General features: G+C 35.6%; 1 protein-coding gene and 1 pseudogene across 7 annotated transcripts; both read left to right on the forward strand.

The window, feature by feature from the left end:
* The first annotated feature begins 395,498 nt into the window (after positions 1–395,498).
* Positions 395,499–973,813, forward strand: LOC309810705 (uncharacterized protein). Of its 6 annotated transcripts, XR_014295044.1 has the most exons (8): positions 395,499–395,759; positions 529,677–529,765; positions 540,578–540,655; positions 735,492–735,574; positions 853,983–854,092; positions 901,996–902,165; positions 972,363–972,454; positions 973,731–973,813. XR_014295044.1 is itself a non-coding variant. In XM_082632911.1 (6 exons), the coding sequence occupies exons 2-6, from the start codon at positions 529,736–529,738 to the stop codon at positions 902,106–902,108; spliced, it is 414 nt and encodes a 137-aa protein (XP_082489037.1). In that variant the 5' UTR covers positions 395,499–395,759; positions 529,677–529,735; the 3' UTR covers positions 902,109–903,684. The 6 variants fall into 6 exon arrangements, 3 of the variants coding, with proteins under 3 accessions (XP_082489037.1, XP_082489038.1, XP_082489039.1); XM_082632911.1 differs by lacking the exons at positions 972,363–972,454; positions 973,731–973,813 and having other exon boundaries at positions 901,996–903,684; XM_082632912.1 differs by lacking the exons at positions 972,363–972,454; positions 973,731–973,813 and having other exon boundaries at positions 853,983–854,065; positions 901,996–903,684.
* On the forward strand, positions 617,064–620,437 carry LOC309810744 (protein ILRUN-like; annotated as a pseudogene). Its single transcript has 3 exons — positions 617,064–617,082; positions 619,198–619,989; positions 620,216–620,437. The product of its transcript is annotated as a protein ILRUN-like (transcript).
* Positions 973,814–1,114,658: the final 140,845 nt, after the last annotated feature.

A 1,114,658-nucleotide genomic window follows, 5' to 3' on the forward strand; every position in this document is an offset into this window, starting at 1 on the left:
AGAATTGGGTCAACAAAGCTTGTCGAATTAATGAATAAATAAGGACTTCACTCACCTCTTGGTCTTTGCCTACTTAGTTGTTCAGAGATTTCACTACTTCTTCCTTTTGCATCTTGCCCATTATTGGCAGGTAATCTTTCTTGCTTAAATATTGGGAAGATTATTGGGCTTAGTACCTTTTTTTTTAAGGTGGGTCATAGGCAATACCTTTGGGAATTACATTACAACCTAATTACATTAGGTTGTCTTCCCTCCCACGTGGCAACACTGCCTTACACCTTGGGAAGCAGCGGATAACATATGACTGAAATAATTAAGAACATTCAGAAGAAGTTTAATGCAATTCTCCCTTGTCCTGTTCCTTCTTCCAAACAGATCTGAAAGTTTTAAATTTTGAAGAAAGATTATGGACAGGTGAAAATTTTGCATAACTTTGTTCTCCAAAGGCCACTGTTAATAGAATTAAAAATACATCATATAAAATAGGCCTTAAAGAACTACTTATAGTATCAGTTTGATGAAGCAAATCCATTCCATGCTTTAAACTTTAGTAAATGGCTCTAAGATCAGTATGTAACGTGATATGAAGCCAACTGAATGTCTTTAAATTAGGTGTCATATTTTATCCTGAATTACTTAAAAAAATATGGGTTTTTTGAAATTACAGTTCACATTTGAGCTTCTAAGGAAACTTGTGAAGAGAGAAAAGTTTATTCCCTTGATTTTCTTTTAAAAAAAAAAGTAAAAATAATGGAGCTTATTAAATCTGAAACCTAGATTTTAACAAGTTGCTACCAACCTTCAAAGCGTTCTTTGAAACACAGTTTCTTTGTGGGAGGGAATCATTATTGACTCTAAAGTAGTGTTTGCTTAATCCACCATCCATCATTACCTTCTTCTTGACACTTATGTTAGTGTACCCTAATATTCCTTTGAGATCTAACAAGGGATTAAAAGTGTATGCTTGACACTGGACATATATTTTTTCTTCTTCTTTAGGGAATAGAGATAGTAGACTTGGAAATATATGTGACACACTCTTAAAGTTTAAAAAATATATTGCTGTCATTAAATACTAATATCAATTAAACCATACTTTAACACACAAATTTATTTTTGCTAAAAGTTGACACTGTAGAATTATGTAGATTAATGTAAATAAGATAATTACTTAGGTAAAACTGCAACAGCTTGCACATGAACTGTACTTAATGAAGCATTGATTTAAAAAAAATCACTGAGGGAAATTAAAGGGAGTCATTTCCTTAATTCATGTGTATAATGTTTCCTTGATTGAAATAAAGGTACAAATTACTGAGGAACTATTCAAAAGTAAAATAAGCAAAACCATTACCATTTTATTCCAAACATTTGAGTAACCCTCGTGATGGGTCATTTCCCAGCTGACTGCTCAGATATCAGTCGGTGCCATGCTCCACTGGGGTTGTGCATAGTTTTCTTCTCAAAGTGTTTTTTAGGAGTTGGTGTTCATTACAAAGTTTATATATAGTAGAATCAGTCTCCCAAGTGCCTTATAATTACTTTTTAACGCAATATGCTACTTAAAAGAGGATTATTTTCCAACTTTAGTAACTTTTTCCCCATTAAGCATATTTTTCTTTCAGCACACTAGCTATGGAGTGTTGGTTCTGGTGGTATTGCAGAAAGGACCGAATTACTTCCTGCCGGCTAGGCAGCCATCCTAAAGTAACAATTTGGATCAACCTGACCCAGCCAGCATTAGTATTTCATTTAGTATTATGAATTCTTTTGTTTTAAGTGTATTCCAGGAAAGTTAGTTCTTTACATCTACATTTGTATTTTTCTTTAACCATTTATATTACAAGTCATACTTCATAGATTTTTAGCATTGGGAGGGACCATGAAGGTCTCTTTGCTCATCTCCTTATTTTTTAATTCTTACTAATAAAATCATAATGCATGATTTCCTAGAAGTGCAATCATGTAGTAATATGATCCTTTGCAAACAATAATTTGTCCTGGATAATTCTAAATTGACTTTTTGTTCATTAGCTTTTCATTTGTGTTTTATTATTTTTAATCAAGAATGTGTTCTGCAATATTGCAACATTAGACTGCTGCCCTGGACAACCACTGCAGCAGTTTTGAAATTCATATTAATGATATTGCAATAATGATAATAATAGTGATATGCAAATAATGGTGATCAGTGAATAGACAGTTATGTCAAATGATCTTTGTACATAATTTTCTATCTTTCTTTCACAGTTTTTGAGGACAGGGATTTTGGACTCTTATTTTACTATCTTAAGCACAAGTGTCTATAATAATGCCTGTCATACAGTGGGTGCTCATTATGTAATGCTAGATGAATGTTATTTTTATTTTCAGTTCCTTTAACTTGTTTTTAATGGGCTGGAGTGATATATGGAAAATGTTAAGCATCTCTAGATAAGAGTAATCTTTAAATAAGAAAGGGAGGTGGAGGGAAGAGAATGAACATTTATTGAAAATCCACTCTGGGTTAAGTATCCCACTAGGAACATCCTCCCCTCATTTAATATACTCATCTTTACTCTATGAAAGCTAATATTATCCCATTACACAGATAAAGTCATTTAAGCTTAGAAAAGTTATATGCCCAGGAAAATGCCAGGATTAGAAATACCAAGTCTCCCAATTCTAAATGTATATTTGTTTCTTTTGTTGTTCAAATTCTGCTGTGGTCAGAACGACATTTGCAGTAAATGTTGTAACCTATTTCCATTTACTATTGAATTGATGTCAATCTATGTAGAAGCTGACAGTTCCCACAATTTTTTGATGTAGAAAATTTTGTTTGACCTTAATAGGTATGGCAGACACTGTTGGTGTCCCACCCATTTTCCTCTGTGCTTACTATTCCTAAGAGCTTCCATTGTCAGCTCTGTGACTCTTTGCCTGAAGGTTTCTTTGGCCATCAGAACTCCCTAAGGGTTACATAGGGCAGGTGGGCAGTGGCAGGCAAGTAATGATCCTGGAAATAGCTCTCAATGACAGATAGGAATTAGTGGGTAAATAGCCACTAATAGCCCCTCTCCCTTCAATGGAGCAACAACTCTGCAGCATATTCCATATGATTTCTTAGAGCTCCCCAGATGCCCACAGAAGTCATCTGCTCTATAATACAGACTTTATTGGCTATTTCCTTTGCTTTCTCATCTCCCCAGTTTCTGGCCAGTTCTTCTTGGGATCACCTCTGAAATGAGCTGCATTCATTCAAATGCTTGTCTCACATTCAGATTCTGGTGGAATATAATGTAGGATACAAAGATGAATTTTATTATCCCTCTCCACAAGTAAGGGGAGACTGAGATTTAGAAGAAATTGATACCCATTCATAGGGAATAAATGATCAAGTTTAACCCGAGTTTTCTGTCTCCCCTTGCATCTTACTTTCTGTGAAGAGTCTCCAGTTTCTTTTCATGGCCTGCCTAATATGATGGGTGTGGCTGTCTGTTATCACAGCTTTGTAGTATTTCCTTCCTCTCCATGTGTACAAAAGCAGGGAGGCCAAATCAGTGTGTCAGTTTCTGCTTGGGATAAAAGTAGTTTTTGGTTTGGGATGGCTTGGGACTTTACTTTCTACCTGAATTGTAATATTATACCTATAGCTAATACCAATTTGGGAATCTTAAATTTAGACTTTAAACAAAACAGGATTTTCCTGAGATTAGCATGCTAAAACTATGCTCAACTCTTCATAGACATTTCTTCTATCTGCTTTCACCAAGGGTAAAATATACAAATACACAGTTGAGTTGAATTGTAGGCAAAACTTTTCGTATATTAAATACTGCATTGCAAGTCTGAAGGGACTAGGTTTATGCCAGTCATTGTTTTATTCCAGTTTGTGTCTTCTGACACCCTGTTTATACTGGCTGCAGTGCCCAGACTATTTCTGTCTGCATTGTCAGGCCTGACAGAGGAGGCCTTTTGACTCTCCCTGCACATAACACAATACCCCACAATTACTACTATTATGAGATACGATGCTTTCGTTACCCTGTTTCTTTTCAAGGTTAGTCTTCTGTCTCTCTTTTTTTCTTGAATTTTCTCTCTCCTGCTTCTGAAAGCCTTGTGTGTTCTGTGTATTCCATGAGGTGTGCTACCTTGGCTGTCACTCTTCTGTGGCATGTCACCTTGAACCCTGTGGTCACTCACTCAAAATGCCACCAACATCCACAATTAGGCTGTACTCCTGGTTTTTCACTTGTAAGTTTTTTTCTGTCTCTGCAGTTTATTTCCTTAAACAACTTGCTCTCAAATCAAGTCATTCAAAATTTATTTGGATTTTTACATGGAACATTAGTTGATGCTGTTCATCAATTTGTTTTCTTTCTCATGTATGAGATTATAAATTCCAGGAAGGCAGATACATGATGCTGTGTTTCTTGTTTCTTAGTATATCCCCAGGTCTCAGCACATATCCTACCATAACGTAGTTATTTGAATATTGGTTGAATAAAAAGGCCTCTTGCTCAGGGAAAGTATTGGAGATCTCCCTTTTAGGAACGAATGCCATTGGTATTTGAGCATAAGACATCTGGCTGCCGGGAAGACAGGTGACGAAGAGGACAAAGCAAGATCTGCTCCATTGCAGTTCATTGCAGAAAACTTTTATCATTTACTTTTTATAATATGAAATTATTTTTGCAAAGAAAAAACAATACTGCCTACTCTACAAGGTGGTTGTCTAGATTCACTGAGAAAACAAGAATTTATGAAGGCTTTCCACAGAAAAAGATCTATGATTTTTTTCCAGTGCATTTTTCTCTGAAGTTAATGTAACTAGTAAACTAGTCCATGTCTTTCCTAAGACTTGTACATGATCCAGAGCCCTTGGCTTCTTGGTATTCTTCCTAAAACTACAAACTTTTCAAGAATAACTTGAACACTACTTTTCTGATACTAATGATAACTACAGCAGGAAACAGAAATTTTAGTTTGTGCTCGGTCAATTATTCATCTACTCCCAAATCAAAAGTGTTATGTTTACATAAGAAATTCAGCCTTTATTAAAAGTCATTAGTATAGAAAAAAGGTTTACATTTCAGAACCCAACCTTGGACTTACTAAATTCTTTCATATAGTAAGTCTTCTAATTATAGCAGAATGCCTTAATAAATACTTTGGCTTTGAGAATATAAGTGGATTGTAAAGTAAAATACACTAATTCTACTTTGAACATTAATTGGATTTTGGACTCTAGCTTTAACATATTATTTGGGAGTTAATATTTATAAACATTTCTCACCCACCTCTTCATTCTGCCCTTACCTCCAAGCAAGAAAACGTAGTGGTCATGTTTATATAATTATACAGATATCTACTTATACGATAAATAACTGATGTTACATAATCAATTCTACTGTTATATATTCTGAAGCTTTAATTGTAAGAACCTCTTGGCTAAAGAGAGCCGATCCCACATCAGAGACAAATACAAAGGAGGGCTGTTTTCTTTTCTTGTAAGACACAACTAAACTTCACATTTATAAATGCTCTAGATTCCCTAAATAATACCTAAATGTGCTAAGCTTAGTTATAATTGTCACAAAAACTGCATTCTATTTTTAAGCTTATATATACAGAAATTTATACATTGTCTTATAATAAATAGAAGCCCAGAGTAAGAGCAACTTCTAAGATGTCTTAGAATATAAATCAAAAGTGACTATAGAAATTGTTAGTGAAATAGCCCCATGTTTCAAATGAGAACTAAAATCCAGAACAATATATCTTCACAAGGTGTCAGATCCCACTCATAACAAAGCTGACCCTGATTCATAGGCATCACGGTTTAGAATATAAATTAGAATGGATAACCATGGGCTCGGATGGATCAATGTTCTTTGAGTCAACTAATCTATCAGGTTCCGGTACTCATCTTTTAAATGCTAAAATTGCAAATCACCATGAAGACAGAAAAACAGTTTTCTCCAAGAAGAAAAACTACACATAAATGTTCTGCTGAAATGGGATCTCCTTTGGTTTAAGTGGAAGAAATGCCTGACAAAAGTGATAATAGCCCAAAGAAAATGGAGAGAGTTTTTCAGTGGAGTAATGCTAAGATTACACAGAAAACAGCAATTCATTAGCTTAGGGTTGGCTGCAGTTGGGACCAGAATTGCCAACTTCCTTTGCACTGTTATTTGAGGGGAACATCAAGATCCTATTTTGCTAGAAATATGCTCAAGCAGCCTCTGTGTTTCCTGAAGTTACTTTTGTCCTTCTTTTTAAGAATCAGGCCATTGCTAACAAGTAGTTAGCAAATACATCACATTCATGGCTAAAACTCTTGCTACCAAGAGTAGCAAAATGCGACCTCAGTTAACTGAGAAAGAAAAGAGTATGGGCTCATATCCAGGTCCCATGACACTGGGATGGGAGGATGTAGTAGCAGAGACATTGATCACTAGAGGAAGCTGCAAGGAACCACCTAAAAGAGATATAGAGGAATGCACAACACAAAAGTTGCCTATGTCAAATTGCATTGCGTCAATTCAAGACAACACTGATTGTAGTTACTTTGGAATTCCACATATTTAAATAAGGCCTTGTGTTATAAACTTTCATTGAAGGTTCTACTTTTCATTCACAACACTTACCATGGCTTCTAATGATGTATCTGTAGGTGTAACTTTAAAAAAATTGTTGCCCCCCAAAATAACACACACACACACAACCCATATACCAATACCTGCACATACATGAGCTCTTTGGGTCTTGAGGACAAAAGATCTGATTACTTCTTTACGACTTTATCACCAGCCTCTAACTTGGGGCTTGACACATCAAAGTTGCTCAGTGAATATTTATTAAATGAATGAATGAATAAAGGTAATCCTAAATTGTATTTAAGAAATTTGGCTAGTCTGTGAGGCCTTTGTTTGATGTTATCTACTATCACTTAAACGATTTAATCCTGACAGGTAAAATGCAGCATCCACTGTGGAAGAAATAGAGTAATAGCCAAGCTGTAGTAAACTTTAGGCCCACTTTTAAATGCCATGGGCTTAAATGTAAACAATTGCTAAGGGCTGAAGTATCAATAGCGGGTCATGTGTTGGATAAGTTTAACTATGTAAATCATAAATAATTATTGCTTGTGAGATACCATGGCTCTTATGAAAACAAGATTCTCTAAGTCAAAGGAGTCATTTTTTTTTTTGGCGGTATGCGGGCCTCTCATTGTTGCGGCCTCTCCCGTTGCGGAGCACAGGCTCCGGACGCGCAGGCTCAGCGGTCACGGCTCACGGGCCCAGCCGCTCCGCGGCATGTGGGATCTTCCCAGACCGGGGCACGAACCCGCGTCCCCTCCATCGGCAGGCAGACTCTCAACCACTACGCCACCAGGGAAGCCCAAAGGAGTCATTTTTAAATCACTTTAAATATGCTTGTGTGAGCCATCCACAGTGGCCACTGGGTCAGAATCCAGAACCACTGAGGTGCTGGCTCGAGCTCTAAGGGCTACTTCAAACTCTCTCACGTGCTCTTGATTAAAAGTGTATATGTATGTTGAAAGCCAGCAACATGTGGAAAAGAAACTTCTGCTCAATGATTATTTGCTTTGGGCAGAAAATGAACACCGCAGCTGGATTCTTGCTACATCTTTTTTTTCTCATTTTGACCACTGCTTTTGAGAATGAAGACATTGGATTGTTAAAGAGTGTTGTGGAAATTTAAATTTGACTTCTCTCTACTTTAAAATTCCAGGGGCTCTCCATAGTTCCCTTGCTTTCCTTCCATGTTAAGAACCCTTTGACCTATGAGAGGATCGCATTTTATTTTGGAGAAGGGACATCCTTAGGTCTCACTCCACCTACGAAGAGAAACATTGTCTCCTGTCTCCTGCCACTAGAGCAATGAAAACATAATTTACTTTTGCAATCCAAGTTAGAATTCCACAAAAGTGAGCACAGCAATGGCTGATACAATGAATGAATGTGAGTCAAATTTAAGCTTTGACCTCTGGGCTGCAGGATCTGAACTTGCCACCTTTATTATTGAAGATGATTTTTTTTTTCACCAAAACTCATGTTTTATATCCATCCATATACATTGTTTTTCCTTAGGAAGCTTAGAAAGCTAGCCTGGTTGAGTCTGTACTAAATGACCTTGGCTGACAAATGTTTTGCAACTTCAAGGTCACTGTCATTTCTGCACAGGAATTTTAGCGCCTCACTATGATATTGGGTTGAATTTTAAGAAGCAAGCAAGCAACCACCACCGCCACCACAGACCAACTGTGGGTGCATTTAAACTTCTGTTCCTTAAGTTAACTTTTGAAAGCCTTTAAACCTTTTTATATGGACAAAACAAGCAGTAATAGGAGTATTTAAATAAGCAGTTAATTTGATAGTGAATAAAAACACGCAGCATAATGTTAACCAAATGTCTTGCTGCTTAACATAAAAACCAAACCTCACCACATTCCACCCTAGCGATGTCAGATGGTGCCTTGTTATACCATAGTGATAAATGGCCTTGAAAACTAGCAAAATGTCCTTCAGTTGCAAAGAAGGGCCACAGTAGTTAGTGGATGAGTAACTCTGAGATAAGGGCCATCAAGGTGGTCAACATTGGGTCGATGTTTGTATCTAGATAGAATTTCCTAACTGCATTTAAGTATTTATTTTCTTTTATTTGTTCTCGGTATATTTTTGGTGTCTCTAAGACTAAAAGTCCTCAGTAAATTATAGAATGATTCCTAAATTTGTGTTAATATCAGGAATAAAGGTGATATTAATTTTAATATAATTATAACTTAAGATTTTTATTTTAATGCTATCTTCTATTATGTGTAAAGAAGCCTTTTTTTTTTTTTTTTCCAGGCTGTTCAAGGAAAGAACAAGAAATAGGGTTTGAAACAGAAGCCACAATTACTCGTAAATAAATATCTAAGCAGCTGGTAGCTGTATTTTATTTTCAGTCTAAAGAGGAGCCAGGTGGTGTTTTAGGATTTGTCACTTTTAATGTCCTTTAAAAAAATATACAGTGAGTTGTTCCAGCCATCCTCTTAATATATTCCAGTGCTATAAATCGTCTTCTAGCATGTAAAACTATTCACTTAGCTTAATTCAATTATGCTTCTGTAGTTGAAGATTTTTGAATCCTTCTGCATAAGTAAATGTTTTGCCACTGATATGGTTCCATTTGTTTTCATAACCACTCTGATACCAGATACTTTCCATCATAAAATGCTTAGGTTATAATTAAATTTCCCAATGGTTATTAAATAATCATGATGTGACAATCTTGAAATAGAAGTTTAAGACGTTTCTGAAGGGTACATATATATGAAGGAATAAGATTGATGTGCCATACTGGCTTTTATCTGACAATATACTGCCTCTCAATCTCTTAGTAGCTTTCAACATGGGAGTAAGTAAAATAACTGCAAAATAATTCAATGTCAGTCACTACAGATTTAGTTTGGGGACTTAGCTATGTATTTATAGATAGCAATGTGGACCAGGTAATGTGTACATAAGTGTGTTAGACTTTCCTAGCCATTTTTTTAGATCAGAATAGAATTTGTCATTCATTTGTCACCCACATACCCTGAGGAATGTTGATAGAACCCCCAAGAGAAAATTTTTACATGATCTGTTAGATGTTTTATTGAAAAAAGGCAGTGTTATACATAGTTGGGCTCCTAATACTATTTGCCATTGATAAATGTCTGGAAGGCTCACAGGAAAATAAATAAAATAAAAATGTATCTAATAGTCTATGTATGTTATTATTACTAAAGAAGGTGAGATAATTTTTCTTCAAATGTGGTTCCTCTTTTGTGAATTATTACATATAAGAGTTTACTTCTTTTTTTTTTTTTTTTTGCGGTATGCGGGCCTCTCACTGTTGTGGCCTCTCCTATTGCGGAGCACAGGCTCCGGAGGCGCAGGCTCAGCGGCCATGGCTCACGGGCCCAGCCGCTCCACGACATGTGGGATCTTCCCCGACCGGGGCACAAACCCGCGTCCCCTGCATCGGCAGGCGGACTCTCAACCACTGCGCCACCAGAGAAGCCCAAGAGTTTACTTCTTTATAGTCATTTGGCAAATGGAAGAATTCTGGCTCTTGTATTTGCATATTGTGTGAATTGTGAATCACTATAAATAGACATAATTTAAAAAAGAGGAAATCAGGGATCACAAAAAGAAAGCATCTGGAAAATTGACAGCATGAAAAGCTAGAGGTTTATATAACAAAGGTTTATACAAAGACTGAAGGAAGATAACAGAAAGTAAATCTGGCTTAGAATTGTAGCTTGTGATATTTGGGAGAATGAAACAGAAATGTAGATGGAGTTGGTGGAAGATGCAAAGTGGGGAAAGCAAGAATCTCTGTATTTGAATCATAACAATCAGTAAAGCCATTAAACTTCTTGGCAGACATGGTAGACATCAGTCATGGAATACAATTTGTGTTATCTATTTAAAAAAACCAAAACTATATGTAGCTTATTAAAATCACATACAAGGGGAATCTTGAAATTTTGTTTTAAGTAAGATGTGGTAAAATGTGGGGAAATAAATTGGAATTGAATATATCAATTTAAGGTAAGTAAAATGTTATTGATCTTGACCTTAATTAGGTATGCCAGTGTTTTTGTTTTGTCTTAAAGAATAAATAACTTTTGTGGTGGGTATAATGATGACTGGCCACTTATCATACTGCCACACATTTATAAAGTATATAAAGAAGCAGATTTAGTAATTGAGGATGTACTGTCTTGAAGAGTGATTTTTTTGGACTTCTGAGTTTTGCATGAATTCTCTGCAACTGGGAGATACTTGTTTAATTATTCTTGCACCTGACCTTTAGCAGTTTATGTTCCAAGAGTAAGTGAATTTGGACACGATATATGCTCTCAGTTTTTGTGGTAGGCAGCGTGTGTTTGATGGAGTCTCAGGTAGCTTCAGGTTTAAAGAATTTGCATAATGAGAAAGACCAGGAGTCTTAAACCTGGTTTATGAATGCACAGTTTCACTATGTATAGCCTACCAACTTAAATTTTCCCCAAAATCATCAAAATACCACAGTGAATGGGAAATATGGCACTCATTCTGACAATACTATGGAAATGTTTTATATGAAAGCCAATCCATACCATATGTAAAAGAAATAGATTAATGTTATAACATGTGGCAAACATAAGAAACTCTCTGGAATTCCAAGGAGCTTTTTAGGAGTTTCAGTGAACCAGATTTTAAGAAGCATTTTCTTCTGTCTTACTGTCTACATAAGTGTTACAATCATTATACTACAGAGACTTAGGAAAAAACCTAAAGAATATGTGATCCACTTTTTTCATTTTTTCATATTTAGAAACTGAAGAAGCAATATAATTTACAGTATGTTTAACCTAGATTTTAATTTCTCCCTGAGAAATTAAAGAAATATCAAATTTCTTTGAGAATATCAAAGAAATATCTCCCTTACATGTGACTCCTGTGGGTATAACTTGACACTTGCATTATCACAGTCTCAGTTGAAACTTAGATTTTGTGGGTAACTCAAGCAAGACTGTGTCTCTCTAATGAACTGTGGAGCAGGTAGTTTGCTTTTTAAAAAAATTTACAAACTGTTATGGACTTGTACTTTTTAAAAACACAATAAAATTAATTACCAGATAAATGATCAAGTACATAGATTTAAGGGCAGTGTTACATTCTTATTTATAAATGTGTCTAAAATCTTGCTCTCAATGTGACTTATGTCATCACAGATCAGAAAACGTTTGTGGACCACATACTCTTAATTTGAATGCCATTGAGTTAAGAAAATGGAATGCCAAGAAATGTCTTGGAAAAGAATTTTTTTTAATCTTCTGAAGATACCCAATACATAAGAAAATTCGAGACTTTTGTCAAATAGTCTACACAGGCATCATACCTGTGTAGTTTTATATACTCATATACATATAACTGATAATTAGTACTATTATGCCATTCTAAGCCTCAGTTTGTCATTGTTCAATGGCCACAATGATTTTACTGAGCCCAGAAAGATTTTATGAGGATTGAATGAGGTAATCCATGTACAGAGTTTAGTGCAGTGAATAGTAAATGGTAGCTATTACTATTATTGTTGAATATGTTGCTTGTGGTTTCTATCTCTTCCTGTCTCATCCTCGGTTACTTTCTTAGTACTTCTAAGAATATCTGACAGTAAGCATTACTCTTGCCATGTATTTATTTGAAGAGTAGCATTTTAACAAATGTCTGGTCAGTATTTGTTTCCATCGAGAGTTCCAAATTCTCCATGCAGTCCAAATCTTTGTCTACCAGAGATTTACACAATTGCTAAAGGATCTTGAGTTCTTTTGGGCTCAGCTTTTTGAATGACTCAGTTGTGGGTATCAGATTTAGCAGCATTCCTTCCAGAACATAGAGATGGGTGACACTCTCTTGTGATCTATTTCTTCAACCAAGCGTATGCTGCAACACAATTATAAAAATTTCTTTGGAACTATGAGAATTCACACTACATCAAAGACATAATGAGGGGCATTTAAGACCAATTGTTCAGATATGAGTGTGTAGTTTCATAGTGATATGCTTCTCTAATGCTATGCTAAACTGTGTTGAGTTAACACTTGAGATAACGCTTCTTTAAAAGAGCCAGTTAAGACCTTGGTTGCCACTTAAAGGATCAGCAAGAACGCTGCCATAGGCTATCCTACAATAGATTATTTCAGATCAGTACAGTGAGAAAGGTTAGCAAGTCATGGGAAACCCTTCAGTGAGCATCAAAAGTACTTGTAAACCTACTGCTGAGAAAACTGAATCCCACAAGTAACCATCACCACTGATGGAGCCATCACCACTGACTGCTGATGAATCCTATCAGAAAGCTGCCAATGCTAAGTGAAACTGGAAGCAGTACCACTGAAGATTCTCCTCCCCTGTGCTCTCATATGACTGTCCTTGTCAACACTTACCCCATAGCCTTGTGATCCCTGCAGAACTTCTCAGATCTGGGGCTTCAGGTGCTTCATTTCTATATCACAAGCACTTAGCCTAGAGGTTAAAACATAGTAGAAGACAAATGAACATTTAATTGGGGAAAGAAGGAAGGAAGAAAAGAGGGAAGGAAGAGAGAAAGGAATTGAAAGAAAGAAGTAAATTAGTACATTGGGAGACATCACTGAGATTAGAAAATAGTCTTCAGGTTGGAAGAATTTGAAGGTCAAAGAATCCTTGTCCTGTCATTGTGGGTTACTCTCAAGGGTATTGTGTGTGGAGTGTGGGCTGGGCTACAGGTTGCTGAAGATGATTGGTTGAAATGGAGAAAAAAATAGTACATGTTGACTTTTCAAATAAGTATCTCAGTGTGAAGAAGAAATATTACTAGTGAATCTCATTGTATTGGAAGTCCAGAAATTTTTGGAAAAATATAGAAAATGTAAACTGTATTTTTTCTCATATTCTTGGTAAATGGCTTGACTTGGGAAGTTTTAAAGAAACATTTTGAAGATTTTGAAAGAACAAACCAGGATCAGATATCAAAAACGAGTTGTCTTTTGTTCTTATAGAAGAGAAGTATTGTGGCACTAAGTTGTCAAGGCTGTTTTATAGGAAAAAAAGATTGAGGCTCATACTCTATAAATTTCTCTGTGGCTACAAAGTATGGGAAGATCAAAGAGAATTCATGCTTGTAAGAGAAACCAACAAAAATAAAAGGATGCAGTAAAACAGTGATAAATATAGAATTTATTTTAAAGTTCAGCCAAGGTACATGTCACTCTTAGAACCTAAAGGAACTGAATTCTTCAACAATATTTCCAAGATACCTCAGAGCATTACAAAGTATGGACTTCACTAAAACAAACATATCCTGAATTCATGATACTGATAGTGTTGTGATAACACACAAAAGGCTCTTTAGAGCATGTAGGATGCAAAGGAAACTTTTAGGGCTCTCAGCAAGCCCAGGCAGAGTCACTGGAAAAGTTGTAAAATTGTGTTGAGTAATGCCTTAACTCACATCCCAGTTGACTTGATGGCTGATTGTGACCAGGAGCCATTTATCAGGAGAAAGCAAGACAGATAATGAGTAATGTGTCTAAGGAAAGGATGGAGCTTGTAAAATGTTGGTTTTGCAGGGGAGTAAAGTCTGTTGGTGTCAAATGTGTTGGCTGAGAAAGCATGTAATTCTGATTTTTACCCTGTAAGAGAGAGCCTTGAGAAAGACTATGACATATATACCTTTTTCAAATTATAAGACAATGTTAATTGCTCATTAATCGAAATATTATACTTAATCAAAAGAGATACATGCTACATTTTAATTCTTTTCAATCAAATGTAGAAGGGGTTGATGCAAAGAACTAACCATGGTTCCCTAACACTCCTTTCTTACTTTTTTAAATATTTATTTATTTTTTGCTGCACTGGGTCTTTGTTGCTGTGCTCGGGCTTTCTCCAGTTGCGGTGAGTGGGGGCTACTCCTCCTTGTGGTGCACAGTCTTCTCATTGCAGTGGCTTCTTTTGTTGCAGAGCACGGGCTCTAGGGGAGCAGGCTTCAGTAGTTGTGGCATGCGGGCTCAGTAGTTGTGGCTCGCTGGCTCCAGAGAGCAAGCTCACTAGTTGTGGCGCACGAGCTCAGTTGCTCCACGGCATGTGGGATCTTCCCGGACCAGGGCTCGAACCTGTGTCCCCTGCATTGCCAGGTGGATTCTTAACTACTGCACCACCAGGGAAGCCCCCCAACACTCCTTTTAAAAATAAATTTGCTGATTGCAGAGGGAGGACACATAAACAAAATAGCTGAATGCATTTCTTAGGATGTACTTTTTTAAAGACTATTTTTACAATTAAATTTCATACATTCAAGCAATATTTTAAAAAACAGATGGTTTAAGGTCATAGTTATATATATATATATATATATATATAAATAATTGGGTTTTAATCCTTCATTCCACTTACTCCTCTTTAGAGTTCCTTTTCTCTTCCATTCTCTACACATAAGCTCTTTCCTTATACAATCTCACTACCAACATCTGTTTTCCAAAATATTTCTCTTCATTCTCTTTGTTCTCAGCCAATTCATCTTATAGGACTCTAGCATCTTGGCCCTGTGTCTCATAGGACTTAGTGTGGCAGAGAACTTTCACGTCCACCCGGTTCCATTTCTGAGTCTGATAGTTAAAGAAGAGACTTTTTTTTTTTTTGCTCTTAACAATTCTGACAAAAGTAAAATGTACCCTTGTTATCTTATCTACATTCCTACTCTCTACTTATACTACCATGGTTTGCACATGGTAAATGTTAGATAAATTTTGCTGAATGTTAACAGGATTGGCTATTTTTTCATTTTGTTTTTTTGTTTGTTTGTTTTAGCTGTCTATCAGACAACATCTTCGTTCCTGAGACCTCCATGACTGTAAGTGGAAATTGGTGCTATCTTTCTATATTTTTTAATTAGACGATCTAGTCACAGTCCATACCGCTCTCTTCAAACCCCACTTTTCAGACATTTTAGCCCTTCTTTATTCACCTCTACTCTCTGGAGTCATGTATCTTATGTTCTTAATTATTACGCTGAATGTGCTATACCATCAGAATTTATCTCTTGGTTGAAGAGGAAGTAATAAATTGCTTCACTGAAAGTAACTAATGACAAATAATTATCAGCCCACTCTGAAGTCTCTTGCTTTTGCATCCTCTAGGTTCTCCCAACTAGATAGATCCATTGATATGTCTCCTATCAATAAGCTGGAGCTTAACCATGCTCTGTCTCCCAGACTGTCCTGTTTAAGTCAGGAATTGTTTTCAATTGTCTGTGTCCAGCAACTGAAAGCTAACATTTGTTGAGTACAAGCAAAAACTCCTCACTGAGGCTTAAAAGGTAGGTTTTACTATTTTGTGTAGACAGATGGAGATATGAGACTTAGATTTTTTAACTTGCCATGATATAGATAACATTTATGTGTTGGCTTAGAAATAATCCGTCACAACACATGGGCTCTGGCGCCCCAGTTGTAGTAGATGAGTTGCCTTATGACACATAAGAACTGAGGAACAAGCTTCCATGCTGTCCCAAATTGTATTTCTTTTACACTACATCTGCCCACCGTGTTTGCCCAAGTAATAAAATTGAGCTGCTGCTTTAAGCTAAATTCTACAGAGTTTAAAATTAAAATTTTGGCTAGCTACTTTGCTTTCTCTAGTTCAGCTTTAGAGCTGAAGGCCAAACTCAGTAGCTGGGCAGTTTCTTTCTTAAACAATTTATTTTATTGAAGTATAGTTGATTTATGATGTTGTCTTGATTTCCACTATACAGCAAGGTGATTCATTTATATTATACATATATATATATTATATATATATTATATATATATATATTATATATATATATATAATATATATATATATACACACATACATACATATACATTCTTTTCATATTGTTTTCCATTTCTGGTTTATCACAGGATATTGAATATAGTTCCCTGTGCTGTACAGTAGGACATTGTTGTTTATCCATTCTATATATACTAGTTTGCATCTTGGCAACCACAAGTCTGTTCTCTATGTCTGTGAAGGTGTTACTGTTTTGTAAATAAGTTCATTTGTATCATTTTTTTCAGATTCCATATACAAGTGATATCATATGATATTTGTCATCTTTCTGACTTACTTCACTTACTGTGATAATCTCTAGAATCATCCATGTTGCTACAGTTGGCAATAGTTCATTCTTTCTTTATGGCTGAATAATATTCCATTGTGTATATATGTGCCACATCTTCTTTATCCGTTCATCTGATGATGGACATTTAGGTTGTTTCCATGTCTTGGCTACTGTGAATAGTGGGCAGCTTATTTCTTATTCTTGGTCCTGCTAGTCATCTCTCAAATTCTATTCCACAACTCACCCCTTAACTTATAGCTCAGGCTGGTGCCTGAGGTCCTGTTGCCTATGGATAGATAACAACAATGACATACCAGCCTACAAATGCCTGAGTATTAATTGCTGGAATGCTCCTCTTCTTCTGCCCCCACTCATCTAATTAGACTTTCATTAGGAGGCGCTTTCCTTTTACAATGGCCTCCCTGATTGCCATTGTAGAGGGTCTGTCTTTGGCAAGGGGGGCCAACTGGTCTCTGTCATGGGGCACAAACCTTGAACCAGGACCTTGTTCCCTTCTTTTCTTTTCATGAAAATCCTTGACTCCCTCTCAATCAGCTTAAGTTATAGTTTTAATGGTTTTGTATAGTACCTGTTAAGGCATTTTACCAAGGCCTTGTCTCAAAGGAATACAATTCTATTAGGGAGATTTTTCAATAACAACAATGGTCCATTGAGAAAGTCAGTTTGAAACTGATTCAGTTACTGTTAGTTACTATTAGATACACATTAAAGTGGTCCTAATTTGGGTGCTGCTCTGTGTGACCTTTTTTTATTTCTTTTCTCCTTTGCCCTTGTAAATTTCGAGGTTTCACTGATGTTAATTAACATGGTAAGTAAGAAAGCTAGAGGCACATTGATACGGAATTCTTTTTCTTGGACTTTTTATTTTCTTGGGGGTCTTCTAAATTGGTTTTATAATATCTGCAGTGTATGATGAAATGGCCATTTTCTAGGCAAATTATCTTGTGATTTTATGCAGAAAATAATTCATATTTATTATACCATTATTTAGAATTCTGTAAAGTTCATACAAAAATATAATTCACATTATATTGTTATTTAGAATTCTGTTAAAGAATCATAGTTCATTTTTTATGTAGTAAATAAAGTATATGATGAGTTTTATAAAGAAAAACTTGTAGAGTAAAAATTAACTTGAAAAATATTATTCTTTGTGGAGAGGAAAAATATTAGTGGGGTTTTTGTTGGTCTTTTCTATATGGATATATTAGGGCTAAATAGCCCATAAAAATTGTTTTACTAAATCTCAAACTGGGTTGTCATTTTCCTTTGAAGATGCACAGCATGTTAAACATGATATCTCTTACGTGAGACAGTTAAAGGGACTTATCCACAAGTGCAGCTCTGACTTGCTTAACTGGATTTTCAACATATTTTTAGAACCCCAGTGGCTCGCTTGCATGGTGCTTATAAATTAAGTTGTTTTTCTGCTGAAATACATATTTCAGTTATGTGTTCTTTAAAAGATAAAAAAAAAAACTTGCTTTTTTATTCCTACTTAAAATGAAATAAAAAATGTATGGACCATGCAATAAGAAAGTTATGGGTTATGAGATAGCATTTCAAATTACAATGCCTTTTCCCAGGGCAAATGCATGGAATGCTTCCCAGGACTTTTTGTACCCCTTGAGATTCAAATGCAAGATGGTTTCCCTGCACCCACTGTCTTATTTTGTTTGCTGCAATTATTTGTGTGTGATAAAGGTACCAGTTCATGAAGTACACTCATTTTTTAAAGCATATAAACAAGTATCTATTTACTCCAGAATATGCCCTAAGTAAAATTAAGTGAGAGCATTTCCAAAGATGATTGAATCCAAAATTAAATATAAGTCTTGGAAAGGAAAACTTTAAATAAATGATAAAGTATTTCAAATCCTCAGGGAATATTTTTTAATATTTGCACATTGAAAATGGAGAATTGGCTGCATAGTCTTTTAAAATAAAAGTTTTGGTTTCATTCAGTCCTTATATCACCATGAAAATATAGCATTTTAAAAAAGTATTACAACTATATTAGTGAATATTAACGATGTTAAGAAATGCTGAATAGTTAGATTTTATTGTATCTAATATCTTTCACACTCATAGGAATTTGAAAAATACTGTTTTCTCCAAGGGGAAAACATTTTATGTATCCATGCAAATGTAATATTATACAACCCTATCTCAACGAAAAGTTGTATTTTAAAGTTTTCAGTAGTCAACTTCTATGGCACAAATCATACCCTTTAAATGATATGTATTTTCTATGACAGAAGCTGATCACATATGTGTCATCTGTGCTCAGTCACGGAACATAATAAGGAAAGTACATTTTATAAAAATTATAACATGTCTCATTGGGGAAAAACCAAAGAATTTCTCTTGATAAAAGTAGTGATAGTTAAGACGTGAACAGATGGACCCTCCATCCAGAGGATGTAGTAACTATTTCCACGATACCATAGAAGGCATCTCCAAAGAATTAATGTCTAGGAAAATACATCTCTCTGGAAGAACATTTACAACTCACTCCTCTTACTTAGAAATTAATTCCTAAGTGCTGAATTTCTATCCTGTTATCTTTGAAATCGACTCTTGTTTTTGCCGTTCAGGCTGCTTACTCCAAAGAGCCCCCAATGTTGTCCTTGTCTTCACCCCCACATGCTAGTTATTCCTTTAATCTTGGATTTCCAGGCCACAGCTCTCTCTTTTGGCAAAGATCCTGCTCAAATTAGCCTATTTTAACTGTAATATGCACAGCGTCAGTGCCACTGTTTACCCCACCTCAGTCTACTCTGACCTGGGCTTAGTAAAACAGTTATTAGAAACACAAAAAAAACAAAAACTCAAAGGAACTTGTGTGTCAGAAGCAATGTGCTAGAGGAAGAGTCATGATGAATTTGAGGTTTCAGGACTGGATTGTATCTAGACTATGATTCAAATGTTCATTCATTTTTCTCAGTGTTCTGGTGTTGAGTATACATAGTGGTAAAATAAATATAAGCACACATTTTGCACTCAACAAGCTTATAATATAGTGAGAAAGACCTGAATAGGCAACTGGTGAATACTGGAACACAGATTTCAAGAGAGAGAGGGGAAATTTTGAGTTCAGTTTAAAGTCTGTTGATGTAAGAGTGTCTGGGAGACCTTGCATAAGGTATTGTGATGCATAGGTATTGAAGATCATGGAGTAATTGGATCAGAAATTTGGATAGTCATTCACACGGTGTATATAGTAGTTAGAATTATTGGAATTAAAAAAAATAACTCTGATGATTTTTAAAGTGGAAAAAAAGAGGCTCAGATGCTAGAAAAAAACTGATTTTATTGAATTGAGCTATCAGTAGATACCTTGGCCAATTCATTTTTTAAATAAAATATGGTTATTGTCCAGTTGTGTTCTGTCCAAGTTCTTTATCTTATTGATAACAATGTAGAGTTTTTGCAGAACAACAGTATATTTGCTTTTCTCATATTCTGGTTACATTTAACCTTTCCAGTCGACAGGACTAAGGAAATCTAGAAGCAGGAGAATATGTCAGAACTTACTGTCAGAATAAAGGTTAACTGAACTAAAATTCACCAATGACTCATCATGTATTATTATTTCCAGGCCCCTTAATACTCTGTTAGTTGAAAAGACTTAGTGTTTGATTGACAAACTTATGAATGTAGAAAAAAATCAACATGATATTTTACTGGCTACTATTTTTCAGATAGTCCTTATCAAAATTAAATTACTAAAAGATGATAAAATGGACTTCATAACATAATTTGCTTATTAGAACTGTTCTACATGAGGACACCTAATGTCTTAATTTAGGATGGTATTACTCGCCACTTTTCTTGTTAGATTTATGGAAAATCTGTTTCTGAAGAAAACCAGAGGAGTTATCTTGTTTGAGTATAAAGCAATGTTATTTCAGGTGCTTTTTTCAAGGAACTACATATTCGCTAATAAATAATTTCCCCAATATGATTTATTACACTTGGACTAAATAGTACATCTCTGTAGAGCTTTCACAAAAGAAAATAACGTTATTCTCTACCTGATGGTGAACTGGTCTCCTTTACAGGATGATGGTAACTGAAGGAACCACTATCAACTGTTTCATATGTGGCATTTGCCTTATAGAGTCGCAGAGAGAATATTCCCAAAATATACCATTAGGTTTTTATTTCAAATATTTCTAAACATAGATGCAAAGTTTGCAACTTTGCAAAACAAACAAAAAAACATTTTTTTCTTTGAATACTTTTAGAATATGCTTGGTTAGAGTAATTTAATGGCTAACAGAAACAAAAGGCAATGGAAAAGAAACACATAGTTCTGAGAAGTTAGCCACTGAGTGGGTCAGGCTAAAAAGAGAGGAATGAATTATATAAAGTGACAACAATATAAAAAAAATTATATAATAGGGTAAATACAGCCGGCCTGCATCACTTGTTCAACTGGGGTAGTCTGAATTCAAATTGTGCTATGTGAAAGCAACCATTTTCTATTTGTTTAAAAGGACTGTAGACTCAGCATCCATGACCTCATCTACAGTGATTAAACTTGCTATGATTTTTCACATATAAATCATTTTTATACAAAATGCTTTTGTTTAGATAGCATGATAGCATGTGGTTGACTCAAATGCCTATATTCCATGTATTTTTTCATAAATCATGACCTCAGGAATGCTGCAAATAGGTCCAAGTGATACATACTCTGATAGAGAATATAGAGCAATCATGATCTATATAAGAAGTTTCTGAATTTTGTTACATTTATTGGGTAGTTGATTGTGCATTCTTCTCATTTAAATCTATGCTCAAGTCTCAACAAGTATTTTCTCTCTAAAAAAATTCAGAGATTTTTGCTATAATCAATTTTCCATGCCAACTCTTATCCAACTTCCCATAGCTGTAGTGGACTCTATCCTATCACTAGCATCAAACATATTCAGTATACTTATTTGACAGATACGGAAATTAAGACCCAAGTTAATGACTTTTCCAGTATCCTATAGTTGGTGATTATATAATACCTTCATTAAAAGTTAAAATGCTGGACTTCCCTGGTGGTTCAGTGGTTAAGACTCTGCGCTTCCAATGCAGTGGGTGTGGGTTTGATCCCTGGTTAGGGAACTAAGATCCTATATGCTGCACAGCGTGGCCAAAAAAAGAAAAAAAGTTAAAATGCCAAGTCCATATTTACAAAATGAGGAAACACTGTGAAGAAGGTGCTGATTGTCCATACAACTGAGTGTGAGGTGATCCCTTTCCTCATGGGTCTTCTGTCTGAGAGCTGACTTAATCGCATATGTAAAAATATTTTATTTGGAAATTTTAATTTGTATATTTACTCTTTATTGTCTCCAACATCCTCCACCCTAGATCCCCACACATAACAATCTACCTCATGAAAAGTAAGTATAATTAGCCTTAGGTGTTACCTGCCATTTTACTTTTTTGATAGTTCAGAATAAGGTGTCTCAAGTATCTGAAGACAGTTTGCCAAGTTCAAGTATGAAGACTGGGTCATTGAGTCCTATTCCTGGCATTCTCATTTCGTCGAGAAAAACCAGTCCTAAAACTTTTGGTGACCCTGTGCATGATATGATTCTCTGGATTCTTTGCTTAGAACATGACAAATTATCCATCACAAACTCAAGGAAGTTATACAGCTGTTTCTCTTTTCTATTCCAAACCATTATCCTAATACTGAAGCATTATACTCAGAGATGTTTCTTTTTCATTGTTTTCTAGCTGTGATAAGAGGATAATCCTATGTGAGCAACAAACTGTAAAGAATACTAAACTGAACAGTAATGTTGAAAGAGAAATATAGGACAAAGTGATTTTGATACATATACTTAATATTGTTCATGCAATATTAAGAACAAATGCATTGTAAGCTGTTCAAATTGTGAAAAAATGATTTTATGTATCTAAGCCAAGATTTCTGTTATAAATTTATAAAGGAAGTGATTCTGGGAAGAGTGAATTGGAGTGCCTGTCCCCAACTTTCCTCCCAGTCAAATTAGCTACTGCTTCACAAGTTCCCTCCAGACCAAATATTATTTTGGGGAATGTGTCATCCCACATTAAACCTTACTGAACCATGTTGCAAAACTCTTGCCAGTTCAATACTTAAGGGTCAATGAACCACTTGGCAAGAGTGGATGAGGGTAGGGGAAGGGTCACATGATATCCAGGGAATGAATAGTTTTCAGTCAGTCCTCTAAAATAGCAAAATAAGACAAATGGTCTTCTTTTATATTATAAATATCCCACTCACTCAAAACACAGCAAGGCTGCCCTTGTCCTTTTGATTATTGATGACTCCCTTTCTTCGTAAGGCTAACTTACACTCTACATGGTGATAGGTAAAAGCTAGTAGGGAGAGAAGGAGAAGAGGAGGAGGAGGAGGAGAGAAAACCTTTCAAGGAGTGATAGAAATGCCTATGTAAAGATACCTTCTTTAATGAAGAAGATGGCTATTGAAAAGAGTATTGTATAAGTCTGAATTACTAGATGTAGTGGGAATGAGGCCTTCGATGTCTTCTTTTGTTTTATGCAACACCTCTTCCAGAATGATATCATCTCCACCCATAGATTTTACTTTGCCTCTGTATATTATTTTCTCAAACTCCAAACTTTCAAACTTCAAAGTCTTCTGCCCAGACAAGTCTCCATAGCTCTAGAACTCAACTTCTTATCACAGGAATATGTTAGTCAATAGATATCACAAAATCAGCATATCTGAAACCGTAGTAGATTTTCCAAGTTGCAAATTTGCACTTCTTCCTTTATGCCAAGGTGACTGTATAATTTATCATTCAATCTGGGACACTTTTGAGAATTAAAGATCATTCTGTTAATAATGATATGGGCAGCAGCCCTAGAGACTGACTGTCTTGGGCAAATGGCCTGTGTGATCTTCCTGTTTCTACTGCATCTTGTTAAATTCTCCATCCAGTCTGAAAACCTTAGAAATAGTAATCAACTTTTTTCTGGTACCTCACTGCTCATTAGGTCTTATCAATATTACCACTATTTTCTTTTTTTAAATTGGATCTTTCAGATCCACCAGAGAGTAGACAGCAGAAGCAAGAAGAACTATAATCCTGCAGCCTGTGAAATGAAAACCACATTCACAGAAAGGTAGAAAAAATGAAAAGGCAGAGGACTATGTACCAGATGAAGGAACAAGATAAAACCCCGGAAAAACAACTAAATGAAGTGGAGATAGGAAAACTTCCAGAAAAAGAATTCAGAATAATGATAGTGAAGATGATCCAGGACCTTGGAAAAAGATTGCAGGAAGAGATCGAGAAGATGCAAGAAATGTTTAACAAAGACCTAGAAGAATTAAAGAACAAACATCTAGAAGAATTAAAGAACAAACAAACAGAGATGAACAATACAATAACTGAAATGAAAAATACACTAGAAGGAATCATTAGCAAAATATCTGAGGCAGAAGAATGGATAAGTGACCTGGAAGACAGAATGGTAGAATTCACTGCTGCGGAACAGTATAAAGAAAAAAGAATGAAAGGAAATGAAGACAGCCTAAGAGACCTCTGGGAGAACATTAAATGCACCAATGTTCACATTATAGGGGTCCCAGAAGGAGAAGAGAGAAAGGACCTGAGAAAATATTTGAAGAGATTATAGTCAAAAATTTCCCTAACATGGGAAAGGAAATAGCCACCTAAGTCCAGGAAATGCAGAGAGTCCCAGGCAGGATAAACCCAAGGAGAAACAGGCTGAGATACATAGTAATCAAATTGACAAAAATTAAAGACAAAGAAAAATTATTGAAAGCAACAAGGGAAAGATGACAAATAACATACATGGGAACTCCCATAAAGTTAACAACTGATTTCTCAGCAGAAACTCTACAAGCCAGAAGGGAGTGGCATGATATATTTAAAGTGATGAAAGGGAAGAACCTACAACCAAGATTACTCTTCCCGGCAAGGATCTCATTCAGATTCAATGAAGAAATCAAAAGCTTTACAGACAAGCAAAAGCTAAGAAAATTCAGCACCACCAAATCAGCTCTACAACCAATGCTAAGGGAACTTCTCTAAGTGGGAAACAGAAGAGAAGAAAAGGACCTACAAAACCAAACCCAAAACAATTAAGAAAATGGTAATAGGATCATATATATCAAAAATTACCTTCAATGTGAATGGATTAAATGCTCCAACCAAAAGACACAGGCTCACTGAATGGATACAAAAACAAGACCCATATATATGCTGTCTACAAGAGACCCACTTCAGACTAGGGACACATACAGACTGAATATGAGGGGATGGAAAAAGATATTCCATGCAAATGGAAATCAAAAGAAAGCTAGAATAGCAATACTCATATCAAATAAAATAGACTTTAAAATAAAGAATGTTACAAGAGATGAGGAAGGACACTATATAATGATCAAGGGATCAATCCAAGAAGAAGATATAACAATTATATAGGCACCCCACATAGGAGCACCTCAATACTTAAGTTAAATGCTAACAGCTATAAAAGAGGAACTTGACAGTAACACAATAATACTGGGGGACTTTAACAGTGCACTTACACCAATGGATAGATCATCCAGGCAGAAAATTAATAAGGAAACACAAGCTTTAAATGACACAATAGGCCAGATAGATTTAATTGATATTTATAGGACATTCCATCCAAAAACAACAGAATACACTTTCTTCTCAAGTGCACACGGAACATTCTTCAGGATAAATCACATCTTGGGTCACAAATCAAGCCTCAGTAAATTTAAGAAAATTGAAATCATATCAGGCATCTTTTCTGACCACAATGCTATGAGATTAGAAATCAATTACAGGGAAAAAAACGTAAAAACACAAACACATGGAGGCTAAACAATACGTTACTAAATAAACAAGAGATCACTGAAGAAATCAAAGAGGAAATCAAAAAATACCTAGAGGGCTTCCCTGGTGGTGTAGTGGTTGAGAGTCTGCCTGGCAATGCAGGGGACATGGGTTCGTGCCCCAGTCCGGGAATATCCCACATGCTACGGAGTGGCTGGGCCCGTGAGCCATGGCTGCTGAGCCTGCGTGTCTGGAGCCTGTGCTCTGCAACGGGAGAGGCCACAACAGTGAGAGGCCTGCGTACTGCAAAAAAAAAAAAAAAAAAAAAAAAAAACCTAGAGACAAGTTACAATGAAAACATGACAATCCAAAACCTATGGGATGCAGCAAAAGCCCTTCTAAGAGGGAAGTTTATAGCAATACAATCCTACCTCAAGCAACAAGAAAAATCTCAAATAAACAATTTTACACCTAAAGGAGCTAGAGAAAGAACAAACAAAACCCAAAGTTAGTAGAAGGAAAGAAATCATAAATATCAGAGCAGAAATAAATGAAATAAAACAAAGAAAACAATAGCAAAGATCAATAAAACTAAAAGCTGGTTCTTTGAGAAGATAAACAAAATTGAAAAACCTTTAGCCAGACTCATCAAGAAAAAGAGGGACACGACTCAAATCAATAAAATTTGAAATGAAAAAGGAGAAGTGACAATGGACACCTCAGAAATACAAAGCATCATAAAAGACTACTACAAGCAGCTCTATGCCAATAAAATGGATAACCTAGAAGAAATGGACAAATTCTTAGAAAGGTATAACTTTCCAAGGCTGAACCAGGAAGAAATAGAAAATATGAACAGACCAATCACAGGTAATGAAATTGACAGTATGATTAAAAATCTTCCACAAACCAAACAAACGTCCAGGACCAGATGGCTTCACAGGTGAATTCTATCAAACATTTAGAGAAGAGCTAACAGCCATCCTTCTCAAACTCTTGCAAAAAATTGCAGAGGAAGGAAAACTCTCAGAATCATTCTACAAGGCCACCATTACCCTGGTACCAAAAACAGAAAAAGATACTACAAAAAAAGAAAATTACAGACTAACATCACTGATGAAAACAGATGCGAAATTCCTCAACAAAATACTAGTAAACAGAATCCAACAACACATTAAAAGGATCATACAGCATGATCAAGGGGGATTTATCCCAGGGATGCAAGGATTCTTCAATATATGCAAATCCATCCATGTGATACACCATATTAACTAATTGAAGAATAAAAACCATATGATCAGGCTTCCCTGGTGGTGCAGTGGTTGAGAGTCCGCCTGCCTATGCAGGGTAAACGGGTTCATGCCCTGGTCCGGGAAGATCCCACATGCCGCGGAGCAGCTAGGCCTGTGAGCCATGGCCACTGAGCCTGCGCATCCAGAGCCTGTACTCTGCCATGGGAGAGGCCACAACACTGAGAGGCCCGCATACTGCCAAAACAAACAAACAAACAAAAAAACCCATATGATCATCTCAATAAATGCAGAAAAAGCTTTTGACAATATTCAACACCCATTTATGATAAAAACTATCCAGAAAGTGGGCATAGAGGGAACCTCCCTCAACATAATAAAGGCCATATATGACAAACCCACAGCCAACATTGTCCTCAATGGTGAAAAACTGAAAACATTTCCTCTAAGATCAGGAAAAAGACAAGGATGTCCACTCTTGCCACTCTTTTTCAGCATAGTTTTGGAAGTCCTAGCCATGGCAATCAGAGAAGAAAAAGAAATAAAAGGAATACAAACTGGAAAAGAAGAAGTAAAGCTGTCACTGTTTGCAGATGACTTGATACTATACATAGAGAATCCTAAAGATGCCATGAGAAAACTACTAGAGCTAATCAATGAATTTGGTAAAGTAGCAGGATACAAAATTAATGCACAGAAATCTCTTGGATTCCTATACACAATGAAAGATCAGAAAGAGAAATTAAGGAAACAATCTCATTCACCATTGCAACAAAAAGAATAAAATACCTAAGAAGAAACCTACCTAATGAGGTCAAAGACCTGTACTCAGAAATCTGTAAGACACTGATGAAAGAAATCAAAGATGACAAAAACAGATGGACAAATATACCATGTTCTTGGATTGGTAGAATGAATATTGTGAAAATGACTATAGTACCCAAAGCAATCTATAGATTTAATGCAACACCTATCAAATTACCAATGGCATTTTTTTACATAACTAGAAGAAGAAATGTTAAAATTTTTATGGAGACAAAAAAGACCCCAAATAGCCAAAGCTATCTTGAGGGGAAAAAAACCGAGCTGGAGCAATCAGACTCCCTGACTTCAGACTATACTACAAAGCTACAGTAATCAGGACAATATGGTACTGGCACAGAATCAGAAATATAGATCAATGGAACAGGATAGCCCAGAGATAAACCCACGCACCTATGGCCAACTAATGTATGAAAATGGAAACAGGTATATACAATGGAGAAAAGAGAATCTCTTCAGTAAGTTGTGCTGGGAAAACTAGGCATCTACATGTAAAAGAATGAAATTACAACACTCCCTAACACCATACACAAAAATAAACTCAAAATGGATTAAAGACCTAAATGTTAGACTGGACACTATAAAACTCTTAGAGGAAAACATAGGAAGTACAGTCTCTGACATAAATCACAGCAAGATCTTTTTTGACCCACCTCCTAGAGTAATGGCAATAAAAAGAAAAATAAACAAATGGGACCTAGTGAAACTTAAAAGCTTTTACACAGCAAAGGAAACTATAAACAAGACAAAAAGACAACCCTCAGAATGGGAGAAAATATTTGCAAATGAATCAATGGACAAAGGATTAATCTTCAAAATATATAAACAGCTCATGCAGCTCAGTATTAAATAAAACAAACAACCCAGTCAAGAAATGGGCAGAAGACCTAAATAGACATTTCTCCAACAAAGACATACAGATGTTCAAGAGACACATGAAAGCTGCTCAACATCTCTAATTACTAGAGAAATGCAAATCAAAACTATAATGAGGTATCACCTCACACCGGTTAGCATGGGCATCATCAGAAAATCTACAAACAACAAATGCTGGAGAGGGTGTGGAGAAAAGGAAATCCTCTTGCACTGTTGGTGGGAATGTAAATGGACACAACTACTATGGAGAACAGTATGGAGGTTCCTTAAAAAACTAAAAATAGAATTACCATATGACCCAGCAATCCCACTACTGGGCATATACCCAGAGAAAACCATAATTCAAAAAGACACATGCACCCCAGTGTTCATTGCAGCACTATTTACAATAGCCAGGTCATGGTAGCAACCTAAATGCCCATTGACAGACAAATGGATAAAGAAGATATGGTACATATATACAATGGAATATTACTCAGCCATAAAAGGAACGAAATTGGGTCATTTGTAGAGACGTGGATGTGTCTAGAGACTGTCATACAGAGTGAAGTAAGTCAGAGAGAGAAAAACAAATATCATATATTAACGCATATATGTGGAATCCAGAAGATTGGTACAGTGAACTGGTTTGCAAGGCAGAAATAGAGACACAGATTTAGAGAACAAATATGGACACCAAGGGGGGAAAGCGGGGAGGGGTGGTGCGTAGTGCTGGTTGGATGAATTGGGAGATTGGGATTGACATATATATATATTAATATGTATAAAATGGATAACTAATAAGCTGCTGTATAAAAATCAAATAAAATTAAATTAAAAAAATATAAATTGGATCTTTCATGTCTAGTCATATAGTTGCTCCTTAGTTAAGATACTCACCATTTCTTTCCTGGAACTGAAAAGATCCTAATTGGTCCCTGGGATTTCAATATTCCCTTTTTCCAATATTCACCTATGAGGAGGATTTTCCTAAGGTAAATATCTAGTCTAATCATTTTCTTCTCAGAATCTTTTAAATACTCTTATGTCACTTAAATGCTTCTTATAATCTAGAGCCAGTTTTAGTTTTTTTGCTTTAACTGCTCTAGCTCCCCGACCTGTAACTGTGACGGTAGCCTCATGCAGCTTCTTCTAGTTTCCTGAACTCAACCATACTTCTGACATTGTGATGCCTTTATCAAAGTTGGGCCCTATTTCTGAGAAGTCCCTCCTCTATCTTATGAATAAGATACAGTTAAAGTCCCTCAATTACCTTTTAATATTACATTTTTTGAACACTCTAAAAGCACAGCATATTTTCCTTTTTAAAATTTTTTTAATTTTAATTTTAATTTTTTTTTGCGGTATGCGGACCTCTCACTGTTGTGGCCTCTCCCATTGTGTAGCACAGGCTCCGGACATGCAGGCTCAGTGGCCATGGCTCACGGGCCCAGCCACTCCGCGGCATGTGGGATCTTCCTGGAATGGGGCACGAACCCGTGTTCCCTGCATTGGCAGGCAGACTCTCAACCACTGCACCACCGGGGAAGACCCCCTTTTTTTATTTTTGAAATTCTAGAAAGACTGGTTGTGAGTTAAATGTTGTCTTTATCACGAAGAACCTCTTCAGTTTAAAGGCAGATAATAGGGTCAAAAAATCAAGGACAAAAATCAGGGTTAAAACTTCACATGATGTTTAAGTGTTAAAAAAAAACGTATTCTTCTGTAGTCTGTTACTGATTTCATTTTACCTTCAAAATCCCAATCTGCTGTTAATGAGTATAAATCTTAAAATAACCAATTAATTATAGTTTATTTACCTCCCATTGATGTAAGTTTTTAAAATTGTTTTCTGGTTTATCTTGTTGCTGTAAAGAAGTCTGTTGTCATTTTAATTAACAGCTACATTTTCTGTCTAGTAGTTTTTTATAATTTTGATTTTAAATCTTTTATTTATTGCAAAATATAATGTACATTAGGAAAAGAGGCAGAAGTTACACAGATCAGTATAATTATTGCAAATCAAAAACATACAAGCACCATTTGGTCACAAATCCAAACACCCCTCTCTTGCTTTCAGCTATCTTCACCAAGGGAACAGCCTTCTGAATTTGATTGTAATAGTATCATTGTTTTTCTTGAATTGTACCATCTAAGGATGTGCTCCTCCCCCAAAAATTAGAGTTTAATTTTGTCGTTTGTGAAATTACATAAATGGAACTGTGTAGTTAATATATTCATTTTGTCTGACTTCTTTCACTTAACACTCTGTTTGTGAGATTTGTCTATGCAACAGTAGATATTTACTTCCTTGCCCTACTGTCTGTAGTATTCCACTGTATGAATATTACCTTTTTTTTTTTTTTTTTTTGTGGTACGCGGGCCTCTCACTGTTGTGACCTCTCCCGTTGCGGAGCGCAGGCTCCGGACGCGCAGGCCCAGTGGCCACGGCTCACAGGCCCAGCCGCTCCGCGGCACGTGGGATCCTCCCAGACCAGGGCACAAACCCATGTCCCCTGCATCGGCAGGTGGACTCTCAACCACTGTGCCACCAGGGAAGCCCCGGAATATTACCATTTTTTAATCCATTTGGCTGTGATAAATATTTAGATTGCCTAAATTTTTGACTATTAAAAATAATACTGCATGAACATTCTTGCCCATGCCTGTTAACGCACATGGGCTTGTCTCTCTGTTGAATATAATTCTAGCAATGATATTGCTATATCATAGGGGTTATCTATCTTTATTATTGACAGATAATTTTAAACTAGCTTTTAGAGTGTTTGAATCAATTGACATTCCCAGCTGTAGAGTTGGAGTGTTCCTTGGGCTCCACGTCTACACCAATACTTGATATTATGAGTTTGTTTTTATTATAAATGCTCTAATTGTTGAGGATTAATATTTCACTGTGATTATAAATTTTATTTCCTTGATTACTAATGAGTTTGAGTGTCCTCTTAACATGTTTATTAGCCATTTAGGAATCCTGTTTTGTTTTTTTTTTTGAAGTGAATGTTCAAACATTTGCTCATATTTTCCCTCTCTTTTCTTGTTGGTTATTAGGGTTTATCTGTATACATTTGTGCCCCCCTTATCCGTGGTTTCACTTTCTGTGGTTTCAGCTACCTGTGGTCAACCGTCGTCCAAAAATACTAAATGGAAAATTCCAGATATTAACAATTCTGGGATGTTACACTGCCCACTGTTCTCAGTAGTTTGATGAAATATCACGATGTCCCGCTTTACTCCCCCCCTCCCCTGGGACGTGAATCATCACTTTGTCTAGCTCATCTTTCCTGTTTGTCTCTTACTAGCCATCTCCATTATCACTGTTGAGATAACATAGCCCTTGTGTCCAGTAACCCTATATAATGGCCCCATAGTGCAAAAGTAGTGATGCTGGCAATTCAGATATGCCAAAGAGAAGCCATAAAGTGCTTCTTTTAAGTAAAAAGGTTAAAGTTCTTGACCTAATAAGGAAAGAAAAAAAAATTGTATGTGAGGTTGCTAAGATCTATGGTAAAAACAAATCTCCTATTCCTAGAATTGTGAAAAAGGAAAAGGAAATTCATGCTAGTTTTGGTGTCACACCTCAGGCTGCAAAAGTTAATGGCCACAGTACATGATAGGTGCTTAAAGATAGAAAAGATATTAAATTTGTACAATAAGATATTTTGAGAGAGCTCACATTCACATGACTTTTATTACAGTATATTGTTAGAATTATTCTATTTTATTATTAGTTACGGTTGATAATCTCTTACTGTGCCTAATATATAAATTAAACTTTATCACAAGTATGTACATATATATAGGAAAATACATTGTATTAATATATATAGGGTTTGGTACTATCTGTGGTTTCAGGCATTCACTGGGGGTCTTAGAAGGAACTTATCCCCTGTGAATAGGGGAGAACTACTGTATTCTACCTTTTGTCAGTTATACACAGAGCAAATATCTTCTACCATTTTGTGGCTTGTATTTTCATTCTCTTAATAGCTTTTTGGTAAACAGTAATGTTTAATTTTAATACACTCCAGTGTAATTTTGTTTCTTACTTACCCAAACTTGCTGTATCCCAATATTGTAAAAATGATGTTTTATATTAACTTCTATAACATGTATTGTTTTAGTTTTCACATTTAAATCTGTAGACCACTTACAAATGATATTTATACATGGTATGAGAAAGGGTTCAAGTATATTGTTTTCCATATGAATATCACATTGTCCCATCTTTTTTTGAAAATACTATACTTTTCCCATTACTCTGTAGTGGTAACTTCTCATAGAGGTGTTTTTTGTTGTTGTTGTTGTCATTGTTGATTATTGGAGTGTAATTGCTTTACAATGGTGTGTTAGTTTCTGCTTTATAACAAAGTGAATCAGCTATACATATACATATATCCCCATAGCTCCTCCCTCTTGCATCTCCCTCCCACCCTCCCTATCCCACCCCTCTTGGTGGTCACAAAGCACCGAGCTGATCTCCCTGTGCTGTGCGGCTGCTTCCCACTAGCTATCTATTTTACATTTGGTAGTGTATATATGTCCATATCACTCCCTCACTTTGTCCCAGCTTACCCTTACCCCTCCCCGTGTCCTCAACTCCATTCTCTATGTCTGCGTCTTTATTCCTGTTCTGCCCCTAGATTCTTCAGAACCATATATTGTTTTTAGATTTCCTGTTTTTTCCTGTTTTTTATTAAATAAACTTATACTCCCTTCATGCATTTCTCATTTCCCATACACATACGCACACACAAACCTGATAGGACTTTGCTTCATTTTGAGAGAAATGAGATGTTTATGGTTTCATGTTTCAAATCCATGAACATGTTCTATTCATTTAAGTCTTCTTTAATTTCTCTCAGTGATATTTTATACTTTTATGCAAGTGACCTTATATATTTTTTGCTGGATTAATTCTAGATATTTGCTGTTTGTAATGTTGTTGTAAATGGTATATTTTTTTACATTTTTTCTATTGTTTGTCAGTGTAAGAAATATAAATGATTCTTGCACATTAACCGCTGCTAAATTTTACTGATTATCATTCTTTTTTTAATCAGTTATTTTTTAGTAGTTTAATAGAAGAAAGATACCCATTACTTAATTTTTAGAAAGTATAGATTTCAAACTTCAAAAATAGCACAGAAGGTACTATTATTATGTAATCAAGAGTTATTTTTTAATGCATACTTAAGTGTCTTTTTTTAAATTGAAGTATGGTTGACTTAGACTATTATGTTAGTTTCAGGTGTACAGCATAGTGATACAGTATTTTTGCAGATTATATTCCATTATAGGCTATGGGTATAGTCTCCTGTGCTATACAGTAAATCTTTGTTGCTTTTCTGTTTTGTATACATTAATTTGTATCTGTTAATCTCATACCCCTAATTTGTCCCTCCCCTCTTCTTTCTCCTCTTTGGTAACCACAAGTTTGTTTTCTATGCCTGTGAGTCTGTTTCTGTTTTGCATATATATTCATTTGTATTATTTTTTAGATTCCATATCTAAGTGATATCATATAGTACTTGTCATTCTCTGTCTGACTTACTTCACTAAGCATAATATTCTCTAGGTCCATACACGTTGTTGAAAATGGCAATATTTCATTATTTTTTATTGCTGAGTAATATTCCATTGTATATATACCACATACTCTGAATCTAGTCATCTTTTCATGGGCATTAGAGTGGCTTCCATGTCTTGACTATTGTAAACAGTACTCCTGTGAACATTAGGGTGCGTCTATCATTTCAAATTAGTATTTTATTTTTTTCAAAATATATTCCCAAGAATGGAATTGCTGGATCATATGGTAGTTCTATTTTTAGTTTTTAAGGGTTCTCCATACTGTTTTCCATAGTGGTTACACTAACTTTGCCACCTCAGTGTATGAGGGTTCCCTTTTCTCTACATCATTTATAACATTTGTTATTTGTAGACTTTTTGAGGATAGTCATTCTGACAGGTGTAAGGTGATACCTCATTGTGATTTTGATTTGCATTTCTGTAATAATTAATGATGTTGAGCAGCTTTTCATGCACTTAGCCATCTGTTTGTGTTCTTTGGAAAAATGTCTATTGAAGTCTTCTGCCCATCTTTAGATTAGATTTTTTTTATATTGAGTTGTAGGAGTTGTTTGTGTGTGTGTGTGTATATATATATATATATATATATTTTTTTTTTTTTTTTTTTTTTTTTTGCGGTACGCGGATCTCTCACTGTTGTGGCCTCTCCGCTCTGGATGCGCAGGCTCAGCAGCCATGGCTCACGGGCCCAGCCGCTCCGCGGCATGTGGGATTATCCCAGACCAGGGCACAAACCCGTGTCTCCTGCATCGGCAGGCGGACTCTCAACCACTGCGCCACCAGGGAAGCCCCTGTTTGTATATTTTGGATATTAACCTCTTGTTGGTTGCATCATTTGCAAATATTTTCTCCCATTCCATACATTGTTTTTTCTTTTTGTTGATGGTATCCTTTGTTGTGCAAAAGCTTTTAAGTTTGATTAGGTCCCATTTGTTTATTTTTTGTTTTTAGTTCTTTTGCACTGGGAAACTGATTTAACAAAATATAGCTACAATTTAAGTCAGAGTGTTTTGTCTATGCATGCTTCCAGTTCTATGGTTTGATGTCTTACATTTTGGTCTTTAAACAATTTTGAGTTTACTTTTATATATGGTTTGAAGGAACGTTCTAATTTCCTTGTTTTACATGTGGCTACCCAGCTTTCCCAGCACAACTTGTTGAAGAGACTGTGTTTGCTCCATTGTATATTCTTGCCTACTTTATTGTAGATTAATTGACTGTAGGTCCCTAGGTTTTTTGTTTGTTTGTTTGATGTGATTTTAATTGTGATTTTTTTTTACTTTCTCTTTCTTATATTTCATTATTAGTGTATAGAAATGCAACAGATTTCTGTGTATTAACCTTGCTGAATTCATTTATTCTAACAGTTTTTGGGTGGAGAATTTTGGATTCTCCATATAGAGTGTCATGTCTTCTGCAAATAGTGACAATTTTACCTCTTCCCTTCCAATTTGGATAACTTTTATTTATTTTTCTTGTCTGATTGCTGTGGCTAGGACTTCCAATACTATGTTAAATAGAAGTGGTGAACTATGCATTCTTGTCCTTGAATTTAGTGGGAAGGCTTTCACTTTTTCTCTGTTGAATATTATGTTGGCTGTGGGTTTATCATAAATGGTCTTTATTATGTTGAGATATGTTCCCTTATACTCACTTTGATGAGAATTTTTATCCTGAATGGATGTTGAATTTTGTCAAATGCTGTTTCTGCCTCTGTTGAGATAATCATATGGCTTTTGTCTTTTCTTTTGTTGATGTGTTGTATCAACTGAATGATTTGCATATGTTGAAACATCCTTGTGACTCTGGAATAAATCCAACTTGATCATGGTGTATGATCCTTTTAATGTATTGTTGGATTCGGTTTATTAATATTTTATTGAGGGTTTTTACATCTATATTCATCAGAGATATTGCCCAAATTTTGTAATATCTTTGTCTGATTTTAGTATTAAGGTAATGGTGGCCTCATAGAATGAATTTGGGCTTGTTCCCTCCTCTTCAATTTTTTGAAGTAGTTTGAGGAAAATAGGTGTAAGTTCTTCTTTATATTTTTGGTAGAATTTCCCAGTGAAGCCATCCAGTCCTGGACTTTTGTTTTCAGGGAGTTTTTTGTTTGTTTGTTTTTGTTTTTTTAATTACAGATTCTATTTTACTTCTAGTGACCAGTCTATTCAAATTATCTGTTTCTTCTTGTCTCAGTCCTCATAGGCTGTATGTTTCTAGAAGATTGTCCTTCTAGGTTGTCCAATTTGTTGGCGTATAACTGTTCACAGTGCTCTCTTACAATTTTTTTTTTTTGTATCCCTTGATCTCAGTTGTTTTTTCTCTTCTTCCATTTTTTAATTTTATTTGTGTCCTTTTCTCTTCTTGGCGAGTCTGGCTAGAGGTTTGTCAACTTTGTCCATCTTTTCAGAAAAACAGCTCCTGGTTTTATTGATCTTTTCTATTGTTTTTATAATCTGTTTTATTTATTTTCTCTCTCATGTTTATTATTTCCTTCTGCTGATTTTGGGTTTTGTTTGCTCTTTTTCTAATTCTTTTAGATGGTAGCTTAGGTTATTTATTTGAGATTTTTCTTGTTTCTTGAGGAAGGCTTGTATTGCTATGAATTTCCTTCTTAGAACTGCTTTTGTTGCATCCCATAGATTTTGTAAGGTTGTGTTTTTATTTTCATTTGTCTCTAGGTATTTTTTGATTTCATCATTCACCCATTGGTTTGTTAGTAGCATGTTGTTCAGACTCTATCTGTTCATTCTTTTCCTGTTTTTCTTTCTGTGGTTGATTTCTAGTTTCATACCATTGTGGTCAGAAAAGACACTTGAAATAAAAAAGATGAAGTCTACCAGACCACACCTCCTGCCCCCAAGCCTCTTCTGTATCCCTAGATTGAGTCTTCTCCCAGGACCTGCCTGTCCCGGATCAAACACCAAGCTGTGGCGTGCAATGGGCAAGGCTGGAGCATTCACTCAGCTGGGAGCGGTGACTGTGGTGTGCTGCTTGTGGTGGTTCAAGTAGCTGTGTGGCCTTTAGAATGAGTGGAGACCAGGTGTTCACCCAGCTGATATTGGGGAGTGTGGTGAAGCAGCAGTCACTTGTTCAGAGCTCTCTTTGCTCTGTCTGTTGGCAAGCCAGCATCTGCACACACCTCATGGGTGGATTCTAGGCTTCTCCATCTTTTGCCTGCCCCAGGGGTTCTTCCAGAAGCCAAGGGGACTTGTCTTCTCCACATACAAACCCAGGACTGGGATGCCTAGTCTGTGGCTTGACCCACTTGTGTCCCAGGGCAATAGTCTGTCCATGTGGTCTTTGCTTTTTTCTTAGGCCCTTCCCAGGGGCACAGGTCTCAACCTGATGCTTATTTTCCCCCATCGTATCCAGTTATTTGGGAATCTTTCTTGCAGCCTGGATTGTATAGTTCTTCTGCCTTTTTCCAGCTAGTTTTCCTTGAGAATTTTTCCACATGTAGATGTACTTTGACGTGTTTGTGGGGTGAGGTGAGGTCCATGTCCACTTACTCCACCATCTTGATCCCCTCCTACTGATTCTAATTCTATATTTGTTTCTTATTTTACATTTTCTACAAATTCCATTATCTGTGAACAAATTTAAAGATTTAAAATGTCTCCTTTTCAAAATCTTATGTCTTTCTTTCTCTCTCTTTTCTTTAATGTACAGCTTAGAACCACCAGTACTAAATTGAATTAAAATGATGTTAGTGGACATTCTTGTTTCATTCCTGATCTTAAAAAGAAAGCTTTCAACACTTCACCATTATGTGTGATGTTTGCTATGGGTCTCTTGTGGTTCCTCTTTATCAGGTTAATATTTCCTTCTAATCTTAGTTCGTTAAGAATTTACTACAGGAATTAGTATCGAATTATTTCACTTTTTTTGTATCTATTGAGATGATCATAAGATTTTATTACTTTTTATTTCTCTGTGATCAGCAGGAAATAAGTTGTACAAAGACATAGATACGGTTAAGAATACCCAATGGGAATTGGCAGAGCATCTCAGAACAATTTATAGTGGGGAAGCTTTTAAAAAAAAAATATTTATTTATTTTACTTATTTAGTCTCCTTATTTTTTTGGCTGTGTTGGGTCTTAGTTGCGGCACACAGGACCTTTGTTGAGGCATGCGGGATCTTTATTGTTATGGCGTGTGGTCTGCTTGGGTTTCTCTCTAGTTGCAGCACACAGGCTTCTCTCTAGTTGTGGTGTGTGGGTTTTTTTCCTCTGGCTGTGGCGCCTGGGCTCCAGAGCACGTGGGCTCTCTAATTCAGGAGCGCAAGCTCAGTAGTTGTGGCGTGTGGGCTTAGTTGCCCCATGGCATGTGGGATCTTAATTCCCCCACCAGGGATTGAACCCTTGTCCCCTGCATTGGAAGGTGGATTCTTTACCACTGGACCACCAGGGCTGTCCCTGGGGAAGCTTTATTATATCAAAGCCAAAAGGATAGGAAGGCAGTGGTTATCTAACTTTCGTGAAATACAAAGCTGTAAGAGAGGACCACCTAATCAAAGCTTTAATTTGGGGTTGATAAATGCAACAGTCCAAATGGACAGCATGATGGAGAGAAAACTGTATGAATAGATATCTGATATCCCTTTTCTATTGTCTTCTTTTGCCAGTGTCTTCCAGTGACATATCAGACTAGGAAGCAGTTGAAGCTTATCAACATGCCAGGTCACAGCTAAGGGCGGAGATGAGTAAAGAATTGTCGTTGAGATGCCAATGGGAATAATGAGAAGAGATCTATTAATGTGGTGAGTTACATAGATTGATTTTGAAACCATATTGCATTCCCAGTATAAATCCAACTTAGGTGTGACTTATTATCCTTTTATTGCCTTGCTAAATTTGGTTTGTGAGCATTTTATTTAGGATTTTTACATATGTGATCATAAGAGTGATTTTTATTCATGATGAACTTGTCAAATTTTGGAGTCAAGGTTACTCTGGTCATAGAAAGTAAGGTGTGTACTACCTCTTTTTCAACTTTCTGGAAAATTTTGTAAATGATTAGTGTTATTTCTTCCTAAACAGTTTGGTGTAATTCTCTGCTTATGTCATCTAGGCTAGAGATTTTGTTCTTTTAAAGTTTTCTGATTAGAAATTTAATGAATTATTAGTAAAGATCTCTTCAGGTTTTCTATTTCTTCTTGTATCAGATTGGTAAGTTATCTTTCCCTAGATATTAGTCTATTTCATGTAATTTTTCCTTTGTTCTTGGTAATTAGGTTCACGATTTCTTATTCTTTTTTTTTTCTTTTTTCTTTTTTTTTTTTTGCCGTACGCGGGCCTCTCACTGCTGTGGCCTCGTCCGTTGTGGAGCACAGGCTCCGGACGTGCAGGTCCAGCGGCCATGGCTCACGGGCCCAGCCGCTCTGCGGCATGTGGGATCTTCCTGTACCGGGGCACGAACCTGTGTCCCCTGCATCGGACTCTCAACCACTGCACCACCAGGGAAGCCCTGTTATTCCTTTTTAATGTCTGTAGAATATGGCGTAAAGACCCCTTTTTCATTCCTGATGTTGGTTAACTAAGCTTTCTTTTTTTCTTGATTATGGGCTTATAAGTTTTATTGTATTTTTGTACAACCAAATTTTGGTTTTATGGATCCACTTTTCTATTTCATAAATATTTGCTCTTAAATAGTTTCCTTTTCTACTTTTTCTTGGTATTTTTAAAATTATTTTGCTAACTTCTAGATATAGACTCTTAGCTCAATGATTTTCAGCATTTCTTTTGTTACAAAGTATACATTTATATCAGAAATCCTCTAACCATGATTTTAGGTACATTCTAGAAAATCTGTGTTGCTATTCGCATTTTCATTCAGTTCAAAATATTTTCCAGTTTCTATGATTTTTCCTTTATGTGTGGGTTATTTTGAATTCAATTTCTTAATTTCAAAATACATGAGGATTCCCTTGTTACTTTTATTTCTTGCATAAATCATATTCTGCCTAAAATGCAGTGCTGTAAAATTTGTTGAAACTTTGTTATGGTCTGAATGTTTGTGTCCCCCCAAAATTCATATGTTGAAATCCTACTGCTCAATGTGATGATATTAGGAGGTGGGGCCTTTGGGATGTACTTAGGTCGTGAGGGTGGAGCCCTTAAGCATGAGGTTAGCACCCTTATAAAAGAGGTCCCAGGGAGCTTGCTAACCCCCTTATATCATATAAAGATACAATGAGAAGTTTGTGATCTGTAAGAGTGCCCTCATGAGACCATGCTTGCACCCTGATTTTTGAACTTGCAGCCTCCAGAACTGTGAGAAAAAACTTTCTGTTGTTTACAAGCCACCCAGTCTGTGATATTTTGTTATAGCAGCCTTAATGGACCAAGACAGACTTGCTTTAAATCCAGCATATGGTCATTTTTGTAAATTCCTCTTGTGCATTTGAAAAAAATTTGTCTGTGTTTCTGGGTGGTTGTATTTATGCATATGTTCCTTACATCAAAATTGGCTAACCATGGAATTAAAATTTTAAATCTTACTGATTTCTACCTGATTGCTCTCTCAGTTATTGAAAAAATTGTATTATGATTTCCCATAATGATCATTATTTCCTCTATTTTTTTCTGTAATTTGGTCAACTTTTGTTTTAGAAAATTTTAGAATATGTTATTAGGTACATAAAAATTTGAAATTATTATATCTTCTTGGTGAATTGAACCTTTTTATGATGGTGAAATGTGCCATTTTATCACTAGCAATGCTTTCTTCCTTAAGTCTTTCTCTGGAATCAATGAACGTGTTAGTTTGCCTTTAATTAACATTTGCCTAATTTTTTAATCATCTTCCTCTTAGTCTTTCATATTGTTATGTTTTAGCTGTTTCTTTGTATGCATGCAATATTTAGGGGTGTGTGTGTGTGTGTTTGTGTGCATGTGTTTATTTAGTCTGACAATTTTGTATTTATTTGCATTATGAAATTCATTGACATTAAATGTTATTACTGATATATTTGGTTTTAAGTAATAGCTTTTTTGGTTCTTTCTATTTGACTCATCTGTTTTATATTCTTTTCATGCCACTTTTTGGGTTAACAGAGTAACAATTTTATTTACTCCATTTTCTCTATTAGCACCCCTTTTATTATTTCCACTCTATCAGCATTTTAAATGATTACCCGATAATTTACAGTATGTTATCCTGATTTTCAAAGTCACATATTACATTTCCCTCATCTTGAAGAATAAAAGGACTTTGATCACTTTAATTCTTTGAACCTTACCTTCTTCCCCATGCCATTAGTTTCTTGAGCTTTCATTTTATATATATTTTGAAGCCCCTGGGATATTATAATAATCAGAGAACCAATATTTAATTATATTTACTCACAAATCTACCTTAACACGTTTTTGAGAATCAAACTATTTCAAAACTGACCCACAATATCTGCAAGGCCATGTGTGCATTTCATCCTTAGTTGTGAGGTACACAATATTTGGGTGTCTTAACTCAAAACAGGGGGTTCACTGTGGCTCCTCACTTTTCTGACATTGAATGCTAATTCCTAGTCATCTTAGCCCTGTGATGGTGTTGAAAGTGTGGCTTACCCCAATGGAAAAAGAGATGCCAGGTACCAAATTAAGTCTCCCTGGTATATCGGCCAGATCCTCTGTATCTTGACTCTGTCTCTAACACTTCTTTGTGGGTCTCCAGATTTTCTATTCCTCTCAATGGGATGAAAAAAAATTAATCAGTCATTATCAGAAGTCCCATTTCTTGATGTTTTGAATAGCTTGTAATCTTTTATCTTTATGTTATTATTTCAACTCAATTTGCTGGGTGGTAGTGTTGTTTAATCTTATTTCCCTCAGTATGAGGTGTGTCATTAAGTATGATGACTCAAGTTTTTTCTGTGTTTTATAAGTTGTTGGGAGTCACCTCTCAAATGGTTTCTCTTTCCAATTCTCTATATCTTCTCCTCTGGAACTCATAGTAGAAAGTTTTGGAGCTGTCTAGTCTTGCTTCTTTATCTGTTAACCTTTAAAAAAATCTGTGTAATTTTGTATGATTTCTGATAACTATAGTCTAATATACTCTCTCTAGTTTTGTCTTAGAAACTGTCTACTTCCATCTGTCTGCTGATATTTTAATTTCAGCAACACATTTTTCATTTCTGTAAGTTTTATGTATTTTGCAAATGTAACTGTCTGTTTTGAAATCTCTTGTTTTTATTTTATAGCATATATCTCTTCCTTCATCTTGTTGAACTTTTTTTTTTTTTTTTTGCGGTACGCGGGCCTCTCACTGTTGTGGCCTCTCCCAATTGCGGAGCACAGGCTCTGGACGCGCAGGCTCAACGGCCATGGTTCACGGGCCCAGCCGCTCCGCGGCATGTGGGATCCTCCCAGACCGGGGCACGAACCCGTGTCCCCTGCATCGGCAGGCGGACTCTCAACCACTGTGCCACCAGGGGAGCCCTATTTGAGCTTTTTGACAAACATATTTTATTCTCTTTCAGATTGCTCTAATTTCTTAAATTGTATGATCCCAATTTTTCTTTTTTTTTCACTTGCACATTCTCCTTCCATTTTGTTTTCCTTTCACGCTTTGTATGGTTGGACAGTGACCTTATCAAAATGAGTTGTTTTCCACATGAACCACACGTGTACCCTAAGTTATGCATGTCCTTAATGTAGCTGCTTTACATCTGACCTACGGGTTTTCTCATTTGAGGCCAGTTTCATGGTAATTTCTAGGCTTATGATTTCTAACCCCTATGTTTACAGGTGTGGGCTTCAAAATTGCACACATGACTATCTTTACATATGGTCAGTGCCCACTTCTGTTCTACATAGGCTAATGGAAAGAATTTTGTTAGTTTCCCGTTTTATAGGTGGTTCCCAGCTTTATGCTGAGAGATTTGTTCCAGATTCACAGCTTACTGGGACCTGTGACCTCAACTTCAGTTCCTGCATGAGTGTTAACACCCTAGTCCCTTAGGTACATCTCATTCCCATAGTCCATGGGCCATTTGCCTTACTTCCCATTCATGCTACGGCTTCTTTCTTTCTTCAACTTCGGCTACCACTTTTTTTTTAAACTTTCTTGCTTTCAAATTTAGCCATGTAAAAAAATTGCAAAAAGCAAACACACACACACACACACACACACACACACACATTGATTTGATTCTGGCACTCTGTTTGGTGTGGGTTGAGAGAAGAGTTCCCTATGTTTTCCATTTTCAAATTTTCAATCTCTTACCATTTTTTTCTTAACCAAGATTACATCTTGATCTTGTCTTTGACTCAGACCTTATCTCAACCATTTCTGATATTCCACCTGGTGAAGTTAGATGCAGTACTTCACTAAGGGTACTTGCATTTTTTCACCTTGAAACATGGAAAGTAAGAAAGAAACCCCACTTCTCCAAGATTCCCCAACATATCTGGGTATTTCTTAAAACACTCCTCCTTCCGGAACTTTGCCTCTGAATATAGAGACTTTACATTTAATGCTGTAACCATAGAACCTAGAATAATAACTCATACCTTGTAGGCACCAAAAACAAAAATGTTATTAAATAAATAATTAGTAAATGGAAAAAGTAAACTGGGCAACCATATCCAACTCTGGTCTATATTTCTTTTTTTCTATATTTCTTTTTTTTCCTCGGTTCCCTCTTTGCCATTAGGAAGGGACTTCCTCTTACACTTCCTGTTACTTGATTATGTTCCTCATATCATACGTATCCTGAGTTCTCTCTACCCATGGTTTACATTAAGACTTTATTTTGTGTAAACTAGGCTTGCTTTTAACATATGAATTGTTCCCTAACAGAAGTTGGGTCCACTCACCCACGTGCTGTCCAGTTGGTCTATTTATTGACACTAGGTGTGGGGCAGGAAAGTGCAATGCTTATGGTAAGGCCCCAAACAAGCAGTCCAGGACAAGCTAGTATTCAAAAAGCACAAACTCCTCGATGGGTTTCAGGAAAACATTTTTAAAAGCCAGGTAAGTGGTGGGGTGTGTTGCAGGGAATGTGATCAGCTCATGCCCAATTCTCTGATTGGTGAAGTAACAGGGCAGTGTCACAGGGATTAACCTTATCTATTCTCAGGCTCCAGCAGGCCTGGGGACTATGTGCTCATGGTCATCAAGTAGTTAACTTCTTCCATTTAGTGGGGGTTTTCACATATGTAAAACAACTCAGGAGATGTGCATCGGCTACTATTATCTAGGTACTTCAGAGAGGAGCTAAAGCAGAGAATATGGGGAGGGGTCTGTTCCAGGAAGTCTCCATATAGGGTCCTGCACTGCTATAAAAGGAGTGGTTCTGGAGTATGTAAAATACTTGACAAGGCCTGCTAACTGTAGTCTGCAATTTAAATCTGTTCAGTGACTTCTCTGTTCTAGGTAGTTGATACTACTTAGGCCCTTAGGAATTAAACTTTCTTTACTAATTTGAATACTAAAAAGACTTCTAGGATTGGGGAAGGAGATATGATTCGCCAAATGATGAAAGGTTCACAGTTGAATATTTTCAAAATATTACAACTATTTCAGTAGGAAAGTTACAAATATATGGAGGCGCCCTATTTCACAAGTACTGACAACTTTGAAGAGATTAGAAACTGTAAATTGGACTTTAAAATTTTGAGGGTGGAGTTCACCTTGTGTTCTAAAAGAAGACATAAAAAGAAGTCCCCCTGGGCTTAAGTGGATCACTGCATCTCTGTGGACTCTCATACTGGCTGTACTGGCTATACGTATTTACTTCTGTCTCTCATGTATGTGAGCCCCTTTGCTTATTCTCCACAATTCAACCTTTTTTCAAGATGTATTGAATTTATACCTCCAATCCATGGCCATTCTTTACAACTTCCTCCTTCTAGTAAGATCTGACCAATCCTCTTTCAATTTTTCTTCCCTTAATACTTTCTGCGTACTTCTCTTCGAGCACTCATGACAAGGTGTTATAGTTATTTGCTTAAGAGTCTTTCTCCTCTTTTAGACTTGAATTCCTTGACAATCTTTTTCTTCTGAATTTTATGCAGCGTCTGCAACATAGCACTGCTTAATTGTATTTGAATGGATGAATCAAGTTATGTTTGAATTTTTTTTCCTTCTTTCCTCCTCCTGTACCATCTTCACAACCCTGACTTCTTGCTTCTCTTTTCCACTGTATTAAGTGATGAACACTAAAGTGAATGACAGGGAATTACCTGGTGGTCCAGTAGTTAGGACTCCATGCTTTCACTGCTGAAGGCCTGGGTTCAATCCCTGGTCAGGGAACAAAGATCCCATAAGCCATGTGGCATGGCCAAAAATAAATAAAATAAAATAATAAGTGAATGACCATAGGGTTTACATCTACTTAAAGAAACTGGCTTCTAGTAGATCTCCATTTGGTAGAATGAGTGGAATAGATTGCTTGGTGGATGGGTAGATCTTCACATGGGTGCTCTCCAGTGCCTCCTGCCCATGTCTTGCATTGCTCCTGAGTGCCCATGTACAGACTCTTCTGACCAGCGGTAGGAATATAGAACAAATATTTTTTTTAAAAAATGCAATTGTTCCTAACCAACAAATCCTCCTCTTTGTTACAAGTCACATTGCTTTCTTTGGGGCTGAATAAAAACAAAATTTCATTCTTTTTGCTAGAAAGGGAGCATGTTTTGGCAAGCCAAGAATGTACATACAATGAAGGACCATCAGAATCATCAAAGTTCAAATTTTGGTAAATCCAAGTTTTAGGGCTGAATGTATCTTATCACATTGCACTTTGAAAATCAGTAATCCATGTATGGCATATGTATCCTTGAATTACCTACAGTTTTCAGTTAAGCAAACCATGGCACTCCCTAGACATTATAAATAAACATAGGTTATTGTATTTTTAAACTATGCCACTTTCAAACATTTTTCTGATGTAGTCCTTGTAGCATCAAATCACTTTCATTTTCAATTTGCCTCTTTCAAATGAGTGCCCCATAGGATGTGCCGTCTAAAAGTGGAAAGTCTCTCTTTATTTCTGCCAAGTCTAATTTAAATACCACTAAAGCTTCCAACAAGCATACATGGGAGAATGAATTTGGGAGAAATTGTTAAAGCAGAATGGTTTATGTCTGCAGCAGTTGGAAGAAGGGGTAAATGCTATTGAGAAATGAACTTTCACTAACCAAAAATAAAAATGAAAATTCCAGAAGTATGTAATTATCTTGAATGGTAATGAGTTTTGGAGAGTTATCTAAAATCTATAGGTTAATTGAAGAACTATGTTTCTTTTCGAGTATGATATGGCCTTGAGTTAATGAACCACAGCATCCGTGATATGGCATTTTGTACTGTAAGGTATATTTTAAATGAAGCTTAAACAAATAAGGACTTGCCATTCTGCCCCAAGCAAAACTAAATTGTTATTAGTTTTTGCACTGCAGGAGGCAAACATTCTTGAAATAATTGGACAAGATAGGATATTATTCTTTTTTTTTTAAGTCTTACATAAAACATATCTTATTTCTTCTGAATTGGTTTTGTAGATTTGAAAAAGGATCTTGATCAGAGTTGTGGCATGGAACAGAGCCATTCTTTACAAAGAATATTAATTGTCATTGTAAAGTACAATTGATGTAGAAGCCGAGGAAATTACACAGAATTTCTAACTTGATAACAGTACAAACTTACTTTTGAATTAATTCCCAATATTGACTTAATCAGTAGGTATTTTCATGCACATAAAAATTATGAAAAACATTAAAAAAATACACTATTAAACCAAAGAACAATTTCTATGATTTTTTTTTTTAATTGAGAGAAACTGGCGTGGAAGTAGAGGTGAAGCCAGGGGAATAATGTAATCCTTTATAAGATAAGAGTAAATTGTTTTCCTACTACTGATTGCGTTCTAAAACAATTTGGGTCTGTAAAGTCTGTTTTGTTCCATTTCTCATTCTACAAATAAGAAGATGAGACCCAGATAATCAGAATAATTAGACTAAGTTTTTAACACCATTATATACTTAATTTTTTGATATTTAGAACCAGGAGTCATGAATACAAGTCAATTTTAACTTTTAGAAAAAATTCATATAAAAAGCTTAATGAAAGAAAAACTAATCTATATTTCAAAAGAGTTATAACAACAACCTTGAATCTTGCATGATACAAAATATAGTTTGCTGTTACATTGATTCAGCTACCCTGGTGCTTAGAGCAATATTTCTCCAGAGCAAATTTTTTTTTTTTTTTTTTTGCGGTATGCAGGCCTCTCACTGTTGTGGCCTCTCTCGTTGCGGAGCACAGGCTCCAGACGCGCAGGCTCAGCGTCCATGGCTCACGGGCCCAGACGCTCCGCGGCATGTGGGATCTTCCTGGACCGGGACACGAACCCGTGTCCCCTGCATCGGCAGGCGGGCTCTCAACCACTGCGCCACCAGGGAAGCCCCAGAGCAAATTTTTTAAGAGAAAGCAAAGATATAAGAACAGGTTGCCTATGGCCTATTTCTGAAACCTTGGGATAAGGTGACTGATAACTTATCAAACTCAAGCAACATATTACTTCCCAGTAACCTTCCTCCTGTTTCACTATGATGTCTGTTTGCATCAGCATTATTGTTAGAAAGATGGTGGTGATAACCCAGCACATTGTGTCCTGACTGCAAGGAAAACAGGCTAGGTGTGAAAGGGGGTCTGTGCAGACTTAAGGAAGCGCAAGTGGCAGAAAACCAGCAAAATTGTGGAGCCCCATCAGGAAAAAAAAAGACCCACTCCGTAGTGACAGTAGGGATCAAATCCAAAGAAGGTCATGGGGAATTCAGTTTGGTCCTGGGCAGCTCAGTCGTCAGTATGGAGAACAAATGTGTCCCAACTTAAGAATATTGCAAATGGCTTCAAAGGCTCACGATGGTGAAAATTGGACCAGGATTATTAAATGAAACCTGTGAAAACAAAGCCAAGGTACAAAAACAGTGCTGGAAGGAAGGGATACAGGATGCAGCCCTTGGGAAACAGAAACAACAGGAATGAAACAGGGAACCAGGCTAAAAGGAGGTAGTGGTAGTTAGCTATTCTGTGGAAAGGACAACACATATTCCATTCCATTAATACAAAAGCCACAGACAAAACATGACAAAGTAGGAAGCCTAGCCTTTTCCCAGAATTACTCATAGTACCTGTCCTTCCATTATATGAAGTTTTTCACTTCTGGTACTTAGGAGATCTGAATATGCTTTTGAAACTTGATTTTCAGGGAGACAGTTATTGCTCTGTTATACTTCTGGTCCATTGTGTTTCCCAGGAGAGATGGTGAATGAGGGAAAGCTTTTAGAATTACCCCAATAGTTATTTCTGAATTCTTAGTCCACTTGCTTGTCAAATTCTGTTGATGCTACATCGATAATATTTTTCCCCATTTCCACTTTGGTGTCTTAATTCCTTCTCTTTTCTTCAAAACTGATCTCTGTTTCTCTAGTATTGTTCATTCTAATCCAGTCTGCATGATATCAGAATTATCTTTCTGAAGCACAGATCAAGCCAAATCATCTCCCTGGTCAGACTCACCTGATGAATACCTACTGTAGAGAAAAAATAAAGACAAGTCCTTTAATATGGAAACCTAAATATCTCAAAAAAGTACATTTACTTATATTTTACAATCCATCTATTAAGTAATGTGCCTTGTTCTTAGATTATACTCTTCCTTTATTGTCCCTCCAGTGTTTTCTTTCAAAATCTTATCTGTTCTCTTGAGAGCCTGTATTGAATACTTGCCATCTCCAGTCAGCGCTCTGAGATCACCTAGTTACAATATTCTCTTCTCTGGCTCCCATAGCACACTGCTTAGATATCTATCATACATTGCATTACAACAACTTATTATAAATTAATATTGTCTGTCTTCCTTCCTAAATGAAGAACTTATTGGAAAAAAAGAAGCCTCGGATCCTGGACAAAAGGCTAATGATGTGGGATGGGGGGGAACTTTGAAGGAGCAAGAATAAAATAGGATGATGTAATTTGGAGAGAGATGTATATGAGCTTCTTAAAGTGGGTCAAGATCAAGAAAATAGTTGTGTTTCACATGAATACTTATAAAAAAAAAAGTCTGATGTAGAAAATGCTCTTCATATACTGGATATGATAACCCGCTCCACAGATATTGATCAGTCCCTGTCTCTAGGTAGCTTATTTTTTTTTAAGTGGTTCTTGAAGAAAGAGATCCCAGTGGTAAGGATGGAGGTTGTGTACATGTTCTCAGCTGTTTGGACTGTCCCTCATAAACACAGGGCTTTCACCATGGCTGGTGACCAGTTTTTCATCCACAAAAACAAATTCTTGACTTCTGGTATGGTTTCATAGCTCAAATAGACAAGAAAGTTAGGTGGTATACAACACACTCAAATGAATTCCTTACATTATTAAGAAAAATATACTGGAAGACAACCTAGTCTGAAATTGGTTTTCATTTCCCTGTCTTTCATGCCTCTACTAGTATCACAGACTTAGTAGTGCTGCCTTTTATATAGCTTCGGTTATACTAACTAAAGAACTCAATTCACATCAAAACGGAAGGTTAGCGTAAAATTCACTGCTCTTAATCGTAAACCCAGAAGCAATTAACTGACTGTCTACAACAACGAAGTACCCATTTGAGGCTCATGTTCTAACAGGGAGAAAATAATTTCAGGGGTAAGTGTACACTTAAAATATCCAGGATGTGTTCTGAAATAACTATGCTGCTTCCCTTTAACCTCATAGTCAAAATTCACTGGTCCATCCCAAAGTTAAAAAGTAGAAACTGTCCTTATGTCTTGGGAGGTAGTGAGGGAGTGGTTATCACAACTCTCATGATCACACCTAACGTCTTAAAATGTTGACTTCTCATCTTCATGTCTCTGCTTTCTGATAATTTGAAGGTTTTATTGTACATAATCATGGGTTCATTGAAGTGGAATCTGAGAATGTCTTCTAACGATTATGAGCTTCTCTTGCCACTGGAAAAATGGTAAAATAAATAAAGGTGGAGAGATGACAGTATGGTTGGGCTGTTGGGTAGGATGATGTCTGGAGACACAAAATAGGAAAAGGAAGAAGTAAGATTGGAATTATATCGAAGGAAAGAAGGGAAGTGTTTTATTAACTATTTGAGGGCTGCAGTGTAATGGGCATCTATTTTATGTACAACTTATCTTTTTACTTCACTTTTAAAAATTATGGATTATGTATATATATTTTCTTTGTCATTGAGATAAAATTTACATACAATAAAGTTCATGTATTTAAAATTGTACAGTTAGATCAGTTTTGACAATTGTACAAACTCATGTAGGCACCACCCAAATCAAGATATGGAGTAGTTCCATCATATCAGAAGTTTCCTTCATGTCCCTTTTCAGTAAATCCCCCCACCTCCCACTGCTAAGCAATTACTATCTGATTTCTATCACTATAGTTAACTTTTCAGTATTCTTGGACTTCATGTAAATGGAATCATGCAGCATATATTCTTTTGTATTTTGCTTCTTTTGTTTAACATTAGGTATTTAAGATCGGTTCATTTATCAGTGTTTATTTTGTTTTGCTGAGTATTAGTTCATTGTGTACATATTCTACAATTTGTTTATCAGTTATCCTGTCGAAGGACAACCAGGTTGTTTTCAGTTTTAAGCTACCAAGGATAAAGCTGCTATACACAATGTACATTTTCTTTTATCTTAGGGAAATACATAGGAATGGAACTGATCTTAATACCTGATTTTTCTTTGAGTTCTTAGACATCTTCCAAATCATGTAGTCTTAGTTCCAAGATGTACCTACCAGTGGGTTAGCATTTGAATCTCTCCTAGAAGAACTGAACACTTCAATGAAGTATCTTAAAGATAGAAGGTAGTTGGCAGTGAGTCATTGTAATGACATGTAATAAAAAGACAGTATTCTGAGTACTATAACTTCTTAATATGTTTTACTATCTAGCAGTGTTAGTTCTATGTCAATGCTCTTTTTGGGGCAGTATTTGTAAAAGAATTATTTTTTTTCAATTAACTTTTATTGGAGTATAGTTGATTTACAATGTTGTGTTAGTTTCTGCTGTATAGTAAAGTGAATCTGTTATACATATACATACATCCACTCTTTTTTAGATTCTGTTCCCATATAGGTCATTACAGAATATTGAGCAGAGTTCCCTGTGCTATACAGTAGCTTCTCATTAGTTATGTATTTTAAATATAGCAGTGTGTATATGTAAAAGAATTATTTTCTCCTGCTTTTTAAAAAATATGAACTTAATAATCAGTTAAAAGAGAAATCTTAATGGTATATTATAAAGTTTGCATTAAATTTTTAGATTGGGGCTTCCCTGGTGGCGCAGTGGTTGAGAGTCCGCCTGCCAATGCAGGGGACGCGGGTTCGTGCCCCGGTCCGGGAGGATCCCACGTGCTGCGGAGCGGCTGGGCCTGTGAGCCATGGCCGCTGGCCCTGCGTGTCCGGAGCTTGTGCTCCGCAACGGGACAGGCCACAGCAGTGAGAGGCCCGCATACCGAAAAAAAAAAAAATTTCAGATTGAATTTGGGAGAATTGACATACTGCTGGATCGTCCTATCTAAAAATAGGCAAGTTCTGTTTTCTGGCCTTTATTAGCAATTGAAAATTCTCTTAATGTAGATAATGCCCATTTCTTCTTAAATTTAAATTTTGCTATTTTTAAGTTCCTTTTTTAGTGTAAGTTATACAGAACTGGTCTCTGTTATGTGTAGTCAAATCTTAATTGAAACAATAAATAAGGTGAGGAGGTTTCTATTAATCTGGGTAGAGTCCCTAACATGATTCTTTACCGATGGATAAAAGCAGTGCTCCCTAAATTTAGAATTGAAAAGTTGTTGGTTAGAGGATAGAAAATTTGCATTGCAGACAAGGAGTTTTCTTTGGAAAATATGATCAAGAACTAGGTTGTTTTCTTTTTGATGCTCAATATTAGACAATTTAGATGAATTTGCAAGTCCCCAACTTAGGTCAAATGGCAGGAAAAAGACCCAGGTGTTCAGAGAAGAAATTCATCAAAAAGAAGTGAGACGTTTTGACTAGTGATCCAGGATCAGCGCCAAGACTGGGATTATTTTAGGGACAGGCTGGTGCCAGACAAGTGGATGATGGTGGAATTCTTTTTCAACTAGCCCCTTATCATGGTATGTATGCTCTGGGAGGAAAATTGGGTATATGAGTAGGAGTATATGGTATCTGTGAATATCAGAGAAAGAGAGATAGAAAGAGAGGAAAAGAAAAGACAGAAAGAAAGTAATTCACAAAGTTATAACACCGAGAGCACAGGGAAATTTTGGCACATAGCCAGTAGTAACTGGAGAATGTTTCCAGCTTCAGGGGACATATATAAATTCAAGCTCAAAAACTGAAGGAAGAGCAAACAAGACTGAATTGAATAATAGTGATTTGTATGATTTTAAAAAAATATGATCTTTTATATCTGAAGGTGTTGTTGTGAGATATACTGATAGAAATTACAATGGAAGTTTTTTTATTTTTGTTAATATTTAAGAATTTGTTAAGGAATATATTTTACTTTTATAAAAATTAAAATACTTTATTATCAAAAAGTAATTTTTAATTACTTTTTAATCCATCACTAAAGGAAATTCAGTATAAGTGATTCCTGGTCATCTGTGAGAGTTCTGTATCAGTAGCTGTAATATGTTGTATCTATAATCTCTATAATTAGAACATGTAAGGGCCTCCTTTTATTGGTATGGTTGCTTAATATATACAGTTGGACTTAAAATTAGAAAATATTTCAAGATGAGATTCTCTTTTTCTCCCAAAGGCAGAAGATTAGTAAACAGTTAAAAAATATTTCCCCAAACAAACTAAATTCATTTGGCTTGAATGAAATAAAATGCTGGTTTCTATCCAGACAAGTCTGATTTCTTTTCAAGATTCAATTCTAGACTTGACATTCTACCTATAGGTGCCAAAGATTGTACCTATAGGTGCCAAAGATTGAGGGGAAAATGTACGCTATATGATCCTTTACTTTTTTCTAAAAGTCTGTTCCAGATTTTTTTTCCTTTATTGTCAAAAGAAGACCAAAGGGAATTTATACTGCTTTTATGGATAATGATATGTCTTATGTGCCCTGTACTTTCTATTTATGCAACATTTTTTTGTTATAAGCATGTAGGTTATCAAGTCTTCAATACCTCCGTCATGAGTAAATAGATTATTTAAAACACCAGCTTGGACTTTTTTTCCAAGTGCATACACATTTTTAAAGTGGAGGTGAACATTATTCAAGGAAAAGCAGATTTACAAGCAGGCAATATGATCTTCTGACATACTATATTCATGAATAATCTCTTGAAACTAGATCTGAATTTGGCTGATTCTTCAGAACTTGCCCATCTTCGTTAAGCATCCACAGGCCATCTGGATGATCTTTTTAGCAGAGTGCTCCCAAATCAAATGATCTAGTCGAGGAACATAAGAGCTCAGCATTGACGAAGTTCTTCTTTTTTTTTTTTTTACAAGTATATCATATCATAGATCTGACCCCAATTACCAACTTAAATTCTTTTTTTAAAAATTTAATTTATTTATTTATGGCTGTGTTGGGTCTTCGTTTCTGTGCGAGGGCTTTCTCTAGCTGTGGCAAGTGGGGGCCACTCCTCATCGCGGTGTGCGGGCCTCTCACTATCGTGGCCTCTCTTGTTGTGGAGCACAGGCTCCAGACATGCAGGCTCAGTAATTGTGGTTCACGGGGCCAGCTGCTCCGTGGCATGTGGGATCTTCCCAGACCAGGGCTCGAACCCGTGTGTCCTGCATTGGCAGGCGGACTCTTAACCACTGCGCCACCAGGGAAGCCCCAACTTCAATTCTTAAAATAAAAACTTTGAGCCCAAGCAGTTTTGAAAAGCTCACTGCAAATGTTGCTGATAAGGTGCATAGTTTGCTTTCCGGAAAGACTTGGAGTCAGAGCAAAAAAACCCACATTCACAATTTTTAAAAGATTCAGAAATAATAGATTCTAAATTTGAACTGAAAATTAGTCTGTTTCCAACTCTTTGATCTATTAGTGATTCAAAGCAAATTGGACTAGTATTTCCTTTGTGAAATACAGATGATGGTTAATGGTTATCTATATATATGGTAAATGGTTGCATCTGTATAAATAGATCCATATATAAACATTTTCTAAAATCAAATGACTACTCTGTCCACATTTTATGCCCTCAACTTTTTACCATTGCATAAATACAGAAGAGCTCTCTTAATATCTCTTCACTGAAGTACTGTCCAAGATTAACCAGTACGGTTTATATGGACTGATGTCTTTTATGTATGCTCAGGGTTAGTTAGCAAAACTTGAGCACAGCACTCACTTTTTCTCTTAACAGTTAGACTGTATCAAGAGAGGATTGGTTTTATTATTATGCTCATCTAGAAGGTATTGTATTTATTTTAAAACTGACTATGCCAGTTATACTTATTATTCTAGCAAGTTACTGTAATTAATCAAATATTACATAACTGGTGGAGTAGCAGTATGAGAAGAAAGAAAGCTGTTTTTATAAAAACCAGGTTAAATACTTTGGAAAAATACTATTAATTGTCTGCTGTCAAAAAGGTGTTAATGAGACAAATGTAAAAGATTAGGAGATACATTTAAAAAATCTAGGGTGGTTTTTGCATATTGCTTTGTGAATCTTTAAGGACTTACTTGAACTTCAACTAAAACTGGATACTTCAGGCTATAAACCATAACAGTGGTTTATGAATGAAAGACTGACTGTTACTTCAACTCAACACACATAAGTTTTTTTTTTTTTTTTTTTTTTCCTATACGCGGGCCTCTCATTGTTGTGGCCTCTCCCGTTGCGGAGCACAGGCTCCGGACATTCAGGCCCAGCGGCCATGGCTCACGGGCCCAGCCACTCTGTGGCATGGGGGATCTTCCCGGACCAAGGCACGAACCCATGTCCCCTGCATCGGCAGGCGGACTCTCAACCACTGCGCCACCAGGGAAGCCCAACACACATAAGTTTTGATTGCTAATTAGTCTAGATCTTATTAGATAAGAGGAAGCATCTATAGTATGTCAGATTTCTTTTTTTTTAATCAAAGAAATGAGATAACAGTGTACGAGACTCAAGCTACTGTATTTAATTTATAAAAAGGCATTCAAAATAAACCTATGTAAAACAACACTGTAGCTATGCACTATCTTTCATTTTATAATTCTTTCTTTCCTTCCTTCCCTTCCTTTCCCTCCCTTCCTCCTTTCCTCCCTTCCTTTCTTCTGTCCTTCCTTCCTTCCCCTCCTTCTCCCTCTATTTCTTTCTTTCTTTCTTTCTTTCTTTCTTTCTTTCTTTCTTTCTTTCTTTCTTTCTTTCTTTCTTTCTTTCTTTCTTTCTATATAATTTCATTCTCTGTCCAGTTTCTCAAAGTTCTTATTTCGAGCATTTCTATTTGCACCATGTATTTAGATGTCAGGTAAATTTAAATTGTTATTCAAAATATGAAATTCCCCATTCTTTGTGATATTTTAAGAACAGTCCTTGGCACATACAAATATTCCTGTTAGAAATTAAGTATAATAGAGAAGTAAATATCTAATATTGTTTATATAGATTTATTTGCAAAAAAACTTAAAAGATTTCTATTCTATATTACTCAGCCATAAAAAGAAATGAAATTGAGTTATTTGTAGTGTGGTGGACGGACCTAGAGTCTGTCATACAGAGTAAAGTAAGTCAGAAAGAGAAAGACAAATACCATATGCTAACACATATATATGGAATCTAAGAAAAAAGAAAGTCATGAAGAACCTAGGGGTAAGACAGGAATAAAGACGCAGACCTACTAGAGAATGGACTTGAGGACACGGGGAGGGGGAAGGGTAAGCTGTGACAAAGCGAGAGAGAGGCATGGACATATATACACTACCAAACGTAAGGTAGATAGCTAGTGGGAAGCAGCCGCATAGCACAGGGAGATCAGATCGGTGCTTTGTGACCACCTAGAGGGGTGGGATAGGGAGGGTGGGAGGGAGGGACACCCAAGAGGGAAGAGATATGGGAACATATGTATATGTATAACTGATTCACTTTGTTATAAAGCAGAAACTACCACACCATTGTAAAGCAATTATACTCCAATAAAGATGTAAAAAAAAAAAAAAAAAAAAGTTTTCCATTCTAGAACTTAAAGAAATTGAATTATTGAAAATGGCTGAGAAAAAATAGACAGAAAATGAGATTTTCTTGCATGTTAGATAACTGCTATTTCTCCTTCCTTACTAAAATATTTGTGAGATGCAAATCAAGTGTCTCCAAAATAGAAAGGTCACATAAGTGGGAAATCTCCAGGATCAGAAATGATGGTATGTTTTAATTTTCCCAATTTTTCACAAAATGTGATTATATATTTGTCTCACAGGTACAATAAGTTTTTCTCCCTTTGGAATTAGCTATTTCTAGCTTTTCACCGTTTGGGCACAGTATTTTTACAGTCCTTACTCATTATAGTTTTACCATTTGGGTTTTGGCTTTACTGCTTTAACTGCATTGCTTGGTGTGTTATGAAACGAAGTTCTGGCACCAAAGTATGTAAGGTAATGTTTGTAAATGCCAAGTTTATATACTATGGTCAATACTGCCAGCATAAATTATCTTTCAGGGAAGTATAATTATAAGATCCTTTGTAGGAGTTTTTCAAGACTCTGAATTTTATACTTTTTGTAACATTTCCATGTGAGGCCAATCCACTTTATAGTGTTAATAAATGTACTGTGAGGAAAAAGTGATAGATTTCAGACATGCTTTCAAGAAAAATGCCTGGTATGGGTATAATTTAATCTTTTACTAAACTTCATTTATACTCTAAAATTTAAAATGATAAAATTCAGATAAATAAAATGTACACTTAAAACATTCTTTTAAAAATAATGTAATTTATTAAAATAATGAAGGAAGTAATTGCAGCACTAAATTTCACTTGTAACATTAATAAATACGAGATGGAGAGGGTAACGTAAATGTACAAACAATACAGTCAGAAAATATTGCCATTGAGAAAATATACAGATCGACTACCTGCATTTAATCAACCACATGAGACAACTGCTTGGATGCAGCTTGCATTATCCATTCAAAGTATGAGCACAACAGAACTTTAGAATTGGAGAGGGATTAAGAGTTTTACCAAGACAACATTTTTCCACCCAATATAGGAATCGCCCATTGCGGAAATAAACTCAATAATATACTTAAGTAATGCCATCCTCATCTCTGCTTGAAGACCCCAATGACTGAAAGATTTCTACCTAAAAAATAATTAATTGCATGTCTCATTATGACTTTTATAACCTTCTTCCATGTTCCATTGAAAATTTCTTGGATGCACCCTTCACTCGCTGATTATAGTTTAGTTCCTAGTTATTTTATTCACCAAACATTTGAGTACCTAATTTAAATTCGGCAGCATATTTCTTCTTATATGCGTTTCATACAAAGAACGGCAGATAGTCCAGCAGACCTGATGAAATGGCACTTAAGAAAGAGGCAATGCAGACGGGATCAGGAGGTGTGTAAGTTCTACATTGCCTATCATGCTCTAGGGCAGCATGAGCACCCAGCAGGCTGGATGTCAGATTCTAAGATGATGACTTTGACAAGTCTTCATTCCTTCCCTGGTGTGATGAGGGGCTGGGATATAATAATCATTAGTAACATCCTGCCAGTTCAGGGGGGACAGCAGATACTACCCTTCCCCTGGAGGGATGGGAGTTGGGCTTAGGACCCAGGGTTACAGTAGGCTTTGCCACAATCCGAGTTCATCAATAGGGTCCTGGGAGGACTTGACTAAGAGAGATGATTATCTTAAGTACTGGAAACATAACCATTTCCCATACAGCTTTGCAGGCCAGCTTTTTTTTTTTTTTTCTGAGATCAACCTTAATGAAATCAAGTTTGGAAAAAGTAAACCTTCCCTATTAAAATATCTTTAAATATCTGAAGGCAACTTGCGTTTTCCTCTAAGTCTTCTTTTAGGTTAAGTATTCAGCTCATCAGCTCTAGGCTTTGAATTCCTTGAGTGCAACGATTACTTTTTCATCCCCTTTATCAAGCACACTTCTGTTTTATAGTGTGCACTTCACCGTTTGTTAAATGTATGCATGAGTAAACCCTCATCCAGGACTGGAGGTTATGGAGGCTCCTCCTAAAGTCGATGCCCAGATGCAGAGACTATCCTCCAGGTCTGTGTGTTTACTGTCTTTGATAATGCCATACGTAAATTAGTATACTCCAAAAGTAGATTTTCTTTTTTAGCCACAGAGTAACGCTGTTGGCTCATATCGAGTTTGTGGTCACATAAAACGTTGGACCTTTATATGAACTCTTGTCATTCCAGAAGACCAACCCATGTATTACATTCAGAAGAAAACTGGTCTCATCTTTGAGCAGTTACATCCTGTACTTACAAAATTGTCTTTTGAACTTAAAATGAGGGCCACATGTTTTCTCTGTTAAACTTCATCTTGCTGCTTTCAGTTCATTTCATTTTATCAAGTTCAGTTTGCATTCTAAATGTATCACCCTACATATCAGCAACCCTATGTTATATTCTGCAGATTTGACAGATGTGTGTTTTTTACGTTATTTTAAAAATTCTGCCATTTAGAACCGAATGAGTTTCTGGCATGCTACAATCAACTAGGTTTGGCATGGGGGCACTCAGTACAATTAATTTGATATGTTTTTGGTAAACAGCTATGAATTAGGGCAAGCCATAGGAAAATAAGAACAATATGAAAAATGTGACAGCTATTTTATTCCCTTGATTTTGTAACCTAGCACTGTATCAAATGTAGTAGGTAGTGAAGGACAAAGAACAGGTTTGCAGCTTAGATTCCCATTTCCAGTCCACCATTCTGCATCTGTGCAGTGGCAGCCTCTCTGAGTTTCAGTTTTCCTTATCTGCTGAAAACATATAGGTATGAGCATTAACTGAGATGGTATATCTACTGTGCCAAGGAGAGCTTGGGACTTGAGGTAAGAATTAAATGAATTAAATGTTGAATTCTTCCTCTGTAGAGAAAGGACATGAAGAAACTTTGAACTGCGAACATCATAAACCCTTTTGCTATTTGTTGATCACTCCATCTTTTTATTTTATTTGATCTCAATACATTTGAAGTTTATGGTTCTTTGGATTCTCCAGTTTAGATTTTAAGTATTGGGATATTCGTGTATCTCTCGTCTTTGAGGCCTGTGTTTGTCTGGGGCCTCTGAAAAGCAGATGGCAAAATGGGATTAAATGTGCAGGGATATTATTAGAGAACTGGGAGAAAATGGAAAGAGAGTGGAGAATGTCTGGGGTAGCTCTAAGACCATAATGTCAGTCTAACTGTAAATGAAGAGATAAAGGAGTAAAGGTTGCTAGGAAGCCTACTAAACAGCAGTATAGTTTAAGGAAGTTTCAGTAGGACACTTGGGGGTCTTCCAGCCAGAGTCTGCAGGGGAGTCTGTGTCTCTCAGGGACAGTCCTGCCTTTGAAGGCTTTCCAGGCTCAGCCATCGACTGGGAGCATCCAGTGGGAAGTGTGGCCTCAAAACAAAGGCCAAGGTGGAATTCAGAGCACCACAGCTTCAGTCTTAATTAAGCTTCCTGAGGTTGGAAGTCTGTGAACCAGGGCGTCTTTGAAAAGTTTGGATCTTTATTGAAGAAACACTATTAAACACTATAAACACTATTAAAGGGAATAAGAGGAGAAGGTGGAAAGGAAGGAGAGGAGGAAGATCCTTGACTTTGTTGTCTTTTTTTTTTTTTTTTTGCGGTTCGAGGGCCTCTCACTGTTGTGGCCTCTCCCGTTGCGGAGCACAGGCTCCGGACGCGCAGGCTCAGCGGCCATGGCTCCCGGGCCCAGTCGCTCCGCGGCATGTGGGATCCTCCCAGACCGGGGCACGAACCCGTGTCCCCTGCATCGGCAGGCGGGCTTTCAACCACTGCGCCACCAGGGAAGCCCCTCTGTTGTCTTTACTGCATCTCTTCAGTAGCATGCTTACCAGATGGAAGATTATAAAAAGGTCTAAAAATAGTAGGCAAAATGACCTGGCAATGGAGGATCCCACCACATGGTCACACATAGAGAATTTGCTTAGCACCATATGTAATACTCATATTCTAAAAGAGCAAACATTGTTGCTCTTTACTCTTAGGTGAAGTAGAATCTCAACTGTAGGTCAGCAAAGATTGACAAGCAGTGTTCTGGGATAAACGTAGGGCATGATATGAAAACCAGAACTCTTTAATTCCCAAAGGACTTCATTGTTAAAGCAAAGAGATGGCTGTGAGAATGCAAATAGAATTCTCCAAACAGACCAGATGAATGGAAGAACTGCACAGTTGACATGGCCGTATGGGAGAACTAGTACCCTTCCTGACAGATATACAGGAGGACTATTTATGTGCCGCCTTTAGAGAAAACAAGGTTAGTTTGCACACCAGGGCCGGTTTGGGAAGGTAGAAGACTTCGCAAAGGTCTACTTTCAAACTCTCAACATAGTAAATCTAAATATGCTTCCAAGGAAAGAATTTTTCATTGTTCCCAGTGTTGTTCTTATTTAGACATGCAATAAGCAAAATAATAACAAAAATAGTAATTTACACTTTGGAAATGCACCAAATATATAAGCCATCTTTAAAAAAATGTTTTTAATCAGGGAATAATGAAAATCATTTAGATACTTAAAGATTAGAATATTTATTTTGTTTCCCTTTACAAAAAAAAACTATATCTATACTTCTATAGTTTCAAATTTCTAATGTCTACAAGTAGAGTTTTTTCAATTCCTGAGAATGAGAAAAAGTAAATTATGCTGATTATAATTAAGGGGAGTAAGTTTAATATAAAGATGATATTATTATGCAGAAGGTATAGGTGGAAAGCATAAAATAAAGACAGAGAAAGGTCAAACCACAAATTGTCCTTGACAAAGTTGTTCTAGATTGTTGCTGTAGGGATTTCACCCCCTCAGCCCCCTACTTAACATTCCCACCTCTCCCTACCACTCCATTTCCATGTCCCACTGCAAATCATTTCAGCTCTCAGGGGTATATGCTGTGAGGTTCTTGACAACAGGAGGTAAATCCTGTAACGGTATTAATCCCTACTGCATTGTTGAAATTATGGTCACTTGACTCTTAATGTAAAGACTAAGTAACAAAAATATTTTTAGCAAATATAGCCAGAAAATTATTTCAGTGAAACTCTTAACAGTGGTTTTGATTATTAAAAGAAAAAACAAAGTAAAACCACAACAGCACAACAGCCTCCATAAACTAATACTCAATTACTGTTTAATTACAAAACCAGAAGATATTATGAATTTTGGTATAAATTGGGAGGGAAAGGAGCTTAAATTATTTTTTTGTTTTCCAGTGAGAATTTTAGCTTCAACCTAAACATGCCATTACAGTTTTAGGCAGTGAATTTTATAATGTTTACTTGTCACTCACAAGTGAGGAGTAATGAGATCACATATTACGTACTGAAAGGCTCTTATTCCAACTCAAAAGGAAGGAAAGGTCTGTCAACAAACCCGGCTTTTAGGAATATCAGGTATTAAGAATAAGCAATTTTTATCGTTGACACAGTTTGTAACACCTTCAATTATTAATTTAATCACTTAGTGTTAGAGAAATTTAGCAACTTGCCTAAGGCCATGTGACTAATCTATGGAAGGACAAAGAACACATTCTTGATTTTTACTTTGAAATCCAGAATAATAGGCCACCCAGGGTCTGAAAGTTTACAAACTTTAAGAGAAGCAAGTAAAGCATCAGAAACCAAAAGAAAATAATAAATAAAATCAGTATGGGTTCATGAAGGTGGCAGTCTTCTGTTTCCAAATGCCATTATTTATTTATAACTCAATTTCCTTTTAGTTGACTTTATGGTGCCTTTACATTTAAAATCTGAAGACTAAAAGTAACTATGGAGGTCATTTACTCTATTCCCCAACTCCATAAGTTGGGTCTGTTTGACTGATGTCTGCAGTTTGAGTGACTGCCAGAAAAGGATGCCTAACCTCTCAGTTGGATGTTCAGACTTGTCTTGTAAACAAGGAGTTCTTATCTATAACCTATATTGTTCTTAAGTCTTTAGAATTGGCCATGACCCAGCTCTTTTCACAATGGCATTAATATTTTCAAAGTGAATTTTCATCTTTGATCTTCCATACTTTAAGAAACTTGGCAGTGTTTCTTCAGTACTAGCCTTCCCACTTGTCTGTCCAGTTTCTATTTGAATTTTTAAGATTGATGTTGGTGACTTACACTGTACATTTCTTTTTCTAGCCTCTTCTTAGCATTATGACTTGGTAAAACATCACTTAGTGTAGGATTAAGTTACAGATCTGGGCACTGGTGGGTACTGCCACCCCTCCCTATCTGCCAGGCACCAGCTATCTGTAATGTCTACATGTCACTGCCTTAGAAACAAGACACCCAGAATTAACCTGTTATCAGATTGATGGCTGTGAGATATAAATAGGCATGAGGACAGATAAACGGTTCTGTGTTTTCTGCTTGTCTTGTGGCTTTAAACCTGTAAAAAGAGTTTTATTTTTTTCCTTGTCTAGCAAAGTAAAACTTTAGCTCTTAGACAAATTTGCCCCAGGACAGAAAGGCTGGCCCACTTATAATTTGTTTCAGTGGAGGAAGCCAGAAAATGTGTTAGTTTGGTTCAGGTTGTTGGATTTGTTACAGGAAAAATCAGACCACACTACAAAGATTTATCAGATGATTGTGTTGTATTTAACCACAAACTAATAACTGAGGACTTATAAAGGATTTAAGACATTTGAAGAGGAAAAAAAAATTCTAAATCTGTTCCTTTTCTGTAGAATCATATTCATATTTCCAACTAAATAAATAATTATCTTCTCCATTCTGGAATCTGAAAGGCTCAGTAGAATGTGCAGTAGACCAGGGAAGAGGCTTTGCTTCAAGGAAGGGGTTATAATTACAGTCCTGCTACAAATTTACTCAGACAAATCACTTACATTTGATTTGGCTCATTTTATTTAGATCTAAATTGTGATACCTGGTCTCCTTGCTTAATACTTAAACATAACTTTTTCTATAAATGGTGAAAAATTATTTATAAAAAAGAATGAAGACAGATATTTTAATCAACTGATATTTTTTTTAAATGAAAATTAAATATTTTGCCAAAAGAACATTTGGGCAAAATAGAGGTAACTTAGCATGGTTAAATATTTTCTCGTTGGGAAATGTACCATTTTGGTTTCATATATATGTTTGATGTTTATCAGAGCTCATATTTATGTATCTAGTTACACGTTAAATTTGAGTATTTTTCTTGTCATTCCTTTATTAACTGGGGATAGGGCTCAGGAAAGGCATACAGATAAAGATATGTGTCTATGTATCTATCTATCTTCCTGCTCCTTGAACAATAATTTCTTAGACTTGGGGGAAATATTCTTGAAAATATTTGGGGTGTGTGTGTGTGTGTGATTTCAGAACATAAAAAATTTCTGTAGACAGGATAATATATAACACGAATCTAATACACAATGATAATCTTTGCCAGTTAACTATAAATGATTCATCTTTACATGTGACCCATACTTGGCATTATAAAATAGTCTTTATATGGTCCCTGATGTCAAAAAGCTGACAGTTTTGAATAGAGAACATTTTTTACATTATTAGATTAATGCTGCCGTATATATTGAGAATAAATTTTTTTACCTTATTACTTTCTTCCATATTTTGTTCTGCGATTAGACTTAAAAAATATCACAAAGCCACGTCAGTGGGTTATGTATACTACTTTGATCATACTACTACTTTGGTGCATGCTTTTGTTGGCAAGATTTGGGGCCATTCATTCTCATTTCTGGATGATCTACCTATCTATCTGTTTATCTATCCATCTCAAATCATTGTTCATCAAAGGCTTCTCTCTAAAACTAATTATCTGTCAGCCTCTGTGAACTCTACAAATGGACATACTCTAAACTACCCAGATAAAGTTAATTATGCTATAAATATTACTTGCAGATTAGTGAATGTAGTGATTTTTTGCATTAAAAAATAAAACATGAAATATTAGTGTAAGATTTGAATAGTCAAGAATTATATTCAACTTAGAATCTTTACTTAAGAGCAATGTTGTTTTAAAGTGTATTCCAAAACTAAGGTGTCTCTCCTGGAAGGAAATGTTACATCTTGAAGCAGGTAGAGATTTCTAGTATTTATGTTCTGTACCTCCTTTTGGATTAGAGGGCTGTTTGTTGTTGATGTGAAAGGCGAGGGAGATGAATGGCATCCTTACAAGGAAGAAAAACATCTGGAATTAAAGAGTAGACTCCACAAGTCACTAAAGCCTTGCTCTAAGTAAAAGGCAGAACTCATCAAATGTCTTGAAAACATTAGGGTGAGGCTGCTTGTCCTTGGGCTGTGTGGGCTCTGCTCTTGACTTACTGGTCACTGGCTCATGGTCACGTCTGTTTTTCTGCTCTCCTGATGGACTTTCTGCTCTACATTGCTACATAAACCACCAGACTACACCCTCAATCACATTTGGAAATGTTTCCTGAGATGTGGTTTTTGCAGTAACATTTTTCCCCCAGTTCTGGCAAGCAGTTCAATCCCAGCTAATCTTATCCCCTCTCTTTTATTATTATTTTTTATTTTTGTGCTGGAACGGATTTCTTGGATTCAGCTCTCCCCTTTGCTCCTGGTTTATTTAAATTTAAATATAGCTGACATTTATCAAGGAGGAAGTACTAAATAAACCTTTGTCTAAGTTTCCAACAACATACTAAAGATTCTCTTATGTTGACCTAACTATAATACAGATGAAAGTAGGTTATGCATGATATTTTGGTTAGATAATTTTCTCATCATTTATTGCTATTGTAATTGTTTTTTCTTCTTTAGAAAGTATAAGAGATTTGAACTTTGCTTGCCATTGCTTTTTATGAGGGCATAGTTTTGTAAAAGATAGTGTTTAAAGTTAACACATTCATATTTTATACCATGTCATCTCTTGCCAACATTTCTATAAAAGAGAAAGAACAATTATACTATAGATAATATATATGTCAGGAAAAGTACTGGATCTTTGATAGAGATGAATTTCACCATTCAGTTATTAATGCAACAAATATTTATTGAGTGATCACTAGTTGCTAGGCATTATACAAGGCCCATGGATTACATCAGTGAAAAAAGAAAAAAAAAGAAAACCAAATTCTGCCGTGATGAAGTTTCTATTCTACCCAGAGTTGGGGTTGGGAAGATCAATATAAAATAATATACATAATAAAAGCATTTGGTATGTTTGGAGGTAATAAACATGTCAAAAAACATAGAGCAGCCTTGAGGAATCCTGATGGTGGTGTGAGTGGCAGTTTTAATCAGTGCATTCACAATGGGCTTTACTGAGCAGGTGACATATGATCAGAGAGAAGAACAGCTATCAAGGCCTGAACGTGGGAGCACACTTGATATGTTTGAGAACCACCAACAAGGCCAGAGTGGATGGAGTGGAGTGAGCAGGAGAAAGAGTAGAGGATGGGATCAGAAATGTAATAGAGGCCCTGATCTCATAGGATCTCAGAGGGGCCTTAGCCATTGTGAGGATGTTGGCTGTAGTTGTAAATAAAATGACGTGATATTGCAGGGATTTGAGGGATAGAATAAAATGATGTAACATATGATCTGTAACAATTACTCTGAATTCTTTGTTAGGAAACCTCTAGGGTGTCAGGAGTTGAGCAAAAGAAGACATTTAAGATAATGATAGTTCAGATAACTGAGATGGGCATATATGATTGAATTTTGGTGAATTCTGAATATCTTCTGAAAATAAAGCCATGAATATTTTCTGATACATTAGATCTTGATATGGAAGAAAAAGATTAATCAAATATATTAAACTGCACGGCTACCTAAGATCACCAAAGGACTGACTGTAGCTTGAGAAAGAGGACCAAGATTGAGCTCTGAAATATTTGCTATTAAGGGGTAAGGGAAAAGGAGAGGATAACATACAAGACTCAAGTAAGTAAGAGGAGAAGAAAGAGATAGAGGTGACCTAGAAACCAAGAGAAGAAAAAAAGTATCAAAACAGCAATAAATATCAACTGTTTTAAAAACAATTATTAATCAACCAGAGGTCAATCAGGGAAATAGAACCACTATAAGTGATGTAGAAAAATAAATTTATTACTTATGCAATTGCAGGAGGAGCTAAGGAAGTAAGGAAAAGGAATCTCCAAAAAAGAGATACAGGTGATTAGGGAAAAGTTACTAACCAGCCCTCCTGAAGCACTGGTATGGATGAGCAATTTGGAGTTTCCAGGGATAGATCTAGGAAGCCAGTTAATTCCAGCTGTCATACTGAAACTGAAAGGACAGTTGGTAGAGAAGACTATGGAAGGCTATTTATTGCCTTTGCATTTGGTCATGACTTGGCTTGTTATTGACGAGCAGAGCTGGTAGTTAGGTAGAAGAGCTGTACCCAGGGAGGCGTTAGAGGAAAGACAAGATGAAAGCCACTAGCACCTTGTGTCTATTTCTTAGCACACAGAACCACTACAATCTTCAGGAAGTAATCAATGATTCTTCAATTCTGTCTTCCCAGTCTTATGAATATTTCCCTCTTGACCAACTCCAACTCAGAACTATAAAGGGAAAGAGATTCTAGGAAATGTAGTTGCAGCTTGGCCATGTTGACATAGTATGAAACTACTACAGTCCACCACTTTTCAAGTTGAAAGCTATATATACCAGTTTAAATCATATTTAATTTTCATCTAAAGACAATAGCAAAAGCTTGTGTTAGCTTTACCTGGTATAACTATCCCTCCTGCCACTGAAAACATACTAACCCACTCTCCAAAAGAAGATACATAGTCAGTGCAGCACAGTATCTACATTTGGGTAATGTTTAGTCATTTTTTTAACTGAGATATATCCCCCCTTAATATTTTATAACTTATTTACTGAGGAGATATAAGTTTACCCATTCTATTATATCACATATCTTAAATATTAGGGCAATGGGAGATGGGAAAAAAGAAAATGAAATGAAAAATACAAAAATATATTCATATGTATGTAAACAAGAGCTCAAAACTACTTCAGTCCTCTTTTCTATATGTGGGCACATGGTCATAGCTGTGATTTATATTTTCTATCTTACCCTACTCATTCCACATTTCCTTTGCCCTAAGCAAGAATCTCAACGAGTTGTATTTTCTTTTCTAATGGGGGGACCCACGACTTTATTCCTGACAAGTCTGTCCATTGACAGTCCTGCGTGTATTGGGCTATTGTAATTTTTTTCCTTAAATTTTACCACAGAACGTGGGAGAATGGAGGGATATCTCAGAGGATCACCTGCATTCCAGCTATACTGCTTCTTACCTCTTTGTTTCAATCCAGTTTCCATTTAATAGTCAGAATGTGTTCTCTAATCTGTACAGTAACCCTCTTCTCTTCCTGTTGGTATACTAGAATGAGAAAACCAGAATGACCAGGTGGCAGACTCAATTTCCACTGCTACACCTCCTGATGGTACATTCCACCAGGAATGGGAGCTTACACCTCTAGCCCAGCAAAGCCCAATGTTGCAGGGAAGAGAAGCACAAATTTTGTAGTGGATGATAAGGAGTAAAAGTGAAAGGATCCGCTCTCATTCCCATCCCTTGATTCCCAGACCCAAGAGTCATGGGTATGGGAGAAACAGTGCCATATATTGATTGCTGATTTTGAAGATATTCCACATTCTAGAGAAGATGACTCCATCTTGCAATGGTGACACATTGTCACCCAACAGCCTCCATTTCCAAGTCTTCAAAAGGTCATTCTGCTTCAGGCAAATTTGGCAAAATCTTGCCATTCTTTTGGTGTCTCTGATGATTTCTCATAGTTCGCACTTCGAATCTGATGTACTGGGGCTTTCCGGGACTTGAATCTGGTATAGGTCTAGGAACAGTGAGAAGGGCTGGGAACAGGTCCTCAGGAGGATCAGCAACCCCCTGTAAGGAACCTGTCTTAAGAGAGGGCCATTAAAGATTCTTCAGGCAAGGAGAAGATGGTTTACTTCTGCTGGCAAAGGAAGCTCAACAGAATTTGGAGGTTTAAGATCTTCAGCTTCCTTTAAATCTGCACACGTATCATCCCAAATTTTAGGATCCCATTGCTTCCCAATAAATGATTTAACTTTAAAAGACAGTGTAAGATTGAGAATTCACTATACAGTGTGATTTTACTACCCACAGAATTAGACTGTGGGTTTGGTTTTCAGAAATTTCAACTCTGTGACTATAGCAGATAAGACTTTTTTTTTTTTTTTAAGAAGTCTTAGAATCTTTCTATTTTCTTACCCATTGTTTAACTGGGAATTTAAAGACCTAAGTTTATAATTTTCTTTCTCCAAATCTTCTAAAAAGCAAGTGACCAGCCACGCGCATTATAATCCTATTTTCTTTAAAGATTTAGTGGCAGCAACGTTTTGGTTACCCAAACCTTGATTCTATAGGCACTCAATTACAGATGTTTATAAATGATAATTGAAGTAATTGTTTGCCATCGCGTGCTATGAACTCTTCCATTGTTCTCTCTCCCGCTATCAAAAATGTCATTTATACTTTTAAGTCTAATCAGATCACATAACCAATTCCACACTTCTATCTTTAAGGTTATATTGACTAATAGACTGGTATGCCATGAAATAATTAATATTTCTACGATATTTTGATAGAGGATTTCAGGTAGACAATACTTACCTCTTTTCAAATGATTTATCTAGGCATTACATCAAATTTATCTTGAGGCAAAGAAAATTAACTACTAAACATATATATATATATATAGAACTTATACATGTTTATAGTTATATATTATATTTTATAATTATATAAACATATATTAACATTTTGAGTGTGTAGCTTCATACTATTGCATCAAATAGATGTACTGTAACTTATTTAACCATTCCCCTACTCTTAGTTAATTTCACAATACAAAAGCCGGTGCTCTTTCCATTGCAACCATCAGAAAACAATTCAGATTCGTTTAAGCCAAAGAGAGAAAAATAATGTCTTGATTGAAAAACTGTGATGTAGTTACTCATCATCTAGTAACTTCAAGTGAAATATCACATTTAATCATTTTCAACTTACTTAAAATACAATAGGATAAATAGGCAAAACTCCCATTTTGATAAAGAGAAATAGAGAGATAGTACTGGTCCAAATCTCAAAACATAGCTTGTAGAGCAGTAAATAGCAGCAACGCTCCCTTCTTTGGCAGTGGAATGACTTCCATGTCCAGCCAATCTTGTTTTGCTTTCTAGGAAGATCTCCTGTTGTTTTTACTCCATGGTCACATTTGAAGGGCCTTAAGGAGGAGGGTTGTCTTACTGGAAGATGCTCATCTTTATTGCTTATGTCCTCAGGGTATGGGTTTGGGAGCCCGGAGGCTGAGGAGTGAGTGAGTGTAGCTGTGCCAGGTCTGGTAGCCACCTTCAGGGTTTATCAGGAAAAATACCTCCCTCAAAAGATTAGCAAGGTGTCACTTTTCTTGTCTGTGGTCAGATTCCAAAGGCAAAGATCAGTGAGAAATCAGAGATGATTTATCAGGACTTTGGTCTGGGAATTCCTTCTCTAACAGAAAAATTTTTGTATCTGTACCTCCCTCTCAGCTAATGACTTAGGTCTCTTTCTCAACAAATTTTGAATTAATAGCCAGAGATAAAGGTGAAAAACTAATCAGCCCTTGACCAAAAGTTAAGAAAGAGCTCTTCTGAACAAAATAGATTTCTTTCTTTTATCCTTCTAGACAAGCCTGTTTCAACTGCAGTGGAAATGAGACTTTAATGAAGGCCATAGGAGTAAGCTTATAAAAAGGCTAATATTGTTCTCTATTTCCAGACTTTGTAATTCATAGTTTCATTCTTGTACAGTAGGATACATTTCAAACAGCTGTTTTGTATTTGTAAAAAAAAAAAAAAAAGATAGTCACCTTCTTAGCTGAGGAAGAAGGACCCTCATTTTCCTCTATCTAATTCTATATTTTAGGGTTTGAGGTTTAACATTACTCCTCTTTTACCTTGTTTCCTATGCTCTCGGCTTATCTTTTACTCCAGTCGTATCTTGGCGAGCACTTTGTGCAAGATGATAGTACCTCATACACAACATATCTCATGTTTCTAACTTTTGGCATAGGTTGTCCCTGGTAAAAACCATCTTGCAGTCATGCTTGTGAAGCCTAGAGAAATCTCCTGACCAGCGGGGAGAAAGTTGGTGGATAAATGCACTATTCTTTTCTTCTTTGAGCAGACAATTCTGGGCATATACTTCAGTGTTACTCAGAAGGCCCTGGTGGGAGCTAGCCCACATTGACCACCGTGGTGATCGAATCTAGAAAGCATCTTTGTGTTGGTTTTCCAGCTTTCTCAGTTCGTTCTTCCCAGTCTCCCAACCGGATTCTGGAGATCATTCTCAAAATATGCTTGCTAGCTCTCCTCAAATATTAGTTCCAGGCTAGTCTTTCTGAAGGAGAACTCAGGCTAAAGCAACTCCAATTTTATATTAAAAAAATCATTGTTTTATTTGAAATTTCACTAGTAATTGAATAGCCCCAGGATGCATCAGGTATAGTTGAACTTCTAGGCTTAAATGATTCCATGAGGATCCTGGCTCCTTGTCTCTTCTCTGCTTTCCTCTTAAGTCCTTTCATTCAAGTAGACAATTAATTCCACACATTGGCAAGATTACCACCAGCAATTCCTGGTTCGTATCTTCTACTGTAAGGGAGACCCATCAGAAAGAGAATACATGCTTCTTTTCCAAGAGTTTCACCAAAAATCCCACTTGTGTCTAGTTGGCCTGGCTTACGTCACATCCCAGACTCAGTCAGTCACTGACCAGGGTATGGGAGGCTTTGATCCCTGGAATGATTGAGGGAGGAGAGGCAAGAGATGTGGTTTCCCAAAGAAAGATCAGTTTACCATTCCAAAATAACAAAAGAGATGTAATAGACATCATTTCTTTTTATCCTCCTCCTCTTCTTGTTCTCTCTGCTATTTTAGCAATATGTATTTTTGTAAATGATTTTATTACTGCACTGTAAATTGACTTCTTTGTTTATTATGCTTTGCCTTGTAAAGGGCAAAGGAGTATTTTTTAAAGCAATAAAATATGTTAAAATAATTAAAATACATGACAAAAATATAAATAAGGTAGAAAATTATGATGAAACCAGGAGTTAGAATAGAAACCCTAACTCAGAGGGCATATGTAAATTTGACTCAAAGCTTTCTAGTGGTTACTATGATCAAGCAAATGCAATTAGTGAGGAAAATGTGTGGTTTTCACAAAAGCAATCAAAATAAATATTCAGAAAAAGGAAGATTTCTCTTACCAACACCAGGAATTACTCCAGTGGGCCTCGCCAAGAAAACCCTGTACCATTAACGATATGCACTTTCAGTTACTCCTTTATAGTAAAAATATTGACGTGTTTTATAGAACTGGTCCTTCTAAAGCCCTTCAGTATAAACTGAGAGCATTATACTGAAATGTAATGTAGCATAAACAGTTAGATGGATGCCAGTATACTAAAATCTGGGTATTTGGTTCTCTAATGGCCTGACTTAACTCAGGAATAAAATGCCAAATATGGTGAGCAGTTTTTCACTAGTTGTGGTGCAAGTGTGTATTGGTCCTTAGTGGCTCTCCATTGAAATAGGTCAAAGCAAAATGTCTATGGTCATATAAACTTAGGAAACTTTAAATATTCTCAGAATTAAAAAATCTCATTAGTATATTAAATATTTTGAGAAATTTTATAGTAAATAAACATTTTTATTCATTCTTTATTTCATTCACTCATTTATTTATTCAGCATATAATATCTACTCTGTTCCAGAATATGTGCTAAGTACTAGGAATGTGATGGTGAACCAGTACAAATAAAGTGGATGCTCTCATGGAGCCCACAGTCTAGTAGAAGAGACTGATATCCATGATCACATTTAAGGAGATAAAATTGCAAACTAATGTAAAGGCTCCAAATAGAAGAACCTGTCACTAACCTCTGCCAGGATTCGTCTAAAAGTTTTATATATAGTAATCCATTTAATCCTCCCAGAAACACCATGAACTGGGTACCAGTATGATACCCAATTTACAGATGAGAAAACTAAGGTACAGAAAACAGAGTCACAGAGATGCTAAATGATTGAGCTGGAAGTCAAACATAAGGAAGTCTAGCTACAGAGTCTGCTATTTGGCCCCTCTAACATGGAAAATGGTTTTATAGGACAATCCAAAAAAGAGGGGGGCCGATTATGAAGAGATTGAATTATCCTTGTTTGCAGGTGATATAATGTGGGAAAATAGAGTTGGGTATAATTAATAAGTCTTTCTCAGCAAAATGACATTTGGTCCAAACATTGACACCAGCCAGGGCATCAGCCCCAGTCACTTCTGCTAAGTCCTGTGGAGAAGTTCTCCTTCAGGGCAGCCTGCCCTGCTCTACCACTCTGCCCACAGCATCATTCAGAAATCATACAGCTACCCAAGAATAGGTTTTTTCTCCCTGCCCTGAAGTCAAAGAGTCCTCTTGCTGGTGGTCCCTCTACCAGCAATTTGTTTGTTCCCAAGTGAGGAATAAACCTTGAAATTGTTTATTGTTGGCTTGATGATGTGTTTTGACATCCTGATACCATAAATGGGGGAAACAATAAACCAAGGTAACACTATAAGATATAATTAACAAATTACTTAGTGGCTCCAATAAAAGAAATCAGAAATGTCTCACATAATACCAACATAAAATAGTAAATGGTGTTTCATTCTACAATCAACAACCAATAAGAAAGTAAGCTAAGATTAATAGTAAAATACCATTTAAAATAGCAAAACAAAACACCCCTCCTCAAACAAAACAAAGTAAAATGCTATAGACTATCTAGGAATTACCTGTAAGCAATTCAGAAGACTGTTATAAGATAGGTCATAACACAAGGCTTAAACAAATGGAGAGATAACATATTCCTGAATGAAATGACTTACTATAAAGGTGTTAATTCTCATATTTATCTCTAACTTCAAAATAATTCTAATAAAACTCAAGCAAGCTTTTGTAGAAACATGTGAAAACTATTCTTTAAAAATTGTATAAAGGAGTAGAAGTCCATGACTGACTAAAACTATTTTTAAAGGAGAAAAAGAGGGAGGAGGCCTCATGCTACTAGATGTTACACTATGTCACAGAGCCATCATCATGGAAACACTGCAGTACTGATACAAGAACAGAAAGATATACCAGCAGTGTCCTGTGCACATAGACACTAAGCATAGGATCAAGGAGGCACTAAATTTCAGGGGAGAAAAGATGAATTATGTAGTAGATGACATTGGGAAGACTTGGCTCATGTTTGTGGAGAAAAATAAAGTTGTATCACTACCTACATTGTATACAAAGGTAAACTGTGGATGGAATGAAGACATGAATAGGAAAAGTAAAATATATACCCAAACAGAAAAGCTAAGAAAAAAATAATAATACTAAAGGTAGATTTGAAGGTATCAAATTTTAGGGTTCTTTGGTTAGAATTTATTAGTGACTAGGAGAAAATATTTGTAATGCTTCAAACAAAGAATGTCTACAAAATACAAGAAATTCTGCAAATCAAAAGGAAAACTAAGGAAACCCAAGTGAAAATGGGCAAAACGTATAAGTAGACAGTGCACAGAAAGGCTGGAAATGTGTTACATTATTAACATACAAATCTAAACTAAAGCAATACCAGGATTCCATAAGATTAGAGCTTAGAAAAATACCAAGTATTTGTAAATATGTAGAAAATGGAAATTCTTGTGTTCCTGTGCACTGCTGGTAGACGTTGAGACTGCTATCGATATCTGATGGTATTTAGGGGAATTACGTATGCCTGTCTTTTTATGAATATACCTCTGAACCAATTATTTCACTCTTTGTTGTATATACCTTGTTATATATTCTCTAGTCCATACTGAGGTGTTTTTTGTTTTGCGGACTTGTTTTTCACAAAGAAGGGAGTTTGGGGTAACCAAAGAATTCAGCCCAAGACAACTAGATAATAAGAAATGTGATGGGGACTTCCCTGGTGGTCTAGTGGTTAAGACTCCATGCTTCTACTGCAGGGGGCATGGGTTCGATCCCTGGTTGGGGAACTAAGATCCCGCATGCTACATGGTGCTCCCACCTGCCACCACCAAAAGCCAAAGCCAGTGACAAAGGAAAGAATGAACATGTTAAAAATAAATAAATAAATGAATAAATAGATGTGATGAATGCACACAGTGGAATAGTGTGGAGCATTTAGGAGCAGTGAACTTGATAGGCAATTACCAACCCAGGTGGATTGTGAAACACTACTGACTGGAAAAAGTTAGGAGGAAATATCTGAGCACAAGATCATTTACTTCAATGAAAATAGATACATAGAAAAACCAACTGTTAACATTCCTTATAGATATGTACTTATGCAAGGGCACATAATAAGACAGAGTAGTGCAGCAGCCATTGGAAAGAGAGAGAAATAGAAGTGGGAATTTTGGCTCAAAGTGTAAAAATAATGAATAAAAAACCCCATAAAACAAAAATGGGTATCTGTCCTGGTTACTATTGCTGTGTAACAAATCATCCAAAAATGCAGTGATATAAAACAACAGCACTTATTATACTCACAAATCTGTGAGAAAAGCTACAGTATGATTGAGGATTCAGCCTAGAAGATTAAAATGGCTGGGGAGACAAAAATCTGGGACTGGATGATCTATTTTCAAGATGATGTCTTTACTCACATTTGGAATCAAAGATGAGATGATTTAAAGTTTGATGCAACTGAAACTCATCATGAGAACACTTACACATGGCTTCTCTGTGTGGCTGAGGCTTCTCTCAGCCAGATGAGTGGGATCTGAGAGAGAGTATCTTAAGAGGGCCTTCCGGTGAATGGGTGTTCCAAGAGAACCAAGTGGTGGGTGCACAGTCTTTAATGACCTAATCTCAGAAGTCACTTAGTGTGAATTCTACCATACTTTATGCTCAAAGAAGTCACAACCACATTCTGATTTAACAAGTATCATAGACTCCACTTCTCAATAGGAGTAGTGTCAAGAAAAACATGGGGGATTGGAGAAATGGTTGAGGTCATCTTTGAAAAATACAATCTGTCACAGTATGCCCACATAGATGATGGTAATGTTCCATGAACTAATGTGTTTAATCAGTTCTGCCTCTCAAGTCCATGGCCTTGGGGGAAAAAAACTAAAGAGAGAGAGAGGAAGGGAGGAAGGAAAAGAGGAAAGAAGAAAGGAAGAGTCTCATCTAAATGGCTAAATGGCAGGGTAGGGTATGGTTAGAGAAAGCTTCAGCCCTTGAGCCAAGATCTAAATTTTGAGTAGAAATTAGTTGGAAAAGAGGAAAGAGCATTGCAAAGTAGGATGAACAACATGTATCAAGGTCTTGCAGTAAGAGGGAACCATGGTCATGGCACATACTATAAGGGGAACAAAGTCACTATGATTGGGGCAGAGAGAGATTGAAAGAGAGGGGAGGAAGAGCGTCCAAATAATTAGTCATATGAAGAATGTTGCTCCTAAGAGGAAAAGAAAGCAATGGAAGAGTGTTAAAAATAACATGACTAAATGTATGTTTTGACAAGATTTATCTTTCTGTAGTGTGGCAGGCAAATGAAGAAGAAGAAGAAGAAGGTATAGGAAGACCAATTACTAGAATATTAACCTAATCAGAGGGAGAGAAAAAGGTTTCTTGAAATGGAAACAGTGAAATTGGAAAGATGTGTACCTGTTCAGGGCAGTAATATCAATGTGAATAATAAAAAGATGGATATGGGGGGAGGAGGAAGTAAGAATTATCAAGGATAACTTCTAAATTGAGCAACTAGATAGACTCAACTTTTTCTGGGGGAGAGGAAGTTGGTTAGAGTCAGTTTATAAATTCAGACTTGATTGTGGATTTTGAATATCTAGGGTTCAGAGTAGAGGTCTCAGATGAAGTAAAATTTTGGAGACCTTTGTGTAAGTGTAGCTTGCTATGAGTATGGACAAAAAGTACGTATGAAGATTATAAAGTTGAATTTACCAATGTTTTAAAAAATACGTGACCATACAGTCCCCCTTTTTGTATCATATGGAATAATTGAGATGAACAAATATTATAAAACACTGTCCTAAAGAAATGACTGGATACATGTTCTTCAGGAAACTCACTGTAAATAGTTTCTTTTGGTCCATCTTTTAAATGTTTTCGAAAGGCAGTTTATCTGAGATTGAAAAACATGACAATTACTTGGAATACAATTAATCTACAGTGGTTAGTAAATTTGGGGTCACATTTTAAGAAACCAGCCAAGCTGGGAAAAAGTGTGACATCTTGAAAAAACTGAGTTTCCTGATATTAATAATTTTTATATATTTTATATATTAATAATTTTTTATAGCTAAAAATTAGAGACTTTCAAGGCACTGAGCACTTCATGTGGATTAACTCATGTATTCATAACAATCCTGAGCTAAGTAATGGTATTACTTTCACTTCAAAGATTAGGAAGCATTCTCAGAGAAGTTATATTCCTTACAAAAGATTACCTGTAAATGAAAAAGCCAGGATATAAATTTAGGTGATTCCTATCTTAGATATCAAAGACAACTCAACATCTTCATGAAAGGAAGACATGAAAGTATTCATGAGAAATACTATGTAGTATTTTATGTTGATTTCCTTAAAAAATGAGACATATATAATAAATTAAATAAAATTGGAAATACTAGAAAACCTCAGTCTAATTGCTTTGTATTAGCCTTCTGAAGGTAATCAAGTAGGGTATTTCAGATGACTTTCCTCTACCTCGTGTAGAGTGAGGGTTGGCAAATTGTGAATTATTTGGCTAGGACATTATGAGTAATATCTGAGTGGAAAATATCTAGACATGAGACTTGGAATGTGCTTCTTAATCAGTTTTTGACAGAATTGGAGCTTCTCATCTGTCTTCTAGCCAGGAGTGTAAGATTGGGTAGGTCATCATTATGTATTAGAATGCCTTATTTTTAGCATGTTTCTTGGAAGAGATTTTTGGGAGGCCTGACATATTAGTAAATGGGAGTGTAGAACCCTTATGGTTATGTTCAGAAAAGAATTCAGTGTAATTTTTCTTTCTTTCTTTTTTTTTTTTTTTGCAGTACGCGGGCCTCTCACTGTTGTGGCCTCTCCCGTTGCGGAGCACAGGCTCCGGACATGCAGGCCCAGCGGCCATGGCTCACGGGCCCAGCTGCTCCGCGGCATGTGGGATCTTCCCAGACCGGGGCACGAACCCGTGTCGCCTTAATCGGCAGGCGGACTCTCAACCACTGCGCCACCAGGGAAGCCCTGTTTTTCTTTTTTAAATGACTTAATCATTCAACTCTCCTCTTGAATGATCAAGCAAGAATAGAGTGGAGCAAACAAAAAGAAAAATGGGTGATAACTGTGAGGGATTATCTGCCTCTTCCTACCCTATGTGCTGTTAGTTTATTCCTCATTTCTCCGTAGAATTTGTATGTTTTAAAAGGAAAGGATCATAGTGTGGTCCCATGGAAAACATACTTAAAAACAATCCATTGTCTCCAGCTAGCATCTTAAGGTAAAGTTTCAAGAAGGGCCCTTGAAGATAATCTGTGATTTGCACCAGGTCACCAAGGTAGAACCCAAGTAGAATTTGGAATCAAATACTGAATAAACAGTATATTTGCCTTGAGCATTGTCTTCAACAAAAATACAAATAAAATTTTGATTTTCATACTTTTGGCTAGTAGAAGAAATCAAAAACATTGGATAACATAAAATGTTGGATTAGAGATCTCAGAATAAGATTTCCTGAATATATTTTCCTTCCCAAACAAAATTTGATCTATATTAAACATTAAGATTCGGACGGTTTTGAAAATTGGCAAGTAAAGAGAACCATAACCGTAGTGTTTTTTTGACTCCTAGTCCCCATATTTCTTAAATTATACCATGAACAAACTTTTCAACTCAAATTTATCTATCTTAACATTTTTCCTCTATCTATAAAATGTAAATAATTCTTCTTCAGTAGCTGAACTGACTCAGTATCAAGTCACTTTGTAATAATCTTACTATGTCAATTTATCTGAATATCTGGGTCCTACCTTGTTCCTGTGATCAAATCCCTTCCTTAAACCTCCCTTTCCTGGGCTTCAGGCTAGTTGTATTATGGCAGTCCTTGCATCCATAATCTACTTTACTTGGTATGCTGGTTCCTCTGAGACTTGAATCTTCTCTTTTCCTTATTAGTACTCTTTGGAATCTTAACAATGTGTCTCAAAATCTTACCACATCACTGAGATCTTGTTACCTGCTTCTGGGCCTCCTGATACTATTTATTTGCCTGTCTGGATCTCCAAATCTTGCTGGTACCATGTCAAGTTTCCCAGATCACCTAGTTATCTCAGGATAAATTTCTACCTAATGCTGCCAGTGATTATTCAGTCCAAATCCAGGCTCTGTATCAGGCTCTGTATGCCCAGCTGGATTGTGTACAGTGTAATAAAGTCACAGATATGGGTTCAATGTTCGGTCTGGATACTTATCAGGTGTTTGACTTAGCCAAATTACTTCATTGAGCTTTATTTTCTTCATTTTCAAAATGATGCTTTATATCTATGCTTTATGTCAATCTATGCTTTAACAGTCTATGATTTATACCTAATTAATGTAGAGAGAGTTGGTTATAGAAATATGGAAATTATGTAGATAAGTATATTAAATTAACTGAACACTGTACTAAGGCACTGTACTAAGCTCTTTAGAGGAATAATAATGATCATTTAATGATTGCCATGATTTCCATTGAAATGACTTGCTAAGCTCTGAGAGTTTATTCTGACTCCAGAGATGTAATAACTACTATGATCTACTTTACACTAATATTGTAAGAAATAGAGATAAAGCACTTGGCGTAAGCCCTGGTGTCTAAGTGTCAACTCCACCTTTATTTGTAGTTGAGTTTAAAACAGGCAAGATTCCCATTATGCTGCGAGTATCTAATATGTAAGTGTATTCTCTCTTTGGCTTGCCCAAGTTAACAAAGCACATGCTGTAGTATTAACATTAGCTAACGTTGCTTTTCTTGTGCTGCATCTGTGCCTTCCTTATACTCTACTTATATCGCAGATGATTCCTTTCTATGTCCTACTCCAAAATTTGCATATTTACCAAAGCACTACAATAAGTATATTGCAAATTCAATCCTATTTTCGGACTACTGAAATTAACATGATTTTAAGCTGAGGTAAAATTAATGTGAACTGTACAGTTGACATGAATTATGTGGATTAACTGTGCATGGCTACATGGCTTTCCACGGGGACTGATCTTTGTTGCTTGCAATTAATACAAAGAAAGTCTCTTAAATTTCTTTTGAAAAGCAATTTATTTATCTCTTGGCCTTGGAATAAAATGAAATACTATTGACTGTCTACCCAAGTCGATGCTTTTAGAACTTAATTCTACTACTACTAGATACAAAGAAAGTAATTTGCTTAAATTCTTCAAAAATGAATATTGGTGTCAAGAACTGTGAAGCATCTGAGCATTTACTTGACTTGAAATCTATCAAGTAAGTAGGTCCTAGTTTCATGGGTGCTGGCAGAAGACACGAGACTCCTGGGTCAGAGACAAAGACCTTTATTAGTCATGGCAGGGCAGGCAGTGTGAGCTTCATGTTTGTGTTGGTTCCCCTTGCTCCCAGGTCCTTCAGGGGTGACACAAATAGGCACATGCAGTAGCTTGTGTCACAGCTGAGGAATCCCAAGATTAGGGAAACTGAATCTTTTATAAACCTGCCTGGCCTTAGCTCTGGAGAAGGCCATTGTCTTTATTGTGCTTGAAAATACGAAAGAAAGAAAGAAACTTGTTCTTTGCTCTAGAGAGAAACACTATAGGGCTGTCTCTTTCAGGGATCTTCACAGTACAAACATCCTTGGAAAGACAGTCTAGAACATAGGTCAGCAAAATGTACAGAAATACAGACCTACATAGAATTGTTTCCCAACAGTTGGTCACTGGAACATTCTTTGATTTGATTTTAAATTATACTTTGATTAAAATTTAATTGTTCCAGTTGGTCACATCCAGAGTGAAGAAATTTATTTATCTTGGTTTTGGGGGATAATCCACATGGCTACTCTTCTTACCCCCAATAATTTTCCCTAGTATTCTGAGCAAATAATTCCAGAAAATATGATTCCACTTTGAGTATCCTTTCCAGATAGTGGTGGCAATGCTACATAATAAAATCTGTGGTGAGGTATACACCAGGAACACTTAAAGGTATAATCTGTAGGACAAGATAAATGTAAATTTTTCTGGTTAGCGTCCTTGGCACTGGTTTGCTCATTCAACCTATATGTCTATTATATTTTAAATATGTCCAGCACAATTGTATATATGCTAAGAATACTATGATGAATGAAACAGGAAAAAAGTTTCTATCTTATGGAATTTATAATCTAGTGGCACAAAAGTAAATAGTACCATCTCTGGCATCCAAAGTAATAAAAATGATGCATTTCCCTTCTATATTCACCCACTCTCCTTTTCTGCTTTACTTTTCTTCATACTCGCTAATGTGTGTGTGTGTGTGTGTGTGTGTGCGCGCGCGCGTGTGTGTATCTAATATATAAAACTTATTTACTTGGCACGAGGGCAGGGATTTCCATCTGTTTTATTCGATGCTGAATCCATAGGGTATAAAAAGGTTCTGACACACAGTAAAGATGTGATAAATATCTGTGGAATACATACTTAAATGGATAAATGAAATAGATTTTCAGGGAGTAAAGACCTCCAGAGGAGAACTTCCTAAAGATCACTGGAATGGGGAAAGAAGAAAATGATAGTGGCCATTTGATATCAGATGTGACAAATCCATATATTACCAGAAAAAAGTCCTATTTTTGGAAACTTTATTGGGAGCTATAATTCCTCTAACACTGGATATATAAGAAAATAGGGAAGTATAGTTTATTACTTTCAATGGAGCCACATTTATATCTTCCAGACTGGTGTAGCAAAAAATGGTTTCGCATATAAAAGTGTTCCTGGAACTTCTTCGGACCGAAAACAGATCTAAAATTCAGCCAGGTGTATAGAAACAAGACATTGTCTTAAAATATGTCTTGATGTACATAGACCAGGGCAATCCCTCCATATTTAGTTTTAAATCTCAATGGAAGGCAATTAACTTAAAGGTGTATGAGAGGCTCATCTGTAAACGTATTTAATTAAGACTTTTCTATGCCAAGAAGGTTATTATGCCAATTCTAAATGATAAATTCATGTTTTTAGCTTTTTCCTCACATATGCCAGTTGGCCTTGAGTAGAAGAATTTGAGTTAAAATACATTTTGCCGTGGTACCAAAAAACTGGTTTTAACTGGGCTTTCAGGATTGAAAAGGGCTAAGAAAATAGTCTTACTTATAATGCATACTTTTAGAAATAATATTCTAGAGGAATGCAAAAGAGGACAGAAGTGACTCTTTACAAACCAACCATCTAATAGACTCTGAAATTTCTGTAAGTTGGCTAGATTCAGTGAAAAGAAAAGGTTTCAGAAAGCTGGATGTTGTGTATATTTTCATTTTATAAATGAGAATATGTGTGCCTTTTTAGTTTAAAAATCACCATCTGCCATGAATACCTTTGCTATTACTTTTTTCTAAGGAGGAAAGCAAATTCTCATTCTGTTTTATCTTTGATTTCAAGAATTTAAAACCCAAAATATCCATTTCTAAGAAAACTTTGTTCATGTCTTCTGAATATCCTAAAGTATTCATTAGGCAGTAGCTGTGATGAAGTAAAAAAACAGAAAAGGGAATAAGCTAAAGAAAGATCTTTATTCATAAACAGTGAGAGTCTTTACATGATGATGCTAAGAATTTCTCAAACTCTAGGGAATAAATGGACCAAACCATTTCAGGGTGGAATCAGTTTTACACTTAGAAATAACATAATCCATTATAGAAATATTAGACAATCAATAAGAAATACCATTTTTAAATACCTAAAACCTCTAAAGGTTTTTATCTTATATTTTAATTTCAATCTACAAAAAGAAGGGGCCATGTACTAATACTAGAAAGACACAGGAGCTCACGACTGATAGGACTTCTTTTCCCTATAATTTTAATGACTTTAATTCATAATGGAAACAGTTGTGATTCTAACATTGTTTAGTTTATAAACGAATGGTGTGTAACAGCCTACATTACTTTTACTAAGTTATACAAAAAAAAAAATTGGTAGAGCAAAAATGCTTGAGTTAATATATTTTGCAATCTAGGTATAATGAAAGAAGATTAAAATATCTAAATAAAAATGTCTTTTAGACTCCTCTTTTATTCATTAGGAGAAGATTACGCCCATTGATAACCATCATGGTTTTCTTGTGTAGTCACTGGTACCTCTTTCTAGAATTCTAGTTACTTATGAGTATTGGGCTGGCCAAAAAGTTCATTTGGGTTTTTCCATAGCATCTTATGGGAAAACCTGAATGAAATTTTTGGCCAACCCAATATTTATCTGATGGTCAAAAAAATTATTGTATCCTTTAATTTGGTGAGAGTTTCATAAAAGCACACACATGCTACTGGAGAAGGTAGAGTTTTTCTAAGAGGATGCTGTTTGGTTGAATCCATGCTTACCAGGTAAATCAGAACTCCCCAAGAGAGTCACAATGAGCAACTACCTGGAAACTACAACTAACATCACTTTGCAAGCTTGGCGATGTAATTACTACCTTCCAACCAATGAATACAGTTCTCCTCTTTAACTTGGGTTGATATTGGGAAGTGGTGATGGGGCAGGAAGAAGAAAGAAGTATAGGCTTTGGAAAGATTTGATCCTGAAACTATGCTTATGTGTACCAAAACTTACGAAATAAGTCCTCCAGTGATGGAAAACCAAAGAGCCCACTTTTCAACTGGGTTGTTTTCTTATTGTTGAGTTTTAAGATTTATAGAATTCAATGCTCTAAATATCCCCCGAGTACTGCTTTCATTATATTCCACAGATTTTGATAAGTTCTATTTTCATTTATGTTTAGTTCAAAATATTTGCTAATGTCTCTTGAGATGTTGTCCTTGGCCCATATCTTATATCATGTTGTTTAATGTCTAAGTATTTTTGAATTTTCCAGCTATATTTCCATTACTGATTTCTGGTTTAATTCCTTGTGGTCAGATTTATTTTAAGTTTATGAAGGTGTGTCTGATGACCCAGAATGTGGTTTATCTTGGTGAATGTTCCATGTGAACTTGAGAAGAAAGTATTCCACTGTATTAGTTGAAATATTCTATAAATGTCAATTAGATCTACTTGATTTATGGTTCTGTTGAGGTGAACTCTTTCCCACTACCTTACTGCTTCCTTGATCTGTCAGTTACCAAAACAGGTGTGTTAGGCTTTTTGTTGTTGTTTTTTCTTCATACTAAAGGAGTTATAAGTACTAACATAGTTATATAAAAGCAGAGAGTGAGAGTTAAATTCCCAAGAATTTACAAACCTGGATCTCTGCTCACAAAATCTACTTGACACAGCAATCCCTACTCTGTTAGTGGTGCTTAAGTTTGAGTCCTCGTTACCCTCTTAGGAGGGCTTGATTCTCCTGCTGCTGCAAATACTTGGCAAACAGTGTCACCGTCCTCTTCAAGAAGAGGCAGTAGAACATGGTAATAAAGGATATAGAGACTGAAGGCAGACTAACCTGATTTGAACCCCAGCATAGACAAGGCATGTGAACCTCATTTAACCTCTCCATGCTGTGGTTCCTTCATGTATAAAATGAAAATTGCCATAGTGTCTAACACATTGGGATCAAATTGGGTGGCTGAGGGGATTAAATAAGTTAATACAAGTAAAGTTCTTAAAACAACACTTGGAACTAAAGAAACAATATATGTCTAGGTAGCTAGAAGACATTCTCAATCTCTTTCCCACTTGCTCATTTTACCACAGAGCTTGGAAATCCAAAAATTCATTCTCAGCCCTCCTTATATTTAGAGAGATCCATTGATCTACAGGGAACTCAAAAGAAAATCACTTGCTCTCCTCATTACACAGATAGTTGAGATTAATACTGCCCTTCTCCATCCCCTTCTACCAACTTAGAAAGCTGACAAGTTGGCTGAAGCTGCATCAGGGCAAGGTCAAGACAGTAACTCAGTCCTCAGCGTGGACATCATTAAGAGCCAACAATGGCAAATTCTTGCTTCTTCAATAAGAAAAATAATCCCTATTTGTCAGAGACATGGCCAATTCAATGCCAACACATACACTAGTATAACTGCCGCTAATAATGCTACCTACTAAAATGGTTCTCTAGGGCTTTCTAATACCAAGCGCTGTGCCACATATTTTATATGTGTTATATTTAATTCTCACAAAACCCTTTGGGATAGGTACCATTATGTCATTTTAAAGACGAAGACACTGAGGCTTAGGGAAATTACATAAAATTACCAAACTTGTACAGTTAGTAAGCAGAGGAGTAGAGATTTGAACAAACTTTTGACTGCTTTTTTACCAAGTTGTTGACAATTATGACATTCAGCTGCCCTGTAGATACAGGAAGCAACTTAGATGCAGGGAAGGAAAGCATTTGAAATTACTTTCATAAATAGAGAAGTGTTTAGCAATTAAAGGAAAGAGAATTTTGCTCTCATAAATTACTTATATAGTTGTCTAAACTGATCAAATTGATTGACCTTTGTTCAGTTTTCAAATTCTCTTGGCCCAGAGTAAAATAGAAAAATGCTGCTTAACTTCTAAGTTCAGTCTTTGATGGGAGAAACCAATGGTTTGTGTCTGAAGGCATTTTCTGTAGCATTTGTGAATGGGTTAGTGGTTGAAATCCACTTCCTAATTGTCATGTGTCCACCCACTGCTATTGTTATAAACTTTGTGGTAATTCCAAGGTCTGGTATGCTAGGAAGAGGAATTTTTTCTTTTTTTTTTTTCTCAGTTGGTATTTATACTTTCAGCAAAAACAGGATAGACACAGATTTATTCTATTGCAACAGAATCTATTCCCATCACTTTTTCATGTCAAACATGCGACTCTGTTTTGTGCATAAGATCACAGGACTAAACATTCTTACCTTTATAGGCTATAGCCTTTCCAAAAGTAGTCTGAAACTTGAAGAGATCTGTAAACATTTATGTAGGAATCATAACCACAGCCCCAAATAAACAAACATAAGAAACCATTGGGGTGGCTCGTGAAGTTTAAAACAATAATAAATGTGCTCAGATTGCTACTGGGAGATAAAATAATAACAAAAGCAACTACAAAATTAAATATGTTTCTCCACATGGTTGTTTATGTTTCCTTCAGAAATAAATTTAACTCTTTTGTTGTTGAAATAGTTATGTATTTCTGAATCAAAAACCAAAAGGTAAAATGAGAATAATAATTTGTACAGATGTTATGCATATACTGTGATCTTAGGTAATATAGATCATAATGATTTCTGTCAGTACAGTTTTGTTCCTTTTGAAGGTTTAAGTGTTGATGTATTCTAAATACATAGAACTAAATACAAATGAAAAAGAAATGCAAACTTCTGCTCATTTGTCCTAAATTTTTCTCATTTCTTTTACTCGTTCATCCTACAATTACTTCTATGGCCTCTGCTCTTACAAGGAAGTGAGGGAACTGCAGAGCCACCATCACAACTCATCCTTTTCAGGTAAAGGTTTGCCATCTAGGATGAAGAATGAGTTATGATGACTGGGAAAAATAACATGTGCTAATGTGTAATCTATCATAAGAAAGAAAAAATAATAGTTGTAGGCTTTCAGGGGATAGAGAGTTCAATGAAAGAATGGAGGCAGAGAAAGAAGGATGATGATGCAGAGGAGGTAGAATATGAAATGGGTTTAATTCTGACAAGATTTTTGTAGGAAAAGATGGAGCACTTCCAGTTTTGGGGAATCAGCTTCAGAATTTCTGAATGGCATTCCCTCTGAGGCTTTGGACCCATCTCTCTCTCAGCAGCTGTAGCTGTACAGAAAAGACTTATCATAGCAGGCCTGAGGCAGTTGTCTACAGAAGGCCTGCTTGTAGGGTTGGCCCTGGGCTGGCGTCTGGAAATTCCACCTTTGAAATATTTGATACACCGATAAGGTTGTTTTGCCTGCCAAGGGCATGGAACACCTGCTTTCCTTCTGGGAGTCTGAAATTTCATTAGTTATGGCTCCCTATTTGTACCTTTGTGACCATTGTCCAAGAAAAACCTTGGACCCTGAATCTCAAACAAGTTTCCCAACACAGACACATTGCTCAGTAAAAAGACAAATGCTTTTCACTGCTGAAGGTAGGGCTCCCTTAGAGCAGCCTCTCTCCAGGGGGAGAGCATAGGAAGCTTATGCTTGGATACTTCCAGACTCTGCCTGTGCCCTTTTCCCTTTACTATAGTCGTGCTCTGTATGCTTTCTCTGTTGTACTGAGTACAAGTTCTATGAGTCCTTCTAGGGAATCAGTGAAGGTTTGGATGGTCCCTGTGTCCTCAAAATATCAGTCTTCCAGCCCCCTTCATTTTTCACATTTTTTCTATTCCCTACCATGGACAACATATTGAATCATCTCAGTACAACTCAAGCATCACTCTAAAGTGGAAGAACATGAGGGATTATATCACTGCCCTACTTAAAGTCCTCCAGTGGGTTCCCATGACAACTGTTGTCTGCTGACTTTACCAATAATTCCCCAAGTCATATACATCTCTCCATCTTTCCTTTGATTCTCATGCCCCAGCCACAGTCACCACCTCCTCCCAGTATCTCAAAACACCAAGTTTTTATTTTTATCCTTTATCTGGGATCTCTGCTCATACAATTAACTCTTCCTGAGAGATTCTCCACCAACCTCTTCTCCCCAGCTATCCACCATGCACACATTTAAAGGTGTGGATTGTTTTCTCCCTGAGGTCTTAGTTTAAATATCATTCTCTCAGAGAGGGCTTTTTTGACTACCCAGTCTTAATTAATACTTTCTCTTCTCTGTTATCTGCTTTCATGGCACTCTAATTGTTCTCTTATCATTTATCACTGTTTCTAATAATATATATATAATTTTTTTTTCCTTTTTAGTTTTGTGCCTTTGCCATTAGTCTATAAATTCCATGAAGACAGGGATGAGTCCAGTTTGTTAATCCTGTAGACTTAGTCCCTAATCTGGTAGCCTAGCACAGAGAAGGCATGAAATAGATAGTTATTAAACAAAAATTTTAATTGAAATATAGGAACTAGATATGGCAACATAATTCAAAGCAAAAAGACAACAGGGAGGAGAATGAACTGTAAAAACCTTTAGACAGAAGAAAGTGTATCCGATTATTCATTTAAATTCTTATCATTCTGGCACTTTAAGGATTATACCAATTTTACTCTTACAAGTAGAAAAAAGTGTCTGCAATTTGCTGGGTACTCTTGAACCAAAGTCATGATACTTAAGGATTCTTTGTAGTATTAGATAAAATACAGAAAAGCTAAGTGTAAGCTGAAAGAATAACATCTCTTCCCTAGAGCAAACTGTGTGAGAATGTATAGGGGGAATTGTAAGGACCCTTATCTAGTGAGCTTAGATATGTCCAAGAGACTGGGGGTTTCATCCAAATGCAAATTTCTCTCTAGGCTCGGTTTAAAGTTTCCACTAAGGAAACATCTAAATGATCTAATTCAAGAATTGATTCAAGTTTATCCTGACCTAAAAAAGATTGAAAATCAATTATCATAGTTATTTATGGACTTGTATAAAATTCTATCTGGTGCCACGGGTTTTGATTTTAACAGTTGGCCCGAAACTGATTACGGGTAGCTTTCCATGTAGGTCATTTCCCTAAAAGGCAAGTTTCAGAAAAACTTGTCAGTAAAAAAGTTGATTCAGGGTAATATTTTTAATTTTAAAAACTTTAATATTTGTACCCCAAATTATGAAGTTTTTGAAAAAGAGTTTTCGGGGTTATGTTTTTCATTGATAGCAATTGTTATCAAAATCTTTCTGAATACATAAATATATATAAACTGCTCATGTACATGTTAATACAATGTATCCATAGAACAGCCTTATATAGCTCCAAAGTTTAGGTATAAGTATGGTCAAATCTAGCAACTTTGACTCATTTTGCTGATTTTTAGCCAAGGTAAGATAAGAAACTGCATCAAGCCAGTATTCAGGAAACTGTTTAAATATTTTGTTTAAAATAGTTGGTTTTGCAAGGCATACCAACTGTATCAGAGGATCTGTCTTAAAAATTGTTTAAAAAGTTGGAAGCATGCAGCTGCCCTTGCTAAAGAAATGCTTTGAAAAGAATAATATTTATGTAGTATGCACCATACATACATTATATGATTCACTAGACACAAAGTGGGCACTCAGATACTTGCTGATTATTTAATTTCTCCAACATAACCAAAAATATAATTTGGGAGGATAAAGAATTCTTTTTTTTTCTTTTTTTTAAAGGAGGAATGGCAAATTGCCCCACTTTGTTTGATGTTAAGGAATATCAAATCAGAATTCCAGGATATCATACATTTATACTCAAACCTGGTTCTAATATGTTCATTAGAAGGCCTTCTGATGAATTCAGTGCTGGTTCTCTTTTCTTTTTTTTCTCCTTTTTTTAAGTAAAAATATCCCCTCTACTCATAAGCTAATTGCACATTCAATCAAAGAAAATTATATGAAGCAAGTTGTTGTTTCTTCCTTCTCTGAGTGAAAGCAAAAGGGGAAGTGAATAACAGAATCACAAATTGCTTTTTCAGGTAGTCTCAGGAAGGGAAGACTGAATCAAAATTGTAGCCAGCTGGTATGAAGAAGCTAGCAGACAGGATTCTGGGATGGAGTAGGGAAAGGCTCTCGGGCCAAGCTCCAGGCATTACAAATCCAACTCCATCCATTCCTAGCTGGGTGTCTTCAACAAACTTCCCAACCTCACTGAGCCTAGTTTCTTCCTCCACATAGTTGGAAAACCACACACAGGTTGAAAAACTTACCTGAAGACTTAATGAGATAAAGAAGACTATTTTCTGATACATATCAGCATTTTAGGCATCAAACAAAAGTCAGCTCCTTTCCTTCAGCCCAACACAAGTCACTAGGCTAGAGAGATTTGCACAAACTCATCAGTTTTTATTCTAAAATGAGTGGCATCCATCAGAGTTAAGTTTTACCTATTTCCCTCTTTTCTTCCTTCTTTCCTTCCCTGTTATAAATAGAGTTAGAAAGGCAGTTAAAAAAGGATGAGAAATAAACATAACTGTTTTTTAAATTTATATGTATTATTTTAACATCGTGTTTAGTCCATTTAAATCCACTTACTTAATTAGTGAACCTTAGGCTAATTTCTCTTAAATACAGAATTGTATATCTACTTTCTCAGTAACTAAAGGGCATCTCTAGGTTAATATGGCCAAAACCGAATCCCCAAACCTGGTCACTCCCAGTCCATCTCAATATATATCACCATCATCTACATACTTGCTCAGCCAAAATCTAGGAATTATCCTTCTTTTTCTTTTTTTCCTTATGTCTTCTCAACCTCAACATCCAAACAAGTATCATCAAACTAACCTTCAAAACATATCCCAAATCTGTTCTCTTCTCTTCAGCTCCATTACCAATCTCCAAAGCCATCATCATTTCATTCTTGTTTCGTCATCATTATTTTATCATTTCATCATCATTTCTTCCTAGTTTACCAAAGAAACCTCCTAACAGGACTTCTTCCTGTCAGTACATTCTCCGCAGGAAAACCTGAGTGATATTTTGAATGTATAAATGCTGGCGCCCACCTGCTTAAATATCTCCAGTGGCTTTGCCTACTGTTTAAAGTACAATCCAGATATTTTACGCATATGAATTCTTACCTAATCTGTCCCTGCCTACCTTCTTGATCTCAACTCACATCACTAGAACAATGATTATCTAAGTGTTCCTCAGACACATTAGGCAATTTCAAAAATTTAAATTATTTGATAGACATTTGTTTCTCCCTCAAATGCTCCTTTTCTCAATCTTCAAAGAGCTATTTCTTTTCTCTTTCTGACTTAATTCACTCTGTATGACAGACTCTAGGTCCATCCACCTCACTACAAATAACTCAATTTCATTTCTTTTTATGGCTGAGTAATATTCCATTGTATATATGTATGTATGCTAACACATATATATGGAATCTAAGGGAAAAAAATAGGTCATGAAGAACCTAGGGGCAAGATGTGAATAAAGATACAGACCTACTAGAGAATGGACTTGAGGATATGAGGAGGGGGAAAGGTAAGCTGGGACAAAGTGAGAGAGTGTCATGGACATATATACACTACCAAATGTAAAATAGACAGCTAGTGGGAAGCAGCCGCATAACACAGGGAGATCAGCTCGGTGCCTTGTGACCACCTAGAGGGGTGGGATAGGGAGGGTGGGAGGGAGGGAGACGCAAGAAATATGGGGATATAAGTATATGTATAGCTGATTCACTTTGTTATAAAGCAGAAACTAACACGCCATTGTAAAGCAATTATACTCCAATAAAGATGTTAAAAAAAAAAAACTATTTCTTTTTGACATTCAATTTGAGCTTAAATGATACCTCTTCAGAAGGGTCTTGCTTCTAAAGAAACTACCTTGAAACTGTTGATGGCATTACTGATTTTGGATTGTCTGCCTGACATTTGTCAGCCTTGGTTAATTGTCTGTGGTTGTTTTGTTTTTTGCATACCCCTGACCAGAATGCAAGCTCCATGGACAATAATAAATAATAAAGAATTAACAAATGTTGAATGAAGGAAGGAAGAAAGAAATGAATAGATGAATGCATTATTCCTTCTATTAATTTTTAAATCCTTTGAAGCTTAGATACTATATTTGCTGTAGTACCTGTTAAAATATTTTGCACATATTTAGCAATCAATGGATATTTTTGATTGGGATAAAATGTTCCACGTCTCTTTTATTTCTGAGGAAGGAATTTCAGTGCAACCCTGTTTTCTTACACAATGTACATTATTTCCAATTTTAGCATGTATGCTGCTGGGTTGAGAACAGGTGTGGCATTTCAGACAACTCTACAATTGTATATTTTATAGTAACATAAATACAATGAGTATTTTATAGTAATGTAAAAAGTAGTTTTTATGTTCAATGACATGTGAATATATCCACAGGGATTTAGAGACATTGTGAGTTATTTCACTGTACTTTCCTGTTCTGAGTGAAGTCCTATAGTTTACAGGTATTACTTCAAGACTATTTAAGAGACGTAGAGGGAATTGGGATTACACGTTTAGCAAAAAAGTCAGAATTTTACAGCTAGAAGAGATCTTAGAGATCATTACGTTTCATCACTTATTTCTTTCTTTTTTTTTTTTTTTTTTTTTTTTTTGCGGTATGTGGGCCTCTCACTGTTGTGGCCTCTCCCGTTGCGAAGCACAGGCTCCGGACGCGCAGGCTCAGCAGCCATGGCTCACGGGCCCAGCCGCTCCGCGGCATGTGGGATCCTCCCAGACCGGGGCACGAACCCGTGTCCCCTGCATCGGCAGGCGGACTCTCAACCACTGTGCCACCAGGGAAGCCCCATCACTTATTTCTTATATCAAGAAATTGAGGATGAGAAAAGTTACTGGTTTGCCTAATAAATGCTGTGTAACTTAGCAAATTATCAAGTTAGCAAAGTAGTAATTAGAAAAATAGTTAATTAAAAAAGGAAGAGCTGGATAAATAGTAACAATGCACAGTTCACAGCAGTTTATATCTTCATTTAAAAATTAATCAGGGGCCTCCCTGGTGGCGCAGTGGTTGAGAGTCCGCCTGCCGATGCAGGGGATACGGGTTCGTGCCCCGGTCTGGGAGGATCCCATATGCCGCGGAGCGGCTGGGCCCGTGAGCCATGGCCGCTGAGCCTGTGCGTCCGGAGCCTGTGCTCCGCAACGGGAGAGGCCACAACAGTGAGAGGCCCGCGTACAGCAAAAAAAAAAAAAAAAAAAAAAAAATTAATCAGATCTGTGTTGCAAAAAGCCATTCCAGTAGTTACTCCTTCTCAAACGTTACCAACTTTAACTGTTTATAAACAGAGGACTATCATCTTCTGAGACAGATTCCAGCACAGCCTTCAGGTTGCACCTGAAGTTTCTAAAATTGCACCAGTTTCTAAAGTTTGCAAACCAGACCTGATTGGCTTGAAATTAATGACTTTTGGATTTGTATGCCCTGTGTTGTTGTTGCTGTTTTTTGTTTGCTTTCTTCTCCTGATCAGGACAAATTACATGTATAGTCCATTAACCTTTAGGAAATAGTGATATATAATATTGATATATTTAAGGATGTACTCTTCCTGGGCCTCATTTTCTATCCTATAAAGGGGGAATCTCAAAGGTATAGCAACATAATCGAAAAAGCAATAATTTTCACTGTGATTCCCTTGTAAGGGAACTGGGAAAAATCATTGTAAAAGGACCATATGTTTTAGCATTCTGATAATCAGGTATAAAACCAAGTTTTCTCAAAATTTTTATTGAGGAGAAATAACATTACACGGACAAGTAGTTTATAGCATATAATTTTTCAGACACGTAGTCCAATATTCTTCCCAGCTTGTGCCTCTCCATTCTAGTTCATCAAAGTGTTTATAATAGTTACTAGAGTCTCAGTTCAGAGGAGCTCAGCTCTGCCTGGTCCTCTCTCTCTTTCTCCCTCTCCTTCACTCTCTCTCTCTTTCCTCCCTGAATCTTTTTGGGTTGTTGGTTTTTGTTTTTTTTTTTGGTTTTTTTGTAGTTGTTGGGAACAGCAAAAGGATTTTCTAAGACATTTATTTTTGTGGAGTGTTATTTAACTCAAAATAGGGCTCTTTTGGAGTCTGTGTTGGAAAAAAATGGTTATTTCAGTGAATGTACGCTAAATAAATCAATTAACTTGAAAAGAGGAGAAAGAAGTAATAGGAATTGGTTGATGCCTAAATAATTATTGCAAAGCATCATCAGATAATAGCATTAAACTAGGAAAGTGACAAACATCCTTTGATCTCAGGTTTCATTCAAGGTGAATCAGGACCAGTGTAATAAATCACCCTAAATACCTCTTGTGAGTGGCCACTGCTAGAGGGCAGGCTCTGTCTCTCATCACATGCTGCCTTAGGTAAAAATGCACAATCACGGTGGAGTCCAAAGTGTGGTAAGAAAGTTCTACTTCTTCCCATGCCTGTAGAAAATACAGTTAACTTACAAGTAGTGGTAAAGTATGGAGAATCGAACCGTGTTAAACTAAATGTTCTCTCCAATTTAATACAAGTAACCTAATTGCAGCAACTATTTTAGAAATTCTAACTCTGTTTTAAAAATTATTAAAATAAATTGTAACATATTCTTTCTTGCTTGAATGGAAGCTATTCAGGGCCTTATCTCGTATCTAGTATAATCTTGTCATTCTTGTGGCGCCACTTATTCTACAAGATGTTTTTTTTTTTAATTCCATTAAAAAAGAAAAAAAACTGTTTTTCAAGAGTAGGAGTACCTTTTCATTTCGCCGTGAGCCACAGCCAACTTCCAAAGTGGTTATTTATGTTCGATTAAAAAAAGTTATATTCCACTAACTTGGGGAAAAACAAACTTTGATATTTGGTTTGAAATAGCTTTCTTTTCCATAATTTAAACTCTCTCTCACACACATATACTTATTCTTTTTAAAATTTATTTAGTTATTTTTAACAACTTTATTGGAGTATTATTGCTTTAAAATCGTGTGTTAGTTTCTGCTTTATAACAAACTGAATCAGCTATACATATACATATATCCCCATATCACCTCCCTCTTGCGTTCCTTCCCACCCTCCCTATCCCACCCCTCTAGGTGGTCACAGAGCACCGAGCTGATCTCCCTGTGCTATGTGGCTGCTTCTCAGTAGCTATCTGTTTTATATTTGGTAGTGTATATATGTCCATGCAACTCTCTCATTTCGTCCCAGCTTACCCTTCACCCTCCCCATATCCTCAAGTCCATTCTCTAGTAGGTCTGTGTCTTTATTCCTGTCTTACCCCTAGGTTCTTCATGACATTTTTTCCCCTTAAATTCCATATATATGTGTTAGCATACGGTATTTGTTTTTCTCTTTCTGACTTACTTCACTCTGTATGACACTCTCTAGGTCCATCCACCTCACTACAAAGAACTCAATTTCGTTTCTTTTATGACTGAGTAATATTCCATTGTATATATATGTGCCACATCTTCTTTATCCGTTCATCTGTCAGTGGACAGTTAGGTTGCTTCCATGTCCTGGCTATTGTAGATAGAGCTGCAATAAACATTGTGGTACATGACTCTTTTTGAATTATGGTTTTCTCAGGGTATATGCCCAGTAGTGGGACTGCTGGGTCATATGGTAGTCCTATTATTAGTTTTTTGAGGAACCTCCATACTGTTCTCCATAGTGGCTGTATCAACTTACATTCCCACCAACAGTGCAAGAGGGTTCCCTTTTCTCTACACCGTCTGCAGCATTTATTGTTTCTGGATTTTTTGATGTTGGCCATTCTGACTGGTGGGAGGTGATATCTCATTGTAGTTTTGATTTGCATTTCTCTAATGATTAGTGATGTTGAATATCCTTTCATGTGTTTGTTGGCAATCTGTGTATCTTCTTTGGAGAAATGTCTATTTAGGTCTTCTGCCCACTTTTGGATTGGGTTGTTTCTTTTTTTGATATTGAGCTATGTGAGCTGCTTGTAAATTTTGGAGATTAATCCTTTGTCAGTTGCTTCGTTTGCAAATATTTTCTCCCATTCTGAGGGTTGTTTTTCATCTTGTTTATGTTTTCCTTTGCTGTGCAAAAGCTCTTAAGTTTCATCAGGTCCCATGTGTTTATTTTTGTTTTTATTTCCATTTTTCTAGGAGGTGGGTCAAAAAGGATCTTGCTGTGATTTACATCATAGAGTGTTTTGCCTATGTTTTCCTCTAAGAGTTTGAGAGTGTCTGGCCTTACATTTAGGTCTTTAATCCATTTTGAGTTTATTTTTGTGTATGGTGTTAGGGAGTGTTCTAATTTCATTCCTTTACAGGTAACTGTCCAGTTTTCCCAGCACCAGTTATTGAAGAGGCTCTCTTTTCTCCATTGTATATTCTTGCCTTGTTTATCAAAAATAAGGTGACCGTATATGCATGGGTTTATCTCTGGGCTTTCTATCCTGTTCCATTGATCTATATTTCTGTTTTTCTGCCAGAACCATACTGTCTTGATTATTGTAGCTTTGTAGTATTGTCTGAAGTTCAGGAGCCTGATTCCTCCAGCTCCGTTTTTCTTTCTCAAGATTGCTTTGGCTATTTGGGGTCTTTTGTGTTTCCATACAAATTGTGAAGTTTTTTGTTCTAGTTCTGTGAAAAATGCCATTGGTAGTTTGATAGGGATTGCATTGAATCTGTAGATTGCTTTGGGTAGTAGAGTCATTTTTACAATGTTGATTCTTCTAATCCAAGAACATGGTATATCTCTCCATCTGTTTGTATCATCTTTAATTTCTGTCATGAATGTCTTATACATTTCTGCATACAGGTCTTTTGTCTCCTTAGGTAGTTTTTTACCTAGGTATTTTATTCTTTTTGTTGCAATGGTAAATGAGAGTGTTTCCTTACTTTCTCTTTCAGATTCTTCTTCATTAGTGTATAGGAGTGCAAGAGACTTCTGTGTATTAATTTTGTATCCTGCTACTTTACCAAATTCATTGATTAGCTCTAGTAGTTTATTGGTAGCATCTTTAGGATTCTCTATGTATAGTATCATGTCATCTGCAAACAGTGACAGCTTTACTTCTTCTTTTCTGATTTGGATTCCTGTTATTTCTTTTTCTTCTCTGATTGCTGTGGATAAAACTTCCAAAATTATGTTGAATAATAGTGGTGAGAGTGGACAACCTTGTTTTGTTCCTGATCTTAGAGGAAATATTTAAAGTTTTTCATCATTGAGGATGATGTTGGCAGTAGGTTTGTCATATATGGCCTTTATTGTGTTGAGGTAAGTTCCCTCTATGCCTACTTTCTGGAGCATTTTTATCATAAGTGGGTGTTGAACTCTGTCAGTGCTTTTTCTGCATTTATTGAGATGATCCTATGGTGTTTCTCCTTCAGTTTGTTAATATTGTTTATCATATTGATTGAGTTGCATGTGCTGAAGAATCCTTCCATTTCTGGGAAAAACCCCACTTGATCATGGTGTGTGATCCTTTTAATGTGCTGTTGGATTCTGTATGCTAGTCTTTTGTTGAGGATTTTTGCATCTATGTTCATCAATGATATTGGCCTGTACTTTTCTCTCTTTGTGACATCTTTATCTGATTTTGATATCAGGGTGATGGTGGCCTTGTAAAATGAGCTTGGGAGTGTTCCTCCCTCTGCTATAGTTTGGAAGAGTTTGAGAAAGGTAGGTGTTAGCTCTTCTCTAAATATTTGATAAAATTCATTTGTGAAGCCATCTGGTCCTGGAGTTTTGTTTGTTGGGAGATTTTTAATCACAGTCTCAATATCAGTGCTTGTGATTGGTCTGTTTATATTTTCTATTTCTTCCTGGTTCAGTCTCAGAAGGTTGTGCTTTTCTAAGAATTTGTCCATTTCTCCCAGATTGTCCATTTTATTGGTGTATAGTTGCTTGTAGTAATCTCTCATGATCCTTTGTATTTCTGCAGTGTCCATTGTTACTTCTCCTTTTTCATTTCTAATTCTATTGATTTGAGTCTTCTCTCTTTTTCTTGATGAGTCTGGCTAATGGTTTATCAATTTTGTTTATCTCCTCAAAGAACCAGCTTTTAGTTTTCTTGATCTTTGCTGTTGTTTCCTTCATTCTTTTTCACTTATTTCTGATCTGATCTTTATGATTTCTTTCCTTCTGATAACTTTCGGGTTTTTTTTATCTTCTTTCTCGAACTGCTTTAGGTGTAAGTTTAGGTTGTTTATTTGAGTTGTTTCTTGTTTCTTTAGGTAGGATTGTATTGCTCTAAACTTCCCTCTTAGAACTGCTTTTGTTGCCTCCCATAGGTTTTGGGTCATCGTGTTTTCATTGTCATTTTTTCTAGGTAGTTTTTGATTTCCTCTTTGATTTCTTCAGTGATCTCTTGGTTATTTAGTAGTGTATTGTTTAGCCTCCATGTGTTTGTATTTTTTACAGATTTTTTCTGTAATTGATACCTAGTCTCATAGCATTGTGGTCAGAAAAGATACCTGATACCATTTCAGTTTTCTTAAATTTACCAAGGCTTCATTTGTGACGGAAGATATGATTTATCCTGGAGAATGTTCCATGAGCACTTGAGAAGAAAGTGTATTCTGTTGTTTTTGGATAGAATGTCTTATAAATATCAGTTAAGTCCATCTTGTTTAATGTATCACTTAAAGCTTGTGTTTCCTTATTTATTTTCATTTTGGATGATCTATCCATTGGTAAAGTGGCATGTTAAAATCCCCTACTATGATTGTGTTACTGTCGATTTCCCCTTTTATGGCTGTTAGCATTTGCCTTATGTATTGAGGTGCTCCTAGGTTGGGTGCATACATATTTACAATTGTTATATCTTCTTCTTGGATTGATCTCTTGATCATTATGTAGTGTCCTTCTTTGTCTCTTGTAATAGTCTTTATTTTAAAGTCTATTTTCTCTGATATGAGAATTGCTACTCCAGCTTTCTTCTGATTTCCATTTGCATGGAATATCTTTTTCCATCCCCTCACTTTCAGTCTGTATGTGTCCCTAGGTCTGAAGTGGGTCTCTCGTAGACAGTATATATATGGGTCTTGTTTTTGTATCCATTCAGCCAATCTGTGTCTTTTGGTGGGAGCATTTAATCCATTTACAGTTAAGGTAGTTATCGCTACGTGTGTTACTATTACCATTTTCTTAAATGTTTTGGGTTTGTTATTGTAGGTCTTTTTCTTCTCTTTTGTTTCCTGCCTAGAGAAGTTCCTTTAGCATTTGTTGTAAAGCTGGTTTGGTGGTGCTCAATTCTCTTCACTTTTGCTTGTCTGTAAAGGTTTTAATTTCTCCATCGAATCTGAGTGAGGTCCTTGCTGGGTAGAGTAATCCTTGTGGTAGGTTTTTCCCTTTCATCACTTTAAATATGTCCTGTCACTCCCTCTGGCTTGCGGATTTTCTGCTGAAAGATCAGCTGTTAACCTTATGGGGATTCCCTTGTATGCTGTTTCTTGTTTTTCCCTTGCTACTTTTAATATTATTTCTTTGTATTTAATTTTTGATAGTTTGATTAATATGTGTCTTGGCATGTTTCTTCTTAGATTTATTTTGTATGGGACTCTCTGTGCTTTCTGGACTTGATTAACTATTTCCTTTCCCATATTAGGGAAGTTTTTGGCTATAATCTTTTCAAATATTTTCTCAGACTCTTTCTTTTTCTCATATTCTTCTGGGGCCCCTATAATTCGAATGTTTGTGTGTTTAATGTTGTCCCAGACATCTCTGAGAGTGTCCTCAATTCTTTTCTTTCTTTTATCTTTATTCTGCTCTGTGGTAGTTATTTCCACTATTTTATCTTCCAGGTCACTTATCCATTCTTCTGCCTCTGCTATTGATTCCTTCTGGAGAATTTTTATTTTCATTTATTTTGTGGCTCATCATTGTTTGTTTGCTCGTTAGTTCTTCTAAGTCCTTGTTAAACGTTTTCTGTATTTTCTCCATTCTATTTCCAAGATTTTGAATCATCTTTACTATTATTACTCTGAATTCTTTTTCAGGTAGCCTGCCTATTTCCTCTTCAGTTGTTTGGTCTGGTGGGTTTCTGCCTTGCTTCTTCATCTGCTGTGTGTTTCTCTGTCTTTTCATTTTGCTTAACTTCCTCTGTTTGGGGTCTCCTTTTCACAGGCTGCAGGTTCATATTTCCCTCTGTTTTTGGGGTCTGCCCCCAGTGGCTAAGGTTGGTTCAGTGGGTTGTGTAGGCTTCCTGGTGGAGGGGACTTGTGCCTGTGTTCTGGTGGATGAGGCTGGATCTTGTCTTTCTGGTGGGCAGGACCTCATCCGGTGGTGTGTTTCGGGGTGTCTGTGACCTTATTATGATTTTAGGCAGCATCTTTGCTAATGGGTGCGTTGTGTTCCTGTCTTGCTAGTTGTTTGGCATAGGGTGTCCAGCACTGTAGCTTGCTGGTTGTTGAGTGGAACTGGGTGTTAGCATTGAGATGGAGATCTCTGGGAGAGCTTTTGCCATTTGAAATTATGTGGAGCTGGGAGGTCTCTGGTGCACCAATCTCCTGAACTCGGCTTTCACACCTCAGAGACAGAGATCTGACACCCAGCCAGATCACCAAGATCCTGTCAGTCACACAGCTCAGAAGAAAAGGGAGAGAAAAAGAAAGAAAGAAAGAAAAAAATAAAACAAAAGAAAGTTATTAAAATAATTTTTTTTTAATTTTTTAAAATTTAAAAAATTGAAAAGTAATAAAAAAAAGAAAGAGAGCAACCAATCCAAAAAATAAATCCACCAATGATAACAAGTGCTAAAAACTATGCTAAAAAGAAAGAGAGCAACCAATCCAAAAAATAAATCCACCAATGATAACAAGTGCTAAAAACTATGCTAAAAGAAAACAAAACAAAACCCTGATAGACAGAACTGTAGGGCAAATGTTAAAAACAATGCTATACAGACAAAATCACACAAAGAAGCATACACATACACACTCACAAAAAGAGAAAAATGAAATTATATATATATATATATATATATATATATATATATATGGTAGAGAGCAACCAAATCAATAAACTACTGATGATAATAAGCTCTAAATACTAAAATAAAGTAAACATAAAATCAGAAACAAATTAGATGCAGAAAGCAAACCCTAACTCTACAGTTGCTCTCAAAGTCCACCACCTCAATTCTGGGACGATTTGTTGTCTCTTCAGGTATTCCAGAGATGCAGGGTACATCAAGTTGATTGTGGAGATTTAATCCACTGCTCCTGAGGCTGCTGGGAGACATTTCCCTTTCTCTTCTTTGTTCGCACAGCTCCTGGGGTTCAGCTTTGGATTTGGCCCCGCCTCTGCATATAGGTTGCCTGAGGGCAACTATTCTTCACCCAGACAGGAGGGGGTTAAAGTAGCGGCTGACTAGGGGGCTCTGGCTCACTCAGGCTGGTGGGCAGAGGGGTATGGAATGTGGGGCGAGTCTGTGGCAGCAGAGGCCGGCGTGACATTGCACCAGCGTGAGGTTCACCGTGTGTTCTCCCGGGGAAGTTGTCCCTGGATCACAGCACCCTGGCAGTGGCGGCCTGCACAGGCTCCTGGGAGGGGAAGTGTGGATATTGATGTGTGCTTGCACATAGGGTACTTGGTGGCAGCAGCAGCAGCCTTAGCATTTCATGCCCATCTATGGGTTCCACGCTGATAGCCGCAGCTCATGCCCATCTCTGGAGCCCGTTTAGGCGGTGCTCTGAATCCCCTCTCCTTGCACACCCAAAACAATGGTCTCTTGCCTCTTAGGCAGTTCCAGACTTTTCCCCGGACTCCCTCCTGGCTAGCTGTGGCTCATTAGCTCCCTTCAGACTGTGTTCACACAGCAAACCCCAGTCCTCTCCCTGGGATCCGACAGAAGCTGGAGCCTCAGCTCCCAGCCCCCACCTGTCCCGGTGGGTGAGCAGACAAGCCTCTTGGGCTGGTGAGTGCAGGTTGGCACTGAACCTCTGTGCGGGAATCTCTCTGCTTTGCCCTCCGCACCCCTGTTGCTGTGCTCTCCTCCGTAGCTCTGAAGCTTCCCCCCTCTGCCATCTGCAGTCTCCGCCTGTGAAGGGGCTTCTAGTGTGTGGAAATCTTTCCTCCTTCACAGCTCCATCCCACTAGTGCAGGTCCCATCCCTATTCTTTTGTCTCTGTTTTTCGTTTTCTCTTTTGTCTTACCCAGGTACGTGGGGGAATTTCTTGCTTTTTGGGAAGTCTGAGGTCTTCTGCCAGTGTTCAGTAGGTGTTCTGTAGGAGTTGTTCCACATGTAGATGTATTTCTGGCGTATTTGTCGGGATGAAGGTGATTTCCATGTCTTACTCCTCTGCCATCTTGAAGGTCTCCCACACATATAGTTTTTCAGATTGAGAATAAAAAGTGCTGTAAAGAGGAGTCATGTGTCACTGCTATGTGTACTATTTTTTTTTTTTAGATTTGAAAATGTAGAACCAGAAAAGCCAAAAGAGGAAGTTTAGAGTTCATGTAATTAACTCCTTCATTTCACAAGTGAGGTAACATGTTACAAGCCACGTTGTTGATCCCACAGAGGAACCAGTGGCTAGCTAGATATTCTGACCTCCAGATTTATATTTTCATGGCACACTTTCCTTCTCTACTGATATATTTGGGAATAAAAGACACAGAACCACTGTCATCAACTGTATTGTGCATATCATTATGGCATCTTGAGTCAGTCGGGCCAGAATTAAATAATAGCCATGTTATCTTTTCTATAGTTTTGATATACAAAAAAAATTAAACTCAAAATAACTCATTAATTTGCAGAAAATGTTCTTACATGATGTACTTTGAGAACACTTAAATATAACAATAAAAATTTGAAGTGGCTTTGTCCTACTTGATACTGTCACTATTTACATTTAGAAATTGCATTTTAATCTTAGGAGTCAAGTTTTTAAGTACTAATTACCTACGTTAATTTAAGCACACATTTACAGATTAGTAACTTATTGGCAATGAGTTTCAGAGAAAGAAAGAAATTAGAATCTATTGCCAATTGTTGTCTAAAAGAAATCAGGCAAAATCTAAAATTATGTGTCAGTGTGAGCATACAACTGTATTTAGATAAAAATTTAAGCAACACATCCATTAAAGAATTTATAATATAACTGATTGCACTTACTATTAATTCTCTTGTGTGACTCATGAATTGTGTTTAAAATAATGTTATGTTTCAACTCTATTTTTAGAAAAAAATTGTTTATATCTTTAAAAAGAAAAAATGACTGTTGAGAGCAAGAATATGCTGTAAAATTGTCAAGTTAGGACTATAGTAAAATCTCTTCCCAGGTGTATGATGCCCTGATTATGAAAATTAAGGAAATAAATAGAAAATATTTTACTGAAGTAAAATTTTTAATTAGAAACTAGAATGGGATGAGAATTTTAATAGAGTGGTGGAAAGCATATACAGCATTTTATTTTATTTAATTAATTAATTACTTTTTTGGGTTGCACCAGGTCTTAGTTGTTGCAGGCAGGCACCTTAATTGTGGCATGCAAACTCTTAGTTGCAGCATGCATGTGGGACCTAGTTTCCTGATCAGGGATTGAACCAGCATCCCCTGCATTGAAAAGTGGATTCTTAGCCACTGTGCCACCAGGGAAGTCCCAGCATTGCATTTTAGACTTATCTTTTTTCTTTTGGTATCTTTCAGAAGTGGGTCTATAGAATTGTTAAGAGGTATCAGCCCTGTATGAAAAAGTAATGTTCTAGGTAGTAATGATTAAGTCAGTCTCTTGTTAAAACAGAATAAGAACTTTATACTGTCCATAGCATTTCATAAAGCTACTCATAATTTAGGAGCTGAAAATTTTTAACATCTTTCAACACTATCTATAAAAGAATGTAAGTTACAGTCTGACAGTAGAAGCATAAACTTAAAATAAATGATAACAGAGGACATTAGTGTCCTTGAGTTTTTTGCATGTCCTTAGATCTTCAACTATAATTCATATCAAAAGATTAAAGTATAAATTATGAATTAATAATTTACTGCTTTATTGAAAAATAGGATGTATTTTATAGGAAATAAATAAGATAGTGTACTATGAGGTTTAGTCAGGGTTATGTTGTTGAATGTTTAACAACTGATTTTTTGGGGTAAAAACTTTCCCGGTCATTTGCTGATTTCTATGTAAATACTCCCAACACTGCCAGTTTTAGACTATGGACATGGCAGCCTTGATTTCAGAGTTGGGAAGAAAAGGACAGAGCACCAGAGGCTCTCAAGAACAGATGCGTGTCTCTTCCAGCAGCCACTTATTTTTAGCTCACCCTTCATGCTTTTCCTTATACTTAGAATATCTTACCATTAGGTCTAGGCACAAAAACCTAAAGCACCAATATGATGTTTGCATTATTGTGTAAATTATATTTTGCTTAGGATGAAATCATCTTTATCTATTGCACTAGTTTTCACTTCACGAAGTTGAGAGCAGGTTTCATACATGACTGAGTTGCAGAGTATCTTCTTGACACTAATATAATGTGTTCATTGATAACATATTATGATATAATGTATTCATTTGCTGGAGAAAACTTTGTAGTAAGACTTTATCTTGCATAGGTCAAAAAAGTGGCACCTAGTAAGGAAGTGAAAACCTCATTTTTATTGCCGTGGGCTTCATATGGATGATTTCTTTTGATCTGTCCCTTCAATGTGAGCATTTCCCAGACTACATTTGACCCTTACATCATCTAATTTAACCCACCCAGAAACTCAGTGCCAAATGTAAGACCTGGTTGAAATAACACTGTGGAATCTTGTGGTGTGAATATGTTCTGTTTTGTTCTTAACCTTATTTCTTTTGCCTACTACATTGTTAAATATTTTCTAACTTATCGTTTTATATATTCTATCAAAGACCCCTAAAATCACTTTGTGTATAATAAGATAATAAGGAGAGGTATAAGTTAAAAAGCTCCCACATAGAGTTGTACTTCATTATTTGTGGATTTCTTGTTTGCAAATTCACCTACTTACTAAAAGATATCTGTGACCCCCAAATCCATCCTTGCTGCCTTCACCGTCATTCATACCATTCAGAGTGTGGAAAATGAGAGTCCTCTGACATGTACGTTCCTAAATGAGGTAGAAAAAGATGATGTTCTGCCTTCTTGTTTCAGTTCTCATGCTGTAAATAGATGGCCATTTAGTGGTCTGTTTAATGCCACACTTTTTCACACTTGTGTGCTTTTTGTTGGCGATGTTGCTGTTTGAAATGGCCAACAAGAGTAGTGTTGAAGTGCTGTCTAGTGTTCCTAAGCATGAGAAGTCTGTGATGTGCCTTATGGAGAAAATAGGAGCATCAGATAAGCTTTGTTCAGGTGTGAGTTGTGCTGTTGACCGTGAGTTCAGTGTTCATGAATCAATAATATGGTACATCGAGACCAAGTAAGACATAAATGACCCATCTGTATGTGAGGCAGCTCTGAAAAGTGCTAAGTAACATCTATCATGTGTGAGGAAGCCATGGAAATGATAGAAAACATCTACATCTGTGGATCCATAAGACAAAAATGGTATTATCGCAGTTCTTCAGAGAAACGGAATGAATAGGATGTGTATATATACAGACAGAGAGATTAGCTTTAAGGAATTGCCTCATGTGATTGTGGAGGCTTCTGCTAAACCCAAAATGTAATGGGATGGGAGGCAGGCTGGAGACAGGGGTTGTGGTCCAGTAGCAGTCTGCTAGCAGAATACCCTTTACTGGGGAGAGGACAAGATTATTCCATTAACAAGGTTCTTCAGTTGACTGAATGAGGCCCTTCCACGTTATGGTGGGTAATTTGCTTTACACAAAATTCAATTTAAGTGTTAATCTCATCTAAAAATCACCTTCACAGAAACATCCGGAATAATATTTGACCAAATATCTGGGGACCGGACACCATGGTCCATCCAAGTTGACACACAAAATTAACCATCACAAAACCAAAAAAAAAAAAAAAAAAGTATAGTGGACAGTGTTATTGTAAGACTGAAATCTGAAAACACTTATGGTGACATTATCCAGGGTCAGGAAACTGTTAGACCTTTCTTGGTTAGTATTTTATATAATTAATTGTTTACAAGAAATACATTTGAATGAGGTGTCTTTAAACAAAAACACACAGAACAAAGTTATGTATTAAGGAGTTGAAAAACACACTGTGACGAGATGGCTCTCGGGAACTAGGGGCAATGGCTCAGTATTTGCTAATTCAGTGTTTGTGGTAACATTCTAGAACATAACTACTCTAAATGACCAGAATCAACAGTATGTGCAGATGGTACACAGATCTATCTCACTAGATCTTATTCCTATGGTGATTCCCAGATCACACATCCTAGGGCCTAATGGTCTCTCTTTTGGGATGTCTAAAAGGAAGATGAACCCCCAAGTGTCAAAAATTATATTACCTTTGCCACCACTACTGTCCTTTCTTTTTCTCCCTGCAATCCTATCCTTCCTCGACATTCTGTAACTCAGTGAAAAGGCTCATCATCCAATCAACCAACCAGGCTAAATATGGGACACTCCCCATTACTTTTTCTTTTCCCTTAACACCATCCCCATGACTACTTGATCAACACATTCTGGTTTTTTAAATTTGCTTATATTTTTACCTTTTACTCTTTCTCAATTCAGCTAATTCCTCTGTATCTCACCATCTCTGTAGTATAGACGGGTAGCTAAGAACACTTGGTTTATAGTCAGATGGAACTGATTTTGATTTTCAGAAAAGGAAATAGAATTGACTCTGCAACTGGGTAGATGGGAAATATTGGGTAAATTAACTTGTACAAACTTCAGGTTCCTCATCTGTACAATGTGGATAATGAAAGTACCTATATCATGATATAATTTTGAAGATTACTTGTGAACAGACTTACACATAAGCATGGTACAACTGTGGCTGACACTGTTACTCAAAGAAGTGATTATTGTTGTTAGTTTATAAGTCAGTGACTGTGCTAATTGCTAGAAACATAGACTGAATAACAGAGTCCTTGGCTTCTGTACCCACAAAGTTTATAACCTATTTGTTGAAATTTAAATAGAATTTAAATATGATACTTTGGGTCATCTTAGGTTATGCTCTCTTTTTTGCTTAAATTGCTCCTTTTTCAATGTAATCTTCCCATTTGGGAAAATTGAAATTAGAGCAAGAGTTGATATGAAACGATAGAAAATGGTTTTATTTCATTTCTGCAACATTATCCCACAAGAGTTCGTCCAATTCATTTCTAGCAAAGGCAATTATCAACCGGTTAGGTTTCTTCCTCCATTGAAATATATATTCTCCACAGGACTGAAACCATTCCATTTGTTTCTTATTTTCGTCAACACACTGTAACTATCCTGAAGAACTGTGTCTTTAATTACTGTGCTTTGTACCGGGGACAGACTACAAGGACCAGGACAAAGCAAAGCAGGGAATAATGTTTTGAATTCACATTTCAATCACATTGTTGTTTTAATCATGAGATTAAAGATGTGGACAAATAAGCGCTAACATAGGGCCTGGAGACAGTGACAAGGGAGTATTTTGCAGATGTTTAAAAGTTACTGGGAATTCCTGGGATATACCAAGCAACTGTGCCTATTATCTCTATGTGAATGCCTCTAAAGCAGTACTACCCAGACATATGGAAAAGGTTTTTCTCTACCCAGAAAGAAATTAAAATTTACGGAAAGGAAATAGAATGAGTAGACAGAGAATTCATTTATTATGTGGCTCCTCTGGACCATATTATCCAGGGAACAATATTGAGCAGGCCCCCATGCAGAAGTGGCTTTTATAACTAACCGACTCTACCATATGTTTAGAGCATTTCAAATCTCCCTAGAGTTGAACTCTCTGAAATGCAACTGAGATCTCTTCAGTTAGTTCAGAGAGGTTTACTACCACTTTGAACAAACTTCTTACAGTACAACATTTTTAAACGGTCCACCTAGCCACTAAAGGGTTCAGATTACTCTGTAAATCCCAAATCAGCAGAGATTATTATTATGGTTTAACTTTTTTCATACCACCTAGCACTCTAGAGGATAATTCTCACTTCATTTTGTCGGTTAGAAGGTGAGGATCAGAAAGCCTTTTTCATGGAGCATCTTTTGTTTCTAAACAGAAAGCAAATTTCACATCATTGTTTTCACCATGAGATTAAAGACTGTGTACAAGTAATAGCTGGTGGTGGTCCTTGAGACAGTGAGAGTGGGGTGTCTTACAGATGTTCAAAAATTACTAAGAATTACAAGTGAATATACCAAGAGACTGTGGCTATTATCTCTAATAGAATAGGAACAGAATAGAAAAGTAACCTATTGGTGACCGTATTTGTTACAGAGGAATTGGACTTGTAGTATAATTTTTTGTAGATATGAAATAAAGACAATTTTTAACTTTTTACATCAACTATTGTCCAGATTTTTATTTTCCCAAAAAGGAAGATAATCCCCATGGGAGAGATGAAAATATTATTTTAAATAAAGCTGCCTGTAGATGTTTTTGCCTTCAAAGGAGGGAATATAGTTTATATTCATAAGAACTAACATCTGTACCCTTTCTTCACACCTACAAAAACTAGCAAAGGAGGAAAAAAAAGACTACTAAAATTTTGAAGTCTTTACTTTTTTTTTATGCTGCAAAAACAAAGAGGTCATCTAGTATAGTGAGACATTTCTTTGGGAATTTTCCTCATGACTAATGAAGTTGATTATCTTTTTATGTACTTTGTGTACTTATGTAGTTTCTTCTGTTAAGTGTCTGCTCAAATATTTTGCCCATTTTATTGGGTTTTTGTCTTATTATTTAGTTGGAAGTATTCTTCATATATTTTGGAAACAAGTGTTTTGTTTAATACATGTGTTTCAAATACTCTCTCAGTCTGATTTAGCTTTTTCATTTTCTTAAGGGTGTCTTTTGAAGAGCAAATGTATTTAATTTTGATGAAATCTAATTTATCATTTTTTTCTTCTACATTCCAGCTCTTTTGGCTTTTTGTATACTATCTAATAAAATTTTGCCCAACACCCCCCAAAAAATCAACAAAACAAAAACCAAAGGTTCATCTAGGCTCTACCTTTAGAAGGAAAGAAAATCTGGAGTGGAAAGTCTTATGTTAGTAAGACTATTAATAAATCTTTAAATATTCAAAGGCTGAAGCAGAGAAGGGGTGGAATGTATAGATAGCCATATGTGAAAATGTGATGGCAAATGTGTTTTCATTGGCATCTGAGAATAAAGTTGTCTGTAAAATGGAAAATCAGAGAGATAAGAGGAGAATCTTTTTAAATGTGGTTGAAACAGAGAGAGAGGCTAGACTCAGCAAAGGTGGAAGGAGAGATTCCAAGAGACACAGTGGTCAACCGACTTGTTAGAACACCCAAAATCTTAAGAAAATGATACATGCAAAAAATGTTTTAGTGGTTTCTCCAAGGAATTAAGGGAAAAGAGTCAGTTTCCAAGTTTGAATTATTATAAAAATCAGAGAAAATAATGGCTACAGGTGGTGAAATACAAGTGAGATATTCTTAATCTACTAGAAAATGAATGAGGGACTTGAAGTTAGTCTTACTGTTGTATTTGATGAAAAAAATCAGACTTGGGCTAGTAGATTTGAACGAAGTTTGGCTCATATCATGGGCTTAGCAGAGGGTTGTGTGCATGAAGACCTAAGACATCTTCTGTCGAAGAACTGATCCTTAAGAAGGGAACTAAAGCAACCAGATAAAACTCAAGAGGTCAATGAGAGGAGAAATTTTTGAGTGAAGCAGCTTTTAGTAACTGAGGCTTAGATTGTTTTTTGATACTAAACTTGGTATAGAAACCCAGGGGGAAAAGGTGAAAGAAAAAAAAGAGTTGGAACACACACACACACACACACACACACACACACACACAGAGAGAGAGAGAGAGAGAGAGAGAGAGAGAGAGAAAGACACGAAGGGCGTGGGCAGTACTGTCTTAGAATCTCTAAACAGAATGCAGGGTAAAAGAGATGACAGTTTGTCTTCTCTTAATAAACACCTGTACTGGAGTTCATAGTTTATCACAAAGTGGTGGACTGGTCGAGAATTTGACCTGGGAAAGAATGATGATGCCTTGATCATTTAGTGAGACTAACCTAATTCAGATTAGAGAACAGAGAACATCATGTATCAGGGGCACTTTAAGTCATCAAAGCAGCAGCAGGAACAAGAAGTGAAGGAACTGAAACCTCCCAAGAGAGGACTGTATTCCTGAACACATAAAGATAACTCTTCGATATATCTGGAGGACATTTGAGATAGACTGATTTCTAGAAATCTCCAGGTGGAGGCTGAATTGGAAAATAGCATTTTATTATGGCTAGCATAGTTGTATTTCAGTTCCATTCTGGTGTGGCTTGAGTCAATGAAGTGACCTAATTTTAAATTTGCCTCAGCGTGTATTACTCTGAAGCAAGTTTTTCTTGACTTTTGCTTCTTCTGTTGGTCTAATCAATCAACAGCAGGCTTGCTGCTATTAATAATTATTGAACCTCACCAGTTTGGGGTCACAGCCAGGATTCACCATTTTACATGATTATATAATTTTGGGTACATATGATACAAGTAGTATCATATGTAGAACACTTACTCTGCAGAATACAGACACACACTATTTGATTTTCTCTTATTTGGAATGTAGAAACTATTAGCAGATATGATTTTTTTTACATTTATATAAAATGTGCAATATTTACTTTTAGGGAAAAAAGTTTATAGAGAATGTTCTACTCTTGTTGAATGTTTTATGGGAGAAATATAGGAAAAACAAACCATTGTATTTACCTAGTTTTATCCACAAAAATGTTTTTGATACTTTTACCCAAGGTATATTTTAATATTGGAATAATATGGCAAATGGGGAAAACTTTTAGTTATGAGAAATAATAAAAGTAATCAAATACTAAAAGTCAGGGAGGATAATTCTCTGGCTGTGTATTCTTGGGCAAATTATTAACAATTACCTTGTTCTCTCTTTTGAAGGCACTAATAATAATAATAATAAATTTTTAAGTCATGTAAACTTTGTGATGTGATATTGTGATAAATAAATAATGTGATGAGCATTTTGTATAAATTATACAAATTACATAATTGCTTGCTATCAATAGAAATGGAACTAATCTTAGTAGAGCTCTGGAGAATTGCTGCCCGACTGACAATTATCCACAATTTCCATAAATAATCTATTAAAGAGTTATTCAATGCTGCTTTTTAGGTTTAAGGATGACACAATTTCTTTTGGGTTATAAATGGGTAACAAAGTTATGAGAAGAAAGAAGAAAAATGTTTATATAGACCAAGGTCCTATATATATTGATATATATATAGAGAGAGAAAAATTTGTTGTTGAACTCATAAATGATAAAATCTAGATATCATTTCTGATATAGATCTTGGATTGGTAAACATTTTCTGAAAAGAGTCAGGTAGTAAATATTTCAAGCTCTGTGGGCCATATAATCTCTGTTGAAACTACTCAACTCTGTCATTATGGTGAGAAGGTAACCATTGAGAAAACATGAAGTGAGTGTGGCAGTTTTTCTTTATTTTTTTCCTCTCTCTCTTTTTTTAATTGAAGTATAGTTGATTTACAATGTTGTGTTAGTTTCAGGTGTACAGCAAGGTGATTCAGATATATATATATATGTTCTTTTTCAAATTCTTTTCTATTGTAGGTTATTACAAGATACTGAATATAGTTCCCTGCGCTACACAGAAGGACCTTGTTTTTCTTTTTTTTTTTTTTAAACTCAGGACTTTTTTTTTTAATATGTTGGGGGTAGGAGTTTATTAATTTATTAATTTATTTTTGCTGTGTTGGGTCTTCGTTTCTGTGTGAGGGTCTTCTCTAGTTGTGGCAAGCAGGGGCCACTCTTCATCGCGGTGCACGGACCTCTCACTATCGTGGCCTCTCTTGTTGCGGAGCACAGGCTCCAGACACGCAGGCTCAGTAGTTGTGGCTCACGGGCCTAGTTGCTCCACGGCATATAGGATCCTCCCAGACCAGGGCTCGAACCCGTGTCCCCTGCATTAGCAGGCAGATTCTCAACCACTGCGCCACTAAGGAAGCCCTTGTTCTTCTGTTTTATGTATAGTAGTGTGTATCTTTTAATCCCAAACTCCTAATTTATACCTTCCCCATTTTCCCCTTTGGTAATCATAAGTTTGTTTTCTCTGTCTATGTGTCTATTTCTGTTTTGTAAATAAGTTCATTTGTAGCATTTTTTTAGATTCCCCATATAAATGATAATTGTATGATATTTGTCTTTGTCTGACTTACTTCACTTTGTATGATAATCTCTAGGTCCATCCGTGTTGCTGCAAATGGCATTATTTCATTCTTTTTTTATGGTTGAGTAATATTCCACTGTATGTATGTATGTATGTGTGTGTGTGTGTGTGTATATATGTATGGCACATCTTATTAAGCCAGTCATCTATTGATGGGCACTTGGGTTACTTCCATGTCTTGGGTATTGTAAATAGCTGTTTCTATGAACATTGGGGTGAATGTATCTTTTTGAATTAGAGTTTTTGTCTTTTCTGGTTATGTGCCCAGGAGTAGGATTGCAGGATCATAACGTAGCTCTATATTTAGGTTTTTAAGGAACCTCCACTCTGTTTTCCATAGTAGCTGCTCCAATTTACATTCCCACCAACAGTGTAGGAGGGTTCCCTTTTCCCCATACTCTCTCCAGCATTTTTTGTTTGTAGACTTTTTGATAATAGTCATTCTGAGTGGTGTGATGTGATACCTCATTCTAGTTTTGATTTGCATTCCTCTGGTGATTAGTGATGTTAAACAACTTTTCATGTGCCGTTGGCCATCTGTGTGTCTTCTTTGGAGAAATGTCTATTTGGGGCAGTTTTTCAATAAAACTTTATTAACAAAAACAGGCAACTGGCCAGACTTGGCTCATGGGCTATAGTTTGCCAACCTCGGTATATAGTAAAAATAATGACATAATTCTGGATAGTTTCCTGACAACATTAGCTCAGTATAAGACAGTGAGATCCAAAAGGCCATCCTGGGCTGGCATAATCAGGAATACTATTTGAAATTAAACACTTATTTATTTATTGAACCAACAGTTACTGAATGGTTAGTGGCAGGCACTTTACTATTTCCTATAGGTAAAAGTGACTTCCGGGACATGGGCTTTGCCTTCTGAGGAGCAAACATGGGTTGCATGATGACTGGTTGTTACACTTCAGCAAAGCTATAATGGAGAAGAAAGTTGTTAAAGGCCCAATTAGAATGATCAAAGGATTGGAAAGTTTTCTTTATAAAGATAAACCTAAATCATTAGAACTCCACAATCTGGAAAGAATAACTAAGATATAATGTGTCTGAATTTAATAGAAGTAACTTCATACATGCTAACAGGTTACATGTGGTTATTTATATGGTAAAGATAGCTTGGGGAGTCACTTCTATTAAATGTTTTGTTTATGCTACTTTAAGAAAAAGACAAATAATAATAAAATAGTAGAAAAAGAAGCAAAAATTCAAAAAATGGAGCCTTTGATACTCACCAATTCACATTTTCTTTTTCATGTATTCATTCAGACTTTTCTATACGTATATACTTTTTACATTTTTATTATTTTAGCTGAGATGTAATCCTTTTTTCACTTAATGTTGTAGCATGTATTTTAATGTCATCCATCACTATAATTTCATTGAATTTTGGTGTTCTCTTCTGATGTCTTTGACTTTTCACTGTGCAGTGTATATCAACTCTGGATGTCTCCTTAAGGTGTTTTCTTTATTTTTTTAGCAGCCTTTTCTCTCGTGAGCTCCAGATATTTATCTCAACTGTCTATTTCATTTTCCCCTGACTAGTCCATGGATACCTCAAACTCAACATGTCCTGAAAATAAATTATCATAAGCCCTGTTCAAAGCTATTATACTTACTTTACTTCTCATCTCCTCAAATGGCATTATCCTAAACCAAACTCTCAAGGCAAGATTCTGGGGGTTACTTTTGATTTCTTCTTCTCCCTCTCTTCTAAGTCCCCAAACAATTACATATTAGGTATTGGCACTTTTATCTCCTTGGAACCAATGCCTTAGTCTAGCCAGTAACATTGCTCACTGTGATTTTTGCAAAAAACTCCTTCCTGTCTTCAATCCATCATCCTCTCTCTTGCATAATTGGTTGCTCTAAATATACATCTGACTTTTTTTTTTTTTTTCCGGTACAGGGGCCTCTCACCGTTGTGGCCTCTCCCATTGCGGAGCATAGGCTCCGTATGCGCAGGTCCAGCAGCCATGGCCCACGGGCCCAGCCGCTCCGCGGCATGCGGGATCCTCCCAGACCGGGGCCGAACCCGTGTCCCCTGCATCGGCAGGCGGACTCTCAACCACTGCGCCACCAGGGAAGCCCTATACATCTGATTTTTTAATTCGTGGTTAATATCCCTCAGTGATTCTCAAGAATAAACCAGACTCTTAAACACAAGTACTAGAAATCTAACGTAAGCTGGCTTATGATAAATGAGACTTGACTGGTTCACTGATTTAGAAAGCTGCAGAGAGGCTGACAAGATCCCTGACAAGGGGCTCAAATGATGTTTTAGGTCTCATATCTCTGTTTCTGTTTCTGTGTCTCTGTCACCACTCTCTCTCTCTTTTTCTCTGCTTTGCTCTTTGTCATTCTCCCTTTCTCCCTCCTTCCCTGCATTTCTTACTTCCTATCTCTTTCTCCTGCCCTCTATTTTTAATGCATCTCAACCAAATCAATAAAAGAGTATTTATAAAAAGCTAGATATGCATCTAAGTGACTTGGAACAAAAGTGCATACAAGAAAGAAGAAAAATATATTTAATGTTAGGAAAAGAAAGCTAATGATCTGAACATGACCCAAGCTAAGTTCACAGATTTGTCTGGGCTGACCTAAGTCCCACTTGAGGCTCAGGCAAATCATTAGACACACAAATGATTTTTATTATTTTGAATTATAATTTATGTGAATTAATGCATATAATTTATTTCACTATTTGATTTATTCTGGTTCATTTTTCTTGTTTCTGATTTTTTATCGAGCAAGTTAATGAAACAATATGTACCAGCATTTTCTTCAGTCATATCTTATTAAGTAAGAGTATTAATAGCAACACCTGAAAAGTGCTTTGGATATCTAAAATGTATAGGCCAACATAAAAATTCAGAAACTGAAAGTTGCATATGTACATGCAGACACACATATACACACAAACACATACATACAGCAAACGTTTTATTATTTCATCTATCTCAAACTATGTATTAGTGTTCACGTCATCATATCTAAGTTAATATTCTTGAAACAGTATAGTTTTGAGTGCTAATGATTATGGGAATTCAGTGCATCGATAATAAGGAGGAAAATAACATTTTTAATTCAAAACTTCAATCCCAAAATGTTATTTGTTTGCTAATTTTTAGTACAGTGATATCTGCAGACCTTTCGTATATATGTATACTAATACATGTCACTATGGAAACCAATATAAGGAGGGGATTAGCTCCAGCTCTGGGGCGGACCTCTGGGGAAGGACAAGGAAGTATCAACTTGCATACACAGAAGGATATTTTAGGGCCTTTTGTGAAGTTTCCATCTGCCACTTGATACAAGGCATTTAGCTACATCTAAAAACAGGAAGACGGGCCTGCACACATCTCTGTGGTGGATCTCCATCCTGATTGACCTTCTAGGCCAAGAAAGAATACTGTGTTAGCAGATAGGGTATATTGGTTCCCATGGTGATTTATGTGTTTATAGACATGGTTTTTTCATTTTTCTTTTTACCGAATCTTGAGCCACTTAAATCCAGACTATACCAGTTGTCAGTTACAGATGTCTGAAATTCTGTATTCTTTGACAAATTTTTAAGGTTTTATTTAATTAATTAATTTATTTTTAATGATGAGAGATTACTTCTATTTATTTATTTTTGGCTCCATTGGGTCTTCTTTGCTGAGCGTGGGCTTTCGTTGCAGCGAGCGAGGGCTGGCTACTCTTCATTGTGATGCATGGGCTTCTCATGGTGGTGGCTTCTCTTGTTGCAGAGGACGGGCTCTAGGCATGTGGGCTTCAGTAGTTGTGGCTCACGGGCTCTAGAGCACAGGCTCAGTAGTTGTGGCGCAGGGGCTTAGTTGCTCTGTGGCATGTGGGTCTTCCCGGACCAGGGCTCGAACCCGTGTCCCCTGCATTGGCAGGCAGATTCTTAACCACTGAATCACTAAGAAAGCCCTAAGGTTTTATTTTAAATGATCATGTGCATACATGCTCAAAGACACAGTACTTAAATTCTCCCATTTAAAAGTTATATGAAAGACCACATTAATAGTCTAAATCTTTGCATGTATGGTTAAATTATTATTTTTACAAGGAAGGATATGCTCTGTTATTTAAAGCTTATTGTCTCTTTTTCAGATGTTTATTTTCAAATAGGATTCAGGCTAATCACTAATAACTATCTAATACTACATAAAGAGATTTCTACATTAAGCATTATGAGTATTTACCTTTGATTCTTATGTTAGTATTTTGTTATCCCTTAACTGAAAATATTGAGTAAAGATAAGGAGACATACATTTATTTAATATCTTAGTCATCATATTTGTCTGATTATGTGTATTTTTAATACTATAATGTGTGGGAGGTCATTGTAGAAATAATACACTTGTTTGCTAAGATTGGGTATGACATGTTTAAACTGGACAATGTTGTTAGAAGTAGAAAGAAAGATATGGTCATGTGATCATCAGATTACTTGATATAGAATTGATTAACACAATAATTATTACATTTATTTTAAAGTACCTATGTGATAAGAAATCATGGGGAATAAAAAAATGTAGTTCTAAAATACTGAACTTGAGAGATTAAAAATTAATAGCAATTGGGAAGGAAATCCAAAAAGGGGATATATGTATACCTAGAGCTGATTCACTCTGCTGTACAGCAGAAACTAACACAACATCATAAAGCAACTATACTCCAATAAAAAATAATAAAAAATGAATAGCAATAGGATTCGCAGAAACTTTGATAATAGTAGTAAATGTAACACTACATTAGGGAAGCAAACTGTTTCAAACCAAATTACTAGATAACTGTTGTTCCCAGGAGCAATTCAAAGATTTGAAGTCTTTTTTTTTTTTTTTTTTTTTACATTGGAGTATAACTGCTTTACAGTGTTGTGTTCATTTCTTCTGTACAGTGAAGCGAATCAGCTATATATATATCTATATATCTATATCCTCTCCCTCTGTGACCTCCCTCCCACCCGCTTCATCCCACCCATCTAGGCCATCACAGAGCACTGAGCTGAGCTACCTGTGCTATATAGCAGGTTCCCACTAGCTATCTATTTTACACATGGTAGTATATTTATGTCAAACCTAATCTCCCAAAAAGATTTTGAAGTCTTTAGCTTTGAATTTTATTAACAACACGTATATTTTAAATAGTTAAAATTATCTTAAAAACACTCAAATAATTGGTTTATTCAATTTAAGTACATTAGAGAACACCAGTAGATTGACTTTTGCTACAGAATTACTGGCATAAGCGCTTGAACTCATTTTTCTTCATACCTTTTAATATATCTCCTCTACTAAAACCACATGAAAAAACATTTAAACTTCTTATACTGCATTATGGGTCCTCATTTGAATTCACATCTATACATAGGCACCCATGTAAAATGTTATGTCTGAGTACACAACCAAAACACACATACACCATCTTCTATTAATGAATGCCCAGCAAGTTGCAGCTGTTTTTGCTGTGAGCACACTCTCATCATGGGATAATAGTCTTTCAGTATAAAGTAAACATATAACACACTGAATTGTGATACTATTGCATCATTTTAACACGTAGAAATTCTAAATATTGTATGTTTCTTATATTATCTTGATATTTATTTCAAGGATGGAGAGTATTTGATTAAATTTACACATAGAATTTATTATTTAACTTTAAAGTTTCTAGATAATGATATCTGATACTGCAAAGAGATCTCAGACTAGATCTGATTACAGTGCTTTAAATACACAGACTATTTTTGGATGATACACAAGAAACTGTTAACAGGGTTATTCTATGTTAGAGGTCCTCACTTCTGGGTAGGAGGGAAGCTTAATTTGCTTTTAATTGTATTCTGTTGCATACTCTTTTAAAATGTGTTTATTGCTTAAAATTTTTACTACATTCCATCTGTAAGCTTTTAAATTAATTGTACAGTGAAATGTGGTAAATGTTATAATTAGGAATTTTTTTTGAAATGTCTTGTGCAACTATTTCACTGTGGGAATCCAAATGTTCTTGATTCCATGCAATCAATATAAAGTAAATTGCCAGCTGAAATACAGATGTTTTTGTCAAAAAAACTTTTAATAAGTGAATGTTATATATTTTAACTCAGGTAATAATTTATAAAATCTATTTGAGTATTATTATTTTTGTTATTGGGGGTTCTACTAGCAATTTCATCTGGGGAAATTTTTCCAATTGCCCTTTTTTTATTAAAACCTCTTACAAGGTTTAAATTTCTGATATATTAATATTTTCACTTGTATTGGATCATTCTATGCTTTCATAACACATAGGAGGTGGAAATTATTATAACCACTTTAGGGTGAAAAAAATTGGGGTTCAGAGAAGTTTAGAGCCTTCTCTAAGACCAAAGAGCTAGTAAATGACAGAGCTGTGGCTTGATGCAGGTGTTTTTAACTCTGTATCCAGCATTTGTTCTATGGTCTCACAATATTTCCAGTGAGATAAGACGTACCTATGAGAAAGAAATAACACATGGTTGAAAGTATAATACAAGCATGTACAATTGTTCTTAGTACTTTCTCCATGAGAAATTGAGAATTCAAAAAATGATAAAGGGATGGGAATTATAGTCCAAGAGCATGGCAAGCAGGTCATGTGGCCTCAGGCTCTGAACATCAGCACTGATACCCGTGGGAACCTCTGCCTTGATGTTGATTATGAGGCACAATTTGGGTTCATCATGCCCAAGTCCATGTCTTAAGACTCTTTCTACTTTCACTGTTCCTTTATGATTGAAGCATTAACTGTTCTTGCTAATGCTACTGCCTGAAACATAGTATGTGTTCATTCATGAAGACCCGATGAATAAATTCTCCCTCTTTCCTGTCATCCATCCAGAGAGTGGTTTCATTTCCTTGAACCCAAAGCTGATGATTGTAGTTACCTGATGCCATAATTGTTCTCATTGTTCTAATGCCCATAACTTACTTTCTTACATTATGAATTATGATCTATTCGTTGGTCCCCATTCTCATGTTCAACTTACTTGTCGGAATATAACCTATTATTTTGTATATATACAGCCTCTTTCTGTCCCTCCAACCCCCATACCACTGTATACTAATTTTTACTTGCTTTACCATATACTCTCAAGATACTTTGTTCTCTCTTCTGCTCCAGCTACCTGAAGAGTTTGCAGCTTACTTCATCAATCAACTGTCCATCCCACTCAGTTTAGAAGTCTAATTCCAAACCAGGCCTATCCCATATGTCCCTTCTTTATATGTTGAAATAGACTATGTCCTGGCCTGAATGATCATACAGAATATTATTTACCATATTGATCTGTGCAAAGGTACCTCTCCAAGATACATTTTACAAAATGGGGAAATTGAAACCTGTCTTACAACGCCTTTATGGTGCTGTCATTAGAAGTAAACCCAAGTTCTTGAAACTGTCTTTTTCTTCATTCTTACTGCCATGACTTGTAGTAGGTTTCCCCTCTCACGTAGCCCACTATGCTTCAGACGTGCTTCAGGTGTACAGCTAACTTAACTACTGTACAATATATAAAGCCAATATAAGTCACTTAATTCTAGTTTAAATATATGAATTTTCCTTTCAGTAATTTGTAGTTACTTTTTTTTTTTTTAGTCTATCATTCCTTCCCAAGATCTTGTCAACTAAGGCCATGATTAATCTGACTGGTGTGTCTCATTTTATTTTATTTTTCTGTTTAGTTAAACAAGTTACTTTAGTTCTACTGTTTCATTAGTCTCTGGAAGACTAATGTCTTTTTTTTTTCTCAGTGTTTTCTACCTTCTTTCAAGTCTTTGTAGCATGTTGTAGTGGGTGGACTTGGACAATGAGTCCAGAGTTTTGAGTTCTGTGGTTGGTTTCATATACCTCACATACTGACTATACTTATAACCTTATGTAATTTATTTCACATCAGGAGTATAAGTAAATCCATAAATCTTCTGGAGGTAAACTCATAATTCCCTATCGCTTTTAAGGAGGGATGATATTTTGTCACAATTAGATGGGAGATAGTTTAGGGTTCAAAGGACTTTTGAGTATGAACTTGAGAAGAATTCATATTGAACATGAGGAATTGTATATTTTTTGAGTGCACTTCAACTTGAATTCAGATCTTCCATAATGTCTAGCAAAAGGGCAATTGCTATCTGAAAAACATACTAAGAAAACACCCCACATTTTTTTGCTAATTGACAGATGGTTCGTAGTCATAGGTTTTTTTCACGACATTTCTTCTTTTATTATTTCATTGGGGGCAACTTAAACATGTTAAAATAGTAAACCTTTTTTTTCCCTTGACCTTGTGGTTTTAGATGTTTATGAACATTGTCACCTTAACTCCTATGAAAAAATGTAAAACATTAAGGCCAACAGTCCCATGGTTGAAGTGAATATATTTATCCACATCTCTCAGCTCCTAACTCCTTCCTGTCAGCAGTTATATTTCCAGAACTGAAGTATCCACGGCCCTCATGTATTATTTCTCTGTCCTGGTCCCTCCCTTCTCCAAGAATCTTACAGCTGTTTCTGCCTTCCTATAATACCTGTGTCCTACAGTTTTATAATTCCCTGTTATGTTTCTCCTATAATATATGACTTGCCTTATTTTTAATTCAGTAAATACTTATCGAGTAAGTAGGTATACAGTACAAATATTCAAAGATGACTTAGATATAACCCCTACAGTCTAGAAGTTATTGGTAACTAAGAGAGAATGTACAAACAAATATGATAGAAGGATTAGCAGGACAGTGGAGATCTAAAGAAAAAGTTAAGTTGGGCTATGTTGTTTCTTGTTAGCTATGGTTTAATCAATTAATTTATTTTCGGGTGTGGGAGACTAGAAACAGATACATACATAGATTTTAACAGTGGGTTTATGCAGGTTACACTGCTTTCCCTAAGGATCATGCCTCTGGTTTTTAAAAAATGTTTAATACTGTAAAAGTGGGGAAATGTTTTGGTGGTAAAGTAGCCTTACACATTAGCCCCTTAGTTTATGCTAAGTAGATAAGAGACAAGCATATCTGCATATGAAGTCAGCAGTGGTTAAAAGATAAGCAAGGGAAATGTTTCATATCAATGACAAATTTATGGAACACATACTATAGCCAGGCACTATTCTTAATTCACTTATGTAATTCTACCAACAACCCCTATTATAATACACATCTTACAGGTGAAGAAACAATACAGAAGCATACACAGAAAAGTGAAGTGAGTCACCCAGATACAAGTAATTCCACAAGGTGGTTTAGCTCAAGAGTTCATGTTCTTAATCTCTACATGCATGCCTTCCAGAGTAAGAATGCTGCATGATGCCAAATCCACTTCCAGGAGAACGATTCAGAGTTGGAAGTCTCAGATCTGAGTTTCTAGGTGGCAAGTACGGCTTGTAGGGTGGAAGAGAGGGCCAAATGGCTATGCAGTCACAGGGCTTGGAGCCAGGCTCTTCCTGAGACTTTGTATGAACTATACCAGTGGTTTTAGATGCTTTAGAAATGTAAGCTATTCTATATGAGATGAGTAATCCACTTCCTGAATGAAGACACTTGCATGGTGTTCAGTTTCCTCTCCGTGGATAGGAAGTACCAATAATTGCATTCATGTACTTATATCTTTTGAAGAGCATGTGCATTCTATTGGCATCTTTACAGTGTGTACATATGGGGTACATCACTTTGAAAGATAAATGCATACCACAATAGCAGAAACAAGTTAGCAAAATAGTTGCACTGAGCGTTTGTTCTGCCTTTTACCATCACCTAGCCATCAGAAATTGCTGGTCTGATAACCATATCAGAACAGCTGTACTTTTTAAAAGTGTTTTGATTCCTAAACAACTCCTACTATTACTCCCTTTTGAGACTTGCTATTTTTATCCATTTGTGCCAGTGAATTATTATTTGAGCATGAAATAGTGCAGGAGAGAACATGAAAGAAATAAGCTAATGTACACATATTTCCCGACCCAGTAGTCATGGATGCAGCTGATTTGCCAACTACATTCAGTTTATACATTTTAAAAAAATGAATCTGCTACCAGGAAGCCAGAGTTGAGAAAGTCCAGATTGGTTTGTGACAATTTCCTGCTGGTTTTTTTTTTTTGACATCATTTAACTCTGAGTCAACAAAATGTTTTTTCTATATCATGTAGCTTGACAATATTAATTGAATGCTCCCCCTCAGAATTTGAAACATTGACAAAGAAGCCAAAATTATGTGATGGTTCCAGAGGTCACATGTTAATTAGCAGTAAGTAGTTTTCTGTGCAGGTACAGTTGTGTGTAAGAGAGACCTTAATAAAATATACTGTGTTTCTGTTTAACACTCACCTTGCTGCATGTAAAGGAAAATAGGTCCACTGGAGGGTGAACATAGTGTCATGATAGCTAAGGTCAAATTTGTTTGCTCAAGAATTTGCTTTGAATTTTAGTTATTCAGCTGTGTTTACTAATAAACCATGCAAGCATATTAATAAGCAGTCTTAGAGACACAATGGCTAGACTTTCTGTTTCCAAAATATTGGCCCAAATTGCAAAGTCCATTCACAAAAATACACTTCCATTGGTTAAGCAAAGGATTGCTAAGCAAAAGAAATGCAGTTATTCTAAATTTGTGATATTTTGTACATTATAAATATTCAATGTATATACTAGATAATACTACCAAAGAATAAAAATAGAATGAGCAGATGTACCATAAATACATACATGTAAGTGCTACACACAGCTTTTAAAAGCAAAAACAAAAACAACAACAACAAAAAGGAAAAGTAGATGAAGATACTGAGATACTGAGATTTTTTGGCTTCTAAGGGAGGATATACTAAATGACCATGACCAAATGAATCTACCATTGTAGGTAGTTCCTGCCATTCTCTACTGCCCATATTCCCCAAGTAGTCTCTAAGATTTTTTTTTTTGGTCATTTATCAATTAGATCTGTCAACTTAAATGCTTGACTTATAACTAGTATTCTAGACCTGGTTAAAAAAAATTGAAATTTAATGTGCTATAAGCAACTCAAGTCAATGACTTAACTGTTAATGTTTTATGAGATATAAATATGATTTATATATATTTCCCTTTAAATAGTGATTTGTTTTAGAACAAATTTAGTTTTTAGTTTTCTACTTAAGACTTTTTTTTTTAACATTGCTGAAACATCTTAGATCTCATAGTAATTTATAATTCAGAGTCATTGACACTCAGAATTTCAATTAAAGATATTTTTAAAGACCTACCAAAGTTCCTCATTTAGTTTGTAAATGAAAGAAAGAAAAGTGGAGTTTGAAAGATTAAGACTGACTACATTCATGGGAACTAGAATGGATTGTTGAGAAACATTGAGAAAAATACCATTTTTGCAGGAATTTTTTTCCAGCAGATTCATACTCAGTATTATCTAAAATTTCATGGACTCTATGTTTTGATCCAAACATAAATATATTTTTTTAACAAACCAAGTCATTTTATTGTGCAGTTTCCTTCTACCCGAAAATTACTAAAAATATAAATATAAAATCTCTAGAAAATACTCAGAATAGTTCTGTAATCTTCTTCCTCCCCACAACTGGGGCCAACATTTCTGATATTTAAAAGTCAATTGGCACCATTATAAAGCAATTATACTCCAATAAAGATGTTAAAAAAAGCCAATTGGATGTTTGCTAAACATGCGTGTTTGTCTTCATATCATCCACATACATAACAGGATCAAATTTGGGGCCAAATCTTTGGAGAAAATTCTTTTTTTTATTATTAATTATTATTATTTTATTTTTGGCTGCATTGGGTCTTCATTGCTATGTGTGGGTTTTCTCTAGTTGTGGCGAGCAGGGGCTACTCTTCGTTGTGGTGTGAGGGCTTCTCATTGTGCTGGCTTCTCTTGTTGCAGAGCATGGGCTCTAGGTTTGCAGGCTTCCTTAGTTGTGACACATGGGCTCAGTAGTTGTGGCTCACGGGCTTAGTTGCTCCACGGCATGTGGATCTTCCTGGACCAGGGCTTGAACCCGTGTCCGCTGCATTGGCAGGCAGATTCTTAACCACTGCACCACCACGGAAGCTCTGGAGAAGATTCTTGAATCTCTCCTCCATATTCCTTTGCAGCTTAGGTAACCAATTTTCAGCCTTGGGACAGAACCCCGTTGGAAATACCTGCATCTGTCTGTGTCTGTCTCTGAGGGTTTCTCCAGCTCTAAAACAGTGACGTGTACTAGACTTCACATTCCCAGGGTCAACCCTTAACTAGTAGATTTAGTGAATAAAAATTGGTGGATGACAGGGACTTCCTTGGTCCGGGAAGATCCCACATGCTACGGAGCAACTAAGCCTGTGCACCACAACTATTGAGCCTGTGCTCTAGAGCCTGCATGCCAAAACTACTGAGCCCGTGTGCCACAACTACTGAAGCCTGCGCGCCTAGAACCTGTGCTTTGCAACAAGAGAAGCCACTGCAAGGAGAAGCCCACACACCACAATGAAGAGTAGCCCCCGCTCACCACAACTAGAGAAAGCCCACGTGCAGCAACAAAGACCCAATGCAGCAAAAAATAAATAAAATTCAATCTTAAAAAAGAAAATTGGTGGATGACGATTCCAAGGCACATACCACACCATTCCTCAGCGGGGAGCCGATGGGGCGGAACATCAGTTGTCCAAAGCAGAAGCCCTCTCATGGCTTTTCTCCCTTTTCTCTCTCACTTATCTCGCCTCTCCCTCACTCCTGTTTCCTAAGATCATCTCCCAAATAAACTACATGCAACTGAGTCTTTGTCTCAGCGTCAGCTTTAGGGTTCACAAACTAAAACAGCTTGACTTCCAATTCTATGGAGAGATACTTAAACATTTTCGAATACCCATAACCAAAGATCCCTTCACTTTTTGAACATCAAAAACTCAAAAATATTTTCTTGATAAGTTAACGTATACGATTCAAAAACGTGTCCTTTATTGCCCTGGTTACAACGAGACTCTAAGTATAAAAATGAAACCAAAGTTGTCCCCAGTTGTCCCCAATTTTTGGTTTTGGTGGTACTTGAAACTTAGATGTTGCTACATTGTTGAGTATTTGTTTAAAAAAAAAAAGAACTTTAGAAAAACCTTGGCCAATTCTCTTATTATTAACCACAACCTACATTACTATTGCCAAGAATGTGAAGATGAACTCTCCCCTGGAACACCCTCCGGACCAATTATGTCCTGTGTGTCTAACATGATTTTTTTTAAGTGAATAATTTGTTCTAGTTATATTAGTTTTTAAAAAGATCACAACTTTGGATGAACTATTTGCTTGCTAATTTTCTCCTTTCTATTTTTTTTTCTTTAAAGTACTTCCCATTTACTTTAAAATATGAACAAAGTAAGGCTATTAGGCTATAGTTGGTAAGAAGGTAAATGAAACTACATTACATCTAAGTGTTTTTAAGAAATGCTAGCACTCAAGAAATTATAAAATTCTCAGATCCTGGATTTTACATTTTTTGTTTGTTTTTAGTTTGTTTTTTTTTGTTGTTTTTGTACAAATATATCTAATATAATGCATAGGGAATTCTTTTTTCCAGTAAGATCCTGTGGAGACAGAAAAAAACAAAATCTTAAATTAGATTTTTAAGACAAGTAAAATAAATATAATAAATAATAATGGTAAAAACATAATAAATAATTGCTAAATTATTTTAATTAGATTTTGTATAGTTAAATAAAAGAAAATGAGAGGGAGAGGAAGAAAGGAGAGGGGTGAAATAAATTGTCAGAAAGTTGATTTTTTTAAAAACCCTTAATAGATTAGCTCTAATTTAATAAAATTTCACTTAAAATAGTCATGCATGGTGAAAATTTGCTATAATTTTAACTACTATCTCATGGACAAATGAAATGGATACTCTAGAATACCTGTTTTTTTTTAAATTTACAGTGGGAAAACCTATCTTCCTGTTTACATGTTACTTTATAAAGTCAAAGTGTCTCTGAAAAAAACTTTGCCTTTTAAAATTTCTCTCCCTTTTCTTAAAAACAGCAGATATTATACATTTTTTTTTTGAGAAACATCTCATTGAACCTTAAATGACACTGTAAGCTTTATGGAAATTTTCCTTCCTCTGTATTGACATAAATTTAATCCACTCTGCCCACTTGATCAGACAGAAGTGAATCCTGTACCATATTTAGCCTCGAGGGAAGAGTCCTTATCCTTAGTTTGTAAATACATTTCCTGTTAGGCAATACATTAATTAAAAATTATTACTGGTGGATAATTTCCAGCAATCAATAACATTACAAATAATGTTAAATTTTTAATTTTTATAGCAATGGTAAAGGTGTTCATCTATAAACATTTCATTCTAAGTGCTAAAGCTGCGAATGACTCCAGACTCAGTTGAAACTGGAGCTGGAGCTGCCGAGCTTCCCTGTTATACTTTTCTGTCCAAATCCTATCCTGTCTTCCCCTCCATGATGAAAAGGGAGAGCATTAACTCTTGATCAGAAGCCAAGTATATGACTAAACTTAATAAAAGTCGTCCTCTTTTCTTCCAAACCTTCTGCATTTTTGGCCAAAACATTCCCTAGAGACAGGAAGCTATTAATTGCATGTTTTGATTTTTTAGCGTCTGCCTTTCCATCTGGTACTTGACTGTACATTATATATAGGAGGGTGTGAACAGGAGATGGTGACAATGTCAACAAGAGCTAACATTTTTGCAGAGAGTGTGTAAGTAAAGAAGCTGATAACATAATTTTGAAGTTGAAAGACAAATTGTGGAAAAGCCCAACTATGAATAACTGGGAAATTGGCTCTATAAGTTTTAGTATATCCTTAGTTCAAAGATTTGAAAGAAAACCCATGCACAATGAATTTCTCTTCATCAAATAAAATCAGGTAGATTATAGTTTTCTCAAGAATACTAAAACTAGCACGTAAGTTGAATATTACTAAACAAGCAGTAGCTGTTAAAATGTATTAATTAAGCATTAATTATTAAAATATTAAAATAGTTGATTATTTCTAATATTAATTCCATTTTAAAGAGGAGGAATCTGTTAAATAAAAATCAAATATTAGAGAAGAAAGGTATAGTGTGTTGAATGGTATCCTCAAAAATAATGACATGTCCATGTCCTAACTTTTGAAACCTGTGAATGTGACCTCATCTGTAAAAACAGGGTCTTTCGCAGATGTAGTTAAGTATCTCAAGATGAGATTATCCTGGGCTATCCAGATAGACCCTGGGCCCGTTGACAATTGTCCTTATAAAAGACAGAAGAGGAAAAGAAACAGAAAGAAGTCCACATGAAGAGTGAGGCAGAGACTGGAGCCATGTAGCCAAGAAATACCTAGAAACACCAGAAACCAGAAAGAAACAAAAAAGGGTTTTTTTAAAATTATTATTATTTTTTTATTGGAGTATAATTGCTTAACAGTGGTGTGTTAGTTCTGCTTTATAACAAAATGAATCAGTTATACATATACATATGTTCCCATATCCCCTCATTCTTGCGTCTCCCTCCTACCCTCCCTATCCCACCACTCCAGGCGGTCACAAAGCACCGAGCTGATCTCCCTGTGCTATGCAGCTGCTTCCCACTAGCTATCTACCCTACGTTTGGTAGTGTATATATGTCCATGCCTCTCTTTCGCTTTGTCACAGTTTACCCTTCCCCCTCCCCATATCCTCAAGTCCATTCTCTAGTAGGTCTGTGTCTTTATTCCTGTTTTACCCCTATGTTCTTCATGACATTTTTTTTCCTTAAATTCCATATATATGTGTCAGCATACAGTATTTGTCTTTCTCTTTCTGACTTACTTCACTCTGTATGACAGACTCTAGGTCCATCCACCTCACTACAAATAGTTCAATTTCGTTTCTTTTTATGGCTGAGTAATATTCCATTGCAAATATGTGCCACATCTTCTTTATCCATTCATCTGATGATGGACACTTAGGTTGTTTCCATCTCCGGGCTATTGTAAATAGGGCTGCTATGAACATTTTGGTACATGACTCTTTTTGAATTATGGTTTTCTCAGGGTATATGCCCAGTAGTGGGATTGCTGGGTCATATGGTAGTTCTATTTGTAGTTTCTTAAGGAACCTCCATACTGTTCTCCATAGTGGCTGTACCAATTCACATTCCCATCAGCAGTGCAAGAGTGTTCCCTTTTGTCCACACCCTCTCCAGCATTTATTGTTTCTAGATTTTTTGATGATGGCCATTCTGACTGGTGTGAGATGATATCTCATTGTAGTTTTGATTTGCATTTCTCTAATGAGTAAAGATGTTGAGCATCCTTTCATGTGTTTGTTGGCAGTCTGTATATCTTCTTTGGAGAAATGTCTATTTAGGTCTTCTGCCCATTTTTGGATTGGGTTGTTTTTTTTTTGTTATTGAGCTGCATGAGCTGCTTATAATTTTTGGAGATTAATCCTTTGTCAGTTGCTTCATTTGCAAATATTTTCTCCCATTCTAAGGGTTGTCTTTTGGTCTTGTTCATGGCTTCCTTTGCTGTGCAAAAGCTTTTAAGTTTCATTAGGTCCCATGTGTTTATTTTTTGTCTTTATTTCCATTTCTCTAGGAGGTGGATAAAAAAGGATCTTGCTGTGATTTATGTCATAGAGTGTTCTGCCTATGTTTTCCTCTAAGAGTTTGATAGTGTCTGGCCTTACATTTAGGTCTTTAATCCATTTTGAGCTTATTTTTGTGTATGGTGTTAGGGATTGATCTAATCTCATACTTTTACATGTCCCTGTCAAGTTTTCCCAGCACCACTTATTGAAGAAACTGTCCTTTCTCCACTGTACATTCCTGCCTCCTTTATCAAAGATAAGGTGACCATATGTGCGTGGGTTTATCTCTGGGCTTTCTATCCTGTTCCATTGATCTATATTTCTGTTTTTGTACCAGGACCATACTGTCTTGATTACTGTAGCTTTGTAGTATAGTCTGAAGTCAGGGAGCCTGATTCCTCCAGCTCCATTTTTCGTTCTCAAGATTGCTTTGGCTATTCGGGGTCTTTTGTGTTTCCATACAAATTGTGAAATTTTTTGTTCTAGTTCTGTGAAAAATGCCAGTGGTAGTTTGATAGGGATTGCATTGAATCTGTAGATTGCTTTGGGTAGTAGAGTCATTTTCACAATGTTGATTCTTCCAATCCAAGAACATGGTATATCTCTCCATCTATTTGTATCATCTTAATTTCTTTCATCAGTGTCTTATAATTGTCTGCATACAGGTCTTTTGTCTCCTTAGGTAGGTTTATTCCTAGATATTTTATTCTTTTTGTTGCAATGGTAAATGGGAGTGTTTTCTTGATTTCACTTTGAGATTTTTCATCATTAGTGTATAGGAATGCCAGAGATTTCTGTGCATTAATTTTCTATCCTGCTACTTTACCAAATTCATTGATTAGCTCTAGTAGTTTTCTGGTAGCATCTTTAGGATTCTCTATGTATAGTATCATGTCATCTGCAAACAGTGACAGCTTTACTTCTTCTTTTCCGATTTGGATTCCTTTTATTTCCTTTTCTTCTCTGATTGCTGTGGCTAAAAATTCCAAAACTATGTTGAATAAGAGTGGTGAGAGTGGGCAACCTTGTCTTGTTCCTGATCTTAGTGGAAATGGTTTCAGTTTTTCACCATTGAGGATGATGTTGGCTGTGGGTTTGTCATATATGGCCTTTATTATGTTGAGGAAAGTTCCCTCTATGCCTACTTTCTGCAGGGTTTTTTTTATCATAAATGGGTGTTGAATTTTGTCAAAAGCTTTCTCTGCATCTATTGAGATGATCATATGGTTTTTCTCCTTCAACTTGTTAATATGGTGTATCACATTGATTGATTTGCGTATATTGAAGAATCCTTGCATTCCTGGAATAAACCCCACTTGATCATGGTGTATGATCCTTTTAATGTGCCCTTGGATTCTGTATGCTAGTATTTTGTTGAGGATTTTTGCATCTATGTTCATCAGTGATATTGGCCTGTAGTTTTCTTCTTTTTTGTGACATCCTTGTCTGGTTTTGGTATCAAGGTGATGGTGGCCTCGTAGAATGAGTTTGGGAGTGTTCCTCCCTCTGCTATATTTTGGAAGAGTTTGAGAAGGATAGGTGTTAGCTCTTCTCTAAATGTTTGATAGGATTCGCCCGTGAAGCCATCTGGTCCCGGGCTTCTGTTTGTTGGAAGATTTTTTATTACAGTTTCAATTTCAGTGCTTGTGATTGGCCTGTTCATATTTTCTATTTCTTCTTGATTCATTCTTGGCAGGTTGTGCATTTCTAAGAATTTGTCCATTTCTTCCAGGTTGTCCATTTTATTGGCATAGAGTTGCTTATAGTAATCTCTCATGATCTTTTGTATTTCTGCAGTGTCAGTTGTTACTTCTCCTTTTTCATTTCTAATTCTATTGATTTGAGTCTTCTCCCTTTTTTTCTTGATGAGTCTGGCTAATGGTTTATCAATTTTGTTTATATTCTCAAAGAACCAGTTTTTAGTTTTATTGATCTTTGCTATCGTTTCCTTCATTTCTTTTTCATTTATTTCTGATCTGATTTTTATGATTTCTTTCCTTCTGCTAACTTTGAGGTGTTTTTGTTCTTCTTTCTCTAATTGCTTTAGGTGCAAGGTTAGGTTGTTTATTCGAGATGTTTCCTGTTTCTTAAGGTGGGATTGTATTGCTATAAACTTCCACTTAGAACTGTTTTGCTGCATCCCATAGGTTTTGGGTCGTCGTGTCTCCATTGTCATTTGCTTCTAAGTATTTTTTAGTTTTCTCTTTGATTTCTTTAGTGATCACTTCGTTATTAAGTAGTGTATTGTTTAGCCTCCATGTGTTTGTATTTTTTACAGGTCTTTTCCTGTAATTGATATCTAGTCTCATAGCATTGTGGTCGGAAAAGATACTTGATACAATTTCAATTTTCTTAAATTTACCAAGGCTTGATTTGTGACCCAAGATATGATCTGTTCTGGAGAATGTTCCATGAGCACTTGAGAAAAATGTGTATTCTGTTGTTTTTGGATGGAATGTCCTATAAATATCAATTAAGTCCATCTTGTTTAATATATCATTTAAAGCTTGTGTTTCCTTATTTATTTTCACTTTGGATGATCTGTCCATTGGTGAAAGTGGGGTGTTAAAGTCCCCTGCTATGAATGTGTTACTGTCGATTTCCCCTTTTATGGCTGTTAGTATTTGCCTTATGTATTGAGGTGCTCCTAAGTTGGGTGCATAAATATTTACAATTGTTATATCTTCTTCTTGGATTGACCCCTTGATCATTATGTAGTGTCTTTCTTTGTCTCTTCTAATAGTCTTTATTTTAAAGTCTATTTTGTCTGATATGAGAATTGCTACTCCAGCTTTCTTTTGATTTCCATTTGCATGGAATATCTTTTTCCATCCCCTTACTTTCAGTCTGTATGTGTCTCTAGGTCTGAAGTGGGTCTCTTGTAGACAGCATATATACGGGTCTTGTTTTTGTATCCATTCAGCCAATCTGTGTCTTTTGGTGGGAGCATTTAGTCCATTTACATTTAAGGTAATTATTGATATGTATGTTCCTATTCCCATTTTCTTAATTGTTTTGGGTTCGTTATTGTAGGTCTTTTCCTTCTGTTGTGTTTCTTGCCTAGAGAAGTTCCTTTAGCATTTGTTGTAAAGCTGGTTTGCTGGTGCTGAACTCTCTCAGCTTTTGCTTGTCTGTAAAGGTTTTAATTTCTCCATCAAATCTGAATGAGATCCTTGCTGGGTAGAGTAATCTTGGTTGCAGGTTTTTCTCCTTCATCAGTTTAAATATGTCCTGCCACTCCCTTCTGGCTTGCACAGTTTCTGCTGAAAGATCAGCTGTTAACCTGATGGGGATTCCCTTGTGTGTTATTTGTTGTTTCTCCCTTGATGCTTTTAATATGTTTTCTTTGTATTTAATTTTAGACAGTTTGATTAATATGTGTCTTGGCGTATTTCTCCTTGGATTTATTCTGTATGGGACTCACTGTGCCTCCTGGACTTGACTATTTCCTTTCCCATGTTAGGGAAGTTTTCAACTATAATCTCTTCAAATATTTTCTCAGTTCCTTTCTTTTTCTCTTCGTCTTCGGGAACCCCTATATTTCGAATGTTGGTGCATTTAATGATGTCCCAGAGGTCTCTGAGACTGTCCTCAGTTCTTTTCATTCTTTTTTCTTTCTTCTGCTCTGCAGTAGTTATTTCCACTATTTTATCTTCCAGGTCACTTATCCGTTCTTCTGCCTCAGTTATTCTGCCATTGATCCCATCTAGAGTACTTTTCATTTCATTTAGTGTATTTTGAATCGTTGCTTGATTCATCTTTATTTCTTCTAGGTCCTTGTTAACTGTTTCTTGCATTTTGTCTATTCTATTTCCAAGATTTTGGATCATCTTTACTATCATTATTATGAATTCTTTTTCAGGTAGACTGCCTATTTCCTCTTCATTTGTTAGGTCTGGTGGGTTTTTATGTTGCTCCTTCTCCTGCTGTGTGTTTTTCTGTCTTCTCATTTTGCTTATCTTACTGTGTTTGGGGTCTCCTTTTTGCAGGCTGCAGGTTCGTAGTTCCCGTTGTTTTTGGTGTCTGTCCCCAGTGGCTAAGGTTGGTTCAGTGGGTTGTGTAGGCTTCCTGGTGGAGGGGAGTAGTGCGTGTGTTCTGGTGGATGAGGCTGGATCTTGTCTTTCTGGTGGGCAGGTCCACCTCTGGTGGTGTGTTTTGAGGTGTCTGTTGACTTTTTATGATTTTAGGCAGCCTCTCTGCTAATGGGTGGCGTTGTGTTCCTGTCTTGCTAGTTGTTTGGCATAGGGTGTCCAGCACTGTAGCTTGCTGGTCGTTGAGTGAAGCTGGGTGCTGGTGTTGAGATGGAGATCTCTGGAAGATTTTCGCCGTTTGATATTATGTGGAGCTGGGAGGTCTCTTGTGGACCCGTGTCCTGAAGTTGGCTCTCCCACCTCAGAGGCACAGCACTGACTCCTGGCTCCTCAATTTGGGATGATGTGTTGTCTATTCATGTATTCCACAGATGCAGGGTACATCAAGTTGATTGTGGAGCTTTAATCCGCTGCTTCTGAGGCTGCTGGGAGAGATTTCCCTTTCTCTTCTTTGTTCTCACAGCTCCCGGGTCTCACCTTTGGATTTGGCCCCACCTCTCCGTGTAGGTCGCTGGAGGGCGTCTGTTCTTCGCTCAGACAGGACAGGGTTAAAGGAGCAGCCTCTTCGGGGACTCTGGCTCACTCAGGCTGGGAGGGAGGGATTGGCACGGAGTGCGGGTGGAGCCTTCAGCTGGAGAGGCCGGTGTGACATTGCTCCAGCCCGAGGCGTGCCGTGCGTTCTCCCAGGGAAGCCTTCCCTGGATCCCAGGACCTTGGCAGTGACGGGCTGCACAGGCTCCCCGGAAGGAGGGCGTGGACAGTGACCTGCGCTCGAACACAGGCCTCTTGGCGGCGGCAGCAGCAGCCCCAGCTTCCCCCTCCCGTCTCTGGGATCCGCGCTTTTAGCGGCGGCTCGTGCCCGTCTCTGGAGCTCCTTTAAACAGAGCTCTTAATCCCCTCTCCTCGCGCACCAGGAAACAAAGAGCGAAGGAAAAGTCTCTCGCCTCTTCGGCAGGTCCAGACTTTTTCCCCGACTCCCTCCCGGCTAGCTGTGGCACATTAGCCTCTTCAGGCTGTGTTCACGCCGCCAGCCCCAGTCCTCTCCCTGCGCCCCGACTGAAGCCCGAGCCTCAGCTCCCAGCGCCGCCCGCCCTGGTGGGCGAGCAGACAAGCCTCTCGGGCTGGTGAGTGCTGGTCGGCCCCGATCCTCTGTGCGGGAATCTCTCTGCTTTGCCCTACCCAGGTACGTGGGGAGTTTCTTGCCTTTTGGGGGGTCTGAGGTCTTCTGCCAGCGTTCAGTAGGTGTTCTGTAGGAGTTGTTCCACGTGTAGCTGTATTTCTGGTGTATCTGTGGGGAGGAAGGTGATCTCCGCGTCTTACTCTTCCGCCATCTTCCCCGGAAGTCAAAAGATTTTTTTAAGTCATACATATTTTATTGTATTGTGTGTTGTCACACACTGAAAAGAGTGACATGCGTTTTCAACACGTATTTTAGATAGCTGTCCATTTTTTACCAATATTTATCTGAATATAAGACCTAAGAAACACGACAGTGAAGCATAGAGCACTGCGTCTTTTCATGCTCAGTATCCAAAAGTCAGGTCTTTTTTTTTCCTTCTCCCATTCATAATGGTTATTAACAGAAAATTGGCTTTTTAGATGATGTCAGTAATGTGATGAGGCAGGTGAAGAGTTTGAAGGTTAAGGCATGTGAAATATGGAGCTGGAAGGAAGCAGGCTGCTATTCCATTGGAAGCAAAACGGAGTGTAGACTCCTAGGGTACTTCTTGGCCTTTTCTCCTTACATTCAGTACCTGGATACAAGCCAGAGGCTCATTTGTCCGAATCGGATACCACCCACAAAATATATTCTCTCATTATGGACAGCAACTCCGGATTCATTTTGGCCAGTGAGTAGGTTGAAAGTAACAAAGTGTCCATTGGTTAGTGTCTGTGTTATAAGAATCTGTATGAACAGCAAGAATCTGTTTGTTATTGTAGTCCAGGCCGTGGCCTCCAAGATCATAGAGCTTTCAAAGAGAACACTGCCCTGACCACATCTTGATGTTGGACTTGTGGACTCCAGAACAGTGAGAAAATAATTTCTGTTGTTTTAAGCCCCACCCAGTTTTCAGTAATTTGTTATAACAGCCCTAGGGAACTAACACAGCAGGTAGCTATATATATTATATAATTTAAATACTTAACATTATCATTCATATGTGTTCAGTACTATGTATTAGAAATGAAAGCCTCTATTCTTCATGAGGCATTTACACATTAGGTAAATAGTAACAATAGCAGTTAATGTTCATTCTATATTATCCACGTAGCAGACATTCAAATGTTCCAAGTGCATTCAAATATTAATTTAATTCTCACAACAACCCCCCAGAAATAAAGTACTAGGAGAGTAGAGGTAACTGTAGCACAGACTAGCTGAGCTCCCATGACAAGCAGCTAGAATTTGTGACTCCAGCAGCTGGGCTCCAGAGCTTATGTTCTAAATTGCTGTATTAGATGAATTGAGGAAAAACAGGTAATGAAATTCAAATTATCCACAAAGATGCTTTCATTTTGTTTTGAATAAGAATGCTAAGACAGGGGACTTGAGTCTTCGAAAATCAAATGGGCCACACGCGAGGATAAACAAATATATCAGTAATGAATATAGTGCTGATTCTGCAGGTCTGTTTTCTTCTTCCTAACAACAAGACTATCTGACTTATGTTAAAAAAATTAAAAATTAAAATTAAAAAAGAAAAAATTCCAGTTATACATTTCTATCTTTCAAGTTTAAATAGAATTGGAGTCATGTAGTGAATCTTTCCAACTAAAACACCATGAAAAATTAAATGCTCTCAGTTACCTGACTGTGCCATTACCTTAGCAGATTAATTCAATAGGTGTTAAGAAAAAAAAAAGAGGTATATCTGTGAATGTAAACTAAACTGAATAAAAATTTCAGTTTATTATAGGTTGTTATGTTGATTAAGTTTTTCCTAAAAACCCATAAATTTAAAGGATGTTCAAACTTTTCTCTTGACAACAGCAATCTATAATTTCAAGCCTGGCCTAATATATACCTATACTCAAAATTCACTTTTTTCTTTTTAAAAATTGTCTAACCATTGTCTTCCTTTTAGTTGATAATATTTTGATATGGTTCTTTGGCCTAAATACAATAAAGTAGTCAATACACATGGTTAGCTCACTGATATAGAAACTCAGAACATGAGAAGCTTTCTAAGAGGAATGTTGGTGGATTATCTAAATGGGTCCTAAATCCAGTAGCATTGTCCTTTTATGAGACAAAATGGTCCTTTACCATCATTGAGGCATTTTCAAAAAGTAGGCATTGTTTAAAACAAAAGCTTTCATGAACATGAGCTCATTTATTTCAAATCCATTTATTTAAGTCAATATTAATATATATAATGTATACTTCTGAAATAAATTTATTTTTATATAGCCTATTTAGCTCTGGCATATGAATTTTTCATCTTTCAAATTTTTCTAGTCAATCCTTATATTACCAGTGTGACTTTTTAAAAAGTATATACAAAGGCAGGGACTGATTTATAAAATGTTCTCAGATCATTATATTTTTGTGGCTTCTATCCATGTATTGACAATGCATTTAAATGCTTGCTTCCAAGGAATATCAGCATTAAGTTGTTACAGTATAGTGTAGGTAAATGGTGGAGAAGGACTCAATAGGAAAATATTTGATTTGTTGCTGTTTTTTTTTTTTGCTTTTTTTTTTTAGTTTCTGCTTTATAACAAAGTGAATCAGTCGTACATATACATCTGTTCCCATATCCCTTCCCTCTTGCGTCTCCCTCCCTCCCACCCTCCCTGTCCCACCCCTCCAGGGGGTCACAAAGCACTGAGATGATCTCCCTGTGCTACGCGGCTGCTTCACCCTAGCTATCTATTTTACATTTGATAGTGTATATATGTCCATGCCCCTCTCTCACTTCATCCCAGCTTACCCTCCCCCCTCCCCATGTCCTCAAGTCCATTCTCTATGTCTGCCTCTTTATTCCTGTCCTGCCCCTAGGTTCTTCAGAACCATTTTTTTTTTTTTAGATTCCATATATATGTGTTAGCATGGCTGAGTAGTATTCTGTTGTGTATACGTAGTGCATCTTCTTTATCCACTCATCTGTCAATAGTCACTTAAGTTGTTTCCATGTCTTGGTTATTGTAAATAGTGCTGCTATGAACATTGGGGTGCATGTATATTTTAGAATCTGAGTCTTCTCCGGATATATGCTCAGGAGTGGGATTGCTGGATCATATGGCAAGTCTATTTTTAATTTTTTGAGGAAGCTCCATACTGTTTTCCATAGTGGCTGCGCCAACTTACATTCCCACCAGCAGTGTAGGAGGGTTCCTTTTTCTCCACGCCCTCTCCAGCATTTGTTATTTGTAGACTTTTTTTTTTTTTTTTTGGCCGCACCACGCTGCATGTGAGATCTTAGTTCCCTGACCAGGGATCGAACCAATGCCCACTGCATTAGAAGCACGGAGTCTTAACCACTGGACTGCCAGTGAAGTCCTTGTAGACTTTTTAATGATGGCCTTTCTGATATGAGTTGGTACCTCATTGTAGTTTTGATTTGCATTTCTCTAATAACATTGTTACTCACCTTTAAAAACAGCTTGCTTTTTTTTAGCAGATTAATTTGTGAGAGCATCAATGGAAGGGTAGTGTGAGAAATATATAACTTTTTGAGCAAAAGATCACAAAACCACAGAATATCAGAGCAGCAGTAGACCCCTGAGGAATCAAACATTTCTTCACACACTCATCGTAAACAACACATGACATACATACCTCATACAGATGGGAAAATGGAGGCTCTGCCTGTTGGAATAGAATTTCTTTGATCAGACAGATAGGAGACCTGGGGGCTAGTTCTTACTGTGTTTACCCAGTACTGCTCTTTTCCCCACATAATTCAGTCTTCTCAGATGATGAGAGATCACTGTGAAGAAACTTGGAGGAAAGTGACCAAACAAGACTTAGAGATGGGGTACCTATGAGCTATTGATACAACAATGCTGCATGACAACCAAGATACTCAGGAACATACAGCAAAAAAACCTTATTTCTGTGGCAAAGCTATTTATGCTGGCTCAGCTCGTCAGTGTTTCTGATCTGGCTGGACCCCTTCATGCATCAGTGTTCCGCTTGGGTCAGTTAGGCAGCTTTGTTTCTGGGGATGGCTGTCTGTTAGTTGAGGAATCTTAGCCCTTCTCCACAAGGTTTATCATCCTCTAACAAGGTAGCTTGTGCTTGGTTGCATGGAATTGGCAACAATCCAAGAGGAAGCAGGGGTATACAAATCTCTGAATATTATAACTGCCACACAACTACTTCTGCCACATTCTACTGATCAAAGCAAGTCACAAGACCAACCCAGAACCAAGGAGTGGGGACACAGACTATATTTCATGATGGAGAAAGCTGCAAAGCTGTATTGCTAAGGGATAAATACAGAGCAGAGTGAAGAATTGGGGCCACTTTCTAAATCAATCACAAGAAACCCTTCAGTTTTGTTGAAATGAAATTAACAACATTCTCATCCTCTGTTTTAGGACATTTCTCCCACATAATTGATACATTGATGTTTAGTTGGCATCCAACTGCTATTATAAGAAAACTTCAATATCCAACAAGGGGAAAAAAAGCCAAAACAAAATCTCTTAAACGTTAATGAATTCAGTTGAATTGCAAAAATATAAATATCACTGTTATCTTTTCTTACCACATACAACTATATGCCTTAGTCAGAGAGGGTATGAGCTAATTCTTTAAGTAAAGGCCAGCATTTGAAATCTCTTTGCCAATTTCTTAAGCCAGAATTAGAAAGATACGGTGTCTTTTTTATTATTAAGCACCAGTGCTACTAACTATATCCAATCATGTGAGCACAGTTGTTTAGACACTAGTTAAGAAGACTTATTATAACCCTGTAACAACACAATATATCAGAAGATGTTGAAAATTATCTTTCTGATATATACTTATACATATTTTATAAATTGTATTTATATTTTATATATGGATAAGAGTAACAACTACTAAAATAATCACTTTTTTCAGCCTTTCTCATGACATAATCAAGTAGATTATAGTTGAAAAGATTAATATGGTAGAAATCCTGTGACTATCTTATGTATGAAGTGAAATTTCTGCCATTTTTCTGAAATTTTTATTCTGTTTATTAGAAGCCAATCTGAGAGGCTTCTATAAAATCATTTATAATTACCTTTTTAAATGTTATTTTTTTGTAAAGATATAATTTAAAATATCAAAACACAGTAAGAGGATGACTTTTTGAAATTTACTTTCTATCACATAAAAAAGATAAACTTTTTTTAAAGAAAGCTTAGTACTTTATAATGTTCTAGGTAATTTTACTTTAAAAGAATGAGCTTACCTCATAGTGTTATTGAAATAAACCTGCCCCCTCACTTAAAAAGTTTGTAGTTTTTACTTAAATAAATTACATTCATAACAAAATATACTGTGGGAGAGGTGTTTAATTTTTTTATTCCATTATAAATAAAGATAAACTTTAGGGTCATTCTTTTGTAAATCTCACGACAATTTTACCTTAATAAAAAAAGAATCTCATTCTGATGGTATTAAAATCACCTTACCATCAAAGCTAAATCCTTAGAAGCACTGAAAGAAATTAGATTAGGAGTAAATGAAATACAGGTCAGTAAGCTTTAATAGGGGTAATGACCTCAACAGAGTTTTTTGAGGACTTGATCTCTTTATACATCAATTGACATTATTAGAGATACTGCTAAAATTGATAACAACTATTGTTGAACACGTTGACTTGAAGAACTATAAGTTCAAGGCTGTAGTTAAACATGAATGCTTCTGTATATCAAATTTACTTTTCCTTTATCCATTTACAAAAATTAGCATTTGTAAACACAGTATAAAATTTTCCATCTTTATTTCTTCAACTTTGAATCGCTTCATTAACATAGGATTAACACTATTTCAAAATGTTTCTTCCTGACCACGTATATTGGCAATGTGATGTGCTAGATGAACTTCTAACACTTGGCCGATTTCAAGCCTTGGCTAATGTGCTGTTTTTGAAAATGCAATACTGCAAAATTTTGATTTTTGTTGATTTACCTAGTTAGAATAAGTAGCTAATCTAAAAAAGGTATCTCTTGTTTACCCTGAGTTTTATATTCATGTAAGATGTTCAGTATTACATTACAGTCTCCTTAAATACAATCAGATAAACTCCAACAACACCAAAAAAAAAAAAAAAACCAACTTCTGAGGTATTTACGCAGACTAGGGTGCAATAATCTTGGCTGTTTTCCCAATAATGCGTTTGGCACTTACTGCTTATAATAAACAGCTCTCTTCCTGTGCTCTGAGGGAATTTGATCTTTCACCAAGGTAAGTATTGCCCCAAGGGTTTAGAAAGGATGGAAAGAATTTAGAAACCTCAAAGTTGGCTTCCATGAACACCTGGTCAATTATGTGAGACAATAAACGGGAAGTGTGGCGACTTATAAAATACTTAATTCATTTCCAGACTACCAGTGTATATGTGGCTTTGCTTATTTTGCTGCTTTAATACTTGGAATGACTTTATGGGAGATGATCCTCCAGACTCTGGCTTGATTATCTAATTTTACATTAGAAAGAATAGGCTTATTCACCAATCTTTAGACCAAATAGCTGAAAAAACTACCAGATAATTATGACTAGAAGTCAAAGCCCATGAATACTTAGGGAGAATTTAGAGAATTCTGCTCTTTGAAATTAGTCTTATGAATTCTTTTAAACTTTAGGTATATTTGTGATTTTTTTAGTCCAGCGGAAATATATTTGGCATTGAGGCTCATCTCAGTCTCTGTATTTTAGCTGTTATTGTGGTTGTTTACGCTCAGTGAGAGATAAGGGTAACTGTCCCATTGTCTTTCAGAGTAAAATTAATACTCACAAATAACAGCTGATGAAATATGCTAATATTTACATGACATTAATCTTTCCCAAACCATACTGATTTTACTGTTGTTATTATTATTATTATTATTATTATCACAATTTTACTGAGTAGAAAGTTTAGGCTTACAGTAGTTAAACAATTGGTTGCCCAGTAGCAAACCTAGATTTCAAAGTCAGGTATGATGACTCCGGATTTTGAGTTCTATATACTGAATCATTTTGCTGTATTAGGAGATCCAATCTCACAGTTATATTTGTCACTATGCACAGTCAAAAACACTCCATTAGAAAGAAATATGAGACCTCTTTTTCTTTCTTATGGTCTCTTTCTTTTATGCTTATTAGAACTTTCCTAAAAAGTAGAAGTTTCTTTTTATGAGGATATTTCCGATAAATTGGGAGAGATTTGTGTATGTAATGTCATTACTAACAGAGAACTCAGCGATGAGCATGGCTTCACACATTGAGATCTTTATTTTCCATTTGGTAAATAACTCATAGTTTGTTTCCAAATACTCATGAGACAGTTTAAGATGGGTCTTATCCACAGGAAAAAATAAGTAACTTCCTATATATATAATTGATTTCAGAGGTCCCAGCAGAGAGATTCTGTATCACCCTTCCTTCTTCACTCCCTCACCAACCCACAATCAAACACCATACCTTCTCATCACTAAAATCTGAACTACCAGGACATGCTAAACATGGAAAAATCCCCAGTGGGGAAAAAGTTGATACGTGGAGGAGATTGCAGGTTTGGAACTTGAACTGATGCTCTCTTTACCCCTATCCACAGAGTTTGGGAGAAGAGTACACTCACTGAAGAAAATTTATAACAAAAGGGAAAATAAAACTTCTATGTTCCTTTAAAATTCTAAATGAAATCAGGGCTTAGAAAATGGTATTCTTTCATCAATATCAGTATAGAATCTCATAATGAGCTCTCTGAACATTAAAAATGTAATCTGACCCTCTAGATACTATCTTAGGAGTCATGTTCAACCTCCTACATAAGATTTTGGTTTGAATTCAAAAGAAAAGCCAGAAAATATATTTTTTAATGCTGTTGTTATCAATTCTATCCTTTTATTTTGCCCTTTTTCCAAAAATCACATACAAGTAATTCCTATGGTAAGTTACAAATATGGCCACACATTTCACTCGCTTTATACACTTACTTTTGCAATATAACTTTTTATTAAATTGTGATAAGAACATTTAACATAATAATATACCCTTTCAACAAAGGTTTAAGTGTACAATATAGTGTTGTTAACTATAAGCACTATGCTTGTACATCAGATTTCTAGAACTTATTTCTCTTGCAAAACTGAAACTTAATACAAATTGAACAGTAGTATCTCATTTCCCCCTCCTCCTAGACCCTGACAAGTACCACTAACCCCTGCTTCTATGAGTTTCATTCTTTTAAATACCTCATGTAAGTGCAATCATGCAGTACTTGTTCTTCTGTAACTGGCTTTTTTCACTTAGTATAATGTCCTCCAGGTTCATCCATGTTGCTGCATATGGCAGGATTTCCTTTGTTTTAAGGCTAAAAGGTATTCTATTGTATGTATATACCAAATTCTCTTTATCTATTCATCTGTCATTGGACATTTAGGTTGTTTCCATATCGTGAATATTGTGAATAATGCTGCAATAAACATGGTAGTGGAAATAGGTCTTTTTGGTCTTCATTTCAATTCTTTTGGATATATACTCAAAAGTAGGATTGCTGGGTCCATATATTAGTTCTATTTTAATTTTTTGAGGACCCTCCATACTGTTTTATATAATGACTGTACCAGTTTACATTCTCAGCAACAGTATACAAGCATTTAATTTCTCCACACACTTCACCAGCACTTGTTATCTGTTATGTGTTTTTTTGATAATAGCCAGCCTAGCAAGTATGAGGTGATATTTGATATTGAGCACCTTTTCATATACCTGTTGGCTATTTGTATGTCATCTTTGGAGAAATGTCTATTCAGTTCCTTTGCCCATTTTAATATCTTGTTGCTGTTGTTGTTATTATTATTTACTATTGAGTTGCAGATGTTCTTTATATATTTTGGAGATTAACCTCTTATCAAATATAGGATTTGCAAATATTTTCTCCCATTCCAGGTAGTTTTTTCATTCTGTGGTTTCCTTTGCTCTGTGGAAGCTTTTTAGTTAGATGTAGTCCCAGTTGTCTATTTTAGGGTTTGATGCCTGTGCTTTTGTGTGATAGCCAAGAAATCATTGCCAAGACCAATGTCAAAAACGTTTTCCCCTATATTTTCTTCTAGGACTTTTACAGTATCAGGTTTTAACCAAAGGAGTGAAAGACTTGTATACTTAAAACTATAAACCATTTATTAAAGAAAGTAAAGAAGACAAATAAATAGCAAAATATCCCATATAGATTATAAGACTTAATATTGTTAAAATGTGTATACTAGCCAAAGTGATCTGCAGATTGAATGCTATCCCTATCAAAGCTCCAATGGCAGTTTTTACAGAAATAGGAAAAGTAATCCTAAAATTCATATAAAACCACAAAAGACCCTGAATAGCTAAAACAATCTTGAGAAATAAGAATGAATCTGGAGACATGACAATGATTTCAAAATATATTACAAAGCTACATTAATCAAAGCAGCATGGTACAAGCATAAAGACAGACATATAGAAAAATGGAACAAAATAGAAAGTCCAGGAATAAATCCACACATATTCCATCAACTGATCTTCAAAAAGGATGCCAAGAAAACACATTGAGAAAAGGATAGTCTGTTCATCAAACGGTATTGGAAAAACTGGATATCCACATGCAAATAAATGAAATTGGACCCTTATACCATACATAAAAATCAACTCAAAGTGCAATGTAATGTTATATCTCTCCTAACTTGCAACTCTTCCATTAAGGGGGTAAATTTTCCTCCCTTGATTCTTGCCTTGTCCATAAGATTTGCTTTGAGCAATGGAAAATTAGCAAGTATGATACAAACAAAGACTTGAATACTATTTAGACATTGGATCTTGCTCTCTTGTTGCTCTTTGAAGTCCTGACACTACCACGTGCAGAGGCCCAGGGTAGCCCTGAAGAATTAGAGACCTTCCTGAATGAGGACTCTGTAGACCAGTCAACTGGGTAACTGTCAGATATGTGAGTGAGACCATTCTAGATCATCAAGCTTTGGTCACATCTGTCTAGAGAGGAAGAGCTACCTAAGCAATACAAAGAATTGTGAGAAGTAATAAATGCTTATTGTTTTAAGCCAAAAATTTTAGGGTAGCTTGTTATACCACAAAAACTCATTGATATATTCCCTAGTGTTTTTTGTTGTTTTTGTAGATATAGATCTTACAGAAAATCTGGCTAGTACTTCCTGCCATAAAGAAAATATCCAGGAATGTAAAAATATGAACATTCACACTATTCAGTAATTCTAGTAAAGAATCTCACGGCTCTGTTCAGAAATACAATGAACGCCACTGCTGCATTCACAGTGCAAATCTAGTTCTCATTGTGTTGCCAATAGTATGTTTGAGGAAAATGAGAGGTACAGTTATGTTTATGTTGACACGTCTTCATTGCAAGGTTAAGCATTTGATTTGTTTATACTTTCCCCCATTTCCCTGGTTCAGCTGCACTGTCTGTGTTTTAACAGGCTCCAGTATTCCCTCATTTGGTAAGACAGTGTCTGATTTAAAGATTAACATTTATATAGTGAAACATAAATGCTCATGAATTGTATATAATATTTTAGCAAAAGCTTATTTAGTTTTACCACTTTCACAAAATTTTTGTTTAGCAAGCAGCCTTTTCTTACTCCCTTACAAGTCCAATTTGATGGATGCTGGAAATGCAGTAAGAAAAGTATAAGTTTTGTATTCCCTGGTGAGTAAGTATAATAGGTAGCTGCTCTGTGCTATAATTGAAGAAAATAACTTTCAAATTTTACTTTGTCTTTTCCTACTTCCCTCTATCCTCCATTCCAACTGCCTTTCTTAACAAATGAATCTAAAAGGGTTTTTCTTTTTTAATTATGTTGAAATAAGTGTATAACTTGACCAGATTAAGTAAAAACAATGCTTGAAAAGTATGTAAAAAATACACGTAAGATTCTATGTGACTATAACACAGTTTTGATACCTTGTGTATGTAAGTTTGTTTTTGAAATCATGTGTTTTTCTATTTTTGCCCTACTCCTAGTCTCCTGAAATAAGCTCTCCCCATTCCCAGGAATCCAAATATCTTGAAGATATTTATATCTCAAATATATACATTAACTATATTAATATATTTAAGATATTTATCTTAGAGCTGGGAGAAAACTTAGAAGTAACCTAGAGTCTATATTTTAAATATATTTTACTCCTATTCAGAGTTAGAAGTTCATCTATAGATAGACAGGTAAAATGAAAGCAAGTTTCATAAATTATTTATTCTTAATGTCAGTACATACCTAAACTTTCAATTCTGTTTTATTACATTTCCATTCTCCTCTATTATGGTTTCTTCATTCTTTGTTTTCCATTTTATTTTTAATGTTGGTCGCTACCTACTAAATTGATTTCACATTTTACAATTGGATTTTGACCTACTGATGGAAAAACTCCATTCTAAACTAGAAGGAAGAAAATATTTTACAGCTTACAATGCCCATTATCGTTGCAATTCTTTTTTCTCACTTCTCTCTGTTCTTCTTCTTGCAAAGCAGGTATCTCTATTTTAATCTCTCCTTGAAGCAGAGTAGATTTTATCTCTGCAGACATCAGGCCCATGACCGGAGCCATCCCATGAGTCTTCTACTCTGGATCTTCTTTTCTTTGATTTCATGTTTATCACTTATGACTCCTGAATTGATTTACAATTTATTTCATCTTTTTTTAAAGTACTGTCTCTTGTCATTTTTTCTCCCTTATCTCCCCTACAAACATATACCCTATTTCCAGCTACTTTTCAGTTCTCTTTCCCAGCTTCATTTTTCTATCTCAGATGACCCTGCCTTACTTACTTACTCTTGGTCACCACTACTTATGATCAAAGATCTTATCATTGTCATTTTGTGGGGCCCCAAACACTAAAAGCAATGATTAGAATGCCTGGGATCATGTATGAATAGCAAAAATGAGTTACAAAGAGGAAGAAGTAAAAAAAAAAAAAAAAAAAAAAAAAAATTACCATGAGAAATGGGTCCCTCTACTGGTCTAAGAGAATAATGAAGATTTTATTAACTAACTTCTGTCCTTGAATGCCTTTTTGTCACTTTTAGATAAATATCAATTAAGTAAATAACGTTTGAGGACATTTCCTCATTGAGAAGCAAGTCATTATTTCTCATATGTAACCTGAAGACCACTTACCCATGCTTCCCAGAGCCATGGCTCAGTAAAGGGCAGCTCTTGCCTTTCTGCTTCCAGTGTCTGCTCAAACTTCGACACCCTCATGGTTATGAACTTCCCTATCTTCTACTCTCTGTTGTGTTTCCCGCACCAGGATTTTCGATGTATCATTCCCCTCACTTATCTACTTCCACCTTTATGAGGACTGAAGTATTGATGCTTTCTAACCAAAAAGTAACCATCCTTGCCAGACACATTCAGTTAAAGACGGATAGGTGCTGTTAAGATGGGGATACATTCGTACTGCACAAAGAATCTCACTGTGGTATCTGAGCTGGCTATTTCCTTCTCTGGGAATCCAGATCACCTCTCCTTACTTTCTCCTTTCCTTCTCACCTACCTGAATTCCCAGTTACTCAGTGTCTATTGATCTCAAGTAGGTGTAGGTAGGAAGCAAAGTACAGAGTCATAGGTCTCTGTTGGAGGACATTTGTTGTTTAGAGGAGTATACAATTAATTATGTTTCTAATTGGTGGATTTCAATGGAGAGGCAAGAAATTCAGCCTGAGCTGAAAAAATACCTGAGTAACAATAATTTTATTTGACATTTGATAGTCACCACACGTTCTCTCTATATCACCTTTTTGTTAGGCTGATTGAGTTTTGATTGTTTTTCTCACCTTGTTTTATACCAGAATAAATCACATGGTAATCTGTTATCTTTCACTAAAGCCAACATGTGAGCTGTTTTTTGATTCTTTTATCTGGAGAAGCAGCTGAAAATTTTAATGTCAGAGGGGAAAAGCTCAAAGTAGAATCTATTCTTGAATAGAAGAGCAGCTGAATATTCTTAAATCTGTAAGACCTCAACCAATGGAAACAGACATAGAAGATGACAAAAGCAGTCTAAAGGCAAATGTTGCCAGATAATATTCCCTAGACATAATTTGTAAGGCCCAGTATACCCAGTACAAAATTAAAAATGGGGGCTCCATGTTCAAAGATTATTAGAAATTTCAATATGGCAACAGCAGAGCATTAAATTAAATTCACGCCCTTCTATTATATACATATTATATATCTTATATATGTGTATGTATGTATGTATACCACATCTTCTCTATCCATTCATCTGTTGCTGAACACTTAGATTGCTTCCATACCTTGGCTATAGTAAATAATGCTATGAACACGGGGTGCATAAATCTTCGAATTAGTGTTTTCGTAGTCTTTGGATAAACACTCAGAAGTGGGATAGATGGATTGTATGGTAGTTCTACTCTTAATTTTTTGAGGAATCTTTGTACTGTTTTCCAAAGTGGCTACACCAATTTACATTCCCACCAACAGTGTACTAGTGTTCTCTTTTTTCTCCATCTTCACCAACACTTGTTATTTCTTGTCTTTTTGATAATAGCCATTCTAACAAATGTGAGGTGATGTCTCCTTGTAGTTTTGATTTGCATTTCCCTAATAATTAGTGATGTTGAACTTCTTTTCATGTGCCTGTTGGCCATCTGTTTGTCTTCTTTGGAAAAATGTCTATTCTGGTCCTCTGTCCATTTTTTATTGAAATATAGTTTATGTACAGTACTATATAAGTTACAGGTGTACAATATAGTGATATACAATTTTTAAAGGTTATAGTTTATAATTATTTACAATTATTATAAAATATTGGCTATATTCCCCATATTGTACAAGATATCATTGTAGTTTATTTTATACCTAATAGTTTGTACCTCTTAATCTCCTACCCCTATCTTGCCCCTCCCCTCTGGCAACCAGTAGTTTGTTCTTTATATTTGTGAGTCTGCTTCTTTTTTGTTATATTCACTAGTTTGTTGTATTTCTTAGATTCCTCATATAAGGGATATAATAGAGTGTGTCTTTCTCTGTCTGACTTACTTCACTTAGCATAGTGTCCTCCAAGTCCATCCATGTTACTGCATGACAAAATTTCATTCTTTTTTATGACTGTGTAGTATTCCATTGTGTATGTGTGTGTGTATATATATATATATGTATATGTCACATCTTCTTAATCCATTCATCTGTTGATGAACACTTAGGTTGCTTCCATATCTTGGTAATTGTAAATAATGCTGCTATGAACATTGGGGTGCCTGTATCTTTTCAAATCAGTGCTTTTGTTTTTTTCAGATATATGCCCAGGAGTGAAATTGTTTGCTATTTGCAACAGTATGGATGGACCTTGAGTGTATTATGCTAAGTGAAATAAGTCAGATGGAGAAGGACAAATACTGTATGATATCACTCATATGTGGAATACCAAAAACCAATAAACAAGTAAACAAAAAACCCCAGAATAAATGAACACGCCAAAGGAAACAAGAATAAACATGTAGAAAAAGATAACAGAGGAGTAGTTACCTGGGGGGAAGGGGTAGGGAGGAGGGAGAAATGAGTAAAAGGGACCGAGTCTGTGGTGACAGACGGAAAGTAAATTTTGGATATACAGAAGCAGAAATATATTATTGTACACATGAAGCATATAGTATTATAAACCAATGTTACTTGAATAAAAATATAAATTAAAACAAATTCAGGCCCTTCTAGGCCTGAAGCTTTGCAACTATACAGGTCAAGAAGCCATCCCTGTCCATAAGACTTTCCTGTAAATGTCTACTGAAAGCTTTCAATCCCTTCCCTGCCTGCCTCTATTGCATTAACTAGTGTTTCTTCTTTGCTTCCCAGCCAGACTTGTGAAATAGTAGGATGACTGTTAACAGATAGTACTGGAAAAACTGTGTGTGTGTGTGTGCGTGTGTGTGTGTGTATCCATACACATGCATAAAATAGAAAAATGAGGTTTCTACTTCATACTTCCAAACATTTCACACTGTTAAAAATGTCACACTATTAAACAAATAGTTCTAAGTGGATTCAAGAGTGAAATGTGAGAGGTAAACTATAGAAGTTTTAAAAACTTTTAGAAAACAATAGAGATTATGACTTCAGATCAGGAAAATATGGTTTGAAGAAGATATTTAAAACAAACAAACAAAAAAGTAAAGATTCATACATTATATTAAATTTAAAAAAATACTATTTTAAGTTCAAAGGTGCCTTAAACAAAATGCGAAGATAATCTGTAACCTGAGAAAGTTATGTCATATATATAGCTGACAAAGGATTATTATCAGAATATACAAAGAATGCTTTAAAACAGTCAATAATAAATTTAAAAAATACAATGAAAAAATGAATAAGCTTAAAAGGCCAGTAAACTTATATGAAAGATGCTCATTATCAGAACATGTAGAGGTCTCATTTCACACCTCATACTCAATATCCCTGTCTTTCCACAAGTGCATCTACTATGCCAGCAGCCTTGGATGTAGTCACAGAGCTTCTGATTCACTCGGCTTGGGGTGGGGCCTTGGAAAATTACCTTTGAAAAAGCTCTCTGAGGGCTTCTGATGTGTACCATGGTTGAGACATAATTTCCTGTATTTTTATAAATCTTTGTCCAAAGCAATCAATCATCATATCCCAAAAGTGCAACTTTTAAACAGTTTTTCAGCCTGTCATTTCCTCTCTGTTAGCATTTTTCAGACAGGTTTAGAAAGGGACTTTGGTATGTGCAAAGAAGGTGGTCTTGATAGCCATTCAGTGACGTACTACAGTTTTACAGGAGATGCAAAGGCCATCAGCCAGACTCTGTAACGATGTGGGAAACGAGCAGGATGGTGTTGATGAGTCTTCATCCATGTTTTCTTTCTTGGATGCCACTCATTTCCTCCACAACGTTTCTCTATAACTGTACATTTTATCAAAGAGATTTGCATCTTCAAATCACCCCCAAGAGCTCTGTCTCACTTCCTCTTCTTTTGCTCCCAACTGATGGAGCAAAGGGAATACTGTCCACTTCTCAGGGGAAAAGCAGGAAGGAAGAACACCAGAAAGGCTCCATCTAGGACACTGATCTTATGTTGAACCTGAAAAGATGACTACTTGCTCTGTAATGGGACCAATAAAAAGTATGCTCTGGTAACAAGAACTTCTCTATCACTTGGGCCAGAAACACCAAAAACTTTACATTAGTATCTCACAGAAGTACACTTTAGCTAATCTCTCTAATACATAAAAGATGTTAAATATTAAGAAATAAAAGATAAAAAGCATATAGAAAATGGTCAAAACACATGTTTAGAGTTTACACAGAAAAATATTCATAGAACATATGAAAATATGCACTATTTTACTCAGTAAAAATGCAAAGTAAAACTATACTGAGATTACTATTTCTCACTTTTCAGACGAAAAACTTCAAAAGCTTGATAAACATATTCTGTAGCTGGAGCTTTTTGGGAATGAGGGACTCTGACTTGTTGCAAAATGGTCAAGCTCTTGGGAGGGAAATTTGGCAATATTCAACAAAACCCATATATGCATTTTCCCTTTGACCTAAAAATCTCACTCTTGGGAAATTGCCCTGAAGATAAGCCTTCCAAAATCCAAAACAATATATGCAAAAGATTACTTGTTATGACCTTATTTGTAATAGCAAAATTTGGACACTTAAATGCCCATCCATAAGAGACTGGTTAAATAAACTACAGTATACTCTACAACAAGAAGTGCTAAGTAGTCATTAGAAAGAATGAGAAAATTTTGTATAAATTGAGGGAGAGGTGATATCTAGAACTTTTTAAAAATTTATTTATTTGTTAATTTTGGCTGCATTGGGGCTTCGTTGCTGCACACGGACTTTCTCTAGTTGTGGTGAGCAGGGCCTACTCTTCATTGTGGTGCACAGGCTTCTCCTTGCAGTGGCTTCTCCTGTTGCAGGGCACTGGCTCTAGGCACACGGGCTTCAGTACTTGCAGCACATGGACTCAGTAGTTGTGGCCTGTGGGCTCTAGAGCGCAGGTTCAGTAGTTGTGGCACACGGGCTTAGTTGCTCCGCGATATGTGGGATCTTCCCAGACCAGGGGTCGATTCCATGTCCCCTGCCTTGGCAGGTGGACTCTTAACCACTGCACCACCAGGGAAGTCCTAGAACATATTTTTATAGGTAAAAGCAAGGTGCAAAATGTGTGTTTAATAACTTAATATGCTATCATTTGTGCAAAAAATATATTTTTTTTCTTAAAAAGAACCAGGAGAAGGATAAATCAGAAACTAATGAAAATATTTATAGTGGATAGGAAGAAAAAGGGGGAAGCTAGATATGGTGGGAGCAAGATTTCCTTTAGTAATCCTTTTAGCACAGTTAAATATTTACATATTAAGAAAAATATCAAAAATGAAAGGAAACTGCAAAATTAAAATAGGAAAATGAACTAACTATATATTTAATAAGATAACTGTGCAGTAAAAAATAAATCAATTTTGAACACAGTGCTCTGACTGTCCAATCTTCATAAGATCTATTCTATGCTTTAAAAATATTAGGAAATAAAAATCTAAAGCTATTTATTAAGTAGGTTTATTACTAGTAGTAGTAATAGTATTGATAACGTTTCTGATATTTTATGTGTATTGTAGAAGAGTGTAAATAAACAAATAGTTAATGTTATTAAAAGAAAGATTTTCACTGAGAGAGAAATGAGTTACCAATATAAAATAAAATAAGGTAAGAAAAACTCTGTTAATGTTAAATTTTTATTAAAATATTAGCTCGAACTCCTGCTTGAACATGCAAAGGAGAGTTCCTGTGTCCATCCACTGTAAAGGTCTAGAATCAATGATAACCTAGTAGCAATGAAACACCTAGTGCCCAATCTTGGTTTCTAAAGGTCATTATTGATTAACAGAGATGAATATATATTGTGCCAGAAGCAAAAAAAAGTTAAAACACTAAAATAATCATGAAAAAACGAGACTCAGCACTGATCTAAAGAGACTTTCACTCTTTGGTTAATTTGAGAATCTAATAGAATAATGACAGACTTAGTTTACAATCCCTTAAAAAATGTATGAATACAAAAAAAAAAAAAGGAAAGGTCTCCTTTTATAGAAGAATGTCAAATAATACATGTAGAAGAATGATGAAATTAGACAACTAATCAGTTTATAGTTTTCAATGTAATAACTGATTTAGGTTATTACTTTAAATGGATACTAAAACCATTAGCTTAATGTTTGTTGGGGAAGAGAAATTTTTGCATGGTTGTAAGTTCTTACTCCACAGGTTACTAACTAATTACAGGGAAAAATTATAATGAAGAGAGATGATGATCACTACCCTTAACCATATGATCAAGATGTCTCACCAATACTGGGATAACCTGATATTATGTACCTCCTGATGTTATCCTGTGAGAAGTACACAGCATAACCTATATTCTATTATTACTAAACACATTTTACCTGAATGTAATTAGGAAACAAAATGAGGCAAATATAGAAAGTGAAACATTCTACAAGACAAATGGCCTGGACTCTTCAAAACAAAATGTAGACAAACAAAAAAGGTCTTGAAAAATAAGACAAAACAACAACAGAGGTATCTAGATTAAAATAGACTAAATGGCCAAAACAATGTAATGCAATGCATGGAATCTGGAGTCTATATCAGGGGAAAAAAAGCTATCAAAGACTTCTGGGACAATTGGGAATATATGATTGTGGACAATTATTACAATTATTTTATGGAATAATATTTTTAGATCTGATAACATTGTGGTTATGTAGAATGCCTTTATTTTTAAAAAGTGTATGCTGACATATTAATGAAGAATCATTATTCTTGCAATCTACTTTTCAAATGATTAAAAGATGTATACAAACAGAGAGAGAGATAAAAGAATGATGGAAGATATAAACACTTGGTGACTCTAGGTGAAGGGTTTACAGTTATTCATTGTAGTACTTTTTTTTGGTTCTTTATAGAATAGAACTTTTAAAAAATGTAAAGTTGGTAGTGGTGGGGGAAGCAATTTCTTCTATTTTTAATTTTTTCAAGTCGTATTCTGGAAGCAATATTCCTCTTCTCCCCAAAGTGCACCACAACTCCCTCATTAAGCAATCAAGTTAGAGCAACAAGAACCACACCACCACACCCTAGGAGCAGCTGAGATTTGCACGTTGTCCTTTCCCTTGAGAGGGCCAAGAGCTATTTCTCTCTCTTCCTATCTTTTCCTACACTGTCTCTAGAAGGAAGAAGCCCAGCTACACAATGCACAAAATTTACATTAACATACCACAATATTTAATATCTGGCTTTAGGATAAGACAATTTCGTTATTGCTGTTGCTGGTGTTTTTGCCTATTCATGTGATTTTTCCAAGAACAAAGGAAACCTATAACAACTGAGATTATATTTTCCAGACTTAGGAAACTTACAGTTACCTAAAATCCTTAAGAGACTTCCATATGTGAGCGTACTAAATTGTATGAGGTTGTGGGATAGCCTCACAAAAATTTCTAATAGGTAGATATTCACTTCTGAAATAGTCATCACACTTGAAATTCTTTCTTCAATGTTGGTCTTCTCTCTTACATTATGTCTGATAGTGCCTAGAACCGACTAATTGCTTATTAAGTATATGATGAATAAATCACTGCATGTATATATAGGTGACCTGGAAACTTGGAGATCAACAGCAATAAGCAGTAGATCAATCTTTGAATATAAGGGAGATCTTCTAAGGAGGTGAACTGAGAGAACCGAAAATAGGTCAAGAGGAAAACAGGAAAAGACAAGGACAAAGAGAAAAGGAATAGATAAAAGAGATAATGGTGACATTGGGTAGCATAGTTAGGGATATTTCTTTCATATTTTTTAATATTCTCTTTGCCACATTTCAATTGACTGCTCACTAGTTTCATGTGGCACATGGACAGTGCAGCTTTCAGAAAATTTCCATTATTACAGAAAATTCTGTGGGACATCACTAAAGAGAAAGTATTGAAAAGGGCCAAAAAGTACAGTCTAAAGAATTCCAATATTTATTGGTTAGAAAAAAATGTGTAAGGGTAAATGAAAACAAACAGCTAGCAAAGGAGTCCAGGAAGATACGTGTAACAAGAGAACCTAGGAAAGGAATATAATCAAGAGTGTTCATGAGTTGTCAGCCTCCTTGATCATTTTTTACTTGCTTCTCTAAGAGATAAGTGAGTAGATCACAGAAGTCTATCACAAAAGTAGCTCTTCCAATAAATATTCACATATTTGAAAGTCCTGAAAATATTTATGCTTCTGATTTTATATTCTATTAACCCACTATTAGGTTTGGTTTCTAATAGATCCTTACTTTAATATTTCCAAGTGTTGTTACAGTAAATAATTTACATTGACTTTAAAATATTAAAGGCCCCTAAAGCCAGACCTTCCAAAGTAGTGTGTGCTGCATATAAAATCATCATTTTTGTAGCAAATGTTTCAGAAGCTAAACTCAAGGCAATGCAAAGATGTGTGATGGAAAAGTGAGGGGGAGTTAAGTCAAGAAGCAACAATTAAGGAAATGTCCTAAACACCAACTCTATTTTGGTTTTCTCAAGCCTTTCCACCCTTCCCACTTGTGTTAGTCACCATCCCACAGTTTCCTTTCATGTCACTGAAAGTAAGTTAACTCAGAAAATAAAGAGTCATCTGTCTCCATGCCTTCACTGCTCTAAAAACAACTTCATTGCCCACTACTGAAGCATTTAAGTCTAGTCAGTCTTACTTTATTCAAGTACCTTCCACTGTCTGCTCAGAATAAACACAATTGGGAAAATTTACTATAGTAATCTTATGTGAGTTGTTTCCCCCTCCTTGAACTCAAAACATTCCTTAACTATGTAAGATGGGCAAACCCAATCATTACGCTCAACAGGACTTCATTGAATCCTCTGACAGTTCAGATAAACTACAAAATGAATGTTTATTATAAGCATGTGTGCAAATGGTGCATTATAGGAAGGAAACTACTTGAAGCAGTTATGCTACCTGTAAACAAAGTTTGCCTAGATGGATTTTGTTTTATTCCTAGAAAAATGCCATGGGTTAGATGGAAAATTAAAGGATATAGCAACATAATTTGGTTTGGCTGACTCTACATCTTGTGTAACCAGGAATGCCTATTCCCATAGATTTTGATTTTGGTCCAAGTGAAAATTTGACAACAGACTATGCATTCTGCTGTTTCTAAACACCACAACCCATGAAAAACCCACCCCATCAGCTTCAGTGGTTACAGGAGATGAGGGAATGATACATTATATTATATTATATTTGGCAGTCCTAAAGGCTCTCATGAATACTGTGCCTCTCATTAATAGGTCTCAAGGTTTATTAATGTCATTGTTGTTAAACCAAAGGATAGCTGTAACTTACATATATTTTCAGCAATAGCTTAGTATAACGTATAACACTATCTCAATCTATATGATACCTTTAACTACTTTGATATTTATTATCTTTTTATTATCAATATTCTACTCAATAGAACAGTGGGATAAGATGTTAAAAATCTGAATGATTCAAAATCTTATTTTCTAATCATTTGAAAAATAGCATAGCTAAGTTGAAAACCATGGCCATAGAATCACATGGAGGCAGAGTAAAAGTGGAATTTATAAGATGTTATACTGAACTTTGGACATTCTCAGATGATTCAAGACCCAAATAGTTCATCATAATATTATACCAGTGTCATACGTATGTTTGAAATCATTTAATTTTGTGACTTCTTTTGTTAAACCTTTATCTCTAAAAAATACACAAAAATAGTGCATTTTTTTCACGTAGCATGAAGTATTTGGACTACACAAAAATTTCCTTCATATCAATATCCAAAAGAAAAAATTCAAAGTGACTCATGTCACCAAAATGAACAGGAAAGAAATATTCTTTAAACTCCTACTCAAAGCTGTTACCATAAATTGTTGTAGCCTTATGATCACGTAAGCTGGAAAAACAACCATCGAATATCTTAATTGCCTTGATTTTCATTTCCTTTCCCCTGGGAATGTAAGTGACCCTTGTCACTGAGGTTTACTTATTTATTTTTCTTTTTTAATGCAGGTGATAAGAAAAGTAGGTTTTGGTGTTTTAGTTAAGTTACTGTCATTCTATAAAGATACCCTAAAATATATGACATTTTCATATATTAATTTCAGAAACTCTAAATCATAATATTTTCAATAAAGATAAAATGCAGTAATTTTGAAGTCATAAAGAATAAAATAAAGTTTTATGTTTAGATTATATATATATATATATATATATACACACACACACACACACACACAGATCCAATTCCTATTGGTCTATTTCTCTGGAGAAACCTGATTAATATAGTACTCAGTCACACATTACATATAGGACTTTGGTACTGAATAACAATTAGATGAATAAATGAGCAAACATCAACCTTCTAAATCTTGTTAAGTTTGTTTTGTTTTGTTTTTTTTTTTGCGGTACGCGGGCCTCTCACTGTTGTAGCCTCTCCCGTTGCGGAGCACAGGCTCCGGACACGCAGGCTCAGTGGCCATGGCTCACGGGCCTAGCCGCTCTGTGGCACGTGGGATCTTCCCGGACTGGGGTACGAACCCGTGTCCCCTGCATCGGCAGGCAAACTCCCAACCACTGCGCCACCAGGGAAGCCCTCTTGTTAAGTTTTGTATAGAACAATGCTGCAGAAGAGTGCAAGGGTTTGATTTAGATAGTAAAGTTATCCACACAGAATTTGATCCCCTTGAATCTGAATAGTTTGCTTACTATTAACTTATTAAGCAGAACTGCTGATAAAATATTCAAAAATTAAATGGTGGTATTATACATTATCCTAAAACAATAGCACAGCAGCTTGTACATATTATACAAAATAAATATTTGGTTTAAATTGATGCACTTTGAGTAAAAATGTCTCAGTTAATTCCATTTAAATTAAAAAGTTCTATTTTGGAAAGGGTTATTTAATTTTTCCAGCTAAGGTGCATCAGTGACAGCTTAATACTACCACATCTTGTCATGAGAAGGCCATGTTTTCACAGGGGCCTCAGTCAGCGTGCTATTCCTATTCTGAAAGCTGCAGCATGGCACTCTACTACACTTCCCCAACAGGGTGCTCCGCTCTGATTGGCAAGGGTGAGTTTGAAGGTGGGCCTGCTTAGACTGTGACCATGCTGACTGCATTCTCCAGACTTGTGGTCATGAAATTGGAAGCACTTTTTGTGAAGCAAAAAGCCTCAACGTAATTGCTATGTGCTGTAACCTTCCCTCTCGTCTGGAAAACAGAAATAAACGGTACATTTTCCTCATGAACCTCCTGTATTTACCAATATCATTCATGGGGTATATTTTGCCAGTTGACATTCTTTAGTAAACTTACTATTATATGGTCAACACCTGCCCCATAAATATAGAATAGAGAAGTTATATTATATTTGTGTTTGGTGAAATGAAGTGTTACCCAAACTCTGATGTGGTGAAGACCTTTCGTGCTCTCTATATTTATGGGAACTACATGGCACTTAACATATACCAAATTGGGTAAGCAAACATGCTTGACTCAAAGTTCAACTTTGCATGATCTCTGTGACCGGAGATTGGGTCGTTTCGTTTCTAATGTATAGTTTCAACTAAGTTAGAATTCTAAATATGTTTTACATTTTTAAATTAACATTTTAGATTTATTAAATAGCTGCACATTGAATAAAAGGAAGACTTGTCCACTATGTTGATGGATTTTTCTCTTATTAGCATACAAAACCATCAGAAGTTTACTTCAAGATTAAATATTACTTAAGAATATATAATTAGTAAGTATAAAGCCTCATCTTTTTCTAAAGCAGCATGATGTAATGACATAGAGGTGAGAGAAACCAAAGACAAAGGAATCTGGACTTGTATCTCAGCTACTCTCTGTAGCTGTGTGTTCTTAGAAAATTCACTTTAACTCTCTGAATCCTAATTTCATTATTTAAAAATATGGACCCTATCCTATGAGGTCGATTTAAGTGTTTAGAGATAATTTATGTGAAAGACCAAACCGTCTCTGGTGTAGGAAAAAAAAAATTGTTGTTTTGATTGCTTTTAGTACTAATACTCTTGCACTTGTGGTAAAATATTTTTAAAATCTAGTTATTCTGATACTAAAGTCATTTTCTACTTGTCTTATTGCGAGGACAGCAGTAAAACTATTATCATCACCACCAACAACAGACATTATTAGATGTCTGCTGTGTCTACTTGTTCAACAACAGAGCTGTAAGAAATGCACAATAAACACAACTTCCCAATCTCTTTCTTCAAGTCAGTTTTCATTGCTATTGAAAAGGAATTCGGTCAGGACCTTCTAGGAGAAGTTATAGCCCTAGAACTGGTGGGCAAATCTCTTGAATTAGTTAACAGTAATTTCCTCATTTTTCAGATGAACATTTGAGACCTAAGGAAATGAAGTGAACTAGGAAATAACTTGATATATATTTTTTAAATGTATACCCCATCTACTTTTACGCTGTGGGGCCTGGTTCCAAAACACAACACAAATTTTCACCTTAGAGTTCCCATAAGTAAAGCATAGCCATCATTCTCCACTCTTCTTAGATCAGAGGAAACAATGTTACCAGATGAAAATGTAGAGAATGCTTATCCCACCAAGGAGACTGAAGACTGTGGGCTGGAAGATAAAACAGGATAACACCCTCCAAGGAACTCATTCTACAATGAAAAATATGGGCAGGTTACTAGTTTCTGCTGTTGAATTCAGTGTTCAGGGTCCTCCTACTACTTTTATATAGGAGCAAAACTTGCCGTTATAAATATACTGCAATGAATTTCCTTGAACATAAACCTTGACACATGCATGCAGATGTGTTGTAGCGTACATTCATGGAAGTGGAATAACTCAGTCTGAGAAAATACATATTTAAAAAATTTTGATAGAGAGTAAAAAAATGTTTTCTTTTGGGCTTTGTCCCCATTTACATGGCTACTAATCATGTTTGAGAGTCTGTTCATCAGTAGAAGAGCTGACACACTACAATTAGTCATACTTCTATGCAATGGAATATGCTACGATCATTTTTAAAAAATTGAGGCAACTCTATATAAACTAAAGTGAGTAAATCTTAAGACATGTTGTTAAGGTATTAGAGCAAAGTTTAGAATGAATATGTAATTTCATTGTTGTCTTATTCTGGGACTTAGTTTATTTAATCTCATTTTTTTATTGTAAAAAACACATATGAAATTTACCAAATCAACCATTTTAAAGTGTACAGTTTGAAAGTGTTAAGTATATTTGCATTGTTGTGAAACAGATCTCCAGAACTTTTAGTCTTGAAAATCTGAAAGTCTATACCCATTAAACAACTCCCTTTTCAACCCTTCCCTACTCTAGCCCCTGGAAACCATGATTCTACTTTGTTTCTATAAATTTGACTACTTTAGATACCTCAGATAAGTGGAATCCTCCAGTATTTATCTTTTTGGGGGACTAATTTCACTTAGCATAATGTCCTCAAGATTCATCGATGTTATATCATATGACAGAATTTTCTTTCAAGGCTGAATAATATTCCATTGTATGTATTTACCATATTTTATTTATCCATTCATCCATTAAGAGACATTGAGTTGCTTCCACTCCTTGGCTAATTTATTATTTACTTGGAGATATATATATATATATGTATGTATATATGTATATATATATATATATATATGTATATATGTGATATATAATGATACATAAATATGTAGTTGAGTAGTTATGATATTACATTATAATACATAGGGAAGAATATTATTTCTCCCAAAATATAATCTCTCATCAGTTCAGTATATCTCCCAATGATATTTTAAATAAACTTACAAATGTATATGTATATATAAAGGTAGAGCTATGTGTTCTATGATATTGTTATTATTCTGGTATTTTCTTTTTAAGCATAGCCCTCTTTTGGCATTATATTTGTGTCAGTAAGTAGAACTCTACCTCATTCATTTTAATTTTGGCTTAAATATATGATTATTCAAGATTATATAGAATACTTCCACTATCAACATATCTTTTAACAATTTTTGAGTTTTAATATACATACCAGTCAGCCTTTCCAGTCAACCCTCAGGAGTAACCACTTTTTTGGCTTCTAAGAGCATAGATTAGTTTTGCTTCTTTTTGTACTTTATGTATATAGAATCATACAGGACATTCTTTTTCTGTGTCTGGTTTCTTTCATTCAATGTAATGTTTGTAATCTTTATCTATACTGCTGTCAATAGTGGAAGTTTTTTCATTCCATTGCCGTACATGACATTGTAAGAATATAACACAATTTATTCTACTTTTGATAGGCATTTAGGTTTTTTGAAGTTGGGACTACTACAAATAGTGCTGATATGAGCAATCTTATTTGTGTCTTTCAGTGTACATGTGTATGCATTTCTGTTGGCTCTATACTTGAGAGTGGAATTGTTGATTCATAGAGCATACATAGATTTACTTTAGCAGATCCTGACAAGTCATTTTTCAGAGCACCTATACTAATTTACATTCCAATCAGTAGTGTATAAATAAACTGTTTCTTCACATTATTGTCACATTTGGCATTTTCGATCATTTTCATTACGGTTCCTCTGGTGGGTGTGCAGTGGTATCACGTTGTGACACACATATATGTGCTATTATATGCATACAGCATTCCTGGAAATACATGTAAGACTTCACTGTTTGCCCCTGGTCAGGGAACTAGAATTTGAGTGTCAAGAATATAGGGAGAATTACCTCTCACTGTATTGTTTGAAATTTTTTTACCATATGCCCATATTACCTCTTTAAAGCACTATTTTCTTTCATTTCTTTTTTCATTTTTAAGAGAAAACCCATTTAAGCCTAGAGTCTTATAGCTTGTAGTTAATCTGAAAAACATTTCAGCTTTGATCCCAAGGCCACCAGGAGTAGGTCAATCATGTCCCTCATGGATACGTAAAGCACTAAAATTTTTGTCAACCCTTAAGTTGTGGACAGATCAGGGATATGGGATACAGATCAGAAAGTAAGTTTGAAACTCTGAAAGAATATGAAGAGCCAGATATTCAGGGTCCTTTGAAATATTACTTGCTAGTCTCTCCTCTACCTGATTTTTGATATGCCACACACACACACACACACACACACACACACACACACACACACACACACACACACACACACACACACACACACACACACACCATCCCCAGGGATTCAGCCTAGAGGTATGGAGGTGAATGTATGTCTCTGTTCCCGCGTCCTGGCCTATAGATTAATACTGACCTGAGAGGGATGCCAACAGAAAAGCCATTAAACTGGAATATAGGGATTTGCCTAGACCCCCCAGTGTTGTTGAGAGACAGAAAATGCAAGGACATGCTATAGACTTAAGAAGCATGACATGGCAAGATTTTATTTTTGATTACTAGTGAATAGAATTACCCTGAATGACTCAACTGATAGATGACTAGGATTTTTTTTAAATTTTTTAGGAATGTGGTTGCTTTACAATGTTGTGTTAGTTTCTGCTGTACAACAAAGTGAATCAGCTATATGTATACATGTATTTCCTCTTTTTCAGATTTCCTTCCCATTTAGGTCACTGCAGAGCATTAAGTAGAGTTCCCTGTGCTGTACTAACTAACTAAGATTACTGTACTGTACTGTACCGTACTAACTAAGATTCTCATTAGTTATCTATTTTATACATACTAGGATTTTAAGATAATTGTATTGTTAGGAAAATCCATGCTTGGAAATTAGCCACCTGGTGATTGCCCCCAAAGCCTGCAGGACCAAGGCTAATACCATTCTTTTTTTTTTTTTTTTTTTTTTTGCTTTCAGCTAGTACCATTCTTAAGTACTGTTTATATTGCAGGGCCTGAGTGAAGGCACAGTGTGTTCCCCAGTGCCCTCATGAGCATGGTAATGGAGCTCAGTGGGAAGGGGGAGCCTCACAGTGGGTCAAATCAATTAATTTACACCAATGGCAGACAAGTATGAGCTTGTGATTGTTCCTTTCTGCTTTTCAAATAGGAATATTTGTTGTACTGTTTCTGTTTTTCCTAGCATTGTCTGTTGGGTAAGATGGGAATGGTTACATTTATAATTAGAATTTTGTTGTGGTATCGTGAGGACTCACTTCTGGACTTGATTTAGAGGAATGCATTTTATCCAAAAAGGCTAGCCTTGGTACAGGATGTGTCTTTGGGTTGTTCCCTTTGGGGAGTGGATAAGTACATTTTTATTGTTAAGTGAAATAATTATACTATGTTAGGTGAAGTTATTCATTGAATTGTGTATAGGTGTGCTAACTGAGCAGCTAAGGGGTGAAATAATGAGGTGGACAGAATTTTAACACCCTTGTTCACCCACATTTCATATATGAACAGCCAACTCCATCCTTTTGGGGGAACCAAGTCTCATCTACCGCATGTTGTTCTGGTGAGACCGTGTCATGCCTGCCCTCCCATCTTCCTTCTCTCTCTGTAGCCAGAGAAGTGTCTGACCTAGGTGTGACTTATATTACCCATCACTTCAATGACAATCATTGGCCCGGTGATGGCAACAGAACAAACTATTCTGGAATTTAACACGTAGATGCTAGAGTGGAGAACTGCATAGTCCTTCAAGATCACTAAGCTTTGCTAATAGTCTAGGGCCTTGTGTGGACATAGTATTACTGTTTCCTCTCAGATGGAGGAATTTTACCTGTAGCAAAACTGAAGGACCAACACAGAGAAAAGAGTAGAGTTGAGAAAGATAGGGAACAGAGTGACTCCCAACATCACTAAAGCTATGTAGCTTCTAAGTACCCTCTGAGTTAAAACCTTCTACAATTCTACAGCGAAGGAAGAACTAATCAAATAAAGAAATCATGGATAAGAGGCAAGGTAATTAAGTGATGGGAACCTAACTCTGAATCAGCTTGACTCGCGTGCATTCTGGCAATTTGTCACAGGTCTTTAGAAAATCATGCATACAAAAGATCTGCAAATTTACTGTGTAAAGAAAAATGTTTTAGCTTGACACTCTAAAATTCACATCTCCCTTATATGAAGATTAATATTTATTTAGACAGATATGCAACTTTATATATTGCTTGATATACGGTTTTCTACCCAGTTTGTCTTTGGCCTATGAATCAAATGTAATTTGAGAGGATTTTGAATAATTAATAAATATTAAAAATTAATAAGAAAAATGTATTAAGTATATTATTGCTTCTTCATCAAAAGAGATATTTATATTAAGGGAATAGAATATCCATAATATGCAAAACATGTAGTTATGACTGTTACAGGTAGGGCAGAAATATGCTCTCTTGTGAGGCACTTAACACTACCTAATAACATATTTTGAAAGATAAATACCCAGGAGGAAAAAGAGATTTATGTTCTGTGGCTATAAAACCATAATTTTGTATTTTATTTAAGACTGACTCTTACACTGATATTAAAACATGTGCTTAATGGTAGGAAGATGAACTGAATTCTTACTGTATTAAGCCAATTGAGCGAGTAAAAATAATTCAGTATCTTATATATATCACATTGTTCAAATGATATATTGAGGAAATAGGTATCAGACTACCTTAATAATGGTGTGTAATGTGAAGCACACTAAAAGTCTCATACCTTCATTCTTTTGCTTTTTCCATTTCTCAGCTGAAAGGACAAAATGAGTCTTTCTGGTCTAGGTTTTGAGTGAGTTACAATCAGCAGCTATCTGTGCTCAGCTGACATACTGCACCCAGAGCAAACAGGTGTGGGAGGAACCCGAATGGGATTCAATATTTACCTGGACTTCAAAAGACTGTCTTTTCTCTCACATGCCTTCAGAATCAGGTGTGTTATTTCATAAAGCTGTACTTTCTCATACCACTGTGCTTTAAAGTTGACCTATGATATAGTAGCAGAAAGGAAGGGCTGTGCCTTATTTTTTGTACACTACTAATGGGAAGGAAGAAACTGCTTGCTTAAGCAGTGTCATTTGCAAGTTTTAGGATTATTTGCTAAATGATAAATCACAATGGGCTTCAAAAAATTGTGTTTCTTTATTAACTGTTCAAATATGACTTGAGATTATTTTCAATACAATACATGGCTTTTCATTGCTTGATTCATAAACTACTTGAGGTTATTTACCCATTACCTCACTAAACTGTCCATGATGAGGGGCCTACTACATTTATTGTAATATATGTTTTCTTAAAATAGATATTCTTTAAGAAATATGATATTGATGTTCTTTAGTTCCATTCTTTCTAATGCTGAGTGGTTAAATATTTGACTCCATTATAAATTGCTCAAACATAGTAAAAATATATGTTAACCAAACATGGGATTTATAAAATTTTTTGAGTGTTACTTGTACTTTTATCAAAAACTTAAGTCTCTCATGTTTTCTTATCATGAAGAGTGCATATTTTGGGCTCTCTGTGTATTGAAAATAATGTAGGGTGGGGTATTATTCAGTTAAAACTATTGCTGTTCTATCTCAGAGAGGCCAAAAATTAATAGGCCAAGATTGTACGGAGGGAATTTTAGTAAAATAGAATAATGAAGGTTTTTTTGTTGTTTTTTACTCACTAAGAAATTATACAAATTAATGATGCAAGTCTTCTCAGAATATTCTTGCATGTGAATCTGTAATGAGATATTAGATAGCCTCTCCCCAAGACATGTAAAATAAAACCCTACTTGGAAAGAGGTTACATAAACTTTGGAGGACCCTTTAGGTTCTTGAGTCAGTGATCCTGTGATGTAAGCAAATAAGACAGTATGGATTTGAAGTGGATGTGTTCTAGCCAAGTCTTTCTAGAAGCCAAACTAGTCATCTGGTTTTAATGAGGCCCTTTGGAATGCAAAAATTTTGATGTTTTGCTTGGGGACACTACAGTTTTAATTACTTGTATCTGACATATGTGGAGCAGCAACTTGGAATTAACCAAACACAGCCTTTGGTGCAGTGCTAGCCTCATTTAGCTTGAAGTGTATAACAGCTGCATCTTTCAAGTAGAATAGGATAAAGAATTAAAATGATAGGGTATTGGTAGTCCCAATAAAGCTTGAAAAAATTCAGAATAACCTAGGGTTAGCATGACCTTCTGTCTACTTTTTTGGTACATATTTAGCTCTTTCCAAATATGACAAAAAAAGTCTGGGTTATATAACTTTACATGAGAGGATTATGAATATTTGATCCTAACCAGATGTCTCTAATCTCCACTAACTACAGACAAAAGGACAGAAGATTAGATTGCATCATTTAAGGACAGTTACTTCATTAATGTGGAGTAATAGTATGTAAACTTTTTCAAGTCTGAAGACCTGGTTTTTAATGTCAACATCTTTTGTAGATATCCACAAGGTAGTAGTGATACTGTTAGTAACCTCTGATCAGGAAAATGTGTAACAACCAAAAACTATCATGAGGTCAGTGATATTTTAATATAAATTTATATTTTATAAATTATAGCATATACAGGCATTTGAAAAATAAGTATGAATATGAGAAATACTGTAAACTGACTCTACAAAAATGTCCATTAAGGATTTTGAGATCCCTTATTATTACTCTAAAAGTTCCTTGAAGCTTCCTTTGTCTTAATAGTCCCAGTCTAATTACTATAGAAACTAATCTAATACCAGTTTATTATTTAAATAAAGAAGTCCTCAGCATCCAAACTTATTTTAAGAACACATATAAAACTATATAAATATAAACAAGTAAATTGATAAGTCAAAAACAATGAATATATTTCAGAACATATTGGGTATATATCATTGAAATGGTTTATTCTTTATCTGTTATGATAAGCCAGAATATGCACTGCTAACCTATGCTAGAAGAAAATGTAGACTGTTGTATCTCATGTAGAGAGAGTTCTAAAGCTTGATTTCTTAGATGAGAAAATGTCCTTCACAGTTTTCATTAGGTATAAAGTCTCTCTTTTTCTAAATGTTAATTTCACTTCTGTCTCATGTATAGCACTAATCAGAAATGCCTAGACCAAGTAACTATGCTCTTAAGAGACTGAGCTTGATTTCCTTATACATGATTTATTTTTCAGTGAGAATAATGTTTTAAACTGTACTGCTTACTGGTTTTACTCATAAGTGTAAGCACAAAAGAATGAACAGAATTATCAAGTGTAAATCTATCACTACTGTTGTAAAACTAAATTGCTTCTTGCACAGAGGTTATGTTCTGACATTAACATCCAAAACAGAGAGGAATAGTCACAAGAAGTATAGTACCATTCTTCAAAACCAAGAGGAACAGTGTTCAGATTTCTTGTATTCTATGAACCCGTGTCAGTATTCACAGCATTCCCACCTATGGCCAGCAGTATTCTAAGTTCTATTATGGGGGCTACTAGAGAAAATGTGAAAGGTTGTTGAATACACATAAGTTAAAGTGTATGTAGTGAGACTGCATCTATGTCCGTTTCATCTCTGTCATGTAGCAAGGAAGGAACAATTTTGCTATACTATTTGACCACTGCTACAGCTTTTACATATTCAACTGTATTACTATCACAAACTAGGTCATACTTCATACATCACATATGAGATCGTACATCACTATATGAATAGGGGCTGGCAAGTTTTACACTGACCATTTTCTTTTTCTATTATAGTCCAACCAACTCTCTACCAAAAGTTTACAGTATCTCTGACAGCAGTTGACCTCTTACACCATACATCAAATTCATCAGGAAATTCTGTTATATCTAGATTCAAAATGTGCACAAAATCTACATTTTCTCACAATCTCTACATTTACAATCTTGTCAATGTGCCACAGTCTTTCACTGAAAATAGAGCAGTCACCTCTTAAGTGATGGATGAAATGTTGAATACAGTATATTCCCAGCCTGTAAGAAAATTACAGTTTAGTGTTTGAGACCAAAGAAAAATGATTAAGGTGGTGTATGACTATAGAAGTGTGTGTATAAATATATAAATTTATATATTTATAGATATGCATGTGTATCAGGTATGCATTTATTTTAAATAAATCTAGCTGTATAAAATATAGAATAAAACAAAAACTTTAATGCCATGCAAATAATACATGTAATTGAATTGCTCTAAAAATATGTATATGTATATGTGTATAAATCTATCTATCTGTCTGTCATCTATCTATCTGTCTCCATCAGTGATCCACGGTGCTGCTATATCTCTCAGGATCTGCAGTGATTTGGTGTGTTCCTCCAAATCCACAAAATGTGATTATCAGAGCTTCTTAAGTCCAAGTACTTAGCTGGCTTAGATATCAATCTCTAATCCTATCTATGGTGAATCATAAATGCTGCTTCTCATTCTTTAGAGCAGAGTGTATTATTTAATCTCACTGAGGTAAACCATTATTCTTGTCAAAAGGATGAATACACCAAACAATTTTAGGTTTTAATTTGTAATTTATAATTTAAAAAAACTGAAGAAAATTGTCTTATAGGACTAATAATTACAGCCAACTAAGAAATCCATCAGAATTATTACACATTCAAATCTGGTAGATGTACTTTTCATTTAACTGTTAGGTATCTCTTAGTGTCCAGGCACTGTGCTCAGTCCAGGAATTCAATGATGAATAAGATAAACCCCAGACTCACAGTTCACACACCACTGTCCATGTTGTAATAAGAAAAATGGTCCTTTCTGTGTATCTGTGATTTTTTTGGTCTATTTGCAAGAATATAAGTAACATCTGCCTTATTAACATCCTCACGTAAAATGATATAAAACTTTGATATGCTTTATGTAGTTTCTTTGCAAAGTATTTATAAATATAAAACAAGCTAGTTGATAAAATTAGCTTATGGAAATTGTTAATTGTGTGCTACATGTTACAATCTGTATCAATAATTTCTACCAAATGTTTATGTTTCTATTAGCATTATTAAGCATAATCAATGTTTGTTTCACTTAACATAGTTCAATAGAATCCTTGATATATTTTATAATAACCTAATTTTGGCTTACCATAGATTTTTCCCTTCATATATTCAATATTATTTAAAATAAGTTTTTGTAAAATAAGGCAAATGGTATTTATTTTAATGTATGTATTATTAGTAAATTGCTTATTGTCATTTTATATGCAATTTGTTAAGTACTAAGTTTATATTTACCAGGAAAATACCTAGTTTGGTGTCTTAAGTCATGTCTTCTTCTTCCTCTTCTTATAGTTGGCAGTAAGTATGGGTGTCTATCTGGGCCACTTGCGCAACTGGACCAGTGGTTCCCTTTCACTTCCCTTCCCTGATTCAGCAGCAGGCATGAGTGACAGGATGGTCACCAGTCTTCTAGACAAAAAATAGCTTGACAAGAGTAAATGTTTCCACTACTTGAGTCATCTGGGACTCCTCTCTGTGGTCAGTACCTGAATGGAAAAAGAATGGAAATTGTGCTTTCACTGATAACATCCCTTCATATATATTTTGTTTCAGAGAACACCAAACCACAAAGATGGTTTCAGTCAGACATCCAAATGTTTACTCTGAGTCATAGAGTAGTTACTACACTGGGGTGAGGGATTCCCTAAGTAGTTATCTGGGTTTCTCTAGTTACTAAAGGCTCTTAGATATGGATTTAAGTGGTTGAGTTATATTTAGCTTTCTGACTTTTAAATTTTATTCAGCGACTTCTTTTGTCTCCTCTGTGTAAGGCCCAGAGCAATGTCCTATAATAGATAGAAGGTGGACTAGAAAAGAATTCCCAACACAAAGAGGTATATCAGGTGAGTGTAAGAAAATGCAAAAATAGCTACATCACTAGACAGATGATGATTAGCATCTCAAAAGAGTGCTGGGGGATTTAGAAGAAAAGGGGATCACATCTGTTTGGAAATATCAAGGCTTCACATTGATAGTAACTTTGATTCTATGCTTTGTGAAATTGCAGAAGTTCAATGCTCAGGAAGAAGGTGACTTTTTAGGGAGAAGGAACAGGATGACCACTTGTTTCAGAAGAAGAATGATCCAGTTGGATTGTCCTATTGGATCCATGTAGGGAATCATTAGGATTAATGGCTGAAAACTAAGTCAGGCTTTGATTTTGAATGACAATTTGAGCAAATTGTATTTAGTTTAGTAGCAGTTTTTTTTCCGTGTAATAACATGATCTAAGTGTGATTTAGAAAATTAATCTGGAGTCTTAATCGTAATAAAATGGTGTCAGGAAAGACTAAAGAAGTGAGATCGGTGAAGAAATGGGAGTAAAAGGGACAACTATAAGGTAGAGAAAAAAGAACCGAGAAAAGAAGAGAGAAATGTGTTGAGAAAGTAGAAATTATATGATTAGCTAATTGTATAAAAGATTTGATACAGGGCACTAAAAAATTCTATTATTTTGACATTGGCCTAGTGTAACCCCAGTGTTTTTCACAGGTAGAGGGATTTGTAAATGGATTTGATTTTCACCCTACTGATTTTGAACTCCCAGGTATTTCTCTAGTAGCAGTTTGAAAGTAGGGAGCAGGAAGTACAGAGAAGATTAGAAATCATTCACTTGGAGGTAATTATGAAGGTTGTTAAATGCCAAGTGAAAGATCTTTATTTTCTTGGTCATGCAGTGGTGTATTTAATGTGTAGTATGATTAGCTTTGTATCAGAATCATTTCCAATGACTTCATCCTGAATTTGCTCCATGCATTGACTCTAGCTTGGGTGTACGTTGGCTGGGGGAGATGGTCACATTGTCCATGCCTGTTTATTCTTTCTTTCCTTCCTTCATTACTCAATGAATAGTAATAGACTATTATATGCTTAACCACGTACTAATTACAGTGTGATACAAAGATGAACAATAAAGAGTTCTTGCCCTCAAGAGACTAAGTTTGTTTGAGGAGTAGGAAGTCATTGCTAGCAAGTCTGGTTTTAGAATCATCAGTTCAAAAACATTTATGTTGATAAATTTGTGGTCAGGACTCACTTAGAAATCAGAAATAATCAGCAAAAATATTTACTAAAAAAGATCTGAGAACCATTTGGTAAATGGGCATTACAAAAGAAAATTATTTAGGAGTCTGTATTCATAAGAAATAAAATCATACTTTGGCAATAATTGCCCTTCTTGAAAAAAGTCATCTTCCTTTTCAGTTTGGCATGCAAAAAGATTTGGACAGTGTTACTTGTTTATAATAAAAGTGAAGTTTTATACTATTTAAATAGTATTTCTGATTCTTGAACTTAATGTGCTACTGTCTAAATTTGTTTTAGTATGTCGCATTAGATTTATTTCATTTGGAAGGTGGAAGCTGACTGTCATGTTGCCAGGTATTTATTTGTACGCCTTTCCTTTTCCTTTTCCTTTTGCTTCTTTTCATTTTCTTTCCTTTTCTTTGCACTCTTTTCTTTTCGTTTCTTCAGTTTGCTTTGTTTTAGTTCTCTTTGCCTTTTCCCACTTTTCTTTTTAAAAAATTGTGAGTTAGGAGGCTGAGACTCTGTCTGCATGTATAAACAGGCATATAGTCCTTATGGCCCTTACAATACAATTAATGTTTCATTTAATTCAGCATAGTCTTGATAGACAACAATAATTTGATGAACTATAGAATTATGGACTTCTTGGCTATTTAATTACACTTTGCCAAGTAAGGCTAGTTCTGTCAAGTTTTGTTACTTGCAATGCTGACACCCAAGCAACACGAGCAGTATTGCAAGCCACCAGAAATGAGGTATGCTTTCTGCAGTCTTAAGAATACAGAAACTTTTAGAAATATTTTTGAGCTTTTGAAAAACTTTTCCCTAATTCCAGAATTCCATTTCAACTTATACAATGTTTTCCTGAGTACATTTTTTTTTTACTGTTAAAATTAATTTCCTCTCCACTATAGTTAAGAAAAAATGAAAAATCACCAGATAATACAATAAATTATTTTTTGAGCATGCCATCTTTACCTGGAAAATAATAGATTAGGCATAAGACATGACATTAAGTTTTACTTTGTACTTGGTCAACTTTACCTTTCTGGATTACCTATGATTGTGTGCATGTAAGAAAAACTTGGGAATTTTAAGAAAGAGCACTGCTAACAGCCTTAAGAAAGAAAAAAATGTATAGGTCCTGCCATTACATGACTTTTAAGAAAGGGTTATTTGGGGGTTAGGACATCTCAGTATCTCTCTATCTCCATCATAATCCTCACTAATGAGATTGCTTAGGAGCCATCACTAAATTGGTGGTATTTTTATTAGTTGTAGTGTCTAAACAAAAAACCTCTGAGGGATCACATCACAGAAATTGAAATAGCAGAGAAAATTTCCATCAACTTTGACTATTTGGAGTAATTTGGAGTAGGTGCAGAGTATCATTTCCCTGTAAATGTCTTGAGTAGTATCTGTAGTTAAGCATCTCCAAGTATTTTGTGTACAGATAGCATTGCATAATTCCATGCTCTAACTACTTCCTTATATAAAGATCAAAGTTTTTGAAAATATAATGGTTTCTTTTTACTGGACTTACTTTTATCCTCTTCTTTTCCCATTTTGTCCATTGGGGATACACTCTCCAAAGTTGTTTAAAAAGGAAAAAAAACACCTTTAGATCTTTGGGTTTCACTATTTGGCCAAGGAAAACATTGAATGTGAATATCAAATGCTCCAGTAACTCTTCCATGATCTGTCATTAAACTATTTTCCTTCCTTTGAATTTCCTTTTAAAAATTGTTAAAGCCCACGTAAGACCATGCCCCAAAAGTTAGCAATTTGCTTTAAAGTTTTGACTAATTGAATTCAAATATATTTTTTTCAAAACCGGTATATAAACTTTGATGTTTACTTTTCCAACACAATACTAGTGTTCATGTGTTATTAAAGTGCCAAAAGTTATGAAGGAAAATGGTAAGAAAGTTTTTGATAGAAATTTCAAATGTATACCAACAAAAACATGTATAATGGGATAAACGTATGGCTGAAAATAGCAGTCATACCTTATTAAAATAATTTCCACGGCAGTGAATATTTTATACCCTTCTTTTAGAAATAAGATATTAAGATTAAAATGCTACATTATCATACTCTCTGTGTACTCTATTTTAAACTTAATTAGAGATTAAGAGTTGAAGACTTGTTCATCATATATAAACCCAAAAGGATAAAATCTTTTGGAAACTAGGGACTTCCCTGGCAGTCCAGTGGTTAAGACTTCACCTTCTAATGCAGGGGGGGTGGGTTCGATCCCTAGTGGGTGAGCTAAGATCCCATATGCCTCGTGGCCAAAAAAACAAAACATAAAACAGAAGCAATATTATAAAAAATTCAATGAAGATTTTAAAAATGGTCCACATCAAAAAATTCTTAAAAAAAAATCTTTTAGAAACTAAATCTGTTTTCTTCTTTGATTGATATATTTAGGATTTTAAGTAGGAACACTTTATTTAACTAGTTTATTCAGCATCTAATATGCTAAATCTATTGGTAGGTTTGAGGAAGACAAAGGTGAATAAGATAATTGGTTCTGTCTTGGAAAGTTTCACTCAAGTTTTGGGGGGAAGATTATATTATTTCAACAATGAAATTACAATTTTTCCCTGAGCAAATGTTCATGGACATAAAAGTGTTCATGGACATAACAGTAATTTTCTACTCTTAGTAATCTATTTTTATCATTATGATTTCACTAGCTCTATCAAAATGAGTTAATGTTTTAATTATAGATAAATTAAATACTTATTATTTTAAAATATTTTTTTCTAAATATGTGTTCAGATTTAGTTCTGCAGCACCTCACTAGTCAGCAGTAAGGGGAAGAAAATTCACCTCCATGGTCCTGAATAGCAACTACATTGAAAATAATCTAATTTAAATTTCTTAGATTAAGTCAAAAGAAAGACTGAACAATTCATTTTTTATTTTCATCTTTCGTGTAGACACTTTTCACACTACCGATGGGTAAATCTGGAGTTCATTTATCCAACTTTCTATTAAAATGTTTTATATATAAAGGTTAGAATTAGGATCATTAGAAGAGATGTTCACAAAAGTGAAAAAAATATTCAATATAATGGATAAGTAGTATATTTTGAGCTTTGTACAAAAGCAGTAAGTTCTTTTAGAAAATGATCTTTATCATTTAATTTCGAATCCCTTTGGATGTTTTGTAACACAAGATTTTGCTAATCTGCATGGTAAAACTCAAAGTAATTGGTAGAAGGTATTCCAACAAAATCCATGCCCCCTTCCTCCTGCAAATTACAGATTTTAATTACAGCCATTATATCTCTCTGAGGCTGCTGAGGCAGATTAAAGGCAGATTAAAGGTTAAAAAGAAAGAAGTGCTCAGCAAGGATAGAGGATGGCTTACTTTTCTTGTATGGGGACCCCTTGTCTTTTACTGGTAACCATGTATCAAATTCTGTGACTCTTATACTTGAGTATTAAACTAAAAGTTATATAACAACAAGTGCTCTGTATGTATTCTTAAACGATATTTCAGTATAATGTATCAGAATTTACTCAGCTGAATGTACTTACTGGAAAGAGTAAATGTTTAATTTACTGTGAAAGAACAATTGTCCACCTCCACTGACGGTTAAAAAGATTCAAAAGAGTGAATTGCCTAGTCTATTCTTTTGGTGTTTTTTTACTTAATAAACACAAATTGACATCATTTTGCCTTTATTCTTGCCATAGAATAACATGAAGATTAAAGATGATTTTCCTTTTTTTTCACATTTAGCAGTTCTTTAACTACAGTTTTTTTTTTTTTTTTTTTTTGAGAACTGTTCATGTTAGGCCATTACATAAATTATCTCATATTTCTCAACTCTAAAATTTCCATTTGGTTCTTTCTAAATGTTCCCCTTTCTGTTTTGAGATTTCTTATTTTTTTATTATAAGCATATTTTCCTTTGTTTTCACAAACATAAGAGCTGTTTTCCAGTCCTTGTCTACTGATTCTAACATCTGGGTCATCTCAATTGGTTTCTTGAATATGGGTCAAATTTTCAATTATGGCCTGGTCATTGTGAATGAGGGTATTATAGGGATTTCAGTTTTGATTATATTCCTCAAAAGATTATTGTTTTTTGTTTGTGTTAGTACACAGCTAACCAGGCTAAACTCAATCTCAAAACTACCTTTGCTGAGGTGGGCAGAAACAGAAAGCTGTTTAATTCTTTTAGCCTTGCCTGGGCTGTTTGGAGTTTGCCATATGCATGAATAATTCATGTGTTAGCCAGAGATTTGGGCAGAGTTCATATGCAGAATTTGAGGCTTTTTAAACAGGGATCTCTCCTTTCTTGTATTTCCTCTTACCTTTCCACTGGCCTGTAATAGCTTCAAACTCCTTTCTGTGGTTCTTCCAGCCAGTAAGGCTCTAAGTTTCCATCTGAGTTTTTGCCACTTCACATGTCACAGACTGGGGCCTGCTATCAGGTAAAAACCATTTAAAAAAAAAAAAAAGGAACTTCATCCAGTGCCATTTCTTCCAAATGATGAAGAAGAATAGTCTGCCTTCTCAGTATAGTCTGCCTGCTTTCAGCGATTCTCCATAGCCTCCAGATAATTGCTCAATTTATTTATTTATCCCCCAGAAATTATAATTGTTATCTGTGGAGAGGTCTGATAGGAGATCCTCTGTCATTACTGGAAGCAGAACTTTCCCCAGAAATTTTCATACCTAACTTTCCAACAAATTTATCTCTAGCAGAGAACAGTTGTTTCATTACTTTTCATGACACGTATGTATCTCTTTTAAGAATGGTTCTATTCAAAATATACTCAATTTACTGCCCAATACTATGAAGAGGAAACATATTTCGTTAATTAGAATTACTGTTAAAATATGTCTGCATCCTACAACCATATGCAGTCGCTAGTAATATTTGCTGGATTTCATGCAATCACTTCCACATAAAACAGTGCAGATATGTCCATTTTAACACTAAAATCTCAAGTACACATATCATATCAAAATATGTATAATCTATTAGCACATAGTTAAAAATCACTTAGAAGATAGACCATATGTTACATTTTAACATCATGATGTGTCTTTTGCCTTACAATTCATGCTGTTTTACAATGAATGCCGGGGCAGCATTTTTGGATACTTCAGTGGCACGTACAATAATGGGGCCTATATCTGATGATATTTTGATTTGGAGAAATCATGTAAAATACATTTCCATATATTGAGGAAATTACAATCTGATGTTGTAGAAAATTTACCGTTTGTATTGTTTAGACTTAAAATATATACCTTAATAAGAATGAACCATAGTATACCCTTATTTTATTCACTGTACTGCAACCTTTTTAAAGTATGTTATGTAATGAAAATTACAGATAAAAAAGTAAATGTTGTTTTCCCTGGTTGCTACCATGAGTATGTCTCTGTGTGTGAAAGCAGAACAACATATTTAAGATTAACTAGTAAAGTAGCATCTTCTACAATGGCAGAAATTAACATTATGCTATAAAATCGAGGTCTCAACACATTAGGGATAAAAACCCAAGAAAAAGATATGATTTTCATGTAGGTTGTAAAATAAGAGATAAATATCACCATTTTTCCTAATATCAAAACTTTCAGTTGTAAAAATTAATGACAAAGCAAAAAGCTTTCTAAAATAGATTTTTTAAATCTGTTTTAAAACTAGGCATTTGGCCAGTTGTGATTATTGTCTAATTCCACAAATATGTTTTAAAGCCAAGCCTGTCAAATGAACTTGAACAAAATTACCAGAATTATGAAATCTTCTGTAGAGACACCCATCCTTGGATCTCTGGAGATTCTCTTGTGTTAAGTCTTGTATGGTGGCCAAAGAAAGTGGAAACATTCTCTGTTCAGATTTCCTTCACTTGGTCTTCTCACCACAATTTTCACATTAGAAAGCTGTTAACTCTGCCTGCTACAGATCCTAAGCAATTAACTTATTTCTTTCCATTTTCTGGGTGTGTGGTGGAGGAGATTGAACTATTGACATGCTTTTGAAAGAATAGGTAGGCATACAAAACATGGCTTTTGGAAAAAGAAGAAATATATGAGATTAAAGAGTAAAAATAAGTAAAGAAGCTTATAGATACTTCAATAAAAGTTAGATTTGGATATCAAGGAATTATCAGCGTCTCAAAATAACTAATTAGTAAATTCTAGTTTGGAGTCCCATGTTTTAACAGATTATTTCCTCTCAAAAGAAATATTTGAATCCTTTTATACTTCTAGAATCTGAATAGTGTTTTTCTAAGTTTGAGATAGATATACACCTATGTGCTTTAAAACACTTGGTGTGCTCTTATTTTCCAATATAACGTTATACTTTTATTAAGAAAAATACATTTTAATCAATAAAGTTAGATAAACGACTACTTGTTTTGATTTACATAAATATTTTTTCTGGTAATGATTTGTCTCACACTAAGTTGTAAATTCCTAGCAATGTGGCACTTTGATGTGTTCATCTCTATACGGCCTGGAGTGTGCATTCAAAACTGAGTTATCTTCACCTAGAAGTCCTCAGGTATCAGATGACAACACCTCGTGTCTCACACTGGAGATATACACACACACACACACACACACACACATATGTATACACACACACATATCAGCTTTACTAACTGATTTCCAACACTTTTTCCTGCTTGTAATTTCTCAAAATTGAATTCCTGTGGGAAAATTTTTGCCTTTATCTTTCCACCCTCCCTACTTGGTTCAGCCTTGCCCATCACAGCCCAATTCCTGGCCTTTTCATTCAATCAACAAATACTTATTGAATATATTTTTTGTGCCACACACTGTTCTAAGTGCTTGGTACATATTCCTGAAGGAAATACTGATTACTTCCTTTATACAATTTACATTCAAGCAGTGGGTGGGGAAGCAGAACATTAATAGTAAATGGCAGAAAAAAAATGGGAACATTAAATAATACGCTAGAAGAAGATAGGTGTAAGGAAAAGAAAAAAAGAAAGCAACAAACAAAAAGCCAGGGTAAGGAATAGCTGGAGTAGGAGAGTTGGGAGGGTTGTGCATTGCATTTTAAAGTGTGGTCATTGAGAAGGTGATGTCTAGGCAAAGAAAGGAAGTAATCTCCAGGAAGGTCATTTTTCAGAGAGGGAGCAGCTGGTGTGGTAGCATGCCTTGCATTTTCAGAGTGAAGAGGCCAGGAACTGGAACAACCTGAATGAGGGGAGCTGGTCATATGAAATGAGGTCAGAAAAGATGTAGAGGTGTGATTTCAACCACGGTCTGGTCTGGGCCGTTACAAAGATGTGTTTTCATTCTGAATGAAAATGGGAGCCAAGCAAGGGTTCTCTTCAAGTTTTCCATTTATTTACTACTCTCTTATCTTTACTTCCCCTATTCATAATAGAGAAATGCGTGTTGAAACATCCCATTATAACAGCAGATTTGTCTGTTTTTCCTGTAGTCTTACAAGTTTTGCTTTAAATGTTTTATTAGGTGAATACAAGTTAAAAAGTGTCATGTCTCTCTGGTGAATTCAACATTAAAAATTATAATATGGAGCTATTTATAATAAAGCTATTTTATGTTCTAAAATCTATTTTGCCTGAAAGTAATATATAGCTACTATAGTTTCTTTTGGCTAGTATTTTCTGGTATTCTTTTATTTTTTCTTTTTCATTTTATTACTTTCAACTTTTTCCTTGCTATTTATGGATGTATCTCTTAGAAGAAACACAGCAGAATGTTGATTTTTTTTTCTTGTTTGCTTTTTTCTTTATGCCTTTTACAACCTATCCTGATAACCTCTGTCTTCACACTGACATATTTTTTTTTCTTTTTAGATTTGTAGTTATTGTGCTTTTTATATCTTCCATATTTTGATGCTCTTCCATTATGTTTTTTTCTCTTATTTTATGAGTTGATTAGTGTTTTTGTCATTTTTAGTTTTATTCTATTTACTACATATGCTGATTTGAGAATTATAAATATAATTTCAATGTTTAAAGTTTATGCTTCATTAGTTTGCATATTAATCAATAATGTTAAGTTAATTAAAGCCTTAGTTCCCAAGAGGAAACTTCAGGACTTTAGGAAATTGTACTTTGATCCCTTTAATGATAATATTGTACAGTGGTCTAGTTAAGGCCTTTTTACTAAAGTAAAACCAAATTAATACATTATTATTACAAATATTATTCTTGTTTCATCATAGCTTACTGTTTTATACAGACACTATTTTTAGAATTTTGTCCACTTGTTTAATAATTACTTTGCTCATCATTTCATGTTTCAGTGCATACTTTTTTTGTGGTAAAGTTATTTTCCTTCATCCTGCAGTGTATCTTTTGGGAATTTCTTTCATGACAGACTTGAAGTGCTAAACTTCTTTTTCCTCTTAAATGGTTTTTATTGTTCTCTCATTCTTGGTAGTTCAGCTGGGAATATAATTTTACTTTGTTAGTTATAATTAATTTTTCTGAAACTTTTGAAGGTATTATTCTACTTATTTTTTACTTTCATTATTGTTTTGAGAAGTGGCTGTCAGTCTTTTACAGTTTCTCTGTAGGTGATCTCTATTTATTCCTGGCCAGATAGCAAGGTCCTCCCAATATCTTTGGTTACCTACTGCTTAATTACACTATGTCAGTGGTTGTCACTTTACTTATATATATGTCATACTTTCTTTATCTATAAAGTTGTGAGTTTTTAATCATTTCTTAAAATTTTCAGTCATTTTTTTCGCTGATATTGCTTCACCTTCATTTTGCTCTATTCTCTTCATGTTTAGATGTAAGCAGGTCCTTGTTTAGGTTTAGCTCATAATATGCACAAGGTAAATATACACACACACAGCCTTGTGCCTGTGTGTGTGTATAAATTTTCTTATAATTATTGGAAAATTGATTTAGCCTATTACCTTGGTTACAGTTGGCCATAACATTTAGCATAGGAAGAAGAGATTATTTACTGGCATAGTTTTGACATTACCTATGACTGACTCTAACATATTGACCAGATGCTAATCTAAGTGCAACAAAATTACCATATTGGGGCTTCCCTGGTTGCGCAGTGGTTAAGAATCTGCCTGCCAATGCAGGGGACACAGGTTCGAACCCTGGTCCGGGAAGATCCCACATGCTGCGAAGCAACTAAGCCCCTGCTCCACAACTACTGAGCCTGAGCTCTAGCACCCATGAACCACAACTACTGCATTGGCAAGCCACAACTACTGAGCACTCACACCTAGAGCCCATGTTCCGCAACAAGAGAAGCCACTGCAATGAGAAGCCCGCGCACCGCAATGAAGAGTAGCCCCTGCTCACCACAACTAGAGAAAGCCCGCATGGAGCAATGAAGACACAACACAGCCAAAAGTAAAAATAAATAAATTAAATAAATTTTAAAAATTACCATATTACTAAAAACAAAAGGCATTTAAATTATTTTTTAAAAATACAACTTGGCTGGTTTTGTTAATTTATTAAACTTATCTCTAGAATTATTCAGAACAAATGATACTTATTTTGCATTTTTTAAATTATCCAACATGATGTGGGAAAATTAACAATTCTTTATTACTATTTTTTAGATCTATTTCATTGTGAGGATTCCTAGGTTGAAAGATCAAAATTAAGTAATAGTTTCAGAGAACAGCATTTATACAAATGTGCCAAATTATCTTTTCCTCTTAACTTCTATTAAACTTTTGTTTTATTAATTTTTTGAAGCTTATGGCCTAAATTTTTCAGTCTTTCAAGTCAGCTATTTCTTAGAATGTTGTGCATCTTTTTGTATCATTTACTGGTCTGGGCTTTTAGATTCTAAGATGATGTGGGTTTGTCTATCAATTTTTGCACCAGCTATTTTGACACTCTCTTTTAGGTGCCTACATGTTTAGATTTGTTTTGTCTTCTTGAAAAATTCACCACTTTATTATTATGCAAGATTCCTCTTCATGGCTCATAATCTTTCTCATTCTGAATTATATTTTTTCTGAAATTAGTATAGATACTTCAGCTTTCTTTTGCTTTGTGTTAACATGGTATACCTTTCTCCACCCCTTACCTTTTAACCTATCCTTGTCTTTATATTTAAAATTAATTTCTTGAATACAATAGGGTTGGGCATTGTTTTTCTTATCTGACAATCTCTATGTTTTAATTGGTGTTATTTAGATCATTCACATTTAGAGTAATTATTGATACAGTTGAATTAATATTTACCATGTTTGAAACTGTTCCTGTTCATTCCATTTCTCTTTGTTTCCTTTTTCCCTCTTTTCTGCCTTCTCTAGTTTTGAGTATTTTATATGATTCCATTCTATCTCCCCTCTTAGTGTATCAATTATACTTCTTTAAAAATTTTTTGTAGTAGATGCCCTAGAGTTTACCATATCCTGTACATTTTAAACTAATCTTGGTTAAACTTCAAATAACCTTATACCATTTCATGTGTAGTACAGGTACCAAATAAGAGAGTATTCTCAATTCCTTCCTCCCATCCCCTGTGACATTGGTGTCATTCATTTCACTTACCATAAGCTATAACCACCCGATACATTTGTTAAAATTATTGCTTTGAACAGTTATTTTTTAGATCAATTAATAATAAGAAAAAAACAAAGGATTTAATCTTAATTTTTTTCCTTCACCAACACTTTTTTTGGTATAGATCCAAGTTTCTGACCCACATTGTTTTTCTTTTGCCTGAAGAATTTCTTTTAATTAAAAAAAATTTTGTGTGTGTGTGTGTGTGTGTGTGCAGGTGCAGGTCTGCTGGAAATGAATTCCTTCAGTTTTAATTTGACTGAGAAGGTCTTCATTTCCCTTTCAATTTTGAAGGAGCATTTCTCTGAATATAGAATTCTAGGCAAAGCTCTCTCAAAACTTAAAATATTTCACTCCACTTTCTTCTTGATTGCATGGTTTCTGATAATATCCCAATGTAATTCCTGTCAGTGTTCCTCTATAGATAAAGTGTTTTTATTCTTCTGGATTCTTTCAAGATTTTCTCTTTGTCTTTGCTTTTTTTTATTTTAAATATTTTAAATATTACATGTGAAGTTTGTGTTTATTTTTTTATATTTATCCTGCTTCATGTTCTTCAAGCTGGTTTGTGGATCTGTGGTTTTTTATCTGTAATAATTTGGGAAAATTCTTGGCCATTATTTGTTTTGTTTTGTTCTCTCTTCTCCTTATGGTACTCCAATTACACACATATTACAACTTTTGAAATTTTCCCACAGATCTCCAATGTTACATTCAGTTTTTGTTTTGTTTTTTTCATACATTTTTTTCTCCTTGCATTTCAGTTTGGGAAGTTTCCATTGATATTTCTTTATGGTCACTGAATTCAGCTGTGTCACATTTACTGATGAGCCCATCAAAGACATTCTTCCTTTCTGTTATTGTGTTTTTTCACTTCTAGAAATTCCTTTTGATTTTTTCATAGTTTCCATCTTTCTGCTTACATTACCCTTATGTAATTTCATTGTGTCTATTCAGCCCCTTAGAATCCATAATACATTAATCACAGTTAGTTTAAATTCTCTGATTAATCCAACATCTGTGTCACATGTGAGTCTGGTTCTTATGATTGCTTTTCCTCCTCAGACTTTTTTCTTGGCTATTGTATTTTGTTTATATCTGTTGAAAGCTGGGACATGATTTGTCAGGTAATAGGACCTGAGGTAAACAGGCTCTTAATGTGATGATTTATGTTAATCAGGCTAGGAACTGGGGTATGTCCACTGTTTGCTGTAGCTGTAGGTACCATCTACTTCTAATTTTTCTAGTATCCTTATTTTTTTCCCCACTCTTGACCTTAGGCTTCCCTAAGTATGCTTCTTCAGAACGAGTCTGTGTCTTACAGCTCTTTACAGAATAATCTACTCTTATTATACTGGAGCCTTCATGGTAATATGTGGGGAAAGGTGACTGTTCTATAATCTTATGATTAAACTTCAGCCATTATTGTCTGTGTCTCAGGGCTGTGACACCAATTCCCCCCCTTGCTCACTATTCATTTCCCTGATGCAGCAGGTGTGTGTGTGTGTGTGTGTGTATGTGTATGTGTGTGTGTGTGTATGTGTATGTGTGTGTTTCTTTTAGGTGAGACAGGAAGGAAAGATAAAAATATGCATTGGGTGTATGCCCCTAAGACTGTGGCCCCAGGAGTTTCTCATTTTCTTGCTGCTCCTACTCAGCCTCCATTAATTCTTCAAGATTACCATTTAAATCTTCTTATCAGTTATGGTTCCAATGGCTTTGTTCCATGTAAGGTAAATCTAGGGTGCTGTATCTGGATGTGTCTGTCTTACCAGATTTTTAAGTGTTACTTTGTTCTTAAACCTCAGTTCTCTGATAGGTTCAAGATAAGTTATTGATTTTAAGTTTGTCCAAATTTTTTCTTGCTGAAAGAATGGGAGTGACAACTTCCAAGAACTTTACATGATGAAGCCGAAACCAGAAGTCTCCAGGTGGTCTTATCTAGGAAGTAAAGTCATCATAACTGTTGTTATCTATCAAGTGTCATACAGTCTGTCTTCACCTTGACCTTCTCTGCACTCTCTGACTGCTAACACCTAACCATTGTTCTCTTTTGTAGCTTTGGCATGAATTATAAACATCATTCCCTAATTCACACTTCTAATTAGACTTCTGACATCTGAAAACTCTGAAATGAGAACACCCTCTCCACTTTCTACTATCATTTATCTAAACCTTCGAGTCATTCTGCTCCTACAGCAATTTCTCCCTAAATTTCAAGGAATATGGTATTACAGTAGTTCCACTATGGTACAGTTTTTTTGAACTGTTTTCTCTTTTATTGAATTTTTTCCTGAAACTTCTTATTTGCTTTTATTTGTTCAACAAAAGTATATACTTAAAATATGCTGTTGACAGTGCCTTCACCCTCTGTTTCCCCTCACTCAAATTCTGTACTTCCAAAACACATAACTATAAGTTTAATACTTTAGGCCTCTTTTGGAGTTGATTTCAAGTACTATGCATTTTTCAGTTTTCAGAATTATCAATCTTTCACGGTACTGTTCTGAATTCTCTACTGTAACCCCTATATAATCTTATAACTTGTATCATTACAAAGGCATTCTGAAAGATCCGTGTAGAATGTTGCTTTTGTATTGATCTTTTCTTTGTTCTGGTGTACCCAAAGTTTTAGAATATTCAAGCTTTAGAGGCAAATCCCTTGATGTGTCCAACATCTGAAAGTTAATGTAATCCATTCTATCAGCAAAATAAAAAAGAAAATCACATGATAATATCAATATATACAAAAAAGTATTTGACAAAATCCAACACCTATTCATGCTAAAAACTCTTAGGAAACTAGGAATAGAGGGAAATATTTTCAACTTGGTAAAGACTATGTACAAAAACCTTACAGCTAACATCATATTTAATGGTGATAGATTCAAAGCTTTCCCACTAACATTAGCTACAAGCCAAGGATGTCCCCTCTTGCCACTCCTTTTCAACATGATACTCCAATTCCTTGCTAAAACAAAGATAAAAGGAAACAAAAGGCATACAGATTGGAAAGAAGGCATAAAACTGTTCACAAATGACATGAATGTCTATATGGAAAATCCGAAAAAATCAATAAAACCTCCTGGAACTAATAAATGATTATAGAAAGATTGCAGTATACAAGGTTAATGTACAAAAGCCAATTGTTTTCCTACATACCAACTAGGAATAAGTGGATGTTGAAATTAAAAACATAATACTGCTTACTGAAATAAATAACATATTTAGGTATAAATCTAACAAAATAGGTACAGAATCTACACTAGGAACAGTATAAAGCTCTGATGAATGAAATCAAAGAACTAATAGATGGGAAAAGTGTTCCATGTTCTAAGATAAGAAGACTCAATATTATCAGGATGTCAATTCTCACCAAATTAATCTGTAGATTCAAGGCCATCCCAATCTAAATCCCAGCAGGTTACTTTATGGATATCAATAAACTGATTCTAAAATTTACAGGAAAAGGCATAAGACCTAGAATAACCAACACAGTATTAAAGGAAAAAAAACAAAGATAGAGGACCAGCACTATTCAACTTCAAGACTTACCATAAAGCTACAGTAAACAAGACAGTGTGGTACTGGCAAAAGAATAGACAAATTGATCAATGGAACAGAATAAAGAACCCAGAAATAGATTTCTATAAATATAGTCAATGGATCTTTGACAAAGGAGAAAAGCTAGTACAATGGAGTAAATATAGTCTCTTCATCAAATGGTGCTAGAACAACTACATCCACATGCAAATAAATGAGTCTAGACACAGACCTTACACATTCCACAGAAATCATCACAAAATATATCATAGACCTAAATGTAAAATTATAAACATCCTAAAAGATAGCATAGGAGAAAACCTATGGTGGAACCATTTTAGATACAACATCAAAGACATGATCCATGAAAGAAAGAATTGATAAGCTGGGGTTCATTACAATTAAAAACTTCTCCTCCATGAAAAACAGTATCAAGAGAATTAGAAGACAAGCCACAGACTGGAAGAAAATATTTGCAAAAGACACAGGTGATAAAGGACTGTTACACAAACTTTGCAAAGAACTATGAAAACTCAGCAATAAGAAAACAAACAAACTGATTAAAAAATGGGCCAAAGTCCTTAAAAGACACCTGACCAAAGAAGATATATAGGTGGCAGATAAGCATGTGAAAAGATGTTCCACATCATATGTTATAAGGGAAATGTAAATTAAAACAACAATGAGATACCACTACACACCTATTAGAATGGACAAAATTGAGCACTGACAATAGCAATTTTTCACAAGGATGTGGAGCAAGAGGAAATTTCATACATTGCTGATGGGAATGCAAAATGGTATGGCCACTTTAGAAGACAGTTTGACTGTTTCATACAAAATTAAACATACTCTTACCATAAGATCTAGTGATCATACTTCTTGGTGTTTACTGGAAGGAGTTGAAAACTTATGCCCACACAAAAACGTGAATATGGATTTTATAATGGCTTTATCCGTAATTGCCAAAATTTGGAAATAATAAGGATGTCCTTTAGTAGGTGAATGGATAAATAAACCATGGTGTATGCAGATAGTGGAATACTATTTAGCACTAAAAGGAAATGAGCTATCAAGCCACGAAAGCATGAAGGAACTTTTTTTTTGGGGGGGGGGGCGGGAGGCATGCTGTGCAGCATATGCAATCCTAGTTCCCCAACCAGGGATCAAACCTGTGCCCCCTTCAGTGGAAGCATGGAGTCTTAACCATTGGACCACCAGGGAAGTCCAGAAAGCATGAAGGAACTTTAAATGCATATTAAAATACTAAGTGAAAGAAGCTAATCTGAGAAGGCTACATACTATATGATTTCAATTATATGACATTCCGGGAAAGGCAAAACAATGGGGACAATAGAAAGACTAGTTGTTGCTAAAGATGGGAGGAGATAGGGAGAGAGGAATAGGTAGAGCACAGTGAAATTTAAGGGCCGTGAAAATACGCTGTATGATATAATGAGGGGTAAATGTCATAAATATGTCCAAACCCATACAATGTACAACACCAAAAGTGAACCCTTAAGTAAATTATGGACTTTGGGTGATTATGATGCATCAATAGAGTTTCATCCTTAGTAAAAAATGTACCTTTCTGGTGAGTAATGTCGGTAAGTGGGGAGGCTCTGCGTATGTGGAGACAAAGAGTATATGGGAAGTATCTGTGCCTTCTTCTCAATTCTGTTGTAAACCTAAAACATCTCTAAAAAAATAAAGTCTTTAAAAAGATGTAAAAAAAAAACCCCCAAGTAATTGGTGAATGGAATATCCATTTTGTAATTGTCATGCTCATAAGTGCTGAAAACAGATAAAAAATAACACAAACACTATTTAAAAGTAATTAGCATTCAGTTGGCAGAGAAAAACTATGTAATTTAATAAATGTATAACCATATAATTTAATAAATAATTTAATGATGTATAATTTAATAAAAAATTTTAGGTGATAAGATACTTTGTTTTTCAAGGTTAATTAGTTACACGGCAAGAATCAACAAAAAATGTAAGAATGCTCTAACACTAAAATCTGAGAAACCCACATGAATACTCTTGTAATCATACTTCTGACCTTGGAAAAGCAACTGAAGTATCTTAGGATAATAAATATTCTTTTGGGTTTTACACAGAAAATATTTCCTTTTTCTTTCTGATGTCCTTTTGCTATATTTTTTTATGACTTCTCCATTAAATAGAAGATCCACAGTGTATTTGAGACCAGTTTCCTGTAAAAATTCTCTTTATTTTTTTTCAGATGTTTAAAAAACTGTCATTTGTCATTCAAAGACATTTTAAGAGTTTACTATTAATCAAATTGATATCTAGAAAATATAAACTTAAATATGCTCATAATGTAAAAAAAAATTCCGTACTAAATCAACAGTAAACATACTTCTTTTTCAAGAGTAAAATAAATATAGAATCCAAATCTCAAACTCAATTACTAGAAAGAACAAAACTAATTCTAATATTTTTGGAACACTTAGAATATTTTAAACTTAAAAAATGAACAAATAAGTTAGCTTTTCACCCCCTGCAGGACTTACATATCTAAATTATTCATAGAATATTAAGCATGTGTTCTAAGCAAAATAATTCTTCCTTCCACAAGGGATGGCACAAAAATAATTAACCTTTATATGAGACTTTTACTTGAATTTTTGAATATGTAATTTGTTCCATTTGGAACAGAAATGTTTTGATGGGCCACTTTGGCAGCAAGAAAACAATTGCATCCATTCCCTTTTGGAAGAAACCACAAATGGAATAATTTTCTTTAAGGAAAAACAAATCTGCAACCTTCCGTAAGAAAATATAAAATTATTTTAAAAATCAGAGTAACTTGTCATTTTCCTGTATCATATGTGTGATATTTGTGCTTGGAATATGAACAAGGAAGGAAAGTGTTGTGGACCATAAAACGTATAATTCTTGAGAGTGATTATTCCTAATAATTATTGTGTAGCATAGTTCAGAGAATGATAGTAAGCTAGGATCCAGGAGCATGTGATGACGCTTCTGACTATACAACTAGTTAGCTACTAACTAGATGTGGGTCAGTCTCTTAATATCTCTAGACCTCAGTTTCTTCACACATCACTCAGCTGTAAGCGAATGTGTATAACCTAACACTACTAAGATATTAAAAGCAGCTGCCAAGTAATTGATAACTTTTATTCAGTGTTGAAAAGGGATGTACATTATTCAATTATGTCATATTTGTATTTTTATATAAGTATCTATTTAATGGAAATACAGACATAGGGTTCCACTTAAGTAAATGTATTAGATTCAATCAAAGTTTTGTGGCAACATTTGCCAAAGGAATCCAACATGGCATATGCCTTGGAACACTGGTGTTACAGTTTTGGCACCATTATTGGAAAATCATTCCTAAAATTAGGCTAATTTTTAAGTTGAATTTGCCAAAATAATATACACATGCCTTAGACAGAAGGATTTAGAAATAAAGCAGTGACATTTTAATTATTTTATTACACATAGCAACAAAATCTAAATAAGCCCAAATTTGCAGAGGTACCATTTGATATCTACAGGCTATATATAGTTCTTATGATCTTTAGAGATTAATTTGCTTAAGCTGAGAAAATTTAGTAGTGAGTAATGGAGCTGTGGTTTGCAGTATATTGAAATGGAAATATATGACTGCATATTTTTGAAGCTCAAACATTTGTGTGATATGTTACTGGATTTATATATAAAGACTAATAAATAATATCCTATATTAATGGCAGTTTAGTTATTTTTTTTAATGTATCTACTTCCAGAATTTATAAGCAAGTACATTTGATTCTTTACTACTCCCTTATTCTAGATCACATTGGGAGAAAGAGCAGTATAAGAAATAGGGCTTAAATCCCATCAGTGGATAAAAGTCTATTACACTTACAAGTATATGCAATATACTAAAATTTCCTACTTTTTCATAAACATAAGACATCAATTTATGATTTTATAATCCATAATAAAACTATCAAGAGGGCTGGATTTTTAGTATATAAAGAAACATGGGATTTCCCGATAGACAAACATAACTAAGAAGCTAAGTTTTAATTGTAAGAGAATGTGGAGAGTTTGAAATAAGAGAAAGGATAACTATTACAAAGTTGAACCAAATTGCTTATGTTTTTCGATCATAGAGGTTATTATAACTATAATTACAAATATATTTGTGTCTGTCTACTTATTGACTTTTTTTTAACATCTTCATTAGAGTATAACTGCTTTACAATGGTGTGTTAGTTTCTGCTTTATAACAAAGTGAATCAGTTATACATATACATATGTCCCCATATCTCTTCCCTCTTGCATCTCCCTCCCACCCTCCCTATCCCACCCCTCTAGGTGGTCACAAAGCACTGAGCTGATCTCCCTGTGCTATGCGGCTGCTTCCCACTAGCTATCTACCTTACGTTTGGTAGTGTATATATGTCCATGCCACTCTCTCATTTCATCCCAGCTTACCCTTCCCCCTCCCCGTGTCCTCAAGTCCATTCTCTAGTAGGTCTGTGTCTTTACTCCCATCTTGCCCCTAGGTTCTTCACGACAATTTTTTTTTTTTTTTAGATTCCATATATATGGGTTAGCATACAGTATTTGTTTTTCTCTTTCTGACTTACTTCCCTCTGTATGACAGACTCTAGGTCCATTCACCTCACTACAAATAACTCAATTTCGTTTCTGTTTATGGCTGAGTAATATTCCATTGTATATATGTGCCACATCTTCTTTTATTGACTCTTTTATTTACTAGATCATACATTTCATGAGGACCATGTCTGTATTTGTCCTCAGAATTTAGGAAAGAGCTCAGCATGTGAAATGAATAAACAAATGAATGGCTAGTAATATCTAGGTATGCCCTCAGAGACTTTTTTAAGTAGTAATTGTAACTTTAACCACCAAAAGAAAATAAATGCATTTTTAGGAGTATTTTCAAGGTAATAGAGAAATAGGAAACAAATTTCACTCTCAGCCTCTCTAACTCCAAAATTAGTAAATGTATACCAGCTCTTTATTTTAAGATTGATTCTGGTTAGTTTATATTAACATACTGGATATGTTAATATAAATAATTATGCATATATACATATATATATATATAAAATTTTTAGAAAAAATTGCAATTGAGTAAAAGGAATAATAAAAAATACCAAACACTGAGAATAGAAATATTTCTTGAATGTTTATGCACAATAATCTTCAATATAAATATTATACATACTAATATAAATATTATGCACATATATACATATATGTGTATGTATATATATATATATATATATATATATATATATATATAAAATTTCAAGAAAAAATTGCAGCCAAGTCAAAGGAAAAAGTAAAAACCCCAGGCACTGAGAATAGAAATATGTTTTGAATGTCTATTCATGACAATCTTCAATAAAAGACTGCATTATTACCATACGCAAGTATGTATGGTTTTCTGTAATGAAAAAAGAGAAATATGGATTCTCTTTTCTGTAATGCAAAAATGGATTTAGCCATCAACAATTGGCTTGAAGCTTTTACTTATCTGTGCTCTGCATGGTAGGAATGTCTTGCCAACTTATAGTGGACAGAGTTGTGTGGGTTTTTTAAAGCAAATAAATGAATGTAATCTTACACTAAGGCAAGAGGGAAGGTCGGAAAGAATTCTGTTGTATAAGCACTGAGTCTGTTTGCCATGTGGCAGGTTTCCAGCCTGATAAAGAAGAATACCAAATTCTAGGCTGATACAAATGCTTTGTATATACATGTGGTGTATTTCTGTGCCAGCAGTCAGGAATACAGTTAGATCTGGAGGAGGACGGCCAAATGAGAGTGAGGGCATGAAATCCCAAAGCACCGTTTTCAGGAGAGTTATTGCGCTGTCAGCAGTATTCTCTTCAGTTGTAAGAACTACATTCTGTATACTTGTGTATGTTTGTGAGTACGTTTGTGCACACATATATAATGTGTATATACCACCAGGGCTAGACAGAGGCATGTAGATGCCCCAGGCAAGCTAATAAATTGGCACTCCTTCAAACCAATATACTTTCAGTGTTTATTATACTCTACATTTATGTACAAGAGAGCTGACTTCTTTGGGGCAGAAAAGGAGGGAAGGCGGTTCATTGGAGGGTGTGATCAGTCTCTTTCTATTTTCTCAAACAATTCTCTCCTAGTCTCACATTCTACTTGGCAAAGTAAATAATCCTGTAGTTAACAGGGTCCATTTCTAAGAAGGCAGTTTAATGATGCTCTATTGATACTTGGTGCCTTCCAGTTCTTTACGTATATGCTTTAATAAACTATCAAAGAATGTTCCAAACCCATACAATTCTTCTACCTAAAAAGGATCTGGTAAGCATAATCTCTCTTTGTTTACATTTTAGTGATTTTAAGGCCCCTTTTTGGATTTGGCTCCTGAGCACTTATCTGAGTGGTCTGACACTTAAAACAATTTATTAAACCACAAATCTGAACAACCTGGTCCAGCCACAGGGAGATGGAAGCGGCACTCCAGCTTCCATCAAAAAAGCCTCCGTCAGCACAATCTGTCTCCACCACTTTTCTCTTCTTTACCTTCTTGTGGAACCTCTTGTCCTGTTCTCATTCCTCTTACTTCTGTTCTCAGAAAAAAGCTCATACCTGTAACATGTATACATTGGAGTGTGTGACTATAATTTCTCCTCAAATATACTCCCAACTCAGATATTCTAAGTGCATAAAAAGCTTGTTTCTTTGCAAATATACTGTAAAAATCAAAAGACAAGTGAGGAAAGAATCTCGTGAGTGGTCCAGAATACCTGACTGTAGTCACAGCACCTCCTGCGGTACTTAAGAATATTTAGTTTTATTTTTTTTGAAATCAGAATATTTCATGAGTTGGGAGTTTTCAAGAGTGAGTTCAATGAACAAAGCATAATTTAGATTAATGTGGCTATCTTAATTTTTGAATACAAATAAATGGATGCCAGTTTTCATATATTCCTGGTAGAGAAATTTTTGGATTAAGTGTACATAAAGAACTGTACTCACAGGAATGCACACACTATCAAAGTCTATATAGGCTAACAAGGGACAAGAAGATTTGGTAAATAGTATATGTTGATCACTTTCCCTGAGATACACACACACACACATACACACACACATGCACACATGCACACTCTTAATTAAAAGTCATGCCAGAATAAAAACTTTTTATTATTTTAGGTAACTACAATAGGCATAAAAACCTTTTTATTTTGAAGCATAGACTCAAAGAAAGTTGCACAAACAGTACAGATTTTCATATACTCTTGACCCACCTTTCCGCAGTAGTGACATCTTACACAGCTGTAGTATAACATCAAAACCAGGAAATGGCACATCACTGCTAACCAGAATAAAGTCTTTTCACCATTTTAAAATTTACATTAATTTGTGGGAATATACAATTCTTTACAATTTTGTCACATGTATAGATTTATGTAACCACCACCCAAATCAAGGTACCAAATGGCCCCATCACCACATAACAACTCTAGCATGCTATCTCTTTCTATTTGTATCCACAACCCCACTAGACACACATACACACTCTACCTGTCCCCTGTCAATCACTAGTATGTTCTCCATTTTTATATATTTTCCATTCAAGAATGTTATACAAGGAGACAGTACAGTGTAAAACATTTTGAGATTGACTTTTCTTTCACTAAGAATAACTTTTTGAGGTCCATTCAGGTTGTTAGATGTATTCAATAGTTCTTTCTTTTTTAGTGGTGTGTGGCATTCCATGTATGGAATGTGTGGATTCCAGGTATGGAATATATCAGGGTTTGTCCATATATTCACCAAAGGAAGGATATCTGGGCTATTGTATAATTTTTCTATTATAAATAAAGTTGCTGTGAACATTCGTGTATTGGCATTTATGTGTATATTGTGTCAACATAAGTTTTCATTTCTCTGTGATAAATGTCCAGGAGTATGATTGCTGATTCATATGATAAATGCATGTTAGATTTGTAAGAAAGTGCTGTACACCATTTTGTGAGTGGCTATACCACTTTATATTCCCATCAGCAATGTAAGAAAGATCAGAGAGTTCAAACTGACTGTAATCTCTTTGGAAAATTGATAACACCAAGTAAAGATGAAGATATGTATACCTTATGGGCCAACAATTTCACTCTTAGGTACATACATGAAAGTGTAAGACTGAATCACTGAATACGGGATCCGGAGTCTTGTACAAAAACCTACAGCAGTATTCATAATAACGAAAGACTGACAATGCTCCCAAAGCCAGCAACAACCAAAATGTTCAGCATTAATTCAATATATAAGTGAATTGCTATATAACGACACACTGGATTAACATTCAACAGTGAAAAGAATGAATTACAACTACATGTGTCACCTGGATGAATCTCAGAAAATGTAACAGAGTAAAATAAGTCAAAAAGAAAGTGTGCAGAATAATCACATTCATTGAAATTGGAAAATAAAAATACAGGCAAACAATAGATTTTTAAGGAAACCTACATACATCATAACATTATAGAGAAGCAAAGGAATGATTAACAAGATATTCAAGAGTATACTGGAAAGTGATCCAGTTCTATTACAGAGGGCCATAGAGGCTTCTCTGGTACTGGCAAAATTCTATTTTTTAATTCTAGTGGTAGTTATGCAGGTTATTATTATTGTTGTTGTTTAAATTGTACTTATAATATTTTTTACGTGTGCTACATTTGCCAATGCAATAAAATAAAAAATAGAAAAAATGATACTGCTCCATTTTATTTCACTTTAATTACTTACTCTAGTTTTTTCTCTTTGGCATAGATCACCCCGCAACACACACACAGAAAAATCCCTTTCGCTCTTTGTTTTATGTCAACTTAGCTTTGTGTCTGATTAGCTTGTAAATTAAATGAAGAGAGTGATGGGTTTCTTTCTCTGTACAATTTTTTCAACATTGATGCATTGTAATCATAGTTCTTGTACTCCACATGTGATTAATATACTTAAATATTGTCAGAGCTTTCTGCAGGGGTGGGGGAGGGGAGGCAACGTAAAGCTTTTAAAAGTCTGTTTTCATTTTTAAAAAGCTGGGAATTTTATAAAATCTGGAATTTATTATACTTAAAGAAAGCTTTTTTTTTTTTTTACTATCCTTCTTAAAGGATTAAGTAGTCAGCAATAGAAAGAGGAAGAAATTTAACTGCTCTCTATGTTAATAGTGCACCTTATTCATTTAATAAGTGAACAGATCAAATTTAACTTTTTTATTTCTCCCAGAGGGAAATAAATTCAGAGAGACATATAACGTAAAGATATAACTTAATAAAACCTTATTTTATCAATAAGTTCCTTTAAAAAAAACAATTTAAAATTTATAAGTATGGGTCTGAGAAATGACAATCTGTTAAATGAAGAAACAGGTATAAATACTAACCCAATATGTGCAGCTATATATTAAATAAACATTACACATTTTTAGGTCTAATTAATTAGAAAATTAAGCAGTATTTTCCACACAGAATCAGACTTTTTAAGTTCTTAGTAGGAGTCCTTCTTTTATGTAGGGATAAGATCAGCTGGGTGGTTTTATTTATTCAAGTCATCTTTGTGTCTCCATATGCTAGTTAAGGTGTTTTTCATATTATTGTAACTGGTATGAACCACATAATCAAAACTGAAAATACCGAGGCATTTTCCAGGAGAAAAATATGTCCTGCTTTCCTTTTAGGAGTTGGATTTCTTTTTGTAATCATGAATTAACATCTTGCCTTGTAATGCACTGAATTTTAATATAACTGTCTCTGGGTTGGGTCCCAAATAATCCTAAACCTCTCACTCGGTATTATGCCCAGCTGAACATGTCCTAGAATATTGCCAAAGTTAATATCCGTCCAATTGGTCATGTAATTGCTGACCATAGAAAAGTGCTTATATATTTGATTTCAAGGATAGTAGGAATAATAACTGGAATATTTGGAGTACTTTGCAGTTCACAATGCAATTTAAAATACATTATTATATTTCATCCTTAGACAAATAAATGACTGGTACTAGTATTTTACAGATTAGGAAAGCAAGCTCAGAAGGCCTAAGAGATAAACCAAAGCTCCACAACTAGTAAGTTTGGGTGATGGTTCTTCATGTTTCTGTTGTAGTTTTGTTTGGCTTGCAAGCAAAGGCTCAAACTGCCTTTTGCCTCTGGACTATCATTTTAAGAACATGTGTATGTAGAATAACCTTGTGAAATTGAGTGTCTCCTCCAGAGCAAAGGTCAAACAAGTTTGCTTGCAATCCATAATAAAAAATGTGAGTTCCCTCAACTTAATACTTCTTAGCTGTGATGCAGACATAATTTGTTGCCACTTCCACGTGGGTTCTTTATACATTGGCCCCTTGGGAACTGGAGACAAGGGAAACTGACCAAAAATTAAGTTCTTTGTCTCTGATCCAGGAGTCTTACATCTCCTACCAGCACCCATAAAACTGGCCAACTGCTTAGTTTGCATGTATGGTAAAATCTAGACTTGTCACAGTTCTTGGAAGCCAATTGTGAAGCAGAGGAGACAATGATTTCTTTAGTTTCATGGTTCAGTACAGATTTTATATACTACAGTGGGTCCTCAAACACCAAATTACTATATTCAGATCCCCAGGATTATTTTACACATGAAAAAAGGAGGATGCATGTTATTGCATCATAATAGTGCTAAATATCTCATGCACAACAATTTTGACTTTACATATGTTTGCGTGTAGAAGATATAGGAAATATACTGGAAGGGTGCAAACCACTGATGACAGTGGTAGCATCTGGCAAAGTGAACTGCATACTTCAGGATGGGAGGGAGATTTTCTTTTTAACCATACATGTATTCATATTTACTGAATGCTGTTCTTTGTGGAAGGCAGTTATTATAGCAGTCAATAAAACTAAGTTCTCCAGGTTCACATTCTTAACTAACTGACTGTATTACACTGATAAGTTTACTTATTTATTTCTAGGGAATTCCCTGGTGGACTCTAAGCTTTCACTGCCTAGGGCCTGGGTTCAATCCCTGGTCGGGGAACTAAGATCCTGCATGCCACTCGGCACGGCCAAAATAAATAAGTAAATAAATAAATAAAATTACTATCCCTCCACTCTACCATCAAAACAACTCCTCTTTAAAAAATTTTTTTAAAAATTTGTTTCTCTATACTTCAATTTCCCTATTGGTAAAATTATGCAATTATAATAACCACCTTACAGATTGTGAGATTTAAAGGAGGTATTATCTTAAACATTTTAATATAGTGCCTTAGAATAGGAGTTCAGTAAGTGTTAGCAATAATAATTCAAAATAATTTTCAAATGATTCCATATGTTAATATCCTTCTAAATTAATTTTAAGTGACAGAGTATTTCATTATGTGAATACAGGTGCAACATAAAGTAAAAATACTGCTACCTATATCTATATATAGCCTTTAATTCAGACTGAGATGCAAATTACTGCTGTGAGAACATACTGTTTGAATCTGTTTTAATAGGGAAGAGGTAAGAGAAGAACACTGAATACCTTAGCAAAGGAAGGAATCTCAGTGGTAAAAACACAACCTGTTCACTAGACAAATTCATCCCTTATGTGAGCACTGCTTCAGTAAATGGTTACTGAATCTTTAAATCATACTTTAAATCATCCCTAGATTACTTACAATGTCTAATACAATGTAAATACTATGTAAAGAGTTGTCAATACAATGTAAGTGTTATGTAAACAGTTGCCATGTATGGCAAATTCAATTTTTGCCTTTTGGAACTTTCTGGAATTTTTTTTCAAATATTTTCAATCTTCAGTGGGTTGAATCAGTACATGCAGAACCAATGGATACAGATGGCCGACTGTATCAGAAACTTAACTATGATTACAACAATTCTTCGGACACAGACAAGATCAGTGATGCTCTAAATCAGGCCAGATGTTACTGGTAAGTCCCATTCTTGATTAACTGTGTATCCTTCTCAACTATGGTTGCACATGTTAACAAGCTATACCTACCAGATATTAACTATAGTTGGGAAAAATACAAGGTTCATCAAGACCTACCTCAAGTTAAAAATGTAAGGCAACCTCATTGAAGGGTGACAAGTGAATTCTGCCAAGACATTTCTACTAAAGGGGAAGATCTTAGAATTTCCCAGCCTTCATCCTTTTCAGATAACCCCACATTTCCAAATGCCTAAATGTCACTATATCTGTTTGTCTGTCCCAGACAGAATTCTAAGATGGCCTCCTAAGGGTCCTAGTCTCTGGAAATATACACCTTCTCCCAGTCAATCTAACTCTAACAAGGGTGCTACTGTGTTGGGCCTTTTCAGATGTAATTAAGGTCCCAAATCGGTTGACTCTAAAAAAGGAGAATAACCTCTCTGAGACCGATCCAATCAAGTGAGCCCTTAAAAGGATCTCAGCTTTTCCCAGAGAGGAAGATTTGAAGTGTGAGAAGAGATTTTCCATTGCTGGTTTTGAAGATGAAGAGGGTGTGTAAACTCTAGGAGATGAAAGTGTCCTCCATCTGACAACAAACAAGGCAATAGGGACCTGAATCTGACAACCATAAGGAAATAACATGGGCCATCAAACTGCAAGAAGACTGTAAGTTTCCATTAAGAATGTGGCAGCTTGACACCTTGAGTTTCAGCCTATAGAATCTTCAGCAGGGACCCCAGTCACACTGTGTCCACACTTCTGACCTACAGAACTGTGAGCTAATAAATAGGTGTTGTTTTAAGCCACTAAATATGTTGTAGTTTCTTATACAGCAATAGAAAACTAATATAGAGCTTGGCCATACTCTGAATGCAGTTTTATTGTACTATTTGCTTTTTTTGAATTCTATCTTCTAATTTTCACACTTCTACCTGGATAACTGTATCAGCAGTAAAAATTCCAATAAGCAATGTGGTATGTCACAAAGGTGAAAGAGCTTGGATACAAATATACACATGAATAAATGTTTCCTGCCAACATTTGGTAGAATTGCTTTTGAATCTTTGCCTAAGTACACATATTTCCACGACATTGAACAGATATTTGCCTAATTGCAAGAACAAAATTCTTTTTATCTTCCTTCTATTAATAGGATCTCAGGAGCTTTGCTTGGTTTTCCTTGGCACTTTTTAATCACGTGGAAGACTGAAGGATCCAAAAACACAGATATAACAAGGCTGAAGTATTTGTATCTTTTAACCCATCTACCACATCAAGGGAAGTTTCCTTCAAACTTTCCACAACAATCTTTCACTGATTTCTCAGTTTCCAAGACATTTTATATATGTGTATTTCCTTAGTGTGGCTAAACCACACTTTAAAACTCTCCCTACCCTGGCAACAGCTCTGTTTCCTGGCAAATACTCGGTTGTTTAAAGTCGACTCTGGGTTGTATAGCCTGCATTATTATCTACCCTGAAAACATCATGGTCTGAAGCTGTTCCACAGGTCTAAAGGCTTGCCTTTGCTCTCCTGGAGCAATTTAATGCCCCTTAGATTCTCTGAGAAGGATATTTAAAGCTTGTATGCTTTGGGAATCAGGATTCTCTCTCTCTCTTCATACCTCTCTTCTCCCTCCCTTTCTGTGGTCATCCTCTCACCTTTATCTCTCTTTCCTCTGCTGGGTGATCATACAGACAGATCCTGAGAGTGTATGTGACTTTCAAGAGTCACAGTTAATAATTCCAGGTTTCAGAGTCTAAATGGCGGCTAGCGAGGTTTAGTTGAGCCAACTTGCTGTGTGGGATGATCCTCCAGCTAATTTGCCCCTTGTTCTCTTCCACTCCTGGGTAGCAAAAAAGAAAACTTTGTTCCTGAGGGTAGAGAAGAGAGTGACAGCTACAGAAGCTTTTTTTTTTTTTTTTGTCTTTCTGTTGTTGCAAAAATACAGTATTTCATTTAATCTAAAATATCATCAATTGTGATTGCATGTTATTTTTTAAAAAGAAGAAGAGTACTACCTGTTAAACCATGGTGCAATTCTTTCTTAACTTTTAGAATTTTTATTTTAGAGTAATTGAAAGAACTCTTTTGGATTTAGTTAGGCAGAGTTGTCTGAAAAATTGTAAATCACCATTTTGTATGTATAAAGTAAAAAATATATATATGCCAGTTAAATTGGATATTGCATTTCTAAACTTCACATTCAGAGTTACAATTTTTTCAATACTTTTTTTTTTTTTTTTGCGGTACGCGGTCCTCTCACTGTTGTGGCCTCTCCCGTTGCGGAGCACAGGCTCCGGAAGCGCAGGCTCAGCGGCCATGGCTCACAGGCCCAGCCGCTCTGCGGCATGTGGGATCTTCCCAGACCGGGGCACGAACCCGTGTCCCCTGCATCGGCAGGCGGACTCTCAACCACTGCGCCACCAGGGAAGCCCTCAGTAATTTTTAAATTCAGTGTTGTTGACATCTGTGTTTTTATCCTTACAACCAAAAGCACTGATGATAGAGATTTTTGAAAAGAATCGTTTTTGGTTTTTTTTTGGTTTTTTTTTTTTAAGTTACTAGTACTGGGCCCTTACACTTATATAATGTAGGGAAAACCTACTTTTAGCTCTTGTATTTTGAAAAATTTTTCATTACATTCAATCCATTCTCCTTCAACTATTTGTTTCTTACAGATTAAGATCTACCAAACAGCTAACACCCTTTTCCCAAATTTTGGTAGTTGTACTTTGAGCACATGTGTAGAGTGTGGAAGAACTGGCTCTTAGGGGAGAACAAGTATAAAATGTTATTGATATTAAGATGCATCCATATTTCAGAGATGTTGAAACGTGAAAATACGCCACTTAAAACTGAAATTAAATATCTCAATATAGTAGTATCTTGCTGCCATTGTTCTTCTCTGGCAAACTTTTAGATACTAATTTGTTTAAATTATGTTGCAAAAAAATTATATTATGAAAGCTTTCTCTTATTAACTTAGCACGAGGGACACCATAATCAATTATTTTTTCCTGTTTTGTGGGTCTTTTCCTGTCTTTGTTTCTATTTCTTCTGATGGCTACAAGGAGGGTACAACTTGCCCTGCCATGCCTAGCTCATCCTTCCTTCAAGACCCTTCAAAAATGTAAGCAATTCCTGATATGAAGCAAACATTTTGACTTTTCAAATTTTCTTTACATATAATGCTAAAGAATTATCAGTTTTATAATATTGTATATTCTTTCAAGTATCCAAAAAAATAATATCTCTTTTTATTTATGTAACACACATTGCATTCTAAGAAAGCACTTTATTTCCAGTGCTGGTCATAATGCTAAATTTTACACCATAAATTGGACTGCCTATCATACAATAAGTTTGATGTCCCCCAAACCTCATACACAGCATATTCAAAGTTGAATTCATATTCTTTTTCCTAAAACCTATTTAATTTGTCAATTTCTTGTCCAGAACCTTCTACTTCTAATGGGAAAACTAGGAATTGCATCTACTGCTCCCTCCTTCCTCCTTTCATCACTGTATCAGCTTTTTCATCCTATAGATTCCTCCTTCCTAATGTTTCCTGAAACTGGCTTACTCTCTCCTTTCCAAGATTCACTGATTTATTTCTATACATTCCTACTTATATCCTGGATTAATATGAGGGCTTCCCTGGTGGCGCAGTGGTTGGGAGTCTGCCTGCCAATGCAGGGGACAAGGGTTCGAGCCCTGGTCTGGGAGGATCCCACATGCCGCGGAGTAACTGGGCCCGTGGGCCACAACTACTGAGCCTGCGCGTCTGGAGCTTGTGCTCCGCAACAAGAGAGGCCGCGACAGTGAGAGGCCCGCGCACCGCGATGAAGAATGGTCCCCACTTGCCACAACTAGAGAAAGCCCTCGCACAGAAGCGAAGACCCAACACAGCAAAAATAAATAAATTAATTTTAAAAAGAAAGCTGTTGTATGTAGAAAACGTTTTAAAAAAAATATGATAGCATCTCTTACTGGTCTCCCTATAACCAATCCATCTTCACTCACTCTAACATCCTTTCGGAGAATCTTCAAGAAAATAAATACAGTTATGCCATTCAGCTGTGTAAAAGACTTCCAAGTCTTTCCTAAAACGTAAAGCAAAAAAAAAATGTGTCAGTTGTTCCATTTAACACCACAGGCCCTTCATGATTTGGCTCTTCAATTATTCCATACACACTATTCTTAATTTCTGTTATATTACATTATTTATTTTATTCTGAGCATGCCATGCCAAGTAATTCCACGCATTCATACTTTGCACATGCTGACCTATGGGCATGAATGCCTCCCTCTTTAACAAGTTAATGCCTACTTGTCCCTCAAAACTCAAGTCTACAGTCATAATTTTTGGGCGAAGCCCTCAAGCCTCTCAGTCTAGTTTATGTGCTAACCCCCTCCCTGTGTTCCTGAGGCTCTCTGCATCATACCTCTGTCATTACACTTAACTCATGGTACTATAAGTCATATCTTCCTCCTGTTCTACACTATAAGCTACCAGAGACAATTGCCTAATTTTTTGTTGGAATGTTTAGCTATTTTGTTATTTGTTATTTTGTTTATTTTAACTTTATATTTTCAGCAAAACTAATAAGTGTTAAGTACTCATAAATATTTACTGAGCAAATTACAAATTCCTTCTATTATAGTTAGCAAGGAACACATCTGTTGGTCACCAAACAGTGGCTTTTTAAACTTCACTCAACCTAGTCCTGGGAATTTTGTAGAGGTGATATAGGTCACCTCTTGAGAACTAAGAGATCCTCTTGAGAACTTCTTGAGGTATTTCTGGAGTTTATTTGATGTTTTAAAGTATGTATGTATAAGCCTTTCATAAAGATTAAAATTATTAAACAATGTAAAGCGAGTAACCAATCGCATAGGTATAACTGGAATGCTCCATTTTCCCAGCTATCAGTAGGAGGAAGGGCAGTTTTATTTTACTGTTCAGATATAATGACTGAGCCCAACCTAATAAGATTGCCAGGATATTACATCAGCTGTGAGGCTTTCTTTCACAAATACTCCATGGATATCCTTTACCAAGATTTCTCAAGAAATTAGATTTCTTCTTCAAGCTTGATTTCTAGAATTTTTATTTTTTTACATCACAGAATCTGTTTGAAGTCATGGTTCCTTAGGTTGCCATGTTTGCTATAGTTGGAGACCTTTTGTTTCCAAGAACTATACTGTTTTTTGTACAGTATAAGACCCTGTTCTCAGAAATTGCCCAGTATTTGAGAAGTGGCATCCTGCTGAAAATGATGAAATATGGAGGTCCAACAGAGGTTCCTGTTCACCACATGGATTATCAAGGGCATATAGATACCAAGGTGGTCTTGATTTCTAGTGTAAGGTTCCAAGGGTGCTATAACCTCAGGTCTGTGGGTAGATATCAGAGGGTCATTGAAATTTTATGGGTAAGATTATGTATTTATTCTCACTAATCTCTAATGGAATTTAGCATTCTCTTTAATTATTAAGGTAGGCAACACAGTTTAGTAGGTTTAGCAGTACATGTGATTTTTCATTATAAAAAAATCACAATGTATTTTCATACACTTTTAATAACTCAACACTAGATCTTTCAGCTTTTACACATAAATTTTTCCAAACAAAAGCAAATCATGGCACACATTTCACTAGATTAGAAGGTGATTCCACATGAGAAATAGATATTTTTGTAGACAAATTTATAGAAGGTCAATTTACTAACAGCCAGTTTGCCAAAAATCACAGGATCAATTTACCTAATCAATTTAAATGAATTTATCCATTTTTAAAACTTGTTTTAAAGTCTGAAAATTATTGTTTCAATATAGTTGATCAATTTTTATTTTAAAAGTGCTCTTCCACTTTAAGGAATATAAAACATTTATAAATTGAAGAGCCAAAGAGTGCTTAGTTGGTGTATGTAACAATCATACATATGTATTTCATTAGCAGGGTCATTTCATTTTCATAACCCTATTGGGTTCATTCATTCTTCAAGAAGAATCACATGTGGTCGTTTAAACAAAGGCAGAAAAAAGTTTCTATGAATCAGCACCCAGTCAAAGACAGTATCTGTGGAAAATCAACCAGGTAACAGATAACAGCATAATTGTGATGCAGGAGGCTACCTACTTAGGACTCAGCAGCAACAACTTCACATACTTCATGGTCAGTAAATTTATGAATTCTAGGCTGAGTGTTTGGATTTTAACATAAAGTCCAAAGTCACAAAGCTCTATGCACAGATTGCTCTTCCCTTACCAGGCACTGGATAGATGCTCTCCTTCTATTGTGGTAGGTATCAAGGGGTACCTTGATATCAAGGTATCCACCAAACCTGCTTTCTGGCATTGGAAAAAGTTGGCTTTTCCTCTATTCAATTCCCTGTCCTAAAAAGTTCTCTAAGTAACTTGTAGTGTAAATATCAGTTTAAGAAGAAAAATGCATTCCATAGTTCAGGTACTGTTTGAAGCTGATCTACAAAATTTAGACTGTATGAAACTGAAAGAATAATACTCGTGACATGTTTGATACTGGAAAAATGTCAAATACTTGGAATAAATTTCTGGGAGGCAGAGTTGGAAGCACCTACATTTAAATGGTTTGCTCTGTGTGGTTGAGGTGGATGATATTTGAAGACCCACTGTGTGCTCAATCACTTAGGTAATTTTGCCCATGTACAAGATAGGAACATACTGAAACCTCTTTGGAAACACTTTATAGCCCTAAGAATTTTTCTCCCACTCCATATGTGGATCAAGTCCTTCTGATGCTGTAAAACTTCTATGTATGGCAGACGTAGAAAGTCACATTAGAAGAATTCAAGTAAGAAATGATCTAGCCCATCAATCCCTCTTTGCCACAACATCCTAATTCCTATGGCTTCACATAAAATGGAAAAGAATTGTAGTACATTTTTTTGCTATCTGTTCTCCTATATAAATGTTCTTTTCTTTCTCAAAACACTCTGACCATCATTTATGGGTCCACGAAGTTTTGGTCAGAGTGACTCTATCCATATGGAGTTGGATTATCTTATCTTGGTCAGGATAATCAGCATATTCAACACCCTGGACAGAGTGATTTGCTTAAGGGTGGGCATGTGCCTTAAGCCAGTCCAATCAGAGCATAAATCAAGACTTTTGATGGAAATGATGGCTAAATGGTGAAGATGATATCTGGAAATGTCTGGAGCCACTTATGCTACATTATAGGAAACCAGTGTTAGTCAAGCTAACAAACACAAGGAGGTAGTAATGAGAAAATCTTAGAGAAATCAAAGTTTTATGTCACTGTGAATCCCTGGAATAAGTCTTGCCTGAACCTAGATATAATTCAGTTTGGGTTCGGATCTCTGTTACCGTGGTCTGTAATGTCTACAGTAAAGTCTAGATTATAGTCTGTAAAGTCTGTAAAGACTGCTGTAAAGCCCAGTAGTCTAACTGGGCTCAAAACTGTCCCTTTTTAATAGAATTTTGATCCAGAAATAAATCATGTGGTATATTATCTTTGCGACATTTTTAATAAAAGAGAAAAATAGATAAAAGGAATATGGGATAAATTATAATTTCTTGAGTAGGATACAAATTTTGTTAGAATGTCCATAATATCCATAAAGGATATTAGTTTTATACCATCATAAAGTTATATATACATATGGACATATGATGGTTGAATTTACAACTTTACAATGGTATGAAACTACATCCAGTAGAAACCGTACTTTGAATTTTTAATTTTGATCTTTTCCCAGGCTAGTGGTATGTGGTAAGATACTCTCTTGTGATGCTGGACAGTGGGCAGTAGAGAGCTGCAGGTCCCAGACAGGCACGCAGTCACAAGGTAAATAACAAAGCATCTACAACCATTCTGTTTTTCACTTTCAGTTTAGTATTCAATAAATTACATGAGATATTCAACACTTTATCATGAAATAGGCTTTGTATTAGATGACTTGCCCTATTGTAGACTAATGTAAGTATTCCAAGCCTCTTTAAGTTAGGCTAGGCTAAACCATGATGTTCAGTAGGTTAGGTGTATTAAATGCATTCTCAACTTATGATATTTTCAATTTACAATGGGTTTATCAGGATATAACCCCACTGTAAGTTGAGAAATATATATATATATATATGTATATATATATACATATATCCTCATATTTTAGCTACTGGTATGACCAATAGCCACAATAGAGCATATCCTTTGACCTATATATTTTATATATAAAATTATCATGATCTATATAAAAATCATCAGGGATATGACTGACTGTAACTCTTGGTCATACCAGTAGCTAAAATATGGGTTACATCAGACCAAGGAAAAACCAAGTAGAAAGAGCATGTAGACAACTATTTGAGGGACTTGTTAAAGGCAGAGGAGTTGTGGATCAACTAATTTAATTAAATATTTCATCTATCTTTAGAATAACTAAATAAATAAATCCAATCTACAAAATCAATTCAATAATCCGTATAGGCATTGTCATAAATATTCTAAAAGAATAGCTTAGAAATTACAAAGATGGATTTGCATTTTGATTTATCTGTCTCTCCTAATGGGTTTTGTAGTAATATTTAATATGTAAGTCACTTATTAACCATGTCCACATTTTCAAATATCCAATTCTTTGTATTTTAGCCCCAAAATATTTCTTATAAAGGTTGATTGCCTCAAAATGTACAAATTTGCCAAATAAAAATACTTCTCCCCAAACTGTTTTGTGTTACTGTTTATGGAGCTCATGGTAACCACAGCAGTAAAATCATCAACAATCTTTATGTTTTGGCAAGCTAGTTTTCCACACTGTACAAATACTCAACTCATTAGCTCTCATTTTATGGAGAAAGCATAGTTAATTCTCAAGACTTTTTCTTTGAACCATCTTTTAACCTTTCTACAGGAGGAGATACATTTATACATTTATAAAAATACCCTCAACATGATAAGAACATCTCCTAATCTCAAAGCTAATAAGAGAAAATGGAGGGAAATTAGTTATCAATATTCTTTTCTTTTTATGTTATATAAGAATAATCTCTCTTTTTATTAAAGGGCTGAAGTTTTATAACATCCTTGGAAAATTTTCAGAGTTTTTGTCAGTTTTCCACCAGTTCTCATTGGAGAGCAATTTTTGTAGTGATCCTTCCATAAATATTTTATTCTTTTTTCTTTGGTTCGTATGCTCTGCATGTTTTCTAAATGTTTTTTTTCAAAAAATATGTCTAAGCACCCAAAAGTTCATAGTATTTCTAAATATGAAGGTTTACAACAGTAAACCTGGCAATTTTTCAATTGCCCAAATTTTATGATTTTGTACTTAATAGACCATCTCCTTTATTCAGGCTTCCATTTTGTTCATACCATTATATTAAGTATTATCTTAATATAATGATTCCCAAGTTAACTTCTTCAGTCCTGAGCTCTTATCTGAACCTCATATTTTTTATATTTAATAGCTTAACATTTCCATGTATATTTTTAGTAGGCAGTGCACACTTAAAAATTAATAAAAATAGAACTATTAACTTCAACCACCATGTCAGAATATGATTGTCACTGTTGTTCCCATTTTAGGAAAACAGTAACAGCACCAAATATCTAGAAGTTTTCCTGGACTATTCTATGTGTCTCAGCACCCATATTCAATCTATTAACAAGTCCTAGAACTTCCCAAGATCTATCCACTTCTCTCTATGTCGACTATAATTATCTTTACTCAGGGCCACTACCTTTTACTGTCAGGACTATTTAATTTGCTTTCTTTTTTGAATAAAGTTCACTATTGAACTTCTAGAACCCATTCCCCAATCTTCAGTGTTTTTTTAAAAGTCTTTATCAATTTAAATAACTTATCCATCAACTATATCACTTGTTGAAGAATTTTAAAACTCTCAAATGACTTACAGTAAAATCCTAGACTCTATGTGACCTGACCCCTGTCTACTTCTCCAACTTTATTTCTTCCACTTTCTCACTTGTTCCCTGTGTTCCAGCCACAAGAGTAATTTTTCTGTGCCGTGATCAAGCCAATGGGTACCCAACATCAGGCCTTCACGCTGGCGGTTGCTTCTGTCTGACGTTCTTGTCCTTGATTTTTGCTTGATTGCCAGCTCTTTGCCATTCAAATCTATTTATTGTCATTTTCTCTGGACACTGAAACCTGTTTTCATTCTCTATATAGCAACAATCACAAACTAATTTCTTGTTTGTGTATTGTTTTTCCCTGTTAGAATCTAAGCTTTACAAGAAGTTTGTCTATCTTATTCACTGTTACATTCTTAGTGTCAGTATGTATAAAATATATTGTAGTAAAAACTTAATAGCAATTTTGGAATTAGTATTAGTGGGTTAGTATAATTTGATTAGATAAGTGTTATTTCGACCCTGAATTATTTGACAAAATTGTGATGGGATCAATTAGAATGTTAAGGATTAAAACTGAGAGCACAGGCGTTGTTTGAACAATGCTAATCTACATGGTACTTAAGGCAAATTACTGTTCCATTACTGCTACTCCTTCTTAAATTAGTTGGCTACTTATCCCCAAATATTGTAATATACATTTTGTCTTTTGTTTTGGGGGCAGAAACTGTCACATGATGATACTGTTATATCATGACTTGATGGCATAAGTCTTGTCATTGTACAATTTTATTGAAACTCGTATTGTTGCTGCATTGTTTGGAGGAAATTTCAGATGCATAATTTTTAATTTCTTCTTACAATCCTTCACTTGAACTGGCAGCCTGACTTCATGTTGTTTCTCTGCCAAGAATTAAATATCTTTCAGTAAAGGCATTATGCTGTCCTTGATTAAGAATTTTTTCATTGACTTCCTTTAGTTTTGCTTTTAGGCAAGAATGAAAATATGACAGCTTTTCACAAACTGCTCTTAGTTAGTTATCCATACGGAATTGTGGCAATATCCATAAAAGTAAACTTTTGTAGAAAACTTGCTAAATTCATTGGATTCTATAGAGGAATATATATATAAAATGAGTAACAAAACAAACACCCACAAACACCCATTTTCATTATAATAAACTTAGTGTGGGGTCTTTTTCTTCTGTTTCAGTTCTCTATTAAGGAAGAATTTTTACTGAAAATTTAAGTAAACCAGTAGAAACAAATATAGCCTTTCAGATGTTGAAAATATTGCTCAGTGCAGCAAATTCTTTGTGGTATAATTAGACTATATTTTTAAGATGACTTGAAATATATCATTCCTACTCTTCAAGTGGCTATTTGTAGGATTTTGTAAAGTGTTAAATGTTCAGTATAAATTGTATGCTCTAGGGCTTCCGTTTTTTGGTGATTTTACACAGCATAGTGATAATGATAGGAGTGAATGAACAAAATGAAAAATGACAAACTCCTTAATGGTGATTAAACTATATGAAAATTTATTTTCATGTTTTAGTAAATACAAAACACCTCAAAGGGTTTTTTTTTACTTTTTGCATAATTCCAGTATGGTATAATTATAGTATAGATATTTTAGAGTTAGATATTCACTAACTAAAGTGTACATAGATTGTGCCTTAATTTAATTTCTGACCTTCTGCTTTATCTTTTTTGAATCTTACTTGAAGTAGCTCATTTTGTCTTATCCTGGTGTTACTTTTGTCCCTTTCTAATTTGGAATTTTTTAATATCCTGTTTAAAATCTCAGAAGCTATCAAATTTGTCTTTTTAAAGAACCCTAGAAGGGAAGCCCCTTGAAGGCACATTATCCACTTTACTGTCATTTGTGTGTGCTTTATCAAGATCAATAAATATTTGTTCAAGTAATTAACTTAAAAGAAAAAGAATGGTACATAATTGCCCTATGTTATAATATCAGTTATTATAGTTTATTTCACTTAGCATAATCCCTCAAGCTCCATCCATTTAATTACAAATGGATTTCCTTCTTTCTCATGGGCGAATAATATTCCATTATATATATTTATATATCACATCTTTTTGTATCCATTAATCTGTTGTAAGACACTTAGGTTGTTTCCATATCTTGGTTATTGTGAATAAAGCTGCAATGAACATGAGACTGCAGATATCTCTTCAAGATCCTAATTTCATTTCCTTTGGGAATATACCCAGAAGTAGAATTGTTGGATCATATGGTGGTTGTATTTTTGTTTGAGAAACCTCCATGCTGTTTCCATAATGGCTGTACCAATTTGCATTCCCACCAACAGTGTATAAGGGTTCTCTCTCTCCACATCCTTGCCAACAACCTTGTTGTCTTTTTCATTTCAATAATAGACATTCTAACGTGGGACATATCTCATTGTGATTTTGATTTTGATTTTCCTGATTACTAGCAATGTTGAACACTTTTTTCATGTGCCTGTTAACCATTTGTATGTCTTATTTTGAGAAATGTCTGTTGAGAATCTTTGTCCATGTTTACTCAGTTATTTATATTTTAGCTATTGAGTTGTATGAGTTCTTTACATATTTTAGATATTAACCTCTCATCAGATGTATGGTTTGCAAACATTTTCTCCTTTTCCATACATTGCCTCTTCACTCTGCCAATTATTTCCTCTGCTTGCAGAAGCTTTTTGGTTTGAAGTAGTCACACTTTTCTATTTTTGCTTTTTTAATCTATGCTTTTGATGTCATATCCATAAAATCATTGCTAAGATCAATGTCAAGAAGATTTTCCCAATGTTTTCTTCTATGTGTTTTATGGTTTTAGGTCTTACATTTAAGTCTTTTGTCCATTTTGAGTTGATTTTTGTATGTCAAAATAAAAGTGTGAGATAATGGTTCAGTTTTATTCTTTTGCATGTGGATGTCCAGCTTCCCAAGACCATTTGTTGAAGAAACTATTTTTCCTCATTGTGTGTTCTTGGCACCCTGGTTGAAGATCAGTTTCTTTGTGTGGATTTATTTCTGGCCTCTATATTCTGTTCCATTGGTCTATATTTCTGTTCTTATGCTGGTACCACACTGTTTTGATTACTGTAGCTTTGTAGTATTTTTTGAAATCAGGACGTGTAATGTCTCCTGCTTTATTCTTCTTGCTCAAGATTGCTTGGCTAGTCAGGGCCTTTTGTAGTTCCATATTGATTTTTTAATTATTTTTTCTATTTCTGTAAAAAATCCTGTTGGGTTGATACGATTATGATGTGGCCATTCACAGTTTTGTGCTCCATTGGGTTGCTGCAGCTTCTTCATTGTATTCTGGAGCTATTTTTATCACTGGATAGTTGTTAACTCATTTTTGTAAGAGATAAGTGTTGGGGCCTCCTAGTCTGCCATCTTGCTGATGTGAGTCTATTACTTTGTAATTGGTTGTTTTTGTGTCCATGTCCTTGACTTTTGAAAGGAGTATTATGTCTATTTGACCCTTAGTACATTCTATATACACAGTGGAATTAATTAAACAAATAATTCAATATTCAAACTCATTGCAAAGACTGGCAAGACAGGGAAAATGTTGGTAATTCACAAATAGTAACTACTCTAACTATAGGTACATAAGGTGTTGGAGATTAAAATAATCTTATTACTTTTCCTAATAAAAAAACATGCTTATGTATTTACATGATCCTGAATTTAAAACTCACCATGTTAACAGATATAGCTTTGGAACCAATTATTGCTCAGTCACACCAAACGCAGTGATTAATGGAATAATTACTGGGCTTTTCCAATGTGGCTTTTGAAGATGTATTTTAAATGTTGTTTTCTATTAAAAGCAGTTTAACCAAGTGCTCTGAAACTCTATTCCCATGGATGATGTTATCCACACTATACTAGTAGAAAATGATCCCTACTATTTGTATAAGAAAGAACAGAGTCTTCTCTTCAGTTCTTTTGCTTCAGTGGTCACTATTTGCTCACTCTTTTGCCCATTGTATTCTTGCTGTGTTATGTACTGCTGAGGCATTTGCACTTAATTGAAGCATTAGAACTCAAAGGTCAATAAACATAAATAGCCATACAATATTGAATCTGCGGTTTTGGTTATAACTGTGGAACTATGTGTTGGTTAATTACTCTCACTGAATGACACACACTCACACACACACACACACACACACACACACACAAAAATAGCTTAACCATAAAGGGGAAACTTGATATTTGGGATACTGTTCTTTCAGGTTAAGGTAACTATACAGTCAAGCAGTATCCACAATCATGGGAAACATGTCATTAACTGCATATAAGTTAATATATGTTAATAACTGCATATAAACCAGAATATAAGCTGGTTTTGGCAATGAAAGTATAATAACAAGACTGTTAGCAAACTTTATCTTTCCAAAAAAATGATTAAAATTATATGTAAATAAGAACTATTCCTTTGAATGCTATAAACAAATTTATAATATATGAGAAACAATGCCATTTTGATTTTGATAGAAATTTATATTACATCTTAATTAATAATAAAATTTTAGCAATGTTATCTACCATTTATTGTGTGTCCATTGTGTGCCAGGTACAGTACCAAGGATTTTATACAAATTGTTTAATCATCTCAGTTCCCATAGTGGCCAGCCTATACTCTCCCAAACTGACAAATGAAGTAACTAAGGCTCTGAGCATTGACTTGAAACCTGGGAAGTTCAAAATCAGGTCTATCTATCTGACTGTAAAGCCCCTGCAAGTTCTCTAGGTATATCATGCATGAATCACCTGGCCAAAATTGTTAGGAAAGTGAATTTGTTTTTGACTAGCTATTGAGATTCAAGTTTATAAACGCTCAGGGCAAAAACTATGAAATGGCATTAAGGCCCAGGGGCAGAGGGTTGAATGGCCCAAGACTTCTCTCAGATTTCATTAAGCTGACACTATGGCATTTTATATTCAAGATAACAATTTAGGAAGTAAATGAACTTAAGAGTCTATATATTTCAAGAGCAGAGACATTTTCAGGAAGGTGCAAAATATAAAGCAATTGAAATTCTTAGTTTGATTCTCCAATGTATTCTTCTATTTCAGCAACTGATCCTGCATGTCCAGCAGAGCAGCGCTATTTGAACCAGCCTCTCTGTCTCAGGTCCTCCATGTTCAGTTTGTTCCGCCAAGCACAGGTGGCAGATTCATTCTTCCAAAGCATCAAGGTAAATGTAAGCTCTTTGAAGATAGGAGCTAGATTCCTAATGATGCATCATATGTGAGAGCTTCTAAGTAATTATGTGTGGTCTCTTCCAGACCTTAGAGTCTCTACTGTCTCTCTTTCTGGGGAAAGGTAGTGTGGGGCAAGGATCATGCTCATCTAGGTTGGCCAGCCAATTGTTTATTCCACTGCAAACTGACAGTCTCTACAACATCTAGCTTAAACTCTTTTTACTATCATGTCTCATATGTGATATATCATATGTATGTCAATATATGATATATATGTCACATGTATATTTGTTTTGTACATGATATTATATATATACATAGTCTTAAAAAGTGTGCTGGGAGAAGGGCTATATGAAAATTACACACAAAACAAGTCCTGGTAAAGATACAGAGTGACTGAAATTTTAATCACAGCTGGGGAAAGTATAAATTACTGCCACCACTTCGAAAATTGGTTTGGCAGCATTTACTAAACCATGTAACTTAATAAACTTATGTTATATACCCAATAGAAACACACACATGTATGCATCAAAGAATATGCACTAGAATGTTCATAGAAGCACTATCTATACAGCACCAAATTGGATAAATTTGTGGTATATTCATACAATGAAATAGATGGCAATTGTAATGAACAAGATACTGTGTGGCTGGAAATTCATAAATAGTATGTTGAATAAAATAAACCAGACACAGAAGCATACATACTATATGATTGTATTATGTGAAGTTCGATAAAAGACAAAGCTCTTCTGTGGTATTAGAAGACAGGATAGGGTTACATGGAAGAAGTGATGGAAGAAGTTAGCATTAGGCAACGCTGAGGTTCTGGTTATGTTCTATTTCTTGACCTTATTGTCGGTTACTTAGGAGCATTTATTTTGTGGGAAAAAAAAAAACCATCAGTCCAGTCAATTTGATCTGTGTACTTTTCCACATGCATGCGAGAATTCAATACAATTTACGAAATTTTCAAAAACCCACTTTTCTTTTTGGAGTATGGGATTTGAAACATGTTTAGCTGACACGCATATTTTCAAAATCTATTGAATAAAAGTTCCTTGTTTCTCCTACTTATCCATATAGCCCATTTAAAAAATGCTTATCTTCGTGTGTCACACCGTGTCTCATTTAGTTGGATCCTGCTGAATATTCTATCACCTCTGGTGTGACTTCAGTGTCTACTGAGAAAAACCAGTTATCTCTACAGACACCATCCCCATTTACTCAGTGTGGATTAGAATTCCATTCTGGGTCTTTGTTCTGTTGTAAGCTTTTATATTTTAATGCACCTTCACCTAGTGGAGTAATATTTTGACTTATTTATACTCCAAAGTATTTTCTAAGAATCAACATGAAATTCACCGAGACAGAGGTAGGAATGATACTCGTGAAAGAGAAGTATGGAAAACTCATAGAACGGAAGTGTTGATACTTCTCCAGTGTTACAGATTTATGCAGAGTCAGGCCCAAGGTTTACAATCTGCCCCTTTAGCAGGATGGAAGCAGAGAAGACTTCTGAGTAAAATTAATATTATTCATCTTATCTTTAAAGTACATTTGTGAATCTACTCGTAACTTCAGGGCAATGCTTCAAAATACTGCCTTAGTCAATAGAACTGAAAAATAATAGTGCTGTCTGCAGCAACACCTTTTCCTTCCCCCCAGTCCCCAGGCCTGACCTTTCTTCAACAAAGGAGCTAGTAGGTAAATGACATGTTTTTCAAAATAGTTTTTATATCATACTTACTCTAGAGTAAGAATTCACAAAACCTTCATGACTAAACTGCAACACTGATTTTTATTGAAAAATGATAGATTTTTAGTGTCATATTCCCTTTGTTCTCTTACTCCAGATACATGTGATTACACTGCATGTTCATACTTTTGAATAAGATATGTGACACACAATATGGAAATATGCAGATAAATACTTTTACTGAGGAGAAAAAAGTAAAAATAAACTTCCATGAATCCAATGCAAGTGGAAAGGACCTCCTCTGTCACCATCGCTTTCTGAAATACGTCTTGCCTTCTCCACTGTCACTACCCGAATTTTTTTTTTTTTTTTTTTTGCGGTACGCGGGCCTCTCGCTGTTGTGGCCTCTCCCGTTGCAGAGCACAGGCTCCGGATGCGCAGGCTCAGCGGCCATGGCTCACGGGCCCAGCCGCTCCACGGCATGTGGGATCCTCCCAGACCGGGGCACGAACCCGTGTCCCCTGCATCGGCAGGCGGACTCTCAACCACTGCGCCACCAGGGAAGCCCTACCCGAATTTTTAAGTTACTACTTATCACCAGCCCTGCCTGGTCTGGAAACTTCTACTGCCATTCTGCTGACACATGTTCTGCAAAAAGCCACAATCATGACTGGGGCAGTGAGGAGGGGTTGCTAGTATAGTACGTTCAGCTGCCTCTGACCTTCATTCTTAGGTTATAAGGATGAGAGGCAGTATAAAAAAGAAAAATGTTTAGTTGTTGCATATACATCAAAACCAAGTTTTGAAACAGGCTTAAATTTCCTACCAGTTTGATAAAAGATATGATTTTACTGTTTAATAATCCTAAAGAATTTACACTAGTACATCTCTATCTCTGATTCTATTTTTATCCTTCCTTATTCATACATTTTTTTTAACATAAAACATTGTATACATATGTGTGCAAGCTGGAGAAACCCCCAGCAAATAAACAGCCATAAGAATATATACTAAAGTATCTCATAGTTAAACAGCCTATTTGATCATAAATGACAGAGCAGAGAAGAGTCATGTAAAGGCCAGCCAGTAATTCTCACCTTCCTGGAAACTTGGATCTACACTAGATTTAAGACTTCCTGCATTTCACAAATGATAAGCAAATACTTTTCCTTGAAGTAACATAAGGAAGATAATAGAAAGAAATTTCAAAATAGGCGTCCATTTTTTTTTCTCCTAAATAGAGCTCTTAAGTGGATGCAAATCCATTTGTTAGTAATAGCCAGTAACCTGCAGTTTGCAAAATTATTTAGGACGTACTTCCATATACATACTGCCACCTGCTGGTAATTGTGTGTATATCTGCCCGCACAAAGTCCTAAACAATTTTTCAGGATGTTGTTTTAGAATTCAATGATCAGGCTTTGGATTTCAAATGAATCTTTCTGTTATTCATTAGAAAAATGCATTTTATCAACATCTAGATGCACGGAAACACTTCTGATCATAATGATGACTTTTTAATACAAATTTTATACTTTAAGTGAATCCATTTTTTTAAAGACAATATAAAGCAATACTAGTGAAATATATGGTCAGTTTTTCATAAATACTTTGTGCATGATCAAGTGATTTCCAGTAGTCTTTAATTACTTTATCATTTTGTATGATTTTTAATTTACAAATTCATTAAAGTTAAAACTATCTGATACTTTCAATAGTAGCTGCCATTAATAATGGAGACTGTATTATATCCATTTACATGCATTATCTCTTAACGGGCCCAGCTGCCCGCGGCATGTGGGATCTTCCCGGACCGGGGCACGAACCCACATCCCCTGCATCGGCAGGCGGACTCTCAATCACTGCACCACCAGGGAAGCCCCATTATCTCTTTTAATTCTTATAACAGTACTATGAGGCATTTACTGGAAATGCTTCCATCTCAAAGATGAGTTCAAGGACACAGAACTGGTGTAGAAATATCACTGAATATTATGAAATATTAGACAAACCACTTTTAAGTTAACCAGTTCTTTAAAATGGTTCATCTAGACTTTAATCAGTTGTGTCCATACAAAAACTGCCAGTCATTTTATTCTTTTGTAATAAAATTCATCATGATTATACATTTAATTCTAAAGAGCTCTATGTGGAGAAAACACACATGAAACTCTCTGGCTGCTTTAAAACAAGATACATAGTCATTTAATAGTGTATATAACCAGTATAGGACTAAAAAGAAAATTTAGACGTTTAGAAAAAGGGTCATGTACTACAGATTTAAATATGGAAAACAAAAAATGTTAAAAAACATGTCTATGATAATATCTATGTTATTAATAGAAATATGAGATTTTTTCCAAATAAATGGTAGTGATTAAATTGTTAGTAAAACAGCAGGAAAATTCTTAGAACATATATTTAGGGGACTAGGTAATGTCTAACAAAGATATATTAATCCATTTTTTTAGAAGCCTGTCACAAATACTGAATGTAGTCCCCTACTGTGTATCCACTTACATTGATTTGAGAGACACAGATGATGTTAGAAGGATGAGAAACTTGATTTATTTCACCATGCTCCCTGGAAGGGTACAGCTTTAGACTTAACCATATCAATAGTAACCATATGTTCTTTATTTTACGAGACAGGGAATCATACAATTATATGCTTTTCAATAAAGATGACCGCTTAAATTTATAACTAGTATGATTTCACTTTTATGCCTTTAGAATACATTGTTTAAATGCACTCAATTTATGTTTGGCTAATGTAATTATTCTTTGTATTATTAAGCTGTTTTAGGATAAAGGATTTTAGTTGTATTAAAGAACAAGCATCCTGATTTAGGACCTTGTATTTTTCACTATGTCTGGAAACATCCCACATAATGAAATGATGTAAAATGTGGCCATTTCTCTGTAGTAGGATTTTAGTATCAATTGAAAGTCTACTTAGCAATTGCCCTTTAAGTAGCTCACTAAGTTGTTACTCCACATTTAGGTGTTTATTCTTTTATTCAAAGTAAACATGAGCTTTATCCTCTTAAAATCGGATTACTCTGTAGTAATCTATATCTATTCTGAGTGTCTGTATAAGAGGCTTATAATATTTCATATGATCATGTATTATAAACCTGAGAAGACAGAGTGATCCTGAAGGGCGAAGCAGAGGCAGACTTTATCTACATTACTCTTATGCCTATCTACATGATATAATGCTATTTTTTTTCAAGTGGACCTAAGGTAAAGCCCATTTCTCATGCCTCTAGATGATTCTATAAACCATATATTTGCAGTTCCAGGTTACTACACGATAAAGCAAATTCCACATTAAAAAGCTTATTTTCCCCCCTACAATGTTAACATTTTTTAGTAGCTGTACCAAATTTATAACACATTCCACATATGAGTTATTTCTTCTTTTCTCAAACTTAACTATCACCATGTCCATGCGTAACTCAAGCTACACTCTCAAAAGTGAACTTCCAACCATTTTTTCAACTGTGTGCAGAACATTTTTCTCTGATTATCTGTTAAGTCAACCCACATTTCTTAGGGAACTTCAGTGAAACCACTACCCATGGTCACCACTAAATGCTGCCCTCCCACCAAAAGAGGACACATATATGGATAAGGCACAGGCTGTGCCCTCCAAAAGCTTACACTCTGAGACACAGAGAGTTACACATAGAGATGTGTTGATAGATATTTAACAACCAGCTCTTCAGGGAAAGAGAGAGCCTGCTAAGAAGCATTTGCCAGTTTCTATGTTGTAAATGCTCCCACCATGACTGGTTTCAAGCTGTCAACTTGTGTCATTGAACTAGGGCTAGGGGAAAATAATGTGCATAGTTAATCCTTGCAAGCTGGCAAAAGCCAGCTGTAGCAAACTGTTGGTGATATAGTGGTCTTTTCTAGACCCATGGGTTAAGTGATTTGATTGCGGCATGTCATAGTGCTGAGGAAATACAGGAGAGTGGGGGAGGAGTTGCATCGACCAGAATCAGAGAAGGCTTCATTAACCCAAACTCTGCATCACCAGGTACTTCTTCAACTTGGTTCTCATTCTGATCTGCTTGCTCATATTAATACATAACAGTATTACCATTATTTCCTATTATTCTTTTTCCCACAAATATACATCATTCAGTTTTGGTTTTTTTTTTTTTTTTTAATGGAAATGCATTTCTTTTATTTATTTATTTTACTTTTGGCTGTGTTGGGTCTTCGTTTCTGCGTGAGGGCTTTCTCTAGTTGTGGCGAGCAGGGACCACTCTTCATCGCGGTGCGCGGGCCTCTCACTATCGCGCCCTCTTTTGTTGCGGAGCACAGGCTCCAGACGCTCAGGCTCAGTAGTTGTGCCTCACGGGCCCAGTTGCTCCACGGCATGTGGGATCTTCCCGGACCAGGGCTCGAACCCGTGTCCCCTGCATTAGCAGGCAGATTCTCAACCACTGTGCCACCAGGGAAGCCCCGTCATTCAGTTTTGAAGCCCTGGTGCCTCTTCCTTTCTTAAAATATTGATATGGATTCCCCAACTTCGATTCCCACTGACACAATCCCTGTACCCTGGTTCAAGACCTCTCTTATGACCAAGATCAACCAAATATATACTTTCAACCTTCTGAAAGAGATTACCTGTTAACATTTACTACCTCCTTCTTGGCAGCTGTTATATCTGTATTTTCATTGTAATTATTTATGTATCATTATGAATCCTCCTTCCATCACTTACAATTTGCTTGAGGTCAAGCACTGTCCTATTCATCACACTATCCATAGGACCTAGTACAGTGTCTCACATTAGGTTATCTACCAATAGATATCTATTAAATAAATGAATTTCTAGATAAATATACTTATTTAGATAACAAAAAATGCTCATTCCTTATTTGTTCTTTAACTATTCTTCCCGTTCATTTCTACTTCAGTTTTTATTTCCTGCAGCAGATAGTATTGTTTTACCTACTCCAATCTTCTTTCTCGTCCTCCTTTTAACTAACAAGTATACTCAAAGTGGCAACACTTGCAGCTAAAAGACTATATTTGTTGGCCTCTTTGTGTCTCAGAGTGGCTATATGACTAGTTGCATGCGATGATATGTAATTAGAAGTGTTCTGGGGTAGTTCCAAGAAGCTTCCTTAAAATGACAATGGACTTTCTTCTCACTTTCTGTTTTCCTTTGCTGGAATGAAAATGTAAAGGTTGAAGTTCCAACAGCCATGTGAGAAACAAGGATGTGAGATAGAGCCTGTGTTCATGACATAATTGAACCAGCACATTAGCTAGCAATTCAGTGTTTCAGGAATTATTTTGTTGGCAAAAGAAAAAAACCTGAATTCTCCTATAGACTACTATTCTCATAAACCACTCTTATGTCATATAAAGCAGAAACTAACACTAATCAATATCGTTTTCAACATTTCTTATTGTTCCGACTTCATTTCCAAAGTTCATTTTATTTCCTCTGATAATCACCACTTACTTCCTCCATGTACTGTATCTTTGGCTTGAATTTCTAAATCAATTTCTGTTTAGAGATTTCTCAGATCTCCATACCAGTTTTGTGGCCCCGCCGAATATCAAAGCCCCGGCGGATCTGTATGTGATTACTGTTTGTCTCTGATTTTTTAAGCATCCCTCAGCCATAGTGCATAAACAGCTCAGGTTCTCTAAGCCGAAAAAGCTCATCCACTATCTTGGAGATAAAGAATCGTGAGCAGGCCCATTTAGCAGAATTCATCTTTGGAGTGTATTCCTTTTTTTCTGGGTTCGGCTTTCTTTTGATACATCTCACTGGGATTCATGACTATGTGGAAATATGAGGAATCTGAATTATTCATTTAGGAAAGGTTGGAAGTTTTGGTCCACTTCGTAAGAGACTTGCCCCCAGATATTATGGTGTAGGTAGCGTCTTGTCATCACGATATGGAATGGAAGTCAATTATGTGTATGTAATTCTTTATAGTTTACAAAGTCTTTGCCATCAATTATCTTATTGGAGCCTCACACAACCTAGTGAAGAAAGAACCAGTATTACTGTTTATGTATTGCAAAGGGAAAGGTTGAGACTCAGGGGACTTCTCAAAGGAATTAGAAGTAATTGAATTCAACACAGGTGTTTCTGATTCCAAGTTTCGTGAGGCTCCCTCTTCCTTGGACTGTTATTGAGCCATATTTGAACTTACAACAAATATGTTAAAAGGGAATTAGTAAAAGTTTGCATTTGAACATCAAGAGGAAATTATTAATCCCCAAATTTATGTTAACTGCTTTAATCATGAGTATGGGCTAAGATATGTTGCAGTTACTAACTAGCCAAATATTTCAGTGGCTTAAAACCACAAACGTTTACTTATTTATTGCTTTCAATCACATCCAGAACAGATCAGCCAGGCTAATCTGATCATTAAGTCAGCCAGAGACCCAGGTGGATGTTGGCATCATCTTGATTCATGCTTCCACAATCACGGAGGCAAGGAAAGGAGAGTGCTACAGTGCCCCGCAATGGCAACTAGATGTTTCCACCTGAAAGTGATTCATCTTTTATGCTCATATTTTACCAGCCAACACAAGTCATGTGGCCTCAAGGAATATTGTTGGTCAATTTTGGAGGCCAGAAGTCTGAAATCAAAGTGTTGACAGGGTTCTGTTTCCCCTGAAGGCTCTTGTGGAGACTCCTTCCTTGCCTCTCCCTGAGTTCTAGTGGCTCTAAGTATTTCTTAGCTTACAGCTGTATCCAATATAGCCAGTATCTACATATCACCACATATTGGATATGTCCAATATCTACATATGTCTTCACATGGTGTCTGAGTGTCTTTTCTTATTGTCATTGGACTTAGGGTCCAACTGGATAGTCCAGAATGATCTCATCTCAAGGTCCTTCACTTAATTGCATCTTCAAAAACACTTTTTATAAATAAGGTCACCTTCACAGGTTCTAGGGGTTAGGACATGGGGGGGCACCATTCAATTACCACACTAGACATGTGTCCTGTGTCCCATTTCAAATATTGTTAAAGACAAATATGGCAATAGAAAAATTTCCTGGAAGGCTGAGTCAGAAGCTATGGAAAACTATGGTCAAGGAAGATACATCTAGGGAATGAAAACAGGGCAAGGTATATTGCCCACTCCTGGAGAAGGGTGCCCTTAAAATATTGTCTCAGAGGGATCTCAGAATTGCTAAGTATCAGGGACTGCCAGCTGTCTCATATTTTGTCACTCTGAATGGAAATATGCCATTATTGTGACACTGTTGTATCTGTGCAAAATGGATGTGTGGAGGGGCAGATAATTATCTTATGTTCATAGGTCTCCAGATCTAGGGGAGTCACATCTGAGTCAGATAAAGAGACTACTGTGCATCAACCCTATTGCAGAGATTATCACATACCACCCAGAAACCCTACACCGTGTGTTTGTGCCTTGAGTCTCCTGTATTTTGGGATTTCCTTCCCTGGAGAACAGAATGAATTTCTGTTGCATTCTGAAAGGAGATTGAGATACATATTTGGGGACCAGAAGGGAATACTGTGGTAGATACTAGGTATGTTACAACTGTCTTTTCTGCCTATGGTAGAAATGTACTCCTTCACCCACTTGAAGTTATAGATGACCATGTCTTGTATGGCTAATGAAATGAGAGCAGAATTGGTGTGTGAGAATTTCAAGAATTCTTTAAAGGCCATATATCTTCCTTCTTTCATAGCAACTGATTCTAATCAAAATGTCTCAAGAGTAGTTGAGGAAAATGTAAATGTGTTTGAAACTCTTTTAAGTATTTATGGCCTTTATATTTCATTAGTAAATATACTTTTGTTTGTAGGGAAGTTTTATCTGGTGTACATCACTTCTAACCAAAAATTTTGGCTTTGATTCTTCTTTATCAGTGATGAATGCAGAGCCAAGAAGAAAGTTACAAAACGCTCTGATGGAAACCTAACTGTGTCTATCTAATTGCGCCTCAGAAGTAAACGTACAGAAAAGAAAACTTTTAGAGTGGTAGGCAACACCAGGCCCAAGCATATTCATGAGAATATCTTTGAATAAATACAATGCAGGGCCAAATTATGGCACTATCTATACTTTTCCTATACTAAAGGTTTTTTTTTTTTTTTTTTTGGTGGATATATGATAGTAATGTGTCTCTTTATCTTTTTGTGAAGTAATGAACTAAGCAGTACTAGAATGAAGAAAAATATTTAAATTGTGGGGTTCTGGAGTTCATTTTAGCCAAAGCAACTCAAGTTTGCCATGATGGCCTATGATTTAATTAAACAATATTTTAAAAATAATCATAATGGATACATTGTTTTAAAGTTAAAATAACCTTATATTTATAATAAGGTAATCTCTTCCTGGATTTTGCTTTTGAACTAACTTAAGATGGTCAATTAAAAATTTATCATCAGCATCAATTAACACTCCAAGCACTTCACCTGATCAGTGTCTGACCCTCCACTTCTTTACTTTTACTTATCTGCAGACACAGCCAGAGGATTGGTTTCACTCAGTTCCTGGGCCAACAAAGAGAAGGAAACTAACATGGTGCCTTCAATATCCTCAGTTTTATGCTCAAGAGTTTATGAAGTAGATGTCATTATCATCAATTTATCTTTGAGGTGGCTTGCCGAAGTCTGTAGCCAGGCAATGACAGAGCTAACATTTTAATTCTAGTCAGTCTGATTTCAAAGCCCAAGTTCACTCCAATCTATCAAGTAACCCCCATTTCCACAGTGGAATGAAATATAATATTATTCTTTCTTTCCTAATCTTGATATTTATCTGGTTGGTATGAACACTAAATATTCACCTATGCTTTGAGTTTCACATCTGCTGCTTTTGCAGAGCTCATGTAACTTGGCTTCTATTTGGATGAATGAGTGCACCCTAGTTACCCTTTGGAATGGGAGTCTTAACATTTTTCCAGCCCTCCCTACTTATGGTCAAACCATGTATTTTTAGACCCTCTCTATATTGAATGTAGGCAGGATTGTAATGTGGTCCCTGGGATTACTGCCTTCCTGGTTTACATGCCCTGTGTAATCTCATTCCTGTCCTGTAAACAAGATGTATGAAAATAATGGAATATCACTCCCATGGTTATGTTATATTAAATGGCAAGAGAGATTTTGAAGATTTAATTAAAGTGCCTTATCAGTTGACAGTGAGATCTTCAAAAGAGGGATTGTACTGGGTGGGTCTGACCTAATCATTTGAGTGCTTAAAAGAAGTTAGCAGTTTGAAGCCATCAATATTCATCTCCTATCTTTGAAGAAGCAAGATGCCATGTTGTTGAGATTGCCATGTGTGAGGGAATGGTGGACATCTTTTAGGAGCTGGAGATCTCACTCCTCCAACCCCTAAAAGCCAAAATCTGCCAACAACCTGAATTGTGCCTAGAGGTAGATCCAAAAGGAGAACACAACCCAGCTGCTGCTTGGATTTCAGTCATGTGAGACCTTGAGCAGAGAATCCAGTTATGCCAAACCATATTTCCACCTATAGAACTGTGAGATAATAAATAGGTATTAAGTTGTTAAATTTATGATAATTTATGACACAGCAATAGAAAGCTAAAACATAGAGCATGGTACCTTCTATGCTTACTAAAGTTTAGTTTTTGCTCCAGACAAATTAGGTACCCTAAACAATGACACCATCACACACATAACTCTTAGTCCAAATATAATATAAAAATGACAGCTTAGAATTCCTATCCACCAGATTAGGACGCCCTATAAATACTGAAAGCATGGCCACGATAAACTTAAACATGTCACATCCCTTTGAGGACTGGCTTTGCACTCTGCCATTTTTCATGAAGGTCAGCTTTGGTGTGACATTAAACCACTTATTCCCAGGTGTCTGATTTCTGGCTTCCTCCTCTTCCCCAGTAGCCACTGATGAGATTCCTGTCTATTTAGCAGCCAAGCCAGGAGGGATTGTGTCAAACATATTGTTAAATGGATTAGAATTTCCAGTATGTTAAAAGAGCTTGGCACTTCCCTGGTGGTCCATTGATTGAGACTTTGCCTTCCAATGTTGGGGTGCGAGTTCGATCCCTGATCGGGGGCTGGGATCCCACATGCCTCGTGGACAAAAAAAGCCAAGGCATAAAACAGAAGCAGTATTGTGACAAATTCAATAAAGACTTAAAGAAAAAGAGGTTAATGAAACTGCCACTCTAAATTGGTTATTACCATCAGTGAGATTTCTAAAAACAGATTCCTCTAAGTAAAAAAATAAAAATAAAAAATGACGTTTATAGATTACGTGAATTCAATCACACTAACAGAGGACTGTGTATTTTCTAACTTTTTAAAATGTTATTACTTAAAGCTACGTTTAGCTTTCATTGCGTTTTGTACCTCTGATTAGAGAGATATTTCTTCATTTGATTTCATTGTGTTATCTTCTAAATATTGCCTTTCAGAATCTTGGCTGCATTCAAGTGTATTTATATATAATCCTCTCAATTTGTGCTTTAAAATATGCATAGTTTTTGAATTCCTTTAAACCCACCTGTGCTGCGCACTTCTGTATATAATGTCAGTGGCGAAAAGTTCATCCCGAGAACAGAGATGATGAACAGGACACCGTAGCAGGGAAATTTAAAATAAAAGAAAAACGTATTTATTGGCATGAGTTATAAGAGGTAGAGAGATGTATACACTATAGACGACTTTCTGTCAGCTCCTCAATTTTCACTCCCAACAGCCCTCATCCAAAATAGAAAGAATTCCTCCCCATTTGATGTAAATTCCTTTGCACTAGAAGAATCTGCATTGGACACAAGGGAAGAGATAAGCATGCTTTCAAGAATCTGCAAAGGTTAGCAGGAAACCAGGAAAGACAAATGGTGGCCAAAGAGTTAGAGTAACTCTGTATCTTGGAAACCTGTGGAACAAATCCAGAACAAGGAAGGGGGCTTTAAAAGCTAGGGCAGTCAAGTCCCTGATAAATTTGATTTAAATTAAAACTACATGTCTCTTCCGTTTTTAAAATGAGGATCTTGCTTTGTAACTGACCACAAACAACACGGTAAGAATCTGGCAGCCTAGCTGCTAAATTGGAGTTTGGACCTGCCTTCGATTTAATCTGTAGCCTTGAGTAAGTCACTAAACTGTCAAAGCCATTGGACTGCAGATGTTTAAATGACTGAAATAATATTTACCTAACTCAGAGGAGCACTTTGAGGGTTTCATTAATTCTTATTTGCAAAGTGTCTTTTTCTCTTTAAGACCTTTAAGTGAAAAGTACTGAGATATATGAAGTAGTATTATCACTTTCCTTCTAATTGATTGATTGCAAAATGTGGTATTATGCTAGTTTTCACCAATAAGAGTCAAGTCAAAATCTAAAACTGATTATGTCTTAAATTTTGCCCTTTTTTCCTTGATAAATATCCCAGGCTAAATGTATAATATATCTTAAATACATGGCAAGAAAAGAGGTAAAGACAACTCCATATGCACATTTATCTTACTATATTCAGTGACAGGCATTGGTCTCAAGGTAATGGATAGTCATTATCTAAAATATTTGGGATTAAAACCACACTTAGTAAAAAAAAAAAAGTTATATGCCCTTGTGGTTTAGCGCATTATATCTTTAATTGTAGAGTGAGTTGGACATGTCACTTTAGGAGTCTTTTATAGTTTTTCTATTTAATAACTTCCAAACTACTCTCTCTCTCTCACACACAAATGTATAAATATAAAAATATAAATATAAGTATAAATATAAATATATGGCTTATATATTAACAACTATTTCACAACATGAGTGTTATACATATTACTACACCTTTTATTTTAAAACAACACTAGGATCAAGATTTTTCTTTTTGAAGATTGGTACTATTTCCATGTAGAAACCGAGACTCAGGTTAAAAAACTCTAGGGTTAGGAGCAGAGGGACAAGCTCGTCTGAGTAGAGGGGGATTGCCAGTGTCATATGTATGGTGATGAGTCTAGGCTCACTGGAGCAAGGGGCTCAGATGTGGAACGGGAAAGATGAGACTAGAGAGAAAGGTTAAGTTTGTAGCTGGAAGGCTTTTTTCTTAAGAACTCAGGTTCACTGTTACATGAGCACACAAATTGTCATCTATGACAGTAGAGTTTGGCTTTTCAGCATTGTCTTCTTGTTTCAGGTAGACACCTCTCACTGTTTTGACTTGGTTGATATGAATGTAATGTAGACTGGGGCAGTAGCCGATGTTTTATATGTTACCTTTTTTTTTTTTCTTTTTTTTTTTTTTTTTGCCAACCAGCATCTATTAACCATACTTATGACATTAACCTCAAGTTTCCACTTGAGGTTCCATTACCTTATTCAATCTCTGTCCATGGGTGTCTGCCGACAGTAATTCTGTTACAAAGGATGCACATGACTTAAGCCTTCTTACCTTCTGGAACAGTGATTAGATTAAAAATAAACACAGGACTCAAGCCAAGCCAATCAAAGCCAAAGACAGTTATTGAGACTTTTATTTGGATCAAGAGAAAAGATACATTCTTTAGTATAAAACTGAACGGATATGGTTTAAAGATGCTGCTGCGGGCTTCCCTGGTGGCGCAGTGGTTAAGAGTCCGCCTGCTGATTCAGGGGACACGGGTTCGTGCCCCGGTCCGGGAAAATCCCACATGCCGCGGAGCGACTGGGCCCGTGATCCATGACCGCTGAGCCTGCGAGTACGGAGCCTATGCTCCGCAACCGGAGAGGCCCCAACAGTGAGAGGCACGCGTACCGCAAAAAAACAAAACAAAACAAAACAAAAAAAACGATGCTGCTGCATCCATCTTGACAAATTAAAGGAAATAGAACTGAGAGGACTCCAAGAGATTAAGAGGGAAACATGGTTCTGATGATCTAATTTATCTAAATATTCTTGATAGAACTGTGCCTGAAACTAATGCTATTCACAGTGCTTTTAAGGAATATGAGTGTGATGGGCAGAAAAACACTCTCAAGATGTCCAGGTCCTTGTCCTTGGAATGGATAAATCTGTTAGGTTACACAGCAAGGGGAAATTAGGGTTGCTGATAAAAATAAGGCTGCTAATCAGCTGACTTTAAAAATAGAGAGATTATTCTGGATTATCTAGTGGGCCTAATGTAATTGCAAGAGTCTTTGATAGTAGAAGAGAGAGGCAGCAGTGGAGATTCAGAAGCAGATATGACTGTAGAAGAATGGTCAGAAAGTGGTAACATTGCTGCCTCTGAAGACAGAGGACTGGGCCCATAACACAAGATGTGTGGGCCGCCTTTAGAAGCTGGAGAAGTCAAGAAAATGGATTCTTCCCTAGACCCTCCAGAAAGAAATGCAGCCCGACGACAACTTGATTTTAGCCCAGTGAGATGCATGTCCCATGACTAAAAAACAGAACTGTAAGACAATAAATGTGTACTTTTTTAAGTCACCAAGTTTGTAGAAATTTGTTAAAGCAATAGAAACTACAATAGCAAATAAAGGCCCCGCCCCCCCGCCCCCATATTTTTTTTTTTCCCAGAAGTAAGTTTGGGTCAAGTTTTCCTTCACTTGCAGTGAAATAATATACTTGGTTGAGATGAGAAAATATATAAAAATCTTAAAAATTTAAATAAGCTCAGGGCTTTGTGACATGGCTGAGTAACTATATGAAATATCCACAAATCAGCAGCCTTGTCATCAGTTTGAGAAACTTAAAAAAATTTAAAAGAAAAAACGCTTATTTCTGGGTTGGGCTAATTCTTTGGAAAATTGGTATCAAACATGCTTATGTCCAGAGAAATATAGTGATGTATTAGGTAAATTTTATATTGTTATCTATTTTACTTTAATGCTTTTATTATATATATTTACATATATATACATATGTATACATATATGTGTATATACATATGTATAAAATTAACATTTTTAATGGTGATGACTTTCATAAGAATCCTTATAAGATACAATGTTAAAAGTAAACACAGGGTTAATAGATTTAATTTAACATAATCAAGCAATTTAATTTAATTTAAATAAAATGAGCTTTCTATACCTAATCAGAAAAAAGTTGTAACAATTTAGAGCAACATAGGGGAATTCAGTACTGTATCTCATGAATTATTACTATGAACTATCTGTTTTATTTACTACTTATAAAAGTGTATTGCTCATGAAATGTGGTTAATCAACCTCTTATGTCCTAGAAAAAACAAAACAAAATTCTACCCTATGTAGAAATGATAGTCACCTCATTTAAATATATCAGCCACATAGCTTTTTAACTGTTTCCCAAATCACAATTTGTTAGTGGATTGTAGAATTCCAACATGCATTTTTTATTTAGCTGTGGCTTGGTGCCTTGGAGGAGCTCTGCAATTGAATCAAGTAATTTTTGGGTGAAATGTGTGTGTGTCTTCCTTTCTTTTTAAAGGTGCATAGTTTGTGTATATATACTGGTACTCACAACAGCAGTCATGCAGATTAAAGATCATAAATTAATTTAAACTTTATATGTACACTTAACCTTATTTATGATAGTAATTTCATAGTTGTGGCTAAAAACAAAAGTGCATACAATATGTGAAAAAAATTTTATCGTGGACAGAAAACCAGGCTCGTAGCCAGACTGGACAAATCTAAGTACACTGTGTGATCCTAATCCAGAAGACCACCAAGAAAGCTATGTGACTGTCTTGAAGCCTTCTACGCTATGAGGCATGCAGGAAAGCAGTGAGAAAGTAATTATTCCAGAAGGCTCATTTGGCTTCATTTTGACCTGGTAATAGTGGAAACAAAGAAATCATGGAAAAACTAAGGGTCCAGGCAAGTCTCCAGTTTCTGAATAAGTCCATGAATATAATCTGCTTATGCTCTGAAACTGGATAAAACAGTCCTTTTTAAAGTGTTAAGAGTAGACAAATCAATATCATAAAGGCAGAACTAGATTAAGAAGAAGAACCTGGGTTCACATTTCCGACCATATACAGGTATCCCCTGCTTTTCGAAAGTTCACTTTCCACTACTTGGCTTTTCTGGAAGACCTGCATTAGTACAGTCGGCTCTCCATGTCCATGGGTTCCGCATCTGCAGATTCAACCAACCACAGATAGAAAATATTTCAAAAAAAAAGTTCCAGAAGGTTCCAAAAGTCAAAATTTGAATTTGCTGTGTGTTGGCAACTATTTACATATTTTACTATTGTATTAGGTATTATAAGTAATCTAGAGATGATTAAAGCAAAAAGGAGGATGTGCATGGGCTATATTGCAAATATCACACCATTTATATAACAGACTTGGACATTTGTGGATTTTGGTATCTGAGGCGGGTCCTGGAACTAATTCCCCATGGATACCAAGGGACAACTATACCTGTTTTCACTAACTGGAAGAAATCTGAAAAGGATTTTCACTTTTACAAAAAAAGACAAAAAGCAAAAATAGAGTTCAGTGTTTGTTTTGCAGACTGGGGCCATTATAGAGGCAGCGTGCACCCCAGGCAAAGAGACTGGCACCCCCAGCTCATTCCCAGAACTACACTCAGCATCTCAGCAACAAGCCATCATAGCTTTGAACTGTGTCTGTGGTCATCTGTGCTTTATCTCAATTTATTTTGTGCATCCATTAGCACAAAATATTTGGTGCGTCCCAAGATAATTGCTTCTTTGCTTTAAGCATTTCAGCATAGGAAATATTTCCTAGGATCGCTCTATTTTTAGATGGCAGGGGAAACCTATGCTTAAATTATGCATTAAGTCAAATACTTAAGCGAAGAAATACTTTCTTCACTTAAATATTCTTCTTTCCACTCTAAAGAGAGAATTAACCCCAATTAATGTTATGAAGTGACAGGCTTCCAGCATAACATTTTGAAAACACTTACAAGATTTTATTATGGTTATACCTTATGAGACTATTTTCTATTAATGGAAAATTTTGAGCAACTTACCTAAAGAAACAAACCATTTATGATCAAATCTTTGTCCCATTATGGGTTCTTGAGGCATATATATTTGGGCAAGAGAAATCTTGATAGGGCTGTCTGCACAGGTAAGAGAAATCTTACTTGGCTGTCTGCACAGAAGATTTTTCATTGTATGCATAGAAACAAACAAGTTTTCCTTGCTTTCCTGCAAATGAAGTGTAATGTTTGTTACATGGTTGCAGATATTTGCTGCTCTAGGCACTTAGAATTTAAATATAAAAGCCTTCATAAGGAGGGAAATGCTATTTTATTGCTGGAGTAAACTTTAACAGTATGCTGAATCAATTATCTTTTTGGAAACCATTCGGGTATGATTGTGTTGCCCAGGATATATTGGCACCTTGTATTTCTGGCTTACTATTTAGAAAAAAAAAAATGAACATTTAGTGATTTCAGCATTCCTTTTGGTGTAAAGATGAGTGAAGCAATTATGTTTGGCTCTATCTAAGTCCAAAAAAATAAAAGGAGTATTCCATTTATCATGATAAACAGATCACATGAGTAAGACAAAGCCAGTAATAAATATGAGAGAAAAAAAACATTCTCCTGGAGCCTCCAATACTTAACTAAATTCTATAAGAGGAAAAAAACACTCAAGGAAACAATTTGCTATAATAAAAACAATAATAAAATAGACATTTACTGAATGTAGAATTTCTCTAATCTGTCATTTCCTTTTCATCCTTATTACTTTGCCCTAATTTTTCTATTTTCTTTCCTAACTTGTTGGTCTCCCTCCCATTGCAGCTAGAATATTCTAACTGAAACATAAATCAAGCCACGTAATTTCCCTGCTAAACATTTTCAGCGGATCTCTAATGTCCCAATTTATGACTTGACCTTTACGCCCTGGTCTTTTTGTCTCTTGCTACTCCTTTTATGATTTAGTAATAGGAACTTTATTCAGTAGGGTATACATTCTGCCATGTTTTGTTGACATTTCCTCTGCCTAAGTGGCCTTTGTATTTTTCACCTGGACAATTTTAATTTATCCTTTATCTAACTGGCTGAACTGGAACTGCTTTAAGTTCATTATTCTGTTTGAGCCAAATACTCTTATGGTCCCTTAACATCCCCTCCCTTGTGTATCTCTATCTTAGCATTTATCAGTTTATTTTGATATTATTTATTGTCTGTCTCTCCCTTTAGACTCTAAATTCCCAAGACCATTTTTGTATCCTCAACAATTAGTATAATGCCCGACGTATGATTGACTCATAATAAATGTTAGGATGAATTAACTTAAATTCACAAAGCATGGTGCATTATTATTTAAATAATTCTCATGCAAATATTTAAGAGAGTCATGACTGATATTATTCACATTTTACATATGAGAAAACTGAGACATAAAGAGTTCTAGTGACTGACTCTAAACCACACATTGAGTAAGAGGAGATGTTGGGACTAAAATTCAGGTCTTCTGATATCAGATATCATTCTCTTTCTATAACACTTAACTGCTTTTCTAGAACACAGATGCCAACAAATTAAAGTTCTTGTCTTAACTTTTACGCTAAATTCACTATGTGACATTAAGCCTGTCACGTGAGCTCATTTGGTTTCAGTTTCCTTCTTTGTAACATCTGAGCACTAAACTAGACTCTAGAGTCCTTCGCTTTTGTTTTAGGGTCTATTGAATCCAAAATAAACAGTTTTTACATAGTAATACATTCCTCGGCTTTTGGACTTCTCCTCAGTCTTTCCCCAAATATTAACATTTTTATGGACTTAAGTTTTTGCTCGAATTCAAATGATTCCTTTATGTTAGAGTCCACTTGATAGCTCTCTTCTTGCTTCCCTTGGGTTTGGGCCAAATGAGGTATAAGACAAGAATTAGCAGGTAGAGAAAGAAAACATTATTATTGAAACAGGCTCACTTGGAAGACGTAGTTTAGTGTGACTGAAAATGAGCTTCCTAAGCCCCACTTCTTGGTTTAGAACTTGGGATAACCCTAAAGGAGAGACTCCCACTGCTCTGAGAGAATAAGCAATGAGCGAACAAACAAATAAACCACCAAATCTTTGAAGATAAAATGCTCTATTCATTAGCTTCCTTCAATCCACAAACATGACTAATGGCAAATATCACTAACCAGATAACTAACTTTCCTTCCATGGTGTATCCTTTATCTACTACCACAAAAATACTTTGTAACAAGCCACCCTAAAACCGAGTGGTCCAAAGCAAAAAGCAATTATTTACCTCATCAAATGTTGGCAATATTTATGGAACTCAGCTAGGGGATTCTTTTGTTCATAACTGGATTGCTTTACATGTCTGGAATTTGACTGTCTATTGATCAATATAGGATGATCTTATCTAGGACTGCTGGGATGACTGGGACAATCAATTGTTTGTCTCTCTCCATGAGATTCTCACAGTTCTTAAGCAGAGTGGCCTGAGCATGGTCTCATGATGTAACACAGGTACAAGAATAGGCAAGTCAAATTGTACAAGAGAGAATCAGAAATGAGCAAGTGTCCCTAACTGCATTACATTTACTACTGTTCAAAGAAAGTCACATAGCCAAGGCAGAGCAAGCGTGGGAAGATGTAGCTACAGAGAGGCATGAAGATATGGAGCTATTAATGAGCTATACCCAGGGAGAAATAAGGGGCAGGGAAATAGGTCAGAAGTATTTAAAGAATAATCATCATGAAAATGAAAAGACTAAGATAAGGGATAATCATTAATATGCATATGGAGTAGAATAGCCTCATACCAAGCAATTGGTTGGAGCATTGTCTTAAGGAAGTGCAAAGTCATAAGTTTACAAAGTTTATGGACCAATGACTTTTTCATAGAGTATATATCTTGGTTTCAAAGACACAAATGAATCACTAAAACCTGCTTGAAATCCCAAAACAGACCAGGTAAGAGACTGGAATCAGCTCAGTTAAATTCAACACCTATTAGGAAAACAAACAAAAAATCTCCACAATCATATCCTTTATGTCATGCAGTAGTGATTCTTTATAAATCTATACATAACTGCAGTTAAGCATACAGAAATGGTGAAATGGCAGAGTAAGCTCTTATCAGACAAACCTTTCAGCAGATAATAACCATAATATGTGGAATTTCTTTTCCTCCCTCCCTCCCTCCCTCCCTCCCTCTCTCTCTCTCTCCCTTCCTTCCTTCCTTCCTTCCTTCCCCTGGAAAGTGACCCCAAACAAACAGAACCCATACCCACAACATTCGGTTGGGTACACAAAGTCTTTTACAAAAGAGTGCATATATATGGTTCCATTCATATAGTATTTGAGAATGGGAAAAATTAATCTCTGGTAGAAAACCATTAGAAGAGTTGCTGCTTGTATAGAAGTGGGAGTTTAGATTTACTTGGAAGAGCCGTGAGGGCTTCCTAGGGTGGTGGTAATATTCTATATCTGACAGGAGTTTGAGTTTCACAAGTGTACGTATTTGTCAAAATGTATCAGATGATACCTCTACCATTTGTGAATTTCATTTATGTAAATTTTACCTAAAAGTAAATCAGAAACAAATATTGAACTCTGGTTAGTAATATGTATGCTGAAGTATGTAGACTGAAGGGAACTGATGCCTTCAACTTTGAAATAAAGCAAAAATAATGGATTGGTAAAAGAAATGATAGATGGAGAGATGTGTAATAAAGCAAGCATTGTAAAATGTTTATTATAAAACCTAAATGGTATGTATATAGGCGTTCTGTTTAAAATTATTTCCACTTTTCTGTAGTATGTTTAAAATGTTTACAGTAAAACTGTAGAAAATGGAAAACATGTATATATAATATAAATTCTATATATATACAATATTTTTATATAAATGTAAAATATTTGCCCATGGCACATCAGGTGGCAGTTAAAAATTGAACTCACCTGTGCTTCACTACTGCGTCTTGCTCCTAATAGCCAATGCAGTTTCTGATCTCCAAAAATGAACTACTGCTCAAGTGTTTATGGGAGCACCACACCTTATAGGTAATTGGTAGCCTCTGACATTCATTGGGTTATCTGGACCTCATCTCCAGATCCAAGACAAATTGTGTACTATTACCCTCACTTCACAGCTGTGGGTAGGTGATCTAAGAAGGTCCAATTAGGATCAATGTCCATAGTTTTGCAAAATAGGTGTAGAAGAGCTATGCATCAGAATGCATGCAGCATTCCCTCCCATGAACTGAGACATTGGAGAATGTAACTGTCTCACAGAGTAAGGCAGAGTGAAGAGAGTCACAGGGAATTGGAGTTATAGTCCTGAAAATATAGTAACCTCTGGATCCAAACAACCTAAAGCCAACATTATCTCTATTATTCTACTTATATAAATTTTCTCATTGTTTTAAGATATTTTAAATTATAATTTGAATACTGCTGTTGCACAAGCATATGCCTTGTATATATTCACAAAAATATTCTGTCATCCAAACACTAACATCTTTCTTTTGTACATTCTCATCTTTTGCTGTGTTTGCCGTTCTTCACCATATCCCCTGGGAGTTATACAGCATACTCTGCTGGACAGAAGTGATATTTATACCCGGCATTTTTACTCCCATGTGCATGGTCACCTCCTCTTCCAAGTCCCACTTGTCTCTTGCTTACCTGCTACCTACTTCTTTGGCTATTACAATGACTTAGAGATGCCAAACATGCTCAAAGACCTAGTATATCATAGGAGAAAATGTATTTCTCCTCTATAGTGTTATTAGAGCTGAGCTGTTTGTACACCTGGATCTCGCAAAGATTTTACTGAAACGGATTATAGTTTTAACTTCCAGCAGCAAATCTACTTAGGACTCAGGCATGATTCTATGGGTTTTGGATCCATAAAAAATTACAAAAACTGACATTAAGTTGCACACAAAATCCCTTAATTCTCCCAGTTTTAGGGTTTTGATATTCACTGAAGCTTAGCACAATTGACCCTTTGGTTGCATTATTTTGGAAGGCAGTCTTCAATCAGTTGTACAAGTAGCATTCTGATGCTACTGGTTAGTCAGATATACCCTGATATGGCCAAAATATCGTCACTTACTTAAACTCAGATCCTTAGCACGTAAGGATTTTATTCATCATCTTGAAGAGGAGGCAGTACATTACGCTTAGTGGTTAATCTTCCTAGACTTTAGAGTCAGACAACTTCAGTCTAAACCTAAGGTCAGTCTCTGTTTCTAATTGTGTAATCTTGGGTCAGTTTCTTAAGTTTTATAAGCCTTGGTTTTCTCATCTCTGCAGTCTGCGTTGTCTAATAAAGTAGCCACTAGACACATGTGACTATTAACACTTGAAATGTGGCTGGTCCAAATTGAAATGTGCTGTAACTGTAAAACATACAATTTTTGGTAGATTTAATATAAAAAAGAATGTAAAATATCTCAATAATATTATTAAATATTGAATATAGGTTGAAGTGATAATACTTAAATATAATAAGTAAAATAAAACTTATTATTAACATTAATTTTACCTGTTTTATTTTACTTTTTAACTTTGTGACTAGTAGAAAATTTTCAATTATGTCACTTATAATTGAAGTAATTGCTTAATAATCTAAAAATGAATGAACAGTGAAATAATGTTACATTATAATTCTATTGGACAGCATTATTTATACTGCTGATAATAAGAATAATAGAACTATATTATTATTCTAATAATAGAATAATAATAGAATTATGGTGAAAATTAAGAAAAAGTTTGTGAAGTTATTAACAAAGCATTACACATAGTGAAGACTCAATAAATATTAACCATTTTATTAATTTTTAATGAACACTATGCATTAATAATAATTGTGAATTGAGAAGGTTATATCCAAAGGAATTAGCTTAAATTTTCAGTTGAACCTGAAAAATCAAGCCCTGATATTTTTCTAATGTGTTTACGTCCATATTTGACATAAATAACAAAGCTAAAAATATAGCTTAAATTAGTGACTTGCTTATGAACATTGTATAAATGTTTACGAGATAATCATGGCCATCGGTCTGAAAATAGTTTCTTTAAAAAAAAATGAACAGTGTTCAATGTGACAATAAAATCAACTCTTTTTTTTTTTAACATCTTTATTGGAGTATAATTGCTTTACAATGGTGTGTTAGTTTCTGCTTTATAACAAAGTGAATCACCTATACATACACATATATCCCCATATATCCTCCCTCTTACATCTCCCTCCCACCCTCCCTATCCCACCCCTCTAGGTGGACACAAAGCACCGAGCTGATCTCCCTGTGCTATGCGGCTGCTTCCCACTAGCTATCTACTTTCCATTTGGTAGTGTATATATGTCCATGCCACTCTCTCCCTTCGTCCGAACTTATCCTTCCCACTCCCCGTGTCCTAAAGTCCATTAACGTCTGCGTCTTTGTTCCTGTCCTGCCCCTAGGTCCTTCACAACCATTTCTTTTTTTTTTTTATCTTTTAGATTCCATATATATGTGTTAGCATACAGTATTTGTTTTTCACTTTCTGACTTATTTCACTCTGTATGACAGTCTCTAGGTCCATCCACCTCACTACAAATAACTCAGTTTTGTTTCTTTTTATGGCTGAATAATATTCCATTGTATATATGTGCCACATCTTCTTTATCCATTCATCTGTCGATGGACACTTATGTTGCTTCCATGACCTGGCTATTGTAAATAGAGCTGCAGTGAACACTGTGGTACATGACTCTTTTTGAATTATGGTTTTCTCAGGGTATATGCCCTGTAGTGGTATTGCTGGGTCATGTGGTATTTCTGTTTTTAGTTTTTTAAGGAACCTCCATACTGTTCTCCATAGTGGCTGTATCAATTTACATTCCCACCAACAGTGCAAGAGGGTCCCCTTTTGTCCACACCCTCTCCAGCATTTATTGTTTGTAGATTTTATGATGATGGCCATTCTGACTGGTGTGAGGTGATACCTCATTGTAGTTTTGATTTGCATTTCTCTAATGATTAGTGATGTTGAGCATCCTTTCACGTGTTTGTTGGCAATCTGTATATCTTCTTTGGAGAAATATCTGTTAAGCTCTTCTGCCCATTTTTGGATTGGGTTGTTTGTTTTTTTTTATATTGAGCTACATGAGCTGCTTTCAAATTTTGCAGATTAATCCTTTGTCAGTTGCTTCATTGGCAAATATTTTCTCCCATTTGGAGGGTTTTCTTTTGGTCTTGTTTATGGCTTCCTTTGCTGTGTAAAAGCTTTTAAGTTTCACTAGGTCCCATTTGTTTATTTTTGTTTTTATTTCCATTTCTCTAGGAGGTGGGTCAAAAAAGATCTTTCTGTGATTTATGTCATAGAGTGTTCTTCCTCTGTTTTCCTCTAAGAGTTTGATAGTGTCTGGCCTTATATTTAGGTCTTTAATCCATTTTGAGTTTATTTTTGCATATGGTGGTAGAGAGTGTTCTACTTTTATTATTTTACATGTAGCTGTCCAGTTTTCCCAGCACCACTTATTGAAGAGGCTGTCTTTTCTCCACTGTGTATTCTTGCTTCCTTTATCAAGAATAAGGTGACCATATGTGCATGGGTTTATCTCTGGGCTTTCCATCCTGTTCCATTGACCTATATTTCTGTTTTTGTGCCAGTACCATACTCTCTTGATTACTGTAGTTTTGTAGTGTAGTCTGAAGTCCAGGAGCCTCATTCCTCTGGCTCCGTTTTTCTTTCCCAAGATTGCTTTGACTATTAGGGGTTTTTTGTGTTTCCATACAAATTGTGAAATTTTTTGTTCTAGTTCTGTGAAAAATGCCATTGGTAGTTTGATAGGGATTGCATTGAATCTGTAGATTGCTTTGGGTAGTAGAGTCATTTTCACAATGTTGATTCTTCCAATCCAAGAACATGGTATATCTCTCCATCTGTTTGTATCATCTTTAATTTCTTTCATCAGTGTCATAATTTTCTGCATACAGGTCATTTGTCTCCTTAGGTATGTTTATACCTAGGTATATTATTCTTTTGTTACAATGGTAAATGAGAGTGTTTCCTTAATTTCTCTTTCAAATTTTTCATCATTAGTGTATAGGTATGCAAGAGATTTCTGTGCATTATTTTTGTATCCTGCTACTTTACCAAATTCATTGATTAGCTCTAGTAGTTTTCTGGTAGCATCTTTAGGATTCTCTATGTATAGTATCATGTCATCTGCAAACAGTGACAGTTTTACTTCCTCTTTTCTGATCTGGATTCCTTTTCTTTCTTTTTCTTCTCTGATTCCTGTGGCTAAAACTTCCAAAATTATGTTGAATAATAATGGTGAGAGTGGGCAACCTTGTCTTGTTCCTGACCTTAGAGGAAATGGTTTCAGTTTTTCTCCATTGAGATTGATGTTGGCTGGTGGTTTGTCATATTTGGCCTTTATTATGTTGAGGTAAATTCCCTCTGTGCCTACTTTCTGGAGGGTTTTTATCATAAATGGGTGTTGAATTTTGTCAAAAGCTTTTTCTGCATCTATTGAGATGATCATATGGTGTTTCTCCTTCAATTTATTAATATGGTGTGTCACATTGATTGATTTGCATATATTTAAGAATCCTTGCATTCCTGGGATAAACCCTCTTGATCGTGATATATGATCCTTTTAATGTGCTTTTGGATTCTGTTTGCTATTATTTTGTTGAGGATTTTGCATCTATGTTCATCAGTGATACTGGCCTGTAGTTTTCTTTTTTTGTGACATCTACGTCTGGTTTTGGTATCAGAGTGATGGTGACCTCATAGAATGAGTTTGGGAGTGTTCTTCCCTCTGCTATATTTTGGAAGATTTGAGAAGGATAGATATTAGCTCTTCTCTAAATGTTTGATAGAATTTGCCTGTAAAGCCATCTGGTCTTGGGCTTTTGTTTGTTGGAGGATTTTTAATCACAGTTTCTATTTCAGTGCTTATGATTGGTCTGTTTATATTTTCTATTTCTTCCTGGTTCAGTCTCGCAAGGTTGTGCATTTCTAAGAATTTGTCCATTTCTTCCAGGTTGTCCATTTTATTGGCATATAGTTGCTTGTAGTAATCTCTCATGTTCCTTTGTATTTCTGCAGTGTCAGTTGTTATTTTTCCTTTTTAATTTCTAATTCTATTGATTTAAGTCTTCTCCCTTGTTTTCTTGAGTCTGGTTAATGGTTTATCAATGTTGTTTATCTTCTCAAAGAACCAGCTTTTAGTTTGATTGATCTTTGCTTTGTTTCCTTCATTTCTTTTTCATTTATTTCTGATCTACTGTTTATGATTTCTTTCCTTCTGATAACTTTGGGGGTTTTTTTGTTCTTCTTTCTCTAGTTACTTTAGGTGTAAGTTTAGGTTGTTTATTTGAGATGGTTCTTGTTTCTTGAGGTAGGATTGTATTGCTATAAACTTCCTTCTTAGAACTGTTTTTGCTGCATCCCATAGGGTTTGCACTGTCATTGTCATTTGTTTCTAGGTATTTTTTATCTCCTCTTTGAAATCAAGTCTATTTTTATAGTTTACTAGGGAGACCAAGAATCTCAATTCACATTCCTCTAAGTTTCCACCATGGTCACTGACAGCTAAGGAATAACTAGCTGAAGCTACATGTGTAGCATGGGCTATAGTCCAGGGTATTTCTTCTTCAGTCTTAACATTTGCTTGTTCACTTTTCTCTGTCTCCTACTCTCTCTCTGACTCAGATTGAGAGGGATCAAATTGAAAAATGACAGGAAATTTAAAGGAATTCCTCTAAACCCAATCAATCCTTTAATTAATTTGATTATCTAGATGCAGTAAAACATTACAAGTTCCTATATGACTAATCCAATTGTTTCTTTCTTTTTGAAGATGATGTTGATTGTCTCTGTTTATTAGAATTAATCCAGAAGTTTAAAGTTTCTCAATTGAATAGCATGTTATCTTATCTTTTCTTTTTCAATCTTTAGGAATTAGTGCAAGTTCACTTGATTTTTTTCATTTTCATGAATATTTGTGCTTGGGGGTCATTGAAGTTAGATTTCTAAGGCTCAGAAAGATGTCTTTGGCATGCTCAAGCAAAAGGCAAAACACAGACATTGTTAATTAACAGTGGTGCATTCCTGTGAAGGCTCTTGAAACAGAGTAAATTGTACTTCAATTTGTGCTCTATCATTTATGATAGATTTGGCCAGTTACATCTGAGGTATCAGTTTTCTCATTTATATTTTCTCATTTTTATTATAAAATAGCACCTATATTATGGGGTTTTTATAATGATTAAATAAAATAATTTATAGAAATCTTTTTACCATGGTTCCTGGAATATAATGCATACTCAATGCATCTTAGTTGCTTTTTTTATCATAGTTATTATTATTGACAGAAAGCATGAAAATTACAGACTCAGTGCTTTCCATATTTTAAAGTTGATTTTAAGTAACCTAATTGGAAGACAGTGGAATTCAGAGTAAAAAGAAAAAAAGATTAATTGAGTTCACCCAATTTATTAACATTTGATCTTTTGCAAGTTACTTAATCTCTGAGAATTTAAAGTAAGGCTAACAATATCTGCCTCATAGTAATAAATGAGAAATATTATGGTGGTGCTTAGGTTAGCAATGGATACATGTTAGAAACTGAGTGAGTGGTAAGCTTCTCCCTTTCTTAAAATTTTATTCAATTTAGTACCTGAAAAAAAGATTTTGTCCCTTATATATAGGCCTTTATATAATGACTGGGTGGCAAAACTTGGTCTCATGTACTTGAACCACTATATGTCATTTTAAAAAAATAAATAGGAATGATAGAAAGCCTCATGATCATTTAAAAATTTTAGTACATATATAGTTTCTCAACAAGTAAAATTCTAAAAATTTTATGGAAATAATAACTGTTCCAGATATGCTATTAATCTTTTCTCAAGTTCACAGTGAAACTCGGGTAAGTGCCTGATGTTCCTAAGTTGTATTTCATTATTTTCTTCACATAATTTTTGGGTAAATAATAATATTCATCAGTGATTCTGCTTCATGACAGTCACATTCATAATGTTAATTAGTCGATTCTCACTTAAAAGTTAAAATGGCTTAATATTGATTTTTGGCTAAGAAAATATTTTACAATTCAAATTATTTCCTTCAGGTAATTTCTTGTTAGGCTTTTGAATAGGTTTGGATGGACTAAGAATAAAATTACCACAAAGAGTATGTTTCACCCATGGTCAAACACAGTGAGAGCTTACTTTGGAAGTTAGAGGATAAAACATTGATTTTCCATTTTAAACTGATGAAGATTTGGTTCAGTGTCAAAGAACTCATTGGTTTTTATTCAAGATGGAAAATAGAAGTTTCATTTTGCAAAATTATATTTCAATATAGATATATAAAATATGATATATATGAATTACCCACAGAATATACCCTTTGCTTCTTTCTTTTGTAAATCCATTAAGCTCAGACAATCTTTCCAAATAATCTGACCTGTAATTTATAATGCTCATAATTTAATTATTAGATATTATCATGGGCAGATATAAAAGGGAAAGAAAATAAATTTCTCAAACTGAACGTTTTTTGTTTGTTTGTTTGTTTGTTTTTTCTTTCCTTTTTTTTTTTGCGGTACGCGGGCCTCTCACTGCTGTGGCCTCTCCCGTTGCAGAACACAGGCTCTGGACAGGCAGGCTCAGTGGCCATGGCTCACGGGCCCAGCCGCTCCACGGCATGTGGGATCCTCCCAGACCGGGGCACGAACCCGTGTCCCCTGCATCGGCAGGCGGACTCTCAACCACTGCGCCACCAGGGAAGCCCAAACTGAACGTTTTTAAGCAAGGATATAGTGCTGTTATACTGCAGTAGGTTAAGTTTAATAATAATAATTATAAAACAATTATAGACTACTTCAAATATTTTATACTATTTTTTATTTTTCTCAAAAATATTGGTTGAGTTTGTATTGTGAATTTGCATTCTTGAAGAGCTTAGTTTTCAAAATGTGTAATTAAGTTGAAAATAATGTGTAGACATTAAAGAATAAATACTTTTCTGCCAAAAATATTATACAATATTGAGGCAGGCTTGAAGTGGATTTAGACTTTGTAACTCATGCTCACTAAAGTTTCATGGATGGTTGTTGAGTGGAATGGCAGGAAAATTCTCTCTCCATCTCTCTCTCTGGTAATAGCTCTAGTGCTGTTTTTTATTTTGTGCTATTCTAGTTGATACTGAAAGGTTATGAATCGGAATTTTAAACCAAATATCAGAAAGCAACATAAAATCTCAAGGTAAATTTTAAAAGAAAACAGCTTTCTGTCCTCCTCCAAGATCTTAGCTATGATTCTGACACTCCTGATGGTCTGCTGGAAGCTAAAAGTATGTTCCCAGTGAGAAGATTTACATTCTTAGCTTTATAAAGTATCTTTTCTCATTCAAAAATGTATTTGATTGATATTAATATTTGTGACACGTTTTGCTTCATATACATCCTTGTAAGTGATGTAATTCAGTTATTCAGACACTATGTACCTTTACTAATTATGCTAGTTTATATGAAATCTCATAAATTATTTGAGATAATATTTGCCCCACATCAAAAGTGTGGTTTGAATATTTCTCAAATGAGCCACTCACTTATTATGACAGTTGAATGTATATTTACATGATTTTGAAATTATCAGATGAGTCTGTTCATTCAGATAAAATATTAAGAAGATTTTGTTCTTTTGCATTTATAGTTGAGTAAGCACTTTATGAGTATTTTATTTTCTCATTCACTTGTAATGTTGTCATAAAGAGAGCATCTAAGATAATGCAAAGTCAGATGCTATATGTGTATGTGTGTGTGTATGTATGGATCATCACTGTCTACACATAAACATAACCCTTTCTCAGAGAGGTCTTCTCTGTGTACCCTATTTAAAATTGTTTCATCCAGAGCACTCTCAAGCTTCTTTTTCAAACATTTTCTCTTATTAGCAAGCACACGTAGTCCCCTAAAGGGGGGCCAATATGTTACAATTGATGGTTCTTTTCCCAGCTACCTACGTGTTCTAAGCAAGAAATAGAGTTCAACTTCCAACAAGTACTTTTCTAATACTTTATGTGCCAGGCACTTATGGATGCTAGAAATTTGGCAGTGAGTAAGACAAAGTAGGAAAAACAGACCAAAAGCAAGGCAATTCTACATGTAAAAATCAACATTGATTAAAATTCTATTCTTGACTTTATTGTCTACACCATTATGAAGATATGGATGACATTTATAATGGTTGAATGTAATAGTTCATTTTATTTGGTATTTATCTATGCAAAACTCTAATTTAAATGTGAGGAAACAGTAAGAAAAAATGAACAAGAACAAGATGAAAGAGAAGGAAGTGAAGAAGAAAGAAAACACAGAAGAATAAGAAGAACAACAAGGAGAAGGAGGGAGAGAGGGCAGAGTGGTAGAGGGAGAGATGAAACTGTATTCTTTGTTTCAATAAAACACTAGGTTTAAATATCTTTTTAACCAGTACCAGTACATACACTGTTCTTTCTGTTTTTCATTTCCCAGAAAATTACACATTTTACATGTCCCCCAAATAATACTATTCTCATAGATTTTTTTCAAATGTATTGAGCAACAGTTCACATGATATAAAATCCACCCATTTAAACTGTGTAGTGTGATTGAATTCTGGTAAATGTATAGTCATGTAACCCACCCCATAGTCAAGATAGAGAAATGTTCCCCTACTGAAATAGTTACGTAATTTGTGCCCCTTTGCTGTCTACCTTCTCTTCCAACTCCTAGTGCCAGACAACCACGAACCTACATTCAGTTGGGTATATAGTTAGGAGTATTATTTCTGAGTCATATGGTGTGTGTGTGTATATATATATATAATATATATATAATGTATTATGTATAATGTATTATATATATATAAACCTTAGTATAGATTGCTATACTGCAAAGTTGTTATAACATTTTATATTTTAACCAACAGCGTATGAAATTTCCAGTTGTTTCACATTCTTACCAATACTTAGTATTGAAAATCTTTTAAATTTAACCCTAAGCACGTAGTTTTGTGCTTTTATTTCCCTGATCATTTTGTGCTTGCATTTCCCTAAAGACTAGATGTGTTGAGTATTTTTCTGTGCTTATGTATCATTCTATACCTTCTTCTGTCAAGTGTCTATTCAAATTATTTACCATTTTTGTTTTTTTGTTAATGAGTTGACTATATTTTTATTACTGAGTTGTATGAGTTCTTTTATATTCTTCGTGTAAGCTCTGTCAGATACATGATGTTTCAGTTAACATTTATTGTAATATTTACTATAAATTTTGTATTTGTCTACAATTTTATTAATAGTTTTCTACGCTTCCTCTACTTTTTGTTTTTCTCTTCCTTCTGACTGACTCTGTTTTTTGGATTATTTCACTATTTTTTAGAATTCAAATTTAATTTTCCAGTTGGCTCTATTCCTATACTTTTTTACATTATTTTTAGTGGTTGCATAGGTACTACAGTATACAACCTTAACTTTCCATGGTCCATGTCCAATGAATATTCTATCAATTTATATAAAGTATATACATCTAGTAAATATTAAAGTCTCTATCTAGGTTATCTCAGGGTTTTTTTCTCCTGGAAGTATGTTTCTTTTGTTTTATTTTGGTTCTTTATATAACCAGTAACTTCAAATTACATTCTAGACATTATGAATAATAACTTTGGAACTTTTTCCAAAAGTTTGGAATATTTTCTCTGACGAATTTTCTTGTTTGTTTGTTTTAGCTGGCAATTATCTTTGCTGGACTTTAATTGCACAATCTGTTGCTTGAGCAGCCACTCTGACCTAAGTTCACATTTCATGCCTCTTGCTGAGCTGCTTTGGGTCTGTCCCATGTATACATAATTCCAGGATCATTCCAAAATGGGAACAGAGTTTGAGACTGCTTTTCTGTTTTGTTTCCATTTTGAGATTCTCCCACTCATTTTAGTGATCATAGTTTCCCTGATTCAGTTTTCTGTCTCCCCTTGTCAGAAGGTTTGCAATTTTTTAAAAACTATAGTTGATTTACAATATATATTAGTTTCAGGTGTACAACATACTGTTTCAATATTTTTATAGATTGCACACCATACAAAGTTATTATAAAACATTGATTATATTCCCTAGGCTGTACATTATATCCCTGTGACTTATTTATTTTAAAACTGGTAGTTTGTACATCTTAATCCCCTTTATGTATTTCTTTCCTCCCCCACCCCTCTTCCCTCTGGCAACTACTTGTTTATTCTCTGTGAGTCTGTTTCTGTTTTATTATATTGATTCATTTGTTTGTTTTTTCGATTCCACACTTAAGTGAATACATATAGTATTTGTCTTTCTTTGTCTGACTTATTTCACTGAACATAATGCCCTCTAGGTCCATCCATCTTGTTGCAAATGACAAGATTTTATTCTTTTTTGTGGCTGAGTAGCATTCCATGTTATATATATATATATATATATATATATATATATATATATATATATATATATAATAAACTAAAATATATTTTAATATATATATATAATATATTACATATTATATTTATATTTATATACAATTTATATAAATATAAAAATCACATCTTCTTTGTCCATTTATCTATCAATGGGCACAGTGTTTTCATTTTCTTCAGATTGATACTCAGGGGTGGAATTACTAGATCTTATGGTATTTTGATTTTTAATTTTTTGAGGAACTTTCATATAGTTTTCTACAGTGGCTGTACACATTTATTTTCCCACCAATACCATATACTAAGTTTCTTTTCTCAATATCCTCACCAACACTTGTAATTTTTTTGTCTTTTTAATGATAGCCATTATGACATGTGTGAAGGGATATCTCATTGTGGTTTTGATTGGCATTTTTCTGATGATGAGGAATGTTGAGTAACTTTTCATGTGTCTGTTGGCTATCTGCATTTCATCTTTGGAGAAATGTCTACTTCTATTTTTACTACTTTATTTTTTATTTTTTTCTTTTTAAAGAGGTGAATTAGTTTACTATAAATTTGAAAATAAAACATAAAATAATTGCAATCTACTGTATAACTTGACCCAAATGATGATAATATCAATTTTAAGAAATAAGCCAGCTTGGGCTTTTGAAACCCTTTGATTCATATCACATGTATAGCATCCTCTGTATCTTTTAAGGCTGGCTATTCTTGGAATCCATTATTGAGTTCTTTGAATATGATATTCTAGCACAGATGAGATTTTTCAGATTTTTAATTTTTTTTTTTTTTTTTTGGCCATACCATACAGCTTGTGGGATCTTAGTTCCCTGACCAGGGATCAAAACGTGCCACCGGGGCTTCCCTGGTGGCACAATGGTTGGGAGTCTGCCTGCCGATGCAGGGGACACGGGTTCGTGCCCCAGTCTGGGAGGATCCCACATGCCATGGAGAGGCTGGGTACGTGAGCCATGGCCTCTGAGCCTGCACGTCCAGAGCCTGTGCTCCACAACGGGAGAGGCCACAGCAGTGAGAGGCCCCTGTACCACAAAAAAAACCCCAAAACAAACAAACAAACAAAAAAACGGGCCACTGAAATGAAAGTGCCCAGTCCTAACCACTGGACTGCCAGGGGATTCCTAAGATTTTTCATATTTTATACTGAGTTGGCTTGGGTGAGTAGTTAAAAATAACAGAAAAATTCATATTTTTGAATACAGACATTTAGGTCTTTTTAAAGCCCACAATAAAATATTCCTGGTAAATGTGTTCTCATGCTAATTATTATACCAAAGAGGGCTTATATTTCCCTTTAATCCTAAATTGGAAATTTTAGGAAATTTGAAAGTAGAAGCCATACTTAGATACTTTGGTTATGCAAAAGGATATTTGATTGAAATGTGGACACACTAACGAACAGCAGGTCAGTATATTCTTACAAGGCTCAATATGCCCTTGGTTTCCTTAATCCCAGTTTGTACAAGTACATTATTTTGTTCAATTGTATCTTTGAACATGGTATTTTCTTGATATATATTACCAAGTATCTGCTTTGGAAGCTTCAGATCAAATTCCTCCAGACCCTGGGTAGAATATATCCTCAGCTCTGTGCTTGGCTCCTTGGATCTTTTAAAATTTGCTACTTATACCATATGACTTTGAAGGGAAGGGAAAAGAGATATTATAATTTCTTTTCTCTGTTATATGTCTGTAGACCCTCCTCACCATCTCTTTTCCTTGTATCTCCAAGGCATTTTTCTCTGTTGGTCAGTCACTTTTGGTCTTTTTTGAGGTCCCTCTTATTTCTAGTGATTTCTTGAGTAAATCTCTCTTCTTCTTCCTATGCCATAATTTTTTATTAAAGTCATGTTACCTAATGTTACGAGGTAACAACAGATTATTAGTTAGGAAATGTCTAACCTCATCATCCTAATTAGAAGTGATGCACTTTTGATTCTTTCTTGTAGTTCATATACATACAAAAGAGTACTAAAGTAGATTGAATCTGAGAGTCCTACTTTGTGAGACATAACTGAGTTCTGTTAGTAGGAGAATAATTTATCATATATGTTTCTAGTAAATCAGTCTTTTCTATGGTATTCAGGAATCGAGGGAGGAGGACCACAGCACATTTATCCCTGATAATAGAAATGACTCAATCCTTGCTGAAAATTTTCCTTACTTGGAATGCAAGCATTCCACTTATATAAAAGGCCATTCCACCTCAGATTTCTGATGCAATACATTTATCTTATAATATCCAGTATAATGTAAGAAACGATGCTGTATTACTAGCTTTCAAAATGTGGAGTATATAAAGCAGCTGCCTGAGGCACACCAGTACATCCATTGTGAATACCAGGCTGTCACCACACCTCGGTCACATCTCCTGCAGGCCCGTTTCATCTGTCATTGCTAACACATTTCATTTTCAAAAGAAATAAAACAGAGAAGACCATGCTTCTGAGTATATTTTTCCTGTTTAAAGGCCTCAAATGTGTTCCTATTATTATTTTAAGTAATTAACTCACAGTGTTGGGCGGTTTCTGGCTCAAAGAGCAATTTAAATGTTTTCTCTAATGTTATAGTATCTCTGGAATGTAGGTGATAAAAAAAAGTCCACATTCCGGATAGACCTTTGAACAACTCCTTGAAATAAACATATTCCTGTTGAAGAGAGCTGTCATTTCCCTCTCGTCTCTTGAGTGGCAGGATTTGGAGGTTTCCTTTCAAATGAACTCTGGAGGGCTACATTTCTTGCTCAGATGGTCTGCGTTTACTGACTTCAGAGCATGTGCTCCACAAGTGTCTGTCTTCCTAAAGCACTGACATATCTGCAATTCCAAGTGAGTTTTAAAATTCAGAATATTCTATTGTGCTTAATAAGATTTTCACCGTGGAGGTACCCGGCCACCCAAATATTCAAAAGAGGGTATTGTGAAGATGCAGCCTATGCAGCTGCAGAGTTGTTAAAGTGGGAGCATTTAATTTCAAACATGGGTCTTAAAATAAATTTATAACAGTTGATTGGAGGCGTTCTGAAATGTTGTGAATTATAATTCTAGAAGCTTTCATAATCCCTTTCATAAACCCTTTCATAAAGGGTTTAATATTTGATTAGCCATCATTACTTTGGTTATTGACTTCAAAAATAAGTACACTTACTTCCCAATTTATGAAGGCATCATAGCTCTTATAACAGACCTTGATAAAAATGTTAAAAGAAAACAATAGGCCAATATGCCTCATAAATATAGATGTGAAAATCCTTAGCAAAATATTACAGATTGGATCAAGCAATGTATAAATTGGATAATATATCATAACCAAGTGGGATTATTCCCAAACTCCAATGAAAATCAGTATAACATTCATTAACAAGTTTAAACAGAAAGACCGTTTATAAACTGAATAGTTAAAGCAGCATCTCTTTATAATATAAAATTTATTAAAGCAAACTTAAAATAGAAAGGAACTTCCTCATTCTAATAAAAGATATATATGAAAAAATCTTTCAGTAACATCTTAATTAATGATGAAATGTTAAATATTTTCCCCCATAGGGTATAAAACAATGCAATTAGGCAAGAATTAGAAATTAGGAATTAAAAGAAGTAAAAAATTTTTTTGTTGGGGGAGATCAGATATGTCATGATTTACACATAGAAAATCTAAAGGAATTTACAAATTACTGTACTGTAAACAATAAATAAATTTAGAAATGTCACAAAAGCTACATAAGGAATAATTATTTTCTGTGTATTCTAGCATTAAACAATTGTAAATTGATTTTAAAATTCACTTTAATAGTAGCATGAATAAATATCTGATGAATAAGAATGACTCTAATGCAAGATGAGTAAGATATATATTACTGACTCCTATAAAAGCTTGTAAAGATAAAAACATCAATGAAAGCATAAATAAGCCATATTCATGGATTGGAAAACTATATTTTTAATATGTCCATTCTCTCCAAAGAGATACATAGATTCACCTATAATTCCTATCAAAATTTCAGGAGTTTGGGCTTCCCTGGTGGCACAGTGGTTGGGAGTCTGCCTGCCAATGCAGGGGACGCGGGTTCGTGCCCTGGTCTGGGAGGGTCCCACATGCTGCGGAGCAGCTGGGCCCGTGAGCCATGGCTGCTGGGCCTGTGCGTCCAGAGCCTGTGCTCCACAACGGGAGAGGCCACAACAGTGAGAGGACCGCATACTGCAAAAAAAAAAAAAAAAAAATCCAGGAGTTTCTTTTAAGGTAATAGAGAATATGGTTCTAAAATTCATGTGGAGGCAAAAATAATCTAGAATAGCCACAATTGTGAAAAAGAATTATGAATTCTTTTAATATATATTTTTATAAATAGTGTAATTATAAAGTATATTACCTGAGTTCAAGTCTTACTATAAAGATATAGTTACCAAGACAGTGTGCTGTTGGTATACAGGTAAGCAAATACAACAGTGTAACAGTATAGAGTTCAGAAATAAATCTACATGTATAAGGTCAACCATTTTCCATAAAAGATGTTAAGAAAATTCAATGGAGAAAAGACAGTGTTTTTAACAAATGCTGTTGGAACAACCGGATATTCATGTAGGGAGAAATGACTGTTGCAGTCCATCTCCCAAAATTAATTTGGGTTGGATTATTGATTTAAACATAAAACCCAGAATCATAGAACTAGAAGAAACACAAGCAAATATCTTCATAATTTTAGGTTAAGTTTAGGTTAAGGTTGAGGACACAAAAACCACAAACCATAAAAAGAAGTGATACAGTGGAAGTTATTAAAATTAAAAATGTTCTGATCATCAAAAGATATCATTAAGGAAATGAGTAAACAAGGGACATACTAGGGGAAAATATTTAATTACATATATTGGGCAAAGAACTTGTATTCAAAATACATAAAAAAGTCCCACAAATTAACAATAAAAAGTTTAACCATCTCTAAAAGTGTCAAAAGACTTGATACTTTACAAACAGAGGACATAAATGGGCACTATGCACATGAAAAGATATTCAGCATTATTAGTCACCAGGGAAATGCACATTACAATCACAGTGTAATATCACTTCAAACCCAGTAGAATGACAAACAAAAATTTCTGACAGCACCAATGTTGGTGAGAATTCAAGTAACACTCATACCTTGCTGGTGGGAATATAAACTTGTCAAGTACTCTGGAGAACTTCCTGCAAGTTTCTTATAAAATTGAATATACATTTACCATATAACCCAGTAAGTCACCTTTTGGTATTCACCCAAAAGGGATGAAAATGTATCCATACAAAAACTTGTAAAAGAAAGTTCATAATAGCTTTATTCAGAATAGCCAAAATTGGAAGCAAGTCAAATGCCTAACAACAAAAGAAAGAATAAACAACTTGTGGTATAGCCATATCATCTAATATACCCTGAAGTTAAAAAAAATAACCTACTGAACAGTAAAACAATAGGGAAGGATCTCAAAACATTGTGTAAGCAAATGAAGCCAAGCATGAAAGAGTACAGAGTGATTTCATTTATCTAAATCCAGATACAGGAAAAAAAACTAATCTATGATCAGAGTGACTGTGACGACATAAGAGTACTTTCTAGGGCTTTGGTGATGTTACAATTTCGATTAAGGTATTAGTTTCACAGATGAATGTATTTAGCAAAATTGCTTGAATTGAACAATTAGGATCTGTGCATTTAATTACAGGTTAATTACACCTCAAAAATAAAAAGAATAGCGTACTCTCTAGGATACAGATGATCTAGCTTGGGAAATTGAATTACCCAACACTGTCTATAAATAAAATAGTCATAAATACCATTTTTATATTGAATTTGTGTTTATATTATAAAAGAACCCCTTAAAATTCTGTATTAGCTTTTTAAATATTTTTTAATAAAACATTTGTTTTCTGGGCTTCCCTGGTGGCGCAGTGGTTGAGAGTCCACCTGCTGATGCAGGGGACACGGGTTCGTGCCCCGGTCTGGGAAGATCCCACATACCGCGGAGTGGCTGGGCCCATGAGCCATGGCCGCTGAGCCTACGTGTCTGGAGCCTGTGCTCCACAACGGGAGAGGCCACAACACTGAGAGGCCCAAGTACCGCAAAAAAAAAAAATGTTTTCTTAACTTCCTTTTTTCTCTTTGTGTTATGTGTTCATGCAAAAGGTAAATTTGAGGAACACATAAAACTTAAGAATCCATACTACAAATCAGAAAACAAAGGCAAGCAAGATCCTTCTTGACCCACCTCCTAGAGAAATGGAAATAAAAACAAAAATAAATAAATGGGACCTAATGAAACTTAAAAGCTTTTGCACAGCAAAGGAAACCATAAACAAGATGAAAAGACAACCCTCAGAATGGGAGAAAATATTTGCCAATGAAGCAACTGACAAAGGATTAATCTCCAAAATTTACAAGCAGTTCATGCAGCTCAATATCAAAAAACAAACAACCAAATCCAAAAATGGGCAGAAGACCTTAATAAACATTTCTCCAAAGATATACAGATTGCCAACAAGCAAATGAAAGAATGCTCAACATCATTAAGCATTAGAGAAATGCAAATCAAAACTACAATGCCGTATCATTTCACACCAGTCAGAATGGCCATCATCAAAAAATCTACAAACAATAAATGCTGAAGAGGGTGTGGACAAGAGGGAACCCTCTTGCACTGTTGGTGGGAATGTAAATTGATACAGCCACTATGGAGAACAGTATGGAGGTTCCTTAAAAAACTAAAAATAGAACTACCATATGACCCAGCAATCCCACTACAGGGCATATACTCTAAGAAAACCATAATTCAAAAAGAGTCATGTACCACAATGTTCATTGCAGCTCTATTTACAATAGCCAGGACATGGAAGGAACCTAAGTGTCCATCGACAGATGAATGGATAAAGAAGATGTGGCACATATATACAATGGAATATTACCTAGCCATAAAAAGAAATGTAATTGAGTTATTTGTAGTGAGGTGGATGGACCTAGAGTATGTCATACAGAGTGAAGTCAGTCAGAAAGAGAAAAACAAATACCATGTGCTAACACGTATATATGGGATCTAAAACAAAACAAAACAAAACAAAAACCATGGTCAGAAAGAACCTCGGGCAAGACAGGAATAAAGATGAAGACCTACTAGAGAATGGACTTGAGGACACGGGGAGGGGGAAGGGTAAGCTGGGACAAAGTGAGAGAGTGGTAGTGTATATGTGGACATATATACACTACCAAATGTAAAACAGATAGCTAGTGGGAAGCAGTCGCATAGCACAGGGAGATCAGCTGGGTGCTTTGTGACCAGTTAGAAGGGTGGGGTAGGGAGGGTGGGAGAGAGGGAGAAGCAAGAGGGAGGAGATATGGGGACATATGTATATGTATAGCTGATTCACTTTGTTATAAAGCAGAAACTAACACACCATTGTAAAGCAATTATACTCCAATAAAAAAGTTTAAAAATTAAAAGGAAGAAAACAAAGGCAAACAAATAAAGCAAAAATCTCCACCATTAACTATTTGGTGAATACCTTTCCAAGTATCACTCTGAATATTAGGAAATTTCAAGACTAAATTCAAATAAAAATGTATTGTTTCATTAACAAAAGCACAGAGAACAAACTGAATTGACTGAACCAACTACTTTTTGGAATGAGGATGTGCAATTGGAGGTAAATTTTAAATGGATAAAGGTGTTATCTAACTAGTGTTTTGGCAAGCTTGCTTTATGGTTAGTGGTTCCCTGAGGCCTTTTAAACTATGTTCTATAACTCCTTTCAACCCCATTCCCCTTGAATTAGAGATTTGCCTACTCTATGAAGGTATTCTATCTCTATGGCCACTCTGTCTTAATATCACTTTCTTACATTAAATCCTTATCTGCTGAAGTTTTCCAGGGACACTTCTGTGATCACTTTAGTACACTCCCTTGATGAAGTCATCCACAATCACAGAGTTAACAATCACTCTTATGCTGAGGGTCCATAAATGCGTATTTCAAATCTAAATCATTTCCTGAGATTTGGAGACAGGCTTTTAATGTTCTCAGCATTATAGAGTTTGCCATTGAACAGATTAAGTAGGCACTTTACATGATATAAACTAAAGAATCTTCTCATTTTTTCTGTTTCTTAACATTTTAACACTCATCTGCCAAATTATGCTCATTTTATTTTCTACATTTCATTGATGACAGAGACTTTTCCATTTCTTTACACTTAGCAATTAACTCTGGAGTCGTGTACAGTAAGTGTTGAATAAATATTTTTGAATGAAAATTGTACATTTGAAGTATTTTGAAGAGTAAGCATAAATCTATTTTAACACAATAATATTGACTATGACTAGATAATTTTAGTCTTGCTTATTGAATCCATTCATCATTTCAAGAAACGTTTATTCAGTGACTCTCTGTGACACGCAGGGTGCTTGGTGCTGTGCATTTGTGATGAATTAGGCAAGATCCCTACTTTTTGAAAGTTTCGTTCCAAAAGAGAGAGATCCATGTAAATAACAAGGGTTATCAACAAAAAGCTATTGACTGTTTTTGGAAGAGTTATATAGGTAGTTGGTTTTAGAGTGGGATGGGGGATTGTTGGAAAAATCTTCACCTTTGAAATTAATCTTGAGTAACGAGTCGAGTAAAAAGAGTGTACAGTTTTGTAGAGAAGGGCATTTGAAGTAAAAGTCATAGTTTCGACAAAGCCATGCAGGTGTGAAACATCTTGACATTTAGAGGGGCTAAATAACAACTGAGGATCCCTAGAGTAGAGTAGAGAAAGCAAGTTTCTGCAAGAAATGAATTTCGCAAAGGACAACCAGATATTTCAGGCTCCTGTGTGCTATGCTAAGAAGAATCATGGGGGGATAAAAAATCAAATTGGGAGAAAAGAAAGCATGAAATGTAAGATAAGGAATGGAGAGGCAGGTAATGCAATGCAGAAGTCAGAATTGTAACTGGAGCACGGGAGAGGTTGGAAAGACAGAATAACAGTGATGTGAGTGCAAGTGTGGGGTATGTCAGACACAGAGACAGAGTAGCCAAAGAAGGATTGAAGCCTAGGGTCAGAATAGAGTCGGTTTCAGATATTATGCAGACTCATAATTCTGGCTGTCTTCTCTATTTGAAGCATTTACTGCACTGTTATCTGGACATGGTGAAATGTGTTATGTTGTTGGACATGCCACTGTTTGTATTATTTCTGTTCTAAAATAGAAATCTGTCATGGAGTATTTCACAAAAGAAAACCTACTCTAAAACACCCAATCATTTTACATAATCATTGGAAATTAGCCTGTGGATGGTTTTAAGTCCTGTTTTTTAAAAAATAAATTTCTTAACTTTTTATTTAGAAAAATTTCAAATTGATGGGAAAATTGGTAAAATAGTAGAATCAACACTCATTATGTACCATTCACTTAAAATCATCAATTGTTAACATTTTGTAAGGTTTACCTAACACTTCATGTCATCTTCCTAAGAATGAGGAATTTCCACAGTACACCAATGCCATCGTCATAGTAAAGGATGACTCCTCATAGAGTTAGTTTAGTGGTGAAATAGCTATTTGCAATGTCAGCCTTCCATTACAGGTCTGGTCAAATCTTCAGGTTGCTCATGTTCATACCTGGTGGCTTCTCATCTTTTACTTCTCAGTAGAAATGTACACTTAAAAGGGTTTTTCCTCGTGGCCCTTTCTACCACAATTCCCAACCCTGTCACCTCAGTATGTTCCATCTTCATCACCTGTTTCTTTTCCTCTTCTTACATTTGTTTACTTATTTGCTGCTTACTTTTTCTCCCTCCCTACTAGCATGTAAATTCTGTAAAGAAAAGGATTTTGTCTTATTCACCATTTTGCACCAGGACTAAATTGATTTTGTGCAGGGCCAAGATTTGGGAACTGTTTCCATCTACTTTTAAATTTACAAGTTTCCTTACATATCCAACCTTTTTCAATTAAATAAGCAAAGCAAAACAAGACTTGGTTTTTTTCCACTTTCAGTATTAAACTTTTGATTCTGAATAGGGAAATGTCCTAGATCTTTTAATAACAATTAAAATTTTCTCATATATTAGTATATGATGAAGGGGTGAAAATAATTTACTTCACTATTTTATTTTTAATGACTTTGTATAGATTGAACATCATGAGACAGTGATACTACAGATATTCTTTGTGTTGGCTAGACATTAAATCACTGTATTTTGAATTTCCTTATATAAACATTTAGATTTTGTTTGGAACATGTTCAGGTAAATAGTAGCACATGGATTCTATTTTCCAATGCAGAACTCTTTGGAAAATACTTCTATAGGACCCATGCCCAGAACCCTGATCACTTTCCATTTTGTAATCCTATAAAGTTTGAAGTATTTCCATAATTTACAATTGCTGAATGCAGCTCAGTAAGAATTAAAATTAATGTTGCCGCTCAGATTTGTTTGTATAAGCACCTGAGTCTGGAAATCTGTCAAGGGGTGCTTGTGCTTACTGAAAACAAACATCTTGATTTAATTTAGCCTAAGCAGCACCTAAAATGTACAACTTGTTGTGTGATAGGGTATCATCCCACATGGCAGATATGTACCACCAAAGCTGTCAAGCAGTTAAGCATTTCCATTTGGTTTGGAAAGCAGTCAGACATGACCAGGAGTTGATCATAGTATTGCTGAATGAGGATTAAACCAGTTTCCCTTACATGCTATTGCTTTGTCTGTTAGAGCCCTCAAAAGGAAATTAAAAATCTGTAATTTCATAATTTCTTCAGCAGACCTTCATATTTTACATGGTGAGCACAAAACTTTTAATTTTGTTGAAGTAAGCAATATTTTTAAAATTTCTTTAAAAAATTTTTTTATTGAAATATAGTTGATTAACAATGTTTTGTTAGTTTCAGGTATACAGCAAAGTGACTCAGTTATACATATATATATATATATATATATAAGTATATATATTCTATTTTTACATTCTCTTCCATTATAAGTTATTACAAGATATTGAGTTTCGTGCATTATTTTATCATAGGCTTTCAAATTTTTAATCTCCCTCCACTCTTTTTTTTTTTTTTTTTTTTTTTTTATCAATTTCACCATTATTCTTTTATTAATGCTCAAATTGTCCCAAATTCAATGGAAGCCACTTCAAGGTGACTTCTTTTTTTTATTTTATTTTATTTTTTTATTTTTTATTAGTTTCTGCTTTATAACAAAGTGAATCAGTCATACACATACATCTGTTCCCACATCCCTTCCCTCATGCATCTCCCTCCCTCCCACCCTCCCCATCCCACCCCTCCAGGCGGTCACAAAGCACCGAGCTGATCTCCCCGTGCCATGCGGCCGCTTCCCACCATCTATCTACCCCACGTTTGGTAGTGTATATATGTCCATGCCTCTCTTTCGCTTTGTCACAGCTTACCCTTCCCCCTCCCCATATCCTCAAGTCCATTCTCAAGTAGGTCTGTGTCTTTATTCCCGTTTTACCCCTAGGTTCTTCATGCCATTTTTTTTTTAAATTCCGTGTATGTGTGTTAGCATACGGTATTTGTCTTTCTCTTTCTGACTTACTTCACTCTGTATGACAGACTCTAGGTCTAGCCACCTCATTACAAATAGCTCAGTTTCGTTTCTTTTTATGGCTGAGTAATATTCCATTGTATATATGTGCCACATCTTCTTTATCCATTCATCCGATGATGGACACTTAGGTTGTTTCCAGCTCCGGGCTATTGTGAATAGAGCTGCAATGAACATTTTGGTACATGTCTCTTTTTGAATTATGGTTTTCTCAGGGTATATGCCTAGTAGTGGGATTGCTGGGTCATATGGTAGTTCTATTTGTAGTTTTTTAAGGAACCTCCATACTGTTCTCCATAGTGGCTGTACCAATTCACATTCCCACCAGCAGTGCAAGAGTGTTCCCTTTTCTCCACACCCTCTCCAGCATTTATTGTTTCTAGATTTCTTGATGATGGCCATTCTGACTGGTGTGAGATGATATCTCATTGTAGTTTTGATTTGCATTTCTCTGATGATTAATGATGTTGAGCATTCTTTCATGTGTTTGTTGGCAGTCTGTATATCTTCTTTGGAGAAATGCCTATTTAAGTCTTCTGCCCATTTTTGGATTGGGTTGTTTGTTTTTTTGCTATTGAGCTGCATGAGCTGTTTATAAATTTTGGAGATTAATCCTTTGTCAGTTGCTTCATTTGCAAATATTTTCTCCCATTCTGAGGGTTGTCTTTTGGTCTTGTTTATGGTTTCCTTTGCTGTGCAAAAGCTTTGAAGTTTCATTAGGTCCCATTTGTTTATCTTTGTTTTTATTTCCATTTCTCTAGGAGGTGGGTCCAAAAGGATCTTGCTGTGATTTATGTCATAGAGTGTTCTACCTATGTTTTCCTCTAAGAGTTTGATAGTTTCTGGCCTTACATTTAAGTCTTTAATCCATTTTGAGCTTATTTTTGTGTATGGTGTTAGGGAATGATCTAATCTCAGACTTTTACATGTCCTTGTCCAGTTTTCCCAGCACCACTTATTGAAGAGGCTGTCCTTTCTGCACTGTACATTCCTGCCTCCTTTATCAAAGATAAGTTGGCCATATGTGCATGGGTTTATCTCTGGGCTTTCTATCCTGATCCACTGATCTATCTTTCTGTTTTTATGCCAGTACCACACTGTCTTAATTACTGTAGCTTTGTAGTATAGTCTGAAGTCAGGGAGCCTGATTCCTCCAGCTCCGTTTTTCGTTCTCAAGATTGCTTTGGCTATTCGGGGTCTTTTGTTTTTCCAAACAAATTTTGAAATTTTTTGTTCTAGTTCTGTGAAAAATGCCAGTGGTAGTTTGATAGGGATTGCATTGAATCTGTAGATTGCTTTGGGTAGTACAGTCATTTTCACAATATTGATTCTTCCAATCCAGGAGCATGGTATATCTCTCCATCTATTTGTATCTTCTTTAATTTCTTTCATCAGTGTCTTATAATTTTCTGCATACAGGTCTTTTGTCTCCTTAGGTAGGTTTATTCCTAGATATTTTATTCTTTTTGTTGCAATGGTAAATGGGAGTGTTTTCTTGATTTCATTTTCAGATTTTTCATCATTAGTGTACAGGAATGCCAGAGATTTCTGTACATTAATTTTGTATCCTGCTACTTTACCAAATTCATTGATTAGCTCTAGTAGTTTTTCGGTAGCATCTTTAGGATTCTCTATGTACAGTATCATGTCATCTGCAAACAGTGAGAGCTTTACTTCTTCTTTTCCGATTTGGATTCCTTTTATTTCCTTTTCTTCTCTGATTGCTGTGGCTAAAACTTCCAAAACTATGTTGAATAAGAGTGGTGAGAGTGGGCAACCTTGTCTTGTTCCTGATCTTAGTGGAAATGGTTTCAGTTTTTCACCATTGAGGACAATGTTGGCTGTGGGTTTGTCATATATGGCCTTTATTATGTTGAGGAAAGATCCCTCTATGCCTACTTTCTGCAGGGTTTTTATCATAAATGGGTGTTGAATTTTGTCGAAAGCTTTCTCTGCATCTATTGAGATGATCATATGGTTTTTCTCCTTCAACTTGTTAATATGGTGTATCACATTGATTGATTTGCGTATATTGAAGAATCCTTGCATTCCTGGAATAAACCCCACTTGATCATGGTGTATGATCCTTTTAATATGCTGTTGGATTCTGTTTGCTAGTATTTTATTGAGGATTTTTGCATCTATGTTCATCAGTGATATTGGCCTGTAGTTTTCTTTCTTTGTGACATCCTTGCCTGGTTTTGGTATCAAGGTGATGGTGGCCTCGTAGAATGAGTTTGGGAGTGTTCCTTCCTCTGATATTGTTTGGAAGAGTTTGAGAAGGATAGGTGTTAGCTCTTCTCTAAATGTTTGATAGAATTCGCCTGTGAAGCCATCTGGTCCTGGGCTTTTGTTTGATGGAAGATTTTTAATCACAGTTTCAATTTCAGTGCTTGTGATTGGTCTATTCATATTTTCTCTTTCTTCCTGAGTCAGTCTTGGCAGGTTGTGCATTTCTAAGAATTTGTCCATTTCTTCCAGGTTGTCCATTTTATTGGCATAGAGTTGCTTATAGTAATCTCTCATGATCTTTTGTATTTCTGCAGTGTCAGTTGTTACTTCTCCTTTTTCATTTCTAATTCTATTGATTTGAGTCTTCTCCCTTCTTTTCTTGATGAGTCTGGCTAATGGTTTGTCAATTTTGTTTATCTTCTCAAAGAACCAGCTTTTAGTTTGGTTGATCTTTGCTATCGTTTCCTTCATTTCTTTTTCATTTATTTCTGATCTGATCTTTATGATTTCTTTCCTTCTGCTAGCTTTGGGGGTTTTTTGTTCTTCTTTCTCTAATTGCTTTAGGTGCAGGGTCAGGTTGTTTACTCGAAATGTTTCCTGTTTCTTAAGGTGGGATTGTATTGCTATAAACTTCCCCCTTAGAACTGCTTTTGCTGCGTCCCATAGGTTTTGGGTCGTCGTGTCTCCATTGTCATTTGTTTCTAGGTATTTTTTAAGTTCCTCTTTGATTTCTTCAGTGATCACTTCGTTATTGAGTAGTGTATTGTTTAGCCTCCATGTGTTTGTATTTTTTACAGATCTTTTCCTGTAATTGATGTCTAGTCTCATAGCATTGTGGTCGGAAAAGATACTTGATACAATTTCAATTTTCCTAAATTTACCAAGGCTTGATTTGTGACCCAAGATATGATCTATCCTGGAGAATGTTCCATGAGCACTTGAGAAAAATGTGTATTCTGTTGTTTTTGGATGGAATGTCCTATAAATATCAACTAAGTCCATCTTGTTTAATGTATCATTTAAAGCTTGTGTTTCCTTATTTATTTTCATTTTGGATGATCTGTCCATTGGTGAAAGTGGGGTGTTAAAGTCCCCTACTATGATTGTGTTACTGTCGATTTCTCCTTTTATGGCTGTTAGTATTTGCCTTATGTATTGAGGTGCTCCTATGTTGGGTGCATAAATATTTACAATTGTTATATCTTCTTCTTGGATCGATCCCTTTATCGTTATGTAGTGTCCTTCTTTGTCTCTTCTAATAGTCTTTATTTTAAAGTCTATTTTGTCTGATATGAGAATTGCTACTCCAGCTTTCTTTTGATTTCCATTTGCATGGAATATCTTTTTCCATCCCCTTACTTTCAATCTGTATGTGTCTCGAGGTCTGAAGTGGGTCTCTTGTAGACAGCATATATATGGGTCTTGTTTTTGTATCCATTCAGCCAATCTGTGTCTTTTGGTGGGAGCATTTAGTCCATTTACATTTAAGGTAATTATTGATATGTATGTTCCTATTCCCATTTCCTTAATTGCTTTGGGTTGTTATTGTAGGTATATTCCTTCTGTTGTGCTTCTTGCCTAGAGAAGTTCCTTTAGCATTTGTTGTAGAGCTGGTTTGGTGGTGCTGAACTCTCTCAGCTTTTGCTTGTCTGTAAACGTTTTAATTTCTCCATCAAATCTGAATGAGATCCTTGCTGGGTAGAGTAATCTTGGTTGCAGGTTTCTCTCCTTCATCACTTTAATTATGTCCTGCCACTCCCTTCTGGCTTGTAGAGTTTCTGCTGAGAGATCAGCTGTTATCCTGATGGGGATTCCCTTGTGTGTTATTTGTTGTTTTTGCCTTGCTGCTTTTAATATGATTTCTTTGTGTTTAATTTTTGACAGTTTGATTAATATGTGTCTTGGTGTATTTCTCCTTGGATTTATTCTGTATGGGACTCTCTGTGCCTCCTGGACTTGATTAACTATTTCCTTTCCCATATTGGGGAAGTTTTCAACTATAATCTCTTCAAATATTTTCTCAGTCCCTTTCTTTTTCTCTTCTTCTTCTGGAACCCCTATAATTCGAATGTTGGTGCGTTTAATGTTGTCCCAGAGGTCTCTGAGACTGTCCTCTGTTCTTTTCATTCTTTTTTCTTTATTTTGCTCTGCATCAGTTATTTCCACTATTTTATCTTCCACCTCACTTATCCGTTCTTCTGCCTCAGTTATTCTGCTATTGATCCCATCTAGAGTATTTTTCATTTCATTTATTGTGTTTTTAATCGATGCTTGATTCATCTTTAGTTCTTCTAGGTCCTTGTTAACTGTTTCTTGCATTTTGTCTATTCTATTTCCAAGATTATGGATCTTGGAAATAGAATCTTGGATCAGCTTTACTATCATTATTCTGAATTCTTTTTCAGGTAGACTGCCTATTACCTCTTCATTTGTTAGGTCTGGGAGGTTTTTATCTTGCTCCTTCACCTGCTGTGTGTTTTTCTGTCTTCTCATTTTGCTTATGTTACTGTGTTTGGGGTCTCCTTTTTGCAGGCTGTAGATTCGTAGTTTCTCCCTCCACTCTTAATCTCACTCTCTCTCACACTTACACCTGTGTGCATATGCACACTTATCATAACTGAACATATTCCCTCTTCCTTTACCTTCTTTTAGATTAAAATTAGTTCTTTCCTCCAGACCAGAATATGCCAATATGCCTTATCCATTTTTATATACTATTTGAACTACTTTATTAACATTGGTAGAGAACTTGCTATTTATAAGTCACTGTTTTGGGCTGATGAAAGTGGTGGGATGTAACTTTAAATAATATATAATTTCTATTTACAGGAGTTACTTCATATCCATACAATTTCAGATGCTTAAACCTCTGCTAAGGTTATTCAAAATGTAAAAGTCAGATATTATTTTAGACTCATGAACCTAGCTACTTTTTCTCTTTTAAGCATAATGGCTTGCTATACTAACACCTAGACAATATACTTGTATTTAGTACCAACTTTACTAAATGATCCAATGTTATTTTTTAAACTGTTATAAGTGTGTTGGTAGCATTTATAAATTAATTATAAAAATGAATGATGTTAATATCAATAATAGTACAGTAATGTCTATCCAAGAAGAGACTATCTTTTAGTAACTATAAAACAAATTAATTATGACTAACAAGAGTAACATAGAGTTCATAGGAATATACTTTGTTACACTGGATAATAAAGAGTTGTTAAAAACATATTTTAACAAATAATGTTAGCAGTTAGCACTGAAGATATGAACTTGGTGTATACAGAAAGGTAGAGAGAAGTTGACTTAAGGAAGATGGAGGTCTTCATTGAGAGGGTACACCCAGGGGCTCATGATTTCTCTGTTTATTAGTTCCCAAATCAGAAGGAATTATGCTTCCAAATTTTTTCTCCTTAGAGAAGCAGGGATCCAACTGTGGGAAAATTAGGAGAGAGAAAGAAGAAAGCCTCTTCTGCCACTATCAGTCACTGTTAGGCGATTTTTCACATTTGTCTTGTAAGCAGATAGCCTTTATTGATTCTTGTGTTTCTCTTCCTCCTGATAACTGAAGTCTGCTATTCCTTTAACTAAGTAAATTTTCATTTTATAGCTATAGATAAGAACCTTAAAGTGTGAATGTTTGGGGGTTAATCTTTTGAAAGTCATGCATCTTCAGGGCAATCATCAGTCCTGTATTATATCTTATTTATCTGACTGTGGCTAATGTCAGTAAAGCCTGAGAGCATCAACTGTCAAATTTGATGTTGAGATAGAAGCATTATGATTGACAGGTTCTTCTTTTTGTTTTTTTCTTCCTGTGCTCATTATTGCTTCTATTGCAACCATGGGGAAAAAACAGAAAAATGTCTTAAACCTGTGTTGGTAATGATGACACCTGCAGATAACAGCTTGTCATACTTCATGAACAAAATTTTAATAGGCAAGACATTTTAAAGGAGTGTAGCATCCATAAGGTATTTTAATTCATATATCATAGTAACATTGTTAGCATTTTTCTGTTCTTCAATACTATTTTCCAGGAACAATAGATATTGAGGAAAAATATATCATTTTAGCCTTAAAGAACACAAAGTCTATAGAATTTAGATCTCTGCTATGTTAGAGATGCCTTTAAGGATAAAGGCACAAGGATAAAGAAAAGGGAGAAATTAACTGTGAGACTGATTTGAGTCTGGACTAGAGTTGTCACATGCTTGATGCATAGAGAGGCCAAACAAACTGAAACATTGGGGTTTGGAGAAGACAAAGGATTATTGCAAGGGCCATGCAAGGAGAACAGGTCGGCTCATGCTCAAAAGACCTGAGCTCCGTGATGTGTTTCAGGGAAGCATTTTTAATGGCAAGGTAAGGGAGGGGGGTCAAGGGTGCATGATTAGCCTGTGCACCATTCTCTGATTGGTTGGTGGTGAGGTAACAGGGAGGTGTCACAGGGTACGGTATCAATCCTTGGGCTCCAGTAGGTCTGGGGGCTATGTGCTCTTGGTCAAGTAGTTAACTTCTTCCATTTGATGGAGGTTTTAGCATCTGTAAAACAACTCAGGAAATGAGCATAAGATATTGTTGTCTAGGTATTTCAGGGAGGAGCTAAAGATTCTGTGACTGACATATGGCTGATTTACTATTTAAATTGTTACCAGTTTCCTGGCCCAACTGGTATTTTTGTCACTACATGTTCACATCCTTTCAATCATTAATTCTTGTGCCAGGATTTTGTGACTCAGGGGAGGCCCGGGAGACTACAGCTTTTCTACAAACAAGAAGCAGGCAGAGGACATGAAGGGAGGGGTCTGTCCCAGGAAGGCCCCATAGGGTTCTGCTCGGTTACACTGATACGGGACCTTAAGTAGCCTCTCTGACCCTCACATGCAATGAGAAGAAAGGTACCTGCCTGTTCTTCCTTGATTGGTACGATAGATCAAATGAGATGGTGTACTACGTGAAATTGAATTATTGAATTTATCACATATAAAAATTAATGACTGCAAATTTGAATTTTGTTCATAAATCCAATCAAGGGTAAACTCTTTTAAATATATTTCTCTGAAAATTAGATCTATTTCTAGTGGCATTTATGCTGCTGAGAATTTATGAATTGTTACAAGAGAATTCTATTTCTTTATCTTAGGCTTCAACACTATTCAGCAGAGAATCTTACAAGCAAACTAACTTGTTTTTAAATTCAGGTACAATTTACTTTTTTTCAAAATTGAGAGCTGTATTTTCTGCATGCTGACCAGTTTTTCCCCCACTTAGCCCTACATTGCTGAGTAACTTGTATAAATAACCTAAAATCAGAAAATATAAATAACATAATCACATTCCATCCTAACAATAAATATTTCAGTGTAATAAAAAGTATTCTGCTTTTGTCAGAAGATTTTGACTTTATTAATTAGTGACTTTTGATCATTTGATAAAGACTGCTTATCAAATTAGGACATTAGACTAACTCTCTGAAATACTCTTCAACTCCTAGATTGAGTTATCCCAGTACTACACTGAATAATGCATATAATTTTCTTAATTTTAAGATTTTTTTCCTCAATAGTGGTACTTAGAACTTTGCTCTAACTTACCAGCTAATAAGCATCAGCAAACTATATCATATATGAATCAATACTTAAGTAACATTAATGGAAGTAATTAGAAATGGTAAATTATGCTACACCCCCCACCTTGTCTTTTCTGTACTTTAGGATATAACTTATTTTGCACAGTTATAATGTAGTCATATTTCTCCTGATAGAAGTGTTTCCAGTTCATATGAGAGAATTAAAAATGTCAGCATTTTCTGGTTTTTTGTCATGCATACAAAAATCCCCAAAGAGCACTATGAGTTCAGGTGCTTTTCCATATTAGCACTGGGCCAGATGATCTTTAAAATCTATTCCAGCTCTTCATTTCTATAATTACTTAATTCCAACTTAGATATAATATAGCCAAAATGAAATAAAACATGAATATAGACTTTAAATGAAATGATTGACCTTAAAAACACTTGAGAAATGTAACTAAATGATGGGCCATGATTAGTGAGGTTTCAATCAGGGTGTCTGGCCAGGAAAATACATACCAGTTATTTTAATAGAGAAACATTTTAATGTGAGAAATTGTTTGCAAATATCAGAGACCTGAAAAAGCAGATGGAGAATACTGAGGAATCACAGAGGTAGTAATTAAGGGAAGGAGGGCAACTAGGGCTGGGGAAAGAAAGGCAAGGGTTTAGGATTGGATGGCAGTCTAGAATTTAAAGGAGGGATCCTGCCCTCACTGTTGGGACTCAGACCTCTGAGGAGAGGGCGCTGGTCAGTGAGGGCTGGTACCTCAGGAGGTCAGATGAGGGCCCTGCACATCTGAGACTCAGTCCTCCAAAAAGAGGGTGCCAGCCAGTTGCTGCTAGTATTTCTGAGGAGACACAGTGAGGCTGGTTCCAGGAGTGTGGAAGGCAAACTGCAAACTGGAATCAGCTTCAACTGCCAGGATAAAGAACTATTATTGGAATAATGCTGACAGGAAGGAATGGGAAACAAACAAAAGGAGTAAATCCTTTCTCATGTTCAGACTTTCCATCTCCCTCTAGTGAAATCTAACAGAGAGCCAGCTGGTAATTGAGAAATGCAGTTCTACAAGTTCCAGGCTCTATCTAACAAAGCAAAGTGCAGAAGGGAGGCTTTAAAGCTGAAAAATAATAGCTTAATAGGCAGTACAATAGGAAACAGTCATAATAATGACTTAGAGTACAAGTAAATAATCAAAAGTAAAACTAGGGAGAAACTGTGTTAGATTATTGAAACAAGACTTGCATTTTTCTGAGGTTTATATTTCTCCAAATGGTCTTGAAGGTAGAGCATATTATTTTATACAAGAAAAAGTTCAACTACCTCATCATTACACTGAAAAAGAAGTTATTTATTAGTTATCCCAGGAATAAACCTACCTAAGGAGACAAAAGACCTGTATGCAGAAAACCATAAGACACAGATGAAAGAAATTAAAGATGATACAAACAGATGGAGAGATATACCATGCTCTTGGATTGGAAGAATCAACATTGTGAAAATGACTCTACTACCCAAAGCAATCTACAGATTCAATACAATCCCTATCAAACTACCAATGGCAATTTTCACAGAACTAGAACAAAAAATTTCACACTTTGTATGGAGAAAAAAAGACCCTGAATAGCCAAAGCAATCTTGAGAAAGAAACATGGAACTGGAGGAAAGAGTCTCCTGGACTTCAGACTATACTAAAAAGCTACTGTAATCAAGACAGTATGACTGGCACAAAAACAGAAATGCAGATCAATGGAACAGGATAGAAAGCCCAGAGGTAAACCCACACACATATGGTCAGCTTATTCTTGGTAAAGGAGCCAATAATATACAATGGAGAAAAGACAGCCTCTTCAATAAGTGGTGCTGGGAAAACTGGACAGCTACATGTAAAAGAATGAAAGTAGAACACTCCCTAACACCATACACAAAAATAAACTCAAAATGGATTAAAGACCTAAATGTAAGGCCAGACACTATCAAACTCTTAGAGGAAAACATAGTCAGAACACTCTATGACATAAATCACAACAAGATCCTTCTTGACCCACCTCCTAGAGAAATGGAAATAAAAACAAAAATAAACAAATGGGACCTAATGAAACTTAAAAGCTTTTGCACAGCAAAGGAAACCATAAACAAGAACAAAAGACAACCCTCAGAATGGGAGAAAATATTTGCAAATGAAGCAACTGACAAAGGATTAATCTCCAAAAATTACAAGCAGCTCATGCAGCTCAATATCAAAAAAACAAACAACCCAATCCAAAAATGGGCAGAAGACATAGATAGACATTTCTCCAAAGAAGATACACAGATTGCCAGCAAACTCATGAAAGGATGCTCAACATCACTAATCATTAGAAAAATGCAAATAAAAACTACAGTGAGGTATCACCTCACCCCAGTCAGAATGGCCATCATCAAAAAATCTACAAACAATAAATGCTGGAGAGGGTGTGGACAAAAGGGAACCCTCTTGCACTGTTGGGAATGTAAATTGATACAGCCACTATGGAAAACAGTATGGAGGTTCCTTAAAAAGCTAAAAATAGAACTACCATATGACCCAGTAATCCCACTACTGGGCATATACCCTGAGAAAACCATAATTCAAAAAGAGTCATGTACCACAATGTTCATTGCAGCTGTATTTACAATAGCCAGGACATGGAAGCACCCTAAGTGTCCATCGACAGATGAATGGATAAAGAAGATGTGGCACATATATATACAATGGAATATTACTCAGCTATAAAAAGAAACGAAATTGAGTTATTTGTAGTGAGGTGGATGGACCTAGAGTCTGTCATACAGAGTGAAGTAAGTCAGAAAGAGAAAAACAAATACCGTATGCTAACACATATAGACGGAATATTAAAAAAAAAAAAGTGGTTGTGAAGAACCTAGGGGCAGGACAGGAATAAGGAAGCAAACCTAGAGAATGGACTTCAGGACACAGGGAGGGGTAAGGGTAAGCTCGTACGAAGTGAGAGAGTGGCATCGACTTATATATGCTACCGAATGTAAAGTAGATAGCTAGTTGGAAGCAGCCGCATAGCACAGGGAGATCAGCTCGGTGCTTTGAGACCACCTAGAGGGGTGGGATAGGGAGAGTGGGAGGGAGGGAGACGCAAGAGGGAGGAGATATGGGGATATATGTATATGTATAGCTGATTCACTTTGTTATAAAGCAGAAACTAACACACCATTCTAAAGCAGTTATACTCCAATAAAGATGTTAAAAAAACAAATAAACAAACTACCAACTCTTTCCATTAAATGAAAACTGAAGCTCTGGTACAAAGGGGAGTTGTTTTTCTCCCCGTAGAACTCACATACATATACATGTAAATACAGACGGTTAAACAACTTTTTTTTGAACTTGCTGATTTCATTTTCCGACATGGAATATTCACAACTAACGGGCATGAGTTTACAAATTTTATGCCAGTACGTTATGTTGAGAATCAAACCTAATATATACGGGAAAGTACATGCTTTTAAAAATAAATAGTCCATTTAATGAAAACCAAAGCAGAAAATGAACTTTTCTTATGTCAAAAGAAAAGAACTATTGTAGTAAAACACACTGAGATATCTACTTATAATTTAGGTGACTCTATAATTGCAATAAAATTTACACAATGTTGGTGTACAGCTCTTGGAAAGTTCCAGCTGCAGTGACTTGTTAATTGATCCACCCAATTATTTTTCACTACTGAAACTGATTAACTAATTAATGGAAGTGACTTAATTAATCAGTTGTTTAGGCGTTGTGTGCTATAACAGACTTTACTGAAATTTAAAATCTGTTCTGTATCTAATACTCAGTATAGTTATCAATAAATATAAAAGTTAAAGGAGAAACTGTTAAACAGATGATGCTTAATTTTGAGTAGAAGAAGTTTTATATGTAAATTAATGCTTTTCCCAATTTTACATAACTATTTAGATATTAGATAGATATAGCCATAATTCATTTCACCAAACTTGGAAAAGTCTGTACTAGTTTTTGCTTAACCACATTATAGATTTTAAGCCAAGTTACATTTATAAGATCATGTACAAATTTTATCTTTTTTTATTCAAATGTAAACATTTTTGCTCTTTATTATGAGATTTCATTGAGATTGGCACCATTTAAATATTTTTACACATGATTATGCACCTTTGAAACTTCAAGTAAAAGAGATTCATATCTTCATCTTTTTAGTTAATTCACTTTGATAGGATGGCACAAAGATGCTGAATAAGCTATTGCACGCTAACCAACTGCTAATTTAACATTCAGAAATCCAGAAAAACTGAACCTGGAAGAAAGCTTTAATTACTTCAATTAATTCCATAATTCATGCATTGATACTTTTTAACTAACATCTATTATGAAAAATACGGTGCTAGGAGCTATGAGAAATTTAAAATGGGTTAGTTCAGTCGCCATACATTCCAAATTTTCTAAGACATATCGAAATAAAAAGTTGTCCCTGTATGAGACCTCTGTATTTTAATTTTCAGTTCATAAATATGGTCTCAATAGTATAAAACTTACTAAGGAGAACTTTTGAGGTTCTTATGAGTAACACAATTTACTGGGGTCAGTAAATTGTATAAAAGCCTAAATGCCAGGCAGCTTCCTTAACTAGATTATTTTGGGGGGCAGCAAGGATAGAACAGATGACCTCTGAATGTCTTTATTATAAACAAGAATTCTTTTGAGCATTCCTGTTGGAATCTATTATTTAGTGAATTTTCCTTTGGAATTGCTGTGACATTCTACATTGTCTCAGGGATCTGGTGGCTTTTGGGAGCACAAGTCGGCTGTATAGTGGTATACCAGTGGCCTGTTTGAACTTTTCTGTATAAGAATTCAGTAGTCTTGACAGTTACTATTGCTTTCAATGGCTGAATGTTGCAAAGTTGTGACACCTGCACATTCCTTAGATACTGCGAACTGAAAAATCTAGACAGGCAAATTGATGTCCATTACAGGTAATTATAGACTGAATTCCTGGCTACTTTTCCACATTCAGAGAAAGCAGCTGTTGTTGCTATGAGTTTAGAACCTTCTTCTTGGAGAATAAAGGAAAAGTTGTGTATCACAAAGAGTTCTTGATTTCTGAAATAAATATGGTCTTTCTCAAATATTTTGGCATTGGGTGGGTATATGAGGCTTTAAGAAGTGATTTAGTTGCTCCTTCCTAACAGATATTCTCCTGGAAAATGTCCTTGTTTTTGTATCCTGTTCTCATATGTAGCCGAGAGGGGTTTAGAGACAAAAAGTTTTACTTTCTGAAGTACTGTACTTGGCCGAGAATTCTGTAATGGCCTCAGTTTGAGAGTGCAGTGAAAATATCATTTATGATTATGAATTAACTACGACACATTGTCCACAGAGAAGTAGTATTTTCAGTGAATTTTGTTAATTGCAGTGATGCTTAATTAGCATGCAAGTTATTTCAAAGCAGGTGAAATAGCTTCTGTGTTGTCTGTTACCCTTTCCATGCTTTCAGTAAACTCAGTACATAAGAACACAATTTAGAAGCTTCTAAATCCTTTAGTACTTAGCTAACAACTCTTTTATTTAATAAATTTTAATACTGCTAATTATTTTGGCTAACTAATATAAATAATAAAAATTATGTAGAGAAATCTTTTGATTCAGATTTAATAATCTTTTCTGACAAATATTTATCCACTTTGCCATTTTCATTGACTGAATTCTTCAAGGAATTTTTGGTTTCTTTCCATCAGCTTACATGAGGAGTGTACTGTTTGTCTGATCTTGTTCTCTTTATTCTTTATTAATTATTTTCATAACCTGAATTATTATTATTATTATTTTATTTATTTATTTTTTTTTTGCGGTACGCAGGCCTCTCACTGTTGTGGCCTGTCCCGTTGTGGAGCACAGGCTCCGGACACGCAGGCTCAGCAGCCATGGCTCACAGGCCTAGCCGCTCCACGGCATGTGGGATCTTCCCAGACCGGGGCACGAACCCCTGCATTGGCAGGTGGATTCTCAACCACTGCGCCACCAGGGAAGCCCTACTTTTTAAATAAGGTTGCTGAATCACTTTGCTTACCTTCTTAAAATAAACTGTGTGCCTTTCCACTCTATTGGTATTCTTGCTTTTCTTGTGGAAAAAGACAGACTTTGTTATATTCATGTTTTTACCTTCAGATTTTCAAAAAAGAAAAGTAAATCATGATGTTTTAGTCCACTGGTTAAATTCTTTTGACGATTTCTGGACCGTTACGTTGTCATCTGGATAACTCAAGACTCCTTTGAATGAGGTACCTGTGCTGGGTTGCATTAGCTGAGAGATTAAGAGTTCCCCTGAAGTCCACAGCTTCTGCATTTCCTTGAATCACATTTGCCTTCTGACCCAGGATTTCTACCACGGATTTCCACTCATGCTTTGTTTTTCCTTTTCAACTCTTAACTGAATGATCGAAGTAGTTTATAAATATCTAATTATTAGAGGTCATCTTTCTGGATGTACAAAATTATTTCACCTATTCTTAATTCCTTAAAAAAATCGATGTCAGTCAAAGAGATGAAATACTTAAAATTCCAGGTACTTTATGGGGATATGGTGGTTGATGGCCCACCTGATATTTTGGTCTGGGTTTCAGAATTGTGGAAAGACAAAGCTGTTTTATTGCATAAGGCAGACAAAATAATCTGTAAGATCCCCTAAGTAGAATCAGGCCATGATTTGAAGGTGTTATTGAGAGATCCCCACTCCACCCCACACAAAGACCTGGCTTTTCAGAACCTGGTTTATCTGCTTTGGAAAGAGGAAAGGGTTGGTTGACAGGACTTAAACCTCTGGCTCCAGGCAGTCTAGGCTTTCTCATTTGGATACTTAGATCAGTAAGCCAAACCCTGCCACTCTCAGAAACTCTGTATTTATACATAGATAACGATTATACCAATCTGGTTGACATTGTAGTAATACAAATTTCACCACCTTTCACTTATACCTTCAAACGTGTTATTGTTTAATCTCATCTTGTGAGTCAAACTGAATCAAAGCCAGCCTGTCATTTTTCCTTCCAATATCAATTATGAGTAATTTCATTTAACTTTCCTTCATGCATTTATAGACTCTTTTTTCAAAGGACATCAGAGCTGATGTTGACTAAATATTATAATGCTCTCTTATCTGCAAAAATACTATGAAAAACAAAGCACAGGTTTCTCTTAACTGCAATAAAATCTATGTCATATATTGATAATAATGTTTGTAAATCAAGAATCATGGAACTAGAACATACATTCTCTGTCATTTTCATATTACTTTTGAGAAAAAATCTTTTCAAACCTCCTACTCAGATCAAATTTGCCCTACATTTATTATTATATGTAGTTGGCTTTATTAAGAGCTAGACCATAAATTTCTGGGCATCTAAAGTGGGTAAGTAGGAAAAAATAACTAATATTTTAAATTATAATTATATTCTTTCAGAGTACTGTTAAAAAGTATATAGACTTTCTCCAAATTAACATTATTTATCATTTTTAAAAATTGTCTCAGAAAGTTAATGTATTGATAATTTAATCACTATATAAAATTATGAAAGAGATAATGAGATAAATAGTGCTAAATAAAAATATAGATTTTTATGTTAATTTCTAAAACAAATACTCAGAAGCATGTAGTTTCTTTTAAAAAATAAAATATCACAATTGCTAGTAAAATATAGCAAAGTTAAATTTTATTTATATTGAATAAAGATGGAATAAGAATGGCATATAGTACTGAATATTTATTTCTTGATATTGGCTATACTATGTACATATGTAATTTAATAAATAAAGTAAAACAATGTTAACCATTTGCCCCTTACAGGAGATGGCAAATTAGCCTTATCTCCAGGCTCTGCATAACATGAATTTGAAGACTTTTATCTTATGATTGAACAGCCTCAAGCATTAAAGCATTTGTTAAAAGAATCCCTTCAACTATGAGGCGTCTAGGAAAGTGAAATTCACTAGGTCTACCCCTTGCCCACAATCCTGGAAAACTAAAAAAAAAAAGAGCTGTACTTTGACCTGGCTCTCTTATTTTTAAAGATTGTATGTTCTGTAATTTTGATTCCTTACTCTTTTTCTCAGGTGTTTGTAAAATTCTCCCTTTTGAGGCAAATAGTGACAACAACTAAGCCATTATTTTTACTTACACGTTTGCAAATTTGGCCCAATTTTTATATTTCATTTGGATAAAGATGGAGTCATCAGGGATAAAATTAGGTGTAGCTTATATATTCAAGCATAAACTGTCTTCTCCTATACATTATATTTCTCATACATTTCTAGGCAAGTTGAAGTATACTAGTTAGCAGTTCAAATTTAATCCACCCCCAAGTAATTAGAAGAAAAGAAATTCATATTAAGTGAGTTTGAGATGGGAAAAGCTGAAAAAGTTATTTCTGACGAACTGTACTGCATAAATGAACAAACTAATACGTAAAACCTTTCTCATATGTGTAAGATATCTGAATCATGGCACTCTCTTTTTAGAGTATTTTTAATGCATATCTCTATAGAGAAGCTCTGAAGGCATAATATTGAATACAACTGTAGCTGTCAATTCTAACAACAAGGTAAGAGAGAAGATTTTACTATGAAAGTGTACCAAGCTATTCCTTTTGTAAAAAAAAAATAGAGTGTAAAATAGATTGAATTATGAAATACCTAAATTCTTATCCAGCATTTAGAAACTCCCTATCAACTCAGTAATCCTACCTTGCATTATATTATACATTTATCCACATGCACCTTTCTTCATAGATGTCCCTACACAACTAAAAAATACCTCATTGCATTTTGAAAAGCTGAATTCACATTCAGATTATGTTTTACTTTATTATTTTAGTGAAACTCTCTAAATTAAGTTTAAAACATGCATTTGACCTTATTCTTCCTTTACCATTTCTGCTGTCATGGATCCTCTCACTTATAAATCAGAAAGCAATTTGTATAATTTCAAGAGTCTTGAATAACATTTAGCATGCATTTAAGCACAAAACAACTCAGCACTTTAATCAAGTGGAGAATTACCTGGGCTATCTAATTGCAAGATGCCATTACGTGAACGGCATATGTTGGGTTGTGTAGTACACAGCCTGAGCAGCCATATACAGGAGCAAAAAGCAGTAAAACAGATTGATGTTGTAGAGATTCAATATGCACATCTTTTTGTTTGTTTGTTTTTCCCTTTATTAGGTGCATTCATGTGTACAATAAAATTGTTAAACGTTTCTGGTGAAATAAACGTTGGTTATTTTATAGTGAGCTTTTATACTCCAATTATGCATTTTTAAAGTATCTTTTATCTGATATTAGCATGACTACCTCAGGTTTCTTTTGATTAATTTTTGCCTTTTATGAAATATTAATTTCTTTATATTCAATCATTCTGTGTCCTCAATCTTTCAATGTTTCCCTTTTTCTTTTTAAAACATTTTTATTGGAGTAAAATTCCTTTACAATAGTGTGTTAGTTTCTGCTTTATAACAAATTGAATCAGTTATACATATACATATGTTCCCATATCACTTCCCTCTTGTGTCTCCCTCCCTCCCACCCTCCCTATCCCACCCCTCTAGGTGGTCACAAAGCACAGAGCTGATCTCCATGTGCTATAAGGCTGCTTCCCACTAGTTATCTATTTTACGTTTGGTAGTGTATATATGTCCATGCCACTCTCTCACTTTGTCACAGCTTACCCTTCCCCCTCCCCATATCTTCAAGTCCATTCTCTACTAGGTCTGTGTCTTTATTCCCGTCTTACGCCTAGGTTCTTCATGACTTTTTTTTTCTTAGATTCCATATATATGTGTTAGCATACGGTATTTGTTTTTCTCTTTCTGACTTACTTCACTCTGTATGACAGATTCTAGGTCCATCCACCTCACTACAAATAACTCAATTTCATTTCTTTTTATGGATGAGTAATATTCCATTGAATATATGTGCCACATCTTCTTTATCCATTCATCTGTTGATGGACACTTAGGTTGCTTCCATGTCCTGGCTATGAAACATTTAGAGAAGAGATAACACCTATCCTTCTCAAACTCTTCCAAAATATAGCAGAGGGAGGAACACTCCCAAACTCATTCTATGAGGCCACCATCACCCTGATACCAAAACCAGACAAAGATGTCACAAAGAAAGAAAACTACAGGCCAATATCACTGATGAACATAGATGCAAAAATCCCCAACAAATTACTAGCAAACAGACTACAACAGCACATTAAAAGGATCATACACCATGATCAAGTGGGGTTTATCCCAGGAATGCAAGGATTTTTCAATATATGCAAATCAATCAATGTGATACACCATATTAACAAATTGAAGGAGAAAAACCATATGATCATCTCAATCGATGCAGAAGAAGCTTTTGACAAAATTCAACACACATTTATGTTAAAAATCCTGCAGAAAGTAGGCATAGAGGGAACTTTCCTCAACATGATAAAGGCCATATATGACAAACCCACAGCCAACATCATCCTCAATGGTGAAAAACTGAAACCATTCCCACTAAGATCAGGAACAAGACAAGGTTGCCCACTCTCACCACTATTATTCAACATAGTTTAGGAAGTTTTAGCCACAGCAATCAGAGAAGATAAAGAAATAAAAGGAATCCAAATCAGAAAAGAAGAAGTAAAGTGGTCACTGTTTGCAGATGACATGATACTATACATAGAGAATCCTAAGGATGCTACCAGAAAACTGCTAGAGCTAATCAATGACTTTGGTAAAGTAGCAGGATACAAAATTAATGCACAGAAATCTCTGGCATTCCTATACACTAATGATGAAAAATCTGAGAGTGAAATTAAGAAAACACTCCCATTTACCATTGCAACTAAAAGAATAAAATATCTAGGAATAAACTTACCTAAGGAGAAAAAAGAAATAAAACAAAAAAAAAGAAATAAAAACAAATTAAGACAAACACAAATGGGACCTAATGAAACTTAAAAGCTTTTGCACAACAAAGGAAACCATAAACAAGATGAAAAGACAACCCTCAGAATGGGAGAAAATATTTGCAAATGAAGCAACTGACAAAGGATTAATCTCCAATATTTATAAGCACCTCATGCACCTCAATATCAAAAAAAAACAAACAACCCAATCCAAAAATAGGCCAAAGACCGAAATAGACATTTCTCCAAAGAAGATATACAGATTGCCAACAAACACATGAAAGAATGCTCAACATCATTAATCATTAGAGTAATGCAAATCAAAACTACAACGAGATATCATCTCACACCGGTCAGAATGGCCATCATCAAAAAATCTACAAACAATAAGTACTGGAGAGGGTGTGGACAAGAGGGAACCCTCTTGCACTGTTGGTGGGAATGTAAATTGATACAGCCACTATGGAGAACAGTATGGAGGTTCCTTAAAAAACTACAAATAGAACTACCATACGACCCAGTAATCCCACTACTGGGCATATACCCTGAGAAAACCATAATTCAAAAAGAGTCATGTACCACAATGTTCATTGCATCTCTATTTACAATAGCCAGGACATGAAAGCAACCTAAGTGTCCATCGACAGATGAATGGATAAAGAAGATGTGGCACATATATACAATGGAATATTACTCAGCCATAATAGGAAACGAAATTGAGGTATTTGTAGTGGGGTGGATGGACCTAGAGACTGTCATACAGAGTGAAGTAAGTCAGAAAGAGAAAAACAAATACTGTATGCTAACACATATATATGGAATCTAAGAAAAAAAAAAGGGTCATGAAGAACCTAGTGGTAAGATGGGAATAAAGACACAGACCTACTAGAGAATGGACTTGAGGATATGGGTAGGGGGAAGGGTAAGCTGTGACAAAGTGAGAGAGTGGCATGGACATATATACACTACCAAACATAAAATAGATAACTGGTGGGAAGCAGCCTTATAGCACATGGAGATCAGCTCTGTGCTTTGTGACCAACTAGAGGGGTGGGATAAGGAGTGTGGGAGGTAGGGAGACACAAGAGGGAAGAGATATGGGAACATATGTATATGTACAACTGATTCACTTTGTTATAAAGCAGAAACTAACACACCATTGTAAAGCAATTATACTGCAATAAAGATGTTAAAAAAAGATTATAGTTCTTTCAGTAGCAAGTTCTGTCAGGTTACATCCACCCTAGGGTGGATTGTGGTAAATCACCTAACCAATAAGTCTTCCTCAGGTCTTTAAAGCTAACATACAGGAGTTCTAGTGCTTGAATGCAGGCCTTCTAGATCAAAACTGCCTGATGTTCATCACTCGATTTTGATTGATACCAGTGGAGAAGATAGATTTTTGACATAGCGTAGATTAGAATTGGCATTTTTTGGAAATCAGCTGGACATGGAAGAGAATGGAGTAGGTAAAGAAAATGCCTGAAACAGAGAAAGAAATTGGAGTAGTCAAACGAAATTCTTATAAATGAGTATATCAGTGAAGCATTGGTCAGGAAACAGGAAGCACACCAGCTATTTTAACAGATAGAATTTAATATAGGCAATTGGTTACACTGGTGTTAGAAGATGGGAGAATTAAAGGTAAGACTAAGTATATAATTGCAGGAAGCAGCTACTACCCTAGAGTTGAGGGAACAAAAGGAAGAAGTTGCTGTTACCAGAACCTAGAAACTCAGGAGGGCTCTATGGATTTAGAGCTCAGACCCCTGAGGAGTGAGTGCTGCTGTCTGCTGCAGGTGTACAATAAACCTGGTTCTGTGTATGCAGAGAAACTGGAGGCTGGAACCAACTACTGCTAGGACAATGCTGACAGCAATAGCAAACAAATGAAAGAAATTACAGTCTCCCTTCCTATTGCTTGCTAATTTCTCTGTATTGCTACCTATGGTTATTACAAGGAAGTCTATTAGTAAAGGAGAAATGTAATTTGCAAATTCCTCACAGATTCTGGTTTTAAAAAAAAGGGTAATTGTTTCTGGACAAAAATGTACATAACTAGCACAATTATATAGAGACAGTAGGCAGAGTGAATATCTTAGAGGTACTGGTGCTGATGAGGCAGATAATAAATTCAAGATTGAAATAATTCAATTTAAAACATTTGGGAGATACATAAGTAGAACCCAGGTAGTTGAATATTTATGTATATCTGTAGCATAGGAGAAATATCATTGGCAACACAGTCATCATTCATTCATCTATCATTCATTTTTCATTCATTCATTCGTTCATTATACCACTGACATATAGGTAATAATAGAACCATGGGCTGGTTTATAACATCCAGATAAATAAGAAATATTGAGAAAAGAAAAGCTAAGGATCTGCATTTGTAAAAGACAATCTAAAGAGGCTCGGGTTATTTACCAGTTACCAGATGTTAGACCTTGGCCCCTTTGTACCTCAGTTTCCTTTTTTGTAAAATGAGGATAATTATGTTTGCTTCATAGGACTGTTGTGAGGATTAAGAGAATCAATGGCAGATGTTTACAATAACGCCAAGTACATTGTAAGTGTCCAATCACTACTAGCTTTTATTGTGGTTACAGAAACACCAAAATAAAAAGAATCAGCAAAGTTATTCCTACTACTGTTAAAGAAATAATTGGAAATTAAGATGTGTATATTTTGGTACATGACTCTTTTTGAATTATGGTTTTCTCAGGGTATATGTCCAGTAGTGGGATTGCTGGGTCCTATGGTAGTTCTATTTGTAGTTTTTTAAGGAACCTCCATACTGTTCTCCATAGTGGCTGTATCAATTTGCATTCCCACCAATAGTGCAAGAGTGTTCCCTTTTCTACACACCCTCTCCAGCATTTATTGTTTCTAGATTTTTTGATGATGGCCATTCTGACTGGTGTGAGATGATATCTCATTGTAGTTTTGATTTGCATTTCTCTAATGATTAATGATGTTGAGCATTCTTTCATGTGTTTGTTGGCAACCTGTATATCTTCTTTGGAGAAATGTCTATTTAGGTCTTCGGCCCATTTTTGGATTGCATTTTTTGTTTATTTGATATTGAGCTGGATGAACTGACTGTATATTTTGGAGATTAACGCTTTGTCAGTTGTTTCATTTGCAAATATTTTCTCCCATTCTGAGGTTGTCTAATCATCTTGTTTATGGTTTCCTTTGCTGTGCAAAAGCTTTGAAGTTTCATTAGGTCCAATTTGTTTTTGTTTGTTTGTTTGTTTTTATTTCCATTTCTCTAGGAGGTGGGTCAAAAAGGAGCTTTCTGTGATTTATGTCATAGAGTGTTCTGCCTATGTTTTCCTCTAAGAGTTTGATAGTGTCTGGCCTTACATTTAGGTCTTTAATCCATTTTGAGTTTATTTTTGTGTATGGTGTTAGGGAATGTTCTAATTTCAGTCTTTTACATGTATCTGTCCAGTTTTCCCAGCACCACTTATTGAAGAGGTTGTCTTTTCTCCACTGCATATTCTTGCCTCCTTTATCAAGATAAGGTGACCATATGTGTGTGGGTTTATCTCTGGGCTTTCTATCCTGTTCCATTGATCTATATTTCTGTTTTTGTACCAGGACCATACTGTCTTGATTACTGTAGCTTTATAGTATAGTCTGAAGTCAGGGAGCCTGATTCCTCCAGCTCCGTTTTTCGTTCTCAAGACTGCTTTGGCTATTCGGGGTCTTTTGTATTTCCATACAAATTGTGAAATTTTTTGTTCTAGTTCTGTGAAAAATGCCAGTGGTAGTTTGATAGGGATTGCACTGAATCTATAGATTGCTTTGGGTAGTAGAGTCATTTTCACAATGTTGATTCTTCCAATCCAAGAACATGGTATATCTCTCCATCTATTTGTATCATCTTTAATTTCTTTCATCAGTGTCTTATAAATTTCTGCATACAGGTCTTTTTTCTCCTTAGGTAGGTTTATTCCTAGATATTTTATTCTTTTTGTTGCAATGGTAAATGGGAGTGTTCTCTTAATTTCACTTTCAGATTTTTCATCATTAGTGTACAGAAATGCAAGAGATATCTGTGCATTAATTTTGTATCCTACTACTTTACCAAATTCATTGATTAGCTCTAGTAGTTTTCTGGTAGCATCTTTGGGATTCTCCATGTATAGTATCATGTCATCTGCAAACAGTGACAGCTTTACTTCTTCTTTTCTGATTTGGATTCCTTTTATTTCTTTTCTTCTCTGATTCCTGTGGTTAAAACTTCTAAAACTATGTTGAATAATAGTGGTGAGAGTGGGCAACCTTGTTCCTGATCTTAGTGGGAATGGTTTCAGTTTTTCACCATTGAGGACGATGTTGGCTGTGGGTTTGTCATATATGGCCTTTATCATCTTGAGGAAAGTTCCCTCTGTGCCTACTTTCTGCAGGGTTTTTATTATAAATGTGTATTGAATTTTGTCAAAAGCTTTTTCTGCATCGATTGAGATGATCATATGGTTTTTCTCCTTCAATTTGTTAATATGGTGTATCACATTGATTGATTTATGTATATTGAAGATTCCTTCCATTCCTAGGATAAACCCCAGTTGATCATGGTGTATGATCGTTTTAATGTACTGTTGGATTCTGTTTGCTAGTAATTTGTGGGGGATTTTTGCATCTATGTTCATCAGTGATATTGGCCTGTAGTTTTCTTTCTTTGTGACATCTTTGTCTAGTTTTGGTATCAGGGTGATGGTGACCTCGTAGAATGAGTTTGGGAGTGTTTCTCCCTCTGATATATTTTGGAAGAGTTTGAGAAGGATAGGTGTTGTCTCTTCTCTAAATGTTTGATAGAATTCACCTCTGAAGCCATCTGGTCCTGGGCTTTTGTTTGTTTGAAGATTTTTAATCACAGTTTCAATTTCACTGCTTGTGATTGGTCTGTTCATATTTTCTATTTCTTCCTGGTTCAGTCTCGGCAGGTTGTGCATTTCTAAGAATTTGTCCATTTCTTCCAGGTTGTCCATTTTATTGGCATAGAGTTGCTTGTAATATCTGTCATGATCCTTTGTATTTCTGCACTATCAGTTGTGACTTCTCCTTTTTCATTTCTAATTCTATTGATTTGAGTCTTCTCCCTTTTTTTCTTGATGAGTCTGACTAATGGTTTATCAATTTTGTTTATCTCTCAAAGAACCTGCTTTTAGTTTTATTGATCTTTGTTATTGTTTCCTTCATTTCTTTTCCATTTATTTCTTATCTGACCTATATGATTTATTTCCTTCTGCTAACTTTGGGGTTTTTTTGTTCTTCTTTCTCTATTTGTTTTAGGTGTAACGTTAGGTTGTTTATTTGAGATGTTTTTTGTTTCTTAAGGTAGGATTGTATTGCTATAAACTTCCCTCTTAGAACTGTTTTGCTGCATCCCATAGGTTTTGGGTCGTCATGTTTTCATTATCATTTGTTTCTAGGTATTTTTTGATTTCCTCTTTGATTTCTTCAGTGATCTCTTGGTTATTAAGTAGTGTATTGTTTAGCCTCCATGTGTTTGTATTTTTTACAGCTCTTTTCCTGTAATTGATATCTAGTCTCATAGCATTGTGGTCGGAAAAGATACTTGATACTATTTCAATTTTCTTAAATTTACCAAGGCTTGATTTGTGACCCAAGATATGATCTATCCTGGAGAATGTTCCATAAGCCCTTGAGAAGAAAGTGTATTCTGTTTTTGGATGGAATGTCCTATAAATATCAATTAAGTCCATCTTGTTTAATGTATCATTTAAAGCTTGTGTTTCCTTATTTATTTTCATTTTGGATGATCTGTCCATTGGTGAAAGTGGGGTGTTACAGTCCCCTGATATGATTGTGTTACTGTCGATTTCCCCTTTTATGGCTGTTAGTATTCACCTTATATATTGAGGTGCTCCTACGTTGGGTGTATAAATATTTACAATTGTTATATCTTCTTCTTTGATAGTTCCATTGGTAATTTTGTAGTGTCCTTCTTGGTCTCTTGTAATAGCCTTTATTTTAAAATCCATTTTGTCTGATATGAGAATTGCTACTCCATCTTTCTTTTGATTTCCATTTCCATGGAATATCTTTTTCCATTCCCTCACTTTCAGTCTGTATGTGTCCCTAGGTCTGAAGTGGGTCTCTTGTAGACAGCATATATATATGGGTCTTGTTTTTGTATCCATTCAGCCAGTCTATGTCTTTTGGTGGGAGCATTTAATCTATTCACATTTAAGGTAATTATCGATATGTATGTTCCTATTCCCATTCTCTTAATTGTTTTGGGTTTGTTATTGTAGGTGTTTTCCTTCTCTTGTGTTTCCTGCCTAGAGAAGTTCCTATAACATTTGGTGTAAAGCAGGTTTGGTGGTGCTGAATTCTCTTAGCTTTTGCTTGTCTGTAAAGGTTTTAATTTCTTCATCAAATCTGAATGAGATCCTTGCTGGGTAGAGTGATCTTGGTTCTAGGTTTTTCTCCTTCATCACTTTAAATATGTCCTGCCACTCCCTTCTGGCTTTCAGAATTTCTGCTGAAAGATCAGCTGTTAACCTTATTGGGATTTCCTTGGGTGTTATTTGTGTTTTTCCCTTGCTGATTTTAATATGTTTTCTTTGTATTTAATTTTTGATAGTTTGATTAATATGTGTCTTGGTGTGTTTCTCCTTGGATTTACCCTGTATGAGACTCTGTGCTTCCTGGACTTGATTAACTATTTCCTTTCCCATATTAGAGAAGTTTTCAACTATAATCTCTTCAAATATTTTCTCAGTCCCTTTCTTTTTCTCATCTTCTTCTGGGACAACAATAATTCGAATGTTGGTGCGTTTAATGTTGTCCCAGAGGTCTCTGAGACTGTCCTCAGTTCTTTTCATTCGTTTTTCTTTATTCTGCTCTGCAGTAGTTATTTCCACTCCTTTATTTTCCAGGTCACTTATCCGTTCTTCTGCCTCAGTTATTCTGCTATTGATCCCATCTAGAGAATTTTTAATTTCATTTATTGTGTTGTTCATCATTGTTTGTTTACTCTTTAGTTCTTCTAGGTCCTTGTTAAACGTTTCTTGTATTTTCTCCATTCTATTTCCAAGATTTTGGATCATCTTTACTATCATTATTCTGAATTCTTTTTCATGTAGACTGCCTACTTCCTATTCATTTGTTAGGTCTGGTGGGTTTTTACCTTGTTCTTTCATCTGCTGCATATTTCTTTGTCTTCTCATTTTGCTTATCTTATGTTTTTGGGGTCTCCTTTACACAGGCTGCAGGTTCGTAGTTCCCGTTGTTTTTGGTGTCTGTCCCCAGTGGCAAAGGTTGGGTCAGTGGGTTGTGTAGGCTTCCTGGTGGAGGGGACTAGTGCCTGTGTTCTGGTGGATGAGGCTGGATCTTGTCTTTCTGGTGGGCATGTCTACATCTGGTGGTGTGTTTTGGTGTGTCTGTGGCCTTATGATTTTAGTCAGCCTCTCTGCTAATGGGTGGAGTTGTGTTCCTGTCTTGCTAGTTGTTTGGCATCGGGTGTTCAGCACTGTAGCTTGCTGGTTGTTGAGTGAAGTTGGGTGCTGGTGTTCAGATGGAGATCTCTGGGAGATTTTCACTGTTTGATATTATGTGGAGCTGGGAGGTCTCTTGTGGACCCGTGTCCTGAAGTTGGCTCTCCCACCTCAGAGGCAGAGCACTGACTCCTGGCTGGAGCACCAAGAGCCTTTCATCCACACGGCTCAGAATAAAAGGGAGAAAAAATAGAAAGCAAGAAAGAAAGAAAGAGGATAAAATAAAATAAAGTTAAATAAAATAAAGTTATTGAAATAAAAAGTAATTATTAAGAAAAAAAAATTAAAAAAAAAACGTATGTACAGAACTCTAGGACAAATGGTAAAAGCAAAGCTATACAGACAAAATCACACACAGAAGCATACACATGCACACTCACAAAAAGAGAAAAAGGGGGGAAAATATACATATATTTTTGCTCTCAAAGTCCACCTCCTCAATTTGGGATGATTCGTTGTCTATTCAGGTATTCCACAGATGCAGGGTACATCAAGGTGATTGTGGAGATTTAATCCTCTGCTCCTGAGGCTGCTGGGAGAGATTTCCCTTTCTCTTCTTTGTTCGCACAGCTCCCGGGGTTCAGCTTTGGATTTGGCCCCGCCTCTGCGTGTAAGTCGCCTGAGGGTGTCTGTTCTTCGCTCAGACAGGACGTGGTTAAAAGAGCTGCTGATTCGGGGGCTCTGGCTCACTCAGCCCGGGGGGAGGGAGGGGCACGGAGTGCGGGGCGAGCCTGTGGCGGCAGAGGCCGGCGTGACGTTGCACCAGCCCGAGGCGCGCCATGCGTTCTCCCGGGTAAGTTGTCCCTGCATCCCAGGACCCTGGCAGTGGCGGGCTGCACAGGCTCCTGGAAGGGAGGTGTGGACAGTGACCTGTGCTCACACACAGGCTTCTTGCTGGCGGCAGCAGCAGCCTTAACGTCTCATGCCCGTCTCTGGGGTCCACACTGACAGCCGCGGCTCGCGCCCGTCTCTGGAGCTCCTTTAAGCAGTGCTCTTAATCCCCTCTCCTTGCGCACCAGGAAACCAAGAGGGAAGAAAAAGTCTCTTGCCTCTTCGGCAGGTCCAGACTTTTTCCCGGACTCCCTCCCGGCCAGCCGTAGTGCACTAACCCCTTCAGGCTGTGTTCACGCCGCCAACCCCAGTCCTCTCCCTGCGCTCTGACCGAAGCCCGAGCCTCAGCTCCCAGCCCCGCCCGCCCCGGCGGGTGAGCAGAGAAGCAGCTCGGGCTGGTGAGTGCCGGTCGGCACTGGTCCTCTGTGTGGGAATCTCTCCGCTTTGCCCTCCGCACCCCTGTTGCTGTGCTCTCCTCCGTGGCTCTGAAGCTTCCCCCCCCTGCCACCCACAGTCTCCGCCCGCGAAGGGGCTTCTAGTGTGTGGAAACCTTTCCTCCTTCACAGCTTCCTCCCGCTGGTGCAGGTCCCGTCCCTATCCTTTTGTCTCTGTTTTTTCTTTTTTCCTTTTGCCCTACCCAGGTACGTGGGGAGTTTCTTGCCTTTTGGGAGGTATGAGGTCTTCTGCCAGCATTCAGTAGGTGTTCTGTAGGAGTTGTTCCACGTGTAGATGTATTTCTGATGTATCTGTGGGGAGGACGGTGATCTCCGCGTCTTACTCTTTCGCAATCTTGAAGCCTCTTTAAGAATTAAAATCTTTGCACTTAATTGTTTCAGATTATACGTTTGTCCTTTTCTATTTTCCAGAGGCAAAGAGAAGGAAAGAGGTCAAGAATATGAGGGAGAAGTGTGTGGATAGGGGGTGGGGGGCAGACAAAGAATCTAGTTAGAGAAAAAAAAATCAATTTTTTTAAATGAAAAGGAAGAAACACAAAAATACATGTACATATATATATGAAACTGTATATGTGCAGACACATATTTGTGTATATATATGTGTGTACATATTTAATATGTTTTATATTTTATGTATCAATTTTATATTATATATAATTTTAACATAATTATATACATAATCATTTCATTAGTGCTCTCAGTCTCATACTGTTTTTGCCCAAATGATTATTTTTACCATTATCCCTTAAAAATTAGGAAGAACTTAATTTCTTAGGGATATGACAAATCCTAGATTTACTGAAAATAACCTGCTATTTAGAACATGTTTTGTTCTTTCCTCTTTTAAACAATTCTTTTGAATCAAATCAACTAAAACTGTATTCAATTAAATATTTTAGTCTTGTTTTCAGTATATGACAGTTTTATCAAAACTCGTAATGTGATTAGTGGAAGTCTGGGTGAAAAGATACCAAAATACAGATATAAATATTGACTTAAATTAAAGTATGGTATACTTACATTGCAAGATTATGGAATGTTTGTCTGGCTAAATGCAGCCTTGTGATTAATAAAATTGCTGTTAAGTCATGTGCTTAGATAATAATAAAAGGAATTCACTTATAACATCTAGCTTTTTAGAATATTCTTATAATATATCTGTATAATTCAATTTGGTAGTTATCATTATGAATTGTAATGAGCTATGGAAGAGTCTATGAGTAGAAATTCTGGTGGATAGAATGCGATTTTTGCTGCTTGAAGCAACATTTGTTGAGCCTTGGTCTGTCTTGCCCAAGCACTATTAAAAGTTCTGTAAAGGGAAACTCTTCATCTGCTCTATGTTCTTTAGCTTTCTACTTCATAGTGTTTGGCATGATTCCCAGCTCTCCCTGCTTATTCATATAATAATTGTGTTGAGTTTTTTTAAAATTCATGTAAAAGAGGGCACTTCCCATGTTTAAAAGAATAAAATTAACTTCCTATTTAACTGTGCTGATCCACTTTCCACATCTTAATTATTATAAATAAAAGTAATATATATATTTTTTGTTTTTGCACCACTAATGTTTCTTAAAATGTTCACTGTTTGTGGTTCATGGAATCGGAACATGTGGCAGATTTTCCAAATGTTCAGTAAAGTTAAATACAGGTGTTTCAAATAATATAAGCTACATTAAAGTTATTTTACAGGACAAATATTACACAGTGAAACAAATGTTGAGTTGATTTAAAAATAGCTGTAGGTATTAAAAAATAATGCTTAGGAGAGCAGCCTTATTGCTCAAAATAGACTAAATAAAGGGATTATGGGTCTGATTGTGAAAATGAAGGGAATTTGTGTCTATGAAAATGCATTGAGGATAGAGAGCCACATCTTGTATATCTTTTTTTATTTTTCTGAAGCATCTGGTTTGGTAATACATACACAAAAATATTTTTACTTACTGAGTACCTAAGCCAATAATTGTTCATTTTTACTTATAGGTCTCTACAGATGGTAGGAATAACTCATTCCATTCAATCAACACATACTTAATTGACTGCTTCAAGAACTCTGACATGAACTGGGGATACTACATTGAACAATGTAAGTGCTGTGTTAAATTCCATGAATTTAGAGTCTAATGGGGGAAATGGATAAAAATAAATCAATTAAAAACAATCCAAAACGTCTACAAAAATTACTAGCATATTTATCAATATAGCTGAATATAATTTTCTGTCTCATATTAACAACAAACAGCTAAAAAGTGTAAGTGAAAAAGCAATCTAGAAGCTATTTATAACACATTATGTCAAATAATCAGTATCTAGAATATATGAAATATTCATTATAATCATTTTTTTTAAAAAAAGACAGCATAAAATAACAAAAAAAGTATGAACAGGCATTTCTTAACAGAGGAAGCAAATTTGGTCAGTTGAACTGTTCACACACATCAGTAATTAGACAAATGAAAATGAAGACTTCAATGAGATGTATTGTTATATAACTTACTTTGGCAAAAATAGATGTTTGATTATACCAAGTGTTTGAAAACATGTCAAACAGCCAGAACTTACATAAATTGTTGACTGGATTGCAAATTCAACAAGCCATTTCAACAATAATTTGGTATTGTATATGAAGATATATATTTCCTACAATGTCCTTCCACTTTTAGGGATATATTCTATAAAAAGTCTTGCACAAGACTGGCTTCTGGAAAGGGGCTTGGCAAACTCTCAGGTGTTTCATCGAACCACCAAGCATGAAATGGACCAAGTATGAGTCTGGAACATCTTACAGCACTGCTTTTAATAGCAAAAATGCTGGAAATAACCCAACATCAATTGGCAAGAGAGTGTACAGATAAATTGTGGCATATTCACACAGAATAATATTATGCATAAGTGAAAAAATTAATTGGTATTATACCAACAACATAAATAAATCTTATAAATAAAATTTTAAGTGAAAAATTTAATACATGCACATACAGAAGCTGTGATACTATTTTCATAAATTCCTCAAACAAAACATATATTATTTAGATATATATATATATATATATATATATATATATATATATATACACCCCTAAAACTATAGAAAAACAAGAGAATGACTAATTTAAAAAAATTCAAAATAACCATTGGAGAAGTAAGAATAGGGAGAAGCAGAAAAGTGGAGATTCGATGTTATTCATAATGTTCTAGTGAATTTGTTAAGTAGTAGATTATTAGGTGTTTGTTTTATTAGCATATTTCAAAAACTATACATGTAATATTGCATATATAAGATTTACCTAATAAACATTATTTAAGCTTGAATAGAGAAAATCAGTTTGGGGGGGCATGTTAAATTTAAGTTATCATAAAAATATGCAAATATTTGCATGAGATAGAAAATTGGATTTATGAATTGGAGCGAAGAAAGGAGGACTGGCAAGTAAAGAAAAACCTAGAATATAAAATCTTGGAATGCCATAGATAGATAGATAGATAGATAGATATAGATATATGGCATAAATACATATATGAGAAAAAAACGCTCTGAGAAGAAGTCATGGTTCACACAGTTAGGTAGAGGAGGAGAGCTAATCAAAGAGTCTGAAAAGAACTGACAATTCTGCTAGAAAGTAAAAGAGCAATCAAAAAGGTAGAGCTGGTTTAAGAAGGAGGGAGCAATAACTGTATAGATTCTGGCTGAGAAGCTGAATAAAATGGAGCCATAAAAAAAAGAATATATAACTTGAAGAATGACAAGAGCATTCCTAGATGTAGAATCCAAAATGGAGTGAATTGAAGAGTGAATGGAGAATATACTGGAATATCCTGAACAAACCTCCATTGTAAACACCTAAAAAGAGTAGATAAAATTAGGAAAATGTTACTTTATATGCTTTGCTGAACTTGGCAAGAAAGTCAGGAAACATTCAAACCAAGCAAGCGCGTGGATTCAGTGAGGTGAGCTAACCCCAGCCGAGGCGTAACTCACAGCCTCTGTGACCTTGAGTGTTAGCTTAAGGGCTGTCTAAGAGACAGGAATAAAAATCCAGGCCTTATACATGATGAGGAATCTGGAGAGAGACAATCACATAAAGCTGGGACTTCAAAAGTCTATACTCTTCATGGAAGTTTGAACCACAGAAAAACCTGCTCTTGCAAGGGGAGACAGGATACACAGTTGTCTTTCTCAAATTTGGCTCTGAGAGGAGAGAGCAAAATATTATCTCTAACTATTTGTAACCATGTGGTGAAGCTCATGAATGTTTGTGGCTTGACTTCACAGTACCAGCATAACCCAATTGTCCCAAAAATGCCCAAGGGAGGAAATTTATATTAAAGCACTAAGGTTGACCTGGGTTTATAATGGTTCCCAGTTACTCAGCAGAAGCTAATGTAAATTGTCTCTGAAGGAGGACACCTTGGACACAGGCCTTGAAGTATTACCCATGTATGGAATTCAAATGAACAGGAACTATTAACAGAACAGAAAAAGCCCACACACAAAGAAAAAAGGCACAGTGAGCAAGTACTAGCAGAATGAGACCCACAGATTAAGACCCATAAATAATTCAGATATTAAAATTATGGAACACGCAATAGGAAAGATGTTACTGGAAGCAGATAAGAAACCACAAAAATCAACAAAAAATTAAAAAATAACAAAAGGTAATTAAAATATATATATATCTATAGGTAAATACTCATTTTGATGGGTTAAACCAGATAGTACACAATTACTGTAAACTATTTTCTAGTTTACAGTAGTGTGTACCCATCTGTACCCATCTAATGCCATCCTTGGAATGTATTCTGTAGATACCGGCAGAATTTTGAGATCCTTTCAAGCGGTCCATGAAGTCAAAACAATTTTCGTAATAGTTGTAGGAAGTTAATAACTTTTTCTACCACATTGACATTTGCAAAAGCAAAGATGGGTTAAATCTGTTAGGCATGGTTGTTATTGGGTGAGAGTTCATAAAAATCAAGTTGATTGGTAGTGTTGTTCACGTCTTCCATATCAGGAATCAGCAAATTTATTCTTAAAGGACCAGATAGTACATATCTTAGTCTTGTGGGTCACACTGTTTCTGTGACAACTGTTCAACTCTGAAATGTGTATGAAAGCAACCATAGATAATATATTAATAAATAAATGTGACTGTGATTCAACAAAACTTTGATTGCAAAATCAAGTAGTTGGCCCATGGGTCATAATTTCCTGGCTCCTGTTTTATATCCTTTTGGCATTTGGTCTACTTGGTCTATCAATTACTGTATGGGGCTTTAACATATCCATCTATAATCATGAGTTTGTATATTTCTTATTTCAGTTACATCATTGTTTGCCTGGTTTTTCTGGGGGTTTTTTTGGGGTTTTTGTTTGTTTGTTTGGTTGGTTGGTTGGTTTTTTTGCGGTACGCGGGCCTCTCACCGTTGTGGCCTCTCCTGTTGCGGAGCACAGGCTCCGGACGCACAGGCTCAGCAGCCATGGTTCACGGGCCCAGCCGCTCTGCGGCATGTGGGATCTTCCTGGACCGGGTCACGAACCCGTGTCCCCTGCATCGGCAGGTGGACTCTCAACCACTGCGCCACCAGGGAAGCCCTGTTTGCCTGTTTTTTGACTTGTAAAGCTCTGTTGTTAGGAGTATACACATTTTAAAGTTGTTATGTCTTCTCCCCAAATTGACTTTATCATTATGTAATGTGGTTTTTTTATTTGTAAACATATTCATTTTTCTTAAGTCTAATTTGTCCGTGGGAATATAGCCAGTTCAACTTTCTTTTGGTCAGTGTCTGCATGTTATATTTTTTTCCATCCTTTAAACTTGCTTTAAACTTATCTGTCTCTGTATTTTAAATGTTGTAGACATTACTTGTAGACACCACAGTTCTTACTTTGTAAAATCTCTAATCTGAAAATGTGACATTAATTGGGATGTTTAGACAGTTTAAATTTAATGTAATTATTGGCATTGATCAATCAAATCTATAATCTTGAAAGTTGTTTCCTATTTGTTTCAACTTTCTGCTTCCACTGAAAGTTCATGGAGACGACCCTGTGAGTGAGGCGGTTGGCAATTTGCCAAGAAATCGCTGTATGCTTTTTCAGGTCCAACCATAGGCAATTTCAAAGGCTTTATATGGCAAGACTTATGAGGTTAAAAACTGCCCTCCCTATACAAGACTTGGTGCACAGTCCTTCTTTAAAAGGAGTTGCAGTCGAGGACTCAGGACCCCCTGGATGACCAAGCTCTTATGCATAGCTGCATTCCTGGCCCAAGTGCCTTCCTTTGGAGGTTTCCTTATTAGGAAAGTGTGAAGATACTTTCTCCACTCTGACTCAGTACTCACTGCTTTTCCACTCCTTCTTCTCCTTCTCCCTCTTCCCAGCACTCCCACCCCCCAGTAAAACTGCTGGAGCCTTTTAGCTTTTGTTCAAAGCTCCCTGAACAGTGAGATGATTCCCATGTCTGTGTCTATCCAGCTGAACCTCTACTGGGCGGGGGAGGGATTAGTAGGGGAGAGTTCATAATTCTTCTGGTTTTAGACTCTTGCTCACAGCATCATAGTCAGTGACTAAAGTGAATGTTACTTTGATTTTTGTTTTGTGGCTTTAATTGGCGACTCCGACATCTGACAGCTCAGCTCTCTCTACAGCTCAGCTCAGCGGAGCTCCTGACAGTCAGTGAATTAAAACTATCTATGTATATGGGGCTCCTAGGTATTATGTACAGTCTTGCTAACCCACATTTCACCTTTAGTAAGTTAGTTAAATTTTAGCTGTTTCTCCCTACCCAGGTTTCCTGGGATGGGGGTGGTAGAGGATCCTGTGATTTCCAGACTCTTTGGTTATCCTGTGACTGTAACTAACTAATTGCTTCAAGAAAATATCTTGTTTCAGTGGAAGTGATGTTCTTTCCAGGCTTCTCAATCTTAAGTGGAAGCAGAAATATCTGGCCACCACTTTTTCCCAGCTTCTGAGAGCTAAACCATCAGACCATTAAAATGTTCTCCCAGAGACCTTGCCAGGTTGTTAAATCCTATGTCATGAGAGAATGCTCCATATTTATACTGCTCCTTACCTAGTTCCATATTCCACTCCCCTCAATCCGGCATCCCCATCATCCACTCTGATTTATTCTCTCTTGGTTCCCACCTATACCTGTTAGCTAGATCCTGCCACTCTTTTGGTATAAAATCCCACTCAGTCCTTAGCTGACACAGCAATTTGTCAATTGGGTGATACTGATATTTGGGTCTACATATGGGTCTCATGTTCAGGAAGGGAGAGAGAAACCATTGTCTGAGAATAGATCGAGGAGAGAGAAACCATTGTCTTATAAAGCTCTTGCCACATGGAGGCATCTGAATAGTCTTCAAATAAAGGGAAGCTTTATTTTCAAACAAGGGAAAGTAGGCTCCTTCAGTTGCTCTAGATGATTCAGGAAAACCTGAGTATTCAAAGTCCTCAGATAACCCCATTTGATGTCTCAGGGTCCTGTCTCTGTTAGTTCTAGGCCCAGATATTTCCCTCTGTCTGCCCTTAGAATGCAGAAGGTGAGAGTCCCTCAATTGTGCCAAGGAGGCATCTCATTTTCACAATTCATATTACTTTTATGATAAATAGATCTGTGCCTACTGTATTCTTTCTTCAATGCATCAACAGCCCATAGAAATAACCTCTTAATTCCACAGTTCCTTTTTGTTAGCAATTTCCTCCATATTTCTCAAACACCTGAGATTTTGCATATGCTAACACATGCCTTTCCTCGTGCATCATATCTCAGTTTACCACATATGAAAACTCTAGCCGTTGCTATGCTAGCACATACCAGAGACTATCATCAGTGATGAGACCCCCCCCCAATTCAGTCAGAAATTGGCTGCTCACACAGTATAATTTCCAGAGCAAGGGCAATCCATAGTGGCACATGGGTTACAGGTCAAGGTAACTCTCATTAAGCCCAGGGGAAGTTTCCAGAAAAGGGAGAAGTTGTGAGTTTTCATCAGCTTATATCTATGGCAGCTGGAGGAAGAATGCATTGGCCTATAGAAGGGAATGTAAGGGAGACTCCAACAGTCTCTGCTGTTGAGCGAAAGCATAGTGCTTTGCACAGGACAGGGGCTCAATATCTTTTGAAAGATTTGTTGGCGTGTTCCACTTCCCCATATCTTTTCATTCATTTTTATTCACTATCGTGTCCTTTTGTGTATGAAACAAAACTCCCTTATTTGATAACAACTGCATTTCACGTTGAATATCCAAAAAATAAAATTAATTTCTCCTGACCTGTTTGTCTACCCCAGTACCCTGAACACAGTTTTCTTGAAACTGGTTTTTACCTGTGATTGATGGCCTCCTTTGCATATAGAATGCTCTTTTTAATCCTTCTTTTTCTTTCCTTTTACAGTTTAAGCTCAATCAAGTTTTGGTAGGAAATAATTCTTCCAGAAGACTTCCTTTTACACACAAATCTATAGAGAAAATTTTCTCTTCTTGTATGTTTGAGAGTAATTCTGCCAGTAATAGTCTTTTAAATTTTATTGCATGGTAGTACGTTATTATTATTAATTGTTTTGCATATACTTTATCCACACAACTAAACTAAGTTCCCTGAAGCAAGAGGACCATACTTCATGCCTCTTTCTTTTCTTATCAGAAATAAGCTAAGCGCTCTACTTATGAATGCACTGTGTAAAGATTTCAAAGTGATGAATCAAGTCTGTTTAACGTGTGTCCTTAGCATATAACAGTCTCTGGCACAGAGAAGCACTCAGGAAATATTTGCTGTCTGAATAAATTAATTAAGATTAAATTAATTTATGATAAGTATGCATTCTCGTATGTCTGCCTGTGTGTGTATTTATGGATGTTAAATACAAATACCCAAATTTGATAACTTGATTTTTGAAATTTGGGAATGTTTTCTGAAATGGCAAGTTTTATTTTCTCTGAATTTACTTAGTCTGCTTTAAATTACCATGAGGAAAGTAGTTCTTTTATTCTATTTATAAGCCACATAGTGATGAGCATTCTTGAATTTATTTTTCTATTTCTTAAAACCACAGACCTACAGATAAGTTTGAATCAGATCCAAAATCTGGGGGTATTCTAAAGCACATGGCGTCAGGCTGCAGTTCATGGTGAGTTCTATAACCACAGGCACGTGACAGCTAGAAATTAGTAAACCAATTTGGCTGGAAAGAATTGAGCCACATCTTTGTTTAAACTAAGTTTACTGACTCTAGTTTATGAAATAACCCTTGAGCTGAAATTCTTAAGAAAATCTTGGTGAATGTCAACCAGCTTCATTAATTTTTTTTTCTTTTGTGTACATCTTTATAAGCTCTTATTATGTATGTTCCGGTCAGAATAAGTGGGTTTCTATAACGCTGTTCAAGAGGAGAAGACTTGGCTAGTATTGCCAACTTAGCTGAAAGAGGAAGCACCTAAAGTCTAATGAGAATATTCTTCCAGTTCTAGGAAGCTTTGCAGAGTAGTTCCACAAGCCCAGGAGATATGTACACCATAAAAAAAAAAAACCCAAACATTTGAGTGCTTGTTCAGATTGGACCATGACTATCAAAGTGTTAATAGATTTTATTATTGAAAAATAATGAGGCAGATATTCTCTGGTGGGCTAGATTATTTCTCCTTTTCACAAATGAATTACTGCAGGGGGAGCCTGTCAACTTTATTATATGTCCCTTTTCCCCTTTCACTTGACGTTTGGTTCTTTCAAGGCCAATTTTATTTAGTTTCCATTATTTTGACATTGTATTTTTTTCTTGTTATTTTTTTCCTCATTTAGCTAATATCTGATCACCTGCTTAGAAGCCTTTTAAATTGCCCTTTCACTTTTATCCTCTTCTTTCATATGTGACTCATCTGTATAGAAAGATACACTAATACAGTGAAATCATACTAGCATTGCTCAGTGCAAATATGCTTCCATATTTTGTACATGCCGCTGTTTGAATAAAATGTGTTTATTGTCCACGTTCTATCACACGCCCCACACACCTCACTTCATATTCAGTTTGTCAGGTGGCAAATCACTCATTTTGTCAATATTTAGTTTAGCTATCTCTTCTCTTGATGATTCTAAAATGGAACTACATTAGGCCTGGCCAGCTCAGGAGAAGAACTGGAGGGTAGCTCTTGATGCAAGCAAGTGCTAGAGATCTCAGGAGCACTAATTTATGAATCTTCAGCCTCATCTTTCACAAATAATGTGACACCCCACTTAACATGTCTTCTTTTTCCTGACATAGTAGCAATTGCCAATCTTCTCTTCTACCTTAGTTTAAATTTCCAGGAAAGGGTATATGATTGTTTAAGCTAATTACTCACTTCTGTTAAGCCAGGCTCATTCATGTCTGACCATATTTTAGCCTTTTGGCTTGCCTGGGATTGAGCTGTCTTGGATTAAATATCTGTCACTGATCCAATCAACGGTGAGATAAACATGACCAGCCACTCTGCAAGGGTGGTGTTCAGGTAGTGCCCCTGACTTGAGAGTGTGGGTACGAATAGGACCAACACTGACTGGTATCGCTATTACTTTCTATTTCTTGAAGGAATTAACACGTAACATCATTCCTATATATTTCCAAAAGTGTTCACCCACCACAAATTGTCCAACTAGAACAGTTATTGATTCAGTATTTATTAAGTACCTAATATATGTTAGGTGAATTTTACATTTATTCATATGAGGATAAATTAGGGATATAAAGCTGAATAAGATACACACACACACACACACACACACAAACCTTGCTTTCAAGCTGCTTATGAGGGCTAGAAAAACTACCAATTACTTATTTATAAATTAACAAATGCATAATTAAGAAGAGTTGAAAATGGGAGAGATGAGGAAAGAGAGGTAAACAGATGAAAAATCATACAAGTCTTTGTGTATTACAATAGTTTTAATTTTACTCTAGCTGCAATAGAAAGCCTTTGGAGATTGTTTAATTTAAAAAACGCATCATGATTAGATTCCTGCTTTAAAATAATCACTTTGGCTGCTGCCTGGAGAATGAACTCCATGGGATGAGGAATGGAGACAACATGAGCCAGTTAAGAGCCATTTGTCATCTGGTCCAGATGACAAATGATTTTATTTTGAACTCCTCTTGGAACAGAATATGATGAAAATAAGTTGTATCTGGGAGGTTAAAGAAAGAACTAACAAAATTTGTGATTTTCTGAGATAGGGCAAATTTGCTAAGCAATAGAATGGTCTGGAGAATTTCTAAAGGGTTAAGAGTAAAACACTTTCTGTTTTAGCCATGGTAAACTTGATATGGCTACTATACATCTAAGAAGAGATGTTGAGAATGCGTTTGTAAAAATAAGACTGGAACACAGTGGAGAGAGCCAAAGTGGAGTTAAAGATTTGAGAGTCATACCTTCTTGATGTATTTTAATGCCACAAAAGACCATTTAGGTAGAGTAGGGAAGACTAAAATTTTGTTGATTTAGAGGCCAGGTAGAAAGACTAGTGAAAGAGACTGAGAAAATGTATCTCATGTAGTGGAAGGAAACTCAGATGAACCTTGTTTTGTTGGAGCCTAGAGTATCGTTATAATTGAGGGTGCATCAAAATCACCTGGAAAGCTTAAAACACAGATTGCTGTCCCCAACCTCTTAGTTTCTGATTCAGTAGATCTGAGAAAGGGCCCAATAATTTGCTTATTTTATAAGTTCCCAGGTATAGTAAAGGATCTGAGTACATTTTTTTATGTTTGACTGCTGACAGTTTTTCAGGTTTTCCCCTTTCTCTTCCTCTTCTGGCCATCTAGATAAGCTAATTAAATAGCCTAGCTTTCTTCTCCTTTGGTCCTGGTAAGAGATTCAAACCCTTAAAAATTTCTTCCTGTGTGAGAGAATATTTACCTGGCGTCACCCCTTAACCACTATAAAAACCCTAAGTCAGTGTCCTTTGCTGGCTTCAAGAGTCATTTTGGACCTGCTTAAGAACCATTTTGATGTCCCTAGAAAGTCTTATTATGTGAGTAATAAGTCTTTTCATGACCTCTTAGTATGTGTGTGTGTGGCATCATCAGTCTTGACATGTGAACCAGACTTTGGGCAGTGTCCATCCTGCTGCTTCAGGGTGGCTGCAGATAGATAATACTTCTCTGCTTATCTGGGGATCACTGAGAGACACTTACCTAAGAAATAGCATGTTTTAATAAAGAAGGAGAGATCATTCAATTCAAAATGCTGCTAAGAAATCAAGAAAAAGTTGGTCACTGACCTTAGGAAGATCATTTGTGATCTTAAATAAGAGCTGCTTTAGTGGAGTATGTTGGAGATATAACAAAATGTAATGGAGTGGAGAGAAAGTCTAAGGAATTCCTTCAAGAAGTAGCTTTTTATAAAAAAAAATGTTAAGGCATAGTATTTCTATTCTGATGGAACAGTTTAATATAAAAGGAGAAACCGATCATGTGATAGGGAAAGAGGATACTTATTAAAGTCCTCGAGAAGTGAGAGATGTACTCCATAGCACAACTGGTTTACCCTTAGACCCGAAAAGGCAGAATTATTACATCATATTAGGAATTTTTAACATATATATTGGAAGAGGAGAACAATGTTGACCTCATCTGATTGCATCTGTTTTCCTTATGACATATAAGCTGAAATTAACAAATCAGAAGAGAGGAACTGATTATAGAGAAATAGTCATTGGGAGAATTGGAAACTTATTTTCAAGGAATCTCATAGGGTTTTGTTTGTTTATTTATTTATTTTGGCAGTGATGAATACTTATCTGAGAGGCGTAAGTTTAAAGAAGATGCATTATTTTAAAAGAAGACCGGGTAGTACTGGGAAAATTGAGTAATAGGTTAGGATTGCAGTTCTTAAGTCAGACATTCTGGGCTCAAATCCTGGTTCTACCACTAATTAGTTGTGTGAGCTTAAGCAAAATACTTAATTACTGCCTCTTAAAATATTAATTTGACATGGGAACATGTCAGCATTCAAGGTCTGAATACTATTGTATGAAACAACTTCTTGCCTTACTGAGGGTAGATAATTTACTGTTTTATCTTACATACTTTAATTCTAGGCCCATGGCAGACTAGCCTAAATCCTGTTACACAAGTGGGTGGCCCTGTGACTAATCGTGAAATGAGCATTGGATTTGTTCCTGGAAAATTAGGATTCAATCCAGGAAGAACACGGTAAGAAGAAGGTCACGTTCTTGATTTTGTCAAGCACTCTCATCCCTGCTCCCCTGATTGCTTTGGTTTTGTGCCATTAGAAAGAACAAGGTTGGATAATGAAAAAGAAAATAGTTGGCCATTTTTGATAGTTTAATCAATTCTTTGTTAAAAATCTTTTCTCCAGTGAAAGCTCTCTGGTAAGCATTAAATCTGATAAAAGTCTTTCCCCAAACTTCAGTATTACCTAATCTTTCATTTTTGCTACTTCCAAATCAATGAGCATCTAGTCAAACTGTTCTCTACTACTAGGGTCAGCTTTGGAGGCATGTGATCCGTCTACTTGCACAGACCTCATGCAGAGAAGGGACCCATGCTTTGTTTAATGCTTTTCTTTTACCGTCTTGAAATCCTTTGGCCTTGAGTTAAGTGAAGGCTGATGGAACAATAGAGCTGGCATGTGAGCCGAGGAGACACACTGAGTGATGCCGCACTAACTTGGTTGTGGTCTAGCAGCAGTCAGCACCTGCTGGTTCAAGACTGTGGGCATGGTGGAAAGCAAGAATGCAGAGCAGTTGGCATGGCCCATAAGCACATGCCTCGGGGCATTTTAGGGCACCACGGGGACAGCCAAGCCAGGATCTGGAACCAGACTGGAGTAGCATTGGCTACAGCAGCAGAAAAAGTGCCAGCAGCCATGGCTATGGGAGGGAGGATGGGTCCTGCGTGGGTTTTTGGACCTGGGTTGTGAGGCTAGCTTGCTCTTCTGTCTCCAGGGCCTGTCTTTGGGACATCTGCAGAAATATTAAATCTCCAGTCTGAGTGCTAAGACAGAAACTGCTGGAGTCAAACAGTAAACTGTGTCAGTACATTATTGCAAAATAAAAGTTTACACGTGGATATTGCAGTAAAGAATACTGGGAGTAATTAGAACACTTCAAAGAGTTCAGAATCTTCATTTTGATAACTGATGCAATATTGCAAAGAAAATATCCACAGGCTTGGAAATAGAAATAAAATTTAAATATCATTGCATTATTAGAAAGGAATGCTATTTTCATATGAAGTTTCAGATAACTATTCTTAATAAGGTAGGCAGTTTTAAATTAAATTATTCCCTTGAAATTGAAGATACAGCAACAGAATGTATAGACAGACATTTTGAATTATGTACAGATACTGAAGTTGCCTTGTTTTTTATACGACGTCCACAAGTTACGAGAAATGTCAGAGGAAACATTAAAATGCTGTTATGTAAATTTACATTTAAATTAAATTCAGACTTCCAAGAGAGTGATTTGTATGAAGAGTTAAATCTTTTTAGAAAAATATTTCCTTGAGAAACATCAGATCCAGATGTACTAAATTTCATATTTGAAATAATTTATTAGAAATCTATCCCAATGTTATCACAGCCTGTAAAACATTCTTATCAGTTCCAGAAACAGTTGCATCAGCAGGAAGATCCTTCTCCAAATTAAGAATTATCAAAATTATTTGCAACCTTGCATGTACGAAGAGTGACAGATGCTTTCAGTTATATCAATTGTAAATAACGTTTCTATAAATATAAATTTTCATGATCTAGTAAATATATTTGCAGACTAGTGAGACCAAAATTCTATTATCAATCAAGATGCTACAGTAAAAATTATTATTTGTGGTATTATATAAAATTATAACACAATTTTTTTGCAATTTGAAAATTAATATTATTTTTATGTAGCACTTGTTCCCTATTATGTTTACAATTATGTTTAGTCATGAAATCTTTTAAAGAAAAAAACCTTATATTTTTGTACATTTAATAGCAGGGTACTAAGCAAAAGCAAAGGGCCCCATGAAATTTTCATTTTGCACTAGGCGATGCAAATTATACAGCTGGCCTTATACACTGCTCAGACATTATTTTAAATCCTACCTCTGGTTATCCTCTCACTCAAGCAAAGTAAACTTTGAGATGTTGTAATTTTGAAAAACATTTCATCTTTTTCAAGACTACCCCTGAGAAGGGACATAGTCCAACATATATAAGAAATGTTTGTTGTCCATCAGTTTCCACACACAGACCCTTCTATGTATTAATATTATTGCCAAACTTTTGATTTAGGTGCCATGTAGTATACCATTGATATCATCTTCTGCCATAAGTAGTTTATGCCATGTGTTTATAAACTCTCCAGGTAGTCAGTCCACTGGATAGCTGGTGAGCCATGCCATGGCATGTAAAGATAAATTGGGCTAGTCAGATCTGAGTTTGAGTTTTGTTGCCATCACAAGTTGTATGCCCTCAAGTTTTCTTGGCCAAAGTTTATCTATAAGATAATGGAGTTGTTTAGATGTCTTTTGAGCTCCCTTCCAACTCTAAAATTTTATATAACAAAAGTGATTATTTGAAAATATTTAACCACAATGATGGCTGATTACCCAAACATAAATGCCATAACCCAAAAGATTGAGAATTATAATTTTAAATAAAATCAATAATTATGGACTTAATGGAGGGTGTTATGATTTATACATTCCAGGACTGCATCATGGAATCATTACAGATCAGCTTCCTATAATTAAGTGGTCTAGCTTTACAGGGAGCATATCGTAGCTGAAGAAAAGCAGTAGCAAAGACCAGGATATATCATTGACAAACTTGGTTATAGTATTTTGTTTTGACACTCTGCAGTTTGGCCTTTGTTGAATAGCCCATAATCCCATTTCCCTTCCCACTTCCTCAACTCTCCCACTTCTGTATGTTTAACAAAAATATGTTTCAGGGAGCATAGTAGGAAATAGCAAACTTTTTTTCACTTAAAATTTTTCCACTTAGGTTTACAAAACCTTTCTGAAATCTAGTATTACCACAATAAGAGAGTCATGCATTGAAGAAACTTCATTTATCTTTATAGTTTTGTAGAAAATGCATTTGTTGTACTAAAGATGGGGCAACAAGTAATAACAAAGAAGTAAATTTCTTTCTATTCCCAAGGTGTCATAGGTCATTTATTCAGGGGCTGATTGACAGATATGGTATAATATTATCTGTCCTTAAGCCAATGAGGTTGCAGTGCTGTGGTGAAGAGTACCAAATATTGCACTGTATTTGCTTAAGTAGTGTGGTAGAAATCAACTGCTCTGAGTAATTTATTGCACTGACCACAATGCCTGTTTGTTTCTAGTATACTTTGAAAGTTCTGGGTTTGTTTATTCTGGGCCTACTCATTCTTTGTTTCCAGACACTGCTGATTTCTGAGCTGAGGTCAGGCTGTTCTTTCTAACCCACTCTTATAAACAAGTGATGAGATATGCAATACCCCAGCATAGATCTAAAACTTCCAAAGTTCTGTGTGGAATGCCTGGCACACTGCACAACACAGCCTTTGAGCAAATAGATGGATTTCAGATCAGTCTTTCACTTCTTAATTTAACTTTATATAATGGAGGAAACCATATGGATAAAATTAGGAAATTTTGAATACTAGAACAAGACACTATTCTGGAATGGAAATCATGCCTGTACAGTAGAATCTTCTTTTAGATACGATGTTGGCCAGAAACCTTACTGAAATTAAAGGGGAAAAGCTGAGTTGTAGCCATCCCCCCCCTTTTTTAATGCCATACCATATTAAAACAAGGGGAAAAAAATAACCTGCTCCAAATTCTGTCAATGGATAAATGAATAAATTGGCTAATAGAAATTATACTTTACAAATAACTATGACATCATTAAAAATGAATCACCAAAATAGCATTTGTTTTTATCCTGAAATAAAAAGCCTTTAGATCAGAATCACATTATTCAAAATTATTTTTACATGTACTCTATTTAAAAATTGAAAAATGTCATTAACATTTATCACTGAGCTGTCATCTTTTCTAAATATATTTCAGTCTAACTATTATTAATAAAATCATTAACTGTGTTTACTTATTTTACAATACAGTCATGAGGAGTAATTGACATTTCAAATGCTTTAGTAGAATTCTCATGCAAATAAAAATATGCCTATCAATATTGCTGCTTAGCTTATCAATTACAAAATAACTAGTAAAACTCAACAAAACTGAATTATCATCTTCAACATCTACTTGCTCTAGATTGAATTTGGGTCATTAAATAATCTTAGTTCTTCACATTCAATTGGTATTTATATCCAACTAGTTGCTTAGATCTAAGAATGTTAGATCTAAAAAATTACAAAAGTTTTCCACAGCTATTATTGGTTGAATCATGTCCCCAAATCCATATGCTGAAGTCCTAACCCTCAGTACCTCAAAATATGATCTTATTTGGAAATAGGGTGTCTTAGGCAGCTTGGGCTGCTATAACAAAACACCATAGACTGGGTGGCTTAAACAAGAAGCATTTATTTCCTATAGTTCTGGAGACAAGGGAGTCTCAAGGGGCTAGCAGATCCAGTGTCTAGTAAGGGTCCACTTCTTGGCTTGTAGACTGCCACCTTCTCTCTGTGTCCCCACATGGTGGAGAGAGAAGAAGCAAGCTGTCTCATGTCTCTTCTTATAAGCACATTAATCTCATCAGGAGGGCTCTACCCTCATGACTTAATTACCTTTCAAAGACTCAATCTTTAAATACCATTGCACTGGGAATTAGAGTTTCAAAATATGAATATTGGATGAACACAAATATTCTGCTCATAGCTTAGGGTCTTGATAGAGGTAATCAAGTTAAAATGAGGTAATTAGGGTAGGCCCAAGTACAGTATGACTGTTGTACTTATAAAAAGGGGAAATTTGAAGACAAACATGCACACAGGGAGAGAGTCAAATTAAAACAAAGGCACAGATTGGGGTGATGCTACTACTATAAGCCAAGGAATGCCAAAGATTGCTAACAAACCACCAAAGGCTATGTGAGAGCCATAGAATAGATTCTTCTTCATAGTTTTCATAGGGAACCAATCCTGAAAACACTTCAATTTAGGACTTTAACTTCCAGAACTGTGAGACAATAAATTTCCATTCTTAAGCCGTTCAGTTGTTTGTACTGTGGTAGCCAAATTAATGTAACAGTACCCTGTCATGTATATAAACCTATATGTACAAGTTGGTAATTTTATATATAGATATGTATATATATATATATATTTCACATGTACTGCATATGTGTGTATGAGTGTATGTAAAAGAAAAGGCATGGAGAGAGACAAAGAAAATTCATATCAGTGGTAATGGGGGTATCGGAGAGGGATTGTTAAAGGATTGGGTTTTTCTTCAAATTTTAATTTGTTAAAGGGAAACAAATTAATAGTCACTTGTATGATTTAAAGTTAATTATAAAGAAAAGAATAAGTTGTAACTTCAAGCTTCTGTTGAAGTTGTCATTGTATCTAATCTGGACAATCGCAATAGCTTCCTACTAGGTTTCCTTTGTTTAAAATTTCTATATTTATCACTTATCCCCTTATAGGAATCCTACTAACCCTCCAAGAACCAATCCTTTACCCCAAACTGCCAGGTTAAATTAGTTATTCCCTCCTGTTGAACATGTGATACCATGCTTCGATTTCCATTATGGCCCCCTTAATAATTTGATATTTCATAGAGAAAGTTTGATATATTTGTATGTTACTAGAGTGTGAGCTTCTTGATATGAGACAACATTTATCATTCTGTTTTGTGAAGAGTGGGAACTTTACAAATATTTGCTGAATTCTATAGTATACAGGTTAAATGGGCATAATACTATTGCATTCAGAAGCATATGTTTTAGAGTCAGACAGACTTGGATTTTTATTCCAGCTCTGACACTTATGTGTTATGTGACCTTGAGCAAATAACCTAAACACCTACCATTTAATTAATAACACTTATCCCAAAGGGATATTTTGTATACTTAAGCATGTGTGAAATTTTTTGATACCCAACTGGAATTTAGTACTCAATAATTGAGTTACAACTTTGGTTGCTGTCAGGATCAATTATAAAACTGAAGTTTGGTGCCTCCTCTTTATCATATTTTTCCCCTTGTAGCTGTTGTGTTTAATGTCATTAAAAAGAAATAAAAGTTCTTGTCAGTGAAAAAAAATTGGATGTTTACTGTTTTGTCATCTAGTTTTTTTGATTTTATATAAATATATTTGGGTTCCTCATTATATTTTTTGGATCTGTCGATTTTGACTGGTTATTATACAAACAAAAACTCCACGGCAGTATGTTAAGATCCATGATGGAGCTATTAGGCTGGACATATTAGGCATAATTCATGAGATAATACCATTCATGGGCAGCAATTATCTGGGAATCCAGATGCTCATCTTTCATGATGGCTTATTCATATAATCATCAACTGTGTGTTTCTCTCTCTCTCCTTATTTTTCTCCACTGATTCTGACCTCACCCTACTTCCTGTGTGCTTGACGTTTCTATTTTCCATTACTTTATACCAGATCCTAATTCTGCCTTCCTGGCTTCCATAGGTAAGCTGACCATGCCTCCTTCACTTTTGTTGAAGATTTGGCTGTGTATTGTCCCTGGGAGATGTTTTATTTTAGAAAACCCAGCTGAAGAAAAATGTGTGGAAAGAGATCTGAGAAAGATGACAAGGATGGTAAGTTGACTGGAAACACTGTCAAATGAAAATGGGTTGTTGAAGAAGCTAGAGAAGAAATAAAATACTAAGAGATGATGGTAATAGTTTTCAAATGTTTGAAGAACTGACATGCAGAAGCCAGAGTAAATTTTTTTCTGTCTTCCAAGAGGTCAACACAGGAAACCAATGATTGCAAAATAAAGAACAATTAGAATTCATTCCAATATAAAGCTCTTTACACATCTTTGAACACCTTTCTTTACATTTTCAAGACTGACTTTATTTTATTAAATGCCTATGATTCTTTTCATTCCATAAAAAAGGTTAACACACTTTGGACTAAGATGCCAGAAGCAGTTGGAATATAAGTCATCCTGGGGAGCAGTTGTACCAAACGCCCCCTTCAGTCCCTCAGCATCTTCAGACTCTCTTTTACAGCTGCCACCTCTAGCTCCAAGCATGGTGTGTTTGGGCTCAAAATACACAGTAGCACCCATAGTCATGATGTGGAAACAAAGTACTATTTGGGTTATTTTTCAACCAGGGGAGCCATGTATGCTTCTCTGAGTCCTTCCTTCCTGACCCTTTGCAGGATCTCATCTCCATCCTCAGGCATTCCCTTTCATGTCTCTCTTCTGCTCTCAGGTCCTAAATTAACAGAGCATTTGGTTCTAAAGCACAGTTGCTGTTCAAAGGACTCTGAAAATTCCTGAATTTTGAATGATATCTTCTTTTTGATTCCAGTGGTTCATTGAATGATCAATCCTCTAAGCATCTTCTGTAATTCTTCATGAGAGTACAGCATCTGAATTCTTCCTCTTCATGAGAATGCACTATAGGGGGGCCGGCAGATGGTATGCTTTTCAGAATCACAGGAAATTGATCACCTTAATGAAGACATTTTAGCAGAGGCTGGTTGCTCAACTATTAGGAATATTACAATTCCTACATTAGCTGGAGGTGGAAACATGTTATTTATAGTTCAATAGTTTATAGTTCTTGTGTCCACTTAAAATTCTCTTTGCCTCAACTTTTGCTAAAGAACTGCTCTATTGACAAGTTCCAACAGAATTTATCCAGCTTCATGTAGGTATAACATGGAAGTGCATCACCTCGATCTTTTTGCCCATGGCCTTCTCTGATATTGCTACATGGGACAACCCGGAATTCACTTGTTTTTGCCAGAATGTATATAGGGTGTAGGGGTTATCATTGTTTGGAAACTCTTGATGCTTAGCCTTCAATATTGTATAGTTCCCCCCTCAAAAACGGCCTCTTGGTGGCAAGTTGATGACCTCATACCCTTTCTATCCTGGAGAGACAAGCAGCTCATTCTTACCAGAACTGACACCAACGCTGTATATGGGTTTGCTTTTCTTATGTACAGCATATCTACGAGCATCACCATCTAAATGCTTGCTTTATCAGCCTAGTATATTGCACAATATTGTTTCATATCAAGGGACCCATTTTTTGTCAACAGAGGTGCAATAATAGGCATGTAACTATTGGATCTGCTGGTCTAATGTATACCCCATCACCCAGGGGCAACAGGCCTAATGAAATGATGAAACAGCCTGTTAAATTTTCTTTTTGTCCTCTGGGATATGAAATATATCTCTATAATGGAAGCACATAACAGCAGGCCTACCCTGTACATTCCTGCCTAGGGCTTTTCTGTATCTCATGTCTCTTCCCTCTGAAGAAGTATCTCTTGGAACAGTCTTTGAACATGAGGATAGGAAATGATAAATGAATGCTTCTCCTTTCTTCTGCCAAGTAAGTGTTCATGAAGTTTCTCATATGGCCCCAAGACATCAAGTACCTTGTTTCCATAGTAATGGTCCAATTGATAACATAATGGCTCTATTTTCATTCCTGGTTCTCTTGCCCTATGACTCACTTCTGGTTCCTGGGTTCATAGTTTCAAATAAACTATTCATTTATCATCCTTTGTCACAGGCGCTATTTTCAAAGAAACATAGGTTAAGACAATATCTAATGTCCCTACTAACTCTGGCAATGTATCAATTTCCCTAAAGGTAATTGCACTGAAAATGTGACTGACTTTTCCGTAATAGCCTAGCAGAAAAATCATGGATTCCTGTCTCTGAAATGAGCTGTCACTATCTGCTTTTGTTTGAAAAGCTGGGAGGATACATTAAGTAACCTTTTCTTAGTCTGTGGCTTAATGGGTACAGTTTTGTGATATCAATCATTTGTAAGACAAAATAGAGCTGAATCAAGATGGCATGATTGACACAACAGAGCCCAATTTAGACATTAGCATTTGGCAATAAAAATATGCAGTCAAAATACTTGGCAAAGGCTGTTGCTGTTGATTCATAGAGATGAAAACAAACAAGTTTTTTTTCATGGTCATGAAAACCACAATTTTATTATTATAACATAAATAACTCTAGGCAGAGGGTCTTGGCAGTCATAAGTGACTTACTGTAGAGAATCTATAAATGTTTTTAATCCTTAAATAATTTTTCTTTCTTTCATTCAGATATAAAAGCATGAGAAATTCTACCACTTAATCCTTTGATATGATTAAGCTTTGTCTGTTTTATGAGTGCCACCATTATGCAGGTGGACTAGATTTATAGATTTTGGCCACTGGTATACCTAATTGGTTTGACCTCAACTGAGGTTGAGTTAAGTTTATTATACCTATGTAAATGCTGAGGATTGTCACTTTAACCTCCAATTTCTTCTATTTGTGGAAGTTGAAAAGGTAAAAAAAAAAACACAAGATCTCCCAGAGGCCTTTCCAGTTTCTAGATATAAAATATGTTTAGCCAATTGGATATACCTGATGAAAATTTGGAAGGTAAAAGTGAGGTGACATTTACCTTCCTATGACTCTTGACTATTGCTGAAGGCTAACAATGTGGATATGTGGGGCTTCCCTCTAGCAGCATTCAATGTCCCTTCTCCAGCTTCCTGGGTGTGAGAGGTAGTTACAGAATAACAGTGTCTGTTTCTTGCTTTCAGCATAGTCCTAGTAGCAACCTCCGAAGTCAGTTCTTTAGTGGATCAGTGGGCTCTCGTATATTTGAAGGAGTACCATCTCAGAGTATAAGAATATAGAGTGAAATCTGTGTTCACATAAAATTATTTTCTTAGAAAAGTACCATGTGTTAAATACGTTAGCAGAAGTGAAAAAAAGAAGGTCCGAGATCAAAGCCCTGGCTTGTGTTTATTTTTAGAGAACTTAGTGGAATTAGATGGATATGGTGGCAAAAATGAGATGACACTACCCTTTGGGCATTTGTGTGCTCTGAGCCTTAAACCATGATGCCTTCTGTAGACCTTAAAAAAATCAACATAAAATCTTTTTTCAAAATTGAATAAAAAAGCATTTTAATTTTACCTGACTTGTTTTAAAAATATGTAAAAATGTAAGATATTTCTACATATTTTGATGAGTTCACATTCCTGTCTCCCATTCAGTAATCTTCAACTCAGAGTAATGTTCTAAGAGAGAAGATTCATGTCCCACAATGGGCAATCATATGTTTCTCAGATGGATTCATATAATTCTAGATCTTTGGACTATTAAGGAAAACAGTTTCTTACAGTCAATGATTGTACTAGATGTTATAAATTCCTCACAATTCCAATTCCTCACCCTTGGTTAATAGCCAGACATCATGGTTTATCAACTGATTGTAACTTCAGGAGCAATTCATAGATTCTAGAAGCTGAGAGTTTAAACCATCCTGGACTTCTGATTTTCTAAATATTGGTTCTTCACTGACTTATTTATTAAAGAATCCTAAAATTGTACCAAGTCTGCTAGCATTATTATCTGGAACCTATTAAATATAACATGCATGCAAGAATTTCTTTTTAAATTGTGTATTATTCAGTTTCGGTGAGTGGTGAAAAAGCTGACTGTTAGAATACCTTTCCAATGATATTCTTTTGTTCTAACATGTAAATATGGATTATTCCCTATGTTCACTCAACAGCTCACAATGGCATTTGAAATTATGGATGATACAACAAACTTGTCTCAATCTTTTGTGCTACAGCTGTTCCCACTCTGTTTCTTTACAGGATTGTATAACTTATACATTTTTCATCGTCTGTGCTCTTAAACATGGTTTTGCATAGCACAAAAATTTATAAATTATAATAAACTGAATGGCATAGATATTTTACAGAGATGTGATCTTTAAAGTGAAATCAAATTATTTTCAGACTTGATGAAGAAAGAGTAGTTATACTAGTTGTTAAAATGAAATCATTCATTGTACTGGATATATAGTGAATTAAGATAAACATGTGAAAAGTGTTTTTCAGTTTCTACACAAGTAAGAAAAACACTTTAATAAATAATCAGAAATAGAAATGTGGTAGTTAGTGACCCCAGCTTAGCTGCTGAGAAGTATATGTCTGCAGCTCACTGCTCTACTGAACATAAAAGACCTCTATGACTCTTCAAGAGTTTGAAGAAAATGTGTGTAGATTTTAGCTTACTGACTATTTAGCACAGTGCCTATCTTAGTGCAGTATTGTCACTGGTGACCTCTTTGCACTGAAATGATTAAGAAGAAATTAAAATAAGTATTTATAGTTAATTGGAAATTTTAATACCTGCCTTTGTCAGGCTGTTTTGACATCCAAGAGGGGTGGAAATGAATGAATTCTGAAACATCACTCTTCTTTTGGCCTGAAAAATTCCTTTGTGGTGGAATCGAAAGTTTTAGTTGTTGCTGTTGAATCACAGAGGTGATCTATGAGTGCAGTGGTTTGAATGACTAATGCATTAATGTCTGGAAGACAGACAATGGGGATTTTAGCAGAACTAGCTTCCAGGTGGCAAAGGGTTCCACTTGTCTTCCCCCATGGATGCACCCACACACTTGTTTGAAAGCATCTACCTATTATTACAAGTTCATGTGGTAATTGTTTGCCAAGAAACTCCTTCACTTAAGGGGACAAAAGAGACAACAAAGAAAAAAATATCTGCCAAGAAAGAGCAAATGCCATTTATCCCTTTATCTGTTGCACTTTGGGGACAGTCACAGAATAATGTGAGCAAACAAATGCTTTTTCTTGAGCACCAGAATTTCTCCAAGAGAATATTTCATTCAACGTATGGCTTTGACTTTGCCTGTCAACTAGCTTTCTTATCCCACCATCTTTCTTCTTTTTTTTAGAAAAACTAATTGTTACATAATTCACAAAGGAGTCAAGCCAGGTTTTTAGAGTTTCTTCTTCATGCTACTAATCTTTTCACAAAATTAATTGTTAACTGATGATTCTTTTCCTCGTTACTACTTAACCCCTTGAAATCTACCTCAACTCCCACCCTAACCTCATAAATATTTCTTTTTCCAAGTCCATCAACAGTGTGTTTCCAGGGACAAATCACTTTCCATTCCAAGTTGCCATCCTTTTCTTAAATTCTTGTCCTGGGTTTTAGTTTATGCAACATTGTTTATTTAGGCTCTTTTCCTACTTTTCTGTCTTTTTTTTCTGTCTCCTTTCTTTATCTCTTTTCTACAAATTTGTCTGTTTTCCACAATTCCTCAATAATGGTGTTTCCACAAAGTGCGCATTCTACTTTGTCACTGTTGTCTTCATCATATGCTTCCATGATTTCTTCCATCATAATTTTGAAATGACTCTAAAATTATATAGTTACTGTTAATCTCTTTTTCTAGGTCAAGTATGCATTTAAAAATATATGTGATAATTACACATGACATGACCTAGACACCTCAAATTCAGCGTGTCCCAAACCACTCTCAACATTGTCACTCTTTGTGGTAAGCAGATTTCTAAGATGGGACTAACAGCCCCACTCCCCTGGTCTACGTACCCGGAATAATCTCTGGGACTGTGAGTATATTATGGATTTTACTCATGTGATCGAGTTATATTTTATGTCATATTTGACTTTAAGAAAGGGAGGTTATTCAGATGGGCCTAACCTAATAACTTGAAACCTATGAATCTGGATCAGAGACAGAGGAAGTCAGAGCTTTGAGGCATGAGACAAATTAGGAAGAAGGGAGATTGTTTGTAGCTGGGTTTGAATGGAGAAGGGGCCACTTGACAAGGAATTGGGGCAGCCCTTAGGAGCTGAGATTGACCTCTACTGACAGACAGCAAGGTAATGGGAATAGCCCTTCAACCTCAAAAAAGTGAATTCTGCCAACAATCTGAATGAGCTTGGAAGTAAATTTTCTCGCAAATCCTCCAGATAAGAACTCATTCTAGTGGGCACCTTGATTCAGCTTGGTTATACCTTGGGGATAAAAACCAGCCATGCTGTAAACTTTGGACCCATGTAATGAATGAGGAGGAGGGGCAGGAGAGGGAAGAAAGGAAGTGTCAGAAAATGTCAAGTCCTTTAGCCAGAATGTTTTCAAGTGAAACCTTTAGTTGGTATGGTGGAGTGATGTATTTTAAGCAGTGAAGTAGAGAGATTAAAGGCACAGATTCTGTATTCAGCCTCAATTTGGATCCTACTCTTTCATCTCATTGCTTTATCTGGAGGCAAGTTACTTTTCTCTCTGGGATTCAGCCCTTTACCTGTACAATGAATATGCTAATAATAGCAGCAATCTCATAAGATTATTTGAGAATCAAATGAACTAATATATTAAGTACTTAGAACAGTGCCTGGTCCGTAAGAAGCATTAAAAAAACGTGTTAGCTGTATTTTCACAACATAATTTTTAAGTTATCTGTAGCAAATGTATCTACTCATGCCCTAGATCACTTAGCCTAGTATCTTGCTAAGGGTATGTACTCAGTTCCTGACGGTTGAATAAATGACATTGGGGTGGACACTTTTCCCACCAGGCAGTGCCGCTCACCTATAATCATCCTGTGGTTATGAGTTAACTCTCCTGGGAGATGCTTTAATATTTGAGTCTATTTGAAAGTGTGGCAGAATATGTAAATGTATAGCTTCATATTCTCAGGAAATTAGTGAATTTTCCCAAATCGTGTGTGTCATGCTCACCCACAACCCTGACACTGCTCTGAATCTAAGCCCCTCCTCTCGTACCCCTCCACCATCATAAATGACTCTTACTGGTTTATTCAATTTGGATTCACAACAGACATATATTCTGGAGCAGTGGCTAGCATCACTTTTACTCTAAATATGCTAACATACTACTAACACATTTGGAATATGACTTCTGTTGTAGAGAGTCACTTATCTTTCTAGCAATTTTTATTTTAGAACATGGAGTTTAACCTTATAAAACCTTTAACTTAGCAGAAGAAAAATAGTAGTCCCAAATGTCATAGCATGATAAGAAATTCAAAGTAGAAACAGAAGATGTCTCCTATACATGATTCAGTTTCCTGTTCATCTCTCAGAGCTTCAAAATCATGTGGAAATTGAGATAATTATACTATACTACACATCTTGAAATAACTTTTATCTCCTTTAGTGACAAATTTCCCCTTTCCATTAAATTCTGGATGCTGTTCAATATGGACGATTATCTGAATTTTTCCTTATGTCATTAATTGAGGTTTCCACTTTTAGATACCTGTTTAAAATATAATAAATTTAAACACTTTGGTCTAACAGTGCTAAAATTTTATGCAAAGATAAATTGTAGATTGGGGGTACAACAATCTACAATTGCCAGCAACTTATTTATTATTGCCAACAACATACTTATAGGTGGTGTTTTCAGTATTTGAAGTTATGAAGCCTAAGTCATATGATTTCACATGTAGAAAAGAAAGATATTTTAAAAAGAAAATGGCAGACCAATGAAACCATGCTTTGCAATCAGTTGGCTTTTTTATTTCACATTGATTAAGCTTAGTCTAACCTCAAATTACCTGTATTCATTAGGTTTTAAAATAAAACATCAGCTAAAAAGAGCACCATAACTCACTGGACTTTTCATTCTGAAAGTCTGTTTCATGTTACCACGTTGTGCATAAATAACACAGCCAGAGAATTATGTGTGCCAAGTGGACACTCATTCATGTAATACATGTATAACACACTTTGCTCACCAACTTGCTAACTGCTGCTGGGGTTCAATTCCAGGTCACAAAATGAGTTATCTGGGTTTTCTCTGAATTACATTATTTTTCATGTGTATTTTGCTTCTTTGATAAAAAAGGTGCTATGTTTTAAATATCAAGATAAGAGAATGAGAAATTACAAGCAAAAGTAGTTTTGTGATTTGAAGTTAAAATGCATAAGGAAAATAAGGCAGATGTGAATGACAGCTGCATGAAAAAATATCCCAAACTGTTAATTTGGTCTTTTTAATTATCTCAAGTGACATTTTAGCTTATATCACAGCAAGTCAGATCATCTGGACTATTTGTGTCTAATATAATTAATACATTACATTTCATGTTCATTTTTGCTGTACATAGACCCATTTTATTACCATTCTAGAAACATGTTCATAATGGTAAACTCTCAATTAATTAGAGCCAAACTAATTGGTATACTTTACAAGTAAAAATTCTAGTATTTCATTTTCTAGATAAAGAAGGCCAAAATAATTGAATTTAATTTAATCAGGGATATGTTTAAGTAGAAGATATTGAAAAAAAAAGTAAAAAAGATGAACCCTTAGAAACAATATCTTAGAAACTAACATCTGACATTTGTGTGAAAACATCCCTGTCTTTCTCCTGGCAAGTTCAAAGTTCTTTCCCTTGTGCTTCCATGGTACAGTTTAATAGATTTAAATAATTTAGAATTATTAGAGTGCTAACTTTTTTGTGAAAAGACAAATTGTAGCTTGGACACACCTGTTATTATCAACAACATGTTAATGGTAGTGTTTTCAGTGTTTAAAATTACAAAACCTAAGTCATATGATTTTACACATAAAAAAGGAAGATGTGACAGGAGATTGTTTTTATTTGTTTACATTACTTCTTCTCTCATTAACCTAAGCTCCTTGAAAGCAGGAATCATATTTAAATCATCATTATTACTGAAATATTAACCCGGATTTAAATCACCATTTCTACTCAATAACTGTTACATGAATGAATTAAACTATTATGAAAACAATATTTTTATTATATAGTAATTATAATAACATACCTAATGATACCTATATCACTCAAACCAGCAACATGATATCTGCAAAATGATGAATATAAGAATAAAAATACCAGAGAAACAAGGTGAATTGAAGCCATAGCACTGAATAATACAAATTAATAAAATTTACAATGTTGGTATAATAAATATCAAAATACTAAAGATGGAGAATAAAATGTTAGTAGAGGCTCTCCTGAGAAGAAAACCTCATTCATTCTGTATTTTTAAACATAACTGAAGGTCGAAGTCTTTCGTATAAGATCATTCTTTTAACAACAAAAACAATATGAACAGGAAAGATGTCACATAAACAGTGATATACTGATGAGCTTCTCTGCCTAAGCCAACAACACATGAGAATTATTAACCCATTTTTCATCTACTATGTCTTTGCCAAGATAATCTGCATGCAGAAACCCCATGATTTTAAGGGAGTTTCCCACTTTGTCAGCTTTGTAGTAAATGAGACACATAATAAATAAACTTCCAAAACAAGGGATAAAGTGTGACTTCAGAGAATGTGTGTGGCTTTGGAATTTTGAAGTTTAGAGATTAAAGATCTAGTTTGGATTTTGACTCTTTTCTGAGTGGGGTTCTATAATAAACTTCAATTTTTCCATGTGTGCATAAAATATAGTAATATACATCTGCCCTCATCCTAGCTAATATTGGCATTTTTTTCATGGATATCTTCAATATTTATAATAATATTATTTATATGACTAAGTATATTGTAGCATTCACATAAGGATGAAGCCAAAGGAGCTAGTTTACATTCACTGTCTGGAATTTTCTGTTCATGTTAAATTTAGTTGTATTTTGAAAGAGAAATAAAATTTCTTAACTGACTTTAAAGACCCATTGTTTCATTTTTAAATGGAGTTAGATGCTATTGAGATGAAATAAAAGAAAAATCTACAAGAGTGGCAAACACTGGCGGCAAATGCAGTTTTCCAGTAATTGTTTTCTAATGCTTACTTGAGATTGGTAATTAATAAAGCAGAAATTTTTAAATAAACAATTTTGACATTTACTCATTGATTTCATATAAATACAAAGGAATTAAGTATTTTAAACAATGTATTAAAATTGGCTTTTTGACTTCATGTAGACAAAAGCTAGTAAAACACTCTTTGCTTGTTTTTTCGTGATTTGGCCACGGATTTCATTGTCTGCATGAAATCACATCCTGATTCTAATAAAACAAATTGGAAGCTCCTATTATCTGAGAAAACCTAAGTACTTTTTACAAAAGTGGTAGGAGTTACACCAAATTTAATTGTTACAATGTACTTAGATATTAACTTAGGGATCATCTTTTGCTTGATGACAGAAAACAAAGCTAAGTTACAGACACTGATTATAGTTTGGACTACAATTTTCAGTAGAATGATCACCTGGGGTATATTTATTGGAAATGTTGCAAGGTTTTGCATGTCTCAGGCTTGTCATAGAGCTAAAATTACATTTTTCTTTCTTGTATTTTACATCTTTTCCCCCTCATTGCTATAGGCAAATCAATGCAAATGATTTAATTGCCCATTACGTGTTGGTGTTAAAATACTGAATCATGAAAGATTTATCAGTTCTGCAAAGGTTAGTATCCAAATGAATGAATATTAGTTGAATTATTTCTGTCACGATGACTCTGTCAGTTCAATGGATCTATTCAATAGCAGCGTGCGTTATTTCTTCTTAGTCAATACATTGATTCTTTTTACTGGTGTCATAATGCTGAACCTCAAAGACTGACAATCCCTGAATTAATTTCTGATTGAATACATTGAAATAATATTCAAAATAGCTACTTTAAATGATAAAATTTTATATCTCGAAAAGGTTAGGTGCCAAATGCAAAATGCGCAAAAGCATGTCTTAGCAAAATTAAGTTTTCCTCCATCTCTGGTCACTGATACACTGTTTCTCTCCCCAGAGGCATTATCATTACCAGATTATTGTGTTAATTTCCAGAACTGTTCATGTAAATTGCTCTCTCTCTCTTTCTCTTTCTCTCTCTGTTGCATGTGTGCATGTGTGTATTTTATTTATTATGGATGCATAGTACTGAATAGTGTTTATTTATACAATTCATTTAAGTAGTTCTACCATGATGAACATCTATATTGTTTCTAACCTTTGCAAATTTAAGAAAAAAGAGACTTTCTATTATTTTGCATTGACCTAGCTGTCTATATGCACCTATACCATGCTGTTTAGTTATTATAGTTTAATGTTTTATATCTGATAAGAATAATGGCTACACGCAGTTTAAAAAGTTTTTTTTAGAATTACCCTGGACTTTTTGATTATTTGGGTTTTTTTCTGCAAAATCTGCCTAGTACTTTAAATAATTTTTTTTTCTCTTTGGCCGCACGGCATGCAGGACCTTCGTTCCCTGACCAGGGATCAGACCCATGCCCCCTGCAGTGGAAGCATTGGAATCCTAATGACTGGACCACCAGGGAATTCCCTGTCCAGAAGTTTAAAAAATAGTATTTTTCTTGAATAAATTTAAATTAATAAATTAATTTAGTGAGAATCACTAATTTTATGTTGAGTCCTTCAAAATAAGCACATATAATGTTTTTTCATCTTATAAAATATTCTTTTGTCTCTCTAAATTTTTTTATCTAGAACTTGACTGCTTGTTAAATTTATTAACAAGCATATTTAAGTCTTTCTTGTTCCTATCATGCAATAACTTTTCTCCCATTTTCTATGCTGACTGATCCTTGCTTGAATTCTATAAACTTACATTCTTGGATTTTTTTTCAGGTCAAGAATTGTCACCTTCATATAACAATAGTGCCCATTTCTCCATCAAATTCTACAGCTTTTATTTTTTTGTTCTTGTTTTGTTCTTATTGCCTAGTATTGTTAAATGTTGATTTTCTTTCATTATTTTAGTAGCAAACTTTCCACAGTTTTTTCTCATTGAGCATAATGTTGCTTTTTGGGATAAAGTGAGTGTATTTCATCATGTGAAGGAACTATCCATTCATTCCTACTTCTTGAGAGTTTTAACCAAAACTTCTTGTTAATTGCAACTTTATGTTATTAAATGCCTTTTCAGATTTGTTTAGATATTTTAATATTTGATCTATAAATGTGGTATATTATATAATTGACATTCTGATATTCAGGGATCTTTGTATTTTTAGAATAAACATGATACATCATGGAATTTTATTATCCTTTTAATCAGTTGATGAATTATTTTTGTTGAAATTGTATTTAGGATTTCTTCATTGATATTTATCAGTAAGATTGATCTGGAGATAAGATATTTTTGTGTTTACATTCTATGTTAGATTTTGATATGAAACTTTCTTCATCAAAATACCTAAATGAATTCCTTGTTTTCCTCTCTCAATAAAGGATAATGCTAAATGGTATAGAATGAATCTGTTACTTAAAGTTTCTTTGAGGTACCTCTGTGGAAAAATCCAGGCCTGGTGCTTTCTCAATGAGAGAATCTCTTGAAAATTTTATTTATTATGTCACTTTTTTCAGTTTAGACTTTCTATATTTTCTGCATCAGTTATGATAATATATATGTTCATGAAAATCATCTTTTTTCTAGGTTCACAAATTTATTTCATGAAGTTGCCAAAGGACTCTCTTAAATTTCTCTATAATTTCCTATATATCTGTGACAACTTGCTACTTATTGTTTCTTATTTAACATAATTATATTGTCTTCCTTCCTATCTTGATTTAATATGGCAATATTTTATATATTTTACTGTTTTACTACATAAGGAAGTTCTCTACAAAGAAGTTAGTTTACTAACAAATAATTAAAGTACCCAAACAGCTGTTATTTTATTAGCTTTAAATAATTTTCACATGTATAAAAAATGAAAAAAATCACAATATCTACAAATTTCCCTTCTCCTTTCCCTGATATCCCTTTTTACTTATGAATTTTCCAAAATTTTAAGGTTTATCATGTTCATATGTTGTATTATGAACTTAAGTTCCATATTCAACTTACTCATAGTCACACATTCCTATTGCCAGAGTTTCATCATCATCTCAAAGTTACCTGAAGTTCATTCTCAAGCAGTGAGTTAAATGAAAGCTTACGAGCAATATATGACCGGTATATCCCCTGAGTTATTTCAAGTTCAAAAATTTCTGCCTATTAGCTTTATATTTGAATATAATTGAATTGTGTGAAATGTCCTTGAGTCACATTTGGGGAACTGCACTGTTCTACTGTCTTTCACCAGTGAAGGGTTCAAGGTCATTTCCAAGGTAATGAGAATTATTTTTATGACAGGGTTTGTGAGCAAATGAGTTCTTTTATCTGTTACTTCTCTCAGGCAACTGAATACATTGCTTCTAGTTCAGTCATTGTCCTCCACCCTGCCTCACTGGCAAAATGATTTATGCAAATATTGCTCATCTGTAGGATTGGAAATCAAACCAAGTCCAAGAAGGCTCTCACTGCGATTCCAGGGACCTACTTCCCATTTTTGTAAGCACAGACTTGTTGGTTTGCACCTTTGCTTTTGCCCCTTATTTTAGAGGAGTATTACCTACTGTTCAGGGTACCCTGGAGTGAGCATTCTGTGTCTTTCTTATCCCCATTTGACCATTACTGCATTTGGGATACCTTTCTATTAAGTTGAGACACAAGGTTTCAGGTTTCTGTAAGGTTTATCAAAGACAAAATTTACATTTTTGTTTCTCATTCCCTTCAGAATTATTGAGTAAATCCCAAGAAGAAAGAAGAAAAATATAGAATTAACTGCATCCTTTTAATATCAGAAATTGTAAAATATATTTTATTATTTTAAAAGTGATAAGACATGTGACGCTAATACGTTATATTACTTTAAAGGGTTTGACTTAGCAGAATACTTTACTTTCAAAGAAAAATATTCCATTCTATTTGACATTAAAAGAAAGAATGAGTAAAAGTCAGAGAACAAGACGAAAAATAAAAAATAATTTCAAACAGATTTGTTATGTTTATGTATGTCCACTTCATCAAATTTAAAAACAAAGGTAATTTTAAAAGTTTGTGTATTGATTAATTTGTGAAGAATTAATTGTAGTAGATAGACTGCTCTCTTTTTAAAAAATATTTTGTGTTTAAATTTAGGGGTCAAAATTACAGGATGTGGTGCTCTGTTGTATATATCTTACCCTATAAAATAACTCAAATATAAAGGCAACATTCTTCCTTTATCCTTTTCGTATTCTTCCAGTAACTGAATATTTATTAGTTTTTTAAAAATGAAAATTTACTTTCCAAATAAAATCTCAGTGCATTGGTGCCCAATAAATCCAATTGCTATGAAAGTCCAGCAGACTTCTTTTCCAAAATATAAATTAACTATTTTGAAATCATATATTTCAGGATATATGGATGCAATTTTTTTAAATGTAAATTATTGGTTGTATGCAGCTGATGGAAGACTTAACATTTTATCTCTGTGAGATCTTGTTTGAAAGTAGGTGTTTGACAATAATGTTTTATGGCTACTTGAAACCATTAAATGTATATTTCAGGTATGTGATCAACATCACTTATCCAATATTGTGAAGCAGAGTAAATCTTGCAAAAAATGCTGGAGCACTATATACTTACGGCAAGATTTCTACATGTAGCGACGTGTTTATTGAACACCATTAACCTACCACAAAACTTTAATATTGTGAGAAGAACCACATAAGAGTTACAACCACATTTTCAATTTATTTATGCTCTGCAACCAAAAAACAGCAAATATCACATGAGAAGAAGATCAAAGGTAAGAACATTTTAAAAGATTTTAAATCATATTTCTCTACTATTAATCCTAGTGATGAATTATAATAGAATATTTTTAAGCATCCTACCTTTGGGGTTATTTCTTCTGTCAATAACTTCATCTCACACTAAAAACATTGAAATATGAGATTACATTTTTTTTATTAGAGCTTTACTATTATCTTGGATGTATGCTAACTTAGAAAAATGAAAGAAAATCACGGACTTTGGAATTCCATTTACAAATATAGCTGAATGGATTTTCATGCTAAATAATTGAATTTGCTGTGTGTGAAATTAAAAGCCATTATTTAATAAGATATATTTCCCCAACAATATACTTCATCTTTTGTTAACATTCAAAAATACTTATTGAGCACCTACAATATATGAGGCACCATGCCACCTGTGAGATTTAAAAGACAAAACCAAAATTATCTGATGTTTGTGAATGTTAAAAAAGAAAATATTTTGTTGAAAATTCCTATTTTTAAAAAAATTTAATGAGATATAGTTTAACTGAAGTAAAGTACATTAATCTTACATGTGCATCTTAATGCACTTTTACCTATGTTTACCTCTGGGTAACCATTCTGCAAATCAGGATGTAGACTGTTTCCACCACCACAGGAGCCTCTCTCTTGAACTCTGTCAATACCATTCACATTCAACTATGATCCCATCCTCTGTCACCACAGAATAATGTCCCCTGATTGAGAACTTGCTTCCACTCTAGCCACACACTTAATGAAAATGTGATGAAGGTATATGAAGGTATATGAAGGTTACTTGATTGCCCTTGTTACACAAGTCCCCTGTTGCTAAACCCTTGCCTTACCCCAGAATTTTTGGGGAACTATTGTTACCTTGTCTCCTAAGGCTTTGCAGAGCCCTGGGGTTGAACTTTCACATGTCTCCTCCTCACCTGGTCCTTAACCAATCCTTCAGCTGCAGAAATTTGTTCTGCTGCCCTATCCTCTGCTTTTTCCCTTCCATTTCCTCTTGTTCACATATTAAGTTTATATGCTAAATAGAATATTTGTTTACTGTCCCTGTATTCGTGTCTTGGGAGGAAGTTGTGGCAAACATGCATGATGTCTCCAATGTTTAGTGGAAAATGTATACTTTGTTCTACCTTATTTAGTCAAGTTTATTGAGATATAATTCACATACAGTAAAACTAAAGTGTTTTAGGACAAAGTTCTATGAGTTTTGACATATATATATATATATATATATATATATATATATATACATACACATATACACACACACACATATATATATATATATACAGCTCTGTGTAACCACTACCACAATCAAGATATAGAAAATTTCCATCAAGACAAAATTATCCCTGTACCATTTTGTATTTAAGCACACCCTTACCCGCTAATCCCTGGCAACCACTCATTAGTTTTCTTCTATTAAAATTTTGCCTTTTCCAGAATGTCATACAAATAAACATAATCACATTGTCATCCGGTTTGCATAGTCCCTTCACTAATTCTTATCTGTGTTCCTCTGTGTGTAATGTATCTTTTATTCTCTGACTTCATGATTTTCTCCTTATCTTTGGGTTTTCATAAACTTGGTTATAAAGCATCTAGATTTTTAAAAATTTGTTGTTTTTTTATTGTCATTTTTCCTGCTTGGGGATCTCTGCATATCTTTGGTATATAGTTGATGTTGACATCTTTTATTATTTTTGGAAAATTCTTGGGCATTCAGTCTTCAAATAGTTCTTCTTCCTCTTTATTTCGCTCTTCTTTCTGGAATTATAATTGCGTATTCTTTTTTCTTTGGGATTCCAGTTGTACATATGAGACTATTTCTGAATTTCTTTTCCTATAGATACAAATCCTACTGATGGGTGACCTCAAATTCATAGTGAAAACTTTCTTCTTCATGGTATCACATTACAGAGGATGGAAAAGTCAAATACTTTTCCAGCCTCACATCACAGCCAGTGGTGACTACAAAGCTCTATTTCAGTCTGTGAATTTAAGTGGAAGTCTGGTGCAAGAACTTCTGGAAAAAATTTTTATATTTTAGATGAAAATAGAAAAATGCAGCTAGAGAAGATTTCTGCCTACTTTATGCCTTGAAGACATAATTTTTGGCACTACAACAACCATCTTGGACTCACAGACCTGTAAACCAATATGCTAAGGATTATAGAGCTTAAATGCAGATGAAACCTGAATCTTTGATATTGTTGAGGCACCGAACCAACCCTGAAATTTCTACATTTAGACTTAACATTTTTTCTTCATATTGCTGACAAAAAATAGTCAAATCTGAATTTTAAATTCAATAAATGTCTGCTTCTAAAAAGAGTATAAAAAAAGACATTTTCAGATAAATGAAAGCTGAGAGATTATGTCACAGGCAGAGCACACTGCAACAAAAGCTTTAGGATATTCTTCAGAATGAAGGGATGTGATACTGGATAGATTAAAGACTGAAAGAAAGAATTAAGAGTGCTAGAAGTGGCAAATAAATACATGTAAAAACTATGTTTAATTCTTAGCAAAATTTCCTTAAAAGAGAAATTACTTTTTAAACCAAGAACAATAACATTATAAACCAGGATTTATGACTTAGATAAAAACAAAATTATGACAATAGTGAAAAGATAGGTGGTATGTAAAGGGAATTATGAAACTTTATAACATTTAACTGGGAAATGTAAAGGAGGAAGTCATACAATATTCACTTTAAGTAAACTCGGATAATTAAAGAATGCAAATTTTAAATCCAAAGCAGTCAATCGTAATTAGCTTTACATAAAATAAATATAATTATGTAGACTGGAAATGAACAACTGGAAAATAATAAAAATTAAAAAATCATAATGGCATTAAAGTAAAAGACTTAAGCATAATTTTTAAAAGAGGTTTACAAAACCTGTACTTTGAAGACACAAAGTATTTCTAAGAGGAATTTAGAAACCCTAAGTAAATGGTAGGATATATGGATTTATAAACTGGAAAAATTAATATTGTTAAGGTATCAAGTTTTCCAAAATTGATTTGTAGATTCACTGTACTCCCAATAAAAATCCCAAGCAAGATTATTTTGTAGATATTGACAAGCTGATCTAAAATTTATGTGGATAAACAAAGAACTTAGAAAGGCAAGGCTGTATTGAAAAAGAAAAATAAATTGGATGACTTATACTACTACAGTTATTTGAGACCTATTGTAGGGCAACAGTGATAAAGCGAGTGCAGTAATTCATAAGGACAGACACACAGGTAAATGAAACAGAATAGAGTCTATAAATAGGTGCATACAGATATGGCCAACTGATTTCCAACAAATGTGCCAAGATAATTCAGTGGAGAAAGGATAGTCTTTTCAACAAATGCTCCTGGAACAATGGGATATCTGTATGTATAATGTGAACATTACCCCTTATATGTTATTCTTACTAAAAATTCAAAATAAATATCCATAGACAGAAAAGTTAAAAATATAAATCTTCCAGAAGAAAATATAGAGAAAAATCTACACAAATTTGGGGTAGGCAAACGTTTTTTGGAGAGGATACAAAAAATATTCATCACAAATGAATTAATTGCTAAGTTGGACTTCATAACAAGTTTGTGCTTGCTTTTGAAAAGAAGCTCACATTGGAGGAAAAGTAAGTTTCAAACACATATTGGCAAGGCACTTATATCTAGACATAAATGGACCTTTTACAAATTAATACTAAAAGAGTAAACAAATTTTTTTAATTTTTAATATAATTTTTAAAGGTTACTTTCCATTTACAGTTATTACAAAATATTGGGTATATTCCCCATGTTGTGCAATACATACTCGAGCCTTTCTTACATCCAATAGTTTGTACCCTCCGCTCCCTCCACCCTTATAATGTCCCTCCCCCACAACTGGTAGACACTAGTTTGTTCTCTATATCTGTGAGTCTGTTTCTTTTTTGTTATATTCACTAGTTTGTTTTATTTTTCAGATTCCACATATAAGTGATATTATATAGTGTTTGTCTTTCTCTGTCTTACTTATTTCAGTTAGCATAATGCCCTCCATGTTGCTGCAAATGGCAAATTTCATTCTTTTTCATGGTTGAGTAGTATTCCATTATATATATATATATATATATATATATATGTATATGTATATATGTGTGTGTGTGTATATATATATATATTACATACATATACCACATCTTCTTTATCCATTTATCTATTGATGGACACTTGGGTTGCTTCCATATCTTGGCAATTGTAAATGGGCAAGAGTCTCAAACAGGTACCACACAAACTAAGGTATACAGATGACCAATAAGGTCATGAAAGATGTTCAGTGTGAGACAAGAGCTTAAAATGAAAAGCACAATGAGATACCATTTCACACTCACCAGAATGGCAAAAATTAAAAGTGCTTACAATACTAAGTATTGACCAGGATATGAGCTATTTGAACTCTCACTTATGATGAGAGAGTGACTTTGAAAAATATTTTGACATTTCTTATAAACATTTAACCTATTTTGATATTTTTGCTAAAGAAATGAAAACCTATGTCCATCAATTTTGTGAACAAATGTTCGTAGCTAATTTATTTATATTACTCACTGAAACAACCCAAATGTACAAAAACTGTGAGTGGGAAACAAACTGGTGCATGTATACATTAGAATATTACTCACCAGTTAACAAGAACAAACTTCAGATACAGCCACAACACACATGACTCTCAAAACACTAATCTGAGCAATAGAAGCCATATGTACATGCTGTATAATCCCTTTTATATGAGGTCTTAGGAGAGGTAAAAAAAAAAAAAAAGTCATTTGATAGAAAACAGCTTAAATGTTGCCTTGGGTCAGGTTTTGGGAGAGAATTGAATAAATAAGGGCATAAACATATTTTCTGGAGTGACAGAACTTTTTCATATCTTGATTGTGGTGATAGTTTAAAGGTACATACATTTGTCATAGCAGCATGCTGCACAACTGAAATGTGGTCATATGGTAATTCAAAAAAGTTGATTCCAAATGTTACAATCAAAGCTATGCCTCAGAAAGATAATTTGTCCGTGCTGTTTATACGGAATGAGAGGCAGTAGGTAGGGGTTAGAAAGATTGTGGGTAGTTACACTGAGTAAGAGAGTGTTGTTATACCCCAGATAAGAGGTAAGGCAGACCTGTGATGGAAAAGATAAATGATGTTTAAGAAGAGAAATACAAAGAGATAACTGAGGACTTTAGTGTTCTGCTTTTGCTGAACTTCCGAAGTTGCAGAGCCAAATTCTTGAAATGTAGCTACTGTATTTTTTTGTTTGAAGCTATTATGATAATGGTATACTTCACAAAAGAGTGACTAACAGACAAACAAGGCTACATTGAAACAAACTGCAAATACAAATGGCACAGTTAATAGCCTATGCTGCTTCTATAGCCAATTTCTTGTTATAAATGGGTAGGAATATGCTAAAACCAATGAAAGCAATATTTGTGAAGTATTCGCTCAAGATAACCAAGTACTTTGTGAAAAATTATCACACTTTGGTTGAAAGTCCTGTGGATCTTTGGCTCAACATTTTTTGTACGTTTTGGGATACACATTTGAAAAATATGGGAAATGTGGGACGAGTTTATATAAATTCTTCGTTATAGTTTTCAGCAGTCATCTTTGTAACAGTAATGAAATAGCAAGTTCATGACCTACTGAAGGCATTTAAGTATATTAAACAATGCATTTTAATTATGCTAAGAAAAACTGGCCTACTTACCTTTTAAAGATAGATTTAAAATAATTTTTTTCACAATGCAAAATTTTTATCTGTAAGGAAAAAACTCATTTCTCACTTTGTCTAATTTGCATGTTCTTTCAGTAAAAACAAAACTCTATTACAGAAAGAAACAGCTGGAATTGCTCTAAAAGGTGAAATAGAAGTATTTTGACAAGATCGCTGTGAATTAAGGTTAACTACGCTGGGAAGGCAGAAGTAGCTAACATGGAGAGATTAATATTGTGATAAAAAGAGAAAATGTCTTAGAGAAAAGAAAGGTTAAGGGTTAAATGCCATAGTATTTGACTGTTGGCCAAACAGTACTCTGTGGTTTACATCTTAGTTCAAGATCTGAGATGTAAACCTTCGCTTTTGCACAAAAACATAATAATAAATAGGTTGTGTTAATATACATTTAAAGTGAGGAATTTGGAGGGGGTGGTATTTGAATTTTTTAAAGGCAGAGAAATACTGGGACTTGGAATAGACTTTGCTCCGATTTTAGCAAAGATGACATCTTTAGGGAAATGTATATGAAAGTGTCTCACTTGGAGAACATTAACTTTTTGAGCTTAGTACTTTCCAAGTCATTAGCATTTGAATTATTATCAGTGAATCTAAAGAGGTCATATTTATAAAATACTATTATGTAAGCATAAAATGTCTTCAAGCAGATTTTAAATTTTAGGACAATAAAGCTTGTTATCAGAAAGTTAATTATGTCCTAATTGAATGTAATCTTTCTTATATCTGATGTGAAAATGCATATTTGCAAAGCTGTACCATTCACAGAATTTTAATTTGAATATACCTGTAGGTGTACTTTTTGTGATGTACGATTTTTTTTTCAGAAAGCTGTGGCTTATATACAGTTTTTGTAGGTATTACACCAAATCAGAGGACCATCTCAGAATTCCTAGACTAGTTTTTTTTTTTCTTTTTTCTTTTTGCATTATGCGGGTCTCTCACTGTTGCGGCCTCTCCCTTTGCGGAGCACAGGCTCCGGACGCACAGGCTCAGAGGCCATGGCTCACGGGCCCGCCACTCCGCAGCATGTGGGATCTTCCCAGACCGGGGCACGAACCCGCGTCCCCTGCATCAGCAGGCGGACTCCCAACCACTGCGCCACCAGTGAAGCCCCCTAGACTAGTTTTGATGCCCCACACTGAGTACTTCCTCAGTGCCTTCTGCCTACCCTCTTATTGCACTGGTCACATTACATTATAATTGCTGGCTTGTCTACTTTGGGAGATTATAGGTTCCATGAAAGCAGAGGCCAACCGTCAAGCACAATATCTCAAACAGAAATGTGGGTGTTCAGTAAATATTACTGAAAATTTTTCAATGCAGCAAATTAAGAACCAAAGACCTTAAGCTGACATTATTTTAAATAAACATCTTAATACCTTTGAATTAACTCAGCAATAATGAAATAATAAAAATACACAATGATTTTGAATTAAGAATTAAATTGTCTTGTTTGGATGTGTGGCTCTTTCATTCCTGTTTTTTTTTGTGTCTGGTCTGACATTAATAGTTCTCAGTAAGTCTCAGTAATAAAGAGAGCATCGTTGTTGTACTAGCCACATCATTGAGGCTTTTCAGTCTAACGCAGAAAATTGTTTTGCGAAGGAGAAAGAACAGAATAAGACTTTTCCTGATAATATTCTAGGTATAAGCATTGCATCATGACCAAATGAGAAGCCAGAAAATAAAAGAGCCATGATGAATTATATATTTTCACTCACTTCCATTGCTTTAAAAAGATCATGGGGTCTTCCCTGGTGGCACAGTGGTTGACAGTCCGCCTGCTGATGCAGGGGACGTGGGTTCGTGCCCCGGTCTGGGAGGATCCCGCATGCCGCGGAGCGGCTGGGCCCGTGAGCCGTGGCCGCTGGGCCTGCGCATTCGGAGCCTGTGCTCCGCAGCGGGAGAGGCCGCAGCAGTGAGAGGCCCGTGTACCGCAAAAAAAAAAAAAAAAAAAAATCATGGACTTCAATGAAGCTTCAAGAGACATTACAGATGCAAAAGAATGTTCTGGTATTGAACAGCTTTTTCCTCAAAGTAATTGAGAATCTTGAAATTTCCTCCTTTTTTAAGAGAAATTTAATCTTTGACTAACTTGGAAATGCATTTTGTAAATGTGATTTCTCTTCTGATGTCATGAAAAGTCTTATTCCTAAAAAGGATCTTCAGTGCTAACCTTTTCCATATTTTCACATTTGAAGAGACTCAGACATAGAAAATATAAGGTTACCTGACCTGGCACAGTGGCTTTAAATCTGGCTGTGGAACCGGACTGCTGGGTTGGCATTCTGGGTCTGCACTAAGGAGCCATGTGGCACAAAGCAGTGTAGTGGAACTCTTGTTCTTGTTTTCCTTCTTTGTAGAACGGGGTTATTAGGGAAGCCTAACCATAGCATCATTATATGAAATAAGTGAGTATAGGACACTTAGAGTGATGCCTGATACAAAGTGACCACTCATTAAGAACTAAGTCTACTCTGGAAATTCCAAGTCCTACCCAAATCTGTATTCAAGTCCATTTCTTGTAATGTTGAGTGAAAACATTGATGATGTTTTCGAAATAGGTGCTTTGTGAGGAGCAGAATTATCTTTTTTTTTTTTTTTTTTTTTTTTTTTTTGCAATACCCTGGCCTCTCACTGTTGTGGCCTCTCCCATTGCGGAGCAGAGGCTCCGGACGCGCAGGCTCAGTGACCATAGCTCACGGGCCCAGCCGCTCTGCGGCATATGGGATCCTCCCGGACCGGGGCACGAACCCGTGTCCCCTGCATCGGCAGGTGGACTCTCATCCACTGTGCCACCAGGGAAGCCCAGAATTATCTTTTATTACATGTTACAATAACCGTCTTATTGATATATGATGAAATGTAGTTGGGGAAAATGGGGCAGACAATATGGTGAAAAATACATAGATTAAAATTAATTTATATGATTGACCTAATTATAAATTGGTAAATAATAATTTTTTCATCTTTGGTTTTTCATCTTAAACTAGTTTTTATTAATTAGTCATTAGTACATTATAAGAAAGAGTATTTAATCAGATACTGGGTTTTTTAGGGTAACAATTCTGATAATAAGTGTGAGTATAAAATGCTAAATTATTGAGATAATTTAGGAGATGCTTGTTATTTCTTTTGAATTAGTATATATTTTTCAGTAATGCATAACTCACATTGGGTACTCCTTTTCCCTTATTAACATTGTTTAGAAGGTTTTTATCACAACCAATTAAATATTTAAGAAATATACTGTTAAGACCTGCCTAATTCCTCCTCATTAACAGGCAACAATCCGGAGAAACATTTATTGTTCCTTTGACCATACAATTTGGTCAATACATTTGCTGCAAATTTCCAAGAACCCTCCTTAAATCCCATTAATTGTCCAACAGAGCCCAGGTAGCTCTTTTCTAGAAAGCCATGTTTCTGTCAGCGGCCCATTCTCATGGCCAAACACCATCAGGAACTGTGAGGTGCTGTGTGATTTGCTCTGCTTGCAAGATAGTAAGTTAACTTGCCACAGGTTCATGGAAACTGACAAAAGACAAGAGATTCTCAAATCAGAGATGAAAGAGTCATGGCAACAGCAGTGTTCCACATGTCAGCATGCTTGTGTGGGTCCTCTGAACCCCAGTTCCCACAGGACCACGTGGAGGGCCAGAGGACACCTGTGCACAGGTGCTTTACAGGAGAAGAACCTGGGCCAATGACCCAGTACTGCCCCTTTGCCAGCAGCAAACATGGTAGCAAGCAGCAAACAAACCTGCTGTCTCCCCTTTTGGAGCAAAGAGATGCATGTAGTCACTCTCATCTTCTTAACTTACTTAGTTGCCTGGGTGACTAACTACAGAAATCTCTCTTTATCAGGAGGAGCTTGCAGTCTGGCACATTCAACGAGAACATACAGAGATGCTCAGGATGCCTAAGATAGATTTCTTCTTCCAATACACACTACAGAAATAATAAAACTAAAGCAACAAAATTTGACTAAATAGTAAATTTAGAGACTAAAGGCAAAATAGTTACCAATAACTGGAAACTAATTTATATTACAAAGCCCCAGACCAACCAACCCACCAACCCCTCATCACCTTTTTTCCCTCTCACCTTCATTTGACCTTGGAGAGTCTTAAATAGTGATTTTTATTGGGGGGTAAGGAGGGAAGAGGAAAGGATACCCCATCCTTCTCTAGGTTCCTCTTGTTTCTGACTAGTTAAGGAGGAAAGAAGTCTTACCCTTGAAAGAAGGTTAAAATATCAATAAATAAATGGAACTGGATCTCTTAAATTGCCAGCTGAAACTGTTTATGGCACTTCTGTCATTATCGAAGAATGAGAAGAAAAGTGGACCCACCTGCGTAGGCTCAGGTCCAGTGCTTTTGTTATGTGGCTAAGAAGGTAACTAGAGGTAGTTACCTTAGATTACTTTAGTCTTTTCTCACTTTCTTGGGGAGAAAATGTGAACATTAATGATATTTTAATAACTGTCCAGGATAAATTTAATTTTGTTAATCCAGAAATCTCTCAGATATAAAAGGTGAAGTGTGTGGTCAAAATGACATAAATTGGAGCTATATCAAACCAAGTCACAGTCATTTACTAACATAAAACCATAGCTATCTAAACTTTTGATGAATAATGGGACCTTAGAGTTCACGTGATTTAATTATCTTGATAGATGAGTTGAAGCTTAATATAATGTGATTAATACAGGAGCATGCAGTCAATTAATAGAGAGATGGTCCAGAAACAAGAATCCTGGCACCCAGTCTAATTATCTTTGCACTGTAGAATGACATGTCAAGCATTTCAACTTAACCCATACATCTAAATAACCAGAAATACACAGACAATACTAAACGAAATAAGCAGGATAAATGTCAATATATAATTAAGGATTACATAAACCTTATTTTTTATCTGGCAAGAATTTATGTGTCCACTTCTACTGCTTCCTTTTCTTTGTAATAGGTTTCTAAAGATCATGATACTTTGGAAGAACACAGCTACATTAAAAGTCCATCCAGAGTGAGTTACCTTCACCAATATTCATGAATACTGTGGGACACTAGACAACCTGGGAGCAGAACAGAATATAAAATCCGGTTTTGGATCTCACAGATGGCAGGTAAAGACGTAAAATCAAAAGGAACTTTGCAACATATTTTTGCAAACTAATATATTAGGGGAAAGGCTTAAGAAGAAAGCCCACAGAGAGGAACACTGAGAGGGTGAGAACGTGCCCAAGGAGGATCGATAGCACATTGCTTCCAATGGTTAAGTCACTGAAAACAGACCTGGAGAGAGTATCACTCATCACTCACAAGTCCAGAAACCATTGCAGCCAAGTCTTCCTTTCATGTGCCACCTGGTGTTGCCAATCTAAAGGGAAATGCCCTACCAAATGATCCCTAAGCAACTTTTAGCTGAAGTGGTTTATGATGTTTGTTTGTCTTAGCTTTATCCTGTGCCCTACCCCCCACTCACCCCTCCCTGCTGGAACCCAGGGAGATCGCTCCCTCCCTCCGCAGGCTCCAGGCCACATGACAGGACATGCTTGGCAGTGGCCATGTCTATCTCCTCCAAGGGCTTTTGAGATTGTCATTTTGTAAGATCAGTAAGCCCTTCTAATCGACATCCTCCTCAGTGTGTGGAAGGTGGGAGTGCAGACAGCGTTGAAAAAGATCACTTTCTAGGGATCCAGTGATTATTGCCTAATGAATCCAGGAGAAGGCACGGATGGAAAGATGTGTTGTTTGACATTTACGTCAACACATTTTTAAAGATAAATTTAACCAGACCAGAAAATGAATTATTGTTTACGTGCTTATCATTATTGTTTCCATAGCTAACACTCACATTTGCTGTCATCATCATCAAAGTGTAGTAATATTAACAACCATTGAAAGGATACTTGGAGACCAATATTCACGGGCAATATTACTGAAAATGCGGAATCATGAGTGGTGATGCAATCAGCGTGAAATAAATGATATTAAGAAACTGTAGAGGCAAGACTTTCTATGTTGTTTCATGGCACTGTGAGTTCTAACAGCATTGCTAACTGTTTTTTAGACTAATTGACATACAACATTATCTTAGTTTTAGATGTACAACCTAATGATTTGATATTTGTATGTACTACAAAACGGTCACCACAATAAGTCTAGTTAATATCCATCACCACACATAGTTACAGAATTATTTTCTTGTGTTGAGAACTTTTAAGATCTACTCTCTTAGCAACTTTCAAATACATGATACAGTATTATTAATTATAGTCACCAAGCTGTACATTACATCCCTGTGGCTTATTTATTTTAAAACTAGAAGTTTGTACCTTTTGACCCCCTTCACCCATTTTGCCCACTCTCCACTCTCCATCCCCTGCCTTGGTGACCACCAACCTGTTCTCTGTATTTATGAGCTTGGTTTGCTGTTTGTTTGTGTTTTAGATTCCACGTATAAGTGAGATCATACTATATCTTTTTCTCTTAGTGGGAGATATGAAATTAGCCTGGATGGTGCCTTGAACAATAACAATAAAGAGACAGTTCCTGGACATTAACAGGAAGAAATGATGCCTGGACAGTGAAAAAACAAACAAACAAAAACCGTCATTGTGTACTGGTTGGACAATAAACTGAATACAGAAATTTCCCATACAGAAGTATCTCTACCCATTATTCTGAACCTTCATTGATACTTCACTATACCCAACATGGCATTATTTATTTTGTAACCAAACTGTTCCTGTAGACAAGAGCCCTAGCAAATATATTTCCCTGGAATCCTGTACAACCAATAATATTAAGTTAAAGAGTAGAAGCCTAGAACAGTGTTCCTGGAAAGACAAGCTGCCTTGCTCCAGTGCCTGGTTGCTGCTGCCCCATCTCACATCTCAGTCCAATAAAGGCCGATTGGACCCAGCTGCTGGCTATTCCTAATCTCCTCTCTCACCCGGTGTTCTGTGCCTGCAGAAGGAGGAGGAAGTTTGGTACGCTGAAACTGTTATGAGTTTGGTAGTGAAATGACAGCATTAAAAGCCTAGTATTGGGCTTCCCTGCTGGCGCAGTGGTTGAGAGTCTGCCTGCCGATGCAGGGGACACGGGTTCCTGCCCCGGTCCGGGAAGATCCCACATGCCGCGGAGCGGCTGGGCCTGTGAGCCATGGCCGCTGAGCCTGCGCGTCCGGAGCCTGTGCTCCGCAATGGGAGAGGCCACAATGGTGAGAGGCCTGCGTACCGCAAAAGAAAAAAAAAGCCTAGTGTTATTTGCCACATATCTATACAACAATGAGATCAACAGACTACAGGCATACCACTCAAACTATGCACCAACGTATTCTCTCCAGAGCTGCAGCAAACTCATGGAGGAGCTGCGTAATATTTTAAGTTTTCAAGAAAAACACAGCAATACTCAACATCCCTCAGACTTGGAGTGAAAAATATTAACAATTTCAACATTACATTGGGCTGCATTCCTGATGATGACATCATAACTTGCTGAGCTATGTTTCCTGCAGCTGCATGATAAAAAGTAAGTACCATATGAAAATCTGCATGAAACAGGAAATGAGTGTGTGAGTGCTTGATCTGATTTAAGCATTTGCAGAGCCAAGCAGGTGCACACACCCCATTTGTAAGTAATTGTGGTTATTAAGAAGGAACTAAAAATATTATTTTCTCTCAATTTATGTGTATTTTTTCCAAAAGCCTACTAAGTTGTTAGGACATCAATGCTTATTAAGCTGTTTGGAATTAGCTACTGAATAAATGGAACTGTTAGGTATTTCTTTTAGCCTAGGACATGCAAAGAGAAAATTACTATGATACTGAGAGTGAATCCAAATGTGTGTGAACCTCCCAAGCTTTAGTAAAAGAGGAGTTGTTTTGGATAATTTTTTAATAGGATGACTTACATTCTCTCAAACCATTTCTTCTTGGGAGACCTGAATGTACAAGTCAAAATTTTAAGGTTCGTCTGTCCCATCTGAATCATATTGACATTTAAAAAATTTCAATGTGTACTTAGGCATCTATGTAGTGATTCCTAGATGGCTAAGTTGTTATTACTTTAACAAAACTAGGAATTCGAGCAATCTGAAATAAATTGGTATATATATAAACTTGGTTCATTTGACATTGATATGTGTCCCAAATTTGAAATTGATAATATGAAATTTGTACCTTGGTAGTCCCTAAGAACTAAATGTCAATATGAAAAAAATAATGATGAAATGTGATGCAATTAAACTGCCTTCTTAAGAAGGACAGGTTTTAACCATGTTTGTGACAACCCTTAAAATAGTACAACCTGTTTCTGCCAAATTCCCCATTCCCAAGTGGAATCATCTGACCTTGACAAAATAGACTGGTGTTTTAAGTTTTAGCACTTGGGGGTTTTATTTCATGTACTATATGTCACTCTGCTTGTTGCCTGGGGGTGAATAAATCATTGTTTCAAGGAAGCATGTGAACAGTGCAACCAAAATGAGCTAATATCAATGGTTAAAAATAGTAAAGAAGTCCAGTAGGAAAGGTTCTCTCTTGGCTGCATTTATCCCCCCAAAGATTTTAGCACATCTCCATGTGAGATAAAATAAAGCATCCACTCATTTTTCTAATATGTTGAAGACCAGTTTTGTTCATTAGAACGTCTTTCCTTGACTCTGATTACAAAATAACATCTCACATATTTGTAATTAAAGTTCACTTTTTTACACTGTAAGGTTTTTAGTAATTATCCATAAAGTGACATAAAATGAGTATAAAACTAATGTGCATTTCTTTTTCTTAAATTTTTATTTCATATTGGAGTATAGTTGATTTACAATGTTGTGTTAGTTTCAGGTATACAGCAAAGTGATTTAGTTATACATATTCTTTTTCAGGTTCTTTTCCCATATTATTACAGAGTACTGAGTAGCGTTCCCTGTGCTATACAATGGATCCTTGTTGATTATCTATTTTTTATGTAGTAGTGTGCATATGTTAATCCCAACCTAGTGGCTGTACCAATGTATGTTCCCATCAACAGTGTACCCTCTCCAGCATTTATTGTTTGTAGATTTTTTGATGATGGCCATTCTGACTGGTGTGAGGTGATACCTCATTGTAGTTTTGATTTGCATTTCTCTAAAAATTACTGACGTTGAGCATCTTTTTATGTGTTTTTCGGATGTCTGTATGTCTTGCTTGGAGAAATGTCTGTTTAGATCTTCTGCCCATTCTTTTGATTGGGTTGGGTTTTTTTTTTTTTTTTAATTGAGCTGCATGAGCTGTTTGTATATTTTGAAGATTAATCCCTTGTCGGTCGCATTGTTTTAAAATATTTTCTCCCATTCCGTGGGTTGTCTTTTTGTTTTCTTGATGGTTTCCTTTGCTGTGCAAAAGCTTTTAAGTTTAATTTGGTTCCATTTGTTTATTTTTGTTTTTATTTTCATTACTCTAGGAGGTGGATCTAAAAAAGATATTGCTACGATTTATGTCAAAGTGTGTTCTGCCTATGTTTTCATCTAAGAGTTTCATAGTAGCCAGCCTTACATTTAGGTCTTTAATCCATTTTGAGTTTGGTTTTGTATGTGATGTTAGAGAATGTTCTAATTTCATTCTTTTACATGTAGCTGTCCAGTTTTCCCAGCACCATTAAGAGACTGTCTTTTCTCCATTGTATATTCTTGCTTCTTTTGTCATAGATTAACTGACCATAGGTTTGTGGGTTTATTTCTGGGCTTTCTGTCCTGTTCCAGTGATCCATAAGTCTGTCTTTGTGCCGGTACCACACTGTCTTTGATTACTGTAGCTTTATACTATAGTCTGAAGTCAGGGAGCCTGATTCCTCCAGCCCCATTTTTCTTTCTCAAGAATGTGCATTTCAATTGAGAACTTGTAGTTAAGGTTTGGCTAGAAAGAAATAGAGGCAATGAGAAGTATAATGTTCCATTCTTACCTACTGTATCATCTGACTCAACCATTTTCTTTTTGGTATGACTCTCTGGTGGGAAGTGGTCCACAATTTTAGGCAAAATGACCTTCAATGAGACTATAAGGGGCTGTGTATGTAAAAGTGTTATGTTCCTGGAGGGAACTAATCCTGCATATTTTTCCTTAGAGATGAAATGAGTGTCAGATTGGCAATGGAAGGTTCTATTATTACTGTACATATTAATGAAAGAGTAGAGAGATGGATTATATAGAAACATGACAAATGGTCATCAAGTTTCAGTGATGTCATAACTATAGTGTTGTTAAAACATTGTTAATATATCAATACATGATACACGGTGTAAAGTGCACCTGAAAATGTTTTACCCCCTTCTGACAAAGTACAGTGGGGCCTCCAGCTCTCTAAATCCATGGATTGAAAACCCTGGTCAAAAATATTGGGAAAAAAAAAAACTCCAGAAAGTTCCAAAAGGCAAAACTTGAATTTGCCAGCTCCAGCAACTATTTACATTTACATAGTATTTACATTGATTAGGTATTATAAGTAACCTAGAGGTGGTTTCAAGTACACTGGAGGATGAACGTTATATACAAATGCTATGTCATCTTATCTACAGGACTTGACCGTGCCTAGATTTTTGTATCCTCGGAGGTCCTCGTACCAAACTTCCATGGATACTGAGAGACGATTGTAGCTTTCTTTTCTTCTCCTTCTATTCCTAATCGTCCTACTCCTCCTTCTGAGGAATACACCTAGTGAAATGTAAGGTTAAAGGAGAGATCATGGTCTTTGGAGTCGGACCTAAGTGTAAATCAGAATACCATGGTACATGGTCTTGTGGAAGATATTTAACCTGATGATGATTTTAACATAACAAATATGGGTATAAAATCATTCTCTGAGGGTTTGTACATAGATTCATTCAGTTACTGTACATAGATTTCTAATATGATGAGTTTCTTTTACTTCCCAGGCACTTATTTCCTAGCTCTATAAGCTTGCCCAAGATCTATAACCTCAGTGTCTTCAAATATTATACTGAGGCTAATAATAATACTTACTTTTAAGGTCGTTTTAACAATTAAATAATATAGCCCAGGTAAAATGCAAAGTACAGTGCCTCTTCAGAGAAAGTAATACATGTTAGTTGTTATTATTATTATTGTATTACTACTTCTGTTATTACTAGTAGTAGTGGAACTCGCTTCTCCTACATGCCTCATCCACAGTGTATAGTATACATGATCTTTCTTTTTGTGCTTGACAAAATGAATGCATTATAAAATTGATTGCTTAATGAATAGAAGAAAGGATTGCACTTGGCACCATTTAAGTGTCTAAAAATTTCAAAAGAATGTTTATGAGATACATTGCACTTTAATGAAAAGCCTGTGGCTGGAACGTGTTTTCTCCAGTGAACTGAATGTGTCACTGCAGCTGGTCTCCTACGTGAAAGCGGAAGATCTCAATGAGAACAAAGTAAGGGCAGGACATTCTATGTGTCTGCAAAGGCGACCAGAGTAATTTAGGAATGGTTCTGTACCCACTGGGAGATTTCATACACTCATCACTTTCTTTTAGTCTGATATACGGGCAGTTCCTTCTGCTACTCTTATTCTTGGCTCCCTTGAATGATTGCTTTGCCAGAAATAAGGCCATGACTCAGGCTTGCCAGATGGGTCATGCTTTGCAGGCGCTCAGAAGAAGCCTGAGGCGTGTTTATGATACACGTCATGTCTGAGGTGAGTTAGAGATTTCCCTGGAATTTCACAAAAGAAGCAAAGTCTGTAGGGGTGTTCATTAATTGTTTGAAGAGGAAAAAAAAAAGTACAGCTTGCTTTTCATAATGTCAGATGACTGGACACAATGCAATGCCTGAAAATGTAGTACACTGAGTGAAAGAAATAAAAATGGAGAATTTAGCATGAAAATCCTTTTCTAATTCAAGAAAGAATACACTCAGAACTCCAAGATTTCACATTTGGAAAGGAATCAGCCCTAAACTTTGGACCCTTCTACTTTATTTATTTTTTTTGTAATTAAAAACTTGTTAACACAGTGAAACTTACATTGATTAATGAATAATAGCAGATGCCTTGCCTGGATTTTTTCCAGGCTTCTTAGGAACAGTGAGATTGGGAAATGCAATATAAACCTTTTGATGGTATTTTGACAATACTGTGTCAGACACATCATTGAAATAGCTGTCTGCATTTCAAAATCAATTTCATTCGATAGGAATTATGAGGTTTTCTATTAACATTTTCCCTGAAGTTTTAAGACTGAAGAGCATTTTTGCGACCCACTTCTCTGAACTAGGATTTGAAGTAAAGCAGTTGTGATGTCTCTGGGCACTGGGAAGGTATTCTTGGTCTCAGCCTCTCAAACTTCATCAGCTGAAGAGATAAGATGAACAGTTAGGAGGTAAATGCATAAAACAGAATTTTGTATCTGAAATCCAAAAAAGCAAGTCAAGATACACTGTTGACACACTTGCTTCAAAAATCTTGAAATGTAACTGAGATCACAAAAGGTGTGTTTTGAAATTACTTCTCAGTGGTGGATTTCATATGTGGATGGAAAGCATGCAGTTGTATTGTTTGAAGGGTCTATATCTTTCAACTTGATAACACATAATAGCTTAAACTAGAATATTAAATATGAGTTCTTTGAAGATAGAAATCATCTCTTACTCATATGTATACACATATCACATAGCAAAATCCCTGATCAATAACAGACTCAAGACAAGTTTATTGAATTTTACTAAATTGGGTAAAAAGAATACTAGATAGGAAATCTAAGGCAGTGATTCAAACTAGCGTGTACAAGAATCTTGTCAAGAACTTGTAAAAATGCAGTTCCTTCTCTCAATCTCTCTCTCTGTCTCCAAACTACACACACACACACACACACACACAATTTTCATTAGAACTACAATAATAATGCAAAAGCAAAATTCAGAGATTTTTTCAGTAATAAAGAGACAAGAAGGGGAAAAAAAAGAAATGGTAAAGAAAACTGTGGGCACTAAGAAGAAAAGTAGGTCATGTCTCAAGGCAAAGGAAATATTTTCATATCCATTTTATTTAGACTTGACTATAAGTAGTTGGTACATATAAAGAAGAGGGAACTTCTAGTAAGCCCTCCTGTAACTAGTCATGCTACTTTTTTTTCTGGATGTTTCTCCCTAATTCAAAATATTGTTATAAAATAATTCCATTTTTCTGTTGCTAGAGAAATAGTTCCCATTTCAATTCCTTCTTAGAAGTCTTCCCTGTCAGTCACCAGGTAGAGCCAACCTTAATGAACAATTTTAGCATGGAAAACGGAAGGTGGAGGGTTAATAGAGAAAGCTAGGAAGGGGTCACAACACCCACTTTCCTAGCACCCTCCAGGACCCACACATGACACATACATTTTTTTAAAATAAATTATTATTGGAGTATAGTTGATTTTCAATATTGTATTAGTTTCAGGTGTCCAGCAAAGTGAATCAGGTATATATATACATATATCTGCTCTTTTTCAGATTCTTTTCCCATATAGTCATTGCAGAGTATTGAGTAGAGTTCCCTGTGTTATACCGTAGGTTCTTATTAGTTTTCTATTTTATATATAGTAGTGGGTATATATCAATCTCAATCTCCCAGTGTATCCACCCCCCATCCCCTTTGGTAACCATAAGTTTGTTTTCTCCATCTGTGAGTCTATTTCTGTTTTGTAAATAAGTTCATTTTTACCATTTTTTAGATTCCACGTATAAGCTATATCATATGATATTTGTATTTTCTCACGTGTATTTTTATACCTAGAATACAGCTTGGTCATGGGCTAAGATTATTTTGCAGAAACTAAACTTCCCAAGCTTTCTTTGGTTTTCCAGTTATGTGAATTAGCTACTTAGAACATACCATGTTTGTTTTCCAGATTTTGTAATCCTGTAGGGATTTACACTACATTCTGATGATTGTGTGGTTTTAGAAATCCTTGTAAATCCTGTGCTTACCAAATATGACATACCAGACCAGTCTGCTGTCAGTTGCTCCAAACTAGTTCTGAGATGTAGTTACTATTTAAAGTAACTGCTCATAGAATGTGAGTAAAAGTTGACTTTTGTTCACACGTTTCATGTGATGTAATTGTTAGTTCCAAACTCAGCAAGTGAATAGCTCATCCATATGCGTGCCTATGTTTATATTTAGCTGTACTTAATTAGTTAAAATGTTTAACAGCACATTTTATCATCAGTAATTTCCTTTTTTTTTTTTTTTTTTGCGCTACGTGGGCCTCTCACTGTTGTGGCCTCTCCTGTTGTGGAGCACAGGCTCCGGACGCGCAGGCTCAGCGGCCATGGCTCATGGGCCCAGCCGCTCCGAGCATGTGGGATCTTCCTGGACTGGGGCACGAACCCGTGTCCCCTGCATCGGCAGGCGGACTCTCAACCACTGCGCCACCAGGGAAGCCCAGTAATTTCCTTACTTTATTAAAAATTTTCAGTTGTTAAAAAAATAGCATTCTCTAAATACTGGCTACATCTGTATATTCCAGTTAACTGTACCATGGGAGTTCATTTCAGCTGCCTTCCTTTCTCTCATAGCTGATGCTACTTCATTATCAATCTTTCCTGATAAAACCAGTATTATCGAAATGAGGACAGATCCTAGACTGAACAGGGAAGTGAAACTAATAGAAAACCATGCCATTGCGTAGAGAGACATTTTTGGGTGAACTTCTTCCTCAGTAGAGGATAATGATGTCTTTTAAATTACTTTGATATTTAATTAATCACTGAATGGAAGCTATATTTAAAGTCTAAACATTGAACAATTGCAAAATTCAGCATCTGTTTATATCCAATTAAGAATAAAAGAAATAGTATGGGGAAATAATCATTCCAAGGTAGTTCAGAAAGGGTGTGAGCCATCTGAGACATGGGAGAAGAAAGGGCAGAGAGGATAAGGCAGATTATATCAGCTTACCGCTGTGTAAAGATTTCCCTGGTTTGGAATGAGGAGAAGTTGAGTGGAACTTAATAGCAGAAACACAGCATATAGTAGTTACTGTGGTATGCATCAATAATTTAATGACCTTAACTTATAATAACCTATACATTTTTTTTGTTTTTTAGGATTTATTTTTTCTTTGCCAAATTCTGGTAACTATGTAAAACAATTCAGATATTTTTGTAGCTAGATCTCTGGACCAGCTGGACCATGACTCACCATTGAAATTCAAGATTTTATTATGGAAATTAGGAAGATGAGGCAAGCAGCATCCTTTGTGGTAGGCTTGGCCCAGTTGATTGTGCTCTGTATTGAATAAGAATTGAGAAAGCACTAGACTGGGAGTTAGGCAGTCTGTCTTCACCTTAGTGATGTATGCAACCAGGTTGAGATCATCTAGACCGGGGCTAGGTGGATATGTTTTCTTCTATTTATGGAAGTCATTGATATTTCTCCTCTTTTAAGAGGTGGACTTGGGCAAATTATGCAATTTCAGGCCATCAGTTTCCTCATATATAAAGTGAGCATAATAGTGTTACCTAATTAATAGTGTTGAGGAAGGATTGATTGAATTAGTACATGTAAAAAGCTGTAAATGGTTCTTGGCACATAATATGCAAAAGAACCATAGCAGGGCAGAATACAGGGTCATCAAGGGCACAACTCTCCTGGAGCCTGACTGTGTGAGTTCAGATTCAAGATCTCCCACATCCTAGTGGTGTGACCCGGTTTCTCCGAGCCTCAGTTTTCTTGTGAAAACTGTGAAAAAGGAGATAGAAATAATATCTTTCTCATCAAGACATTTTGGGGGATTGACTGAGAATGTATCTGTAAAACACTTAGGACAGGTTTGAAAAATGTAGCTATTTTATTTAATCATTATTAAATAAGTATTAATTATGTATCTTAATTGCCTACATAAAATAGTTTTTGTTGTATTCAAGTAGTGTAATTTTGAAAGTTTGATGATGATGTTTACTTATGAGGAAAATGGTTTAAAAGGAGAATTGGGGTTATTCAAAAGAGAGAAACTGACATCTTCAGAAAGTTTAAACAAAAACATCTACGAGGCATATTATTATTACTATGTCATGACATTATAACGTTACACATTGTCTAAAAATAAAACCTCCTTCTGGAAAGAATATTCGATGATATGATATAGGAAGCATATCCCAATTTTTGAAAGAACAAAGAGAATTCTATTTGCCATGTAAACATACCAAATATGCAAAAATTCAGGTGACTGCTCATTCTGAGAATTTTTGCTTCATATTGTTTACAATCATGTTATTTCATACATTATGAAATTGAAATATATAACTTCTCTAAAGGAGGGTGGTTACAGTCATGTGATTTCTCTGGTTCTAGAGACTACGAACAAAAACTGACTGAGCTTTTGTAATTATGTAGAGTGAAATATAGTCTATGAGATGTGTCCACAAGATACAGAGTTTAAGAAGGAACCAATCACCTGAATTCTGTCCTTTTTCTCTACTTTCTCAGCCTCCTTCTGTGGCCTCTTAAAGGAATAAAATAAATTTGGACTCCTGGGCATTCTTCCCTAACTCCTCTGTTTATTTTCCACTTTTGCTTTGCTGCTGTTCCCCACCCATACTTAGCAACAGCTACTTACCATTAGAGTCCTTAATCCAGGACCTGTTAGGAGTGCATCCTTAATATCCATTAGTTCCTAATGGGTTACTTCGTAGGTAGCTTTATGCACATTTTGTACGTTTGGTCGGGCCTTCCCAATGTACCTTATATCTTAAAGAGGAAATACGTTCCATTGCTAAACCATAATAATGGTGTCAAACAACAGTTTCCAATGGAGGGAGGGTGTATTCATGCAACCTTTTTTGGAAGGCTTTTATTTTCCAAAGTATTAAGATGTAAATCTCCTAATGGTATATGCATAATAAATATTTAGCTTGACTATAAATAATAATGAATAATAATGTGTCCTATACCCTGTAGTTTTCCTCATGATGCTGTATGTCTCTTGTCCATCTGTTCTTCATTTTGTTTTGCTGATACAGATGGTTCTATAATACACGGGAGTGCAGAAATTTATAGATGGAGGAGAGTGCAAGGTAGCCCTGTTACATTAATCAGATTTTATGTTAGTTTCAAAATGAGAAGAGTGTTTTGAAAAGCCAAAAGGAATCTCTTCCTATAAAAAGACCAAATGGCTATTGAAACCCTTCTTTACTAGCTTTACACCCATTTTTCTGGGAGTGGTTTTGATTCAGAGCATAAAGAGGAAGTTAATGACTTGGGCAAGGTTTTTCCTAATGCAGTGTGTCTGTGATAAAGCAGTGGGTTTACTGACAGGAGAAAATTGGGATTCAGGGTCTTGAAAACTGATTCTCACTGTCATATATAGTATTCGGCCTATTCATATTGGGTAGTAAATTATACCTCCTGGCTCTTTCTATGCTTTTTGGCTCATAAAATGCAAAATGGCCCACACCTGGTTTTTCAAAGCAGTAGTTAATTGAAAACTTGAAATTAATACTAGCACACAAAATTAATTATGTTCATTTGGTCCTATGTTTTGACTTGTAGTTTTAGACACATAGGAATACATTCATGATGATGCCATTGTTGCAGATTACATACTAATCTCTTATTAGGAAGTGCGTGTAAAGCACATCATTTGACCAATATGCTCAGTTTGCTTTGGGAGAAGACATTTTCACATGGGAGTGTTGCCCCAACACCTGAACTCTAATCCTGTTTACAAAATTTTATTAGTTTGGGCAAACCATAAATTATTATTGAGCCACTGCTTTTTTTCTGTTCAATACTCTGAAGTTAATACATTTAATCACAACTAATATGAAATGATGTGCCTTGAATGATATATACCTAATCAAAATGGTCTCATGAACTATTGTTTGATAACAATCTTTTAAATAATTGATTCCCCAAATTTGGTAATACTTTGGTATCACTGAAGCAATTTCTATTTTATTTATAGGAAAAAAAATAACTCTAACATGAAAAGTTCTTTAATCCTTTTTAAAAAGTCATAAATATTTTGTTCATATAACCTAACATTTTTAAAGAGAAAAAAAATTCATAACCCTAGATTTTGGACCAAAGCAACCTATTTTAAGCATGAGACTTGTATAAAAGTTATTAACATATGCATCCTTGAAACGATGTCATTCCACCTCAGAATATATGTACGTTTTTCCATACCAAAAAATAAAAATCATTTAAATTTCTTGTCAATTAGATAATATATTTTCCCCCAAAACTTCAAGTGAAATTAGAAGAAATGTATACTTTAGTTATCTTATAAGAAAACTTGTACTTTTTCTTGTGTTTATAATCAGTATTATCTTTTGTAACAGTTAGTGCTGCAGTAGTACGGATTTTTAAAAATATGTCTAATTCTTACTGTAAGGATTTTACCTGCAAAAGATCAGAGTTTAAACTCTACGTCTCTTCACTTGCATGAGCTCCTTTCAGAACACTGGCAGTAGCCCTAGCAATGCATTCATATGGCCTTATATTTTTACTAAAATTTACCAGAATAAGTCATTTCAGTTAAAATCACTCGAGATTATTGTCTCTTTACTCCAACCTCTGTGTCATGTGGCTTTGAAGTGGCCCTGGGCACTTCTGGAATCTGTCTAAGAGGAAGCTTGGGACACATTTTGTTTGGGTTTGGTAGTATGTCTATTTGATCATCACTTTGTGATTTGGCAATGACTTCTGTGCATAGTTAATTTATTGCTCACTATCCCCTTGTAGGAGTGATTTTCAGAAGTTCTATGCCAACTTGTCCAACATTGTGGCATAAGGGTATAAAGACAAAGGTCATATTGAGGTTTGAACATCCTGTCCCATGGCACCCTGGTCTTGATTGGTGTGGGAAGTGAGGAAGGTACAAGGTACCAAATGTATCAAGCCAGTTGCTGATTTCTGTAAAAAAAAATTTTTTCATTGACATTCAGGTTAAAACAGTGTTCTTTCCTTCAGGCATATACTCAACTGTGTCCTCAAATCTTAGAACTAAATAATAACAATAATAATAATAATAATAAAAATAAATAATAAGTTTCTATCAGCTATGCTAAAAGACAATTTCAACTCTTTCTCTATTGAAACTATTACAAAAGCATTATCATATGAAAAATTAGAGATTTTGCCCCAAAACGTAGGGCAAAATGTATCATAAAACTGTGTCAGGAAGATAACTAAATTGGAAACAAATTTACATTATTTTTCTGGATTTTTTGATGTGTGTGGTATATGCCAGCTTTGATATTTGTTACTTGTGTGACTTATTTTCCCATTCTAAATATATCTTCATTTTCATACTGAAATTTAAATTTATAATTATATATATATTTTTAAATCCCTAAATTGTATAAGCTACAGACCTCATAAAACAGGATCTGCCTCACTTTATAAATTTAGTAATTAATTTAGTAATTAATTAATTGATATCCCTCTTAGTTATGTTATGATTGAAAACATATCAACATATATATTTTGTTTATAAAAAATAAAATGAACATCTCTGATCTCACTGATAATTTATGCCTGCAGAAAGCTTAGTCAATGAATCCACACAGCTGTAACACAAGACAAAAATCTAATTCTAATAACAAGAACTATTTACCAAGTCCTGTTTTACAAGATTCTGTAATAATACCATTTCTATTAAATTAGTGAGAAAACGGATGCACAGAGGGGATCTGTAGCCTAACCACTGTACATACTACCTCTCAAAGTAACCTCTTTCATCTAGTAGCAGATCCTCAGATTTTAGACATGCTGAGAAGAATTTAACCAGCTTAGTATATGTTTTTTTTTCTCCCAAGTTTGGGTAATAGGATCACACGAGGCAATTCAGAAACATCTAGGGGCCTTCTTTCGTGTACATGAAGCAGAGGTCTCCTCCCTATATGGGATCGGATGCAGGATTTACATCCATATTTATATCTTGAAAATTCGCCCAGATGATTCTGCTAGACCTTTAAGTGACAAGTAGAGTAAAAATATAATTGCAAGAATTGACTATGAAAACTGAAGAGAAATCAAGATTCCTTTTAGAATGAATTGGCATTTTCTTTTCTACCAATTCCTCACTTTGGTGTCCCACAAACTGATGTGTTTCTAATAATTAGAAAGAGATGAACTTATACCTAACATTCTAGAGAAGGTAGTCACACCACTTTAAACAGTCTTGATTAGACAGCAAGTACGCTATTCAAATAGTACCTGCACAACCTTTGAGACATAGATCAGGTTTTGAGATTTATAACTTTAAAACAAGCAGTACCATATAGTATATTATTTAGGTATATGTATATATTTAAAAGAATTAAAAACTTGGAAAAATAATGAAATTCAGAGTGATGGTTATTTCTGTGATGGATATTGGGGAATGATAGGAGAAAGGAAGTGAGAGGAGAGAGGTAGGTAGATGTGAACCACCAATAGTATATATGCCAGTTTGCTTTAGTTTGGGGCTAAATGATAGGTTCCTGAGTGTTCATTATTTCAGTAAACAATGAAATGAAACAAACAAATGAAATTGAAAGTTAAATTCAAGCAAAACTAATATCAATATTTTCTTTATTTTTTTATGGAGATATAGTTGATTTACAATGTTGTGTTTTAGGTGTATAACACTAAAGACAAGGTTAGGTAGGCATACACATATATGATATAAATTATTCTGAAGAGCACTATGCATAGACCCATGATGACAGTGTGTTATGAACCTAGGGTTATTTTTGTGTACTTGGGATGCCTCTGATTAGGCCATTCCCTGTCCCAGTGTGGGTGGGTATTCTTACTTAGTATTTATCCCTATATATTTTTTTTAACAGCCTTATTGAGATGTATTTAAGGTATACAACTTGATGCTTTTTTAAATTAAAGTATAGTTGATTTACAGTGTTGTGCTAGGTGTACTGTACAATGATTCAGTTATATATACATATATATATATATATATATATATATTTATATATTGTTTTTCAGATTCTTTTCCCTAATAGGTTATTTCAAAATATTGAGTATAGTTCCTGTGCCATACAGTAGGTCCTTGTTGGTTATCTAATTTATGTATAGTAGTGTGTATATGTTAATCCCAAACTCCTAATTTATCTCCCCCTTCCCTTTCCCACTTTGGTAACCATAAGTTTGCTTTCTATGTCTGTGGGTCTATTTTCTGTTTTGTAAATAAGTTCATTTGTAGCTTTTTTTTTTTTTACTCCACACATAAGAAGTATCATATGATCTCCCTATGTTCTTAGTGTTAATCCAGCCCTTAGATTCTTTCTTTAATTAATTTATTTATTTTACTTTTGGCTGCGTTGGGTCTTCGTTGCTGTGTGCAGGCTTTCTTTAGTTGCGGTGAGCGGGGGCTACTCTTTGTTGTGGTGCACGGACTTCTCACTGCAGTGGCTTCTCTTGTTGTGGAGTACGGACTCTAGGCATGCAGGCTTCAGTAGTTGTGGCACACGGGCTCAGTAGTTGTGGCTCGGAAGCTCTAGAGTGTCAGGCTCAGTAGTTTTGGCGCACTGCCTTAGTTGCTCTGAGGCATGTGGGATCTTCCAGGACCAGAGATCAAACCCATGTCCCCTGCATTGACAGGTGGATTCTTAACCACGGCGCCACCAGGGAAGTCCCCAGCCCTTAGATTCTTTACTTGATTAACCCACAGTTTAGGAGAGCTCCTTGAAAGAAAACATTTGTTTCTGTCTGTATCCTGATGCCTTAGATACTGCATGGAAGAAAATAAGCGGGCAGTCTGTATTTAACCCAATGAATGAATGCTGGCTATTGTGTTCGTTAGTAATATCATTTATTATTTAGTAACTCAAGTCTCTCTCAGAGTATATAATCACTGTAACATATTTACCATGAAGTAACATGAAGAGCTTGTAATAAATGTGGTCTGCTCTTCCAGTCTGAAAATATTTTTAAATTTCCACTGTGCTATTAAAATTATGTAAAACTTTATAAATTCTTTAGTCATTTTTAGATCAAAGCAACATATAGTTTAGTACACAGAAATGACTACTCCAAAAATTAATAGCCACATAAGTAGGCCAATATGAAGAAAATCAATTCATTGGATTCCCAGCTCCTGTTACTCTCTTCTCTTTTCCATTTTCTAGTCCTTGTGCTTTGAACAATACCTTTCTATTGTTAGTACACTTGTAATATAAATCCTGGATCTGTGTCAAAAACTTTTTAAGGACAGGGTGCAATTTTGTAGCCCCATGAAAACATTGTTTAGACTCTGTTGGTTTTGGATACTCATTAAAATTCAATGTTAGAATTATCAGATGAATGAGTGTGTTGATATTAAGAATGTATGATTATAAGGTTTTCTTTTTACTGAAAATTCTTGACTTCTGATCAAGTTGGATATGCTTCAGTAATTTTCTCTTGTATGACTTAGTATCAACTTTCTCTTGCACATTTAATTAAAACTTTGGCATTCTGTTTTAAAATTCAACTTCCCTTCTGTAATCAAAAAAATGGTAATTATTGGAATGGCTGCCCTTAGGCACATATGAAGGTCACAATTTTCTTTAATCATCATTTATTAATATTCTAAATCCAAATATTATCAAGGAAACATATATATATATATATATATATATATATATGCATATAAATCAACATCTTAGTCAAAACCTTTGAAATTTTGCAAGGCACCATATTACATAGAGAGTATGCCATAGGCAAAATATGTTTTCCATTTCTTTCCAACCCTTGATTTTCTCCTTCATATTCAGAGTCTTTCAAAACTTTCTACTTGTTCCTTGACCCATTGCCTCAGGGTCCCACTGTTTGGGATGATTTGTTGGCTAATCATACTTTTCCATTTGTGTTAATGTCTTATAGGTGGTAACTCTCAAAATTTTGCACCCTTCCAGCTAACAAATTTCAAAATATTTTTTTTCTCCTGTAACCAAAGGCAAAATTAGTTCACCTTCAGGCATTCTAGCAAGCCATCGTAGAAAATAATTTTCTGGTTAAAAAAGTCGTTGGTATTTAAGATAATTAAGACAATTCTATATGGTTATATGATGAGGAAAGAGAAAGAGGATAATGCTCCCTTTGTGTCTTTGGAGGGGCAATTCTGAGAGTGAATTTCTCTGTCAAAGTGTATATTTCCATGTGATGTAGAAAAGGCTATGATAATAGAACCCAGCTCTCATGGTGCATAACTCTGGCCCTGTGCGGTAGGCAAAGTGCAGGAAGTGCTAAAATATAGGCCAGTTTGTATTCCCCACTGAATCAAGCTGGTTAGACATACAGGAACAAAAAAGGAAAAGTCAAAGGTTAAATATACAAATGCTGGGGCTTTCAAACTGTAAAAGTGAAAGCAATTGTGGAAGGACCATCATTTGAATCATTTAACAGAAGAAGGAAGCATTTTGTAGTATTCTTTGGGGAGTTATACTTCATGTGCAGAAGCACTGGAGGGAAAAAAAATGGGCCAGTGGGCACTTTGCAGTTTTAGGTTCTACAATACTACGGTTCATTTCTAGCTTCTTTTAGAAATAAAAATGGTTTATTTCAGGGCCCACAGAGCTTTATTCCTAGAGTTGAGCTTCATGCTTCTCAATGTTTTCAGACAGTGCCTGCCTGGGACATAATATGCTTAAGTGAAATAACAGGACTATAGTTTGTGGCCCCATGAAGTCAGAAGGCCAATCAAAATTTCTTTTCCATTAGGTTACTTGTTACCTGTATAACCAAGTCACACCATTGTCTATCATTTGAATTTCTAGATATGCTTTTATGGATTTGCAATTAATTCCTTAAATTTATTTTAAATAAAGATATCATTAGCGATGCATGGAATGGAGTAGGTATGTAATGGAATGGAGCAGAAACAAAGGTATTATTATTCTTTCTCTTTCCACATGATATATCAGAAAACATTTTAACAATATGAGACTCTAAAAAAAGTCCACCATCTACTCACTGTCTGCCATAAGTAGACTTTATTTATTATTTAAAACCTCATATTTAGAAAGCACTTTGCAGTGTATTTCACTCATATTTCATGAAGCCTTGACATGATGGTCCTAATAGATGAGATCATGAATCACATGAATACATGAATCACATGTAAAGACTGCACACCTGATGAAAAGATGCTTAGGCATTTGAAGTTAAGGTGGAAAGGCACAAAAAGGAAAAGAAAACAAGTAACAAGTGGGGATGCAGTATGTATATACAAACAAAGGACACAGAAAGAACAATTTCTATCTACCAGAGAATGGGAAAACTGAGTCTAGGAACAGGAATGTATTACACACTATTGTGTGTGTGTGTGTGTATAAAAATGCTATATGTTACGATTCAGTATAAACATTGCTACTCCTTAATTTTCTACTAAAGTTGAGTGGCAAAGTATACCCAGCGTATATGCATGATTCATCAGATCACGATCTAATGCAGAGAAGTTAGGAAAGGATCCACAGTCAGTTCAAATTTTAAGCAAATTTTTTAAATAAATTTTTAATCAAATTGTAAAATTTTATTCACAAAACAATCATGTGTACTTTTTATTTTTCATCTAATTTCCTTATTTTTGTATTTATTTTTAAATTATTTTTTATAAAGTATAGTTAATTTACATTAATTTAATAGTTTCAGGCATACAACGTAGTGATTCAATATTTTTATAGATTATATTCCATTTAAAGTTATTACAGGGCTTCCCTGGTGGCGCAGTGGTTGAGAGTCCGCCTGCCGATGCAGGAGACACGGGTTCGTGCCCCGATCCCGGAAGATCCCACATGCCGCGGAGCGGCTGGGCCCGCGAGCCATGGCCGCGGAGCCTGTGTGTCCGGAGCCTGTGCTCCGCAATGGGAGAGGCCACAGCAGTGAGAGGCCCGCGTACAGCAAAAAAAAAAAAAAAAAAAAAAAAAAAAAAAAAAAAAAAAAAAAAAAAGTTATTACAGAATATTGGCTCTATTCCCTGTGCTGTACAATATATCACTGTAATTTATTTTATACATAGTAGTTTGTACCTCATAATCCTCTATCCCTTTCTTGCTCCTCCCTTCTTCCCTCTCCTCATATAGTTTATTCTCTGTATCTCTGAGTTTGTTTCTGTTTTGTTATATTCATTTGTTTGTTTCATTTTTTAGATTGTATCCACTCTGACAGGTGTGAGGTAATATCTCATTGTGGTATTGATTTGAATTTTGCAGGTGACTAGCGAGTTGAACATATTTTTACGTGTCTGTTGCCGATCTGTATGTCTTCTCTGGAAAAATATCTATTCAGGTCTTCTGCCCATTTTTTAATAAGTTTGTTTTTTTCAATATTGAATTGTATGAGCTGTTTATATATTTTGGATATTAACCCCTTATTGTACAGATCATTTGCAGATGTTTTTCTCCCATTCAGTAGGTGGATTTTCCATTTTGCCTATGGTTTTTTTCACAGTACACAAGCTTTTAAGTTTAATTAGGGCCCATTTTTTAAATTTATCCTTTTGTTTTCTTTGCCTGAGGAAACAGACCCAAAAAATATCCGTACAACTTATGTCAAAGAATGTTCTGCCTATGTTTTCTTCTATGAGTTTTATGGTTTACAGTCTTATATTTAGGTCTATAATATATTTTGATTTTATTTTTGTGTATGGTATGAGAAAATGTTCTAATTTAATTCTTTTATATATAGCTGTACAATTTTCCCAGCACCAGTTATTGAAGAAACTGTGTTTTCCCCATTGTATATTTTTGACTCCTTTATTGTGGATTAATTGACTGTATGTGCGTTGGTTTATTTATGAGTTCTCTATTTTGTTTCATTGATCTATGTGTTTGTTTTTGTGCCACTACCATGTTGTTTGATTACTGTAGCTTTGTAGTGTAGTCTGAAGTCAGGGAACATGATATCTCCTGCTTTGGGTTTTTTTTTTCCTAAAGATTGCTTTGGCTATTCAGCATCTTTTGTTGTCCTACATAAATTTTAGGATTATTTGTTTTAGTTCTGTGAAAAATGTCATGGGTATTTTTATAAGGATTGTATTAAATCTGTAGAATGCTTTGGGTAGTAAGGACACTTTAACAATATTGATTTTTGCAATTCATGAGCATGAGATTTCCTTCCATTTCTTTGCGTCATCTTTAACTTTCTTCATCAACATTTTATAGTTTTCAGAGTATAGGTCTTTCACCTTCTTGGTTAAGTTTATTCATAGATATTTCACTATTATTGATGCTTTTTTTTTTTTTTTTTTCTTTTTGCGGTATGCGGGCCTCTCACTGTTGTGGCCTCTCCCGCTGCGGAGCACAGGCTCCGGACGCGCAGGCCCAGCGGCCATGGCTCACGGGCCCAGCCGCTCCGCGGCATATGGGATCCTCCCAGACCGGGGCACGAACCCGTATCCCCTGCATCGGCAGGCGGACTCCCAACCACTGCGCCACCAGGGAGGCCCGATGCTGTTTTAAATGGGATAGTTTTCTTGTTTTCTCTTTCTGATAGTTAATTATTCGTTTATAGAAAAGCAACATTTCTGTATATTAATCTTGTATCCAACTTTATTGAATTCATTCATTAGTTCTAATAATTTTTGGTGAAGACTTTTTCTATAAATAGTATCATGTTATCTGCAAGCAGTGACAAATTTTATTTCTTCCCTTCCAATCTGGAAGATTTTACTGCTTTTTCTTGTCTCGCTGCTGTGGCTAGGATTTCCAATACTAAGTTTAGTAGAAGCAGCAAGTGTGGGCATCCTTGTCTTTTTCTTGATTTTAGAGGAAAAGCTTTCAGTTTTTCAAATTTGAGTATATTAGCTGTGGGTTTGTCATAAATGGCCTTTATTATGTAGAGATATATTTCCCCTATATGCACTTTGATAATTTTTACCACAGATGGATATTGAATGTCATCAAATGTTTTCTCTATATCTGTTGAGATTAACATGTGACTTTAACCCTTTGTTTTGTTATTGTAGTGTATCACATTGATTGATTTGCAAACGTTGAACCATCCTTATGACCCTGGAATAACTCCAACTTGATCATGATGTACGATCCTTTTTATATATTTTTGAATTTGGTTTGCCAATACTTTGTTGAGGATTTTTGAATGTACATTCATTAGAGATATTGTACTGTAATTGTCTTTTTTTGTAGTGTCTTTGTATGGTTTTGGTATCAAGGTAGTAACGGCCTTGGAGAATGAATTTGGAAGTGTTCTTTCCTTTTTAATTTTTTGGAATACTTTGACAAGGAAAGGTATTAGCTCATCTTTATATGCTTGGTTGAATTACCTTGTGAAACCATCCAGTCCTGGACTTCTGTTTGTTTGGGAGTTTTTTGATTACTGATTCAATTTCACTACTACTGATTGGTCTGTTCAGATTATTTATTTTTTCCTACTTCAGGTGTGGAAGATTTTTGTTTTTAGGAATGTATCCATTTCTTCTAGGTTGTCCAGTTTGTTGGCATATAATTATCATCATATTCTCTTATGAATTTTTGTATCTCTGTGTTATTTGCTATTTCTCCTCTTTCACTTCTTATTTTGTTTATTTGGATCCTCTCTCTTTTTATCTTAATAAGCCTGGCTAAAGGCTTATCAATTTGTTTATCTTTTTTAAAAAAAACAGCTCTTGTTTTCATTGTTTTTTTGTTGTTGTTTATTGGTTTCTATATTATTTATTTCCACTCTCATCTTCATTATTATACTGGCTTTAGCTTGTTTGTTCTTCTTTTCTAATTCCTATAGATTGTAGGTTAGGTTGTTTATTTGAGATTTTTCTTGTTTCTTGAGATAGACCTGTACCACTATAAAATTCCTTCTTAGAACTGCTTTTGCTGTGTGCTGTAGATTTTGGACAATTGTGTTTTTATTTTCAATTGTCTCCAGATATTTTCTGATTTCCTTTTCGATGTCTTCATTGACACGTTGGTTTTTTACTAGTATGTTGTCTAGTCTCCATATGCTTGTGTTTTTCTAATTTTTCTTCCTGTATTTGATTTCTAGTTTCATACTATTGTGGTCAGAAAAAGTGTGTGATATAATTTCGATCCTCTTAAATTTGTTGAGACTTGTTTTGTGGACTAGCATGTCATTTTTCCTAGAGAACATCCCATGTGCACTTGAAAAGAATGTGTATACTACTGTTTTGGGATGGAGTATCCTGTAGATATCTGTTAAGTACAACTGGTCTAATGCATCATTTAAGGCCACTCTTTCTTTATTGATCTTCTGCCTGGATGATTTGTCTATTAATGTAAGTAGGGTTTTAAAATCCCCTACTATTATTGTGTTATTGTCAATTTCTCTCTTTACATTTGTTTATATTTGCTTTATATGTTTAGGTGCTTCTATGTTGCATGCATATATGTTAACAAATGTTATATTCTCTTCTTATATTGATCCCTTTATCATTATTTAATGGCATTCTATATATTTTGTTATAGAATTTGTTTTAAAGTCTACTTTCTCTGCTATTAGTATTGCTACCCCAACTTTCTTGTCATTTCCTTTTGCATGGAATATCTTTTTCCATCTACTCACTTTCAGTCTGTGTGTGTCTTTAGTTCCGTTATGAGTCTCTTGTAGGCAGCATATAGATGGGTCCTATTATTTTTAATCCAATCAGCCACATTAAGACTTTTTTTATCTTTAAAAAACAGCTTTACTGGAGTATAATTGCTTTACAATGGTGTCTAGTTTCTGCTTTATAACAAAGTAAATCAGTTATACATATACATATGTTCTCATATCTCTTCCCTCTTGTGTCTCCCTCCCTCCCACCCTCCCTATCCCACCACTCTAGATGGTCACAAACCACCTAGCTGATCTCCCTGTACTATGTGGCTACTTCCCGCTAGCTATCTATTTTACGTTTGGTAGTGTATATATGTCTATGCCACTCTCTCACTTTGTCACAGCTTACCCTTCCCCCTCCCCATATCCTCAAGTCCATGCTCTAGTAGGTCTGTGTCTTTATTCCCGTCTTACCCCTAGGTTCTTCATGATCTTTTTTTTTTTTTTCTTAGCTTCCATATATATGTGTTAGCATATGGTATTTGTTTCTCTCTTTCTGACTTATTTCACTCCGTATGGCAGACTCTAGGTCCATCCACCTCACTACAAATAACTCAATTTCGTTTCTTTTTATGGCTGAGTAATATTCCATTCTATATATGTGCCACATCTTCTTTATCCATTCATCTGTTGATGGACACTTAGGTTGCTTCCATGTCCTGGCTATTGTAAATAGAGCTGCAATGAACATTTTGGTACATGACTCTTTTTGACTTATGGTTTTCTCAGGGATTATGCCCGGTAGTGGGATTACTGGGTCGTATGGTAGTTCTATTTGTAGTTTTTTGAGGAACCTCCATACTGTTCTCCACAGTGGCTGTATCAATTTACATTCCCACCAACAGTGCAAGAGGGTTCCCTTTTCTCCACACCCTCTCCAGCATTTATTGTTTCTAGATTTTTTGATGATGGCCATTCTGACCAGTGTGAAATGATATCTCATTGTAGTTTTGATTTGAATTACTCTAATGATTAATGATGTTGAGCATTCTTTCATGTGTTTGTTGGCAATCTGTATATCTTCTTTGGAGAAATGTCTATTTAGGTCTTCTGCCCATTTTGGGATTGGGTTGTTTGTTTTTTTGCTATTGAGCTGCATGAGCTGCTTGTAAAGTTTGGAGATTAATCCTTTGTCAGTTGCTTCATTTGCAAATATTTTCTCCCATTCTGAGGGTTGTCTTTTCATCTTGTTTATGGTTTCCTTTGCTGTGCAAAAGCTTTTAAGTTTCATTAGGTCCCATTTGTTTATTTTTGTTTTTACTTCCATTTCTCTAGGAGGTGGGTCAAAAAGGGTCTTACTGTGATTTATGTCACAGAGTGTTCTGCCTATGTTTTCTTCTAAGAGTTTGATAGTGTCTGGCCTTATATTTAGGTCTTTAATCCATTTTGAGTTTATTTTTGTGCATGGTGTTAAGGAGTGTTCTAATTTCAATCTTTTACATGTACCTATCCAGTTTTCCCAGCACCACTTATTGAAGAGGCTGTCTTTTCTCCATTGTATATTCTTGCCTCCTTTATCAAAGATTAGGTGACCATATGTGCCTGGGTTTATCTCTGGGCTTTCTATCCTGTTCCATTGATCTATCTTTCTGTTTTTGTGCCAGTACCATACAGTCTTGATTACTGTAGCTTTGTAGTATAGTCCGAAGTCAGGGAGCCTGATTCCTCCAGCTCCATTTTTCGTTCTCAAGATTGCTTTGGCTATTCAGAGTCTTTTGTGCTTCCATACAAATTGTGAAATTTTTTGTTCTAGTTCTGTGAATAATGCCAGTGGTTGTTTGATAGGGATTGCATTGAATCTGTAGATTGCTTTGGGTAGTAGAGTCATTTTCACATTAAGACTTGATTGAGCTTTTAATCCATTGACATTTAAAATGATTATGGATAGGTATGTACTTATTACCATTTTGTTACTTGTTTTCTGTTTTTCTCTGTTCTTTCCTTCTTCTTTTAGCTTCTTACCTTGTGGTTTGGTGATTTTATTTCGTGGTATATTTTTGTTCCTTTCTCTCTAGTTTTTGTGTGTCTGTTGCAGGTTTTTGATCTGTGGTTACCATGGAATTCATATATTTTGACCTATAACTATATGTACTTCTTTTAAACTGATAGTCATTTACATTCAAGCACATTCTAAAAGATCTTCATTTTTTACTCCCCTCCCCCATATTTTGTGTTTTTGATGTCATATTTTCATTCCATATGTATCTCTTAGGTATTTATTGTAGTTAGAGTTGATTTTACAATTTTTAAGTCTTTTAAGTTTTGTACTAGCTTATTGTAGTAGTTGATCCACAGCCTTTACTATATATTTGCCTTACTAGTGGGCTTTTTCATTTCGTATACATTCTTATTTCTTGTTGTACCCTTTTCTTTTCCATGTAAATAAGACCCTTAAACACATCTTGTAAGGTCAGTTTAATATTGATGAATGCTTTTAGTTTTTGCTTTTCTGAGAAATTTTTATCTCTTCTTCAATTCTGACTGACAGCCTTGCTGGGTAGAGTATCCTAAGTTGTGGGTTTTCCCCTTTCAGCACTTTGAATATATCATGCCATCCCTTCTGGCCTGCAAAATTTCTGCAGAAAAATCAGCTGATAGCCTTATGGGAGTTCCCTTGTAAGTGGCTCTTTGTTTTTCTCTTGCTGCTTTTAGAATTCTCTCTTTATTCATGACATTTGCCATTTTAACTATATGTCGTGGTGTAGGTCTCTTTGGGTTAATCATGTTTGGGACTCTCTGTAATTGGTGTACCTGGAAATCTGTTCCCTTCTTTAGCTTTAGTAAGTTTTTAGTGATAATTTCATCAAATATATTTTTGAACACTTTCTTTCTTCTCCTTCTCGTACCCCTATAATATCTCATTGTGGTATTGATTTGCATTTTGCAGGTGACTAGCGAGTTGAGCATCTTTTTACGTGTCTGGTGCCAATCTGTATGTCTATCTCTATGTTAGTATGCTTTATGTTGTCTCATTAAACTATCCTCATTTTTTAAAATTTGTTTTTCTTTTTGTTGTTCTGATTGGGTGATTTCCGTTATTCTGTCTCCCAGATCACTTATGTGTTCTTTTGTATTATTTAGTCTGTTTTTAATTTCTTCCAGTTTGTTTTTCATTTCAGTTATTGTATTTTCTGCTCCGACTGGTTCTTTTTTATTATTTTCTGGTGCCTTGTTAAAACTTTCTCTGTGTTTATTTAATTTTTCTCCAAGTTCAGTTAGCATTCTTATTACTAAAGCTTTGACCCTTTTAACTGCTTAATTATTTCTCTCTGTTTCATTAGGGTTCTTTTCAGGGTGTTTTCTCTTTCATTTGAAACAAATTCATCTGGCTTCTGATTTTGTTTATCTTTCTCTGTCTGTCTGAAAGTAGGTGAAAAGTTACCTATCCCAGTCTTGAAGGGTTGTCCTTGTGTGGAAGTGTCCCTGTGCAGTCTGCGTGTGCCCCATGGCTTTGGTGGGAGAGTTGGGTCTGATGTGAGCGTGGGTCTTCCCTTGGGACATGCTGGAAGCTCTCATTTTGGTGGGAGATAGGATTGGAGTTGGAGGGGCTAGAGCCCAAGCCAGGTGTGAACTGGGGCATCTCCCATGCTCACTGGTAGTCACTGCCCTATAGTCAGTGGATTCAGGGCCCAAGGTGTTGGAGTAGAAGTCCTGAGAGTCAGGTCCAAGCTGGTTCCATTCCATCTCAGTGCGTGCACACCCCCTAAGAAAGGTACCTCCACCGTAGTGGAGAACAGCACCAGAGCAAGAGGGGCTGGAACATGTACCAGGTGTGGACCAGGGTATGCTCTGGGACAGAGCAGACTGTCTTGGCAGACCAGTCAGAGCCCCAGGTTGTTTCCAATCTGCTGCCTCTATGCGTGCTGGCAGTAGCTGACCTTATGCCACTCAGAGGCAGGGCCAGACCCAAGCCAGTTCTGTTTCCCTCAGTTGCACACCCTCTTCTCAGCAATGGTACCTTGACCCCAGTGGAGAGCAGCATCAGAGCAAGGCGGGTTGGAGGGGACATCCACTGAGGGTTGTGGTGGAGGCTGGGATGGTCCTGGCAAGTGGTTCAGAGCCCCAAGCTGTTTTCAATCTGCTGCCTCTGCAGGAGCACTGGTAATGACTGTCTTCACCCTCTTCGGAGGCAGCGTCAGGTTTGAGCCATTCTCTCTTAGTGTGGACACTCTCCTTGGCAAAGCTCCTTCCCCCTAGTGGAGAGCTGCACCAGAACAAGAGTGGCTGGAGCAGGGACCCCTTGCACCCTGGGTTGTACTCTGGTGCAGTAGTGGAAACTGGCCAGAGCCCAGGCAGTTTCAGCCTGCTTCCTCCACCTTGTTCCCAGGAGTAAGCAAAAGCACTCTTATAAGTGGAGTCTAGGTTTCTTACAGCCCTCCTGTTAGTCCCACTGGTTTTCAAACCAGCTCAGTGGACTTATCTTTGCCATGTTAGACCTCAGAGGTGGGTTACCCAGTATGTGGCTTGAAACCCTCATTCTCCAGGGAGGATCCCCAAGCCCATGATAATCCCCTGCTCTTCTATGTCCCCTATTAGGGATGTGGGTTCTAACCAAATTGCTTCTCCTCCCTTCCTGCCAAACTCCATGTGGATCTTTCTTTATAGCCTTGATTGTAGAGGATCCTTTCTGCAAGTCATCAGTCTGTTTCAGCAAGGGTTGCTCCACATGTAGAGTTAGTTTTTTTTTCTTTCTTTCTTTTCTTTTTTGTAGAGTTAGTTTTGATGTGTTCATGGGGGGAGGTGAGCTCAGCGTCCTCCTGCTTAATCATCTTGATCTCCAGTTTATATTTATTTGTATATTTGTTTATTATTATAAAAATGTATTTATTATTCTTGTATTCTCAATTTTTTTTGAGCTACAATTGACGTATAACTTTATTAGTTTCAGATATGAAACATAATGATTTGATGAAATTTGGTTTGGGAAATGATCACCCCATTGTCTAGTTAACATCCATTGATACACATAGTTATAGATTTTTTTTCTTATGATGAGAACTTTTAAGATCTACTCTCTCAGCAACTTTCAAGTATACAATACAGTATTATTAACTATAGCCGCCATGCTGTACACTACATCCCTGGGGCTTATTCATCTTATAATTAGAGGTTTGCACCTTTTGACCATCTTCACCTGTTTCACCCATCCCAGCCTGCAACCTCTACCTCTGCCTCTGCCAACCACCAATCTGTTCTCTCCGAGAGCTTTTTCCTTCTTCTTCTTTTTTTTTTTTTTTTTTAGATTTTACATATAAGTAAGGTTGTATGATATTTTTCTTTGTCTGACATCTCACTTAGCATAATACCCTCTAGGTCCATCTATGTTGTCACAAATAGCAGAATTTTCTTCTTTTTATGGCTGAATAATATTCCATATATATATATATATATATATTACATTTTCATTATCCACTCATTCGATGATGGACACTTAAGTTGTTTCCACTTCTTGGAAATAATGCAGCAGTGAACTTGAGGGTGAAGATATATTTTCAGATTAGTAATATTCTTTTTTGTTTTTTGTTATGTTTTGTTTTTGGAAGAATACCCAGACATGGAATTGTTGGATCATATGGTAGTTCTATTTTTATTTTTGGAGGAACCTCCATACTGTTTTCCATAGTGACTGTACCAATTTACTTTCTACCGACAGTGCACAAGCATTCCCTTTTCTCCACATCCTCACCAGCATTTGCTATCTCTTGTCTTTTTGATGATAGCCATTCTAACAGGTGTGAAGTATATCTCGCTATGGTTTCGATTTGTATTTCCCTGATGATTAGTGATATTGAGCACTTTTTAATGTACCTGTTAGCCATTTGTATGTTTTCTTTGGAAAAATGCTATCCAGATCCTCTGCACATCTTAAAATTAATTATTTGATTTTTGCGATTGCATTATATGCATTCTTTTGAATATATTTTGAATACTAATGCCTTACTAGATATACAGTTTGCAAATATTTTCTCCTGCTTGATAGGCTGTATTTTCATTTTCTTGATTGTTTCTTTTTCTGTGTAGCAGCTTTTTAGTTTTATTTAGTCCAACTTGCTTGCTTCTGCTTTTGTTACCTTTGCTTTTGCTGTCAAATCCAAAAAGTAATTGCCAAGACTGATGTCAGGAAATTACTGCCTGTGTCTTCTTCTAGGAATTGTATGGTTTTAGGTCTTATGTTCAAGTCTTTAATTTATTTTGAGTTATTATCTTGTGTTTGATGTAAGATAGTACTCCAGTTTTATTCTTTTGCCTGTGGCTGTCCTGTTTTCCCAGCACCATTTATTGAAGAGACTGCCCTTTCCTGTAGTATATTCTTGGCTCCTTTGTCATAAAATGTCATTTATTTTATGTTTATTTATTTTTATATTTTGGTTCATTTTTCCTAATTTTAAATTTACATCATTGATTTCTAGCCTCTTGTCTTACAACATTTTAAAATGTTTAACTTTTAAGATTTTTTAAGTCCTCAAAGAGGGGAGGTAGCATAGTAAAAATAGAAAGTAGTAATAATGAGAACAAATACTTTTTAAATGCCTACTACATATTATAACCTATTCTAAGCATTCTATACATAGTTAATCTGCAATCAGCCCTTTGAAGTAGGTGCTGTTATTATCTTTTCTTTCAGATGAAAACATTGTTATTGAGAAGTTCGTAACTTGGCCAAGTCACACAGGTTGTAAGTGGCAGAACCTGTACTCAAACCCAGAAGTCTTTATACCTACGCTTTTGATGCTTCCTAATAAATATTCTGTGTTTTTCTAGATGTTCTAAAAAATTACCACAAGAATTTCTGGAGACCCATATGTTGACTCTTCCCAGAATAATAACTACTCAATGTACATTTATCATGCTTGAGTTATTGGACCAGAACTAAATCTTTGCATCTCATATCATCTTGTCCTTATCTGAAGGGACTTACGTCTTAAGTCTCTGACATATATAGTAAGTAAATGTTTGGGGTCAAAAACAGAAATAAATGAGAGACAGTAGGCAGGAGACCAATTTAAGGGGTTTCTTTTTAGGCAATGCCATTTCCCTAACCTTGGTTAGAAATGAGGAATTGTGAACACTTTAAGAATCAGGGAAATAACTCAGTAGAAAGATTATGGTCCCTGGCTCTGACATCACAAATATGCAAGCCTACCTTAAAAAGAATCAATTATCATTTTTCTCCTCTACTAAAATTCTTGTCAGCCTTATATGAATATTCTGACTTTATGTGGAATCCCTCAACATTTTCGTCTTGTTATGAAATTAAGAGAAACTATTATAAGCAGTTATCCCTAAAAGGCTGTTTATTCATTTTTTAAATGAAAAATCAGCAGTGGTCTTTATTTCAATTGAAGCCCACTTTAGTTCAACTTGGGGCTCTATTAAACCTGAGCCCACAGAATTTGATAGGCATAACTATTCATTGTTAATATTTCTGATTCTCCTCTGGACACATGGTGATTGAATTTTTTAATATTCCAGGTGTTCGCAAGTGAATTGCTTTAGGCATAAAATGTAAGTGACTTTTAGATGCAATATTTTATATAATACTATATCCCTAAGAGTTAGATAATATTATTATCCCCATTTTATACATTAAAAAAAAAAACCCTGAAGTTAAAAAACTGCCTTAAAATCACACAGCTACTGAGTTTAAAAGCCCATTTAAACCTATGTCTGCTTGAATTTGGAACTCAAGGTCAAGATGTTAGCAATACTTCCACGTGTGGTTATTTTAGAATCTCTAGACACATGGTTGAGTCACTTGGGGAACCTAAATGGAGAATTCTCTATGACGGGAACTGCTTTCTAACTTTTGAGTTGTAGGGATGGTGATCTGCTTTAGCTGGTTTTGTTTGATTTCTGAATCCAGATTTTCTACCAGCGTACTTTACTCAGTTTAGATAATCTCTTTTTAAAGTGTATCTGTAACTCATTTTGAGGCAGTAGAAAGATAAATAGTACTTACTGCCGGATGAGTTTGTTTTATGCAAAGGCAGTTATGACATTAATTGATATTAATTGCCATGATGAGGCCAATTTTTACTTTTTAAAAAATAACTCTGAATTCATTTTTTATACTCTATTTCAAAATTATTTTCCTATTTAATAATTTACTTATTGACTTATTGAATCATATACATTCTAGTGAATAACCACAAATACTTTTTGAGCATGGTATGGTAAGAGTAGATGTATTCATAAACAGTGCAGTTACTTGTTATTATCAATGCTTGTATCAGGACCATTACTAAATAGACATAAATACATATATGGGCCTGTTTTTTATCCTTTTAAATGAAGTAGAATTCAAATTTATTATTTTCTATCTATAAATGATTATGAATAGGATGTTCTTGAAAATTAAATTTTAAAAAGTAATCTACTTTTTAAATACACCTATTAAATAACTTTAAAAATAACACACACTTGTAAAATAACCCACATTTAAAATGACTTTTTTTTTTTTCGGTACGCGGGCCTCTCACTGTTGTGGCCTCTCCCGTTGCGGAGCACAGGCTCCGGACGCGCAGGCTCAGCGGCCATGGCTCACGGGCCCAGCCGCTCTGCGGCAAATGGGATCCTCCCAGACCGGGGCACGAAGCCGTGTCCCCTGCATTGGCAGGCGGACTCTCAACCACTGCGCCACCAGGGAAGCCCTAAAATGACTTTTTATATAACTCCCTTTGAAGTACAAGGAACCAAGAACATAAAGAGCTCATTAGCCTCTGAAGGCACACAATTCACAGATTGCAGAAGGAAATTGTGAACTACATTTCTGGTATCCACAGATATTTGATGTCTAGGATGCATGATTAAGAAAGATATTGTTCCTAAAATTATCCAACTTAAATCTTGTTATTTTTTTTTTCTGGTTAATTTATGTTTTGAGTCCTTACTAAAAGTTACATTAATTCAAATTTAATATTTTTCCGGGCTTCCCTGGTGGCGCAGTGGTTGAGAGTGCACCTGCCGATGCAGGGGACACGGGTTTGTGCCCCGGTCTGGGAAGATCCCATATGCCGCAGAGCGGCTGGGCCTGTGAGCCATGGCCGCTGAGCCTGCGCGTCTGGAGCCTGTGCTCTGCAATGGGAGAGGCCACAACAGTGAGAGGTCCGCGTACCGCAAAAAAAAAAAAAAAATTAATATTTTTCCTAGATTTGAATCAGGAGACAATTAACTCAGTATTTTCTAAATGAAAAATGGAAACCAGGACTTTTCATTGAGAAATGCCACTTGTACTAACTTCTGGCACTACCTTTTATAAAATCCTAATAAAAGCACATTAAGATACATTAAATCTGCCAGAATCTGGGAAGAAATCCTACCGACAAAAATGCCAGCAGACCTAGATTTAGAAATTGAACCAAATCAGTAAAAGCAATGATCTACTATTGCGACTTACCCTATGTTTGAAGAACAAAGATAAGTATTTTCACGTTATCTTAAACGTTTGCCTGAGTCTCATTCCTTTTGCATTCATGATAAGATGGGTGTAGATGTAAAATTTCATATTAAATAAAAGTCTAAAGTCTTTCCTGAAAATTATAAATCTAAATGAGTTTATGGGTCCATAGTTACTGTTGGTCCTTTCTTCCTCCTTATATGAACTATGTTGTGATTCTACATGCTGTCTATATTCTATAGCATGGCAATTCTGGAGTGAAACTCAGTTACATAAAATGAAATTACTAGATACTGGGCTGAGAGCTATGCTTGCTCTAGGGTGACCAACTGTCATGATTTACCCAGGAGTGAGGAGTTTTCCAGGGTGTGGCACTTAAATGAAGCCACTGCCCAGAGAACCGAGAAGTTTGGTCACCCTAGCTGTCACCTCAGTTTTCAACTCTTGGAGGGGACTTCATACATTTAAGTGGACATTGAACAAGGTATAAATAATCTGCCACTCTGTTCATTCAGTTGACAAATACAATTTGGAGTATCCCTACTTCAGAAAAAATGGATATTGAAAAGTAGAAAAAGGATGAAAAGGAAGCATATAACATGATAAAATAATATATAATAGGGAAAATATAACATCATGTTGACATATAGGAGCTCTGAAGAAATAGACAAAAGGAATACATGCTAGAAAAATTTTGGGGGGCATGAAAGAAAAAAAGGTAGTAATCTGGATTCATATAAAATATGATTAAAAGTCAGAAGAGGAAAGATTGGTATCAGAATAAGACGGGATGACTTGACAAAACAATGATGTGAGTTGCAGAGACTACAAGTTGTGATTAAAAGGAAGTGAAAATAAGAGATATTTCAAGAAGAGTGAAATAGCTCTAACAAATTAAAAAAATAAAACAGCATTGTCAGCAGAAAAGAGCAGCGTACACAAACTGGGAAATTAAATCAGTAATGTAAAGGGAAAATAAGATTTCCCCAAATGTAGAATTAAAAAACACACAACTGCAAAAGATAAAATAGAATATGATAGGCAGGGAAGAAAACTGGCTGAAATCCAATCCAAGAATTATTGTCATTGTAGAGTAGGGAACAAGATATGGGAACTGGAACAGCAGTCAAACAAGTGTTTAGAGAAACTTTTCTGAGTTGAAATGCACCATAATATATAGAATGATGCATTCATTCATTTGGTTCAAAGAAAAAAATCACACCTGTAAGCATCTTGGAAAATGATTGAATTACAAATTTTTATTATGAAAATATTCAAATATATAGGAAACTTGCAAGAATAGTAAAATGAAAACTGTATACATCTTATCTAGGTTCCAAATTGTTATTATTTTACCATAATTGGTTTTTATATGTACAAGGGTGTTTGTGTGTGTGTGTGCGTGTGTGCACTTATGTTCTGAACAAGAATTCAGGTAGAAAAATATTTTATTACAAAAAAACAAAAAACCAGTTGGCTTCAGAATTCTCCTCTGTGAATCAAATTGCCGGAAGAAAAGGGAACAATGTCTACAGTGTTTGGAGAGCAAAAGGACATGCTCCACTTATTTTATGCCCAACTGAGTGCTTTTTAATGAATGCAGAAACATTCTTATGTAATTAATGTATCAGAAAATATATCTGAGAAAACAAATTATTATAAAACAAAATTTGTTTAAAAATATGTTGGCATACGTTTTGTTTTGAGAGTTAAATAATATTAAAAGTTCAGGAATAAAACTTAGCTAAAAAAAGTTCTGAGATAAGCATGTAACTCTGTTAGAACTATTCTTTAAAGAGAATGTAGATTCCAAAAATAATTATTGTATTTTAGAGGTAAGGATTTATAAAGTATTAAAACCTATTAACAAAGAGATTGAATAAAAAGTTTGAGAGAGTTCAAGCATGCTACAGTATTATGTTATAAAGAAGAATATGAGGCTGTAACTTGATTTTCATGTAATTAAAAAATAGAACTTGAGGAATTTATAGAGAACAACTAAAAATATAAACAATGAAAACCTTTCAAAAGTAGCAGAAAACACAAAATAATCAAATGTGAATCTTTAGGATATTGAGTCACCATTAAAAAGGAAAGATTACTAGATAATTATACCAAAATTGATAACTACTTTATATGCTCAAAATTAACTGTTAGAAAATATAATGAAAAAAATAGGTTCCTTTCATAATAGACATTAACACACAAAATTACTAAGGAAAGACTCCAGGATATAATATGAAGGTCTAATCAGTACATACAATCTTCTAGAAATGTAATTAGTACTTAGGAAGAAGTAGAGTTATGAGTTTATAATTTAATTAGAAAAATGAGATTGAAGAAATACTCTAGTGTGATAAGTCGTATAAAAGTGAAAACACAGGGCATTAAGTGAGTATATATCCTTGAACAATGAGAAGGAAATAGCTGGATAGTTGGTGAAAGATAACTAGGCAGAGAGGACCAAACAGGTAAAAGCACAGAGGCAAGAAAGGGAAAGGCAATTTGATGTACTGAAAAACTACCAATATGGCTAGTCAGTGTCCTCACCCTTTGTCATCAGTAATTAATTTATGAAATGTGGCATATATATGACCCTCCAACTTTAAGTAAATATTTTTCCACTATCAAAAAATAAATATCAAAAATATTTTAATATGGTTTTCTTATTTTATGCTCCTCTATGAATAATACTACTTGAATCTTTAAGGTAGTCATATTTGATTTTATTGTATATAACTTGAACCATGGATTAAATTTCCATATTATTATTTATTTTCTTTTTGCTGAGTTGCAAAAAGACTTAAATCTTATATCAAAAAGCACCACTAAATTTGGAAAGGAATTGTGAATGAACTAATCATATGTCAGTGAAATACTTGAATAAAAATTACATAAAATAATTCTATAAATGAAGAAAGAAAATCCAGTTACCCACAAAATACAGAATTATTTTGACATCATTTATGTCATTAAATGGTTGACAACGATGGATGATTAGTGATTTCAGAATTCTAAGGAGAATGATTTTAGCACCAGAAAGCTATATCCACATAAAGTAACATTTAATTATAATACTTTATAAAGTTTGTGAAAGTCCTGGGTTAATAAATTATTTATTCCATGAAAAAATTGGTGGTAGAAATAATAGATGTTACCAAATTCGCTGACAGACTGAAGACCTAAATGTAAAAATTAAAACCATCAAACTGCTAGGAAAATATTGTGTTGGAAGTAGAAAAGTCTTTTCTAAATATAGCATAAAATCCAGAGAATCCCAAAAACACCTGCCAAATTTGCCATTATAAAAACATAAATGATTGTGTGTAAAATGATAGTCAACTATTGAGGAGATACACTATTATATATAAAAATATTTGTAGGACAAACTATTAAAAAGCTTAATATGTAAAGAGTGTTTCAAATTCATGAAAGGTGAATATTTCAGTATTATACTCTATAGAAACATGCCTTTTGAAATTAAGAAAAATGTATTGAAGTATAGTTGATTTACAATGTGTTAATTTCTGCTGTACAGCAAAGAGATTCAGTTATACATATATACATTCTTTTTTATATTCTTTTCCATTGTGATTTGTTACAAGATATTGAACATAGTTCCCTGTGCTATACAGTAGGACCTTGTTTATCCATTCTATATATACTAGTTTGCATCCGCTAACCCCAAACTCCCCCTCCATACCCCACCCCTTGGCAAACACATGTCTGTTCTCTATGTCTGTGTGTCTGTTTCTGTTTCATAGATAAGTTCATTTGTGTTATATTTTAGATTCCACATATAAGTGATATCATATGGTATTTGTTTTTCTCTTTCTGACTTACTTCACTTAGTATGATAATCTCTAGGTCCATCCGTGTTGCTGCAAATGGCATTATTTCATTCCTTTTTATGGCTGAGTAGTATTCCATTATATATATGTACCACATCTTCTTTATCCATTCATCTGTCGATGGACATTCAGGTTGTTTCCATGTCCTAGATATTATGAATAGTGTTGCTATGAATATAGGAGTGCATGTATCCTTTTGAATTATAGTTTTGTCTGGATATATGCCCAGGAGTGGGATTGCTGGATCATTTGACAAATCTATTTTTAGTTTTTTGAGGAACCTCCACATTGTCTTCCATAGTGGCTGCACCAACTTACATTCCCACCAACAGTGTAGGAGGGTTCCCTTTTCTCCACACGCTCTCTAGCATTTGCTATAGGTAGACTTTTTAATGATGGCTATTTGAACTGGTGTGAGGTGGTATCTCATTGTAGATTTGATTTGCGTTTCTCTAATAATTAACGATGTTGAGTATATTTTCATGTGCCTGTTGACCATCTGTATGTCTTCTTTGGAGAAATGTCTCTTTAGGTATTCTGCCCATTTTTCAATTGGGTTTTTTGACTTTTAGTTGTTGAGTTCTATGAGCTGTTTGTAAGGTTTGTAAATTTTTGTTCTGTTTATGATTTCCTTTGCTGTGCAAAACCTTATATGTTTGATTAGGTCCATTTGTTTATTTTTGTTTTTAATTTCTATTGCCTTGGGAGACTGACCTCAGAAAACATTGGTGCAATTTATGTAAGAGAATGTTTTGCCTATGTTCTCTTCTAGGAGTTTTATAGTGTTATGTCTTATATTTAAGTCTTTAAGCCATTTTGAATTTATTTTTGTGTATGGTGTGAGGGTGTATTCTAAATTCATTGGTTTACCTATGGCTGTCCAGCTTTTCCAACACCACTTGCTGAAGAGACTTTTTCCCATTGTATATTCTTGCCTCCTTTGTCGAGGATTAATTGACTGTGGTGTGTGGGTTTATTTCTGGGCTGTCTATTCTGTTCCATAGATCTATATGTCTGTTTTTATGCCAATACAAAGCTGTTTTGATTACTGTAGCTTTGTAGTATTGTCTGAAGTCTGGGAGGGTTATGCCTCCTGCTCTGTTTTTTTCCTCAGGATTGCTTTGACAATTCTGGGTCTTTCATGGTTCCATATAAATTTTAGGATGATTTGTTCCAGTTCTGTGAAAAATGTCATGGGTAATTTGGTAGGAATCACATTAAATCTTTAGGTTGCTTTGGGTAGTAGGGCCATTTTAACCATATTAATGCTTCCAATCCAAGAGCATGGAATAGCTCTCCATTTCTTTGAATCTTCTTCAATTTCCTTTATTAATGTTTTATAGTTCTCAGCATATAACTCTTATACCTTCTTGGTCAGAATTATTACTAAGTATTTTATTTTTTTGGTGTGATTTTGAAAGGTATCGTTTTTTAACATTCCCTTTCTGTATTTCATTATTAGTGTAAAGAAATGCAACTGATTTCTGTATGTTAACCCTGTATCCTGCTACCTTTCTGAATTCATTTTTCAGTTCTGGTAGTTCTAGTAGTGTAGAGTCTTTAGGGCTTATAGAAACATGTCTTCTCATAGATTTAAAATTTTATCCAACATTTCTTGCTATTGTCTCATATATTTGATTTTTGGTTTTTCCTCTTATACTTCTTTAGAAGGTCCTTTATTTGGTATTTGAATCTACAAATCAGAGTGTCTTTCTGTAATGTCTATCCTTGCAGTGCTTCAGTGAGAAAAGCTCACTGAGAGGGGTGATAGAAAAGGCTGACCTATGTCCCTTTGGAAATTAATGTAGTGTGTAAGACTAATGGCAAATAAAACTATGTATATGCACTCAACTATAGTTGATAAGATTGTTTCCCATGGAGTATTGATTAAAAACCCTGAAGCCATTATTCATGTCTACTGGAATTGAACAATTAAGTAAATGGATATTTGATGGTAGGAGCCTGTTGGAGGGGGAATTTGCAGACAAGAAAGGGAAAGAGGCTGAGAATAATCCATTTGGCAGTGCATAAGACTTGGTGATATCAGGGTGTACTCAGATTTAGCTTAATATCAATATAGGTTGTTCCATATAGAAGTATTTATACATATGTATATGTGCATAGGCTAGTATACACACATATATCTCTTTGCTCTGTTAGCTTTGGGAGCCAAGAATCAATGACACACAGTAGCAACGACCACATTTAGCAGCTAGAAATTTGTTTGTAATCCCATTCTTTAATAAAAGAAACTTGGGCTCTTTGGTGAATTCCTGGTTCTAGGATTATGAAAGAAACATGCAGAATGAACCTAGAACATCTTGCCATGCCATAAAGTAAGAAAGTGACCACCCCCTAAAAGATAGGGGATGTCAAAAGGATATATCAACCAATAGAAGGAGCTCCGCAATGACCAAAGTTGAAACAATTTGAGAAAAAAATAGTATTAGATTATAAACGAACGTATGAAGTAAATATGCATGGATTCATGCTCATGTAAATAAATGATTAAGCAAATAAGTGAGTTAGAATAGACAAATCTCCCATGCAGAAGAATTCCAAATAATTTATGTTGATACTCTATTCTTAAGGGGGTGAGCACATCTCCCCACTCTCTAAATGTGGGCTTTGCAAAATGACTTTCTTCCAAAGAGTAGGGTATGGAAAGGGAAGAGAAAAAAACTAACTTTGCAGTGGAGAGACCTGGCAGAAGTTACCTCAAACCAGGTCATCAAGTTTAAGAAGAACTAAAAGCCATATCCATAGTATGAACACTTGATATGATGTGGTATGATGAGAATGGCACTTTGCCTTTGTGTTCTTCTTCCCCAAAACATATAATTCCAGTCTAATCATGAGAGAAACATCAGACAAATACCAATTAAGGAACATTCTACAAAATACCTGACTAACAAGCCTCAAAGTTGTCAAGGTCATCAAAAATAAGGAACATGTAAGAAGATGTCATAATCAAGAGGAGCCTAAGTTGACATGACAACTAAATGTAGTGTGTTAGTCTGGGTGGGTCTGAAACAGATTAAGAATTTGGGATACACTGAGGGAAGCTGAATGCAGTATAGACTTTGTTAGTAATAGCATATAATTATTGGTTTGTTAATTGTGACAGTGTACCATACGCATATAAGATGTTAGCAATAAGGAAAATTGAGTGTGGGGTATACAGGGGCTTTCTGTATTGCGCATTATTTTTGTAAATTTGAAACTGTTCTAGAATTTAAAAGTTTACTGAAAATAATATTTTTAATAAATTTTTCTGGAACAATTAGTTATCTATGTACTAAAAATTCATATATTACACCAAAAATGTTTTTAATATGAAATTAATCATAGAAGTTAAACTAAGAGCTAAAAATATGAATTTTCTAGAAGAAAACATGGGTGAACACATTTGCTACTTTGGATTGGCAAAGAATCCCTAAACATGACACAAATAGCATAAATCATAAGCTTTTAAAAACTAAGTAGGAATTTAGTCAACATTAAGACATTTGTGGTTTGAAATGCACTGAATAAAGACAAAATGGCAAGCCATTCACATTAACAAATATTTACAAAACATATAAATGATAAAAGACATCCAGAATATAATTTACTTTTAAAATGATATAATAAGACAAAAATACTGATTTAAAAAGGCAAATGACTTGAACAGACACTTTAAAAATAAAAGATATATATATATAGATATATATATATATATATATATATTTTTTTTTTTTTTGTGGTATGCGGGCCTCTCACCGTTGTAGCCTCTCCCGTTGTGGAGCACATGCTCCGTATGCGCAGGCCCAGCGGCCATGGCTCACGGGCCCAGCCGCTCTGTGACACGTGGGATCCTCCCGGACCAGGGTATGAACCTGCATCCCCTGCATTGGCAGGCGGACTCTCAACCACAGCGCCACCAGGGAAGCCCAAAATAAAAGATATTGACATGGCAAATAAGGACATGAAAAATTCTCAACATCATTCATTATTATTAGGACAATATAAATTATCATTTCAAACCCACTAGAATTGCTAGAATTACAAACAGATTGATAATACCAGGTGTGTTGAAGGCATTGAAAATTTTATATAATTTTATATATCACTGGTAAGCATACAATATGAGACTGCTATTTTGGAAAATCATTTATCAGTTTCTTATACAGTTAAGTACACATTTATCATGTAACCTAGAAATCTTTCTCCTAGTTATTTACTCAAGAGGAATGACAATATATGTTCACACAAAGAATTGTTATTGAATGTTCATAGCAGCTTTGCTCCTGATGACCAAAAAGTAAAAACATGGTAAATGTCCCTCGGTTGAAGAGGGGATAAACAAATTGTGGTATACCCCACCATGGAATAGTACTCAGGAATAAAAAGAATAAATTGGTATTAGCATAAGTAAATTTCAATAACATTATGTTAACTGAAAAAACAGACAAAAATGGCTACATTCTATATTCCATTTGTAAGAAATTCTAGAAAAGGCAAAGCTATAGTGTTAATAAAGCAGATGAATATTTGCCTAAGGGTGAAGATAGGGGAAGGGGGTTCATTGAAATACGCTGTGAGAAAACTTTTTTGGGGTGAAAGAAATGTTCCATATCATGATTGTGGTTACTGTTTATTGAATACATTTGTTAAAACTCATAGATTCATACACTTAAAATGGTGATTTAAAAAATATATATTTTATTGAAGTAGAATTGATTTACAATGTTGTGTTAATTTCTGCTGTACAGCAAAGTGATTCAGTTATACATATATATTCATTCTTTTTCATATTCTTTTCCATTATACTTTATCACAGCATATTAAACATAGCTCCCTGTGCTACACAGTACGACCTTGTTGTTTATCCATTCTGTGTATAATAGTTTGCATCTGCTGATCCCAGCCTCCCAATCCACCCCTCCCGCATCCCCTCTTCCCCTTAGCAGCCACAAGTCTGTCGCTATAGTCTGTATCTGTTTCATAGTTAAGTTCATTAGTGTCATATTTTAGATTCCACATATAAGTGATATCATATGGTATTTGTCTCTTTTTCTGACTTACCTCACTTATTATGATAATCTCTAGGTCCATCTATTGCTGCAAATAGCATTATCTCATTATTCTTTATGTCTAAGTAATAGTCCATTGTGTATGTCTACCACATCTTCTTTATCCATTCATCTGTCAATGGACATTTAGGTTGTTTCCATGTCTTGGCTATTGTGAATAGTGCTGCTATAAACATAGGGGTGCATGTATCTTTTTGAATTATAGCTTTTTCCAGATATATGTAAAATGGCAATTTTTACATGTGAATTATACTTTAATGAAGTGATAAAATATACAATATTTTTATATAAAATTATTACTGTTCAATTATAAATGTCTAACTGCTCCTTTCTTCCATGGCTGTTCATTTGACTGCTTGGAATGGCATATTTACATCTCTCTCTCTCATCTTATTAAACTTTAGTATCTCTTCAATTTCATTTATCATTTTGCTAAGAAGGAAAAGAAATTTTCTGAATATATAGCCTTGTAACTTGGTTACTACCACTAAATTGATATTCATTTTAATAGGGATTACAGTGAATAAAGTCAATTCAATTACATTATTTATTTCAATTACTTTAGCCTATTGATCAAAAAAGATAGTCTGTATAATACACTATATGAATCAAAATCACAAAATATTTTTATATTTATATTTGAAATATAATTCATTTTATTTGTCACCTCATCATAATATTGTCTAATTCATTTATAAGTTATGATTATTCAAAAGATACAATCTTAAAACCAGAATTCAGAGACACAGTGAAACTTCTTTTCCAATCTGTTCCTTCTTTTCAGCTGTTTTCTATTGTTCTTTTACTCAATATACTTTTCGCCTTAGTCAATCGAGCTACATTTAAAAATTAATGGACTTTTCCTAAAAGCTGTCTTGAAACTATAAGAAACCATGTTCTTTGGATCAGTTTTTATTACTTCATATTTTATACATATATTTTTAAAACCACAGATTAGAGGTATATTTCCGTTTCTGAAACATAAGAGTTTGTGCAAATCCAGTGTTATTAGTAGGCAATGCCACCAGTAGATGAGTCCTTAAAATATGAGCATAGCTCAAGTTTGCTTTAGAAACCACAGATCTGGCTAGGATTGAAAATAACAGAATCAGCCTATTGTGTTCTGTTAAGCTGGTCCAATTTCTTTATTTTCTGCAGAATTCAGAATTCCTTTAGTATAGTTAATCACGACCTAGAATTATCTGTAAACTCTTTAGTCAATTCATTGAACATATTTTCACAAGGTAACTACTTCAAGTGCTATTATTCATTTTATCTATAATGAAATTATAACTGAGAGAGGCTGAATGATTTTCCAGAGGTCATTAGGAGAGAGAGAGAAAGAAAAGAGGAGACAGATAGGGGGTGGACAGAGAGAGAGAAAGAGAGAAGAGTGAGAGTGTGTGTTTGTGTTCAGACCAAAAAAAGTGACAAATACTAGGTTTCCTGAATCCTCCGCTGGTGTTCTTTACATTTCACAATGCTGCTGATTAATACATGAGAGATTTGTGGGTTCTGGATAAAATATGCAAGTTAAATAATCAAGTGTAGATGCTGAAAACAGGAAGCAAATTTTTCATGTTGTGTTTCTATAACACTAAATTATTTGGTTTTACATACCAGTAAACTTATAATGTGTGTGAAATAAAAACTCTTATGTGCTTTAAAAATATGACTTATTAATGGAATAAATTTTTTTCTTAGAAATAAAAAGATTTCATAATACAAAGGAAATAGTTCCAATTTTTAAGAGCTGTATTGCCTAAACCACGTGTGGTGGCCATGGAATTCCCAGCTAAGATTTCTGGCTGCAGGAAGCGCAGTTGACTGAAGATCCCACCTGCTGTCAGTCTGGATGCTCCATCATCACCTTGCCAAGTCCATACTCCTCCCAGGTAGCTCCCAGCTGGTAACTGAACATGGCAGTGTACTAAGGTGGGCCCATTATTGTGAGACGTGGAACTCCTCCAACAGGAGACCTAGCCTCATGATTTCCCACCATCCTAGCAGCAGTAATAGGCTCAATACAAACCTTCTTAATCCTCTCTATCCTTCCACAGGAGTCAGATCAGCATCAAGGTCAGAAGTTCCTCCTGCCTTTTCCTATCTCTCCCCTATTAACTCACTTTCATGTCTAATTCCATCTTGGCCTCTCTTCTGGAAGGCATGAACTGACACACATTTGCTCTTAGTAATCTGATTGTGAATTTCTGTATTTATAAAATACAGAAAAAAATCTTCATTTTGCTTAGTGAGTAGGATTTCAGTTTGCATCCACAAAGAAGGCACTTTGAAAGCACTATTCAAACACATTACACATAGTTTTATCTAAGACACATTATTTTCTGTACAAAAAAAAAAACCCCACTATCAACAAACTATGAATTGCCCTCAATTGTAAAATGTATCTTAATTCCAGAGATATAAAATTATGTGTTTTAGAATCAGTGAAAGTGATCATTATTGTTACCATTATAAATAAATGTTTCTCAATATAAGTTCCATGTAGCATTTCCTTTATTTCTTATAGCTACTTTTGTGATGAATAGTCTTTTTTGTCTTGAAGAATATACATTAATTAAAAATTCACTCCTGGGCTTCCCTGATGGCGCAGTGGTTGGGAGTCCGCCTGCCAATGCAGGGGACGCGGGTTCGTGCCCCGGTCTGGGAAGATCCCACATGCCGTGGACTGGCTGGGTCCGTGAGCCATGGCCACTGAGCCTGCACGTCTGGAGCCTGTGCTTCGCAACGGGAGAGGCCATAACAGAGAGAGGCCCACGTACCGCAAAAAAAAAAATTCACTCCTTGCTTAGTTCCAAGCATATGCTTACACATGAGAAGAAACATAACAGTTTAATTACACATATGTACATCTAGTTTAGTGCAAATGCCTTTGAGGAAAAAAATAAAGCTCTGAAAGTATAATTGATCATTGGATTTTATGAAGTACTTTTATAATTTTCAGAAATACTTTTTCTAATTTATTAACTGACTTCCACCAGAGTTCTAGGGGTAAACAAGTGTTTTTTATCATCTTTTGGTAGATGGGGAAATTGAAAGTAACTTCTTAAGGTCACACAGAAAAATAACCAAGGCCAGGTGTATGCGGTCCAAGATTTTGACCATTTGAGAAGGTTGCTTTATATTAGCTTTGCAAACACTCACTTTTTAAAGGTAATTAGTTACAGAAAACTATGCAGAGACAACTTCACGGATCTTTACGGGTAATGTGGACATTTTTATTCTTTTCATTTTTAAGGCTTTGAGGAAATTAAGAATGTTAGTTCAGGATAAGTTTTCCAGACTTCGAGTCTCTTGGCTTTTACTCATTTGTAAAATGTCGTACTGATTATTTAAACTTATTGGGTATACTTTTGACAGCTGTGCTGTGGCAACCCTCTTGGAAAAAACCTTTAGTAACGTTAACAAGTTCTGGACAACCACTATGGCATTAAAACCTTGTAAATAGTGAAATTGCCATCAGGAAGCATCTACTCAACTAGCGTATAGCCTAATAAAGTATGTCATATGTGTGGACTGGGGAAACATTAGGTTTGGTAGAAGCTAATTCATACTTTTATTAACAAGATTTCATTTTCTTTCATTTGTTTTTCCTTTCTGTCAGTCATCTCCAATATTGCAATGGAGAATTTTTCATAAGACTTTATAGAAAATCTTGGATTTTAAAAAATTCCTCTATCTGCTATGCTTCATCCTCTTCCCTCTCTTTACTTAATTTTCAGGAAATAATGATCTGTTCTTTTTTAGTTCAGAAAGTGTGTGGAAACAGTTCTGCAGCGAATGAATTCCATTGCTGAGATTGGATAACAGGACATGGTTTTCATTCCTTCAGAGATTCTTCGGAAATATCAAATCTTCTTATGGCATTTGCGTGTTTCTTCTCAGTTCAATACTATCAAAACCTTAGCTATTTAGGTTTATGAACACATATTTTCTAATCATTGGTCTAGTTCCCAAATTCCATGCCCTTGATATAGCTATCCTTCAGTTATAGAAAAACAGGAAAACATATATATTGAGTACTTACTATATTCACAATGTTATGAGAAGTCTTTATTTCTAGGCTTTAGATAGGCTCTGAGTTTTCTACCTGTTTGTTGAAAATTTGCCAACTCAATGAGTCATACACTCATTATTTTACCTCCAAATCTTTCTCCTATGTAACTGCTCAGTTACTGGTGGCATTATCCATACAGATGCTAGAAATTAGGAGCTAAACTCCGACTCTTCCTTCACTAATCCTCCTATTTATAACCAATTACCTAAGCCCTTGAAATTTTGCCTTGTTAATAGTAATTAGATTAAAACTTTTTACTTCTGTGTCTGTGCTTTTGTTATGTCTTATGTTTTTTTTTTTACCCAGGCTGATGGTTTTTAACTTATCTGTCAAACTACTTTCATAATATTCTTCATTTGCTACCAGATTGACCTTTTTAGGAAACACAAACCAGGCCATGGTTTTGACTCCCTTTAAAAATCAATGCCTGATTTTTGACCATAAGATTTTTAAATTTCTTTTTGATGATGTAGAGAATCTTGCTTATCTGTCCTATCCTGTCTATTGATATGTGACTATCAAACCTTAGAGTATTGAAGAGTGTTTCAGAACTGCATATCTTCATATACATATGTACTCTTTTCTATGACTATGCTACTTGATGCTACAGTCTATGACTCACCTGTCAAAATCTGATACAATTTTGTATTCCCAGATACAAGTTGTAACATTTAACGAAGTTGACCAAATTATTTCTCTCTAAAATAGCCGAGATAGTAAATGTTAGCTATGCAACAGACACATTAGAGAACTCTGTGGCTCAACAAGACAAAGTTTATTTCTCAATCCCACCAAGGCCTCTTCTTCAGGTAGCCTCAGAGTTCCAGGCTGCCTCTATTCAGTGGCTTTGTGGTCTCCATAAGGCCCTCCTAGCCATTACCAAAGGGAAAGAGAGAGTGGGACATGAGGGGGAACTGTCCTTTAAGTGACATACAGTCTTTAAGTAGGCATGGTCATGTGATCTCAAACTAACTGTAAATGTTAGGAAGCACATGAAATATTATCTGCCATCCTTGCTGACTTGCCTCACTAAGATTTACTCATAGTCCTGTCTGTATTTCTTTATCTTGCCTGCACTTGTATAGTTGCATGTGTTATGTTATATTGTAATGGTGTCCTTACATTTCTCTCTTTCTCCCACTTGAATATGAGCTTCTTGACAGCAGAGGAAGTTCCTATATATTGTTCTGACTACAGAATCACCTAATGATGATAATAGGTGATTGTGTTTTCAGAACGAACTAACGCATGCTGATCTGATGTTTGGGCATGAGCAAGACCAAATGCACTGAGTAGCTGAATGTTTTGAATTTGTGGGAAACAGCTTGTAGAATTTGAGGATAATGGCAAGTATTACAGAGGCTTTTTAATTCTCATATGTGAAATCTGATATGAAATTTTGGTCTATGCCTGTGGGTCTTGTTGCTTGCTTATTATTGAAAACATAGTCAACATATGAATGTTAAGTTCTCAGAATAACTTGTGCCACTGTCTGGCAGGATGCTCTTATCCAGTGCCAGCATGGCACCCATAAATGAACAGATGTAGTAAGTCACTCCTGGGGAGAGAATAACCTCTTCTTCATCAACAGAGTTCCTCATATTTTTATTGCATTTGTGCTGTATAACGTGCATCTCTATGGCAATTTTAAGCTTAATCATTTGCCATGTGTGATACTGTCTTATACGTCAGAGAGGCTTCCTTTTTAATTAAAAGCTTAGATCATAAAATGATCACTACTTGAGCTACTGACCTTTCTTAAGGCATGTGGAACTAGAGAATGGTTGATTTCATGACCTTCTCTCTATGATGCTACCAGGCAGTAGCTCCTTATCTCCCAACTATACCACGTTTGACAGTAAGTTTTTCTCTTTGTGGGGTGAAGAGCTTCGTGCTACAGCTTCTCCTAATGTCATCATAGAGACAAATCACTGGTTACTGCTGCCAGCACACTGCAAATGAAATGGGGTTCTTGTGTCATTAATCTTTTGGGGGAAATTGCTTTTGACCTATATGTTATTAAGTTACATATACTTTTTCATAAACACTTCTGTCCTGCGTTCTAGAATGCCAGTCAGTGTCTGTGTTCCAGGATGACAGAAACTCCCTGGAATCCTTTAGCCCTGTGATGATGAATCTGTTAGAAGTATGCAATGCTGGGGAGACCCTGTGGGTAGGAGACCAATATGAGACTTCTGCTGTGGTTTGAAAGAAGTCACATGGACAGGAATTAGGTTGCCAGCAACAGAAATATTTAACTGAAGCATTTAAATCCTTTACAGACAAGAGTTCTAAGGAGAGAATTTGGGAGAAAATAATTGTCCTAGTTCTCCAGGTGTAATGGAACCAATAGGAACTATCCCACAAGAAGCTAATGTCTCTGTCTTTGCTAACTTGGCTTATATATGGGAGCCTTTGCACATCAACACCTTGAGAGGTTGGAGTGGAGTCTCATAGAGTTCACTTGACCCATCTCCTTAGCCATTGTTCCCAAATCACACACGTCATGTGAAGGTGTCTGTGTTGGATTCGAGGTACAGGCAGTTAGTCTCGATATCTTTGCTTCGCAATGGGCCTCCCATTGACAAACTAAATTCTATATCCAGACTTTTTATCCCATCACACTGAGGTCTGTTCTCTTTGGGAGGGTGGTCCTTGACATTCTTTCCTTTTCCTACCCGCAGATATTGGTTGGGGATATATAAATCCATTAAATAGGTGAGCCTTTGATACTCTTCTTAGAATGCTCCTGATCATTGTAAAGGAAGTCAGCAAGAGAAAAACAAATACTGTATGCTAATGCCTATGTATATGGAATCTAAAAAAATGGTACTGATGAACCTAGTGGCAGGGCAGGAATAAATTGACTATCGCGATGACAGTCCCCTGACTCTAGCCCTCCAGTCATCCCCTGACGGTGTAAAGGAAGATCTAATTCTCCACAATCAGGTTTTTTGTTGTTGTTTGAAATAATTAGATTTCTATTCCCTGTCCTGACACTGTACCTTTTAGGGATCCCTCTTCTATATTGAAAAAGTAAGCCACTTTTAGCGGACATTTATAGAGAGAACGGACTTGAGGACACAGTGGGGGGAAGGGGAAGCTGGGACGAAGTGAGAGAGTAGCCTTGACAATATACACTACCAAATGGAAAATGGATGGCTAGCGGGAAGCTGCTGCATAGCGCAGGGAGATCGGCTCTGTGCTTTGTGACGACCTAGAGGGGTGGCATAGGGAGGGTGGGAGAGAGGCTCAAGAGGGAGGGGATATGGGGATATATGTATACACATAGCTGATTCACTTTGTTGTACAGCAGAAAGTAACACAACATTGTAAAGCGATTATGCTCCAATAAAGATGTAAAAAAAAAAAAAATGCCCCTGATCATTCAAATCTCTTACCTCCAACTCAGAAGCACTTACATTTGCCTAATAATGGATATGGGAGCAGTGTTGGTCACCTAAAACGTTCTGTTACATTTTTTCATGGGACAATGAGTATAGTTTAATTTACATGTTTGTAACTAAGAGTGATAATTCTAGTGATTTTTCCTAAATAAATGTCTGCTAAAAGTGGCTTACTTTTTCAGTATAGAAGAAGGATCCCTAAAAGGTCAGTACAGGGAATAGAAATCTTTCTAATTATTTCAAACAACAACAAAAATCTTGATTGTGGAGAATTAGATCTTCCTTTACACCGTCAGGGAATGACTGGAGGGCTAGAGTCAGGGGACACCATCGTGAGAGTCAATTCATAATTGCAATCCAGAGCTCAACAAGCTCCTGCTGCTAACATCTAGGCGATTACAACGGTCTCCCCGCAGCAGGTTACCAGACCCTGGAATGCTGGGTCCACCCGTGTAACCACTACTAAATACTCACATCTCCAAGGACAAAATTGGAAACAGAAATGCCTCACCTTTGTCTTCCGAAACTAATCTGAGTTTATCAGTTACTAGAACCAAAGACACATCCAGAATTTAGGAACTATGCTCAGGAACTATGGGGAAGTAGATTTTGAGTTTCCCAGCCTCCTTAGTTGCAAGAAAGCATTGGAAAGTAAATTTTTTGGTTTTCAGCCAATATAGTAAAAAAAAAAAAAAGCACCATGCTGAGTGCTGACTGAGTACATTCAGCACAGGCCAGATAAACTATACAGAAATGAAAAGGCTCAAGTACAAGAATGGTGAGAAATTTAAAGGATTATTTTAAACTGAAGAAAGCACATGCTACCTAAAGAGGAATTCAGATTTTTAAAAATACTAAAAATTCATACATTTATATAAAACTCCCATTTTAAAGTATATATTGAATTGATATGTAAAAAAATAAATCACTAGATCTGGCTCAAAGTTTTTTGTTTCTTTGGCTATGACATAGATGTATTACAATGGGTCATCAGCAACAGATAGAAAAATGCTTATTACTGATTTTTATTTTCATGATTGAGGTGTTTATTGCTGATGTGTATCTAATGGAAATATATACCTTTTCCCTCATCTTGCTTTATTTAACAGTGTGTATTATTTTCTGTAAAATTATCGTGATGTTTTCAGGGCTTGCCTTGTCATGAAACTTAAACAAAAGTTAATTAAAGCTTTTCTCCACTTGAATTTTTCTCAATTAGAAATATATATCACATTATGTAATGATTCATATTCATGTAAAAAGTAGTAGCTAAAAACTGAGAAAGACTTAGGGAAATGGCATCACAGTAATAGCCTCACAAGCTCTACTCTAGACTATTGTGAAATGTTGGCCCTAACTAACTACAGTTCATGCATGTATTCGTCACTATATCCTGTTGTGGGCAAAATATGGGTCCCTCTGTGGGCAAGGTCTTTCACAGGGCTAAACAACTATATAGTTTAAAATCCCAATTGGGATTTTTTTTGACAGTAAAATGAAACTCAAATTGTAGTTATGCCAGGGTAACAGACGTGAACTGGATCTGTTCCCAGCAAACCTAGATATAAGCGTTTCTATGGATCATCCATGTTAGGATAATGAAAAGGTTCATGCTTCCTTCCAAGCAGAACTTACAATAATCCTATTTGTATTCAATATTACAGAGGTTCCCTTTTGTGTCCTTTGCTTGAATAGATTTTTCAACTGCCAAAAAAAGAAAGTACCACTGGGGAAGTTGACATGCTTTTTGTTTCTCATGCTGAAATGTAAATGAGGTTATCAGCTCCTATCTTGAGAACATTTCTTGAGAGAATATCTAAAGGTTGAGTAAGCAAGAGAGGCCAACGTAGAGAAAGTAGGGGCTGGTGAACCAAAAACAAACTTTATTACTTCAATATATCTGAATTTACTGTGTCTGAGAACTCTGACAACTAAAATGCAAATAAAACCGCAGGTCATATGAAGGACTGGAAAACACAATGTGGATGGATTGAGTCAAATTTATTACCACTACCCGGAAAACATATCCAAGTCAATGTATGTCTAATGGTGTATCAAAAAAGTCAGCTTTACATACCTAAGATGGCATCATGATGCTATTGATTGTATATTTATGTTAGGTCCCATTATTGGCAAATAGGCCAGTATCATCGTGAGTCATAACAATTCTCATATAACAACAAAATGGAATATTTTGTTTTGAGCAGGTCAAATTAAGTTAAAAGCTTAGAGATATTACAGCACTTAACACTAACATAAAACTGTATACTTTTGTGAGAAACAAGGTCATGTTTTCACACTGCTCAAAGAAGCCAAACGGTAATGCAGTCCATCTGGATTTCTTGAAACTCTACAAGTGTAAACTCCTAGGCATTTTACTGATAGAAAATGGACTGAAGGGTGTTAGTTAAAATGTAGTTAAACGTTCATAAAGCCTTTTTAATCCTATATTTATAGTACCCAAACATAAAGTGACATGCCCAGTATTTCAGCTGTTCACAGAACCTTCTGTTAATGCGTTTCTTAATGATTAGTTACAAAAGCAGATCCCATAGTTGATTTATAATTATTCTCTCAAGGATACTATGTTTTTGAATACTAACCTAAACCTCTTATCAAAGCAATTACTACATTCGTTTTCATAACTCTGTTAAATGTAGACAATGTAATTGAATATCTGAGAACCATATTTAGATAAAAATTTCCTATCTGAAACATGATAGATGTCATTATAAACAAGCCTAAGAAAACTTCAGTTATAAGTCCTTATTTCTTGAAAAAGTTAATATGTCTACAAGTCTAACAGGAGCTAGTAAAATTATGTTCTAATGGAGAAGAACTGCTATCTATACTGCCCACTACCAATTGAAATGTTAAAATATTTCCTGTTCTCTTGGGTCTCTTGCTAATTAGATGCTCTTAGTGTCTAGAATAAAGCAAACTGCATATCACTACCTTAAGAAAAGTATTTTAGTATTATATATGACAATTTTTATATCCAATCTTTTTATTACATCTATCTACTATTTATCTAATCTATCTATATAAAACCTTTTGTTATTCATAAAAAGAAATATTTGTCCACACATAATTTTTTCAAGATTATCCTTAAAATAAGAAGCAATATTGGCCTACAAATAGTATCCATTTTTGTCACACTAACAATTTAGATAATATAATGAAGTATTTTCTGAACCACCAAGTATTCTTTATCTTGGCCAAGTAGAGTTCATGTCCTCTTTTCTTTGTACCCCCATCTGCTTTCTGTGCATATCCGTAGAAAACAGTGTCCTACTCTTTTGCATTCAGAACTACTAACCTAATTAGATGTGAACTCATCGAAGGCAGGAGCTCTCTTGACTCTTCTTTCCTGACTACTCCTCAGCACAGTATAGCACATGCTAGGTATTCAATAAAGCATTTTTTAATTTTAAACTTAAAAAAAATCTCAAAATATGCAGAAAAATTGCAAAGATCATCCAAGGAGTTTCTGTACATCCTCTACTCGGCTTTCCCTAATGTTAACATAATATTTGCTATGGTGCTTTGGTCAATACTAAACCACTAGCCTTGGTAATACTATTAATTAAACTAAAGACTTTATTTGGATTTCACCAGTTTTTCCTCTGGTGTCTTTTTTCTGTTCCAGGATCTAATTCAGGATACCACATGACATTTAGTCATGTCTCCTTAATATCCTCAGATCTATGGCAGTTTCTCAGTCTTTCCTTGTTTTTCATGACCTTGACAAATAAAGAATTATGCTTAAGTAAATGAATGAATGAATTACTTTATTGAAAACCAATCACTCTACCTTATTATGTTCTGTATATAGAGAGAGCTGTGTGGATGCAAAATATGTGCTTATTCTATGATTGCATTTTAATTCTCATAATTTCTGATGTATATTATGTAAATGTAGCTGAAATATTGAGTTTAGAGTTAATTTATTTTCTGATTATAAATTTCAAATGTGAAAACTATTTCCAAAGATGAATGATCATGGGCTTCTTCAAGGAATAAGAATTAAGGACTAATAAACATATAATGCTGGTGAGACAAAGGCAGAATGGATTAGGGTTAAGAACATCTACTCTGGATTCAGAAATGCTTGGATCTTGTTACTGACTTGGCCATTTGCTCACTATGTGGTATTTGGTGAGTTATTTATCTCTCTAAAACTTAAGTTTGTCTTTAGTTAAATAACGATGATAATGTTACTTACCTCATGAGTTTATTGTGAAAATAAAATGATAAAATGAAAGTACTTTATTAAATTAAAATTAGCTCTTAATAAATATAATTAATGAACCCAAAGGAAAAAAAAACAAGAAAAGGAGATTAAAAGGAATAATCAATCAAGAATATAAAAACATCTTACTAAAACTGAACAAACTAGAAGAGATCTAATTAATAGATAACTAATGGAAAGTTATATATACTCTCTTAAGAGGAAACCCAAGACAATTAATTCACTTGTTATCTGTTGGCATTTTAATTTAATATTTATCAGAAAACTGTATAGCTGTAGTCTTCTATAAAGTTTTAGAGTTTCTTTTTAAATTAATATATCTCAGTGAAGAACTGTATTCTTTTGTTTGTTTGTTTGTTTTAATAAATTTATTTATTTATTTTTGGCTGCTTTGGGTCTTCGTTGCTGTGCACGAGCTTTCTCTAGTCGCGGCGAGTGGGAGCTACTCTTCGTTGTGGTGTGTGGGCTTCTCACTGCGGTGGCTTCTCTTGTTGTGGAGCACAGCCTCTACGGGCACAGGCTTCAGTAGTTGTGGCTCAGGGCTCTAGAGCGCAGGCTCAGTAGTTGAGGCGCACGGGCTTAGTTGCTCCGAGGCATGTGGGATCTTCCCGGACCAGAGCTCGAAACTGTGTTCCCTGCATTGGCAGACGGATTCCTAACCATGGCGCCACCAGGGAAGTCCAAGAACAGTATGGTTAATGCAACACACACTAATGGACACTCCCACATGTTTTAACAGTTTTCTTTGACACTGAGGACCTCAGTAAGAAATAGGCTTTGCCATAACCTCAACCATTGGCTCATGTGCTCTAGACACAGGCTTCAGAAAATTTACCCATTGTAGAAAAGTCATATGTTTTATGTTCCATAAATTAAAAGCACACTGTATTAGAGAGATTTAGTGGGAAAAAAAATGTCTTCTTTAGAAAATAGGAAAGTAATTTTTTAAATAGAAAAGTAATTTAATTTTTTATATATGTGCTCTTATTTTTATTTATTTTTTTAATTTTTATTGGAGTATAGTTGACTTACAGTGTTGTGTTAGTTTCAGGTGTACAGCAAAGTGAATCAGATATATATATATATATATATATATATATATATATATCTCCATTCCCTTTCAGATTCTTTTCCCATATAGGTTACTATAGAATGTTGAGCAGAGCTCCCTGTTCTATACAGTAGGTCCTTATTAGTTATCTACTCTATATGTAGTAAAGTGTATATGTTAATCCCAATCTCCTAATCTATCACTTCCCCCCATGTTCATTTCCCCTTTGATAACCGTAAGTTTGATTTTGAGATATCTGTGAGTCAGTTTCTGTTTTGTAAGTAAGATCATTTGTATCATTTTAACCACTTTAAATCTGGAATTTGAGCAAGTCATGTGATCACTCCAGGGCTTGATTTATTTTCTGCTTTAAAATGAAGAGTTGGGCTAGACCAGTGGTTCTTGTGCTTTTGTTTTTCATGAAGAAGTAAATTAAAAATGGAAATCAATGTAGGGTTGTCCACCTTTCATTTTGTCAAATAAACATATTTTTTAAACTCATAAAAAGAAAAGTAATTTAAAACATTTTTTAAAGCAATTTTAAAAAACACACTGGCTGTTTAGATGAATCTCATATCCATTGCTTCTGCCTATATCTATTTTCAGCAAAAGGAAAGTCCCAGTTTCATGTACAATTTTTCTTTTGGAGTTTTTTCTTCTGAATTTTAAAATAATCTCAACAATTGTGATTGATAAGAAAGACACAGTTGAACTGAGGATAGAAAAAGCAAACTGAAAGTAGTAATATTCTAACATTTTTATACCACTTGTATTTAAAATTCGTTTTGAAAAACTTTCTCATTTTATTTTCAGCTAATCTGTGAAATAAGTCAGGAGAATAAGACTGAATTAAAGATGTAATAGGAAAGCTGAGCACAGACGTCTTAATTTATTGGTTTTATTATCCATGGATTTCCTGACAAAGCTGGTACTAAAATCTGGTTCTCTTGAGTCATAATCCTCTCATTCCTTAGGCCATATAAAGAAATATTTTAGCTAAAATGAATCATCTGGAATGGTAAAACTTCCCACTACTTGAACACACACAGGGGTCTCACCAAAAGCCTTTTTCTCCTTCATAGACAAAACTGATTCTCGAAACAACAAGGTATATAAATTCAAAAATGAAAGACCCTTCAAATACCAGCATTATTAACAGAATGGAAAATTTAGTCAGATCTTGCTTAAGAGCTTACGCAAAAAGTAAACTGTGGAGTTTTAATTGTAGATTTTTTAATTGCACAAATATTACAGGTTCATTTCAAAAATGAATTAAGTAAGCAGTCAATCAAGTGCTTCTTGAAAGTAGACAACAACCAGAAAACTAATGAATACCTACAATACTACTAAATGCCATGAGGCATACAAAGGAAGCATAGCCATTCTCTCTTCAAGAGCATAGGTAACCTACTTGGAGATACAAGACTAATACATATGCAAAACTATTGTTGAATAGAAAAAACTAATCTATCCAACAAAATAGTATATTCATATGGCTGTTAATATCAGGGAAGGCTTCTTGTTGGAAATTTGAAGTAAGTTGGGTCTTGAAAAGTCATCAAGATTTGAAAAAAGTAGGGAAAGAGGGGAGGGTATTCCAAGCTAAGGAGAGAACACAAAGTATAATGATATGGGTGAAAATTGGGAAATGTCAATGTTTAGGGATAAGTTAAAAGGATCTTAGAATGTTAGAGCTTGAAGGGACTTCAAACATCACACAGCTCAATCTCCTGTTTTCTCAATTTGGGATCCTAAGAATGAAAAAAAGAGGGGACTTGCCAAAGACACACAGCTTGTTAATGATTCAATTGATACATGAATCTGGGTCTCTTGATTTTCACAGTCCAGTGCTCTTTTAAATAAATAAGTTCAATTTTACTAGTTCACGTTTAATTCAATATGAATGGAACAATTAAAATTACAGACTGGAAACAGGAGATTGCCAAAGAGAGGGCTTGAAAAATATGTTGTTGTAATTACTGTTAACCTGTGACAGTTTCATCTTGTTCACTTATCTTCCTGTTTCTGGCAAGAGATGGTATGTCCTTCTGAAATCTAATGTTGCCTCTTGCAGTTATTTGGCATGAAATGACCTAAATGGTGCCAGAAATATCATGAGTGAGACTCTACAGCAAAGTTTCCACCCCATTTTCAGTGTTAAGACTCAAACACAGTTTGGTTGAAGTTTCTGATGAGAGTACCAGACTTGGGAAATGTAATGCACACATATTAGATGGTGCTTGTGTCAGAAAGGCAGGCACCGGTTACAATCTGATGTAGCAGATCTGATTCTTTCCTTTATTTTGGTGACTGAAATGTGTGTTGTGGTGTAAACTTAAATTCAGAAAATATTTTATACATTGATACAATTCATAGAAGCTAATAGAAAAGCAAATGATAATTTTCATGATTAGACACTTTAGGATCTAATTCAAATTAAAAAATAATTCTAATTGAATAAGCTAATTAATTTAAATTTAATAAAACTTTATGAGGTCAATGAATATTTCTTTAGTGAGAACGTCCTATGTGCCAGGCACTTTCTAGGTGATCATGACACATCAGTGTACAAACAACAAAAGCCCTGCCTCATGAAATTTATTGGCTGCTGGAAATTTACATTCTAGTTCATCTTCTAAGTGCTAGAAAGAGTGCCAAGTAGAGAGTGTGGAAATATGAAACAAAAGTGACCGTCTGTTTACAAGTCCATTATTTTAAAAGGGAAGGCAGACATAAATAATAATTAGAAAACAATGGGGTATGATCTCCAACTGAAAAATGTGTCAAATACATCACAGGGGAGTAAGTGAATAACTCCATATAGCAGATAAGAATGGTTTTGCTAAGAAATAGGCTCTGTATGGGCTGTATTTAGAAAGCAGAGGTGAAGCTGGCTAAAATAAAATTTAATACTCTAGATATGTATAAAATCTGACAATTTTGAAGTTGAGATAAAAGGTCATTGAAATAACCTGCAAAATCTCTTATAATCTCTTATAAACTTACACATACATCTTGGAATGTGAGTAATTGATTTTTTCCTCCTATGTAATCCTAACAGTTACTGTAATGGAACCCTTTACAAGAAGTATTGATTAATCAGATTTAATAAATATAGATTAAGAACACTTTTGCTTTTATATAGTAAAATATAGTTCATTAAATACTATGTGAATGAGATAGAACTATTGTGTATTAAAAATCTTAAGTCTGTTGATTACTGCTCACTTCTACTTTAAACTTAAGGCACTGAATGAAACTTACTGTAGTAATGCTAAGTTGATATGGAATCAGTTCTCACATTAGTTTATTAATTCTCTCTAATCATTTAATATGTTGATTTGCAATTTTTATCCAGCCAGACTACAAAATAGCCAAGGGAACACAATGTTAAAAAAAAAAAATTGCTAGAATGAACATGAGGATCATATCCTCATTTACTTTAAAAATTTGATTCAAATAATTGGAAATTTTCTTGCACTAAAAATGCCAGCTGATAAATTATATCAATTTTGGCAGCTAAATATGACTTTAAAATAATTTTGGAACTTTACAAGCCCACCCAGTATTTTGATTTATTTTCAGGGGAAAAGTGTCTTTTTTTCCTAATGAAAGATCCAAGATATGTAAATAAAAATAAAGATATCCAGTGACCTTAGGAAACCCCCTTAAATAAAAATAAAGGTATCAAGTGACCTTAGAAATCACCCACAAGGATGGGGCAAAATGCCCAGTGAAAGAGAAAATAAAGAGAATAAATTTCTAATATCAACTACTGGTGAAGTCTGCTAATCTATAAGATCAACATTATATCGCTAGTTCTCAGTAGAAAGACAATGGGGTTCAGAGAATGTGTAACTATTTAATAGAATGCTTGAAAAGCAGAAGCTCAACATATTAAGAACAGAAATTGTGAAAGATTGAAATAATTTACCAAATCTGTGCATGCTTGAAAGTTAGAGTTGAGGGAAATATACAAACTTGTACCACGGGCATATATGGAAGCAGATGAATCCACAGACTAGCTAATCATTCCGACAACATGTATTCAGAGTTATGAGCTAGACTGAGAGGAATGTAGATTGAGGAGAGGACCTTAGTCCATCACATCCTCAGGAGCATGTTTTCCAGGCATCATTTTTATTCCAGGGGATGCTGTGTTTCTTTTTTAGTGTGAAGAAACTCTGGAGATGGGTAAAAGGGAGATTTCTGGGGAGAATGATTTTGTTTTGTTTTCCTCTTTGATTAGATTCCATGGTACATCTCAGTTTAAATTTTCCTTTTTCATACAGTAATTAGAATTATTGCATATTTTTTACTTGATATAATTTTTCTAAGAATTATTATCCTTCCTTTGAAAAATGGATGAACTAATGTGCAAATTCTTCTCATTTTCTGTCATTCCTCACAGGGGGGCTTTAACAGACATTTGGGCTTGAAGCTCAGAGCTGTGCCTTAACAGCTGTGTAACTCAGGTCAAATGATTATCCCTCTCTAAGCAGTCTTCTCACTTGCAAACTAGATTTTTGTGAGGCTTGAATGAGATAATCTTCTTTAAGCACAGTTAAATTTTCCCTAATAATTCTACTAAAATAAATGGGACACTTTAGATGCCCATATTATACTCTAGAGGTTTGTTTTGTTTTTCTTTTTGAGACAGATGCCACCTAAAGTATTAAAAAATAAAACAAACAAATATCCACCTCCTTCTATATGCAAGGCTAGGTTCTATATGAGTTACAGTAATGTAGCACATAAACTCTACCCTAAAAAACACCATAATCTACTAACATATTATAATGTAATCTTAGAGATCACAAGCTAGGCTAAAGTTTCTGCTACATATGGCAGATTTTAGTTAGTGACATGCATTTTTATACACAGAAAAGTTATCCTGGTGATATTATCTGGATTTCTGTATGGGATATGTTTTGATAAATATGTTTGCCTACGAATCCGTTTAACTTCCAATGATAAACCTCCTTGGATAGAATCCTAAAGAAGAAAACCTTATCCACCCTGTACCAAATCACAATGTAGTGAAGCTACATGGTGCCATATACCCAGCACCTCAACATATATAGGAAGCCGTCTTCAGGGAAAGGAAGGTCTTAGGAAATTATATGAGTTCCTTTGGGTATTGTTTTGAACGTTCAAGGGAAAGTTTACTAAACAGCACCCTAGTGATTGCTAACATTCCTTCCAGTTCTAAAAATTCCATATTTCTATGATCCTGTAATTTAGCCTATAAAAATACTCTCCAACAAATCACATGAGCCATTCAGGAAATAATACCACAAGGCCTGTCGTGTTTGTGCTTCTGCCTTTTGGATTGACCACTATTTATTTTTGTAGTTTTCCTCTTGATGGACCTAAATAGGAAAGGGAGATATCAAAATATTGTTCTTGTTATTATCAGTTCTTATTTTTGCAAGCTTGGAATTCATTTGGTGGAAAATCATTAGATTTATCCTGACTCTAGTTAGTTTGTGTTGGACCAAGGTCTATAAGTAAAATAAAACACTGGAAACAAAGCTTCTAAAAAGTTTCCAAACATTATAAACCTTTATTTTCTCTTTTCTTCTTTGAGGCATTTTCACATACTCTGACTTGAGTTGGAGTATTTTTTTCTCTGTAGATTTGAAAATGCAGTAAAAGGAAGTTCATTTAAATGTATTTGATTTCATGTTTTTAAAGCTAGAGTTCACAACCAAATAATGGAAGGTTAAATATATTGAATTATGTGACATCAGCGCCAACCTGTAATTTATTACATCTGCAAGGCCTAAAAGTGTAATCAATTATCAAAGATCATTGAACTTTTAGATCAATGGTAAAAATTGTTAAAAAATTATACTCAGCTTTTGAATTATTCCTGGTAATTTATAATTATTAATGGAGTAAAATGAAAATAATTCTAATTATTATGGGATGGGAAAATTGTATACATATGTATTTCTATATTATATATAGTATATATTAATATGCTATATGAATACATATGTATGTGTATACATGTATATAATGTATACATAATATATTGTATAAAAATGTATGTTATATATGTCATATATTATGATACACCCACATATGTGATCTTAGTGTATATTTCCACATAAGTACCAAATTAAGTGTAGAGATTTTTATTGAATAGTAATGATTTTGAAATGATTTTTTAAATCAAAATATAGTTGACTTACAATATTGTTAGTTTTAGAATATTGTGTTAGTTTTGGGTGTACAGCAGAGTAATTCAGTTATATATATATATTTTTTCAGATTATTTTCCATTATAGGTTATTAAAAGGTTTTGAATATTTTTCCCTGTATTATACAATAAATCCTTTTGCTTATCTATTTTATGTATAGTAGTTTATATCTGTTAATCTCATACTCCTAATTTAACCCCCCCCCACTTCCCCTTTGGTAACCAGAAGTTTATTTTCTATGTCTGTGACTCTGTTTCTGTTTTGTATATAGATTCATTTCTATCATATTTTTAGATTCCACATATTAGTGATATCATATGATATTTGTCTTTTCTTTTTCTGATATACTTCACTTACTATGATATTCTCTACTTCCATCCATGTTGCTGCAAATGGCAATATTTCCTTCTTTTTCATGGCTGAGTGATGTTCGTGTGTGTGTGTGTGTGTGTGTGTGTGTGTGTGTGTGTGTGTATGCCACATCTTCTTAAACCAGTTGTCTATTGATGGGCATTTGGGTTGTTTCCATGTCTTGGCTATTGTAAATAGTTCTTCAGTGAGCATTGGGGTGCATGTATCTTTTTGAATTAGAGCTTTCTTTTCTAAATATATGCCTAGGAGTGGTATGTTGGATCATATGGTAGATCTATTTTTACTTTTTTAAGGAATCTCCATAGTAACTGCACCAATTTAAATTTCCATCAACAGTATAGGAGGTTTCCCTTTTCTCCACATCCTCTCCAGCATTTATTATTTGTAGACTTTTTGATGATAGCCATTCCAAAAAGCGTGAGGTGATACCTCATTGTGGTTTTGATTTGCATTTCTTTAATAATTAGCAGTGTTGAGCATCTTTTCATGTGCCTGTTGGCCATCTGTGTGTCTTCTATGGAGAAATGTCTATTTAGGTTTTCTGCTCATTTTTTGATTGGGTTGTTTGTTTTTTTGATATTGAGCTGCATGAGCTGCTTGTATATTTTAGAAATTAAGCCCTTGTTCGTCACATCATTTGCAAATATTTTCTCCCATTTTGTAGGTTGCCTTTTCATTTTGTTTATGGTTTCCTTTGCTGTGCAAAAGCTTATAAGCTTGATTAGGTCCCATTTGTTTATTTTTGGTTTTATTTCTATTGCCTTGGTAGACTGACCTAAGAAAATATTGGTAAGACTTAGAGAATGTTTTGCCTATGTTCTCTTGTAGGAGTTTTATGGTGTTATGTCTTATATTTAGGTCTTTAAAACATCTGAGTTTATTTTTTATATGGTGTGAAGGAGTGTTCTAATTTCATTGATTTACGTGAGACTGTCCAGCTTTCCCAATACGACTTGCTGAAGACACTGTCTTTTCTACATTGTGTTTTCTTGCCTCCTTTGTCAAAGATTAATTGTCTGTAGATATATGGCTTTATTTCTGGGCTCTTTATTCTGTTGCATTGATCTATATGTCTGTTTTAATACCAATACTATGCTGTTTTGATTACTGTAGCTATGTAGTATTGTCTGAAGCCTGGGAGGGTTATGCCTCCAGCTTTGTTCTTTTTCCTCAGGATTGCTTTGGGTTCCATATGAATTTTAGGATTATTTCTTCCAGTTCTGTGAAAAATATCATGGGTAATTTGATATGGATCACATTAAATATGATATGTAGATTGCTTTGGGTAATATGGCCATTTTAACACTGTTAATTCTTCCAGTCCAAGAGCATGGAATATCTATTTCCTTACATTATCTTCAGTTTCCTTTATCAATGTTTTATAGTTTTCAGCATATAGGTCTTTCACCTCCTTGGTTAAGTTTATTACTTGGTATTTTTTATGCTATTTTAAATGGGATTTTTTTTTTTTACTTTCTCTTTCTGACATTTTATTTTTAGTGTAAAGAGAAATGATTTTGTGCGTAAAAATATTTTACTTTCAAAAACAAAAAGCAATCGAATGACAAAAGTCGTAAGTCTGATGTCCCTCAATCCTGAAATAAGTTCAGTTATTTTAGGATTGAGAAGTTTCTCAAGTGAATTTAAGGTATGATCAAAAGAAATCACTCTCAGATTTCATATTATCTCAGGCACAAAATTATAGCAATGTTATCAATAGTCCCCAGAGATGTCACAAAGATATTTATATATTTCTGAATAATTAAGATTTGCATGCATTATTAATAAATATTTTAGAGAGCACAATATAATAAAATGATAAAAGACTGTATTGCATTTTATGGTGGTGGGGTATTTTGAAATTTTATGAATACATCTTTGAAATTATCAGAAGTGTTGCCTTGGAAATAAGGCATCTTGTACATTTTACTAAATATATGGTATATATCTGAATTCTTTTGTGAATGAAAATTGTGGTAATTTTGAGAAATTCTTAACTATATATCATGAAAAGTAGTTGAAAATCATAATACTGATCAGGCTTTTTTTTTTTTTTTTTTTTTTTTTTTGCTGGTCCCTTTGTTTTTTCTATGTCCAGTTAGAATATCAAGTTGGGTCACATTAGATTAGGACCTGAAAAACTGCTGTAAAGAACATCATTCTGCTGCCTTTTATGGCACAAAAGGGCTTAATCTTGGCATCCAGAAGGAATACTTTTCCTTAGGGGGTAGGAATGTAATGAAAAGCACTTAACGGCTACACCCATTCATCCTTTCCTTTATTATTTAAAAACTTGGATCATTTTTGGTACGTTTCTCCCCAGTGATGTGGCTCCTCATGCAGAATATGCCCTTTGGACAGAAAAGTTTTATTCATTGTGCTTGAAGTTCCAAGAAGAAGGCTGGGATGCCATTCTTCATCTTCTCAGATGTCAGTAGTAAATTTGAAAAGTTATATTGGGCTTTCTATTGAATTATGGATCAAAGTGGTTTTCCTGTTTGGTCCAGCAGGAATCTGCTGAGGAGAGGCCACAACAGAATCCCAGAAATCAATACAGAACATTTTGTGTCAGAATTAGTTTCTGTCATGTGAGAATATATTTTGCCCGAAGGAGATGACTTGTTAAGGTACAGATAAGGAAGCAGTGGAAAGAGACAGCCTCAGATGCCTGTTTGCAGAGAGTTATCTCTTTTAGTCTTGATGTTAACTGGCTACACCTATCCTCGTGCCCTTTGTACAGAGCTTGCTAAATTGAAAATATCTGGAATTTAATGAGTAACTTTCCCCACCCCATTAGGGATGACCAGGGTCATTTTCAGAATGTGAAATTGTAATACATATGGTTCTGATTTATTTACAGTTAATTCGGAAAAATAGTGCTGTCTCCGAGCAGTTTGGTGTCCAAGAATGCTACAGAAAAAAAAAATCAAAGGTCATCCATCTCTCCCCTCCCCTTCTGGTATAGAATTCCTGTATTGTCTCCACCCTTTCATTTCCCCTGATGTAGTTTTAGTAGTCACAAGGTTTCTTTTACTTCCCCAGGGAGAGGATTCTATAATCTAATCGTTTTGTGGTTTCCCTAAAATTTAACTTTAACTTCTCTGTGGTTTCTTCTATATTCAACCCAATATACATTGTATTATTATTTTCTCTATACCACTGTAAGTCACTCTTCGTCTTCTACAGGATACCTCATATTCTGCTGTTAGAATCAGTAGCAGTTTTTGACATTTTCTTTACAAAGTTTCAAAAATTCTTTTAGTTATCGATGGGTACTATTAGGCTGAAATGTATGTTAGGTTTTCAAGAGTCTGATATGGTTTAAAACTGAATCTATATGAAAGGTCAGGAGTGGAGGATGGAAGTGACCAAGTACAGTGTTAAGGCTGCAACTTCGGATGGGCTCTATGTAACATTTACACCCTTTCTTTAACTCAGTTTTTGGTGAGTGATTCCTTTTATCTATTCTGATCCATTCCATTAAGTCTACTGAGTCAATTGGTGTTAATATCGTATTATAATCCTTCATTAATGTGTTAATGAAAATAAAACTGTACTTTTCTTACAGCATTTGCTGTATTCTGTCATTGTATCATCAACATTTTGTATGTATTCTTATAGCCCTTGTACACGCATTATATCTCAATTATTAGCTTACAGTCTGTGTGTACAGACAAGACTTTGCCTTAGCCATATGGATTCTTATGATTTTTAGAGTTTAAAAAAGCAACGATAGATAGATGGATAGATAGATAGAAGAGATTCATTGTCTTCTCTCTTCTCAAAAATCCCATCCAATAGGTGTACCAGAGGTATTTTTCTTTATGATTTAATTAAAGGTGGGAACTAAGATTAAAGAGAGGTTAATGACTTTCAGAAGAAAACATAACTGGTAACTAGCAGAACTAAAATTAACATCTAAGCCTTCTTATTTATTATCCAATCATCATTGTCATCCTTATCAACATTTATTAAATGTTCATCATATGACAGATAATGAGCTTGTGTAAAACTTTGCATAAACAAAATATTCTTACTACTCTATTACAGTGTTTTCTCCTTGTTCCAGTATCTAATGCCCTTAACAAGGCAGAAATCCAATAAATGTATTTGTTTTAAACATCTTTATTGGAGTATAATTGCTTTACAATGGTGTGTTAGTTTCTGCTTTATAACAAAGTGAATCAGCTATACATATACATATATCCCCGTATCTCCTCCCTCTTGCGTCTCCCTCCCACCCTCCCTATCCCACCCCTCTAGGTGGTCACAAAGCATCGAGCTGATCTCCCTGTGCTATGCAGCTGCTTTCCACTAGCTATCTATTTTACATTTGGTAATATATTAGTCCAATAAATATTTTTAAGTTTGAATTTCTCCTCTTAGATCTGCATCATCTTTTAGGTACCTCTGTAGCTTTCCTAAGAAGAAAATAATTTAGTTACAGAATGTAACTTGGCAGAATGAATGCCAAATCTTTGTAATTCCTGTCTTCTGATTGTATAACTGGTATATATATATATATATATATATATATATAGAATAAATTGGGCAATGTATTACTGAGTATCAACTATATATTAGCTCTCACGCTACATCTTAGCCACCAATGACAATTTGCCTCTCTCCAAATTTCCTTTTCAGGCTTTTTCTACCTCAATTTCAGCTCTATTGCAACCTCATTGTTCTTGGTGGCTCTTGGGACTTTCCCTATAATCCCAAAGGATTCCAGGCCTAAACCACACTCCAATTATCTACTTGCATTTTTTGCAATTATCTAATTTAACTTGGCCCAAGTTTCCAAGCACAGAACATCTTTTCACCTATAACTGCCTCCAAATTCCTCCACCACTGCCTTCCACCCCATTCATCTCAGTCACTTTCTGTGAGTCTTATTTCTTCAGCCTTTGTCTGGAATGCTCTTACTCCTTTTAATATTGAGCAAGTTTCATCTTACAGTTGTTACTTGGATCTCCTGGACTCTGTCAGTTCACTTCTTATAGAATCACAGATCTGATAGATAGGAAACATTATATATGTCACAAATAAGGAAAATAAGGACCAAAGGGATTACAGAAGTTTACATATCTTGGAATGTCTTTTCCTTACCAGTTTTATCTTTGCCTTAACCCCATCTGCTTTTCCTTGAAGTTGATTTTTTTTTTCTAGCTACAGGGTGTCTTCTTCAAATTTCAACAAGTTATGGCCTATTATAAAATCATCACCCACAAAATTATGATTGAGTGACATATGTAAAATTGTATTTAATATGAAGAGAAAAGGGTACATATATTCAAAGAATAATTTTGACTAATGTGGTTTTAAAACAAGATTGCCCATATTTGATATCAGAAAGTGCTTTTCTGCTTTATCCATTTTTATTAATTATTCTTTTAAGTAATAGGAATTTGAGTATTTATTTTGGTTTTAAAGTCTGATATACTATAAAATAATAAAGCCTAATTTATGATATGAAATATCATAAATATGAGATTCCTTTGTTGTCTGTCAGTTATAAATTTTTATTTGACAACTGCTTTCACTAGCCCATTAATCATGTTTCAATGCAATTGTTTTTAACTGTAAAAAACAGCTTATGTTTCTGTTTATAGGATTTCAATTAATTTTCATTTTCTATGACAACGAATACAATGAATAACAAAGTTAAGTAAAAATTATTTCATATAATAATCCTCATAGGTATTTACTTTGACCAAAATGCTTCTAAGTCTGTCCTTAATCATCTGCAAATTATAAGAAAAAGACTCCCTGCTCACGATTGCACTATTACTTCAGTATCAGATTGCACATTTTTTTTAAAGTAGTAAAATGTTAATTGCCTTGTTTTTTGTCAGGTGCTATGTCATTACGGGCCACTAGTACCCACATTTCTCAGAGTATCATATCTTCATCAAAACCCTCTTTTTTGGAGATCATACTCTACCTACTGGAAATGATATGAGGGGTCGTCTACTCAGACCCTGTTATTTTGAAGATGAGGAATCTGAGGTCCAGAAATACAAGTTCACGGACGTGCTTAAGGTCACACAATTTTCAGGCCCCAGAATTGGAACTATCCTTTCATGCTGCTTCTGAAACTCCCGAGAAGTCTTAGAGGGATTTTTGTGTTCATCCTTATGCTCCTGCCAGGGGCATTTACTGATTTCCAGTGTTTAGAATTTGAAGAAAAGCAATTTGAGGTTTTGTCCATATTTGCCCTTTTGTCTCTACTACAATTTTTGATTTTCCACTGTGATTTTTAAAATGGTTGTGTAGTAGGCAGAATAATGGTCCCTAAGTGGTGTCTACATCCGAATCCCTGGAACTTTTAACTATATTGTGTTATATGGCAAAGGAGAATTAAAGTTACAGGTGAAAGTAAGATCGCAAGTTATCTGATCTTCAATTAAGAAGATTAGTCCAGATTATCCAGGTGGACCCAATGTAATCACAAGGGTACTTAAATGCGGGATGGAGCTGAAGAGTCAGTGTCAGAGTGAGGAGGGGTGAGAGCAAGGCAGCTCCTGGCTTTGGAGACGGAGGAAGGAAGCCACGATCGAAGAAATGTCGGCATCCTCCGGGAAGGAGCTCGGCCCTGGTGACAGCTTGACACCCTGTGACCCCTGTTTTGGACTGCTAGCTTTCAGAACTGTAAGATTCAAATTTTTTATTGTTTTAAGCTGCTTGGTTTGTGGTTGTTACAGCAACAATAGGAAACTAATTAATACAAGTGGAAATCTTTCTTCCTAGCTGTTAAATTTTGAAAATTTAGGGATCTCTTTTTCACTTGTGCTTTTAGTAGTTTTCACAAAGCCTAACGTTTGCTTGGTGGAGGCACCGTGATTGTGTTTGAATTGTATTTGAATTGTAGAAAAAAGAGGGCTTTGGGGCTTGTTTTGGCATGCTGCTCAGGCAGGGTAATTTCATACAGCTGGGATTACAGTTTTCATAGACCTCAGATAATTGGAGTATGGGGACTAGGGCATCGTGGTGTTTTCATGTAAAGACAAACCGGGCTTTGGTAAGTTCTCCTCTGTGTACTATTGGCATGATCTTCCTGACTTGAGTTCCTTCATCTGTGAACGGAATATAATAATACCTCACTGCTGTTGTACAATTAAACTAGGTAATACATGTGCAATGCCTTGTACAGTAATTGATACATAATAAACACTTTAAAGCCAATATTTAGTTATATTCAGGGTCCTGGAACAGAGAATCCAGTTTATTCTTACTTGGGTGCATATGCTTTCTCAGAAGGAAAACAAAAAGGCAGTTCTACACAAAGCTGGTTTTTCTCTTGAGTTATTCCCAACATGATGGGAAAAAAGCCATGGTTTGCCTCCCTTTACCATCCTAAAGCTTTTCCTTTTTCTCCCTTCATGTCTTAAGGAAAACAATATGAACATGTGTGGTATTATCTTCATTTGTATTCTATAGTTAAAGCGAAAATGAATTTGTAAGGAAAGTTTTTTCCCTTTAGAAAGAGAAACCAAATCAACTCTGATTTACAGGATGATCAGGGAGTACAATTAAGTACGTCAAGATGGTGTTGCTTCAAGTTCTAATTTTCAGAAGCCAGTATTTTGATGTCAGAAATGAGTATGATTGAATAAGGAGGAGCTTTCTTATTGCAGTTTACTTGAATAAAGTTCTTGCTGAAATGATTCCCAGCCAGTGTCAGTAGATTATCCAACCTCTACAATAAGCAGTGTGAAATAAATAACTTCAGTCTGGCTCATCAGAGCGCACACTTGTCCTAGCATTATTTCCATTAAGGAAAAGAAAGGAATTGGTTTGCAGATGTCAGATCACTCCTTAGTTTTCTCTTTTCTATTCTCCTATGTTCTCCAATGAGACATCAACATGTTGAATCCTCAACAACTCTTGTGTCATAGACACCCTACAACACAAACCATACTCATCTTCTACCCAGGATATTGGCATTGCATCTTCAACTGAAAAAAGGTTCACTCAGTTCTCTGCTCAGCCAAAATCTATATCCGCCAAAAGTTTCCATGCAGATCATTCAGTTGTTACTTCTTAATTGCCTTACAATTTGTATTTTTTTAAGTTGTCAACTTTCTTCTGAACTTTTCTGTAAAGTCTAGTTAGATTTCTTACTTATACTTCTGTAAAATTTTGCTTCTGATTTTTGAGCTTGCGAGATTTATTGTTTTTATCTACCTGGGATGTTGAAGAGATTGAGGGAACGCTAGATGAGAAAAGAAATGTGAAACTGTAAACCTATAATTAGTAGTAGCACTGCTGTATCTTTGATATGCTTGAATAAGGATAGAGATTGTGTGCATGTGTAAAGCAGAGCCTCACAAAAGGATAGAAAGTAAAAATCAAGATCATGGGCAAGAAATCACACTAGTTTTAATCATAGTGATTGGATTATAATTAAATATTACTTTACTAATTTTGTTGTAATTTTTACTAGGTTCCTCATAAAGCTATGCATATTTGTTAAGCAACTGTTTCTCTCTCTCTCTCTCTCTTTCTCTCTCTCTCTCTTTCTCTCTCTCTTTCTCTCTCTCTCTCTCTGTCTCTCTCTCTCTCTCTTTCTCTCTCTCTCTTTCTCTCTCTCTCTCTCTCTTTCTCTCTCTCTCTCTCTCTTTCTCTCTCTCTGTCTCTCTCTCTCTCTCTTTCTCTCTCTCTCTTTCTCTCTCTCTCTCTTTCTCTCTGTCTCTCTTTCTCTCTGTCTCTCTTTCTCTCTCTCTCTCTCTCTGTTTCCACTAGCCATATACATACATGCCTAGGTATATGAAAGACTAAGTATATGAAAGGGAGAAATAATGTGTGAGGAGATTAGTCAATTCTTGTCCAGAAAAAAAAAAAAAAAGAAAAAAATAGCCCTTTCTCCTTGCTGCCCCTGTCCCATTTGCCAAAGTGATTTGGGAAAAAATTGTTTCTAACTGTTGGAAATAAGTGTTCTGAGGTTCTTAGGTAAGATATTAATCCAGATTAAGCATAGTCACACTCTAAATTCTAAAGCCTTTGATTCAGTTCAATAAACATCTGTTAGCCTAGCTGAAAACAGAGGGATAAATGAAGCCACATTCTGGATATGAAGGACCTTTCCCTCCCGATAAGGGACATTTGGTTCTTGCACAGTAAGGTTATTGCAATTCAGACTGCATGTCCAAGTCAATGCAGGAAGGAGTGTAGTGCCTACTGACTCTTATTTTATTCACCAGAAAATGAAAGATTTTTTCAGATAGATTTCTAATTATGCCCCTTCTGCTGAGAAATTTGTTGTATGCCAACATCTAACAGTAAAGGAGAGGAAGGACAGCAATACTTAGATGAGCTCACTACTCTCCAGGTCAAAAATCTGTGTTTTGTTAATAAACATGAGGAAATGGGTGTTGTTAGGTCGCAAACTGTTTCTGCCACGTGTCCCAAGATATTACGTGGTTTCTGCTAATGCCCCATAAGAAATTTAAGCATTTTCAGAAAGTCTCAGAAAAAGAGATTAAAAAAGTTAATTTATTCTCCATGGAACTAACTGTCAGATACTATTTACTAGATATTACATATTAGTGGATGTCTTTTCGTTCCTAAAATCTCTTTCCTGGAGTTAGCCATAAGCAGTGGTGCACATATGTGCCCAACATTTTAAGTCAATCCTAAAAATAACTTTGACATTTAGCCAATTCTGTTGGCTCATCTGAAGGTGGTCTAAATTGATTTTGATATTTTTAAAGTACTTGTAAATAGTGAGATTCTGATATCATATTAAATTCATTTTGCGGTTTCTGTCCAAAAGCCTGGTGTTTAAATTTAGAATATTTTTGAAATCTTATAGATGTTTACCACACTGAGTAATGTACCTTAGTGGTTTTCAAACAAGGATGAGCATGAGATCTGTGTATCTCCTAAAATTAAAGTGGCCACATCTGCTGTAGATCCTACTGGATTAGAAGCAAAGAGACTGGTCTCAGGAGCATGTAACTTCCAACTCCACAGCTTGTTTTGTTGTGTACCCCTTACTAGAGCCAGACATTTCTGAGTTAGTTTATGTCCAAACATGACTCCAAAAGTCAAGTCAATAAAATCAGATAAATATCTGCCTTCATGGCTCCCTACCCTTTTCCCTTCTTAAAAGTACAGTCCGTTCTATGAACCACCTTTGACTCCAAAATCATCTTTTATTTATTGCTTAGCAGAATCCTCTAAAGTACACACTCTTCTATGTCGAGTTTGAGTCAGTGATTATGTTGTATACCTACAAATGTATATAATCTTTTCAAACTTTATGACATGATTACCATATAAAATATATATATATTTCAGATTTTTTGTATATTTACTGAACATGGTTCTAAAGAGATATTAAAAAATATTGCAAAAGACTAAAAATTCTCTGATGTGGATACCAGTAACTTTCGAGGAAAGAACTTTTACCACAAATATCAAAGAACACCTTTATAGCAAATGGGTTAGGGTGCCTATATATATATATATAATATATATATATATATATTATATATATATATAATATATATATATATTGAGAGAGAGAGCAACTACCTATGTCAGGCAGTCAATGGTAACTCCACTTTACAGTTTAGGAAATATAGAAACAGTTATTACAATTTATGCAAGGTCAGCAGTAATTGGTTAAAGCTGAGTGCTAAGCATAAAATTAAAGGTATTCAGGGACTTCCCTGGCAGTCCAATGGTTAAAACTTTGTCTTCCAATGAAGGGGGTGTGGCTTCAATCCCTGGTCAAGGAGCTAAGATCCTACATGCCTCAGGGCCAAAAAACCAAAACATAAAACAGAAGCAATATTGTAACAAATTCAATAAAGACTTTAAAAATGGTCCACATCAAAAAAAAAAAAAACAACTTAAAAAAACGTTAAAGGTATTCAGTTTTTTAATCAAAGCAAACTTTGCGTGAATCTTGCTAGCCATTCACTTTTTTATTTCCAAAGTGAAAATACACCATTTTTCTCTCAGACATATCATGAAGTCTAAATAACATGCCCTCTTCCCACAGCCTTGCGCATGTTATTTTCTATCCAAGTGCTCAATAAATATTAACTCACAACTGCTTAATACTTTCTTTGTTCTAAATAAAACTTCTAAATACATAAATGAAATCAGAAAGAATTACTGTAGATTCTAAATTCAAGCCAGAGAAAGCCATTGATAAATTATTTATGGATAAATTAGTTGAAAAAATGGTGTTGAAATCTTTGTATTTTGTTATTCAGGAAAGACTCACCCAAAGCACAAGTGTCTGGAGAAAATCCATTATTTAAAAATAAATGAATGTCTTTGGAAAGCATGAGTTATAATCAATACAAGTAAAGGCTCCAGAAGTGGATTTCTTTAATGAAAAAAGTGAATCGCTGCTTTCTCCTGTTGAGGGTAAAATAATGCTCTTTTTCCATGAATAAGACAAAACTAGAATGATTTATGTGAAGTATAATTAAAAATAATGAAAACTGTACTGTGAAAGAGACTTACAAAAGAAAACTAAATCTAACAGAGTCCCCAAATAAAGTTACCATATCAAAGTCCAGCCTGGAACCAGTAATCAACCTAGTTGTTTCTTCTCACAGATTACAAATAAAAGGAATTCAGTGTATATAAAAATCAGCAGAATGCTGAAGGCATGTGACTGTATGAATGACCTTAGAGCAATACAGAATTGATGGTAGAACAACTATAGTTGTCCCTCAATAACTGAGTGGGATTTGTTCCCAGATCCCCATGGATACCAAAATCTAGGGACGCTTAAGTTCCTTGTATAAAATGGCATAGTATTTGCATATAACCTACACACATCCTCCCATATACTTTTTTTTTCTCTTTTTTTTTTTTTTTTTTTTTGCGGTATGCGGGCCTCTCACTGCTGTGGCCTCTCCCATTGCGGAGCACAGGCTCCGGACGCGCAGGCTCAGTGGCCATGGCTCACAGGCCCAGTCGCTCCGTGGCATGTGGGATCTTCCCAGACTGGGGCACGAACCCGTGTCCCCTGCATCGGCAGGCGGACTCTCAACCACTGCGCCACCAGGGAAGCCCTCCCATATACTTTAAATCATCTCTAGATTACTTATGATTTCTAATACAATGTAAATGTGATGTAAGTAGTTACCAGTGCAAGGCAAATTCAAGATTTGAATTTGGAAATTTCTGGAATTTTTTTCCCCAATATTTTTGATCCATAGTTGGTTGACTCCATGGATATGCAGAGCCATCTACCTCTAATGTCACCAATGGAGATTCCAAATCCAGATAGTACATCAACACCTGCGCTTTGTGAATATAGAAGCTTCATTCAAGAATCTCTACCATCTTATCTGTTACTGCTGATGTAACTGCCTCTTCATACCCAAATGTTGGAATACAATGCTGAAATGATGTAAAAACAGTTCTACTTCACACCTCTATCTTACCAGTAGAGGAAGATGGCTTGTCTCATTTTTCCTTTCAAAAATCTCACTCATTCCCATAATTGACAGAAACAAGTCTATATCCAGAAGCCTAGTGGTACGAGAGTCTAGAAAATATAATTTAATACCCAATCTCTCCAATTAGAAGAGTAGAATGGGAAAATTAATCTAGAATATCTACCAGAAATGACTAAAATCGATAGTGATGTTTTACTGCAATATTAACTGGTCACTTAACATACTGATCTATAATCCTATTGTGTTCCTTTTTAGCATAATTTATATTCAGCAATGTATCTCAAATTTAAGAGGAGCAACTTAAAATGATTTAGCTTTCTTTGCCAAAACTTTGGGCAAAAAACCTACGTTGTAACAGTGGGATTTAGTAATAGTAACATTGACCCTGAAAGTACATGGGAAATGATAGAAAGTGGCAAACTTCACCATTTAGCAAGAGGAATTAATTACATATAGATAATTTTATTACTAAACTTTGTGCTCAACATTTTAGTGTAAAATTGAACTCAACTAAGAATACTTTGGAGAAAGAACTAAAAGCAATTTTTTATAAAGCCCAATAGTTGGGATAATATTTTTGGAAGTTAAAAAAATAAAATTATACAGTAAACAGGAGAAGAATAAAATATTCAAACCCATGGTTTAAAGATGTTGACAATGTCCTTTCAAGGACTGATCTTCCAAACATTTATTCTGTGACGCCAGTTCCCACAAACCAATATGACGCAAGTTAAACTCCAGGTTTATTTAGTAACAGTGAGGCAGGAAAGAGGTAACTATCTGAGCAAGTTTTATTTTTGTCTAACTGGTGGCTCTATCTTGATGAAAAGGTTCTACATGTTAACTAAGTTTCAGTTGATACAGATGTTGTTTATATAATACCATTAATCCCCTAAGAAAGAAATATATAAAAATACGAAGTCAAAATCATATCAATCATATGAAACAAACATATTTCTCACATGATTTTCTAAGTTTAAACTAAAATACCAGCCATTCAAATAAATGAAGTTTCTAAGAGAACTGTGTGGATAAATCGAATTTAATTGGAACTCCTTTGGGGCATCTAGTATTTGCCTTAATCTCAAATAGGATTCAGAAATATTGGAGTTGAAATAGAAATTCTGGAATTACAGTGATCTCAGTTGAAATCTCTTATTGGGTTAATGGGGAAAATTGGAAGAAATCCTTTAGCCATATGAAAGACACATAAGCCACAGAGATAGAATATTGCCAGGAAAGTCTAAAAGCAAATAAAGTAGATTGTGTAGATATAGTTAGAATTTCATGAAAGCAAGGTTTCATTTCTGGGGTCAGTCCAGTTAAACTGAATAGTTCTAATATTTACATTCTGAAATTACTACTGAGATCAAATGTTCTATAAAAAATATACTTTTATCTGAGGGGTTATATCTTCTAATCTGGAAAATAATACAAAATGACATATCTAGCCATATAATGAGTTCCTTTGACATAAAAAAAAAACCGAGATTATTTCTTTTGAAACAATCATTTGCCTTTACAGTAAGTGTAATATTTGATATTACAGTAACTCTCCCTTTTATTCATTCTTATAAATACAAATGTGGGTCTGTGTCATCTTATACATTGATCCTAGATGAGAAGAAAGAAACACAACTTGATCAGGCCCATCGGGAAGATACTAGTGTTGTGACAGAATTGAAAGTCTCTTTAAGGAAATATTTGCTCAAAAGTTTAGGGGAAAGGATCTCAAAATAGGCTGAGAGGAGGAATCAAAGGCAAAATACAACACTTAGAGGATTGTTTTTCTGATTAAGTTTTCTTGGAGTGAGAAGGAGACAGAGGCTGTTTTTAATATTAATGCTCTTTTAAACCACTAGTAAATTGAGCTTTGCACATGGAAATATATTAATGAAATCAAGAGTGAATAGAAGAAGCGGTAGAGAGGTTACCACTACCTTATATTATATTTTAAAAATAGTCAAATGAGTGCCTGAGCTTAGGGCAATATAATATTTATGAATCCACATTATATTTACCAAAAGTTTTGTAGGTTCTAAAGTAATCATAAAGGAATACACAAGAATCTTAAAGACTGGAAAAAGCAGCTCTAAAAGGAACACCAAAATTTAATCATGTATATTTTTTCTTCCAGTTTCATTGAAGTACAATTGACATACAATGTTGTATAAGTGTAAGGTGTACAGCATAATGATTTGACTTACATACATCATGAAACGATTATCACAAGTGTAGTGAACATCCATCATTTCAAAATGATAGAAAATTAAAGAAACTAAATGTTTCCTTGGGATGAGAACTCTTAGGATTTACTCTCTTAACTTTTATATGTGACATATGCCAGTGTTAATAATATTTGTCATGCTGTACATGACAGCCCTAGTACTTACCTTAGAACTCGAAGTTTGCACTTTTTGACTGCCTTCACCCAACTCCCCCCCCCCACCGTGTGCCTTGGTAACCACAAATCTGGTCTCTTTTCCTATGAGTTTGTTTGTTTTGAAGTACAGTTGACCTACGACACTATGTTAGTTCCTGTTGTGCAAATTAGTGATTCTATAGTTCTGTACATTTCAAACTGATCACCATGATAAATGTAATTACAATATATCACCATCCAAAGATATTATATAGTTATTGACTACATTCCCCACACTGTATATTTTATACCCATGACATTTATTTTACAACTGGAAACTTGTACCACTTAATCTCCCTCACCTATTTCTTTCCTCCCCTCAACCCCCTCCCCTCAGGCAACCACCTGTTTGTTCTCTGTATTTATAACTGTTTCTGTTTTGTTATGATTATACATTTGTTATCAAGATTCCACATGTAAGTGAAATCAGACAGTATTTCTCTGTCTGACTTACTGCACTTAGCATAATACCTTCTAGGTTCATCTATGTTGTCATAAATGGCAAGATTTCATTTTTTATGGCTGAGTAATATTCATTTATATATATACATACACCACATCTTCTTTATCCATTTGTCTATTGTTGAGCACTTGGTTGCTTCCATATTTTGGCTATTGAAATAATGCTGATATTAACATAGGGGTGCATATATCTTTTCTAATTAACATTTTCATTTTCTTTAGATAAATACCTTGGAATGAAATTCCTGGATCATATCATATGGTAGTTCTATTTTTAATTGTTTAAGGAATTTTCATACGGTTTTCCCTAGTGTCTCCACAAATTTACATTCTCACCAACAGTGTATAAGTGTTCCCTTTTCTCCACATCTTCACCAACTCTTGTTATTTTGGATAATAGCCATTCTGACAGGTGTAAGGTGATTCCTCATTGTGGTTTTGATTTACATTTCCCTGATGATTAGTGATATTGAGCACTTTTTCATGTGCCTGTTGGTCATCTGTATGTCTTCTTTGGAAAAATGCCTATTCAGCTCCTCTGCCTATTTTTTAATCAGGTTGTTTATTTTTATTTTTTGATGTTGAGTTGTATGAGTTTTTATTTTGTGTATCTTGGATATTAACCCCTTATTGGATATATTGCTGGTAAATATCTTCTCTCATTCAGTAGGTGGTCTTTTTGTTTTGTTGATAATTTTCTTTGTTGTGTAAAAGCTTTCTAGTTTGATGTAGTCCCCTTTGTTTGCTTTTGCTTTTGTTTTCCTTGCCTGAGGAGACATATCCAAACAAATATTACTAACAGTGATATCAAAGAGCTTACTGCCTGTGTTTTCTTTTAGGAGTTTTATGATATCAGGTCTTATACTTAAGTATTGAATCCATTTTGAACTTATTTTTGTGCATGGTGTGAGAGAATAATCCAGTTTCATTCTTTTGCATGTAGCTGTCCAGTTTTCCCAATAGCATTTAATCGTATTTTAACTTTTTTTTAGTGATCAACCTGTATTTCCAACTTGATAGAAGCAGCACTAGACTGGAGTCATAATATAACAACCTAGTTCTCTTTTTCTGTTAATTAACTCTATCATCTTGAGCCTGTTTTTCAGCTTATCTGGAACGTGTGTATTTAATGAAATTGGACTAGATAACCCCAGACTGGAACTGTCTGGGGTTATCTAGGTATAGACTCTGGAAAACTTAGAGTCTATACCTTACATAATATGGATTATTGAAATGGTGAAAACTGGAGGCGGGGGTGTGGGGGCAAGAGTGTGGGTGCAATAGAAGCTTGGTTAGAAAAGGGTAGATACAGGACCTGAAATTGGAATTGAGATCGGAATTAGGAAAGGAGGGCTGCAGTAGTATGAATGTGACTGGGAATTGCTGAGAGTTTAGGATGGTAGGTAACAAAGACATAGTCAAGAAGTGGGAATGAAAAGTCAGTAAGAACAAACGTAGAGCAGATGTCCAAAGGCTGTATTTGAAATGCATATCCTGGGGTAAAGCAATTTTCAGTGGCCCACGTGCCCAATGCTGGTCCAACATATTAAGGTTTGTTTCTGGAACCATCTAAACCGAGAATATTATATCAAATTTTTCTGGTTGGAAAAGAGACTGGATTTAGCGTTGGGGTGCTTTGTAATCCTGCAGGCCTAAGAAACCTTTTGTTTTTTCTAAACCTGATTAAATAGCCCCATTAACATGGTCCAGAAACATATGGATGTCTAGAGATTTATCTTACTTCAAATTGGAATGACCTACATTTATCAAAGAGTTCTGTTTATTGTAAGAGCTCAAATGATTAAGTTATATGAGTTTTTAAAATTATATGTAGACAAAATATTCATGCAAAGCTCATAATGAAAGAAAATAAATACTAAATCATTAAAAAAGGAGCACATTACAGAAACATACTTTTTTTTAAAGACATATTACAAATGAATTTATTATGGAAGGATAACAGGGCACCTTCTCAACAATTTGGATCAGACTTGAACAGTTGATAGCTTTCCTCGTACCACCTGCCACTAAAGGATCTGGGGCTGGTCTCCTCCCATGTAGCATTAATAAGGAAAGGTTTCTTAAGTTTCCTTTGTTTAGGTGGGTGATTCTCTTTGTTTGATCACAAAATTCCAGTGAACTTCTCATTATCGTTTATTTTACTCATAATCTTTTAAAATGTGTATATTTTTTTTTTTATTCATTTAACTTGTCAAGGGTTTCCTATGAAAAGGATTAAGCCAAGTCACATTCTTGCCTCATGCCTCATTTACAAAGTTCTCCTATTCAAGTTGGCTCCAAGCGAGGTACAGGGTCTTTGTTTCCGCTAAGAAAACAAAAAGAGATCTACAGAATGCAATTGTTTCAACACTTATAAGTATTACATTTATTTTATATACTGTAACATATATAAACTTGCAAAAGAAAATAAAACTATGTTAAAATTTTATTGACATTTAATTAAACTTTAATAAAACTTGGAAAAAACTTGGAAAAGATTAATTTAACAACATTTTTGTATTCAAATTTTAAAAAGGCCCCAGTCAATTTCTTTATTCTCATTTCATAATTATTATAGTTAACTGACAAACAAATTATAAGGGATTATAAATTGATAGTTAGAAAATGCTACTTGTATATAAATCTATTCCTTCCTCTTTTTTGTGCTTTTTTGTTATACATATTATGTTTATATATCTTACAAAACCAGCAATACATTGTTATAATTCTTTATATAATTTTATATCTTTCAAAGAAGCTAAGAGGAAAACAAGGAGGAAATGTAGGAAATTTAGAGTTCATTATATTAAAATTTTTTTTTATCACGCCTGGTTTTCTTTATTTCTTCTGGTGGATTTAACTTATCACCTGGGTCATAAAGGCAGTTTCCTTAGTGGGAGCTACACAGCTCTCTGTTCTTAAGGCCTCCCTTATGCCTGGGCAGAAGCATTGTTCTTCTCCTTTTGAGCAACCAGTTCTCTTGGGGTGACACCTGTGTTCTATGAATGGAATGTTTGGTGGCCATGGTAGCCCTTGATCTTCTCAGCTTGCCTCTCATGGTGCGGAATCTTTGCCCTAAACATGAGCTGGTACTAGGGTGAATTGGGGCAGAGTGTTCTCAGGCTGCCATGTCTAGAGTAGGGCTTCTTCAATAATGGGTCTGGATGGAGGAAGGGCACCCCAGACATCTCAACTGCACTTGCCTGGAATAGAGAGCTTCTGCAACACAGAACTGGATGAGGTGGGAGGGGATGATAAACGCTGGTGGCCAGGTTGGAGCAGTAGCCTTACCTGGGAACTGAGGAGAGAGGGAGCTCTGTCTTCTTGGTGGTACCTGACATGAGTGTAGCTTCCTGAGCTAGGGTGGGGGAAGAATGGAGGAGACAGTGACTCAGGTGTCAGAGGCTCAGACTATTCACACAAGATGTAGTAAATTTTCCTCAGTAACTATTTCTCCATTCACTAAAATCCTTCAGGACACTTTTCAGAGACTTTGAATGGTTGTTTTCATCAATTATTGTTGTTTCACTGAGGGGAGGGTCCATGGAGCTCCTTACACTGCCATGTTTTTCAAATTTCATTCTGACATTCTGTCTTTTTATAGGTGTATTTAGGGACATGAACATACCATAAAATAAATGTCTTCAAATTTAGGTCTGGCATTTCTTTTTGTTTGGTTGATTCCTCTTATTATCCTTACTCTGGCCCCCCTCTCTGTCTCCTTCTGAGTTATTTGAATATTTTAAAATTATTTAAATCTCCCTTCCTCTATTTTCACTAGATACAGAAATCTAGGATTTCAGCACTTTAAATTTTTTGTTTCACTCATTCTGTCATCAGTTATTTCTTAAATAAAACTTGAAGCCAGCCTTCAAATTGTTATTCCCCCAAAATCAATGCATTATTTTTTTTCTCGCTGCTTTGAAAAAGTTTTTACTTTGTCTCTGATTTCCAGCACTTTTACAACAATTGATGGGGATATACTTCTTTGGTGTATTCTGTTTGGGGTTAATGAGTTTCTTGAATCCGTAAGTTTATGTCTTTCATAAAACTGGGGAAGTGTTCAGCTAATATTTATTCAAATATTTTTCTCTGTACTAAGTTTCTCCTCTCCTTCTAGGGCCATTTGATATTGTTCCATATGTTCCTTAAGCTCAGTGCATTTTTTTCTAATATGTTTTGTCTCTGTTGTTTATATTAGGTTATTTCTATTAATCAGTCTTCAAGTTTGCTTACTGTTTTCTCTATCATATCCACTCTGCTATTAAGCACATCTAGTGAGGGTTTGTTTTTAAGTTATAAAATTTCCATTTCATTGTTTTTCTATATATTCTATTCATTTTCTGAGCTTTTCTGGCTTTCTGTTCATTTTAAGAGCAATCACTTTTACTTGTTGCAACATTTTTTTAATAGCTGCTTTAAAGTTTTTGTCAATTCCAACATTTGTGTCATGTCATTGGCAAACATTGATCGTTGTATCATATGCTTGTTGATATTTTCCTTGTTCTTTGTGTGCAAAGTACTTTTTAAATGTGTCTTGGATATTTTAATATTGTGCTATGAGACTCTTATATCTTCTAAAACCTCTAGACAATGTTGATACTTTTAGTAGATAACAACTTTGGCTTTAAGCCATACGTTCCACTGACCCATCCATCCATCTCTGGATTGTGTTTTTAATATTTTGTTTTCTATTTCCAGAATGTGATACACACTGGGATAGTCTGGGAACTGTCTGGTTGTCTGTCTCTTGGTTTAGTTTCCAAGTCTTTTGTCTACTTCTTAGGACAGATCCATGCATGCATATCTTGGTGGTTGGGGATGGTGTGAGGGGTCACCCGAAAAGTTTGTAAATAACTTTAAAGATTTTCTATCTCAAGTTATTCTCTTTCTGTGATCTCCGTAGTATCTTCCAATTGCTTGCAAGTCCCCTTGTAAGTCCTCCAGTTATAATGCTGGCACTTTATTTACCCTGTACTACTGCACATTTCCTTTGTCTTTCATTTAATAATAATAATTTTTAAAACATGTTTTGACCTTTTCTTTGGATGGAGTATAAGTATAGAAGTACTAGCCATTAGAGTCAACCTTTCCTTCCAGGCAATGTTGTAAAAATGATTTAGTACCAAAAGCAGACTCAATAGAGGATCCATTAATAGAGGACCCATTATGCCATGACACAGAGCATAATAACACATGAGTTGAATCTGAATCATTTTTAGAAAGCTGTTATAATTTAATATGCAAATTATGTATGAAAAAGAAGTTCCTGTAAGACATCTGACTTGGAGCAGCAGTGAGTCATTTTAAAAACACCATTAGAGATGAAAAAATATACACCACCACGTTTTTATACCATATTGCTTAAAGAAATACAACTCAAGATTTCAATGAATTTTAAGTTCAAAATTAGGCATGATAAATTAAACTGCATTTACAAAGAATTGAAAAAGAGACCAAAGCAAAATAACTTAGTCCCACAGTCATTATTTTGGCTAGATTTTTACATTATTTTGTGCTGTGTCAACAATGTTGATGACTGTAAATTATCCACAGATCCCAAGATATGAAAGGATCAAGCACACCCATTCCAGACTATCTGCGGTGCCAAAATACCATGTAGAAATAATCTCTGAGCTCAAAAAAATCCACTTTGATATTCAATATATAATCTTTCTTGATAAATCTTGTAAAGGGAACAGTTTGTATATCAAATGGTAAAAGTGGCTTGCTTTTAATTAGGGGCATTATTTCACAGTGTTTTGGCAAGCTGCCTGCTATGTATGTGTGTACAGAGTTATGAGATCAGCAAAAGAAAGAGAACTCTTTTGATGATATAAATCCATTGCTCCCCCTATAAGATCACTTTTTGTGGGATCTAGGCTCTATCCAAGCCAATGTTCAATTAACACTAATATGGAAACTGGCTTCTATCGTTGCTGCAACTCAGTCCATAGAGTGTGCAATAAAAACCTAGAACAGAATTTTTGTGACCGAGGCAAAGCCAAATGCCAAGCCTGAGTTATGATAGTTCTGCAGACAAGCCCTCTCACATTACCGCAAACGTTTTGTGGATGATAGCTGGAGTGTTTTCAATTATGACTCACATCATTTCATCTCCTTGAGTTATCTTCTCTGAACATCAAGTGGATATTCATATGGTATGTACATTTATGATTGTTGTGACCATCCTGTCCTTCCTTGGTAGGATAATCTCAGGTTTGTGTCTTACTTAAAGGTTTTTAGCATGCTTACTGAATTCTATGGAATTTAAGCAATATAGTAGACACAGCATTTGGGATTTTGGTTTCTCCTTAAAAGGCAGTCTGTTCCTTTGAAATGTGTTACTTATGCCTGTACTTGATACTGGAAAATCTCAGAGTCAGGATCTAACTTAAAATGTATTTGAGAGACTGATGTAGTTACACTTAAATTAAATCTGATACTTAAAAGAGAATCTGCATACAGAGAAATTTGGTCAATGACTTGCTGTATTGTAAGGTAGGGGTGTGTGGGTATGTGTGTGATCAATTTTACATAGCTAGAGAATAGTGTTATACTTAAGGTAGGTTGAGATGGCTTACTCTATACCCAGGAGTTATAATCATGTTCCCAATCAGCTATGAGGTTTTTGTTTTAAAAAGAGATGTTTTATTGATAAAATGTCTGCTTAAAGGGTCCAAATTTATTTCATATATATATAATCTTTTATGTTAAGATAAGCATAAGTTCTGGTGACAGTCAAGTATATATGCTTAGTTATAGCAACATACTTGTTCATATTTGTTTCAAGGCCGAGTGTTGGATCTTTTATAAATAGTAATTTTGTGGTTAGCTAATATTCTGTTATAGATCTAGCCTGTTGTGTTTTTTCCACTAGAGTGCTTGTATCTTTTGCTCACTTAATCTTCATATCTTTGTCCTAAAGCTTTATAATTTTTACTCCTTTGACTCCATCTTTCCACATCTTTTGAATGATGCTGCACATTACCACTGATACCAGCATCTAAAAAAAGTAGGCCCTTCCATCTCTATTTGAAATCTCAGTGTGCCAACCTAAGAACTAATGTAACTGTAGTAAAATTGGTGTTCAAGCTGTCAAAACCATAGGTCATCAGAAACAAGTTACACAGGATTCTATCCATATAGGTCTGCGCCAAAATATTTAGCTGGACTGTGAGGATAAAATGATTCACATTTTCCTCAATGGTTATTTTCAAAATGATTGACTGATCGGCTAGACAATATATTAAATCAGACTTACATATATGAGATATACATACGCATATCAACATTTATTACATACTTTCATATTATAATATATTCATATAAATGGAAGGCAACACTATTCTAAAATAATTATAGCTATGAAATAAAGCTGTGTGGTACTCTATGGTTACAGATCTATGTACAGTAAACTACTGGATTTGATATGGTTATCAATATTGTCATAAATCAGTGATGATAACTTATGATTTCTATTAAATAGTTTTGAAGATAAGAGTTTAATACTAGGTATCATTTTAGATATGTGGTCATGGAGAATCCTGGTTTCTTTAAGCATCAATTTGATGTGGTGTCAAATGCATAGCCAAACTGTAACAGTCTTTCTAAAGCTCAAGATTTCACTGTAACTCAAAGAGTAATTAAGTCATAATATTGTTACTGTAAAATAATGAGGCATTAATTACAAACAAAACCCAACAATTGGCTTGTTTCACATGCCCCTTAGGCCTTTACTTACTGCCTAAAAGTAACTGATGTAGTGAGCTGGCTTTGTGTTGTTTCAGGATTTCCAAAAGTATTATTGAAACTCTGGCTCGTGTGGTATATGCCTTTTGTGAGGAACTGAATATAAAAATCATGTGAAGCTATTTGTAAATATAGTTGTTCATATAATTAATTACTTATGCAAATAAGATTTTGTGGCAAAACTCTTAGTTACTATTGTACCGACGGCATACATTGTCAGTATCTTCAAGCATATCTTCATAATAACAAGGAATCACACTGAGAGAAATGTTTTATATCCCAACCATGGCAATTATTGTTATTGATAATTTTCTCTATTGATATATTCCAGACTATCTGGATAATCAGAAGCAGTTAAACTATTCTCAATGGTACACATATGTATTTTTATTTAACTACCAACAAACCCCTGATTTTGTAATTTAGAAGAGTTCAGTTTTACAAAAGATGTTTTCCTTAAGGTTGTGTGAAAATCAAAGCTTATTTTGACTTAGATTAAATGACCATGTATTCTGTGTTTCTCGACACACACAACAAAACTCAATTTCATAAAACACACTAAAAATAGAGTATGATGTTCTTATGCCAACTTCCCATTCCCCTTCACTTCTATGTATCACAAGTTTTTCCTCCATGCCAGATGTGCTGGAAATTATCAGTCCTTGTCCCAAGCGTCTTTTTAATATTTTCATGTAGTCCTCAAGCTCTGATAAAGCAATTGCTTAAAGTGAGTTTGTATGCATATGCTTACTCAGGAGTTGGAAAGACATATTAATACAAAGAAAAACCTCAATGTTTGAGTTTTAAATTTCAGTATGATGTCAATTCCTGGATGCCTGTTTTACTTGTTAACCATAGAAGTATGTGTTAACTCAGCTCATCTCTCATTTGACTATTTTTCAGTTAATCTGTATTGTTAGCCATATTGCAGGTAAGGTGATAAAAATATTTCCACTCTCTTTAGTGAGAATAATTACCTTTTGATGTGGTCAAATTGAATTTCTATTCCCCAGTAAACACAAACAGGGTGACCATGATACCATATAAGACCTCATGAAACAATACAGCTACCTCAAGTTTGGTACTTTCTGACCACTAATGAGCAAGCTATACTAACAAATTTTAGAGCATGTGCTGAATTTTCCACAAAGGTGCATTTCGTAGGCATGTTTGTGTTGACTTGAATTACGAAAGCCTACCTTTTCCTGTCATATCCTAAGGGATGCAAAAATTGGAGGATGGAGGTACACTCAGTTAACATTCTAATTTTTAACATTGACCGTAGAGTCCTTTTTCCTGGAGAGAAGGTTGAAGAAAACAAAAGATAAGTAGAGACAATGAAACAGATGCATGTTCTTGATACAGGACATCACTAAAGTTGTTGATGAGACTGCAGGATTGAGAGCTACAAAGACTATGGAAATAAGAGTTGGGAAGATCTGATGTTGCTGATAGGAAGAAAATGGTAAAGGAGTCCTACTGTTACTTCACTCTAAGACATGAGCCTTGAAATGTATACTTCAATCTAAGACATAAGCCTTGAAATGTGTACTGTTCTCTGTGTCATGTGATCTTTGATTCTAAAGGTAGCATAGCTACAGTGGTTAATTTACAAATTCTAAGGCCAGACTTACTAACTCATTGACGGTGGGCATAATATGCAACTTTCTCTGTGTTGGTTTTATCATCTGTAAAACTGGGATGGAAACAATAATACCTAATCTATAAACTTGTTTGGGAGATTAAATTAGATAAAATGTGCAGAGCGCTTAGACTGGTGTCAGGAAGTGAGGCATCACTGTGTAATTGATTGGTTCTTACTTGTTAAAAGCACAAAGCTTTGGGGAAAACTTTTGTTTTGACTCCAGGTATTTTGGAATCCATGCTATTATCATGTAATGTGTCAGCTAGGAGATAGCATGTTGACAATCTTTTTATAATAACCATAAACTTGAAAATACCTATAGTGGGACTTCCCTGGTGGCGCAGTGATTAAGAATCTGCCTGCCAGTGCCGGGGGCACAGGTTCGAGCCCTGGTCCAGGAAGATCCCACATGCCACAGAACAGCTAAGCCTGTGCACCACGACTACTGAGCCTGTGCTCTAGAGACCACGTGCTGCAACAACTGAACCCTGAACCCTGTGCGTTCTAGGGCCTGCGCTCTGCAACTACTGAAGTTGCTTGCCTAGAGCCCCGTGCTCCACAACAAGAGAAGCCACGGCAATGAGAAAACCGTGCACCGCAACAAAGGATAGCCCCCGTTCGCCGCAACTAGAGAAAGCCCACGCACAGCAATGAAGACCCAACGCAGCCAAAAAAACAAACAAACAAACAAACAAAAAACCTATGGTTATTTCTGAATTTGTTTTACAAATTTCAGTTTTGATTCATCAGCAAAGTACTACTTTAGTACTATTACTACTAATCCTAATAAAATCATTATAAAATCAGTGGTGCTTAGCACTGATTGCTTAGCAGTTTGGGGGGAAAATTCTGATAAAAGCCATGGGATTTTTTTTTTTTTTTAGCAAAAACGACCCTGAAAATATGTAATAAATATGCCTTTTTTTTTTTTTAATTTTAGAAGTCTCTTTGAACTCACTGAATTATATCCTTGTACCTCAGGCTAAGAACCTCTGAATACGAGATTATCTCATGAGATATTTGGATACATAATTACACTTGTTTGCTTCAGCCAAGTTCAACTCCTTGACAGAAATAATACCTGATTACAACTGCATTATTAGAAAATGCAGAATATGTTATTTTTAAGATGTGAAATTGCAAGATCACTGATGATGGAGTTATTCTCTGGGTATAATATCAGCTGTTTTAATGTTAAACCTACAGATTTGAAAAAAGAGAAGCTACTTAGAATGTATCCATATTCTCTAAAGCCAAGCACAAGAAATAGCTTTCACACATTGATGCATCAGGCTGATGAGCCAGAACTCATGTAACCTTAGATCTAACTGTTGATTACATTCTCGGATGCACTCCCGGCTCCAGAATGCTGCCTTAGAGACCACCATGTCTCCCCAGTGACTTGGCATATCTGTAAAAGGATAAAAGACTGGAGTAGAAAGTTGGGACAAGGAGGTGTTATTCTCTTCTGTTCTCATAATGTAGCCAATAAGTTTAGATTGCTTTCGCAGAATTGCAAGACTAACTGGATCCACCAGAAAAAAAAAAAAAATCTACTGGGCTCCTTCTTAGAAAAAAAAAAAAAAAGTAAAGAAAATCAGGAATATCTGAGTAAATTAAGGAGGAATAAACTACCCACTTTTCCACTAAAATACAGTTATCGTCAGTGCTTTGTAATCTCCAGTTACTTCTCAAGTCAAAATCACCTTTCCTCAAATTAGAGACAATAAATGAGTCTGTGCCAATCATGCTAGTTTGTATACAGTAATTATGCCTCTTACCCTAGTACTGCTTACTAATACAGGCTGAGTACACAGCGTGCATATGCAACACCACACATGAACTACTGAAGACTTTGCAGCAACAGTGAAATGCCTGGTTCCATTTCCAGGAAGCCAGAAGGGTTTTCTCATAAGTGAAATCTTCAAACAGGCAGCAGAACACTTGGCACATGATTTTTCTGATTATAACAGGCTATATCCAAAGCTAAAAGGAAAATAATCCTGAAATCCAATGCTGATTAAGGGAGTACAACAGAGTGAGATTACCAGATACCTGTTTACTCAATGGAATTCTATTTTCCTATCTTGGACTATTCAGTTTACCTCTTTCCTGTATTATTGAGTAATCTTCCTAGGAGACATTAAGAGAATAATCATTTATAAGAGTTTAAGAAAATAATTTATCAAATATCTAGCACTGATTATTATCAAAAATGCCAATTATCTTATTTTGACCATAAACAGTGAGCTTCAAAAACATGAATAGAATTCAACTTCTTTTCTCCTCATTTGGCATTATGTGTCACATCAGGTAAATTGCCACGTCCAAGACTGAATTTCAGATGAATCATAACTGTGTCTCCAGCTAAGCTTGGGGAGATTGTATTCGGCTGATGGACATTTCCCTTCCATGGATGGCATTCACTTAATTAGAGGGGGTGCTGCGTACGGAGTTTGCCCTCATATTCTGAGGTCAGTATGTTTTTTTTAAAGTCTAAAACTTGTTGATGCCACCTTTTCTGCTTGCACTGTGATTTTAGTTGGTGCAATATCAGTCATGGTTTTTAAACTTTTTTAAAAAGTTAATCATTGCTATACATGAACGTTATACTTTCAGTATGTACAAGAGAGAAGAGAAGAACAGATCTAGTTGAAGAGTTAGATACTGGACGGAGAATCCTACCTTTTCGCTCCGTCTCCTTCCAAGTTCTTGAGGGGCTGAAAACAGCTAACAGATAATTATCTTCTTTTCTTACTGTAACCTAAACTGACAGAAGCAGAGGATTTTCCCCCATTCACTCACTGAAAGAGTAAAAGCCTTTAACTGTTCAGACAGAATAGCTAACAAGCTGTCATTCACTTTCTCTCACATAAATGCTGTCTCCTGGTGTTTTACCTGTAATACATTCCTAAAAGTTTCCCCAGCAGCCCAAGTCTAAAGCGCACACTGGAACTCACGTCGAAACAGAGCTTACACACCAAGTGAGCAGATTCTATGATTTACACATCAGAAAACCCTGTATGTAGACAAGAAGGAAAGCAAACAAATTCTGTTTTCACTCATCTGCACATTATATTACCCTAACTTTTACCATTTCCAAATAATATGCAGATGGAAAATTAGGCAACTGTTAATGCTGTTGTGATGGCAGGCGAAAACAGTTAAGAGATTCATTTTTCTTCCAAGAAAATCATACTTTGCAAATCCGTCTGAATTAGAGCCAAAGGATTACTTTTTATCTGGCTGTAACAAACTCTCCTTCCACCCATCTTGAATGTGAAAAGAAACCAGCTTATTGTACTAAAAAGTACCATGCCCTCCAGGGTCAGCTACAATTGCCCAGCTTTGAAACTGGCACCGCAGCTCGTGTTTTTATAGGGGTTAGGTGAACCAAGGACGAGGATGTGGTTCCTGCTTTTAAACTTCCTGTGTGAGCAGTTTCTAAATGAGCCTGAGAGCTTTAAGGTTCAGGTCTTTATGGGCCTTCCTGTGGGCACTTATTTATTGGATTTTTGAAAACAAGAAGGTACTCTGTTCTCCAGCATGAGGAAAAGGCTCTCACAGGAAATGATAGAGGCAGTGTTATAATTTATGACACCTCTGTCTCCCCAAGGAAGTCCTCCTGAGAGCCTAATAAGGCACTCGGATTACAGTGATGAGCAAGGATAGGAGAACTGAAATAAGGTGAATCACCTGAGGCTTCAGCTCGTATTCTGGACACATAGGTCCCGGTGATAGGACTGTTCCAGGCAGGAATAGATTCATGAAACTCACAAGTTCCTCTCCCTGCCCACCTCCAACACCTACAAAGCTGTTAGAATCATGTCGCAGTACTATATGCCTATATGTGTATATGCACGTGCCAGCATTCGTTGCTAGCTCCTGTTCACTAAAGGTACACTTAGCACATTTTCCAGTATTACTGAAGATGAGGAGTCATAGAATTTTGAAAGATGCTTTCCAAAGTCTGAATCAGATAAGGGAAACACTTAGTGGGACTTGGAAACAAATAAGAAAGATAAACGAGCCTACATTTCCATGTTGTCAGTTCGGGAGTTTGAGAGCAGGTCTAAAAACAGTGCTATTGCCAGGAAAGAAGCCTAGTAATAAATAGCTTTAATTGTCATGTTTCATGAGAAAATGTAAAGTTAGGGTAATTATCCCTGAGGGAGTCACCTAATGAAATCCTGAGCCATGGCATCTCCAACCAGATGATCGCTCCTTTGAAGGACACAGCTATTGGACTGGTCCCTCTTACGGGGAAGTTGTAGGGATGTGGGAAACTTAAATGCTTTTTTCCTTTCTGTATCTGTATAAAAGTGGTTTAAGCTACACATTTTGACTTGGCAGACAAGGTTCATGATGTTGATTTTAGATTTACTTGGGGGGAAATAATAAGAATCAGTGCATTCACCAGTGGATACAAGAATTCTTCCAGATTATTTAAAGCTATGAGAGGGCTCATAGCTTACGGCTGGAAAGAGCTTAGAGTTTTAAAAACTCATTTCCAGCATAGTCACAGCTATCAGTGCTTCTTGGCTTTTTTTGTTTTTTGTTTTTTTTGTAAACAGGGATTGAACCCAACATTTTTATATTTTCAAGCTTCACTAAAAGATACTGTGGAGTGTGATTAAGGAGACCTATAGAAGTTGCCAATCAGATATTCGTCTTAATGGAGATGCTTAGGCTTACTTGCTTGCTTTCCAGTAACTTATCTGTAACATACACACATAAATGGACAAGTCAAGAAATAGAATAACACCAACACCCAGAAGGACTTACAATACCTTCTTCCAGTCACTTAGACAACCTCCTCCCCCAATCCCATCTAGATTCCCAGTACTATAGATTAGTTTCATCAGTTTTAAATTTTATATAAATGGAATCATAAGAGCTATATATTTTTTTATATTTGACATCTGTTGTGCTACATTTTGTGGGTGAGATTCTTTTATGTTGTTGCACTTAACACTAGTTAGTCTAATTTTATTATTGGAAATTATTCCATTGAATGAATAAGCCACAGTTCTTTTATCCAATTCTACTGTTGATGGATTTGGGGTTACTTTCAGTCAAGGTTAGTATGAACAATGCTGCTATACAGTTTCGTATACATAGTTTTTGCTAAGCAAATATATATATGTCTCTCGAGTCTCCATTAAAATTGGAAATCTAGGTAACAGGGATTATGTATATTTAGCCTTAGTAGGCACTGCCAAACAATCTTTCAACGTGGATATAAAACTTACACTCCTAATGTGGGAGAGTTCCAGTTTCTCCATGTCCTTGCCAACACTTGGTATCTTGGCTCTTTTAGCCTTTCTGATTGCTGTGCAGTATAATTCTGGGGGCTTTGTTTTTGTTTTTGTTGTTTTTTACAAGAAGGAGACCACTTTTACTGCTGGTGTGGACAGACAGACAGTGTAGGAGGGGCAGGGACCTTTCCTTGACAATAGAGGTGCCCTCGGCACATGTGGGCCACGCTGCCAAGGAAAGGCATCTTCCTGCAGCAGGTGCAGAGTCGGTCCGTCCAGCAGGTTGCTTCATGCTGCAGGGGTGAGTAGGGCCTGTATGAGGTAAAGGCCACTCAGTGGTTGAGCACTTAACCTAGGGAGGCCATGCCAAGGTCAGATACACACAAGAGATGCCCTGAGAAGAAGGCGAGGTTTTGGCAGGAGTGGAAGATGTTCCCAAACTGAACATTGAATAGGACGTAGGTGATGCAACTCGGCTCCTGCTCTTGCTTCTTCCAGGCACACAGCACCTGCCTGGACTTCACCTCCTGGAAGGTCTACCTATGCTCCAGCAGTCCCATGAGTGCAACTTCAGGGTCTGTGAGCATAGGTCCTGTTCTGTGTTGTGTTGATGATGTGGAGCTCGTATTCCAGCTTGGGCATGATGACACCACTGCACCAGTCGTCCTGGGGCATGAAATCTTCCAGGTTACTGTTGAGGTGTTCTCCAAAGTAAAGCATGCAGAGGCCATCCCATTCCATCAGACCAGGAAGTCCAACAGTTTTCCCTGTGGAAGGATCATGTCTTTTCCAGGTGGGTGATATGGTCCCACCAGACTAAGCCCTTTTCATTGAGTTTTCTGCAATACTGTGCTGGTTGGTAAAAAAAAGCTGGACTTGTTCACTTGGAGGATAACCTCACTGAAGGGTTGACCAATCAAGACCCACCATATGATACATCTCCATGTCCACGAAGCTGAAGGGACTGTTGGTGATGAGGAACAACTGTTTCCCATGGGCCACCAGGTGGCTCAGGATAGCAATATTTACTTCACTTTCGGGATGTACTTCTCTAGGTCCCCACTCAATCCACTGGTATATGAGGTCATGTCTTGTGTGGCATCTTGAATGACCTCCATCACATCCTTATATTGGTACACTTGGTCAAACTCCAGATCGTGAGCCAGGAAGTGGTCTACCATGCAGAACAGTGACATCTCTGGCAGTAGAAGATGTCCATGAAATGTATGATGGAGGGAACTTTGCTGTAGAAACTGCCCACCTGGTACAGGGGGTATGCTGGGTGCCCCAAAACAGGTGGATCACTTCCTCATCCTGCAGAGTTGGAGGACCCTCGAGGCATTCCCCAGTTGCATATAATGGAAGGCATCATTCTTCATCTGAATACTCTTCTGAATGTCATAGTGGAGTCCCCAAAGGCAAACTTGAAGTTGTAGTCATACTTCTGAATCCCTTCTGAGCATTTGTACTGCTCAATCAGGATGTCATGTGCAGCACTGTAGATCACTAGGTGCAATGCACCTGTGTTCTGGGCCAGCATCTTGTCATAGTGGGAGCTACAGACCTTGATATCACTCATGTTGATCTCGTTACTGGCATAGACAGCTGCCAGGTTCAGGGACTGCTGACCTTGCTGGGCGAGGGGGGTGCAGGAGGCCCTGCACCAGTTTCCGTATGTCCTGGTAAGAGCCTACAGGTGTGCTCTGAGCTTGTCTCCTTGAGTGGTGGCAAAGCATGCACTACCCTGATCCCAAAGCCAAGAAAAGTGCCTCCCTGTTTCCTGTCAAGACACCTCCAATCTGCTGTTACAGTACCCCAGTATTGCCCATTAGCTCACCAGTAAACCCTGGATGCTTCCAGTGACTCCTGATAGCAATACTATCACCAGTTCTGATGCCACCAGGTCACCTGCTCCCATAGTCGGTGCCTCCTAAAAGAGAGATAATTTTTTTTCCTCAAGAAGACATTGGGTAAAAAAATAATTATTTTTTGTTTCAATTATTATTTTTTTCTTTTTTAAAATTGAGATATCCTTGACGTATAACAGTGTTAGTTTCAAGTATACAAAGTAATGATTTGACATGTGTATACTATCCTATGAACAGATAAGCACAGTAAGTATAGTTAGCATCCATCACATACAGTTAACCCCCTCACCTATTTTGCCCCCCCCCAACTCCCTTACCCTCTGGTAACCACTACTTTGTTCTCTGTATCTATGAATTTGGTTTTATTTTATTTTATTTATTAGTTGGTTTTATTGTTACTGTTGTTTTAGATTCTACATATGAGTAAAATCATACAGTATTTATTTGTCTCTCTCCAGCTGACTTATTTCACTTAACCTACTATCTTCAAGGTCCCTCCATGATGTCACAAACAGCAGGATTTCATTTTTTTATGGCCAAGTAGTATTCCATTGTGTTTGTGTGTGTGTGTGTGTGTGTATATATATATATATATATATATATATATATATATATATATGTATATGTGTATATGTACATGTATATACAGTATGTATGTGTGTGTATACACATATAAAATGTCACATCTTCTTTGTCCATTCAACCATCAATGTACTTAGGTTGTTTCCATATATTGGCTATTGCAAATAATGCTGTAATGAACACGGGTGCATTTATCTTTTTGAATTAGTGTTTTTGTCTTCTTCAGATAAATAGAAGCGGAATAGCTAGGTCATATGGTGGTTTTGTTCTTAAATTTTTTTAAGATTCTATATACTGTTTTCCACTCTGACTGGGTCAATTTACATTCCCATTAACAGTGCACATCTTCTACATTCTCACCAGTGTATATTATCTCTTGTCCTTTTGATGGTAGCCATTCTAACAGATGTGAGGTGATACCTCATTGTGGTTTTGATTTGCATTTCCTTGATTAGCAGTATTGAGTACTTTTTACCTACCTGTTGGCCATTTGTATGTTTTCTTTGGAAAAATGTCTATTCAGATCCTCTACCCATTTTAAAATCAGATTGTTGGATTTTTAATATTGTTTTATTAATTTTTTATTTATTTTGTATATTAACCCCTTAATAGATACATGACTTGCAAATACCTTCTCCCATTTAGTAGGTTGCATTTCCATTTTGATGATGGTTTCCTTTGCTGTACAAAGGCTTTTTACTTTGATATAGTCCCACTTATTCATTTTTTGTTTCCCTTGCCTTTGGAGTCAGACCCACAAAAGCCTTCTAATACCAATGTCAGTGAGGTTACCAAGTACATTTTCTTCTAAGAATTTTATGGTTTCAGGTCTTACATTCAAGTCTTTAATCTAGTTTAATTTTTGCACATGGCATAAGATAGTGGTCAAATTTTATTCTTTTGCATGTGGCTGTCCAGTTTTCCCAGAACCATTTATTGAAAAGACTATTTCTCCATTGTATATTCTTGGCTTTTCATCATAAATTTATTATCCATTTATGTGTGGGTTTATGTATGGTCTCTAGATTGTGTTCAATTCATCTATGTGTCTTTTTTCATGCCAGTATCACAATGTTTTGATTATTTTTTTGTTGGTTTTGTTTTGTTTCTCTTTGTTTCATTTTTTATTTTAAATAGCCTACATTCCTTTTACCAACTTTAGAAGCTACAACAAAATATTAACAAGTCAATGATTTTTATTTTCTTAATCTTGCTTACATATGTATTTTATGATACTTTCCTCAAATAGAACCATACTATTCATATTATTCTATAATATTTTTTACTTAACATAGCATCACAGTGCTTTAATTAATGTAGCTTTGTAGTATAGTGTGACATCAGAGAGCATATTTCCAGGTTTATTGTTCTTTCTGAAGATTACTTAGGCTATTTATTTTTTTGTTTTTATTTGTGTGTGTGTGTGTGTGGCTGTATACACATTTTAGAATTATATACTTGCGTTGTGTGAAATGTGCCATTGACACTATGCACATGTAGGGATTGCATTGGATCTATAGATGGCCTTGGGTAGTATGGACGTTTTAACAGTAGTAATCTTTTCATCCCATGAGCATTAAATTTCTTTGCATTTATTTGTGTCATCTTCAATTTCTTTCATAGTGTTTTATGGTTTCAGTGTACAGGTATTTCACCTCTTTGGTTAAATTGTTCTAAGTATTTTATTCTTTTTGATGTATTTGTATATGGGATTGTCATCTCAATTTTTCTTTATGATAGTTCAACATTAACGTATAGAAATGCCATAGATTTCTGTATATTGACTTTGTATCCTGTGACTTTACTGAATTCATTTATTAGTTGTAACAATTTTTTGGTGGAGTGTTCAGGGTTTTCTGTACTTAGTATCATGACATAAAAAGTAAAAGTAACAAAGATATTGGCCTAAAAAATGAAAAAAGATATTGGCCTGTAATTTTCTTTTCTTGTAGTATTCTTGTCTGGTTTTTGTATCAGGGTTATGCTGGCCTTGTAAAATGAGTTTGGAAGTTTTTGTTTCTCTTCTATTTTTTGGAAGAGTTTGAGAAGGGTTGGTATTAATTCTCTTTTAAAGTTTTGGTAGAAATTGACCAGTGAAGTCATTTGTTCCTGGACTATTGTTTTTTGGGAGGAAAAATTGTTATTTTAAATTTTGGTTTTGTTTTGTTGGTTTTTTTTTTTTCCTCCAGTAAATTTTCTCCAAAGCACTGGGACACAAGTCACTGGAGATCAGCTGAACAAATGTATTGCCTTTATGCTTTTAGCAAAGGGAACTATCTTTTTTAAAGCTTTCATTATCAATAGTGTTTCTGTCTTCCCATGAATTATCATATGTCCTGGTGATCTTTGTAGAGTGCTCGTAAATAAGCTCCTGGAAGACGCCTATAAACATATCTAGACATATGGAATCTTAGTGGCAAAATAGCTTACGATAAAAGAGGGAGAGCCGCACATTCTCACTGTCCCCATCTTAAGTACACACATACAGGTGTAATATATTTGTACATAAAACATTGTTCTGACTTTCTAAAGAATAGAAGAGAAAAAGAAATTATTTAGGGCTATATGTGAATGCATGCACAAAATCCTACCAGGTTTTGTAACACCAGACTATCAGTTTTCTCATAATAAAAGCTGCTCTATCTCTTGCAAAGTTCTTTCAAAGTTCAAATGAAATAACAACCATAAACCTCATTGCTTACCATGGAGGGGGAATATAAAATACAGAAAACTCAGCAGTAAAATTATGTCTCTACAATTCATGCTGACAGCATGAACCAAGTTATGCAAATCATTGTTCACTTAGAATGACTTTACACCTCTATTTAGCACATATTACATCATGACAAAAGTCTGGAGCCTGAGCATTAAGTCTTTAACCGAGAGAAAAAGGGTCAAGAACAAAAATCGGTGTTGTGCCAGTGTTTCCACTGATTGGGTGACATTAATTCATTCATGCATTCAACAAGATAGCTTTTGAGCACAATATGTTAAGGCATTATTTTTAAACACTTTCTAATTAACCTCTCTGAACTGCAGACTCTTCCTCCATATAGTGAGAGAGAGGGAACTGGTCTGGTCCAGAAGTGTGCTATCTATTAAGTTCTAAATTCTTTGATAAGAAATAGGCAACTGGGAGAACATACACTCAAACCAAGCCAACTCTAGAGGGAACACATATTTAGAAGGCACTAAAAAGAAGCATGTGATATGAATGGCATTCCAAAGATAATAGCTTTTACTGCGAACTATATTTTAGACATTTACATGATTTCTTATGAAATGTGGAAATTCATGCATCCCACACATCTGCAATTCCTGACTTTTCTTCATATATAATTGGAGACAATAATACAATATCTGATGGCCTAAATTTCCTGGAGGATTATAAGAAAGATTCTTTGTTTTACATAGATACTCAATCTGTAAACCACTTAACACACCACTAGGGTGATGCACATGGACTACTCAGTTTGACAGCTACTTTATTATATCTATTTTGATTTTTTTTAAAGCAGTTTGTCAAGATTGGGTATAAATTATGAAAATGTTATATGGATCTATTCCTTCAGGTTGTGTCCTCATTTAGAATTTAACCAATCAGCTAGGCCTCCCCTCAGTAGTGGTTATCTTTGATGACTTAATACAGTTGGGCTTTAGCTTCACAAGATGTTTGTCTTTCAAAACTATCATGCAAATGAGTAAAGAAATCCTATTGTGAGATACCACAGGGTTATTATGTACCACATGGATTATTTCAAAGGATGGCTTATATCATTGTCTCCATAGATTGTCCACAAGGGAAATATGCAGGTTGTATAATAGTGCTTTCCACCCTTCTTTCACCCTGGAACTTAACCAGATCCATGTGTTTAGTGAGATCTGTAAGAAGAAACAGGCTCACACTATTTCATGCCTATAGGGGATAGAACCTAGTTTAAAATATATTTATTAGGATAGGAACATCCACTAGTTACCAATTAAAAGAATCCGGGCAGAAAGGGTGATTAAATGGGAAATTTGGGGTGTTTGCCAAAGCTAAATAGCATTTTGGGGGATAATATTTTGCATCTGCATGGGAATATATTATTTTCAAAATATTTTGTAAATGCTATCTCAAGTAATTGCTAACATTCAATTTTATAGATAATTAGAGAATATATAATAATAAAAATAATAAAACAAGAACAGCAGATGGACTTTCTATGTGCTGCTCTATTTTATGTGTATTATAAATCATAATTTATTTAGTCCTCTCTATTAGTCTGTCAGGTATAATTTATATCTCTATTTTATACCTAAATAAAAAGAAGCAAAGAGATTAAATAACTCGTCCAAGGAAACAAATTTAGGAAATGGCGGGGCCAGGCATTCTGCTAATGTCACATCAATGACAGTTCAACTAGGCTAGTGTCATTTAGCTCTTTCGACAAACATATGTTTCTTTGAATAAGTCTAAGATTAAAAAAGAAAGACAGGGACTTCCCTGGTGGTGCAGTGGTTAAGACTCCATGCTCCCAATGCAGGGGCCCCGGGTTCTGTCCCTGGTCAGGGAACTAGATCCCACATGCCTGCCACAACTAAGAGTTCACATGCCACAACTAAGGAGCCCATGAGCTGCAACTAGGGAGCCTGCCTGTCGCAAGTAAGACCCGGTGCAATCAAAGGAAAACAAAACAAAACAAAACAATTCAGCGATCTTGAGCTATCAATTAAAGTGAAAACAAATGAGCAGTAAATTGGTTTAATGTGTTTTTATCCCTAGTAATGATCACTTTAATTACACTTATTAAAATGTCCATAAGTGTTTTGAGTTTTTGATAGTCACTGAAAACACCTGCTAGAGATTTAAGACTGCACCTTTCTATAGTGTAATTAACTAGAAAGTAGCTGAGTGGACAAGGACCATATTTCCCTTATGTCTACCTCAGGACATTGTACTGGTTCTCACAAATAAAATGTGACCCAAGGTGATATAAAAGAAGTTAGATTTTCTCTAGGCCTTCTTCTGCCATCTGCCTGTTTGAACATAATGACCAGGGCAATTGTGGAGACCTTTTCAGGATGGAGTAGGAGTCTGCAATATCCATTTTGAATTTCCATGCATGTATGTTTTAGGATTATAACTTTGGGCGTTGTTTATTTAACAGTTTCCTTACCTCATATGAATGCCTATTCAATGAGTTACAATTTTAAAAGCAAAAAAATAAACTCACAGATCCAAATTACAAAAATTATATAATTTTATATGTATTTTTGTGTGATAATATTGGGAAAATGAGTTTGTAGTTTCTTACCATTCTGAACTTTTGAGATTTTCCTCATTTTCCCACCAGCCCAGAGATGCAATTAAAGAGAAATATTGGGGGTAGGGAAAGATCGATGGATCCTTCTGTTTACTTCTAAAAAAGAAAATGAGAAACATAATTTCAAATTAGCAGATAAGCATAAAAAAATAAAATTCAAATAAATGACAAAATAAGTATAAAACAAACATAGAAAAAGTCAAAGAATAAATTCTAATATTTCACTAATTGCAAGAAATTTAAATTCTAAAAAGGACTTCTGTATCTAGCAATTTGGAACACTGGATATCCAGAAAAAAACTTTCCCAATAAAGTATTTAAGGAAATACTAACTGTGGAGAATTCTTGACAAATGTCTTAATCTTTTTAAATTTTCACATCAAAACAGTAAAATTATTTAGCAAAAACAAAACTCATGGACAATGTTTACAATAAAACTAGGCAGCAAGTTATTCCTATGGATCCCAAAATACAAGTAGGTTTAATTTTTAAAAAGACCAAAAGCCTGCATGGCACTCATATCTGTGAGGCAAAAAACAAAGAAGCTACAAGGTAGCTGCCATGCCTGAAAGTGATAGATGTCACCCTGGGCCAACTTGAAAACAACAGCTGAAATGAGGAGGAGATTTGCTTTGTTGGTGGGCACAATGACTGCACAGTAACCACTAAAAAGCTAGGTGTTTATAGCCATTAAAAACTCCCCAGACTGACTAGCCAGGGCTCCCTACCAGGCCAAAGCTACACACAGAGGAGAAACTGATGAGTGCAATCAAAATTAAGCAAGGTATGGACAGAGACAGAAAAAAAGAAAATGACCAGATAAAGTGGGGTTGAGTTAAGAGACCCATAAAATTTCAGAAAGCATGACAGTATTTTTTTTAACACTCTTAGAAAATAAGAGCACTTTTAAGTTAGAAAAGTCTCTGAACTATGCCTCCTCTTATTTTCCATAAAAATAAGTAACAGATCATCATCAAGGTCAAATTCCATACGTTTATTATAAGACAAAACGGTAATAAGGTGAAGAATAACATCCCCACAGAAAATGAAAAGTTTAAGATGAGTTTTAAACCACCTTATATCATTTGGAAGTGAAAGAGCAACATAAATGAGAATTAGAGTAAAGCAGAAATATGGTGATACGACTCAAGAAATAACTAAAATAAAAGAAAAATTACTTAATAAATGGCATCTTAATTAGAAGAAACACAAGTAAATAAATAGAAAACTACTTTTGAAATTTACATTAAGAGGACAATTATAAAAACCAAAAAGAAAGATAAAAGGATTCAATAAAAAGTGTTCGTTATTGAAGATAGGCAAGGAAGATAAAAAATAGACACAATAGAACTTTCTGAACAAATCCAAAGCATGGAAAAAGAACAAATGGAAAAGAAAAAATGATAGCTTAAGAAATATTTCCTGTCATTAAAAAAATGGAAATTTGTACTGATGCCTGCTCGGTACCTATGAATTTTGATCCAGAATGATCAAACCCAGGAAATATTCTATTAAAATTATTGGACTTAATAAAATTTTTATAAACAAAAGCTCATTTGGGTATCAAGACAAAAAAGTTACATGAACTAGAAAATTAGATTATCATTAGACTTTCAACAACAGTGCTTTTTGTAAGAAAAATAGAGTAACATATTCAATATACTCAAGAAAAATTTTTAAATGTGAGTCAGTATAAAATCCAGCAGAACTGACTTCCAGTATGAAGACATAAACAAAGTTTTCTCAACATGGAAGAACTCAGGAAATTTTGTTCCCTTGATCCTTCTAGAGAAATCTACTAGAGAATGATCTTCAGAGAACCAAAATGGCTATAAAGGCATCAACATGAGGAGGATGGTGAACATTAAACAGAGTTACTTATAGACTAAAATTGAAGAAGGGTTAATCATGAAATAGAACAGTATGTAACAACCATATGCTCAGGTATTATAGGTATAAAGCAATTATTAAAACTGGGGGAAATTGGGAAAGCATATGTAAAAAGTTAAACTGTTCTCAGTAATTATGTATATACTATGTGTTAATATCATTTTTCTGACAATGTGTGTATAAAGTGGGAAAATTTTAAGTAATGCTATGGACTATACACATTTTACTATGTCATGTGCCCTAGAGCATTTGAATTCTCAGTGTAAAAGAAAGCAGTTATGAATGTAATATAGAACATGATATAGAAAAAGTCTGGTGGTCCTAAATTTGAATGGAAGTATCAGTAAGGCCTCACGAAGCATAATGTCTCTTAAAAGTACCTGTCTGTCTATCTCTATTTATCATCTGTCATCAACATATATTCTTAGCTCAGTCCACTGAAGAGGCCTGAAAAGAATGGCCAACCTAGTACCAGTGAGTCCTTACTACATAGATTGGGGTCTTAATTACTTTTTCTATTAAATAAAAGGAGTGCCTTTTAGACAAGTGACCAGTTCCAATTCTGGAGCAGAAAATGTCCAAGGAAAGCTTGGAACACGGTGTCACATAGGATAGTGACAAAGATATCAAAGACACATCAAAAGGTCACATCAAAAGGATCAGGAGCTAATTTAAAAAGAATGCTCTTGCTAAAGATGGGACAATTTGAGCTTTGAAAATGATCATTACAACTGATGGTAACTAGTTATACATATTGAGATAGATATATATTGAGGTTCTTCTTAGGTAAATTCAATTATTCAAATATTGTTGAATTTTTTTTATTATTCTAGAAAAATGATATCATGGAATTTGGATCTTAACTGTTGAAATTTTTAATATTGAAGGAAAGATATATTTTGTATTTTTTTAAGCTTGGGAATAAAATTGAGAAATCACACAGGAAGAGATACTAGGATGACTCCACAATTGATGCCAAACTCCTCCAAATGATGACATTTTGGGTGGTTCATGAGGTTCCTTTTAAATGTCATCTTTGTGGAGATGTCCCTGATACTCTGCAGTAAGAGTTTGATCTTTCCTCCTCTAATTTTATAACACTACCTATATATCTCATGATGATTTCATATTATAGTTATTTATAGACATATTTTATATATATATATCCCTAAGAAATAATTTTTTTGAGAAACAGATTCATGTCTCCTTTATCTTCATATCCTTTGTCCAGGATCCTGTAAATAACAAAGAAGAAAAAAAATCAATATTTGTCTTCTTAAGAAATCTAGGTATCAGTCCTATCAATAATAATTTAAAGACTTTGGAATTTGATCAGTTTAATTTCCTATGTGCCTAGGGAATACATGTGGATAGCCTGATGTAACCAGTTGTAATATGCCAATTGTTTTGAACCAAAGACTAGAAATGATTTACATCATTGAGCAAATTAAGTAAAACAACATCAGAAGAATAAAGTGACAAAAACAAAGTGACTTCAAGAAATTAACCCTGAATAATTTACTATACATGAAAGGGTTTATGAGTCAGTCATGGCACACAAAAGAAAGGGGCACAAAAAGTACAGGCCGTTGCTAAGCAAGGAGTTTTAAATGTTTAAAGACAACTTGTATAAATGAAGGGATAAACTAAAGAGGTTTTTGGCACCAGGAAGAGGCTTGGAACTTCTGTTTTGCCTTGTGCTCTACGGGAAGAAAAGCTTTTCTTTCTCGCTGGATCTCTTGCATGATAACTAAGCCATAGCAAAAGGAGAGAGGGTAGGTAGAAAAGAGCAGGGACTGGAGGGCTGACCTCAGGTTACTTTAATAGTCAGAGGTAGAGAGAAACAGAGGAAGTCACCAGAAACTGAGATGGAGTGACAGGAGGAGTGTGGGGAGATCCAGGAGAGGTCGTGCCCTGGAAGCAGAGGGCTGCTTCAAGTGTGAGAAGATGCAAAGATTTTCAAACGTTCCAGATGGGTCAAGGACATCTAGGACTAGTAACTAACCGTCAGTTTTAGTAAGGAAGAGTGTGTTGGTGATCTTGTAGATAATGAATTTTGGTGAAACTGTAGGTCAGAGGCCAAATTGGATATAGTTCAGAAGAAAATGAGAGGAAAAAATTGAAGGCATGTACCTCTAGCACTTGCTGGAGAAGAATGTGAGGACAAAGGAGGCATTTTTGGCTTTGTTTTCAAGAGAAAGAGGAAGAGAGGGAGAGAAAAACTTTCAGTAAGAAATAGAAATTTTATTTTTTAAAGTGTGATTTTTGTATTTGTTTTAAAATGTGGACTATTACCCCGAAGACAATATGGAGAAATCTTGGTTTTGAGATTATTAAGTTACTGACTCAGAGTATGATAATTAGAGGTCTGTTAATATAAAAATTAATTATCTTAATAACTGACATCTTGCTACTTTCTTTAAAAAAAACTTCCTATCAAAATTTTAATTTTTAATAAGATGAATGGCCATTAATGGAAAAGTCACACTTGCATATAATCTGATTTTTTTCTAAAGTGCTTGGTTTCTGTGGCTTCGTGTGTTTAAAAAAATTCACTGAGAGTTATAGCACTTTGATTTTTCTAAAACAAAAGGTGTTTAAATTTTCTTAAGGATATTTTTTCCTCTGAGTCACTGAACTATAATCTCCTTCCCTCAAGCTATGTTAGATGAAACTACATAATAAAATGTGCTGACACATATGAGTTCACTCAAAGACATGTACCATTTCCTGTTCCTTATGAATATCATATGCCAAATAACTATTCTACTCGCCTCCAAACTGTATATACAGAGCATATCTGTTCTACTAACAACCCAAGAAAAGTAGTAATTAATTATAACATCATTCTTATTGTGCCAAAGGTTTATTACTACCACCTACAACCCTAAGTGAAGTAAGTATATACATATGTAATTTCAGCCATCATTCTTTAAATGTATTACGCTCTTCAAATGTTTGTGTTTTCTGGATTATTCACATTTCATTAAAGCATCCAAGTCTTGCCAAAGCCTTCCACTCTTAGGAAACCCCATGGGGGATTAAAAATGGGATGAAACCAGTAAACTTCCAGTGCTTTTGTATACTTAAAACTACATTTTCTGCCAGGGTCTGGACTATTTAATTATCATTGTTGAGCCATGAATCTACCTGAAACATTCTGCCTATAACTTCAATGAACAATTGAATTAACCAGCCTTTCTAATGTTATCTTCTAGAAGAGTGCAAATAATTATTTTATCAAAAGGTGATATTAATGAAAAGATACAAGTGTATCAAAACTTGTGCTGCTATGAAGACTAACACGGATCTTTGTTACATATTTAAATCTAAACCTCAAATGCCTACGTTCCCAGACCATGCCCTGCTACCATTTCTCTATGGATAATACAAGGGTGGAAAGACAAGTATACATCATGATGATCTTGATGGATTGACTGCCTATCACGATCCAAATGATAACATAGAGACAGAGAGAAGAAAAAGACAGATATCATGACAACCCTAACCAGAGGCTTCTTGCCTGGCCTGCACGTACTTAGAGGCACATTCAGACCAAGAAAGGTATTAGTTAAACAGATTCTCAGAGTAGGAGAGCTCAGTGAGTGTCATTGAACTGAGGTTTTTAAGAACCAAGGATCCTGGGACCACTCTATTGATCTTCCAGGCTGTATGCATTTGTAGGGTGAATACAGGAAGCATTAGGCTTAATAAAAATTAAACGGTAGTTTAGTGACGTTGTTAGGCTGATAGAGCTGATACAAGATGTCACAACAATTGTAATTAAAAAGGAAACTCTATCCTATGGTCTAAGATATCCTATAAAGAAAAGAGGATGTGTTTGATTTTTTTTAATTTATATAATTCCAAAGTTGTAGGATGGTTTCAAGCATATTGCAAAGACTCTACTATCTAATTACTATATTCTTTACTTTTTATCCTTTTGTAGTAATTGCTTTCTCTCTTGCTATCTATGATATTTTTCTTAACCATTTGAAAGCAATACAAATCATATTTTGTACCCTTAAATGCTTTAGTACCTATTTCCAAGGAACAAAGATGTAATCTTTTATAAACAGAGTGAAATTGCCAAAATTACATAAATTAATATTGGTACTAATTAATAGTCCATATCTAAATTTCATTCATTGTCTAATGTCTATATGGCTTTTTTTCCCTCAGTAAAAATTGAATAAGTGATCACACATTGTATTTAGTAGAAATGTCCCTTTATTTTCCTTTATTCCTCAGTTTTTCTTTGTCTCTCATGATTCTGAAAGAGTACAGGGCATTACATTTGTAAAATATCCCTCAGTTTAGATTGGCTACTTCTTCATGATCAGGTTCATTTTGTATGTTTCTAGCACTACAGTAATAGTGATTTTGTGCCCTTCTCAGTGCACTGCAGCAGTAAGCACATAATATCAATTTGCACCATTAATGGTAATACTAATTTTAATTATGTCATTAAAATGGAATCCACCATGTTATTACACAATAAGGTTACTGTTTTTCTTTTTGCAGTTAATGTTTGTGGTGAGCTGCTTGGATGCTGTGTCATATTTTTTCATTGAACATGAATCCACTTGTTTTATCATCTACTGATGATTCATGTCTGAATCAATTATTGTTATCATTATTGTGAAATAGTGTTTTCTTCTCCCCCAAGAAGATACATATTTTTATTTCTTTAAATATAAAAGGTGGGGCCTCCCTGGTGGCGCAGTTGTTGAGAGTCCACCTGCCGATGCAGGGGATACGGGTTCGTGCCCCGGTCTGGGAGGATCCCATGTGCCGCGGAGCGGCTGGGCCCGTGAGCCATGGCTGCTGAGCCTGCGCATCCGGAGCCTGTGCTCCACAATGGGAGAGGCCACAACAGTGAGAGGCCCGCGTACCGCAAAAAAAAAATAAATAAATAAATAAAATAAATAAATATAAAAGGTGAATTAATAAACATTCTCAGGAAAATCGGGAGTAGCTAGAAACATTTTATTTACCCTTTATTTATTATAGTTATGAAATATTTTTACCAGCCTACTAAGAGGTAATGCAGGCATAAATGACCTACCAGAAAAGTCAGGAGACAATATCATCACTGTTTCTGGTCCATTGTGTGTAGCATAAAAAAAAAAAAGATAACAAGGTAAACAATTTGCGAATTCTTACTTTTAATGTAATTGTATGAAAATAGCTAGATACAATTGAAATGTCTATAAATTAATGGCTGATTGATTTATGCCCACAATAATAATGACTAGTTTTTAATAAAATAAATAAAACAATGAATACCCATAATAATAAAACAAGTAATTTCATATAGGTAAGAAAATAAATTAACAGTCCCAACTATGTATGTATTACTTTAAAAAGAATAAAATTACAAAACTTGACCAATAGATAAGGAATTATTTGAAAAACAAAGAGGTATATGTATATTTTGGAAACTTTATGTGAAAGAATAGCTACAATTTTTAAAAGAATGATGTGGCTCTTGCTACCAAACATTATAATATAATAAAAATTAGAATAGTGTGGTGCTTGCATAAAAGTAGACAAAGGGAAAATGAAGATATCACAGAGTCTCCATTATAAATAAAACAATTATGTAATAATGGAAAAATTACAAGTGGATTATGGACTAATTATTACATGTCACTGTGAAAATTGGACAGCAGTATTTTTGGGGAAAGCGGGGTAACTTCTCACATTGTACACAAACAAAATTTCCTTTTTAAATGGGCTAATTGTGAATGGCTGACATATATTGAGTATTTTATATACTATATATAGTATATAGTATATGCTATTCATGTCCGTAATAGTTTTTATTTTACACAATTCTGACACATACACTGGTCTTCTTTAGTACATTACCCTTTGTGAAAAGCATTAGAAGAAATATGCTCTCCATTTTATAAATGCAAAAAGGGACATTTAGAAAGCTTAAGAGCTTTGTCATAGTATTGGGTTGGCCACAAAGTTCGTTTGGGTTTTTCTGTAAGATGTTATGGAAAAAACCAAATGAACTTTTTGGCCAACCCAATACAGGTGTCTGGTTTCTGCAGAGATGAGCTTGATATCAAATCTTAGAATTCTTAATCCTATACAAGTTAAATCTCATTGCCTTTGTGCACTACTTGTGTATAGTTCAGGAAAAGCTCTGAATACCCCATAATTCTAAGAAGGAGATAATTTTCTAGACTGTCGAACCATTCTGAAATAGAGTAGATATGATTCTTTCACAAAGAAGCAATAACTGTTACTTAAATATTATACTTACCTTAATATATCTATTTCAGATACATCTATTTGTAATGTTTAAATGAAGAATCCATTGAAATAAGAATAAGACTAAAGAAACTTACTAAAATAAGAAGTGGGGAGGAATCCTAATTTATAATATAAGTCAAGGTTAAATGTTTACATTTACTAATTCAAGGTAGTTATTTAAAAGAAAGCTTAGTAAAAAAAAATCTATATTTTATGCTCCTGGAAAAGAACAATTGTTTATTACAAAAAGAAAAGTGTTGCTTATGGTAGAAGCTGTAGTTTAGTAAATGAAAAAATTTTAAATAAACTAACTTTAAAAAATTTGAAGCAAATAATAAAGGGAAAGAAAACAATAAAACCAAAGACTATGAAATTTGAGAAAAAAGTTAAAGGTTTTTAAAATATTTATATTAATAATAAAAAATTAGTTATATTATACATCGGGCCATACTAATAATGTGAATTTATTTTATTCAGTGGACATTTATATCCTGTTACTAATTCTATTTTCAATGTGTCAAAATTAAACTTGGGGCATTCAGTCAAATCCTACTTGCAATGAATAATGTAGTGTATTTGAGAAATAGAGGTTCTTCATTGTAATTAAATAAGAGGGCCTTAATTATTAGGGTTTCTACATCAAAACAAGACACAACTATCTCAAGAGAAAATGGAAACAGTATGCACAATGTAAGCAGCCTTCATAGAGGGCAGATCCATTATTTCTCAGCCATATGAGTCAGAAAACTAGTCTGTGTTCTCCATGTTTATTTCTTTTGTCCTTTTGCTCCCGATTCTCCAGTAATCTCATTCTCCACTATACTTCATTCACCCACTGCCAAGTTCAAATCTTAGACTTTGGCATTACCAATAAATGTTACTTTCTCTAAAACTGCAGGTTCACTTTCCCAATTTCCTCAAACCCAACAGCAATCCCACTGATAGCAGATTACATTTCCATACTAACACCAAAAATAACTTTAAATGTTTGATAAACATATGCAAAACAAAGCAAAACAAAACATTTTCTTAAAAGCTAGGAATATCAAGATAGTAAGAATTTAAAGACCAAAGAAGCAGAGGAGGTTCCTTTTGGTTGGAACACATCTGCCAATTATGATGAAATACAGCTGAGTATCTGAGCTATAACTGTGAAGGCTCAAAGGGCCAAGGGAACCTACATCCATTCTAATAAGCACTGTCTCCCAAAGTGAGGAAGCTGCTAGATACCCATATGTAACCTAAGCAGGGAACATTTGGGTTATACTCTTCAGGACAACGATGATTAGAGTTATCCTTTCAGGGAAAGTCATAGTCCTGGTTTGAGCATGGGAAAAAATTAAGAGCTAAATCTTTTTCCCAAGAAACTGAACCCTTGACCAGATGTCATATGAATTTCAGTTCGAATTTGTTTGATTATGAGTGGCCAAAGAATCTTCAAGCATGGCTTCATTTTGTAGAACCTCAAGCACTTGGCAGAAGCAAATGAAAAGGCAAATACATCCTGGAAGACATACCTTCATTTTAAGCCTGAGTAGTTCCCTAGAAGCTATTGTAAAATGTCATCAAGGAGCACCAGGCAAAGAAAACCAAGCACACAGCAAAAAGTCACCATGACTGAACCCAACCAGTGACATAAAAGATAAAGAGTTAATGCAAAAAAATCAGTTTCTTAAATTTTAAAAGCAAATAAATCTCTACAGGAAGTCAGAAACTATAAAATGACAAAGCAGATCTAAAATAACTGAATCTTACATTATTCATAGATGCAACATAGTGAAACAATTATGACAGTATTTACAGTCAAAATAGCCTTCAATGCTGCATGGGTAATTGCTATATGACAAAGATAATATGGCAGATCAGCAAGAAACAAAAATGGTCTTTTCAAACAAATATGCTGAGAAAACTGGGTATACTTATGGAAAACTATGGTGAAGAACCTTTCCTAAAAACAGAGAAAAAAATCAGTTATAGATGGATTCCAGAACAAAATATGGAAAGCAAAACTATAAAGCTTTAACAAAGTATTATAGAGAATATCTTCACAACTTCACTATAAGAAGTTATTTTCTTGGGCAAAAATAAAGGAAAAGCCAGATAATCTTAGACACCATAAAGGAGAAGATAATTTTGCTTACATTAAATTAAACATGTGTTCATCCACAGTGAAGAATACATGAGTAAACAGAGGAGTTACGGAAATGAGGTAGGACATGTGTAGCACGTGTAACTGACAGGAGGAAATTTTAGAATTTCTGCAAATCTCTCTCTCACTGCACACACACACCGCCACCGCCTTCACATGTGCACACACACACATAGATAATCTAATAGGAAAAAGGAAAAAAAAAATCTTGAACAAGCAATTCATGGAAGATGAACACCAAGTGGGTAATATAAGAAAAGGTATTTAGCCACATAAATAATCAGAGAAATGAAAATAAAAACTGTAGAATAAATTACACATCCATCAGGTTGTCAAAATTGTAATGTCTACAATACTGTTAATAATGGTAAGCAACAACTTGTATGATCCCGTTTTTATGAAAGGTCCAGAGAATGTAAATCTGTAGAGATAGAAAGCAGATTAGTGGTTGCCTGAGGATGGAAGTGAGAATGAGGACTGATGGCTATGAGAAATATACTCAGGGTGATGGGAAAGTTCTAAAATTGTATTGTGATTATGGTTGCACAACTCTATAAGTTTATGAATTTACAAAAATCATTGATTTTTTAAATACTGGGAACAAGTGAATTCTATGGTATGTAAATTAAACCTGAATAAAACTGTTAAATTAAAAAAAATAATGTGGAGGAACAAAAACTAACATGCAATGCTGATGAGAATGTAAATCAAAATAACCATGTTGGTGAAAAAGTTTGGCATAATTTATTGAAGTTGAGAATATCAATACCCTATGACCCATCATTGCCAGCCGTAGGATATAAATTAGAAAATATCTTGCCCATTTGCAACAGTATATCTGAATAAGTATTGGAGAAGTGATGTTTGTCAGTACTTCACTGAAACCATCCAAATTATTTAGTACACATCAATATAAACAAATTTCAGCTGAGCTCAAGAGCACACTGTTGACAGAAGTAAAATAAAGGAATGCATAAAGCTTTATTTCATACTCATGTGGTTCAAAAATACAGAAAATAGGGTTTCCCTGGTGGCGCAGTGGTTGAGAGTCTGCCTGCTGATGCAGGAGACACAGGTTCATGCCCCGGTCCGGGAGGATCCCACATGCCACGGAGCAGCTGGGTCCGTGAGCCATGGCCGCTGGGCCTGCGCGTCCGGAGCCTGTGCTCTGCAACGGGAAAGACCACAACAGTGAGAGGCCCGCATACCGCAAAAAAAAAAAAAAAAAAACGGAAAATAAAACTATACTTTTTGAAGACACACATATCTTATTCAGGTGTACCTAGGTAATAAGACTGTAAACTTACACAGAAATATAATTCTTACAAAAGTAATAGCTATAGCAGGGAGAGAGATTTAAAAACACTGAAAGAAGTGGATAATTCTGAGGTTATTCTGATGTTATGGTTGAGAAAGGAGCTTTCTAGAGGTAGAGTAGTCCCAGCTTACATCTGTTTTGCTGACATAATCATAATAGCACCTCCTTTTACCCTCAATTATGTCCAAGTTTGGAAGATAAATTATATAGTCATCAAAACTAGCGGACCACTACGACATAACCTTAATTTGGGTTATGGGTGTGGCACTAACCCTAATTTGGAAGTTTCAGGAACTATATCACTGAGGAAGCGGTGTCAGTGCCTGGTTGGACCTGAGTTATGATTCAGATTGATCCAAGAGAAAAGATAATAGGGGTTCGTGACACACAGAAGCAATAACACATCAATACTCACAAAAAAGGGAGACCATCACGTTGGATAATTGAACAAACAAATGAAAATGACCGAAGCCCAGAGTATAGGAATTGTGCAAGAGAAGAGGGAAGTTATTTTGGGTTTTTTTTTTTTTTTTGCATTTTTTTTGTTTTTTGTTTTTTGTTTTTGTTAGTTTCTGGTGTACAGCAAAGTGATTCAATTATACATGTACATATACATCTATTCATATTCTTTCCCATGGTTTATTACAGGATATTGAATATAGTTCCCTGTGCTATACAGTAGGACCTTGTTGTTTATCCATTCTATATATAATAGTTTGCATCTGCTAAACCCAAACTCCCAGTCCATCCCACCCCACTCCACCTCCCTCGGCAACCACAAATCTATTCTGAATCTGTTTCGGTTTTGTGGATAAATTCATTTGTGTTCTAGTTTGTATTCCACATATAAGATATATCATAGGATATTTGTCTTTATCATTCTGATGTATTTCGCTTCATATGATAATCTCTGGGTCTATCCAGGTAACTGCAAATGGCATTATTTCATTCTTTTTTATGGCTGAGTAGTATTCCATTGTATATCTGTACCACATCTTCTTTATCCATTCATCGGTCGATGGACATTTAATTTGTTCCTATGTCTTGGCTATTGTAAATAGTGCACCTGTGAACATAGGGGTGAATGTATCTTTTTGAATTATAGTTTTGTCCAGATATATCCCCAGGAGTGGAATTGGTGGATCATATGGCAACTCTATTTTTAGTTTTTTGAGGAACCTCCATAATGTTCTCCACAGTGGCAGTATCAATTTACATTCCCACCAACTGTGTAGGAGGGTCCAAGAACAGAGAAGTTTTAATGAATGAGGTTGGATCAATAAGCAAGACCCAGACAACTGGAAGGCTTTGTAGGCCAGTCTAAAGAGGACCAGGAGGCTCTAAAGAGGTTGCATATATTTGCAAAGGTAGTGACTAGAGGAGCTGAAATGTAATAGAATATTGATCTGACTTCAAAATCTATGCTCTCATTGTATATATGGCTGGAATTCTGGGGAAAACATTTATGGAGCATGCAGAGGAAGAGAAACAGGACACTTAGAAGAGGAATCAGGGAGGAGAAAGATCAGAAGGGAATGATACCATGCAAGCTGAGGGGAAAAAGCTTTGAAAGGTGAAATATTCCACAGCATCATGTACTGTAGAGAAGTCTCATAAGGTAAATGGACCTGAAATTATGAATTAGGCTATTTAGGAGTGAAAATCAAAATTATGGCTGACTCATGTGCCCCTTTGTCTACTAATGCCATCTTTTCTTACACTTGACATCTAAGCAAGAAAAGTCAAGGTCCTCATCAGCTTCTCATTGTTCATATTTCTATAAACAATTGATCCTGGGGACTATTGACTTTTCTTTCCAACTAGCTTTGAAATCTATTCATTTTTTTCTTCCTTCACTTCCTTTCCTTATAAATCAGATTATTATCCCTCACTTAAACAATCACTTTAGTATAATATCACTCAAATGTGGAGTCTAAAAATGCAACAAACTAGTAAACATAACAAAAAAGAAGCAGCCACAGATATAGAGAACAAACTAGTGGTTACCACTGGGGACAAAGGAAGGGGGAAAGGGCAATATAGGGGCAGGAATTAAGAGGTACAAACTATTAGGTATAGAAAAAGCTACAAGGATATATTGTAAAACATGGAGAAAATATAGCCAATATTTTATAATAACTATAAGTGAAGTATAACCTTTAAAAATTGTGAATCACTACGTTGTACACCTATAACTTATATAGTATTTTACATCAGCTATACTTCAATAAAAAAATAAAAATAATCACTTCACTTGGTTAGAAGAGTAATTAATGAAAAGTGTATAAAGTTCTATTGTCATTTTACATCAAGTTGAGAAAGAACAGCCTTACACAGAGGCAGTTCTAGGAAAAATTGACAGATCTGACATTAAAAGACCAGACTAAACATATATTATGAAAGTAATATAAAAATCAATGATTGGGCTTCCCTGGTGGCTCAGTGGTTGAGAGCCCGCCTGCCGAGGCAGGGGACACAGCTTCGTGCTCCGGTCCGGGAAAATCCCACATGCCGCGGAGCGGCTGGGCCCGTGAGCCATGGCCGCTGAGCCTGCGTGTCCGGAGCCTGTGCTCCGCAACGGGAGAGGCCACAACAGTGAGAGGCCTGCGTACCGCAAAAAAAAAAACAAAAAAAACAATGATTAAATTCTTTTCACTGCATTAATAATGCCAAGAAAAAGAAAACAATTCTTTTAAGTTGCTTTAAGCGAAATACTTTCATTGATTTTTATTTTGATCTAGTTTCATACCACTCATACTTAAATTTTTTAAGACCTATGGAAAGAAGGTGAGGTTTTCTTAAAATTGTGACTATCCTACACTGTATATCAAGTAGTTAAGGCAGGAAGGGTATTACCTAGTGGTTACAAGATTAGGTGATCAATTCTGACATGACTAACCAGTTCTGGTCTCAGATCTTCTTTTAAACTGTGGCTATAATTGTGCCTGCCATATGTAATTTCTTTGAAGCTTAAATAGATGTCTAGCACATAATAATTGCTGAATAGGTATCATTTTTTACTAACTGATATACTTTTTATAATAATTAAATAATTTACTTTGAATCAGGGTTTTCTTTTTTTTTAACATTCTTCTAACTTGAAATCCTGTACATTTATAAAAACAAGTCGTGTGGTGAATATGGTTAACAGTTTGTATTTTATATACCAATTGGTACTAAGGATCTCAAATAAAATTGTTCTCATCTTAGAAGACAGGATTACCAATATTTTATGTAGAAAACTTCCTTTAGTTTTTTTTTGTTTTTTTACTGAGTATAGTTGATTTAAAATATTGTGTTAGTTTCTGCTGTACAGCAAAGTGAATCAATTATACATAAACATATATCCACTCTTTTTTAGATTCCTTTCCCATATAGGCCATTACATACAGAGTATTGAGTAGAGGTCCCTGTGCTATACAGTGGGTCCTTATTAGTTTCCTATTTTATATATAGTAGTGTGTAAATGTTAATCTCCAATCTCCCAACTTATCCTTCCCCCCTTCCCCCTCGTAACCATAATTTTGTTGGAAAACTTCCTTTACTTTTATCGTCTAACTTATATTTCCTTCTTCTCTGCTCTAATTATATTTTTCTTTCTTGGGACCATGAAACTCAGTAGAGAGTCATTATATCTACTTTCTGTCTTCCCTTTTTGGCCACCCCAATTCACTTACTAAGCCAAAAAATTCATCCTCAGTTTTCTTAATTCCTTGTCATATATCTACAATCCATAATTTGTTAAATCATTTTTGTTATTCTCTAAACTTCCTGTACTAGCTTACATAATCCTTTTAAGTCTTTAATTAAATATTAAACAGATTCTGTAGCTGACAGTAGAGGTGCTTAATGTAAAACATGTGACTTTTTCTTGAAAGTCTACTCTGTAGGTTTTTTTTTTATTATTTTTCCTGTTCCTCAATTTTTACAGTCTGTTCCACCCAAGCAGAAACACTTTACAGTTTCCTGATTGCCAAGGATCCATCTTCATTTTCCAGTCACTTCAACAGATTCCTTCATATCCTGTGATGGTTTTATGAACCTATTTTCCACACAGATATAGTTAAAAGAAAATCTGGTATTGAAGGATTTTTTCCATATTAGCAGAGAGTATTGAATTTGCTGTGGACATATTTGTTGTGAGGCATGGTGCCATGTTTTGTTGTTGTGCAAATAAATGTGTCCTGGCACTGACAATGATTAGGACAAAATGCACCATTCTAATTGGCCAGTATACTCAGAGAATTTCTGATTCATTCATCTCTGGCAACAAAACTTCTTGCAAACACTGATGGTGAACGTCCATAGAAAGCAAATATTTGAAGAAAGGTGTTTAAAGGATATTTAAAAATCAGAGTGGAATTATTTGCCTAAGCAATGAAATAAAATGTACCTAAGCAATGTTTCATTTATCTAACGTGAAATCTTCACAGTCTATACAGGTATAGAGTGCATTCTGGTTTGTGGTATGCACTGATTCCTCAGGAATCACCATCACAAGCCAATAAATGGACAGTCTGCTTTTATGCTTTGAGGGGCAAAAAACTGGTTGTAAAGTGCTACAAACCTATGAAATCCTTTCCCACTTGTGGCTGGCTGGTGGAAATTCACTGCAGAAGAGCAGAAAGAGACTTGACTTGGCTTGTCCCTTACCAAAGGGGGACCGGAAAATGAAAGATTTTGAAAAATTAAAGACTCATTTTAAATATATATATATATATATTGTGATTCCAAAGTGGACTTCACAGATGTTTTATCTATAATTATCCATCTCCCCCACCCCTTTCTAATTATAGTGTGGAAAAAAAAATCAGTGATGCCCAAAAACTAGAATTTAAAAAAAAAAAGAAAAACTCTTACAACTTAAATGGTTTGAAATGTTTTGATTTTTTTTCTACTTAGGGATTGTGAGAACAAGCTCCTAAAACTTTTTGCTTTTATTATTAACTTTCTAGAGTACTTTATTTCACCAAAAGAGAAAAAGGAGTCTACAGTCTTTCTTATTCTCACAGTTGACTTTACATTTAAGACTCTGTTAAATCCATATTGTATTTTTCATATGCTGAAATTTATTGAATTCCAGGTACTCGGGTTGAAGTTACTAATACCCAAGCCTGTGACAAGTGCAAGTGACTTTCTCATTTTAGTCATGGGGGCAGATAGAAAGTTCATGTACAAATGAATGGGATCTGAAGAGACCCAGACACACAAGAGAATTCTTCACATCTTCAGTCCATACACTTCTCTGCTTTTTTTTTTTTTTTCCCTAGTAGTTTTAATGGGTCAAGAGAGAGATGGGGGCCTCCCTGGTGGCGCAGTGGTTGAGAGTCCGCCTGCCGATGCAGGGGATACGGGTTCGTGCCCCGGTCTGGGAGGATCCCATATGCCGCGGAGCGGCTGGGCCTGTGAGCCATGGCCGCTGGGCCTGCGCATCCGGAGCCTGTGCTCCGCAACGGGAGAGGCCACAATAGTGAGAGGCCCGCATACCGCAAAAAGAAAAAAAAAAAAAAAAAAAAAAGAGAGAGATGGGTCAAGAGAGAGAACTGCAGAGTCTGGCTCAACAATCTAGAAGGGTCAATTGTTTTCATTGGAAGGGAGAAAGTATAAGTACCTTATAGGCAAGAATGATAAGGTAATGTATCTCTCGGCTCTAATAGGCATTTATATCCTGATATATACTCTCTATACCTATATTTTCCTCTGACACAGTAAGAGAATCATACTTGAGGGACTTTTTCAAGGCAAATTATCACCAGAAATGTGACAGCACAAGGAAAAACACTATTTCTTTGCCACTATATCACTTAATGGTACATTTCCCGGCTACTTCACCTAACTTCCTGTGTGAGTCAAAGAGAATGTGGCCTCTGTGTGGATATTTACCTTGGCATAATTGTTGCCTCTCTAATTTTCTGCATCCTCACTCACCTTACTGTGGCTGGAGGCCCCTTAATATTCAGGGAACCAGACCAAAATTAAACTTTGTATTAAAGTTAGTCAAGGGGAAGACAGCATTCTGGGTGTGCACAGGGAAAGCTGAGATCTATCTGTGTATCGCAAGTCAGTCAGTCTGTAACTGGTCTCTTTAATTCTGCTATCAGTTCCTCTTCCTTCTGTTGATCCTTCTTCAACAATGAGACACTTCTACAAAGTTCTCAATCTCTCTCTCTTTCTCTCCTTTTCTCTTTAAAAATTTTCAAACACTTGATTTTTCGGTTTAAAAAATTAAAAGATTCAGAACACAGCTAAAAGATCTACAAAAATTTGCATGTAATTACATTATAACTGCTTGATAGTTAATGTCAATACACTGCACATCAAAATAGTTGTTAGGTCAACTCTGTGGTATGTCTTGGTTTGAGGAGAGCTTTCTTTTTTTTCCTAGTAGTACTTTCTTGAATATTGATAGAACAAAGTTTTGATATATTGAGGGGATAAAGAAACATGTGACATATCTTTTGTGGTAGTTTGATGTCCTGCAAAATTGTTTGTCTCTTATTTACAAATAGTGCTCATTGCATGGCCTTGCTCATTTCAGCTTATCACATAATCACCACTGTAAAGGCATATACATTCACTTGCAACAAACCAGTGTTTATTTACAGTTTTTGAGTGCAATGGAGTAGCACATTTATGAAAAAAGAGCTCCTGGCATATCAATATGCATCCCAGTAGTTGAAAACTACTTAATGCTCATAATTTTGGCCTGTTGCTTCTGATCCAGTCTAGATTTTCTGCAATAGCCAAGAAATGATGGCATATTTATCCATTGATGTGGCCAATGGGTAAGACAGGAGATACCTAAAATTACTGGGAAATTATTAACTTTAAGGTACTGTGCTTAAGGCATCTTATATATTAGTTCATTTAATTCTCACATAAACCATGTGTTAAGATTATTTTGAAGAGACTTAGAGATATAAAGGAAGTTCCCAAGGTCCCACAGCCATTTAGCAGGTGACCTGGATTTGGTTAGGGGGTGTTTGCTCAGTGTCTGCCATACTATCCAGTGAATGGAATATATGTTTGGCCACTCATCTCTTTAAAACTTTTCTAACTGTAGTTCTTGGTTCCTAACCTCATTTACTGAGCCTTGTTCTCAGAGACAGCTAAGTTGGCAGAAATTTCATCTTTCCTAAGAGAAAGTCCTAAAGAGCAACACATTTATGGACCAGAAGAGCAGCCTTGCTTTTGTATTATGTTTGATCTTTTCATTTAAGAGACCATTTTCTCATTAAAAACATGAGTACAGTTACTTTCCATTTTTGTTAACACAAACAACAAAAAATTGGCTTACCTGTAGGAAGGAAGGCAATCATTTAGCCATCTGGCCTGGAACTTGATCCTCTACCAAAATTGATGGAAACAGTGTATTTGGAGATAAATCCAAGTTAGAGCCAGGAACTGAAAATTTTTCCTATTTGTAGATCAGAGACTTCTTTCTTTGTAGAGAAAACTCAGTTCTCACTCTCAACTTTCAGAAGTTCCTCATGACTTGTATTGATACCTATTTCTTGGGCTACCCTTATATGTTGGCTTGTATTATACAAGCTTAGAGTTATATATATATATATATATATATATATATATATATATATATGTGTGTGTGTGTGTATATATATATATATGTGTATATATATATAGAGAGAGACAGAGACAGAGACAGAGAGACAGAGGCAGAGAGACTTTAGGGTTTGTGAAAATTTTGTCAATTACTAGGAGATTACCTGTCCACCCATCAGTTGGAGGAGCTGAATAAGCACCAACACCACTATCTACCTAATGCTCCAGGCAGCAGCATCAGTCATGTTAGACACTCTCTTTCAGTTTTTACAAACTCTATTGATCTCACTTGTTCTTTATTTTAGGCTAGTGTATCACGTCTCAAGTCTCAATCTTCATAGAAACCACCTGACGATCTTATTAAAGGCAGATTTGGATGTGATAGGACTAGATGTCTAATAACCTAGTTATTAATAATCTCAGTTTCTAGTAATGGAGGTGGTGCCAAGGCTGCTGATTCAAATGCCACTTTGAGCAGAAAGGCTTTAGTCCTCTGGTTTTTAAAATGTGGTCCTAGGCCAGCAGCGTTAATACACCTTGGAACTTATTAGAAATGCATATCATCAGGCCCTATCCTAACACTGCAAACTCTGAATCTGACGCCAACTAAAGTTGGAGGAATCACAGCTTTCGACAACTTTCTATCACTCCATTTCCTTTGCCACTTTTCTTAGCTCAAGTGCACATCAAATCTCTCTTAGACTAGCCAAAGGGCCCTCTAACTGGTCTCCCTCAAATCTCGTTTTGTTATAAGCCATCCTCTCTACATTACTACCACAATGATTTGTACACTAAAAATTGGAAGAGTTTGCCCTCCTCAAATCCCTCTCAGTGCTCCCTTTCTTTGCAAAATAAAGTCTAAAGTTTGTAACCTAGCATTTATAGGCTTACTAAAATAAATCCTAATGATTTGCAAACAGGAAGTGATAACTCAAGTTAAAATTTCTAGATAGAATATCATTCATGGATGTAAAGGGTCGTTATGTGGGACAATTCATACAGGGAAATAAAAAAGATGATGGCTCAGGGAAATCAGTGTTCTTCATCTTGGTCTCCCTAGCTGTGAAAGAAGCAGGGGAAAAAACAGAATGATAAATCTGGAAAATGCTAAAGTAGATTTTGCCTCTATTCAGGAAAAATAGTGAGTAATGATGGTTCTTGTTGCTCTATGAGGATTGGTTGAATAATATCCCTCCACCTCTAGGTAAATTTTTGAAAGAAATTCTATAATAGGGAGAGGAAAATTTGGGTCAAATTGTAGAGTTTGGAAAGTTACAAGTGTCTGCAATTACTTTATTTCAAGGCCAAACTTTTTTTTTCTTTTAATATGAAGGGTATTAAAAAGCTAGTGTGCTTTTTCCAATCTTGGTGCCACAATTTGGCATTTTGGTGTGAGGAATAAAGTTTAAAAATGTTTTTCACACCCTCTCATTTTGGTTCCCCAGATCTGTTTCTTAGGTTAGGTAGATGAACCTACTATAAAGTTTCTTTCAGAAGTGCTCAGTGTGATATTTTCCTTTTCAAAACTGAGCCCATAAGTGTGGTTATAGTCAGTGTTCTTTAAAGGGATTTTAAGAACTTGCCTGATTAAGCCCATAATTGGTTGAGTTTAAGACTACCTTGCTATGTTACAGATGTTTTCCTTTCATTTGAAAGCCTTTTACTTTTGCTATGATTTTATTTTGTTTTAAGGATATTGTCAAGTAATATAAGATTCACAGTTAATTAAAAGTTAGTTAGAAAGTAGAAAATGAAGAAAACTCTTTCCAAAGAAAACAGACTATGTAGTTTTGTAAAAACTTGCATCAAGGTTTGCATCAAGTTTTGGTAAAAGTTATTGGCAGTGGTGATGGTGGCCATTGGGTTAGATTAACTTTCTGATTAACTTTATGTAAACAGATGAATGAACCTATTATAGTGAAAGATGAAAATGAATATATTATTTGTCCACATTATTTCTTTTGTGTAACTCTAGGAAAAATAATTGACTTAAGAAAGCAGAGTCTTTCTGATGTCCTGTGAATCTAGATACTTGCAAATCATAATTATATGCAAAACATGTTTTAAGAAAACTGATTCAATTTTATGATTTTGTATAAATCACTTATTTTTCTGGGATTCAGTATCCTGAATTATAGTATGAAGTAAATTATCTTTGAAGATTCTTCCAGCCTATAGTATTCTGATTTGGTAAGTGGTCAAGAAGTTAATGTCTCTTTTACAATGGAGGATGGCTCCATGATGTATTTATTCTTTACTTGACATATAGAAGCTCAATTAGTATTGAGAAGCTATATCTGGACAGCCTTTCAAGTAGCATTTTTGAGTACCAATTCTGCTTTAAAATTTGTGTTGCATTCAGTTAGAACATTAATGCTGATCTCAAAGATCTATCAACAAGATCATTTCCTTATACTTTTGGCATGCTGTTTTCTTAACAGGGCAATAAACATCTCTATATTAAAATAAAATAGTTTCAAAGATTCCACATAAATGTCCACAAAATATAATTCAAAAAACTCAGAAGAAAATGCAAATATATGAAAGCCATGTTCATCATTTTTCAGTAGATTTGTCTACTTTCTCAGATTCATCTTTAATTTTTGAGCACAAATATTAAACCATTCTCTTTCCTTGTAGCTTTCTACATAATGTGATCAGGAGATACACTGATGCATAGCATAAACAGTAGATGACTGTGTACACATTTGAAGTGATATCTACCCTGTCTAATGTGAATCCATTGTATATATTCATATATGGGCAACTAAGAGCTCTTTTCTTTGTAAATAAAATATGTATATAGCTGATTTGTAAGTACCTATTTCTTTCAGTTATCCAACTTTCACAGATGAGGAAAGTAAAGTAGAATCGAATGAATATCTGAGGCCAGTATATAATTGTAAGCAGAAAAGTTGTTTTTTAAATGTTTCCCCAAAATGAATGAACTAGAATTTCTCACTGAGTACCAGAAATCATAGCACCCACATGGAAGCTATGTTGAGATTGGGGGGGGGGGGACAAGGAACCATAATAAGTGGTGGACTTCGGGGTATGTTTGCCACATAAAACCCCTCAAACAACACTGCATGGCATTTTGGCTCCTTGGATTTCATAAGATTCAGAAGGTGGATGCGAAGAGATACAAGTTTGGCAGAAAGTTATAGCCATGTAGTACAGGTAATGTTGTTGAGAAAATCAAGTAAGCTTATTCAGAATTACATCATCCACCACTTGTGAAATTAACCTGATAATGGAGTTAATCTTTTCGCTGATTTTCTTCTCCATAAATATGTGGATGAGAAAAGTTTTTTCTATCTCATCGAAACATATGGTTAAAATAGGTAGTGTACTTGAAAGTGCTTTCCAAAAGTATCAAGTAGTTTACAGTTCTGTAACACTGTTGATCATTAAATAGAGACAACTAAAGTAGACTGGAAATTTAACATGTGCTACCCAGAATATAAATTCCTTAAATATATTACCTAACCTAAAACTAATAATAACTCTATAAAATACTGGTGGGTCCTCTTTTTAGCTTCATTTTACCAGCAAGAAAACAGGCTTGTCCATGCTCCTAGAGATCTTCAAGGAGAGCTAGATTTCATACCTAGGACGGACGATACCCAAAACCATCTAGTAAGTTCTAGGCACCACATTAAGTTACTTATTTTTGTATTTCATAAATATTTAAGTATTGTGCTCAAAATCTCTTAAGGGGTAGAATTAGAATTCACACGAAGTCTGTGGGTTTCTATGTTTCTGTTTCAAATTGTCAAAAACGACATTACATTACAATATTTCTTCCATAATTGAGCAGCTCTTCAAGAACTGAATATTTGTCATACGTAATTTTTATTTTATACTGAAAATAGTGCATTGCAGACAAGTGTAGATTCTCAAAAAACATTTTGAGATTTAATGTTAAGCATTTCTATTTTTGAATAGAAAGCAACCTACCATATCTATGAAAAAGACATATGCCCAGGAATATAGGCGCAGATGTAGAGAATGGACTTGAGGACACGGGGAGGGGGAAGGGTAATCTGGGATAAAGTGAGAGAGTAGCATTGACATATATACACTACCAAATGTAAAACAGATAGCTACTGGGAAGCAGCTGCATCGTACAGGGAGATCAGCTTGGTGCTTTGTGACCAGCTAGAGGGGTGGGATAGGGAGGGTGGGAGGAAGGCTCAAGAGGGAGGGGATATGGGGATATATGTATACATATAGCTGAGTCACTTTATTATACAGCAGAAGCTAACGCAACATTGTAAAGCAATTATACTCCAATAAAGTTGTTAAAAAAAAAGCATATATTAATCCTTTGGCAGTCGTATCATTTGCAAATATTTTCTCCCATTCTGTGGGTTGTCTTTTCATTTTGTTTATGGTTTCCTTTACTATGCAAAGCATTTGAGTTCAATTTGGTCCTATTTGTTTATATTTCCATTATTCTAAGAGGTGGATCAAAAAAGATATTGCTGTGATTTATGTCAAAGAGTGTTCTGCCTATGTTTTCCTCTGAGTTTTAAAGTATCTGGTCTTACATTTAGGTCTTTAAACCATTTTGAGTTTATTTTTGTGTACAATGTTAAAGAATTGTTCTAATTTCATTTATTTAAATAGAGCTGTCCAGTTTTCCCAGCCCCATTTATTGAAAAGACTGTCTTTTTTCCATTGTATACTCTTGCCTCCTTTGTCATAGATTAAGTGACCATAAGCGTATGGGTTTATTTCTGGACTTGCTATCCTTTTCCATTGATCTATGTTTCTATTTTTGTGCCAGTAACATACTGTTTGGATGACTGTAGCTTTGTAGTATAGTCTGAAGTCAGGCAACCTGATTCCTCTAGTTCCATTTTTCTTTCTCAAGATTGCTTTGGCTATTCAGGGTCTTTTTTTTTTTTCCATACAAATTTAAAAAATATTTTGTTCAAGTTCTGTGAAAAATGACATTGGTAATTTGATAGGAATTGCATTGAATCTGTAGATTGCCTTGGATTGTATAGTCATTTTGACAGAATTGATTCTTCCAATCCAAGAACATGGTATATCTTTCCATCTGCTTGTGTCATCTTCGATTTCTTTCATCAGCATCTTATTTTCAGAGTAGAGGTATTTTTCTCTTTAGGTAGGTCTATTCATAGGTATTTTATTCTTTTTGATGCAATGGTAAACAAACAGCTCATGCACCTCAATATCAGAAAAACAAACAACCCTATCAAAAAGTGGGCAGAAAACCTAAATAGATATTGCTCCAAAGAAGACATACAGATGGCCAAGAGGCACAGGAAAAGATGCTCAACATCACTAATTATTAGAGAAATGCAAATTAAAACTACAGTGAGATACCACCTCACACCTGTCAGAATTGCCATTATTAAAAGTCTATAAACAATAAATGCTGGAGAGGGTGTGGAGCAAAGGGAACCCTCCTACACTGTGGTGGGAATGTAAATTGGTACAGCCACTATGGAGAACAGTATGGAGGTTCCTTAAAAGACTAAAAATAGAGCCACCATATGATCCAGTAATCCCACTCCTGGGCATATATCTGGAGAGAACCATGGTTCAAAAGGATACATGCATCCCAATGTTCACTGCAACACCATTTACAATAGTCAAGATTTGGAAGCAACCTAAATGTCCATCAACAGATGAATGGATAAAGAAGATGAAGTACATATATACAATGGAATATTACTCAGCCATTAAAAAGAATGAAATAATGCCATTGGCAGCAACATGGTTGGACCTGGAGATTATCATACTAAGTGAAGGAAGTTGGACAGAAAAAGAGAAATATTGTATGATATCCCTTACATGCAGAATCTTTAAAAAATGATACAAATGAACTTCTTTACAAAACAGAAAGACTCACAGTCTTAGAAAACACACATGATTACTAGGGGTGAAGGATGGAGGGGAGGGTTATATTGGAAGTTTGGCATTCATATATACACACTACCATATTTATAATTGATAACCAACAAGGACCTACTGTATAGCACAGGGAATTCTGCTTAATATTCTGTAACAACCTAAATGGGAAAAGAATATGAAAAATCATAGATACATATATATGTATATTTGAATCACTTTGTTCTACACCTGAAACTAATACAGCATTGTTAATCAAGTATACTCAAACATAAAATAAAAATTAAAATTTTTTTTAAAAAGCCATACATAAATATTTTCCTATTCATCAAGGAAATATCATTATCAACAATTTTCTCTGGTTTTACAAATAATTTTTCCACCTGAAATTGTCATTAAAGTCAGGCTTGTTTGATAAAGTAAATAAGCTCTTCCTTCAACTCCTTGTCTAAATTAGCATCATCAACTTTTGATTGAGATATTCAGACCCTAACTACAATTTGATACATGCTGAATACTACTACCCCCTTCCCACTAGCAAATCACTGTGTGATAGAAAAAAGCCAATAATGGGAAATGGGTCTATTAAAGAAGACTTTTATTTGGTCTGAGACATGAAGCACAGGCGATCGTGACTAAATTTAGGAAGAGAAAATATAAGCAACTAAAGGCATGAGGGCTTTGTGCATGACAGGCAGGCAATTAAAACCAAGCTAAAAATATATATATAAACAAATATTTTAAGAGTTGACTTGGGTGACAGAAATTATTCACAATGTTCCGTCAGCTACTGAATAGAGGAAGTGTATTTTTTCATTCATACCCGGACATCACACATTTCAGTACAAATTGCATCTGACAGCTATTATCAGAGAACTGATTACAGTGGTCTACATGTAAAAGGGTTTGTTTTTCTCTTATAACAAGAAATCCAGAAGTAGGCAGTTGCTATCGTTGTTTCTATAGTTCAGATACCAGGGCCAAGTCTCTGTGTTTCTCTTAGCCTTTTCATCATGGTTCTAAGATGGCTGCTACAGCTCCATCCATCCCTGTCTTAGGCACCAGGAATTATGATGGAACAAGTGCAATAAAGGATGCTTCCCAACTGAGTCACATGTCTTTAAAGTGCTTTCCCTAAAACCTCATCCAAGGGCTCCTGCTTCCATTTCCTTCACACCCTCATTGTAAAGGAGGCTGGACCATGGTGCTTTATGATGTAAGATTTGCCACTAACCCAGAAATAAGGATCCTATTACCAATGACAAAGATGAAAATATATGTGGGAGAGACAAGCAGTTACTTCTGTCACTACACCCTAGTGAAACTGCTTCACAACTGATATGAGGAGAAAGATTATATAATTAATAAGTTGTACTTATTAAATTGTGGACCAGTAACGAGCAATAACATGAGTTCAGTTATTAGATGGTGGCTGTGAGATATGAGTTGATATTTTCCATCAGTCCATTAAGACACATCATGAAGAATAAAAAGGAATTCAACCAAATAGCTACAGGCATCAGTTTCAGATTTTCATCAAAGAATTTTGATATTCCTTATACTTACTCTAATGTTGTTAATGAGCTTTTAAAGAAACACTAATCAAGATACAAAAAAATGCTTCCCGAAAAGAAATTAAGACTTCAAATCAGAAAGAGAACAATCAAATTTGCATGGCACTCATATGTTCTAATTTCAAAACCGTCTTCAATTTGTTTCATCATAATATTTTCAAAAGTAAAATACCCAAGTTGTAGTAATGAAAATTAGTGAGAAATATATGAATGCTTTAAGTTAAGAAGCTTTATAATGTATTTCTCACCTTCGTTTAGATGTGGCTTTATCATTTGGACTGTAAATGGAGTAACAGTGTAGGGATATGGGGGATAAATCAGGCTATTTGATAAAATGTATATATTTGCAGGCTGACTTAAGTGACTGATATGTTTAAATATTTTCCTGCTAAATATATTTCCTGTTTCTTAAAAGATTTAATAGCAACATAAAACCTTAATATTCTTGCAGGACTAATGTAGTCTATTTGGGCCTTTCTGTAGCCAATAGAAGTAACTGATATATTAACAGTCTAAGTATAATTCCTTTTGGAAATCCCAGATAAATTAATTAAAAGCAACTTAATTTAATATTCCAAAAATGTGCTATTTACATTATGCATCTGATTAACTGCCAGAACACTTTTTATTCAGTAAATATGCCTTCATGCATTTTCCAATATTACATTTTACAGGTGACAGATGGCCCTAGCATGTGTTCTATCTTGGCATGCAATCTAAATTCCTGATTCCAATGACCATGCATGTGTGGATTTGTGTGCAGATGTGTATGTGCATCACATAGAAATATGGACATCCACACCACACGTTCTTGTCTCATGCTGAAGGGAAAAAAGTGCCTGATTATTAACAACAAATAATCTATTTGTTGTTGAGGTCCGAACTCTGACTGTTTTATTTCTATAAAACAGAGGTTTGGGCTTCCCTGGTGGCGCAGTGGTTGAGAGTCCGCCTGCCGATGCAGGGGACATGGGTTCGTGCCCCGGTCCGGGAGGATCCCACATGCTGCAGAGCGGCTGGGCCTGTAAGCCATGGCCGCTGAGCCTACACATCCGGAGACTGTGCTCCGCAACGGGAGAGGCCACAACGGTGAGAGGCCCGCGTACCGCAAAAAAAAAAAAAAAAAAAAAACCAGAGGTTTGAAGGGCTTCTCAGACAGCCTGAAGTAGATGGTTGGGAATATACTATATTCCAAAAATTTAATGTTGGATCGTCCCTTAGAGGTCATCTAGTGTCCCTTATTTTAAGGAAGGGACTTGAAGTTATAGCCTGGAGGGTTTAAGTCAATGAACAACATCACGAAAATAGAGGCAGAGAACCTCTGTTTGAGGTGGAAAATAGTAGTACTCCAATCTTTATAAGAATGAAAAAGCTAGAAAATCTGAAAGTTAATTACTTTTTTTTAAGTCACCAGAGAACTGAAGTCACAGAGCAACCCAATAACCAAAAATCTGGGAAAAGCCAGGCACTGGCAGGGAGAAATTGGACCTGAACATTTGCTTACCTGAACCAAACACCACCAGATTCTGTGTAAGCCTATAAAAAGCTACAGCTACAACTTCTCAGTTAGTTACTAAATATTGAGTGCAGGCTAGTGAGAATGTGAAGCCTCTGGGGGAAGGTACAGAGGGGTTCACAAACTCAGGCTTTGCCTCTACAAATGCCACAACACACTCATAGGCAACATGAGGGAGCATCCTGAGAAAGCATTTATTGAGTGCTGGCTCAGCCATGGTGGGTCCAGGAGTGGTTTACAGACATCGCTGCCAAAACTCCACCGAGTTACTGTCCCATCTCCCTTCCAGAATAAAAGCTTTCATTTGCAAGGGAAAAGCAATAAGAAGTGTCATCTAAGAGCACTGGTAGAAAACCATTCCAGCTTGTGGGAGAGGGGTGACAGGGAAGAAAATCTTTACCTCTGAGGATGACCAGGGACACATGCTATTACAAACTCTAGAGTTGGAGAAAAGCAAGAGTTCTAAAGGCCATTCTTCTGAGACCGAGGAACACAGCACCATGCTGAGACTGTGGGTTAATCAGAACATGAGAGAAGATCCTTCCATCTCACCCACAACATAAAAAGTATTGCATAAATAACAGTGGGATACAGTTGAGAAGTCTGCATGAGATATTATTTCTCAGGAACAGTGCAAAGGAAAGACACAAAGCCAATGGAGGAAAACAGTCATTGACAAAAATGCTCTGACAGTCTACTTGATAAAAACCAGCTATCAGTAGAGGGCTTTAAACCTGTGTGTCACTCCTGTGTGTGTATGACTGAGTGTGACTATACCAACACACCTCACACCAGCCAGTTCTCTATTAGAATCACATAAAGCCATACACTGAAGGCCAAGTAGAAGTTTCTCTAAGAATAGAACATATTTACCTCAGTGACTACACTCCTTACTTAGGTGTCAGTTTTCAACAAATGAGGCAAATGAAAAAGCAAGTAAAAACAATGAAAGGAGACAAAATCATCATCAGACCTGTTGTAAATATATAATTATGATAGGAAATTTTCTAAAAACCTGTTATGTTAAAGAGTCTAATAGAAAAGATAGACATGTAAGTTCAGATAGATAATTGCATCAGAGTGGTGGACAATATAAGAGAAAATTCAAATGGAAATACTAAAAATTAAAAACATAGTAACATAAAAAAAGAGTAATGGAGAAAAGTAATGTAAGGCCTTCAACAGCTTCATTGGTAGACTTGACACAGGAAAAAAAAAGTTACTAAAATCATCCAAAATGAAACAAAAATAAAAAAACAAAGCAAAATGGAAAACAACAAAATAGCAAAAGAAACAGAAGAGAGTGCCTAGGAACTGTGAAAAAATAACAGTTTTGCATATGCATAATTGGAATTCAAAAAGATGAAGAGAAAATGAGGTGGATGAAACTTTTTAAGAAATAATACCCTCCGCCAAAAAAGAAATAATACCCAAGAAGTTTCCAAAATTATTGACAGACACCAAACCACAGACCCAAGAATCACAGGGACCACTGAGTAGAATAAATTAAAACATATACACACATGTATATCTAATTATATTCAAACAAACTGCTGAAAATAAAGTCAAATTAAAAAATCTTGAAAGAAGCCAAAGGAAAAAAGACATTACTTATATAGAAATGAGGATGAGAATTACAACAGACTTCCATAAAAACCCAGGCAAGCAAGAACATAATAAAGTAACATTTTTAAGTGCTGAAAAAGAAAGGGGAAAAAATCAACCCAGAATTCTATACTCAGTGAAAATATCCTTCAAATAAAGATAAAGATTTTCTAAAACAATCAAAACTCCTGGAGACCTTCACTGTCAGCAGAACTCATCTAAAAATCAATTTTAAATGAAGTTCTTCAGGCAGAGAGAACATAAGAAAATTGTATCTACCCCCAAAATTCAGAGAATTGAAAATGGAATAAATGAAGATAAATGAAATTTATTTTATTTCTTTTTTTAAATGTTCTAAAAGATAATCATGTAAAGCAAATATGGGAATAATGTATTGTGTGTTAATAGTATACATAAAATGCATTCACATGACAATGTTACATAGGATGGGAGAGATATAGAGTTGCCAATCATTTAAATTATACATGGAGTTGTGTAATATTATTTGGAAGTTAAATCTGAGCAATTAAAAACTATATATTGTAAAACTAGGGGAAACTACCATTGTTCTTGTAATAGTATAAATAAATCAATCAATGAGATAAACTACAATCATAAAAATACCAATACAGAAGAATGCAGGAAAAAAGAAAAAGAGAAACAAAGCACAGATTTAAAATAGAAATGATTGCCTTAGATAGTAATGTTATAACATACAAGTTAAAGGACAGAGATTGCCAAATGAGATATGTAAAAAGAATGCAAACCCAAACACATAGGTTGTCTGTAAGACACTCACTTTATTTTTTTTTCCAGTTAGCCCTTTTATTTTAGTTTATTTTGTTAACATATATTTATTGGAGTATAATTGCTTCACAATGCTGTGTTAGTTTCTGTTGTACAACAAAATGAATCAGCCATATGCATACCTATATCCCCCTACCCTCTCCCTCTTGAGCCTCCCTCTCAACCTCCCTATCCCACCTGCTAGGTCATCACAAAGCACCGAGCTGATCTCCCTGTGCTATGCTGCTGCTTCCCACTAGCTATCTATTTTACATTTTGGTAGTGTACATTTGGTAGTCAATGCTACTCTCACTTCGCCCCAGCTTCCCCTTCTCCCTCCCCGTGTCCTCAAGTCCATTCTCTATGTCTGCATCTTTATTCCTGCCCTGCCACTAGTACCATTTTTTAGATTCCATATATATGCATTTTTTTAGATTCCTTTTTTTAAGATTCCATATATATGCATTAGCATATGGTATTTGTTTTTCTCTTCCTGATTTACTTCACTCTGTATGACAGACTCTAGGTCCATCCACCTCACTACAAATAACTCAGTTTCATTTCTTTTTATGGCTGAGTAATATTCCATTGTATGTATGTGCCATATCTTCTTTATCCATTCATCTGTTGATGGACATTTAGGTTGCTTCCATGTCCTGGCTATTGTAAATAGTGCTGCGATAAACGTTGTGGTACATGTCTCTTTTGAATTATGGTTTTCTCAGGGTTTATGCCCAGTAGTGGGATTGCTGGGTCATATGGTAGCTCTATTTTTGGTTTTTTAAGAAACCTCCATACTGTTCTCCATAGTGGCTGTACCAGTTTACATTCCCACAACAGTATAGGAGGGTTCCCTCTTCTCCACACCCTCTCCAGCATTTATTGTTTGTAGACTTTTAATGATGGCAATTCTGACAGGTGTGAGGTAGTATCTCATTGTAGTTTTGATATGTATTTCTCTAATAATTAGTGATGTTGAGCAACTTTTGCCGTGCCTCTTGGCCATCTGTATGTCTTCTTTGGAGAAATGTATATTTAGGTCTTCCACCCATTTTTTAATTGGCTTGTTTGTTTTCTTGATATTGAGCTCCATGAACTGTTTGTATATCTTGGAGATTAATCCTTTGTCCATTGTTTCATTTGCAAATATTTTCTCCCGTTCTGAGGGTTGTCTTTTCATCTTGTTTATGGTTTCCTTGGCTGTGCAAAAGCTTTTAACTTTCATTAGGTCCTCTTTGTTTATTTTTGTTTTTATTCTCATTACTCTAGGAGGTGGGTCAAAAAAGATCTTGCTGTGCTTTATGTCAAAGAGTGTTCTTCCTATATTTTCCTCTAAGGGTGTCTGGTCTTACATTTTGGTCTTTAATCCATTCTGGGTTTACTTTTGTGTATGGTGTTATGTAGTTTTCTAATTTCATTCTTTTACATGTAGCTGTCCAGTTTTCAAAGCACCAAATACTGAAGAGGCTGTCTTTTCTCCATTTTATGTTCTTGCCTCCTTTGTTGTAAATTAGGTGACCATATGTGCATGGGTTTATCTCTGGGCTTTCTATCCTGTACCATTGATCTATATTTCTGTTTTTGTGCCAGTAACATATTGTCTTGATTACTGTAGCTTTGTAGTATAAAGTCAGGGAGCCTGATTCCTCCAGCTGCATTTTTGTTTCTCAAGATTGCTTTGGCTATTCAGGGTCTATTGTGTCTCCATAAAAATTGTAAAGTTTTTTGTTCTAATTCTGTGAAGAATGCCATTGGTACTTTGATAGGGATTGCATTGAATCTGTAGATTGCTTTAGGTAGTATAGTCATTTTCACAATATTGCTTCTTCCAATCCAAGAACATGGTATATTTCTCCATCTGTTTATTTCTTTCATCAGTGTTTTACAGTTTTCTGAGTACAAGCCTTTCGCATCCTTAGATAGGTTTATTCCTAGGTTTTGTATTCTTTTTGTTGCGATGGTAAATGGGATTGTTTCCTTAAATTCTCTTTCTGATTTTTTCTTGTTAGTGTATAGAAATGCCAGAGATGATTTCTGTGCATTAATTTTGTATCCTGCAACCTTACCAAATTCATTGATTAGTTCTAGTAGTTTTCTGGTGGCACCTTTAGGATTTTCTATGTATAGTATCATGTCATCTGCAAACAGTGACAAGTTTTACTTCTTTTCCAATTTGGATTCCTTTTATTTCTTTTTATTCTGTGATTGCCATGGCTAGGACTTCCAAAACTATGTTTAATAAGGGTGGCGAGAGTGGACATCCTTGTCTTGTTCCTGATCTTAGTGGAAATGCTTTCAGTTTTTCACCATTGAGTATGATGTTTGCTCTGGGTTTGTCATATATGGCCTTTATTATGTTGAGGTATATTCCCTCTATTCCCATTTTCTGGAGAGTTTGTATTGTAAATGGGTGTTGAATTTTGTCAAAAGCTTTTTCTGCATCTATTGAGAAGATCATATGGTTTTTATTCCTTAATTTGTTAATATGGTGTATCACATTGGTTGATTTGCGTATATCGAAGAATCCTTGCATTCATGGGATAAATCCTACTTGATCATGGTGTACGATCCTTTAAATATGCTCCTGGATTCTGTTTGCTAGTATTTTGTTCAGGATTTTTCCCTCTATGTTCATCAATGATATTGTTCTATAATTTTCTTTTATGTGATGTCTTTTTCTTGTTTTGGTATTAGGGTGATGGTGGCTTCATAGAACAAATTTGAGAGTGTTCCTCCCTATGCAATTTTTTTGGAAGAGTTTGAGAAGGATGGTTGTTAGCTCTTCTCTAAATGTTTGATAGAATTCACCTGTGAAGCCATCTGGTCTTGGACTTTTGTTTGCTGGAAGATTTTTAATTACAGTTTCAATTTCATTACTGGTGAAAAGTCTGTTTATATTTTCTAATTCTTCCTGGTTCAGTCTTGGAAATTGTACCTTTCCAAGAATTTGTCCATTTCTTCCAGGTTGTCCATTTTATTGGTATATAATTTTTTGTAGTAGTCTCTTATAATCCTCTGTATTTCTGCCGTGTCAATTGTGATTTCTCCTTTTTCATTTCTAATTTTATTGATTTGCGTCCTCTCCCTTTTTTTTTTTTGATGAGTTTGGCTAAGGGTTTCTCAATTTTGTTTATCTTCTCAAACAACCAGCTTTTAATTTTATTAATCTTTGCTATTTTTTTCTTTGTTTCTATTTCATTTATTTCTGCTCTGACCTTTATGATTTATGATTTCCTTCTACTGACTTTGGGTTTTCTTTGTTCTTCTTTCTCTAGTTGCTTTAGGTGTAGGGTTAGATTGTTTTGAGATTTTTATTTCTTTAGGTGAGATTGAATTGCTATAAATTTCCCTTTTAGAACTTCTTTTGCTGTGTCCCATAGGTTTTGGGTCATCATGTTTTCATTGTCGTTTGTTTCTATGCATTTTTTAAATTTCTTCTTTGATTTCTTCAGTGCTCTCTTGGTTATATAGTAGTAGTGCACTGTTTAGCCTCTATTTATTTATGTTTTTCACAGTTTTTTTTCTGTAATTGATTTCCAATCTGATAGTGTTGTGGTCAGAAAAGATGCTTGATACGATTTCAATTTTCTTAAATTTTCTAAGGCTTGATTTGTGACCCAAGATGTGATCTATCCTGGCGAATATTCCATGTGCACTTGAGAAGAAAGTGTATTCTGCCAGTTTCAAGTGAAATGTTCTACAAATATAAATTAAATCTATTTGCTCTTGTATCATTTAAAGCTTGTGTTTCCTTATTTATTTTCTGTTTGGATGATCTGTCTTTTGGTGTAAGTGGGGTGTTAAAGGCCCCTACTATTATTCTGTTACTGTTGACTTCCCCTTTCAAGGTTGTTAGCATTTGCCTTCTGTGTTGAGTTGCTCCTATGTTCAGTGCATAAACATTTATAATTGTTATATCTTCTTCTTGGATTGATCCATTGATCATTCTGTAGTGTCCTTCCTTATCTCTTGTAACAGTCTTTATTTTAAAGACTATTTTATCTGATATGAGTATTGCTACTCCAGCTTTCTTTTGACTTCCATTTGCCTGGAATATCTTTTTCCATCCCTTCACTTTCAGTCTGTATGTGTCCGTAAGTTTGAAGTGGGTCTCTTGTAGACAGCATATATATGGGTCTTGTTTTTGCCTTCATTCAGCCAGTCTTTTGGTTGGGGCATTTAATCCATTTACATTCAAGGTTATTACTGATATGTATGTTCCTGTTACCATTTTTTATTTTGTTTTGGGTTTGTTTTTGTGGGTCTTTTTCTTCTCTTGTGTTTCCTGCCCAGAGAAGTTTCTTTAGCATTTGTTGTAGAGCTGGTTTGGTGGTGCTGCATTCTCTTAGCTTTTGGTTATCCGAAAAGCTTTTGATTTCTCTGTCAAATCTGAATGAGTTCCTTGCTGGGTAGAGTAATCTTGGTTGTAGGTTTTTCCCTTTCATCACTTTAAGTATATCCTGCCACTCCCTTCTGGCCTACAGAGTTTCTGCTGAAAAATCAGCTGATAACCTTATGGGGACTCCTTTGTATGTTATTTTTCTCTTTCCCCTTGCTGCTTTTAATATTTTTTCTTTGAATTTAATTTTTGTTATTTTGATAATATATGTCTGGTGTGTTTATCCTAGGGTTTATCCTGTATGGGACTCTCTGTGCTTCCTGCACTTGGGTGACTATTTCCTTTCCCATGTTAGGAAGCTTTTCCACTATAATCTCTTCAAATATTTTGTGAGACCCTTTCTTTTTCCCTTCTCCTGGAACCCCTATAATTCGAATGTTGGTGCATTTAGTGTTGTCCCACAGGTCTCTGAGATTGTCTTCAATTCTTTTTTCTTTATTGTGTTCCTCAATAGTTATTTCCACCATTCTGTCTTCCGGCTCTCTCATTCATTCTTCTGCCTCAGCTATTCTGTCATTGATTCCTTCTAGTGTATTTTTCATTTTAGTTATTGTGTTGTTCATGTCTGTTTGTTTGTTCTTTAGTTGTTCTAGATCTTTGTTAAACATTTCTTGTATTTTCTCAATCTATGCTTCCATTCTATTTCCAAGATTCTGGATCATCTTTACTATCATTACTCTGAATTCTTTTTCAAATAGATTGCCTATTTCCTCTTCATTTATTTGGTCTTGTATGTTTTTATCTTGCTCCTTCATCTGTGATATTTTTTTTTTTGCCATCTCATTTTTTTTTTTAATAGGTGAGATTGTGTTCCTGTCTTACTGGTTGTTTGGCCTGAGGCTTCCAGCACTGGAGTTTGTAGGCTGTTAGGTAGAGCTGTGTTTTGGTGCTGAGAGGAGGACCTCTGGGAGACCTCACTCTGATGAATATTCCCTTTTGCCTGAGGTTCTCTGTTAGTCCAGTAGTTCAGACTCGGAGCTCTCACTGCAGGAGCTTTGGTCCAACCCCCAGCAGCTTTCTTGGGGGTTCCTCCTGTCTCCTTGGAGTTTGAGGTCCCCCACTACCATCCGGCAGGTGCCTTAGTTGTGGGGAGATGTGAATTCCATGTCTTCCCACCCCTCCATCTTGACTCTGCCCCCCCAAAACTCACTTTATATATAAACATCATACTATAGTAAACATGATAACTTAAAAAATCAGCAAAAGAGAATAATAAAAGGATGAATAAAGATGTGTCATGCAAACATTTATCAAAAGATGGCAGGAATACATATATTAATATCAGAAGATGTAAATATCAGAAGAAGGAATATTACCAGTCATAAAGACAATTCTCACAATGATAAAAGAGTTAGTGCTCCAAGAATATATAATTTTTAATGTTTATGTACCTACATAGGGCAAAAAAAGAAAAAAAAAGGACAGAACTTAAAAGAAACAGAGACAAATCCACAATTATATGTGGATTCATCAATATTACTGTTTCATAATTGGTAGAACAAAGAAGAAGAAAATCAGTAAGGATAAACATATCCTAAATAACACTATCAACCAAATTGACCTAGTTAACATTTATAGAACACATCTGAAAAACTGAATGCTATCAGGATACAGATTCTTTATATAAGCCTTAATAAATTTAAAGAAAAGAAACCATATGTTGTTGGTACATAATGAATTTAACTAGAAATCATAACACAGAGATATCTAGAAAATTTCTCAAATATTTGGAAATTAGGCAACATATTTTTCAATAAATCTGGGATCAAAGTAGAAGTTTTGAAGGGAATTTTAAAGTATTTTGAACTAAATTAAAACAAAAATACAGCAGATCAAAATGTGTGAGACAGAGCTAAAGTATTGCTTAGGAGAAAATTTATAAAATGCTTATGTTAGAAAAGAAGAATGATCTCCCATCAGTGATCTAATTTTCCAACAAGAGGAAAAAGAACAGCAAATATGACTCAAAGTAGGCAAAAGGAAGGTAATGATAAAGATCAATGCCAAAAGCAACGTGGTTGAAAGTGGAAAAACAGTAGAGAAATCAATGAACCCAAAGGGTGATTGTTGGAAAAGATGAATAAAACTGATGAAGCCCTACTCAGACTGGCAAAGAAAAAGAGAGGAAACAGAATTTACTAATATAAGCAATGAAATAGGGGATATCGTGAGGGATCCCACAGACATTTTAAGGAAAATAAGAGAATCCTACAATTCTGGGCTTATAAATTCAGCAAACTAGATGAATTAATTCTTTCCTTGAAAAACAGACTAATAAAATATGCAAAAAAAATATATAACCTTGGTAGTCCTGTATCTATTAAGAAGTTGAATTTATTGTTAAAAATCTTACAAGAAGAGAAAACTCCAGGTTTGGATGATTTTACTGATGACCACCAACAAATATTTAGGGAAGAAATAATACTGATTTTACACAATTCCTTCCAGAAAATAGAAGAGGGAACACTTCCAAACTCACTTTCTGAGGCCAGCAGTGCTCTAATGCCAAAATCAGATAACGATGTTCTAAGAAAGCTACAAACCCAGCATCATGAACATATACACTAAAATCCTGAATAAATTGAATTCAGAAATATATAAAAATAATTAAACATCATGAAAAAACAGGTTTCCTTCCAAGAATGCAAGGTTGATTCAATATTTGTAAAGTAAACGTTATAATTCACCATATTAACAGAGTAAAGTAGAAGAAATATAAATATCTCATATACGCAGAAAATAATTTTTGATAAAATGAAATACCAATTCATGATAAATACTCTCAGCAAACTAGGAATAGAATAAAACTTTGTTAACCTAAGACAGGATATCTACAAAGCAGTAGCAACAACAAAATTCTTCACCTCACCACATGCTTAATTCTGAAAAACCGAATTGTTTACTACTAAGGTTAGTAAAAAGGCAAAAATGTCCACTCTTGCCGCTCTTAGTCAACACTGTTTTGGAAGTCCTAGCCAGTGCAAACAGGGCAAAATACAAAAATAAAAGGCCTACTGAATAGAGAAAAAAAAAAGTTTTTTTCTATTCTCAGCATGGTTGTCTATGTAAAAATCCCCCCAAATTTAACTAAAATCTGCCAGAACTAAGTGTGTATCCAATGTCATATGATAAAAGGTCAATAAAGCAGAAAAATCAATCACATCTCCATACATCATCAAAAAACAACTGGAGTCTGAAATGAAACAAAATTAACTCTAAATATAATAGCATAAACAAAAGATATACTTAGATATAAATATTAAAATAAATGCTGGAACTCCATGCTAGAACCTAAGAAACAGTAATGAAGTAACAAAAGAAAAACTCTACAAATGAAGAGCTATAGCCTGGTCATGGATTTCAAGCTTCAATATTATTAAGCTGTCAATTGTACGTCATTTGCTCTATGGACTCAGTGCAATCCCAATCAAACTCTTTGAAAGTTTTTTTTATCAATATTGACAACATTATTCAACATTTGTGTGGAAAGACAAAGTATCCAGAACAGGCAAATAATTTTGAAAAAGAAAAACTAAATTGGAAGAATCACCCTGCCCAAGTTGAAGATTTATTATAAAGCTACAAAAATCAGTACAGTGTAGTAGTGGAAGGTGATAGACACATAGATTATGGGACACCAAAGAGAGCCCAAAGATACCTGTGTAAGTATAGCCAACTGATCGTCAATAGTAGTGCAAAGACAATTCAGTGGAGAAAGTATATTGTATTCATCAGATGATGCTGGAATAGGTGGGCATTTGCCGTCTAAAAACAAAAAAAAAAGGTGACTTAAATCTCACACTTTATATAAACATTAGCTCAGAATATATCACAGACCTAAATGTATGATATAAAACTATATAATTTCTAGAGTAAAATATAGGAGGAAATTTGCATGACTTTAAGTTTGACAAAGACACCAAAGACATAAGCAGTAAAGTTTTAGAAAATTGACAGATTTCTCCTTGGCATTTACCTAAAGGAGTTGAAAACTCATGTCCACACAAAACCTGAACACAGATGTTTATAAGCAGCTTTATTCAGAATTGCCAAGACTTGGAAGCAATCAATATATGTTTCGGTAGGTGAATGGATAAATAAACTGTGGTACTACATCCAGACAAGGGAACATTATTCAGTACTAAAAAGAAATGAGCTATCAAGCCAGGACAAGACATGGAAGAAACTTAAGGGCATGTTACTAAGTGAAAGAAGCCCATCTGGAAAAGACTATATAGTATATGATTCCAACTATATGACATTCTGGAAAAAGCAAAACTATGGAGACAGTAAAATGATCAGCATGTGCTAGATTTTGGGGAGGTGAGGAGGGGTCAATAGGTGGAGCATGGAGAATTTTCAGGGCACTGGAAATATTCTATTATACCATAATGATGGATATATCTTATTATACATGTGTCCAAACCCATATAATATGTAACACCAAGTGTGAACTGTAAGGCAAGCTATAGACTCTGGGTGATTATGATGTGTCAGTGTAGGTTCATCAATTGCAACAAATGTATCACTCTGGTTGGGGATGGTGATAATGGGGAAAGCTGTGCATGCATGGGAACAGGGTGTACCTGGGAAACCTCTGTAACTTCCCCTCAGTTTTACTGTGAATCTTCAACTCTTCTAAAAACGTCAATTTAAAGAATCGACAAATTTGACTTTATAATTTTTTTAACCGCTTTTTGGAATGCCCTCTTAAGTGACTGAAAAGATAAGCAACAGAATGAAAGAAAATACTTGCAAATAGCATATCTGATAATGACATTTATCCAAAATAAATTTAAAAGTCTTAACATTCAACCATGAGAAAGCAATGCAATAAAAAATGGGCAAAATATCTAAGTAGATACTTTACCACAGATATACAGTTGGCAATTAAGCATATGAAATAATTAATATAAATAGATAATAAACTGCAAATTCAGATCACAATGAGACACCACTGCAAACCTGTCAGGATGCCTAAAATTTGAAAAACAAAAAACTGACAGTACCAAGGGCTGCTGAGGATATAGAACTCCTGAAAGATGCATACACTGTTGGTAGAAATGCACTATTGTGAAAACAGTTGGACGATTTCTTTATAAAAGGAAACTGTGATATAATACTCATCCTCTTAGGCATTTAAACCAAGTAAATTGATCCAAAAGACTGCATATTATATAATACCTTTCATATGACAATTTAGAAAAACAAAAATCTAAAAATAAAAAAGAGATCATAGTGTGCCAAACACTGAGGGTAGGATGAGCCCGAGGGTATCACAAGGAAACAGTGGGGGGTGATGGAACTGTTCTATATGATAATGTGCCCATGGATATATGATTATATGCATTTGTTAAAACCCATAGAACTGTACACCACAGAGTGAATGTTACTCTATGCAAATTAAGAATGAACCCTGATGAATGGGGAACCCAAGACGAGACGCAGACTGTGACAAATGAACCCAGCTGTATTCCAAATGCATGACATACCTACACTGAAGAAAGGGGAGAAAGGAGCTGTACACACACACACACACACACACACACACACCAGGAAAAGAAAGAGAAAAAAATATAGGGACAAAACTGATACGAGAACAGTAGACCCAGCTCCCCATCCGCTGGTTTTTTGTTCAGTGGCACACTGCCTCAATGATTTTCTCATCTCAGTTAACTTAAGTTTGGGAAAATTATAATGAAAACCTAAGTCCTTGTAGATTTTTGTGTCTCCATAGTTTTTGTAATCACGAAGTTACTTTGTCGCCTTTATCTGTTGGGCAGTGTAACTGTGTTTCAGATTTCCAAATTTAAAAGTGTCACCACCAACAGAAAAAGTGTGATTGCAAGCAGTGTTGTCTCCCTCAAAACTGCTCAAAAAGTAGCAGCTCTTCTGAGTGTTTTGAAAAGATCTATCCAATCAGTATATACTGCTTTGTTTCTTAGAATCCTCAGAATCATCCACCTAGGCCTCTCGCACTGCAATGCCAACATCTAATATTTTGAGAGAAAAAATGTTATTATTTTCAAAAAAACTTACACTTTAGTATTTTCAGGGACCGTAGGCTTCTCCCGTGCTGCTAAAACATGCAGCTATGTGACCAATCGACCACTGGTTAAGAAGCTTACCTCACCCCCACCTCAGCCTTCTCCTGTCTCCAACCTCGTGTTCCACCTGCTCAGGTGTCTTTTTCCTAAGCACTTTGCCTAACATGTCAAAAGAGTTTACACTCTTCAGCAATAACATGCTACCATTATTATTACCATTATCATTATCATCATCATCACCATCATTATTGGCTGTTCAGCTTGTTTGGGCTTAATCTGAACTCCCTACTTCCCCCATAAAACCTTCTTCTTCTTCATTTTAAACATTTCACCTCAGCCTTCTGAATTATACTTCTACCAAATGCAAAATTCAATTTTGTTATAAATTCTATTCCTCCTCTAGAGGAATGTGAGGCCATCCATTTCATAGAAGTTCTGCTGGTGCTCCCTGTTGTAGATATGAAGGTGTCGGTTGGACAGGGGTGATGGGAAGGCCAGTTGCCCAGGAGACATCTAACTGTGTTCTGGTTACACTTTCACTGCATCAAAGTTTCATTTTCTTTAGGAGCTAATGTGTCATTCCTTTGCTGGTGATCTTGGGAAAGTCACTTAATCTTTCACTGGGTTTCCTGAAAAGAAGATGATTGGAGGAAATATGTTTAGAAAAGTCTTAGATCAATGCAAGTAACTCCAAAACGTTTTTTCTAAATTAGGGTTTCTAAACAAGTACACCTGAGAACAATAGAGACATGCATTAAAATAAAATAAAACAAGGACCTAGTAATAATGAAAACATGGGTTTTGATGGAATAATTCTCTTACAAGATATGGACCGTCACACTTAGTGTATTAGGCAGAATAATGCACCTCTCCCACCTCCCCCCACCCCATTACCGCCCCCCCCCCATGCGCAAAGATGTCCACCCGAATCCCTGAGGCCTCCAGATTTGTTACATGGCAAAAGGGACTTTGCTGATGGATGAAAGGTTGCTTGCTAATCAGCTGACCTTAAATAAGGGGATTATCAGGTGGAAAAGTGAGAAAGAAAGGCAGAAGAGTCAGTGAGAGATACAGCACAGTAGGGGTCAAGAAACCTGAGGCTTAAAAAGGATTTGACTTATCCCTGATGGTTGTGAGCTGTAGGGGCTACGTGGGAGACTGGAGAAAGCCTTCTAGAGCCTAAGGGCAATCCTCAGCTGTCAGCCAGCAAGGGTGTAGGGATCTCAGTCCTACAACCACAGGGAACTGAACCTGCCAAAACCTGCATGTCCCTGGAAATGGATTCTCCCCTTGAGCTTCCAGAAAGGAATGCGACTCTGCCTGAGCATATTTTGAGTTTAGCCTTGTGATACTCAGAGCAGACAAATCAGCCAATCCCATGGGACTTCTGACCAATAGAACTGTGAGATAAAAAATTTGTGTTATCTCAAATTGCCAAGTTCATGGTAATTAGTTACAGCAGAAAGAGAAATTGAATATGCTTAGTAACTAGTTCTGCAGCCTTGGGCATAACAGTGCTCAACAAGGATACAGAAAGAAGATTGTGGACTAAAAAAATCCCTTCTTGACTCACAGAGAGAGGGATTTTTACTGACCCTGCCATTCTTAAACCTGCACCTTCTAATTTTTGAATACAAACCTCAATCACTACACCTTTATATTAGTAAAGTATTTCATAAAAACCAATCTGAATATAAATAACTGTTAAAGAAGCAATGAATACTGGATATAAATTCGGAAACAAATGCCATTTATTCAGATTTTTGTTTTATTCGATGAATATATCTCACAATTCACTATCGGTGGAAATACCCTAGATACTCTTTCTTCTGCTTTTCCCCATTAATCATAGCCTATCTTAAAGTGACAAGAAGCAGACGCGTGTCTTTGACTATTAGGGAAGTCTCTACCACAGAGATCATGAGAGGCGCCACTGAGCAGGGTTGACCTGACTCTTCATCCAGGCACACTCTTAATAGTACTATTGAAAATTTCCAAAATCTCCACTGAACTTACTACTTCACAAATTACATAAGAACTGTGAATCTGTGAAATATTGACTTCTTCCTATCTTAACAATTATCACAGTGGTTGACCTCCGAAGACCCACACTCTGTAGCCACTGCATGGCCTAAGGCAATCATTTGAATGTAGATACACCAGAGGTAGTACCCTGGTTCCAGTCTGTGAATTCTGGCAGACATTTTGATGCTTTAATTTTTAACAGAATCTGTAACAGAAGTGAGGCTCTCTTGGAGCACAGAAAAACAGGACTTAATGAAAAAATCCCAACTCGATCTTCCTGTATATATAAGTAAACAGATGAAAAGTTTTTTTTTAAAGTTTATATTAAAAAGCTTTGCATCTTAAAACTTCCCTTTCCTTCCTAAGGAGTGAAAACAAAGAAGGGTCTCGAGGTTGAGACCTCAACCCAGTGATAATGGCCTGCAGGGTTTGATATGAGCTTTGCATCCTTGCTCAGCCAGCACAGTAGTCCTGAACTTAGTTCCTTGTCTTCATCCACAAGAGGTTTAGCTTTAATCTCTCAAATCCATTTTCCACTCCAGAGCTGGCCAGAGCCGTGAGTTCTATAGATTCAGCCTCTCAGATCCTGGGGTGAGAAAGTTTGAGCCACACATGACTTTTCATTGACCCCACCACTCAGAGGAACCAAGCTATAGCTGTCTGGGAGTTGTTCTGTACGGTTTAAAGAGAACTGACAGCTCGCTGAGCAGACCCTATCACTCACAGGATGCTGTTACTTAAATATGAAAATCTTTCTTAACCATACCCAACTTTTTAAAATGCAAGCAATGCCTTGGGATCCTACTAGAACTGTAATTTGAAAAATAGGCTATATTTTGATAAGATGAAGGTATACTTCATAATGTCTTTCATAGTGTTGACGTTCCACGTTTTACTATCGTTGTACTTATGAATGTAAAACAGGTCAAACTTTTAGTTATTTTCTGCATGGGATTAGCCCTCGGAATCTGCCCATAAAGGACCAATTTCATAGGTTCAGTTAGTCCATCCCACTTATCAAGGCTTTGCCCCAGTGTTTAGTCTCCTGCTAATGCCCTGACAGTGTTGATGGGCCATAGTGATGTTGACAGGCCACAGAACAGTTTAAATGCAAATGTTTATTTCCACCCAAAGCACCCATTTGGATAGGTACATTGAAAGAATGCTTTTCCCAGGGGATATGTAATCTCTATGTAATCAAAATATTTCATGTGAAAGCATCACAATGCCAGACTCAGAGCTTTGATCTTGAGAGCAGAATATTGAATCTATAAAACAGAATACAATGCTTTTAATAAAGAAAAACAAAAGGCGTAGCTTTCAACATGAGTTGAATAATATTATTGCATGTTTTCTGCCAAGAATGATCATGGTTAAATGAAGGTTAAATATCTTTGTTTACAGAAAACACTCACAGAAGGCTACTCATCTTTTTCTTTTTTTTCCTGACTCTACTGTAAGGTACCTAATGATAGGTCTTTGCACCTGACAAGGATGAGCACTTCTTGGTGAAGTTTGCCATCTTGTGGCAAATATATTAATATAATTTACTGTGCAGGATTAGTAAGGAAGCTCGAGATTTAAAGTTTATTAGAAAATTTAATGGTGCATTAAAAGTATGTGTAATAAAATTCTGTTTATCCAGAGTATTGGAAAAACTGGATGCTCTTGTTAAAATTTTAAGTAGCTTTGAATTACCACAGATATAAATATTTATATCTATATGGTACTTTTAGCGATACTACAAGTTAACAGTGCAAGCTCTGGAGACAGAGTGTCTGGATTCAAACCACAGTTCAACCATTTCCTAGCTCTATAGCCTTGGGTAAATTAGCTTATCTCAGGATGCCTCAGTTTTTTAATATGCAAAATAGGGATAATTATAGTTACTACCTAAGGGTGAGATGATCCTTATATGTAGCACGTAACAAATTTAGGACAGTGCCGGGCAAAGCTAATCTCTCTCTGTATATAGTAGTTATTATTGTTATTATTATGACTGGTGCCTTAAATTTTCTGGTATGGTCCTGATTATAAACAACCTATCTTATTGTTGATTAATATGTGGTGTTCCTCATTTAGAGAGTCGAATGAAAAAAATGTGGAGAAAATGATCATATTTAACTGCTATGTGGTACTGATGATGTACCAGGCACTCATCTAAGTACTTACCACGTACAAATTTACTTCATCCTTATAGCAAGATAGGTATAGTTATTGCCCCAATTTCACAGATAAAGAAATGAAAGCACAGAGAATTTAAGTAACTTTTTTTAAGGCCACAAAGCTGTGAGTAACAGAGCCAAGATTTAAGCATTGATAATCTTTCACTGTCAGTTGTGCTTTTAAACACTGCACATGTTTCCTCTTGGTATAATTTCTATTTGGGAAAACGAGTAAATATTAGATAACTACTTTAGCTACAACAAGAGGTAGTGGGAGAGGATCCTACACATCTTCTTGAAAGTTAGTACATTCCACTAGAAGTACCAGGTCTTTTAACTCTTATCTGTTCCAGTTCTACATGTGGCTTCTACTCCGTTTGATCTTTTTTCTTTCCTTGGTTGTATTATTACAGTCCGTTTTCAAAACGAATTTCTTGGAAGTTTCTTCCTACTTGAATATCCCATTTGAGCAATTTGATAGTGTACTGTGTGTCTGTTTCCTTTTTCTTCTCTTCTCTGAACCTTAGAAAAGAGAACATGAAACAATAGTTTGGTTTTTTTTTTTTCCACATCTCTGTTGGAAGTACTTTATTGGTGGAAACATTTGTTCAGACTTTTCACATGGGGCATTCAAGTAATGTTTACTGAATAATTGATAAATGAATGAATGCTCTATTAATATATCGACTTGAGATGATAAGGTTAGGAAAATCACAATGTGAAAAACAACACATGAAGTTTCTAAAAGCATACGTGTCATCTACTCATCTCCTTGTCACAGTGGTCTTGAATGGCAAGCAGTGCAATTATTTTTTTATTTTTTATTTTTTGCGGTACGCGGGCCTCTCGCTGTTGTGGCCTCTCCTGCTGCGGAGCACAGGCTCCGGACGCGCAGGCTCAGCGGCCATGGCTCACGGGCCCAGCCGCTCCGCGGCATGTGGGATCTTCCCGGACCGGGGCACGAACCCGTGTCCCCTGCACCGGCAGGCAGACTCTCAACCACCGCGCCACCAGGGAAGCCCACAGTGCAATTATTAATATCTGTGTATCTTAGCTCAGGAAGGAGAGTGAAGACTGTTTGCTTTGGCCAGGGTGGGGTTAATCCGAGAAGAGCCGGGCTCTTTTAGTATAACCGCACCAGTGTAGTGCACAGAAACACTGTCATGCTTCTCATGACTTCTACTGAAAAAGAAATACTTGTCTCTCACTATCCGTTTTGTTAGTAATGTGTCACTAAGCTGTTATTTTCCACCTTTGTGTTGTTGTTGCCGCCTTAGGAGAAGTGCTTCTTTTCTATTCTATTTTATCTTCTATTTTCTTATCCTATAAGAAAAATCTGCAAAAGTCGTTCTTCCCTTTCAACAAGAAAAACCAGTTCTTCTTAGAGGACCTAAAAACAACAGAGCGGTCTCAAAATGACCCTTCCAAGTCTGCCTGGAGAGGAAATTGGAAAGCGGGTGGTTACAGGAGCGTAAATTTGGCATTTTCAAACACCAGTCGTGTTTATCCTTTTTCCTACTGTATGTTTTGATCTACAGTGATATTTGAGGTATAGAGGGTAGAAAACGCTCCTGTGACCAACGTATCAATTTCCAGAAGGGAGTGAACTTTAGTGCTACCAGAAGTTCCAAACAGTGGAATGATTGTGTGGAAACAAAGGGCAGTTTATACATTTGGTCTAAAGAGAGTAAATAACTGGAACGCATTACTAGGATATCCAATCTACACCGACTGATGCCAGGATGTCGTAAAATGTGGACCTACAGTTGGGTATTACTTGAGATTAGTAAGATTTCCTTCATGCCATTCTCGAGCGAAAGATGGAATCAGGTCAAGCCATAGTTTTTAATAGGTGTACATCTGAACACTTTCTCCTTGACAGGAACTCTTTTGTAGCCATACTTCTTTTTTTCTCCCTTCTACCTTTGACTTCAGTGTGTCTACTTCATTCTTAGCATCTTTCCCGTTGACTGGCTGGGACCTCATAATGGTCCAATTCACCAACTGATTGGGAAGTAATGGCCAGTTTCGGAGGGATTTGCTTTACTGAATACAATTTCAGTAACTGAAAGCATTTGAAAATTCTTTTTAAATGATTACTTTATAGTTAGACCAACAAAAGCAACAAATAAACTTTGCTTGCTTCTTCATGGAGAGGGTGGAAAGGAAAAGTTTACAAACATTGCTCTTGTATTTTCTGCAAACATAAAAATAAATGAAACAAATCAATGATTCATAAATGCTCATTACTATTATTCACAAAACCCTTCTAGAAAAAGTTACAGTATTCGGTGCCTCATGCACCTCCAACTTAAAAGAGAAAATTTATCAAGAGATAATGTATGATGTAAAATATTTTGTACCTGCTTTATGATACATAGTAGTGACCGTGCTTTATCAGATCTGTTTTCAGTGATGTTATTCTAGAATGTTTTCTTTCCAGATGATAATTGAGAAGCTAATTTAAAAAAAAAAAATGGTGTCAGGTACCACAACAGTGAGAGAACTTTGCTGTTTTCTGAGGTTTTGTTTTTTACCTTTTTTTTTTTTAATGGAGTGTGCTGGATGTCTCTCTAATTTTGTTCAGATGAATGTAGAACCTGGAAAAGCTGTTGCTGCTATTGATGCATAACATACTGCTATTGGTCTTTTTATATAAGTAAGTAAGTAAATATATATATATATATATATATATATATATATATACACACACACACATATATATATAATTTGAATTTTTGGAAACTTTAGCTGTGCTGTCAACTTTGGAGACGAATCCCAGTTGTAACATGTTGGGTTGGCATTGTACAGAAATCAATAGCCATATTGGTCTAGAAATGTTAAGCATAATTTTTTCCATGTGTACAGGGGTAACGCACTGTATTAAATACGTGAGGTCTTATCTGCGTGGGCTTGATTACAGAAACTAGTAAAGTATTCTCTAAATAAAAAAAAAACAGATAATGTATGTTAATAAATGGTTAGAGTTCTATATAAATATGCTACCTTAAAACTACATTTCCACATAATTTAATTCTAATTTCACTGGCATTTTCTGACCACAGAAAAGAGTGGGATCATTTGAAGATTTCTACTGTTTGATCACCAAATTGCCAGTTTCTATAGCTATTTGTTAACTTGCCAGATAACCCAGCTACTAAAATTCAGTTAACATTCAGCACATACTGACTGTCAAAAAATTAAACTATTTTAGTAAAATAAACAAAGTCCTTCTGATGTACTGTTTTTCACAAATGGACTAAATAATGTGTCCTGCAAGTGGCTAGAAATAAGTTAAGAGCTCACAGGTGTCCAGATACTTCATCACTCAAAAATGATACTAGTGTTTTCCATTGTTTGTTTTTCATGTTTGTGTACTGGAATTCAGTTGAGCTGTATATTACTCACAGGTCCTAAAAGCCAAAAAACACAAACTTGGATCTGTTGTGCTTCCAGTGCAAAATGCCTGTGTACTGGAGGAATCCACACAGAATTACACAGTATTCATCAGCCCACAAAACTGTAATGGACCAAATCAGCATAGAAATACCATGCCAAGAGGAACTGAAAACAAAAATGTCAAACTGTTTAGTGTGCAAGTAAACATTTAAAATATTTTTTTCTTGAGTAAAAAGTATCTTTAATTGGAAAGTTTTACTGTCATTGATGATATAAAATGAGAGTATTAAAAAAAATTACACTCTATTTTAATTTATTTTTTTATTGAAGTATTGTTGATTTACAATATTGTGTTAGTTTCAGGTGTACAGCATAGTGATTCTGTTCTTTTTTGCAAGTTTTATTCCATTATGTGTTATTATAATATATTGGGTACATACACTCTGTTAAAATATTATTAACTCAATTAATTTGAGTTGGCTATTGTAGGCAGCTAATTTGGGGAATATTTTCTCCCTCCCTTCCCTCCTTCCTTCACTTCCTCTTTCTTTCTCTCTCTCTCCCTTTCTTTCTTTCTCTCTCTCCCTTACTTTCCTTCTTCCTTCCTTCCTTCCTTCCTTTCTTTCTTTCTTTCCTTCCTTCCTTCCTTCCTTCCTTTAGAAGGTAACTTTAAAATGTCTCAGGAATATACATAATTTTTGGTGTTCACTGATTAAAGGTCATTATTATGAGGACACATATTTTGCAATAAAGTAATGCAGCCAAACTTACTCCCAGATTGTCTAGTACTTAATCTTACACAAGGATCTGTGTAAGTTCTCTACTCCATTGGAAGCAGATAAGACAAAAGTTAAGAATTATAAAATGACAATAAATTAAAAGATAAAAAGTAATAAGCCTGGATAATTCACCAACAATGCAGTCCCTGAAAGATCAAAACTTATCCTTACATGTGGAGTAAGTCATCAAATCCCTGTTATATAAATCAGTATCTCCTTAAATAATATTTACAAAAGATGTACATAAAACACTAGGAACTACATAATAGATTTCTTTGACTGGAGCCTAAATCAGTGGTTCTCCGAACCCAGTACCTGGGATAAAAGCATTAGCATCAACTGAAAGCATTTTTAAAACGTAAATTGTTGAGCCTCATCCTAGAATTACTGAATGAGAAACTCTGAGGCAGGACTCAGCAATGTGTGTTTTATCAAGTCCTTTGGGTGATTCTGATGTACACTAAAGTTTGAGAACTACTAGCCTAAATACCCCCCACTAATGATTCTTTCATTAGTTATCCCTGTCTACGTAGAATTATGGTAAAAACTCAAAACTATAAACACCTTTTTCCTCCATAGGTATGGAAAAGACACAAAAAAGTTATCATTTCTATAAATTAATTTCTTCTTCATTACAGACAGTTATATTGGTTTTAGCAGTTGTTTTCTAACTTGAGTTATAGAAATCATTGAAAATAATGGCTCAGTTGCAATAGCCAAAACGTTTGTCAAATGATCTCCTTTTTAAAATATACTCAGAATATTTTGAAAAGATCTAACCAGCATTAGAGAGGGCAGGTGGTGGGGGAGGAGAGTGATGGGAGATTGAGAGGAGAGACAGAAAGTTCACATTTATCTTAAGAGGGCTTTACTTTCAGAAATGAGCTGTGTGCTGACTGAAGAATGACCACAGTGGAATAATCATGAGAGTATAGCAAACTTTGTCAAGCTCGGGTAAACTAGATATCTTAGCAGGAAATCTGGCTTGCTGTGAGAAGGAGAATCACTATGTTATAGAAAAAGAAAAGGTGTGTCCAGACTTCACATAGAATATACTAAGGTATCGACAAACACAGAAGAAAGGTGTTATAATTTAAACCCCGTCACATTACAAGGAGTTGAAATAATCAGAGTTCGGAAAAGTGTGTATCAGTAAGTACCCTACATACGAACTTTCAAGTTGCAAACTTTCAAAGTTGCAAACTTTCAAACGTGGGTTCGCACGTCCAATCACGAAAGTTAGTTCTATTTGAGAAGGCACTGTTACTTTTTGAGGCACAGGACCTGAACATAGAACGGTCCACGAAGTTTGCAGCATCACTGGATCGTTTTGTCAAGAGGGTAGATGGAATTGAATCCAGCCAGGAACCAGGACCTGTGCCATCAATGCCAGGCATGAGTGAAACTGCAGCTTGCCCTCTGTCTCCTATTGCTGACGATCCTTCAGCTCTACCATCTCCCACCTCCTCTCCCTCCTCCAGTCAGTAATTCTTCTTGCCTGTTCACTCAATACCAGCTCCTATGTACTACTGTACATTTCAAGGTACTGTACTGTAAAATTAAAAATGTTTTCTTTATTTTTTGTGTTTGTTTTTTATGTATTATTTGTGTGAAAAGTATTATAAACCTATTACAGTACAGTACTGTATAGCTAAGTGTGTTAGTTGGGTACCTAGGCCAACTCTGTTGGACTTACAAACAAATTGGACTTATAAACGCCCTCTTGGAACGGAACTCATATGTATGTAGGGGACTTACTGTAATCACTTAAATTTCCAATGCCTCCGTTATTTCCAGAAACTAGTATAAGCTTTAATAATTTTATTTCACTAGGAGGTACCAAGTATTATGTGTACAGAAAATAAACTCTTACAAGAATATATGCATTTTCACTATGACCTATCTCAGGTATGAGTTCACCAGAGTATCAGGGTTTTTTAAGATAAAGGTTGCTTCCTGCTGGAATACATTTGACAAACGTGGCCCCATTCTATGTGCAACTATGAGAATCCTGAGAATGCCCTTTCCCAGTGGTAGATGCTATCAGGCTTACCTTACTATAATATTTTACCTTCATATAGTATAATTTTCTCAGACCATTTTTCAGACCACTAGATTTGAAATATAATATTTCCCCAGTTTTTCTTAAACTACAAAATTAGTTTCCATATCATTTTTTTCCTCTGTAAATCTACAGTAGGAAAAGTAAGAAATTATTTGAAATCATCTTATTCAATTTGTCTATACAGATCTTCCTCAGTTTATGATGGGGTTACATTCCGATAACCCCATTGTAAGTTTAAAATGCTGTTAAGTCGAAAATACATTTAATACAACTAACCTAATGAATATCATAGTTTAGCCTAGCCTACCTTAAATGTGCTCAAGAACACTTACATTAGCTTACAGTTGGGCAAAATCATCTAACACAAAGCCTATTTTATAATAAAGGGTTGAATATCTCATGTAATTTATTAAATACTGTACTGAAAGTGAAAAGCAGAACACTAGCATGGGTACAGAATTGTTGTAAGTGTACAGGGTCAGTTGCCCTCATGACGGTAAGGCAGAGAGCTATGGCTCCCTGCCAGTGGCCCCTATCAATGCCCAGCATCAGGAGAGAGTATCACACTGTGTATCACTAGCCAGAGAAAGATGAAAATTCAAAATTCTAAGTACAGTTTCTACTGAATGCATATTGCTTTCTCAAGATCATAAAGTTGAAAAATCATAAGTTGAATCATCGTTAAGTCAGGAACAATCTGTATATGCAGGTATCAATTCCTCTCAAGATCTTCATGGTATATATAGTAGATAAAATAAATACTAGTCAGAATTTAGCAAAAGGGAAAAAAACTGGTGTAGTGATTTTTCTTTTACTATTAGGACATACCATGGACTAAGAATAAATGTTATTAATTGCCAGAGAATCCTAAAATTTTGAAGCCAAAGGTAGCTTTGGATGAAGCTGTTTTTAACCCAGAAGTAACATAAGAGGTCTGTAGTCTTCAGCACCGTGCTGCTGCTTTAGGAGATGAGCCTGAATAAAGTCCCATGAATCCATGTGTCTCAAGCATTGTTTGGGGAAACTGAATATGTCACCTCTGCTCCAGGAAAAGAATATAAATTAGCTGAAAGAGAAAGAGCCCAACGATTCTGCAAGGGATCTTGAAGTTGATATAAGGTAAATTGACAGCCTAGAATTCAGGGTGAAACGTTATGCCCGGACAAGACTACAGTATGCCTCCATTTAGATCACTAAACTAGTTGGGAGAACCAGAGAAATAGCTGAGGTAAATTACACTGCATGATATATATGCCAGGATAAAACCGAGGCAAATGGACACTGAGGCAGGGATAATACCTTTCTGGCAGTGAGGAGGGGACTGGAAATTTTTCTGAATTTTCAACTTCATTCATTCACTGATTCTCTATTCATATCCTATTCTGTGCCATCCACTGACACAAAATAAAAGTGATGGACCTCTTGACGCTTACACTCTAGCGAGCTTACATTATTTATCTGTCATTAAAATCACTGAATTGGACTATATTTGTATTGACAAGATTTAGTTTTCTGAATCAGGAAGATAAATAATTAAAATTATACTATGTCGTGCATGGTGTGTGTATATTATTTGGTACAACACTCTTCCTGTAGTAACTACTCAAAAAATTTAAGTCTCTTTTTATACTATCCCTTCTTAAACCCAAATCTGGTGTTTGTTTACAAATTTTATTAATTTATGTTTTATAATTCATTATTTTCTGCTTTTTGTTTCATTCTGTCTCTTGGCTTTTCTATTTTTAATTTTTATATTATTTTACTAGTACGTTATCATTTTTGGTTAATGATGAATTATTTAAGGCTAAATGTTAAATCATTTAAAATTCCTTCCAGTTAAAGCTTTATCTGCATCTCCTATTTTTTGATATGTAGAATTCTAAAAAATTATTCAGAAATTCTAGTTTTTATTCTTGTTTTACCTGACAGGGGAGTTTTAAAATATCCATATTTATCTGAAATTGGTTAGGCTTTTCTTAACTAAAAAATTATTTACTTTGTATTGTTATTGGTCTGTGTTTCCTTTAAGGTTTATTGACACTATCCTTGTCTGCAACTTCATGTTTAATATTTGTAACTATTCCATAGAAACTTGAAAATAAATATTGTTCCTACATTCTAGAACATTTATGTATTTCAACCTTAACTGTTTTATCATTCTGATCTTTCTTTTCCCCTGCCCTGTGCATCCTGTACATTAATGAAGTTGATGAGAAATTCAGTTTTGTTTTAGACTATCCTCTAGCTACCTTATGAAAACAAAGGGGAAAGAAACCAAGTATAATAATGAAAAGAATGAATGGGAGAGGGGTTGTAGCCACAGAGATAGAGATTCGTATACATATTTATATGTATATTTTTAAACTTTATTGATACATAATATACACGTAATAAAATTCATTTGAACACAGATAAATTATGGTAATGATATGCAGTCATAAGAAATGCAATTTTAAATTTTATTGTGTACATTATGTAAACAACGGCACATTTTATCTTGCTTTTAAATGGATATTTAAATGCAATATTATATTCATTTGAGGAGTCCACATGATGAAAGTTCTGTTCATTATGTCATCTGAAGAACTTTTGGAGGAGATGGCAATTTTATATGTAAATATTTAGGCAATTTAATGAGTATAAATATTTATTTTCAATGAATAAAATGAGGAATTTGACTTATGCTACTTCAAATAAAAAATCTAGGGAAAAGTAGTCTAACCTTTTAAACATATTTAAGCTCAATATAGAGATACTTTTATGAAAATAGCAGAATTCAATTTATGAGTTACCCTGGAAAATAGTATGCCTCGTTTCACAGGAACAGTTCACGCTATGACTGCTGGAGTTGCTATAAATGTGGCAGTGGGTTGAGTTAGATGACTTCTAAGACTCCCTCCAACTCTTGGATTGTATTATCCGGGGTGGGGAGAGAGCGAGAGAGACAAAGAATGGAAAAAATACTCCTCTGCAACCATATTAGTTACTCTCATAAAAAAATGTGATATATACTGTATTGCAGTTCATTATGAACTTTAAAACATTTATAACTACATCAGTAATAAATTACATGTCACTGGAATTGAGAAGATGTATTTTCTGTTTCTTGTAATGCCACATTAAAATCACACTTTTTGTTTTGTGTCCCATGAGGGATAGGATGTTGAGTTTACCCATGATGCCCCTGGTAAATGAGATGGTATAATTTAGTGACAAATGAGGTACTGTGGGTTATTTGGAAAATCCATTTATATTCAAAGACTAGAGAAAACAGGTAAATACTCTTTAGTTCTGCCACATGGTTATTGATTTCTTTTTTTTTTAATAATTAACATTTTTAATAGTAAATGTTAAATATAACCAAAGACATGGGATAGGAAGAAATAAAATCATGAAAGATAGGTTGAACTTGTATTTATTTTATGATTAAATTCTCTCTTTTATGCTTAAAATATTTTGGGTGGAACCTTGTACATACAGTTTGTCTAAACTGGGTTTAGTTACAAGGCACCTAAGGAGAACACTTACCCGATGGATTTTTTTTTTTCAGTTTTCATAGCTTCCATTTCATTTTTAATGAGATCCAAATGGCTTTTCAAATATGTAATCATTTTAAGAGCTATGACATGCCTAAATAGACATTGGAACTTTTATCTTTTGTAATCTTAGCTACAGTACTCTTGTAATGAAGGATGTAAAGTCCTGAATCATTCTGGATTTAGGTATTTTAAATTGTTGGCACTAAATAATTAGAAATGAGAAACCACCCCAGGAAAACATCTCACTGAGCCCATTTATTAAACACTGACTTTTTCTGGCTCAAAAATAGTTGAAGTTATTCCATCAAAATGTCAAAATAGACCAATCGACTTCTACAAATTAGGTTTGTCTGTTAATATTGCTGATGAGAAAAAGCAGTATCATAAAAATCACTTTGTGAAGCCATTTCCTGATGATATAGTTCATGTATACATATATTTAACATTGTATCAACAATTGTGCTTGCTTATAAAGCCATACACAAAAGTAAAGCAAGTCAAAAAACAGAGATTTGGCAATCCAAAATGTATGTAAAATAAGAAGCAGTCATAGGTCAATTCTGAAATATTGAGAGTAAAATAAAAAGTATATTTAACCATGGGACATATTAATATCAGTTTAAAACATAAGAGTGTCATTTTGTATTTTTCCACATATCATCTTAGTGGATGATGTTACAATAAAACGTGACTAATTCAGAAACCTGGAGTCTAGTCTTCCAAAAGCCTCAGGTAACTGAAAGTCTCCAAAAGTATAAATGGAAGAAAAGGAAAGGGTTGGAAGAGAAATATCACAAAGAGTCAGCCTTTCAAGCATAAGAAGCAAACAGAGAAGAATAGAAGGCTCAGTTAATCCAGTGCTCTATTTGCCAACTGATCAAAGAGAAAAAGCTTACTTCTTGTTGTCAGGCTTTTCTTTGGAATGGCAAGAAACAAAAATAAACAGAGCAAAAGACACAAAATAAGCAAACACAGAAGAAGGAGACTGAGGAGGAGGAACAGGAGGAAGAGAAGAGATTGTGGAAGAGAGGAAGTGTAGACATTGATGGTGAGAATAAAGGGAACTCAAAGAGAGGACACAACAATTCTGAAGAGCATTCAGTTACCTTCAATAAAACCCAACATATGTGGAATTGTGAAGTGGGAGAAGTTAGGACTTGCAAGTGACCCTGTGATAAATAACAAAAATGTTCCTAATGGGGCTTCCCTGGTGGCGCAGTGGCTGAGAGTCCGCCTGCCGATACAGGGGAAATGGGTTCGTGGCCCGCTCGGGGAAGATCCCACATGCCGCGGAGCGGCTGGGCCCGTGAGCCATGGCCGCTGAGCCTGTGCGTCTGGAGCCTGTGCTCCGCAACAGGAGAGGCCACAACAGTGAGAGGCCTGCGTACCACAAAAAAACAAAACAAAACAAAAAGTGCCCAGAGACGGGGCAAATATACATAACAACATGGTTTTCCTATATTCCAAAAATAACCTTTGTAGAAGGTTATAGAAGGATTGAATTTAACAAACTAACTTTACCTTCCATTGTACAGGAAACGTGGTTTCCGTATTTTCTGTAACTGATCTCATTTTTCTCAATTATCCCTGTACTACTGGGAAGCATATGGGGACGAGGAGTACAGGTGGTTGACTTTAACTTGCTTATTAAGAGAACATGTCTGCTGTACTATATTTTGACTTATAGTCCAGCAACAAGTTATTTTAACTTTGAAATTCTTAATCACATCAGCTATTAATGCAAGATGCTATTCTTTATTGGGATGAAATATTCTTTATTGGGATGAAATAATTCTTTATTGGGATGAAACTTCATGTCTACAAAACGTATAGAAATTATCCCAGAGATAGAAAGCTGGGACAAACAACGTATATGTGGCAGTTGTTCAATTTTAATTCCAAAGCTGCCTGAAATGTCCTCTAATATTATTATAAAGGAGAGACCCTCACATCTTATTCTGATATTTTGTGGGAAGATACCATTTTTGTTGGTCTCTAATAGGGAGAACTAATGAGGGGCAGAATCAGGAAAGAACTTAAATCCACAAAATTCTCCCCCCAAACGTTTTGCTTATTTGGGATCACCACATCAAACACAGAAATTCAATTCTGTTATAAAGGTGAAAGATAATCCTCAAAGCAGGATAAATAAGAATGAAAAATAAAATATGTTTTAGCTGGCTATCACAAACTGTGTGATTACATGTTTGTGTTTTACAAAAGCTAAAGCACATTTTGTCAGTCATTTCCCCCATCAATTTCTGAGTTTGGCATCTAACCCATGAAATTAAATCCATTTATAATTAAGCCATCAAAAGCATGGGTTTCTACAAACCTATTTAATAACAAAGGTGTCCTTATCCAATAAGCCTTTTGAAATCTTTAAATTGGGAGATTTCAATTCATCAAACCCATTCAGACATAAAAGTTTTAAGTTCAAGATATCATATTTAGGGCAGGCTAAATGATGTATTAAGTGTGCTAAGCTTCACATTCTCTTGAGACATGCTCATTAAACTTATAAGAAGCTACTTGTAATATCAAGATGCATTAGTAATGCTAAAGGGAGAGAGTGTAAATATACTGGAGTATATTTGCCAACATTAAAAAAAAATCTTTTTATAATCGCCAGCCACCTTAAAACATGTCACTACATGAGTAGCAGTAAGCAATTTATGCTTGAAGCTCTGGTACACAAAGGTCACACATTTGATGATGAATGAAAATATATGCAATTAATGGTCAATTTTATAAAGTTACCATAACTTACTGACTTTCTTCAAACAAATACAATACGGATAAGGAAAATAGTAAGTTTAAATAGGGGAAACCTTGCAGACACCACTTTAATATCATCAATATATATAAGAACCAGTAGTGATGTCAGCTCTCATTTCTGATTTAGGGAATTTGTGTCTTCTCTCTTTTTGGCATCATCAGTACAGTCAGAGTTTATCAGTTTTATTGATCTCAAAGAAGTCGATTTGATATCATTAATTTTCTCTAGTGCTTTTTAAAAATTTTTGTTAATTTTTGCTCATTTTTTTTTTTACTTTTTAGAACAGCTTTCTTGAGAGATAACTGATATATTAAAAACTGAATATATTTAATGTGTACAATTTGGTTAGTTTAGACATATGCAAACACTTTGGAAACCATAATCACAGTCAAGGTAATAGACCTATCTATCACCTCTCATTTTCTGTGTGCCCTTTTGTTGTTTTTGTAAGAACACATAACATGAGATGTACCTTCTTAATAAAATTTTCAGTGCACAAGGCAGTATTGTTAACTATAGGTACTATGTCATACAACAGATCTCTAGAACATATACATCTTGCATAACTGAACCTACTATTTATTGAAGTATAGTTGATTTACAATATTATGTTAGTGTAGTGATTCAGTATTGTTTCCATTTTATACTCTATTATAGATTATTACAAGATAGTAGCTCTTTCCTTGTGTTATACAGTATATCCTTGTTGCTTATTTATTTTGTACATAGTTGTTTGTATCTGTTAATTCCATACCCCTAATTTGTCCCGAACACCTCTCTCTCCACTTTGGTAAACACAAGATTATTTCTATGAGTCTATTTCTGTTTATAAATATATTCATTTGTACTATTTTTTAGATTCCACATTAATTGATAACTGATATAATATTTGTCTTTCTCTTTCTAACTTACTTGGTTAAGCATAATATTCTCTAGGTCCATCCTAGTTGCTGCAAATGACAGTATTTCATTCACATATATATATATATATAGAACATCTTCTTAAGCCACTCATTTGTTGATGAGTGCTTAGGTTGCTTCCATGTCATATGTCATGGCTATTATGAACAGTGCTCCTATGAACATAGGGGTGCATGTTTCTTTTCAAATTAGTGTTTTCATTTTTTCTGGATATTTACCTAGGAGTGGAATTGCTGGATCATATGGTAGTTCTATTTTTAGTTTTTTGAGGCACCTCCATGCTGTTTTTCATAGTGGCTGCATAATTTACATTTCCACCAACAGTGTAGGAGGGTTCCCTTTTCTCCACATCCTCTCCAGAATTCGTTGTTTGTAAACTTTTTGATGATAGTTATTCTCTCAGGTGTGAGGTGATGCCTCATTTTGGTTTTGATTTGCATTTCTCTAATAACTAGTGATGCTGAGCATTTTTCATGTGCCTGTTGGCCATCTGCATCTCTTCTTTGGAAGAATGTTTATTCAGGTCTTCTGCCCATTTTTTGATTGGGTTGTTTCTTTTTTGATATTGAGTTGTATGAACTGTCCGTGTATTTTGGTTATTAACCCCTGTCAGTTGAATCATTTGCAGATATTTTCTCCCATTCCTTAGGCTGTGTTTCCATTTTATCAATGGTTTCCTTTCCTGTGCAAAAGCTTTTAAGTTTAATTAGGTCCCAATTGTTTATTTTTGCTTTTATTTATTTTGCCTTAGGAGACTGATCCAAGAAAAAATTGCAGTGATTTTTGTCAAAGAGTTTTCTGCCTATGTTTTCTTCTAGGAATTTTATGGTTTCCATTCTTCCATTTAGGTCTTTAAGCCATTTTGAATTTATTTTTGTATATGTGAGGGTATGTTCTAATCTCATTGTTTTCCATGTGCTGTCCAGTTTTCCCAGCACCACTTGTTGAAGAAACTATTTCTCCATTCATTGTACATTCTTACCTCCTTAGATTAATTGACCATATGTGCATGGGCTTATTTCTGGGTTCAGCATTGTGTTTCATTGATCTGCGTGTCTGTTTAGTGCCAATACAATTCTGTTTTGATTACTGTAGATTGTTAGTATAGTCTGAAGTCTGGGAGGGTTATATCTCCAGCTTGTTCTTTTTTCTCAAGATTGCTTTGGCAATTTGGACTCTTTTTTGTAGTTCCATATGAATTTTAGAATTATTTGTCCTAGTTCTGTGAATAATTTCATGGGTATTTTGAAAGGGATGACGTTAAATCTGTAGATTGCTTTGGGTAGTATGGGCATTTTAACTATATTAATTCCAGTGCAAGAGCATAGGATCTCTTTCCATTTCTTTGTATCATCTTCAGTTTCCTTCATCAATGTTTTAGAGTTTTCAGAATATGGGTGTTTCACCTCCTTGGTTAAGTTTATTCCGAGGTATTTTATTATTTTTGATGTGATTTTGAATGGGATTTTTTTAACTTTCTCTTTCTTATGTTTCATTATTAGTGTATAGAAACAAAATAGATTTCTGTATATTAATATTGTATCCTGCAACCTTGCTGAATTTACTTATTGGTTCTAATAGTTTTGGGGTGGAGACTTCAGGGTTTTCTGTATAAAGTATCATGTCACCTGTAAATAGTGACAGTTTTACCTCTCCCCTTCTAATTTTGATACCTTTTCTTTCCTTCTTCCTTTCCTTCTCCCCCTCCCCCCCCACTACCCCTTCCCCTCCTCCTCTTCCTTCCTTTTTCTTCTTCTCTTCTCTTCTCTCTCTTATTCTCTTCTCTCTCTTCCCTTCTTCTCTCTCTCTCCCTGTCTTTCTTTTGGTCTGGTTGCTACAGCTAGGACTTCTAATACATGTTAAATAGCAGTGGTGAGAGTGGGCATCCTTGTCCTGTTCCTGATCTTAGCAGAAATGCTTTCATCTTTTCACCATTGAGTATTAGGTGGGCTGTGTGTTTGTCATAAATGGCCTTTATAATATTGAGATATATTCCCCTACACCCACTTTGGTGAGAGTTTTTATCATGAATGGATTTTGAATGTTGTCAAATGCTTTTTCTGTGTCTATTGAGATTATTATGTGATTTTTATCCTTCCTTTTGTTAACATGGTGTATCACATCGAGTAATTTGTGAATGTTGAACTATCCTTGTGACCCTGGAATAAATCCAACTTAATGTGTATGGTCCTTTTTATATATTGTTGGATTCGATTTGCTAATATTTTGTTGAGGATTTTTGCATCTATATTCATTGGAGATATTGGCCTGTAATTTTCTCATTTTTTGTGTGTCATATTTGTCTAGTTTTGGTATCAGGGTAATAGAGGCTTTGTAAAATGAATTTGGGAGTATTCTCTTCTCTTCAGTTTTTTGGAATAGTTTGAGAAGTATAGGTATTATTTTTATTTTTTATGCTTTGTAGAATTCACAGGTGAAGCCATCCAGTCCTGTACTTTTGTTTGCTGGGAATATTTTAATTGCAAATTCAATTTCATGTCTAGTGCTCTGTCTGTTCAAATGGTCTGTTTCTTCTTGACTCAGTCTTCTCAAGCTGTATATTTCTAGAAATTTGTGCATTTCTTCTAAGTTGTCCAGTATTTTGGCATATAACTGTTCATAGTATCCCTTATGATTTTTTGTGTCTCTGTGATATTGGTTGTTATTTCTCCTCTTTCATTTCTTATTTTGTTATGTTGGGTCCTCTCTCTTTTCTTCTTGGTGAGCCTGGCTAAAGGTTTATCATTTTTGTTTATCTTCTCAAAAAAACAAGCTCTTTTATTGAACTTTTCTATTTTTTTGCTCTATTTTATTTATTTCCTCTCTGATCTTCATTTTTTCCTTCCTCTGCTGACTTTGGGGTTTGTTTGTTCTTTATCTAATTCTTTTAGGTGGTAGCTTAGCTTGTTTGAGATTTTTCTTGTTTCTTGAGGAAGGCCTGTATCACTATGAACGTTCCTACTGTAATTGCTTTTGCTACATCCCATAGATTTTGGAAAATTTTGTTTCTAATTTTATTTGTCTTGAGGTATTTTCTGATATCTTGTTTGATTTTGTCATTGATCCATTTGATTTTTGGTAGCACGTTGTTTAGTCTCCATGTATTTGTTCTTTTCCCAATTTTCCTTCTGTACTTTATTTCTAATTTCATACAACTATGGTCAGAAAAAAAATGCTTCATATAATATCTATCTTCTTAACTTTTATGAGGCTTGTTTGTGACTTAGCATGTGATTTATCCTGGAGAATGTTCCATGTGCCCTTGAAAAGACTGTGTATGCTGCTTCTAGTGATGTAATATCCTATAGATATCAATTAAGTCCTGCTGCTCTGTTGTGTCATTTTAGCCCACTGCAGCCTTATTGATTTTTCTGTCTGGATGATCTGTCTATTGATTTAGTGTGCTATTAAAGTCCCCTACTATTATTGTATTATTGTCAATTTTTCCCTCTATGTCTGTTAGCATTTGTTTTTTATATTTAGATGTTCCTGCATTGGATGTGAATATGCTAGCAAGTGTAATATCTTCTTCTTGAATTGATCCCTTTATCATTATTATAATGCCCTTCTTTGCCTTTTGTTATAGCCTTTGTTTTAAAGTCTTTTTTTGTCTGCTATGAGTATTTCAACCCCCACTTTCTTGTCATTTCCATTTGCATGAAATATCTTTTTCCATCCCAACACTTTCAGTCTCTGTGTGTTTTTAGCCTGAAATGAGTCACTTGTAGGCAGCATATTGAAGGGTCTTGGGTTTTTTTTTTTTAATCCAATCAGCAACACTAAGTCTTTTGATCCGAGCATTTAGTCCATTAATATTTAAAGTAATTATTGATAGGTATGTACTTATTTTCATTTATTCCTTATTTTCCAGTTGTTTTTGTCATTCTTCTCCTTCATTTCTTCATCTTTTTTGTTTCTCACATTCTGGTTTGATAATAATCATTTTATTTTGGTAGAGTTCATTTATTTTTTGTTTTTCATTTGTGGTTATCATTGGTTTCATATATGTTGACCCATAATTATATCTACTTGATTTAAACAGACAGTCATTTAAGTTAAAACACATTCTAAAATATCTACTTTTTTCCCACATTTTGTGTTTTTCATCATGTTTTACATCCTTATGCTTATCCTTTTACTGTTTATTGTACTTACATTTGATTTTACAATTTTTGTCTTTTAATCTTTATACTGACTTATTTAAGTAATCTTCAATCCTTATTATATATTTGCCTCTCCTATTGGTATTTTCCCTTTGCTATGGATTGTTAATTCTTTCCCATTTAAAGAAAACTCTTCAACATTTCTTTTAGGATAGGTTTAGTATTGCTGAATTCTTTCAGTTTTTGCTTGTCTGAGAAGTTCTTTATCTCTCTGTCTATTCTAAATGATAATCTTGCTAGGTAGAGTATCTAAGGTGAAGGTTTTTTCCTTTCAGCACTTTGAATATATCATGCAACACCGTTCTGGCCTGCAAAGTTTTTGCAGATAAATCAGCCCATAGCCTTATGGAGATTCCATTGTATGTAACTCTGTTTTTCTCTTGCTACCTTTATAATTCTCTCTTTATCTTTAATTTTTGCCACTTTCATTATGATATGTCTTGATGTGGGTCTGTTTAGGTTCACTTGTTTGGGACCCTCTGTGTTTCCTCTAACTGGATATCTGTTTTTTTCTTTAGCTATAATTGCTTCAAATACATTTTCAATACCCTTCTCTCTCTCTTTGCCTCTGGAATGTCTATAATGCAAATGTTGGCATGTTTGGTGTTATCCCAGAGATCTCATGTATTGCACTCATGGGGGGGGTGTTTGTTTTTGGTTTTTCCTCTTTCTGTCTGCCGTTCTGATTGGTTGATTTCCATTATTCTATCTTCTAAATCACTCATGCTTTGTTCTGTGTCATTTAGTCTGATATTCACTGCTTCTAGAGTGCTTTTTATCTCATATATTTTATTATCTATTTTTGTTTTAGTCTTCTTTATATTTTCTAATTCCTTGTTAAAATGATCTGTATTTAGATCAACTCTCTTTCCTAATTCAGTTAACAGCTTTATTACCATTGTTTTGAATTCTTTGGTAAATTATTTATGTTTCATTATTTATTTTTTCAGAGGTTTACTCTTTCTCTTTCAGTTAAGAGTAACTCCTCTGCCTTTTCATTTTATTTAACTTTCTCTGTCTCTATGAATTTAGGTGAAACAGCTATGTATTGTGGTCTTGAAAAAGAGTTCTTATGTGGGAACATCCCTATGTAGACTGTGTGTGCCCAATGCCTTTTGTGGGAGGACTTGATTTGATGTGGATGCCAGCCATGTCTTTCCTCAAGATATGCTGGCTACTATCACCTTGGTAGGGGATGTGGCTGGTGATGTTGGAGCTAGAGCCTGCATAGAGTATGAATCAGGACTTCTTCTGCTCAGTGGCTGTCATTTTCCTTTCTGGGTGGGGGTCTCCTCCCAAGTTGCTGGAGTGGAAGCCCTAAGGGTCGGACTTGAGCTGGCTGTGTTCCTTCTAAGTGTGTTTTTCTTTCTGCCCACACTGGGGTCTTTGCTGAAGCAAGTGAAACTTATGTGCTTACAGAGGTCTAATGCTCTGCCTGTGTAGGCATCTGTGGCTCCTCTCAGTCACAGCCCATTGTTGCTTCCTTTCTCCATTATGATCACTCCAGATATATGGCTAGGCTGTGGCATGGAGTGGACATGGCCAGAATGTTTACCTAGCTTAGGCCAAGACAAGCTTCTTTGTCTCTGTCTCTATCTATCTATACATTATATATATATAAATCTATCTATATATGAACCTATCTATCTATCTATCTATCTATATATATATAATATTACTAAGGAGATAAAGAACTCTCTTTAAATTTACTTTAAATAAATTTTCTTTGTTTAAGTAAGCAAAAATCTGATAACAGATTCTTTGTTTAATTTTTTTCTTTACCTTTTCCTTTTTTATTTAATTTCATTTTTTCACTATAAAAATGCTTATGTAGGGCTTCCCTGGTGGTGCAGTTGTTGAGAGTCCAGATGCCAATGCAGGGGACACGGATTTGTGTCCCAGTCTGGGAAGATCCCACATGCCATGGAGCGACTGGGCCCGTGAGCCGTGGCCGCTGAGCCTGCGCGTCCGGAGCCTGTGCTCCGCAACGGGAGGCCACAATAGTGAGAGGCCCGTGTACCACACACACACGCACACAAAACGCTTACATAACTTCAAAGTCAAACCTACAAAACAAGGTTTTTTCATAGAATTCCATATTCTATCCATATCTCTTGCATCTAATTCCACTCTAAGAACACATTTTTTATTTTTTCTGTATCTTTCCTGCTGAAAATATATTTTAAGCATATTCACATATGTGAATATTTGTGTTCCCCAATCTATGTCCGTTCTTAGATAAGGATTGAATACCATTTGTAGTGTTTTGCATTTTGCATTTCACACTTGCCGCATATTCTGATTATCCTTACATAAGTGTATAGAGGGATATTTACCACTCTGTGTGGTTTTCTCTTGTGTGGCTCTTTATTCAGATAGCATCATTGATTAAGACTCATTTGAGTTTTGTTTATTTATTGCTTTTTATTGTTGTTTTATTCTTTAGCTATTTAAAATATTGCAGTAATGCAAAATCTGATGCTATGTATTTTCATATTTGTACCAGTTTATTTTGGAGGACAGATTCCTAAGAGTGATTTTTCTGGTCAAAGAGTAAATTTATGTATTATCTTACAGATATTACTGTTACTTTCCAGAGTGTTTGTGTCATTTTTCATCTTCTCCAACTTCATTATAAGAGTGTACTGACAGACTTTGCAGTTTTTGCCAGTGCTATCAATGACAAATCATATCACAATATTTTTAATTTGCATCTTTTTTTTTTTTTTTTTTTTTTTTTTTTTTTTTTTTGCTGTACGCGGGCCTCTCACTGCTGTGGCCTCTCCCGTTGCGGAGCACAGGCTCCGGACACACAGGCTCCGCGGCCATGGCTCACGGGCCCAGCCGCTCCGCGGCACGCGGGATCTTCCGGGATCGGGGCACGAACCCGTGTCCCCTGCATCGGCAGGCGGACTCTCAACCACTGCGCCACCAGGGAAGCCCTGCATCTTTTTTTATGTGTGAGTTTAGAGATCTCTTCATGTGAAATGAATCTAGGTCAACCATAAATGATCTTACTAAAAAGTTAAAAGTCCATGGTGTATTAGTTTCCTAGGGCTGCTGTAACAGAGTTCTACAATCTGGGATGGTTTAAACACAGAAATTCATTGTCTTAGAGTTCTAGAGGTTAGAAATTTGAAATCAAGGTGTTCATTGATTTCAAGCAGGGTTCATTCATTGTCAGTGCTCTGAGGGGAGAATCTGTACCATACCTCTCTGCTAGTTTCTCATGACAGCCAACAATCTTTGTCGTTCCTTGGCTTGAAGATTCATCACTCCAATCTCTGCCTTTCTTTCCACATGGTGGTATTCCTGTTTGTCTGTCTTCCCATGGCATTCTTTTCTCTATGCCTGTCTGTATCCAAATTGCCCCCTTGTTATAAGGACACCAATCACTGGATTAAGGGTCCATCTTTGTCCTGTATGACCTCAACATACCTTAACCAATTACCTCTACAAACAACCCTATTTCCAAACAAGGTCACATTCTGTGGTACTAGGGGTTAAGACTTCAACGTGTGTTTTGGGGAGGGCACAATTCAACCTATAACACATGGGCATTACCTCAATATGTTGGTAATGTGAGACAAAGACTGCTGGTATTCACAATATTTGATTTCCTTTTCCACAACACTTGGTTAGATGATATTTTATAGGAATTTTGCATCTGAGTAGGGACCTGTGATTAGTTCTTACCAATGGAATATGGATGGAAATGATGAAAGTGATATGTGATACATGTAGGTTGAGCAGTTAAGAGCCCAAAGGCCTTCTCCATTCTCTTTCTCTCTCTCTCTCTCTCTCTCTCTCTCTCTCTCTCTCTCTCTCTCTCTCTCTCTCCTACTCTGCTGTCCAGACAATAAGAATCCAGTGAAGAAATTTACTGGCAGAGATATTACAGAGATAGAACCCAAGTTTATGAATAACTCCATGGAAAACAGATTCTTCTATCCCTATTGGTATTAGAATATTATCTGAGTAAGAAAAAACTTTTATTATGTTATACCTATAAGAGTTGAAGATTATTGAACAACTAGAAAAAGGAAACTTTAATTGGGTGCTAGTGCATAGTGGGTGGTCTGTGATGAAGAAACATATCCGCAGCTGAGAATGTGGTGATCCAAGTTATGCAGCCACAAAACCCTGAGTAAAATTCTCACCTACAGCAATTTGGAAGGCATAACATAGGCATAACTTATTTAGCCTGTGTCTCTACTCATTGGCTCCTGGAGGCTTCTTTTGACAATGTATTATAAGAAAGATGATATCAGGAAATAGTTGGCCAGTTTGTGAGCAGAAATAACAAGAGATAAATATAAATTTTAAACTTCTCAGAGTTTCAAAAGCCAGTTGCTTTTCTCCACCCAAAAATAATAAATGGACATAAAAACAAGAAAGATCCAGTGAGATCCTTCAGTTGAAGTGCTTGAGTTGGTCTTGAAGTAAACATCAGATAAGGATGTTACCCACCCACACAATGCATTTGCTCCAGGTGGTCCCTAGGGGCCCAGATTTAGCAGAAGGAAAGCCATGGGGCAAAAAAGGGCAACACAATAAATCAGACTTGAAATCTCTGTCTAAAAAAGATCTTTGGGTGTGGCTACTGGGACTTAAAGCTAACTGAGAACAAAGAGATGAGATGCATTAAAGGTTTTTAAGAGAATTAAAGTGCCAAAGAAACACTGAGTTTGTAATAAAAATATTCCCGTGAATGTTGGAAGAGTCTTAAAATAACATTCACATTAAACCCTGTAGAGACGGTGAAGGAATTTGATCCTTAGTGATTTGAAAAACTTTTGGAAATGTTTTGAAAATACTTAGAATGAAAATTTCTATAGGCTAAGGAGCATGTTCCTACTTACTGGAAGAACATTATTGAATGTATTGCCCATAAGGTGTCTAGACCTAGCAAATGAAGGCTGAGTTATAAATTCCTTTTAAACTGCCACTCCACTAAATAAATAATAAATAAATAAGACATTTCTTTTTTTCTCCAAAAAAATTTTGGATTCCCCAAAGTGCTTAATCAAATTAGAAACTACTTACCTCTGCTATGTTTAGGTAATCGGGTTCTTTTCTTTATCTTCATGGTTCTTTGTGCTTTAATAGTTGCCTTGAATGCGTGAATTTTATTGCAGTTTGCGTACACTAGTTTCTGAAAGTAAATATGATATAAATATGTCCATAGTAAATTTGCCATGAGAATTAATTTCAGATTATAATTTCTCCTAACCCTCCTGATTAGTTGTTTAAAGCATATGAAGTGAGTGCATGGGTATTTTATTTTTATGTGTTGATGGAAATTTATCGGCAGAACCAAGGTTAATGTAACAAAAATTTTACTACTAAAGAAGAGGTTGTTGTATGCTGCACTTGTTTGAGGGCTGAATTTTTTTTTTTTTTGGCTGTGTTGGGTCTTCGTTGCTGTGCACGGGCTTTCTCTAGTTGCGGCGAGCAGGGGCTACTCTTTGTTGCGGTGCGCGGGCTTCTCATTGCAGTAGCTTCTCTCATTGTGGAACAGGGGCTCTAGGCACGCGGCCTTCAGTAGTTGTGGCACGTGGGCTCAGTAGTTGTGGCTCACGGGCTCTAGAGCACAGGCTCAGTAGTTGTAGCACACAAGCTTAGTTGCTCCGCGGCATGTGGGATCTTCCCGGACCAGAGATCGAACCCGTGTCCCCTGCATTGGCAGGGGGATTCTCAACCACTGCGCCACCGGGGAAGCCCAGGGCTGAATTTTTGAGGGCTGGATATTTCCTGACCTTAAGCAATTCCACCTATTTATATGCTTGTGTTAGGATTTCTTTGCTGTGTTTAATTGCACAACATCAAAATCATATTAGATATGGATTGTAGTCATGACTCAGATTTTGCTTTCACTACACGCATTTGAAATTTATGTCGAGACTGTGAAGAAATGAGAAGAAAATGGGACACCAAGAACACATTGATAGAGACTAAAATAAAACTCTGACATATTCAGAAGTTAAATATTTAAGGAGCTAAATATTCATAAGTTATTGTTAAGGATGTAGAGATGCTGTGATTTAGATTGAGAAGAACATAATAGACTGAGTGTTGAGACAAGAAATGAGAGCATTGTTTCCAGAAATGTGTTTTATTAAAGTGGGTTTGAGGGTTAAAATAAATTGTATACTGGGTTGAAGAACTTCAACAAGCTTCTTAAAGATAAATACCATATGCTAACACATATATATGGAATTTAAGAAAAAAAATATCATGAAGAACCTAGGGGTAAGACAGGAATAAAACACAGACCTATTAAAGATATCCTTTAATGTGCTAATATATACTGTGAGTCAAAAAATTATGTGTTAAGGACATATTGGGGTATTTATGCAGAATTTTCATACCTTTGGCAACAAAGCTCTTATTATTGGAGACTTTTCATCTCCAGTGTTTCAGGTATTGTGCTTTGGAAAATGACTTATTCTAAAAATGGAAACAACGATTACAGGAAAGTCTATGCAGTGCTATCAATGTAAAGTAGTACAGTGACAATCAACTATAACATGCCCTATTTGAAAAATTTCATCCTGGGCAATTCCCTGGTGGTCCAGTGGTTAGTACTCCGTGCTTTCACTGCCGGGGGCCCGGATTCACTCCCTGGTTGGGGAACTAAAATCCCACAAGCCGCTCAGCATGGCCAAAAAAATTAATTTCATCCTGACTTTATAGTGAATGTATCTGATGCACCAAGTAAACATTCCTAATTATACTTTGGAAATATTAATTTAATTCTTCAACCTTAGATTTCTTTTTTTGACAACAATATTGTCCTACTCATTTTACATACATATGCTTGTACTTAAAGAGGCACCTGTGAGCAGTTAAGTCAAGTAGCCTATAGACTGCCATGCAATTTTAAAAACGTGAGTGGTATGTCTCAGACTTATGCAGATGTGGAGCAGAGGACAATGGCAGTACCTTGAGAGACAGTTACAACATTTGTGTTGGATGCATACTTATAATTTTCAGTATGAATTGCAATACACATATCCAGATGTTGGCCATGGTGTTTATTTCCCTGGACAAATAAAATGGCTGGCTATCAAACGATAACTCATGACATGAGGATAAGTGAATTGGAAATGTGTCAGAAATGGTGTGTTTGAAAGAACACTTGACCAGGTGTCTAATTCCGGAGATATTGGACGAGTCATTTAATCTCTATGGATTTGCGTAATAAGGAAGTTGTAAGAGATGTTTACTAAGATACCTACAGTTCAAAAAGTTTATTGAAATCTTTGGTTGACTCACTTTAAAAAAATTAGACAGTTATTATATCCCAGATATATTTGTGTGTGGCCAGATACTTAAGACTAAGTCAATGATAATTTTTATTTTATGATGTACCGTGTCAAAAAAATATGCTCTTATCACAACATAAAGATTTTTCTACATTGTGAACGTATAGTTTACCCTAATTAATGTTTCTTTTGTAAATATAATATCCCAAAAACATTGTAAACTTATCATTATCAGAGGTTTCTTCATCTTGTGTTTATAATGAAACTTTGATAAAAGGTTCTGGTAAATGAATCTGGTAGGAAGAGAAAAAATGGGTTTAAGGTTCGTGAACTATGATCAGTGTTGGAATTTTTTAAAACCCAAGAAGTTATTCTTTCCAGATGCTAATAACCAATGGAGCAAGAATTGCCTCCAAAAATCTAGTACTGGGTTCAAAATTAATAGACATTTACTTGCTCGGCATTTTGTTTCTATTTCATTTTTATTGATCCTGGAGATCCTTGATTTAGGCTGTGCTCAACCCTTTATAAAGTGTTCTACCACCATCTAGTGTCAACAAACAGAAATTCACCATTTCAGTTTACAGATCTTTCAACTGATTAAATATTATTTGAAATTTGCATGATTTTGACAGTATGAGCACTTCATGTCAACCCTTAAAACAGGCAATATGGCTTTGTCAAGAGATAAATTATACAAAATGGTGTCTAATGTTACTGGAAATAGGGCATTATATTTAATAATCAATAGGAATATTTATTAAGAAACATTTCTAAGCTACAAAAGAAGCAAATAGTTGATAATATACATTTTAAATGCACTGAATATATGGCATATTAAGTATCACACCTGAATGAACAATTGCCTATACTAAAACTCACTCCTCTCTTCACTGTTCACTTCTATGTTATGTGTATATTAGAACCCTTGTTGATGAATTCAGAACTTTAGACATTCACAATTCTGCCTAATGTGTTAGAAATCTCCCATATTAGCTTGCACGTTTCTGTATATTATTCAGCCCGTGTAGTCAATGCATCTAGTTACAATTCTGATCAGTTTGCCTTCCATATCTTTATTAAACACATTTCAACTCGTCTGAAAGTTTTTGTAGTATGACACCTGAATGTTGTCCTGATTTGACTATTATTTTACATTTATTAGCAATTAATGTTAGTAATTGTTCTGCATTTACTATACACAGTGCTCTAACTCATAACTTTTTGCCTATCCCAAAATATTTTGGTCTTTTATTTTTATTCAACCTTGTAGACAGTATGATCAATATTAAAAATTCAATATTGACCAAGTAGAAAATACAGCAATCAATGAGCTATTCATAGGTATATGTTAATAGCTTTACAAAAATTGCTGCTAACATGTATATATTGTGTTAAGGGATAAGGTCATGTCCTTATTTTACTGAAACCTTTTGATACTTAGAACCTATTAACAGCCGCAAAAAATTGTCAAGATATTCTATTACTTCTAATTATTATAAGCCCACCTGGTTCAGATTTTGACATCATGACTAAAGGAGTCATACCAAAAAAGAAAAATGACACTTTTATGCTAATCATATTTCATAACAATGGCCAGTTGTGGACATAATCCTATAAAGAGTGAGATCAGGGCTTCCCTGGTGGCGCAGTGGTTGAGAGTCCTCTTGCCGATGCAGGGGACACGGGTTCGTGCCCCGGTCTGGGAGGATCCCACATGCCGCGGAGCGGCTGGGCCCGTGAGCCATGGCCGCTGAGCCTGCGCGTCCGGAGCCTGTGCTCCGCAACGGGAGAGGCCACAACACTGAGAGGACCGCGTACCACAAAAAGAAAACAAAAAACAAAAAACATCATCTTAAACAGGGATTTTCTCCAGCAATCTATCTATAAACCCTCATTCCACCCCTGATGTTCATTACTCTCTGCCTTACCTTCCTTCACACTGCTTATCACCATTTAACATACCATTTAGGCTACTTTTGCTATTTTTGTTGCCTTGTCTCCACTGTCTAGAATATAAACCTTAGGAACACACTTTTTCACTTTCATGCACTGTAATATTCCTAGCACATAGAACAGTGTCAGGCACTTATTAATAATATTAATATATTAATAATGGCTGAATGAATGGATGCAAAGAGTTTTCACCTAGAAAATGTTCTGGATTGATTTCAACCTAAGAATCACATAGCTTTGGGGCAAACAAAGTCAATTTAATTCATTTTAAAAAATAAGCATTGAAAATTATAATGGGATGTTACAAATATTTAGGCCAATACCCTCTATCCGAGAAGCCAAAGGTATATATCTCTGTGGATTAATTCACAGGAGACAGAGAAGCAGGTCTGTCCTTCAGGCAAATAATGTTTCATTCACTTTCCTTTTATTGTTTCTAACTGAACACTTGGCTTTCCACCAACTAAATACACAGTATCCTGTTTCATAGGTAAAGTCCTTTTAGGCCTGACAATAGTAGTTTAAGGTAGGATGCACTGTGGCATGTTGCAATGGAATGTAAATGTGTACACATGATCAGGAGGAAGCCAAGAAGTGACTTATTTGTTCCTGAGGTGTTTTGAGCATCTCTTAAGTGTTTCATAGTAGCACGCTGAGAATAAATGAGAAAACAGAAGTGTGACGGGTGGGGGGACTTTAGTGTTCTTTCTTGCTTGCTTTCTCCATCTCACGCTCTTGTGAGTAATAAATCACGTGTAGTAACTACTTTTTTTTTGACATATAGGCAGTAATAAAACACCAGAACTAATTGTTAATGAACAGTCAAACATAAAGAAGGAAGACAATCTGCCTGTTTTAACATGATATGAAGAGACAATATCTCTACAATACTGTCTGTATATGTATATTATAGTTTATGTCTTTTATTACTCAGTCTTTTCTAAACTCAATGATAATTATATGTTACAAGTTGAATTTGAACTAATCAAGACAAAGAAAACCACTGTCTCACTCTTATGACTAATAAATCATGTGTAGTAACTACTTTTTTTTTGACATATAGGCAGTAATAAAACACCAGAACTAATTGTTAATGGTCAGTCAAACATAAAGAAGGAAGACAATCTGCCTGTTTTAACATGATATGAAGAGACAATATCTCTACAATACTGTCTGTATATGTATATTATAGTCTATGTCTTTTATTACTCAGTCTTTTCTAAACTCAATGATAATTATATGTTACAAGTTGAATTTGAACTAATCAAGACAAAGGAAACCACTGCATGTTTAAGGATATTTAGTACATTTACTTTAGAAACTTAAATTTACTCATATCATTGCTAAAGCACCACCTTTCCTTCTGTGCTTAAGAATTTGGCGTATAAATACAATGCATCTATGTTTACTAATACCAAAGACAACCTGAATAAAACTTTGAAAAAACCTTCAATTTTCTCTCTGAAAACTAGAAACTTTATGTGTTTATCAAAAATGAAGTAAAATTTTGCTTGATAATTTTTTGGAGGTGTGTGTGCTTTTTTTAACTTTAATTTTTTTCAGTTTTATTGAAATATAATTGACATACAGCACTGTACAATTTTAAGGTGTATAGCATGATTTGATTTACATATATCATGAAATTGATTACCACAGTAAGTTTAGGTAATTTCCATCGTCTTGAATAGAGAGAAAAAAAAAAGAAGAAAAAGAAAATATTTTTTTCCTTGTGATGAGAACTCTTAGGACCTAATCTCTTATGAAGTTTCATTTTTACCGTACAGCAATGTTAACAATATACATTATGTTGTATGTTATATTGTTGGATCCTTTTGACAGAAAAAAAAATGCAGTGCTATATTTTTCATTGACTGGTGAGAGGTTCTGATTTATTTCACTCTTACTGAGATTCAGAGTGTTTTCAAGAACTGTGAGGAGGCTGAACAGTTGCATTGTGTAACTGTATCTCTGCATTGCCTATTATTTCAACATTAGCAATTTTAAATGAAATGTAATATCCTAGAGATGGTGGAAGGTCAAAAGAAGGGGAAAGGATGGTGTGAAGGGTGACAAACCAATATTAAAGACATTGAAGAAATAACTTGGGAGAAGTATCAAAGTTATATATATTTATTTCAACAGTTTTGTGTATTAATCTGTATCCCTATATGTACAAATAGAAGTATACATGTAGAAATTATTCCTTCTGGAATGTTTATGGGAAAATATCACAAGATTAAAATTCTTAATTACAGACATTAATATTTTTGAATGATTTTGTTTACCTCTCATTTCTAATATTTCCCACCCAAAACAGTTAAGAAATGCATTAATTTTCCCTTTAGTTTTATCTTTATTGTAAAATTCTTCTTTATTATAAAATACTTTCTTAGAAGACTCTTTCAAAAATACAGAAGGCAAATTACCAAAATTTATAGATGAATTCCTGTGTTTCCCATCACCCAACAGTCTCCTCAGGGAGAATATCAATATATTAGCCTCAAAATAAAAGATTAAAAATGGAAAATGAATAATAGAAATGCCAGACTTCACCAACTGATTTCAAATTTTGCTAAATTTAAGAAAAGAGGGTGTCAAAAACTATTGATACAGAATAACACAAAATGAGCTATTACATAATATTGAGATATATAGCTTCTTACAGAAGAATAGAATTAATTATACTGATGGAGATTACTCTTTCTTTTATACCCCCCCCAGAAAAACAGGTAATTAAATTGTAGCCAAATACCTTTAAAATACTTAATGTGAACAGAATGATTTGAAAACTGACAATACACTTTTGTGAGTGACATAGAAAATGCAGTGAGGTTTACTTAATTATTTTATTGAAATATAGTTGATTTACAATGTGTTAATTTCTGGTGTACAGCAAAGTGACTCAGTTATACATATCTATACATCTTTTTTCATATTCTTTCCATTATGGTTTATCACAGGGTATTGAATAGAGTTCCCTGTGCTATACAGTAGGACCTTGTTGTTTATCACTCTACCTATAATAGTTTGCGTCTGTTAGTCTCAAACTCCCAATCCACCCTTCCTCCACCTGCCCTTCCCCTTGCCAACCACAGGTCTGTTCTCCATGTCTGTGAGTCAAGTTGCTGATCTCTCAAGTTCAAATACATTTTAACAATTTTGCATATTTACTTCCCCCGCCTCTATGTCTACTGTTTTTGACATCATATTTTACATCTTTTTGTTTTGTCTATCCCTTAACTACTTAATGTGGATAACTGGCCCTATCTGTCTACCATTTATCAATATGTATATAAACTGTATAAACTAGATATACTAGATATGCATATTTACATAAGGAAATATGTAAAGTGTGTATACCCTCCAAACTAAGAATTTAAGAACTTCTTAAAGAAACATAACAAATCCACTTAACCAGTCAGGCTTACTGTTATTTTCATAAATTTACAGTGAAGTTAGGTAATAAAAATATCATTACCAGTTTGTTCAGATTTATGTTATTCTTTAGGGAATATCTTTTTATTGTGTACAGTGTTAAATATTTGTATAAATGAGAAAAGAAGTTGCAATATACATTCTAGGAAAAGGAATAGATGAATAGAATTTCTGAATTCCATAACTGATTCTGAGCACCCCAATGTATCTTCACCAAAGAATGAATAATTTAGGCTGTCTCATTTTCTGTCTGCAAATGTAAATAGGAAATATTTTAGTATCACCACAACTATAATAGGGAAATGCAAGCTTTCTTAGTAATTTGCATCTAGGAACAGCCATCAAAGTGATAACAGTAAGAATAGGGGATAGAAGGAGCTATTAAAAGAACGCTGATCATGTACCTATGGTTTTGGATGCCTTGTAACCGTGTTGCTCTTTTGGCTTCTACTATTCTAAGGGAGGTTTCCAAACTCATGAAACAGGCAGAATCTACATAAAAAGTTTTTTGAGGAAGAATTTATAATAGATTTTATTTAGTTTAGCTTTCAAAAGAAGACTGCATGGGAACGTATTAATATAGTATTCCATCATTAAGTGGGTCTTAATTCAAAATTAGAACACAGTATTTGTAAGTTATTTAAATAGATATATTACATAAGTGATTTACTGAAGAGAAAAAGTGAAAGTAATGTGGATTTTTAGTCTTAATATATCTTCCATGTTTTATTAAATATTTAGATAAAATCTCCTAGGACATTGAATTTTTCATTAATTACCTCCCTAATGAAAATTTTAAAGATATTACTGTATTTTAATATCATATTATGCATAGCTATCTGTTGCATTAAACTGCAGACGTGTTGTTCATATAGGAACAGCACGTATATTATAGTTCATATAGGAACCATAATATGAATAGTGCTTCTTTGAGTTATTCAGTGTGTCAGTACTACATATATAGCATAAGATATGTATATGTCATATAGTATAAAATTTTAGAAAATCATTGTACCCATTCATTTTGCATTGATTCTGTCTTCAAAATCTCAATTAATGTCTACTTCTGAGCATTCATTTATCTCTAAAATGAGGCATTTACGGAGATTCATGTCTTATGGTAATACCACGAGATTTTCTTTTATCATAAAATTTTTTTAAAAAATTGCCAGTGTTTAAAATATATAGGAAAGTATGTCACTTGCTCTAGGTGTTACAAATAATTAAAATTCAAGAATCATACAATTCAAGGTAAAACAGAAATTAAAAATTAAAAGAAAAATAGAAAAGACATTTCAAGGCAGTAAGTGACTAATTTCTTAGCAAAGGAAAAGTCTTTTTTTTTTTTTTTGCATATTCTTTTTGTCTATAGCTAACTTTTGATTCAGATAGTTTGTGCACATCCAGGAATAATATATAAAACACATATCAACCAGTATGGCTTTGTCCCTCCTCAGTTAGAAGGGCCTACAGCCACGATGCTGGAAGGAGGTCCCAGAGGAGGCTCCTGCTGACAGGATTTACCTCTTAAATTGTTGGAACACAAAGAGTTCTATGTTATGCAACTTATATCTAGTTGATTTTTGTCAATCTAGTATTTATTCTTCAAGAATTTTATAAACCATACTTATAAGCAAGATCTGTGTTTTCTACTTAAAATGCCTTCCACCGGTTGTTAACTGTTTCCATGAAGCCATACTAAGCTAAAGTATAATGGAGATTGTTAGATTTTGACAGGATAAAATAAAGCATTGCACTGAGTTTATTTGCATAATTAGCATTTTAGGGTCTTGAAGCAGACCTGATACATGTAACTGAAGAAAAAGGTGTTTTTAAGATTTCTTCTAATTAAGTAGTACATAATAAGGTCTGAAGATAATAGTCACAGGGATTATAAACTGATAAGATAAATTTATTTATTTATTTATTTATTTAATTTTTTGCAGTACGCGGGCCTCTCACTGTTGTGGCCTCTCCCATTGCGGAGCACATGCTCCGGAGGCACAGGCTCAGCAGCCATGGCTCACGGGCCCAGCCGCTCCGCGGCACGTGGGATCTTCCCGGACCAGGGCACGAACCTGTGTCTCCTGCATCAGCAGGTGGATTCTCAACCACTGTGCCACCAGGGAAGCCTGATAAATTTATTTTTAAAAATCATGACTGTGGGCTAAAACAGGAAAGTTCCTCTCACTCCACCTTCTTTCTTTATCCCTCACGATGCCGTACATACAAGGAAGCATTTAGGATAAGGAGGGGCATGACTAGAGTGTTAGTTTGAATCATAAAGCTATTTTGATGTACCATTTTTCAAAGTCAGAATATTTTCCTTAATCAAAAGCAGACTATTGAAAAATCCTTAGAAGAAATAATCAGGGCTTCCCTGGTGGCGCAGTGGTTGAGAGTCCGTCTGCCGATGCAGGGGACGCGGGTTCGTGCCCCGGTCCGGGAAGATCCCACGTGCCGCGGAGCGGCTGGGCCCGTGAGCCATGGCCGCTGAGCCTGCGTGTCCGGAGCCTGTGCTCTGCAATGGGAGAGGCCACAACAGTGAGAGGCCCGCATACCGCAAAAAGAAAAAAAAAAAAAAATAGGTGAGTATTAGGTAAAAATAACTTCAAATTCTACTACTTGTTTTACTTGGATAACTGACTTAGAAGATTTTGAGACTTAGTGAACTATATTAATGAGGAATTTAATTTCCTTTCCAATAAAGTATTATTATCACTTTTGGGAATGATTACATAAGATAGGTAGGCAGAATGTGACGAGGGTTCCTAGTATTCATTAACATAATTAATGTTTTAGAAATAAGAACCCTGAATAAGCCATAAATTTGGCTTAATATGGGCCTTCAAAATAAATACTCTGCTGTATATATCTAATCTATACCTAGATAGATCAATGAGACATAGGTAGGTAGGTGGGTAGACAGACAGACATTCAGATAGTTAGAGAGCAGCACTGGTGATTTTCAAATAGACCACACTGAGAAAGCTTTAATAAGTATCCATGTACTATGGTGGTAGATAGACACAGAAGCAAATGAGAAGACAAGCAAAGAGCAGACAAAACAAGAAGACAAGGGTCCTAAAAGAAGTTGTTATTGGAAAAAGAAACAAAGAGAACATGACTCCAAAAATACTTCTAAAACTATGAAATAAAGGATGATACAATTGCCAGTGTACAAAGAGTCTATTGGAATAGGTGGCTGGAGATATTGAATGTGGATATGCTGAAGGTGTTCTGATAATGGAGGGGAGTAGCAGGAAGTACTAGTGACCTCATCTTTAGGAGAGTAGAATTCAGAAGCAAGAAATGAACTCAGTGTGAAGAGATGGCATAGGAAATTCTCATTCACAGCAGCAAGAGTATAAAGTGAGAGTAGGTGAAACAAAAGCATCCACTTGACACAGTAAATGGACTGCCGCCTGCATTTCCATGTGTACTGCCTGTGTTATAGCTGAACCTCCCACTCAGAAAAGTTAAGTGAAACCAGCGAAAAGAATGAAAGGTACAGGGACAAGAAACCAGGCTATATTGAAAAACATCTGCAACATGTATGTCCTATTTTTTTTTAATATATTTCATTGGAAACTTTTTATATTCTACTGGGGGGGTGGTGTGTGTGTGTCTGTGTGTGTAAAAATGGGCGATGTACAGGTGATGAGAATTGGCGAAAGGAAAAAAATGAAAGTAGAAAGCAACTTCAAACAAATCACTTGCTATAGCCTCAGGTGTTCTGTTTTGTTTGTTTTAAATATATTTCCTCTCCTTGACTCATTAAAATTGAAAAATATCCATTTTATTCAAGTTTGAAATAACATATTCTGGTGACCTATTACTTAGCTGTGAGTAAAGATGAGCTATTAAAAAAAGATTTTGGAAAAGAGAAATGGATTTGGTAAATATTGAAGAACTGATAAAAATAAACTGTGAGCTGGTTGGTCTTAGTAAATTATTTTTTATACAGGAGTTTATAATTAGATTAATCATATTTTGGTTCATAGCACAGTATTTAAATTGGCCTATGAATGCTTGTGTGTGTGTGTATTTATGTGTGTGTGTGTGTTTAAATTACCAATAATGTTCCTTCTCGTGTGATTCTTTCTGTCACTTAATCCTGCCTCCTAGCCAGATGTAGCCACTTAATTACTATCCAGAATTGTATCCCATATATGTATGATATATATACTATACGTATTTCTATCCAATATTCATATATATGTCACTGCATGTAGTCATCTTAACACGCCTTTTCCCTAACATTTTAAGATTTATCCATGTTGTTGTATGTAGCTGCACTTCATTCTTTTTTACTCTTATTATAATCATTATATAAACATACCAGATTTATTAACTTTGATCTTGATAGACATTTGGCATGTTTCTGCTTTTTGGTTATTATGAAAGTGTTACTGCAAAAATTCTTAAATATCTTTTCTAGTGTAACGGTACAAGGGTTTCATATATGCGTGTGTGTGTGTGTGCTTTTAACTATTTACATATCTTAGATTAATATTTGTCTCTATCTCCTTCTTTCAAATAGAGAAAGCTGGTAGCCTTTTGGCCTCTTGGAGTAGGGTGAACTAAAGGAACATTTAACATACCAGTCCTGTGGTGTTACAATTTCTCTACAAACACAGATTTAAAATAAATTGGTCATGCCAAGCTTTTCCTAATGCTGTTTCCCTCTCAGTTTATTTTCTGAATAGTCTTCCCTTTCCGTGTTACTCACTGTACCATGGTCATAACCCCTTGATTTTGTAGAGAAAAACGTAAAGTTGGACCCAACGTATAATTCAGGAGGCAACCCAAAACACAGTCTTCTAGTTCATATGGACTAGAATTGAGTGAAATTCTGGAAAGGTTGTGAACCGTCCTTCCAGAAAAAGCAGGGGCATCTATTACATTTGCTATTACCTAAACATTCCTAGGTACCTTTGATCTCTTTTATTTAGTGGGTGGCAAAGGCTTTTGGTACAACTGCAGAATTCACTGCTTTATTCCTTTAGAATTTGTGAACTAATCCTCCCGGCAGGCATGAAAAAAATGCTAATGTACTTTAAATATATTTGTATGCCAATTTAGTCCTCAGGGAGTGCTGCAGATGTGGAAGCTTGGCAAATTGTCACAGAACAAGTTTGAAAAATTGAGTCGGGGGATAAGAATACATCTTCAAGGGCAGCATCTGACTGAGTACTTATGTTGCTTATAAAACATGTAGACTGCTTCTTATAAAGTAGGATATATATATCACTACATATATGCATACACACACTGTATATATCCTTTGTTAATATATATAAAATATGTATGTGTATTATATCCTACTATATATACACATATTATATATTCTACTAGACTATGTAATTGTTGTTTGCTAAAAGTTTGTCTAAGCAGGAAATATCCTAGTCGTTTCAGCATTGAAAACTCCAAGTCACATTGCTGGTCTAAATGCAGATAATAATAATAAAAAAGAATTTTTTTTAATTTTAAAAATAAATAAATGCAGATAATAATCAATAATGCTATATGTACTCTTAGTCTAAACAGTGAGGAAAGGATGGCAACTGTCAGCTTCACATGTAGTATATGACCTCTTATGTCTAACAAGGGAACAGGGACAATAGATTCCCAAGGATTCTTTAATATGAAGGTATAAGCTCTTATCTGGTATAGTTAAACTATATGAAAAGGATGTATGTGAACCTATCCTTCTTTGGTTAAACATATTAAAAAGTCAGAAGGAGACTTGTGCTTTATTGCAAAACATTGCAAAACTAAGTAGTTGTGGAAGCATTTGATAAATGGAAATGTGCAATGCTGTTATTGCCATAATAGATTCCTAGTCCTATCTGGATTATTTATTGCTTGATTTAAACCCGTTTGCAAAGATAATATTTCAAAACTCAGGCAGCCAGTACACCACTGTTTAATTTACAAAGTGCCTGTAACATCTAAACTATCATACAAGCCAGATATGTTTAGAACTAACCTGTTGACTCAAACTGCCTGAATACAAGTGCATTCATTAATGTGGCAACCTCAACTATCCAGAAGGCTTGTAGGAATGTGGAAGCAGTATTGAGGTCAGGAAGTCAATGTGCTAAGAAAAAGATCTCAGACACTGTCTCAGAGCTTAGTCTAGTTTTGAGCAAAGTTCCTACAAGTTTGATAAGAACGTTTCCCAGCTCACAGAAGCTTATAAATAGTAAATAAGAAAGATAGATCGGGAAGAACTCAGTAGCTGCTGGTGGCAGACAGATCAAAGACATGTCCTTGAATGGGGGTGGGGGAGATCTGCAATGATTAATGAGACAGTCTTGCTCTTTAGAAGCTCACCACCTAGATAAGGATAGCTCAACAGTGAATGAAAAAGAGTAATTATAAAAATCAAAACATACGAAAAAGGTCATTCAGTGGAGAGGCAAAAAGATTAATATTTTCAACATATTTCAAAGTGACTTACCCTTGAGACCTTTGCTCTTTTGCTATTCACTGTAACAATTGATTCTTTTAATGATACCCTACCTCATTAAGATAAGACTTTTATTCATCCACTATATTTAAGTACATAAGGGATACGTATTATACTTGAGACAGCTGTAAATGCTGTTTTTTAAAATAAAGATAAGCTCTGAAAAATTCAGCTTGAATCAGCTAGAAAATTATCTCATATAGAAGCCTATCCTCCAACAATGTAGGTTAAGATTCTTCACAGAAATTTAAAATTATTTTGGCACCTCCAAAGCTATGGGAAAAGAGGCAATAGACATTCTTATGGATCTAATATACTTCCAGTGATTTCAGTAGTAATATCACATGTGAGATAGATAACTGTGTTATGCTTTGTAGTTATGAGAAAATTCCTTAAGATCCAGCAAGTAGGGCTTCCCTGGTGGCGCAGTGGTTGGGAGTCCGCCTGCCGATGCGGGGGGCGCGGGTTCGTGCCCTGGTCCGGGAGGATCCCACATGCCGCGGAGCGGCTGGGTCCGTGAGCCATGGCCGCTGAGCCTGCGCGTCCGGAGCCTGTGCTCCGCGGGGGGGGGGCGTATGGGGGGGGTATGCCACGGCGGTGAGAGGCCCATGTACCGCAAAAAAAAAAAAAAAAAAAAAAGAGAGCCAGCAAGTAGGTTTAATCTAATCAGCTCATATAGAGGGTAGCCTTGCCTGCATCATTAAACTCATCAAAAATAGTTAACATTTACCTGTCTGGTTATTGCAGACTATAAGCTACTCTCAGCTCTCTTAATTGTTCTGGTAGTAAAGAAAATAAAATATCAAGTAAAAACTGTTTTTTGGTTTTTTATATAATTAGTTTAGGCTTTTAGACTATTTAGAGTTAAACTTCTTAACCTTTAATATTATTTCTGCAAATGAGCAAAGAACACAGGGACATAGCTGTGCAAGAGTTGTGTTTTGAGGTTAGTTTTATGAAAAGTTTAAAATATGACCAGAGAAATTAGGGAACACATTCAAGCAAGCATATCCTCCACTTGCTAATAAGGTTCTTTTCAAATAGCAAATATTTTAAAACATTGAATTAGTTAAATTAAGGTCAGATTTATGCAGCACTTTCATGTATATGTTCACTGGTCAGAGAGCTAATTTGAAACTGTGACTCATGAAAAAGAAAAATCTGAATAGGGTTGTTGCTTTATGTTTCCTAAAATGCTTCTACACAAATGGTCTCGTTCTGTCCTCATTAATTCTAGAGCAAAGATGTTCTTATTATAAGCATTTTGAATTAGGAAGAAAAAGAGAATAAAAACTTCTCAGATGAGTAATACTGTTAAGTGTTACCTTTTGTGTAGCACTTATTATGCTTTTCATAGGCTAATTTAACTCTTACTGTCCTTAATATGAACATGTTATTAGAATATGTATTTAACAGATATGTTTTTTAATAAAGTCATCCCTTGGCATCTGCACGGATTAGTTCCAGGAGCCCCTGCGGATACCAAATCCAAGGATGCTCGAGTCCCTTATGGGATAGTATTTTCATATAACCTACACACATCTTCTCGTATACACTTTAAATCATCTCTAGATTACTCACAATACCTAATACAGTGTAAATGCTATGTAGATAGTTGCCGGTGTGTGGCAAATGCAAGTTTTGCTTTTTGAAACTTTTTGGAATTTGTTTTCCGAATATTTTCAATCCATGGTTGATTAAATCCATGGATGCAGAACCCGTGGATATGGAGGGCTGGTTGTAAATAATCTGTGCCCAAGGTCATGCACTTCATGAACGATGAAGCCGGAATTCAAAGGCTGGCCTATCCAGTGCTGCAACTTTTTTTAAAATTTATATTATTACATGAGATCATAGTTTATTATCTATGTTATACAAATGAGTAAATTGACATTCAAAACACGTCAATGAATTGATCAAATTCATTGATCAATCAAAGAATTGATCTTTGACCTAAAACCCAGACTTCTGATTTTAAATGCTGGGCTCTGTCTATATATTGTTGGCTTTCTACAATGAGTCTAATTCAAATATATTTGTGATATTTTTGCTTTCTTTGTAGTTCACAATAATCCTTTGTTTCTACAATCAAAAATATATGCAAACTATATAACCTTTATGAAATAGCTATTTATTATATCAATGTTTAAGTAAAGCATGTTACTACTTGATTAGCAAGACTAGGGTAGGTTGATTTTTAATATAAGTATGTACAGAAATGTTGCAACAGTGATTTTTTTATATAAATTCAAATTTCTCATTTATAATCTACAAATGCCTTAAGAGCACATATTTTATTGGCCATGCAATTTGTGTGCAGTTGTTATGATATTATGATGAATGGCTTTTTTCCTGCCTATGTTTTTCATTGTAACAATAAAGAAAACAAAGTTAGGAATTATGCTCTCCATGTCATTAAGCATTCAATTTCCTCTACAGACAGGAACTAGTTCTAAGGTCAGCTGTGCAAGTATATTTAGATACTTCAGTGAGTGTTGGGACCTGGCTGAATTGCAAGTGAGTTACAAATGAAATGGTAACCAGTGTTTCTTCCAAAAGGCCAGTGACTTTTGGGTTTTTATTTTACAATAAATATATGCCTTAGATACATCAACTCAATAGATGATGTATGTGATTAATTATGGGATTTCTGGTAAGGCTAGTATTTCCTTGCTTTCTCTCATAATATGAAAAAAATTCAAATATGGAAACAATCATTTAAGGTTTTTCTTGCCTCTGGAGAATAATAAATTTTATTATTTTTAATATTCTTGGTTGCAAACACCTTATTTTTTATAAATTATAAATTTTGAAAAAAGTGGAAGTTGCGTGTAAAAGGGCTAAATGGATATATTAGAAAGATCTGCTCAAGATCTGCTGATGCTTGCATGTAGTTTTGCTTGTAGTTTTCTACCCATGCCTATGCTGCACCATTTTACATGCCTTAAGATACCAGTTAAGCCTAAAAAGACATATAATTGTAATATGTATAAATTCTCTTTATTTTGTAGATACTAATGTGGTTTAATGAAAAATCATTCTATTCTTTGTGTGTTCTTTGTTGCTGAAAATAAGTGAGATGAGAACAAACGTACTTTTATTAGTGCCTTAAGTAAATAACCGTAGACCTAACCGTATTATAACTCATCCACGAAAAATGAAAGGGCTACTCTTAAGTCCTCCTATAGGAGTTGTAGGGGAAGCAGAATAATTCAAAGAGATTCTACAAGGTAAAATTCAAAAAAATATGATTTGGAAGAAATTAATACAGGATAATTATATTTTAGGAGGAGAATTCTAGCAACAGATAAAAACATAGATAAGGAAGGCAAAATAAGGCTATATTGATAAGAGTAGCAAGTGTAGTTCACTTGTCTTGAAAATATGGCCAGAAAAAGAGCCCTGGCCATGGAAATAAGAAAGTAAGTATGAGAATGAAGATCATTTCTGATTTGGAATCACAGGAATTTGGTGACCTGATGAATCAGAAAGGTGAGGAGTAGCAGATGATTGTGGAAGATTATAGTCAGATTTTCACACCTCAATCGGTGTGCCTGCAGTAAAGTTACAATGTAATTATAATGTGTGAAGTTTTATTGTTGTTATTGTGGTTATTATAGTTGGCTAGGTTTGGTTTAGTTGGGGAGACTATTGTCACTGGTCTTGAATGCTAATTTTGAACGAAGACTCTATATGTTCTCTTAATCCTTAGATGGGAGGACTCTTTTCACAATTTTTTGTAACTGAACCTATTTTGCTCCCTGAATCAAAACACCTTTAAATCATTCTCTCCCATTTCCCTTGAGTAAGAAACAGTTATCTTACAGCTGTATTGGCCCCACCCCATGCTTAATTTCTGAGGGTATCTGGAATCCCAGTACTGACTGGACGGGCTACTAGTGGGTGAATGAGCTAATTAGTGACTTCAAGTTTACTGCTCAATGTTTGAAGCTCCTCTGGCATCCCTAGGGCCACTTGTCTATTGATGCCTTATTGTTGGTACAAAAGTTTAAATAGCCTGTCCTGCCTATGTGACCAGTAGGACATGAAAGACCACAGTGGAAGCGTTGACTGACTCTCTTGAAATTAAGATTCCTGTGGTAAGCCGTATAATAGCCCTCCCAAAAGATATCCATGTCCTAATCCATGAAAACTCTTCATGTTACTTTATATGGTTTAAAAAAAGAAGGATTTTGTGGATGTGATTATGCTAATTATATTGAGATGGGCATACTATCTTGGACTATCCAAGTGAGTCCTAAAGGCAATCACATGTATCCTTATAAGATTAAAGCAGAGGAAGATTTGTCACACACAAAAGAGGAGAAGGCAATTGGACCATGAAGGCAAAGACTGGAGTGATACAGACACAATGGACAAGGCATTCATCCACTAGTAGCCAAGGAATGTGGACAGCCCCCAGAAGCTAGAAGAGACAAGGAACAGATTCTCTCTTAGAGTCCCCAGAGGGAGCACAGACCTTCTGAAAGTTTGATTTTATCCCAGTGGTGCTGATTTTAGAATTTTGGCCTCCAGAACTAGGAGAGAACCCATTTCTGTTGGTTTCAAGCCACCAGGTCAGTGGTAATTTCTTATAGCAGCCACAGGAAATTGATATAGCTCCTCACACACGTGTAGGTGGCTTGTCATCTGGAGACAAAGTTTATTCTGTGTGACTAAGAAATGTTCCAGGGGAATTAAGCCTGGAAATCTGCTGGGCCCTGTCACTTACCTGTGCTTTCTGTCTGTTTTATACCATGTTATTTGCCTTTATTATAGCCTTCATGAACTTGTTCTGTAGAGGTTTGTGAGTCCTGTCAATTATCTGACCTATGTAATCTTTGCAGTTCATATCATTAATAAGATTTTTGTAACAATTCTTGACTCAGTAATTTAAGTAATGGCTAACTAAGGGTTTGCTTGAGAGGAAGAAAGTGGGAGTGAGAAACTATTGTTGCCAGGATGGCTTCCTGGCCATCCCTGGCGTGAGGTCAGGAAAACACTGGGAGCATTGATGATAGGGAAACTATATTGATGCCACTTGCAGTTGGTAGATCCCAGGTATGGATGAATCATTAAATTAAAGACAATAGAAATTCAAGGAAGGACATGTGTAAAAGAGATTCCATACTAAATGAAATGGCATATTCAGGAATATATGACAGCGGACCACTGGAAGTATCCATTGCACACGTGAATAGGTGATTGGTATGTCATTGAGCACTATAAGAAATCTCCTTCAGGAGTTTCCTAACACCTAGCTGGATGAGCCCCTCCCTATAATCAGTTATCAGAGGATGCCAAATATGCGTCTAGGTTTAAGGATGGTAGCTCAAGAGTAGAGGACAGAAATTCAAATTGGAAAACAGCTGTATTACAATGCACTCATTGTTGTGACTTAACTGAAGATTAAAAGGATAAATCTGCTGAATGAGCAGAATTAAGATCCATCGGTATTGTCAAAGGCATCAGTAAACAAGAGAATAACAATATTAATATGGTAATGCTTTTCATTATTTCTTGGGCAGTAGCCAATGGACTGGCAATAAAGTCTGAAAGTAGGGCTTGGGTAAACTGGAAGATAAAAGGAACTGCAGATGGGGTATTATGTTATGGGAGTCCTTATGGACTTGGAGGGAAAAATCAAAATGTGGTCAGACTAAGGGAAACTGTACTCTAAGATGTGGTCCTTATTCCCAAGGCGGTACACTTCTGTCTTAGCTGGATGCTGGTGTCTCAAAGAAGTGGTGATAGAATCCCTCCACACTGGCTAGGCTGGACTTTCTACATGCCCTAAGACTATGTGACCTCTGCTGTCTTGGTTCTGTTCTCAATACCATAAGAGTCATTTTACGTAAGCATCAGACAGATTTCCCCTGTTCAAACAGAACTAAGCCCTCAGTCAAGGACTACTGCTTCCTAAAAGACAATTTAATTGTTTTTCATGGCTTTTCTAGTTCTTCCATGTAGAAACTGCCATCAGGTCTGGGGCAAAAATCTCTTTAAGCTGCATTTAACTTTTCAAATGATATTCTCTCCAGTTATGGTGTTAAGATTTTATAATATAATATTCCCTTCCCCTTGCTTGATTTATTGTTCATTCTTTTCCCATCCAGCTCATAAGTCTTTTCTGCTAAATCTCCCAATTTTCACTTTAACCATTGTTTTCACCTCGAAGACACAGTGCATCCTTGTAGTTAGTTTCCTATTCTTAACAAATTTATATTTGCAAATGTGTAAATTTAACATATCTGTAGATTAAAACCAAGAAGGGGAACATACCCTGTTTATAGTTTAGGGATAATTCAGTGATTATTGTTTAAACAAATAGAATTACCATACTAGCATTTTGTTCTAGATTGTCAAAAGTTCAGAAATAGCTGAAGTAAAACCAATAAATCATCAAAGCTGTAATTAGTAAAATTTTTTGCACACACACTGGGAAGACAGTTTGCAAATGGACCATTCAAACCAAAACATGGAATGAGGCCCAGGGGTCTAGTGTTATAAAGCAGCTTAAATAGTGAGAAAACAGTGACTTTATTTTTCACAGCGATTGGTTGCAATAGTAGACCTTTCTTAAATCATAAGAATTGGTTACTGGTTCCCTCATACCAACCTTGGGAAACAGTTCGGGTTTTGCTTATGATTTCCAGAGGCATGAACAAGCAATGACCCAGGTCCAATTTATCTTGCAATTTAAGCTAAATTGTGCTTTGTTTGTGGGACTAAACTGGTTTTGTCTGCTCAGGAATTTTCAAGGCTGGTCTCCAATTTTTTTTTTTTTTTTTGACAAGACAAACCTCCAAAGGTGTAAAGTTTATTTAAATTTGGAAAAAAACCTAAGATATAATATCTGAATCTTATAGAAAATTTATTTTTGGTATATGAACATCTAGTTGCCTATATATTCTTAAACTGGTTATATCTCCACATTTAGTAGTACTCTAAGCAGCCTAATCTTTGAATTAGCAGAGTGTTATTTAGAGAAAATATCTGTTTCTTCCTTGCAATTTTCCCTTTTATTTCTTCTTTATGGGGGTGGGAGGTTTTATGCTCACTGTCACAGGAGAGAAAAGTTAGCAGAACTGAAAAAAAGAAAGAGCTTACAGATGTCTTTGCATTTAATTTTTAAAGCTTAAACTTTTAGGAGAAGGAAATTTTCAGGTACATAATGAGTATATTTAAGAAGCAAACAGGTAGAATTTATTTTTTTATGCAGAAACATAAAGATATTTCTTTAAACTCAAGAGAAGGGCCAAGAGGAGTGACCCGTCTTTCGTCAGGGTGCTATGGAAGCAGCAAAATCACTATGAAGGGTAATTTCATGGAACATCTTAGCAGCCAGTATTTTAAGTTCCCACTGAAATCTGCATGCACCAAAGCTGTGTGGCATCCACAAGGGAGTTACCCAACCAGAAGTGGCCACTGGATTGAAAATCTGGAGATTCAGCAATAACCCGTGTGAACAGAAGAAGTAGGAACACATCAACCTCTCTCATTAATGCCTTGGAAAGGCCTGAGACTCTGAAGTAGAATATAATCACAGGAAGTTCTTTTTTGTCAGAAATTCAACGGTGTTGTTGAAAATAATATTTCTTCCACGATAACAAAAGTTATATGTCTTAAACAATGAGATATGGACAGAATTCCTACCTGTTAGATTAGGCAGCTATTCTTGCAGAAGTCTTTCCCTTTAACAGAGTAAATAGGAAAGAAGGCATGCAAATTATCCCTTGCTTTACAAAAAGAGATACATGTTCACTAGTTTTAATACACATATGACCATTTGAAAAATTTATTTTCATGATTCAATTAAAGCATTTGGTGGTTCAGTTAATACTTTTGGTCATGTAGTCATGTTTTTATCCTCAAGGGGGCACTTTAATATAAGCTAAACAACCTCCCAGAGGTATTTTCGATTCTCTATGAGCAAAATGCTTAACTTCCCGGAGCATCTGTTTTTCATTACGATGATGTTTTCCATATGTAGTACCTGCACTCTTTTCAGTGTACTAAAAACCAAATAGAGTTGTCATTGTGTAAAATGAAGGATTTTGCTTAAGACAGGTAAATCCTAGTCTTACCTTTTCCTTTCATCAGAGTTCCCTGTTGAGATAGGCTTTGTCAGATCAACAAGAAATTGAAGAGTATTTTTGTTCTGTGAATAGTAAGTGAAATTTAATGCATGGGACTTGGTTGATTTCCTGGAATTATTTTTCACAGCTTTTTCTATTTTTCTCATGTTTGTATTTTAATCAAATATGTGCTTTTGTTTAATAGCTCAGTCAAGTTACGAATTCTGTACAGAGGATGCTTCTTTCCACCCTGAACAATAAAGGTGTTGGGAGAAGTTCCAGAATACTGTCAAGGAGGAAAAATAATTTCCCCTACACCCTTCTAATGTCTTAGCTGAGACCCCCTGTAATAAAAGACAGATTAACAGGAAAACAAAACAAAACAAAAAAACATAAATTCAATAACATGTATACCTCCTGTACACATGGGTGGTATCCAGGAAAAACTGAGTAATGCCCCCCAAATGGCCCAAGCCACCACCTTAAATACCATCTTGAGCTAAAGCAAAAGAAGATATTGGGCACTGGGGAAGCCAGCTATGTGAGGCTATCAGGGAAAACATGGTAAACATAGGATAATTTGTTATGCAGATTTAGGTCCTTGCTTTCTTCATTGATAAGAGCTTCTAGAGATTTTGTCATCTTTCTCTTGCTGGTACAGAGAAGGAGACACCCTTACAAATGGAGATTGCTCTTGTACATATAGATGTCTCTTACAGAATAACTTCTACTCAGTTTTCAGTGCTTTATCTCTTTGTCTGCTGTTTTTTAAAAATAATCATTCTAGGGCTTCCCTGGTGGCTCAGTGGTTGAGAGTCCGCCTGCCGATGCAGGGGACACGGGTTCGTGCCCCGGTCTGGGAGGATCCCACATGCCGTGGAGCGGCTGGGCCCGTGGGCCATGGCCGCTGGGCCTGCGCGTCCAGAGCATGTGCTCCATGGCGGGAGAGGCCACAACAGTGAGAGGCCCGCGTACCGCAAAGAAAAGCACAAAAAAACAAAAATAGTCATTGTAAAATAATCCTTACACCAATGAGACATATTTGGGGGTGACAAGTTTTTTTCCTCTCTGATACTCAATGCCATGTCAGTGGTAAATATTGAGGAGCAGGAAGGCCAGCCTAGATAGAAACATCTCAAAGCTAGAGCAGAAATAGAGACAGAATAAAGAAAAGTTACACACCCAGTTCTAGAGTATGTCCAAGACTGTAGTCATATGTGGCCCTCAAAGAAAAAATCAAAAAGTAAAATTTTCTGACACAGGTAAGAGAGACATTGTCAAACCGAAGTCTGTGTACAAAACACAAAGTGAGGCCAAAGAAACGGAAACATCAGTCTGAAGCAGAAAAAGGTTTATCGCAGGGCCAAGCAAGGAGAAAGGGTGGCTCATGCTCAAAAGACCCAAACTTGAACTCTGGTGGCTTTCAGGGAAGAGTTTTCAAAGCAACTCTTGGGGTGTGGGTTGCAGGGGGCATGACTTTCTTCTGACTGGTTGGTGGTGAGGTAACAGGGTGGTGTTCCAGGAATCTTAGTTATCCTCCTCCACCTGGGTGGGAATCTTAGTTTCTGCAGAAAACTCAAAGATAGGCATCAAATTGTTATGTATATCTCTTGAGGAGGATCTAGGACTGTTTTATCCCTGTACTTTTTTTTCTTGACTGCTTTTCCTTTGTTTCTGCATTTCCTCACTTCTCTAATTAGTAACTCCTGCTGCCTGCTCTTTGAAACTCAGGGAAGGCCTAGGAGACTAAAGCCTTTATCTACAAACAAGAAACAGGGTGGAGGGGAGGGAGTGTGTCATGGAGGGGCTTTTGTACCCAGGAGGGCCCCACAGGGTCCTGCTGGGGTTCAATTCCCCCTTTTCTTTGATATTCCTCAATCCTGAGGGGAACAGATGCAAGACAAGAAAGGCAATAAAGTATTGGATAGAGAAGTTAATCATAAACTTGGCTGGGAAACTTGATTTTAGGGGGATTTGGTTTCAGAGGTACACAGCTCTGAAATGAATAGTTATGCCTCTTAAATTATTTGAAATGGATTTCCTTGATTAAGTACTGTTACCCGAAAACTGGGTTTGCCTCTTGGTGAGTGTTGAGCCAAAAGACACAACCAGACCAAAGATTGGGAGAAGGAAGGTTTTATTACTTGCAGCAAGTAGGGAGAACACCAGGGATCTTTCCCAAAGCAGTGTCTCCTCCAACAGCAAGATTGGGGAAGTTTTAAGCTAAAGGTACAAGCATATTCATGAAGGCGTTTGGGTGGTAGACAGAGTCCAAGCTTGAGTTGATTGAAGTCAGGAGGGTCAGAAAAGGTCAACGTCATCCTCCCTAAGGTTCTGGTTGACCTGGTGGTTGAGCACTGCAGGCTTATCTTTACCATAAAAACAGAACTAGAAATCTTTACAACTGATGTTACAACTGATGTTGCTATTGTTACTTTTCTTGCCTGAAAACAGGCAGTGTCTCTGCATTCTTTTGTTCCCTTAACGTCATTAATTGCTGAGACCCATTCAAGAGCAAGCATCTTGGCCAGGCTTAGCTCACAAAACGGCCTAGGCCAAAAATGGCTTCTCTTATGTAAAGAAAGCCATGCCTAGTTTTCTTTCTTTGGGGACCCCCAGCCCTATCTTTTGTATAATATCTTAGTAGTTTAAAATCATATTTAAATTTTTTTAGTGTTAATAACTATACCTGGGCTTCCCTGGTGGCAAAGTGGTTAAGAATCCGCCTGCCAATGCAGAGGACACGGGTTCTAGCCCGGGTCCGGGAGGATCCCACATGCCGCGGAGCAACTAAGTCTGTGCGCCACAACTACTGAGCCTGCGCTCTAGAGCCCGCGAACCACAGCTACTGAAGCCCACGTACCCTACAGCCTATGTTCTGCAACAAGAGAAGCCACCGCAATGAGAAGCCCATGCACCACAACCCCCTGCTTGCCACAACTAGAGAAAGCCCGCACACAGCAATGAAGACCCAACGCAGCCAAAAAATTAATTAATTAATTAATTAATTAAAAAGTAACTATACCTTTACCTAGAACATTGACAGATAAATAATTAAATAATTATTAAATGATAAAACATAATAAAAATTTTAAGGTCTTTAGTATATTTTCATGTTTGTTTTCTAAGTTGTAAATATTAACCATCATTTCTATCATTAACCATCAAAGTTAATTAACTCTGTCTAACATTTTTGCAAATATTTTTTCACTCTATGTACCAACAACTACTTTTAATATCAGAATGTTTTTTATCACTCAGTCTTAAATTCAGGCTCTATGTAGGTTTAATTAAGATAGTTAATTATAGAAAAAGTAATAAACCTATAAATCATATAAAAAACAAAACTATGAAAAACACCAGTAAAACTTTGAAGATTATGTTTGCAATGAACTATCTTATTTGCTAATCTCAACTATGTAATTAGAAAAATTGCCTTATAAAGAAATGCTTTCCATTTGCTAAAACTCTTCACAGAATCTTTATTCAACATCATACTATATTTCTTTAATATAAATTTAATATAGCTATCAAATATCTGTGTGCTATGTCAGGGTACTTAATTTTCTATCCTAGTGTCCTTTATAAGTGAGCATTCCAACTTGAAACTTTCTACTCAAAATTTCAACTATAGGTTGTCAATACACTTGTAATGATTAAAGTTCAAATTTCATATGAGTTTTGAAGGGGAGCAAAATATACCACCCCAAAGTATGCCTCTTTGGCATATTGATTTTTTAAGCTGGTTCTTTTTAAGAAACAGCAGACAAGGATGAAGCTCTGAAAACTGAGTAGGAGTTACCCTTTTGCTAGAAACATTTATATTTATATGGAAAATTTCCATTTGTAATGCTGTCTCCCTAGCTGTAGCAGGAAGAGAAGAATATCTAAATCTCTAGAAACATTTACAAATGGAGAAGGTGCCCACTTAAATCTGCGTAACAACCATACCCTTGTTTACTGTGCTTTTCCTGGTAATCTGTACCAACGCCCCAGTCCCACAACATCTTCTTTTGTCTTTAGCTGGAGATGGTATTTAAGGTGGTGACTTTGGCTATTTCAGAGAGTTACTCTGTTTTTCTGGGTCTCTCCTGTGTATAAGGAGGTATACGTAGTTATAAACTTTGTTTTTCTTATATTAATCTGTCTTATATGAATTTAATTAATATACCAGCCAAAGAACCTAGAAAGGAAGAAGAAAAATTTTCTCCAACCCTTTCTTGTCAGCTAGAGGAAAGAAAACAAAAAAATATTGCTGTGAGTTGTGTGCCATCCATGGTGATCAAATTATCTTTGGGTTCAGTACATAAATTAGTATGTACTCTAGAATTATGGTTGAATATCTTTTCGGGTATTCAGGAGGGATCACAGGGCACTGAAAAAGCCACAGTAATGTGCAGATTCTGGGTTGATATATTTAGTCTCAGGGAGCAGTAACTTCATGGAACCAGCACTGAGACCCAAGTCTACTGGCTGTCATTTCCTGGCACAAGAAAAATTCCAGTTTTTTTAAAAAAAACTACTAAAAACTAGAAATAAGAAATATCCATAAGTATCAATATTTATTGATATGCATCATGTTCCAGGTAACTTCCCTGAAAAGATGACTACAAAACTACTCAAAAGGATATGTCCACATTTGGGGCCAGCGGACTTTATCGGAGAAATATGAGAAAGAAAACATAAATCTGGCGCTCAGACACAGGAAACATGGGGAAATCCAAAGAAAATAAAACATGTAAACATAAACATTACATCTGAATATACTTTATCCAGTAGTTTTAACTGACAAGTGTATGGCTCCAAAATTAATTGTATTGAACATTAAAAACTGAAACCGTGGCCCCTTGATCCATTGTTCCACCTGAGAGTGCCCATTCTTAATAGCTTTGAGGGCTTGGATTATTTCAAGCCAGTGAACCTCCAGGAAATATTCATTTCTCACAGACATTAATTTGGCCTTGAGGCTCACAGCACTGGAGATTTTAGTAATTGAACTTACTCACACCAGCTGGGTTACCCAGAGTGGACTCTCTTCCAAATACTTTGCTTTTATCTTAAGGCTACCGTATTATTGGGTAAGATGTGTAATTCATTACGATGTGTAGTTTCCACAAAACGAATAAAATTGAGAGTTTAAAAATGCATAAATATGATGTTATAAAATAGACCTTTATAGGGCAGAAAGGTCTGGGAGAAAAAGGGAGTTTTATTTTTCTTCTTTTTGAAGTTGAGCTAAACTCTTGAAGCCCCAATTAATTGGGTGTCAAGATATCAAACAATAGGAAGGACTGATAAGCTTTCAGTGAACTCTCCTCCCAGAGAATTTATGTTGGATAAATGATAAGTGAACTTTAAAGCATTAGGTTTTCTGTCTCCTCTTAACCTTTACAGCCCTTACATCCATTTTAAAAGAAAGCTTCAAGTGCCAAGCAGAGATCCAAAGAAAGATTAGAAAATGAAAATTGGACTACTACTATTTTCCTGGTGGAATGTTTCAGTGGTCTAAAACTGGCCAAATGATTCCATAATATAGACCTTTGTTACCTTTCTTCCCAGAGGTAAAGGTAAACAAGTAAGAAAAACTTATTTTTCCATGGTATACATGGATTCACTTCAGGGAAAGTAAGGTGTAGGATAAATACATGCATACACAATACACACCTACATATGTGAAGTAGCCATTTGTTTACATGACGGTGGGATTTTTCCAACTCTAAATAACATCAGGTATTTGCTCACTATATTCTCTTCAGAAAATATTTTCTGAAATATATCCTGCATATTAATAATTGTGGATTTGTTATAAAAAGCCTGTGATTTGATATAAAAAGCCATCAAGAGCCACTACTAGGCCTTTTCCTGGGGTACAAAGATTAACATTAGGCCTAAAGAAACTATTGTATAGTCAGCATAGAAAGAATTACTCGAATTTGCTCCAGAGGTTGAAAATAAACATCCTACTGGTATTTAAATGAATAATAATATATAAGGGAGGAGTGTTGCTATTTCTGCAAGTCATCTATGACAAAACAATTTCTGTGATTCTGTAAGTGAAGAGACATGAAAAATATCAAGATGAAAGGAGTGTATCCTCAGGACTGGAACACATCTTAGTGTTTTTGGAGAAAGAATGTGTCAAGATGAAAAGAAGTGGATGCATGTTCTGAGATATGCGCACATTGTACAAAATCAGGAACTAAATATGTCTGTTTTTCAGGAAAACTGACCAAGAGAGAGAAACACTATGTAGTAGATACGTGTGCTCTAGTCACCAGCTGGAAAGGTACTGATAAGATTGATCTGGTGCAACAATATATCTCTTAAGACTATCAAATTCTCTTTTTTCCCCCCAATTATTTTTTGTTTAGAAGCTTTCACCTTTACCAAAATTCTTTTGAGAAGTAAGAGAAGCTTTGTAGGAAAATACCTTGATAACAACTTGGGTCTTAGGCTAGAACGTGAGGGAGCCCAGATGTTGACCAAATTAAGGGACCAAGAGAAAATATAAGATTGTAAGATGGGGGAGGTAAGACCAGCTGAAGAAGTCTCAGAAGTCCATGTGTCTTCATTATGACCTTGGACACTCTTCAACCCAACAAGTGTGCACCTGCATGCACACTCACACCCACACCCACACCCACAGAGACCATGTCTTCAGTAGAGGCTCCAAGGCTTCAAAATGTTGAAGTATCTTTGGTTATGGTAAATGAGTTGGACTTATTAGACTAACATAGGTGGAATAAAGGCAATACTCATATGTTTCAGAAAGCAGAAAAGCATGCAGAAGTCAGTGAAATAATATGAAAGGAAAAAAAATAAATTTTCAACAATAACAGGCTTTAAATTTGGTGGTTCAGCCAGAGTTAAGAAGATCAATAAGAGGCAGAGAGTGATCTAGCTCATACCTGGCTTTTATGAATCTGTAAAAGCCCATGTATAATAAACACAGTGGTTTCCATCATCTTGGTTTGATGAGCATCATTCTCAAAGCAAACTCTTGATGCATTGATAGAGTGAGTTTTGAATCTGTGAATTTTAACGAGTCCTTTGGGCCCTGGTGAACCACAAAATTCACTCTATGATATCTCTGAAATTTTGTTATTTTTCTAATGTCTAAAGATGAAATAAATAAGAAAATGTGAATAAGAAGCTAGCTATTAAGGACTCTAGTTGTAAGTTGCTGAGTTTCTAACTAAATTGTTTTCTTCAAGGAACGGAACTTCTATGAATGTGGCTCTGAGCTCTACTTGTTTTTACTTTATCTATGCGCTCATATAATTTTATCTGAGAAAATGTTTCTGCTCCTTATTGTGAAACTTCTGAAAATGAAAGCAAAGGAAAACCATCAAAAGAAATGATCATCAAAATGTATATGGGAGATGATTATGTTAGTACTAAGGGAATGAAGCATTGTTTAGGTTGGCATAATGGAAAATGACCAGTAATAAAATGCCTGTCTGTGTTTGAGGTGGAGGAGTTGATAACTGATGAGTGTAGACACTGGATGATCTGAGGTCAACCAAATGAAGAGAAATTTTGAGGATATGACTTTGCCCATGTAGGTTTGGGAGTCATATGTGTGGTTCTATATTTCAAACCTAGGGGAAGAAATAATTTTTATAGGATATTAAGAATAGAAGAAAAAATACAGAGGCAGTGTGATAAAACTGGAACTGAGAATTCTTTTGAAACATTTAGAATGTTTTTGAATTCTTCAAATATGTTTCTTTAAAGCAAAAATCATAACTTCACTTTTAATTCCGGATCTCTTTAAATCTAAAGCGAGTGTATTGTAGACTGCATATAGTTTGGGCTTGCGTCTTTTTTTGTTTGTTTTTTTTAATATATTCAGTCACTCTGTGTCTTTTGATTGGTGAGTTTAATCCATTTACACTTAAAGTAATTATTGATAAGTAAGGACATATTACGGCCACTTTGTTAACTGTTTTCTGTCTGTTTTGTGCTTCTCTTGTTCCTTTTCTCTTGACGTCTTTCTTTGTGGTTTAATCATTTTTGTGGTGATGTACTTGGATTCTTTTCTCTTTATCTTTTGTGTATCTGCTATAGATCTTTCTCTTGTGGTTACCCTGAGGCTTGCATCCAATCTCTCATAGCTCCAACAATCTATTTTAAGCTGATAACAACTTAACTTCAATACAAAAGTTCTACACTTTTATTTCCACCCCCTACACTGTGTTATTGATGTCAGCCTTTACTTCTTTTTATGTTGTGCATGCACTAAAACATTTTTGTGGTTACAATTATTCTTAATACTTTTGTCTTTTAACTTTTATACTAGGATTAAAAGTGATTTACATGCCATCATTACAATATTACAATATTCTGTGTTTGTATTTACTTTACCAGTGAGATTTGTACTTTCACATATTCTCATGTTGCTGTTTAACATCTATGCATTTCAACTTGAAGAATTTCCCTTGGTAATTCTTGTAGGGCAGGACTAGTGCAGACAAATTGCCTCAGTTTTTCTTTATCTGGTAAAGTCTTTCTCTCTCCTTTATTTTAGTGTACCATAAATGTAAATGCATACCCAATAAATGTTACTGAAGAAAAACATCGCATAAAAAAGGAGGTAGAGGGCTTCCCTGGTGGCGCAGTGGTTGACAGTCCGCCTGCCGATGCAGGGGACACGGGTTCGTGCCCCGGTCCGGGAAGATCCCACGTGCCACGGAGTGGCTGAGCCCGTGAGCCATGGCCGCCGAGCCTGCGCATCCGGAGCCTGTGCTCCACAACAAGAGAGGCCACAACAGTGAGAGGCCCGCGTACCGCAAAAAAAAAAAAAGGAGGTAGAATAGAGGAAGTAATAAGAGAAACTACAAGGGAAGTATTAAAGAATAAACCCATGAATAAACCCACCCTTACAGCACGTGAGGTCAAACAGGTCTACACATTTATCACCTACTATCATCCAAGTCTTTTCTTTTTCCCCTAAGAGTTACTGTTTTTATTTAAAGCTAGGACTCTGACAAGTATATAAGAAGTCTTTAATCCCAAAACGCTGTCCTCAAGTTGGCCTTTCCCCAACATTTTTCATTCCATAGTTTGAAAGTCTTTGTGCTCTGTAATGGGATGCCAGGGTGGAACATTGAAAGGACACGATCATTGCTGAAATAATCAGAGTTCTGAAGGGAGATAAGCCAGTTTCAGAGTCTATATCTATCCAGAAAATGCACAATGAGTTTATTGTCTGGTCTGCCAATATTCAAAACAGCCTTTGATTGAGCAAGAGTATCAGAAATCCAAATTTAAGCAATTTTCCTGGCATACTGTAGCTGCCGGCAGTGTACATAGCTGGACACGGTCATTAGTTTTTATGCTGCGTTAGAGCAAATGTGTTACCAGAAACTCAGTTTACTCCTGATGGAATACTATTGAGCAACCAAAGCATGAAGACTGTCAAAGGCTTCCTCTAAGTAAAGCAGGCTGCTGACCTAAGCTGCCCTGCTCTCAGAAATATATTTATGCACCTAGGGATTTTTTTAATACTCGTTTTTTTGGCCTCCTTATGCATTGTTTTAAATATCTCATTCTGCTAGTGATAGTTAACATTAACAAAGAATAATTTTTCTATATTAAAGTCCTTACTGCATGGATAATGGTACCCTATTCAAAAACATGGTGGGACAGCTGGCCTGCACATTGGTGGTGAAATAAAAGGAAGAAGGGTAACAGAAATGCATGCCAAGTTGAGGAATAAGTTTACAAGCAATGAATTGTGAATAAGAACTTCAGAATTTGGAGACTCTCTTCACGTGCCTTCACCCCTGCCTCCACCAAATCCTGACATTTGTAACTTCTTCAAACGTGAATTTGAAAGACATGTCACAAGATGACAAAAAAAATCTCGGCCTGATGAACATGAGTATGTTGTAGTATAACTATGTACTTTTGACTCTCAAGCAGCAAAACAGCTGAAATACTGATTGTTAGCCAGAAGTCCCTTCTTTCTGGTTAGCATTTACAACCTTGTTGTAAGATCAGGGAATATTTTTACTGATTCCTCCTAAACTACTGTAAGAATTTCTCAAATAAAGAAGGAGTGTGGACTGGTGAAATTAAATATTCTATGAGGAGGAAAGAAAATGGGGAAGGGCATATGATATTTAAGGAAAAATGAAGAATTCTGGGTTTAAGGCACACAATGTATGTATTTGGTCACAGGAGAACAAATTGCCAGATTAACTTCAGTTCATATTTTAAAGAACATTTGATAGGTAGGTGATAAACAGATAGATTAATGCATGTATTTATTAAACAAACATTTAGTAAGTACTATATTCCAGGTGTCATACCATTCAAGTTCTGGAAATACAGCAGTGAGTAAGAGAGAGACATTTTAAGCTAGCAAGTGGCTAATATTCTTATGTGAGTGATTCGCAATGAACACATTGGGTTATTTCAGTGGTGACACATCCTGAAAAGAAATTGAAGCAAGCTCCCATCAGCATACAAGTGAGATGGGTGTGTTCAACATTAGATATGGGGGTTAAGAAAGATCTGCCTGAGGAGGTGACATTTGAGTTGGCCAAGCATGAGTAAGGCTAAGAGATGCTTCAGGCAGAGGACTGGCACTTGCAATGACCCCGAAAAAATAAGCTTAAGAAAGAAAAGAAGACGAATGCAGCTAAATCTTATTGACAAAGGGTGAGGGTGCAGTTGGTAACAGATGAGAGAGAGACCAGATCGTGAAGAAACTCTGAGGCTAGTAAAAAGACTACCTGTAATCACTGTGGCTTATAAGGAGACAAAGTTGCCAATTAAAGGACTTGTGGCTGCATGGCAGGAAAGAGACAATAATGACTTAGACAATGTATCCCATAAAGGTGGATAGATTTGAGATATATTTGTAAGTAGTATTAATAAAAATTTCTTAGTAATTGGATGTAGGAACTGATGAAATAAAAAAGTATCAAGAATGAGTCTTGGCTTTTGATTTGAGCCCCAAACTGGAAACAACCCAAATATCCTTCAACAGGTAAATAGTTAAACAAAATGTGGTACGTTCATACTATGGTGTACTACTCAGCAATAAAAAGGAAGCAACCACTGATATAAGTAACAACGGGGATGATGCTGAATTCAGGGGAATTATCAATACATTGAGTGAAAAAAGCCAGTCTCAAAAGGTTAGATATGCTGTGATTCCATCTATATAGCATTATGAAACAGAAAAAATTATAGAGATGAAGATTAGTGGTTGCTAGGGATTATGGAAGGGAGAAGGAAAGTTGTAGCTGTGGCCTTAGAAAGGTTTCATTGTGGGATCCTTGAGATGAAAATATTCTGTGGCTCTGATGGTGGTCACACACACAAAATCTATGCATGAGACAAAATTTTGTAGAACTAAATACAAACAGATAAATGGATACCTATAAAATATGAAATCTGAATAAGATCAGTGGGTTATATTGATAGGAAATTTATGGTTATGACCTTTTACTACAGTTATGCAAGATTTAAAAATGGAGGGAAATGTCTCAAATGGTAAATGGAATTTCTCTGTATTATTTCTTATAATTGTATGTAAATCTACAACTATTTCAGAATTCAAAATTAAAAAATATTAGCTGCTGACATTATGAAGAGAAGGTAAAACCGAATAGTTACATTGTAAATGATGTCAGTGAGAAAACTCATGGGAAGATAGCTGTTGGTCTTGTGGATTACATCATTTAAATTGCTCATTTAAAATTCTCTTCTCTTAGATTGTGGCTGCTTGCGCTACAAAAAAACCCAGAAGTAATCCCCTCTGGTGTCTATATATTTTCGCTTAATGACACATATTTTACCTTTGCATTGAATTATAGCTACAAGGTGAGTTCTGTAAGTGCTTTCATATTGTAGATGATGCACCACTTGTAACAAAATTGCCTGGTGTGTTTATAAAACAATGCAGAAGGACTTCCTTGGTGGTGCAGTGGTTAAGAATCCGCCTGCCAATGTAGGGGACACGGGTTCGAACCCTGGTGCAGGAGGATCCCACATGCCGCGGAGCAACTAAGCCCGCGTGCCACAACTACTGAAGCCCACGCACCTAGAGCCCGTGCTCCACAAGAGAAGCCACCGCAATGAGAAGTCCACACACTGCAGCAGAGCATAGCCCCTGCTCGCCGCAACTAGAGAAAGCCCGCACTCAGCAATGAAGACCCAATGCAGCCATAAATAACTAAATAATAAAAATTTATTAAAAAAAAAAAAACAGAGTCCTACACTACTCCCCTGGCCTACTCAGAATCTGGGTGCACAGTAATGATCTCCAAGAAACAATTTAAGGCTTCTTTTAAATAATTACAGCATTTTAATGCTAAATGTAATATCCTATTTATAGAGAGGAAAGTAGCAAGCATCATGGTTGAGTACTTGCTTTGAAGCCAGGCAGGCAGATGTAGGATTACTTTATCCATCACTTCTTAACTATTGGAATTTCATCAAATGTATTAACTTTTTAAAATCTCAACTTCTTCATTTTTTAAATACTAATGATAACACAGGATTTGTTGAGGAGTCAATGAGTTAAAATTTTATATTGCTTGGAAAATTGTCTGATAAAAAGCTACATACTCAGTAATATCCATATCTATCTACCTCTTAATCCCTCTATCCATGTATGTATGGACAGATGTATCTATCTATTTACAGTATCTACCTTTCTTTTTCTATAAATTTTTGAATGTAAATGCTTATGATATGTTTCCTATTTTAAATTGTAAACATTTTAAGACAAAGGCTTGGATATTTATTTATTTATTTATTTTATATCTTACTAGGGTCCTGGATGTCCTGGTTGATTGCAAAAGTTCTTGATTGACATCTTCTTTAATGATATAATGTTGACACATTTGGAAAAAGATGGGCAGGTAGGTACTTTGTCCAATATTGTGAGAAGCAATTAATGAACTTCATAAATTATTTCTTTTTTATACCTCTTTGTGTAATTTGCTAGTTAATGTTTGTAGCCAGAGTTTGACATTGACTTATCTTTCTCGGACACTTGGGCCCATTTTCTCTCATTTACCTTATCTCTAAATTGGCCCCAAAGGAAACGTAATTATGAATTAAATATTGACAGGGAATGATCCATTACATTCCAGCATCTAATTTATGTGCTGTTAAATATTATGGATCCTTCAAAACAAATGAAAATTAAGTCACTGTTTTGAAATGTCATTTTTGTTGTTTATTTTCTCTCATTTTTGAGCTTATAAAAAGTCAGGCATATTAGCTCAATCAAATGTGAATATACCCCTGACAGGACTGGAGAGTTCACCAGCTATGCACATCTTGGCATAGACATTTGTTGAAAACAAACTTTTTTCCCCCTTCTCATTCTGCTGACATCTTAAGAACTATTATATTTACAGAATCATTGTGGCAAATTAGTCTCTAAATGATGTATGAAATGAAATATCCTTGCCAACTTCAGATAATGGGCTGAGATCTGCTATGCTCAATTACTTCCTTTAATGTGTATGTGTGTTCAATCGTATTTAAATTTCCTTTTTTTTTTTACCATAAATGTATTTAATTTTTTTTTCAAAAATTAGCTAAGATATTGGGGTAATCATTTAGACCTAATAAATAATTATTGAGATTAACTTGGGAAATTCTATTGTGGCATAAAACTGCATCCACATATTATTTATGTGTGGAACTATAGTTTTTTTTTTATTTATTTAAGTTATAGGGACCTCCCAAAGTCACTTAGGTCAATTATCTGCTAGGAATCTAAATTTATTCAAAGAATTCTGAGCCACATTAACAATACCTGAAAATTCTTGCACTGTACTAACATCAAAGAGCTGAGTCACCCATGCTTAAGATCGATGTAAGACCACTGAGTCTGAGATTATCCACAGGTTTCAAAATTAATTTTCAAAGCATTAAATATTTTAAACTCTAGAGATTTGGAGAAGAGAAATGCACTTCAAAATTCAACTTAAAATTTGAATAATAGACTTTTTCCTCATTGTAAAAAAGACGCTGATTTTTTTCTGAAAATAATGTGATTTATTACTAGTCACTATGGATATTTTCAAATACCCCAGAAAGGTAAATACATATTTAATGTAACCAAAATTATAAGTAAATATCCAAAGAAGAAACTCAGTTATTGATACAGCCAGGATTCATAACTGTTTATCCTTACTTTTCCTTGGGCATATTTTAGTTTAATTCCCCTTTTCCCAGGGACACAACATAAAGGAGAAATGGAGTTAGTGCCCACTAGGCGTGAGGCAAGAAATAAAATTTTAATGCCAATTAATAATTCACAATTTCTACCTCATTTCTGTTAGATTTCAGAGGAGAATTATTTTCTCTCTTTTTTCTTTTATTGAAATATAGTTGATTTACAATGTGCTAGTTTCTGGTATACAGCAAAGTGATTCAGTTATATATGTACATATATATATTATATATATATGTATATATGTATATATATATATTCTGTCTCAGATTCTTTTCCATTATAGTTTATTATAAGACATTGAATATAGTTTCATGTGCTATACAGTAGGTCCTTGTTGTTTATCTTTTTTATATACACAAGTTGTATCTGCTAATCCCAAACTCCTAATTTATCCCTTGCCCCCTTTTCCCCTTTGGTAACCATGAATTTGGTTTCTATTTCTGTGAGTCTGATTCTGTTTTGTAAATAAGTTCATTGTATCATATTTTAGATTCCACATATAAGATATCATATGATACTTGTCTTTCTCTGTCTGATGTACTTCAGTTAGTATGGTATTCTCTAGGTCCTTCCATGTTGCTGCAAATGGCATTATTTCATTCATTTTTTATGGCTGAGTAATATTCCATTGTGATCTATCTATCTATCTATCTTCTTTATCCATTCATTTGTTGATAGACATACTTCCATGTCTTGGCTCTTGTAAATAGTGCTGCTATGAACATTGGGGTGCATGTATCTTTTTGAATTAGAGTTTTCATCTTTTCCAGAAATAAGCCCAGGAGTGGGATTGCAGGATCATACAGTAACTCTATTTTTAGTTTTTTAAGGAACTTCCATGCTGTTTACCATAGTGGCTGCACCAGTTTACATTCCTACCAACAGTGTAGGAAGGTTCCCTTTTCTCCACACCCTCTCCAGCAGTTATCATTTGTAGATGTTTTAGTGATGGCCATCCTGACCAGTGTGAGGTGATACCTCATTGTAGTTTTGATTTGCATTTCTCAAAGGAGAATTATTATTATTATTATTATTTATTTATTTATTTATTTTTAATTTTTGCGGTACGCGGGCCTCTCACTGTTGTGGCCTCTCCCATTGTGGAGCACAGGCTCCGGATGCACAGGCTCAGTGGCCATGGCTCACAGGCCCAGCCGCTCTGCGGCATGTGGGATCTTCCCGAACGAGGGCACGAACCCGTGTCCCCTGCATCGGCAGGTGGACTCTCAACCACTGCGCCACCAGGGAAGCCCTCAGAGGAGAATTATTTTAATCAACACTTTATCTTTAAACTTTGATGATTTATATACTATTTTTGTCAAATTACAAAGTAATGAATTTTTTTCTATTTTTTCTAGAGAGACTTTTCTCTGTAACTTTAACATGTTTACTTCATTTGTACCATAGAGACCAATTCCAAATTTTTTCATATATAATTTATCCCTTTTAAATTAAAAATAATTTTTTTATTGGAGTATAGTTGATTTACAATGTTGTGTTGGTTTCAGGTGTACAGCAAAGTGAATCAGTTATACATATACATATATCCACGCTTTTTTAGATTATTTTCCCATATAGGCCATTACAGAGTATTGAGTAGAGTTTCCTGTGCTTTACAGTAGGTCCTTATTAGCTATCTATTTTATATATAGTAGTGTGTGTATGTCCATCCTAATCTCCCAATTTATCCCTCCTCACCCCCTTTCCCCACTGTTAACCATAAGTTTTCTACATCTGTGATTCTATTTCTGTTTTATAAATAAGATTATTTGCACCCTTTTTTTAGATTCCACATATAAGTGATATCGTATGGTATTTGTCTTTCTCTGTCTGACTTACTTCACTCAGTATGAGTATGTCACTGCAAATGGCATTATTTCATTCTTTCTTATGGCTGAGTAATATTCCATTGTATATATGTACCACATCTTCTTTATCCATTCCTCTGTCAATGGACATTTAGGTTGCTTCTATGTCCTGGCTATTGTAAATAGTTCTGCAATGAACATTGGGGTGCATGTATCTTTTTGAATTACGGTTTTCTCTGTATATATGCCCAGGAGTGGGATTGCTGGATCATATGGTAACTGTACTTTTAGTTTTTTAAGCAACCTCTGTACTGTTCTCCATAGTGGCTGTAACAATTTACGTTCCCACCAACAGTGTAGGAGTTTTCCCTTTTCTCCACACCCTCTCCAGCATTTATTGTTAGTAGACTTTTTGCTGATGGCCATTCTGACCAGTGTGAGGTGATACCTCATTGTAGTTTTGATTTACATTTCTTTAATAATTAGTGATGTTGAGAATCTTTTCATGTGCTTTTTAGCCATCTGTATGTCTTCTTTGGAGAAATGTCTATTTAGATCTTCCACCCACTTTTTGACTGGGTTGTTTGTTTGTTTTTTTGATATTGAGCTGCATGAGCTGTTTGTCCCTTTTTCTATTGCACTATTCAGTGCAACTTGAGAAACACAGCTTGATGTCTGTCCCTATCTTAAGTTGGGTTTCCCATGAAAAAGACTTGGAGAAGAGATTCTATGCAGGGAGTTAATTGGAGAGTGCTCTTGGGGAAAACTTCTGCAAGGAATAAGAGAAGGAGACTTGGGTGGAGGAAGTTGAACTCCAGTGCATTTGGAAGAGAAGTCACAATCAATTTTATGAGAAGTTCTAGAGTTGGGACAGCTCTTAATATTTGTCCCAAATTGAGGCAAGGGGGACAGGTCTTTATCTCCCCACACTGATCGAGTTTTGGGTGTGGTTTGCCCCTGGAGGGAGTGAAATCTAGGGAGAAGTAGCTCCATTCGGCTAACTGCAAGTCCCTGGAAGGGTCTCTGCTGTGAGTCATTGGAAACCCAACCCCCCCAGAGTGTGAGCGTCCCATTCCTGAAGGGGAAATCTGAGTGATGTACCACATCAGCCGCCACAGTCCAGCCCATGTGTGACTCATAACCACTTGCTTCATACTGTAGGTTCATAAGATCTGGGAACAGCTAGTTCAAGATTCTCATTAATCTCTGTAACTGAGAATTTTATAAGAGGAAGATGAGGGGAATAAATTGTAGGCCTGCCGCTACCGCTGTTTTCAGAGCCACAGTGGATATTCAGCATTTTCTTCCTCTTTGACTCATACTTGACTCCTCTTACTCTGGTTTAACAACTCTGCTAGTCTAGGTGGTTTCCTGTGTGCTGTGAGCTAGACTGTCATCCCTCAGGTGTCTGAGAGCCCTGGTCACCATACCCTACTACTACATTTGTCTTTTTACTATCAAAATTGGGCTAAAGATTACCAAGAGATAGGCAAATAGATCAATGGGGACAATACACATTCTTTTCTGTTACTACTTGGTGACATCAGTCCTAACTCCTTCTAATGATCAGAGTTAATTATCCCTTTCACTTTGGTGACTCTGTTCTTGCCTGCTCACCTCTTGGCCACAAGGAACCCAAGGTTACCAGGGACAGCTCTAGTTTAAAGTTTAATGGGTTTTTTATTATACCCTCTAGTAGAAGTATCTTTACTCTGGGAACTAGAGTAAACCCAAAGTCTAGAGTTGCAAATTAACCAAGTGGACTAACCAAGATGATCATAAGCAAGGCCCACCCCTATTTATACCCTAGGTTCCTGGATCCATATATTCTAATATTCTACCTATTAAGGACATAACACCATGTAATAATCATTAATTTAAGATAGATAGATAGATAGCACATCCTGGATGATAGCATCTATTGTCACAGAATTAGTTCAACCTGGCAACTCAGATATCCTTTCAAAAGTTTCCTCCATTAGCTCAGTGGTTCTACACTGGAGGTGACTTTGTCTGCTGTCCCACACCCCCACCCCGCCCCATAGAGACATTTAACAGTGTCTGGAAATATTTTTGTTTTTCACAGCTGGGTGGTACCACTGGAATCTAGTGGGTAGAGTCCAGCAACCCAGCAATGCTGATAAATACACTGTAAGGCGCTGGCAAACCACCACACAAGAAAAGAATTATTTGGCCCAAAATGTCAATCATGCAGGGGTTTAGAAATCCTGCCTTAGCCCATTACACCAGTAGCTTCTGGCAGCTGTTGAATGTGATATGACTACTGTACTCATGACTACATGCCAGCCACGATTTCTGTTTCACCATGAAGTGGCTTCTTTGGTCAAAGGTGATATTACGTGGTGTGACATCTGGCTGAATCAAATATTTTATAAGATCTTAGACAGTGGTTCTGCCCATGACACTTTTAGTAGGAAAAACTAATCCGTACCTGTGTCATGTTTATCCAAGTCAGTAAGAATTACTGCATTTCCAGGGTGTCATGTATCTGTTATAATCAATGAATCACTACATGGCTGATTAGCCTCTTAAAAAAATGATGTTTGACTAGGGGCTCAGTATTGATTTCTGTTTCTGTAAGATCTGACATTTGCCAAAAGCTGCAGCTAAATTCAGTTTGGAGAATGGAAGGCTAAGCAGTTTATCACATGTTTAGACTCTACCTCCGATGACCATGGCTATTCTATTCATGAGCCTGTTCCCAGAGAGCTGAAGAAAGGGGTAGGTTGACATCAACTGAATGAATTATTGGAACTACATAGCTTTTTAGGGCCGCTTCCATGTTGGATGCTCTTTGGTATGTTAACATGTGAATTGAAGATCATTATGCTTTGTACCCACTCCCATATGGCCATCCATACACCTCTTCTCCATACCTCCTCATCCTTCCCCATGCTAACATTCTCCTTCAAGGCCCCATCCAGCTAGCCAAGCCATTTACTACTCCTCTTATTTCACATGCATACTTATTTTAAGCTACTTCTATTTAGCAAAAGTTAATAAGTAGGTGTGACACCGAAATAAGGCTCAGCACAGTGGGAGGACTTCACCTCAGCATTAACTTTCTAAGCCGCCTCTGACTGAACGTTAGTGAAGTAGCAATACATTTTTTGTTCACACCTGTACACTAAGCTACATCATCCATGAACTCCCCTTAGGTTATATCCTCTTCCATCATAAGATCATAAGAGACTTCTCAATATGAATACAAGTGTGAGTTGACAGAGATATCTATAATTTTAATATGTCTCAAATGGAGATATAAGGATTATACAACCTATCTTCCAGGTTTACTGAGAGAAAAAAAGAGATAATGAATAGGTAAAATCCATTGGAATAGCAAAAACTATGCTATTATTCATATTTTTATCATATAAAAAAATGAAAAGGATATTATGGTAAGCAGAGACTCAATAACCAGATTAGCTATGTAACATTTGAGATCTTGAGATAAAAATAGAAAAAAGGAAAAAAAAGGTAAACATTAATGCTAGGAGCTCCACGTATATTATCTGAGAGGATTCAGGAGTTAATATAAGAAGGCTGTGTCAAAATGTAAAGTAACATACTGCTTCCTTCATCAAGGAAGTCTTGATGTAAAACAAGCAAACAAATATACTGCTTCCTTCATCAAGGAAGTCTTGATATAAAACAAAAACAAACAAACAAAAGATTAGTGAAACAGTTGCAAAGAATAATGCTCCCAGGACAAAACTGGATTATTTCACAATTTTTCTTTGATTCTTTACACTCAGAAGAAAGGCAGTTTAGGCTCTCAAAGCAGATGTTCCCTAACTTCCTATATGTGGATGCTCAGGTGAATTTCACTTTGCAGATTAGCTAATCACCTACACACACACACACACACACGCACACACACACGCACGCGCACACACACACACACACACACCACTGCCTATAACTTCTTTCCCTATTGCTAGGCCTGTGACCAAATCAAAATTTTGTAATAAACTTGGATTTATAGGAAAAGTGACAGCATATATAGTTCCAATATATTTTGCTTTAACACATCTGAATAAAGATATGATGAGAATGACAGATGTTTGACACTGATTGATATTAAATAATGTTATGATATGTGCATTTCAAGAGGAAAATGAATCCCTTTATTTATAATCAATTTGCATGCATAATTTACCTTATTATTTTTATTTCAATAATACTAAGGTTGAATAGCATACCTTAGGTCATCTTGGCTAGACACCTTACTGAGCAGTGGTATGAAATCAACTTAGAGTTAATAATTTAAATCATCCTCAAAATGACAGACCTGCACATGTATAACCAAATTAATGATATTTTGTCTAAAACACTGCAAAGTTAATAGTTTGGAATTGATGAGCTCTTAGGTTCTTTTCTCTTCTAGAATTTGAAGATTGATACCTTCAGTTACAAATAATTGTCTCTGATCAAATGACTTTAACTCAAAGAATCAAATGTTTAATTACATTTGATTCTTTTTTTATTACAAATCTTTTGAACATACGTTCTGTTTCCACTAAAGATTTTGATACTTGCCAGTTTCTGTTAACTACTTTCTGTCTGTTAAGTGAAATTAGAGAATGTATATTTTATATTCTTCTTATAATGGGTGATTATTCCAAGACAGATGCTGTTTTGGTGGTTTGGTGCATAATCTGGCAGTCAAAAGAATTTAAGGTACTAGCAGTAAATCATATGTCACTTGGCAACAAGATCTTGAATATAGCCCATTTTTCTGTGACTTTTTAAAATATAGTTTTCTTTAAGTCTTACTAGATGTTGCATCTGTTTCAGCCTATGTTGAAATTCATATGAATGAAATGTAAAAAATAAAATACAAGATGTCTGTCACACTAAAACTAAGATCAATTTACTTTTTTATCCCCCTGGATGGTTTCTAAACTTCTATACACTTTTTTTTTGCAATTGAATTATTTATAAATAAATATTGAAACAATTTGGATTCTCCAAAATTATTTAAAATAGTTTCCTTATGTCTAGATTCCTAAGATTATCAAGGAATGACTGGGACTTCCAATTATAAGTCAACCAATTTAAATAAACACCATTGACAAAGTACATTTAGAATGCATTCTGGTATTTTATGATCACCAAAATTGTATTTCATAAACACACAGTAGACAACATTTTTAATAAGAGTAGTTTTTCTATCCCCTTAGTAGAAGAAAGCTAGTTCCAGCTGCCTATTAATTTATAATTATCATAATAAAGCCCGTTACCTACTCTTCTGAACAAAAGTAAACCATAGCTATACTCTGCCTGGTTAATATGCTTCTTCTAGAATTACAAGGTACAATTCTCAATGGAAATAAGCTAAATCTTGAGTTCAATTCCCAAAGTATTGTTCTCTTGAGCCTACATTTCAATTAGTTAGTGAAGCAAAGCCAATATAGATACACTTATTCTTTTCTTAAGTAAAGGTGTTTTTTTTTAATGAATTCAGGACTGTTTAGAAGCAAAATTCTAAACCAAAAGAGAGTTCTGGTATTGAGGAATACAGAAGTGTTGAGAGGAGCTCAGGACACAATATTTCAATTCGTTTTTGCCAAGATTATCACCCAAGTTTTAAAAACATGCACAGAATATTTTATGCTAAAGAGAATATTAAAATAATCTATTTTCATTCCACTAATTATAATTGTATTGGTATAAAAATAATATATAGACCAGAATTTATCTTTTTTTTTTCTAAATGCGTGCACTTTTCTATGAGATTGTGTTATGCGATTAGACTGAAATTCATTAAGGTTAAGGACAAAGGTCTGATTTTGTCCTCAAGGACTGTAATGCTTATTTCAACAACTCATTTCTTTTAGCCTGGCCAATAGATGATCTCTAAAGACCTGGGTATTTTTGTAAAATTCATCTAAGAATTAAAGAGGGCCTGATTCTCTTACTCATCATAATCAACCACCTAGAAAGATATAGTCTTCTATTCCTCAAAGTATATCCCAATCCATCTAGGTTTTAAATCCCTACAAAGATACTTTAACAGGAGTCTGTCTGTTTTCACTGCAAGATGAGGGATGGGTGAGGGCTACATGTTTCTGAGATGAGATTAATCTGACAGGAAGGTAAAACAATTGATCAGACACTTTCCTTTGAATAGATTTTGGTAGGACTAAGGCAAGATAAAAGACAAAACACTAGATTACAGAAAAAGAAAATACGTGATAGGGGCTAAATAGGAGGAAGACAGAGTAACCGGAAGATTAATGTTAATCCCTTTAGAGTTTTGACAAAGGCCAGTCCTGCTCTTCCTTAATATCATTTCCAAGACTTGTCATAATATTCCTTGGCTCAGAGAAGTTCAGGATTGTCCCTGGCTCCTTAATAACTGTGGCATTTAACTTACCCTTTAAAAAAATGTTATATGGTATCTTCGCCATAACAAAACCAATTTTTTTAAAAATTAAGGCCTAATTTACTTATAATAAATCCACAGATTTTAAATGGACAGTTGTAGATTTTGACAAATTAACACATATGAAGTTACCACCCCCAATAAAAGATAGAGTATTTCTACACATAAGTCTGCTTATGCTCCTTTGGCAATGAACTCCTAAGGCAAATGTGATTCGATTTTTATAAGCACACCTTAGTTTTGCCTGTTTCAAAATATAAATGGGATAAAAAAGTATATGCTCTTTTCCCTTTTGCCTCTGTAACTCAGTCTACTGTTTTTAAGATTCATTCATGTTATCAAGAATGTTGTAACGGTGTACCTATAATTTGTTCATCTATTCACCTGCTAAGGGATATTTGGGCTATTTCCATCTTGGGTCTATTATGAACATTTTATGAAAGTATGTTATAGTCATATGTTTTCATTCTTTTGGTAAATACCTAGAAGGGGAATTCTAGGTATTCCAGTGCTAAAGAGTTTTCCAAATGGCACCATTTCCTACTCTCAACAGAAATGTATGAAAGTTCCAGTTGCTCCACAACCTCATCCACATTTGATGTTGTCAGCCTTTTTAAATTTAGCCATTCTGATTGGTGTGACATTTTAACTCTAGACGGTTTAATATCCGTTTTTCTGATGGCTATGAATTTGATCAACTTTTCATGCATTTATTGGAAATTTTTATATTTTCTTTGGTGTCCAAGTCTTTCTTCCTATTTTTATCAGGCTTCTGTCTTTTTATTATTGAATTGTAGGAGAGCTTTTTATATTCTGGCTATCAACCTTTTATCAAAAACATAAAGGTAATCATTTCTTCCATTGAGAGCCTTGCCTTCTCATTTTTGTGAAGGTGTCTCTAGAACAGAGGTCAACAAACCATATAGCCTGTGGGTTAAATCCAGCTTGCTACCTGTTTTTGTTAATAAAGTTTTATTGGAACACAGTCTCGCCCATTAGTTTATGTATTGCCTATGGTTGCTTTCACACTATAAAAGCAGAGTTAAGTAGTTGTGACAAAGACCATGTGGCTCACAAAGGCTTTAATATTTACTCTCTCTTCACAGAAAAATTTGACCAACTACTGCTTTAGAAGAGCAGAAGTAATTTATATAAAATACAATATTTTGAATATTTTTATACTTTTATGTTACTATTTTTGTGCTATCTATAAAAACTTTGTCTAACACACAATAATGAAGTTATTTCTTACATTTGTTTCTAGGAGTTTTATGAGTTAGAAAGCAAAGTTCCTCCCCACCATGGGAATATCAAGTTGTTCCACCGTCATTTGTTGAAAAAGGTACGCTTTTCTTACTGAATTAACTTGATATTTTTGTCAAAAATCACTTGGATATCTATATATTTGACTATCAAGCCCTCTATTTTCTTCTGTTATTTTTGTATATCCTCACATTAATACTATATAGTCAATTTCTATAGCTTATAGTAAGCATTGAAATTATGTAGTCATTTTGTTTTCAAGATTGTTTTGCCTATTCTAGGCCCTTTGAACTTCCATATTAATTTTAGTTTAGACTTGTCAATTTCAAAAAAGCCTTATGATATTCTTACGAGGGTGGAACCATATATCAACTTGTGGAAGGTAATCATCTTAGCAGTGTTAATTCTTCCAGTCAATGAACATGATATATTTTAACATTTGTTAGGTATTCCTTACAGTGCTAGAGTACAGTTTTGAACTTTATTTGGTTAAATTATACGTTAAGCAAATAGTAAACTAAATAAAACATTTAAAGCACAAACTTTCAGACCCTGGACATTAGGCAGCAGAAAGCAGTGATCTCTGTGGTAAAGGTCTTAGCAATCTTTGTCTCAGACATAAATTACATTTTTCTGCTGCTCTAATAGATTGGCAAATTCTAGAGGTCAATCAAACACTTTTTTCTTATTGAAGATGTACACAGTACTGGTAGGGCAGGAAAGTGGGAAATAAACTGCTGTTAGTACCTAGGAATTTCTTACTTTTGGTTGATTAGGAGGACCGGCATTTCAGATGTGGTGATAATGGATACCTGTTGACTGGGAGAAAGCAAACTCTCAGAACTGTGATTTTTGGAGTTGGCATGGAGGCACTGTTGCTAAGAGCAGTTTGGGACAGATGGGACTAAAGGCTCATGAGATATAATGTCAAGGAAGTTAAAGTGTGTGTTATCCATGATACCAAAATCCATCCCACTAGGGGGATTGTGAAGCTCTACTCACCACGCTTTGTAGACAGTCACAGTGTTGAGTAAGACCATTTCTATGTATTCAAACTGGCCGAGGTTTATCTAGAATGCAACCTTCTGCAAGTTACCTTTCCCAATAAAATTATAACAGTAATAGTTTAAAATGTTCACCATTCATCGATCAGGTTCTGTCTTGCAGGCATAGTACTAAGCACTTCATTTATATTTTCTGATTTAATTCTCACAACATACCTAATTTAAGAATCATTAATCCCATTTTACAGATTAGGAAAATTAGGTAACATTAGCCAAAGATTCTTGGATGAATCCAGTATTTGGATTAAAGTTTGTTTGAAAATTGTGTGCTTCAGATGGTTTCACTATACCACCTCTTTGAAAGTAATTTCATAAAGGTCAATTTACCATGGAAATGTTTCAGAAATTTCAGTGATTCCCCCTAGTGTATAATTGGTTCTGACTCAAATTCTCAATCTTGAGAAAATAAGCAAAGTCACCTCAATGAGCTTAAGAAGGCATGATCGCATAACCAGCTATATTCAGCTAATAAAGATGAGGGTTTGCAACAATTCCTTCAAAGAAGTGAGATCATAGAGCTTCATATAGTTCTTCTATTTATAATCTTGGATAAAGAGCTACAAGTTTCCTTGATTTTTTTTTCTTTGAGTCTGTATCATTGTTCATTTTTCTTATTTTCCTTCAATTTCTAAAATAAGAGAAGGTCTTACATTTCAGCTCCTTCACACCAAATACCCATAAAGCTAGACGTTACTGTGCCCTGAGTAAATTGCATCTACATATGAAGCAGCACATCTGCAAAAAAAAAGCTGACAGATGAATCTTTCTGCAGAAAAATTGAGAACGCTGTTGGTGTCTGGTAGAAGCTTCATTTTTCTGCTGCTGACTTTGATTACTTTCAGACCTGCCGCTGTCAGAGGAACTAAAAGGGAAACTGAAAAACTTGATTAGAGCATCAGAGTCTGAGGCTGTGGAACCCAGGGCTGAAAATCCAGGCACCTCTTTTATTTGCAGTTTTTACTGTTCATAAATAAAGATGGGGGCAGATTTGGATAACTAAATAGAATGAGTCTAAAATTATTTTGAAAACAGGCCCCATGGCCTGATTAATACTAAAATTTGGGACAGTTAGTAGACAACTTCTCTCTGATGCTGGGTGAGTGAGGTGTGGAACAATAGTGTAGACAAGGAACTGGGTCTGGAGAAGAGATATGTTAGTATTAACTCACAGTGGTAGTCCTGAGACAAAGGGATTCTGAGTTTTGTGCTCTGAGCTAAGAAGCATTTAGGAAGCAGGTATTAGTCTGGATCCATAAATCCGCAAGAACAAGTAGAGAGCAGGAAGTGGTTCTGAAAGAAACTGTCATTCTAGATGCTACAGTCTCCTAAGGCAGAACAAGTAGGTTTCAGGAGCTAAGACTTGGACCTATTCTCTGAAACAATGGTATAAATGGGTTAAAATTATCATGAAACAACTATACTGAAGGTCACTAATGGTAAGAAACCAAATGTAGCACAAATGAGAATCATTCCATTTACGTAGGGCAGGCCTAAATTTAGCCTGATTTTATTATAAATAAGCATATACATTTTAAAGATCATGAAGGGTTTTTTAAAAAGCGTATTTCTAGAAAATTTCTGTCTTTGTGTCTTAACACTAAATAAAAGTGGCTATATAATTTTTTTTCACAAATTGAGATAGTATACATGAAATATTCTGAATGGAAATAGATATTAACTTATGTGGTATATAAAAAATTCCCTTTGAGAGGCCTAGAGACAACTGAAATCAATGGAAAGTTATCAACTGGAGTAACTAAAGTGGGTGCAATGAGAGGTCTGGGTGTTTGTTGGCTAACAGAGGACACCAACTATGTCTGCAAAGATGCCAGTGGAGAAGGGGACACATCTGTTTCCCATACAAGCTTCAAATCACGTCTCAAGAGTGCACTGTCCACAGTACAGGCATTAAATTGAAATTGAGCTACCGCTCTCATTGAAACCAACTTTGTATTGTCTTCCCAAGTTTCTCAAGGTGGCTAATGATTCTTCTTAGTGAGGGAGACCAACTAGGACAGAATATACTGAATCCACCAGGGAATGGTTTTAGGTCTCTACATTAAACAGCTGTGGAATTATGTGGAGGATATGAATTTTTTACATCTAATTGAAAAATCTGCTTGATACATCTTCTCTCTCTTTGTGAGGTACCCGAAAGACCTCTAAATTTAGAAACAAGAAATTGGTTTCATATATCAACAGTGTCACTTAACAGCTCTGTATGATGTTGGTCAGAAATATCACTCAGTGTTTCACTTTCCTTTGTTGTAATAATAAAATCTATACACAGACTTATTCTGAGGATTAAATCATTGAAAAGCAACTAATACGGTTTGTTATACAATGCAACTTATTATTTCAGAATCTGTTTCTTTCTTTTTCTATACTTACCTTGATGAAGGAAATGAACTTCAGTAGGAAAAAGAAGAAAAAAGAACTTCCCTAGGAAGAAATGTTATAAACCTATGAAGAATTTGTGGCTTCTTGGGCATCCCCATCTAAATTAAGACTATTTGATAAAAGGGAGGTTTTTTGTTGAGGATTGTTGAGGAAATGTTTTACTGTTTTACGGACATGTATTTGGGGATTCAAATTCTCTCTTACTTTGTAGTTACTTTGATAGTATAATGCTGAGAGGGGTAAAACTAGACCCTGGAATTGAAGCAAGAAGTATCTATAAAGCGTTTGATCTCAGCCAAAAAGTTTTAGATAGCTAAAGGGGTCATTTACATTATTTTAAGTTGTCAAGTCCATGTTGCCAGCATAAGAAAACATTCAAGGACAGGGCAGTAGCTGTTTCTATTCAGTAATTGTTCATTATCGGGGCTGGACTACCCACTTTTCCGTAAGTCTTGAGTATGTAAGATTGTGTGCAGAAGCAGGAGAAAGAAAACCTCAAATTCCTGTGTGTGTGTGAGAGAGAGTGTACATAAATATGAGTGTGTGTGTGTGCATATGTATCAGTTGTATGCATGTGTATGTGTTGTGAATTTGTGTGAATATATGTGAATGAGTGATGTCTGTGAGTGTGAGTATAATTTAAGTGAAACAAAATTCCAGCAACTGTGATAACGTTGAACGAAACCAACTGTTGTTTCAATGAATAGAGATGCTATGCTGAAAGGAGGTATATTATGACTGTTTATTTTGTTACAATGGCTATCAATTTAAGCTTTAGCTTTAAGGCCAAATAAATATGAATTCATATACTTATTATCAAATAAATAGTGCATGAATTCAAAGGGCAGAGAATTGATAATTGAAATTGTAAAAGTACCTTCATTCCTTTTGTAAGCATTTCTATCAGTTTGTGATGTGCATACACAGTTATCTACTGTATTAAAATGAGACTCTTTTCTCAGGCATTATGGAAAGTATAATTAATAAGTGATATCCAGATACATAATGTGTTGCCATAAAGACTAGATTGATTAATTCAACAATAGCCAGAAATTTTTTTCCAATATGTTTTAGTAAGTCAATTTCTGCACATGGCTATGTGCAAAATAAGTCTGTAAATCTAATGCAGAATGATGCACATATATTATTCAAAATTCACATCAAACATAGTCTTACAATAAAAATGAATTACTTAAATAATTTTTAATTTAACCTTGAAATTTGGTGGTAAGAAGGAATCTTAGAGTTGAACTAATCCAGCACCTCACTTTATATGAGGAAATTTAAAGTCTCTTATTAGTCTACTAAATGACTTACTCTTTGCAAAACTCAGATCTATCATTAAAGTCCCATGACTAAAACACTTTCAATGGAAATCATACTTCTTTGCCTTTAAACATTTTAGTATTCTATAAATTTAGGGATCTTAAGCACTTTGTCCCATTTTTCCTAGACAGGGAAATTTTAAGAGCAAAATGTGCTATTGGCACATGAGTTTTACGTAACTCTTAAAAGTCTTATATATCATACTGTGTGGTGTGCGTTTTGATGTGTGGGTGAGATGGAAGCCTCTATATGTAGATATGGGACATACGCTTGGATGAATTGATGTAGGAGGAAGACTATAATTTTTACTGTATTGAGAACAGGTATAAAAATTGTTATCTGGGAGTTATGAAATATGTTGTTGAAACCTGATTGTGTAGAACCAATATGCTGATGATTGCCAGTTCAACATTTTCCAGAAAAAAATCTTCTCGAATTCTTGACCTATTTATATAATGTTTTATTTCCACTCGGACATCTCAGATTTATCACACCAAAACCTCTTCATCTTCTCTTCAAATCTCTTCCTAACCTGGATCTTTGTGTTAAAACCATGATCTATTCAGTCAACCAAACAAGAAATCCAAGATTAATTTATGATTCACCTTTATTTCTCTCCTACTTTCAACCCAATTAAACCTTGTATATTTTATACCCTGAATATTTATTGTATCTTCTCTTCTTGCTTTAGTTCACATTCATAATTATATTTTTCAACCAGATTAATCGGACAGTCTTTTTAACATTTTTTCTAATTTTAAATGTATTCTCAGTAAAAAGGTTAGATTAATTATTTTTAAACATAAATGTCTTAATAATTACTTTTTTATATAAGATTCTTAATTGGCTTTCCATCATTTTAAAGAAGAAAGCTAAACTTCCCAAAATAAAAGCCAAGGCCTTTCATGATTTGTTCCTTTCTTAAGTAATCAGGTTCATTTCCCGCCACTACTTCTGCCATTGTTCCAATAAATCTGATTTAACTGTAGATGACTGAATGCTCCACAGTCTGATAGCTCTATCCTTTGCATCTTCTTTTTCTCTGCTTGGTACAGGCTCTATCACTGAATCTTTAAAGATTCAGTTTAGATATCCTCCTTTTTAGGAAATATTACCTGATTTGTTATTTACCCACTTGTCTGTGTTAGATGTCCCTCTGCAATACTCCCTTATTCTCCTTTGCATACACAGCATTTAATAAAACTATGTGTTTTAGTATGATTGTCTGTCAGATTGACTAGGCAACCTTATCAAAAATGAATAGAAAATAGTAATCTTATTAGACTCCAACTATGGCATTGACTGAGTACTGGCCACAACTACCTGTTCTGTATTCAACATAAGGAAGTGCTAACTTCCTTTGGTAGATGAGTCATTTAATGAACAAGCTAGTTAAGATCCAGGAAGTACATTAATAAGAATCAGAAACTTAATGACAAGAATCAAATCTCTCCTACCACCACCTTTTTAATTTTTTTAAGTAGAAAAATACCATCAGTATCACTGGAAATTTGATTAGTATTAGATTAAATATTCTGATATTTTATTTTTTTAAAATACAGATTCACATATCTCTAGAAGCCTTTTATGTGTGGAAAGTCTTTGAGGGCATCCCAACAACCAGCATGCCATCTGTGTTGTCTTTTGTCAACAAGGCACTCCTTCTAAGGCTGAGAACTAATGTTCTCCAGTTCCCTTCCTTATATGAATCATCATTAGAGTTTACCAATGCAAGAAGGTGAAATAGAAGCCACTCCTCCTAGGAGATCATGGTGGCTAGATGCAGTGCTTCGCACACCTCTTGGCAAGCTTCCACTGCACAGCTCTGGTACCCTCCCCACTGCCTCTCATACTTCAGGCTGGAGTCCTTCACAGTTCTTTCTACCATCTTCTCATTACCATCACTCCCACAGTTGCTCCTGAGCTCTTCCCACATATGTATAATCTCTGATTCTTTTACTAAGCTGCTTTTTTTCTCTAATACCTCTAGTTGCTCTCTTTACCTGTCTGAACCCAGACTAATACATCATTAACAGAATATTCACTCTTCAACTAACTGGGATATTCTTCATTGATGAATGAATGGGCAGCTTGGTAGGACACGCAGGTACTTAGAGGGAGTACAGGATCACCTACATGTCTGCTGGATCAGTCAAGCTGATCCTTAGGATCAAACAGAAAACAGAGTGAATACCAAGGGCATCCTTTATTTATGCAACTAGAATTTCAGAAAGGAAAGACATTCCAAAAATTATCTATTCCAACTCTAAAACTATAAATGTGGAAAGTGAAATGAGTGACTTCTCTCAAGGTAATTAACTTATTTCAGTTCACTCAGTAGGTTAATGGTAGTACTGGGACTAGAAAAGGTGATTATACCTGTGCTTGAAGAGTTTACACTCTATTAACTATGATTTGGTCTGAATGGTACTTTTTATTTATGAGTTAATAGCTCAGAGGAGGTGCGCACACATATATTAATGAATAAATGTATAATTTATGTATATATAATTAACATATAAGTTAATGTTTATGTATGTCTAATTTAAATACTTGGATTTGCTAGAAAACTAGCTATAATTGGAAAACCAGTGGCTTACTTTAAGTCCTGTACGTTCTCTGAGGCAAGAATATTTTCTCCTCTTCTACTGCATGTAGATTGTTTGTATTATGAGTTTACATTGGCAAAAATTCAGAAAGATTATCAAAATATAACTAATTATATACCTTATTTTTTGGGGGTCCTGATTAATACACCCAGGTCTGATGGTTCCCTAGGAGAACTCATAGGATTCAAATAGTCTTATTCACAGCTGATTTATTAAAATGAAAAAATGCAAAACACAATTGACAATGGGAAAAGTCTCATGGGGTGAAGTCTGGGGGGAAATAGGAACCAGCTACCAAAGATCTTCTCTCAGTGGTGTCCACAAGACACACTCATCACAGTAACAAGTTGTGAGTACACGTATAAAGTTTGTTAGAGACCAGTGCCCAGAGATTTTTGTTTGTTTGTTTTTGGGGGGGTGCTTCTGACCACGTAGGCTTCCCCTGCTGGCAAGTCCCCAAATTCCAGACTCTCAGAAGGAAAGAAGGTGTTCAGCATGAACCATACTGTTTGTTCAAGGAGTTTAGACATAGCAAGTCACTCTTATCAGTTAATGTTGGGGACCCTCCCCAAATCCAAGTTCCCAAATGCCAGCCAAGGGCCAACCTTGTAAGCAGGACTTCCAAAGGATAGCAGTCCTTCTACGTTCATTCTTTTCTGTGCAGCCTAATATTCACAACTTGATGGAAAATGTAGCTAAAAATTGACCAAGACTCTTGCCATTGATGTTAGGATCTGAAGTTCAGGCAATTCCTGTTAGTTTAGAAATGTTGGAGAGAAAGAATGATTCTCTTTTTCTAGGATTTGATGAGATCCCTACTCTACATAAAATAGCAGAAGGGCAAATGGTTTAGCAGATTTTTTTCCCAGCTTAATAGACATTGATTTCACAGTTGATTTTCCAATTTTATGCACTCACTGAGACAGTATCATTTGACTTACAATACCGCATTCTGGTTGTTTTGGGGGCTTTTAAGTTTTCTAAATTATTTTTTTGCTCTTATGAAAACAGAAAATTGTGTATGTCAGTGTTGTAGCTTGGTTCATAGACACTATAAAACCAAAAATACAGTTTCACCCTCTTTTCCACACCTGCTTAGCAGTTAGGTATTTCCTTCTCTGGTACCTGTAGCTATCTGAATGTGTTTCTGTGGTAATATATTACATTGTTGTATGAAAATTCATTATTGTATATCTGTCTCCTCCCACCCCTAAGCTGTGAGTTTCTCAGAGATTATGACTGGATCCAGAATTAGTACATCCAGAAATAGTAGCTAATATTAGCTGTTCAAAAATATTTATTTTTCTAATGAGTGAATTTTTTTGTACATATCTGTTTGTACTGAAGTACTGGCTGCTGGAATGAATAGCAGTCATTAGAAAACCAGTAAATCAGCACTTATAAACCTAAAATAAAAATAAGGAGACAAAATATAAAATAGACAACAGACTAAATGAAATATTCAGTGTACATTTTGTGTTTCTTTCTGCATGATTTACTTAAAAAGCTTTTAGGAGAGTCATTTTCTTATTTGAAAATAACTGATATTTAGATATTCCAGGATTGTTAGAAGAAGTTGATGTTCAGGTAATAGATGGCAAATATTATGCTTGAAACATTTAAACTGTAAAACTTCAGAGAAAGTAAAATGAACTTTTATAACCCTAACCCCAAGAAAGATTATAGTGCAAATGACTCCTAAGTAAATTGTGGCTGGATAAAGTGGAGAGAAGAAGAAAAATTCTCTTTCTCAAATTGGAAGACTGTTCTCTTTCTACCAAGAGCCAGGAAATCTTATATAAGCCCTCCTACAACAGCAGGCATTTAGATTCATACACTCCTTCGTATTTACGAGCAGCTGTAGCTAGCAGAACTGGAGGAGAGATCTACCTCCTGGAGTTTTAGAATTTGCAAAGATCTGCACATAGCAAATAGGAACAGAAATAACTAGAGCTATGAAATGAACTTGATGAAAACAGTTCTTAAAATCGGTACTCTTGAATCAATTTCATCCTTGGAGCCTGAACATTTGCTGCATTTACAATGAAAGTCTTCATGCAAGGACATGACCATTTGATAAGGCACTTAATTGGATGCATCAAAACAAGGGATATGACAGATTAGAAAAAGGGGACAACAAATTGTCTATTTCCCTAAGCATTCTCTGGTTGAAGGCTTTTATCGATACCTAACATGTAATTTTGGTAATAAGTGTCAGAACCCCATTACAATTATATCTGTTTAAGTTCACTTAAAAATTAGTAGCCATTAACTCTCTTTCCCCCCAAAAAACTATACTGCTGCTGCCGTCTGCCCAAATCTTTCAGTCTTCCAATTGCCCTTCCCCAGCTTTATTGAGGTGATAACTGACATGTAACACTGTGTAAGTTTAAGGTATGCAGTGTGTTGTAATGCAAAATGATTACCACAGTAGTGTCAGTTAACACATCTGTAACTCAATTAATTACCTTTGTATGTGTGTGTGGTGAGAATATTTAAGATCTACTCTCTTAGTAACTTTCAAGTATATAACACAGTATTGTTGACTATAGTCACCATATTGTACATTAGATCCCTGGAATATATTCATCTTATAACTGAAAGTTTGTACACTTGGACTGACATCCCCCTGTTTCCCACACCCTGAGATCATGCAGTATTTGTCTTTCCCTGATTTATTTTACCAGCATAATGGCATCAAGTTTCAACCCTGATGTTGCAAATAGTAGGATTTCCTTCATTCTCATGACTGAATAATACTTCATTGCATATATATGTGAATCTTTATTCATTCATCCATAGATGGACTTAGGTTGCTTCCATATCTTGGCTATTGTGAATAATGTTGCAGTGAACATGGGGTGCAGATATCTCTTCAAGACAGTGATATCATTTCCTTTGGATATACACCAGTGAGTAAAGCTACTGGCTCATGTGGTAGTTGTATTTTTAATTTTTTTGAGGAACCTCCATACTGTCTTCCATAGAAACTGTTCCAATTTACAGCACCACCAATAGTGTGCAAGTGATCCCCTTTATCTACATTCTTGCTAACACTTACCTTTTTCATAATAGCCATTCTAACGGGGTAAGGTGATAACTCAGGTCTTGATATGCCTTTGCCTGATACTTAAAGCTGTTGAGTACCTTTTCATGAACCAACTGACCATATGTATATCTTCTTTGGAAAACTGTCTATTCATACCTTTTCCCCATTTTTTAATTTGATTTCTTTTTTATTGAGTTGTGTGAGTTCTTTACATATTTTGGATATTAACCTCTTATGGGACATATGGTTTTCAAATATTTTCTCCCTTTCTGTAGGTTGCCCTTTCACTTTATCAGCTTGTTTCTTTTGCTGTATAGAAGTTTTTAGTTTGATATGGTCCAACTTGTTTACTTTTTATTTTATTGTTTGTATTTTTGGTGTCATATCAAAAAAATTATTGCTAAGACCAGCATCAAAAAGATTTTCTCTATGTTTTTTTCCAAGCATTTTTATGGTTTCAGGTCTTACATTTAAGTCTTGTTCCATTTTGAGTTAATTTTTGTGAGTAGTGTAAGAGAGGGGTCCAACTTCATTCATTTGCAGGTGGATATCCAGTTTTCCCAATACCATTTAATAAATAGACTACCCTTTCCCCATTAAGTATTCTTGACTCCTTTGCCAATTATGAGTTGACATTAACTGTTGAATTGTATTCATCTCTACATGCTTAAACACATATTTTGTTTGTTTTCTTATAAAAATCCAGGTATAAGCTATGTGTTTTGTTCCACTTAAAGGTTTTGTTCTTCTCCAGTATATTTGAGATAGAGGAAATTTTTCTTCTATTGCTCTGGTCTCAGTGACTTGGTAGCTATTCCTCCTTCTGGTCATTAGACCCACCACTACTTCTTACTCTGTGGCCTTTCCTCTGGGAATTCCTGGATTCCAGTACTACTGATATGATGTTACACCACCTTTTGGGGGCTTCGAGGGGTGGAAGTGTGGGATAGACCACACCTCCATTTTGGATCATTTTCCTTTTTTTTCCAAAGTAGTTTATTCATTCACATGTTTAACTAAAACATGTCTACAAACTGGTAGAACCAAACAGCTTGTATTAAAAAGCAACAGCTTTCTGCTAGATTCCTCTTTCATTATACCTCTCACTTCACTTTGAGAGTTATCTTTTTATTTTTTGAGGTAGCTGATCTAAATCTCTAAAAAAAAATGTGTTTGTAGCACTATTCCTTAAGTGGTCACATTCTAATGTATCTATTGATTTTGCTATGCCAAGTGAGGATTTAGCTACTGAAATTATTACTCTTTCCCTGGAACTCCTACCTTCATAGTATTGCCATTACTTTTAATTCACTTTTCCATTAGTTTTGGGAATTCCAAGATCGAGACACCAGCAGATTCAGTGTCTGGTGAGAGCCTCCTTCCTGGTTCATAGATGGCTACCTTCTCCTTGTGTCCTCATATGGTGGGAGAGGCAAGGGAGCTCTCTGGAGCCTCTTTTATAAGGATACTTGTCTCATTCATGAGGGCTCCACCCTTTTGACCTAATCATATCCCAGTCACCCCCATCTTCTAATATCATCACCTTGGAGGTTAGGTTTCAACGTATGAATGGGGGAGGGGCACAAACATTTAGACCATAGCAACTTTACTCCAGAAAACAAGGATATTAGAATTCTTTTCCTATAATTTTGTTTTCCTTTTCTTTCCATTTATTAAATTCTGTCACCTGTCCTTTTACTTTAGTATACTTAAGTTCAGTAATATTTCCATTCTCTTTTAAAACCATGTGAAATCTTTTCTATTTTAAATATAGGCTGATTCTAAAATTCTAAAATCAACAAAAATTTTCTAATCAGGGACCTCCCTGGTGGCTCAGTGGTTAAGACTCCATGTTCCCAATGCAGGGGGCCTGGGTTCTATCCTTGGTCAGGGAACTAGATCCCACATGCATGCCGCAACTAAGGAGCCCACAAGCTGCAACTAAGGAGCCAGCCTGCCACAACTAAGACCCAGCGCAACCAAATAAATAAATAAATATTTAAAAAATTTCTAATCAAATATGTCTATGTGAAAATCGGGGCAGTGGAACAAAATGATGTAACGTGATAAATAGGTGAAAGATAGCCACACTTTTTTTTTCTTTTTAACATTCTTTCCATTAACAATGGGGTTGAAGACTCTTGCTTGGATGTGTCTGGGCTTTGTGACTGTTTTGACAAATAGAACATGGCAGAGCTCATGCCATGTCAGTTTCTAGGCCCAGAATTTAAGAGATGGCAGCTTTCATTTCTGTGACTTAGAAGACCATGTGAGATACCTCAAGTGCATGGAAACACATTCTGGCGCTTCACTGTTGCGAGAGAGGACACGTAAGCACTTGTTTGACAGTCACAATGGGACCTGCACTTTTCATCCATTTCTTCCAAAGTAGTAGACTTAAGAGTGAATCAGTCTTGTACCCTCCATACCATCATCTACCATCGGAGTACCACTGAGTGACCTCAGTTGATGCCACATGGAATAGCAGAATTATCCAGCTAAACAATGTCCACATTTCTAATCTACAAAATTGTGAGATTTAATACAATGTTTTTCTCAAGATTTTTTTTTTTTTTTTTTTTTTTGTGGTACGTGGGCCTCTCACTGCTGTGGCCTCTCCCGTTGCGGAGCACAGGCTCCGGACGCGCAGGCTCAGCGGCCATGGCTCACGAGCCCAGCCGCTCCGCAGCATGTGGGATCTTCCTGGACTGGGGCACGAACCCGTGTCCCCTGCATCGGCAGGCGGACTCTCAACCACTGCACCACCAGGGAAGCCCTCAAGATTTTTTTTTTAATGCCACAAAAGATAACTAGGAGAGAATTACGTTTCCTTGTTTGTTCAAGACTTTTATTTTCCCAAAAATTTTTTTTTGGATTTTTCTTTGTAAGTTGTCAGATTTGTATCTATTATATCATTAATTATTTTCAAATGATCCATCATATCAGCTATTCTCAGGATTCCTCTTAACCCCTGGAAATCCACTTCCACATTCTCACCATCTTCCTTCTATAAACTGTAATGATTGATTCTTAGATCTGATACAAATCTGTCATCTTGGGACTTCTCTTTGTTGCTCTATTTAAATTAAGTGAAAGTTTCCTGAATCCCATATCTTCTACTTTTATGTTTTACTTACTTGCTTTGATAGAGTATGTTTACGAGGAATTTGCTAAGAGAGAGAATGCCTCCGAGGTAAATGTTCTTATTCCTTGAATATTGAATGTATTTTTGGCTCTTCCCCATGACTAAATGGATTTAGAGTTTAAGATTCAAATATATTTTCTCTGATCTTTAAAATAGTTTTTTCATTGTCTTCTAAAATGCTGCATGTATTTTATATGAGAAAGTCAATGTTAGTCTTATTCTAATTCCTTCTAGGTAATCTCTTTGGTGCCTTAGGTGTCTCTTTTCATTCCTTGTACTGAATTATTTTAGCAAGTGAATTTTTACAGGTGAAATGGTTTTCTGGTACATTCAAGCAATAGATTAGAGGGGAAAAGGATTCCTGCTGCTTTTTTTCTCAATTTTTGTTTGTTTGTTTCTCTCAAAGTGTAGGAATTTTTTTTAATGGTATTTGAAATAATTAGTGTTAAGGATCTGCTACTAGTGGATGACTCGTCCAGGGAGTGATTGCTGTGAAAAAGATTTTTTTTTTTAAGTATAAATAAAGAACTACAGCACAGGCTATTCCATTAACATTGTTACACAGTCAGCTGCTAGCTACTCTGGTTAAAATCAAGACACCTCACTCTAAATACACCATCTCCTTTCATTAGGCAGCATGATGGGCTCTCAGAAGAGATGGTGTGTTGTCTCTGAATGACTTAGTGGATCATTGGAAGGATTGTGAGCAATGATCAATAATGATACTTTTAAGTTTGACTTTTTTTTTCTCATTTCTGTGATTAAATGTTTGCTTCTCCCTCAAAACTCATTTGAGAGAGCTCAGTAGTGCTGCATTAAGGTACTACATTTGTAAGGGTTTAGAATTTTGGAGTTGTGTACCACTCTGATTTTCACACTTTAAATGACAAGAATGCACAATGGAAAGGAAAATTTTAAATAAAATTAATTCAAATGAGAGATTTATAGGATTTCAATTGCAAACTGATGTTAGTAACATAGACAAAATAGCAACAATTAGGCTAGACACATAATAGTAAAGCCAATAAATCAAAAATGAAAGCAGGAAAAAGAAAAGTAAAACTTCAGTTGTACACATTATCATTAACGTGCTTTGTGTGCACACAGAGTTAATCGTTTGGCATTACCAAAGGCAAACCTCATGAATGACAGGTTTAAAAAATCAAAGTTACAATGAATGAAGAATGCATTCAACATTCCTTATTTTCTTCCCATCTTATAAATGAACTTCTTTTTTCTTCTTTATTTTTTAGATCATTTGTCTCTCTTCTAAGGCATAAAAGTAAGGTGTTGATTGACTCTATCCTTTTAGATAAGATTTTTCTGTTTTGGTCTTCAAAAATGACTGATTTTACAGTTTTCAGTCAGAAATCAGTTTACTTCCATATCTGCAACTCCTAGTCCACCATTAAACGAGAAAATATGGAAAACTACTAATGAGGAAAACTAGATGTTTAAAATATGTATAAATTCAAATTATTGCTGAGATACATTGACAGAGATACAGGTTTTTTGTTGTTGCTTTGTTTTGTTTTGTTTTTTTAAAGCAATCCCATTTACAATTGGATCAAGAGAATTAAATACCTATGAATAAATTTAACCAAAGAGGTAAAAGACCTATACACTTAAAGCTGTAAAACACTGGTGAAAGAAATTGAAGAAGATACAAAAAAAAAAGAAAAGAAAAGATATTCCATGCTCATGGATTGAAAGAATTAATATTATTAACATGCCATACTATCCAGAATGATCTACAGATTTATTGCAATCCTTATAAAAACTCCAATAGCATATTACACAGAACTAGAACAAATCATTCTAAAATTTGTATGGAAACACAGAAGACCCTGAATAGTCAAAACAATCCTAAGAAAAAAGAAAGAAGCTGGAGGTGTCAAACTCTCTGATTTCAAACTGTACTAAAAAGTTATAATAATCAAAACAGTGTGACACTGGCACAAAAACAGACACATAGATTAATGGAACAGAACTGAGAACCCAGAAATAAACCCACATATATGTGGACAATTAACCTACAAAAAAGAAGCAAAGGAGAAAGGACAGTCTCTTCAATAAATTGTGTTGGGAAAACTGGACAGCCACATGGAAAATAAAAAACTAGATGACTATCTTATACCATACACAAAAATTAACTCAAATGGATTAAACACTTGAATATAAGACTTGAAACCATAAAATTTCTAGAATGAAATATAGGCAGTAACCCTTATTCACCTCAGTCTTAAGGAGATTTTTGTGGATCTGACTCCAAAGGCAAGAAAAACAAAATCATAAATAAACAAATGGTACTACTTCAAAGTAAGAAATTTCTGCACAGCAAAGAAAACCATCATCAACACACACAAAAATGGCAACCTATGGAATGCAAGAAGATATTTTCAAGTCATATATCCAATTAAGAGGTTAATATCCAAAATACATAAAGAACTCATACAACTCATACAACAACAAACCACTCAATTAAAAAATGGGCAGAGGATCTGAATAGACATTTTTCCAAAGAAGACATACAGATGGCCAACAAACACATAAAAAGATATTCAGCATCACTAATCATCAGGGAAATGCAAATCAAAACCACAGTGAGATATTACCTGACACCTGTTAGAATGGCTATCATCAAAAAGACAAGGAATAAGAAATGTTGGAGAGGATGTGGAGAAAAGGGAACCCTCATACACTGTTGGTGGGAGTGTAAAGTGATGCAGCCACTATGGAAAATAGTATGGAGATTTTTCAAAACATTAAGAATAGAACTACTATATGATCTAGCTATTCTACTTCTGGTTATTTATTCACAAAACACAAAAACATTAATTCAAAGAGATATATGTGCCACTGTGTTCATTGTTTACAACAGCCAACATATGGAAACAACCTAAGTCTCCATTGTTGGATGAATGGATGTAATGGAGTACTACTCTGCCATAAAAAGAAAGAAGTCCTGCCATTTGTGACAACATGGATGGACCTTGAGGATATTATAGTAAGTGAAACATGTCAGATGGAGAAAGACAAATTCCAGATGACTTCATTCATATGTGGAATCTAAAAAGCAAACAAAACAAAACCAATGAACAAGCAAAATAAAACAAACTCATACAAAGAATAGATCAGTAGTTACCATAAAGGAAGGGGGTTGGGGTGGGTGATATGGGTGAAAGGGATCAACTGTATGGTGATGGATGGCAACTAGACTTGTGGTGATCACTTTGTAGTGTATACAGATGTTGAGTTATAATGCTGTACAACTGAAACATATAATTTAAATCATATATTAAAAATAAGTAAATACATAAATATAACTATATAAATGAAAATTGATGCTGAGATACACTGATAGAGGTTTATAGGGTTTTTATATGATGATACAACACATGTTGCAAACATTTACAAATATAAATATCAGTAAAGTTTTGAGTGACAAATTTAAATATATTAACCCTCATGTGAAATGCCATTAAAAACATTCTTTCCTCAATATTCTAACTTGAGACTACTAATAATACCTGTCCCATGTGCTCCATAGAATAACTGTAAGGATTATATAAAATAATATATATGAAAAACCCTTTAAAATACGAAGCATCATATTACTCTAAACTGTTTTCATATTTTTTATCTAAGATTTTGGCTACCTTTTATGAAGTGGAATCATAGATCGTATTGATAAAAAGAAAGACAGATAAAATCCCTGATCAAATCTATCAAGAATATTAAAGATCTTCATAGTCTCTTTGTTGCATTCAGTAAGACCTAATGCTTGTAATCCTCCCCACCACACACATATCCACTGCCCCTGGCCCCCAAATATAGGTCATCAGTGAGGGGTTGGTGCCACTTTAGAACCCCCTTGGTCTTTAGTATGCCTTCAGATCGTATACCCTGACACTTGAGGTCAGAGGAAGGCCATCTGAGTTTCAATTCACTCTAAAGATGTATTCAAACATACTTGAAATGCTCCATCAAGTGTAGAGATGGGTTTAATAGCATTGACTAAAATCAGAGTTACTCTTTTAGTACATATATCTTCTCCAACAAAATGAAGGACACATAATCTCTACAAGTAGAAACTATTTGGCACACTAAAAAGGAGGCCCTAAAAATATGTCAAATGATATTATTAAAGTAATATATACTTTTTAAAACATTATTACCAGGCTGTAAATATTGATTGAAAGCTATACATTCATGTCTTTAGTCAAAGTAAATTGACTCCCTACTTTTAATTAAAACAAGATACTTCTCCTTGTCTCTCACTCCCCTGACTCTGTACCCATGTGATAAGGCTTGTGTAGCATCAATTTGTACTTGCCTCTACCCTCTTTCATTTTGATGTAAGTTTGTATAAGTCATCCCTGCATACCCAGATCCTAAATGCTGAATTTAACATAGTCAGTGTCAATAAATGTTAGTTGGATTGAATTGTACCTATTAGGAAATTATGAACTTTAAGGATGTGGACCTTATACATTGAACCTTTTGGGTGAAGGATGGAATTATATTGATTCTCTTCACCAAAAGCTATCATGCTCATGTATTTGAACTCTTTGAGATTTCAGAAATTCTCAGCAAATGATTACTAGCAATTCTATTTCTTGCAATTAGTCTCTTTTCAGCCATATAGCTGTTCCAGTTGCTGACAGGTGATCTATCACTGTCTCAAGAAATTGTAGCAACTGAGTGAAAATTGCTACATGAAACATTGGTATGATGTGGAAAGAGGGGGAAAGAAGTGAATGGGCATAGCTTCTAATTGCAGTGCCACTTCACCTGTCCTGAGGCATTGACATTCAGGGAAGTACAGTCTACTGGTTTCTAGAAACCAAGGTTCACGGCAAGCCTATTATCTTTTTAGAGATCATGGCTTACTTAACCCAATTCCAGAATAGTTTTCTACATATTTGAAATATTTTCATGAGAATACTATTAGTTATTGATAAACATGGCAGATCACACATTACATGTAGCCAGCACACCCAGTTATTTCTTTTCCATTTTGTTTAATGAATAGTTCTTTTTAATTTGATTATTTTCTTCCCTCCTAATTTCTGAAAACCTTTAAACTTTTTTATTTATTTATACTGCAGTCAGTTTCTAAAGGAATGTTAAGCTGCAAGAAGAGGCATTTGAATAGAGAAAAATAGCCATGCATAGATTTGTGCATGATAATGTTCAAACGCCATATTTGAAACTACGATGGAAAGGGAACATTATTAAAAATATACATTTAATTACTGTTGATTTCTTCTGAGAATATTTACTGACCACTAATTTGGAAGATAGTGAGATTTAGCAGTAAATCAAAACAATTGGAAAAAGAGCGACATTGTGCTGAGGTTTGAGTCCAGGTTCCAAAATTCCTTGCTATATGACTTCACACAAGTCGTTTAACCTTCACTGATCAGTTTCTTAGGAGCACAAGGAGTTTATAATAGAACTTACCTCAGAGCTTCTTTTGTGTGTGGATGTGATACACATAAGCCTTTTAGAATGTAAACATGTAAGAAGGTAATAAGTATTTTCTGCACTCATGGTACTTATACCGTATGTGCTTTGTATATCCATTAAAAAAATATTGTCAGAAAAAGAAGATAACGAATGTGGAGAATGAAGGGAATGTGTAAATGCACCCAAAGGATAATGCCTTGTAGATAACACATGATTAGTGCAACCTTGATAATATCTAATTAAACTAAACTAAACTATCTTTGTTTGAATATGTATTACATACTGACCCTTGCATTTTTTAGATGAGAAAACTAAGGCTTGATGTGACATAAGCACTTCCTCAGGTTGGTAGAAAATGTGTAACAAGACTATAAGCTAGGCTTTCACTAGAGCCCTCATTTAGCTGCCTCACCAGGTAATCACTTTCTGTAAACTTTACATGAACCACTGGGTAGACCACATTAGCCAATTTTCTTTCCAAAGCTCAAGAGCAATTTTCTTGAACCAAAGAGGGAAAATGAAATTGCACTCCTGAAAGTATAGCATACTGGTTCTTATATGCTACTCTGGCACTTGAACTTAAACATGTCATTTAGCTTCTTTGGATAAGTTTTCTAAATAAAAACAATATCAATAACAACAACGAAAGCTGAAAAAAGATAAACCTAGAGTAGATGATCTCAAATATTTCATAAAAATTTGTTGTATTGAAAGGTGTGTTAGCTCCATCAGTGGTATAGTACGAAAGTCTTATTTGAAATAAGATGTTTTTTTTAGTCTAGTATTCATTTGTACTGTAAAGGGACTTAAGAGCTCACTGGAAGGTACTTGAACTATTTTCTGTTTTTGTCATTGCTATACAACCCTGTAATTGTATTTGCTTCCAATAATGCCAGTATACATTTATTATGTATATCAAAGTAGTGAATTTTTTATGGCGCTCAATAGTCTTTAAGTGGAAAATCAGAATAATGTATCTAATCCTTTTTTTTTTTTTTTTTCGGTATGCGGGCCTCTCACTGTTGTGGCCTCTCCCGTTGCGGAGCACAGGCTCCGGACATGCAGGCTCAGTGGCCATGGCTCACGGGCCCAGCCACTCCACGGCATGTGGGATCTTCCCAGACCGGGGCACGAACCCGTGTCCCCTGCATTGGCAGGCGGACTCTCAACCACTGCGCCACTAGGGAAGCCCCTCTAATCCATTTTAAGTATTATTTCTGCACATTTGATTTCTCAGTAAAATAATTTCATAAAGGAAAACACTTAACTGTTTCTGTACAAAATTTAATATTGATGAAAAACAAACTATTTTTATGTGTTTTTATTATGGATGTTATTATTCTTATATATGTTATATATATCCATATACACATTATCCTTATATCTGCTTATGTAAAGAATAGTTTTATATTTTAATGTATTGAAAGCATTTCAAAAATAAAGGTCCTTCAATGTATATATTTCAGATATATAGCTGGAAACTAAAGTTTTGTCTGTACCAGAAACTCTCCTGAAAGAGATTCAACTAAAGGGAATCAAAGATGAGTAAGTCAGGGCTTCCCTGGTGGCACAGTGGTTGAGAGTCCGCCAGCAGATGAGGGGACACGGGTTCGTGCCCTGGTCCAGGAGGACCCCACATGCCACGGAGCGGCTGGGTCCGTGAGCCATGGCCGCTGAGCCTGTGTGTCCGGAGCCTTTGCTCCGCAACGGGAGAGGCCACAACAGTGAGAGGCCCGCGTACCGCAAAAAAAAAAAAAAAAAAAAAAGATGAGTAAGTCAGAAAACAAAGAATAGGTACAGCTTCACATGGATCTCAGCTTAAAATCTGTTTCTTGCTCTTTTAGGCTGTTTGAGCCTCAACCTCCATCAATGTAGAATGTGACTACTATATTGTAATCGGGTTGAGTGATTCCCCAGAACCCATTTCTCTCTTGTCTCTCTCCAATAATCCATGGTTTTCACTTGCAGAGTCTGGTGGTGAAGATAGAAGATGGACAGAGTCTTAACCAATTAGTGCATCCCTTCTCCCGTCCAAGTTTATGACCTAAATTGCTCAACTGGAGTGAAACTCAGCAGCCTGGCTTGATATATGGGAGCAAAAAGCACTGCCCCTCTTGGTAGACATAACAATCCCCATTACCACTGGAGGCATTTGTTGTTCCTTAAGCCACCCTGAAAAATCAGTAGATCAGGGCAGAGCTCAGAAAATTCCTGGGGTAAATTTAGAGCTTTGATGTCACTGAGATCCAAATCTGGTGAAGCCCCCCACTACTTCCAGTCTTTTCAATTATGTGTACCAGTACCCTTCCTTTATTTTTTCAGAACATTTGAGGTGAATTTTCATGTATTTGCAATGTAAACCCTTGACGTAGTGAGAAAATAATCCCCTCAGTCTGCGGGTCATAAGGTTTAACAATACAGGTTGACAATCCTTATTTTTATTCTCTGAGGAAAGGTGTGCTTTAGAATTCAGATTTTTTTCATTTTTAAACAGGAGATGTAGCGCATATACTATATAATAGCTAACACTGCCAGAGGGATGGGTGGCAGTAACCTGTAATCAAACTCAGCATTTCTGCAGCAAAATGTGTGAGCAATCACAATTACTGCTTTAAAAAAAAAAAAAAAAAAAAAAGACTACAAATTGCCTAGTGATTGTTCTTTGCAGACATTGCTAAAATGTGAATTTTGAAGAAAAATCTTGATGTATAGCTCTCTGGGTTTTAGATTTGCAGCTAAGGACGTGTGTTCTTCTCTCTTTGTCTGTCTCTCCTCTTTGTACACACACACACACACACAAACACACATGTATGTAAATATATGTGAGTATAAATGTTATATCATATTATGGGTTCTTATCTGCTTTATAAAAAAGTCACGTTGTTCAGTTATTCGTGATAGAGGATGCTTCCTTATGAATAAAATTTATAGTCAAATTACATCATTATCTTTATTCTCATCATCTACAATATTAAAAAGATGGATGATAGTTTACTCTGTCCTATTTCTAAAATGTACTTAGACTAAACTAAGAGCAAAATTTGCTGGAATGTAAAAAATGTATTTTGGTCAGATATATTTTAATTTGACTTTTCACCATTTCCTTTCTTTGACACAAATCCTATTAAATATCATTCTGACATTCATTATGATAAGTAACCCAGCTCTTGGCAAACATATGCTATGTCAGCAATTTCGTTTCTGTTTCTGATGACTGATAAAAATGGTACAAGTGAGTCCTTACTACAAAAATTTTCAGCAGAGGCAAAATAAGATTTTTACTCTTATAGTAGTTTTTTCCCCACTAAAATCATATGAACTATGCTAAAATAGATATAACACTCATGATGTAGTTAAGAAAACTGTGGGAACAAAGGAGTAAATATTGTATTCAGTATGTAATAGATAAATTTGAACTTCAGATTTTTCCTATTACCTATATTGATCATTTTTTTGGTAATTTATTCTGTGTGTTAGGGAATGATACCTTCTGACACAACTGAAGGTAAACAATATTTTTTAAAAATTTCTGAAACTTTATTTCATTAGTTATTCCCAATAAACCTGTATTAGTCTCATTATTTTTCATATAAAAAGCTAGTAAATAAGGAAATAAGTGGCAATATACTTATTCTGAACGTATTTTCTTCTAAATATAAATTTACACAGTATTTGTAACCTAGAAGAAAAAGAATTTGTCCTAAAAGATTGTGGTTATCATTATTAATAAAATTATGTAGTAAATATATAGTTTTTTTTAAAGTTTCAGAGGACTATTCTAACCTAGCTTGATTTTTGCCTTTGAAGTAGAAATAATTTGCCTTTTATATAGTCTTGCTCTTAATTCAAGAGTTTTATTAAGGTCTCTCCTCAAATATTTAGCATTCTGACTGTATCTGTCAGGACATAATTAAAAACCACAAATCCCACTGTAGCTATTTTAAGCTAGACATAAATTCATTAAAATATCAAGAGAGTCCATCAAATATCCTACAGTGCTAGAGAACCAGACCAGGCATCTACACAGCCAAGAAAAATGATCATGTTATGCCACTTGTCTGCCCTAATGAACAATCTACTTCAGCTGCTACTGAGCGCAAGAATGACAGCCACTAGTATAGCAGTGCTATTCTGACCTTGCATGTTGCTACACCTGCACGCTGGCTGTTTCCCATCATGCTCATGAAAATAGATCCCCTTGTAGTGTCTCATTCATGTTCCTCTCCTCCTAATCAATATCCCAGGGGATGTATGCAAACTGCAAAGCCCATATCAAATATCTGAGCTTGGCTTCAAGGGAGTTGGGAATAGGTTGCTGGCTTTAACTTTACAGAGCAGACGTTCATGAAATGGTTATTCCTAAAATTTAGAAAAGTGTTTAAAATTCCTGGATGACCAAATAGCATGGGTTATTTTGGTCAAAATAATACAATTTGAAAATAATTTAAAATTTAAAAAAAAAACCTAAAAATCATAGTGTTACAATGCTGATGGTGGAAACACAGTGCTGGTAGTAGAAATATTAATTATAATATTGCCACATTGGTGGATAGCCATGCCATTTCTGATGACAGGGGAAGTGTATGCTGAATGCATCTTGTTCTTGGGCTTCATTGCTATTACCTGAGGCATCAGTATCTTAATCTTAGGCCATGGTAAATTTGTCTTAGACATCAGCAGTGTCTTAGACATCAGTTGCTTTGACAGTAATGAGGAGTGATGACATTGTTTTTGGTGGTCAGTGTTCTGCGAAGAGGAAAAGCAAGAGCTGTCCATAGCGAGGCCTCAGAAGACAATTACAAGTACTTTATATATTAAAGAGACCTGTTTCTTGCTGAACCAATAGGACAGCTCTGAAGGACTCCAGCAATATTTGGAAAGAAATTGTGGGGAAGTTAAAGTCTCCACCAAACAGCTAACGTTAAGATTCTATTTCAACCCCGAGCTACATGAGGTCTGACATTCACATTGATTTTGGAGTGACTGCATTCTCATATTATGAGGAAAATCATTACCAATAAATCACAGAATCTAAATGTCCATGTAACTTGGAAATGTTTAGGTTGTCATATAATATATATATTGACTTTTAAATATTTGTAATAAAATTGAAATCTCCTATGGGACGGATCCCAACTTAGAAAAGAGCTAGTGCTTCCCTGGTGGCAGAGTGGTTAAGAATCCACCTGCCAATGCAGGGGACATGGGTTCGAGCCCTGGTCCGGGAAGATCCCACATGCTGCGGAGCAACTAAGCCCGTGCACCACAACTACTGAACCTGCGCTCTAGAGCCTGTGAGCCACAACTACTGAGCCAGTGCACCACAACTACTGAAGCCTGCATGTCTAGAGCCCGTGCTGCACAGCAAGAGAAGCCACTGCAATGAGAAGCCCGTGCACTGCAATGAAGAGTAGCTCCCACTCACCATGACTAGAGAAAGCCTGCACGCAGCAATGAAGACCCATCACAGCCAAAAATAAAATGAATGAAATAAGTTTATAAAAATAAAAATTAAAAGAAAAAGACCTAAATGCAAAAGATGTAAATGCAGAACTGCTCTGGAGGAAGCAGAGTTTCGGGGTGTGGAAAAGGACCCCACTCCCTCCACTCACCTCCACTTCCTAATCTCTCTCTCTCTCTCTCTCTTTACTTCTCACAAAAGTTTCTGGGATATTTCACAAGACCATCTGTAATTTCTTTTTTAATGACACAGTAGGTTAGAACCGGAGCCTCAAAGATGTGAAGTATGATTAGGTTGAGAGGAATTACATTTGTTCTACATGGATAGGACAGATTTAGGGATTCAAAGCTAATGAAAGTAAATTTATACTTAATATAGGGAAGAACTTTATAACTTACAGAACTTTCTAATAACGAAATAGGTAACTTTATGAGATTAATTCCCTGATGACTGGAAATATTCCGAGACCAGATAATCACTAACAGTGTTCAAGGGGATTTAGATCTCAGGAGAGTGGTTGTCTTTAGGTTCCATCATCCTATGGCATGATTGTCTATATCATCTGCACAATGATCCTACATTAACTCCCTGAACAAACATATTTAAAAATTTTTCCATATATCTTAATATTTTTAAATTCCAATGGTCTAATAAACTCCACATTGTTTTTTTTTCTTTTTTCACTACATGAAGACCTTTATTTCTTTAATATTCAACACTTTTAAAAGTAATAACTCCTGTTTTCTAGATGCTTCTGAGAAAAGTAAACTATAGGTGGAAATAAAATGTAAGTGCATCTTCTCAGAAATACTGCACTGCATATGCCTGTTTTTCTTGTTTGAGAGACCTTCCAAAGGAAGGAGAAAAGAACATTTGTGAACAACATGAGATAAACTAAGAAGCACAACAGCATTAAAAGATAACATCAAGTTAACTGATAAACCAATTCAGGACACACTATAATTCTGAAAGTAATAGATACAGAGTTGCCAGGTTACAAAAACACATTGTGTTTTTCTTGTTTTGGGAAGACTAGGATGCTTTTTCTTCTGTGATTATGCCACATAGCTTTTATTTAGGAAAAATAAAAACTCTTGTTACTTGTGTAAACCATCTTGTGCTACTAAAATACATCTATTTTTATGTGAGTTATTTTGAATAAAATATTTATTTGTTATAAAATATAAGAAGAAACATCATAGGATGGAAAATTTACCAGCAAAACATATAAGTATGATGGGCCCAACATTTTACTTGTTGATATATAGCTTTCATTGATTTGTTTCAACAATCTAAGATTTATCATTATCTTAAAAATTTCTTTCAAAGTATCTTCTTAACTGTGCTTTTAATTGAACTTTATTCATTAAAAATAGAAGTGATTACAGTTCATGTTTTGCTTTAAATTGATATTATTTTCTGTTTATAGCATGTATTCGTATAGAGTTGAGGGTGTTACAAGAAGGGAGCTATGCTAAGAAACTAAAAAAATAGTGATTGAAACTTCTTTAAAGAATGAAAACTTAATACCTATGAGAATTGGACCACTGTTTTTAAATACTCCAAGATACTTCTGCCGGTGGGTTATTAAGTCGTATTATACAGGAGGTATCATGGAACAGCATGATGGAGGGCAATTTTATAATAGTGGTTTTTCCAATAAAAAGAATTAAAATAATCCTCTAATACCCACAGAGACTGCTGCTCTTACACAGGAAATATGTCTTCTAGATGATACACAGATCAATAACCTGGGCTTAAAAGTAAATGGGAGGAAGAGAGAGAAGGGAGAAGATAGCCAATGTGGACATAGTGTATTGGAGAGAAGCAAAGTCTTCCATAGAAAGGATTGATCATAACTTGACTCTTAAATCTGTGATGTGAGTATCTATAACTTAATCTTCAGGGCTCGTCAGTTGCCTAGGCACCTAAAGACCTGGGGTTTTCCTTGGGGAGCATATGGAGGGAGCAGCAGCCCCAGGCATGAGCCAGAGGCTTGGAGCACTGACTCAGCATGGGAGTCAACACCTCAGCCCTAGCATTACTCCTAGGGCTGGGTACTAGCAGCGGTCAGAGGAAGCATGCCTGCAGTGGAAAGCTGCCCCTGATGGACCCAGGGGAGCATCTCCAACTCTCTTCTTGATACTAAGGAGAAGGATATGAATAAGATTCTACTCAGTCTTGGCTGAGGTCAGACTGCCTATGGGCAAATGAAGGGAACTGGATCAGAGAATATAGAGGAAAGCTCAACTGGCTACTATAGGGGCTGCCAGATGCCTAGAAACAATCAATGGAATGAAGTTCCCCAAAGCCTTTTCTCCACAGGAAGCTCTTCCTGAGAAAGCATCTAGAAGTTACAGATATCAATCACAGAGTGATGAGCTGAGACTTTCACGAACAGAAAAAAAAAGTTGCTCCACCATGCTAGAAGAAATATTGAACTATATTTTCTTTCTGTAGATTCCACAAAAAATATTGTGAAATGGTTGTCATATGAAGAGTACCAATAGCATGCAGCAATAAAATGTAGAAAAAAGGAATTATTATAAAAATATAAAATTAAGTACAAAATATTTGCATTCCAAAATTTTTATTTTTAAGTACCTGTCAACTTTTTAAAAATTGGTAATTTGTAGTGTTTTCATTTCTCATTCTAAATAAACATTCGTTTTATGACTAATTTTGTATTGATTATTTCATATTCTTGAAATCGGTTTTCTAAAACTGCATGTCTGTTTTGAAATTTGGGTAAAAGTACTGACTGCAAAAATCCAATGTTTCATGACATGGCTGCTTTTAGCACATGGGGAGGGTAATTTTTCACTGTGGCTGAACTTCCATTGCAGAACATATGGCAATAAATGCCTGTTATGACTCCCCTTCATCCAAACCACCTTCTTCTGTGGTCAGTGTGACAAGCTAAAATAACCCCACAGGTTTCCACAAACCCCTGTCTGAGAACCAAGCCAAAGAAACTAGATAATATTCACCAGTACTTCATCCAGGGTAGCAATTATAGATATTGAAACTCATTGGTTTTGTGTATCAGTGTGTATAGTGAATAGAGAATCAGTTATGACAGAATATGGCTACAGAGGTTCTCCTCATATTTTTTATCTCACAGTAAAGAGATTCTTTATATCATGGGTTGGCGAACTACAGTCTATGGAATCCAGCCCTGTGGCTTTTTTTTGAAAGGCCTGCAAGCTGAGTATGGTTTTTATATTAAAAGATTGCATAAACAAATAAAAAAGAATATGTGATAGACACTATGTAGAGCTTGCATAGACTAAATCATTTGCTCGCTGGCTTCTTACAGGAAGAGATTGTGTTCCCTGTTTTAGATTTTGCTTCAGTCATTAAAATCAGATTAACTGCCCACTCTCACCACTTTCTCTTAACAAGGCTTATCCTTGTGGCTATCATAGTGGCCCAGCCTCATTGTCCATATGGCTAGAATTTAAGTAAGGAAGATAGTGAGAAAAGTTTAGAGAGAAATAGGTGATTGGGAATAGTAAAGGAGTTTAGGGGAAAAGTTGGGTTAAAATTTTTTTCTGTTATTTTAAATTTATTTTTAAATTTATTTTTATTATTTATTTTTTGTTGGCTGCATTGGGTCTTTGTTGCTGTGCGTGGGCTTCTCATTGAGGTGGCTTCTCTTGCTGCAGAGCACGGGTTCTAGAGCGCAGGCTCAGTAGTTGTGGCACGTGGGCTCAGTAGTTGTGGCTCATGGGCTCTAGAGCACAGGCTCTCGTAGTTGTGGCGCACAGGGTTAGTTGCTCCATGGCATGTGGGATCTTGCCAGACAAGGGCTCGAACCCATGTCCCCTGCATTGGCAGGTGGATTCCCAACCACTGTGTCACCAGGGAAGCCCCTGTTATTTTAGATATGAGTTGGTTACTGATTTGCTACAAATCAGTGAGTATTTCATAAGAACACGTTCTTATCCTTGTTTTCTCAGTCTCTTGAAAAGTCCTTTCTACAAGCAAATTCTCGCAATGTTGCCTTTAAATGGTGGCTCTTACTGTTGATCTGGAGGTAATGTTTCTGAGGTTTATAATAAATTATTTCACAGGTTTTCACACTGTGTTCCATGGTGTCCTAGAGTTACACTGAGATATCTCAGGGACAGCCTTGTGAAGACACAAGGAAACCAAGAAGATGTGCGTTTAGGCTTTCATGCATATTTCATCCATATTCATTCCACCTGTATATATCTTACCTTTGCTGTAATAAAATTTTCATTTAAGTCCATAGCAAAAATACAAACAATCCAATTGAAAAATGGATAGAGGAAACAAATAGACATTTTTTTTCCCAAAGAAAATGTACAAATGGCCAACACGTACATGAAAAGATGTTCAACATCACTAATCAGCAGGGAAATGCAAATCAAAACCACCATGATAAATCACTTCATACCTGTCAGAATGACTATTATCAAAAATACAAGTGATGGTGAAGAAGTGGAGAGACAGGAACACTTGTGCACTCTTGATAGAAATGCAAATTGATCTAGCCACTAAGGAAAAGAGTATGGAGGTTCCTCAAGAAATTAAAAGTAGGACTATCATATCATCCAGCAACCCCTCTTCTGGGTATGTGTCCAAAGGAAATGAAAATAGGAGCTTGAAGAGCTATCTGCACTACTCTGTTCATTGTAGCTTTATGCACAATAGCCAAGGTGTGGAAACAAGTGGCCATGAACAGATGAATGGATAAACAAGATGTGGTATATATACACAGTGGAATACTACTCACTCATGAGAAAGAAAGACATCCCGCCATTTGCAACAACATGGATGGAGCTTGAGGGCATTATGCTAAGTGATACCAGTCAGATAGAAAAAGACAAATACTGTGTGGTATCACTTATATCTTGAATCTTAAAAAAAAAGTCAAACTTACAGAAACAGAGAGTAGAAAAGTGGTTGCCGGGGCTGGGGCTGGGGTAATAGGGAGAAATTGGTTACAGGTGACAAACTTTCAGCTATAAGATGAATGAGGTCTGAGGATTTAATGTTAAACCTCAAAACATGGTGACTATAGTGGATAACAGTATTTTATATAATTGAAATATGCTAAGAGAGTAGATGTCCTCACCAAAAAAAAAAAAAAGGAAATAAATATGTGGAGTATGTGGAGGTGATCGATGTGTTAATTAACTAGGTGGTGGGGATCTTTCACAAGGTATATGTACATCAAATAATCATGATGTACACTTTAAATATCTTAGAATTTTGTCAGTTATGCTTTAGTAAAGCTGAAAAAGGATTTAAGAGGAAACATGTCTCAATAAAAAAAAAATCTTAAAAGAGTTGCTAGTTTAGCCCAATTATTTCTCTTCAGTGCCATGAACTTTTTCTAAATAGACTGCAAAGCATTTTGCAGTTTCTTTCATTCTCTAAGACATTTTCTTCAATCCTTGTAAAAATTGATTTAGAATTGACACTAAAATAGAAACAATGAGGAAATGTTAAATGTAAAAACTTCTCTTTTTTTCTTCCTTCCTTCCTTCCTTCTTTCCTTCTTCCTCTCTCTCTCTCTTTCTCTCTTATTTTTCTATTGTTTTCACAAGTGTCTAATAGGTTAAAAAAAAACTCCCTCTAAAATATCCCTCATATTCCACTTGTGTGATACTGCCTGGATAAAATTAGGGAAGTGTTCACTTACGGTTAATATGTCAGCGGAAATTTCTTTTGTGTAATGGAGGAAAAGCTATTCTTACATTACAAAATGACTCTACGTCGGGTCATTATAATTAATACTTGCATGAAGATAAATTTTGCATTGCTGTGAGATCATGTTCTCCAGATAAATGCAATAGGACATGGAAATGTAGGGGATCACAACTTAATTGGTGAGAGATTTCCCCATGGACAGAGAAAAACCTTTAATTGCGGAGAAAATTTGGAGCACAGTAGTTTGGAGTCATCCAGGCTGGTGCAGAGCCAAAGCAGGTAAGCACTAGCTCATACCTTGTGTATTACCATCTTGGACGTGGAGGGGGAAAAACAAAAGGCTGTTTCAGAGAAACTTAGAAGACGGTGTGGTAAGGAGTACTTTTCTCTTGGCAGCCCAGCAATCTTACCATAGGATTGGGAGAGCACAGGTAACAATTACTCTGTACCAGCTTCTAGTTTCAGTTTGCTCAGTCCCACCTAAAGTGCTCAAGAAAAAGAAAAAAACATTCATGTGCCTAGACCTCATCCCCAGCCAACTTATTACTCTAGATAATAAAGAGGTATGTTGTAAAGAAAATATCACAGGCTTTGGAAACAAATATCTCCCAGTTGTGGCTCTGACATTTTATAGCTATCATATATAGGGTTATTAGGGAGGATATATACCTAGGGGTTAAGAAATTGAGATCTCAAACCATAGTCCCTTTATTGAAATTCAGCTTTGCCACTTACTGCTGTTTAACTATAGGCAGATTTCTTAACTTCAAGTCTTTGTCTGTCTTTTTTTTTTCTCATTTCCCAAAGTGGGTGGTAATGACATATGTACTTACTTCACAGAGTTTTTACAAAGATTAAATTATATGAAGCACATAGACAAATGTTTGGTACATAGTAGATAGATAGATAAATGCTATCTATTACTATACATACTATCCTAAGTTTATGATTAAATGAGATATTACATAAAAGTCATCTATCATTTTATTAGGCACTTAAAAAATAACTCGTGCTTTCTTAATATTCTACAGGGTTCAATTACTAATCTCACAAAAGATTATTCAAAACACCATTGAACAAAAATGCTTATAATGGGTTGTTGTCTTCTAGAAATGAGGTTTTTTCTTTTCACTCTAACTTTGCATACTCCATTTTTAACTCTATTTATCCCAAGACTCTAAGGAACTTTAGCTAGGAGAGGGGCCCATTTAATCTATTAGCAGTATTTATCATGTACTGCCTGCCCTCTTGTCTAGAGCATAGTAAGGACTATATCAAATCCACAGATTTTTGGAAGCTTTTGGAATTGTTGCAGCGTGTTAAGTAGAGCATTATAAGCAAGGCAGGAAAGTGTTAGATATACACAGTAAATTGTTAGATTTACACAGAAGTAAAAACCAAAAATCCATAGAATGTCAAGGCTATTACTAATCTAACCCTTATCTTTTGATAGAAAAGCAATTAAGTCATCCCACAGAAGTAGTGTTTTTTTCATTCCTTTCCATTACTCAAATTCTTTAGTGAGACACTTTTCATGATCTCCCTTGGGGATTCGTTGTCAAGAAATCTACAACTTTCATTTGTTTCAAAAACATTTTCTTTTATTCACTTTGCTTTAGAGATTATAGCTATTCTATTACACTGCTCTAGCAAGAAACTGGTATTCATGATTGAATCATACTCATTTTTAGCGCTCTACGATTTTATCTTTCAAATCCTCCAAGTTTGTCAATTCCCTTCTTTTTTACAGATGTTGAGGGTGAGTGACTAAAGGTCTGGATACTGTCATAAATATGTTGAATAAGTGACTTAAAATTTACTTGCCCTCTCACTAATATATATAGCATTTATATATTTTAAAGTTAAATTCTATATTTATTAAGTTTGATTTGGTTGCAAACCATAGAAAGCTACTTTGATTTGAGGCAAAAGGTGCAGTCTGTCAGAATACCCACTTGCAGACAAGACAACAAGAACCATTAGAGAAGGCAGGACCTAAATACCATGCAAGATCACTATAGCAGAAAGAGGTAGGATAGCAAAAGTGTGATTAAGTTCAAGTTTAGCTCAATTCTGTTGTCTCTTCTGTCAAGCTTCAGATTTCATAGAGTGATAACTCTATTTGGACCCATGTGGGTTGGATGTTCCTAACTCTAGATTAATCCATGGAGGATATAGGCTCAGATTTAACTACTGGAAAGAACAATTACAAATCAGTAAATCAGGAAGAACTGTAATATGTCTTTACCTCCTTTTTCTTTTTTTTTTAGACAGCTATATTGAGATATAATTTACATATCAAAAAATTCAACCACATTAGTATACAATTCAGTCATCTTCAGTAAATTTATAAAACGTGCAGCCAGAACCACAATCTACTTTTAGAACATTTCTATCATCCTTAAAATTCCCCACCAGCCAGCTTATAGTCTAACCTTGCTCCCACTTCCAACCCCAGGCAACCACTGATCTCCTCCTACCTCTATAAATTTGCTTGCCAATTTTATATAAACAAATCATACAATACTAGACTTTTACATCTGGCTTCTTTCGCATAGCATGAGTGTTTTGAGGTATGTCCATGACGTATCAGTATTTGGTTCTTTGTTTGGCTGAGTAGTATTTTATTGTACAGATGCATCACGTTGTGTTCACCAGTTGATGTTTGTATCAGTTCCAGGTTTTAGCTATTATAAATTATGCGGTTATGAGCATTCACACACAAATCATTTTGTGAACATAAACATTTATTTCTCTTGGATAATATTCAAAGGAGTGAAATGCTGGATCATATGATGATTTTATACTTAACTATGAAGGAAACTATTACGGGATATATTTTTTTTCTTCCAAGGTGGTTGTACCAATTTACAATTTACATTCTCACCAACATTATGTGAAGATTTAAGTTTCTCTGATTTCTGGCCAACACTTAGCATTGTCTATCCTTTTTTTGTTTTGTTTTTTCTTAACATCTTTATGGGAGTATAATTGCTTTACAATGGTGAGTTAGTTTCTGCTTTATAACAAAGTGAATCAGCTATACATATACATACATCCCCATATCTCCTCTCTCTTTTATCTCCCTCCCACGCTCCCTATCCCACCCCTCTAGGTGGACACAAAGCACCGAGCTGATCACCCTGTGCTATGCGGCTGCTTCCCACCAGCTATCTATTTTACAACTGGTAGTGTATATATGTCCATGCCACTCTCTCACTTTGTCCCAGCTTACCCTTCCCTCTCCCCATGTGCTCAAGTCCATTCTCTAGGTCTGTGTCTTTATTCCTGTCCTGCCCCTAGGTTCTTCAGAACCTTTCTTTTTCTTTTTAGATTCCATATATATATGTGTGTGTTAGGATACGGTATTTGTTTTTCTCTTTCTGACTTACTTCACTCTGTATGACCATCTCTAAGTTCATCCACCACACTACAAATAGCTCAATTTCGTTTCTTTTTATGGCTGAGTAATATTCCATTGTATATATGTGCCACGTCTTCTTTACCCATTCATCTGTTGATGGACACTTAGGTTGCTTCCATGTCCTGGCTATTGTAACCGGAGCTGCAATGAACATTGTGGTACATGACTCTTTTTGAATTATGGTTTTCTCAGGGTATATACCCAGTAGTGGGATTGCTGGGTCATATGGTAATTCTATTTTTAGTTTTTTGAGGAAACTCCAAACTGTTCTCCATAGAGGCTGTATCAATTTACATTCCCACCAACAGTGCAAGAGGGTTCCCTTTATGCCACACCCTCTCTAACATTTATTGTTTGTAGATTTTTTAATGATGGCCATTCGGACTGGTGTGAAGTGATACCTCATTGTAGTTTTGATTTGCATTTCTCTAATGATTAGTGATGTTGAGCATCCTTTCATGTATTTGTTGACAATATGTATATCTTCTTTGGAGAAATGTCTATTTAGGTCTTCTGCCCATTTTTGGATTGGGTTGTTTGTTTTTTTGATATTGAGCTGCATGAGCTGCTTGTAGATTTTGGAGATTAATCTTTTGTCAGTTGCTTCATTTGCAAATATTTTCTCCCAGTCTGAAGGTTCTCTTTTCATCTATTTATGGTTTCCTTTGCTGTGCAAAAGCTTTTATGTTTCATTAGGTCCCATTTGTTTATTTTTGTTTTTATTTCCATTTGTCTAGAAGGTGGGTCCAAAAGGATCTTGCTGTGATTTATGTCATAGAGTGTTCTGCCTATATTTTCCTCTAAGAGTTTGACAGTGTCTGGCCTTATATTTAGGTCTTTAATCCATTTTGAGTTTATTTTTGTGTATGGTGTTAGGGAGTGTTCTAATTTCATTCTTTTACATGTAGCTGTCCAGTTTTCCCAGCATCACTTACTGAAGAGGCTGTCTTTTCTCCACTGTATATTCTTGCCTCCTTTATCAAAGATAAGGTGGCCATATGTGTGTGGGTTTATCTCTGGGCTTCCTTTCCTGTTCCATTGATCTATATTTCTGTTTTTGTGCCAGTACCATACTGTCTTGATTACTGTAACTTTGTAGTATACTCTGAAGTCAGGAAGCCTGATTCCTCCAGTTCCGTATTTCTTTCTCAAGATTTCTTTGGCTTTTTGGGGTCTTTTGTGTTTCCATACAGATTGTGAAATTTTTTGTTCTAGTTCTGTGAAAGATGCCAGTGGTAGTTTGATAAGGATTGCATTGAACCTGTAGATTGCTTTTGGTAGTATATTTTTTTCACAATGTTGATTCTTCCAATCCAAGAGCATGGTATATTTCTCCATCTGTTTGTATCATCTTTAATTTCTTTCATCAGTGTCTTATAGTTTTCTGCTTACAGGTCTTTTGTCTCCTTAGGTAAATTTATTCCTAGGTATTTTATTCTTATGGTTGCAATGGCAAATGGGAGTGTTTCCTTAATTTCTCTTTCAGATTTTTCATCATTAGTGTACAGGAATGCAAGAGATTTCTGTGCATTAATTTTGTATCCTGTTACTTTATCAAATTCATTGTTTAGCTCTCATTTTCTGGTAGCATCTTTAGGATTCTCTGTGTATATTATCATGTCATCTACAAACAGTGACAGCTTTACTTCTTCTTTTCCAATTTGGATTCCTTTTATTTCTTTTTCTTCTCTGATTGTTGTGGCTAAAACTTCCAAATCTATGTTGCATTATAGTGCTGAGAGTGAGCAATCTTGTCTTCTTCCTGATCTTAGTGGAAATGGTTTCAGTTTTTCACCATCGAGAAGGATGTTGGCTGTGGGTTTGTCATATATGGCCTTTATTATGTTGAGGTAAGTTCCCTCCATGCCTAGTTAAAGGAGGGTTTTTATCATAAATGGGTGTTGAATTTTGCTGAAAGCTTTTTCTGCATCTATTGAGATGATCATATGGGTTTTCTCCTTCAATTTATTAATATGGTTTATCATATGGATTGATTTGCATACATTGAAGAATCCTTGCATTCCTGGGATAAACGCAACTTGATCATGGTGTATGATCCTTTTAATGTGCTGTTGGATTCTGTTTGCTAGTATTTTGTTGAGGATTTTTGCATCTATGTTCATCAGTGATATTGGCCTGTAATTTTCTTTTTTTGTGGCATCTTTGTCTGGTTTTGGTATCATGGTGATGGTAGCCTTGTGGAATGAGTTTGGGAGTGTTCCTCCCTCTGCTATATTTTGGAAGAGTTTGAGAAGGATAGGTGTTACCTCTTCTCTAAATGTTTGATAGAATTCACCTGTGAAAGCCATGGTCCTGGGCTTTTGTTTGTTGGAAGATTTTTAATCACAATCTCAATTTCAGTGCTTGTGATTGGTCTGTTTATATTTTCTATTCCTTCCTACTGCAGTCTTGGAAGGTTGTGCTTTTCTAAGAATTTGTCCATTTCTTCCAGGTTGTCCATTTTATTGGCATGGAGTTGCTTGTAGTAATCTCTCATCATCCTTTGTATTTCTGCAGTGTCCATTGTTACTTCTCCTTTTTCATTTCTACTTCTGTTGATTTCAGTCTTCTCCCTTTTTTTCTTGATGAGTCTGGCTAATGGTTTATCAATTTTGTTTATCTTCTCAAAGAACCATCTTTTAGTTTTACTGATCTTTGCTATCGTTTCCTTCATTTCTTTTTCATTTATTTCTGATCTGGTCTTTATGATTTCTTTCCTTCTGCTAATTTTGGGGGTTTTTTGGTTCTTCTTTCTCTAATTGCTTTATGTGAAAGATTAGGTTGTTTATTTGAGATGTTCCTTGTTTCTTGAGGTAGGCTGTACTGCTATAAACTTCCCTCTTAGAACTGCTTTTGCTTCATCCCATAGGTTTTGGGTTGTCGTGTTTTCATTGTCATTTGTTTCTAGATATTTTTTGATTTCCTCTTTTATTTTTTCAGTGATCTCTTGCTTATTAAGTAGTATTGTTTAGCCTCCATGTGTTTGTATTTTTACAGATTTTTTCCTGTAATTGATATCTAGTTTCAGTGTTGTGGTCAGAAAAGATACTTGATACAATTTCAGTTTTCTTAAATTTACCAAGGATTGATTTGTGACCCAATATATTATCTGTCCTGTAGAATGTTCCTTGAGCACTTGAGAAGAAAGTGTAATCTGCTGTTTTTGGTTGGAATGTCCTATAAATATCAATTAAGTCTATCTTTTTTAATGTATCATTTAAAGCTTGTGTTTCCTTATTTATTTTCCTTTTGGATGATCTGTCCATTGGTGAAAGTGGGGTGTTAAAGTCCTCTAATACGATTGTGTTACTGTCGATTTCCCCTTTTATGGCGGTTAGCATTTTCCTTATATATTGAGATGCTCCCATGTTGGGTGCATACATATTTACAATTGTTATATCTTCTTCTTGGATTGATCCCTTGATCATTATGTAGTGTCCTTCTTTTTCCCTTGTAATAGTCTTTAAAGTCTCTTTTGTCTGCTATGAGAATTGCTACTCCAACTTTCTTTTGATTGTCACTTGCATGGAATATCTTTTTCCATCCCCTCACTTTCAGTCTGTATGTGTCCCTAGGTCTGAAGTGTGTCTCTTTTAGACAGCATATGTATGGGTCTTGTTTTTATATCCATTCAGCCAGTCTATGTCTTTTGGTTGGAGCATTTAATCCATTTACATTTAAGGTAGTTATCAATATGTATGTTCCTATTACCATTTTCTTAATTGTTTTGGGTTTGTTATTTTAGGTCTGTTCCTTCTTTTGTGTTTCCTGCATAGAGAAGTTCCCTTAGAATTTGTTGCACAGCTGGTTTGGTGGTGCTGAATTCTCTTAGCCTTTGCTTATCTGTAAAGGTTTTAATTTCTTCATCAAATCTGAATGATATCCTTGCTGGGTAGAGTAATCTTGGTTGTAGGTTTTTCCCTTTCATCACTTTAAATATGTCCTGTCACTCCTTTCTGGCTTGCAGAGTTTTTGCTGAATGATCAACTGTTAACCTTATGGGGATTACCTTGTATGTTAATTGCTGGTTTTCCTTTGCTGCTTTTAATATTTTTTCTTTGTATTTAATTTTCAGTAGTTTGAATATATATGTGTCTTGGCGTGTTTCTCCTTGGATTTATCCTGTATGGGACTGTCTGCCCTTCCTGGACTTGACTATTTCCTTTCCCATGTTAGGGAAGTTTTCAACTATAATCTCTTCAAATATTTTCTCAGTCCCTTTTTTGTTTCTCTTCTTCTTCTGGGACCCCTATAATTCATATGTTGGTGCATTTAATGTGTCCCAGAGGTCTCTGAGCTTGTCCTCAATTATTTTCATTCTTTTTTCTTTATTCTGCTTTGTGTTCTTTTTTTTCCACTCTTTTATCTTCCAGGTCACTTATCTGTTCTTCTGCCTCAATTGTTCTGGTATTAATTCCTTCTAGAGAATTTTTAATTTCATTTATTGTGTTGTTCATCATTGTTTGTTTGCTCTTTTTTCTTCTAGTTCCTTGTTAAACGTTTCTTGTATTTTCTCCATTCTATTTCCAACATTTTGTATCATGTTTACTATCATTTCTCTGAATTCTTTTTCAGGGAGACTGTCCATTTCCTCTTCATTTGTTTGGTCTGATGGGTTTTTACCTTGCTCCTTCATCTGCTTTGTATTTCTCTGTCTTCTCATTTTGCTTAACTTACTGTGTTTGGGGTCTCTGTTTTGCAGGCTGCCGGTTCATAGTTCCCATTGTTTTTGGTGTCTGCCCCCAGTGGCTAAGGTTGATTCAGTGGGTTGTGTAGGCTTCCTGTGGAGGGGACTGCTGCCTGTTTTCTGGTGGATGAGGCTAGATCTTGTCCTTCTGGTGGGCAGGACCACATCCAGTGGTGTGTTTTGGGGTGTCTGTGAACCTATTATGATTTTAGACAGTCTGTCTGCTACTGGGTGGGTTTGTATTCCTGTCTTGCTAGTTGTTGGCATAGTGTGTCCAGCACTGTAGCTTGCTGGTTGTTGAGTGGAGCTGCATCTTAGCATTGAGATGGAGATCTCTGGGAGAGCTTTTGCTGTTTGATATTATGTGGGGCCAGCAGGTCTCTGGTGGACCAATATCCAGAACTCAGCTCTCCCACCTCAGAGGCTCAGGACTGACACCCAGCCAGAGCACCAAGACCCTGTCATCCACAGAGCTCAGAAGAAAAGGGAGAAAAGAAAGAAAGAAAGGGAGGAAGAAAGAAAGGGAAGAAGAAAGAATAGAATAAAATAAAGTTATTAAAATAGAAAAGAATTAGTTTTAAAAAGTAATTAAAAAAGAAAGAAAGAAGAGAGCAACAAAACCAAAAAACAAATCCTCCAATGATAAAAAGCACTAAAAAGTATACTAAAAAAAAAACCCTAAAAACAAAATACAGACAATCAGAACCCTAGGACAAATGACAAAAGGAAAGCTTTTGGGAAGTCTGAAGTCTTCTGCCAGCATTCAGTAGGTATTCTTTGGAGTTGTTCCACATGTAGATGTAGTTTTTATGTACTTGTGGGGAGGAAGGTGATCTCCACGTCTTACTCCTCTGCCATCTAGAAGGCACCTTCTTCAAATCCATACACAGCCTCTCCACATGTTCTGAGTTTGGATACTGTGGGGAGGCATTCCCGGTTCCTGGTATTTTTGCCCCTTTGATCATCATCCACACCACCCTCCTCTTCTTTTGGTTATATCTGTTCTAGTGGGTAGTGTTATGTCATTGTGCTTTTAATTTGCATCTCCCAGAAGAATAATGGTGTTAAGGACCTTTTCATGTGTTTATTAGCCATTTATATATCTTCTTTAGAGAAATGTCTATTGAATTATTTTGCTCATTTTTAATTGGAATATTTGACGTTTTAATATTGAATTTAGAAGTTATTTACATATTCTGTATCCATTTTTATATATTTTAGAAGATATATGATTCATTTAATTTATATTGCTCCATAATAAATTACCACTAATTTAGGGGCCAAAACAGCACAAACATTTATAATCCCACAATTTCCATGTGTCAGAAGTCTGAGCATGGCTTAGCTGAGTTCTCTGCTCAGGGTCTTGGAATGATATAATCAAAATTTTGACAGGACAGTATTTTCCTCTGGAGGCTCAAATGGGGAAAGATCTGCTTCCAAGTTCATTCAGGTAATTGGCAGTATTCATCTTCCTATTGATGTGTAATTGTTGGTCCTGGCTTTTTGCTGGCTGTTGGCTGTTGGCTGCTCAGTTGCTTAATACATGAACTTCCTCATCATGGCTGCTTAGTTCATCAAGCCAGTAAGGAGAAGCTTGCTCAGCTGCTAAGACAGAGTCTTATACAACATAACTAGCAGTGGGAGTGGTATCTCATCACTGTTATCATATCTTTTAACTTGCAAGCATGTGAAAGTGCCTGCCTACATTGAATGGAAAGGAGTTAAACAAAGACATAGACACCAGGAGGAAACTATGGGGGATTATCTAATGTCTGTCCTCCACATATCATTTGCAAATATATTCTCCCAGTCTGTAGCTTGTGTTTTCACTTACCTAAGGGTACTTTTTGAAGCGTAAAAATTTTAATTTTAATGAAGTCCAATTTATCTTTTTCTCCCCTTCTTTTAAGGTTTATACTTTTGGTATCGTATCTAAGGAAACTTTACCCATCTGAAGATGATGAAAGTTTTATTCTTTGTCTCCTGGCAGTTTTAGTATTTTAGCTCTTATGTTTAGGTCAATGATCCATTTTAAGTTAATTTTGTGTATAGTGTCACATTAGTGTTCAGTTCATTTTATTGCAGTTGGATATAAAAATGGTCCCAGAACTATTTATTGAAAAAACTCTCCTTTCTTCAATTGGATTTTTCTTAGCATCTTGTTATTGACCATAAATGTAAGGGTTTATTTTGGACTCTTAATTTTGTTCTATCCATATGGTGTTTTTATTACTGTAGCTTTGTGATAAGTTTTGAAACCTGGTAGTTTAAATCTTCTAATTTGCTCTTCCTTTTAAAAATTGTTTTGATTATTCTAGGTCGTTTGCACTTCTATATATATTTTAGGTTTAGCTAACCAATGTGTATAAAAATTCTTGCTGGACTATTGATAGTGATTATATTGAATCAATAGATCAATTTTGGGATAATTACTACCTTAACATTATTGAGTCTTCCAATTAATGGCCATGGCAGATCTCTCAGTTATTTATACCTTCTTGATATCCTCTCAGCAATGCTATGTAGATTTCAATGTATAAATATTACATGTGTTTTTATAATTTTTCTTAGGTATTTTATTAATTTTGATATTATGAATAAAATTATTTTGTTGGTGTTAATTTTGGATTGTTTGCTACAATCCAAATATATAGAAATATATTTAATTTTAGTATATATATCTAGCATTCTGTGACCTCTGTAGTTTAGTAGTTCCAGCAATATTTTTGTGGATCCTTTGGATTTTCTACTTATAAAATACCTTCTCTTTCTCTCTCCCTCTATGTCTCTCATATGTCTGTGTCTCTGTCTCTACCTTTATTTCTCTTTTTTTCTTTCTTCATTTCTTGCATTCACTAGAACCACCGGAACAATGTTGAACAGAAATGTCGAGTTTACATTCTTTCCTTGATCCTAAAGATAGTAGGAAAAACATTGTCACTATTTTTTTGTGATATAAGCTGCAGGCCTTAAAAATGACCATAATGAGGCTGAAAAAGTTCTCTTCTATTTCTAGTTTGTTAGATGTTTTTATTGTGAAAATTTAGAGAATATTTTCAAATGCTTTTTCTGAGTTTATTGGAAGCATCACGTGGTTTTGTCATTTATTCTATTTCTGATGCTGATGCAACCTTGCATTCCTGGTAGAAATTATGGTTGGCTGTGATTTGTAATCCTTTTTATATGTTGCTGGATTCTATTGGCTAACATTTTATTAAGAATTTTGGTTTTATTTTCTTGAGAGCTATCTATCTGTAGTTTTCTTTATTGAAATATCTTTATCTCTCTTTGATGTAATGGTAATACTACCCTCATAGAATGAGTTGGGGAATGTTCATTTGTTTTCTGCTTTCTGAAAGAGTCTTTGAAGTGCCAGTATTATTTCTTTAAATATTTCATAAAATTCTCTAGTTAAAACATCAGTTTGGGACTTTGTGGGAAAACTTTAAATAACTAATTCAATTTCTTATTCCCTCGGAAATTCAAAGTTTTCATTTCTTTAGTCAGTCTTAGCTTTTGTATTTTTCAGGAATTTGTCTATTTCATCTAAGTTTTTGGCAGACTGTTGCTCATAATATGTCATTATAATCTTTTTGATTTCTATAGGGCTCATACTGGTTTCCTCTTTCATTTCTGGTTTTAATCATTTAAATGTCAGTATGCTAAATGTTTGACAATTTTCTTGACGTCTTCAAAAAAACCATCTTTTGGTGTATTGATTTTTCTCAGTTTTCTATTTAATTGAATTCTGCTCTAATCTTTATTTTTTCCATTTTTCCTGCTTGCTTTGGAATTAGTTTATCTTTTTTTTTTTTCTATTTTCCTGCAGTGGAAGCTCAGTTTATTGATTTCAGACCTTTCATCTTTATTGACAGAGGAGATTACAGCTATAAATTTCTCTCTAAGCACTGCTGTATCTGCATCTAATAAATTCTGATATGTTGTATTTTCATTCTCACACAGATTAAAATATATATTTTAAACTTATTTTGTGATTTCCTTTTTTACTCATGGATCATGTAGGAATGTGTTTAACTTCCAAATATAGGTTTTCCCTGGTATTAATATAACCATTTCATCTCTCTTACAGATATTCTTTACATGATCTATTTTTTCCTCCTTTTATTTTCAACTTGCTTTGTCTCTGTACCTAAGTAGTGTTTCTTCTAGACCCCATATAACTCAGGCTAGCATTTTTATTAAATCTGTTAATATCTTTTTTTCCCTTTGAATGGAGTACTTAGTCTATTCACTCTTAGTGTCATCACTGTTATGATTGGATTTCATGCCATCTATTTTCTCTTTGCTTTCTATTTTATTCATGCAGTTTTTGCTCACCTCTTTCTCATTTAATGTCCTATTTTGTGTCAAACCATTTTTGTCTATTTTATTTCTTCTGCTGATTTTTTAAAAACCCTTTCCCATTTATTTTCTTCCTTGTTTCTGAGGAATTAAAAATAGATTTTAACATATTATACTCTAATTAAGTATAATACTGACTTAATTCTGGTAAAGTATAGACATGTTGTTTCTGTTGTTTCAATATATTTTCTTCCCCTCTCCTTTGTGCTTTATTGTCATATATGTTACATATGTTATAAACCCCACTATAGACTATTATACTTATTGCTCCATATAATTTTATAAGTTAATGTAACAAATGAGAAATATATCTATAGCTTCTTTTATACTCACCCTATATATGCTGTATCTGATGTGCTTCACTTCTACTTAGAAATTCAAGTTATTTCCTGGCATCACTTTTTTTCAGGCTGAAGGACATCCTTTAGTGTTTCTTGCAAGACAGGCGTGATAGTAACAAATTCTCTCAATTTCTTTTTCTGGATATAACATGATTTTACCCTTTTTTTTTTTTTTTTTTTTTTTTGGCCGCACCATGCATCATGTGGGATCTTAGTTCCCCAACCAGGGATTGAACCCATGCCCCACTGCAGTGGAAGCACAGAGTCTTAACAACTGGACTTCCAGGGAGGTCCCAATTTTACCTTTATATTTTAAAAATAAAGTATTTTCCTTCCACGCTTTAAAGATATCTTTCCACTACATTTGGACCTCCATTTTTTTCTGATAGAAAGTCAATCACTAATTATATTTTTGTTCTCTTGTACATGATGAGTTGTTTTCTTTCTCTTGCTGCTTCCAGGATTTTCTTTTTTTCTTTGAATTTGATTAGCTTAACTATGATGAATCTCTGTGAGACTCTCTTTCTCAGTTTATTTTCTCATGATTATTTTTAAGCCTGTTTTCCTAGGGTTATCCCTGTGTCAGCACAATCAGTGTTCAGCCAAAAGTTGACAAGAGACTGTGTTCAAACCCCTCAGGTCATAAGGGCTCACACTCTGAAGATAGATCTGTGTGTGTCCTGTAGAGTGCATTCAAATGCCAGGCCATTTTCAAGTCTTTCCTTTACTACTTTAGTTTCTGCCAAGCAGTCTCATATCATCTCTCTCTCTCTCTCTTTCTCTCTCTCTCTCATAAATACACACACACACACTGTATTGTTGAACCACACAGACAGAGCTGGGGTGAGATATGGGAAGAGTCCTCATCAAAGACCACTATAGAATCATCCAGTTTCTATGCAAACTTTAGCAGTTTTCAAGAATAAATGCTTCTCTGTATATCTTTGGTCAATTTCCAGAATGCTGAAATACTTGTTTTTGACAGTTTTATCCATCTATATAGTTGCTTTCTGAAAAAAATTATTGTCCACTTTCTTATCCCATTAGGTGGAGGTTCTACATGTTCAACTAATTAAGGTTTGATAAAACTAATTAAAATCTAATTAAACTAGGTAAAGTAAAATTAACTAATTAAATCCTATGACTAATTATTTCCATGATACAAACAAAGAATGTAACATTAAGAGCCCAAGGAAAGATTATGAGTTGTCACGATGAAATACCAACAACAAAAGTCCTATACTAGCAGATATTTTTCTCCTAGAGGGAATTTGGCCCATAAAAAACATGTAGGGGATTTTATTATTATTAAAAATGTTTTAATGTACATTTCCTAGCTGCTTCTTGCTGGTATTTAAGTATATAATTAGTTGTTATATATTAACGTTTTATACAGTAACCTTTTTTAATTCTTTATTTTTTAAGTTCATTAATTTTCTTTAGCTTATTTGAGTCATCTAACTAGGCAATCATATGCTTTTCAATAGTATGAAATTTTTAATTATTTGAGTCAGTTTTAATTCTTATTTTTACATTCTCTTTTTGGTTATTCTTTCTTAACATATTAACTACAATGTCCTGTAAATGCTAAATACAAATGGTGTGAGCAAGTATGTTAATTTTTTCCTGTTTTAAAAAGAATGTCTCTAACATACATGATCATTAAATATGATACTAATTGTAAATTTATGATAGATACTTTTTTTTTCAAGGGAAGGAAGTTCTATCCTATTCCTGGTTTCCTGAGATATTTTATCATGACTGGATGTTGTATTTTAGGGTTTTTTTTCTTCTACAACAGCTGAGATAATTATATGCATTTTCTCTTTTAATTTATTAATGTGCTAAATTACATCTTTTTTTTCCCATTCATATAATTTACTTCAGTTAGCACACAGTTTAAAAATTCACCAACACACCAGCAGGACAACACTAAACAACATTATAAGTTAGTACTCGCCTCAGGAAAATAAAACATACTGTGATTGTCAATGTTAGATGTCAGTCTAAGTTTTAGAACAAAGGAATAATGTGAAACTAATAAAAGGAAAAAACAATCACTCACAATGACCACAAAAAGAAAATCCAAAAGAAAGTCTGTTTTCTCACAGACACTGTCTTCTCTAAATTAATAAAAATTATTTTAACATAAACTGTATTTTAAAAAAACTAAAAACTCTTTAAGTAACTAAAGATAATGCACCAAGGCCATTTTCACAGCTTTTTTTGTTTGTTTGTTTGCTTTAAATTCCATTACAGCCAAATTAACACACATTTGACCAAATATTTCCAAAACAGTCCAGCAACACACAATAGGGGTTTCCATTCAGTATCTTGAGCACAAAAATAGGCTATGTTTACAGTAGTTAAGGAGATCAAATTCTAGTATTAAGTCATCCTTGCATTTTTCATGTAAATCAAATGTTCTATCATATATTTTTATACAATTTTTAGATATACTATTTATGAATATTTTATTTAGGAATTTTGCATCTGTATACATAACAGGGTAGGTTGGAGATTATCTATTCTTCTGCTAATCCTATACTATATCAAGTTGATACTACCCTTATAATATTAATTGATTTTTAAATATCTATAAGAACTCACATATATATTTGGTAGGTTAATTGTTAACTTTGTAAAAACTTGTTTTTAAATCATCTTAACCTGGAATAGTTTTGAGGAGTGGGCTGTACAGGCATATAATTTAACTTATTGATTTAATGTATTTAATGGGTGCATTTTACTTTTCAATTAACTTATTGCTTACTTGATATTGTATTTATACTAGGGTTATGACTGTGTATGTTTTTATACTTATTTGCCTAAACTATTTTAGTATACTCTTAATCATTTATTCTATCTGTGGTTAATTTTTTTTCTAATATAGTTTATAAAAGACTCCTTTTTCTTATTCTGTCTCATCAAAATTCTCAATTTTTGTCTACTTTGTTGATCCTTTCAAAGAACCCAACTTTGGCAGTTTTGAACTTCTCTATTGTTTCTGTATTTCTGATTTTAGTGATCAGAATTTAAGACATTATATTGTTAATTGCTATTTCAGTTGCATTCCAGAGGTTTTGAAGTCATAATTTTTATTTTCATGTTTTTTTCAGTATTTTCAAATTTTTATTATCATGTTTTCTTCACACTAGTGATCATGTAAGAATGTTTACTTTCTAATTTGAAGGTGCATGATTTTATACATATATATACATACATATATATAATTATTTGGATAACTGTTTACTCATAAAGTATTCTGTATGCATACTAATTTGAGGACATTTGTTCTTATAGTTACTGTGATTGATGTGCTGCAATTTCCCACTGTTTGTGTAACAGTCCATTTTTCTTTCAACCGTGTCAATTTTTGTCTCAAATCTTTCCATATCCTGTGAGACCAGAGATAGGTCTCTCTCCCAGGAGGATTTCCCTCTGCCGGGCACCCTAGAATGCTATAAAACATTAACCTAATTTAAACTGACTTTGGTAACTACTCAAGAATTGTAAACTCAAACTAATTCTACATGAGGTCATGCATAGCATTATGAATGGTCAACAAAATTTTCCTTTTTCTATATTTCAAATTCTGCCTTGAATCCTGACTGATATAATTTGTTGTTGTCAGATATTTTCGGTAAGAGGACTTTTTTAATCCAGATTTTCCTGAAGTTGCACCTCCTCAATGGTCTTATTTCAGGCAGAAGTCTTACTTCTAAGTAACCACTTTACCATGCCCAGGACCTTGACTTCTGTCACTTGACAGACGTTCAAACCCAAAAGCCAGCTACTGACCTTAGTAAATGCCCTTAGGGCATTCGTGATTTCAGGGCTCTCTAAACGCTGCAGTTTCCGCTTTTTCTTCACTTTCTGCTTCTGGGGATTTCACTCAACATCGTGCAAGGTCAGCTATGCATTTAGAAATGGCATTTCTAGGCATTTTATGCCAGTAGTTTTCTTTTTGTTTTTGCTTTTGCAGGGTGTATAGTCAGCACTGTTACTGGAAATAGAAGTCACAATATAGTTTTTCAACAAAAAACAAAAAAAAGTTTTTTTTTCAAGCTGTGAAAATAGCTACTTAAAAAAAATCTTTCATAAGCTCTCCTTTTTAAAACTGTAGACACTGACAGGAAGAAAAGATAAAATGTAATGAAGAACATTTATAGACTATCAATTGTGACCTAAGCAGGGTTCTTATCCCATATAACTGGATATGTCCTTCTTGATTTAGGAATTATTCAGAGATATTTCCTCAAAATTGAGACAGGACTGCTGTGGACGAAGGGTGGAGTGATAAGTGTGATGGATGTTTAATTCTATACTAATATTTGTGATTAAAATTATAATTTAAACACGTTTATTATGCTTTCTTAGTATCTGCAAGTGGTTTGACATTTTACAGACAATTGAAATGTGAAGCTCTCAGGGTAAAACTTCACTCTTTCCCTGTCCACCCATGTGCCTTTGTAGAAAAAGTCCTCTACATAGGTACTCTTAGTCACCCCAATTACCACTCTTTTAATGAAGGCTCAAAATCTTTCATGTAAATAATTAGGATCACTTTCTAAATAGCTGCTAAAGCTCATAAATGTCAACAATACCAGATTACCTGGAATATATTTTTTCACTACTCAATATCTCTGTAGGACATTAGTTGTTAAAATCATGTGTTCTAACACATTTGATTGATGCTGGGTTAATTCAATGTTAAAAGATTCTCCTACCTCAAAAATTCTCCAGCTATTCAATAGATTAGTATGCTTGATAGTTGAACACAGACTCCCTCAAACATATTTAATTATAGAGCCTGTTTTTGAGAAGCTTCTCTAGAATCCTGAACTTCCTCTCCACCCCAGACCATTTTTCCATGCAATAAATCTTGAGAAATACTTTTCTTCTCTTTCATCCAAATCTCATAATATTACTCTCTGGATAAGAAATCCTCAATAAACCCCCATTTTCTGAAGACATGGGATAAGACCATTTATATCTTGTTCAAAATACTTAACCAGCATTGTTTGTATCCCTCACATCTTGCTGCCACCATGTCTCTTGCACTACTCATTAGAGACGCCAAAACTTTTATTTCTCCCTAAATATTTCTCTCTTAATACTATTTCCTCTCAAACACAGTTTTCTCTGCTTAGAGAATCTTCTGCTATTCTATTCCTGCCAAACTTCTACTCATCTTTCAAGTATTCCTCAATTATTATCTGCCTTTTAAAAAATGTATCATACATAACCAGTTATTCTCCCAATCTTTTGGGCTCTCAGAGTATATCGTTTATATATATATTATAGACTATATCATGTTGTTAGCAATTATTTGTGTACCAATTATTTTCTTCTAGAATGTGAATTTCAATAGAACAAGCTTCTAGTCATCATTTCTTAAAAGTATGATAGGAAAGGAATTATCGCAGTTTTAGCTGAGATCCTAAGATAAAAGTTATTTTTATATTTTTATATTCTAACAGTTATTGTAATCAACCAATATTGAATTTGCATAGAAGATAGATAAAAATGGCTTTTGTAACTATCACTCATTTTCTGGCTATGAAATTCATGATTCAAAGAGGAGTTTGGAAATCGGGGATATTTCTTTGCAGAGAATTTTGCCTTAAAAATAACAACCCATATTCCAATAGGGAAAGGAGAAAGGTAACTTTTCTTCACCTTAAATCGGGCAAAGGAGGCTTCAAGGAGACCATTTGGAGAGTTTGATATATGTCCCCTGGCATTTGAGGGCTACTATAAACTGATACATGTCTAGGAAATATAAAGACTGGGAGTTTGAAATTACATGTGGCAACAGCATGGAGCATTAAACTTAGACAAGTAATGACATTTCTATAGATATAGATTCAAAAGTGTATTTCCCAAAGATCAAATGTGGCCATGTGAGAAGAAAAAGAGAGGAATTGTCTGCAAGTCTCTTAAATGATTTTGACTTAGAAGATTTCTTAGACTGTGGGTCCCCACAGAGAGCATCTGAGTATAAGTGGACTGCCATGATAAGGGAGCTATAGGAAGAATAACAAGTGACTAGCTGTAGAGTAGAGTTCTTTACCTACTATAAAGTACACTAGATAAGTGATAATGAAGAACTGGAAGATGTCTGCAATAAACCCACAATACACTCTGAAAGAGAAATATTATCTTTCCGTATCTGCCACAGCCAGAGGAAATAAATGTTAGTTCAAACGATGCTAATCTAATAAGACTTTCCCCGGTTTCCCACTCCTCTCTAACCTAGGCAGATGTCACAGAAAGACTGATATAAAAAGCCAAGTTGAGGAAATGAAGAAGCCAACCATGACCCGCTTTTCCCACTGCCAACAGAAGTGGAACAGGAGGAAGACATTGCATTCAAATAAAATTTGTAGATTTGACTTTTCCTGAAATGAGATTATACTTGTGATCAGAAGTGACAGGAAGAATTTTCGTCATCTGAGCATAACTGCATAAATCATAGAGCTTGCCCTAGATTTTTTGTAAGGGTCGGGAGAAAATGGGATAGAGGAAATGAAAGAGAATATAATAATCTTGGTTTCTATTCACACCCTCAAGACTTGATTTATAATGGTTACTACAAAAATGCTGGCACCCAGCATAGAGTATGACATGTAATAGGCACTTGAGAAATGATTTGTTGATTGAATGAGTTATTCTATTCTGCAGAATCTAGACCAAGTTTCTATTCAAACCATAGAAGATATTTTAAAATTAAGGTAATTTTATTTGTGTACACTAATGAAGAAATCAATACACTTCTCCACTTCCCTCTGTTAGGATGTTCATCCTAGGTAACCAGCCCCCATACCGTGAGCCCAGGTCACCTCAAGAGGCTGCATATAGGTCTTCCAGAAAACAGCCTTAGCTAAGGTCCAGATTGACAACCAGTATCATTTGTGATGTGTGAATGCTCACATTTGAGTGAATGAACTTTCAGACAATAATCAGCCCTTAGGCGCTGAGTCACCCCTCTATCACTTAATGAATTATCTCAATAAGAACACTGTGAAGTCATCTCACAGATCAAGAAATCGAATATTGACAATATCACAAAAGCATCCACATCACTATGCCCCATTCCTCCAAGGCACCACTTACTACTTAGACTTTTGGTGTTGTATTTGTTTTGCTGTTTTTCAACTGTATATAAATTATTTCAGATAGTAAGTACAATTTTTTGTTTTTGTTTCATTTGCTGAATATTTTTAATGAAGTTTACTTATTTTTGCCTATGATATTGGTTTATTTTCATTATGGTATATTCTAATTTTTGAGTAAATTATGATTTATTTATGCGTTCTGCTGTTTAAGAACATTGGGTTTCTCATAAATATTTTTTGGTATACGTGTATTGGTGCAAATGTTCAGTATGTTTGCTGGATGTACCTAATAATAGATTTGTTTTCTCATAAGGCACATACTCCTTTAAGTTTAATAGATAAGGCTGTTAATGACCTCTGAGATGACTTCACAGTGTTCCTTTTTTTAAAAAATATTTTTAAAGATTTTTTTTTGATGTGGACCATTTTTAAAGTCTTTATTGAATTTATTACAATATTGCTTCTGTTGTATCTTTTGTTTTTTTGGCTGTGAGGCACGTGGGATCTTAACTCCCTGACCAGGGATTGAACCCGTGCCCCCTGCATTGGAAGGAGAAGTCTTAACCACTGGACCACCAGAGAAGTCTCCAGAATGTTCCTATTGAGATAATTCATTAAGTTGTAGGAAGGTGACTCAATGTCTAAGGGATGATCATTTTATGAAAGTTCATTCACTCAAATGTGATCACTGACACAGCACCAATGATACTGGTTGTCAGTTTGGACCTTAGCTAAGGCTGTTTGCTGGAAGACCTATATGTAGCTTCTCCAGGTGACCTGGCTCACAATATGGTGGCTGGTATCCTAGGATGAACATCGTAACAGAGGACAGGGGAGAAGTGTATTGCTTTTTATACTTAACTTCATAGTTCAAACATCACAATTTCTGCTCTGTTCTCTTTATAAAAGCAGTCAGGATAGCCTAGCAAGTTTCAATGGATGGGGGAGTAGAACTCAACTAATGATTAGAAAGAGACAAGTTTCTGGAAGGTTATGTATGAACAGAAATATTCTTTTATCTATAAAATTATAGAATTATAATTATAAAATTATCAAAAGATTTTAATAGTACAGACACATGGTCTTTGTGTTTATAAAATTCTGAGAACCTTTTTAAGTGCTAAGAGCTGGGAGAGAAAATGCTATGAGGAGTCTCCAGCAATAAGCGGGGGAAGGGTAAGAGACTGAAATAAGTCAGTAGCCTTTAAGTTTTACAGAAGGAGATGAAATTGCAAGATATTAAGGAAACAGAAGCAATGAAACCCAGTCATCTATTTAAGTCAAGACTTGAGTGAAGAGCAAAAGAAAAGTTTTCCATTTTCTGACATGGGTGATTGAACAGATGGTAATGCCATGTGCTCAGATACAGGAGAGAAAATAGATATTTTTAGACATTCGAACTGAGGATTTCCCAGGAAAGCCCAGAAAGAGATGTGAGCAGCTAAATATGTGAATCAGAAGACTGAAAATTTGGGGATATAGCAATTTTCCTGTCTTGAGAATATAGATAGTTTTTAAAACCCCAAGAACATATTTGATAATCCAGAGACTGTGTAGAATAAGATGATCAGAGACCAGCCTTTTGTGAACACCAACAGGTAAACAGATGAGAAGTCTGCCAAAGAGACTGAGATGGAACTATAGAAACAGGAGGAGAATCATGGCAGAGAGATAGCATGAATGTTAGAGAGGGACCTTTGGGGAAGGAAGAGCTACTGGTATAAAATATTGCAGTGCAGTTAAGTTAAAGCCTGAAAAGACCATTAGCCTCTTCTTTTCTTCTTCTTCTTTTTTTCTCTTTCTTCTACGAAATTTCTGTAGAGGATCAAAAAGAGTTTAGGTGGCAAATGTGCATTCTTCTGGATTGAAGTGAACATCTAGAGTGAGAAGTTAGAGACTGCAAAAGTATATCGCTTTTTGAATCAACGAATGCATGGATGTATGAACACATACATGAATGAATGAAAAAGTGTCCATAGTTATTTCATGGTCATTAGAAAATAACTTGGAGGTTCACAGTGGAAAGTTTTAAATTAAGATTCTGAGTAATCTTGCAACAGGAAATCATGTTTTACTTTATTTAATCCAAATGTGCTCCAAATTATTAGATCTTGTTAATTTTTCATGAAATATTTGTAGAAGTATCATTTTCCTGAGAAATACTGACACTGACTGGGCTCAGTTTTTTGAGCCCAGCAGCTCAACACTTTGAGGAAGAAAAGATATAACAGCAGTAGCTAATGGTGTTTGTTAGGCTGCAGAACAAACTAATTTTATTTTGTTTTAAGATAGGAGAAATTTAAGTATGTCAATATCTCTGGGGAAAAATATACAGATTTAGGTAGAGTTTGAAAATATGGGGGCAAAATTACCTGACAATGCGAAGTTCAGGGACCAGACCGGTTCCAAAATTAGACTGCTTAGTGCAAAGTTAGGCAATTTGAATTTTAGGTATTTATGGGAAAGATGGAGGAAACAAGTTATGGAAGCGACTGAGAATTGCACCATGCACTTCAGAGGTACAAACCCAAAGCTGTCTCTAGCCAGAAGTCAGAGTGAGAGCCTACAATCCATTCTGCACGTAACTCTCAGAGGAGTGAACACTAGGACACAAGCGAATTTATCTAAATGTCTGTCACTCGAAGAAAGCAAAGCAATTATTTAAATACCAAATAAGAATTGGTTGTCATAATACTATCCTCCGCAAAAGTTTCTCTCCAATTAGATAAGCAGTATCTTCCCCATTCCTTGAAAATGTCTCTTCCAGAGAAATTTGAAATTGATGAGTTCTTTTTGCAAAGCTGTCTATCCTTGCTTCTCAAGTCCACTTTGTAGTAAGCTCTCTCTCAGTGACTATGAATTGGAAGACAGAGGACTAACTTCTGCTACCAAACCAGCAAATCAGCACTATTTGCAGATGTGTGCATGTGTTTGTATGTGTCTCAATTCTTAAGGTGAAAAGACCACTTAAATATTACAATAAGAAACAGGTACTTGCATTTAGCTTTCAGAAACACTAGTATATAATTATTTGATCAATCAAGGCTATTTTTTAAAAAACAAATATGATTCTCATTGAATTTATGAAACATTTTTAAACAACTTATATTGATTGCCACCTAATTTGATCCTGCATGCTTGCACACTCTACCGTTTATTTTTTTTAATTTTACTGAAGTATAATTGATTTACAATGTTGTGTTAATTTCTGCTGTACAGCAAAGTGACTCAGTTACACATATATGTTCTTTTTCTTACTCTTTTCCGTTATGGCTTATCACGGGATATTGAATATAGTTCCTTGTGCTATACAGGAGGACCTTGTTGTTATTCCATCCTACATATAATAGTTTGCATCTGCTAACCCCAAACTCCCAATACTTCCCTCTCCCACCCCCACCCCACTTGGCAACCACAAGTCTGTTCTCTATGTCTGTGAGTCTGTTTCTATTTTGTAGATAGGTTCATCTGTGTCGTATTTTAGATTCCACATATAAGTGATATCATATGGTATTTGTCTTTCTCTTTCTTACTTAGTTCGCTTAGTATGATAATCTCTAGGTGCATCCATGTTGCTGCAAATAGCATTATTTCATTCTTTTTAATGGCTGAATAATATTCCATTCTATATATGGACCACATCTTCTTTATCCATTCATCTGTAAATGGACATTTAGGTTGTTTCCATGTCTTGGCTATTGTGAATAGTGCTGCTATGAACATAGGGGCACATGTATCTTTTTGTTTTTTTATAAATTTATTTATTTAATTTATTTATTTTTGGCTGCATTGGGTCTTTGTTGCTGCACATGGGCTTTCTCTAGTTGTGGCGAGCAGGGGCTACTCTTGGTTGCAGTGCGTGGGCTTCTTGTTGCAGTGGCTTCTCGTTGCAGAGCACGGGTTCTAGGCACACGGGCTCAGTCGTTGTGGCTCACGGGCTCTAAAACGCAGGATCAGTAGTTGTGGTGCACTGGCTTAGTTGATCCACGGTGTGTGGGATCTTCCTGGACCAGGGCTCAAACCCGTGTCCCCTGTGTTGGCAGGCAGGTTCTTAACCATTGCACCACCAGGGAAGCCCTGCATGTATCTTTTTGAATTATAGTTTTTTCTGGGTATATGCCCAAGAGTGGAATTGTTAGATCATGTCACAACTCTATTTTTAGTTTTTTGAGGAAACTCTCTACTGTTTTCCACTGTGGGAACTTACATTCCCACCAACAGTGCAAGAGGGCTCCCTTTTCTCCACACCCTCTCCAGTATTTCTTATTTGTAGACTTTTTAATGATGGCCATTCTGACCAGTGTGAGGTGGTGCCTCATTGTAGTTTTATTTTGCATTACTCTAATAATTAGCAATGTTGAGAGGCTTTTCATGTACCTGCTGCCATCTGTATATCTTCTTTGGAGAAATGTATATTTAGGTCTTCTGCCCATTTTTCTATTGGATTTTTTTAAATTGAATTGTATGAGCTGTTTGTGTAATTTGGAAATTAATCCCTTGTCTGTTGCATCATTTGCAAATATTTTCTCCCATTCTGTAGGTTGTTTTTTCATTTTGTTTATAGTTTCCTTTGCTATGCAAAAGCTTGTAAGTTTGATTAGGTCCCATTTGTTTATTTTTGTTCTTATTTCTATTGTCTTCGGAGACAGACCTAAGAAAACATTTCTATGATTTATGTCAGAGAATGTTTTGCATATGTTCTCTTCTAGGAGTTTTATGGTGTTTTGTCTTATATTTAAGTCTTTAAGCCATTTTGAGTTTATTTTTGTGTATGGTGTGAGGGTGTGGTCTAACTTCATTGATTTACATGTGGCTGTTCAGCCTTCCCTGCATCACTTGCTGAAGAGACTCTCTTTTCCCCACTGTATGTTCTTGGCTCCTTTGTCGAAGATTAATTGTCCATAAGTGTGTCTGCCTCTTATTTAAAAAGCTTAATCCCAGGCCCTTAGAATGTAATTTAGTTCATTTATCTAAATCCATTGAAAGGCAAATTATTGTGAGAAAATTGGTTCCATAGAAAATGTATGGATTTTGGATTTCCCTGGTGGCGCAGTTGTTAAAAAACTGCCTGCCAATGCAGCGCTGGTTCGGGAAGATCCCATATGCCATGGAGCAACTAATCCTATGCGCCACAACTACTGAGCCCATGTGCCACAACTACTGAAGCCCATGTGCTCTAGGGCCCATGCTCCACAACAAGAGAAGCCACCACAATGAGAAGTTCGCACACCACAACAAAAAGTAGCCTCCGCTCGCGGCAACTAGAGAAAGCCCATGCACAGCAACGAAGACCCAATGCAGCCAAAAATTAAAAAATAAATAAATTTATTTAAAAAAAAGAAAAGAAATGGATTTTGACAGCTCCTAATGAAATAAGAGTTTTACAGTTTGAACTTTCATAGCAACATATTCTTGGTGTAGCTAAGCAAAAGTAAAGTGAGCAGAGTTGTATCAATCAAGGGTCTGACAAGTAGAAGCTGATCAGAGCAAAAATGCCTTGGAAATACTTACCCAGAATGAAATGCTGACAGCCATAATGAAGTAATAATTAAGATTAAATAAAATGCTTTAGCAAGGCAGACTGATTTAGATCATCTTTTGAATTTACCAGGGAATGGGCTCTTGATTGAATAATCAATAAAAACTGACCTTTTGTTATTTATTTTTAGAGATGTGTGGTCCTTACTGAGGTTAACATGGCAATAAAGTTGTATTTTAGATTTTGATTTGTGGAGTGGGTGGTGAGAGTGGCAGGTTGGGAGGACTCCAAAAGCAGTTCCTCCTAGAGTGTGAATGCAGTTGATCCAAAAACATAAGATTGACTTAAATGACATGAACAGTGTTCTAGATAGTGCGTAGATGGATTTGAACTTTTATGCCGACCAGAATTTTTGCAGAATCAGTGTGATGGGAATAAGATAGAGTCAGGGGGAAAAAGATGGGAAAGCAGATACATCAAAGTGAAAGAGGGGTGATAGAGATGAAGCAGTGTTTTCTTTGTGGGCTCTGTGAGGCACCATATAATTTATGAAGGCATGACTGCTCTCTCTGTTTCTTCTGTGATCTATACATAGGTCGTTTGCTTGATTTGAAATTCTGAGTATCTAGAGGTCTGGAATAATATACCTCAAAAAAAATCCATTCAAAAGTAAGTTGAAAATAATAGTTGGTGGGGATTCTAGGTAACAGGCTAGCTAATAAATGGAGGGTATGGGAAAGAATTCAAATGAGTAGGTTACGTCTTGAAAATACTTGACACCAGTTGTTACAGAGAAGGGTATAGACTGTAGTTTAGTAAATAATATAAAACAAGCTACAAGATTCTGTGCAGGATTTATACACTGGTCAACACATTTTATAAATATAATAAAACGTAGATAATTTTGAGTGATTTATGTATATGAAATTTGGAATTAAATGAGAAAAATTTAGGGGTCATGATGCCCATTGAATATATATCCTGTAGCAAATAATATCATGGGAGATGTGGAAACATTATTGTCTTACACAGAAAGGAGTCTCTAAAGGACAGATCTAAACTCCAAATAGCTGTAATTATTTTGTCCTGTACTTTTGAAATTTAACCTATGGTTAAAAATTCAAAGAGGAGACTTCTGAACATGGTATTTAGGGGCCTATATGATTCTAATCTGATAACTTTATACACCCCATAGTAACCTTCTACTTTGTCCATGAAATTCAGTGTTTATTCCTGTTATACTTATGCTGTTATGTCTCACAACCCATAAGCCCCACCATGCCACCAACCCCACAAAATATATCAAAACCGTACCAAATGTTAAGACTTTGACTCAAATCCAATTTTCTTCATGGCATGGAAGATTTTGCATTTGTTCTACTCAAATTGTTATATACTCATGTTTTTTGATGAGTGTAGATCACTCATGCATTCATTATTTCATTCATTCATTAAATCACTGATTTAGAAAAACATATCAAATACATATATTAGCATACTAATACAGAAATTTAAGTGATTGGAGGAGAAAAACATAAACATAATTTATTATTTGATTTATATATTATGTTAAAAAAGCACTTAGAACACAATTGAGAAACCAAATAAAGTATGGTCAGTTTACTAAAGCAGGCAGAGTGTGGTCAACAGGCTCCAGGAGACCCTCAATAAATCCTGTATCCTGTGTATTCCTCTTCCCTTAAGTGTAGACAGTACATACAACTCGCTTCTAATCAATAGAATATGGCAAAGGTGATGGGATGTCACATAAATCCAAGTCTAGGGCTTCCCTGGTGGCGCAGTGGTTGAGAGTCCGCCTGAGAGGCCACAGCAGTGAGAGGCCCGCATACCGCAAAAAAAAAAAAAAAAAATCCAAGTCTAGAGCCAGTAAACATAAGTTAAAATTCAAACTCACGCTGTGTGGTGAGGAAGTGTCACTGCCAGAGGGAATGTCATACACTCTCTCATTTGGCTTCGAAATTTCTCATATTTCCTTTGTCAATACAGGATGTATTCTGGAAAAACATGGGCACTTACTTACCTCAATAGTGTTGTTTCAGGATTAAATGAGTACTTGTAATAGTGTCTAGAACATACTTAGCATTCATAATAACTCTTGTTATTTTTGTAATGATAAGCATTACATATTATGTTTTTTCAACTCCTACTCTTGGGAGTGGGAGTTGAAAAAAACATGATATTAACTGAGAGAATGATAAAATAAGGCATATAGGAAAGTACATCAAAAATAGGCAGTGGCAGGGACTTCCCTGGTTGTCCAGTGTTTAAGACTTCGCCTTCCAATGCAGGGGACGTGGTTTCAATCCCTGGTCAGGAGCTAAGAGCCCACATGTCTTGGGGCCAAAAAACCAAAACATAAAACAGAAGCAAAATTGTAACAAATTCAATAAAGAATTTAAAAATGGTCCATATCAAAAAAAAATCTAAAAAAAAAAATAGGCAGTGGTGAAAAGAGAAGATAATCCCCTGACCTCTTGGTGGAATGCCATATACTGGAAGAATATAATGGTAATACAACTGTCTTCTTCTCTTCATCATTTTTTGGGGATATGGAATAAGGAATATGCTTCCATGGAAAGGGATATAAGATATGGTATTATGTTAATTTCATTAAAAAGTTATGAGGACATAACAAGAGATGTAATTGGGAGGAGAGTTATTTTCAGTATTCCACTCTAAGCACAAAGAAATATGGTGAGGGTGAGGGGCACAGTCACTAAATCGTTGCCATTAAGCCTGGATGGAACATCACATCACATTCAAAGCTCCTTTTTATTTTACACTTACATCTCAATTATCTGTAGAAGACCACGGAAAATTTTAAATTTTCCAACTGCCTATCTTTGGTCACTCATTTGCTTCTTTGAGTTGCCTGATAGTGTTTACTTGATGAAAGGTGAACTAAGCTGAGTTATGAATTTTAAGGACATTTACCATGACATAAAAAAAAAATCATGGGAAAATTGTGAAGAAATAGACTGGCTTCAAGAAATGGGTAACAAAAAGTAGTTCAGATATTAGGTGCTATTGTAATTAAAGGGGGAGTGAGAAATAGTATTCTGGGTTGTATGCCTTGACAGTCTTCACCAAAACAGAGGAACTTTGAATTATTGTAAAACAGACCTGAACAATTATATCTAGTTTCTGTTCTAGGTAGAAACTATTTCATAGAATTCCTTCTAGGGGCAGATCTTTATCTGGCCATAATTATCCCAGACCTCAAGTAAAGACAGATGTATGTATTCATATGGCAGGAATAGAGAAAGAGGAAAGAATGGAAAGGTGAAATCCTGTATGAAATTTTGTTTTGATTCAGTTTCAGTTTCTTTGCTCTAAAGGCCTTTTATTACTTGACATATTTTAAAAAATCTTTTAAAGTTCAAAATGAGTTCCAATTTCTTCAGTGTGACTGTTTCTTCTAAGAGTGAAGAAATAATAGAATGCCAGCAATTTAGATTTTTCATCACAAATCCATTGTTTTTACTGGGAAGGTTTAAATCTCTCTCCAAGTAACTTGGTCTTTTGAATAAAAGTATTTTTAATCAAGTATTTTAAGAATCTAGTTGATAGATTATGAAGACTTTTTAAAAACGGCTAAATGCTATTTTACATTTATTGTGTTTATTCTTATTCTAAATTATTCATATTTTAGCTGCTTCTGATGTTCCAGATTTTTCTACCAATACTGTCCTCATTGCTTTTTATCATATACTTCAAACTCAGCAAAAACACAAAAAGCAAGCTACGCAAATTATTATCTCAATTTTGAAGGATTTCCAACCCTTTATTTATGTAGAGACTACCGTGGGAAAAATAGAGTGTCATATACGACAGCATACAAAAAAGTGAATTGGAATGAATCCTTTAGCTGGTTCCTTGTTTAAACCTATTTTATTATTTTTTTGATTTTTTTTTCAGTTTAGCTGACACATACAAGTAGATAGCATCTAATATATTCATATATCTCATAAACCCACTCCATCAAAGGAGTGACTCACTCTTCCAAAGAACTCTTGTCTCCTACCTGACTTTCCTTCCCAGAAATACTGTAGCTCAGTTGACAACTACAAACTTCAAAATGGGTCTCATCCAGGTCTTCACTCTTGTCCTTCAGGTAATAAGAACACAGGAAGATAAGACCATTAGCCAATAGAATATCTAGGCATTTTCTTTTTGTTATGTATATCTTCCATACCTAGGGGAGAAAAAGATAAAATGGAGAAGTATTTGAACCTTGAAAATGAAAACAATTCTGTAATACCCAAGAGGCTCATAGCTATTATCTGATGTAACTGTTTAAAAAAACTTTCACCTTATTATTTCTTGCAAATCGAATATTGTTATCATATAAACTGAGAAAAGTAAAAAATAATGCTAATTACAATTAAATTTCCACATGGAAAATTTTTACATAAAATTCTGTGAATTCCTATCTTAATAATGTTTAAAACTACATATATTAACTTCATTTTACTGAACATTAGCAATAATTTGTACTTATAAAATTTGTTATTGATAAAAGTATAGCAGGAGGACTAAATCATTGTAAACTGTCTTCAAATTTAAACAAGCAGAATGCACTTAGTAGAAATGATAGCCAGAAAATAAGATTGCAAATGACAGATGCTGTTAGTGGTGAAAGTTGATACATATTAAAAAATGCATCTAGTCTTCATTGTGAAATTTATGAAGGAAAAATTCAAAGCAAAGAATGTAAATGATTTATCTTCACATTACGGAAGCTGATCAAAAATGATTTGAGTTAACTTCATAAAACTGTATCTCTAAATTGAATATTATGATTAAATTATTTGCATTAATCAATGTGAATTTTAAAATTTTAATCTGCAAGATTAAAAGGTCACTGTAAAACGTTATGACCAGTTGAAATGTTGGGTTCAAAACAGAAGAATCAAAATATGTTATACTTCACTATCCATTCACAAATACTGAAGAATTCTGCTTTGCCCAAATTTCTTCACACCCATCAAAAATTTAAACTCTCCTGATTGTTGTAATTGATAGAGGAAGTATATTTCCACATAGCTTTATTTATAGATGGCTATATAATTTCCTAGTTTTGAAATACTGTTGATAACTAAAGTGTTGTAATTCACTTAATTGAGGAAAAAGAGAAAGGAAACACTTTTTTACTTGTTTTTTTAATTTACTTATTTATTTATCTAATAAACCATGTTGTACAAAAGGCTCAGGGTGGTCAAAACACAAAGACACTGAAATTGAGATCAAGAGATGGAAAAAGGCAAATGTTGCAAGCTCTTCCACCAGTGGGCAGGGCACGTGACAAAAGGAGGAAGTGAGTCAGGTGGGCCTGGAGAGGCCACACCCTCCCTGAGAGACGGTCTCATTCAGGCAGCTGCCTGGAAGGAGTTCATGGCCCATGATCCCTCAAAGTATGACAGAAATGCAGATTTCCTGACTTAAAAATATCCGAAACAGACTTTTTTAGAAACTTCATGTTTGAATCTCTGAGGTTAGAAGTCAGGTGGTGGTTTTTCTTGGAGGGCTGAGGGCATCCAGGAGGGGACACCAGGGGGATTGCCAGGAACGCTCTGTATCTGGATATGGGCTGGGGACATGGGTGTGTGCAGTTTGTGAACATTTCATGGAGCCACATACTTACAATCTGTGTCTCCTCTCAGATAAAAAGGTAAAAAGAGAAACAGAAGCATTCTAAGATATGAATAAAGCAAACATAAAATTTCAAAGTGTTTTGCAATTATTGAGTCATTGCTAGTTTTATTGAAATATTAGACATTTGAATGTTTTATACTATAATTATACACAGGCCTGCAGGTCATGTTTATTAATGACTCATTTGAATGAGAGAGGAATCAAAGTAACTGAACAACATCCTGAACAACCACAGAAAACAACAATCTTAGTTCTGGATTCTTTTTTTGCTGATCTTAGTGTTTATCACTTCTTGTTGCTGTTCCCTGTGGTTCTTATGGATCATCTGCTAACCATTTAGCTTCACATGTTTACTGTCAACTCCTGACTATCCCTTTCTTGCTCCTTAAACCTTATGGACTTTCAAATGAATTTGTCTTCTATGTCATCTTTATTGTCATTTTAATTTTTGTCAATGGATCCATTTCTGCCTTGACCTTCACATTTCACTTGATATTTACTTTCCTGGTTTCCTATCATATTTTAAGATATAGCAACCTTAGCAAAGCTTTATCATGGATACTCTGGACAATATCCAAATTAAGTGTAGATTCTTGGCACCTCTATAAAATGACACATAATGGAATATGTGACTGACAGTTTGTCCACCCCAATCATTGAGAACACTGACAATTTTCACATTTCAGCAGGAGGCTGGAAAAAATATGGATAACATGAATGTTTTTATGGCATAAAGAGCATGTAAAATAAATGAACAGCAACAACAAATATAGAAACTTGAGCAATCTCTATCTTTTGGTAATCTAAAAATTTTCTTTTTGATCAAAGGAGCCAAAGTAGAATCTAGCCCAGAAAGCAAGTGCACACTTAGCCTTGACAAAACCTGAGAGAAGGCTGGATAGAATTGAACCTGGATGAATGCAGACATGCGCGCGCATGCGCGCACACACACACATCCAGAGAGTTAAGAGTGAACTTATTCATGCGTTCATCCAACAGATATTTATTGAATGCCCAAAATGTGTCATATGCCCTACTAGGCATGAAAAATTTGAAAAAGGAATATGAATAAAATAGATCCTAAAAAAAAGGGAATTCAGTGTCTAGAAATAAACACACCTATTAACAAGCAATGTATGATGTACAGTAATAGAAAAATGTGTGTGTATTAACATCGGAACACTGTGGAGAGGCATGTAATTTAGCTTGACGGTACTAGAGGAGAAGCAGGGAAGGCCTCCTGTAAGAGTAGACAGAAAAGCTAAACATTAAAGAATTCTTTCATTTATTCATTCACTTCTTCAGAAAATATTTTTTGAGAACCTGCTATATGCCAGACACTGTTGTTGGTAATATGGCAATGAACTAAACATTCTATGGAATGACTTATATTTACAGTTTACATTCTATTGGATGAGAATCTAATGAGGCAAATAACAGGAGGTGAGTGTTAAGAGAAATCACCAGGTGATTTAATCTGGAGCTTAAAACGCAGGAAAGGAGCAATGAGAAATTAAGCCAGAGGGCGGGGAAGAATGATCATAACATGGAAAGCCTGTAGCTCATGTGACTGGTATTGCTAGGAAATCAATTCACTTATGGTTATGCATAGATCATAGTAAGATATTGATTAGCAAGTGTCATAGTCATATTATTTTTTTGATTGGTTCCTTAGCAATTATATGGAGTATGACAGGAGTTATGGAAGAAGTGTATATAGAAGCCATATAACTTAGTATATTTCTGCATCTCCATATTGAATCTTCACAGGATGGCATCAAGTCATTTGTCTTTTAAACAATCTCTACAAATGAAGCAAAGTGTGAGAATCTCTGGCTGAGAAGACTAGAACTATATGTAACCATATTACATGGTGTTCTCCCCAGGTATCGTAGTACTTTAGCATGGCAGGATTGCAGAAATCCAATGTAGGGGCCTTTTACAGAATATGAAAAATGAGAGGGTCTTGTAGCACCCAAATTTTACTAAACAGTATGGTTTTCTTTCTGTGGCACCATATTATCTTGTAACAATTATGTAGAAAAAGGGGACTTCCCTGGTGGTGCAGTGGTTAAGAATCTGCCTGCCAATGCAGGGGACACAGGTTCGCTCCCTAGTCAGGGAAGATCCCACATGCCACGGAGCAACTAAGCCCGGGCGCCACAACTACTGACCCTGTGCTCTAGAGTGTGCGAACCACAACTACTGAGCTCACATGCCACAACTACTGAATCCCACGTGTTCTAGGGCCTGTGCTCCGCAACAAGAGAAGCCACTGCAATGAGAAGCCCACGCACCACAATGAAGAGTAGTCCCTGCTCACCACAACTAGAGAAAGCCCACGCGCAGCAATGAAGACCAAACACAGCAAAAAAAAAAAAAAAAAAAAAATTATGTAAAAAGAGGAATAATGTAAATATTTAGATGCTGATCACTAGGCTAGATCAAAATATATTCTGATGTAGTGCTTATAATGCACTTGTCTTTCTAAAAGCTTTGAAGTGTTTGGGTGCAGGAGCACATCCTCTCATCTTGTCCCTGGATCAATTCCATCATAGTATGTTTAAAAGAGTTCAGGCCAGACAGCATCTTTTCTAGAAACCCAAGATGTTTGATTGCCAGGGAATTATATTCAGACTTGTTTGAAGTGTATCACTTAATACAATACAGAAGACATCCTCCTAGAATGCTACGGGGAGAGGGCAATCATGACTAAGAAACTTGCCACAATGAGTTTAAATTTTGTCCAATAACTTTTTAAGTGCAAATAGTCTAACGATGAAGTGTCTAATACAGAACAGTACTTCAAAGAGTAAGCACTCAATAAATATTGAACTATAGGAGTCCACAGTAAAATGGTTTGTAAAAAATAGAGAATCAACTTCACTGTCACCAAGGTCTACTTCTTGAGGATCAAAGGTGCATTTAGTGCCACATACAAATATATATGAAGATATATATTGCCAGGTTCTATGATTTTAAGAAAAAAGGCATAAATATTGAAACAAAACAGAAAAATAAAGCAAATAATTATAAAACTAGGGATTGAATAACTGACTTCTCACCTAGTTAGTGGTTCTTGAGTTTTCCCATGGAATATGACCCTTTATAGGTGATATTGGTGTTCCAGATATTTCACAGATCAGGATCTATTTCACAGATCTTTAGATGATTGATAGGCTCTGGCATAGATAAGATAAATTGCAGATAATTCATACCTATATCTATCTATCTATCTATCTATCTATCTATCTATCTAATCTTCTCGATACCACTCTCAGTTCCTTGCTATCAAGGGCAAGATATTTGAGAAACACTGACAAATCTCCAATGGGAAAGTGATTATGATTTTCACTATTTAATTTTTACCAAGTATCACACATATAAACACAGGTTCTCTTACAGGTACAATCCATATGTATCACAGTTCTAAATATCAAGCTGTATCATAGTTACTTCTAAATATCAACTTGAGGAAATGCCACAGTTTTTACTTGTTTAAAGGTCATCTGGAAAAAAATCAGGAAATTTGTAGAAGCTTATTTTACTAATGAATGTATTTTATACTCTGTCTTATAAAGTTTCAACACAAAGTTTATTCTTATTGTAATAGCTCAAAATTTCAACACTAAAATAGTCTAGCTATTCATTACCCTCTTTTACTGTGAAGCTTTGTAAATGCTTGTGAACTATCAGATAGATTTTTTTGACTTGTCTGCCATTCTTTTGCTCAGTTTTTTTCCATCTTTTTAAAAATTAAAAAAAAACAGTTATTAGAGTGTGTTTTAAGTTCCTACATACATAACCATCTACCTTTGCACATTGTTTTTCATTTAAGTTCTAAACTTTTATGAATCAGTTTATTGACATGAACTGTTCACCTACTTCTCAGCATAATCACCATTAACAATCCCCATAACATTGTTAAAATACTCACTATTTGAAATGCTATTTCATATAACTCATAATTTTCAAAGTTACAATCTAGTTCATAGTGCCAGGCTCTGATTTTTTCAGCCTTTCTCTGGGCTCTTCACAGATGGAAACATCAATACTCATAGCTCTCCTTATTTCCCATCTGTGCCCAGTTCTCAAAGTTGGTCTTGTTGTTCCAGAAGCAGTTCTTGCTGATGCTGGAAGCCATTACGTTGCTCTAACCAAAATCCTGTGTTATCTAGACAGTTTCTCACCAAGATCTGGGAGCCTCAGTGATGATCAAACTGCTTAGATATTTGCTACCAACAAGAGTCATGCCCCAGGTCTCTGGTAATGGGGCTCTCAGGTGTGTCAAAGCTTTTTCTACCTCCAAAAATTTCAAGTAAAGTAGTCTGCTTTTGTACCTCAGAACCATCCTAGAACTAGAGACATATCTTGAAAACTTGTCCTTTGTTTTAGGATGATCAGTTTCCTTTCCTATTGTCATTTCCTCTTACGAGAATATAGCACTATTTTTCACTTCCAAACCCTTTAACGATTCAATTCCAGATACTTTATTTTCTCAGATTAGAAAAGTGAGTCAAATGACACTTTGGACATATTTCAAAATGATGAGAGTTTACATAGACATTTGTAACTCAGATTTATATCCTATAGATTACTTGGTTCAGAGAGACTCACGGTAGTTCCGAATATAAAGGGTCCAGCTTTCACTGAAATAATATTCATAAATTTTGAGGAAAAAGAAAAAGTCAGATAATAAGAAGTAAAAGGATAGGTGTATGAGAAGAAGGAGGGGGGAAAGGGGAGAAGGAAAAGAAGGAAAAAGAGGGAAATTAATACTCTTTAGTTCACTCTGAGAGTTTCTTTTATACTTAAGCTTTATATACTGTGTACTTAATATTAACATCCCTGAGACATTAGCCACTGTCTCTACTACTTTAAGGAAAAATAAAGTTTGAACTTATGATGCTGATTGACACTACTAATTTGTAGTGTCTATTTCACAGCTGGTTTCGAGTATTAGACGGAGGGGCAAAAGTTCAGAACTTCATAGTCTATCACTTACTACATGTGTAAGCAGCTGGGAGCTGTTCACCATGAATGTGACTGAAAATAGAGGCAATTTAGTACTTCCTTAAAGACTGCAATTTGTATTTTATGATTTTAAACCTATCGACTTTTGAAAATATGCCCTCTTTCTTTTATTTTATATAATTTGTCTTTAATTATCTTGTAGTTTATGTTGTGATATGTCATTTCTGTGAAATGCCACTTCTGATCTTGTTCTCAGGCTGAAATGTCTTCATCTATCCAGTCATTTCTTATTTCATTTATTTTCCTGGGATGGTAGAAATGACAAGTCCTAGCCAACTTCTGTAGATTGATGGATAAAAAAATCAAGATGATTTGAGCCAGCACTAAAAATAACTCCCTAAATCTCCAAAGTGTCAAGACACCATAGTAATGTCCTCTGGAAATTTGTTTACTTTAAGGGATACATGTTTAACTTGGTGTCTTTTAAGAGAGTAGAGCTGCATTTAGAAGAACTGGCATAAAGGCTTATAGCTTCATTTATGCATTTAAATAAGCATCATTTAGGGTGAATGTAGTAACCTAAAAATTAATAATATAATTCAGCCTCAGATATTTAGCCAATAAGTAATATCACACACGTGAGGTTTGTTGAGTAGATCCAACCCACTTCAGGTTGTTGGGTTTTTTTCCTTCCCACTTTAATTTACTTTATTTTACATATATTTTTGTGGCTACAAACAGCAATTGTATTCTCAATGAGCACAATGTGAAAAAAATACCCAGAGTCCTCCATAGGATGTGAAATGCTTTGATTGCTATGAATGTCTCTTCTCAATCGCTTTCAGACTTCTAGTATGAATGTCCCCCAAAGTTTCAGCTTCCCAAGTACTTCAGTTAAGTTTTGTTCAGTATGGAATCACTCCAACACTTGTGCCTTAAATCAACAAATCATTTTTTCTGGTATAATTCTATGAGTTCACTGGGAAGTTGTAATTCAGGCAGCTCAGCTGATCATTGGGTAGCAGCAGGTTGGCTGGGTCTATGATGTCTCAAACCATGGCTAGCAGCAAATTCAATACCAGCTGAGGGATGAGAATGACTTGGGTAGTGTTTCTCAGCATCCAGAGGCTGCTTGCCTCATTCACAGAGGAAGTGGTTCCCGAGTTCCCAGGAGCAGTAAGATCAGGCATGCTACAACATATAAGCAGTTTTTCCTTCTTTGTGTCACACTTACATTCATCTAATCAAGTCACAAGGCTAGAGCTACAAGTCAATATGGGAGCGGAATATGCAAGGGCAAAATGAAGGGATGGATTATTGTCATTTTTGCACATTCATTTTTATACTCTTTGGGAGATAAGAATGCTAGAGATATGGTCTATTTATATATTTAATAATTTATTAAAATTAAAATATTCCTAACATATGCTAGGTTCCAGAGATACATTGGTAAATATAGAAGATATGTAGCATATAGCCTAGGGGGTATAGGTTTTAGTATCTTCAGTACCTTTGAGAAAATTACATCTTACACGCCAAATGACACTGTTATTCTCATCATTATTGGTAAACTCTTTATGCTAAATTGTCACTAACTAAAATGTCCGAAGGAGCAAGATAGCATGAATTTATAAATCAAACAAGGTATATGACAAAGGGGATAAGGTGAAAATATTCTGAACGACTGGGTATGGGTTCTGCATCAAGTATTTCAAAAGCAAATTTTTAAAAATATTGAGACTTCTGAGAAAAATGTGATGACAGAATAAGATTCACATGCCACTGCTTGTGACCTTTACTATATGGCCCCCTACATCCTCAGACCATCACGTTTTTTGGCTTTAATGAAATGAACTAGCATTTTATATATGCCAGGTATCATGCTTGGCCTTGAGAAGGTGATATTAAGCAAGATAATAGCTGTTTCTCAGGAACCTCAGGTTGACTTTGACTTCTGGTTTTGACACCATGGTCACTTCACCACTTTTTTCACTTTTAGTCTTATTCCTTTGCCCCATGCTTTCTGTTATATCTTTCTCATTAACCCCTCATCCTAGGCATGGTTTTTCCTGTTCCAAAGTCCAACCTGACCAGCCTGTATGAATAAAGGCATAAAAGCCAATCCAACTGTTTCCCCTAAAAATGAAGACTGTTTAATATGATCTTAACATCCAGTGGTCCCCTATTGATTATTCCTTATCACATTCCACGCAATGACTTTTACAAATCAATTCATCAATATCATCATTACATCATCTACATTACTGAAACGTGTGAGAGATTAACCTGAATATGTCTCACTAGCTTGGTATCTCAATTTTTGTTCTGTATTTTTACTCATTCTTTCTGTTTCTATCCTAGCTTTTAAAAAGATCCTTTTTACTGGTAAACATCCCATTTGTGCAAATACCTTACCCCAAACTCTGCTGTTTTCTTGAGGACTCCAGTCCATCAAAAAGTGTGACATTCTTCTAGCCCTTCACTTTTTCCCAGTGCTTTATGTTTTTATCACCCTCCCTGAAGTGTTGCTCAAGTGAATACCCTCTATCAACATGGCTAACCTCCAAATGATCTTTCTCATCTCTCTCTCCCTTATCCACAGCACTTTCCTTAGGCATCGATTTAGCTCTATGTTTCATTATAACCTATAATTAATTATATATATATTAGTTTCTGCTAAAACTTTTTCTTGAAATATTTTCTGGAATGTCAATGATACAGTAACTTCTTTTTTTAAATTGCAGTATAGTTGATTTACAACGTTGTGTTAGTTTCACACGTAAAGCAAAGTGATTCAGATATATATACATACATTCATATATATAAGTATATATATATTCCTTTTCAGATCTTTTCCCTTATAGGTTATTACAAAATATCAAATATAGTTCTTTGTGCTATACAGAAGGTCCTCACTGGTTATCTATTTTATATATAGCAGTGTTCATCTGTTAATCTGAACTTCCTAATTCATCCCTCCCTGTACCCCCTTTTCTCCTTTGGTAACTATAAGTTTGTTTTCTATGTCTGTGCATCTATTTCTGTTTTGTAAATCAGTTCATTTGTATCATTATTTTTAGATTCCACATATAAGCAATATCATATGGTATGTGTCTTTGTCTGGCTTACTTCACTTAATATAATAATCTCTAGGTCCATCCATGTTCCTGCAAAAGGCATGATTTCATTTTTTCTTATGGCTGAGTAATGTTCCATTGTGTGTGTGTGTGTGTGTGTGTGTATCACATCTTCTTTATCCATTCATCTGTTGATGGACACTTGGGTTGCTTCCATGTCTTCACTACTGTAAATAGTGCTGCTATGAACATTGGGGTGCATGTACCTTTTCGAATTAGAATTTTCTCTGGATATGTGTATACCCAGGAGTGAGACTGCAGTATCATATGGTAAGCCTATTTTTAGTTTTTTAAGGACCTCCATAATTTTCTCCATAGTGGCTGTACCAATTTACATTCCACCTAACAGTGCAAGAGGGTTCCTTTTTCTCCACACCGTCTCCACCATTTGTTATTTGTGGACTTTTTGATGATGGCCATTCTGACCCATGTGAGGTGATACTTCATTGTAGTTTTGATTTGCATTTTTCTAATAATTAGTGATGTTGAGCATTTTTTCATGTGTCTGTTGGCCATCTGTATGTCTTCTTTGGAGAAAAGTCTGTTTAGAATGCTATAATAACTTCTAAGTACAAAAAGTTTCATAGAGTGTATGATGAGATAATTGCAGAAATTATAAGCTCTCGAAAAGAAGTAGCCAGGTAGTTTAGGAGCACTTACAACTAGATAAACTATTGTTTAAAAGCACAAATATATTTGTTAGTTTTATTTCAGGGATGAAAGGGAAGTGAGAAATCAGAAGGTCTAAAAACTTCATTAGATATATGAGGAAATGAGGTTCTTTAAGATTTTTAATATTTGTATTGGCTGATCTTCTTACTCTTCCCCCAACAAATATACCCCATAAAAATAAAGATGAAATATATATGTGTATATATGCATACATATATATTTTTCTCTTTTAGGTTAATTTATGAAAATCATGTATTTAAGATTTACCTATTTATTTTTAATATACCTTATCTTAGAAAAAATGTAGATGCCACAGGCATATTGGATATGCCAAGATAGTAGAGTATTTATGGAATGCTGTTCTAGACATTTTTTGTGCTCTAGTTTGTCATATACGAGATAAGAATTTTCTATTCTGTGTGTATTAGTGAGGATTCTTATATTTGGACAGAACATCAACTCAAATTGGCTTAAAAAATAATTTATTGGTTTATTTAATTAGAAATTCAGAGAACAGTCTGGCTTTAACGATGTCTGTCTGGATCCAGATCCTGGAATAGAAGAAACATCAATTCCTCAGTTCCAGGACTTGCTTTCTTTTCCTGTGGCTTCCTTTCAGGCATGATCCCATTCTATTTATGTTGGCATAAATAGGCACAAGAAGCTCCAGGCTTATCTTTAACAATGTACCAAACTCAGGGAAAGAAAGAAGCAAAATTTTGGGGATCAACTCTGATTTGGTTTAGACTGGATTACACAGTTTCATCTGACTTAATCACCAGGGCCAGAATAATGAAATATGCTGGTTAGCCACATGGTATTTTGCTCATGTTTGGAGATGAGAAGTGTTTCAAGCACCATTCAATCCAATGGAAGTGAAAATGAGAAAGAGAACCAGAGCATTGTTACCAGAAAGGCCACAGAAATTGGTCAGGCAAACACACCAGGCTTTGTAAGAAATATTAAAAACATGATATATATTCAAAGTCACGGTTTACATTTATCTTGGTTTTAAATGCCATAAAAGAAAAATAAACATTAGAAGAATGAAATAAAGTATCACTGATAGTACATTTCCTCTAATATGAGTAAAAATTATGTATGATGGGATTTGTATAGGTCTATGTTAAAAAAATAAATTCCAGTGAAATACAACTGTACACTTACTAATACTAGGTATTATTCAATCACTATATTTTTCTACTTTGTTACTTCCATTTTAATAGGCTAGTCACCATAATATTACTTAAGGGCATTGTATGATACTTAATAGGTTCTAAACAATATTTCCTATTTAATTACATGAATACTGTAATTCCCATCCTAACAATATATTTTCATTTAAGAAGCTGACTACTCTTTCATTATGAAACAAAATTAATTAAATGAACCCTGATCTAATTATGTAAGTGTTCCTTTTGACACAAAAATTAAAGCTTCTATTTCAGAATATAGCTGAGAAATAAGACTAAAGAGGTCAAATATTAAAAATTTTGACATCTTACATATATTGTTTAATTATTTAACATCATTTAATATTGTGCATTCTGGAGTACGCAATCATTAAGTCTTTTGTGTCAGTATACTAAAAATAAAACAAAGTGAAATAATCTAGTGAGTTTTATTGTACTTAATAATTTTAGTAACTTTTAGTCCTAAAAAAAATGTCTGTGACTGTCATCCTCCTGCTGCCAGAAAATTCTCAGCCAGTCTCAATGTTAAGTAATAAGTAATTACCACCTTTTTTTTTTTTTTGGTCGATTTTGTCAGCAGATGCCTTGCATTCAGTTAAAATATGTGATATTTAGAGAAATGTTCTCTTTCATTTTCTTCTACTTAAAGAAAAATTAGAATGTCTTCTTAAAACAGATCACATTGTGAATTTCATGATACTGAGAAACCAGTTATTTCTCTACAGAGGGCAGTAAAACCCTTTATTTTCATTACCTTCATATTTGTTCTGCATTTATTTTAAAACATTAGGTAGCACCCACACGATTTGAGTACTCAGCTATTCAAAATTTGTTAATGTCTCCAGCATTCTGTTATTGCTTTTGGTATTTGAAATATTTAAAAAAGAAGAAAGAGCATATAATGCTTGCATTCATCTAGCAAAGATGAATCGTGTTCATATATCAAACAGAACAAATAAATCATATGCCAATAGAACTACTTTGGAAATATACACTGAAGAGTAGAATTTTTTTTAATGATCTCATGATATCCCTTCTAAAAAAAGCAATCTGATATGACTTTCATTATTCCTTCTGTCATGAAAGTAATAGGACACATGAATATTTAGAATACTTGAGTGTTTAAACTACCATATGCAAACTATTTGTTTCTCCTTTAGGAATATGATATTATCTTTCCACATTATGAGAATGATGAATGCTATCTCTTCTCTTATGTGTGTGTCTTAAATGCATATGTCTCCTCTGATACAGGTGTTCTTAAATCTCTTTTTTTTCCCCTGTAACAGATAAAATGAATTTGTTGACATAAATATTATATAAACTGTATTGAAAAACTATTTCTCCCAGGTATGATGTCAAGAATTTTACATGATTCTTGATTTCTGTTACAAAACTTCAAGATATGAATTACAATTTGTTTTACATCTGAGGAAACCAAGCTTCACAGAGGCCAAGCAACTTGTCTAAGTTAGTTGAATTACTAAATCCTGGAATTAGGTGATAAGCCAAGTTTCACTGGCTAAAATGTACTTTCTTTCATGTGCCATCTTTCCTTCTCTATAAAATAGATGCCTGTATTAAAAAAGAAGAAAGATGTCAAGTCAATAAACTAAAAAAAGATCAAACTAAACCTAAAGCAAGCAGAAGTAAGGAAATAATAAAAATGATTAGAATGGGAATTAATGAAATAGAAATAGGGGAATATTGTAAATCAACAAAACCAAAGATTGATTTTTGAAAAGATTAATAAAACTGATAAACTTTTAGCTAGTCTTACCAAGCAAAGAGAGTAAGGGAGAGAAGACCCAAATTACTAAAATTTTGGAATGTAAGAGGGAAACTCATTACTAATATTATAGAAACAAAGAGGAATGCTATGAAAATAAGGTCATATTATTAAAAGTGTACCAACAAATTAGATAACTTAGATGAAATGGATACATTCTTAGTAAGTTACAAACTGTAAAAACTGACTTAATAAGAAAGGTAATCTAAGTAAATTTAACAAGTAAAGAAATTGAAGTGATAATTACAAAACTTCCAACAAAGAAAAGGTCAGGCATTGATAGCTTCATTAGTGAAATCTACCAAACATTTATAGAAGAATTAATAACATTCCTTCTCAGACTTTTCCAAAAAGTAGAGGAGGAGGGGGCACTCCCCATAGATTCTATGACATCAATATATACTCTAATACCAAAACCAGACAACATATCATAAGGAAAAACAAAACCAGAAACTACAGTCAGTACTTTTCAGACACAAGAATTCTCAACACAATACTAGCAAACCAAATCTAGCAACATATAAAAAGGATTATACAACATGATGAAGTGAAATTTCTCCCAGAAATGCAAGGTTGGATTAACATTTGAAAATCCATCAGTGTAATGCACTATGTTAATAAAGGACAAAAATTTGCATAATTATCTAAATAGACTCAGAAACAAATTTTGACAAAATCTACACCTTTAAATGAAAAAAAAGAGAAAGCATTCAACAAAATAGGAATAGAAGTGAACTTCATTCTGATAAAAGAATGTATGAAAAATCCACAGCTAGCTATGGGGGAATGACTGAATATATTGCCTCTAAGATCAGGAATGGGATAAAAATGTGCTCTCTTATCACTTCAATACACAACTGGATTTTCTAGGCAGGGCAATTAGACAAGAAAAATTAAAATTAAAATGGTCCAGATTGGAAAGGAAGAAGCAAAACTGTTAAAGAAATGCAGTGAGATCTAGATATGATCTCATATATAGAAACTCCTTAAAAATCCGTACATATCTATTAGATGTTATATATGAGTTCAGCAAAGTTGCAGGATAAATATCAATGTATTAAAAAACCAATTGTTTCTCTATATACTAGCATAAATAAAATTATGAAAACAATTTTGTCTGCAAAAATGCCTAAGTGCAACTCCTAGGTAGTATGATAAGCAATTGTTTGGTTTTGTAAGAAACTACCTTACTCTTTCCAGTTGCATACAATTTTAGCAGATTATTTGTTTGTTTGTTTGTTTATTTATTTATTTTGTGGTATGCGGGCCTCTCACTGTTGTGGCCTCTCCCGTTGCGGAGCACAGGCTCTGGACGCGCAGGCTCAGCGGCCATGGCTCACGGGCCCAACCGCTCCGCAGCATGTGGGATCTTCCCGGACCAGGGCACGAACCCGTGTCCCCTGCATCAGCAGGCGGACTCTCAACCACTGCGCCACCAGGGAAGCCCCAGATTTATTTTTTGAATATCTATTACAGGCTAGGCTTATTTCAGGCTACACTTCTAGGAGCTTGAAGAAAGGCAATGCACAAAACACACAACATTCCTTTCCTCATATAGTACTCATTCTCGTTGGAGGAGATAACCAGTTAACAAAATAAACAAGTGAATAAAATATATTGGATCTTAAAAAATGCAATGCAGAAAAAAAGACAAGTGAGGAGGATAAGGAAGGCTGGAATTTGGAACCCTTTTTTTTTTTTTTTTTTTTTTTTTTTGCGGTACGCAGGCCTCTCACTGTTGTGGCCTCTCCCGTTGTGGAGCACAGGCTTCGGACGCTCAGGCTCAGCGGCCATGGCTCACGGGCCCAGCTGCTCCGCGGCATGTGGAATCTTCCCGGACCGGGGCACGAACCCGTGTCCCCTGCATCGGCAGGCGGACTCTCAACCACTGCGCCACCAGGGAAGCCCATGGAACCCTTTTTATAGTGAGGAGAAGGAAGACCTTTGGGAGAAGACACCGGTGGAAGCTCATCTCATGTACTATAAAGTTTTAAAACATCATATTTCCTGATGCTTCAATATCCCAATGAACTTTCTGTGAGCACCCTGCCCAGGTAACCAGGTGCAGCACTGTGGTAAGGCTGATCCTGCCACAAGTTCCCCTTCTCACCCTGCCTGACTGTGACGTCATGATATTCACAGGCACCCATGAAATCCCCTCAAGCCTTTTCCTTGTATTAATATATTCCACCCTGCCCCCCAATAAAGGCACCTGCCCACAGGTCCTCATTCTCTCTTGGCTCCTTGCAACTCCTGCCATATGGCCCCCTGCATGTGTCTCCCCTTCCAGGACCTGTGGGTATAAAAAATCTCTTTCACTCACATGGTGTTATTCCATGATCCTACCTGACAGACCTTCCTAAAATCCCATTTAAGTTATAAAAGTATTCCTTACAACACACCTGGGCTATTTGAAGAAATCACATTCCAGATATTCCTTAACAAATATGAAGTTAATTCCTCAGAAAGCATAGGAGCAGGGCCCTCCTGGCCACTAGGCACTGTAGGCAGAGTGTGGAGAGCCCACGATATTTTTTAGGGACCCATAAAATTTTTACTATTTAATTTCTTCTAAAATCAGAAAAAGTGAATGTATTGATAGAGAACATATAACAATGGGGGGGGGGAGAGGGATGGACTGGTAGTTTGGGATTAGCAGATGCAAACCAGTATATAAAGAACGGATAAATAACAAGGTCCTACTGTTTAGCACATGGAACTATAGCCAATATCCTGTGATAAACCACAATGGAAAAGAATATGAAAAAGAATGTGTATATGTATAACTGAGTCACTTTGCTGTACAGCAGTAATTAACACTACATTGTAATTCAACTATACTTCAATAAAAAATAAATTAAAAAAAAGAACATATAACTATAAATCCAGCCTGGATTATATTCCTCTTTTTAAAGTCATAAAATATAATTTTTAATTTTTTTTATGTAGGAAGGGGCCCATGAAGACAAATGTCCCTATGCCTAGAACCAGTAGGATGCATCCTGGAAAGAAGCTGAGTGCATGAGGGGAGTGAGGTAGAGAGAAATTCAAATAGTTGGGAGATTACTGGGAAAGAGCACAGAAGTCCTTAAGGCCATATTTACACTTGAGCTTTTACCCTGAGAGAGATGAGAAACAATTAGAGAATTCTGAACATAAATTAACATTTTAAAAGGATCGTTATTGCTGTGCTGTACAGAGTAAATGGTAAAGGCAAGTGGATTATTGAAGATACTGGCAAAATCAAAGTGAAATCATTCTCTGGCAGAGGTGACATGAAGTAGTCAATTATTGAATGCATTTATTAGTGTCCAACATCCAGAAATAGCAAGACTAAAACTACCAGATAACTAAAATAGTAATTAGCAAGAGTTTATTGTGTACATATAACAGTTTGTGAACTGGGAGCTCTCAAACCAACATGGGAATGAGGCTCAGAGGTATTGCTATAGGAGAGCTTATACAATGAAAAAGTAGAGGCTGCTTATTCTGTACAATGATGGGTTATAGCATTAGAGCTTCCCTAGTGATAGTGTATTGTTTAAAAGTGGACACCACTTGCCAATTTGGGGGAGCAGCTTAAGTTTCATTTATGATTTTCAGAGGCATTTGCAAGAAGTCACCGAAGTTTTGTTTGTTTTGTAAAATAAGCTAAATTAAATTTTGCTTATGTGGCCTAATTGATTTTGTCTGTTTAGGGAATTTTCAAGTCTGGTCTCTATTTTGTACTTAACTTTAACTTAAGTTAGAATTAAAAGGATTTGCTAATTGTTTGAGACTGGAGGCATAAGAGAATGAGCATGTAGACGGATGTACTTAATTCTCCCAACCAAAAGGAAACTGGGGTCAACTACTACCTGCCTGCTTTTAACTTCTCCAGTAAAAGGCCATAGCTTCGCTCCAAAGATTTTTCTTGTTAGCATCAGCTGCTTCTTCTATATTCAGACAAGTAAATGAAGAAATGTAAACAAAAAGTGTGATAATGACTGAATAGTGACAATGACGGCCGTGTCGAAATTTTGGTGTTTTCTTTTCTCCAATTAGGAGACCTTTTGTATGTTAGGATCATTTACTCTTTAGTTACCCATGATGGTGTTAGAAGCAATTGCAGTGAATATCGGATGTTGTCAACATTAATGTCTATGCCAATGATTTTCAAACAGATAAACAGTGCCGTCACTGCAGAGGGAATGAGATTGTTGAGATGAGAAGTGCATGATGGGCATATCCCAGAGGGAGTAGCTAGGAGACAAGGTGGTGATGGGGGAAAAGGAGGGGGTGTGCCATGTGGAACAGACCAGTAGAATGCCTGGTAGTATCTGAACATTTTACTGAGGATGGGTTGGCTCCATTATAAGTAATGGCCCACTATCAGCATTTTAAATTAGGTTTTATAGTGATTCTTTGCTCTATTTCATTCTCTTGCCCACTTGTGGGGGAAAAAAAAGTATATGGTTATTCAAGTCAGATTTCCAAGGGGAAGAAAAGGAAAAGCAAACTCTCTAAAATGGAGATTGAAGTCATAACTATGGCTTCATTAACAGAATACTCAACGAACTGAACCACAAACAATATTCGGTTTTCTGTAGATTAGAACACAAAGTTCTGAAACTTAAAGTTTGCTTGAGAGTTGTGTGAGAGTTGTTGGAAATGGGAATTTTTGCCAAGAGATTATGAATTTACATTGTTTTCTGGTTAATAGTGGAAAGCCAAGTGGAAAAAAAAAAATCCTCCAAGGGCTGACACTCTTAAGCCTAACCCAATCAGCAGGTCAAGAAACTTCTATCATCTTCCTGTAAATTGATCTGTTCTAATTATAGCTCAACGGAATTATCAGGGAAACTCCTGGAAACAGTAATTAGTGAAAAAAGATTGAGATGCCCCATCAAACATTTTAGTTTTAAGAAGATATGTTTCACATTTGCAGCCTCCTTTGAACAAGGAGCCCCAGGTGCTGGTGATATAATGAGGGCACTTTATAATACTGGGGCATGTGGTCTCCAAATAAGACAGACTGTAGCCTTTTCTGCCTTTTTTGTCCATCATTTTGCCAGTTGCTGGAGTTTGCTTTAGTTTCTGGCTTCTCTGTTGGCCTGATTAGCTTAACTGAGTATTTAAATTTTATTTATTCATTACTTGCTTCTGCCAATTTCCCAAAAGGATTTCAGGTGAGCTTAACTGGAAGGCCCTTCACAGAACCCTCCGCATTGTTCCTGTTTGTAATTCACAAATCATTAACACCTCTGTATAGGATTGCCTTATCAGGCCTCTCGAGTTGTGCAGTTTATACATGGTATTTGTATTATTTAACCTGAGATGTTCTCTCTGCATATCTATTTGTAGTTTTGATGTTTCATTTGGATTCTTGGATTTACATGTTCCGCGTATCGACATTTATTTGTTTGAACGCTCTCACTTATCTGCTACCAGTGGCGTGGCGCGGGGGGAGGCGGAGTCAGCGGAGGCGGTGGAGCTGGGAGGGTGGGAGACTGGGGGTGGGAGGGGGGAAAGCACGAGAGTGCGTGAGGGCGTGGCTGCGTGTTTACTCGCATAAGGCAGCGAGACGCCGGGGCGTACCTCAGACGAGCAGGGTCTGGGCGCCTGCCAGCAGCTTCTCCCGGTCCCCGGACACAGCGACGGCTCGGTTGTGAGGATGCAGCGAAGCGAGTGTCCGGCCCCACACGTGGAGGACATGGACCTGCACCCCGAGCTGATGCAGGAGTTCACCTGCCTGCACCACTGACGAGGACGTGCTCATCTCTGGGTTCCACCAGTTGCTTGGCTTCCAGCTCAACCCGGCTGGCTATGCTTTTTCCTGCCCATGACCAGCTGGAACCTACAAGCAGCAATTGGCGCTTATTATGACTTCGAGAGGCCAAACATCAGTGTGCCGTCTATGTCCTTTGTTGAAGATGTCACCATAGGAGAAGGGGAGTCGATACCTTCTGATACTCAGTTTATAAAAACATGGCGGATGCAGAATTCTGGGGCAGAGGCCTGGCCTCCAGGGGTTTGTTTTAAATACGTCAGAGGAGACCAATTTGGACTTGTGCACGTGGTGATGGTGAGATCGCTAGAGCCCCAAGAGATTGAAGATGTTAGTGTCCAGGTGTGCAGCCCGGGCAGAGCAGGAATGTATCTGAGCAGGACAGCGGCGGATATGCGCGGCCACAGGACTCTACCATGGAGATGCTTTCGGGGCCCTTCTCGGTGTGGAGGTGGGTGGACTTTTAGGAGTAACGCAGCAGCTGTCACCTTTTGAAACGGAGTGCGACACACAGCCACATCCCAAGGTAGAAGGAAACTTAAACCCCTTTGCCTCTCCCTAAAAGAACCGACAGTCGGGCTTCCCTGGCGGCGCAGTGGTTGAGAGTCCGCCTGCCGATGCAGGGGAAACGGGTTCGTGCCCCGGTCCGGGAGGATCCCACATGCCGTGGGGCAGCTGGGCCTGTGAGCCATGGCCACTGAGCCTGCGCGTCTGGAGCCTGTGCTCCGCAACGGGAGAGGCCACAACAGTGAGAGGCCCGCGTACCGCAAAAAAAAAAAAAAAAAAAAATAAGAACCGACAATCAGGTGAAACAATTTAAAAGACCCTGGGGATTCCGGTTTGACTCCATCAGCAAAAACACATGGGCTCCTGTTCCTCACCACAGCGAGCAAGATGGGAGGAGACCCTCACAGAACTGTGAATCTGTCCCCCAGCCGTCACGCAGCTTGTCCGTAAGGTAGGTGCCCGAGGAGAAAGGGCAGGTGGTGGGCCTTGGGATTTGTGATACCCCTTCATGGCAAACCTAAAAGCCTAGAATGTTCTTTAAGACTGCTTAGTTCTCCTGCTAATGCAACAGCACACATACCTACCCCCCCACCCCGCCACGTCCATGTCCTGTGGATATTACTCCATCCACGTTTGTAATTTACTGCCGTCTCTCTGCTCTGGTTTGGGTGTTGAAAGAACCAACTTCTTTACCTTTAGCATTAACAAAAAAAAAAGTCAAAATATCACGTCATTCTTCCAGTGTAAATGCATACTAAGTGTGGAGCAGCAACACAGCTTTGGAATTCGTTCCTGCTGTGGTTTTTTTTGGTTTTGGGTGGGGTGTTTTTCCTGAGGAAAAAGACAAGCTCAATTATTTATCCTAAATGTTGTTGAGCTTCCAGTTTATTTACCTTGTTTGTGTGAGTTTCAAGTTTATTTACCTTGTTTGTGTGTCTTGTCGATATTTTTCCAGTCTCTTACGGCCCATCCACGTCCTCACTCAAAACCTGGAGTGGCCCAAGTGATATTTTGACTTTTCATGTGTGAGGAATAAGTGAGAGAATTGTTGAGTTAATCATCATTTTAAATATTCTGACTGTTCTAAGACACTTCTAGGTGTTTGATTTCTTCATCTGTTTCTTTCCATGCTTGCTGATTAAACAGAGCCTTCCATGCTCTGCTAAGGTGATGATGGTTCCTGGTTGTTGGTTTTGGTTGGTTGAATAAAGCCCTGATGCTGAGAGCTAAGAAAGACAAAAGTTTTTAAAATGTATAATCTCTCTGGCCAAAATTATTTGGTACTTGAAATACCAATTTATCTTATTTGATTGGAAATGCTTTTGGAGAAAGCAGAGAAAAAAAAAAGTTTAGACCTTAGCACTCAGGGTAACATCTGACATGTTACCAACTTTACTGAGCTTTCCTTCTGTGAATTTAGACAGGTAGAAGCTGCTGAAACTCTATTTGTATTCTGTAGTGTAGATTGTGGTTCTCAAACTTTAATGTAGTTTAGAATTTCTTGCACTGCTTGTTAAAACACAGATTGCTGGTCTCGACACCCAGTGTTTTTGATTCAGTATCAGGTTGGGTTTGGGAATTTGTTTTTCTAACAAGTTCCCAGGTGAAGGTGATATTGCTGGCTTGCGAACTGCTGATGTTGTAGATTACGCCAAAGTTTAAGACGATAATTTTGCTCTTAGAAAAAATTGTCTCTGTTGGAAAAAAAAAGGCACAAAGCCTAAATTTTGATCTCAGTTATTACTCCATGCAAGCTCTTTCCAAGGTACGTCTGTTATTGGTGGCTGAAATTGTTTAACATTTAAATTCTAAATACAAAGCTGTTTACTTCTAAGACATGTATTGATACTATGTACAGAGAGAAAAAAGGCTTATTAAGACAGAATTCTGTTTATTTCCTTGTGCCTGCTGTAAGAAATAGAATCATCGATTTACTGACTTTTTATGAATAAGCAATACCAGTTGAGAGTAGATAAATTTAAAATATGGTGTAAAAAATAATATAAAACCAAATGTTTTAACTCCACACACCCAGAGGTAATAATTTTACATCTTAGCATTTAATTTGCAGATTGTATATGTGTATATTTTATATATATTTATATATAATATTACATATAACACTTACATATTATTTTAATTCTGATTTTTTTACTTAATATTACATAGTAATTACTTGTAATTATTTTCTTACCAAAATATTCTTAAATAATTTTTAAATAGTTACAGAGAAATCAATCATAATATATCAAAACCCCATCTCTAAACATTAGAGTTCAGCTCTTAATATTTACGTTGTAATGAGAATTTTATCACTCTTGATTACATACTTGTTGCCTACACCTGTGGAAATATCCACCTAAGGCCTCGTCTCTGTCTAACCAAAACCATTTAGTCCAGATCCGTCCACAGCCTGTAAAACTCTCTGTGACTTAAAACATGTTTTTTCTGGTATGATCCTCTTATCACATATGAGGTTTTTAAATTCTTTTGCTAGTTAGAGTCTCTCCTACTTAAAGTAAGATCTTTATGCACACAGGGCCATGGCAGTCCTTGAGTAAGTCTGTCATGTTCCCACCTGTCAATAAGCATTCAGCACATTTCTGCTCACTTGCTCTGTGACAACCTAGGTATCATGTGTCTTTGGGAAAACATAGTCCCACTTAAATTTCTTCCTTCTAAATCTCCTGTTTAGGGACAGCTATGGTACCTATTACCATAAGGCCAGGGATTTTTGACAACAGATCATGGCAGAGTCTTGTCAGAAACAGCTCATTTAGCAAAACTTCTGGCGTGTGGCATTTATTCAGCCAGATGATTTTATACTCATGAGAAATGAGAACTTTTTTGTACTTACAATTTGATATTTTTTTTGCTTCATCTCATTTAACTCTTGGTAAAATCCTTGTGTGTCTCATCTGTACAAACAAAACATTATTTGTAGCAAATCTCTTCCAGCTCAAAACTCAACATTCCCACCAGCTCCCTCTTTTAATATCCACCAAATTAGACAATGATATTCTCTGTTATCTGGCCCAGTCTCACTACAACAGCGACATTTCTTCTGGTGATTCTTGTCCTTAAGGACTTGAAATTGCCTTCAGAACTAACCTGAGAGCATGAGGATTTATCTCCCACCTTGATTCCCATCTAAGATCTATGAAAAACAGTCCCTGAACCGTGCTTGACACATAGCAGAACAACCAATATTTGTTCAATGAGTAATTCGTTAACACTATTAAAATTTAGCAGATGTTTTACTTTTTTTCTCCAGAAATTAACTTTCAGTTAACGGGGTCTGCTTGGTTTTCATGCTATTGTTTATTTATATTGATGTATTAATTTACAAATCATTTGCTTCCAAAAAGAGTTTGAAGTATAGTATATAAAATATCTGTATAAGTCCATTAAACAGTAAAAGCATAATGGATGATTAAAGAGTATATTATGTTCCTCTCAAATTTATTTAAAATCAAAAATAAGCTTAATTTGTCTTCCATATGCAAAATCCATAATGAATGGTGGGTGTCGGTGGTTAGAAAAAGGAGATTGACTTTAAATAAAAAAATACCACTTAGTGATGATGATTATAACACATTTTAAATATGAGTCACTGTGTGCTAGCATTTATAGAATAAAAATTATGAAAAATTTAGATATATTGACATTTCTGGGTTTAGAATACTAACAATTCTTATGTCATTAAATATGTACTGTTCTTGGCAATGGGCATGAAAATATTGCCTAGGCACATGAAGTTATACCATTTTGAGAGTATAATATTCATTTCAGCATGACAGTCTTTTTTTTTTTTTTTTTTTTTTTGCGGTACGCGGGCCTCTCACTGTTGTGGCCTCTCCCGTTGCGGAGCACAGGCTCCGGACGCTCAGGCCCAGCGGCCATGGCTCACGGGCCCAGCCGCTCCACGGCATGTGGGATCTTCCCGGACCGGGGCACGAACCCTGCATCGGCAGGCGGACTCCCAACCACTGCACCACCAGGGAAGCCCCAGCATGCCAGTCTTAAATTCAGGGATTAAACTAATTTTTCTTTTTCAGAGTAATAAATTTATAATTCAACTGGCTTGCATCCACATATTTTCTTCAGTACATGCAAACGTGTTCAAATATTGGATCTGAAATAACTTGACTTTCTATTTAAATTTTGGTGAGTTAATGACAGCAGGAGATTAAAAAGGAGCAAATACCTTGGGCAAGTGCCACTGCTCTGTTGGAGTTTTGTTTTAATGGAAGTTCACTTTTTTCTACTGGAAGACTATGTGAGATTTAGAGTTTAAATATGAACCGTATAATTCATGAGTTAGCTCATGAAGTAATTTGCTTTAACTGTGAGTCTCAGTTGTATATTTCTTGTTTTATTCTTTTTTTTAATGACATTTATTGTTCTCTTTCTAACTTTGCAAGCAATACATGTTCATTGCAGACAATTAGAAATACATAAAAACATGAAGTAAAATTAATAATCACCCATAATCCCCATCCCCCAGAGATAACCATCGTTAGCATTTTAATGCATTTCTTCCTGGTATCTACATTTTTTTTATACTGTATATCTTAATTTTATTTTTTTAACATCTTTATTGCAGTATAATTGCTTTACAATGGTGCGTTAGTTTCTGCTTTATAACAAAGTGAATCAGCTATACATACATATTGGAGTATAATTGGAGTTATTGGAGTATAATTGCTTTACAGTGGTGTGTTAGTTTCTGCTTTATAACAAAGTGAATCAGCTATACATAAATATGTTCCCATATCTCCCCCCTCTTGCATCTCCCTCCCTCCCTATCCCACCCCTCTAGGTGGTCACAAAGCATCGAGCTGACCTCCCTGTGCTATGCGGCTGCTTCCCACTAGCTATCTATTTTACATCTGGTAGTGTATATGTGTCCATGCCACACTCTCACTTCGTCCGGGCTTACCCTTCCCCCTCCCTGTGTCCTCAAGTCCATTCTCTACATCTGCATCTTTATTCCTGTCCTGCCCTAGGTTCTTCAGAACCACTTTTTTTTTTTTTTTTTAGATTCCATATATATGTGTTAGCATACAGTATTTGTGACTTACTTCACTCTGTATGACAGACTCTAGGTCCATTCACCTCACTACAAATAACTCAGTTTCGTTTCTTTTTATGGCTAATTGAAATATAATTGACATATAACACTTTGTTAGTTCCAAGTACACAACAGCATGATTCAGTATTTCTGTACACTATAAAATGATCACCATGATATGCCTAGTTATCATCTGTCGCCATACAAAGATACTACAGTTGTATATTTCTAAATGCAGAAAATAAATGCCTACTTCATGGACTGTTGTCCATGAAGATTAAATAAAATCTGTCCATGAAAGATTAAATAAAATGTTACATGAAATGATTTTTCTAAATGCGTAAAAGATTACTTATCATAGTACTTTCCCCAAATTTTATTTGTCATCTTGTCTAGTATTTCTAAGAATGGGAATGGTACTAAAACTCTTCCTAAAAAATTCAAAATATTTACAAACAAGCAGAGAAAATTAATGCAGAAATATTGAAGAGGCAAAACAACATGGAATTTTTGAGGAACACCTGTAAATTGGTAAAGCTAGAGGGAAGAGACAATGAAAGGAAGTAGTCTGAATGCAACTAGAAAGTTAGATACCTTCCACTCATACCCATTGATGACTGTTTCCTACCCAGACACTGCTTTTACTGACCCCAGAAACTATGCTAATTTTCCCCCTACTCCTGGACTGCCATTGGGCCATCTCTCTGCCTGTGAACATGGTATTGGCTGCACCAGAATCCGTTCATTACCTAACTTTTCACTGAATCTCCACAGACATAATTAGCCTCTTGTAATCAACACATTCTGTATGTTTTATTTTTAGAGACCCATATCTATGGTCACCTTTTAGATGTAAACTTGTCTAGTACAAGAACTTAATTCCTAATCATCCTAATATTTTCAAAGCCTCGATCAGATTGCAAGTAGCAGATACAAGAGATATTTATTAAGCTGACTGCTAAATTTTGTAAAGTACATTTATTTAGCAGATTTTATTACTTTATTATGTTATTTAGCAAATTTTATTATTGCTGTATCATCCAGAGGCACATACAGTTACTACTGTCATTTAAAATCAGTGGGAGTGGAGGGGGATTTTGCAAGGTATATTTGCTAATGTTCAGTACATACAGGAATTTCACAAACTAAATTCACATCATGAATATTCACATTAGGTACAGAGCATGAGATCTAACTTGTGGACTGGGGTTACAATATTGTGGAGGAGCATTAGTAAGCTTACTTGCTTGCAGAAAAATATTACCTCCTTAACCTAACTCGTATCAGAAATAATGCTGACATTTTAGTCTTGATACTTTTGACTCCTCCCTTTCAGTGGGTTTTGAACTCAGAGAATGGGTAATGCACTGTATATATTGACTCCCTTGAACTATAGCAAGGACAACTTCAGTCAATATAGTGGCAAGATAAGAACAATTTATTATGGTTTTTTGCTTTAGATTTATACGTTTGCCTTAAAAAAAATTTTGTTTTATATTGGAGTATAGTAGAGTATATATTTTTTATTAGAAAGATATTTATTTTTTCTTTTCCATTATAGTTTATTATAAGATATTTAATATAGTTCCCTCTGCTATACAGTAGGACCTTGTTTATTATATTTATTTTTAAAATTTTTATTTTATATTGGAGTAGAGTTGATTAACAATGTTGTGTTAGTTTCAGGTGTACAGCAAAGTGATTCAGTTATACACATACATGTATCTATTCTTTTTCAAATTATTTTCACATTTAGGTTATTACAGAGTATTAAGCAGAGTTTCCTATGCTCTACAGTAGGTCCTTGTTGGTTATCTATTTTAAATAGAGCAGTGTGTATATGTCAATCCCACACTCCCAGTCTCTCTCTCCTCCACCCCCCTTCCCCGGTGCTAGCCATAAGTTCATTCTCTAAGTCTGTGAGTCTGTTTCTGTTTCGTAGACAAGTTCATTTGTATCTTTTTTTTTTTTTAGATTCCACATATAAGTGATATCATATGATATTTGTCTTTCTCTTTCTGACTTGCTTCACTTAGAATGATAATCTCCAGGTCCATTCATGTTGCTGCAAATGGAATCATTTTGTTCTTTTTTATGGCTGAGTAATATTCCATTGTATATATGTACCATATCTTCTTAACCTGTCCTCTGTTGATGGACATTTAGGTTGCTTCCATGTCTTGGCTATTGTAAACAGCACTGCAATGAACATTGGGGTGCATGTATCTTTTTGAACAATGGTTTTCTCCAGATATATGCCCAGGAGTGGGATTGCTGGATCATATGGTAGCTCTGTCTTTAGTTTCTTAAGGAAACTCCATACTGTTCTCCATAGTGGCTGTATCAATTTACATTCCCACCAACAGTGCAAGAGGGTTCCCTCTTCTCCACACCCTCTCCAGCATTTATTGTTTGTAGACTTTTTGGTGATGGCCATCCTGACTGGTGTGAGGTGATAGCTCATTGTAGTTTTGATTTTCGTTTCTCCAGTAATCAGTGATGTTGAACATTTTTTCTTGTGCCTCTTTGCCATCTGTATGTCTTCTTTGGAGAAATGTCTATTTAGATCTTCTGCTCATTTCTTGATTGGGTTGTTTGTTTTTTTTAATATTGAGCTGCATGAGCTATTTGTATGTTTTGAAGATTAATCCCTTGTTGGTCTCATCATTTGCAAATATTTTCTCCCATTCTGTGGGTTGTCTTTTCATTTTGTTAATGGTTACCTTTGCTTTGCAAAAGCTTTTAAATTTAATTAGGTCCCATTCATTACTCTAGGAGGTGAATCCAAAAAGATATTGCTGTGATTTATGTCAAAGAGTGTTTTGCCTATGTTTTCCTCTAAGAGTTTTATAGTATCCAATCTTACATTTAGGGTTTTTTTTTTTTTTTTTTTTTTTTTTTGGTGGTATGCCGTCCTCTCACTGTTATGGCCTCTCCCGTTGCGGAGCACAGGCTCCGGATGCGCAGGCTCAGCGGCCATGGCTCATGGGCCCAGCCGCTCCGCGGCATGTGGGATCTTCCCAGACTGGGGCATGAACCCGTGTCCCCTGCATCGGCAGGCGGACTCTCAACCACTGCGCCACCAGGGAAGCCCACATTTAGGTTTTAATCCATTTTGCATCTATTTTTGTGTATGGTGTTAGAGAATGTTCTAATTTCATTCTTTTACATGTAGCTGTCCAGTTTTCCCAGTACCAGCTATCAAAAAGACTGTCTTGTCTCCATTGTATGTTCTTGCCTCCTTTGTTGTAGATTAATTGACCATAGGTGTGTGGGTTTATTTCTGGGCTTTCTATCCTGTTCCATTGATCTTTAGTGACTTGGACTCTAAATCCACAACAAGGAGCAGAGAAAACAATACTCAAAATTGGATATTTTTAGAAATATGGGGATCCTTTATATATGTCATCTGATGATATATTTACTAGTGGAACTAAGAGCTTCTTATTAGGGTATATTTGAACTTGTAGAGAGATGTGAAAGCTGCATGTTTATTAGCACCTATTAGTATTTGTTATTGCTAATATATCAATAGAAGAGAGAAAGATTTGTTTTTTAGTGAGCATATTTTCTATGACTGTACTGAATCCATTCTCTGACTTTTACTTTTTAATGCTGGGAGAAAAATTAGATATTTATATTTATATGAAGTATACTGAGTCCTAATAGATTTGAGTTCACAGTCCAGTTTAGCCATTGACTATCTAAAAATGGGCAAAGTAAGACAATACCTCAGTTTTCTCATATGTTTATCTCAAATTCATTGTGTCTATCTCATAAAAAATACAATAGATAATTTATGGAAGGCATATAAAGGCATTGTCTGTCACAGAAATGCTTCCTAAAATATTATTATTATGCTTGGAGTTGTGGAAATTACAAAGGATATGAATATTGGAATAATAAAGTTAAGTAGAGAAAAGAAATAAGTAACAGAGGATCGCATATAGCATGTTACCAATGTCCAAAACAAAGAATGCTAAGCAAGATGTTATGTAGACAATAAAGAATCTGATTCAACTATAAAAATTAAGGCAAGTGAATAAAGAACGTAGTCAATTTGAAATTGTATTTATGTGTGGAGAGATAGTGGACAGAATAGGGTAGGAGCACATAGACTAAGTAAATCATTGCCAATGTATCCGTCCTCAGAGGAGAGGGCTAAATTAGTGCCAATCTTTGTGATTCCTTCTGTCTGTTTACCTGAGTTCCATAAAAACTACAAAAGAAATATGATTAAAAATTGCTGTGAGAAAAAAGGATATGAAAAGTGATTGGCAAGGGAATATATAAACATATTTTTGAAAATCTATTATTTCATAAAAGAATGAATTCAATATTATATCTAAGTTATTGGTCCTGAAAAACTCTTTTCAAAAGTCTAGGGCTTCCCTGGTGGCGCAGTGGTTGAGAGTCCGCCTGCTGATGCAGGGGACACGGGTTCGTGCCCCGGTCTGGGAAGATCCCACGTGCCACGGAGTGGCTGGGCCCGTGAGCCATGGCCGCTGAGCCTGCACGTCTGGAGCCTGTGCTCTGCAATGGGAGAGGCCACAACAGTGAGAGGCCTGTGTACTGAAAAAAAAAAAAAAAAAAAAAAAGTCTATAACAAGAGAATTGCAGTTGATTGTTCATGAATGAAAAATCTATAGGCCAGTTACTTAGATGTTCAGGATCTGACTTGCTTCAGGTTATAATGATATTTTTGGAATTTGAATGCCTAGGTCTAAAAAGTTTGAAAAGGGCACAGTGTTCAGCTAAAGATACATTCTGATAAAATGAATATATTTGAGCAATTGTAATTCATGTCTTTAAAATGGTTCTTATCTAACAAATCCTATGAATGACTGAACTAAAATAGAATTCCTGCCAAGAACATGATTTTATTGAACTTCTCTGTCACAACCTGTACTATTTTTTCCTAAGTATTTGACTTAGAACATTATAACATTATAGACAGATACTTTTTAGCTCAGTGAATTCTTCTTTGATTATTAAATGATAAATATATATTTTAAAAATGGATGATCACTAAAATTATTTTGGAAGGTTTTCATTTTTTAAATGCCTACTGTCCAGGTTTTTTCATCTGTGGCACTGTTGACATTTGGGCCAGAAATTCTTTGTTGTGGAAGGCTATTTCACTTACTGAAAGGTGTCTAGCAGCATCCCTCTCCTCAAACCACTAAATGACAGTAGTACATACCAGATGTGACAACCAAAAATGTCTCCAGATACTGCCCAATGTTCCCTTAAGGGCAAAATTGTTTCTGTCCCTGTTGAACACCACTGCCACAGTGATTAGTCGCTCAGGTAAACATTTTCAACTGTATGGGAGAAGAAAGTCCAAATACAGATGGGATTTCACATTTCAGAAAACAGGTAGTATAGAGTTGAAGGAACAATGTGATCGATGTTTTCTTAATTTCTGTAAACTAAGCTTCTTATGTGACCAATTTTAGGCCAGTCATGGCCTTAAAATGGGGAATGAGGGAGAAAAGGGTTGAAGTGGCATCTGATTTTAGACACATAATCTGTGAATTATAAGACATTAATTTGAATCATTCACCTCTCATTCTGGGTGATATACTAACCTTGAAGAAGGAACTGCTGAAACCTGAGATGAGATGGTTCCCTGGGAAGAAAAGATGTCCTTTGACTCTCACTACTGGCTGCTGTGGGGCCCTCCTCCTTTGTCCCAGCCAGAGAAAAATTCAGCAAAATTAATAACTTTTTTGAGTTGTTATGGCAGAGTTTTTTAGAAGTAATAAGTAAAGCTCAGATGAAAAAATTACTTCAGAAAAAGAAAAACCCTGTAAGAATTTAAAAAATATCAGATGTAGGAGAAACTCAACTTTCAGAACATTTATTTCTTACAAAGATAAATATTGAGCACCTACAATATGCCAGGAACTGAAAAATGTGGAATGCAGCAAAGAATAAATAAGAAAAACAATCTATTTGTATTGCATACATTTTCAATAGAGACGTACCAAAAAATAACTAAATTGTATACAGTCAGCCTTCTGTAACCTCAGGTTCCTCAACCACAGATTCAGCCAACTGGATTTTGCACTAAATTTGTGATTGGTGGTTTTGAGGAATCTGTGGACTTGGATCCTGAGGATATGGTGGGACAACTATGGGACTTGGGCATCTTCAGATTTTGGAATTCCTGCCAGGTCCTGGAACTGATACCCCACTGATACCTAGGGATAACTGTGGTACCTCAGAAGGTGATACTTGCTATGTAGAGAAGTAAAAATAAGGAGTGATAGAGTAAGCCTTTACAGAGCTTTAATAAAATCACTCACTGAAGAGGTGGTATCTACACAGACACTAAAAGGAAGTGAAGGAGAACATCAGGCACCCGTCTGAGGAAATAGCAGGGGCAGAAGCTCCGAGTGAGAGTGTGCCTGGGACTCTCCAGAGAACCACAAGGAAGGCAGAATTGCTGGAGTGGACAGTCTGTGAGTGAGGATAGTAGACGCTTAGGTCAGAGATGTAACCCTCTGGTGCTCTGAAAGTCATTGTAAGGATAGTGGGCTTTACTCTGAGTGAGATGGGGAGAAATAGAAGGTTCTGAACAGAGCTTAGGCATGATCTGATTTATATCTTGTAGGTTCATCCTGGCTTTTACCCTGTTGATTACAAATGGAAGATGTATCAAGGTTAGAAACAGGACAGCTCTTGATACTTAAGAGGTATAGCCATAAAGAGGTGAAGCATTAAGGAGGTTTAAACCTGAGTTGTAGCAGTGGAGGTGATGAGAAATTTATGAATTCTGGCTATATTTTGAAAGCAAAATCATTTTATTTGCTGATAGATTGGATGGAGGAATGAGAGAAAGGACACTCCAAAGTTTTTGGCTTTAGTAACTAGTAGGTGGAGTTGACATTGTGGCATTAGGGAAGATTGCAGATGGGGCATACTGTAGGAGGGAGAGGTGGTGTCCACCTTTGAATCGTATTAGAGATGCTTACTAAACTTCCAAATGGGGTTTTCAAGGAGATTGTTCAAATGAGTCTGGATGTCAACATATAAACATTTAAGCCAGGGTCTGGATGGTATAGACATAAGAGAGCGTGTATAGATGGAGGAGATTTTCGAGTATGGAGCCCTAGGACCCTCCGCCATCAAAGGGAAGACAGTAAGAAGGAGGACAGCCAGAGGATGGTCTCTTAGAAGTCAAGTGAAGGCAGTGCCTCAGTGTCATAGGAGTGGTACACTGTTTCAAATACCGGTAATAGTTCAAATAAGATAAAGAATGAGAATTCATCTTTAGATTTAGCATTTAGAAGTCTTTGGTGAGCACACATTAACAGAATCTATGTTTTGATGCCAGCAAAAACCTGATAAAAGTAGGTTTATAAGAGAATAAGAATTTGAATACAGTGAGCACATATAATTAGCTTGAGGATTTTGCTGTTAAGGAGAACAGAGGAATGGAGTAGTTGCTGAAGGAGACATGAACTAATGGGAGTGCTTTGTCAAGACAGAAAAAAAGAGTGTGATTCAATACTGATGGAAGAAACCTAGTGGACAGAGAAAAATTGATTATGTGGGAGAACTGTGGAATTTTGTTTGTAAATAAATGTGGTGTGAAAGGGTGTGGACATTCTCTTCTCATTGTTTCTATTTTACTGGTAATAATAATAATAATGATAATAACAATAATAAAGCAACTTTCTTAGTGCAGAATAAAATGTTGAATGCCTGAGGAGAGAGGAGGTAATAATTAGTCATCTAGAAAAGGAGGAAAGTGACTGACCAGAGAAACGTAATATTACGAGCAGCATTAATAGTCGCATGAATATAATAGGCACAATTCTGTCTTATTCTCCAGCTACATTCAGTTTCAGGGAAACAGGCTTGGAGTAAGTGACAATTTACATTAAAACAAAACAAAAGGAATGGCATAGTTTTCTTGACAAAGCCAGGAAGGGCAAGGAAGGTAAGGGAATGTGCAAGGGAGGATTACAATAATTATGAATTTTAAAATGAGTAAAGAAAGTGAGAATATGTGGCTGTCTGTTGTATACTGAGTTCAACTTTGGGGTCATATGTTCATTTTCTATTGACTACTTATATTTAATTGACTATGGGTCAAATTTTCTTTCTTTGTATATATATATATTTTTTTATTGAACACTGGCCGTTGTTGAGACTGTGGACTCTGTTTTCTTCTTTTGAGCATCTTGATTCTTATTCACATGGCTGGTTAAACACTTTGAATTTGTGTAACCATAGATTTATACTTTTAATGTGAATCTGTGTAAAGCTCAAGGTATTCCCCGAGCTGCTCAGGACTCATTCACCAGTCTATATTCCATAATACCTGATTAAATCTTTATTTTAAGCTTTGTTAAAATCTAGTAGAGTGCGTTCTTGGAAATCCTTACTTCCATAGTAAGGATTTTCTCTTGTCTTAATTGGTTTTCAGAGGAGTTGAGGTTATAATGAGGTTTCTCCAACCTGGCAGGAACAGAATTCATGTCCCCAAGATTGCTCTTTGCTCTAGTATCTCTGTTCTGTCGTTAACCCAGAGCAACTACTATCAGGAAAGCCTTACAAAGTTTCCCCCTGTGCATTTAGAGCCCAGCCGTGAGCCACAGCTGTGGCCCCATTACAAACATTAATTATTAGAATCTAATTCTTGTTACTTGAGTGGGAGTAAGATTGTATTTTATTGTGTTTTTTTATAAAAAATTCATTGATTAATCTGTTTTTATTTGGGTTTTTTTTTTCTTACTGATTTTTGGGCCATAAATATTTTACATTTCATGATAATTGTCCAAACGTGGATTAATTTTTTCATTGTCTACTTGTATTCAAATATATGAGTTAGAGTACATGTTAGAATTAATGTTCATGGATAAAGAGAAATACTTTTATAAAAATAATTCTAGTCAGTCAGTAACCATCTGCTTTTATTTAGCTTCCTTTCGTTTTAAGTAAACATACTCTTTTTATTAAAATATTAATCTATATTTAGAGTTTAACCCTTGTGTGTTAGTTTTAGTTACTTCCAAAAACTTTTATCATTAAGTCAGGGGAACAATAAAAATAAATGGTCTAAAAATGCATTCACAGATTTTAAAGGTTTATATTTAAATACTATAAAAATGCCAGTTAAAACCAACTCACCCATTATATAATTTTAGTCCTTGAAAAAATATTGATGGGGTATGTTTGAAGAGTGTATGTTTTTTAAAACATGGCCCAATCAAAAATTTATCTGCCTTTATAAAAAAAAAATTATCTGCCTTTATAATATATTAGTCTCTCTGTGTCAAATAAAAAATAAGTATTGTCCTAAAACAGATCCTAATAAATCTGAATGATTGTTTTGTTTCCTTCACCAGCTGATTGCACAATAACTCTTCTCGTTATATTATACTGAAAGATGCAAGCTTAAAATGTAGTTTATTGTAAGCATGCATATTGATATCATCAATAATAAGCAGATAGTTCTATAACACAGTGACTTGTGACTAATTTCCCATGCAGTCAATCATGAATGTTTGAAATATAATCTCTAGACTTAGAAAAATAAAGAAAACATAATTTCTACTGATTTTCTTTCTCTTTGACTGTAACTTGTATTTATCCATCAAGTTTTTAGGTATCACAAAGCAGCTTCTGGCTAAGTTCGTGATTCCCACATCACTGCATTATGAATGTCTTCAGGCTTCCTCATCCATTCTGTACTGTTAGAATTAGGTTTTCATAACCCTCACTTTTATGACTAATTAAAGATATATCTAGCAAATCAGGAACAAGATAGCATTTGTCTCTCTCCCTTTCTTTCTCTCAGTTTTCCCTTTTTTCCCCTCTTCTTTCCTTTCTTATTATCCAGTCTCCCACAAGGAAGTTGATTTTCCCTTTGTAGGAAGGTTAAGCTTTCCTGGATTCATTAGTGTTCCTTAAAAAGCCCAAGCTTCACAAGACTCTTGATATTCCAGGAGAATTAGATCTCTAGTCATCTGTCTAGCTAATTAATCTGAGAGAATAATGGAGTAATATTAACGTGTAATAAGTGCTCTAAAGAAAAAAAAGAAAGAAGGGATACTAGAATTTATCGTTCACAAGAAAGTCAAATGGTTACAGCCTGGGAATAAGCTCCTTCCTTAAGCCTCCAAGGTTCCAGGAAGACTGGAGGGGCCTAACCTTGCAGGTGTTTACATTTCAAGGTTCTTGGAAACCTCAATATGTCCTAAAAGACCAGACACTTGGGGCTATCTGTTTTTAAAGCAATTTTTATTGTACACTAAAGGTCTGGATTAAGGAGGATATATTTTCAGGAACTGTCGGGCATGGCTGCCCCTTGATAAGCAGAAAAAATCATATTTTCCTCATCTCTCACCTAACATGGTGTCCAACTACTCAGGTAAGACGATTAGCTTGGCTCCAGATTCTGTAGATTAATGTGGTTTCCCATTTTGTGGTGGTGAAAGCCAAAGTATCAACCATAAATCTTTTCCACTAAAATTAGAGATATATTGGAAAGTTACCAAGATTTTAGGGTAGCCAGGTGCAATCCACAGTTAACTGTAGACAGAACAGTCTCTGCTTCTGTCATCTTAGCTATAGAACCACTGCACTCTTTTTTTTTTTTTTTTTTTTTTTTTTCTGTAAGTGCTGAGAAGATTTTAGATTTGGGTAGAGAAGAGAATCAGGGACTATGGCTCTATTTTCATTTAACAAGCAGATGTGGCTCCCAAGCCTTGTTATTCCAACAGCTTTGCTTTAGTTTGGCTGTAAAGATACTGGAAGCCTAAAGGGCTGCAAATAAAAATGCCCATCAACCTGAAATCAATCATTAAGAGATCATCCTATGCAGTTCATTTGTTCCTCCCATCACTAGTAAATGGAAATTGGGATATTAAAGTCACCCATTGGTAGAACTTTAAACTGTAAAAGGAAACTGCTACCAACTGTGGCAGCGTCAAACTATGTATGGGGTCAATAATGTCTGTCAAAATAAAAGTTATGACAGCAATCCCATAACAGATGGGGGAGTCAAGTGATGAGTTTGATACCGTCAGGTGTGAGCTATCAAGTTGAAAGTATAAAGAGGTAGTGTCTTAAATGTAATTAGAATCTGATAAGAAAAGGATGCACATTGTTAGCTCAAGATTAGTCACTAAAAGTAATTTTTCAAATCATAGTTAGGAATATAAGAGAGGAAATAAATGTAGCGCTCTAAAAGTTAATAATTCACTCTTTACATAGCAGGTTAGTCAGGACACACAAACATTAAGACCCCTATGCAAGATCAGACCCTGCTTCTTTAAATGGGAGATTTTAGTCAAGTCAAATCACATTCTGTGTCTCACTTTAATAATCTGTAAAAGGATATATTAGGACTTTTCCCTTACAAACCTAACTTGGAGATGACCTTGAAGATGAAATGAGAGTATGTGAGTGAAAGTTTTTCGTGTGTGAAATACCATAAAGTTGAGCTATTTTGGCGTTATATTTTTTATTATTTATATTAATATTATTACTGCTAGTATACTGTATAATTATTGACACATCATCCTCTTAGTATGATGAGTTAGGAAGATTCTGTTCCCCTTTAATTAAGAGTTTACTAGAGTCCTTTTCAGTAGAAAAGAGAGGAAAATTAATCATGAAATATTCAATTAAGCCATCAGAGAGACTTTGGCCTACAATTAAAAATATTGATATTTGGTCAATTGCTGCCACTGAAAGCAGAAAAAAAGAAGAGGAGAAGAAAAAGGAGAAGAAATTTATTCACAAATACAGTCATCAGGCTAAGATCGAACTCTGTAATTGAATGGAAGGTACTACAGGCCTGAGCCCTATGATAAACTTGCAGTTGAGCTTAAAAGATGACATATAAATAATTATCTTCAAACTTACAAGAAAACTATATTTTCAAATGGAAAAAATGAACTGATTGAATCAGCCTCAGTTGTAGAACATATTAAAATGTACTATAGTCTTTCATACTTACAGGACACATTCATGAAAATCTTGAAGCAGAGTAACATTTTAAGAATGGAAACATGATATCACTTTTTAAAGCTAACATTTGCAAAGTGAAGCACAGAGTTCCAGATGGTGAGCCGTGGTCCAACAAAAGACCACAAGAGAAATTGAAATAGAGAAGTTTATTACTCACAGGTCCTGGAGGAAGTACATAGCACACCTCAGGGGGTCACACAGCGAGGTCAAGGCAGGGAAGAGAGTGGGCAGAGAGAGACAGGACCTGGGGCACATTCCTTTATTAGGTTCACAAGTGAAGTGCATTGGGATTCCTGGGGTAAGGCTGGGTCAGTCAATTCAAATCAAAAAGAATGTGGTTTTGGTAATATCGTGAGGGTCTTATCTAAGTGGTATATAAGGAGAAGGCCCTGGGAAGTGGGGAAGGCTATTTATTACAAGGGCTGTTGGGAAAGTCATTTAAGAAACGTACATCTCTTGTGCCTCTGTGGGCTGTTTCCTAGGGTTTGGGCTTGCATGAGGGGGCTTGTGTCAGTTTAAGGTCCTCACAGTCCGCTTGATCAAACGAAGTGGATGCCAAAGCAGCAGTACCATGGAGTAATTTAGCTGAACTCTAGACAAAACAAAACCCAGGTTCAAACTTGATGACATGAACAATTCGCTAATGGATTAGCAAAGATTTCATAAAGCAAAAGGATTTCTACAATAATTGATGTTAAAGTCAAATATGCTTTCTGATGAAGGAAAATTTAAAACTTGCTATATAACTTGCTAACAGGCAGGAATTTAACAATACTGTTGGAGACTTCTCCAGTGAGGTAGGATAACAATGGTGAGGCAGGATAGCTCTTGGGACAAAAATACAACTGGCATGTTTTTTCATGAGACACCGCTTAGCCTGCCAAGAGAGCATGTTAACACAAAATGCTGAAGACATATGTATGATCTAAGCTAACACTGCATCCAGAGAGCAATCTGGTAATTTTTTGACTCCTGGATACCTACAAAGTGCTTCCAGAAAGCACTGAGTGCCTATGGTCTTGGTTGGCAATTAAGTGAACCAAAATGCTATACTGTTCCACCAGGACCTGCCACTAACAATTGAAGTGACAGTGCAGAAGCAAAAGTATGTAAATCATTAACAGTGATAATCAAACAGATTATCCAGATGGATATTAAGGCAAGTACAATGATGTGTGCTGCAAGGGGTATATGTAAGTAATATCTCTACTCCTCCCTCCGTGTTGCTATAAACAACTTCTCTAAAAAATAAAGTCTAAATTTGAAAAATACATATTGAGTTGTTTCTCACTGGAATTGACTCAGTGATCCAGTGTAGAATATTTGTGATGCAAGATGAGCCCAAGGCACTTCAAACAATGTTTCCCTAAATATGATTTATTTCAACTGATTTTGTTATAAATATTATTTTGTCAGTATTTACATGTGTCCTTTTCTAACAAGTATTTAGAGAGCTGGTTAAATATAAACTGTATGACTAAGCAACTGCTTTGACACCAACATTCTGGTGTATGCTGCAGATGGTGTTCAGGCTAAACCAATATTTTAATAACTTATAATAAGTAAATTGCCTGAAACGCATGTACAAACAGAAGTGTCACATTTCTGAGATCCAAAAATTAAGACCAAGTGCTCATTAAACTATTCACTGAACCTCTTCAATATTTATATCCATATTGTTAAAGCTCCAGGTCCAGAACAATTGTTGGAAAACCAAAGAGGTTTCATAATATGATTTGGCAATGGAGGGAAGCCTCTTGTACTGTTGGTGGGAATGTAAATTGATACAGCCACTATGGAGAACAGTATGGAGGTTCCTTAAAAAACTAAAAATAGAATTACCATATGACCCAGCAGTCCCACTACTGGGCGTATACCCAGAGAAAACCATAATTCAAAACGACACACGTGGGCTTCCCTGGTGGTGCAGTGGTTGAGAATCTCCCTGCCAATGCAGGGGACACGGGTTCGAGCCCTGGTCTGGGAAGATCCCACATGCCGCGGAGCAACTAGGCCCGTGAGCCACAACTGCTGAGCCTGCGCGTCTGGAGCCTGTGCTCTGCAACAGGAGAGGCCACGACAGTGAGAGGCCTGCACACCGCAATGAAGAGTGGCCCCCGCTCGCCGCAACTAGAGAAAGCCCTCGCACAGAAACCAAGACCCAACACAGCCAAAAAAAAAAAAAAAAAAGTTAAAAAAGAAAGACACATGCACCCCAATGTTCATTGGAGCACTATTTACAATAGCCAGGTCATGGAAGCAACCTAAATGCCCATTGACAGACGAATGGATAAAGAAGTTGTGGTACATATATACAATGGAATATTACTCAGCCATAGAAAGGAACAAAATTGGGTCATTTGTAGAGACGTGGATGGATCTAGAGACTGTCATACAGACTGAAGTAAGCCAGAAAGAGAAAAACAAATATCGTATATTAATGCATATATGTGGAATCTAGAAAAAAGGTACAGAGGAACCTGTTTGCAAGGCAGAAATAGAGACACAGATGTAGAGAACAAACGTATGGACACCAAGGGGGGAAAGAGGGGGGAGGTGGTGGTGGTGGGATGAATTGGGCAATTGGGATTGACATACATACACTAATATGTATAAAATAGATAACAGCTTGCTGTATAAAAAAAAGTAAAATAAAATCCAAAAAAATTAATTTGGCAACAGCCATAATTAATAGGCAAGCTGCTTTTTTATTGTCTACTCCTTAAAAAATATCAGTTTTTATAGAATGTAAAAATGGGAATACAAAGGTCATCCAAACAGCATCTTGAATAATGAGAAGGTCAAAGAAGCACAGTCCTCAATCTTTAATATTTCAAATATAAAGCATTTAGGGAATTTGAACGTTTGACTTCAGATGTTCTCTGTTCATGACAACGTTATAAGTGAGGGAGGAAAGTGGAAGCACAATAATGTGTTATCCTGACAAAGATTGTAACTACAGTGGAAAAGGGAACATTTTCTATGCCAGTTTATCCTGGATCTTTAAAAAATGTTCAGATAGAGCACAAATGAAAATTAGAACCCCAAATATTTTATTCAAAGTAAATTGTAGTTAATATGTCAGACAAAAACAAATACCTTCGTATGCATGGACAGCATTTTTCAACTTCTTATTTTGAACTAATTTTAGATTTATAGAAGAGTCACAAAAATGCAGAGCTTTCCTATATACCCATCATCCAGCTTCTCCTTATGGCAGCTTTTTACATAACAATAGAATCTTTATCATAACTGAAGAATTAATTTTGGTACAATAATATTAATTAAAGGGTAGAAGTTTTTGGATTTTACCAGCTTGTCCACATTACAGTTTGTTGTAATTTCCTCCTAGCTAACTTTTTTTTTTTAAACATCTTTATTGGAGTATAATTGCTTTACAATGGTGTGTTAGTTTCTGCCTTATTACAAAGTGAATCAGCTATACGTATACATATATCCCCATATCTCCTCCCTCTTGCGTCTCCCTCCCACCCTCCCTATCCTACCCCTCAAGGTGGTCACAAAGCACCGAGCTGAACTCCCTGTGCAAGGCAGCTGCTTCCCACTAGCTGTCTATTTTACATTTGGTAGTGTATATATGTGCATATCACTCTCTCACTTCGTCCCAGTTTACCCTTCCCCCTCCCTGTGTCCTCAAGTCCACACTTTACATCTGCGTCTTTATGCATTATTGGGAAGGATACCAGAGAGGTGATATACTCTTCTCATTGTTTTAAATTAGGGGGTATAATGATGTCAACATTCATTACTGGTAGTATTAACCATGACTACTTGGATCTTCCAGCATTCTCTGATTGTCAAGTTACTGTTTTTCCCTTTGTGATTACTAAATGTTTTGAGGTCGATCTTTTGAGATTATGCCAATATCCTGTATCTGCTCAAAATCTCGCCCACTAATCTAGTATTCATAGTAGTGCTCTAATGTATTTTTCTGTATCCATCATTCCTTTTACGTTTAATCATTGGAATCCATCTATAAGGAAAAGTTATTATCCTCCAGTTATTTGTCTTCAGCACTGATTTAAATTGGTGTAGATTTATGGATATTTATTTTATTTTTAGATTATCCAATACCGTTGTTACTTATTTTGTGGCTCAAGCCATTCCAGCTTTGGGCATTGGGAACTATTCTTTTTCTTTTTTTCCAGTTTTATTGAGATGTAATTAACATGATATCTGTGCCCTTTCAATATACCTTTACCAACCCACTCACCACACACCCCCACACAAACTTATTTATTTCATAGCATCTTCTATCAGTACAAGAGGCTCCAGGCTCATCTTGTACTTCCCTTGTTCTAGTTCTGGATCTTTTTTTTTTTTTAATTGCAGTGTGATATTTAGAAACTGAGGCTTGGGAGCTAGAGTGCTCGTTGCTACTGTAGTGTCACTGCTTCTTACCTTTCTTGTGAATAGAGCTAGGAAATACATGTATATGTACTAACTCATACATACATGCACACACACACACACCTCTGTTTGTTTCTACATATATTTTAATAATATATTCAGGAGTCTGTATTGATACCTCTACCTCACATTCAACATCCCAGTGTTCATTCTACCTTTTGCCCTTTTCCTTATTTGTAACTTCCTTTTCCTACAGTGAGAAATCTGTTAGATTTCTTATAGAAATCTTATTTATACTGTATTTACTTATATTTTCCAACCTATTTTAAAAATAAAGTAGTTTCAAAAATTCCTAAACCAGGGCTTCCCTGGTGGCGCAGTGGTTGAGAGTCCGCCTGCCGATGCAGGGGACGTGGGTTCGTGCCCCGGTCTAGGAGGATCCCACATGCCAGGAGCGGCTGGGCCCGTGAGCCATGACCGCTGAGCCTGCATGGCCGGAGCCTGTGCTCTGCAACTGGAAAGGCCACAGTGGTAAGAGGCCCGCATACCACAAAAAAAAAAAAAAAAAAAAAATTCCTCAACCATACCTGTTTGAAACAGATTTGCCAACTAGAATACAGAGTTTCTGTGCAGTTCATTTTGTCTTTTCCTTTACAATATCCAATCAAAACATTATTTTCCCATTATAGAGGTTAGCTTCTTTCTTTCCCATACTCTTCAGTTTAGTTTTTTGGTTTTTTGGGGTTTTTTTTTGCGGTACACAGGCCTGTCACTGTTGTGGCCTCTCCCGTTGTGGAGCACAGGCTCCGGACGTGCAGGCTCAGCGGCCATGGCTCATGGGCCCAAACGCTCCGCGGCATGTGGGATCTTCCTGGACCAGGGCGTGAACCCGTGTCCCCTGCATCAGCAGGCAGACTCTCAACCACTGTGCCACCAGGGAAGCCCTAGTTTTTGATTTATTGGAAAACCGTTTGAATCATTTGTCACAGTTAATGTTCCATTTTCTCCCCCACATCCTATTGATATTTTAAAATTTAAAATAGAGTAAATCTCATTTTTTGTGGTGCATTTTTCTGTCAGTGTTGACAAATGCAGAGAGTCATGTAGTCAATGAGCACAGTTTTGTGCAGAGGGGTGTATTGACTCTCAAGTCCCCTGTGCTACCTTTCTATGCATGACTCCTATCCTCCCAGTCCTTGGCAATCACTGATTTGTTCATTTCCTGAGCTCTGCCCTTCCTAGAGTGTCATAGAAATGGAATCACATGACATGAGTCTTTAGATAACCTTTCAGTTAGAGAAATGCATTGAGGATTCATGTGCATGTCATTGCATGTCTCAACTGCTGCTCCCTTTTTGTTGTTCAAGTATCATTTCCTTGTATAACATGCCATGGTTTGTATACCAGTTGAGGGACATTTGAGTTGTTCCCAGTTTGGGAAAATTATGAAGAAAGTTGCTATTCTGTTTAGTCATATTTGAATCTTTACACTCTTTAAATATTTATTTGTGTTGTGATGGTAAAACTGCATTCTAAAAGTCTTTTTATTTAAATGAAAGAGAAAATTTCTAAGGAGGTTCTTTCACTTATTTTATTAATACATGGTTGTGAACTGGCTTCAGAGCTACTCTAATCAAAGTTTGCAGACAAACTTTCTGTGTCACTTTAACATTTTTTATGTCAAGATAATTTAAGAAGCAACCAAGGTTTGACCTTCTGTGGTTGTAAATATTTTAATTTTCTCAAGAAATATTGACCATGTTTTAAAAGATTATTGAAAATAATATTTATAATGATTTTATTATCTCTAACACTAAAGTTAGTTTTTAATTATGTAGCTACTGCATAAAAGTCCAAATTCTTTGTACAGTTCCATATTCGTATTTAAAGTAGTTCAGATTCCTTGTGTATATTTTGAATTAAATATTTCTGAAAGTTAAATTACTTTATAAAAGCTATTTCATTCCAATTCCCCAAACTATTTTGGGAACAGGAAAGATAAGCTTTGTCTTCAAAAACTTAGTCACTATCTATCCTTTTCCTCCTAAAATGCATTTGAGAAAATAAAAAAGATTTTTAAAAAGCTGGTTACTGTTTCACAATGGAGCTGTCTAATAACTTTAAAAATTACACTGATTGAATGGTTACAAGACCAAGAACTAAGGAAAGATCATTTTAATAATCCTTCCTTTATCTAGACACACTGGTGCCTTTTATTCCATAAATGAAATTTTACATTCATTAACATTGTAATAAGTAAAATAAATGCCTTTGTGGAAACTAACATTTCTCAGCTTCAGTTAAACTTCAGCATTACTTCTTTGTTAAGGACGTTCACAGAAAAGATAAATCAAATTTTTTACCGACTTCATAGTTCTTCGTATTGCTCTCATTCATTTTTATGTGGTAAAAATTTTATTAAATTTATGTGTTTTTTGGCATTTTTACTTTTAAAATGGGTAGATCTATTATAAGTTTTGGTTCTAGTTAATGTTATTTAAAAATGATTAATTATAGTGTGTTTATTTGTTAGATATAAACAAAAGTAAGTAAAAGTTTTCAGATGATACCAAATGACCCATAGATTCTTTTAATTTTGTATAAAGTGAAATAATAGCACATTATCTAATGGAGACTTACTGAACACTGGAGAATTTCTAATTTATGTCATTTTCAAAATTAGGCAAATTATTTAAAGATCTATTACTGTTGAATTGTCTTTGAGTGTTGGGGGTAATACTACATGAATTCTATAAGTGTCCCAAAGATTTATAATACAATCATCTAAATTCTTATAAGTGATAAAGTTAGATATATTAAGCACAGTTTAGCCTAGGAATTTCCCCTTAAATATATGTATTTACTTATACATATATGTATTGGCTTGGCCAAAAAGTTCGTTCGGGTTTTCTGTAAGATGTTATGGAAAAACCCAAACGAACTTTTTGGCAAACTCAATATATAAATATTTCAGTTCAGCTAAAATTAAACAATGCTCAAAACCCCTATAATCTAAGAAATACAGTATATGTCTGTTTTTGAATAACTGACACCAAGTAATGGGGATAAAGATAATTCCCCATTGACAAGAGATTAAAATAATCCATTTACTCTAAAACACTATTAAATCATGAGTTCATATCATAATTATGAGTTCAGTCATAATGGAAAACTCACTTTACATTCAGCCAAGCTATCTCTCAGTGTTTTTCTTTTTAAATATATTATTGTCAGTATTTAAACCAAACACGAATATTATTGGTATTCTTAAGATATTTAGTCTGTAATAATCTCCCCACATAATTTATTATTGTGAATAATGAGTTCCAGAAATTATAATCAGCAGTCAGATGCTGACATACCTGGGTGGTGTGCTTAATTAATTTCATTGGATGCTCCGTGTGAATAACAAAAGTAACTCTACTTGATTGGAAACACTATCAAATTTTGTAGTGTTCACATTACTCTTTTCTTTAATAATAGAGAAAAATGAAGATAGAAGATTAATTCTGCCACCTAAAAATAGTATTTTTATGTTAAATGGCTCTAAATATTGTAAGATAAGCTAATAGAAATGATTTCCCAAATTTTTATAAACTCACTTGATGTTCTTCTAAAAATGTCATATATTGAGAATAAGTAATGTAAAGAACATGCATAACAATTTCCTTTATACTCTAGTCTCAGAGTTTTGTTTTTTGCTATTCTTTTCTGCCTCTTTAATTGCACTGGTAGGTGGTCTTTGTCATTTCAATTGCTTTCATATAAAAAATACCAAATTACAGTTGTCCAATTGTTATAATTATAGAGTATTTGTGAAAGACCCTTGTCGGCAGCATCTTGGACCTTCTGTTCTTAGCCCAAATGATTTACAACTTAGAATGTCTCATTCTCGTCATCTTAAAAACTTTTTGCCAAATTTCTTAATAACTGACTGAAATGGTCTAAAATTTATGTGTTCTTTCTCTGCTGAGCTCTTTCAGCTTCATTATTAATTTAAAAACTATGTTATTTCTAATAACATTAAAAACGTCTTGAGAATACTAAAAAATCTGATTGTAGATTCTTATAATAGGTAAGAAAAACATACATTTTGGAACGAAGATTATAGTCTTAAGTTTTATTTTTTTAATTTCCTGAGCTTCACAGAGTGAGCAAAGATGACTTTTATTTTTTTACACTATCATATAGTCCCCAAGTTCAGTGATTATATGCTCCTATATTGGAAATTTTTACTGTATGGCTAGTGTCTTTCCTAAATAAGAGCATAACATGGCATCCTTAACCTTTAAAAATCAACAAAAATCTTACTCCTCAGTTCAGTCAATCATTTGCTTTCATTACTGATTTACAGTTCTTTGTAATTTGATTTTCAATTGTAGGTTTCTGATATTTTGATGCAATTCCAGTGTTCGTGACTTTTCTGTAACTTCTGTTGCCAACACACTAAAATCCATGAGTGTCCCCCTTCCGCCTTGGAGCGGTAGAGAAAGATACTTATTGTCCTCGTTTAAGAAGTCGGTCTTCAGTAGAGAGGCAGCCATAGTGGCAGCCTCTGAGCAGTCATGCAGAATACGTAAAGATTTCCTTTAGGATCAGAATAAAACTTAGGATATGAATGATATTCATTTCAATATCTGAAATTACATAATGTTACTCTCCTTTTAATTAAAAAAATCTTCATTTTTAAAATTAAAAAAAAAATTTATGTTGAAGGAGGAAACTTATTAGCACAGCTATTTTTTTTTCCTTGTTAAATTAACAGGATGAAGCACTGATTTTTAAACGGTAGAAGCTTGTCTCTCCCAAACTAGTTTCATTGTAGGATTAGAGGTATGTGACATCACGTTAGAGAGGTTTTGGGGGACAAAGGAGGATGGGCAGGTAGTACTGAGTGAAAGCCTTTCGCTGGCTTGGAATATGAATCTTTTTTTGTGGCTCACAAAATATACACCTTTTACTAGTTCACTTTGATTCTACTTTAAATCCTGCAAGCTCACTTCAGTCCCAGTGTCTATTGAACAAGCAGTAACAATGTCACAGTTTCAAGGCATGTCTCAAAGCTGGAAACTTGCTGAATTTCAAAACGAACTCATCATCTAGATCTGCCGAATTCCTCCAACTTGGTCTATTTTTCTTTATCCTTTTGCTTTATTTTCTCTCATCTCTTCTTCACTGAGTTTCTTGGGGGCAAGTATGAATTCCATCTATAATATACATCTTCTAAAGAGCTGAAAAGCCCAACTCTCAGTGATGCACGTGTGCATGTATGGATAGTTTTCCCATTTGGAAGGTGATGTATGATATTCATAACTATAGGCTATATTAATAAATTGTACAGGAATGTAACTTTCTTATTTTAAAAAATGAGTCTTTAGCCCACAAATGTAGCAAAGACTTAGTATCAGTCAACTAAGTGACTTGATCCTTTTTCCTGAGATTACATCTATATTTTCAGATTAAAAAAATAAAGGCATTAGGGGAAGGGACATTAAGACCAGGACCTGGCATCTGCTGAGACTTATGTAGTTTCATCCCCCCTTTGATCTGGGTCCAGTCAGGTTATTGTTTTCTTCCCTCCAGATGCAGTCTTTTTTACGTCCCTTGTCTTCCACTTTTCTCTTTTACTTTCTGTCTCTCCTTCTCCCTCTTCCTCTCCCCCATGTTGTGTGCCACATTACAACTTAAGTTCATAGGAATGAAAATGATTGAAGCAGAACTACCTTAAACAACATGAATGTACTTCACAAACATAATAGTGAACAAAGGAAGCCAGACACAACAGACTGTATACTGTATGATTCCAATTATACAATTTTCCAAAATAGGCAAAAGTAACTTATGGTGTCAGAAGTCAAAATGGCAGTTAACTTGAGGAGAGGTTATTAACAGAAGAGAAAATGAGGGGTGCTTCTGAGATAATGGTCCCTGCTTGATTTGGATTCTGGTCACCTTGGTTTGTTTATTTTTTGAAATTCATTTAAATCTACAGATGCATATTGACAATTCATACATACACATATATATACACAAGTCAAACTATCAAAATTATTTATATCTTCTAACTAGCAGGTGGTGATTTTCATCAGAGGACTAAGTCCTCAACATTTTCTACAAAGCATTTAAATCCACAGGGTAGGAGTGGGGAGGCAGGCATCTTACCCTGTATTCCAGTCAGCAATCCAGGGCTTGTTTGCTACCTAAGCAATTCACTCTTGCTACATTTAGGCAGATTTACTAATACGTGAAACCTTGTATTTGCTGCTCTTACCATCTCTAATCTTCACCTCTAATATCTGTTTTTCTTAATTTTCTCTTATCTAGTGTTGCTTAACATCAGACACATGAGTTGAGAATGAACAAATTTCATCACATGGTGTTATGAATCTGCCTTTTTACATTCTCCATTCCACGTCCTTTTCCTTTTTTGTTTCAGTGTTCCAAGTGAAAGTATATAATCATAATATAGATCCTTACAAGACTCCAAATTTAAAACATATCCAGCAACAGTAGTGTACCTAATCTGGCATTCATTATATTTCCTGATATCTGACAAGTCTTCTCAATTTTTTTTAGGTTTTGGTGGTAATGATAGAAGGAAACTTGTCAGTAACAACCCAGTAAAAAATAGAATATTTCTCAATTTAATTTATGAGCAGTCAGGACCACGTTTGGGCTATATATTATTCGCTGGGGAAATTGAAGAAGACATTGTCTCAAAGGGCATTGTTAACAAGGCTATCCGATTCTTAATTCTTTAATTAAGAAATCAGAATGGTCTTTTCATATTGGCTTCCTTATAAAAGGAGTTGAAAGCCCTCTTTTTAATTATCAGGGAATTATGTGGCAAATCTCTTTTCTCAGTAAGTTTTGGAGGAATTCACCGGAGGCTCAGGTTTTCTTTGGCAGAAGATTTAATAATGAATTCAATTTCTTCAAGATATAACAGACTAGACAAATTTTCGATTCCTTCTTCTGGTCAGCTCAGTAAGGTGTATTTGTCATCCAAATGTTCAAATTTATCAGCAAACTTTTTGCCAGCATTTGCTTATATCTCCTGCCACTGGGCTCACTCTTCTGAGGAATCACCCCATCTCCACACTACTTTCTGTAGTGCTCTCTATACTTAGCTGCTTTGGGCAACTGTTTTTGTATTACTGTTATTATTATTATTATTATTATTAATTTTATTTTTATTTTTTATTTTTTTTGCGGTACGTGGGCCTCTCACTGTTGTGGCCTCTCCCGTTGTGGAGCACAGGCTCTGGATGCGCAGGCTCAGCGGCCATGGCTCACGGGCCCAGCCGCTCCGCGGCATGTGGGATCTTCCCGGACCGGGGCATGAACCCGTGTCCCCTGTATCGGCAGGCAGACTCTCAACCACTGCGCCACCAGGGAAGCCCTACTATTATTTTTTTAATATGTTTTGTCTTCTCTGAGGTTAACTGAAAATGGGTTTGCCATTTGTTTGTCATTTCACTTTTGCACAACATGCAAGATAAGAAGGATATTTCTGTCTCTAACCACTCTGTTCATGACAAAGGTTTTCCCTGTTTGTTTTGGCAATAAAATTAAGGAAAAAATGTTTCCTTACCCAAATCTCTTCAGTGTTTTTTCTCTAAAATAGTGCCCACACTTACCACAAATTCAGGTTATTTGTGAAAGTACCATTTCCCAGATTCAAGAATTTGCCTTGAACAAAGAAGTAAATATGTGTGAGAGACAGTATTAAATTTTGGGGAAACAAGAATGAGAGTAGGAAATAGCAGTAATAAAACAACAAACCTGAGAGTATTGAAAGTATGAGCTGGAGTATATTTTGAAATGGGAGAAAGAAAAAGAAAGTTAATGTGGCAAAGTTTTTCCTCAGAATGGCTATGGCAGTGGATTTAATGCTTCATAAGGTGCTTCTTCAGTCAACTCAGGAATTTAAGATGACTGTAGACCAGTTTCCCAAGTGAAGTAAATCCCTTTACAAGAAAATTTCTATTCTTTTAAAATAGACTGTTTATCCTAGATATAATAATATCTGATTACTTGGAGCTAGTATGCCTTCAGCTCTTTTTCCCTGTCTTTCTGTGCCATTTTGATGATTCTCCCGTTGTTTCCTTATCACCTCTGTTTCTTCCCAATTTCCAGGACAGAAGCTCTCATTTATTTTATTTTACTTTTTTTTAAATTGAAGCATAGTTAATTTATAATGTTGTGTTAGTTTCTGGTGTACAGCAAAGTGATTCAGATTATATGTATATATATTCATATTGTTTTCCGCTATAGTTTATTACAAGGTATCGAATATAGTTCCCTGTACTATGCAGCAGGACCTGGTAGTTTATCGTTTTTATATGTAGTAGTTTGTAGCTGCTAATCCCAAACTCCTAATTTATCCCTCCTCCTCTTTTCCCTTTGGTAACCGTAAGTTTGTTTTCTGTGTTTGTGCCTCTTTTTCTGTTTTGTAAATAAGAAATTCTCATTTATACTTCAGAGTTCATTTAAAATTATGTTACGTGTCATTGTACTATTCATATTTTTGCTATATTTCTAAGAAAAAATCATGAAAAGCTTAGTATCCTGTGAATAAATCACAAGTATCACTGACAGGCGAGTGATTTATTTTGGGCTTTGAGCCCTGTTTTGCTATTTAGAATATAACACCAAGAAGACTGTCATTTATGTGAATGCTGCACTGGTTTTACCTACAAGGTAGAGTGCTCATCAAGTAGAACTGATTCTTTTGGGGTGGCAAAAATACGCCTCTGAAAAGATACATCAGCAAAGTACAGTTACAGTGCCAGCAGTTTTCATGCTCTGTACTAAGTACTGGATTGCTTTGTTATGCTGTATTTCCCTCCTGATGGTGTGGACATTGATGGGATAAAGCTTGTTGTTTTAAAACACTACCAATATAAATTTTGTAAATTTTTCTAAAATGAGATTTAACATGAAATCTGTTACACTGTCTAGCACGATTACTATATTTACCAAATATAGTAATATGGTAAGATATTACTTATAATATGGTAAGATTTACCAAATGTACTCATTCATCAACAAAAGAGAAATATTGACTTCATTTCAAACCGAAAGGTTTATGTTTTATTTATTCAATTAAACTCTCATTCTCTTTTCTTTTCTCTGGAAAAAGAACAAGCCTAGAGGCATAAAAGAGGAAGCTAAGATTATAAATTCCAAGATATAATTCAAAGTACAAATTCTCAATACCATATTCACATCAGAAAATATGATTTCTCTGAAGTGTGCTGTCAAAAATGCAAACTTCAGTAGCTAGATATTCCTTATATCTGCTTTGGATGTTATTTCAGGACATTCGGAATAATCCCTTCTTATCTTTGGAACTAAAATAGAAGCTCTTACATTTTTCCTTTTCTATACAAAGAAATGTTAAGGAAAGGTTATATTTTGAACATGTTTTAAATAAAAATATTTTTAAAAGAAAACCTAATGAAATTCACTCATTTATGTATTTATAACTGTCATCACAATGAAAAGACAGTAGTTAATTTTATCCTTGTGCATCTATGAATATATATTCTGATAAAAATCCATTTTTGAAGAAAATAGACATGGATGGGGCCCATATTGGACTTTTATAATTATTTCTACCTACAAATAATTAGGCAGATTATTTAAGATTCCTCACGGTTCCAAAAAGGAGTTGCACATAAAAGTTACTACTGGTGATTAACTTGATGTCTGGCAAAATCTCACATTATTGCTATCTCATCTACTTCCTATAATACTCTGACAAAGGACAATGTGAAAACCTAAGATAGCATTATAAACTAGGACTTAAAGAAAATGATACAATCGTACTAGAAGAGTTTTCCTAATTTCAATGCCAGTCAATTGTGTTAAATAAATAAATGGAAGAGCCTTTTTTCCCTGTGAAAATTGAGGTTTATACTAAGCAGAAAATTTGTCTCATTTCCTCTGCCTTGTAGTGTATACTTAAATGACTGTTCTTTTATGCATCAAATTAGTTATCCTTCCCATTAGAAACTCTCATCCTCCATATCTTTTTATAAGACTTTTTTTTAAAAAGAAGTTTTAGGTTTACAACAAGAAATAAGTACAGAGATTTCCATATCCTCCCTGCTGCCACACACGCATAGCCTCCCCCATTATCAACATTAGTCACTCACATGTTATTTTATGATATTTTATTTACCAAGGATAAACCTACATTGACATATCATGATCACCCAAAGTTCGTAGTTTACCTTATGGTTCACTCTTGGTGTTGTACACTCCATGCATTTGTACAAATATATTATCACATATATACGTCATTATGATATACAGATTATTTTCACTGCTCTGAAAATCGTCTGTGCTTTGCCTATTCATCTTCCCTTCCCCCTTTCCCTCACAACCACTGATCTTTCCGTTGTTGCCATAGTTTTGCCTTTTTCAGAATGTCATGTGGTTGAAGTCATAAGGTATTTAACCTTTTCAGATTAGCTTCTTTCATCTGGTAATATGCATTTAAGCTTTTTCTATGTCTTTTCATGGCTTAATAGCTTATTTATTTTCAGTGCTAAATAATATTCCATTGTCTGGATGTAACACAGTCCATCCATTTACCCACTGAAGCACATCCTTTATTATTATTATTATTATTAAAGTATAGCATATGTATAATACAACCCTCCACCCCCCAAAAAATACAGCTCCAAGAATTTTTACAAAATGGGCTTATCCACGTAACCAAAACACAGATAAAAAATTGTAACATTAGGAAAACTGACTGTTCCCTTGTAAGAATACCTTCTGGTGACCGTTCTGATCATCACCCTCCCTCAAAAGTAAACCACTGTTCTGATTTCTAACAATATAGATCAGTTTCCTCTATTTTTTAACTTTATAGAAATGGAATCATACAGTATATATTAATTTGTACATCTTTCACTCAACAAGGCATTTGTGAGATTTACCATTGTTATTGCACATAATTGTAGTTTGTTCATTCCCAGTGTTGGATATAGTATTCCATTATGAATCTATCACAGTTTATCCATCCTGCCATTGACAGAGATTTGGGTTGTTTCCAGTTTTGGCTATTATCTTCAGGTCTGTATATTTCAGAGATCATAACTAAAAGTTCTGTTGAGTAGATACTGAAGAGTAAAAGTGCTGGGTTACAGGGAATGTATACGTTCAATTTCGTCGATAGTGTGTACTTCCATAGTAATTGTACCAGTTTACGCTTCCAGTGGCAGTGTATGAAAGTTCCAGTAGTGCAGGTTACTAATATTTTATTTTATTTTTTTAAATTGAAGTATAGTTGATTTACAATGTTCTGTTAATTTCTGCTGTACAGCAAAGTGATCCAGTTATAATATATATATATTCTTTAAAAAATTATTTTCCTTTATGGTTTATCACCGGATATTGAGTATAGTTCCCTGTGCTGTACAGTGGGACCTTGTTGTTTATCCATTCTATATATAATGGTTTGCATATGTTAACCCCAAACTCCCAGTCCATCCGTCTCCCACACCCCCCTTCCTCTATGGCAACCACAAGTCTTCTTTTTATCTGTGAGTCTGTTTCTGTTTCATACATAGGTTCATTTGTGTCATAGTTTAGATTCCACATGTACATGGTATCATATCATATTTATCTTTCTCTTTCTGACTTACTTCACTTATGATAATCTTTAGGTTCATCCATGTTGCTGCAAACGGCATTATTTTGCTCTTTTTTTGTGGCTGAGTAGTAGTATTCCATTGTATATATGTACCACGTCTTCTTTATCCATTCATCTGTTGATGGACATTTAGGTTGTTTCCATGTCTTGGTTATTGTGAATAGTGCTGCTATGAGCATAGGGGTGCCTGTATCTGTTTTAGTTGTAGTTTTGTCTGAATATATGCCCAAGAGTGGGATTACTAGATTATATGGCAACTCCATTTTTAGTTTTTTTGAGGAACCTCCATACTGTTTTCCATAGTACCCACTGAAGCACATCTTGATTGCTTCCAAGTTTTGGCAATTATGAACAAAGCTACTATAAACATCCATGTGCAGGTTTTTGTGTGGGCACACGTTTTCAGTTCTTTGGGTTATATACCAAGGAGAATGATTGCTGGATCATATGGTAAGATTATGTTTAGTTTGGTAAGAAACCACTAAACTGTCTTCCAAAGTGGCTGTACCATTTAGCACTAGCAGTGAATGAGAGTTCCTAAAACCCCACATCTTTGCCATCATTTGGTGTTGTCAGCGTTGCAGATTTTGGCCATTCTAATAGGTGTGTAGTGGTATTTCATTGTTCTCTCCATTTATTCTAAGACTAAAATTCTTATAAACGAATAAGGTAGAGATTAGATGTTTGGGCTGGTAGTGATGCATTTTTTTATCTTGACAGGTGAAATGCTCACTAAGAATTAATACCAGAGGGAGTGGAATGATGGAGAGAAATGGTAGTTGAGCAATTTGGGGACAACAATTAACACATTTGGTGCACCACAAATGAATAGCATAATATTTAAGAATATTTGTTTAGAAATCAAAAAGGCCTGAACTATGGTTGATTTTCTTTTACTTTTTAATTATATTGAAGTATAGTTGATTTACAATGTTGTGTTAATTACTGCTGTACAGCAAAGTGACTCAGTTATACATATATACCCATTCTTTTCCATTATGGCTTATCACAGGATATTGAGTATAATTCCCTGAGGTATACAGTAGGACCTTGTTATTTATTCATTCTATATATAATAGTTTGCATCTGCTGATCCCAACCTCCCAATCCTTCCCTCCCCCGCTCCCTCTTTCCCTTGACCACCATAAGTCTTCTCTATACCTGTGAGTCTGTTTCTGTTTTGTAGGTGGGTTTACTTGTGTTGTATTTTGAATTCCACATATAAGTGATATCATATGGTTATTTGTCTTTCTGACATACTTCGCTTAGTATGATAATCTCTAGGTTAACTATTTTCAAATTGTTTTGTATTTGGTCAAGTTATTTAATCTTTATATGCCTCAGCTTCCTTATTTTTAAATCACAGTAATTAAATTCTTTCTCATGTGGTTGTTGCTTAGAAGAGGTACACAAAACATTTAGTCCAGTGTCATGTACATGCTGAACATTCACTACACTGTGGCTTTTTTATTTACTTTTTTATTCTGTTTCAATCCAAGTACTTTAAATGTTACCAGTCACCGACATGTGGGCTATGAGCTGGGCATATTCATGTTGTTATGAGATGAACAATCCAAGAAAGGAGTTCTACCAGGGCCCATGTAGATAGAAATAGACTTGAAGGATATGCAAGTTCGTGCTATACAAAATCCTGAATGTGGGGAGATACCCCCTATTTTGAGGAAACACTTTTCTAATGGAACCTATAGAAATACTACCAAAAAAGGTACAGGAAAATTCACACAGGATGTGTACATCTCTGATAATGTATTGAAAGAACAAGGGAAAAAGAACAAGGATGGCAGTATTCTCAAGGATGTAGGGATACATTAACTCTCAAAATCTCAGCCCAAAACCATCAGAACAGAACAGGAAGAAAATAAATATTAAAAAAACTAAAAAAAAGAAAAACTGAGATGAAAAGCTTCAATGAGAGATAAGGAAATATAAAAATAAAATAGCAAAATATAAACCCACAAAATAATGTTGATACTAAGGACAATTAAAATTGTGAGGTGAAAGAAAAAACCATAGAAATTCCTGTGAAAACAAAATCATGAAAAGATAAAAGTCATAAGGGAGGAGATGACAAATTCTATTAATTTATGCTTTCTTTAAACATATATTGAGTGTCTATTTCAGGAATGAAAGCACATCCATAAACAAATTTGTCACAAATAACCTTCATCCTGAAGTATTTTTATTAAAGTGGGAGAAACAGATAATAAACTATCCATAATAAATACCTCATATGGAATATAAAAAGAGCTTAGAAAGTAACATTAGAGCAAATTCCATTAAATCTAAAAAGAGAGGTAGCATATGACTATCTAAGCGAAGAACTTTCAAACATAGGATATAACAAATAAAAAGACCTTGAGTTGGGAATATTTCTGATATGTTTAAAGAAAAGCATGATGCTTGTATCTAGTTTGAGAGGAGGAAGGAAAGAGTAAAAGAGCTGTGGTTGTTTTAAGACCTTGAAGGCCATTGCAAGGACTTTAACTTTCACTCTGTGTGACTGGAGTTTATGTGAAAGTTTAAGAAAGAGGAATGAAATGAAAGGCATCTGGCTGTTGTGGCAAAAATAGGTTAGAGAGGTAAGATGACGTAAGGGTGGAAGCAGTATTATAGGAAAGAGATGCTGATGGTTAGACCAGTGCAGTAGCTTTGGGAGAATGTGAGTGGTCAGAATCCAGAAATCGTTTTAAGTAAAACCAATACAATTACTTGACAAAATGTGCATGAAAAGTGAAAGGGAGAGAAATAAGAGTCAAACCACTGTCAACTGATATGGAGAAGATACTGTGTGGAACAATTTGAAGGGGAGGATTGGTTCAGTTTTGGCCTTATTGATTTGTGGAAACTTTAAGACATACTAGTAGAGGTATGGAGCTGGATATACAAGGTTTTAGCTCATATTTGGCTGTAGACCTATATTTGTGCATCAAGAGTAAATAGGTGATATAAACCATGAGGCTAGATGACATCATCTAGGAGTGAGTATAGATAGAAAATGAAGGTCCATATAAGGAAGCTGGATAGCAAAGATGACTGGCAAAAAGTGATGAATTAGGGGTTGACAGTTTAATTTTTTTCCAGCATTTAAAAAATATCGTTCTAGCTTCTAGCTTCCATTGTGTCTAGTGAGATGTCAGTAGTAATTTGGGTCATTTGAATCATTTTTCACTGCATGTGATGTGTTATTTTTCTCTCATTTTCAATATTTTCAATTCATTTTGGTTTTCAGTGGTTGACTGTCATGTGCTTAGGTTTGGTTCCTTTTTATTAATTCTCTTTGGTATTCACTGAGGTTTTGAGCTTATAATTTTATGTCTCTCACTAAATTTTGGAATCTTTTGAGTGTGCTTTTCATTTAAAAAATTATTATTTGGTTCTTTTTAAAGAGTTTATATTTCTCTGCTGAAATTTTCTCTTTTTAAAATTTAAGCAAATTTTTCTTAATGTCCTTGAGCATAGTTATAATAGTTCTTATCTAGTAATTTTTTTATATGTTAAATCATTTTGGAAGGTATTCTCAAACATTTCAAAAGATATGCTATATAAAGTCTGGATTCTAAAAATTATTTTTTTTAATTGGTATGCAGCTAATCTGGCTAAAATCAAACTGTTACAGCTCTGTTTTCAGTGTCTGGTAAGGCAAATTTCAAATTGGTGATTTTTATCTTAGCCAGGGTACTTGGAGTCTGCCCTTTTCACCCCTGGTTCAAAGGTTAGTTAAACATTTGGATAGAGTTCCTTTCCGGAAATTTTCACCTTATTCTCCAGTGTATGTGTTTGGCCCTGTTTTTTCAAGTACAAGAGTTTAGGGTTTAACTATGTTATGTGGCCACACTAGGGTCTGCCGTTATGATAAAATCTATAGAAACAGGAAACTCATACTGCCATTCACAGCCCCAAGTGTTGACTCCTTTCCAGTATCTGTTTGCTTTGTTTATTCTCCATGGACTCCGTTGCCTTTTGCTCTTCTTTTTTAGCATGTAGATCTGTCATATGTTAGAAGTTTGGATTGATCAGAATTATTTGGCCACACTGAACGTAAATGTTTAATTATTTTCCTTTCAAATCTTGTTTTTAACTGTGAAATGAAAGCCTCATGCCCCTAATGAGGGCATTAAGGCCTTATCAGAAATCTTGTCAATGACACAGTATACACTGCAGTTTTTATTAATAACACTTGGTGATAAAAGAAAAAAAGATTTGGCCTTCCAATGCAACATACCCCTCATTATCCATTTCATTATTGACTTATTCATTCAACATATTTACATTTATAAGCCACACATTTATCTATGTACTTAGGATAAAACTGTTAAAAAATATAACATCTGTCCTTATGGAGTTTATGTTGTAGGAGAATGACAGAAACATAAAACAGTAGGCAATAAGTAAGAAAATTGTCTAGCATGGTAGAAAGTGAAAAATGCCATGTAAAATAGGGGGGCCTAGAAACAAAAATGTGAGAAATAGTGGTACTTCAGAGTTGGTAGTTGTAAGTAAGGTGCTACTTCATTGAGAAGTGGGGTTTTGAGGACAATCATAAAGGAGACAAGTGAATTGCTACCCAAGTGGATATCTGGCTTCCAAGAAGGGGCCATGCTCTTTGTAAGAGAGGCCTCTAGAACCTGCAAGGAGCTCAGTGTATCTGGAACAGGAGGTGAGTAGCAGGAATTGAAGACAAAGACGTAACAGGGTGAGAAATTACGTAGGGCCTGTTTGCACACTGTACGGAAATTAGTTTTCAGAATGAATGAAAAGAGGACCCATTAGAAGGGTTCAAGCCTTGGGCTGACATTATCTTAGACAAATGATCAGACTGGCTGCTATCTTAAAAATAGACCGTAGAAAGGAAATTAGTGTTAGGTTATTAAAGTAATCCAAGGTATCCACGTTGGGGAGTCATACCAGGCTCCTACACGGTAGAAGTGGGAAGAAAGTCCAAACTATGGATATATTTTAAAAGTAGACACGAAAGGATTTCATGATGGATCAATATGTGTGGGGTGTAAGAAAAGTAGAGGGGTCAAGATGACTCCAAAATTATCGGCCTAAGCAGCTAAGGTTATTAAAATAAGGAAACTTATTAAGGGATGTGACGATGGAGTAGGTGTGAGGGGGGATGATCAAGAGTTCAGGTTTTTTTTTTTTTTTTTTTTTTTTGCGGTACGCGGGCCTCTCACTGTTGTGGCCTCTCTCACTGCGGGAGCACAGGCTCTGGACGTGCAGGCTCAGCGGCCATGGCTCACGGGCCCAGCCGCTCCACAGCATGTGGGATCCTCCCGGACCGGGGCACGAACCCGCGTCTCCTGCATTGGCAGGCGGACTCTCAACCACTGCGCCACCAGGGAAGCCCAAGAGTTCAGTTTTGACCAGGCTGAGTTTGAGAGGTCTTATTCGGCATCAAAGTGGAGAGGCTGAATAGCAGTAGATATGTGAATCTGGACTACAAATCTAGATATATGAATCATACAATGGTGTGAACTAGAGATATAAATTTGAGAGGTATGTACAAATATACAGTATTCCAAGCCATGAGAGTGGATGTCAAGGGAGTGAGTGTAGTCACAGTCTAGAGGAGACCCCCTGCGCTCTGGAGCTCTCCATTAACTCATGGCATCTTCAAGTTTTCTCTGCATAAATCTGTGACTCTGTCAGACTAAACATGAAAAATCACTGATTTGCGTAAGATCCTCATTTTACTTATGAACAAACTGAAAGACAGAAGGGTAAGTTTATCAAATGATTTATCCAGTGTTAAAACTAATTGGTGCTAGAGCCAAGACTAAATGCCCCAGTTATGTGAGTAATAATTAAAAGACTATTTGTAAAACAAGAGGGAATAAGGCTGCAAGTGTTTCTTCAAAGACGCAAAGAATAGATGTCTCTGTTTATTAAATAATTAATTATAGAGTCCTGTACTCAAACTAATTATGCACAGACTTTGAAAGCCTTGCTAAAAGACACTTACATATAACTCAGTCTTAAGAAAATTCAAAACTATCCAATTTAGGGCGTGTGGAGTGTCTTGTGTGTATTCAACGTCTTTCATCACACTTCCTTTACCATTTCTTATCAGTAACAGAATAAAAGAGAAAATAAAATTATATTGTAATTTCAGAGAAAATCATATACACAAAGGAATAGTCAATGATGGTCTATTTGAATCTTATAGGAATATTTGCTGAATTTCTGGTAGACTCTCATGCTTGAAGTCCTGAATTCTCCTTTTATATATTAGATGAAAACATTCTGCTATAAAATACTTTGTTTTTGAATACAAAGATAAAACTATCCAGATAAAATAATATTTTACAATTATGTGGAAACTTTTATATTAAAGAATATTTTCCTAACTTTGTAAACAACATAATTTCACATACTGATGGATTTCAGCTGCTATTAGGACACTTGGCATTATCGCCAGGCAGTAATTCTCAGACTGTAAAAAAAAAAAAAAAAAAAAAAAAAAAGGTAATACCACATCCTATTTAGTGAACTGGGATCCTAAATACATGGAGCATATTTACTTTTAACCCTCAAGCAGTATGTACCCAATAAAATGTAAGCAATAATGTTACTTTCAGGAGTAGATATCTGTGTCTAGAATAGTGAGTTTGAAAGTAGAAATGGACATTTTTCATTCTCAATTGGATGACTGTGTCATACTTTCTAAGTGCAAGACAGGTTTTCTCTGCCCTCCTTATTCATTCAATGTGCTTCAATTTATGGAGTTTCAAGATCAACATTAAGCTACTAAGGAAATAATGCAGCAATGGATGACCAAATAGCCATGGTGAATGGTTGAATGGAATCATCCCCACTCATTTCACTAAGATTCTACTGGGAATTGTTATGACATCTCTCATCTACCAATATTTTCCATAATTTCAGCAATGAATTCTTCAGTACTGTTTGATTTTATTAGTGTTCCTGCATTAGATATATCAATTGGTGGGAACAAAGACAAGTTTAAATGATATACCCAAGGTAGAAAAGGAGAACATTTACTTACTGTCTCCGATCTGCCTTCTTGAAGCTTACAGATTCCTCTACCCAGGGTCCATACCTGTGGTTGGAAATACAAGGTCACTACATTTATTCTCTGCCCCACTAATCAACCTGAGTATTAAGTTATTGTATCTTTATTTAAGTTTGATCTATAATATATTTATCCTTCATGAGAACCCATTCTTTCAACATGTTCTCATTGTTTCACTCCACCTTTCCTAAGGTATCATTTCTATTCTGATTTTTTAATATGGTTCATTACATATGTATCCAAGTTTTTATGCAGCTGGCCCCTTTTTGGTTATCAGGCTTCACACTAAATTACAAAGAAAGGGATTGGAGAAAAACAGGGATTGTTTGTTAACAGTAGTGTTCTGAGGGGTCTGTATAGCATTAGGTAATTTTTAACAATTTAGTCATTTTTTGTTTTACATAGCACTTGATCAGTGCCCAGTTTTAAAAAGTCAAGAATAATGTTTCTTCTGCACTTCCAAGTGTGATTCGTAGACAGTAGGTGCTGTCAACCAAAGTGGGATTGAAGTACATGACACGACTAAGCTTACTCCTTGAATACTTCTCACACAGTCCTTCTAGGATGAAAATATTATTTTCCAGATTAAATAAGTGAAGATAATAAAATATAAATAATTTGCTTTCCTTTTAAAAAGTATATAGCGTAGGTAATATAAAGAAACAATGGAGTCTGGGTCTTTAACTCATATTTTGCCCTTTGCCCTTATTCCTTTTTTTTTTTTTAAATGATGTTGCCACTTGCTTTTTTCGCCATAGATTATTCTGAATGTTTTCATTTAATCCTATCATTTATATTGTGAACGTGTTTTTGAAACTTAGCATCATGTGTGTGTGTACGTGTGTGTGTGAGAGAGAGATAGACAATAGATTGGTCTCGTGTACCTTTAATTTTTGTTAGTTTCTTTAATATTAATAAAAATTTAGATATCTCTTAGTTAAAAATCCTCATAATGAGTTAAGTGGATGAAATTACTTGTCCAGGGTTATTTTACTAAGATATTTACTGGCATATACAAAAGTTTCCTCTTTGTAATCTACTGTATGTTTCCCTATGATGAGTTCATTTTTGAATATTAGAGTGATAAACTTAAATTACTCTGTGTTTGAAATCTAAAAGAAGAATGTGAATAAAAACATTTATTTTCTGTTCAAAAAAAATAAGAGCAAATTCAGAATGGGAAAAGAAAATGTGGGAGAGAGCTAAAATATAAGAAAAATCAGCAGATCATAGTCATCTGAATGACAGAAAAACATGTTAAAAGTATAAAGTAGATAAAGCTTTTACATTTACTTAGAGAAACTTTCAGTTTGTTATTTCTAACTTCTCTGAATTTCTCTGGGATTTTATTTTGCCACTATCATAACATTCATATATTTTTAGTGTAGAGTTATATATATTTATTAAATTCCCTTAGCTGACCAAATTGCCTTCAAGTCAACTTGTATATTAAGTGGCTCACCACGTAATACAGCTGTTCTTTGTATAAAGTAGGAATTCAATATTGCCTGACATAGTTGTTAATAAATATTTTAGAAAACGAATGAGGGAATAAGTGAGTGAATTTACCCATAGGCTAACAGTTCCTGCCAAGTGTCGTTAGAGGTAAGTGATTAATACTGCTGATGGAGGCCATTACTGATTTATGATTGCCAACCTCAGCTGGGGCCCCAGAGACACTGGGTGATTCTGTGTAAATTTCTACCACTCCCTTCAAATTCACTATCCAATTTACCAACCCTGTGTTACGTAGTGAATATTAAAGTCAGTAAACCGGAACTTCCTTAACTTTCTTACTTTCTCCCCATAGTCACAGTTCCAAGATACTGTATTTCATTGTGTGTGTGCATATACTTCAGTTTAGTTATTGTGTTGTTAATAGACAATTGCCCATTGTCCTTATGTTCATATCTCACATAGGTATAACACAGTTGTAGTATGGACATTCTTATATCTTCCCCAGTGTTCTTGGGCCAGAGTTTAACTAGGTCATACACCTAGCAGTTGGATTTCTGGGTCAGGGGATATGCACAACTTCAACTTTATGAAATAATGCCAAATTGTTTTCCAAAATAGTTGAAGCAATTTGCATTCCCGCCAATGGAATGTGAATGTTCAAATTACTGTTTGTCTTTGCCAATACTTGATGGTGTCTCTAATAATTTGTGAATTTTACCAATCTGGTGTTGTGGAAATTACCTTATCTGCTTTAAGTATACAGTCCCCTGATTGCTAATGAAGGGCGACATTTAAAAAAAATCCTACCTATTGAGAATTCTGATTTCATCCTTTGTGGAGAGACTGTCCATAATTTCCTTGTGTCTTTTATTGCTATGCAGACATTCTTTATATAATCTTGATACTTAGCCTCTGTCAGTTTTAAATGTTGTAAATATATTTTTCCAATTTGTCTTTTGTATATTCATTTACTTTAGGGTGCTTTTGATGAATAACATTCTTTATTTTAATGTAGTTCAGTGTTTAGTAATTATTTTCCATTATCAAATTATCTATAACTTGTCAGATGATGCCCTGCATTAATTTATGCAGCTATAAACTACTCTTGATATTGGATAAGGCAATTAATTCCCACTTTTACACTTAATGGCAATTAATGTAATTTAGTGGCAGATATTAATTCCACTTTGTCCGTTTAATGATCACAAAATTTTCTTCTTATTCTGAATTAAAATTATTCCTTTTCCACTTGTATTTCTATTATTAATCCCCTTTAAGTTCCTTAGATTCCTAAAATTAAACTACCATAAACATGACATATCTTTCTATATTTTGTTTGCTGATATTTTGTTCCAGAGTTTTTCATCTATTGTGCCAATGAGATTGAGCACCAGGTTTTGTCAAGGTTATGCTGGCTTCATAAAATGGGTTTCTTTCTCTCTCTCCCTTTCTCTCTCTCTCGCTCTCACTTTCCTATTATCTGAAAAAAAAAAAAGAGGTTAGTTTATTTCTTAAATACGTAGAAGAATTCAACAGGGAAATATCTGAGGCAAGTGTTTTCTTGGTAGGAAAGTCTCGGTTTTAAAAATAATTTTTAGGTTTAGGTTTCTTTATAATTATCTTTTTTTTTTTTGGCGGTACGCGGGCCTCTCACTGTTGTGGCCTCTCCTGTTGCGGAGCACAGGCTCCGGACGCGCAGGCTCAGTGGCCATGGCTCATGGGCCCAGCTGCTCTGCGACATGTGGGATCTTCCCGGACCGGGGCACGAACCCGTGTCCCCTGCATCGGCAGGCGGACTCTCAACCACTGCGCCACCAGGGAAGCCCCTATAATTATCTTTCTGATCTTTTTCATTCTATGTAAGTTTGAATGCATTTTATTTTACTAGAGATTTATCTATATGTTCAAATAGATGACATAGTTATTTAAAATGGACTCATAAAATTTTTAATGTCTAGAGTCAAAAACAGTATCTATTTTTTTTTATTCCTTATGTGGTTTATTCTTTCCTTTTCATTGTTCAGGTCTAATAACAGCTTATGAATTTTATTAATTTATTCAAAGAATCATCTTACAGCTCTGTTGATCCTATTGTATATTTGTTTTCTATTTCCTGAATTTCTACTCTTACCTGTATTGTTTCTTTACTCCCACCTTCTTTAGCTTTAGTTTGTTATTTTTTCCTAATTTCATGAGAAGGTTGCTTAACCAATTTATTATTAGCCTTTCTTCTTTTATAATATGTAGATTTTAAGCAGCAAGACCTGAAGCACATGTTTTCTTTGCAAGAAAGTTGGTTTTTGTTTTTGTTTTTCAACCATAGGTTTTAGTTTCTTTACAGTACAACATCTTTTAGGCTATGTGTTCCCATCTATGTATACTTTGGCTATATCCATCATATTTTGAGATATCTTACTTTTTTATTGGATGAAAATTTCTGAATTTTATGGTGCTTTACAGTTTTCAAAAGTTTCACACACATGATTTCATATAATTCCATAAATCCCTTTTTTTCCCTCCCCCTATGTTGTCCCTCCCCCCATTTCCTCTCTCCATTGGTAACCACTAACTTGTTCTCTATATCTGTGAGTCTGTTTCTTTTTTGTTTTATTCACTAGCTGTATTTTTTAGATTCCACATATAAGTGATAGCATATAGTATTTATTTTTTTCTGTATGGCGTATTTCACTTAGCATAATGCCCTTCAAGTCCATCCATGTTGCTGCAAATGACAGATTTCATTCTTTTTCATGGCTGAGTAGTATTCCATTGTGTGTGTGTGTGTGTGTGTGTGTGTGTGTGTGTGTGTGTACCACTTCTTTATCCATTCATCTGTTGATGGACACTTAGGTTGCTTCCATACCTTTGGGCAGTTGTAAATAATGCTTCTATGAACATTGGGGTGCAGGTATCTTTTTGCATTAGTGTTTTTTAATTTTTTTTTGAATATATACCCAGGAGTGGAATTGCTGGGTCACATGTTAGTTCTGTTTTTAGTATTTTGCGAAACCTCCATACAGTTCCATAGTGGCTGCACCAATTTACATTCCTGCCAACAGTGTACGAAGGTTCCCTTCTCTCCACATCCTTGCCAACATCTGTATTTGTGTTCTTTTTGATGGTAGCCATTCTGACCGGTATGAGGTGATATTTCATTATGGTTTTGATACGCATTTCCCTGATGATTAGTGATGTTGAGCATCTTTTCATGTGCCTGTTGACCATCTGCTTTTCCTCTTTAGAAAAATGTATATTCAGTTCTTCTGCCCTTTTTTTTTTTTCTTTTTTTGTGGTACACGGGCCTCTCACTGTTGTGGCCTTTCGCGTTGCGGAACACAGGCTCCAGACACGCAGGTTCAGCGGCCATGGCTCACGGGCCCAGCTGCTCCGCGGCATGTGGGATCTTCCCAGACCAGGGCACGAACCCGTGTCCCCTGCATTGGCAGGTGGACTCTCAACCACTGCGCCACCAGGGAAGCCCATTCTGCCCATTTTTTAAAATATCTTTTTCATCATTTTAAATTTCAAATTATTTTTTAAGTTCCAATGTGATTTCTCTCTGATATATAGGTTGTTTAGAAGGTTAATACTTACTTTCCCCGAATTTGGAGATTTTATTATTATCTTCTGGTTTCTGATTTCTAGGTTACTTATAAAATGTGTAGAGGATATACTATGTATTACATTTACAGTTTGGTGAGATTTATTTTATCTCACATCATGTTCTATTATAGTAAATTGTCCAGTATCACTTGAACAAGAAGTGTACTCTGCTGTTAGATGTGGTATTTTCTATATGGTTATTATGTCAAATTATTTTTCAAGTCTTCTATAAACTTGTTGATTGTTGCTGACTTATTTTCTTAGTTACTAAATTCTATTAAAAAAAAACTTCTCCTATGATAGTGGAATTTTAAATTTCTCCTGTTATATCAATTTTTGCTTTCTTTATTATTAAGTGTAAAATCTAGTATTATTTTAGTTCCTTAATAGTGTAACATTTAGTTGTTAAATATTCCACATTGTCTCAGTAGTACTTCTTAAAGTCTACTTTGCTTGACATTTGTATAGCTAAAACAAGTTTGTTTTTGAGAGTGTTTAGTTATATATCATTTTTCTTTCAGACATTTTGTGTCATTATATTTATGATGTGTCTTTTGTAAGCAGTGTATTTTTAAAACCAATCTGGTAGTTGACATATATGTTAAGTAGTAAATCATATATCTGAATTAAATCTACCATTTTACTTTTTTTTCTAATTTTATAACCTATTTTATGTTCCTTTTCTCCATCTTCTTATCCTTTACTAGATTAATATTTTTTATTTTTACTTTTTCATTTTCCCATTTAACTTATTCATTATACATCCTTTTACTCTGGTTTTTGTGGTTACCCTAGAGATCACTGCATTTACCCTTGATTTATTAGATTATGAATGAAATTAACTCTTAACTTTTCACAGTGTAAGGATTTTTCACAGTATTTCAACTTCAATTAACCTCTCCCACCATATTTTTAATTGATGCTATATGTCTAATATTAGATATATTTTAAAGTCCCTGAGATATTTTTATTGTTTTACAAAGTCAGTATTCACATACCCACATATTTATACTTTTTGTTGATAATCATTTCTTACTGCATATCTTTGGTTGTGCCTAAAGAATACTTTCTAGGATTATCTGTAAGGTATGTCTACTCTTCATGACAATGTAATTTTGTCTTTATCTAAAAATGTCTTTATTTTGCATGGATAAAAGAAGGATATTTTTAGCAACAATATAATTTTAGGTATGGTATTTCATTTCAAACAATAGTTTTTTGTCTTCTCCACTGTTTCTTTTGAAAAGACAAATATTAATCTTATTGCTGTTCCTTTAAGGGAGTTATGTTGTACAGCTGACCCTTGAACAACATGAGTTTGAATTGTATGAGTCCACTTAAACATGGGTGTTTTTCGACAAGTACATACTATAGTAATACATGATTCACGGTTGGTTGAATTTGAGATGCAGAACTGTTAATAGGAGGCCCAACTGTAAATTATCTGTGGATTTTTGACTGCACAGTGGGTCAGTACCCCTAACCCTCATATTGTTCAAAGGTCAACTATATTTCTATTTTGTTTTCCTCATTGTTTCTCATATTTCCTTCTTGGATCTTCAGCAGATTTATTATGATGTATTAAATATGGTATTATTTATATTTATCCTGTTTGGCCTTCCCAGTCCTTCTTATATATTTAGCTTGATGGAAAAGTCAATCAAGTCAATCCACTTTTATCAATTTGGAAAAGTCTAGCCTATTATCTCTTCAAATATTTATTTTGTTCATTCCCTCTCTCTTTCTTCAAGACCTCTTCTTACACATATGGTACCATTATCACTCCAATATATTTGTTATTTTAATCTTTTTTCTCTCTCTCTGTTTCAGTGTGGGTATTTTCTTAAATCTTGCTATGGATTAAATATTTGTATTCCCCAAAATTTACATGTTGAAGCCCCACTCTCCACTGTGATGATACTTGAAGGTGGAGGGTTTGGGAAATAATGAGGTCATGAGGGTGGAGCCCTCATGAATGGCATGATCTCTCTCTCTCTGTCATGGAAGGATACAGCAGGAGGGTGGTCATCTGTAAACCAAGAAGAGGTCTCCCACCAGGAACTGAATCTGTCACTATCTTGATCTTGGAATTCTTAGCCTCCGGAACTGTGAGAAATAAGGTTTGTTGTTTAAGTCACCCAGTATATGATATTTTTGTTATAGCAGACCAAACTCACTAATATAGGACTAATTTTCCAGTTTATTAATTTTTTCTTCAATCATGTCTGGTCAGCTATTAACCAAATCTACTGAATTTTCCCTTTTATTATTGCACAGGAAAATCATACAGTAATTATCTGTTTTTTTCCCTTCCTCCCTTCCTTCCTTTCTATTTTTTTTAACATTTTACAGTTAGCTACTAATATTCTTAACACGTAGTTTATTTCATGAAAACTAGTCATAGTTATTTTAAAGTGTTTATTTGATAATTCTAAAGTATTTTTCTCTTGTTAATCTGTTTCTTTTATCTCTTTTCTCTTGGTTATTCCTCATCTAAAATAAAATTTTTAAAAAATTTAAGGAATTCATAGAGAATTCACTCTTAGTTTTGGATAGCAGTTGATATAGGAGTATACCTTCTCCTCTAAGTGGAACCAAGGGTTGAGATGATTTGAAGTTCAGCTTGAATCTCTATTTTCAGTCTGTCTTACTCTTATGGTGAGAACTGTCTGGTATTCCAACCTAGGAATTTTTCCAGGGACTATCTTCCTTGGGTAATTGAAGTCCAATATTTGTTCTGCATTTTTTAATGAGATTTCTGTTCTCAATCCACCATCAGCCCTGTTGGAATTGGCAAATACCTCAAGGGAAAAAGCTGTGCTAGATGTTTGGATCACCTCTTTATAATTCCCTTCTCTTCAAGTCTTTGCTGTCCTGAAAGCTACATAATGCTTCAACTAGTCAAGTTTATCTATTGCTTAAATATTTTAGCCATCTTTTAAACATTACTCTTTGTTTTTTGGGAGAATACTTCTGCAACAAGAAAGACATCCATATATATCCTGGGTGTCTCCAGTGTTATTCCCTACCCTCTGCTAAATCTGAGCTTTGTCTCCTGGTACCCACTCTCCACCAGTGCATGGCAATTAATATTGCTTTTACCTGTTACGTCAAATGCTATCAAGCTGAAAGACACTTTAAGTAACAATCTATTTTTCACATTTTTTGCTTAATTTTTGGCTTAAAAAATGTTTCTTATATCTTGGTTCATTGATGAATTTAACATTTTGCATTATATATATTTTTTCTAGTCTTTTTAAAAGTTCCCTGCACCCCACTCAAAGGATCGTCAAGTTATACTTGGCATATAGTTGCAAACAGTGGAGATTTTAAGTATGGTAATTATTTTATAAATAGTATATTTTAAAAATAAATGATTACTTTGAAATATTAAAATAATAGCTACAATAGAGAAAAAATTTAACTATATTATTCAAAGAATTTCTACTCATGGGAGGTATTTCTGGGCTTAGATCAGGAAGTGACTTGTATAGAAACATGGAATTATAAAAGTGGTAAAGTGATCTGCCAATTCCAGACTTATATGCCCCATCTACTAGTATGAAGTTTTAATTTTAATAATTCACTTTCTTAATGTTATATTTGGTTTTGTTTCAAGTGTGTGGTCATCATTTTAGTATTGCTACCTATCAGTGTTTTCTTTTTTATGTTTTACTTCTTTAAGTATTTATTTTTATTCTGCCTCTAAATATTCCAGTATGTGAAGGTTGTATGGATCTAATTCTTCTCTTTTTATTTCTCCTGGGTTTCATTCTTGCTGAAGTATTTTTCTTTAACTTTTACACTATTCAATTGTGCTCTCAGTCATTTGATTTTTTTGTCAATTGTAGTATTTTACGGTCTAGTTTGATTTATCTTCCTCCAGTGAGGATATGAAATTGCTTCAGGCAGATAACTCATGCCACTAACATCCAAGAACCCTTTAAATTAAATTTTAGCCCCACTTGTTTTCATAGTACCCGCTGTGAATATCGGCAGCTGAGCCTTGTGAAGGCAGGCCTTTAATCATGAATTCTCAAGTGAGATTTCTACACCCTTTCATAAGTATAAGGAAAAAGAAAAAAACGAATTTGTTATTTTTCATTGAAAATCTTCTGATATAAGGTAATAAAGTGACTTTTATGACATACTGAAATTGTAAATTAGAGAGAGATAGGCAAAATTGTGTGAAACAAAGTTAAATGCCTTAAAGACCATATAATGATTATATACTAGGACTTTTCTGTTTTTACTATCTTGCTGTGAAAAATGCTTATATGTACATGGGAAACACTTCATTGTTTATGGAACCAATAAAAATTCAGATTTCAGATACATGTTATACTTTGCTCTATAGTGTCCATTCCTAGCAGAGATTCAAGGTACCGGGAAATAGACACCTCTCTTCAAACTTACTGTTTTTGAAATTCTTTAAACATAAACATAGAGAGAGAGAGGTGTACCTAAGTGTAAATTTGTATATATGAAACATACAGAAATATGGATAAATTTGCTGGAGGAAAGAGGACGTACTTGAGGAGGAGATGAAGAAGTATTAAATTGATTTTAAATGTGAAAATTTATAAATGCAACAAAAATTGATGAACATTTAATTAACAAATCTTTCTAATTTAGAATGTCATTTTGGTTAGTTTTCATTGATGTTTGCATTATCGAGGCTGTAATGTCCTTAAATTTAATTATGTCAAATGTGATGAACTGCCTCCATATATAGGAAAAACAAATTTTATAATAATAGCAAACTCATGTAATATCAAGTTCACTGTAGAAGTATTGTTTTTATTTTTCTAACAGCTTTTTCCCCTTAACTAGCAAAATATAATCATTCAGTAATATAGAAATCTGTCAAGAAACCCAACAGGTTGCTTCAAAGTAAAAATCCTGGACAGCAAAGATAGAATCGGGGTCAGCATATACTCACTGAAAATAGTTTTCTGTAACAAGGGTTTTAATTCCCAGGCAGTTGTTACATAAGCTTTGGCAATTCACCCACTGGCTGCAGGTCTCCCCTTCCTTGTTTAGTAAAAACAGACATCAGTAGAGACTTGAAGAATATTACTGAATAGCAAAATGCTACTATTTCTTGCTTGTAAAAAGTGTTGTACTGCAAATAGATAACTTCTTATAATTGCATGCCTGATAAGTTGAAAAAAAATAGAAAACATACAGATGTAGAGAAAGGACTTGAGGACGGGAAGGGGGCAGGGTAAGCTGGGATGAAGTGAGAGAGTAGCGTTGACATATATACACTACCAAATGTAAAATAGATAGCTAAGGGGAAGCAGCCACATAGCACAGGGAGATCAGCTCAGTGCTTTGTGACCACCTAGAGGGGTGGGATAGGGAGGGTGGGAGGGAGATGCAAGAGGGAAGAGATATGGGGATATATATATACATATAGCTGATTCACTTTGTTTTACGGCAGAAACTAACACAACACTGTAAAGCAATTATACTCCAATAAAGATGTTTAAAAAAAAGAAAAGAAAAAGAAAACTAACAAATTTACTTATTTCAGCAACTGCTTGAGAAAGGCTAGGATAAATTAAAATATTTAGGGTATAAACTTTTTTTTCACTTTCACTAAGTGTTAAAGTGAAAGATTTAAGGAAATACATAGACTCTTATCTACTCTGAGTAATCAGATTATAGATAGCTATATATATTTATTACTTTCTGCCAGGAAAGTTATACTATTTTCATGATAAAAATCAAAGAAAATATTTTTTTCTTACCTGAGTTAAGGATGAATTTTAAATATGAAAACTTGGCTCGGCTCTTTAAAGGTAAACTAGCTGCTAAAAATATGCTTCTTTCCATGCATACTATGTAAGAAGGTAGAGAGAGCTTAAAGAATAAAAGTAGAAACTGAACTTTCAACATGTTTTTATGCTAAATGTTTCCCAAAAATTTGTGAGAAAGAGCAGATGATAGTTATATTTAATTAAAGCACTACTAGAATTTTGTCTCTTATTGGAATACTTCTGTTTTTTTGAGAATTTAATTATATATTAAAATATGTATACTTCACATCAATTATTTTTAGGGAATATTAAATGTAGAGTAAAATTAGAGCTTATTTTTATTTGCCAACATAGAAAAGTATTTTACTTATTGGTGTTTTAAAAGCCCCAAAGTGTTATGTATGATTTTACTCTCTACAGAAGTAAAATTCCATTTTAAAAATTAATGATCATTATTTATGACATAATTATGTTGTTGCAAAACACACTGGACAATATCAGTTTTATCTTGAAGTTGTACAAGAACACTGTTAATAAATACCCACTAATACCTGATGCAAAAAGAATTGTTAGGATAGGTAGTTGTAACATGCTGTAAACACAGAGTATGATTTACATGAGTATGCAATATCATAAATTAGCAGCAAATGTCATTAACATTTAAGTTTTTGAGATAGTGACAATAAATGGCAACTGTAGTAGAATGTATATGAAGTTGTAATTTCAAATGAATATAAAGAGCAATGTTTAGTTATATAAACTACTATAAGAAAAAACAGACATTGAAATTTAAAATGTATTAGCAATTAAATCACCCCCATTGAAGGAAATCACCAAAAAAAAAAAAAAAAGCTATAATATGTAACAAATTGAATTAAATACCTCAGAAAACATTTGGGGATATGAAAACACTTCAAGAAACTCAAATACTAACAATAAATGTAGATTTTGAAAAGTAAGAATAAATGTAACAAGATTGATCAAATTTAGGAAAGAAAGAGAAAGATAAGCCATCTTGGAAAATAAGACTAAGAGGTAAATTAAAGGAGAATAAAATTGATAATAATGCCGGAAAATAACCAAGAGAATGAATAAAAAATAAATAAGTAATGATATTTGTCTTTCTCTGGCTGAATTACTTCACTTAGTATAATGAACTCCAGGTCCATCCATGTTGCTGCAAATGGCATTATTTCATTTTTTAATGGCTGAGTAATATTCCATTGTATATAGGTACCGTGTCTTCTTTATTCCTCTTTGATGGGCATTTATGTTGCTTCCATGTCTTGACTATTGTAAACAGCAGTGCAACGAACACTGGGGTGCATATATCCTTTCAAACCATGTTTTTCTCCAGATATATGCCCAAGCTTGGGATTGCTGGGTCATATGGTAGCTCTGTTTTTAGTTATTTAAGAAACCTCCATACTGTTCTCTATAGTGGCTGCACCAATTTACATCCCCACCAAAAGTGTAGGAGGGTTCCCTTTTCTCCACACCTCTCCAGCATTTATTGTTTGTAGACTTTCTGATGATTCTGACTGGTGTGAGGTGATATCTCATTGTAGTTTTGATTTTCATTTTTCTAATAATTAGTGATGTTGAAAATCTTTTCATGTGCCTCTTGGCCATCTGTATGGCCAAGGTATAAGTGAGTAATAACAAAGACCTGTGTAATTTGGCAGGGCAGAGCAAATTAAAAATAGCAGGGATTATGTTTCTGCCTTGGATAGATGTCACACAAAACCAAGCATCTTCACCAGTAAATAATAGGACCACTATAATGGTGCACTGCTTTAAGCACTGTATAATTAATGTATTTCTTAGCTGGAGACTATTGGGATATTTATTCATATCATATTCAATTTACATGATAACTTGTTTAGAGGTAAGATTTTAAAAAATATCTTCCCATCGAAAAACAATGCATATTTTTTCTACTTTTCTGACTCTGTAGTATGTATGATTTATTTACTTAATATACAAAGAAATGCACATATTTAATGTGTAAAATTTGATGAGTCTGGGTATATGCAAGCACTTGATTCTATCAGTACTGTCAAGGTAATAGGCATATCCAATACCTCCCAAAGTTTTTTCATGTCCCTTTGTTTTTTGTTCTGTTTTCCTCTCTGTTTTTTGTTTATATGTTAGAAGACTTTAATATTGTTAAACTGTCCATATTCCCCAAAGCAATCTAAAGTTTCAATACTATTTCCATCAAGATCCCATTGACATGTTTTATAGAAATATCAAAAACTATCCTAAAATTTATGTGGAACCACAAAAGACCCAGAATAGCCATAGATCTTGAGAAAGAAGATCAAAGATGGAGGCATTATATGTCCTGATTTCAAAACATGTTATAAAGTTACAGTAACTAAAACAGCATTGTACTGGCATGATGACAGATATACACACTAAGGGAGTCCAGAAATAAACCTACACATATATAATCAAGTGATCTTTGATAAGGGTGCCAAGAATATACAATGGGGAAAGAATAGTCTCTTCAGCAAATGGTTTTCGGAAAACTGGACATCCACATGCAAAAAAAAAAGAAAGAAATTGGATCCTTACCTTACATCATACACAAATATCAACTCAAAATGGGTTAAAAACTTATGTGTAAGACCTGAAACTATAAAACCACTAGAAGAAAAATAGGAGAAAAGCTTCTTGACAATGATTTCTTAGCTATGACACCAAAAGCACAGGCAACAGAAACAAAAATAGAGAAGTGGGACTACATCAAACTAAAAAGCTTCTGCACAGTAAAGGAAGCAATTGACAAGTGACCTACGGAATGGGAGAAAATATTTGCAAACTATTTATTTATCTGATAAGGGGTTAATATCCAAAATATATTTTAAAAAACTCCTACAATTCAATAGCAAAGAACAAAACAAGTAACCAAATTAAAACAAAGGATTTGAACAGTCCTCAAAAAAAGAGTTATTTAGTGGTATAAAGTTTCAGTTATGCTAGATTAATAAATTCTAGAGATCTGTTGTACAACTTATTACCTATAGCTAACAGTAAGGTACTGTGCACTTCAAAACATTTTAAGGGAATAGATCTTATGTTAAGTGTTCTTACCACAACAAGAAAAGAGACAAGATACGAGGAAACTTGGAAGGTTTTGGAACTCTGTAGTGTTTAGAATTTTTGTTATATGATATTCTTGTCTTGACCTTGATTTATTAGAAATGCTTCTGGTGTTTCTTCACAGAAAAAGATATTGGCCTTTGGGCTAAGTATTTACAAATACTTTATTTTATTTTTATTTTTGTAAATATTAATTTTTTTTGACTACGGTGGGTCTTAGTTGAGGCTTGCAGGATCTTCTTCCTTGTGGTGTGTGGGATCTTTTAGTTGGGGCATGTGGGATCTAGTTCCCTGACCAGGGATCAAACCTGGGCCCCCTGCACTGGGAACATGACATCTTAACCACTGGACCACCAGGGAAGTCCCTGTATTTTTTTTTTTTTTGGAGTATAATTGCTCTACAATGGAGTTAGTTTCTGCTTTATAACAAAGAGAATCAGATATATATATATATATATATATATATATATATATATATATATATATATATATATATATATATATATATATATATATATATATATATATATATCTCCCCATATCTCCTCCTTCTTGTGTCTCCCTCCCACCATCCCTATCCCATCCCTCTACGGGGTCACAAAGCACCAAGCTGATCTCCCTGTGCTATGCAGCTGCTTCCCACTAGCTATCTATTCTACATTTGGTATTATATATAAGTCCATGCCACTCTCTAACTTCGTCCCAGCTTACCCTTCTGCTTCCCCATGTCCTCAAGCCCATTCTCTATGCCTGTGTCTTTATACCTGCCCCTAGGTTCTTCAGAACCATTTTTTGTTTTTGTTTTTTTTTTAGATTCCATATATATGTGTTAGCATACAGTATTTGTTTTTCTGACTTACTTCACTCTGTATGACAAACTCTGGGTCCATCCACCTCACTACAAAAAACTCAGTTTTGTCTCATTTTATGGCTGAGTAATATTCCATTGTATATATGGGCCACATTTTCTTTATCCATTCATCTGTCAGTGGATACTTAAGGTGATTCCATGTCTTGGCTATTGTAAATAGAGCTGCAGTGACTATTGTGGTACATGACTCTTTTTGAATTATGATTTTCTCAGGGTATATGCCCAGTAGTGGGATTGCTGGGTCGTAGGGTAGTTCTATTATTAGTTTTTTGAGGAACTTCCATACTGTTCTCCATAGTGGCTGTATCAATTTACATTCCCACCAACAGTGCAAGAGGGTTCCCTTTTTGCCACACCCTTTTCAGCATTAATTGTTTGTAGATTTTTTGATGATGGCCATTCTGACTGGGGTGAGGTGATACCTCATTGTAGTTTTGATTTGCATTTCTTTAATGATTAGTGATGTTGAGCATCCTTTCATGTGTTTGTTGGCAATCTGTATATCTTGTTTGGAGAAATGTCTATTACGGTCTTCTACCCATTTTTGGATTGGGTTGTTTGTTTTTTTGATATTGAGCTGCATGAGCTGCTTGTAAATTTTGGAGACTAATCCTTTTTCAGTTGCTTCATTTGCAAATGTTTTATCCCATTCTGAGGGTTGTCTTTTGGTCTTGTTTATGGTTTCCTTTGCTGTGCAAAAGCTTTGAAGTTTCATTAGGTCCCATTTGCTTATTTTTGTTTTTACTTCCATTTCTCTAGGAGGTGGGTCAAAAAGGATCTTGCTGTGATTTATGTCATAGAGTGTTCTGCCGATGTTTTCCTCTAAGAGTTTTATAGTGTCTTGCTTTACATTTAGGTCTTTAATCCATTTTGAGATTATATTTGTGTATGGTGTGTTAGGGAGTGTTCTAACTTCATTCTTTTACATGTAGCTGTCCAGTTTTCCCAGCACCACTTATTGAAGAGGCTGTCTTTTCTCCATTGTATATTCGTGGCTCCTTTATTAAAAATAAGGTGGTCATATGTGCATGGGTTTATCTCTGGGCTTTCTGTCCTGTTCCATTGATCTGTATTTCTGTTTTATGCCAGTGCCATACTGTCTTGATTACTGTAGCTTTGTAGTATAGTCTGAAGTCAGGGATGCTGATTCCTCCAGCTCTGTTATTCTCTCTCAAGATTGCTTGGCTGTTTGGGGTCTTTTTTGTTTCCATAAAATTTGTGAAATTTTTTGTTCTAGTTCTGTGAAAAATGCCATTGGTAGTTTGATAGGGATTGCATTGAATCTGTAGATTGCTTTGGGTAGTAGAGTCATTTTCACAATGTTGATTCTACAAATCCAAGAACATGGTATATCTCTCCATCTGTTTGTATCATGTTTAATTTCTTTCATCAGTGTCTTATAGTTTTCTGCATACAGGTCTTCTGTCTCCTTAGGTAGGTTTATACCTAGGTATTTTATTCTTTTTGTTGCAGTATTAAATGGGAGTGTTTCCTTAATTTCTCTTTCAGATTTTTCATCATTAGTGTACAGGAATGCCAGAGATTTCTGTGCATTAATTTTGTATCCTGCTACTTTACCAAATTCATTGATTACCTCTAGTAGTCTTCTGGTAGCATCTTTAGGATTCTTTATGTATAGTATCATGTCATCTGCAAACAGTGGCAGCTTTACTTCTTTTCCAATTTGGATTCTTTATTTCTTTTTCTTCTCTGTTGGCTGTGGCTAAAACTTCCAAAACTATGTTGAATAATAGTGGTGAGAGTGGGCAACCTTGTGTTGCTCTTGATCTTACAGGAAATCGTTCCAGTTTTTCACTATTGAGAATGATGTTGGCTGTGGGTTTGCCATATATGACCTTTATTATGTTGAGGTAAGTTCCCTGTGTACCTAGTTTCTGGAGGGTTTTTATCATAAATGGATGTTGAATTTTGTTGAAAGCTTTTTCTGCATCTGTTGAGATCATATGGTTTTTTCCCTTCAATTTGTTAATATGGTGTATTATATTGTTTGATTTGCATATATTGAAGAATCCTTGCATTCCTGGAATAAACCCCACTTGATCATGGTGTATGATCCTTTTAATGTGCTGTTCAATTCTGTTTGCTAGTGTTTTGTTGAGGATTTTTGCATCTATGTTCATCAGTGATATTGGCCTGAAGTTTTGGTTTTTTTGTGGCATCTTTGTCTGGTTTTGGTTTCAGGGTGATGGTGGCCTCATGGAATGAGTTTGGGAGTGTTCCTCCCTCTACTGTGTTTTGGAAGAGTTTGAGAAGGATAGGTGTTACATCTTCTCTAAATGATTGATAGAATTCGCCTGTGAAGCCATCTGGTCCTGGGCTTTTGTTTGTTGGAAGATTTTTAATCACAGTCTCAATTTCAGTGCTTGTGATTGGTCTCTTTATATTTTCTGTTTCTTCCTGGTTCAGTCTTGGAAAGTTTTGCTTTTCTAAGAATTAGTCCATTTCTTCCAGGTTGTCCATTTTATTGGCATGGAGTTGCTTTTAGTAATCACTCATGATCCTTTGTATTTCTGCAGTGTCCATTGTTATTTCTCTTTTTTCCTTTCTAATTCTATTGATTTGAGTCTTCTCCCTTTTTTTCTTGATGAGTCTGGCTAATGGTTTATCAATTTTGTTTATGTTCTCAAAGAACCAGCTTTTAGTTTTATTTATCTTTGACATTTTTTCCTTCATTTCTTTTTCATTTATTTCTGATCTGCTCTTTATGATTTCTTTCCTTCTGCTAACTTTGGGAGGGTTTTGTTCTTTTTTCTCTAATTGCTTTAGGTGTAAGCCTAGGTTGTTTATTTGAGATGTTTCTTGTTTCTTGAGGTAGGATTGTATTACTATAAACTTCCCTCTTAGAAGTGCTTTTGCTTCATCCCATAGATTTTGGGTTGTCGTGTTTTCATTGTCATTTGTTTCTAGGTATTTTTTGATTTCCTCTTTGATTTCTTCAGTGATCTCTTGCTTATTTAGTTGTTTAGCATACATGTGTTTGTGTTTTTCACACATTTTTTTCCTGTAGTTTCTATCTAGTCTCATAGTGTTGTGGTTGGAAAAGATACTTGATACGATTTCAATTTTGTTAAATTTACCAAGGCTTGATTTGTGACCCAAGGTATGATCTGTACTGGAGAATGTTCCATGAGCACTTGAGAAAAGAAGTGTATCCTGTTGTTTTTTGATGGAATGTCCTATAAATATGAATTAAGTCCATCTTGTTTAATGTATCATTTAACGTTTTTGTTTCCTTATTTATTTTCATTTTGGATGTTCTGTCCATTGGCGAAAGTGGGGTGTTAAAGTCCCCTACTATGATTGTGTTACTGTCGATTTCCCCTTTTTTGGCTGCTAGCATTTGCCTTACCTATTGAGGTGCTCCTCTGTTGGGTGCATACATATTTACAATTGTTATATCTTCTTGTTGGATTGATCCCTTGATCATTACTTAGTGTCCTTCTTTGTCTTTTGTAATAGTCTTTATTTTAAAGTCTATTTTGTCTGATATGAGAATTGCTACTCCAGCTTTCTTTTGATTTCCGTTTGCATGGAATATGTTTTTCTATTCTCTCAGTTTCAGTCTGTATGTGTCCTAGGTCTGAAGTGGGTCTCTTGTAGACAGCATATATATGGGTCTTGTTTTTGTATTCATTCAGCCTGTCTTTGTCTTTTGGTTGGAGCATTTAATCCATTTACATTTATGGTAATTATTGATATGTACCTATTATCATTTTCTTAATTGTTTTGGGTTTGTCATTTTAGGTATTTTCCTTCTTTGTGTTTCTTGCCTAGAGAAATTCCTTTAGCATTAGTTGTAAAGGTGGTTTGGTGGTGCTGAATTCTTTTAGCTTTTGCTTGTTTGTAAAGGTTTTAATTTCTCCACTGATTGTGAATGAGATCCTTGCTGTGTAGACTAATCTTAGTTTTAGGTTTTTTGCATTTCATCACTTTTAATATGTCCTGTCACTCCCTTCTGGCTTGCAGAGTTTCTGCTGCAAGATCAGCTCTTAACCTTATGGGGATTCCCTTGTATGTTAATTGCAGGTTTTCCCTTGCTGCTTTTAATATTTTTTCTTTGTGTTTAATTTTCGATAGTTTGGTTAATATGTGTCATGGTGTGTTTCTCCTTGATTTATCCTGTATGGGACTCTCTATGCTTCCTGGACTTGATTAACTATTTCTTTTCCCATATTAGGGAAGTTGTCAACTATAATCTGTTCAAATATTTTCTTAGTCCCTTTCTTTTTCTCTTCTTCTGGGACCCCTATAATTCGAATATTGGTGTGTTTAATATTGTCCCAGAGGTCTCCAAGAGTGTCTTCAATTCTTTCCATTCTTTTTTCTTTTTTCTTCTCTGCAGTAGTTATTTCTATTATTTTATGTTCCAGGTCACTTACGTGTTCTCCTGCCTCAGTTTTTCTGCTATTGGCTTCTTCTAGAGAATTTTTAATTTCATTTATTGTGTTGTTCATCATTGTTTGTTTGCTCTTTATGTCTTCTCGGTCATTCTTAAATGTTTCTTGTATTTTCTCTATTCTATTTCCAAGTTTTTGGATCATCTTTACTGTCATTACTCTGAATTCTTTTTCAAGTAGACTGTGTATTTCCTCTTCATTTGTTTGGTGGGTTTTTACCTTGCTCCTTCATCTGCTGTGTGTTTCTCTGTCTTCTCATTTTGCTTCACTTACCGTGTTTGGGGTCTCCTTTTCACAGGCAGCACATTCATAGTTTCCGTTGTTTTTGGTGTCTGCCCCCATTGGCAAAGGTTGGTTCAGTGGATTGTGTAGGCTTCCTGGTTGAGGGGACTGTTGACTCTGTTCTGTTGGGTAAGGCTAGAACTTGTCTTTCTGGTGGGCAGGACTGTGTCCAGTGTTGTGTTTTGGGGTGTCTGTGACCTTATTATGATTTTAGGCAACCTCTCTGCTCATGGGTGCGGTTGTGTTCCTGTCTTGCTAGTTGTGTGGCAATGGTGTCCAACAATGTAGCTTGCTGGTCATTGAGTGGAGCTGGGTCTTAGTGTTGAGTTGGAGATCTCTGGGACTGCTTTCACCGTTTGATTTTACATGGAGCTGGGAGGCGTCTAGTGGACCAGTGTCCTGAACTTGGCTCTCCCACCTCAGAGGCACAGGCCTGATTCCCAGCTGGAGCACCAAGACCGTGTCAGCAACACGGTTCAGAAGAAACGGGAGGGAAAAAAGAAAGAAAGAAAAAATAAAATAAACAAATTTTTAAATTAAAAAATTAAAAAGTAATAAAATAAAGAAAGAAGAGAGCAAGCAAGCCAAACAACAAATCCACTAATGTAACAAGTGCTAAAAACTATACTAAAAAAAAAACAACAAAAAAGGGACATACAGAACCCTAGGACAAATGGTAGGAGCAAAGCTATACAGAGAAAATCACACAAAGAAGCATACACATACACACTCATAAAAAAAGGAAAAAAAATATATTTATACATTAAAGCAAGAAAAGGAGGAAGAGAGCAACCAAATCAATAAACAAATCTACCAATGATAATAAACTCCAAATACTAAACTAAGGTAAACATAAAACCAGAAACAAATTTGACACAGAAAGCAAACCCCAAGTCTACAGTTGCTCCCAAAGTTCACCGCCTCAATTTTGGGATGATTCATTTTCTATTCAGGTATTCCACAGATGCAGGGTACATCAAGTTGACTGTGGAGATTTAATCCGCTGCTCCTGAGGCTGCTGGGGAAAATTTCCCTTTCTCTTCTTTGTTCGCACAGCTCCCGGGTCTCAGCTTTGGATTTGGCCCCGCCTCTGCATGTAGGTCACCTGAGGGTGTCTGTTCTTCCCTTAGACAGGACGCGGTTAGAGGAGCAGCTGATTCGGGGGCTCTGGCTCACTCAGGCCAGGCGAGGGAGGGGTATGCAGTGCAGGGCGAGCCTGCGACTGCAGAGGCCACAATGACATTGTAACAGCCTGAGGCGCGCGGTGTGTTCTCCTGGGGAATTTGTCCCTGGATCACGGGACCCTGGCAGTGGCGGGCTGCACAGGCTCCCGGGAGGGGAGGTGTGGATAATGACCTGTGGTTGCACACAGGCTTCTTGGTAGCTGCAGCAGCAGCCTTAGCGTTTCACACCTGTCTCTGGGGTCTGTGCTCATAGCCGCAGCTCGTGTCCATCTCTGGAGCTCATTTAGGCAGTGCTCTGCATCCCCTCTCCTCATGCACCTCTGAACAATGGTCTCTTGCCTCTTAGGCAGGTCTAGACATTTTCCCAGACTCCCTCCTGGCTAGCTGTGGTGCACTAGCCCCCTTCAGGCCTTGTTCACACAGCCAACCCCAGTCCTTCCCTGGGATCTGACCTCTGAAGCCTGAGCCTCAGCTCCCAGCCCCCACACACCCCAGCAGGTGAGCAGACAAGCCTCTCAGGCTGGTGAGTGCTGGTGGGCACCGATCCTCTCTGCAGAATCTCTACACTTTGCCCTCCGCACCCCTGTTGCTGCGCTCTCCTCCATGGCTCTGAAGCTTCCCCCCGCCACTCCCCATCCCGCCCGCCAAGGGGCTTCCTAGTGTGTGGAAACTTTTCCTCCTTCACGGCTCCCTCCCACTGGTGCAGGTCCCGTCCCTATTCTTTTGTCTCTGTTTATTCTTCTTTCTTTTGCCCTACCCAGGTACGTGGGGCGTTTCTTGCCTTTTGGGAGGTCTGAGGTCTTCTGCCAGCGTTCAGTAGGTGTTCTGTAGGAGCTGTTCCACATGTAGATGTATTTCTAATGTATTTGTGGGGAGGAAGATGATCTCCACGTCTTGCTCCTCTGCCATCTTGAAGGTCTCCCCACTGTATTGTATTTTTAATTTTCCTTTTGTGCAAGGACCAAGAGGGTTCTCACAAATATAGTGTACTCTTTGCGATAGAAATTGGGAGAGACCAGCAGCATAGACTTAAGGTAGGCCTGTGACCTGCACTGTCTGCTTACCATGGTTGTAGCAGAAATCAGAGGTTAGAGGATGTAACATGAGGTACATAAAGCATCTGGTACTGTGCTTTGTTTGCCATGCTCAGAACTTCTCATATTTCACATTAAACCTACTCTGTCCCTAACTCTTAAGATGATGGTTGGAACTCATCTCTTAAAAACTTGTTATCTAGGAGACTGTGAGGAGTAGGCTAAGATCTTTTCCTTTACAGCTGCTTCTGGGAATATAATTGATATTCATCATCTCCCTCTTCTACTACTACCCATTCTATGTTTCCCTCACCCTCAGCTAACACTTCAGCTTATCTGTTGAGGTGACCCAAACTTTCATTTCTAAGCAGGGTAAGCCTTTGGTTTCCCTGCCCTTTACCAGGTTGCAGTTGAAACTTCACTCTTATCCCCAAATGTGAAATCAATAAGAGATGACTTAGTGAACCTTCCAAGTTTCAGACTTATTCGACTTTCCCCATATATCATCAAATCTCAATCTTTATGATACCTAGTTTGATACCCCAAATAGCATAGATTTCCTTTGATGGTTTATTGGCATGAGAGGTCCATATTGAATAAGTGGCAGTTATATGGATGTTCATAATCTGAATTTCAGGTTCATCAGAATCCTTTACTTGTAATCTGGTTAAGGTGCCACAGTCTGGAAAACAGGATCTCTAAGCCAAAATATCCTCTAGTTGTAAGGACAGGAGACACAAAACTTATAATTGAGTCAGTGGAATGATGGTAGCAGAGTCCAACCTATTTCTACCCCTCAGTTTCTATATCCATATTTCTAGCTGTTTGCAACTCAGCAATCTACATTGACCATTGTTTTATCTTAAAGGACAAAGCCCTCAAATTAAATGCCAGTCCCGTGCTGGCATCTTACTTGGTCCGTTAATAACCCATTCCAATATTTTATGAAGCTGACTGTTTTAAGGCAATGCGGGATATGACACAGCCAATGGTTCTGAATATCCTACATCCTTTACATAAAATCTTAGACACAAAAATGTTAGATACCAAATTCCATGCTTATAAATCAGGCATTCTGAACACCAGTGGATAGTGATGCTGCGTGAAGCACTGTGAGTAGGAAAGGCTGTAATTTGTGTCTGTAATTAGTGTTACTTCCATGAAAGACAAATGGCTTTGCTCCCCAGGGTTGAAGAGGTCCAATATATTCTTCTTGACATCAAATAGCTATGTGGTCTCCATCTGTGATAGTATTATAGCAAGGACTCAGGTCTGCTCTCCGCTGATGGAGGATCAGACGTTCAGTAGAGGCAGACGCTACCTCAGCTTCAAAAAAGAGAAAGTGCATACTTTTGGTCTCAAGCTTGGCCCCAGTTGTTGGCACCATGGCTGCTCTCTTCTTTATTCCATTAGGGTGGCTGAGGGCAGAATTTCTTTGACATTCTTTTATCAACTCATCCTGTCCACTTGGTTTCTTAGTGTCTCCCCTACACTCTCTCATGAGTATTGACATTAGGCAAAGTTTCACACACAGTGCACACTCACATGAGTCCACATATGCATCTATTTTTCATACTTCTTGGTCTTTAATTTTCCTAATTCCTATCTTTCAGGCCCTTGATCAACTAGCCATGGCACCCTGTATATCCTTATTTCAGGACAGTATTCCTCCACAGAAAGTATACATGCAAGAGTACTGCTGTCTTTTGCCTGGGCACTTTTCTCTCATCATTCACTATTAGAGCCCTCTTGAGTGGGACCTTAGCAGGACAGTAGTCAGTTTTTGGCTTACACTAACATATCATATTGAACTATTTCTAAACCAATACTAAGATTTTTCTCATTTATCGGCTGGTCACGGGGAAACATTTATAAGGCTTCAGTGGTAGTTGAGGGAGATAATTCAGTGCAGCAGAGGCAGATGAAGTATAGGCAAGGGCTATACTTAACACTTGGATTAAAGCCACTTAGTCATGATGTACTATTCTATTTCTTTATTGCTGGATGCAATTAGCTAACATATTATGTTTTTATTATTATTTATTTTTGGCTGTGTTGGGTCGTCTTTGCTGCACATGTGCTTTAGTTGCAGTGAGCGGGGGCTACTCTTCGTTGCGGTGTGTGGGCTTCTCATTACGGTGGCTTCTCTTGTTGCGGAGCATGGGCTCTAGGCACGCAGGCTTCAGTAGTTGTGTCTCGCAAGCTCTAGAGAGCAGGCTCAGTAGTTGTGGCACATGGGCTTAGTTGCTCTGCAGCATGTGGGATCTTCCCAGGCCAGGTCTCGAACCCGTGTCCCCTGCATTGGCAGGCGGGTTCTCAACCACTGCGCCACCAGGGAAGTCCTGAGCTAACATATTATTGAATAATTTTACCCTGTAGAATTATTTTTCTGTCAAGTTTTTTTCTACTTTTGTTATCAGGATAATGCAACTTCATACAGTGAATTAAGGAGTGTTCTGTTATCTTTTATATTCTGAAGAGTTTGTGTAGAATTATTACTATTCTTTTTTTTTCCTTAAATATTTGGCAGCAGTTATATGGCCTCAAGTTTTCTTTGTTGGAAAGGTTTTAACTGCAAATTCAGCTTCTTTAAAAGATAAAGGGTGGTTTAGCCTCTTCATTTCTTCTTAGTGAGCTATAGCAGTTTTATCAAGTAATTTGATTGTTTCTTCCGTTTATTGTCCTGGAATTGTACCATACCCTTAACTTTTAGATCTGTGTTGATGTTCTCTTTCCTGATACTTGTTATTTGTGCTTTCTATTTTTTTCATAGTCAGGTTTATTATCAATGTTGTTGATATTTTCAAACACATAGGTTTTGTTTTATTTATTTTCTCTATTGTTTTTCAGTTGTCAATTTTATTATTTTCTTCCTTACACTTGCTTTTAGATTTATTTTTCTTTAAAATTTTTTTGAGTGGTAGATTATTGATAGATCTTAATTCTTCTCTCATACAAGTATTTAATGATACAAATATTCCTGTAAACACTGCTTTAGATGCATTCCCCAAATTTTAATATGTATTTAGTTCTTATTAAACTAAAATATTTTCCAATTTTCTTTTTGTTCCTCCTTGATTCATTCATTATTTAGAAGTGTTTTGTTTAATTTCCAAAATATTGTGGGTAATTTTTAGCTAACCTCTTTTTGTTAATTTTTCATTTAATTCCATTATTATCTCTAGAACATACATTGATTAATTCCAATTCATTTTTAAATGTGTGGTTTGTTATATGGAGCAGAATATGGTCTATCTTAGTGAATGTTCCATGTGCCCTTGATGTAAATGTATACTCTGTTGCTCTTGGGGTCTATAAATGTCAGTTAGATCAAGCTGGCTGATAGTGATTTTCAGGTCTTCTGTATCATTATTGTTTTTCTAGACCTCTGATGTTAAGTTATATACATTTAGCATTGTTATGGATTTTTGGCTGATTGATATCTCTATCATTACCTACTATTCTCCTTTATCCTAGGGCATCTTTCTGTGCTGCAATCCATTTAATCTGATGTTAATATAACTATTCCTACTTTCTCTTGATTACTGTTGGTTTAATATATACTTTTCCACTTCTTTACTTTTAATGTCTTTATATTTGAAATGTGTGTTGTGGGATCTATATGTGTGTGTGTTTGTATGTGTGTGTGTGATCAAATAGACAAATGTAGTTACGTTTAGCTTTTATTTCTTGATTTTTATCTGATGATTTCTGTATTTTAATAGTTTTTTTAGTCTATAGCATCTATTGTAATTATAGATGTTGTTGGATTAAAATCTACCATCTTGCTAGATGTTTTCTATTTGTTCCATCAAGTCATTATTGGATTTTTCCCCGTTTCTCTGTGATCTTTTTAATGAACTAATTTTAGCACTTCATTTTAACTCCTATAATCTTTTTACTTAATATATTTTAGAGGTTTTTAGTGGTTTCCTTAGTATTTACTTCTTTATGAATGAGTCTACCTTCAAATAATATTATAGCGTCACTTCATTATAGTTTAAGCAGTTTACAGTATACTCTCAATCCTTCCCTTACAACTTTTGTGATACTCTTGTTACACATTTTAGTTATACTTGTGCTATAAATATACACTAAAGCATGACTATTTTACTTAAGAGAGTCAATTATCTTTACATGCATTGAAAATTAAGAAAAAAAGGAAATTTGTGGTTATCTCCACTTATTTCAATTCTAGCACTCTTTATTCCTTTATACAGGTCCAGATTTCTATCCTATTTCTAACTGCCTAAAAGAACTTTCACTAATATTTTCTATAGTCCAAGTCTGCTGGTGAAAAATTCCTTCCATTATCATTTGTAAATGAAAAAATCTGCTGTAATCTTTCTCTTTATTTGCCTGTATGTAATGCATTTTGTTTCTGTGACTGTCTCAAAGATTTTCTCTTTCACTTGGGTTGTGAGCAGTTAATATATGATATGCCTAGATATGCTGAGGTTATTTGTTGTTTTGTTTAGTTTGTTTTTTAAATCCTGTTTGGAGTTATCTGAGTTTCTTGGTTCTGTGAGGTTCCTATTATTAATTTTGTAAAAGTTATCATCTGTTATTTCTTCAAATATTTATTTTGCCCTTTCTCTCTCCTTCTGAGATTTCAGTTACATATATTAGACTGTTATGAGTCCACTGACATCATTCTTTTTTCTGTTGCTGGTATTTTTTTATTTCTAGCATTTCCATTTGATTATTTCTTATCATTTTCATCTCTCTGTTAAAATTACCTATCTGACCTTGAAAAGTCTACCTTTTCCACCAGAGGTCTTAACATATAAATCATAGTTATTTTAAAATCTTGCAATGCAGGTGGAATTTCTACAGAGTCATCTCTAATTGCTTTCATATTTCTATAATAAATATTGCTCAGGGTCTGATATATATATATATATATATGTGTGTGTGTGTGTGTGTGTTTGTGTGTATGTGTATGTATATGCATATATATGTATATATATTTGCATTCTTAGAGAAAAATTAAAATGCATGCTCAAAATTAGTGTTGATTACTAATGGTTTCAACAAAATTAAAACAGCATATAAATATTATAATCACGAAGCAGTTAGGTATGAATAAAATCGCAGTCCTAACACTCTTTGATTTATGTAAAGGAAAGACAAATTATACGTGGAATTAATGAGGTGGCCACTGTATATCTACTTAATCTGATTTTAAATTGACAACAGTGTCATCTGTCAACTTTGGGAGAAAATAATAAAACATGCCAGCAAGCAGAATTGGTCTAAAATTTATTTATATAATTTTTGCCTTCTGGTTATGGGTTATAAGTAAAAAAAATTAACTATAAAATATGAAAAGTCAAATATGTTTGATTTGATTATGAGCCTTGATTTAAACCATTATTCTAGGGATGGATGCACCACACATTTTACATTTTTCTGACTTGACTGGGGAAAATAAAATTGCTTCCAAAGTTGGAATCAGACTTCCTTCTGAAGGATACTACACTCATGGCAATTCTTTATCTATATTACCAGAGAAACACCCTGGCAGAGAGTATGTTTGCAATTCCATTTTTATCACTCAAAATACTAAACGTTATCTTTAAATATACAGCCTTAAGCTTGAAAGACTATGTTTTATCTTTTACACAAAGCATGAAAGATTAGGATGAAACTTTTTATTCTATAGCGTACTTCCTATCTAGTATATATGACCAGTGAAATTTGAAAGTGGTAGCACGTTAGTAATGTTCTGTTTTGAACTTTAAAATTAAATCTTCAGGTAATTTTTTCATTTTTCTTAAAGGTCATCTAGCAATATCCAGGGAGCTTAATACTCCAGAGCCAATTATTTGATTCTCATATAGTACTTTGCAGTTGACCGTTAAGTATACCACTTAACGTTTCTAGTTCTGATCTTTTTCTCTGGGAGAAAGAAATAAATTTTATTATAGTAATTAAGTCTTTGCTAAGCATCTCTGGAAGGTAAGTCTTTATAAAACATGTACATTTTGGCCTTTATATTAAATTCCTATAATCACTGATTTTTATTACTGTTAACTTTAATGGATTAAAATTAAATGTAGGCAAGAAAACATTAATACTGTCATTTCAAAATATGATTTGCCAAGTTATGTGGAGTGTCCTCCCCTATTAAGTCACAATCCCTTCAATGAACATGGAAAATTTTATTTTTACTACCGACGAAGCTCTAAATGTGAATGAGGACATTGCACTTACATACTATTAACAGTCTAAATATGAATGAGGTTGCTTGAATAGCACCTCAAATTTCATTGTCTTGTCTGACAAGAGATTTTGAGTGAGGTTACTAAAATTAGAACATATGACAACTTGATCATCTTAGTATAAATTTTGTAACTAAGAGCATAATAGGGCCTGGAAAATTTCCTGAGATGCTAAAAGATAAGGTAACTGAGAAAAGTATCCCAGAGTAAAAAGAATTCTATGAGTCGAGGGCAAATGTATGAGTTTTTCCTGCTTCAAAAAATTTACAGCATTATCCCTGTTTCTAAATCCTGAACACTGGTCCTTTCAGCATAATTAGTAATTATTATCATAACAATAATACTAGTTACGACTAGCACTTATTATCATATTTGGTATACACATCTTACTGACATGACCCCTTATCCCTCCCCCACATTTCTGAAAGACAAGAATTTCAATTTTGAAACTATTTTGTAGATAAGAAATAGAAGCCCGGAGATTTTAAAATTGGAATAGAGGTATTGGGGATAAGTATGCCCTCTAGCTTAAACAATTAAAATCCACTTCTGCACCATATTAAATTCATCATCATTTTCCCTGTTTTACAAACTAGCAATTTTGAAGGAGTCATTGACATTTATTCACCTCATTTCTTATTTGTACTGTTACCAAAATACTGTTATTTCTTCCTTTGAAACATCTGTTAAATGTGTCCTTTTCTATTTAATTCCATCACACTAATTCATATACCAATCTCAGAACACCATAATAGTCTCTCTTTGCCTCTAGCTTCAAATTCGTACCCCTGCCAACTAAATCCTTCTAAACTGTCACATTCATCAGATGCCCCCCATGATTGGATATCAACAAAGTCTCCAAGATTCCTGATATAGTTTATGCCTTCATTATTGTGTCTCACACAAACTAATGAAATTATTCTCATGATCTCCAGGTTTTTTTTGTTTTTTGTTTTTTGTTTTTTTGTGGTACACGGGCCTCTCACCATTGCGACCTCTCCCGTTGCAGAGCACAGGCTCTGGACGCGCAGGCTCAGCAGCCATGGCTCACGGGCCCAGCCGCTCCGCGGCATGTGGGATCCTCCTGGACCGGGGCATGAACCCGTGTCCCCTGCATCAGTAGGTGGACTCTCAACCACTGCACCACCAGGGAAGCCCCATGATCTCCAGTTTTGCTCCCTTTTACTGTACAAGTCACCCTGTCTCCATAGTAACTTTATTGAAAGGCAAATTTGACCATGTTTTTCCCTTATACCAATGATTCAGTAACTTCCAAACATTAAAGGTTAAATCCAGACTGTTCTGCATGGTGAAGAAGTCCTGGATATTGTGTTGGCCCTTTCACAATTGTTCATTTTTTTTCTCAAAAGTCATTTGCCGTCTTCTAACATTGTATATTGATGATGACCTCTGTGCATTTTCTTATGGTGACTTCTTAACCAAGAATATTTTACACCACCCTTTTCCCACTTGCACTTCCTGCACATTCCCATCTCCTTTCCCTTGTACACACCTCATTTTTCAGGGCTCAAGTTAAGGCATATCTACTAAATGAAGCCTTTCCCCATGATGCAGATTGGATTGACTATTTTTTTTTTTTTTGTCTTAAGGCAAAATTCATTGAACATTAAGTTAACCATTTTAATTGTACAATTCAGTGGCGTTCAATACATTCACAATGTTATGTATTCATCATTTATACCAACTTCAAGGGTGTTTTCATTATCCCCTAAAAAAGCCATTAAACTTGAGCAATTTGTGTCATATGGAGAATCTGTTGCCAAACCCAAGGTCATGAAGATTTACTCTTATGTTCTCTTCTAAGAATTTTGTAGTTTTACCTGTTACATGTAGATCTATGACACATTTTAAATAATTTCGGGATATGGTGTGAGATAGGGATCCAACTTCATTCTTCTGTGTGTGTATATTCAGTTGTCCCATCACCATTTGTTAAAGAGACTAATTTTTTTTCTCATTGAATGGTTTTGGCACCATTGTTTACTTGGACATAGATGTATGGGTTTATTTCTGGACTCTCAATTCTGTTCCATTGGTCTATATGTCTCTTCTATGCTAATAACACATTCTTCTGATCACTGTAGCTTTTAGTAAATTTTGAAATCTGGAAGTGTGAGTCCTCTCACTTTTTTTTCTTTTTCAAGATAGTTTTGTTTAAGAAACTCTCTGTAATTCCATATAAATTTGAGGACCAGCTTTTCCATCTCTGAAAAAAAAAGACTTAAAATTTTAATAGAGATTTATATCACTGAATCTGTGGATATATTTGAGTACTGTTGCCATCTTAACTCTTCCATTCCATGAACACTGTTGTCTTTATTTGTGAAGGTCTTCAATTTCTTTTGGCAATGTTTTGTAGTTTTTCGTGTATGAATCTTCACTAGGCTGGATAAATTTACTCCTAGGTATTTCATTCATTTAGATGTTATTGTGAATCAAGTTGTTTTATTAATTTCTTTTTTTGGATTGTTCATTGCTAGTGTACAGAAATATAACTGATATTTATGTATGGATCATGTGTCTTGCACTTTGCTGAGTTTGCTTATTAGCTGTGATAGTATTTTTTATAGATTCCTAGGTTTTTAAAAATAACAGGTTATGCTATCTGCAAACAGTTTTACTTTCTACTTTGGATGCATTTTATTTCTTTTTCTTGTCTAATGGTCTGGCTGGCTAGAACTACCAATAAAATCATGAATAGAAGTGGTGAAAGTGGGCATCCTTAAATTTTTTCTGATTTTAGTGAGGCTTTCAGTTTTTCAATGTTGAGTGATATTATACATGAACTTTTCTTAAATGCCCTTAATGAGGTTGAGGAAGTTCCCTTCTATGCCTAATTTGTTTAGTGTTCTTATTATAAATGCATATTTTCAAATGATTTTTCTGCATCAACTGGGATAATTATTTTAATGCCTAATTTTTTGTGTCAAATGGACTGGCCTAAGCCATCCCCAGGTAGCTGATAAACATTATGTCTGGGTATGTCTGTCAGAGTGTCTCTGAAAGAGATTAGTATTTGAACCAGTGGACTGAGGAATATTGCCCTCACCAAGGTGGGTGAGCATTATCCAATCTGTTGAAGTCCTGAATAGAACAAAAAGGAGGAGGAAGGATGAATTCACACTCTCTGTTTGAGCTGAGACATCCAACTTCTCCTGCCCTCAGACATTGGCCCTCCTGATTCTTGGGCCTTCAGACTCAGACTGGGACTTACACTATCAGCTCCCCCTACTCCCCAATTCTCAGGCCTTCACACTCAGAATGAATTGTATCCCTACCTTTCCTGGCTTTCCAGCTTTCAGATGGCAGATCATGAGACTTCTCAATCTTCATAACCATGTGAGCCAATTCCTATAATAAATTTTCTTTTATATACATCAATATATATCCTATTGGTTCTGTTTCTTTGGAAGACTCTAAGATAATCATGTTTTATTGGTTTTCTTTTTTCCTTTTTTCTGTTAATTCAGTGTATTACAATGATTGACTTTTCTATGTTGAACCACCCTTGCATTTCTGGGATATTTCTGGCAGATCTCACCTACCATGATATATAATCATTTTAATATGCTGCTAGATTTTGGTTTGTTAACATTTTGTTGATGATTTTTGTAATTATATTTATCAGTGATATTTGTCTGTAGTTTTCTTGAGATAGGTTTGTCTGGCATTGATTTCTAGTTTTATTCCATTGTGGTCAGAGAAATACTTTATATGATTTCTATGTTTAAATTTATTGAGGATTGTTTTGTGGTCTAACATGGACTACCTGAGAACACTGAAGTCTCCAACTATTATTATAGAACTATTTCTTCCTTTAAGTCTGACAATTTTTACTTATGTTTTGTAACTCTCTTATTTGGTGCATATATGTATAAGTATTGTCCTCTTGATGAATTGACTCTTTTATCAATATACAGCATCCTTATGTGTATGTTGTAAGAGTTTTGACTTAAAATCTGTTTTGTCTAATATTAGTGTGCCCACACAGTCCTCTTTTGATTATTATTTGCATGGAATAGCTTATTCCATCTTTTCATATTCAGCCTGTCAAGCTGTCTGTCAACCTGTGTTTGGATTTAAGTATCTTGTAGATAGAGACATTTAGTTGGATTGTTTTCTTTTTTAAAAAAATCAATTCTGCTGATATTTGCCTTTTAATAAGAGAGTTTCATTTATTTATATTTAAAGTAATTAATAATAAAAAACAACTTATGCCATTTTGCTATTTTTTTCTATATCTTTTTTGTTTTTCAGTTCCTCGGTTCTGGTCTTCTAACGTCTTTAATTTTAACTTTTTGTAGTGTACCATTTCAATTACTTTCTTATTTTATTTTACATATTTTTAAGCTATTTTCCTTGGGGACTATATTTGACCTCTTAAACTTACAACAATCTATTTTGAGTTAATACCTCTTTAGCTTCATAGTGTACAGAAAGCTTGCTTCTATATAGCTCCTTTCCTCCCCCTTCATGTTGCCAAAATTATTATACTGTATGCATGGTGTGCCCCTTAACATAGATTTGTAAATATTGCTTTGTGTGTTCGTCCTTTAAATCACATGGCAAAAAGGGAGTTACAAACCAAAAATGCACTAATACTGGCTTTTACTGGTGTTATTTATTTCTTCATTTGCCTTCAAATTACTATCTAGTGTCCTTTTACTTGTTCCTGAAGGATTTTCTTTAACAGTTCTTATAAAGCAGGTCTACTGGAAACAAAGTCACTCAGCTTTTGTTTACCTGGGAATGCCTTAATTTTTTCTTTAAGTCTGGAGGGTAATTATTCTAGATATCGATTTCTTGGTTGACAGTTTTTTTCTTTCTGCACTTCAAAAATGTCCCTCACTGCCTTCTAGCCTTGGTTTCTGCCGAAAAATTGTCTGTTAATCTCTTTAACAACCAATTATAGGTGATTTGTCACATTGTTTTGCTGATTTCAGGATTGTCCTTTTGCAACTTTTTTTCTGTAAACATCTGTACTTTATTGTGGGCAGTCTCTGAAATCTGTTTTTTCAGCTTGTGGTCAGCTAGTGTCTTGACAGAGATTTCCTTTAACAGTTGGAGTCCAAACAAGACAGAAAACAAAAGAAAGAGGAGAAAAAGAAAGAAATGAGAAAAAATTCTCTCAGTATTTTCAAATTAGCTCTGAGATGGGGCACTCCTTCAGTGCTTAGGAAGGCCATGTAAAACTCTGCCTTAGTCTCACTGCTTTCCCTGAGACTAAATTTCACTCAGAGTTGAAAGATTAAGTATAGCTCAGTTCTCTCAGAGCGTGCATCCTGCTCTGGGCATAGGCATGGATTTTTAAACTTCTTGGTATACATGGTGCCTTCAGTATTCTAATTTCCCAAAGACACACTCTCTCAAGCTTGTCCTCTGAGACATTTGGCATGTTTGTTTTCCTCAACTGTACACTTTTGCTCAGGGTTGCATTGGTTCATTCATTTGCCTCACAGTGTTCCTGAGGAATGTCCCTTATGTGGCCACACTTCCATCCTGAGAAAGTTCCAAGGTAGGTAAAACAGTGTAGTTCCTAGGCAGTTACAAACAAATGCATTTTTGTCTACAGCCAGAGACCAGGGACCTACACTGGGAACATGGGCTACCCCTACTTTAAGACTGTCGCAAAGCTAGGGTGGAGGGTGGGACTAGAGCAAGTAAAAATGCTATAAAGCTTGCCAACAATTTTTAAATGGTCTTTTTCTTGATTTAGCATTTATTTGCTTTGTTGCCATAAACCTTTGACTATTTTTCAGACTTCAGACAAAGTTGGTTCTGACAGTTTTTGCTCAATTTTTTTAGTGTATCTGTTGAGCTACCTACTTAACCATTTTCACTGATGTCTACCTGGGTTGGCCACTTTTGATTGTGTCCCAACTTTTTCCCAAAATCATTTATCATTTTAACTTAAACATATTCTTAATTTCTTTACACGTCAGTATTCCAATAGTGGCCAATAACTTTCTTAAGTGTAGGATCCGTCCTGAATCTAACAAAATGGCATATTGTGAGTGCTCATGGATGTTTAGCAAATGAACTAACAAGTGTGACATATAATTGACTATAGCAAACAAAAATGCTCTATACATTTTATCATATGTAAATTTATCATTTAATCAGGTTATAACTATTGAAAATATTATCACACTCAGAGTTTGAAATCAGATAAATTTGGTGAATAAAGAAATTCTACCATGGGTCATGAAGTCTAGTAAGGTTTAGTTCATATATCAAATTGCTGATACAGGTAAAAATATGCCTCTGAATTTGGATTATAGCTCCAGTCATTAAGCCACGCTCTCTATAAAGGTTAGTATGTTTTACTCCTAAAACATCAGTAACAGTCTTTCAAAAATTCAAAGAATTAAAATTGAACAATACATTTTGCAAATATAATCTTATAATTTGATCAGTGTTGAGATTGCAGTTATTTTTCTTGAAAACATTAATTTGTTTTAAATGTTGAGATTTAACTTTCCCAATTATAATAGATTTACTAGCAGCATCCATTTTTAAAATTTAGTTCCTTTTTCTTAAGTGAGTTTTATTTAAAAACAGATGCTGCTAGAAAACATTTTGTTTTTCAGGATCCAGATTTTTTCAGGCCTAGCAAAATTATTTTACAAAAATGGTCACACTTGTTTTGTTCAGTCTCAAATCAAATCACATGTTTATTTGCAAGACATTATAGCAACAGTAACAAATCAAACATATTTTCTTTTCCTCAGGATATATTTATTTTATATGGTTTCATATATTTACATTTATATAATATTTATACATTTAATCATCTCTACAAAGTTTCTTTTGTTATTTATTTTGAACTCTATATAAATAGTAAATTATTTAACTTCAGATTTCATATAGACCTTGCAGAATTACCCAAAACCATTAACAAAATAAATCTATCAAAATTTGGGATGATATGAAGTCAGACTTCAGCTATTGGTGGCTGATCCAAATCTGATTCACAGTTGTTCCTAGATTGTGTCTCATTAATAGTTCCAACTCAAAGCCTAAAGTGTTAAATAGATCATTACTCTCTTGGTACAGCCTGAATTCTATTCTGCTCACTTCCCACAGCCCAGCACTGTGAGATTGCTGAGCACTACTTAGGCTCTCAGCCTCTTAGTGGCTGCTTTGAATTGACTTATGACCTTCAGAGAGAGCTCTCTTTGTAAATCTGTTCTCCATATTGCCTTTTTCTCTTAAATCTTGTCCTTCTAGCCCTAGGTGACTTGATATTCCAGAAATTCAATTTCTATCTCCTCAGTCCTAAGAGACTGCAGAATCTTTGGTTAGCAGACACTTTTCTGAGCTTTTCAGTCACTCATTCTATGCTGTTTACAAATCAAAATACTGTTGCATATGAGTCTTTCTTCTGAGTATATTCTTTCTTTCTAGAAGTTTGGCTCTTTAAAGCCTGCCAACCTTGGTAGCTCTCTAATGCTTTCAAACAGAATTTTTGTTTTGTTATATTCAGGTTAGCTGCTTCTTGTTGGAGGGAAGTGTTGTTTGTACAAGATACACCATCATATACAAGGAAATTTTTGTTTTGTTTTCCTTCTTGAATGTTTATGCCAAACCTATTGTAATCTTCCATTCAGAAATCGTTTTAAAAATTTTGGGGGTATAGAATTAGAGTAATATGTGTGTGTGTACATGTTAATTCTGGAGTGTAATAAACATACAGTAAAAATGTTTCCTATGACAGCACTGAGCAACAACAAAACTTCTTTTAATTAAAAATATATCTATAAGTTTACAACTAATCACTGTTTCTAGCAGTGAGTTTCCTCTTTTTGTTTATTTCTTCTATTAAACCAGTTGTTTTCATAGTCAGTTTAGAACCAAAACAGTTCAGATATAAATTTGTTTGATTTTCCTTTATATAGAATTCAAATTACCTCCTTCTTACTAATTAGGCATATAACTTAAAGTTTGAATGTGGCTTACTAGTAAGTTAATGACCATACCTATGACATAGTTTATGTACCATAAAATTCTTTCTGCTCTTTTTGATGAGCATCTATCTCAGAGTAACCATCTGCTGAGGAAAGCAAATTACTTGTTCTCTTTAAATATCAATTTTTCCAGTGTCTCTCATAACGTGAATGCTTCTAATTCACAGTGTTGGGTGTACTTCTAGAATTTAAAAACTGATAATATTTATTATATATTGTGCATTAATGTGTTCATTATATATAATATGTTTATTATATGTGTAATAATACTGTCTTAGCAAGACTTTATTATTTCAAACTCTAGTAACACCAATTGAAATCTGTTGTATTTTAGGCAAATTAATTGACTTCTGTGGACCTTAAAATCAGAATAGCACCTTAGTATAAGTTATGGTGAAGGTTAAATAAGTAAATATGCATAAAGTATATACAAATTTCTTAGAAGAAAATCTGGTACACAGTAAGCACAGATATCTGTTAGTTATCATCATTATCATTAGCATAGTATTATACAGGGTTTTTGATGCAAATCATGTAGACTTAATTGGATAATTCAGAAATATTTAAAAGATAATCTTAGCTGCACACAATTTTTAACCTACAGGCCAAATGTAGAACTGGTCCCCATGTAAGATAGGATTCCAAAGTAGTAAAATTATTGACATTGTTGTCACCATCATAATTATATCCTAGATTCAAGAAGCATTTTAGTTATATCTTGAAGTACATCTAAAACTAAATGGATACACATGCTTATTGCAGGGTGGAGAAGACCAGGAAAGCATATTGTTTTACATATTGTTCAGTGTTGACTAAATGTAATATTTAATTTCTCTAGGTAAGAAGCAGGCCTAGATAATTGGATAAAACAGATAATATGTAATAGCAAATATATAACAATTGTCAAATAATGTCCAATACTGTAATCTAGGTCTTTGTTATTGTACTTTGTGGGGTGATATTACCAGCATGATCTTTGATCTTTTTCCTGGTTTTTTCTTCCTCAAGTAACAAGAAACTCATCAACATCCATAGCTGACTACCACTAGCAAATCTCTCTTCTTGTTCATATTTACAGAAATTCTTAAACATTAATCATAGCTAGAACTTAACAGACTATAGAATAATAAGCTATGATAGTCTGTAGATTTTTAATAATTCAAAAATTATTTGAACTATTAAAAGAGATACTTCATAGTGTAACTCTGTAGCATTGCTTCAATACATTTTTTCCTAAATATGATAGTGATTTCTCCTTGACTATGGTGCGGTCATGCCTTTTTAGCTCTCTGTGCTATACAGTAGGTCCTTGTTGGTTATCTATTTTAGACATGGTAGTGTGTATATTTTAATCCCAAACTCCTAATTTATCCCTCCCCCCTTTTCCTCTTTGGTAACCGTAAGTTTGTTTTCTGTGTTTGCGAATCTGTTCTGTTTTGTATATAAGTTCATTTGTATAATTTTTTTTTAGATTCCACATAAAAGCATTATTATATGATATTTGTCTTTCTCTGTCTTACTTCATTTAGTGTGTGATAATCTCTAGGTCCATCCATGTTGCTGCAAATGGCATTATTTTCCTCTTTTTATGGCTGAGTAATATTCCAATGTATATATTATATATATATATATATACACACACACACACACACACACCACATCTTCCTTATCTATTTATCTGTTGATGGACATTTAAGTTGCTTCCGTGTCTTGGCTATTGTAAATAGTGCTGCAGTGAACATTGGGGTGCATGTATCTATTTGAATTATGTTTTTCTCTGGACACATGCCCAGGAGTGGGATTGCAGGATCATATTGTAGCTCTATTTTTAGACAAACAATCTTAAAGGGTTGGTGGATCAACATGTCCATCCTCTGATTTTCTTTACTTCATATTTTGCCATATTTGCCCTATCACAGTTTCTTAATGAGGTTATAGTCTCTGTTAAATTAATATAAATTGCTTAATTAATTCCCCTCATATCATTAAAAACAATGAACTTCATTAATGCCACTGAGACTGAAAATAAATATGACATTAGAAAATCAAAACTCTTATGAATCTCACTGTAGCAATTGTTGGAATAAAATAGTCCAAGTAAATAATACTGGCCTTTGTGTAAAGTCTTCAATGTGTCTGTCCTTTCATAGTTGATAGGCATTTGTGTTATTTCATGTTTTTAGCTATTATGATTAAAGTTTCTATAGCAGTATAGTACAGACTATTGTACAGACATGTAATTTTATTTCTCTAGGAAAAATACCTAGGAGTGAGATTGGGGATCATATGGAAAGTGAATGTTTAAGTGTATATGACAGTAACAAACTGTTTCATAAAGTCGCTAACTCGTTTTGGACTACCACCAAACATGTAGGAGAATTCCAATTGGTACACCTTCTTGCCAACACTTGGGATTTTCGGACTTTGAAAATTTAGCCATTGGTCATTTTAATGGATGTGTAATGGTATCTCTTTGGAATTTCAATTTGTCTTTCCCTGAGAAGTAATTATGTTGAATGTGTATTTCATTTGTTCATTTCCTATCCATATATCTTTCTTGGTGAAGTATCTGTTCCAATTTTCTCTTGGGTTTTGTTGAACTTCTTAGGAATGTTAAGAGCTTCCTGAAGTCTGGTGCTAATTTGACCCATCCACCTAGGAGAGATACATCTATGGTTTTTCTAATTTGTCTGGTGAGAATGAGACCTTTCACAACTTTGTATGAGTTCCAGGGATTGTTCAGCCTACTACTTTCTTGTGTCATTTTTTTACCTGGCCTCAGATAAATTCCTTTCATTCATGTGTAGATTTTTAATACCTAAAGGACTTTTATGTGTACAGAAAAATTTACAGTTTATAGTTTGGCTAATGCTCACTTTGTTAAGTTCATAAAATATTGTCTTCATTATTTAATTATAAATTTTACAACTAATAAACTTGTCAATAAATCTCATTAATCAAAAATTCTTAAACATTGATTTAAAGCATAATTAAATCTCTCAGAAATCATGATTATTGTATAATTAAACTCTTCTAAGTATTTAAAATACCAGATTAAAAAATAAATTACAAAAGTGTGATTAAAGTTATTATATCTGCTACTGTCATTGTACATTGTTTTATTTCTTTATTATCCCTGTAGTCATTTAAATCTTACTGACATATAGGAGTACTTAATGATTATATATTCAGGCTGAAGAAATAAGAACATTTGATTATGGATTCTGAGTTGGCAAGGCCAGAGTGATTTTTCACTTTATGCCCATGGTAGGAAAAAAAGGATTGCTTGAGTCTTCAATATTAATTTGAATTTATGGTTTGTTAGACTATTCTTACTTAAATAACCAAGCAATGTCCATCTTTTGTAATGTCACTAAAACTTTTCAAGCCTGTGGCATTTACTCCAGTCTACTTCCTTCCCAACCTTACCAAGTCATATACATGATATTTGACCCCAGTTTAATATTTATATCATTATTACTCTTTGTATCACAGGGCTCATCAAGAGGTTTTATCTCCCAGAAAGTGAGAGGCTGATTTTGTTTATTTCATCTCCATCTAGGTACACTTGGATAATTTCTTTATGTGCTATATTCCACATACCTGAACACAGGTTTATTTCCTATACTCCTCCATCCCACCCAACAGGTTGGTTTATTCACAGTTCCACATCTCTCTTTACCCAGCTAGGAGAAAATGTATTTATACTGTATAAGTGATGTATAATTAATAAAAGAAACCAAACACCTGCATATTGTAACATATATTTATATATATATATGCATATATGTATATAATTATAGCTTAATTCTGTCTTCATATGGTTAAACTTTATATCAAAACTCTTTTTGGTACTTTTTATGTTTACTTTCATGATTTGATTATCAAACTATTCTCACAGCTTTTTGTACTCTCAACTACTTTGAATAAAGTATAATTATTTTCAATATTTGATGTCAAATTATAACAGTTTGAACACGGGGAGGCCCTATTGGTGGACCCTTTGTCCTTCCAAAATTATTTTAGATATTTAAAAAAAATTTTTTGGCACTAAGTACATATGCTAGATGTACATCTCTTTTTCTTGCATCACAACATGTAATGAGCTACTCTCCAAGTAATGGACATTTCTTTTAGAAGAAAATATTATTTCAAACCAAATCTTGATGATAGAGATATATAATAGTTTTATTTCATTTAGTAAGTATTTATTTAGCATATATTACACAGGGTTGTTTTATGCAAGACACAACCAAATAAGATCCTTTTCTCTTCATTTCATATTAAATTTAGCTCAAGTGGAATTATCTTATAATTTATTTTTATTACTATTGCTGTTGCTGCATTTATAATTAATAAATTTATCATAGTACTATGTTTATTTCCACTTATAGTGCATAATATATAAAGGATTTAGGGTTATTATGTGATCTTAATATTTGAATACTTTCATATTTCAAGAACGAAATACGTATTTTAGGGCTGAAGGTCATAATTTCAATTTGTTATTTTTTGTTAACTATGACTTTACGCAAAAGAAAAATGTATTATCACTAATGTGTAAGCAATTACTTAGCTTGCCATGGCATGTTGCTTCAGATTTCAGGGAATCTCTGAAATAGCTCAAAGAATTAGAAACTTTGATATGCATTCTGGTGCAGCAACTTGGCACGTTGATAGATTAGTATTCCCAACAAAACACCACTGTAATCACAAGGGTCAACGTACAGATCTTCTTTTTTATCATGCTTTATATCTTCTGCCTTGTTAAATCAGTAATTTAATATGGAACCCTTATCTTCAGAGAGCGAAGCTCATCACCTTGCCAATTTATTGGCCTACCTATGCCTACATAGCAAGTAATAAAATAGAAAGAAAGATACAAAAAAAACCACAAACAAAATTGCACAAAGAGGCTATCAGAGATTTCTTTTTCTTTGTATTATTCCATATGTATTTATTTGTCTTGAGTTTTTTTGGGGAGAAGGAGATGGGAGGAGATTGGCCATTGCCTTGCTCCAAACTCTAAAATAGAAAACATTTGCTAATTGAGAGCAGTGTTTCTAGTAATCTAGTAAGAAGTATAGAAAAATAGTATTAAAAGAGTCTTCTTTTGCTTCATCGTAGATAGTGGTAACTCAGCTATTTGCATTTAAACTGTATAAATATCCCAACATTTCTCATAAAAGGAAATCAGAAATGAAATCCTCACAATTGGTCAGATTTACTGTGATGGCAAACAGGTTATAAATGAAAGTTAGTCATACATTGCTTAATTCCATTCTTAGAACACATAACATAATTAATATTTTTGACTCTTTAACAGGATCAGATTTGGGGGTATTAAGATATTCTTGCTGAGACTGATTTGAGTAGCATGTGTGGCCAGATATACTGGGAACAGGCGAACCTGTACTGTGGTCCATCATTATTTTCCACTAACTAGAATGTCATTTTAATCTCCCAGTGACTTAGTTTCCTTATTTATAAAAGGTGGTTGATGAATTAGGTAATATTTAATATTCTTTCATATTTGATCATTCTGTTTTTAAGTTTTCAAAGAACTTCTGGTGAAAGTAGGTCTGAAAGAGAAGAAAATGGAGAGGCTGATTTAGGATGGTGAGATGATATTCCAGCCACATGTCAAAAAAAAAAAAGTAGTCCTCAGTTTAAACTTGTCAATTCTATATTTTATTTTTTCTGCAATATGTAAGAAAATTGCACACTAAATGTATGTCAGGCCACAAAATATTCATCAATAAAGTAGAAGAAGAGGAAAATGTACATGTAATCAGTGTAGCTACCCAGATGAGATCTTGTTACTGTTAAGAATTATATTGCTCCTGTATTTTCCCTCTAATTATGCCTTTAATCATCCCAAGCCCAGATATATTTTTCTTCTTAAAGTATTCAAGCTCTAATTCCATGTCAAGTAAATAGTCCTTGAAACCTAATATTCCAAATATTTAATTCCAAGTATTTCTCACCCACCTATTTCCATAATTAATTCCATCGATTAATCTATTAAATACAAGGTCTTCAAATTTTGGACATCCCTCACACTTATGATTCTATTACTGGGGAGTATTTTATTATCAAATTTGGCCTCAATCCATTGACAGTAGTCTTACTTGCTTACATCCAGACATTACATATTAACACTTAAGCCAACATATGTGATGGAATAGAATACTGTGTGGCTGGAGTGTGTCGATGTTGGAGGGTAGTTTAGGATTCTCAACTTTCATTAGCATGAGAAAGGGAAATCCTGAAAGCAGCTAGAACTGAAATGGCACCTGGTGGACCCAATGCATATGTGATCCAGATAAAATCTTCTTGAGCTCCCCACCCCGCAACCAGTCTCATGGCCTATGAAAATCCAGGTCTTCTCTGAAGATTTTTGCTAATTTCATCAGCACTTTCATTCTCCTGGCCTCCCCTGCTTCTCAGGTGGTGACTTCTTAATTTGTCACGTTTTTTCTGTTCCATGCTGAGGCTTACATGAATTTTAGTTGCTGTTTTTGTTCTCTCAATCAAAAAATATTCACATAAAGCAATCATTTATTTAGTAGATGTACTTAATATTTGGCGGAGTTTTGCGTGGAATCATACCATGCATCACAAAGTCTAAGCCATCTTTATGAAACCCACAGTTGTTGGTTCCTTGCTTCTTTTCTCTTCACAGCGTCCTTCTGTTATGCAGAGCTGTTCAATTCTTAACTGACTATACATCCTTATTTGCAGGTCCACGTAATTGAGGTACACAGCAGGAAAAAATTATCCACAAGCACCACTCTCTTCTCTAGTGTAGTCCCCAGTGTGCAATACACTAGGGAAGAGAGTGATGCTTGTGGATAATTTCCTTCTTTCAGAGACAGTATGTAAAAGGGATTTATTATCATACAGAGCTGGATCCAAACCTGATTATACTGAGGGGAGAGAGGCTGTAGTTATGGACATTTGTGTATGATTTTTAGGAGCCAATCCAAGTAGAAATCCGTAGCGAGACCAATGTCAAAGAGGCTATTTCTAACTCCTGGTAATTACCGTACACTACAATGACTGAATGATTATACATTGTCTTAGTTTCCTAGCAGTTAGGCTTCCTATAAGCATGTTAACGGAGATTAAGACATTGGCATTGGATTCCATCATAAGATCTCAGAGAAACAGAACACATTAAGCTATAATCAAAAATTGATCAGTTACTCTAATCACAGTCTTAAGTATTCTTTATACTAAAGGTGGATACTTAACTGCCTCTTGTCACTGTAGTGTGTGGTGTGCAGAAGGGATTCGCTTCTTTCTTTCTTTCTCTGTTCCGTCCTCAGGATACAGAATGACTGATGTGTCTGTGTTTCAGAAGGGGTCTTTCTCGGTTTGTGAGATTTTATACCCAATTCCCAATCTTTCTTGTAAGCATTCTGTCATGGCCCTTAGGAAAGAGGTAGCAATTGGATAGAGATTTACCCTGAATCTAGGACTGCCAGAGAAACTAAACTGTAATTCCAAGCTGTACTTGAAAGTTGAAAAAAATTGGTAAAAGTTGGTCTGCTTTGTTCTCTCCAGTGTTTGGTGACTTCCGTATCCATTTATTGCTGCCAAAGATGAAAGTTACATTGTTACATCTTTTCTGAAAGGAACTTGTCATATTTTGGATTTTTAGTAATTAGGTGGTCACTTTGCCTAAGATCTCTGATTGGTTTAACATTTTTGTTTTTGGATTATCTTAATTATTCTCACCTTTAGTGTTGGAGTGACATTTCCCTGCATATTTCTGTATTCTAATGGAAGCAGCAGTTTTAAGGCATGCTTTTTTAAACAGTAATCTCAGTTTGCAAATTACAAATTTATCAATAGTAGGATATTTTACTGAAACATTCAAGATAATACAATATTTTAATATAAAATAAGGTGATCTCATGATAATGAATAACTGATATTCCAATATCATAAGAAAATAAAATTTTATAAGAATATTAATTACAGGAGAACATTAAAGATGACTCCTTCTGAAAGAAATTCTCACATGTACTAAGTACAATATGGATGAAACTTGAAGACATTATGCTAAGCAAAATAAACCAGAAACAAAAGGAAAAATACTGTGTGATTCCACTTGCATGAGGTACTTATCATAGTGAAATTCATGGGGACAAAAAATAGAAAAACCTCCCCTGGCAGTTGCCAGGGGAGAGTTATTGTTTAATGGGGACAGAGTTTCAATTAGGGAAGATGAAAAAATTATGGAAATGGATGGTGGTGCTGGCTACACAACAGTGTAAGTTATATAATGCCACTGAATTGTACAGTAAAAATGATTAAAACACTAAATTTTATGTTTTGTATATTTGACCGTAATAAAAAAAGACAAAAATGTTATTTTCAAGTATGTATTAAACCCATTGACAAGTTGTTTTTTCTAAAGCTGAGATTAGGAAAATACAGGAGGAAATGAGAGTATCTTATTTTGCCGGAAAGTAATAAAGCGCTCAAGAAAAAGGAAGATGCAGTGTCAAAAAGACATAGAAGCCAGGCTAAAAACATTCCCAATGGCCACAATTGGAACAATTTGAGTGACAGAGTAGATAACAGCATTGGATTATAACCCAAATAATAAAATAAATATGCATGAATCCATACCGATATAAGTAAATGATTGAATAAAGGCATCAAATGGGAGGAAAGGGACAACACCTCTTTGCAAAATTAATAAATATAGAAAGAATAAAATAGAAAAACAACATTAGTAACCACCACAGTAATAATTGCTGCAGGCAAGATCCACAGATCATGCTAATACTAGAGGGTGAAAGTTTAAGGAGAAAATATTTCCACAGTTTCAAAGGATATTTCTCAATATATTTTTTGATTACAGGTGGAAAAGTAACATTATATTGGAGAAACATTTTTGATGATGTAGAGTTTGTATTTTTTCCCTTTGCGATACATATGGATAGATGTCACGTTCCCCTTGATGTCATGACTGAGAAAGGCACATCACCCCCGTAGTGTTCTCCCCCCAAATTCATGATGTCAACTGTCTCATGAAAAAGAAAAACCCTCAAAACCCCACAAATTGATGGAATCTACAAAATGCTAAACCAGTAGTTTTAAAATTTGTTAAGATCTAGAATGACAAGACTGAGGATCTGTCATGGTTTGGAGGATGAACAAATCGATGACAGTTAAATTCAGTGTGGATACTGAATTGTATCTCAGAATAGAAAAAGGATATTAGTGAAAACATGGTGAAATATGAATAAATTCTGTAGTTTAGTTAATAACTAATTTCTTAGTTTCAGTAATTGTGCCATAGATATATAAGATGTTAAAATTAGGGCACACTATAGCCCGTTTTTGCAACTGTTCTGTTAGCTTAAAATTATTTCAAGGTAAAAGGTTTTTAAAATATAAAAATATCACCCATTTATTAGGACAGGACTTTGGGAGCAATCATTTCTCTCTTTTTTGGGGGGGGGTTGTTTTCGATATTTGAAAGTAACTAAAGAGTATTTATTCACTTGGGTGTATATTCATCCATTAATTTATTTAAGGATATTCTAATATTTAATTTTCACTGACTTACTTAGGTTTTACAACATATAAATAAATATAAAATATTAGTCATTTTTAGAATTTTTAATTAGCATTTTAATGTAATATTTAACACAGTTTCTCATTTTGCAGTCTTAAATGCTATCATATATGAAATGCAATATACATTTTCTCCTTTCAATAAGGACTACCTGGAAAATTCACGTTAACACTGCTCTGTTAAAGTCTAATTCTTGTGTAAACTGCTGTTGGTGAGTAATTTAATTGTTAATAACTTACCAAAGCTTTATGAAGCTGATTGTTAAATTGTCATATTTTACCTTATTGTTCACAGAATGCTCAGAAACTAAAAAGACAGTATCTGAAGAACAGTAGGACAATCTAAAAGGAATACTTTCTGTGCTCTCCTGTCTAGTGTTTAGTTACAACCATTTCTTTTTTTTAAAATATTTATTTATTTATTTATTTATTTATGGGTGTGTTGGGTCTTCGTTGCTGCGCGTGGGCTTTCTCTAGTTGCGGCGAGCAGGGGCTGCTCTTCGTTGCAGTGCGCGGGCTTCTCATTGCGGTGGCTTCTTTTGTTGCGGAGCACAGGCTCTAGGCGCGTGGGCTTCAGTACTTGTGGCACACAGGCTCAGTAGTTGTGGCTTGCAGGCTCTAGAGCTCAGGCTCAGTAGTTGTGGCACACGGGCTTAGTTGCTCCGCGGCATGTGGGATCTTCCTGGACCAGGGCTCGAACCCGTGTCCCCTGCATTGGCAGGTGGATTCTTAACCACTGTGCCACCAGGGAAGCCCTACAACCATTTCTAAAATGAAAGAATATTTTCTAATTGTGAACTCAAAATCTACAATGAGAATATTAAAAGCAAAATGCTACCATTTATTCTCTAACCAAACAAAAACAGATCTAATGCAGACATAACATCTTCTTTCCATTCTGATCATTTCAAATCATTCCAGTCTTCTTCAAGGAAGCTTTCAGTCACTAATCTATCAAAGCATGAATTGTGTGCAAAACACCAAAATAAATAAACATATAAAAACACTTCTTTGGGAATATGGAATCATCTGTTTATATTGCATACTCTTAGTTGCTACAAGAGTTGATTTCTGACTTGAAAGATTCATTCCCAAGGGCTGCAAGGCTATATCACTTTGCTCGACAAAGCAGTAGAAAATCTGACAGTTGTCAGAAAGGATTTCTATGAGCTTCCTAAAAATAAAAGGAAGCAGCAAACTCTTTTGATCTTTGTCCAGGTGATCTCAGCTCTAGAAAGTGCCCGTAGAGTGATTAGAAATGATCATTTCATTTTGAAAGATACTGCTAATTGATACTGAAATGATAATAATTTAGTCTCCAGATTTAGCCTTGAATCAAAAACGTAGATGACTTTTAAATCTGGGACTGTCAGTGGAGATTATTCTACATTCTTTTTTCACTCTACACTGGTTTCTAATTCTGCGGTCTTTGTACCTTAGAGTGCTACCCCTGCAACTCTTTATTCCTCATGTGTACCTTTGTGTGGAAATTTGACTTGTGCTCCCCTTCGTTCCTCCCTTCTTTCCATCCTTCTTCTACTCCTTCCTTCTGAGAAATATCTATAGAGTGTTTACTATGCACTGGGCTCTAGGCTAGAAGATCATACACCACTGTGAATAAACTAGTCACAGGTTTTCATCATACACAGATTGTGTGGCTTACTGTCTAGCAGATAAGAAAGACTGTAAACAACAAGTATGACACACATCGCTTGTATTCTACAGTGCATCCCTTTAGCTAACCTCTGATCTTAGCCTTAGGTAATATCAGTTGTGCTAGACAGTTCTGGTGAGACCAGACTTACCTGGTGCTGACACTGTCCTAGTTCAAACACTGAGCATCTTATCACATTTCTTTCCCAGTGCCTTCTCCAATACCACTGTAACTATATTGGCAGCTGTGCACATGCTGACAGGAAGGTTTGGGGAGTTGAGCCCCTGTAGGCAATCCTCAGCCAGTGGAAGGAAGCAGCAGATGGATAAATGCTCCAGCCTTTCATCTATTAGGAAGTCATTTCTGGGAGCCATTTTGAAAAATTCTCAAGGGTTGTTAGTAGAATTGAGCTTCTGTAGTTCACTAATGTGAAATATACAATGCACCCTGATAGAGAACTTTTTTTATTCCATAAATCATTCACTTTGTTCCATAATATCTCTATTCCGGGTTCAATCCTCCCCTCCCCCCCAAAAAATATCTGCACCCAAGTCCTTATCTCAAGTTCTCCTTTTGGAGGATCAAAAATTTAAAAACTATACATTCACTGAATAAATATATAACTATAAATCAGATTAGTTTTGATGACTAATGAAAAATATGTTATGACAGAGAAATATTGGTGCATTTTTCAGTGGAGTGGGAAGGTTTGTGAGGAGTTAATTCTGTAGGCCTGGAATTGGCCTGAGCAGCTTTACTGAAATATCTATAGGGCACTGGACCCTGCTTAAGGTATGAAATGCACTGGTTAATACAGTGGAACCTGTGATGAGTTTTGGGATGATTTGTTTCAGCTAGCTAGTGGTGTTTATTGAGATCAGTGAGGTTGATAATTTGTACTTTTGAGATTCCTGGAGGGCTCTGCCACGGCACTCTTTACATAACAAGAAATAGGCCTATGTTATTAGCAAGGTATAAGGATCTCCAGCTGAGACTCCATTTCAGGCTTCTAGGTGTTATGAGCCCACCTTGGTGGTTTCTGATCAGAGAGATAAAGAATATAGTCTATTATGGCTATTATAAAGCAAGAAAAATTAAAGCTTGAGTCTGTGATGCAACCATTGATCAAGATGCATATTATTTTAATGCTGTTGCTGTATTATATCTTTTTTCTAAAATAAATAATAAATTAGTGAGCATAGACATTTTGGGTCCCATAAGTCTTTTCTAGCAATCAAATCCTGTCTAACTCTCAGTGTTATACAGGAGTAAATCACATTTATCAATGGGGAAGCTACATTATTTTTTGTTGTTACTGCTATTAAGAGCAAATTTTTCAATGTATTAACATTCAAAACAAATCACTGTAATTTTCCATACTAACAAATTTAAAGAGGTAAACCTTATGATTATCTCAATAGAAAAGGCATTTGGCAAAATTTAGTATTCATTCCTGAGAAAAACTTTCAGCAACCTAGGAGTTGAAGGAAACTTTTTCAACCTGATGAAGAGCATCTTTGTAAAACCTACCACTGACATTATACTTAATGTTGAAAGATTTTGATTAAGAACAAGACCAGGATATCCACTCTTACTACTTATATTTAATATTGTAGTAGAGATATAACCAGTGCAATAAAGCAAGGAAACAACACATCCAGATTGTTAAGGAATAAATAAAATTCTTATTTGACATGAGATGATGACAATCTTCTGTGTAGAAAATTTAACGGAAACTAAAATAACATGCTAGAATTATTAATGGGTTTAGTACGGTTTTAGGATGCAAATAATTGACAAAAATTTACTGTTTTCATATACTTACAATGAATAATCAGAAACTTAAAGTAATAAAAGCAATTTATAATAGCATAAAATGTGAAATAAGAATAAATATGACAAAAGATATGTCAGATTTGTACACTAAAATTTGCAAAACATTGTTGAAAGTTATTTAAAAATTTCTCAGTAAATGGAGAGATACACTTTGTTTATGGGTTGAATATCAATATATTTAAGACATAAATTTTCTACAAATTGAATTGTAGACTAATGCAATCCCAAAGTCCAAACACGTTTTTTTTTTCCTGTAGAAATTATCAAGGTGATTATAAAATTCAACTAGAAATTCAAAGGACCTAGGTTAATGAAAAAAACTGATAAACAATGTTAAATACAGCCAACTTTCAAGATTTATTATGAAGTTACAGTTATCAAGAAAGTGTGGAATTAGAGTCTAGGTAGATAAACTGATTAATAGAATGAGAAAGAAAATCCAGGATTAGACTTACGTGTACACTGACAACTGATTTTAGGCAAATGTGCAAAGTATTCTTAAGAGAGAATGAATAGTCTTTTCAGCAGATGTTTGTGAGACTGCGAGATATCTGTGCTTGTAAAGAGGTGTACACAAATGTTCTTAGCAACTTTGTAATAGCCATAAAAAAGAAACAACCTAACTGTTAATAGTGAATGGATAAAAAAATTGTGGTGTATTCATATAATTGAATATTGCTCAGTGATAAAAACATATACTATAATACATATGTGAATTAATCTCATATTTATTATGCTGAGTAAAAGAAATCAGGCACAGGAGAGTACATAATAATTCCATTTACATAAAACTAAGCTCTTGTGACAAAAAGTATTTATTCTTTACATATAAGTCCATAATATACTGCTTTTATTTTGTTTTAGAATGTCAATTATCTTTTAAAGCTATTAAAATAAGTAAAAATATTTTATCTTTATTTTTAGCATTTCCAGAGCTCTGTATTTCTTTGTCTAAATCCAGAGTTCTATTTGGTATCATATTTTTGTTTCCTATAAAGCTTCTTTAATATTTCTTTTAGTACAAGTCTGCAGGCAGTATATCTTTTCTCGGTTTTCATTTGTTTGAAAAATCTGTATTTCCCTTTGTTTCTAAAAGATATTTTCTCTGGGTATAATATCTAGGTTAAATTTTTTTTTTACAACTTTATTGGAGTATAATTGCTTCACAATGGTGTATTAGTTGCTGCTGTATAACAAAGTGAATCAGTTATACATATACATATGTTCCCATATCTCCTCCCTCTTGCATCTCCCTCCCACCCTCCCTATCCCACCCCTCTAGGTGGTCACAAAGCACCGAACTGATCTCCCTGTGCTATGCGGCTGCTTCCCACTAGCTATCTACCTTACGTTTGGTAGTGTATATATGTCCATGCCTCTCTCTCACTTTGTCACAGCTTACCCTTTCCCCTCCCCATATCCTCAAGTCCATTCTCAAGTAGGTCTGTGTCTTTATTCCTGTTTTACCCCTAGGTTCTTCATGACATTTTTTTTTTCTTAAATTCCATATATATGTGTTAGCATACGGTATTTGTCTTTCTCTTTCTGACTTACTTCACTCTGTATGACAGACTCTAGGTCTATCCACCTCATTACAAATAGCTCAATTTCGTTTCTTTTTCTGGCTGAGTAATATTCCATTGTATATATGTGCCACATCTTCTTTATCCATTCATCAGATGATGGACACTTAGGTTGTTTCCATCTCCGGGCTATTGTAAATAGAGCTGCAGTGAACATTTTGGTACATGTCTCTTTTTGAATTATGGTTTTCTCAGGGTATATGCCCAGTAGTGGGATTGCTGGGTCATATGGTAGTTCTATTTGTAGTTTTTAAAGGAATCTCCATACTGTTCTCCATAGCGGCTGTACCAATTCACATTTTCCACCAGCAGTGCAAGAGTGTTCCCTTTTCTCCACACCCTCTCCAGCATTTATTGTTTGTAGATTTTTTGATGATGGCCATTCTGACTGGTGTGAGATGATATCTCACTGTAGTTTTGATTTGCATTTCTCTAACGAGTAAAGATGTTGAGCATCCTTTCATGTGTTTGTTGGCAGTCTGGATATCTTCTGTGGAGAAATGTCTGTTTAGGTCTTCTGCCCATTTTTGGATTGGGTTGTTTGTTTTTTTGTTATTGAGCTGCTTGAGCTGCTTATAAATTTTGGAGATTAATCCTTTGTCAGTTGCTTCATTTTCAAATATTTTCTCCCATTCTGAGGGTTGTCTTTTGGTCTTGTTTATGGTTTCCTTTGCTGTGCAAAAGCTTTTACGTTTCATTAGGTCCCGTGTGTTTATTTTTGTCTTTATTTCCATTTCTCTAGGAGGTGGGTCAAAAAGGATCTTGCTGTGATTTATGTCATAGAGTGTTCTGCCTATGTTTTCCTCTAAGAGTTTTATAGTTTCTGGCCTTACATTTAGGTCTTTAATGCATTTTGAGCTTATTTTTGTGTGTGGTGTTAGGGAGTGATCTAATCTCATACTTTTAAGTGTACCTGTCCAGTTTTCCCAGCACCACTTATTGAAGAGGTTGTCCTTTCTCCACTGTACATTCCTGCCTCCTTTATCAAAGATAAGGTGACCATATGTGCGTGGGTTTATCTCTGGGCTTTCTATCCTGTTCCATTGATCTATCTTTCTGTTTTTGTGCCAGTTCTAGGTTAAATTTTTAAATTTTCTCTTTTCTTTCATACTTGAAGGATGACACTCCAATGTCTTCTGGATTAATTGTCTCTAATGATAATCTTTTGTGTTTTATAACTTTTTGCCTCTAGATAATGTACATTATTTTCTTTAATTGCTTTTAAAATTTCCTTTTTATGTTGGGTTTTCATAAGTGTCTTTGATATACCTGGATGTTTGTATTTGAATTCGTGTTAATGCATGTGTGTGTATGTTGGTTTTTATCTTGTTTTGGATTAATTCTGCTTATATATTGTTTAATTTTTTAAAGTGTTCTTTGGAAAATTTCCTGACATTTTCTTTAAAAATGTACTGTCCCTTATTCTTTTTCTTCTGCAATTCTAATTACATTTTAAACAGTGTATTTTTCTTAATACTTTGTTCTATTGACTCTGTCTGTTGCAAAAGTTTTTTCCTTCTTCTTGCTCTTTTTTTGATGATGTGGTTTTCTTTTTTTTTTTAGTGAATTCTAGAAAAACTAGGTAGCATACACATGGAATACTGAATCAGTCAAATAGGAGCTGACTTCTGTTTAGGTTTGGTAATTACTGTGGTTGCTTTCAGGGCAACAAAGCCTCAATTTCTCTTAATCATTCCTTGTATGTAGGAGAAATAAAAGGATGTTTCACAGCCCTTATTACCAACCTAAGACTGGTTGTCTAAACCTGAGAAATCTATAGAAGTGCATAGAAGTTTTGGCCAACATTATTGTCCATTTCATACAAAACAAATTCTCATCAAAGTTAATAGTGTTTACTTCATAGACTCTTCTCAAATATCTAATCATAATGATGCATACATTTACTTGCCAGCTACTGCACTGAACCAGAGAGGATGGATTTATCTGTATAAGTGGTATAGAAGAGCTAGGTATTAAGTGTGTACCCTGACAAATAATATCAACAGGGAGTAAAAAATACACAGTGTTTGTGTACCTCTGCAAGTGAAAATGGGGTGAAGTGAAAATAATTTATCAAGGTAAGAGTTTAACATGGAACATCATTTAACAAAACTAAACAACTACGTAAGCTTCTTGTATGGGTCTTAACATTAGAATGAAGTAATTATTTTCCAAACGGCACTGAAGTTGCAAAAACATATTCAAGATTACATATATTCTGTATGGACCTGAATGAATTTGTATCCTTAAATTTGTCTATTTGAGGATATCATTTACTACTTCAAGGTACATAATAACAATTGATGTGCTTTTTTAGGTTTTAGTATTTTCCTGTTACTGTGGAGTCACTTTACTTGATCATCAGGGAATTTAAAATTATGCCTTAAATGCAACTTTTATTGTTGGTCATTCTACTCTATAGGAAAACCAAAAACTAAAAACTAAAACCAAACCAAAACAAAAAAACTTTTCACTTTGTTTATCCATTCACCAGTGGATGGGTATTTAGATTATTTTTAGTTTTACGCTACTATGAATAAACTTCAACAGATATTTTTATACAAGTTGTTTTGTGGGGATATGTGTTCGTTTCTCTTTGGGTATGTACTCAAAAGTGAAATTTCTGTATCTCAGGGTAATTGTATATTTAATTTTAGAAGAAACTTGCAGTTATCCAAAAGTGGCTGCACCACTTTAAATACCTACCCACAATTCATGAAAGTTCCAGTCACCCTACATCTTAACCAGTATATTTAGTTCTAATTTTAGTCATTGCAGTGGGTACAAATATTTCATTGTAGTTTTAATTAGCATTTTTCTGATGTATAATAATGTTGGCACTTTTTTGCATGTTTAGTTGATGTATATCTTCTTTTGAAAGCTTATGTTCATATTTTTGTGTATTTTTATTATGTTTGTCTTTTGGAATTTTAAAAAAATTATTGTATTTTTAATCTGAAATATGAATGTTTATATTCTAATATATCAATTTTTTAAAAATAGGCTTTTTAATAGAAATCTTTTTAAAACTGAAGTACAGTTGAACTACAGTGTTTCAGGTGTAGAGCAAAGTGAAATAGACTATTTTTTAGAACAATTTTAGATTTACAGAAATGTTAAGATAGTACAGATAGTTGCCATGTAACCTACACCCAGTATCTCCTATGATTAACATCTTACATTAGTATGGTACATTTTGTATAATAATGAATTAATATTGATACATTATTATTAACTAAAATCCATCATTTATTTAGATTCCCTTAGCTTTTATGTAATGTCCTTTTTCTGTTCCAAGATTGCATACAGGATACCACGTTACATTTAGTTGTCCTGTCTTCTTAGGCTCTTCTTGGTTGTGACAATTTTTCATACTTCCCTAGTTTTTGATGGTCTTGACAGTGTTGAGGAGTACTGGTTAGGTATTTTGTGAGATGCTCCTCTATTGGATTTAAAAAAATTATTTTCTTATAATTAGACTGTGGTTACTTCTGTGGTTACACAGAAGTAAAATACCATTTTCCTTAGTATATGAAAGGTAAATACTAACAACATGATTTATCATTACTGATGTTGACCTTGATCACCTGGCTGAGGTAGTGTTTGTCAGGCTTCTCCACTGTAAAATTACTGTGGTTTTTTTTTTTCCACCTTTCCTGCTGTAATCAAATTGTTCCAGCATTGGCATTTAGGAACCCTTTCAGTTGGACACTCTTTCTCTGTGGCTTATGGGATATGTTGTAATGCTTTTTACTTGCTTGTTAATTTTTGTTTTGTTTCTGTTCTTCTTAGAACTTCCTTACTTTCTGCTCCAGGCTCATCTAGTATATTTCTCCAAAGAGTCTTGGAGGTTTTACTGGAGAATGTTATTTGAAAATACGATCTGGGTACCACTTTGTTTGTTACTACTGGGGTGTGATTTCATTTAGGTCATCTCACCTGACAGTGCAGGGACATATGTGTGGATACCAACCAGTATATAGGCACACCCTTATAAATACTTCTATATGTAATCATCTGTATCTATATGAAGTGAAGTATGAGTAAGTACATACTGATGTCTCCAACTCATCTGGTACCACATAGATCAGTTGCATGTCATCCCCTTGCTTATCTATAAACTCCAATGTCAAAATGAAAAGAACTGGCTCCCACAATCCACCACCTATTTATTTAATTTAATTCCAGTATATGTATATAGTATCACAGTTATTAACCCATATCCACATGCCCTATGGAAATATTTTATAAACTAGAATACATACAACTCCTTTTGTCTTTAATCTTTCAGATTATTCATTCATTCATTTTCAAATTGGTTTATGTTGGCACCACTTCACCCTAATTTAAGTGAAGGTGTTTCATACATTTTTAATACTGTTAAAGTCTCATCATTGTATGGATTCCTTACTAGGGTCTCCCAACCTCCAAAATGATTTTTTAAATTTTGCATAAATTCAAGTTTACTTGTTGTGTTTTAAAGTTTATGGGTTTTGACAAGTGCATAATGGCATGTAGCCACCATTACACTATTGTACAGAATAGTTTCACCATGCTAAAATTCCTCTCTGCTTCACTTATACAACCTCACAACTCACCCCAACCCCAGCTCCTGGCAACCACTGATCTCTTTTGTCTCTGTATACTTGCCTTTTCCAGAATGTCACATAATTGGAAGAGTATGGTATGTAGACTTTTCAGACTGGATTTTTTTTTAACTTAGCAATATGCATTAAAGTTCCTCCAGATCTTTCATGGATTGATAGGTCGTTTATATTTTATTGCTAAATAATATCCCATTATATGGATTTCTACAATTAGGTTATCCATTTATCTATTGAAGGACATCTTGTTTCTAGTTTTAAAGAAATTATGACTAAAGCTACTATGAATACTTGCATGCAGGTTTTTGTATGGACATAAATTTTCAAACCAGTTGGATAAATAAATACCTAGGAATGTGATTTTTGGATTGCACGGTGAGATTATGTTTAGCTTTGTAAGAAACTGCTAAACTGTCCTCCAGAGTGGCTGTATCTTCTCACCAGAAGTGAATGAGAGTTTGTATTGGTCTGAACTCTCATCAGCATGTGGTTTTGTCAAGTTTTATTATTTTAGCCATTGTTGTTGTTGTTTAATTAGTGTTGTTATTTTAGCAATTCTAATTGGTGAGTAGTGGTTTCTAATTTTTTAAATATATGTATTTCCTAATAATAAATGAGGTGGAACATCAGATATGTGTTTTGCAAATATTTTCTCCAAGTTGTGGCTTGTTGTTCTCTTGGCAGTGTCTGTTATGGACATCCATTTGTTCTAACACTATTTGTTGAAGAGATTACTCTTTCTCCACGGAATTGCCTCTGCTGCTTCTTTGTCAAAAATTTGTTGTCTCTATTTCTGTGGGTCTATTTTTGTGCTCTCTCTTCTGTTCCATTGTTCTATATGTCTACTCTTTCACAATACCACACTGTCTTGTTTACTGTAGCTTTATAGTGAATCTTGAGTTTGTCGTGCCAGTTCTATTGATCCACACGGATATTCTTTCACTAATATCACACTGTCTTAATTACAGTATCCTTCTAATAATTCTTGAAATCAGGTAATGTGAATCTTCCAACTTTGTTCTTCTTCTTTGGTATCATGTTAGCTATTCTTCATCTTTTAGCTTTCCATATAAACTTTAGAATCCATTATCAATATTTTAAAATTTCCTCGCTGGGATTTAGATTGGAATTGAATTGAATCCATATGTTAAACTTGGAAGAATTGACATCTTAATTATAATGAGTCTTCCAGTCCATGAACAGAGACTCTGTCCTCATTCATCGTTAGTTTTTCTTGAGGGTCTTTTTTTAGATGTATATGTTATTTAGAAGTATCCTGCTTAAATTCTAAATATATAAGGATTATCCTGCTTTATTTCCATTATTTACCTCTAGTTTATTTAGTTGATATCTATCATTTTAAATATGTTAAAATTTGTGTTTTGACTCAGAGTGTGCATATTTTGGCCAACAGTTCATTGTTCATGAGAAGAATGTGTATTCTGCTGTTGTTGGATAGAGTATTCCATAAATGTCAATTAGATCAAGTTATTTAACACTAGGCAAGCAACTTAACTTTCCAGAATTCACATTTTTTCTTTTAAATTCTGTAAAAGGCTTTGTAGTTTGAAAGTTTAGCAAATCTGTTTTGTATTTAGTGGCCTATAATATATGTTTCTGCTACATGGTGGTAGAAGAGAGATGGGATAGGATTAAAAAAATAGAACATGTTCATTTCAATATACTGCATCTTGATAATTTTAATTATAATATGCAGCATGGGGACACACACACACACACACACACACATACACAAGCAAATGGAAAAAACAGTAACAACAGCAAGATCTGTTTCATGACCTAGGTGGAGAGAAAAGTTAAAGGAACCCCAGTCCTATGTAGGTGATATAGCCATACTTAGTAGAAAATTACAGAGAGTCCTCATCATTCCCTAGAAAGTTAAAGATGAGCAGTTCAGGGTAAGTCAGAATCCTCTAATGTTAAAAAGGTTAGCCTTCCTATCGGTCTTTTCGTAACCACACAATTGAAGTTATCCTAAGAATCCACCAACATTTCTTGAGCTATTATAAATTCCCTTTCATAAATTTCCCTCCTATTATAATGTTCATTTGAATATATATTAAATTGTTGAATACCAGTCTCTCATTTCTGCTCTGAATGTCATTTGAAAAATCCTTAAGTATCCAAAGGTCAGTAATGTTAAAGTGAATATTTTCAACTGAGAGTGTCTCTATTTGTGGCAGACACTTAAAAGGAGGCTGCATAATTTTCAGACTTTACTCCATTTAAATGCACTTTCTCTTTCTGTATTCTATTCTGTCTCAAAGCCATACAAAGTCATTTTCCATTTTTAGCACTTCTATTTACTCTTGAAAATTACCTTTTAATGTTCCTTAGTTTTCAACTAATGTAAACTTACTGTATTCTGAAATGAACAAATAATGAAGGTTGCTTATACTTGGAACTCTTTTTGGTATATATTGTTAAAAATCATATATAATCTTAATAGAATCAAAGAAATTCAACTCCACTAGAACCATATTGTGTTATGTGTCTTAGTTTTCTTGTTTTAGCTTGGAACACACAGAAATGAGGTTGCAAAAGACGACATGAAGTCTTTCAAGACCTCTCATTCCTTTCACATAGCACTTAGCATTGATTCATAATATCTTAGATCTGATTGGGGCATAAGACAAACTGTAATCTCAATAAATATGCTTGTTTTTACAATAGAGACACTAATGTTCATTGATATAAAGTACATTTTCAGGAGTTAGCCAACTATTCATAGCAGAGCCTAGGCTTCAGTCAAATTTCTTTTCTTTTTCCCTTATCAGTACATAGTTTTCCATTTTGTTAGGTCTGGGCTTGTTTATTTGATTTTACCTTTTGGGCAGTGGGGATGCATGTCCTGCCTTTCCTTGAAAGTACAGCATTTAACTCTGCCACAGATAGTAAGAGATTAATAAGTAGCTATTGTGGTTGTAGCCTTTTATCACTTTAATTTACCCTTAAGACATTCCTGTGAGTTATGAAAAGCTGTTACAGTTTTCAAAATTTATAGATTATCACATTGATACACAAAGGTTTTTAGGACTAATATCAAAGTTTTTGTGGAATCGGGTCCAAAATTCAGTTCATTGACTTCTAATAATCATGCATTTTCCATGGAAACACAATGTCTTGTCAAATAATATTGATTTTTTTTCTCTTTTACTTTGGAAATGTCCACCATATTGGTAACTAGGAAAGGGAATAGCCACATCCCCAGACTATAGTACTATAATAGGAAAAGGGAAAAAAAAAAGATCTAGAAAGTAAAAGTAGAGTATTTGGAATGTCAAAAATAATAGCTATCAGGGGCTTCCCTGGTGGCGCAGTGGTTGAGAGTCCGCCTGCTGGTGCAGGGGACATGGGTTCGTGCCCCGGTCCGGGAAGATCCCACATGCTTCAGAGCGGCTGGGCCCGTGAGCCATGGCCACTGAGCCTGCGCGTCCAGAGCCTGTGCTCCACAGTGGGAGAGGCCACAACAGTGAGAGGCCCACATACCACACACACACAAAAATAATAATAATAGCTATCATTCATATAGGAATTATGAAGTTGTTTAGCATGTTGCAGTTTTTTAGGAAATCTAAATTAAGTTATCAAAAAATAAGAATTAACTGTCTTTTTTATCCTCTCTGTTAATGCATTGATCTTTTAACATTTATTAAGCCTCTTACTCAGAATTCTTTTCATGTGAGATTAAATATTTTCCTGACATCTAGCTCCTAAATCTAATTGCCTGCTTTTCTCCATGAAATACCTTACTATTACAAAAGGTAACCTGATAAAAAATAGTAAAGAATGGTGACCTGTCACATTTAGAAGAACCAAAAATATAATATTTCTTTTAGATTTAAAACATAGTTTTAAACTATAATGTAGTATCAGCAGCAAGTGTAGAAGTGGCATTAGTGAGCATAGTTCCAGAAGTAGTAGTTTATATAGTGAGAATATTGGAACAAATGCCTAGAAGCCTGTGTCCTACTCTGCTCTCAATAATTGTTATTGTACTCTTGGCTAGGTCTTTTATAAAATTTTTAGTTCTTTTTGTGTTGTTTCCTTTTTTCTTGTATGAGATGACTGACTCGGCCTCTACATGCCTTTCCTACTGTAATATGCTGAATCTACCATCTAAACATCTGCATTCTGGCTAGAGGTGTTATCTAATTCAGTTCTTTACAAATAGAGGGTTAATAAGCTTTAACAGGGAAGCTGGGATATATGACAGAAATGTGATCTAGACTGTTATCTCCCCCATCGATGGTACTGAACTAAAGAAGAGACAATAAGCCAACGAAAGCATATTGGAAAAACATTGAGTTGTGTAAACTTGAAATTTATATAGAAGACAAAGCATTTCCAACAGAAACACTTTGGATTTGTGAAGACATTCGATTATAGGAATTTAACAAATGTTTAATGAATGAAAGGAGAAAAGTGAGTGTTAATTTGAAACAATGAATATAATTCGATTCTGAAGGTTGGCTTAATTGAATTTCCTTGGGCTATGAAAAAGAATCTGAATCCAGGAAATCAGAGGTCCATTTCAAATTTAACTCACATTTAGTTGGTAGGCCTTTTACTGCCTCAAGTCACTTTCTTCCGGAAGCTATTTTTCAAAAATGAAAGATGAAGAGAGCTATTCTGAATGTGGAGTGAACTTAGGCCTGGAATCATGGAAAATAAAAGAATATTATAAAATGGATTACCTATAGCCATGTGACTCCAGTCGTATCTGGGGGGAGGAGAGTGTACAACAGATGCCTAGTTTAACATGTGAAATACAAAATATATAGAAACAGCTCCTTATGACAGCACAATTCAGCAGAACACACAAGTATATGTGAAGTGCCAAAGAAGCAACTCTATAGAACGGTAACTGTGTCTAGGAAAGTTAAGGGAAATTAGATCAAATATATTTCTTCTTAGGTAATTTTGAAACTCAATTGTCTTTATTTTTCATTTTCATCAGGTTTTTGCTATAAATCTTAATGTCATAAGTATTGATGACAATATCATTTGAACTACTGGTTTTTTTAATTGTTTTTTTTTTTTGATAACAGGTTTTTCAAGTTAAAGTTGTCAAAAATGAGATATCAGCAACAGGTAGTCAAAGAACATGAATATAACCATGACAGAGAATTTCTAAAAACTGTTTATGCATTTACTTGACTTCGTGAGTTGCATGTATATTAAAACCTAAAATACATGCTGGAAAACGATGATTACTTAGAATTTATAATGTGAGCATATACATTTTCGGAGAACTCAGTGATTGCAGTTGCAGAATGATGAATGTATAGAGTGTGTACTTTTGTTCACAAGTGAAAAAATATTTTTTGTGAGAAGGATACAAATAGTCTCCACTTGTGAAAATAGACGAATTTGTTTTAAAAATATTATATTCTCCATTTGTTCCTTTCTTGCTTGCTTTCTCAGAAGGTTATTTAAGAAAAAAAACACATATGGAATAAAAATCTGGAGTATCAATCAGGGATTTTAGTTGTAAAGAGCATATTCAAAGTATATTGCATAACTCAAAGAATATCTAGGTGAGCTGAAAACAAACTTGGAGTCCTCACAGTTGGAAACAGTGGCACAAAACAGAGACAGCTGAAGGAAAGGCTGCTGCCCTCAGTGGGCACAGGCTCAGCAGACAGTGAGCAGTGAATAAAAACGTCATACCAGCACCTCTGATGTGTCCACTTCTGGAAGCTGGATTTGCCATGGGGCCTGATTTCTTGTCACTAACTTATGATTGAAATTGGTGCCAGATGCTACGTGATTTATCCGTGCCCTCACTGTACTGAATTATAAGACTTTGAAAAGTGAAGGGGACATACTAGCATGTTCAAAGGCAAATACCTACTCCACTGGCAACAGCAGGCCATTTGGTAATGTCCTCGCCTTAAAATGGGACAAGTTGGGCTTCCTTGGTGGCGCAGTGGTTGAGAGTCCACCTGCCGATGCAGGGGACACGGGTTCGTGCCCCGGTCTGGGAGGATCCCACATGCCATGGAGCGGCTGGGCCCGTGAGCCATGGCCGCTGAGCCTGTGCGTCCAGAGCCTGTGCTCCGCAACGGGAGAGGCCACAGCAGTGAGAGGCCCGCATACCGCAAAAAAAAAAAGAGGAACAAGTTAATGTTATGCAAGTTAGTGATTCACACATCTTTATGATGTGCAAGCTGTAAGCTTGTTGAGCTATCATGTCCAAGATCCTGCAGTTGGAGAGAGGATTGGAACTGAGGCTGCTGTTGCTAGGTAGGTAAAAATATGTTGGGGAACACTCCCAGTTTCTAATTCTGCACATAAAGAGCTTGGAAGTCACCACTCCATGCTAACAATAAGTAAAAAGCTAAACAGACTAAAAACTTAATAACTTTTTGGATCCCCAAGGGAGGTGAGAGCACAGGGAAAACCACTGCCCCCAAGATTGGAGAAACAGACAGGTGAATACAGGGAGTCACAAGGGGAAAGTGCCATGGGAATCAGCTATGGGGTAGGAAAACCTAAAGTGGAGTTGATGACTTTCTGGAGGCTTAGTGCAGGCAACTCTGAGAGCTAAAAATTCCAGAGAGACCCAGTCATCGGAAGGTACCCACAGTGTTGTAAGATTTACCTCCAGGAGTTTGACCAGATTCCCACAGTTAATATCAGAGAAAAACCCTTAATGTAGGGGGAGGAGGAAAGGAACCATTTTGTAATAAATCAGAACACATTGTTCTTCTTAACAAGATGGGCCCTCAGGAAAAGCTAATTAGTAACCAGAGCCTAACATCCTGGCATATTATCAGAGCCTAACTGACCTTGGGGAAGAGAAATACCCAACCTCAGTCAGCTCTAACCATCCTGTCCCACCTAAGAGGAGAGAAAATAACTGAGAAACACTTGTGAAGTTAACAGTCCAGAGCTGTGGGTTCACTAAAATATTGAGGCCTAATTATAATACTGTATGAACTTTTCCCCCTCTATACACACCTCACCACCATGTTAATAAAAGCTTATTTATAGACGTTCCTTTTATCTGGTACATCATGACCAGCTATCAAGAGTAAGTTACAGGGCATACCCAAAGACAAAAAAAAAAAAAAGAAAAAAAAATGAAGGCAGAGCAAGCATCAGAACCAGATATGACTAGGATGTTGGAATTATCAGACCAAGAATTTAAAATAACTAGAATTTATATGCTAAGGGCTATAACGGATAAAATAGAAAACTTATAAGAAGAGATGGACAATGTAAGCGCAGAGATGGAAATCCTAAGAACCAAAAAGAAATGCTAAAGGTAAAAAACACTTGGGGTTATTAGTAGACTGGACCCAGCTGAGGAAAGACTCTCTGAGCTAGAGGGTATAATAATAGAATCCTGAAAAATGAAAAAGCAGAGAGAACAAAGACTGGAAAAAATGGAATAGAATATCTAAGAACTGTATCTTACAACTACAAAGGTGTAACATTTGTGTAATAAGTATACCAGAAGGAGGAGAAAAAGAAAAAAAAAGGAAATATTTGAAACAATAATGACTGAGAATTTCCCCAAATTAATGTTAGACACCAAACCACAGATCTAGGAAGTTCAGAGAAACCAAGCAGGATTAATGCCAGAAAAGCATCACATAGGAATACCATTTTCAAACTACAGAAAATCAGAGATAAAGAAAAAAATCTTGAAAGAAGCTACGGGGTGGAGGGGGGGGAAGAATGTATCTATATAGGAACAAAGGTAAGAATTGCATCTGACTTCTCCTCAGAAACCATCCAACATGAAGATAATAGAAAGAAATATTTAAAGTGTGGCGAGGAAAAAAAACCCACTAACAGTATTCTGTACCCTGAAAAATTATTCTTCAAGGATGAAGGAGAAATTTAAGACTTTCCTGGACAAACAAAAACTGAGGGAATTTATTGTCAGACTTGCCTTGCAAGAAATGTTGAAATAGTTCTTTAGAAAGAAGGAAAATAATACAGGACAGAAATACAGATCTACATAAAGAGTGGAAGAACATGGAAGGAAGAATAAATAAAGTAAAAACTTTTATTACTTTTATTCTTAATTGATCTAACAGATAATAGTTTCTTCAAAAATAATAGCAACAGTGTATTCAATTATGTATGTTTATGTATATACTTGGGGATATTTATATATCTATGTACCTATCCTTATGTATATGTTATATAAATGTAATGAATGAAAGCATTGGTAACAGGGATGGGAGGAAGAAATTAGGATAATTCTGTTATTCTAAAGCACTCACACTGCCTGTGAAATGATCGGGTGTTACGTGAAAGTGGGCTTGGATTAGTTGTAAGTGTATATTGCAAACTCTAGGACAACCACCAAAATAAGTAAAAAAAAAAAAAAAAGTAATTAGTACAACTGATATGTTAAGAAGGAGAGAAAATGGAACCATAAAATTCTCAGTTAAATCCACCAAAGTCAGAAAAATGTGGAAGACAAGAGTAGGAAGAAAGAACAAGGGCAACAAATAGAAAAAAAGTTACAAATACAGTAGATGTTAATCCAGCTACATCAATAGTCACTTTGAATGTCACTGTCTGATGTGCCAATTAAATGACAGAGATTTTGAGAGTGGATTAAAAATGTGACCCAAATATATGTTGTCCATGAGAAATGCACTTTAAATAAAAAGGTCCATATAGATTAAAAGTAAATGCATGGAGAAAATTTTACTGTGTTAATACTAATGAAAAGAAAGCAGGAGTAGCTGTATTAATTCCAAGCAGCCAACTTCAAAGCAAGGAAAGTTATCAGAGGTGAAGAAGGCATTTCATAATGTTAAAGGAGTCAATTCTCCATGAAGACGTAACAATTCTTAATGTGTATGCACCTAACAACATTGTGTCAAACTATGTAAGGCAAAAACTGGTACATCTGCAGGGAGGAATAAATGAAACCACTATCACAGTTAAAGATTTCAACACACCTCTCTCAGAAATGGACAGATCCAGCAATAAGGACATAGGTGAACTCAACGACACCATCAATAAATTGGATATTATTAACATCAGTAGACTATTTAACCTAACAATAGGAGTATACACATTCTTCTCAGGCTCACATGAATATTCACCAATATAGACCACATTCTGGGCCATAAAACACACCTTAACAAAGTTTCAATATTAGAAATGATATAGTGTCTGCTCTCAGATCACAATGGAATTAAACTGTAAATCAATAATAGAAAACTGCAGGATCCCCAGGTAGGTGGAGAGTAAACAACACACTTCTAAATAACAAATGGGTCAAAGAAGAAATCTCAAGAGAAATAAAAAATATTTTTAACTAAATGAGGGCAAACACTACTTGAAGAATTGGTAGAATGCAGCAAAACCAGGGCTTAGAAAGAAATTTATAGCATTGAATGCATATTAAAAACAGAGAGCTCTTTAATCAATCATCTAAGTTTCCACCTTAGTAAACTATAAACATTAGGGCAAACTAAATACAAAGTGAGCAGAAATTGAAAAGAATAAGAATTAGAGCAGAAATAAATGAAATTGAAAATTTCAAATTAATTGAAATTAATAGAAAAAATCAATAAAACCAAGAGCTGTTTCTTTGAAAAGATCAATAATACCAGTAAGCCTCTAGCCAGGCTAAGAAAAAAGAAAAAAAGGAAAAAAAGAGAAAGGACCAAAGTTCTAATATCAGTAATTAAAGCAAAAACATCACTATAGATCCCATGGAAATTAAGAGGATTCTAAAGGAACACTATGGACAACTGTATGCTCACTAGTTTGATAACCTAGCTGAAATGGAGCAATTCCTTGAAAGACACAATCCTCCAGACACGAAAAAGATCAGTGGTTGTTGGGGGAGAAGGGAAAAGAGAAGAATCTGCAAAGCCCAGAGGATTATTTGGACAATGAAAATGCTCTGTATTATGTTATAATGATGGATATATGTGATCATATATTTGTCCAAATCTGTAGAATGCACACCACCAAGAGGGAGACCTAAGGTACATATGCTATGGAGTTTGAATGGTTATAATGTGTCAGTGTAAGTTCATTCTTGGTAAGAAATATACCATATACCGTTTTGGTGAGTGGTATTGATAATTGTGGCAGCTACACGTGTGGGTGCAAAGTGTACGCTGGAAATCTCTCAAGTTTTTTGTAAATCTAAAACTGGTGTACAAAAGTTTTTAATTAATTGGCTAATTACCTAATTAATTTGTTGAACACCCACACACAGAGAAATCTGTAGGGATGTGAACTTAAGAAAAATTAAGACTATCTCACATCTAGTCACGCAAACCTCATTCTTCATTGTATGTACTTATCACACCATTAATTCTTTGGTTAGGAACAAATAAGATAAAATACTAAGAAAATGTGATTCAGTCTTTTTTCTCCTGCTTTTTATATGGATAACTTATTATATTTTAGCAAATAATAGTACTTTATAATAATTTACTATGTGCTAGGCACTGTTTTACATATTTTATACCTAATAACTCAATCATCACAAATTATGAAATATTTACTGAAATCTTTGATGCTGTTTTATAGATAGGGGAAATAAAGTATTGAGAGTTGAAGTAAATTTCCCAAGACAACACAGCTAGTAAGCGGAGGAACTGAGCTTGAACCTATGCAGGCTGGGTATAGAGTCTATTCCTCAGTGCTGTTCTATTTTGCCTAAATTCAACCCTACAGTAGGATTCAGGAATGCAAAGGGAAGGCAGTTGGGAGCTTCTGAATTTAGAAATGGCTATAGTGTCAACAGTGTTTAATGATTAAAGCAACTATAAATCCATGCCTGCCTGGGACTATCCTGGCTTTTTAAGTCCCCCTTTTATTCTCAAAATTCCCTTGTTTGAGAAATAAATAACAAGTTCATGTTATAAAAAATGCATTTGTGCTATTAGAATACAGGCTTACATTTCAGAGTTAACAATAAACAGAATATGAAGTATTGCAATTAAGGCTACCACAGACCCTCTTATTCTTTGGAGGTTAGCTATTATACTTGCACATAAAATCAAAGTTTGATAAATATATGAAATACTTGGGAGCGCCCATACAGGTAGAGATTATTCATTGATATTATTGATGGAATTGCTGCATGCTAAATTTTTCTTCCATATATTTACACAATAGGGAAAGAATTCACTGACCTACTTTCCTGTTTTTAGTTTAGTGATGAATTTTAGTGAATGGAAGTTGTGGTTTTTAATCTTACCTTACATTGGATAAATTATGAGAGATACACAAAACTAGAATATAGATGAAGCTTCCAGTTTGTTTTAGGAAAAATATATTGTATGAATTTAAAATACTTTAAAATTTACCATCGTTATTCTCCAAAATTCCAAACTGTATGGCCCTTTAAGGTATGACTAGAAAACTTCCAAAACCCTTTGTGAAAGGAAACATTATTACATTACATAAGTAGATTATAGCTGCAATAAGTTTATTATTTTATCAACTGAACAACCTAGTCTAACCTCCTCTCCCCCCACAAAACTTAGAAAAACCTTTGGAGAGTAATTTATAGATCATGAATTAAATAATAAGTCCTTCTCATTTATGTAACATGGTGATTATAATAAATTATATATTTATAATTTGACCCATCAGTGTACTTAGGTACCACTATAAGAGATCAACAGGGCTTCCCTGGTGGCGCAGTGGTTGGGGGTCCGCCTGCCGATGCAGGGGACACGGGTTCGTGCCCCGATCCCGGAGGATCCCACATGCCGCGGAGCGGCTGGGCCCGCGAGCCATGGCCGCGGAGCCTGTGTGTCCGGAGCCTGTGCTCCGCAACGGGAGAGGCCACGGCAGTGAGAGGCCCGCGTACAGCAAAAAAAAAAAAAAAAAAGAGATCAACAAACATTTAATATAAAATATTTTAAACCTATTTATATAAAACCAGTAAGCTACTGAAATAAAAGAGCACACATAGAAATAAAGAACAAGTTTTTCATAAAGGAACAATAACACACTTTAGACAAGTTTACTCTAAAAAATAAAGCATGAATGTATATAACTTGCATTGGGTAATTGGTGCCATCACTCAGGGCTGGCTGACAATAAGTTTATATATGTATTTCATAAATCTCATGTTGTTTTTCATTTTTCAATCTCCATTTTCTCCTTTGAGTGATGGAGTTTGTGTTTGTTATATAAGGTTATGAGTGATGTTAATGAGAGCACCTGTCAGAAACACGGAAAGCATCAACCTTGTCATTACTAGGGCATAGGTTAAAGTTGCTTCTTAGCAAAATACGAGGGGAATCAGAAGATGTGATTTGGTATTCTGAAGTAGAAAATTAGCTGCTTAAATGCATTTTACAGTTTTCAATTTTCAATAGTATTTTGTTGAAATATTGTCGACAGAAAATTCTCATTTATTTAGGCTTCTCTAGTTCATAGACACTTTAACTCTAAACATTTTGTTTCTTCATAAAGATATTTCATTTGTATTTTATATACAAAAGGGTAAGGGTTTTCTTCTTAGATAAATGAATAATTGACGTGAACATTTCAAAAAACATCAGCTTTCTATATTTTCGTTTGATGAAAGCCTTCTTTTCAAGGTAAAACAAATAGTAACTGTGGCCACTTTAAGCAATATTCCTATGTTAATGCGTGCAGTGTGTTTCCCATTCAAAGCCTGAAAGTGCCTCAATCAATCTTACTTATCACCTGGTTATTGAAAACAGAGCATGATTTCTTCCACCTTTCTGCTTTACTTTGCAATGCTACTACAGTCAGACCAGATCAGGAGTAGAAAGAGTATATAAGTAAGTGGAAAACAGGGATTGCAAATACAAGAATGAGCAGGGTTTGAAACTAATCAAGAACTTTGGCAGCTGGTCCTATGCACCCCAAAGGAACAAGAATTAGCTAGTATGTATGAGTAGCATTCCTGGGATTGGATTGGGATGGTGCTTGCTTTTAGGGTGGCAGGGATGGGAAGCCCAGAGCATAAGAGTGGTTAAATAAGAATTCATAGACATGGCGACACTTTCTCAGACGTGGATTTTAACACCTTGGCGAAGACTCGGTATGGGACAAGATCACTGCTGAAGTGTCTCTTAGAAACCCGGGGAAAAGAATTGTCTACACTGAGCGAAGTGGAAATGCCTGAGTTTGCTTGGCACACAGTACAAGGAGCAGTCAAAATGGCTCGGAAAAGTGATTTTGCGGGTAGGAATATATTATTATGTGAGACCAGACCACCCACCAGAGGATTATATTCTGCAAAAACGCCCAGAGGACACATCCATTCACCAAATCCATCAGGAACACATTGGTGAAAGGGATGCTGGCACTATTCTGTTCAATGGTGGCTTTCTTCTGTAGGCCAGAACTGATGGTAGGACAGTGATCACAGAGCTTGATATTATAGCAGTAGAGAAGCTGGGACCCCAAAGCAATAGAGAAGAGGTGGGAGTTTTTAACCTCCAGAAGCCAGGGGACCAAAATTGCTGTAGTGATTTGCATGTCAGAAAGATAAGCAAGGGCCTTGATCCATAGGGAGTTAAGGAGAAGGTTAATAGAACACAGTGTCTCTGAAAACAAATCAGGGAATTCCCTTTTCCATTCCTTGGGAGTATATTTATTCTGTTGCAATATAAGTCTTTTCAAGATTATATATATATATATATATATATAATCTTATATATACAAACATGTCGGTGTTCTCTACCAAACTGAGAGAAGCCTAAGGTGTAAAGCAAAATCACCATAGTCCATTCTTCTCTTTGTTGTTCAGCGTGTGTTACTTCACCATTTGTGAGCACCCCAATTTATTCATTCATTCATTTATTCATTGACTCAGTTGATGTTTCTTGAAGGTCTGTTAGCATGCTAGATTTACTGGAGATAACAACAGGGAACAAAGCAGAATTTCTGCCCACTTGGCTCTTTCGTTCTGTGAAAAAGAGGAACAGTAGAGAAATTATTGTGTAAAGTATTAGGTTGCTTTGGAGAAAAATAAAGCTGTGTTAGTGGGATGAGGTGCCAAGAGTTGATAGTGGGGTGTAACTTTATTGTACTCTTTTCTCTCTCCCCACTAAACTATAGAATAATTTTCACCCTAGGCTGCAGAAATTTTTAAAAATTTATAAGAGATAGTAGTAGTCACAATTTGTATTAATTATGGAATAGAAGATCCCATCATTGTTTGGTAGAGGAAGCATTTGAAGAAATCAGATAAAAGAAGTTACTTCTCTGTGGACCAGCACTGGGTCCTCTGTGTATATACTACCCTAAAGTCCTTGCACCAATATCTTGCACCCTTTTAGCTAAATTATAAGGCTTGTAAGAAAAGAATTGATTTAAACTTCTGTTTGATCTTTGTAATAAATGTGTTCTGAGCATCCAGCTGAAAACAATGATTTCTCCAAAGATGTAGATTTGAATATTCATAGACACACAAAAAAGTCAACTAGACATTCGAGTTCTAGTCTCAGGTTTTGATTTCCATGAAGTGTTTAAACACTGACAGAGTAAATTACTGTCATCAGCAGTAAAAGCTGATGCTACAGCCCTTTTTGCTCTTACTGTAGCAAGGCAGTGATGGCTGCCACTTTAGTGATAATAAGCTAATAATCTCACATGCTGTTAAATTCTATCACACTAATAGCCTAATTTAGTCAAAGCCAATGCCACACTGATCTTACTGGGGTTTCCAGTTCAGAGAAGATAGAAATTGTCTCCAAAATAGAGATAATCAGTGACCCTTCTGTCTCTCTCCTCTCTCTCTCGTTCTCTCTCTCTCTTTTCAACACCAGAGAACATGTAATGCTTTCCCCTTGCTATTTGAAAGGTAGTTATCCTGCCCCCTAACAAATACCTCTGTCTTCACTGGCATTTGCTGCTGCTCTGAAGAAGGGATTTGGCAGCAATTTGAAAAATGACAGTGGCATTATTAGGAAGACCAGATGTTCCATGGCATTTTTTGTCATTCTGCCTTTTCCCAATAGCTGGGTAGGAACACTAATGTGACAGCAAGCTACCTAACCTTATGTGACCTGGGATTAATTAGCTTGCCGGGGCCTTGTGGAATTATCTGTAACATGAGCCAGATAGAAAAGAAATGACAAAACCATGCTGATGATATAAGTTACAGAACATTCAGTTTTGACAGAAGTTTCATTTTGACAGATACATTTCAAACTGTAATTTCATTGTTACTTAGAAAAACAAGATTTTAATCTTGAAAAAGTGCTTATATATTGCAATTAGATTAGGGGTTTTGTTAATGATATGAGAGATAAATAACATGTTGGTAAGTGTTGCTCTTAAATCACTGGTCAAGTGACCATATAACAATGATGAGTAAGTTAAAGTTGCTTGAAAGTCATATTTCCAGTTGGATCAAATGCATTCTGCAGCAGCCATCTGCAGTCAAATCTGTGCTAGGTGTAGGTGATGGGAAAGTAAAAGAAAATGCCTCAGTGAAAAGGGTCCTTTAACTAGATGCCGATAATTGTGACCAGATTGCTTGTGCTCTAGTCTAATATCAATGTAATTCTCAGTCATGTATTTATTCAAAAATGATAAGGCACCGAGACCAAAAGGTAAAATTGAGTGCTCAGCATAAGAAATATGGCTGTGTTTAAATAGCTTTGGACTTAAAGATCTCTGATTAGGGGCAAGAATAAGACTACTGTTGAGTAAGTAATGGAAAAGCAAAAGTATGGCTTTCATGTTCTTTTTGGCTGGCCCCGTACTGAGAGAGCAGATTTTCAGCCAGTATCTCTACTGTCAACCTAGTGATGGGTGCTTTGGGCCCCATCTCTCTGGTTATCTCCAGATGCTTGGCTCCAAAGAGGGTAAACAGGATAAATAAAACTCTATCACCAGAATCAGTACATTGGAGACAACAAACCAGAACATGGAACAACATTCCTCCAACTTGTAAACCATTCATCTTCATCTGATTGCTTTTGTCTCATACATATTAAACACACCTGAAATCCCAGTGAGTATTTGACTGTGAGGTCAGCCAGAAATTATTGATTGGATTGTCAGTGTTGTGTGAGCTACAATTGTGGTTGTTTTCTTTCTCTGAAAAAAGGTCTAGAAAGTATCAGTTATGCACAGATCCTTTACACCAGTTTTGATTTTGGTAGTTTGCTCTGAGTAATTAAAATCTTGGAAAACATTTCTTCACGGTACCATGTAATGGGGAAACGATTTTAGTAGGCTTCCCTATTTCTGAGAGTTCAATTGACCCTAAAGCATTTTTGCAAGGAATCATAATACCAAATATTCAAAAGGAACCAAAATACAGACAATGAAACAAAGAGATGCTGGTGTATATTTATTTCTTCTGAAGCCTAAAATTAACGATAAGTAGCGTAATGATACACAAAAACAATATGGAAATATTCCACGGATTGCAGCCGTGTTCAACACCCACTTCTTCTTGCCTAAACAAGTACATCATTCTGGCAGTGCTTTTCTCTTCCCTGCATATTTTATTTTTCCTTCTCTACTGGCTCATTACCATCAGCAGACTTTTCTATTTCAAAACCGTTTGACTTGACCTTTGCCTCAAGTTTCTGCCCATTCCTCTGTTGCCCTTTAGAGCAAAACTCACTGAGAGTATTATCCATAGTTGCTGATTACAGTGCCTCTCCAAGTTCCCTTTAACACACTCTAATCAGGTTTTACCCTAACATGACCCTCGACCCTCTAGCTCTTTTGTCAAAGTAGCCAGTCACCTCCATGTTATTAAATTCAGTATCAATTCTCAGTCATAATCTTAATTAATGAGGAGTTTTTGGCATATTCAGAAGCTGTTCCTGGGTGTCAAGAGACCACTGCTCTACTACCATTGTGCTTGCTGTGTTCTCTGTTCTTTATCCTTTATTAAAACTCATAAGTGTGGCACTTTGTGAGGGCTACTGTGCCTTATGAGCTTGATTATCTACCAGAATCAAGATCCCTGCTACTACCTGATTATTTGTAGATATTAAAAGTTGGTGTCATGTATAGGATTGACTTTCAGACCTACATCTAAGTATGGTGCGGGCACTTTGAAGTAAGGCCAAGGAGAGAAAAAGAAGATGTGAGGAGATTTTAATCCCAGGGCAGTTGCTGACCCACTCTCAATATGAAGCAACCAAACCTCTGTGGCAGGGGTTTGTTTGCTAGTTTGTTTGTTATTTATGAATGAGAAGTTTTGACTCCTGTGGAAGGCAAATTGAGAGGAAAAGAGTGAGAAGGACTATTACTTAGTTGCTTACACTAAAGTAAGTAAAATTGCTAAAAACATAAGAGAAAGTAAAGAGTCAGTCATCTTAGGTAAACAAAAGTAAAAAGAAAAAAGGGTGTTTCTGTACACCAAAAGTTCTGCTGGGTGTTTGGAAAACACAGTGTTCAGTTATGATTCTGTTCATGTGTGGGCATTAGTCACTACACCATGCTCCCAGGCACAGAATGTAGTAGAGAGGTAACCATGGAAGCTTATGAGTAGAGTGCAAAGGAGTGTGGCAGTTCCCTTAAAAATACTAGCAAATGCCTGATGAATCTTCGCTTAGATTCTTTAGTTAAATGAACAGGAGACTAATAATTTCTTAGTAGATGTAATTAAACAAAACTAACCCATTGGGAAGGAGTGAAGGTATGAATAGATCACGTTTATGCCAAAAAAGGTTACTGTTTGACTTTCTTACATTCTTTTAACGATGGAATATTCCCGAAACCCTTGAGATGTAGTATGTACAAGCAAGCTAAGACTGGTTTTACGAAGACAACCAACGAGCCAATGAAAATGATGTCTCTGTTCCAAATAACTATTCATCTTGTGATAAAGGCAGTTCCTTTTGCTTGGGCCCCCTTATTTCAATGTCAGGGTCGGAGAGTGATAGATAGAAAATTATCCAACACTGACCACATCTGCCATGCATTTGCTTTAATAATGAGAAAAAGGGTTGAGCTATTCACAAGAAAAAAATTGATGACCAGAAAAATAAGTGTGAGAACAAGAACAACAAGAAGAATGGTTTAGTTGAGTCAACTGTTCAGGTGATAGATAAAGAATAAGATAAAAATCAGAATGAGGATATTGACAGCGCTGCTCTCAAATACTGTTGATACATAATTACCAGCTCAAGGATGGTAAAGTACCCTGGCTCAGGTGGCTGTATCAATTCAAAGTACTGTAAATCCCCTACTTATCCTAAAGTGGATACATCTAAATCTAATGATGTTTAAGAGGAATTGAAAAAGGATCATTCATAGTACCAAAAAGAAACTTTTTGTTAACAGCTTTATTGAGATTCCTATGCTCAATTAATTCAAACCCCTTTGTAATTAATAGTAAGCAGTATCAAATTTCAGGATTAATGCCTTAATTCCGCTCTATTTTGTATTGTATTAATAAACTCCCCACCATCAATCTTTCATTTAGTTATATACTTTTACATCCCTTTGATTTTAGAATTTTAAAAATATTTTTGCCTTAAATAAATCTTCTATGGATTTACTATATGGCAGGTTTTATTTTCTCTCTTAACCCACTCTGATAGTCTCTCCCTTTAAGATGATTTCACTATATCTACATTTTATATCCCACCATGAAAATGTCTTTCCAGATTTTCAGCTGTGTAATTCATTATAAATATCTCTTCCAAACTCCAAACTTTTTTTCAGTTTCATTATTCTTCCATCCTTCTGAACATAACCAGGAAATTAGCATGTTCTGTCTACCTACAGAAAAACATATATATTCTTTTTCTGACTGTCTAGAGTTCTACCATTTTAAAGTCTAAAGTTATTTTACATTAAATACCATTTACCAGTGGTTTCTGTTTTCTTTTTTTAATTGCAATTCTCAATCATCTTTAAGACAAGAAAGATTCTTTTAAATTTTAATCTATTGCATCTCAGTATTCAGATTCAATAAAGCAAAAATCTTAGAAATCAACAAATTTATATCTTAAATATTGGCTGCGTCTGGCTTCCTGATTTTGTGTCCTAAGTGACATTTAAGATACAAATCAACAAAGCTTTCCTTTTTAATGTATATGTGGAAGACAACTTTTCATCACATTTTTGAAAGTTAGAGGATTCATTAGTAGACAGACCTGAGCTACACTGATGATATTACTGATGATTATATTATTTATATTTTGAGGGTTTTTTTTTTCTCCTTTGTTGGCTTCTGTTGGTAGGCCCTCAAGCACAGAGATCTTGTCTTCAGATGTATCCAGACTACTAACAAGCTCATTGAAGGCATTCTTTATTTCTGTGTGTTTTAACTCCAGCATTTTTCTTTCCCCCTTAGGATTTCCAACTCTCTACTTACATTGTTCTTACAAAAGTAGGCGCATTTGTTCTTGCATGCTGCCTACTCTATCCATTAGAGCCCTTAGCATATTAATCATAGTTGTTTTAAATTCCTCATCTGATCATTCCAACATTCCTGCCATTCCTGGTTCTGATGCTTGCTCTGTCTATTCAAATTATGGTTTTTTTTGCCTTTCGGTATGCCTTGTAATTTTTTTTTCAATAGCTGGATATAATGTGCCTGGTGAAAGGAACAGCTGTAAATGGGCCTTTAGTATTGTGGTGGTGAGGTATAGGGGGCAAGGGACCTATGATTAGGTCTCAGAATCTTTTAGTCATTTAGTCTTTTAGTTAGCCTATGCGTCTTGACTGCGAACTTCACAAATATTTCTGTTTTTACCCTCCCCTCTCAGGTGGGGCAGGATGGCTAGAGTGGGCTGTAGTCAGGTATTTCCCTTCTCCTACATGGAAAATAAGAGCTGCCTGGAGTTGGGTATTTCCCCTCCCTCAGGTCAGCTGGCTTTGATAATATCCCAACAGGTTAGGCTCTGGTTAATTAGTTGCCCTTGAGGGCAGGACTTGCGGCCCTGTACTCTGGTTATTGTTTTCCTTTTCTTCCTTTTTTGCTCCTTTCCTTTTGTTTTAATGTTCTACCATAGTTTTTATTATTGTGGAAATTTCCAAACATTCACTAAAGTAGAAGAAATAGTATAATGAGCCCCAATGTACTGAGCAATCATCTTCAGTAATTAGCAGTATTTGCCAATTTCAAAATGGTTCCTTTGCCCCTCCCCTGCTGGAAATGTGAGGGAGTTTTTCTCCATCTATTGTGGGAACCTTATTGAGTTCCTGGAGGTATTTTTTGTGAGGACCTTTCTGTGACTGGTTCTCTCTGGAATTTTTAACTCCCAGAATTGTCTGCACAGAGCCCCCAGCAATTCGTCAGGTTTTCCTATCCTGGCCGGAGGTGGTGGTTTCTGCAGTTCTCTGCTCAGGTAAGCCATGACTCTCTGTATTCACCAGTCTCTCTCCATTCTTGGGGGGCAGCAGTTTGCCTGTGTCCTCTGCTCTCTTACAGACCCAAAAAAGGTTATTGATTTTTCAGTGGTTTTTTTTTTTTTTGTCATTAGGACAGAGTGAGGACTTTCAAACTCCTTACTTGCAGAAATGAAGCTAGAACATTTTTAAATTAATAGACTGTTTTGGAATACTTCGGGATTTACAGAAAAATTAAGCAGAAACTACAGTGTTTCTATATACCCTCTTCCCCCACATATGGTTTCCCCTATTTGGTTTCCCCTGTTGTTCACATCTTGCATTCATTTGACACATTTGTTAAAATTGGTGAATCATTATTAACATGTTATTGTTTCCTAAAGTTTACATTAGGGTTCACTCTTTGTGTGTTATAGTTATGTAAGTTTAGACAAATGCAGAATATTATGTATATACCATTACAGTATTATATAGAATCGTTTCACTGCCTTAAAACTCTCTGTGCTCCAGCTGTTCATCTCTTATGCCCTGCCCACCCCTGATCCCCAGCAACCACTGATTTTTTTTTTTTTTTTTTTTTACTATATTCATAGATTTGTCTTTTGCAGAATGTCATTTACTTGGAATCATACAGTATGTAATCTTTTCAGATGGGCTTCTCTTGCTTAGTATTAAGCATTTAGGGTTCCTTCATTTTTTTGTTGTTTTTGTTCTTATTTTTTTTCATGGTTTGATACTTCATTTATTTTCATTGCTGAATAATATCCCATTTGCTGGTTGTACCACAGTTTTAAAATCCATTTACCTATTTAAGGACATTTTGGTCACTTCCAATTTTTTATAATTATGAGTAAAGCTGTATAACATTCTTGTGCTGGTTTCTGTGCAAATATAAGTTTTCAGCTCATTTGGGTAAATACTTAAAAGTGCAATTGGTGCATCATATGATAAGATATGTTTAGATTTGAGATAAACTGCCAAACTGTCTTCCACGTTGAAGTGGCTGTACAATTTTGCATTCCTGCCAGTAATGAATGAGAGTTCCTGTTGCTCCACATTCTAGTCAGCATTTGTTGTTGTCGGTATTTTGGGTTTTAGTCATTATAAATGTGCAGTGATATCTCATTGTTGTTTTAATTTGCAGTTACCTGATGACATATGATGTTGAGCAGCTTCTTATATGCTTTATTTGCCATGTGTATTATTTCTTCCTCTTTGTTTTGTGTACCTTTTATGTACTTTCTCTTCTTACTGCATTTGGGAGGGCTTCCAGGACAAGTTTAATAGTAAAGAAATTGCCTTGTTCTTGATGTTAGAGGGAAAGTATCTAGTTTCTCACTTTAAGTATGATATTGGCTACAAGGCTCATTGCAGTTTTTTTTTTTTTAATCAAGTTGAGGAAGTTGCCTTTTGTGTAGTTTCTTTTTTCATAGTGGGTATTAGATTTTTTTCAAATAACTTTTCAGCATCTATTAATATGATCATATGATTTTTCTTATTTAACCTGTTGATGGGATGGATTACATACCTGGAATAAATCCCACTTGTTTATGGTATATAATTATCTATTGAATTTTTGAATTATTGATTGAATTTTATTTATTAACATTTTGTTGAAGGTTTTTGCATCTGTTTCCATGAAGAATATTGGTTTATAGTTTTTTTTTGTCATGTTATTTTTTTTGTCATGTCTAGTTTTCGTATTTGGGTAATCATGGCTTCATAGAATGAGTTAGGAAGTGATTTCTCTGCTACTATTTTTTTGGAACAAATCATAGAGAACTGGTGTTATTTTTCCTCAAATATTTGGTAGAACTCACTAGTGAAATCCTCAGGAACTGGTTCTTTCTGTTATTGACTTATTTTTTTAGTAACTAAAAACCTATTCAGGTTATCTTTATCTCCTTGTGTGAGTTTCTTTAGATTATGCCTTTAATGGAATGTTTTATTTCATCTACATTATCAAATTAGTGGGCATAGAGTTGTTTATAATATTCCCTTGTTAACCTTTTAATGGCCATGAGATCAGTAGTGATGGCCACTCTCTAACTTCTGATATTTGTAATTTGTGCCTTCTCTTGTAGTTTTTTTCCTTTGGTAGCCTGACTAGAGGCTTATAAATTTTATTGTTACAGGGGGCTGAAAAAATGGTGATTCATGTTTTGCTTTGGCAACTAAAACTATCAGCTGGGTTAAAGTAGATGCAGAACATATACCTAGTGAATTTACTTTGGGAGGAGAAGTTTTGAGACAGACTGTTACTACTGAAAGTCATTTGTTATTAATTTCATATTATTAATGACTACAATAAGCTTAATTCAGAAAAGGTGTGTAACTGTTTGCAATCAGGGTGTCATTGGAAGAAACAAAATAGATATTCTGGAACTTTCAGCATGGAGTGTTGTGACTATTTCTTTTATAAAAACATAATAGATAAGGTTGAAAAGTGAAATGAGTAACATTATGGCCACTCAACATATCTTCTTGGGACAGAGAAAACATTAAAGGAGACATGTTTATAAAATTCATTGCTAGGATATCTGAATGGATTAATGTAGTTTCCAGGGAGTATTTTCATTTGGACATCCCAATTCAAATTTTCTATAAACTAGTCAAACCCAACAGACCCAAGAAAAATTGAACCGACCGTCTGAGGTACAACAATCCAGCTGACGTCACATCAGTAGTTAAAAATAAATGTTATTTTTGTAAGCCACTGAGAATTTGTGGTTGGTTTTGCTGCAGAAAAGAAGTTGTGTAGTCTAGGATGGGAGAAAGGAAAGCATTAGAACTATTATCTCTCTACAAATATTTTAACTTCCCAATATTTTATGTGTTTTATGTAGCTCTTATTCAAAAAATGCTTTAATGCTTGTGGCATCTGGTCCTTATAATAATGATGAATTAGACCAATTGTATAGTGTCTGTCCTTGAAGTTTTACGGTCTAGAAAACTGAGGTTTGTAGAGATAATTTTCTACCTTGGAAAGATGAAGAAAGAACTTAAGTCTTTTGCTATTATTGCTAGTATATTTCATCACGCAAACTTGTTGGAAAATTTATTAGGCATCTACTATGTGAATTTTCCCTAGTTCGTACTTATATTAGTCATTTAAATGCCAATGCAATAAATCAAAAAAAAAACACTCTTCAAAGAGATACAGGCATTATTAGCATATTCTTTGTTTTGAGAAGGCAGTAAACCATTCAGGAACCAGGCTCTCTGTGGTCATAAAAAGCACATAGATCATCTTGATTCTTACAAGCCAGCTGCATCTGGCTTCCCAAATTGTGTCGTAAGTGACATTTAAGACATAAAGTACTAGCATTTCCATCTGCAAAAAATTGGCAATTGTTTTGTAAAATATATTATTTAATTTTGGCTGCATTGGGTCTTCATTGCTGCACATGAGCTTTCTCTAGTTGCGGCGAGCGTGGGCTACTCTTCCTTGCAGTGCATGGGCTTCTTATTGCTGTGGCTTCTCTTGTTGCGGAGCACGGACTTCAGTAGTTGCAGCACGTGGGCTCAGTAGTTGTGGCTCGCAGGCTCTAGAGCACAGGTTCAGTAGTTGTGGCACACGGGCTTAGTTGCTCCATGGCATGTGGGATCTTCCCGGACTAGGGCTTGAACCTGTGTCCTGTGCATTGGCAGGTGGATTCTTAACCACTGCACCACCAGGGAAGTCCTTAATTGGCAAATAGATGGACATAATTTTCATTTTTCTTGCCCAAATCAATTTTTGTTCACTTTTGTTAAAATGGTACTAATCTGTATAAAGGCCAATCTTAAATTGTATTCGTCTCTGTGCATGGTCACTTTTCTTCTGACTAAGAAATAGAAATGAATAGCCTTCGTATTCTGTATTGATGTCTTCAGAGATTGTCATTATATATAACAAATGTAGTATGTGTATATCAGTTAGACAAAAATAAAAACACAGTTGTTGACCTCAGAGTTCTTAAATTATAGAATGCTATTTAGTAAAAGTTTGATATATGGACAGCTACTCTTTTTTTGTGGTACGCGGTCCTCTCACTGTTGTGGCCTCTTCCGTTGTGGAGCACAGGCTCCGGACGTGCAGGCTCAGCGGCCATGGCTCACGGGCCCAGCCGCTCCGTGGCATGTGGTATCCTCCCAGACCCGGGCACGAACCCGCGTCCCCTGCATCACCAGGCGGACTCTTAACCACTGCGCCACCAGGGAAGCCTGACAGCTACTATTATTAATAAAACTTTTAAAGGAAATTATAAAATTCACTAATTCTATGAAAAGGAAATAATTTTTCCACTGTTTTATATTCATGAAATTTAATTTCATCATTAACCAAAAAGTTCCAAGCTGTCAATGAAGAAATGTCTTCAGCCTAATTAATGTCATATTTTGGAAATGTGTAGTCTGTACTGTGAATACTGATATTTCTGGTTAAGAGTAACAAAATTCAGACTTGGTAAGAATGTAAGAGGCAATGTATTACCTATTTGTCTCATAAAATGTATATCCTTAGTCGAAACTTGTACATAAATCTTCAGAGCTGCCCCGTTGCTATTTAAATCCATTTACAAATTACTTTATCATTGCTCCACTCTAAGAGGAGGTGGTTTGTCTATCATTCTGTATTCCAAAACGTAATGAGGATGGTTGGAGAGTCCTTGGAGAGTTGACTTAATGCAATCTCAGGAATGATCATGCTTTCACCAGCAGGGTTAGACATCTGTATAGATAGATATTCATGTCAATAACTTTATTCCAAATTGTGCTTGTATAAACAGGTTTTCACATTGAAGGTTAACATTATTTTTTGAACTATAAAAAGTATACACAACTCTGCTGAATAATTTTTTTCTTGGCTACTCCAGAGTTCTTCAGGGTTTTTCTAAACTACTATGATCTCCAAATCCTGCTCACGTATTGGCTTTTGCTATTTGGTCCATATTTTTATATTTGATTCTAAAAAAAAAAAAAAAGTCCTATTGTACCTAAGATTTAGGAATGACTAATTTTTCTCTTATATTTTATTTTTACTAAATTCAAAACTCCTATATTGAGCTAGGAACTGTGCTCAGCTCTGATGACTAGGCCAGTAAGGCCCAGTAAGAGTTTCCCTTGGGAGTGGAGAAAGGAAGAGAGAGAGAGAGCAGTCATGAAAGCAAGTAATTAATTGTTTATTGTAGTAATGGTGTTACAGAGTTAGGTAACATTTGCTTTATGTGGAAAAGGATGGTGCCACTAACTCTATGTAAGAAAGTATATTTATGTGCTACCAATAACCATCTGATTGTCCCATATAAAGCTGTAATCTATAAATCTATGTAACACCTCCTAACTTTCATTGCAAGTTAAATTGTTTCCTATTTTCTTTCTTCAAGCATTAAACAATTCTAGCTATATCATTTGATTTCTTAAGCAATTTTACTAAGAAGAGTACAGTATACATTATTTAATAAATGGGTTAACAACTATTTTAGTCATTTTGGCTTGAGCCAAGGATCTGAAATCACCTAACTTTAGCTATTTTGAAAGTTCTGAGTTACAGATGAATTAGAAACCACCACATATGCACCACAGTTTCCATTAAGAGCCAAAGAGCCTTAAATTATTTTTTCTTACATTGTTTTTTGTTGTTTTTGTTACTCAGTCTTCTTAATATCTTTTTAAAAAATCAGCCTGGTTCCTACTTTTTGGACTTTTTGAGCTATTAAAAATCTTATTTTATGAGGTGTAATGTATGCATAGTGAGTTGCACAGATTTTAGGTGTACAGTTTGGTCAGTTTTGACAATGGATTCACTCAATGAAATCCACATAACTTAAAAAAAATAGAACATTGCCATTTCTCAAGAAAGTTTCCTCATGCCCTTTTCCAGTTAATTCTTTCCTACCCCAAGAAGCAATCTAATCTGATTGCTATCACCATGGGTTAGTATTTATTTATTTATTTATTGACTTACCTAGAACTTCACATAAAGGGAATCATAGGGTGTATACTGTTTTGTAATTGGATTTTTTCTCAACTTAATGTTTTTATATTTATCCACGTATTTGCGTATATCACTAGTTTGCAATTTTTGATGAATTTTTTTTAATTATATGACTATCACAAAGTTTTTCCATTGTCCTGTTCATGGACACTTGGACTGTTTCCAGTTCTTGCTATTATGAACTAGCTTTGTATAAATACTACTACACAAGGCTTTTTGGAGACATATATTTTCATTTTACTGGAGTAAAATTGATGAGTCATAGGGTAAAGGTACTTATCACATTCTAAGACACTACCTAACAGTTTTCCAAAGTAATTGCAAATCTTACGTTCCCCAAAACCATATATGAGACTTCAGTTCCTCCACAGCCTCTGTAACATTTGGTGTTGTCAGTCTTTTTCATCTTAGCCACTATAATGATTGTGTAGTGTTAACTCTTGTTAATTTGCATTTCCCCAATGACTAATAATGTTGAGCAAATTTTGTGCTTATTGATCATCTATATATATATATGTTCATCTATATGTTCATTTGTGAAGCTTCTGTTAAGGCTTTACCCATGTTATATTAGATTATTTATTTTTATTACTGAGTTTGAAGAGATCTTGTATACTCTGGAATTAAGTTCCTATTTAATATATATTGATATTATGAATATTCTCTCCCTATTGTGATATGCCTATTTATTTACTTAATGCTGGCTTTTGACGTCCAGTAATTTTTAATTTTGATAAAGTAAAATTAATCAGTTTCTTTTGAAACTTTTTTTTTTCTGTGGCATTTCTATGGAATCTTTATCCCAAATTTGCAAGGCTAATTTCTGTTTTTTTAAATAGGAGTTTTCTAGTTATGGTTTATATTTAGCACTATGATTCATTTCAAATTACCTTTTGTGTATGGTATGAAGTAGAGGTCAGAGCTTTTGTTTTCTTTTTTGGTTTTTAAACTAGATATGTAATTGTCTCAGTACCATTTACTAAGGGATTATTCTTTCCTTAGTGAATTGCTGTGGCAATTTCTTTAAAGATTAACTGTTTATGTGTTGGTATATGGCTTGACACTTGTTGAATGTTAATCTGTTTGTCTATTCTTTCTCTAAAACCACGGTATCTTTATTACGATAGCTATAGATAAAGTATGGAAGTTAGATCCTTTTAGATCTCCAATTTTGTTCTTATTTTCAAGATCACTTGATTCTTGTAGGTTATTTGGATTTCCAAAAAATTTTTAGCAACATGTTTTCAAAATCTATTCAGAGACCTACTAAGAGAGTTTTGAATCTATCAAGTATTGATAAGCAAGAGTCCAAAGTCAAATTTGACCACAGTTTTTGTAAGTTTTTATCAGAACAAGACTATGCTCATTCATTGACATAACTGGTTTTATTCTACAACATGCTATGGTATGTTGAATAATTGTGACAGAACCTGTATGGCTTGTAAAGCCTAAAGTATTTATTATTCCTCTTTAGCATAAAAAAGTTATTGACCTTTTTTCTACATTAATTTGGAAAGAATATATACATATATCTTAAATATTGTGTTGAAGTCCAAGAATATTTTGTTTTTTTATTGGGTTAAACACTCATTAATTTCTTTCTTTAAAGTTTGTTTTCAGTGTAGAATTCTTGAATGACTTTTGTTAAATTTAAGCATATATGTATATATAATTTGTTTTTTATTCTATAACATGAGTGTTAAATTTTATTTTCCAGTTATTCATATCTCATATTTAGAAGTTCAAATTAATTTTATACTTTAACTGTGTATTTGTGATATTGCTAAATTCACTTATTAGAGCTAGGTTTTCTGTTTGTGGGCTTTCTTTTTTTTAGCCTTCTTAAAATTTCTGAGTACATAATTAAGTCATCTAAAAATAAAGGTACTTTTACTTCTTTCCTTTCAATCTATGCATCTTTTATTTCTTATACTTACTTCATTGTGTTCCCTATGGCCTTCAGTACAATATTGAATTACCCTGGTAAAACTAGAACAAACACCTTGTCTCCTTCCTGATCATGGGAGAAGGTGGTCCATATTTTACCATTAAGTATGATATTACCTGTAGGACTTTTTATTTTAATTTTGGTTTTTAGATTTAATTTATCAGGCTGAAAAAATACACTGCTATTCCTACTTAGAAGTTTTATCATGAATGGATGTTGAATTTTCTCAAATGTTTTCTCTGTATCTTTTGCAGTTATCATATAATGTTCGTCCTTTTATGTTAAGTAAGTTAGTTATATAGGATGATTTTTTAAAGACAACTCTGACTTACTCTGGGTTTAATTTGTTTTTCATCTAGCTTCTTAGTGTCAAAGTTCATATCATTGATTTTATGTCTTTTTCCTTCTCTATTATTGCACGTAATACTATAAATCTAAACACTGATTAGCTGTAAGACAAATTTTAACAAGTTGTGTTTTCATCATTTAATTAAAATATTTTCTTAGTTTTGTTGAGACGTCCTCTTTGACTCATGATCTACTAGATGTGTATTGTATAATCTTCAAGCATGTGTAGGTTCTCTGGATGTATCATACTTACTGATTTATAATTTAATATTATCGTAGTTCAAAAACATATACTGTACAAATTCCATCCTTACAAAATTTTTGTAACTTGTTTTATGGCCCAGCATATGGTTTATGTCATTGAATGTTTCATTACATTTGAGGAGAATGTGTTTCTGCCAGTATTGGGTGTGACGTTATATAAGTATCAATTAAGTTGAATTGTTTGGCAGAGTTGTTCAAATCTTCTATACACTGAATGATTTTTTTTTTGCCTAATTCCTCTATCAACTATTGAAAGAGGGATATTAAAGAGTCCCACTACTAATTTATGAAGAGTTTTTTTGAAGAGGGATTGTTAGATTTATCATATATTTACTCTTCCAGGCATTCTCCATTAGAGTCCTCAGAATCAGTTTTCTCTATGGAATTATTTTTCAGTCTAAAAAATTATTTTAACATTATGTCCTTGCATTTCATAATATTTGACGGAATGTCAGAAAGGTTGCATAAAGGAAAATAAGGTGGACATAAATGATAGTATTTCCCATAAAAAGTCAGGCCATTTCATTTGCCAAGTCATAGTGTAGGATTGGGGGATAGAAGACCACTGCCTGATGGTGTGTGAGGCTCAGATCACCTGGTAGCTTTCTCCTTTCCCCCGCCGTACACCCTCCGACTTCTTCAGGCCCCCTGCTGCTCCTTGGCAACAAGTGACTCTCACTATTGTTTCAACTCCAGGAGAGACAGTCATCTCCTTTGTTAAATTTTCAGCTGATTTCTTCTTACCAGCATATAGGGCTGTTTCTTTGTCTTCTCACTACTCTGTTAAAGACTAAGTCCACCACTGAGCTCATCTAATAGGGGCTGGTCACTTTTTTGGATTTTAGATCATTAGGTTTGCATTCCACTATAAGCTTTCTAATGGCTTAAAATAACTATGATTTTGAGTATTATTTGTCTTGTACTCATTTGGGATTTAAGTGGCATTCTCTAGTGATTTTTTTTTTTTTTTTTTTACCAGCCTGGTCCTATCTCAAAATGGCATTTTGAGTATAAGGTCTTAAATTAGCTTTGCTTATCTATCAAGTAGAATACTTATGAAAATATAGGAAAAAATGAAATCTGCACTTGAAACTACAGTGAAAATTAATGGATCAGTACTTCTGCTAACAGCCACTGTGGGGACGACTGATTACTTCCTGAGGATTATAGTTTTCTCGAGTAAATTGTTGGAAGTGAGAGAAGAAATAGGAGCAGGCTATGTAAAATGTAAACTGCAAATTATATGTTTATGTTTTAGAAACTCATAAAATATGAAACTCAATAAAAATATAACTCAGTAGAAACTCATAAAAATATATTATAGACAAGAAGAATTGGGCTACATCATATAAACAAGCACTCCTGCTTTAGGAGTGAAGATGAGAATGAATCAGCAAGTTGGAAGTCACTGAACGGACAATCCTTATACCTTGTGAAATAGTATTAATCTAATTATCATCATGATATGCACATAAGAAAAAAATCTTTAAAAAAGATCAACAAGCACATAAAACAAAGAACGTGGGTCTACAACTGCATGACCAATGGAAAGGTATGTCGCTCTGAAAATAGGGAGCCAGGTCTACATTGCAAAAGTAATTTGCAACAATGAATCAAAGATAACTTAGAAAATGAATTTAAGTTCATAATAAAACACAGGTAAATGAATTCATGAAATTCAAGCAGAATCTCACGAAGAGTGAACAGAGAGATCAGAAGAAAAAATATAACATAAAAGGAAATTAAATAAAGCAAAAATTTAAAAATAGAGTTAAAATGACTATTAAAATCTTTATTGGGAACAGTTTGAAGCAAAATTTTAGCTTTAAAAAGTCAAATCACATAGATGTTGACCATTGAAAAGAAAGAGAGTGAGAAAATAAAATGGTTGACATGGAGGTAATAAAATGAAGATTCATTTTCAGGATGAGTGTTTTCTCAGTGATAGAAGATAAAACTGGAACAGACAAAAAAGAATGTAAACCATAATTTAAGAAATAATTTGGTCAATTGAAATACTTGCATCTAAGATTTTTGATTATTTTAAAGTTTTTATAATGAAGTCATACTTTTAGAAAAATTTTAAAAATACAGAAAAAGAAGTAAGAATTATTCTTTCTCATCATGAAGAAATAATCTGGCTTTCAAGTACCAAAGTTTACAAAATTGTCACCATACCAAACTTAAAGTATTTCATTTTTAAATAAAAATTATTGTAAAATTACGAGCTCCATAATGAAGACACTGTTTTGCTCACTTTTCAGAACCTAAAACAGTAACGTTTATATAGTAGATGTTCTGTACATTTGTGATATTCACAAAACAGTGATAAATATTCACTGTTTACAGTATTGTCCTATATACAGTAAAGAAGTAAACAACATCTATAGTCACACTGAAGCAATAATCGATGTAATGTTTGATGTATATATCTTCCCAGACTTTTTTATTTTAAAACTGTGTGTGTATATTTTAAATGAGATATTGTATATACACTAAAATGCGTATTAAATATGGTTTCAATACATTCTTCAATCCTTTCTTAGTAAGCACAATTTTTCAGAGATTCTTAAAGCCTAGGCTAATTTTCAGAGAAGATATGTCCCTCTCCTAACTGTGGTAGAGGCAGGGCCAAAGAATTGGAGGAGCTGAGCAGAGACCATTGAATGGGTTTATCCATCTTTTTCTGATTTTGTACAGGCTTTAAAAAGGCCTCTAATGTTTTATTAAGGTCAAGCTGAAATTTTTTTCTAAAGGAAAACATAAATGTGAGGGTATTACAGCAACTGTGAGGTATATATAAATAACTTATTTCCATTAAAATTTTACTTTCTATTTAGCACATCAGATATAGAAGAGAAATTTATTTTCTTAGCTAACAATATTTACGTTGCGTATCTCAGAGAATTGTGTAAGAATATGGTAAAATGCCTTATTTGAGAATACATTAAAGTTTAATTCATTTTAAATAATGAGTATGTCTTCAAAGAAAGGATCTTTTAAAAGATCCTCCATAGAAAATGGCTTATGCAGCTGTATCAGAAACAGACCTATTTTAATGCTCTCCTAGTGAAATGATCTGTGCAGCAGGCATAAAGTGTGCTATACTAAATACTCTTTATGCTAAAGAATGATTCTTGAGCTCCAGATCCACATAATATCTAAAACAGCCGATGATAACACTGTGACTGATTGGATCTGAACTGAATTATAGTTTTATGATTCAGTGCATTGCGCATTTCTGACAGGTGTGTTACAAACTGCATTGCAATCTGAGGCTGGGAGAGAGATTAAATTCTTGATTTACCTATCTGCAATTTATAGTCATAGGATTCATATGGATTCATAGGATTCATAGGATTCATATTCAATTCTCTTATGTATTTTCAGCCTATATTTGCAGCATTATATTTTCGATAGAAATATTCCTATAGACCCACACTTTTGTGGCCAGATGATCTTGTCATTTACAAAAAAATACTACAATAGTTATGTTTATTTGAAATTATTATTATCAGCATGTTAGCAGTACTTTCAGAAAGTACTGAAAAAAAATGTGATTGAACTCAATAGCACTTGCCCTGACTTTTTTATTGTTGTTGTTGATTTACAATGTTGTGTTAGTTTCAGGTGTACAGCATAGTGATTCAGATATATATATTATTTTTAGATTCTTTCCATTGTAGGTTATTACAAGATATTGAGTGTAGTTCCCTGTGATATACAGTAAGTCCTTGTTGTTTATCTACTTTATATATAGTAGTGTGTTTATTTTAATCCCAAACTCCTAATTTATCCCTCTCCCCACCTTTCCCCTTCGGTAATCATAAGTTTTTTTCCTCTGTCTGTGAGGCTATTTCTGTTTTGTAAGTAAGTTCATTTGTATCATTTTTTTAAGATTCCGCATATAAGCGATATCATATGATATTTGTCTTTCTCTGTCTTTCTCTTTCTCTCTCTTTCTCTAACTTCACTTAGTATGATAATCTGTAGGTCCACTTGCCCTGACTTTTAAAGCCAGTATCTTCTCTGAGGCAGTATCTCTATTCCTCAAAAGGCAAGCAGATAAATCTCAGGTTAGGAAAAGCTAAAAAGCTCTTTCCTACATTATCATTGCCATTATTTCTTGGTGGGGGATGTGGCGGGGGGAGTGAGTTGTGCATATTCTTAAAATAAAACATGCAAAGATATCTGTTGTTAAATATGATGCTCATATACCTTACCAGGAGATAAAAATAAAAGTTCATCTATACAAAATACTTGTTCATTTACATGTCGCATGTCTGAAATTTCACCATTAAACATATTTTTCATTTGGGTTAAATATTGTATTTTCCAAGACTCTTCTTAAAATAGAATTGATTTACTCTGTTACCCAGGCTCCCCCAACATAGTAACATATTAGTAATTAATGAAAATTATCATGAATTAACTCATTTTTAATCTAGTATATTGAGCAGGTGCTTGATTAATGGGTGAATAGGTTGATACATTTTGTAAAAAAATTAGTGTCTTGTAGATATGCCATGGTGATAGTGACAGAACAGATATTGTTATACTGATAAGAAAAAAGGTTCGTACAGAAATAAGTGTCTATCAAAAGACACAATTCATACCCAAGCTTTGTTTTTACAAACAAGGTAAGTACTTAGAGGATGTTCCTTGTTTTTCATATAACTCACACACTTGTGAGCACACATACACACATGCTTGTGTGTGTGTGTATATTCTTTTTGACTTTTCTTAAAATCATCAAAAATTTTCCTACTTAAGTGTATGAAATGTAGGACAGTGAAATTCAGTGGGGGATCTACCATTGTATATATTTATCAGTAAGACATATAGAGTGTGTTTTTACATCAGAACTCTATGTTAACTTTAAGTCACTATAAAATTATTAATCAACAATAAGGAAAACGACTTTAAAAAGATGGGACTTATGTACAGACTATTCTCATGTTAGTTCTTGCATGAACATTTCCAATGTTGATTTTCAATGATTCTTTTTGAGGAACTGTCTCTTTTTTGTTTTTTAGTACCTGTATTTTACATCTACCTTTCTTTTCTTTTCCAGTTTTCTTAATTATAGCCTATGTGTGCATGTGTGTGTGTGTATGTGTGAGTGTATGTGAGTATCTTATTGTCTCTCTCCCACCACCCCTAAAATGCAAACTCCATGTTAGAAATATCTTCATTTATTTTCCTTTGCTGCAGCCACAGGGCCTAAAAATATTCCTGGTATATGGGAGGCACTAAAAATATATATATATTGAATAAATAAAAAGTGAATACAAATGGCTTATCCGCATTTGCACTCCATACATATCTCAAATGTATCCTGATTGACTTGCAAGATAAGAAATGTATGATTTATATAGATTAAACATGTGTCTAACTTTTATCTCTTTAGAAAGAAAATATTTACAGGAAAGCCAGTATAATATTTATATATTATACTGGGAAATAATACAGTTTGACTAAACTGTATTACAAGATATATATTTTTAATCAATCTAAAACATCAGGTAAAAACCCCCTGTAATTTTAGAAATTTTTCTTAACATTAGTACATTTACATCATTGAACATGTATATTGAGGCCTCTTGAACACACAGACACACACAAAAAAACAACTAGGTGATTTAGCCATTCTCAAAAGAAGTTTGTGTGTGAATATAAATAAAATCAGGGTTGTTGCAGGTTTATGCTTCACATTATGAAGTAGGAATCTTGTCACTTATGGCATACAGTACAGAGCATTTTGTAGAAAAATTAATATGAAAAGGTTTACTTAAAATCAACACTCAAAAATTGAGACCCTTTAGGACAGACAGATAATGATGTGAAAGCAGTTTTAAGACATAATATTTAAGGTTTTCAAAGTCTGTCCATCACTGCTGATGATAAAATTGTAGGCAATTTCAATCTTTCCTCCAAAAAACTAAAGTCAGCATCTCACTGGAATATCTTTTTAAAAAATAAATTAGGCAGTACTCTGTAATCCTTATTCCTGTGTTTAAGAATCATATGAAAGGGTGCTGATAAGAAGAAACCTTGTACCAGGAGGCTGACGAAACAAAATCAGTAAGCTCTATATTAATCCCAAAAGGAAAACAACCCTATGAAGTGACACAGTATTGCTGACTCAAGGAATCCTTCCCCTTTCAGAGCTGTCCTTAATTTCCTAAATATGATTGTAAGTTAGTGGTTGGCTAACAGTAACAAAAGAATTCTAGGTTATGTAGCATATTCAGAAGCACATAGATAATGTTTGCAAAATTTTTCCATAAAGTTGTGATGTCACATTTATAAGTTTTATTCACACTCAGCATTTTTTTTTACTATGTAATAGAATGCATTTATCACCATCTAAGACAGCTATCATTGAATCTATGAAGGATGGTGAGCATGGTTGTACATGGCTCCCCCTTCCTCCAAGGCTCAATCTCTACCCAGCAATAACAAAAAATGAGTATGTTCTCTAGCAATTCCCCAGGCCCCAAGCTGGGATCAAATCCATCCTATTTATCTCATTAGGGTTATTTTTTGGTTAACTGTCTAGTTATCCTAATACATATCCTCTAAGTTTAGATAAGAGACAAAAATAACTCATTAAGATACTGAATGTATCATCTCTGTAATGCAAACTTCTAAATGTAGCATATATGAAGTCCTGTCACATCTCTACTCGTTTAACTTACCCAACAACTCTGTGATGTACACGTTATAAAAAGTGAAGATCAGAAAGGTTAAGCCACCTGCTGAAAGTCACACAGCTTGTAAAGGCTAAAGCCAAAATTCAAAACTAGGTTGTTCCACTCAAAATCTCACATTGTTAACCAAATGTTATATTACAAGTTCTGTTTTGGTAGTTAGGAATTATTATTTTTTTTAGCAGAATATATAATCTAGTAGGCTTAAAGAGAAGATGAATTGTTTTTCTTTTTACTGATAGTTTTATTAATTTTAAGAATAATTATACATTGGCTGTTTGAGGGGTTTTATATATAATCAGTAAAGGGTTCATATCAATTAAAATGTCCCTGGAAGACTTCAAACAAAAAGTATGAACCTACAAGAACCAAAGAAAATGGGAAGATGAGGCTAACCACATGATTTAAGTTGATGGAAACATATCATTAATGGAACAAGAAAACTGAATCCAGGGTCAGAAATAAGGAAATTCAAGAAACAATCAATTTCAAAAAAGTACACACAAGAGTCTTCAAAACTTATGACATCAGTCACTTCTACAAGGGAAGTCGAGAATAGCTGACAGAGGATACTTTTTATAAATTCTAATTCACATTTAAATGTGGGTGTGTATGCACGCACACGAGAGAGATAGAGGGGGGGAGAGATACCTGAATACAGCCAATTTATGGAATACAAATAAGGTCACATATGATTGGTAAATAGAAGAATGATATCACTAGAAGATGGACTGTATTTTGATTTATTGGGGAATTTTCCCAGCATTTGATTATTTTGTGCCAATAAGCACCAGCAGTTGAATGCAATGTTGCAGCGTCAGCCGAAAGCACCAGGCCACAAAAGTAGCTCACATACATGATGAATGCCCACTCCATGTTCCTCTTTTTTCACCCAGTGCTATTGGGTGACCTTCTTTAACTTTCCCAGAACTCGACACCTTCAACTCTTCCTTACATCCCCTTCTGTTGAGCTATCTTTATTTTATTTTATTTTTTAGGAAGAGCATATACTTATTATAGTGCTCCATTTATTGATGATCTGCTGTGTCTTTAACTGTACTAGTATTTTTCCTTAGGAATTGTTGTTAGTATTCTGGCTATAAGTTTCATTACTACTGAGTATACTGTTCCTAATCCTATTTTTTCCATAGCTGTTTAATTTAGCGGCATGTGAAAATTTTTAGTAACAAATATATTACTTTATACATGTGATAAAATGTTGAAACTGCTGTGGACGGATTTTCAAGATAAATGTATTTTTAAAAAGACGTATAATTGTATGCATAGTGTGATTTCTTTTTTGTACAAAAGAGAAAATGAAACTGTATATAGATTTGCTTTTGTATCACAGAATATGTTTAAGAGACTTCCAGGTTGATAGCACAACAGCAGCTACCTAGGTCTGCATCTCCCAATATTTCCACCTAAAACAAAATAGAGCAAGAAGGAGAAAATAAAAAAAAATATGCACCAAAACCATGCCTTTATTGCAAGTTGAAAATAGAGAATGCTCAAACTTTAAAATTAAATAAAATGTGGGAAAGGTAAGTGCAGAAGTCAATAGATTCCAGTGTACACTATACCCTCCTGCAAAGGCTTTGTGTTGAAAAGAGTAGGCAGAAAGAAAGAAAGAGTGAGAAAGAGAGAGGGGGAGTTGGGGGGGAGAGGAGAGGTGAGAGGGAGAAGTGCTGGAAAGAGAAAAGAGAAGAGCTAGCCTTAGGCCTGAAGTTATTCTAAAACTACTGCCATTAAGAGTAGGACAGTTGTGAAAATACTTTCTAAAATAAAGTATCCTGAATTTTCACAGCATGACTTACAAAGAAAACTTAAAGTTCTGACTGTTTGAAGTGGCTGTCTTTGAAACACATAGCATCTGAGAAAGAAAAAAGAATAAAAGGAAAAAAAAGAGGTACCCCTTGGGGAAAAATAATGGAATGTAACTAATATTTTAAACTATAATCCCAGATATCTTTTTAAAAATAAGTTAAGACTTGAATCCACAAATTGAAAGGGCAAACAGGAGAAAATTAACTGAGGATGATTAGCTCTTAGAAGTACCCTAATAAAACTATTAAACTTTGAAGATATTAAAAAATATTCAAGTTCTTTAGACAAAAAGATCAAATAAGTTACAAGGCAAAAAGAATTAGAACAATGTTCAGTTATTTAAAAGCAACATTCAGAGCAAGGCCACAATAGAGCAGGACATGCAAAAAATCAATAAAAGAAAGTGTGAACCAAGGATTTTGTATCAAGTTAAGCATTCCTTAAATATAAAGGTGATAGAAAACGTTTTAAGCATATATGAATTTAGGGAATTCTCTACTAGTGAGACCTCCTTAGGAAAACTAGAATGAGCTTCATTAAAACATGAGAAGGCAGGGGAAAATTCAGCAACAGGACTGATACTGAGCATTTTAATATATGCAATTTAAATTTAATGCTAAAACAATAGTGGGTATGAGGGGGAACTACTAATGTACAAATTCTATATGCGATGACAAAGTACATTTTTTTAAATGGGAGGAAAAAAGTTAAAAAGGAAATTTGAATGAGATCATTGGTTTTCTTTTTTTATTGACATGTAACATTGTATTAGTTTAAAGTATACCTATTGATACTTCTATAGACAATACATAGGGAATAAAAGATAGCTTGAAAGCTGACAAACCATGTAGTAAAATTTTATGAAAAGTAGGAATTAAGGGCATAAAAACGCTATAAGTACAGAGGTAATAACTGGAACAAAAATACTTTCCAAAATATGTTTTTACTTAAGATCACATCATATAGAGAAAGAAGCATAAAATTATAACATAAACCATATCATTGTAAAATGTTATGACAGAAAGGAGACCAAACATATTTGGTACAACAATAAATGTGAATGGACTTAGTTTACCTTTTTAAAGAAAAAAGACATTTAATTTGCTCACAAAACAAGACTCAGTCATGTTATATTCAAAAGGCAGATCTAAACAAAGTGACTTATAGAGGCATATTTTTAAGGGAAGGCCAAAGGTATAACAGCCACATAGAAACAGTAAGAAAGTAGGGGTATTAACAAACCTAGTATAATTTAAGTGCACAAGAATTAAAGGTGAAAAGGGACCTTTTTCATGCTAAAAGCCGAATTGACAAAAATGTTAATAAACCACACTAATGGGTGTAGAGAAGAAAATAACTGACCTAAGTAACTACCTTCTTCTGATTATCGACTAAAGATTAAAGAAAAAATGAACTCTACATATGTATTTTAATTTAGATATTTAATTTTCACAGCAGTATAGTTCAAAAATTCTGATACTATGCATATTTGAAGATTGAGCAAGTTAATAACTATATTGATGATAAAAGTCAAGGTTCTCATTTTTAGAGAATATGGTTACATGTAAAGAAAGGGGTAAACTAGAATAAACCCTGAGGTGTTGGTTTGGAATGGGTAATATCAGTAAGAGTTCATTGTTATTTCCTAGGTCTGGAATGACCTGGGAGCAATGACACCTTAAGAGAAATGAGCACTCCAGTCTCTTTGATAGGAGTTTCCAGATCCATTCTCAAATAAAGCTAAAAGCTCCTTAAAGAAATGGTTGATTAGAAGGAAACTGCAAGATGAGTCTGGAGAATCTTGTGCAAGAAAGTAGGGGGTGCTAGAAATAAAAAGGGGCATTTCAAACAGACAAAACATGATGTTTGTGAGATTCATGTACGTTGGTACATAAAGTTATACTTTATTCATTCTTATTGCTGCATCATTTCCTGATGTTTGAAATATCAAAATATTTTTATGTATTCCCTTATTTTTGGACATGGGTCCAGTTTCAGTCTATTTAGAATTGTGCTGTTATAAGTGATTTTGTACATATCTTTTGATAACTGTGTACACATCTATGTTGGGTATAAATCTAGGAGGACTGCTAGGTCATAGGGCATATATATGTTAAGCTTTGATAGATAATACCGACAGTTTTCTGAAGTAGTTATTGCGGTTTACTTTCCCACAAGCAGTGTGTGAGTTCCGTTTGCTCTGTGTTCTCTTCAAACCACACAATTTTCTTCCTTTTTGTGTTAGCCATTCTGATTTTTAAAGAAGTCAGTAAAAGACTTCCGGGTAAGATGGCGGAAGAGTAAGACGCGGAGATCACCTTCCTCCCCACAGATACACCAGAAATATAGCTACACGTGGAACAACTCCTACAGAACACCTACTGAACGCTGGCAGAAGACCCCAGACCTCCCAAAAGGCAAGAAACTCCCCACATACCTGGGTAGGGCAAAGCGGAGAGATCCGCACACAGAGGATCGGTGCCGAGCGGCACTCACCAGCCCGAGAGGCTTGTCTGCTCGCCCGCCGGGGCGCGCAGCGCTGGAAGCTGAGGCTCGGGCTTCGGTCAGAGCGCAGGGAGAGGACTGGGGCTGGCGGCGAGAACTCAGCCTGAAGGGGGCTAATGTGCCACAGCTAGCCGGGAGGGAGTCCGTGAAAACTCTGGAGCTGCCTAAGAGGCAAGAGACTTTTTCTTCCCTCTTGGTTTCCTGGTGCGCGAGGAGAGGGGATTAAGAGCGCTGCTTAAAGGGGCTCCACGGACGGGCGCGAGTCGCGACTGAAAGCGCGGAGCCCAGTGACAGGCGTGGGACGCTGGGGCTGCTGCTGCTGCTGCCGCCAAGAAGCCTGTGTGCGAGCGCAGGTCACTGCCCACACCGCCCTTCCGGGAGCCTGTGCAGCCCGCCACTGCCGGGGTCCCGGGATCCAGGGGCGGCTTCCCTGGGAGAACGCACGGCGCGCCTCGGGCTGGTGCAACGTCACGCCGACCTCTGCCGCTGCAGGCTCGCCCCGCACTCCGTGCCCCTCCCTCCCTCCCGGCCTGAGTGAGCCAGAGTCCCCGAAGAGGCTGCTCCTTTAACCCTGTCCTATCTGAGCAAAGAGCAGACGCCCTCCGGCGACCTACACGCAGAGGCGGGGCCAAATCCAAAGCTGAGACCCAGGAGCTGTGAGAACAAAGAAGAGAAAGGGAAACCTCTCCCAGCAGCCTCAGAAGCAGCGGATTAAAGCTCCACAATCAACTTGATGTACCCTGCATCTGTGGAATACATGAATAGACAACACATCATCCCAAATTGAGGAGCCAGGAGTCAGTGCTGTGCCTCTGAGGTGGGAGAGCCAACTTCAGGACACTGGTCCACAAGAGACCTCCCAGCTCCACATAATATCAAACGGCGAAAATCTTCCAGAGATCTCCATCTCAACACCAGCACCCAGCTTCACTCAACGACCAGCAGGCTACAGTGCTGGACACCCTGAGCCAAACAACTAGCAAGACAGGAACACAACGCCACCCATTAGCAGAGAGGTGGCCTAAAATCATAAAAAGTCCACAGACACCCCAAAACACACCACCAGACGTGGACCTGCCCACCAGAAAGACAAGATCCAGCCTCATCCACCAGAACACAGGCACTAGTCCCCTCCACCAGGAAGCCTACACAACCCACTAAACCAACCTTAGCCACTGGGGACAGACACCAAAAACAACAGGAACTACGAACCTGCAGCCTGCAAAAAGGAGACCCCAAACACAGTAACATAAGCAAAATGAGAAGACAGAAAAACCCACAGCAGGAGAAGGAGCAAGACAAAAACCCACCAGACCTAACAAATGAAGAGGTAATAGGCACTCTACCTGAAAAAGAATTCAGAATAATGATGGTAAAGATGATCCAAGATTCTATTTCCCAGATCCAAAATCTTGGAAATAGAATAGACAAAATGCAAGAAACAGTTAACAAGGACCTAGAAGAACTAAAGATGAATCAAGCATCGATTAAAAACACAATAAATGAAATAAAAAATACTCTAGATGGGATCAATAGCAGAATAACTGAGGCAGAGGAACGGATAAGTGAGGTGGAAGATAAAATAGTGGAAATAACTGCTGCAGAGCAAAATAAAGAAAAAAGAATGAAAAGAACAGAGGACAGTCTCAGAGACCTCTGGGACAACATTAAACGCACCAACATTCGAATTATAGGGGTTCCAGAAGAAGAAGAGAAAAAGAAAGGGACTGAGAAAATATTTGAAGAGATTATAGTTGAAAACTTCCCTAATATGGGAAAGGAAATAGTTAATCAAGTCCAGGAGGCACAGAGAGTCCCATACAGAATAAATCCAAGGAGAAATACGCCAAGACACATATTAATCAAACTGTCAAAAATTAAACACAAAGAAATCATATTAAAAGCAGCAAGGCAAAAACAACAAATAACACACAAGGGAATCCCCATCAGGATAACAGCTGATCTCTCAGCAGAAACTCTACAAGCCAGAAGGGAGTGGCAGGACATACTTAAAGTGATGAAGGAGAAAAACCTGCAACCAAGATTACTCTACCCAGCAAGGATCTCATTCAGATTTGATGGAGAAATTAAAAGGTTTACAGACAAGCAAAAGCTGAGAGAGTTCAGCACCACCAAACCAGCTTTACAACAAATGCTAAAGGAACTTCTCTAGGCAAGAAACACAACAGAAGGAATATACCTACAATAATGAACCCAAAACAATTAAGAAAATGGGAATAGGAACATACATATCGATAATTACCTTAAATGTAAATGGACTAAATGCTCCCACCAAAAGACACAGAGTGGCTGAATGGATACAAAAACAAGACCCATCTATATGCTGTCTACAAGAGACCCACTTCAGACCTAGAGACACATACAGACTGAAAGTAAGGGGATGGAAAAAGATATTCCATGCAAATGGAAACCAAAAGAAAGCTGGAGTAGCAATTCTCATATCAGACAAAATAGACTTTAAAATAAGGACTACTAGAAGAGACAAAGAAGGACACTACATAATGATCAAGGGATCGATCCAAGAAGAAGATATAACAATTGTAAATATTTATGCACCCAACATAGGAGCACCTCAATACATAAGGCAAATACTAACAGCCATAAAAGGAGAAATCGACAGTAACACAATCATAGTAGGGGACTTTAACACCCCACTTTCACCAATGGACAGATCATCCAAAATGAAAATAAATAAGGAAACACAAGCTTTAAATGATACATTAAACAAGATGGACTTAATTGATATTTATAGGACATTCCATCCAAAAACAACAGAATACACATTTTTCTCAAGTGCTCATGGAACATTCTCCAGGATAGATCATATCTTGGGTCACAAATCAAGCCTTGGTAAATTTAAGAAAATTGAAATTGTATCAAGTATCTTTTCTGACCACAATGCTATGAGACTAGATATCAATTACAGGAAAAGAGCTGTAAAAAATACAAACACATGGAGGCTAAACAATACACTACTTAATAACGAAGTGATCACTGAAGAAATCAAAGAGGAAATTAAAAAATACCTAGAAACAAATGACAGTGGAGACACGACGACCCAAAACCTATGGGATGCAGCAAAAGCAGTTCTAAGAGGGAAGTTTATAGCAATACAATCCCACCTTAAGAAACAGGAAACATCTCGAGTAAACAACCTGACCCTGCACCTAAAGCAATTAGAGAAAGAAGAACAAAAAACCCCCAAAGCTAGCAGAAGGAAAGAAATCATAAAAATCAGATCAGAAATAAATGAAAAAGAAATGAAGGAAACGATAGCAAAGATCAATAAAACTAAAAGCTGGTTCTTTGAGAAGATAAACAAAATTGATAAACCATTAGCCAGACTCATCAAGAAAAAAAGGGAGAAGACTCAAATCAATAGAATTAGAAATGAAAAAGGAGAAGTAACAACTGACACTACAGAAATACAAAAGATCATGAGAGATTACTATAAGCAACTCTATGCCAATAAAATGGACAACCTGGAAGAAATGGACAAATTCTTAGAAATGCACAACCTGCCAAGACTGAATCAGGAAGAAATAGAAAATATGAACAGACCAATCACAAGCACTGAAATTGAAACTGTGATAAAAAATCTTCCAACAAACAAAAGCCCAGGACCAGATGGCTTCACAGGCGAATTCTATCAAGCATTTAGAGAAGAGCTAACACCTATCCTTCTCAAACTCTTCCAAAATATAGCAGAGGGAGGAACACTCCCAAACTCATTCTACGAGGCCACCATCACCTTGATACCAAAACCAGGCAAGGATGTCACAAAGAAAGAAAACTACAGGCCAATATCACTGATGAACATAGATGCAAAAATCCTCAACAAAATACTAGCAAACAGAATCCAACAGCACATTAAAAGGATCATACACCATGATCAAGTGGGGTTTATTCCAGGAATGCAAGGATTCTTCAATATACGCAAATCAATCAACGTGATACACCATATTAACAAACTGAAGGAGAAAAACCATATGATCATCTCAATAGATGCAGAGAAAGCTTTCGACAAAATTCAACACCCATTTATGATAAAAACCCTGCAGAAAGTAGGCATAGAGGGAACTTTCCTCAACATAATAAAGGCCATATATGACAAACCCACAGCCAGCATCGTCCTCAATGGTGAAAAACTGAAACCATTTCCACTAAGATCAGGAACTAGACAAGGTTGCCCACTTTCACCACTCTTATTCAACCTAGTTTTGGAAGTTTTAGCCACAGCAATCAGAGAAGAAAAGGAAATAAAAGGAATCCAAATTGGAAAAGAAGAAGTAAAGCTGTCACTGTTTGCAGATGACATGATACTATACATAGAGAATCCTAAAGATGCTACCAGAAAACTACTAGAGTTAATCAATGAATTTGGTAAAGTTGCAGGATACAAAATTAATGCACAGAAATCTCTGGCATTCCTATATACTGATGATGATGAAAAATCTGAAAGTGAAATCAAGGAAACACTCCCATTTACCATTGCAACAAAAAGAATAAAATATCTAGGAATAAACCTACCTAAGGAGACAAAAGACCTGTATGCAGAAAATTATAAGACACTGATGAAAGAAATTAAAGATGATACAAATAGATGGAGAGATGTACCATGTTCTTGGATTGGAAGAATCAACATTGTGAAAATGACTCTACTACCCAAAGCAATCTACAGGTTCAATGCAATCCCTATCAAACTACCACTGGCATTTTTCACAGAACTAGAACAAAAAATTTCACAATTTGTATGGAAACACAAAAGACCCCGAATAGCCAAAGCAATCTTGAGAACGAAAAATGGAGCTGGAGGAATCAGGCTCCCTGACTTCAGACTATACTACAAAGCTACAGTAATCAAGACAGTATGGTACTGGCACAAAAACAGAAAGATAGATCAATGGAACAGGATAGAAAGCCCCGAGATAAACCCACACACATATGGTCACCTTAGCTTTGATAAAGGAGGCAGGAATGTACAGTGGAGAAAGGACAGTCTCTTCAATAAGTGGTGCTGGGAAAACTGGATAGGGACATGTAAAAGTATGAGATTAGATCACTCCCTAACACCATACACAAAAATAAGCTCAAAATGGATTAAAGACCTAAATGTAAGGCCAGACACTATCAAACTCTTAGAGGAACACATAGGCAGAACACTCTATGACATAAATCACAGCAAGATCCTTTTGGACCCACCTCCTAGAGAAATGGAAATAAAGACAAAAATAAACACATGGGACCTAATGAAACTTAAAAGCTTTTGCACAGCAAAGGAAACCATAAACAAGACCAAAAGACAACCCTCAGAATGGGAGAAAATATTTGCAAATGAAGCAACTGACAAAGGATTAATCTCCAAAATTTATAAGCAGCTCATGCAGCTCAATAACAAAAAAACAAACAACCCAATCCAAAAATGGGCAGAAGACCTAAATAGACATTTCTCCACAGAAGATATACAGACTGCCAACAAACACATGAAAGGATGCTCAACATCTTTACTCATTAGAGAAATGCAAATCAAAACTACAATGAGATATCATCTCACACCAGTCAGAATGGCCATCATCAAAAAATCTAGAAACAATAAATGCTGGAGAGGGTGTGGAAAAAAGGGAACACTCTTGCACTGCTGGTGGGAATGTGAATTGGTACAGCCGCTATGGAGAACGGTATGGAGGTTCCTTAAAAAACTACAAATAGAACTACCATATGACCCAGCAATCCCACTACTGGGCATATACCCTGAGAAAAGCATAATTCAAAAAGAGACATGTACCAAAATGTTCATAGCAGCCCTATTTACAATAGCCCGGAGATGGAAACAACCTAAGTGTCCATCATCGGATGAATGGATAAAGAAGATGTGGCACATATATACAATGGAATATTACTCAGCCATAAAAAGAAATGAAATTGAGCTATTTGTAATGAGGTGGATAGACCTAGAGTCTGTCATACAGAGTGAAGTAAGTCAGAAAGAGAAAGACAAATACTGTATGCTAACACATATATATGGAATTTAAGAAAAAAAAATGTCATGAAGAACATAGGGGTAAGACAGGAATAAAGACACAGACCTACTAGAGAATGGACTTGAGGATATGGGGAGGGGGAAGGGTAAGCTGTGACAAAGTGAAAGAGCGGCATGGACATATATACACTACCAAACGTGAGGTAGATAGCTAGTGGGAAGCAGCCGCATAGCACAGGGAGGTCAGCTCGGTACTTTGTGACCGCCTGGAGGGATGGGATAGGGAGGGTGGGAGGGAGACGCAAAAGGGAGGGGATATGGAAACATATGTATATGTATAACTGATTAAATTTGTTATATAAAAAAAAAAAAGTCAGTAAAAAAAAAGATAGATTATCACAAAGAAATGACAGTTAATTGACAGCAGACTTCACAGCAGTTACTCTGGAAACAGGAAAACAGTAGAAATGATACATCTTCCAAGAAATCTCCAAGCTTCTGCCCTTGCCTTCTTGTAGTCTGTCATCAGCACAACAAATTGAATGATTTTTATCAAAACGTTAAGTCAGATCATGTAATTCCTCACCTCAAAACTATCCATTAGCTTTGCATCTCACTCTAAGTAAAAAAACAAAGTTTTAATATAGTACAGTGAGACCTTAATGAATTGGTCCTCTCTTAGGCTTTTTTCCACCTGCTTTTGGCCCCAACTGCCTAGACTTTCTTTGCCTTCATTGATCACACACCAAGCATGCTCCCAACTCACGTTCTTTGCACAGGCTGTTCCTTGGCCTGGAAAACTCTTCCCCCAAATGTCCACCTGGCTTCCTTGTAAACTGCTTAAACAGCAAACGTCCTACCACTCCCTATCTTCTTTCCTGAATTATTTTACTCCTTAGAATTTATCCCCATCTAACATAATATATGCATAATTTTTATCGGTTTTTTAATCCACTGTTGTATAAGCACAGCTGAAAATAACTATCATATAAGAAAATCTTGAATAAATTGATAAATTAATATAATATTGAAAGTCAGTTTTTAAACTTACAGTTAACTCCTTTGAAGAAAAATTGTCTTATTTCCTCTACTACTTTAAGTATATCTCTTTCACTTTGTCAAATTTTTAATATTATGTGCTGAGTTGTGCTTTTTCTTTGTATTTACACTACTTTGAATTCATATTGATTCTTGATATTGTTGTTTGATAAGTTTCACAAATTTAAAAAAATCTTCAGCTTGTATTTCTTAAGACATTCATTCTTTCACTTTCTCTTTTCTGGAACTATTAAGTACATGCATTCTGGATCTTCCATATCCCATATATTTCTTTCATACTTTTCTATAATTTTTATCTTTATATTTTCTTTGTATTTCTACCTATGTATTTTCTGATTATCAGTTTTCAGATTCCCTAATCCTCTCTCCTGTTACGTCTTGAACACCTAATTGTAGTTACAGCGTTTTTAATTTTGAGGAATTGTTTCTTTCCTTTTTTTATACATGGGTTTTAATTCTCTGGTTTAATTCTCCGTATTTTTATCTATTTTATTAAAATTGTTAGTTGTAACTTAAGTCCATTTTTGAAAACTCTAGTATCTTGATCACTTGTGGGTTTACTGCTTTGTCTGTGTTCTTCTTGATTTTTGTCATTTGGTCTTATTTCCTTTTATTTATGATATATTTTATTGAATGCAGTGTACATGAATGATGGCAAAGGCTCTAGATGCTGTTTTGTTTCTCCCACTAGATTTCATTTTCTTCCTATAGGCAGATGGAATGTAGGCACATCATGTTATTCTAGCTCAGATTTGTCTATTTTTCCCCCTTTTACTCCATTTACCTCTTTTCAGGGTCTCAACTAAAAGCCTAAGTTTTAACCATAGCCCCTCATTCTTGTCAGGCTTGTCATGTCAATTTTTTGTCTTCCAGCACTGTGAATTCTCTAGAAACTAATTAGTGTTGTAGCCTTTAGTATCTGTTTTTAACATTCTTAACATCTCACCCCATGCATGTATTGTTTAGGAGTTGGTAAATATCTCAAGATGAAATGATATGCAGAATTTGGGTTTCGTTTAATTTGATTTCCCTCAGTGATGCTCCTTAAGCCTTGGCTGTCTTTGCTTTTCTCTGATAAATTTAAATACCTTTTAGTCCCTACCAGGCGTATTAATCTAATACAAGCTACACCATTCTAGCTAAATTCTAGCTAAATGTAAAAATTTCTCTAGAAATACACATACATCTTACATTAAAATCTGCAGCTGTTTAAAAGGTGAGCAAGTGGTGCTGATTGAGGTCTGAGAAATGAGAAAATAAATTTCTTCTTCCATTTTCAGAGCAGTAAGTAGTAGTGATAGACTAACACCTCTCTTTCTCTGTGAGTCATGCTTTTAATTTTAATATTTTAGAGAATATACCGATACTCAGTAATTATCATGACAACTGAAAGTTTTCGTGTTACACCACAGTAGTTTACAGAAATAAGCATATAATTAAAAAATATATATGTATATATGGATATATATCAATAGATAGATAAATTTTTATTGTGAAAGCAATAGAATTCTCCTAAAAACAAAACAAAAATGCAAACAACAAATAATAATTCTCTGCAGTAAGTAAAAGAAAACAGGAAGCAAGACTGGCTACATAATTTGTCTGTCATCATTTGACCCAGTGCAAAATGGAAACGCAGGACCCTTTTTTAAAAATTAAGAAATTCAAGACACCAATAGCAGAACATTAAGTAGATTCTTAAGAATAACAAGTCTTCCTTCTTTATTTCTAAAGTTTATAAATAGGCTAGAGTAAAAGCAACTCTAAAAATTCCCCTCATTGTAAAGTTCTAAGTAATTTCTCTAATGAGTTGGATGATGCCCAAAATAATATGTATGCAGTAATATATAATCCACTGGGGAAAAAGTGTGCATAATGAGAATGTATGTAAGAAGTATTATTTTTTAAAACGATATATGTGGGCTGTATAGGAAAATAACTTACACCTTTCTCATCACAGAAAAAAATGCAAAAACATGCACTTTATATATTAACTATAATGTATATCTTCTTGAGAGCTGCCTTTTTTTAAATGCTTGAATCCATTGTTTTTATTCTACTCTGTTATTCTGAGCCCAAATGTCCACAAACATAACTTCCTTTTCATACCATGAGACTTTTTCTTGGTAAAATCTAATTTACATGTATAATCAGACAATGGAGTCTTACAATGCTTCCAATTGGAAACAGATTTTGCAAAAATAAGTTTCAACCATTTCTTAATAATAAACAGTAGTTGATAACATAAAAACTTTCTCATACATCATGCTCTTTCATGCTTTTGAAATGGCTTGTCCTGTTGCCCTGACCTGGAATGCTTTTATCATCCTGATTTAACTGGCAAACCTTTGGTTTTATTTCAGGACTCAGTTTAGACAGAAAGTGTTGTTGGAACTTGCTGGCTGAGTTCTGACTGATTTCCTGTGCTCCCATAGCACGTTATACAGACTTAGAGCATAGATGGGCCACGAGATATGGAATATCATGTATTGTCAGTCTGGCTGCTTTTTACGGAAGTGCCTTGCTTTATTAATCTTTGTTATCCCAGCATGTAGTAGGTATTCAATAAATAACTGACCAAACAGAAGTGAACTAAACTAATTGTGTTTATAATTATACTCCTCAAATGTTTCTCGAGCACCTAACATTTTTCAGACAATGGACAAATACCAGTGAGCAAGCCAGATTTGATCACTGCCCTTACGGAACTCAAAATACCGAAAAGAAAGATTAAAAATGAAAGAGAAATAATACTGTGATCATAGCTCTGAGGAGAGTATAGAGTGTTATGGGCATGTAACATGACCTTAGGACACCAAAATTACTTAGCATAAAATTAAGTTACTAAACTGATGTATTCAGCATTTACATTACAAATTATTAGATAGATTATGCAGACAACTTATCTTGTTAAGTCTGTTTTCCCTTTGTTCTTACATAATGATGTCATTCCCCCATTTCCTAATTTCAAACTTTTTGATTATCTTTGTATTCATATGAACCCCAAGGCAAAGAGATACAGGACTGCATATTTAAAAGCATAACTTAACTATCTAGGCTTTACACGTTCCCATTCCAACTAACATCCCCTTATTAACACTCCTCGGCCTCCCTTTTATGATCCTAGCCCACCCCTTCCATTTATAGGCACCAAATCAGCATGGAATTAATATTACCTCCTTTCAAACAGAAAGAAAAAATAGTTAGATTTCTATGAAAATCTTAATATATACCTGTGTAGTTGTCAGAAATCTATGACAACTTTTTATATTGCTAAGACATGCCTTCCCATTATAAATGTTTATTACATTTATTTGTTTATTTGTTTATTTGTTCTTTGATAATATTAAAATATATATTTATTTTTTCTTTGATAATATTAAAATATATACTAATACATAGGTGTGAGAAATATGAAATCCTAGGTCAAATAAAAAGTGCAACATTATATATTAGTGTTAAAGCTCCTGTTTTAGGATATAGGTAAAATTATGACGACAGTACATCAAAAACTTTTCTTCACTTAGAAGCTTTGTTATGGAACATTGTTGTTCTAAAGTTGTATGAGGTAGTATCATGTAAAATTACAAGTGAAATGGAGTCCAAGATCATCTAGTCAGTCCGATGATCTTCATATGTGCTTAGATATATCTTCACCTATATAATATTTTCATGCATATGGCTGAATTATTATTTGCTCTTCAAATCTGGCTTTTCTTATATACAGACTGTGTCTTAGTTTATATCACTAGTGCATAATTTATATTAAAATATCATATACTCTGTCGCTGTGTTCATTTGTAAAATGAGCATTCTTGATTTTGGCTACCAATGACTAAAAGCTATGTATGATTTTAAAGAGTGAATAGGGTCTTGGAGTACATACTACATGAGAAATAATGCTTTTGCTTCCCTGTACCTGCTATTCATTGTTGTATTATATTTCTCATGCATGGGTTTCTTTCCATGAGTGATTTTAGTAATTTAATCTCAGTTATTTTGGAGAAATTGCTGTTCAGGAAACTGGAAAATTAACTTCTGTTTTAAAGCCATTTGCTGGAGATCTAGGGGAAAAGTTTCCCATCTTCAGGTAGAAAATCTTTAGAAACATTCTGTGCATTTTTAGTCTATAAGTACAAATCTGTTAACTAGTTATAAATTAGAGAAGCAGAATTAATTCCTCCAAAAACAAGGAAGAAAATTCTTAGCCTTAGATAAGATAGCCCATATATGGGATTGTCTACCATCTGTGGAACTTATGCTACTTATAAGTGTTGGAATAGTTAACTAATCAGAGTTCTGGTCTTCAGAGAAACTTGGGTGAGATAACCTTAAATTTCTCAAACTATAATAAATTTATTTTAAATGTGAGCTTTGGGGTTGGTAATTTTTCAGTGGTTACCATGATCAACTATTCCTTGCTTTTTGCTGGCTTTCTTGAAAGACTGATACCTCAGAAGTACAATTTTGTCTCTCTGACCCATTGGGGGAGATAGAAAACTACTGCATGTACATATCCTGGCCTTTGATCCTAGAAAACTTAGGAATAAATTAGTTTAGAAAAATGATTGTATTCTAGACGAGCTAAGAGTCTTCTTTCCTAAGAGCAGAGGAATAATATAGCAACTTAATTTTGAATACATTATTTCTAAAGCCTACATGGCCAAGGGTATTACATGACACATCTGTGTTTAAGGTTTAAATTTCTTTGCAAAAGTCTTCTTTTTTTAAAAGATACATTTATTTATCAAAAAAAACTTGTGAACAGGTATTTAAAATGTTTAACATTGGACTGATACAATAGTAAAATTAACCTGTGAAATTTTGAAGATAGAAAGGTCTAATTTAGTCTAAATAAGATCTGAAACACCTTTATGAAACTTACTTTGCTCAATCATTGTGGTTTTAAAGAAGTTATGTGTATATTACTATGACTCAAACTGCGGGGACAATTTTAAATACTTAAAAAAAATAAAGTACATTCTAAACTGTGCTATCAAATATAGTAGCCACTATCCACATGTGACTCTTTAAATTTTAACTGGCTAAAATGAGATACCATTTAAAATTTAGTTCCTCTGTCTAATTAGCCACATGTCAAGTGCTCAAAAGCCACATGTGGCTAGCTACTACCATATTGGACAGTGTAAAATTATAGAATATTACCAACATAATGGAAAGTTCTATTGGACAGGGCTGGTCTAATAACTTATGTAAGCAACCACCATAATAAAGTTAACCACATAAATCTTGAAAACCTTCTGTAAATATGAAGTTTTTATTGTTGTAAGTTTGCTTCTAATCCAGGGAATATTTCAGATAACACAAAATACAAATCAGATTTGAACTCTGCATACACAATTTGAAATTTAATCTTGCCTAGGTTATAAATTTACTTTTCTATATTAACTCTATTACCAGTAGTTTGTTAAATTATTTGCGAAAGTGAATGGTGAAGCCCAAGACTAATTTAGATGAATTAATCTGAAGTTAAAAATCTGGAAGATTTTTTTGGCTTGAATTATCTACTTTTTAAAGACCATTGTAGACATAGCCTAAACATATAAAGATATGCATAGAAATACTGTAGTTTTATTAAACTAAAGGCAACTAATAGCAAATTATTTATTTGGAGAATAGAGTAAAAATTAAATCTTTTATCTTTATAAAACTAATTATACTATACTTCACTAAAATACTCTAAAAGTTGAATTTAATTTTCAAAAGATATATCATATGAAAATATGTATCTGTTGTACCAATTGATCACATAAAACCATCTTAAACTATCTCAAAAGTCACAAAAATAACAAGACTTATCAGCTTTCACACAAATTATATCATTTGACCTACTTATTACTTTCTATTGAATTTCTTCTTTGCCTTGTTAAAAATCAGAAGTTAATTAATGTCAGTTATTTAAGACACAGCCGTGGGCCACAATCAAATGGCCATAACTAAAGGTTGAACTCTCACAAGGAAAAACTTTGCTCTTTGAACAGTAACAAGGAACACTCTAAAACGAATGTGACTGAGGACTGTTCAACAGGTTGAAAGCTGAAAGATGGCATTGTAACTGATAAAATTGTTTCTTAAACACAAATAATCAAAAACAATGAAATTATACAATATTTCCTATGGCTGAAACATTCAAGAACTTTTAAATAAAGTGCTTAAGTTAAAAATAAAATCCTAGTAAACAACAAGGATTTACTGTGTAGCACAGGTAATATCTTGTGATAACCTATAATGGAAAAGAATCTGAAAAAGAATATATATATGTATAACTGAATCACTTTGCTCTACACTAGAATCTAACATAACACTGTAAATCAACTTTACTTCAATAAAAAAAAACAAAATCCTAGGAGGGGGTAAGATGGAAGTCTTCATGGAGGAAGTGGGATTCAGTGTGAGGATTTAGATATGATAGTAGGTAGGGGAGGCTGGGCTGGAGAGCCGATGGGGATGGTGGGGAGGAGCAGTGCATTGCACCCTGAGTATAAAAAAAATAAAATTCTATTTATGAGCAAAATGGAATTATTTTTTAATTCCCCAATAATGCTGCCAATAACCTTTAAGATCACTTTTTTTCTAATTGAATTTCTGATAAAATTTTTTTCATTTAAACTTTGTAAGATTTAAACTTGTATGCATTTCAGTTAATAGAATTAATCATAAAAACAGTAAACATTAAAATCTTTATGTAGATGTTTCAGAAACCAAAAAAAAAAAAGTTAGTGTTGAAATCTGGTCAGATTCTTTATGTTCATAGTGATATGTTCTCAAATTTAAATTACTTCAATGGAACCAAAAAGTCTCCTAATATGATTTTCTATGTTGACTCCTGATATTTCATGATAAAATTTATCAGAAGTTAATTAAAAGAATTCTCTTCTTATCAGAAGTAAATCAAAAGAGCATAGGTCTCACCTCTGGAAAGCTTACGTCAAACAATATGATGTTAATCCTATGAATCCCCTACTGATGGATGTATAAGAAAGCCAGCGTGGATGTTTTGGTTATATGTCAACCATACCACCCTTCTCAATCAGTGTAGCTTAACCTAAGCTCTGTACTGCCGATTCACTTGACATGTTGAGTGTCTACTACCTGCAAGTTCCTATGCTCGGTATTATGAGTTGCCTATCCAACTATGGTTCTCTACATCACTACCTATATCTGTATCACTGACACTCATTTTCATCTGTCATTAAGAGCTAAAAGTGCTATTCTCGTTCTACATTAAAACAGCAATGAAAACGATCTTTAGGCGTTTACTACCATTCCCTTATTCAGAGGTTCTTATTGGAATACTGTCCATCACTTTATTCATGAGATGAAACATTACACATCTTCCTAATGCAATTCTGCCTCCCTTGTTGGCCAAAAAAGAACGTAGGCTATTTCTGTAGGTGTGAATGCAGAACTACAATGCCACTACAACAGGCTAATTTTGGAATTAATAACTTGAGAAAGTTAGAGGATGGTACAGTAGTGTAAAAAAAAAAAAAAGATGACTGACATTCAAGTACTTCAGTCAGCTAAGCCAGTACCTCTTGGCTCTGACTGTCGAAGGAGTCCTTGCTGGAGGCAGCTGTGATTTGGATGTGGACTTCCTGTGGTCATATCTAAGACTGCGAATACAGCTATTGATAGCAGTCACACACAATTCCCAGTCATATCCAGTTTCTGAAAGATCACAAGTCTCGTAGATGTCTTGGAGACACTCTCAGAGCGCATTAATCTTACTGGTGTTCAGGGTGCACATGCCACACCCCAGGTTGCTGTAGGCTTTACTTTTTATCAGGACTTCCTCTGTGAACAGGTTGCAAATAAGGTATCTGGCTGATAGCTCTGAGCAAGACTTCTGTTTTACTATATTCAGAACTGATTTTGGCATCCGTATACTTCTACATGGATTTCCAAAATATTCCAGTGTTTCATAAGAGACCATTGAATTATCAATGGAAGCTTCTTTAATTCCTTCAGAGAGAGCTCTGCTGTTCTGCTGAGAACTCCCATTTTTTCTTGTTTCTGAGACAGCTGCTTGCTGAGATAACTGGGAATTACTTTCACTACCATCACCCTTTACCTGCTATTCATCATCATCTTACATTTCCCCAGCTTATTTAGAAACAGCACAGTAATTTTCAGTCTTAAAAAACATCATTTGTTCTGTCATTATTTCTTCTGAAATCTCTTTCTTCCAGGTTTACTTTTTATCTTAATATAAACCATGCATAATATTTTCTACCACAGTCTACCAGTAGTAAACTTTTTCATTCATTCTTTTGTCTGGAAATATTTCTTTTTATCCTTATCTTGAATGATACCTTAGTGGCATATGAATAACTGTTAATTTTTATAGATGAGCCAATGAAAAATGTTTTTCAGTGTCTGTCCTCTGTTGTAAATATGTATCCTGCCATTGGCATAAATTTTTGTAATGTCATTTTTATAATGCCTTTTCTCTCTTTTTTAAGAAACCTCTTTGCTTTGATTTTCTACACTTTATATACATATGAGGAGATACGTATGTGTGGACACGTATATAGATAGATATAGAAAGGGGTATAGACAGTCATCTATATCGGTCTATCAATAGAGGGAATAACTCATTGTGCTTCCTTAACCAGTCTCTGTTATAACTACTCAACTCTGCCATTATATCAATAACATAAAAGCAGCCATAAATAATATATAACTAACTAAGGCTGTGTTCCAATAAAACTTCACTTATAAAAACAGCCAGTGGGCTGGATTTTGGTGCCCCTGATTGGATCACAGATTATTATTCTGATTACATAGAGAGAATTCAGGAATGTCCATGGTACTCTGTGAAATGTCTATAAAAACCTATAAATACTATAAATATACAAGATTTTTTGTAAATGTGTATAAGTCTGAATATATACAAATATGTGTGTGTGAGAAGGGGGAGAGAGCGTGTGCCTGTGGATGTGGGTGAGAGTATGTTTGATGTGAGAGTATGTGCGTACACCTGTAATTTTTTCTCTGGGGAACGTCTACATCTTTCTTCATATGTTTGAAAGATCCAAGGCTCTAAAAACATTAATAAAATCACAGAAATATCCCTGATTTAGAATTTAGAATAGAAATTCTGAAACCCTACAATTCCCTGACACCATTTTCTCTTAACACGCACCCGTTCCAGGATCAAAATAATTCATTGCACTTTAAATAACTTGAGCATGATATTCTGGGTCCTTTTTCACCTTAATGTGAGCATGGGCCTGGAAGGGAGAGCAGGTAGGAGATACGTGAGAGGGAGTTTGATAAAGCATGATGCTAACATTCTTTTTTGGATGATTCTAAAACTGCCATGATATTTAAAGAACTTAAGGTCAACTTACTGAACTCCCTCAACTTACTTCCTTTCTCACTAATTTCAACTGCTAATTTTAACCTCCTATCAGCAAAACTGTTCAACTCCTGATGCAGAAACCAAACCACCATCTGCACGCGCTCTATTATTTCCATCACTAATTGTTGGCTCCAAAAATATAAAAATAGTGCAACTACAGCTTTACCTTCTGAATGGAATACAGGCTTTTCTTTTTTCTTCCTTTGTTTTTTGATCAGCTGGGCTAAGATAGATCTACTAGTAAATGCAGGTGTTCATTTCGGGCTTTTAGCCAAAGTTTCTGCTTAAGATGGCTGAATTGGAGTAGGTCATCACTGGCAGGTGTTTTCTTGCTTTAACTTGCTTACAAAATGAAGGTAAATTATAATACGGTGTAATGTTCTCATAATTTCTTTCTGAGCCTCTGTAATAATTTAGTTCTCTTTTCTATGTATTCTTAGTTAACCATTAACAGTCATAAGCAGTACCTTATGATTGTGTCTATTTATGAATCTAGTTGGAACTCTTAAACTAACATTTGAGTGCAATATAACAATAGCTATCAATAAGTTTAAAAATCCACCTTGTTGAACAGTCTGACAGTCAAAAATGAGTTACATATATAATTTGAATATTATTTGTTGGAAAAAAATGAAATTAAGATATTCTGAGGTTAGATTTCAGGATCATATTTTAGAGTTTTATAACAATTAAAGCATATTGTTTATACATAATAGGCCTCAAAAATATTCTTCTCACAAATTAAAAAAAAAATAGAATAGACCTAAATTTGGAATTCTTGCTCATCTAATTTTACCCAGTATACTTCTGGAATAATTTAAGCCAGGTTGTTTGGATACTTTTTATTTTGTATGTATATAAATATATAACAAGTATATCTATATAAATATCTGTATAAATACGTAGATAAATATATATGTATATATATGTGTGTGCATATGTGTGTATGTGTGTGTATGGCAATAACTAAATGCAACCAGAGTGAAGAAATTACAAATAATTACCAGCTGGGGATGACGATGTAGTTTTATTTTCAAGGGAAGAAGAATAAAAATTTGGCTTGGTTCTGATTCAATCTGGGTTCCATGATCAGTAAAAATTGTGCATTAATCTAAGGCTTGAATGTATAGAATTCCAGACATAGTACTAAGTGTGACACAGAGTACATTGTGAAATAAAATATGGCAGCTTTAAAAGTTCCAGTTTTATTAACAACATTTTATTTTTTATAACATTTCATGGGAAGAAGGCCTGCTCAGTCGAAGGGTTGAAGACATTATTAGTCACAGGACAGTTTGTAACTAAAGAGGAAAGATGCTTATAAAAACTGTATAATAACTTTTAGATCATTTTCATATGAATAATGAAGAGGGTATAAATTGCACCTAAGTTTTCTGTAGGAAAAAAGTTATGAACCTTTAAGCACCTGTGTAGATTTCTATTTGGAAGGTAAAGCATTGACTAAAGCTATTAATCCTTGTTAAGTGTCTTGCATTTCAGATTAACGCCAAATATGTTATATTTTTCAGTGTGTTGATATCACCCAGTAAAGATGATCTCATCATTAGCTTTAAATTTATAAGTCCCAACAGAAGCATACTACATTTATGTTTTCCCCTTATAGCTGCATATATTTTTGTAGATTTTGGAAAGTGAGGAAGGTAGTGTCCAAGAGCTGTAAAAAAGGAAGCAGGAAGTGCCTGTCACTATTTAAATACATTTGAAAACATTTCCTGTTAGTTAACCATAAAGGAATTTAGATTAAGGATATCCATGAGTCTATAAGTCAGACAAAGACAAATATGGTACGATTTTATTTACATGTGGAATCTAACAAAACAAAACAAATTAACAAACATAACAAAACAGAAACAGGGTCTAGATGTAGAGCACAACATCTGGTTGCTAGAGGGGAGAGGTTGGGGGGAGGAAAGAAATAAGTGAGGAAGATTAAGAGGCACAAACTTCCAGTTATAAAATAAATGAGCCACAGGTATAAAATCTACAGTGTGGGGAATATAGTCAATAACTATGTAACACCTTTGATGGTGACAGATGGTAACTAGACATACAGTGGTGATTGTTTTGAAATATATAGAAATATCAAATCACTGTGCTGTGTAACAGGAGCTAACATAGTGTTATAAGTCAATTATATGTCAAAAACAAACAGACTCACAGAAAAAGAGATCAGATTTGTGGCTCCCAGATGTGGGGGAATGGGGAGAGGGAGAACTGGATGTGATAGTCAAAAAGTACAAACTTCCAGCTCTAAGATAAGTACTAGGGATGTAATGTACAACATGATAAGTATAATTAACACTGCTTATGTTATATATATAAAAATAGTTAAGAATTCTCATCACAAGGAAAAAATATTTTCATTCTTTAATTTTGTGTCTATATATATGAGATGATGGATGTTCACTAAACATATTGTGGTAATCATTTCATGATGTGTGCAATTCAAATCATTATGCTGTACGCCTTAAGCTTATCCAGTACTGTATGTCAGTTATATCTCAATAAAACTGGAAGAAAAAAAAATTTTTTAATGAAACAAAAGAAAAGGAAGAAAGGAAGGAAAGAGTGGGTCTTGCAAGGAAGGCCGTAAGGGATTGGAAGGCTTGAAATCAGCTGAACTCTTCAACTTAACCACAGCCATTCTTGTTCTTTCATCTACTTCTTAATTCATCTTGACTGATGTTTATTACTTATGCAACACTAGATTCTCTTTCAGAAGTGAAGATTAATAGGTGAATAGAGAAGGCAAAAATCTCTACTATTTTGGAGCTTATATTCTAGTGGAAGAATCCAAACAAATAAAGACGTAATACAGTACACACATAATCTGTCGCATGGTCATGAGTGTTGTAGGGAAAATATAAAGCAAAGAAGGAAGTTAAGTAGTGTATGTATGCAGGGAGGGCCGGGGAAGATGAGAGAGGAGCTATGCGGGTCTTAGTGCAAAGGCAGTGAGGAATGATCCGGGAATGTGGGTTTCTTTGTAATGACCTAGAGGAACAGGAATAAGGAGCATACTAATATTAGACCAGTGGGGTGGTCTAGAGACTAATAATCATTTTCAAGACACTAGGATCACTTTGGAGGAACACTTGCTTCTCCTTTTATTCTCTCAACTTTTCCCCGTGACTTGTGTGAGCTAATTTTTTTCCTTCTGTTCAACTCTGCTTTAGTAGAATTTTCATGTTAATTCTTGGCCAGCACAGGCCCCATTGTACTACTTATCGGGTGTGCTGCTTTCAGTTTCTGACCCTTTTATATGACATACTGCTGTAAAGACTGTAGAAAGGTTTGAGATTTTACTGTACTTTTAAGCTACCGATTTCACCTGCCACAATTTACTACCAATTTTGTAAGAGCGCTGCTGGCAAACCTGCCTTACCTGTTCCCCAGAAGGAGATAGTGTCTTTAATAACCTGGCATCTGCCTTCTGCCCTGGAAGGAGATACTACCTTCCTCTTCCAAGGACCTTTGCTATACAAACTTCCTTGAAAAGATAGTTCAGAACAAAAGCTGGTCAGTGGTTCTTTATAAGATGTGTCGAATCACAAAAGACCAGTGGAGGATTGTCTCCCAACAGCTTCATCATTGCTCTCTCTCCAACTTAACAGGTGCCAAGATTTCTTGCTACTATTAAGATTTGCAACCCTGACTCACTTCTCACCTAGCCAGAATGTCTTAATTCCTGAGTCGGCCTCCCTAACTCTATGGATCTTCCAAATCTAATATTCCATGTATGTTATTCTTATAATAAAATTTAATTCAAATTGTATTAAAGTATAAAATGATCTGCGTCTTAGAAAAATTGAAGTAGCTGAAGTTTGATTTTAATATCCTAAACTTCTCATGTAATCCTTCTTGATAATATCTGTTTTATTGTCTATTTTCTTGCCTTTAGGAAGGGATGTGAAAAATAATTTATTCTGTGGTGTTATGGTGTTAATAATTAACAGATTGAATTAATTAACCAATCAAGGACATTTGTGTTTTAACAAGTATCTAGTCAAAACTAAAGGAATTATCATTATTTGTATAAGTAGTAAAGATGAATAGAAAACTTGTTTTGAATCAGAAAGAGCCTTTTGTGACGTACCTATGGGTCTCTAATTCAGAAAAGGACTCCATCCTGTGAGTATAGTATGTAGCCTTAGCTGCATGAAGCAGACCCAAGTGTATCAGATTTGCTTTATCCAGAGCAGCAGTGCTTTTTTCTTTTACATATAGGTCCCCACCAAAGATTTCATGGAATTAATAGCTTTTCAGCTAAAGAAAGGAAAACATCATGAACAACAACAAAACATCTTAAGGTCACTGGTCTAATTTATTTGTGATTTGAAGCTGACCATACCTTGAGTTCTTTCCTCTTCTCTCCTGATATCTGTTAAACATCATTAATTGAGGAGGCAGTTATTTGGAACAGATAATTTCTACCTATGTTTCCAGTGTTAGCCACAAGAAGTGAGTTTTTAAATCCAAACCTACCTCGGTAAAATCTGGAAAAAGTACATTACTTCATGATGATTTAGTGATTCTGTATTCTAGAGAACAAATGTTTGATAAATAGGGTGGGTAAATGCATTTTTAAATATTCAGATTATCTGAGGAGCATTTCATTTTACTTAAGGGGCATTTACTGCTAATTTCTACATAGAAAAGACACAGTATCTCTGTATTATATTTAGTGTGACAGAATTCAGTGTCCGTGAGTACTGGAAACTTGTGACAATCTAAGAATGTGACTTTTGAGTTGTAGAAGAGAGTCAAGTATCATGGGCATAATTGGTGGGAATTTGCATCATGACTTTCCACAAAAATTGGAACTTCTTTCTATGACTGTATTCCCTGATAACCCAGTTTCTTCAACTCAGCAGGACTTCTTTCTGTCTTAGTGACTCAATCATTAAAACTGCATGACAGAAAGAAACTTGATTATAATATCCAGTAGAGAAGGAATTAATATTCCTTCATAGATATATAAATAGATAAATATAGTCTTTTTCTGAGCTTCCCTGGTGGCACAGTGTTTGAGAGTTCACCTGCCGATGCAGGGGGCACGGGTTCGTGCCCCGGTCCGGGAAGATCCCACATGCCGCGGAGCGGCTGGGCCCGTGAGCCATGGCCGCTGAGCCTGCGCGTCCGGAGCCTGTGCTCCGCAACGGGAGAGGCCACAACAGTGAGAGGCCGGCGTACCGCAAAAAAAAAAAAAAAAAAAAAAAAAAATTAACAGACCTTTTTTCCCACCAAGTAATTGTGTTGTTAAAGTTCAAAGCCAATTTTATTTTGATTACTATTCTTAAGGAGAAATGACTTTTAACAACCACTTAAACAGTGTCAATGTTTTTGATGTTTGTAAAAATTCAGGCTAAAGTATTCACAGTCTACAGTAAATTCTTCTCAGTCAGGCTCACACCACTGTCCCTCACCTTCGGGGCATATTTGCCTTTAGTCTGCATGATCATTTGCTAAATACATTGTGATAATCTGTCTACTTTGGTTGACAGCATTGAATCCTGTCTAGGCCTAGCTGCATCCCTCTAGGAGTTTCATACATAAATCACTGTCACTTCTTTTATTGCCTGTTAAACCTAGGAAATCAATATGCTTATCCCTGTGTGTGGGCTTACAGAAAGATTTCTCATAAAAACTGTCAAATAAGTACTGTTTGATAACTGAACTAGTTCCAATTTCAAGCATGTGAAGTCGCCATTCTGGAACACACTGTGAAAGCAAAATGTTAAAACAAATTTAATCTAGATATTTAAAAGCACCATATATATTTGTAGAAATTCTCTTATGGTAAGGCCTATCTGCCCTAAAAAGTAAATAACATTCTATCTTTTGTCTCATTGAGTTTTCTGACAACTTGTCCTGCACGTCTCTACAATTGCCCCTCAAACCATTGTAGCAAATTTTTTAATTTGCTTATTACTTGCTTATCTTTTTATTTTTGTGTTTATTTCATCTTTATTATACAGTATTGAAAGAATCAACTTTGTAATTCCTGAATCAATTTTGGCAATTTTGATCTTTAACTTGTATATTTTATGTCTATACTTTCAAATTTACTAGTATAAAGTTTATATATGAAAATATGTTAATTGTTAAAATACCTTCTCATTTTACATAATAGTTTATTTGGGTTTATTATTTTTTATCAATTTGCCAAAGATTAAATCATTTAACTTTTTTACAGTTAGTGTACTTGATTGAATTTTAATGGTTTATTGATATGTTTTTGTTTTTATTTTCTAAATTTTGAACTGAAGGACCATGAATCTCAAAACTGTGAAATGCAGCCAGACTTAGAAGGTGATTTATAACTTTAAATTCATATATTGGAAAAAAGGAAATACTGGAAACAAATGAATCAAATATTTACTTCTTAGGGAAAAAAAAACAACTAAACCCAAAAAGTAAAATTTTAAAAATTAAAGATATGGATGGCAATTAATGACATTGAAAACAAAAGTGCAAAGAATGGACATGTCAATTAAAAAGTCCATTTCACAAAATTACTAAAAATATTGATGAGAAAAATGGCAAAAAAATCAAGAGTTTAAAAGATGTAATTAGTATCAAAACGCCACATAGACTTAAAAAATTGTAAGAAAATATTATGAATAACTTTATGCAAATAACTGTAAAAAGTATGCCATTGTAAAATTTCTCAAAAAATACATCTTATCAAAACTGAATCAAGAAAATTTGAAATCTAATATCACTACAACTATCAAAGAAATGTTATCTAAAATTCCAAATCCTCTCTCAAAGGAAACTCTGGACTAAGACAGTTATACTGAATAAATAATGAAAAAATAGCACCAAACTTATGTAGACCATTACAGAGAATAATGTTTTGATGAAGCTAGCATAAACTTGATACCTAAGAATCATTCAACCCTGTCAAGATATAAATACTCCCCAAATTATTCTGTATAGTCAACGTAATCACAATCAGTGTTCCAAACTTTACTGTATATTTTATGTAGAACTTGACAAATGATTTTAAGTTTATATGAAATTTCACAGACCAAGAATAAACATTTGGGAAATAGAAGATAATGAAGGATTTGCTTTACTGCATATTAAAATTTTAATAAAAATCCAGTCATTAGTAACATGAGTTTTTGGTCCAGAAAAAGAGAACTAGACTGGTGGAATTCAAAAGAGAGTTCAGAAACAGGCACAGGACTTGATTTAGGAAAAATTGGCATTACAAAGCATTGGGAAAGAGTGGTCCTTTTCAGTAAATTGTGCTACATCAATTGGATTACCTTATGGAAGAAAATGAAACTTGATGTCTACCTTATATGAATACAGCATTAAATTATAATGTATTATAGATCAATATGTAAAATGTAAAATTATTAAATTTCAGAAGTAATTTAGGAGAATATCTTTATGGTCTTTCAGTAGGCAAATATTTATTAGATAGGACATTAAAAATTAAAAATAAGCACTGAACATGATGGTAAAAACTGATAAACTGATCTGTGTGCAAGAGATATGTTCCAAACGATTCATAAGTGCATTGTGGTTATTAATCTAAAATTAGAAACAACCCCAATTCCCCTTAACAGTAGGATGGATAAATAGTTTTATTTATAGAATCATTCAACACTGTAAAGATGTAAATGAAGTATGACAGATCATTAAAAATCAAGAAACTGTAGTATGCCTGAAAGTAACACAATGTTGTAAGTCAGCTATACTTCATTAAAAAAAAATCAAGAAACTGAAGCTATATGCAACAACACAAATGAATCTCACAAGCATGTTTGAAAGAAAGTAGCCAGAACCAAAAGTATACAGCTCAGATGACTTCATTTATATGAAATAAAATGTGAAATTAAACAGTGATGCATAGGGATTTTAAAGCTATAAGTAAATGCAAAGAAATAATTGTTATAAATGTCACAATAGTAGTAACATTAAATAGGAAGATCATGATTGAAAGTTTGAGAGGAACTATGATGTGCTAGACATATTCTATTTCTTGATTTAATTGCCTTGGTTAGCCACATGTTTACTTTGTGTTATATCATTAAGCTGTAAAATTCTGTGTTCTTGTATTTATTATATCCAACACATAATGGGTTAAAAGAGAGAGGAGGAACAGTGAGAAGAGAGAGAGGACAGAAGAGGAGGAGGGGAGAGGCACTGTGTTCTACTAGTGTAATATGATGGTATTCCCGCATAACTCTCTCAAAATATATGTGATATATTAATTTTGGTGTATTTAAATTTGAGTTTCCAGGTCCTACCTTAACCGTAGTTTATCTTTAGCACTATTCAGAAAACTCCAAAATCAGGCTTATTAATGTTATCTTTCAATAACTTACATACTTAAAGAGCGAACTACAAAACTGATAGTTTAGGCTGGCTAATAGCATTTTTTCGTTTCATAGATATCCATATTCTCTTGTTGTTTCCCAAGAGAGTCTTGAAGATATGAATTAAAATATGTGACCAAGAAGCACTGTGTAATCCTTTTAAGCATAATTTTAAAAACATAAAAATTCTTCTCTCTCTGATCTGTCCCTGTCTCTGGACACAAATGAACAAATGAATCTGATGACTAACTGGTACTATTTTAAGTCATATTTTTTTTACATTTTTAATTGAAGTAAAGCTGATGTACAGTATTATATGTTACAGATGTACAGTATGATTCACAATTTTTAAAGGTTATATTCCATTTATAGTTATTATAAAACATTGGCTATATTCCGTGTTGTAAAATATATCCTTGTAGTTTATTTGAACATAATATTTTGTACCTCTTAATCTCCTATCTCTATATTGCCCCTACCCCCTTCACTCTCCTCACTGGTAACCACTAGTTTGTTTTCTATATCTGTCAGTCTACTTCTTTTTTGTTATGCTCACTAGTTTTTTGTATTTTTTAGATTGCACATATAAACCCTATCATATGTTATTTGTCTTTCTCAGTCTCACTTATTTCACTTAGTATAATGCCCTCCAAGTCCATCCATGTTGTTGCTAATGGCAAAATTTCATTCATTTTTTTTGGCTGAGTAATATTCCATTGTATGTATATCCCACATCTTCTTTATCCATTCATCTCCTGATGGACGCACAGGTTGCTTCCATCTCTTGGCAATTGTAAATAATGTTGCTGTGGTCATTGGGGGGCATGTATCTTTTTGAATAAGTGTTTTTGTGTTTTTCTACTATGTACCCAGGAGTGGAATTGCTGGGTCATATGGTAGTTTTATTTTTGTTTTTTTGAGGAACCTCCATACTGTTTTCCTCAGTGGCTGCACCAATTTTCATCCCTACCAATAGTGTACAAGGGTTCCCTTTGCTCAACATCCTTGCCAACATTTGTTATTTATGTTCATTTTGGTGATAGCCATTCTGACAGGTGTGAGGTGATATCTCATTATGGTTTTGATTTGCATTTCTCTGCTGATTAGTGATCTTGAGCATCTTTTCATGTTCTTGTTGGCCATGTGCATTTCCTCTTTGGAAAAATGTCTGTTTAGTTCTTGTGCCTATTTTTTAATTGGGTTGTTTGTTTTTCTGATGTTGAATTGTTTGAGCTATTTAAATATGTTGGATATTAATCCCTTATCAGTCATCATTTGCAAATATTTTTTCCCATTCGGTAGGTTGTCTTTTCATTTTGTCAATAGTTTACTTTGCTGTGCAAAAGTATTTAAGCTTAATTAGGTCACATTTATTTATTTTTGCTTTTATTTGCTTTAGGAGGCAAATCCAAAACAACACTGTTGTGGTTTATGTCAAAGAATGTTCTGCCTGTGTCTTCCTCTAGGAGTTTTATGATATTGGTCTTACACATAGGTCTTTAATCCATTTTGAGTTTATTTTTGTATATGGTGTTAGAGAATTTCTAATTTTATTCTTTTACATGTAGGTGTCCAGTTTTCCCTACACCACTTATTAAAGATACTGTCTTTCTCTATTGTATATTCTTGCCTCCTTTGTCGTAGATTAATTGACCAAAGTATGTGGGTTTATTTCTGGCCTCTCTATTCTGTTCCATTGATTGATGTGTCTGTTTTTGTGCCAGTACCATACTGTTTTGATTACTATAGCTTTGTAGTAGTCTGAAGCCAGGGAGTGTGATTCCTCCAGCTCTGTTCTCCTTTCTCAAAATTGTTTCGGTCATGTGGGGTCTTTTTGTGTTTCCATACGAATTTTAAAATTATTTTAGGCTTGTGAAAAATGTCATTGGTATTTTGATAAGGATTCCATTGAATCTGTAGATTGCCTTGGGTAGTATGGTCATTTTAACTATATTAATTAATCCAATCCAAGGACACAGTATATCTTTCCATCTGTTTGTGTCATCTTCAATTTCTTTCATTAGCATCTGATAGTTTTCCAAGTACAGGTCTTTTACCTCCTTAGGTAGGTGTATTCCTAAGTATTTTATTCTTTTTATGTGATGGTAAATGGGATTGTTCCCTTAATGTCTCTTTCTGATCTTTTGTTTTTAGTGTATAGAAATGCAACAGATTTCTGTATATTAATTTTGAACAGACCAATTACCAGTCATGAAATTGAAACAGTAATTTAAAAACTCCCAACAAATGAAAGGAGTGGATGGCTTCACAGGTGAATTCTATGAAACAGTTAGAAAAGAGTTTATACCTATCCTTTTCATACTATTTCAAAAAATTGCAGAGGAAGGAATACTTCCAAACTCATCTATGTGGCCACCATCAACCTGATACCAGAACAGACAGTGATATCACAAAAAAAAGAAAATTACAGGCCAATATGACTGATGGACATAGATGCAAAAATCCTCAACAAAATATTAGCAAACCAAATCCAACAATACATTAAAAGGATCATACACCCTGATCAAGTGGGATTTATCCCAGGGATGCAAAGATTGTTTAGTATCTGCAAATTAATCAATGTGATACCCCATATTAACAAATTGAAGAATAAAAATCATATGACCATCTCAATAGATGCAGAAAAAGCTTTTGACAAAATTCAACATCCATCCATGTTAAAAACTGTCCAGAAAGTTGGCATAGAGGGAACCTAACTCAACTTAATAAAGGCCGTATATGACAAACTCACACCTAACATCATACTCATTGGTGAAAAGCTAAAAGTATTACCTCTAAGATCAGGAACAAGACAAGGATGTCCACTCTTTTTTATTCAACCTAGTATTGGAAGTCCTAGCCACATCAGTAAGACAAGAAAAAGAAATAAAAGGAATATAAATTGGAAAGGAAGAAGTAAAACTGTCACTGTTTGTAAATGACATGATACTATACATAGAAAATTCTAAGGAAGCCACCACAAAACTACTAGAGCTCGCGAATGAATTTGGTTAAGTTGCAGGGTATAAGATTAATTAAGTCATAATATTTTCATTCATGGTACCATTATATTATTGATTCAAAAATAGTTATATGAAATTTGATAGCTCAATAACTATTTGATAATATCTAATTCCATTGATTTTTAAACCTGTTTTAGATTAAAAGTCTTTCCTTGAAGGAAATAACTCTCAAATAGAAGCTCATTTTATAGTAAAATGGATTAAAAAAAGTAATGCTGTCCTCATTTTCATTTTGGAGGGCATGGGTAGTAGTCACAAACTCAGCCTTGCCTTCCGTGATTTGGAGGAGTACAGTTTGAAAGTAATTCCATTAGTGTATTCTATATGTTAATAGACATATAGAATTTCCCAACACTGAACTAAAGATTCAATATAGTCTTAGAATCAGTATAGATAATAATTCACTTGGAAATAAAAATTATAGTTGTGGGTGATACAGTCAGTTTTCTGATGGTGGCAAATGGTTTATTTCAGTTTTGTATGCTTTGGATTTGTCAGATGAGCCTCAGAGCTTTTCAACTGTTTTTAAGAACTAACGTCAAATTAGCAACTTCATTCAAAACTAAAAAAAGTGACTTTTTCAACTGGAAAAGCTGAACTAATTAAAATTTAATGACAGGAGAAAAGATCTTCACTAGGAGGTGAAGTCTAATAGTCACTTACTTGATTTAGGTGCATCCAAAGCAAGCAAAACATACTAATTTGTATTCCATTCTCATGAATCCTGGCAGCACAAAGCAAATTCTGGCAAAGAGTTTCTAAGATCATAAAAATCTTGCATTTCATTGAAAACCATTTTTGTTTGGATTTTTAAAAGCTGGCTTTGCTTTTATTATTTATGTTTTCTTTATGCATTTGAGTGTCACAAGCTGTTTTGTACTAAAGAAAGTTTGGTCAGCATTCTTGGCAGGCTCCAGATCTAGATTTAAAGACTCTTTACTATGCTACTATTTCCACTCTCCCGGTCCTATTTTCTCACCCAGTTGAAAGCAGTACTTTATCCAGCACCATTGGAAAGGTTATGAAATATGAACAATATGAAATCTAACTATAATTTTATTTTAAACTAGCACTTTATAACACATTTAAAGATGCTAAAAATATTTCTCATATTCTTTCTATGTGCTGATCCTGATCATGGTAGTATGTCTTTTTGAATAATATATTGAAAATAATTTGACAAAAACAAGGAAGCCTTTTGATGTTTTGTGTGTTTATACTGATTGAAGGGTAAATAGGCTCCATTTTTCTCTCCTGTTTTGTTCATTTTTTTCAATTGTCTTATTTTCTTCTCCTACTAGTCACTATATTTTCAAACGTACAATAATCTGTTTAACTAGTCACAAATACTCAGATTGACTTTATCATGATGTTTCATTCTTTGAGTGTATATGATCATTTGTTTTAATAACCCATTACTTGATAGAGTAACGGTACCATTTGTACAACAGACATGTTCCTGTACCCCAAGTATTCTAGTTTCATATACATACTTATTTCACTATTGCATAAGAATCATTAAAATTTTTTCAAGCTTGAAAAATAATAATAGCCATGTAATTTACTTTTTCCACTTTATAGTGTACTAAAAAACAAGTTTGCAACTTTCCGTATAAGATAATTAATAATATCTTTGCAAACTTTACCTGCTCTTAAAGCTCAAACATTGTAGAAATGATTCCTCAACATATTGAAAGTATTATAAATATAATGGTATATTTATTCCAAAGAAAATTATCTTCTTTTTCTTATATTTTCTGGTGTAGTTATTTTAAAACACATCACTAATATCATATTCTGAAATTCCAAAGGTATAAGGTTCTGCATCTAAAGATGAGATTTCATAATGGGAGTAACCTTTAAAACAAATTACTAGAAAGATCAGCAAACAAAAAGCTGCAGTTAAATTGTATAACACTGTGGGACTGTGGCATCAAATGAAGATAAGCCAATAAACAAGAATCCTCCACTTAGAATTACATTCACTCAGCAGATGATTATACTAGAGATGTAGATATTAAGGTCTGTGGATGCTAATTTATGGCCTTTAAAAAATGTACTTAAATGCATGCATCACAATTTTTTGTATAGAGAGAATTATGTGGAGCAACATAAAAAGGAAACAATCTTGTTTCATTTATTATTTTTTTCTTTGGAAAGCTTGCAGAGAATAAAATACCTTTTTAATAGCATTCTGCAGATTGAGGCAGTTACCATCTGTGGAATGAAGTTTAAGCTTTGTATCACCTACATAAATTCTTTTTACTTTTCTTTTATCTGTTTCAGTCTGCTTCTCTGACATGTATGGGCCAGCAAAAAGGCTCCCTGTTGGCTAATTTAACACCTGCAGATTGGGCTCATTATAAGCATAAAATCTGAATAACTGAGATGTTTAAAATTCCTTATGCGGTTTGGAAGATTCTGCCAGCTCTAAAATGTCTGTGGCAGGCAGGAACTCACTGAATGAATTTTGAATGGAACAAGTGCAATAGGTGATTGTCCCCATGTGATGATTCTAAGAGGTTATGCTCCCTGATAATTTACTGCTCTATTTCTGGAATTGAGGACATTTCACATGTAAAGGATTCCTCTGTTACTCAGCTTTAACCTCCCTATCTCAATGCATATTCATTAAACAATCTTCATGGGCCCTTAGGAAAGTCTGGGTAGATGGGAGTTCACAAGGTATAATCAGAAATAAAATGAACTCAGTATTCTGAGAAGTTGGTTATCTAATAGGTGTCATAAAATACATATGCTAAACCACCATTAAAAAGTTATATGTAAGCAGGTACGTCTTAATATAGTACAAGTGTCTAAGCATACGCAAGTTACAGGGATATACAAAGTGAAATAGAATTAAATAAGATTTCTCAGAGAAATCATCTCTTTAGCCTAGAGTTTGAAGAAAGTGATGAGTGCAGATTTGTGAGGGCGAGTTGGCTACCTTCCAGTCAGCATCGATTTAATGAGGTAAAAATCCTCATTAAATGGCCTCATAGCATCATTTATTTTGCCTTTTTAAAAATCACTTATCATATTTGAGTTCTTTATTTTGTTTATTAAATTATTAAGCTGTAATCTCCACGAAGACAGAGACCGTAATGTTTTTGTTCATAATTGTATTCCCAGAAATTAACATTACCTCTATCAAAGTAGCTAACCATTGGCATTTGTTTACTTAATTAACAGACAGAGGTGGAAAACAAGTAAGTTATAAACAGGGTTCAGTATACTAGTAGAAAATAGCCCTTCACATTGCAGATATATTGTTGTTTTCTCCTAAATTTGGACTCAAAAATGAAAGTTTTCTCCAGTTTAGGTATAGTGATGCCTCCTTTTCCCTGAGGAATTTGAGGTAGACCTGCTTATAGGCTCTTTGTGTTGGTACAAATTGTTGTCATATAAGTGAACTCAAAGAAACATCAATGAGCACATAGCTAAGATTTAAAATAAATCAATCAGCAATTATTTTGCTAGCACCTGTTATTCCCAGTGAACCACCAAGAACATACAAAAAGTCCAGTTATAACAGATAAACCCTGCAAACAAATTGGGTTTCAAAAAAGCAGGTGACCAGCAAAAGCAAGCAAGACTGCTTGCATGACTGCTTAAGTCATCTTTTCTAATCAAAGAATAGAGAAAATAATATTCATACTGTTTCTAAAAACTTAAACTATTGGTGTCAGATTCAAATCCAAATCTTCAATAAATGAGAAGTGTTAATAGAATATATTTTTGCCTTTTTAAGATTTGTGTGTTACTACACTGGTTAATAGAGAGTCAATTCTTTTGCTTCCTGGGACTAGGGATTTTACATTCAATGTGATATAGCAGAGGTGAGCACAGGGTCATCTCTAGACACGAATGGTCACTTGGGTACTTGTCGAAGTGCTGACATTTGAACTAAATCTTAGGAAGGAGTAAGAGTTAGAGTCAGGTGTGGGTGAGTCATCCAGATAAAAGAAATATTACGAGTAAAAATATGTGTAAGCCGGGCATTGACATGATTAGGTTTGAATTATAGATGGTTTCCTTTGACAGCAATAGAGAAGATTAAAGGGGGAGGGAGAGATATTAGGGTGAATTTTTATAAAGTGAATATACCTTTGTAAATGGCACTGATATCAAGAAATGGAATGTTGTCCACACCTCAGAATTACCTGTCATGTTACCTTCCAAACACTACCCTGTGACAGGAAAACCACAGTCTGACTTCTAAAACATTTGTCCTTTTAACATCTGTATAAATGGAATAACACATAATGTACTTTTTATCTTTGTCATTTTTCATTCCACATTAAATTTATGGAATTTGGCCATAGAGTTGCATGATTTAGGTATTTCTCCTCATTGCTGTAGAGTTGTGTGACTGTAACACCATTTATTTATCCATTCTATTGTTGATACATATTCAGTTAGTTTCTAGGATTTTGACTATTTCAAATAGTCCTACTGCCATGAACATTCAAGTCCATATTTCTGAGTGAACTTTTGTGTATATGTCTTTTAGGTATAAACCTAGGAGTAGAATTCCTGGAGCGTGGGAAATGTGTGTGTACAATTTTAGTGGAGGTTGCAAAACAGATTTTCAAAGGAGTTATACCAATGTACACTTCCTCCAGCAAAGTAAGAGAGTTACATTCTCGAAAACTTAATATTATTGTCATTGTCATTATTTATCTTCACCATTCTGGTAGATGTATGGTGGGATATCATGGTGTTTTAAGTTTCATTTACCACATGATCAGAAAAATTTGTCAGATTTTCTATTGTGTATTTCTGTATAGTCTCTCTACATCCTGTTTATTAGTATTTTTTTAGAAATGTTATTGGGAATACATCACTCATTTGACTTTTCACTCTCTTAATAGTTTACCATATAAACAAAAGTTCTTATTTTTACTATAATTCTTTAACGGGTGAAACTTTTTGCATCCAGTACTTAATCAATCTTGGTCTTCTCTAGTATCACAGATAGCTAAATTTTTCTCTGCAAATCGTATTTCATGTATATATGAAATATATTTGAAATATATTCTGACACCACTCTGAGTTCACTGTATCATCTTAATGTGCCTTGGCCCACAGTTTAGAACTACAGGATATTGAGATTTTATGTTTTTGTTTTCTTTTTTCCTGTCAGCTTTAGTGTTATTTTTGAGGATCTTGCCCAATTCAACCCAACTATCAAATTTATTAGCAAATATATTGATAATTATTTCATATTTTCTCCTCTTTAAATCTGTCATGATTTTTCCATATTCAATCACGATGGTTATAATTTGTGTTATTTTTCCTCTCCTATTATTTTTCTTGAAAAAATTTTCTAGGGGTTAGCAGTATATTATTTAAAAAACAGGCTTTTGGCTTAGTTGAAATTTCCTATTATATATTCGTTTTAAGTTTAATTTTTAATTAAAAATACACAGCCTTTTAAAATTAGGACACAAATTTTAAACTTATAATTGCCTTAAGAAATAATAAATAAGTTTATTCACTCTTGTATTTCTTTCAATATATTTTTATTTCTGAAATATGTTTTTTATTAACGCTTTTCTGATTACTAGCATCTCATTTCTAAGAATTTCATTTTAAAATAGTAAATTATAAGTTTTATCTGCTTTATGAATATGTGTCTAAGCCATACTTTCATTGTGTGTAAGGATCTTATTCTCTTTATTCCTTTTTTTCTTACAAATTTACATGGCATTTGACCTCAGTATTTTCAGTTGCTCATTTTTCTGTGAAATTATATGTCCTAAAACATTAAAAATGAGACAGAGTTCAGGATAATTTTTCTAAGTTAACAAAGTGTAGGAATAAAGATATTTATAATAGCGTTTTTTGACATCTCTGGACTGATAATTGTAGACCCTTTTTACCTTTTCATCATGCTAATTTGTCTTCCTCTCTTTCGTTCTCTGTCTGTCTCTGTGTATGCTTTTCTCTTTATTTCTATCTCTGTGTCTGTCTCTTGTCCTACATCAGTCTTGTTACAGGTTGTTGTTACAATTGTGTTGATTGGTTAAAAAAACAAACTTTGGCGTTGTTAATTTACTGTTTGTTTTCTATGCCATTGATTTTTTTTCTTAGTTATTTTCCTTCTTCTACATCCTTTGTATTTAATTTGTTTGTTCTTTTCTAGCTTCGTAAGATGAACATTTAGATAACTGATTTTAGGCCTTTACTCCTTTCTATGATAAGAACTTAAAGCTATATATTTCTCTCTGAGCATAATTTTAGTTGTCTTCTACAAATATTGATATAATATGTTTTATGATTTATTTAAAATATTTTCTAATTTCACCTATGATATCTTTTTTATCCATGTGTTATTAAAAAGAGAGTTGTTTATATTTCCAAATATAAGCTTTGTTAGGTATCTAATTTTCTTGATTCCTCATTTCCTCCTGTTGTGGCTAGAGAACATAGTCTGTAAGTGTTCTCTCTTTTGAAATTTTATGACACTTGTTTTATGCATGGCTCAGTGTCTATATTGGTAACTCAGTAAATTGGTGCACTTGAGAAGAATTTATATCTGTAGGCATTGGATGTAGGGTCTATAAACATCATTTGGGATAAGGTAATTGATAGTAATATTCAGATCTTCCGTATCTCCATTGATACACTCTGTCAACCACTGTTGGTCTGTCAGTTACTGAGAGTAGTGTTAAAGATTACAGTTATGGTTATGGATTTGCTCTGTAGTTTTGCCAGACCATTCTTCATGTATTTTGCTGTCCCATTATTTCCATGATTGGGGGAATGCATATTTATACACGTTATGTTTTCCTGATATATTGAGCCTGTAATCATTATGAAATGTCACTTTTGACCTCTGGTAATATTCCTTGTCTTGATATCTATTTGCTCCTATATTTAGATAATTACTTTAGTCACTCCATCTTTATTATAATTCAATACATAATTTTCCTTTCTTTAATTTCAATGTTTTTGTGTCTTTAACATATATCTTTAGTAAATGCATATACTTGAGTTTAGATCTTCCATCTAGTCTGAAAATCTCAGTCTTTTAACTGTTTTATTGACTTATAATTATTTAAATTGTTGATTTTTGATTTTTGATTTATATTAATGGACTACATTTTTAAAGCAGTTTTTAACTTTACAGAAAAATTAGGTGAAAGTACAGAGAGTTCCCATATACTCCCTCACTTCTCCAGACATGCTATTTCCTCTGTTATTAGTGTCTAGTATTAATGTGGTACATTTGTTACAATTGATGAGCCAATATTGTTACATTATTGTTAACTAAAGTCTTTATACTAGGGTTCACTCTTTGTGTTGTACATTCTATAAGTTTTGATGAATGTATAACTACATGTATCCACTGCAACAGTATTACACAGAATAGTTTCACTAAAAGTGCCCTCTTCTCTATTTATTCCTCCATCCCTCCCGCCAAGCCCCTGGCAACCACTGATCTTTTAACTGTCTTTCCCATTAGGTTTGTTCTTGTTTTCATTATGTTTCCATTGTTTTGTCTTCTTGAGAATGTCATATAATTGGAATCCTACTGTGTGCATCCTGTTCAGATTGGATTCTTTCACTTAGCATATGTATTTAATGTTTTCCCATGTCTTTTCATGGCTTGAAGCTCATTCCTTTTTAGCACTGGACAATATTCCATTACCTGAATGTATCCATTCGCCTAATGTTTATCCATTCACCTAATGAAGGACAACTTGGTCGCTTCAAATTTTGGCAATTATGAATAAATCTATAGACATTGAAGTGCAAGTGTTTATGTAAACATAAGTTTTCAGCTTATGTTTTTAATTTACGGTAAATACCATAAATTGCAACTGTTGGGTTGTATGTTTAGTTTTGTAGGAAACTGTCAAGCTGTATTCCAAAGTGGAGGACTTCCAACATTCATAATGAATATGAATTCCTGTTGTTCCACATCCTCACCAGCATTTGGTATTTTGGATATTAGCCATTCCGAAAGGAAGGAGTATGTGGTTTTTTTGTTTTCATTTGCAATTCTCTGGAAACATCTGATGTTGAGCATTTTATCATGTGCCTATTTGCCATCTCTATATCTTTTTTGGTGAGTCTATTCAGATATTTTACCCGTATTTTAGTTAGGTCGTTTATTTTCTTCTGGTTGAGTTTTTAAAATTCTTTATATATTTTAGATATCTGTCCGGTACTTTATGTGTGTTTTACAAATATTTTCTCCCAGTCCGTGTCTTGTCTTTTCATTCACATGATAGTGTATTTCACAGAGCAGATATTTTAAAATTTAATAAAGTTCAACTTTTTTTTTCATGGATTATGCATTTCATGTTGTAACAAAAATTTATCACCAAACCTAAGATCACCTAGACTTTCTTCTGTGTTATCTTTTAGGAGTTTTACAGCTTAGTTTTATATTATAGGTCTCTGATCCATTTTGAGTTGATTTTCTTGAAATCTGTAAGATCTGTGTTTAGATTCTTTGTTTCTTTCTTTTTTTTTTTTTGCCTGTGGGTGTCCAATTGTTCCAGCACCATTTGGTGAAAGACTATGTTTGCTCCATTGTAGTTGCCCTTGTTCCTTTGTCAAAGGTCGTTGACTATATTTATGTGAATCTATTTCTGGGCTCTGTCTTCTGTTCCCTTGATTTGTCTATTCTTTCATACTGTTTTGATTACTGTAGCTTTATAGTAAGTCGTGAAATCAGTTAGTCTCAGTCTTCCAACTTTCTTCTTCTCCTTCAATACTGTGCTGGCTATTCTGGATCTTTTGCTTCTCCATATAAACTTCAGAATTATTTTGTCAATATCCATAAAATAACTTGTTGGGATTTAGATTCAGAATGCATTGAATCTATAGATCAAGTTGGGAAGAAGTGATGTTTTGACAGTATTAAGCCTTTCTATATATGAACATATCTCTTGATATCTTTAATCCTTTTTTGATTACATTCACCAGAGTTTTATAGTCTTTCTCCTATAGATCTTGTACATGTTTTGTTAGACTTAGGCTAAGTATTTTATTTTTGGGGTGCTAATGTAAATGGTATTTGTGTTTTCAATTTCAAATTCTACTTGTTCAGTGTTGGTAGTCCTTTTTTCTAAAATTGTTATCTATGAAATGGATATTTTCTATAACCAATCTGTCTTTGATTTCATCAATACTTTTTCAAATCTGTTGTTAAGTTCATATACTGAATTTTTAGGAATATATTAAAATTTTCAATTTTAGAATTTCCATTTGGTTCTTTTTCAAAGATTTTTCTTAAGATTATATATATGCATTTCCTTACATATTTTAATATACTTATAATAGTTTATTTAAATTCCTTTTCTACTAGGTATGTTGTCTTGGTCACCTCAAGTTATTTTTCTATTGACTTTTTTATGAGTACGTATCAAATTTTCCTGTTTCTTTATATATCTATATTGGTTATTTTTAATTTGAAATTTTGTACAATATATTCAGAAACCCTATTATGTCTCTAAAGAATGATTTTTTTCTGGCAGACAGTTAATCCCCAGACTGGGCTTGCCTGCAGACAACAGGAGCTGAAATTTCTGCTGAGATTTTTCAGTTTCCAAAGCTTTTTCTTTGTTAGCACCCCTCTGGCCTTCCCTGTGGTTGTATAGTTTAGTGGTCAGCAAAGGGTTTGGATAGATTTTATATGCTGATTCTGTCACTCCCCTCCCTTGATTCCCTCCTTCCCATGTTTTCTTCTAACTGTCTAGATTTTCACCCAGCCTCAAGCTGTGCTGTGACATATCAAGCCAGTAAAGCAGTGGCTTTCTGCCTCCCAACAGCACGTGTTAGAGATTGTCATGAATGAAGACTCACAAATTTGTTTTCACAAGTGTAGTTTCAATTATAGAATTCTCTTTAGTATTAGTCTTCTTTTGCTTACTTTCCATTGCCTTTAAGTTGATTTTCCCCCAGATTTTCAGTCAAAACTTTAATCTGAATTAACTACTTTATGTGGATAGTGAAGGAATTCAGGACATGCCATCCTGATAGATGCCACTTTGGTATAGTATTTTGAGCTGAGGGCTCTCTCTGAACCCCTTCATCTGCCTAAAGAGAGCTTATTCAAAAGGAACTCAGTCATCATAAATCCCTTCCATGGGAGTTTCATCAACCAGGAAAGATTGACTCAATACAGAAAGAAAACCAGAGGTCGACATCACACCTAGACAAACTTTTTACATTTTGGTATTTTATCAGTACATGGCAATATACAGCTCTTACCGAAACAAGACATTAAGTTTTGAACACTTTTTAAATTTTATTTATTTAGTCATAAAATTGCTTTACAATGTTGTGTTAGTTTCTGCTGTACAACAAAGTGAATCAGCTATATGCATACATATATCCCCTCCCTCTCGGACCTCCCTCCCACCCTTCCCATCCCACCCATCTAGGTCATCACAGAGTACTGAGCTGAGCTCCCTGTGCAATATAGCAGGTTCCTACTAGCTGTCTGTTTTACACATGGTATTGTATTTATGTCAAACCTAATCTCCCAATTTGTCCCGCCCTCCCCTTTGCCACCATGTCCACATGTCCATTCTCTACATCTATGTCTCTATTGCTGCCCTACAAATAGGTTCATCTGTACCATTTTCTATATTGCACATATATGCATTAATATACGATATTTGTTTTTCCCTTTCTGCCTTACTTCACTCTGTATGACAGACTCTAGGTTCATCCACATCTCTACAAATGACCCAATTTTGTTCCTTTTTATGGCTGAGTAATATTCCATTGTATATATGTGCCACATCTTCTTTATCCATTCATCTGTTGATGGACACTTAGGTTGCTTCCATGTCCTGGCTATTGTAAATAGTGCTGCAGTGAACATTGTGGTACATGACTCTTTTTGAATTATGGTTTTCTCAGGGTATATGCCCAGTAATGGGATTGCTGGGTCATATGGTAGTTCTGTTTTTAGTTTTTAAAGGAATCTCCATACTGATCTCCATAGTGGCTGTAACAATTTACATTCCCACCAACAATGTAAGAGGGTTCCCTTTTCTCCGCACTCTCTCCAGCATTTATTGTTTCTAGATTTTTTGATAATGGTCATTCTAACTGGCGTGAGGTGATAACTCATTGTAGTCTTGATTTGCGTTTCTCTAATAATTAGTGATGTTGAACATCTTTTCATGTGCCTCTTGGCCATCTGTATGTCTTCCTTGGTGAAATGTCTATTTAGGTTTTTTTAAATAAGATTCAGGGTATACTTACTCTACTATCCAGTAATTTTATTCCTAGTTATTGACTCAGCTTGAATCATCTGCATTCTAGGAGACAGATGGTAAGAGGGAGGGAATTCTTCCAGGAAGTCTCAGGGGAAATATTAAGCTCAGGCACCCAAAGAGGCTAGACCTCAAGGGGTAGTGTTCCATGCTCCAGGGACAGTAAGGCAGTGCTAGGGAGGAAGAGCTGAAAGGAGGTGGTCACAGTGTGTCCTGGCAGCCTGGAGAGTGCTGTGGTGAAAGGTCAGATAGCAGAGGTGATAAGGGTGATTGCAAGTTCGATTACTTTGAGCAAATAAGTTTGTTGATTAGGCAAATAAATTAATACATTAAGAATAATTGGATTTACAATTATCTTACCTACTGAGAAATGCTTTGCAAACAAGGGAGGAGGAAAATGCTAGTTAGAACCTTGAGATTTTCATTTGGAATTGCAAGTATGGGTATGAACCCTTTTTTTAAAAAAATAGACTATCCCTAATTATTCATGGATTCAGTATTTGAGAATTCATGTACTTGCTAAAATTTATCTCTAACCCCACAATAAATACAGCACCCCCATGGTCATTTGTGGCCATGGACAGAACAGTGAACAGTTTGAGTTGAGTGACTTGCATGTTCCCAGCTGAGGTTGACCAAGGCGATGCTCTGCCTTCTGTTTCAACTATCATACTGTAAACACACTTCCTCTTCTTGGTCTGTTTAGTTCCATGGTGTTCATATTTTTGTGCTTTTTCTCGGTGCTTTTGCTGTTTCCAGTCATAGTGCTGAAGTTTGTCTAGCTTTCGTAAGGGCAAGAAGGCTATGATGTGCCTTATGGAGAAAATATGTGTGTTAAATATGCTTCCTTCAGGCATGAATTGTTGTGCTGTTGGTCATGAGTTCAGTGCCAATGAATCAATGATATATATTGTGTACAATGTTTTTAAACGAAACACACATAAAACAACAAGGTTATATGTTGACCAGTTGGTGAAAATGTGACCAGAGACTCAAAGGAAGCTAACCCTACATTCTCAGGGGCACTGGTTCAGTATTCCCTAATTTGTAATTTTCAGTGACTTGATAGCACATAATTACTACTGTGAATGATGAGAATCAACTTTGTATGTGAGCGCCTGTGAATTATATTCACAGATGGGCATAGACTCATTGATATCTACTTAGCAATATTCTTGGCTTCCAAATAGCATCTGCATTAAATCATAAGAATTTTTGTCCAAGAATACCTTATACTAAGAAGTAAAGATATGTTCAAAGAATGACAAAGACGTCAAAAGTATACATGAGCCTACTTGATGGTTCTCTCATTAAGCAAATCTAGGACAATTTGAACATCAAAATCAATGACAGTATCAGATGATACCCCATTTAATAAAATAGGAACCTGAGTCCATACTGATATAAATATTTTAAATAAGGGAGGAAAAAAGTCATATTTAATAAAATAACTAAAAACAAGGAGGGAATGATAGTCATAATTTGGAAGATTATAATCATGGCTGAGGTTTCACTGAGGAACAGTATGCTGGTGTAATATTGAAATCTCAATGATGACTTCACCCTAAAGAAACCTGAGTCTGGTTATGAGGCAACATCCTCCAGACCCAAAAAGGACTCATCCTCACAGCATAAAAAGCCTGCAAACTTGCAAGACTATTAAGGACATAACAGAAGGAGATATATGTGTGTGGGTTTATCTCCGGGCTTTCTATCCTGTTCCATTGATCTGTATTTCTGTTTTTGTGCCAGTACGATATGGTCTTGATTACTGTAGCTTTGTAGTATAGTCTGAAATCAGGGAGCCTGATTCCTCCAGCTGCATTTTTCTTTCTCAAGATTGCTTTGGCTATTCGGGGTCTTTTGTGTTTCCATACAAATTGTGAAATTTTTTGTTCTAGTTCTGTGAAAGATGCTGCTGGTAGTTTGATAGGGATTGCATTGAATCTGTAGATCGCTTTGGGTAGTAGAGTCATTTTCACAATGTTGATTCTTCCAATCCAAGAACATGGTATATCTCTCCATCTGTTTGTATCATCTTTAATTTCTTTCATCAGTGTCTTATAATTTTCTGCATACAAGTCTTTTGTCTCCTTAGGTAGGTTTATTCCTAGATATTTTATTCTTTTTGTTACAATGATAAATGGGAGTGTTTCCTTAATTTCTCTTTCAGATTTTTCATCATTAGTGTATAGGAATGCAAGAGATTTCTGTGCATTCATTTCATAACCTGCTACTTTACCAAATTTATTAATTAGCTCTAGTAGTTTTCTGGTAGCATCTTTAGGATTCTCTATGTGTAGTATCATGTCATCTGCAAACAGTGACAGCTTTACTTCTTGTTTTCCAATTTGGATTCCTTTTATTTCTTTTTCTTCTCTGATTGCTGTGGCTAAAACTTCCAAAACTATGTTGAATAATAGTGCTGAGAGTGGGCAACCGTATCTTATTCCTGATCTTAGTGGAAATGGTTTCATATTTTAAGGAGGCAAGAATATACAATGCACAGAAGACAGCCTCTTCAGTAAGTGATGCTGGGAAAACTGGACAGCTACATGGAAAAGAATGAAATTAGAACACTCCCTAACACCGTACACAAAAATAAACTCAAAATGGATTAAAGACCTAAATGTAAGGCCAGACACTATCAAACTCTTAGAAGAAAACATAGGCAGAACACTCTATGACATAAATCACAGTAAGATCCTTTTTGACCCACCTCCTAGAGAAATGGAAATAAAAACAAAAATAAACAGGGGCTTCCCTGGTGGCGCAGTGGTTGAGAGTCCGCCTGCCGATGCAGGGGACACGGGTTCGTGCCCCTATCCCGGAAGATCCCACATGCCGCGCAGCGGCTGGGCCCGCGAGCCATGGCCGCGGAGCCTGTGTGTCCGGAGCCTGTGCTCCGCAACGGGAGAGGCCACAGCAGTGAGAGGCCCGCGTACAGCAAAAAAAAAAAAAAAAAAAAAAAAAAAACAACAAATGGGACCTAATGAAAGTAAAAGCTTTTGCACAGCAAAGGAAACCATAAACAAGATGAAAAGGCAACACTCAGGATGGGAGAAAATATTTGCAAATGAAGCAACTGACAAATGATTAATCTCCAAAATTTACATGCAGCTCAATATCAAAAAGCAGACAACCGAATCCAAAAATGGGCAGAAGACCTAAACAGACATTCCTCCAAAGAAGATATACAGATTGTCAACAAACACATGAAAGAATGCTCAACATCACTAATCATTAGAGAAATACAGATCAAAACTGCACTGAGGTATCACCTCACACCACTCAGAATGGCCATCATCAAAAAATCTACAAACAGGCCCCGGAGGAAGATGGCGGAAGAGTAAGACGCGGAGATCACCTTCCTCCCCACAGATACATCAGAAATTCATCTACACGTGGAACAACTCCTACAGAACACCTACTGAATGCTGACAGAAGACCTCAGACCCCCCAAAAGGCAAGAAACTCCCCACATACCTGGGTAGGGCAAAAGAAAAAAGAATAAACAGAGACAAAAGGATAGGGACGGGACCTGCACCAGTGGGAGGGAGCCGTGAAGGAGGAAAGGTTTCCACACACTACAAGCCCCTTCACGGGCGGAGACTGCAGGTGGCGAAGGGGGAAAGCTTCGGAGTAGCAGAGGAGAGCACAGCAACAGGGGTGTGGAGGGCAAAGCGGAGAGATTCCGGCACAGAGGATCGGTGCCCTCAGGCACACACCAGCCCGAGAGGCTTGTCTGCTCGGCCGCAGGGGCGGGCGGGGCTGGGAGCTGAGGCTCGGGGAGAGGACTGGGGCTGGCGGCAGGAAGAGAGCCTGAAGGGGTTAGTGCACCACGGCTAGCCCAGAGGGAGTCCGGGGAAAGGGTCTGGAGCTGCCAAAGAGGCAAGAGACTTTTTCTTCCCTTTTGTTTCCTAGTGCGCGAGGAGAGGGCATTAAGAGGGCTGCTTGGGGAAGTGCCGGAGATGGGCGCGAGACGCGGCTAAAGGCGCGGACCCCGGAGATGGGCGTGGGATGCTGGGGCTGTTGCTGCTGCCGCCGCGGGGCCTGTGTGCGAGCGCGGGACACTGTCCGCCCCGCCACTGCCGGGGTCCCGGGACCTGGGGACGGCTTTCCCGGGAAAGTGCACGGAGAGCCTCGGTCTGGTGCAACGTCACGCCGGCCTCTGCCGCCGCAGGCCCGCCCCACACTGCGCGCCCCTCCCTCACCTCTGCCCGAGTGAGCCAGAGCCCCCGAATCAGCGGCTCCTTTAAACCCGTCCTGTCTGAGCGAAGAACGGACGACCTCCGGCGACCTACGCGCAGAGGCGGGGCCAGGTCCAAGGCTGAGACCCGGGAGCTGTGAGAGCAGAGACAGAGAAATCTCTCTGTGCAGCCTCGGAGGCAGCGGATTAAAGCTCCAGGGTCCACTTGATGTGCCCTGCGTCTGTGGAGTGCATGAATGGACAGCGAATCATCCCAAATTGAGGAAGTGGACTTTGAGGACAAGATTTAAGACTTTCCCCCCTTTTCCTCTTTTTACAACGAATTATCCCAAATTAAGGAGGTGGACTTAGAGATCAAGATTTCAGACTTCTCGCCCTTTTCCTCTTTTTACAACGAATTATCCCAAATTGAGGAGGTGGACTTGGAGAGCAAGATTTTTGATTTTCCCCCCTGCTCTCTTTTTGTGAATGTGTATGTGTATTCTTCTGTGTAAGATTCTCTCTGTATAGCTTTGCTTCCACCATATGTCCCAGGGTTCTATCTGTACTTTTTTTCTCAATAATTACTTTTTAATTTTAATAACGCTACTGTATTTCATACTTTATTCTATTTTACTTTACCTGCTCTTTCTTTTTTTCCTACCTTCCCTTCCTCGCTCCCTCCCTCTGCCCTCCTTTCCTTCTTTCTCTCTTTCTTTCCTTCCTCCCTCCCTCCTGTCTTTCTTTCCTTCCTCCCTCCCTCCCACCCTTCTTCCTTTCACTTTCTTTTTTTCCTTCCTCCCTCCCTCCCTCCTGTCTTTCTTTCTTTCTTTCCTTCCTCCCTCCCTTCTTCCACTCACTCTTCCTTTTTCTTTCATTCCTCCCTCCCTCCCTCCTTTCTTTCTTTCTTTCCTTCTTTCCTCCCTCCCTCCTTTCTTTCTTTCTTCCTTCCTTCCTTTCCTTCTTCCTTTCTTTCTCTCTTTCTTTCTTCTACTAATTCTTTCTTTCTACCTTTTCTCCCTTTTATTCTGAGCCGGGTAGATAAAAGGCTCTTGGTGCTACAGCCAGGAGTCAGTGCTGTGCCTCTGAAGTGGGAGAGCCAACTTCAGGACACGGGTCCACAAGAGACCTCCCAGCTCCACATAATATCAAGCAGCGAAAATCTCCCAGAGATCTCCATCTCAACACCAGCACCCAGCTTCAGTCAACGACCAGCAAACTACAGTGCTGGTCACCCTGTGCCAAGCAACTAGCAAGGCAGGAACACAACCCCACCCATTAACAGAGAGGCTGCCTAAAAACATAATAAGGCCACAGGCACCCCAAAACACACCACCAGACGTGGACCTGTCCACCAGAAAGACAAGATCGAGGCTCAACCACCAGAACACAGGCACTAGTCCCCCCCACCAGGAAGCCTACACAACCTACTGAAACAACCTTAGCCACTGGGGACAGACACCAAAAACAACGGAAACTACGAATCTGCAGCCTGCAAAAAAGGAGACCCCAAACACAGTAAGATAAGCAAAATGAGAAGACAGAAAAACACACAGCAGGTGAAGGAGCAAGATAAAAACCTACCAGACCTAACAAATGAAGAGGTAATAGGCAGTCTACTTGAAAAAGAATTCAGAATAATGATAGTAAAGCTGATCCAAGATTCTATTTCCAAGATCCAAAATCTTGGAAATAGAATAGACAAAATGCAAGAAACAGTTAACAAGGACCTAGAAGAACTAAAGATGAATCAAGCATCGATTAAAAACACAATAAATGAAATGAAAAATACTCTAGATGGGATCAATAGCAGAATAACTGAGGCAGAAGAACGGATAAGTGAGGTGGAAGATAAAATAGTGGAAATAACTGCTGCAGAGCAAAATAAAGAAAAAAGAATGAAAAGAACAGAGGACAGTCTCAGAGACCTCTGGGACAACATTAAACGCACCAACATTCGAATTATAGGGGTTCCAGAAGAAGAGAAAAAGAAAGGGACTGAGAAAATATTTAAAGAGATTATAGTTGAAAACTTCCCTAATATGGGAAAGGAAATAGTTAATCAAGTCCAGGAGGCACAGAGAGTCCCATACAGAATAAATCCAAGGAGAAATACGCCAAGACACATATTAATCAAACTGTCAAAAATTAAACACAAAGAAATCATATTAAAAGCAGCAAGGCAAAAACAACAAATAACACACAAGGGAATCCCCATCAGGATAACAGCTGATCTCTCAGCAGAAACTCTACAAGCCAGAAGGGAGTGGCAGGACATAATTAAAGTGATGAAGGAGAGAAACCTGCAACCAAGATTACTCTACCCAGCAAGGATCTCATTCAGATTTGATGGAGAAATTAAAACGTTTACAGACAAGCAAAAGCTGAGAGAGTTCAGCACCACCAAACCAGCTTTACAACAAATGCTAAAGGAACTTCTCTAGGCAAGAAACACAACAGAAGGAATATACCTACAATAACGAACCCAAAGCAATTAAGGAAATGGGAATAGGAACATACATATCAATAATTACCTTAAATGTAAATGGACTAAATGCTCCCACCAAAAGACACAGATTGGCTGAATGGATACAAAAATAAGACCCATATATATGCTGTCTACAAGAGACCCACTTCAGACCTCGAGACACATACAGATTGAAAGTAAGGGGATGGAAAAAGATATTCCATGCAAATGGAAATCAAAAGAAAGCTGGAGTAGCAATTCTTATATCAGACAAAATAGACTTTAAAATAAAGACTATTAGAAGAGACAAAGAAGGACAGTACATAATGATAAAGGGATCGATCCAAGAAGAACATATAACAATTGTAAATATTTATGCACCCAACATAGGAGCACCTCAATACATAAGGCAAATACTAACAGCCATAAAAGGGGAAATCGACAGTAACACAATCATAGTAGGGGCCTTTTTTTTTTTTTTTTTTGTGGTACGCGGCCTTCTCACTGCTGTGGCCCCTCCCATTGCGGAGCACAGACTCCGGACGCACAGGCTCAGCGGCCATGGCTCACGGGCCCAGCCGCTCTGCGGCATGTGGGATCTTCCCGGACCGGGGCACGAACCCGCGTCCCCTGCATAGGCAGGCGGACTCTCAACCACTGTGCCACCAGGGAAGCCCTATAGTAGGGGACTTTAACACCCCACTTTCACCAATGGACAGATCATCCAAAATGAAAATAAATAAGGAAACACAAGCTTTAAATGATACATTAAACAAGATGGACTTAATTGATATTTATAGGACATTCCATCCAAAAACAACAGAATACACATTTTTTCTCAAGTTCTCATGGAACATTCTCCAGGATAGATCATATCTTGGGTCATAAATCAAGCCTTGGTAAATTTAAGAAAATTGAAATTGTATCAAGTATCTTTTCTGACCACAATGCTATGAGACTAGACATCAATTACAGGAAAAGATCTGTAAAAAATACAAACACGTGGAGGCTAAACAATACACTACTCAATAACGAAGTGATCACTGAAGAAATCAAAGAGGAAATTAAAAAATACCTAGAAACAAATGACAGTGGAGACACGACGACCCAAAACCTATGGGATGCAGCAAAAGCAGTTCTAAGAGGGAAGTTTATAGCAATACAATCCCACCTTAAGAAACAGGAAACATCTCGAGTAAACAACCTGACCCTGCACCTAAAGCAATTAGAGAAAGAAGAACAAAAAACCCCCAAAGCTAGCAGAAGGAAAGAAATCATAAAGATCAGATCAGAAATAAATGAAAAAGAAATGAAGGAAACGATAGCAAAGATCAGTAAAACTAAAAGCTGGTTCTTTGAGAAGATAAACAAAATTGACAAACCATTAGCCAGACTCATCAAGAAAAAAAGGGAGAGGACTCAAATCAATAGAATTAGAAATGAAAAAGGAGAAGTAACAACTGACACTGCAGAAATACAAAAGATCATGAGAGATTACTACAAGAAACTCTATGCCAATAAAATGGACAACCTGGAAGAAATGGACAAATTCTTAGAAATGCACAACCTGCCAAGACTGAATCAGGAAGAAATAGAAAATATGAATAGACCAATCACAAGCACTGAAATTGAAACTGTGATTAAAAATCTTCCAACAAACAAAAGCCCAGGACCAGATGGCTTCACAGGCAAATTCTATCAAACATTTAGAGAAGAGCTAACACCCATCCTTCTCAAACTCTTCCAAACAATTTCAGAGGAAAGAACACTCCCAAACTCATTCTACGAGGCCACCATCACCTTGATACCAAAACCAGGCAAGGATGTCACAAAGAAAGAAAACTACAGGCCAATATCACTGATGAACACAGATGCAAAAATCCTCAACAAAATACTAACAAACAGAATCCAACATCACATTAAAAGGATCATACACCATGATCAAGTGGGGTTTATTCCAGGAATGCAAGGATTCTTCAATATACACAAATCAATCAATGTGATACACCATATTAACAAGATGAAGGAGAAAAACCATATGATCATCTCAATAGATGCAGAGAAAGCTTTCGACAAAATTCAACACCCATTTATGATAAAAACCCTGCAGAAAGTAGGCATAGAGGGAACTCTCCTCAACATAATAAAGGCCATATATGACAAACCCACAGCCAACATTGTCCTCAATGGTGAAAAACTGAAACCATTTCCACTAAGGTCAGGAAGAAGACAAGGCTGCCCACTCTCACCACTCTTATTCAACCTAGTTTTGGAAGTTTTAGCCACAGCAATCAGAGAAGAAAATGAAATAAAAGGAATCCAAATTGGAAAAGAAGAAGTAAAGCTGTCACTGTTTGCAGATGACATGATACTATACATAGAGAATCCTAAAGATGCTAAATCCTAAAGATGCTCTGATAAACCAACAGATTTCTTTACTTAGCAGAGGATTTATGTTCTTTTTGTCCACATTTTTACACAGTTTTTAAATGTGCTAGATGAACTGGTCTTTGACAATAAAGTTAGCCATTTTTGTAGTGTTATCCAGAATTTTTTTTCATTTTTATCATCAAGAATTGTTGATCCAGCAATTCCACTTCTGGGTATTTATCTGAATGAAATGAAAACAGTACTCAAAAAGATATATGCACCCCCATGCTCATTGCAGTATTGTTTACAATAGCCAAGATATGAAAACAACCTAAATGTTCATCTGTGAATGAATGGATAAAGAAAATTTTGTGTATATATGTACAATGGAATATTATTCAGCCATAAAAAGGAAGGAATGGGCTTCCCTGGTGGCGCAGTGGTTGGGAGTCCGCCTGCCGATGCGGGGGACGCGGGTTCGTGCCCTGGTCCGGGGGGATCCCACATGCCGTGGAGCGGCTGGGCCTGTGGGCCATGGCCGCTGGGCCTGCGTGTCCGGAGCCTGTGCTCCACAGCGGGAGAGGCCACGGCAGTGAGAGGCCCGCATAACGCAAAAAAATTTAAAAAAAATAAAAAATTTTAAAAAAAAAAGGAAGGAAATCTTGTCATTTGGAACAACATGAATGGACTTCCAGGGGATTGTGCTAAGTGAAATAACTCAGGCAAAAGAAAGACAAATACCATATGATCTCACTTATGTGTAGAATCTAAATTTTTAAAAATCTCATAGATGTAGAAAATAGATGAGTAGTTGCCAGAATCGGGCGGAAAAATAAGTTAAGGGGGTCAAATAGTACATATTTCCAGTAATAAAATAAGTAAGTAATGGGGATGTAATGCACAGCATGATGACTATAATTAATAATACTATATTGCATATTTGAAAGTTGCTAAGAGAGTAGGTCTTAAAATTTCTCATTAAAAAAAAAGTTCTCATTATAAGAGAAAAGAAATAAAAAAGAATTGTTGACACCTGTATCTTTCTGTGAAGATGCAGTTCTATATTGTAATGTTAGGATTTTCCTTCCTTATTTTTTTTTTAACAGTTGAAACTTCTGAAACAAACTATTGATGGGGCACCATAAGTACAGACGCCAATATAGCCCCTCTAAGACAGACTTTTCTAGGTATAAAGACAAAAATGCAAAGTAAACACTTCTGTTTGTCTCAGCAGTCCTTTGCAACAGAATAAAATTTCTCTTTAATTTCACCATCATTTACAAATCTTGAAAATGCTATGACATGATACTTACTGCTAAAATCTGTTTACTCATCATCTGAATAGAGAAACTGCTGGTTTTCAGTTATAGTACAAAACCTTTACAGCATTGTATTGACTTTTCCTGCTGTTTGAGAATGTAATCTTTGAAATTTTATACACTGCAACTTGTCCTAGAATTTTACTCCCTATAATTTTACATGCTGGTATTATTAGATTCTCTCCAGTGGCATCAGTTTTCCTTTCCTGGGCATTAATTACTTTTACTGAGTAACTTGCTTCCTGATAATTTTTATTAAATGTGACTCTTAAAAATAAAACCTTTATTTTTGTTTGTTTTGAGATTCCAATGGCACTTTAAAATAATCAGTACTTTTTTTTGTTAAGTAACATTTTTAGTTAAGTTCTCTTCCAGTTTTGATGGATCTATTGCTTTCTTTGTAAATTATTTGTTGCAGACCTCCTAAAAAGAAATAGGACAAATTAGATCACCTACCCATGTAAAAAATGTTGCAAGTAGCTTTCATTACACAAGCAAACTTTTGTGTTTTTTGTTGCAATAGTGTATAAACATGCTTTAGAAGTTTATAATTTTTCATCCTAATCTTATCAGAACATAGGTTTAGGCTTAAGCTGTTCTTCTATATCAAAAATCATATTTAAAAGTCACTATTTTGGATTGGCAAAGCAATGAAAACATATATTCATAAAATGTAAAACAGAAGGACATGATACATTACAAAACAGAAAAAAAAACAATTCAACCCATATCTGACCTACATAATCCATGTTTTGCAGTGTTTAAAAAAACCCAGCAAGTATGGTATGGAGAATGGCAAGTGAGTTGTGGTGTATGAAATGCCTGTACATATAGAATAACAGTCTCTCCTATGTTATATTACCTTGTAAAAGTTGTCCCTACCCTCGAGTTGGTCTGCATGAATTAAAGAGAAACTGAGGAAGATAATTAAAGAGGAAAAGCTAACAGAGCTGCTTGGTCCACGTCCATTACTGTAGACTTTAACATCACATGGTGCTCCAAGTTTAAAAAAAAAAAAAACCTAAGTTTTTTTTTCCACTACCACTATCTCTCATAAAACTTATAGTGACGTTTCATAACACCTTAGATTTCTACAAAACTTCATTTGAAAACCTATTAATGTATATATGTGTGTGGGGGGTGTATTTAAAACTATATGTACCTAAATATTACTACTTTACTATATATCATTATATTAGTATACATACATATGTTACCATATATGTATATGTACATTATTATACATGTATATACATACAGAGAAGGAGAAAAACCTGTGGGTTAGATAATAGCATTACATCATTGAAAAGTTTTACAATTTTTTATAATTGTACATTGGTTAGATAATTATGTAAGAGGATGTCTAGAATGCAGAAGGCAATGCAGCATGATGTTTCCCACTTACTTTCCAATGTTTTTGAGAGAGAGAAAGATACTAAATCCAGTGGACAAAATGTAATCAGTTGAGGACTCTGGAGAAAAGTATATGGACATACCTTACATTACTTTTGCAACTTTTCTAAGTTTTTATTTATATAAAAATGAAAGTCATATAGAATGTACCACAGCAAAAGTTAACTCTGTGGCGTTGGATGGTAAAGATGTGTCAGTGCAGCTGCATCAGTTGTAACAAGTGTACCCTTCTGGTGGGGGATGTTGGTCATGGAGAAGGCTATGCGTGTGTGGTGGCAGGGGTTATATGGGAAACCTCTGTACCTTCTGCTCCATATTGCTGCAAACCTAAAACTACTCTAAAAATGTAAAGCCATAAAAATATAAAACCAAGGCATCAAAAAATGGAAAAAGATTAAAAGTCACAAGAAATGAAAAGTCTGCATGTACAGCACATGAAGACAACTAATATTTCTTTTATTTTTGTAGCCTTCCTAGTTCCTAAATTAAGAATGCTATTAAAAAGATGTAAGAAGTTCTTGTAAATTTTCATACTGATCTTCAAAAATAGGTATTTTTGAGCTAATCAGTTAAGGGTCACCTCCAGTATTGAAATGTAGAATTAACTGGTCCCTCTCTTATTCCCTTTAATATTCAGAATATAAATTTATCACAGCCTCGTAGCATTTTATAACACTTACATTTAACATGTCTGAAGTCAGACATTGCCTTTATATGTTGTTGTGAAGCACTGAGTCTAGTTCACAGTAGGGACATAATATTTATTTAATTAATCAAAGTATGCATTAATACATTTGTGCTTTAAAAAATCATTTCATAACTGAGAAGTAATTAAAAATTGGTTTATTTGTCATTTACTAAAATTTTGACTAGAGATGATTTAAACTTTCATTAGTGAATTAAAATTAAACTGTGATAAAATAGTAATTTTCATATTCATATAAAGTGAATTTTTATAGAATAGAAGGAAATATAATTAGAAGTTAGAAAACATAAGTTTTGGGGTTATCACTGATATCTTGTGAGTTGAAATAGCCATCTCTTCTGATACCCACGATTCCTTTATTACTAATATGAGGAGATAGAGCTAAATAATCATAAAGGCTCCTCTCAGTTCTAAAATATTCTAAAGATTCTCACAAGAATCTAAAGCACTAGACATCCAAAATATGCAAAACACACACAAACACATTCATGCACTCACGCATGTGTTCACACAATCATACCTTAATTTTGGAAGTAAAGAATACCTAATGCATTTCAGTGCCAGTCATATCCAGGTAATAACTATGCTATTTGACATTTCTCTAAGAACTCCAAGTATATTTAGATAAAGAAAAATAAATTTAGACCATTGCAATATGAAATCTAAATAGTCATGAGCTATATGTTTTTTCTGTACCAAGTTTTGTATTAATTTTCCAAATGATAGGGTTGAAAATTCTGTTTCAAGAAGATAAATTGACATACATTTCTTTTCCTTTTTCTGAATACACAATTAAAATGAAAGTAAATGAAATGGAAGGGTATAATATCACAATAAAAGAAAAAACAAATGGGGTACCACCAGGAGACAAATGTTTCAACATGATATAAGTCCTAGAGAGCTGATCAATGAGGAGCAACCAAAGATTGAGGGCAGAGGAAGGTGTAACCAAATTCTTATAGAGAAAGGTCAAGCCAAAAATAAGACATACTTCCATGGATAACCTTGGAGATGATCAGTATTAAATGCCAGGGGGCTCCCCTGGTGGCACAATGCTTGAGAATCCACCAGCCAATGCAGGGGACATGGGTTCAATCCCTTGTCCAGGAAGATCCCACATGCCACGGAACAACTACACCAGTGAGCCACAACTACTGAGCCTGCATGCCACAACTACTGAAGCCTGTGCGCCTAGAGCCCATGCTTCAGAACAAGAGAAGCCACCAGAATGAGAAGCCTATGCACTGCAATGAAGAGTAGCCCCTGCTTACCACAACTAGAGAAACCCTGCACACAGCAACGAAGACCCAACACAGCCAAAAATAAAAAAATTCATTTATTTAAAAAAAAAAGAAATGCCAGGAATAAGTCAGGTTAGATGGGAGTCAGGGGAGAAAACAAATATTAATGAAACTGTGTCTGGAATAGTAAACCTCTCCCCTCCAACACTGATGCAAAGCCTTTTTACACAGAAAACTGACTTCTGCCACCCAGGAAAAGAGAAACAAAGTGAATGGCACCAGGGGAAAAAAGAGAGTTCTTCCCATATAGGCACTTAGGCAACCCCTGTTATAAAAGCCAGCCCCATCCTCCGATCACACCCTGGAGCACTGAATCCCTATCAACACTGCACCAAAGTACACAGTGTTCCTAGGTCATTCTTTCATTGTCTCATTGTTGAATATCTCATACATTTGAGGAAAGCCTAAAACATGGCATAGAGAGAACAAGATATATAAACAAATAAGATCTTCCTCAAGTGAATATCTTTAGAGAAATTTGAGAAGACATCATATACAAAGAAAGGGTGACGCTATTCAAAAGAGAAGAAATGAGATACAGAGACAGAGAAGTATTGGAAAATGGAAGTATGGTTGCTGAAAATCAGTAAAAAAGGGCAAATGGACAATACATCAAGGAAGTAGAAATGAGTAACAGATGGAAAATATAAGGGGAAAGATGATAAAGGACACAGAAAATCAGTGTAAGGTGTCCAACATATGTGTAATAGGGGTTCTAGAAAGGGCAAAATGAAGAAATGTGTCTTCATTTTGAAGGAGCATCCCAAAGCCCAGGAAAACAAATGGAAATATAAATCCTGATTTTCTGATAAAGAACAGTGAAATTGCAGGCAACTGAAAATAAAGAAATTTATAAGTTTTTTCTTTGTCAAGAGGAATAGGAGTGAGGCGGTATAAGAGGTTGAGGAAACAGTTATCTGCAAAAGAATGAGAACTGAATAAGCATCGGTATTGTCATCATTAACACTAGATTGTAGTTTACAGTAGAGTGTTGTTTGCTAAATTCTAAGAGGCCATTTTAAACCAGGTGTTCTATACTCAATATCTTCAATTAAGTTTGAGCCAGAATAATACTATTTTCAGACATGAGAGGAATCAGAGAACTTCCTTCCTCACATTTTATCTTTGGAAGTTGCTTATATGCTTTAACAGTGTAAGGAAATAAACCATAAAAGAGAAGACCACAAAGGAAATGACATCAGAGTTCCAGTTGCTTTAAGCAGGAGACCTAAAGATGGTAATCAGTCCATATTGAAGAAGGATTGCAGTTTTTAGGAGAGAGGTGGGTGTTTGGTAAATAAAAAGGAGTACCCAGTAGATCTCATATCTTTTTTGAGTTTTTAGAACAATTTAAGGCAGGCAGTGCAAGTTAAGAGGAGGGTGGGAAAGACATCATGGGGAAAAAAGCTACACAGGAAATAAAAATTATAGAACACTTTCGGAATTGGCAGAGAATACAGTTTACATTCTCACATCAAGGTAAACATTGTGTCCTAATTTAACTAAAAATAATGACATAATTAAAATTGGAAGATGAGTGAGGGAGTTGAGGATGTTTTGAGAAATCTCTACCGTAGTAGAGAAAGTCAGTGAACCAAAATTAATACTATAAGCATTCATTTTTAAATATAGAATTAAATACTATAAGCATTCATTTTTAAATATAGAATTAAAAGGGGCATGGGACAGGGAATTTGCTTTTTGTTAAGAGTCTTACTGCTTTTTTTAAGCACTTGTAAGATTATTTTGAACCAATTTTTTAACCAATTTTTTAAACCAATTTTTCTCATACAGGGATCATTAACATAATCAATTTACATTTTCTCATTTCATAGCAAAATTGATAGTCCTAACTACAGTGTCAAAAACAGTGGCAAATATCATTTATAATTATAATAACAATAAATAAAACACATAGAATGACTCCCTGGATCACATCTTGCTATATTCCTTTCAAAACACAAATGATGTTGTTTTGGTATATTAAAGTCTTCTTTTCCTGCCTGGTTCTTTAGGATATAAATGCCAGCTGTTGTGATGCTTTGATTTGGTTTTTTAAAAACTCATTATATAACACTTTATCTCATTCCAACTTTAGGAGGCACTAATGGCCCTCAAGGTACAGAGCCATAGCATTTCCTTCTGGAACATTCAAAATTTCCTTGAAAAATGAAGGCAATTTCTTGTTTAAAATTTTTTCAGGAAATAATGCAATGATATTTCATTTGCATCAGCCTCACAAACTTTCTAGCATCATCGTAGAGTGTGTTAGTCAAACTAAGGCATCTGCTGATATTCTAAGAGCAAATTTAACAACTAAATTCTGAAAATCATAGACTGAAATCCACCTGAATTAGTTTTGAAGTCCACTCATAACTTAGGATATCTTGAGTAAGTACTTTGTCCATTTCTGGTTTCCTTGTGTGAGCAACAGTATTAATCATTTCTATCTTCTGTATATGTTGTGAAGTTACACATAAATGGTTTTGCACTCTTCCTGGCACAGTTTCAGTCTGTAATTCATGGCAGGGCAGTGCTATGGTTGCTTCCCCTGATGGTTCTGATAAACTTTATCATCATTGCAAATCCCAATTTTTTCAACAGAGCTTTTTGTTTTTCATGAGTGTTAGTTGACAGATCGGATATCACTAATTCTCCCTTCAAGCTAAAAATATGCATGCTGCAGAAATGTCAACAGTAGGCAGATAGTTATGCCGAAAGAGATGACATGATGAGAAATTCAAGGTATGGCCACAGAGGAATATAACTGCATTCCTTATGGCACTTACAAAATGACTTTATAGGTAATTCCAAATGAGCTGCTACTCTGAAGAGATGTCAGCCCATGAGAACAAGTGTCAGGTAGCTGTTGACTTTGAAAGACAATATATGTTTGATGCTATAAGTTTTGGTATGTCTTAGAAAATATTTATTTTGTACTCATCTTTCTCATGTCATAGAACAGAGATATTTTGTACTGAAGAGAAAATTTATAGTAATAGCAGAAATACAAATTTACTCATACTAATCCTTATACATGCATAAGAAATTTAGCATTTTTGTTCTCTATAAAGATCCAGATTTACTCACAATTTTAAACCTTGCTGGACTTTAAGTGGGGAAATAAAATACAGCTTTATATGATGTCACAGTCTCTACAAATATAAAAATCTGTATTAATGATTTAGTCATTTTTATTATTTTTTAAATTAATTTATTTTTGGCTGCACTGGATCTTCATGGCTGCTCATAGGCTTTCTCTAGTTGTGTAGAGTGGGGGCTACTGTTCTTTGCGGTGTGCAGGCTTCTCATTGTGGTGGCTTCTTTTGCTGTGGAGCACTGGCTCTAGGCACGCGGGCTTCAGTAGTTGCAGCACGCAGGCTCAGTGGTTGTGCCTCACGGGCTCTAGAGTGCAGGCTCAGTAGTTGTGGTGCACAGGCTTAGTTGCTCTGTGGCATGTGGGATCTTCCCGGACCAGGGCTCGAACCCATGTCCCCTGCACTGGCAGGTGGATTCTTAACCACTGCGCCACCAGGGAAGCCCTGATTTGGTCACTTTTAGATTAATGTCCTGCCTTTCAAATGCCCTCATCCTGTTCTGAAATTCATCAAGATGACCTCATAATATACCAGTTTCTTCAGTGTTCTCATAGTGACGGGTAAGAAGGCCTTGATTCTTCTTTTGTTTTTCATTTCCCCTTCCATCTATGCTGTGATATAACTGGTGTAGTCCAGATCCTATGCGGGTGACCACTGAGATGTGACTTCCCAGCTGGTCTTTGGTGGGCAATATTCTGGATGCCATGGTACAAACTATTCGTCCCTACTCATCAAATCCTTCTTCTGATCTGTTTCAGCCTGTCTACAGTTCTTGTAACCTTTCCATTTCCACACTGAAACTTATGGATCTTATTCTATCCTCCACACAGATTTTTATAGGGATTCAGGACACAGACCTTAGGCTCACTGTTGAGTTCCACCTGGCATTGCTCCATTTTTGTTTTGCTACATATTAGATACTCAACCCATGAAACTGTATTTCCTAGAACTTAATGAATTAAATTCCCTAAGGGAAGGTGCCATGTTTATCAATCTTTATTTCTGTCTTGAATTCCTCAAATCCTAATAATCTGGTATGGTATCTATCAGCAACAATTAATAATAATTAACTGGGACTTCCCTGGTGGCGCAGTGGTTGAGGGTCCGCCTGCCGATGCAGGGAACACGGGTTCGTGCCCCCGTCCAGGAAGATCCCACATGCCGCAGAGCGGCTGGGCCCGTGAGCCATGGCCGCTGGGCCTGCGCGTCCGGAGCCTGTGCTCCGCAACGGGAGAGGCCACAACAGTGAGAGGCCTGCGTACTGGAAAAAAAAAAATTAACTGAATCAATCAAACAAGCATGAATCAATTAATGTAGTGGGCAGACTAATTAATGAGGAATGGAAACACATAGGATGGGAAATCACAGTAAAGGTACAGAATAGGTTCAATAAATACATGATATTTTTGGGTGCCAAATGTGAGCTAATTGAGATGGATCATTTCCAAACGTGATGGAAATCATAGCCTATCTCTAGTAAAAGGTGAACTAAGTGATATAAAAATGACCTTGAAAGATGTAGAAGTGATTGAGGAAGTCTGATCTCAGGTAGCAGAAGGGTCATTGCTGCTGATATTGAAGTTGTAAAAAACTTTAGTGAGGTGGCAATGGAAGGCCGTCAGCTTGCTGATGAAGTCCTCAAGGAGAGGGGTTGAATTTTGAGTGTCTGTCACTGACACCACATGTGAAGAAGTTGGAGTTAAGGTTTAGTGAAGATTTTCAAAAAGTGATTGCTGGTTGGTGGTGGCAGAAGTGTGATCTGTAATTAGCATGGAAGTCTCCCAGGTATTTTAATGACTGGGAAAGTTAGAAAACAGAGCACTGTCCAGCAAAGGCAGCTGAAAGAGAAAGTAAAATTTCAGTTAAAGCAAAGAAGTTGAATTATTGTTTACAGAAATATTTGACAATGTTAGAAAATATATTTTAATAGTATACTGTTACCTTGATGAGCATTGGAAAAGCCCAGTGCATCTATGAAGATGTGAGTAGGGAGATGAGCAGCTTAATGGAATAGTGGTACAAATACTGAGTAACGTGTTAGGGAGATAGAGTTTTCCTATTGTAAATAAGATGAAGGAAGCAGAAGTACAGGAAGAAATTAATAGTGGCATGAAGTTGATAGTGGCTTGGGAAGGTGTACAAATGATAAATAGAAGTTGAATTAGTGAGAATATTGGAGTCTTGACCAAACCCAGACGATAAAGGTCTCAGTTTTTATGTGGCAGAATTGCTCATAATTCTTGTGATAAGCAGCTATCTCAAATAAGTCATGGAAAATGTCATATATTAAAGCTTTGTTTAGGAATAATCATGTATATTGGGATTAGTGCTGCCATGTTCACTAATTTGCTTTTGTAAATGAAGGGGTAATGAATTAAATGGAGAAGCTATCTATTTTTCTTAAACTATACACTTTATTTTTTAGACCCAAAATATATGCTAGTACTCTGTGAACAACTTTATTTATTGTTCTTTGATTAAACCATGAAAATATGTAACAAATACAAGTAAATTCAACAAATACAAGTAAATGTTATTTAACAAATACAAGTAAATTCAAAATGGAGTCACATGGTGACCTTAACAACCCTTAAAAACTTGAACACTGGTAAAATGGCAATACACAATACCATCAAAGTCATGTAGTAGAGCAGTGGTCCCCAACCTTTTTGGCACCAGGGACTGCTTTCGTGGAAGACAGTTTTTCCACGGACCACGGGTGGGAGGTGGGGGGATGGTTTTGGAGTGATTCAAGCGCATTACATTTACTGTGCCCTTTATTTCCATTATTATTACATTGCAATATATAATGAAATAATTATACAACTCACCATAATTCAGAATCACTGGGAGCCCTGAGCTTGTTTTCACTTGCCACTCACTGATAGGGTTTTGGGTTTTTGGGGGGTTTTTTAAAGAAATTTATTTGAGAATCGTAGCTTTTTTTTTTTTTCTTTTTTGGCTGCGTTGGGTCTTCATTGCTGCACGCAGGCTTTATCTAGTTGCGGCAAGCAGGGGCTACTCTTCGTTCTGGTGCACAGGCTCTAGGTGCGTGGGCTTCAGTGGTTGTAGTACGTGGGCTCTAGAGCGCAGGCTCAGTAGTTGTGGCGCACGGGCTTTGTTGCTCCGAGGCATGTGGGATCTTCCCGGACCAGGGATGGAACCCGTGACCCCTGCATGGGCAGGTGGATTCTTAGCCACTGCACCACCAGAGAAGCCCTGATAGGGTTTTGATATGAGTCTGCAAGCAGTTGATTTATTATGGTCTCTGTGCAGTCACACCTCTCTGCTAATGATCATCTGTATTTGCAGCCACTCCTCAGCACTACCATCACTGCCTCAGCTCTACCTCAGATCATCAGGCATTAGAGTCTCATAAGGAGCGCACAACCTAGATCCCTTGCATATGCAGTTCACAGTAGGGTTTGCGCTCCTGTGAGAATCTAATGCCGCCACCGATCTGACAGGAGGCGGCTCAGGCAGTAATGCAAGCAATGGGGAGTGGCTGTAAATACAGATGAAGCTTCGCTCGAACACCCACCTCTCACCTCCTGCTGTGCGGCCCGTTTCCTGTGGGGCTGTGGGAACCCCTCAAACAGAGGATGAACACAAAAGATTCATTCTGGCAGATCCATTTTTTCAAATGATTTTTCTATACTCTGAGGCACTAAAATGAAATTTTGGTTTCCAAAAGTTGTAAACTAAACCCCATCTTACTTAGAAGTTATTTTTTTTAAGATTTTGTAGAAAAACTTTATTTTCCATCTCTTTACTTTTAGTTCAGATGGGGCGATTCTTCTCTGCCCTGTCCTTCATTCGAGTTCTCCTAATACCTTCCAAATTTATTATTTATATATACTTTCTATTTAGAAATGCTCCAAGAGATTCCTTTTTGAGTCCCACAGGTTCCCTAGGCACTGAGTAAGAAGGTCATTTCCTACCCCCCTTCCACCCCCATTTTACAGATGAAAAGAGCGTTGTATAATGAGTTTACATGGTATGTTCATGTGAATTAATGGAGCCAAACTAAGAAACTAAGCTTTCTATTCCAAGTTAAAGTATTATATATAAACTTTTTATTACACTTCATTTCCTCCCTCTCATATCCAAAATCTGACATCATCTTCAAACTGCAATTTCTTTGTACCTCAGATGTAAAATCCCTTTTTTCTCATGCCAACTTGTCACGGAGTTTCTCAGTGTGGCTGTTACTGACATCTTTTTTCTGTGTGTACATTGTTACTATGTAAAATAAAATTATTTCTCAGCCTTAATAATTAGCTCATCCTAGAATTACAAAATCAAATGCAAATTATAGATTATGCTCAGAAACTAAAGATTTTTCCCAATTCAAGGAGTGACCATGAGTTTGCTTTGCATACTATCTTGCAATAGAATAAAAACATTGTCACTAAACACACAAACCCTAATACAGCGGAATATAAGATAGTTCCTCAAGAGAGACTTCATTATATTCCCTCCTTTTTTTTTTTTTTTTTAGTTCCGTTAAATTGCAGTCAATTTTGTCAGTACTTCATTGGCAAAGAGAGAATCTAAATATATCAGGCTCAGTTGTTTATCTTTCTCTAGAAGATGAGCGGAAAGAAGGCAACATGGCATACTAACTTAACTAAGTCAAGACATACAGATTTTAATTCCCATTCTGGCATCCACTTCCTTGAGACCTTGACAGATCATATGAGCCTCAGTTTTCACAACAGTGAAAGAGTATGGTTTTAACTGCACCACCTATCTTAGCAGTGTTAAAGGGAGTGAAAGGAGAACACCAATTTGATAGGTCTTTAAAAAATATAGAGCACTTTAGAAATGCAATGTATCCATAAAATGGCCACATGTCTGGTCTCTTTTTCTACTTCAGCTCTCACTATTCCACGGGAAAAAAACAAACAAAAACCCTATAAAACCCCAAACTCCATTTATTTCAAATCTTTAAGTTCTCCACTAGCCTCTGAGCTATCTTACGTGTCATAGTATTTAACGCAGAGACTTTTCCGTTCAGTCTTTATGTCACAATCAATGGAACATTACTTTCTGGAAGTCTTCCTGCCTCTCCCCCTTCACCTATCTCACGTTCGCTTAGTTCCCATTTCTCTATCCTCTGTGATGTCCTCTATATTTCTCCATTCAGAGCACTTAAAACTGTGTGGTGTAATTATATATTCACTTTTCTGTATTCCTCAATAGATTGAAAGTTCTGAGAGTTGGAAAAATTGTCTATCTTATTCATCATTGTTTTCTCAGGATTTACTGCACAACATAGCGAACTGTATTCAATATCTTGTAATAACCTATAATGGAAACTAGTACAAAAATATATATATATATATAACTGAGTCACTTTGCAGTACACCTGAAACTAACACACTATTGTAAATCAGCTATACTTCAATTATAAAAAAAAAAAAATAGTAGTGTCCCTATAGCATAAGTTCAATTGGAGATAGAATTAGTACCTTATATGAAACATACTGATGATCTTTACAACCACTTATTTCACTTTTTCTATTTTCTGAGCCACCATGGTGTTCTTCCTGCTGGGTGTATTCATTTTTAACCATGTTTTGGGTGTGCTATTATCTGATGCCCTCTAAATTATCAAATGTATACAGCCCCTTGCTGCTTTATTCCCTTGAGTTTGTTTGGGAGTACAAAGTCTCCTGGCCTAGGTTATTTTTTACCTTGTGCCAAGTACTTCATCTGGATGTCCTGCTCTATTATCTGCCAGTCACTCTAAGGTCCCAACTTCAACATTTCTGTTCTCAGACACGCGGTGTTTTTTTTATGAAAAAGCAAGAGGCAAGGCACAGCAATTATCATACATTTTTCTAATTCATGACTATTCAAATTTTAGATAAGCTTCTTTCCATGGATATTGAAGAGCTCTCTGTTTACTGATGTTTTTATAAAGGATTGTGGAGTTAACTATGTTATGGTGTCAAGGGAGGAATAAGGTTTACCACATAATACAGGACTGGTTATCTGTGTACCAGCTGGCTTCCCTTCCTAACGCTTATATATGTTATTTGGCAGTGCCCGGAAGTGAAAGACATTCACCATTCACTTCTGTGAATTTCCATTTTTGTCAAATTCATTTACTCAGTTCTACACTTTTATCTACTCAGCTTTCATGATTTGATAGGAAATCAGGTGTCTTTTTCTTTAGTCTTTTAATAAATAAAGGCTAATGCGGTATTTTAAAATGTCAAAGTAAACTGAGAATCCAGAAATATAAATAAAATCTCTACATAGATAAGCAAATCAGTTTTCACATACCATACAGTTTTGAAAGAAAATGATTGAGAAGTCAAGTATAGTTTCCTACTGGTTTCCTCTTTCTAGTTTCTTCCCTTTAACATACACACACACACACACACACACACACACACACTCTGCTGTTTTTATTCCGCAGCATCCATAGACTACATACTCCTGATGTTTCAAATTCTTCTCTATGCACAGCAGATAAAAACTGCATTGAGATTGATAACATTATAAATCCTCAAAGTGTTTAGTGAAAAATAATGTGGGCACAGCTTTGGGCAGGAATAGAATTTTAACATTCAGTGATGTTAGGTAATCTCCTCACAAATACTACCTGCAAGGACAAACCATCCTGTCATCAAACTTTACATTTAACATATGAAATTAATCAATGTGGTTGTCAGTCAGCTATCATGTTTTTTTTTTTTTTTGACTTGTGGGGAATTTTATTTTTGCTGCTATAAACATCCATGCACATGCTAGGACTATGTTTTTTTTTTTTTTAAAGGCAGCCCTAGGCCTACACAGCATGCATCCTATGGGATGGTTATCACTCAACTTTTAGGAAGACATACCTAAGGCTTTAGTGTGCAGGGTTTCCGATGGTCCATTATACTCTGCTTCGGTGAGACAGAACTATCTTTCTGCAACATCAAATATACTTCCTATACTATCACCACCTGAAGGAGAAGAAAGAGAAAGTAAGCACTTCTATAATTACATTCTCTTAATGTATGCCTTATCTCCACAAAAATCATGAAACATCGAGGTGTAAGGATGTCTAAAGATTAGGAGAGCTATATTCTTACTCTGTTTTACACTGGAATCTGCTTTGACAGTTTTAGCAAATTGGCTAGTTGATTCATCAATGATTTCAGCAAAGCAGGACTCATGAAATTCAGTCATTTATTTATTCATTCATTGAATATTTATTCCATCTTATGCTCTGAAGATGTAACAGAGAAATAAAAAGCAAAAATTCCAGCTCTCATGAATTTTACCTTCTACTGGGAAAAGACACAAAACAAAAATGATTAAGTGAAAAGATATAATGTTAGATATCAGAGATGAGAACAAAGCAAGAAATAAGGAAAGGAATTGCTGAAGAGAATGTTGAGGCTCAATTTTAAATAAGAGAATTAGGAAACGTCTGATCAGAGGAAGAGTTTGTGAACAAAGCCTAAGGGAGAAGAGTTCAGGTGTTATTGATGGAAGAGCTTTCTAGGCAAAACAAACAAAAGCTAATCACCTGTAGATAGAAAAGCCTGAAGGTGTACATTGTCCAGTGTGTTTGAAGAGCAAAGATCCAGTGGCACTATAACAGAATGAATAAGGGGACTGATAATAATAGGACATGAGATCACAGAGCTAACTGAGTTGGAGGAGAAAAGTATAGATCCTGCAAAACATTGTAGGATGCTGTAATGATTTTTGTTTTCTCTCTGAGTGGTATGGAAAGCCATTAAAGGGGTTTGAAGCATAGAAGCAGCATTATATGATTGGCATTTTAAAAGATACATGTCTCTATATCTATATATTGATGTCGATATAGATATGGATAACTTTCCCCCAGAAGCTCTGTGGGGAATACACATTTGAGTCAAGGGAAAAAAATTAGGAGGCCATTGCAGTTATCTAGACTAGAAATAGTGTTGGCTAAGATCATGTCATTCTGGTGGATGTAGTAAATTATTACTTGAATTTTAAATATATTTTGAAAGTAGAGCTGACAAGACTTGCTCTGAAATTTAATGTTGGTTAGTAAAGAAGAAGAAGGGTCAAAGATGACAACAAGAGTTTTAGCCTAAACATGTAAAGAGTGGTGTGGTTGTAATCAAGATGGTGGAGATTTCAAGAGAAACAGGTTTTGGGGGACATGATAATTCTGTTTTGTAAATGTTAAGTTTGAAATGCCTTTTGAATATTTAGGTAGAGATTTTGAGTAGGTGGTATTGTATGAGTCTGGAATTTGGGGATTTAGGGGAGAGGTCCAGGCCGGAGAATCCTTTTTTTTTTTTTTTTTTTTTAATCTTTATTGGAGTATAGTTGATTTACAGTGTTGTGTTAGTTTCAGGTGTACAGCAAAGTGAATCAGTTATGCATATACATATATCCACTCTTTTTTAGATTATTTTCCCATATAGGTCATTATGGAGTATTGAGTAGAGTTCCCTGTGCTGTACAGTGGGTCTTTCTTAGTTACCTATTTTAAATATAGTAGTGTGTATATGTCAATCCCAGTCTCCCAATTTACCCCTCCCCCCCTTACCCCCTGGTTACTATAAGTTTGTTTTCTACATCTGTAACTCTATTTCTGTTTTGTGGATAAGTTCATTTGTACCCTTTTTGTAAATTAGGCTGGAGAATACTTTTATAGTTCATTAACATTTAGATAATATTCAAAGCCATGATTATCAAGGAGTGGATTTAAATAAGGGAAAAAAATCCAAAAGTTGTGTCCAGAGGTGTCCAGTGTTGAGATATTGGGAAGCTAAAAGGCGTAACCATTGATACAACAGGGGAAGCCCTAGGAGAGTGTAGTGCCATGGAATACAGCTGAAGAGTAGTTTTTTAGAAAGAGGCTACACCCAAAACTAATATAATGTTAGATGTCAATTATATCTCAATAAAAAAGAAAGTGGGAGTGATTAATGTGTAAAATACTGCTGGTAAGTAAAAGATGATGAAAGCTGAGAATTGCTATTGGATTTAGAAATGTAGAGACTATAGGTGATTTTGATAGGAATAGTTGTGGGGTAAAAGTCTCATTGGAACATCTTCATTGAGAATAGGAAAAGAGGAACTGCAGATAGTAAGTATAAACAGTTACCCTGAGAAGATCTTCTGTTAAGTGGAGCAGAGAAAGAGTGATACTTAGGGAGAAATGGGGCCAGTGTGTTTGTACGTGATTCAAGATAGACAGTATCAGAGAGGGGTTGTCTTCTATGGGAATGGTACCATATCAAAATCATCTCAGTCCAACTTTGACCTGTTTTGAATTTTACATTTTATTTTAATCATCCACTAGCCTTTCAAACCACCAACTCTGTTACAGTCTTCTTGAATTAGGAGACTTATTCAGTAATCTTTCTACCTATAGTACAAAACCATCAATAAAATTCGGGGTTCCAAACCCCACTTCTGTTGGAGTATGGTGGAGTTTTAATATAAATACAAATGCCTTTCTAAATAGGAAAAGGACAGTCATTTTTTTCTAAATGGAGATATATAAACTTCATTTTCCTACATCTCAAAAAATAAACCCTAACATTAAAACAAGATAGGGTTATGTTTCTCTTTTAATTAATAGTTTTGCTTCCACTGTTACCTTTTGGATATAGGGTGGAAGTGTTTTGCTTTTGAGGTTGCTATTGAAAATGTGAACCCATAATTATTTTAAATAAGTAATTTATACTTCTCAATACACCACAAAAGAAATGTTTTGAGGTAATCGTTCCTCAATAAATATATTTAGGGCTTGCCTGGTGGCGCAGTGGTTGAGAGTCCGCCTGCCGATGCAGGGGACATGGGTTCGTGCCCCGGTCTGGGAAGATCCCACATGCCGCGGAGTGGCTGGGCCCGTGAGCCATGGCCGCTGAGCCTGCGCGTCCGGAGCCTGTGCTCCGCAACGGGAGAGGCCACAACAGTGAGAGGCCTGCGTACCGAAAAAATAAATAAATAAATAAATAAATTTATTTATTTAAAGGAACTCCTGGGGTACATCAATGACTAAAAAATAGCAATAGGTTTATAGAAATTTGGGATGGACTTGGGGATGTGTACTGTATTTGTTAACTATTGTCACAAACAGTGCTGCATAACTAGCTATTAATGTAGGTACCCAGCATCCATGAGGTGGAGAAATAAAGCACACTCTTATTAGGCAGGTCTGCAAAGTCACTTGGCAGACAAAAATAGGGAGGTGTGAAAAATTGTGAACAACAATGCAATCTACTTTCTTTCCATCCCTCTATTGCTGTTTGCCATATTTTTCTGACTGATAGCAATGAACAGTTCAGAATATATCCTAAGTAGTAGACATTAAATATAAAATGATGGTACAGAAAGTAAACTAATATAATTTTATTAAATAGAGAATAACATTGTGATTGAGGCCAGAGTTTTTAAAAACAGGTAGATATGAATTCTTATGTCAGATTTTTCATTCAGTTAACCTTGAACAAATGTATCTTCTCTCTTTTTTCATTGAATTCATGATGGTTTGGATTTTATACTTTTATGTACACTTTTTTTTTTTTTTTTGGTCTGTTGCTCCTGGTAAACTAAAAGCTACACAAAGACATAGGTGATATCAATTTTGATCATCAGTGTATAACTACACTTTAGCACATAATAGGACCTCAGTTACAACAAGTTTAAGGAAAAAAGGAAGAAAGGAAATGATGAGTAAACAGTAGACAGGTGAAAGGAGAAAGAGAACTCTAGGTGGAGGGGAAACAGAAGAGTAGGCTCTGAGGTGAGAAGGAATGTGATAAAGAGACCTGAAAGCAGTCTGTCTATCCAGGGGTATTGGCTGAAAGGAAAATAGCAGGAAACATGGTTTAGAAATAGTCAATATCTGCGGGTGCAAGGACTCAAAAGCCATTTTTAATAGTTTTCAGAGCAGTGGGATTCTATTGATATATTTTAAGAAGGGAATTTATATGATCAGATTTCCCTTTAAAAAATATAGTCCTCTGGTTTCCACCAAAGAGGTTCTGGGGAGATGTGGTGTTGAACATACATATACTCATCCAGCTGCACACACATTCTTCCGTCATCTCTCCTGGGCCAAGCACCTCGCGGAGCAGAAAAGACCTGGGACTGTATGCACATTCTAGGAGAGAGGCATTGCTGGACTTCCTCCCAGAGGCCCACTGAGAGCGGAGAGAGTGCTGTTCAAGGGAGGTTGCCTGGCCTAGGTGTGAGCATGTCCCATCTTCCCGGTTCTCTGGAAGATGAGGAAGAGCCAACTGCCTGGACTGAGTCCTGCTTCTGCTGCTGAGTCTGGGGGAGCCCTAGGAACTGGTGGAGTGGAGAGCTTCCTCCAGTTGCCTCCACTGTCCAGCCAGCCCTCAGGGGCGAAGACTTTATCTTTCTTGTGAAACATGATGCACATTACATCACACCAACACACATCCTGGGACTGAAAAATGTTGTTTTCCAGACTAATGAGTACAAATTCATAAATGGTAAGACAGTGCCTCTTGTGCCAGAAAATCAAGTAGAAATAATATTTCAAAGTATCAAGCAAAAATGAAATAATATAAAAAGCATGAAGGAAAATATAAGACTTGGAAAGAAGATTCAGAATATCTAACATGATAATATAAGGACTTTCCGAAAGAGAAAAGAACGGGATAAGGACAATAATTAGACAAATAAAAGAAGACAATTTCCTTGAGCTAAAGAAAACTGAATATGCAGATTGAAAGAGCAAGAATGTAAATCTCAAGAGAAGTTTGACTGTCTCCACTACATCCCCAGGGCAAGGAAGGTGCCTGGCACACAGTAGGTACTAAATGGATTTTTGATATGTGAGTTAATAAACCTGAAATTTGCTTCTGGCTGAAATTTATAAAATGCTTTTATGGTATAGTGATAAAATGACATATAATTTACTCAAGGGAAAGGGAATCAAGATGGAGAAAAAAATTGCAATTACAGACAAATAGGAAAGAAAGATGAAACCTTGGGTTTTTCTTCAATATGCCTGAATATTTTACTTTTGATACAAAAGGTGATTAAAAATTTTTTGATCACTCATACAGACAGTTGATATCAATCAGTCATGATGATGCCATAACAAACTACCAATGGCCAAAAGTGATTCAAATGTATATTTAGGCTAAATATAAAGTTTAAACAAAAGCCTTTGTAACACTGAAATACTTGGCATATAATTGTATGAATAAAAGTATATTATTTTTCAGCAAAAAAGATTATTTAATATTGTAGATTTAAAATTTCTTTTTGTAACCCACAAATACTTGTTAAATTATAAGTAATAGGCTTTACATCATTATATAGCCATTGGGTGCTATGAGAATGTACAGGTTATCATGGAAAAAAAGATGCATCTCTGTGGTTTTGCCTTTAGTGGAGTATCAGATGTCCCTGCTGAATGAATAAAACAGCATAGTATAAGGAGTAGAATATTGAATTCTATGATCTCTGGGTTCCTTTCTATTTCAAAAATTTTATGATTTTCTATTGATGACTGCTACATATAAGGATTGTAGCTGTTTCTCAGATTCTTAGGAAATTTGATAGTCTAGTTTCTCCCTAAAAACTACTAATTTCATTGTTTGGGATTTTAATAATGTTCAGACTGGTCAAAATACTGTAAATCACTTTTTACATCTCTCAAAAATGAACTATTTTTAGAAAATAAGTTCCCCCAATACATATTGCAAACCGTATAGAGAAGTATTGGTTTCCCCTTTGAATTTGTTTGCCAGTAAGTCCAAATAATTTCATATGACTCCCATTCTTCTTCAGTATATAGGAAAGTATAAAAAAGAAATAACAGCGAATTTCAGAGGTCTCTCAGGCCTGTGAACATCTCCTTTATGGCTTTTATGGGATAGACTCTCTCATGTCATATTTTTAACATGGTTCTAATAGTAAATGTTTATTGACTTGTTTACTCCAGCCAATTTTCTCTGTATCACCCATCATGTTGTATGATGTTAATTCATTACAAATGATGAAATATCCCATTGGAAGTATGAGTGTGCAGTACTGCCAAACTCAGGAAGGCAACAAAAGCATTTTTATTGGTACCATGTGCACATCTGATGAAAGGTTGCTAAATTGGTCTATAAAAAAACCTCGAAGACAATTTATCAGATTGCTTGGAACATAGACTGATCTTTGAGGTTTGCTTTGTAAAAAACACACAATGCAATATCATTAAACAGAATGATTATATGGAGAACAAAATAAATTTTCCTTGTTTCTGATCATATTCCACTGTGACTAAATAGGAAGGGAAAAATAATACCATTGGCAAAAGTGAAAATGTTTAACACAAGTACAGAAGCATGCAGATAGAAGACACCATGTGTACCTTTGCAAAATGCTAATGCAGTTTATTTTGCTGATTAAATACTAGTTTTTTTAGGTAGAAAACGTTTGTTTTGTTGAGAAGTATATTATTTTAATAGGCAAAATGACATTGAGTGCTTTTCTTCCACTAATAAGTTTAACATTTCCATCTAGTTTAATTTTCTAGTTAAATGATAAAGAGCTCACCAGATATTCCCATTTCCACGTCTAATGCCCTTGCAATGTAATCTCCCAAAGAGCTTGTTTCATCAAAGCAAAGTGAATCTTTAAGCTCTGTAGTCACATGTGGGAAGAGCTGGTATTTTAAAGTTTTATTTATTTTTATTTATGTCCCTTTCATAGAAACACTATACCGGTAAACCAAAAATCCTGAGGGTTTTTTTTTTTTTTTTTAACTCAAACAATGTATCCCTTTCTAAAATCAACTCTTGGACTACTTTTCTCCAAATGTTTCTAGGGAATTCCAGTTATTGCCCTTCCTTTCCTATTTTCTTTTTTAATTTTCCACTCTAAGTCCCTGGACAAATGCTAGAGCCCTGGGGAAATTTGAAATTAGGCTTTACTTGTGTTTATGTCCCTTTCCTCTCTTTTCTTACCAACTTATTTTTTTAAGATAGACATATGTGAAGATTTCTGCACTCCCCTGCCCACCCCACCAGCCTTGATTGGATACCCCCCTCCACCTCCTTTTAGGGCAGCAGAAAAACTACAGTCACTCTACTTATATATATTCCATTTCAAATTAGACTGCTCTCTGTCTAATCTAAACTAAGAAACAAGTATTTGCATTTGAGAGAATGTGAAGTGACTAAGGTACCTCTCTGTGCCTTCCTCAATGGATATTCACTTTAATAATATTCTTCTCTTATAAACTTGGATAGGTCTGATTGGAGCAGACAGTTGGAAGCAGGCAGGACTTTCTGCCATAATTTAAATTACTGTATGGATGCATCCACCATCTGTGTCTCATCATGATTAGGGAGTTTCTGATTTTTTTGTCTGCTATTCAAAAGGCAAATGAAAAGACAAGTCAACAAGAGTGGAAGAGAGTTTGGGTAAAAGTAGAGAGTGGTAGTCTGAGCCTTAATAAAACAAACTCTTGTCTGAAACTCAAAAGCATAGTTTCTTGGAGCCATAGTAAGGATCTGCCATGACACTAGGTACTACATTTCTCAGATCATGATGTGTTCTCATGAATTTTTATTTTTTTATTTTTTTTTGCAGTACGCGGGCCTCTCACTGCTGTGGCCTCTCCCATTGCGGAGCACAGGCTCCGGACATGCAGGCTCAGCAGCCATGGCTCACGGGCCCAGCCGCTCCGCGGCATGTGGGATCTTCCTGGACCGGGGCACGAACCCGTGTTCCCTGCATCGGCAGGTGGACTCTCAACCACTGCGCCACCAGGGAAGCCCATACCAAGAGTTTTAACAATATAAACATCAGCTAACCAAGATCACATATGTTTACTTCTAGAAATTTATAATTAGGAAAGTATAACACCAAGAATACCACCAAAAGTATATTCAAGAGTAAGATAACTAATGGTAAAAATTGGGGAAATATATCAGTTAGTTATACTTAGGTGCAAGTAACAGATAATCCAGTACAAAGATCCTGAATTAATAGAATGACTTAATATTTCAAATTCAGTATATTAAAATAGGGAGATACACCATCAATCAATTTAATGGCTCAATAATATAATTAAGAGTTCAGATTTAACTCTCATATTCTTGGCCTATTGGCTCTTGTCTGGAAATAAACATTGGCAAGAGTTATGGTGTCACAGTGATTGGTTAGAACAATCAAGATTTAGATAAATCTCTGAAAATGTAATCAACATGTATATTTTTATTATATAAGTTTCAGCTGTACAGCATTATAATTTGACATCTGTATACACTCCAAAGTGATCACCACCACAAGCCTAGTTACCCTCTATCACCATACAGTCGATCCCCTTCATCCATTTTGCCAGCCACCAACCCTGTTCCCTTTCAGTAACCACTAACCTGTTCTCTGTATCTGTGAAGATGTTTTGTTTTTATTTATCTAGATTCACATATGAGTGAAATCATATGATATTTGTCTTTCTCTGACTTATTTCATTTAGCATAGTACCTTCAAGGTCTACCCATGTTGTCACAAATGGTCGGATTTTATTCCTTTTTTTATAGCTGAGTAGTATTCCTGTGTGTGTGTGTGTGTGTGTGTGTACACCACGTCTTCTTTATCCATTCATCTGTTGATAGATTCCTAGGTTGCTTCCATATCTTTGCTATTGTACATAATGTTGCAATGAACATAGGGGTGCATATATCTTTCAAATTAGTGTTTTTAGATCTAGGTCATATGATAATTCTGTTCTTTATTTTTTGAGGAATCTCCATACTGTTTTCCACAGTGGCTGCACCAGTTTATATTCCTACCAACAGTGTATGAAGGTTCCCTTTTCTTTCCATGCTCTCCAATACTTGTTATTTCTTGTCTTTTCATTAATGGCCATTCTGACAGGTGTGAGGTGGTGCAATTCAAAACCATCTTATTGTGGTTTTGAATTGCATTTCCCTGATGATTAGTGATGTTGAATATCTTTTCATGTGCCTGTTGGCCATCTGTATGTCATCTTTGGAAAAATGTCTATTCAGATCATCTGCCCATTTGTAAATCAGATTTTTTTTTTAAGTTGTATGTGTTCTTTATATATTTTGGATATGTTAACCCCTTATCACATGTATGATTTGCACATACCTTCTTCCATCCAGTAGGCTGCCTTTTGGTGATGATTTCTTTCACCGTGCAGAAACTTCTTAATTTGATGTAGTCCCGTTTGTTTATTTTTGCTTTTGTTTCCCATGCCTCTGGAGTCACATCTACAAAAGCATCGCTAAGACCTATGTCAATGAATTTACTGTCTATGTTTACTTCTAGGAGTTCTATAGTATCCAGTCTTACATTTAGGTCTTTAATCCATTTTGAGTTTACTTTTGATATGGTGTTAGCGAATTTTCTAATTTCATTCTTTTACATGTAGCTGTCCAGTTTTCTCAGCACCACTTATTGAAAAGATTGTCTTTTTCTCCATTGTATATTCTTGCCTCCTTTGTAGTAGATTAATTGACCATAAGTGCATCGGTTTATTTCTGGGCTTTCTAGCCTATTCAATTCTATGTGTCTGTTTTTGTGCCAGTACAATACTATCTTGATGACTGTAGCATTGTAGTATAGTCTGAAGTCAGGGAGCGTGATTCTGCCAGCTCTGTTCTTCTTTCTCAAGATTGCTTTGGCTATTCAGGGTTTTCTGTGGTTTCATTCAAACTTTAGAACTATTTGTTCTAGTTCTGTGAAATATGACACTGGAAGTTTGATGGGGTTTCACTGAATCTTTAGATTGCTTTGGGTAGTTTTGACATTTTAACAGTGCTTATTCCTTTAGTCAACGAACATGGAATATCTTTCTTTCACCTCCTTGGTTACATTTATTCCTAGGTATTTTATTCTTTTTGATGCTATTGTAAATGGGATTATTTTCTTAATTTCTCCGATAGTTCATTATTAGTGTATAGAAATGCCACTCTTTTCTGTGTATTGATTTTATATCCTGCAGCTTTATTGAATTGAATACTGAATTCTATTTATTAGTTTTAACAGTTCTCTGGTGGAATCTTTAAGATCTCTATATAGTATTATGTCATCTATTACACCAATTGTGACAGATTTTTTCTTCCTTTCTAATTTGGATGCCTTTTATTTCTTTTTCATACCTGATTTCTGTGGCTAGAACTTCCAATACTCTATTGAATAAAAGTGGCAATAGTAGGCATCCTTGTCTTGTTTCTGATCTTAGAGGAGAATCTCTCAGCTTTTCACCATTGAGTATGATATTATCTGTGAGTTTGTCATATATGGCTTTTATGATGTTGAGGTATATTCCATCTATACCCACTAAGTTAAGAGTTTTTATCATAAATGCATGTTGAATTTTATCGAAAGCTTTTTCTGCATCTATTGAGATGATCATATTGTTTTTATTCTTCAGTTTGTTACTGTGGTGTATCACACTTACTGATTTGCAAATACTGAAAAATTCTTGCATCTCTGGGATAAATCCCACTTCATTGTGGTGTATGATCCTCTTAATGTGTTGTTGGATTCAGATTGCTAGTATTTGGTTGAGAACTTTTTCATCTATATTCATCACTGATATTGGCCTGTAATTTTCTGTTTTTGTGGTATCTTTGTCTGGTTTTGGTATCAGGGTGATGGTGGCCTCATAGAATAAGCTTGGAAGTGTTCCTTCCTCTGCAATTTTTTCGACTAGTTTTAGAAGGATAGGTGTTCACTCTTCTCTAAATGTTTGGTAGAATTTACCTGTGAAGCCATCTGGTCCTAGACTTTGTCTTGTTGGGAGTTTTTTAATCACAGATTTAACTTCAGTACTTGTAATTGGTCTGCTCATATTTTGTATTTCTTCCTGGTTCAGTCTTGGAAGGTTGTACATTTCTAAGCATTTGTCCATTTCTTCTAGGTTGTCCATTTTATTGGCATTTAGTTGCTTGTAGTAATCTCTTATAGTCCCTTGTATTTCTGTGGTGTTGGTTCTAACTTCCCCTATTTCATTTCTAATTTTATTGATTTGGGCCCACTCCCTTTTTTTCTTGATGAGCCTAGCTGAAGGTTTATCAGTTTTGTTTATCTTTTCAAAGACCCAGCTTTTAATTTCACTTATCTTTTCTATGGCTTTTTAGTCTCCATTTCATTTATTTCTGCTCTGATCTTTATGATTTCTTTCCTTCTACTATTTTGGGATTTGTTTATTCTTCTTCCTCTAGTTGCTTTAGGGGTGTTGAATTTTGTCAAAATTTTTTCTATTCATCTATTGAGATGATTATATAATTTTTATCTTCCATTTTGTTAATTTGATGCATCACATTGATTTATTTGCACACGTTGAACCATTTTGTTGTTGAATGCCACTTGATCATTGTGTACGATCCTTTTAATGTATTGCTGGATTCAAAAAGTAGCCAGTATTATGTTGGCGATTAGCATGGTGTTCAGGCCTGTAACTGGAACTGATTAAGTAAAGTTTTGACATTCCATGTGACAGTACAGGAATGAACCTGAGAAAGATCTAAAGCCAGGACCCACTGAGCAGTGCTTTTAGGTAATTGACTTTCACTTCATTCAGTTTCAAAGAGAATATTCAATAATTGTTTTGGTTTGGCTTGTGCACAGCACCTGCTAAAACAGACAGACATATAATTCAAGTCTCTAGAGTAGTTAAGACAGAGTTTTAGGCAGGAGTTATTGGGGAATAGTGACAAGCACTGGAGTAGAAAATATTAAAGGCAAGCTTCTAAAATTTGGCTAAATATGCAAAACTTGCATAAGTGGAATCACTTATCCTTCACATACCACTTACACCTCAAAAACCTGAGGTGCGATATTTTGGGAAACTAGAATTTGATCTCCGGAAAAATTCCTATTTTATATAGTGATCTCTCTATGCTTCCATAACTTCTGTCACAAATGAAAATTTTCATCCCCTGTGTCCTTAAGTGTCTTTCTATCAATGATATAATCATCCTTCCTGATAATCATGTAGGCAGTGTATTGTGCAACTCTAGCAATTGTAAGAGAATTGGTAAATACTTAGAATAAGCTTTTAAGGATAGAAATCTCTATTAAGGCATTTTGTTTACAAAGTGAACAGTGTTACCTTCTAAATTAATTGGGAGTAGATGAGGAAGTAAGAATAGGATTCAATCTGACTTAGAACTTCAGTTCAGATAAACAGTAATCAGTGAGTAAATCTCAGCTGTGCATGTTTAGGTCTATGGAACTTCAGTGGGTGTTTCTGAAATTTATGTAATTTTGAGAAACTCTTTGGAAAATTCTACAGAATAAAAGAGAAACACAGTAGAGGCAATATCAATATTGAAAGAAGTTTCAACTTTGTTTTTTCATATACAGATGTGATGATTAATAATAATAATAAACCATTGATATGAATCTACTTAACCTCATTAATAGCCTTACTGACCCTTTTGATGTTAAAAAGATAAACTCATGAGAGTGTTAAGGATTCATTTTTTAAAATGCAAGTGGCAGAAGTGGTGCTGAGATAGTAAACTGAATCAAGAAGAGAATAAATCTCAAAGGAAGGTTATATAACTCAAGATTAATAGGTAAAGCACAATCAATATCAAGGACTAACCATGGGTAAATTCAAATAGTCTGATTTTAGTACACCACGTATTAAATTTAAAGAATTTTCATGAGAGAAAGTTCTCCATTAGCAATCCCTGGAGTTTAAAATGCTGTAATTTTTAAGCAAAGGAAAAGACATGAGCTTGAGCCACCTGCCAATATCTAATATTATACCATTACTATAGCATTATTCTTCTTTCTTTTCCCTTTCTCTCCAAACCCAATAATTTGATCAGGTTTCACAAGACATTTAAATTGCTGAGAACACAGGATATACTCATACTCAACTGTCAGGTGTAGGTCATATAGTTGAGGTACTTTCTCCCTTTAGAAAAAAGATCTATAAGATGTCTAAATACCCTGTTTATTAAAACTATTATTATACAGATTAATGGCTAAGTGCAAGGCCAAGAGAGGCAATTGACTTGGATTTGATTCCCAGATAAATAATTTACTAATTATGTTGTTCTGGTCATGTCATTGAAAATGTCTATGCCTCAGTTTTTTTCTCTATCAACTTATATTCTTTGAATCATTTTGAGGAATATATTAAAGAAGGTATGTAAAAAGTTACATAAAGTTTTATGACAACCTTAGCATATGGATCTAGTATAGATCACTCTCCAGGCAAAAATTTGTAAGAACTATTCATAAAATATGACTAAAAATTCATTATATATCTAACTTTTTCAAGTGGCCAAAGGATAGCTCTGTGCTGCTCTATTTACAATAGCCGGAAGCAATCTAAGTGTCCATCAACAGATGAATGGATAAAGAAGATGTGGCACATATATACAATGGAATATTACTCAGCCATAAAAGAAATGAAATTGAGTTATTTGTAGTGAGGTGGATAGACCTAGAGTCTGTCATACAGAGTGAAGTAAGTCGGAAGGAGAAAAACAAATACCGTATGCTAATACATATATATGGAATCTAAGAAAAAAAAATGTCATGAAGAACCTAGGGGTAAGACGGGAATAAAGACACAGACCTACTAGAACATGGACTTGGGGATATGGGGAGGAGGAAGGCTAAGCTGTGACAAAGTGAGAGAGTGGCATGGACATATATACACTACCAAACGTAAAATAGATAGCTAGTGGGAAGCAGCCGCAGAGCACAGGGAGATTAGCTCGGTGCTTTGTGACCACCTAGAGGGGTGGGATAGGGAGAGTGGGAGGGAGGGAGATGCAAGAGGGAAGAGATATGGGAACATATGTATATGTATAACTGATTCACTTTGTTATAAAGCAGAAACTAACACACCATTGTAAAGCAATTATACTCCAATAAAGATGTTAAAAAAAAAAAAGGTAAGAATCTCAGAGTAGAGAGCTCAAGTTGATGTTGGTGGCCTTTGCAAGCATCAGACAAAGATACTAACCAAACTGAGCCATTGGTTTTTGTCTGGAATATAGAGAAAAGTGATCTGGCCTTGAGTGCAGGTAGGCTGGAATGTATATTCAAGGCCACTTGTAAAGCCAGGGCACTTTTTATGATGTATAGTGTTGGAAAAGGATACATTCACTTTGATGTATACAGTGAAGTTTTTCTTTATGCTATGCTATGGGTGAGAAAAATAAAAAGATCTCCTGTGAAAACTTGAAACCCCAATCCTTGACCAAACATGAGAAGGAGTCAGAATTCTGGGGGAAAAAAAACTTTAAAACTTTATTTAAAGACCAAAATGAGTATCTAGAAGTAAAAAGTACAGTGATTTTAAAAATAGCAGTAAATAACATGAGAATATTAAAAACAGCTGAAGAAAATTAAAGAACTGTTAGACATAAGGATATATGCATTCATAAGGCACAGAAAGATAAACATACAGGAAGTAGGAAGGAGAAAGAAAGAGACATAGAGAATTCCAACACATTTATAACGGTATTTTTCAGATGGAAGAGTAGACAGAGTATGGGACAGACAATAGCAAAAGAGAATGGACTTGAACTTTATCGATTTGAAGAGCCAAAATAAAGAAAAAAACAGATAAAACATCAAGAAATATAATAATGAAAACCAAAAGGAATGAAACTTAGATGCAGTAGAGCAATAATAAAAGTTCAAGAGTCAATGTAACTATCTTTGATTTTCTAAGAGTAAAAAAAATTATCAGTCTTTTTTTCTGTATTTAGCTCAGGAACACATTAAGCACGAGAGCAAAATTAAAACATTTTTTGGTACTAAGAGCTAATCGTACTTAAAATCTGACATCAACAAAATGAATAATGGCTCTGATAAAAAATAAAAGATGGGGCTTCCCTGGTGGTGCAGTGGTTGAGAGTCCTCCTGCCGATGCAGGGGACACAGGTTTGTGCCCCGGTCTGGGAGGATCCCACATGCCGCGGAGCGGCTGGGCCCGTGAGCCATGGCTGCTGAGCCTGCGCGTCCAGAGCCTGTGCTCCACAAGGGGAGAGGCCACAACAGTGAGAGGCCCACGTACAGCAAAAAAATAAATAAATAAATAAAAATAATTTAAAAAAATAATAAAAGATGTATCGATAAGAAACAAGAGAAAATAATAAATAAGGAAGTTCTGCTTCTGGCCAAGATGGAATAACAGGAGCCAGATTTATGCTCACAAGTTGAGCTATCAAAAAAGAAACAAAATTATGGAAAAAAATGGTTTTCAAGACAGTGGACATCACAAAATAAAGGAAAAGCATCCCTTAGGAATGAAAAAAAAAAAAAAAAAAGATGAGCCCAGGACAGCCCAAGCTTACTGCAGTAATATAGTTTTAAGGCTGGAGCATAAGGAGGACAAATCCAGGTATGGTCCTGTACATCCTTGCACTAGTAACATGAAGTAGAGACTCCCAGGGGATCAAAGGAGTGAGAGTTCACAGCATAGAGGAAATAGTTCCACAGAGACAGAATTCTGGAGATAGGTAGAAGGTTCCTTCGAATATGCAGCTGAGTAGTTACCAGTCATGCATCTGAAGAAACTAATCAAGGCCAGAAAATTAAAAAAACACTTGAAGGAATTAGAAGTAATAGTGATTGATGTTTACACAGAGCTGGTAATAGTGTCACTTCCCATCGGTGCTACTGGAAAACCTCAGGATTCATAGAGGTTTGGGTAAAGTGTTTTTGAGCATATATTCTTTTTTGTTTCTTTATTTTATTTTATTATTTATTTTTGGTGCGTTGAGTCTTTGTTGCTGTGCACGACTTTCTCTAGTTGATGCAGGTGGGGCCTACTCTTCGTTGTGGTGCGCGGGCTTCTCATTGTGGTGGCTTCTCTTGTTGCAGAGCACGGGCTCTAGGCACGCAGGCTGAGTACTTGTGGTGCACGGGCTTAGTTGCTCCATGGCACGTGGGATCTTCCTGGACCAGGGATCGAACCCGTGTCCCTGCATTGGCAGGCGGATTCTTAACCACTGCGCCACCAGGAAAGTCCCTTGAGCATATATTCTGAAGTTATAATAATTTGTTTACTGTCTTCACTGCTAATTTAGATTATCTACATCAGTTATGGGTCATTTTTTGTTTGAGTGATATATCCCCTCACCAAAGTTTATATTTTCCTGCTTCCTTTCTTGCTTGGTTCTCAACACATTCTGTGAGGCTAACATTACCTTTAAGTACTTTTTTTGTTTTATTTATTTATTTGTTTGTTTGTTTGTTTATGGCTGTGTTGGGTCTTCGTTTCTGTGCAAGGGCTTTCTCTAATTGTGGCAAGCGGGGGCCACTCTTCATCGCGGTGTGTGGGCCTCTCACTATTGCGGCCTCTCTTGTTGCGGAGCACAGGCTCCAGATGCGCAGGCTCAGTAGTTGTGGTTCACGGGCCTAGTTGCTCCGCGGCATGTGGGATCTTCCCAGACCAGGGCTTGAACCCGTGTCCCCTGCATTGGCAGGCGGATTTCTAACCACTGCGCCACCAGGGAAGCCCTAGCATTACCTTTATATAAAAGATACACACACATAAATATAGCATAAAAATTATTTTATAGCCTACTTGTGATACATTACAGATTGAAGTATCTGTTCATTAGCCCTTCCTACACTTGGAGAAATGATTAAGATATGTTAAACATTAATTTTTTTGATCTAAATTCTGATAACCAGAATAAATCTGTAGTTTTCTTTGACTACTAATCTGTAGTCAAAGAGGCTATCTCAAGTTGTCTCTCTAGTGAGTTTGCTTTGCTCACTGTGCCATACAGTTGCATTGGTAATAGCACTCTTTCAAAATACTTCAACAGGTCTATTGATTTTGAAGGGCCAAATGATTTTGCCTAGATATGTATGGAAGGAGTGTTCCTGCACACTTACATATGTAATACATACACAGAAAAATAAGGCTTTCAGCAGTTTTGACCTGCATAAAATAAACACTAGAGTTTGAGGAAAGATTCTTATTTTTCCTATTACACAGTTTTTTGAATCATGGATTACTCTGTGTTAAGTGACAAAATGAAAAAGTAAACACTATTCCAGAGAAAATAGTGTTTTTAATACAGAAAAAACAGAGATTAGCCCACATGGTAGTTTGAAGACATAAATTATCGCCTCATTCTAGCAAATTCAAAGAAAGAAAAAGTATATGTAGGCTATATCAATAACTGTTTCATATCATACATTTATGCACCAAAAACAACAAGAAAACCATAATTAGATAACCAGAGGTGCTGGTTATACCCAAACAGCATCCCTATTATGAACCAAATGCACTTAGACTGTGCACAGAGATAACTGTTAAAGTTTCTCCCTTCTCTGTTTACTCTCATTTTTGCAAACTGTAAGTCCTTCTGTTTGACTTTATTATGAGATCCTTTACCTTGATAGAATTGAAATACTTGTATTGAACAACTTGGTAAAAGCTGAGGGAGCAGCAGGGAATGGGGAGCTTTGGAGTCCACTGGGGCGGCGGAGAATGGAGGCAGGAGTCACAGTGCCTTTTTCCTTCCCACTCTTCCACTATGTAGTCTCCAGATTCATTCCTGTTGTCTAAAATGAAACCTTCATGCAAAAGCTCTTCTGGCTCTCATTCACAGGCCCCGGAATACAGCGCTTGCACACAGATGAATGAGGTTCTGCAGCAGCTCAGAGTCAGTGTCTGAATTCCAGTGTATTCACTCTGTAGCATTGTAAGGAATCCAAGAACAAACTTCCTATGTTCTTTCTAGTCAGGAGGCAGAAGGCAGAGCTTTTGCATGCAGGCTGTGTTTTGGAGCAGAACTAGGGACTGGAAAACACAGAAGCAAAGAACTACATCCATCCTTGACCTAGTGTTGTGGTTCTTCCCTGTACCTTGCTGGCACTGAACTCACAGAAGGGAAGGAAAAGGAAACTCGCTGTGGCTTTTCCCATCTCAAAAAGTGTTGTGACACCTCAACCTTTCAGTGTTTTGCTTTTTTTTTTTTTAATGTCCTATTGTAAGTGTTTGGTTTACACTGTACAAGTGACACTAGTAGCTGTTCTGGATTACGTAGGTGCTCTTTGCCGTCTCATCTCCTACACACCAGGGTGAGCGTACAGAGTGTCCTCCTCATGCTTTGTGTTAACCTCTACAGATGTTAATCGATTTTGAAAAAGGATCATGGTTTGTGCTCTACTTTATAATCAAGACAAGTGTTCATTAAAATACTGTTTTGGATGTTGGCTGTAATGCAACAACAATTTTCATAATAAAAGATATTCCCCGGTCCAGGAAGATCCCACATGCCGTGGAGCGGCTGGGCCCGTGAGCCATGGCCGCTGAGCCTGCGCGTCCGGAGCCTGTGCTCCGCAACGGGAGAGGCCACAACAGTGAGAGGCCCAGGTACCGCAAAAAAAAAAAGAGATATTCATGTTTAAAAAAAAATGAAGCCTTGCACCAAATCAGAAATTTTCAAACCCATAGAGATTCTTTGAGCTTTACTGGAAAAACCTCCAATGTTGTGATTTTGGGGTGATGGGGAAAAGATAAGAACAGTGGGACCCCTATTTTAATAGAGCAGCTTTGCTTTTAGCTATTTTCTATTTGGACTTTGCTAGGATTTAAAATTTTTTTAAAGGTTTAAGAACTACTAATCCAAGTGATCTCTAAGGTCTTTTATATCCCTATAATGCTATAAGGTTTTAATCCATCACTGCCTAATAGCCAAACTAGAAGAATTAAATGAGTTTTTTCCTTCTTAACTATTTCACATCAGTTTTAATATTCTTGCCACCTCATACGCCCAGGTCACCCAAGTGATCTGAACAAAGTATAAATATTCTGCTAGCCCTGAAAAATTCCTTTAATTCTGGCCAGTAATTACAATATACTATTTTTTATTTGAGATTGTCTGTGTTCTTACAAGCATTGCATCAATATATTTTCTCTATTGAAGATGTGAAATATTATAGATTGACCTTTTCACACTTTGATGTAATATTGGAATGGATCAGGCTACAGCAATATAATTTACTGTCATCCATTCTTTGCTCAAGGAAATAAAACAGAAATAGGATTTAGTTTGATTCTGTCCTGTTTCTCTCCTTCCGGCTCTTTTGTGATGCATCTTCAAGCAAATATCAATTTATTGATAATTGATCTGGAACATGTATCTCATCTTTCTGCCAACAACTGGGCATAGCTGTCCTCCACTTAAGATCACTACTGATTTTCCCATTTTATCCTGAGGAGAAAAATACTCTTCTCTCTAAATCACTAGTGTAGGACTGATATTAGACTATGGTATTTAACAGCATTTGCTCAGAGGTTGAGAGGTGAAGAGAACCCTTATTTCTGGCCATGCAGCCTCTTCTGCCTATCTCAGTAGCTGACAGGGCATCTACCAAATCTGGCTAATTCAGTTGTGCAAAATTCCATGAAAAAGATCAGTCTAGGCTAAGTTATAATTTGCAGAATTTTAAGCAGATAAATTTGAAAAACTAGATGAAATAGATAATAGCTAATTTTTAAACTTTTTTTTCCTCAGGAAGTTAACACATCTAGAGTACTTTTTTCCCCCTAAAATACTCCTCATGAAAATCCATCCCAATACACACAGCAAGTTCAAACAAAACAATGCCAGAGAAAAACTAGGAAAAAAAAAAAAGAGAATCCCACAGAAGACACTATGGGGTTTCACAGGGGAACTTCACAGGGGAACTAAACCAATGATTTAAGAAACAGAGCATCCCAAACTACATGAAATTGTAGAGCATCAAAAACGTTTTTGAAATTTGTTTATTTGGCATCAATGCAACATAGATACCAAAACCTGACAAAAAAATTACATCAAGAACAGAAACTACAAACCAAACTTATTTACGAGTAGTCATAAAAAATTTTATAATATATTGAAAGAGTATCCTATCATGACCAAGTTAATTATTTCCAGGAGAGCAAGGGTAGTTTGATGTTAGGAAATCAATTAATAAAATCCTAAATATAGTTCGATTCAAGCAGACTGATCATATGAACATCTCCACTGAGAATAAATGGCATTTGAAAAAAAATAACTATTCATGTTAAAACCCTAAATGTAAGAGGAATTCTTGGATATTTCTTCAACATGATAAAAATTCAGCTCAAATAAGTCTATATCTGGAAAATTGAAAGTATCAATGGGAAAAGCAATACAAGCATTAAGAGAACTTAGTAAAATAGCAGATCATACAGTTAACACTCAAAAATCTAAAACTTTCCTATAAACAAGTAAACATCAGGTAAAGTACATAATGGATGAGAAGATACACATCTGTCAGCAATAAGATAAAAATACATAGGCATAACATTACCAAGAAACATCCAAGTCCTAAATACGGAAAACTCTATAGAGTCCCGAGAGATTTAGAAATAGATTTGAAAAAAATAGAAAATTATATCATGTTCTTAGATAGAAAGTCTTAACATCATAAAGATGTTATATATTAATTCATAAAATATAATGCAATCCCAGTACAAATACTTTTCCAGAGCTAGACAAGTTGATTATAAAATGTACTTGGAAGAACAAAAATCAAAAGAGTCAGGAATACCTGACAAAGAGGTATGTGCAGGGGAGGGTAGAAGTGAGGAGCTGACGGTGTTCTAGTGTACAGATATTAAAACATACTATAAGCTTATCATTAACAGGTTTTATACTGGCATATTAATAGGCACACAGAAAAGTGGAAAGAATAGTAAAACTAGAAGGACAACAAATTGCGCATAAAATTTTTACCATATGATAATGTTCCGTTTGAAATTGTTGGAAGAAATGAATGTCTGTAACAACTGCTGTAGGATATCCGAGTAGTTATTTAAAAAGAAAAAAGATAAAGCAGATATATTCACCATACTGTATGAGAGTATCTGAGATTCTGGATAAAAGGCCTGGGCAGAAGTAAAGAAACCAGCAGAACTGTTGGCAATTCCATTCTTTGTCCTAGACCCAAATCAATGTGAACATTTACTCACTAAAATCAATGTATAAGATGTTTATTGCTGCACTAATATAGAGAAGCTGGAAATAAGCCAAGTGTTCATTAATAATAGAATGGATAATTCTATTTTGGTATGTTTATACAAAGGAATTCTATACTATAGTGAAATAATAAAGAACATTGCTATGTGTGACAGAGTGAGTAAATTTTACAAACATAAATGTTGAAGAAACGAAAGAGAGTGAATACCTTTCAAGTTAAAAACCAGGCATAACTAGAAGCCACAGTTATGGTACTTTTTGGGAGACGTGACATTTTCTAGTATATTGGCAATGTTCTATTTCTGGATCTGGAGGCTAGTAAATGGAAGTGTTCACTTCATAAAACTTGATTGTTTTGCTGGTGATTTGTTCACTTTTCTGTATGTCTGATATCCTTTAGTAATTTTAAAAAGGTGGCTAATTCTCAACCTCCATTCATAAAGGATTTTGGATTTCTTAATGAAAAATCCTATATATTTACAACTACAATAAATTAGTAATACTAAGTATTCCACAGCTAAAATTATTGCAGGAAATATGGGAAAGCCCACATGTTTCCTTCCTCCCTAGAGAGGAAAAAGTAGAAGGATTCATAAAATACCTTGCAGTAAGTTTGAGATATACAGAATCTGGGCATCTATCTACCACATATTTAGTGACAGTATTTGCTTTCAGGCAAAATATCTAAAAGGAAAATGTCTTTTGAGTGCAGAATTAACATATAAGATCACATGTACATATTGTAAAATGTGTCATAAGAATGAAAAATAGAAGAATAACGGCTCACTTATGAGGAGTTAAATTAGCTTCATTACTGTGAAAAACACTATCATTCTACTTAGATGAGATTTTGAAATTGCGTTGATGCTGTAATGTTTTGAGACTTTTAGAGATGTTGGGACCGGGTGAATGTATTTTGCATAACAGATGGATATGAATCTTTGAGGGCCAGAGGGTGGATTGTAGTATACTGAACAGTGGCCTCCAAAGTTTTCCTAGTCTCAGTCCCCAGAATGTGTGAATATGTTACCTTATATAGCAGAAGGGACTTTGCAGATGTGAATAAGTTAAGGATTAAAAAAAAACACCTATCATTCAAGTGTTGGAATTATAACATATAGGTGATTTTGACATACACTAGTTTTATAAAAAGATACCTAGATCCTCATGCCTTTAGTGTTTATTTCTTTTAACTCATGAACGGCTTCAGTTCTACTATTATCTGTTTTCCAATACTATAAATACTAAAAAAAAAAGAAAAAAAAAAGTAAGGAAATCTGCTGATGTCTTTTGCTTGAGCATTGGCAATGTCTTCAATCCTAGGAAATTTAACCTGTGTCTGCCTCTATTCACTGTATGCCTGTAGCAAATGACTTAGAGGTATTTGGCTCAGTTTCATAGTATTCTATTGACACAAATTTCATTTTAACAGTCATATATCTTCACCAAATAAGGCTATGGTGAGACTCAAGCCTTCAAGATAAATAGATTTCTATAGGAAAAAATATAGCAAGAGGTTGAAAAAGTTCAAGGAATCAAATGAATAGGGCATGACACTTGGTCAACATGTAAAATGTGAACATCAAATATAGTATCAGTTATGCAGGAATAAGATGGATTTCCAGGGCAAATATGATTTATTCATTCCATGCTGAAACATTATGTGAAAGGAAAAAGCATCCATCATTTTAAGAAAGTGCTGTTTTCAGGCTACCTGATAGCCACGAAATCATATTCTCAGCCCAATCAAAGCCCAAATAAAGACTTTAAAAACTGACAGCTTGCCTTTTATCCCTCTTCAATAAATAAAACTTCCAACTTTACATGTTGCAGCTTAGGACCATAGCCCAGGCCGCTGCTTTCTCAGAACTCTGAAAGAAAAACGCAATAAAAATATTCTCTTTCTCAATGGCTTGTTAGCTCATATGCAGTGTTTGTAAGAATGTAGTGTCTTTGAAAACCTTTCTTTTTGCCTAACAGGAAAGAAAATAAATAAAAATCTCAACTGATTTTTAGTCCCAGAGCAAAATAAGATTATCCCAATTGGCATTTTTATTCAAAATTGAATATTAAAATAAAACAGCTCCTGGCAAAGACAGTGATGATCAAAGGCAATGATTATGAAAACCAAGGATTTAAGAAGAAAAAGGAAACTACTTTGCCTTGTCATTAGAAGTGAAAATGATACCAACATATCAGGCTCCATATGGACTGATTGATTGATGTGGCAGAGACCAAATGCTCTGGTTGGCAAATGCTTAGCAGAAATCAGAGAATACTGTACAAGGAGAAAAATAAAGGACAGTGAGTATAAGCAAGGTGCTCTATTATAAAATGTACTCATATCTTTCCATTCACATATAAATCCTACTGACTATAAATTCGTGTATGGGGTTGCAATTGGGATTAAGATGTACAAACTTCCAGTCGTGAAATAAGTAAGTTATGGGATGTAATGTACAGCATTGGGAATATAATCAATAATATTTCTATAACTTTATATGGTGACAGATGGCTATTAGACTTATCATGGTAATCAATTCATAATGTATATATCGAAATAAATGTTGAATCACTATGTTGTACACCTGAGACTAATGGAATATTTCATGTCAACTACTTCAATAAAATATTAAAAGGAAAATAGTTTCTCCACAGCAAAGAAACCATCCACAAAGTGAAAAGACAACCTACAGATAGGGAAAAAAATATTTGCAAACCAAATATCTGATAAAGAGTTAATATTTAAAATATATAAAGAACTCATACAATCAACAGCAAAAAAATAACCCAATTAAAAAATGGGCAAAGGATTTGAATAGACAAATCCTATATCTCCAAAGAAGATATAGGAAAGGTTAACAGATACATGAATAGATGGTCAACATTACTAGTCATTAAGGAAATGCAAATTAAAACCATAGTGAGATATCACCTCATGCTTGTTAGAATGGCCATCATCAAAAAGACAAAAGATAACAAATGCTGGTGTGGATGTGGACAAAAGGGAACCCTTGTGCACTTATAAGTTGGTACAAGCACTGTGGAAAACAGTATGGAGGTCCCTCAAACAATTAAAAATAGAACTACCATATGATCCAGAAATTCTCCTTCTGATATGATATGTCATAACATCTATGACATCAATTTATCTTTAAGATGGACATAGGAACAACAATTAGTTTGAAAAGTGTAAAGATAAAGGCTGGGGAAAATATCTTTGAGATTTAGGTACATATATTATTTATCCAGTTATTGGAAATTTACAGTATGAAAAACATTGTTCTAGGTCCTGGAAAAAAACAGGAAAGAGGAGCAAGACAAAAGAAGAGTCTGCTTAAATGGAACTTACATTCTGAAGAAAGAGCTTTAAAAAAGAATAAATTATAAAAGCACAGCATGTCAATGGCTTCAAATGAAACAAAAACAATAATATTGATAAAAGGGACAAGTAGTGTGTGTTCATTATGGATGGGTTTGTTTCATACAGACTGGTCAGGAAGACCCAACTGGTTAATTAGGTGACATTTATCAAAGACATAAAGAAAATAAGGAAATCTATAGAATTTTTGTTTTACTACAGAGTGAATTTTACTGTAAGTACAGTTAAAAAATAAATTGAAAAAGAATGAGTGATGATTTGGGTCAAAAGTATGCCAGACAGCTTGAACATCAGGTACTATGTAGCCCAAAGGTAGGAGTATGTTTAATTTTTTTTTTTTTTTTTTTAGGATGATCAATGACCCCAGTGTACCTGGACAGGAGTGAGTAAGGGGAAGGTAGTAGAAGTAAAGATACAAAAATCATAGGGAGACAGATCATGCCAAGTCATCTAGGCATTTGGAGGACTTTTGATTTTACTCAGAGTTGTCTAGAAAGACATTGGGACTTTTGAACTAAGGGATGATATTATTTGACTTCTGTTTTAAAAGATTCACACTAGTTACTAAGTTGCTGGTAGACCAAAGAGAAGAACAAGTTCAGAAGATAATTGGGTAATTAATTAGATAAATAATTTAACCAAAATGATGATGTTTTGGACCTAAGCATTGATATTGGAAATAGCAAGGAAAGGTCAGATTATGGATATACTTTGAAGATAGAGCCGACAGGATTATCTGATGGGGTCTTTATGGGGTGAGGGATTATGAGAAGAATCAATGATAATTCCAAAGTTTTTAACTTTAGCGACTTAAATGATAAGGTTGTTTTTGCCTGTAATTTGGAAGGAAGAGGTAGAGTAAGTTTGAGGAGAAAGATGAGGCTTTTTACAATTTTGAATGTATTCATTCAAGTCATCTATTGAACTCCCAAGCGATTCTGAGTAGACAAGTTAAGCAGGCAAGTCTATGAATGATTCAGACCAAAAAGAGAGTAGCCTGATACAGTTTCTTTGGGATAATGGAACAGCGCCATATCCTTATAGTGGTGGTTATATGGATTCATACATGTGATAAAATCTTACACGACTATGCACCCCCACCCCAAAATGAGTGCATATAAAAACTGATGAAACCCAAATAAGATCTGTGGTTAAGTTAATGGTTTTGTTCTAATGGGAATTCCTGATTTTGATCATTGTATTATTTGGATGGATAGTATTATTGTGGAATCTGGTCAAAGAGTACAGGTGAACTCCCTCTGCTATTTTTTCAGCTTCTACCTGAGTCTACAGTAACTTCAAAACAAAAGGTCTGAAAATGTAAAATAGAATGGGGATGGACTACTGAGTATGAGTTTTAGCAGCATACCACATGTACAAGTGATCTTTTAATGGAGTAGCTCTTTCACTGCCTCGATGGCAAAGATTTCTACTGGTACAGGAAAGGACACCCTGCTTGAACTAATTTATGAGAAACTTTGAAGAGGGAGATTGGAAACAACTAAGTATACAGATGAAATTTCAGGAATTTTGCTGAGCAGAGAAACTGAGTGTTAACTGGATAAGAATTAAGGATCAAGAGACTATTTTTTTTAGTTTGGATAAATTATACAGCTTTATATTCTCATTGGAATGATCCAGTAGAAAGTTTAGAAGGTTGAACTTAGATTCAGGAGGGAGAGCACGATTGTTGGAACTGTGTCTTTAAGGAGAGAGGAGATGGTATCTGATGCTTAAGTGTTGGCTTTGGCTTTATATCAGATCACAGGCAGATATATCCATAGCTAGCTAACGGTCTGTCTGTCCCTATCAATCTATATTTTGTTTAGGCGAGTGAGACAGTTGAAAAAGTGAGAATATCTTGTAGGATTGAAAGATAGCATTAAGTTCCCATTTGAAACTAGTGATCGTGAATATTACATAGGGTATGTTGTCTTAGTTTTGATTTATTTTTGTCATATTCACTGGTGCGAATTTACTATGGCTGAGATTTTGCTCAAGTATCTAACAAAGTACGAGGGAGTGGGCAGGGTTGTTTGGGATTTTCTGGAAAGTGAATCTAATAATTATTGCTGGAGTCTAAGCTAGGTAAGAAGGAAATTACGGACTTCTGAGCAGTTTTACACACTACAGCTTGGTCAAACTGTTTGCACTTAAATTATCTCTGATACGGCTTAATATATTCTTTGTAAATCCATTTTGGAATCAGATTAGGATCCTGCCTATAAAATCTACATTGATTTTCATGTGTTTATATATGTCATTGTGCCTCTGAAGCCAAGTAAATACAGGCACTTTTTGTAAGATAGAAATTCACAGACTAAATTTTTTAATTCCCCAATGTGTAATAACCAGAGAGGTTAAAATGGTACATGTCCTCCTAAAAGAAATCATCACTTGTATTCAGATCTTCTTTGAAAAAAATAAAATACTTTATTATGTATGTAAACTTGCAGGCTTACAGACTAAACTTTTCATTGCCTGCATGGCAAGTGAAAATTACTAATGGTACAAAAATAAAATTGTACTTTGGGGAAATTCCTTGGTGGTCCAGTGGTTAGGACTTGGTGATTTCACTGCCGAAGTTCAGATTCAACCCCTGTCAGGGAACTAAGATCCCGCAAGCCACGAAGCGTGTCCAAACAAAAAAAGAAGGAAAGTTGCATTTTGGTGTCAATTCATATCTTTTGTTTTGTTGTTTCATTTTTTTAACATCTTTATGGGAGTATAATTGCTTTACATAGTTGTGTTAGTTTCTGCTGTATAACAAAGTGAATCAGCTATATGTATACATATATCCCCATATACCCTCTCTCTTTCATCTCCTTCTGACCCTCCTTACCCCACCCCTCTAGGTGTCACAAAGCTCCAAGCTGATCACCCTGTGCTATGCGGTTGCTTCCCACTAGCTATCTATTTTACATTTGGTAGTGTATATATGTGCATGCCACTCTCTCACTTCATCCCAGCTTACCCTTCCCCCTCCCCGTGTCCTCAAGTCCACTCTCTACGTCTGCATCTTTACTCCTGTCCTGCCCCTAGGTTCATCAGAACCATTTTTTTTTTAGATTCCATATATATGTGTTAGCATACGGTATTTGTTTTGCTCTTTCTGACTTACTTCACTCTGTATGACAGACTCTAGGTCCATCCACCTCACTACAAATAACTCAATTTCGTTTCTTTTTATGGCTGAGTAATATTCCATTGTATATGTGTGCCACATCTTCTTTATCCATTCATCTATCGATGAACACTTAAGTTGCTTCCATGTCCTGGCTATTGTAAATAGTGCTGCAGTGAACATTGTGGTACATGCTTCTTTTTGAATTTTGGTTTTCTCAGGGTATATGCCCAGTAGTGGGATTGCTCAGTCATATGGTAGTTCTGTTTTTAGTTTTTTAAGGAGCCTCCATATTGTTCTCCACAGTGGCTGTATCAATTTACATTCCCACCAACAGTGCAAGAGGGTTCCCTTTTCTCCACACCCTCTACAGCATTTATTGTTTGTAGATTTTTTGATGATGGCCATTCTGACTGGTGTGAGGTGATACCTCATTGTAGTTTTGATATGCATTTCTCTAATGATTAGTGATGATGAACATCCTTTCATGTGTTTGTTGGCAATCTGTATATCTTCTTTGGAGAAATGTCTATTTAGGTCTTCTGCCCATTTTTGGACTGGATTGTTTTTTTGATATTGAGCTATGTGAGCTGCTTGTATATGTTGGAGATTAATCCTTTGTCAGTTGCTTCGTTTGCAAATATTTTCTCCCATTCTGAGGGTTGTCCTTTTGTTTATGGTTTCCTTTGCTTTGCAAAGCTTTTAAGTTTCATTAGGTCCCATTTGTTTACTTTTGTTTTTATTTCCATTTCTCAAGGAGGTGGGTCAAAAAGGATCTTGCTGTGATTTATGTCAGAGAGTGTTCTGCCTATATGTTTGCCTCTAAGAGTTTTATAGTGTCTGGCCTTATATATAGGTCTTTAATCCATTTTGAATTTATTTTTGTGTATGGTGTTAGGGAGTGTTCTAATTTCATTCTTTTACATGTAGCTGCCCAGTTTTCCCAGCACCACTTATTGAAGAGGCTGTCTTCTCTCCATTGTATATTCTTGGCTCCTTTATCAAAGATAAGGTGACCATGTCTGCATGGGTTTATCTCTGGGCTTTCTATCCTGTTCCATTGATCTATATTTCTGTTTTTGTGCCCGTACCATATGGTCTTGATTACTGTAGCGCTGTAGTATAGTCTGAAATCAGGGAGACTGATTTGTTTTTCAATCCAAGAACATGGTACATCTCTCCCTCTGTTTGTATCATCTTTAATTTTTTCATCAGTGTCTTATAGTTTTCTGCATACAGGTCTTTTGTCTCCTTAAGTAGGTTTATTCCTAGGTAGTTTATTCTTTTTCTTGCAGTGGTAAATGGGAGTGTTTCCTTAATTTCTCTTTCAGATTTTTCATTATTAGGGTATAGAAATGCAAGATTTCTGCGTATTAATTCTGTATCTTGCTACTCTACCAAATTCATTAATTAGCTCTAATAGTTCTCTGGTAGCAATTTTAGGACTCTCTATGTATAGTATCATGTCATCTGCAAAGAGTGACAGCTTTACTTCTTCTTTTCCGATTTGGATTCCTTTTATTTCTTTTTCTTCTCCGATTGCTGTGGCTAAAATTTCCAAAGCTATGTTGAATAATAGTGGTGAGAGTGGGCAACCTTGTCTTGTTTCTGATCTTAGATGAAATGGTTTCAGTTTTTCACCATTGAGAACCATGTTGGCTGTGGATTGGTCATATATGGCCTCATTATGTTGAGGTAGGTTCCCTGTATGCCTACTTTCTGAAGAGTTTTTATCATAAATGGGTGTTGAATTTTGTTGAAAGTTATTTTTGCATCTATTGAGATGATCATATGGATTTTATCTTTCTATTTGTTAATATAGTGTATCACATTGATTGATTTGTGTATACTGAAGAACCCTTGCATTCCTGGAATAAACCCCACTTGATCATGGTGTATGAACCTTTTAATGTGCTGTTGGATTCTGTTTGTTAGTATTTTGTTGAGAATTTTTGCATCTATGTTCATCAGTGATATTGGCCTGTAGTTTTCTTTTTTTTGTGACATCTTTGTCTGGTTTTGGTATCAGGGTGATGGTGGCCTTGTAGAATGAGTTTGGGAGTGTTCCTCCCTCTGCTACATTTTGGAAGAGTTTGAGAAGGATAAGTGTTAGCTCTTCTCTAAATGTTTGATAGAATTTGCCTGTGAAGCCATCTGGTCCTGGGCTTTTGTTTGTTGGAAGATTTTTAGTCACAGTATCAATTTCAGTGCTTCTGTTTGGTCTTTTTATATTTCTATTTCTTCCTGGTTCAGTACGTTATGCATTTCTAAGAATTTGTCTATTTCTTCCAGATTGTCCATTTTATTGGCATCTACTTGCTTGTAGTAATCTCTCATGATCCTTTGTATTTCTGCAGTGTCAGTTGTTACGTCTTTTTCATTTCTAATTCTGTTGATTTGAGTCTTCTCCCATTTTTTTTGATGAGTCTAGCTAATGGTTTATCAATTTTGTTTATCTTCTCAAAGAACCAGGTTTAGTTTTATTGATATTTGCCATTTTTTCCTTCATTTCTTTTTCATTTATTTCTGACCTGATCTTTATGATTTCTTTCCTTCTGCTAACTTGGGGTTTTTTTTGTTCTTCTTCTCATTGCTTTAGTGTAAGTTTAGGTTGTTTATTTGACATTTTTCTTGTTTCTTCCGGTAGGATTGTATTGCTGTAAACTACCCTGTTAGAACTGCTTTTGCTGCATCCCATAGGTTTTGGGTCATCATGTTTTCATTGTTATTTTTTCTAGGTACTTTTTTATTTCCTCTTTAATTTCTTCAATAATCTCTTTGTTATTTAGTATCATATTATTTAGCCTCCAGTTGTTTATATTTTTTACAGTGTTTTTCCTCTAATTGATATCTACTCTCATAACGTTGTGGTCAGAAAAGATACTTGATACGATTTCAGTTTTCTTAAATTTACCAAGGCTTGATTTGTGACCCAATATATGACCTATCCTGGAGAATGTTCCATGAGCACTCGAGAAGAAGTGTATTCTGTTGTTTTTGATGGAATGTCCTATAAATATCAATTAAGGCAATCTTGTTTAATGTATTATTTAAAACTTGTGTTTCCTTATTTATTTTCATTTCGGATGATCTGTCCATTGGTGAACTGAGTTGTTAAAGGCCCCTACTATTATTGTGTTACTGTCAGTTTCCCCTCTTATGGCTGTTAGCATTTGCTTTATGTATTGAGGTGCTCCTATGTTTGGTGTGTAAATATTTACAATTTATTATATCTTCCTCTTGGATTGATCCCTTGATCATTATGTAGTGTTCTTTTATGTCTCTTGTAATAGTCTTTATTTTAAACTCTATTTTGTGTGATATGAGAATTGCTACTCCAGCTTTCTTTTTATTTCCATTTGTATGGAATATCTTTTTCCATCTTCTCACTTTCAGTCTGTATGTGTTCCTAGGTCTGAAGTGGGTCTCTTGCAGACAGCATATATATGGGTCCTGTTTTTTTTTATCCATTTAGCCAGTCTATGTCTTTTGGTTGGAGTGTTTAATCCACTTACATTTAAGATAATTATTGATATGTTGTTCCTATTACCATTTTCTTAATTGTTTTGGGTTTGTTTTTATAGGTCTTTTCCTTCTCTTGTGTTTCCTGCTTAGAGAAGTTCCTTTATCATTTGTTGTAAAACTGGTTTGGTGGTGCTGAATTCTCTTCACTTTTGCTTGTCTGTAAAGGTTTTAATTTCTCCGTCGAATCTGAATGAGATTCTTGCTGGGTAGAATAATCTTGCTTGTAGGTTTTTCCTGTTCATCACTTAAATATATCCTGCCACTCCCTTCTGCCTTGCAGAGTTTCTGCTGAAAGATCAGCTGTTAAGCTTATGGGCAATCCCATGTATATTATTTGTTGCTTTTCCCTTGCTGCTTTTAATATTTTTTCTTTGTATTTAATTTTTGGTAGTTTGATTAATATGTGTCTTGGCAGGTTTCTCCTTGGATTTGTCCTGTATGGGACTCTCCATGCTTCCTGGGCTTGATTGACTGTTTCCTTTCCCATATTAGGGAAGTTTTCAAATATAATCCCTTCAAATATTTTTCAGATCCTTTCTTTTTCTCTTCTTCTTCTGGGACCCCTATAATTCGAATGTTAGTGTGTTTAATGTTGTCCCCAAGGTCTCTGAGAGTGTCTTCAATTCTTTTCATTCTTCTTCTTTATTCTTTGTGTTTGTTATTTCCAGTATTTTATCTTCTAGGTCACTTATCCATTCTTCTGCCCCAGTTTTTCTGCTATTGATGCCTTCTAGAGAATTTTTAATTTCATTTATTGTGTTGTTCATGATTGTTTGTTTGCTCTTTAGTTCTTCTAGGTCCTTGTTAAACTTATCTTGTATTTTCTCCATTCTATTTCCAAGATTTTGGATCATCTTTACTAACATTACTCTGAATTCTTTTTCAGGTAGACTGCCTATTTCCTCTTCATTTTTTGTTCTAGTGGGTTTTTGTCTTACTCCTTCATCTGCTGCATATTTCTCTGTCTTCTCTTTTTTTTAAGTTACTGTGTTTGGGGTCTCCTTTTCACAGGCTGTAGGTTCATAGTTCCCGTTGTTTTTGGTGTCTGCCCCCTGTGGGTGAGGTTGGTTCAGTGGCTTGTGGACGGGACTGGTGCCTGTGTTCTTGTGGGTGGGGTTGAATCTTGTCTTTCTGGTGGGCAGGGCCACATCATGGTGTTTTTGGGTGTTCGTGAACTTAGTATGATTTTAGGTGACCTCTCTGCTAATGGGTGCGGTTTTGTTCCTGTCTTGCTAGTTGTTTGGCATGAGGCGTCCAGCACTGGTGCTTGCTGGCCATTGGGCAGAGCTGGGTCTTAGCGTTGAGACGGAGATCTCTGGGAGAGCTCTCACTGATTGATGTTACATGGGGCCGGGAGGTCTCTGGTGGTCCAATATCCTGAACTCGGCTCTCCCACCTCAAAGGCTCAGTCCTGATACCAGGCCAGAGCACCAAGACCCTGTCAGTCACACAGCCAAGTACATGGGTATTTTCTTGCCTTTTGGCAAGTCTGAGGTCTTCTGCCATCATTCAGTGGGTGTTCTGTAGGAGTTGTTCCACCTGTAGATGTATTTTTGATGTATTTATGGGGAGGAAGGTGATCTCTACATCTTTTCCTCTGCCATCTTGAAGATTCTCCCTTTGTTTCCTTTGTGCTTGGTCCAGTTTCACTTGCTCACTGGGTGCTGAGTTTGAAGGCCTTGCACTTGTCGCTTCAGACCAGAGCTCCTCGCACCCAAACCCTCAGCCCCGTCAATGCATAGCTTCCAAAAAAAAAAAAATCCACTAATTTTTAAACCCATAAGAGCACTGTTAAAAATATATTTTTACTACTGACAATATATAAGTATTTTTTCTATTGGAAGTATGTCCTCAACCTTTTTTGGCCTAACTTATAATAACTTTTTATCTCATACATTTTAAGTGATTTTAAAAAAACTTTTTAAAATCAGTCAATAGGAATTTATTTTGGCTACTATGTGGTCCAGCACCATGCGTATCAACTAGGAAGAAAACAGAAAGAGCTAATTGCGAATAACACTTATTAATTGAACATTTATTAGTAAGTTCTGTGGTATGTTATTAATGCCTAACATTGGAGAAAATAGTTAGATCATGCACATTAATGTCTTCCTTTTTAATTAGAGTTTATTTTATGCGGCTAAAGATATTTGTCTCCCTTAATGATCAAGCAAAGCAATAGGGTAAAAAATCACCTTTGCAGTTTCTTGGTGCAGTGTCTCTCTGTTATATCTTTACTTTCTACTGGGTAAATGCTGCCTCAGAATTTGCTATCTGGTCATAAAGAGTCTAAACATAGGCATAAAATTTGTGCTTGTATATCCTCATGCTTACAAAATCCACATATAAACTGTTGAATTTTGGAGATGATGTGGTAATTGCTACCTCACCAGAGACTAACTAGAAACCCTTATCTGAAAAGTACAGTAAATCATATTTTGATATAAGTGCTCTTAATATACACAGGTCTCTAATTACTGCCTGCCAGTATGCCTACATGCAGAGAAAATTTTTATCTAGGTCAGTATGAATTATTATTAGTAGGCAATAAAATTCCAACTCAACAACTACCACCACACAACAAAACAAAAATAGAAAATAAACCAAAAATAAAAAGAAGAAATAAGAAAAAAAATAGCTTATACCTCAAAATTCAAGCTTAGATAAACTAAGATTTTTTTTTTTAAGAAAATCTCCCTAACTTGGGTGCACCGAGAAATGGAGACCAATTAAAAATACATGGTTTGGCTAATTATACTTTCAATAAAAGAAATATGATTATGCAAATGGATATCCTGAATTTAAAACCAAGCACTTCATGCCATACTACATTCCTGGGAACATTGACCATGGATTCTGAGAATGCCAAAAAATAATTTGGCATCTCCACAGTCTGAGGCTGAGACTCAGACTTGCCACTCAGACAGAGCTATGTGATCTTGGCTGGTCACTTCATTTTCTCTAAACCTGATTTTACCCAGTTACAGGGTGTGGTAATAAATAATGAAATGTGCTAACTCCTTCAGAAGACTGCAGATTCGGATCAGTGGACAATAATCATAATCCTAGTAGGTTACACTTAACATACTGTTTCTGATGTGTTAACTTATTTAATCCTCACAGTAATCTTATGAAGCAGGTAGTGTTATGAGGTTCAGTTTTCAGATGAGAAAATTGAGTTTCTGGAAGGTAAAGTAACTTGCCTAAGATAGTCAAATACTAAGTAGCAGAGTTGAGTTTAGACCTGTGGTTATATGGCTTCAGGACTGTAGAAATTAATTTATAAAATATGAAGATTTATGCAAAGCCCCATTATTTTCTTATTGAATAAGTTCATAGCATTTGTGATGTTGACCAGAATGATATCAACCACCAAAAATCCATTCCTTGAATTATTTCAAAAACACTAGAGACATATGAGAGGATTACAGAAAGATGCTACAGCCGCCCTTCAATACTCTTGTGGCAGTAATCAAATGACAGGGAAAAGAGAATCTGTGTTCTAGTTCGTCTGATTCCTTGAACAATTTTGCAAACATTGAAAGTTTGACAAAACTAAAACTCAAATTGCCCCAGAAATTTTTATACATTTATTCTTTAAAGTATCTGTATTTCTAGGAAACTAAAGTCTCCACTTGTCTAATTCAACTTGTCAAAATGTTTCTCAGGGCTCTGTGCTATTGTAGAATATATATGATGATTCTTTGAGAAAATAAAGTGTTTTGACTAGAGGAAAAAACTGAAATAACATGAGTTGCTTTAAATACCATTTTACAGAAGGTCTATTTGTTTGCAACTTGATCTCACATATCAAATTAGTTACATTTCATTCCTTAGCTGTTTTATGCTATTAACAATGACCATAATTTATTCAATACTAATCACGTGCTAGGACCCATATTAAGAGTAACTGTAATATTCTCAAGCCTCTGGCTTGGATTATTCTCTGGTTCCCAAGCCTTGCAGCTGACCTTTACTTCCTTAATTAGCTAAGACTCTTTCAACTATATGTGTGAAGAATCTAATGAAAATTGGTGTTAGCTAAATAGAAAATTTAATGGTTCCTATAAATGAAAAGGCCAGTGGTATATCAAATCAGGTCAGCTGGCTATAGGGACTCAGAGCATCTTTGAGAAACTAATCTTATCTTTTTTCCCTCTCATCTCTTTGTTCTGCTTTCTTATGTATTGTTTTTGTTCATCGTTTATTGCATAGTCTCTCTTCCAGTAGCTTCTGGCTTACATTCTAACAGCTTTTCAACCATCACAGGAAAGATTGTGTCTGTTTTTAGTAGTTTTAGCAGAGGTCTATTTGGTTGTTTCTTTTTTGATGTGGTTTGAGAGAGAACGTTTTACCTCATTCTGTGACTTGCAGGTGAGACTGACCATTACATGACACAATCATGGACAAAAAAAAAGCCCTTCATGTCCCGATTCACAGTAATGGCTCACTTACAAGATCATCTCCCAAGCCAGGTCAATGAGAAACAATCTGGGGTCATTACTGAAACTACAGGAGAACAGAATAAATACTTACAATTCAAAAGCTGTTAGAATATCACTTGGTATGTATGAAACACTTGGGCTATACATACACTAAAAAAAGTCATTATTAACCTGAAATCCAAATTTAACTGCATGTTCTGTATTTTATTTGTTAAATATATCAACCTTACTCAAGACATTATTTGCCTATATGATAAATTAATATTTTCAAATATGTTCATATGCATGTCCTAAAGGGGTACTCATAAATAAAATGATAATAAACTAATAAGCCAAACAATACATGGCAAGAGTGGCATTTTCTGTGTGCCAGGAATTATTCAGAACCCTTTTCATGCAGTAGCTCATGTAATCTTGTAAAAACCCTATGAAGTAAATAATTTTATCATCTTTATTTTACAGAGAAAGAAATTTGGGCACAGAGAAGTTAAATAACTTGTTGAATATGCAACAACCAACAAGGATGGAGACAGTATTCAGCCAAGGTATGTGGCTTCAGAGAGTTCTTACAGGTAATTCCTTTAATCCTTTTGATAGTGTCATCTCTGTTGCATTCCGGGGTGATTAACAAAGCTACTCCAGTGAACACCAAACTTCATATACATCCATATACATATATTCATTCTTTTTCAGATTCTTTTCTCATATAAGTTATCACAGAATATTGAGTACAGTTCCCTGTGCTATACAGTAGGTCCTTGTTGGTTGTCTATCTTATATATTGTAGAGTGTGTATGCTAATCCCAAGCTCCCCCATGTTTCCCCTTTGGTAACTGTAAGTTTCTTTTCAATATCTGTAAGTCTGTTTCTGTTTTGTAAATTAGTACATGTGTATCATTTTTTAAAATTAGATTCCACATATGAGTGATATCACATGACATTTGTCTTTCTCTGTGTGACTTACTTCCCTTGCTATGATAATCTCTAAGTCCATCCATGTTACAGCAAATGGCATTATTTCATTCTTTTTTATGGTGGAGTAGTATTCCATTGTATGTATGTACCACATCTTTTTTATCCATTCCACTGTCGATGGACATTTAGGTTGCTTCCATGTCTTGGCTGTTATAAAGAGTGCTGCAGTGAACATTGGAGTGCATGTATCTTTTCGAATTATGGTTTTCTCTGGATATATGTCTGGGAGTGGGATTGCTGGATCATATGGTCATTCTATCCTTAGTTTTTTAAGGAACCTCTTTACTGTTCTCATAGTGGTTGTACCAATTTACATTCCCACCAACAGTGTAGAAGGGTTCCCTTTTCTCCACACCCTCTCTAGCATTTATTGTTTACAGACATTTTAATGATGGCCATTCTGACCAGTGTGAGGTGATACCTCATTGTAGTTTTGATTTGCATTTCATTAATAATTAGGGATGTTGAGCATCTTTTCATGTGCTTTTTGGCCATCTGTATGTCTTCTCTGGAGAAATGTCTATTTAGATCTTCTGCCCATTTTTGGATTTGTTTGTTTGGTTGTTTTTTTTTTTATATTGAGCTGCATGAGCTATTTGTATATTTTGGAAATTAATCCCTTGTTGGTTACATCATTTGCAAATATTTTCTCCCATTCTGTGGATTGTCTTTTCATTTTGTTTATGGTTTCCTTTGCTGTGCAGAAGCTTCTAAGTTTAATTAGGTCCCATTTGTTTATTTTTGTTTTTATTTTCATTACTCTAGGAGGTGGATCCAAAACGATTTTGCTGCAATTTATGTCGAGTGTTCTGTCTATGTTTTCCTCTAAGAGTTTTATAGTGTCCAGTCTTGCATTTAGGTCTTTGATCCATTTTGAGTTTATTTTTGTGTATGGTGTTAGGGAGTGTTCTAATTTCATTCTTTCACATGTAGCTGTACAGTTTTCCCAGCACCACTTATTGAAGAGGCTGTCTTTTCTCCATTGTTTATTCTTGCCTCCTTTATCAAAAATAAGGTGACCATAGGTGCGTGAGTTTATTTCTGGACTTTCTATATTGTTCCATTGATCTATATATATGTTTTTGTGCCAGTACCATACTGTTTGGTTACTGTAGTTTTGTAACATAATCTGAAGTCAAGGAGCCTGATTCCTCCAGATCCGTTTTTCTTTCTCAGGATTTCTTTCTGTGTTTGGAGTCTTTTGTGTTTCCATACAAATTTAAATTTTATTTGTTTTAGTTCTATGACAAATGCCATTGGTAATTTGATAGGGATTGCATTGAATCTGTAGATTGCATTGGGTAGTATAGTCATTTTGACAATATTGATTCTTTCAATCTAAGACTATGGCATATCTTTACATGTGTTTGTGTCATGTTTGATTTCTTTCATCAGTCTCTTATAGTTTTCAGAGCACAGGTCTTTTGTCTCCTTAGGTAGGCTTATTCCTTGGTATTTTATTCTTTTCAATGCGATGGTAAATGAGATTGTTTTCTTAATTTCTCTTTCTGATCTTTCATTGTTAGTGTATAGGAATGGAAGGGATTTCTCTGTGTTAATTTTGTAATTTTGTATTTAGATTTCTCTGTATTAAGTTTACCAAATTCATTGATGAATTCTAGTAATTTTCTGGTAGCATCTTTAGGATATCTCAGTATAGTATCTTGTCATGTGCAAACAGTGACAGTTTTACTTCTTATTTTCCAATTTGGATTTCTTTTTACTTCTTTTCCTTGTCTGATTGCTGTGGCTAAAACTTTCAAAACTATGTTTAATAATAGTGGTGAGCATGGGCAACCTTGTCTTGTTTCTAATCTTAGAGGAAATGCTTTCAGCTTTTCACCATTGAGAACGATGTTAGCTGTGGGTTTATCATATATGACCTTTATTTTGTTCACATACATTCCCTCTATGCCCTCTTTCTGGAGAGTTTTTTATCATAAATGCATGTTGAATTTTGTCAAAAGCTTTTTCTGCATCTACTAAGACAATCATATGGTTTTTATTCTTCTGTTTGTTAATGTGGTATATCACACTGATTGATTTGTGCATATTGAAGAATCCTTGCATCCCTGGGATAAATCCCACTTCATCATGCTATATGATTGTTTTAATGTATTGTTGGATTTGATTTGCTAGTATTTTGTTGAAGATTTCTGCATCTATGTTCATCAGTGATATTGGCCTGTAATTTTCTTTTTTTACGGTATCTTTGTCTGGTTTTGGTATCAGGGTGATGGTGGCCTCATAGAATGAGCTTGGGAGTGTTCCTTCCTCTGCAACTCTTTTGGAAGACTTTGAGAAGGATGGGTGTTAGCTCTTCTCTAAATGTTTAATAGAATTCTCCTATGAAGCCATCTGGTCCTGGACTTTTGTTTGTTGGAAGTTTTTTAATGACTTTTTCAATTTCAGTACATGTGATTGGTCTGTTAATATTTTGTTTCTTCCTGGTTCAGTCTTGGAAGGTTGTGCTTTTCTAAGAATGTGTCCATTTCTTTTAGGTTGTTCATTTTATTGGCATAGAGTTGCTTGTAGTAGTCTCTTGTGATCCTTTGTATTTCTGTGGTGTCAGTTGTAAATTCTCCTTTTTCATTTCTAATTTTATTGATTTGAGTCCTCTTCCTTTTTTTCTTGATCAATTTGGCTAAAGGTTTATCAATTTTGTTTATCTTCTCAAAGAACCACATTTTATTTTTATTGATCTTTGCTATCATTTTCTTCATCTCTATTTCATTTATTTCTGCTCTGATCTTTATCATTTCTTTCCTTCTATGAACTTTGTTTTTTTGTTTGTTCTCCTTTTTCTAGTTGTATTAGGTGTAAGGTTAGGTTGTTTATTTGAGATTTTTCTTGTTTCCTGAAGTATGACTGTATTCCAATAAACTTTCCTCTTAGAACTGCTTTTGCTGCATCCCATAGGTTTTGGATTGTCATGTTTTCATTGTCATTTGTCTCTAGGTATTTTTTGATTTCTTCAGTAATCTATTGGTTGTTTACTAGCATATTGTTTGGGCTCCACATGTTTGTATGTTTTACAGTTTTTTTCCTCCCTGTAATTGATTTCTAATCTCATAGCATTGTGGTTGGAAAAGATGTTTGATATGATTTCATTGTTCTTAAATTTACCGAAGCTTGTTTTTTGGCCAAAAATGTGATCTATCTTGAAGAATGTTCCATGTGGACTTGAGAAAAAAGTGTATTCTACTGCTTATGGATAGAATGTTCTATAATTATCAATTAAGTCCATCTGTTCTAATGTGTCATTTAAGGCCTGCATTTCCTTATTGATTTTCTGTCTGGATGATCTGTCCATTGATGAAAGTGGAGTGTTAAAGTCCCCACTGGTATTGTGTTACTGTCAGTTTCTCCTTTTATGGCTGTTAGCATTTGCCTTATATATTGAGGTCCTCCCATGTTGGGTGCATATATATTTACAATTGTTATATCTTCTTCTTGGATTGACTCCCTATTGATTATGTAGTGTCCTTCTTTGTCTCTTGTAACAGTCTTTATTTCAAAGTCTACCAAGTGCTGTATTATCAATAAATTAACGAGACCCATTTGCCCTATTAACACAAAATCCAGTATCTCTCCCATTCCCAAGTAATGTCCTAAAAATGGAAATCTAACTTCACCTGTAGAGAACTTATGTTACCAAGTGCCACAACACTTGTTTCTTGTTCTTGCCCTGTAACTTTAGAAGATCGTTCCTTAATACTGGGTTAGATCATGTTTTATAGAATTATATAGCCACTTATTGTGGCCCTGCATTCATGCACAGAACTCAGTGCTTCTATGACAGAAGAATTCAGATGAGCCATTGGTTCTCCGTGCTTGGGGTCTCAAACTTCAAAGTCTTAATCTAAATATTTTTCTGCACCCTGGGGAAAAACATGATCTCCAGAACCACTCTCCACTGTATGGACCAGAATAGCCATAACCCTTCTAATTCACTCAGGAAGGAAGAGAAGAAAACTTAAATTAAAATCTAGCAATCCTTTTTGGTTGATCATCCTAATACATAAATTAGACTTTCTACCCATCACTCTCCAAAATCTAAATGTTTTATAAATATTGCGGGTGAGAACATGTGTAAGTAAACTTCATTATAACAACTCAGTTCCAATTCTATTTTCTCAGAAGAACATATTTTACAAAAGCTGCTGCTGCAGCTCAGTGGTCAACAGAATTACAGTTAGAAGTTTTAAACTAGATTCATTTTTAAATTTTCTAACGAAAGGTTGACATTTTTTTGACTGCTTAAATACTGCAAAAATATGCATAACCTCCTGGCTGATTTCCTACATGTCTACTAAAAGGGCAGTCATTTTGTTATTGAAAGTATCTGATTACAGCATATACAATCTAGGTGGTCTTTTATGGTCAATTTAGATGCCAAATCCATATATGTATATGTATATCTATATATATCTATGTAAAAGCAAAGGTGCCTTTTTAATCCATTCTGAAAAAAGTATCAGTACTATTTAGCAAAAGAATTTGGTGAAGAAAAATTAACTTACTGAAAAGCATTATATATCTTCATTTTCCCAACTCTCTTCTTAATACACCAATGTTAGAATACCTTCCCAACACAAAGAGGCACCATAATTTTATGAAAAATACATTTTTTTAACAAACATGTTTACCTGCTAAACAGAAGGTATTTATGCTTGCCAAGATAGGCAGAGTTTTCAAATACATTTGCAGCCAGACACTTGCCACTGGTCCTGCCAGAGGAGCAAGTGAGACAGACACAGTGCTGCGCCTTATTGTCATTCATTCTCTTCCTTCCTTAGCACCCCAGCTAGCTGCTGGGTAAGGTAGGACTTGTCTCAGGATGGAGCAGCTTGGCTTTTTCTTTACAAAAACGCCTGGGTAGGGAGCTGAGTTGATACAGAAATAAATGGAAGAAAAACCTATAAGGATGTAGTTTCTTAAAGTGACTCTTAGCCCCCTGCATTATGCTCACCAGTCTTCTTTGTAAGAAATATTCATTCTTTGGGACTACATTGGATCAGTTATTCCAGATCTCTCTGAATGGAGCAGAGGAATTGATAACTTAAAGATTTAAGGCAATCCTCTAAAAATAAAATATTTATATACCTTTTTTTATGACACTGATCTACAGGGTGTTGAAAACCATAGTATCAACTTGACACATTATTCTGAAGAGTAATGTTTATAAACATATGTAGGCAGATAGGTGTGGGTTCAAATCTTGACTTTGTCACTGAGAGCTGTCCATTACTTAACCTCTTTGAACATCAGTTCCCTGAATTGAGACAAATGAATGAGAACAAGTAAAGCAATTAACACAGTGTCTGGCACATACTGAGTACTCAATAAATATAAACCACTATTATTATGAAAAAATATCAAATAAACATATTACTAAGCAGAATTCATAATAAGCATGGATTTCTGTTACAAAGTAAGAGATTTTAAAGGAACGTTTCATTTTAATCTGGCACTTTCTTACTATGCTTCAATCTACTCTGCCCATATTCACCCTTCTTTGGAAGGTTTAGGAAGGTCTGGTCTGTGGGAATAATGACCTTTTCTATTTTTTTCTTTAAAGCATTGCTATTAACTAGTCCATCCTTTCTTTGAAGTCTTGCTATTATTAGTGCTTGCTATTATCTAGTCCTTTCTTTGAAGTTGTGCTATTGTAAAGGCCCCGGACTCACCATGCCTTAGAAAATGAGTAATGCTAACTAAAATACACTTCAGACTAAGTTAGACACCAGAATGCCAAATCATTAATTTTAAAGAGAAAAAATAAATGTCAAAAGGATTGTGAATATACTCATATTGGCATGATCAGCATATTCTTTTTCTTAGTCAAGTTATAGAGAAGCCAAATATATTAAAAGGCAGTATTTTTATTTAAAACGAAAAATTGTATTCACAAAAAATAAAATAAATACCAGAAACAAAGTCTGTTCTATAATCAGAATACGTTTGAATCAGGAGGACATTGTCCTAAAAAGGACCTTGACTCAGAACAAAAGGAATTCCATAAACCAAATGTTAATGGCAATAGGTTGTGGTATAATTTTGCTGCAGGTTCTGGAATCCTAAAATTTTCTATATCCATTACCACTCAGGATTTAGCTTTGTCATCAACACTGGCAACTTTGAAATCCATTAGTTAAGATGTCCTTTCCTGTGGACAACAGATACAAGATCACCTCAAAGGTGTCCTCTTTATTGGTGTTTTTCTTCCCTTTTATTTTTCTTTGAAAACTGCAAGACATATTTTTTATAACTTTAACAAAGTTATTTTTAGTTAGATTAGTACATTAAGCTGGGAAGACTATGACCTGTTTATGAGTCTTGCTCTGTCTTAAAAAATGCTGTACATTTGTCTGTCTGTCTGTCCAACCTTCCATCCTAGTTTGGTTCACTAAAAAGACCTAGAAATAATAACAGCCCAGTAGGGATAGGTACCTGTGTCCCCAAAACTGTGCCCCTGTGAACTCTGAAATGCTGTAGCAACTAGTGCATCTTAAATTATTGGCTGACTCCAGGACTGGTATATGAAATGTTCAAGGTGAGTCGGTGATATTGCATCACAGCAAAGAAACAATAAATGTCTGATAGTGATATATCAAAAGGACTTTGGGACTAAAAGGAAGGAACTCCCACAAAGATGGGAAAATTTGTGCAACAAATGTAAAATCAGGTTCTATTTATTAATATACATGAAATATATTTTTTAAAACATTGAGTTAATAAGCATACTTGAAGAGAAGATACAGTAAAAGAAAAAAAGAACAATAATAAATAACACAAACAAAAAACTTTACTGGTCACCACCTAGGTATGTAGAGCATCACTTCTTTACCCTGAAGTTGGTAATTAATGGAAAATTTAATATCTTCCCTACTAATCTCATATTAATGACATTTTACTGTAACCCAGTAGCCCTAGCTAAGGATGAAAATGTTTTTATAGAAAAATTTAGGTAATAAATGAGGAAGAAATACCAACATTAGGACATTGCCATTTTGTAATTTGTAATTAAATAATTGTTTCAGGCAGAGGAGTAAACAATTAGATGAAAGATTGATGGGGAACTTTACAAAGGACGAGTAATGTTATTGCCACCAGAATCCATGATCAATCTTATCACTATTAAGAGTACGACAACCAGGGCTTCCCTGGTGGTGCAGTGGTTGAGAGTCTGCCTGCCGATGCAGGTGACATGGGTTCGTGCCCCGGTCCGGGAATATCCCACATGCCGTGGAGTGGCTGGGCCCGTGAGCCATGGCTGCTGAGCCTGCGCGTCTGGAGCCTGTGCTCCACACGGGAAAGGCCACAGCAGTGAGAGGCCCACGTACCACAAAAAAAAAAAGTAGGACAGCCAGATATCCAGATATTTTGTACCTCTTAGAAACATTGCCAAAGTTGAATCTGAGTCTTCTAGATAATACTTCCAAGTTAAAAAAAAAAAGAAATTGTTCCTCCATCAATTTAAATGGCATCCAAAGGAAGGAGACAGACAAATCAAGAATGCAATTCATAACACTGGACAACTTTCTTGGTTTTGCATTGTCAAGGGTGCAAAACAAGAAAAAGGAGGGCTTGGAGAGAAGAGATCATTCTAGAGTAAGAGACCTCAGAAACGTAACAACCAAGTCAATATATGTAGCTTGAGCACCAATTTGAACAAACTGATTTTAAATAAACGTTTTGAGGCAATTAAGAAACTATCAGTAAGAAATGGTATTAAATGTAAAGGAATTATTGCTCTATTTCTTTGATAGGTGTGATAATGGAATTGTGCTAAAAGAGAGATGTATACCTCATTTTATAGTGCCCTCCATATTTCTGATAACATCCCTTCCCCTGAAGGCAGCTTCATCTGAAATTATTACAGCTACTGCAGTTTTATTTTGATTAATGTTGGCATGGTATTTCTTTCTTTAGGGAGATCTAAATTTCTGATGTATATAATTTTCCTTTGGCCTGAAAAAAACCTTTTAATATTTTTGTAGGTAAGGACTGTTTACAACAAATTCCCTCAAATTTAGTTTGTCTGATGATGTCTTTATTTCTCCTTAACTTTAGAATGGTAATTGTACTAGATACAGAATTCTAGTTTGATGGGTTTTTCTTTTTTTTTTTTTCCAACACTTTAAATGTTTTAATCCACTGTCTTCTTTTTTGCATGATTTCTGACAAACACCTGTATCTTAGCTTTTTATCTTTCTTCCATTTTAGAAAAGGTACTCTGCCACAGCCCTCACCCCCTACCCCCAAGAAATAGGCTTCTTTCAAAATTTTCTCTTGGTCACAGGTTTTCTACAGTTTGAATATGACAGTGTATTAGTCTGCTTGGACTACCATAACAAAATACCATGGACTGGGTGCCTTAAAAAACAGAAAAAAAAACTTTTTTTCCCTCATAGTTCTGGAGGCTAATGGTCCAAGATTAAGGTGCCAGCAAAGTAGGTTTCATTCTGAGGCTTCTTCTCTTGGCTTGTAGGCAACAACCTTCTAGTTGTGTCCTCTCATAGTGGAGAGAGATGAAGAACAACCTCTCTGCTGTGTCTTCTTATAAGGCTACTAACCCTCATTTAACCATAATTACCTCCCAAAGGCCCCATTTCCAAATACCATCACATTGAGGATTAGGACTTAAACATATGAATTCTGAGGGACACATTCAGTCCATAAAAATAGGCTGTGATTAGTTTCTGAAGTTTATTCTCTGTTGTGTTCTCTGAGCTTCTCATACCTGTGTTTTGGTACTTGTCTTTAATGTTGGAAAGTTCTCAGCCATTACTACTTTAAATATTCATCTCCTCCATTCTCTTTTTTTTTTAAGTTACAACTTTTAAAATTGTCCGATGTTCTTGGATGTTCCAGTCTATCCTTTTTTTTTTCTTTGAGTTTCAGTTTTAGAAGTTTTAATTGATCTGTCTTCAAGTGCATTGTTTATTCTCTTGGAAGTTTCTTCTGAGAATTCTGTCAAAGGCATTGTTCATTAATTTAAGTTATCCATTTGAATTCTTCCTTCTTTTTAATATAAATATTTATAGCTATAAATCTTCTCTGAGTACCGCTTTAGCTATATCCTATAAATTTTGGAATTTTGGATTTTATTTTTCATTAATCTCAAAGAGATGTGTAATTTAGTTTTTCCTTGTCCCTTGGTTATTTAGGAATGTGTTGTTTAATTTGCACATATTTGCAAATATCCTAAATTTCCTTCTGTTATAGATTTCTAAGTTAATTTCATTCTGATTAGAAAACATACTTTGTATAATTTCACTTTAAGTTTGTCAAGGCTGGTTTTTACATAGTTTATGGTCCTTGAGAACGTCCCACATTTATTTAAGAAGAATACATGTTCTCCTGTTGGATGGCATGTTCTGTAGATGCCTTTTAGGTCTAGCTGATTTATAGTGTTGTTCAAGTTTTCTGTTTTCTTATTATCTTCTGCCATACTGTTATATATGTCCACTATTGAAAGTAAGGTATTGAAGTCCCAAATAATACGTTCATTTGTCTATTTTTCCTTCAATTCTATCAGTTTTTATGCATTTGGGAACTGTGATGCTATGCACATATTTGTTTATAATTGTCATATATGCCTGGTGGATTGACCTTTTTAACATTAAAAATATCTCTAGTTCTCCTCTAGTAATATTTTTTGTCTTAAAGTCTTTTTTTTCCTGTTACTAGTATAGTCACTCGAGCTTAGTTTTGATTGCTGTTTATATGATTTATTTTTCCATCCTTTACTTTCATTCTATTTGTATTGAATATCTTTGAATCTGAATTGTGTCTCCTGTAGAGAGTATACAACAGGATATCAGTGATTTTTGAAACACAATCTGAAATCTGTGCCTTTCGATTGTATTTTAATCCATTTACATTTGGTATGACTATTAGTGTGTTTGCATTTATATCTCCCTCTTGGTTTTTTGTTTACTATGTGCATCATGATTTTTTATTTCTCTGTTGCCCCTCTTTTGTCTTCCTTTGTATTAAGTGGATATTTTTAGCATAACATTTTAATTCTTCTAATAAATTCTACTCATATTTTTTGAGGTTTAAAAATCTACATCAGTGGTTGTAAGAAAGTGAGAGAGGAAAATAACTATAACCCTCACTGAAGATGAATCACTATCCCTAGGATTTGTGATATTTCCTTCTGGAGAACAGTCAGTTTCAAGCCCTAAATGAATCACTGTTATTTTCAAGGAATGTTACTGATGGGAGTTGCTCTCTAATTGGATAAGGGGGAAAGGGAGTTGAGAACCATTGTTCTATATTAAGGAGGGTTGTTGCACTTTATAAGTCACTAGGAAATATAAAGAACCAAAACATAATGTAGGGCTTCATCTGGATGAAAATATATTACAAAACTGAGTTGTATCAGCAGCAATTCAGCCCAATATAAAAGGAGTATGTGTATAATATACTAGATAGATAGATAGATAGATATAGATACAATTTATGCTTAAACAACACAAGTTTGAACTACAAGGATCCACTTAAATGTGGATATTTTTCAATAAATGTGTATTACAGTACTACATGATCCATGGTTGGTTAAATCCTAGGATGCAGAACCCAGGGATGCAGAGGGCCAAGTTATGGGTGGATTTTCAACTCTGTGTGTCAGCACCCGTAATCCTTGTGTTGCTCAAGGGTCAACTGTACATACATACATACATATATTTATGTATGTATACATGTATGTATACATATAAACATTTATATGATATATGTTTTGTATATATGTAATTGTTACATAATAAGTAATGTTGAAATGCTTAATCCAGTTAGTTGCCAAAAAAAACCCATGGTTTTATATTCATCAGGATATAGGATACTTTAGGTGGATCTTGAATACAGGATGATACATCAGTTTTTCCAGAAAAGCTACATAGTCAGTTTACCTGTTTAACTAATTGTTGTTGAGGATTGGATAAAACGGAGAGGTTCTGACTAAGAGTTAAACCTGTTAAAGTAAATATCCAGGATACTAATTTGGGACATTTCCATATTTGCTCCGAAAAATTTCCCCAGCCTTTTCCACAAAAAGCCTAACAAAGCTTATTGAGGTACTTGCTTGGGAAACCATAGCAAAAGGTACCTCTTGTTTTTGTACGTCTAAGTTCTTTACTGATTACCTAGATCATCTCAGACTGCAAGTGGGAGTGGATGGTTGTACTCATGCCAGGAGAATCCCTCTGCCTGACTCCTTGTCTTACTGAATAAATACTCCCTCAAGTTCAGATTTGCAGAAATTTTATTAAATAGCACTCTTTTCCAAATGTATCTTGTATTTTTTTTTTACTTAATTTTGGAGCAGTTATGTGTCTCGGAGCTGACCATGTATAGACAATGAAGTAAGTCTGAATTCCTTGAATTTCTAGTTCTCAGACATTCATAAACTTTTTGAAAGCAAAAGCATTATTGCCCATTACCACCAATGGAATATTCCCTATTAGTCTCGCCCACAGTGCCTCTCTGAAGAGCAGACTGAGATTCCCCACTGAGTTTTGAGCTTTGAATTCTGTAACCGTGCAATGCAGTTGTCCATTTGCATCCAAAAAGACATCCAAATACTGTAAAATTAGATTAGACATTTACTTGTAGCATAAGCATTTCCCATTTCTAAATGAATAGACATTGGCTATAATCTTAAAATATTAATTTTTAACTTTTAAATGGAGAGTACACTAAATATTGGAAAGCAATATTTATGTGTTAATAAGATCATTCTCTAAAAATGTCTTAATAATGAAAATAAACTTTGAATTATGTTTTCAAATAAACATAACTCTCACTGTTCACAGGCAATATTTTGATAAAACAATAGGCTTTTCCATAGCAGAAAGAATAAGCTTATTTTTTTTTAACTCAAAACTTGTCAGGTTGTAACGCAAAAATGCCAAAAAAATTTTTTTAGTGCCATCACTGAGAAAAGTAATTCTTCTTACTTGGTAATTGGCTTTAGTCAATATGTCTCAAAATACCATGATAAGAGATCAAGAGTTTCAGTTTCTCAAGTTTATCAATTTTAGTACATGTAGTTCAGTTGCTGACTTGACAGTTTTTTTGAAAGCTCCAGTGAAAAATTTGGAAAAGAAGTTAACAATAAATTTTTTTTTACATCTTTATTGGAGTATAATTGCTTTACAATTGTGTGTTAGGTTCTGCTTTATAACAAAGTGAATCAGTTATACATATACATATGTTCCTATATCTCTTCCCTCTTGTATCTCCCTCCCACCCTCCCTATCCCACCCCTCTAGGTGGTCACAAAGCACTGAGCTGATCTCCCTGTGCTATGTGGCTGCTTCCCACTAGCTATCTGTTTTACATTTGGTAGTGTATATATGTCCATGCCACTCTCTACTAGAGAATGGACTTGAGGATATGGGGAGGGGGAAGGGTAAGCTGTGACAAAGCGAGAGAGTGGCATGGACAATAAAATATTTTTTAAGACAAAGCAGTTAAAGATATTTTAACTCTGAATGTGCTTTGCTTAGAGTGAAGCATGATAAGAAACAATGGTAGGTGATAAAGAAATAGCAAAGATAACCACCCAGTAAAAAAAAAAAAAAAATGTTTATCATCTGAAGATGAAAACCTATGAATTCTGGTTCTTTCTTCCTAAAATATCTACCACTTAATTCTTACAAATGGGTTCAAGTTATAGGACATACAAGAGTCAGCTTTAATTTTTGTTTAATAATTATCCCTTCTGCTATATTCTATTAACCAAAAGATATCACAGGGTTACCCATGTTTTAAGGGTTAGGAAAATAGACTCTCACTGATGCAAGAAGTTGTAAAGACATATTGCAAAGGTATGGTTGCACAAAGAGCTAAATAATTAGGGCTAAACATGCATTGTGAAGGAATGAAAACCAAAATCACAATCTAAATTTATAATTCTGGTGATACTTTCATATATATTATATGACATATTAAATAATAATAATATAATATAGTTAGTATAGTGTATTTCTTAGCAAATACCTGGCATCTCAACTATATATTTTAGTGATTGTTGAAGTTCATTTATGATTTACTTTCTAACAAGCTCTTATAGGGCTAATGCATTATTCTGTTCACTAAATGAAAATCTATATCCTTTCAGCCTTTCTCAGCTAGGATCACAGGAGAGAATTAAGCCTTAAGGCCTTAAGGCAGCTATTTGGTGTAATAAATTAACTTTTTTCCTATGTATCTAGAATGGTACTAGGTAAGTAGTATGCTCTGGAAACTTGAGAACAAAAATATAATAGGTAAATAAATACAGCTTATTAAAATTATATGCTCTACTTTTTTGTAAAATTAGTTTGATTTTACCAAATAACTTTTAATATTTAAAACTATTTAGAGTTCTTGCTTTCATCGAACATTTAGTGGTCAATGTAATGAATCAGTATCTTGCTCTATTTATGTTACATAGATTGTTTAATATAGCCAAATATTTGGCTATATTAGTATAGTATAGATTGTTTAATATAGCCAAATATTTCCCAGCTATCATGTGCATATGTGAATACTGCACTAAATTATGAGGACCTTTAGAATCATAAATTCAAACATCAAGGGCAAAAATAAAATGGATGTTTGGCAGTACTCAGTAATGACACTCTTTGTGCAGAAATCTGTTGCATTTCTGCCATATGAAAGGATTTTGTACATTAAAAGTAAAAACAAAGTGTATTTGTCATTTCTCACTTGGGCACTTTCTGTTTAAATGTTTTCTGTACCCCAAAGCAACATCTGTCTTCCAGTGCCAGCAGCGTCTCCACCCAGAGTCACAGCATATGGATGCCAGCACATTTCCTGTTGAGGATACAAGACAGAAGATGTAGAGAGGTTCATTGGTCTCAGATGACCAGATGTAGCAAATAAAATGATCAGTTTCTCAGTTAAATTTAAATTTCAGATAAATAACACATTATTGTATGAGTATGTCCCAAATATTTCAAAGAATATCATTGTTCATATGGAATTCAAACTTAAGTGTGTGTCCTGTATTTTACGTGGCAATCCTACATTAGCCATGAAAGGTGATGTTTAGGGTTATGGGTTAAGAACTACCTATTGAGCACAAAACCCTATTGACAGATTCACCAGTGTATTTTTTTTTTTTTTTCCAGTACACGGCCTCTCACTGCTGTGGCCTCTCCTGTTGCGGAGCACAGGCTCCGGATGCGCAGGCTCAGTGGCCATGGCTCACGGGCCCAGCCGCTCCGTGGCATGTGGGATCTTCCCAGACCGGGGCACAAACCCACGTCCCCTGCATCGGCAGGCGGACTCTCAACCACTGCACCACCAGGGAAGCCCTCACCAGTGTATTTTTTAACAAGTGTATTTTTTGTTGGTTTGCAATGATCCAGGTCCTCAAAGTTGCCAAATTACAGGGCCCATAGCAGGGCATTTCTGCTCTGGTCAAATGCTGGTGCTTTGCCTGAGCCCTTTCTATTTTTCTACTCTGCCATTTTCAAACTTTTGGCTAGCTCCCTTTTTCATTCTATAACACGCCATTGTCTAGGGACAGAAAAGGACCATTTCCCCCCCACATGATTATGTAAAAGCAAAGAAGCCTCTTGAAGAATCCCTCTTGTTCTTCACGGGCCCAAAACCTGAATGCCTTCCCATGCCAATACCAGTCATTGACGAGAAATGTGAACATCGCTGCTACTGTAGAACAGTGATGACCCTAGTTCTGTAGGGAAAGAGTGAACAAGTGAAAACTGGACGTACAGGTTGCTACACAATCCTATGTAAGCCAGTTCTTCTACTTTCCAAGGTAACAATGTCCTCTTTCTTTCTCTCCATTCATTCCTTCAACATACAATTGTGAGGATTTCTATGTGCCAGGCCTTTTTGGTGCTGCAGATATTCCAGCATATAAACTCTACCAAACTTTCATAGCCCTTTCTTCCCTTTCCTGAATCAGCTGATAACTCCATTTAATAACTAAATAAGAAGATAGACATAATCAAATGGAAAGGATTCACTTTCTCAAAACAAAATCTACCTGTGTAGATTTTGCTTAGATTCTGCTGCCTGTCTTCTGTAATAGTAGAGGAAATATTGCTTTTTTAAAAGAACAACTCCCCAACATATGCTCCAGATATGCATCATCAATCTCTCCCTCTCTACCAATTCGTTCCATCAGCACATAAGTATGTTATAATATATCATACCTCCATCTTGAAAACATATTCTCCCTTAACAGATGCATATTTTTTCAGCAACCACTCAATTTCTATATTCCCCTTCTAAGCAAAACTCCTCAACAATATTGTATATACATTCTTCCAGTGCTTCGTTTCACATTCCCTCTTTTACCTATTTCGGTATGGCTTGTGAAACTCTCTTTTCCATTGAAACGTCACCTGTCAACATGATTAACAGCCTTCCTTTGGACCATTCCAGGGGACCTTTTCCTGTCTTCACCTTAGGCCACCTCTCGTGTGCTACACTTGACCACTGAATTCTTCCAAAAATACCCACTCCCTTCGTTTCCATGAGGTCTCACTCTTCTTGTTTTTTCCTATTTGTATTTTTCATTCTTTCTCAGTCTGTATATGTTATCTCCTTCTCAGAGGGATCCTTTAGGATTTGCTGCTGCCCTCTCTTTTCTTCCCTGCTATACCCTCTCCTATGGTGATCTTACAAATGTACATGGCTTTAAATACCATATATAGGATGATAGTTCCCAAATATATATCTCATTGAACTATAGCCTTTATACATCTCATTGATTACCTGATTTTTCCATTGAAATGTCTCATAAGCATGACAGATTTAACAAAACAGTCTCTTGATTCTCTTTCCTCTTTTCCTAAAAGGTTAATCAATCAGTTAATAATCCTGTTATTCCACTAACCTTTGTCATCTCAGTGAATTCCTAGGCAAGCCACCCAGTTATTTTCATCTGAATTCCTGCTCATTACCACCCATATTCACACAAACACATATATGTAACTTGTCAGTGGCAAATTCTGCTACCTTAAGTTAAAAATACATAATAAATATTTCTCTTAACTCCACTCCCACCAGCTTAGTCATGCTCATTTTCCATTTAGAATATGGCTATGGCCTCCTAAAAGATTTCCCTTTTTGCTCTTTCCCCCTTAAATTCATTTTACATAGGATAATCAAATTGATCTTTAATAATGTGGTCATGTAATATACCTCTGCTACCTAAAATTCTCCAGTGGCATCCATTTTTACTTAGAATAATGTCCAAACTTTTTCCCATCCCTTCAACCTTACCTTATGCTTCTTCCCTTTGTTTAGTACATTCCTACATACAGGCTTTCTGACAGTTGATAAAACACATCAAGTCCTTGCTTTACAGGTTTCGAAGAAGTATTGACTTTGAGTTTTATGTAGGGAGCTTATAGTTTGGCATATAAAACTAAACTATCCATGCATTCAATAAATTTTTAATTCATGTACCCTTCCTTGGTGCAATGGAACAGCACAGAATTTCTGAATCAGCCAAGTTTGTAACCTTCGGAAGTGCAACTCACTTTCCACATTAGAATCATGCTCTTAAGTATCAACTCAGGCTCAGATTGACCTCAATTTCTGCAACCAAACGTGACCTGAAACAGAAGGATTTAACCACCTCACATTCGTGAGCTCAGCCCCATCATTGCTGCTCATTCAAACATGATGCTGTTTCATTTCTGACTATTCGCTTAAAATTCTACTTTGGCAGTTTTACTTAGGCATATCACAGGCACTGAAATATTTATTTAAGTGATAACAGTTTTTACCGTTAATGAGCTCTCATTTTTAAATTCCTCATCCCTATCCCTCAGCTCTATGCCTTTTATTCCAAGCTCCTATCCGTGTCTGTCCACCCCATTCAAATACCCAATCTTATCACTGTTCTTCAGCTGTGAATACTGTTTCACTCTGCCTTTTCTGGAATCTGACCGATAAGTAGATATTTCCCATGTGTGTGGTTCTATGCTGCTTTTATATTCTATGTTGTTGTCATTCCCTCTCCCAGAAACAAGGGCATTACCCCTAAAAGAGACTTTGTAATTTTTGACTCAGCTCCGAAACAGCAAACAATAACCTGATAAATTGCCTGATTCAGTTTGTTAGTGTTATGCCCTTTATTCCTTCAGCTTTGCCTTTGAACACCTCTTCTTATTGTTCTAGTATTTTCCAGAGTAGTAAATAGAAGATGCCATTTTTCATAACTCCTTACCTAGTCCAAAAATGCAACAGAGTAGTGATTATTGGTCAAATGGTTATGCCAGTTTCAATTTTTTATACAAAATGTTGAGTCACAAGAAATTCAAGAGAATTTGAATAGGTTGGAAATTACACGTATCTAACAAATTAAAGGGTCTATATTCTCTAAGTTTCTCCTAAAGAAACTCTGTCTGAGGCGGTAACTAGTGTCACTAATTTGCGAAGGCTTGGGTTCCATCTTTCAAAACACTAAATAATCCAGTTTTAGGTGACGGAGCCAATATTTTAAAGTGGATGCATTTACCAGATCTACAAATTAAGACATTCTCCTGAAACTGTAAATTCAAATGAGGAGTGTACCCAATCGATGGGTATCTATTTGCCACTCTAAAGTCTCTTCTAGAAATCAGCAAAACAAGGTGGTGTTTTAGAAAGAAAACAGGGGGATAGATTGGTTCTAATCTGGGATTCAACATGTTCATGTTTATGATGGTATTAGTCTCCTATGGCTGCACTAACAAAGTACCACAAACTTGGTGGCTTAGAACAACACACAGTCTCTTACAGATCTGAGGTTCAAAATCAGTTTCACTGGGTCAAAACCAAGGTGTCAGAAGGACTGCACTCCTCTGGTGGCTCCAGGGGATAATCTGCTTCCTTACAGGAATCAGGACCTGGATATTTTGGGGTCTACCCAAAGACTTCTCAGCCTACCACAATGACCTTGTGCAACCTTTGAATCTCAGTTTCTTCTATAAAATGGGGCTAATCAGGATATTTTTGAGAACTGAAGAAAATGAAAAACATTAAACTTGTCATATCACAGGCAGTTACAGCTCCTAATTTACATTTGTTATTAGCTTTACGGTTTAATGTAAAACCTCCTCTTGACACTTTCTGTAACCACAATTTTTCAAGAGAAGGTGTTGTTTAAAAAAAGAAACAATTTTCCATGTTTGTACGTGACTGCATCTTATTGCTGTCTGAAGTATGCTATTACTTCTCTGACTTTTTCCAGTTTGGTATTTGGAGTTATTAGAGGTTTTAGCATTTTAAAGAAAGGTAATCAAATCACTGATTGGGCAGACATAGTAACACAAAGGCAAACGCCAGCATATCTCTTAATGTTCCAAAAGTTCATTTTGAGTGGATTGATGAGAATTATCTGGACTTTGTCATTGGAATTGCAGGCATCCTGTTCTCTCTTAAACTTATCGGCCACATCATCTCTTCCATTACAGGTAGAGTTAGACTTAGTGAAAATAATACTGACAGTCTGAGTAGGTTAAAAGGGAATGCATCTCTTTTAAACCAGTTTAAATTAAATATCTCCAGGTCTCTGAAAGTTCTTAAGACAGCTAAAGCTCTTTCAGAATATCGGAAGTGGCACAAGCTGTCAAATTGGTGCAAGCATTTGAGAGAGAAGTTGCTTCTTAGTAAGAGGGAGACACTGATTGAGACATATCAGCTTAATCTTATCAGAGACCTAGACCAGAGTTTGGAACAGTAAATTTATATCACACGTATAGCTAAGGAACTTATCCTCTACTTTCGACCATAAACAGTATCAGCTATCTCACACTGGTGTTTATTTAAGTCATCTTATTATAATACCATATTTTAAAAGAGCCTGGAGTATTGGAATTTGAAGATTTTTTTTTTCATAAAACAAATTTTCATATAAACAGTGTTCATGCTTGAGTAGAAGTCTAGACTGTATCTTTACATTGCCAGATCTCTGGGCATGATACTTATTTGTCGTGAAATATACCCTGAGATATTTAATTTCCAGATTTTACATGGTTCGAGTCCTGATTCAGATATCATGTGCTAAGAAAATTACTTCACGAACACCTATTCTAAATTAGTATTTCCTACTCAGTAACTCTCTATAACATCACCCTATTTTACTTTCTGCATAACATTTGTCTCTCTCTGAAATTGCCTGTTCATTATTGTCTGTCTTCCCATAGCATGTAAGTTCCATTGAAAACAGAGACCTCTATACTTTAAGCGCCTAATAGAGAACCAGGTCCTCTAGGCACTCGAGTTGTTGAGTAAATGAAAGACCCAAAACAATCTGATGGAGGTAAACATTGTTTTTGGATCTTGGCATTTTATGATTACACACTGTCTGATGTATTTGTATCTGTAGGATTTGCAAACTCTAATGACTTTCAATATTCAAGAGAGTCACTGGAGCCTGGCAGATTCAGAGAGCATTGGAGATCATTGTTCTCAAAGACCCTGGAATGCAATTCAAGTACTGATTCCAAAGGAGAGTCATAGGGTCTATCTTATCTAGAAACATGACCTAACTAACAAGAGTCCTTCCTAGAGAAATGTTTTTAATTTTTGTATTGACACAAGATGGAAGGGAAAGACTATTTTTTCCTTTCACAGTCTTCTCTGATAGAAAGGGCATCAATTGACTCAGACATATGCTGGAGGATAATTGACCTGCAAGAGATTTTCATACATTAGCTGAGATGCTCTGTTGTACCTCCTTCTAAAGAATACTGTGAGAAGTTCCTAATTGTTTATTTCTAGAATTTAAACCAGTGGCAAGATTACATTTGGTGTCGTTTCCTAAATGATTACTTTATTCCCTGCAGTACCAGACCATCATGTGAAGTGGAGGCTTGAACTAAAAGAGGATGCCTGTTAGAAACCAAGATTTCTGTTACTGAACCAAACTTGTGTCCGCTTGCCTGTGTGCAGTAAAGTCGATCTGCTGACACCAGGTTTTGGTGAAGGAAAGGTTTATTGCAGGAGCCACACAAGGACTCCTGGGAAGCTAAGGCGTAAAAAACCCAAACTCCCCGATGGGTTTCAGGGAAGAATTTTTAAAGGCCAGGTGAGGAAGGAGAGTTGCAGGATATGTGATCAACTAGTGCACAATTTGCTGATTGGTTGAGGTGAGGTAACAGGGGGGTGTCACAGGGATTAACATTACCAGTCCTCAGGGTCCAGCCAGTCTGGGGCCTGTGGTGCTCATGGTTATCAAGTAGTTAACTTCTTCCATTTGGTGGGGGTTTTAGCTTCTGTAAAGCAACTCAGGAAATGTGCATCAGATATTGTTATCTAGGTAATTCAGGAAGGAACTAAAGATTCTGTCACTGCCATATGGCTGATTTACTGTTTAAATTGTTAACAGTTGTCCTGGCCCAAATGTTACTTTTGCACTACCTTTTAATCATTAATTCTTGATCCAGGCTTCTGTGACTCGGGAGGCCTGAGAGACTACGGCTTTTCTACAAAAAAGAGGCAGGTAGAGGACAGGGGGATTGGATCTATCCCAGGAAGGCCCCATAGTGTTCTGCTAGGTTGCATTTCCACTCACAAATTTATACATATATGGATTGAGTGTTTCTAGAAACAACAACAACAAAAGACTATTCTAGTAGTTATACTCATCCATATTTAGGATTGAATTTATTGTTCTGTTAATTTGACCTGTTCTTCCAGTGATTTACTAGAGAAATAGGTAGAGAAAGCTACCAAATTGGTGCAAAATTGTGAAATGCGTTTTTGCCTGCTGGTATCCAACAATCACACTTTTCCTGATAAAAGAGAGCTACCTGTCTTCCACCCTCAGTACATATACTTTTGGAGAGGATAACTTCACTCAGCTCCAGAACTAGGCCTTGATTTATATAAAATATTCACCAAATTTCACTCCCTACCCTCAAGTTAGTACATAGATGAAAAGACAAATTACATCATTTAGATCCTGAATCAAGGTTCATTTGAAACCAGTCCCATCCCTGGATTTTCCAGTTATGTCAGTCAGTAAACACCTTCTTACTTAAGCCATTGGGTGGGTAGGTTCATTTTTACATGCAACTTAATCATTACCAATTAATGGTCCATGTGTGTTACATGTAATACGACTAACTCTCCCAGGAAGATTATGTTTAGGACCAAAGGCAAAGCAATATACAAGTTTAAAATAAATATATTGGGATTGACATGTACACACTGCTATATTTAAAATTAAATGCCTTTCCATGAAAGTAATTAATTAATAAAATAAATATATCTCAGGAGCTTAGAAGATTCCCGGTTAAGTAAAAGCTAAGTACAAATTTCCTTGTCTATGTCTGAGATTAAACACAGGGTCCCTCACTCCCCCAAAATGTTACAGGTACTTAAAATATTTAAATATGAGAAAAACAAATGTATATACATTAGATAGATGGATAGATAGATATGACAGGAGGAAAGGGAAAATAGTGAAAGGAATTAGTTTAAAAAAAAACCTCACTAAAAATAAGACAAAGCTGTTCAGAAACATACATGGCTAATAACAAAGATCAGATACCTTGTACATCTAAAGCCACAGATCTGTGTTTTATTAAAGTTTTTAAAAGTCAATTGATCATTTGAAGAGATATTTAGAAAGTCATGTGATAAGAACCCTCTGCCTTGACTTGCTAGATGAGGCCAACATATTTTGAGCCCAGGAAGGTCAATCAATGAATGAAGGGAAGACCTGCTGCTCCTTGATTGCAGCCAGGCCCAAATAACAAATGGCCTACACCTCCTGGTACAGTCACATCTATCTTCCCCTCAATACTGCAAGCTCCTCACAGCAGAGTCTAATCACAGTCATCTTCATAGCCTCAGTACCTCACTCAATTGACACCGAGTGGTCACAGAAGATAGAGAATTAAATATAGTAGCCTGAATTAATGAGTATATGAATGAATGGATGGATTGTTTACTTCCTACCAAATTTAAAAGATTGTCAATTTGACCTGACTTGTATCTTGAGAATTTCAGGTCATCAAAATAATAAATGCCCTTCAGATAGATTTTTGCAAAATTCAGAGTAAACTGCAGAGTTGTATGTTCCATTTCTTTGTAAAAATACAGTCATCTGGAGCACGCTCATTTCTGATAATTCTGCTGTTTGCACATCATCCCAGAAAAAAGCGTGGAACTGCCTATTAAAATAGCTGTATAATCTGCATCTGACATTCCTGAAATATGCTAAATAAATAATGAAAAAAAAATCCTGCAGGAACAAAAAAATCACCTAACCAAGGTAGCAACCAAGTATCTTCAAAAATATTTAAGTATTTATACTATTCATTATCTTCTCATGCAACTTACTGCTGTTCTTTTTTTTTTCTTTCCATTTGGAAAATTTATAAACTGTGTATTTTCTAAAAGATAAAATGTATATTTAGAAGCAAGTTTTTTACTAAGAAGCTAGCCCTTTTACAACTCTCCTTTGGGAAAGAAAGAAAGAAACTGAAAGAGAGTATTACTGAAATATATTAAAATGTTATCCTATGATTGTGAATGGTTTTAAGACACAAGAAGAAAGGTTTTTGGAATTCTGAAGGCAAGAATAAATTGAGCACAGCAGAATTCAGTGTCCTTTGAACTGCAAGCTTTTTATTCTTACGATATAGCCAAGGTAGCATGTTAAGGTTTCAAAAGAGTAATTTTCCTTAAAATGAAAAAGCAAAATCTTTTCTACCCACCTATAAACAACTCAAGACTCCGCTCTAGTGTAGCCCTAATTCACTTAGATTCTTCAAACAATTCTCTCAGCCTCGACTTTTAAAAGGGTAGCATAAAAGTTAAGATTAATAGAGCAATATTTTACAAATCTTAATTTTAGTAAAAAGTGTTTATTTGTATGGCTCCTTAGGAAGAGTTTTCTTATACTTTACCTAATTTGAATTTCTAAATAGCCTCTGTGAGAGTCACAAGAATAGTCCCCTTTGACCACTTACAGGCGTATGACTCCTTCACTCTTTTATCGTTTGTAAGTATAAGATTCCATGAACCTTTCAGAGAAGACTCTACAACACAGACTACCCTCCATATGTGACTATGCAAATCATGAGGAATACCAACTCTTACAGTATCCACTGTGAAGAGAACATGGCATCATTCAAAGCATTCCATAATAAGATATATCTACAGGAAGAGTGGTATTGTTCAAACAAAACATGAATACCTTATCAGGTATTTCTCCTAAGAGTATTAAAATTTTATTTTATTTTAATACTGCAAGTGATTTAAAAGCCAAACTCTTTAAGGAGTCTCTTTCTGCCGTAGTTTAGGATATACACACATGCACACACACAGGAAGAACTGACTTCAACCTGACTGGTTGAGAAAACAAAGTAACTATAGGTACTCATGCACTCACATACTCAACAACTAGTCCTAACTCTTGTGCTTAATGTAAAAAAATCATCAAGGTTTTATATTACTTCAAGTTTTTTTAAAAGCATACAAAACCTTGCTTAGACCAAAATAAAATGTGCCTCAGTATTTTTTTTTAATTAAGCTAATTGTATTTACTTTTGTTTTTTTAAAGTACAATAAACTGCATCTGTTTTAATTGTACAAACCATTGTATTTGGACAGATAAATAAGTATGTGGAAACAAAGTCACAGTCAAGATACGGAATATTTCTGTCATCCTCAACAGTGTTTCCTCATCATTCAGCAGTCCGTCCCCTCCCTAGGCTCCCAAATCCAGACAACCACTAGTCTGCTTTCCATCAGTATAGATTAGGTTGTATTTTCTAGACTTTTATATAAATGGAATTATACAATAAGTAGATTTTATATTTCACTTTCTTAAAAATAGTGATTTTGAGATTTATCCTTGCTGCTACATGTATTAGTAGTTTGTTACTTTTTAATTGCGAAGTAGTATTTTGTTGAATGAATGTACCATAAATTTTAGTTCATTTTCCTGTTGATAAAAATTTAGATTATTTTTAGTTTGGGGTTACTATCAATAAAGCTGCTATATACATTCACAAACAATTATTTTTGTGCATGTATATTTTTATTTCTCCTAAGTAAATACTGTGGAATTGCTGGGGCATATGGTTGGTGCGTGTTTATTAACTTTAGAAGAAGCTACCAAAACTGTCAGTGTACAGTAAATCTTAAAATCAAATTTTGTAGGTCCTCTGTTAATAACTCTTTTGGTTTTTATAGGTTTTCAAAAAATAACAATTAACTTTCATAGAAGCATACTAGGATATTTTTTGGTATTCTGTTGAATCTATAGATCAATTTGGTGAGAATTGATCACTTAAAATAGTTAATTCTTCCAACCCATGAACATGGTGTTTTCAACATTATCTAGTCTTCTTCAATATTCCTCAGAAAAAAATAGCTTTATTATATTTTGCATTTTTTATTAAATTAACTCCCAAAATCTTATGTTTCATGCCATTATGAAAGAAAATTTTGTTTGTTATATGCTTGTTTTATGTTGCCAGATTCAATTTGCTAATTTTTTTTTAGTATTTGGGGGTCTATGTTCATAAGCAATCTTGACCCAGTGTTTTACTTTTTTGTAATATCTTTACAGGTTTGGTATCAGGGTAATTCTGGCTTCATTTGAAAGAGTTTATGAGTAATTGATATCATTCCTTCTTCAAATGGTTCATAGACTTAATCAGCAAAAATATCTGGTCCTGGTACTTTGCTTCTGGGAAAATTTTTGAGTAAAATTTCAACATTTTAAACAGACATAAAGCTATTTATATTTTTCATTTATTTGTGTCAATTTTGTTAAGTTGTAGATTTTCCATTAAGTTGTCCCTTTCATCACTGTTATTCTGTTTGGACATAAAATTGTTCATAACATCATATTATTTTAATGGTTATGGAATCTATAGTGAAAACCTTCTTTAATTCCTCATATGAGTAATTTGTACATTTTTTCTTTCTTTTTGTGTTCACTCTTCCTAGAGTTTTATCAGATTCATTGATCTTTTTAATAAACATGCTTATGACTTTATTAATTTTCTATCTTATCTTTGTGCCATTTAACCAGTTCCTGCTCTTATCATTATTTACTTCTTTTTACTTGAAAAAAATACTTTTTACTTTTTGCTCTTTTTCTAGCTCCTTTAGATGGAAACTTCAGCAATGATTTCATTTCTTTACCATTGTCTCATATAATCATTTAAAATTTCATATTTCTCTAGGGATTGCTTTTAACTCCCATAAATATTGATGTATTATGTGTTCCTCACCATTCATTTTGAAATATTTTCCACTTTCTCTTGTGATTTCTTCTTTGACCCATGAGTTGTTTAAGTTTTTCTTATTTAATTTTGAAATACTTATGGTTTTCCTGGGTATCTTAGGGTTTTTTAATCTATAATTTGATTCTGTTATGGGCATAGATACAGTATATCCTGTTTGATTCAAGTTTGTTTTTAATTCCTTGATGCTTGTTTTTTTGGCTGAGCATATTGACAAATGTTCTGTGTGCACTTGAAAATAACAGTTGTAGGATATAGATATTTAAAAAAACAATTAGCCGATAGTTTGTAGCCGATAGTACAAGTATAGGTGATTGGAAAAAATACTAACTTACCGTTTTACATCAGTTGATGAGAGAACTGTTTTAAATATATCCTACTGTAGTTGTGTTTCCCTTTCCTAATACCAGTTTTTGCTTCATATATCTTGAGGTTCTATTATTATTCATATACACAGTATGGATTGTCATGTGTTCCTTATGAACTGACTCTTTTGTCATTATACAGTGGACAATTTTATTTCAAAAAATACTCTTTGATATTATAAATGAACTGTACTTCAATTAAAAATTTAAGTTAAAAAGAATAAAATGAGTCATAGACTCAACAACAACAACATACTCTTAAATACTTCATCTAATATTAATAGAACATTCTAGACTATTCAACCTACTGCTTGTACTATTGATCCTCTGTATCTCTGGGTTCCACATCCTGGGATATGGAGGGCCAGCTGTGTTATGCCATTTTACATAAGGGGCTTAAGCATCCTCAGATTTTGGTATCTGTGAGGGTCCTGGACCATCCCCCTGAGAATGCTGAGGGATGACTGTATATTATTTAGTTTTCATCCATTTACTTTGAACCCGCCAGTGTCTTATAGTGTTTTTTCACCATACCATGTAACTGGGCCCTGCTTTCTTCATTCTTACATTCTCTGCCTTCTTTGTGGAGTGTTTAGTCAATTAAAATGTTTTTTAAATTGAGGTATAATTGATATGCAATGTAAGTGCCAGGTGTACAACATAGTAATTCACAATTTTTAAAGGTTATATTCCATTTATAGTTATTAAAAAATTGGCTATATTTCTTGTGTTGTACTATATATCCTTATTTATTTTACACATAGTAGTTTGTACTTCTAAATCCCTTACCCCTATCCTGCCCCTTACCCTAGTGGCAACCACTAGTTTGTTCTCTATGTTTGTAAGGCTGTTCTTTTTGTTATACTAAATATTATTTTTTAGATTCCACATATACATGATATATTACAGGCTTTGTCTCTGATGAATTTCACTTAGCGTAATATCATTCAAGTGCATCCATGTTGTTAAAAATGGCAAGATTTCATTCTTGTTTATGGCTGAGTAGTATTCCATTGTGTATATATCCCACATCTTCTTTATCCATTAATCTGTCAGTGGACACTCAGGTTACTTCCATGCCTTGGCAATTGTAAATAATACTGCTGTGAACATTGGGGTGCATGTATCTTTTTGAATTAGTGATTTTGGTTTTTTCGGATATATAACAAGGAGTGCAATCACTGTGTCATGTAATAGTTCTATTTTTAGGTTTTTGAGAAACCAGCATACTGTTTTCCACAGTGGCTGCACCAATTTATGTTCTCACCAACAATATAGGTGAGTTTCCTTTTCTCCACACCCTCGCCAACATTTGTTATCCATGGTCTTTTTGATGATAGCCATTCTGACAGGTGTGAGGTGATATCCCATTGTGCTTTTGATTTGCATTTCTCTGATGATTAATGATGTTGAGCATCTTTTCATGTGCCTGTTAGCCATGTGTATGTCTTCTTTGGAAAAATATATATTCAGGTCATCTGCCCATTTTTTAATCAGGTTGTTTGTTTTTTGATGTTGAGTTGTATGAGCTGTTTATATATGTTGGATATTAACCCCTTATTTGCCATATTATTTGCAAATATTTTCTCCCATTCAGTAAGTTGTCTTTTCATTTTGTCAGTGGTTTCCTTTTCTGTGCAAAAGCTTTTAAGATTAAGTAGGTCCAATTTGTTTACTTTTATTTCCTTTGCTTTAGAAACAGATGGAAAAAATATTGCTATGATTTATGCCAAAGAGTGTTCCACCCATGTTTTCATCTAGGACTTTTTGGTTTCCAGTCTTTAGGTCTTTAATTCATTTGGAATGTATTTTTGTAGATGATGTTAGAGAGTGTTGTTTACATGTACCTCTCCAGTTTTCTCAGCATCACTTATTGAAGAGACTGTCTTTTCTCTGTTGTATTTTCTTGCTTCCTTTGTCATAGATTAATTGACCATAAGTGCATGGGTTTATTTCTGGGCTCCCTGTCCTGTTCATTGATGTATGTGTCTGTTTTTGTGCCAGTACCATACTGTTTTGAGTACTATAGCTTTGTAGTATATTCTGAAGTTGGGAAGCATGATTCCTTCAGCTCTGTTCTCTCTCAAGATTGTTTTGGCTATTCAAGGTCTTTTGTGTTTCCATACAAAGTTTAAAATTATTTGTTCTAGTTCTGTGAAAAATGCCATTGGTATTTTGATAGGGGTTGCACTGAATCTGTAGATTGCCTTGGGTATATAGTCATTTTAACAATATTGATTCTTCCAGTCCAAGGACATGGTGTATCTTTCCATCTGTTTGAGTTGTCATCATTTTCTTTTGTCAGCTTTTTATAGTTTTCCAAGCAAGTCTTTTACCTCCTTAGATAGATTTATTCCTGAGCATTTTATTCTTTTTGATGCTATGGTAAGTGGGATTGTTTCCTTACTTTCTTTTACTGATTGTTTGACACACGTGTATAAAAATGCAACAGATTTCTGCATATTAATTTTGTATTCAGCTGCTCTCATGAATTTCTTGATGAGCTCTTGTAGTTTCCTGGTGGCACCTTTAGGATTTTCTATGTACAGTATCACGTCATCTGCAAACAGTGACAGTTTTAGTTTTTCCTTTCCTGTTTGGATTTCTTTTATTTCTTTTCCTTGCCTGACTGCTGTGACCAGAACTTCCAAGACTATGTTGAATAAGTGGCGAGAGTGGGTATCCTTGTCTTGTTCCTAATCTTGAAGGAAATGCTTTCATCTTTTCACTGTTGAGTATGAATTTAGCTGTGGACTTGTCATATACAGCCTTTAATATGTTGAGGTATGTTTCCTCTATGCCCACTTTCTGGGGATTTCAGTGCAGACACTAATTTGAATAAAATGCCATGGAAAACAATGAAGGCTCATTTAGTTTTCAAGAAAAAAATAAAATATATGCATTTATTAATAATTATAATTATGTTTATCATGATGTGGGAACTTCAGTGGAATTGATTTTATTGGGACTGTTTATCATAACCATTTATGTTAAGCTATTTTAATTTTCATAATTTAGGAATTAGTAGAAGGAATGAATTCCCTTTTATCCTGGATTCTTTGTCTACCAGTTAAAAGTGAAATTAATGCTCTAATATGATATTTACATTATTAAAACCAAATATATACTTATATTCATTGAATATCAATATATAAAAATAAAACAACTTTGCCAAGCTTCAGTAAAGACTACAATTATTAGCACTCTTGCCTTCTGCAGCAGTGCTGAGTACTAGCTGGCTGCACATACTTCTCCATTGCTGAATGACTTCCCACTGCCTTTAATTTGAATGTTGTTCTGACAGCTTTAGTCAACCATAAAATGTTACCAGCAGAAAACAGACTAAAATATTCAGATGGTTTGCCTAAGTATTCAATATTGTCATAAATATTAAGCTTTGTTTTTAAAGTTCACTCTTCCCCTACATCGACCCCAATTATACTTTTCAAATAAAATTGAGCTACACAATAAAAAGCTTGGTAGGATATGATTAATTAACATCCATTTTCTCCAACAATGGGATCTTCCTCTTAAGAAAGGGAAAGCATGTGGGAAATATTCCGGGTTGACAAATTAGGCCAGGGAATATGTCTCACTAAATAAAAAGGTGTATAAATTTAGCACTCAGTATTCAAATGGAAAATATATACCTGTTGGTATATTGCCTACCCCAGTTGAAATACTTATACAAAAGCAATTGTAGTAAAATATCAGGCAAGAATTCCATTATGCTTCGTTTTTATGAAGTCAGGCAGTTAAGTGTGCTTGACAAAGGTAGGTATATTTGTGTGGGCTCTATCTCCACATACCAGGTAGCTAACTGTCATGAGCAGCTTAAAGAAATCTGACACACTGAAACCACTATGCCCCAGTGAAGAGTTTTGGGATCCTTTCCTTTAGCAACTGAATATTGAGAGGCTTCATTCATTGGTAGCAATGCACACCAGAGGCACTGTCACACTCGCAGCTCTGCAGAGAATAGCATTCTGAAAGTCTGCTTTTCTGCTAATAGCTCTGATTGTCCTTGGTGTTGGGTACGCAGCCAGACAAGCAGAGGCATACACAGTCAGGAAGTGTTCAGAGTCAGACCCCACAGGCAGACCTGAATCAGAAGCAAGGATACTTAATGCTTCAGTGATCTGAGGGAGGAAAACAGCTGTGCATCTATTTTTACCAAACTGGAGCTTATACCAACAAAACTCCTTCAGATGAATGAGCTTCAGTAAACGTAAACCACTCCAATCATTTTTGTGTCACAGGCAGTGAACACAGTGCCTGGATCAATAAATTTTTTACTCTTATTGAGACTTCCCATCACCATTAGTACCTTATTTAATTTAGAAAATGTTCATAATATCTGAATTACTTTCAGATATATATAGAAAATGGCCTTATAGCTCTATATTTTATGTTGATTTGTTTGCTTAATATAGAGCATTTCACTTTATTTGACTAGGTAAAAGTAAATGCAAGGTTATGAAAAAAAGAAATTCATAATAGTTGAACCTGGAGCTTTCACTATGTCAATGAAAGAAAGGCTGACAAAAAATGAGGGGCTGTTTTTCAGTGATAGAAATTTTGATGATGAATGTTGACTAAATCAGGGGCTCTTTTTTTAACCCTCAACTTAGTTTATCATTAACAACAGTCCAGTTTATAGGTTTATGTCTTACATTTCATCAGCTACATAAGTAGGAGAGATATATATGAATACAAGTGAAAGACATTAGGAAATTCATTTTATTCCTTTGTTTTAAACTTCCCTCCAAATATATTTTAAACCAGAATTTCTAATGAGATGTACATCAATTGTACTTCTCCCCCATTCCCAATCAGTTCTCTCAATTTTAAACTCTAATCTTATAGAAAAAAGAAAATCACAAAAGATTAAAAGTCACCTAACATATTACCTCAAAAATATTCCCTATAAAAATGTTGTAGACTAATTTATAGTATACATTTAATAAATCAGTGGATGCATAGAAAATAGTGCAATGAACATAAAATATGCATTATAGATCTCAGATGTTGCTATCCTGTATTTTCTGTTTGGTAATCAATATTTTTCATTTAAAAATATGTCCTGGGCTTCCCTGGTGGCGCAGTGGTTGAGAGTCCGCCTGCCGATGCAGGGGACACGGGTTCGTGCCACGGTCCGGGAGGATCCCACATGCCCGCGGAGCGGCTGGGCCCGTGAGCCATGGCCGCTGGGCCTGCGCGTCCGGAGCCTGTGCTCCACAGCGGGAGAGGCCACAACAGTGAGAGGCCCGTGTACCGCAAAAAAAAAAAAAAAAAAAAAAAAAATCCCGATTATTACCTCATGTCACTAAATAGCTTACAAAATCATCAATAGCCATTCGTTATATGTTATACCTAATTTCATATAACCAGTCAACTAAATGGAAGTTATATGGAATGTTAAAGGGTTAAAAGAACACTTTCAGGAAAAAAAAAAAAAAAGGCGCAAACCCTACCAGAGTGATGATAATTGTGATAAACAATACAGGAATTGAGAGTTGATCTAGATCCAATTTTTTTTTTTTTTTTTTTTTTTTTTTTGCGGTGTACGGGCCTCTCACCGTTGTGGCCTCTCCTGCTGTGGAGCACAGGCTCCGGACGCGCAGGCTCAGTGGCCATGGCTCACGGGCCCAGCTGCTCCGCGGCATGTGGGATCCTCCCGGACTGGGGCACGAACCCATGTCCCCTGTATCGGCAGGCGGACTCTCAACGAATGTGCCACCAGGGAAGCCCTAGATCCAGATTTTTGTTTCCTATTTTGGATCATGAGTTGCTAGAAATTTCCTATTTTGGTCAGGTTGCTTTGAATGACTTCTCTCAATGTTGATTGCAGATTTCTAAATAATACTCTCATCTATGTTTACAGTATCTGCTTCCCTATTAACCTAAAATAATTTAAAGAAGAAGCAATTCATTACTATTTTGTACCACCAAAAAAAGGCACCATATTGTAGCATATAGAAAGTTTTACCTTAGCTCCCAAATTCATCATCTTTTGCTGAATATGAGACAGTATTAAAAGGAAGAATTGAACCCTACTTTATTGTATACCCTCAGCCACTTTATTAATGTAAGGCCAATAGTAAATCTTATATTTTTTTATTATTTATAAAAAAAATTAAATAGATGGTAAATGGTTAAAATAGTGTTCTCCATTTTATTTAATCTGCAATTTTTATTGGATTAACTTCTCCAGTAATAATGTTGGCTTATTTAATTTTATCTTTTCACTATAAATTAATTTTCTTAAAGGTTTTTTAAATATTTGGGTGTTAGATGTGCTCATACCTGCAATAATTATGTGTTTATCTTCACCTCTCATCAGTGGATCTCAAGATGCAGCAGCTATTTCTGACATCTGGCATCTCTACTAGACCCACATTTAAGACCAGATTTATATGCACCCCAACACTTTTGGATCTTGTATATTCTTTGGCTTTCAGGTCCCAGTATACAGTCATGAAAACTGGAAGAAAATTCATGGGAGAAGTGAAACTGGTCTCTAACCCCTTAACCTTTCCTGGAGAAGTGAATCTATATGAGAACACTGATATAATAAGTTATCATGGTATTACTCCTGAGAGACTAATTTCTAATGGTGTTCTTTTGAAAGGAATGCAAAATAACTAAATTTAAATTTGAGTGCTAGCTAAAAATAAATTGAATGTCTTGGATCTCAGCACTTAAAATGTCCCTCATGGGCTTTAAACCACTATCCACTATTATTGAGGGATGACTTCAAATTTAGAAGCCAGACACTTTTGTCATTAAAAAAACCTGTACTATAAAAATACTGCAAAGTTGCATCTAAACCGAAATATTATGGTGGGAATATAAAACCTTTTTTTTTGCCATCGAAGTTGCCTCTAGTCTCAATCTTGACTCTTTTCCTAAAACCAAAGACCACTCGCTTGATCATTATGGCTGATTTTCTTCTTCCTACAATCCAGAGACAGTTTGATCAGTGCTACAATCTCTAACATCATAGACTCTTTCTTACACAAACTATTCCTTAATATCTTCTAAGCCTAGCTCTGGATTAAATCTATCATCCATTCCTTGTACAACACTTCTCTCTGCTCCTGCTCCTATTGTCCAAAGAAATTGTGGAGAAATACAAAACTCTAAATCTCTGATTTTTTTTTCCTTCCAGCCATAGCAGATTAGTTTGATCTTTCCCCAAAACTTGAAAATCTGGACAATATGCAAAATAAAAAATGTATTTTTAATAGTATTGAAGTAGGAAAGACTTGAATGGTCATGATCCTACCGAGATGAAATGCCCTAAAATGTGAGTAATACATGCAATGCTGCATTTCCTCTGAAAAGGTCAATACTTTAACCATAGCACTACAGACATATTAAATCAAAGAATTCTTTATTATGGGGAGTGTTCCTGTGCATTACAAAAAGTTTTACAACATCGTTAGTCTCCACCCACTAGATGCAAGTAACACCGTGACAGCTGTGACAACCAAATATGTCTCTAGACACTGCCCGATGTCCCTGGATAGGGGAGACAAGATTTCCCCCAGTTGAGAACCACTGCCATAGAGCATTCAGTGAATCAAGAGAAGCATTTGTGAACCCTGGACAGAACATTTGGTAGTTTTTAAGGGCTGGGGCACAAACTTTGCTATTCAGGGCATTCAAAATGAGCTCTCAGGTTAAACTCCTAAGAGCTACCACCTAGCAGTACGAGTGAGCCAGAAATAGTTAAGTCCTGATTTTTAAAGTATTTTCCTAGGTTTAAGGGTAATTTTTCCTATTTTTCTTGTGTCAACTGTATTTTCAGTTATTCATTTTTCTATCAGAACTTGCTTTTCTGAAAGAAAGAGAGGGAAGGAGCGGAGCGAGGGAGAGAAGGAGAGGGGGAGAGAGGGAGAGAAGGGAGGGAGAAAGAAAGGGGGAGTGTGGAAAGAGAACAAACATAGGGGTTAAACTTCATGTATGATGAAAAGGTACACATTTCTTCTGGTTTTAGTTTGGGGTGTGTATGTATGTTTTTCCATGTCCAAGGTTTTTTTTATGGAATCAAATTTGTTCATCTTTTACCACTTCTGAATTTTGAGACATATTACTTAGGCTTCCCAATTCTGACATAAGATAACTAATACATATTAAGCACTTGCATGGTTTCTTTTAAAATATTTATATATCTGATCGACTTGGAGTTTATCCTAGTGAAAGGTATGAAATACAGGTTCAATTTTAGGGGTTTTTTTTTAATGACTATCAAACTGTCTTCAAAATATTAATCAAAAACCCTTTTATCCCTGTGAGTTAATTTATCACATACTATACTTCCATAGGTACTTGGGTCCAGTTTTACTTTGGTGCCAGTGGTCTGACTGATTATTCATGTACACACAACACATTGCTTTTATGAGAGAAGCGGTTTCTTTTTCTTTATTTTAATATCTAGTAGGGCCAATCTTCCTCTACCTTGTTGATCTTTTTTAGGGTCTTCCTGTCTATCCATGTTTGTTATTCTTTTCCATATGACATTCCTAATAAACCTGTTTACATATAGTGAAAATCTACAGTAATTTTATTGGGACCATGGTAAGTTTATATTTTACCTAGTGTAGATCAATGTCTTTACAATGTTTGTTTGTTATAGTAAAAAATTGTGCTTCCTTCCATCTTTTTAAGACAACTTTTGTGTCTTTCTGAAGAATTTAAATATTTTCCTTCTGTAGGTTTTGTACCTTTAATCTTAGGTATCATCTTTTACTGTTTTTTTTTAAAACAAGATCTTCTCTGGGATTATTGTTTGAACAGCTGAAGGGTTTTGAATTTCCTAACTTTTAATACTCTGATACTGAAATCTTTGTATTGGTTTTTACTCTTTTTAAACTTCCTCTTGAATTTTCCATACATACTATCATAAAAAGCAGGAAATTAAGCATGTTTCTTCTTTTCCAATTCTTATTGTTTTGAATAATAACTCTAATTCAACCTTATATCAGTATAGATAGAAGGATAGTGGCCCTTTTCCTTATTTTGGTGTTATTGATCTATTGTTTCCTAGTATGTCGGAGGCGTATAAATTTTATCATGGTTAGAAAGTCACCATAATTTATTTTATTGGTGTTTTGTTAACAAATAGTGGACTTTTGGAAAGTTTTTGTGTGTAGAGTATAAATTATATTAATGGATTATACTGTATTGAATCATCTTTGAATTTCTAGAATAAATCCTACTGATTATGATACAGTTTTTAATGTGCTTTTAGATTCTTCTGATATTATTTTATTCATGATTCAGCAAGACCAGTCTGTACTTTTCTTTTTTTTATTACATATCTCTTATTACATTGTGTCTCCAACATCCTTATAAAACGAATTGATGGCCTTGACTGGGTATAGCATTAATATCTTCATTCATAAAAATGCTCTGAAGGTTTTCTTGTCCTCCTTTATCTCTGTAACAATTTGTGGCATTAGAAATACTTGCTTTTGCATGTGTGGTAGATTTTTCAGTGAAATTCAGTCTAGGTCTTTGTCTGCTTTTTTTTGTCATACTTTTTAGAAATCTGAAAGTAAAAAAAACAATGGGTATATATTAATGTTTTCCTGATGCATTATTGATACATTTTTTTATCACAGAGGCTGAAAAATAACATTTTTTGAAATGGAGCTTTTTCACTTCTACCACTGTCTCAGCCAGAAAGACCATTTTTTTAAGATGGTATCTCTTCATTATTGTATTCTTCATCAGGTGATGATGAATAGATAAGTTGTCTTGTTGATAGCTTATAGAACTTTAAAGCAGAAAGAGTGAAAAACACTTTTTATTAACTGAGATTGTTAACTCAGATCTTTTAAATGTCAGTTATTTTTTTTCCTCTGCTTCTGATATCTGAAAGAAAAGTGTAATGAATAATTACCAATCTGATAACTATTATGTATTTTGTCTATTAATTCACTAAAACAAACTCAGTGATAGAATTGTCATATTGTTATGCACATATTTGAATGTTGATATTTTAATTTTTAAAAAACTTTCAGTGTTAGGAATTTTCCTTCCCCACCTAACTCAATTGGAAAATTCTCTTCCCCATGACAACCTGAGACCTGATGTGCTCATGGAATTCTAAATCCTTTTCCTGGAATATTTTTATGCACAGCATCCAAAAACTTCTTGTGTATTTTTTCTTCGCTCAGGGCATACTTCTGACTGACACATACCACCTGCTCAAAGCAAAAATTCTTTGTAATTTCTGAGTTACTCAAGGTCAAAAGCGCATCTCAAAATCAGAGAATATAGTATTTTCAAATTTATATGAATAATGCTCAGTACCCTACCAGACTATGAAATCCAACATCATTTTAAAGCACTATGTATATTATTGATTGTAACGTGAATAGAAAGCATTCATTTTTTACATTAATTATCAACGTCAGGGTAGGAATATTGATAGGCCTGAGTAATTAAAATAGTTTAGATTATTTCTTTCAGGATTTTTGAATGTCTTATGCAAGATTCAAGAATCAGCTTAGAGAAAATTGTGTGGTGTTTGAGCCCCAAATTTGCTCTTTATCCCCCTTTTTATATATTTTCTATTTATTCAGCAAATATTTAAAAAGCATATGATATCCTTTACTTGAAAATGTACATATTTATATCTGTGTTATTTATGATGTCTTTCTTTATATTGTTGTGGACTTAATGTCCATGAAATAATCAATTCTGGTTCAATTCTAACCTACTTAACAAGGTAGCATACTAAAAATGGTTTAGTGAGTTTAGCTCTTTTCACTTTGCTGTTAGAAGCCTAAGTGAAAACAAAGATCAATCTGAAAATAGGTGTCAAGATACTCAAAATTCTATAAACTGTGACATAGTAATTCTCATCATATAACTCTACCTTAAGAAAGCAGAAACTCAGCTAGTGACTTAAGTGTAAAGAAGTTCAACATTATTTAATGTAAAATTGGGAATAAACTACTTATCCAATAATAAGGGCCTAGGTTAATACTATATTTCTGAATTCTTGTGCTATATATTCAGTTGTGCAAAGATCAGCAAAGCAGATGATCCCTATTAGCACCTGTCAGTCAAGACTTTAAAACAGTAAGCAAAAGCTTGCAAACTCAAAGTAACGCCTCAACTAAATGCACTGCCCCAACCCTGATAACTAAGTTCCAGCTACATTGATGTGCTTTATGTTCCTTGAACATGCTGCACTTATTACTACCTCAGAGCCGTTGTACTCCAGTTACTATCACATTATCCATTTTCATCATCTTTATTACTGTTACCACTATTAGAAATCATCAGATTGATACATTTCTTTTTTTTTTACACTTAAGTATAGTTTTAGTTGCAGGTGTACAGCAGAGTGATTCAGTTATACATACATATGTATCTTTTTGTTCAGATTCTTTTCCTTTACAGGTTATTACAAGATATTGAGTAGAGTTCCCTGTGCCGTACAGTAGGTCCTTGTTGTCTATTTTATATATAGTCAATCCCAAACTCCTAATTTCCACTTCCCACCCCTCAACTTTTTCCCCCTGGTAACTATAAGTTTGTTTCTAAATCAGTTCATTTGTACCTTTTTGTTTTTTGATTCCACGTGTAAGCAATATCATGATATTTGTCTTTCTCTGACTTACTTCACTTAGTATGATAATCTCCAGATCCATCCATATTGCTGCAGATGGCCTTATTTCGTTCCCTTTTATGGCTGAGGAATATTCCATTGTATATATATACCACATCTTCTTTATCCATTCCTCTGTCGATGGACATTTCGGTTGCTTCCATGCCTTGGCTATTGTAAATAGTGCTGCCGTGAACACTGGGGTGCATGTGTCTTTTTGAAATATGGGTTTCTCCACATATATATGCCCAGGAGTGTAATTGCTGGATCATATGGTAGTTCTATATTTAGTTTTTTAAGGAACGTCCATACTGCTCTACAAAGGGGCTATACCGATTTACATTCCCGCCAATAGTGTAGGACGGTTCCCTCTTCTCCACACCCTCTCCATCATTTATATTTATTTACTTTTCATTATCTGTGTTTTTCTACTGGACTGTAAGCTGCTCAGGCATGAGAGTCTGGCCTATTCTCTTCAGTACTGCATGTTAGCATAAACATATTTGTTGATACATTAAAGGCACTCAAGTGTTTAACAAATAAATGAGTGAATAAAAAGTTAGTAATAGGATATCACGAAACTTAAAAAGCACTTGTGATGTTTCAGAAAAAAGCTTAAGAAAATAATGAGTGTCAGCAAAATTGTATTTACCTCATATATATGAGCAGAGGGAAATGAACACGTTAATATGTTAAGGTTGATAACTCAGAGAAATATTAAAAATAAGAATGTTGCTTTTTTATTTGCTAATTTTTTTATAATGGGTATTATTACTTTTTGAATCGAAAAGTAAACACAATATCTGAAGCAAACAGTAATATGATAGGAAAATCATATGAATGGAGACATTTCTCCCTTTTAACTACTTAATGCCTCCCCCTTGAATATACTACTGGAACACTTACAAATTTTAGGAGAAAGAAAATAACATACACATAACATGGAAACCAAGATGTTCACAGATGCTAAGAAGATGTATCTCTCTATAAAAATCATAAAGATTATCAAATGTTTGGTAAAGGATTTGATGTTCAAATATGTTGCAACCAATGTTGACGGGAATGTTGTATGAGCATAAAAAGTTTATTTCATTTTAAGATGTATAAGGCAGAAATTGTTTATATCCCTTTATGAATGAGAAATTCTGTAATTTCATTACAGAATATCAAGAATCATTACATATCTCTTATGCCATTATGTCCCTAATATCCTTGTAAATGAAATGACAATTGGATGTAATTTTCTTGACATGATTGGTTGTAACATTAAGTGGGTCAGAGATCTAGGAATAAATCACAATTATCTCTTCTCCTCTCCCAGAGATCTAGCCACTTAAATATGTTTTTTAATCATATTGTAAATAGAATTCTGACAAATACCAAAATTTTCCTAAACAATTTTGCCTAAAATTGACCAACTGCCTTTTTTGAATGGATTATATACATAATCAATAGTTTCCCTAAGTGATATCATCCACAAATTTATTCAAATTATGCAGCAATCTAATATTACATTGACAGAGCAGTTATGGGCTTACTAAATGATTAGTCCCACTGTAATTTTCAGAAAAAATAAGTGCACTCTATTTCAGCTTAGAAATATAATTACACTCTTGCTGTGCTCGACTAAGTGTCATCAGAGAGACTACAGAATAAGGTACATTAGCAATGACATTACTTTGTTAGCTGAATTTTTTCTTATAAAATTATTTGATACTGAAGAGGGTATTTTTACAGTCAATTAAAACTTACATATTTAAGGAACGTTATCTGTTTAATCACCTGAGAGTTACTGGGTTATCTTCACAGTTCTTTTGACATAAATGAAAAAAATGCAGGAAATGTTTCATTGAGGAAAGTAAAATTAATTATTTAATATAATAATTCCAAAGTCTCTTTTGATGGAAATGACAATCTCCAAAATATTTTAAGAATTAAAGAGAGGAATGGTTTGAGGCTGTCATTAATTACCTTAGTTTTCTTTAATAAAGAACTCCAATTTTGTTCAAATCAGCAATAGGCTCAAGTCAAATAACTGGGACTTTCTTTGGAAAGTTAGGAATCATTGGGAATGAATGCATCCAAGTATGAATTAAGACATGATTAAAGTGAACTAAACAAGGAGGAATATTTTCTCATGTGAATGAGGTGATATACAATGTGTTCAGCAGGGTGTAAGCAGCAAGTGACCAGTGAATATTTTCCAGTGTGTCATAGTTCACCTTTATCTTGCCCTTAACTGAAATGAATTCTTTTAAATTTAATTATATCCATTTTTCTTAAACCTTCATTTTTTTCAGCTTTACTGAAATATTCACGTATAGCATATGTAAGTTTATGGTATACAAAGTGACAATTTGATACAAGTATATATTGCAAAATGATTACCACAATAATGTTAGTTGATACCTCCGTTCCCTCATGTCCTTCCCATTGATGGTGGGGGGAGGAGAGAGTGAGAACATTTAACCCTCTTAATAACTTCAAATATATATAATGCAGTTTTGTTAATTATAGTCACCATGCTGTACATTAGACTCCCAGACCTTATTGATTTTATAGCAGGGAATTTGTATACTCTGAGCAAATTCTCCCCATTTTCCCCACTTCCAGCCCATGGCAATCACTGTTCTACTGCCTATGAGATTGACTTTTATTTTTAGATTCCTCATATAAATGAGAACATAGAGTATGTGTCTTTCACTGTCTGGGACTTATTTCACTTAACATAGTGCCCTCAAGGTCCATCCATGTTGTCACAAAAGGCATGACTGCTTTCTCGTGGCTGAATAATATTCCATGATTACCACTGTAGTTACAATTAGTACCTCTATTATTTTACAATATTATCATTTCTTTTTAGTGGTTGGAATAATTAAATTCTGGCCTTTTAGCAAGTTTAATGTTTATAATCTAATGTCATTGTCTATATTCAGTATATGCATTTAGATCCCTAGGGCTTTTACTCGTCAACGTCTATCCTATCCCTCCAATCCCTGTCCCCTGGTAACCACCATTTTATCGCTGTTTCCGTAAGTTGACTTTTTTATATTCCATATATGAGTGATATCATGCAGTTTTAGCCTTTATCTGACTTCTCTTACTTAGCATAATGCCCTCAAGGTCCATTCATGCTGTTACAAAGGGCACAATGTTATACAGGCCTTTCACACCTTGGCTAAAGTTATTCCTCAATAATTTTTTATGCTTTTGTAAATATAATTGTGTTCTTTATTTTTTGGATAGTTCATTGTTAGTAATATAGAAACACAACGGATTTTTATGTTGATTTTTGTATACTACAAATTACTTAATTTGGTGATTAGTTCTAACAGATTTTTGGTAGAGTCTTTAGCGTTTTCCATACATAAAATCATGTTATCTGCCAAGAGACAGTTTTACTTCTTCCTTTCCAGTGTGGACGCATTACATCTTCCTTTCCAGTTTGGATGTTTTTTTTGTTTTGTTTTTCTCTAATTGCTCTGATGGGACTTCCAGTACTCTGTTAAATAGGCGTAGAGAGTGAGCACTGTAGTCTTGTTCCTGGTCCTACAGGAAAAGTTTTTAGTCTTACACGACTGAGCATGTTTGCTGTGAGTTTTCCATATATGGCCTTTAGTATGCTGAGGCACAGTCCTTCTATACCCATTTTGTTTAGTGTTTTTATCATGAAAGGATGTAGACTTCTGTCGAATGTTTTTCTGCATTTATTGAAATGATCTTATGATTAATGTGGAGTATTACATTTAATGATTTGCATATATTGATCCACCCTTGCATCCCAGGGAAGATCCACTTGATCGTGGTGTATGATTCTTTTAATGTACTGTTGAACTCGATTTGCTAGTATTGTTGAGAATTTTTGCATCTATATTCACCTATAGGGATATTGGCCTATAGTCTTCCTTTCTTGAAGTATCCTAGTCTGACTTTGGTATCAGGGTAATGTTGGCCTCATAAAATGAGTTTGGGAGTGTTCCCTCCTCTAATATTTTAAGAGGAGATTGAGAAGTATTGGCATTAATTCTTCTTTAAATGTTTGGTAAAATTCACCAGGGAAACAATATGGTTGGGAAGTTGTTGATTACCGTTTAAATCCTTCCATTCAATATTGTTCTCTTCAGATTTTCTATTTCTTCATGATTCAGCCTTGGTAAGTTGTATGTTTCTGGGAATTTATTTATTTAGGTTATTCAATTTGTTGGCCTTTAATTGTTCACAGTAGTAGTATATGGTCCTTGTTTTTCTGTGTTATTAATTGCAATGTTTTTCGTTTCTGATTTGGGTCTTCCCTTACTTTCTCAGTTTGTCCAACTAAGCATTTGTCAACTTTTTTCTTTTATCTTAAAAAAAACTAGCTTTTAGTTTCATTGATGTTTTCTATTGTCTTTTTTAGTCTCTATTTCATTTATTTCTGCCCTATTTTTGTCGTGCCTTTACTTTTACTGACTTTAACTTCTAATTGTGCACTTTGGTTGTTTTATCTAGTTCCTTGCGGTGTAAATTTAGGTTGTTTGAGATCTTTCTGTTTTCTAATGAATGAATTAACCTCCCTCTTAAACTGCTTTTATTTGTTTGATAGTTTGATATGTTGTGTTTCCATTTTACTTTGTTTCGTGATTTGGACTTCTTTTATTTCTTTTTTGACCCATTGATTGTTCAGAAGCCTGTTGTTTAATTTCCACACATTTGTGAATTTTCTTATTTTCTTCCTATTACTGAATTTTTTTGTTTGATACAATTTTGTTTGGATAAGATACTTGGTATTATTGTAATACATTTGCTAAAATTGTTTTGTGACTTATGATACATACTGAAGAATATTCTGTGTGTTCTTGAAAAGAATGTATATTCTGCTGTTGGGGTAGAATTTTCTGTATGTGTCTGTTAGGTCCATTTCATGTAGGATATAGGACCATTTCATGTAGGGTATAGGACAAGTCCAGTGTTTGTTTCCTTAGTGATTTTCTTTTAAGTATAGTTATTTTACAATATTACATTAGTTTCATGTGGAAAACATAATAAAGTATTTTATAGATTATATTCCAATTTAAATCACTGCAAAATAGTAGCTGTATTTCCCTGTGCTGTATATCTTGTTGCATATTTATTTTATACATAGCATTTGTATCTCTTAATCACCTACCCCTATTTTGCCCCTCCCTCTCCACACTAGTAACCACTAGTTTCTTCTCTAATATCTTTAAGTCTCTTTCTGTATTCGTTCCTTCATTTTTTTTTAAGTTTCCACATATAAGTGATAACATATGGTCTTTGTCTTTCTGTGACATATTTCACTAAGCATAATACACTCCAGGTCCATCTGTGTTATTGTAAATGGCAGAATTTCTTTCTTTTTTATGGCTGAGAAATATTCTACTCTGTGGGTATGTGTGGGTATGTGTGTGTACACACACCCACACACATCACCTCTTCTCTATGGAGTCATTTGTTGATGGACACTTAGGTTGCTCCCCTAGCTTGGCAATTGTAAGCAATGCTGCTATGAACATAGGGGTGTGTGTATCTTTTTGAGTAAGTGTTTTCATTTTCTTTGGGTACATACCCAGGGGTGGACTGCTGGATCATATGGTAGTTCTATTTTTAGTTTCTTGGGGACACTCCATACTATTTTCCATAGTGCGTGCAAAAACTTTAAATTCCGACCAACAGTGTACTAGAGTTCCCTTTTCTCCATATCCTCACCAGCATTGGTTTTTGGTAGACTGTTTGATGATAGCCACTTTGACAGGTGTGAGGTGATATCTGATGGTTTTGATTTGCATTTCTCTGATGATAAGCAGTGTTGAGCTTCTTTTCAAGTGCCTGATGGCCATCTGTATTTCTGCTGTGTAATTATGTCTATTCAGGTCTTCTGCCGATTTTTTTAAGCAGGTCTATTTGATATTGCGTTGTATGTGATGTTTATATATTTTGGATTTTAACACCTTATCATCGTATCATTTGCAAATATTTTCTCCCTTTCAGTAGGTTGTCTTTTCATTCTGTCAGTGGTTTCCTTTGCTGTGCAAAAGCTTTTAAGTAGGTCTCATTTCTTTTTGCTTTTGTTTCTTTTGTCTTAGGTAACTGAGGCAAAAAAATTACGTCAGAGAGTGTTCTGCCTATATTATCTGCTAGCAGTTTTATGTATTTCAGTCTTACATTTAGATCTTAAATCCATTTTGAGTTTATTTTTGTGTGTGGTGTGAGAAAATATTCTAAGTTCAGTCTTTTAGATGTAGCTATTCCATTTTCCCAGCACCACTAATTGAAGAGACTGTCCTTTGTGATATCTTTGTCTGGTTTTGGTATCAGAATGAGTTGAGAACTATGTTTCTTCCTCTGCCATTTTTGGAAATAGTTTCAGAATGGTAGGTGTTAACTCTTCTCTAATTGTTTGGTAGAATTCACCTGTGAAGCCTTCTGGTCCTGAACTTTTATTTGTTGGGAATTTTTTAATTACTGATTCAATTTCAGTACTGGTAATTGGCCTGTTCCTGTTTTCCATTTCTTCCTAGATCAGTCTTGGCAGATGGTACGTATCTAAGAATTTGTCCATTTCTTCCAGGTTGTCCATTTTATTGGCACAGAGTTGCTTGTAGTTGTCTCTTAGGATGCTTTGTATTTCTGCTGTGTCAGCTATAACTTCTTTTTCCTTTCTAATTTTATTGATTTGAGTCCTCTCCCATTTTTTCTTGATGAGTCTGGCTAGAGGTTTATCTTTTCAAAGAAGAGCCAGCTTTTACTTTCATTGATCTTTGCTATGGTTTTCTTTGTCTGTCTTTCATTTATTTCTGCTCTGATCTTTAGATTTCTTTCCTTCCACTAAGTTTGGGTTTTGTTTGTTCTTCCTTCTCTAGTTGCATTAGGTGTAAGGTTAGGTTGTTTATTTGAGATTTTTCTAGTTTCCTGCAGTATCGAAAACTGCCCCAGCTTCCCTAATTGTTGCCTCTATTTCTAACTTGAGAAAGCCAAATAGGCTTCTCCTGACTATTCACACAAGATGCCCCACCAAGTCGCCCACCTCTGTCTTCCCCATGCCAACAGTCTCTGATCAGGGCCTTCCAGTTTTCCACTCGAAAGCTTTTATACTTCTCTACCTGCCCTTGATTCTCTGCCAAATGCCAGTACTGGTGGCTTACTCCCTTGTTATAGCTCCTCCTCATCTGGGTAGTCTTTGCTTATTGCCATAGGAGTCATAAGGAAAATGCAAATTATCCTCACAAGGAGCTACTGTGCTACACACACTCAAATGATAAAGTTAAATGGCTGACAGTTCCAAGTGTTAGTGAGAAAGTAGAGCAGTGGTTCTCAACCGGAGATAATGCCAAATGTTCCCTCGGGGCAAAAATTTTCTGGAGACAGTTTTGGTTATCACAACTGGGGGATTGGGAGCTCTGCTACTGGAATCCAGTATGGATAGAGGCTAGGGATACTATTATAATAACGTCTCAAATGCATAGGAGGTTCTCCTAAAACACAGCATTGTTCAGCCCCAAATGGCAGTAGTGCTGCTGCCGAGCAAATGGAGCCCTCCGATATGTACACCGTATGATCCAGCAGTCCCACTTCTAAATATTTACCCAAGAGAAATGAAAGTGTTCATATGTTCACACAAAAGTTGTAGGGGACTATCCACAGAAGTATTATTTGCAACAATCAATAAACGAGAAACAACACAAGGATGAATGGATAAACAAGCTTTGGTATCCATAACATGGAATTCTACTCAGCAATGAAAAGGGACAAAATATCACTATATACGCAGCACAGTGAATATCAGAAACATCACGCCAAGTAAAAGGAGTCAACACAAAAGACTTTATAGTGTTTGAGCCCATTTATACGAAATTCTAGAAAAGGCAAAACTATAGTGACAGAAGTTAGATCAGTAGTTGCCTGGGACCAGGGTCAGGCAAGTGCATGGCATGCAAAAGGGGCAGAAACTTTAGAGCGTGATGGAATGATTCTATACCTTCATTGTGGTGATGGTTAAATACATATAATTACTAAACATCAAGGTTTACATCGAAAATGAGTGAAAATTATTCTATAAAATTTTATAAATAAATAAATATATATATATATTTGAAATTAAAACAAGGAACTAGGAAGTATCCATTTGGGAATGATTAATTCTGTCAAATGCTCCCAGAGAGGCAAATAAGGTAGGAATGGAAACAAGAGGAGGCCATCGATGACCTTACCATTTTTGAGAAGTCTGAATTAAATGAGGAAGGGAGAGAGAGATTGCATGACAAGAGAAACAAGCACAAAGGCTAAAGAGAGAATATTTCAGAAGAGATGAGTCTTAGTGAAGATGCAGAAGAGAAAGACTGAGGGGAAGGAATTAGGTTGAAAGCTTAACTGGGATGGTTGCCCTTGTTCAAGACCGTCATCCAGAGCAGAAAAACGGAAATTAAGGTATGGTTGTATATACATTCGTAGGTAGGTAGGGCAGGAAGCTCAGAGAGATGTTGGCTTTCTCAATTTTCTCAGTGAACTAGGAAGCAAGCAAGTTTGGTTACAGAGAAGGAGAATGGTGACCTTGAGAAGTGAAGTTTTGTAGCCAGAAGGGAGGAACTCAGTATGATCTATAGCTAATAAAGGCCAAGAAAAGGATTGGGCAGTGCTAATGGTATTGATGAACTTGCAGACCATGAACTGGTAGTGGTTTATGTTTACAAAGTTGACTGATACATTTAGAAAGTATAGCCTTGGATGTTAACTAGACTAATTGTGGTAAAAATTCCACAATATATACAACTATCTGCTGTACACTTGAAAGTACTGTTATGTTAATTACACTTTTAATTGAGGTATAGTCTTACAAATTTTATTAGAAGCCAGAAAGTTTAATTTCAGCATTGATCGCAGTTTTGCTTGAAAGGTGTGGCTGGAGGAAAGAGATACGAAGGTATCAAGAATTTTAGGGAGAGTGTTGTTTCAGATTGTGGGATCCAGGACCAGTAGGAGAGTGTGTTCAGGAAAGAACTATTTGTTAGGGTTACTTATCTGTTAGCAGTACAACCCCTGCTTCTGTAAAGCACATATATATGTGTGTGTATATATATATACACACACACACATGCGCGCATAATCTTAGGCTAAGACAATTTCAAAGAAACACCTTTTTAAGCATATGCTAAAGGAGGAGAATCCATAAAGATAGGGAACAGACAAAATTGGTTATTTTTTTCAAAGGCCATCTACCATTGGTAGTTTGGGTATGCTTTTTTATTTAAATTACCTGTTTTATATCTATATCTATATATCAGTTAGAAATGTTTCAAGGTTTATATCTAATCCTTAGCCTGATTTCAACAAAAGCTGTAAGTAAGAATTTGAGAATAATAGATCCCTTAGATGATCTTGTGATTTATGACATCTTATCCCTGTGACATAATGGTTAATACAATTCATTTAGTTTCAGAAGTATACATAATTCTGTCATGTTTGACATGAAAAGTATCTGAGAAGACTGGGAAAATATTTTCATACAGTTTTTGTAGTGTTTCTACATCTTAAAACAACAACAAAGAAAACAGTCTTTCAAACCAAGTCCTTACTGTTTCATGTTTATGCAAAATATAATAGTATACCTCACTTATTTTTAATTATATAAAAGTAAAGCAGTTTGTATATTGTGGTTTTCAATATATGTATATATTTTATATTTAAGATACCTAAAATATAAAAATACTGATGAGAATAAAGTTACAATTTTGAAATTCTCACATAACAAACCAGAAAAAGCCTCAGAAGACATATTTTTCATGTCTCAACCTTTAACCATTTCCACAGGCAATTCAAGCAATTCACAATTTACTTTGCACTTGACAATATGAAGCCTGTAAATGAGTGTGTCTGCAGGTATGCGTGCCTGCTTCACACAAAGGAGCCACATGGTAACAACAATTTACCATGCATAGAAACATATCCAGTAATTTATGGGGAATGAGAGCCTTTTTATATGATGTGTTTCTTTTCAGATGTTCTGTGATCCATGATACTGACACTTTCCAAGTAAAGCTCAAGGTCATTTACAAGAAAATATTGATTATTTTAGAAAATAAGTAGCTAGAAAAAAATCCTACATGTGTACAAGCTAGGTTAAGCACCACACTTTTGAAGGCAAGGGGAATGGCATTTGTCTGGATTGTAAAACCTAAGTTTAGATAAAGAATCTGGCAAGCAAGCTGAAAGGTAGAAGGCATAAAAGGAACACGGTATTAATACTTATCACTCCTTAGGTCCATGCGGTTCAATGACAGTTTCAAAGGGATGTGCTGATAAAGGATTCACCTATAGTTTGACACAGTGTGCTGTGATGCCAGTAAGCCTCTTGCGGAACAAAGAAAGCTAAGACACGTCTGAAGCCTGAACAGCTGAAGGACAGCTCTGAACCCAAGTGGCAGGTAGTGTTTCCCTCGGGCTTTTGTTACATATATAAGTATGATACATAACAATTCATATATATATAAATATCTCTACGAGACTATATCAACGTGCTGTGTTAATAACAAAGTAGTAACCGCAATTGCTGCCGTAGTCTCAGAAGGTTTTATGAGAGCGTCTAACAAAACCCTAAGTGTTCAAGAAAACAGCACTGTTTTCACTTTACTGCAGATCTTAAATTTGCCGGATCTTTCTAAACCGGTATCACTGAAAATGCCACTGTGTTATCAGCAATGGGAAAAATATGCCAGAAACTACAGAAGAATTTATTAACACTTTAAAATTCAGAGACAGTAAACTCCAGCTAAATATTAGATCGTCATCTTGAATATATATTATCGAGTAGGCAAAATATGCAAACGGTAGGTTAAAACTCATCGATATTTTACTCATTTTCTTTACCTGATGATCAGCTGCTTTAAATTCAGAATACTAACTGTCCTGTACACAGGCCTGAACCTGCATATGACAGAATAAAAGTTCTGAAAATAAGTCAAATGGAAAGTTCTATTCCCTTTATCTTTGTAGAAATTGAGTACTTTGTTTTATAATCCCTATGTTCAAATATGGAAATGTTAGTAGTTTTAAAGGGATGTAGGGTATTTAACTTGTTACCTTTGAAGATTTAAGTTGATTTCATTTATTTTTTAAAACAATGGTGTAATGTGCATAGGACTCTATAGAAGTGTGTGAGTATATCCATAGAAAAGATTCCTAGAGGTGGAGATTCTAACCAAACATATATATGCATTTTTAATTTTGTAGCTGTTGCTAAATGGTTTTCCAAACCAGTGGCACAAATGCATATTCTTACCACTAAAGCCTTAATGCCCTCTTAACCCATGTTCTGGGCCATACTGGGCATTACCAGAATGCTTCTTTTCAAACTAATAGGTGAAAAAAGTGACCCCTCAGTGTTGTTTTGTCTGTATTACCTCAGCTATGAATGACTTTTATCTAGATGATTATTACTTTTTATATTTCAGTATTTGTATTTCTTGTAGGGAGTAAATTTTATTTTTTCATACTGATATATAACATAACAATAGAAGGCATACAAATCACAAGTGTACAGTACAAATTATCACCAAGTAAATCTGACATAATAGAAGTTTACCATCATTTTAGAAGAGCCCCAGTTTTTCCTCTCTGCTGCTAACCTCTTCTCCAAAAGTAACCCCTATCCTGAAACATAACAATACAGATTTGCTTTGCTGGTTTTTGAACTGTTTATGTAAAGAATAACACAGCTGATATCTTTTTGTGTCACTGTTCTGTTTCTCAAAATTGTGTTTGTGAGATTTATTCTTGTTTTATGTTCCTTTTTAATTGCTGTATAGGATTTGTATAACTGTTACAGTGTATTAATCCATTGGCTACTGGACATTTGGAATGTTTTAAAAATTCTATTATGAATAATACCATTGTTAATAATTCCATACATTTCTGGGTTTTTTTAAATGTCATATATTTTCTGGTATAGTATATATGTGTAGTAATTACATATTTTCTTACTAATTTGTATGACTTCATTATATATGTTATTATCTTCCCCCACTGTAGGTCTTACATTTTTAATCTCTTAAGAACTTTTTTCATATAAATGCTTACTTATAAGTTATCAATCATTTCCTTTATTAAACCCAAGATTAAAACTTCTAACTATAAATTTTTCGTTGCACTGAGTTTGTGAACTTATTTTCTGCTCTTAGACTCCTGTTTTACTCTTTCTTTCATATTTAGATAACTCACCTAAACTTGATTTTTGAGTATGGGGAGAAAAGGGGTCAGATTTTATTTTTTTCATATATAGATATCCAAGTGACAGATAGCACACAACTTTTTAAACTGATCTTTCTCCACCTCTCTTCAATGCCCGCTTTTTTATATAAATCCAGTGTCTGTCTGTTTGTGGAGGACTACTTGGACACTCTATATTGGTCTTGCTGTATATCCTTGTACCAAAAGCACATTGTTTAAATACTGTACCACCTTAATAATTCTTGATACCTGTTAGAGTAAGTTCTTCCATTTCATCTTTCCCCTTCAAGATTGTATTTGCTCCTTTTGCCCCTTAAATTTCTTTCACACATTGATTATATAGAATGATACTGCTTAATTTCCAAATATAAAGAGATACTGTAGTTATCTTTTATTTCTACCTTAATTTCCATGGGACTAGAAATATAATCTGTGTGAATGATTATCTGTGTAATTTTTAGAATTTATTTCAGAATTCCCTTTTTGGCTTAGCATGTTGTATAAATATGCCAAATGCACTTGAAAAGAATGAGTGTTTGTTTTGCACTTTGGCAGGAGGGGGTGGAGTTTGGAGCCTATTCTATGTACTTAAGTTGATACATCTTTTTCTAAGTTTCTATATCCTTATTTTTGACTTCCTATTCAAATATTTAAAGAGGTATAATAAAATCTATGATTTTAGACTTGCCATTTTTTCCTTTTATTAATGTTAAATTTTGTATTATCTTCTGAGGATATGTTATTAGGGGCACAAAGACATTTATAATTGTTATATCTTCCTGGGAATTAACCCCTTTTAATCACTATGAAAGCGCTATACTCAATTTTCTGTTTAATATTAGTACAATGTATCTTTGTCCCAATCCTTTATTTCATATTTCATGTATTTTTGGATTTGAGTTGTAATTCCTAGAAAAATTGTAAAAAAAAAAAAATGCAGATGATTCCCTTCCCCATCCTCTCATAATGTTACTTTCATAAATGGCTATACTACCCAAGGCAATCTGCAGATTCAATGCAATCCCTATCAAATTACCAATGGCATTTTTTGCAGATCTGGAACAAAAAATCGTGAAATTTGTACAGACACACAAAAGACCCTGAATAGCCAAAGCAGTCTTGAGGGAAAAAAACAGAGCTGGAAGAATCAGGCTCCCTGACTTCACACTATACTACAAAGCTACAGTAATCAAGACTATATGGTACTGGCACAAAAACAGAAACATAGATCAGTGGAACAGAATAAAAAGCCCAGAAATAAACCCACACACCTATGGTCACCTAATCTTTAACGAAGGAGGCAAGACTATACAATAGAGAAAAGAAAGACAGTCTCTTCAATAAGTGGTGCTGGGAAAACTGGACAGCTACATGTAAAAGAATGAAATTGGAACATTCTCTAACACCATACACAAAAATAAACTCAAAATGGATTAAAGACCTAAATACTATAAAATTCTGACATAAATTGCAGCAATATTTGTTTGGATCCACCTCCTGTAGTAATGGAAATAAAAACAAAAATAAACAAATGGGACCAAATTAAACTTAACAGCTTTTGCACAACAAAGGAAACCATAAACTCCATGAAAAGACAACCCATAGAATGGAAGAAAACATTTGCCAATGATGAGACTGACAAGGGATTAATCTCCAAAATATACAAACAGCTCATGAAGCTCAATATTAAGAAAACAAACAACCCAATCAAAAAATAGGCAGAAGATCTAAAGAGACATTTCTCCAAAGAAGACATACAGATAGCCAATAGGCACATGAAAAGATGCGCATCATCACTAATTATTGGACAAATGCAAATCAAATCTAAATGAGGTATCCCCACACACAGGCCAGAATGGCCATCATCAAAAAGTCTACAGACAATAAATGCTAGAGGGTGTGTGGAGAAAAGGGAACCCTCCTACACTGTTGGTGGGAATGTAAATTTATACAGCCACTATGGAGGACAGTATGGAGGTTCCTTTCAAAACTAAAAATAGAACTATCATATGATTCAGCAATCGCACTCCTGGGCATCTCTCCAGAGAAAACCATACTTTGAAAACATACACCCCCATTTTCTTTGCAGCCCTATTTACTATTTACAATAGCGAAGATATGGAAGCAACCTAAGTGTCCATTGACAGATGTATGGATAAAGAAGGCATGGTACATATATACAATGGAATATTACTCAGCCATAAAAAAATCAAATAATGCCATTTGCAGCAACATGGATGGACTTAGAGATTATCATAGTAAGGGAAGTAAGGCAGAGAGAAACAAATATCATATATCACTTATACATGGAATCTAAAAATATGATACAAATGAACTTTACAAAATAGAAACAGTCTCACACACTTCAAGAACACACTTAAGGTTACCAAAGGGGAAAGGTGGAGGGGAGGGATAAATCAGGAGTTTGGTATTAACATACACACACTACTAAATATAAAATAGGTAATCAACAAGGATCTACTGTATAGCACAGGGAACTTTACTTAACACTCTGTAATAACCTATATGGGAAAAAATCTGAAAAAGAATGAATGTATGTATAACTAAATCACTTTCCTGTACACCTGAAACTAACACAACATTGTAAATCAAATATACTCCAATATAAAATAAAAATTAACAAAAAAAAGAAGTTTTGAGATACTTTGAAAATAGGACTTTAAGACCACTGTATTTCCAAATTCATCTTTATTTCCCAACTGTAGTCTTTTTGGAAACCAACCTAAAGCATGGGTAATAAATCAGACGCCCTCATCCTTAGAGGGTGTTGATCACCCGTTTTTTCCACTAATCCCAGTAAACTTGCCAAAAGATCTGCTCTGCCCATAGTTTCTCAGCCTCCTCTTAGACACAGGAAATATCTCAAAGGTCTATAGGGCACCAAATGCATTTTTCCCATTTTCGAATGGGACAAACGTATTTTTTTTTTTTTTCTTTTTGCGGTATGCGGGCCTCTCACTGTTGTGGCCTCTCCCGTTGCGGAGCACAGGCTCCGGACGCGCAGGCCCAGCGGCCATGGCTCACGGGCCCAGCCGCTCCGCGGCATATGGGATCCTCCCAGACCGGGGCACGAACCCGTATCCCCTGCATCGGCAGGCGGACTCAACCACTGCGCCACCAGGGAGGCCCGGGACAAACGTATTTTTAAAGAAATACCTGTACTTTAAAATACAGAGGAATTATATTCTGTTGTCCTACTTCTCAATAGTTGCTGCTATTTTTATATATCTTTACTTTTTTTTTCCCTAAACACTGGCCACTCATTCAAGTTTGAAATGAATAAGTTGCATATGCTCAAGTTAAGGCACTTGTTTTATTCTGTATAAAGTTCCAGACTCTCTATTTTGACACCATTTTTGAAAACAATCTTTGCCAAAAAATTTAATTTTTTCTGTTGCATCTCTATTTCTTATTAAATGTTAGTAATAGCACTTAATTTTGAAAAAGTCTCTCTACTCATTTTAAGCTCTTTTAAACCACTTTTGTTATCTTTTTTTTTTTTTTTTTTTTTTTTGCAGTATGCGGGCCTCTCACTGCGGAGCACAGGCTCCAGACGCGCAGGCTCAGCGGCCATGGCTCACGGGCCCAGCCGCTCTGCGGCATGTGGGATCTTCCCGGACCGGGGCACGAACCCGTGTCCCCTGCATCGGCAGGCGGACTCTCAACTACTGCGCCACCAGGGAAGCCCCCTATTATCCTTTTTGACCAAAGAGAATGCATGATTGAATTTAATAAGATATTCAAGATGGATTTAAAACTTGAAACAAATAGATAAAAGAGCTTTAACACAAAACAATTAAAGCAATACTAATGAGAGTGAGATGAAGTGAAATGCAAAAGGATCTGAAGGGAGTCTTTGAATGTGATATTAAAGCAACTGTTAAAAGCTGAAAACTGATACCTATTGATGATTCCTTAATAGACCAGTCCTAAAATAAGAGTAGTTCACAAGTTTACTTGAAAATAGATATATAACTAATTCTAGATTGCAAAGAAATAAACACGGATATAGATATCTATCAAATGCCTTTTGTGAGTAAATCATACATCAAAAATAGAGGTATATGTCTTTTCTCCAGCTGGTGGTTTAAATGTAGTCAGTCTGATTTCCATAAACTGCAGTCACAAATCAGTCTCATTGCATTATTGTAATTATGTCTTGTATAAGGCAGAAATTAGAGGTTTACATAAACATGCAATCAAATACATTTCAGGAATCAGGAAAATTTTAAAAGGCTGCTTTTCTTCTTATGTTTAAGATACTTAGAAATTATTTCTCTTCTCAGTCTCAATTTCTTTATGCATAAAATCAGATGCTAGTAATACCTCACATAGATATTATAAGGGTTATTTAAAATAGATTATGTGGAGTGCTTAATACATACACTGGCAATCTCTTTGTTATTGCTCAGCAAATGTTATTTGAATCTGAATATAAAATTGATCTAATGTCCAAACAATTTACATTCCATTTTCTTCTATCAGATACCATTTAAAATAAAATGTCAAGCTGTGCAACATATCTAAAATTGATTTTTTAAAATTTCATTACTATAAACATGAGTGTTCATGTCAGATTCTTATTGTTGTCTAAATAAACAGGAAGCAAAACTGGCAGCAAATGACAAATCATAACATAAAAGTAAGAAATGGTGCCCAAAGAAGATGTATGAGATGATCCATTAGATTGCAGAAAAATGTTAGAAATTCTGTTTATAATTTTAAATAATATGTTGAGGCTTTCTTTATGATGTAGATTAAAAGAACCAAACCCAAATATTAGGGATCCTCCCTCAGAGCCCAACCACAATTGTGATACACTTGCCACTACTGCTCATGGCTGAGTTTTGACCAAGGAACAGCACTGCGTGGCCCGTTGCCATTGTTTGCACCAAACATACAAGGACTCAGACATCAGAACAAATATACTCTGGGGAAAAAAAAAATCTGAAAATTCAAATGAAAAGTAAATGTAACAATACATTATTTAATACATAGCAGAGCATTTTTGTGTTTTTGATTTGTTTTTTGAAAAAACTATAGCCTGGTTTCCCAGTCCTTTGACTTTCCAGGTTAAAAACGAGTCGTCAAAGGAGATCACAAGTAATTAAATTTATATCATTAAAAGATTAGTCAAAATGAGTTAACGGTGTTATTTGGAAAGTCGTCTTTAATTTTTAAATGAATCTGGATTTTCCATAACTCAAGTGTTTTATGCTATACTTACTGTGTTTTACCAATATAGACTTCATATATCTTTTACTTAATATACAAAAATTCACAAAGAGCCTATAACATGCATTGGGACATATTTTTGTTCTTTAGGACCAAGTATGGGACATTTTAAAAAATATTTTTATTGGGGTATAGTTGATTTACAATGTTGTGTCAGTTTCAGGTGTACAGCAAAATGAATGGTATACATATACATATATCCACTCTTTTTTTAAGATTCTTTTCCCATATAGGCCATTACAGAGTATTGAGTAGAGTTCCCTGTGCTATACAGTAAGTTCTTGTTAGTTATTTATTTTATATGTAGTAGTGTGTATGTGTCAAATGTGGAACATTTAAAACATTTTTCCATATAGAGCCCCAATCTCTTTTAGTTAATCACACCTACCTACTGTGTGATTAACTAAAAGATAGAAATGAACTAAGAAAGAAAAAAATCTTGAACTCCTTTCTGTTTATTCTTTTATTATAGCTTAGTTTCTAAAAATTCTATTCAATCTCTATTTCCAAATATTCCTGATAAAATCCTCATTTAGTTAAAATTATACTGGAAAATAAGGCTTTAGACAGTGAGCTTCTTTATTTTTCAAAAATAAAATGTATTGTTATTATCAAAACTTGAACATATATTTTATTTTTTTAATTTTGAAATCATTTAGAGTAATAGGAAGTTGCAAAGATAGTATAGAAAGTTTCCGTATAATCTTCACCCTGCATCCCTTATTGGTTACATCTTTTTATGTAAACAGATTCCAAGGGTCACATACTGCATGATTCTATTTATATAATATTCTCCAAACAACAAAAGTATAGAGATGGAGAACACATTAGTGATTGCAAGAATTGAGAATGGTGGGTAGAAGGAGGTAGGTATGTCTATAAAGAGGTATTATGAGGGACATCATTGTGGTAATACAATAATTCTGTATCTAGATTGCAGTGGTGACTACATGTATTTACACATGTGATAAAGTTACTTGAAATTACACAGATACCTTACACTAATGTCAGTTCCTTGAGTTGGATATTATACTACAGACATTGAAAATGTAGCCAATAAGGGATAGCATGGCTCCTGTCTGCCTTGGCTGATCTAGCTATTGCTACTGATGACAGCTGAACTTGCTGGGTACAGAGCCCCCATCATGTGATACTGTCCTTTGAGGGTGGCTTTGGATTACAGGGACCTTGTGTTTTCGTGGAAGCAGCAGTGATTCTTCTTGAATCAAATATTCTGGGTATCGGTCTATGTGCAACATTCCTGCATATACAGCCTCTCAGCCAGTGCCTCTATCCAAGGATATGCAGAGTGTTTTTGTCCATGAACCTGACATACTGCATAAATCTAACATAAGGCACCCAATTTAAAGAAAATGGGGTGCAGCAGATCATGGGATACACTGGTGCTATCACATACTGTACCGCCAGCAGCTGCTGGCTTGATAGAGTGATGAGACTGCTTTTTGAAGGTGCAGCACAAACGACAAGTTAGACATATTGCCTATGATCTTTACCATCCTTCCTGATACACCATCCTCCAGCAAGCAGTCTATACTCTTTAAGTCGAGAACCATTATTCCGTATATACGGTGCTCCCAACAGATAGAATACGTGGGTCTGGGAACCAAAGTTTGGAAACAGCAGTGTCCTGCTTGTAATCATTTCCTATGACTTAACTTGAAGAATTTGTGCTTTCTGTCTCTTGTTCCATAAGGGAAATCACTTGCACCAGAATTTTTGTAAATGTTACATTAAATTTTAAGTTTCTCCCACTACACGGTCACTTTCATCTTATGCACACAAGAAGGCAAGGAAAAGGGTAACCATTGAACAGGAGTAACTGACCCTGAACATCAGAAGGAGATAGAGCTGCTGTAGTATTTTGGGGCAGGGAGGAATATACTTGGCCAACCAGGTGATCAACTAGGGCCTCCTCTGTCTCTTAAATCTTCCCTAACCAATTTTTGGCTTTTGCGAAGATGGAAGATAGTCTCATTTTTTCTCTTTTAAGTTAAAAAAAAATTTTTTTTTTTTTTTTGCTGCAGTGTTCATGACATCATTCCTTGTTATTGATGGTCAGAAAATTCAGGATATATTCCAGTATAGATCACTGTCTAATGATGGTGGGTTCTGACAGCCTGATAGTTGCTGGCAGCTTGATGTAGTTTGCCTGCTGGGAGAACCCAACATCTAAAGTGATATCGAATGGAAGGAGTGTGGAAAATGTAGATATGCAATTACATAGTATTTATTACTTAAGTTGACTCAAAACAGAAGCAGCAGAAAGAAGCCCTCTCTAACATGCAACCTCTCAGTGTTAACTCATAATCTTCCTTGTCCTTGGTGGGAGTCTCAGCTCCCCTCTAGGCCTCCACTCATACATCCCTGTGGCCCTGCTGTTTCTTGGGCCCTGATGTTCCTAGCTTGTCTGACATCTTCTTTCCACCTTTCAGTCTTTTTAATGTTCATTTTACATAGAATGTCCAGAGTTTTTAGTTGTCATTAGCTGGAAGAATAAGGGAAAGAACATCTATTCCATCTTCCCAGAAGCAAAATATCATATTGGTTTTTAATTCCGTTTTAACTGCTATACAAGGCTCACTTCTCTAAGTTGGACGCATATTTAGGCTTTGGAGCCATTGTGTGCCCTCACGATTAATACCCATTTCCCAATGCAAGGTGAGTCTGAAACCAAGCAGGACCCTGTGGGGCTCCTGGGCACAGATGCCTTTCTGTGTCCCCCATTTCTTGTTTGTAGGGAATAGACTCCAGCCTCTATGACCTTCCATGAGTCCCAAAGGGCAGATTCAAATAGTTGCTAATCAGGGAAGGGAGGGGATGCAGAGACAAGGGAGGAGTAGTCAAGAAACAATGGTGCAGTCTTGGGGCAGGGTCCTGGGTCCACCTCAAGGGATACACATAGCACTATCTTTGAGCTCTTTACAGAACTAAAACCCCCAACAAATGGAAGCTGTAGCATTCTTCATTCCAGAGAAGACCACCTGAGGCCAGATCAAAGGAACCAGAGAAGCTCTTCAAGAGATTAACTGGGACCAGATTAAAGGAGTGCAGGCCCTGCACACACCCAAATCTTATCAGCAACCCCACCCTTGAACCATGGCTATAAAACTCCTCACCAAATCCTCCCGGGTTGGGACACACAGTTTTTGAGGCATGAGCCACCGTGTTCCCCTTTGCCTGGCAAAGCAATAAAGCTATTCTTTTCTACTTCACCCAAAACTTGGTCTCTGAAATCTGATTCAGCACCAGTTCACAGAAGCCACGTTTTTGGCATCAAGTCCACTGGTCCTGCTCTCCCAAGTCTCCACTTCTCTCAGGAAAAGTTAGTCCTGTGATTATTCTCTTCATTTTGTTGATCTCTTCCACATTCACAGGCAAGTAGGTGGTGAGTTGGAGTGACAGTAACAAAATCTAGGAATTTCTTCTACTCTAAGATACAACATAGGCATCAGGCTACTGGAAAAATTTGTGTAGGTCTTGGTGATGAAATATTGTACCATCACTTCAGCTACTTTGCCTCCTGCTATATTTAGAGAAGCAGCAGAGACCTTAGGCATTCATGGGAAAGGAATGTTGTTCTATACATATTTACTTTTATTCCTTAAACCCATTTCTCAAAATGCCATATTTCCATATTTAGTTTTGTATTCTCTATTCTGCACGTAGATAGCACAGGTATTTCTAGACTTTCCTCTAATTTCTGCCTATTGAATCAATGTTTTTCTAGAAGGTTCCACCATATCTTGACATAAAACTTCCAATTTTAAAGGAACTCTGATCATAAAAATTCAAACAGCATGCTCTTTTATCTGCAGGGGGTTTTTTTTCTTTTTTTTTTTTTTAGTGCATATACGGAAATCTCTGGTCGTAAAACTATAGACTAAAAGTGTTTCTTAACAGTGTGCTCTCTGTTTTCCTGTGGCTTGCCCTATCCCCTTGCTTCCCACCCCCAGTGCACACTGGAAAGCCACGTCAGACATTACTGTCATGGCCTCGTACTTGTTTTTATATCCTTGCTGCTACAGTCTTTGAAATTTCTACTCCACGGCAATAAAATGGGCTCCATCTGTGATAACCATCTTTCCCACTGTTCATCTTCACCTCTGGCCCTCAGGCTTTCAAATCTGGGACTGCTAGCATGATTTTCTGGGATTTTACTCTATTTTCTATTTGCCTTGTTGCTTTATAACTATCCTAATGTCATTTTCATCACCCTGTTCCTATCTTTGATCAAAATTACAAAGTTCATGACCCATATGATAAAGTTGTCTTAACTAATTTCTCTTTGCTGAAACTATAGTACTTCACTAAGAAGCCATAAAGTTGCTGGGCCCTTTTGGGATTATGTCTGAGATTAGGGTTTTTTTAATTGCTTTTATACCAATCTCCCTAGAAATTTCTTAGTAAGCTATATTTAAATATATAAAATGAAAAACATATTATAAAGCATAAGTTCCTATTTTGCATAACTAGCCCTCACAGAGCGCATTATGGAGTGTTTTCACTGAGTTTAGTCATTTTTTAGTCCATATTATGAGAGAACTAATACTGTGCTGGAAATAATTCTACTCTGATGAAATTCAGTGTTTCACCTACATTAAGAGAATATGTGGACAAATGTAAATGGAAAATAGCAAATCTGACTGAACCCTGATAAGGCAAATAGCTAGCCAATTTTTCTTTAATATATTTTTTTCTGACTATTCATAATTCAACAGAATTCTACTGAAGCTACTTACTGCTGGACAATTTTTAAGTCAGGGAACAGACGGCAGGATGCCTGCTGCAGAAATATATGCCTTCCTGAACAGCACATACTATTTTCATTTTGGATTTTCAAGTATCAAAGGAAGCATCTGCTTAAAGAAGTTCATCATATACATAATAAAGATTCTTCGTCACAAAGAATACTGGGAAATGTAGTGAAAAGAATCTAGCAAAAGAAACAAAGATATGCAGAAGACTTTTTTGGCAGTCAAAGTGTCATTTTCTACTCCGTTGTTTTCCACTGTCTGATAAGCTTGTACTTGCCAGAGAAGTTTGTACTTAATATGTAGATTTTATAAATTAACTTCAGTGAGATTCCCATGAGAGAATACTTAAATATAATACCATTTAATCAAGCAAGCCCTGAGTGGTAAAAAACTGAAGTGACCTTTCTTAGTTACCAGTAGGAGGGCACTTAGGTTGGAGAAAAGGTGGCCTCCTGTAACTGATTGAATCTGGAGAGCATTCAGATCATGATCTTTCCTGTATCTGGGGCAACAGAAATCAGTTGCACAGCCCTGACTATTTTAGTTTGACTGCCATCAAATTTGTGTAAGTTTTTCAGCTGTGTACAGGTATGTGTTTATAGAAACTATTATAATCTGATTGAAAATGTGCAATGGACCAACCCAGTCTACATTAGGCATCTGCTTCAAGAGTTTTTTTTTTAATACTTACATCTATAGCAGGCATGAAATCATAGCAAAATAAGGAAAAATATAATTAAAAGAGTTTCAAGTTTACATCCTATTCATCAGAGAAGGAAGGAAAAATATTTAATAGATCAGCCTGCTTAAAATGAAGAAACAAACAGGAAACGTTCACTATGAGAATTAGCTATGGAAATAGAATTTAAAATCAACTCTGGTAAAGAGTAGACCAATTATCCTTTAAATTAAATTAGGATTTTAGCACTAATGAACAACAGGCAGACACTAATTTAAATGTTTTTACACCTCAGTTTTCAAGGAGATTGAGAAGAATGCTGAAAATCTTCTCATTAGTAGGCTCCATTCCCCTGCCATATTCTTCTCTGTCAGTGATAGAAGTGTAGATAACAAGATAAGCCCAATTTTATTAGTTTCTGCAGGCACTATAAAACTATGAATATAGTGTGCTTTTCTTAAAAACCACTCACATCTTTTTATAAAATTGTCCCCATGCTTTCCCAGTCAGGTGGATTCATACCTTTAGGATGAGATATGGCAAATATATTGCAAATATAATACTTTGTTATAGTTTATAATTTCTATCACCACTGACCACCTACCTGAAGTAAATTCTCCCAATGCTAAGATTTTAAGGGCGTTATTATTTGCAAAATTAATTATAATTAATCACCACTACTATGTGATATGCCCTCTCATGCTGAAAAGAAATATTTTAAAATTTTTTGTAGTTTTGTAGCTTTTCACTTCCGTGCTTTGGGCCTGTCTTCCAATTTTTATTATAATTTCTTTGAGAGGAGTCCTTTCCGTCCCCCACAGCCTCAACTAAAATGTCTTAAACACAGCTGAATATTAGTTTAAAATGCTCTACTTGATCTTTCACTTTGAAATTTTTTTTAAAAAATGCATCATAATACAGTCACTGAATACCTTTGTGAATAAGTAATTTCTGTTATGTGGAATGTAAAACAGACAGATCATAAAAAATGGATTGGTAAAAGGTAAATCATAGAACATAAATCCTTCCTCTCTGATATCTACCAGAGTTTTCTCATCACTTTTTAGCAACTGTTCCATCAGTTGGTTTTCATTTTGTTTGTTTATGTTTATTTTATGGCTTATAGGCTATTTACCAAATAGAAATCCTAAGATCCTAAGAAACTTTTCAGCTTACAATATTTGAAAGAATGCAGTACGTAGCCCTATATTGACATAAAAGATCTTGCAAAACACTACAGCAAAGAGTTCCAGGAAAAAAGAGTAAATTTTATGCAGTAGGTATTTTGATTTTAATGAAGAGTATTTTTTACTGGTACAATTGTTGCTGTGGTTATTTTGATTTTAATGAATATTTCCCTTAGCAAAGAGCATTGCTACATCGTAAATCAAGACAAGGTCAGTCCTTCCCAGCAGAAAATTAAAATTAATCCTAGCTTACACAGAAGGCAACAGGAACTGAGAGAATATAATTAATATAATGCTAATTCCTCAGTTTTCTCTGCCTGGCTCTAGATTAATTAAATACCCAGGATCACTGCAACTCTGATAGAGCTCCAGTAATCTTCTGGGCTCTAGTAATCTTATGGTCTCTGAAGGGTAGAATAAAGGATGAGCTAGACCATAAAATAGCTATGGCTTAAACTTCCTTTCTCCTTGAAAGAAGCCTCAAATTTCAGCAGTTATGAGACCACAATGCATGAATTCATTGCTAGGACAAAGAGAAACATTTGGTTGAACTATATAAAATCACCAGTATTTTACCATTTTGCCCTTAAAAAATTTCATATGTTTTGACCTGATAATCGTTTGAAATAATTGCTTTTAAAACAAAAAGGGATATGGAATCAATGCAAAGTATAAATAAGCAGGAACCTCAGCAGTGATAATTATGTAAACTAATATATTTAACAGATACAAAAAATAAAACTTTTCCCAGGATTGGAGCTGCTAAAGAGTGAAAGGAAGATAAATTTTTATGGATACATAATTGTGTTTCAATAGAGGTTTACTCTCATTACATAAAAGTCTTTTAAATGAGTACTCATTATTATCAATAGTTTTTGCTTATTGATTTATACTTCATCTTGCTTCTAGAATGATTTCAATGGATTGAATGAGTTTTATGTGAGTCAGTACAAAAAAGGAAACCTTGCATACAACTCATATTACAGTGTCCTTGCAGTCAAGTCCCCTGAGAAGATATATTATTTGCTTATAAAGATCTAGTGAGATAGCAATTATGTAAAATTCAGTAAGACTTATGCAGCTTATTTCTTTGTCAAAGGGCATTGTAACCTTTGATTATGAATATCACAGTCAAGACAGCGAAAAGAAATGCAGAGTTGAGAAATGGAAATAAATATATTTTAGCCATGTTACACAGAGTTAGCCTAGGATGCGACCATAATATTGATATAACTGGTTGCAACAAGTATAAAATATGTGGTATTCACCTATTCATTCTTTCAGTCATTCATTTATTTATTCATTTATTCCACACATATTTACTGAAGAATTCACACATGACAGAAACTATTCTAGGTACTGAGATGCCTTCTCTTGTGGAAGTGACGATCTCTTAGTACTACAGGATTACCTACGAACTCTGTGTTTTAGAATAAGCTGTAATTAAGTTGTGGATGATGATATTGTAAGATGATACATAAGAATCTAACTTTCTTCCTGCTTCACTACTATGTCCTTAGTAGAAGACACTATCATTTTTGTATATCAACTATTGCAGTAACATCCTAACACCCTCCTATAGTCCTCACAGAAATGCCCAAATATTTTTTTTAAATATAAGCCAAATATTTTCCCTGCTCTGCTCAAAGCACTGTAATGTTTTCAAATTTCCTATCTCACTGGAAGTTAATTTTTTTTTTATCCGTAGCTTTACAAGGGATAACTCTTACTATTCTTCTGACCTAAATAATTATGAATCTCTCCTTGGTTACTCCATCTATTTTTCTGGATCCCTTGCTTTTCCTCAAACATGACAAACGTGTTCCTGCCTCAGGACCTTTTGCACTTATTCTTCCCTCTGCTGGAACACTGTTTTTCCAGGTACCCACAAACCTTAATTCTTTACTTCCTATTCAACTCAGCCTCAAAAGTGCTTTTTATCAGAGAAGCCTTTCCTGGTTGCTTTATATTAAATACCTCTGATCTCAATTATACACCACATTATTCACCGACATTATTAAATGTTGCTTTATGCTTAACACAAGCTAACATGAAAAACTCTTGTATTTTCCAACTTGGAGTTTTATAAAGAAGACAATTAAATTAAATATTAATATATGCAACGAGTCATGAATGCACTCAGATGTCGATATTTACTTCCTCTCTAGGCATCTGATCAGATTCTTTATTCAGCATGAATAAGGAACCATCACTTTTCCTTTTGGTTCTGGACGCCTGTTTGTCCAGGTTCATCTGATCCTCTTCTCTTTTTCCTGGCCATCTTGTTCCTTGCATTGTACGTTTTTATATTCTTTTGTTTCTAGTTATCTATTACTATTTACAGAATTGTCTTAGTTTTCCATCTGCAATTCTGTGAAGCTCACTTTGAGTACAGTATTTGTCAAGTTCTGTGGCAGTATGCTTTGCAATAAATTGTGCAAAATTCTGTTTTCTATTCAACAAGAAACATATGCTACATATCAGACACTGTCCAAATATTGGAGACACCTAGACTAATACACACAGCCAACAATCAAGTAGATGGGAACTAAACTCCACCTTGTAAAAGAAAGAGTACCAGAGAATGTGTGGACATATCTTAAAACCACTACACAAACGTTTAAGGCTATGGCTTATCTCAACACAAGGCATGGGAACTTCTGTGTGGCCATAAACAAATTAAAAACTGCAAAAGGAGAGGTAAAGGAGCTGCCCTGGGTATCTGCCTATTAAAGAAACCTAGAGAGTGAACATGAAGTATACCTGCAAACTCATTTTCCAGCCTCTCCTGCAATAAGGATAGTCATGTGACTATGCTGACCAATGAAATGTGAATAAAAGCAGTGGGTATATTTTCCAGGCCAATGTGAGTAATTATCCACCATGTCTTCTTCCCTCTTCTCTCTCCCCTATGTGGCTGGCAGTAAAAAAAATCTCCAAAATGTCAGTGTCACATGATCAAAGAACTTTGGATCCCAAGTCAACATTTGGAGAAAAACTGCCCAGGAATCCACCTGGCACTGGACTTCACGTTAGTGAAAATATATACTTTTATGATGTCAAGACCCCAAGATTTCAGAGTTCATCAGTTACAGAAAAATGACTGATTCACTCCAAATAATCCAGAAATTTGTATTGTGAAGAGGTGTTCTTCTGTAACAAAGGCATAACGTATGTGGCAACGGTCAGCAAATGTTGCAAAGGACCAGCGTGTAAATATTTTAGGCTTTCAGGCCTCTATGGTCTCTGTTGTAACTGCTCGACAATCCTGTACTCAGCCATAGACAGTACCTAAATGAATGAACATGGCTGTGTTCCAACACCGTTTCATTTACAGCGACAGGCCAAAGGGCAGATTTGGCCCACAGGGAGTTATTTGCTGAACCATGGCTTACAGTGTGAAAAGGAAATTGATAATGAAGGATAGAGATGCTGTGATCCATGTTATACAGCAGCAAAACTTCTAGCCAAACTCTTGCTGTCATGGTATTAGAGGTCAACCATGTGCCTCGTGGGTTAGGAGGTCTAGCAAAAGTGATTTTAAAATCCTAGCGCTTAGGGTATTCTTGCTAATACTAGAAAGAGCTCAACAAAAAGGAAGGGGTCACTCAACACGTAAAAAGGAAGAGTATCAGACATTTGAAGAACTGGAAAAGCTGCATATTTTCAGACCCTAACCAAAGAGATTAAATGTTAAATGGCTTTGAGCAAAAAAAGAGCCAGAAAAGACCCTCACTTGCATAAAGTGAACCAAGGCTCACAAAACCAGAGTAAAAGAGTGGCCCGCACATCTGCTTCTTTAGGGCCGTTGCTGGTTTAAGGGAGCACGAGGGGACCAAAAAGCAAAAGTGAACTGGCTGGAAGCACAAGTTCAGGTGCTTACTAAATTTTAAGAGATCTGTATTGCCAAGGAAATTATAAACTCAGAGGAAAAGGCTTTGGAGGGGCTATTGACCACGGAGACTGTGTACGAAAAATCGCCCTGAGTCTTTTCCCAGAGGCCAGGGTTAACTGCCCTGGTTACCTGTGAAAAATCTAGGCAAAGTCATACCTTTAACATTACCTGAAGGTGGAGAATGCAAATTTAGTGTTAATAAAAAAGAGAAAGAGCACCGGAGGATCAGTGCCACGGTACCAAACGCTCCCAACCATCCCCAGGCACCTCAGTGCTTTGTGGCAGAGAAACATGGAGGAGGGACGCTAACTAAGGAGCCTAACGGGGAGTTGAAGCAACCAGAGAAAGATGAAATCGACACTAAATTTGAAGATACTAAGGGGAAAAAGCCAAAAGAGGCTCATACAACAAACCTCCAGGAAGGCGACTGCAAAGTACTTGGTCTTAAAGAGCCAAACACTATAAAAAGAGACAGATGCAGGATTTAAAAAGATACACTCCATTTCAGGCGTCCAATTTAAAGAGGTAAATTGCTTAATGGGGCAAGTTTCTTAATCAGCAAATGTGACTTTCTGAATTTCCTGGAATAATCAAGGGAACAGGATGATAATGTCTGTTCATTAGTGGGATATTCCCAAACTGGTTCACTGGTTCAGTGACCACGATTTTTAACTGAGCATTAGTGTCTTTGGGAGAGACAAAACATTTTTTATTTATTTAGATGTGTTTTCTTATCTCATCCAAGGCTTGTGTTGGGGGAACAAAAGGCATGACTGAAAAAAAAAAAAAGTCTTCCCAACACAGAGCTCCTGAACAGGAACAGGAAAAAACAAAAGGAAGGCGTGAGCTCTGTCAATTAGGTAGTGAAAGGGAAAACAGCAAGAGAAAGTGGAAAATGCAGAGTTCTGCATGTGGAAAGGCTGTCAACCTCTCCTCCGACACCAAAACCAAGCAACGAAACACTGCCAAATTACTCTTCTTTGCCAGACTGACAGAAAATGGTGCCATTAAAATAAAAATCATGTAAAATATCTGGATATCATTCAGAATGAAAACAAGAGAAGTCCACAGAGATGTACTGCAGAAAATCAGTAAAAAATCTTACATGCAACTTAAATAAGGCACCCCCCACTCCCACATACACAAAAACAGCATCAACCCAAAGAAAAGTATAAATCTACCCACTGAACAGAATTAAAAATACTGAAACAAGCATTCGAACATATGAAAAGTCACTTGGGATCAGAAATCAAAAATTAAAAATCAAAATGGATTTCTTATAAAAGCACAAGCTTCACCCAACTAAATTATGACTGTGAAATTTTCAAAAAAGGATAGATAGGAAGAATTTTTTTAAAAGCATGAATATACCCATAAAGGGAGAGAGAAGTGGGAGACTACTGTAAAAAGGTTATATATTTTTTAATTGAGATAAAAGTGACATATAACATTTTATTAGTTTCAGGTATACAATATCATAGTTCAACATATGCATATATTATGAAATGATTCCCACTCTTAGTCTAGCTAACATCCATCACCACACAGTCACAATGTTTTCTCATTGTGATGAGAACCTCTAAGATTTACTCTCTTAGCAGCTTGCAAATATACAATATTAACTACAGTCAGCATGCTGTACTTTACATCCCCAGAACTTATTTTATAACTGGAAGCTTGTGCCTTTTGATTACCTTCATGTTATGTATTTTGATAACAGAAATAATGCAGCTAAAATTTGGGAGGAGAAGGGAGAGGAAAAAAGAAAACCACAAAAAACTCATTGTTTATAGACAATAAGTAAGTATTTAAGGATGCCACCCCCCCCCAAAAAAAGTGATAAAGCAGATAGTGAAAGATAAAATAAGAAAAGAGAGAATTAAAGTCACTAGACGAGATCTAAGTACCAAGGTAGCCCGTAGACAAACCATTCAACCTTCTTCAATATCCAGTTGTTTTTTTTTTTTTATAAAAGAGCAGAGAATGCACATCCTATAGATAAAGGAACATAGTACATATAACAAAAGGCCCATAATTATAAATTACAATGCAGTTGAGCTAAACCTACCAATAAGTGTGAATGAGCTTAATGCCTCCAGCATAATATGAGAAAAATTAGTTTCAATGTGGCACATACATGCACATAAAAAATATGATCATATATGATCCAGCAATCCCACCCTGGGGCATATATCTAGACAAAACTATAATTTGAAAAGATACATGCACCCCAATGTTCATTTCAGCACTATTTACAATAGCTAAGCCATGGAAACAACCTAAATGTCCATCGACAGATGAATGGACAAAGATGATGTGGTATATAAATACAGTGGAATACTACTGAGCTATATAAAAAAAAAAGAAAGAATGCCATTTACAGCAACACGGATGGACCTAGAGATTATCATACTAAGCGAAGCTAAGTCAGAAAGAGAAAGATAAATACCATATGATATCACTTATATGTGGAATCTAAATTATGACACACATGAATGTTTCTACAAAACAGAAACAGACTCACAGACATAGAGAACAGACTTGTAGTTGCCAAGGTGGAGGAGGGTGGGGGAGGGATGGATTGGGAGATTGGGATTAACAGATACAAACGATTATATATAGAATGGATAAACAACAAGGTCCTACTGTATAGCACAGGGAACTATATTCAATACTCTGTAATAAACCATAATGGAAAAGCATATGAAAAAGAAAAAATATATATATATATCTGAATCACTTTGCTGTACAGCAGAATTTAACACAACATTGTAAATCAACTATACTTCAAGAAAAGAAATTTTAAAAAATGAAAATAAAAACATGGTCATAATATTCCCAATGCTAAAAAGAAAACTAGCTAGTTAGATTTGACAGAATGAACTTTATAATGTAAAGGGGTAACCTATGTATGATCAAAAGGTCCCCTTTTGTTTTCCCAGAGCATTTTAGTTGCAATTTCTTAATCAGGAAATGTAACCTCCCTGGCTTTCACACAGTAATTGAGGTACAAGATGATACTGCATGTTCATCAGTGGGGTGTTTCCAAGCTAGTTCAGCAGCCACTATTTCCAACGGAGCATTGGTGTCTTTTAGGGGAAACAAAACATTTTTTATTTATTTAGATGTATTTGCCTGTCTTTCCAAGACTTGTGAGATGCAGTCTCCACACGTGCCTTCACCTCTCCTTCGGCACCTTTCCCGATAACAAATGTTCTGTTATTTATCTCCCTAACCTAGTTATATATGTCCTTCCATCTGTCATTAAAGTAACACAGTTACTTGGCCTTCTTTTTCAGTGGTGCCTTGGTCACGCTGGCTTTGGTGTTTGTAAGCGTTCTGGTTTTCTATATTTTATCTGAACTCTTAGAAAATATGGTCACATTTCCAAAGTTAAAAGGTCAACCTACACTGTCTCCATACAAAGGACAACAGTTAATCCACAGGCAAAGTCAAAGAATTCTGCTATCATTCCCCATTCCAGCACACTGAAGGTGCACTCTTTTTTTTTTTTTTTTTTTGCGGTACACGGGCCTCTCACTGTTGTGGCCTCTCCCGTTGCGGAGCACAGGCTCCGGACGCGCAGGCTCAGCGGCCATGGCTCACGGGCCCAGCCGCTCCGCGGCAAGTGGGATCTTCCCAGACCGGGGCATGAACCCGCGTCCCCTGCATCGGCAGGCGGACTCTCAACCACTGCGCCACCAGGGAAGCCCTGAAGGTGCACTCTTAAATCACATCATTCAGAAGGATGCAACGATAGATAATAATTGTGAACTGCAAATCATGGTTGCCAATATCCGTCATCAGAGACAGTGACTACATAGGTGCACCATCTCAACCATTTCCATTTGACACTAAATAAAGGACTAAGAAACTCCTAAGAAAGAACATATAAAGATGAAAAAATAAACTTAACCATATGTTAGGACCCATGTGATAAAGTCTCTCGGGCTTAGGTTTCCCCTACCTTCCTTTTAGAATTAGGGCTTCAGGAAAGAAAAATCAAAGATTTCTTTTTCATTAGTAACTCTGGGAGATTTTAATCATAAAGACACAGGGGCATGTACCTGTTTAACATACTACAACACAAAAAGAGGGTGAGGCATTCTCCTTTTGCTTAGAACACAGTAGAGCACAGAAAGGATGCCACGTTGCACAACTCCAGGGCAACTCAGCAGCTGTACATTGTGGCCTTCCTGAGTCCCAGGTGCTAATGACTTAGCAGGACTGTAAAAAGGTTCAATGACAGCCAGATCTGTTAAGAGCAGGAATTGATATAGGTGGTGGTGCCTGGCAAAGCCCCGAGGTACCCATGTAAAACTGGAGTGCCAAGCAGATACCTTAGCTCTAGATTAACCTGTGCACCTACAATATGGCAATTTATACAGATCCTACTGATTTTTAGAGGCTCATGAAATACAACTGCCAGCATCTTCCCCCCTTCTTGGGCTTAAATTATTAACTCTCCCTGGCAAAATGTTTCTTAAAGTCAGTTCTAATTCCCATGTAAGTGGCAGCATACAGGGTCGAAGCAGCATGTGGAGAGCTGGGCGGAAGGTCAAGTTCCCTTTGATGAAAGCCTAGTGGTACCCTCCAACCTCAGAGGAAATCAGTTGCAAGTCAGTGGTGCGGACTGAAATGTTTAATGAAGCTGTCACTGAGGTCATCAGAAGGATGTATCACCTTTCCTAAACACCACAGATGATGCTGCTGAATATTTTCTGGACTTAAAGGGGAATAGCTTTTCCAAATGTTAACTATTACTTGCAGTTAACCTTGGGTATGTGAGATTATTGAAGAAAATTAATTCAATGAGATTATTTTATGTAAAGTGTCAAGGAGACCTTGAAAATGCAGGTAGTTGACTTCACAAATTCTCTCCTATGTTCTTCATTTAATACTGTATTCCTTAAGTGTGCCCACATAATTCACTTGCATGTCAGACATCATTCATTTTATTAGCTAGCCTTTATACTTTTATTTAAAAAGCTTTGGTAAAATTCCTCATATTTCTCTGAACATACTCAAGTCTCAGATTGTTCCATTCATCTCCCTGATATGTCACAGCCAAATTCCGTACAATTTATAGAGCCCGTTTGAAGGCGTTCATTTCATAAATGTATATTCTAAGAAAAACTAACAATTATTAACTACTCACTAAATGGTATTTTTTAAAACCTCCAAATTTATATTGAGTGAATATATTTCTCCCAAACAATCTGGGAAGTAGGGGAAGAATTTATAGAAAAACAAACAGAAAGGCTGAATGAAGAAAGAGTTAGAGTAGGATCAGGGCTTCTCTGGAGAGTATCAAAACCTTTGTGGACTTCTGTTGCACCAGCATCATCTTGTGTTACTGCATAAAGCATATCATCCTCAAGAATTCTAAAGCAAAATATTTAGTTGGCAAGTATCTGAATAGATCAGGATGTCTTAACAGTGACGCCCTCATGATATCAGTCAGTGTTCAAAGGGTCTGTAATTCACTTGGGCTATTAATACTAATACATACCACTTCTAGTAAGCAGATATGAATGCTCATTAGCTGTTGAGACTCAAGTCATTCTGCCTAGGTTTCAATTCTGACTCTGCTGGTTAACAGAGAAATACATTAGCCTCTCTTTTCCTTTGCTTTCTCAATTTTAAATGGGGATTGTTATTGTGCTTACTTTATCAGATTGGGGGTTTTTTTTGGTTTTTTATTTGAATTTTATTTTATTTTTTTATACAGCAGGTTCTTATTAGTTATCTATTTCATACATATTAGCCTATATATGTCAATCCCAATCTCCCAATTCATCAGATTGTTTTTAACATTAATTAAGTTGCTATACCTAAGATACTTCAAATGTTACTTGGCAGAGAATAAGTTTTATAAAGCATTAGCTTTCTATGATTAAGACACAATTAAAATACAGTATAATGTTGTATATCATCCCACAAATTAAGAAGGAGAGTCAAGTTCCTAAAGGTAATTCCAACAGTAACTCTACTGATCTGTGATAATAGGGTGTGGAGAAAAGGGAATCCTCCTTTGCTGTCAGTGGGAATGTAAATTGGTACGACCACTACGGAGAACAGTATGGAGGTTCCTTCAAAAACTAAACATAGGGCTACCATATGATCCAGCAATCCCACTCCTGGGCATATATCCAGAGGAAACCATACTTTGAAAACATACATGCACCCCAATGTTCACTGCAGCACTATTTACAATAGCCAAGACATGGAAGCAACCTAAATGTCCATCAACAGATGAATGGATAAAGAAAACATGGTACATATATACAATGGAATATTACTCAACCATAAAAAATGAAATAATGCCATATTTAGCAACAGGGATGAATTTGAGATGATCACAGTAAGTGAAGTAAATCAGACAGAGAAAAACAAATATCATATAATATGACTTATATGTGGAATCTAAAAAAATTATACAAATGAATTTATTTACAAAACAGGAATAGACTCACAGACATAGAAAACAAACTTATGGTTACCAAAGGGGAAATGGGGGAGGGATAAATTAGGAGTTTGGGATTAAAATATACACACTACTATATATAAAATAGATAACCAACAAGGACCTACTGTATAGCACAGGGAACTATACTCAATATCTTGTAATAAGCTATAATGGAAGAGAATGTACAAAAAGAATATATATATATGTATGTACTGTATAACAGAATTACTTTGCTGTACACTTGAAATTAACACAACATTGTAAATCAACTATTTTTCAATTTTTAAAAATCTAAAGTTTGTTTTTAAAAAAATGATGCTTGACTTGGGCTAAGAAATATTTAATTATATTAAGAAAATATCTAGCCCGATTTATTGAAGATTTTTAAAATCAAGAATAACTGAGGAATTTTTCAAAAATCAGGTATATTGACGTATAATTTTCATACATTAAAATTCATATTTTTAGGTGTAGAGCTCAGACTTTTGAGAAACATATACACTTTGCTAATTACAAACACATTAAAGATATGGGATATTTTCAACACCACAAAAAGTTCTCTTGTGACACTTTACATTCAATTCCCCCAACATCCCCACCCCCTGGCAACCAATGATCTGATGTTTTTACCCATGGTTTTGCTTTATCCAGAATAAATGGAATTATGCTGCATATAACTTATACTTTTGAAATACATTCCTATTACTGTATTTGAGTAGTTGTTCTTTTTTGTTTTTGAGGAGTCCATTGTGTGGTTGTACCACAGTTTGTCCATTCACCCGTTGACATGCATTTGGAATATTTCCAGATTTCAGCTTGTTACAAATAACCTACAGATATTTGTGTGTAATTATGCTTTCATTTCTTTGAGGTAAATATTTAAGAATGAAAAATAAGAGCTGTATGGTAAGTGTATGTTTAACTATTAGAAATTTCCAAATTGTTTTCTCAAGTGGCTATATCATTTTGCATTCACACCAACAATGTAAGAAAATTACAGTTGCTGTGTATTTCTGCCAAAAAAAGAGAATAGACAAATAGATAAATTAAATAGAATAGAGAAGCCAGAAATATACCAACACAAATACAGTGAGCTGATCTTTAACAAAAGAGCAGGCAACTCAATGGAAAAAGGAATGTCTTTTCAACAAATGGTGCTGGAACAAGTGGACATTCACATGCCAAAAATTGAATATGACATAGATCATACACTTTTCACTAAAATTAACTCGAAAGAGATCATAGACCTAAATGTAAAACTATAAAAATTCTAGAAGATAAGACTTACGAGAAAATTTGATTGAGCTTACGGTTAGTGATGAGTTTTTAAATTCAACACCAAAGCATAATCCATGAAAGAGAAAAATGATGATTTGGACTTTATTAAAATTTATTAAAATTTAAAGTCTCTGCTCTGCAGAGACTGTTAAGAGAATGAAAAGAAAAATAAACTGAAAGAAAATATTTACAAAAAGAAAAGAAAGAAAATATTTACGGAACATATATCTAAAAACACACTTGTATCCAAAACATGCAAAATACACTTAATTCTCAACAATAAGAAAACAAGCCAATTTTAAAGAGTGCAAAATATCTGGACACATGCCTAACCAAAGCAGATATAGAAATGGCAAATAAATATATGAAAGGATGCTCAACATCATATATCATTAAGGGATTGCAAATTAAAACAATAATGAGATAACATATTGGAATGGCTAAAATCCAAAAAAACTGACAGTACCAAATGCTGACTAGGATATGGAGCACAGGAACCCTCACTTATTGCCAGTGAGAATGCAAAATGGTATAGCATTTTATTTTTTATTTATTTATTTATTATTATTTTTTTTTTGCGGTATGCGGGCCTCTCACTGTTGTGGCCTCTCCCGTTGTGGAGCACAGGCTCCGGACGCGCAGGCTCAGCGGCCATGGCTCACGGGCCTAGCCGCTCCACGGCATGTGGGATCTTCCCGGACCGGGGCACGAACCCGCGTCCCCTGCATCGGCAGGCGGACTCTCAACCACTGCGCCACCAGGGAAGCCCAGTATAGCATTTTAGAAGACAGTTTGACAGATTCTTCAAAAGCTAAACATAGTCTTACCATACAACTCAGCAATTACACTCCTAGGTATTTTTACCAAATAACTGGAAACTGATGTCCACACAAAAACTTGCACACAAATATTTAGAGTAGCTTTATTTTAATTGCCAAAACTTGGAAGCAGCCAAGATGTCCTTCAACGAGTGAATGGATAAATCAACTGTAGTACACTGCAGTTCAAACACTGGAATATTTTTAAACAACAACAAAAAAAGTAATGAGCTATCAAGCCAAGGAAATATATGGAGAAACATTAAACGCATTTTACTAGACGAAACCAGTTCAAAAAGGCCGCAAACAATATGACTCCAACTATATGCCATTCTGGAGAAGGCAAAACTATAGAGACAGTGCAAAGAGCAGTGGTTGCTAGAGGTCAGAGAGAGGAGAAGAGGGATGAGTACGTGGAGCACCGTGGATTTTTAGGGCATTGAAACTATTCTGTATGATACTGCAATGACAGATATGTACCAGTACAAGCATTTGTCAAAACCCATAGAATTGCACAACAGACATAATGTCAGAAGTGTGGTTCATCCATTCAAAAATTAAAGTAGGGCTTCCCTGGTGGCGCAGTAGTTAAGAATCCACCTGCCAATGCAGGGGACACGGGTTCAAGCCCTGGTCCGGGAAGATCCCACATGCCGCGGAGCAACTAAGCCCATGCGCCACAACAACTGAGCCTGTGCTCTAGAGCCCAAAAGCTACAACTTCTGAACCCACGCGCCACATCTACTGAAGCCCGCGCGCTCTAGGGCCCGTGCTCTGCAACAAGAGAAGCCACCGCGGTGAGAAGCCCACGCACCATCACGAAGAGTAGCCCCCGCTCGCCGCAACTAGAGAAAGCCTGCACACAGCGACAAAGACCCAACGCAGCCAAAAATAATAAATAAATAAAATTAAATAAATTTATTTTAAAAATTAAAGTAATTAACTCTATCAATAAGCTGAAGAAGAAAAAAATCACATGATCATCTCAACAGACAATTATGAAGCACTGACAAAATCCAAATCCATTCCTGATAAAATCCCTCAGAAAAATTGAAATAGAAGGGAACTTCATCACCCTGATAAGGGGCATATACAAAAAACCTACAGCTGACATCATATTTAATTGTGAAAGACTGAATGCTTTCCCCTAAGTTCAGGAATAAGATTATAATGTCTGCCATCCCCAGTTTGACAGAACATATATTGGAGGTTTCAAAATGCATCTAGATTGGAAAGGAAGAAGTAAAACTGTCTTTAAACCGATGACATGATATCTAATAAATATGCTTATCAAGGTTGGAAAATATAATACCAATATACATTAATCATTTGGAGTTCTATACACTAACAACAATTAGAAGTTGAAAATAATAATCCTGTTGATAGTAATATCAAGTTATATGAAATACTTATGGATAAATCTGAATGAGTATATGACACTACTGAACACTACAAAATATTGCTGAGAGAAATTAAAGACCTAAGCAAATGGAGACATCATCTGTATCTTCATGGGTCAGAAGACTAACTGTTATTAAGATGTCAACTCTCCCAAACTGATCTATTGATTCAATAAAATACTGTTGAATCAAAATGCCAGCAGCTGTTTTTGAAGAAATTGATGAAATTTAGTAATCCGTATAGAAATGCAAAGGACTAGACAACTTTTAAATAGAAAAACAAAGTTGGAGGAGTGACACCATGTATGTTAAAGACTTATGTAAAGCTACATAATAAGGACAGCATTGTACTGACATAAATATAGATAAAAAGATTGACAGAACAAGAAGAATCTAGAAATAGGCCCACACTTACAGGGTCAACTGACCTTCAACAATGATGCAATGGCAATTGATAGGCGAAAAGTAGATTTTTCAACAAATGATGCTGGAACAACTGGATACCCATATACATAAAAATATTTTTTTCTTATTTCTTATTCAAAAATTAACTCAGTTTGTTTCATAGGCCTAAAGATAAAACTTCAAACTATAAAACATGTATAAGAAAACATAAGATAAAATATTTGCTTCCTTGGGTGAGGAAAAGATTTCTTAGTTATGACATAAAAAGCACATACCACATACCACAAATTGATAAATGGAACTTTATCAAAATTAGAAACGTATGCACTTTGAAAGATACTATTAAAAGAATAAACTGACAAGCCACATACTGGGAGAAAATATTTGAGAAGCGTATATCTGATGGACTTGTGTTCAGAATGTATATAAAACACTCTCAAAGTTCAATAACTAGAAAACAAACCAGTTTTTTAAATGGGCAAACATTTGAAAATGGACTTCATTACAAAAAGAAAGCTATACAGCAAATAAGCTCATGAAAACATGACCCACATAATTCATTAGAAAATGTAAGTTACCCACACAATTTATTAGAAAATGTAAGCTAAAACCATTTGAAATAACACTGCATAGCTATTAGAATGTCTAAAATTTAAAGCCTGACTCTATCAAGTGCTATTGAGGAGAGAGAGGAGTGGGAACTCTCAACATATTTGCTGTAAAGTAAACGGTACAACCACTTTGGAAAACAATCTGGCAGTTTCCTTAAAAGTTAAATATGCAGGTATCATATCATCCATCCCTTATACCTATAGTGATACACCCAAGAGAAAAAGAAAGCATATATCCATACAAACACGTGTACAGTGATGTTCATAGCAGCCTGATGTGTAATAGTCAACATAAAAAACAGCCATGTTCTTGTGATTTGATTTGATGACTATCTTTGGTATTATGTTTGGATTCCTTTTTCTTTTTTGGGTGTATCTCTATTACAGATTTTTGTTTTGCAGTTACTATGAGGTTTCTGTATAGCGGTCTATGTGTGTGTGTGTATATATATATATATATATATATATATATATATATATATATATGATTGTTTTAAGTTGCTGATCTCTTAATTTCAAATGCATTTTAAAAACCCTGCATTTGTACTCTCCTCCCCTGATTACTGTTTTTGATATCATATTTTACATCTGTTTTGTTTATCCCTTAACTGCCTATTGCCTATACAGATGATTTTGCTACTTTTGTTTTTTTAACCTCCCTACTAGATTTGTATGTGGATGGTTTCCTACCTTTACTCTATGCTTGCCTTTACCAGTGAGCTTTTTCACTTCATAATTTTCTTGCTTCTAGTTATGGCCACATGTTCATCAACAGGTCAATTGATAAAGAAATTGTGGTATATCCATACAAGGAAATACTACTCAACAGTAAAAATAACTAAATTGTCAATATATGCAGCAACATGGATGCATCTCCAACTTATTGTGAAGAGTATAATCCACACAAAAAAAGAATACTGACAAACTGCAGTGATTGTCTAGGATGGGGAGGGATGGGATAGAGGGAGTATAAATTAGTCCAGATAAATTCTCCAGGTGATGGATTTGTTCACTTCTTGATGTGGTCTTAGTTTCATGGGTGTACACATATGTCAAAATTTATCAAATGATGCTATTTAATATGTTCAATTTATTGTATGTTAATTATATTCAACAAAAATTAGGAAAACATTTCAAGAAAAACAGGTTGAGAGGGAAGTTAGAGGAATAGTTCTTTAAAACAGGCTCAGTGTAGCCAAGTAATTCTTTTCATACAATACATTACATATAGTAATGGCCATTCCCCATAACTAAGATTCCATTTAATTCTATGAGCATTTATTTTCTACATTATTGAGTATTCCCTGAGTCTCAGATGCTGTGCTAACAGCCGAGACTTTAAACAGGAAGTAGAGTCAATGTGGAATATTTTAGCACAGTGGTTGAGAGCACTGGATTTATTGCACACTGACCTGGGTTCACCATCCATCACCCTTCCCTCCTAAATGATCGTAGGCCAAATACTCAAATTATCTAAGCTTCAGTTTCCTCTAGTGTAAGACAAGATTAAATGGGATAATGTATATCATGTTCTAACTAAAGCATGGGGTATGGTATGTGTTCAATAAGTTATTACTATTGCCGTATTACTATTAAAATTATAAGCATTGCTTTTGAGCATATCATCAAGACTCTAGAGAAATAAAAGAACAAACTGATTTGCAGAACATTGAAAAGCTTTTAAGAGCCTCTCACTGAAGCTGTAATAATTTGTCAGTCTAAAAATCCACTTTCTGGAAACCTTCTGCCTTTAGTATCCTATTTTTCAGTGGCTAAAGAAACCCAGGATGCCTTTAAAATGTCAGAATGGTACACATGACACCAACTAGTGTTGTCTCAGTTGAATTGCAATTCAATTATCCACATGCAATTCAATTATCCACATGCATGATGAAAAAAATAAAGCTCCAGAACCCATTTTAAAGGCGTCCTGTCAGCTGTAGCAAAGATCACCTGCTGTTTGAAAGTTGTATTCAGCCAAAACAGCTAATATACTTTCAAATGTCTTTTTTTCATTTCAGTTGGGACATAGAATGTCTCTCCTGGCAATCTTCAGAGATTTCTCAACAATATCTAAATTTTGAAACATGAAATGATTGTATTTCTGATCATTACCTTTGAGACAGGAGGCAGGAAGGGTAAAGGAACAAATGGAAGAATAAAATCCGTCTTTAAAGCATGATGTTCCTTCTAGAACATCAGCAGGAGGGACAGTTCCTGAGCAGGACTTAGGCTTGGCTGCAGTGCAAATCTCATTACTCCCTTCTTCAGAATTTCCAGGCTGAGTACATACTTCTGTAGCCAGGAGGAGCCAATACTCAGAGGCAAAGATGTTTTACAAAAGTAAATCCAGAAAAATGTCTGTGCCAGAGGAAACTCTTTTCAAGCACCTAAGCTCCCTGAAGCTAAGGTCTAGGGGTGGTTCAAAAGTTTAGATAATAGTTTGGTATTTTGAGGCTGGATCATTCCCTGCCTAGATGAAGATTCTCCCCTCCCTGTACCCCTGCACCTGCCCAAATCACTGGTAGAACACAAACAGTTCATGCAGTTCTACTTGTTAAACTTACCCCTGGTGAATTGGGCTAGTATACTGGTCCAAGGAATGCGTTAGCTGGCATTTGAAACTTACAGAGGGAATAATTACAAGGGCAGAGGGATTGGACGGTTATTGATAAACTGCATTGATGTTGATGCTGAAGGGAAAAATAATGAAATGCTGAAGGCAGTTATCAAGCATTTTAAAACCAAGTATGAAAGCCAGAGGACCTTTCTGGTAGCATACAAAGCCCTCATCTGCTACATCAGGAGTACAGACAAAATATGGTATCCTGGACAGAAGACCAAGCCCAAGATATAATAGTCTGAGGGGCTGAGCTTCAGAAGGGTAAATATTCTAGCCAGTTAAGTCTTTTAGGTCACGATAAAAGTCCTGATTGGGAAAACCTAGGAATCTGACATGTGGACAGGAGACATCTGGGAGAAATCCTCTAAGATTTTAGGTACCCCAGATACCACTGAACCTTCTGAGCCTACAGAGTAACTGACCTCTATTAAGAGCTAGCACTTCCCTCATGCTGGCAGGCATCTCCCCATCAAGGCGACAGTTTCCCCCTAAGGATCTGTCCCATCTTCCTTCCCGACTAACTAGGCACATAGCTAGGCTTAATTCATGGTATAGACCAGGTGGGGACATACCAGGCCTGTTAAGGAAGGCAAGATCATATATCCCAAAGGAACCACCAGACCTATTTAGCAGACCTGAGGAAGCTGGAGGAAGATGCATAGGAAATGATTCTAAGAGTGCTTGTTCAGGGGATCCAGAACAAAAACAAAAAGGTGGACACAGAAGAGTTTATACATTTGCAAGCACTCTCCTAAGATACAGGATTTTAAACAAACAAAGATTTCAGGAAACAGTTCCTCAACACAGAAAAGAAGTGAAGAGAAGGTCTGTATTAAGCAAAGTTGAATTGCCCTGGCAGATGGTGAAAGAAAAAATCGGAAGGCTCAGATAACTGGGCATTCTTAAATAAATATACTCTATGTGTTTAGAACACCCGCCAAATGATTTTCTTCCATAGGAAGACACAAAGCCAAAAGAAATGCTGCTGGAAAGAGGCATAAAACGTTAACTGAAGGATAATTGCTTTACAATGGTGTGTTAGTTTCTGCTTTATAACAAAGTGGATGAGTTATACATAGCAATTATTCTCCAATAAAGATGTTAAAAATATTTTTTTAATAAAGAAGTAGAAAAACCTAACTGAAGAGTTAACAGATGGTTCTTTTACTACATACAAAATCTGAATATCAGAGAGACTTTTTACAGAACTTGGCTTGCTAATACTAACCAGGATCACAGACACTTTAACAGTAGAAGCCAAGTAGCTGAGTTTGAAGGATATAAGCAAGTGTCTTATTGATTGATAAGGGTGCAGCCAAAGAGGCCTGACATCTAGAAAGTTATCAAATAGGCTAACAGAACCATAGCAATCCCAGGGGCAAAATGGATGGTCGTCCAACAAGAGTATCGCTCAGCATGTACAGGGATGACAGAGCGGCTGAGACCAGTCACTCCCATAAGAAGTCTTGACACTTGACCAAGTTTACAGACCCAAGTCAGTTTTTACACCTAGAACCCTTTGCTAGAACCAAAACGCATTCACACCTGACAACCTTTGCATCCTCCTCCAAAAGAAGGATCCTGCCAAACCACAAGTGATCATGTTTCCTCAGTCCTTTCCCAAAGCTACACATGGCCTTATAGTCAGGAAACTGTATTTCAGGAAGAACAAAACACCCATGTATTTCAAGGAACATGAGGAAGGATGTGAGTTGATATTAATATCTGGAAAAACAAAGTGTCACCTTGGCCCTGCTGCTACAGCAGAGAGTATATGGGAATCTGGAAAAAGGAGAATCCTGGCCAAGGTTTGATTTATGATGGGTGTTCTGAGCCTGTGGACCCACTCATTAAGCTTTCTGCAGTTCCTGAATGTGTAACGGGATTTGACATACTTGGCAATTGATGCAATTCCCACACTGAGTCCTTGGCATGTGAGGTAAGAGCTACTGTAGTGGAAAACACAAGTGGGTGGAAGCCTCTGAAATTTCCCTCACGTAGCTAAAACAGTAAATCTAAAGCAATGTTACATTCTGGACTGGGTGGGATCAACTAGTGCCAACTTAAGGATCTTAAGGGTTTTGATAATATTAATCTATTTTCATTACTTTTGATAACTGCTACATTTGGACCTCCTTTTAACATCTTACTTTTTATGTTTATCATCTTCTTTTCTGATTCTTTCTCTCCCCCTTTCTGCCTTTTGAGAACCAAATACTATTTTCTAAACAGATGTTTTGGAAATATAAATTTTATTTCTAATGTTTTGATGCATCTTTGCATTTTAACCTGCATACTTATTTTTTAAAGGCTAAAATCATTCAAGCTATTTTCTTCCTCAACATAAAGATGCTAGCTTCTTTGTTTCACACACTGAATATCCTACTTTACTGTTTGCTTAGTTTTAGCTGTATCTTTTTACAAAGTGAGTATTTTTATAATCAAGAATAAGTTAAATTCACCAAAAAATTGTTAACTGTCATGTTACTCTGGTATTTTGTATATACTACATCTTCCCTCCACCCACCTTCATTTTCCTTTTCACTGCAGTATATTTTAAAATAATTCTTTAACAACGTTTTCTGGTTATTCAAATATCACAATGTATCTTTAATTTATTCTTACATTTGAATGATAATTTAGCTGTGCATACATTTCTAGGTTCTTTTTCCTCAAAACTGAAAATATTGTTTTACTGCATTCCACTATTTGTTGTTGCTGAAGAGAATTTTGTTGTCTGTTTAATTCTCATTTATTTTGTCAATCATCTGGCAGCTTTTGAAATGTTCTCTTTAATCTTGATAGTCTGCAGTTCAACTGTGACGTGTCTAGGTTATATTTGTTTCTGTGTTTTTCATTTTTCTTACCCCAAAGTCTAGGAGATACATTAAGGTGAAGATCAAACCTTCTTTAATATTTGAAAACTCTCAGCTCTTATCCTTTCCAATACTGCTCTTTCTCACTTTCTTAGTTTCTATGTCCAGATCTCTTAGAAGCTTGATATATCTCCCATTCCTTTTTTTTTTTTTTTTTTTGCGGTATGTGGGCCTCTCACTGTTGTGGCCTCTCCCGTCGCAGAGCACAGGCTCCGGACGCGCAGGCTCAACGGCCATGGCTCACGGGCCCAGCCGCTCCGCGGCATGTGGGATCTTCCCAGACCAGGGCACGAACCCGTGTCCCCTGCATCGGCAGGCGGACTCTCAACCACTGCGCCACCAGGGAAGCCCATCTCCCATTCCTTTTGAACATTAGATTGTTTTATAAAATCAGTTTCATTTAGAGTAAATTTATCTTTTGATTGTTGATTCTGCTTCATTTAGCATGCTCTTTCTTCATCTCTCTCCCGTGTTAATTCACCAAGTTAAAATATCTGTGTTATCATCATTAGACGCTTTGTCTTCATGAGGGATGGAATTTTGGTTTACAGGGATCTGCTCTACACAGAAAGGGTTTTTTCTCCCTTCTTTCTTGCCCTGTCCCCTCGTTTCCTGCACATCCTTCTGGGTCTGGTCATGTTGAAATTACCTCCAGCACCGCAACCTCCCCAGACTCTAAGAAGCAGGTCTTAAAATAGGGGTTTAGACTGACTTCTACAAAGTTTGAGTCCATAGTACATGCAGTAAGGGCAATGTTAGCTTTAAAAGTAGTATATCTGGGTTCTCCAGTGTCACTAGGTCCACACTTCTATATAGGCAGCATTTATAGGACATTAGTTTGCTTTCCTTTTCTTTGATGGGGAGCAGTGGTAGTTATCACTCTGGCACTGGTTTCATGAGTGACTCAGGTTTATTTTCTCATCTTGAGTGGTGTTCTTTAGTCCCAAGTACCACTCGGAGGTGAATTCCCAGACACCATTGTCCACTTGGAGACGTGGAGCCAACTGGGTCTATAGTTTCACATTTATTCATAAATTTCCTTTATCTTTTCCATTTTTAGTCCAAAGTTCAATTTATAAAATATAAAATTACTAAAACCTTTTATTTTCTTCTCAATAATATCCATTTGTAGGGAAAATAAATTCCCATGCATCAAAGTGATATTTTGATTAATTTAAAATAGAAATAGCTTTCAATCCAATTTCTAAGAGAGTGATAGTTCAGAAGGAAAGAGCAGACAGAAGATTTAACTCTGTGAACATTAAGAGAAATCTGTCAAGGTCTAATATGTAAACTAGATGGTTCCCCCCAAAAAAAGAGCAAACAGAGATTAGGAAAATTGATCCTATGAGCAAAACCTAAAGAATCTGAAAACAAATTAAATTCCTTAGAGTAAAGATGAGCTAACAGAAGGAGGACTGATAAAAGACAATTAGTATATGGAGTCAAATATATATTCCTCTGTAAACAGCAATCAGAATCAGGCAAGGAAGGGAGGGAGGGGGAAGGGAGGGAGGGAGGGAGGGGGCAGGAAGTGAGATAGGGAGGGAGAAGGGAAGGGGGAGGGAGGAGGGAAGGGAGGGAGGGGGAGGGGGAGGGAGGGGGAAAGAAGGTAGGAAGTGAGGGAGGGAGGGGGAGGGAGGGGAAAGGGGGGAAGGAGGGGAAGGGAGGGATGGGGAGGGAGGGGGAAAGAAGGTAGGAAGTGAGGGAGGGAGGGGGAGGGAGGGGGAAAGGGGGGAGGAGGGGAAGGGAGGGACGGGGAGGGAGGGAAGGGGGAGGGAGGGAGGGAGGGGGAAGGGGGAAGGAGGGGAGAGAGGGAAGGAGAGAAGGGGGAGGGAGGGAGGGAGGGAGGGGAAGGGGGAGGGAGGGGAAGGGAGGGGGAAGGGGGAAGGGGGATGGAAGGGAGGAAGGGAGGGAGGGAGGGGGGAGGGAGGGAGAAAGAGGGCAAGGAAAGGAGGGAGGGAGGGAAGGAGGAGGAGAAAGGAAGAGACGACAGAAAAAAAGATAGGAGGAGAATTTAGTGAATAGACAAAAGTCCTTGATTCTAAAGATTGTGAGCTATTAATGCAGAATCTCAGCCACTGGTGATTATTTAGCAAAGTGTAAACAGCTCTCTTTCTGAGCCAGTTTAAATGTTCTTAAATAGCAGCCTTAGCTGAGAACTTGACTTATTGAAGTTCCTTCTAGCTTAGTCATTCTCTGTCACATCTTGGAGCTAGACGTAGTGCCTCATAAAAGTTCTTTCAACTTCTGCATATGCTAGGCCTGAAAGTCTGGGCTAGTTTTGCTGAAACTCACACTTCAGTATTACTGATCTAAGAAGTTTGTGAGCATATATAAACCTTTGGATACTGATTTAAACTACACTCTAGGGCTTCTTGGGCTGTTTGCTACTTAATTAGACCTTCCACATAAGAAAAGAGCAATGAGCTAGTGTCCCATCTCCAACAGATGTCCGTGATAGATGCTCAAAGAAACACATACTCCATTGCATCTAATGTTGTCTACTGTTCTTTTTTATACTGTGGCAAAGAAGCCTTTCTGAGAATACTCCTAGAATTTACAATAAAAACAGAATGTCAGCAGTTAAAAGGGCTAACCTCTATTTCAGTATTTTTGATAAAATGTGATGTTGAAAGCATTGATACTGATGTAGTGGAGAAAGAGGGAAGAAAAGAACATTGCTGAGGAGATGTGAAGATTTTGAAGAAAAAATAATAATAAATTATATCCACTGCGTTATTTTGCTCAAGGCAGCCTCTTTAAAGCTTCCCATGAGGACATTAGAGGGAGGAATTCAAGGAGGATGTCCAGCCAGACAGTAAGGCCCACTTACTTAGAATTACTATAGACTTTGCCATTTAAAAATACCAGTAATATCACTATTCGTTATCGGATACCAACGTCTGATGAAAGAATATATTTGAGAATACTTTTCTAGAATTAGGTGAGTCTGCATTCAGAGGCCTCTTGGAATTGCAGTCATATTCTTACTTCATATAGAATGAGGTATAATAGAGACAGCAAAGGTTTTAAAGGCAAATAATCCAATTTTTTCACTTACTAGCTATGTCACAGTCTTTTAGCTCCTATGTGCCACATGGAGATTACAATAACTAATATAGAGAGTCATTGTTAAGTTCAAATGATAAAAATAAGCAAAGCACCTAGCACAGAGCTTAGCACCTGGTTGGTGTTCAATAAATATTAGTTTCCTGCCCACCACTCCCACCCTCACTACCAAACTTTTCTCTCAAAGATTATTTTTCATAGGGCCCATCATTTATGTCCCCTCGTATTTGATGTCTGACAGGTATCAGCTAATGACATCCTGCCTTTGGATATTTAGATAAAATTACCTTACTCTTCTCTATCACATTTTATGTAAAATCCAATGCCCTCTCTCAAATTTCAGCGAGTTCCTAAGAGCTTACATTCATGGTTATGACTGGACACTAGTTTCTGCCCCAGTGAACTCTCAAATTCCCTTACATTTCACCATCTGCTGTCATGTGTTTCTCTCAACTCCATGTGGATCCCCATACCAAAAATCTTCTTACCCTTGATTTCTACCAAAAAACTAATTAATAAGCATCAGAGGTACATGCTGCAGAGATGGAAGAAATCAGAACAATACATACCCCTGTTCCTACACTTCCCTTGCCCGTCCAGGGTGGGAAATTTCTTACTGGACATGCTTTTCCTCAAGGTTCAGCCCCTAACCCCATTGCTTTGCCTTTTTCTCCTATTTGTTTCCCTTCATTATTCTCATTTGTTTACCCCCATCACTGAATTTACATTCATCTCTTAGTGTTTGGGTATCTTTCCTACAGTTTCCCAACTTGCTTCTTCAGGAGCTTATCTTCCACCCTCTATTAACTCAGTAGAACACGCTGGTTCTTCACCAAAAAGAACCTGGTTCCCCACTATTAAAATTGTATTTTTCATATCACTTTAAGAGTGTTGAATACTCTTACTTACTGAAAGTATTATCAATGACAATTCTTTTGTACATAAATGATTGAAAATATAAAGGTGAACTGTCTTTCCACAGGATATCAACCTAAGCTTCATTTCTCACTTTTTCCGTTTTTTTTAATTTTTGTTATTGTTGTTCTTGTTGTTCTACAGCAAACCACTTCTGCCATTCAAGGATTATCTGATCCTTGACATATCACTTTCACATTCCACCCTGAATCTCTGTCCATGAATAAACGTATTACCACAGTCAAAACAAGTCCACCACAGAACATTCTACCACAGAACACTCAATACTAGAGAGCTCCAGTGCTACTAGACTGCAGCCTTCATGAAGGGAGCAGTTTTGTTTTATTTAGTGCTAAATCCCTGGAATAGTGCAGTAGCCCTCGGGGGTCTCCAGTGCCAGTGTGAGATAAAGCTTGGTGCTGGAGTTATCTGAAGATTCAACTGAGATGTGCGTGCAATATGACCTCTTCACTCATATGCCTGGCCCTTCAGTGCCCCTTTCTGTGACCTCTATCTTTAGAAGTTGCTTAAATTTCTTTTCTTTTGTAGGTCAGGGCTCCAAGAGATGAAGGCAGTAGAACCTAGTTCTCTAACTACCACAATACTATAGACCAAGCATTCCTGTTCCCCAAGAATTAGTGTTAAATGCTAATGCCCAATTTGATGGTATTTGGAGGCAGAGCCTTTGGGACTTGATTAGGTCATGAATGCATAGCCTTTAGGAATGAGAGAGTGCCCTTATAAAAGAGGCCCCAGAGAGCTCCCTGGCACCTTCCACCATGTGAGGATACAGTGAAAAAAAGGGAAATCTAGGAAGCAGGCTCTCGCCGGAACCCGACCTTGCTGGCACCCTGATGATCCTGGACTTCCTAGCCTCCAGAACTGTGAGCAATAAATAATTTTCATAAGCCTCTCTGTCTATGGTTTTTTGTTATAGCAGCCCGAATGGACTAAGACACATAGTATCACTTCTGCCATAATCTACTGGTCAGAAAAACCCAGATTCAAAGGAGGGAACTACACCCCACTTTTAGATTGGATGAACATCTTCACCGGCAGCAGATACATTGAGCCCTATCTCACTGATCCCTGAAGGGGTCAAGCTCCATACAAAACCGAATATGTACATTGTCTCATTTAATGCCCATAACAACTCACTGAAGTTATTATGAATCAGTTATGGGCAGCCGACTGCCATGGTCACAGTGAGTTGTAGAGTGTGCTACAGGTCCTTGTGGTCTGACTTGGATGCCCAGACTCTTTATTATCATGACATATAGGCTCTGATTTCATTCACCAAAAGATTCTACTAGGAAGCTATATTGCCATCCATCTTCCAGTGAATGGTCAGAAACGTTGATACGTTCATATATTTTTGAAAAGTCCACATAGTTGGTTTTGCAAACATCAGATTGCAATATAACCTGCAATTGTGCTTCTTTTTTTTTAGTCCATTGCCAACTGACTACATGAACCCATGATATAGCTTGGACATTTACACTTGGTCATGGTTGCTTCTGAGGAGACAAAAGCTACCTGTGTTTATTTTCTCTTGGTTTTTAAAATTTACAAATACATATTGGCTTGATACTGGGTCACAAGCTTGGGACAGAGCTTGAAACATGTGCTTGCTCAGGAGGGCATGTCATCATTATTGGAAGCTCCTCTTTGTTCATTTAATAGCCTACATGCTGACACAATAATCCTGACTTCTAGCTGAATCTCTCCTGTCTTAAATGTATGCGAAGTTATATTTGGCACATGAATATTTAAGTAAACAAAGATAAAGGAGAAATATAGCTTGCTTTCTTTCATGAGAAACCTTCAGAGTAATCTAGAGTATCCTGTATACCAAGCCTGCAAAACAAAAAGCATTATTCATGGTTGGCAGGAAGTTTCTTTTTGATATTAAATTTTTCCTAACTGAACTTTTCTATTCTACCAAGAAATCATGAGGGGGGAAAAAAAAGACTTCCACACCTGTAGAAGTATCGATAAATAATTAAAATGGGTGAGAGTAAAATTTGTTTTGAAAAAACTTTATACCTTGGAATTGTGTATGTTGGGGGTGGAGCGCAGTGCTCTCTTCAAAATTGTCCCTAAAATACATAAAAATAAAAATAAAATGAAATTTAAAACAACATTATATAGAGCTTAAGGCAATTTCACAGACCTTTAAGTTGTTAAATCCTACCTTCTTGTCTGAAAACTACTCCGACAAACTGATTTTTTTTTTTTTTTTTTTTTACAGTTTTTGAGACTAACACCACCACCACCAAAAAACACTTCACGTTCTGAATTTCACGTATTCAATGATATATTTTCCTTTCATTATATAGTTTGTCTTTCTGTTAGGAACTCACTATGACTGAATGATATTATCATAGATTAGTCTTAATTTTAAATCCCATATGCATTTGCTTAGAAGGAAAGAATTTATTACTCTCTCATCAAGTCCTTGCAGTTTGCCCCATGTTTATTTCAGCACATCGTGTTTTAGAAAAGCAGATCCAGCATTTGAAATTTCCCAAGTGTCTGTGAGAAGAAACCCAGTGGTGGAGGATACTCAAAGGAGAATGTGAACTTGCAGTTAAAAATTAAAAACAAAATGATAATCCACAACAATGAGTCTTATTTCTTTTTCCTATTCTCCAGTCCTCTTTAGGGACCAGGAAAATGGAATGGGGCCCAGAATTATGATATTAGCTCAGAGCATAATCATATATATAGGGCACATGGTCTGAAATCTTTGAGTTCCTTCCCTGGCGTGCCCCTGGTTGGTTAGGAGTTGTGTGTGGGTTGGAGCACTGGCACAGCCTGACATACATGTTTCTCCCTAAGAAGGGAGAAGCATGATGCGTTTTTTTCAACACTCTTTGAAATCTTTAATTAACATTTATACTGTTGGGAGTGGCAGAAATTATGTAAAACTTAGTCTAATATTACATAAAGCTTTTTAGTATTAGACAAACTTTAGTACGATTTCAGAATAAAAGAAGACTCTTATTCTGGAGATTCAAATTAGCACCAGAAATAACTGCAAACTTTATAATCACTCTTTTTCAAAATGAAGTTATAATTTCCTATCCACACTTAGTAATCAAGGTAGACTTTGAATAATGATGAGTACTTTCTAAACTCTAAATACAATTCCTGAAAAATGGTCTAAAACTTGAGAGCTCGAGCTCCCTTTGGTCTCTAGTGACTTGACTAGTTCAATTTCTAAGCCATGTACAAGTCATCCCTGAGTCATTCCATGAGTTAATGTGAAAAACAGTGACTGAAGTTGATGAACATGGGGCTTCATAAAAACAAATTCCTGCTATGAGGAAGAAATAGAAGAGGGACAGGTGCTTCTTAATTGAATAGTTGATTGAAATACCAAAAATAGGTACAGTATACATTGAAACACTCTCACTTTTATTGTAATAAAATACATATCTCTTTTCCTGGGAGCCTAACAGAAATTGTAACTCAGCAGAGGGAAAACATGCAGACTGCTCTATTGATCTATAGGAAGTAAAAGATAATCAATTTATAATAGCCTACTTCAGAACAATTAATGTCTTTCATTCTGAGTTGAATGTAGAGGAGAAAATGAGGGCACAGAAAAGATAGCAATAAGGACAAAGATAAAACACTGTTAAAACATGATCCTTCCATTAGTTTCCACCACAGAGGATCATGTAGAATACTGTCAAGAACAGAGACCAAGGCAGGCAGAATGTCATATATTTGCCTGTAGCTGGCATTGACTGATCCACTCTGTCAAGAATATTCTGCAGTAATTAGATTAAAGTTTGATTTAGAGGTATTTATTCATATTCACAGTGTATTTAGTACACTGGAATGATGAGCTGGTTCTCTGGAGAAAAAAGAAAACTCATAGGAGAGAAGACTATTTACTTGCATTTCTACTGAAGCATTATCAAGCACAATACAGTTAGGCTGTCTGTTCAGTTTTGAGACAATACAACAGTATTTATTCAATGACATTATGCTAGAGTCCTAAATGCTTAGTAAACCTTCAAACAGAACAAAGTGTTTTTTACTTTATGTAGTAACAAGTTCTTATATAATAATTTTGTTTACTTCCAAAGGGATTCAAGTTTTTGTACTTCAAAATCGAGACCAATACAGTCAAATAATATTTGGGTATGAAAAGTTACCTAAAGAATTTAGCAACATATACATAGCAAAACTATTTTAGGTCCTGGAAAAACAGCCCTGTCTACTATTCAACTCAATTCTGTGATGATTCCTCATTACTCCATATAGCTTTCACTTGTAATAAAATGTTATTCTCTGTGTTCATGGTCTTTATGAAAGGTATAAACTTGTATTTGTTAAAATTTCGAGAAAAATTAAAAACAGTAGTTCAAGCGATTTCAAGATTAAGAAATGCTAAATATTTATTTTATCTTATATCTGACTCTATGCTAATGTTTGGCATTAATATATTAAAACCTTTAGACTTTGAACCAGGCAAAAGTATAGCTAAATGAAAGACAAAATAGATGACTGAAGATGCATTATATGATTTTAGAACTGTAATTTTAAATTAGCTGGTATCATACATTTTTCCAATGATTTAACTGGGGTAAAAATGATAACATTTCTTGAGGTATTTTAAGTTAATATATGGGGCATAATTGAAATACTAGACAATTAGATTGCAATATTGAAAAGGAATCAAGTAGTTGGAGTTGGAACAGACTGATTGTTCAGGAATTTCTGAACCACATTGATGATTAATACATGTAGATAGGCTTTAAAATATTTTGTGCTACTAAATAAATATGAGGGATTTTACAAATGGAAGTCTGAACTTAAACTATATGATCGTGAATGTGTCAAGGGGAATAAATATAGACTAACATGATGGAAGATTTCTTCACAATGATGATGTAAAACTGGGTCTTACAGTTTGAGCAAGGAATATTTATTTAAACCATGAGGAGAAACAAAATATAAAGTCCAAATGTTAAAAAAAAAAAGAAAAGAAATTTGGTTAACTTAGATTACAAAGCCAACTGCCTAGAAACTCACAGGCTGCTAAATTTAAAGGGAACTTTTACGTTAACTCTCTACACCTTTGTAAGCCTCCAGCTTCTGAAAGAATGCAGATATCTAGGCCGATGACAAAAGCACACGTAACGCTATGTCAATTCATTCTCTTTACAAAAAGTTTTGCACAGAAGAGGAAACACAAATTTTTCTCAACAAGTTATTTTAGTTGCTGTAATTGGACAATTCAAAGAGAATCAAAGTCTCAAGAAATTACCAACATACTTAGGTAACAAGATGTCCTCATCTGGAAGTCATAGAACCTTTGATTTAGTTGAAAAGATGCTATTACCAGTCAGAATAGTCTGGGTGGTACAGTTTGGAACTCTCAGCTGTGTAACAGAGTTTATTTTATGTCTACCCAAGTGGCTAGCAAAATCATGATTGGCAAAAGCAAGTTATTATATAAAATATTTATATCCAGTGTGATGAAAATGGTACTGGGTAAAAATAATTCAGTAAATGCAAGTTCTAGAATGCATCTAGTACTACTTACCACATTGGTTGGCATTAAAATCCTTCTCAGTAATCAGTTTTCTGAATTGCTTTATCCAAATGTTCAAGAAATACTGCTGTGGTAATATCATTCCTTGAGGTACATTTTACTACTGCTTTCATATTTTCTATACTTTCATTCTTTTTAGTTTGCGATGTTTTACTAGCCTAAAACTTAATCATTTTTGTACATATAGTCTATATTTTGTCCAGTTATTTTAAGTCTTCGAAAAATGCTCTTATGAAGGCCTGCTCACCCCACAGACAAGAATTAAGGTTCTATTTTTTTCGAGACGTAGAATTTCACCTACATATTAAGGTAATACAAAATGTCCACTTGCCTGTCTTAGGACCGAGACATATGATCAGCAAGAGAAAGCAATATCTATTGTTAACTTCTTTAGTTTAAGGAAATGAAGTAAATCATGTGCATGTAAAATAATCACTGAAATAATTTTATTTTGGTATGCAAGTAAAAACTTGCATTGTTGGCAAAAAGAAAGAAAAAAAAAAACTCTCCATTGGGGAAAGTTGAGCTTCCCACTTGGGTTTTAAAGTGAATCTACTGTAATCTTGTAAACTAATTTTTACTTGTACAGGGAAAATATCTTTATTTATAAAATAATTTCTTTTCAAATTTTAATTTTAAGAGAATTACGTAGTCTTTTATATCAGTTGGATTTGTTAGCTAATGAAATCAGAAATAGTTCAAATTTGGCTTGTAAAATAAGCTTCTGATGACAAAAATGTTTTTAATTTAGGTATAAGAACCCAATAATTTAAAGCCAGTATTCCACAAAGGATGTCCCCCCCAACAAATATTTATAGTTTTAGGATTACAGGGCAACAATCATTCAATTATAACATGTATTTTAACACTATAGCAAAGCTCTTTGCCCCTGTTAATAGGCAAAAGTTCAACTTAGTAATGATTTGATCAAGAATAAGTACTGGTTTAACTTAAATTTCACAGTAATTTATATAGACACTAATATTCTTTCTTATCTAAATAATAACTAATGACTAAACCAGAACTTGTTATTTAATTTACATAGACCTTCCCATTGAGATTGATGCCTTCCGATTTCAACTATGATTTTGTTTAAGGCCAAATGTAAGATACTTGAAGCTGATGCTATTAGACCAGAATTTGAGGCAACAATCTCAGATTTTTATTACTGATTAGGAACATAAATTCAACCTTGAACTCTCCCTTAAAGTCACATAACATATTTATCTGATATAGAGAAAAGTAAAATACATCTCTAGTAGCTACAGTGTCCTCTCTGTAGAAATATAGAAGATCTGTCTCTGTTTCTGATCAGACAGCAAAGTTCAAGGTGATGGAGGTCAAAAGTGAAATTCAACCATGAATACCCCTGACAGCAGGGAAAAGGGAAAACAGTTAAAGAAACCAAGATGGGCTTACAGGAACAAATGTCAAAAGTGAATCTACAGAAGAGGCACAGAGGATGTATGTGCCCAGGAGCAGGTACAAACAAAGGGGACAGCCCCTAAATATATTCTAGAAAACCTACTCTGAATCCATTTCAGCGTTGGAGTCAAACAGACCTTTGTTTCACTCTAGGGTTTTCCTTTACTCTAAGCCTTCACATCTAGATTCCAGGATGATAAAGAAAAGGCATAATATCTTCTAAGTAACAGCCCTTCCACTCTTGGAGGATAGAAGTATCACTCTTCAGCAGTCTTGTTAGTTCCAACTACATGTCATCAGTTCTTTCCCCAAAATTCAAATGGTAGAGTTGGCCCTTCACTTAATCCTTCCCAATTCCAGGCTTTTATCTTTGTTATGTGAATGTTTCTTATTTGTTTGTTGTAATAACACATGAGCCCAGAATAAACCCAACACTACAGGTCATGACAGAGCAGTACACAATACATTGGTGCTGTCTTAATTTAGCACAATTTTTTAAGTTACTGTATTTCAGTTAATATTACTTTATCTTTTCTCATAGCTTGATTTGGCTCTAGGATTGGCTTGATTTGGCTTCAGGTCGAAATTAATAGAGCACACTGACTGTCTTAACTAGGTATACAGTTATTTCCTCTGTATAGTTTTGTATATTTAAATAGTTAACAAATCCTTTGAGGACGCCTTCAATATATCCTACTACCAGGTATGATATTTTTATGTGCCCAGTATGGAGTTTTCGAATAGATAACCAATGGTCACTGAAAATTTTAAAACTAAACTGAAACACACACACACACACACACACACACACACACACACCATTATCTTAATATATCACTGTCTTTAATAAATATATAAAGCATGTAGATAAGAAGTATATTTTATCTTTTTCAATCCACATGTTCACTCTACTCCATGATTCCTTCGAACTTTAATATGAACGAAATCAAACAATTTAGTAATAAGCATCTTACTAACTGCGTATAAAGAACGTTTCTCTCCTCGGAATTTACATGTATTTTTTTCAACTGTATTTTTCCATCATGTAACTAACTGCTTTTTTAAATAAATATGACCCTTGTGATTCAACTACTCATTTATATTTTTTAAAAATTGAAATAAACAAGATATATTATCTTTTCAAGGTCATCCAAATGATTATTGTGAGTTAAAAAAACAAAAATGTCACTCAGCTTGAAATAAAAATTATGGCTCTGAATTCAGAACCAAGGTTAGAATGTTCAGTTTTCCTTTAGTTCTGATGTTTGACTTACTCTACACTGGGAAATTAAATGTAAATTTTAAAAACTGTTATTTCTCCAAAAATATTCTAGTTAAAAATAATTTTACTTGAATTTCTTGTGATTCTAATATGCACATGGCTACATAGGAGAGACCACAAATGTTGGCAGGGTCAAGTCCTATAGTTGAACTTCACTTTCATTGTTACCAGCCAAATGACAGTGTCCTTTACTGCCTGACAAAATGGTATTAGCATTCTTGACTGTAAATATTTTTAACTCAATTTAATAACTTCTTCCACCTTTGCTTTAAAATTTTATTCTTTCTGTTCAGCCTGGGTGATCTCATTGACTTTCATAATTTTAACTTCTATCTGTAAGTTGATAACTCCTAAATAAATATCTTCCAGCAAATGATTTGTCTAAAAACTCCATAAGTGTACTTTGCTTGAGATTTTCATCTTTTGTAGCATAGACAATTCCAATCAACTTGTTCAACCTGAACTCATAATCTTCCTCTCCTTTTTCTCCTCCTCTACCTTTACTTCAGTAGGTATAGAACTGATTCCTACTTGACCTACTACTGTCTAACATGCTCATTTTTTTATCCTCTGCTTTAGCTACAAGAGTAATTGTTGCTGAGGAGTCAACCTTGCCATTCTCTTGCTTAAATACTTCAATGAATCCCAATAACTTACTAGTATTATGGAATTTGAATTCTATCTTCCAGGACCTCCATGTACTAAACCTTGTCTACCTCTCCAGTTTCAGCTTTCACCATTTCTTCACTCACTCTTTTTTTGCTCACACTGAATTATTTGCAGTTCTCCACAAATATCAGGTTATTTCCAATTACTCTGACTTTCTTCATGTTTCTCTATTCATTTATACTTTCCCAACCCCTCTACCTAATTAACATCGACTCTTCAGACACAGATTATGTGTCATCTCCTGCAGAAAACAAAACTCTTTAATTCCTTTTCCTCACTTCCTTTGACTAATATGCAATTAAAAAAAAAAAAAAAAAAAAAAAACAGTAACAGGGACTTCCCTGGCAGTCCAGTGGTTAAGACTCCACACTTCCAATGCAGGGGGCATGGGTTCGATCCCTGGTCGGGGAACTAAGACCCCGCATGCCACCCGGGGCAGCCAAAAACAGACAAAAAATCATTATGTTGTACACCTGAAACTAATGTTATATGTAAAATGTATCTCAATAAAATAAGAAATAAAAGTGACCTGCAAGCTTTAAAAAAAAGTAACAATTTTATGGCTACACACCCAATTTATTTTTGAATAAAATAAATGGTTGCTTTATTGTTTTCTCTATGGTTCTCTATGGTTCTTATCATTTGATTCCTAAGAATGTAAGAGGTATTTAGTGCCTCTGAGGATGAATGAATAAATATGAATATGACATCTGAGCTAGGTTTTAAAAAGATAGGCAAGATCGTGACTTGGGCAAATGGCAGAAAGGTTGTTCCAGGCAATGACGTACCTTGAGCCCAGGCACGAGGAGGAAAGCAGAGTACATGCAAGTCAGTGTAAAGCTAGTCGAAGGGAAAATGGTTCAGATTGCGTGGTGCAAAGGCTACTGCCACTTGCTGTGCCCTCTCCGGGTACTTTAAAGTGTCAGGAGAGCCTGTCCAATCCAGGTAGCCCTCTTTACCTCAGCACTTAATATAGATAATAAGTGGATTTGTTAAGAATTACTGAATTCATACCTAACAATAAGCACTATATAAAATCAACCAAAATATCTTTTCATAATCATACAGTAGAAAGAACAGAGCCCCGTCTATGTCCATTTCCCACTTGATCAGGAGTTGAGAAAAGTCTTTTTCATGGATTATTAATATGAATAATCTGTTCATGTTCTAAAAGGAAGTCTCTGCTCTGGGCTTCAGTGCTCTCTCCCACATTTTCCTCATGCCACACCATTCTGTGCTAAGTGTTGTCATCCTGCACTGCAGAATTTTTTCAGTCTCTGCTTTAAGGTCACCTTAAGTACTTTTTTTTTTTTTTAAATCAAAGTGATGGTTAAGCTAGTTTTTTTCCTCTCTGTTATGCTCTACAAAATGTCTGGCCTGTATCACTTGTTACTGTGGATTGATTTCTTTCTATGTGGGGGCCCTGAATTTTTCTGTCTCTAATCTTAGGACATTGTGTTCTCCACCCATCTGTTTCAGGGTTCTGCCTACACAGCAGAGATGGGGAAAAAAAAGTTTTATATCCTACTTCTTTTGTTGGGCAGAGTAACTTCCAAATTGAATATGAACTAACTGCAGAACCCCTACCACTTGGGAATGTGGAGGTCTTGACATTTCAGTTGTAACACAGTGACACCCGCCCCTAAATCCATCAACTCAGTTCATCTCCAATAGACAACCGCATACTCAATGTCATGAAACTGAACAGGGAACATTTGTGGTAGCAAAATAGAATTTATGAAGCTACTACATTTGGAAAGTCAGATGAAGTCAAATATCATGGAAAGTTTTATATATATATATATATATATATATATTTTTTTTTTTTTTTTTTTTTTTTGCGGTACGCGGGCCTCTCACTGTTGTGGCCTCTCCCGCCGCGGAGCACAGGCTCCGGACGTGCAGGCCCAGCAGCCATGGCCCACGGGCCCAGCCGCTCCGCGGCACGCGGGATCCTCCCGGACCGGGGCACGAACCCGTGTCCCCTGCATCGGCAGGCGGACTCTCAACGACTGCGCCACCAGGGAAGCCCCTTATATTTTTTTATTTTATTTTTTTCAGCTGGTTACTTTCTTTTATTCAGAATAGGCTTTAGGAGGACATAGAAGGTTTTAGAAATAGTAGAAGGTTGGGATCTTAGTACCTATTTTTAACATGAATTTATAACCACCTCACGGTTCCCATTCTGGGTTGATATATATATATATATATATATATATATATATATATATATATATGTATGTCATGTTTTGAAATCCATACACATATTTGCTTTGTCACCTTTCTGTTATTAGCAGTAGGACTTTTTTTTTAACTTTCCAGTAATTAATGAGTAATACTAAAGGAATCCAAAATTACTTTTGTATTACTCATTAAAAAAATACTATCATAGGGCTTCCCTGGTGGCGCAGTGGTTGAGAGTCCGCCTGCCGATGCAGGGGACACAGGTTCGTGCCCCGGTCCAGGAAGATCCCACATGCCGTGGAGCGGCTGGGCCCGTGAGCCATGGCCGCTGAGCCTGTGCGTCCGGAGCCTGTGCTCCGCAACGGGAGAGGCCACAACAGTGAGAGGCCCGTGTACCGCAAAAAAAAAAAAAAATACTATCATAGACCTAGTGCTCATTGCTATTCAATTTGAAATCAAAGACAATATTGAAATACAGCTCTTTGAGGTCTTATTAAATGGTAAATCAGTTCAGCCAAGGAACTTATCATTCTGATTACAAGATTATTTTTCTAGTGATAGATATTAACATTGAGGTTAACAGTCTTGATGATAGAGAATATGTTTTAACAATTCCAAGTAGATATGAACACTGATCTGTGTGTGGTCACATAGCTAAACATTTCAGGATAGACTGGGATTCATATGTTAATCTCTGAAAAATCCAACAATGTTTGCTTTTTAGCTCTGTCACATCCTCTTGAAACAGACATACATTGCTTATATCCATTCTTTTTTAGATTTCCTTCCCATTTAGATCACCACAGAGCATTGAGCAGAGTTCCCTGTGCTATACAGTAGGTTCTCATTAGTTATCTATTTTATATGCAGTGGTGTATATATATCAATCCCTATCTCCCAACTCATCCTACCCACCCTTCCCCCCTTGGTAACCATAAGTTTGTTCTGTACATCTGTGACTCAAAGAATCATGAAGAGTTTTAAATGAAGGGCTGTATAAAGACTGAATAAAGGAACAAAGAAAGGCCACTTCATGAAAATAGTGACATCAAGACAGTGATATTTCTCATGACAGAGAATAAGATATATCTTATTTTTACTTTTATATTGAGACTCTTAAGTGGGATGCAAGTATTGTCATTATGTACATTAGTTTGCTTAAAAACATACCATGTGCTTCAAAAATTTAAATAGGTTTTTCTTAAATGTTAAGTTGGAATTTTTCATTAAAAGATGTGACCTTTTTTATAATCAACAAAAAAACTTTATTTTTTTCAGGTTGTTTTAATACTAAAAATAAATTGCTGCTGAGCACCCATGCATTTATACCAGAGCAGTATCCACAGTAGTTATTGCTGGAGGACAGCCATACCTGCTGAAAGCATAAAACTTGGCCGGAATTTACCCTTGGAAATTGAAAACTCATAGTGGCATGTGTTACGTTTGATAACAGTGTTACTTGGCAGAACAAATTAATGATGTTCAGTCAACATCAAAAAGGTACATTGGAACATATCAAAGTTATTTTGACACAATGGAAATGTGGTATATATAAAAAAAGATCCATCTGCATTTAATTTTATCCAAGTTTGATCATCTTTAGACAAATGTGACATCTGTAATTTTAATGAGGTGTCCTTAGCATTTAATTATCAGTTATTCATTGCAATGTTTTGGCTATCATGACACTTTATTATTTTTTCTATCATTTTTTTTTCTTTGCTATTACTGGGTTCTCTGTATGATGTAGGATACCCCTATTTCAAAGAAAAATGACCAGTAGGATCTTAAAACTGTAAAACATTAAATAAATTATATATATATAAATTGCATTACTCTGATATTATAAAATTTTCACCTATCTTGTTCACAGTGGTTATTTTGTCATTAGTATGCCTTGCCTTTAAATAATGTTAATACTGTCTCACAAATGTTTAAATTACTACATAGAAATGACTAGTTCATAATAGTTTCTTCCTCTTTAGTTTTATGTATAAAAAATTGTTACTTCACTGTTCTAGATATAAAAACCTCATGACAGTTTGAATACATAAACAAGAATGACTTTCATGGATATTTTCCTTTGAAAAATAGCAATGTACTGAAATACAATGCCAATTTCAAAATTTTGTCTTGAAATGTTTAAAGGCTCAATATTAGAGCAGTTGCTCTCATTTATGATTTGGGAAAATATAAATGCTACCAAATGTACCATAATGTCAATATGAATGGATTTTTCTGACACTGTAGAAGGTACTGTGGTATGCCACCCAGATCTTCTCTTTAGGGCTGAAGCATTCACCCTGCAGATGCAACGCCTTCTGCCTGTTGAATCAAGGAGGCTCAACCTCCTTGCCACAATTTCAAATACCCCTGAAAGACTACAGCTTCAGACCTCCACTGGGGTCTGGTAAGGCCTGTGCTAAAAATACAACCCTTTTCAAACTCCCCCTCTGCCCAGCCCCACTTCCCTGACTCTCTTACAGGAATTACTGGTATTTCCTAATGTAGCTACACCATGTAAATGTCTATCTTGGAATCTATTTCCTGGGGAAAATGACCTATGAAAATTAGTGCTGGAAAACAGGCACTAAAATGAGATTTTAGAACTATACCATCCACTGTCCAGATACCATCCATCACTGGTGTTAGATAAAACAAAGAGTCTCTGGCATGTGATTTTCTCCACTGGTGAATTAGAATAGGATATCATGGAAGAGAATGCTCCGGTGAGTACACTGTCTCAGACATTCCTAGAGTTTCAGGGAAGTGGCAATTATAATTACTATAGAACCAAATGGCTCTTGCTGGATGCTATTGATGCATTAGAGAAAAATATAAAAAGAACAGTAGAGGATGATTATTTACTAATTCAAGGCAAAGTATGAAAGCTAGAAGATCTCGCTGGTAAAATAGAAAAGTATCGTATCTACTGCATCCTACAGGTAGTAAAGACTGAGGTTCAGACCCAGAACTTAAGAGTAGAAAAGCTCTCAAGAGGACTGAATTCTCACCTCCAGCAAATCTACTATGCCAAGGTCAGATTCATTATTGGGAAGGAGTGGGAATCTAAAATTATTAAGTTTGGAAAAATCTTTATTTACAGACAAAAAGCCCCACTTGCTCCAGAGCCCTTTGGTCCTGCAGAAGTGGCTCATTGCTCTTTGCCAATGGCTGGGGCGCCTCCTACTGCTGGAACATAAAGTTAGAATTTATTTATATGGGGGCATTATTCATGATGCCATATTTAAATTCCTAGCAAGAGGGCTTCCCTGGTGGCACAGTGGTTGAGAGTCCGCCTGCCAATGCAGGGGACGCGGGTTCGTGCCCCGGTCTGGGAAGATTCCACTTGCCGCGGAGCGGCTGGGCCCGTGAGCCATGGCTGCTGAGCCTGCGCGTCTGGAGCCTGTGCTCCGCAACGGGAGAGGCCACAACAGCGAGAGGCCTGCGTACCGCAAACAAACAAACTAAATAAATAATTAATTAATTCCTAGCAAGGACCTTCAGAGACAGATGCTAACATTCTATTAGGATAGCTCTTAGAATCATGGAAAAAGCAATGGCTCATACTTGGTGAAACAAAAATGCTATGAAAAATTCTGGAAGAGTTCAAAAGGCTCAGAGATTAGACATGCTACAGTAGGTACACTATGCAAAGTCAAAAAAGTCAAAAAATCCACAAGATAACTGTTTCACAGAAAAAACATGGAGGACCCTCTGTTTAGCAAAGTGCTAAGAAATGTCTTTGTGAGAAAAGCACCAGCATTATTACAGTGGTGGCTGTCTTCTGTAGGATAAGGATAACAATAGGATTTGCTGTTACAGAAATGAGTTCCCTGAGAGCAGTGGGGATGATATCATCTCCCAAAGAGTAAAGGCCATATGGTGTTACTTAACCATCAGAGACAAAGTTGGAGCAATGATCCTAATAAGCAGCAAGGTTGAACTGGCAGTCAGGGTGGCCCGACTCATAATGCCTTGGAAATGGTTAATAGAATACAGTGTCCCTAGGGAAAGGTAGGGTACTGCTCCATCAACACAAACAGAGGAATGAAGGATGGATGATCAGGAGACTAAGAGTGGCTACCGCAATACAACTCACAATCCCTTGCAGAGGATCCAGACCTGAGCCAATTTGCAGATCCAGAACCCCTTGATTAAAGGACTGGTCAGGTCCCCAGGAGGAAGGACTCTGTCCTACTACACAAAGGGTATGTAGCAAAATTTTCTCCAGCACTTTACCAAAGGAACCTATGTCCATTTACTAAAGTAACTTCACACTGAGGACAAGGGAAGAGGTAGCTTTTTTAATGACTCTTGGACACAGTGCTTGAGTTGAGAACTATACCCAGAAAACTGAAGTATCAACATGTCCACTCCCTGTCCCCACCACTGTTATAATGAGAGAATGTGGAAGCCAGGCAGTAACTGTGTCCTGGCCTGTGTCAGAGGCCAGGACACAGTTGCCAACTAGGTCTACAAACATATTTTACGGTAATTTCCTTGGTCCCTAAATGTACAATGGGAATGGATGCATAGTAGAGTTGTCAGAATTCCCACATTGGTTCCATGGTTTGTGAGGCAGGAGCTTCATAGTGGGGAGAGCCAGATGGGAGCCTCTGAAGCTAACCCCACTTCCAGCCAAGATTAAATTAAGTACCTAGATTGTATCTCAAGAAGAACTAGCTAACTATATACAATAGCCAGGACATGGAAGCAACCTAAGTGTCCATCGACAGATGAATGGATAAAGAAGATGTGGCACATATATACAACGCAATATTACTCAGCCATAAAAAAATGAAATTGAGGTATTTGTAGTGAGGTGGATGGACCTAAAGTCTGTCATACAGAGTGAAGTAAGTCAGAAAGAGAAAAACAAATACCGTATGCTAACACATATATATGGAATCAAAAAAAATGGTCATGAAGAACCTAGGGGCAGGATGGGAATAAAGACACAGACCTACTAGAGAATGGACTTGAGGACACGGGGAGGGGGAAGGGTAAGCTGGGACGAAGTGAGAGAGTGGCATAGACATATATACACTACCAAATGTAAAACCAATAGCTCGTGAGAAGCAGCCACATAGCACAGGGAGATCAGCTCGGTGCTTTGTGACCACCTAGAGTGGTGGGATAGGGAGGGTGGGAGGGAGGGAGACGCAAGAGGGAAGAGATATAGGGATATATGTATATGTATAGCTGATTCACTTTGTTATAAAGCAGAAACTAACACACCATTGTAAAGCAATTATACTCCAATAAAGATGTTAAAAAAAAAACAGAAGAAGAACTAGCTAAGTATTTAAAAGATAGAGGGCTGATGGTCCCATCATATCCTCATTTACTTTCCATGCTGTTCCTTACACAAACCAAACAGGATTGAAGGATAACAATGGACTATTGCAAACTCAATAAGGCAGTAACCCCAACTGCAGTTCCTGAGCCTGATGTGCTATTTTTGCTAGATCAACAGACCTGAAGTAAACTACCGTGAATTTGAAGAATGTATTTTTTTCCTAAATCTATCAAGAAGCAGATCACATTCACATGGGACTGACTACAGTATATTATTTCAAGTTTCCCCCCAGGCTAGCTTTACCCTCCTGCATTCTATTATATTGTCTGAAGTACTCTGCAACGTTTAGATCATCTTCACAATATTATATTAGTCCATACGTCGATGACAACATGTTAATCAAACAAGATTACTGGTTCATCCGTTTGGTTAATCAAATGAAATGAAAGCATGTTAATCAAACCAAAATATACTTTTGTCCTAAATATGTTGGAGGCCTTCATAAACTATATATACTCTAGAAGATTAATATCAGTGATATTTTTATATGTCTTATGGTCTAGGGCATTCCAGGACATGTCCTTTACAAAGGACAGATTATTAGTTTTTTTGAGTCTATTACAATTTATTAACAGATAAATATTCATTTGAAATGTACTTCTATTAATCTTGAACTTCACAAAGTTAGAAAAATATCAAAATAATTAAAGGACATTATTATATCACATATCCCACAGCTAAGGAAACACAAGCTGACTGGACTCTTCAGGATCTAGAGGCAAGATTTGGGAGTTTTGCTCCAAATCCACTAAGTACATGTACTGGATTACACAAAAGGCTGCCAGCACTGAGTGGGACCAAGGAGAGAATAGAGCTTTACAGCAGGCCCAGTTTTCAGTGCAAGCATCTCTGCCTCTTGGACCATATGATCCAGCATACCCTGTGTCTTTAGAAGTATGTACGGTGGGAAAAGATGCAGTGTAGAGAATTCTCCAGCAGTAAAATTACAACACAGATTCCTAGACTCCTTGATCAAGGCCATGCCATCTGCAGCAGAGAGTTAAGTATCATTTGAAAAGTGACCTGCATTGTCCTTCTGGGCCTTGGTGGAGATATGGCAAATGACCATGCAGCCAGAATACCTCATAATGAGTTGCATTCCGTCCTAATGTAGGGTGGACCCAACAATAACACCTTGTAAGATTACATGGAACATGTGGGATGGGGCATGAGCAGGTACAGAAGGCACAAGGGTCTGGTTCACTAACAACTGAAGCAGATTTTGGTCTCTCTCATCTCAGAACTATGACTATGTCGGGGGGTCCCTTAAAACTAGATGATGGAGGCAAAAAACAAAAAAAGTCAACCTGGGATCATAGATACATCAGCTCAGTATGTGAATTTGAAAAACTGCTAATGCAGGTTATCTTCACCCAGGGAAAGATGGTGAAAGTCAGCCATAGGGGAGAGTCCTTGGAATGGTCAGAGCTTTGGACAGGATAGACCATCCACTTCATACAGGGAAAATGGCCTGAAATAAGAATATTTGTAATCTCATAGGCAGCAGTGAATGACTTGGCTATCAGGTCAGGGACATGGAAAGATAAAGGCTGGAAAACTAGGAGGGCTGGGGAAAATGTATATATAGATCTATGGGAACTTCTTTGTATTGTATGTGAAAGGCCACCCAAGAGCATCCACCAAAGAAATGGCACCAACAACATAGACAGAATGAGTCAGTCATTTGGTATCTGCCAGCCTCTGTCATTGGCCATCACAGGGCTCTGGACTTGTGAACAGTAACATGGGGTCCCATTCACTAAGGCTGATTTAGCTACTACCCATATTGAATGCCTAAATTTTCAGCAACAGAGATCAAATCTCAGATTCCAAAATACAGTAGGGCATTAGTAACTATTTAACAACTGGTTACCAAAGAAAAAAAAAGCCCTCATCTCTGTGATGTAATATTTTCAGCATGGTGAACCTGAAGTTACCAATAGGACATTACTGAACTTAGAGACTTGAAGAGATGGGCACAGTCACCAGTTGAGACACAACTCAAGCCAACTCTAGCACAGCACAACACTGCCATTACTGCACCATCCTTCCAAGAGACCAACAGGAACACGGTAGCAAGTTGATTACACTGGAAACTTTTCATCCGGGAATAGACAGTGAATCATCTTGACTGAGATCAATAATTATGTATATATTCCATCATTGGCTGCTTCTCCTACCCACAAGGCTTCAGTGAGCACTAATATCTATGTAAAGGTCAACAGAACATTTGCTCCCCTGATATAAGATCCATATAACATCATACTGAATATTAAAGAACCTCTTCCCAGCAGAGGAAAATGGCTGTGGGAACATGATCATGGGATAGAGTGGTTCTATAACATACCATACAGAAGCTGCCGGCCTGATAGAACAATTAAATGGATTTTTAAAGGTACAGCTACCTGCTTAGAAATGATCATCTTGAGCATATAAGGTGTCATCATCCAGGACCCAGCATATACCACAAATCAATTACAGTTATATTTCTTTACCAGGTTAAATACATGGAACCAAGAAGGTAGATGTAGAAGAGATCATGGTTTTTAAGAATCCTGGTTTCCTTTCTTTGGAAATTAGTGCTTCCAGTTCCTGAAATTCTAGGTTCTGCCATTCTAGATGTCTTATTCTCATAAAAAGTAAATACTTCTCCAAGGGGCCTAAGCAAGAGCCCCACTGAATTGCCACCTCTCATTCCCCAGCTGCACAGATGATTGTCTGCTGAGCTCAGAGCTGAATTGCCCTCAGAGGAAGGTCTCTGCCTCACCCAAGGTTACAACTTCTTTTCAGGGACGGCTGCACCGAAAGTTCTGACAACCTTACCTCAATTTTGGACATCTCTGAAGGACTATCCCAGATCCAGAGTTTCACTTGTGCCAGATGAAGCCTCTGCTTCAACTGCTGCAACTGTCACAGTTCAACTCCTCCCCATGCCCAGTCCTGCTCCCCTCACTCGCTCACAGATAAGAGGGTCCCACAAGTCCCTCTCATCCAACTACTTGCTTGATAATCTCCATTTTAACGTCTACTTCTGGCGAAACCCAAACTATGATGATACCACTGATCTCAATCTCATCTTCAAAGACTTGTCCCAAATTCTCTACCTTTTATTTTTCAGCCGACTTCATACCAAAGTTCTAAGACTTTTTTTTTCTTTCTTACTCTTACATCTTTAAAAAAAAATACCTGAAATATTGCTCGTGAAATCTGGCATTCAATTTTCAGAGTACATTTATATTTTCTAAAAATGAGCATTTCATCAGGCTCAAGTATCCACCTCTGAATGAAATTACTCCATTCCCCTACCGCCTTATCATAGATAGAACACAGTCTGACTTCTCAGTAGATCTGAGTGTTGTGAAGGGAAAACAACCAAAAAACTACTGTTCAATTTAAACAAAACCACCGACCTTTTAGCCAAGTCCCACATGTCATCTCTTGGTCTAAAACTGCATCACTATAAATAGCAGTTTCCTTGTGCCTCTAAAATAGCTACCAAGATTAATGTACAGGTTTTCTTATAATTGTAACAAATGTAGAGGTGGTGAGGCCTTCTCTTTTCAACTGTGAAAAAGGCTTTTGTGAATTATAAAGCCTATTATTTGACTTTTGAACACATCGTTAAATCTTTGTGTACTTTTAGAACTTGCTGGAAAAAAAGACTACTCACTTTTCAAACCCATTCAGGGTGTAAGTACTGCTAAAATAAATAGGGTGTTAAAATAAAACTCTTAACTAGGCCATTATATTGGTGAGATAAACAGTACTGCCAGGTAAAATTTCTCATGTTAAATTGGTCTTTATTTCCCAAACCTCTTACTTTTCTTTCTTAAAGCTGTCTAGCACCATGAAAATTCACAGATCTCAGGTACCGGTTTTGTTTTTCCTTTTTATCCCCCTCGTTTCAAAAAGATCACTTCCAGAGCGAAGAAGCAATGTTCTAGTTGGCTCCTAAACCATGTATTTTCAAGTAATTGGGAAAACTAGAATTGGGTCACAAGACAAATTTTTCTCTGTATCTATTAAAAGTGTACAGGTAAGAAATTAGTCACAGAATCCAAGGTGCTTCTTGATACACCAACACGTGGTGTATGAGCAAGTCTACTAAAGCAAGCAGTCAAGTTCACTGCAAATGGTACATCACAGGACCCGTATCTTGAAACAGCCTCTATCTCCATAACTCAACTTTCTTCCCAATTTGTCCTTAATGTCCCTCAATTCTAATGATCAGCAAATCCTAAAGTCAATTACAGAATTCATCTCCCATTTTTTCTCCAGTACTGCATACGATTCTCACCACAGATGTAACTGCTATGTCATTTTTTAAAAGACATGGAGATAACTCGAGTGTAGAGTAGATTAATGAGACTGTAATTGGCCTTAACATAAAATCAACATCCAGTGCATGCAGGATTGAAGAGAGGAAACATTGTTTAAATTTTAAGAGAAACAAGCTTGTAATTTGTAACAGGACATCCAATGAAATACATCCTTTAATGTGTCTTTAGGGAAATTACATTCAGGAAAATAGAAATACTTTACTTCCTATTTCTCTTTCCATTTCTCCTCTCTCTTCCTCTCTTTCTTGCTGCCTGTAGGTATAGTATTTCTTTTAGGACCTCAAACACAGCACTACATGAGTCCCGTAGAAAGCTTTCAATAGGGAATCAATGAGTAATTGAATTTAAAGTTGATTGAATTTAAAACACATTACAGCAATAAATCTGTATCAGCAGAAAGGCAAATCTATTTCCCAAACAAGATCAAAGAAGCACACCAACTGCATTACGTGACTTCACTGAAGACTGAAGCTTCTAAAAGGCTCACAGAGTAAGATACAAAAATACCTCTAGTAACTTCGGTAGAACTCTTTAGGAACTACAAGATCTTTGAACAAGACAAGGTAAATTTGAAGAAAATTTTTATTTGCTCTTATAATAAATTCCAGTTAAATAATTATCTCACACCACATAAGCAGTATACAATTCTCATATTTAAAAAAATAAACTGATATTGCAAGATTGTGTTTCAAAATATATAGTTGCTGATATTAAGCCTGGCCAACTCACAAGCTTCAAAGATCTGACTTAACTCAGAACTCACTGTCCAACAGTCCCCGGAATCTATGGCAGATTGAGTGGAGCCAGTAAAGTGAGAAATGAACAGGCCTGAAGCATTTAAAAATGAAAGTGACAAGTTACACCGAACTGAGCAGTTTAATAGCTTTCTTATAGTGCATGACAGTGGGAAGTATCTTTTACTCAAGATTCAGTACAGTCAACTAGGAATTTAAAACCCTGGTATGGGTTCATGGGATGAATGAATTCCACTCGACTTTCAGTTCACTAAGAGAGCAAATCACCTCTCCTCTACTTGCTCTGTGTATCTGCTTTATAAACGGGTGATAATCTCATCTCCCCTTGCATCTCAGCAGATGATGTGAGGTTTAAGTGAAGATTTTAAGGGGAAAATTCCTATAAATAATGACAAAATGTTGTAATCGTCCTCAAGTGAATTTAACCTTTATACATCATTAAAGCATCTGTAGCGCTCTTTGGAATCTACCACAGGCTCATCATAACCGGATGTTATTGTTTATTTTTGCCTGCCTTTTTCTTACTTTATACCTGATGAGATTCTGAATAACGTGAGAGACTTCTAACTAAAGACTCAGTCCTCAGCTTCACACCGTTTACCTCCTTCCTCAACACTTTACCAGGAAAAAAGAAAAAGACACATGGGAACTACTTGTAACTACAAGATCGATTGATTGATTCATTTCTTTAACCACTAGACACTTAATATCTGTAATTCCTCAAGCCTTCTTTCAGACATTAGAAATACAAAGATGAATATGGTATAGTTTCCTCATGCTAAGATCTCACAATCTGTAGCCTAAAGATCCCTGAGAGGTTGGACTCTTCCTGACTCCTGGGGAATAATCATCACCAGCCTCCCACTCAGAGCCACTCAGTCTGGGAAACATCAGCTGTAATAACAGGCCTAGGACTATACCTTATGAGGCACTTCTGGCTTTTTGTGAAAGCAGTTTGTCCCCAAATCACAACCCCATTCCCTGACCTTTGCCTTTTTCCAGTCAAATTCTCATAGCCTCTGCACAGTAGGATTCACTACAGTCCAGTTCTCTAGTGAGGTGTTTAAGAGCCCCTACTGCATGGCTATACTCTCTGGATTCAAATCTTGGTTCTTTCATTTACCGGCTATATACACTGAGGCAAGTATGGAAGAATTCTATGACTCATTTTCCTCATCTGTAAAATAGTGGTAATAATAGTACCTAGGGTGTTAGGAGGCAAATGAATTAATATCCATAAAGCATATAGAATGGCATGTGGCACATGGTAAGGACTCAGTGTCTACTAAGCATCATCGTTATCATCACTACTGTGTGCCGTGGATAAACGTACAGGTGGTCAGTAGCACAATGCTTAATACTGAAGGATCTACTCCCAAAAGCCCAATGGCCCAATCAATTTGAATATTCCCTCAACATCCTTTCTGTGTAAGAATAAGCTAGGCCAAGAATGGCTAACTTGATATTATAGAATGGAACTTCATTATTCATTGACTTTCCCTAGGACCCAGAAAATTTGATCTTGCAGCAAAAAGAGACACAGTCTCTAGATCTCTCTTCTAAACTGAATGGTACTTGCACTTACCCAGGGCCAGTGTGCACAATAGTAATGCCTTTGCATAGAAACTATACAGAGTCAAAATATCCTCTCATAAATCTGGTCCACCTCCAGCATTCCTCCACAGTAAATGGTGACTCTAACCCCTACAGTTACATAAGCCAGAAATCTTGCATTCACCCTTTATCACTCCTTCTTAGAACTTCATTTTCAACATCTATCTAATCAATCATGGATCCCATTGGACTTTGTTTTTGAGCTATCTCTGGATCCTATCCCTGTTTTTCCATTTTCATTCCCAGTCATCGTGATCCTTTACCTGAACTATAGTAAATTATGCCATGGTCACTTTAATTCCTCCTTAATTCATTCCCCCCACAGCCACCAGAATAATCTACTGAAAACACAAATGTGAATATGTCTCCCCTCTGTCTTATTTTAAAAAATGACTTTCATGGTCCCTGGAATGAAATACAAGATCATTGTCGTGACCTACAAGGCCCTCCAGCATCTATAGATGAAGTCAACCCAGGTCAAGGAACATCTTCCCCACCTGCTCTCACAGACTGGACTTTTTCAAATCCCCTAGGCAACTGAGCTTTCATCACTTTCACAATCGTGATCCTCTCCGTCTAGAGAGCCCCCTAACCCACACATTGTCTCTATTCTTTTGACCTACTAACACCCATTTCTCCCTCAACTATCCACTCTAGATCACCTTCTCAATGAGATCACACTAGGTCAGCTCATCTTTTAGAAATCAGTCATCTCCTTCCTGACACTTAACGCTGATATAATTGTTATTAACTGTACATTTATAGTAGTCCCCCCACTTGTCTGTATTCCAGAACCCCTGGTTCCAGTGGATACACGAAACCATGGATAGTACCAAAGCCTATATATACTATTTCCTATTCATACATGCCTATGATTAAGTTTAACTTATAAATTAGGCACAGCATGAGAATATCCAAATTGTCAGCCAGCATCACTGCATGTTGGGGCCATTATTAAGTAAAATAAGGGTTACTTGAAACATAAGCACTGCAATACCCCAAACAGTTGATGTGGTAACTAAGAAGGCTGCTAAGTGACTAATGGGCAGAATATGCAGGACAAAGGATGACTGACATCCGGGGCAGGATGGAACGGGACATTGAGAGATTTCATCACGCTACTCAGGATGGCACATAACTTCAAATTTATGAATTATTTCTGGAATTTCCCATTTTCAGATCATACCTGACCACGGGTAACTGAAGCCACAGAAAGTGAAACCTCAGATAAGGCGGGGACTATTGGATTAACATGTTTCCCCAAGTTTAATATAAGTTCCATGTTGGAGAGGGGCCTTGTATCTTCTATGCACAGTTGATCCTCATAGAGACTCAGTACGGTTTTTGATCCACAAATAGTTAGTTCATGAGTTAATTGTGACTCCACAGAGTTACCTAAGGCCAATTAATGTTCCAGAGAGCTCTGATTTACTAAAATCTTGATTCTTAATTCCACATTTAATTTCAGAATAAGACAGAACCAACCTCAGTACCTAATGTCTCACTGTTCTTTTATTGACAGCAAATTCAGGTCTTGGTACTGGAAGTTTGCCCAGCTCTTCACAAGAGAGCAAGGATAGGTCCTTTATTCACATGCTAAAAAAAAAATGAACATCATGTTTCTTAAAATCAAAGCTATAAATGTTACCTCCATCTTTGGGAGCTTCCATTTTGCCTGAAATGGAAGGAGCAAATTTAAGAACCAGTTTAAAGGCCTTCAACCGTGTGGAGTATGAGAAATTTAAAACTATCCTTATATTTTCTAGGAAAACACATGTTTTAACTATGAAGAGAAATTTGGAACGTATTTCTACCTTTATATGAGAGTGTATTTAAACCTTATATTAAGGCATTCTCTTTGCACTTTACATTTGCCTGTGGCAATGCATCTTGCAGGATGATTTCTCTGCAAGAAATCTTTAATAAAAAAATTTACCCCCATACTCTTCCAAATATAAATTATTAAAAGCAAATATACCCTTGGTGTATAAATTTCAAAAATCATTAATGAATTTAAAAAGAAAAAATCATTTAGTCTATTTCAAGAAAAACACTTCATCTGTGTTTTCCACTTATATTTTTGGCCACTCCTTTTCAGCTTTCTTCAAAAATACTCCTTTTTCCAAGAGCAACTTAAACATTTATGTTCTCTTAGATTCTGACTTGGCAATCCTGGTAAATTTCATTTTTCATTTTTATTTACCAAATATCTGCTTTCCATTCTGGGAGAGGATTATACTTCTCGACCCCTCAGAAGTCACAACTTGTGACTTGCCTTGATCATGGAAACGTGAGCAGAAGTTTTATGTGTTACAGGCAGAAGTGGTAAGGGTCCATCCAAGCTTCATCCCATTCTCTTTTCCCTCTGCATAATGATGAATGAGGTTCCATATACAAGTTGTTCAGCAGGGCTGTATCCCAAAGATTTTTTAAAGTCAAATCCCAACCACCATAGATATGTAACAAAACAGAGAAGTAAAGCTGTGTTACTGTGCATCATTGAGGTTTGAGGGTGTTGTGCTAGAGCATAAGCACATCCACAAGGACTGATAGAGCTATCCTATTTCCTCACTCTATTCCTACTCTCTAGCTCTGTACTCACAGCTTTAGCTGCCACCTATATGTTAATTACTTCCTCCCCCAAAATCTTTTTCGCCACCAGGAACAATCACCTAATCCCTATATGCATTTTCCACATGCCTCCTGAACAATTTTATCTGGCTGCTCTTCAGGCAATTGATAATCATAACCAAAACTAAATTTGTCATTTTTCTTTCAAAAACGTCATCTCCTTTCCCTTCCTCCAATACTACTCATCTGTGAGACTCATCCTCAACTGCTGTCTTCCTCAGCCCCACTCCATATCCAACTGATGGCCAAGTTTTGTCAGTTCTGCAACCCAAAAAGAATTTATTCCATTCTCTTCATCTCCTTGCCAGAGTTCTGGATTAGACCCTCATCATTCATTTCCTACGATTTTAAGACAACCCAGATTGTCTCCGTCCCAATGTTGCACGATCTCAATTTATTCTCCAAATTTTCACCAGCACGGTCTTTCTAAAATTCAAATGTGATTTTATCACTTCACTGCCTGGAATCTACCAGTGGTAGCCCAAGCATTCTGTACAATGTCCAAACCCTTCACAGAGCATTTGATGTAAGTCACTATCTGACTCTGAGCCACCTTTTTATTTTTATCCACAGGTGCACCACCACATTCATCTTACCAATTTGCCAGACCTCTTCCAGACGCACCATATTCTTTTAAACCTCTGTTACTTTTCATGTTTTGTCTATTAATGTTGCTTTCCTCCCAACACCTGAATGGCTAACTCTCCTCATCTCTCTGAGCAAAAATCACAACTCCGGACATCACCAAAAGCAGGAAGCAGATACAAACGAGTCCTCATGGACCCTATTCAATGCATGCATATCATATAAGAAAAATATATAGACAAAGAGATGCAAATAAAACCAAAGGCTAATAGGTCATGAAAACAGATGAAGTGAGGGTCTTTAAAAGGAAGGATTAATTAAAAGTATTCAGTAAAGAAATTCAATTGGGTACAAATGAAAAATGTTCTATTGGATTTAGCTATTACCTGGTACAGAAGCCAGTTTGCAGGAGGTTAAAAAGTAAATGGAAGGTGAGACTTGGAAACACAAAGTGCAAACAATTCTCCTAACAAAGTGTAGAGCCTTCAGGACAGAGAGACATGGTTCAAGGGCTAGAGGGGATACAATAGGAGGAGAGAAATTTCCTCAGTTTAGGATATCGGAGTTTGGAGACACATTAGTCAGAGCTGCTAGAGGGAAATTAGAGTCAAAGGCAACTCTTTTTAAGGGAGTTCGGGTCTCAGACAGTGGAATGTTAGCTAACAATGGACTTGCTGAGAAACAGATATTGCTTTGCCTGTAGAAGAGGAGGAATACAGGAGGGAACTTTATGTTTAGTCACGTCCAGGTTAAAGTGAGAGCAGCACTACTAAGTAGAAACAGCCTACAGATTTGAAGGTACTGGGGGGATGGTAGATGAAAGGTCACAGTTGACCTTTTGTAAACCACATCCATTGATTTCCTAAGAAAACCAAGACCAAGAAATGATTGGATTGTTCTCAGAGTGATGAAGCAGAATTGGATTTATCACATTCCAGCCTGTTTTCAAAACAGTATTTTTAATATGATTTTACCAAGAATCCTTGACAAAATCATTTGACAACATAAAATGAATTATCTATCTTTAAAAGACAGAATGATATAGGAATTCGTATTTGAATGATGTGCAGAGCTGGACAATGTACAAACCATGCAGATATATATATAAAGCAACCAAGAGCCACAATAAATCCTTGAAAGAAACAGAATCAGAGAGAGGTACCACGAGGCAATATCATTTGTTTAAAGTGTTATTTTTTGCTGAAAAACAGCCATATTTGGGGGTGTAGAATGAGCTTTCCTTACTGGAGTCACCTAATTCCTTTGAAATTCATTTTCCCTTTGCTAAGCTGACCTAACAAACCAGGATCCCATGCCAATATGTATAGATGTGTTGAAGATTAGTTAGACATTGCTTATAAAGCACATGGTCAACCTAGCAAAAATTATTCTATAGGTATAAACTATGAATCTATGTACAAACACAGAAAAATCAAATAAAATGCCAGCTATAGGGCTTCCCTGGTGGCGCAGTGGTTGAGAGTCCGCCTGTCGATGCAGGGGACACAGGTTCGTGACCCGGTCCGGGAAGATCCCACATGCCGTGGAGCGGCTGGGCCTGTGAGCCATGGCCGCTGAGCCTGCGCGTCCGGAGCCTGTGCTCCGCAACGGGAGAGGCCACAACAGTGAGAGGCCCGCGTACAGCAAAAAAAAAAAAAAAAATGCTAGCTATAATATACTGCTTTGGGGGAATATTATTTCTAAGAGCTCAGGATTGTTTCTAATTAAAACTATCTTTCTTTAAACCAAGCTTCTAGAGATTCTACAGGTTCCTTTTGCCTAAGAAATATTTAAAGCTCTGTGTTAGCAAAACACCTCTGACCTTGGACTTTCAGATTGGAGCACGCTTTGTTACAAGTACTTAGGTTTGGTGTTATAATGTCTTTGAGATATTTTATTGTATTGAATTTCTCTACACAGTTTGGACTTATTCTTAGAGATGTAATAAAAATTTATGTGGATAGCTGCACAGTCCATTGCTCTTAAAACACTTCTGCATATATTGTCATTAAAAACTACACGGGGGGGCTTGCCTGGTGGCGCAGTGGTTGAGAGTCCGCCTGCCGATGCAGGGGACACGGGTTCCTGCCCCGGTCCGGGAAGATCCCACATGCCGCGGAGCGGCTAGGCCCGTGAGCCATGGCTGCTGAGCCTGCGCATCCGGAGCCTGTGCTCCGCAACGGGAGAGGCCACAACAGTGAGAGGCCCGTGTACCGCAAAAAAAAAAAAAAAAAAAACTACACGGGGATGTGTTTACAACATCAAAAATCCACACGAACGTTCAAAAGATTTCCACAATCAGGTGTCTCACAACATTCCTGTAGCATTTTCTTTTCCCTTTTAGTCACTGATTTATATTAGAAAAACATACATGTTTCTGCCATTAGGGGGAAAAGACTACAACATGTTTTTTTATGCTCTGATTAATGTTGAGATACTTCAAACATTGCAAAAATGCACTTCTTCTGATGTTTTAACTTCTAGTTTTCATAGCCCTTTACAAGTCTGATTTTTCCTTTACTCATGCTACATCACTTTAATTTATTCTTGTTACTTGGCCCCAGAAACAGACGGAACAGCCTTAGGCTTGCAGGAGCCATTTGACCAATTGCTAGTTGGCAGAGAGGGGAAACACTTACACACAGCTCTCTGGCAGCCTGTGTGAAATGCATCAGCTCCATCTAGGATGGTGGGTAAGTGCCCACATCAAAAAAAAATTACACCATTACAACTGATACTAATAAATCTCAGAGGAATTTAACTTGAATGGGAAAGTTCCAGTTCATTATCTTTTATCACTTACAGTCACAACACCGTGCTAAGTTATTTTTGTTAATATCTTCAGCCAAGCCATCACACAATGCCTTTTATCTTTTGTGAAAATTATTATCTAGTTTTTGCAATAAATAATGCGGGTAGAGACCAGATAGCTAGTTTAAGATGAGCATTTTAATGGTTAGGTCAACTAAGTAGGGCATGTTCAATATCAGAGTCTTTTTTAGACACTTACTCAAGAAAAATAATGGAGAGTATAAAATGGTGCAAAAAAAGTTATCACCTGGTATACGAAAAGAAGTACTAAAAGTCAGAAAATCATCCCAGATGCAGAATCTACTTGACCATGTTACAGAAAAAAACTAAGTTCTAAACCTCTAATTTGCTTTTATATTTTTCTACCCAATTAAAGCACAATCATGATATATAGACACATTCCCTGGAAGGTTAATACTTTGGCACCCAAAGCAATATTCCCCAACAATTTCTACTTGGGATTAAGCAAAGTCTAAAGACTGAGTGGAGGAAAGCCAAAGAACACTGCATATAACAACTACTTATGAATTTTAGAGATTGGAGACAAATGCCTAAATTATTCATTTAAAACAGGCAAAAAATGTTATCTTCCTATATCAAGATCAATTCAAAACAACTACTTATATAACTTACATAAATTATCAGAATATCGCATTGTATTTTGTAGAGTTAAACACAATTCTTGGTGAAACTTTCTAGTTATGCCTTCTGTATTTGCCTTCTCAGAGAAACCTTTTGTAACTACCCAGTTTAAAGTAGTAGCCCCTCTCCATGGAGAGGTTACTTCATCCTTTACTTTCTCTAGTTTTTAAAAAAATTTCCTTATCTGAAATGCTATCATCTGCGTGTACTTGTCAACTTGGTTACTTTCTGCTTCTCTCCCCCTAAATAATGTCAGCGAATAGGATGTAGACATCTGCTTTACTCATCCCTGCATCCCAGCCCCTAGAACAAGGTTGGCCACACAGAAGATGCTCATGTCATTCCTGAATGAATGAAAACAGTTGGCTACTTTCATATAACTTTCATATAACATATAACCACGTTTCAGTTAGAATTTTTAACATGTATGCTTTTCAACTGAATTGAAAAACCTTATTTTATCCCCCACCCTACAAAAAAAAAATTGTCTTAACAATCATAACAATCAAAAGAAAGAGGAAAAGTACAGAAATTTATCACATTATCACCACAGTAAAACATTCCTTCTATGTTTAATCTTTAATGTCTTTGAGTTGACCCATCTCTCTGGGGAACAAGGCACACAATGTCTGCTGTTGGTATGTATTTGGGGATGTGGGTTAGGGTTGGGGACCATTTCAGAGGTTATCTTCTCCAACACTTCATATTCTCTTAAAACTTTAGACCAGGATCACTGGGGGGAGTATTTTCATACCAACACTGACCTGGAACAGTACATAACAGAATGAAGACACTAGTAATTGATGAAACCTTACCTTGATCTCCTCAGGAGCTAGTCAAGTACGTGTCTCTGAATCTGCACTGCAGGGTTTCTTCTCTCTAGAACTTACCTTAGTGGCTTTCTTCAGTTTCAGTGAAACAGTACCAGAAATATCTGTCAAATATAAGACAAAAGTCATAAATATAGTAAGGTCAAAAATGAAAGAATATCATGTAGGATGGATATCATTTATGTCAACGTAACATTTAAATGCCCAAATATAATCAGAAGTTTTACCTTCAGGAAAGCCTCTGGGAAGACCTGGGTCTCCTATAAAATTGCTCAGCTTCCTAGGAGAAAGGGAAATGAAAGAATCAAAGAGAGAAGGAAAAGCTGAAATAGAAGCAGTGGTTAGTCAACTGTTGTAGAACCAGTTACAAAGCACACAGGTGGAAATGATTACTGCCTTTGTGAAGGCAATTTCACAGAAGGTCCTGATCCAAAAACCTTCCCATCACCTCAGTACTCCTCATCTGTGGGTTGATATTATTTTCATTTTTTTTTACATCTTTATTGGAGTATAATTACTTTACAATGGTGTGTTAGTTTCTGCTTTATAACAAAGTGAAACAGTTATACATATACATATGTCCCCATATCTCTTCCCTCTTGCATCTCCCTCCCTCCCAGCCCTCTAGGTGGACACAAAGCACCGAGCTGATCTCCCTGTGCTATGCGGCTGCTTCCCACTAGCTATCTATTTTACGTTTGGTAGTGTATATATGTCCATGCCACTCTGTCACTTTGTCACACAGCTTAAGTCTCTGTTCCTTGTGTTAACTTTTCTCTCCTCTCTTTCCTTTCTCTAAAGCCAAGCAGTGAAGAAAGTGCTAGGGATGCTTTCGGCCTTTTCATTTGTTTTGTTCTCTACAACATGCAGGTCTGTTTTAAAAGGTGATGGATGCAAGAATTTCACTGCAAATAAAAGTTACAATACAATTACAGTATGTATAGCCTTCACCCATTTCCAGAGCTTGAAGCAAAATGCCACCAAATTTTACCTAACCTTTTGCTACTCAAAGTAGATAGTTTCTGCCCCCCACAAACACACAGCTTTTCTTTCCTTCCAAAATCCAGTATTGTGTTTAAACTAACCAGTCTTGAAAATGTAACTTCATGAATGGGATTTAGCTTGTATCTCTATAATAGCAAAGTATTACCAATGTAGCAACTAAGGGTTTGAGGTTTTGAGAATTATTTATGGGGATCCTACCTATAATGTAATATTTTTAAATAGAGAGTTGTACAAAGGAAAGAGAGATGGGAGAACAGATAGATGGAGACACAGAGACAGAAAGACACAGAGCCAGACACACAGAGAGAATAAATCAGGTCCAATCACAAACGGAAGCTCAAAATAGTTTCATTTTTTCCTTTGGTAACTATAACCTCGTTCCAAAGCTCTCCTGTTTTAGTTGTTCTTCCTCTTCCTCCTTTCCCCGCGGCCCAGCCCTCTGGAATCAGAAGCGGCCTAACTGCTTACCCTCTACAACACATCCTCCAGAGAAGCATTGGGAGAAAATGCAACTAAGATTTTAGCAGGTATTATAAACTAGGTGTGTCATGTATGCTGTCTTACACATTGCAAGTTCCTGGCTGTGTCATCATAACCATTTCACAGATAAGGAAGCTGGGGTTTCACCATTTGTTCATTGTTACCTAGCCTCGAAGGGAGAGATCTGGATTCAGGTCCTGTTTTATCTGACCTTAAAACCTATGTCTTTTCAGCACAGGGCACAGTCTCTCCCTCTACCTCCTTATCCAGACTTTCAATTGGCCAGCAATTGGACTGAATTAACTAGTTCCACCAGAGCCTGAATAATGAGTGAGACTTAAAATGCTTTCCCTCCAAGGAGGGCACATATTTACACAGGAGAAAATGTCCTTAATTAATGAAGGATTTCCTAAGGTAAACTTTCTGGGGTAAGCATCACTTTTCTGGTCGAGTGGCATTGGGGCTGAATGCTCCACTTGCTTCATTCATCAGATCATGGCTCTCAAACAGTCATATATATTTAGTCCCAAAAGATAACTAACTAGGCATTGTGCTACACAGTGTATTTTTTTTCAGTGATTGTTACCGGCAGGCTTTGAAGCAGTTGCTCTAACATTTGGGAGAACAGTGTTTGCGGAAGGAATTTGGTTCAGTTCTTAATAAACGCATTTGTCACATTCCTAATTTTCTTTCTGTACCCTTCAAATGCTGTTGCTTCCAAGGCTTAAAACGAGATAACCTCAGTTTGATGTTGTTATTGTCTCTCTTGTCTCCTGTAGGATATCTAGAGAGACAGAAGCGACATGAACTCTTGGCAGTAATAGGCTTTTCCAAAGGAACTGATGCCTCACATTCTAGGGCCATTTGAACTGCTTTAGTCAGGCAAGAGGGAGTAATAAATTAACCTCACTTGGTAGCCACTTCCTCAACTACAAATGGTGTTAATAGCAGCTTCCCGCTGGGCAGCTGTCTAGAGCAATTCGTTTGACATATAACCAAACAGTGTAAGAGGTCAGGGTCAAGTTTCCAAGCCAAAGTACCTTGAATCTCCTTCTGTCAACTTGTAGCTTTGTGGAATCCATTAACTCACTTTGCTTTCCTTGCTTAGGTTTTTATTGCATAAGAAGGAAATACTTACAGTATCTACCTAATTAGTCGTATGATTAAATGAGCAATGCAAATGAAGTGTATAAAAGAGTGCCTGAAGCACTCTGTGATTATATGTGAAATATATTTGTAATTCACTTAGTACTTCTGAAACACGGTATTCATATGTTGCATCATTTGTGGCCAGAAGGGATTCACTGTCATCATATTCTGCAGGCTATGAAAAAACAGGATTCATGTGAGGCTAGTAGCAGAGCACGTGTTTGGGACGGCATTCAATCCTCATAGGACAAAACAGGTAAATGCTCAAAGCAGGTAGAATTCACCAACTGCATAAAGTGGGGACTTGAGAAAAGAGAAGGCTGGAGCACTGGAGGCAGGATGAGAACTCAGAGTAGCTTCTCAGAACCAAAGAGGGTAACGTGCCATGAAACCTTAAAGAAGAAAATCAGACTTAATAAAAAACTGCTCAACAGATTAGAAACAGCGAGTTGCAATGATGAAAGACAATAATCTAGAAGCTGTCTGAAAAGCAAACGTGATTAAGGCAAAAATTAGGAACTATTATAGACAAAGAAAGATTATGGTTGAGCATACAGCTCTGTTTTAAATTGCTTTAACTGCATGAGGCACTGGTGAGAGTCAATTTTTTTTTTTTTTTGTGGTACGTAGGCCTCTCACTGTTGTGGCCTCTCCCGTTGCGGAGCACAGGCTCCGGACGCACAGGCTCAGCGGCCATGGCTCATGGGCCCAGCCACTCCGCGGCACGTGGGATCTTCCCGGACCAGGGCACGAACCCGTGTCCCCCACATTGGCAGGCGGACTCTCAACCACCGCGCCACCAGGTAAGCCCGAGAGTCAAATTTTGAAGGACCAAACTAAACTTGGAAAGAGACCCATTCTCCAGAAATGTTGAGACATGATCAAATAGAAGTAGAGTTGATAAAACTCTTATTTTCAATGAGGAGAAATTCATCCACTTAAGGCCTGGAGAGAGAGGAATGGGAAGTAGAGAAAAGCAGCAGAATAGAATATAGGAAAGTTTCAGAGACAAGTTCACCTATTAGCAAAAATGTCTTTCAATACTACTGCTACCTGCCATCCGCCACCTGTGAATCCCCAGTCACTGCCATCAGAGGCTACTTGCAATCAACCAACCAAACATACAACCAAATACATGAAGCTTTTAACAAATCTCTAGATTTAAAGATGAAAAGAGGTAAGAAGAGGCAAAAAAAAAAAAGAAAAAAAAAATCAGAAACATTCCAGAATTGCTAACCATTAGTAAAGATCCCCATTCCTACAAGATTCCCATGCCTACATGTTTGTCCTCTGCCCCCAATACATTTTCCCATGTGAACTGAACAATTTACTATATTCTGCTATATCATCAAATGTTCTCTATTAAAAACTTAACATATTAAATGTCTACTTCTAAAAATGAAAATGCCTCTGGGAATGTGAAGAAACGCCTCTTTTACATTTAGCAGAGAGGAACTGCATTGGAGAATTGGAGTACTCATCAAAGCAGGGTGGAGGTGAGAAAAACTCAAGGAGGCAAGTCAGACCTCAACATGGGTTCATTGAGAATACAGCGTGACAAAATAGCATCCACGCGTACACAGAAAAGTAGAAGAAAGCAGAAAGGGAATAGAGAAGTACCACTGTTAAACTTGCGCTAAATTTTAACTTGTTCTTTGGACCATTCTTGACCCAGTAAAGAAACTCTTCTTTTGTGCTTTCATTTTAAACTGCATGGCCCCCAGAACTTGGGTTAGATTTTTAAATAAATCCTTTATTTCAGTTACATTCATTATCAGTTATTAGGGTTCTGGACATTGCTTTCAAACTTAATCATGGAGACTTTTCTGGGAATGTGTACCCAATGTCTAAAGGCACTAGAAAAAAAATTTTTTAATTGACAGAAGCTAGAGAAGAGATTATAAACTGCAACTGTGAGGGAGAAAAATGAGCATGGGTTCAGAGAGCAGTGGGCAAGTGTTAAAGGTTCAAGCTCTTATACAAAGACAAGGACAAAAGGGGTCTCCTCAACCACCACAGCTACAGGAGGTATGGAAAACCTCAGCCTGAGCAACTCAAGATGCCAGGGAACAGAGTTCAGGGCTGGAAGAACAGATGGAAATTTGAAGAAATCATGGCAGCAAGAGAACTGAAGGAATGTGGTCCAAAATCTCAGTATAAACCCTGCTCGAATCCCTGGCTGACAGTGAAATTACTCGTGCATGAGGAAGAGCTCATGAAGCTTAATGGCAAACTAGGCAGAGACCAGAGGAATCTAACCTTGAAAGACAGATCTGCAGAAGGGAACTGTGAGTTTGCTGCTTTTATAACTCAGAGCATTCCCTTAAACATGAGGTAGCTAAAATTTAAAAGGACTGGCCATACTATGCACTGCTGAGACTAGTACATAGAACTAGAACCTCATACATTGGTGGAGAAAATGTAAATTTGACCTGCTACTTTAGAAAAGAATTTAGCAGCATCAGAAATTGCTGTGTCCAATTACCGTATGACCCAACAATCACATTTACATTTACCTAAGAATGAAAAAACATGTCCACACAAAGATCTGTGCGTGAACATTCATAGCAACTTAATCATGACAGCTCAAAACTGAAAGTAATCCAAATGTCCACTAATACATGAATGGATAAAACTGTGGCTTTTGTGTGTGTGTGTGTGTGTGTGTGTGTGTGTGTGTACAGTAGAATACTACTAAGCAATATAAAATGACTGAACCCCTGATACAACAACAACATGGATCCATCTCCAAATCATTAAGCTGGGTTAAAGAAGCCAAATACAATAGAATATGTGATGTTTAGCCCTTTCATACGAAATTCTAGAAAATGCAAATGAATCTATAGCAACAGAAGGCAGATCAGTAGTTTCCTGGGTTGGAGAGGCAGATTACATAGGGAAATAAGGAATCTTTCGGGGATAACAGACTTGATCTGTACTCTTAGTGGGGTAGTTATTATACAGGCGTATAATTTGTCAAAACTCATCCAACCGCACACTTAAAATGGGGCAGTTCACTATATATAGACTATACCTCACTGAAGTTAACAACAAATACGTGGGTAACTTGTAGATTTTGGAGCAATTCAAAAGCAGTTTTTCATATGCCTTTGAACAATTATTTACATAATCTGGTTCTTTTTCAAAATAGCAAACTCAGCAATACTTATGACTAGAAAACAAAGGGAGCCTGTTCTATTGATCTGACATTTGAATATTTCTTGCTTTTCTCCATTTCTCTTTCCCTCAGCACAGCATTCTTCCTGTCCCCATTCCTTTGACTGCCTTCTCATACTTCTAAATTTAAAAAGGCTTATAACATGTAAGTTATTTGGACAGTTTAGAAGTTCAATGCATTGAAAAATTGAGTTATTTATAGGAAAGACCTTTTTATAAATGAGTAAAGAAATATTGGGGGGAGAAGAAAAGAGCTAAATATCTTCTTTGTTTATTTCTATTGTGATATTTATAGAAGGGCCTTTATAATCCACTGTGGCAAATTTATATTTTCCCTTCTTCTCTATTAACAGAATCATAATTTTTCTTGGTATAGCATTGCTCTCAGCTGCAAATCCAACACATTAATAAATACAATAATCCCACTTAATTCTCCAGCCTCCTTTGGAATGAGGAATGGCCACAGGGCACAGTTTTGGTCAATTAGATTTAAGCAGAAATGGCTGATCAGAGCTTATGAAAAAATGTTAATAAAGGCTGATGCACTTTGGATATGATGTTTATGCTCTTCCCCTTCTTCATTCCTTTAAGTAGAGACACAGAAGCGAGTCAGAGAAGGCATCTTGAAACCACAGGTTAAAGGCTAAGAACAAAAGCATAAGAACAACTCTAAAGTTGATGGAGCAAAAAGTGAGCCCTGACGGCTTCCTGGAGCTACCAGGTCAATGCTTTGTTTTCTAATTCTGAACTTTTTGTTATGCAAAAAACAAACAAAACATATTTGATTACATTGAATTTTACATGCCACTGAACTTATTCCCAAATGATGCGTGCAATCCCTCTACAAAATCTCTTTTTTATAGATAAGAGGAGGAAGGCAAAGGAAGTTAAATGGCTTCCTTCATTAAGTTCTCCCTCTACTTTCTTTTCCTTTTTCATCTTTCAGTCTTACTGAGATACAATTGACATACACCACTGTGTAAGTTTGATATACAGCATAAAGAGTTCATTCACATTCATCATGAAATGATTACCACAAGAAGTTTAGTGGACATCTATGATCTCATATAGATACAAAATTAAAGAAACAGAAAAAAAAATATTTTCCTTGTGTTGAGAATTCTTAGGATTTACTCACATATATAAACAGAGAAGTGTTACATAAGTACATCATGTTGTATATTACGTCCCTAGAACTTATTCTCCCTTTATTTTTAATTAATGACCCAGTTCTGAAATCCAGGTCCTCTGACTCTCCATGCCATAAACGATTTCCCAATAGATGAAAAAGCCTATAGGAGAGAACCATTAAAACTAACTTATTTCTTCCAACATACAAGTTTACGAAAGCTAAAAGATACCACTAGAGCTTAACACCTTGAACTATAGACATTTACATTTAAGGCTTTCATTGTGTGTTAAGAGCAGCTAGGATTTGGAGTTAAAAATACATAACAGGGGTTAAAAATACTAAAAGTTCAAGTATGTATCTTCCTGAGATAACCCCCCCCCATTAAACAATCATAGAGGAATAGCTCCACCAGTTATTAATAAATATTATGAAGCCACCATAATTAAAACTGTAGAGTATTAGCACGTGAATAGACTATTCAAAGAGAATTAAGAGGGTAGAACTTAAATGATCTCACAGAAAAAAAAGGGGAGGAATATGTGAGGTGACATATATGTCAACTAACTTGATGGGGAATCCTTTTACATGAATACATATATTAAATCATTACTTTGTACACTATAAATAACTTACAATTTTTACTTGATTAAAATTAAATGGATCCGTTTGTATGTAAATTTAGTATGCCATGATGTAATTAATGTTTTTATAGTCATGAAGTAATGAAGGTCCATTCCTTATACCATTCAGAAGGATAAATTCCTCAGAGATCAGAAATTGAATAGTGAAAAAAGGAAACTATATAAACATTAGGCAAAAACATAGGTAAATTCTTCTATACTTTAGCCATGGGAATACTTCCCCAAGGACTCAAATCCAGATACACAAAAGAAAATGACTGTTAAATTTGAAAAGTAAAAATAAAAGTATGTTTCATAGCCAAAAAAAAGTCCACCATACTGCCATATGAAATAAAACCCCATAATTACATAATAATGTATGTCCAACTTATAGACAAAATACTAAAGTCATTAAAATGTATACACTTCTAAAAATAAAGAAAAATTAGGTGTAACACTGTATAGTTCACAGATAAGTAAATATAAATCTCTCTTAACCAGACGAGAAGATACTCAACCTGATTCATCCTAACTGAATGCAAATTAAAACTAAATTGAGAGGGCTTCCCTGGTGGCGCAGTGGTTGAGAATCCGCCTGCCAATGCAGGAGACACGGGTTCGAGCCCTAGTCCCCGAAGATCCCACATGCCACGGAGCAACTAAGCCCATGCGCCATAACTACTGAGCCTGTGCTCTAGAGCCCGTAAGCCACAACTACTGAACCCGTGAGCCACAACTACTGAAGCCCGCATGTCACAACAACTGAAGCCCGCGCACCTAGAGCCCATGCTGCGCAACAAGAGAAGCCACCGCAATGAGAAGCCTGTGCACTGCAATGAAGAGTAGCCCCCACTCGCCACAACTAGAGAAAGCCCGCGCGCAGCAACAAAGACCCAATGAAGCCAAAAGTTAATTAATTAAAAAAAAAACTAAATTGCGTTTCCATTTCTCACGTACAGATTGGAAAATATCAAGACTTTTGACATTATACTTTGTTGGAAAGGTTGGGTAAAATAATCATTCTCAGGTATTGCTAGTAGGGATGCAAAGTAGGAGAACCCATAGGATAAAGAATTTGATGAGGCAACACCTGGCAAAATTATGTAAGCGTTTGATACCAAGGGTAGTCATCTGTTTGCCATTAATATATAATAAAGAGTCACCTGCCTTCACTGATCAAGCTCGCTTTGTTTTTACAAAAAACTTGTGTCCTCCAAACGTCATGTAGCCTAAACAATAAGATGTTTTGGCCCAAGTTGTCCAGTTCCAGGTCAAGCAGGTTAAGACTGGTTAGGACCACAGGTCCTCCAACTGGGCATGCGTGAATGTCCACTCAGTGAACTTTTGACAGAGGCCAAACCTCCACCCTAAGAACAAGCTCACACCATCATTTTCTGAGCACATGTCCCAGGAAGAAGCCTGTAGCTTAGTCATGCCTGCACAGAAGGATGATTACCTCACCTTTTTCTTATCTCCAATTACCTTTTCCAGGCTCCCTATGGCTCAACTTTATTCCAGAAATATCCTAAGCCCCTTGCCTTGGGAGAGGCAGATTTGTTCTCCTGTTTCCTCATTTGGCTGCCCTGTGAATAAACCATTTCCTGCTGCAAACCTCAGCATCTCAGTTTGGCTTGCTTCATGTCCAGCAAAGGAACTTGGTTTGGTAACACATTGACGCTTTGACCCAGCAATTCTCCTTCTAGGGATCAACCCCAGAGGTACACTGGCCAAAATTTTTAAGAAGCTTATGTACAAGAATCTTCATACAACAATGGGAACTGGTTGAAGGAACTATAATTTGTCCTCAGAGTGGAGTACTATGCAGCTGTAATATAAAAATAAGTAAGGAATATCTACTTTAAAATTCCAGCCTGTAGAGACTCTGAATTCACAAAGTTGTATTATTTTATGGCCTTAGAAGATTTGTGTTTCACATAGCACTTATTTAAAATAAGTTTTAAATACCTAGTTTGCTTGTTAATAATTTATAAAGCTTTCAGCATACTGTATCTGTTTTGGGTAAGAGGGGGAAAAACTTGGGATACACATGTTTTCCATTCCAGTTCAATTTTTTTTCTTGATTATAGAAAGCAAAAAATGAATAAAAGAAGAAAGGGAAGGGAAAGGAATAGAAGGAGGAAAAGAAAGAAGAAAAAGATTATGATAGGAGACCATGCTGACCTATAGCGCTACAATTTCACCTTACGGTGTTCCTTGTTGAGATATCTAAGCTTTGTATAATTATGTATTTCTAGCAAGGCATAATGATTCCCTGAGAAATATAGTAGGCAAGAGAACAGAATAAATAATGTTTTAACATAACCAGTTTTATATTTCAGTGCTGCATTCTAGTTATTTTTAGTAACCTATGTAATTTGAAAGTCTGTATTATGAATTGCTGGTTGGTCAGAAAGATACTGGGACTATTGTACTTAAAATGGATGGGGTGTGTGTGCATGCATGTGTGTGCTTGTTTCAAATGGTTACTACAAATTAACTGACTTTGGAGAAAGGCTAAAATCTCTCCATCCATAAAAGTCTAATTAGAGAACAGTTTTTACAGAATTTATGGTTAAAGAAAAAGCTATATTTAAAATATTAACATGTGTCCCACCTAAAGAAAACTACTTGAGAGTCTCATACCTGTATGCTTGTACACCCATGCAAAATAAATTCACATTCCCTTAATCACCTTCCTATGCTGGAAAGGCCTATACAAAGTTTGAATCTTCACTATAAAACTATTTTGAGTAATACCTGGAGCAGCAGGATATTAATTACCTCTTCAGGGTATTAATGACCTCCACATTAATCTGTTAATAGAAAACCAGGCTAAGATCCTGACTGTATCATCAAAGGAACATGCTCATGGAACCATTAACCAAACTAACAGTTTGATTAATGGATTTATTGAGTAAGTTAAGTTAATCAATGTACCATTAACTAAAAAACAGTCCAAACAGATCATCCATGACTGTTGCCTAAACAGAGCCTAAATTTAGACAATGTTTACATTATATTGAAGAGAAACACTGAAATGTTTAATATTATCAACCTGTTATCGACATTCTCCCATTCTAAACTGGCAAATCTAAGCTGTAGAATTCTTGAACTCTGATTATATGTTCTTCAAAATAGGAACCACAATAACAGCAAAAATGCAGTTAAGTATATCTATTGATGATATAACCAGAAACACACAACAACAACCCAGCTGGTAGCCTAGAAAAATAAATCAATTATAAGAGTTTGCTAACAAAATACCATTAGACCCCATGTTTTCTGCTGAACGGATGGGCCATATGGTGATGGATTTATTCTACGTTGGCAGCAGAAAAATTTTACAGAAATTAGATTGACATTTTATTTTTGCACACTGCTAAGTTTAGTTATGAGCTAATTATATGTGAAATATGGTATGTGACTGTTGGTAATATATGGGTCTTGATTATGTTTTTAAACCAAAGAAATAATTTAAGATATATTTCCAGGCTGCATTCAGCTGACAACTGATGTCCCCTGGGAGGAGAAAAGAGCAGGGCTGGTGGCTGCAGATTGTCTGCAGAGACAAAAGCTCCTTAAAATTTACTGTGCAATCTTCAGCAAAGCTTCTAGACAAACCTAGACTCCTAGTGTCAGTGTGGAGCCAAACTGGCATTGAACAAACACTAGGACAAAGGTGTCAAGGGATCAGCTAGCTGGCCTTGGCCACAGAATTGATACAGTTCTGCCACCTAGTGGTTGCTTTGTGACACGTGACTTGGCAGCATTTACACGTGTGTGCATTCTGACTACATCTTCAGAGAAAACCATGGTACTGGGAATGGCCAGCAAAAGCCTGGCAAATGACTTTCTACCATGTGAATCTAAGATTATTGAGGTTTTAAGAGATAAACACAAATGCATCTATATTTAATGTACAGGTGATCTGATCTTTCTCTGCCCACCATCCAACTTACCCCCAACCATTGACCTTCATAAAGACTAAGTTGTTGTTACCCAAATGCACCATATTCTCTCAGGAATTTCTCTGGAACATAATTCCCTCACTCATCTTGGCTGCACTGAACATTCCCACATCTTTGATAATTATGTCTCCATGAAGCCTGCACTGACTCCTAGTCAATCTGACACATGGCAGTTTGTCATATAACTGGTCCCATTGTGACTGCCGTTTTGCACACCTGTCTTACTTTCTAGAAGCTAAGCTCTTTAAAGGCAAGGATTTTACCTTTATATCTCTCTATTGCCTCAGCATTTACTGTGTCTGTGGCCCATAAATACATGATTTACTGATGTCTTGATGTGTGTATTGATGTGTGTGACCCTTTGCTAGGGGTGTTTAATTCTGAATTTAGCCCAATTATTTTATATAAAAATGAAGCAAACATTTATTGAATAACTATTTCTAGGCATGGTCTTCTAATGCTTCATAAGTCATATTTTTCAGTGTTTTCACATGATCCAAGTACATTCATGGCAAATACATGGCAAATTTGGGTCCTCAGCACTACAAAGATTCCATTCCTTGCAAGGCCAGATTTCTTTAAGATGGACAGTAAAAGAAGATCTAAAGAAATTTTAAACATCATTTTAAGTTTCATCCTACCTGAATGTGTGAAATGAAAAATAAAACTAGAAAGTATATATACTTTATTTGGAAAATAAATTTCCCTGGATTAGTCCTCTGTGAAAAACCTTTAATCTCAAATGTGCAGGATAAATTTTCATGGTGGTCAGGAAAGTAATTTTGTAAAATCACCACCTTTTACTTAACTTAGCTCATCCTGGCCTATCTTCAAGCCACACCTGCTTGCTTTATCAACCAAAATAAACATTTACTCATTTCTGTATTACATAACTGAAATAGTTACAGAACAGTCAGCTTAGATTTTTTCTTCCGTTATCTGCCAAGCTTGCAGCTAAATCCTCGTTGAGAATGTTTATTGTCCAAAGATATCCTATAGAAGATAAAGTTTGACGCTTGAGGTTGCCATGTAGAGTTTATAAAACTACTGGTTATGCAACAAAATCACCTTTGCATGTAGATGAGATATTTGATATGGAGAAGTATAAACAGTGAAGGTTTAAAGGGTCATGAAAAATGATTAAGTGTGGCACCCTTTAGCAGGTAACTGGGTACAATTAATCATCAGAATGCTGTTATGTGAGTTTACCTGCCTCATCTCTCAGGTCTTGGATGACTGTTGAGCAGATAACTTTTTTTTTTTTTAACATCTTTATTGGAGTATAATTGCTTGACAATGGTGTGTTAGTTTCTGCTTTATAACAAAGTGGATCAGTTATACATATACATATATCCCCATATCTCCTCCCTCTTGCATCTCCCTCCCACCCTCCCTATCCCACCCCTCTACGTGGTCACAAAGCACCAAGCTGATCTCCCTGTGCTATGTGGCTGCTTCCCACTAGCTATCTATTTCACATTTGGTAGTGTATATATGTCCATGCCACTCTTTCACTTCATCCCAGCTTACCCTTCCCCCTCCCTGTGTGCTCAAGTCCATTCTCTACGTCTGCATCTTTATTCCTTCCTGCCCCTAGGTTCTTCAGGACTTTTTTTTTTTTTAATATTTCGTATGTATGTGTTAGCATACAGTATTTGTTTTTCTCTTTCTGACTTACTTCACTCTGTATGAGACACTAGGTCCATCCACCTCACTACAAATAACTCGATTTCTTTTTATGGCTGAGCAATATTCCATTGTATATATGTGCCACATCTTCTTTATCCATTCATCTATCCATGGACACTTAGGTTGCTTCCATGTCCTAGCTATTGTAAGTAGAGCTGTAATGAACACTGTGGTACATGACTCCTTTTGAATTATGGTTTTCTCAGGGCATATGCCCAGTAGTGGGATTGCTGGGTCATATGGTAATTCTATTTTTAGTTTTTTAAGGAACCTCCATACTGTTCTCCATAGTGGCTGTACCAACTTACATTCCCACCAACAGTGCAAGAGGGTTCCCTTTTCTCCAGCATTTATTGTTTGTATATTTTTTTGATGATGGCCATTCTGACTGGTGTGTGGTCCTCATTGTAGTTTTGATTTGCATTTCTCTAATGATTAGTGATGTTGAGCATCCTTTCATATGTTTATTGGCGATCTGTATATCTTCTTTGGAGAAATGTCTGTTTAAGTCTTCCAGCAGATAACTGATAAATTCAGAATCAACCAAATACCTTCTGTAATAATTTTGTTTAATAAGTTTTAAAGAGATAGAGAGCAGAATCATGTCAGTTATTATACAGTGCCATGTATATCACTGTATATATGTGAAATCTGGCTTCCAAATGCTTTTTTTTTTTTTGCTGTACGCAGGCCTCTCACTGTTGTGGCCTCTCCCGTTGCGGAGCACAGGCTCTGGACACACAGACTCAGCGGCCATGGCTCACCGGCCCAGCCGCTCCACGCCATGTGGGATCTTCCCGGACCAGGGCACAAACCCATGTCCCCTGCATCGGCAGGCGGACTCTCAACCACTGCGCCACCAGGGAAGCCCCCAAATGCTTTTAAGGACATGAAACCCAAAGCAATGTCATCGTCCTTTGGAAGGAAATTTATATTCCATATAAATGCCATGTTGTCTTCGATTTAATCAAAATCAAATAAACCAGTATTTCCCTAAATAAGAACTAACTCTATTGCTCTCTCCCTTTGTATCAGAATGCTGTCTTATTATTTTTTATTGTTAGATTTATTGTGAAATTTCAAACCTAAGAAAAGCTGAAGTACATCTTACAAGCCCAACAAGCCTTTAGCTCTATATCAAGAAGGAGTTTCCAAAACTGGATTATTAATATGTCCTGGGAATTTTTAAAATACATAGATGCCTTGGTCCCAGTCAAGACCCACAGAAACAGAATCTGAGGTTAAGGCCTAGAATCTGTTTTAAAGTCTTTCCAAACTGGACAGCTATATGCAAAAGAATGAAATTAGAACACTCCCTAACACCATACACAAAAATAAATTCAAAATGGATTAAAGACCTAAATGTAAGGCCAGACACTATAAAACTCTTAGAAGAAAACATAGGCAGAACTCTCTATGACATAAATCACAGCAAGATCCTTTTTGACCCACCTCGTAGAGAAATGGAAGTAAAAACAAAAATAAACAAATGGGACCTAATGAAACTTAAAAGCTTTTGCACAGCAAAGGAAACCATAAACAAGACCAAAAGACAATCCTCAGAATGGGAGAAAATATTTGCAAATGAAGCAACTGACAAAGGATTACTCTCCAAAATTTACAAGCAGCTAATGCAGCTCAATATCAAAAAAACAACAACCCAATCCAATAATGGGCAGAAGACCTAAATAGACATTTCTCCATAGAAGATACACAGATTGCCAACAAACACATGAAAGGATGCTCAACATCACTAATCATTAGAGAAATGCAAATCAAAACTACAATGAGATATCATCTCATACCAGTTAGAATGGCCATCATCAAAAAATCTACAAACAATAAATGCTGGAGGGGGTGTGGAGAAAAGGGAACCCTCTTGCATTGTTGGTAGGAATGTAAATTGATACAGCCACTATGGAGAACAGTATGGAGATTTCTCAAAAAGCTAAAAATAGAACTACCATATGACCCAGCAATCCCACTACTGGGCATATACCCTGAGAAAACCATAATTCAAAAACAGTCATGTACCACAATGTTCATTGCAGCACTAGGTACAATAGCCAGGACATGGAACCAACCTAAATGCCCACCGACAGATGAATGGATAAAGAAGATGTGGCACATGTATACAATGGAATATTACTCAGCCAGAAAAAGAAATGAAATTGAGTTATTTGTAGTGAGGTAGATGGACCTAAAGTCTGTCATACAGAGTGAAGTAAGTCAGAAAGAGAAAAACAATTACCGTGTGCTAACACATATATATGGAATCTAAACAAAAAAAAATGTTCATGAAGAACCTAGGGGCAAGACGGGAATAAAGACACAGACCTACTAGAGAATGGACTTGAGGACACGGGGAGGGGGAAGGGTAAGCTGTGACAAAGTAAGAGAGTAGTATGGACATAGATACACTACCAAACGTAAGGTAGATAGCTAGTGGGAAGCAGCTGCATAGCACAGGGAGATCAGCTTGGTGCTCTGCGACCACCTAGAGGGGTGGGATAGGGAGGGTGGGAGGGAGGGAGATGCAAGAGGGCAGAGATATGGGAACAGATGTATATGTATAACTGATTCGCTGTGTTAAAAAGCAGAAACTAACACATTGTAAAGCAATTATACTCCAATAAAGATGTTTAAATAAATAAAGTCTTTCCAGGTAATTCCTCCCTATCTCACCAGTGGATGAACTGGTGTTTCAGAAGAACTGGTTCTCAGGTGTACTCCTCAGAGCAGCAAGAACAGCATCACCTGGGAACCTGTTAGAGATGCAAATTATCAGACCTGCTGAATCAAACGCTCTGATGGGCCAGATATCTGCATGTTAATGAGCCATGCCAGGCGATGCTGAATCACACTGAAGGCAGTGTTTGAGAATTACTGGTTCCAAAAAATGAGCTGAAAATTGAGGGTTCACGTAATTTAATACAACTGATCAAATGCTCACTATTTTGAAAACATGTAAACAAATGAGATCCTTAACCTTGTGGGGGGCACAATATAACTGGCTCAATTATGTCTTTGTGATATTTTTTATGATTTTAAACAAATTATTTACTTGTTAGTATCTCCATTTATAACCATTATTTATTTTCTTTAGATTATGATTATAGATCCCATATGCAATGAGTTAAGCTTAAACACACTTTTACTGAACAGACTTACATCTCCTGAATAAATAGCTCTCAGAAATACCCCTTTGTTGAATTTCCAAAGTATTTTCTTCTTGTGGGAATCACAGAATTTAGAGGAACTACTAGGGGTGATAATTTTGCCTCATTTTATAGACTGAACAAATAAGAAGCAAAATTCCACATTGAAAATGGTCCTAACATTGTGAGACAGACATCACTCTTTTAATAACATAAATGTAGAAGATAAAGTTAAATGACTTTCTGATAGACACTCAACTAGTAAGTATTTGGGCTCAGATTACAAACCCAGGTACTATCATTTCCAGTAAATTCCTATCTCATGCTCTTTACATTAGATCCTACTGCCTAGTCTATTGAATCCACAGAGTAGGCACTCAATACATATTCGTGTAATTGAACTGCAAAGGTTACCTCATTTCCAAGATAAGCAAGCAAGTCATTGATTTTCTATTCTATTAACTCACTCTGCAAAGGTATATCTTAAGAAATAGTACTTGGAATTTTCAGCCATGACCATCAAGTAGGAAAACCAATTCATCTGCATTGAGGATACTCATTTGCGGAGGTTCCGAAATGAAGTAAAATTGGCAAGAATTCAGTATGATTCCTGGACAATATCCAGGGTTAATTGTTTTCCAGCATCAAAAGCTTGAATTCTCACTATTCCTCAGGCCCTAAAACATTATGAGTGCTACCACAATCTCAAGAGCTCATGTTATCAAATATCCCATCAACTTTTAAAATGAGTCATTTATTTTTCTAGACATCAGATTTCAGCTGAACTATTGATCACTGTGAATTTGTGTATAATAAGCATGAATTCGTCCACAGCCTTCAGAATGCCAGATACCTCACATTTCTTTATTATTTTCAATCAAATCAAAACTGAATTCTAGCTGCCAATCATCACAGTTAAAGCCATTATCAATCCATTTTCAAGTCTTGCCCCCCACTGTTGATCAGATGAGAACACTGAGGTTTGCACCGTGCAGTTAAGTGAAGCCCTTCTCCCCACTCCCACCCCTGCTCTTTCATGTAGGTCACTGGAGCCTTTGGCCCCTGCTCAGGCCTGAGGCATGATGAGAAGACAGCTGTTTTGTATTCTTCCGGTCAGTTCCACATCACACCAGGGGCCTTTTCAAAGGCCCCTGAATTACGGTCTCAACACACACTTTCCTCAGGATCCCACACAGCTATCACTTTCAAAATTCTATCACTTCAGGGATGCTTCAATGATTCAAGAACCAACTCTCAAAATTTCACAAGGTTCCACCCCTCCTGTCTCCCATATTCCAGTCTCAGGAATTCCACCTGTTTGTCAAGGGCAACTTTTCCCTCCAAACCTCAAAGCACAGAAGTATCTCTCCTCCCTCCCTCCTTCTCTGTCTCTCAACATTCAACCAATTTGCTTAATGGACCAATACTTTACACTATCTTAGCAGAAAAACACGTGGATTAGGTGTCTGTCTGATTTTCCCATATACTATATAGAACACTTCTCTCTCTCAGAAACCCCAAAAGGCCATTTTTACTTTCTTTGGAGCAAGAAGCGCCCAGACCTCAAAAACTCTGGCTACTCCGGTGAGGCTACAGCAAGTATTACTGTTAATAATAATAATCAATTAAACATAAGAAGCCAAATACAATATTTTAATATCTCTCAAACTCTGCATAGCCTAGAAGAATTATAAAAGCCTCTAAGGGCCTTCTGCTCTTTTTCTAAGTAACCTTAAAGATCACCTCAATTTCTTCCCCAGAGAAGCTCATGGAAAGAGCAAAGCGGATCTATAGGAGACCTATTAATATTCAGACAGTGACATCTCTTCTCATGAGTAAGGGACACAAAACATATGTATGGGTCCACCCCTGTCCCCGACACACACACACACACACACACACACACAATGTAGACTCTATACCTTACTCATGGACACTTCATATGACAAGGACTCTAAGGGTGGGGATTGAGGACAGGGGTTGATCCTGGTTTGGATAAACTAGGAAAGCTGACCATGTGCTAGGAAAACTGGGGCCTGACCTTGGTAGCTGACTGGATGTGGAGAATGAAGAAGGAAGGAAGGAAGGAAGGAAGGAAGGAAGGAAGGAAGGAAGGAAGGAAGGAAGGGAGGGAGGGAGGGAGGGAGGGAGGGAGGAAGAGAATGGAAAAGTCAGGGAACGATTGAAGTGTTCTGATTGCCTTGATGTTGCTACCTTTCACTGACTTGGCTTTTCGGTGGGGGGGGGAAGAAATGTTACAAAACTATGGTGAGTTCAGTTTTGAACATGTTGAGTTTAAATGCCTCTGAGGCATGCAAGCTTCCTGGGGACCATTCACATAGAGCTTCCCAACAGAAAGATATTCAGGTCTGGAATTCAGGAGAGCAGTCTGAGTATTACAACTTGAGCTTTGTACCAAAAAAATTTTCCAGCTTCAAGCTTCAGAAATTTTAAAATAATTAAAATCAAAAGGTAATTTAATCACTTTATTGCTTAAGCCTTATCTTCCCTTGCATCCTCCTAATCCTCAGAATTTAAATTCCTGTGCCCTCTTTCCTGGAGAGAACTACCTTTGGGTACAGCTTCTATTCTGGGGTATGTGGAGGGGGTGTGGAAAGGCGGGGGGAGGAGATTTGCTTTCAAAGCTTAATGCTGAGATATTTCAAAGTTTTAAATGAACTCCAGGGGCTCTGAGTCCTTTTAATTGTAAGTAAATTGAAGAAAAAGCACTCTGCATTTTACGGTCTTAATCAAAATTCCAGGGGTCCAAATATCAGATTTTTAATGGAGCTAATAAACAAAAAGCTTAGTTGATCCAACTGATGTAAATAAGTCATCTTGATCCATCACGGATAGTGTAATTTTAATAAGTTGCCACTTCCCTTAATGTTCCTCCCTCTTTTCTTCAATGAATGAAATCATCACAATCCAATCTATTATTCAAGCTACAAAGCTTTTACTCTGGCGATGCCTCAGCTGATATAATTTGAGTCTCTCTGCCAAATCATCCCCTTTCCTGCAAACTGACCCTGCCGGCTCTAGTTTGGACCTCGCTGACAGTAAAGAGCCATCTCATGTTTCTGCCTAGTGTTTAGAGCCAGGCAAGCCTTGTTTTTTTGTTGTTGTTGTTTAATTTTTATTTTATATTGGAGCATAGTTGATTTACAATGTTGTGTTAGTTTCAGGTGTACAGCCAAGAGATTCAGTTATATATACACATATATCTATTCTTTTTCAGATTCTTTTCCCATATAGTTTATTACAGGGTATTGAGTAGAGCTCCCTGTGCTGTACAGCAGGTCCCTGTTGATTATTTTATATACAGTAGTGAGTATATGTTAACCTCCACCTCCCAATGTATCCCTCCCCACCTAGGTTTCCCCTTTGGTAACCGTAAGTTTATTTTCTAAGTCTGTGAGTCTGTTTCAGCTTTGTAAATAAGTTCATTTGTATCATTATTTTAGATTCCACATAGAAGTGATATCATATGATACTAGACAAGCCTTGTTTTGAATGCTGGCTTTCTGCACAATCCCTGTGTTCCAGCCTCCACCCTACTTACTACCTGGGAAAACTTAGGCAAATTATTTAGCCTCTCTGAGTATCTGTTTCCTTGATGCAGAAATGGGGGTAGTAATACCTATTTCACGTAATTGCCAGGTAATGTCTGTTGAGACACTTTGCATAATGAATGACACACCATAAACACTGAAACATTCTCTTCCTTTTTTCTTCTTTTTTGTGTTTCCCTTCCTTCCACCCCCTTTTCACTATTTCCTCCTTTCCTTGACTATTCCTTTATTCCCTCTCTCACTTTCTCTATTCTCCTCATTTCTCCCTCCTTCCCTTTCTAATTCTTTCTTTTCAATTATGAGAGGTGTTTTCACATTACAAAAGCCCATAATATTTGTGGCTTACATTTTTCAAATTCTACCCAGTGAAGATAAAATATCCAGCTCCTTCAGTTTTGGCTCTCGATGCCACTCTTCTAGAACATGGGAGATACAGTAATAACATCAGCAGAACCACCCTGTACTGTAACTATGGAGGCAAGGACTAGAGACACGGACTCCTAATCCTCGTTGCAACCATGCAAGGAAGACAGTATTACCATGATTTAGAAATAAGGAACCAAAGGGCCATGCAGGTAAATAAGCTGCCCCAAATGACACAGCCACTGGGTGACAGATGTCAGTTCACCGACATTCCAATGCCTGTGTTTAGTTCTACAACTATGCCACTTCCTTGTAACCCTCACCACCACACAGGTGCTCCAATTCTGCACCTTCCTACACACCATTCATCACACCTGGAATGTCCTTCATTTCCTGATCTACATGGAAAACTCCGTCTCATGTTTCTCTGCCAGCTCAAATGTCACCTCTTTTCTGAAGCGTTTTTGATGTTCAAAGGCACAGATAGCAGCTTAGTCCTCCCTGAGCCCAGAGGACATTCTATAGAACTCTCTATATAAATAACTATTAAAGCACCAGTAAACTGTGAAGTCCTCAAGGGCAGAAACTATTCATCACTGAACCACAGTACCTATCACAGTGCTTCCTATACATTAGGGTTTCAATACATTTTTCAAATTCTCTCCACATCGTCTCATTTCCCCTATTTCATGGAGTCTTCCATATCTATCTTATCTCTAAACGTTAGCCTGCCCCAGAACTCAGTCCTTGAACTTCTTTTTTATTGATTCACTTCTTTGTTAGATTATTTCAACCAGCCCCTTGACTCTAAGTACTATCTAACTGCTGAAGGCACTTGTATTTATTCAGTCTGAAACTCATATATTCAACTATGAATTTATCTCCCATTTAATAATCTATCTCATAAACAAAATGTATAAAACTGAGCCCCCTGGCTTCCCCATAATCTGTCCCTCCCCCAGTCTTGCCATCTACACTAATGGCATCTTCATCCTTCCACCTGTGGCATTTGGGTCATCCTTGACACTTCACTTTCTCTAAACCTTGCCTCCGTCCAAGAGTCACTATTATTGCACCTGCATTATTACTACAGCCTCCTGATTTCCCTGTTCTCTGGAAGTCTGTTCTCCATATGACAGGCAGATTGATCCTTTTAAGCTTTAAGACAAATCGCCTCTTGGCTTAAAACTCCCCAATGGCTATCTCATTTGGAATCTAATTCAAAGATCTCCAGTACAATGGTCTACCTGTCCCAATATGATCCATATCCACGCCCCACCTCTCTGATTTCATTTCTTTCTCTTCTCTCTGTATCTCCACTCCAGCTTTCTTTCCTTTTATTTTTTAAGTGTACCAGGATAATTTTATTTTTTTAATTAACTTTTATTGGAGTATAGTTGCTTTGTAGAGAAGTGGATGGACCTAGAGGGTGTCATACAGAGTGAAGTCAGTCAGAAAGAGAAATATGAATATTGTATATTAACACATAAATGTGGAACCTAGAAAAATGGTATAGATGACCTTATTTGCAAAGCAGAAATAGAGATGCAGACAGAGAGAACAAATGTATGGACACCAACGGGGAAAGAGGTGGGGTGGGAGGAATTGGGAGATTGGTACTGACATATATACACTAGTGATACTATGTATAAAATAGATAACTAAGGAGAACATACTGTATAGCACAGGGAAGTCTACTTAATGCACTGTGATAACCTAAATGGGAAGGAAATCCAAAAAAGAGGGGATATATGTATATGTATAGCTAATTCATTTTGCTGTACAGTAGAAATAAACAACATTGTTGAATTATGGTTTTCTCTGGGTATATGCCCAGAAGTGGGATTGCTCACTCCAGCTTTCTTCATGCTCTTTAGACACACAATTTCCCCACCTTAGTGTCTATGTACTTTCCGCTGCTTTCAGAACCTCCTCTTTCCCCAAACTCATATAACCTTCCTCTCTCGCTTTCTTCAGGTCACTGCTCATATGCTGCCCTATATATGATAGCACACACCCCCATCTCCAATTGTTACTCTGTTGCTTTACAAGATTTATTTACTTATTTATTTTTGCACACCACTTATCACCATCTGGCCTAATGTAGGTCTACTTGATTATTTGTTCATTACCCACTTCTGGACTACATAGAAGATCCATGAGAGCTGGGACATTCTGGGTTCACTGCTTGACCTCATTGACTAAAACAGTACTAAACTCAGTAATGCCCAAGTATTTTCCATCAAATGAATGAAAGGATGATTATATCATTGGTGAAGTTATGAATGTGGCCTGCGCTAAAACTCTCTCTCAATTTTCTGCCCTATTTTATTTTTCCCATCAGTTCACAATTTTTCTCTCCCACACATTGAAGCATAAAATGCAATGAAATATCACACAGCTTCCTGTGACTTGGCACTCAGCACACTGAATCAAACCCCATGATGCTTTAGAATACATGGACCACTGAACAAACGGATTAAGTCCTATTTGTGGAGCCAGAAATTTAACTGCAAACATTGGCCACTTCCTAACACAGGGACTACTGATGGGGGAGAGCCTTGAAAAACAGCAAAACTCAGCGCAGACCTCCTGAAATTCTCCCCAGAATAAATGGTAATGACAAGTAGCAAGTGCCGTCGGGGAGGCTGATGAAGGGATTTGTAGAGAACTTAACAGTGAGTTGCCCTGAAATATGCTCTCCCCAAGCCTTCTTTGGATTGAGTTTAGAAAGAAAAACTAAGAGTAGACTGAGTCTAAACCAAAACCCCTGGGGGCCAATTTTCACAGATTATCAAGCTACAGAAATGTTCTGGAGTAAAGGCCAGTGAAACCTTTGAAATCTTTTGAACTGAAATGAATTACTCTTCTGTTACCTTGTAAGATAATAATGGTAAGAATGTTGGGCCAAACTTCATATAAAAATAAATACCCCAAAGAAGTAGAAATCTTGGCTCAGGGTCCACTGTGCCAATATAATTTTATGTATCCCCAGACACTCTTTTATCCAGGCTATTATCTAAGTGATTTCTTTGGAGGGTAGGTCTATGTACATACAAACAGGGTATGGTTAAAAAATATTACCCATATAATAAGTTTTTTATAAGTTAATGTCAATGAAAGATTTCTTATTGAAACTTCATGCTCAAGAGAAATATTGCCTTAAGATTAAGCTTACTATAGAGCATTGTAATAACGAAGCATGTAGCCACAGAAAAACTCTTGGAACAAAAGGGTGCGCTTCTCATGCATAGGCCCCAGAAAATCGAGGACCTTCCGGTTGAGGTCACACGGTTCCATTATTTTCCTGAGGCCCATGCTCTCGATGAATCAAGCCATTTCAAGGGCAGACCACAGATGTCCTTTGAGAAACAAGAAACTGGCAGGAATCCCTGAACTTAAACTATTTCAGAACTGACATTATTGATCGATTCTTGATGGCTTCATGTAAGCCTTTATCAGAAAGAAGATCAAAATACAGCTGATCTTAACCTTTTCCTTAAAAAACTGCCTCATTTCAATAAATGTGTATAGATTGCTCATTTTGTAGTCTTGATTGTCCTTGGCCCTGTGGGAGAATACAAAGAGGTATAAGACCCAATTCCTGCCTTTAGTGCCCTTATAAATGGATACGTCTGAAAGCTATGACTGTGTTAAAAAGTCAAGAGATAGTGAGATAAGCAAGAGGTGAATGTCAAATGCTTTGGGAATTTAGATATTGCAAAGATCCCGTCTAACTGAAGATTCAAGGGAATTCACACACACGTGAAAGGTATCATAATTGAGTTGGACCTTGAAGGTTGAGCTGGGTTTGAGGGAACTTTTAAAGAAAGAAAGAAATCCTCAAACAGTAACTCAGGGAGAGCCAAGCCCAGGATATGTTTAAGGAACGAGAGACAGTCCACATAAGAGGTATCTTTCAAGATGACCCTTACCTCCTAATATTCACACCATTCACACCCCTTGAGTATGAGATGGACCTACTAACTTGCTTCTAAGGAACAGAGGAAGGCCAAAGTGATGAGATGTCATTTCTACAGTTAGCTTCCAAATGACTTTAACTTCCATCTTTCTGTATCTTTCTACTGCTTTCTAGGCTTGCAAACTTTGATGAAGCAAGATTCCATACTGGAGAAGCCCATGTACCGAGGAACTATGGGCCACCTACAGCCAACGGTGAGTGAGAAACTGAGGCCCTCAGTCAGATCATCTGGGAGGAACTGAGCCTGGAAGCAGATCCTTCCCCACTTGAACCTTGAGATGATTATAACCACAGCAGACACCTTGACTGCAGCTGTGAGAGACCCTGAAGCAGGAGATTGAATGAAGCCATACGCAGCCTTCTACCCTAAGGTACTATGAAATAACTGTTGTTTGAAGCCACTACATTTTGGGGTAACTTTTTATGCAGGGATAAATAACTTTTGCAGTCCAGGCTGACTGTAAATTATTGCATGGAATAATTATTTACATGGTGGTTTATTATTTTCAAGATCACTTTTCCATGCATTGTCATTTGACTGTTAACAATCCTCTGTGATTGAAAAAGCAAGTGAAAAACTCACTTCACAGATGGAAAACTTGCCCTGGTTTTATGACTTATACTCACTGTCACACAACTAGCTAGTGTTTTCCTTTATTTCAGTGCTCTTTTCATTAGAACACTCAGAGGAACAGAGAGCTGAAAATTTTCAAGATTTAACATATACCAGGATTACAGTCTTTAAAGGGGATGAACAGAAATGGCAAACACCTGAGCACAAGGGAATTGGTTTTGCTGTTTATCTTTGCCTTCCTCACTCTTAAATTATGAATGCATTATAAATACTGGATTTTATAGCTTTGTTTTGGTGTCTTTGTGCTTCTCCTAAGTCTGTCACCAAAATGTCAAAGTATGTTGACATTTCAGTTGATTTTGAATGGCCGTTAACTTTTTAAAAATTGAATAGATCTCATATGCAAACAGGCAGGCTTTCCATATGATACCTAACATATGTACATAATACATTTCACTGAATTTCCAAAAACTCCTGGCTGACCTATTAAATACTCATTTAATGCTTATCTCTCACGGTACCAACATTTATTTACTTATATTAATACTAGGAAATTATAAATATATACCTCCTCTTGTGAAGGAAATACACAGAACAAAAATGAACCTTTCTTATTAAATCAGTTATTGGAATGAATTCTACTCTGAGTAATACTTTCAAATAACACTAAATATTGCTGCATGTAGTAACATTTACACTCCCCAAAGCTCTCAGGTGTTTATATTTTTAAACACTGATGGATTTTATATTCTTTACTCTCAGCCCTCACTATTAGTCTGTCGATCACTAGTTTATTGCCAAGTATGTTTTTATTTTTACTGGCACCTTTCATTTCTAACTTCCTGCTTTTTCTGTGAAAAAGAAACTCAGAAAATAGCTGATAATTTTAATGATCGTGTTTAAAACAGGACTAACTGTGCTCTGCACAAGAGTTTAAGTTAACGCAATGCAGGTTACAGGAGCCATCCTGCATGGGTTTGAAGCCCACTATTTAGTAGCTGGGTCATAGTAGACAAAAAATAATAATCTGTGCTTTTGATAATAACAATTCCGATCTTATGAAGAAGTTGTGGGGATTAAATAAGTTAGTATGTTGAATGTGAATTGAATCCCTAGTGGTGGGTGCCAGACATTAGTGTTTGATAAAAGGCTTCTTAGATGATTCCCATGAGCAGGTATTCCTCTAACCCAGGGCTCTCACCTTGGCTACACCTGAGAATCAACTGGTAGCTCTTAAAAATGACCAGTGCTTGGACCCTGTATTCATTTCCCATTACTGCTGTAACAAATTCTCACAAACTCAGCAGCTCAAATCAACATAAATGTATTAACTTACAGTCCGGGAGGCCAAAAGTCCAAAATGAGTCTCACTGGACGAACCTCAAGATGTCAGAAGCGCTGTGCTCCTTTCTAGAGGCTCTAGGGGAGAATTCATTTCCTTGCCTTCTCTGGCTTCTGGAAACTGCCTGGAGTTTTTGGCTGGTGGCCCCCTTCTCTTCAAAGCCCACAACGGTTGAGCCTTTCTCCGACTGCATCACTCCAACACTGACTCATCAGCTTCCTGCCCTCCACCCTATTTAAAAACCCCTCTGATTACATTGGGCCCACCTGGATATTCCAGAATAATCTAACGTAAGGTCAGCCAAATAACAACATTGATCCCATCTGTTACCTTAATTACCCTTTGGCAATTAAGGAATTCACAGGTTCTAGGAATCAGGACATAAACATCTTTGGGAGGCCATTATTCTGTTTACTGCAGGCTCCCACCCTCCAAAGATGCAGAGTTAATTGTTCTTGGCAGGGATATGCTTCACAAACTCACTAAGTGATTCTAATGTCCAGCTTCGTTTGAAAGCTACTGATCTCAATTATTATCAGGGTTCCATGAAACAATGCCCGTAAAATGTTCATGGGGAAATGAGATTTAGAAAGCATTTAATTAAACACATTATATGTTAAAGACAGTGAGGAGTTCTGTAATAGAGAAATCTGTTCAACCTTATTTAACCATTCTCTCAAACCTCTGGGAGTAATATCTGCTAGAGTCCAAGGAATTATTTTTCTATGTAACGCTTTCGGGATTTAATGTTCTAGAGAGAAAAATGAGTGTAATGGTACTTGTTTTGTTTTCTTTTCTTTACTCGGATGGCCTCTCCCGTTGCGGAGCACAGGCTCCGGACGCGCAGGCTCAGCGGCCATGGCTCACAGGCCCAGCCGCTCTGCGGCATGTGGGATCCCCCCGGACCGGGCCACAAACCCGTGTCCACTGCATCGGCAGGCAGACTCTCAACCACTGTGCCACCAGGGAAGCCCTCGGATGCTTTTTTAAAAATTCTTTTACTATTAAGCTATCTGTGGAATCCAGGACGTGTCAAAGACATGAAATCCACATTCAAGACAATCTACTCAGTATTGTGTTACCATACATGTCATTAAGAACCAAATGGTCAATATAGTATAATTGAATCATTCTTTGAGGAGAGAGAAAAAGAGACAGCCAGAGAGCCCCCAAGAGAGAACTACTTTGTTAAATAAAACACTTGGTTTCTCATGCTAATATCTGACGACTGAATTGTTGACACAAAATCATATAGTGACTTAATGGCATAAACAGAATTAAATCACTCTGTTTTATAGATATATACAGTGAATACAGTTAGGGCATACCTCAAATATCGTGAAAACCAGGTCCATATTTCCTAGAAGACTCACAAACAGATAAACTATTTCTTCTCAAACTTCTCAGCAGAAATCTACCTTCTTGTGTAGCAAGTCAATGTGGAACATACAGTGTTTAGGAAATTTTGTATCCATTGAAAAGAGACTCAGGATTAATAACTGAAATAATTTGCCAGGTATATGATTATGTTTCAGAAGAGGGATGATTCAGGACAAATAAAGACACTAAATAAGGAGTTTTGATGGTAAAAGAGCAAGCAGGTACTTATGAAAGATTCTCCCTTAAGATAAACTAAAGGGTTATTTCTGGTTATTGAATTATCCTTATCCCATAGTTGGACTGCCTCCAAATACAAACTGGGTTTACAGCACAGCCAGAGATTCTAGGGTCAGTAGTTGGAGACTGGTTGTAAAATTTTAGAGTTCGAGTTATTGTGGGTTACCAAGAAAATGTTCAACGCCTGCCAGCTTCCGAACTCAAAAAATACTGTTCACCGGGTTGGTGTTGGTTTGTTTTTTTTTTTTTTTTTTTGCGGTACGCAGGCCTCTCACTGTTGTGGCCTCTCCCATTGTGGAGCACAGGCTCCGGACACGCAGGCTCAGCGGCCATGGCTCACGGGCCCAGCCACTCCACGGCATGTGGGATCTTCCCGGACCGGGGCACAAACCCACGTCCCCTGCATCGGCAGGCGGACTCTCAACCACTGCGCCACCAGGGAAGCCCTGTTTGTTTTTTGATATTGAGCTGCATGAGCTGTTTGTAAATTTTGGAGATGAATCCCTTGTTGGTCACATCATTGGCGAATATTTTCTCCCATATATACACTCTGCTATATTTAAAATAGATAGCCAACAAGGACCTACTGTATAGCACAGGGAACTCTGCTCAATATTCTGTAACAACCTAAATGGGAAAAGAATTTGAAAAAGAATAGATACGTGTATACGTATAACTGAATCACTTTGCTGTACATGTGAAACTAATACAACATTGTTAATCAACTATATGCCAATATAAAATAAAAATTAAAAAAATACTGTTCAGGGCCTTTTTCTCCATCTAGGAAGTGGCATATAGTGACATACGATGTACAGTGATACTGAACCACACAGCTCTGGAGCCAAACCCCTTATATTAAATCCCAAATACACCTTTTATTGGATGTATGACCTTGGATAGGTTATTTAACTTCTATGGCCTTGGATTCTTCATCAGTAAAATGCATAAAGTGATACCTCAATGCTTAGAACTTAGCAAAAGATTCACTAAATGTTAGTTCTTATTTTTAGCTCATTATATTTATACATATTATAAAGTAACATGATTAAATGCTTAGACAAATTTAATTTAAATGTGTTATTTTATAAATTTTATTAAAAGTACATTTGCAGTTTACAAAAGAAGCTAAGGAATGAAGTGGAATTTCATTTGAAGTTCTGCTACATGTGATGTGCATAATTTTTCCACTAATTAATACCATTGATTTGTAGAAATAGAAGCTATTTTTAAAGCTCAGTTCTCATATTTCAGAGAAAAACATGGAGTCCAAACGAGATTAAGTGACTTTCATATTTTTAAACACATAAAGAATAGAGGACAAAACGGCAAAGTTGTAAAGATTTCAAGCTTAAACAATTTTACGCTATTAAGATCTAAAAACTACTTAAAATTCTTGAGGGAAGCTTTATTGTATTTAAGTTTCTTCAAATGTCACATTCAGAAAACATGCACTGAATATCGTGCCAGTCACCAGTCACCACGCTAAATGCTGAACAAAAGTTGAACAGCGATAAAAAGGTATGTGGGAATTAATAAGATGAGATTTCTTTTGAGAGCGTTAGGATGGAAAAGGCCCGTTGACTCCAACATTTTTGTATTACTGATGAGGTCATCAACTTTTAGAAAATGTTTAAATAACTTGCTCATAATCCCTCAGCCAGCAAAAGATGTCTTTAAGTTCTGTAACTCCCAGTTTGCCTACCCAGCAAATATTGACCTTCATAGGAGATTGTGAGGCATAAGGGAAACAAAGTTAACCAATCCTTATATGGAATAATGCAGGAGAAATGCACTATTGGAAAATGTTATTAGCATTAAGAAGAAACCATATCTGAGCTTTCTCCTAGGATATAGGATTTTTAAAAGGTCTTGGATTTAAAAAGCAGATTTTTGATTTTGAAATTTCAACTAGCTATTAGCAAGCTAAGATAGAAACAATGATCAACTAGCAATTAGGGTAGGAAACACATGCCTCTTCATTTTTCTCACACCACCACTCTAATTGCCGACCTATGACCTGGGATTCTTTTTTTTTTTTTTTTAAATTTTTATTGGGGTATAGTTGATTTACAGTGTTGTGTGACCTGGGATTCTTGATCTGATCTTTTTCCAACCTGTGCTATTCACCTCATTCCACGTGAGAACTGTCCTGTTTTTCCAATCTCCCTCTATTAGACTCGTGCAGTGTATTGTTCACTGTGCTGGACTGAGAGCCTCACTGGGTTCTATGTGTTATCCTTCTTCTGACTTCTGCCAGTGCACACACCTTGTCTAATTGAAAAGAAATCATATTTTTCCCTTATATTTGAAAAATGCAGTCTGAAAATATAAGTCTTTACTCAGCCACTGTGCGCTTTCCCTGTATCCAGCACTGTGCTGTGCATCATTCATTACAGGGTCCCATCATTCCTCTTCTGCTCTATTATAATTATTTCTGATTGGGTCTTTCTGTTTCCAAGCTTGCCTGTATAATGTTGCCAGATAAGCTTCTTAAAGCCCAACTCAAGTTACACTTGACCCTGGAACAACACAGGACTGAACTACGAGGGTCCACTTACAAGTGGATTTTTTTCAATATTAAATACTATAGTACTACAGGGTTCATGGATGATTGAATTGGGGATGTGGAACTATGGATGTGGAAAAACTGCGGACGTGAAGGACCAACTATAAGTTATGCTTGGATTTTTGACTGCAGGGAGGGTCAGCACCCCAAACCCCTGTGTTGTTCAAGCGTTTCCCGATTAAAAAGTAAAAACACTGCGCACACACACACACACACGTGCAAGCACACACGCACACAAGAATGCAAGTTTTTAAAAAACAGTGAAAACTGAATAAGGTCTGCAATTTTAGTTAGCAGTAATGCACCAAAGTCAATTTTCTGGTTTTGACATTACACTATAGCTCTATAATATGTTTTTGGTTCACAAACTAGCTCTCAGAAACACAGGGCAAGAAGGGACCAAAGAAAGAAGGAGACCCCTCCAGATTGGTAGGTGGCAGGTTTAATGAACCAGGGAAATTACTTAGGAGGCTTGTTTTGGGCAGCTGCAAGACTGTTCTCCTTGGGACAGCTCCCACTGTGGGGACAGTAGGCAGAGTGTACATTCCAAGGACAGGGGAGGAAGGGAGGAGTCTCTGAATGCCCAGATCCAACTCGTGGGTCAACCACTAGTCACATCCTATCACATCTTATCACCTCGTCCAACAGATGTCACCACTGGAGGGAAATGAATGATGGGTACCTGAGACTTTCTTCTAGGTACCTCCTATGAGTCCATAATTACTTCAAATTTTAAAACAAAAACATAAAACTTGTAAGTGGATTTCTTCACATTTTCAAAATAAACACGATACTCTATATTGTATTTCAGGTTACTCTCCAGAACAGAACCACTTATGATTTCCTAAATATGCCTAGTGTTCACTAAGACATTTTGCCTTGACCTTTCAATGCTTTTCTCCCTCGTTTGATGTGTCACTTACTCTTTCAAGATGTACCTTAAATGCCGCTGCTATCTTCAAGCATTGCTTGATCCCCCATCAGCTAAATACAGTCTCTCCCACCCATAAAATCTTGTCCCATCTCCCTTTTGACACTTGCAGTATAGATTATTCAGTTTGAGGAGTGATTTTCAGCGCCCACTAAATTGTGAACTCTTAGAGGGCAGATTTTGTGTCTCACTTATCTTTTAATGCCCCAAGACTCTAGTAAGTGCTTTGCTCAGTATTTATTAAAGTGATATGAAGAATTCCGCTTTCAATAGGTAAGTGAAAGTGGACGTCAGTTGTAATCAACTAATAAACAAAACATTTTAAACACCAAGGAGCAAAAAACATGTCTTTTAACCTCGTGTAACTTTGAATGTCTTAGATATCTTTTCTTTGAATACTTTTTGTTAGAAATGGCAGAAAGTGAAAATGTTCAGGTACAGTTGATACATGCTCAGGAATTAAACTTGAATTTGCCTATGCAACATTCAGGCAAACTCTATGGTATAAATTGCATAGAAGTTCCACACCAATTAAAAAGAAATGCCAGGGGGGACCATCAATATGGTGGAGGAGTAAGACGTGGAGATCACCTTCCACCCCACAAATACATCAGAAATACATCTACATGTGGAACAACTCCTACAGAACACTTACTGAACGCTGGCAGAAGACCTCAGATTTCCCAAAAGGCAAGAAAATGCCCACATACATGGGTGGGGCAAAAGAAAAAAGAAGAAACAGAGACAAAAGGATAGGGATGGCACCTTCACCTCTGGGAAGGAGCTCTGAAGGAGGAAAGGTTTCCACACAGTAGGGAGCCCCTTCACTGGTGGAGACGGGGGGAGGGTGGGAAGCTTTGGAGCCACGGAGGAGAGCACAGCAACAGGGGTGCAGGGGGCAAAGCAGAGAGATTCCCACACAGAGGATCGGTGCCAACCAGCACTCACCAGCCTGGGAGGCTTGCCTGCTCACCTGCTGGGGTGGGTGGGGGGGTGGGAGCTGAGGCTCGGGCTTCGGAGGTCAGATCCCAGGGAGAGGACTGGGGTTGGCGGCGTAAACACAGCCTGAAGGGGGCTAATGCACCAGAGCTAGCCAGGAGGGAGTCTGGGAAAAAGTCTGGAGCTGCCGAAGAGGCAAGAAACAATTGTTTTAGGGTGTGCAAGGAGAGGGGATTCCTTTCTCATCTGCCCACAGAAGGCAGAGCACCACCTAAACGAACTCCAGAGATGGGCGCAAGCCGCAGCTATCAGCTCAGACCCCAGAGACTGGCATGAAATGCTAAGGCTGCTGATTCTGCCACCAAGAAGCCTGTGTTGCAAGCACAGGTCACTATCCACACCTCTCCTCCCAAGAGCCTGTGCAGCCCGCCACTGCCAGGGTCCCATGATCCAGGGACAACTTCCTCGGGAGAACACATAGCAGGCCTCAGTCTATTGCAACATCACGCCACCCTCTGCCTCCGCAGGCTTGCCCCGCATTCCGTATCCCTCCCTCCCCCCGGTCTGAGTGAACAAGAGCCCCCTAATCAGCCGCTGCTATAACCTCCTCCTCTCTGGGTGGGGAACAGATGCCTGAGGGCGGCCTATATGCAGAAGTGGGGCCAAAACCAAAGCCGAACACAAGGATTTATGCAAAAAAAGAAGAGAAAGGGAAATCTCTCCCAGCAGCCTCAGGAGCAGTGCGTTAAATCCATGCAATCAATTTGATAAACCCTGCATCTGTGGAATACATGAAAAGACAATGAATCATCCCAAAATTGAGCAAGTGAACTTTGGGAACAACTGTAGACTTGGGGTTTGTTGTCTGCGACTGATTTGTTTCTGACCTTCATGTTTATCTTAGTTTAGTTTTTAGCGCTTGTCATCACTGGTGGATTTGTTTATTGGTTTGGTTGCTCTCTTCTTTTTTATTATTATTTTGTTTTTATTTTAATAATTTTTACTTATTATTTATTTTTATATATTTTCTTTCTTTTTTTCACCCTTTTCTTCTGAGCCGTGTGGCTGACAGGGTCTTGGTGCTCCAGCCTGGTGTCAGGCCTGAGCCTCTGAGGTGGGAGAGCAGACTTCAGGACATTGGACCAACAGAGACCTCACAGCTCCACATAATATCAATGAGCCAGAGTTGTCCCAGAGATCTCTGTCTACACGCTAAAGCCCAGCTCCACCCAACAGCCAGCAAGCTCCAGTGCTGGCCACCCCATGCCAAACAACTAGCAAGACAGGAACACAACCCCACCCATTACAGAGAGGCTGCTTAAAATCATACTAAATTCACAGACACCCAAAACTCACCAATGGACATGGCCCTGCCCACCAGAAAGACAAGATCCAGCCTCATCCACCAGAACACAGGAACCAGTCCCTTCCACCAGGAAGCCTAAACAATCCACTGAACCAACTCACCCACTGGGGGCAGACACCAAAAACAACAGGAACTACGAACCAGCAGCCTGCAAAAAGGAGTAACACAGTAAGTTAACAAAATGAGAAGACAGAGAAATATGCAGCAGATGAAGGAGCAAGGTAAAAACCCACCAGACCAAACAAATGAAGAGGAAATAGGCAGTCTACCCGAAAAAGAATTCAGAGTAATGATAGTAAAGATGATCCAAAATCTTGGAAATAGAATGGAGAAAATACAAGAAACGTTTAACAAGGACCTAGAAGAAATAAAGAGCAAACATGATGAAAAACACAATAAATGATATTGGAAATTCTCTAGAAGGAATCAATAGCAGAATAACTGAGGCAGAAGAACAGATAAGTGACCTGGAAGACAAAATAGTGTAAATAAATACAGCAGAGCAGAATAAAGAAAAAATAATGAAAAGAATTCAGGACAGTCTCAGAGACCTCTGGGAGAACATGTAATGCACCAATATTCAAATTATAAGGGTCCCAGAAAAAGAAGAGAAAAAGAAAGGGTCTGAGAAAATATTTGAAGAGATTATAGTTGAAAACTTCCCTAATATGGGAAAGGAAATAGTCAAGTCCAGGAAGCACAGAGTCCCATACAGGATAAATCCAAGGAGAAACACGCCAAGACACATATTAATCAAACTATCAAAAATTAAATTCAAAGAAAAAATATTAAAAGCAGCAAGAGAAAAGCAACAAATAATATACAAGGGCATCCCCATAAGGTTAACAGCTGATCTTTCAGCAGAAACTGCAAGGCAGAAGGGAGTGACAGGACATATTTAAACAGATGAAAGGGAAAACCTACAACCAACATTACTCTACCCAGCAAGGATCTCATTCAGATTCAACAAAGAAATTAAAACCGTTACAGACAAACAAAAGCTAAGAGAATTCAGCACCACCAAACCAGCTTTACAACAAATGCTAAAGGAACTTCTCTAGGAAGGAAAAACAAGAGAAGGAAAAGACCTACAATAACAAACCCAAAACAATTAAGAAAATGGTAATAGGAAAATACATTTCGATAACTACCTTAAATGTAAATGGATTAAATGCTCTAACCCAAAGACATAGACTGGCTGAATGGATACAAAAACAAGACCCGTATATATACTGTCTACAAGAGACCCACTTCAGACCTAGAGACACATACAGACTGAAAGTGAGGGGATGGAAAAGGATATTCCATGCAAATGGAAATCAAAAGAAAGCTGGAGTAGCAATTCTCATGTCAGACAAAATCGATTTTAAAATAAAGAATGTTACAAGAGACAAAGAAGGACACTACATAATGATCAAGGGATCAATCCAAGAAGAAGATATAACAATTGTAAATATCTATGCACCCAACATAGGAGCACCTCAATCTACAAGGCAATTGCTAACAGCCATAAAAGGTACAATCGACAGTAACAAAATAATAGTAGGGGACTTTAACACACCGCTTCCACCAATGGACAGATCATCCAAAATGAAAATAAATAAGGAAATACAAGCTGTAAATGACACATTAAACAAGATGGACTTAACTGATATTTATAGGACATTCCATCCAAAAACAACAGAATACACTTTCTTCTCAAGTGCTCATGGAACATTCTCCAGGAGAGATCATATCTTGGGTCACAAATCATGCCTTGGTAAATTTAAGAAAACTGAAATTGTATCAAGTATCTTTTCTAACCACAACGTTATGAGACTAGATATCAATTACAGAAAAAAAAAAACTGTAAAAAATACAAACCCATGGAGGCTAAACAATATGCTACTAAATAACCAAGAGATCACGGAAGAACTCAAAGAGGAAATCAAAAACTACCTAGAAACAAATGACAATGAAAACATGACAATGCAAAACCTATGGGATGCAGCAAAAGCAGTTCTAACAGGGAAGTTTACAGCTATATAATCCTACCTCAAGAAATAAGAAACATCTCAAATAAACAACCTAACCTTACACCTAAGGCAATTAGAGAAGGAAGAACAAAAAACCCTGAAGAAAGCAGAAGGAAAGAAATCATAAAGATCACATCAGAAATAAATGAAAAATAAATGAAGGAAACAGTAGCAAAGAGCAATAAATCTAAAAGCTGGCTCTTTGAGAAGATAAACAAAATTGATAAACCATTAGCCAGACTCATCAAAAAACAGGGAGAAGACTCAAATCAATAGAATTAGAAATGAAAAAGGAGAACTAACAACTGACACTACAGAAATACAAAAGGATCATGACAGATTACTACAAGCAACTCTATGCCAATAAAATGGACAACCTGGAAGAAATGGACAAATGCTTAGAAAAACACAGCCTTCTGATACTGAAACAGGAAGAAATAGAAAATATGAACAGACCAAGCACAAGCACTGAAATTGAGAGTGTGATTAAATATCTTTCAACAAACAAAAGCCGGGACCACATGGCTTCACAGGCGAAATTCTGTCAATCATTTACAGAAAAGCTAACACCTATCCTTCTCAAACTCTTCCTAAGTATAGCAGAGGGAGGAACACTCCCAAACTCATTTTATGAGGCCACGATCACCCTGATACCAAAACTAAAGATGTCACAAAAAAATAAAACTACAGGCCAATATCACTGATGAACATAGATGCAAAAATCGTCAATAAAATACTAGCAAACAGAATCCAACAACACATTAAAAGGATCATACACCATGTTCAAGTGGGGTTTATCCCAGGAGTGCAAGGATTCTTCAATATATGCAAATCAGTCAATGTGATACACCATATTAACAAACTGAAGGACAAAAATCCATATGATAATCTCAATAGGTGCAGAAAAAGCTTACAACAAAGTTCAATACCCATTTATGATAAAAACTCTCCAGAAAGTGGGCACAGGGGGAAATTACCTCAACATACTAAAGGCCATATATGACAAACCCACAGCCAACATCATTCGCAATGGTGAAAAAGAAAGCATTTCCTCTAAGATCAGGAACAAGACAAGGTTGTCCACTTTCACCAGTGTTATTCAACATAGTTTTGGAAGTTTTCGCCACAGCAATCAGAGAAGAAAAAGAAATGAAAAGAATCCAAATAGGAAAAGAAGAAGTAAAGCTGTCACTGTTTGCAGATGACATGATACTATACAAAGAGAATCCTAAGGATGCTACCAGAAAACTACTAGAGCTAATCAATGAATTTGGTAGAGTTACAAGATACAAAATGAATACACAGAAATCTCTTGCATTCCTATACACTAATGATGAAATATCTGAAAAAGAAATTAAGGAAACACTCCCATTTACCATTGCAAAAAAAAAGAATGATACCTAAGAATAAACCTACCTAGTGAGACAAAAGACCTGTATACAGAAAACTATAAGACACTAATGAAAGAAATTAGAGATGACACAAACAGATGGAGAGATATACCACGTTCTTTGATTGGAAGAATCAACATCGTGAAAATGACTCTACTACTCAAAGCAATCTACAGATTCAATGCAATCCCTATCAAACTACCAATGGCATTTTTCATAGAACTAGAACAAAAAATTTCATCATTTTTATGGAAACACAAAAGACCCTGAATAGCCAAAGCAATCTTGAGAAAGAAAAACGGAGCTGGAGGAATCAGGCTCCCTGAGTTCAGACTATACTACAAAGCTACAGTAATCAAGACCATATGGTACTGGCACAAAAACAGAAATATAGATCAATGGAACAGGATAGAAAGCCCAGAGATAAACCCACACACATATGGTTACCTTATCCTTGGTAAAGGAGCCAATAATACACATTGGAGAAAAGACAGCCTCTTCAATAAGTGGTGCTGGGAAAACTGGACAGCTACACATAAAAGAATGGAATTAGAACACTCCCTAACACCACACACAAAAATAAACTCAAAATGGATTAAAGACCTAAATGTAAGGCCAGACATTATAAAACTCCTAGAGGAAAACATAGGCAAAACACTCTATGACATAAATCACTGCAAGATCCTTTTTGACCCACCTCCTAGAGAAATGGAAATAAAAACAAAAAGAAACAAATGGGACCTAATGAAACTTCAAAGCTTTTGCACAGCAAAGGAAACCATAAACAAGACGAAAAGACAACCCTCAGAATGGGAGGAAATATTTCCAAATGAAGCAACTGACAAAGGATTAATCTCCAAAATTTACAAGCAGCTAATGCAGCCCAATATCAAAAAAACAAACAACCCAATCCAAAAATGGGCAGAAGATCTAAATAGACATTTCTCCAAAGAAGATATACAGGTTGCCAAGAAACACATGAAAGGATGCTCAATATCACTAATCATTAGGGAAATGCAAATGAAAATGACAATGAGATATCTCCTCACACTGGTCAGAATGGCCATCATCAAAAAATCTACAAACAATAAATGCTGGGGAGGGTGTGGAGAAAAGTGAACCCTCTTGCACTGTTGGTGGGAATGTAAATTGATACAGCCACTATGGAGAACAGTATGCAGGTCCCTTAAAAAACTAAAAATAGAACTATGATATGACCCAGCAATCCCACTACTGGGCATATACCCTGAGAAAACCATAATTCAAAAAGAGTCATGTACAACAAGGTTCATTGCAGCTCTATTTCCAACAGCCAGGACATCAAAGCAACCTAAGTGTATAATGACAGATGAATAGGTAAAGAAAATGTAGCACATATATACAATGGAATACTACTCAGCCATAAAAAGAAACGAAATTGAGTTATTTGTAGTGAGGTGGATGGACCTAGAATCTGTCATGCAGTGTGAAGTAAGTGAGAAAGATAAAAACCAAATACCATAGGCTAACGCATACATATGGAATGGAAAAAAAAAAAAGGTTCTGATGAACCTAGAGGCAGGACAAGAATAAAGATGCAGACGTAGAGAATGGACTTGCGGACACAAAGGGGGATGGGTAAGCTGGGATGAAATGAGAAAGTAGCACTGACATAGACACACTACCAAATGTCAAATAGCTAGTGGGAAGCAGCCGCATAGCACAGGGAGATCAGCTCGGTGCTTTGTGACCACCTAGACGGGTTGGATATGGAGGGTGGGAGGGAGATGCAAGAGGGAGGAGATATTGCTATATATGTATACATATAACTGATTCACTTTGTTATACAGCAGAAACTAACACAACATTATAAAGCAATTACACTCCAATCAAGATGCTAAAAAAAAAAAATAGAAATGCCAAAATAGGAAGGTCTCTAAAACTACACTTTGGTTTCACCCTCCCATAAATGAATTTCTTCTCAATATGCATATCTTTCTCTTACTTTACCTCATCTTCTCATTATTTCTTTCAATAAAAAAAAAAAGGACCAGCAAATCCCTCCCAAGTCACTGCGGTGTAGTTCCTATCACATAAAATCTGCGGTTACCTCAATCTGAGGTTTCTATGTCACTGCAAGGTAGTATTCCAATTGTGAGGCTCAAATAATTATTTGTCCAGCACTCAGTTTGACACAGCATTATTATTTCAGCACCTCTTTTGATGAAAATATATGGAAGCAAATAGACAATAATATAACAACATGAGAGGAAGCTCAATTTTTAAAAAATTTATGCATACCTGTTTACTTCATGTGACTCTCTGCATAGAGTTTCCAAATTTGCAAAAACAACTTGTTTTAACCCACTAATTATGGGAGGTTTTATTCAGACAATGTCTTCTACTTTTAGCTACTTCATTATTTGAGGTGATTAAGCCACTGACATTCTGTAATGAATTCACATTCAATGGAGCATTTTGAGGGCCTCTTAAGTGACATACTATGCCAGACACTCAATGGACTTTTTTGATTTTCTAGTCTCTGTGATGAATCTCAATGTAGTAAATATTCCTTCCAACCCCAGTCGGTGTCTCCTTATTAGTAAAAAGGTTTTAAAGGATAAACTGGAGTTGGTGACATCATCTATGGCTTGTACAGCTCAGGAGTCCCATACAAGAATCAACCCAGGATCTTGCCTAAGTAGCACCAAGAGCTGATGAAACTGAATTGACTGAAAATTACTTCTTTAGTAATTACTTTTTCTCCAGCATTTATCAATTGATAATGTATTAAAGGGCAGCTTATATTTTGCTTACCTACAGTTGATCGTCAGCTGAGGTCATGCCATTAATTACGGAACTTTTAAATAAACTCCTCAGGGGATATATGTATGCATATAGATGATTCACTGTGCTATACAGCAGAAACTAACACAACATTGTAAAGCAATTATACACCAATAAAGATATGAAATAAATAAATAAACTCCTCAAACAATACAACCTCTTTACCTCCTCCACTGAAAAAGTTCTTCCAAAATTTGCAATGTCAAAGAGAAGGATATGTTTATCAAGAAAAGTGCCCTGCAAATATGTTTTAATAATTATCTTTAGCTCACAGCCATGGTAACTCTGTCCAATATAATCTAGAAAGAGCCTGACACAGCTTTTAAATTGGATGAATGATTCTAAAGAAACCAAAGTTTTGGCACCGCATAACTTCAGAAAAGCATTAGGAAATCCATTTACTTTAGTTCTGTGAGCTCATGAGGAGATAAACTTATGTTAGTTTCAATTGCAGAGACTGAGGTTTCCTCTCGAAAAGATTTCTTCAGCTATAACCAGGAGTTAGACGTAAAAATCTAGTTTCCCAGAGGTCCCTCACCAGGTATAGAGTAGAGAATATTTATAATCCAGAGATTTAGGGGAAAATAATACAGTTTGGTATGATCTGTGAAAGGTACTAGTGGAAGTGTAATCAATCTAATGTATAAACACTTTAATTGTATATCCCAAAAAAACAAGAATTTGATGACTTCAAGGTCAAGAAACATTCTAGGTACAGAGCATATTAATTCAGGTTTGTCTTGAGAAAGTGAATATAAACCTTGAGAATTAGGAGGCAAAGATATTAAAGCCATTAGGGTTTTGGTATTATTGCTTCTACTTCGTGTGTATTTGTACTTTCTATAACCAAAGAAATGTAACACTGAGCCCCTGCCCTCAGAGAGCTATCTAGATGGAGCAAATTCCAAGATTTATTCACAGTAAATATTGACTACATCAAAGAAAAGTACTAAGGGAGAAATTAGAACATGAGCTGAAACCTAGAAGAATGTGTAAAATTTGTATCTCTGCTAATAAAATAAAATTTGCACTGATGTAGAAGAGAAGAGAGAAGGGAGAAACATGAGCAAATGCAGTGCCCAGGTTACCTAAACCTAAATATTTTTTATTATAAAATTAGGTAAGAATTATTCCAGGCAGGGGCTTCCCTGGTGGCGCAGTGGTTGAGAGTCCGCCTGCCGATGCAGGGGACATGGGTTCGTGCCCCGGTCCAGGAGGATCCCACATGCCGTGGAGCGGCTAGGCCCGTGAGCCATGGCCACTGAGCTGCATGTCCGGAGCCTGTGCTCCGCAACGGGGGAGGCCACAACAGTGAGAGGCCCGCGTACCAAAAAAAACCCAAAGAATTATTCCAGGCAGATAAATTCTAAAATTAATATAAAGCTAATAAGTGTGAGAGATCTTCAGTAGAACATGCAAAAAAAATTGAATAGCATACCAATTAAGTAATAAATCAATGGGAGAAAGACTAGACTTAGTGAGTTAAGAAACTACTGGAGAAAGACTAGACTTAGTGAGTTAAGAAACTATTATATGCGTTCATCTGTGTTGGGTGAATGGTTTGGCTAAATACGACAGGTTTGTGAAGCATTAGTAGAAAGGTTACTTGAGTTCTTGAGTGTTGAAGATATTTCAAAAATAAGAAGAACAGATAACCATGAATTGCTTTGGAGATTGTCTCCATAGAGAATGGAAGAGTACGAAAAAAAAGAAATAACAGAATAGTAGAATGTCAGAGAATACTGTAAAGAAATCTATGGAAGGGGGCACTTTTATCATTAAGCTCCACTGGGCATTCTTAAAATCATGATCATTACTTGGAATAACTTCTTTGATGAATGAATGTAATGAATAAACCTCCAAATCTCAGTGGCTTTACATAACAGAAGCTTATTCCTTTGCTCTCAGGAAGTCCAAAACAGGTATTCCTTGATTGGTGGACAGCCTTCCAAGGGTCATGCTCCGGACCCTTTTATCTTATGGCTTCTTTCTCTTCTTGGACTTCAGAGTCATGTGCATTTGGCAAGGAATGGGGAAGGAGAATGAACTGTGTGTTGGAGTTTTTATGGGTCAAGCCTGGAAATGGTGGGCATCACTTTTCTTTACATTCTATTGGCTAGAACTCAGTCACATGGGCTTATTAATTGCAAGTCTATTTAGGAAATGTAATCTACGGGCTCAGGAAGAGGAGGAATCTGGTTTGGTGAGCAGCTAGATAATCTTTGCCACACTTGGTTCTGGGGATATATCCGATTAATAATGATAAAAATAAAGAGATAGGAGTCAGAAAAAATTTCAACATTCGTTATGTTATGCATAGGGATGTGGAATTGAATAATTCTTTTTTTCATCTTTCAACAAAATGCTTACGTTCTAGCTATAATCCTACCACTGACTAATGAAGTTCAGCAAATCACATTTCCCTCATTAGTAGTTACAGTAATACTGCACGTAAAGTAAATATTTAGTTCAAATTTTTAACATATTTAACAGAAATACAAGTTAAGGGAACTAATGTATCATTCACTCATTCTTTGTGGCAAAACAGACAAAACAAGGAGGAAAGCTAGCAGCACTCCAGAGGTTTTCACATCTTTGGATGGGTGGAGTTGAGAATAACCAACAAAACAGCTGACCCAGGGGAATCAAGCTTCAGCTAAGGTGAGCAAACACCACTCCCAGTTGTCCTAACAATGAGGTCACCACGCTTTGTCATAACAGTCTTGCAATGTGATAAATCACATGCAGGTAAAGCAAATAGTCACTTGAATCAGAGATTCAAGGGTCTTGGAGGAAATCTGAAGAGACGTCTCTTAAGAAGGGGTAAGATAATGACAGGAAAGAATTTGAATTAAAAAGGATTAAAATTGAGTATGCGTGCTCTCAGCTGCTGAGTCCTCACTATATTTATTGTTTATCCCATCAATTTGCTTAAAAGTCATATCAAAATGGCAAGAATTTGCAAGCTAACACTATCTTACCATCACCCTTCCACTCTTTGTTCAGGAAGAAGGAGCTGGCATGGGAAATGATGGGTCTCATTGACCAGCATAACTGGTTGGGAATTAGAGCAACTGTAACAGCCTGTGGCTTAGATCAGTGGTTTTCCAGCTTGTCTATACAGTGAAAAATAGAAAAAATTTTTTAATGATTATGCCCGATTCCCGTCTCTACTGAGTTTGGTTTTCTTGATTTAAAAGTCTAGATTTTTTTAATACAAACAGCTCATACAACTCAATAACAACAACAAAAAACCCCCAAACAACCCAATCAAAAAAAGTGCAGAAAACCTAAATAGACATTTCTCCAAAGAAGACATACAGATGGCTAAGAGGCACATGAAAAAATGCTCAACATCATTAATTATTAGAGAAATGCAAATCAAAACTGCAATGAGGTATCACCTCACACCAGTCAGAATAGCCATCATTAAAAAGTCTACAGATAACAAATGCTACAGAGGGTGTGGAGAAAAGGGAACCCTCTTACACTGTTGGTAGGAATGTAAACTTGTGCAGTCACTATGAAGAATAGTACGGAGGTTCCTTGAAAAACTAAAAATAGAGTTGCCGTACGATCCAGCAATCCCACTCCTGGGCATGTATCTGGAGAAAACCATAATTCGAAAAGGTACATGTATCCCAATGTTCATAGCAGCACTGCTTACAGTAGCCAAGATATGGAAGCAACCTAAGCGTCCATCGACTGAAGAATGGATAAAGAAGATGTGGTACATAGATACAGTGGAATATTACTCAGCCATGAAAAATGAAATAATGCCCTTTGCAGCTACATGAATGGACCTAGAGATTATCATACTAAGTGAAGTAAGTCAGAAAGACAAGTATCATATGATGTCACTTATATGTGGAGTCTACAATATGACACAAATGAACCTATCTATGCAACAGAAACAGACTCACAGACACAGAGAACAAATTTGTGGTTGACACGGTCACATGGGGAGGAACAGATTCAGAGTTTGGGATTAGCAGATGCAAACTATTATATTTAGAATAAATCAACAACAAGGTCCTACTGTATAGCACAAGGAACTATATTCAATATCCTGTAATAAACCATAATGGAAAAATTTTAAAATAGAGAAAAATCTAGATTTTTTTTTAAAGCTCCCTAGGTGATTCTCATCTGCAGCCAAGGCTGAGAACCACTGATTTAGATTTTTCTCTTTGCTCTCTTCCTACTGTGCAGGGAGTTGGACTCTCCCTGTGAGGAGAGTGAGAGTCTAGGGGGAGTAGAAATGAGTCAACACTGATTATTACTTATGAGCTGGATTTTAGTATGTTCATTGAATACACTCATTCGTGTTTATGATGTGTGAGGCACTGTTCTAGAGTCTTGGAACACAGAGTGAACAAAACAAAGAAAGATCCCTTCTCTTGTGAAGCTTACATTATCCAGGAGAGAACAATAAACAGTGAATACAATAAACAAATAAATCCCATTGTATAGTAAAAGGTGATAAAGTGCTATATAAAAAAAGAAAAAGTAGAGCAAGGGAAGGGGGATTGAGAACACTGGGAGAGGTGAAAGAATTACAACTTTAAATAAGGTCATCTGGGAGAACTTTCACCTGAACTTTGCTAGCACTTTCATGTATTGTTTTTCCTTTTTTTCTCACAGTCTTGAGGTATCATGATGTACATGATGCTCAAGAGGTAAAGCAAGCTGCTTAAAATCACGCAGTAACTAGGTAGGTTTTAGAGTCATGAATAAAACTCAGGTTTCTGTGAGCCCAAAGCCAGTGCTCTCATGCACTTCACAGGATCCCTTCTTATGCTGCAGTCATATTTTTATTTATCAAATTAATGCATCTGGGTTGTGTTTCCTCCACTTATGCATCATATACTTCTTCCTGGCTTGTCAATCAGAACTAATGTTCCCAGGAGGTCGTCAGCATGTAATATAAGCCTGTTGCCCCTGGACAATGATACCACATTCCAAAAGGATATGTACGATTTTTCTCCCTCTCTGAGTTAGTCTAGATATGTGCTGTTTGTAACAACTGTCAAAAGTTAAAAGCACAATTTGCTGATGTTTAATGGCTGTCCTCTCACTGTAACCTCATGTGACTGAAGACAGGCCTTACTTCCTAACACCATCACCTTGGGAGTTAGAATTTCAATGTGAATTTTGGGTGGGGCAAATATACAGTCCACAGCAGAGGTGAATACAACACTTCTTGAAATCATCACTTGAAACAAGTGATGATGCTTCCATTCATAACTATGAGATGGATATAAAACACAGATGTGTGTGTGTTTAAAGTTGTATTTTTCCTGTGCACTATTTTGACTCTACCATGATACGGGACACTAAACTTAATAGCTGTATGTGAAATATCTGGCCTTAAAGCTTTTTTGTCCATTTCCTACTATCTTCATTAAATAACTGATTTTATCAAAAAGACTTCCTTGAGAGTTAAACAATCTTTGTTCCAAGGTAATAGTTTAGACATTCAAAAGGAATATCCTTTGTGCTGTGCTTAGCGTATCTAAAAATAATAATTAAGGAAACCAGTATGGGAACTGTGAATAGTCATCTTTTTCTGTCTTTAAAATATATCTTTGGTATGTTTGTTCTCAAAATTCTTGTCCAAGCCTTTATCTTCCATCACCAAGAAACCTACATAGGTCCCTCCGGATTTTCACTGTTGCTCACAGAATAAAACCCAGAACCCTGTTTGGCCCATAAGGCCTTGAGGGTCCAGCTCCTAACTACCGCTACACTATCATCTCAGAGCACGTCCTGCCTTGATCACTACACCCCTTCTTTCTTTTCCTTGAATATACCCAGCCCTTCCCCACCTACAGACTTTGAATGTGTTCCCTCTTCTGCCAGGCTTTCTCCTCACTGGTTCACTGTCATCATTAAGGACTCACCTAAAATGTCCTGCCATTTGTAGACGTGTGTGTATTTATTAATCTAATATAACATCCACAATCCTATCTCTATTACGTTATTCTGTTGTTTTCAATCTCCCACTTAAGAACCTCTTCTAACCTTGTTTATTTGTTTACTTGGTTATTTTCGGCCTCATCCACTAGAAAATAGGCTCCCTGAGCACACAGACTTGTATGCACAGACATCTACATCCACAGCATAGAACCCTGTCTTCAATCAATACTTGTCAAACAAACAAAATTGATGAGTAAATATCTGGATAGTATGTGACAGACATTAAGAGCTGATGCATTTGATCCACAATGTGTATAAAAGAAAGAGAAAAAGTGAGAAAAAATACGTATGTTTCTGTGTAGGGGTACCGTGTGTATTCTGTGCAATCTGTAAGAATGAGTCGTTTAGTCTCACATAGGAAGCACAGATACATAATTCTGGATGATGAATTACTACAGTTGTATCACTACTTCATTAACTCTGTAGTTCCAATCAGTTGTACAATGATTTTATGTTTTTTTATATAAAAACTACCTTTATGTGGTTTGGGGGATAGCTTACATTAACTCTGGGGAGAGTTATTGGTATATAGACACATCTCCACTTGTCCGTTGTGATCCAGTACTAAAAAGTGTGAGGCCACTGATGGCTTCTAACAAATGCCAGAGACTGATGAAATGTAGTAACAAAGCCATTAAACATGCAAAAGAGAAAAGACATTTGACAGTTTTATGCTACTTACAGTTGGAGAATACAGATTTAAGACATCTAACTATGGAATGCTACATTAAATGACACTGCCTTAGGTGGGCTGAAAAGAAATAGGGGAAAGAAAAAAACGATTCCAGTTTTGCTAAAGTTGGCTTCTGACGCAAAAAATAGTCAACAAGACAAATTTGACATTTAAGGGAACATTGTTTTGTCCCAGAAGGGTTCCCAGAAGGGCAATATAACATTGCAGAGGCGACATTCACCTGCCCAGCAAGGGTGCAGATTTACCTTAACAAAATAATGACATGAGGGAAAATTAAGAAAGCACATTGCTTGGTTGAATGATATAGAGGGAAATTGTTCATTTAAAAATCCTGCAAACAGATGTATACTATTATATATATTGATAGAGTGGATAAACAACAAGATCCTACTGAATAGCACAAAGTGAATCACTTTGCTGCACAGCAGAAATTAATGCAACATTGTACATCAACTATACTTCAATTTAAAACATTTTTTTAGGGGCTTCCCTGGTGGCGCAGTGGTTGGGAGTCCGCCTGTCGATGCAGGGGACGTGGGTTCATGCATCGGTCCAGGAGAATCCCGTGCGCCGCGGAGCGGCTGGGCCCGTGAGCCATGGCCGCTGGGCCTGCGCGTCCGGAGCCTGTGCTTCGCGGCGGGAGGGGCCACGGCAGTGAGAGGCCCGCGTACCGCAAAAATAAAAAGGAAAAAAACATTTTTTAAAATCCTGCAAACAGATTTTGATGTGTGGCTGCAGATCTCAGGAATGTTTTGATCAGTCAAATACACCAGGAATATATGAGGACACAAACTGGAGATATCGAGACATACTTTCTACATTTACATCCGCTCCATCTCAAGCACTCCTTATATCTGGAGTCCTTAGTGACCAAGCTGAATGAAATCCTCTGGCATGAGAAGGTTTTCTTTTAAAATTATATTATCCTTATTTTCTCCTGTTCTCAGCTAAGGTACTAATATTATTCAATTGTTTCAAAGATATATTGCTTGCAGTTTGCAGACAGTATCGGGTATCGCCTCTGGTTAAGCCTTTATGAAAAAGCTGATTTGTCTGTAAAAGAGAAAACCTGTGTAGCAGGACAACAAAAGACTTTCACACCACATTCTTAAATCTGAATGAACCTGCTGGCTTAATAAGGACACTACAACAAAAATTAGCATTTTGCTCAAGCTCTCCTTTCAACAGGGCCCCAAGCTACGTAATTCACTTCCTCTCATTCATTACTATTCTCAGATAAAAAGAAAGGGAAAAGAAACTCTAACGTACATGTTAATATTCGAGTTTTGTGAAAGAAAATGTAACGTTCTCTGGATGAATGATGATGAGAGTTTCCACATGGAAATCTCTTGAAGAGCGATGCCAGTGAGAAACTTAGGCAGCAAGACTTTGATTTCTTTAAGGAAAAAAAAAAGGCATCCAGACAAATATTCCATTCTTAAATTATTACAAATATTGGTATTACTTCAACTTTGCAAACGTCTAAATCATCATTTCCAGACTTAGGTAATACAGAATCAGGTGTACGGTCAGCTAAAAGAGAAGTAAATATGTTTCCCAAAATATCCCTGAGTAAATACTAGAAAGTTATATTTAGATTATTTTAAAATCTTATTCAGTACTTCCTGAATCTTATGAAATACTGATTACTAATCATACTTTCGAGACTACAGGAAAATTGTGCCATCACCCCATCTCCATCCTTTTTGAGAAACATTTTCTAGCTGCAGCCATTCCTGTATTCAGAATGGCTCATTTTGTCAGCTAAATGATTCTAACAGCCTCCTTTACATTAAAGTGCTACTAAATAACCATGGCTTGATATGTTACCCAGAGAAATGGTTCACTTAAACAAAGGGATATGAGAGAAAGTTTAATCCAAAGAAATAATTCTCAAATGGTAAAATATTAGGTATTTTTGCCAGGGCACACATATAGAAACACAGCCCTCTACAACTAACATCACAAAATCTATCATCTGTTTTGCCCTTGCCCACGTGTGGCCCATTTCTCTGAGACTGTGGTCCTCCAATTTTAGCACACAGTCCAAGCACCTGGAGGACTTCTCAAAACACAGATTGCTTAGTGTCACCTCCAGAGCTTCTGATTCAATGGGTATGAGATGGGGCCAAATATTGTATTTCTAGTTATCTCCAAGGCTGCTGGTCAGTGGGCACACTTTGAGAACCACTGATCTAAGTTACCGATCTTCATGCTTGTCTGAAATCACCTAAGGAACTTTATTAGTTTTTTAATCCTTTTTTATTGAAGTATAGTTGATTTACAGTGTCATGTTAGTTTCACGTGTACAGCACAGTGATTCAGTTATACATACATATATATTCTTTTTCAGATTCTTTTCCCTTTTAAGTTATTACAGAATATTGAGTATAGCTCCCTGTGCTATAAGGTGGGTCCTTGTTAGGTATCTATATTATATATAGTAGTGTGTATATGTCAATCCCATTTTCCTAACTTATCCCTCCCTCCCTTCTCCTTTGGTAAGCTAAGTCTGCTTTCCATGTCTGTGGGTCTCTCTCTGCTCTGTAAATAAGTTCTAAAAATACAGATGCCACCCACAGAGATCCTGATGTCACATGCCTGCCCTTTGACCTAGAATCAAACAGCCTTTTTTAAAGATCCCTAGGTAATTCTATTGTGCAGCAAAGCTTTCAATCCACTACTCCAAGTACTTTAATGAGAATAACGCTAACATATAATCAGACAATACTGCTCCTATACTCCCAACCTTAATCTAACAACATTCAGTGTATGCTCATTCAACACCAATTGTGTGGGCTAGGTGCTGCAGGTGTCCTGGTCTGCAGTGTCCTATGGGACCTGACCTCTGGAAATCTTTCTGACATCACACCTAAACACCCTCTGCCCCACCCGCTGGCAGTCATTTGGCTCCAGGGACAAAGGCCTCCTTGTTGCCCCTTCAGTACCTCAATGTGCTCCCAGCTCAGGGCCTTTGGACTCACCATCCCTCTTCCAGGAAGACTCTGCCCCTTCCTCTAGTTCTCAGCTCATCGTCACTTCAAAGGGGACTTCTAACACCTCTATCTAAAAGAGCCCTGCCTTCCCTCAAGTCCACTTCCTTTGTCCCCTTACCCTCCTTTATTTGTATTCATAGCACTTAGCACTACTCAAGTGAATAAACATTTATTTACTTATTTATTGTCTGCCTCATTCCACTGAACAGAAAGAAGTATAATCTATATTTTGTTTACTGCTACATTCCCAGTGCCTAGAGATGTGGTTGGCCTACAACAGACACTAAATAAATATTATTGAATAGACGGGGATGCCGTGATAACAAGATGAGCATGACAACAAGAATGGGATTCATGGATTTCAAAACCACATGGGCACTGAACAATATAAGAACAGTCCACATGGCTAGGAGCACACAAAGGAAGGGCAGGAAACCCAGCCTGAAGTGATCAGAGAAAACTTCCCAGAGGAAATGATTTCTAAACTGAAAACTGAAAATGAGTAGGCACCTTCCAGAAGGGTGGCAGAAAGTGCACAGAGTATGACACATTGATGAACTGAAAGAAGCTTAATAGATAATTCATCATGGGTCTACTAAATTTCCACCAGGAACAAAATGCAGTAATTGAGCTATAGAATGTACAAAGATGACTCAAATTGAAATCTGAGAGCATGAAATCCTGGAAGGCAGGAATCAGACTGATGGATTTTAAACATCTTTGTCCACCCTACTATTACTACTCTGCACACATACTAGGCTCTCTGCTAGCACCTGGATGAATAAGTATGAATGAAGGAATTGCAACTCATGAGGGTTCAGGGATCTCACTGACATTTCCACAGTGCCCTGGACACAGAAGGGTCTCAAAAAACTTTTTTGATCAATGATCTCCTGAGATGAATGATGTTCACCATACTTTACCCAAATTCCAAACTATATGACTCATCCTACATGAATATTAATTAGATGTTATTACTGTTGTATCCCTCAAAAGGAAACAATAATTATTTCATTCCATTAAATTTCTCTACAAGCTACAAGGATATGTGACTATGTTTCCAGCTTTGATTTTCTGCTAAATTTTCTTTATGAAAATGAATTCAGTAAATTATTTGGTGCAAGTTGTTTCTTTGTACTAACCAAAAGACACACAATTTTTTTTTAAACCTGTCAACCTCACAGAATAGTACATCCAGGTTTTCGTAATCTTCTTATCCTATTTTTAATCTTGAGATATCTGACAAGTTGTTATATTCTTTTACTGTGACAAAACTTAAAAATGACACTACAGAGAAAAACCACACTGAATACTTGTCTGGTTTTAAAAGTAATTAACTGATATTTAATACACATTAACTCTTTCAACTCCAAGCATCCTCTGTTAGGATCCTGAAGGTATGAGAAACATGATTCAGGCAAAAGGAACAATATCTAATAAACCCATTACAATTGTGGTCGGCAGACTCTCAAGTGCTCCCCAGTGATCCCCACCTCCTGAATCGTCTCTCTTGGGTAATTCCCTCACCTTGACTGTGGGCTAGGCCTATCAATTCACTCTAACAAATAAAACATGCAAAAGTGATGAAATGTTACTTCCAAGAAGAGGTTACAAAAAGACTGTGGCTTTCATCTTGGGCACAATCTTGCTCTATCCCTCTTTGGAGTCACCAGTTGCCCTGTTATAGAGACACTCAGGTAGCCTATGTAGAGGCCCACAGGGTGAGCCTGGTGGTAAAGGCCGCCAGGGCCCACAGGAGTGAGCTAGGAAGAAATATTCCAAGGGAGACCTGGAGCAGCTCTGTGAGTGTGGAGGAGAATTCTACAGCTCCCCCGGAGCACCGAGACAGCTTCAGTCCCGGCTAACAACTTGACTGGAACCTCACGTGACATCCTGAACCAGAGGGTCCTAGCTAAACCCCAGAGAGATTCCTAATCCCTGGACTCCGGGGGATAACAAATAGTTGATGCTTTCAGCTGCTATGTTTTAGAGCAATTAGTAACTAGTTCAATAATGAACTCCAAGAAAGATGCCGTTATTTGATTTCTACCCTCATGTGGTTGCCTCCCAGGCTCCTTCCTCTCAGAACTAAGATAGCATCGTGGTTAAGAGGACTGACTCTGAAGCCCAACAGCTGAGTGTGAATCATGGCTCTGACTCTTTAAGTAATAACATGTGATAATAGCATCTACCCCATGAGCCATGGTGGTAATTAAATAAGATGATAAATTAAAGTTCCTCATTGATACTGAATGTTCTGTGATTGTAGCTGCTTTTATTACCCATTCTTTACCTACCTCCCTACATTTACATTCTCCATGTCAGTTCTTTTCTCCTCTTTGTTTTATATCCATTTATTTCATTTTCCCTCACCTTTAAGCATTCTTTTAAGACATATGTATTGAACTCCAACTATTTGCTCTTTTATAGACTATATTATATAGACAATAGGTGAATGAACAGATGGAGCCCAGCCCTTTTACAGCTTATAATTCTCTCCCTTCCTTCTATTATTTTCTGCCACTCTTCCTCACCACCACGGCATCCTGTATTTTTGAAGTTACCTGGCCTTGGTTATTTTATCATTAGAAAGATTTATTGGGCATTGAAATAGTCTGTAGCCAACAGACCTGTCCATCTTCCTCATGTAAAGGTTTCTGGCATTGGCTTAAGCTCTTTAAGATTACTGCGTCTCAGATAAAATCCATTAATATAACTAAACCAGTTATATATTTTTTAAATCTTTAAAGAAATATTTTATAACTGACTTGAAATATACCCATTTGAAAACTCTGTTTACTTTCTTGACTTCAGAAGTCCTTACAGTTACATTTGGAAACGTAAATCCTATCCTATTAATAACCCCTACATATCTTTATGGATTTATATCCTTTTTAGCAACTAGCTAAACTTAAAATATATTCTTTTTCACAGAAAATTTAAGCAATTTCAGTAAAGTGAAATGAGCTCCTAAGAATTGCTCAGGGATTCTTCTGCACAAAGTTGAAAAATATTGCAAACTTCAAGCACAGTGAAAGGTGGCATGGCTGAGTGCTTAAGAGTACCAACCCTGGGAGCCACACTGCTTGGAATCAAATTCTATTCTTGCTTCTAAATTTATTTCACCTCTCGTGCCTGTGTTTCCTCACCTGTGAAATACAAACAACAAGGGTTTCTGCCTGGTAGAGTTTTTATAAAAATTACATAAGCTAATATCTCTAAATTGCTTAGAAACTAATACATAGTATATGCCATATGTGTTGATTAAATAAGAATAAAATAAAGAGGTTGAGTGCTCTCTGAGATGGATATTTTTCTTTAAAAATCCAAACCATAAAAGAGAAAGGAAAACTTAATAATCATAAGTGTTCCATCTCAGAGTCCAATAAAAAATAACTAATCTGTTCTCAAACACAGCATACTCTTCCAAGAATATCTACATCCAGGAGAAACATAGTGGGCACTCTAGGACTGTCCAGGAGACAACAACGGTTGAAACAAGTGGACATTTGAATGATGATGTGAATAACCTGGAATCAAACCGATGTTCTAACCATATTAATCTACATATAAGTAGAATTTGGAAGTTTTATAAAGGCAAACTTCACTTAATTCAGAATTTCTGGTTAGTAATCCAGTATCAGTTGAGCTGAAAATTTTTGTGTGCATTTATTATTTGGCATATATTGAGGACCATTTCTTGGAAGACCAATATGAATGTTGCTGGCTTTAGGAAGTTTACTCTAGAGAAGATCAAGTATCCATAAAAAACAGATTGTGTTGTGTGCTCTAATGAAGACACATAGCAGATATAGTGATAATGTAGTAAAAAGTGGAGGATAATATGGATAATAAATATAACATTCTCAGAAGACTTAAAAACACAAAGACAGGAAAAGACCTACAATAACAAACCCAAAACAATTAAGAAAATGGGAACAGGAACATACATATCGATAATTACCTTAAATGTAAATGGAATAAATGCTCCAACCAAAAGACACAGACTGGCTGAATGGATACAAAACCAAGACTCGTATATATGCTGTCTACAAGAGACCGACTTCAGACCTAGAGAAACATACAGACTGAAAGTGAGGGGATGGAAAAAGATATTCCACGCAAATGGAAATCAGAAGAAAGCTGGAGTAGCAATTCTCATATCAGACAAGTGACAAAGACAAAGAAGGACACTATATAATGATCAAGGGATTGATCCAAGAAGAAGATATAACAATTGTAAATATTTATGCACCCAACATAGGAGCACCTCAATACATAAGGCAAATACTAACAGCCATAAAAGGGGAAATCGACAGTAACACACTCATAGTAGGGGAATTTAACACACCACTTTCACCAATGGACAGATCATCCAAAAAGAAAATAAATAAGGAAACACAAGCTTTAAATGATACATTAAACAAGATGGACTTAATTGACATTTATAGGACATTCCATCCAAAAACAACAGAATACCCATTTTTCTCAAGTGCTCATGGAACATTCTCCAGGATAGATCATATCTTGGGTCACAAATCTAGCCTTGGTAAATTTAGGAAAATTGAAATCATATCAAGTATCTTTTCTGGCCACAATGCTATGAGACTAGATATCAATTACAGGAAAAGATCTGTAAAAAATACAAACACATGGAGGCTAAACAATACACTACTTAATAACAAAGTGATCACTGAAGAAATCAAAGAGGAAATTAAAAAATACCTAGAAACAAATGACAATGGAGACACGACGACCCAAAACCTATGGGATGCAGCAAAAGCAGTTGTAAGAGGGAAGTTTATAGCAATACAATCCCACCTTAAGAAACAGGAAACATTTCAAATAAACAACCTAACCTTGCACCTAACGCAATTAGAGAAAGAAGAACAAAAAAAAACCCCAAAGTTAGCAGAAGGAAAGAAATCATGAAGATCAGATCAGAAATAAATGAAAAAGAAATGAAGGAAATTATAGCAAAGATCAATAAAACTAAAAGCTGGTTCTTTGAGAAGATAAAATTGATAACCCATTAGCCAGACCCATCAAGAAAAAAAGGGAGAAGACTCAAATCAATAGAATTAGAAATGAAAAAGGAGAAGTAACAACTGACACTGCAGAAATACAAAAGATCATGAGAGATTACTACAAGCAACTCTATGCCAATAAAATGGACAACCTGGAAGAAATGGACAAATTCTTAGAAATACACAACATGCCGAGACTGAACCAGGAAGAAAGAGAAAATATGAACAGACCAATCACAAGCACTGAAATTGATACTGTGATTAAAAATCTTCCAACAAACAAAAGCCCAGGACCAGATGGCTTCACAGGTGAATTCTATCAAACATTTAGAGAAGAGCTAACACCTATCCTTCTCAAACTCTTCCAAAATATAGCAGAGGGAGGAACACTCCCAAACTCATTCTATGAGGCCACCATCACCCTGATACCAAAAACAGACAAAGATGTCACAAAGAAAGAAAACTACAGGCCAATATCACTGATGAACATAGATACAAAAATCCTCAACAAAATACTAGCAAACAGGGTTTCCCTGCTGGCGCAGTGGTTGGGAGTCTGCCTGCCAATGCAGGGGACATGGGTTCGTGCCCCGGTCCGGGAAGATCCCACATGCCGTGGAGCGGCTAGGCCCATGAGCCATGGCCGCTGAGCCTGCGCGTCCAGAGCCTGTGCTCCACAATGGGAGAGGCCACAGCAATGAGAGGCCCGCGTACCACACACACACACACACACACACAAAATACTAGCAAAGAGAATCCAACAGCACATTAAAAGGATCATACACCATGATCAAGTGGGGTTTATTCCAGGAATGCAAGGATTTTTCAATATATGCAAATCAATCAACATGATACACCATATTAACAAATTGAAGGAGAAAAACCATATGATCATCTCAAAAGATGCAGAGAAAGCTTTCGACAAAATTCAACATCCATTTATGATAAAAACCCTGCAGAAAGCAGGCACAGAGGGAAATTTCCTCAACATAATAAAGGCCATATATGACAAACCCACAGCCAACATCATCCTCAATGGTGAAAAACTGAAACCATTTCCACTAAGATCAGGGACAAGACAAGGTTGCCCACTCTCACCACTCTTATTCAACACAGTTTTGGAAGTTCTAGCCACACCAATAAGAAAAGAAAAAGAAAAAATAATAATCCAAATCAGAAAAGAAAAAGTAAAGCTGTTACTGCAGATGACATGATAGTATACATAGAGAATCCTAAAGATGCTACCAGAAAACTACTAGAGCTAATCAATGAATTTGGTAAAGTAACAGGATACAAAATTAATGCACAGAAATCTCTTGCATTCTTATACACTAATGATGAAAAATCTGAAAGTGAAATTAAGAAAACACTCCCATTTACCATTGCAACAAAAAGAATAAAATATCTAGGAATAAACCTACCTAAGGAGACAAAAGACCTGTATGCAGAAAATTATAAGACACTGATGAAAGAAATTAAAGATGATACAAATAGATGGAGAGATATACCATGCTCTGGACTGGAAGAATCAACATTGTAAAAATGACTCTATTACCCAAAGCAATCTACAAATTCAATGCAGTCCCTGTCAAACTACCAATGGCATTTTTAACAGAACTAGAACAAAAAATTTCACAATTTGTATGGAAACACAAAAGACCCCGAATAGCCAAAGCAAACTTGAGAAAGAAAAACATAGCATAGGAATCAGGCTCCCTGACTTCAGACTATCCTACAAAGCTACAGTAATCAAGACCATATGGTACTGGCACAAAAACATATATATAGATCAATGGAGCAGGATAGAAAGCCCAGAGATAAACCCACGCACATATGGTCACCTTATCTTTGATAAAGGAGGCAAGAATATAGAGTGGAGAAAAGACAGCCTCTTCAATAAGTGGTGCTGCGAAAATTGGACAGGTACATGTAAAAGTATGAAATTAGAACACTCCCTAACACCATACACAAAAATAAACTCAAAATGAATTAAAGACCTTAATGTAAGGCCAGACACTATCAAACTCTTAGAGGAAAACATAGGCAGAACACTCTATGACATAAATCACAGCAAAACCCTTTTTGACCCACCTCCTAGAGAAATGGAAATGAAAACAAAAAGAAACAAATGGGACCTAATGAAACTTAAAAGCTTTTGCACAGCAAAGGAAACCATAAACAAGATGAAAAGACAACCCTCAGAATGGGAGAAAATATTTGCAAATGAAGCAACTGACAAAGGATTAATCTCCAAAATTTACAAGCAGCTCATTCAACTCAATAACAAAAGAACAAACAACCCAATTCAAAAATGGGCAGGCCTACAAAGACATTTCTCCAAAGAAGATACACAGATTGCCAACAAACACATGAAAGAATGCTCAATATCATTAATCATTAGAGATGCAAATCAAAACTACAATGATTTATCATCTCACACCAGTCAGAATGGCCATCATCAAAAAATCTACAAACAATAAATGCTGTAGAGGGTGTGGAGAAAAGGGAACCCTCTTGCACTGTTGGTGGGAATGTAAATTGATACAGCCACTATGGAGAACAGGATGGAGGTTCCTTAAAAAACTACAAATAGAACTACCATACGACCCAGCAATCCCACTACTGGGCATATACCCTGAGAAAATCATAATTCAAAAGGAGTCATGTACCAAAATGTTCACTGCAGCTCTGTTTACAATAGCCAGGACATGGAAGCAACCTAAGTGTCCATCAACAGATGAATGGATAAAGAAGATGTGGCACATATATACAATGTAATATTACTCAGCCATAAAAAGAAACGAAATTGAGTTATTTGTAGTAGGTGGATTGACCTGGAGTCTGTCATACAGAGTGAAGTAAGTCAGAAGGAGAAAAACAAATACCGTATGCTAACACATATATATGGAATCTAAGAAAACAAAAATGTCATAAAGAGCCTACGGGTAAGACGGGAATAAAGACACAGACCTACTAGAGAATGGACTTGAGGATATGGGGAGGGGGAAGGGTAAGCTGGGACAAAGTGAGAGAGTGGCATGGACATATATACACTACCAAACATAAAATAGCTAGCTAGTGGGAAGCAGCTGCATAGCACAGGGAGATCAGCTCAGTGGTTTGTGACCACCTAGAGGGGTGGCATAGGGAGGGTGGCAGGGAGGGAGATGCAAGAGGGAAGAGATATGGGAACATATGTATGTGTATAACTGATTCACTTTGTTGTAAAGCAGAAACTAACACACCATTGTAAAGCAATTATACTCCAATAAAGATGTTAAAAAAAAAAAAACCCATAAAGACATAAGAGAAAAGTAAAGGTTGGAGTGATAGCTAAAGGCAGGTCACATGCCATGCAGAGCAATCAGACTCCAGAAAGCATGGACAGGCATGTGAAATTAAAATCCTGTCTCAGAAATTAAAAGAATCTCAGTTTTGCTGTTTTTGGAACATATGGGAGAAATTGGTGAAAAAGAACAGACACAAAGGCTGTGGGAGGGCTTGTATGCCAGGGTAAGAAATGGATAGTTCTTCTTACAGGCCAAGAAATGCTTCATGATGATGAACTGCTGGCCAAATAAGTTTGGGAAGTGCTGACTAGCACAGGTCCTTGGAGAGGACATTGCATATCAGGGCTCTAGGAGATCACAATGAAAAGAAACCATTCTTCAAATGTAATTGAATAGGCAAATTCAAATAGAGCTCCAATTTCTGGAAATAAGTGTCCTCAGGAACACAATTCAGAGAATGCTATTGGAGGCCATGGAAGGTGACACTGCTTTTGAAGTGGAAGACAACTTTGAGAAGAAAAAAATAAAGCCTCCATCAGGGAAGCCTGGCAGGAAATGACTACAGCACTATGTAAGGAAATGGCAGTAGGAGGTTCCAATAAAATCTTTAAGAGAGAGAAGCACACACTGTCTGCTTAAAGGTAGGGAGTAAGAGGGAGAGAAAGAGGTTTAAAGCGACCCAGAGGCTTTATCAATTAAAATCAGGTGATTGTTGTCTTCTGTTTAGGTGTCAAATACAAAAAAAGGTTCAGAAAAATCAAGGAAGAAGAGAGACCCTATCCTCAAAAACTTATATCAGTAGATAGGTAGAGAATGCCACACCCTAAACAGAGTAAATCTGTTAGAGGCATGGTTTCTTCAATGTTAGCAGACTTTGCTTGCTGAGCCATTTTTCCTATCTTGGTAAAGCCCCACCCCTGTTCGATGTTCCGTGTCAGTGCCCTTACAACCTTAAATTTCTTTTCCATTGCACTTCTTTCTCCAGAAAAGATTCCTTTCATTTATACTTAAGTGTGATCCCTTTTTCTCATGGATATTTCTAATTTAAGCCTTAGCTCTAACACACATTAAAGGTTTTACCTTTTGGATATAAAGTATATCAACAAAGGGAAGAAGTATAAATCCTTAGAGAAAAAGTAGGCATTGCCCTAAAAATCACTAGGCACAGGTGATGACCTACTCCTTGTTAAGGACAGCTCTGGAACTGTAAAGGGGATAAAAGTAACAGCCAACGAACTTTTCTCCAAAAACCTGAGAAGTATACTTCAGAGCATCATGAGCCCAAAACATCTGAGAGTAAGTATAATGAGATGAACATTTCCTCAAATGAGAGCCAGAATTATTTACATCAGAATAGACAGTGAAGTTTGCTTAAAAGTTGCAGAAGCCTAAATTCCATCCCTAGGAATCTCTAGGTTGGAGACCAGGCATCTGAATTTTTAACTAACACCCCTAAATGTGTCTTTCTGAACACAAATATTCAAGAACAGTTGACGAAATAAGGCATATGGAAAGTATGTCAGGTAGAAGGTTTTATATAAAATATAGGCAAACAACATTTGGTTAATCAGATTTGGGGCTATTTTTACTGGCAGTGGTAGAGAAGCCAGAAAGCAAATTTCATTCTGAACTTGCCTTAGGTAAGTTAATTACAGAGGGATTTACCAGCATTTCTCAGAATGGATTTACAATCAGCTTGGAACATTTTTATTATCTTGATTTAAGAAAGGATTTAATTTAAACCAATCCAATTTAAAATGGCTAGTCGATTTAATCAAATTTTAACCAAAACAGCAATTTAATTATTTGACATTACCTCTGTCTGCTGTTCACAAATTTAAAATAGATGATTGTTTTATGTAATATATAAAATGTAAATTTTAAAATAATTATTTTGGAATACATTCACAATATCAAAAAACTGAGTAATTACTTTGTTTGCTGTCAGTAAATGAATATGAGACTATGCGGTTAACCATCTCCATTATAAATATATAGATTTATTTTTTAATATGAAGAGCAAATTATTTGCATTTTGGATTTTTCCATCAATAAAGAACAGATATTAACATATATGTAATATTATTCTGAAAAAACTTGAAGGCTAAATTTAAACTTTTCTAGAGACAAATGTTCTGTGCTTATTTTAAAAATTGCATTGCGAGTATCTGCCCAGGTGAACATGAAAAATTAAAAATATATTTTTACACTGTTAATTGCCTTCATCTTATTCTTTTTGTTTATTCTTTAATCAGAAAATTATATTTTACTCACTCAAAGCTCACTTTTGCAATTTACTATCATTTAGGTAATACTTCTTATCCTTGGCTAAAAATATGGATCATCACTGAACTTATTAAAACAAACTAATACCCAGGCTCCACCACTAACCAGTTTTTGACGGGTAGAGCTGGACTACTCTGTAGTTTAGAAACTCACTGGTTAATTCTAAAATCTGAACAAGGTTGAAATACTCGGTTTACAGAAAAAAAAAAAATCAGTTCTAGGTGTGCAGAAGACTCTACTGTTATTAGATTGGCTTTTCACATGGAGAGCTTTAACTAATTCAGTCAAGCGGTATAGGTGACTCACACCTGTTCACTGGTATTGTGTGTGTCTGTGCATATGTGTGTGTGTGGGTGGGGTGTATTGAGATGTGTTTGTTTATTCATTTGCTTATTTTTACCATTAGCAATAACTACAGATTTCTGAATGTTTCACTCTTCACACCAATCTGTCTTAGGCATGGCTCTATGCCGCAAATTCAGATTTCACCTTACATGTCTGTATTGTTCCTGCCACCAAATGTTAGAGAGAAAAGAATACTAAGGAGCCCTTCACTTGTTCTTAGGTATCATAAAATTTACCTGAAAAGGTTTTTTTAATATAATATCTAAAATACCTTAAAACAGTGTCCATCGACAGATGAATGGATAAAGAAGATGTGGTACATACATACAATGGAATATTACTCAGCCATTAAAAAGAATGAAATAATGCCATTGACAGCAACATGGATGGACCTGGAAGATTATCATACTAAATGAAGTAAGTCAGAAAGAGAAAGAAAAATACCATATGATATCACTTACACGCAGATTCTAAAAAAAAAAAAAAAAAGATACAAATGAACTTATTTACAAAACAGAAACAGACTCAGGGACTTAACAAACTTATGGTTACCTGGGGGAAGGGTGTGGGGGAGGGATAGTTAGGGAGCTTGGGATTGACATGTACACACTACTATATTTAAAATAGATTACCAACAAGGACTTACTGTATAGCACATGAAACTCTGCTCAGTACTCTGTAATAACCTAAATGGGAAAAGAATTTGAAAAATAATAGGTACATGTAGATGTATAACTGAATCACTTTGCTGTACACCTGAAACTAACACAACATTGTTAACCAACTCTACTCCAATATAAAATAATAAAAAAATGTAAATTTCCTGAGGAAAATAAAATACCTTAAAACTTGAAGGCACAACATACTGTAATCAAAATTAAGACATAGATCATTTTCAGGCTGGCAAATCTTGGTTTTAATATATCAAATCAAGATTATTTTTAGAATAGTATAAAAAGGCTATTTAATAAAACCATGAGAACATACTTGAAATACACAAAATGCAAATTTCAGGTTGAAATATGTGTGTGATACAGTCTATTTTAGTGGGGAAAATGTGCATCAGTATATATATGGGGAAAAGAAAAAGGGTATTTAGAAAATGTTAACATTGCTGACTTCTAGGTGATAACTGCAGGTGATCTCCGTACTTTCCAAATTTCCCCCCAGTAAATATCTGGGAAGGCAGATTATATCCAAACTGACTTTATAAGTTGAAATGATTTATACACATTTTCATATTAGATTTGTTTTCAAAAACTACATGTTATTTTTATTTTAAAATAATGTAAAATTAATTTTACCCATACTTTTCTAATTGTTGCCTTCTTAAATTCAAAAGAGGAATGATTTGGCCTATTTTTACCTTAGGAAAGATGAGCTAAGTTGAGTTGATTTGGCTTATGCATCTTAGTTGGTTAGATTCACACATTTGCAGAACCCAGGAAGGCAAATATGTTCAAGACGATGCCGCAAAACATCCACAAGCCAACTTTCATCTGATTTACTCATTTTCTAATTTTTTGTCTCTTTTTCTTCTATGCTCTTCTTTCATTTTTAATAGCATGTTAACAAAATAAAAACATTTTAATTATGGTATTTTATTAAATACTATGGGGTGTCTTCAATGTGCTAAGCTGCTCACATATCTGAGATAAACGGTGCAGTCCTTCTTTCAGAGCCAGTAAGCCAGATAAGAATGAAGCAATTTTTAAATCTCTGTTGATTTCTCTATCTTTAAAGAGTAATAGAAAAGATTTGTTGTCCAATAATTATCCTTAATTTAGGACCTCATGATTCAAGAAAACTGCTTAATCGTATGAAATATAAGTAGCATTTAGAAGAAAATAGGTCAAGTGAATTGATTTTTGAGACAGAGCCATAGGTTGATAACAAAGGAATTTTAAAGGTGAGAGACAGGGCTAAAATTAATGGAAATGGAGTAGAAGAAATTACTGGATATTGGACATTCATCAGTGACATCCTACATAGTTCATGGCTGATGTAAGCTTTCTCTCCTAAACTTCTCTTTCTCTAATTGTATTTACCCAAGTTAGTGAGAATGGTAGCTACCGAGCAGCCATTTCCCATCCATTCTTCTGGATAAAAGGTATTTATATATAAAGTTTTAAAGCTTAATTGTTCAGAAAATCATGTCCTTAATAACCAAGAATTAATAAAAACATATTTAGGAAGCATGTAATAATTCACATAATATGTTAACTAAAAACAGTGGGATACAAACTTACAAATAAGATAAAATAGCAACTATTTAAGATAAGCATATATGCCAATGAGAAGAGACTAGAAACAAATATACCAAAATTAATATTTGTTAATAGTTATCTCCAAGTGGAAGAGTTAAAAGTGATCTTTAAATTACTTCTTCATTACTTCCTATTTTCTAAAATGCTTATTTCAGAAAGGAACTGTTCATTAAAATATAGTAATACCAAAAACATACATACAATATTTAGATATATAAGATGTAGCTAAAATAATTTGAAATGAGGAAAATTTAAGCTAACAGTCAAAGACCAAACAATCAAAAGACTTATTTAGACATACTAAACTAAAAGCTTAAGAATCAATACTATTTAAAAATAAATGATATAGTCAGTGGGGAACACTAGAATTTAATGGAGGCAATTTCTTAATTAATCAACTTTTATATAGACTATTAGCTACATGATGTGAGGGGGGAAAGCATAGTTTGTGAGATCACAATCTGAACACATAGAAAATAATAAATTGAGTAACGTCCACAGGTGTTTCTTCTCAAAAAATTGGTGAAGACATACATATTTTTAATTGATTGTCGATGGTTCCAGAATGGAGGTTCTGATCGATGCACTAAGGCAGTCAAATGTACCATTTTAAGGTGAAAAAGGAATTAGATACAAAAAGAATATTCAGATGGAAAGGAGGCATAGGGTGTCGTTCTAGTGCCACCTCCCTCTCTTCTCAAGTGTCTCCACTTAAACACTTCCTCACAAGCCAGCTTATGAAGTCAAAACATCTTTCTACAGTCTATTATCCCAAATGACTTCTCCCAAGTTATACAAAAAGAGGCTACAAATTTAGCCAAAGCTCTCATCTACAAAACAGGCCTTCAACCCTTGGATGGGTGTTATCTTGAGAACAGCCAGACTAATCTTTTTTAAACTTCTCATTTTTTTTTCTGCTCTGGTTTGTGGATTTATTCCATACAATTTGGCACCAAAAACGAAAGACTGCTTTAGATATGATTTTATCAGAAGGGGAGCTTTCACAGGAAATGTATCCTAGGTTCCCAGGAAGAATACTTCAAGTCACAAATTTCATTAGGACATATAATCATGGGAAAACTCCCAACGTACCATTAAGTATTCATGCGCGCACACACACATTCACTGTGAAAAAAGGAGAAGGACATAGTTTGCAGGAATAAGTCTTTAGCAATTAGCTGGAGGATGGCTTTCAGAAAGGAAAGAGGGTGATGCAGAATGGTGACAGGTAAGTCTGGTCGCTGGACAAGAGCCAAATCAAAGTATTCTATGTGTCTCCTGCGGGAGTGCTGACTCTATTCAGAACCTCTAGTGTGAAAATAAAGATTGGTATATATAAGCATCATTCTGATGACAAGGAAAATATGGTTTGAATGGTAGCAAAAGAAGAGGCAGGAGGATATATTGGGAGATTGTTGCAATCATCTATGGGGAAAATGATGAGGTTCTAATCTAAGGTGGTAAACTTCTAGAGAAAAGTCAGAATTGAGACACATACAGAATTAGAGTCAAATTTGATTTGGTTGGTGAGGCAGGTAGCAGAATCAAGGATGAGGCCAGGCTTCATCTCACCGTTTTTTCTCAGGCGTGGCTAGTAAATTTTACATAAATTTGCAATCCTGAGGCAAATGGCGTAAGCCAACAAGTTTTACTAGTCAATAAAAAGCAATTCTACCAAGGCTTCCCTGGTGGCACAGTGGTTAGGAGTCCGCCTGCCAATGCAGGGGACACGGGTTCAAGCCCTGGTTCTGGAAGATCCCACGTGCCATGGAGCAACTAGGCCCATGAGCCACAACTACTGAGCCCACGCGCCACAACTACTGAAGCTTGTGCACCTGAAGCCCGTGCTCCACAACAAGAGAAGCCACTGCACTGAGGAGCCCATGCACCACAGCAAAGAGTAGCCCCCGCTCACCACAAGCAGAGAAAAGCCCACACACAGCAACAAAGACCCAATGCAGCCAAAAATAAATAAATAAAATTAATTAATTTTAAAAAACAATTCTACCAATCCACTGGGAAGTAATATACTAAATGGAGTTGGAAAGCATTTTATTAAAATATTTATATAAAATATTTATACAAAATTATAAAATGCTTATACTAAGTACATTTAAAGGAAAACACAAACTCATTTTAATTTATGCAGCCAGATAAAGCCTGAAAGAATTTAAGTGGAAATTGAAAGATGTGATACCATTAACCAAGAGAGTAAATCCACACCATATGGAGGTAACCAACAGGCAGCTGGATATATGGGCCAGGGTTTGGGAGGGGAATCTTGGCTAGATTTCACTCAGGGTTCCTAAAAATAGGTAAATTGGCAGTTGAAGCCACATGATCTTCTAAAATCTGAAGATGGGTGGCTTCTTGTGAAGTCAAATTGGTGCTTCTAATGCCTTCCCATCTGCTTCCTCATTGGCATTATTGGCAGCTAAGTGTCAGACTTCCATTCCTCAGAGCATCCGTTCTGGAGCACACCTACCTTCACGAAAACTTTGCCCACCTCTGAATATTCCAAAATATACCTTCTTTGTTCACTTTAATTTTGAAAAAGACTTGTTCACTTTCTTTCAAATTTCCATTTACTGCCACACCACAACCTTCCTATGGGCCAAAGTCAAGAACACAGAAAGTTTATATGCTCTTCTTACATTTCTAGCTAGAAATCACAATGTTAATTTTCTTATCTATGCTTCACAATTATGTAGATCAGCTCTAATAAAGACCAGCCTTTTGAAGGTGTCTTCACTCCAATATCTAGTAACATCTAGGATTATGAGTATAGTGGGCAGTTTGCTATAGTGGTTAAATGCATGGGCTCTGGAGCTATAGCACCTGGGTTCAAATCCCAGCTCTGCCATATTTGAGCTCTGTCTTCTTGGTCAAGTGACTTGCTTCTGCGCTTTAACTTTTCCATCTATAAGAGGGACAAAATTATAGTATGTACTTCACAGTGTTGTCATAAGGAGTATATGAGCTGACACATGGAAACTACTAAAATAGTGTATGGTTCATGGTAAGTGCCACAAAAGTGTCAGTTATTATTTGCCAATATTAGCATTAATCTACCCATACATAAGTCTTTCATAGAGGATTCCTGACATCTGGCAAGACATTATCAAAAGAAGTTAAAAATATATAGTTTATTAATATTGTCAGCTTCCTATAAGGAGAAAAAAGAATGTGAGTAAAGAATTTCTATTGCTCTCAGTGGAAAAATATGCTCAACTTTTATTCTATTATGAGCCCTGTACATTTGTAATGTCAATCAATAATTTAAAGTTATATAATTAATATTTCATGGGTTATAGCTGTGGTCAATCACTAATAATTTCCAGTTATATGTAACTTCAGTAAATATTTAATGTCTTTAGCCAAAAATGATCAGGGTAAGGAAGAAAATAGCTTTGACAAGTAGAAGTGCAGTTTTTTTGAAGTGAAGAACTCTCCATGTATTCAGCAGAATCGACCATTAATATAAAAAGGCAATCAGCTTTCAATGGAAGCAGCACCACCAGAGATATAGTTCTGTCAGCATCGTTATTACCAGACACTTATTGGTGATGGTGTTCACTTGTACAGAAGCCTCTGCTGCTCACAACACACAGCTACCATCATCTTTAATGTCACTGTGGGAGAATCTAGGAGTTGGTCTTCAACCCCACAAACTTCTTTCAGTGTCTTGTCTACTGTATAGGATATTTTTTGTTGCATGTAACAGAAAACACAACTTACATTGCCTTACATATGCTTTGGCTTTTGTTACTGAAACATTCACAGATAGGCATGTTTATCACTCCATTAAGCTTCATTTCTCTTTCATTCTCTCTGCTCCAGTCTCATCTATGAACATTTCATTTTCAGCCTGGTGTCTATCATGTAGCAACAGTATCCACCAACTACATGGCACATCCTCTAGAAGACAGAAAGCTTCTCTTCCCCAACCACCGATCAAAAGCTCTGAGCTTCACTCTTCTATGTTACAAGCCCATCCCTGATCAATGACTCTGCAAGAGGGATGTGATTTTGCTGAGTGGTTGTGTGGCTATTATCAAAACAGTAGACCAAAGGCAGAACAGATGATAAGGAGGCAACCAATTCATCTGTTTATTTTTTATGTGAATGATGCCATTTCCACAGTTTAATAGCATTTACAGTATTATGCTTCAGATTTTAACCAATCACTGCAAATTAAATAGCAGTACCCCAAAAATATGTTTTCTTTTTTCTCCACTGATCAATAGAAAGGATCATTTCAACATTGCTACTTTTCAGTTAGCCACTATTATGGAGTCAGTTTTGAGATGACTATTCCTATCAAAAGCACCATTTCCTTGTATTTCCTACAGCTAAACCACCTTCACTAAGATAAATGCAGAGGCACTGTTTTCACAAAAGTCATTAAGGCTCCAGCTGAGGCAGCTGTCCAGTTTGACTATAAGCTACTTTAATAGAAGTGCTCATATCCAGTACTGCATGGAATAGTACTTGTTCAGATGATGAAAAGTGTTCGTTAAAAGGGTACATTAGGGGTGCCTTCAAGATGGTGGAGGAGTAAGACATGGAGATCACCTTCCTCCCCACAAATACATCAAAACTACATGTACACATAGAACAACTCCTACAGAACACCTAGTGAAAGCTGGCAAAAGACCTCAGACTTCCGCAAAGGCAAGAAACTCCCCACGTACCTGGGTAGGGCAAAAGAAAAAAGAAAGAGACAAAAGAATAGGGACGGGACCTGCACCAGTGGGAGGGAGCTGTGAAGGAGGAAACTTTTCCACACACTAGGAAGGCCCTTCGCGGGTGGAGACTGAGGGTGGCGGAGGGGGAAGCTTCGGAGCCACAGAGGAGAGCGCAGCCACAGGGGTGCAGAGGGCAAAGCGGAGAGATTCCCGCACAGAGGATCGGTGCCGACCAGCACTCACCAGCCCGAGAGGCTTGTCTGCTCACCCGCCGGGGCGGGCGGGGCTGGGAGCTGAGGCTTGGGCTTCGGTCGGATCCCAGGGAGAGGACTGGGGTCGGCGGCGTGAACACAGCCTGAAGGGGGCTAGTGCGCCACAGCCAGCTGGGAGGGAGTCCGGGAAAAATCCTGGACCTAACAGGCAAGAGACCATTGTTTCGTGGTGTGCGAGGAGAGGGGATTCAGAGCACCGCCTAAATGAGCACCAGAGACCGGCACGAGCTGCAGCTAACAGCGCGGACCCCAGAGACAGGCAGGAAATGCTAAGGCTGCTGCTGCTGCCACCAAGAAGCCTGTGTGCAAGCACAGGTCACTCTCCACACCTCCCCTCCCGGGAGCCTGTGCAGCCTGCCACTGCCAGGGTCCCGTGATCCAGGGACAACTTCCTCGGGAGAACACACGGCGCCTCAGGCTGGTGCAACGTCACGCCGAGCTCTGCCGCCACAGGCTCGCCCTGCATTCCATACCCCTCCCTCCCCCAACCTGAGTAAGCCAGAGCCCCCTAATCAGCTGCTCCTTTAACCCCATCCTCTCTGGGCGGGGAACACACGCCCTCTGGCGACCTACACGCAGAGGCGGGGCCAAATCCAAAGCTGAACCCCAGGAGCTGTGCAAACAAAGAAGAGAAAGGGAAATCTCTCCCAGCAGCCTCAGGAGCAGCGGATTAAAGCTCCACAATCAACTTGAGGTACGCCGCATCTGTGGAATACCTGAAGAGACAATGAATCATCCCCAAATTGAGGCAGTGAACTTTGAGAGCAACTGTAGACTTGGGGTTTGCTTTCTGCATCTAATTTGTTTCAGGTTTTATGTTTATCTTAGTTTAGTATTTAGACCTTATTATCATTGGTAGATTTCTTTATCGATTTGGTTGCTCTCTTCCATTTTTTTTAAAATTTATATATACATATATTTTTTCTTTTTCTCTTTTTATGACTCTGTGTGTGTATGCTTCTTTGTGTGATTTTGTCTGTATAGCTTTGCTTTTACCATTTTTTCTTTCTTTTTTTAATTACTTCTTAATTTTTTTATTTTAATAATTTTTTTTATTTTAATAACTGTTTTATTTTAGTTTTCTTTCTTTCTTTCTTTTCTCCCTTTTCTTCTGAGCCGTGTGGCTGACAGGATCTTGATGCTCTGGCTGGGAGTCAAGCCTTAGCTTCTGAGGTAGAAGAGCCTAGCTCAGGACACTGGCCCACCAGAGACCTCCCGGCCCCACGTCATATCAAATGGTGAAACCTCTCCCAGAGATCTCCATCTCAACACTAAGACGCAGCTCCACTCAACGACCAGCAAGCTACAGTGCTGGACACACTATGCCAAACAACTAGCAAGACAGTAACACAAACCCGCCCATTGGCAGAGAGGCTGCCTAAAATCATAAGAAGTTCACAGACACTCCGAAACACACCACCAGATATGGTTCTGCCCACCAGAAGGACAAGATCCAGCCTCATCCACCAGAACACAGGCACAAGTCCCCTCCATAGGAAGCCTACACAACGCACAGAAAAAACCTTACACACTGGGAGCAGACACCAAGAACAATGGGAACCACGAACCTCCAGCCTGCAAAAAGGAGACCCCAAACAGAGTAAGTAAAGCAAAATAAGAAGACACAGAAATACACAGCAGATGAAGGAGCAAGGTAAAAAGCCACCAGACCAAACAAATGAAGAGGAAATAGGCAGTCTACCTGAAAAAGAATTCAGAGAAATGAGAGTAAAAATGATCCAAAATCTTGGAAATACAATGGAGAAAATATAAGAAACGTTTAACAAGGACCTAGAAGAACTAAAAAGCAAACAATGATGAACAACCTAATAAATGATATTGAAAATTCTCTAGAAGAAATCAATAGCAGAATTACTGAGGCAGAAGAACAGATAAGTGACCTGGAAGATATAAAATAGTGGAAATAACTGCCGCAGAGCAGAATAAAGAAAAAAACAAAGAAGAGAATTGAAGACAGTCTCAGAGACCTCTGGGACGACATTAAACACACCAACATTTGAATTATAGGGGTCCCAGAAGAAGAAGAGAAAAAAAAAGGGACTGAGAAAATATTTCAAGAAATTATAATTGAAAACTTCCCTACTATGGGTAAGGAAATAGTTAATCAAGTCCAGGAAACACAGAGAGTCCCATATAGGAGAAACCCAAGGAGAAACGTGCCAAGACACATATTAATCAAATTATCAAAAATTAAATACAAAGCAAAAATATTAAAAGCAGAAAGGGAAAAGTAACAATTAACATACAAGGGAATCTCCATAAGGTTAACAGCTGATCTTTCACCAGAAACTCTGCAAGCCAGAAAGGAGTGGCAAGACATATTTAAAGTGATGAAAGAGAAAACCTACAACCAAGAATACTCTACCCAGCAAGAATCTCATACAGATTAGATGGATAAATTAAAACCTTTACAGACAAGCAAAAGGAAAGAGAATTCAGCACCACCAAACCAGCTCTACAACAAATGCTAAAGGAACTTCTCTAGGCAGGAAACATAAGAGAAGGAAAAGACCTACAATAACAAACCCAAGACAATTAAGAAAATGGCAATAGGAACATACATATTGATAACTACCTTAAATGTAAATGGATTAAATGCTCTAACCAAAAGACATAGACGGGTTGAATGGATACAAAAACAAGACCCATATATGTGCTGTCTACAAGAGACCTACTTCAGACCTAGAGACACATACAGACTGAAAGTGAGGAGATAGAAAAAGATATTCCATGCAAATGGAAATCTAAAGAAAGCTGGAGTAGCAATTCTCATATCAGACAAAATAGACTTTCAAACTAAGACTATTACGAGAGACAAAGAAGGACACTACATAACAATCGAGGGATCAACCCAAGAAGATATAACAATTGTAAATATTTATGCACCCAACACAGGAACACCTCAATACATAAGGCAAATGCTAGCAACCATAAAAGGGGAAATCGACAGTAATACAATCATAGTAGGGGACTTTAACACCCCACTTTCACCAATGGATAGATCATGCAAAATGAAAATAAATAAGGAAACACAAGTTTTAAATGATACATTAAACAAGATGGACTTAATTGATATTTATAGGACATTCCATCCAAAAACAGCAGAATACACATTTTTCTCAAGTGCTCATGGAACATTCTCCAGGATAGATCATATTTGGATCACAAATCATGCCTTGGTAAATTTAAGAAAATTGAAATCGTATCAAGTATCCTTTCGGACCACAACGCTATGAGACTAGATATTAATTACAGGAAAAAATCTTCAAAAAAATACAAACACGTGGAGGCTAAACAATACACTACTTAATAACCAGGAGATCACTGAAGAAATCAAAGAGGAAATCAAAAAATACCTAGAAACAAATGACAATGAAAAGCGATGACCCAACACCTATGGGATGCGGCAAAAGCAGTTCTAACGGAAGTTTACAGCAATACAATCCTACCTCAAAAAACAAGAAACATCTCAAATAAACAACCTGACCTTACACCTAAAGCAATTTGAGAAAGAACAAAAAAATAAAACCCCAAAGTTAGCAGAAGGAAAGAAATCATAAAGATCAGATCAGAAATAAAAAGAAATGAAGGAAATGATAGCAAAGATCAATAAAACTAAAAGCTGCTTCTTTGAGAAGAAAAACAACATTAATAAACCATTAGCCAGACTCATCAAGAAAAAAAGGGAGAAGACTCAAATCAATAGAATTAGAAAGGTAAAAGGAGAAGTAACAACTGACACTGCAGAAATACAAGGATCATGAGAGATTAATACAAGCAACTATATGCCAATAAAATGGACAACCTGGAAGAAATGGACAAATGCTTAGAAAAGCATAACCTTCTGAGACTGAAGCAGGAAGAAATAGAAAATATAAACAGATCAATCAAAAGCACTGAAATTGAGACTGTGATTAAAAACCTTCCAACAAACAAAAGCCCAGGACCAGATGGCTTCACAGGTGAATTCTGTCAAACATTTAGAGAAGAGCTAACACCTATCCTTCTCAAATTCTTCCAAAATATAGCAGAGGGAGGAACACTCCCAAACTCATTCTACGAGGCCACCATCACCCTGATACCAAAACCAGACAAAGACGTCACAAAAAAAGAAAGCTGCAGGCCAATATCACTGACGAGCATAGATGCAAAAACTCCTCAACAAAATACTAGCAAACAGAATCCAACAGCACATTAAAAGGATCATACACCATGATCAAGTGGGGTTTATCCCAGGAATGCAAGGATTCTTCAGTATATGCAAATCAATCAATGTGATACACCATATTAACAAACTGAAGGAGAAAAATCATCTGATCATCTCAAGAGATGCATAAAAAGTTTTCGACAAAATTCAAAAACCCTCCAGAAAGTACGCACAGAGGGAACTTACCTCAACATACTAAAGGCCATGTATGACAAACCCACAGCCAACATCATTCTCAATGCTGAAAAATTGAAACCATTTCCTCTAAGATCAGGAACAAGACAAGGTTGTCCACTCTCACCATTATTATTTAACATAGTTTTGGAAGTTTTAGCCACAGCAATCAAGGAAGTAAAAGAAATAAAAGGACTCGAAACACGAAAAGAAGAAGTAAAGCTGTCACTATTTGCAGATGGCATGATACTATACATAGAAAATCCTAAAGATGATACCAGAAAAGTACTAGATCTATTCAATGAATTTGGTAAAGTAGCAGGATACAAAATTAATGCACAGAACTCTCTTGCACTCCTATATACTAATGATGAACAATCTGAAAGAGAAATTAAGAAAACACTCCCATTTGCCAGTGCAACCAAAAGAATAAAATACCTAGGAATAAACCTACCTAAGGAGACAAAGACCTGTATGCAGAAAACTATAAGACACTGATGAAAAAAATTAAAGATGATACCAACAGATGGAGAGATATACCATGTTCTTGGATTGGAAGAATCAACATTGTGAAAATGACTATACTACCCAAAGCGATGTACAGATTCAATGCAATCCCTATCAAACTACCAATGGCATTTTTCACAGAACTAGAAAAAAAATTTCACAATCTGTATGGAAACACAAAAGACCCCAAATAGCCAAAGCAATCTTGAGAAAGAAAAACAGAGCTGGAGAAATCAGGCTCCCTGTCTTCAGACTATTCTACAAAGCTACAGTAATCAAGACCATATGGTACTGGCACAAAAACAGAAATACAGATCAATGGAACAGGATAGAGAGCCCAGAGATAAACCCACACACATATGGTTACCTTATCTTTGGTAAAGGAGCCAATAATACACAGTGGAGAAAAGACAGCCTCTTCAATAAGTGGTGCTGGGAAAGCTGGACAGCTACATGTAAAAGAATGAAATTGGAACACTCCCTAAAACCATACACAAAAATAAACTCAAAATGGATTAAAGACCTTAATGTAAGGCCAGACATTATAAAACTCTTAGAGGAAAACATAGGCAGAACATTCTATGACATAAATCACTGCAAGATCCTTTTTGACCCACCTCCTAGAGAAATGGAAATAAAAACAAAAATAAACAAATGGGACCTAATGAAACTTCAAAGCTTTTGCACAGCAAAGGAAACCATAAACAAGATGAAAAGACAATGCTCAGAATGGGAGAAAATATTTGCAAATGAAGCAACTGACAAAGGATTAATCTCCAAATTTTACAAGCAGCTCATGCAGCTCAATATCAAGAAAAACAAACAACCAATACAAAAATGCACAGAAGATCTAAATAGACATTTCTCCAAAGAAGATATGCAGATTGCCAACAAACACATGAAAGGATGCTCAAAATCATTAATCCTTAGAGAAATACAAATCAAAGCTACAATGAGGTATCACCTCACACCAGTCAGAATGGCCATCATCAAAAAATCTACAAACAATAAATGCTGGAGAGGGTGTGGAGAAAAGGGAACCCTCTTGCAGTGTTAGTGGGAATGTAAATTGATACAGCCACTATGGAGAACAGTATGGATGCTCCTCAGAAAACTAAAAATGGTACTACCATACGACCCAGCAATCCCACTACTGGGCATATACCCTGAGAAAACCATAATTCAAAAAGAGTCATGTACCACATTGTTCATTGCAGTACTATTTACAATAGCCAGGACATGGAAGTAACCTAAGTGTCTATCGACAGATGAATGGATAAAGATGTGTCACATGTATACAATGGAATATTACTCAGCCATAAGAAGAAATGAAATTAAATTATTTGCAGTGAGGTGGGTGGACCTAGAGACTGTCTTACAGAGTGAAGTAAGTGAGAAAGAGAAAAACAAATACTGTATGCTAAAACATATATATGGAATCAAAAACAAAACAAAACAAAAGGTTCTGAGGAACCTAAGGGCAGGACAGGAATAAAGACGCACACATAGAGAATGGACTTGAGGACACCGGGAGGGCGAAGGGTAAGCTGGAATGAAGTGAGAGAGTGGCATGGACATATATACACTACCAAATGTAAAACAGATAGCTAGTGGGAAACAGCCGCATAGCACAGGGAGATCAGATCTGTGCTTTGTGAGCGCCTGGAGGGGTGGGATAGGGATGGTGGGAGGGAGAGGCAAGAGGGAGGAGATATGGGGATGTATGTATATGTATAGCTGATTCACTTTGTTATAAAGCAGAAACCAACACACCATTTTAAAGCAATTATACTCCAATAAAGTTAAAAAATTTAAAAAATTTTTAAAGGGATACGTTAAAAAAAGAATTTAGATATATTATTTTACTTAATAGTTATTAAACTTGACATCTCAGCCCTGATGAAGCAATGATATTGTTTAATGATATTGATTATTTTAAGTTATTTAGAAGAAGGAGTATACTTTTCTAGGAGACTCCCTCCAAAATTTTATCAGAATATTGTTGGTTTATTCAGTTGTAAGTCAATATAATATATAATTACATCCATGTCTTTTTTGAGTAATCCATGTGCAGCTTTTGGTTCTGAATTTCATAACTTCTTCATATTTAACTGGGTTTTTTTCTATCAATATTTGTAAGAATTCTGTATTTTCAATAATTTAATTTGCCAGAACATTTACCACAAACCCTCTGTTATGTATCATCTTCCAGAAAATCTTTGCACTCTTTAACTGTCTCCGAATCAGCTAATACTCCACAGTGTTAACTATTTTTTGTGGCTTGGGCTTTATTATAGCACTCAATTATATGTGTCTCTCTCTCTCTCTCTCTCTCCCTCTCTCACTCTCTCTCTCTCTCTCTCTCTCTGTGTGTATATATATATACATATATATTTGTGTGTGTGTGTGTGTGTGTCTGTGTGTCTCAGGTGATTATTTTTCATCTATATTTATCAAAGGCTAGAGTATGAATTTAAACCCATAATAATAATACAACAGTCTTTGTTTAATGAATGCTAATGATTCCATAAGACATATATTCTTGTCTTGTTTTTTTTCCAAAACAGGAAAAATTCTGCCTGCATCATCTTTTTAAAATGTTATAGAATTCCTGAATGCTTAGGCTGAATCAAGAATGTCATATTCAAGAAAAAAATGAAGTCTTTATGGCACCTTAAAATTTTTCAAATTGAGTTGTGAAAATGTTTTATCTAAAAAATTTAGCTTTTCATGTAACTATTTTTTTCACATGTTTCTTTGAATAATTCACTCTACATCCATGCTGATTTTTGTGAGGTGCACTAAATTGGTAAAGATAAAATATTTACGTTTTAAAAGCTCTAGAATTTGCTGATTTAAAAAATAGCAATTTGGGTATAAGCTACATTGCTGCTGTGATTTCTTCTTTGAATTTCTGACTCTTGATGCTGCATACACTGGTTTTTATGCCATTATTTTTGTAAGTAAATATAACATATTCTCATTTAGATCTGTTTTTCCAATTTTGTAGGGTTACTCTCTAATCCAGTTTTCTCTATTCATAAGTGACTTTAACTCTTCTGCAAGTCTCTGAACAGCATGGATATCAGCAGGTAATTTCTCCTAGCTGGTGTTCAGTATGTGGATCCCATGATTTTCTTCCCCAACAGCTACACTAAAGTCCGTTTATTAAAAATATTTGGGCTACCCATATTTTTGATTCAATGGCAGGACCTTTTTGAGTATGGTTAATGAAATTTCAACATTGCTGCCTAAGAAACATCCATGATGGATCAATTATAATTTATAATTTGGATTTGCATTTCTAAAATAAGACAAGAAACTAGCCACTTGTGAACAAACCTATATACAAAATTACTGATTGCTAATGTTTTTAACAATCTTCTAGCTCACAAGTAATTCAAAAGCATCTTATTTACCAAATTACTTTATCATGTCTTTACATAGTTTTTATGCCAACAATTTTCTTTTCCCACTCATCTATCATAGTTTTCATTATTAATTAAAACAAAAGATCCAAATAGCATGTGTACAACTGTCATGGCAGGCAGGGTCTATGATGTCCTCAATGACCCCAACCTCCTGGTGTTCACAGTGTTGTGTATTTCCTTCCCCATGAGTGTGGGCTGCTTAGTGACTTGCTCCTAATCAATATAAAATGGCAAAGGAGACAGGATGTCACTTCCATGAGGAATTTACATAAAATTGTGACTTTTCTCTTGCTATCAGACTCTACTGCCTTCTTGGCTTACATGCTCTGATGAAACAAGATGCCATCAATAAAGTCAGGGTGATGTCCAACCAATAACCAGCTAGGAAGTGAGGCTCTCATTTCAACAATTCTCAAGGAAGTAAATTCTTCCAAAAACCACCTGAGTTTGCAAAGTACATTCTTCCCTGGATGAGCCTTTACGTGAAACTTCAACCCTTGCTAACAATTGAAGTGCAGCCTCATGAGAGCCCTTGAAAGAAGAGACCAGGTTAAGCTATGCCCAGACCTCTGACTCAATGAAGCTATAAATTACAAATGTATGTTGTTTCAGGTCACAAATTTTATAGTGATTTGTTATACACCAACAAAAATCTAATACATTTGCCATAAACAAGTTTGAGAGAAAGCAAACTAATTCTGGATAAGCTCAAATAAGAATGGTAGAGTAATCAAGTACATTAAAGAATAATCCACTATTGTGGTACTTACAGGGTCTTCAGTCAGTATTATTTTTTTTTTTTTACAGAAGGAATGAATAACGTTGGGTGCTGGTAAGACAGTGAAGTAGAAAGTTTTAAACACTCTTACAAATTGGTTTCATTCATTCAACAGTGTATTGAGCACCTACTGACCTATTGATTGATACAATTCTGGAAATTGGCTGCGTAATAGAGAACAAGAAAGACAAGGTCCCTGCTCTCACGGAGCACACGTTCTTGTGGAAGTAGAGTAAAAAGTAAACAAATAAACTAAAAAGAATTTCATATATAAATTCTGGAAGAGCAGGGATTTATCGCTTTTATTGCTACATTATCCTCAGACCCTTCAATAGTGACTGACCCATTGTAGGTATCCAAAAAATATTTGCTGAATAAATTAATATTTAATGAAATGAACAAAAGCAAGACAACACAGTGTAATAGTGTGACTAGAATAGTTACTTTAGATGGAGGAGCTAGTGGAGGCCTTACCGAAAAGTTGATATTTGAGTTGAGACATAAATGACATGAAGTCAGCCTTTTCAAGGTTTAAGGAAAGAGCATTTCAAAGAAAACCACAAGGGCAAAGACTGAGGATTAAGGGTACAGCCTGTGGCTGGGGACAAATTCACATGCATGCAAAGCAAATCAACCTATCCAACTACTGAGCCAATGAAACTGCAAATAAGCTTATTTCCTGAGGAGTCTTTCAGCAAAAGCAGAAAATACCATTAAAATGTCCAAATGCTCCAAGAAGTTATAAATAACTCTTTGCGAGGGTGATAGGAAACATACTTAGTGCTTATTATGGGCTTAACAATCCTCTGATTAAAAAGGTCATTAACCTTATAATTTTGTAAACTGAACATTCATCAAAGATATACATTAATGAAAGCCTGTAATTTTACTGTAGTTAATTCACTTTATCTCCAATGTAGCACACCATCCCCATCCATCACTTCACTATACATTTTGTAAGAATCATTTTCTTAATCTTACAGTCAAATGAAAAAGTAATTTGGCTAGGTTTAGCATTGGAGTGGTTTATTATATTAGAAATCTTCTGTAGGTCTCAGAACAATAATTCTAAAAATATCTGTACCTATTGTCTTTCGTCTTATACAAGTTTAAGGAAAGTTTCCAAAGAACAAGGAAATTTTCAAATACTTCATCATGTTGTATTCAGTTCTTCTGGCAATTCAGTTAGTCATCTGATTATATAATGTATTACATATAATAAATATATAAATTAAGTTCCTGTTTATCTATTCATTACACTACTATCAGAAAATACTGGGTTGGTTTATACCAAATTAGAGTGTAAACTTTGGATGTTTTGTCTTACATATTAACTATGTGGTACACTGAAATTATACTTTGGGAGAATCCAGAGGTACCTCAAAAAATAGCCGACATCTTCCAGAGCAACTGACCAGGGTAGTTGCCAAAAATGGTAATTAGCAGTATAGATATTTAACAACCTTTAATGATTATTTCACGTAAATGAGAATATATAGGAGCTACTTTTTGTCTCTATCACAACCATTAGTACTATTTTTACTAGGAATAGACATAAAGCAGAGAGCTAGGAGACTACAAGGCTGGAGCAACCCAGATGGCATCCTCAGTCTCCACTGTAACATTTCCAGATCTGAATTGAATATGGAGAAATGAAAATTCCAGACAAGTGAAACAGGGTGTTAGTTCCTGGCTCAGAACTCTTCTACAGCATTTTTCACACATAACATTTATCTCAGCATCAGGCCAACCTAAAGGTAAATAATGCTCACTCACCATGATAGAACCCCTGAACCCCCCCCTTAGGATTGCTACCAATAACTATTTCTAGAGTCCTCAGGGTGTGGTTTTTTTTTTTTTAATATCTTTAATGGACGATAATTGCTTTACAATGTTGTGTTAGTTTCTGCTGTATAACAAAGTGAATCAGCTATATGCACATGTATATCCCCATATCTCCTCCCTCTTGCGTCTCCCTCCCACCCTCCCTATCCCACCCCTCTAGGTGGTCACAAAGCACCAAGCTGATTTCCCTGTGCTATGCGGCTGCTTCCCACTAGCTATCTATTTGACATTTGGTAATGTATATATGTCCATGCCACTCTCTCACTTCGTCCAGCTTACCCTTCCCCCTCCCCGTGTCCTCAAGTCCATTCCCTATGTGTGCGTCTTTATTCCTGTCCTGCCCCTAGGTTCTTCAAAACCCTTTTTTTTAGATTCCATATATATGTGTTAGCATACGGTATTTATTTTTCTCTTTCTCACTTACTTCACACGGTATGACAGTCTCTAGGTCCATCCACCTCACTACAAATAACTCAGTTTCGTTTCTTTTTATGGCTGAGTAATATTCCATTGTATGTATGTGCCACATCTTCTTTATCCATTCATCTGTCGATGGACACTTAACGTTGCTTCCATGTCCTGGGTATTGTAAATAATGCTGCAATGAACGTTGTGGTACATGACTCTTTTTGAATTATGGTTTTCTCAGGGTATATGCCCAGTAGTGGGATTGCTGGGTCATATGGTAGTTCTATTTTTAGTTTTTTGAGAAACCTCCATACTGTTCTCCATAGTGGCTGTATCAATTTACATTCCTACCAACAATGCAAGAGGGTTCCCTTTTCTCCACACCCTCTCCAGCATTTATTGTTTGTAGATTTTTTGAGGATGGCCATTCTGACAGGAGCGAGGTGACACCTCATTGTAGTTTTGATTTGCATTTCTCTAATGATTAGTGATGTTGAGTATCCTTTCATGTGTTTGTTGTCAATCTGTATATCTTCTTTGGAGAAATGCCTTTTTAGGTCTTCTGCCCATTTTTGGATTGGGTTGTTTGTTTTTTTGATATTGAGCTGCTTGTAAATTTTGGAGATTAATCCTTTGTCAGTTGCTTCATTTGCAAATATTTTCTCCCATTCTGAGGGTTGTCTTTTCGTCTTGTTTATGGTTTCCTTTGCTGTGCAAAAGCTTTGAAGTTTCATTAGGTCCCATTTGTTTCTTTTTGTTTTTATTTCCATTTCTCTAGGAGGTGGGTCAAAAAGGATCTTGCTGTGATGTATGTCATAGAGTGTTCTGCCTATGTTTTCCTCTAAGAGTTTTATAGTGTCTGGCCTTACATTTAGGTCTTTAATCCATTATGAGTTTATTTTTGTGTATGGTGTTAGGGAGTGTTCTACTTTCATTCTTTTACATGTACCTGTCCAGTTTTCCCAGAACTAATTACTGAAGAGGCTGTCTTTTCTCCACTGTATATTCTTGCCTCCTTTATCAAAGGTAAGGTGACCATATGTCTCAGGGTATGTTTTACGTGTGCTCATGCACACAGTTCTCTCTGCTATCTTATGATTCCATCATTTTCCTTTTATTTAATCCATATTTTCTGGTAAGGCTTACATGCCTCTAGGGTGACTTGCAGGCACCAGTTGCTCTCTAAGGCTGCCAACAGTATCTTTCTCTGGTGCTCTAGTGCCTTCTGTGAAAACCTGCTTTACCCAAAAGCTTAAGAGTAGTACATGGTTATGGACAGTGTAACAGAAGGGTTAGCTGCTGCAACTGCCGTGCTACTGCTACTACTTACAGTGTCTAAATATTTTGGTTCAGCCTTAGACTTGGGCAAGTAATATTCGTTCTAGGTTTTACCAAATGGGGGAAATACCTTTCAAGTTTTCATGCCCTTTTCTCAGCACCAACAGGCTACACTCTTAAGTAAGAGTGATAAAGCAGTATTCCTCTCTTTCAGGAAGTATATGCTTCCTTCATATGTTTACTGTATCATCTTCTGAGGGTTCAGATAGTAGTTCATTGGAATAATTTTAACAATGACCTGAATGACAAATATTTTGCAATACAGTTCACCATCCCTCTCCTCTAATTCTGAAGGATATTGCTCAGATCAAGTTTGTGGCTTCATGACTATTCCCTGAGAATGAGGTCTTTGAAAGATCTTTAAGTCCTACTGAAATAAGTCCTGAGTGAACCACACCCCACCATTGCTTTGGACATAACTGGAAATGCCTGAATTCCAGAGATAATATGTTTATAAAAATCATAATTTAGATTAGCACTCTATAACACAAGAAACATGGACTAAGTCTTTTTCCTTTGAAATAATACTGGAATTGATGCATCCCCAGTTCTCAAATCCATGCCTTCATCCATCCACATCTACGGCACTCTGTGAGGATAGGTTAACCACTGTGCTAGGTCAACCTCACTCTTACCATTTCCATGAAACTATCATATTTTCTCACATACCCTCTGGAACACACATTTGCCCAGAAAGTAATTATAATGTATTGCACACTGTTTGATTTAGAGCCATGCTGAATAACAGGCTCTTCTATCTATAAGTTGCTTGAAAAAGAAGTCTGTACCAAAGAAAAGTAAATGTTAAAATCATAAGTATAAAAGTGATGATTTAATTTATCCTGCAAATAAAATTTAGCTATTGGACTATAGTATGTATTTCAGATAATTTAGCTTACACAATTAGTATTCAATAATCTGTTATGAGGCTTGTCATTTTGTAACCTGAAATCCTGGTCATAACCTGTGTAAACAAGAAAATTCAAGGTTGTGCAGTCAATTATTTGGATAGGAAATGAATATGAATGCAATTCTTCCCTTGGCTGGAGGCTAAGAGAAATCTCAAGAAAGCAGGGCATCTACTTTTCTGCCCTGAGGTAGGTCTGTATGGTAATGCATTGTCCTGATTCTGAAGATGACACCGCTGACCCATTACGAATGAGCCACTGCAGTATTTTTCCATCAGCAGCGAGGATTTTCCCCTATTTTACCCAATTTTGATTTACTGGATCAGATCAAAGTTCTCTAAATGATTAGCTCCGTAGCTTCTGGTTAATATGGATACGGTCATGTGCCTATTGTCAGACTGTCATTGCAAAATGGGTCACTTGATTGTAAGCAATGTCATATGGGGTCCCACGATGATAAAGTAAATATCCAGAATGTCTGAGCCCTCAGACAGTGGTGCTAAGGGAAGCACTGAAGGCAAGGACAACAAATTCATACCCAGAACACATGTCAGTCACCAAAAGACAAACACCTCCTTCCTCTAAGGTAGAAGGGATGTGATAGAAGAAAGATACTTGCCCCAGAGGGACTGGCTGGCCTTCTCAATGGCTCAGTACTGGTCTCTGCTGCTAACAGGTCAATATTCAGCTAAAGCACTAGCTAGACGAACCTGTGATGGGGAACTCAGGTTCTGGTCTTAAATGCAAAGTCTCCATTCTGCAACCAAAATCACTCTGTTTGTGGTCCTGAAACACAATCACTGGTATATTTATGAACAGAGGCTGGACAGATCGTCACATCCAGCGGGTTGTTCAGTGTCTCCTCTATAGTGAATGCTGAGCCCTAGGCACTGCCGTGGATACAAAAATCCACAAGCGTTGAGCCACTCCCATGAGCCTACCCTTCTGCAAAACTCTCCATCTCAGTTGTCTCAATCTTCTTCCACCCGGGCTCCTGATTATTCCACATGTATTTTTACCACAGAACAATTCTCTCTCCATGTCAAGTAAAAGACCAAGTGTATTACTTAAGGATATTTCCAATAGAAGGATTTCCCTTTAACACTGCCCTTAAGGCCACACCTACTGTCCATTTTTGGCTCACGCCAACTTATCAAGCTAACCCATCTATGAACCAGGCCCAGGTATTTTCCACGTCTATCCTCTGGTCATAAAAACACATCACAAGGTGTGAGCGTGCACAGAACATTGGCCCCTGCAAAATTCATCACTGTAGCTGGTCCTGAAGTCTTAACATGGTATGTCTCACTCTCTGGAGTATACGTATTGTAACACAAAATCCAAAGCACTTTCCACTTCCTGCTCCCCCAGTATTATTAATATGTTGTTATTAATTTACAGTGAATGAACATGATGGTCTGTGGAATGTCTAAATCAGTACTGTCCAATGGAAATATAATGGGAATATATAAATGATTTAAAATTTTTCACCGATCACATTTTAAAAAGAACAAGTAAAACCCATTTTAATTACATATGTATTATTTAACCAATATCCAAAACTGTTCTTTGAAAATATAATCACTATAAAACTATTAATTAGAGATTTTACATCATTCTTTGGTACTAAGATGTCAAAATCAGATGTGTATTTTACACAAACAGCACATTTTGATTTGAATTACCCACATTTCAAGTGCTCACTAGCTACATGTGAACCTCCACTTTTGGCCAAGGTGGGATGACAAGGACCAGAATTACCCTCCTGTCAACTAAAAACACTGACAAAAATATGTGAAATAATAGTTTTCAAGACACTGGCTATTAGGGAACAAAGGACAGGGATTCCTTAGAGATGAGAAATGAGTGAGTTAGCCCTATGACTGCTCCAGCTTACTGTCTTGAGAGAGTTTCCAGGACATTACCCAGGGAACCCCAGAGGAGTTCAGCAGACTCTCTGATTGAGAAAGGGTCCTGGAGTCCAAGGAGATCAAGGTAGCTACAGGCCTCAAGAAAGAGAACCAGAGAGGAGAAGGCTGCACAGAGAGAGAACCCTAGGGATCTTCAGGGGATCAGCACCTATGTGTAAGGAAATTAGATAAGTCAGACAAATAATCACATGAAAGGATTAGTGGAAACATACACTCACACAAATCAGGAACAGTGCTCATTCCCACCAGCCATGTTGGAAAATCTCAAGATTTAATGGACATCAGGAAGAATACACAGAAGTGTCTTGCTTCAGCAGGGGTAATAATTAGGTCTAGAATAGACACTGCTGTTGTCCCTCCTAAAAAATCTAAAAAGCAAGACACAAAGGGATCAAATTATTTCCAAGTAACTTAGGTGCATCCCAGAACAAAAGTCAGGAGTATTTACAGGACTACGAAAACATGCAGCAAACAAATTGGTAAAATTCACAACATCTGGCTTCCAAAGACGAGGCTTGCAAATAAGAAAAAAATGCTCCATCATGAGAAGAAAAATTAATCCACTGCCACAAACCCAGAATGGACACAGATCTAAGAATCAGCAGACAAAAACATGAGAGAAGTTATAACTATATTAAGTTCAAAAATGTAAGTTGAGAGGGACTTCCAGTTTCAGATTCCACAAGCTTGGAAGTTGTCACTCCGGTCCCTAAAACAAGAAAAACTGATACCAATAGAAAATCAATGACTTGTCCTGCACATTAGAGAACTGAGGTCACAGGACAAACCATCGCCCTGAAATCTGAAGAGACAGGTGCATGCAGAAACACAACTGGAATCTACCTACATGGAGAAGAAGCTGCTAGAGCCATAAACTTGCAGAAACACTTAAAATAGTAAGTTTGATGAACTGCTAGAAGCTGAATGAGGACTAGTAAGAGACCCAGAAACTCCTTGGGGGATGATCCTAGGGGGCCCTACATTTTTGTGGGCTTTCTCTCCAGGAACTGGACCAAGTCTCATCATGAGGAGTAGAGGAAGATCTCCTTGTGGCCATGGTAGGGACTGGGGAAGAGTAACCACTGGGAAATAGATGCAGGTCCTTCTCCATATCAGAGGCCTTCTCTCCAAGAATAAGAACTTGGCCAGAGCACAATTCTAAAATCTTATGCCAGGTGGGGGCAGGGGAAGGGAAATTTTCCCCACTCCAGGCCTCTATAGCCTTATATTTCATCTAAGGATGTTGGTGGGAAATAGAATTAACACAGATCAGAACACTGCAGCCAAGGAAAGGAGTAGATAAGAGCAAGGGAAAAAAAGCTGTACCATTGAAGAAAACAACTGTGAAGACTACAGTCCCAAGACACAGGTCCATCAAAAGACTGAGGCTTCGTTGGAAGATTATACATTGCTTCCTATACACATACATACACCTTACCACCACAGCAACAGGCTCCAGCATAATAACAATAAATTACAGCTGAAGAACCTGCAGGACCCAGACTCCATCTGATGAAGAGCACATAAAGAAACCTGACATCAAGAGTGGAGGAAAACAAGGACACCAGAGGAATTGAAGCCTCTGGAACCTACAGCTTCTACAAACATTAATCACAGCCCTACCCATATTAACATCAATCCTTAAAGGCCTATTAACTTCAGTTCTTATTACCCAATGTAACATGTCTGGCTTTCAACAAAAAATGATAAAGCATGTCAAAAGCAAGGGGAAAAATACTCTCAACAGACAAAGCAATCAGCAGAACCAGACTTAGACATGACACAGATATTGCATACTGTATGACTCCACTTGTATGATATTCTGGAAAGGGCAAAACTATAGAGACAGTGAAAATATCAGTGGTTGCAGGTGTTCAGGGAGATGGAGGGAAGGATGAAAGAGGGAAGCACGGGGGAGTTTGAGGGTGGTGAAACCATTCTGCGTGATATGGTAATGGTGGACAGATAACACCATTCATTTGTCAAAAGCCATAAAATTTTACAGCAAAAGAAGGGAAATTTAAAGTGTGAAAATTTTTAAATCTAGTTAGGAGGTTAAGGGGGTCCCAGAAAATGATACAGGCAGTAACAACACAATCTAATTTTATTACAAAGGTATGAAATAACGTAACTGAAAGGGCAGAAGAAAGACTTTGTTGGAAGTAACTTTGAAAATGAGTTGAGACGGTAAGAGTAAAGGTGACAGAAACTAAATAAGCATTCTACTCTGGCTCACAAAATTGTTTACAGTAGGAGTGAAGGCTGACAATTCTGAAATGATTATACACAGATCTGGAGCTGTACAATGAGGTCCATGTTTGGATGATGAAGGGAACGAGATCCCTCACTGCTGGAGTGTGAATTCACAGATCAGCAAAAGGAGGAGGCTAGAATGATCCATTTGGTAAATGATTAGAATTAGACAACTCAGTAAGAACTCAGGGTTAGCTTAATATAGATACAGATGAATACATATAGCAACACTTATAGATGTGTATATACATGAGTTGGTAAACACATAGATTTTCGTGCTCTGTTAGCTGAGAGGTCAAGCAAGCATTATCACTCTATAGCAACAAACATATCTATTGCCTAGATCTTGGTTTCTAATAACATTCTCCTTTAAGAGGAACCAGGACTCCCTGGATAAATGTGTGATTCTAGAACTCAGGGAAGGAATACACAAGATGACCCTGGAGCATCATAGAGTGCCAGAAAGTAAGAAAGTTATAAATGAAAAACCCACAAAGATGGGCATATGTCAAAGGGAGACAGGGGCTAACTTAAAGAGTCCTCAGGAGTCAAAGCTAAAACAATTTGAGCAACTAAATAAAGTAGAATAGGATTATAACCCAAAGTATAAACACCCAGGAGTCTACACTGATATAAATGATTCAATAAATAAATAGGAGAAAGTAGACAAGTCACCATAGGAGAATTCCAAATAATTTATGTAAACACCCCACCTTCAAGGAAAATAACATAATTCCCTTCTCCTTAAGTGTGGGCTGTGTATAGTGACTTATTTCCAAAGAGTAGAGTATAGACACAAGGAAAAAAGAGTAACTTTTCTGAGGAGAAATTTGACCAACCCTACCTAAGCCAGGTGACTGATATTAAGACCAACAGTGATATGGCAGGTTAACAGTATGTACTCTTGATATGATGTGATGAAAATGGCACTTTACCTATGTGTTCTGCCTTCCAAAAACCCCAGCCTAACTATGAGAAAAAAAAAAAATCAGACAAATCCCAATTGAAGGACAGTCTATACACATCTGACCAATCCTTCTCAAAAAATCTCAAAACTCACCAAAAATAAAGAATGTCTGAGAAACTATTACAACCAAGAGGGGCCTAAGGAGATAAGGCGGGAAAATGTAACGTGATAACCTGGATGGGATCCTGAAACAAAGAAAAGACACTATGTAAAAAGCAAGGAAATTTTAATGAACTATGGACTTTCGTCAATTATAATGTGATTTAGTGATTGCAGTAAATGTACCGTACTAATGTAAGATGTTAATAATAGGGAAACTGGGAGTGGAGTATTGGGAACTCTCTGTTCTATCTTCATAAGTTTTTTAGAACTCTAAAACTATTTTAAAATAAGAAGTTTATTTAAAACGTGTTAGTGACATGAGAGATATTTTTTAAAAGACTCCAATTAAACTTCTAGAGGTGAAAACTACAGTGTTACATTAGGGCCCGGATAGACTTGGCCTCAGATGCAAAATTTAAGGGGGTGCCAAAAAACTCAATATCAAGATAAAGGATATTTTAAAACAATATTCTAAAAGTCATAATTAATGCCAAAAAAGTCCGTGATGAACATAATACATAAATTTAAAAGGATTCAAAAAGTGATGTGCCAAGCCATATTGGAGCCTGAGGCAAAAGGAAAAATGTGAGCCATATACATGTTTTATGTATTTCCTCACTAGGTTTTCTCCAGAACATGAGAGTAATTGAAAAAATATTGAAAAAAATTTAAAGTATGTATATTAAAACTCACAGCATTATTTTAAGTTGAAATATCCAGGAATTATATTTACTTCTCCTGATAAAGTTTATACTTATCAAACAAGTTACATTCATTCGTTTTAACTAACAACTCAAAACTGAAAATGAGATAAGCAAAACAACAAGTTTTTATGAGTTTCTGTTGATTAAATCCAGAAAAATAAAATGATAATATTCTGTTTGGGGTATAAACAACAGTTTTAAAGTTAAAATAGTGTTGTGCATTTGAATATATTTACTTTTCAATTGTTCAGTATTTTCCCAGGATCGGTGAGGAATAGAAAGTTCAGCAAAAGACTCATATGCATAGCCACTGAGTTCCAGAGAAGAAACTAATATAATTCACTTGGGAAAGGATGGTACTTTCAGTCAATGTTATTGGAACAATGATTACATCAAAGAAAAATCTTGACTCCTTTCTCACACCGTGCCAGAAAAATTAGTTCACAATTTACTGCAGACCTAAATGTGAAAGGCAAAATAATAAGTATTCTTGATATCACCTTCACATTGGGTAATACAATTATTTCTTTAATAGGATACCAAAAAGCAATAAAAATAAAAAAAATAATGAATTGGACTTCACTGAATTAAGTATTTTTGTTTATTAAAAGACTCCATTAAGAGAGTGAAAAGATGAGCTACAGCTGGGAGAAAATATTCAGTGCATGTATTGAATCAAGGACTCATATCCAGAATATTTAAAGCATTTCTACAGATCAATAAGAAACAAAAAAAGATCTCAACTGAAAAATGGGAAAAATCCTTGAATAGGCACATCTTAAAAGAGGATATCCAAATAGCAAAAAAAAATTATAGAAAAGGTAGTTCAAAAGTATTAGTCAGTGTAGAAATGCAAATTAACACCACAATGAGATGTCACTGCATGTGTGTATGGAACTCTTTGGGGATTACTTAAATAAGAACCAAAAATCAAAATCAAAACTATGAAAAAACTAACGGAATTATATCAAGAACAAATATTGCTTTTTTATTTAATGAAGAGAACGATGTGTGTAGCTAAAAACTAAGCAATCTGGCAGGTGGCTTAAATGTTAGGTTTGGTTCATAGGAATTAGAAAATGTTAAATATCTTACACGATAACTTAAAATGAGAATTGACTAAATTTGTATTAATACTTTATCACATGATTAATAAAATAGTTTTAGCTACCTTATAGCTTACACAGAATTTACACATGTAAATTTTGAAAGAAATGACACAAAACTTTGCCTATATGTTTTAGCCAATGTGCTGTAAAAAATGTTGGTATTTCCAAAATCATTCTAGTTATATTTGAAAGAGGCAGCATCACTAATTTATGACATTTTTAGAAATTAATATTGAGAACTGACAAGTATCAATTATACTTAGGCATGGTAAAGGGATATTTTTAGCATTTACCATTTTTTTATGATTGTTTTTGCTTTGCTCTAAAGCCAGGCATTTTTGACATTTCCGTCAAGGGATGGAAGAGGTATAGTTGCTAACTGGAATTTTTCTTGACTTCTATCACACCACATATTTCTAACACATATGTGAATTCAGACATACCCTACATGTTTCAATACCCTGTTTTTAAAGCCAGGCTTCACACTTAGCAGAAATATATATATGCAGGGAAAGAGAGATTTAAAAAGCATTTTCTTAGTTTGCCGTTCTTTAGATTTTAAAACCCTGAGGTAACATCCATTAGCAGGACTTAGGGTAGAAGAGGGATATGCTTATCTTCCGTAAAATGGGAGAAAAATTATTTTGCAGACAGTTGCTGTTCAGACAGTTTTAAGATCAATTTTAGGAACAAATACATATGGAAGTTCAAGATCTGGAAGTTGAAAAATCTGTGCATACAGTCAACCAAAACAGGTTGAGAGGTACAGAATTGTATAAGTTTATGTCTTGGAAATTCTGTAAAGTTAAGATGAAATGATGGGAATATTTCACCTGCAAGTTGTCTTAGGCCTTGGAAAATAAGAGGTTAAGATAAAGGAAAAAAATTTCTACTTATAAGTTCAAAATTGATTCCTATTAATATATGCAAATTCAGGTACAAAATATTGGAATAATAAGTATCTAAATGTTGCTGCTACACATAGTAAATGAGATGTTTTCTCAGTTTTGTAAATGACATGTAATAAAGGTAACTTAAAATGCAATTCGAATAATATTACACTAGATTTTTCAAAGTGTATTTTTAATTATAAAGAGTCTATTTTTTTTTTCACTCTTTAGGATGGGTTTAGCATCACCTCTCAGTTGGGTTTTAAAATGGGTTAAAAAATGATACTAGTAATTAGACTGAGGTCCATGTTTTAATATGGCCATTTTTTGAGTCAATTCAATTTAATATATTTTTCACTAAACATTTCCTTTTGAAAAGGGCATATTTTGACTTAGAAATAAAACACACTTGACTTTTCTTCCCTGGTTGAATCTCTGAATGATAGGTTTGCTTAGTTGAATAGCTATGGCCCAGGAACATAAACTAATATCAATTTGCCTCCAGGGACACTTTCTTGACCTCTTGACCCCAGAGGAGTCTCAAAAACTGCATCTTGTGATCTGTCTTATGAGAGTGAGGAATAAATTGTTTTCATTTGTATGTGGTTTCTTCCCCCACACACAAAATCTGTTGGGTTGTCAGAGGAGTGCCTGTGTTCCTACAAGCTTATCACCCAAAAGTACTAAAAAGACAAAATATTTATTTCTGGATGCCATAAAGAAATCTCCCCCCCATCCCCCTTTTTGAATGGTAAAGTATCTAGGAAATAAGATGTTCTGTCAGCCATAATCTAAGCTAAACATAGGAGATTTTTCAGGATTCCACTCCTTCCTTCTGCTGGTTGAATAAAGGCCCCGGAAGAATTTAGTACTTCTGTAAGAACTAATATTTAACCGATCATCTAAAAAAGAAGACATCTCTCTAAATCACTATTATTTCATGGCCCTTTGAGGGCCTATGCATTTCAGCAGTTATAATCCCTTTCGATCAAAATTACACAGATATGTTTTGGAACTATGTTACCCACTTCAGGATTTAAACCTCGATCTTCCCACTGTTCCCAGCTTCCAGCCCCCCACCATCCCACACTCTTACCTATGACAACTCCCTCTGCTATTGCACTTATTTATTCATTCGTTACTTGAGCATATACTCTGTCCCAAGCCTTTCCTGGATACTGGAGAGATCAATGACTGAAATGAAGATCTATAAGGGAATGTAGAGAGATAAATAAGAAAATGGAAACTTAAAATATATAGTCTATTAGAAAGTAATATATACTATGGAAATTAAGAATAAGGGAGATTGGGAATATGGATTGCAATTTTAAATACAGTGGTCACGTTACGCTTGGTAGAAAAAAAAAGACATTTAAATAAATCTTAGATGGGGTGAGGTAATTATCCCTATGAGGGAAAAACTTAACCAAGCAGAGGTAACAGCCAACAGAGAAGCCTGAGGCAGGAATAAAGCAAATATGCTCTAGGAATATAAAGAAGGTCCTTAAGCTTGGAGAGAGTAAACAAGTAGATCAACAGGAAGAATAGCAGATGAAGCTAGAGAGGTGAGTCAGATCATGCAGTGCCTTAGAGACCACTGTAAGGAATATGGCTTTTACTGTGAAACAATGGAAGCCAATAATATTAACATGATCCATCTTAAGTTTTCAAATTACTATCTTGAAAGTAGGATGCAGAAACAGGGACTACTAACAAGAGCCTATTGCAGTAATCCAGGGAAGAACTAACGGTGGTCATAAAATGAAGATATTTTGAAGTAAAAGCCAACATGATTTCCTAACCAAGTGGCTTTGTGGTGAGTAAGAAGAAGAAGAGGAAAGGAGGATTCCAAGGTTTTAGACCTGATAAATCACTGATTCCATTCATCAACCATTTTTGTAAGTGCAGGGAAAGAAAGAAACAGAGACAGAGACACAGGGAGGTGGAGACAATGAGAAAGGAGAAAGTAAAAGAAAATTAGATGAAAAAAGTTGAGCATTAAATTATATATTTTTATTACTGGGTTGTGGGTGGTATAAGTGGAAGGGAAAGAGCTGAATTTGTATACTATTTCTTCCATTTATTAGGCAAATTTTTTAACTCCCTGACCTTCAGTTTACATGACTCTAAAAGTACTTATCTTTTTATTAAGATGTTGTCAAGGGAATTAACTAAGATAACATAAAATCTTAGCATATTTTTTCTTCTATTTTCTTAACTGTTAATATTACTAAACAAGTAAAATAAACTGAGATTGTTTAAAGAACAATAAAAGAAAAGTATGTAACTAGATTCTCCACATCAATAAACCAGCTCAGGAATTCTCAAACATATTTTTTCAGCTGTCATTAAATCTCTAGGTACTATATTAGGTTTACAGTCCTTATTTTTTCTCTCCCCATAAAAACTTACCCCAAATTCATCTAAAATCATTATTTCTATTTCCTGAGAGCAATGCACTATGAAGCAATTTCACATTAATATGTTCCTATTGAGAGCTGAGCCTTTGTTACGATTTTTCCTAAGTGGAAACCAAAGGGACATACATGTTACCAAATAGGCAAAGAAAAAATAAACTCAATACTGAAGTTAGTTCATGAATTGAGAACCTTACCAGGTAAACTCAAATTTACATCATGAAAAATGCCTAGAACATTACCAGTTATCTAAATGGAAGAAACATCTCTCCTAGTATGTATTCCTGATATTTTTTTAAAAGCCTATTCTTTAAATCTTTTCAACAAGCTTAAAGTAAGTTCAATAAAGGTTTCTATTTCCCAGAAAGATTTCATTTCATATTTTAGATCATAATGTATATCTAACTCACAACCACAGCAAAACATAACATGTTTCCATGCATTCCCTAGTTATAAATCTAAATTTATATACAGAAGGCCTTGGCATTTGGAATACTAGTTAGCTGTTATTAAATGATTACAAATAACAAGTCCAATTACTTCATACTCAACGAAAGTTTGGAAATTAGTGAAAGAGGGATCAATGGGGGGAGAGGGGTAGGGAATGAGGAAGGAGTCAGATATTAAAGAAAGTTCTCCATGAAGAGAGATGCCAGATGGATAACTGGTTCTTTTTTTTTTTTTTTTTTTTTTTTTTTTTTTGCGGTACGCAGGCCTCTCACTGTGTGGCCTTTCCCATTACGGAGCACAGGCTCCGGACGCGCAGGCCCAGTGGCCATAGTTCACGGGCCCAGCAGCTCCGCAGCATGTGGGATCTTCCCAAACCAGGACACGAACCCACGTCCCCTGCATCGGCAGGCGGACTCTCAACCACTGCGCCACCAGGGAAGCCCGGATAACTGGTTCTATACAAAAGGAATGAAGAGCTACAGAATGATGAAGACATATGTGAATATTTTTTAAATATTTAAAAAAATTTTTAATTTAAAAATTTCTCTAGAAGATAATTGGATATAGCAAAAACAAACAAACAAACAAAAAACCCACCTTATAATGTATTGTGGAGTTTATAGCTTATGTGGAAATAAAACTATCACAGCAATAGATCTAATTTTTCCATCTTGTCTTTGACTATACTGTTTTAAGTTTCTTACATTATATGTGAAGGGGTATAATACTATTCAAAAGTAGAGTGTGGTAAGTTAAAGATTCATATTGTAAACCCTAATATAACTACTGAAATATTTTTTAAAGAGAGAGATATAACTAATTATGCAGCTAAAATGAAATACAAAAAAAACCTAAAACAAAGCAAAGAAAGAGAAAAAAAAGTGGAACAAAGAACAGATAAGACAGATGGAAAACAACTTGCAAGATTATAAACTTAAACATAACCATATCAATAACCACATTAAATGTAGTTGGTCTACATTCTAATTACATAAAAAGCAGAAATTTTCAGACTGGAGAAAAAAATCAATACCCACAATACCTTATCTGTAAGAAACCCACTTTAAAAATAGAGACACAGGTTAAAAATAAAAGAATGGGAAGAGACATACCACACAAACCCCCAGACATAAGAAAGCTGGAGCGGCTGTTTTATTTTCAGAAAAAAAGGTACGCTTCAGAACAAAAATATCACCAGGGATAAAAAGAGATATTTTATAGTAATAAAGGGTCAATCATCAAGAAGATACACAAACCATAATTTATGTGCCACTAACAGGGCTTCAAAATATATGATGCAATAATGGAAAAAAATAAAATAGAAGTAGACAAATCCAAAAATTTAAGTTGGAGATGTCAATGTTCCACTCTCAGTAATTGATAATACAAGTAGACGTAACATCAGTAGTGATATACAAGACTTGGACAAAACTGCCAATCAACTTGACCTAATTGACAGTGATAAAACTCCACCAAACCACAGCAGAATACACATTCTTTTCAAGTTTAAATGGAATAGTAATGGAGACAGACCATTTGTTGGGCCTTAAAATGTCATAATAAATTTTAAATTAATTAAACATTCCAACAACTGAATTAAAGTAGAAATCACTAATATAGAAAAATCCTCAAATATTTGGAAACTGAGCCACACATTATTGAATAATGCTACTGAGTCTAAGAAGTCACAGAAGAAAATTAGATGTATTGAAATGAATGGTAATAAAAATATATCAACAACACATCAACATTTGCAGAGTACAATTAATAACAATATCCACAGGCTTCCATGGTGAATCCTATCAAACATTTGAGGAGGAAATAATACAAAGGTCTGGTAAAATACTGGAGTAGAAGAAGAAAGCAAACTACAGACAACTGTTTTTCTAGGAATAGATACTAGGAATTGGGGGAGGGGGGAAGCCTTTGTATTCCGTAGAAAAGAATAGAAAGTATAGATACTAGAAATATAAACTTCAACCTGATAAAGGATATATATGAAAAAATTAATGATGAAAAACTGAATGTTTTCCTCTTAAGATCAAAAAAAGGAAAGAATATTGATTCTTAGCACTTCTATTGAACAGTGCAGTGGAAGTCCAGACAGTGTGTAAGGCGATAAGAAGAAGTAAAAGACAGGAAGACTGAAAGAAAGATGTAAAATCTCTTCACTCACACTTCAAACCATCATGCATATAGAAAATCCTAAGGAATCCACAAAAAAGCTACTACAACCAATAAGTGATCTTCAGAAGGTTACCAGCTAGAAGAACAGCACACAAACGTTAAATATGTTTCAATATACTAACAAGAAAAAGTTGGAAAAGTATAAAAAAGTATTATAAAAGTATCCAAAAGCTTATATTAGGAAACTTGTTAATATTAAGATATCAATTCTCCCTTAACTGAAATATGGATTGAATATAATTTTAATCAAACTAGTAGGTTTTCAAGGATTTGAGAAGCAGATTGTAAAATTTAGGGAAATGTAGTGTAAAAAACCTAGAAATGGAGTATAATAGAATATAGGGGCTTCCCTGGTGGCGCAGTGGTTGAGAGTCCACCTGCCGATGCAGGGGACACGGGTTCGTGCCCCGGTCCGGGAAGATCCCACATGCCGCGGAGCGGCTGGGCCCCGTGAGCCATGGCCGCTGAGCCTGCACGTCCGGAGCCTGTGCTCCGCAACGGGAGAGGCCACAAGAGTGAGAGGCCGGTGTACAGCAAAAAAAAAAAGAAAAAAAAAAAAAAAGAAATGGAGTATAATAGAATATAAAGGAAAGTGGTAAACATTTCCATTTCCATGATAAATAACCATTGGAAATAATCTAGGTATAATAAACAAGAGAGTGTGTTATTGATATGAGGATGGTTAGGGAGGTAGAAAGTTCAAACACTGAACTATGCATATATAATAAACTGATTTTCAGCAAAAGTTCTAAGGTAAATCAATGGAGAATGAATAGTCTTAACAAACAATACTAGAAAAATTAAATATCCACAAGAGGAAAAGAAGAGCACTCACCCTACTGCACACTACATGCAAAAATATGAAATGGATTACAGCTCCCCAAAAAACATAGAAGACAGACTTGGGTTACATAATAACTTCTTAGAAGAGAAAAAAACACAACCATTGAAATATTGAAAAATCACACTTCATTAAAATTTACAACTTTTGGTCTTTGAAAGCCCACATTAAAATGAAAAATAAATAAAAACAATCCATAGTCTGAAGGATAATTCCCAGTGTTCTCAGTACATATGTTCAACAAAGAACTTGTACCCAGCATATATTTTAAAAATCTCTTACAACTATTAATAAGAAAAATACAATATAATCTGGAAAAATTTGAATGTACATTTCACAAGAATAGATGAAAAGACTCTTCACAGGTCTTGGCGAGGATGTAGTGGAGCTAGCTGTAGCTTTCATAGCTTGCTGCTGAAAATGTGAAGCAGTACAACTACTTTGGAAAATCATTTGGCATTCTCTCAAAGACTTAAGCATGTACTACTCCCACCATGCAACTATTCCACTCCTAGGTATTCAGTCAATAGAAATTCAAAACATGCTCACAACAGCTTTACTCATTATAGCCAAAACTGGGGAACAACCTAATGGCCATCGACAAGGGAATGTAGAAAGAAATTTCAGTATATCCATTCAATGGAATATTATTTAGCAATAAAAATGAACAAACTAATGACACACACAAAGGAATCTCAAGACATTATGTTGACAGATAAGCCAGATATAAAAGAATGCATACTGTATAATTTTATTTATATTTAATTCAAGTAAATGCAAAACAGAGAAAGTATTTCCTGTGGCTTAGGTCTTCTGGAAAGTTCAGAAAGCAATCAGTGGTTACCTGGGCCTGGGTTTGGAGGAAAGTTTTCTATAAATGGACATGAAGAAACTTTCAGGGGTAATAAAAACTTTCAATATTTTGATTATGGTGGGGGTTACAGGAATGGACACTTAAAATAGGCACAAGGAAAATAATAACAATCAATACCTAATAATCTGGTCAAATTAACTTTTGTTCTGTAAATGAATCATTTTAGCCCACCCTGAATTACTTTCCCTATATGGTTAACAAAATAATACAGTTCCTGACACAGAGTAGATATTCAAAAATCAGTTACATTTTATTCAGTAATATTAAAGTACACAGGTAGATATATTTATTTTTACACTTAGAATATACTATTCTATTTTTGATCCATGATTAGGAATTGTCTACCAGGCACCATGTAAAAACAAGTTATACTACCTTTAAACTTTCTTTGAGCATAATGGATTTTCATCAACCCTTAAAGTAAATTCACTAAAGGTTTAATTTTTCCAGTTTAATTTAAAAATTCAATGATGTGTATCACTATATTATGTCTTCCCATTGTCACTGCAGAAAGGAAAACCAGTGATCCATTAGAGAAGGTTAACAAAACTAGAGGACTGCAATTTTTCATTTAAGATCCAGAGTTTATACATTGTAAGAAATAGAAAAAGGCAGAGCTAAAAATACACATTTAAAGGTCTTCTAAAGTAGACAAAGATAGCTAAATAAATAATTGAATTTATAATAGAAAAAATACGCTCCCTCATTTCAGACGTGGTGGTATTCTATTAGCACTTTCAAGGCTTGTTTTAGCAAATGTATGCATCCTTGTGTTGTAAAATTCATTCACATTTAGACCACCTTATGTGATGTGAATTTTCAATGCATTATTTTCTAAAATACCTTCATATAAGATGTACCTAAACAATGTCAGAGTACCTAAATGATAAGTAAAAAGATTTAAACTTCGTAGCAGAATAAAGAATTTAAATCTGCAGTTTGCTCTATGCAGCCCAAAGTCAATGATCTCAGGAACTGTAATTTGAAGAGAAATTTAAAATGTGGAATAAAATGGGTGGAACAAGACAAACATAACTAATGATTCACTATCTTTTTTCTCAATTTTTAACAGCTTTATTGAGATGTAATTTACATACAAAAAATGCACATGTTTAATGTATACAATTTGCTGAGCTTAGATATATGCATACACCTGCAATACCATCACCATAACCAAGGTAATCAACAGATCCGTCACCTCCAAAAGTGTTTTGTCTCCCTTTGCTAGATTTTTTGGTTTTGCTTTCTTTTCTTTTTTTTGTTTTTTTGTTTTTTGGTTTAATGATTCATTTTTGTAGTAAGAACACTTAAACATTTGTTAAGAGGGTAAATCTCATGTTACGTGCACAGTACTGTATTAAGTATAGGCATTATGTTGTACAGCAGAGCTCTAGGTTTATTCATCTTGTATAACTGAAACTCTATATCCATTGTACAGCAACTCCCTATTTTCCCTCCCCCCAGGCCCTGGCAGCCACCATTCTATTCTGTTTCTGCAAGTTTGACTATTTTAGATATCTCATATAAATGGAATCCTGCAGTATTTGTCCATTGGTGACTGCCTTATTTTCCTTAGCTTAATGTCCTCCAGGGTCATTCATATTGTTGCAAATAGTAGGATTTCCCTCTTTCAGAATACTGAATGATATACCACTGCATGTATATATCACATTTTCTTTATCCGTTCTTCTGTTGATAGACATTTGTCTCCACATCTCGGTTACTGTGAATAATGCAGCAATGAATATGGGAGTGCAGGTATCTCTTCAAGATCCTTATTTCATCTCTTTTGATGTCTATCCAGGAGTGGGACTGTTGGATCATAAGGTAATTTTATTTTCAATTTTTTTGAGAAACCTCCATACTGTGCTCTATAGTGGCTGTACCATTTTACCTTCCCATCAACAATGTAGAAGTGTTCGGATTTCTCCATACCCTCACCAACACTCATCTCTAGTCTTTTTGATGATAGCCATTGCAATAGTTGTGAATTTATAACTCATTGTGCTTTTGATTTGCATTTCCATATTGAGCACCTTTTCATGTACCTGGTGCCTATTTGCATGCCTTCTCTAGAGAAATGCCTATTCAACTCCTTTGCCCATTTTTAATTGGATTGTTTTTTTCTATTGAGTTGTAGTTTTTATTATATATTTTATATATTAACCCTTTACCAGATAAATGGTTTGCAAATATTTTCCATAATTTATAGGTTGCCCTTACTATATTGATGTTTCCTTTCCCGTACAGAAGATTTTTAGTTTGATATTATTCCACTTGTCCACTTTCGCTTTCATTACCTGTGCTTTTGGTGTCATACCTAAAAAGATCATTGCCAAGACCAATGTCAAGAAGCTAATTCTCTTTGTTTTCTTTTAGTAGTTTTACAGTTTGGGGTCTTACATTTAAATCATTAATCCCATTTTCAGTTGATCTACGTATGGTATGAGATAAAGGTCCAATTTTATTCTTCTGCGTGTGGATATCCAGTTTTTCCAACACCATTTATTGAAGAGACTATTCTTTCACCATTGTGTATTCCTGGTATCTTGTTGAAGATCATAGACTACATATGAATGGATTTATTTCTGGACTCTCTATTGTGTTCCACTGGTGTATATCTCTGTCTTTATGCCAATAACATACTATATTAATTACTGTAGCCTTGTAATATATTTTGAAATAAAAAATGTGATGTCTCCAGATTTGTTCTTCTTTCTCAAGAACATCTTGAATATTCTGGGTCTTTCATGTTTCCATATGAATTTCAGGATTTTTCTCCATTTCAGCAAAAAATGCCACTGGAATTTTGATGAGGATAGCATTGAGTCTGTAGATCATTTTGGGTAGTATGGACATTTTAACAATTACTAAGTCTTCCAATCCATAAACATGGGATGTCTTGCCATTTGTTTGTGACTTCTTTAATTTCTTGTGTATGTTTCAATGTAAAGGGCTTTCACCTCCTTGGTTAAGTTTATTCCTAAGTATTTTATTTTTTTGATGCTATTTTAAATGAGATTTTCTAAATTTCCTTTTCATTTCCCTAGTTCATTGTTTGTATATAGAAAAACCACTGATTCTTTGTATGTTGATTTTGTATTCTGTAACTTGACTGAATTTGCTGATTAGTTCTAAGAGTTTCTTGGTCGTGTTTGGTGTTTTCCATATATATAAGATCATGTCACTTGCAAAAATAGACCATTTTACTTCTTTCTAATTTAGATGTCTTTTATTTCTTTTTCTTGCCTAATTGCTCTGTCTAGGAGTCCCACTACTATGCTGAATAGAAATGGTGAGAGTGGGCCTCCTTTTCTTGCTCCTGATCTTAGAGGAAAATCTTTCTGTTTTTCACCATTAAGTTTGATGTTAGTTGTGTGTCTTTTATCTTAGTTTAAGGGAAGTTCTACAATTATCAAATTCCTTTTATATGCAGGACACTCTGTGCAGAGGAATCAAAGATTTTAAAAATCTCTATAACAAGGAACTCACAGTCTGGTGGAGGATCAGCTAGCTGATGGAGGAGTTTATTAGCTAAAGAGACATTATCACATTCAAAGTTTTTTTCTTCCCCTCTTCATTAAATATTATAAAATAAGGAGTAACTTAGAAGACACTAAATGTGCTTTGGTGCTTTAGCTTCACCAAACAATTACATCCTGTATCACTATACATGATCACTTTATAGCAAGTGCTGTCATAGCTCACCAATATGTTGCAACCTCCTTATACAAGAAACTACCAACTCTTTATTTGCACCATAATGCCTGGTGAATGTTAAGGACATTGCAGATGTACAATAAATACTCCTTGGTTTATCTGTAGGTTAATATATGTTATAGACTGAATGTTTGTGTCACCCCAAAATTCGTATTTGAAATCCAGTCCCCAGTTTGATGGTATTTGAAGGTGGGGCTTTTGGGAGGCAATTAGGTCATGAGGATGGAATCCTCATGAATGAGATTAGCACCCTTGTAGGAAGAGGCCAGAGAGCTAGTTTGCTCTTTATACCATGTGAGGATACAATGAGAAGTCATCAGTCGGCAACACACAAAGAGCCCTCACTAGAACCTGACCATGCTGGCACCCTAGTCTCACACCACCAATCCCTAGAACTGTGAGAAATAAATTTCTGTTATTATAAGCCACCTCATCTATGGTACTTTGTTACAACAGCCCAGACTAAGATAACATACTTGGAATTATCCTCAGGAATAACAACCTTTCTTCCTTACCTCATATTTTAAGCATTACCTTCCCACTGACCTGTCTTTAATCTCCAGCTGTTTCATAGGAAATATGATACCTTTGGGGTAAATAGATTGATTTCAAAGCAAATTTTTCAACTTGCCACTTTTTATTCTAAACATAGCATTTCTGGCAACCAGCTTTCATCATGTGAGCATCCAGCTTTGGCTTGGTCTATCAGGTAGTGCAGGGACAACAGATGTAATTGGGGCATGAGAATCAATAAACCTAGATTCTAGCTCCAATTACTTGCATCTCACTTTCCTCTTTCATAAAAAGAATGGTAAGGTCATTGTCTTAGGCAATTAACTGGACAAAGTGGGAATTCACAAGAACATTTTCTTGTGGCTTAGGGGTACCGGGAATTGTGCCATGTGAACAGTACTTTGTATGCATTACTGTCATCTCTGATTTTCAGCACATAATGAGTTATCAGTCATGTCTTATCCTAAAGTATATAATGATAGACAAGATAGCATAGGTATTTTGACAATTTAAGAAAAAAGAAAAGCAACTTGACTTTCAATATGGTACTAAAATTCCATTAGGCATTCCAGTGCCTGGTACAGACAACAGGATTCATGAGTACATTTTTTTAAATGTCCTCTCTCACTATTTCTCTTTTGACTGCAAAGCTTTGTTACACAAAATGAACCTTAGGAAATAAAATGAAGTAAATGTTGGTGTCAGCCACTGGTTTCCAAATGTTGCTGCACATATTAATGACCTACAGATCTTTAAAAATACTAACCCTTGGCAGCACCCCAGATATTCTAATTTAATTGCTATGGGGTGTAACTTGGCTATTTCAATTTTTAAAAAGCTCCACAGGTGATTCTAATGTGCAACCAAATTGGAGAACCACTATCCTAGGCAATTGCCCAATCTCATTTCAGTCGTCTTTTTCAACTGCACCTTAGCTTCTGAAACTCTTTTGATGAAGTTACCCTCCTCTGAATCATATTTTTTAATTTTGTGACTACTTATTTTATTTAGAAATTTCGAGTCACTTTTTTTATGCATGAATTTTCTTACCGTGATATGTTAATGCCTTAACATTTGGTTCTAACAGTCCTTACTATGTCCACTAATTTCAAGCGAACCTTATCAACCTTTCCAGTCTCTTCTGCTAAGCAAACTCACCCCACCCCATCACCAACTAAGTTCAAATAATAAGTAATGAATACACATATTTCTGTTTCTAAATATGCCAGGAACTGTCTCAGCTCCTGCTTTTTGCACATGCTTTGTTTCATGTGCTTAGAGTACTCTCACCACCACCATTTACCCTAATTCTTACTATAAAATAATGCTGAGAAGGTTTTTTTGCAGTGTAATGAATAAGTGAAATCTAATATCTGATTGTTGAATCAAAAAAAGTTTTCTCAGAGGAGATAAATCTCAAAGGATGAGTATGTCACTGGACAAACTGAAAAGTAAAATTCACACTGAAAAAATAGCCCAAGCAAAGGAATGGGGCAAAGGGGGAAGGCAAGTAGCAGAGTACAAAATTAAGCAGAAATTCATTGGTACAATGTGACTTAAGTGAAGTATATTCTCTGATCAGGATCAATAACAGCCAATAGAACAAGTCTCTTGGCCAGAGAGAAGGCATAGGTCAACTATAAAACATATCTTTTGGCTAGATTCCAAGAATCAGAATATTTCTTCAGTAAAGATACAGCTCCCTTTTCCTGACTTCTTGCTGCTGTGTTTCATGCTTCCACTTTCCTCATCCTGCATAACTTTGGATCAATGACTCTACTAAAGGGTTGGCCAGGTTTTGGATTGTAGGTTTTTCACAGAAAGATATCTCACATCTTAGCCTCAAAACCATGCACTGCTGCCTTTGGTAAAATTCATTCACTCTCTCACTTTGCCTGACCTGAAATTGGACACACAAGATGCCAGTCAGAGGCAGAGGCTCCCTCTTATCAGGGATGAGATGATACCAGTGATCCACATGTGTATCAATTCAGTAGTCAAATTTAAATTAGAAAACAATTCTGGCTAACTTAATTTTTTTAATTTACTAACATTATTAGCTACCAATAATTAATTGCTAATAAATAATTATTAGCAAACCAAATCCAATAACACATTAAAAAGACCATACAAGTTGGATTCATCCCAAGTCACAAGGTTGGTTCAACATACGACAATCAATCAATGTGATACACCACAGCAGCAAAAGACAAAACCCACATAATCATTTCAATAGATGCAGAAAAAAGCATTTGATAAAATCCAACATCCATTCATGATAAAAACCCTCACCAAAGTGGCAATAGAGGGAATATATCTCAACATAATAAAAGCTTTTTATGACAAACCCACAGCCAATATAATACTCATCAGTGAAAAGCTGAAAGCCCTCCCTCTAAAATCTGGAACAAGACAAGGATGCCCACTCTCACCATTTCTCTTCAACATAGTATTGGAAGTCCTAGCCCCAGCAATCAGACAAGAAAAAGAAATAAAATGTATTCAAATTAGTAGAGAAGAGGTAAAATTGTCATTATATGCAGATGACATGATACTATATATAGGAAACCCTAAAGACTCCACATAAAAACTAGAACTGATAAGCAAATTCAGCAAGGTAGCAGGATACAAGATTAACATATAGAAATCAGTTGTATTTCTTTACACTAACAATGAAACATCAGAAAGTGTATGTAAACCAAAAATCTCTTTTAAAATCTCATCAAAAAAAATAAAATACTTAGGAATAAACCTCACCAAGGAGGTGAAAGACTTATATGCTGAGGACTACAAAACATTAATTAAACTGAAATTGAAGATGATTCAAAGAAATGGAAAGGTATCTCATGCTTTTGGATTGGAATAATTAATAGCGATAAGTTGGCCATACTACCCAAAGCAATCTACAGATTTAATGTGATCTCTATCAAATTACCCATGACATTTTTTCACAGAAGTAGAACAAATAATCATAAAATTTATATGGAACTATAAAAGACCCAAAATTACCAAAACAATCCTGAGGAAAAATAACAAAGTAGGAGGCATAACCCTCCCAGACTTCAGACAATACTACAGAGATACATTAATCAAAACATTAATTTAAAAAAATTACATTACATTACATTAATTAAAAATACATTCATTAAAAAAAAAGTGTGGGGGCTTCCCTGGTGGTGCAGTGGTTGAGAGTCTGCCTGCCGATGCAGGGGACATAGGTTCGTGCCCCGGTCCGGGAAGATCCCACATGCCGCGGAGCAGCTGGGCCCGTGAGCCATGGCCGCTAAGCCTGTGCGTCCGAAGCCTGTGCTCCGCAATGGGAGAGGCCACAGCAGTGAGAGGCCCATGTACAGCAAAAAAAAAAAAAAAGAAAAAGAAAGAAAGAAAAAAACAGTGTGGTATTGACACAAAAACAGACATATGAATCAATGGAACAGAATAGAGAGCCCAGAAATAAACCCACACACTTATGGTCAGTTAAACTTTGACAAAGGAGGCAAGAATATACAACGGGGAAAAGACAGTCTCTTCAGCAAGTGGTATTGGAAAAGTTGGGCAGCCACGTGTAAATCAATGAAGTTAGAACACATCCTCACACCACACACAAAAATAAACTCAAAATGGCTTAAAGACTTAAATGTAAGACATGACACCATAAAACTCTTAGAAGAGAACACAGGCAAAACATTCTCTGACATACATACCAATGTTTTCTTAGATCAGTCTCCCAAAGCAATAGAAATAAAAGCAAAAATAAACAAATGGGACCTAATCAAACTTGTAAGCTCTTGTACAGCAAAGGAAACCATAAACAAAATGAAAAGACAACCTACAGACTGGGAGAAAATATTGGCAAATGATGAGAACAACAAAGGCTTAATTTCCAAACCATACAAACTGCTCATACAACTCAATAACAAAAAACAACCCAATCAAAAAATGGGCAGAAAACCTAATAGACATTTCTCCAAAGAAGACATACAGATGGTGAACAGGCACATGGAAAGCTGCTCATCAACACTAATTATCAGAGAAATGCAAATCAAAACTACAATGGGGTACAAACTCACACCAGTCAGAATGGCCATCATTAAAAAGTCTACAAATAACAAATATTGGAGAGGGTGTGGAGAAAGGGAACCCTCTTACACTGTTGTTGGGAATGTAAATTGGTGCAGCCATTATGGAAAACAATATGGAAGTTCCTCAAAAAACTAAAAATAGAGTTGCCATATGATCCAGAAATCCCACTCCCGGGCATATACCCAGACAAAACTACAATTCAAAACGACAGATGCACCCCTATGTTCATAGCAGCACTATTCACAATAGCCAAGACATGGAAACTACTTAAAGGTCCATCGACAGGTGAATGGATAAAGAAGATGTGACGCACTCAGCCATAAAAAAGAATGAAATAATGCCATTTGCAGCAACATGGATGGACCTAGAGATTATCATACTAAGAAAAGTAAGTCAGAAGGAGAAAGACAAATACCATATGATATCACTTATATGTGAAATCTAAAATACAACACAGTTGAACTTATCTATGAAACAGAAACAGATTCACAAACATAGAGAACAGACTTGTGGTTGTCGAGGGGGAGCAAGGCGGGGAGTAAAGGATTGGGAGTTTGGGATTTGCAGATGCAAACTAGTATATACAAGGATGGATAAATACCAAGGTCCTACTGTATAGCACAGGGAACTATACTCAATATCCTGTGATAAGCCATAATGGAAAAGAATATGAAAAAGAGTGTATATATATGTATAACTGAGTCACTTTGCTGTACAGCAGAAATTAACACATTATAAATCAATTCTACATCAATAATTTTTTTTTTAATTATTAGCTACCAGTGTGTAGCCTATAGAATCAGAAAACTACCTGGACAACCAGGCTGAGGAGGACAGGAACCCAGACCTCTCTGGAGACCTCACTCAGAAATAGCTTTTAGGAAGGGTATTAAGTGAAAATATCAAATGTCAAAGGAAATATCTTTGAGGCTCTGATATCAGAAAGACTCAATTCCAAGTTCATTCCATTGGTGAGCTACTTACATTAGACTCAAAATCCCAGCAGTCAGATCGGCCTAACTTGAATCTCATGTGGGTACTTGGGCCAGAGGGACCAGGGGTGGGGGTGGGGGCATGGGAAATCAGTACATGTCACGGACAATTCCATCATGACCCATAAAATGGACGTAGATAAATTTTTTAAAGAAAGATGGGGCACTGTTAACAATGACAGAGTAAAGGGTGACACACAGGCAAAATCAAAATAGGTCTCCTATAATGTTTATGCTTCTTATGGATAAACCTGGCCACAAGAATGCAACAAGTATTAAAGTTATGTTCCTTTTGAGTATTTCTTTTTCAATAATCTACGACCGACCGACTGTGTGTTTGTGAACTCTGCTATGTGCTTCAAAGCCACATGTGAAGCCTCAGGCAGGGACTGAATGTACCCCATTCACCAAGTGAGCAATTAGCCCAGCCTTCTATGACTCCCCAACCTTGTAATCTCAGGATGGTACCTGATCGTCCTACCTAAACATGTTCTTTAATTGTACATACATAATTGTACATATAATTGTACATATATACATATATCATATATATACAGTACCCCAGAAAAAAAAAAGATTAAACAAGTGACACAGAACTGACTACGTGGAATAGGGCCTGGAGGTGTAAAGCAGCTCTTTCCCTGGTCCCCATGCTCAACCCCACTGATCTACCAAAGGTGTTCTGTGTTGTTTGTGGGAAAGCTGGAAGTCTGGTGGTTTGCTAAGCTCTGTACAGAAGATTAATGAACAAATAAAATGTAAAGTTTTTTCCAGTCTTCTCTTTTTGTGCCAAGCTTGAGCAGACATTGGAAAGGACGCAGGAAAATATGTGAACTAGGTAGAGTTTTGCGTCAGCATCCTCCCATCTCCCCACCTACCCTGTTTCTATGACTGATTCTGACTTTGATGGACCCTTATAAGCTCAGCTTCCTCTAACTCTCCAAATAGTTAAAACCAGACAAGGGTCTACGGTCAGGCATTTGCCCCTTAGTTTAACTTAGTCTGAAACTACCAAGCCTTAAATCAAGTTGGAATTAAATGCTTTGTGCTCTGCTGAAGGAATTTAAGGCATCACCAAAAACGTCTGGGGATGGGGTGCTGGGAGTTGCTGAGAGAACTTCCTCAGGACCACTGAAATGATACTATGGCAGAAGTTAATAGTCTCTTATTTAAATTTAGAACTGTCTTTAAAATAATATTTTTAAGTATTTCTCTGAGTTTCCGCACTGTTGGGAATTTTCTCAATCTGCATCCTTTAACCACTAACTTAGTGCAAGAGTAGTAAGATTAGGGATCAGGGAACACCAAAATTATGTATTTGGCTAAAAGTCATAATAAAGTGAAATAAGGACACGAAGTGATAGCAACTTTTCACGTTTTAAAAATCACCCCTGTGGGGCTTCCCTGGTGACACACTGGTTGAGAGTCCGCCTGCCGATGCAGGGGACATGGGTTCGTGCCCCAGTCTGGGAAGATCCCACATGCCACGGAGCAGCTGGGCCCGTGAGCCATGGCCGCTGAGCCTGCGCATCCGGAGCCTGTGCTCCGCGACGGGAGAGGCCACAACAGTGAGAGGCCACGTACTGCAAAAAAAAAAAAAAAAAAAAAAAAAAATCACCCCTGAGAGAGAAGCTTCAAGATGGCGGAAGAGCAAGACGTGGAGATCACCTTCCTCCCCACTGATACATCAGAAACACATCTACATGTGAAACAACTCCTATAGAACACCCACTGAACGCTGGCAGAAGACCTCAGACCTCCCAAAAGGCAAGAAACTCCCCACGTAGGGCAAAAGAAAAAAGAATAAACACAGACAAAAGAATAGGGACGGGACCTGCATCAGTGGGAGGGAGCTGTGAAGGAGGAAAGGTTTCCATACACCAGAAGCCCCTTCGCGGGCGGAGACTGCGGGTGGTGGAGGAGGGAAGCTTCGGAACCCCAGAGGAGAGCGCAGCCACAGGGGTGCGGAGGGCAAAGCGGAGAGATTCCCGCACAGAAGATCGGTGCCGACGGCACTCACCAGCCCGAGAGTCTTGTCTGCTCACCTGCCAGGGCGGGCGGGGTCTGGGAGCTGAGGCTCGGGCTTCGGTCGGAGCGCAGGGAGAGGACTGGGGTTGGCGGCGTGAACACAGCCGGAAGGGGGCTAGTGCAGGACGGCTGGCCTGGAGGGAGTCCGGGGAAAAGTCTGGACCTGCCGAAGAGGCAAAGACTTTTTCTTGCCTCTTTGTTTCATGGTGCGCGAGGAGAGGGGATTAAGAGCGCCGCTTAAAGAGACGGGCGCGAGCCGCGGCTATCAGCGTGGACCCCAGAGACGGGCATGAGACGCTAACGCTGCTGCTGCAGCCACCCAGAAGCCTGTGTGCGAGCGTAGGTCACTATCAATACCTCCCCTCCTGGGAGCCTGTGCAGCCCGCCACTGCCAGGATCCCGGGATCCAGGGACAACTTACCCGGGAGAACACACGGCGCGCCTCAGACTGGTACAACGTCACGCTGGCCTCTGCTGCCGCAGGCTCTCCCCGCACTCCGTACCCCTCCCTCCCCCCAGCCTGAGTGAGCCAGAGCCGCCAAATCAGCTGTTCCTTTAACCCTGTCCTGTCTGAGCGAAGAACAGACGCCCTCAGGCGACCTACACGCAGAGGCGGGGCCAAATCCAAAGCTGAACCCCGGGAGCTGTGCAAACAAAGAAGAGAAAGGGAAATCTCTCCCAGCAGCTTCAGGAGCAGCGGTTTAAATATCCACAATCAACTTGATGTACCCTGCATCTGTGGAATACCTGAATAGACAACTAATCATCCCAAATTAAGGAGGTGGACTTAAGGAGCAACGATAGATATATTTTTTCCCTTCTTCTCTTTTTGTGAGTGTGTATGCATATGATTCTGTGTGTGGTTATGTCTGTAGAGCTTTGCTTTTACCATTTGTCCTAAGGTTCTGTCTGTCCGTCTTTTTGGTTTTTTTTTTTTAGTATAGTTTTTAGCACTTGTTATCATTGGCGGATTTGTTTTTTGGTTTGGTTGCTCTCTTCTTTCTTTCTTTCTTTTTTAAATACTTTTAGTTTTTTTAAACATTATTTTTTATTTTAATAACTTTTTTATTTTCTTTCTTTCTTCCTCCCTCCCCCCCTCCCTCTCCCTCTCTCTCCCTCCCTCCCTCCCTCTCCCTCTCTCTCTCCCTCCCTCCCTCTCTCTCTCTCTCTGTCTCTCTCTGTCTCTCTCTCTCTCTTTCTTTCTGTCTCTCTCTCTCTTTCTTTCTTTCTTTCTCCACTTTATTCTGAACCGTGTGGATGACAAGGTCTTGGTGCTCCGGCCTGGTGTCAGGGCTGTGCCTCTGAAGTGGGAGAGCCAAGTTCAGGACATTGGTCCACAAGACACCTCCCAGCTCCAGGTAATATCAGACGGAAAAAACTCCCAGAGATCTCCATCTCAACATCAAGACCCAGCTCCACTCAACGATCAGCAAGCTACAGTTCTGGACACCCTATGCCAAATAACTAGCAAGACAGGAACACAACCCCACCCATTAGCAGAGAGGCTGCCTAAAACCATAAGTTCACAAACACCCCAAAGCACACCACAAGATGCAGACCTGCCCCACAGAAAAACAAGATCCAGCCTCATCCACGGGAACACAGGCACTGGTCCCCTCCACCAGGAAGCCTCACAACCCACTGAACCAACCTTAGCCACTGGGGGCAGACACCAAAAACAATGGGAACTCTGAACCTGCAGCCTGTGAAAAGGAGACCCCAAACACAGTATATTAAGCAAATGAGAAGACAGAGAAACACACAGCAGATTAAGGAGCAAGGTAGAAACCCACTACACCTAACAAATAAACAGGAAATAGGCAGTCTACCTGAAAAAGAATACAGAGTAATGATAGTAAAGATGATCCAAAATATCAGAAACAGAATGGAGAAAATACAAGAAATGATTAACATGAACCTAAAAAAACTACAGGGCAAACAAACAATGATGAACAACACAATAAATGAAATTTAAAATTCTCTAGAAGGGATCAATAGTCGAATAACTTAGGCAGAAGAACGGATAAGTGACCTGTAAAATAAAATAGTGGAAAAAACTACAGCAGCACAGAAAAAAGAAAAAAGAATTAAAAGAATTGAGGACAGCCTCAGAGACCACTGGGACAATATTAAATGCACCAACATTTGAATGATAGGGGTCCCAGAAGAAGAAGAGAAAAAGAAAGGGACTGAGAAAATATTTAAAGAGATTATAGTTGAAAACTTCCCCAAAATGGGAAAGGAAATAGTTAATCAAGTCCTGGAAGCACAGAGAGCCCCATACAGGATAAATCCAAGGGGAAACACGCTGAGACACATATTAATTAAACTATCAAAAATTAAATACAAAGAAAAAATATTAAAAGCAGCAAGGGAAAAACAACAAATAACATGCAAGGGAATCCCCATAAGGTTAACAGCTGATCTTTCAGCAGAAACTCTGCAAGCCAGAAGGGAGCAGTTGGACATATTTAAAGTGATGACAGGGAGAAACCTACAACCAAGATTACTCTATCCAGCAAGGATCTCATTCAAATTTGACAGAAATTAAAACCTTTACAGACAAGCAAAAGCTAAGAGAATTCAGCACCACCAAACCAGCTTTACAACAAATGCTAAAGGAACTCCTCTAGGCAGGAAACACAAGAGAAGGAAAAGACCTACAATAACAAACACAAAACAATTAAGAGAATGGTAATAGGAACATACATATCGATAATTACCTTAAATGTAAATGGATTAAATGCTCCAACCAAAAGACATTGACTGGCTGAATGGATACAAAAACAAGACCCATATATATGCTGTCTACAATAGACCCACTTCAGACCTAGGGACACATACAGACTTAAAGTGAGAGCATGGAAAAAGATATTCCATGCAAATGGAAATCAAAAGAAAGCTGGAAGAGCAATTCTCATATCAGACAAAATAGACTTTCAAACTAAGACTATTACAAGAGACAAAGAAGGACACTACATAATGATCAAGGGATCAACACTAGAAAAAGATATAACAATTGTAAATATTTATGCACCCAACATAGGAGCACCTCAATACATAAGGCAAATACTAACAGCCATAAAAGGGGAAATCGACAGTAACACATTCATAGTAGGGGACTTTAACACCCCACTTTCACCAATGGACAGATCATCCAAAATGAAAATAAATAAGGAAACACAAGCTTTAAATGATACATTAAACAAGATGGATTTAATTGATATTTATAGGACACTCCATCCAAAAACAACAGAATACACACTTTTCTCAAGTGCTCATGGAACATTCTCCAGGCTAGATCATATCTTGGGTCACAAATCAAGTCTTGGTAAATTTAAGAAAATTGAAATAGTATCAAGTATCTTTTCCGACCACAACACTATAAGACTAGATATCAATTACAGGAAAATATCTGTAAAAAATACATGTGGAGGCTAAACAATACACCAATTAATAACCAAGAGAGCACTGAAGAAATCAAAGAGGAAATCAAAAACTACATAGAAACAAATGACAATGAAAACACAATGACCCAAAACCAATGGGATGCAGCAAAAGCAATTCTAAGAGGGAAGTTTATAGCAATACAATCCTACCTTAAGAAAAAAGAAACATCTCAAACAACCTAACCTTACACCTAAAGCAATTAGAGAAAGAAGAACAAAAAACTCCCAAAGTTAGCAGAAGGAAAGAAATCATAAAGATCAGATCAGAAATAAATGAAAAAGAAATGAAGGAATCAATAGCAAAGATCAATAAAACTAAAAGGTGGTTCTTTGAGAAGATAAACAAAATTGATAAACCATTAGCCAGACTCATCAAGAAAAAAGGGGAGACGACTCAAATCAAAAGAATTAGAAATGAAAAAGTAGACGTAACAACTGACACTGCAGAAATACAAAGGATCATTAGAGATTACTACAAGCAACTATATGCCAATAAAATGGACAACCTGGAAGAAATGGACAAATTCTTGGAAAAGCACAACCTTCTGAGACTGAACCAGGAAGAAATAGAAAATATAAACAGAGCAATCACACGCACTGAAATTGAAACTGTGATTAAAAATCTTCCCACAAACAAAAGCCCAGGGCCAGATGGCTTCCTTCTCAAACTCTTCCAAAATACAGCAGAGGGAGGAACACTCCCAAACTCATTCTACGAGACCACCCTCACCCTGATAGCAAAACCAGACAAAGATGTCACAAAAAAAAGAAAGCTACAGGCCAATATCACTGATGAACATAGATGCAGAAATCCTCAACAATACCCTAGTGAACAGAATCCAACAGCACATTAAAAGGATCTTACACCATGATCAACTGGGGTTTAACCCAGGAATGCAAGGATACTTAAATATATGCAAATCAATCAATGTGATACACCATATTAACAAATTGAAAAAGAAAAACCATAGGATCATCTCAATAGATGCAGAAAAAGCTTTCGATAAAGTTCAAACACCCATTTATGAAAAAAACCCTCCAGAAAGTAGGCATAGAGGGAACTTACCTCAACATAATAAAGGCCATATATGACAAAGCAACAGCCAACATCGTCCTCAATGGTGAAAAAGTGAAACCATTTCCACTAAGATCAGGAACAAGACATGGTGGCCCACTCTCACGACTATTATTCAACACTGTTTTGGAAGTTTTAGCCACGGCAATCAGAGCAGAAAAAGAAATAAAAGGAATCCAAATAGGAAAAGAAGAAGTAAAGCTGTCACTGTTTGCAGATAATATGATACTTTACATAGGGAATCTTAAAGATGCTACCAGAAAAGTTCTAGAGCTAATCAATGAATTTGGTAAAGTAGCAGGATACAAAATTAATGCACAGAAATCTCTTGCATTCCTATACACTAATGATGAAAAATCTGAAAGTGAAATTAATAAAACACTCCCATTTACCACTACAATAAAAAGAATAAAATACCTAGGAAGAAAACTATTTAAGGAGACAAAAGACCTGTATGCAGAAAAATATAATACATTGATGAAAGAAATTAAAGATGATACATACGGAGAGATACACCACGTTCTTGGATTGGAAGAATCAACATTGTGAAAATGACTATATTACCCAAAGCAATCTACAGATTCAATGCAATCCATATCAAACTACCAATGGCATTTTTCACAGAACTAGAACAAAAAATTTCACAATTTGTATGGAAACACAAAAGACCCCAAGTAGCGATAGCAATCTTGAGAAAGAAAAACAGAGCTGAAGGAATCAGGCTCCTGCACCTCAGACTATACTACACAGCTACAATAATCAAGACAGTATGGTACTGGCACAAAAACAGAAATATAGATCAATGGAACAGGATAGAAAGCCCAAGACAAACCCATGTACATATGGTCTCCTTATCTTTGATAAAGGAGCCAAGAATATACAAGAGAGAAAAGACAGCCTCTTCAAAAAGTGGTGCTGGGAAAATTGGACAGCTACATGTAAAAGAATGAAATTAGAACACTCCCTAACACTATACATAAAAATACACTCAAAATGGATTAAAGACCTAAACGTAAGGCCAGACACTATCAAACTCTTAGAGGAAAACATAGGCAGAACACTCTATGACATAAATCACAGCAAGATCCTTTCTGACCCACCTCCTAGAGAAATGGAAATGAAAACAAACAAACAAACAACAACAAAAAAAAAAACAAATGGGGCCTAATGAAACTTAAAAGCATTTGCACAGCAAAGGAAACCATAAACGACGAAAAGACAACCCTCAGTATGGGAGAAAATATTTGCAAATGAAGCAACTGACAAAGGGTTAGTCTCCAAAATTTACAAGCAGCTCATGAAGCTCAATATCAAGAAAACAGACAACCCAATCCAAAAATGGGCAGAAGACCTAAATAGACATTTCTCCAAAGAAGATATACAGATTGCCATCAAACACATGAAAGAGTGCTCAACATCATTAATCATTAGAGAAATGCAAATGAAAACTACAATGAGATATCACCTCACACCAGTCAGAATGGCCATCATCAAAAAATATACAAACAATAAATGCTAGAGAGGGTGTGGTGAAAAGGCAACCCACCTGCACTGTTGGTGGGAATGTAAATTGACAAAGCCACGATGGAGAACAGTATGCAGGTTCCTTAAAAAACTAAAAATAGAATTACCATATGACCCAGCAATCCCACTACTGGGCATATACCCTGAGAAAACCATAATTCAAAAAGTGTCATGTACCACAATGCTCACTGCAGCTCTATTTACAATAGCCAGAACATGGAAGCAACCTAAGTGCCCACTGACAGATGAATGGATAAAGAAGATGTGGCACATATATACAATGGAATATTACTCAGCCATAAAGAGAAACGAAATTGAGTTATTTGTAGTGAAGTGGATGGACCTAGCATCTGTTATACAGAGTGAAGTAAGAGAGAGAAAAACAAATACATATGCTAACACATATATATGGAATCTTAAAAAAAAAATGGTCATGAGGAACATAGGGGCAAGACGGGAATAAAGACACAGACCTACTAGAGAATGGACTTCAGGACACAGGGAGGGGGAAGGGTAGGCTGGGACAAAGTGAGAGAGTGGCCTGAACATATATACACTACCAAATATAAAATAGATAGCTAGTGGGAAGCTGCCGCATAGCACAAGGAGATTAGCTTGGTGCTTTGTGACCACCTAGAGGGGTGGGATAGGGAGGGTGGAAGGGAGGGAGATGTAAGAGGGAAGAGATATGGGGATGTATGTATATTTGTAGCTGATTTACTTCGTTATAAAGCAGAAACTAACACACCATTGTAAAGCAATTATACTCCAATAAAGATGTTAAAAAAAAGTACACAAAGTTTTAGCCATAACGACTATCTCAATGCAGTATTTTTTATTATAATAAAAATTTGTTTATGAACCAAAAAAAACACCTGTTTCAAATCTCAACTGCCCAACTATTCTAAATACAGAATAAAAGAGAAAAATTTAAATTACCCATAAATGAATTTCAAATTACTATCAATATTTTGATGTATTTTCTGATCTTTTTCCTAAATCAGTCTCTTCTCTCTTTCTCTCAGGTTCCTCTCCACACTCCCAAGTAAAACAGAACACTATATTTTTTCCAAAATTATTTGAGCCATTGAGAAGAAATGAAAAGGGAATTCAACCTTAACCACAAAAAGATTAGAGAAGCTATGCCTTTGGGGGATTTAATGGTTAAAAGCAAAATATTCCTTTTCTCTGCAAAAGATACTGTCAGGAGAATGAAATGACAAGCAACAGACTGGGCAAAAGTATTTGCGAAAGTCACATTTGATAAAGCAGGGGTCCCCAACCCTTGGGCCGCGGACCTGTTAGGAACTGGGCCACATGGCAGGAGGTGAGTGGCAAGCGAGTTAAGCTTCATCAGCTGCTCCCCATCGCTCACATTACTGCCTGAACCAACTCCTGCCTTCCGTGGAAAAATTGCCTTCCGTGAAACTGGCCCCTGGTTCCACGAAGGGTGGGGACCGCTGTGATAAAGGACTATTATCCAAAATATACAAAGAACTTTTAAAATTCGATGGTAAGAAAACAAAACAACCTGACTCAAAAATGAGCCAAAGACCTTGACTGAAACCTCACCAAAGAAGACATATGATGGCAAACATATGAAAAGATACTCCACATCACATGTCATCAGGGAAATGCAAATTAAAATAATGATCAGATATAATTACATACCTATTAGAATGGCCAAAATCCAGAACACTGACAATGACAAATGCTGACAAAGAGGTGGTGCAACAAGAATACTCATTCATTGCTGGTGGGAAAGCAAAATAGTACAGCCGCTTTAGAAGGCAATTTGGCACTTTCTTACAAAACTAAACATACTCTTACCATACAATCCAGCAATCACACTACTTGATATTTACTCAACAGAAATGAAAACTTATCTCTACACAGAAACCTGCACATAGATGTTTACAGTAGCTTTATTCATTGTTGTCAAAACTTGGAAGCAAGACAGATGTTCTTGGTGAATGAATAAATAAACTGTGATACAGCCAGACAATGGAATATTATTCAGCACTAAAAAGGAATGGGCTATCAAGCCATGAAATGATATGGAAGGAACTTAAATGCATATTACTAAGTGAAAGAAGCCACTCTGAAAAGGCTACATACCACGTGATTCCAACTAAATGACATGCTAGAAAAGACAAAACAATGAACGCAGTAAAGAGATCAATGGTTGCCAGGGACTGGGGGACGGAGGGATGAACTGGGGAAGCACAGAGGATTTTTAGAGCAGTGAAAAGACTCTGTATGATACTATCTATAATGGTGGACACTCATCATTATCATCATTGTAATTTGTCCAAATCCATACAATGCACAACACCAATAGTGAACCCCAATGTAAACTATGGACTTCGGGTGATTACAACGTGTCAATGTAGGTTCATCAGATGTAATAAATGTACCACTCTGATGGGGGTGTTGATAATGGGGGTAGGTTATGCATATGTAGGGGCAGGGAGTATATGGGAAATCTCTGGACCTTCCACTCAATTTTGCTGTGAACCTAAAAGTGCTCAAAAAAATCAGTGAATTTTTTTTTGCTGTACGCGGGCCTCTCACTGCTGTGGCCTCTCCCGTTGCGGAGCACAGGCTCTGGACGCGCAGGCTCAGCGTCCATGGCTCACGGGCCCAGCCGCTCCGCGGCATGTGGGATCCTCCCGGACCGGGGCACGAACCCGTGTCCCCTGCATTGGCAGGCGGACTCTCAACCACTGCGCCACCAGGGGAACCCCAGTGAATTTTTTAAGCATAAGATGGTCTATTCTCCTTTCTCTAAAATTAGGTAAGACTTTTTGCCCCCTGGATTTTTTCTCTAGGCTTCCCAAAAGAAATAAAATATTTTAGAAGTTGTTAGATGTTGCTCCATTTAAGTGTGTTGAAAGCAGCTTATAGAGAGGATACCTAAAGTTAAATTATTTAAACACACTTGTACAATGATAGCTCCTTGGAAGAATAATTAGTATCTTTAACTTAAGTAAATCATTAAAAACTTGTATAATTATGCCATACGTATTTCAAGCAATCATTTACAAACACAGAGAGTTTCTTACCATCATCACTATTATTAGTCATTGATAGAATATGCTTCTAACACTTCTCTCTCTATAGAGCACAAGCTATGTGTGCCTCTGAAGTCTTTCCATTTCATTTATTCAACAAACAATATATACTATCTATTGGAATAAAGGTAATTTCATATAACTCCTCTAGTAATGGTACAATAATTTTTAAAAACTGATTATGAAGTGTGTTGTGCATTGGTGGTGGTGGTATTGCAATTATCAAAGAGGAGCCTCATAATACATTTCTGTTTATTTTAGAAAGGCTAAATTAGAAGGTGAGCTTTAGGGTGGAATTCTCAATATAACTATGTATGACACGTATTTGTTCTATACATAGAAGTGTGAAGTTTGCACAAATTCACAATAAGATCAATTTAATTTCAGTCCAACCATGTCAACTTTTAAGTGGAAATTCAGAAACCTAAAATAAAGGCTTATTAGGTAATAAAGACACATGCACTAACACTTGTCCCTACACTAAAGCCTATGCCACAGAGTCCGCGGGAACATGAATTTCTAGTTGACAAAAGTAACATCACTTAGAAACAGGTTATTTGCCTTACAAAATTAGCAACCATCCAGATATGTTTTCATTTTGTTCTTCCTCCACTCCCTCTATAAAAGCAACATACCCTTCAAGGAGATGTAATGTATATTTCAGATATAGTGTACATTTCAACACAAAAGTGCATCCTTTCTCTTCCTTTATGGAGTAAGCCAGAGTGATGAATTTTAGAAATATCTTAACTTCTCCAACGGATGCAACTTGCCCTACATTGAAGCATTTAAAGAGGGCATCGTTCTCACGTGTTTGGTAATCTATCTAAAGTACAAGCTATTAATAGCATGACTTTTGCTATTTTAAATAATGTTCTTAGAGCTCTGTAACCAGTAAGAAATAAAACTGTTTTCCCTAAATATTTTCTTTTGTTATTTAAACATGATTAATCTCATGCACTTTATCTGCATATTCCTTGGTGCAGAAGACGCTAATGTTACATTATTTTGAGTTAAAAGTTTGTGTTTGCGGCCTTTTCACTCCATTTACTGCTTGGCTTGTTGCATCAACAAGAAGTGATGTAGTTTAATTACTTTTATGAAAATGAACTTAAAACTGTTATTACTTTGTACAAGTTCTAATGGCAATACCACTTTGGGATGAACAACAAAAGCAGACAGAGTGAGTCACAGTACTTACAGCATGCAAAGTAACAGAAAGGAATTCTTATTTATTAGAACAACATTAGCCTCTCATGGTACAGAAAATTGATTATGCTTCCCTGATTTGTTTGTTTTCTTCATGCTCTATGGGGCTCTTACACGGCTTCTGTATAATTTACTAACTCGTTATTTCCCACTAGCAAGAGTATAGATATTACTTTCTTAGATGACACATTAGGGGAAGTTAAAATGTAATCAAATTATAGAATTTAAAGCATCTAAACTCCTAGAATACAAATTTTTTATCTAAAGAAAAGTGCCATGCATTAAATTTCAAATAAACAGGAGAAGCAGGCTCTTTTGCTTGATTTGTGTGCATGTGATAATTAAGGAGACTGAAGGGGGTGAGGAGATGAGAAGAAGTTTGTACAATTTGTTCATGACTTACAATAATTTTTTTCTTTCTCAGATAATTCCAAATGTTGTCTTATTCAATAATTAAAATGTATGACAAAATTGGGATTACCAATACCCCATAATTTTTACAAGGGAAGGAAGACATCTTCCAATGTTTGATATAAAGCACTCAAGAGCAGGTGCTGAATAATAGTGAGGAATTGAGAAATTTAGTCTCTGAACTCAGACAAGCATAGATATGAAATTTATTTCCAATATACTAGCTCTATGACCTTAGGCAAGTTACTAAGCTGTAGCCAATTTTTCATAAATAAAAGGACTTTATAAAGATTAAGAAAGAAAATACATATGAAGAACTTAACACAAAACCTGTTTAATAGTAGATATTCAATACAATGTATTACTAATAAACCCTTAATAAAAATCAGAGTTAGTAGGCATACAATAGAGGCCAGTTTTTACCATTGTTAGGATTACTGTTGTTACGAGTACTATTATTTTGTCTTCCTCTCAAGCACTGTATAAGCAAAGTGCATCCTGCCCATCCATTCCTTTCATGGTTCCAAAGAGGATGATATTTCCACTTCTGGATTTACGTGGGATTTGAGGGTTTTTTTAACTTATTTATTATTGAGAGCATCAGCTCTATTTCTAGCACATGTGCGAGTTGTAGAGGGAGCATAGCAGAAGTATGAGGTACGAATATTAGTAAGATACCCGGGGTCCATGCAGCAAAGTCTGCCAACGGCAATAACAACAAAAATTAGAACTTGTGCTTCACTCTTGCACAGCATTTAAACTAGCTTGAAAAATCTTCAAATCGGTGAAGGAGAGCCGGTCCTCTTCCACATACTTTCAGAATGAAAATGGCAGTCATATAAATGTTTGCCAGCCTCAACTTAAAGCCAATTTATTTTTGAATAATTTTGAAAATAACAAAATCCCAGCGGACTTTGCTGTAACAAAATTCGATCTGTTAGCAGCCAAGACCTTCCCTATAATGCATCATAATCTTAGGAATCATCCTAGAAGATACGAAAGCAAAGAACAAAAAATATAATTTTAAGATAAAAAAATGTGTTTGCCCTAGTATTCTCATAAATAAATAGAAAAAGAGAAAGACTGTCTTTAGGGTCCATTTGCAATTCCTTTTTTTCTTTTTAAGCCACACGGATGTGTGTACTTGACTAAATTTGCTAGGTAATTTATCACAGTATGAGTATCAATTCAAAACTATTTATTACCTGAAATAATTAGAATGATCATTAAAAAACACAGAAGGGTATAATAAAAACCAAGAAAATGGAGGGGTTGAGATGAAGTTTTCTTGTTATTGTTTTCCTTCCCTTATTTTTCTTGACTCACCCTAAAGGGTAGATGGTGCCTGTTAATAGTAGTAAGGAAAGAAAAATGCTGACTGATCTGTAACACTCAAAGCAAAGGGGAAAGAAAACAAAACAAACATGCATAAGCCGAAGAAAATGAGCAAGTGGACAGAGAGAGGAAAAAGAAAATGGGATATTAGACAGCCTAACTAGAAAAATACAAACAAGGGGGATGGAAAGAATATCACACAACAAAAGAAGAGCTGGTACAAGAAAGACATAGCCTAAAAGTAAAAGAGTAATGAAAGAAACTCAGAGGAAAGAAGAAAGGGCGGAGCTGAAAATTTGTAACAATTTGAAAAAGTAAAGCAGAAGTGAAGAAAAAGAATGATCACAGCAAACTGCTGCCAGAAAAATAATAATAATACTCAAAGGGCCAGATGCATCTTGAACATATTTTTCTTAAAATGGACAAAAATAAGAACACACTGAAATTACAAATGTAAAAATTCCTTCAGATAAAAACCAAGGTCAAAAAAGGGAAACACTCCAGGGAAGAAAGAGAAGTCTACAGGTCATTGGCACGTCTTAAAAAGTGCTTTCACTGTTTCATGAATGTATGTTGCCAGACCACAATGGATAAAGGGAGTGCTGGGTGTGGTCAAGTGACTTTTTTGGGAAGCAACACAATGAAGATAAAAGATGTCCCCGATTTATCAAAGTGTTAAAGAAACCAAATCTTTCTCTTTGGACTCAAGAAAGGGATAACATTAAAAATCATTCAAGTGATAACATGATACAAACGAGATGATACTATGTCTTTGGAAAAGTGAAAGATAAAACAGAGAAAGCATCTATTAAATATTTTTTTAGGAGAAAGATGTAAAGTTAAGGGGAAATCACTATAAAATGTATTAGAGAGGCTCTATTAACAGGAGGTAAAGAGCAGTGCTTAGGCAGAGTGATTACAAATCAGAAGGCCTAGGCTTGAATTCTGGTTCTACCACTTACTCAGTGAGTGATATTTAGCAAGGAGATAACCACTCTGTGTCTCAGTTTACTCATATAAAATAGCTATCACAAAATAGTTCTCAAGATTAAATAAGATATTAAATATAAATCACTGGGCACAGTGCTTAGTATATAGTAAGTACTCAACCAGTATGTAATAGATGAAACAGAGCAAACATGAAAAAGTCTTGGTAAGAACTATAAAACAAGTGACTTATTCAGATCTTTAAATGTCTCATTAATTTGTATAATTATGTCTTGGTAAATATCCCATTGTTACATAAGCATGTTGATGGAATTCCCTTTTTGAGGAAATTTACAATTACTTCATTTGGGGCTTATTTCTTTGCTTTTAAACATTTATACAATCAACTCTGTGGAGAACATTAATAGGACAAAGACAAGGAATATGAATGAATGACACTATGGTGACAGAAACAAAGTAAATACTGGAAAATAAAACTCCAGGGTGTGAAAGAAAACCGTGATTTATACAAAGTACTTTTGCTTTTGAAGAGGAAATCAACTCCTGCCTTCTAATTTCTACCAATAGGTAGAATTGTGTCTTTCTGACAAATGACTATTTAGATCTAAAAGAGTTAAAAGAAACTACTTTCAGAACTATAGATTTTAAGGAAAGTAAATAAATAAACAAAATATGTTTGATTTCAAAATAAAAGTTCTAAATAATCATGGGTTTGCCAAAAACTGCATTCAGGTTTTTCTGTAATATCTTAAGGAAAACCCGAACAAACTTTTTGGCCAATGCAATATACATAGATGTGGAAAAATTCTGTGACAGCAAAAGGATTCATGACTCTGTGGATAGGAATTTTGTCTGTCTAAAGGTCATTCCTCCCACTATAATAAAAGTTCAAAGTATAATACCAATGTTCAGTAATATAAATTTGAGTATCTAAAGTATAAACATAATAGACACTTTAAATTTAAAAAGGTATAGGAGATTACTGAACTATTGCCAGTCAAATATTTTCAGTTCTACTATTTTTCTATTTTTAAATTTATTAATTTCTGCTCTTTTGAATTCTAATTCCTGTTTTAACCTTTTCTTAAACTTATATTGCTCTTTACTTAGTTCATTTAATACATGGATTTTCATTTTTTCTTTTTGATAAGTTCTTAAGATGACAAATTTTCCTCTGGGTACTAGTTTAGTTGTACGTCATAGGCTCTAATTCACAGTGGGGTTTCTTTTGATTAATGCCTATAAATTCCAAAATCTTGGCTTTGATTTCATATATTTTTAATGTTTTTATCTGCACTTGATTATATCTATAGAGAATTCTCATTACATCTAGCGAACAGGTACTGTTTTCTGTCTTATTCATTGCTTTTATTTCAGAGTAGGACAATGTCATTCACTTGGTAGAAAAAATAATTAGCAATTTATTGATTAATTATAATTGATCTTAGTTCTAAGTTAAAAAAATACGTCAAATGATAAACTGAATAAAAATTTTTCCAGTCATTTAGAAGCCATTAAATATGACATAGAAGGAAAAGGAGGTGGTGATTGACAAGGAGAAGCAGGGGGAGGGGGAGGGAGAGGGAGGGAGGGGAAAGGAGGGAGAAGAGGGAAACAGTAACCTGGGATTTAAAAGCCTCAAGTTCTAGACACCATACCAAGTTCGTCTTCATTTTCTATAAATACAAAACAAGGGAGTTCTCTTGCCCATGATATCTAAGATCCTCCTCTATATATGTGTTATGGTTCAACCTAAGATGACTGATAGACACGTAGATAACATGCACATCAACAGGCACATATTTACACACACGAGTGTGTACTTTCATCAACTGATTAATCGCATAAGGGACAGAAAACTGCAGCTTTTCTGAATAAGAAAGAAAAACACCATCTAATTTGACAACTCAAGTGATGACTAAACTTCCTGGGCAAAAATACCTATCAACAGTTCATCCATCCTATTGCTAACACCTACGGTAATAGGGAACACATTATAACCTGAATCAGCTGGTCTGTCTTTGAAATGCTGACTCACTTAAAACGAGCTTTTCTATAACTTCTTGCTTTACATTCTAACTGTACCTAATGGCGCCACACAAGCAAAGCCATTCATTTTCAACTAAAATCATTGATGCAGCTCTTTCAGTCAGTGTAAGGCTGCAGGACCATGACTCAAATTCATAGAGAGATAACATAGTAACGATAATATTCGTAATCATTATATTCATTACTAGGTGAAGTCTCTTCGCGATTCAATGATATTTCCACCAACCTGTTATCTAGTGAAGCACATCACTGTGAGTCATAGGTCACCTCCTTCCTCGCAAAAAATCCTTGGCCTCCTCCCAGACGCCTGAGGATGTTACTCTGCGCCTGCCCGAGACTCTCTCTTCAGCTCTCATGCAAGGCTCCCGGCCAGGCGCAAGCCTTTCACGCTCTGAAGATTCTGGGCCAGAGAGGCAATGGAAGGCACACAGCTGAGGACTGTGGCTAATGGGGGAGGTGGTGCCTCCTATAAAAAGGGCAGCTGCTACTCAGCTGTAACTCGTGATCCCACCTGGGATCACGTGGATCAGAACTTTTGAGAATTTTGGAAGGCAACATTTTAAGTGAAATCTCCCGATTTTTATACGTTGGCAACTATTCAAATTTTTCAAAGACAACATACAGAAAGAAAGGGTAAAAAAGTAAAAATAAAAAAGGGCTTCCCTGGTGGCGCAGTGGTTGAGAGTCCGCCTGCCGATGCAGGGGACACGCGGTCGTGCCCCGGTCCGGGAAGATCCCACATGCCGCGGAGCGGCTGGGCCCGTGAGCCATGGCCGCTGAGCCTGCGCGTCCGGAGCCTGCGCTCCGCAGCAGGAGAGGCCACAACAGCGAGAGGCCCACGTACCGACGACAACAACAACAACAAATATATATATATGGGTTGAATTTGACCCAAGGCTGCCAGTTTAAGTTTCTGACTCAGGCTTCTGATACAGCATGGCTTTTTTCAGGGTGCCCTCGCTGTTAATTGCTCTTTGGGGTTAATGAGAGATCAAATTTTAGAAACAAAAGCCTATATTTATATTACTAGATATAACAAATTGTAAAAGAGAGGTATTAAGGATGTTTATGAGGCTTCATTTGCTGTCTTAGAGAACTTGCTATTTTAAAGTTATCAATATAAAATAAAAATTAAATTAAAAAATGAAGTTATAACCATAAATATTGGAGTTCAAAATTTTCAGATTTTGTAACTTTTTGAGATGATGAAATGGTTTCCCAGGGTTGTGTTTAATTTAAATAGATCACAATTAAACTAAAAATAATTTTAGACAAAGGAGAATAAGCCTATTTATTCTAAGTCACTTTATAACCCTCACCTGTTCCTCCAGCAATTTTTCCTTTAAAGATGTTACATTCAACAGCAATATAGATCAATGGAACAGGATAGAAAGCCCAGAGATAAACCCACACACATAAGGGCACCTAATTTATGACAAAGGAGGGAAGAACATACAATGCAGAAAAGACAGCCTCTTCAATAAGTGGTGCTGGGAAAACTGGACAGGTACATGTAAAAGAATGAAATTAGAACACTCCCTAACACCATACACAAAAATCAACTCAAAATGGATTAAAGACCTAAATGTAAGGCCAGACACTATAAAACTCTTAGAGGAAAAACACTCTTTGACATAAACCACAGCAAGATCTTTTTTCACCCACCTCCTAGAGTAACAGAAATAAAAACAAAAATAAACAAATGGAACTTAATTAAACTTAAAAGCTTTTGCACAGTAACAGAAACCATAAACAAAACATAAAGACAACCCACAGAATGTGAGAAAATATTTGCAAATGAAACAACAGACAAAGGATTAATCTCCAAAATATACAAACAGCTCATGGAGCTCAATATCAATAGAACAAACAATCCAGTTAAAAAATGGGCGGAAGACCTAAATAGACATTTCACCAAGGAAGACATACAGATGGCCAAGAAGCACATGAAAATATGCCCAACCTCATTAATTATTAGAGAAATGCAAATCAAAACTACAATGAGTTATCACCTCAGAATGGCGATTATCAAAAAAGCTAGGAACAATAAATGCTGGAAAGGGTGTTGTGAAAACGGAATGCTCCTACACTGTTGGTTGGAATGTAATTGATACAAACACTAGGGAGAACAGTATGGACGTTCCTTAAAAAACTAAAAATAGAATTACCATACGACCCAGCAATCCCACTACTGAGCATAGACCCTGAGAAAACCATAATTCAAAAAGAGACATGTACCACAATGTTCATTGCAGCACTATTTACGGTAGCGCAGGACATGGAAGTAACCTAAGTGTCCATTGACAGATGAATGGATAAAGAAGATGTGGTACATATATACAATGGAATATTAGTCAGCCATAAAAAGAAACAAAATTGAGTTATTTGTAGTGAGGTGATGGACCTAGAGTCTGTCATAGAGAGTGAAGTAAGCCAGAAAGAGAAAAACAAATACTGTATGCTAACGTATATATATGGTACTGATGAACCTAGTTGCAGGGCAGGAATAAAGAGGTAGACATAGAGAATGGACTTGATGACATGGGGTGGGAGGGCGAACCTGGGGCAAAGTGAGAGTAGCATCAACATATATACACTACCGAATGTAAAATAGTTGGCTGGTGGGAAGCGGCAGCATAGCACAGGGAGATCAGCTCGGTGCTTTGCAATGACCTACAGGGCTGGGATAGGGAGGATGGGAAGGAGGCTCAAGAGGGAGGGGATACGGGGACATGTGTATGCATATGGCTGATTCGCTTTCTTGTGCAACAGAAACTAACACAGTATTGTAAAGCAATTATACTCCAATAAAGATCTATTAAATAAAAAGGATGTTACATTCATTTTCAATCCCTTTTCCAACAGATGGAAATAATCATTCCTATACTCAAGAGCAGGGATCAGCATTCAGTAAAGGACCATATAGCAAATGTTTTAGTTAATATTTTAGGCATTACAGATCATATCGTTTCTCTTGCAACTATTCCAATATACATTGTAATGTGAAAGTAGCAAAAACAATGTGTAAATGAATGGCATGGCTGTCTTCCAATAATGTTTTATACATTTACTAAAATTTGAATTTTATATAATTTTCATGAGTCACAAAATATTATTATTCTTTTAATGTTTTCAACCATTTAAAAATATAACAGCTATTATCAGCTCATGGATCATACAAAAACAGGTGGTGGGCCAGAACTGGCCCACAGGCTGTAGTTTGCTAACCTCTGATTTTAGAGCACATCATTTCCAGTATCAAGATATTTAGAATACCAAATTACTTGTAAATATTTAATTTTTAAATTATATTGCCAAATTGTTAAGAAAGTGGCTTGGCAAATGGAGAATCAGAAAAAAAGGAATTGGATTATTTGGAAAAACATTTCATCTAAAAGCACATCCCACAAAAAAAGCATATCACATGGAAACTGCTAATCAAATACCCCTTTGCCTCCTCCCGAAGTTTTTTTGTTTTACAATTCCACAATCTAGCAGAGAGTTTAAAATTCTAGTAGAAGTAAACCATACTCATCATTGTTTTGCCAGCTCTGACTCTGGCCAATTGTCCTTGAAGTTATTTCTGACCATCTTATCTCCTACTAACATACTATAGAGGAAGATAATACCAGGGTTGTAAGACCAGTCCCCATCATATGGGCAACATGGGTGGATGCATTAGTAGATTTTTTTTCTTCTTGATCTTACCCTTTAAAAATATTTCAAGGAAAACTTGAAATAATTTATTAAATATGCTGGTGGGTTTCCTTTTTCAATTTCCTAAGCAAACAGTCATTATCCCTTACTTTCAGGAATTAAAAACCACACTGCATATTTATTTTGTACAATTGGTAGAGGTTGTTTATATTACCAAGGCATTATAAAATCATTTATCATACATTCTTCTTGTGTGTGCAGTTCTATTTTATGTACTACACAAGATGTTCCCTTTTGCAAAGGTGTTGCATCCAGAATAAATAAACCTCTGGGAGGAATGTGAGCGAGGCTGAAATTATCTATAAGAAAAATGAATGGTATTTTAATCATTCCTGAGTATCTTCCTTTATATATTTCAGACATTGCATTTATTGTGAAAATATATAAAAGTAAGAATATCAGACCAAAAGATCTTTGGCAAACGTCTCCTTGGCTAATAAAGTCCAGGGCCTGGACTCAGCATTTGGTACTTAGAGTTACCTAATGGCCTTTGGAATAGATAAGCTAGAGAGCTAAGCTCACTTCTTCACTTTGTAAACAGCAATGGACGGATATCTGTTCTGGTTCGGAAAAAAAAAAATCACTCTACAAGCTTTATAGAACTGCAGTAATAGTATGGCTTAGTTAACATTATGTTCTACTGAGATCCTGAAATGGAGGTATGATTAATTATTTCTAAAGTATGGAAAAATTGAGGAAAGATCAATTTTTGTGTTAATTTTTCTTAATGCTGTCAGCTATTTCATTAAAATCCAAGAAGAGTTCATTGCTTTTCTTTGGAGAATTTATTGATTTTCTAAAATATTTATAGGTAGATATCCTTCTAGTATCTTACTGGATGATAAATCTCATCAGATTTAATATCCAGAAACCAAAGGCCTCAGAAGAAGTCATGAGTATATTTTTTGGTGGTGGTGGTGATGGCGGGCCATTTGTGTTTGTGTTTGTGTGTGTGTGTGTGTGTGTGTGTGTTTGCCTCCATGGCCATTTGTTTAGACATTCAAATTACATGAAGAGAGATCATCCAAAATGGAGCAATTTTTTAAATAGGGAAACAAAGGGATGTTTATACACTTTCTATATACACTTCTTTAAACACCTGTATAATTTTCACCCAAATTGTCATAGATCATTACTCCTTAATCAGCTGTAAATATGTAAAAACTGTTAATAACATTATCTAACTCAAATTTAAACACTTTAACCTTAAGGAATTCATAGGAAACTTCTGTCAAATGTTGCACTAAAAAACAGGTACTCTATGGTCATGTAATCCCCATGGTGTAATATTCTAATAATTATTTTTTAAAATAGGTTCTGTTTTCACATTCTTTTATAATTACTTAGATTTGCCATTTAAGTGATATTTTCTAGAATTTCATCTGAGACCTGGAACTTACCAGTTTTGTTTTATCTAGTATTTACTTTATCCTCCTACACGTGTGAACACATACTTTTTGAAACAATAAAGAAAAACTGAAGTTAAGTCACACTTTAAAGAACTATGATGAACCTAGCTCTTGTCTACCTGCCATCTAGCCTTAAAACAGAATTTTTAGAAATTATTAAACTGAAAATATTCCCCTCGTAAGCATGGTTTATGAATATTAAGTCATTGTAAGGGAGAAAAACCTGCAGTAGAAATCAAGAGGAAGATTTTTAGTGCTGGTTCTGACACCGATTAGTTATACAGTCTTAAAATCTATGTTTGTTCATCTTGTAAAATGAATTAACAAGGCCTGTACAATTGATAAAGCTATTTTGTGTCTTAAAGAAGTTAATACATATGGAAAGCTTTTGAAATTTATAAAATATTCTAAAATTTTAGTCTATTATTAAATCAATTCCACTTACATTTACTTACGCATTAATCTTCTATTATATTCAAAGTTCTATTTCACTTTAGTTATAGAGTTACAATCATTTAAAATAATGAATGTGTAATATGGGCAGGATTATTACCATAGGACAAATAAAATCAATCTGATAATTTGGGAAAAAATCTATATTTCGTCCACCCTGCTTTGCATCCTCAGCCTGTGTGTGCGTGTGTGTGTGCATGTGTGTGTTCTTTACATTGGGAGATATACATTGAGAAATTCAAGCTCAAGGATTTACTTAACATCTATTCCTGACTGTGCTGGAGCATGCCCCCCAGGAAAAGGTGCTTGACTGAAGTCATAGAGTATTATGACTCACTTTGTTCATGACAATATCATCAACTTAATAGCAGCAACCAAAAGCAATTCATTAAGCGTTGCATGATGTATTGATATTTCCTGGTCATGGATCTGGCTATTACAGATTAGAATGTCTTAACCAAAGTATCATTTGGTCGTCTAACACATAAAGTTAGAATACAAGACAATGACATCTACACTGCTAGTGAACTAAAATTCAATCAGGATATTAACATCAAGAATATTAAGCATGTTGTCATTAAAGTTATTCATATAACACTGCTCTTGCACTCACTATTGGTTTGTAGAAGGATAATGATCTGTATGTACGTAAAATACTAAAATTTAAGACGAAAAGGCCCCTGAAACAGTATCTGAAACACGCTTCAGAATTTAAAATACTTCACTACATTAAACAGTATTTGTCAAACTGTTATTCGTTAATACTGTGCATAATTCACAATTGCTTTCAAGAACACTCAATACAAATAAAATGGGTCACCAATAAGTCTGCCATGAAAATATCTGTTGGGCTGCCCTGGTGGTGCAGTGGTTAAGAATCCACCTGCCAATGCAGGGGACACGGCTTCGAGCCCTGGTCTAGGAAGATCCCACATGCCGCGGAGCAACTAAGCCTGGGTGCCACAACTGCTGAGCCAGTGCTCTAGAGCCCACGAGCCACAACTACTGAAGCTCGCGCTCTACAACAAGAAGCCACCACAATGAGAAGTCCACGCACCACACTCGCCGCAACTAGAGAAAGCCAGAGCGCAGCAACAAAGACCCAAGTCAGCCATAAATAAATAAATAAATAAATAAATAAATAAATAAATTTATTAAAAGAAAAATATTTGTTAAAATTCCTGATCCAGGTTAAAATCCATAATGATTCCAAAACCTCTTTACAAGGCAACCTGCTCATACAGCCTGCTTATATTTATAATCGTCTGTTTTATTCAATAGAAAACAAATCTCTTAAATAACACCTTTGACTGATCTTTAGGTGGCCTATGTATATCAGCGTCAGATATTTATTAGTTACTCACTCACGAGACATATGAGCCTTACAGCAATTCAAAGAGTAAAATTTGTCTGAATACCTAGAACACTTGAAATAAATACCATATTGTTGTATGTGTGATCAGTTCACCATTATTTCCTACGTGTAATTACTGTTGCTTCACATGCAAGTATCTTAAAAGTGAAATCCATGTCTTATGCATATATATTCCTAGTCTAGCAATGCCCAGAGCACATGGAAGCCATGTACTAAATATTTACTGACCGTCTGCTGACTGATAGAAGCCAACTTAGTATAACTGTCCCAATGATATTTAAATAGTACATTCAGTGGCCTGAGAAAACTATGGAATCCTTCCATAGGCTCATCATATGCAATCATCTATTATAAATATTGGTAGCTCTGACAAAGATAATGGTACCTTTTTTTTAAGCCACTGCTAATGTACTGACAATTCTGAGGTCTGAAAAAGTACCCGAATTATTTCAGGTCTTAATTTATAAACTAAGAATTTGTTGATTCAGGAAATTTTATTTTAGCCATATTTTCTTTTTAAAATTACAAATCAGTAATATTACAGGAAAACAAAAATCATCAAGATGTGTTTGTGTATCAGAGTTAAATAATAAACAATAATAGAGAAAATGCAAGAATCAAGCATAATTACTAGGTTATTTTCAAGAGCTCATCAAATTGAGATCATAATTATAGTACTGTTTTAAGGCATAAATTTAGCATTCTTAATAAAGATGAAAGTTTTAAATGGTAACATCTATTACTTACTTTAGATATAAATTTTTATGGTCTCATTCATTTTCTAAGCAGTGAAAATTTTCCATCTTTTTAAAGGATATCTCTCTGTGTCTCTTTTTCTCTCTCTCAATTTAAGAAATAAAAGAGACCTTTGCTGTAGGCAAAAGCAAAGACTAATAAAAATCAGATAACATTTAGGGATTTTCATTTGTTTTTCAAATTTCTTCAGGTAGTTTTTTATTTATTGTTGAAAAGAAAATTTGTGTATGTATCAAAAAAAAGAAGGTAGAAATAACATGACTCCCCATCACCTCTTTCTGATGTTATGTCTCTTGCCCTGGGATAGAAGACTATCATGGGCTTGTTGGTTCTTCTTCTTTGAGTATGTATGGCTTTTGGTAGGACACTTTGTTAATGACTCTTCTTAGGCAAAGGATCTACTCTGAGAATTCTTGCCCAAAAAGGAACTGAAAGAATAGATTGGTGTATCAAGGTGTTATCAAAAAAGGAGAGATATAGGGCACTCACAGTCAGAAAACTCCTATAACAGAAACTCAGATCTTGTATGTCTCTACTCCTTCTCAGTCACACCTTATTTCTCATTGTTCCATTTCAGTCTAGGACTAGAAAATAGAGCAGGAAAGGGCGGTTTGTCCAACTAATATCAGTTCAATTAGTTGATTTTTCTTTGAGATATGTTCTTAATAGTAAATTGTCTCTTCCCTGGGTGAGACATTTTGACCACGATAGATATCTTTTATTTATGTTTTTTAGCCCAAATTTCAAAATCTGATTATTTATGAACATTAGGAACTTTTTAAATTTTAAACAAGGATAAATGAAAGCATCTTGTGAGATATCCCTATGACACAGATCACTTCCCTCATTAATCCCAATACCAAGATTAAGTCATCACAACTGCATTAAATACACATTACAAATTTTAATGATATTTTAAAGGCAAAGTAAAATTTAAACAAATCAAATATTATTAACACGTCATGTGAAAAGCAAATTAATATGAACATATTTAGTGGGGCAAATGTTTCTTCATAAATATAGTTATCCCTGAGTTATAAGTAATCTTATTATTGATAATAAATTGTACATTATTTAGTACCTGCAGTGCTCTGCACTGACTTTTGCATCCTTCTGACATATTTTCTCATACATATTTAAAATGTAAAGCATCCTAACTCTTTTGTATAAAATTATATATAAAAGCCATAGTCTAGTATATTTTAAGATTATATTGGTAAAGAAATGGTATGGTTAGCCTTTCCTATAGTAAAGGGAAAACAGTATTTATCTACATGTTACCAAAACAATCATTTGAAAACTGAAAAAGATTTTTAATTTTATTAGCATTTTTAATGGTTTTTATATATGAAGTTGCTCAATTTAAAATACCAAGATATTGGTAATATTGGATAGGATATCATCTACTTGGTATGGTTTCAGAATGGCTCCACTAGCATGTGTATTAGCTAAATGAAAATGGAACTTGTGTACTAGCTCTATTTCTAAAGGAAGGATGGAAGGCACTTTTCGAACACATCTCTCTTCCTGGCTGTATAGTAGGCTTTCACTTAAATGATCTAATTTAAACTTCATGATGCCTCTACCCTAATACACTGAAATAATTATCCACATTTTTCAGATTAGGAAACAATATTTAGAGAGACCAAGTTATTTCTTTGTGGTAATACTTATTATAGCTCTTGATTTGTTATTTATATGCTAATGTTCCAACAAATTTAACCTATCTCACAAGAATGTATACGTATGATAAGCTAAAATAAATTTACAGTAAGTGAGGTTGAGGTATAGTAAAACTAAATGAAGTTATATATTCCAGATTCTAGAATTAGGATATACCTTTATCCAAGCCTTCAAGAAGGCAAGATTTAAAATATAGTCATTTATAGAACATAGAGTATCTACACGTTAAAAATAAGCAGTTGCTTAGAAAAAACACATCTAATCAGAGACTAAAGAGCAATTACCTTATTTTTGTAATCTCCTGGCATGATCACTATCAACTGGGAAGTTTCACAAAACTATCTCTTACAACTCATTTAGTCTTATGATATTATACTGCCCTGGAACAAAGAATGGATATTTCAGCAGCAATCTATTAGTTGATGGAGAAAGAAGATGCTCTTCCTTTAGGGGAATCCTATATATACACTGAAAATAATGTTTTTGAAAAATATTTATTACCATAGAGAATGGTCAGAATAAATTGTTAAGTGGGAGATATATATATATTTCACAATAAAATGTTAAAGTGGGAGAATATAAAATGTATATTCTCCTACATTGATCATATTTAAGGTTTCCTATAAACTCCTTCCCAGATCTACCATAAATGTTTCTAATTTGCTCCTACTAGAAACCGAAGCAATGTCATTAAATACGTAGTTAGATCATAGCTGTGTCCACCTGCAGCCATCAAGGGTTAAGTAACATTTGAATAGTATAACAAATAATCAAAATATATTAAGGTAAGATAAGCATGCTTAACAATTCTTTTTCAAATATATGTCTTCCGTACTTTTTATTTCACCAAAAGAATGAGTTGGTAATTAACCTATTGTCAGAAGAGCTAAATTCCAATTTACCATAGTTCTCCATGACCTTAAGATGCACAAAAGCACAGCCCTTCTTAAGATAATGCATGTGTGCACAGATTAAAAATAGAAATTAAAGTGTCATATGGAACATACCCTTCTTCCATTGATTGCCACTTGCCTGACAGGTCAACTAGCTTCAGGCCAAAATAATTCATTTCAGGTCACTAGGCTAATAATTTTTAGTTTACAGTTCTCTAGTAAAAAGAATTCTAACACATTCCAGAAAATAGAGTACTACCTTCAAAACATTTTGGAAACTTGCAAAGTATAAACCAGACTTTTCATTAGTGCTGTAAAATTTAATGACACTTCCACTTATAACTTGCTTTTTTTTTTTTATTCAGGATTACATTATCTGGCATCTATGTCTTTCTCAACTTTTATCCCTTTATCACAGCTCATTAGGCAGGGAAAAGGGGAGGTATGAAACACGAATTAAATGGCTTTACTGTTGGCCCTTTAGGCAAAAAAGACAACTCTACTCCCTAGAGAATTATCTAGACCCAAAGGTCAGTAGGAATTCTTTAGTTGTTTTCTATTCTACAGTATACTTAATATTTCCTACTGTCCTTGATAATTCTTCCTTGAATAAATATTATAGGACTTCAGCCTCATTAAATAGTCATGGCAGAAAAGCTGACAAACAAAAAAAGCACAAAGGAAAAAAATTACCACTGCTAAAACTTGATGTATGTCATTTTTTTCTAGCAGGCAAAACCATATGTATTTTTGCAGCTATACTGTAGATTTTTTTAGCATTTCCTCAGCTCTAGCAATATATTCTTCAATACAGATTTTAGAAGCTAAATATTATTTTGTTATATGGATGTATTGTTATTTACTTAAATAACTTTGAGGTTATTTCCATTTTTTACTATTAAAAACAAAGCTACAGTGTGCACCCTTGTGAACATATCTTTACACACAACTGAATTTTCTCATGAATTCCAAGAATTTTAATATTTAAGTCAAAGCATGAAAAAAATTTTTAATTTGATTTCCAAAAGACAATTTTATATAGTTCCATCATTTCCTACTCAGAATGGCAGTATAAGAGCACCCTTTTTCAAGAAGTCTACCAAACAATAGACTTTTCTTTACTTTTGCCAATTTCATTGATAAATATTACTTCTCATGAAGTCATTTTCAGAAAGTGAAAACCTGTAAGAATTAATCTCCACCACAAGAAACACTAAAAGAATTTCTATAGGCTAAAGGACAAGGATATCAGATAGAAACTTGGTTTTACAAGAAGGAATGAAGAACACCAGAAAAAAATAACAACAGTCAGTAAATATGACAGGCCATTGAAATTGTTATTCCTATACTCACACATACTTTTTGTTGTCTCCTTAAAGACATTTAGCCATTCAAAGTAAAAATAATAACAAAAATGGGTTTTACAGAATATTTAGAAGTAAATGACAATTGAAAATATATTGTTATAAATTTCTTAAATTGTTCCTTAAGTAATAGAAGTTTTAGTGCTGTATGAGAGGAGAGGATGGTAACAGAATTTTTAATGTATGCTATAATAAATTAAATATGCATATTTTATTATCTAAAGAAACCCCCCCAAAAAGTACAAAACAGACTAACTAAAATGCAACAAGATGAGATAAAGTAGAACACTAAAAATACATTTATATACCTCCAAAAAAAGACAAAAAGGAATCAACTGGAGGACAATGAATGAAGGAAACCAAAAACAAAAAAACAAAAATCAAATACTACTATGAAATTCAAGCATGTCAATAATTATATTAAATTTTACAAACAAAACACTTCCCTTGAAACACAGACTATAAAGTGGGATTTAAAAAGCAAGCAAGACTCAACCATGGTTACTTATGAAAAATAAATATAGTTTAAACAGAAAAGTATGACAAATTTGAAAGTTAAAAGACTTTTTAAAAGGATTTACCATGCAAGCATTGATCATAAGAAACCTGTTATACTATACTAATGTCTACCAAAAAGACTTGAAGATGAATAGTATTACCAGGAAATTAGAAAGTATATTCAATGGGATAATAAAAGTACACAAATTAAAATTTATGAAACTCAGCTAATTCATCCTTAAAGAAAATGTAGTTTCCTTCTCCAATGTTTAAAATTGTGGTGAAATAAACATAACATAAAATACACCATCTTAATCATTTCAACTGTACAGTCCAGTGGTATTAAATATATTCATGATGTGCAATCATCACCACTATCCATCTCCATAACTTTTCATTTTGTAAAACTGAAACAGTGTACCCATTAAACAATAATTCCCCATTCTCCCTGCTGTCCCGCCTCTGGCAACCACCAATCTACTTTCTGTCTCTGTGATTTTGACTACTCATATAAGTGGAATCATACAGTATTTGTCTTTTTGTGACTAGCTTATTTTACTCAGCATAATGTCCTTAAGGTTCATCTATATGGTAGCATATGTCAGAATTGCCTTTTCTTTTTAAGGCTGAATAATATTCCATTGTATGCATAAACCACATTTTAGTTATCCCTTCATCTAGCAATGGATACTTGGGTTCCATCCATGTTTTAGTTATTGTGAATAATGCTGCTATGAATATGAGTGTATGAATACCACTTTGAGACCCTGCTTTCAGTTCTTTGTATTCCTTTTATTTGTTTTACTTTTTCTTGCCTAATTGCTCTAGCCAGAACTTTAAGTACTATGTTGACTGGAAGTGGCAAAGGCCAGCATCCTTTCCTTCTTCCTGATCTTAAAGGGCAAGTTTTCAGTTTTTCACTATTGAGTATGATGTTCATTGTGAGTTTTGCCATATATGACTTTTATTACATTGAGGTAGTCTCTGTCTATTCCTCATTTGTTGAGTGCTTTTATCATGAAAGGGTGGTGAATTTTGTCACATGCTTCTTCTGTAACAACTGAAACGATCATGTGGGTTTCTTTTCCTTCATTTTGTCAATGTGTTGCATTACATTGATCAATTTTCATATATTGAATCATCCTTGCATTCCAGGAATAAATTCCACTTGGTCATTTTGTATAATCCTTTAATATGCAGTTGAATTTTGTTTGCTATTATTTCATTGAAGATTTTTGCATCAATGTTCATAAGGGATATTGGTCTCTAGTTTTCTTGTAGTGTCTTTGTCTGGCTTTGGTATCAGGGTAACATTCTTCAATAAATCTCTAGTTAAATACATTTTGATTTAAGTAATGCAGTAGAATATTTCTAGACATTAGAAAAACAAGGTTGACCTTTTCTTTCAGCCAAGATGGAGTAACAGTGACCAGATCTACCCTACCTGAATCACCTAAAAAGATACAAAGGCTTTCAAAACATCAGACATTAGGCAATGAAGACAATGAGATGACCTTTATGATTGTTCCAGCTTACTGCCTGGTATAAGTTTGCATGCAGTGACTCAGGGAGAAAAAACCTGAGAGTGTCCCTAATGGGAGACAGAGCTGAGTGTCGAAGGAAGCTTGAGTCTGAAAATCAGAATAACGGAGGGGAGAGATGTACAGAGAGAGAACCCCAAAGATGTGCAGAGAATTGCTCAAATAACTCATTAAACTACTATTCAGTGCATCAGTGTGAGAAAACTACCCACATCTGTGAGGAGGAGTAGGGAATCACCTGAAAGGATTACAGGAAACAGTGCTTGGAGCTCCCATAGGGTTGGGAATAATGCCTGTTGGCAACGACTAGAGTAGAAAACCTCATAATGCACAGAGCATGTAGTACTAACAAGGGTATTGCTTCTGCAGTGTGGAAAAATTAATTATAGGCTTTTAAAGCAAGACCCAAAGAGATCAACCTGTTTACATGTAACTGTACTCCAGAATGAAACCCAAGAATATTTTTAGAAATACAAAAATACCCCAAAAGGTAAATTTCACAAGGCCTGGCACAATGAAAAATCACATACAAAGACATCAAAGAAGCAGGAAAACACAACCAATAATGAAAAGAATAAGCAATCATTTGAAACTGACTGAAAAATAATACAGATGATAGAATTAGTAGATAAGAAATAAAGTAGTTATTCTAACTCCATTCCTACATTCAGGACACATGAAGAAAGACTGAATACCTTTCCTCAGAAAAGCAAGGGAGGTATAAAAAAAAGAACCAAACTGCACTTCTAAAGATGAAAACTTAAATGCCTGAGATAAAAATATACTGATCAGCTATAATCGCAGATTAGACATTGAAGAAGAAATGCTGCATAAACTTAAAATAAAAATAAAATTATCCAAAGTCAAACCCAGAAGAAAAAGAAAAAAAGAGAAAGAAAAAATGAGGGAACTGTAAAATAACATTAAGCACTTAAAAATATATAGAATTAGAATCCCCAAAGAGAGGAAGACTGAAGAGTTATCTGAAGAAATAATGACCAAAACTTTTCCAAATGTGATGAAAACTATAAACACGGATTCAAGAACCATAACAAATAAAAATCATGAGAAACTTGAAGAAAATTACACGAAAGCATATCATGATCAAACTGCTTCAAACCATCAATAAAGACAATGTCTTAAAAGGAGTCAGAGAAAAAGTCATACAGAAGAAAAAAGATAACAATGACAGATTTCTCATCAGAAAAAAAAAATGCAAACTAGGAGACAGTGTTAAAGCAACATCTTTAAAGAACTAAAAGAGAAAAAACTCAAGTTATAATTCTTAAACCAGTGAAAATCTCTTTAATAAAGTTAAAATACAGACTTGTTCAGACATACAAAACCTAACAAAATTCATCATCAGCAGACCTGCATCACAAGAAATATTAAAGTAAGGTCTTAAAGCAAAATAAAATAAAAACATACACATTTTTAAACTTGGGTCAAACAAAGCTTAAAGCAAGACCCAAAGAGATCAACCTATTTACAAATAACTGTATTCCAGAATAAAGCCCAAGAATATTTTTAGAAATACAAAAATACCACAAAAGGCAAATTACACAAGGCCTGGCATCCAATGAAAAATCACCAGGCATGCAAGGAAGCAGGAAAACAAAACCAACAATAGAAAAAATAATAAAAAAATATTCCAAAAGGTGGTATACAGTGGAATACACCAGTAACTATTTTAGAAAATTCTTTGGCAGCTTCTTAAAAATTCATACATTTACCTAACACATGACCCAGATATTCTACTTCCAGGTGCTTACTCAAAAGGAATGAAAAAAGCACATGACCACACAAAGATTTGAACCAAATGTTCATAGCTGCTTCATCAGTAACAGCCCCAAATTGGAAATAACCCAAATGGCCAACACCAGATGAATGGATAAACAAATTGTGGTATATCCATATAATGGAACACTATTCATCAATAAAAAGCAATGCCCCATTGATATGCATATCAACATTTAAGAATATTAAAATAATTATACTGAGTGAAAAAGTCAGACCAAAACAAAGTTTGTACTATATGATTCCATTTATATAAAGTTCTAGAAAATGTAAATGAATCTGCAGGGAACAAAAGCAGTTCAGTGGCTGCCTGCAGGTATTGATTATGGAAAGCTATAAGAGGGAAGGATCACAAAGTAAAATAAGGAAACTTTTCAGTGAATGATATGTTCAACTTCTTGATTGTAGTGATACTTTCACAGGAAGACACATACATTACATCTTACCAAACTGTTTACTTCAGATATATACAATTTATCATATATTATACCTCAATAAGATGATTAAAAACCAAAAGACGGTCCATAGGTACTAATATGAGAAAATGTTTACTATAAATAAATGTTTTAAGTCTGTGAAATAAGATATGTTTTATCATCCTGATTTTGTACAAAAATATAGATACATATACATGTCTGTATAAACACAGAAAATATCTGGAAATAAAGGTTTATGCTCACAGCAGGGCACACAAGGAAAGTAAAGAAGGATTCAGAAATAGTAGTAGATTGTTGCTTTATATATATTATATTTTTAAAAGGAAACTATAATTTGACATTTAATTTGTAAAAATAAATGGCCTTAGAGAAATTAGGACTCTCATAAATTTTTTTAACATCTTTATTGGAGTGTAATTGCTTTACAATGGTGTGTTAGTTTCTGCTTTATAACAAAGTGAAGCAGCTATACATATATATATATCCCCATATCTCCTCCCTCTTGCATCTACCTCCCACCCTCCCTATCCCACCCCTCTAGGTGGTCACAAAGCACCAAGCTGATCTCCCTATGCTATGTGACTGCTTCCCACTAGCTATCTATTTGACATTTGGTAGTGTATTTGTGTTCATGCCACTCTCTCACTTCATCCCAGCTTACCCATCGCCCTCCCTGTGTCCTCAACTCCATTCTCTACATCTGCATCTTTATTCCTGTCCTGCCCCTAGGTTCTTCAGAACCTTTTTTTTTTTTTTTTTTTTAGATTCCATATATATATGTGTTAGCATACGGTATTTGTTTTTCTCTTTCTCACCTACTTCACTCTGTATGAGAGACACTAGTTCCATCCACCTCACTACAAATAACTCAATTTCATTTCTTTTTATGGCTCAGTAATATTCCCTTGTACATATGTACCACACCTTCTTTATTTATTCATCTGTCGATGGACACTTAGGTTGCTTCCATGTCCTGGATATTGTAAATATAGCTGCAGTGAACATTGTGGTACATGACTCTTTCTGAATTATGGTTTTCTCAGGGTATATGCCCAGTAGTGGGATTGCTGGGTCATATGGTAGTTCTATTTTTAGATTTTTAAGGAACATCTAAACTGTTCTCCCTAGTGGCTGTATCAATTTACATTCCCACCAAGAGTGCAAGAGTGTTCCCTTTTCTCCACACCCTCTCCAGTCTTATAGTTTTCTGCATACAGGTCTTTTGTCTCCTTAGGTAGGTTTATTCCTAGATATTTTATTCTTTTTGTTGCAATGGTAAATGGGAGTGTTTCCTTAATTTTTCTTTCAGAGTTTTCATCATTAGTGTATAGGAATGCAAGAGATTTCTGTGCATTAATTTTGTATCCTGCTACTTTACCAAATTCATTGATTAGCTCTAGAAGTTTTCTGGTAGCATGTTTAGGATTCCCTATGTAAAGTATCATATTATCTGCAAACAGTGACAGCTTTACTTCTTCTTTTCCGATTTGGATTACTTTTATTTCTTTTTCTTCTCTGATTGCTGTGGCTAAAACTTCCAAAGCTATGTTGGATAACAGTGGTGAGAGTGGGCAACCTTGTCTTCTTCCTGATCTTAGAGAAAATGGTTTCAGTTTTTCACCATTGAGGACGATGTTGGCTGTAGGTTTGTCATATATGGCCTTTACTATGTTGAGGAAATTTCCATCTATGCCTACTTTCTGGAGGGTTTTTATCATAAATGGGTGTTGAATTTTGTCGAAAGATTTTTCTGCGTCTATTGAGATGATCATATGGTTTTTCTCCTTCAATTTGTTAATATGGTGTATCAAATTGATTGATTTCCATATATTGAAGAATCCTTGTGTTCCTGGGATAAACCCCACTTGATCATGGTGTATGATCCTTTTAATGTGCCATTGGATTCTGTTTGCTAGTATTTTGTTGAGGATTTTTTGCATCTATGTTCATCAGTGATATTGGCCTGTAGTTTTCTTTCTTTATGAAATCTTTGTCTGGTTTTGGTATCAGGGTGATGGTGACCTCATAGAATGACTTTGGGAGTGTTCCTCCCTCTGCAATATTTTGGAAGAATTTGAGAAGGATAGGTGTTACCTCTTCTCTAAATGTTTTATGGAATTTGCCTGCGAAGCCATCTGTTCCTGGGCTTTTTTTGTTGGAAGATTTTTAATCACAGTCTCAATTTCAGTGCTTGTAATTGGTCTGTTTATATTTTCTATTTCTTCCTGGTTCAGTCTCAGAAGGTTGTGCATTTCTAAGAACTTGTCCATTTCTTCCAGGTTGTCCATTTTATTGGCATAGAGTTTCTTGTAGTAGTCTCTCATGATCCTTTGTATTTCAGCAGTGTCAGTTGTTACTTCTCCTTTTTCATTTCTAATTCTATTGATTTGAGTCTTCTCCCTTTTTTTCTTGATGAGTCTGGCTAATGGTTTATCAATTTTGTTTATCTTCTCAAAGAATCAGCTTTTAGTTTTATTGATCTTTGCTATCATTTCCTTCATTTCTTTTTCATTTATTTCTGATCTGATCTTTATGATTTCACTCCTTCTGCTAACTTTGGGATGTTTTTGTTCTTCTTTCTCTAATTACTTTAGGTGTGATGTTAGGTTGTTTATTTGAGATGTTTCTTATTTCTTGAGGTAGGCTTGTATTGCTATAAACTTCCCTCTTAGAACTGCTTTTGCTGCATCCCATAGGTTTTGGGTCATCGTGTTTTCATTGTCATTTGTTTCTAGGTAGTTTTTGATTTCCTCTTTGATTTCTTCACTGATCTCTTGTTTATTTATTAGTGTATTGTTTAGCCTCCATGTGTTTGTATTTTTTACAGATTTTTTTCCTGTAATTGATATCTAGTCTCATAGCATTGTGGTCAGAAAAGATACTTGATATGATTTCAATTCTCTTAAATTTACCAAGGCTTGATTTGTGACCCAAGATATGATCTATCCTGGAGAATGTTCCATGAGCACTTGAGAGGAAAGTGGATTCTGTTGTTTTTGGACGGAATGTCCTATAAATATCTATTAAGCCCATCTTGTTTAATGTATCATATAAAGCTTGTGTTTCCTTATTTATTTTCATTTTGGATGATCTGTTCATTGGTGAAAGTGGAGTGTTAAAGTCCCCTACTATGATTGTGTTACAATTTCCCCTTTCATGGCTGTTAGCATTTGCCTTATGTATTGAGGTGCTCCTATGTTGGGTGCATAAATATTTACAATTGTTATAACTTCTTCTTGGATTGATCCCTTGATCATTATGTAGTGTCCTTCTTTGTCTGTTGTAATAGTCTTTGTTTTAAAGTCTATTTTGTCTGATATGAGCATTGCTACTCCAGCTTTGATTTCCATTTACATGGAATATCTTTTTGCTCTCACTTTCAGTCTGTATGTGTCTCTAGGACTGAAGTGGGTGTCTTGTAGACAGCATATATACGGGTCTTGTTTTTGTATCCATTAAGCCAGTCTATGTCTTTTGGTTGGAGTATTTATTCCAATCACATTTAAGGTAGTTATCAATATGTATGTTCCTATTACCCTTTTCTTAATTGTTTTGGGTTTGTTATTGTAGGTCTTTTCCTTCTCTTGTGTTTCCTGCCTAGAGGAGTTCCTTTAGCATTTGTTGTAAAACTGGTTTGTTGGTGCTGAATTCTCTTAGCTTGTGCTTGTCTGTAAAGTTTTTAATTTCTGCATCGAATCTGAATGAGATTCTTGATGGGTAGAGTAATCTGGGTCGTAGGTTTTTCCCTTTCATCACTTTAAATATGTCTTGCCACTCCCTTCTGGCTTGCAGAGTTTTTGCTGAAAGTTCAGCTGTTAACCTTATGGGGATTCCCTTGTATGTTAATTGTTGCTTTTTCCTTGCTGTTTTTAATATTTTTTTCTTTGTATTTAATTTTTGATACTTTGATTAATATGTGTCTTGGCGTGTTTCTCCTTGGATTTATCCTGTATGGGACTGTCTGCGCTTCCTGTACTTGAGTATTTCCTTTCCCATATTAGGCAAGTTTTCAACTATAATCTCTTCAAATATTTTCTGAGTCCCTTTCTTTTTCTCTTCTTCTTCTGGGACCCCTATAATTCGAATGTTGATGTGTTTAATGTTGTCCCAGAAGTCTCTAAGACTGTCCTCAATTCTTTTCATTCTTTTTTCTTTATTCTGCTCTGTGGTAGTTATTTCCAGTATTATATCTTCCAGGTCACTTCTCAGTTCTTCTGCCTCAGTTATTCTGCTATTGATTCCTTCTAGAGAATTTTTAATTTCATTTATTGTGTTGCTCATCACTGTTTGTTTGCTCTTTATTTCTTCTATGTCCTTGTTAAACGTTTTTTGTATTTTCTCCTTTCTATTTCCAAGAGTTTGGATCTTCTTTACTATTATTACTCTGAATTCTTTTTCAGGTAGACTGCCTATTTCCTCTTCATTTGTTTGGTCTAGTGGGTTTTTGCATTGCTCTTTCATCTGCTGTGTGTTTCTCTGTCTTCTCATTTTGCTTAACTTACTATTTTTGCTGTCTCCTTTTGGCAGGTTATAGCCTCGTAGTTCCTGTTGTTTTTGGTGTTTGCCTCCAGTGGCTAAGGTTGGTTCAGTGGGTTGTGTAGGCTTTCTGTTGGAGTGGACTAGTGCCTGTGTTCTGTTGGATGAGACTGGATCTTTTCTTTCTCGTGGGCATGATGGCATCCGGTGGTGTGTTTTGAGGTGTCTGTGACCTCATTATGATTTTAGGCAGCCTCTCTGCTAGTGGGTGGGGTTGTGTTCCTGTCTTGCTAGTTGTTTGGCATAGGGTGTCCAGCACTGTAGCTTGCTGGTCGTTGAGTTGAGCTGTGTCTTAGTGTTGAGATGGAGATCTCTGGAGGAGCTTTCACCGTTTGATATTATGTGGAACCAGGAGGTCTCTGGTGGACCAGTGTCCTGAACTTGGCTCTCCCACCTCAGAGGCACAGGCCTGGCACCCGGCCGGAGCACCAAGACCCTGTCAGCTACACGGCAGAGGAGAAAAGGGAGAAAAAAAAGAAAGAAAGAAAGAAAAAAATAAAATAAAGTTATTAAAATAAAAAATCAAAAAAATTATTAAAAATTAAAATGTAATAAAAAAAAGAAAGAGGAGAGCAACCAAACCAAAAACCAAATCCACCAATGATAACAAGTGCTAAAAACTATACTAAAAAAAAAAAGGACAGACAGAATGCTAGGAGAAATGTTGTAAAAGCAAAGCTATACAGACAAAATCACACAAAGAAGCATACACACATACACACTCACAAAAAGAGAAAAAGGAACATATATATATATATATATATAAAATAGGAAAAGAGCAACCAATTCAATAAGCAAATCTATCAATGATAATAA

The sequence above is a fragment of the Mesoplodon mirus genome (assembly GCF_964341445.2).
Source record: "Mesoplodon mirus genome assembly, chromosome: 9".
NCBI classification, from domain to species: domain Eukaryota; kingdom Metazoa; phylum Chordata; class Mammalia; order Artiodactyla; family Ziphiidae; genus Mesoplodon; species Mesoplodon mirus.

Coding starts and splice junctions, on each gene's coding strand:
- LOC309810705 (XM_082632911.1), top strand. CDS start 529,736: ATGTTGACACATTTGGAAAAAGATGGGCAG. Junction 529,766..540,577: donor ATTTGGAAAAAGATGGGCAG/GTAGGTACTTTG, acceptor ATTTGTTTCTAG/GAGTTTTATGAGTTAGAAAG. Junction 735,575..853,982: donor TTCTGCAGTTCTCTGCTCAG/GTAAGCCATGAC, acceptor TTTATTTTACAG/AGAAAGAAATTTGGGCACAG.